At 39.7% G+C, this 1,153,433-nt stretch overlaps 3 protein-coding genes, 1 long non-coding RNA gene and 1 pseudogene across 13 annotated transcripts; 4 read left to right on the top strand and 1 right to left on the bottom strand.

The window, feature by feature from the left end:
• Positions 1-14,969: 14,969 nt before the first annotated feature.
• On the top strand, positions 14,970-16,292 carry LOC117076670 (annotated as a pseudogene). Its single transcript, XR_004434441.1, has one exon. The product of XR_004434441.1 is annotated as an L-lactate dehydrogenase A chain-like (transcript).
• Positions 16,293-27,141: 10,849 nt separating this feature from the next.
• Positions 27,142-135,041, top strand: MTR (5-methyltetrahydrofolate-homocysteine methyltransferase). 2 transcript variants are annotated; one of them, XM_033200453.1, is made up of 33 exons: positions 27,142-28,424; positions 36,527-36,738; positions 39,204-39,293; positions 41,168-41,237; positions 42,968-43,060; positions 46,742-46,848; positions 49,983-50,042; positions 50,826-50,920; positions 58,449-58,549; positions 60,011-60,072; positions 61,497-61,564; positions 63,873-63,952; positions 66,752-66,864; positions 70,329-70,469; positions 73,169-73,354; positions 85,218-85,397; positions 87,448-87,564; positions 87,876-88,016; positions 94,737-94,826; positions 96,017-96,169; positions 97,436-97,543; positions 98,654-98,754; positions 108,985-109,052; positions 109,965-110,085; positions 115,962-116,043; positions 120,515-120,613; positions 121,690-121,765; positions 125,218-125,373; positions 127,180-127,376; positions 130,070-130,270; positions 131,068-131,260; positions 132,722-132,834; positions 133,261-135,041. In XM_033200453.1, exons 1-33 carry the CDS (start codon positions 28,391-28,393, stop codon positions 133,345-133,347), a joined length of 3,795 nt encoding a protein of 1,264 aa, XP_033056344.1. In that variant the 5' UTR covers positions 27,142-28,390; the 3' UTR covers positions 133,348-135,041. The 2 variants fall into 2 exon arrangements, with proteins under 2 accessions (XP_033056344.1, XP_033056343.1); XM_033200452.1 differs by having other exon boundaries at positions 36,524-36,738.
• A 284-nt stretch (positions 135,042-135,325) lies between these two features.
• On the top strand, positions 135,326-159,403 carry LOC117076669. The gene is made up of 4 exons (XR_004434440.1): positions 135,326-135,781; positions 137,602-139,862; positions 142,981-143,141; positions 156,711-159,403. It is a non-coding gene; the product is annotated as an uncharacterized LOC117076669 (long non-coding RNA).
• Positions 159,404-263,845: 104,442 nt separating this feature from the next.
• Positions 263,846-1,069,534, top strand: RYR2 (ryanodine receptor 2). Of its 8 annotated transcripts, XM_033200160.1 has the most exons (108): positions 263,846-264,034; positions 500,791-500,910; positions 570,396-570,500; positions 596,458-596,478; positions 603,766-603,780; positions 609,037-609,111; positions 613,811-613,889; positions 616,736-616,848; positions 626,616-626,715; positions 627,419-627,515; positions 650,029-650,103; positions 656,344-656,500; positions 674,678-674,842; positions 681,229-681,350; positions 697,575-697,758; positions 700,090-700,225; positions 713,365-713,460; positions 735,702-735,820; positions 736,836-736,969; positions 740,394-740,635; positions 744,596-744,788; positions 747,076-747,292; positions 749,789-749,893; positions 754,449-754,552; positions 774,421-774,504; positions 791,369-791,528; positions 793,457-793,604; positions 809,649-809,857; positions 812,242-812,416; positions 829,233-829,441; positions 830,072-830,424; positions 831,048-831,162; positions 832,805-832,965; positions 834,811-834,970; positions 841,363-841,449; positions 843,853-844,079; positions 847,123-847,927; positions 850,325-850,525; positions 856,821-856,926; positions 858,758-858,901; positions 860,868-861,141; positions 864,443-864,557; positions 865,823-865,955; positions 867,127-867,230; positions 870,640-870,775; positions 871,304-871,490; positions 873,171-873,276; positions 875,632-875,752; positions 880,701-880,870; positions 882,174-882,394; positions 883,693-883,783; positions 886,277-886,417; positions 888,078-888,241; positions 890,296-890,374; positions 892,342-892,431; positions 893,181-893,318; positions 901,675-901,752; positions 903,055-903,130; positions 908,088-908,211; positions 908,746-908,861; positions 912,077-912,141; positions 914,512-914,633; positions 921,626-921,675; positions 933,153-933,213; positions 934,430-934,668; positions 936,250-936,331; positions 939,425-939,555; positions 943,549-943,869; positions 945,126-945,366; positions 945,748-945,835; positions 948,353-948,445; positions 955,713-955,883; positions 956,949-957,008; positions 960,971-961,105; positions 964,051-964,086; positions 964,865-964,977; positions 968,052-968,148; positions 969,820-969,923; positions 971,476-971,527; positions 978,847-978,900; positions 980,149-980,172; positions 992,798-992,897; positions 994,208-994,287; positions 996,264-996,340; positions 997,437-997,510; positions 1,006,078-1,006,110; positions 1,007,310-1,007,390; positions 1,008,515-1,008,603; positions 1,010,016-1,010,144; positions 1,015,441-1,015,545; positions 1,018,321-1,018,402; positions 1,018,579-1,018,623; positions 1,020,760-1,022,057; positions 1,023,043-1,023,110; positions 1,025,016-1,025,163; positions 1,028,588-1,028,674; positions 1,029,264-1,029,482; positions 1,030,954-1,031,084; positions 1,032,385-1,032,427; positions 1,033,875-1,034,008; positions 1,037,739-1,037,799; positions 1,041,801-1,041,947; positions 1,044,505-1,044,639; positions 1,054,668-1,054,824; positions 1,063,809-1,063,873; positions 1,066,015-1,066,115; positions 1,066,985-1,067,036; positions 1,068,084-1,069,534. In XM_033200160.1, the coding sequence occupies exons 1-108, from the start codon at positions 263,987-263,989 to the stop codon at positions 1,068,177-1,068,179; spliced, it is 15,006 nt and encodes a 5,001-aa protein (XP_033056051.1). In that variant the 5' UTR covers positions 263,846-263,986; the 3' UTR covers positions 1,068,180-1,069,534. The 8 variants fall into 8 exon arrangements, with proteins under 8 accessions (XP_033056051.1, XP_033056052.1, XP_033056053.1 ...); XM_033200161.1 differs by lacking the exon at positions 964,051-964,086; XM_033200162.1 differs by lacking the exons at positions 964,051-964,086; positions 980,149-980,172.
• Positions 1,069,535-1,121,219: 51,685 nt separating this feature from the next.
• ZP4 (zona pellucida glycoprotein 4) lies at positions 1,121,220-1,129,137 on the bottom strand. The gene is made up of 13 exons (XM_033197775.1): positions 1,128,963-1,129,137; positions 1,128,561-1,128,682; positions 1,128,373-1,128,475; positions 1,126,888-1,127,040; positions 1,125,909-1,126,096; positions 1,125,304-1,125,401; positions 1,124,301-1,124,431; positions 1,123,937-1,124,126; positions 1,123,715-1,123,865; positions 1,123,322-1,123,400; positions 1,123,062-1,123,064; positions 1,121,533-1,121,634; positions 1,121,220-1,121,347 (listed from the first exon to the last, which is right to left on the bottom strand). Exons 1-13 carry the CDS (start codon positions 1,129,135-1,129,137, stop codon positions 1,121,220-1,121,222), a joined length of 1,623 nt encoding a protein of 540 aa, XP_033053666.1.
• Positions 1,129,138-1,153,433: the final 24,296 nt, after the last annotated feature.

Below are 1,153,433 nucleotides of genomic sequence, written 5' to 3'. Positions count from 1 at the left end.
AATTAAATCTAATTTATAAAAGAAAAAAGAATCCCTATTTTTGTTATTTCAAAAAATAACCATTACTTTGGTTAACTACAAACAAACTTCCTCACTTAAAGGTTCCATGAGAATTAAAAACAGTCATTGGATTAGTATTTGCCTCCCTTAAAGAATTAGAGACTGGCTTATTGGGTAGAAGGTGAACATAAGATGGAGAATTAGCAATGAATCATTTAGAAGTGAATGATGGATGGCCCGGGCATGGTGACACATGCCTGTAATCCCAGTACTTTGGGAGGCCAAGGCGGGTGGATCACTTGAGGTCAGGAGTTCAAGACCAGCCTAGCCAACATGGCAAAAACCCATCTCTACTAAAAATACAAAAATTAACCGGGTTTGGTCACGTGCCCGTAATCCCAGCTACTTGGCAGCTGAGGCAGGAGAATCACTTGAACCCAAGAGGTGGAGATTGCAGTGAGCTGAGATGGAGCCATTGCACTACCAGCCTGGGCGACAAAGCATGACTCTCAAAAAAAAAAAAAAAAAAAAAAAAAAAAAATCAGTGATGAATAGATTAGGAAGGAATTTTTAACCAAGAGATCACTTCAGAATCCTCAGTAAATATTTACTAAAATGTATGCGTACTCAGACCTAATCCTAGAGTCTCAAGCTGTGAAGGTCTAGGTTAAGAATTGGACATCTGTAGTTTTTTAAAACTCCATGGAAGTTCTAATAACCCCCTACTGAGAACCCGTGGATTAGAGGCAAAGGAAAGGTCATTGGGAATCAAGAAGTCTAAAATGGCTGGGCGCAGTGGCTCACACCTGTAATCCCAGCACATTGGGAGGCCAAGGTGGGCGGATCACGAGGTCAAGAGATCGAGAACATCCTGGCCAACATGGTGAAACCCCATCTCTACTAAAAATACAAAAATTAGCCCTACATGGTGGCGGGCGCCTGTAGTCCCAGCTACTCAGGAGGCTGAGGCAGGAGAATCGCTTGAACCCGGGAGGCAGAGGTTTGCGGTGAGCCAAGATCGCGCCACTGCACTCCAGCCTGGGCGACAGAGTGAGACTCCATCTCAAAAAAACAAAAGAAAAAAAGAAAAAAAGTCTAAAACGGTTAGAGAAGACCTTACTGGCAAGGTGAATAGTTGAGCAATACAAATGGCCAGGCTAACCCTTGTGCCATCTGGTTGGTAATACAGAAACGCTTGACGTAACTGGGTTTTAAATTAGAGCATTTGACTTGGTGTTCTTTCCTGCTGTACACCAGATTCATCTGTGTTCATGGAAATAAGCTGGAAATGAGCTCTTTACAGCCTTCATATGAAAGGAAACAAACCTAAGTGATACGGAGTCAGAAACATGTATTTTCAGAAGTTGCAAAGATTCACCCACAGCTTCCCTGGATTATTTGACAAGAAGACAGAGTGTTCCCACTGTGTCCTTGAGCTCTTTCAGGTTCCCTGGAGCCTACACAATAATTATACTGCTCTGAGGCATTTTCATCTTTCAGATGGAGTCAGCAGAGAAGACAGCATTGTTTTTCCTTTTTAGATTCATTAATTAATAACTCAATCCTTCAGCAACTGACAGACCGTTATTCTTTCTTTTTAAGGTGCTAGGAGTTGCGATTTGTCAGTGACCCCTGGCCATGAATTCCCCCGTGGGATTTAAGTCTTTTGGGAGTTAGCTCCCCAGCAGTGCAGACTTCCTTGTTGTAAAATGGATGGAGTGCCTGGGAGTGCACCAAGGCATACTCGCAAATCCTTTTGCATGGCTGGGAACTTACAAGAAACCACAGTGGCAGATATAAAAAAACCAGTATGAGATATCTTATATAAGATATGTATCTTATAAAATATATCTTATATATCTTACATATGTCTTTTAAGATATATCTTTTATATCTTATATTTATATCTTGGATATATATCAGATATAGGAAAACCAATCGCCATGGTCTTGTTAAAAGAAAAACTTCAGACACATTTAACAGAGTTGACTTGAACAAAGAACAGTTTGTGACTTGGGCAGCCCCTGAATCAGAACAGGTACAGAGCAGCTCTGCCGCTGCATGAGAGGACTTGGGGACTGAGGGAGGAAAGTGAGGCGCAGAAACTGCTGGATTGGTTACAGCTTGGTGTTTGCCTTATGTAAACAGAGTTTGAACAGTTGGCTGCCTTTCATTTGTGATCGGTACAAAAGTAGGTTACAATCTGTTTACATATCCAGTGAGGTTACAGTTCACTGTGTATGGAGAAACCTTGAGGTTGAACTTAAAATATGTCAGGAGGCAGATTTAGGCTAACCTTTATTTAACAGTCTTTGCAAGACAAGCTACCAGAGGAGAAAGATTCTGTAAATAGTTGTAGAGGGAAGGAAAAGGAGACTATATGCATACTTAGTATGAACAACAAAACGGTATTATGGTTCTGAAATCAGATATATGTATTATACAGGATTAGGAGTGGCAGTGATACCAGGTTTTGCTTGCTTCATCTTTTCTGTCCCTCACTGTCACAAGCGTGAATTGCTCATGGGGGAGATTAGTAACAGAAAATCCCAGAGCATCAGCAAGAAAAATTAACCATCAAAATGGCTTTTAAAAAATGTATTTAAACATAGGCAGTTCTTTTCAGCTATTCGATTAGAAGATCACCATTGGACAACCAAACAGCACAGGCTAGTGTGCCTCTGAGACCACCATAGTGTTCAGGTTTTTATGGATAAAACCTGCAGTGGCCGGGTGCAGTGGCTCACACCTGTAATCCCAGCACTTTGGGAGGCCAAGTGGGGTGGATTGCTTGGGTTCAGGAGTTCGAGACCCGCCTGGGCAACATGGTGAAACTTCATCTGTACAAAAAATGCAAAAAGATTAGCTGGGCATGGTAGCGTATGCTTGTAGTCCCAGCTACTCGGGAGGCTGGGGTGGGAGGATTGCTTGAGCCCAGGGAGATCAAGGTGGCAGTGAGCCGTGACCATGCCACTGCACTCCAGCCTACTGGGTGACGGAGTGAAAACCTGTCTCAAAAAACAAAAACCTGCGGTAATTTTTTACATGATTTATTTTAGATTTGGCATGATACAAGAAAGTTCTCAAAACATATTTATCAAAGCACATAAAATATTCCAGTTACAATCTTGAATTTATTTCATCTTTTAAAGTACTATCTTCTAATTCATATTAGCCAAAAATAAAGCTTTTACTACATACCAGGCCAATTAATTTTTAGCAGTCTACACTCAAATACACTGGAAAAAGTTTTTATCAGTATGTCCAACAAAACTAATGGAATTATTTCTGAATTTGATACAAGATTTTTAATTATTCCTAGACACTAGCATTCAGTACACATACACGTGCATGTTTTCCAAAAGAATACCATTCTTTTTAGCATCCTCCTTCCTTCATGAATAACTTAAAATTGTAGCTACATATATTTCCTTTTTGTTTTTGTTTTCTGTTGTTGTTGTTGTTAAAGTGGTATCTCTCTGTTGGCCAGGTTGGAGTGCGGTGGTGCAATCTTGTCTCAATGCAACCTTCGTCTCCTGGGTTCCAGTGATTCTCATGCTTCAGCCTCCCAAGGAGATGGGATTACAGGCACGCACCACCCAATGTGGCTAATTTTTGTATTTTCAGTAGAGATGGGGTTTCATCTCTGTTTCAGCCTGTTGGCCAGGCTGGTCTTGAATTCCTGACCTGAAATGATCTGCCTGCCTCGGCCTCCCAAAGTGCTGGGATTAGCTACATATATTTCATGAATAAATGAGAAAGACTTACATAATGAAAAGTTTAATAATATTAGCACAACATCATTTTAATCTGGACTTGACTGCTTTTATAAAAGTTGTTGCATTATTTATTTTTCAGTGGTTTTAATACTATTCCTCAAAATGTGTTAGCTGCTTATTTCAACCATAAAATGAAGTCCGTTTTTTTTTTTGTTTTTTTGTTTTTTTTTACTGACAGAAAGTAAGGCTAATCTAGCTAATCGTTTAGACAGACTGGTAAGTAGGCTACATGGGGGACATTTTCCATTTTTTCAGTTATCTACATCTGCAACTCCAGTGTTTTGATGAAAATATAATTAAACCACATGATAATATAAAAGCATTTTATTTTATTTTTTTAAGTATCAGCAAAGATGTATTGAAATGAACAATTTCCCACAACTCTTCCTGATTATATTGGATTAAACAAGGAGTCCTTAAGAGAAAAACAGCAGGTGTAATTAGTGGTCACTTGGTAGGTCTGAGGAGATGGTACCACTACAGCTCTGAAGAAACAAAAGTTCCTTTTGGACTGCGGGGAGTAGCTGGCCCCTGCCGGCTCACCCCAACACTGCCATGTGGAAAGAGAAACCAACTTTTATGTTCTTTAAGCCACTCTACTCAGGGTGTCGGTCACAGTAGCTCAACTGTACCCTAAATAATACAGAATTAACCTCAACAGCTTCCTGACCTGGTTGTGTACTTAGCATAGCCTGTCTAGCTACATTGATGATATTTTAGATTTTATTAACATTTTCACATTTTTTCCCATCTCAATGGATATTTATGTGCATTTTCATCATGGAAGATAATGACATTTTGTACTAAATTCAACTCATTCATTCATTCATTTTACATACACTGCAGATTTTAAACACAATTTTAAGACACTCTTTGTTTTCTCTTCACATGCTTTATTTCTCTCTCTCCTAGACAGTTTTCCTTCAGTACCCATCTGACTCTTCCATCAAAGCAAAGTGAGCAGTTTTGCCGTTGAAGAGTGTCTATGTCTCTGGGGTCAAGATTCTTTCCGTTTCCCCACCTACACCCTTTTGTTCTCTTTAACATAGTTTATGAACTTTTTTTTGTTTAATGAAAGAGACAACATGTGGTATAGGTCTTAAAGACCAAGTATGCCAAATGTCTTATCCCCCACTTGTACCTTCCATTGCAATGCTTTCTTTTCTTTCTTTTTCCTTTTTCCTTTTTTTTTTTTTTTTGAGATAGAGTTTCACTCTGTCACCCAGGTTGGTGTGATCTCAGCTCACTGCAACTTCCGTTTCCCAGGTTCAGGCGATTCTTCTGCCTCAGCCTCCCGAGTAGCTGGATTACAGGCATGCACCACCACACCTGACTACTTTTTGTATTTTTAGTAGAGACGGGGTTTCACCATGTTGGCCAGGCTGGTCTTGAACTCCTGACCTCAGGCAACCCGCCCGCCTTGGCCTCCCAAAGTGCTGGGATTACAGGCATGAGCCACTGTGCCCGTCTTGCAATGCTCTCTTATGAGATTTACAGATAACATCAACGGGGAGGGTCCTGGCCAGCACTGCCTCGCATCTTGTCATTTTAGTTTTTGATTCCCAGGAACCCAGTGTGTCCGAGATGCTGGTTATACTGGCATGTCGTGACAAATGTACTTCAGCCTGGTAACTCTCACCTGCATGTTAGCCTAAGGAATTGCGATTGCAGAGCCCTGGTGAATCAAACTATCCTTATCCTCCATGGAAAATGCCGTTGGAGGCACCCTGCACTCTGGACCTTAGGCTGGAAAAGTAAAACTGGCAGCTTACAAAGACTGAGACCTGTTCTCATAGCTTGGTGGAGATACAAGAACACGTGTCAATTCCTTTCTACTAAAGGGAGCATTAGAGAGAATGCCATTTTAGAGTATGGAGTGTGTTAGGGGCTTAAGGGCTGTTCTAATGGGGATTTTCTCATGTTTTGTAAATTTTCCTCAGTTTAACAATAGTAATTTTTTTTTGTTTTCAATTACACACACACACAAAATGGCTTCACATTTCACAGCTTCATTGTTTTCTTGCCTGTTCCGTCATTCTCAGATAACACCCAGACTCTCTTCCCCCCAGGTCCCCTAGCTCAATCAGCCCTCCTCTTGCTGGATGTCAGTATCTGGGCAGCCTCAAGGCTTGCTGCCCCAGGTTCCTGAGTTACTTGGTTCTTCACAGTGTGGAAAAAGTTGCCTTTGATTTTCCCTTTGACCTCTCACTTTCTGCTTCTTTCTGTGGTCACAGATTCGTTTTCTCCTGCATTCCTCCTCCTCGGCTTTGTGTTCCATAAACTAGACTACTTGCCCTGTTTGTTGTTTTTGCCTGTTCTCCCATCTCCAGAATGTGCCTGAAGATCCTTTCCTCTTCAATAGATTTGCCAAGTAATATTCAATCCAATCAGACAGTGTGTCAGTGTTTCCCAAACTCCAGTCATTCTGGTACACTACCACAATGTTTTACCCAGTATTCTCAATATTTTTATTTTAAATTAACTTCTTATATCTGGTACACTACCACAATGTTTTACCCAGTATTCTCAATATTTTTATTTTAAATTAACTTCTTATATCAAAACAGAAAATCTGGCTAGGTGCAGTGACTCACACCTGTAATCCCAGCACATTGGGAGGCCGAGGCAGGTGGATCGCTTGAGGCCAGGAGTTCGAGAACAGCCTGGCCAAGATGGTGCCACTGCATTCCAGCCTACACAACAGAGTGAGACTCTGTCTCAAAAAAAGAAGAAAAGAAAATGTATCATTGTTGTAAGTTGGAAAGCAAAGTTACTTTTCCATAAATAGAAGGTAACTATAATAAAAATAAATACATAGGTATCTCCTACCTGTGTGGTATCCTTTCCCTGTTGTTTGCTGCAGTGCCTTCACTGCTGCATAATATTCTTGGTCTCAGACTGCATAGCTGTAGCCTGCCAAGGAACAGCCCCTGAGCCTGAGAAACTGACCACAAGGGTTAAGGCTACGGTCCCTTCCTTGCACTGCAGTGGGTGTCACAGTGGGAGCAGGAGGTGTACACAGCGGTACCAGGACACAGCTCTCTTCTATTAAGAGGTCTACTTTAGCATTCTCATGGAAGCTCGTATGCTGAGTGAGTCTCATGTCTGAATTCCAGTGGGGAGCTGTGTGGGCTGTAAGTAGCTGCCATGCAATTCAACCTTTATTGCCTTTTCCTAAATCTGACAGCCCCCAAATAGTTATCATAAAATTGTTCATTGCCCTGCTTCTTTTGGGTAGTTCTGCAAAGCTGTGGGATATGGTACACAGGCAGCCGGGGTTTGTGTGAGGCCAAGCAAATCCAACTCCAGGCCTTGCACACACACCCTGAGCACATGTCTGCCATAACTAATAATTAAATTATCTTCTACGTATCTAAAATCCTTCTGTGAACCGCATTTGGGGAAATACCTATTTAAAGGTGTTATCAAGTTTTCAGGAAATTATGGTCCAGAGATATTCTCATCCAAATTCCATCATTTGATAAACTGAGGCACAGGACAAGAGACACACATTATCACAGTTGCTCCTCACCGCAGTCCCCTTGTTCAATATTATTATCCTTATTCATTAGAAAACTGAGACAATCATGGGGAAGTGCTGGTCACCCAGCTAGTTGGCAACAAAGTCAGGACAAGAAAGCGCATCTCTGACGTCTAAGACTATTCTTTTTTTTTTTTTTTTTTTAATTTGTTTGAGACAAGTTCTTACTCTGTCACCCAGGCTTGGAGTGCAGTGGTGTGAACACGGCTCACTGCAGCCTCGATCTCCTGGGCTCAAGAGACTCTCTCACCTCAGAGTCTCAAAGTGCTAAGATTACATGTGTGAGCCACCATGCCCAGCTAAGACTGTTCTTATGCATTATCCCAAGATGAATTTTAAATGTAAGTGATTCTGAGTCTTATTTTGAAACTAAACACAGGCTACATCCACTCCCCTCCCAAGTGTAGACTGGGAGCCATCCTCCAACACATCCAAAATCCACATTTTTTTCCCATAGGGCCTGGTGTCTAAATCACCCAATTCTGTTTTATGCATGGAATGTTCCATACTTAATGGCATAGAAAAAAAATAGAAAAAATTACCACTTCATGAAAAAAAATTAAATGGAAATACTATGTAAATAACATTTTCAAAACCAAATGAATTTCTAGACTGTTGGAATATTCATTTAAGCAATAAACACATAAAAAGCAGACTTTGTTTATTTCAGATGTATGAAAGCCCTTTGGGTTCTCTGGATTTAAATTTAAACATTAAATTTACATTCTATTTATGTCCTGACACATGTACACATTCAAAACTATTATGAGAGTTATTATAAGAGTTAACAGTGAAACAGATTACTTAATCAGAGACGAACCAAGTCTTTCAGATAATGCAACCCACCAACCCACTAGTTTTTCCTTAAAAATCTAGTGTCCCACAAGATTACTAAATAGGAAGTTCTTTGTTTTTTGAGACAGAGTCTCACTCTGTCACCCAGGCTGGAGGACAGTGGCACAATCTCGGCTCACTGCAACCTCCACCTCCCCACAACCTCCACCTCCCCGGTTCAAGAGATTCTCCCACCTCAGCCTCCCAAGTAGATGGGATTACAGGCACGCACCACCACACGGGGCTAGTTTTTGTATTTTTAGTAGAGACAGGGTTTTGCCATGTTGGCCAGGCTGGTCTTGAACTTCTGACCTCAAGTGATCCACCCACCTCTGTCTCCCAAAGTGCTGAGATCAAAGGCGTGAGCCACCACACCTGGCCTGGAAGTTATTTTATCCCTGTGTTTGGTCTCAGAAACTGATACCCAAAATATGGAACCCTGGTAGGTATGCTGATTATTTTAAATGAAAGGCCCTTAGAGACCAGCAGATGGCTGAAAGAAGCTGTTCTCTGCAGTTCCCTTGTCTGCCTGATGTCTGGACCTGCCAAAGAAGAAAACAATGACGTCTAGCTCCTTCCCTGAGTTTTCATCAACTTATATGGCAGGAAGAAAGACTGAACTCTTGTCAACACACCTGGACAAACTTTTGCCACAAATCATAGCCTTCTATTTTGGTCCCATTTCCAAAAGAATAATTTACCAGCCATTGTCTGCTCTGAGGGTCCAACAGACTTTGTCCCAGGCCATTCTATGTTTTCCTGGCCCATTCATTTCCCCCTAAAAATCACTACCCCAAATCGCCACATTTCCCTTATCTCCCCTTCCCTCCCCTATGAAGAAGCATCTGGAGTACCCACTGGGTTACTGGGTAATAATTCTGTGATTCCCCTGTGCAATGCACATCAAAGTAAAATTTAAAGGTTTTTTCTCCTATTAATCTTTTTTTCAATTTTCAGCTAACATTCAGTGTGCAAAAGCGAAGGTTTCCTTTGTCCCCTACCCCTGATAGATGGCAAGTTCTTCAAGGACAGGGATCATGCATTATATATCCATGAATCCTCACTGCTTATCACGCTTATAGCAGCAGGTACTCAATAAATCGTTGAATTAATGATAACATCTAAACTTACTCTACTTATGTTTTCTTTGGCAAAGGACACATGGCCTCAGTGCTTCCACCTGCCTCGTGCCAATGCCCACCACTAGCCAAAGCTTGTTTGCCGTTTTTTGTTCCAGAGCTTAGGCCTCCAGTAACTTCCCAAAGACCATGGCTCCTGGGCATGAGTTGTCCCTACGTCAGCTCACTGGTGGAGCAGACATGATATATGCTTCTGAGCTTGCTGCCAACTTCCTCAAGGTAGATTGTGGCCAGAAAGGAGGAGGGCTGACTGGTGAATAAAGGAGGTACCTGATGAGAAGGGTTATAGGAAGGCTGGTTAGACAGGGAGCAGTGGGCAGATGAAATGACCAGGAGAGAGGCAGAGGAACACCAACAGCACCCACCTTCCGCCCCCACAGAGTGCTGAGGCTGTTTTAACACAGAATTCTTTCATGCATGGTGAGAACAATTATCCAAAGATCTCCTGACAACTCAGTGAGGAGGCTGCTGAAATATTCCAAATTTGAGATAAGTGCCTGGCCTACAGTGAACAGTGAAGAGACCTTGGTTTATTCTTCCAATCCTAATTGGAAATGTAGTGTCCCTAACTAGTCTCATCTTCTTTGACTAAAGTGAACTGGATTGACATAGACACCTTTTGAAAGTTGATATTAACTAATACTGGATCTCTCTCTTATCTGCTTAAATTCTCTCTCTCTCTCTCTTTTTTTTTTTTTTATTTAATGGAGATGAAGTCTCGTTCTGTCACCCAGGCTGGAGTGCAACGGTGCAATCTCGGCTCACTGCAACCTCTACTTCCCAGGTTCAGGAAATGCTCCTACCTCAGCCTCCTGAGTAGCTGAGACTACAGGCACACGCCGCCTCACCCGGCTAATTTTTTGTATTTTAGTAGAGACGGGGTTTCACCTTGTTGCCCAGGCTGGTCTCAAACTCCTGAGCTCAGGCAATCTGCCCGCTTCAGCCTCCTAAAGTGCTAGGATTACAGGCGTGAACCACTGCGCCTGGCTTAAATTCTCTTCTTATCACCCACACTTGACACACAAAAAGGCTATTTGTTAGCCTTTTCATTTCACAATTAGAATTTTTGTGCCTCATACCTATCTGAACTCTGATAAACCTGGCTGAAACCTCTATTTGTGAAATAACAGTATTATTCATTCAGCATGCCTTTTCCTGAATACCTTAGTCGCATAGAGAAACAGAATTAAACAAAAAGAAGACACCCTGAACTTTGATATTAAGCTTGAATTGAAAAATTTCTGAGTGCACCTTTCTCATTTTCACTAAGGCCTACTATCACTTGCTGAGGGTCAAGAATTAGGAGACGTGGACAGTGAAGGCTGTCCCAAATGGAATCCTGTTGAGGTCACTCTGTACCAATTGTTGAGAACACCACCTACTGGATTCTCAACCTCAATCTCCCTCTCAAGCATCCTGCATGTAGTTGCCAGCATGGCTGGTAAATGAGAACTCAAAGTCATCCTGTCTTGAAGGGTACTTTGGGACCTAGAAGGGCAGCCAGAGTGTGCTGAAGATTCTTTATATTACAGAAAAGTATAATTATTACATTACTCATTTCTTGAGTATGTAGATATACCCCAAAATAAATCACTTGGTGACACTCATCATGTAATGCTGTTATGTATTTTTCTGTCTGCTGATCTCAATTAACTCTCAATAGATTGTGCTACCCAATAGATAACAATGTATCTTTTATTAAAACATATGTTTAAGTTTGTTAAGTATTTATATTTTTACTATAAATACTTTAAAAAGTATTTGAGGTAGCTTTTTATACTTGGATGGCCAGCAGGATTAAGGACCTCAATATAAACATTCTTATGACATTGAGGATGACAGACTTGCTCCATGAGTAGTGGACCGCTCACCTTTGGACTCTTATATGAGAAAGAAAAAATCCTGATTTACCTAAACCCCAATATTTTGGGGTTTCTTTGCATAACAGCCTAGCCTATACCCAAACTAGTCTAGTCACACAGTAAGAAGCGGAGTTCTCATTTGAACCCACATGAGCCCATTTCCAAAAGGGGAGGTCTTTTGATGCTATGGTGTCCCTCACTAATAAATTAGACACACTGTTTCTATTCTATGATCCAATTTTAATTTGTTTGGTTTTTCCATTTTTACTATCTCTGTAATCTGAATGCATCTTATAATTGATGCTGTCTTAAATTGCTGTTAGCCAGGTGTCAGTCATAACATAGTTATGTGAAATCTTCTGTTGATAGCTTTCAGTAAGTTTTGTTTTGTTTTGTTTGAGATGAAGTCTCGCTCTGTTGCCAGGCTGGAGTGCAGTGGCACAATCTTGGCTCACTGCAACCTTAGACTCCCTGGTTCAAGCAATTCTCCTGCCTCAGCCTCCTGAGTAGCTGGGACTACAGGTGCGCGCCACCATGCACGGCTAATTTTTTTTGTATTTTTAGTAGACACGGGGTTTCACCATGCTGGCCAGGCTGGTCTTGAACTCCTGACCTCGTGATTCACCCACCTCGGCCTCCCAAAGTGCTGGAATTGTGCCCTGTTAGTAATTTTTTTTTTAAAGTACAAACCAAAGGGCCTTAAATTCAATGAAAGAAAATAATATAGGAACCACAGAAAAAGTAATCCTAGGCTACAAAAATACATGGAAGAGGAGAAGAAAGCCATTTGGAAGAATCATAAAGAGTTGAAAATAATTAAGATGAAAGGTTTTTTTAAAGCACTGACATAAAACAAAGGATAGATATGAAAGGAAACTAATGTTGCAATAGCAAAACTGAAATATGCATTTGGAAATGGTTTTCTAAAAGACAAAAATTGTTTTTGCAAAAATAGAAATAAGAAACAGCTAACCTAAATTTTTAAAAACCCAAAATAATTATTTAAGAGGAAGTAAGAGCATAGTTGGAAGAGAAGCAGTAATTGAAGATATTATTAAATAAGACTTGCTTGAACTGAATAAAAGATTTAAGTATGCAAGGCAAAAGGACACACAATGAACTAGAAAAAATGAATTAAAATAAACACCTAGATACATGCTGCCTTTTAAAAAATTGTAAAAGTGAAGAAGGAAAAAATCTACAATTAACCAGGCAGAAAAAGTGAGAAAGAGAAAAATAGATAATCTATGAAAGAATACAAATCATTCTAGGTTCATACTTCTCTTTTTTCATATTAAATGCCAAAAGGCAACACACATGTCAGGGGAGATGGTGGAATGGGAAAGTCCAGGCATCTATCTCTCCACCAAAGCAAGAAGTCAACTGGCAGAGGCTGTCTGAAGCAACTACAGTGGACGCTTTAACAACACAAATTTGAACTGTAGATCCACTTATAAAGGGATTTTCTTCCACTTTTGCCACTCCTGAGACAGTAAGACCAGCCCCTCCTCTTTCTCTTCTCCTCAACCTATTCAACGTGAACATGACAAGTATGAAGACCATTATGATGATCCACTTTCATTTAATGAATAGGAAATATATTTTATCTTCCTTATGATTTCCTTAATAACATTTTCTTTTCTCTAGCTTAGTTTATTGTAAGAATACATATGTATTATATGTGTTAATTGGATGCTTATGTTATCAGTAAGGCTTCTGGTCAACAATAGACTATCAGTAGTTAAGTTTTGGGGGAGTCAAAAGTTACATGTCGATTTTCAACTGCTTGGGAAGTCAGTGCCCCTGAAGAATAATTCCAATGTCAACATTTCCCTGAAGAAATCTAAACATTGGAATTATCAGTCCATGATGTTAAATCAATTGTCTTAAATATGTTCAATGAGCTAATGGAAACCATGGGCAAATGTCCATACATCAGAAAAGTGATGTATGGACAATGAAAATATCAATAAAATGAGAATATCAATAAAGAGATAGAAATTACTAAAAGGAACCAACCAGAAATTCTGGAGCTGAAAGTTATAATAACTGATATTAAAAGATTACTACAAGGACTCAACAGATTTGAGCAGGCAGAAGAAAGGGTCAGCAAACTGGAACTTAAGAAATTTGACATTACCCTGTTGGAGGAGCACAAAGTTACAAATAAACAAAAAAAGAACCACGTCCGAGAGACTGTTGGACACCATATCAGTTTGTTCTCACACTGCTATAAAGAATTGCCCAAGACTGGGTAATTTATAAAGAAAAGAGGTTTAATTGACTCATAGTTTTGCATGGCTCGGGAGGCCTCAGGAAACTTACAGTCATGGTGGAAGAGGAAGCAGTCACCTTCTTCATAAGATGGCAGGAGAGAGAAGAGTGAGTGAAGGAGGAACTTGCCAAACACTTACAAAACCATCAGATCTCATGAGAACTCACTCACTATCATGAGAACAGCATGGGGGAAACTGCCCCCATAATCTAATCACCTCCCACTAGGTTCCTCCCTCGACACCTAGGGATTACAATTCAAGATGAGTTTTGGGTGGGGACACAAAGCCTAACCACATCAGGCAGCATCAAGTGTGCCAACATATACATTATAGGAATTTTAAAGGAGAAGGGAAAAGAGGATAGAAAAAAATATTTTATGAAATAATGGCCAAAATTGGTCTCAATCTGATGAAAGACATGAATGTACACATCCAAGGAGCTCAACAAATTCTGAACAAGATAAACTTAAAGGGATTCACAGTGAGACACATTATAGTCAAATTGTTGAAACCTGAACACAAATAGCAAGAGAGAAACTAAGAGTCAAATACAAAGAATCTTCAATCAGATTAACAGATGATTTCTCATCAGGAACCATATGAGCCAGAGGCAGTTGGATGACAAAGTTAAAGTCATGAAAGAAAAAAACTGTCAACCAAGAATTCCACATGTGGCAAAATGATACTTCAAGAATACAAGTTTAGGCTGGGCAAGGGTGGCTCACACCTATAATCCCAGCACTTTGGGAGGCCAAGGTAGGTGGATCACCTGGTTCAAGATCAGTCTGGCCAACATGGTGAAATCCCGTCTCTACTGAAAATACAAAAATTAGCCAGACATGCTGGTGCATGCCTGTAATCCCAGCTACTTGGGAGGCTGAGGCAGGAGAATCACTTGAACCCAAGAGGAAGAGGTTGCAGCGAGCCGAGATTGCACCACTGCACTCCAGCCTGGGCAACAGAGTGAGACTGTATCTCAAATAAATATATAAATAAAAATTAAAAAGAATGAAAGTTTATCTGGAAATAAAATTGTTCCAGATAAACAAATATCAGTATATATGCCCTACAAGAAATACTAAATGGAGTCCTTCAGGCTGAAATGAAAGAACAGTACACAGTAACTTGAAGATATGAGAAAAAATCAAAGAACACTAGGACAGGTAACTTCAAAGATTATATATAAAGTATAAATGCCTGTATTTTTGTACTTTTGGTTTGGTTTGTAGCTTCTCTTTTTCCTAGGTGATTGAAAAGGCAAATGATATACAAATAATAATTATAAATGTTAGTAAGCACGCAACCTATAAAGATGTAATCTCTGAAAATAACAACATAAAAAAGAAGAGACAAAGATGTGCAGGAGCAGGGTGTATACTATTGAAACTAAGTTGATATTGTTCAAACTAAATGGTTATAAGTTTAAGATGTTAATTGTAACCACCAAGGTAACCACTACAAAAGCAACTAAAAATATACAGAAAAGAAAAGAATGGAATAAAAATGGTACACCACAAAAAGCAACCAAATACGGCTGCAGCCACTGCCTCCGATTCCGGATCTCATTGCCGCGTGTCCCGGACGACCGCCTGACTTGCATTCCCGATTCCTTTTGGTTCCAAGTCCAATATGGCAACTCTCAAGGATCAGCTGATTCATAATCTTCTAAAGGAAGAACAGACTCCCCAGAATAAGATTACAGTTGTTGGGGTTGGTGCTGTTGGCATGGCCTGTGCCATCAGTGTCTTAATGAAGGACTTGGCAGATGAACTTGCTCTTGTTGATGTCATCGAAGACAATTGAAGGGAGAGATGATGGATCTCCAACATGGCAGCCTTTTCCTTAGAACACCAAAGATTGTCTCTGGGAAAGACTATAGTGTAACTGCAAACTCCAAGCTGGTCATTATCACGGCTGGGGCACGTCAACAAGAGGGAGAAAGCCGTCTTAATTTGGTCCAGCGTAACGTGAACATCTTTAAATTCATCGTTCCTAATGTTGTAAAATATAGCCCGAACTGCAAGTTGCTTATTGTTTCAAATCCAGTGGATATCTTGACCTACGTGGCTTGGAAGATAAGTGGTTTTCCAAAAACCGTGTTATTGGAAGTGGTTGCAATCTGGATTCAGCTAGATTCCGTTACCTGATGGGGGAAAGGCTGGGAGTTCACCCATTAAGCTGTCATGGTGGGTCCTTGGGGAACATGGAGATTCCAGTGTGCCTGTATGGAGTGGAATGAATGTTGCTGGGTCTCCCTGAAGACTCTGCCCCAGATTTAGGGACTGATAAAGATAAGGAACAGTGGAAAGAGGTTCACAAGCAGGTGGTGAGAGTGCTTATGAGGTGATCAAACTCAAAGGCTACACATCGTGGGCCATTGGACTCTCTGTAGCAGATTTGGCAGAGAGTATAATGAAGAATCTTAGGCGAGTGCACCCAGTTTCCACCATGATTAAGGGTCTCTATGGAATAAAGGATAATGTCTTCCTTAGTGTTCCTTGCATTTTGGGACAGAATGGAATCTCAGACCTTGTGAAGGTGACTCTGACTCCTGAGGAGGAGGCCCGTTTGAAGAAGAGTGCAGATACACTTTGGGGAATCCAAAAAGAGCTGCAATTTTAAAGTCTTCTGATGTCATAGCATTTCACTGTCTAGGCTACAACAGGATTCTAGTTGGAGGTTGTGCATGTTGTCCTTTTTATCTGATCTGTAATTAAAGCAGTAATATTTTAAGATGGACTGGGAAAAGCATTAACTCCTGAAGTTAGAAATAGGAATGGTTTGTGAAATCCACAGCTATATCCTGATGCTAGATGGTATTAATCTTGTGTAGTCCTAAACTGGTTAGTGTGAAATAGTTCTGATGCACCACTGCCAATTCTGTACATGCTGCATTTGCCCCTTGGGCCAGGTGGATGTTACTGTGTGTTATATAATTTCCTGGCTCCTTCACTGAACATGCCTAGTCCAACATTTTTTCTCAGTCAGTCACATCCTGGGATCCAGTGTATAAATCCAGTATCGTATGTCTTGTGCGTAATTGTTCCAAAGGAGCTTATTTTGGAACTATATATATCAGTAGTGTACATTACCATATAACATAAAAGATCTACATATAAACAATACAACCAACTATCCAAGTATTATACCAACTAAAACTTTACCCCAATAAACCTTGAACAGTGAAAAAAAAAAAAAAAAAAAAAAGCAACCAAATACAAAAATAAATAGTAATGGAGGAATTGAAGAACAAAAAACATACAAGACACACAAAAAACAAATAGCTAAATGGCAGGAATATTTGTTCCTTCCTTATCAGTAATTGTATTAAATATAAATGGATTAAGCTCTCCTATTAAAAGACAGATTGGTAGATCGAGAAAGAAAACAGGATACAGTAAGAAAAGAATAAGAAAGTAAGTAAGGATAGGGTAAGAAAACAGATAGTATATCTGTGTATATACTATCTACAAGAGACTCACTTTAGATATAAGGACACAAAGAGTTTCAAAGTAAGAGGATGGAAAAAGGTGTTTCATGCAAATAGTAGCCAAAAAAGAGCTGGGATGACTCTATTATTGTCAGACAAAATGTACTTTATGTTTAAAAAGCTTGTAAGAGACAAAGAAGGACATTATATATTGATAGAAGTGTCAATACGGCAACAAGATATGACAATTATAAACGTAAAGATACTTAACAAAGGAGCCCTAAAATATATAAAGCAAAAATAAACAGAATTGAGGGAAAAATAGACAGTTCTACAATAATAGCTGGATACTTCAATACTCCACTTTCACTAATTTGATAGAACTAGAAGACAGAAGGTAAGTACAGAAATAGACTCACAGAAGGTAAGTCCATAAAAGGAAATGAAGTTCTGATATATCCTACAACACGCATGAACCTTGAAAACATTATGCTGTGCTAAGTGAAAGAAGCCAGACGCCAAAGGACAAATATTGTGGGATTCCACTTACATGAGGTACCTAGAACAGGCAAATTCATAAAGACAGAAAGTAGAATAGCAATTTACCAGGGGTTGGGGATAACGAGTTATTGCTTTGTTCTTACAGAGTTTCTGTCTGGGGTGGTGAAAAAGTTTGGGGACTAAATAGCGATGGTTGTAATTAACGTCACTGAATTGCATACTTAAAAATAGTAACCCCAGCTGTTCAAGATGCTGAGGCAAGAGGATCACTTGAGCCCAGGAGTTTGAGTCCAGTCTGGGAAACATTGGGAGTCTCTGTCTCGAAAAAATAATAATAAATTTAGACAATAGTTAAAAGGTAAGTTTTATGTTACACATGATTTACCACAATAAAAAAAAATGTAATGTAACAAAACCCAATGCACTGTACACTTTACATAGTATGTTAATTACATCTCCATAAAGCTGTTTTTAAAAAAGCTTTGAGGGGAACAAGTTGTGATCATGACACAGCAATCAGTTTTGAGAGGCAAAAGATTGTCATTCAAGAATGTAAAAGGGCCAGGCATGGTGGCTCACGCCTGTAATCTCAGCACTTTGAGAGGCTAAGGCAGGTAGGATTGATTGAAGTTGGGAGTTTGACACGGCCAGACTCTATCTCTACAAAAAATACATTAAAAATAAAAGAATTTCATAGACAGCCAACTGGTTGTTCATGTATAGGAGCAGTAGAAAGACCTTTTATATGTAGTAGAGCTTAAAGCATCTGTCACACATGTGCCCTTCTTCAAAAATTACTTGCAACTAAGGGATACTCTTCTCTTTCCTTCCCTTTTGCATTAGAGTTCAAACCCATCTCCTTCCATGAATCCTTCTCAATACTTCATATTTTGAATGAATTTCTTCCTTTTCTCTAGTCAGTTGCTTCTCATTTGTATTTCCATTATTTCATTTATTATGATCTGTTCTGTGTTACTCATTTATATCCACTCTTGGTCTATATATTGCAGCCTCTTTGGGGAAGGAATCCTATTTCGAACATCTTTGTTATCCCCAAAGCACCTGACATAGTGCTTATTCACTTTAGGCACTCAACAAACCCTTGTTTTATTGAATTTTCTGAAGCTCTGCTGTCATTATTATACATTTTGATAATCTGAAAAATGCCACATATTTCAATTTCTTTGAAATTAAGTTTTTTTCTGTTTGTTTGTTAGTTCTTTTTTGAGGCAGGGTCTCCTCTGTCAGCCAGGCTGGAGTGCAGTGGTATAATCAAGACTCACTGCACCCTCGACCTCCCAGACTGAAGTGATTCTCTCGCCTCAGTCTCCTGAGTAGCTAGGACCACAGGTGTGTGCCACCACACCTGGCTAATTATTTTTATTGCTTCTAAAAATGAGGTCTCCCTATGTTGTCCAGCCTCATCTTGAACTCCTGGGCTCAAATCCTCCCACCTTGGCCTCCCAAAGTGCTGGCATTACAGGTGTGAGCCACTGCTCCCAGCTGAGTTCTTAATTTAAAAAAAATCCAAGATTTAACACACTACAGAACTAACTTTGCAATGTAAATGAATGATGATTGACAAACAGAATAAATGAATAATGTGTGATTAAATATTTATTTGAAGCAATATGTACATTATTTAATTTCAATGGTTTCAGTCGCTTTTTCATTTTTGTGCGACATCCAAATGAATGGTTTTAATTTTCATAAGAACTTTCTGTTAGGGTCCTTAATACCAACTGGCCATCCAGGTGTAAAAGTTACCTTACATACTTTTAGAAGTTGTCTGGGAGCAGTGGCTCACACCCGTAATCCAACACTTTGGGAGGCCGAGATGGGCAGATCACCTGAGGTCAGGAGTTCGAGACCAGCCTAGCCAACATGGCAAAATCCTGTCTCTACTAAAAATGCAAAAAATTAACTGAGCGTGGTGGATGCCTGTAATCCCAGCTGCTTGCGAGGGTGAGGCAGGAGAATCGCTTGAACTTGGGAGGCAGAGGTTGCAGTGAGCCGAGATTGTGCCATTGCACTCCAGCCTGGGAGAGAAGAATGAAACTCCATCTCAAAAAAAAAAAAAAAAAAGGAAAAGAAAAGAAGTATATGATACATGTATGTATTCTTAATCCTACACCAAAGTATACTCTTGTTCCATTTTAAATGGAAAGAGCAATCCCAATATGGTCAACTGTCACCAGAGAAGGACTAGCTCACCACCTAGGAATTGTTGGGTGACTTTGAAGGGTAATATTGTTAAGCCACAGAAACCTGATGGAGCCAATCTCCATTATAGATACCAGCTGCACTTCATCTGAGGAACAAGATTAAAGATCCTATCAGCAGGGTGGACATTGCTGAGTTTCCTTCTCTGTACCTCTGTCCTAACCAGTACTCATTTCCACTCTGCTCATTTTCTGAAGTACCTGGCCTCTCTCCGTTCTTACGAGGCCACCAATCCCATAATGGGGGCCCCACCCTGCTGACCTCATCTAACCCAAATTACCTCCCAAAGTCTCCGCTTACAAATACCATCAGCATATGAATATGGCGGATTAAGTTTCCAACAGATGAACTTTGGGCGACATATTCAACCAGAGCATTACTTAAATAAGACTTTTTATTTATTTATTTTTCATTTATTTGAGACAGGGTCTCATTCTGTCACCCAGGTTGGAATGCAGTGATACAACCTTGGCTCACTGCAACCTCAGCATCTCAGGTTCAAGCGATCCTCCTACCTAAACCTCCCAAGTAGCTGGGACTTCAGGCATGTGCCATCACACCTGGCTAATTTTTGTATTTTTGGTGTAGACAGGGTTCCGTCATATTGGCCAGGCTGGTCTTGATCTCCTGGCCTCAAGTGATCCACCCGCTTTGGCCTCCCAAAGTGCTGGGATTATAGGTGTGAGTCACCACGTCTGGCCAAATAAGACTTTTTAAATCGAATAACAGACATAAAAGCACGCAAGGCAAAAGGCCACACATTGAACCACACAAAGGTACCTTACCTACTGATGGCAGTGGTGGGCTGTCCAGAGCTGCTGGTGCCATGGTTCCAGCTGCGGCAGGTAGGCACAAGTGGTGACAGCAAGAGCAGCTGTGGGGGCAGCAGTGGTGACCATGGGTTCCTGTGCCCCGTGTCCCCCATGCCCTGTGTCCCACAGGCAGCTGACTGTGCTGCCCACTCTTGTCTGACCAGGGCTGCATGCTCCACAGAGTCTGTGGGCGCCAGGAACAAGTGGGAGCCCTGCCCCTTCTGAATTGGTGAGGCAGGAGCTCCCCGAGTGCAGCGGCAGCCATCCCGCCGTGGCTGCAGACCCCACATCTCTGCACTGTCTAGGGCCTGCGAAGGTCCCCTGCTCCTGTGAAGGGCTGGAAGTGCCTGCTCCCTCTGCCTGGCGTCTCTCCACTGTGGATGCCCACTCCAATCTCAGAGCAGAGTCAGGGCCATGCCTGGGTGCTGTTGCAGCCTGGCCAGGTGAGCATCCACCTCGGGCAGTGCAGACACACCAGCCCCCTGCTGCCTTGTTCCCCTCCAGACTTTGGGCACCGACAAGCATGGGAGGGAGGCTGAGGGGGCACTGAGGACATCTGGGTGCTGGCCTGCAGGTGCCCCTTGGGATGAACACCCTGGACACCATGAACCACAGCAGAAGACAGACTCCTGGGTGGAAGGGGGCTGATGCCCAGGGAAGCCCCACCTTCAAACTGGGGAGGGCCTGAAGCCTAGGGGGCCAGGCTCCCAGTCCCACAGACTGGAGGGGGAACTTGTGGTGCTTTACCCTGGGCCCACACATGAACCAATTAGCACACACTTCCTCCCCTGTGAGGCCCATAAAAACCCCAGACTCAGCCAGACTCTAGCAGAGGACAGATGACAGGGAGATGACAGGACGACCAGCTGCAGAGGGGAGCTGCCCACCCCAGGTTCTCCTCTCTGCTGAGAGCTGAGGAGGTGACAGGGATCCCAGCTGCAGAAAGGAACTAGACGGTTGAACCCTCATTAGGGCACCCTGGCTACAGAGAGGAGTTGCTCAGTGAGGGTCTCCTCTGAGCTGTTCTATTGCTCAATAAAGCTCCTCTTTATCCTGCTCATCCTCCACTTGTCTACACACCTCATTCTTCCTGGATGCAGGACAAAAACTCAGGACTCCCCAAATAGCGAGGCTAAAAGAGCTGTAATACAAACAGGGCTGAAACACGTTCCTAGCTTGCCACATTGCAGGCGAAGAGAGGAGAGAAGAGCTGTGGCCCCTCCGGGAGCCCAGACCTGGGAACTCCCCAAGCCAGGGTTGTAACTCCCTCTTTGGGGCCCTGCAGTTCTGACATCTTCAAGCTTCTGGGTGCCACCACATTCCCTGGTGCCAGCTGAGGAAGCTGCTTGAGGTGCAGCTGGTTCATCCACAGCCTCACAGAGAGCTGGCACCCATGCCCACTCTGTGGCAGCAGCTGGTGTGTCTGACTGTGCAGAGTGGCTGGACCCCATGCTCGCTCACATACTCCTCGCCATTCCATGACTGACTCACTCTCCCTTGGAAGCATGGGATCCAGGCCAGTAGCATGAGCCGAGTATAGCCTTCCAGGACAAGTGGCCCCAGCAGGCCTGAGCAAAACTTGGACAAAGGTGCCACTGATCACAGAGGTTTCCGGCCAGAAAAGCAACAACTGCAAGGATCCCATAACTCTACCAGAGCTCAGGAAAGTTTTGTACTAATATTCTGGGGATGATGTTTGGTGATCTTCTTTTAAACAAGCCAAGTAGGACTATCTCCCATTGAAAATGTAGCCTACTTAAAATTCCAGGATTTGATGTAAAGATGAATTTGATTTAAATATAAGGATGCAGCAACATTTTATAAACTGATTTCATAATGTAAATTGAGACCAGTAAATCTGAATAACAATTAAAATTATAAGCGATTTGGTGCATCTATTTTTCTGGGGGAGAGAATGCTTTCATCAGCTTCCCAAAGAGTAGTATTAGTGATTAAGTGCATGAACACAGGGAACAGTTTTCCTGGGTTTGAGGTCCAGCTGCACCATCTATTAGAAGTGTGACCTTGGACAAGTCATTCAGCTTCTCTTTATCTTGGTTTTCTCATTGGTAAAAGAAGGATAATAACAGCACCTAGCTTATAGAGATCTTTCTTTATCACACCCATCTTGGTTGTTTTTAAATTTATTTTTAAATTTTTTTTTGAGATAGAGTCTCACTCTGTCGCCCAGACTGGAGTACAATGGCATGATCTCTGGTCACTGCAACCTCTGCCTCCTGGGTTCAAGCGATTCTGGTGCCTCAGCCTCCCAAAGAGCTGGGATTACAGGTGCCCACCACCATGCTCGGCTAATTTTTGTATTTTTAGTAGAGACAGGGTTTCACCATGTTGGCCAGGCTGGTCTCGAACTCCTGACCTCAGATGATCCACCAGCCTCTACCTCCCAAAGTGTTGACATTACAGGTGTAAGCCACTGCACCTGGCTCCCATCTTAGTTCATAATGATATATTTGGTTACTGTTTGTCTTACCTACTAAGTTGGAGGATGAGTCTGTTTAATCTCATCATTTTAGCCCCAGTGTCTGACATCACAGTGTCAATAAATATTTTGTTAAATACATATATACATAAGTCATAGCCCCCCAAATTTATAGAATTTCTACTATTGGATCTATAAATACAAGAATACCAAGAACACCTTTCTTTCTTTATTATTGTTATACTTTAAGTTCTAGGGTATATGCACAATGTGCAGGTTTGTTACATATGTATACATGTGCCATGTTGGTGTGCTGCACCCATTAACTTGTCATGACATTAGGTATATCTCCTAATGCTATCCCTCTCCCCTCCCCCCACCACGACAGGCCCCAGTGTGTGATGTTTCCCTTCCTGTGTCCAAGTGTTCCTTCCTGTGTCCAAGTGTTCTCATTGTTCAGTTCCCACCTGTGAGTGAGAACATGCAGTGTTTGGTTTTTTGTCCTTGTGATAGTTTGCTGAGAATGATGGTTTCCAGCTGCATCCATGTCCCTACAAAGGACATGAACTCATCCTTTTTTATGGCTGCATAGTATTCCATGGTGTATATGTGCCACACTTTCTTAATCCAGTCTGTCATGATGCACATTTGGGTTGATTCCAAGTCTTTGCTATTGTGAATAGTGCTACAATAAACATACGTGTGCATGTGTCTTTATAGCAGCATGATTTATAATCCTTTGGGTATATTCCCAGTAATGGGATGGCTGGGTCAAATGGTATTTCTAGTTCTAGATCCTTGAGGAATCACCACACTGTCTTCCACAATGGTTGAACTAGTTTACAGCCCCACCAATGGTGTAAAAGTGTTCCTATTTCTCCACATCCTCTCCAGTACCTTTTGTTTCCTAACTTTTTAATGATCGCCATTCTAACTGGTGTGAGATGATCTCTCATTGTGGTTTTTTTTTTTGCATTTCTCTGATGCCCAGTGATGATGAGCATTTTTTCATATGTCTGTTGGCTGCATAAATGTCTTCTTTTGAGAAGTGTCTGTTCATATCCTTCATCCACTTTTTGATATGGGTTGTTTGTTTTTTTTCTTGTAAGTTTGTTTGAGTTCTTTGTAGATTCCAGATATTAGCCCTTTGTCAGATGAGTAGATTGCAAAAATTTTCTCCCATTCTGTAGGTTGCCTGTTCACTCTGATGGTAGTTTCTTTCGCTGTGCAGAAGCTCTTTAGTTTAATTAGATCCCATTTGTCAATTTTGGCTTTTGTTGTCATTGCTTTTGGTGTTTTAGACATGAAGTCCTTGCCCATGCCTATGTCCTGAATGGTATTGCCTAGGTTTTCTTCTAGGGTTTTTATGGTTTTAGGTCTAACATTTAAGTCTTTAATCCATCTTGAATTAATCTTTGTATAAGGTGTAAGGAAGGGATCCAGTTTCAGTTTTCTACATATGGCTAGCCAGTTTTCCCAATACCATTTATTAAATAGGGAATCCTTTCCCCATTTCTTGTTTTTGTCAGGTTTGTCAAAGATCAGATAGTTGTAGATGTGTGGTATTATTTCTGAGGGCTCTGTTCTGTTCCATTGGTCTATATCTCTGTTTTGGTACCAGTGCCATCCTGTTTTGGTACTGTAGACTTGTAGTATAGTTTGACCTTTGAATTATGTTCCAAATACGATAGATATTCTCAGTTTCAACTTGTTTGTCTTAATTGAACCTCACTTTTCAGGCAAGGCCAGAAAACAGTACAATACTGGCTAGTTCCCTTAATTTTTTCAAATCACCTCTACTTTTAAATTTGCTGTCTAGAGGCAAACAAAAGCAAGCTACCAACATCGATTAGATTACTGAACATTTTAATCATTAAACATTAACCAATCTCTTTTTGTAGTTATGAGAAGATAATTTGTTCTCAATGAACTCTCTGCAATTTAAAAATTATTTCTGGTCAGGTGTGGTGACTCATGCCTGTAATCCCAGCACTTTAGGAGGGTAAAGTGGGAGGATCACTTGAAACCAGGAGTTTGAGACTAACCTGGGCAACACAGTGAGACCCTGTCTCTATCAAAAAAAAAAAAAAAAATTAGCCAGGTGTCGTGGTATGTGCCTATAGTTCCAGTTACTTGGGAGGCTGAGGTGGGAGAATCACTTGTGCCTGGGAGTTTGAGGCTGCAGTGAGTCATGGTTGAGCCACTGCACTCCAGCCTGGATGACAGAGTGAGACCCTGTCTCTAAAAAATAATAATAAAAACATTCGTTCTGATTTTCCTCCATGTTCATTATGTACATTTCCAGGATTCAAAGGTAACACTTTTAAAAGTGGTTGTAAGAGTACTGTTCTCTCCTATAGCTTTTCAAAGTAAAACATTTTAGCAGTTATCAAGTTTAGCTCTTAGGTTACCATTTTTTTTTTTTTTTTTGAGACGGAGTCTCGCTTTGTCGCCCAGGCTGGAGTGCAGTGGCTGGATCTCAGCTCACTGCAAGCTCCGCCTCCCGGGTTTACGCCATTCTCCTGCCTCAGCCTCCCGAGTAGCTGGGACTACAGGCGCCCGCCACCTCGCCCGGCTAGTTTTTTGTATTTTTTAGTAGAGATGGGGTTTCACCGTGTTAGCCAGGATGGTCTCAATCTCCTGACCTCGTGATCCGCCCGTCTCGGCCTCCCAAAGTGCTGGGATTACAGGCTTGAGCCACCGCGCCCGGCCTAGGTTACCATTTTAAGCTGATTAAATACCATATTCTTGCCTGTTAAACAAAAACATTTGGCTGTATTCTTAGGCAAAACCAAACCAAACCAACCCCCCCCCCACCCCCGCAAAATTCACAAACCAAACAAAATCCACAAACCAAACCAAAACAAAAAGAAAGCAAAACCAGTCACTCAGTGACACCGTATTTGGATTTTCTGGAAAAAATCTTTTAAAAGTCCTTGCAGTTAATCCTATAAGTGCTCCCCCTACCTTTATTTTTTGGATACTGATATTTTCAGTGTTTGGAAATAAAATTTTGCTTACTAAACCCCTAACTTATGGTGTTGGGCTCTGGCACAAGGCCCCCGAATCCCCACTCCAAGGCTCCCTAGTTACATGAGGCCTTGGTTGTTTCTTGTTTCTTTTTTCTTTTCTTCTTCTTCTTTTTTTTTTTTTTTGGAGACGGAGTCTTGCTCTGTTGCCCAGGCTGGAGTACAGTGGCATGATCTTGGCTCACTGCAACTTCTGCCTCCCGGGTTCAAGCGATTCTCCTGCCTCAGCCTCCCAACTAGCTGGGATTACAGGTGCCCACCACCACACCCAGCTAATTTTTTATTTTTAGTAGAGACACAGTTTCACCATCTTGGCCAGGCTGGTCTTGAACTCCTGACCTCATGATCCACCCGCCTCGGCCTCCCAAAGTGCTGTGATTACAGGTGTGAGCCACGGTGCCCAGCTTTCTTCTTGTAACTTCTTTAAGCCTCAATTTCTGCTCCTCTAAAATAGGGGCAATTATATTGTGAACCCAAAATATCTGAGAAGAGTCTCAGTCAATTTAGAACGTTTATTTTGCCTACATTAAGGACACACCCATGGCACAGCCCCAGGAGGTCCTATAGACATGTGCCCAAGGTGGTGGGGGCACAGCTTTGTTTTCTACATTTTAGGGAGACATGAGACATCAATCAGTATATGTAAGATGTACATTGGTTCAGTCCGGAAAGGTGGGACAACTTCAAGTGGGGAGGGACTTTCAGGTCCCAGGTAGGTAAGAGACAACTGTTGTATGCTTTTGAGTTTCTGACTAGCCTTTCACTGAATACACAATTTACAGGAATAGTCACTTATGCCTAGTCTGGCTTAGTGAAATTATAGGGCAGAGCAAGCAATGAGATGTGCATTTGTCTCACACCAGCAGAGGGATGCCTTTGAGTTCTGTCTGTCCTTTGTCCACAAGAGATTTTCTTGTGGGCAAATTATGAGGGAGGGAGGTATATATCTTTAAAAAAATCTTTGTTGCTATCTTATTTAGGAATAGAATGGAAGGCAGGCTTGCTCACTGCAGTTCCCAGCTTTAATCTTCCCTTTGGCTCAGTAATTTTGGGGTCCCAAGATTTTTTTTTTTTTTTTTTTTTTAGACAGAGTCTCATTCTGTTGCCCAGGCTGGAGGGCAGTGGCACGATCTCAGCTCACTGCAACCTCTGTTCCCAGGTTCAAGGGATTCTTCTGCCTCAGCTTCCTTCGTAGCTGATTTGTGCCTTTTTAAAAGCTTAGTAAACGTCATAATTTGGTTATAATTTTTATTTTTCTGGATGCATTTGCTTTTCCTCACATCTACCATGCTCAGCCGTACACAGCTGCCCTTTATTTTAGAATTCTCTAAAGTGCTGTGTTGCACACAGGGAGCTTCCCCTGACTGGCACAGCCTCACCTGGCACCACTCTTCCCTCAGGACCCAGATTCTTCTTTGAAACCTTTCCCTAGCCCCTTGGAATACTGCAGCTCTTTTAAAACGCATGTGGTTCTTTTTTCCCTGTTCAATTATTAATCGAACTAGGTTGAGTTCCTCCTCCAAGAAGGAGGTGGGGGTGCGATGTAGCTTGTATGATTTTGCATTCCAAGTGTGTACCCCAATGCCTGACACATAGTAGGTGCTCAATATATGTTTACTGTCAATAAGTGACAATATGGTAAATTCAGAGTTTTCATAGCGCGGTCACACGATCTCATTTAATGCCTATTACAACGCTAAAAAATTCTAATTACTACCATCCTATCATTCTTGTTTAGAGTGTGGAGACTGAGAGGTTAACGGTCTTGCCCAGCGCCAGTCAACAGTAAAACGGAACTAAAATTTCAGGCTGGACAGCACACAGCGTATCGCAGTCAGCACGAACTTGGCGCTGTGACTTTTCCTTAGAAGGGCCACTTCGGCTTACACTTCCGGATCCTGGGCACTGAGACGCTAAAAACCCCGGCGGGCAACTGGGGAGCGGGACTACATCTCCCAGAGAGCCCCGGGGCTAACCTGCAGGTGAGTGGTTGACATTGATAGCCAATGTGGCTGCGAGGAGCTCGTGCAGCCCAATCACAGGCCGGAAGGGGCGGGACCTCCCACGCCAAGGCCAGATTGAGCGCAGAACTAACGGCGCTCTGAACAGCCCTAAACGTCTACGGGAATTACAGCCGGATGCCACGTTGTCCTCCTCTTCGGGTTTTCTCTTGGGTCCTTTTCTGTGCCCTCCCGCGACTCCGCCTCTGGCCGCGCGTGTCTGGCTGCTAGGCCGACACCAAGGACTGGCCAGGTGCCCGGGAAGAAAGCACGTGCTCCAGCAGTTGCCGCGCCGCGCGTCTGCCCGTCAGCCCCGCGCCCAGCCCCGAGAGAGGCCCTAGGGCGCAGCGGGCTTTCGAGGTCCTCAGTTCCTCCGAGACGCGAGCCAACGGGAGGCGTCAAAAGACCCGGGCCTTCTGTGGCAGGTTCGCCTGGCGCTGGCTGGCGTGGCCCTTGGCCGTCGTCACCTGTGGAGAGCGCGTCTTCCCCGCCGCGCCCTCTGCGCGAGGAGGAGACTCGACAGCATGTCACCCGCGCTCCAAGACCTGTCGCAACCCGGTAATGCTGCGACCCCGTCCGCGTGGTTCGGTTGTGTTTCTTAACTCGTGCTGTGGCCTCCTAATCCGTGGGGCGATTGCCTTCTGCGGCGGGAGACGCCCGGCGGGGTTTCCCCGCGTGTGGGCGGCACCTTGAGAACTCCGCGATTTACTTCACTCTTTCTCCGACCTTCAGCTCTTCCTCCTCAGGCAAACCATCAAAACCTGCAAAAAGCTTCCTCCCCTTGCCCCCGGATCACGTTCTTAACGTCACAGTAACTAAACTTTCCAGTTCGAGGCAGCATAAACCAGCTGGGCCCTCTGAAGTTTCGCGTGGTGTGACGTAAATGTTGTTGCTCACCTATTGCCAAAGAAAGTTCAGGCACGGAGAGACAGACTAGGAAACTCAGAACTATTTAAAATTACTACATGGAACTTTCTATTTTCTGCGTCTACGCATACTGCTGCAAAACCGCAATATGCATAGACTCACTGTTAAAATAAATGAGCAGACCCCACCTCCAGATACCGAGATGGGGCGTAGTAATTTCAAGCGTTTCTGATATTGGTGGCCCTGGCATCAACAATGAGAAAAAGCTAGTTTAGCACAAGAACTGAGCGTAATGTTAGCTTTGTAATGAGCTCTGGATCTCTAAGGTCATGCCTGATTATAATTTGTGGGCAGATGCACTCATAAAAACGTACGAGGAGATGTAGAACCGAGAATTAGTGATAAGTACAGAACAGTAAATATCCTATGACATAGTGGGGGATGTTTAGCTTCAGGAAGAGGGGGAATACTAAATTCGTAACGCGCAAGGAAATTTATCAGAGGTTAACTGGTGCCTCTATTGATTCTTGGGTTCTGACAACGGGACTGATAGGATTGTCCTTGAAACTGGTGGAACTGTGGCTGAGAAACACATCACTGCTGTTATTAAATAAGATGTAAACCTTAAATAAGATTTAAGATCACTTCTGTTACATCTTATTTAATGAATGATCGTAGGGAGATCGTATGTTTATTTGGATCATATCTTTTACTCATAATTTCTGGCCTCCCCCTTCCCGTTTAATTTAAACAAGTAAAGTTATTTCCCTTTCATCTGAATTTAGTTGTCATTATCAGAAGCAAAATGCCACTGAAGACTTAAAATACTGTGAATAGTGAATGAATTTTTTTTTTTCTTTTTAAACAGAAAATGAAAATTGTTGAATGTTTGAATCTAGCCTAATCCCCTCACCCCAAGGCTGGCTTCTAGAGTTGAGCACTGAGTGGAGTTTAACCAAGTCTAGGGCCTCTGAAGTTCTGAATCAGGCCAGTGCGCCTAGAAAAGATCTTAGAGATAGTCCAGCATCTGTCTATGTGAGCAAGTTCTTTTGGGATTAGAATCAGATTTTAACTTCGTAATAACCCTTAGTAGTTTAACTGGTGTACAATCTTAATGAAATTTTAATGGAGAGCAGAGAATTCCTGATTCTCAAGGTTGGGCCTTAAAACGAAATGCGACTTCAGACCATGTTTGTGTGCCCTGGGGAAGGAGGATGGTGGGCTAGCAAATACATCTTGGGAGAAAGTTTTAACTACAGCTTCTAAAGGTTTCTTGGGTTCATCCTTGCTTAGTACTATGAGTGTTATTTGGAACTCAGTTGATGAATGATTAATGAAGGAATGAATAAATGATCCAGTTAATTGCTATCAGCCTAATTCTTCTCCAGGTTATTAAAATCAAAGGAGGAAATAATATATATTAAAAATGGAATACTGCACGAGCGAAGAGATGCCCACAGAGAGGCTGGGCGTGGGGGCTCGCATTTGTAATCCGAGCACTTTGGGAGGCCGAGGCAGGTGGGTCACCTAAGGTCAGGAATTCGAGACCAGCCTGGCCAACATGGTGAAACCTCATCTGTACTAAAAATACAAAAATTAGCCGAGTTTATGGTGAGCGCCTGTAACCCCAGCTACTCAGGTGGCTGAGGCAGGAGAATTGCTTGAACCCTGGAGGCGGAGGTTGCAGTGAGCCGAGACTCCAGCCTGGGTAACAGAGTGAGACTTAGTCTCCAAAACAAAAAAAACAAAACAAAACCCAAAAAACAAAGTGTAGCAAGTGTGTGCAAACTAGAAATTAGAGATCCAAAAATGAAAGAGAAAAGTATCTTGCAAGTGACTTGTAGGGCAGTAGTAAGACTGTTTTTAATAAAGCAAAGAAGGGACACTGGTGAGAAAGCATTGGAATCATTTGATAATAATGCAGAAAATGAAAATGTGCTTTTGCTGTATGTGTTCCCCATTTAGCACAGTGGAAAGAGGAGTCCTAAGTAAGTCAGACCTACTTGGGGTCATTTTACCTTCAGGGGAGATGAGTTCTTGACACTGCAATTTGTAACTTACATGCACATATTAGGAATTTATTTGTTTAGGCCTTCATCTTGTCATTCTTTAGGCTAGTTCTTAAAGGTGGTGCTAGCTGACTTACCCCGCCTCCAAATCTGACTAGGGCTTTAACCACTTATTCCCATGTTTATTCTTTGGAACACTTGCTGTGAATCAGAATATTGTTAGCTAGAAAATAAGATGTTAATGGCAGCGGACAAAACCCCACAAAGTATATTCCCTTAATCCACTCAAAACTGGAGAAAATACTGTGTGATCTCTTAGGCTTACAAGCCAAGAATGTTTCTTGGGACTGTCCTCTGCACTGCAGTTATTTACATATACTTATATACATTAAACATAAAAATATTTCTGAAATAGTGTTATAACTAGTCAGCTAAATGAAGGAACTGCAAAACTGTATTCCTATATTTACTGTGAAAGATAATCAGGAAGGACCTGCTTTATTTAGAACTTGACTAGTCAGTAAATATACAGAACGTTCTAGACCTAATGAACTGAATACAGATAAATACAATATTGTTGTTGTTTTTCATAGAAGAGTGACATTTCAATACATCCCCACTCTGCCAAGGGAAAGAATTGTCAAGGTGGCTTATTCTTTTGAGCAAGTTCTGATAGTAATTAGAAACCGGTGAATTAGAATGGTAATTAAAGCCAGTGAAAAATGACCTCCTACTGGAAAAGCTGGAGGAATACAGAAGGCTAATATAGTGGACACTTCATACCGACAGATCTTCTGAAGGAAGACTTCTTAGTTTCTTTTTTTTTTTTTTTTTTTTTTGAGGCGGAGTCTCGCTCTGTCGCCCAGGCTGGAGTGCAGTGGCCGGATCTCAGCTCACTGCAAGCTCCGCCTCCCGGGTTCACGCCATTCTCCTGCCTCAGCCTCCCGAGTAGCCGGGACTACAGGCGCCCGCCACCTCGCCCGGCTAGTTTTTGTATTTTTAGTAGAGACGGGGTTTCACCGTGTTCGCCAGGATGGTCTCGATCTCCTGACCTCGTGATCCGCCCGTCTCGGCCTCCCAAAGTGCTGGGATTACAGGCTTGAGCCACCGCGCCCGGCCAAGACTTCTTAGTTTCTCTATATGGGAAATCTTACATTATCCTCTAAAGGAAAAATAAGCAAGTAGATAATGAGGAAGCAGTGGTTTTTCTTTTTTTCTTTTTCTTGAGACAGTCTCACTCTGTTGCCCAAGCTGAGTGCAGTGGCATGATCACGGTTCACTGCAGCCTGGACTTCCCAGGCTCAAGCAGTTCTCTTGCCTCAGCCTTCCTAGTAGCTGGGACTACAGGTGCACACCACCATGCTTGGCTAATTTTTGTTTTTTTTGTAGAGACGAGGTCACTGTGTTGCCCAGGCTGTTTTTGAACTCCTGGACTCAGTGATCTACCTACTTTAGTCTCGCAAGGTGTTGGGATTACAGGCATGAACTGCCACACCCAGCCTGAGTAATGGATTTTTAAGGGCCTCGGTTGCATAGGAGTTTTTTACTCAGTCCGCAAACTTTCTGTTCATAAGTGTTTTATTGTATATTCCTTGTTGTCTGTATTTTCCATTCGCAATTCTCTTGTTTCCATAGACTGCCTTTTTCACATATATTCATATATTTATACATTTTGTTGTAAACTCTATAGGTATCTTAAAATTCACATTGTACATTACGTTCTGGAATGTACAAGGAACTAACACAAATCAATGAGAAAACAAATTAGCTTTAGACATTGAAGAATCTTCCCCCAACCTATCGTCTATGATTTTTGTCTATGGTGACTTTCATTTAACAGAAATCCTTGGTTTTTATGTAATCAAATTCATCGTTTTTTAAAAAAATTAAGAGGTTGGCCTTTTGCATCTTAAGAAGTTCCTCTTCATTTGAAGTCATAAAGTTCTTCCACATAAATTATACAGTAAGTTTGTCAGGTTTCTAAAAAACCAAAGCAGATGTTTTTAAAAACTTTTGATCTCTTGCCTATATGGTGGCTCAACAAACAAGATATCAGAATTTGCATGTGTGGGGCTGGGTTGTTTTATGGTAAATAGTGAACTGTCTTAAAGTCCAAAAACAAAGCTTATTATTTCTGGATTGAAAAGGTAATCCAGTAAGGGCCCCATGGAAAAGTACTAAGACTTTTTATGAAAATGAGAGGAGGGTTGGAGGCCCTCTGAGTGGTTAGATTTGCTAAACATGTGTGCACTCGCTCAGTGGAGAAGATGGGAAGAAGGGCATGTAAATAATAGGATATTGATTGATATTGATTAATCATTTTGCTGATGTCAAAGAATATACTTCACTGTCTGTGGAAAAGATTGCCTTTTTTTCCCTAGAAAGTTTGAATACCTTTTAAATATGAAATGTCACGTGTATGACCTATTTCCCCACTGCCACACCCCACAGTCATACCAGGCTTATGATTCAGTCACCCATGTAAGTTCACATGATGTCATTTCAGGGAGAATTGCAGCTACATACTTTTGAGAAGAAAGCGATTCATTTGGGCATGTAGGTTACAGTCTTTAGTTCTTTGTCTTCTCATTCCTCATGTGAAAGTATCTACATTTAACAGCTTTCACTGGGTATTTTCTTCTTTCACCCGACTGAAAGAAGACATTTCCAAACCTGCAAATATGCCATTCCTGCTCCAGCGTGAACAGCTGAGAGCTTCAGGCTTTACATGATTTTTCACAGCCCACTGAACTTTGTAATATATAGAACACAATCGTTAGAGCTTCAGTCCCAGCTCTGCAGTAATACCAACATAATAAGAGTAGCTAATATTTATCAGATGTTTACTATACATCAAACACCAATGTCTCATTTCATGACTTGTGTGACTTAAGAGGTCCAGTTCTTAACATATGGTCTCATTTTAGTATCACAATTCCAATGATGAGGGCAGGGCTGATGTTTCCTCATCTTGCTGAAGCATGGAAAGGACTTGTCTAAAATCCCATAGCTACTAACGGGAACTGGGGCTAAAACCCAGATTTCTTGGATTCCCCACCCTGCCACTATTAGCTTAAGCCTATCAAATTCTGAGTGCTTATTGGCTGATAGGGTAATCACCTCATGGAGTGCCTAAATTAACGCTGCATGTGAATTTACCGTGTCTACTATAGCTTGAAATGACGCCCACTGCCTGATGCCTACCAGTCTTTCTATTATACATGCTTCATTAAGCCCTACCTTTTCTCCACATTTCCCGAGAAGTGATTTTCTTTGGTTCTTGAAGTACTTTTGGTCAGATCATTGGAACTTAACTTCGTTCCTTTATCAGGAAGTGTTTTCTCTCACCTGCAAGTTCAGTAAACACAATTAGCCAGTGAGGTGGCTTTGGAAAGGAATAGTACATCCTGAAAGAAACATAGCACTTTGGAAAAGAAATGAGATATTGGATATTGCAAATTTTTCTTTCAGGTTACTAGAGCCACCTTCCTGAAGCCCACTTGGAGAAAGTCACTGAAAATAGTTCTGTGACTACCATTTAGCCCCAGTTCCTGTATTGTATACTTGAGACCCTGGACAGTAAGACAAGGCAGGGTTGTAAGTTTGCACCCAATACCAGCTTACAAGTATTCTTAAGTTACTGGTTTGGGTTTTAAATTATCTTTGGCTGTTGTTTCTCATCTACCCTCACTTTTTTGTCATTTCAATTAAAGAAATATTTGCCAAGTACTGACGTTGGTGTTGCTAGGCATGAGCTCCAAGGAGCTCAAATAGCTTAGAACCAGCTCCATTTGACTTCAGCTTTTCTTGCCTCTTAGGGAGCACAGAAGGAATGGGTTGGTGTCATTAAGATTTGTTTTGAGTAACATGTATTCACTCTGATATGCTATAGGGAGTTGTTGAAGGTAAACGTTTAAGCAGAGGAAGCAACTGGTTTAAAAAATTGTTCCATAGGAAGATTAATCTGGTAGTGGTGCGTAGCATGGATTGGAACACAGGGCGGCTGGGTATGGTGGTGATGCTCTTACCTTTGTAGAACACTTGATAGTTTACAAGGCACTTCCATAGATGTATGATCTCATTTGCATGGATGCAAACTAGAGCTCAGAGAGGATTGGTGATAGCTGGCCTGTGTAGTAAGTTCTTGAAGAAAGGGGTTGTCATAGGGCGAGGAAGGTGGGACCATTGTGCATGGCATTTTAGAGGCCAAATCTATAAGGCTTGGGATCTAAGTAGATGTTGGTTATCAGGGAGAATAAGGAGTCAGATAGTATTGAGATTTTATGATTAGTTTTCTGGGAAGAGTGTTGCCATTTCCAGAAATCAGGAGATGAGACAGAGAATATATGCAAGTTTGGTTTTGAATATTAGATTGAGGGGCAGGTGGGTAGTTGAGGTAGCGATATCCAGTGGATAGTTTACAAGCTGGGTCTAAGATTGGGGCCAGGTGTTTTTGGCATTTAGAAGGTCATTGGCGTCTTTAGAAAGTAATTTCAGGAGAAAGATAAGAAATCGGTGGTTGCTGAGGTGGAACTGTGGGAGTGGGAAGGGCTAGATGGGGGAGCAATGGGAGGTGTTGGTGATCATGCGCTCTTCCTTGGGTGCAGAAAGAAGGGAAATAGAGGGGCCAGACTGCAAGAGGATTTTGAGGTGGAGAGGGTCTGAATTTGAGGAGCCTCCAACAGAAGACTTCTTTGTATAGGATTAGGTGAAATCACTTGTGGAGTGAGGAGGAAAAGGATTTGGGGCTAAAAAAAAGCAGAAATTGGGACAGCAGATATTAGAAGTATTGAGGAAGGTCAAGAAAAGGTGAACCAAAGAAGAGGCTGAACATTACAAATTTTCAGTGAGTCTAGTCAGCATAGTTTTGTGGCTTTCCAGTAGGTCATAGAAACCAGAAAGCAGGATTAGAAGGAGTAAGCATTGGGCCCTTTTCTGGACTGGGAATTAGAAGTCAAGGAGCGTGGGGAGAGTTGAGAAGTTCAAGGGTGCTAGCCAGTTATTATTTCATAGTTGGGCAGAGGTGAGTAAAACTCTGTTTGCAGGCCATTATTAGTTCTGGCAATAGGTGAGGGAGAAGGTCAAAGCTAATATTTTAAAGAGTAGTTTGGAATTATTGATGGTTTTCAATTTTCTCTACTAAATCATTTTATTTAGGGAGAGGAAAGTCTTGTATCACTGGCCCATTATTGCCTGTTTTCCTCATCTGTAAAACAGGAGTAGTTATAGCCTACCTTCACCTTGGTTTTTTTTTTTTTTTTTTTTTGAGACGGAGTCTTGCTCTGTCACCCAGGCTGGAGTGCAGTGGCCGGATCTCAGCTCACTGCAGCTCCTCCCGGGTTTACGCCATTCTCCTGCCTCAGCCTCCCGAGTAGCTGGGACTACAGGCGCCTGCCACCTCGCCCGGCTAGTTTTTTGTATTTTTTAGTAGAGACAGGGTTTCACCGTGTTAGCCAGGATGGTCTCGATCTCCTGACCTCGTGATCCGCCCGTCTCGGCCTCCCAAAGTGCTGGGATTACAGGCTTGAGCCACCGCGCCTGGCCCTTCACCTTGGTTTTGTGCTTCACCAGGGATTTTGTGTTGTGTGCAATCTTGTATTAGGCTTTGTTACGACTTAACGGCCTTTTTGGGCAGCATTTTCCTATATAGAGTTATGAGTGCGTCTTTTATGAACTCCATTTACTCCTTATTGCAGATTATTATAAATTTCTCTAAAGCTCCTCCCTTACACATCTTTTTTACCTTTCATTTTTTAAAGTAAAACTTCGCTTTCTTTAAAGCAGGCCTGAAGAAAACCCCGCTGGATGAGATCGATGCCATTCTGCGGAAGAGGATTATGGTGCTGGATGGAGGAATGGGGACCATGATCCAGCGGCAGAAGCTAAACGAAGAACACTTCCGAGGTCAGGAATTTAAAGATCATGCCAGGCCGCTGAAAGGCAACAATGACATTTTAAGTATAACTCAGCCCGATGTCATTTACCAAATCCATAAGGTAAAGTATTCCCAGGTTCCCAAATGTATTCATTCTGTTATTCTGCAAGCTATTTCATGTATCAGGGCAGACTGCTATGCCGAGTGCTCTGGAGAATAAAGAAGAAAGAGGCAGTTTATTCAGAAAGCAAGTTTTGGACATCAAATAAAAGTTATGTACTGTGTTGGGCACTCAGGATAAGGGAATGAGATAGGTAGGTTTTCTGCCCTTGAGGCATGTAAACCCTAATGAAAAACTATGAGATTCTGGACAAATAAGGGTTTTCACACTAGTGAATGTGAGAAAACTATCTTATTCAAGTCACCGCAACAGCCCTGATGAAGAAATGCTTAAAGGTGGTGTCTTAGCTTCGGCTGCTATATTACCTATTACCATAGACTGGGTTATACAAGCACACATTTATTTCTCACAGTTCTAGAAGCTGGAAGTCCACAAAGTGCCAGCAGATCCTGCGTCTAGTGAGGGCCCTCTTGTTTATAGATAGCTATCTTTTTGTATCTTTACTTGACGGAGAGCAGAGAGAGGACAAAAAACTCTCATATTTCTTCTTATAAGGGCACTGCTGTGGTCTCATGTTTGTGTGCCTGTGAGATTCGTATGTGAAATCCTAATGCCCAGTGTGATGGTATTAGGAGGTGCCCTTATAAAGAGCCTCAAGGGCGCTTATTCACCCCTTCCACCATGTGAAGATACAGTGAGAAGATGCTCTCTATGAACTAGAAAGCTGGCGCTCACCCATTATAAAATTCTAAGATACAACTATCACTCATGTGTTTCATATTTTAGTCTAGTTTTCTATATTTGGATTTTTAAAAATTAAATTGGGATTACATTGCTTCGTACTGTCTTATAATTTGCGTTTATTACTTATATACCATATTAAATATTCTGAAACATGGTTTTAATAACTTCATAATCTATTCTTTGTATATATCATCATTTATTTAACTAATCTTCTTATTCCTAGGCATTAAGTTTATTTTCAGTTTTTCTTGTTCTTTTAAAAAAACTTAAATTAGTTCTTATAAAACAAATCTTGTAGATAATATATTCCCATTTGACCATACTCTAAATTGCTATTTTTTCCCTAGAGATAACCTCTGATGTTAGTTGCTGTGTGTCGTCCCAGATTCTTTTGTTATGCATTTTCATGTATGTATATGTGTGTATACGTGAGTGAATATATATGTAGAAAACTCATAGTACTCTGTGTGTGTGTTTTAATTTAATGGTGTCATGCTTTACATATCATTCTATTTTTTTTTATTTAACAATACTTTGCAGAATCTTTCCATGTCAGTATTTGTAGATATACAATTTTTTTTAGCTGTCACATGGCATGTAATAAAGTGGATATATTTTAGTTTATTTAGCTATTTCCCTATTGGTAGATATTTAGGATGTTTGTTATTGTTACTATAAATATGCATATCTTGGTTTTTTTCTCCCAGTGCTTCTGCAAGCGTTGTCCATCGACTTAAGAGGGGTTGGGTTTATTCAGTGTTGGAAAATCAAGGGGGTCAAGAGATTCCAGGGTGCTAGTCAGATTGAGGTTGAGATGATCCAAACAGTGGAGCCAGGAACACGAGTTTCGAAGAGAGAGCACAAAGGAGCATCAAGATCTTCAGGGTTTCAGTAAGGATGTGACGCTGGTTCAGAGGGACTAGGAGATGTAGACTGAAAAAATTGTGGTCAGATGTTGAGATCTCTGAGATGGTATACTTCTCCATAGGCATCAGGTTCTGCCAAAGCAGGAAGAAGATAAGGGAACAGAACTACTGTTCGTTGAGTGCCCATTATGTGCCAGACACTTGATGTTGTTTTTTTGAGACAGGGTCTCACTCTGTCACCCAGGCTGGAGTACCGTGGTGCCACTGTGGCTCACTCTAGCCCACTGTGGCTCAATTGAACCTCTGGGCCCAAGCAGTCCTCCTGCCTTAGCCTTCCAAGTAGCTGGGACTACGGGCATGTGCCACCATGCCTGGCTAATTTTTTGTATTGTTTTGGTTAGAGACAGGGTCTTTCTATGTTGCACAGACTGGTCTTGAACTGGCCTCAAGCAGTCCTCTCACCTTGGCCTCCCAAAGTGCTATGATTATATAAGCCACCATGCCTGGCTGATGTGTTACTTTATATTAGCAGATTGCTACCCTGTGAAGTAGGGTTATAATATTTTTGAATGAGGAGACTGAGACTCGGAGAGTTTAAGGGACTTGATTAAATTCTTATAACCTTAGCATGTTAACATTGTCTGAAGTCAAGTTCTGTGTTTATTTATTCATACCACATGCCTTTCTGTGAAATCCTTACACCTTTTTGCATCTCTACCTTCTAATGCAGTGCCTTACTCTTAGTAAGTGGTCAAAAGATAGCTGATGATAATGGTGGTAATGAAAGGGCATGTTTATTCTGGGGGGACAAAATACTTTAAAGCTCATAGTTGACATTATAATCTCTTGTTGCAGGAATACTTGCTGGCTGGGGCAGATATCATTGAAACAAATACTTTCAGCAGCACTAGTATTGCCCAAGCTGACTATGGCCTTGAACACTTGGTAAGAATTCCATTGTTCCATGTATCTAAGATACTTATAGGCGTTTGCTGCGTTGGTAGTTGCTAGTGAGTAAAGCACTAGAAGCTGCAGAGTCAAGCTAATGCCTAGTTATCTGTTGTTTATGATGAGACGGGGAAAATGATGTGAATCCTTCCTGCTTGTGAACACAGTGGCCCATTCATTTTCCAACTGGCTGCTTTTATGGGCAAGTAATAATCAAGTATAAATGATACTTATTATGCAGTAGCTGTTGATAAAGGCGTAATCATTGGCCGTATGCACACAGTATTATGACGCCTTTTTGAGTATTAGATGGCAGCCTTGGTTTCTTTTTTAAAAATTGTGATTAAATACACATAACATAAAATTTATCATATTTATTTTTAAGTATACACTTCAGTGGTATTAAGTACATTCACAGTGTTGTGCTATCATCACCACTGTCCATTTCCAGAACTTTCTCATTTTCTGAAACTGAAACTCTGTACCCATTAAATAGTACCTTCCCATTCTACTCCCAACTCCAGCCCCGGCATACTCTATTCTACTTTCTGTCTCTATGAATTTGAGTATTCTAGGTACCTTATGTTGAATCATATAGTATTTGGCCTTTTATGACTAGTTTATTTCACTTAATGTAATGTCCTCAAGGTTCATCCATGTTGTCGTGTGTGTCAGAATTTCCTTCCTCTTTAAGGTTGAATAATGTATCATTGTGTGTATATACCGCGTTTTGCTTATTCATCTGTTGATACTTTGGGTTGCTTCTACCTTTCGGCTATTGTGAATATGCAGTGTTGCTATGTACGTGTGTATACAAACATCTATTCAAGTCCCCACATTCAGTTTTTTGGTATATATACACAGAAGTCGAATTGTTAGATAATGTGGTAATTCTATGTTTAATTTTTTGAGGAACTACCATACTGCTTTCAGAGTGGCTGTACCTTTTTTTTTTTTGAGCCCGGGTCAGATAGTATAGTACATATTTTGGCTTTGTTAGCAAAGTCTTTTACAACTACTCAACTCCATCATGTAGTGTGGAAGCAGCTATAGACATTATATAAATAAATGGACTTACTTTATCCCAGTAAAACTATGTACAAAAACAGGCAGTGGACCCAATTTGCCCTATGAGCTGCAGTTTGCCAACACCTGTTTAGGATATTCTGGTTATTAAATTCCTGGATGTGGTTATTCAAGACACATAGGATCTTAGGAATTCAAAGGAACTTGAAAATCACAAGTCTAGGTTATCCCGACTTGCTCTGTGGAAGAGCTTCTGGAGGGCCGTGAACCTTCTTAAATCATAGGCAACACTGTGTGTGTTTGTGCATATTTGCTTTTTATTTCCTGATGAGAGGGTTCATAGCCCTTTATCAAATTGTCAGGTCGTTAATAATATGCAAAAAGTTCAGAATTACTGATTCCAACTATTGTACATGAGTCAGGCCTGGAAAAGTTGCAGTGGGAACTGCCTGGTCAGGCAGTGACAGACTAGTCCTTGCACCTGCATGTTTTGCCTCTTAAGCCTATTGCTGTTTCCATTGCTTTATTTTTTTCTTAATTCTCAGAATATTTAACTACATAGGTTATTCTCTGACATGCTAGATGTCTAAGGATTGCCCTTTTACCAGCTAGCTCATGGTTTGGGAGGAGAACCTAAACGCAGTTCTCAAGGATTCTTATCTTTCCTTGCTGCCTTTCAAGTCTGGAGCTGATATGCCTGCTTGGCTAAGATTTCACTCAGACCTCAGATTAATTCACTCTACATTTCCTTACTGAAGAACACTGGGTATTGGATGGTCATGAATCCATTATTTATTGTGTGGAGGAAAAGAAGGACAAGCTAATGTTTGTGGTTGATACATTAGGCCTACCGGATGAACAAGTGCTCTGCAGGAGTGGCCAGAAAAGCTGCCGAGGAGATAACTCTCCAGACAGGTAAGGAATCTTCTTCTCTTTTTTTTGCACACGTGGTTCCTTTGATATAGTCAGCTATAACTTGCTGTCCTTATTGCAGTTTTTCCTTATGTGGCCTTTGGCTTATGAGCAACACTGCAGACGCTGTATTTTACGTATTTGTAGATTACTTCTCTGCAGTTTCATGATCAAGCACTCAACATCTTTGAATTGATGCCAACCCTGTGGTCTTTGGGTTGCTCTTTCAGTCTGGTTTAGCCTGGCTTGGTAGTGAGGCCCCTGACTTCCTTGTGTATTTAGAGATGAAATAATTTATGTCTCTTTTGAAGCACATCATCAGGTCATTAAAAGTAACAGCTGGCTGTTTTGATGATCTTGGCTATTATTAGGATATTTGATCTCATTTTTTTAAAGCCACCCTCATCCCTGTGATTAGCTGATATAGGTAGAGATACTGCCTTTCAAGCATTTTCCCTTTATACTGTTGATGTCCCTGAAGGCTCTGTGAAGCACACAAAAAAGTGTGGCATTAGATTCAGTCTTGCTGGGACTTGAAAAGTGGCTCCTGAAATAACTAGCCTCCTGGCTGGATGCCATCAGAACACTTGGGCACCAGCTGGTAGGAGGCTTTGAGGGAGGGAAAGGAATATAAGAAATATATGGAGCCCCTTAAGATTTGGAAATGTGAAGTTATTGCCAACAGGAAAGCAAAATTACTGTGAAGTTATACACAGCATACTAATGAAGACCAAAGCAGTTTACAAGAACTCTGTTTCTAAGAGATAATGTTTAAATTCATGGAAATGCATAGACTATTACTCCAACAGAGTCACAGGTCAGAGGACACTGAACCAGCTAAAGCAGGGAGAGATAAGGACAGTTTTCTTATACCCACGTTATTGGTTAGCTTTGGGGATGCGAAAGAATATTTGGGCCTGTAACCTGTTCAAAAGCTGGTTTATCAATTAGCTGATAGTCTTCTCCAGTTAAATTACAAAGCATAGTAACCAGGTTATTGAGTGGCTAAAGTCATCAAAGGTAGTGAGCAGTACGACCCTGGCTTCTGTGTAATGAACACAACTTCCCACGCCATTTTTAGAAGCACCTGGACTCCAGGGCAGAGGAAAAGTTATTGAAGAAAGATTTACTCTGCTTCATACTTCAATTTCAGGCTTTATAATTGTTAATCCTGATTTAGTATTTCCTTCTAGTGAAGGGCCTGCAATATGGTACTAGAAAGCATTTCAAGTTAAATGCTACTGTGAGGTGATTTTGCAGAACTTACGTTAAGTTAAAAACCTTTAGGGCTTTGTAAAAATAGGAGGAGAGGGAATTTGTCCAAACACAGCTCTAGTGATAGAAAAGGATTACTTACTGAAATGTTTTAGTTAGTTGTGTGAGAATTCAGAGTTTTGGGGACTGGTTTTGTGATGATATGTGCATATCTCCTATATGGCATAATTTCCTTAGTGGGCTTTGGGGCAGCCCCATGATCAAATATATATAAGCAGAATCTATGAATCATCTAAGTTAGATAAAGACTATAAATAGTCTCTTGCTAGTTTAGGAGAGGTCAAGTTTTATTGTCAAATTGAAAACAAAGTTTGGGCTTTTAGAGCTTTTTGGATTTCAGAGTTGTGTACAAAAGATTATAGATCTGTGTTCTAGAAAAAAATCTTATTGGCTATTCATTCACAGCAAAAAATGTTCAGCCACTTAGAGATTTCACACTTGTTTTTCTTTTCCCAAAGGAATTAAGAAGTTTGTGGCAGGGGCTCTGGGTCCGACTAATAAGACACTCTCTGTGTCCCCGTCTGTGGAAAGACCAGATTATAGGAACATCAGTAAGTATTTACCGTATATGATCATTGATCTTGGGCAAGTACCTCTGTGCTTCAGTAAGCTATAAATCTGTAAAATGGAACCAATAACAGGATCTACCTTAGAGTTACTGTGATTTAATCCTTGTAAAAGGTGTACAACAGGGCCTGGAATATAGTAGACATCTAAATAGAAAGTTAGCTATGATGATGATTATTATTTGAACTTGCTTTCAAATGTATATGGTGTTGTGTTAATGCTGCTTTGTCAGCTGTGGAAATGAAACCAACTAAAATAAAGCTGTAAACTCAGAAGTTGAGCAAATTTGGATACTAGGTTTGTGGTCTATTATAGAATAGCCCACAATATCCTCGTTTATCAGAAGGCAGCCCGTACTATCTAGACATCTGTATTAGTCCATTTTCACACTGCTGATAAAGACATACAAGACTGGGCAATTTACAGAAGAAAGAGAGATTTAATGGACTTACAGTTCCATGTGGCTGGGGAAGCCTCATAATCATGGCAGAAGGCAAGGAGGAGCAAGTCACATCTTACATGGATTACAGCAGGCAAAGAGAAAGCTTGTGTGGGGAAACTCCCCCTTATAGAACCATCAAATCTTTGAGACTTATTCACTATCACAAGAACAGCATGGGAGAGACCTGCCCCCATGATTCAATTACCTCCCACCAGGTCCTCTCACAACACGTGGGAATTCAAAATGAGATTTGGGTGGGGACACAGCCAAACCATATCAACATGTTGGCATTATACATGTTATAAACTACCATATATAAACGTACTTATATTGAGATCTGACAAAACATCCAAATATCTAGGTCAATTTCTAAGCATCGAGACTGTAGAAAACAAAATGCATTAAAATATCAGAGCTGAATAGTCATGATACCATGTCTGGTAGTGCAGTCTGTGGAGATGACAAGATCAAGCAAGTATAGTTTGTAGGTTTTTGGTTTATGGAACTTTGTGTGTTGTGATACCACACTTTTTCACCAGGAGCTGCTCATACCAGGCTTATGTGTTGTTGATGCTCTCTTTGGTCTAGACATGCCAGTGGGGAGCTAACTTCTCCTTGCTCTTGGGCTGTACAAGGTGAAGTACAGTAAGTCTTCACTGAACGTCATTCAGATTCTTGAAAACTGCATCTTTAAGCAAAATGATGCATAGTAGGCCCTCAATTAATGGCATTTCCTTCAACAGAATTTCATTATAATGTTGATTAGAAAGAAAATACTGGTTTTGTTACATATTAGTCAAAGTTGCAATTTCTGAGAACCTGTCAATGATGTTACAGAGGACTTTATTGTATAGGCTTCTCTATTGGATATTTGAGCATTTTTTTCTTTTTTGGTTGGGAAATAAAATGGGGAGAGAGATGATCTCTCATGTGGAAATAGATAATCAAATACATTTCTTTTTTTTTTTTTTTTTTTTTTTTTTTGAGACAGCGTCTCACTTTGTTGCCTAGGATGGAGTGCAGGGGCATGATCTTAACTTACTGCAGCCTCCACCTCCTGAGTTCGAGCGATTATCCTGCCTCACTCTCCCCAGTAGCTAGGGCTACAGGCGTGTGCCATCATGCCTGGCTAATTTTTGTATTTTTAAAGTAGAGTTGGGGTTTTACCATGTTGGCCAGGCTGGTCTTGAACTCCTGACCTCAAGTGATCTGCTCGCCTCAGGCCCCCATAGTGCTGGCGTGAGCCACTGCACTGGGCCAGTCCAAGACATTTCTAACAAAAATTTTACCAGGAGTGATTGAACACTTTTTGTTTGAGACTGAAATTGCCCATCAGACAAGTTTCTTCTCTGACAGAGTTGGTGTAAGAGCAGAGACAAAATCTGCAGACTTGCAGCCCTTTGTCACAGAGTGACTTCAACTCAACCTGCGACCTGTCCACATCACTGTGGCATGTTTCTCACAGGCATCTCTTAACCGGTTGATTGAAATGAGCTATGGAAGGAATGATATATTTCAGAGATATTGAATAAGGGGTACATGTTCAAGAAATTCGTACACCTTCCTTCTCACTCCTCAGCTTGTACATGGGAAGTGGAAGTTATGTGGCAGATGTTTAGGAACAGCTGCCTTCAGCTTACTTGTTATACCTTCTGTCCCTGCCACCTTTCTTTATTTGGTTTCTAACAAAAGATCATGTTCTTATGGTACTGGTACCAACCAAAACAGAGATATAGACCAATGGAACAGAACAGAGCCCTCAGAAATAATACCACACATCTACAACTATCTGATCTTTGACAAACCTGACAAAAACAAGAAATGGGGAAAGGATTCCCTATTTAACAAATGGTGCTGGGAAAACTGGCTAGCCATATGTAGAAAGCTGAAACTGGGTCCCTTCCTTACACCTTATACAAAAATTAATTCAAGATGGATTAGAGACTTAAATGTTAGACCTAAAACCATAAAAACCCTAGAAGAAAACCTAGGCAATACCCTTCAGGACATAGACATGGGCAAGGACTTCATGTCTAAAACACCAAAAGCAATGACAACAAAAGCCAAAATTGACAAATGGGATCTAATTAAACTAAAGAGCTTCTGCACAACAAAAGAAACTACCATCAGAGTGAACAGGCAACCTACAGAATGGGAGAAAATTTTTGCAATCTACTCATCTGACAAAGGGCTAATATCCGGAATCTACAAAGAACTCAAATTTACAAGAAAGAAACAATCCCATCAACAAGTGGGCAAAGGAGATGAACAGACACTTCCCAAAAGAAGGCATTTATGCAGCCAACAGACACATGAAAAAATGCTTGTCATCACTGAACATCAAAGAAATGCAAATAAAAACCACAATGAGATACCATCTCACGCCAGTTAGAATAGTGATCATTAAAAAGTCAGGAAACAACAGGTGCTGGAGAGGATGTGGAGAAATGGGAATACTTTTACACTGTTGGTGGGACTGTAAACTAGTTCAACCATTGTGGAAGACAGTGTGGTGATTCCTCAGGGATCTAGAACTAGAAATACCATTTGACCCAGCCATCCCATTATATTTGGGATATATCCAAAGGATTATAAATCATGCTGCTATAAAGACACATGCACACGTATGTTTATTGTGGCACTATTCACAATAGCAAAGACTTGGAACCAACCCAAATGTCCAACAATGATAGACTGGATTAGGAAAATGTGGCACATACACACCATGGAATACTATGCAGCCACAATAGTTCATGTCCTTTGTAGGAACATGGATGGATGAAGCTGGAAACCATCATTCTCAGCAAACTATTGCAAGGACGAAAAACCAAAGTGCGTGTTCTCACTCATAGGTGGGAATTGAACAATGAGAACACTTGGACACAGGAAGGGGAACATCACACACTGGGGCCTGTTGTGGGGTGGGGGAGGGGGAAGGGATAGCATTAGGAGATATACCTAATGTAAATGACGAGTTAATGGGTGCAGCACACCAACGTGGCACATATATACATATGTAACAAATCTGCATGTTGTGCACATGTACCCTAGAACTTAAAGTATAATTTAAAAAAATAAAAATAATAATAAAAAAATCATGTTCTTAAACTATGCATTCTAAACCAGCAGTAGTTCACAGGTGCCAGACCTACACTTGAAATACCCTAGGGCTATTGAGAGGATATTGATGACTGATGTGCTGGGTGTGATTTATTTTTTGCAGCATTTGATGAGCTTGTTGAAGCATACCAAGAGCAGGCCAAAGGACTTCTGGATGGCGGAGTTGATATCTTACTCATTGAAACTATTTTTGATACTGCCAATGCCAAGGTGAGCTAAGGGAGAAAAAGCAGACAGGGCTGGGCTGAGGGCTGTGGGAGAGTCCCCTGATGTTCAGAGAAGATAGTATTAGCCATTATCAAAGTTAAATAAATTACCTGCATTTGCTCCATTTCATTCTTGAGTGTTTTTAACTGAGGCCAGTACAATAAGAAAAATGTAAACCTGCTTTTGAAGCTTTTAAAATAACTTTTTTCTAATTATGAAAATAGATATTTTCATATATAGCTAGTATAAATGTGTATATTCCTAGGTAATAACTACATGCTGCTGGTTCTAAATTTGAAAGATACATAAATACACAGAGTGAAAAGTGAATATCCTTTCCTTTCCTAGTCTTTAGTTATCCAGCTCCCTTTCCAGAGACAGCTACTATTACCAGTTTGGGGGTCTTGGCAGATGCTGTACAGATATAAGCATGCGTGTACGTGTGTGTTTGTGTTCCTTACATACATGCAAAGGCACATAAGTTTATGGAGAGAGAAGCAAATATCCTTATATGTATGTTTTTACACAGTGTATCTGTAGGATACATTTCTACAAGTAAAATTGCTGAATCAAAGGATATGTGCATTATTAATTTTTATCTTTAGTGTCAAGTTACCCTCGTTTGAGACTGGACTCAATTATATTCCCTTCAGCAAGAAGTGTACAATAGTGCTGGTTTCACAACACCCTCACTAGCGCAGTGTATTATTAAACTATTTGACCTTTTCCAGTTTGACAGGTGGTGCCTCACTGTAGTTTTAATTTGTATTTTTCTTACTACTAATGTAATTGAGCATCTTTCTTTAGTTTTGGAGCCATTTATATTTTATTTTCTATGACTTATGTCTTCTGTCCTTTTTTTCTATTGGACTTTGGCTTTTTAAAATTGAGTCCTTTACTGAGAAAATGAGGCCCTTCTCAATAATGAACAGCAGCTACTGTCCTCCAGTTTGTTTGACGTTTGACTTTCTTTATGGTGGTGATGGTGGTAGTGTTGTGTTGTTGTTTGTTTGTGTGTGCGTTTTAATGGCGTAGGAGAATTTTTCTTAAATGTTATGTGGTTGAATTTACAGATTTTATTTTTTTTGTTGTGGAGGGGGAGACTATAGTTACAGAGGCACTCCTCAGTCGAAGAGAAGAAAAAAATGGAAAAATGGCCTTTTCCTCCCTAGTACTTTACAGTTTCATTAAATGTTTAATTGTTGTGGGAATCAGACCACAGGTCCAGAGTTTTTGAACTTTTTTTTTTTTTTGAGACGGAGTCTCGCTCTGTCACCCAGGCTGGAGTGCAGTGGCCGGATCTCAGCTCACTGCAAGCTCCACCTCCCGGGTTTACGCCATTCTCCTGCCTCAGCCTCCCGAGTAGCTGGGACTACAGGCGCCCGCCACCTCGCCCGGCTAGTTTTTTGTCATTTTTAGTAGAGATGGGGTTTAACCATGTTAGCCAGGATGGTCTCGATCTCCTGACCTCATGATCCGCCCATCTTGGCCTCCCAAAGTGCTGGGATTACAGGCTTGAGCCACCGCGCCCGGCCTTGAACTTTTCAAAAAAATTATTTTCTAAAATACTTGCAAGCAGGAAGAACATAGAGAGCCACTACCAGCCTGAAGCTGGATGACCACCCTACCTTGTTCTTAACACGTGACTTTCATTGGGTTCTTTTTTATATATCTTTTTAGAAATTGTTTTGTGAATCTCCAGTAAACAAAGTATAATTTGAAAAGGAATTCAGATATACATTTTGAAAATGAGAGCAGTAACAAACAAGATAAGGAATATATCTGAAATGAGATTCATATATACATTTGCTAAGAGTCACAGTATTGTTTAGATTAGAAGTAAGAGGGATTAACGAGGGGATAAAGCATGAAGGATATGTTTTGTTGAGTTTCTAAGTTTTCACATGTGTGGCATACATTCTGATTATATGGAACTAATGTCCCTCATGATGCATCTGGTATTTATTTTGGAGTGAGAAATAGAATTGGGAGCTAACTTTTTTCCTTTAAAGTTTAGTTTTCCTACCACCATCTATTAAGCATCCTGTTATTTCACAGTGATAGGAATGATGTGGAACATTATCCTTATCATCCAAAATTCTGGAGTGCATTTGAATTTCTGTTTTCTAGTAATCTGTCTGCTAATATGACGCTATTGTACCATTTACCATAACATTAGAATATGTCTGAGTAACTGGTAGGCTTAGATTTTTTTTTTTTTTCATTGAGTCCCATCCCCTTTTCCAGATACCCCTTTTCATGGCTATTCTTACATGTTTGTTTTCCATAAGATCTTTAGGATCAATTTGTCTATTTCTAAAGAGGAAATTCTGATATTATTGATTTAGTAACTTTCCATGAAAAAAACCTACCATCACAGGAAAGGTACACATTAATTACAGGTTGCATTCTGATGTCAGAGAATTAATTGTGAAAACATACGTATCTTAGAATCAAGAAATAAAATGATAAAAAGAGAAGATCCATTGCCTGGAACTTAATATGTGGACTGAACAGCACAGAATAACATAGGGATTTGTACCATTACTACCTAATCTAAGCTGATGCTGTTTTTTGCAATGATGGATACTGTTGGTTTATATACCTACCATGCGTATGAAAGGATGTGAAAAGCAGGGACATTCTTATTTATTAATTTTTGAGTCAGAGTCTTATTCTGTCATTCAGGCTGAAGTGCAGTGGCATGATCACAGCTCAACTGCAACCTTGAACTCCTGAACTCAGGCAGTCGTCCTGTCTCAGCCTCCTGAGTGTTATTTATTTATTTTTAATTTTTACTGAGGAAAGGAAGAAAGAATACTCTTCAGCTCCTCCTCAGAGGAAATACTAGTTCCTCGGTGAACTTTCAGTGAGCTTTTGTTTTAATATGCACAGTATTACACTTGAGAAAGGGGTGAACTTTCAGTGAGCTTTTGTTTTGTTTTAATATGCACAGTATTGCCCTTGAGAAAGGGGTGCTGGAGTTGTGCCTTACAAGGAAGGCATTTCTTCCCAGAGAGCTTGATGTATATCTTATCTGAAGAGGTCTTAGAAAAGGGTGCGTTCTAATCAGGAAGTTAGACTAATCTTGGAAACAGTCTCAGAAATAAAGACGTTCTTTCTTTTTTCCCTGACAGGCAGCTGTGTTTGCACTCCAAAACCTTTTTGAGGAGAAATATGCTCCCCGGCCTATCTTTGTAAGTTTTAAAGTGTTTGCACAATACATTCTGTCTTCTATTAATAATTGTCCTTTTGAGCATGTTTTTCCCCACCTTGCATAGTAGAACTATTAATAGTATCTTTTAGAACTCACCTACGTTAACTTCCATTGTTCACTTCCCTCCCACCACTTCTAGACCAATAGCAGTCTTATATCTGGAGAGGCAAGGAAAATGAATCTAGAAGTAGCTGATGAAAGGCAAGCTGTTCAAAAGAAGCCCTCTGTATTGGTCCTTGAAGCCAAAGGCTTCAAGGCTCAGTCTCATTAAGGCCCAAGGAGGGGTGGACTTGCATGCTGATGGTCACATAGCCAACACCGAAGACACCAGACTGCCGCTTTATTAACTCAGTAGGCAGACCTCTCTGCTGAGTCCTAAAATTGCTTGGTGAGAAGCGAATTGAATCCAGACAAGGGTGTTAGATAAGTCCAATGTTTAACAGCAGGAAGTCAGGATAACTTAATGTTATCTCTGGGAAAACTGCCTCTAATAAGACTGGATGTGTGAATTCCAAAGTAGTTTCAGTCATTGCTTTTGCCTCAGTGACTTTCCCTTATCTCTGTTTCTGTGGCTTCCTGCCTCTTCCCCTAATCTCTTGGCATATGTCTGTTCTGACTTACAGAAAGTGCTCCCTTTGAATTTGAGTTCCACGTTTCTTTTCCTTGTAAAAGAGCAAAGGAAGTCAGCTTGTTCGTTTGACTTTGTCCTTATAGCTATATTCTTGAGTCTGTATTGTTGACTTTGTTGACTTTGTCAATTCAGATTTCAGGGACGATTGTTGATAAAAGTGGACGGACTCTTTCTGGACAGACAGGAGAGGCATTTGTCATCAGCTTGTCTCATGCAGAACCACTCTGGTGAGTGATCCATCTTTCTCACTTCTTTTCTTTGTGGGGGAACCTTTTTTCATGGCTGTGGAATATGACCTGGGAGGGGATTGCTTCCACATATTTTTACTGTACCACTTCTATATTGAGTTTCCTTTAAGTACTCTCCGACTTTTCCCAAAAGGATTCAGAAGATTGCTGCCTAAATGGGTCAATTTGAGGGACTGGAAAGGTTCTCATATGGTTACCTGTTTTTGTCTGTAGGTGTGCCCTTTATAGTTTGCAGTGCTTTGCAAATTTTAGGGCAGTGCCACTCCCTATTTATGAGGCAACCAGAAGCAGTCAGTCATGGAATAAGGTGGGAATTCTAAAGCTCAGGTTTTTATCTGTAAAGTGAATATGGCAGTTGGCATGGTGGTGTGTGCCTGTAGTCCCAGCTACTTGGGAGGTGGAAGCAGGAGAGGATCTCTTAAGGCCAGGTGTTGGAAGCTGTAGCTCCTGTGAATAACCACTGTATTTCAGCTTGGCCAACATAGCAGGACCCTGTCTCTAAATAATTAAATTAACATGACTTTTACAATCTATTTAAAAATATCTCCCTTTTTACATTTTATTTTTCATATCAAAATGTTTTAAATCATGTACTTTGAGTCTCATGGAAGAGTATCTGAGTATATATACCGTTTTTTGCCTGGAGTTTTTTTTTATTCCTGGGCTTTTTTCTTCTATTCCTCCTGCCTGGAAGCTATGCTGGTCTCCTGCCCCTTTTCCCCCCTTTCCATCCACCATACCTCTTCACTCTGCTGACTTCTTCCTAGCCTTTAAGACTCATCTCAAGAATCTTCCCTCTAGAGAACATTCCCTCTCTCACTAGCCCAGATTGATATTCTTTGTTTACTTTTATTTTAGCCTTTGCCATAAAAAGTAAGAGTAGTAGACATTTGTTGAGAGTTTGCCGTGTGCCAGGCTCTGTTCTAAGTGCTTTATGTGAGTTCTTTCTTTAATTCTGGCAGTAACACCTTGAGGGTTGGTACTGGTATTAATGTCCCCATTTTAACAAGAAGGGTACTGAGACTCAGAGGTTGTAACTCACCCAAGGTGAAGTAAATAGAGAATCTGGGGACAGGAGCATGCTTTTAACCACTGTGTTATATCACATTTTATCAATTATGTGATGTTCTTTTTTTTCACTCTTAAATGTTTGTAATTACAGAGTGCATCTTACAGTTGACTTAATGTCATATTGTGGTTTCTTAAAAGGTGCTATTAATTTAAAGTGCATTAATAGACATTTGATTGGGCCTGACAATTAAGAAAATCGTTGTCTTGAACTGGTTGTAGATGACCTTCTTCACAGCTTATGAGTTTTTCCTGAGCAGTCTCTTCATCTTTATTTCTCTAGTGTTTAGTGGAATTCTTGGCACATAGTAGGGATGTAATAAGTGTTTAACAGAAAAACTGAGGGTAGGAAGTGTAGGGGTCTCTGAAGACAAATTTTATCTAGTTTATTTAAATTTTTGTGCCTATCCGTGAGTGTTTGGAGCATTCCTCCCTTCACTGTCTTTCTCTTTTCCCGCCCCTTTGCTAAGTCTGAATTTGTTATGTGGTTAAGTAAATGACACTGTAATGGATATATGTTACTCATGATGTATTTGTCAAAACCCAGAGAATATACAAAACCAAGAATGAACGCTAATGTAAACTGTAGACTTTAGTTACTAATCATGTATTGCTATTGGTTCACATTCTGATAGGTGTACCACACCAATGCAAGATCTTAATAATAATGATGTAGTCTTTCCTAGCGATTAGGTAAAACCTCTGTGTTGTCCTTTGTGTCACTGGAGTCTTTAGTTTGCCGAGAGTTCTCGAGGGCCCCTTAGAGGACGTTCTTCCTGCCACTGCCTCACCTCCAGGAGCTCCAAGATGAGGTTTTATTGAGGTCTAAATAATTTGTTTTTATTTCTTATGGAAACATTCAGTTTATTCTGACTTTTGATCCACTTGATGTTTAATTAAAAATTTATAAAAATAATCCTTTCTATGACTTCAACTACAGTCCATTCACAGAGAGAATGTATTTGCTCTCTGTTTCGTTATGAATCTTACAGACTGTAAGGGCAGATAGAAGGCAGCAAATAATATGTGAAAAGGATACATATTCTTATATATATGTAGGAAACTTTTGCTTACTGACTTGCGATTATCACGAACTATAGAACAGTGGGATAGAGCCTTTATATTACTGGTAATTCATCAAATATTTATTGAAATACTACTATATGTCCCGGAATACAGGCCAGTGTGGAATAGTCCACACTAGGAGAAATGTATAAGTAAATTAAAATATAAAATACACAATGCTATAGAGAACTATGAATAAAAATCTGGCAATACATGGGGTAGTGGAGTTCTTGTGGGATTTAGAGACAGCTTGTAAAGAAGGTGACATTTGACCTAGGTTTTGAAAACAGGAGACAGAGTTTTCTTTTTTTCTTTTGAGATGGAGTCTCAAAATTCGCCTATGATCAACAGCTTCCATTGGTGTGGTACACCTATTACAATAGGAACCAATATCAATACATTATTATTAACTGAAGTCTGTAGTTTACCTTAGGGTTCATTCTTGGTTTTGTATATTCTGTGGGTTTTGACAAATACATCATGAGTAACATACATCCATTACAGTATCATACAGAGTAGTTTCATTGGCCCCAAAGTCCGTTGTGCTCCACTTATTTATTCTTTTTCCCGGCTTGCTGGCAAGGAATCTTTTCACTGTCTCTATAGTTTTGCTGTTTCCAGAATGGAATATAGTTGAGACCACATAGTAGGTAGCCTTTTCACACTGGCTTCTTTCACTGAGTGATCTTCATTTCAGGTTCATTCATGTCTTTGTAGGCTTGATAGCTTATTTCTTTTTAACACTAAATAATACTCCGTTGTGAAGACGTACTACGGGTTTTTTCCATTCACGTATTGAAGACCATCTTGGTTGCTTCCAAGTTGGAGCAACCATGAACAAATCTCCCGTGGCCTTTCCGCGCTACTCACAGAGGAGTCCATCCGGCGTTGTTCTGGATTCCCATTGTAGCTTAAAGGGAAACTTTCATAATGTCTGGAACCCTGGATGCCCTGCAAATGATAGAGGAGGATGTCCTTAAGTTCCTTGCAGCAGGAACCCATTTAGGTGGCACCAATCTTGACTTCCAAATGAAACAGTACCTCTATAAAAGGAAAAATGATGGGATCTACATCATAAATCTGAAGAGGACCTGGGAGAAGCTTCTGCTGGTAGCTTGTGCCGTTGTTGCCATTAAAAACCCTGCTGATGTTAGTGTCATATCCTCCAGGAATACTGACCTGAGGGCCATGCTGAAGTTTGCTGCTGCCACTGGAGCCACTCCAGTTCCTGGCCACTTCACTTCCGGAACCTTCACTAACCAGATCCAGGCAGCCTTCTGGGAACCACGGCTTCTTGTGGTTACTGACTTGAGGGCTGACCAGCAGCCTCTTGTGGAGGCATCTTTATGTTAACCTGCCTACCATTGCTCTGTGTAACGCAGATTCCCCTCTGCGCTATGTGGACATCGCCATTGCATGCAACAAGGGAGCTCACTCGGTGGGTTTGATGTGGCGGATGCTGGCCTGGAAAGTTCTGCACATGCATGGCACCATTTCCCGTGGACACTTGCGGGAGGTCATGCCTGATCCCTGCTTGTACAGAAATCCTGAAGAAATTGAAAACGAAGAGCAGGCTGCTACTGAAAAGGCTGTGACCAAGGAGAGTTTCAGGGTGAATGCACGCTCCAGCTCCCGAGTTCACTGCTACTCAGCCTGAGGTTGCAGATTGGTCTGACATGTGCAGGTGCCCTCTGCCTATTAAGCAGTTCCCAACTGGAGACTGGAGTGCTCAGCCTGCCACAGAAGACTGTTCTGCAGCTCCCACTGCTCAGGCCACTGAATGAGTAGCAGCAACCACTGAATGGTCTTAAGCTGTTCTTACCTGGGCTGTTAAGCAACATGGAAATAAGGCTGATGGAAAATAAACATCAGTTTCTTAAAAAAAAAAGCTCCCGTAAACATTCATGGCAGGTTTTTGTGTAGACTTAAGTGTTCAATTCATTTGGGTAAATAACAAGGAGAGGATTGCTGGATCTTATGGTAAGACTATGTATGTTGTGAGAAACTGCCAGACTATCCTCCAAAGCTGCTATTCCATCTTGCATTCCCACCGGCAGCGAAAGAGAGTTCCTGCTGTTCCGCATCCTTCCCAGCATTTATTTGGTGGCATCAGTTTTGGATTTTAGCCATTCTAATAGGTGTTAGTGGTATCTTGTTTTATTTGCAATTCCTTAAAAATATATGATAATTTTGAGCATTTGCATATGCTTACTTGCCATCTGTGTATCTTCTTTGGTGAGGGGTCTGTTCAGCTCTTTAGACCATTTTTTTAAATTGCATTTATTGTTGAATTTTAAGAATTCTTTGTATATTTTGGATACAAGTCTGTCATATTCTACTTTCTATTGCTATAACAGAATACCTGAGATGGTAATATATAAAGAAAAGAGGTTTATTTAGCTCACAATTCTGAAGGCTGGGAACTTCAAGATTGAGTGGCCACATCTGGCAAGGGCCTTGTGCTGCTTCATAGCATGGCAGAAAAGTGAAAGGGCACATTAGCATGTGTGAAAGAGAAGGGACAAGAGGCTGGCTTGCTTTATAACAACAACCTGTTCTTGAAAGAACTGATTTATTCCCTTGAGAACTAATTCAGTCTCCAGGGAACTAACCTAGTCTCTGGAGAAAGACAGTAATCCATCTTAATGATCTAATCATCTGTAAAGGCCCCACCTTCCAACACTGTTTCATTGGCAATTCAATTTCAGCATGAATTTTGGCATGGACAAACCACATCCAAACTATAGCAAATCCTTTATCGGATAATGTGTTTCACAAATATATTCTCCCAGCCTGTGGTTTGTCTTCTCATGCTCTTAATACTCTCTTTTGCTGAACAGTTTTAAATCTTAGTGAAGTTCTAGTTATCAGTTTTTTTTTTTCATGGACCCTGCCTTTGGTGTTTTACCTAAAAACTCATTGCCAAACCCATGATCATGTAACTTTTTTCTGTGTTATTTACAAAATTTTGATCGTTTTGCAATTTATATATAGGTCTGTGTTCCATTTCGAGTTAGTCTTTGTGAAAGATGTAATGTCTGTGTCTAAATTAACTTTTTCAAATGCAGATGCCCAATAGTTCCAGCACCATTTGTTGGAAAGAATATCCGTTCTCCATTGGATTGCCTTTGTTTCTGTCAAAGATTAGTTGAATATATTTGCGTGGTTCTATTTCTGGACTCTATTCTGTTCCATTAATCTGTTTGTCTCTCACCAATTCCACATTGTCTTGATTGCTTGAGCTTTTTAGTAAGTATTGGAGTTGGATAGGTCAGTCCTTCAACTTTTGTTTTTTCTTTCATTATTGTGTTGGCTATTCTGGGTCTTTTGTCTCACCATACAAACTTTAGAGTCAGTTTGTTGATATTCACAAAATAACTGCTAGGATTTTCATTGGGATTCTTTTGAATATAGATCAAGTGTGAGAATTGATATCTTAACAATATTGTCTTCCTCTTCCTCTTTATAAACTTGAAATATGTTTTCATTTATTTAGATCCACTTTAGTGTCTTTTTTTTTTTTTCGTATACATCCAAGTATTTCATTTGTTTTGATGCTAGTGTAAATTGTTTTATGGGTTTTTTTTTTTTTTTTAAGACAGGGTCTTGCTGTGTCATTCAGGCTGGAGTGCTGTGGCATGATCATGGCTCACTGCAGCCTTAACCTCCCAGGCTTAATTGATCCCTTTGCCTCAGCCTCCTAAGTAGTTGGGACTACAGGTGTGCGCCACCACGCCTGGTTAATTTTTTTATTTTTTGCAGAGCTGGGGTTTTGCTATGTTGCCCAGGCTGGTCTCAAACTCCTGGGCTCAGGTGATCCACCTGCCTTGGCCTCCCAAAATGCTGAGATTATAGGCATGAGCCACTGTACCTGGCGTGTGTTTTTAATTTCAAATTTTGATTGCTTATATCTGGTATATAAGTAAACAATTGAGTTTTGTATAGTTACCTTGTATTTTGAAACCTTGGTATAATTGCTTGTTAGTTCAAGGAGTTTTTAGTGATTCTTTGGGATTCTGTACATAAACAATCATGTCATATGTGAACAAAGACAGTTTTATTTCTTCCTTTCCAATCCGTATGTGTACCTTTTACTTTCTGTCTTTTCTTATTGCATAGGGACTTCAAATACAATATTGAGTAAGCGATGAGAGTGGGTCTCCTTGCCTTGTTCCTTATCTTAGCAGGAAAGCATCTAGTTTTACATGATTAAGCTTGATATTAGCTGGAAGTTTTTTCTGGATACTCTTTATCAAGTTGAAATTTCCCCCTATTCCTAGTTTGCTGAATTTTTTTAATGAATGAGTATTGGATGTTTGTTAAATAAAATTAATTTTGGAATCATTTCAGATTTACAGAAAAGTTGCAAAGATAGTGCAGAGAATTTCTGTATATTCTTCTAGTTTTCATGTTAACATAATGCATGACTATGGTACTTTTGTAAAAACTAAGAGTATATTACTATAGTTTGAGTATCCCTTATCCGAAATGCTTGGGACCAGAGTGTTTTTGCATTGTAGAGTTTTTCGAATTTTGGAATATTTGCACTATACTTACAGTTTAGTGTCCTTAATCTGTAATCTGATATGGTCCAATGAACGTTTCTTTTGTGGGTCATGTCAGTTCTCAAGAAGTTTCATATTTTGAAGTATTTTGGATTTCCACGTTTCAGATTAGGGATATTTAACCTATATTAACTAAACTCCATACTTTATTCAGATTTCAAGGGTTTTCCACTGATAATCTGTTTTCTATTCAAGGATCCAGTCTAGGATGCCACATTGCACTTAGGAATCACAGTAAAAGGAAAAAAGTAAAATGTGAAAACATTGGAGACCACGTAGTCTAGTAACTTTGCAGTTGGCTCATAAATTCTGGAAGACCTCAGGCCCGCCACCCACTGACAGCCTTTTAGGATAGCAGGGACTCTGCCTGTGGGATAGGGCCTAAGTCCTGGTCTCCTGGACTTTAAGGGTAGCTAATTTCCACCATTCCATGTTCCTTCTGTCTCCAAGATTTCCCACCTTTTAAATGTTGCTTTCAGGTCAGCTTTTTTTTTTTTTTTTTTTTTTAAAGCAGTGTTAGCTTGTTGACATTTCTGCCCTACAGTATACCATGTGAACTGATTTAAGGAGTCCCTCCGTAGGCAGGGTCTTTCAGCTGTAAGATTATCTGAAGATGGAGACATTGGCAAAAATATTTAGTGCTGCAGGGGACCTCAATGAGATGTCTTTGAAGGTAGTTGAATAAAAGTGCTTTGAATGAGGAGATTTATTACCCACTTGGTTTTAGATATATTGTCTCTATCTATAACTTATATGCATAAATATGAATGAGAGATGATGCTTTTAATATGTTTTTTCTGTTTTTCTAGCATTGGATTAAATTGTGCTTTGGGTGCAGCTGAAATGAGACCTTTTATTGAAATAATTGGAAAATGTACAACAGCCTATGTCCTCTGTTATCCCAATGCAGGTAAGTGTTTCAAGGGGGTCACACTTGGGGAGATAAAAGTAACGTAAGACATGGCGTAGATGAGGTAAGAGATCATGAATAAAAGATCTTGTTTTGCAGGTGTTGGTATAGTTGACACTTAATAAATGAAGAGTATCTGGGTGCAGTGTTTCCCTGTAGACCTGAGGGAAGTTTGGCTCACCCTGAAGCTTCAGAACAGTACAAAACTTCCGGAAATGAGCTTAGTCACATAACTGACCAGAGTTTTGCCTTTGGTGACGGCGCAAGCCTTGTGGACGTGACCAGAAAGATGGGTGTAAAGAAGAGAAGAGAGACCCCTTTTCTCTGGTCCATTCTATTAGTAGAAGAGCAAAAGAAGAATCCTGTTTAGTGTTACCTTTCCTTTCTCTGAAAGCTTGGACTTGCAGCTCGTTATATGGAAATTTTTTGAAGATATTTGTAGACAGTTCTCAAACTTCCCATTGAATATTGGTGATTTGTTCAGGGTTAACCAGATTTCCCTGTGAATGTATTTGATCACTGCTTAGCTACTTAGAGCGAAAAGTCGTTTTTCAGCCTTCTTTCTCCAAATATATCATTTTAATGCACAATAGATTTTATTTCCCACCAGGAGTAAGATAACTGGAAGCAGATAATAAATAAAACAAGAAACTGGATTGTTGTAAGCTGAAGTCTTACTTGGCAAAGTTTATTCGAAAGGAGACTGGTTGATTTTTGTTTGTTTTTAATGGCATGTTAGTTGCTCATTAATTAGTTCAAAGGTTATGTAGTATTCCTTCCACCCCTACCCCCAAGTGGCTATGTAACAAGAATGAATGAATTTCCCCTATGGGAAGGGGTGGGGCTGGGGGCATTCTGTTGTGCCTAACAGTGAATAGAATCTTTTCTTTCAGATGGAAAAGAAATAATGGAGTTCATTTTCCTCTGTGATATTTGTGTGTGTGTGTGTGTGTGTGTGTGTGTTTTAAAGTTTTTTGGGAAGTGTGGTATCTCTTTGTTTACTGTGTAAATATTATGTGTTTGTTTTTGCAAGTAATCACCATTTAATATAAATATAAAATTATATAGTTATTAACATAAAGTCTTTTTTTTTTTTTTTTTTGAGACGGAGTCTCGTTCTGATGCCCAGGCTGGAATGCAGTGGCCGGATCTCAGCTCACTGCAAGCTCCGCCTCCTGGGTTCACGCCATTCTCCTGCCTCAGCCTCCCCAGTAGCTGGGACTGCAGGCGCCCGCCACCTCGCCCAGCTAGTTTTTTGTATTTTTTAGTAGAGACGGGGTTTCACCGTGTTAGCCAGGGTGGTCTCGATCTCCTGACCTCGTGATCCGCCCATCTCGGCCTCCCAAAGTGCTGGGATTACAGGCTTGAGCCACCGCGCCCGGCCATAACATAAAGTCTTTAAAAATACAATGTATATTTGTTAAGGCAATTTGCAATAATGGTTTAATTATCTTTTCTCAGGTCTTCCCAACACCTTTGGTGACTATGATGAAACGCCTTCTATGATGGCCAAGCACCTAAAGGTCAGGGGTCCTCCTTTCACTGGCTTTTTAAGAGAGACAGAGAGATTGAATTTTAGATTTAGAGTATTTAGAAGGAGAATTTTCCCTGAAGAAATCCCAATGTACATATAACAAAGAAAAGTTTAGCTACCCCAAATTAAGGTACTAGAGGCACAGAGGAGGGCTGTCACCATCCTTATCCTCAACTGGCACTGGTGGCTGTTGGAAAATTCTCACTGGGGTACACTCCAAACAAATAATTGAGACTTGGCTCTCCTCTGAGATATTGCTTACCCTGCAGCCTTCCCAAGTTGTAGCTTTCTGCCGTCACACCCCTCAGACTGCTGGGTGGAGTAGATGTCCCCCTGGCCTCCCATTGTCACCCCCATCATTCTCCCTGTCTGTCATACACCGGCCATTGTTTAATCCAAGGTCATGAGACCATACTGTCCACCGCCGCTTCTTACTGCACTTAGCTACTAATCCCTGGGTCTCTTTCCCCTTGTTCCTTGAATTTTTAGCTTCTGTTTTCACTGACATTCTCTCTTAAGCTATTTCTGACTTACTTCTTATGATTTCGTTATCTTTGTAGACGATCTTTCCAATGCTCTTGACTTCTCAGCTCCTTGACTTTGTCTCTTAGTTATGGTGTTCTTTATTCAGTAGCCTGTGGTTAAACTCTAGACTCATGCTGTCCCATATCTAGCCACTACCATATGGTTTTTGGAGCCCTTGAATTGTTGCCAGTGTGACAGAGGAACTGAATTGTTATTTAAACATTTTAAAAATTAATGTAAATTTAAAAATCTATACTCTATTTGTGTTATTTGAAACTGTGTTATCCAACTCACATTCATTCAGCTCAGCATATGGGTAAAAAAAATCATTAGATAGGCAAATCTCCCACTGAACTTTATTTTTTGTGTTTATTTTTTTGAGACAGCTCTGTTGCTCAGGCTGAAGTTCAGTGGTGTGATCATAGCTTACTGTAGCTTCGAACTCCTGGGCTCAAGCGATCCTCCCACACCTAGACTCCTGAGTAGCTGGGACTGTAAACACATGCCACCATGCCCAGCTAATTTTTAAATTTTTTGTAAAGATGGGGTCTTGCTATGTTGCCCAGGCTGGTCTCAAATGCCTGGCCTCAAGTGATCCTCCTGCCTTGGCCTCCCATAGTGCTGAGATTATAGGTGTGAGCCACCATACCCAGCCTCTCACTGCATTTTAAATGGTATAAAGGATTTCACAGCATCTGAACTATTCTTTGCTTTTATCCTATGTCTAGGGCATGTGACATCTTTATATCTAGAGTTAAGTACATTTGACTCTCTTTTTATTATAGTCTTAGTTGTTCAGGAAGTATAGATGACTTTTATGTTGAATTGGTGGGAATGAGTTTAGAATTCAGATGAACTTGCTGAAACTTTGTCTTTTCCTAAATGCAGGATTTTGCTATGGATGGCTTGATCAATATAGTTGGAGGATGCTGTGGTTCAACACCAGATCATATCAGGTAATAATCACCTATAGACAATATATCTAAAACCAAGTGGATAATCAGATAATACTCTAAATATGTACCTTTTGTTGTGAGCTGAATTGTGTCCTTCCAAAATTTGTATGTTGAAGTTCTAACCCCTACTGTTTCAGAATGTGGGCTGTATTTGGAAATAAGACCTTTAAAGAGGTGACTAAGGTAAAATGAGGTCCTACAGGTGTACCTAATCCAATATGATTGATGTCCTTTGAAGAGCGGGACACAAATGCGCACACAGAGGCAAGACCACGTAAAGACACAGGGAAGAAATAACTAGCTACAAGCCATGAGACAGGCCTTAAAAGAAACTAACCTTGCCTGACGCCTTCAACTCAGACTTCTGTCCTCCAAATTATGAGAAAATACATTTCTGTTATTTAAGCTACCCAATCTTTGGCCCTTTGTTATGGCAGCCCTTCCTAACAAGCTCATACATCTTTATATTATGAAAAATTTTAGAGAAATAATAAAATGGACCTCTGTATGCCTGTCACATAGTTGCCATAATTTTCGATGTTTTTCCATTCTTCCTTCATCTGTCCCTCAGCTTTTCCCCCTGGATTATGTAAAATAAATCCCAGTTATTATGATATTCTATCCTTAAATACCTGAGTAATATTTGAATGCTCAAAGAGGACAGCTCATATTTATTGTGGGCAAATACAGGCCTCTGTTAGATTCCCTCATGGAAGGAAAAGACGATAAGACAGCAGGTATCTTGAGGTCAGGAGAAGTGTCTTCACTTTGCCTGGTTCACAGTGGTTACTTAATTCATGTTTTCAAGTGAGCGTATGAAGGAAGGGAGTGAAACGAGCATGACCATGTGTTTCATTCCTTAGAGTTTTATAGCTTATAGGAAGATTGGAATTCAGTGATTTGGAATGTCGTTTAGGACTGTTTATATTTGTTTTTTTCCCTGGAGTGACTGATGATCATATTTCCAGCCAGTCATCTCACTGTTCCAAGTCTGTTTTCATGTGTGTAATATGTTCACTCTACCGAGTTACCTTGTAGTTCACTGCTTTTGTTGACTCATGTGGTAGACTCTTAGTAAATAATATATATATATATATTTTTTTGTTTGTTTGTTTGTTTGTTTGAGACGGAGTCTTGGTCTGTCTTCCAGGCTGGAGTGCAGTGGTGCGATCTCGGCTCACTGCAAGCTCCGCCTCCCAGGTTCACGCCATTCTCCTGCCTCAGCCTCCTGAGTAGCTGGGACAACAGGTGCCCGCCACCATGCCTGGCTAATTTTTTGTATTTTTAGTAGAGACGGGGTTTCACCTTGTTAGCCGGGATGGTCTTGGTCCCCTGACCTCGTGATCTGCTTGCCTCAGCCTCCCAAAGTGCTGGAATTACAGGTGTGAGCCACCATGCCTGGCCTAGATAATAATTTTTAAAATATCTTGTAAATAATTTCTGAAAGCTGTCAGTAAATATCGCTTATCTTTGGATCAGCAACTATTTCTTTTTGTTTTTGTTTCCTCTTTAAAAAGAGGAGTTGTTTTAAATGTCTGTGTGTATGTTTGTGTATATCTATATTTCTATCTCTGTGTATATGTTTGCTTCTTTTACTTAGACATTCACACTCTAATTTGGGGACAGTAGAGTAGAGCAATTCTTACTGGTCCTGATGAATTTAGTGGAGTAGCCAGGTTTTTCTGGTTGATCAAAGACATGATTCATTAAAACTGATAAGGGTCAATGGAGAGTGAATTACTAAAACAAATCTTTAAGAGTAATTATTTTGGAGTTTTAGTGCTTTATGGCTGTGTACCCTCCCTACTGTGTGTGTGCTGTAGTGAAAGCAGATCCGCTGGACCTAATTCCCTCCTCATCCTAGCCGCTCTGCTTGTGCCTGCTCCTTCTTGTCAAAGGTGAAATCCTTTTTCTGCCCAAATTTTGAGTAGGAAGCAAGGACTGTGTGTGTGTAGATTTGACAGAGTGAAAGACATCTGTGGATGTGGGGAAGCTGGAAGGAAGTTTGCAGTTTGCATTTGTGCAAACTGTCATGTAGCTCCAGGTTCACGTCTCAGAAAGTAAAAACAACCCAGCCAGTGCATAGCCAACGGGCAGGCACACAAAAGGTGCAGTTTATAGATTAATTTTCTGCATTGCTGAGAAAACTAAAAGGCATAATTGTTGCTGCACACTTGGAATTAAGTATATAATTATATATATAGTTAGGTTAAATAGACTTAATTTCGTAGTTAAAAATTAGTTTTGAAATTAGTTTCATTAAATATATTTTATTCTGAATTAATGGAAATAGTGTTTTTCAACTCAGGGAAATTGCTGAAGCTGTGAAAAATTGTAAGCCTAGAGTTCCACCTGCCACTGTTTTTGAAGGACATATGTTACTGTCTGGTAAGTCATAAAGACCTGGTATTCGTGATTTCAGAAACCATTTGTAGAATGTGACTATTCTAAGTGGTAGTGATATTTGTGCTAGGCACCTTGCTTATTAGGTTGAAGAAGAATCTGTATATTCTTGGCACTTATATGAATTCTAGTGAAGAACCCTTTGTTTTTCCACGGCTGGGGCAGGATGACATCAACTTTAGGGTAAAAGTGAAGGAAGGCCCAGGTGATTTGCCCAGGTAGGGTCCTTGGTGGTGGCTCGATGGTCCTATCTTTATTGTCCACTGTTTTGAAAACATACTCTTGGCCAGAGCCCAACAATTGTAATTTTCAGGTTGATATTAGTTACTGAAAATTCCAAACTGCCAAGGTGTAATGTTTGGTAATGGCAGCAGCCTCGTCCTGGAAAATTGTTTGTTTCTAAAATATTCTTCTTGTAATCTTACATTTACCACATGTTTAGGACTTTACAAAGACTTGTGGTATTTATTCTTTCTTTGGTTCTCAACAATCCTTTGAGGTACGTAGCCTACCTTTTTCAGCATTAATTTTGTGTTCAAACAAGGAACGTTAGTAAACTAGGTCATCTGGCCAGCTGTTAGAAAAACAAGTTTAAATTTCATATTTTTGCTTTGGTATGTTCATGATATATTAAATGGTAACTTCAAGCAGAAAAAGTATGATTTTTTTAGAGAACCTGCAGATAACACATATGAGGAATTATGTTTCCTAATAGCTTAGAATTTAACATCTCTCTGAATTGAAATATTTTTGTTTCATATGTTGTCATATGAAAGGTAAAATAAATTACAAATGACAGCAAAAGTAGTGTCTACTTTTCCCACTCAGTACATAGCACAGGATTAATCCCAATCAGTGAGTGTGAAGTTGGGTTAGTAAACATACCAACTATGTTCAGACTAGCCTTTTTTTTTTTTTTTTTTTTAAATACTCCAGAAGGTAGAGGATGAGATTAGGAAAAGTAGGATTCATGGTTTTTGATACTCCCTCTCTGGAAATAGTGGCTTTTTTATCAGAGAGAGGTGTGGCAGGAAAATTTATTTATTTCATCCCTAGAACTTAATGTTAGTGCATTACTTCAGCCAAGCACTAAGAGTGGAAAACATTCAGCCTTTGCCAAAATTGAAACAAGAGAGCCATTTACATAAGATTTTAAAAAATAATTTACGTGTAAGAATAAAAGAATTTTTTCTTCAATTTGAATGTCATATGCTATTGCTAAATTGCTTTAAACAGTCATCTTCCATCAGATTTTAAAAGAGTGACATCAGATGTGCTATTTAAAATTGTTCTTTTATAAACCACAAACTTGAGAGAAGTGTGATCTTTGTATCAAGTACTTCACATTCATAATAGATCATTCGCACTATGTGTGAGATGCTTTTGGCGGGGGAGTCACATGGAAATGTCAGCATTGAAATGTTGGCTCCCTGCTTGCCTGTCCTGGGAACCTCAGGGTCAGACTAAGATCGGGCATACCCTGGGACTAGCATGGAAGGCTGGGGCCATGAGGATCATTGCCGGATGGAAGGGAAACCATAAGCCAATACTGGGCATGGAAAGTGATAATCTCAGTGCACCAAGCGGCCTGAAATGCTTTTATAATGACCCAGTTTATAGTCATTATTTTTCTCTGCCTCATAGCTGTTTCTTCCTCAGCTCATGCTTTGACAAAGGTCTCAAAAGCCATTTTCTCTTATTAGCGATGAAAGCAATGATTGTGGGTGCTAATTCTGTGCTTATCAATGTTATTCAGTTTCATTTTTACAATGACAGTATAAAGCAGACACTTTACTGTCTTTGTAAACTCAGAGGCATATGGGAAGTTGCCCCAAGGTTGTTCATTCAGATAAGTGATTTGAACCCAAGGCCGTCTGTCCCCAGAACCTGCCTATAAGCACCTAGTGAGACTGCCTCTCCTAATACTTTAAATGTAATGAATAGAACAAAAGCAGTTCAGAGCCTTTTGTATAGTGACACTTCACACTGTACGTCTGAGACTGCCTCTTCTAATACTTTAAACATAATGAATAGAACAAAAACAGTTCAGAGCCTTTTCTATAGTGATACTTCACGCTGTGTGCTTTTACTTCGGTGTAATATATCCACATGTCTTATCTGATATTTGCCCCTAAATTGGCCAGTGGCAGGGGAGATGTTATTATGTTGGTAGATAAGGAAACAGGCATCAGGAGTCCACCTGGCTTACCTAGAGCCAGCTCATTAGTGATAGACCTGCCACAGTGACTCCTGTCTCTCAGGTCTCAACCTGGGTCCCTGATTCAGCCTTGTTGATTATGGGTTCTAGGCCTCTGGATCAAAGAAATGAAGTAATGTTGTAAACACACCATTGGTGGGATTGAAAAAGCTTACTCCTTATAGCTTCAAGCTAATATCTGAGCAGACAGCTGTGGAACACCTCTCTTTCAATTCTAACTTTGTCCATGGTTTTTGCCCCAGCCCCTTGGTTAAATAGGGGTTGATGATTATTTTTTCTTTTTTCTCAGAGATGGTATGATTTGGTCCTTTAGGTTATTTGCAGCATAAAACTCTGAAATATTTCTTCTTTTGAGAGTCTGGTTGTAAATGTAGATGTAACAAATAGCCTTTGCTGCATTTGAATCTCCCTAGAGACGACTATGGCCCTGCTTCCACATTGGATCTCCTGTCTGCTCATATGGGCTGTGGTGCAGGAACTTCTCTTTCTTACTGAATACATTTGCGTCTGTCTTATGTCATCCATATGCATTTGCAGAAATTTTTCAAAATGCTTCTCCTTTCAAGGTCTGGAGCCCTTCAGGATTGGACAGTACACCAACTTTGTTAACATTGGAGAGCGCTGTAACGTTGCAGGATCGAGGAAGTTTGCTAAACTCATCATGGCAGGAAACTATGAAGTGAGCATCTTAATAAGACCCCTGAGGCATCTGCCCATGTCTTTGGCTAGACAGCATGTAAATGAAACAGCTCTCTGCCTTTGATAGTGTTATTAGCAGAGCCGCTAGAAAGTGTGAGAAGATGGTAATGTGTGTTTGCAGCAGGGTGGACGGGTGGGAGGACTAGGCTTTGAAAAATTGAAGCTGCTATTGTCAATATTTGTTAAAAAGTACTGCATTTGGTGTATGAAGTAGGATGAGATGGGAGGGATCCAGGTTCTAGCTATTTCTATTAATCATGAAATAAGTTAAAAAATTTGAGAAGCCTCTTTATTTTGTCTTCTCACAAATCCTTCTAGGGAAAGGGAAAGACAGGAAAATTCCTGTCAGTTCCTTATGACTGCATCAAACGCTCACTGTTGAGGGTATTATGAATCTTGTTAGCTGTAGACTAAAATAAACAAACGAAAGAAATAGACCCTTGCCTTGGAAAGTTTATGTGATAGTTTTAGCCATGGTGTTTTTAAGCTCGGTCACTCTGTGGATGAGCATAATTTAATCTATACAGAGCATACCCAAGACTCCTGGATAGATTTTCCTATGAAAATATGAATTTAAAACTGGAGGAATTTGGCCGGGGCTTTGATGATAGTTAACTTTGTCATCCAACTTTCCTCACTTTTTTGCAGCCTTTAGGAGATCTTCCAGAAACCAGTACCAGAGCTGATTTAGTTTTCATAACAAGGAAAGGACCATGTATCCCCCTTCATGGACCTGTTCGTTATTACCCGATGGCATCCCTGGAGGCGTGTCTTCCTTCCCAGTCCCTCAGCTGGCACATTAGCAGGGCCTGGTTGCCCAGTTTCACCACTTCCCCTGTCAGTTGTCTTCCCCTCATTCTTGCTGCTTTCCAGTGCTCCTGTATGCGTCCATCATGAGCCTTCCCAGTTTGGAAGTTCCACAGGGTGACTTGTTTTTGCATATGGAATAAAACTGAGATTCCTTAGTCTGTCATTCCATCCTCTTCACTTAGGTATTAAACTGCCCTCCCATCCTGATCTGTCATCTGAACATTCCAGGAAGCTGGCTTCTGACTCTGTGCCTTTGTTCTTGTTTGCTTCCTTCTGAAGTGCCAGTGACTCTTCCTAGCCATATGGTGTTCTTCAGTTGGCAGTGTTTCTATTATGTTTTGATTCTTATGCCTCTTCCATGGTGTCCCTTTGGTGGATTTGATAGATTTGACACTGAGAGCATTTTAGGAAGAAGCAAACAGATGAAAGTAATTATATCTGTCATTTAATAAGGTCTTTCTATGTGCCATCACTGTGCTAAGCACTTTATGTCATTTCTCATTTAATCATCACAGCCTGGTGGCGATAGATACTGTGGTTATCCCCATTTTACAAGTGTAGAAATGGAGGCTTGGGGAGATTAAATGACTTGCCTTTTGTTTTACAGCAAGTAAATGATAGAACCCAAGTCTACCAAGCATGTGCTCTTAACCACTCTGCTATCTCTGCCTAGTGGAAACAGTAGGAGGGGGCAGTAGAAACAGGAAGGGACAGGTGACTCTTCGTTAGAGTCTAGCTTTTATGTCTTAGTGATCCCTTTGTGGTTTAGTGAAAAGAACATTGACCTGAAAGAAGTTCCAGTCCTGTGTTCTTACTCAACTCAAATGTCTTTAAACAAACCGCTTCATCTCTCTGAGGTTGTTTGGGAAGGTTAGACCTTGAAGCTGTTATTCCGTGGTTGTTAAGAAATAGGTCAGATATTGGCATTTCCATTTTCCAGGTCTTTTGACCCTGTTGCTTACTGTCTTATCTCCTGTCTGTTTACTCCAATCCATTCCCCATTAGCCAGCTGAAGATGCTCCCTCTCAGTTAGCTTTCTCCATTTTGGTTTGTGGCGACCTTTCCCTTTCCTGGATGTTGAGATCATCTTGGCATTTGACCCACACATTGTATGGCAGTGCCCAGTAGTTTTTTATGTGACTGTGACATGTGCCCCCAACTAGATATAAACCCTTTAAGAACCAGGATTGTGATTTACACTTCTTTTTATTCTTTATTTTATTTAAATTGGTACTGATACTAGAAAACATTTTTTGATTTACTGAATTAATTAATTGATTTATTTATTTTGAGACAGAGTCTTGCTCTGTCACCCAGGCTGGAGTGCAATGGCATGATCTTGGCTCATTGCAACCTCCACCTCCAAGCTTCAAGCGATTCTCCTGCCCTAGCCTCCAGAGTTGCTGGGACTACAGGCACATGCCACCAGACCCAGCTAATTTTTGTATTTTTAGTAGAAATGGAGTTTTGCCTTGTTGGCCAGGCTGGTCTTGAACTCTTGACCTCAAGTGATCTGCCTGTCTCAGCCGCCCAGAGTGCTGGGATTACAGGCGTTGAGCCACCACGCCTGGTCCAGATTTACTGAATTGAATTGTGATCTTTTTCTCTCTGCGGCCTTGGCTCAGTGCATATGGTGTTTCCTTGTGGCATATGCCACAGAGTTTCGTGCCTATTCTATCACAATGAGTGCTAACAGTTTCTATTTTATTTGCTTGGGCTAAAAAAAATCAAGACAACATCAGCATCTACTATTGATTTTATCCTTGCTTATTTTATTACACTATGAAGTGTACAGTAAAGACTTAAATAAACAAAAAGTCTCTGTCACGTTAGTTAGAAGGCATTATGGAACATGTATATTTTGCCCAACGTTGTTCAGAGTGGGAAGTGTATAAGACTCTTTTTGGAACACTTATCCTACAAAATATTCCTTAGATGGTCATAAGTGGGAAATGCTGTATTCTGTTTTGGGAAGGTTGCAGTGTATAATAGTGCATGAAAGAATTTGATAACCTTCCAGTGTTATAAAACCTGCTGAAACTTATTTAACTGACATTTCTTTTCATGTAACTCCTATTAACAGCCTGTAGTGAATACTTTCAGCAGATACTGAAGAGTTATATAGTTTTTGGCAAATACTGAAGAGTTACATCGTTTTGGATGGTTTCTCTAAGGACTTTTTTTGGGGGAGTTGGGGCTTGAGCTGGGTCTTAAACAATGTGGAAGGGAAAGGGATTGCGTTCCAAGCAGAGGGGACAACATGATCTGCAGCACAGAGGTGGGAACAGATCTGGCTGGGTGAAGGCTCCAGCGGGGGTGGAATGGGAAGTTCAGCTGGGTAAGAAGATGGGGCTAGCGCAGAGGGCCTTGACTGCCATGCTGAGGAATTGAGAATCTATGGTAGGAAAACAGCTTTGGTGGATTCTAAGCAGTGAGATGATGTGATGGAAGAGATGTGTAAGAAAGGTTAATTTGTGATGAGTGATGGGAGGACAGCAGGCCCAGAGTCAGGGAGTCTGGCTAGGTAGTCTGTGTAATTTGAAAGGATTGCTGGGAAGAGTAAGAAATGACCTCGTTAGCCTTTTCTCAAAGTACTGTCTCCTAACGCTGCTTCCTCTCTCATTCTTCCTTCAGGAAGCCTTGGGTGTTGCCAGAGTGCAGGTGGAAATGGGAGCCCAGGTGCTGGATATCAACATGGATGATGGCATGCTAGATGGTCCAAGTGCAATGACCAGATTTTGCAACTTAATTGCTTCCGAGCCAGACATCGCAAAGGTTATACAAAGTTTATATTTATCAGGGGGATTTACTTGTCTCACTTTGTCACTCATTTAACTGTGCCAGTTGTCCCATTAATCTGTGAACTCAAGAACTGGTTTTCTGAGCACAGTCGTTTCTGATTGTCAGCTTTCTCAGATAATGATAACCTTTCCATAGAAAGCAGATCTTGGAGACAGCTGTGGCTTCAGCCGGGCTGTTTCCAAGGCTTCTGGGATTGTTCCTGAGAATCGAGTCTCCTCAGATGTCTGGACAGAACAACAACCCACTTTCCCTGTCTGTGAAGGAAAATCATTGGCTCTATTTCTGCCATAGGCAAGGGAACTCAGTGATTTCTTTCTTATAACAGAAAGGAGAGAACTTTCAGGCTTACCAGACTAAGACAAAAATACAAAACAAGATTAAATCAAGAGGTTATGTCAGCTTTTACATTTGTTCTGTAAAAGGTGAAAGTTGATTTTTGTGTCAGTCTTTCAAACATTTTTAAATGAGTTCTAAAATTTTTAAAAATCTTACCTCATTTTTCTGCCATTAAGCTTGTTATGAGGAGTGATTTTTTTTTTCCCCCTCCTGAGGCAGGGTTTTTGCTCTGTGGCCCAAGCTGGAGTGCAGTGGTGCAATCATAGCTCACTGCAACCTCAGACTCCTCCCACTTCAGTCTCCTGAGTAGCTAGGACCACAGGCACGCATCATTTAAAAAATATTTTTGGTAGAGAGGGTGGGTCTTGCTGTGCTACCCAGTCTGATTTTGAACTCATAGGCTCAAGCAGTCCTCCTGCCTTGGCCTCCCAAAGTGGTAGGATTACAGTTGTGAGCCACTGTGCCTGGCAGGAAGTGATTTTTGAAGTTCTTTTTTAAAGAAAGTTCCTAGTGCTTTAAGAGTTGCATTTTGCAGGTTGAGCTGTTGGTTTTTTATTAGGCTTCAGCAGATTTAAGTTAGAAGTCTGTGGTAAGTACTGAATTACATTTGCCCGTCTTTCATTTGTGTCTTAAAACTCTTTACTAAAAAGTCTCATCATTCCTCTGGGAATAAATATTTTGAGAATTTAAGGTACAAAGAAGCAAGACAACTTGTTCAAAGTTAGTTAGAATCAGAGGTGTGGCCAATTGTTTATCAGCTTAGTATTGGGAAGAGGGTAGACTCGCCTTGTAAGGCCCAATCAAGTCAATGGACTATTGACCCTACTTTCTTTTCTCATCTCTAAAATGGGATCATCAACCCCCCTTTGTGAATTGTAAAGATGCAAGTGCTTTATCAACTGTGAAGGACCCCATGTAACTCAATAAATTATTAGTGTTCTGATTGCCACAACAATTTCTTATCTTTCTTGGTTTTGTCCTACTACCACAATTTATTGGAGGCCAAATTTTGACCCATGGGGTAAAGCATAAAAACATTTTACCAGCACCTTTTCACCGGTAGGGTTGGGACACCAAACTATCAGCAAGCAAATACGAGCTGATACACTGGCCTGGTATTGTCGTTGCATTTGACCCTTTTCTTAGCAAACCTGTCATTACTAGCATGCTAAGAAAAAGCAAAATTGGTGGAGTGCCTGTTCTTTTTTGCTCTTGTTTGATGGCGTGGCTTGGGAAATTGCTGACTACTCATTTTTCAGTCCTCAGTTGAAATGTTTCCTGCCCCAGGAAGCTTTCCCTGGATTTTCCTGCCCCATTCTCCATGCTTCCTAGATTGGGTTTGGTGCATGCTTCCATGGCAGTCTGTGCTTCTCGTATGCTTTTAGCTCTTACCACACTTTATGTCATTACTTGTTTAATTATTTGTCTTTCTAAGCTCAGTGGAGCCAGACTTTCTTACTGGCTTTCTTACTGTTTTCCCTGTATGGGCCTAATATGGTAGTCATTTAATTATTTATTGAATGGCTTAATTGAATAATGTGGCCTATGCTGGGAGCTGTGGTGTGCACCTGTAGTTTCAGCTACTCGGGAGGCTGAGTGGGGAGGATGCCTGGAGCTCAGGAGTTCAAGACCAGCCAAGGCAACATAGTAAGACCTTGTCTCTAAAAATGAAAAATTATGCAGCCTAGATTAGTTGCCTCATTTCATTTCTTTTTATCAATCTAATTCTTCAAGCCCTTCCTTTCACCTTTCCTGGAACAGAAGTGTGAATTAAAAGGAACCTATTCTCAACTGTGCATTTCAGTCTTGTCCTTTATTTTAATTATATGCATTTGTTGATAATTAGATCTGTTTTTCCTTTCTAATATTAAAAGTCTTTCTTTTTTTTTTTTCAGTAGAGAACTTGATTTTCTAAAGGGAAGGTTGAATTTGAATAACTTGGCTAGAGGGCTGTTCCCAAAGGACACAAGGCTAAACATGAATCCCTGAGTCAGATCAGGGATGACTAAATCCTATTTGAGGTGTTTGCCTCGGGGCCTAGGCACTTGAAAGTGTACTGCACTGAAGCTGGTGAACCACTGATTTCATTCTGATGTTCAGCTATGATCTTTCAGCTGTAAATCCCTGGCCCATGCATGGAGTATCTTGTAATACTGAAATTACTCCAAGTATTTTGGGCTTAAAGAATAAGTGTATTAAAATTCTGTCTCTGACGTACTACTATTATTTGTTTATTGTTTTGCTAAAGAAGAAACAGGGAATACTTTAGAGCCTTTGAAAAGTAATTTGTAGTGACTTGCGGCCTCTCTGTGATTTTCTTGCCTTTCTGATCTCAGGTACCTTTGTGCATCGACTCCTCCAATTTTGCTGTGATTGAAGCTGGGTTAAAGTGCTGCCAAGGGAAGTGCATTGTCAATAGTGTTAGTCTGAAGGAAGGAGAGGATGACTTCTTGGAGAAGGCCAGGAAGATTAAAAAGTTTGGAGCTGCTATGGTGGTCATGGCTTTTGATGAAGAAGGACAGGTGAGTGATTTCTTTTGGCCTAATCCATTGTGTTACCCAGGTTAGAATGCAAGTCTGAAACAGCTACATATATACGTACACATATACATATATCTTTCTGTATACATTCATATACATATATGTACACGTATCTGTATACAGTCATAAATCATGCATTACTTAACAATGGAGATATGGTCTGAGAAATACATCATTAGGTGATTTTGTCATTGTGCCAACATCCTAGAGTGTATTTACACCAACCTAGGTGGGATAGCCTACTACACACGTAAGCTAGATGGTATAGTGTATTATTCCTATGTCATAAGCTAGTGTAGCATGTTACCGTACTGAATACTGTAGGCAACTGTAACAAAGTGATATGTATTTGTGTATCTAAACATATCGAAACATAGAAAATTTACAGTAAAAATATAGTATTATAAACTTAGGGAACCATTGTTGTTTATATGATCCATCATTGATTTAAGTGTCCTTATGTGGTCAGTGACGGTATATGAAAATCTGATATATAGTAAAGTCTTTGTATTCATGAAGAAAGGTTGAAGTATTCAGGAAATGCTATTGGGACGACTGGCTATGCATTTGGAAGAAAATAAAGTTAGATTCCCATTTCTAACCATATACTAAAATAAAGTTAGCTGTTTGCAACATGACTAATAGTAGTGGGTGAATATCCCTAATATGTAAAGAGTTTCTGTAAGTCAGAAAGCAAAACACCCCAGTCAACCCAATAGGAAAATGGACAAAGGAAATGAGTAACAATTTATATAAAAATAAATAACAAATAGCCAATAAACTTACGAGAAGATACTAACTTTTGTAAGCATTAAAGAAATAAAAAATAAATAAATAATGAGATTAGTTTCCTTTACCAAATAGAAGGAAAAATTAGAAGATTGATAAATGGCAGCCTTCATAAGACCTCTGCCATAGAATCAGGGTGGGGCACATGGGAAGCTTTAGATATAATTATAGTTCAACTGTGTGATACACTGATTATTGTTACGTTTTATACTTCACATAACTTTTCATGAATATTTTGGTACCTATTTAAAACCGCTAAAAAATCTATTTCTTATGATTAAGTCCTTCCTGGGAATCTAGTAATAAGGTTGAGTATATAAGGATATATGTTCACATTTATTGTAGCATTGTGGTAGCAATAAGCTAAGAACACTAAATATCAGTTACTAGGGGAATGCTTAAACCTTGGTCCTTACTACATAGAATACTGTGCGGCAGTTAAAAAGAATCAGGAGATGGAACCATGTCTTCAATATATTGAAAAATGAAAAAAATGAGTGACACGATCCCAATTTTACTTAATATAAAAGTACTTACATTTACATATGTGTGTCTGTATAAGCAGAGAAAAGAATTTGATGGTTGTCAACTGGGGTAGTAGGGATGGTCTGAGATGGAGATGGTCTCAAATGGGGACATACTGACAGTGAACAAGTAGTGGGATTATATGTACTTTTTCTTTCCTTTCTGTCTTTCTTTTGTATTTTTGAAATAAAATTGTTTTTAAATGTATTTTTTTGTATGAGAGATACTTTTTCTTTCATTGTGAAAAAAAATCATCCAGAAGAATGCAAAAGAGAATTTTGATCATTAACATATATTGAACCTTAATTCATACCAAGCAAGTACACAACACACATTAAATCAGTTCTTCCTCCAAGCATATAAACCGTGGGTGTGTATTCTTGTTATTTTTGAATGTCATGTGAGGAAACTAAAGCACAGAGATGTCCCAGGACTTGCAGTTGTCACACAGCTAACAGTTTGCAGTGCTGAGATTCAGGTCTAGGCGATCTGGTTTCATTCATCAGGGCCTGTGCTAAATGGTCGAGTGAAAAGGCTGTCAGGGACGAGTTGGCCTGTTTAGAAGAGGTGGTCTTGTAAGACCTGTCTGAGGAGGGAACATTTGAAAACCGGAATAAAATGAGAGAGCAAGCCACATGGCCATGTGGGGAAAGAGCAAAAGAGGTTTCAGCAAATGAAAAATTTTCTAAGATAAGATTATACCTGGTATTCTGTAACTCTTTTCCCCTACTCAACATAATGTTGGCATTTTCCCATCTTAGTGAATAGGGATTAAAAGTCCATGGTTTCTGGTTGCATTGCATTCTAGTATGTTTTACTTACTATCTATTATTGAATGAATTGTGTTTCTAATTTTTTAGTAGCATGAACAGTTCAGTGACCAATGAATATCCTAATTCATGTAGCTATTTCCCCTTGTAAATGATTTTTCTTAGTGTCAGTTCATTGAAGTGGGATTGCTATGTCAGAGAGTGTGCGCATTTACTATTTTGAGGCACATTGTTAAAATTGTCAGTCTGAAAAGTTGTTATCTTCCACTACAAGTTTAGTGTGGTGTGGGATCTTTTGATTATTGTATCTTCTGCAGATAGACAAATAATTCTGTAAACAAAAAGGAAAACAAAAGCCCTCAGCCTTCTAGATCCTGAGGCAACCACTTTGAACTTTTTAAGCTGATTCTTGTAGCATCTACCTCTTTATCTTCAAATTCCAGTTTTAGTTTTTATTTATTGACTTCTTACAATGATTAAAGATTTTTTTAGCTTTTCACTGTCCTCTGCCCTGACTCTGTACAGCTTTACTTTTATCCTTCTCAATATAGTTCATTTTAGCTATAATCGTTTTCAGTGCTTACATTATTAAACAGTGTAAAAGCTGAGCCATGCAATAGTATACTATGATTGCTTATCCTTTCTTACTCTTTATTTGTTTTCTATGAAGGTAATACTTACCTTTTTGTTTGTATTGTTTTCTGTGTATTTCGCCTTCAGATTGTACCCCAGTTGTGTAAACCTCCAATATCCAATGTAGCCAGAGACATTAAGAGGACTGTCATGCTACTTTTTTGAAGAATTCTCCCTCCAAGTCTTCTGACATGACCCGGAACAGCTACTCAGTAGGCCAGCTGCACAGCTGTGACCTTCCTCCTGGGGTTCCATTTGCCTTTCTCTTAGGTTTTTTAGAACCCATAATTTCCTCATTCTTGGTTAACCTTTTTTTTTGGTCATTTGGTAGAGTGCATTCTCTAGTAGCTTCTTGTGAAAGAAAACATAGCAGTAAATATTTTTGAAATCTTACGTGTCAGAAAATGGCCGTATTCTACTTTTACGCTTAATTGGCAGTTGTATGGGCATAGGAGTGCAATCTTGAAGTTGTTCTGTGTTTTTAAAGTACTGCTCCTTTGTCTTCTGGTTCCCACTGGTATTGGTAAGAAGTCCAGTGCTGTTCTAACTTTTGATTATTTTTGTGAAACTTGTTTTTCTGTTCTCTGGACGCTTTGGGAATCTTTTGTGTCCTCTGTGTTCTGAATTCTTGCGATGATGAGCCATCCATTATGCTGGCACTCAGTAGGCCTTTTCATTTGTGAAAGTCACAGCTGCAGTGGTAGGAAGTGTCCTTGGATTGTTTTTATTTTCTTTTTTGGTACATATATTATTGAGATATTGAATGTTTTGGACAGATTGCCTAATTTTCTTATATTTCTGTCCTATTTTGCAACTCTGGTGTTCTGCTCTGCATCGGGTGAGATTTTCATATCTACATTTATCCTCCAGACCCTCTATTTAGAGTTTTATTTCTTCTTTTTCCAGAAGCTTTTTTTTGTTATCTGAATGTTCCTTTTAACAATATATATAGTGGGCTGGGCGCGGTGGCTCACGCCTGTAATCTCAGCGCTTTGGGAGGCCGAGGCGGGCGAATCATGAGGTCGGGAGATCGAAACCATCCTGACTAACACGGTGAAACCCCGTCTCTACTAAAAATACAAAAAATTAGCTGGGCGTAGTGGTGGGCGCCTGTAGTCCCAGCTACTTGGGAGGCTGAGGCAGGAGAATGGCTTGAACCTGGGAGGCGGAGCTTGCAGTGAGCCGAGATGGCACCACTGCATTCCAGCCTGGGCGACAGAGCGAGACTCCGTCTCAAAAAAAAAAAAAAAAAAAAAAAATATATATATATATATATATATATATATAGCAACTTGTTACTTTTTAATGAGGCAAATATCTTCAAATATATCCTGAGCACTTAGTATGTGCCAGACCCTATTCTAATCTCTGAGGAGACAGCAGAGAATACAGCCTAGTCCCTGTTCTTATATGATTTATATTCTTAGGGACAAAGGGAATAACAAAATTTTTAAAAATGTATATATATATGAATGATTGGCCAGGTGCAGTGGCTCACACCTGTAATCCCAACACTTTGGGAGGCTGAGGCAGGTGGATTACCTGAATTTGGGAGTTCGAGACTAGCCTGGCCAACGTGGTGAAACCCCGTCTCTACTAAATACAAAAATTAGCCAGATGTGGTAATGCATGCCTGTAATCTTAGCTACTGGGGAGGCTGAGGCATGAGAATTGCTTGAACCCAGGAGACTGAGGTTACAGTGAGGTGAGATCGCACCACTGCACTCCAGCCTGGGTGACAGAGTGAGATTGTCTCCAAAAAAAAAAAAAAAGTAATAATAATAAACGTGTATGTGTGTATACACACATTGAATGGTATTGAATACGGTGAAGGGAAATGAAGAGGATTTGATCCCCCCTCAGCGTGGAGATGGGGGAATGTTATTTTATGTAGGATAGTTTGGGAAGGCCTCATGGATGATGTGACATTTTAGCAGAAGCCTAGGTGAGCCGTGTGAAAATGTGGGGGAAGAGTGTTCTTTGCAGAGGGAATCTTGAGGTAGATAGATGCTTGTCGTGTTTGAAAACCAACAGGGAAGCCAGAGTAGCTGGAGCAGAGGGGAGAGGAGGAGATTGGGAAGATACAAGGTTGGAAAGGTGGCAGGTCAAATCACATAGGGCCTTGGAGGCCTTTCTTCACACTTTGGGTTAACATTGTTACCAAACAGTGTGAGTGGGGACACCACGGAAAAGTTTTGAACAGAGGGGTAAATATGATCTGACTCATGTTTAAACCCTCTGGTTCTTTGTGGAGAATGGTCTGTTAGGGCCAAAGCAGAAATGTTAGAGTTTATTGCTGTCATTCAGATGAGATATGGTGATGGTTAGGGCCATGGTGAAAGCAAAAGAGGACGTTAAAAATCATCTGTTTCTACATATATTTTTAACATAGAGCCAATAGGATTTGCATTCACATTGAGTATAGGTTGTGAAAGAAAGAGGAGTCAGGGATAATTTTAGAGTTTGTTGGCTTGGGCGATTGAAAGGAAGGAGCTACTGAGGTAAGAAAGACTTTGAGAAGCAGGTTTGGGCTGGGGTAAGGAGAAGTTTGGGTTTGGACATAGTATGTGGTGGGTATGTTGAGTGTGCAGTTGTGTAAATGAGTGGATTTCGTGGGCAAAGTCTGGCTTGAATATAGGATTCCTTTATTTGGGAATTATTTATACATGCTATTTAAAGCAGTGAGACTGGCTGAGCTCACCAAAGGAATGACTGTAGAGAAGTCCTAGGACTAAGTGAGTCTTAGAGCCACAGTGCTTAGGGCACTGGGGAGAAGAGGAAACACCATCAGAAGGATATGAGAAGGAGCAGCCTACATGGTAGGAGGGGAGTCAGAAGAGAGAGTTCCCTTGGAAGCCAAGTGAAGAGCAAGCGTCAAAGAAAAGGGCATGATCAGCTGTTTGAAGAGTTGTGGATAGACCAAGTGGGATGAGACCAAGTGGGATGAGACCAAGTGGGATGAGACCAAGTGGGATGAGACCAAATGGGATGAGACCAAGTGGGATGAGACCAAGTGGGATGAGACCAAGGGTTTACCGTTGGATTAGAAATGGGGTCATTTGTGATCTTGCTGTACTGTTTCCAAGGAGATGAAAGCTTTATTGGAGTGGATTTAGAGAGAATAGGAGAAGAATAGAAGCAGCAGTATAGGCAACTTTTTACAGTTCTGCCATAAAGGGGAGCAAAGAAATAGGGTGGAAACCAGGGGGGAAATACGAAGTTAAGAAAGGATGTGTGTGTGTGTGTGTTGTGTGTGTGTGTGTGTGTGTGTAGATTCTGTGACAACATGTTTTTGTAAGCTGATGAGAATGATCTGGGAGAGAGAGGGAAGAATTGATGCAGGAGAGAAAGGAGGCATTTGCCAGAGCCATGACCTTGTGATTTGAGAGAGATGGCAATCACTGTGTGAGTGGAGGGGTGGCTTTAGATCAGTAGCTGGGCAGTTTGCTCAAAGTGCAAAAGAGAAGGCAGAGTAAAGAGTGCAGATCTGCAGGCATGCTGGTTGATGTGCTGGTGGGAGTCTATAATTGCTTCTGTTTTCTCGGTGAAGTTGGAAGCAAGGTCAATTCAGAGTGAGAATGGAATGTTGCGCCTTAGGGATCTGTGGTGCTTAACCAGGAGTGCAAAGCAGACTCACTCTGACAGGGAAGGGCAGTCACTGCTGGAGCTTTTGAAAAAACATACACACCCCTGGACTTCAGTCCTTGAGTTTTGACTCATTTGGTCTGGGATGAGGCCTGGCTTTAGACATTTTAAAGCCTTAGAGGTGATTCTCATGTATCTTTTGGTTGAAAACCACCAGCAGAAGTTATTTAATTTAGTCTTCAGAGTAACCACTGAGGTGGCTGCCATCCCATTTTACAGTGGACCAGTGTCATATCTAGGACATGGTGGAACTAAGTTTTTACCCTTGGTCTTCCTCATTTGAAGACTGGTGTATGTTTCCAAATCCTATGTTTACCCTTTGCTTTGTTTATTGGCACTGCTTAGTGCTTGGTCTTGTCTAAGGATAGGTTTTCCCAATTTAGACTTGACTGTGACCATAAATTAAAAGCAAATGTAGGAAAACAAAATAACCTGCTAGTTATGAAAGATATACAAATTAGAGCAGCCTTAAGGTAATGTTTTATCCCTACTAAATTAGTAAAGTTAAAAATGGTCAAGGTCTATGTAGATGCAGCAGTGATAAAACTGAAGCCTCGTTTGTTGCAGAGTGTAGTATAAACTGGTACAGTCCTTTTGAAAGAGAATATAATACCTGTCAAGAGACAAAAAATTGTTTATACCCCTTGAGCTCATAATCTTATTTCTGGGCAATTATTCCAACAAAATAATTCAGCAGAGTAAGGCTACTATATATGCCAAGATTTTACACCAACATTATTGAAAATATAACAGCCCAAATGCCCAACTGAAGAGAAATAGATAACTTAGGTAACATAATTTTACTGGACTGTTGTCCAGAGTATTTAAATATTATACAGATTATGGAGCCGCATGTATGCTCACTGTCAAATTGTCATAAATATTGAAAATTATAAGAAGGAAAGCAAAAATCCTGTATACTTTCAAAGTTAAGAAGCCAGCAATACAGGTATTTTTTATATGAAGGCATGTTTTCTGTTGATTGAGTTCTCATAATGCTATTGGATGTAGCAATCAGTTAAGAACCGAGATTTGCTTTGCTTGGATTGACACCACCGATTATAGGGGAAAAACAACAGCTCCCTCAAATGGGAAACTACTGTTGCGGCTAAGCAAGGCACACCAGCTTTGTTTCAATAGCTGGCTGCTGTGTTGGAGTCTTTGGTTAATGTCTGTGATCCATGTTGCAAACAAAACTGCAAAGTCAAGACCAGATATGACAGGAGGCTGGGCCTGAGCTTCTGAATTGAAAGGCAATGAGAAAGCATTTCTATATTTTTCATTGTTGCTGATAGTTTTGACCAGCTGTTATTCTTAGCTCTACATAACAAGATACAGGACACTTTTATTATTGAAATTTCTATGGGACAAGTATACTGACTCTAGATTTAGTTCTCTTTTTCTAAATGAAATGATTTTTAATTTTTTCATATAATCCATAGGTTCACAAAAATGACTTTTTTGTATGATAATTTTTGAGAATGTGAAGTTTCTTAGAAATATAATTATCACATAATAGAATAGTCTATATTAGTTTTTGTTTGCACATGTGTAAACTATATGAAAGAATAATCAATATATGCAACACATTTTCCTGTTTTTTTATTTTCTTGTTTTAAAATGATTTGAAAATAAATTTCTAATTATGAGAACCATTGGATCTTGATTAATATCTAAATAATCCTAACCTAGAAAATAACAAGGAATTGGTATCTTGCCAATGTTTAGATTTGTCTCTGAGGAACGTGGAATGTCTTTCCAATTACTCATTCAGTGGAGTTATGTAATTATCCCTAAATAGGAAGTCTCTAGATCATTCCTATGTGTTTTGTTTGTTGTTTTTATTGTAATTGACATATTTTTTCTTTGGTAAATTTTTTCCCTTTGGTCGTGATTTTTAGATTTTTTCCCTTGGACACTTCCTTTTCTTCAGTGTTTCCCTTCCTAGTCGTCACTCTCTCTCTTGAAAGTCACAAATATCCATTTCTATCACTTCTGGTTTTTTTTTTTTTTTTTTTGAGATCAAGTCTTACTCTGTCGTCCAGGCTGAAGTGCAATAGCACGACCTCAGCTCTGCAACTTCCGCTTCCTGGGTTCAAGCAATTCTCCTGGCTCAGCCTCCCAAGTAGCTAGGACTACAGGCATGTGCCACCGCAACTGACTAATTTTTGTATTTTTAGTAGAGATAGTTTTTCACCATGTTGGCCAAGCTGTTCTCGAACTCCTGACCTCAGGTGATCCACCTGCCTCAGCCTGCCAAAGTGCTGGGATTACAGATGTGAGCCACTGCACTGGGCCAGACCACTTCTTTTTTTAACTACAGTCCCAGAATGGGCCTCTGCTTCCTCCAGGATTCTCTTGCCCATCTTCAACTAGTTCAGTTGGATTTTAAAACTTTAACTCACCTCTGAAGTTAGCCCTGTTCCATCTCTGCTCCTTGTCAGACTACATTAAAGAATCTAGGTTCTTTAAAGAATCTACATTAAAGAATCTACACATTGTCCTTCTCTTCCTTATAGTATCTGCCTTGATGACTAAATCAAAAATTGTTTTATTGCATTACTCCCTGAATGTCTGGTATTTTAGCAAAATCTGAGCCATGAGCTTCTTAAGAACTAAAGCCTTGTACTCGCTGGTCACAGTCTAACTTCTCTATGGCTTAAGAGTTTGATAAAGCTATAAATGGCATTTATTCCTTCCTTCTTGCTGCTTAGAGTCTCACTGAGTTTTTCTTCTACTCCAGCTGAGAAGGTGCCACATCTCACCTGTCAGTGGTTCTCACCTGGCTTTACATTAGCATCACTAAGGGGCTTTTACAAAACACTTGCTGAGGCCTCATCTCCAGATTCTGATTTAACTGGTTCAGGGTGAGGTGTTACTATTATAAAAAACGAGCAAACAGAAATCCCTCCAGGTTATTGTAATGTGCAGCAGGGTTGAAAGCCCTTCCTGATGGAGTAAAGCTCCTGTTCTGTTGTTTTACTGAACTTCTATTCTGGATCTGTGAAATCCACAAGCACGATTGAGGCTTTATTGATGTGTCTGTCCCACAGCCCTGGTAAGGGGTAAGACAGAAGCCTGGTGAAACTAACATGATATGACCTGCTCCTGACAAAGGCCTGTACACCAACGCTGTGTTCACTCTGAGAGTCATTATTTAATCAAGTGACAGAGGTTGAGTGACACTCAACCACTGTTGCACAGGGTTGTGCAACCCTGTGGCACCGATACTGTGCTAGACACCATGAGAACAATTTGACAAGGGCTTCATACTTATGGAGGTTAGAGTTGATGACTCTGTTTTGGTTCTAGAAATGAATTCCCATCCTGTGAGGATGCTCCTGCTTGTCCCACAAGCAAGGCTGTCTTTGGTACACAGCTGGGCCCTACACCCTTCTCTCCTATGGGTAACATACTGTTAACTTCAGTCTGCCCTGCTTGGCCAGATAATATTCATGGCTTAGGAGAGAAATGACCAGGACCTTGACTTCTTTATCTACCAACCAGACTAGGTTACTCAGTAATACTAGTGGCACTGGTCGTCCCTGTGCCTTCTCTCGTAGTGAGCTTAGCTCGGCTGTGAACCTAGAGCCTAGAACTCTATTGGGCTGTCTGGTGAAGAGTGAGCTTTAAAAATTCAAGACTAAAGGCAGCCGCAAATGACCTGTTTCTGACCAGTTTTTTCTGACACACATCTCAGTCTCAACCTTCACCTTTTCACTCTAACTGAAGGCAGAGGAAGTAAGCATTGAGAAAATTCCATTAAGGAAGACGAAAGCTCACCATCTTCCCTAAAGCCTGGGTTCAGTGAGGCCACAAAGACTACTTCCTGTCTCCCTTTCCCTGGGCCGCTTTGTCTGCTGACTCCTAGAGACACTTCCCTCCCAAGTAGAGGTGAAATCTCACCCCAGCAGTTGCCCGGAACGATTAGAGAGACCAAAGAAAACAGTTGAAAAAGAATACCAAAGTAGTAAGTGATCAAAAGACTAGATCTAAGAGAGTTCTTTTCATAATTCCCCTACTCCTCGTTTCTGTTGTCTAGGGCCTCACTAGATGCGTTTGACCTATGTCAGTGTCCCCACCCCCTCATCTCCACAGAAGTCTGCAATGCAGATTGCAGTAGGGTTGGCCATTTTTCAAGAATGTTTTTCACATTCGTTGAGCATTGACCTTCAGAATTGTGACTTATTTTTTCTTATCACTGTAGTGATAGCAAGTAATCATTTTTAAAGAGTAGATTTGATTTTTCATACAACCAGAAATCATTCAGGATGTAATTTGGTGAATACCCTGTGTTGAGGTTGTAAATTTGATCTGAAGACAGTTTCCATGACAAAGTTCAGAAATGCTTTGAGTAAAAGCAGCATTCATACATAATGTTGAGCATGTACGTTGACAGGCACTGCTCTGGGCACTGGGGATACAAGACTGGCATTCCAGCTAGGAGAGAGGAGTTTACCAATTAGTAAGTAACAAAGCAGCCAAAAATACTAAAGTTGTTGCTAAAATAACACAATTTCTGGAAAGAAATACTCTGAAGAAGAATGGAGGAGGTGCGGAAGGGTGGAAGTGGCTGGTTTAGGGAGGGTGATTTAAGGTAGGCTCTGAAAAGGGGGCCCTTGGGCAGAAGCCTGAGTCCTATGAAGCACAAAGCCATGTCACAGTATGTTCTGGGTAGTGGCAGCAATAAATGACAGTTGCGGAGGCAGGAATAAGCTTGGCAGGTTTCAGAAACACCAAAGGAGCAGTGTAGGGGTGCGGAGCAGAGGAGAGGGCACATGGTAGGAGATGAGATTGGAGATGTAGGCCAAGATTCTGAGGCTGATGGGAAGCAGCTGGGGGATGAGTCTTGCTGGAGTCAGTGTTTTGCCTTTTAGGGACATTATTTTGAAGGTAAAGACTAATTTGTATTTATGACTTAAGACACATGTTAAGCCAGTGTTATAATGGGTGGGGGTGAGGAGTAAATGCATATCCTTGAATATACTTAGAGTGTTTTTGCAAAAAGATCTGAGAAAGCAGTGGCAGTGTGTCCTGGGTGATAGGTTGTGACACTACTGGCAGGTCGAGAGGAAGGGGCACTTACGTTAATCTCTTCTTTAGTAATATTTTATTTTTTATCATATGCATGTATTTTGTAGAAGCTTTTTCATAATATACCGTATGTGTGTATATGTATAAGATTTGATTTTTTGCAGAAAGTATAGCTGCTGTGTTTGTGAACACACAAAGCGATTTTTAAACCAACCTCTCCTCTGAGATAATTTGATAAGTGATCGGAAGCTGCTTGGCATTTAGATTTCTGTGAAATCCAAGCGTTGACACTTGAGTGTTTTCAGTGAGTGAAACGTGCTCTAATAGATCACACTTAATATTTTAATATTAATATTTTATTAGAATAAAATAACAGGTATTTAATATTAATAGTTTAATAGATACTTAATTTTTCTATTTCAAACTACATCTTTTGCTCTTTTCCCCAGGCAACAGAAACGGACACGAAAATCAGAGTGTGCACCCGGGCCTACCATCTTCTTGTGAAAAAACTGGGCTTTAATCCAAATGACATCATTTTTGACCCTAATATCCTAACTATTGGGACTGGAATGGAAGAACACAACTTGTATGCCATTAATTTTATCCATGCAACAAAAGTCATTAAAGTAAGTATAGACATTTACTCTTCCATGTCATGGCTCAAATTCGTCCCATGGGTCTAATGAATGGTTAGAGCTGACATATATTTATTGGCTGAAATGTTAACATTCTTGTTCTTAGTTAGTAAATTGTTTTTCTGAAATGTAGGAGACCTTATTTTTTTTTTCTTTAGTGGAGTTTTTAACTTGTGTAACCAACAGACTGGAGAATATAACAGAGCCTGATGAACTCACTTGAACCCAGGAGGGTGGAGGTTGTGGTGAGCTGGGCTCATACCACTGTACTCTAGCCTGGGCGACAGAGTGAGACCTTGTCTTGAAAAATACGAAACAAAACAAAACAAAAAACCACAGAACCTAATAAATAATTACTTATGAAGCATACAAGAGCCTTCATTTAGGTCCCAAAATAGAGCATAGCCCGAGCACCCCCATCTGTGTCTCCTTTTGCAGTTACACCTCATTCTCAATTTTATAAAGTAGCTGTCGTCCTGAGTTTTATGATGCTACTCTGTTGCTTTTCTTCATAAATTTACTGCTTATACTGCAGATTTGATTTGCATCATCCATGGATTTTGTATTTGCAAATTCATATACTCACTGAAATGTATTCGTGACCCCAGAATCAATACTCACGTCACTTCTGCAGCTATTTAGACATACCCATATGCAGAGTGGTGGAAAATTTGAGTGGCCCAACCCATATTGTTCCCAAAGAGGTCAAACATGGCAGTGACCTACTTTCTTATTTCAGCTCTCATCGTGTACACAGATGTTCTTTCTGCAGTCTAATGCCATATTTTTCACATTTTTATGCTTTTTGTTGGTGAGGTCACTTTTTAAATGGCCCCATACTAGTGCTGTCTAGTGTTCCTAAGTACAAGAAGGCTGTGATGTGCCTTATGGAGGAAATATGTGTGTTAGACAAGCTTTGTTCAGACATGCATTATAGTGCCATTGGCTGTGAATTCAGTGTTAATTAATCAACAGTAAATATTAGATAAAGTATCTTAACATGAGCACACGGAACAAGGTTATGTATTGATTAGCTGACAAAAAATGTGATCAGGGGCTCACAGGAACCTAACCCTGTATTTCTCCTAGGAGCAATGCTCTGGTATTCCCTAATTCAGTGTTTGCAGTGACCTCAAAGAACATAACTACCACAAAATAATAAGAATTGACTGAATATCTGAATGATATAGGTTGGTTTTGCCTGCTTTTGAGCCTAATAAAAAGAATCATAATATTTACATCCTTTTTTTTCTTGCTCAACTTCATTCTAAAGATTTATCTGTGTGTCTGTAGCTGTTTGTTCATTTTTATTAATGTATAATATTCTGTGGTATAACTATACCACAATTAACTGTTCTATTGTTGATGGACGTCTAGTTTGTTTCCAGCTTTTGGACATTATGAACAGTGCTGCTCTGAGTATTCTTATATATGTATCTTAGACATACATGCCTGAGCTTCTCTGTAGCATATACCCAGAAGTGGAGTGGTTGGCTCATAGTGGTAGATAATGACAAACTGTCTCCCTAGATTCTTGAGCCAACAATAGTAAGTGAGAGTTCCTGTCATTCCACGTGTCTGATGATGCTTGCTACTGTTACCAGTATGGTTGGAACTTCAATTTCCTTTTGTCCTTTTATAGTTGGTCAAGTTTATGGTGAACTAGGGAGTCTGTACATTTAGGCTATGGAAGCCTTCTAGTAATTTGTATGTTCAATGAATAAGGAATTCCTCTTTGTCTTTCTGTGTGTGTGTGTGGTGTGTGTGTGTGTGTGTGTATGTGTATGTGTGTACTCATGTGTTTTCCATAGGGAGAATGGAGTCTAGTAGGAAAAATTACTTATGAAGCAGCACCTTTGTGATACCATAATACAGCAAGCTTTGCTCTATGTCTAGTAACAGGAAGCTCTGAATTACTTTGAACTTCGGATGGTTTTTGTTTTTTGTTTTTTTTCTTTCGACTCCTATATAAAGCTTAAGAGATGTGATTGCTGTTTTTAGCAAAAAGGGGAGTCTTTTCATGTTTTAAAATTTTTGCCAGGAAACATTACCTGGAGCCAGAATAAGTGGAGGTCTTTCCAACTTGTCCTTCTCCTTCCGAGGAATGGAAGCCATTCGAGAAGCAATGCATGGGGTTTTCCTTTACCATGCAATCAAGGTATGATAGAAGAACTATTTGTCCTTTGGAAACCAGCTTTTACTTGGGATAGGGGTTTTCAAAGTGTGGCATCTAGGCTAAGTATGGCCTGCTCCCAGTTTCTGTAAATAAGACTTTATTGGGATAGAGCCACACCCATTCACTTGTATCTTGTCTGTGGCTGCTTTTATGCTGTAACTGCAGAGTTGAGTAGCTGTGACAGAGGCTATGGCCTAAAATAGTTTCTATCTGGTCCTTTACAGAGAAAAGTTTGCTGATCGCTGACTTAGGGTGTCACTGTAAATTCTCATTTTTATTTGTATTGCCCTTAGTCTGGCATGGACATGGGGATAGTGAATGCTGGAAACCTCCCTGTGTATGATGATATCCATAAGGAACTTCTGCAGCTCTGTGAAGATCTCATCTGGAATAAAGACCCTGAGGCCACGGAGAAGCTCTTACGTTATGCCCAGGTAGACAGACAAGTGTTCCAATGGATGGATTTTTCCTATCTTTGAATGTATTACCTACAGTTAGTAGACCTTCATTGTGGAATAGAAGCAAATATCGAATCATATATTTAGATCACTGAAGATTTCTACAGAGAGTTGCAGAGATGGTGGTGTAGCTAGGGCAAGGAAGGATAAACAGACCATGCCTAGACTGCCTCCATATTCTGGACTTAGGTTTCTTTAAATTTATTTTAAAATGTAAAATTTATTTTTCTGGTACCAAGTAACATATTAGTTCTAGAAAATTTACAAAATTCTGGTAAGCAAAGGAAGAAAATAAAAATCACTTGTAATCCTACCACCCAAAGTTAAACACTTGAGATTTTGTTATAATCTTTAAGTAATGGGAGTTTTTTTTTCTTTTTGCAAAATGAATATGCATGTATAGGTACATATACACACATTTTTTTTACAAAAATAGAACTATAGATGCTTTTATGGTAATATTTTTTTCTTAGCAGTGTACTGGGAACATATTTCCATTTTACTTGATATTTTTCTACCTCATTATTTGAAATAGCTGTTCTGGATTTTCTTGTGTGGCTGTGTTAGCATTACGTGGTCCCCATTGGTACATGTTTTGGTTTGTATACCTGTTTATGTTAGGATCTAGTCCATCTGTGGCAAAATTCTGCAGTTCAAGGCTTGAAGTCTGTGCACATTTGATCTGTAAAAAATGAGTATAATTATAGCTAATTCAAACACCAGCTTGTTTCTCACTTACATGTTGGGCGCAGTCCTAGGCACATGAAGCATCTATCATAGATGCTGCTTCCTAGAATTCAGTTTAAGGAAAGTTGAGATCTTTACCTCAAAGAACTTGCATTTTAATCTGTTTAAGAGAATGATGGCAAAGGAAGACATTTTTCCGACAAAGCATGTTGAGAAAGTGGTAGGATGCTTTTGTGTCTCTTGCCAACTTTGTTAATATTTTCCATGTTAGAATCTTAATTTAGCTCTGGTAGAACAGCCAACTTTTCCTCTTCCACAGAAGAGTAATAAAATGCTCTGGAAGAAGGATATGACACTGTGAGAGTAACCACATCCTTATTTTATCGGCCTTACTGGTAGTAAGACTTAGATTTCTGAAATTGCTTATGGAAGCCTTAGGCTCAACAAAGCTGAAAGGAGTTCAGACACTGTGCCAAAAGCTCACATGACCCTCCTCTCAGTTCCTTAAAAACATTTCTGGTTTTTCATGTGGACCCAGGACAGAATGTCTCATTTGGTTGTGGCAGATGCAATCAAGTTCTACTTCTCAGCACATTACTTAAGAAACGTTCCATAGATTTTAATTTTTTATCCTATTAACCGTTTTTGTTCACATAGACAGAGTGCTTAGTCCTGACTTATTCTTTGAACACTGAGACGTGGGCGTTAAACACTATTCAGTTTTGAGTCGTGGTCCCTCTTCTACCTAGTAGGGGGCCCTTCATTACTAACTGTCAGAGAGTTCTGTTGAAGGCCAAAGGGCCATCATAGCCTCTATTATCATGAAGTCATACTAGACAGTTCTTAATTAACCCATGAAATGATGTGTTTTTATCTTTTCCCTAATCTTTCCAGAGGAGGCAGCCCTCTCACTTAGGAAAGGGGCTCCTTATTTGTAAGACCATTCCCATTTCAGGTTTTTTTAGCATTGTATTTTGTGCTAGACATTCTTTTGGTCTGTAGTCTTTTAGCAATTGTTTACAAGCTTTCATTTCTGTATGTCATGCTGAGCTGCCAAGAGGTTTTGCCCCTGGAGGCACTGTCAAAGTGAGGGAAATCTTAATAGCAATTGCAAGAGCTTAACAATTCATCATAGAAGAATTTCCTCATTCTTAATGTAACCATGAGGGCTTCTCATAAGCCACTGACCTCTCTGTCAGGGAGGCTGTCTGCCTTCAAGGTGACTTCCGTTGCCATTAAGAGAATTAATAACCAAAACAGGTATCCTCTAATAACTCCTGGGAGTCGCCAGCTCTGTAGCAATTCTTTGGAATGCGCTGAGTGCACATGGAGCATGAAGAGCAGGAATATTATGAGGCAAATAAGAGTCAAGGGATTTTTTCTCTTTTATAAGAGAATGATCTCTTTCGGTTATTGCAAATGAGGAAGTCTGCACCCAGATTCCTGTCTGATATATTATTGAAACTGGTGGGAAGAGTACTGCCTCTGATCTTCCGAGGCTCTCTAATCTCACATTTGGGGAGGAATGGGATTTTTCTGAAAAATAATTTTCCTGATTGAGTTCAGACTGATCTGTGGTAAGTAAATTATTTTTGATAATAAAAATTTCCAGATACCATGTAATTTACGTGGAGGATCTTTATTAAATGGTACCCTAATGGAGGCCAGGCCTCCTGTGGAGTGGAAGGATTGTTGCTCTGGATAGGATGGATGTGGAATGACCCTGGAGCTTGAGAATATTCTTGATACTTTCTGGGAAAATTTTCTGTTCTTTGATTTGGCCGTGATCCCTCCCTTCATCATTTGAGCTCACATTCTTCTTTGGCTTTCTCTGCAGCAGTTTACTTCCTTTTATAACCTACACAACCATGAGGCCCCTGTGAGGCAGAAGCAGCTCTAGAGTGGGGAGAAGTAGTTTTTCTCATTAGCTTTGTACACGTACAGATACAAGGAGTAGCCAGATGGACATGACAATTGCTTGGTCGATTTGCTTTGTGGCTTTCTATCTACTAAGCTTCCACAGTGTGCCTGGGTCTGGTCTTCCTTAGTGTGTGAAAACTGTGTAGCACCTTGGATGTATATCATGAAGAACTCCCTATTGAATAACTGCATGAAAAGTAAGATGGGCCTCAGCATGCCATTGTGTATTTCTGAAATAACTGCTTTTAACTGTACTGTTTCATTTTAAGTATTGCTTTCCTGAATCAAATTCGTCAGGTTTGGAACACAGCTATCAGGTGGGATAGTTTTTAGACATCGCAACCTCCAACACTTCAGTGAATTCTTTACTGCTCTTTGTATCCTCTTTTGCCTCTGTCCATAATCACATATTTTTTGCCCCCTTCCCACCCCATAAGTCTGGCACATTGTGGTATTTTTCTGTGGACACACCAGATCCTTTTTTCGAGAGTGTTTGGAACACACTGCTCTGTTTTTACACAGCAAAACTCCATCCGCCAGGTAGGAATTGTCTGATTGTGGGGCTAATAGAACAAATGGTGTTTACAGGTATCAAGTGATGGAACTGTGAACTTTAGAGGGACTTTTTCTTTTTTGATTACTATCTCGTTCAGGGTTTTCAACATATGAGAGTCCTTGTGTTGTTGTTATTCCAGTTACCTCTTTGGCCCTAAATCTTGGAGTTCTCCGCAATTCCTTCTTCCTCTCTTTCTTCTTCTTCTTCTTTTTTTTTTTTTTAATTATACTTTAAGTTCTGGGATACATGTGCAGAACATGCAGGTTTGTTACATAGGTATACACATGCTATGGTGGTTTGCTGCACCCATCAACCCATCATCTACATTAGGTATTTCTCCTAATGCTATCCCTTCCCTAGCCTCCCAAGTCCCCTACAGGCTCTGGTGTGTGGTGTTCCCCTCCCTGTGTCCACGTGTTCTCATTGTTCAAGTCACACTTATGAGTGAGAACATGCGGTGTTTGGTTTTCTGTTCCTGTGTTAGTTTGTTGAGTATGATGGTTTCCAGCTTCATCCATGTCCCTGCAAAGGACATGAACTCACCCTTTTTTATGGCTACACAGTATTCCATGGTATATATGTGCCACATTTTCTTTATCCAGTCTGTCATTGATGGGCATTTGGGTTGGTTTCAAGTCTTTGCTATTGTGAACAGTGCCACAAAAAACATACATGTGCACGTGTCTTTATAGTAGAATGATTTATAATCCTTTGGGTATATACCCAGTAATGGGGATTACTGGGTCAAATGGTATTTCTGGTTCTAGATCCTTGAGGAATCACCACACTGTCTTCCACAATGGTTGAACTAATTTACACTCCCCCCAGCAGTGTAAAAGCATTCCTATTTCTCCACATCCTCTCCAGCATCTGTTGTTTCCTGACTTTTTAATGATCGCCATTCTAACTGGCATGAGATGGTATCTCATTGTGGTTTTGATTTGCATTTCTCCCTCCTCTCCTTCTTAGTTATTGTCTATTAATACCTTTATGTTTGTCCTTTCCTTTCCTCCTGTTACTACTACTGAGTCCAGGCCTTCATCAGGGACTATTCAAATATTCTCCCCATTTTGTGATTCCCTTAAAACATGTGACTTTGAGTGTTAATCTGCAGCTTTAGAACTTTGAATAATGTCTCCCCTTTCTTCCCATGCAATTGCCTGGAAGGTTAAATTTTAAACTCCACAGCATGGATTTTTGGCCTTCCGTGGCTTGGCCTCTACCACCCTGGACAAACATTACTCCAGCAAAATCAGTCTTTGTGTAACATTAGTTCATCCAGCTAATATTTACTGAAGTGTCGCTTTGAGCCATTCATTTGATTGAACTTAGAGGATCTAACTAGTAAGAGAGATGTACCCCTACTGTCTTAATGCCTACAGCTCAGTGACACATGCTAAAATGTATAGAGGCGATTGTCACCCAGTGCAGCAAGTGCTGTGAGAGGGGAAGTGCAGGATACTGGGAGAAGCCTGAGGGAGATTCTGACCTCAAACTAGAGGTGGTCGGTCAGGGAAAGCTTCCCAGGGGACGTGATAGGTCAGGTGAGACTTGAGAGAAATAAAGGAGGTAGCCAGGCCAAGGTTTGGGAGTAGAGTGCAGTGCTCGTGGTCCCTGCCAGGGGAGAGATACTTGCATCTAGCCAGAGTCTGGCATTGTCAAAGGTACTGCACAAATGTATGTCAGATGAACAAATGTGAAGGCCTGGAGGTGAAGAGATGATGGAGAGCATAAGGAACAGAAGTATTATGGATGGCTGAAGCTTGTTGGGAATGGCAGAAGAGGAAGCTATAGGAGAAAGCAAGGTCAGGTGTCTTAGTCCATTCTTATGCTGCTGATAAAGACATACCTGAGACTGGGTAATTTATGAAGAAACTGAGGTTTAATGGACTCACAGTTACACGTGGCTGGGGAGGCCTCACAGTCATAGTGGAAGGCGAAAGACACATCTTACATGACAGCAGATAAGAGAGAGAACTTGTGCAGGGAAACTCCCCTTTATAAAACCATTAGATCTTGTGAGACTTATTCACTATCACAAGAACAGCACGGGAAAGACCTGTCCCCAGGATTGAGTTACGTCCCACTGCTTCCCTCCCACGACACGTGGGAGTTGTGGGAGCTACAAGTCAAGATGAGATTTGGGTGGGGTCACAGCCACACCATCTCATCAGGGCATTGAATGGCGTGGTAAGGAATCAGTACCATGTCATGAAAGCAATAGGAAACTTACACAGAGATTTTTTTTCACAGGGAGCAGCTGGATCAGATTTGCATTTTAGAAGCATCTTTTTGGCTACAGTGTAGAAGATGAATCAGAGACCAGAATGATTTTGGACTGTGGAGACCACTTAGTTCTTGGGCTGTGAAAATGGAGGCAGGGTAGAGAGAAAAATATTGAGGTATAATCATTAGGATGAGGTGATTGATTGAACTTGAGTAGTGAATGGAAATTCAAGGGTGATGCTTAGGTTTCCAGTTTGGCAGCTGGTACCACCAGTTGAGGTGGAGAAAACAATAAAGGAATGCAATTTATCATGTGTGCCATGATCATTGCGCTTTTGTTCCTTTGCTGAATCTGCCCTCTCTCATCATTCAGCTTCTTTGAAACCTTTCTTTGCCACCATAGCTTACGATAACCATTCCTTCCTCAAAATTCATACGTACCTAGTCTATATTATGTACTCATTCAGCCCTTGACATATACTGTCTTTCTTTCTTTCTTTACATATTTTCTACCTCTCTTATGATATGGCTGTCTTAGTCATGAGTTTGCTGTAACGGAATACCAAAAACTGGGTAATTTATAAAGAAGTTTAATTAGCAGCTGGGAAGTCCAAGAGCATGGCCTTGGCCCCTGGTGAGGGCCTTCTTGCTGTGTCGTAACATGGCAGAGGGCATCTCATATGAAGAGGGCAAGAGCAAGAGAGCCAGAGAGATAGCAAACCTGCTTCCATGGTTGCAACATTAATCCATCCGTCATTAATTCGTTAATCCATTCATGGGGGCAGGGGGATTAGGTTTCCAACACAACTTTTGGAGGACACCTTCAAACCATAACAATGGCAGAGTCCTTGAGAGCATAGTCTGTGTCATACCTCCTAGTGTGCCCACCTTTGATGTCTGACTTAGCTTCATTATGGCCTCCCTGCATCTGTTTGTGGGTACTGGTGATCCTTGTTGAGAGCTTTGAAGGCTCATGGGGTTTGGAGTATAGCTTCTCTTACTGTCCTGGAAATATTTTGTCTTGAGTTGTTACTTTTAGAAAAGAGGGAAAGGAAAGAATGGAACTTTACTCTGTCTCTACGCTAACTGTTCAAACCCTAAAAGATTTCTCATTTTTCCCTCTCCTTCCCTCAAACATTCATTGAGATCTTATTTTATGCTGGACAATCTACTAGGGGCTGGAATAGTAAAAGAAGAATAAGATACAGATTTTTATTTTTTATTATTTATTTATTTATTTATTTTGCCATCAAACAGTTTTGTTAGTGACGAGTTGTATCCATTTCTTGGTTTCAATTTCAATTCAGACTCAAGGCACAGGAGGGAAGAAAGTCTTTCAGACTGATGAGTGGAGAAATGGCCCTGTCGAAGAACGCCTTGAGTATGCGCTTGTGAAGGTGAGTTACAGGAGCCTGAACTGGAGGGCCGGAGCCTCATCGTGGCTGACTGGTGCTGTTGCGGGCAGTGTGGTGCTGACAGTAGCTGGAGAAGGAGATGCTCTAGACCACTGATTCTCAACCTGGGGAGGTCCCCCTTGCTGTCCCCCAGTCCCCCCACCATAGCACATTTGACAGTGTTCAGAGACATTTTTGATTGTCATAACTGTGCGTGGAAGGTATTACTGGCATCCTATGGCCAGGGATGCTGCTAAACATCCTACAGTGCCCAGGACATCCCCAAACAACAAAGAATATTCCCTCCCAGGTGTCAGTAGTGCTGAGGCTGCGAATCCTGTCCTGGACCAAGTTGCTGTCAGTTGGTCAGCAAGTCAGTTTCATAGTTGGAATTTTAGGCTTTAGGCAAGATCGGTAATCTCTTGGCTTCAGTTTCCTCGTGTGAGTCTGGAGAAACTCAGAGTTCTTTTTTTTTTTTTTTTTTTTTCCTCTTTGGCTCTGGAGTTTAACCTAGTTAACTCTTGCACCTTTTGAGATTCACATATTTCAATTTGTGGAGCTAGTCGGCCAATCCAAGGATCATTGAACTGGGGACCTTGGAGGAGTGGGGCTTGTCATTGAAGGGTGGATAAGTCAGTGGAGGCTTCATGGATTTGAACTTCATTTAAGGGCCCCATCCAGTGTCGTTTCTGCCCAGCCCTACAGCATTACAGTGAGAAAACTTACTGATTTCCCAACAGGTATTTATTAATGTATAATCTGGTAAAACACTAAGATACAAAATGTATTTTATGATGCATTTGAACTTATTAGTCCTTCTCTATTAGCTTATTTTACTGAGGTACATTTTAAAGCATTTTTTTAATTGGCATATAAAATTGTATGTATTTACTGCATACAACATTCTGTTTTGGAAGTCTATGAGGTATTTACTTTGTATCAGTAAAGCCAGCTAAGCACTTTATCTCAATCCTCAAAATAAACATATGAGATACTATTATAATACTCTAATTGAGGAAACTGAGGCTTATTGAATTGCCTAAATTAGTGATAGGAAGCCCGATTGGACCCCCATGCACTCTTGATTCTGGAACCTATGCTCTTCAGCATTTTCATGATGGCTCTGTGGAGGTAATGCAGTTTTTTAGGTGATCTTTTTTTTCTTTCTTTTTTTTTTTTTTGTCTTTTTTTAGGGCATTGAAAAACATATTATTGAGGATACTGAGGAAGCCAGGTTAAACCAAGAAAGATATCCCCGACCTCTCAATATAATTGAAGGACCCCTGATGAATGGAATGAAAATTGTTGGTGATCTTTTTGGAGCTGGAAAAATGTTTCTACCTCAGGTTGGCAAAAGATGGGGAGCAATTTTCACAATTGAATCTTTTCTTTGTTATTTAATACATGCTGATTTGGGATGTATTTCTCAGGTTTTAATTTGGACAAGAGTTCAGTGGCATTGGCTAGTCGTTCCTTCTCTAAAATGTGTTTAGGAGTCATGTCTGGAAAAATCCATCTTTGGAGTGGTGTGGATGTTAGAAATCATCCAAAAATTCGTAGCATCGTAATCTATCATAATCCTTATGTTCTAATTTTTTTTTTGAGACGGAGTCTCCCTCTGTCGCCCAGGCTGGAGTGCAGTGGCACAATCTCAGCTCACTGCAACCTCCGCCCCTCCAGGTTTAAGCAGTTCTCTGCCTCGGCCTCCGGAGTAGCTGGGATTACAGGTGCATGCCACCATGCCCAGCTAATTTTTTTGTATTTTTTTGGTAGAGACAGGATTTCACCATCTTGGCCAGGCTGGTCTTGAACTCCTGACCTCATGATCCACCCACCTTAGCCTCCCACAGTGCTGGGATTACAGGCATGAGCCACCGCAGCCGGCCTTGTGTTCTAATTTTTGTATCACCTCTCACCCCCAATGCCTATCTCTCCCCTCCAAAAGTAAAATAAAACCCAAGATAAATGTAGAGTTACTAACATTAAGACTTGATATGACCAGGCACTATTCATCTGTAAGGATGCATATTTTGAGACAAATGTTTCTGTTTTAAATAACGGTACATTAGGTGGTTTGTTTAAAGTAAAACCAGAACTCTTATTCTGATTTACAGCAGCTACTAACCACATCAGTTAACACATACTTGTTGAGCATGTAGGTTAGTGACTGCAGCATTTGAGAAACTAAAAGGCCCTCATCTTGCCTAAATGTAAGGCTGGATTTTAAGTGAGTTGTAAAGCTGGGGATTGAGAAGAGTGGGCTGGGAATGGGCTCATGGTGGAGAAGCTTTGGTCCTGAAGGATACATAGAACTCTTGGATAAAAGATAGAGGGCCTCCTAGACAGAGGAAAAAGGAACAAGCAAAAGTTCAGAAGACAGAAATTGCAACATTTGATTTCTAGCCTTGTTTTCCTTCTGCTGTACCTTATTATTCACTAGCTTTCCCTCCAGGGAGCTTATCCTTTATTCTGCCTACTGTCAACAGACTCCAGTGTGGCTGTCCTGAAGTCAAAGCATGCATTCTTAATGTGTGCCCAAATTTCACAAGTGGCCATCAGCAGTTGTTCCTGTGGTTTGGGAAAGATGCCTGATCCTATGCTTTTTTCCTCAGGTTATAAAGTCAGCCCGGGTTATGAAGAAGGCTGTTGGCCACCTTATCCCTTTCATGGAAAAAGAAAGAGAAGAAACCAGAGTGCTTAACGGCACAATAGAAGAAGAGGCAAGTCGTTTTGTTCAGGCCTATGGGCCTTCAGTGAGTTGACCTGGAAGACCTGAAGTGGTGGTGGGGGCCTAAGCAATCAGGCTTGGCTGTGTTCGTTATTGAGGATAAAATAGAGAAATGATCCCACATCTGTCCCTTTTTTAACCAAATATCAGAGTACTCTGGGACTTTCTTTTGAATGTAGCTTTATCACATTTTTAATATAGATACAATTTTTCAATCAAAACCCATGTTTTCAAGACAAAGCCATTTCATTCCTGTATTCCTTCGTTAACCGATATTTACACAGTTCCTGTGATGTGCCGAGTACTGTGCCGCGCTCTGCTCACTACAAAGGTCTGTCCCTGCCCTTGAGGCAATTGAGTCATGCTTGTTTTTAGAAAACTCTTAACTGAATAGTCTCTCTCTGCTGGTGATGTCCTTGGCACCACTTCTGGATTCAATTTAATTCTTGTTGGCTGCACCACTAGAGTAAATCATTAAGCTTTTTGACCTTGTTAGGTCCTTGTGAAGCTCGGGCAGCTTTGGCCCCTAGGATTCTGAATTTTTAAATTGATCTGTGTTTGTGCGTAGCTCAGACAGACAGAGTTGATAAAAAACCTTGTTTTGCTTTTTTTCTTACTTGGGGGAGTGGTGGGGGATGCTGACTGTGCATAGAACAGCAGTGCTGAGGAGAGGTACTCATGTGCCCTCTGCCTGGGCTTTTGTGGTTTTTCAGATTCGGATGGGACACACACATACAGTTAACCTGTTCCCCTCTCCCCTGCCTCTCCCTTAATTGCTAACAGTAAACGTTTGTCAAATAGGTCCCCCCCCGCCCTCCCGACCCAGAGTTAAGGGTGTGGTCTTCAGCTGTGGGGCTGTTTTGTGTGTGAACATCAGCTGTTCTTTGAAAGGATGGGACCCCGATCTTGGTTGAAGCCCCTTGGGGTAGCCCGTTAGGTGGGCCTCCTTTGAACTGCTTGAGCTTTGGTTTCCAGGTCTGTTTTTGAGGTGTTCTTGGTTGTATTGAGTTGCTTTCTGCGCTGGCCCCTGCCTTGCTCTGGAGAACTAGGTGCTCTGCCCTGAGCAACCCTGCCTTGCTGAGCTGCTTGGCTTCCTTTCCAGGACCCTTACCAGGGCACCATCGTGCTGGCCACTGTTAAAGGCGATGTGCACGACATAGGCAAGAACATAGTTGGAGTAGTCCTTGGCTGCAATAATTTCCGGTAAGTTAGGACCTCACCTCTTTCAACCCCTTTACCATTTAAAAATGAAAGCTTTTAAACAGAATAATTCTTTAATGGATGGGAAGAGTAGGGCATGGCAGTGGATGTTAGAGGTTTTTATTTCTTTTTGTTTACTGTGTTTTTTACTTTTCTTCAGCGAACACAACATTTCAGATGACATAAGTTAATCATTAACCGAGTTCAATAAGGACATAAAGAATAGTAAAAGCTATTCAAGTGGGGTGGAAACCGCCCAGAGGATTCCAGGGGTTGGATGTTGGGACAGAGGCGCTAATGGCCGGAATATCAGGCTCCTTCCCGTGGCCAGTGGTGTTCATCATATCTTCTTTTTCGTTTCAGTAAACTCAGATTTTAGAACCAAGATCTTATGAGACCTTGGCTAAATGGAGTTTTACAGGAAGGCCTTCTCTGTACAAGTCTCAGTTGGCTTTGCTTAGAGCCAGGACCCTGTGTTCTTGGTGGTGATTAAGCTAGATTTTGGAATGTTATATACAAGTAAAACCCCTTTCTGATATATCTCATTATAATTAATATTCATAACAAAGTCATTTCCATGTGAGAGCTGATGACTTGTAGTAAGTATATGTTTCGCTTAGATTTGAACTATTCTTTGTAATGAAAAGCCTAATGGAAATAATGCTTTCTCATATCCATGTCCAGCCAACAGTCCTTTTGAGTCATGGACTTCTTTCCAATGTGCTATTTTCTCTAGATAGAGAAGAAAATTGACTGGAGCTGTCCCTGTACTCCTCAGTTCTCTTCTTCGCTGTCAAGTAACAATTACCTGCTAAGCTCTCTCCCTGCTGTCAACATTTGTGTCCATCTCTGCCTTCAAGGCTAATTAAATACAGCGAAGAACCTTTCAGTAAGGCTGGAGACAGAGGAGCAGTGTCAGGAAGGCATTTTTTCCACCTCTGACTGTCTTCACAAGCACTTCTGTTTACCTGCTCACTTACTGTCTAAAGACTTAGCATTCTCTCCTAGTCCTAGAAACCAGGAATACCATTTCTATCCATGTACTTATTATTTTTTAAAGAGATAAATTTATTGAAGAGAGATAGTTGTAATGAAATTTTACCTATATAATAAATATCTGGATAAGGTGTTCGCTTCCTAAAGTCTACAAAGCATTTCTGCTGTTGGCTTACCTTTGCAAACCTGAGGTTGTTGGTTCCTGTTTGCATTCATCACAATCAGTTAAAATTTCGCTTCAGTTAATAAATGTTTATAGACCATCTTCAACATACCAGGCATTATGCTAGAGACACCAAAATGATTTAGTTGACTTTTCTCCTTGAAAAGGTTTACTGTTTCTCAGCCTTAATAGCCAGATACATGTTCAGCCTTAATAATGGGACAGGAGCCACTGAAGAAAGTGTTTTGTAGGTAAACTTCCTAAAAGTGATTCTTGAGATATCATTGTCATGTGCTTTATCATTATGTATTTTGATCAATGGATACTTAGCTGAGAGTATTATACTAGCAATGTTGATTTCTCCAGTAAAGACATTTTAGAAGCCAGGGAACACTGTGGCATTTCTCCAGGGTGCTGCTGGAACTGAATGTCAGCAGTTGTGAAGATGCTTATTATTAAGCCTGAGGCTTTTACTGCAACAAACCCAGTTGCTGTATGTTGGGCATTGAGGGTTTGCTTATCTTTGCTAATAAGTCTAACTGGAGAAACACCTTCTGATGAAACGTTACTTTCATTTTACAAAAACAAGCGAATGTGCAAACTTCATGTCAAACACCCCTTTGGCCTGTGTGTGATAACACATAGACTCTTCCATTGGTGAGTTTAATTTTATGGTGTCAGCTAGTAGACAAGTGTCCCTGGAGATTGTCTTATGGAATAATGTGTGCTTTTACTGTCAGTACCAGGCCAGTATGCTTGAAGGAATTACCCAGCCTACTGAGTGAGTCTAGCAAACTATCCTGTATCTAATCCTTCTCTTTCCTGGCGTTTTATCCTTGTTGCAGTGAGCCTCACAAAATGATAACAGTGTTTTTTCTTTGTGAGGATAAAAGAAAGAGAGCTAAAAGTGACAGTTGTGTTTAGAGAGAAAATGTATTTTTTAAATGGGGAAGATATGATGCAATAGAATTGCAAATTTGAGGATTTGAATAGAACTAAGGATGTATTCACCAAGAATCTACTATTACCTACCTTTTTTTTTTTTTTACCACGTCCCAATTTATACAGTTCTTTTATATCACTGATTTTGTTTTCTTTGTCATCTTTTTGTTGTTGTTATTTTGGTTCCTTTCCTTTCTTTTCTTTCATCCTTCCTTTCTTTTCATGGTTTTGATCCTACTACCCTGCCTGTTATTGTATTTCTCCTTTTATAGATGAGAAAACTTAGGCTTAGAGAACTTGAGAGGTTTCATCATAGTCCCATGGCTAGCAAGTGTCAAGCAACATTCAGGGCTTTTGGTTCCAGAAGCTGAGACTTTGTAATATGTCACCTTACTTTACAATATTTTTTTTTGACTTGAGTTGTAAACAAGTATAATGTCTAATATTAACACAGGCATACCTTGTTTTATTGTGCCTCACTTTATTGAGCTTTGCAAATACAGCGTTTTGTAAAAATTTGAGTTTTGTGGCAATCCTGCATAGAATATGTGTCTTGATGGCATTTTTCCAATAGCATGTGCTCATTTCACGTCTCTGTGTCACATTTTCCTAATTCTCACAATATCCCAAACCTTATTATCATGTCTGTTATGAACTGTGATCAGTGATCAATGTTACTGTTTTAATTGTTTTGGGGTACCATGAACCACACCCATGGAAGATGGCAAACTTAATCCATCAATGTATATGTTTTGACTGCTCCACTAACCAGCCATTCCCCATCTCTCCCCCTTTCCTTGCGCCTCCATAGTCCCCGAGACACAACAGTATTGAAATTAGGCCAGTTAATAACTCTGTAATGGCCTTGAAGTCCTCTAAGTGTTTAAGTGAAAAGAAGAGTCACACACCTCGACTTTAAATCAAAAGTTAGTGAGGAAGGCATGTCAAAAACTGAAACAGGCTGAAAGCTAGGCCACTTGCACCAAATAGCACAGTTAATGCAAAAGAAAAGTTCTTAAAGGAAATTTAAAATGTCCCTCCAGTGAATACACAACTGATAGGAAAGCAAAACAGCCTCCTTGCTGGTATGAGGAAAGTTTGAGTGGTCTCATTGGAGATTAAACCAGCCACAATATTCCCTTAAGCCAGAGTCTCATCCAGAGCAGTTTGGCATTGTTGGAGCAATAACAGATTGAAGAGAGCTCCAACCGTCTTCAATTTTGTGGAGGCTGAGAGAGGTGAAGAAGCTTCAGAAGAAAAGTTTGAAGCTAGCAGAGGTTGGTTCATGAGGTTTAAGGAAAGAAGCCGTCTCCTAATATAATGGTACAAGGTGAAGTGCAAGTGCTGATGGAGAAACTGCAGTGAGTTTTCCAGATCTAGCTGACATCACTGAGAAAGGTGGCTACGCTAACCAGTAGGTTTTCAGTGTAGATGAAATAGCCTTCTGTTGGAAGTAGATGCCATCTAGGACTTTCATAGCTAGAGGGGAGAAGTGAATGCCTGGCTTCAGAACTTCAAAGGACAGGCTGACTCTCTTGTGGAGGGGCTAACACAGCTAGTGACTGTCAGTTGAAGCCAATGCTCATTTGCCATTCTGAAAATTCTAGGGCTTTAAGAATTATGTTAAATCTACTCTGTCTGTGCTCTATAAATGGAATAACAAAGCCTGCATGAGAGCACATCTGTTTTCAGCATGGGTTTACTGAATATTTTAAGCCTACCGTTAAGACTTACTGCTCAGTAAAAAAGATTCCTTTCAAAATATTACTCCTCATTGACAGTGCACCTGGTCACAAGAATTGTGATAGAGATATACAAGGAGATGAATATTGTTTTCATGCCTGCTAACACAACATCCATTCTGCAGCCTGTGGATCAAGGAGGAATTATGACTTTCAAGACTTACATTTTGTAAGGCTGTAGCTGCCATAGATAGTGATGGATCTGGGCAAAGTAAATCAAAAAACCTTCCATAAAGGATTCACCATTCTAGAACATTAAGAACATTTGTAATTCGTGGGAGAAGGTCAAAATATCAACATTAACAGGAGCTTGGAAGAAGTTGATTCCAATTCTCATAGATGACTTTGAGGGATTCAAGACTTCAGTGGAGGAAGTAACTGCAGATGTGGTAGAAATAGCAAGAGTAAACCAGAATTAAAAGTGGAGCCTGAAGATGGAAATGAATTGCTACAGTCTCATAATACAACTTCAACCGATGAGGAATTGCTTCCTATGGCTGAGCAAGGCTGAGCAAACAAAGCAGTTTCTTGAGATGGCTATGAACAGTGTTGAAATAACAACAGAGGATTTAGAATAAATAGCATATAAACTTAGATGATAAAGCAGTGGCAAGGTTTGAGATGATTGGCCTACAATTTTGAAAGTAGTTCTGTGAGTAAAATGCTGTCAAACAGCATCACATGCTACAGAGAACTCTTTTGTGAAAGTCAGATTCAGTTGGTGTGGCAAAAGACTTCACTGTTGTCTTATTTTGAGAAATTGCCACAGCCGCCCCAAACTTCTGCAACCACCACTCTAATCAGTCAGCAGCCACGAACATCAAGACCCTTTGCCAGCAAAAAGGTTACAACTCACTTAAGACCCAGATGATCATTGGCATTTTTTTTAGCAATAAGTATTTTTAAATTAAGGTATATATACGTTGTTCTTTTAGACATAATACTATTGCACACATAATAGAGTACATATAGTGTGAACATAAATTTTATATGCATTGAGAAACCAGAAAATTCATGTGACTCACTTTATTGAGATACTTTATTGTAATGGTTTCGAGTTGAACCTATAGCATCTCTGAGTTATGTCTGTATTCTAAATTCCCCTCAAGAAATAATGTAGAATATTTGGAAATATTTTTGATTAATTCCATTGAGGTTAATTTTACGTATACTCTATAATAATAACTAGGAAAAGGCAAACAGGGCATTTTCTATTACAGACAATACACACTAATTATGTAAGAAAAATATGCTATTTCAAGATACATTTTACAGTTATACATCTAATATTTTTAAACATGGGTCTGATAACCAGTGTTTATTAATATAACTGTCTAGTGTAAGTAAAAAAGCAGTATATGACTGAGCATGAAAATAATTCCAAACTGTATAATGTTGGAATGTTCAGCTGAGTGAGGAACATGACTGTACCTAAGTCAAGGATATAATAATCCAGTCTCTCCTGAGCACTGCACATGCTGATAATTATTTAGAGGCTTTGGATCTACTTTTTGAAGGGGAGAGCAACAATTTGTTTTGTTTATTTTTTTAAAAAGTAATAGAAATGGCAACAGACCCCATTGGCACTGCTTAAGTACAAGTTGGAAAACCATGGCTGGGGACTGTAGACTGGATGGAAACACATGCCATCTTGTGGTGGCATGTGTGAATTGCAGGAGCAGCAGATAGGCTGCCACCTTAGTTAACTGAGAAATAAAGGGTAAAATGACAGTAGGTATCAGGTACCTTAAAAGGATGCCGATGCAGTTTTCTTTTCCTTTTTAAATTTCTTCTGGAGACGAAAAGGACTTTTTGTCTCATATTATTACAGTATTTATTTTTGAAATTCTATGTATTCTTAAATAGTATGAGATGCCTTTGCTAAAACATTCAGAGCAACTTTTTTTTTTTCCTGTATTTGTAGCCAAATTAAGTGTTTGCTCTCATAGCTCTATTCTAAGCACTTAAAACAAGTCTTTTTGTAGAGACAAGGTCTTGCTAAAGTTGCCCAGGCTGGACTCAAACCCCTGGCCTCAAGTGGTCCTCCTGCCTTGGCCTCTTAAAGCACTGGGATTACAGGCATTAGCCTCCATACCCAACTTCTGTTCTAAGCACTTTAAAACAAATACTGTAAAATCAACATCTTCTGTAACATTCATTTTTATTCTGTTTAGCTTCCTATGTGGCGAAATACAAGAATGTGTATAGGGAGAGGCTTACAGACATAGGGTATGGCTCAAAATGACAAAGGAAAACTGAGGGAGAGTCAAGGAAGATGGGGTTATGTGTGGGGGTAAAACAGGAGGTTGTGGTAGAGGTGAGAGGGAATAGAGAGGGATGGTGGGAAGAATGGTAGCAGGCACAGAGGGCAGGGCTGGATCTGACCTGTGCCCTTTTCTCTGACTTCACGTACCCTGGGATTCCTAGCTGGCTCAGGACTCTGGGCCCTCATAGTGCTGGTCTCTGCCTACACTTCCCTGTTTCCTTCAGCTAATACCCACTTAAGCTTTCAAAATTCATTTCAGACTTCCCCCTAGGGTGCTTTTAGGTGTCACCCATTTTGGGCCTTCCATACATAAGACACTGTAAATGCTTTCATTGTAGTGCTTGCCACACCATATTCTAATTCAGAGCTTGCCAACAGTTTCTCAACTCAGATGTGCCAGGAAACCCATTCTCTTTCCTGCTCGAGAGTGGAGCTGGGCCTCCATCCCTAACCTAGAGCCGAATCATAGCCCAGGGCTATGAGCAACTTCCTTTGTGCATCTCGGTACCATAAGTGTCATTTTCTATGTGTGGAAAAAGTGGAAATTGCTCCTTAATCAGTAGTACCTTCGACCATTTCCCCAGCAAGACGACTTTGAAGGCAGGCTAATAAGCTGGAAATTGAACTTGTCTCCCAGGCCCCTTGGCTCAGTGTTCTCAGTTGTCGTCTTACCTCACTGATCGGTGGTTATGGTTCACTCCTGCTGATTTCTCCTTCTGGGAGTGGTCTTTAAACACAGAAATGTTCTGGGGCTCAACACTTGGACCTCTTCCCTGTCTTCACTATCTAGGTTTGTGTTTCTCAAACTGTAATGTGCCTTCTTGTCACCTGGGGATTTTGTTAAAAGTCAGATTCTGATTAGGGTAGGTCTGGACTGGAGGTTCTGCATTTCCGACAAGCTCTCAGGTAGGGCTGGTGCTGCTGGTACAGGAGCACACCTGGAGTAACAAGGCCGGGGGTGGGCTGAAGTCGTCGCATTCGTTTTGCGACTTCAGTATCATCTGATGTACTGACAAGTCCCAAATTGTATCTCCACTATGGATCTCTCCCCCAAACTTTAGACTTACATATCCAGTTGACTCCCTGACAGCTACATTTGGATATCTAAAGAAATCTTAAATTTAATATTTTGAAAGAAGAACTAATTGCCACCATTTTGTGAACACCTCCCCAACTCTCCCCTATCTCAAGAAATAGCAACTTCATTTTTCTTGCTGCTCAAACCGAAACTCTTGTGTCATCCTCTCGTCGGATGACCCACATGTAACCCATCAGTTCTCCTCTCACAGTATTTCCAGGATTTGACCGCTTCTCACTACCTATACTGCTTCTTGTCTGGATTTTTGCAGCAGCCTAATCAATCTCTCTGCTTCTCTACCCTGGGCTTGTTTCAGTCCAAAGCAATCTGTTAAATCCAAGTCAGATTTCTTACGCCACTGTTCAGACCTTCCAGTGAATTCTCTCCTCACTCAGTAAAACTCAGAGCCCTTGTAGTGGTCTGCAAGGCCCTTGTGTAGTGGGTATAATCTGGAAGCTGCCTGGACCCCATCCCTGGCCAGTTAAATCACACTCTCTGGAAAATGGAGTCCAAGCTTCAGGTTATTTGGTTTTGAAAAGCCTCACCTGGTGATTCTGATGCAAAGTCTACACAGGCTCTGGCCTTTTCCTCCTCCTCTGAACTCATCACCAACCACTCTCTCCTTCTCCATTTCTGTTCCAGCCACAACAATCTCCTTGCTCTTCCTTAAACATGGCAAGCATCTGTATAAGATGTTCTGAGAGAAACACTCTGAAACAAGAAAAAGTAGTGAGAGCAAGATGATTCTTGCCATCATACTGATGAGTTTTAGTTGAATTTTAAAACATAAAATGTTAAAAAAATCAGCTTTGGAATGTATGCCTTTTTGTCTTGATTTAAAAGCAATATGCTATTTTTCCTAGTTTTGTATGTGACAGTCTATGCTTAGTCATTGTTTAACAAAAGATCCAGGTACTAGACTTTCTTCAATATGTTAAAAAGAAAAAAAAAGTGTGTGGTACCATCTCCTCCTGCTGTAACCTGCAGTGGTTATACATCATTAACACCTCCAGCGTGCATTTGCTATCGGGTTAGTGCCAACAAAGCTGAATATACTTATCATTGATTTGAAGATGTCTTACTTTTTATTGAAGATTCCATATGCCATAGTTTTTTTTTTTTTTTTTTTTTAACTCTTTTTTAAAAAGTAATAGGAGTACAAGCTAAAAATCCAGTGGTATGAAAGGGCATATAGTAGGAAGCCAGTCCCCTTCCTGCCCCAGCGTTCAGCACCCATTGTTACCAGCCAATATGTCATGTCGTAGGTCTTAAGCCTTCTTTTTTGTTCTTGTTATTTAAACGTTTTTGCCTATTTAATTTTAAGAATTGTTGATGTAATGAAATGAGTAAAAATGCATGCCATGAGTTTTTCAGTATTTTTTAACAAATAGAGGAAGATTAAATTATCAAAATGACATTAAGGGTACTCTGTAAATCTAAAATAGAAGTAATTCCTAGAACATTTTCCGGGGCAGACATTCCTGTTTCCTCTGAGTTCCAGGAAGCTGTCTCCTTTGTGAATTGAAATTTGTCTGGCACTGTTCTGTTCTCTGAGAGTGTGCTCCAGGCTTCCTCTGCCCCAGGGCCTGTTCTCTCTCTCCTGTGTGCTCATCGAGAGTCAGCCTTTCCTTTGAGTCTTGCCCTCTTGCCCTCGGTGATCTGCACCCTGAATCATTCTCCCTCTTTTTCTTGCCTTAAGTAATCAGATTTCCCTTACAGCTGTTCATGTGCAGGACCTGACCTCTTTTTCATGATCGTCCCCATTGGCTTCCATGTTCAACAGATATTTATTGAGGAGCTTCCCTAGCCCTTTTTATTGGCCTAAATGGATAAGATAATGGATTTTGGAGTGAGATACTGATTCAGATCCCAACTCTGCCTCTAATTAGTTGTGTGACTAGACAGATTGCTTAATTTCTCTGGGCCCCTTCTCATTAAAATGAGACCCATAGTAATGCTTTCATTATAGAGTTACTATGAGGGTTAAATGAGATCGTTTATGCAGTCTGGGCACTGTGGCTCAAACCTGTAATCCTAGCACTTTGGGAAGCCGATGTGGGAGGATCGCTTGAGCCCAGGAGTTTGAGACCAGTCTGGGCAACATAGGGAAACCCTATCTACAAAAACTTTAAAAATTAACTGGGTTTAGTGGGGCATGCCTGTGGTCCCAGCTACTCTGGAGGCTGAGGCAGGAGGTTGAGGCTGCAGTGAGCTGTAATCACACTGCTGCATTCCAGCCTAGGTGACAGAGTGAGACCCTATCTCAAAAACAACAACAAAAGAGATTGCTTATGCAAAAAGCTTAGCATAGTGTCTGTCTTTCAACAGATGAATGGATGAGCCAAACGTGGAATCTCCATACAGAGGAATATTTTTCGGCCTTAAAAAAGACTGAACTTCTGACATGCCTCAAAACATGGTTGGACTTTGAAGGCATTGTGCTAAGTGAAGTTAGCCAAACAGAAAAGGATGAATACTGTATTATTCTACTTACGTGAAATTCCTAGATTAGGCAAATTCATAGAGAAAGAAAGTAGAGTAGAGGTTACCAGGGGATGGAGTAGAGAGGGTGCCAGAGAAGAAGGGGTAGGTATTGCTAAATGGTTATAATGTTTCTGCTTTGGGTGATAAAATAGATTTGGACATAAATAGTGGTGATGGTTGCCCAACATTGTAACTGAAATTCATGCTACTGGATTGTACATTGAAAAATGATTAAAATGGAGACGTATATATTATATATGTTTTACCACAATAAAAAAACATACCAGAAACCATTGAATTACACACTTGAAATGGGTGAATTGTATGGTCTGTGAATGATGAGTCAGTAAAATTGTTTAAAAGCAAGCTTAGCATAGTGCCTGGCATATATGTAGTAAATACTGAATAAATGGTAGTTGTGGTGGTAATCCTTCATATTTAGTGAGCATTTACAGTTGATTCTAGGCATTAGAGCAGTATTTAATGGTTGAAATAAAAATGTTTCAGTTTTGTGTCTAATGGGCTCTCATTAATTTTCTCATATCTCATTTCTGTGCCTCAGAGTTATTGATTTAGGAGTCATGACTCCATGTGATAAGATACTGAAAGCTGCCCTTGACCACAAAGCAGGTACTGTGCAACTGTACTTTGGGCATTTCTCTAAATGTTGTATCCCCGGGTGCCTGTCATTTCCCTAGTTGTCTGTCAGTGAATAGTGATGCCTGTGAGGGATCTGTGGGACATACAGACAATCAAGTGCCAGCTCCTGCACAAGGTTGCTTTTGTTGCCATTTCTAATGGGGTTGAGAGAGGAGAGTGAGTAACTGTGGAACCAAGTGCTGGAGATGGGGAATGGGGACAGACTTCTTATAAGAGGACAGTTGTGTTAGGTTTTTTTTTCTGTGTGTAGTCATTTTTATATTTCTTCTCACACTGTGATATATTCAAGTCTGGGAAATCATGAGCTAAATATACCTTCTATTGCATGGCTTCCCAAAACTGTGGCAAGTATTGCAACCTTAAGTTATAAATCTTATTTACTACCAAAAGCAAACAGTAAATTGAAATTCCCCAGTCGGAAAAGATGTCTTAGAATTAGAAACTGGTGACAGGCATGGTGGCTCACACCTGTAATCCCAGCATTTTGGAGGCTGAGGCCGGCGGATCACTTGAGGTCTAAGTTGGAGACCAGGCTGGCCAACATGGTGAAACCCCGTCTCTACTAAAAATACAAAAATTAGCCAAGGTTGGTGGTGGGCGCCTGTAATCCCAGCTACTCAGGAGGCTGAGGCAGCAGAATCACTTGAACCCAGGAGGCAAAGGTTGCAGTGAGCCGAGATCACACCACTACACTCCAACCTGGGCAACAGAATGAGACTCCATCTCAAAAAAAAAAAAAAAAAAAAAGGAATTGGGAATTCGTGTTACGTCTTTTGGTCTTCATTACAAAGTTTTTAAAGTGGATCTTCATCCTTTTCCTTTTTCTATCATCCTCCTCACTGTCCTTTTTGTTCTTTTTTTTTTTTTTTTTTTAAATAATAGATATAATTGGCCTGTCAGGACTCATCACTCCTTCCCTGGATGAAATGATTTTTGTTGCCAAGGAAATGGAGAGATTAGCTATAAAGATTCCATTGTTGATTGGAGGAGCCACCACTTCAAGGTAAGTTATATTAATGAGCTTTGTCCTCACTTCAAATTCTCTTAAATGCCAGTGTTTAAAACAGTAGTAAACCTGTGTTGTTTTGGATTTTCTCTTATGTTTAGTACATTGACTTTTTGTTATATAAACACAAAAATTTTCTGGTGTTCACTTGGGTGAGAGCCAGAATACTTTCAGAGCATGCTATAGAAAACTTTTTTGTGATTTCTCTTCTTTGCTTTTTCTTGGATTTCTTTGGCTTGCAATAATCTTTTTCTTAACGCTCTCACTTCCGATTCAGTTCCTGAGAATTATAATGAACTCTTCTTGTGAAATTAAACTGAGTGCAGAAGCTGTGTTTTTTGGCACAAAATCATTACTTGAACTTTTGCCCACACTGTCTTGAAGCAGGTGTCTGACTGAATAATTATAGGTTCCTTTGAAGGAACTCTAACCTTGTAGTAGTTTGGAGACAGAAAGCCCATCTAGCAAGAATGAACTAAGTGGTTACTTTGGGGAGTTGAAAGGGTAGCTTTTTGGGAACCTTTGGGTTAACAACATAAAGAGGTATAAAATGTAAAGATGAGAAAGTTCAAATTTGTTCACATAATTATTCAGTTTACCAGATTTTTCCTGGGATCATGATCATAGTGATATGTGGTAAGTGCTATGTTAACTGTGGGTACTAGACCTTTTATGCCACATACAGTTCACTTTCTCAGGGAGCATTATCATACTGGAGCATTGAACTCAATGGTCCCATAACATCTAGTTTCTAATTTTTCTGATGCAGAAATACAATAAAGGTCTGGTTATAGGTATGCCAGAGTTCCTTTTGCACTAGAAACAACTGTACATTCAACCAATTTGTATAGGGTTGTTCAGAGGAACAGAATCAATAGAATATGTTTATATATAGAGAGAGAAAGAGATTTATTTTAAAGAATTAACTCCTGTGATTGTGGAGGCCGGCAAGTCTGAAATCTGCAGGTTGGAGACACGGGTAAGTTGATTTTTTGAGTCTAAAGACAGTCTGGAGGTGGAATTTCTTCTTCCTTGCAGGGCTGGGGAGTGAACAAGGGACCTTAGTCTTGTCTCTTAAAGGCCTTCAGTTGACTGGATGAGGCCCACCTACATAAGTGGAGGATAATGTGCTTTACTGTAAGTCTACTGATAAATGTTAATCACATCTAAATAAAATACTTTCACAGTAACATTTAGGTTGTGGTTAACCAAAAACTGTATACCATGGCCTAGCCAAGTTTATACGTGAAATTAACCATCATACCGTTTACAATTTGAATGAGTCATCTTCATCAGTAGAAATAGTATGATGTGTCTTTTATCCATTAGCTGTTCTTCATACTTGAAGGATTCGATAGTTTTACTGTCATTGCTAATGTTAGAAAACAGGGTTTGTTTTTCCACAAAGGACTTACGTACCAGGAAATGTGGCAGACTTGGTCTCAAGGGATATGGCCACCCATTAATAATGGGTTTTTATGAGCATGGGCTTGGGTAATTGACGACAAGCTTAGTGAAGAGAATGGTAAGAGGACCTAAGGACTGTTGTCAGAATGAAAGACTTTAATCAACTGTAAACTAGAATAAATAAGTATTTAAAGGAATATAATTAAAATACGTTACGTGTTATGTAAATATGATGCTGGCTTCAAAAAAAAGAATCTTTTTATGTGGTGGGACACTACACTCAGAAATTTGCTTCTTGTGCAAATTGGAACTTTACCAAATAGTCCATTCTATTGTTTACCATGTAAAAGCTACCAGATTAAAGAAAAAAAACTTTGAGAAGCAACACGACTAGCCTCTCAAGATACATTATTGGCAAAATTAGCTTGTTAATGATTCTTAACAGTTATAACCTGATACATCAAATTAGAATTAATGAGATAGGAAATCACCAGCATCTCTTCAGTTACTGCGAAATATCTATTCTCATTGTCTGGGAAACTGTAAATGTATTTGGCCTGAAGGTAGAAAGCTGGGACTGCTGGCCGCCTAAGGTTTCTTTCGACTCTCCAGTGCTTTGTTTCTCTGTGAGCCCTGCCTCTTCTGGTTCTCTTCTCTTCCATACCTGTTGCAGTTTCTGGGAAATTACTTGGAAAATAAGAGCCAGTAGGTAGCACTGCTTCCCGGGAACCATTCCTTTCTACACTGTGGTGCTGGAACAGCCTTTGGAAAACAGAGTCCCGTGCAACCTCCAAGCCCTTCAGTGTAGAATTTCCCGGTTCTGACTCCATTCTTATTAGTGACAGCACAAGAGGTCTGCGATCTGAAGTCTTGCTTTATCAGGCTCTCTTATTTAAGTAAGTGCTTTTAGAGAAGTTTAGCAGTTATGCAGAAAAGTACACAAATCATATAGATGTACAACTTGACAAGTTTTTACAAAAGGGAACCCACCCATGTAACCACCTCCAGATCAAGAAATAGAACACTAATGGCACCCTAGGAACCTCACCAGGTTCCTTCACCCAGTCATCCTTTCCAACAAAAGTAACCACTGTTCTTCCTTCTGTCACCATAGGTTGGTTTTGCCTGCATTTCAACTTTATATAAGTGGAGTCATATTGTATGTGTTCTCCTGTGTCCGGCTTCTTTTGCCCCACATCATGTCTCTGAGTCTCTGAGGTCCCAGCCTTGTTACAATAGTCGTTTGTTTTGTTGTTGTTGTTTTTTTCAACGTAGTATTCCATTGTATAATGTGCTGTGACTTATTTACTCTTGCTACTGTTGGTGGACATTTGGGGTTTTCCACTTTGGGGCTGTCACAAACAGTGCTGCTATGAACACTTATGCTGATCAATTTTGGTGCACATGTATGTGTATTTCTGCCTAGAAGCAGAATTGCCAGATCATAGGATATGCCTATGATCGTCTTCATTAGCTATTGCCACATAGTTCTCCAAAGTAATTGTAGCCGTTTACACTCCCACCAGCAATTGTGAAAGTTTCAGTTATTCCACATCCTTTTCAGTGTTATCCCTCGTCATGGGTGTAGTAATACCTTGCTATGGTTTTTGTTTGCATTTCTCTGCTGAGTAATGATGTTGACCACCTTTTCATTTGTATATTGACCATTGGGATATGCTTTTTAAGTATTTTTAAAAATTGGGTATTCTGCTTTATTCTTACTGGTTTGTACACATTCTTTAATTTATAGTAGTTACAAGCCCTTTATCAGAAATACGTATGTTGCAAATAGATTTTTTTTTAATCTGGCTTGCCCTATACTGTCTTAGTGCTGTCTTTGGATAACAGAAGTTCTTAATTTTTACAAAGTCTGATTTATCAGTCTCTTCATGCCTTTTGCATCCAAATAAGTAAATCATCTCCTAGGAAAGCCACCTTTGCTAGAAAGCATTCAGGAGTTGAAATGTCTCAGAAACCCATCTAGGAGCCCTTATTATTTCCTACAAACCAGTGGAGGACTTAGCAGTAGCTCATTAGCTCAGGACTTCCACGTTTTCATGAAAACATCGCTGAGGGGAAATGACCCTATGGCTTTCCCAGACATCAGTGACTTGCAGTAGCATGAGTAGAACTGAAACTGTACCCCCAGGACACTCGAAATGAAGGTTAAGGCTGTCTAGTGCAGGAGTGTCCAGTCTTTTGGTTTCCCCGCGCCACATTGGAAGAATTGTTTCAGGCCACACATAAAATACACTAACACTAACGATAACTAATGAACTAAAAAAAAAAAAAAAAGAACTGCAAAAAATCTCATAATGTTTTAAGAAAGTTTACGAATTTGTGTTGGGCCTCATTCAAAGCTTTCCTGGGCTGCATGTTGGACAAGCTTAGTCTAGTGGATGAATCGATATTTGGAGATTGAAAGAGTTAAATAGATTTGGGATCTTTGGTCCCTGAGCATACACTAGGCATAAAACAGGAGGGTCTCAGAAGGCCATGGAGTTCATTCATCTGCCCCAGGGCCATGGTCTGGCCCCCCTGCCACTTCGTACCCCAGCCTTCCCGGTCCAAAAGATGGCTCTTGACTCACTGGCTTATGCATGAATGCCCGTCTTCCAGCTCAGTTCTCATAGCCTAAGGCTTTGTGGTCCTTTGCTTCCTGTTTACGAGTGGAGATACTGTTAGGAAGATGGAACAGATGAAGTGTTACTGGTTTTGTCTGTCTTATTATGAGTTTTTAGAGCTTTCCTTGAGAAGCCTGTTAAAAACACACTCATGCATGTATTACACCTACAACAGTCTCTTGGTTTTTAAAAATTACCTCAATAATCCACATTAACTAGACCTTGTCAGACAATTCAGAGGAATGTAAAGTACAATTGAGTCTCTGTCTTCCCACCTTCAGCCTCACCTCTAACCCCCATAACCAGTGTGGACACTTTGATGTGTATCTCCCTGTGTTTTTTCTAAATATATAGAAACTTAGATATAGGATTGGTTGGTTGTTTGGAAAAGCTTGAGGGTGTTGTTTTTTAAAAATACAATTGCATTAAACATAGTGTTCTGCTACTTTGTTTCTTTCTCATATAGTAGCATATTCTAGATACTATTCCAAACATACATTTTTGTTGAGGGGGAAGAATATGAAAGCACTTGAGGAAGAGTAGTGCTACTTCTGGGGAGGAGGAGGGGGAGAAAAGGCGGAAAGCACTGCCCATCTCGTGGGGACTGCTGATGGCCGCCCTTCTGAAGGTGGGATGTGGCCAGAATACACTTCTCCTCCCTCTCCAGGGGTTCTGGATTAACCACTGTAAGGGAGGTTGTACACGTTTTCAGTTTCCACTTTAATTGTTATGTTCTATCACGAAGTAGCAGATCTGTAGCCTATCCTGTTGCTGTAAACATCCAGTCATCACAGGGCAGTTTGTTTTGCACTTCTGTTAATTAGGCAATTTTAAGAATGAAAAGGCGTTTCTTCCTAATACCAACATTTTCAAGTTTGGTAATAGGGATTTGGGGCAGAAATAATCTTAAATATTAAAAGTAAAATATTGGCCAGGTGCAGTGGCTTATGCCTGTAATCCCAGCACTTTGGGAAGCTGAGGCAGGTGGATCACGAGGTCAGGCGATCGAGACCACCTTGGCTAACACAATTAAACCCCTTCTCTACAAAAAAAAATAGAAAAAAATTATCCAGGTGTGGTGGCGGGCACCTGTAGTCCCAGCTACTCGGGAGGCTGAGGCAGGAGAATGGTGTGAACCTGGGAGGCGGAGCTTGCAATGAGCCAAGATTGTGCCCCTGCACTCCAGCCTGGGCAACAGAATGAGACTCTGTCTCAAAAAAAATAAATAAATAAATGCAAAATAAAATAAAATACAGTATTTTTCTTGCTTTTGCCTCTCTGAATTATTCTGTGTAGAATTTCGGGTTTGGGGTTCCATTCTGCAAGTACAAGGTGGGATTGGGGCCGAGGAGTGTTGACGTCTCCCATGAACAGGGGAGCAGCTGCTAGACAGCCATGTCCTGTGTCCTCTGCCTGGTTCCTGGTTCCTTAGGGGCCCTGGCTGCTATCCCAGCTCATTTGGAGGAGGGAACTCAACCTGACCTTGATGACAGCAGTGTGATTTCCTGGGCCTGGTTACCTCCCTTAAGTCACATGGGCTGCTAATGAGCACCAGGTCATGCACGGGCTCAGTCCCTTGTTAACGGAGCTGAGGACAAGGTCTTTCTCATTTTTGCCACAGACTTCTGCAGAGCCTGGGCTAGGTTTCCCATCTTAGGGTAGGGAAAAAGTCATTCATGTTTTACAAGGGAAATTTGAAGTTCAGTATTTGTAGGTAAGCACCTTGAAATGTTTCTCTGGGAAGCACTGTAGAAATACATTATCTCTAATGGCTCTGAACAAGAGTTGTATAGGAACTGTCAGTGCTGATGGGTATATTTTCTTTCTGACCCTTCTTTTTAGAACCCACACAGCGGTTAAAATAGCTCCAAGATACAGTGCGCCTGTAATCCACGTCCTGGATGCGTCCAAGAGTGTCGTGGTGGTAAGTGAGGGACCTTACATTTTATTCCAGATGTGTTGGAAAGAGTGCATTACAAGTAAGGGTATAACTTAAGATCTATTCATTTTTATTCAGTTCTACTAAATAAAGGTCAAAGAGCAGCCTGAGGCTTATGGTGTGCCTCTGCAGTGACTGCCTTGCTGGAAGGAGGTCCGGGTGACCATGTCCTGTACTTTCAAAGACAGTTACAGAACTGAGCAGCAGACAGGTAGACGGCCTGGCACCAAGACACCTTTGACCTGGACACCAGCCAGACAAAGATTTCACCCACTCACAAACATGAATAGATACTTACTTGACTGTCTAAAAGGAATGCTGGATTTTTAAATGACATTTTTCCAGATAGAAAAACAAACTTGAAAGTGTCCTCGTTGACCCTACCCAAAGACAGAAAAACATCTTCTAGATATTTAAAACCCAGAACAGTGGTTTCTGCTTCTCAGTGAACATCATAAACAATTAGCCCACGTCCTGCTCTTCTTTTTCGGTGAAGCCTAATATTCTATCTTGTTACAGGTTTCATTGTTTTCACTGAATAATGGGCTATAACCGCTGGGGGGCACCCAAGAGACCTTGTGGTCCAGTGGTTTCCAAATCGATTTCAGCCACAGAATATTTGTCTGTTAAGTGATATCTTACCTGGAAATTCAATGTGGCAGAATTTCCAAGTACATCACATCCCGCTCCTAGTGTTCATCAAAAGAGCATAGTTTGAGAACCACAAATCTAGTCTAGCCTTCACATTTTACAGGTGAGGAAGGTTACTGAGGTGGCCTGGTGATCTGCGAGACTTCCAGTGATGCCACGCGACCTGGACCAGGGTGACCACATTTCCTGAGCTATCTTCCAAGGAAATTATTTCAGATCTGTGAATTTATTTACGTGAAAGTTACATAATAATCACTAACATTATTGAAAACGTGTAGTGTGCCAGGTACTGAGCTAAGTGCTTTACATGGATTTTATTTAATCCTCAGGCTAACCTCACGAGGTGGATATTTTTATTGTCCCCATTTTAGAGATCAGGAGACAGAAGAATAAAGAGATTAGGAACTCTACTGAGACCACACATCTGCCAAGTGGCAGGTGTGGGAATTGAATGCAGGTTATCTTTCTCTATGTTAAATTAAACTTGTTTCCCATTAATACTTAACAATTCGCCTTTATTAAAAAGGATAAAAGTAACTCAGTCTGGGATCATAAAATTGCAATTTTTTATTTGCCATTGATGTGGCATTAGGGGGTCGTAGATTTCTCTGGATGTCAGGGCATCTGGTTTTGCTCTCTCAGAGTGTATAATCTAGCAAAATGCAAGAAGGTTTTAAAACATTGGTTACATATACTTCAGGGAGTTCAGAGTAGGCGTTCCCTTCTTGTTTCATTGGGCTGTGCTGGGTTTCCTAAACGAGGACTCCATTGAGGTGAGTTTAATGTAAGACAAATATGCAGATAAGCTATATTTCTACAACTCCATTTTAAAACAATGTTTGTTTCTTATTCTTGGATTGTGCTCCATAGGAGCTTATGTCAGGTCCGTGGGCCTCTTTTTAACACTTGTCATCATTTTCAAACACTGATGCATAGCCTTGAATAGTTTCCATTCAGAGGCAAGACTTTTGGATCCATTTAGTTGCACAGTGCCAACTTTTCCTCTACAGGCAGGGGAAAGAATCAGCCCTTTGATTCCATGTTTGGAGGATAAGCTCCTTCACCATTTTTTTTTTTTTTTTTTTTTTTGTGAGATGGAGTGTTGCTCTGTTGCTCAGGCTGGAGTGCAGTGGCGCGATCTCGGCTCACTGCAACCTACGCCTCCCAGATTCAAGCAATTCTTCTGTCTCAGCCTCGCGAGTTGCTGGGATTACAGGTGTGCGCCACCACTCCTGGCTAATTTTTTTATATTTTTAGTAGAGACGGGGTTTCGCCATGTTGACCAGGCTGGTCTTGAACTCCTGACCTCAAGTGATCCACCTGCCTTGGCCTCCCAAAGTGCTGGGATTACAAGCATGAGCCACTGCGCCCGCCCTCCTTCACCATCTTGAAGAGCTAGAGCAGTGGGGGCCTTACTGAAAGCCAGGCAGGGAATGAGGAGTGGGTGTTTGTGCTCTTTACAGTTTGGTCCAGCCACGCAGCCAGCAGTGGTTAGCTCCTCCCATGTACAAAGAAACGACCACATTTTGAAATTACTCAAACGTAAGTCAGATGACAAATCATGTGGGTAACTGCTAGTGACACTTCAGGAGCCAGTGGTATAATTTGTTTCAGGTGGTTGTGGGCTCATTGGCTCAGGCTCTTTTGATCTAACTGAAGTGAACATGGAACAGGATCACATTTAAGCAGCTGTCTCATGTATTTGGAAGATTCCAAAAAGATGTAGCAAATACTTAATGGTTCGAGATTTAGACCTGAGGATTCCCTCTTGCTTTCTTTTTTCTTCTTTAATAAAAAACGAGGTGCAGTATTTTATTCTTTTTAAATTATAAAATATGTTTTCAATTTATTTGCTCTTATCGTGTGGCTGTTGCCATGAAATACAATTTTTAAAAATGAAGGAAAATATAAACTGCAATATGTCCCAGTGGTTGGCATGAAAACACATGATGGATTTGATTTTTTGGTGGAATGATCATGTAGGTTAGCCCACATATTGACCATGAACTTGTTTCCATCAAGTAAGTCAGACCGGGCCAGAAGGGGCCTGCCACTGTGGCTCTGGGAGCAGTGGGCTCCATGGGGCTGTGCAAGGTGCCAGCAAACTGCAGTGGTATGTTCTGTCTACCCCGTAGCACCAGCATTAGGGGGTCGTAGATTTCTCTGGATGTCAGGGGCATCTGGTTTTGCTCTCTCAGAGTGTATAATCTAGCAAAATGCAAGAAGGTTTTAAAACATTGGTTACATATACTTCAGGGAGTTCAGAGTAGGCGTTCCCTTCTTGTTTCATTGGGCTGTGCTGGGTTTCCTAAACGAGGACTCCATTGAGGTGAGTTTAATGTAAGGCTGGGAAATACTTTGTGGTGTGAACACTATTTGGGAACCTATTTTTGGCCTGCCACAATGGCCTTTTCTGATTGTATTCCTGAATGAGGTGATTTTGTTTTATACTAACTCATAGGTGATTGAATTGTTATTAGAGATACTTAGAAAACCCACGTAAAGTTATAGACTTTTAAAGCTGATAGGCACTTTAGCCATCATTCAGTCTAACTTCCTTAAGTTCAGATGAAGATTTCTTGCCTTTTTGTGTATTAGATAATCATGCTGGAGAATGCAGGGATGGGGTAGTGCTATGTTTATTTTTCAACTGATGTGATCAGTAGTTGCCATTTCTTCTTTCTATGTAATTTTATTTTGTGCTTTGATGGTAGCTATTCTTCTATCAACTTGATAATCATAGTAACAAATGATATTTAGCCGATCCTGGTTTTACAATTTAATGAGTAGACTCACATTTTCTCAGTTATTGGTTTCCTTTCCAATTTTAGCAGAAAGTCACAGTGGACTATGAAGATTAACCTCATTCCTTCAGCAAACATTTAGTGAGAATGCACTTCCAGGCGCTGGGCTAGGCACCAAGGGCATGAAGGTAGTGAATGTGTGATTGCAGCTCTCATAGGGCTTTCTTGTAAGGGAAGTGGATATATAAATTGATACTAAAAGGCTTTGGAAAGTGCAGTAGTAGATGAATAGAATATTTTTGAAACATTGGGTTGGGGGTTACTTAACCCAGAGGGTTCCCAAGACCACTTTCAGGTTAAAAGTTTCACTAGAAGGACACAAAGAACCCAGAAACACTGCTATGACCATGGTTTATTATTGTGAAAGGATATAGGTAAAATCAGGAAAGGCAAAAGGCACATAGGATGGAATGCAGGAGAGACCAGGCACAGACTTGCAGGAGTCGTCTCCCCATAGAGTAATCCGGATGGTGCTTGTTGCATCCACTAATGATGTGTGACAACATGTAAGGAGGCTTGCCAACCCAGAGGCTTACCTGAACCTTCATGTCCTGCGTTTTTGTTGGGGTTTAGTCACATAGGCCCAGAATGCCCATGTGTGTAGCCTTAATTGCTCAGTCTTCAATCCCTGCAGAGGTCAAACATAAGCATGAGCTACGGTTCCCCACCATAAATCAGACTGTTAGCATAAATGATCTGACGTGGCCCAGGGTGCCAGGCACGCAGTGACTCTCTTCTCAGACAGGCTATCCCAAGGGTTTAGAGTTTGTCTCCCAGAAACCAGTCAAGGGCCAGTCCTTTCTTTGGCTTGTGCAGGGTTTGAACATCCCAAGGCCACTGAGTTTACCCTTTCCTGCATACCAGGCAGGAGTTAGCACAGTTGGTGAAGGGAGAAGAAATGAAGTTAAGGAAGCCTTCCTGAAGGAGGTGTTATCAGAGTTAGCCATTACTGCACCAGTTTTATCATCTTTTGCTCATCTGTGGTTATCTTACATTTTCAGTGTTCTCAGCTGTTAGATGAAAATCTAAAGGATGAATACTTTGAGGAAATCATGGAAGAATATGAAGATATTAGACAGGACCATTATGAGTCTCTCAAGGTAAGTAGTAGAAACAGATCTTCGCTTGTGTTTAATGTGACTAGTTTTTATGATCCTAGTTTTTAATGTGACTTCTTAAAATGGTTTTGAGGAGAATAAAAGGCTTGGCATCATTTTAGAGAATTTCTGTCTTCTAGTTCAAATCAGAGGTCTTCAGTGTCTGAGTTCCCAAATAATTTTTGGTTATATTAAAATGAATTTTATTTATTCAGCCAAACATTTATTGGGTACCCAGTAGGTGTTAGGGGCTGCTGTGCTAGATACCAGAGCTTTGGTAATAAATAAAACATGAGTTCGTACTCAGCAGGGAAACAGGCACTGAAACAGTTTACTGAAATGACTCCCACAGATCCCCATTCTTGAGGAGCTAATGGAAGAAAATGGAGACATGAGGCAGGACTAGTATAAGCCTCTTTGCCTGACTGCCCAACACTGACTGTACAGAATGATGTTTCAAGAACTGTCCCTCTCTTGATAAGTTTCAGGGATCCATGGAGAACAGGCATAATTATGCTTTAGAAGTCACTGAAATATTTATTTCTGGTTATTTGCCTTATGGGCTTTGGTGGGAGCATTTTGGGAGTTGCTAGGCAAGTGAAATGAGATCAACAGAGTGAAGAAAACATGCTGTTTTGCTTCTGAGGTGCTGGCTGGGCCAAGATGCTGTGGTTGGCTTTTTTCTCTCCTTAGGTTTGCCCACAGTGGACAGTTTCTTTAATTCTACCTTCTGGTCCTCAGGGTGGGCCATGGAAGGCCAGTTAACAGCTGGCCTCAGGTGTTCTAAAAGTACAGGTAGGACACCTCCCTAGTACCTCAGGTTCAGGCCGCAGAGCCAGGCTCATATTTACATATCAATAGTTAATGGATGCTTATTGAATCTTTACTCTCTCTTAATTCTGGTGCCAATGTAAAACCAACTGGATAGAAAAGGAAGAGCTTTTTAGGGTAAGGATTCTCATGAACAAGAGCTTTTGCCTTTTTTGCAAAGCTTACATACTGGCCTTCTTGGACATGTTTTCATAGTAGCTGTAGAAAAGCTAACAGTCTCTAACTAATTTTTCTTTGTTTTTTAACAGGAGAGGAGATACTTACCCTTAAGTCAAGCCAGAAAAAGTGGTTTCCAAATGGATTGGCTGTCTGAACCTCACCCAGGTGTGTTTGGCTATGGACTAGAGAAAGTCTGGGTGTGGTAACTGACAATGTGCTGAGGAGATATATGCATTTACTTGGCTACAAAATCAAACCAGCCGCTAACAACTCTCAACTGTGTCTAGTGCTGATGAGTGACTGAAGAACGGAAAGAAAGAGAATAGGTGCCATTTATGGAGCAGGTGTTGTGTGCCAGACACCATCTTGAGATGGACTCATAGCAGCTCTCTGAGTCCTTCAGACAACTCCGTAATGGACATGGGAATTATCCACGTTTTAATTTGAAGAAACTGAGATTTGAGATTTGGGTAGAAACTTGAAAGGTTACTAGGAATCTGTCTCTGGTCTGTCTTCTTTTCTTTTTTCTTTTTCTTTTTTTTTTTTTTTTGAGACGGAGTCTCTCTCTGTCGCCCGGGCTGGAGTGCAGTGGCGCGATCTCGGCTCACTGCAAGTTCCGCCTCCCAGGTTTACGCCATTCTCCTGCCTCAGCCTCCCGAGTAGCTGGGACTACAGGCGCCCGCCACCTCGCCTGGCTAGTTTTTTTGTATTTTTTAGTAGAGACGGGGTTTCACCGTGTTCGCCAGGATGGTCTCGATCTCCTGACCTAGTGATCCGCCCATCTCGGCCTCCCAAAGTGCTGGGATTACAGGCTTGAGCCACTGCGCCCGACTCTGGTCTGTCTTCTAAAGCCATGCTCTTTCCTCTATGCTGTGCTTGAGTTGGTCTCTGTCTCTTTGAAGGAAGTTCTGTGGAAACCTGCCTGGTGGTACTGTCACCTGAGGCGGCCTGAGTCTTTCACAGGCCCAAGGGCAGATGTGAAGTGTCTAAAATGGGAAACGCCTTTGCATTCACACATCTTTAAAACACTGCAGCAGCCGGGCGCGGTGGCTCAAGCCTGTAATCCCAGCACTTTGGGAGGCCGAGACGGGCGGATCACGAGGTCAGGAGATCGAGACCATCCTGGCTGACATGGTGAAACCCCGTCTCTACTAAAAATACAAAAAACTAGCCGGGCGAGGTGGCGGGCGCCTGTAGTCCCAGCTACTCGGGAGGCTGAGGCAGGAGAATGGCGTGAACCCGGGAGGCGGAGCTTGCAGTGAGCTGAGATCGCGCCACTGCACTCCAGCCCGGGCGGCAGAGCGAGACTCCGTCTCAAAAAAATAAAATAAAATAAAATAAAACACTGCAGCAAAGCAGGATCCTCTATTTCTTGCTTTCTCTCTTGTCCTCTCTGGATGTTTCCCTCTCTTTTTCTTTCTTTTATTTGGTTTCTTCCTTTTTTCAATTTCTAGCCACCTTTCTTGCCTCATATAGGTGTTCACAAGGGAATAAAACATGTAAGATGTTTTGACAGGCGCAGAGAGGCGTGAGACACAAATGCAAAACCAAGACAGAGTGAGCAGGGGTTATATTAATTGAATCCATATTTCCAAGGTAATGCCTCAAATCAGCTTTCATTGCTCACGACATCTGTGTTCTACACATGCTTGGCAGAGTTGAGCGGATTAAATTGGAAATGTAGGTGTGCTTGGTTCTAATTCCATCCCTGCTGAGTTCAGCGTGGTTTGGTGGAAAGAATGCCATTGGGAGCCGGGAGGCCGGGGTTCTCATCCCAATGTGGCTCCTGACTCTGACTCACAGAATGACCTTGAGCAGCTTGCTTTCACGTTTGACAGTTTCTACCGTGTGAAAAAAGGAGTTACTTTTTGGAAATATTGTGAGGGTAAAGTACTCTGTGAAAACCTTTGAAAAACTATAAATTGATATATATAGTTCAGGCTCCGATTATTTGCTCTGTATCTTTCCCTGTGAAATTGGAATAATAACACAAGGGCAAGTCTGTTTGGATCAAGTCAAACATCCAAAACCTATTTTGCTGGAAATACGCTCCCAAGGCCATAGCACCTGGCAGCAGTTGGGATGCTTTTTTAGTGGCCGCTTTAACCTCTGGCATGGGGCTACTGCAGGGCCCGTCCTGCTGCCCGAGGGCCATGGGGCCTTGAGGCCTGGACCTCTGAAATATATCTGAGAACAGCCAGTCTTAGGGTAGTTGCAGGAAGTTGATAGGAGATAGAAGAGGGTCTTCTTTTAAGGCCCTGATGGTAAAACCGCAAACATTTCTTAAACTCTGGAAGACAAGCTTGGTCAAGAGAGAGTCCATCAGTGGCTCTGCAGCAGCACGTTCGCTCTGCCTTCCCACGTGAGAGGACGCTCGAATCAAGGGTCTATCTGTAGATTCCTTTTAGTTTCTCTACTAAGGGGACCATAAAGACTTTGTTGCCAACAAACCAACATAATAGGATATTTCCAAAGAAGGGATTGTCCTGTGTAGTAGAAGGATGATGAGGAACAAATGGGAAAAGGCTACTGTGAACAAGTATGAAAAGGTAGAGATTTCCAGGCAGAATTAAGAAGTCAAATGAGAGAAAAATAGAAGCTTCTGTGTTCTCCCAGAGCCCCTGAGATTGGTAGAGTAGGAAGTTCTCCGATCCATGGTTACAAATCGGAAAGTAGAGAGACAGGAAGGCTCAGATAATGGCAGTGGGGCCAACACCTTAGATTCCAGCCTGATCCTGCCATGTCAGACCGGAGTCCGAGGTGCAGACCACACTATGGGCTGGAGGGCAGGTGGCAGTGCTGCTCCACCTGCCCCAGAAAGCCCAGCAGCACCATCTGTCTCTGAAGTCTTCACCATTATTTAAATTATGGTATATTTTAGACTCACTAGGAGGTATGAAGAACAATATATTGACATCCATGTTTACCTACTAGCCAGCTTAGGACATAACCTACCATCTGATTTTTAAAAAATGAAACAATACAGAGTGAACAGAGGTTATATTAATTGAATCCATATTTCCAAGGTAATAAGTGAGCTTTTCCTTGCTCATACATCTGTGCTACACGCGTGCTCGGCAGAGTGGGGGATTATATATTGGAGAATATGTATTGGAAGTCCCACATGTGTCCCTTCCTCCCCTGCAGAAAGCACAGCAGTCCTGAATTTGGGACTTCATTTGCCTGTATTTTGACCGGGCATGTGTATCAGGCAATCTAGATAATTGTTTCCGGTTTTGAAACTTCACATAAGTGGCTTACTCTCCATGTCTTTCTGGAGTGTTCTTCACATTCACCTTGTCTTCATTTGTATAAGTGAGGATTAACCCGTCTTGTCTTTCCTTCTTGGGCGGGGGTTGGGGATGGAAGGATTGAGGGAACAGTTTCCAAGGGTGGTGTAGTCAGCTGCATGTGAAGAATAGTTTTATTTAAGACTCAATGCAGAATTACTCCTTCTCCACAATAATTTAAAGTTCCCCTCTTTGTAAAACAACTCCTACGGGTGACAGGAGGGAGGCAGAGCGTGGGAGTTGGCAGAGCAGTGAGGAGCTGGCAGGGAGGCCTCCATCAGGCAGGGTGCCAGCATCAGCATTGACAACCATACTTCTCTCCTGTAGTGAAGCCCACGTTTATTGGGACCCAGGTCTTTGAAGACTATGACCTGCAGAAGCTGGTGGACTACATTGACTGGAAGCCTTTCTTTGATGTCTGGCAGCTCCGGGGCAAGTACCCGAATCGAGGCTTTCCCAAGATATTTAACGACAAAACAGTAGGTTAGTGCAGTGTATCCTTCCTTTCTGCCTCTGATATTCAAGATGCAGGATTGTGACTTGGAAGACCGGAATCGGTGAGGAGCAGCGGATTTGGATTGTGCAGATTACAGTTGCTTTCATATTGCTCACCTGCCCAACTTTTTAATGTTTTCAGACTGCTAGATTGGTCCTTATTATATCAGCTAAATTTGGTATCTACTTTATTCTTTTAATACGTGTTTATTGACGTCAGTTACTTGTTGGGCACTAGGGATAAATGGAAGACAACAAAATCCCTGCCATCTAGCACCCGACTAGCTGGCACAGCCAATAGTCATGGGCCCTGCCTGGGCTCCTATGGACACAAGAGGAGACAGAGCTCAGACTGGGTAGTCAGGGCAGGCCTCCTGGACGAGGTGGTGTTTGAACTGTTTTTGAGGATTCAGTGGGAGTTGCCATGGCTGGAACTGTGGATGTGATATGGTGTTGAAGAAAAGGACATTCCAGGTAGAGGAGACAGTGTGAGAAGTCATAGGCACATGTGCCTGTTTGGGGAATTGCAAGGAGCCCATTGTGCTTGGAGCATTGGGGAGGGAATGGGAATTTGGGGTGTAAACCAGAGAAGTAGGTGAGGTGATAAATTACTACCCCCCACTTCTCACTTCTAGCCTCACCCCAAAATCCACCAACAGAGACACAGAATCCAAATGCAAAGCCATTCAAAGGATCAGGTAGTAGCCAGATCAGAGCAACAGGGAGGGGTAGGCTCACAGAAGCATGGGATTAGGGCTGAGAGGAGCCTAGAAACCAAATTATTGCCAAGTTTCCCATGGGGGGGTGGGCCTGGGTGTACGTGTTAGGATGCTGAGACTCAGGAGCTCTCAGGTAGCCAGGAACGTGATGGTGGGCAAGGGGCTTCTCAGTGTGCTGCCCCTGAATCATCACAGGTGAGCTGTCCAGGGGCCGTAGGGCCGGCTTCTCACCATGGGCAGGATGACCCAGTCTCACAGACACAGAAACTGAGAGGGTGTCCTGGGAGCCTCACTCGCACTGCAGGTCCGGGAGCAGGCCAGCCAGGTGGAGCACTGAAGGCATGTGTGAGGGTTTGGGCCATACTTCACCCCTTACCACTGACGTTCCCTGTTCATATACAGTTCCACTGACTTCACAGTGACCTCTAAGGGACATGGCCTGTGCCTTGTATGCACTGTGCCTTGTATTCCGTGGTGTCTGAGCCTGGATGCATACAGTAACAATTTACTGAGCCTGAGTGCATATGGTAAGGATGTAGCTGTCCTTTTTTAACTCTTCGTGGTACTGTTTAAGGCCCCAAATATAAGAATCCTTTCAGATGTTGTTATGTTCAAAATATCAATTGTTGTGAATTATATTGTGGTTGGGATTAAAATTAGCACCACAGAATATGAGGCACGGGTCATGTCTCCCAGAGGTCACTGAGAAGTCAGTGGAGTTGTACATGCATGAGGAACGTCAGTGAGTGAGGAATTGGCCTGCTTTTTCTCGTCCCCTCTGACAGAGTGCTTTGGGGAGCCACAGCTTTGGCTCTCTGCTTTTTGTCCAATGGAAAACTTAAGTGGCTTGAACTGGGAGAAGCAGACTGTGGGAGCTGCACTTAGCAGGAACCACAAAACCCTGACTGTTCCACTTTAAGCTGGGTCAATGGCAAACACCAGAAAGCATTTGAGGAAAATGGAGAAGCCTGAAGAGGGAAGGTGTCTGAGGAGGGGTAATGGCTTTTAAAAGAAGCATTGTTTGATGGTTATTTTCGGCATCTTTAAGTGAATTCTAATTATGTTTTTCTAATAGGTGAAGAGGCCAAAAAGGTCTACGATGATGCCCAAAATATGCTGAACACACTGATTAATCAAAAGAAACTCCAAGCCCGGGGTGTGGTTGGGTTCTGGCCAGCACAGAGTATCCAAGACGACATTCACCTGTACACAGAGAGTGCCGTGCCCCAGGCTGCAGAGCCCATAGCCACCTTCTATGGGTTAAGGCAACAGGTATGGGTGGTGTACTGACAGCCAGCACGCTGCTTTCACTTGTGAGTTTAAGCACTAAACAAAATAGCTTTGCATAAATGAGAGTCTGCTTTACCTGCTCCCAGATGACCAGTCACACGCCCAAGCCCAGGCCATCTGTAAGGATGGGGGAGCGAAGGCACCACCCTGGGTGTCAGAGGCAGGGCCACTCAGCAGGAGTGAGGCATTTCACGTCGTGTTCCATGGATAGACGAGGACCATTGCTGCTGTCTCAGGTGGTCACACGTCAGGATCTCAGTCTTCTTAGCTTCTGAAGAAAGAGAACACTCACTTGTTCTTTGACTGTGCTGACTTCTTTTCTTTTGAGTGGTGAGAACAGACTCGTCCAGCAACTTCTCTCTCATCCCCGCCACCTTTGAAAAGGCAGATATCATATGCATGTCCCTTTAGCTGCTGTAAAAAAGAGTGTCTTAATCAAGAATTGGAGCCAGAATTCACCAGTCATTAACAAATTTAATAATTTGCAGTAAATTATTCTTTCTGTTTTACTGCCATTTTCAGTCATTCAGAAATAACAGTGTTGGCTGGACACAGTGGCTCACACCTGTAATCCCAGCACTTTGAGAGGCTGAGGTGGGAGGATTGCTTGAGCCCAGAAGTGTGAGACCAGCCCGGGCAAGACGGCAAGACCCTGCCTCTACAAAACAAATTTAAAAATGAGCCGTGCATTGGGGAGTGCATGCCTGTATTCCTTCAGCCAGCTACTCAGGAGGATGAGGTGGGAGGATCACTTGAGCCCAGTGATCATGCCACTGTACTCCAACCTGGGCAACAGAGCAAGACCCTGTCTCTAAAAAACAAGCAAACAAAAAAGATAGTGGCGCATTTTAATCCCAACCACAATATAATTCATAATCATCGATATTTTGACCATAACAAGAGCTGAAAGGATTCTTAAATTTAGGGCCTTAAACAGTACCATGAAGAGTTAAACAAGGACAGCTACGTCCTTACCATACGCACTCAGGCTCAGTAAATCCTTACTGTATGCACCCAGGCTCAGACACCACAGAATACAAGGTATGGGGGTTCTAATGTTAAGTTCCAGCCCCTCCTTACGAGGGAATCTGTGGCTTTTCTTTTACAGACATAACTGTGTTCAGAAACCTCTGCTCCAGCCCAGTCTTTCATCTTTCAAGTCCTGTGTCCTCTGTGATCTCTTTTTACTTCCAGTACCATTCATGTCCAGGCAGTCTGTGACATATTAGGGCATTTAATAGAATGAATTCTCAGAGTTCACCTTTTTAATAGCCTTTGGAGAGGGGAACTGGGCCAGGCACATACATTACCTACCCAGGTAGTGATTTCTCAGGAGGGGCTTTCCTCCAGTGCACTCTGGAACATTCTGGCGGCAGTGCCTTGTTACTCTGGGAGTCTGCTCTTCTGAGTAGGCTCTGATTGCTGTCTCTTCTAAGGTACCATGGGGCTCTGTGATCTGTCTCTCCTGTGGTGCAGGGAAGTGTTGGGTCCCCCTCTGGCCTTTGTTAGCAAAGAATAATTGATGGGCCAAGTGTACATGGAAAACGGCTTCCCCATGCACAGCTTTCCCTAAGCTCTGTGACATTCCTGTGTGCCATTACCAAACACCTCCTCGCCTGCACTTAACAATTTCCTGCCCTGTATCAGTGAAGCTGCACTTGCTTCCACGGTGGGCAGCGAGCTGTGAAGTGTCTGGTTGGCCACTCATTAATTGCTCAGTCCTAAGCAGTATCATATATGCAGGAGCATGGGTTGTGGTACCAGCCCCCTGGCCCTCCCACTCTCTGGCCTTGGGCCAGTTGATCAAGCTTCCTGTGCCCCTGATTTCTGGTCTGTAAAATGGAGCTGATGGTATCACTTATGTCACAAGGTGGCTGAAGGGGTTAAATAGTAATTCATATAAAGTGCCAAGAACAGGCATAGAGTAACCACTGAATGAGTATTAGTTATAAGCTGTTTACCTTCTCAGCAAATATTTATTGGTTTTTTAAATATGTATAAGACCTTATTTGTTACCTTAGTTGCAGGGAAGAGTTGCTTATCAGCTGAGGGGTGAAAAATGGGGGAGGATAGGCCGCAGGGCTGTGGAGAGAATCCAGAAGCAAATCCTGCTGAATTCTTGGTTTGGTGCCCGGCCGGCCCTGGTGTCCTCAGCCGGCTCCTGAATGACCCCCGACTCCACCCCACATGTCAGCCAGCACGTGGCCTGCGCATTGCTGACCCCAGCAGTGTGTTGTTTGAACTGCTTCAGTTGATGCAGAGTAGAGGCGCTTCTATTTGTTGGATCTCTTTCAAACATGTTGCTGGACTTAATTGAAAACACTTGGGGACAAACTTAAAAAAAACAAACCGTGACGTCAGCACAGTGCCTGAAGGCATTCAGTAAATGTTTGGTCCGTGCGGGAATGAGCGAATGAGCTGCTGTCTTGACTGTTTATGTTACGTCATGTCATACATTTTTTAAAATCTCATTTCATTTGTTTATGTTACAAATATTTATTGAATACTATGTGTCAGACACCATTCCAAGTACTGGGGATATAACAGTGCACAATACAGGCTGCCGTCTGTGTGTTGTGAAGCTTGTTCTCATTTGAAGCTGCCTGATTGCTCCTCATGGTATGCTGGTGCCATGTTCCTGCTAATGGCGCCCCTGCACACTGCTTGGTTTTAAGGCCGAGAAGGACTCTGCCAGCACGGAGCCATACTACTGCCTTTCGGACTTCATTGCTCCTCTGCATTCTGGCATCCGTGACTACCTGGGCTTGTTTGCCGTTGCCTGCTTTGGGGTGGAAGAACTGAGCAAGGCCTATGAGGATGACGGTGACGACTACAGCAGCATCCTGGTCAAGGCACTGGGGGACCGGCTGGCAGAGGTAAGGCCGGGGCATCGTGCCAAGGGGCTGAGGACAGAGGCCAGGTGGGGTAGGGAGCCTGGGGTGGGTGCCTGAAAACTGATCAACCCTTAGAACCAGTGTCTTTTTTTTTTTTTTCTTGAGTTGGATGCTGCTGACTTGAACATTACACATATTTTAATATTATGTATCCCCCAGATTGCTTGTGTACATTATCTTTGGGGCAAAGAGAAACCTTGAATGGTGCCATAATTGGCTGTTGCTCTTAGAGCCTTTACTTCTGCCTTATCTCTGTTGTCTCTCTTTGCTTGTTGTGATGTGACATTTTCCTCAGTACCCCAAAAAATTAAAAACAAATTTTTATTTCAGAGCACCTCATTGTAATGCTGGTGTCGTCTATAGATTCTTCATCTTCCTATGCATGGAATGGGGGTGGCTTTGGCCCTGGGGAGAGCCTCTCCCTTCTCCTGCAGTGAACAATGGAGGGACTAGCAGCTGTATGGTCCTAGCTGCTCTTTCTGGCCAGTGGAGCTTTGGATTGACCTTTAGGGAAATTGTTAAGTTTTAAGGTAGAAAATCCTCGGGTCATTAAGGGTGGTCCTTCAGAGCTCAGGTTGAGGCCAAAATTGAACTGCAGAGCAGCTAATGAAAGTACAAACCAATAGAGAATCCAGCCTGTTCCCTCTTGCCAAATTTCCGCTGGCTGTGGTCCAGATGAGGGAGGCTGTCCTCATGGCTGTGACTCAGCGGGTGGAGGCTGCACTGGTGCCGTGAGCCCCCACCACTGCCTAAGCACGCCTGGTGCCCTGGGTCCCAAGGCCTTTGCAGAAGAGCTCCATGAAAGGGTTCGCCGAGAACTGTGGGCCTACTGTGGCAGTGAGCAGCTGGACGTCGCAGACCTGCGCAGGTTGCGGTACGAGGGCATCCGCCCGGCTCCTGGCTACCCCAGCCAGCCCGACCACACCGAGAAGCTCACCATGTGGAGACTCGCGGACATCGAGCAGTCTACGGGTATGAGCCAGAAGGCTGCGGGTTCCTGTCGTCCTTCTCCAGTAGATAGAGTCTTATCAACATAATGGCACTGAGGGTTAAACATGTTTTTAAAATGGAAGGGCTTCTCATCACATTGTCCCTTCTGCTGTTCTTTTTCACTTGTAGCTATTTATTCTGGCATTTTATTTCAGTATTACTGATTAGTATTCTTACATCATCAGTTTTGGAAATTTCAATTTAAGTTATTTCCTCTTGGCCTACAACAGATGGGAGTTTAGCTTACATATACCATCCCGTGTCTCTCCTGCACCAGTTTCCTGTCACAGGCATGGTCATGTCTTTAATCCTTCCCTTAGAGACCGACCTTTGTCCCTCAGTAACCTCACGTGCTTCACGCTCTTGTCCCATTGCTTATGGATAGTGTCCCTGGGCACTGGTCTTGCAGAGCGCCCAGCCTTCCCTTCAGCCCTCTCTTCTCTTTCCTTTTAGCCTGATACTAACATTTATACTCATCTGTAATCATAATTCTCTGTTATGTTTTGCCTGTGGATTGATTCTAATAGCTGAAAACGAGAAGCTGGCATGTGCCCTTCTGAGACAAAGGCCCAGACGCCGACACACAGCCTCAGCGTCCTGTGCCTAGAGCTGAATAGCTTGTGGTTCTGTGGCTGCACATGGTCACATTGATGTGCTGGTTCTGTCATTACTGCAGAGTTGATGTAGTTGAGATGGCCCCGGCTAAGCTTACAATTTTCAGCGGAATTAATAGAAAGCATGCCATCAAAGCTGATAAAGGCATCCAGATTTCAGTGAGAAACCATGAGCAGTGCTGCATCTGCTTCAGCAGGAACAACACTGACTCTAGGAGTCATGAGATCTGGGTTTGAGTCCTGTTTCTGCCATAAGCTAGCTGGGCAACCCTGGCAAAGCACTCATCCTTCATGTTGCTCTATTTCCCTGTCCATAAAACGAGTGGCTTCGAATAGATATCCTTGAGGGTCTGTTTGAGCTGTCAGATCCCAAGGAAAACTGTCTCTTCTTTCTCACAATGTTGTGGGCTCCTTGTTCACTGGCGCTGTCAGTCATCCCTAGTACCAGTGGCCGCGCAGAGCCCGTAGAGAGCTCTTCAGCTGGTGTTCTCATCTCCAAGGGTAGAGTTCCTGCCTGAGAAGGTCTAGGCTTAGGAGCAAATCAGGGTGCCTGTGACTGATCTGGGATGGCCGGAGGTAGGAGTATAGACTCGTTCCTAGGCCTGTCCCTCTGGGTTAGAGGAGATCTGCATGTCCCCAATGTGTTTCTTCACCTGGCAGGAATTTGCTAGACTTATCGCAGCTTTCATGCCGTGTCATGTGTCTACCTAGAAGGCATGAGTTCACTTTGGTTCACTTGTTCCACAAGAGTTCATTGAGTGCCTGCCAGCTGCAGGTCCTGTGCTAGACACTAAGTCAATAAGCATTTTCCCCGTGTTGCTCTCTCTAGGCATTAGGTTAACAGAATCATTAGCAATGGCACCTGCTTCAGCAGTCTCAGGCCTCTACTTCTCCAATTTGAAGTCCAGATATTTTGCTGTGGGGAAGATTTCCAAGGATCAGGTAAGCTAGCTGTTTGATTATATGTGGCTTCCCTAGTTCAAATGAAATTCTAGAACCTCTTTCATTTTAAATGTGAATGAGAATAAAGTGAGGGGAAAGGATGAAGAAATTTACTGCAGTTAATGTCTTAATCTGATTTCAGCAGAATACCTCTATTGTAGCCCTCACTTCTGCATGCAGACCACACACACACACACACACACACACACACACAGCTTCTAAGCATCAGATGTTTACTACATGTTGTTTTTCTGCCCAGAGAATAAGGCAACTTGGCAGATAAATGTCTATCTACATTTAACTCTGTAGATTGCTATTAAGACAAGAAATGGAAGGTACTTAATGTTTTTTGGCAAATCTTGTGGAAACTTCTATTCCAAAAGTCTTATCACGTTGGTTTAATAAAATGCTTCTCATCTTTTGCAGGTTGAGGATTATGCATTGAGGAAGAACATGTCTGTGGCTGAGGTTGAGAAATGGCTTGGACCCATCTTGGGATATGATACAGACTAACTTTTGTTTTTGTTTGTTTGTTTTTTTTTTTTTGGCCTTTTTTGTTCTTGATGATCCTCAAGGAAACACAACCTGGAGTGCCTTAAAAATAACAACAACAAAAATCCTGTGTACATCTGACTGACACTTCCCTGCTTCTGGTTTTCGAAGACTAGTGGAACCTTGTAGAGGAGCAGGGTCTTCCTACAGTGCCTGGAAAACAGGTGCTGTGTTTTCAGGACCTTGCGTGAAGAGCAGTGAGCAGGGCTCCTGTAGTTTCCCTGGTCCCTCTGAGATGGTGACAGACTGAAGACAGGTCTTCTGCATTTCAGAGCAAGTCAACTTGCTTTTTTCTATTTTTAGAGTGGAATCTAGGAGGCCACTTAGTCCTCTTTTTTTCCTCGTAGAAGAAAAGCCTGAAACTGAGTTGAATAGAGAAGTGTGACCCTGTGACAAAACGATACTGTGAGAAATGGGGCATTTTAATCTAAGTGGTTATAACAGTGGATTCTGACGGGGAAGGTGTAGCTCTGTTCTCTTCGGAAGACCTCATTTTCTAAAGGCTGGATTAAATGGTTGCAGAACTGCCTTTGGCAAAAGGCATGCTCTCACTGCTTGCTTGTCAGAAACACTGAAGCCGTTTGCCCCAGTGTGGTCAAGCAGCCATGCTCTCTGGGCATTTTCATCCTCCCATAATTTCATATTTCCGTGCCCCTGAGGAAACAAAAAGGAAATGAGGAGAGAAAGTTACTGTTAAGGATTGTTAACATCTTCTAATTGTTTTCCGGATTGAGCAGGTTCTCAGCTGGGCTCTGATATCCTGTGCATAGTTGGACAGGGGGCAGCATAACATCACTCATTTCTTACCATCTTATTCCCCTCCAATTCTCAATGTATTCAATAATGAAGAACGATGCCACCACTCAAGCAGCAAGCCTCAAACTCACCCATGTCATCTTTTTCTTGGATGATTGCAGTTATCTCAAAAATTTGCATGCAAAATATACACTCATCCTACTTGAAGATGGTGGTGGAAATATTCAGGAGAAGGTAGCGTTGGAGTCCTGATTTGAGATTTGAAGGATGAAGACAAAGAAGCAAGGGAGGAACAAATGAAAAATTGTCTTTGTTCATGAATAGGAATATTAAAGATTGTAAAAGTATCAGATCTCCCCAAATTGATCTATGGATTTACTACCATTTTCATTGGAAATTCCAGCAGAGATTTTATTGAATGAAACAAGCAGGTGTTTATATGGATTAGCAAAGGACTTAAAATTACCAAATGCTTCTAAATATGAAGGAAAGATTGAGGAGACACAGCCTATGTGATACCAAGTTTTGTTGTCAAGACAGTGTCATGTAGTGCAGAGGCAGGCATTATGAGCAGGGGAACAAACTAAGGGCCTAGAAACTTGGTAGGCATATGTTGACCTTTGCAAAATGACGTGGTGACATGGCAGGTCAGTGGGGATAGGAAGGATCACTCCCTAAGTAGTCTCAGAACAATGGCTATTCATGTGGGAAAAAAAGAAATTTTAATTTATCTCACCTTACCCAATGATAAGTTCCAAATATGTTAAGGGCTTTAATACAGAAAGCAAAAATTGTCAGTGTTTGGATGAAAAAAGCCTTAGGGCAGGAAAGAATCTCTTGAGACATAAAGTAGTAATCACAAATGACAAGGTGGTTAAGTGAATTCTGTTAAAACTAAAGACTTGTAATCCCAGCACTTTGGGAGGCCGAGACGGGCGGATCACGAGGTCAGGAGTTCGAGACCATCCTGGCGAACACGGTGAAACCCCGTCTCTACTAAAAAATACAAAAAGCTAGCCGGGCGAGGTGGCTGGCGCCTGTAGTCCCAGCTACTCGGGAGGCTGAGGCAGGAGAATGGCGTAAACCCGGGAGGCGGAGCTTGCAGTGAGCTGAGATCTGGCCACTGCACTCCAGTCCGGGTGACAGAGCGAGACTCCGTCTCAAAAAAAAAAAAAAAAAAAAAAAAGACTTACATTAAGCAAACACTTGAAGTGAGAAGATGAGCCACAACTTGAGAAGACATTTATAATACAAATAACTGACACGGGATTCATAATCACAAATATAGAGAATTCCTGTTTAAAAAAAAATAGAAAAATAGAGAAGACTACACAAGAGGAAATAAATAGGGCTTTTAAATAAATAGATGTTCTGTAGCATTGGTGGTCAGGGAAATACGAATTAGGACCACAATGAGATTCCATTTTATATCCATAAGATTTGCAAAAGTTGGGTCTGACAATACCAGGTGTTAGATCTGTAGGGACTTGTACAACATTGTGGATGTGTGAACAGCCACCACTGCTTTAAAAAACAATTTTCCCTCACAGACTTGAACACTTGCAGACCTTATGATCTTGCTTCCAACTCCCACCTGTACGTCCAGCAAATTCTTGTATGTGGCCCCTAGGAGGAATGGGTAAGAATGTTCATATAACGTATTTATAATAGTTCATAACTGGAGAAAGTGAAATGTATGTCTGTCTGCAGGAAAATAGGTGAATAATTAGATATATATATATTCATCCTACAGGATATTATTCAGTAGTGGAAATGAGTGAACTACAGCTATAGCTAACAATAAGAATGAATCTCAGAAAATATTGAGGAAAAGTAGGAAGTTCAAAGAGACCACATGTGGTGTACTATTTTTATTGAGCTCAAAAACAAGCAAAACCAAAGAATATGTAGTCTAAGCATACATATACAATAAAACTATGCTATTAAAAAAGAAGGTAACAATGATAAACCAAAATTGAGCATAGTAATTACCCATGGAAGGAGGAAGTGAAAGGTACAGGAGCACATAGGTAGATGTCAAGTTATGCGGCTGTTCTGGTTCCTCCTGGTAGACTTACGAGTGTTATTATATACTATTAATGTATTATGCTTTATGACTAATAGATAAGAGTTTTGTACATATTAAATATGTTCTTAATATTAAATATAAAAAATAAAGGCAAAGTGGAATGATAAGCTAAAATTTGGTATGGTGGTTTTGTAGTTAATGTTTCTGCATGTCAAATACAGTTTTTTTTTTTTTTTTTTTTTGAGACGGAGTCTCACTGTCACCCAGGCTGGAGTGCAGTGGCCGAATCTCAGCTCACGGCAAGCTCCGCCTCCCGGGTCCACGCCACTCTCCGGCCTCAGCCTCCCAAGTAGCTGGGACTACAGGTGCCAGCCACCACGCCCGGCTAGCTTTTTGTATTTTTTTTTTTAGTAGAGACGGGGTTTCACTGTGTTAGCCAGGTTGGTCTCAATCTCCTGAACTCGTGATCCGCCCGTCTCGGCCTCCCAAAGTGCTGGGATTACAGTCTTGAGCCACTGCGCCCAGCCGTCAAATACAGTTTTTAAGGAAAGGAAGAGCATCTTAGGGTAAACAGCAGCTGGAAAGGTGAGGGGTGGGAGAGTGCTGCATCCGTGTGGCTGCCAGCAGTGCCCAGGTATCAGGCTTTGGGGAATGAGTGGATGGCAGGACCATTTGTTAGGTGCCAGGGGATAGGAGAAAGGATGAGTTTTGGAAAGATTCAATGAGACTACACTGAATATGGGCAGTTGGATACTAGACTTTGGAATTTATAAAGAATATCTGGAGTGAGCATTGAGAGACATCATCGTGGAGATGAAGGTCAGGCTGCAGTGCGGTGGGATCACCTGTGGAGCATATGAGGAAAAAAGAATCTGGAGGAGGAGGAGGAGGAGGGGAGCCAGCAGGGGAGCAGCTGTGGGTTGGAGGAAGCCAGGAGGGAGAGTGCAATGCCAAGAAAGCAAGGAAGAGCATTTCAAAGCATGTCTGCAGAACCTAGTGCTGCGAAGAGCTCTGGGAATGGGATTGCTGAGGGCCCTTCTCACAGTGAGTCCTTCAAGAGCAACGTCCGGATCGTGGGGACTGTTGGCAGACTCAGCCGGCTTTGCTAAGTTGAAGACAATGGGAGGTGTGGAAGATTTTTTGGCTCAGTTAAATAAGATTGGAGGAAAAGGTAGGATTGAGAGTGTTTCAGACAGAAAAGGAATTATATGCTGAGGGTAAAGCACAAGTACAGAGGGTTGCAGATAGTGCAGAAAACTTTAAAAACAATTATTTTAACCCAACTTCCAGGGAGACTGAATTTCTTCTGCTAGTCGATAACACCATCAACCTGGGAGTTGCCCCTGACCCCTCCAGTCTTAGGTCCTGCAGCTGTAACAGAATACCGCAAACTGGGTGGCTTATAAAGAACAGACATTTATTTCTTACAGTTCAGGAGGCTGGAAGTCCAAGATCATGGTGCCATCATGGCCGGGTTCTGGTGAGGGCCCTCTTCTGGGATGCAGCGGCCAGCTTCTCATGTTCTCACAGTGGGTGGAGGGTAAGCTTGCTCTCTGGCCTTCTCTTATAAGGGCACCAATCCCATTCATGAGGGCTCCACCTTCATGACCTAATTACCTCCCACAGATGCCATCTCCAAATACCATCACCCTGGGGATTCCATTTCAACATGATTTGGGGGATACGTCAGACCATAACACTTCTCTTTTTTGCAACCTTCACATCTAGTTGGTTCTCAAGCCCTGGTGGTTTTACACACTAGATAGGTCTTAAGTTCATCTCTATGCCTGCCCTGGTTTAGGTTCTTATCATTTCTCCTCTGAATTCGTCTGCAACACAGGCTGCGGAGTTGGTTCCCACCTCCTAGGGCTGCAAGAGTGGGCTCTCTGATTCTTTACACCCCCGCCTCAATCCTCCTGCTTCCTGAAGGACCATCTCCCCGTCCCCTAGGGTATATCCCAGCCCCTTAGAGGCATGCAAAGCCTTCCGTGTCTGACCCTGCCTTATGCCTTGGGAGCCCTAGACCCCTGCTGTACCCTGAAGGAGGTATCTGCTCACATTGGCCCCTCTGTCTGAAATAAACCCACCCAGTTCTACCCAATTCAGGAAAGCTTCCCAGCCCCTCCCTCCCACCACCCCAAAGCTAAGTGAAGTGATCCCTCTTCTTGCCTCTGTAACACCACCATGCACATATTATACAGTCCTCGCTGAGACATAACCCAGTTCCCTGTTAGACTTAACGTTTCCTGAAGGCAGGTTTGGAACCTTATTCGTCTTTATATGGTGTCTAGAATAGTGCTTGCTTTATGATAGGTGCTCAGTAAATGTCTTGAATGAGTTGAGCAGATCCTCTAAGGACAGGAGTTGGATGGAGAGCAGACTGTAAAGCCTCATGAGGGCAGGGGCCCTGCCTCTTCCTGAGCTCAGAATACCCAGAGCCTAATTCACTGCCTGCCATGAAATTGTTCACTCCATCAAGCCTTGTTAAATGAGTTGGGGGCGGGTGCACTAGGATGGTTTTTTCTTTCAGAAAGAAACCGCACTATCAAAGCTCTAGCACCTTCTCTGTACCCACCTCAGGATTTCATATTAGATGGGGCCCAAGTGATATTTTCTTTACCATCCCATGAAGACAGCATATTGGCAGCCCTGCAAAAACAAAACAAACCCCTCAATTCGTGGCATACTTGCTATAAATTAACTACGTGTATTGTCAAATTGTAGAACTGAAAGTATATTCTGATTTGGTGTGTGCGTGTTTCTATTTAAGGAAATATACGCTAGTATATGCATTAAAACGTCAAGAAGAGCTGGGCAGAGTGTCACATGCCTGTAAACCCAGCTACTCAGGAGGCTGAGGTGGGAGCATCGATTGAGGCCAGGAGTTTGAGGCTGCAGTGAGCTATGATTGCATCGCTGCACTCCAGCCTATGCTGAGACCTCATCTCCTAAAAAGTCCAAGAGGATACACAGAAATTTTTAAGTGGTTACCTCCATGGAATGGGATTAGGGGATCAGAGGTGAGGGAACTCATGGTTTGGCTATTTCTCATTCTTTCTGCACTGTTTCAAATTTTTACAAGTGTGTGTTATTGTACTTTTAAAAAGATTAGCTTGGCAACAAGTCTAGCCTGAAATGGGTGCTATTTTGACTAGTCTGAGTGAAAAGTGAGGATTTAAATGAAGTAACCCCTAAACTCATCCCGTCCCATTTTTTTTTTAGCACTTGGAATATCTAATTCCATTTACACTGCATTCTTCAAATGTAATTTTCAAAGATGGCTTTTGCCTCATCCCTTGCTTTTAAGTATTATTATAGCCTTTTGGAGACTCACAAAACAAGCAGTCCCTAAACTCTCGCCTAGGAAAGTATCTTGGAATAAATGGTTTTTGAGAACCTTGAGATTGTGTATTCTATGAAATGGAAGAAACAAGAACTAGACAGAGTCATAAATGCTGTTGGTCACAGACAATCTCTGCCATCCGTAAGGTAAATATCATACATATGGCAACCTGCTGAGTGTGAACTTGGCAGCAGGTGAGGAAGGAACTTTGAACTCTCACAATCCTGTTTCTTCATTTCCCAGAGAGAAACTCGGCAAAGAGAAAAGAGACATTTCCTTCCAGATTATCTGAAAGAATTTCAATGCTTACCTTTAATCACGTGACATCTTATTAGTAGAAAAGAAGAGGTATTTATTTTGTTCATATTTTCAATAAAAATACATAAAATCGAGTTGGTATATGGTGTATATGTAATTAATTTTTAATTAATTTCATTAATTAAAAATATTTTAACCTGATGTGATAGATTGTTGATTTTTAAAATTTTTAAAAATTTTGTTGAGATGAGCTTATCAAGAAAGTTTGAAGGATTCCAGGGGAAAACATTTTAGTGTTAAAGTGCTTGGTTATTTTTAAGATAATGCAGCTCTTTTCAGAAAAGGTAGCAATTCGCTCCAAGAGATGTTTCAGTGGCTCATATAAAGCCTTCTAGTCACCATCAGATATTTCCTTACATTGCTATGAGCAAGTGCTAACATCCAGTTTAAAACCATTGGGAATGCTGAAGTACAGCAAATAGAGGTGATAGCTTGGTCCCCAGGAGAGCCAGAACTGCTTCCTGTCTGCAGGATCCCATTTCTCTCCAGTGGGCCTTCAAATTAAATCTTGACGCCGGGCGTGGTGGCTCATGCCTGTAATCCCAACACTTTGGGAGGCCGAGGCAGGTGGATTACCTGAAGTCAGGAGTTCAAGACCAGCCTGACCAACATGGAGAAATTCTGTCTCTACTAAAAATACAAAATTAGCCGGGCATGGTGGTGCATGCCCGTAGTCCCAGCTACTCGGAAGGCTGAGGCAGAAGGTTGCGGTGAGCCAACACCGTGACATTGCACTTCAGCCTGGGCAGCAAGGGCGAAACTCTGTCTCAAAATAAATAAGTAAATAAATCTTGAATAAAGTTAGGGATCAAATATCAATCAGTGGATATATTACCCCCCAACCAAAATAAATTGATGAGTGACAAGGAAGTGGACACATCCATGAATGTTTTTTAGTCCTGTTTGGCATAGAAATGAGTTTTTCTTTTGCAGTTAGAAACATTGTCAATCAGCTGAAAATAATTTAGAAACCTAGTTATGCTTTACACTTCAAATGTACATTATTACCCAACAGATCAGATAAAGATCAAGAGAAAGACCCTGTGAAACTTCTCCATTTGTTAAAATTGACCATCAACTGGGAAAAACAGAAAAAACAAACCTTTTCCTAAAAGTTAGAGACAGGGAGGCATGGTACCCATTCTTTTTGCTAAGGCACTCGAGGAGGAAGATCGTCGTATGCAGTAGATAACGTCTGAACCAAAAATCTAGCAAATCTGCCAGGCACATAGTAGGAACTTAAGTATTTGTTGAGCGGGCAAAGTCATGTTAGAGGACCGGACGCCAAGAAGCCAGCTAGTGCCCTCCAGAGATTTTCCAGGCAAGTTCAGAGATGTGCTGCCCCTGTCCAAGGAAACAGACAACTGCACAGAAGCAAATCTGGTCCATCCATCAGTGGTACTTTCAAAACCTACAATTCAGTGATGGCTGATATTCATAATGATGACTCATAAGTGTTGTAATATTCCTGCAGTACCTTCTGAATCATCGAAGACTCATTAAAATTCAGTATCACTTCAGTACTAAGTACATTCTACCATGTGAATTACTGTATTTGAAGGTTGACCACCCAAGTATGATAAATGTGACCCCTGTCCTTCAACTGGAATACAGATTAAGCAACATTTTTCCTTCCCACCACTATGCCAGATAGCAGAGCATCTGCCGCTGCTATAACCCTGTGGAGAAAGAGCCAAGCCTGACGTTGTTTTAAGCTAGAGAGAGGGGTGCTGAAGTGAAGACGATGGTTTATCAGGGTGAATGGAAAAGATGCTATGGGACAAGAGAGTGTGTCCTGACAAGGAGGTCAGCTCAAACCGTGGAAGCTGAAGGGGCCGGTGTGAGGCAGAGTTGAGTTATTTAATGCCATTGGCACTGAGGGGGAGGGAAAAGGCTAATTTTGGATGGTTTGTATCAGATTAGCAGGAGCATCTGACTTAAGAAAACAGTAATGATTGGGTTTTGTCAAGTGAGAAGTGAGGTTTGACTTTGGATACCACCTTTACAATTTTACTTGAAAAGTGAGGAGGGTGGAAGAGAACAGGGGAAAGTTGAGAACTCTGGAAGGTGGGAAGAGGGAATTTTCTAAATGTTTTGTAATGTAAGTAGCAAACATTTGTGGATATATATTTGGGGATGAGAGAGAGGAAAGGAAACAGTAATGAAGACATAACTGCCCCCAAAATGGGGAGAGATGGAAAGGACTTTACCCAACTATTTTCCTACCAACATTAAAGGGATGAAACATGCCTTCTGTAGGGAAAAGGATGTCCCATTCCATCCAGAGGGATGGGAGTCTTGCTGTGTCACCCAGGCTGGAGTGCAGTGGTGCAATCTTGGCTCACTGCAACCTTGGCCTCCTGGGTTCAAGCAACTCTCCTGCCTCAGCCTCCTGACTGAGATTACAGGTGCCCACCACCGTGCCCGGCTAATTTTTGTGCCCTTTTAGTAAAGACAGGGTTTCACCATGTTGGTCAGGTTGGTCTCAAACTCCTGACCAAGTGAGCCATCCGCCTCGGCCTCCAAAAGTGCTGGGATTACAGGCACGAGCCACTGTGACTGGCCAACTTCTATTATTTTGTAGAGTTGATTGGTATTTGGTTATCAAGGCTGTGCTAAGATTTGCAGCGATAGAGGAATAAACATTTACATCTGCCTTTTAAGCTTCTCTTCCAATGAGTTCAAATAGTGGTTTTGATATTAGAGGAAATGCTGGCTGGACAAATTGCCTCTACTTTTGCTTTAGCTAAGATCCCCAAGAGGTGAAAAATTTGCTGTAATACGGCATTTGTGCATTCATTCATATTATCTGTTCATTCATCAAATACGTATTGGGCTACATCCTGTGCCAGGGCTGGACATACAATGCTAAGAAAGTAAAATTCCCTGCCCTCATGGAGAGTAACATTCTTCGCAGTTTGTAGGGAACAGACTCCCTCCAGTACCTTGAGCAGTACCTTGCTCAAGACTTAAACTCATCCTCTGCTCTGGATTTAAAAGCAAAAGCGGCATCTCCTGGTCTCATGAAATATTTGGAGGAACACTGCCCATGTATATTCCATGCCTCTTTTCCAAGATTTTACTGCTGCTTCTAAGTGCAGCTAACAGTAGGTAAAAAACTGACCTTTCTTTCACTTTGCCCCCTTAGGACTTCTAGTTTTAGACTTCATCAGGCAAACCTGGTTTCATTTCTTCTTGCTTAGCCTGATAAACCAGTATGCTGTGTCCCACTGTTGGAAACACTGGTACAAAGTCCTGGTACAGAACTCTTTCTGAATATTAATCTCTGTATTGCTGTGCCAGAATCAGGTAAGAAGGTGTGTGTGTGTGTGCACGCGCGCGCACGTTTGTGTACTCACAAATGCGGGCACACCATTCTGTATGTTAGAAGGAAAGTCTGTGATTAGCTGTGAGCATAAACACAGCTCACCTGATTCCAGGTTGCTTCCTGAATACGGATCCCAGAGCAGCTGCCAAGCTTTCCCCCTCCTTATCTCATCAGGACCTTTGGGGAACAAAAGTGCCCAGACATCTCCCACCGCAGATTAACAAGCTGCACTTCAGAGGAGCGTTCCTTGATAAGCATCTGCCTTCCAAAGAGAAACCATTTATTTAACAAGCTGCTCTTTAGAAATTTATAAATGCACCTTGCGTTCTTGCCATTGCTCTAAATCAAGATTCCCTTCTTTGTCTTCCTCTATTTTTCTTTACTAAAAATTTGCTTTCTGAGCATTGGTATAATTTCCAAGGAGTCAGTGTTCATACTAACATACATTTTTTTAAAAAGCCCCAACTCGCTTTGAAATTACTTTTTTGTTCACTCCTAAAGGATATTTATGAGTAAAATCTATAGAAGAACCCGGTTTGTCATATTAAACTGCCAGGCTGTGCCCTCAAATGCCTAGAAAAGAGAAATGCATTTAACCACCAAATCTCCAACAGACTTCATCCTTATCGCTCTTTGGTTTTGTGTATGTTGACCTGCTCTTGGTCACTCTTGTGTTGTGTGTTTGAGGGTATAGATCATTTTGTCACTTAACTTACATTATAGGGTATATGTATTATCTCCCAAATTAAGTTGTAGGATATTTAAAAGAGCAAGAACTGTCTCTTCCGCTTTCTTTATATGTTTTAGAAGCACTAAAGAGTTTGAAGAGAGCAGAGGCGATGTGTTAACACTAATAGTCTGACCTGAAATGCACAGTTGTGTGAGGGGACTCTGAGGTCAGACCTGTCTTTGATCTTTTCAGAAGACATGCGTGTGATTAGCTGTAGAGCATCAGTAGGGTTCCGTGTTGTTTCATAAATGCCTCCCCTCTCATGCCTTCAAAAATTAGTCACTGGGAGACCTCGGCAGGTTGTATGCCCTCTCTATGAGGCAGCTTCCTTGTCTGTCAATGACCATAGGGCTACCACTCACCTCATAGGACAGTGCAGGAAACCAATGCCTTAATTCACAGAAAGCTCTCATTACAGGACTTGCTTTGAAGAGAAATATTCATTAACTGAAGAACAATAATGATGACCCTTGGGAAATGTTTAATTTTTTCAATTCTTCAAAGCCGTGCTTTACAGAAAAAGTGAATGCAATACCTCATCAAAATACCTCATTTGATAGACAATGTGTATAACTCTCATTATGAATGCCAGTAGCACAAGAAAAGTGTAGGAATGGAAAACCTGACTGTGGTGAGACTGGAAATTTTCCAGAGGGAGCTGTAAACATTGAAGCTATAGGCAACATTCCTGTTACAGAATGACACCTTACAAATGGATTACTCATTAGGATAATTATACCAGACATGTTGGATGGTCTAGTGGAACCCATCCCACACCTGGAAAAGCACCCTAAATACACTAAGTTATACTTGCATTAATGTCTTAGTCCATTTGTGTTGCTATAAAGGAATACCTGAGGCTGGGTAGTTTATAGAAAAAAGAGGTTTATTTGGCTCATGGTTCTGCAGGCTGTACAAGAAGCCAGCATCTGCTTCTGGTGAGGCCTCAGGAAGCTTCTAGTCATGGAGGAAGGCAAGGGGAGCTGGCTTGTCACATATTAAGAGAGGGAGCCACAGAGAGTGGGAGGGAGGTGCCAGGCTCTTTAATAACCAGATTTCCATGAAGTCACTCATTGCAGCAGGGAGGTACCAAGCCATTCATGAGGGATCCACCCCCATGACACAAACACCTCCCACCAAGCCCCACCTCCAACACTGGGAGTCACATTTCAACATGAGATTTGGAAGAGACAAATACCCAAATTATATCAATTAAGAAAGCCCATTTAAAAATGTTGCATTTTTTATAAAACTTTTTCATCACAAAAAGCTTATTAACTATTTACAGAGGATATTTTCTTCCACTGTTTTTCATTTTCCTTCCCTCTTTTCTCCTGTCCATTCATGAGTGAGTAGGCTGAATAATGGCTTCCAAAGATGTCGATGTCCTGGAGGACATCATGTTAAGTGAAATAAGCCAGGAATGAAAAGACAAATACCAATGATCTTGCTCAGATGTGGAATTGAAAAAAGTTGATCTCACAGAAGTAGAGAGTAGAATAGAAGTTACCAGAGAATGGGACAGTTAGGGAGATGTTGGTCAAAGGATAAAAAATTTCAGTTAGGAGGAAGATGGCTTTGAAGATGGAGGAAAGAGCCATGAGCCAAGGAATGCAGGCAGCTTCTAAAGGCAGAAAGCCAGGAAACAGAATTTTCCCCTAGATCCTCCAAAGAGAGAGAGTGTGGTCCTGCTGACACCTTAATTTCTGACTTATTTCTCCAGAACTGTAAGAGAATAAATATGTGTTGTTATAAGCCACCAAGTTTGTGGAAATTTGTTACACAGCAGCAATAGAAAATGAATACACCATAAAGCTATCAATTTTTATATCTATCAACCTACCTAGCCATGTATTTTTTTATATGACTGTTACAGTATATATGTATATATCCATGTATTTTCATGTATATATTTTATTGTGGCAAAACACACACATCCATCACCACCATCCATCTCTAGAACTCTTCATCTTGCAAAACTAAATGCTGTACCCACTAAACAAGAACCCTCCAATCCTCTCTCATGCCTGGCCTGGGGCAACCACCATTCTGCCTTCCATCTCTGTGAATCTCTGTGAATTTGACTACATACCTCATATAAGTGGAGTCGTATGGTATTTGTCCTTTTGTGACTGGCTTGTTTCACTTAGCATAATGTCCTCAAGGTCCATCCATATTGTAGCATGTGTCAGAATTCCCTTCCTTTTTTAAGGCTGAATAATATGGATTGGCTTGTCCCTGTAGACATTTTTTTTCTGCCAGTCATTCCAGAGGGGTTATCAGCCTGAGATGGCTTTTTATGTGAATCTTTCAGTGTAGGGATTTCCAGACCTCAAAGTTGGTACCAATTTGAATAGCACATACAGGAGAAAAGGCCCGTGGTTAGCATTCTCAGAGTAGTATTGATTTTATTATTATTTTATTTATTTATTTATTTATTTATTTATTATTAGTAGTAGTAGTATTGATTTTAAAGACAGGTAGACGGTTATCACATTTTCTTATCCATTCATCCATTGATGGACCTTGGGTAGCTTCCACCTTTTGGCTATTTTGAACAACACTGCTATGAACATGGGTGTACAAATGTCAGCTTGAGTCTCTGCTTTCATTTCTTGTGGGTTGGGTTTTTGAGAAATCATCATACTGTTTTCCACAGCAGCTGCATCATTTCACATTCCTGCCAGCAGTGTCAAGTATTCCTTTCAGTTTTGCCCGTATTTATTATTATTATTATTATTTGTTTGTTTGTTGTAGAGCCTCACTCTATAGCCCAGGTTGGAGTCCAGTGGCATGATCTCTGCTCACTGCAACCTCCGCCTCCCAGGTTCAAGTGATTCTCCTGCCTCAGCCTCCCAAGTAGCTGGGATTACAGGCACCCACCACCACACCAGGCTCATTTTTGTATTTTTAGTAGAGACAGGGTTTCACCATGTTGGTCAGGCTAGTCTCGAACTCCTGACCTCAGGTGATCTGCTCACCTCGGCCTCCCTAAGTGCTGGGATCACAGGCGTGAGCCTCTGCACATGGCCCATTATTATTATTTTTATATTAGCCATCCTAACAGGTGTGAAGTGCTATACCATTGTGGTTTCTGCATGTATATATTTTGTGAATATATGTTTTAATAAGACAATTACAAATTGGAATCTTTCAGTGGAGACCATAGGAATACAAAATTCAGAGAATTTTAATTTATAAAAAGGGAATGCTATCTTCTTCAAATGTTATAAGTTACTTTTTTCCTCATACAAAGTATTTTATGCATTTATGGGGTACATGTATTTGTTAAATGCATAGAATGTGTTGAGTCAGGATATTTGGAGTATCCATCACCTTGAGTTATTTATTTATTTATTTATTTATTTGAGACGGAGTCTTGCTTTGTCGTCCAGACGGGAGTACAGTGGTGTGGTCTTAGCTCACTGCAACCTCCACCTCCTGGGTTCAGGTGATTCTTCTGCCTCTGCACCCCCCAAGTAGCTAAGATTACAGGCATGCGCCACCAGGCCTGGCCAATTTTCGTATTTTTAGTAGAGACGGGGTTTCACCATGTTGGCCAGGCTGGTCTCAAACTTCTGACCTCAAGTGATCCACCCGCCTCAGCCTCCCAAAGTGCTGGGATTACAGGTGTGAGCCGCCCGCCTGGCCTCCCTTGAGTATTTATTATGTCTGTGTTGGTAACATTTCAAGTCCTCTCTTACAGATATGTTGAAATATTCAATACATTGTTGCTAGCTATAGCCACCCTCCTCTGCAGTTGAACATTGTGGCTTATTTGTTCTATCTAACTGTATATTTGTACCCACTAACCAACCTCTCTTTGTTCAAACCCCTCCACCTCACACACCCTTCCCAGCCTCTGGTTGTCTATCCTTCTATTCTCTGTCTCCATGAGATCAGTTCTTTAGGCTCCCCATGAGTGAGAACAACATATATGTGTATTTTTAATTCATTTTTTTCCATTCAGTTCTATATCAGTCTTCAAGTTTTTTTAAATGCCTATAGAACAATCTCTTTTAAACATGTGCTGTAATTTATGTAGCCATTTTTTTGTAGAACATTAGGGCATTTTCAATTTTTCAGCATTGTAGGTTGCAATAGTGTGAGTATAATGAACACTAACCTTTTATTCATATGGCTGAGAATTTCCTAACAATGAATTACTCAAAGCAGCATTACATTTAAAACCACTGGTATGCTTAAGCAGATTGCTTTCCTGAAGGGTGTTTCAGTTAGCAGACAGTGAGAGAGCTGAGTAGCACATCTCTTCAACATACTTGCTTAGGTGCAGAGTGTCTCCAGAATACAGATGAGGACACTTGTGAACTTGAAGCATGACAGTAACAGAACCCACGTGCTTATTTGAGTATTTGGGGGCAAGTAGGCTCGTTTTTTGGTGTTTTTTGTTTGTTTGTTTTTGTTTTTGTTTTTTTTTTTCGAGACAGAGTCTCACTGTGTCACCCAGGCTGGAGTGCAGTGGAACGATCTTGGCTCACTGCAACCTTCACCTCCCGGATTCAAGTCATTCTTCTGCCTCAGCCTCCTGAGTAGCTAGGACTACAGGTGTGCACGCCCATGCCTGGTTAATTAATTAATTTATTTTATTTTATTTTATTTTTTTGAGATAGAGTCTCGCTCTGTCACCCAGGCTGGAGTGCAGTGGCGTGATCTCGGCTCACTGCAAGCTCCTCCTCCCAGGTTCACACCATTCTCCTGCCTCAGCCTTCCAAGTAGCTGGGACTACAGGCGCCCGCCACTATGCCCGGCTAATTTTTTGTATTTTTAGTAGAGACGGGGTTTCACTGTGTTAGCCAGGATGGTCTCAATCTCCTGACCTCGTGATCTGCCTTCCTTGGTCTCCCAAAGCGAATTTTTGTATTTTTAATGGAGATGAGGTTTCACCATGTTGGTCAGACTGGTCTTGAACTCCTGACCTCAGGTGATCTGCCCACATCTGCCTCCCAAAGTGCTGGCATTACAGGCATGACCCACCATGCTTGACCTCAATTATCTTCAAAATCAACAATCGTATACTGAAAAATGTGGCCAGGCACAGTGACTCAAGCCTGTAAACCCAGAACTTTGGGAGGCCAAGGTGGGTGGATCACTTGAGGTCAGGAGTTCAAGACCAGCCTGGCCAACATGGTGAAACCCCATCTCTACAAAAAATACAAAATTAGCTGGGCGTGGTGGTGTGCACCTGTAATCCCTGTTACTCTGGAGGCTGAGGCAGGAGAATCACTTGAATCCAGGAGGAGGAGTACTGGGCCACTGCACTCCAGCCTGGGCAACAAGGTGAGACTCCGTCTCAAGACAAACAAACAAATAAATAAAGACAATTGAACCTGATTTTCCCTTAGATTCTCCAAAGAAAGAACTTCTATATGGAAAGAGGCAGATTACTGGAAGGAGTAAATAATTCACAGGCAACTCATAAGCCCTGAGCTCTAGTCTGTCTCTGCCAATTAAATGCTATGGAACTTTTGGGCAAATCATTTAAAATATCTGGGTTTCAGATGATTCAGTTCCAGATGAGTGGGTCCAACCCCGGAATCTTCTCATGTGTCTTAGTGATTGTGAGCTAATGATGTTTGATGGAGCCTTATCTGTTGAGATTTTGGAGGCTTGGGTTAAAGGTGTGTCCTTCAAAGCATTTTTTTCTGTCAGGCATACCAGAGGTGAGAGTCCCAGACCACAAAGATAGTATAAATGTGAACTGCAAATACAGGAGAAAAATGATTCATTATTAAAATTCTCAAGAGTCGTATTGGTTTTAGAGACAATGTAACCTAGAGGACAAGATGAGACCAGAAAGCTCTCTTGTTACACCTCTTTGCCAGTGGGTGGATTTTGTTCCTAATGTACCCTTTTACTGAAGCATAAGCCTTTGAGGGTGCTGATACTAGATAACTTACGCTCTGTCTTCCTACTATAGATTCAAGGCTTTATCTCCTGTCCTCACATGGCTGTTAAAACAGTAGCCCCTCAGTTCTCAAGTCCAGCGACATTTATCGGGGCAATCTGAACTACATTTCTGTTTCATTTCTGGCTTTGCCCCGATGGATTTCGCTTACTTTCTTGCATGTTCAGTCATATATTTGAAAGCATGTTTATTATATTTTGTCCATCATTTCCAGGCGTTTTTTTGGTAGGAGGGGTCTCAGTTAATTTACTATATTGCCATAAATGGAAGTCAGCCCTCTAAATTCTGTGATTCTGTGACTATTAACCACTTTTCTCCCATTTAGCTAATTTGGATATTTATCTTATTTCATCTTGATAAATTGGGTGTTCTGACTCCATGGTGTGTTGGAAATATCCTCAGTTCTCTTGGAGGCATATTAATAAGAAATTGCATAAGTAAACCAAAAAATCCTAAAAGCTAATGGCTGTAACTTTGATATTTATGTGTTGTGGCTGACCCTAGCATGGAGATACTCAATTGTCCTCCCTCTAATATTTCAGCCTATGCCAATGATACAGACCACTAAGGTCACTTGTGTTGTTTTACTAGGCAAGTATAACTACCATATTGTGAAAGATTAAACTTAAATGGCAATATTAAGTGTCAGCAAAAGTTAAATCAGTGGTGTACTAATGAGACTGCAGTTCTATCTAATACCTAACATAGGGAAGGTCTGACTGCCCTTTGGACTGGATACGGTCTTGGGTTTCTTAGACATTGGAGGCTGAGGTACCTTATTTACTGCCTCACAGTTCTAGAGGCTATAGAGCTGCTATTAAGGTGTCAGTAGGGTTGGTTTCTTCAAGCCCAGGAGACCTCTCTCCTGGACTGTGTCCCAACATGGTCTTCCCTCTTTGTGTGTCTGTGCCCTAATCTCTTTTCCTTATAAGGATACCATTCAGATTGGATTAGGATCCACTCGTATAACCTCATTTTACCTTAGTTATCTAAAGACCCTATTTCCAAATACAGTCACGTTCTGAGGTACTGGGTGGTAGGGCTTCAATATTTGAATTTGAGGGGACACAATTTACCTTTCAGGAATGTAAAGGATGGTCTGCTAATAGGCCTATGGATTATCAAGTCTTTTTTTTTTTTTTTTTTTTTTTTTTAAAGATAAGTGATTGTATTTCTTTCCAGAGCTATGACAGTAGTTCATACTGGCTTAACTTTATTTTTCTCTTCCATCAATTTTCTAATTTAATAAAAGTTAAAACCTTCTATTATGAACAATGTCAAACTCTCACAAAAATAGAGTAGAGAGTAGAATGGATTCAGTGTCCTCACTGCCTAGGATTGTGGGTTGGATTGTGTGTCCCCAATATTCATAATGTTGAAGTCCTAACCCCCAGCACCTCAGAATGTGACTGTATTTGGATACAAAGTCTTCAGATCATTAAGGTAAAATGAGGTCCATGAGTGGACCCTAATCCAACCTGAGTGGTATTCTTACAAGAAGAGAAGATTAGGACACAGACACACAGAGAGAAGATCACGTGGGGACACAAGAAGATGGCCATCTCCAAGCCAAGGAGAGGGGCCTCAGAAGAAACCGACGCTGCAAACACTTAACTATCAGTTACCTAGCCCCTGGAACTGTGAGACAGTACATTCTGCTTTTTAAACCACAGAAGACCCATGTTGCATGACTATTTTTTTTAAGTCCAGAGTAGGCAAATCTGTAGAGATAGCACATAGATAAGTGATTGCCTAGGGCTTATAAGTTGGAGGTAATTGGAAAGTGACTGCCAGTGGGTATCAGGTTTCATTTTGGGGTAATGAAAATGTTTGAAAATTGACTGTTGTAGTGGTTGCCCAACTCTATAAATATACTACAAAACATTGCACTGTACACATTAAATGTGTGCATTGTATTATGTGAATTAAATTCCAGTAAACCTCTTTTTAAAGACTCAACAAAATGACAGAATGACTGAAAAATTTCCAAGTTTGATGAAAATTATAAAGACTGACTGGCTCAATATATATAAGGAAAATAAATGGGAGGAGTAGTTAAAATTTTGTACCCAAATAAAATACCATGCCCAGATAATTTTTACAGGTAAGTTCTAAAAAGCTTTCAAGGAACACATTATTCTAATCTTAGACTTAGTTTTCTAGAGCATAATAAAAGATCAAATATCCTCCAGCTCATTCTATTAGTTTAATTTAATCTTGATGGCAAAATCAGGCAAGCCCAGCAGAAGAAAAGAAAAAGTCTAATTGCAACTTTAGCAAAGATGAAATTCTAAACAAGTGATGGAAAATACAATCCAGTCATAAATGTAATAAAAGATACTGTATCATAATCTAGATTTATTCCAGTAATGAAAGAATAGTTTAATACTAGTGTAATGGCTAGTACTGAGTGTCAACTTGATTGGATTGAAGGATACAAAGTATTGATCCTGGGTGTGTCTGTGAGGGTGTTGCCAAAGGAGATTGACATTTGAGTCAGTGGACTGGGAAAGGCAGACCCACCCTTGGGTGGGCATAATCTGATCAACCATGGCTAGAATATAAGCAGGCAGAAAAATGTGAAAAGAGAGACTGGCGTAGCCTCCCAGCCTACATCTTTCTCCCATGCTGGATGCTTCCTGCCCTCGAACACTAGACTCCAAGTTCTTCAGTTTTATAACTCAGACTGACTATCCTTGGTCCTCAGCCTGCAGGTGGCCTGTTGCGGGACCTTGTGATTATGTGAGTTAATAATCCTTGATAAACTCCCCTTTCATGTATACCTATTCCATTAGTTCTGTCCCTCTAGAGAACCCTAATACAATTAGGAAAACACACATCACACACACACACACGCAGAGGACTCTATAAAATTGAGATGAAAGGAGAAAAATGATATATTAATAGATACAGAAAAATTAAATAATGCTTTTTAATGATAAGAATATAGAAAACTAAGAATATTAAAGAATATCCTTGATCTGATAAAAGCTATCAAAAAGCCACATAAAACATCAATCTTTTATTTTTTTAGATTCAGGAGGTACATATACAAGTTTGTTACATGAGTGTATTGTATGATGCTGAAGTTGGGCTTCTATTGATCCTGCCACCCAAATAGTGAACATAGTACCTGAAAGGTAGTTTTCAACCCTTGCTCATTCCCTCCCTCCCCTCTTTTGGAGTCCCTAGTGTCTGTTGTTCCCATCTTGCCCAAAACATCCATCTTAATGAACAACCTCATAAACATTCTCATTAAAAGTCAAGTTACTTAAACATTGAATTGGTCCTATCCAGTGCAGTTAGACAAGAAAAATTTAAGTCATAACTTATGCTTCTGACTAGGACAAATTAGGTTACAGTGAACTGAAGCTTTCATACAAAGCAACTAGAAAGATTATTTTTTGAAGAAACTGAAAGCATCTCAAACTACCTGAGGCAAACAGACCCTATCAGCTATGACCCCTAGAGAAGAACACCACAGTGAGGAAAGCCAACCTTATGCCATCTTTTTTCCCTCCGAGTAGTTGCCAGTTGTTGGTCATGGGAGGTGGGAAGATGAGATTCTGGACAGAAGACCTAGGCAGAAAGCTGCTGCTAAGAAGAGAGATACCTTCTGAAATGTTGGCAGTCTTACAGGACTAGAAAGACAGAAATTGGAGTTTAGGGCTAATAAGTCTTTGGAATTTGGAGTGGAAGGGAACAAAAATCCTGGTCACAAGGGAGGCACCACACATTTGTGCCCAACAAACCGCTGTTTGCCTTTCTAGAGGTTTGCTGACTTTCTGAATTCTTGAACTGTTCTTGAAACAAAGCAGGAAACTCCCAATGGCTAAAGCAGAGTTTCCTTCCTTCTCACAGGGCTGGGGAGAATTCAAGACAGTTGGAATTCAAGACCCACTAAGGGAGAAGGGCTTTCAGACAGCACTCCAGAACCTCAGCTGGAAATCCTGGAGGCCATGCCCTATGTGTGCGGAAAATGAGAGGTAGATGGAAACTAAAAAAAAAAAAAAGTGAACCAGTCCCTGATTAGTTATGACTTTATCTGCCTACCAGAAGATAGGACTAGCCCTCTCTGGAAGATGATAACATTACCAGAACCTCATAGACAAACAAAGATTACCCAGGACACTCATGAAGAGGAGGAAAAAAAAGACAACATAAACAGATGTACAGGTCGCCTACTTATTGGAGTTAACGGATGTTCAAATCTGTATTATTATATTCAAGAGAATGAATGACGAAGAGCAGAATTCCACTGGAGAACTAGTTAACCAAGGCTAGATGGCTTCATTGAAAGACTCCCAAGCATGAATAAAGCCACTATAAATATTCTTGCACAAGTCTCTTTGTGAATACATTTTTATTCCTTTAGGTGAACGCCTAGTGGAGGAATTACTGGGTCATACATAGGGTAGGAGTATTATAACCTTATAAGAAACTGTCAAACGGTTTCCAAAATGGTTGCACCCATTTATATTCCCACAGACTTTATTCATAATAACCAATCCTGAGGAAAAACTATAATGTTCGTCAAAAAAAGGAAATCCTGGCTGTGCCTATAATCAGCCTTCTGGGAGGCCAAGGCAGGAGGATCACTTGAGCCGAGGAGTTCAAGACCAGCCTGTGCAACATAGTGAGATATTGTCTCTACATTTTTTTTTTTGTTTAATTAGCAGGGTGTGTTGACACACACCTGTGGTCCCAGCTGCATGGAAGGCTGAGGTGGAGGATTGCTTGAGCACAGGAGGTCAAGGCTGCAGTGGTTTATGACCACACCACTCCACTCCAGCCTGAGTGACAGAGCAAGACCCAGTATCGAAAGAAAAAAGAAGGAAATCCTGTCATTCATGACATCATGGATGAAACTTCAGGGCATTGTGCTAAGTGAAATAAGCCAGTCATAGAAAGAGAAATACTGCATGATCTCACTTAGATGTGTGATATGGTCTGGCTCTGTGTTCCCACCCAAATCTCATCTTGAGTTATAATTCCCATGTTTTAGGGGAGGGACCTCGTGGGAGGTGATTGAATCATGGGGCGGTTCCCCTGTGCTGTTCTCATGAAAGTGAGTGAGTTCTCACAAAATCTGATGGTTTTGTGAGGGGCTTTCCCCCCTTCGATCTGCACTTCTCTCAGTCTTCTCCTCCTTGCTGCCATGTGAAGAAAGACATGTTTGCTCCCCCTTCTGCCATGATTGTAAGTTTTCTGAGGCCCAGCCCTGGGGAACTGTGAGTCAATTAAACCTCTTTCCTATATAAATTACCCAGTCTCGGGTATTTCTTCATAGCTGCGTGAGAACAGACTAATACAATGTGGAATCTAAAAGAGTCAAGTACATAGAAGCAGAGAGTAGCATGGTGGTTGTCAGAGGTTGCAGGGAGGAGGAAATGGGGAGCTGTTCAACAGGTGGAGCTCCAGTTAAGCAGGATGACTGTGCTCTAGAGATCTGCTGTGTAATGTAATGACTATAGTTAACAATACTACATTGTACACTCAACAATTTGTTAAGAGGGTAGATCAAAAATTTGTTGAGGGTGGATCTCATGGTAAGTATTCTTACCACAAAAACAAAAACAAAAAACCAGTGTCCACTGACAGGAAAATGGGTAAACAATTCATGGAATACTCATACACTGGAATACTATTCAGCAGTAAAAGGAATGAACTAGTAATGATCTAGACCCAACAGTATGAACAAATGTCAAACTCACTGTCTTGGGCAAAAGAGCCCAAATGTAGAAGAACACATAATTTCATGATTTCATTTATATGAAGTACAAGAATAGGCTGAAGTAAAGTCAGATGCGGTGGCTTACACCTATAATCTCAGCACTTTGGGAGGCCAAGGTAGGGGAATTGCTTGAGGCCAGGAGTTCAAGACCAGCCAGAGCAACATAGTGAGACCCTGTCTCTACAAAAATTTAAAAAATAACCAGGCATGGTGGTGTGTGCCTGTAATTCTATCTACTCTGAAGGCTGAGGCAGGAGGATTACTTGAGCCCAGGAGTTCAAGGTTACAGTGAGCCATGATTGTGCCACTGCACTCCAACCTGGTGACAGAGCTAGACCCTGTCTCTAAGAAAAAAAAAAAGAATAGGCTGAAGTATTCTATAGTGATAGACTTCAGAACGGTTATCTGTGGGAGTTGGGGACTGACTGGAAGAGGACATAAGAGCAATTTTGGGGATAATAGAAATGTTCCATGTATCTTGGTTGCAATAATAATTCTATGAGATATATATTTATCAAACCTCAGTGAATTGTACACCTAAGATATCTGCATTGCACTGTATGCAAATTTAATCTCAAGAAGAAAAATAATTTCATCAATATCGAACTCTAGTTAATAGGCTCGCTTTTCTCAGTGGCTTGGCTTAGCAATTCGAAAACTATTATAGGTATTTCTCACTGTTGGAGAAAGTAGTTACAAACATGGAAAGGAGAAAAGACCATTGCCAAAGCCAGCATTCTCTGGTATTTTTTTTAATCTGAATTTCTTAAAAAATTCTAGAATTTGGAAACATTTTGGATAAATGGGAATTCATTGTAAAATAGATTAGAACCTTAATACTTACATCTTTGATATGTCAGTTCTCACTTAACATTAATTTCAAGACTATATCCTAGATGTCTAATAGATTTTGCTTTACTTTGGAGTTTCCAAGAATGTCTTTTAGAAATCCTTTCCTATAAAAAGAAACAGTGGTTTTTCAAAATATGTACATAGAACAAAAGGACTTCCCTGTCAAAATAGGCAGGGTCCTCGGTGAGACCTAAATATTCTGCTATTTCCACTTTAAGCCTCTTAGCTGCATTTCTGTTTCTATAGAGCAAGAGCAGATCCCAGAAAAGTAATTTTTCTTCTTTTGTTGAAACTTCTTTATCTGGCAGAAAATGGTAACTCATCAAACCTGCAGCAGAAGGCAACTTTTCAACTCTCAGTCAATCTGATCAACATTCAGCATCCGTCAAATGAAGGACTGGGAGTGATAACCTTAAAAAATCCTACTAGGCTACTGGTTATTGATTCTCTGTTCAGCCTGATGGATGAAGACACGAAGGCAACAAGTGAAGGCAAACCTGGCTGCCGGCCTCCTTCACACCAGGTTAGGTTAGGCAGGACTTGTGTCTGAAAAGCACCATTGTTGGTTTTACCAAAAATGCACTGCCATCATCACGATCAATGAGAATGTCATCCTAACTGGAGATCTGCTCCTCCTGGCCCTTCCTTGGGGTTTTCAGAAAAGCTCAGAAAACATTTTACAGTAAAACGTAATTACTTTTGGCCTGGCTGTTTGCGATCCACCATGATTGGAACTATTTTGGGGATGACATGTGTGATTTATGCTTAGAAAAAAACACTAGGTGTGATAGTAGTATAAAGGAGCTTGTAGGAAGGGCTTAATTTACTTTAGAGATTAAGTTCTTTGTGAGGGCCTTAGAAGCATTGATTCATATTAAAATAATAAATGTGCTAATTATAGTTGAATCGTTTCAACTCATTAAGCCAGTACCACAAGACCTCTCATTAGCCATGCAACATAAGTGGTTAAGAATGATTATAGGTGGTGTCCAAGGACTCCAATAGTTAATCAGCTGGTGCATGGCTGGGCTAGCCTTGAATAACATTACAAAGCAATAGATCTTTCTGGCAGCATCCTTCTCCCTAAATCCCGCCCCCAGGCCCACAAGTGTTCAATGCCCTTAGGTTTTCTGCCTCTTAACACCTCTGAGAGGTTTCCCTGGCCAGTGGCCTTAAGAAGGATCAAGTCAATGAGCTGTGCTTTATGATGGCACTTGCACCATCCTGTTATAATGTTTAGATTTCTCTCCCTACTAGACTGTAAATTCTAGTCAATAAATTTTTATTGAATTAAATAATGTGTAATTAAAGAATGCTATAAATAACTTATACTGTTTTATCTAATTCAAAGTCATTAAAATTTAATAAACTAGATTGGAAGTTCCTGGTAGACAGAGTATTATTTAAGTTGCAGCCCCGGGATATAAGACAATATGTGACACAAAATGGTCACTTAACAAATAGTAAAGAAACAGTGGTGACGGTCTCTCACCTGCAAAGGAGCAAGCTCTATGGGATAATTTTTTTTTTTTTAAGACATGGAGTCTTGCTGTGTTGCCTAGAGTGGACTTGAACTCAGGCTCAAGCGATCTTCCTACCTCAGCCTCCTGAGTAGCTGGGACTCCAGGTGCATGCCACTGCACCTTTATGAGAGAATTCTGACCTTAGAGGGAGTAGACTATTGGATGGGCATCTTTCCAGTTGCCCTGGGGTTGTGGCCTCTCACTGGGAGCTCCAAAAGGGGAAACACTCGTGTGAGTGACCCTCTTTAACTCAGACCTAGCAGAGCCATGGAAAACAGCTGGATGACAGTAGTGAGTCTTCTGTCACTGGAAGTGTCCAAAGAAAGTCAGGTTATGTCAAAGTTGCTGGATCAGGATCCCTTTTTGAGAGGATTACATGAGCTCTGTGGTTCTATGGATGGGGCACTTATTTACTCCATCATTCGCAGAGTGACAAAAGTGAACTGTCATTGTCATCTATCCATGGCTCAGCATTACCAAAGAAGCAATGAGAACATTTTCCAACGCAGAGCGTGAAATGCTTGTCGCAGCTAGCTGGAATGCTCAAGTACACAAATCAATTTCCATGTTAATTAGTCAGTATCTGTTCTACACCCTGAAAATGGAAAAAGCCACAAAACCAAAGTTACATAACTAAGTTCCAGCTGCAGCCTGTGTCACCTGAAAATCCTTTCAGTAACTTCGTTCTGAGGATATCTTTCCTGTCTGAGAAACTGAACAAACAGATTCAGGTAAACAATAAGAAAAGATTTTGAAACCTCTCTTCCTGCGAGAGGATGTAATTTGGCTGCATGTTGTATATTTACTTGAGTTGATTGAAAGAGGAAAAAGGAAACTCATCTGATGCCATGCAAATCAGCTTGTGAAACATCCAGAGGGTGTGATACTTTTATAAAACAGTCCAGCCGGTTCACACTGTTGACTTAGGAAAAAACATTCTTTCACCTTCATTCCTAAGTTCAAGGTTTGTTTTGAAAATGGAAGGAAACTCATGATTCACTCATGCTCCTGTCCAGCATTGACATGGAGGCAGTGGAAAAAAGAAAGAAAGGAAGAGGTGATGAAGGTACATTAAAAGATGTGATGCTGATCATGAGGGCGCAGAGGGGAAGAGAGTCAGCTTCCCTCTGTCTCAACCCTCTCTCAGTTGAGGGTTCATCCTCTGCCAGTAGGGACAACATCTTCCTCAAAGCCTTTTTAAGTAGGAGGTTTGAGCAAAGGATAACTTAGGCACACATCTGGAGGATTGTGGGGAGGGGTGTGTGTGTGCACTGAGAATAACCATGTCAACTCTAAGGATTTTCCAAGTTCTAAAATTTTTATTTCATCAGAGAGAGAAGATTTTCTTAAACGACTGTGAGGACATCATAGAGGGTGATACGGTTTGGCTGTGTCCCCACCCAAATCTCATCTTGATGTAATTCCCATGTGTTGTGGGAGGGACCCAGTGGGATATAATTGAATCACGGGGCAGCTTCCCCCATACTGTTCTTGTGGTAGTGAATAAGTCTCACGGGATCTGATGGTTTCATAAGTGGTTTCTGCTTTGGCTTGGCTCTCATTCTTTATCATCTTATCACCACGTTAAGATGTGCCTTTCACCTTCCGCCGTGATTGTGAGGCCTTCCCAGCCACGTGAAACTGTGAGTCCATTAAACTTCTTTTTTCTTTATAAATTACGAAGTCTCGAGAATGTCTTTATCAGCAGTATGAAAATGGACTAATACAGAAGCCGGGGGAGGTGACAGGTGTGCGCTCCTGTGCTGGACAGGGGGAGAAATATGTGCATGTGGATGAGAGTGAGTAAGCATGAAGGAAAACAAAATAATGAAGATAAATGCATGATGACGGAGGGGGAACTGGTGGAGACTGAGAAGAGAAAGGAGAGGATTGGATGTACTCTTGACCCTTGGACAACTCTGGGGTTAGGGGCACTGATCTCCTTGCAGTGGAAAGTCCATATATAACCTTTGAATCTCCCAAACTTAACTATTAATAGCCTACTGTTGACCAAAAGCCTTACTGGGAATATAAGCAGCTGATTAAAAACATATCTGGGGCTGAACATAGTGGCTCACGCCTGTAATCCCAACAATTTGGGAGGCCAAGGCAGGTGGATCACCTGAGGTCAGGAATTTGAGACCGGTCTGACCAATATGACGATACCCCGTCTCTCCTAAAACTACAAAAATTAGCCAGATGTGGTGGCATGCACCTGTAATCCCACCTACTTGGGAGGCTGAGGCAGGGGAATCACTTGAACCTGTGAGGCAGAGGTTGCAGTGAGCCGGGATTGTGCCACGGCACTCCAGCCTGGGCAACAACAGTGAGAAAACAAAACAACAAAAACATATTTGGTACATGTATTATATACTGTATCCTTACAATAAAGTAAGCTGGAGAAAAGAACATTTTATTTAAAAATCATCAGGAAGAGAAAATATATTTCCTATTAAGTGGAAGTGGATTACCATAAAGATCTTCATTCTCATCATCTTCACGTTGGGTATGCTGAGGAGGAGGAGGAGGAAGAGGAGGGGCTGGTCCTGCTGTCTCAGGGTTGCCAGATGCAGAAGAAAATCTGCATGTAAGTAATGTGTGTTGTTTAAGACTCAACTGTCTATAGAAAGAACTTTCGTGTTTGGAGTTGTCTCACTTGATTATGGAGGCTGAGAAGTCCCATGATCTGCCACCTGCAAGCTGGAGACCCAGGGGAGGGGGTGGCATGATTCAACCCAAGTCCAGAGGCCAGGGCAGGGGCACCAAGGGCAGGAGAAGATCTGTGCCCTGGTTCACATACTCAGGCGGGAAGGAAAAGGGGTGAATTCCTCTTTCCTCCACCTTTTTGTTCTATTCAGGCTCTCAAGGGATTGGATGGTGTCCACCCATGTTGGGGAGGGTCATCTCCTTTACTGAGCCCACTAAACCAAATGCTAATCTCATCTAGAAACACCCTCACAGACGTCCAGAAACAGTGTTTAATCTGGGCAGCCTGTAGTGCAGTCAAGTTGATACGTAAATTTAACCGTCACACCCTCCAACTTGATTCAGGTCTCTACTCAAATGTCATCTCAGACATTACCTACCAACCCCTAAAAGGGCAGCTCCTTCCTCTTCCTGCTCAGTCACAATCTAGCTCCCTAACATGCCTTCTTTATAACACATGTCGCTACCCGATACTATGTTATGTGTTGATTTATTGTCTGTTTACTACAGACGCAGGTCTGTGACACAAGGACTATTTTGTTAATAGCTGTCTTCAACACCTAATGTCCAGTCCATAATCAGAGTTCAATAAATGTTTGTTGAATGAATATATAATTGAATGACTGTCGTGTGTACATATTTGCTCCTCTTCCTCTCAGTTTTTGTGTCTGAACCTCCTTCCCTGCCTCACACAGTGCCTAGCACTTGGGAAGCGCAAAAGTGCCTAGAAAGAAAAGCAACTGGGCCGGGCGCGGTGGCTCAAGCCTGTAATCCCAGCACTTTGGGAGGCCGAGACGGGCGGATCACGAGGTCAGGAGATCGAGACCATCCTGGCTAACACAGTGAAACCCCGTCTCTACTAAAAATACAAAAACTAGCCGGGCGAGGTGGCGGGCGCCTGTAGTCCCAGCTACTCGGGAGGCTGAGGCAGGAGAATGGAGTAAACCCGGGAGGCGGAGCTTGCAGTGAGCTAAGATCCGGCCACTGCACTCCAGTCCGGGCGACAGAGCGAGACTCCGCCTCAAAAAAAAAAAAAAAAAAAAAGAAAGAAAAGCAACTGTCCTCTTACTTGCTCCTTTTATCTTCCAGCCACTGAGAGATTCACTTTTAACTCTCTAGTAGTTACTCCAGGACTACTTAAGTAATGATCGTGTCATGACCCAAGTTGGCTGCCTTTATTCATACAAAATGGGTATGAATGATGGGTATACAGTTTGTAAACAAAAAATAAAATTTGAAACCCCTCAACCATCTGAATAGACCCCTCCTCTTGGCCAAGGAGATTCCATAGTGAACCTGAAAGACTAGTTCGGGCTGTAATGGGAAGGGGAGATCGGACATGCCTCATAACCATTAACATCAACGCAGACCTTAAGACTGGTAGAATAAACTCTTTAAGTCTGAAAAGAAATATCTACGATCTGTTCTTTCTGAAGCCGGCTAATCTACGATCTGTTCTTTCTGAAGCCGGCTACCTGGAGGCTTCATCTGCATGATTAAACCTTGGTCTCCACAAGCCCTTGTCATAATCCAGACATTCCTTTCTATTGATCCCAACCTTTAGATAATAACCAACTGTCAATCAGAAAGGCTTTGAATCTGCCTATGACTTGGAAGTCCCTGCTTCCAGTTGTCCTGCCCTTCTGGATCAAACCCATATACACTTTACATGTATTGGTTGATGTCTTATGTCTCCCTAAACTATATAAAACCAAGTCATAGGCTGACCACCTTGGGCACATGTTGTCAGCAACTCGTGAGCCTATATCATGGGCAAGTCTTTAACCCTGGCAAAATAGACTCCTAAATCAATTAAGATGTTTCAGATACTTTTTGGTTTACAAGTTCTTGGAGTTCCTTCCAGGAAAACGTCATTATTAATAGCTGTGATTCCTAGGCTGCTTAAGATGGGAAGTCATCTGTAAGTCCTAGTATTTACTTCTGTTTCATGTCCAAAGAGCTGTTATGTTTGTTTGTTTACAATAAAAAACTCACCTCCTCAACCTGAAAAGCCTTAAGGCTAATGGCCTTTTTTTTTTCTTTTTTTGAGATAGAGTTGCTGTCTGTCTCCCAGGGTGGAGTGCAGTGGTGCGATCTTGGCTCACTGCAACTTCCGCCTCCCGGGCTCAAGCGATTCTCTTGATTCAGCCTCTTGAGTAGCTGGGATTACAGGTATGCGCCACCATGCTCAGCGAATATTTTGTATTTTTAGTAGAGATGGGGTTTCACCATGTTGGCCAGGCTGGTCTCGAACTCGACCTCAAGTGATCCACCCACCTCTGCCTCCCAAAGTGCTGGGATTACAGGCGTGAGCCACCGCGGCTGGCCAGGCTACTGGCCTTTCCTCCTGCTGTGGTAGAGATTTCCTTATCCCAAATGGAAGATGTACCACCCCTACAGAACAGAGGCAAGATGAAAAGGTCCACCTTCTCCCCACCGGCGCACCCTCAGCCGGCTCTCGGCTCACCCTCAGCTCACCCTCTGCTAGCCCTGCCCAGCTCTGCCCACTTCCCTGTTTCTATCTGACAGCCCTTCACTTTGCGTGAGCACCTAAAGCAGCTGAGAGACTAAGCAATGGTTTTGTTTATTGAGGGTGTGGTGTCAGGATCATCAAGCTGCTATTGACTTTAATTAGCACTCCTCCAGGCTGTGAAACTTCATTACCTGAAGCTAGTGACAGCACAAAGTCATGAGAATCTTTGGAACACATCCAGTCTAGTCTAGAAAACACCAGAGGAGACACCAGGACCACCCCTAAGGGTTTTCTGAAGTTGTTGATTGAGATAGTGACCCTGGTGGTGAATGGTCCCACTTCTACTTCCTCCACTAACCCACAGTCCTGTGATAATACAGCACTTTGCATATACATTGTAGAATTTAAACACATAATACAACTTGGTGGCCTGGAAACAATTAATTTGATATCTGAATTGGTTTAAAGTTTTGTCTGATCCAATCATTTGGTTGTGCCCAGTTCCTCTTGACTAAAAGTGCTTGGTCTGCCAGATGCGTGTTCTCCCCTCAGCCCCTTTCCCTTCCTAAGATGGTATGTGGAGCCGGGGTGAGGCTTACGTACATCTTGTGTGGTAGGGAAGAGCTGTGATGCTTAAAGGGGCTCTGGTCTTTGGTGGGGAGATCTCCAGTCTACCTGGGACCTTCTCGCCCTGCTAGCATTTGCAGTGTTATCCTACGGCTATGTAATTTATGAATCAGCCTCTGTACCTAGCTAGAGCCCCACCTGCTGGGACTATATCCCTTCTGAAGTCTAGCTGTGACTCCCACTAGTCTGAACTTGGGCATCCACTATAGCCCTACAGATCCACCTCTTCCCTGCTACTATGACCTCTGAGCAGCCACTTCTTTGCAGACTCCATCAGTCACTGGGGTCTTGCAAATACCCCACTGGAACTGAAGAAGGCCCAGCTGAGCTCACCTGACCATCCTGTGTGGCCCCGGTGACTCTGAGGTAGTAGCATCCCAGGTTGGCACAGGAAAGCCTATGAAGATGGGAGGGACATTGCCCCTTTCCCACAGTCCCTCAGAGTAGAAAAGAGGGCTTTTCTTTCATCTTCTTTTGGTCATTTGTTTAGTTTTCTGTGACTGAACAAGTACCACTAACTGGGTATCCTGCACAACAGAAATTTATTGTCTCGCTGTTCGGGAGGCTGGAAGTCTAAAATGAAGGTGTTGGCAGGATTGGTTCCTTCTCTATGGAAAGATCTGTTCCAGGCCTCTTTCCTTGGCTTGTAGATCTTCATATTCATGTGACATTCTCTTAGATGGCTTGCTGTGTCCAAATCTCCTCTTTTTGTAACAACACAAGTCATATGGATTAGGTACCATTCTAATGACCTCATTTTAACTTGATTACCTCTTTAAGGCCCTATCTCCAAAGAGGGTCACATTCTGAGGTATGGGGGGTTAGGACTTCAACCTATGAATCTTGGGTGGACAGAATTCAACTCATAACAGTTAAATTCCACTTCTCTCATACAACTCAGGTTGTAGAGTTATCCCCACCATATAGCTGTCATGAGCAAATGGGTTACCTTCTCTTCATTATGGAGATAACTCTGTAACCCAAATCATCCAGTCTTGATGGATGATGTGCCCAGAAGAGGAGACATATTTAGAAAATCCTTTATTAAAGCTGTAGCCTAGTTGCAAGACCATTGCCTTTGTACTTAATCCTACTATATAGGTCAAAACCTGAATATTAATTAAGTCTTTCTCTTCACATTTTTTTCTGTGACATTCTTAATCATCCCGCAGTCACCACCCCCTTCCCTCAACTTGTGCCTGCCCCCAGGCAAATGGTTGCTCACAACCCACTAGGAAAAAGTCATGCAATTAGAAAGGCAAAACACAAAGTATCGCTAGCCATTCAAATATTATCCCCATTACAACAAATTGATGGGTAAAGGCAATAACCTTTGGAGGGAAGAAACAATCTTGTTGCTCTTCTATTTGCCAAGCTGATTTTTGATCAATTGCTTATTGAAACCCAAGGATCATGTTTTACAGTAATGTTAGTCATCGAGAGAATGTGGTATCCAGATTGGAGATAGATAGATCTGAATTTAGGAAAAAAACTTATAATTCAGGAAGGAATAGATTCAGGACACTAAGGAAGTAAGACCAGCATAAGGCTGGAAATAAAAATAGAAGTCTAAGCCCCACATGGACTGCACAGACTCTCTCTTAGCCAAAGGTACCCCAGAGAAACCTTGGAAGTTGAATTCCAGCTCTGATGGAATGGGAGATTAGACAAGCCTTACTATATGCCCCTCCTCACTAGGTGCCATTAGGCTTTCTTCCCTAAGGGCTAAACAGAAACCAGCCCTTTCAAAAGACTCCATGAATGACTGCAACCAGCTGCCTGACTGCTGCCCCTCTCTTCTGCAGTTTTGACACAAGAACCGACCAGCTTTCCTTCCTGATAAGAGACCACCAACCACAGAGTGGTTCTGGCCAGCCTCTGGAGAATGCACAGCGAGGGTTTTTTTGTCCTCTGCTTCATATTTTGACATCAGAAGGCTGAAAACTCCACTGTTGGGTCACGTTAATGTTGTCATTTTTTGAACATGGGTCCCATGGAGAGGCATGAAGCTCAGTTGTGCATGTGTGTGTTTCTTCTTTCATAAATATTCATGACTGCTCTTATAGCTTACGGAATGTATGTATTTGGCCACGCCATTCAGCATCAATCCCTGTCTTATTCTTCTGATCCTTGAAGTGCCTGTTTTTGGCTTCTGGCCAGAGGCTACAATTCCCAGCCCATCAGAATGGCCGTAGGCTGCAACACTTTATGAGAAATAAAGCGCTCCTTTCCAAATTTATGAACCTCATCATTCTTAGTTGATGTGATAAAATGCTGAAAGCAAGTACAGACTAAAGGTGAGGTGGTTGGAAGTCTTTCTGCACCATTTCCTCCCCCACCTCCCCTTTGTTCCTCAATTTTTCTTTTTTCTCTCCCTGTCCCATCTCTCTTTGTAATTTTTCTTCTGCTGAACTTAACTTCAGGCCCTGGAACTATTAGTACTTAGATGAATTACATATGAGTTAAAAGGACTTTTAGGCATTGATGCGGAGATCTAACAACATTCCTATTGTTTTGTGTTTCTGGTTTTACTTTAAAAACAACATTGCACCATCGAAAGAAAACCGTTACTCATATTTCTACTATTCTAATACAAGTAATTTCGTTTTTCTATAATGCCTTCTTGGCAGGCCCATAGGCATAAATATTTCTGTGAAATTGTAAGCATGGTGCACATACCAATGATACCTTTGGACTCCTTTACCCAACATTATATCACAGTTGTTGTCCATGCAACTACCTTATTGATGCAATCGTTTTTAATATTTGCATAATGTCACAACATATTGGTTTCTCGTAATTTGTATTTATGTATTTATTTACTTTTTGAAACAGGGTCTCACTCTGTCACCCAGGCTAGAGTGCAGTGGGGTGATCACAGCCACCTCAGCCTTCTGAGTAGCTGGGACTACAGGCACTCACCACCATGCCAAGCTGATTTTTTTTTTTTTTTTTTTTTTTTTGTAGAGGCAGGGTTGCCCAGGCTGGTCTCAAACTCTTGGGATCAAGCAATCCTCCTGCCTCAGCCTCCCAAAGTGCTAGGATTATAGGATGAGCTACTGTGTGCTCAGCCTTCTTAATTTCTTAAACCTTTTTTTGAGTGTGTGTATGTGGCACAATTAGTATCTAGTTTTTAAGTTTTAACAACAATTGAACATCTTTGCTCTTTTTTCCTGTTGATTTAGTGTCGTAGGGCACATTCCTTGAAGTGGTATTCCAGGGTCAATGATTATAAACACTTCCATGGTTTTTGACATGTATACATAACATTTCATGGAAAAGTATTTCAAATGAAAATTTCTGAGTTTTTCAAATAAACAGCTATATACATAAAATTGTATCACGTTGCTGGTTTTAAAATTTGAGATTGCTGGGTGTGGTGGTTCATGCCTGTAATCCCAGCACTTTGGGAGGCCGAGGTGGGCAGATCAGGCGGCTCAAGACCAGCCCAACCAATATGGTGAAACCCCATTTCTACTAAAAATGCAAAATTAGCCAGGCATGGTGGTACATGCCTGTAATCCTAGCTACTTGGGAGGCTGAGGCAGGAGAATTGCTTGAACCTGGGAGACAGAGCTTGCAGTGAGCCGAGATCGCACCACCGCATTCCAGCCTGGGCAACAACAGCAAAACTTGGTCTCAAAAAAAAAAAAGAAAAAGAAAAAAGAAAAAAAAATTTGAGATTGACTATTCTGTATTATATTTGTACAATATAAATTTATACTTCTGAGTACAGACACAGCAAATGAATCAGTCTTCTCCTGAGTCGTGAATGTATTCTTGGCTTTGGAGAGCTACACTACTATGCCTGAGGGCAGGATTTCTGTTCTCTTTCTGTCCCCAGGACACTCTCAGCCTGCTGAGAACACGAACAAATGCATCTAGCTGGATTCTGCCGCATGAGGTGCAGCAGTGGAGAGGTAGTGTCTCTAGTGTACTGATGTCTTTTTCCAGAATATTTCTGTGGGCGGAAGGAGTAGGAAGTGTTGTCAAGGCCTGAGAAACAGGACCCAGATGCTTCTCAAAGCTCTCTAAGGAGACGGGAGTTTTCCTTGTGGGTTGCTGTCTATCCTCTTTCAGGTGAAGCCACAGTTTAACTATCTCGCTAATGGAGTTCTCAGGAGGAGCAGAGATTTGATTTTCTCACTGGAACCTGCTGCCAACTCTCAAATACTTTCAACATCTGGCAGGGCTGACAATGAATGTATCCAGAGACAAAGGGATTTGACAGAGGAGGAAGAGGAACATGGCTCGCCCCTTCCCTCCCTTTCTTCCTCCCCTTCTTCTTTCCTTCCTTTCTTCCTTTTTCACCTTTCCTTTTCCTTTTTAAAGCATTTTAAACCCCCAGAACATTTTCCTTCAGGCGAAGAGCCAAATGTATGCAGCACATTTCAGAACAAAATGTGCTTCCCTACAAGGAGCCATGGAAAGTTTGAGATTCTAGACTCTTCCCCACAGCTGTATGCTAGAAGCTCCCCTCTCTCTCCTAAGCCTTTTACCAGCTAAGATTAAATTAACATGGCAGCCAGTACAGAGGCCAATGAGTGATGAAAGGCAGGAGCTCAGACGCAGTACGGCATCTGTTTTCTAATGAACTGTGGAAGGAGAATAATAACGTTCTTCCTGAAGTGATAGGTGATTAAGCTGGGCTTGGATCTGTTAAAGAAGTGACTCTTTTACCTGAGAAGTAGCTCCAGGGATAGAGATAACTATGTCCCCTGTGTAGACTGGAAGCCATAATGAAATAGGATTAGCATAGTGAACACAAAAATCTCTCAATACTGGCTGTCATGATGCATGTCAGGCCTTGTATCATGCGCTCATTAATTCTCATCTTCACAGTTTGTCGAGGCATCTCACAATAATCCCTAGGCACAAGCTGCACTATCTTCCTGTCCACACTGAATCTATAGAAATGATAGAAAATATATTTTGAAAAATATGTATTTGCACCTCGAAACAAGAAGGAGAACTTATGGTGACTTGAAAACTTGAGAAATCTCCAGGAGAAAAGAAAAGGAAGCTCAGGTGCCAGGCCTGCACTTTAGAAAACTTGCATCTCTTACATACACATGTATACACACGCATTGATCAGAGGACACCGGGGGCCTGGGTCCTGTGATGCAATGCTCAGCTCTGGCACAATGAGACCTGTAGTCTAAACATCTGCCCTTGAAACGAATACTGCTCAGGCCCCAGGGGATTACTGTACAGCTTTGCCCACTGTCTTCTCTTCCATTCTCTTCCCCAGGCCAAGCAGTGATAATCAGGGTCCTTGTCTCTAAATAGGAACAGTGAATGTGGGAGCCTGGGATGGAGCGAATAGAGCCGCTCACATAGGAATAGCAACACCACAGTGAACATGGAGGCACCTGGGTGTCTTATCCAGTCCAGATTGTCCTTCCGCTACTACTGCTAACATTGGAGCAGGTTGGGGCAGTGGTGAACAAGCTCTACATCTCCTGAAGAACTGAGGGGCCTTGACCACAGGGATGAGAATGCAACTGTTAATCACCAGATGCTTGAGAAAAATAAGCCCCACAAAAGGAGATAACAAACCGAATTTACACCTGAGAGCACAAAGTTAATGGAATGATCAGAACAGGATTGTTGCAAAGCAAACTTAAAATTCACAAAAAAATAAAGGAGGGTGTTATATCCATAAAGTAAGAATAGGTGGTTATGAAACAAGAACATGTGGTTTTGAAAATAGACCATTTGGTTATCTTGGAAACAGAAAATACAACTTTGCAATAGCAACAGATCCTTCATTGGCAAAGCTGGAAGTCAGAACAGGCAGGAGGAATACTTTTCAAGTTCTGAGAAAAAAAATGTGAATGCAATTCTATATCTAGCCGAATGAACATTTAAGAGTGGGGATGAAGCAAAGACATTTCCAGTCATGTAAGATCTTTAGAAGATATTCTCATATATAGACTCTACCTGAAAAATAACCAAAGACTGTGTTCCAGTTAAAGGATACAAGAATCAAAGAGCAAGAAGTGTTATACAAGGTATAATAGTGAGGAAAAGTAAGCAAAATATATTCTTTGTTTAAAAAAGGCTTTTATTAAAAATGTGAACCTAAATTTGCAGAAAATGTCATGTAATATGTACATGTTACAGATATACATATATGTAAAGCTGGAGGAAGTGGACATTGGAAAGTCTGTATCTGAGGGAGATTAAAAGTGTGTTTGAGTTTCGGGCTTACATTAGGAGAAACTATATCAAGCTGAACCATATGAAGTTACCATTTTTGTAAATTAAAAAATGGCCTAATATCAGCAATTTCACATGTGCGTATAGATAAAAAATGATTCCACAAAGATGTCCATGAAAAGAAGATAAATCGAATGCCAAACTTTCACATCAACTGAGGGGAACAAAATGGGTGGTATGTCACAGATAAAGAAATGAAGATATTTAATCAGTTGCTTTGGATTGGAACCATGTTCTAGTCCTGACTCCCAGGACTCCAAGGTTACTTCAGTACAAAAGGAAAGGACAAAAACACCAAGCAACCACAAAACAAAGAGCTAATGAATAGAGCAGAGATCCTGCCATAACCCCTCCCTTCTTTGTTCTCAGTCCCTCACTCTTGCTGGGGGTTACTTCTTTGGCACCAGGCACCTCACCCTAGGGACCCACGCTGGATGCTGGAAGTTCCTCCCTGGCAAACAGAAATGTATGAAGAGTGCAAGTTGCGTTAAGTTATATCCCCCGGGGTGAGCTGATCATTCATTCTAACCTCTAGGGACCTCTGCATTCTCTCCCCTCTGCTCTCCAGTGGGCATGCACTACTCCATTTGGGCTGCTAAAACAAAAATTCCTAAGACTGGGTAAATTATAAGCAACAGAAATTTGTTGCTCATGGTTCTGGAGTCTGGGAAGTCCAAGATCAGAGCACCAACAGATTCTCTGCTTCATAGATGGTGACTTGTTCTTCATGTGGTGGGAAGGGCCAGGGAGCTCCCTCCAACCTTTTTTATAAGGGCAAGTAGTTCCATTCACATGAGCTCCACCCTTGTGATCAAGTTACCTTCCAAAGGTCCCATCTCTTAATACTCTTAATCACCTTGGGGGGTTAGCATTGCAACATATGAATTTAGTGGCGGGGGCCGGCGGGGGGCAGCACATACATTCAGGTCATAGGAAGGCAGAAGCATGAATTTGTGTTAGGGATAAAATGGAATCTTTGGGTAAGATCCCCACCCCCAATCAAAAGGGGAGAGCTTCTGGTGGGGGGAGTCAAGGGGCTGTCAACCCTCAGTCCTTGTACTTTTGGATGGCTCCATATCACAGCCAGTGCTCTAAACAGGTAGGGACAGGCTCTGGCTTGTGGGGAAGAGGCCCTTGAGCCTCCATACCCCACCCCAACCAAGTAGTATCCACAGACCCCATGCTGACTTTTGCTGGAAGTTCCTCCCTGGCAAACAGAAATGTATGAAGAGTGCAAGTTGCGTTAAGTTATATCCCCCGGGGTGAGCTGATCATTCATTCTAACCTCTAGGGACCTCTGCATTCTCTCCCCTCTGCTCTCCAGTTGCTGGAGGTCAGCATGGGGTCTGTGGATACTACCAAGGGGGCTTCTACCTAAAGTTGCTCTTGAGGCTAACCCCATGTGAGTTAGTTGGGATTCAACAGAATCAATTTGTGTGTGTGTGTGTGTGTGTGTATGTATGCGAGTGTGTGTGTGTGTGTGTATGTATGCGAGTGTGTGTGTGTGTTTTAATAAGTTGGGGAATCAGTTCAAGAATTGTGGAGGTCTGAAAGTCTGAAATTTGCAGGACAGGCTGGCAGGCTAGAGACCCAGGGGAGTTGATGTTGTGGCTCAAATCTGAAGGCTGCCTGGAGGTGGAATTCCTTCTTCCTCAGGGAACCTTAGTCTTTTTCTCTTAAGATCTTCAATTGATTGGATGAGGCCCACCCACATTATGGAGAATAATCTGATTTACTCAAAGTCTACTGATTTGAATATCAATCTCATATAAAAAATACGTTCACAACAACATCTACACTGGTGTTTGACCAAATACCTGGGTACTGTGGCCTAGCCAAGTTGACACATAAAATTAACCACCACTCCATGATTCTTTTCAGCGGATTTTTTTTTTTCAGTTTTTCAGGGGAGAGGGTAGCCATGGACTTTCCACATGCCTCATGACTGCAGAGCTGCAGCAAACAGGAGAATGAGAGTCAAGGGTTCTGAGTCTTGCTATCTGTCTCTTAGGAGAATACCAACTGTTTATGACTTTGTCTCCCTCCCGCCCTTCCCTCCTTGTCTGAAATAATATAGTAAATGTTCTTCAACGCCAGGAGTTCAAGACCAGCCTGGGCAAAATGTGAGATCCTGCCTCTACAAAAAATACAAAAATTAGCCAGGCATGGTGGTGTGCATCTGTAGTTCCAGCTACTGGAGAGGCTGATGTGGGAGGATCTCTTGAGCCCTGGAGTCTGAGGCTGCAATGAGCTATGATTGCGTTACTGCACTCCTGCCTGTCTCAAAAAAACAAAACAAAACAAAACAAAAAAACCAGCCAGGCGTGGTGGCTCACGCCTATAATCCCAGCACTTTGGGAGGCTGAGGCGGGTGGATCAAGACTATCCTGGCCAACGTGGTGAAGCCCTGTCTTTACTAAAAATAAAAAAAATTAGCTGGGCGTGGTGGTGCGCACCTGTAGTCCCAGCTACTCAGGAGGCTGAGGTGGGAGAATTGCTTGAACCTGAGAGGCAGAGGTTGCAGTGAGCCGAAATCATGCCACAGCACTCCACCCTGGCAACAGAGTGAAACTCTGTCTCAAAAAAGAAAAAGAAAAAAAAAAAAAATCTCAGTCCATGGTGTCTTTGTTACAGCCACTTGAGCTGTCCAAGAAATTTGGAGATGGGTGGACCTGGCTTTGCATGCCAGCCCTACCATTTGTTAACCACTTGACCTTAATCTCTTGAAGAAAGAGTTCTTGAAAATAATTTGTGAGCTTCTAGGAGACAGTGTGGGCAGTCCCTGGCACATAAAAGGCAACTCACAAGCAATGGTTTCCTCCACTCGTCTGTAGGAGTGTTTTCAGGGCCCAATAATGGGTACATGAAAATTACGTGGCTGTATCAAAGGAAAGGATGACAACAGATGGAACTATTAACTTGGGTGATGTAAATACTGATATTTTGGAATGAGTAAAATTGCTTTGGATACCTGAATTCTGATGTGCTATCCTAAATTTCATAGCAAACATGTAATGCTAGGATGTCTACATCGGACAGTAGAAAGCTTCTGAAGGAAGACTCCAGGGATTATGGATGAGCTCTTCCTGTAACTTGCAGTGTGGCCTTGGGTAAGTCTTTTTTCTCTTGTGGACACCTATTAAGGGGATTGGGCTGCTATCTTTAATTTCCTCCTAGGCGTAATAGTTCATGATTCTAGATACCAGTGTTTGTGTACTAAGGGTATTCAACTAAGCGTGCTATTTTATAATTGACATCAAGTGGTGTTAAGTGCTATAACATGATGTTAGTCAGCGACAGGCCTGTGTAGTTTACAGCTAGAACAGTAATCATTCCTGAGAGCAGATGCCTGGTGTTTAATGAATTTTGCCTCTTACTACTCTTTTTGTGTGTGTGAATTGGTGCCTCCCTTCTCCCCCTACCTACTTACATAATCAGATTCTAAATTGTGTTGACACAAGTTATGTAGTCTGGATTCTTCAGAAATTTCAGCTTATTTTGGAAGCTCTGAATTCTATAATTTTTTTGGATCTTGCAGAATAATCTTTTCCACTCCCCCAGAGAAACGCTTTCAGTGCTTTTGTTTTGAATTAAAATAATAAATTCAACATTATAAAGAAGAGGATGTTTTTCCCCATGGAGTCTACCCTGGATCTAATCTTATTTTGTAAAAGCATAACATTCATCAGAACTTGTTTGTGACATCCCCTCTTCTGAAACAGCACAGGACTCAGTCCTGCCACCCCTGTGAGTTGGGCAAGCACCATCTGTCAAGTCCAGGTTGGGCCGGGCTGTCTGAGAGAAGGATGAGGTATGAGGGTCCACTGAGTTCGCAGGGGCAACTCCTCCACTAGGCTCCTGCCACTCATGTGCTGTGCTTCAAAGACACGTTCCCCAGCCTACAGAAGGATGAGAATGGGCAGTTACATCTACAGGCAAATGAGGCATAGACTCACAGTTGGATCCCCTTTTTTCTCTTCCAAATTCCAATCTCTCTAAAAAATATTGAATTTGTATTCAGAACACCTAACTTCCCATTTGGACCCTGCTACCACTAACTGTGTGACCTTGAGTATGTCACTCAGCTTCTGTAGACTTAGTCTCCTCATACTCAAAAGAGAGCAATGGACTAAATTGGGAATGGCAAATACAAGACCTGCACATTATCAGCTGCCCTGCCCATGCAAGGGCCAGACATCACTAATCAATTGTAGCACTCCCAGAACTTGAGAAAGCCATTATTAATTGATTGAGGTCAACACATAAAATGGCAACTGACATCTCTGCATGAAATGACCTCTAAGGTCTCCTTCAGATTGAAATATCAGAAAGTGGAATAGGTTGCCAGGGACCAGAATCTCCTCTACCTAGAATTAGGAAAGTCCTACTTGAAGGCAGAGGAATAGGTAAAATGAACTTAAAATTTCTATGATCATTTAGCAACTGAACTCAACTAAGTCAACATTTATTAAACATCTTCTGTGATCAAAGCTCTCTGCTAGCGATGCTGGGATGGATAATGACCATCCTTTATCTCAAAGAACTAAAAATTGCATAGAGGAAGCAGGCAGAATGGCGTACATGTAAATAGCAATACATAAGCAACACATGGGAGCCAAGGTGCTAGAAATAATTTTTGGCCCAGTGAGGTGGCTCACGCCTATAATCCCAGCAGTTTGGGAGGCCTAGACAGGCGGATCACCTGAGGTCAGGAGTTCAAGACCAGCCTGACCAACATGATGAAACTCTGTCTCTACTAAAAATATAAAAAATTAGCCAGGCATGGTGGCAGGAACCTGTAATCCCAGCTACTTGGGAGGCTGAGTCAGGAGAATCGCTTGAACCCAGGAGGCGGAGGTTACAGTGAGCCAAGATTGTGCCATTGCACTCCAGCCTGGGCAACAAGAGCAAAACTCCTTCTCAAAAAACAATAATAATAATAATAATTTTTTACCCTGTCCTAAATGCTTTAAGAAAAAGAAATCATTTTGTCCTCTCAACAAGTACATGAGGAGGTATTTGTATTATGTATTATCCCCATTTTTCAGGATGAGAAAACTGAGACTCCATGAGGTTAAGAAATTTCCCCAAACTCACACAACTAGTTTAATAGCAAAATCAGGACAAAAACTCAAGGACTTAGGCGCCAAGAAAGGATTCTAAGGGGATTAAGGTCAATGTCACAGTAGGTAGACATCTGACTTGGAAAATGAGAATGATTTTAATAGGCCAGAAAAGAAGCAGGATCTTCCAGGCCAAGGAGACCTGGGAGAGTCTGGTGTGCTGCAGGTCTTGAAGAATGCTCTCAGAGCTGATTGCAAGCTCGTGTTCTGTTTATAAATATTCCCTAGCAGGTAGCAGCATGCCTGGCTGTAGCAGAGGCTCAGTTAATGTGGATTCTATATATGGTGTTTGGATGAACTTTAAGGTGCACGTAATGGGTGATGAGATTGGACAGTAAATTTGGAGAAAGATTTTGCAGGACTCGGAATGCGACGATCATGAGCAGAAACTTGGGATTCCCATTCTTGTGGAATTCTGAGAAGACCTGTGATGCAAGTGGCCTTATGCAAGGATGATGATTCTGGCATTAATGTGATTGATGGATCAGAGAGGTGACAGCCTGGATAAGGGCAGATGGGGCAGGAGGCTGGCAGAGTTGTCTGGGGCAGAGGAGACTAAAAGACCCTGAAAAAGGACAGTGTCTGTGAAACTGAGGGAGAGATGCAGGCAGGTGAGTGAGTGAGTGTGGGTGAGCAGACTCAAGATGATACCACAGTTTGTAGTCTGGGTGACAGGGAAGATGTGACATGCACACACATGCAGTGATGTATTCGTGATTACACACACACACCGCGTGCATGCTTCTGTGTCTTGGTCTGACACTATTCTGAAGCTCGTTTAGTGGCCAATTGCAAATATCCTTAAAGGCAGTGAGTTCTGATTCCACAATCTAGTGGCTCATCAGATTTACAAAATAGAAAGCAGAGCTGGCCAAATGGAATCCTCCAGAGTTTGAATCATTGCAGCAGATGCCATGCGAGGCCACGTTGATACACACAGGAGCAAAGGTGGGGGTTAACCTGAACCGGGTGCTTCTTTCTAGAGTGAGGGCCATTGCTTCTGACTTCAGAGGTGTTGATCTTAAGCAGCACGCTTCCAAAGGATCCAGGGAAATATTCAATCTGAGTACACAGTCAAAGCCAGGAAGCAACCACTGTATGCAGACATAAAAATAATGGGATGAACTGTCAGAACCATCAATGTCAGGGGCAGAGAAAAACCTGTTAACTCAGCTAGTTCAGGTCCAGTACCACAACTGAGTCTAAGAGCTTGTCACCGTGCAAAGCCACCTGGGAACGAGGTCTTCCCTGGGTCTGACTTCCTTCTGAAATACATCCTGTTGAGACTGTCAGATGGGTATGGAGTGGGGATCCAGTCCTGCTCCTTTGTTTACTGGCTGTGTCACTTGGCAAGTTGCTGACTGAAACTCTACAGATTTCTTCACCTGTAACACAGAAATATTCAGAAATATTCCTCCTGGGCTGTCATGAGGATTCAATGAGATTGTGCAATTAGCGCAGTGCCCGGCACGTAGTTAGTGCTCAATAAACGTCAGCTATAGTCCTCTTACTAGACTCATTCACAGTTTGCATGTGTCTATATAGATTACATGCTGTCAATCTCAGACAGCTTTCAGGTAGAATTTTTAGTCAGGTTTTGAGTTATTTATAACAGATTCTGGCAGGAATCTTAGAGGTCATTTAGTCTAACCCCCAGAGAGAATCCTGGACGTAATGCCCGTGTTTCCATTTGCATTTCCTCTTACCCAAAACAAAGCCTCTATGTTGGGAGTGGATATACGACGCACATGGAAACCAAACAATTAAGAGCAAGTGCCCATGAGGCGGCAGGTAGGCAGTTTTCAAATCAGCTGCTGCTGGTGAGGTGGGTGGCTGTGGTAAGCACAGGAGGCTCTGTGGGGTGCAGGCCTCTGAATCATGGGGATACTTTCCAGTAGAGAGAGAGAGAGAGAGAGAAGAGAGAAGAGAGGAGAGAGAGAGAGAGAAGAGAGAAGAGAGAGAAGAGAGAGAGAAGAGAGAGAGACTTTTCCCCAGTAGAGGAAGAAATTGCAGTACAAGCATTGAAGATGAGCCATACCTTCTTAAATTCTAGGATTGTGACCAAACTACACAGCAGCAAATAAGAACAGATATAGCTACAGCTACAGAGATGCTGTTGATGACAATTCCAGATTTAGCATAAAGCCTTTCACCTATTCTATTAAGCACTATTTGCTGGGCTTCCCCTGCTCCCAGCGGTTACAAAGCATCCGTTGTTAAAAGTTCAGGTCCTTCCCTGCGGGTAAGTCAGAGTGAATTCAACCTGGAGATGTTAGACCTTTACTCAGCACATCCCCAGGAACCTGAAGAAGTAGAGAGCAACAGCTTCCCTCTCTTCTCCATCTGCTAGAATTGGCCAGGGGCCTCAGTTCTTGGCTGCAATCCGTTTCCCTTCCATCTCCCAGGTGGGATGGAGTTCCAGCCCCTAACCCCAGCCTCGCTTGCTGGGTCCCTGAACTCCTTGGCTAATTTCTGCCAGCGCCTGCTCCACAGGGACTGAGCCCTGCTCCCTGTTTTCCTTGTAGCAGTTTTGGACAGAACTCTTTGGCTTCTGGCCTTAGCCTTCCGAGGACCCCTTGTTGTAGTTGCCACACCTCTGGTCAGATCTTGGTGTCCATGTGACTCCAAGCGTGACTTCATATTATCTAGAGCCCTGGGGTTCAGCAACTGCCAGCCCTGCTTGACGATGAGGCCCCTCTCAGGTTGGCATCCTCCATCTAACTGTGTCCACTTCATCTTTTATTCACACCGAGAAATCTCATCTAATCATACGATGGGAGCCTGAGGATTCCCTGCAATGTATACAGTAGCCCTGATACAGAAAAGGAATGAGGCCACTCTCAGAACTAATGACCTAATTTGTGGAGTCCAATGCAAAATGTAAATGTGGGGCCCCTGGTTCCAAAAGTACTGAGAATTTCAAGACAGAGCAGAGCATTCAGCCCAGCATGGGGCCTGTTTAAGGCTGCACACCCGCAAAGCCAGCCCTGGCCTCGTAGAACAAGAGAGGACACAGCATAGCCCAGAAAGCAATTCAGAACTGGGTGCATGTACCTAAATGAGGACCTGGGCCAGTCCTGCACAGTGAGAAGAGATTGTGTTTATTCCAAAACCACATTGTGGTCATCTGTTATTTATACTTGTATGTTGTATATTTGAATAAACTCAATAACTTTATTAAGCCGAATACTGCTGTTTTTATAGAATGGCACCTGTCCTTAGTAAATAGTTCCTGTGGTTGTCACTGTCAGGCCCCATATTGAAGAAGCCCCTTAGGCATTGGTACAGTGTGAAGAGCTTACATGGCATTGCAGTCAAGTTTCTGTTGCAAGCTGGGTGCAGTGGCGCATACCTGTACTCCCAGCACTTTGAGAGGCTGAGGCAGGTGGATCACTTGAGGCCAGGAGTTTGAGATAAGCCTGGGCAACACAGTAAAAACCCATCTTTGCAAAAATATACAAAAATTAGCTGGGGTGGTGGCACATGCCTGTAGTCCCAGCTACTTGGGAGGCTGAGGTGGGAGGATTGCTCCCAGTCCTCCAGGAACTTGAGACTGCAGGGAGCTGTGTTTGCAGCACTGTACTCCAGGCTGGGTGACAGAGCAAGACCCTGTCTCAAAAACAAAACAAACAAACGAAAACATGGCTGGACATGGTGGCTCATGCCTGTAATCCCAGAACTTTGGGAGACCAAGGTAAGCATATCACTTGAGGCCAGGAGTTTGAGACCAGCTTGGCCAACATGGCGAAACCACATCTCAAAAAAAAAAAAAAAAATTACCCAGGTGTGGTGGTGCATGCCATTAGTTCCAGCTACTCGGGAGGCTGAGGCAGGAGAACCACTTGAAAAGAAAAAAAAATCAAACCAAACAAACAAAAAAGTCTGCCTTTTTAGTGGTAACTTGTGAAATGGAAAAAAAAAAGAGAGAGAGAGAGAAGTTTCTGTTGTAGCTGGACTTTGGCGGCAGCCACTTTTTTGTTTTGTTGTTTTATTTTTTTATATTGGTTTTTGTTTTATTGTTTATTTTTGTTTATGTATACATATATTTTGTTTTATTCTTTTTTTTTTTTTTTTTTTTTGAGACCGAGTCTCACTCTGTCACCCAGGCTGGAGTGCAGTGGCCGGATCTCAGCTCACTGCAAGCTCCGCCTCCCGAGTTTACGCCATTCTCCTGCCTCAGCCTCCTGAGTAGCTGGGACTACAGGCGCCCGCCGCCTCGCCCGGCTAGTTTTTGTATTTTTTAGTAGAGACGGGGTTTCACCGTGTTCCCCAGGATGGTCTCGATCTCCTGACCTCGTGATCCGCCCGTCTCGGCCTCCCAAAGTGCTGGGATTACAGGCTTGAGCCACCGCGCCCAGCCTTTTGTTTTTTTTTTTGAGACAAGGTTTTGCCATGTTGCCCAGGCTGGCCACCTTCATTCTTGAATAACAGAAGAGGATTTTGGCCAGGTAGGCAGCAGTGAACACCTTGGGAATTCGGCCAGGTCACCGGTAATCTTCAGGCCGCAGTTGGGAGGATATTTGGAATAAATCCTAGTGTGTGCTTTGCATCAATCCACCTTGCTTTTGCAGGAAAGAAAAGGGGGTTGTATTGGTTCAATCAACAGATATTCTGCTCATCTGGGCAAAGGCTCCATAGCAGGAGTTGTAAGGGCCCTGAAGGAGACTAAGACACAGTCCTGGCCCCTACGGGGTCCTCATTGAGGCAGTAGGTTGCTGTGTAAAACCAGTGGATTATGGGGTGGTTTGGCCTTTTGTTCCTAAGAATGTCCAGGTCCCACAGGCTGGGGAGGGCTACACTGGGTTTGTGGCCAGGTTCTGGGGGAACCCTGAGCAATTCACACCTTTTCTGAGACTCTAGTTCCTCATCTATAAATGGAGAGGGTAGCTCCTTCAAACATTTTGTCAGGATGAAATGTTACGCTGAATCTGATGGCACATTGGAATGCATGTAAGCCTCTACCAGTATCAGGTCACAGTGATAATAAGGACCTTCCTCCTTCCCTTTCCCTGTGTCTTCCTTCCAACCCAATCCATCACCCTTCCATCAGATCACAGTGATGTAAGCACCTTCCTCCTTCCCTTTCTCTGTGTCTTCCTTCCAATCCATCACCCCTCTCATGTCCTCAACTCCCTTATAATTCTTTGGGAACCTTCTCCTGACCTTTTCCTGTTTGAGACTCACCTATTTCCCATTTCTACTCCAAACCTCAATCAGCTGGCAAAGACCAGAGGATGTGTAAATTAATTTACATAATTTACATTTAGAAGTGTATCCAGGCCGGGTTAGGTGGCTCACGCCAGTAAATCCCAGCACTTAGGGAGGCCGAGGTGGGCGGATCACTTGAGGTCAGGAGTTTGAGACCAGCCTGGCCAACACAGTGAAATCCCATCTGTACTAAAAATAAGAAAATTAGCTGGGCATGGTTGCGGGTGCTTGTGATGCCAGCTCCTCGGGAGGCTGAGGCAGGAGAATCACTTGAACCTGGGAGCGGAGGTTGCAGTGAGCCGAGATCATACCATTGCACTCCAGCCCAGGTGACAAGAGTGAAACTCCGTCTCAAAAAAAAAGAAAAAAAAAAAGTGTATCCATTTGCACTGGCTACCGTAAGAACATAGCAGAGTTGGGGACTTAACAACAGAAATTTATGTTCTGACAGATCTGGAGGCTTCAAGTCCAAGATCAAGTTGTCAGCAGGGTTGGTTTTCCTGCAGCCTCTCTCCTAGGCTTGCAGAGGCTGTCCCCTCCCTGTGTCCTCACGTGGTCTTCCCTCTGTGCGAGGAAGTGTCCTAATCTCCCCTTCTCATAAAAGCGCCAGTCAGATCGAATTGCAGCCTGCCCTAGAGCCTTGTTTTAACTTAATTACCTCTTCAAAGACCCTATCTACAAATACAGTCACATTTGGAGGTCCTGGGGATTAGGATTCCAGCATATGAATTTGGGGGCCCATAATTCAGGCCATAACAAGGAGGTAATGGTAAGTAATCCCCCTCTTCTAAAATTCTTTGCATTTGTAAAGAGGATGCTGAAGGAAAGAAAACTGTAAAGCAAAGGATGTCTGAAGAAGGATTTAGCATTTCAAGACCAGTTGGACGTGGGGGGTATTTTTGGCTGGGGACCCTCTTGGCACCCCTCACATACCAACATACAGACAGCCACCTGCTCTGCCCACGAACACGGCTGGCACTGGGTAGACAGACCACATTTTCATCTTCTTTCTGTATTCCAAAGAAATAAACCAGTCTCACCTTCCTGCCTCTAAGGAACACCAGGATTTTTTAACTAGTTCCTTATATGGCAGCTGTTTCAGCTTTGCCTGGAGAATTTAAGCCGTCAGCCTGGCCAACTGTTGAATACTACAGGGAGAGACATTATTTGGCTCCCAGGAAATAAGAACTCCAAAATACCTACCATAGCAGGGCATAGCCCTGAAACGGCTGCCACTTCCCTGAGCCACAAAGCCAGTCTCTGTTCCAGCTGTGGCGAGTTGTAGAGAGATAAATGACCGGCTGTGTTTTTGTGAGGAAGAGAAAGAGAAATGAGCTTTTTAGCTTTCTGCAAAAAGAACAGGGCTCCTGCCTTGGGTAATTCAGACTCGTTGCTAGAATATGGAATATGTTGTTGGCAGAAAACAGAGAGGTGAGCCCAGCAGGTATGAGCTGCTTTCAAGAGAGGGTGTCAGGAACTCCACCTGTCCCCTGTAGAGACTGGACTTCCTCAAATGATATCCATGACTCATTCTTTGCCTGGAAAAGACAGAAACCTTTCATTACCCCCTTACTTGTAGAAAATAGGTTTGTGTGTGTGTGTGTGTACAGATATTTTGACAACATAGCATTTGAATTCAGAGACTGCTGGAGCTTTTAGAACAAAAAAAGTTACAAATGCACAGTAATCTTACTTGCTAATTGGAGAGGAATGCCCTTTCATATAGATATACACATACATGCAGTTGATTTTGTGCATTGTGAAATAGGTGAAATGTTTTGCTCCATCCTCTTTCCTTGTTCACGGAAAATGAGGCTCACTGCACATCCAGGCCATCGTAATAAGATTGCTTTCTTCGTCTTCATAAAGCTCTCAAGCTATAAGCCAAAGGCTGTTGTTTGTTTGTTTTCATTTACAACTTGCCAGCAGCCTGCTAGGTGATGGCCCAGAATCCATAACTAGCTGCAGTCTTGCCAGACAAGACCTGGGGAAACTTCTCCATCTGCCTGCAGTGGCAATCAGACCTGTACTGATGAAATGGGCTAAGTTCAGGGAAGACTGGGATTCAGACAGTCAGAGAGATGAGGGAGGTAGATATTTCCCTAGGACATGCTTTTTAGTCATTTGCTGAAAAGACTTTCATTGCTGTGTAAAGCTGCCAGCTGTCTGGAACAAAGGAAACAGATAAAAGGGGCATTCTTGGGAATAAAGGGCATCACCACTTCAGGAAAGAGGTATAGGACACAAGAACAGATATAGAAAAGATTCTAAAGGGAAAAGAAGATTCTGCTGCCCAAAAGAAAGCAAGATAGCAAAGGTCTCCTGGAGTTTGGATTGAAATAGGAGGTGAATGGTGACAAGGAGACTGAAAAAGCAAGTTAAAGGGACATATGTCTGGATAGGCTGTGTCATAGTGTGACAACAAGTATGACACAAGTTAAAACAGCCCAAGTTCATTTCTTATGCATGTTAACGGGCCCTCACAGATTAGCTGGACGCTCCATCTCTTGGTCTCTTTTGATCATCCAGTAACTAGGCTGATGGAGGCTCTGTTGTGACACTGAGGCAGAAGGACAAGAACATACCTTAATTTATATTGAACACTGAATGTTAAAGCTTCCACCCAAAATGGACACATATGGCTGTTGCATTTTGTTGCCAAAGCAAGGCACTTGACCACCCTAACTTCCAGGGGATAACAAAGTGAAATCCCTACCATGCTTGGAAAGAGGACCAGAATTTTTGGTGAATAGCCCTAGTAGTCATTAGTGTTACAGCAAACATCACAGACTGAGGAAAGGATGGGAGGGAGGCCCTGAGTGGGCGTGGTAACCATGGTCACACACATTGAAGGAGCTGGGGCAGGCTTTGAATAGGAATATAAATCTGGTAGGGAAATTATGTCATCAAGGTCCTATTTCTAAAGTCTTGAGCTGTTGCATTCATACACATACACATGCAAGCCACTGATTCTCATCAGGTAAGTAATATATCTTTAAGTATTACTTTTGCCCCATTCTCTTTCTCCTGTCATTTGGGACACCAGTTACAACTATGTTAGAACATTTCACAATGTCCTATTTATCTCTTGGTTTTTGATATTTATCATCTTTTTGCTTGTTTGTTTCATCTTAGATATATTTTTTCTGACCCAGCTTTTAAGTTTACTAATTCTCTTTTCAGCTGTGTCTAATCTGATGTTAAACCTATCCAATATGTTAATTTCATTCATAATATTTATCCATATTAGAATTTCCATTTGTTTCACTTTTTATACTTTATAAGCATAATTTTCAGTTATTCATCAAAATTTTTAAGCTTGTCTTTTATATTCTTAAACATATTAATCATGGTTGTTTTAAAGTTTGTGTCTGTTTATTATCTGAACTCCTTATGGGTCTGCTTTTTCTATTGTCTCTTTGGTCATATCTTATCTTTATGACTGATTATGTCTTGATAGGTGTCAGATATTATATATTTAAATAGATAATTTGAGGCTTTGAGTGCTGTTATATTCTTCTAGAGAGGGTGCACTTTGGCATCCGGCCAGCATCTAGGCTAGAAACACTAGCAATTTCAGGTCACATTAATTCAGCCAAGGATAGATAGATTACTTGAAGCTGGGCTTAAGGCCTTGTGAGGGCTAATCTACTGGTTCGCACTTACTTTCAGGTACCTGATAGCTTAGGGTATTTATTGGGATCCCTCCTACTCAGCAGTCTCTGAAACCCGCAGTTCCTTGATTTGTGGAGAACTCTATTCAGCTTTTCAGTCTCTCAGCTTCCACTTTCAGAATTTGCATCTGCCTCTGGGGAAAGGTGGTCCCAAACTCCTGGATCATCTCTGGGCCTCCGTTCTCTCTCACACCTGTTTTCTGCACTGATTGGGTATCTCTCTGATGCCTCTAAATGGATGTAGTTATATTTCACTAGGCTTTCTAGTTGTTCTGAGTTTGAGAACCATTTCCAGAAGCAAAACTCTAAGAAGTGACATTTGGATGAGATCTGAATGATGAAGAAATAGAATTATCAAAATCTGGGGAAGAATGTCCAAAGCAGGGGAAACAACAAGAAAAATGTTTTGGAGTGAGTGAAAATTTGGTCGTGTTCAAGGAATAGAAAAGCCATGGTGTGTGGAAATTAGGGAGCAGGGCGAATGATTGACATGCGGTCAGCAAGGGAACAGGGGCCAGATCACATGGGCACTGGAGGCCATGAGAAGGGGTGAGGGTATTTTTTAAAGAATATTTTCTATTCACAAGAGCAAAAACATAGAATCAACCTAAATGTCCATCCATGGTAGACTGGATAAAGAAAATGTAGTACATATACACCATGGAATACTATGCAGCCATAACAAAAAATGAGATCGTGTCTTTTGCAGGAATATGGAAGGAGCTGGAGGCCAGTATCCTTAGCAAACTAACACAGGAATAGAAAATAAAATACTGCATGTTCTCACTTGTAGGTGGGAGCTAAATGATGAGAACGCATGGACACGTACAGGGGAACAACACACACTGGGGCCTATCAGAGGGCGGAGGGTGGGAGGAGGGAGGGGATCAGGAAAAGCAACTAACGAGTACTAGGCTTAATAGAACTTTCATTGCAGAGAAAGAACAGACAATAAGAAAAAATCAGGATTGTGATCAATCCTAGGAAGGAGGTGCACAGGAAGTGGAGAGACCAAGTTCCTGAGAGTGGTTGGGGAGGCGTCTCTGAGGAGGGGACATTCACGACGCCATGAGGGAAGGAAGCGCTGGAGCCAGCCATGCACAGTCTGGACGAGACAGCGTCAGGAATGACAGATAGAGGAACAGCCTAGCACATTCTAGAAACAATCCTAGTCTCAGAGAACCTGGAGCAAGGGCAGGGGTAGCAGAAGATGAGTCGGAGCTGATGGAGAGGCTGGACTGGGCAGGCCTCGGAGAACAGGGTGGGAAATTTCACTTCACTGTGAGCACAAAGGGAAGCCAAGAAGGGTTTTAAAGCAGTGAGGCCATAATTTGATTTGAATTTTTATTTTGTATTTATTTTTTATTTTTTAGAGACAGGGTTTCTAAGTGTAGTGGCACAGTCATAGCTCACTGCAGCCTCCACCTCCTGGGCTCGCACAGTCCTCCCACTTCAGCCTCTGGAGTAGCTGGGACTACAGGCGTAGTCACCATTGCATCCAGTTAATTTTATTTTTTCTTTCTTTCTTTTTTTTTTTTTGAGATGGAGTCTTGCTCTGTTGCCCAGGCTGGAGGGCAGTGGTATGATCTTGGCTCGCTGCAACCTCCATCTCCTGGTTCAAGCGATTCTCCTGCCTCCACCTCCCAAGTAGCTGGGACTACAGGCGTGCACAACCATGCCTGGATAATTCTTTGTATTTTTAGTAGAGACAGGGTTTTACCATGTTGGCCGGGCTGGTCTTGAACTCCTGACCTCGGCCCACTTCTGCCACCTCGGCCTCCCAAAGTGCTGGGATTAAAGGCATGAGCCACCACACCTGGCCACATCTGGCTAACTTTTAATTTTTTGTAGAGACAGGATTTCATCTCATTGCCCAGGCTGGTCACAAACTCCTGGCCTTAAGTAATGTGCCTTCCTTGACCTACCAAAGTGCTGGGATTACAGGTGTGGGCCACCATGCCCAGCCTTGATTTGTACTTTTAAAAGATCACTCTGGATAGTGTGTGAAAATTGGAGAGTCTGAGGGCAAGAATAGCAACAGGAAGCTGAGTATGGTGGCTCATGCCTATAGTCCCAGCTATTCAGGGCCTAAGGTGGAGGGATTGCTTGAGCCCAGGAGTTTGAGAATGCAGGAGGCTATGAGAGTGCACTGCACACCAGTCTGGGCGGCAGAGCAAGACCCTGTCTCAAACATAAGTAAAAGGGTAGTAACAGGAGCTTATTGCGTCAGTGAGAGGTAATAGATAATGGAGGCGTGGGCCCGGTGGTGGCCATGGGGTGGAAGGAGTGGGTGAGCTCTGAATACATTTTGGGCATGGAATTGGCAGGACATACAAATGGTGGGTGCTAGGGTGGGTAGGATGAGGGGAGGGAGGAATCAAAGATGTTACCTAGATTTTGACTTTAGTAACTCACTGGATGGAGAGAGGTATCATTTATTGAGGGGGGAAGACAAGGGAGGAATAGGTTTGCAAGATGGGAAAGCGAAGAGTTCTTTTTTGTGTATTCTATCCAAATGGAGAGGTAAAGAAAGCTGTTGGGTATATCTGTCTGGCCCTTAGAGGAATGATCTGAACTGAGGAGAAGAATTTGGGAACCATCCAAATGTAAATGGTATTTAAGGGAATAGGAGTAAACGAGACCACCAGGGACGAGCGTGTAGCTAGAAGTGTGGCAAGAAAAGAGACGCTGGCTCGGGACTGAGCCCTGCAGCATTTCAGAATTTCAAGGTCTTGGCTGGGCGCAGTGGTTCATGCCTGTAATCCCAGCCCTTTGGGAAGCTGAGGTGGGAGGATGGTTTGAGTTCAGGAGTTTGAGACCAGCCTGGGCAACAAAGGGAGACCCCATCTCTACTTTAAAAAAAAAACAAAAACAAAAAAACCCTGTATTTAGTGACATGTGCCTGTTGGACTAGCTATGAGAAGCTGCGGTAGGAGCATTGCTTCAGCCCAGGTGTTTGAGGATGCAGTGAGCCAAGCCATGATAATGCCACTGCATTCCAGCCTGGGGGACAGAGTGAGATCCTGTCTCAAAGAAAAAGAAAACAAAACAAAAGCAAAAAAAACCCAAAATACAGGTCTCACAGGGGAAGAGAAGCCCAAGGGGTGATGAAGCAAGTATATTAATTTCCTATTGCACTATAGCCAGTCACCACAAACATGGTGCTTAAAATAACACACAGTTACTCTCTTACAGTTCTGGAGGTCAGCAGTTCAAAATCAGCCTCACTGGTTGAAATCTAGGTGTGGGCACAGCTCCAAGAGAGAACCGCTGGCTTGCTTTTCTAGCTTCTGGAGATGCCTTCCCTGGCTCGTCGTCCTTTCCTCCTTCTCTACAGCCAGCAACATAGCATCTTGCTTCAGTTGTCACATCACGTTTTTCTTTGGAAGTCAAATCCCCCTCAGCCTCCCTCTTATAAGGACTCGTGGTTACATTAAGGACTCACCCACATAAACCAGGATAATCTCCCCAACACCAATATCCTCAACTTAATCACATCTGCAAAGTCTCTTTTGCCATGTGAGGTAACATATTCATAGGGTCATGGGATTAAGATGTGGACATTGCTAAAGTTTAGGTATTTGCCTTCTCTAAATCTCGTGTTCAAATTCAATCCCCAGTGTTGGATGTGGGGCCTGGTGGGAGGTGTCTGAGTCATGGGGTGGATCCCTCATGAACAGCGTGGTACCCTCCTCTTGGTAGTGAATGACTTCTTGCTCTAGTGGATACTGCGAAATCAGATTGTGAAAAAGAACCTGGTACGTCCTCTCTTCTTTCCTCTCTCACCGTGTGATGCCTGCTCCCTTTTGTCTTCCACCGTGATTGGAAGCTTCCTGAAGCCCTCATCAGAAACACATGCCGCAGCCATGCTTCTTGTACAGCCTGCAGAACTAAGAGCAAAATAAACCTCTTTTCTCTATGAAGTACCCAGCTTCAGGTATTCCTTTATAGCAACACAAAATGAACGAAGACAGATATCGTTGGCAGGATCACCTACTGCAGCAAGGGCTGCCAACAAAGTAGGGGGAAAAAACCCAGAATAGAACTTCACAGAAGCTGAAAGAACAGTGTTTCAAGGAGGAAAGGCAGGGTGCAGTGGCTCATGCCTGCAATCCCAGCACTTTGGGAGGCTAAGGTGGGAGGATCACTTGAGGCCAGAAGTTTAAGAACAGTTTGGGCAACATAGTGAGACCTGGTAGCTACAAAAAAAATTCTTTTTTTAATTAGTTGGGCATAGTGATGCACTCCTGTAGTCCCAGCTACTCAGGAGACTGAGATGGAGGATCTCTTAAGCCCAGGAGTTTGAGGTTACAGTGAGCTATGATTGCACCCACTGCTCTCTAGCCTGGGTGACAGAGCAGACTCTCTCTCTCTCTCTCTCTCTCTCTTTTCTCTCTCTCTCTCTCTTTTATGCTTCAGACAAATTTTTTTTTCATGTTTGTTTGTTAATAAAGTTAACTAGGACATAGAGCATAAAAGCAATTGTCTTCATCTGTTTTGTGTTGCTGTAACAGAATACCTGAGACTGGGTAATTTGTAAAGAGAAGAGGTTTATTTGGCTCATGTTTCTGCAGACTGGGAGATTCAAGGGCATGGCCTGGCTTCTGGTGAAACTTTGAGTTTGCATCATAACATGGTGGAGAAAGTCAAGGGGAAGCAGACACATGCAAAGAAGCACAACCTGAGGGGCATTCTGGCTTTATAACAACCCGCTCTTGCAGGAGCTAATCAATTTCTGCTAGAACCAATCCAGTCTCGCCAGAGCAAGAACTTGCTAGCATGAGAATGGCACCAAGTCATTCATGAGGGATCTGCTCTTATGACCCAAACACTCCTCACTAGGCTCCACCCACAACACCACCACATCAGGAGAGTGAATTTCAACATGAGTTTTGGTGGGGACAAATAAATAATATCCAAACCATAGCAGCAATATTACAGAGATATAAGTGATGACCCAAATATAATACATAAAAAAATGCCTTTGTGATCTCAACACACAGAGGTAGGTGGGACTAAGCCTGTGGGCTCTAGGATCCAGGCTCTGAATCTGTCATTTGGCAGAAGTAGCCTGGAGTTTAATTCATCAAATAACTGGAAGCTGCGATGTCTCTGGAGTGACCTGTCACCCATCAAGCTGTGTCTTGGAGGTAGCACAGGGACCTCAGACAATATAGAGTGAGCTGCTGGCTCAAGCGCCCTGTTACGTTGGGTCTGCAATACTGCCAAAAACAAGAGTTAGAGCCATACATATAAGCCTTGTCTTGAACCAGAGAGCCCGCTGCTTTGGGTGAATGCAATTGAGAATAAGCAGATGTGAGAACGGATGGAGAAACTCTTCTCTCTCTCTCTCTCTCTCTCTCTCTCTCTCTCTCTCTCTCTCTCTCTCTCCTCCCTCCCTCCCTCCCTCCACCCCCCCCACTGAAGGTGAGTCTGTATATTAAAATTCTAAAGAACAACAAGCAAATATAATGAAAAATAGTCAACAAACTGAACAAGTAGGAAAATTAATTCATAGAAGCACTTCAAATAATAGAGCAAAGTCCGAATTGAACTTAAATGAAGTATATTTGATTCCTCAGAGATAAAGGTGGTAATAACACCTGTAAAGCAAGCATAAGAAATCATGAGCCAAAAAACAAGAGTCAAAAAAGCATGGGAAGTTGGGCATGGTGGCAGACACCTGTGATCCCAGCTACTCAGGAGGGTGAGGTGGGGTGGTCACTTGAGCACAGGAGTTGGAGTCCACCCTGGGCAACATAGTAAGACCCCATTTATAAAGAAAAAAAAAAAAGGCATGGGAGCTCTAATTCCTCTGCCTGAGAGCACAGTGACCCCTGGCCACTTGACCCTGATTTCTTGCTTCCATTGGTCTCTGCCTCTCCATCAGCAGAAGTGAAGAGGGAAGCCCAGAGTCCTGTACACACCTGGTCAGACACCTACTCCCATCTCCTCCCGCCCTCTCCACAGTTCTTGTCTTCCCATTCCCTGCTCAGAGGCTCACTGTGCCTTTTATTCCCGGTGATCTTGATCCCCATGAAAAAGCCAAAGTCACACAGACTTCCTTTCTCCTCACCAGCAAGCCAAATCCTCACCCTCTGTTCTCCTCCTCTGGGGTATTCTTTTCCATAGCACTTACCATGAACTGATGTACTCTATGTTTTATTTAAATATTGTACTGAGTTACTCATTTTATGTCAGGAGAACATACGCTTGTGTATTTTATTATTGCTGAGACCCCAGAACACAGAACAGTGCTTGGCATTTTGTAGACACATAATAAATAGTGTTGAATGGATGAATCACATAGATTTAAGAAAATAATAATGAAGAACTCCTGCCCTAACTCCCGAATCCCAAATCCTGGATACCAAATCCCGAATCCCGAATCCTGAATCCCAAATCCCAAATCCTGGATCCCAAATCCCAAATCCCAATGATAAACTACAGACAGAACGAATAGGGTTATTGAAATAATAAAAGCATAGATTGGGCAAATCTATGGTGAAACTGCCTACAATGGAAGACAGAATTTGTGAATTAGATTATACTACCAAGAAAATGACCCGGAACACAGCTCATAGACAACAACATTGAGAAGACAGGTTGATAGGCTCTGCTATATGCTTAATAGGGGTTACAGAAGTAGACAACAGCAGAGAATCAATATTTAGAAGAATTTCGCTGAACCGTGAAAGATGGGAATCTTTAAACCCTCAAGTGGAAAATGCACACCAGGTGTCTAGCAAGATAAGTACAAATGAACCCATCTCTATACGTGGGGAAAGATTACAGTAGAACTGCAGAGTGTCAGGGATAGAGAGAAAATCTAAGAAGCTACAAGGGAGAAAAGACAGGTTATTGTAAAAAGAATGTCAGGCTGACCGTCAACTTCCATGAGCAGCAAAGGGTAGCAGAAATCAGTGCTGGGATAAAATAATTCACCAAAGTGTTAGGTCAACTAACTGTGATTGGGAAATCTATACACAATTAAACCCTCTTTCAAGAATGGGGAATGTAATGAAGACATTTTCAGACATACACAGGCTAAGAGTTTATCACTCATAGCACTTTTCTGGAAGAATTGCTAATGAATCTATTTTCACAAGAAGAAAAGTAAGCCTGGAGTTAGGAGTGGAGCATAACAATGACTGGTAAACCACCATATCAGTGAAATGCGTTGGTAAAACTAATGAACTACTGATCATTCCTATTAAGAATAGTTATTATTTTCTCTTAAGACAAGAGTGGAGTGAGGAAGTGGTGATCACTTGCCAACATAACTTTTTGAACAATTATCATGGCTGTTCCTGATGCTTCAGTGTTTCATAATCTTCCGTCCTTTCATTCACCAGTCAGCAGGTATTCAGGGAGCATTAGTTCTGCAGGTTCCATCCTAGACTCTGGGTACAGCACAGAAGACAATGGACACATCCTCCCTCCCTCCCTGTCTCTCTCCCTGCTTTCTTTCCCTCCCTCCCTCCCTCCCTCCCTCCCTCCCTCCCTCCCTCCCTTCCTTCCTTCTTCCTTCCTTCCTCCTTCCTTCCTTCCTTCCTTCCTTCCTTCCTGATATGGTTGCCAGTGTCCCCACCCAATCTCATCTTGAAATGTAGCTCCCATAATTCCCACGTATTGTGGGAAGGACCCAGTGGGAGATAATTGAATCATGGGAGTGGTTTCTCCCATACTGTTCTCATGGTAGTGAATAAATGTCATGAGATCTGATGGTTCTATAAGGAGAAAGCCCTTTCATTTGATTCTCATTCTCTCTCTTGTCTGCCACCATGAAAGATGTGTCTTTTGCCTTCTGCCATGATTGTGAGGCCTCCCCAGCCACATGGAACTATGAGTCCATCAAATCTCTCTTTCTGGCAGGGCACAGTGGCTCATGCCTGTAATCCCAGCACTTTGGGAGGCTGAGGTGGGTGGATCACCTGAGGTCAGGAGTTCAAGACCAGCCTGGCCAAAATGGTGAAACCCCATCTCTACTAAAAATACTAAAAATTAGCAAGATGTGGTGGCAGGTGCCTGTAATTCCAGCTACTTGGGAGGCTGAGGCAGGAGAATAGCTTGAATCTGGGAGATGGAGGTTGCAGTGAGCCAAGATCACATCACTGCACTCCAGACTGGGTGACGGAGCAAGACTCCATCTCAAAACAAACAAACAAAAAAACCCTCTTTTTCTTTATAAATTATCCAGTCTAGGTATGTCTTTATCAGCAGTGTGAAAATGGATTAATTTCCTCCTTCCTTCCTTCCTTCCTTCCTTCCTTCCTTCCTTCCTTCCTTCCTTCCTTCCTTCCTTCCTTCTTCCTTCCATCCTTCCTTCTTTCCTCCCACTCCCCCTTTCTTCCTTCCCAGGATTCTCATGCTCAGTGGGATTCTCTCTGCCCTCTGCCCCTCTGCCAGGTGGGTGAGAGGGTGGGAGGGCCCCACAGGTCAGGTGTCAGTCTAGCTGTCTCCCCTCCCTTACAAAACAGGGCTCATCTGGGAAATCTCAGTGAGGAGAGTTCACAGTGAAAACACAAAAAATTCCATTTTCTACTATCATTCTTGCATCTCTGAGTTCTTTGGTTCCTGGCTTTTTTCTATCACAAACATTTAGGGTTCTCATCTCCTTCATTCTAGTAGAAAAGGGAGGCAATAAAATCTGGGAGAAGGAAATTCTGTATTCTACAAACATAAAAACATGAGAAAGGATGGGGCTGGGCGTGGTGGCTCCACACCTCTAATCCCAGCACTTTGGGAGGCCAAAGTGGGCAAATCGCTTGAGCCCAGGAGTTCAAGACCAGCCCTGACATCATAGTGAGTCCTCGTCTCTACAGAAAATTTAAAAATTAGCTAGGCATGGTGGCACACCTTGTAGTCCCAGCTACGTGGGAGGCTGAGATGGGAGAAGAGCTTGAGCTTGGGAGGTCGGGGCTGCAGTGAGCCATGGTTGTACCATTCAAGATCTGGGGGCAGAATTCTTTTTTTTTGTTTTGTTTTGTTTTTTTGAGACGGAGTCTCGCTCTGTGGCCCAGGCTGGAGCGCAGTGGCCGGATCTCAGCTCACTGCAAGCTCCGCCTCCCGGGTTTATGCCATTCTCCTGCCTCAGCCTCTCGAGTAGCTGGGACTACAGGCGCCGCCACCTCGCCCGGCTAGTTTTTTGTATTTTTTAGTAGAGACGGGGTTTCACCGTGTTAGCCAGGATGGTCTCGATCTCCTGACCTCGTGATCCGCCCGTCTCGGCCTCCCAAAGTGCTGGGATTACAGGCTTGAGCCACCGCGCCCGGCCGGCAGAATTCTTTTTAGGGGAGGAAATATGATTCAGCAAAGCATGTAAGAAACCATTTGGCCTTTCGGAATGTTCGCCCTCAGAATACGGCTTGATAAGCCAAAAGGGAGATGAGAGACACGTCTCTGAGAGCTCATGGGGGTATTGAGGAAGGAGAGAGAAGGACGTCTAGAGAGAAAGAAGGGGCTCGGAAAAACGGCGGAATGCTGGAGGCCAAATCAGAAAGATCATCAATGCGGGGAGGAGCCGAGAGCGCTGCAGAGCAGGTGAGTCTAATACTCTCCCGCAGATGATCTGCCAAACTGCGTTACAGGGTGAACTTCTGTCCTAACTCTTGAATTCCTAACAAACTGTACTGTGCACAGTTGTCTTATGTAAATGGTGTTTGTTACACATCAAGAAAAAGGGCTGTCTTTGTTCTCTGCCTTCTTTATAGAGCCCTCCGTATGTGACCTTCCTGGTTAGGAAAGAGGAAAGTGGAGGAACTTTGATCTGGATCAGGCACCCCCTCCTCTCACCCCATATTAATTTTTCCCACATCAGTTTTAAGAGCTTTGCACTTATAGGAGGAAAAGTGTATCTGTTCAAATTGTCATTTTTTTCAATATCACTTGCTCAGGAAGAGTTAAAGCTCTGTCAGTGAGTAGAAAATTATTAAGTTTTCTGATCTCCTAGTAGAATTGGCTAAAGAACTCCAGAGAGTGAGAAGGGCTTGGACTTTAGTCATGATTTTTTTTTCCATCAGGAAAAAGCCAGTTAGATACGAGGAGGGAAAGGACAGCCGCTTGGTTCAGAGGAATTAAAATGAGAAATGGAGTTTCAGCTGAGTGGAATGAGGCTGCTGCAGAGGCTGGCCTCAGGGCGAGGCTGACTGGCGTTACATGGAGAATACCCGGGCAAAAGGGTCCGCAGCAGACTAGGGATGGGGGATGCTGAACTTAGTGGGGTCCCCAACACAAGGGACATCAAAGACAGACTACAAAAGGTGAGGGGGCTTGGTGTTCATGGGACAATAAATAACAAGAGAGGAGGAAACTACAAAGACGAATCTAGTTGTTAGTTCTGTGTGGAATGCATCAATGCTGAAAAGATCCCTGCGGAGGGATCTTAGGAGGAAAGAGGATGCGTGAAGACATCCTCTTCTCTTACGAGAATACTTGCAATGGAATTTAGGACTCACCAAGAGAATCTGCATTTATCCCTCATCTCAAGGTCCTCAGCCACATCTGCGAAGACTTTTTTTTCCAATAAGGTAGCATGCACAAGTTCCAGGGGGCTGACGTGCTTGTCTCTCGGGAAACCGTATTTTGGCCTCCCACAAGGACCTTCTGCTTTTAGTCTGCTTGTGCACTGCTGAGGGCAGCCTTTTCCCATGCAGGCGGGATGGTGATCAATGAGTAAATTAGGAAGGTTTTACTCAAGGGTTGCATCATGGTTCAAGCGGTGAAACTCCTAGTGCTCCCTCTAGACCGTATTGGATTAGCGGCGGAAGTGCTAGTGAGATTACATGCTTTGAGAATGTGAGAATGTGGAACCAAGGTGGGATAGAGCTGCCTTTTTTTTTTTTTTGAGATGGAGTCTCCCTCTTTCCTAGGCTGGAGTGCAAATCTCAGCTCACTGCAACCTCCACCTCCCAGGTTCAAGCGATTCTCCTGCCTCAGCCTCCCAAGTAGCTGGGATTACAGGCGTGCACCAAGACACTTGACTAATTTTTGTATTTTTAGTAGAGACCAGCCAGTTGGCCAGGCTGGTCTCGAACTCTTGACTTCAAGTGATCCACCTGCTTCGGCCTCCCAAAGTGCTGGGATTACGGTTGTGAGCCACTGTGCCTATGTTGAAAGCCTTACTGTGGGGGGGGGGTCCTCTGAGGATGGGGTACACTGCCTTAAGGTCCTGGGAAGGGCAAAGGAAGCATGCTGCAATGCTTCTAAAGTCCTTCTCTCTGGGGTTCGTGGCATCCATGGAGGCAGGGACAATGACAGGAGCGGTATGTAGTACAGGGCAGGATAGATTCCACAATCATCCTGTAAGAAATGTACTTAGCTTTAAGATGTAAGAAAATGTACTTAGCTTTATTATTAAAAATTAGATTTAGATTTAGCTCTAAATCTCACTTAGCATAATTTTGAGTAATTTAATCTCAATCATGTTCTAGGGGATGGGGGTGCTGGAGTGGAGATGAGGGGAGGAAAGGCTCCCATCTCATAAAATCATTTAAGAGTTCATGGCGTTTAAGACATACACATCTCAGAAAATTTAAAGGGGTAATGTGTTAATGCCCTGTGGCTGCTGTAACAAATTAATACCAGCTTGGTGGCTTAAGAGAGCAAACATGTATTCTCTGGCAGTTCTTGTGGCCAGAAGTCCTACACCAAGGTGTCAGCAGGACTCCACTCTCTCTGAAGCCTCGAGGGGAGAATCCTTCCTTGCATCTTCTAGCTTCTGATGGTTGTTGGCATTCCTTGACATTCCTTGGCTTGCAGGTTTCCAGTCTCTTTCTTCATATTCACCTTCTCTGTGTCTTCTTTTTTTTTGTTTGTCTTCTCTTCTTTTCTCCTGTGAGGATACTTGCAATGGAATTTAGGGCTCACCAAGAGAATCTGCATTTATCCCTCATCTCAAGGTCCTCAGCCACATCTGCAAAGACCTTTTTTTCCAATAAGGTAACATGCACAAGTTCCAGGGGGCTGATGTGCTTGTCTCTCGGGAAACCGTAGTTTGGCCTCCCACAAGGACCTTCTGCTTTTAGTCTGCTTGTGCACTGCTGAGGTGCAGCCTTTTCCCAAAGCATATGGTCCTTTTCAAAGCTAGGCTACAGAGGTCTCTTAAGGAGGATTCCAATCTCGGCAGTTAGTTTCCTATTACCCTAGATCTCTGTTATTTAAGAAAACTCCATTCCCTCTCCCCTCTTCATTCCCAAAGAATATCTTTCTGTGGGGCCTGGATGTCTTCATGCAAGCCGATGCTCCATTCTCCATCCACTTTAATCCTCCCAAAGGACTAGATTCCCAAACAGAGAGACTCTTGTCTGACTATGGAGGCACAACCTAGAGGGCTTGTGTGGGTTACTGGGGTCAGTCAAGAAGGATGTAAGCTAAAAGGATAATAGAAAAAGACTGGGCTGCAGAAAGACTAAGATACCGCAATAACATGTTGACTTATTGATCCTTGAAGGTGCTGGAACACAAGCCAGCATTGCCAATAATTACTCAGTGCTATGGTTTAAATGATGGTCACCTTCAAAACTCATGTTTGAAATTTAATCCCCAATGTGGCAATATTGAGAGGTGGGGCCATTAGCACGTGATTGGGTTCCGAGGAACCTGCCCTCATGAGTGGATTAATCCATTCATGGATTGATGGGTTAATGGATTAGTCAGTTATCATGGGAGGGGAACTGTGGTTTTATAAGAACAGGAAGAGAGGCCTGAGCTAGACCTAAGCTAGCACACTCAGCCGCCTAACTATATGACACCCTGTGCCACCTTGGGACCCTGTGGAGAGTCCGCAACAGCAAGAAGGCCCTTACCATTTGTGACCCCATTGACCTTGGACTTCCCAGCCTCCAAGAAATGTATTCCTTACAGTTATGGAGGCTGAGAAGTCCAAAGTCGAGTGGCTACATCTGGTGAGAGCCTTCTTGCTGGTGGGGACTCTCTGCAGCATCCCCAGGTGGGGTAGGGTGTCACATGGTGGGGGGACTGAGTGTGCTAGTGTGCTAGCTCAGGTCTCTCTTCCTCTTCTTACTAAAGCCACTAGTCTCACTCCCATGATAACCATCAATCCATTAACCCATTAATTCATGAAGAGCTCCATCCATCCAATGAGGGCAGAGCCCTCGTGACTCAATCACCTTTTAAAGACTTTCCCTCTCAATACTGCTGCACTGGGGAGGAAACCATAGCAATGTTATGTGAGTTTTATATTTTATTTTGTTTGGTTTTGGTTTTGGTCTTTCTCTGTTCCCCAGGCTGGAGTGCAGTAGTGTGATCATAGCCCACTGCAGCCTCAAACTCCTGGGCTCAGGTGATCCTCCTGCCTCTACCACCATGCCTGGCTAATTTTTAAAAAATATTTTATAGAGGTCAGGCACGGTGGCTCACGCCTGTAATCCCAGCACTTTGGGAGACTGAGGTGAGTGGATCACCTGAGGTCAGGAGATTGAGAGCAGCCTGGCCAGCATGGTGAAACCCTGTCTCTACTAAAAATATAAAAATTAGCCAGGTGTGGTGGCACACACCTGTAATCCCAGCTACTTGGGAGGCTAAGGCAAGAGAATTGCTTGAACCCAGGGGCAGGTTCAAGATTATGCCACTGCACTCCAACCTGGGCAACAGAGTGAGACTCTGTCTCAAAAAAAAAAAAAGAAAAGAAAGAACTTGCATTGACTATCAGTAGTGCTTTACCCTTGCTCAGAGGTGGAAAGGGGGTTATTTTTACTTTTCTTCTTTCTCTATTTTCCACATTTTCTAAAATAGACATATTTTGAACATTTCTAAAATAATTTTTTTTTTTTTTTTTTTTGATACGGAGTCTCACTATTGCCCAGGCTGAAGTGCAGTGGCGTGATCTCGTCTCGCTGCAACCTCCGCCTCCCGGGCTCAAGTGATTCTCCTGCCTTAGCCTCCTGAGTGGCTGGTAATACAGGCGCCCATCACTACGCCTGGTTAATTTTTGTATTTTTAGTGGAGACAGGGTTTCACCATGTTGGCCAGGCTTGTCTCAAACTCATGACCTCAGGTGAATCACCTGCCTCGGCTTCCTAAAGTGCTGGGATTACAGGCATGAGCCACCATGCCCGGCCTAAAATAAATTTATAATATCAAAGAAGACAATTAAGCTGCTGTCTTCCCTGGGGTGGTTCCCGTTCCCTCTCAGGTGCTGTAAAGGTGGAGTGATTTGAGTAAACCCACTTCCTGGGTTTAGGTGTTGGCTGCTCAAGTTCCACAGAATCAAGCGTGTCTCCGTGAGTTCCGACTGAATCTTCTCTCACACCTCACTTCCAATCCATTTGCAAATCCTGTTGTCTCTACATTCAAAAATATTCTTAATCCAATCTCTTCTTACCTTTCTACTGCTAGTAATTTAGACATGACTTAAAATGTTTTCTTTTTACAGAGATAGGGCCTTGCTATGTTGCCCAGGCTGGTCTTGAACTCCTGGCCTCAAGCAATCTTCCTACCTCAGATGTCTTTTTTTTTTTTTTAAATGAGGCCCTACGTATGAATGTATATTTGCCAAAGCCAGAAAGAACTTATCCTGCACTACAGTCTCCTAACTGGTCTGTCTGCTTCTCTCCTCGCCTTCTGATTTCATTACCCTTGGAAATCAGATTATTTCACTCTCATGCCCAAAGCTCTCCAATGGTCTTCACCAAGACCAGCCAGGCCCTGCATACTCTGGCCAGCTCCGGTGTCCACTTGAACTTGCTCTCCTCCTCATTCTCTCCTGCCCCCAGCACGCTGGCCTCTTTGTTGTTCCTCAGAAGCCCCAAGGATGCTTCTGTCTTTGCACTGCCTTTTTCTGCCTGGAAACATTTTCCTCCAGATACCCACGTGGCTCCGCCTCTTTTATCCTTTAGGGTTATATGTGCTCCTATGTCACCTTATAGGGGAAGTTGTCCCTTACCACCCCATACCAAACAGGACCTCCAATCTCTGGCTTTTTACTTTGCTCTTATTTTCTTCAGAACACTTCTCTCTTCTGTGCCTAGAACAGTGCTTGGCACATAGCACCCAATACAATCTCGCTGATTGACTGAATGAATAGTGTAATTAACATATATCCATTACTAACGTGGAAATTGATCCAGGTTATTAGTTTTCTTCAGAGAAACACCAGGATGTAACTGTCTCCTACCAGAGAAAACAGGGAAATGAGGTAGTTACTGAGTCATTCCGTCCCAGGCACAACTCTTACCTGAACGACCTAGAAAATCGAGATCAAACTATATTTGACCCAAATATAACAAGAACCGCTTCAATTTCCTCATTTTGTCAGTGGCAGCCACGCCCTAGTTTGCTGAGATAAATTAGATTTTAGCTGAATGCAGTCATGGATCGCTAGCCTACCTAATGATAAGTAAATGAAATATCTATTTTATCTCTTTTTAAAATGAGACCTTAGATTTACACTCATAGTTCTTTATGCACTTCACACACCTCTATGTGCACTACATTTTTAAACTCTGCATGCACTTTTATTTTAAGGCTTAAGTAATCTTGTTTATAGAGAATAAATGTTTTGTCTAAACATCAGAAGAGCTACTAGTTCTTTGTTTATTTCTCGAGTTTGTGCCCTGAGGTCTGCCTCTTTCCAATTTTGAGCACATTTTCCTCAATTGTATTTGAAAAGGCGGATTTTCCTTTCCTCCTGTCACTTTCTCAGTGAGTCACCTCCTGAGAAGTGGCTGCTTCTTTCCACCTCATTCTTTGTTCCCTTAGTCCAAGACAAAAATTCAAAATAACACATAAAAAACTAACTGGACCGGGCGTGGTGGGTCATGCCTTTAATCCCAGCACTTTGGGAGGCCAAGGTGGGCGGATCATGAGGTCAGGAGTTTGAGACCAGCCTGGCCAACATGGTGAAACCCCGTCTCTACTAAAAATATAAAAATTAGCTGGGCATGGTGGCGTGTGCCTGGAATCCCAGCTACTTAGGAGGATGAGGCAGGAAAATCACTTGAATCCGGGAGGCAGAGGTTGTAGTGAGCCAAGATCGTGCCGCTGTATCACTCCAGCCTGAGCCATAGAGCGAGACTCCGTCTCAAAAAAAAAAACAAAAACAAAAACAAAAAAAACCGAACTGGAGAGATATTCTGTGTTCATAGATTGGAAGACTCATTATTGTGAAGACGTCAGTTCTTCCCAGCTTCATCTATAGATTCCTTGCAATCCTAATCAAACTTCCACAAGTTTTTTTGTGGATAACACCAAACTGATCATAAAATTTATACGGAAGGCAGAACACCAATAATAACAAACACAATCCTAAAAAAGAAGACAAAGGTAGAGGGCTGATACTATCTGACTTCAAGGCTTATTACAAAACTACAGTAACTGGGGCAGTGTGCTACGGTGAAGAATAGACAAGTAGATCAATGGAACAGAAGAGAGAACTCAGAAACAGACCCACACAAATAGTCTACTGATCTTTAACAAAGGAGCAGAGGCAGTTCAATGCAGAAGGGACAGTGTTTTCAACAATTGGTGCTGGAACAACTGCACATCCATAGACAAAACAAAAGCAAAAACAAAACTAAACGCAGACCTTAACAACTTTTGCACAAATCAACTCAGAATATCATATGTAGACCTATATGCAAAATGTAAAACAAAAACAGTTTGAGAAGAAGAAAACATAAGAGAAAATCTAGTGACTCTGGATTTGGCAGTGACTTTTGAGATACACCAAAAATGTGATCCGTGAGATAAAAAGATTGGTAAGTTGGACCTAGTTAAAATTAAAAACTTCTTCTCTGAAAAAGATGCTATTAAGAGGATGGAAAGACAAGCTACAGACTGAGAGATTATATTTGCCAAACACATATCTGACAAATGATTGTTATCCAAAATGTACTAAATAACACTTAAAACTGAATTTTAAGAAAACAACTTAACTAAAAAAATCAGCAAAACATCTGAACAGGCACCTCATAAAAGAAGAGATAAAGATGGGTGGGTGCGGTGGCTCATGCCTGTAATCCCAGCACTTTGGGAGGCCGAGGTTGGGGAATCACGTGAGGTCAGGAGTTCAAGACCAGGCTGGCCAACATGGTGAAACCCTCTCTCTACTAAAACTACAAAAATTAGCCAGGTGTGGTGGTATGTACCTGTAGTCCCAACTACTTGGGAGGCTGAGGCAGGAGAATCACTTGAACAGAGGAGGCAAAGGTTGCAGTGAGCTGAGATCACACCACTGCACTCTAGCCTGGGCAACAGAACGAGACTCCATCAAAAAAAAGAAAGATAGATGGCAAATAAGCGTGTGAAAAGATGCTCAACATTATTTTTCATGAGAGAATTACAAATTCAAACAATAGGATGTTACTACACACCTATTAAAATAGCCAAAATTAAAAAAAACAAAAAACAAAAAACCTGACAATACCAGAAGCTGATCAGAATGTTGAAGCAACAGAAATTCATTAACTGTTGATGGGAATGCAAAATGATCCAGCCACTTTTGAAGGCAGTTGGGCAGTTTCTTTTTCTTTTTTTCTTTTTCAGATGTGGTCTTGCTCTATTGCCCAGGCTGGAGTGCAGTGGTGTAATCATGGCTCCCTGCAGCCTTGACCTCCTGGGCTCAAGCAATCCTCCCACTTGAGCCTCCTGAGTAACGAAGACCACAGGTGCATGCCACCATGCCTGGCTAATTTTTTTTTTTTTTTTTTTTTAGAGAAGGGGGTCTTGCTATGTTGCCCAAGTTGGTCTCAAACTCCTGGACTCAAGTGATCCTCCTGCCTCAGCCTTCCAAACTGTTGGGTTTACAGGTGTGAGCCACCACATACAGCCTATTTATTTTTTACTTTAAAAACCCGACATCCCATGTTAGATGTGGGCATGTCAGAGGGACATGGGAGTCAATAAGGAAAACTCCCAATAACCAAAGTGGAAACAATTTGAGTAACAACATAAGTAAAGTAGTATCGGAGTATAGAGTAAATTACAAAATAAATATGTTCAAGTCCACACTGACACAAAGAAATGATTGAATATATTAGCAAATGGAGGAGGAAAAACAAAGAGACAAATCTCCCATGCAGAAGAATTCCAAATAATTGAATAGACAGCCTCAGGGAAGGGGAATATAACTCCCCACTCTTTAAGTGTGGGCGGCACTAGGAACTTCCTTCCAAAGAGGACAGAATAGAAAAGAGTGAGTAACTTTACAGTGGAGAAAACAAAAAAACACAGCCACAGTCAGGTGATCAAGTTTAAGGCCAACAGTAATCAATCACATTGATAGAATATATCCTGTGTCATGGGGTGAATTGTATCCCCTCAAAAGATGAGTTCTGAGGGATTAGGGATCAAGACAAATCCTAATCCCTAATCCCTCAGAACATGACCTTTTTTAGACATAGGGTCTTTGCAGTTGTAATGAGTTAAATTGAGATGTGGTTGTACTGCAGTAAGGCAGGCACTAAATCCAATATGCTTGGTGCCATTATAAGAAGAGGAAAGAGTCGGCCTGGCACGGTGGCTCACACCTATAATCCCAGCACTTTGGGAGGCCAAGGTAGGCAGATCACTTGAAGTCAGGAGTTTGAGACCAGCCTCACCAACATGAAGTGAAACCCCGTTTCTACTGAAAATACAAATATTAGCCAGGCGTGATAGCATATACCAGTAATCTCAGCTACTCAGGAGGCTGAGGCAGGAGAATTGCTTGAACCTGGGAGATAGAGGTTGCAGTGAGCTGAGATTGTGCCACTGCACTCCAGCCTGGGCAACAGAGCAAGACTCAGCAAAAAAAAAAAAAAAGAGGAAAGTCATGCACAGAGAGGGAAGAAGGCCACGTGAGGGGTGGTTGCAGAGTGTGGAGTTACGGGATTAGAAGCCAAGGAACGCCTGGGGCTACCAGAAGCTGTAAAGGGCAAGGAAGGATCCTCCCGTAGAGGGTTCAGAGCATGGTCCTACTGACACCTTGATTTTGGATTCTGGACTCCAGAACTGTGAGAGAACAAATTTCTTGTTCCAAGCCATTCCAGTCTGTGGTACCTTGTTCCTGCAGGCCTAGGAAACAGATTCACCTGGATACCATGTGATGACAATGGGGCTTTGTCTCTGTGCTCTTCCCTTCAAAACCCTATCACTCCAGTCTCATCATGATAAAAACAGCAGGCACATTACAGTATAAGGCAACCTACAAAATACCTGACCAGTATTGCTCAAAACTGTCAAGGTTGGCCGGGCACAGTGACTCTCGCCTGTAATCCCAGCACTTTGGGAGGCCAAGGTAGGAGGAACACTTGAGCCCAGGAGTTTAAGACCAGCTTGGGCAACATAGTGAGACACGCTCTCTACAAATAATTAGAAAATTAGCAGAGTGTGGTGGTGCATGCCTGTGGTCCCAGCTGCTTAGGAGGCTGAGGTGGGAGGTTCAATTGAGCCTGGGAGGTTGAGGCTGCAGTGAGCTATAATTGCATATTGCACTCCAGCCTGGGCGACAGAGCAGGACCCCATCTCAATTAAAAAAAAAAACAAAACGGCAGAACACGGTGGCTCTGCCTGTATTCCCAACACTTTGGGAGGCCGAGGAGGGCGGATCATGAGGTCAGGAGTTCGAGACCGGCCTGGCCAATATGGTGGAACTTCATCTCTACTAAAAATATATAGAAATTAGCCGGGCATAGTGGTGCATGCCGGTAGTCCAGCTACTCAGAAGGCTGAGGCAGGCGAATCGTTTGAACCCAGGAGGCAGAGGTTGCGGTGAGTGAGATCACACCACTGCACTCCAATCTGGGCAACAGAATGAGACTCTGTTTCAAAAAAAGAAAAAAATAATAAAAAATAAAACATACACACACACAAAATAAAATCAAGGTCATCAAAAACAAGGAAAGTCTGAGAAACTGTCACAACTAAGATGAGCCTAAGGAGACATGACAGCTAAATGTAATGTGGACTCCTGGATGGGATATTGGAACAGAAAAAGGTATACAGTAAGGAGATCTGACTAAACTGTGGACTTTAGCTAATACTAATGCATCAATATAGATTCATTAATTCTAACAAATGTACCATACTAGTGTAAGATGTTAATAATAGGGGAAACTGGGGGTGGGGTATACAAGAATGCTCTGTACCATCTTCTCAGTTTTGCTGTAAACCCGAAAGTGTTCAGATTAAAATCAAAAGTCTTTAAAAAAAGAACGAAAAACTAAAAAGAAAATAAACGAACACAACGTAGCCTGCCACTTTAACTCACAGTCAGGCGTCTTCTTTGCTTTCATGAGAGCAGTCTGCTTTTTTACCCTCCCACTGTCGACACCCTCTCCTGTCCCTGCTTCCATGAAGACTGGCTTCTCTTTGGTAGACCCCACTTCTCTTCGGTAGCCCCCACTTCTCTTCCCATCAGCAATCTCGGTACAAAACCACCTGCTGTGGTCCGTTTCCCAAAGTCCCAGGTTTTGTCAGGAATGTCAAGGGTGGGCTTTGGGGCTCTTCGTCGCCTCTCATCTTCGTCTCAGGTTTTCCTCAATGTGTATTTAGAATACATTGTTTCTGAGGATAATTGTATGTCCTTGCGAGAGTTGAGAGGATATTTGCAACACAAATAACCAACAAAGATCACTCAAGAATAATAAAGAGTTTCTACATATCACTAGAAAAAAGACAACCCAATATTAAAAAATAAGCAAAAAGCAGAGAAATGCATTTCACAGAAGAGGAGCCACATATGGCCAATAAATATACAAAAAGATGTTAAACCACACGAGACTGCACAGCATCTGCACAATTTAAGACCATTGTATACCCATGTGATTATTAAATGAAGTCTGCCGATACCAAGTATTAGAGATCAAATGATCAGTGGGATCTCCTACATATTACCAATGAGAAACTAAAGTAGCATGATCACTTTGGAAAATAATTTGGTAGTGTTCTGTCTAACTGAATATTTGCCTATTTGATATTCCACTTCTAGGTAAATATGCAAGAGAATCTTTAGCACATTCACCAAGATAATATACAAGAATGTTCACAGAATTCTTGTTCTACACAGGAAAGAATGAAAAAAAAGTCCTTTGACAAGAGAATAGACAAATAAATTATGATATATCTACACAATGGGATATCATACCACAGTGAACATAAAGTAACCTCAGCCACATTCAACAACTTGGATGAATTTTAGCCATGCAATGTTAAGTAACAAGCAAAATTAAGCAATATATTGGTTAGGCATACGTATGTACAGGATAAACCAAAACCAAAACCAAAAAAGGATCAGAATGATAAAAACAAAATTCAAAGTATTAACTCCCTTTGAGAGGCAAGCAGGGATAGGCCAGGTGTGATGGCTCATACCTGTAATCCCAGCACTTTGGGAGGCCGAGGTGGGCAGATCATGAGGTCAGGAGTTCGAGACCAGCCTGGGCAACATGGTGAAACCCTGTCTCTACTAAAAATACAAAAATTAGCTGGCATGGTGGCATGTGCCTGTAATCCCAGCTACTTGGGAGGCTGACGCAGGAGAATAAATTGAACCCAGGAGGCAGAGGTTGTGGTGAGCTGAGATCGCACCATTGCACTCCAACCTGGGCGACAGAATGAGACTCTGTCTTAAAAAAAAAAAAAAAAAAGAGGCAAACAGGGACATGGGATAGTGGTGAGCACATAGGGAGATGTATATCCATGGTAAGTTTTAATTCTTGAGTGTTTTGTCATGCAGTAAAAATAAATAATGCAAATAAAAGAGGGGCTATGTAAGGACTGATCATGATTATGTGTTATGAACCAAGGACTATGCTTGGTACAATGCCTTGCATTTAAAGCCCAAAATTAGACAAAACAAAAAGCTCAGTTGATAACTGTCTTAGTCTGTTCCTGCTGCTATGACAAAATACCACAGACTGGGTAATTTATACAAATTTCACAATAGAAAGTTGTTTTTTCACAATTCTGGAGGCTGTGAAGTCCAAGATCAAGGTGCCAGCGGGTTCAGTGTCTGGGGAGGGCTTCTTCTCCACTTCCAAGATGGTGCCTCTTGCTGCATCTTCAGATGGCAAAAGGGGTGACAGGGACTATGGTGCTTTCTTCAACCTCTTTGACAAGGGCACTAATCACATTAGTCACGAGGATGACTTAATCACCTCCTAAAGGCCCCACCTCTTAATGCTATGATCACATTGGTGATTATGTTTCAACATAGGAATTTTGGGGGACACATTCAGGCCACAGCAATAACTTTTATGAGAAGAAAGACAAAATATTTGGCTGATCATGTGAATAAGAGTTGCATTTGCCCAGACAGAGAGCTGGGTGACACATTCCAGGTGGAGGCTTTTCCTTGGAGTTTTTCCCTTGGAAGTCCTGGACTCCCTTTTACCCAGCTCTGCAGTCCTGTGCCCGCTCCCTTCTCTGTCTCAGTTTCCTGATCCTAGTGAGGGTAGCTCTCCTGCCCATTGCCTGTCCTCAATGCCCACTGTTCATGTAATCACACACTCCTCATATTTTAACTTTATTTCCTTGTAGTCACTTGCCTTTAAATTCATTTACCATTTTTGTTTTGCGTCAGAAGTTTACTAACTGCTGCACTTAATTAGTTAATTAATTTTTGAGACAGAATTGCCCAGGATGGAGTGCAGTGACACAATCATGGCTCCCTGCAGCCTCAGTCTCCCGGGATCAAGTGATAATCCCACCAGCTTCCCAAGTAGCTGGGACTACAGGTATGTGCCACCACACTCAGCTAATTTTTAAATTTCTTGTTGAGATACAGTCTCACTATGTTGCCAGGTTGGTCTCAAACTCCTGGGCTCAAGTGATCCTCCCGCCTCAGCTTCCCAAAGTGCTGGGATTATAGGCATGAGCCACCACGCCCAGCCACTTGCTGCAATCTAAGAAGTGAACCACAATATAGCAAAGTCAACGGAGACAAGAGGGCAAGCAATTGAGCTTGCTGGGAAAAACTTGTTCAGTTTCATCCATTGGTAAGACTTGATCGTTTCCATCACCCATTGTTTCTCCCCTTTGTGCCTTTAGGTAGAAGAATATCTGATGTAAGCCACAAAGTTTTACTCACAAATCGCACATCAGAAGTCTGGAGATTGGCAGTCCCAGAGGTGGTTCATGTACTGTTTCCACGGTGTCAGGGCCCAGGATCGGCTGCTCTTGGCTTTCCTTTTTCTGGTGCCAGCTCTGTGCAGCTGCAGCACATAGCACCAAGTCCTCACAAGGCAACATCCAAGCTAGGAGGTGGGGAAAGCTCTCTCCTTCTATCACAGAGGAGTATCTTTCCCCAAGTGTTCTGGATCTCAGTTGAATCACATGCCTGCCTCAAAGGAGCAAAGAAGGAATGAGATTTCCATGATTCATTTAGCTCAACCATGATTCATTCCTGGGCACTGGACATAAAGCCAAATGCGACCTGAACACAACTGGCCTTCAGCTAGCAAGAGAGGTGTGGATTGGAATGGCTGTGAGGAAAGCAAACCATGGCCTCTGTCACCCAAATGCTCTCTGGACACTTCAGAATTGGCATTCAAATGATAACACCAGCGCTCTGTAACTCACAGCACTTCACAGTTTGCAAAGCGTTCATGCACAGCGTTACATTCGATTCTCGCCACCACCATGTGAGATGCAAGAACAGCTGTTCTTCTCCTTCTTTGGTAGAGAGGGAGACTGAGGACTGCAAGCAGTGAGTGATTCAGCCATAATTTTGCAGCTTCTCAGAGCTGGAAATGGAACAAGGGCTTCCGACACGGACGTCCAGTATCTTTTCTACAATTCCTTCCAATGAGCACGTGTGGGATAACCCTGGCAGCTCATAGATGTAGTTGCCCTGGAAGTTCTGTGTGAATTTCCTCCATGGGATGATGCCCTGCATGCTCCCAATAGATGCAGAGTGATGGGTGCTGTGTGGCTTAGCAGAGGCAGCTGCGGAGGAGTGAGCGGTGAAGCATTTTTACACAGACTCGTCTTGTGCAAACTAAGCAATGCCTGGACAGAGGATGATGTCCTGTGATGAAGCAGCAGATGGAGGCTGCAGATGTGTGAAGGCTGTGTTCAGCCCACGTGGAATCCAAGAGCTCCACAAGGCATCGCGGCTGTCCAACTTCCTGTCAGAATTGGCACCGAGACGAGCTCCAGCTCCTAGCTTACTCTTAATTTAAACCAAATAAGAGAGAGGAGATGACTTGAAGGAAGCATCTGGGTGCACGGACACCAGAGGAAAGCAGGAGATTGAAGGCAGCGGGAGTTCCCAGGATTTACAAACGAATCCTCTTGTCATTGCTTGCCATCTGTTCCGGTGCCTGGTCCCCACCCCTCACAGTCAGCTGGAAAGCTGTCTGATAATGCGCTCGGGTGGGCTTCGCTAGCAGCAGTCTATGTCGGAAAGTAGTTCCTTTCTGGAAAGTAGTTTGGAAATATATATCATGATGCATGAAAATGTAAGACCACTTAAACCGTGGACCCCATTCTTGAGACTTCATGTAAAATAAAGGAAATAGCTAAAATGAAGGAGGCCAGACATGGTGGCTCTCATCTGTAATCCCAGCGCTTTGGGAGGCCAAGGCTGGAGGATCACTTGAGGTCAGGAGTTTGAGACCAGCCTGGCAAACATGGAGAAACCACGTCTTTACTAAAAATACAAAAGTTAGCCTGGTGTGGTGGTGTGCGCCTGTAATCCCAGCTACTTGGGAGGCTGAAGCACGAGAATCACTTGAACCCAGGAGGTGGAGGCTGCAGTGAGCCGAGACTGCACCACTGTGCTCCAGCCTGGGCAGCAGAGAGAGACTCCATCTCAAAAAATAAATTAAAATAATAAAGAGAAATGAAGGAAAAACTCTGTGTGTATGGTGATGGCTATTATTTTGTTGTACATATGCAAGTGAAGAGGTGGAAGCAACCTAAACCTTCAACAGCAGCAACACTGTGGTCTACTTAATGGAACCTAAGCCATTGGTAAGAAGTAGAATTATGAGGAAGATGATGCATTCAACAAATATTTATTGACTACCTCTAATATGCCAAGCACTGTATTGAAGACTGAAACAGTGAACAAAGCAGCCCAAATTCCTGCTTTCTCCCAGTTTATGCTCTAGTGTGAATGGCAAAGGAGAGCTGATGCAACAAGAAAGAGGTGAGGATCCGAATTAAGTGAAAAACGCAGAGGAGAAAAATTACACCTATCACATGACTCTTTCCATGCAATGTGTTCAATTTCACAAACAAGGATTGAAAGGAAACCAGGACAAATAAAGACAGCTGATGGAATGTTGTGGCTCTGAACCATTTTCTTTCCTTTACTGTTTTTCCAATGTCTTTAGTGCAATATTTAAAAAGAATCAAAATGAGAAAAATCATCTGATATTTTTAGCATGCACTCTCCTGTTTCAAAAAGAGGTATATTTATCCAACTTTGTGGAAGCCAAAGAAAATATATAATAAAAACATGTTTGTTGAAAGAAGGGAAGCCTGGGTGTGGTGGCTCATGTCTATAATCTCAGCACTTTTGGAGGCTGAGGTGAGAGGAGTTCGCTTGAGTCCAGGAGTTCGAGACCAGCCTGGGCAACACAGTGAGATCCCATCTGTACAAAACATTAAAAAATTAGCCAGGCATGGTGGTGCATGCCTGTGGTCCTAGCTACTGAGGAGGCTGAGGTGAGGACAGCTTGAGTCCAGTAGGTGGAGGCTATAGTGAGCTGGGGTCAACTCACTGCACTCCAACCTGGATGACAGAAGGAGATCCTGACCACCACCCCCAGAAAAAAGGAAGAAGGGAGGAATGAAGGGAGAGAGAAGGGAAGGGAAGGAAATGGATAGATGTAGCTTTTGTGTTTATTTCGGGCTTTAATCTGAGCCCTTTTTTCCGCATACTTATCTCTGTAGGTTCTAAGCCCATCAGAATGAAATGAAAGGTTTAAATGTCATCCTGATTTGTTTTTGTAAATGATTCCCTGTTTATTGTCACCACCATAGTTCACTTGAGATCCCGTAAAGGTAAATTCTCTCAACAACTGCAAAAACACCATGTATCTGGGGACCACCTGCAGCCAAATTCTATTATAACCTCTAAATTCTAACTCTAACAATGTAAACTGCTTTTTCCTAAGTGCCTACTGTCTAAGTCCCAACCACCCATCTACCTAGATGCAGATGGCTCTGTGTAGACTTCACTGTTGCTATAGGATGACTGTGGTGTGTATTTCTTTTACAATATTTTCTTTTCTTGTTTTCTAGATCCAGTGGGCAGAGTCCGGGACACTTTTGGTAAAGAGGTGAGATTATGAAGCTCTTTTTTGCTGCTCCCTATATTTTCTGCCATCTGCTCCCATATTCCAGCTACTTAGAGTCCCCCTGCTGCTTCAGCCATGTCATTTGTCTTCAGGTCCCACCCTGGGCTCCTCCGTGGCATTGCCCTGCACTGAACAGCTGTTGTTTTAGGACAGGCTGCATTTATGTGAGTACAAGATAGTCTTTGCAGGTGGCTGGTACATGGATTTTAAGCTTGTTGAGTGCTTTGAGATATGAAGCTAAAAATACATGTGAGGTGTATGTGTGTGTGTATATGTGTGTGTGTGTATGTGTGTGTGTATATGTGTGTGTGTGTTACAGAGAGAGAGAGAGAGAGATTATTCTTTGTACAAAGAAAAAGTGACAAGAGGTTATATGCTGCTGATGTTACTGCATCATCATCATCAAATACTGTTTATGAAGCTTCCTCCATATCACTGATGTTAACGGCTTGCAGATTCTCATGGGTTTCTCTTTTCTTCTCTCCCTGTAGTCAGCCTCTAACATCATTCTACCCTTCCAGCTCTTACCTTAGCAGTTTTGTACTAGTTTCTGTACTAAGACTTGACTGCCCAATGTTATGAAGAAGAACAGGGGTGCTGTGGTCAAAGAGGGATGGCCCACTATGCGAAAGCACACACCCTCACACCTTCTCAAAGAATAGGACAGAGCATCCCTTGAGCCTCTCTAAGGAAGCCCTGAAATGATGTATCATCCTTTCCCATGGGGAGGATATTAAATACAAGTAGAGGGTTTCTGCTTCCAAGAATATGCTGGCGACTCCTTCCAATAAAGCCTTGTGTTGGAGCTAGACATGCAGCACCAGATCCTCTGTTGCAGGAGGATTTGTGGCCTCACCTGCTGGAAGTGTGTAGGCAGACAGGAAGGCCACATCCAGTGACTGATCATGGCAGGGATACAAAGGCTGGGCCAGTTTGGACCAACATGGGACAGACCACATGGACCATGTCAGTTTCAGAATTCCTCATAGGTCATCTGAGTTTATCACTAGCCCTACCTCAATCTCAACTTCTCCCTCTGCCTAATCCTGCTTGTCTCCTTCCTGACACAGCTGTTGACCCAAGGGCCCTCCGTAATAAATATTTATCCTGCCTACTATCCACCTCACTGTCTGCTTCCTGGAGAACCCAATCTGCAATGGTTGGTGCTAGAAGTGATTTGAGAAAGAGAAGACGACTGGGTATGGTGGCTCACACCTGTAATCACAGCACTTTGGGAGGTGAAGGTGGGAAGATCACTTGAAGCCAGGAGTTTAAGAACTGCCTGGCCAACGCCGTAAGACCCTGTACCTATTTTTTTTTTTTTAATTAGTTGGGCATGGTGGTGCACTCCTTAAGTCCCAGCTGCTCGGGAGGCTGAGGCAGAAGGATCTCTTGAACCCAGGAGTTTGAGGCTGCAGTGAGCCATGATTGCACCACTGCACTCCAGCCTGGCTGACAGAGTGAGACCCTGCTGAGAAAGAGAGAAGGAGGTGGGGGAAGAGGGAGGGAAGAATGAAAGGAATGAAAGAAAGAAAGAGAAAGAAAGAAAGGAGAGATAAGAGAGAGAGAAAGAAGGAAGGGAGGGAGGGAAGGAAGGAATAAAGAAAGAAAAAAAGAAATGAAAGAAGGAAAAAGGGAAAGGAAGGAAGGAAGGAGGGAGGGAGGGAAAGCAAGTGGCTAGATGAGGTTTGAGAGCTGAATCCCTCTCTGGCTGGCAATGAGGAACCCATGGCTGGTGGCCAGTGGAGCAAAGACTGGCCTGACACAAAGTGGTAACCCGTAACCCAGTTATTATGGCTTACTGTTCTACTAATGGTAGGTCAGAGGGAGGGAATGTTCTAGCTGGTGGAGGTATCTGGTATTTTAGGAATATATGGGGAATAGTAACTACAAGGACAACAGAATTGGGGAGCTATTGATGATCTAAGCGTGATTGATGATCTAGAAGAAAGTAATGAAAAGCTAAGTGCATTAAGAAGCTCTTATCTTTTCCGGGAGGAGGACAGAGAAAGCTCAGGACAAGGCACAGGACTTAATCTTCAGCGTGGCAGGACTCCAAAGAGCTCCACACAAAATCTTGTGCATGAATGTTCATTGCAGCATTCTTCACAATAGCCAAAAGGTGGAAACAACTCAAATGTCCATCAATGAACTGCTGGACATCAAAACATGTATCTACATCACATGTGAAATATTATTTGACCATAAAAGGACTGAGATACTGACACATGCTACAACATGAATGAACCTTGATAACACGATGCTAAGTGAAAGAAGCCAGTCTCAAGAGTCCAGATATTATATCATTCAATTTATATGAAAGTCCAGAGGCCGGGCATGGTAGCTCACGCCTGTAGTCCCAGCACTTTGGAAGGCCAAGGTGGGTGGATCATGAGATCAGGAGATTGAGACCATCCTGGCTAACACGGTGAAACCCTGTCTCTCCTAAAAAAAAAAAAAAAAAAAAAAAAAAAAATTAGCTGGCGTGGTGGCAGACACCTGTAGTCCCAACTACTTGGGAGGCTGAGGCAGAAGAATGGCGTGAACCCGGGAGTTGGAGGTCGCAGTGAGCCGAGATCGCGCCACTGCACTGCAGTCTGGGAGACAGGGCGAGACTCCGTCTCAAAAAAAAAAAAAAAAAAAAAAGAGTCCAGAATAGGGGAATCTATAGAGACAGTAGATTTGCGGTAGCTTACGGCTAGGAGTGGGCTGAGTCACAGGGATAGGTGAATGATAGCTACAAGCTATGGGTCTTCTTTTTAAGGTGATGAAAATATTCTAATTTTGACCACAGTGACGGTTGTATGACTGCGTGAATATACTAGAAACCACTGAACTGAATGCATTAAATGAGTGACTTGTATGGTATATGTAAAGTATAAGGCTATTTAAAAAATAAAAGTGGGAAAACCTAGGTGCAGACACATTACAATACTAAACAGGGGGGAAAAGAGGCCTTCTGCTGGTAATTGAGGCAAAACTCTCACCTCCATGGAGCAGCAGGACTCACTCCCTCAGCCATGTGGAGCTCTCTTAAGGTGATCTGTCTGTATTGTTGGATAAATGCTGTCATTCATTGACATCCCAGTTGACACACTGCAACAAAAATCATTGTGACAAGGGCAGACAAGGAATGTTCTACTAGATTCACCAAATCAATGACAAATGAGCAAGTCTTCTGCTTTCATAGCTGGAAGACCTTCATAACGCAAGCTAAGCACATTTCCATCAGGCCAGGCTAAGAGTCAGACTTTTCCAGGCATTGTATGTCTGTACTGCTTCTTTCTGTCACCTCTTAAAGGGCATCGGAGGTTATTTCACAGAGGCAAGTGATGTATTCCTGGGAGACGCAATGATAATGAAGGAGCCAGAGATTTCTGGTTATAGAATTGCCTCTGCCGTCAAAAGGCTGAAGATCTTTTGGAAATTAATTTAACCAAATGCAGATAATTTCAATTTTTCCCATCTAAAAATGCAGAGGGTGGACTATGTGGTATCCTAGCCCCTTTCAGCGATGATATTCTAGATGCTGTTTTATGGGATACCTGAGAGTTTTTTGGTCTGATTCTGGCTTTCAGGCTGAAATACTACAGAGTGCAATGACTGTGTAGTTGGATGTCACATTCCAAGACTGAGTTGAGCATTATCTGCCAAAAAGGGTCCTTCTGGCTTTGTTCTTATGGGAAGTCAAGAGCGGCAAGTGGTCCTATTATGGAGTTCTGGCACTCAGCTTTCCTAAACTTTCATCTCGGAGAGGACTCTGGATCCCATCCCTGCCCTCCGTTAGAAACTCTTCCATCAGAATTGCCAAAGACCTCATCATTTCCAATAGCCTTTTAGTAGTTATTACCTTCTCTAGGGTAACATTTAATACGATTATACCCCCTTTTGTCTGTGAAGCTCTCCCATTCTATGGCTTTATGTTGCTTTTTTCTTTCTATTACTCTGCTTCTTCTGGAACACACTTTGTTTGTCTCCCTTCTGTGTTGTCCTCTCTTTGGAGTGGACATCCTTCAGTGTCTTCCCTTGGCCTTCTTCTCTCCCTTCTCCACTGGCTTCTTCAGGGAGATGACTCACTCTCACAATTTCAGCTGTTATTTTTGTATCTTTCTCTCCCGGAACACATTTCCACCTCTGACCACTTTGTGGAATTCTAAGTTTCTAACGGCTTGTTGAACATCATCACGTGAATGTCCTGCCAATGCATTGAATTCAGCATACTCAGAATAGACCTGTCTTTGTCCCCAAAGTGGTTCTGTTTCCTAACTGGTGTTTCCCAGGCACCTGGCGTCAAAACTCCCAAGGCATCCACTGATCACCACGGATGCCTCCCTTCCCCTCAGACCTCATACCGGATCTGGCCTCCACGATGTCTTGGCCACCTCTTAACTTGTGGATCTTCTATGCACCCACTCGGCTGTAGGCTTGCAGCTCGCATCTTCCCTTTCTCATGCCACTGGGTATGAGAAAGTTTCCCCAGTGGTGCTCTAGCTTCCATCCCCTCAGTCTCTTCAGCAACCTTCTCCGTTGTTTCTGGCATTGGGTGCTTCTCTCCTCTCGCTTCAAACTTTGCCTTTCCATCAGTATTGTAACATCCTTCAGGTCTGTGGAGAACAAGTTGTCTGTACACTTATTTATTTATTTTTTAGAGAAAAGATTTTATTCTGTCATCTAGGCTGGAGTGCAATGGCATGATCATGGCTTACTGTAACCTTGATCTCCTGGGCTCAAGCAATCCTCTAGACTCAGCCTCTTGAGCTAGGACTATGGGTGTGTACCACCATGCCTGGCCAAGTTTTAAATATTTTTGTAGAGATGGGGTCTTGCTATATTGCCCAGGGTGGTCTTGAACTCCTGGCCTCCAGCAATCCTCCTACCTCAGCCTCCCAAAGTGCTGAGATTACAGGCATGAACCACTATGCCTGGCCTGTACTATTTCTCAACCGCTTCCTCCCATTAGCTTATTTTTAATTGAAATATTATTCATGTACCATAAACCCTACCTTTCAAAAATGTACGATTGAGTGGTTTTCAGTATATTCACAAGATCATGCAACCATCACTGCCATCTAGTCCCAGAATATTTTCATCACCCCAAAAAGAAATCCTGTACCCATTAGCAGTCTTTTCCCATTCTCCCCTATCCCAGCTCCTGGCAAACACTAATAGATTCTCTGTCTCCATGCATTTGCCTGTTCTGGATGCTTCATAAGAATGCAATCATACAATATGTGGTCCTTTGTGGTTGGCTTCTTCCACTTCACATAGTGTCAACAAGGTTCATCCATGTGGCAGCGTATATCAGAACTTCATTCTTTCATGTTTGAATACTCTGGTTTCTATTCAGATCTCTTTTGCCTTTTATGGCTGAATAATGTTTCATTGTGTAAATATACCACGTTTTGTTTATCTTTTCAGCTACTGATAGATGTTTGGGTTGTTTACACCTTTTGGCAATGATGAATAATGCTGCTATAAACACTTATGTCCAAGTCTTTGTTTACACGGCTATTTTCATTTCTCTTGGGTATATATCTAGGAGTACAATGGCTGGATTTACAGTTGACTTTTTGAGGAACTTCTAACTGTTTTTCAAAATGGCTGCACTATTTTACATTCTTATCATCAATGTATGGGCCCTTCAATTTGTCCATGTCCTTGTCAACACTTGCTGTTTTCTGTCTATTCTACTCTAGCCATCCTAGTTAATGTGAAGTGATATCTTATTGGGATTTGGATTTGCATTTTTCTACTGACTAATAATTCTGAGCATGTTTTCATGTGCTGTTTGATTATTTGTATATCTTCTTTGGAGAGATTCAACATTATTTGTCTATTTTTTCATTAAATATTTTTAGACAGAAAATTTATGTTTTAGTTTTTGCTAGTTTTATTTTCAAAATTTATTATGCTATATTGCAAATATCAAAGGGAAATTAAAATAATAAAACCAACACCCAAATTCTTAAGTAATAAAATGTTACTGGCTGGGCATAGTGGCTCACACCTGTAATCTCAGCACTTTGGGAGGCTGAGGTGGGCAAATAACTTGAGGTCAGAAGCTCAAGACCAGCCTGGCCAATATGGTGAAACCCTGTCTCTACTGATAATACAAAAATTAGCCAGGCATGGTAGTACCCACCTGTGTTCCTAGCTACACAAGAGCCGGAGGCAGGAGAATCACTTGAACCCAAGAGGCAGAGGTTGCAGTGAGCAGAGATTGTACTACTGCACTCCAGCCTGGGCAACAGAGCAAGACTCCGTCTCAAACAAACAAACCATAATAATAATAGAATAAAATAAAATATTACCAATGTCTTTAAAACCTTTGTGTACTTCCTGCTGATTGCATCCCTTGTCTATCCCTCCCCAGGGTATTTTACTTTTCTGTTTAACATTCCTATGATTTTTATCTTTAAATGTCTCATTCCTTAACAACATTGCTTTCAAGCTTATATAAATTATGTTCTATTGTACATTTTCTTCTGCAAGTTGATTTTTTATTTAACTTTGTGCTTATGAAATTCATCCATGGTAATATGTTTAGCTCTGGTTCATTGGTTTTCACTGTTTTGTTTCACTATAGGAATATATCACAATACACTTATCCATTTTTATGATTTGCCCCCTCCAAATCATTCTCCACACTGCTGCTAGAGAGATCTTTGTAAAATGCAGATTTGATCAGAACACTTCCCTGTTTAAAATGTGCTAGTGTCTTTTCTTTGCTATCAGGAAGGAAAAAAATCCAAAGTTGTTTGCATGGTATAAAAACTCCTTGTGATCTGCATATAAATTCCTTGTGATCTGGTCTTTGTTACCTCTTCAGACTCATTTTTTCATCTAGCTGCTCATAATACTTTCACTTTCTCTTTCAGCAGTTTAACTGATGTGTTTAGTGTGTGTTTTTGTATGTTTGTGTATGTGTGCATTTTATTTATCCTGCCTGGGTTCTCTCTGAGCTTCTTAAATCCATGGTTTGTTTTTTTTCATTAATTTTGGAACATTTTCATCCATTTTTTCTTCTCCTCCTTTTTTCTCCTCCTTTCTCTGTCCTCCTCCTCCTCCTCTTCTCTGATTGAAGTTCCATGAATGGGTTGGATGTGGTGGCTCATGCCTGTTGTCCCAGTGAGTACTTTGGAAGGTAGAGATGGGAGGATCCCTTGAGGCCCAGAGTTCAAGACCAGCCTGGGCAACATAGGGAGACCCTATCTTTACAAAAAATTAAAAAAATTAGCTGGCATGGTGGCATGCACCTGTAGTCCTAGCTACTTAGTAGGCTGAGGTGGGAGGATCACTTGAACCCAGGAATTAGGGTTACAGTGAGCAATAATTGTATCACTCCATTCCAGCTAGGACAACGAAGAGAGACTTTGTCTTGAAAAAAAAAAATATCCACAAATGTCAGACCATTTGATATTGTCCAACTGTCAATGGATTCCCTGTTGGTTTTTTCTACTCTTTTTTCTTTTTGTTTCATTTTGAATAATCTACTTTATCTATATTCAAGTTTACTATTTTTTTCTTAGCTGTGTCCAACTTTCTAATAAGCTTATCAAAGAAATTCTTGCTATCTGATATTGTATTTTCTATTGCTAGTATTTCCGTTTGACTTCTTAAGAGAGTTTCCATTTCTCTGCCTAAATTTCTTATCTGTTCATGCTTTGGCCCATCTTTTCTACTAGGTACTAACATAGTCATCACAGTTAAAGTCGCTGTTCAATAGTTACATCATCTGAGTCATCTCTGCATCTGATTCTATTGATTCCTTTGTCTCCTGACAGTAAGTTATGTTTTCCTTGATTTTTTGTGTATCTTGTAACCTTAAGTTATTGAATGATGGTTATCATTTACAGAACAGTAGTGAATTAGGTAGATAATATTTACACCTAGAAACAGAAACACACCTTCTTTCATGGCATTAATATGTGTGTGGGGTGGTTAGTCAATCTAGTTAGTAGTTGAGAAGTATTCGGATGTTGTTTGTTATCCTCAGTGCACCACAGGCTTCATACTCCCCCGTGGTGGCCTGCCAGAGGGACTTCTCATGTTTGTGCTCCAGTTTCAGCGTCAGTCATCTCTGCACACCAACCCGATAGGGGCTCCCTATCCACACCTTCCCCTTCTGTAGTGGGAGACTACTATTATTACTCAGTGCTGGACACATTGTGGGTGGTAGGCACGTTCTCACTTCTCTTGTTCCAGCTCAGTTTTAGGCAGGACCTGGGTGCCTCAGGTGTGAGCACTCTTTGGGATTCCTCCCTTTCCCCCCCATCACAAAGCTGAACTTTGTCTTATGTCTTTGATAGGTCTTGGGCAGAAAAGTATTTCCTACCTCTTTCCTGCAAGAGCAGACCCCTGCTATGTATTGGCACAGGATCCTGGGTCAATGACGTTTTCCTGCCCCTCCTTGTGGAACAGACAACTGATGCTTCTACTCTTCCTCCAGACACAGTAGATTTTTGGATAATTGGGGGGTGGGGCAGGATAGAGGATTTTTTACTCTTCCCTTAGAAGCAGACAGGATTTCTTCTTCCTCTTCTTCATCAGCCCTGGGGGAGAAAGGGTGTTGCTGCTCCCTCATGGCATGAGGTGATTGCTTCATAGGAGAGGAAGGTCTGAGGAAGCAAGTGGTGTTTCATGCCTGTCCTGAGAGGCAGCGTTCACTTCCTGCACACCCGTGTCAATGACAGGAGCTCTCTCTGGTCCCCTCCCCTAGCTGCCTCCAATCTTTCTTGCAGGTGCTGTGTGGAGATTCATGGAGAAGACCTTGGGATGAGTGCAAACTTTCTACATATCTGACTCCCAGTTCTAAATGGATAGGCTAGCCACCTATGGCTTTTAGGAATTTGTTCGATTTTTAGCTGATTTCTTTCTACAGACGTCTACCACCTCTTCTTTCTCCTCCTGTGCTCTTCCAATGGTAAAACAATTAATATGTTTTATTTGTCTTTGTGGGCACTTGTCACTCATTAAAATTTAGTTCCTTTGGTTGCTTTGAAAGCTCAGGCCTCTGTAGGGTTCAAGACAAGCTCTGATTTTGTAGCTGATCCAGTTTTCTCTCAGCATTAGGATGTGAGGAATATTCTTTTGGGGGCTTTGTACAACCTAAGAAGACACAGAACTCCCTGACTCATCTCTTTGTGCCTTTTCCTCTTTGTATCGTAAGCCCTATGTGAATCAAGGGTGCTGCCGAGGCCGTGCCACGCTGTTCCCTCCGTTAGAAATGTCCTGACCTATTACTTTTCTTTGCTTTTATTTATTATGCTGTTGTTTATCAAATTTATTCACAGACATAGTTTAAAGCAAGTGTGTTAAAAGGCTTTAAGACACTAAAGGCAGAGTCCCCTGCTTCTTCTCTCCCCTTTTAAAATCCCTTTTCCAATGGACTCCATGCTCAACTCCTTTAGCTGATTATTTTGGCATCTACCTTCATGTCTCTAAATAACATGCTTAGATGGCTACTTCTTGATTTTTCAGTTTTCTACAATATCAATTTATATTCCATTATGAAATATGAGGATTTGTCTTTTATCTTTTTCCCCCACCACAAACATCCACCTATTTGATTCTCCCATCCCAACTCCAAAAATACTTTTATCATAATATTGATAAGGTCAATATTCAGGGTTTACTTTAATATGACTTTTTTTTTTTTTTTGAGACAGGGCCTCACTCTGTTACCCAGGCTGGAATGCAGTGGCATGATCTCGGCTCACTGAAACTTCTACCTCCTGGGCTCACGTGGTTCTCCTGCCTCAGCCTCACAAGTAGCTGGGATTACAGGTGTGCGCCACCATGCCTAGCTAATTTTTAAAATATTTTTAGTAGAGACAGAGTTTCGCCATGTTGGCCAGGCTGGTCTTGAACTCCTGGCCTCAAGTGGTCCACCTGCCTTGGCCTCCAAAAGTGCTGGAATTACAGGCGTGAGCCACTGTACCTGACCTAATAGGACTTTTAAGTGATTTTTTGATTAAAATGTTAATCAAAGCTTAGTCATGAAATAAATTGTAATTACTCTAGCTTTCATAAAAAATATTTTGCTTTCTCTGGAGTAATCATTGTCTTGTTTACTTGTTGGCTTGGTTTCTATCACCAACCCAATCCTAATAATTAGTTGAACCCTAAACTCTGTGTTCATGTCTCAATTTTTTCTCGATACATTCAAATGCAACAGATAACCTATCAATTTCATCTTCTTTCTAACATGCTATAGTCTGGACTGGCTACCTTTTATGCCAGGAACTTAGCTGTTATCCTGGGTCTTGCTTCTCTATCAACCTGTTGAATTCTCTGTGTATTAATCTGTTTTTACACTGCTATAAAGAACTACCTGAGACTGGCTAGTTTACAAAAAAAAAACAGGTTTAATTAACTCCCAGGTCCACAGGCTTAATAGGAAGCAAGACTGGGAAGCCTCAGGAAACTTACGATCATGGCAGAAGGTGAAGGGGAAGTAACACCTTGTTCACATGGTGGCAGGAGAGAGAGAGCGAAAGGGGAAGTGCCACGCCCTCTTAAAAAACCAGATCTCGTGAGAATTCACTCACTATCACCATCAGCTCCTTCCCCCAACACTGGGAATTACAATTCAACATGAGACTTGGGTGGGGACACAGAGACAAACCATATCACCCTGTTTCCTGTGGCCATGTCTTTTTCTTTTCTTTTGTTTCTTTCAGTATTTTATGGCTTCCTCGGATAATTGACGTTCCCATGGTTTGTGAGAGGTAAATTTATAAGACTTTACACATCATAACATTGAAACATTTATTTTATCCTATGTGATTGATGGTTAATTTTAGGTGTCAATTTGACTGGATTAAGGGCAACTAGATAACTGATAAAGCATTATTTTGTAATGTGTTTGTAAGGATTTTCCCAGAGGATATTAGAATGTTAGTCAGTAGACTAAGGGGAGAAGATCCAACCTCAGTGTGGGTAGCACTATCCAGTCAGCTGGGGGCCTGAGTAGAACAAGGAGGCAGAGGAAAGGCAAATTCACCCTCTGTCTTCTGCAGCTGGAATGCCCTTCTTCTCCTGACCTTGCATATCAGAGTGTTAGGCCTTTGGACTCCAGGACTTGCACCAGGGGCCTCCCTAGTTCTCAGGTCTTTCAGACTTGGACTGAGCCATGCTGCTGGCTTCTCTGCTTCTCCAGCTTATTGATGCCCTTTCATGGGACTTCTCAGCCTCCATAACTGCGTGAGCAAATTCCTCTAATAGATGCTCTTTTATCGCTCTCTGTCTACATGTATATTCTATTGGTTCTATCTCTCTGGAGAACTCGAATATGCCCTGAAATCTGATTCATAATGTGACTGGATAAGGTGTTCTATGTTGGAAATAATATACCTTTTACATTTTAAAGATATTTTCACATTGCCATCTCTTTCTGGTGCCATTTTGATTTTTGCTCCATTGTTTGTCTCTGGTATTCTGAAATCTTATGACAATATCTTGGATACCTCCTGTGCCCTTACAAAAATAAATCCTTTTGGTTCTAGGAAATTATGTTTTCTTTTTTGTTTTTTTTTTGTTTGTTTGTTTGGTTTTTTTGTTTTTAACAATTTCTTCCCATTTCTTCTCTTTTTCCTGGAACTACTTTTGGGTGTTAGAGCTCCTAAATTGGTACTCTAGTTTTCTTATCGTTTCTTCTATGATCTATCTCTTTTTCTTTCTGCTTCACTTTCTGAGGGAATGCTTCAACTTTATCATTCCTTGCTTCTGCTAAATTTCTCATATTTTTAATTTTTAAGAGTAATTTTCTTTTCTCTGAATGTTCCTGTCTGAAAACATTCTGTTTTTGTTTTATGAAAGCAGTATCTTTTCTCTCTGATGATACTAAAGAGAAGTTTGTGCATTTTCTTCTTCTTGTGTAACCTCTGTTTCTTTCAAGTTTCCTTTCGCTGTTTGTTATTCTGGTTTCTAACACCTATTTTAGGGGCTTTTCTCAAATTCCTGGCTTTCTTGGTTGCTCGTTTCTAAGAGTGGCTTACTAAAAAGACTGTTGAAAGCTCTAAGTTTGTTGGTGGGGCTGGTGGAATTGTAGGAATCGCGGTAAGGAAAGTGGCTGGACTGTTACATTGGAAAAACATCAGTAGCATTAAGTCTTTCTTATAGGGATAGTCAGATGCCCCTGTGAAGGCTCTTCCAATATCCTACCTAGAGAGGGTAGGATGTGCCACCAGCATTCTGGGAGCTGAGTTTGGGAAAAGGGATGGGGATTTCAGCATCTATAAATAAGTGTTCACTTAACTCTTTTGCTCTCTGTATGGTGCCCTCACTCCCAGCTGGGCCTCCATCTCTAGTTCAGGGACCTTCTTCAGAGAATAAGCTTCCCATCTCCTGCCGGGAGGGGCAGGGTGCGTCCACCCATCTCTATGGAGGGAGTTGGGGAGAGGATCTCAGCATTTAACTCGTAAGCAGCTTAGCATCATTCATTTAGACCTACCTTTACACACACATACACACGCACACATGCATACACATACATGCATGCACATACATGCACACATACCCACATACATGCACACACACGTGCAAACACACACACCTGTATTCTAGAGGTAAACACCACCACCAGTTCTTGTGACTGTGGGGATTCTCTGGTGTTAATTGGATTGATTCTTGGCCTCCTTCAATACTGGTTGAACATTCAGCTTTCTCGGGTCTTTTAATTCATTATCACTCTCCCCAACTCACCCAAAACCTGCCATCGGGCCTTGAGAGATTAATATGTCATCAGTATGTCAAATAAAAAATTAGCTGGGTGTGGTGCCTCATGGCTCTATTCCCAGCTACTCAGGAGGCCGAGGTGAGAGGATCGCTTGAGCCCAGAAGGTCGAGACTGCAGTGAACCGTGATGGCACCCCTGCGCTCCAGCCTGGCAACAGAGGGAGACCCTGTCTCAAAAAAACAAAACAAAATATAACAAAGATAACCCCAACCAAACAGAACAACAACAACAAAGAATCAGAGAAGGCTCAGGGGAGGGACTACTGGAAGTGGCCCAAGTAAAGACAGGTGACTGGAGGCTTCTGCATAAGGATGGCAATTTAAGCCTACACGTTTACTATTGCTCCTACCTGAAATGATAGTGAAGGAATTGTTTTGAAGGCAAAAAAAAAAAAAAAAAAAAAAAAGAGAAAAACTCCCAGGAAAAAAAGATGGGAGGAGAGAGGTAGCTCACATTAGGCAGTTATGAAGAATATAGTAATAAAGATCAGGCCAGGCATGGTGGCCCATGCCTGTAATTCCAGCAGTTTTGGGAGGCTGAGGCAGGAGGATCAAATGAGCCCAGGAGCTCAAGACCAGCCTGGGCAACAAAGGGAAACCCAGTCTCTACTAAAAATAATGTTTTAAAAGTTAGCTGGGTGTGGTGGCAGCTATGGTCCCAGCTGCTCAGGAGGCTGAGGTGGGAGGATTGCTTGAGCCCAGGAGTTTGAGGCTGCAGTGAGACCAGATTGTGCCACTGCACTCCAGCCTAACAGCAAGATCCTGTCTAAAAAAAAAAAAAAAAAAGAAAAGAAAAGAAAAAGAAAAGAAATCAGGGTGCCATTGCATGGGAAGTGTGAGCTCCTCATGGGTGGCTAAGGTGAACAGGGCTGAGAGACTGGAAGGGATTAGTTTTCATGGCCTACTTCAGTGGAAGATGAGTCAAATGTCCAGGCCTAGAGTGTTTGGCTAGAGCCCAGGATAGTTGCCATTATGGAGTCTCTGGGCCATGGTTCTCTCTTGTAGCAGGGGCAAGCTGCAAGCTTACTCCAGCAGACACTTAGGTTTTGGCATCACCAACCTCTGCTGAAGCCCTCAGTTGATGGGGCCTTCTGTGGGGGGGAGATTCCCTGGAACAAGCACATGGAGCTTCCTCAAGGTGCTCTGACAAGGGCCATGGTTGGGGCCCAGACGAAAGTTGTATTGAGCAGATGGGCTCTCTACCCGATGCACACAGAAGCCAATACTATGGCATGGACTTTTGAGAAAAAAAAAAGGCTTTATTGCAAGACGGGCCAGCAAGGAGACAGGAGGGAGGCTGAAATGTGTCTCCTCCCCTGGGGGCCTGGGGCAAGTTTTAAGGGCGCACAGGCCTTGGAAAAGGACTTAGGAATAGTTGGCTTGGTAGGGTCTGACTGGAGGGTTTCACATTTTACCATTTATGGTAAGGTATGTTGAAGAAGACTTTATCCCTGATCTTTGGGGCCAAGGGACTCCTTGCATCTGAAATAGTTCCAGCATTCAGGTTCCGGTCATGTCCTAGTCTTCTGGTTCTGATGGAAGGAATGATTGGTCTGGGTGTTATTAGGGGTCAACACCTTTTCTATTGCTCGGGCTACATGACTTGCAGTTTCTGACTGTGTTATACCTACATGGTCACTCGACAGAGTAGGCCCAGTTTGGGCTGGTCCTATGGTTAGAAGAGAGGAAGTGCTTATGTGCACTTGAAGCGGCTGTTGGGTACGTGGTCACTGCACACCTACACAAAAGTACAGGTACCAGGCCGGGCGCAGTGGCTCATGCCTGTAATCCCAGCACTTTGGGAGGCCGAGGTGGGTGGATCACCTCATGTCAGGAGTTCAAGACCAGCCTAGCCAACATGGTGAAATCCCGTATCTACTAAAAATACAAAAGTTAGCCAGGTGTGGTGACACTCACCTGTAATCCCAGCTACTCAGGAGGCTAAGGCAGGAGAATCACTTGAACCCGAGAAGCAGAGGTTACAGTGAGCTGAGATCATGCCATTGCACTCCAGCCTGGGTGACAGAGAGAGACTCCATCTCAGAAAAAAAAAAAAGAATAAAAAAGAAAAAACAAGTACAGGTAACAGCTCACAGTATTACACAGATGTCATTCATGTTTAATGCAATTGTTGCTGTCTTTACACCTAGTCCTCATGTTTGGAAATTATATTAACATATAGCCTGGGCAATGTAGTGACACCTCGTTTCAACAAAAAATTAAAAAATCAGCTAGGCATGGTGGCATGTGCCTGTAGTCCCAGCTACGTGAGAGGCTGAGGTGGGAGGATCGCTTGAGTCCTGGAGTTCAAGGCTGCAATGAGCCATGATTGTGCCACTGCACTGCAGCCTGGGCAACAGAGCAAGACCTTGTCTCAAAAAAAAAAAATCATATTAACATAAAATTCAATGTAATGAACTCAAAGTTCATTATGATTGATGATAAAACCTTTGCCAGTAAGAGGTTTGGGGAAAGTAGAATGTTGTGAAAATTCCAGACGGTGAGAAGCATCTGCGACCTCTTGCTGTTCTTCTTCTCCCCAGCACTGTCTTTCTGGCGTGGCCAAATCAGTCACACACACTCCATGACACTGTGCCCATGCCCTTGAATGGAGATGTGGGTTGCTGCTGGCGCCAGGCCTCTGCCCATCCCGTGGATGACACGCCTGACCCACGTCCCCTCGCGTCCGCCTGCTGACAGGACTGTGCTCACCAGCTTTGATAAAGCCAAAGAGCGGAGAATAGCTCCTCATCACCTGCTGCAGAGGCAGCATCTACGCAGGGGGGCCTCAGTCATCTCCTTGGCTGTTGGCTTTTTACACATCAGTGTCCTCATTTCCCCCACAAACCCAAGGGCGCCTGACACACCATGTCACTCAGTGACTTCTCCTGTGAAGAGAAAGGGGAGCAGGGCCAGGCGCTGTGTTTTCTCTAACGTTGAGGTCGACTTTTCAACACCAGAATACATGGTGGAAGGAAGCAGTTTTTCCCATCCTCACAGCTCTGGAAAAGAGGAAGAAAACACTACCAGTTAAATAAAAAGCTTCAAAAGGCATCATAAATTCCCATAGCAGGATATTTAAAGAATGGTTTTAACGGTCAGACTAAATAAGGCGACCTGACTCCACGCCTGGAAAACTCACGCGGTTCAGGAGAGCCTTGTCATTATTACCTCATCTGAGAGCCACTTAACCCAGGCAGGCCCTGGACGTGGCTTGCTGGCTGATCGCACGCAGGAGAGATCGGTGCAGTGTGGCAGGTGGCAGACTGGCTGTGCCTCCTCGCAGGCCCTCCCTGGCCACCACTGTTCGGGATTCAGTTCTTGTTTCTGTTGTTACTCAGAGGGCATAGAGGAGACCCATATACCCAGCGGCCAAGGCAAAGCCAAGGCAGTGGGCGAGTGCAGGTGTGTTCTTTCTTTTTGTCCACTCCTACTTGGAGGCATTTCTCTAGGGAAAGGGAGTTAGAGTTTCTTTGCAGCTAGCAACCCCCTTGCCTTTCCTCTCCATGATTTTGTGAGGGCAGGAGGATTCCTGATTCTGGTTCATGTGGTCCAAGTCCATTCAGAGATACAGGTGTGAACCAAGCCCCTGCCACCAACCTACTGTGTTAGTGAATAAATCACGAAGACTCTTTGGACAATTTGGGGACATTTAGGGGCCTTTCAATTTCAAATATTCTGTAATTCTGACAGCTCTCTGGCTGTCTATGGGTAACGCACAATTTTGCCTTTTATTGGCAGGAGCTGAGGATTTTATTGATTTGGTTGGGTCTAAGAGGAAAGGAGGCCCAGGCACTCATCTTCTTCTAATTAATTTTTCATGTTCCACAGCAGCAATTCCTCCTACAGCCAGGAGAGGCTGAGCAGCGGCTTCGCGGTTGCTTTTTGTTAGCATCGGATGTCAGCAGAACTGGCCCACCTCCTGGTCCTGCAGCCCCAGTGGGTGTCTAGGGAGGGAACGCAGCTCTCCCTTCTCTCTTCTCAAAGGCAGGTGGTGGGGCAGAATTGGGGGAGGGGGACAGAGAGAGAGAGAGGGAGAGAGAAAGGAAGACAGAAAGAGGCAGAGAAGGAGAGAGAAAGGAAGACAGAAAGAGAAAGGGAGAGGACGGGAGAGTAAGAGAGGAGAGAGAGAGAATGACTTGAATAATTGAATGAGAATTGTCTTCCCCAAGGCCGGCACGGTGGCTCACGCCTGTAATCCCAGCACTTTAGGAAGCTGAGGCAGGCGGATCACTTGAGGTCAAGAGTTCTAGAGCAGCCTGGCCAACATGGTGAAACCCCATCTACAAAAATTAGCCGGGCATGGTGGTGGTGCACGCCTATAATCCCTGCTACTCAGGAGGCTGAGGAAGGAGAATCGCTTGAACCTGGGAGGCAGAGGTTGCAGTGAGCCAAGATCATGCCACTGCACTCCAGCCTGGGCGACAGGGTGAGACTCTGTCTCAAAAAAAAAAAAAAAAAAAAACCAGTAATAATAATAATAATTGTCTCCCCTGAGATGAAAAGGATGGTTTTCCAGCAGGGAAACCCTAGAGCCCAGGAGGCCTGATGGATTCCTCTGGGTCATAAACAGCACAGTTGCAATGTGAACTTCTGTTGGTTTTCTTTACTGAAGCAGAGCTGCTTCTGCCGTGAGTTAAGGCATCAACTGATTTTGATCCCTCCAAATAGTCACTGAAGATAGTGGCGTGTATCCCCAGGTGCTATCAGAGGACTGTTTTTCTCTTATCAGGGAAGTCCTGTGCGTCTTGTCCCGCAGGCCTGTGGAGATATGGTTGGCATGGGACATACCCGCTTCATGCTTGAAGTACAGTCGCACCGCTGTGGACTTGCTTTGTCTGATCCCCCGTCCCGCTGTGAGCACTCTGGAGGGAGAAAATCTGTTTTGTGTGTCTGGCTCCCAGGACCCCATCCAGAGCCAGGAACCTAGGAGGTGCCCATTAAACAGCTGTTCAATGGATGGGAAATAAAGGAACATAGATATGACCCTTGCTTTTATCTTCCCTGGGCATCCCAGGCTCTGGCATTTAGATCAAATGGTTACAGTCTATAGAAGCTGATTCTGTAGGACTGTGGTCTAGGAGCACAGGGCAGAGGCTCAGCCCAATGATCATCCTTCAGTGTGCCAAATGCCCTGTGCTTCACTGCCAGGCTTTTTGATGTGGCTGAGAAAGTTTATGTTCAATCTCAAAATGCTCTCCTTAGGGAACATCTAATATGGTTTCCTTGAGAAAATTAACTTCTCAGGTTTGCCATTGGTAAGTGTCCCACTCACCGCCTGTTAGGAACCCTGCTTTCCAAACCTATACTCCTCTTACTATGTCATCCTGACGCCCTGTTTAGTGCCTCTTATAAGAATAGAAATGGTAGCCGGCCCTGGTGGCTCACACCCGTAATCCCATTGCTTTAGGAGGCCAAGGCAGGAGGATTTCTTGAGGCCCGGAGTTCAAAACCATCCTGGGCAACTTAGCAAGACTTCATCCCTTAACAACAACAATTTATTTTATTTATTTATTTATTTATTTATTTATTTATTTATTTATAGATACGGTCTTGTTACATTGACTAGACTGATCTTGAATTCTTGACCTGTAGCAATCCTCCTATCTTGGCTTCCCAAGTGCTATGATTATAGGTGTGAGCCACTGCACCCAGCCAAACAAAATATTTTTAAATGAGCTGGGCATGGTGGCTCATACCTGTAGTCCCAGGTACTTGGAGGCTGAGATATGATGACTACTTGAGCTCAGGAGTTCCAGGATGTGGTAAGCTATGATCATGCCACTGTAATCCAGCATAGGTGACAAAGCCAGACCCTGTCTTTAAAAAAAAAGAAAAAAAGAAAAGAATAGTAAGGGTGGTGGGGGAAGAGGGATGAAGAGAGGTTGGTTATGGGTACAAACATATAGTTAGATGGAAGAAATAAGTTCAGATGTTTGATAGCACACTAGGGTGATGATACTTAGCATCAATGTTATGCATATTTCAAAGTGACTAAAAGAGAGGACCTGAAGCCAACACAAAAATGATAAACACTCAAGGTGAGGGATTTCCCAATTACCCTGACTTGATCATTACGCATTCTTTGCATGGAGCAAACACTCACATGTGCCTCATAAATATGTAAATCATTATAGATCAATAAAACAGGGAAAACTCGATAATAAAAAATAGAAATGGAATATATTAAAGAATAGAAATGGAAAAGCAAGTGTAGTAAGTGAGTGGGAGGATGATATGTTGAAGTGAGTTGCTTCAGAATGCAGGTGTGTACCTTTGCCATGTCCATTGGCTACCACAAACGACTTGAGGATGTCCTTTTTTGTTTCTGGATAGTACAAAGGGAATGTAGGTGTATATTCTAGTATCTTCCCATTTCTTTCTCTTATGCCCGAGGTTTCTTGGTGAGTTTTGTTAAGTTCATTTGCGACATCCATTTGGAAACAGAACATTTGGATGTACACTTGTTCTGTCTCTCTCTTCTCTCCATCCTTGCCCGGGCTGGGACTCTGTTCCCAGGGTTGATGGAAGACTGGCTCGTGAGCTGCATCCTTGGTGGCTTTTCCTTCATCTCATTGCCAGTGAGGACACTGAGGAGGAGAAGGAGGTGAGGAGGAGGAAGAAGAGGAACAGGAGAAAACCAACCACGATCCACTGTCACCAAATGAGCATGCCAGATTGCCATGCTGCATAGCTCCAGGAAGCACCACGGTTCACGTGGTCAACATGGATGGATCCCTGAGGCAGTATCCAGTGACTGCCTGCATGCCACGGGCAGCTCTGAAGTCAATAATCCTGCAAAAAGGGTCATTCCTTCCCAATAAAAGACAGTGGGCTATCTTCCACAGACGCCCACAAAATTTCCCTCCTTTCCCTTCTGTGGAGGACTGGTGAAAACACCATCGTGGACCTGACCTGCGTCTGGAGACCATCCCTCAGAGGCACCGCAGAGCTCCTTTCTGCCCAGGCATTTATGGTGTGTGAGAACTTGGAGAGGCGAGCTCACAAGGGATTTGGGGTTTTGACTTGGCCATGACTACTCAGGCTAGGATGAAAGCTGATACTTACTGAGTGCATTCTTTGATTAATCCTTCAATCCTCACAATCACCTCATGTCACCCCATGTCACCAGTAGGAAACTGAGGCAAAAGTCCACACAACTGGCGAGTCTGGTATGACTCTCTTTCTATCACAGCAGTTTGCTGGGCCACAGACCTGGAGCCAGATGTTCAGGTAAGTTAGTTCCAGTGGCTGCTTTCTTGTGGCACCTAGACCTCCATTCTCTCCCTCTGCCACTGACTTGTCACTGGTGCCTTCTTGGGACCCTCCCAAGGCCTTGCTGCTTTTCTCTCCTTCTGGGCTTTGACCAGGGCTTACCCACATGGCCACACAGTTTCAGAAACTTGGGGGAAAATGATAGGAGGTTGAATCCATTTCTCTTAGGAAGGGACTGAGGCTTCTTATGATCCATCTAGCAATCGCATCTTTCTCAGAATATACAACGTTATGTTCCATGAGAGACTCAACACACAGGTGCACAGGTGACACACAGGTGCCTTTTTGCCTATAGGAAAAGCGGAAGCATCAGAGGAACCACAGAGAGGGAAGTGAGGGGTGGGCAGTGAGGGTGGTATGATGTTTCTTCTCCTCTCAGCCAAGCTCTGTCGCTCCTTCCTCCAAGGGACAGACTGTGCTCCTGTGGGAAGCCTCTGACCTCACTCCAGTGAGAACAGCAAAGAGAGTGAAGGCGACCTAGCCGGCCTTCTGCCCACCACAGCTTCTTAGGTGGAGGATGAAATACACTTATTAGCCAAACCCGATGATGGGCCTTCGTTTCTGCTTTTTAATCCCTCGGTAGTTTACAAATGTTCCTTTCTCTTTTGCAGCTTTGAACTACACACTGTTCTTTAAGGAATGTCAAATTAAACTTGTATACAAAAGAATATTTCTCACCATCATACCATATAAGTTTTTATGTGTAATTTTATGCCTATGCTTTCCGACTAGATATTGGTATTATAATATTCCAAAGTGAAAAGCATAAAAGAGTTATTGCCATTGAGATGTAAATATGTATAAACACCCCTTTTAGAATCCAGTGATTTTTGTCAGGCTTTTGGGAGTGCTTGCTTGTCATTTTATAATTGCAATGAAACTGAAAAATAGACCTGAAATTATGCAAAAACTGCATCAAGGAGTGCCTGCATCTATGTTCTCCTAGTTCTTGAAGGCAAATTCTCTATGAATAGGACTTATAGAGATTCTAATTGATCTTACAATTGAGTTTTTGGTAATTGAACATACCTTTTAGTCTTCTTTAGTTCGAATCGTCATTTCACATCTTCTTCATTACGATTACTGGTGCTAGAAAATAAAATGCAATACACTATGATTCGTGTGTAGAATGCTGGTTAGTTCAGCTCCAAAGAGCAAGGAAGATGTTCTATGCACAGCTCTCTCCTGGGTCTGCTCATAATAGATATTCAGTAAATATTTGTTGAATGATTAAATAAATGAATGAGCAAATGGATACAAGGATGCTGCTGTGTAGCATTATGTAAGTTGCCTAATTATTGTATGTATGTTTTACTGTCTGTCTTCCCTCAATAGGATGATGGCCTCTCGAGGGCAGAGGTTTTCGTATGATTTGTTCACAGGTGCATCCCAGGCACATAGTAGGATGACTGGCACATAACGTACTTGGCAAATATTTCTTGAACGATTAATGAGTCTGAGGCTGTAGCCACATATTGCACTTCCTCATCTCAGCCGGATGGTTCTTAAATGTATATCTTCAGTCATAAAGGGAATTGGGAGAAATATTTTAGATGTGTTAAAGAATGAGAGCAGATTGCTCGCTGTTCCTGGTCTCTTTACACAAATGAGTCTGCCCACAAGAGCCCTCACTGGGAATGTGTGAAAGGCGACTGTCGATCTCAGTGTTTCTTTCTTAGGAATTCCTTCAGACCACTTTTAATTTGTCTGCTGTGCAGCTTCTCACCCTTTGTTCCTCACTTTTTGGTTCCTCACCATACTCACTTCTCATGAAAACAGGGACTCAAGCAGATGTGTACACCCATGTTCGTTGTGTGCTATTCACAGTAGCCAAAAGGTAGCAGCAACCCACAGTGGGTGAACGGATAAACAAAATGTGATACATGCATGCAATGGAGTGTTATCCAAACTCTCAACAGGAAGGAAATTCTGACACCTGCTATAACATGGATGGACCTTGAAGACATTATGCTGAGTGAGATAGGCCAGTCACAAAAGGGCAAATACAGGCCAGGCATGGTGGCTCACACCTGTAATCCTAGCACTTTGGGAGGCCAAGGCAGGTGGATCACTTGAGGTCAGGAGTTCGAGACCAGTCTGGCCAACATGGCGAAACTCTGTCTCTACTAAAAATACAAAAATTAGCTGGGCGTGGTGGCACATGCCTGTAGCCCCAGTTATTTGGGAGGCTGAGGCAGGAGAATCACTTGAACCAGGAAGGCGGAGGATGCAGTGAGCTGAGATTGCAACACTGTACTCCAGCCTGGGTGACAGAGCAAGATTCCATCTCAAAAAAAAAAAAAGGACAAATACGATTCCACTTATGTGAGGTTCCTTGAGGAGTCAGATTCATGGAGACGAAAAATTAGATGGTGGTTGTCGGGGGCTGGGGATTGGGGTGTTATTGCTGAATGGTTATAGAGTTTCAGTTCAGGAAGATGCAAAAGTCCTGAAGACAGTGTTAATGATAAAACAACACTGTCAATGTACGTAATGCCATGAAACTGTACTCTGGTTAAAATGATAAAATTTAGGTCATGTATAATTTTACCATGATAATTAATAATCTTTAAAAAGACCTACCCATAACCACCCATTTGGGCTCTATGGTTCCACTCATGCCTTTGGCTTTGGCTTGAGGTCCTATTTCTGGAGAAATCTTCAGGTATGAATCTTGGCCTGCCTCGAGGACTCAGCTGTGTTCCCTGACTCAGGTTCGAGTGGCACCTTCTCATGTTTCCTTTGTTCATCCTCTTGAACCTAAAAGCAGGAATCCGCTCTTAAATGTTGTCTGGGTTTAAGTCAGGGGCCAACACAAGAGGGTTCTTTATTATGGTTTTCAGTTCAGCCTTATGCAGGTCCCTTGGAGGAGAAGCTGAAAGGATGAATGGAAGCTGAAATGGCTGGGAACTATAGATTGTGATTATTGTACTACTAAGATGGTGTTGCAGCTAGGAAAGAAGTAAATAATTCAATACAATACATATATATACACACACATAAACTTTGGAGTCCGTGTATAAATGAATAGGTGATTTGAGCACTTGCTTACGGATTATCCTAGAGCATATATGTTATGAAGGCAGGGATTTTCCGTTTTGCTCATTATTCTATTCCCACTGTGCCTGTGATGAACTAGGTGGTCAATCAACATTAGTTAAGTGGATAAATGAGTACATTTTACATACACACACACGCGTGCGCACACACACACACACATACAGAGACAGAGAGAGAGAGTCATTGCTGCTTCTGGCTTAGTGCCAAAAAGAGTTACATGTAGAGAAACTCAAATCTATTAGAACAGTTAGTTTGTGATAGACTTTCTTTCCTGCCAAACCATAATTGAGTACTGTTGTAAATGACATCTCCTCCCGTGCTTTGGAAAGTTGTCTTCATTTCAGAACTGGTTTATTGTCCAAGTTAATTCTTCCCCCGCCTTTTTTTTTTTTTTTCACTCTTGTTGCCCAGGCTGGAGTGCAATAGCGCGATCTCGGTTCACTGCAACCTCTGCCTCCCAGGTTCAAGTAATTCTCCTGCCTCATCCTCAAGAGTAGCTGGGATTACAGGCACCCCCACTATACCTGGCTAGTTTTTGTATTTTTAGTAGAGACAAGGTTTCACTATGTTGGTCAGGCTGGTCTTGAACTCGTGACCTTAGGCGATCCACCCGCCTCGGCCTCCCAAAGTGCTGGGATTACAGGCGTGAGCCAGCTTGCCTGGCCAACTCTCCCTTTCTATACTGTTTTGCATGTTTTCATTTTATGAGCAGATTGGAAGATGAATTTTAAGGGTGTTTGGGGAGGAAACCTCTGAAAATTTCTTTGTACAGTTTTTAATGCTCTAAAGTCTCATGGCAATTAAACAATTATTATTTAAGCAGGATATAGAAAGTTATGCAGAGCATGGATCTATTTAAGACACATGTAATATAATAATTATCGGTGTCAGTAATACCAGTTAGTACATAGCACCCAATATTTGTTAATCATTATGTAATTGGCCGGGCACGGTGGCTCAAGCCTGTAATCCCAGCACTTTGGGAGGCCGAGATGGGCGGATCACGAGGTCAGGAGATCGAGACCATCCTGGCTAACACAGTGAAACCCCGTCTCTACTAAAAATACAAAAAACTAGCCGGGCGAGGTGGCGAGCGCCTGTAGTCCCAGCTACTCGAGAGGCTGAGGCAGGAGAATGGTGTAAGCCCGGGAGGCGGAGCTTGCAGTGAGCTGAGATCCGGCCACTGCACTCCAGCCTGGGTGACAGAGCCAGACTCCGTCTCAAAAACAAAAAAACAAAAAAACAAAAAAAATCATTATGTAATTAATTTTGTTAGTTTACTTTGGGTGATTCCTTTAAGGAATATACGTGATCACATATTATTAATTCTCATAACATTCTTGGGAGCTAAATATTGTAGTTCAGAGGTAATAACATCTCAGATATTAACTGATTTGCCATACAAGAAAGGGACTAAATATTCAGGAACAATGGAAGATTATATGGTACATATATTTCCTATTTCAAATTGCTCTGAAAAATTTATGCCTAGTCCATTCTATCAAGCAAATGTGCAGCACTTTTTTTTTCTATAATTCTAGCTTTTCTTTCAACACAAGACTGAGCTGGAGTATGTTGTCTCTCAGGCAGTGAGTCTCAGGGCACCTTTTTGGTGGGGACACCCATACTCAGTTTTCCACTCCACGGAGACCTGAGACTTCTGAATACCAAGAGAAAGAGAGAGATCGAAAGGAAGGGTTCAGTCCTTGAATTCCTATTTAAACTCCAGGATGCCAAATGGGTTAGAGACATTGCCAAAAGCTTAGGCAACTGAGCAAAAAATAAAGCTGAATTGGAAATGATACAGGGAGAGAAAAAGACTTGGGCCAGCAGGTGGGAGTTAGCAGGTTCACCCCATCTCTTTAGCTTCCCTAAGGCCTCTTGGAGGATATTTTTTCCTCTCCTTACTCTGCGTAGCGTCTCCATCACCTGCCTCTGTCCACGCTCTGTGGCAGCATTAGCAAAGGCAAAGCAGCCAGGGAGGGCCGCTGAGAACTGAGGTTCCAAAATAGGGAAAGCAAAAGGGGAGGGCTTGGTTCTTAAACGACTTCAGTTCTTCCTCCTCGTCTCTCTCTCTCTCTCCTCCCTTTACTGGCTCATTTCATTTTCCCATGCTGCCATTCTTTGTAAGTGCAACCACAAAGATGCTTTAACATAGCATTAAAAATCCAGTTACCGAAAATCAATTTGTCTATGCAAAATAAGGATGCAAGATAAACAGGATGCTCATTCTGTAACCGTCTGAGGACTCTCCACAGAAAAGGCAGAAATGCCATGGGGAGACATTGACGTCCTGCCTTCGTCATGTGATTATCCTTGTCCCGCTCATCAGCGGCGGAATGAGACAGAACAACTTGACCTCGCCCATCAGGGCTGGAGAGGCCATTGTTGGGATTAGAAACCTCCCAGGTAGAGAGCCAGTACTGCAGATAGAAAGTGCTTCACACACAGTAACTGTGTCCATGGCCCAGAGAACAGTTGTAGCACATAAAGAGCAGAGCGGTGGCTAAAGTGTTGGCATCTGGGGCTAATAGTTCTAAAAATGATAGAACGTAGAGGTAGAAAAACCACCATCTGTGTCTGAAATGAATGATGAAGAGCTAAAGTCACTATCGAAAGGACAGCAGCCTACTAACCAGCATACAAAGTAAAACATTTTCTAATCCTATGTTGGATATACATTTTAAATGATTTAAACACCAATTCTCACAGAATCTCACAACAATCCTCTAATGTAGGCAGGAAACTGTTACCACCCTCGTGTGACAAGGAGATCAGCTAACTGCCTTGCCCACCTGGCAGTCACATCTATCTCGGGTGCCACAGTCCCTCACTCACCCTGCTTGGAAACCTGCCCATTTCTGAATCATTTGAATTTTGTGTCACCCATGCCTGGGCAGTACCTCCCACTTCTTTCAAGTCAACAGTTTTCTCCTCTCCATTCCCAGCATGTCCTCAGCAGCCCGGGTCCCTGTGGTATCACTTTTGGTTACCTGTCCAGAGCCATCTAGCTAGGGTCTATCTCTTTTCATCAGGCTCCTCCAATCCCAACACTATGGAACACAAGTTTCATTCTTCCTGATGGCATTGTCATCCCCAGATGTCCCTGCAGTGCCCAGCAAACAGTAGGTGTTGAATAAACCTTTGGTCATGGAAACCTTCCACATTAAGGCTCGGATCCCCTGTCTGCCCCTTCAAGTTCTTCATCTACCCCCGTTTTCTCTGGTCTCACTGAGCCAAGACAGGCTGCCTTCCGCCTTCACACCTAAACTTGCTCTTCATCTGGAAGGCAGTGTGCTCTTGAAACTACTTTTGCAAATTTATGACAATAAGAGAAATATGACACAGTTGACTCCGTCTTTCTTCTAACCTTCAAGCTGCCCTTGGTCATCCTGGGTGTAGGCCAAGTTAACTTTGGTAGAAATTCAGTTTATAGTTTAACCTTAAAGCAAGGATGATCATAGTCCTTCCCCCAAACTCAACTGACTTTGCAACACAAATGAAAGGCTGCAGGGTTAGGAAAATGAGAGGGCCTGAATTCTGAGATGTAGGCATAGACGATAAGCAGCCGTTGTTTTGAAGTTCACAAAATTTACAACTTTCTCAATTATTCCTGGAGATAACATCACTATTGTAGAACCTAAAGTTAGTCTTTCGAGGTGGTTTTTGACTCCTGTATACCTGATAACTGGCTGACTCCACCTAGACCCGCCTGTTTTCCTGCATCCCTATGATTTCCTCCCCAGCCAATCAACATTCCCCATTCCATAGCCCCCTGCCCACCAAACTATGCTAGAAAAGTTATAACCTCCAAGCCTTTGGGGAGACTGATTTCAGTGATAACTCCGGCTGATCCAGTGTGAGCTGTCCTCGCGTCAATTAAACTCTTTATCGCAGTGCTGTGGTCTCAGTGGATCGATTTTGTCCATGAAGTGGCAGGAAGAATCTGTTGGGTGGTTACACTCTCCTCCTTCCTGTAAACCAAAAGTAAAGTTCTAAGGCCCCCAACTGACTGAACGGACCCTTCTCTAGGCCAAGGGGACCCAAAGAAACCTGAAAAACTAGGTCAGGCCATATGAGAAGTGGGAGTTGGACATGCCTCATTATACTTCCCTCCCTTTAGTGTTCAGGCACAACTGACCAAACTTAACATTAAAACAGAGATCTTAACACTGACAACACAGACTCTTTGTGGCAATAAGAGGCCAGATTCCAACCTGACTCTAGTATAACATCACATGACAGATAAAGAAGGAAATCAAAACATTTCACCCCAAAATATGTTTCTTTGTCATATTTTGAAATGACCCTGCAAAGCCATCTTCTGTGGGGGAAAATATTCAACTGTAAAGAATGTCTATTAACATAACCAAGTCTTTCCCTTTCCAGGCCCTCCCAATCCTGAGGAAATTAACTGAGAGTCTAGCACCTTTTGAAAGTCTGAATAGGAAACATTTGCCATCTGTTGTCTCTAAGAGTGGCCACCTACATGATTTCATCGACATAATAAGAACCTTGGTCTCCACAAACCATTTTCTTGACCCAGATGCTCCTTTCTATTAATCCCAGATCTTTAGATAATAACTGTTTCAACAAATTGCCAATTAGTAAATCTTGAAATCCACCTATGACCTAGAAGCCTCCACTTCAAGATGTCCTGCCTTTCTGGGATGAACCAATGTATACCTTACATGTATTGATTTATGTTTCTGTGTGTAACTTCTGTCCCCCTACACTGTGTCAAACCAAGCTTAACCCAATCATCTGGGGCATATGTTCTCAGGACCTCCTGAAACTGTGTCATGGATCATGGTCCTTACAGTTGGCTCAGAATAAACCTCTTCAAATATTTTACAGAGTTTGGCTTTTTTGGTCAACATTTCCTATTCATAGCTTACCTAACAGAGCAGGGCCAGCCTAATGTCTGCCCTCCCCAACAGCTCCAGGTCTACGGATTTTTCCCCCCTTTTTCTTATTCCTTGAAACTGTGTATCTATGCAGAACTTCATCACAAACAGTCTTACTGGGCTCCTCTGTACCACTGGTTTAATTTTGTAACACCATACGATTGCTAAACCACTTGAGGGTGAAGGAGTTTGGGGAACGTTACTCCAAAATGTAACTCCCTAGTATGAGTATTTTGAAGTAAAGGCCCTTAAAGACCCACAGACACTGGAAATGACTTTTCCCCTATGTACCTAAGGAGAGACCTACCAACAGGAAAAATGATTTTTCCTTCTTCTCCCTGTTACTTTATTACCTGTTCAGAAAAGAAGAGCAAGAATATAAACACACCTGAACACAACCACTTACTTACAAGATAATATCTGTCTCTTAGGCTCAGTCAATTTCCAAAGACAACCATTGACAAGTTTATCTCTGCTCCCCATCCACTCATATCCACTCATTCTCTTTAGTAACCATTGATTGCCCCTCAACAGAACGATCTACATTCCCAGTCCCTCCCCTCCTCTCTGAAATAAGGGCATATAACATCTGGGCCTCCCTGGGATAGGGATTCATCTCTCATTGAGATAGAGGTTCTCCCTCCTATGCTTGTTAATCAGTTTTCATGCCTTTTCTCCAATTAATCTACCTTTTGTCAGTTAAATTTTCAGTGAAACTTCAGAAGGCAAAGGGGAAGTTTTCCCTTAGCCCCTGCAAGGGAAAAATATGAGCCTTCTCTTCTCCCATACTCCTTACGTACTCAGAACTGTGCTGTAGCAAATGCTCAACACTGTATTTGTTAAATGACTTGTCCAGAGCTGGGGCCCAGGACCTAAGTCTCCAATTCTCATTCTCCATCATTCTAGAAGTTAGAATACTTATGTCCTAATTCTATAATAGCTTCTATGTTTAGCCAGACAACACGACAGTTCTATTAGTCAAGGCAAGTCAGCATGACACCTTCTCACTGGAAACTCAGTAAAACTAGTGTGGGATTAGTTGTTCTTGTAACCAACTTGACCACATTTGTAAAAAATGATTATATTAAAAAAAAAATCACATATTGATGAAGATTTGAGTTTGTTTGCTTTTAGAAGACTGACAAATGGAAACGTTTTTCTGTGGTTCTGACTATGATTTAAAAGCATTTAAATGTTAGTATTGTCTACTTTCTAGATAGGATCATCTGAAAGTTGAGGTAATCTGGGGTGGATTTATTTTGTAGTCAGGTTTTCATTTTAGTGTATCTGGAATATTTCTGAATGCTGGTAGAGTCACACAGTTCTATATTTAACTCTTTGGCATATAAATAGAATATAATCTTAAAAATAATTGTAACTGGGTGACTAATCTAACAGAGGGGTGAGACAACTTCTCATTCACCCAAGTTGATTTTGCTAAGTTATAGAGACAATGGCCAAGGAGAAAAGGATGAACTCTTCCTTCCCACACTGTTGTGGGTCACCCTACTTTTCTTTTGGCCAGTTTCCCACAACCAGGCCCTGGATCATTCTCCTGAAGGCCCAGCTGAGCTCCTGTTTCCCACCTAACCCACGCCTGAGGTAGGAGGCATTTTAATACTTGTTCCTCCTCTACCAAGATTCAGAGCAAAGACTGAGAGGAGGGCTCCGGAGTCACCCCCAGGTCCCAGGGGAAACCAGCAGGTTTCCACTCACCACTTTTTCTCCCCAAATCAGAAAATCTTAGGGAGTGGGCTTTGGCCATGGCCTCCTCTTCAAGTTCTGACCCTTACCCATAGTCTCTACCCTGTAATGAGGAGTCTGGTACCGTAGTAGGAACCGAGTAAGTGGTTGAGCCAGATACCTCATCAAATAGGTCCCAGAGGATGGCTGAGCGTTTAGGTAGTTCCTGTCCTTGGTGGCCATTATACTTCCTCTGGTTCTGAGACTCTGGTGTCCCTCGGGTGCTGCACTTTGCCAGGGGGACTGGGCCTCAGAAGTGAGCTTCCACAGCCTCTCGGTGCTCTCAATCACTATGCCTCATGTCCCTGTCCCAAGTTATGCCCAGGGTGAGATTGAATCTGTGAATGACAGCGACAGTGACATTTACCATTTACTGAGTTTCTGTGATAGGCTGGATATTACATTAGTGCCTGTCATTCATGTTCTCATTTAATTCTCACTGCAAACCCACAAGGTAGGAATCTCCTTTTCCATTTTACAAATGAGGGGGATAAAAGGGTCAATAAATATAAGTAACCTGCAAGGGAAGGATATCTAGCTGGCAAGTGAAAGCTGGAATTCGATCTAGGGCCAGGTGAAGCTAAGCTCATACTCTTCTCTAGTATTAGGACATGTTGACTTTCAACAAGATTTTGCATACTTTTCCCTTCCCAAACTACCTCCCTCTTTTCTCTCTCTCTCTCTCTTTTTTTTTTTAAAGACTCAGAAGGTGAAATACCTAGGTCGCATAAGCACAAGTTTATTTTATTTGTCTCATTTGCATTATGTCATTGGCTGCAGCAAAGTCTTTTAAAGCTTTTTTAAAAAAGTATTTCCACAGCCCCTGGATCAGTGCTGTGTACATAGTTGGCCCATAATAGACAGGGACTGACTAATTAAGGGTAGGACCATGTTTCGTAAGCATAGGGAGAGGAGAGCGCATATGACCTAGCTCAGACTTTGTCCCGGAATCTGGTGCACTGGCAAAATCAAGTACAGCACATTAGCCGCTGTGGACTTGGCAACGCGTGTACCTGTCGTCTACAAATAGTTCAATCAACAACTGCCCTTTCTATGCTGACGGGATGTCTAGCCCTATGTAAACATTTCTTTTTTAGCACTGGTTCTTAATTCCTGCAGCCCTTGGTTTATCACCAGTTTCTTGAGAAAATAATCTGTCCATGTTCTCCAGTCATGGGATGATGACTCAGGCTGGGGATTCAGGCTGTTTTCTGCGCAGTAGCTGGTCTTGTGGGCCTCCCCAGCACACCGCAGAGAGGTGCTCCCTCCACCTCCCAGTGACCCGTGCCAACCCTTCTGCTCCTTCCCCCCTGCTGCTCTTGCCTTTGTGGTTGCCAGAGTAACCATAAAAATATTACTCCACATGCTGTAGGAACAAAATGTCAGTGCACTTTACTATTGTTTTAATTTAAAAACTAACGTGTGAAAATAACTCCAGCCTGGGAGAAATGCTCTTTCTGCCAGATGATTCCTTTCGGAAGGAGATGTACAAAATCAGTGTGAAGAACTGAGGGGTAGGAATGATACCTAGGTTTAGGATAAGAGCCTAAACTCCTGTGTCCTATGTCAATGGTAAATGTCCCCTAAATGCTTGTCCAGTGAATGAATGAATGAATGTGACACAAACTTTGCTGAAAAATTTAGGAATATATAAATGGTATGCATAAATTTTAAAGTCAAACTCTTAATTCCTATTCTAAATTATAATAGAAATGCTATTATAAACTTCAGGATGGTGAGTGAAGCAGGTTGAATAGTGTGACCCCCAATTTCATGTTCTTCTGGAATCTCAGAATGTGACCTTACTTGGATATCAGAGTCTTTGCAGATGTAATGAGTTAAGGATCTCATAGTGAAATCAATCTGGACTTAGGATGGGCCCTAATCCAATGACTGATGTCCTTATAAGAAGTGGAGACTGCCAGGCATGGAGGCTCATGGCTGTACCAGCGCTTTGAGAGGCCAAGGTGGGAGGATTGAGACTAGGAGTTCAAGAACATCCTGGGCAACACCCCCAGGACACCCCCACCTCCGTATCTACAAAACATTTTTAAAAATTAGTTCAACATGGCACACACCTGTAATCCCAGCTGTTTGAGAGGCTAAGGCAGGAGGATTGTTTGAACTCAGGAGTTCAAGGCTGCAGTGAACTATGATTGCACCACTGCACTCCAGCCTGGGTGACAGAGTAAGACCCTGTCTCAATCATAACAAAAATATGTTTCCTAAAATATAGTGAATTTATTTGTTCAAGTTTTTTGCCTTAAAATATACGTTGTCTTATTATTATTACCCTAGAAGAATTCCTTATAGTCTGAATACAAATCTTTTATCAGGTATGGGTGTTGTAAATATTTTCTCCTAATCTTTGGCTTGCCTTTTTAATTTCTTAACATGAAAAGTTTTAAATTTTGATGAAGTCTGATTTATCAACGTTTTTTCTTTTACAGTGTGTAATTTTTGTCCTCTCTGAGATATCTTAGATACAAACCAGGTCACATGCATTTCTTCTGAAGTTTTCTTCTAGAAGTTTTATTGCTTTAGGTTTTACATTTAGGTTTATGATCCGTTTTGAGTGAATTTTTGCATCTGAATATGCAATGAGGTATGACAAAGTTCTTTCTGCACATATGTATCCAATTGTTACAGCACTGATTGTTGAAGAGATGATTCTCTCCCTCATCGAATTACCTGTCACCTTCATCAAAAGTCAGTTGAGCTGGGTGCAGTAGTGCACATCTGTAGTCCCAGTTCCTTGGAAGCTGCAGTGGGAGGACTGCTTGAGTCCAAGAGTTTGAGGCTAGCCTGGGCAACACTGTGAGACTTGGTCTCTTAAATTTTTTTTTTTTTTTTTTTTTGAGATGGAGTTTCATTCTTCTTGCCCAGGCTGGAGTGCAATGGTGTGGTCTTGGCTCACTGCAACCTCTGCCTTCCGGATTCAAGCAATTCTCCTGCTCAGCCTCCCAGGTAGCTGGGATTACAGGCGCCTGCCACCACGCCCAGCTATTTATTTATTTTTTTTGTATTTTTAGTAAAAATGGCCAGGCTGGTATCGAACTCCTGATCTCAGGTGATCCAACTGCCTCGGTTTCCCAAAGTGCTGGGATTACAGGCATGAGGCACCATGCTTAGTCAATTACAAATCAATTAATCACATATACGTGGGTCTGTGTCTGCACTTTCTATTCTGTTCTATTGGTTTATCTTTATTTACTACATTAATAGCACAACATCTTAATTACTGTAGTGGTAAAGTGAGCTTTGAAATAGGTAGTATAAGTCCTCTAAATATTTTTTTTCTTTCTTTCTTTCCCTTTTTTTTTTTTTTTTTGAGGCAGGGTCTCACTCTGTGGCCCAAACTGGAGTGCAGTGGCACGACCACGGCTCACTAGACCTCAACCTCCTGGGCTCTAGCAGTCTTCCCACCTCCTGAGTAGCTGGGACTGCTGGCATATGCCCAACTAATTTTTTGATTTTTTTTTATAAGGATGATGTCTCACTATGTTGCCCAGGCTTATTTTATTTTTTAAAAAAGTTGTTTTGGGCTGGGTGTGGTTCCTCACGCCTGTAATCCCAGCACTTTGGGAGACCAAGGTGGGAGGATCACCTGAGGTCAGGAGTTCGAGATCAGCCTGGCCAACATGGCAAAACCCCATCTCTATTAAAAATACAAAAATTAGCCAGGCATGGTGGCACACACCTGTAATCCCAGCTACTTGGGAGGCTGAGACAGGAAAATTGCTTTTAACTCAGGAGGCGGAGGTTGCAGTGAGCCGAGATCATGCCACTGCACTCCAGCCTGGGTAATAGAGCAAGACTCAGTTAAAAAAAAAAAAAAAAAAAAGTGTTTTGGCTATTTTAGGTGCTTTGTGTTTCTATAATTTCTATATACATTTTAGAATTGGTTTGTAAAATTCTAAAATGTTTGCTAAAATGAGGATTGCCTTGAATCTATACATCATACTGGGGAGAACTGACAACAATATGGACTCTTCTGATCTAGGAATACAGTATATCTTTCCATTTTGGAGGATCTTCTTTAACTTTCTCCAGAATGGTATGTGGCTTTCAATGTACAGGTCTTGCATTTTTAAATTGAATCTGTTTTTGAGTATTTTAATTTTTTGTAATATTAGAGATTTCATTTTTAAAATTTCATTTTCCAATTCTTTCCTGTGCCTGTATAGAAGTATCCTTGATTTTTATACATTAATCTGAAATATTGTGTCCTTGCTGAACTCACTTTTTACTTCTAGTAGCTTTTTTGTGGATCTCTGGATTTTTTTACATAGACAATCAATGCTATCTGTGAATAAAAACACTATCACTCCTTTCTTTCCAACGCGATGCCTTTTATTTCTTTTTCTTGTCTTTCTGTACTAGCCAGGACTTACAGAACAATATTGCAGATGAAGGAAACCAAAATATTTCACCCCAAAATATACTGCTTTAACATATTTCAAAATGGCTATTCAGCATGGCTGAAAAGCTGTCTTTTGTGGGGGAGATTTGCATCTGTAGAGAAAGTCCGCATTGAGGCAGCTAGGTTTTCTCTGAAGGCCTCCTTTGTCTGATCCAGCAAAGACTAAGAGACTGACACCTTTGAAGGTCTAAAAGAAACCTTTACCATCTATTCTCTCTGAGGGCTGCTACCTGTGTGATTTCATCTACATAACAAGATGACCTTTGCTAGCCAGACCTCCTCTTCTCTCCCTCCCAAACCTGTCTTGCCACCGTAATCTGATTTATCACCATAAAGTGTTTTTGGCCATGCTCTGAGCCGAAACATGCTTTGGCCATTCTTTCTGTAACCTCAAGATGGTATACAAGCTTTTGCACCCCACTGGGGGGTTGTAGTAATCACCCTGTGTTTCTCCCCCACGCGCCTTAATAAATTTGTATGCCATTTCTCCTAGTAAACTTACTTTTGTCGATTGATTTTTCAGCAAATCTTCCAAAGGGGAAAGGTAAGTTTTCCCTTCACCTCTAAACATACAAGTAGTGAAAACAGATATCCTTGCCCTGTTTCCTGACCTTAGCGGGAAGACAATCTTCATCAAAAAGGATGATGTTAACCCAAGGTTTCTCACAGGTGGCCTTTATCAGGTTGAGGAAACTTCCTTCAATTTTTAGCTTGTATGAGTTTTTATTAGGAATGGACTTTGGATTTTGTCAGATTTTTTTTTGAGACTATTGAGATGACTGCATGGTTTTCATTTCTCAGTGTGCTTATATGGCAAAATACATGGATGGATTTTAAAATATGAAGTCAACCTTGCATTCCTGGAATAAATCCTACTCGGTCATGATGTGTTTTTCTATTATTTGTTGCTGGTTGGATTGCTAATATTTTGTTAGAAATGTCATGATGAATGTGTGGCTATGAGGGTTGCTAGCCTCTAGTTTTCTTATCTTATAAAGTCTTTATCAGGTTTGGTATGAGAAAACAAGGAGGGAAGTGTTTCTTTTTCTGCTGTTTTCTGAAAGAGCTTTCCTACAGTTGGAATTAAATTTTCCTTAAGTGTTTGATAGAGTTTGCTAGTGAAATCACTGAATCCTGGAGATATTTTTTGGGGAAAAGACTGTTGACAATGAGTTGAGTTACTTCAATAGATATAGAGCTAGTTGCATTTTGCTATTTCATTTCTGTTGCTTTTGATAAATTGTGTTTTTTGAGAAGTTTAACAATTTAATCTAGTTTGCAAAATTTATTGACAAAAATATTCATAATATTACCTTTTCTTTCCTTCCTTCCTTCCTTCCTTCCTTCCTTCCTTCCTTCCTTCTTTCTTTTCCTTCCTTCCTCTCTCTTTCTTTCTAGGCAGAATCTCTGTCACCCAGGCTAGAGTACAATGGCACAATCTTGGCTCACTGCAACCTCTGCCTCCTGGGTTCAGGTGATTCTCCCGCCTCAGCTTACTGAGCAGCTGGGATTACAGGCACCCGCCACCATGCCCGGCTAATTTTTGTATTTTTAATAGAGACGGGGTTTCACCATGTTGCCCAGGCTGGTCTCAAACTCCTGACCTCAGGTGATCTGCCCCCCTCAGCCTCCCAAAGTGCTGGGATTACAGGCGTGAGCCACTGTGCCTGGCCTACCTTACCTTTTCAATGACTGTAGACTCAGTAGTGATTTCTCCTTTTTAAATACTTATATTGGTAATTTGTGTTGTCTCTCTCTCTCATTTGTCATTTTGGCTAGAGTTTTACCAATTTTATTAATCGTTTTGTTTTGTTTCATAGATTTCCTTTCTTTTTCTATTTCTGTTAATTTTTGTTCTTACCTTTATTACTTCCTTCTGTTTGTGGTGGGTTTAATTTCCACTTCTTTCTTTGATATCTTGAAGTGGAAGCTTAGATCATTGATTTGAAATCCTTCTTTTCTAATATGTTTAGTGCTACCCATTTCCTTCTCAGCACTATTTGTCCTCTCCCTGCACATTTTGACATGTGGCATTCTCATTTTCATTCAGTTCAAAATATATTCTAATTTTCCTGTTGTTTTCTTGTTTACTCTATGGGTTATCTAGAAATATGTTGTATAATTTTGAAGATTTTAGGAATTTTCTGGATATCTTTCTGTTATTTATTTCATTGTAGTCAGAGAACATATTTTGTTTGATTTTAGTACTCATAAATTTATTGATACATGTTTTATAGCCCAACATATGGCTCATATTGGTGAATATTCTGTATAGATTTGGAAAAAAATTGTGTTCTGCTGTTGCTGGGTAGTGTTCTACAAATGCCAAGTAGATCAAGTTGGTTGGTAGCGGTGTTTTATAGTCTAACTGATTTTCTGTCTACTTGCCCTGCCAACTCAATCAGAGAGAAGTATTGAAATCAAATAAAACTATGAATTTGTCTATTTTTCTTGTCAGTTCCAGTTTTACTTTGAAGCTTTGTTACTAGGTACATACAAATTCAAGATTATGTTCTTTTGATATTGATGCTTTTACCATTATGAAATAATCTTCTTTATTGAAACATACTTTATCTAATATTAGAATAGCCACTCTAACTTTCTTTTTATTAGAATTTTATGGCATATCATTTTTATCCTTTTACTTCTAAACTATTTGTATCTTTTTAATTAAAATGAATTTTTTTATAGGTAGCATATGTCTTAGTTTTTTTGTATCCAGTTGACAATCTTGCCCTTTAATTGAAATGTTTGGTCCATTTACATTTAATGTAATTAGTGATATGTTTGGGTTTAAATCTTTGCTATTTGTTTTATGTTTGTCTCATCTGTTCTTTGTTTCCATCTTCTTTTCTGCCTTCTTTTTGATATATTGAGTATTTCTATGATTGTATTTTTGGGGGCTTATTGGCTATGCCAAAAAAACTACTTTTTGTGGTTGTTCTAGGATTTACAATTTTCATTTATAACTTATAGTTCAAACTTTCAAATAATATTATGCCACTTCACATACAGTGTAAGAACCTTACAACAGTATACTTTAATTTCCTCTTTCCATCCATTGTCAAACATTTTATATAACTTTATATCATGTTATAAACTCCACAACACATTGTTATTGCTTTAGTCAACTGTCATTTACATTTAAACATGAATAAAACAAGAAAAAATGTTCCTTATTACAGTAAAAATCAGATAATGTTACTTACTTCCTTGCTTAAAACCTTCCAACAATTTCCTGCTGCAGTTTGAATTAAATCTAAACTTAAAATGTTTCACAGGTTTAAACTAGTTAGGGGCAGGGAAGATGTCATTATGCTTTCAGTATCTAGTTCCATGCTTCTTTCATGAAAAGTTCTCAAGAAATTGTTCTATTATTAACTAATTTTCACTTTTGTGTAATTTACATATCAGAGCAACTAATTAACCTAAATGAGTGCATAGTGGTAAAAACCATAAGATGACAATTTTACCATTGCTCACTCCAGCTCCTAGGTAGAAGGTATATTACATAAGAGGGGGACATGTTCATTATTGTCTAGCACAGCATCAGGTTTATAATAAACAGTAAGTATAGCTGAATGAAGGGATGAATGGATGATATGTGGTCTTTCCTAGGATACTTACTTACTGTTTTAATTTCTGCTACTTCCCTATTTCCCAACAAATTAGTGTAGCAGCTGGTGATATACCCAGGATCAATATCATAGAATTGTGCAAATTGAATCTTACACACCAGCTTATCTTCACCTTTGCTAAAGATTCTGTATTCTGTGGTGCTTGGCAGACAAAAAATGAGAGTGTTATAACATTTATTCATCTTAAAAGACCTCTTATTTCAAAGGAGTCCTTGAGAGGCATTCATAGCCTTTTTATACCTTTCAAGATTTTGTTTCAGTTTCAATGCCAACCTAACTTATCTTCCCAGATTAAAATGTTTTTAAAAGTACTTTTAGTCTGTTATCACAGATGATTATTTTAATTTCCTCATTCTGTGCTCTCTTCAGTTTCACTGTGTAGTTTTTGACAGTGATTGAGCTAAGTTGCATATAGTGTTCCAAGCATAGACACCCACAGTTTGTGTGTGGAGTTGGAGTCTATTTTTTATGTTTGTTTGTTCATTACTAAGGATGCCCGGCCTAATGTTACACCCTTTTGCCTTGGGGACGCACAAGGTGTTCTACTTCTTGCAGTGACCTGTGTCTCAGAGCCTAACATTTTCCTTGTGGATGTGAATACCTTCACCCACTTTGAAATTCATGGACCTTCTTTTCTAGCTCATTTTGCCTTGGGAAATCTTTACTGAGTTTTCAGGACCTGGAATTTCACTACTTGGAAAAATCTTAACGTCATGGGTCAAATTTGTGATAGTGTTTATTCTGGATTCCAAATCATGGATATGTTTAAATAAAGTAGGTCTGGTACCAAGCCCTTGGGGACCCGTGGTTTTTATTTTTTTCTCCCTCTATTTTCTATATCTAAATAGATTTGCTGTCCTAGAACCAGATAAAAGGCCCCTTGATAAAGAAGTTTTAAATAAATCACATGCACAGATTCAGTCCTGCCCATGTGTCTTTTGTCCCCTCAAAAAAATCTTAAAAAGATGAGTTAGTCATGATTTCCTAGGACAGAAATGATGGTGCCTCGTGTTCCTCGTCTGGACCCCTGATCTGTGTATTTTTGGGCAGCTGTTGCTATGGTGTGAATGTTTGTGTCCCCTCAAAATTTGTATGTTGAAATCCTAACCCCCCAGGCTGATGAGGAGGTGGGACCTTTGGGAAGTGATTAGGAAGCAAGATTAGAAAGGGATTTCGTCTGTGAATCAGAGGCAAGCTCTTACCAGACAGAATCTGCCAGTGCCATGATCTTGGACTTTCTAGCTCCTAGAATTGTAAGAAATAAATATGTGTTGTTTATAAGCTACCTAGTCTACGGCATTTTGTTATAGCAGCCCAAACACTCGAAGACATCTGTGATTCCACCTTTTATTGTTAGTGCCAGTTTATCTGGGATGGAAGTAGTATTTACTGCCTGCTCCTTGTGCGCACTTGCTCTCTCTCTCTTTCTCTTCCCCGCCCCCCGCGACCCTTTTCCTCCTTCCCTCTTTTTTCTTTCTCTTCTTTTTACAAACAAACAAAATACTCAGCCAGCTTGCAGTTCAGGAGCAGAATTCCTGGGCCTGGGATGGAGTCTGACAATAAACAGAAGGCACTTCTCAGTCTACAAAGAGATAAGGGGGTCAGAACAGTGCTCAGGTGACCTAGAACTTTAGCAACTGGGTGTTTACTCCAGATTCTTTGACAAGAGCTACAGAATGCTTCTTGCTGTGGGCTCAGATTGGTTTAGGGGCCCAGGAAGGGACCTAGCATGTGTATGGGTTCTTAAATAATAGGCTTTTGTTATTATTACTATTAGTTGTCTTTCAATGAATGGAAACAAGGAAGAATTGTTTTAACTGAAAGATATACTGAACAGATTAAGGTTGATGAACAAATAATTAAAATGTATTTTACGAGTATCCAAATTGAATGCATAGAAATTGAAAAAGAAGTGAAAAATGAAGCCAGAGCAGGAGGACTGAACATTCCCACACACACTTTATTAAGAACAAAACAGTGATGTCCATATATGGAAAAACAGAAAAATGTTAAATGGAAACTAATTGACTAAGTGAAAACACTTTCTAGGACATGGAATATACAAGGGAATGTTACAGGAGTGAAAGTGGGGGTTCAGCATGGTGGGTCACATGTGTAATCTCAGCATTTTGAGAGGCAGAGGTGAGAGGATTGCTTGAGCCCGGAAGTTCGAGACCAGCCTGGGCAACATAGTGAGACTACTGTCTCTGCAAAAGAGTTAAAAAGAAAAATTAGCTGAGAATGTTGGTGCGCACCTGTAGTTCCAGCTACTTGGGAGGCTGAGGAGGGAGGATCATTTGTGTCTGGGAGTTTGAGATTATAGTAAGCTGTGATTGTGTCACTGCACTCTAGCCTGGGTGAAAGAGTGAGACCCAATCTCTCAAAAAAATAAAAACAAAATCGAATGTGGGGTAGTTTACTAGGAGAAACATGAATGATGAAAATTAGTAGATACAATGAGAGAATTAAAGCAAACTCTATAGAGAAAAATTGGAAAAGACTAAATAGTTCAGTAATGAGATATATTAACAAACGTAAGTATTTTTTCTTATTGGATGGACATAGAAATCTGATTTGAAATGACACCACAGGATAGAGACTTGGAAAAAAACAACTATCTATTTATCCATCAATCTATCTATCTGTACAGGAGTATCACTGTGTGGTTTTATTTTGAAGGTACACATTGAACCTAAAGAAACAATGGAGAGGAAAGATCTGAGTCATATGTATTGACAAATTTGTTATTTACCTTTTGAAGTACTGAGCAGGCATTGGTTTCATCTTGAAGATTTCGTGCAGGAGAATTTTGGATATTAACCAAAATAATAAGTTATATATTTAGAAAAAGAATAATCTAGAAGTGTCTGGACTGATAAGCCTAACCTGTCTATCAGGAAAGAGACTGGAAGAAAGTAACTGTGTAACTATTTTATTAATATTTTCATAAGAATGGTAGCAAACAGCTTGGCCTTGTAAAGAACAAATCCTGTCAGACTGTAACTTCCTCTTCTGACAAAATGAGCAGTCAGCTGGACTGAAGGGGAGGTAATAGACGTTAGCTATCTTCACTTTGTCAAAGATTTTGATTTCTGCTTGGCAAGCAATACATGAGATAGTTTTGGGTAGTGATGACCAATTTAGATGGAAATAAGGCAAGGTAATGATGGGGAAAGTGATGAGTGAAGGCTGATACCTTAGAAATGGTGGTCAGGAGGCTGGTCGTGGTGGCTCATGCTTGTAATCCCAGCACTTTGGGAGGCTGAGGTGGGTGGATCACCTGAGGACAGGAGTTTGAGATCAGCCTGACCAACAGAGTGAAACCCGGTCTCTACTAAAAATAACAAAAAATTAGCCGGGCATGGTGGCGTTCACCTGTAATCCCAGCTACTTGGGAGGTCGAGTCAGGAGAATCGCTTGAACCCTAGAGGCGAAGGTTGCAGTAGGCCAAGATTGTGCCATTGCACTCTAGCCTGGGTGACAAGAGCGAAACTCTGTCTCAGAAAAAAGAAAAAAAAAAAAAAAGAAATGGTTGTCAGGGAGGCCTCTTGTACAGGATGTTTCAGCCAGCATCCAAATAGTGACAAGGCACCAGTCATGTGACCCTCGCAGGGAGAGTGCTCCACAGAGGAGGGCTTAGTGGGTGGCCTTGGCCAGTGCAGTTAAAGTGCATTGAATAAAGGGGCGGGTATGGGATAATAAGAGGGGTGGGAAAGAACAGAGAAGCAGGTCCCTGTACGTGTTTGATCAAGGGCATGAATTCTACTTAAGGACAAAGAGAAGAGGTATAGGGGGACTAGACTGAGCAGAGGCAGGAGAGAGAGGCTTTGGAAGCAGGGCAGAGGTTAGGCGGACCTCTGACTAGGGCACTGGCAATGGCGAAATTAGAAGCATCCAGATTTGAGATATATTTAGAAGTAGGACTTGCTGATGGATTAGACGTGGGGAGTGAGGGAAGACAGTTAATCCAAAGACGATTCCTGTCTTTGGCTTGATAACGAGGCACCATCCACTGAGATGGGGAAGACTTAAGAGCAAGAGGTTTGGGGAAGAGATTTGGGAGATGGGGGCTCTGTCTGGGAAACATCCTGTTTGAGCTGTCTGCTGTGCATTCACATGAAGAGGCTGAGTAGATAGTTGGATATAATTGTAGAGCTTAGGGGCAGAGGTGGACACTGGAGATAATCTATAAGTCACAGCCTAGAGGTGATATTTGGATGATCTTATTTGGATTCTCACAGTTTCTCTGGAGGCAGTTATAAAAAACAGTAGATGGGTGGGGCACGGTGGCTCACCCCTGGAATCCCAGCACTTTGGGAGGCCGAGGTGGGTGGATCACTTGAGGTCAGGAATTCAAGACCAGCCTGGTCAACATGGCGAAACCCAGTCTCTAGGGAAAATACAAAAATTAGCCGGGCATAGTGGCCTGTAATTCCACCTACTCAGGAGGCTGAGGCATGAGAATTGCTTGAACCCGGGTTTAAGTTGCAGTGAGCTGAGATGGCGTCACTGAACTCCAGCATGGGGGCAACGGAGCAAGGCTTCAATCTCAAAAAAAAAAAAAAAATTAAATTAAATTAAATTAAAAATAAAACCCAGTAGATGATGGAAGGTAGTATGCCAGTCATCCATGGGTGGCCAGGCGTGTCGGTAGAACTCAAAGTCCAGGAAGAAAAAGAGCAACAAGGAGGAGAGGTCAGATCAACAAAGGGGTTTCCAGGGCCCTCTGTGCCTTGAGCAAAGCCTTACCAGAGTTAACAAACAAAAGTATTGCAAGACACATACTTATACTAAGAAATTATTGGAGGCTTATCTGAAATTTAAATTTATTTGGGTGTCCTGTCTTTTACCTGGCAACCCTACCTCAACGTCAACAAAAGGTTGAAGCCTTCTTCTTTCCTCAGAGTTCCTGCAACTGCAGCCCTACATTTTAGCATGCTGTGCTATCACTGCTTTGAGCCTTTTTTCAGTTAGACTTTGTATGATTCCTGAAGGCAAATCTTGTGTGCGTTATGCACCTTTGTGCGATTGTTACATTGAAAGACCAGAGTTCAACAGGGATGCTGAAAGCAACTGTATTCTTTTCTCTCACTGTCCCTTTACAACCATTTAGAGGCTTGTTTTTTCGCCTGGAGGACATTCCTGTCACTTTTAGTCACGAGCACAGTCTTGGCTCTATGCTGGAATGTTCAGTCCAGTTTCACAACCGTGACTTTAAGCTTCAAATAGAAAGTGTGTCTCCTTCCAGAGATTGGGAGCATCTGGCTGAGGAACCCAAAACTGAAGGATGGACTATGAGGTCAACTTCCCTTTAATTTCCCTCCTTTGAGCTGCTCCTCCTCGCACCCCCACCAGGCCCCTTTCACCTTCCAGGGCTGGAGGTGGTCACTGAGAGTGAGGCCGAGAGCATAGCAGGAATGGTCTTAAGTTACCAGCATTGGGAAGATCTTTAAACCTGATTCTTTCTCTGAGTGATATTTTCAGGGGTTGCTCAGAGGGCCCACCCCTCTCCTCTTCAGCTCCCTACAAGTGCCAATGCCTCCCGCACCTCACCTCTCCCCAGCCCCGGCTTCTGCATCTTCAGCACACCTCCATTCAGTCTCTTTGTGCTGAGGTTATCCAGCCCCTGGCAGGAAGCTTTCTTGGGTAGGCTCCCTTAAGATAGTCCTAAGTTGCCTGCCATAACTGGTCTAAGGGAAATACTTCTATCTGCAGTCTGTGGCTGGCAGCTAGCTCCTGCTGTGGCTGTGTATGGTTCTGCCAAAAGAGACACTTACTATTTGTATTTCTCAGGCATGAGTCAGATAGAAATCTCCAGGGGACCCATATCAAGCTTTCTGTGTAGTCTCCTTTCAGCCTGTCTTCCTGGCTTGAGGTGAGTGGCGGATGCACCTCTTGTGCCCCCTGCGTCTCCTCCCTGAGATGGGGTGAGTGGGGTTAGGGATAGGACAACACTCCGACTTTCTCCCAAGAAATCATCTCTCTTATCCGCTTCCACCTCCACTGTAAGCCTCAAAATCAGTTTCCGGCACCCTCTCTGCAAATCCCACGTAGGTGTCCTAATATTCTCTTTAGGATGTGGGAGTCTTTGCTACCTGTTTTATTGTTTTTGACCTTCTGGTGCCTTAGCTGAGGCTGAGACGAGAGAGTGCCATCCTGTTACATTTGTATTTTTGGCACCTAGCTCAGCCCCTTGTCCATAATAGGTGCTCAAAAACTTTTTGTTTTTAAACAAACAAATCATTAATAAACTATGGTAGGAAAAGAAGGTCGATAACTGCCAATCCAGATAACCCATTGGTGTAGCCCAGGCAAAATATTTCCATAGACCCTGAGATTTCACAATCGAGGCAAAAGATGAGACTTCAGGGAATTTGGAATGTCTGCTAAATTCCTGATTCCTCTAAGTACAATATAAAACTTAAAAATAAATCAGTGATGAGCTTTTATGTAATGCCTTGGCCCATCTCAGATCACATGCAGATTCCTGGGATTTCTTTGCTTCTTGGGTTCATCTCTGAGATCTTTCCTTCGGCCTTGGTCCTTCTTACTCCCTTTAATCATGAGGGCCACTGGTCTTCCTGGCCTATCCCGCCTCAGATCTGGATAATGCCTTCTTACCATTCAGCTTACAAGTCACTTGCTCCAAGGAGCATTTCCCTTATGGCCTTCACCAGTCTGTCCCCTCACCACCCCATCTTATGTACCTGTCATAGCACTCACCTGTCTGCACTGTGCATGCTATAGGCTCCAGGAAGCAGGCACTGCCTTGTTCACTCTGCCTTGTTCACTCTGCACTCCAGGAAGCGAGCACAGAACCAGGCAGAAATAATGCTGAATGAATGAGTGGATTGGCTCAAGAGCATCAGTTGAAAACCCTCCAAGTGGGGCTTTAGGGTAGGTCTGCCCTGCACATCTGGCTTTAGTTCTCATTAGTGCACAGCATATATCAAGGAGAGGATGTTGGTTTGGGCATCCTCAACCTTCATGGCTGAACCAGGCACCCATTGGTGGCTCAGTACACCTGCCACCTGAAGTGTAAGCACAGAATTCTGCCAACTATCACAGCACAGAGGCTGAAAGATCATGTCAATTTGAGGTTTAGAGCTCCATTTCTCTAACTCACATTCCTTAGTCCTTCACCTTTAGAAATTTCACTGTGATCATGACAGCCAACGACAAATTGGAAAGATAATTGTATCATAGCACTGTTACTTGGTTTAAATTCAACTAAGAACTGTAGAAGTCGGTGTCAACATTCTCCTGGATTTTATAACCTTCTCAAAGCATCAGAGTCTTAGCTTTATCTGTAACCTCCTCTTTTCTCCTGCGCCACCCCTACCCCAGACAAATATAGTTATATGAAGTTGAAGCTAGAACATGGTAGGATCTTGTAGTAAAAAACCCCCCAAAACAAAAAATACCCCAAACCCTATGCCAATATGTTATATACAAAAGACATCCAATGTGTGTGTTAGGAAGTTTTTTAGAGATAGGTTCTTGCTCTGTTGTCCAGGCCAGAGTGCAGTGGCGTGATCATAGCTCACTACAGCCTCACGCTCTGACAGGAACATTTGATTAAACTGGAACATGAAAACAAAGGAGGCTATTTTAGTAAATTATGTAATTAAATTTTTTAGATGTCTGAGGAATACCTAAAGTATTTCTACTTGGAGATTATGAACATGAAACCTCATTTGATGACACAAAACGTATCTCTTTTCTTAAGGGATTCCCCACGGTTTGTGAGATTATCCTCAACCATAAAATCCTAACATATTATGTACATGTATCATATGAAAAGACAATTATAAGAAAGTTGAGGCCAAATCTACCAGTTGCCTATTCGATGTTCACCTTCCCTTTTTTTTTTCTTGCCAAGAGAACCCTAATTTTGTTGAGGGTGGCAATGCAGCCAGCTAAAACCTATATTTCCATTGCCTCTCTTATAAAGATAGGTGACTAAATTCTGGCCAATGAGATAGAAGTGAAAATTACTGGTGAAATTTCCGGGAAAGCTTTTCAACTGGTGGATTCACCCATAGGGCATGCTCCCTTTGCCCTATCATACACGCCTTGCTCCCATCTGAAATTTCAATTCAACGGCTGCTGCAGCAGCCATTTGCAGCAACGAGACTTGACTCCATGAACTAAGGATGATGGACTGAAAGACAGGAGGTTGGCACACCGATGACATCATGGAGCCATGGCACTAGTTTTGGACTGCCTAGTTTTAGACTTAAAGTTACATGAGATAAATGATCTCTGTTGTTTAAGCCCCTAGTTTTTATTTTTTATTTTTTATTTTTTTTTTAGGTTTCTATGACTTGTAACTAAAAAAAATTCTAAAAGATAGTGAAATATTTATGAGAAGGTAAGTGTGTTTATGTTCTAGATGAGAATTTATCAAAGAACCCTTTCAATATTGGTAATAATAATATTGGAAAAATTAGAAAAATCTGTATTTTTAAAGTTGTTGCACTGAACATATCAAATCTGATTGATTTTATTTCTGATAATATAAATAATTTGAGTTCTTAATTTAACAGGAGCCACAAACAACTACATAAATCCATGCACATACATGCGTGTACCATTTAGTGACTGTGTTCATATTCTAGGCATTACATTCTGCAAGTTATATTCATTATCTCATTTAATATCAACAGCAACCTTATGAGGTACTCCTATTATCCTCATCGTATACATAGAAAAACAGAGGTTTACACAGTTAGGTAACTTGCTAGTGAGTGGCAAAGAAGGCATGAGGACTAAGTCTGGCTTGAAAGCCCATCCTTATGGCCACTACCTTGTCCTGATTCCTGGGAGCAGGTGAATATGAGTCCATTTGTTTAAGCCATCTCTCAAGTCAATAACAAGGCTGGTAAAATGTAGGGTGTCTTAATATTGCAATAAATAAATAAATATAATCCACCAAGTTGGACCTCTTAGCGAACTTCAACAGGTAAGGAGAATTTCTACTTAGATGGTAGATTTCTAGTGTCCAGGAATTACAAATGTATAGAAAGCATGGAGATTCAGGTTAGATGTTAAAATGGGTGGCCTAGTTTAAACCAGACTGAGCACACTAAACTCTTTTCCTGAAAAAAAGCAATGAATGTTCCCATTCGGAATGGGCAGGATATGTATTGTGTTCGCTGCCTCCCTGACCTCATCATCCAGCACCCTCCCACTCCCTCCTTTGCTCTGCCCATAGTGCACCACTGCACTGCCTTCCTCGCAATCCTTCACACGTGCCATGTACACTCTCAGCTCCAAGCCTTCGTACGTACCAATCAATCCCTCTGTGTGGAGTGCTCTTCCCTTAGATACCTACAAGGCTCATTCCCTGGCTTGATTCAAGCTAGTGTTGCCATGTGACCTCATCAGGGATGTCTTCCCTGACCATTTTCTCTATAAAGCTGGCCCCTCTGTTACCTTTATCCTGCTTGCCCCTTCCTTCCTTCCTTCCTTCCTTCCTTCCTTCCTTCCTTCTTCCTTCCTTCCTTCTTTCCCTCTCTCTCTTTCTCTCTCTTTCTTTTCTTTTCTTTCTTGACAGGGTCTCACTATGTTGCCCAGGCTGGACTTGAACTCAAGCAATCCTACTGCCTCCACCTCTGCCTCCCAGTAGCTGGGACTACAGGCACAAGCTACTCCTCCTGGCTTCTGCTTTGTATTTTTTGGTAGCACTCAATGCACCTGACATACACATTTACTTGTTGGTTTCTAGCTCCTCCCCTAGAACAAAAGCCCCATGAAGATAGGGCTGGTGCTTTATTTGCTAGGACAAAGCCTAGGACACGCACAATAAATGTCGAATGAATGAATAAAGAGTTCAAAGAACCAGCTCATGTCCTGTTGTTCTGTGAATACCTGGAAGACATTAGAGATCGGTCTCATTCTGGGACAAACTCTGTGGACACAAGAGTTTGGAGGTTACTTTTGTGTTACTGAACACAGCAAAGTGGTTAACACCTTGCAGTTAAAGAATGAACTCCACGTAGAGGAAGTGATAAAAAGAAGAAAGGTGTTTCAAAATGGAATTTTCTTGAAAGGAAAGTGAAAGTAGAAAGCTGTGTACAAAATGGTAAACAAGCAGTTTGTGACCATTGACAGAAAGGATTCTTAATTATTACCCATAAAGAAAAGAAGAAGTATAATTAAAAAGTGGACACATTTTCTCTGCCTCTAGGCAGTGGTTATTGCATTTGAGGGACATTACCCTTAAAGGTACACCTGCAGTCCTGGGCAATACAGGATCAAGGGCTGTGGTTCACAGGAGGGAGATACAATCTCTGGCCAGAGTAATCAAAGCCCAGAAGGGGGCTTTGAACTAGTCCTTGAAGCATGGAGTGGATTTCAGCAGGATTTTGTGGCCCTGGGTGGCTAAAGAAATAGCAAAAGAAGAGGCACAGCTGAGTAGCTTTTTAATCTGCAGCACAGTAGTCTGGTTGGGATCCAAAACGGGAATACTAGGAAATAAATATTGAAAAGGTATGTTCAAGGCTATATCGTGGGAAGTCTCCAAAGCCAGGCTGAGGGGTTTGAACAAACCTGCAGGCATCGGGGGCCACCCGTCAACGGTTCTAGTTCTTGTTGGGTGAGGAAGTGACAAGAGGGAAACATTGTTATAGGGGGTGGTGCTGGTGGGAGTCAGCAAGATGATTTGCTCTGGAAAACCATAAGAAACAGGAAGATTAGGGATGACGTTAGTGAAATACTCTGGGATATAAAGACAAGAATCAGGAAAATGCCTTTTACTTATAAAAAGACACTGATATTCAGTGGGGAAGGTGAGAGAGGAATCAAAGATGGTGATCAGAGTTTGGATTCGAGCTGTAGTACAACAGAAACAGGCAAATCAGGAGGAAGATCTGCCTTCAGGGACACGTACCAGTCAGAATAACCTACCTGGGAAGGAAGCCACTAGGCAATTTGAGTTGGGAATGTGGCTGGGGAACCCACATTTCCTTAGGAACCCTACCTCCTAATCTGTAGGGGATACATTCCAAGACCCCAGGGGATGCTCAAAACCATGGATAGGACTGAACCCTATGTATACTGTTTTTCCCCTATACATACAAACCTAGGTTCAAGTTTAGTTTATAAGAGGCACAGTAAGAGATGAACAACGATAACTAGTAATAAAATAGAACAATAATCACAATATGCCAGCATCACTAGTCATGCACTTTGGCGTCATTATGAAGTAAAATAAGGTATACTTGAACACAGGCAGCATGATACTAGGATAGTTGATTTGGTCATTGAAACAGCTACTGTGGGGTGTGCAGAAGAGTGGATACGCTGGACAAAGGGATGATTCCTGTTTCATCATGCTACTCAGACGGGCACACAATTAAAAATGTAGGAATTTGTTTATTTCTGGAATTTTCCATTTTATATTTTGGAACTTGGAGTAACTGGAACTGCAGAAAGCAAAGCTGTGGATAAGAGGGGACTACAGTGACAAGCAAACTTTTCGTCAGGTGGGGTCACCCTTCTCTGGGATGTCTAGGGCTCCTCTGATGCCAAAAGGTAGCTCCTGTGTACTTTTTCTACCTGCATGTAGTTCAGTCCTGACCCTGAAAATTGGAATACTAATTGTAGTTTGGGGCTTCATAATTTGTAAAGGAACTAATACGATAGTGGTGAATAACCTTCGAGTCTTGAAAAACTGATTCCCCTAAGAATCCAAACTGTGGAGAAAGGCACAAATTGGATTTTATTTCTGAACACATAGTAATCCCTGTCTCTTTCCAGAACTTACTTGGTATTCCAAGAGCTAGCAGGAGCTGCTTTGGTCTGAAACCAGGGACAGATCTCCCCGGGCTGCCAGAGCCTTTTATAGTTCATGCTAGTCTAGACTCTTTTTTGTGCTTTCCGCTTTGGGATGGAGGTAGGGGAGGAGCATAAGTCCTCAGACCCCTGTGTCATCACTCAGCAGCTGCATAATCTTGGCCAAGCTACTTAACTTCTTTAAGCCTTCATTTCTTTTTTTCAAAAATGACATTGCTGCGAAGATGAAAGGAAAAAATAAAATGGAAGTGCTTGGAGCATAGTAAATGTTCAATAAATGAAGTTTCATCACTATCGTCATCATTCGTTATGTAATTTCTGGCCATCTGGCCATCTTGCATTAATGCAGACCCAGAGATTCAGGCCATGTGACCTGAGGACTGGCTTGTGGTGAATTCCCCAGGGATTTATTTCTAGGACAGGTGCTCATAAGAATTACAGTATTTTAGAACATACGCAATAAGGATGTAAATAAAATGGAAATTTTGTAAAATGTTGGTTTGTTGAGTTCTGAAGTGGGATAAGAAGATAGGTATGAAATGTTCCTTAGAGATTTTGAAACAGGAAATCTGAGTTAACAAGAAATGGGCTAAATCTCAGGATGTTAGAAGCTCTCTAATCCTAATTTTATAATGATCTGATGACAATTCCAGAGGCTTTCAAGTCAGTAATAAAGCCTTTAATGTATGTGATCTTAATTGAAAGAAGCTGAATTAAAATAACATTGAGTATTTTAGCTGAGTTTCTGTAGAAACCTTGAGGAAGAAGTTAATTTTTTAAGCTCACGTACATCATTGGGGAGTTTAGTCAATTGTAAGTCAAAATGAAAAAGCTAACATTTGTCCTAATTTTTTTCTTCTTTAGGGCTGTCTAGCATCCTGCCAAGTGAATAAGTGGGCTATGATGGCCCATTCTTAATTAGATGACTGCAGAAAAACTCTTAATTAAAAAAGCAAAAATACCATTTTTCCTTCTCTTGCAGAATATGAAATTAATCATAAAGAAGAATACTTCCCAAATGTGGACTAGGAAACATAGAAATGTCATCCTCTAAACTTTTTATTATTAATTTTGTGATTAATAAAGATTTAAAATGGAGTGTTATCCATTGAATATAAATATTGTATTATAATAAAGAAATATTAAGACAGTAAAAAGCAAAATAAACTATTATACATAACATGAATTGAGAAAATGAGAATTTATTTTTTTTGAGACAAGGTCTTGCTGTTACTCAGGCTGGAGGGTAGTGGCTTGATCATAGCTCACTGCAGCCTCAAACTCCTGGGCTCAAGCAATCCTCCTATCTCAGCCTCCCAAGTAGCTAGGACTATGGGTTTGTGCCACTATGCCTAGCTAATAATTTTTTTTTTTTTTTGTAGAGATGAGGTCTCCATTGCCCAAGCTTACTTTGAACTCCTGGCCTCAAGCAATCATCCCATTTTGGCCTCTCAAAACACTGGGATAACAAGTGTGAGCCATGATGTGCAGCCAATAAATATTTTAATACAAATTACAAAATATATAGATATCAAATATTACATTCTAATGAAAATGGTAAATAATTTTTTTCTATTTAATGAACTATAGTTTTGTGCCTAGAAAAAGGTCTACTTGTTAATTTCTGTTAGTCTGAGTCTACAATAAGAATTAAATACAGTAAACATAAACTTTAAGCTGTATCCAAATTATATGTATTTTTTCTTAAGTACACTTAAAATTGAGGTTAGTTAGTATCCTATGATCTCTGCACTGGAAAACAAATTTTCTTACTACAATTGTCCACCAGAAGAAGAAACTAGGGAATTATAACTAAATCATCCAAAAGGGTTAAATTTTTTTTAAAAAAGCTGTAAGTAAAAAGTTTTCATAGCTTTCACTGAAGTTGCTTTCTTGTAAAAATTACTTCGTTATACAATTATGAAATATAACAGAATATCAGAGTACTAAAAATAATATTCCACCAATATGCCCATCACCAATATTAAAACACTTGTTATATTTGCTTTGGTTTTCTTTTTGAAAATAAATGTTGTATATCATTCTCAAACATATTTTTACACTTTTAGAATAGACTGGAGATCTACAAACGTCATAGTTTTGTATTTTTGTGTTTTAAAGTCCACATAAACGGTATGTTTTATAAATAGCCTCTGCTCTATGTCTACTTGCTGGTGAAGACTGCGTAGGGTGAATAAGAATCGTCGAGTGTCTAGGCCATTTAGCATTATTCCACTTACATTGAGAGAACTAAAGAAATAATAACCATAACTCTTGCTAGAAAAGTTTACAACCTTGTTAAAATGCCAAAATGAAGACGTGGTAAGAGTTTTTATATTATTTTACCTACCATCTGGGTAGAATGGAGTAATTAAGAAACCCGTCTCTGCATAGTTCTGAATAAAGTACTTTAAAACGTCAATTTGATATATTCTAAATTTGGAAGATCAAATCGTTTAACATTAAATCATGAGCCAATTTCAGAATACAGTCATTGCTCATGGAAGACTTTTACCCGACTTTTTGGGAGCTCACTGGTTGTTCGTTTAGAGACTCATAAGAGTAAACATTCACATAAATAATAATGGTTTAGGAGTTGGTTAGTCGTCATGGCTACAAGGATAGGTCAAGTTTTTAGGTAAGGTGACTAGTATACTTCCATGAGATAGGGCAAAACATTACTAGTTCCACCACGGAGAGTATTTATACACATATTGTCATTCTACTGGAAATTTACAAAACCTAACCCAATGCTAAAAATAAAATGCAAATTGCGCCTTAGACCACTCGGCCATCCTGACACGTAAAATGCAAATTGCATAGAACTCACTGGTCGATTTTAATAATGAGATAGACGCCACAGAATGTGAGACGTAGGTAAACGGACGCAAAAATCCTTGTTTTACAATGTCTGCATCTCTGTAGTACTGACATTTGAAAACTTTACTTTGCACATAAGTATGATAAATGAAAGCGCTGTGGACTAGGAACGAGAGACAAATGCTTTCTTGTCCAAATCGTCTCAGACTCTGTATTTTCTTAGTCATAGCCGTTTAAGTAGTTAAGTAGGCATTTGGTAGACTACTGCACGGAGGATTGCCAGGGCAGGATATTGCTACCTGCGGTGGAATGCCTGAATTTCGTCTCTCAGCAAGGATAATGGGTAGCATAGTCTGACTTTCGAATCCAGTGGTTCAGACTTATAGATATTATCCCATACTTTACCGCAATTCTTTGTTGAATTAAGGCTTGCACTTCGAATATAGACCATAAACTCCTGGGTCTGTCTTGTACCACATTGTCTGGCATAGGCGCTCACTATGTATTTGTTGAATGTTAACGTTCTGTGCACCAAAACCGTGCACTTTGCATCGATTATCTGCGAAAAGCATGGTACACTAAAACTAGATATTGAAGAATTCCCATGTTGGTCATGAATAGAGGTAATCCACGTTTAAAATACCAGGTGTTGGGTAATCTCTACTAGGAGATTAGCCACCCCGTGCGCCCAGGTGAAAGATATCATTCCATGCGATCCGCAGTGCTGTGGAAGTTAGTGCTCTAGCCCAGTCCAGGAGGAAGGGGCATAGTGCCCACGGAGCTTTTAACCTCGGAAGGGGCAGGGGAATGAGCCCAGGGACCCCAGCGGGGCGCAAGAAGGAGGCTGTGCGCTCGCCGGATGCGCTCCGGCCCCGATACCCAGCGCAGCCAGTAAGTGGCGCTGGGCCTCGGGTTTGGCGGCCCGGAGGAGCGGGCTGCGGATTACCTGCAGCAGCGGGGAGCCGGCGAGCTCCTCCCCGCCCGCCCCCACACCCCACCCCCACCGCAGCACTAACCCCGGCTCAGCTGGCTCGGCGCACTCGCTCGGAGGAGCCCGGACCGAGCGGACCGCCGGCTGCAGGCAGCTAGCGCGGCTGGGCTGCGGGGCTGCTTCACCGCGTCCTCCGGGCCCGGGCCGCCCTCCTCCCGCACAGTGCGGCGCGGGGAGGCCCCGCGCCTTGACCACCCCCGCCCGAGCGTCTGCGCCTCCTCCTCCGCTCTGCAGGCGGGGACAGCCGGGCGCTCGGCACTCGGCAGCGCGGCCCCCTCCCGCCCCCGGCTCCCGACAGCAGAAGCAGCGGGCAGCACCAGGGGCCGCCGCCGCCGCCGGGCTCCGTGGGGCTCGGGAGCCGGCCCCGGCCAGGAGGCGCGGAACCATGGCCGATGGGGGCGAGGGCGAAGACGAGATCCAGTTCCTGCGAACTGTAAGCGCCGTGCGTCGCGTGTGCTCCCAGGGGAAGGGGGCGCCAGGGCATCCACTAGCGGGGTCCGGGCAGAGTGACAGCGGGCAGCGGGGACTCGCGGGCGGGGCGAGGGGTGCCCCCTGGGGATGCGGGAGGAGCGGGCATCACCAAAGTGTGTGCAGGTGTGCGTGTTGGGGCGAGGGAAGGCAAGGGCGCGTGTCTGTGCGCGCGTGTGGAAAGCTAGAGGATGGAGCGCGGCGAGCCGGCGGGAGGCGCCCGGGCTCGGACCCGGGGCAAAGGGGACAGGAGCCTCGGAGCTGTGGGAACCGGGGGAGGAGGGGACGGCCAGTCCGGCCTGCCCGGTGGCAGGGCTGGGACCTCCTGGGCGGCCGGGGGCAGGGTGCAGAGCAGGGTGGCCCTTGGGGGCGCGGGGAGCAGCGGGGACTCGGGTCGTTTCTGGGAGTACCGCCGCCGGGGGGGTTTCTTGGGCTTTGGGGCTGGACCCGCGCGTTGTCACGGAGCGAAGACGTCGGTTCGCTTACTCCGTGTAGCGTGCAGCGCAGCTGGCCGGGGGCGGGGGTGATGGTGCAGGACGCCGCCCGGAGGTTTCCCCCAAGTGAAGGTGCTGCGAAAGCGGAGGAGGAGTCGCCTCCGTGGTCCCCGCGGTTCCCGGGGCTGGTGCCATCCATGGTGGTGCTGTGACCGCTTGCAAAGCGCGGAAGGCATGGGGAGCGAGTGTGTGTGTGCGTGTGTGCGCGCGCGCGCGGGGGTGGTGGTGGTGGTGGTGGTGGGGGGGGGAACATCATGAACGTGTCGTTCTCTAAATGCTGGCTTATTGCATGCCAAGTGCAGCAAACTCTGTGTGTGTGTGTGTGTGTGTGTAAGTGTAAGGGCAGGGTAGCTGCCCCACACTGGGTGGCAGGCAGGGAAAGGTTGGCTTCACACTAATACCGTTCTTTCTTCTTAAGTACCTCTTGGCACTGCTCCTTCCTTTCTCTGATTTGTTCGAACACTGCAGATACTTCCCAGGCTGAGGCATTGCTCGCCTCCAAGCTGGGACTGGAGAGCCTCTCCAGAAAAGAAAATGCCCTAACTTCCTCCTAAGAATAACCTAGTTAGCATCCTTTCAGTCGTTCCTTTTCCACTTCTGTCCTCCTTCCTGAAGGATGTTCCCTTGCAGGATTCCCCAGACTTCCCCAACCTAGAACTGCAGCTTCTGATGGTACTTCTTTCCTCAGCAGTACAAAAAGCAAAACAAAACACACACACACACACACACACACACACACACACAAAATTCCCAGTTACAGTTACCTATAATCACAGAAAATCGTAGAGATGGTGGAATTTTGGAAAATTAACTTTCAGGTGTGAAAATAGTCTTGATGTATTTGGGTACTAAACATATGAAAACAGCGAATTTGCACAGGAACGTTGTAAACGACTGTCTTTTCTCTTTTGCTCTTCTTCCTCCTCTTTTTTTCTGGAGTCGGGGGAAGGCAGTCATTTGTGCATTAAACGGACTGGGAGAAAGCTTTGGGAAGGATAAAAATCCAGGATCCGCATCAGATGGCAACCTAATAGTAATCCAACCGAATAGCTGCATGTTATGCACCATTGCATATGCTTTTTGAAGTACTGTTGGCCCAAGACCGGGCTTGGAAGAGGCTCTGCACTAATACCTTGGTCACGGTGTATATTAAGCCTGCTGGTAATACAGTTGTCTTTTTCATAGAAAATAGTCTATAAGGTTTTTTTATTTTTTTATTTTTTTTATTTTAAGTAATTTAAACCCCATTAGATTTTTCTCAGAACTAAGGACTCTTTATTCAGGTGGACAAATATAGTTGCTGCATAATTTTTCAATCAATTTGTATCAAACTGTATAGGGTTAAAATTAGCTGCGAAATTTTGGTAGGCTTGAGGCACTCAAGGGCTTCCTGCAGGCTTAACTGTTAAGCCGAGCTCATGGAGGTGGTGTTATCAGAATGCTTAATGGGCACCGAGGGAATGTGCTGGCTGATGGGGTTCTGCACATATAAAGTAATGTTAACTCTGTGCCACTCAGCAGCTGCCTGTCAGCTAGAGCAACACCTTTGATAAGTGGGTCCTGGGTAGGGATCTGGCAGTCCCAGGCTGCGATTTTTCTTTTTAATAAAACATCCATAGGTGGTTGTGCTGATGATAAATGACCTTGAAGGAGGTGGCACAGTGGAGCAGGGGGGATTGTTTTTTTTTAGGTATTGCATTAACATCTAAAAGGAAAACATGCCTTTCCTCACAATTTTCCAATTTTCATATGGAAATTCTCAAGTCCTTTACCAGCTTCTCCATCTATACACTGCATCCTTCCCTTCCCCGCCCTCCCTTTTTTTTCTCTTAATCTGAGAATGTTGGTGGTTCAGAGATGTTGATGGGGTTAATAATGGGGAGACTGTAGTATGGCTCCTACATTAAAGTCATTTCTTTTTTTTTTCTGAGGGCATTTATTTCTCTGTCATGTGCAAGCTTGTCAATATGAGTTATTTCTTCTTCTTCCTTCTTCCTTTCTTCCTTTCTTCTTTCTTCTTTCTTCTTTCTTCTTCTTCTTCTTCTTCTTTTTTTTAAAGCAAATAGTCCAAGGAGTATTGGGAATCTGTACATCTTGGTAAAACAGTTGTAGATGGAAGACTTCTTGATAGTGATGGATGAAGCTGTTTTGCATAGCAAAAGAAAAACAGTCATTAAGACACCGTCATTGTGAATTTGACTGGACATTTCATATGTTCTAATTAGAACGTCTGAATTATCTTGAGCAGATCACTGTCTATTGGATTTGTATTCAGCACCCCAGCACATTGAGGCATCTTTTTGACTACTGTCCACAGAAAGCTTTTTTTCTTTTCTTTTCTTTTTTTAGAAGAGTCTGAGATCACTGTTAAGGGAAGTAGAGGTGAAATCTTTGATGGGCTGTGTCTGTGAGTTATGTACGCTGCTGTAAATTAATTCCTCATTTGCAAAGGGGTTTTGTCACTGGTTCACTTGTACCCGTCTCTCTGGCATTTCTGTTCCATTTGCTGCTGCTTGTTGGCTCACATTCCAAATAGTTATGTGGATGAATGATCATCTTTGATTCGGTGGCTCCCCCATCTGCTGGAAACCTGCCCACTTGGGTCTGTTTATCTTTGAGAGAGATTGAAAGTATGTTTGTGTAAACTCTGGATATGATGGTACACTTATTTTATGAGAGAAAAATCCTATCATAAAATGAGCTGTCAGCTCGTAATGGATTCGTTCCCTGTCATATCCAAACATATCCATGATTTGGAATGTGTGTTTTATTTTATTTTAACGATTTTATTAACTTACCAATGTAACAACAAACTGTCATTTGGTATTTAAAAACATGCATCTTTTTAGTTATGGTCCTCTTTTTTTCCCAAGCAATCATATAGAATGTTATAGAAGATATTCCTCTGACTTTAGGAAAACCATGGTATAAAATGACCTTGGTCAGGGTTTTTTGTTTTTTGTTTTTTGAGTACTTTGTCTTTCTTTCATTTGTGCAAGCACAGTTGAGTTACCCTTGGGGTGTACTGTGTCATGTAGTTTTGTATTTGCCCGTAGATTGAGACTTAAAGTTTAGTCCTGGCTGTAAAAATGATGTTGATAGGAATACTTACGGTCTTCCTCTTGTCTTCCTTTGCAGAATGAAGTATTTCATTAGATTTCTTCTCAGTTCATACTTGTTCCATAATGACAAGAATCATCTTTAAATATACTCATCGATGAATAATGATAATTATGCAGTATAGATGCCGGTGTACGACATTGCATAGGAGGTTTGATGGGAATATTTAGCCCTAGTTTGTAGAGGTCCAGGAAGGTTAATGGTATGAAGTCAGTACTCAGCAGTGCACAACGACGACTAAAATTCAAATCTTAGGCTAATAGTGTTCTTTCCAGGAGAGAAAGGCTTCTGTATCTGCTGTTCAAGTATGTTTTAGGTTTACAGCAAAAGGATACCAAGTCAGTTTTCTCAGCTGTAGGAATGTCACAGAGTACAAATGAAAAGATGGAGTGAGCAGTGGAAATCTGCACTTTTTGCTCCCTTCATAATGAAGCTACAAGGAGCTTTAGATAGATATGCACTATGGTATTTTCCCAAGGAACTGATGCAAAGCCCACACAGGCTTACATCATCAGACTTATTTTATTTTAACTTAGAAATTAGCATGTACACATTGGCAGGAAGGGCAAGATCTAAAACACTTAGGGCACTAATTTATTTGACATTCAATTGTATTTGTGCTTTGGCTTCAGATAAGTGTTTTTATCACAGCTGAATTATCCAAGAAAGGACTCCAGCAGCACCGGGTGACTGTGCTTCTTTAGATAGCTTTCGGGAGAGAGGGAGAGGTGATGAAGCACACATTTGTCCTGAAACTCTGACATTGTGGGAATTACATTAATTCAGAAAACATTTGTTGGACACCGTCTGTATGCATAGTGTGTTAAAGAAGTATTCAAAATAAGTAGAGAAGTGGTTTGCAGCTGTAAATGCAAAGAAAAGATACAGAGGATGGCGTGGAACAATCAGAAGGGAAAAATGCATAAATAAACTCCAAAACATTAGGGTAGGAAGAGGCCTTTAGAAAACGTTACCCTGTCCACCCCATGCCTCTCTGATGGTGCAGATAAGGAAACAAAAGCTCAGAGAGCCAAGTGACTTGGCCCAGTGTCACACTCCAAGTTAGTGGCATTTAGTAATGCGGAGTATATGAAGATCTATGAGGAATTTCCAGAAAGGAGGTTTACCAGCACATCATTCTTTATAGAGTAGTTTTAAACCCACTTTTCCATTTTATCCTTAACTTGACCTTCATAGAGTTCCCTCTCCAAATCTGTCCTCTTGTCCTTCCAGCTAGTGAAAAGGAGGTTTCATTTCTCTTTTCTAGTGTTACAGTCCCTCACATGGCCTAAATCTTGGTCCTGGAAGCCAAGATGGGAATCCATCCTTTCCATCCTTTTTTTTTTTCTTTTTTCTTTTTTTGCCTCCCTATCCACTTACTCCTTCTGGTTCATCTTGACACCTGTTAATTTCTCCCATCTTAAAATGTCTGTCTTTGACCCCGATACCTTATTTGGTTGCTCCCCTCCTTCAAAAGTGGTCTTCTCCCACTGCTTGTACCCCTCTCTATGTAATTATCTAGCTTCTCTTCCTTCTTAAATCCGCTTTCCTGGATGTTGCCAGTAACTCCCTCCTTGCCAAGTCTAAATGTCCCTCTGTCCCTATTCCCTTAGATTCCTTCTCAAACTCTACTACCCTGACTTTACTTTTTGAAGCTACTCTTTTGACTTTGGGGACATGGTACCTTCTGGGTAATTTTTTACATTTCTGATCATGCTTTTTCCAGGTGCATTTCATTCCTTTTACTCCAAGTGTGTGGTTATCCGAAAAGATTCTGTCCTATTTCCTGTTCTGTCTCTTCTGCCTTCATGAGCTTATCTATGTCACAAAATCTGGGATCTCTTGAATAACAGAGTTTGAAAAGACTTAACAATGACTTCATCCAGCTCTGAGAGCCAGAGAGATGAAAGGAATGTTCCCAAAGTGACTCTTTTTTGTAGGAGAAACCCACCAGAGGTTCGACAGCCCTGGGCCTTCATTTCAAACCTCTGTTTAGACTTTCCTCCTGCTTCTCGGACCCCGGACACACCAGCTTGAGATCATTGCCTGTTCAGTTCCCTAAGCGACGTTCCTTCCTAGTATCTCTGCTGATCAGTGGCACTGCCGTTTGTGGCTCTGGCTCCAGTGTGATCCTAACCTTCAGAAGACCTGAGTCAGAGGCCTGAATCTACCAGTACTTAGCTTTATGGACTTAGAACAACAGTGCCTGGCTCATGGGAGGGGCTCAATGTATTTGTCTAGTTCTCTTTCTTCTCTTCTGCATCTAATTTGTCATCATAGACTGTCATGTTTCTCTTTGCAATCCAACTCAGATTTCGACGTCTTTCATACTCCATTAGCTTCTTGTTCTGATCTCAGTACTCATTTCAACCTTCATCATCCTTCCTCCCGCAACAAATTGGCAACCCGCCTAGAATCCTCCTGCCATTTTAGTCCTCCTGAAACCCTTGTGTCCATCTCCAAGCCTCAGCTGACATCCTTGCACATCCTGTCTAATTTCTCTACTTGGCTCATGACCTCTTATGATCTGCCCCTAGATACGTTGCTTACGCTTTTCATCCTACATAGAGATTTCTTGGATCACTCCAACCAATTCCGATTTTACGTCTCTCTGACCATTTATCACTAATAATTAATAAAATGTATGGAACTGATGGGAAACTCAAGCAATGGTCAGAGAATGCTCTGACCCTAATGCTCTGTGGGAGAGTTGGGACCGTGTTGGGCATCGGTTTCCCATGATGCTTGGTGTACTGTTGGCTACAAGGACAGACTTGAGAGAAATCTTGTGGCAAGTGAAGATCGGGACAAGAGAAAGGATCCTCCTGCCCACCAGTTTAATGTGAACATCACTTGAATGTGTCCAAATGCAGAAAGAAGGAACCTGCTATGAAGGAAGTAGGCAAAGATAGCGGGGGCGCGAGAATGGAGGTAGGATCTCTTCTAGAAGCAGAAAAGTAGGAGGGTTGGTAGGTGAAATTCTGAGATGAGGACAGAGGAGGTGTGTAGGGTGAGAGAGGCCAGGTGATGATTGCTGCTTTGGGAGGCTGCAGTGGTTCCCAGGTCCAGTGGGAGGGGACCCTTGGAGAAGGCAATTAGAGAGAGGGAAGTTACAGTCACTGAAGCAAGTGAACAAAGGAGAGTAAGAGAATAAATTAAGGATTAATTGAGTCTGAGTGATTGGGGCTGCCCAAAAGAAAGACTGGTTTAGAATCAGAATCTATATTTCAAATGAGCAGCTGTCAGGGGGTGAGGTGACTTCCAGGGGCACTGTTAGAGTATCCAGTGGATCAGTTTCATCTCCTTACTTTCCTCTTTATTAACCATGGGAAGAACGTTGGGATGAGTACCCCGCCAACAAATGGTTGTGATTTGTTGAGAAAGGTAAAATGGGGAGGTTGATTCTCAGAGGGACTCTCTGGGGTCATTCCCATTGTCATGTTCATAGTCTTAGCGTCAAGCAGACTCGAACCATTCCGCAGGATGAGCATAAAACACCTCACCAGGGACTGGAAAGAAATGCTTTGAATGATCCTGAGGTCCCTGGAAATCCTCATCCTGATAGATCACAGGCCCTGAAAGCTGACAACAAGCTTTGTGCCAGGATTCTTGATGATGGGTGGTTTTCTTTCAGGGAAGAGGAGATGTTAACAATAAGAGAAGGTTGCAGACAGGCATTTAGAAGGAGCTAGGAGAAGAATTCTTTCATGCCAGTAGCACTCTTAGGGACTGGTAGAACTAAATGGGTTCGGATCCATTTAGTAACTAAACTTCTAGTGAGCTTGTTTGCAAATCCTCTCTATTGTCCCAGCCGTGAAGTACTTCTCTAGCTTCTGTAACTACCTCCTGCCTGGCTGGTGAAGACGTGGCCCATGTTTCTGGGGTTTCCCGAAATGTTACAGTCAGCCTCAAAGCCCAAGTGGAAGGTGGATTTCCTGGCTTCTGTTGCAAAAGTTCTATAGTGGTGTTGCTGCAATGAAATGGAAGTCCAAGGCTTTTCCTGTTAGTGACGGAATGTTCAGAGGACCTACACATAATTGCTTTCATGCTCATTACCCAAGCAGAGCTCCTCCTACAGAGTGGGGGACAGAGAGAGCAGAGCCACTGACACGTGAACCCGGGGAGACCTCCCCTGGATGGCTGGGTGTAGGTACTGACCACCCACCAACCGATGATTAGTATCTGCCAATTTACTGGAAGAAAACCTGAAATCTAGCTGTGGAGCCAAGATAGATGCAGAAGAAAACGAGTGGAACAGGATAAAGTGTATAGGAGCTCAGAGGCTGGCAGGACCCTCCTGAGTCTGGGAAGGGTTGAGGCGGGAACGAGAACACATTTGCTCCCTGGGACATGTGGCTCTCAGTGTGCAGAGGAAACCCTCATGTGGTCACTGAGTGAGAGGCACAGGCCCACACATCTCATCACCATGGAGGAAGGAACAATTCAAAGTAGCCAATTTATTTGTCTACTATGGCAAGCGCTTTTTTTCCTTTAACATTTTTGATATTTTGAAAGAGTTTTTGCACATTTGTTCTGCTTCTAATGAAATTTTCATTGTTTCTCTTTCCTCCTGAGTTTAGAATCTGATTCGTCATGTACATGGGAACCCATGAATTTCACTCATATTTAATGCATAACCAAAGATATAAACTGAAATGATACATTTTGAGAAGATCAAGAAAAGAAAAAAAAACTTACAGGAAAAATGATATCCTTAGTCTTGAGTCAGTTGGGATATTGTTAAAATGAAGCTGAACAGCACAATGAGTTGATAGCCGTTAGGAGTTGTATTTTCTTCTTTTCCACAGCAGGTTTCTGCTTTTCAAAATAAAAGGGATTATGATTTAAATTCTTTTAGATTTTGCTGGAGTTTATATTTATTTCATAATCAAAGAAACTTTACATGAGGAAAGTTTGGTCTCACACACACACACGTGCGCAAATGAATGAAAGATATTATACCGTATTTCTTTTCACCAATTTTGACTGTGGCGTAGAATTCAGTTAAATTAGTTCATGGGTAGCAGTGAATTGTCTGTTGGTCTCTGTTACTTATTCCAGTGCTTTGGGGTTTTTATTTTTATGGTTCCTTTCCCTTTGTCTTTCCCTTTCCCATCCCTCCCCTCCCCTCCCCCTTCCCTCCTTTTCCCTTTCCTCCCTTTCCCTTTCTTTCCCCCCTCCCATCCCCTTTCCCTCCCCTCCCCTCCCCTCCCCTCCTTTCTTCTCTCCTCTTCTCTTCTCTTCTTGGGGCTCATGAGTGAGTTACTTGTGAGAGATGCTATTTTGATAGTGGCAGGACCAGCAACAAACCTGTACCATCTCAGCATTCAGGAACAATGGTGTCCACATGTCTTTTTGAGGTTGAATGCGGCATTCTTAAGGCACATCTGAATAGTCCCACAGGCTGAGAGAAGTTCCTCTGATCTTAAATACAGTGTCAGCCTGAGGAGTAACCATTTCTGGTCAGGAGCTCAGAGCTCTTTAATGCCATGGCCTACGTACTGCTATTGGCACCTTTGTTTCTTGTAGGCACATTGATATGTAATTGTCTGGCAGGTCTGTTCTAAGCATTGCCTGTGTATTTTCTCATGAAATCCTTAGAAAATCCCTCAGAGGTAGCTGCAAGGAAGTGAATGAAGTGAGCCCAGTGTTCGCAGAGACAGGCAGCGGAGCTAGAGTTTCAGACCTGGGCCGACTGGCTCTGGAACTCTCACTTAATCTTACCGTAAGGGGCCCTTTCTGCTGGAGAGGGACATATTTTAAAACGAGAGGGAAACTTAGTGCCCTGCTTCTACCTTCAGGAAAGTACTTTATAATATCAAATGTGAATTTCTTACACTACCAGAGTCTTGCAGGCTGTCTGCCACATCACAGGCCCTGTGTTTAATGTTGGTGAAATTGCGTTGAACTGATTCCATGAGATAATATTTTACATAATAAATACAGAATAGGGTAATTGTATGCAGTTTAGTAGGGTACCTTAATGCAGTGTGCGCGAATGGGATATCTCTTTGTCTGTAGCATTCTACCGGATACCGAAGAGATACCATGAAGGTGGAAGCCGTAGCTCCTGTAGAGTTGAGATGCTCAAACAGTGGAACCTTATGTGCATCAGCCTGGGAACAGTAAGCTTATGGTCCTCTGGGGATTGTGTCCTGTGTAAAATTCAGAGGGTCCAAAAGGTGAAGAGATGATGGATGTGATCATGATATTGGGCTCCAAAACTCACGGAGTAAATGGTCAATGGTGAAGTAAATGGTGGTAAAAGCAGAAATTCTATTTCGTTATAAAATATGAAAATAACATGAAAGGCAGAATCCAGAATATAGAACAACATGTCAGGCAGAAATTAAACTTTCAATGAAATGCCACCTTGATCTCTAAAAGTGCTCCAAAATTTCTTTTGTAGCGTTTTGGGAAATTTTGATTCATTTTATTTTTGAAATAGTTGACATTTGGGGGAGTGGGCTAAGGGATGAAAATGTGTTTCAAAGTGCTTGTTTTTTTAAAGACAATATTTTCCAGAACTGTACTTCAGGGGCATGTCACAGTTGTGAGCCTGTAGGGAAGAACAAGGCTTTTTTTTTTTTTTTTTTTTTTCCCCTCCTTTTAGGGAAGAACAACATATTGAAGGATGACTAAGGCACTTGAAAAATGTTAACAGAAACACACACACACACTGCATACACAGGATCCAATCCCTGATGCCCTTTTCCTCTCTTCTTATTTTTAAATTTTTATTTATTGTTTTTAGATGGAGTCTCACTCTGTCACCAGGCTAGAGTGCAGTGGTGTAGTCTCGGCTCACTGCAACCTCCGCCTCCCGGGTTCAAGCGATTCTCCTGTTTAATCCTCCTGAGTAGCTGGGACTACAGGCGCCCACCACCACACCCGGCTAATTTTTGTATTTTTAGTAGAGATGGGGTTTCACCATGTTAGCCAGGATGGTCTTGATCTCTTGACCTTGTGATCCACCTGCTTCGGCCTCCCAAAGTGCTGGGATTACAGGTGTGAGCCACTGTGCCTGGCCCCTCTCTTCTTATTTTTTAGACTATCCCTTTAGTCCCCTTTGGTCTTGGACATGTCTGTCATGACATGTTTCCAAGGCCAATGCCCACAGTTGGGAGTCATGATCAACTTACACGTCCTGGCTTGTAGGTTCAACGAAATGTCAGGAGAACATTTCGTCTTGAGTCCCAGACAAATGAAAAGCTGAGATGAAATGTTTTTGATTGATGGCTGTCATAGAAGCATAAAGACTTCAGCTTCACTGCCATTCCCTTTGTGACAGGGAAGGGGCCATCATCTCCTGAAGACGGGGGTGTCGTTATTAAGTCTAAATGTCCTGCTCCTGTCATGAAGAATTGCATTACACAGTGAAGCCTGCGAAGTCAGCCCGACTTGAGTCAGTCCTACTCACACCAAAGAGGATGTGGAAACTCGGGAAGGACAAGAGAGAATTGTGATTTCACCTCTTCCGGCGCCAATGCTTGGTCTCTTCTTCTTCTTCATTCTGAAATGTTCTCGGACTGCCTGCTACACGCCATGCTTCTTGCTGGGTGCTGGGACTCATATCCAAGCTTGTCCTGCCTTTAAATAGCTTATTCTGTCTCTATGGGTGGGATGGGGAATAAGGAAAAAGCAAAGAGTCTACTACACAGTGGACATAAGAGTCAGAAAACCATCAGAGGAAAGGATGTTGAGGAGGGAGGGATCTGTGTCCCAGGAGAAAGGATGTTGAGGAGGGAGGGATCTGTGTCCCAGGAGTGCCATTATCTAAGGCTTGGTGGAGGAGGCAGCATTTTCAGTTACAGAATTCTCAGACTGAAAAGGAACTTCAGGGATCAGGGTCTAACCCCATGACTTTAAGTGAAGGAACATGAAAGGACAAGTATATTGGCCCCCATTATTCTGCTCAGACAGGATAGTTGCAATTCATTTGATTCCTGGAACAATCCATTTAGTCTATAAAGTGGTTAATTGAACTAATGCAGATCAGGAAACTGAGTTGCAGAGAGGTGAAATGACTTGTTCAAGGGCAATTGATGAGTAAGTGATGTTGCTGGAGAGCCCAGGGTTTTCAGATGCCAAAGCCCTTCTTTCTCTCTCCTTCCTTCCTCCCTCCCTCCCTCCCTCCCTCCCTTCTTCCCTTCTTCCCTCCTTTCCTCCCTTCCTTCTCTTTCCCTCCCTCCCTCCCTCCCCCTGCCTTCTCCCTCCCCCTGCCTTCTCCCTCCCCTACCTTCTCCCTCCCCCTGCCTTCTCCCCCCCCTGCCTTCTCCCTCCCCCTGCCTTCTCCCTCCCCCTTTCCCCCCTCCCCTCCCTCCGTCTGTCAGGAAACATGGTAAAAGGCTGCAAATTGGATTAGAAGGAATGATTTGTGGCTGTCCTATGCCATTTGTCCATGTAGGTGATCTGTGCTTTTCATTTGTCTGGGAGCTCTCTTACTACTCTGTTAAATTGTGGACAACGGATAGTAATGATTCCTGAACTGTTGATTCTTGATTATAGAAAATGCAAATCATATCTACTAGAATGCAGTTGTAGATACTGAGCAGGTTTATTCTTATCAAGCAATTTCATCTCAGCCTTCCTGATGGGCTCATATCGTTGTATGTCCTTTGGAGTCTCCTTTGAACCTGCTGTGATACCACACTGGTGCTTTAATGAAGAAATTAAAGAACATCTTGGATGTGTTCATTTTGTCTTTGTTTGAGTGGTAGTTTTACTTTAAAAAAATTACCTTCAACATCACTACTATGCCTCCGAAAATAAAAATGTGTGGGATCTTGCTGAATTTGGGTGGAGAGGGCAGGAAGACAGGACAGATGAAAGAGGAAGGTGAGTGGGGGCCACATGTTGTTTCTTCTGTCTCCCCATCTCCAGGGCCGCTTTCCCATCTTCTCTGCCCTGTTCTATGTTCAGGAGGCTCCTACCCTAGATGGTGCTGGGAACACTGTTTCTTCTCCTTGTTGGCTCAGATCGAGGGCTGCGGGTAGTTTCCCACTGTTGCTGGTCCCTAGAAGTCCCACCTCTGTCAGATCCTGTCACGCTCCCAGCCCGTACCTTGGTAAATGATCCCTCATTCACTTGTCTTCAGCTAAACCCTTGAGAGTGCCATCTCCTTCCTTGATGGGATCCTGAAGCAAACGCGTGAAGCACAGTGACACGTTTGGGAGAGAGATGATGTGCGAGTACTGCTGTGTCGTCCTGCGGGGGACTGGGGAGCCCTGAGACCAGGGTCAGGGATTTGTTCTTAATTCATAAGGTAAAAGGGGCCCTGGAAGTTATTCTTTTTTCTCCTTCAAGGGAGAAAAATGGGTCAGAGCTGTCCATTAGAAAGATTAATGGGGCAGCAATTTATAAGATAAATTGGGATATAGAGAGATCAGAGCGGGACTGGAGCTGAGAAGCCTATTAGGAGACAGTCACCACGAGCTGGTGCAAGGTAATTCGGGCCTAAATTTGGGTGGTAGCTGTGGGAATAGAAAGGAGCGGGGAGCTTTAGGACACAGTGGAGGAAGGGTTTATGGGGTTGGTAACTGATTAGATATAAGGAGAGGAATAAGACAAAGCTGTGCCTCAGATGGTGTTGGTCATTTGGAAATCAGGAGGAAGAGGAGGTTTCAGGGGAAGGCAGTGGGATTTATTTTGGATGTATTTATTTTGAGATATGTTATGGACTGAATTATATCCCCCTAAAAAGGCATGTTGACATTCCTAATCCCCAGGACCTTAGAATGTGACCTTACTGGGAAATAGGGTCTTTACAGAAGGTTTCAAGTGAAAGCGAGGCCATTAAGGTAGGCCCTGGTCCTATATGACTAGTGCCCTCCTAACAAGAAGGGATTAGGATGCAGGTCCACACAGAGGGAAGATGGTGTGAAGACACACAGGGAGCACACCTGTGGGGACTGGAGCACTAGGGCTGCGAGAGGCATGAAACAGATTCCCCCTCCTGCCCTCGGAAGGAACCAGCCCTGCCGACCCCTTCATCTCGGACTCCGGGCCTTCAGAACTGGGAGATAATACATGTCTGTTACTTAAGCCACCCAGTCTGTGATACATCGTTATGGCAGCAGTAGGAGTCAGATTCAAGGCACAAAGCTATAAGTGTGGATTTGGTGTTTTGGAGAGAGGAGCGACCCGATGAGGCAGACTGGAGGCCACTGGTGTGATCGAGAAATGGACCAGATGATCTGGGAGGAGCATGTAGAGGAGTCCGCAACAGAGGCTCAGAGGAAGGCGATGGAGGAAACTTTTTTTTTTTTCTTTGAGAGGGAATCTTGCTGTGTTGCCCAGGCTGGAGTGCAGTGGTGTGATCTCGGCTCACTGCAACCTTTGCCTCCCGGGTTCAAGCGATTCTCCTGCCTCAGCCTCCCGAGTAGCTGGGACTACAGGTGCGTGTCACCACGCCCGGTTAATTTTTTGTATTTTTGGTAGAGATGGAGTTTCACTGTGTTACCCAGGATAGTCTTGATCTCCTGACCTCGTGATCCACCCGCCTCAGCTTCCCCAAGTGCTGGGATTACAGGCGTGAGCCACTGCCTCTGGCCCTGAGGAGACTTTTGATGTGATCCTGATGGGACTCTCTGGGAGGAGGTTGAAAGTAGACTCCCGATTGCCAGAGACCCAGAAGCGACAGAGCAGCAGTAAACAGAGGCAGGCGATATAGACGATCTTTTCACCCCGTGTGCTGAAGAGGAAGAAAGAGGAGGTGGGAGCTTGAAAGGGAAGGAAGGGTAAAAGTTAGGGATGCTTTTCTTTTCTCATGAAAGAGACCATAATCTAAGGTTGTAGAGGAGGAGGGCTGATTGATGTTGCAAGTTCCTAAGTACAAGATGGGATAGAGATGCCCCCCAGCCCCACCAACACACCTCACCATTGTTGGGCACACGCTTAAGCTGATGCCTCTCTTTGCAGATACCTAATTACTTACTGCTGTCCTTAATTCGAGAACACATACTATTTTCATTTGACTTTGGTTTAGCTTTGCATCATTTCATTTTCTGCTAGGGACCTTTTGATAATTAAAATTAGAGCTCTATAAAGCTTTGTTGGTTTAAAACTGGGCGTGTTTTGTTTGCATGCTGCAGCGGTTTGGTGATGAAATAATCCAGCTAGGCTTGAAGCAAGCATGTCTCATTAAGACAAGTGGGAGAAGCTGATATTGCTGGCGTTTTTTTTCTCACAGCTGCTAACTCAAAACGACTGTAGGGCTTATATAGGTAATTATGCATAATATTAAGCAAATGGTCAGCCTTGGAATATATTGGAGGGATTTTCTGAAAGCTCAGGTCAGGGGAAAATGTTGAAATATCTTAGGAAACAGAATGATTCTGCTGGTAGTGACTGCCCTCAGCTCTCCTACTATGATAGGATCTGGCTAAAAAATCCAGTAATTTTTCAGAAAATTAGCAATTTATATTGTGAGAGATTTTTTCCTCCACATTTTTGTGTAATTGGCACTATGCGGTACATATAATTTGGCGCTTGCAAAGCACTGTCTTTCAAAAAAAATCTAAACAGTAAATCTATATAGTATTTACATGTGTAAATTCCACATTTGTTCCATACTTGACACTGTTGATTTAAAAGTAAAAGCTTTCAACAAATGTCTACACTTAACAATGGAGCAAGTATCTGCATCTCTTTAGTGCTCAGAATGAGCACCTATAACACTTTCTTAAAAGGACTCTTCCTTTGAGGCTGGATGTGGTGGCTCACGCCTGTAATCCCAGCACTTTGGGAGCTGAGGCGGGGCGGATTGCTTGAGCCCAGAAGTTCGAGACCAGCCTGGCCAACCTGGCAAAACCCCGCTTCTGCGAAAAATACAAAAATTACCCAGGTGTGGTGGTGTGTGCCTGTAGACCCAGCTACTGGGGGGGCTGAGGTAAAAGGATCACCTGAACCCAAGAGGTGCAGTGAGCTGTGATTGCGCCACTGCACTCCCACCTGGGTGAGAGAGTGAGCCCATGTCTCAAGAAAAAAAAAAAAAAAGAATCTTCCTTTGAGATGATGGTATTTGTAGGATCTGCTCAAAACTAGCCATGCTTACCATGCATCAAATACATGATTAACGTAAAAGTACGTCACCTTCTGGCCCTGTCAATGTGGATACAGTACATTTTACCTTACCTAAATGCTTATGTATATAGAGTGTATGTATTTATATAAATATATGTCGGATGTCAATCCAAGTGCTAAAATCTCTAACTTTTTAAGAACTTTCTTCAACCAGTGCTGGGCGAAGCATTCATCATCCTTCTCCTTGGTCTTGCCCAGCATGCTCAATGCTGCCAGCACTTTGCTGAACATGCAGAGGCTCCCACAGTTTGAAGGTCAAAGGTTCTACCTTGCCACATGCCAGAATAAATTTAAGAATGGGCCTAGCCTCCAACTCACCAAGCCACACATACCTAGTTTTCTCCCTTCTTAGAAAATGAAACTACTCTTGTGTAAATATTGTAAAATAGGATTTGAGAATTGAAGGAAGGTAGAGGTTGAACCAAATGATCTACAGGCCTCTTCCTTCCTCCCCGGAGACTTCACTATCTTACCTGGTTAAGGTGCTTAGAGATGCTGGTCTGGAGAAGGGGAGAGGAGGTGGTTGGTAGCAATCAGGCACCGATTAGAAGGTGGGAGATAGCTCCTCACAGTTTTTATTGTAGAGTGATAAAAACGGCCATATCTGCTGCTCATTGAACATTCTCTAGTTTTGGTCCTGCCTAGGACATTTTCTGCAGAAATTTTTTTTTTAGAATTTCACATGTCTAGCAGAACAAGAAACCTGGAATAAGTTACAAACAACAAAAACATTGCTCTGGACAGGCCTAAAACAAGGACCTGAACGTCAGTAGAGAATGGAACCAGCAATTCCATAAATGACACCAGTTTCATGCAGTCACACAGTAGGGAGGGAACAGAGATCATTTCTGCATTTCCTTCTAAGTGGGCAAACTGAAGCCCACAGTTTTGTTAAGAGGGGGCTATGTATCACTCAGATGACTTACTAGGATACAGAAATGGACTTTAAAGTCTCAGTGTTAATAATGATGATGCTGTTGTCATCTAATATGAATAATGGAGCAGACTAAAATCTGACCCAAACAGAATCTGGTAAATAAATCAAGGAGAAGGACTTGCAAATCTTTGCATAAGAGAGGAAATGAGTAATGGCACCCTCTTTTGCTTGTTGTTCATACAACCAGGAGTCGAGAACTCTGCATAACTTAGCAGTACAGCTTCCAAGAAGGGCCCTGTTATTGTGGATAAATGGAGTCTATTTTTAAGGTTAGATAAATCCCGCCTATTTATGTGGGCAGGGAAAAATTATTGCTGAAGTGTTTTTGATAAGACTCTTCTGTGCGATAAACTGAAATACTGAGAGTAAAACAGTTTTTCATAAGAGGGAAGGAAGAAAAACTACTGTAAGTTATAGGAGACTAAGGCCATGTATTTATTTGGGGATTGCATTAATAAGTTTTCAAGCATTCACTTTTATTTAGCTACATGATTGGCTTTGTGGTTGTTCCAGTTCATGAAGAATGCCATAAATATTGAATTGACCATGGTTGATGATTTTTACTGCATGATAATACTATGAATGTATTGGGTGGAACCATGATTCCAATATATGTATATTCTTTCATTCGGCAAAGATATGTATACTCACTACCTCCTGTGTGTCAGGTGTCTGTGGGGTGCCACAGACTTAAAGCCTTCTTCTTTTGTATTTTGAAATGGTTTCCACATAGTTATTAATAAGACTCCTAAATCAGAAGGTGCTGAGGCTAGAATCTGATGGCCAACCAGATAAGATTTCCTTCAAAGTCTGTGTCAAATCAGTTCTACATTTCTCTACATCCAGCCTACATATTTCTATTTTATTCAAGGGATATTAACAAGGAAGATTAAATGCTAGCTGAAAGCTCTCATATATTTATTCTGGCATGTGGCAAGGTAGAACCTTTGACCTTCAAACTGTGGGAGCCTCTGCATGTTCAGCAAAGTGCTGGCAGCATTGAGCATGCTGGGCAAGACCAAGGAGAAGGATGATGAATGCTTCGCCCAGCACTGGTTGAAGAAAGTTCTTAAAAAGTTAGAGAATTTAGCACTTGGATTGACATCCAACATATACTTATATAAATTTGTATTTCCATAGAAATATAAATTATATATAAAATTATATGATTACTGCCATTATCATGATTATGTTCTTAGCCTTTCCAAATTCCTGTTATATGCAAGGCATTCTACTTAACTCCACAGATATAATGGGATATATAGTCCTTGCCCGCAAGAAACTATTACCAACATAATTTATTTGCCTTTCATAGACAGTTTTTTTCCCGTTAAATCTTTCTTAAGTAACTTTAAAGGAAACTTAAAAATGGAAGTGTAATATATAACATACAGATAGTAAAGTACATAAATCTTAAGCGTACAGCTTGATGAATACTTGCAGTGTGAATGCAGTTGTGTAACTACCACTCACATCAACGCATGGAATGTTACCAGTGCCTGCAAGCCTCTCTAGCACCCCCTCCCAGTAGTTACCTGCCTTTCCAAAGGTTACCACTCTGTGGACTTCTAGAAAAACAAATTAATTCTGCTTGTTTTTGCACTTTGTGCAAATGGAATGACAGTGCAATTGTGTCTAGTTTCTTTTGCTTCATTTATATCTGAGATGCATCCGTGGTGTTGTAGCTCTTGATGGCTTAGTGCTGTATGCTACAATTCATTTATCCATTCTGTTGGTAGACAATGGGTTGTTCCTGGTTTCGCTAAAAAAAACAAAGCTGGTACTAATATTCTCAAATACGAAAGATTTAAATATTTAAGTGAACACCTGAAATAAGGGTATGTATACATTTCTGCTTGATATATACCCATGAGTAGAATTGCTGATTGGGTTACACATACGTTCAGCCTTCTAAACACTTTTCCAAAGTAGTTGACTCAGTTAACACTTCCACTAGCAGTACTTAGTAAATGTTAGTTTAAAAAAAAAAAAAAAAGGAATTATTATGGTGGATGTATAGAGGTGTTTCATTGTGATTTTAATTAGCATTTCACTGACAACTCATGATGGTGAACACCTGTTTTGTATCTTTAATGTCCATTTGGATATACTGTATTCTTTTGTGAAGTACCTATTCAGGCTTCAGCCTGTTTTAAAAATACAGTTGTTCGTTCTATCATTCTATCTATCTATCTATCTATCTATCCATCCATCCATCCATCCATCCATCCATCTATCTCTCTCTCTCACTCTGTTGCCCAGGCTGGAGTGCAGTGGTGCAGTCATAGCTTGCTGCAACCTTGAACTACCGGGCGCAAGGGCTCTTTCTGCCTCAGCCTCCCAAGTAGATAAGACTACAAGTGTACAACCATGCCAGATAATTTAACTTTTTGTAGAGATGGAGTCTTATCATGTTGCCTAGGCTGGTCTCGATCTCCTGGCTTCAAGTGATCCTTCCAAAGTGGTAGGATTACAAGTGTGAGCCATGGTGCCTGACCAGAATTGTCTTTTTTAAACATTAACTTTTGGAGAGTATTTTATATGTTGTGAATAGGAATCTTTTGTTAGATATGTCTGCTGCAAATATCTTTTCTAACACTGTTGCTTTTCAGCCTCTATTACTTATGTTGTTAGTGTTGAAGAGCAGTTTTTCACTTTAATGAAGTCCAGATTATCAGGTTTTTTTTTAAATTCATGATTTGTGTTTTTTTTGTATCTTCTTTGCCTATCCAAAGGATGTTCTCCCATATTATCTTCTAGAGCCTTTACTATTTTAAGGCTGATATTTAGGTCTGTGATCTTAGAATTGATATTTTGTTTATAGTTTGAGGTAGAGATCAGTCCCTAAACCTATGGATGTCCAGCTGATCCAGCACTAGTTATTTAAAAGGCCACCTTTTCATCACTGCATTGCGGTGGTACCTGGGTAGTAAATCAGATGACTGTAAGCATGGATATCTGTTACTTGACTCTCTATTCTATTTCATTGGTCTATTTGTCTTTTCTTCTTCCAACTTTGTAACTTTTAAATTAACTCCAGATGTTTTTTGTCTTGTTATATGTTGGTGTTCATCTTCGAACTTTGTTCTGATTCTTCAGAATTATCTTTGCCATTCTTGGCTCCTTTCATTTCAGTTTAAATTTTAGAATTAACTTATAAATCTCCACAAGACAAGCTGTTGGAATTTTTAATGAAATAGCATCAAATCTGTAGATCAGTTTGAGACAAATTAACATCTTTTCAATATTAAGACTCCCAATCTATGAACATAGTGTATCTTTCTTTTATATATTTGGATATTTTAAAATTTCTCTCAGTAGTTGCACTTAGTTTTCTATGAAAGACTTTGCACATTTTGGGGGTCAGATTTATTTCTAGGTATTTGATATTTATTGATGTCAATACAAATGATATCTTTTAAAAATTGTTTCTTAGATTGTAAAAATATAACTGACTTTACATTTGACCTTGTATCTAGTAACCTTGCCAAGTTCAGTTATTAATTCTTTTTTTTTTTTCTTTCATTTTTTTCTTTTTTGAGGCGGAGTCTTGCTCTGTCGCCCAGGCTGGAGTGCAGTGGCCGGATCTCAGCTCACTGCAAGCTCCGCCTCCCGGGTTCACGCCATTCTCCTGCCTCAGCCTCCCAAGTAACTGGGACTACAGGCGCCCGCCACTCGCCCGGCTAGTTTTTTTTTTTGTATTTTTAGTAGAGACGGGGTTTCACTGTGTTCGCCAGGAGGGTCTTGATCTCCTGACCTTGTGATCCGCCCGTCTCGGCCTCCCAAAGGGCTGGGATTACAGGCTTGAGCCACCGCGCCCGGCCCACTTATTAATTCTAATAGTTTATAGATTCTTTGGGATTTTCTGTGTACCCAGTCATGTCATCTGTACATACTGACCATTTTATTTTTTGCTTCTCAGTTTTCATTTCTTGTTATTGCCTCATTGTACTTCCCAGGATCTTAGTAAGTGCTGACTAGAAGACATGATAGCAGATCTTTGATCCTTTCCCTTAGTTTCAGGCAAAACTTAAGAGAATTTCATCAAGGATTTTATGATGTTTGCTGTGGTTTACTAAGCTGTTTTGTTTTGTTTTATTGTTTGGCAGCTGAATTCTGCCTTGTATTGGGAGTCTTACCCTGTGTATATGCAGCTTAAAAATATGAGTTTAGAATTATGATTTTACTGTCTTTTATTTCTGTTAGTGCAATGGACTATTTGTGCCTGCCCCCAAAATTTTTATGTTGAAATCTTAACCCCCAATGTGATAGTATTAGGAGATGGTAGATGATTGGGTCATGAGGGTAAAGCCTTCATGAGTGAAATTAATGCCCTTGTAAGAGAGATGAGAGAGCTCTCTTGCCTTACCTTGTGAGGACACAATGAGAAAATAGCAGGCAGTCTGCAACCCAGAAGGGGGCCTTCACCAGAACCCGGCTATACTGGCTCTTTAATCTCACACTTCCCAGCCTCCAGAATGGTGAGAAGTAAATTCCTGTTGTTTATAAGCCACCAGGTCTGTGGGACTTTGTTTTAGCAGTCTGAACTATGGTATTTATTAACAAGCTTCTATTAGCTTGTGAGTTATTCATTCTTTTATTATTTCTTCAGTGTTTACACTAGAGTTTATAACATCTTTAATTTATTAGTATCTACCTTAAAAGAATACTTTTATATTTTTCTGGAAATGCGAGTCTCTTTATATAATACTTTAAATGTATCCTCTCTTTTTGTGCTGTTCTGGCTATGTATTTTAATTCTACACACACACACACACACACACTCACACTCACACACTCTTCAACTCCTTAAGACATTATTATTGTTCTTTAACAGTCAGAATTCATGTAGATTTACTTGTATGTTACACTGTCTAGTGCCTTTCCGTCATCCTGCTTGCCATGCTCTGGGATCCCATTATCTGGGATCATTTTGCTACTGTCTGAAGAACTACCTTAGGATTTCTTTTATCATGGGTTTACTGACAAAATATTCTCTCAGTTCTTGTTTAAAAACATCTGTGTTTCTCCTTGTTTGCATATGGAATTGGCAGTTGTTGGAGATCCACCCCCGACCCCACCCCCAGCAATTCTGGCTTCCATTATTTCTCGTTGGAAGGTCAGCTGTAAGTCTCACTGTTTTCCTTTAAAGTTGGTATTTTCATTCTGTTTATCCTGCGTGAGGTTTGTGGAGTGTCTTGAATCTGTGGCTTGGTATTTTTTATTCATTTTGGAAAATTCTTGGCCAGTATTTCTTCAAACATTGCTTCTGCCTCATTCGGTCTCTCCCTTCTTTTTGGGATTCCAGTGACAGATATTTTCCTCCTTTTTCTCATGTCCCTTTTACATTGTTTTCTATATTTTCATTCCTTTTATTTTTCTCTTTGTACTTCAATCTGAGTATTTCCCACTGACCTTTCTACCAGTTCACAAATCTCTTTTTGCTTTGTCCAGTCAGCTGATAAGTCCATCTATTGAATTCTTAAATTTTGAGCTATTTTATTTTTTAGTAATTGGATTTATATTTGGTTCTTTTTCCAGATTCAAATTCTGTTGTAACATTCTTCCTTTTCATCTATTTTCAAAGATATTTATTATTGTAATAAATAAGCATAATACATGTATCACATTTATGTTTGTTTCTCTTGCCTTTTCTTCCTTTTGGTTTTCAGACAATTGGTATTATTTTCTGGCAAAAATGGTATTTTTAAATTTATTGGACATAATGTAAGAAAAGCTGTAGAGGTGCTAGATGATGTTATCTTCTTCCACAAAACATTAATTTTATTCTGGTAGGTAGGTAGCATATGGGCACATCATTGTAATCTAATTGAGGCTTATTTGTCTCCATATTGCCCTTCCTAGTAGGTATACCTCTGAGATCTCATGTGAATACCTGTGGTGTTTGTTTTTTTTGTTTTTGTTTTTTTCAAGATCCTGTCTTTTTGTTTTTTCTTTTTAACTAGATCTTGTCTTGATTGTGAAATTTCAATTCAGTATAACATTGCCCAAATTTCTTTCTTTCTTTTTTTTTTTTTTTTTGAGACAGAGTCTGGCTCTGTTGCCCAGCCTGGAGTGCAGTGGCTGGATCTCAGCTTACTGCAAGCTCCGCCTCCCGGGTTTACGCCATTCTCCTGCCTCAGCCTCCCGAGTGGCTGGGACTACAGGCGCCCGCCGCCTCGCCCGGCTAGTTTTTTGTATTTTTTAGTAGATACGGGGTTTCACCGTGTTAGCCAGGATGGTCTGGATCTCCTGACCTCGTGATCCGCCTGTCTTGGACTCCCAAAGTGCTGGGATTAATGGACTTGAGCCACCGCGCCTGGCCAAAATTTCTACATTCTACTTAGGAAAATTGCATGCAAGCCCATCACATCCTATGATTTGGTTGCTCTTCAGCAACTTCAAATTATCTTCTATTTAAACTAGTTTTTATAGTTACACTCAGTGACAGTTTAGTTCAGTACCAGCTTCTCCATCATAACCTGGAACTGAAGTCCACCATAAGAAACTAACTTTTGGTGGCACATAACATCGTAGTGTATGTTTTATTTTAACTCGTTCTTAACAAACTTTTCAGGTTGAAATAATGATAGAGTCACAGAAAGCTGATACTCTCCAGTCAGTTTTCTCACTGGTTATGTTTTACACAATATATACAATATTAAAAGCAGAAAGTTAGCATTGGTACAAAGTGTGTACATAGTTTTATGCTATTTTATCACCCATAGATTCATGTAATCACCAGTGCAATCAAGATACAGACCTGTTCCATCCTCACAGAGAGCTCTCCTGTGCTATCCTCCTCCCCCCCTTTTTTTTTGAGAGGGAGTCTCACACTGTCGCCCGGGCTGGAGTGCAATGGCGTGATCTTGGCTCACCGCAACTCCTGCCTCAGCCTCCTGAGTAGCTGGGATTAGAGGCACCCACCATCACACCTGGCTAATTTTGTGTGTGTGTGTGTGTGTTTTGTTTTTTCTTTTAGTAGAGATGAGGTTTCACTATGTTGGCCAGACCAGTCTCGAACTCCTAACATTGTGATCCACCCATGTCAGTCTCCCAAAATGCTGGAATTACAGGTGTGAGCCACCGTGCCCGAGCTGCTATTCTTTTATAGTCACACACTTCCTCCTCACTGCCACCATCCCTAGCCCATGGCAGCCACTGTTGTTTTGTTCTCCATCTCTGTAATTTTGTCATTTTGACAATGTAATTATATTAATCCATTATTGCACTGCTATAAAGAAATGCCTGACAGGATCAAGTTCACACATAACAATATTAACCTTAAATGTTAATGGACTAAATGCTCCAATTAGAAGACACAGACTGGCAAACTGGATAAAGAGTCAAGACCCATCAGTCTGCTGTATTCAGGAGACCCATCTCACATGCAGAGACATACATAGGCTCAAAATAAAGGGATGGAGGAAGATCTACCAAGCAAATGGAGAACAAAAAAAGCAGGGGTTGCAATCCTAGTCTCTGATAAAATAGACTTTAAACCATCAAAGATCAAAAGAGACAAAGAAGGCCATTACATAATGGTACAGGATCAATTCAACAGGAAGAGCTAACTATCCTAAATATATATGCACCCAATACAGGAGCACCCAATTCATAAAGCAAGTCCTTAGAGACTTACAAAGAGACTTAAACTCCCATACATAATAATGGGAGACTTCAACACTCCACTGTCAACATTAGACAGATCAACGAGACAGAAAGTTAACAGGATAGCCATCCAGGAATTGAACTCATCTCTGCACCAAGCGGACCTAATAGACATCTACAGAACTCTCCACCCCAAATCAAAGAAATATACATTCTTCTCAGCACCACATTGCACTTATTCCAAAATTGACCACATAATTGGAAGTAAAGCACTCCTTAGCAAATGTAAAAGAACAGAAATATACAAACTGTCTCTCAGACCACAGTGCAATCAAACTAGAACTCAGGACTAAGAAACTCAATCAAAACCGCTCAACTACATGGAAACTGAACAACCTGCTCCTGAATGACTACTGGGTACATAACACAATGAAGGCAGAAATAAAGATGTTCTTTGAAACCAATGAAACAAAGATACAACATACCAGAATCTCTGGGACACATTTAAAGCAGTGTGTAGAGGGAAATTTATAGCACTAAATGCCCACAAGAGAAAGCTGGAAAGATCTAAAATTGACACTCTAACATCACAATGAAAAGAACTGGAGAAGCAAGAGCAAACACATTCAAAAGCTAGCAGAAGGCAAGAAATAACTAAGATCAGAGCAGAACTGAAGGAGATAGAGACACAAAAAACCCTCCAAAAAATCAATGAATCCAGGAGTTGGTTTTTTGGAAAGATCAACAAAATTGACAGACCGCTAGCAAGACTAATAAGAAGAAAAGAGAGAAGAATCAAATAGACGCAATAAAAAATGATAAAGGGGATATCACCATGGACCCCACAGAAATACAAACTACCATCAGAGAATACTATAAACACCTCTACGCAAATCAACTAGAAAATCTAGAAGAAATGGATAATTTCCTGGACACTTACACTCTTCCAAGACTAAACCAGGAAGAAGTTGAATCCCTGAATAGACCAATAGCAGGCTCTGAAATTGAGGCAATAATTAATAGCCTACCAACCAAAAAAAGTCCAGGACCAGATGGATTCACAGCTGAATTCTACCAGAGGTACAAGGAGGAGCTGGTACCATTCCTTCTGAAACTATTCCAATCAATAGAAAAAGAGGGAATCCTCCCTAACTCATTTTTGAGGCCAACATCATCCTGATACCAAAGCCTGGCAGAGACACAACAAAAAAAAAATTTTAGACCAATATCCCTGATGAACATCGATGCAAAAATCCTCAATAAAATACTGGCAAACCGGATTCAGCAGCACATCAAAAAGCTTATCCACCATGATCAAGTGGGCTTCATCCCTGGGATGCAAGGCTGGTTCAACATTCGCAAATCAATAAACGTAATCCAGCATATAAACAGAACCAAAGACAAGAGCCACATGATTATCTCAATAGATGCAGAAAAGGCTTTTGATAAAATTCAACAGCCCTTCATGCTAAAAACGCTCAATAAATTCGGTATTGATGGAACGTACCTCAATAATAAGAAGCTATTTATGACAACCCACAGCTAATATCATACTGAATGGGCAAAAACTGGAAAAATTCCCTTGAAAACTGGCACAAGACAGGATGCCCTCTCTCAGCACTCCTATGCAACATAGTGTTGGAAGTTCTGGCTAGGGCAATCAGGCAAGAGAAAGAATCAAGGGTATCCAGTTAGGAAAAGAAGAAGTCAAATTGTCCCTGTTTGCAGATGACATGATTGTATATTTAGAAAACCCCATTGTCTCAGCCCAAAATCTCCTTAAGCTGATAAGCAACTTCAGCAAAGTCTCAGGATACAAATTAATGTGCAAAAATCACAAGCATTCTTATACACCAGTAACAGACAAACAGAGAGCCAAATCATGAATGAACTTCCATTCACAATTGCTTCAAAGAGAATAAAATACCTAGGAATCCAACTTACAAGGGATGCAAAGGACCTCTTCAAGGAGAACTACAAACAACTACTCAGTGAAATCAAAGAGGACACTAACAAATGGAAGAACATACCATGCTCATGGATAGGAAGAATCAATATCGTGAAAATGGCCATACTGCCCAAGGTTATTTATAGATTCAACGCCATCCCCATCAAGCTACCAATGACTTTCTTCACAGAATTGGAAAAAACTGCTTTAAAGTTCATATGGAACCAAAAAAGAGCCCGCATTGCCAAGACAATCCTACGTCATAAGAACAAAGCTGGAGGCATCACGCTACCTAACTTCAAACTATACTACAAGGCTACAGTAACCAAAACAGCATGGTACTGGTACCAAAACAGAGATATAGACCAATGGACACAGAACAGAGTCCTCAGAAGTAATACCACACATCTACAGCCATCTGATCTTTGACAAACCTGAGAAAAACAAGAAATGGGGAAAGGATTCCCTATTTAATAAATGGTGCTGGGAAAATTGGCTAGCCATAAGTAGAAAGCTGAAACTGGATCCTTTCCTTACTCCTTATATGAAAATTAATTCAAGATGGATTAGAGACCTAATACCATAAAATGTTAGACCTAATACCATAAAAACCCTAGAAGAAAATCTAGGTAGTACCATTCAGGACATAGGCATGGGCAAGAACTTCATGTCTAAAACACCAAAAGCAACGGCAGCAAAAGCCAAAATTGACAAATGGGATCTAAATAAACTAAAGAGCTTCTGCACAGCAAAAGAAACTACCATCAGAGTGAACAGGCAACCTACAGAATGGGAGAAAATTTTTGCAATCTACTCATCTGACAAAGGGCTAATATCCAGAATCTACAAAGAACTCAAACAAATTTACAAGAAAAAAGCAACAACCCATCAAAAAGTGGGCAAAGGATATGAACAGACATTTCTCAAAAGAAGACATTCACACAGCCAACAGACACATGAAAAAATGCTCATCATCACTGGCCATCCGAGAAATGCAAATCAAAACCACAATGAGATACCATCTCACACCAGTTAGAATGGCAATCATAAAAAAGTCAGGAAACAACAGGTGCTGGAGAGGATGTGGAGAAATAGGAACACTTTTACACTGTTGGTGGGATTGTAAACTAGTTCAACCATTATGGAAAACAGTATGGCGATTCCTCAAGGATCTAGAACTAGATGTACCATATGACCCAGCCATCCCACTACTGGGTATATACCCAAAGGATTATAAATCATGCTGCTATAAAGACACACACACACATATGTTTATTGCGGCACTATTCACAATAGCAAAGACTTGGAATCAACCCAAATGTCCCTCTGTGACAGACTGGATTAAGAAAATGTGGCACATATACACCATGGAATACTATGCAGCCATAAAAAAAGATGAGTTTGCATCCTTTGTAGGGACATGGATGCAGCTGGAAACCATCATTCTTAGCAAACTATCACAAGAACAGAAAACCAAACACCGCATGTTCTCACTCATAGGTGGGAACTGAACAATGAGATCACTTGGACTCGGGAAGGGGAACATCACACATCGGGGCCTATCATGGGGAGGGGGGAGGGGGGAGGGATTGCATTGGGAGTTATACCTGATATAAATGACGAATTGATTGGTGCTGACGAGTTGATGGGTGCAGCACACCAACATGGCACAAGTATACATATGTAACAAACCTGCTCGTTATGCACATGTACCCTAGAACTTAAAGTATAATAAAAAAAGAAAAAAAAAAAAAAGAAATGCCTGAGACTGGGTAATTTGTAAAGAAAAGAGATTTAATTGGCTCATGTTTCCACAGGCTATACAGGAAACATGACAGTTTCTGGGGAGGTCTCAGGAAACTTTCAACCATGGCGGAAGGTGAAAACCAAGAGGAAGGAAAGCAGGCACGTCTTACATGGCTGGAGCAGGAGGAAGTCCGGGGGAAGGTGCTGCACACTTTTAAGCAACCAGATTTCAGGAGCACTCGCTCACTATCACCAGAGTATCACCAAGGGGGAAATCCACATCCATGCTTCAGTCACCCTCACCCTCAACCAGACCCCACCTCCAATGATCTTCCAATTGGGGATTACAATTTGAGATGAGATTTGAGTGGGGGCACAGATCCAAACCATATCAGTAATATAAATTGAATGATACAATATGTGACCTTTGAGATTGGCATTTTTCATTCAGCAAAATGCCCTTTTCATGCTATGGACATGCCACATTTTGGCCGTTTACAGCATGTCTTGCAAAATGCTTTTTCTCATATCTCTTTTACATTTCTTTTGCAAGACATTTTGGTCATTTTCAGTTTTTGACTGTTACAATGAAAAGGGCTATGAATAATCTTATACAGGCATTTATGCAGAAATCAGTTTTGTTTCTTTGGGATAAATGCCGAGGAATATGTTTTGTTGGTTGTAAGGTATGTTTAGTTTTTTAAAGAATTGCAGTATTTTCCAGGGTGGCTGCAGAATTTTAGATTTCCATCAGCAGTGTTTGGGAGATCCAGTTTCTCCACACCCTCGTCAGCATTTGGTATCGTAACTGTTTTTAAATTTTAGCTGTTCTGCTAGGTGTGTAGTGATATCTAATCATGGTATTAATTTGCTTTTCCCTAATGGTCCTGAAGACCTAAATGGTCTTTTTTTTTTTTTGAGACGGAGTCTTGCTCTGTCGTCCAGGCTGGAGTGCAGTGGTGCAATCTTGGCTCACTGCAAGCTCCGCCTCCCAGGTTCATGCCATTCTCCTGCCTCAGCCTCCCGAGTAGCTGGGACTACAGGCACCCGCCACCATGCCCGGCTAATTTTTTGTATTTTTAATAGAGATGGGGTTTCACCATTATAGCCAGGATGGTCTCGATCTCCTGACCTCACGATCTGCCTGCCTCGGCCTCCGAAAGTGCTGAGATTACAAGTGTGAGCCACCGCGCCTGGCACCTGTGTCTTTCTTTTAAGTCAAATGTCTCTTCATGTTGTTTGCCTGTCTTCTAAATGGACTTTTAAAAAAATGTTGAATTTCAAAAATTCTTTATCAGTGTTTTCTCCTGGTTTGTAGCTTATCATTTTTTCCCACTCGACAGTCTTTCAAAAACCAGAAGTTTTTAATTTTGATGAAGTAAAATTTATTGGTATTTTTCTTTTCTGGATTGTGCTTTTGGCCCCGTGCCTAAGAACTCTTTGCGAAGCTCTTGGTCTTCAATATTTTCTCTTATGCTTTCTTCTAAATGTTTTATATTTTTATGGTTCTCATCAATGATCTGATTTTGAGTTAATTTTTGAATAAGGTATGAGACTTAGGTAGAGATTCTGTTTTTTTCCTGTCTCCAATTATTCCAGCAGCCTTTGCTGAAAAGATTACCAGTCCCCCATTGAATTGCTTTTGTACAAAATTATTTGATCATACTTGCATGGAGCTATTTCTGTATTCTGTGTTCTGCTTCATTCATCTATGTGTCTAGCCATCCACCAATACCATACAGTGTTGATTACTGTAGCTATGTATGTCAGGTAGCGTGTTCTCTCTCATTTAATTCCTCTTTTTCAAAATTGCTTTACCATTTCCTTTGTCTTTCTATATAAATTTTAAAATATTCTTGTCTATACCTACAAAATATTTCACTGGGATTTTGATAAGAATTGTAGCAAACTTGTGTATCAATTTGGGTTGAGTTGGCATCTTTATTATTTTGTCTTCAAATGTGTGAACACTGTAGCAGATGTTTTTGATTTGGCTTACTGTAGAGTTCTTCCTGACTGAACTCTTTTCTGTTAACATCCTGTGCTTTAATTATTGCATCCTATTTCCTTTAGCTGAGTTTTTAAACCTGCGGACATGTATGTCAATTTCACATCATTTCTCCTTGATCATGGCAGTGAATGTCCATTGCATTGTACTATACAGAGTTTGTGGTATAATTAATCACGCCCTACACTTAAGTCACTAGCAGATTCTACATTGCGTACCTTGATTTATCCAGAACTTTGAATTTTTTTTTTTTGCTAAGAACTGTACCTATTTTTAGACTCTTTCACTTTCTCATCATGTCAATCTCAGACAATAGATAGCACTAGTATTTGGCTTTCTGGGTCTCATTTTCCTCAAAGAAACAGAACATTTCATTGTTTTTTAAAAAACACTTCTTGAAAACAAGTATATACAGTATGGTAATTACAATAAAGTCGCACTGACATGCAGAGGCTAGGCCATTGGCAGGGTTATCAAAATACAGCCAGATTATCAGTAAACAACATATAAATGGGATACCTATAAATAGGCAAAATTTATGCCTCAGCAAAAATATGAGTTTAATAGGTGATGAACCTTTGGCATGGCTCCAGAACAGTTGACATTGGTATGTTGTCCATGTGCTGTCGAAGCCTTTATTCTAATAAGATTGGTAAATTGTCCCTTACCAACGTGGCCATTTGTGTAAATATATTCTTTACTTCAGTCTGTAGTTTCACATTTTCACTGGTGGATGAATATTCTCGATTCTTAGGGGTTTTTAAAAACACTTCCCGTGTGTTAATTTAGTCTCATCTACCCTGTATTCTTCTTCTTATTACATTTGCCCTGACTTTTCAAAAATGGGTTCATTATGAGAATTTCCTTAAGAAAGTCTTTACTGTGTTATGATTGAAACACATACGTAACTTAATTCTTCTTCGGCATCATTTATTTTTACTTAGAGCTTTACGTGGTTCTGCTGACTCCATTTTCTGGCTTTTGGTGTATAAAATGAACTTCTCTTTACTGTTTTTAGATCTCCCTGTATTGTAGCCTTTAACTGACGTTTTTCTTCCAACCTGCTCCTAGGTGAGCCAGTTGAGAAAAAAATACATATAATGGAAACATTGCACTGGGGCAAAAATCTCCTGTATCTCTTAATATTTGGCATAATTGCAGCAACTCTAGTAGAATTCCCTTTTTCAGAAAAGAAGTTATCAGTGTAAGAAAAGTTTAATGATGAGTGGAGGAAAATAGCTCATTAGGACATTATGATCTCTTGAACTGTGAATTGTTTAAAAATGATGTTAAATTCTGCTTTTCATCGGTTGTTCTGGAAGAGTGCTGGTGAATGAATTTTCCAGTCCAGGCCCTAGAAAAATCCATGCAGCTCATCCCATTTATATGTTGTTTACTGATAATCTGGCTATATTTTGTGATAAGAGAAAGTGGGAAAGATTAATGGGAACCACTCAGAGGTTTAACAATAGAACTTAAAAAGAGCAATTTTCAAAAGATAATTTTGAAATATGTACTTAATATAGGACCATAAATGGACTTCTTTAGAGATTTAATTTTAATGTTATTTGTGTCTAGTATAAGTAAATACTTTTCAAAACAGGGCACAGCAAGTTGGACATTTATAACTTATACAGTGAGTACAGAGAGGACTTTTGTACTGGACTTAATGATTAATGCCTGTTAGCCAGATGACTAAAAGTAGTTCATGAAAATCAGGAATGTTTATGTAACATTTAACTTAGGACAGAAATATTTCCCAAGGAAAATGCTTGATGATTTTTTATTAGTTAATGCTATTGCCTTTCATAATTTTTTAAAACCTTAGTGAAGTACTGAATTATTAGGAGTGAGGAATTTCCTTCAATATTCTGGAAAAGTCCATATTAAAAAAATGGTGTCAGGCAAGAGTTTAGGCTTCTTAAATTATGCTTTCTTTTCTTTTTCTTTTTCTTTTTTTTTTGAGACGGAGTCTGGCTCTGTTGCCCAGCTTGGAGTGCAGTGGCCGGATCTCAGCTCACTGCAAGGTCCGCCTTCTGGGTTTACGCCGTTCTCCTGCCTCAGCCTCCCGAGTAGCTGGGACTACAGGCACCCGCCACCTCGCCTGGCTAGTTTTTTGTATTTTTTTAGTAGAGACGGGGTTTCACTGTGTTAGCCAGGATGGTCTTGATCTCCTGACCTTGTGATCCGCCTGTCTCGGCCTCCCAAAGTACTGAGATTACAGGTGTGAGCCACTGTGCCCCGCCAAATTATGCTTTATTTTCAAAGCTACTCACTTCAGCTTATTTTTATTAGGCTATTTCTCAAGGAATAGATTTTACTTTATTGGTTTTCATGTGAATACTGTTTTTCCGTAACAATTGCATTTTATTAGAAAATTTTTTCTGAAAACTTAATGTTTGAAATGAAATGCACATAGATATGGCATGATATTAATAAACATTTTCCTTTATTCTCTTAAATTTTTGATTGCTTTCCATTGCTCATTATAAAAGTGGTCCAGTTAAGCTATTGGAGGATGGTTTGACATACCTGTTGGTGTTTTAATTTTTTTTTTTTTTTTTTTGAGACACAATCTTACTGTGTTGCCTGGATTGGAGTGCAGTGGCATGACCATGGCTCACTGCAGCCTTGACCTCCCAGGCTCAAGTGATCCTCCCACCTTGGCCTCTCAAAGTGCTGGGACTACAGGTGTGAGCCACTATGCCTGGACTGTGTTTAACTTTTTACCTATCTATTTTTTATGATTTTTTTCTTGCAGACTGACTTGAAGCAAATTGGCAGCAAGATCCCCCTGCCTCAGCCTCCTGAGCAGCTGGGACTACAGGTGCATGCCACTGGGCCCAGCTAATTTTTAAATAACTATGTCAAACCATCCTCCAACAGCTTAATTGGACCAGTTTTATAACATGATGAACAACAGAAAACAATTAAAAATTTAGGAGACTAAAGGTCTTGTACTCCTGGTTTCAAGTAGTTCTTCTGCCTCAACCTCCCAAAGTGCTGGTGTCACAAGATCCTTAGGGTGTTGCTTTATCAGCTGGAACCTCTGTGACCGGTGGTGCCTCTGCTTGGGTTTTGCTCGTGCCCACTGGGCTCATTTCGCCCACTTGGCCCGGCAGGCTGTGCTTGGTTTGCACTACCATCCCAGATCCCACGCCTGCCAAGGGCGAGTCAGGTGCAGAGAGGCAAGGGTTGTGTGAGCAAGTGAGTGTGGGGTCCAGCCACTGTGTGTAGCCAGGTATGCTGGCTGGGGTAGGGTGGGCTGCTCCAGGTGCTGGCACAGGTGCCAGCTCCATGTGAGGCTGTGGCCGGATCAGACGTACTGCAAGTGGCTTCTGCTATGGGCACCAGTATCTGGACAAGGAGAATGCAGTGGCACCCAAAAGCTTGGAGATGCCAGGAACTGCAGAGCCCCAAGGAGAGTGTTACAGCGTGTCGCAGCCCTGGCTCAGGGAGCCCCAAAGGCCACTGCTCTTCTCTTCTTAGTTGCCTGCAATGTGGTGAGTGGGGGGCATGTTTCCGGCCTGTTTGTGTTACAACTCTTTCAGTCCTGCCGGGTCCCGGTTCCCAAGTCCAGTGTCCAGGAAGAATGAGGTACACAGACAGCTGGAGGGTGAGTAAGTCGGAGGGGAGCTTCATTGAGCAACGGAACAGCTCTCATGAGACCTGAAGTGGGCAGCTCCCTTACGCAGGCAGGTCTTCCTGACGAGTGTGCGAGTCCGGCTGAGTCCAGGGTTTTTTTTTTTTTTTGAGACAGAGTCTTACTCTTGACCCCCCAGGCTGGAGTGTAATGGCATGATCTTGGATCACTGCAACCTCCACCTCCGAGGTTCAAGTGATTCTCCTGCCTCAGCCTCCTGAGTAGCTGGGATTACAGGCGCCTGTCACCATGCCCAGCTAATTTTTGTATTTTTAGTAGAGATGAGGTTTCACTATGTTGGCCAGGCTGGTCTCAAACTCCTGATCTCAGGTGATCTGCCTGCTTCAGCCTACCAAAGTGCTGGGATTATAGGCGTGAGCCACCGTGCCCGCTGAGTCCAGGTTTTTATGGGCTCAGAAGGGAGGAAGTGAGGGCTGATTGGTCCATGGTCGGCCATGGCAGGCCTGGAAAAAACACTATAAACTCTTACTCTGTGTTGGGGATTCCACTGGGAAGTGGCCTCCTGGCCCCCAGGCTTCAGGTCGTGCCTGGCTTGAAGATGGGGCTTCACCAGGGTCCTGCCTCTTCCGGCCTAGAAACCTGTCTGCCTCCTGTGGCCATCAACATTGTGTCAAAGATGCCCAGGCCGTTCCCTCCGAGGGGTGCCTGCAGAGCTGCTCTCAGCCCCACCGGGCTCCAGCTTGTCTCCCTGAGCTTGTAGGTGCCTACAGTTTCAGAGGGGGATGAGGTGGTGGAGGGGGATGCTGGTGTGTCATTACCACCTTGAGCGTGGGTACAGCTGGCCAGGTCGTGACAGTGCCCGGGCTCGGGCTTCTACTTTACTCTGAAATTGGAGCAGGCACTAGTGGTGGGGAATGGCCAGGGAGCGGGCACTTCTGACCCTGCTGGGGGAAGAGGGCTTCCTGGGACACCAAGAGCACATGGATGCCACTGAACCCGGCCTGTGCAGCTTTTGAGATCAGTTGGAGTTTAGCAAATTCCACTTTCCACTGATCAGGGTCAACTTCCAGGCATTGAGTGGATGGGCAGAGAAGATGAGAAACAGATGAAGAGAATACTCCCAGCAAAGGGGCAGAGACAAGGAGCTGGTCTGCAGAACAAGGGCTCATTAGAGAATTTTTCTTTAGTGCACCAACCAGCAAGGGGGAAGTGAATGCCAAAAGGAGCTGTGGGAGGTTTTCTAGAATGTCAGTTATAAAGCTACTTGTTGCACACATAAAATAGATTAGGAAACTCGTATTTAATCTTAAAAAAATCTTTTAGTGTATGCCAGAGCATTTTAATCTGAAAATATTTAAAAATACCCTCCTGTAATCCCAGCACTTTGGGAGGCCGAGGCGGGTGGATCACATGAGGTCAGGAGTTCGAGACCAGCCTGGCCAACATTGCGAAACCCGGTCTCTACTAAAAATACAAAAAATTACCCAGGCATGGTGGCAGGCACCTGTAATCCCAGCTACTTGGGAGGCTGAGGCAGGAGAATTGCTTGAACCTGTCAGGCAAAAGTTGCAGTGAGCAGAGATCATGCCACTGCACTCCAGCCTGGGCGACAGAGTGAGAGCCCATCTCAAAACAAAACAAAACAAAACAAAGAACAGCTCACCAGTTAGTATAACTAATGCTCCAGGAAGCTGCCACATATTTACCTCAGGACCTGTTTCTATCTTCACCCCACTGCACACTGAAATAGACACTTGAGGACCTAGTGCAGAGGACTATGAAGAGGATTGTTACAAGGAGTTAAAGGCTAAACCTGGTGGTCATTTTAAGGAATTTGGATTTTATCCTGGAGTCTTTCGTGGACTGGCTATTTGACAAACATCTACAGAATGCCTGGTTTGTGGTGGGTGTTGAGAATACAGATAGGGGCCCTGCTTTTCTCTCAGGTAGTGAGAGTGAGCAAGCCCGGAAGCGAACCTCATGAGACAAAGGGGGACCACGTAGGAGGTCACTGTCCTGCTCTGCATTTGAAATAAGGACTGTTTAGAGCCCCGATGTCCAGGATGGCAGCCACTGGCTACGTTTGGCCCCTTGGAGTGCTGCAGGGGCAAGACGCATACCAGATTTCAAAGACCTAACATGGCAAAAAGAATATAAAATATCTCATTAATAATGCTTCAGGCTGGGCACCGCAGCTCATGCCTGTAATCCCACACTTTGGGAGGCTGAGGTGGGCGGACACCTGAGGTCAGGAGTTTGAGACCAGGTTGGTCAACGTGGCAAAACCCGTCTCAACTAAAAATAAAAAAATCGGCTGGGTGTCATGGCATGCACCTGTAGTTGCAGCTAGTCAGGAGGCCGAAGCATGAGAATCACTTAAACTCGGGAGGGAAAGGTTGCAGTGAGCCGATCTCATACGACTGTACTCCAGCCTGGGCGACAGAACGAGACTCTGTCTCAAAAAAAAAAAAAAAGAAAAAAAAAAGCTTCAGTAGTGATTGATTACATGTTGAGATAATATTTTCGACGTATTAGATTATACAAAATATATGGTTAAAATTAATTTCACTTTTTGCTTTTCATTGTATTCTTTTTTTAAAAACATGGCAATGAGAAGATTTAAAATTTTTTGTGTGGGAGCCCTAAATGGTGGCTCATGTCTGTAATCCCAGCTATTCAGGGGGACTGAGGCAGAAGTATTGCCTAGGAGTTTGAGACCAGCCTGAGCAACATAGTGAGACCCCCATCTCTAAAAAAATGAAAATAAATTAGCTGGGTGTGGTGGAATGTGCCTGTAGTCCCAGCTGCTTGGGAGGCTGAGGCAGGAGGACCATTTGAGCCCAGGAGTTCAAGGCTGCAGGGAGCTATGATTATGCCACTGCACTCTAGCCTGGGTGACAGAGCAAGATCAAGGCTAGGTTTCAAAAAATAGATTAAATAAAATTGTATATGTGGATAGGTTATTGGGCAGCACTGCCGTAACCTACGTACTAGCTGTGAGAAGGGGAAGAAAAGGATGACTTCTTGGGAGGAAGATGCGACAATGGGAGGAGACTGATGGATAGAGGCTGCTTTACATCTCTGAGGCCTCAAGCAGTGTTCGCCTTGTCATCTGCATCCCTCCAAAGTCACCTGCTTTTGTCTTCTTTTTTTTTTTTTTTGAGACGGAGTCTCACTCTGTCGCCCGGGCTGGAGTGCAGTGGCCGGATCTCAGCTCACTGCAAGCTCCGCCTCCCGGGTTGACGCCATTCTCCTGCCTCAGCCTCCTGAGTAGCTGGGACTCCAGGCGCCCACCACCTCACCTGGCTAGTTTTTTGTATTTTTTTTTAGTAGAGACGGGGTTTTACCGTGTTAGCCAGGATGGTCTCAATCTCCTGACCTCATGATCCGCCCGTCTCAGCCTCCCAAAGTGCTGGGATTACAGGCTTGAGTCACCGCGCCCGGCCGCCTGCTTTTGTCTTTTTGCATAACTTGTTTCAAATGTTCTGCCACAACCTCCCCCAGCCCAGACACATTCCTGACGTTATTTTATGATTAGTCAGTCACCATGGGTGGACGCTTGTTCCAGTGCCACATCAGCAATGACTTGTGCAAACCCAAGATGGCCCATTGGCTTGGTCCTTCTTTGCCCAGTGTAAGAGTCTGTCTTGTGCCTGGACACTGAGGGTTGGGGAGGGCAGTCCGTCAGAGATGATTCAGGCGGTGTTACGTTGGTGTGACTGGAACTATTGTTATATTATTAACAGGCAGAGGGCCATCCCTGGCAAGAGTTGCTTTGCAGGTTAGGATGATGAGTCACTGATTTTGAAGCTGGTGTATGTCTAGGTAGAAATACTGAACATGCAGCTGGATTGTGCGGCCAGGTCTTAGAGAGGGGTCTGGGCTGATCCCACATGTTTGGGAGCCATGTTCATAGAGAGAAGGATGTGGGGGTCACCCCATGGTTAGGAGGGCAGAGACCCAAGCACTGAACCCATTCTCAGTTAGGTTTTATGCTTGGATATCGCTGCTGTGAATTGAAAATCTGAGCCTCTAAGCAACATTTTGGAAAGCCTGTTTCACAGTTCTGCTTATGCAGGATTTTCTACCTTTTTTTTGGCCCATGTATTTTTCTCTATGCTTAGAGGGGGAAAAAATGTGAGAAGAAAGTGTGTTGGAAAGAAAGTCAACAAAGATCTGAGCCACGAACTCGATGTATCTACATTTGCTTTGGTTCAGGACCCACAGGTTTGTGCCCCTCGGTCCCCTTGTGTGGGCACCCATGGCCCAGACTTCAGGGAGGGCTAGGTCCAAAAGGGACAGCCAAGATCCACAGGAGGTCCCTCTCTTTCTTTATATACATATACATATATAAATACACCCCCACATATATATACATGCACATATACATATTCACAATTTGGAAATTTCTCATGCATTTATGTTCCAGATATATGTCACATATATGGCACACACACACACACACACTCTCTCCCCCTCTCTGTCTCTGTCAGTATTCCATCCCAATGACCCATCCAGGTGGAAAGAAGGTTTTATTGGCTTTCATCAGGAACCTCACCCTTCCCAGAAGACTTCCCTCATTTATATGAATAGGAGGCAGCCATTCCAGCCTAAAGACGCAAAACCTTCACTCATGGAAAGTCTTCAGTTTCTCCTGCGGCATGGCCTTCCTGTCCTAGCTGCCATCCTGAAACTCTTCTTTCTTTTAATGGTGAACTCCACCAGGCACTACTTGGAGATGATTCCTGGAAGGCAGGAGACATCAGCACCTGTGTAAAGGGAAAGGCTAATTACTCCAAGATCACTGTGATTTCTTAATGGGGAGAAGAACTCAGCGGGCAAAGACTGCTTTAGAGATGAAGGTTTTGGTCCTAGCGACATGCTGTGTCAGTGAGGTCCCCAGGGAGAATCTTGGTTTGCTATGATCTGGTGCTGATAAGCATTAATTGATTAAACTAGTAGCCGACATTATTGATCATGTACTGTGGGAAAGGTCCTATTATAAGCAGCGTTTGTGTGTTAACTTACTGACTCTTCACAGGACCGTGTGAGGTATATGCTGTTATTAGACCCATTTTAACGCAGGCACAGGGAGGTTAAACCACACAGCTCATCATTTTGTGCCAGAACTTAAAGCCAGTGTCAGAGCCTCAGCACTAAGCACTACTCTATTCTGCCATTAAGACAAAGGCCTTTTGTAGGAAGCCAATGATGATGAGCAAAGATGCCAGATATTTTTAATGGTCTGGAAATGAAGTATTAAAATTGTTATTGTCAATACACCTTTGTATTAATTTGTTGGTGCTGCTTTCATGCACTGCCTGTTATCTTGATGGAATTAAAACCCCTGTGTCATATTCTTTCAAATAGGAATATATATATATATTCCTCTTTGGGGAACTGCCTCTTATAGCTGCCCCTCCTGCGGTCTTGTGTTTCCAAGTTCTCAGTACCATAAGGTTAACCCACCAAGCCTTGGCTAAGCAGATGTGTGTGGGCTGAGTGCTTGTTAGTTTCTGTGAGTTTCTTCTATATGTAACAAGTGTTAAATTGGACCCTGCTATTGTTAAGATTCTTTATTTGAGCAATTTAATAGGGAAAGTTAAGTGTGAATACACGTTTTCAGGCTCACCTGCAGTGTCAGGTGATAATTCTTTCATCTCCTTGCTATTCTTATAAAATACTACAGATATCACTAAAGTCTGATTAATGTTTAGTTTTCGTGGAACAAAGACTTGGACATTTCTAACAATTTGCCCGACGATTTACTTTCTGTAAGCCCTTGCACACTTTCGTCTTTATAAATGTTTATAGTGACTTGTTGCCCGTTCAGAATTATAGCCTGGCCCTGCTTCTGGCATGCAGTATGGGCCCACTGTTGCCATGAGTTCCCATTCAGAAGTTACAGAGAGCCATCAGCAGTTACCCTTTTCAACACTCATTTATTTGAAGACTAGGGAGTAGAAGGAGAAAGCCCCCTCAGTGCTCTCTGGCAGTTTGGTCCATGCTTTGAAGTTAGTGAGAAAATTCCTCGTGACCATGTAGAAGTTTCCCGATAAATTTATGTTCAAGTGGTGGCATTTGGGCAGGTAACAGCCAGATGAAAAGCCAGTGGAATCCCAGGATCCGGTATGTGCTTAGTGGTTCTCATGCCATGCCACTCTCAGGCCAACCAGGTAACCCTCTCTCAGCACTTCTAGCCTTTCACTCCGTGATCTCATGCAGAATTTAAAACAAAAATCAAAACATGGAAGGCCTAAGCTCCTTTCTTGATAAAGTGCAGAATGCCTCTTTATTCCACAGTCATCTCTCCTCTCTGCTTGTGTTGGTGTATGAGCTTGTTTCCAGATGGTTCAGTGGGGATGAGAATGTGAACTGATGAGGCGAGTATGTCTGTGTCTTTCTGGGGAGAGGAGATATTGGGCTATTTACAAACATCCGCAGGTCTTCCCTTTCACAGACAACAAAGCAAAGTGCCCTTTAACTGTGCTCCTCTATTTCCCTGCCCCAAAATACTAGACACAGCAGTGGTTTCTTTACTCACTGCTTCTTATATTACTGGCCTTACCACTCACTGAAATAGCTCTGAAAGATGACCAGTGAGCTCTCAAACGCTTTCTCTCAGTATTCATCGCCTTGAACTTCCCTGGAGGACATGGGACTTTTGTCCACTTAGGCATGAAAATCCAGAGTGTACGTTATGCTCATTGCACATCTCAATGCAGACCAGCCACATTTCAGGTGTTCCGTGGACACACGTGGCATGTGGCTACCATATTAGACAGTGTGACTCTGAAGAGTGATTATTTTATGACCCACCCCTGTTCTCCCTGGGCCTCTCTTGGTTCTCTCACTGTCCAAAGGTGAAAGCCTCCAGAGTTTGGTCCTCGGTCCTCCATCATCTGCCCCCACATTCCATCCTCCTCTTTGAAGATCTCATTCACAACCACAACACCAGCTCACCGTGGAAAGGACATTACCCCAGTGCCTCATCCCCATTTTCACCTGGATGCACATGGTATTTCAAATTCAGCTTATCCCAAAGCAAATCCATCTGTGTCAAGCTGGCTTCTCTGCTTTCATCCATGCATCTTGCATTTTCCTGGCTTCTAATGCTCCCGCTAATGTTATAAAGCAGTTAACAAGGCAATCAGGCTATGTAAGCAGAAATCTGTGAATACTAAGACCCGTCAGCTGAGGGTATTATGGAAATTGAATGGCACTTGTAAGAAAGCCCAACATGTATAATGATGTGCATAATTCTTACAGGCAGCAAGGTGGCTAGGCATGTCTAGTTATTCATGAACATTAAGGTTGTTATTGCTTTAATTCACAAGCAGAGCAAGCGTTTTGGGTAACAGATGGAAAGGCGGGGGAGGGGTAGTTTGTGGCCCTCAGTCCCCTCCCTGATGCCAGGAGGAATTGAAGCTTTGCTTTCATCATCCCTCCTCCCAGCTGCATTTCCTTGGTGCCCTCACTGTTCCCAGTGTCACTGGTTAGGGAATAGTCCTTTGCTTTTGGCCAGGCATTTCTTGAATGTGCTAGTCCCTTTTTAATTCTCTGAAAGGAGAATCAAATTAAAAACTGACTTGGGTCCCGATATAATGTGGAGTTAACTGTTAATTTCACCCGCTGCGCCCATGCAGGAAGCATGAAAGTGCCTTATTGAAGGGCCGGGGCCGGCCCTCCTCTGTGCCCTGGTCTCAGCCCAGAATAATCTTGCCGAGAGCTGTATTCCCGCAAATGCTGAATGGTGATAGGAAAGCACCAAATTCACATCGGCTTTTTATTTTCATTATTTCTTATTTTAAAAGTAGGTATTTCATTGAGTTATCTTTCCGCAAAAACTACTCAAGGGTGTGATTGCCATTTATGTTCATTTTTTAGCCTGAGTCGTGAAATTGGAAGTGCGACAGATACTTTAGTTTCTCTATAGGCTTACATAGTGGAGTGCATCCAATTAATATCAATTTAAAAATGATCTCTAGGGATATTAGGGTAGTGTTTACAGTGACTTATTTCTTTTCCTAATAGAACTAGTTTATAAAACTTTAGTCATTTCAGCTACTGGGATGGAACCATGACTTGGCAAAAAGAGACAAATCTTTGGAGTCAAAAATATCTGAGTTTCAGTTATTGGTTCTACTATTGGAAAAATTACTTTATCTTTCTGAGTCCCTTCCCAGTTGCATAAAATAAAATCTACCCCATCAGATAAAATTCTTAACTTGCTCTGCACGTGTTAATTTCATCTCTGCTGTTCCTGGAAGATGGAGGAGGAGAAGGGAAGCAACGAGAAAGGTCAGGAGGCTGAAGCCACAAGGGTATACAACAGCTGTGATTTTAGAAGAGTGTAATTGGGCACGTGTGTGTGTTTAATCTATTTGATTAGATTGCTTTCCTAATATCAAGAACCAAGAGCATTTGAGGTGAAATGCCCCATTACTTGATCTCAGTTGGAGGGGCCTGGAATCCTGGGAACTTGACGGGGAGAAGAGAGCTATTCAGACAGGGATAGGAAGATCAGTGAGGCACCTGCTTCTGACTTTCTCTTTCTTTTCTTTTTTTTTTGAGAGGAAGTCTCCCTCCATCACCCAGGCTGGAGTACAGTGGTATGATCACAGCTCACTGCAACCTCTGCCTCGCAGGCTCAAGTGATCCTCCCACCTCAGCCTCCCAGGTAGCTGGGACCACAGGTGTGTGCCACTGCACCTGGCTAAGTGTTTGTATTTTTGGTGGAGACAGGGTTTCAGCATGTTGCCCAGGCTGGTCTTGAACTCCTGAGCTCAAGTGATCTGCTTGCCTTGACCTCTCAAAGTGCCGGGAGTACAGGCATGAGCTACTGCGCCCAGCCTGCTTCTGACGTTTTAGCTTAAGGCATGCTCTGTTAATGCCTACATTAGTTTGCCTGGGCTGTCATAACAAGTTACCGCAGATTCATTGGCTTAAACAACAGACATTTATTTCCTCATAATTCTGGAAGCTGGAAACTCAAGATCAAGGTGTTGGCAGGGCTGTTTTCTTCTGAAGCCACTCCTCTTGACTTATAGATGGCTGTCTTTTCCCTGTGTCCTCACGTGGTCTTTCCTCCATTGTCTGTGTCCTAATCTCTTCTTCTTCTAAGCACACTAGTCATATTGCATGAGGGCTCACCCTCATCTCCTCATCTTAAGTCAGCTCTTGGAAGGACTTGTCTCCAAATAACAGTCCCATTAGGGCTTTCACATACAAATTTTGTAGGAGGAGGGACACAATTCAGTCCTTAACCCTTCTTGTCTTAGTGGACAAGATTTTTGAACTTTTCTGTGTTTTGGGTTTGTCCTTTCCTTCTTCCCAGTCTGTTACCTTTATCTTACTATGGTGTTATGATGTGGAGGAAATGAAGGGTGCTGACCTCAACAGGGAGCCAGCATGTTGCTTAACTAATCCAAGCCAGGGCTTGCACGGAGGATTTTTATTTCCCACAATATCGTGGGTACCCTGTGCAGGGTGGTGAGGGGTGCCGTGTGGGACCATGTCACTTTACTTTGCGATGCTGGGAGTGTTTGGGCTTTGGGAGGAAAGGTCACAGGAAGCATTATGGTTTGAGCATGTAGAGTTATCCAGCCTTCACTCTCCAGCTGCAGTAGAACGAGATTGGCAAACAGCAGTCAAACTTACGCTTTTAAGTAAGGTAGAGCTGATACTAATGGACAAGTTGGTGCTATCCCCGGAGAAACATGAACTGCCTGTATTTGCATATGTGTATGTCTACAGCTCTCAAATTATAGTGTTATGGCTTGTTGTGCCAGAGAGTTCTTCTCTTTTCAGGCTGCATAGAATATTTTCATGGCCACTGACCTTGAGAAAGCAATTCACAGCACGTGCAAGGGAAAGACAGGAGGACCCCTTTCACAGTAAAGCTGGGATTCCCTGAAGGAGGGACTGAATTCGGGAAAACTTCCAAATTGCTGAATTTCTCTTCTTCCCTCATTAGTTGCTGTTGCTTCCAGATGGCACCTGAACCGGCATCTGGGCCAAGAGAATAGCATCCTAGCCAGTCTTTGCTTACTGGGTTTGGTTTTCGTGTGTGTTTGTAGCAACTCTGTTACATTTTCTTCTGTTTCCAGGTTCAACTCCAGGTTTAAGACATACTGCTCATTCCACTTTCCCCTGCTCCTCCTCCTCCTCCTCCTCCTCCTCCTCCTCCTCCTCCTCCTCCTCCATTGTTGCTAACCTGGTTACCTACCATGATGAATCATCCGGTTTTATAGTCTACCATAATCAAGATAAAAAATGTAAATGTTTTTGTTTAAAGGGAGATGCAAAATGTGAGAAGTGTAATGAGTAATGATTCACTCTTCAAGTACCATTTGAGGAGGTAGATTTATTCCTAATGCCAGATGCACCAAGACATATTTCTTTGCTTTGCTTTGCAGCCCACAGAGATGTCAATAAGCAGAAAATGACATTCGTGTATCTTGTTAAAAACCAAGTGCATGGAAATTGAACTTAATGGTGGATCTCACCACATTCTTGAATTTGAGATGTTGACAGAATTGGTGCCCCTCTTGGTGTCTGGGTGGCCAGCCTGGGTTTCTCTTCCCACATTCCCCCTCCACAGTGGGGCTTGGATGTGTTTGTAAAATGAGCCTTAATCAGTATTTGAGAAAGTCTCCATTTAATTTTGTGTGATTTTCATCTCAGAAGTTCTCGTGTTATTTGGAATAGAGAAAACATTTTAGATCACTTTAGATAGATAGTATTCAACACAATTATTTCTCTGTGCATGCTGGGTTAAGTCATTGGTATTTGTGCCACCCATTTGGCATCTGCTGGCACCAGCTGGGAACTGTGTCCTATACCTTTGAATTTAGAAATGAACTGCTGACTGCACTTGCCATTTCTGCCTTTGGAAATTAATGTAATATTGGATATATGTAATGTTGGATACTATTGGAAATTAATGTAAATGGAAGGCATGATACTCACTGAGTGTACTTTTTCTTTCCAATCCCAAGTGGCCTGGGACTAGCCATCTGTAAAGCTGTGTAAAGCATGCACGCCTGGCATATTTGCATTTGTGGGTTGGCAACTCTCGGTATGTGTGCCAAATGCAGATGGTTAGTGAGGTCCTGGCCACCTCCACACTCCTGTGACCACCACTCATGAATCTCAGGAGAGATCAAGAGAGATAGGAAGCAAGGGCTTGGCTACCTGTCCTTTTCTTTCCTTTTTCTACTTTCCTTGCGAGACTAAACTGTATTTACAAGTTCCTTCAACAAATGTGTAAATGTGTATTAGATGCCTCCTGGAAGTTGTGTACTGGAATCAATGCTTTTCATAATTTATTACCTCGAACTCCTGTGCCCTATGAGACAAAATAAAATGAAAAACAAAAGCCACGGGCATTGGTGTTATACGTTTCTTTTCTAAGTTTTCTAATCTATGATTTATCATTCTTCTGTGTTTTTGAGTTCATTCCTTGGCTTAGTACTAAACCAGGGATTCAGAAATTGTCCTGCGTTGCTTTTATGTTGTAGAAAATATTCGAGGGGTAAGGTTAAGTTTTCTACCTAAAAAATACATTCTTTCCAGCCTTGTTTTTGTGGTAGGTAATCATGTCTCACAGTACTTAGACAGTTTAGGTTAAGTTGTCACATGAAGGATACAGGATATGGCTCATAATATCTTACCTTCAAAAGAGGCAAGCATCGTATTCGGAAAGATAGCATTTTATTTAATTTCAGTTGAGTGTTTTCGTTACTTACAAAGCCAAAATAGCCCTTCTTGCCTGAGTTTCCACTATAACAGGAGAAGCCGTTTCTTTCTATTCCCGAATAACAAACCAAACCCACATGAGTCCCATAGATCTGAACCTCTCATTCTTAGATTAAAAATAGCTCCAAATTCATGGAGAGGCACCCTCTAGTTTTTTGCCCTTTGCACCTGCTGAGTCTCACCTTTTAAAAACCTCAGACCTCTCAGGAAATTCCCTGCCAATTACATGCATTTCGTCTGCCTCCAACTTAACCCATTCTCATTGCGGGGTAACTGTATTACATAATGGAGTTCAGATTAATTTTTCTTACATGTAAATGAAGAAAGCTAATACCTAGGTAGGCCTGTTTGAGAATAAGCAGAGCCTATTCTTCCCATTCCTTTAATTGTTAGCTTTTTAAAATGCATTTCCAACTAAGATAGTAGTGTAGAAAAGAATAACCATTTCTTTACATATACTGTTTTATTCCTTTTGACTACACTTATTATAGGAAATTATTTTTTGTTCGGTCTAGTACTAGTTCAGATATGTCCCTAAGAAGTAGTGAGTCAGTAGGAAGTAACCATCTAGCCACATGATTTTAAAGAAATCAGCCACTGAGAGTGAAATTAAACTAAAATGTATCCTGTCAAGTTTATATATGACCTCACATTTATTGCCAGCCTCCCTCAAGGGATACAGTGAAATCCACACTACTTTTAGCCAATAGAATTGTATGTTATCTTGTTAAGAAATATGAAAAGGTAAATAGTCTAAAATGGTTTAGAAAAATAATTCATTTTCTTTTTAGCTAATCCCAGTGTATCCCACCTGGTGCTGAAATATGAAATGAAAGTGGAAAACTTCAGTTGGTGGGAGTATATAATGAATTTTTAAGTAATCTCTGGTATTTCAGAAGATTATTCTTAGACAGTCTGCAGAGATGAGTTTATAAGGCTGGTGTGGTCGGCTGAATAAGGGCCTGTATTAGTCCATTCTCATGCTGCTATGAAGAAATACCTGAGACAGTAATTTATAAGAAAAGAGATTTAATTGACTCACAGTTCCACATGGTTGGGGAAGTCTCAGGAAACTTACAATGATGGCAGAAGGCACCTCTTCACAGGGCGGCAGGAGAGAGAATGAGTGCTGAGTGAAGGCAGGAAGAATCTCTTTCAAAACTATCAGATCTCATGAGAACTCACTCACTCTTACCAGCACAGCATGGGGGAAACCGCCCCCATGATTCAGTTACCTCCCACTGGGTCCCTCCCATGATATGTGGGGATTATGGGAGCTACAATTCAGGATGAGATTTGGATGGTGACACAGCCAAACCATATCAGGGCCCTCCATGTCCATATTCTAATCCCCAGAACCTGGAAATATGTTACTTTAGATGGCAAAAGGGACTTTGCAGATGTCATTAAGTTAAGGATCTTGGGATTATCTGGTGTAATCATGAGAGTCCTTATATGAGGGAGGCAGGAGGATCAGAGTCAGAGGAGATGTGATGATGGAAGCAGAGATCAGAGAGAGACAGAGTTGAAGATGCCACACTGCTGGATGGCCAGGAGCAAACAGATTTTCCCCTAGAAAAACTAGAAGGAGTGCAGCCCTGCAGACCCATTTTATTTTAGATGTCTGACCTCTAGAACTATAAAATAAATGTGCATAGTTTTAAGACATTATGTTTGTGGTAATTTGTTACAGCAGCAACAGGAAACTAATAAAGGAAACTAATATAGGAATATAGGAAACTGGCATAGACTTTGGGTATCCTTGGTTATAAATGACTGAATGACTGACTGTCCACCCTGATCTTCAGGTGAAGTGTAGTTCAGTGATTTTTCAATGCAAAAACAATTTCAGTGGCAGAAAACTCACAGGACTTTTTTACTTGGCCAAGGGTTTCAAGAGGAAGGCTCTGTTTTGAGAAAGAAAGTTGGCATGAAAGTTAAAGGTTCGATAGCTACTATGTCACATGTACAGTTGACTTGAGAACATTATCCCATGTGCATTACAAAATATAGTAATTTTGTAATAAGTTAAACCAGTTAAATGAAAATTATGTACTCATGTTTAATGTCATACATTTATTTTTGGAACAACTTTCACATGGTATTTGTGTAGAGTAAGAGTTTGGTTTGGTGAAGGAGTGTTACTATTCTGGCGGAAGATAGCAAGAGAGATTGAATTAGATGGTTAACTTTGAAAACGTGGCTTGGGAAATGGACCGAATAGAGAAAAGCCTGGGATCAAACACCCATGCTAACTACTGAGGGGCTCTGTAAACACCTAGAAACACAATTGGCAGTTCTCATAGCATGAACTTCACCAGGTTGTTTCAGGATTCTGACTGAGGGATGGAAACTTTCTCTTGTAATGTGTCCAGTGAGCTTAGCATCCCTTAGGAGATGACTTACCCTAAGGAGGGCACCATTCCCAAATCCCTGTTGATCTGAACTTCAAATTATAGAAATACCAGGGACTTTTCTTTTCTTTTCTTTTCTTTTTTGAGATAGGGTCTTGCTCCATTGCCCAGGCTAGAGTACAGTGACACGATCTTGGCTCACTACAACCTCCGCCTCCTGGGTTCAAGCAATTCTTCTGCCTCAGCCTCCTGAGTCGCTGGGATTACAGGTGTGTGGTGCCACACCTGGCTAATTTTTGTATTTTTAGTAGAGACGGGGTTTAACCATGTTGTCCAGGCTGGTCTTGAACTCCGGGGCGCAAGCGATCCTCCTGCTTTGGCCTCCCTAAGTGCTGGGATTACAGGCGTGAGCCACTGTGCCTGACCAAGGGACTGTTCTTAGACCTGTTCTTTAAATCCTAAACCTGAACTCTGATTTCTCCTTCCTCTGAGTCCTATCCTTGCCCTTTAAATTCCAGACCTGTGCTGCCCAATGTGGCAGCCGCCAGCCAGAGCATTCCTAGACTGAAGGTGCCCTGGAAGCAGAAAGCACAGCTTTTGATACCAGGGTTCTTGGCTAAGTAGATGGGAATATGGAGAGAGGAGCAGAGAGTCAACAGGGGATGCGTTAAAAATAGAGATGTTTTGATAGCCATATGTTCATTTTTTTCTTTTATTTTGTCCTGTTTCTTCCTAGCTCTCTCTGGTCTTAATTTGACATATGGATACAGCTGGAATGACAATCACCTGATCAAAATATACTAGGGAACCTTTATAATACTGATTTCAGAGGAAACGCATGTTGAGAGAACAGATTTACCATAAGGATGCGTCGTATGATGGGCTGTAGTCTGCCCACCCTTGGGTTAACAATGGGTTGATATTACCTGGTGTGCCATGTAGAGTGGTGTTAAGGTCAAATAAAGGAATGTAAAAGCAAGTGGAAATATCCTTAGGCACACGACACTCCAAATGGCCTTTTTGATGCCTTATGAGCCTCTCAAATTAAAGAGTGTTTGTTTCCTTGAAGGAGACCCTCTGCTGTCTTCTCAGGCCTGGTGTTTGCTCTTGTGTGACTGTGCTATTTTGTCATGTGAAATGTCCCATTTGAAACCATGTTATTTAAAAATCTATGTAAACATTCTTTATATATGTGATATACAGATTACGCAGGTAATCTTTTTTCTTTTTCTTTCTTTCTTTTTTTTTTTTTTTTTTTTTTGAGACAGAGTCTCACTGTCTCTTTGTGCCCAGGCTGGAGTACAGTGGTGTGATCTCGGCTCACTGCAACCTCTGCCTCCTGGGTTCAAGTGATTCTCCTGCCTCAGCCTCCCGAGTAACTGGAATTACAGGCATGCGCCACCACGCTTGGTTAATTTTTGTATTTTCAGTTGAGATGGGAGTTTCACTATGTTGGCTAGGCTGGTCTTGAACTCTTGACCTCAAGTGATCCCTCCACTTCAGCCTCCCAAACTGCTAGGATTATAGGCATCATCCACCGTGTCTGGCCAAAGATAGTCTTATTATTATTTCAAAACCTAATTCAACTTGCTTCCTTCACAGCATTTCTTGGATAAATCCCACAGTAGCAGAATTGCCTTCTCCCTCCACATGTAGAACCTCAATTTGCTGAGGCCAGCACAGCAGTATGTGGGCATATATGGTGCTCTGTGACAGTGCTGGCCCGTAGAACTCCCGGTGAAGATGGGCGTGCCTTATGTCTGCACCATCCAGTACCACTAGCCACATGTGGTTATTAAATCCTTAAAGTGTGACTTGTGTCACCAAGGAACTGGATTTTACATTTTATCTAATTTTAATTAACCCAAATTTAAATACCCACAGGAGACTAGCAGGCACTTTATTGGACAGCAGTGATTCTGTAAGATCATCTGAGTAGAGGGAATAACAAGCGGAGAACCTGATGGGAGGCTCCCTGAAGAACATGTTGTAGTGACTTTGGCTGGGACACGACCTCAGGAGCCCACAGTGATGGTGGGCTGGGGGAGGAGCTAAGAAGAAAGTGAGACTTTCAGGAAAATTTCAGAATAGAAATAAAGGGCAGATGATTTATTCATGACATGGAGCTGCCCGGACAGTCAACTGGGAAAGAGATGTCAAATATGGGAGATCAAGGACAGCACAGGGGAACAGTGACGGGAGCAGGAGCCCCAGGGGGCTTCTGCAAAGGAGTCCAGTGTGACCCTGGTTGGGCTCAGGTGACTGGAAGAGAGCAGTTTCATCCCTGAGGACTTAGGCCTTTGTTTCCCCAGGACCATGGGCTCTGGATGAAGTGATTAGCCCTGGATGGAGGTGGAGGGAGAAATAAGAATTGGGCAGAGGGAGTTAGGAAGAACCGACGGACTCTTAGAAACTGGATCTTAATGATCAGCCAGAGTATTGGCAGGCATGAGATCCCAGTGGCCACAGAGATCAATCGATTCTTTTGCCTAGTGAAGTTAACAGTGATGCTTTTCCTGTAATTGAGATAATCTGTGTGCAGTCTGTGTTTCCTGGGGTGGTTCTCACGCTGCTATGAATTAGGCCACCTTGAACAGCTGACTGAGCATGGCAAATCAGAGTGGTGCAGCATAGACTGTGGGCAGAGAAGCTGGGGGGAAGCAGGAGTCCTGGGTATTTGGAGGATGGATGCCTGAACCGTAGGCAGTGGTGACGGGAAGAGAGAAGGCAGGCCGGGAGCCTCTGTTTGGAAGGGCCAGTGGGGCAGGCGAGCTGGCCTGACTCCCTTCTTCAAGTCCTCCATTTTGACCTCTGTGCCTTTGCACAGATACATCTGGCTTTACAGATGGAGGTGTTCCTGGAAAAGGAAGTCAAATGAAACAGGAAAATCTATGTTCAGCTTACATGCACTTAAGGGGAAGCTTGCTGTGTGCAGGAACCCTGTGGCTCCACAAATTTATTGGTTCTATGGGGGCTCAGTTGTACCATAGTTACACTCTAACTTCCTCTCTCTGTAGGATCTGTAAATGCTCTTACGCATTTTTAAAAGTGTGTATCACTCACCCACTAGGTAATGAAATCCTCATGAGCAAAAACCATAGTATCACTTCTGTTTTTTTCAGGACGTGCAGGGAGGATACTGTTTCTCCATGCAATCTTTGAATGCAAAGATGCTTAATAAATATTGATGGACAGAAGTGACTTAATTTTTATCAAACTCCTCATAGTTTTATGAATGCATCATTTGTTTTGTCTTCCTAAATATTATTAACAAATAACCTAAGCCTTCATGTATCAGTTGCTTCCTGGATGTCTTGCCCTCTGCTAAACATAGTGTGTGATTTGTGTCATGTAAACCTCCAGCAACTTTATAGATGGGACTGAACTTTTTAGATGGGACTTCTGAGGCTCAGAGAGGTTAAGTAATGTCTTCAGGTTATAGTTGCAAATTGAAATGTTGAAAATAAGACCATACATATAGTGAGCCTTTTCTCCCTTCAGGATTTTTTCCTAAAAGTGTTAGAGACAACAAAGCGCAGAGGGCACGTCAAAGGTATGTAAGACAAACTTTCTTTATTGAATCAACTTTGCCTTGGCTTCAACTGTGAAACTTGGATGATATAATCTAGAGTTGGGTACTGCACATTTCTGGACTCTGGGTCTTCCGCTGAACACTGCTGTACCACACGCTTCTATGGTAGAGGCTTTCACGGCAGGGCCGTGCAGCACTGTTGTGACACAGACAATCTGGAAGTTACAGAACAACCACCCTCCCACGTATTTACGAAAAGTGTAACATTTCACTGGGATTGTGTCTGAAAGCACTCTGTAGCTGAAAAGTGCTATACAAAGCCAAAGGGTTATCATAATTTTAGCTGACAGCAGGACTGCTGACATCTCTTTCTCACTCAAGGGAAATGCCCACGAGGCAAGCTACAGAGCATCCCCCTAGCCTGGTGACTGGAGGTCAAGGAGCTAACCTTTAGTGTTCCATCTGTGAGGAACACTCGGCATCTGTGAGGCTTTGGGAGATGCTGACAACCATCCATTTCCGCAGCGTGGTCCCAGCTGGGGAGATTATATGCAAAGGAGACCCCTCAGAAGGCAAGGTGGTGTGTAGTGGGCACGTGATAAGCTACTCACTGCATGGCTCAACATGGCTCAGGTAACGACTCAGGCAAGAGGATTCTGCAAAAAGGGAGATGGATGTCGTCGGGATAGGTGGGGAAGTGGACTTCTGGTTGACCTTGAAGTCTGGGCATTCCATGCAGGAGGGACAGTATATGGGCCCTGAAAAAACTAGGTTCCACTGGAGCCATTCGACTAGAACAGTTTTCATTTCTCATGCAGAAGTCTGAGTCTTCAAAGAAATGATGCTGAAAAGTTGGACTTAGAGACTATCACAGGAAAATGATGAAAGTCATAGCCTCTGGGATCCTGAAAACTGTTTGGCACTTCTATAGACTTTCACAGTCCTGGATTTCTGGGTAGGAGGAATAAAAACTGGATTTGACAGTGTCTTCCTTCAACAGAAGGGGCCTGATGTTAAGCAATGCCCTATTTCAAATACTTTCCACTGCAGAAAGAGTGCTGTCCAATTGCCAGTCTGGGAAATCTCTTCCTGGGCTTGTTTTGTTTTGGGATTAAATCACATGGAACTCTTTTCTTCAGCTCGTGTCATCATACTTGAGACACTGCTATTTCTTCCCTTTCGTTTCTAAATTGTGAACCTTTTCTTCTGCTTTTGTTTCAACCCAGAAATGTACACTTCTTGTTAATTGTTCTTATGAAAACGGTTTCTTTGCAGCAATAGGTGGCGAATAACAAGACTGGAAACTTCAAGTATACAGGACCACACTGCTTTCAATTCTAATTTTCCTAAGTGGCTTTGCTGAGGGAGGCAATATACATTGGTATATATTGGTATATATTTGGCGAGGGACTATACCTTGGTATGTTATTTTCTAACCTCAGTAATGGTATCTGGAATTATCGTTGACTTTTAGGCTAAGCCAGTCACTATTTTTAGTCTTCAGAAAAAAAAAAAATTGAAGATACTTAATTATAAAATAAAGGCTGCTCAGATTTTACCACTTGGACGAAAGATGAAAGTTCCAGAAGAGTACAAACTGAGCTGCCCTGGCATGTTTGGAACCTGTTTTCTACGACACAGTTGCTAGAGAGCAACATCTCATGCCCCCTGTAAATCTGTGAGGGTGTGTCCAGGAGAGCCTGCCTCCTACATTGTTTTGAATTAGAAATCCTGCACCTCAAAGGAACTGGAATTGATGGTCTGTCCTGCAGGTCTTCTTTTGGAGTAGAGTCTCAAGAGAAAGCTCTGCAGTCTTCAAAGTGATTTTAGTCTATTTTAGTCTTGCCTGTTTGTTCAAACCCTACTGAAATTGGGGTTGACTAATGGCCTCCTTAAAATTGGATTGATTTTAGCTTGAATATGTATTTTCTTTTCTTTTTCAACTTCTAGATGGCGTATATTCCAACGAATATGATTCAAGTATTCCAAATGCAGTACAGGATCCAAACTATGTCCCTTTGGTAGAGAAATAAATAGAGTGGAATTCTTTAGAGCTGCCAGACTGACCTTTTCCATCAGCCACTAAACTGTCTGAAAAATGACACAAATATTTAAGGCCTTGAGTTAAAAGGGGGAAGAAACTGAGCCATTTGAGTTAAAAGATCCAGGAGACTCTCTCCTGTTTGGTTGTTCATTCTTGCGTATTAATTTTTAATAAGGAAGTGAACCCCAGATGACAGAACTGATTTTCTTTTATTGGGTGACTGTTGAGATCTCTTCCATTGCTTAAATCAGGTTAAATAAGAGAGAATGCTGCTCTTTAAGTCTGGCCTCTGGGTCTCTGGCATATATACAGAGATTTAAACTTAATACCTATTCCTGTTTCTCAGGCATTCTCCTGACACCGTCTTCTAGTATAGGAGACCAAAACGGATAAGATGAAAGCAAAACATCTTGTGTAATGGAATCAAAGCAACTTTAATTTTTTTTTTTCTGGCAAGGAGGATATGGGCTTAAGTAAAAGACTCCATTTCATATATAATAATATATGAGATATAATAATCTTCCATGTACATCTACTACCAGTGATATTAGCTATTCCCAGTCAGTGTCACCCCCAGGGTTGGAGTGGGCTGGAGACCTGGGGAGGGAGAAATCAAGCCTCATATGCTGTGATGTCTTGACAAGTGAGTGCCCTCAATCCTGTTGGTATTTGTGCTGCAGGAGTTTTGTTGGTGCAGATTTGTATTTTAGGTAAATATATTAGGTCACAGTTTGAATTTCAAATTGCATTTCCTTTACCATCTTTCTTCGTTAAAATGTACACATTAAAATTTTATGCATGAAGACAAATATCACGATTGACTGACGATGTTTTCCTCCCTATTCATTTCCCATAGGAATGGTAAAAATTCAATTATTCATCTATGGAAATGGCATTTAAGACCTTGAAAATGAAGAAAATTTGGAAAGTCACTTGTGCCATAAAATTTCTGAACACAGAAACAGGGGCCAGTGGTTCAGTCTATATTGATTGATTGGTTGATTGATTCTAACTTCTTCTCCAGCTTTATTGAGGTATTATTGACAACTAAAAATTATATACACTCAAAATGTACATATGGTGTTTTGATTTCATTGTGAAATCTTTACTATAATCAAGCCAGTTAATATATTCATCACCTCACATAGTTGCCATTGTGTGTGTGTGTGTGTGTGTCTGTGTGTGTGGTAAGACACTTAAGATGTACTGTCTTAGCAAATTTCAAGGGTACAATCCAGTATTATTAACATACTGTCCATCATTCACAACAGGCAAGATAAAACCATCTAAGTGCCTAAGGCTGGATGAATGGGTAAAGAAAATGTGGTGTATATATATATACACACACAGTGGAATAATATTCAGCCTTAAAAAGAAGGAAATCCTGTCATTTGTGACAATGTGGGTAAACATGGTGGACATGATGCTAAATGAAATGAGTCAGACACAGAAAGACAAATACTGCATCTTCTCACTTATATGTGGAATCTAAAAAAGTCAAACTCATAGAAGCAGAGAATGGTATTTTCCAGGAACTTGGTAGAAGGGGAAATGAAGAGGTGTCAGTCACAAGGATACCAAGTTTCAGTTGTGCAGGATGAATACATTCTGGAGATGATTCAATCCTGACTGAAAGAGAAGTCCATGTGATTTAGAGCAGACCCTGCAAAACATTCAGCTGGGACTTGAGATGGTCTCTTCCTGTGGCACATCTCAGTTATCCTTGCCTCTGAATCACGTATCATGTGCACAAGTACAATGAGAAGGGCTCAGACGACCACTGCACTTCTCACCTGTAGGGACAATAAGCCACCTTACTCCCGATAAATGAATGGGCTTTTAAAAATCATCTTTCAGCAGTGAGAAGGTAGTGTGAACAGAAAAAAAAAAAAAAAACCCAGGAAATTCAATATCAGCATAAATATAACATTTAAGTTAATTCAGCCGAGCTGGTCAGCAGAGGTTGATGTTATTGATGTGTTCCAAGACCACAGATGGCAAGCCAGTCTCGATGGGTTTTTAAAAAAATATTTGAGACAGGGTCTTGTTCTGTGACTCAGGCTGGAGTGCGGTGGCGTGATCATGGCTCACTGCAGCCTCAACCTCCCGGGCTCAAGCAATCCTCTTACCTCAGCCTCCCAGGTAGCTGGGACCATGCCCCCATGCCTGGCTAATTTTTAAATTTTTCATAGAGATGAGGTCTTGCTACGTTGGCTAGGCTGGTCCTGAACTCCTGGGCTCAAGCGATCCTCCCACCTTGGCCTCCCAAAGTGCTGGGATTACAGATGTGAGGCACTGTACCCAGCCTCTCAATGGCCTCTTCGACAGCAATTTTGCCATTGGTTGCAAGATGAATCCAAGGGGAGGGCATAATGTACAAGGAAAAATGATAAATTAAAAATCCTACACTGTACTAGAAGATTGTTCCGTACCACATGCTGCATGGCAGACCAATAGAACCTTCTTTTACTGTGAAAAACTACATTTTGAAGCAAAAGTTTTGGTGTTTATTTGGGGCAGTGGAAAAGGAAGGAAGAGGTGAGTATTGAGTGCTGGGCACTATTCAAATACTTACTCATTTAATCTTTCCCCAGATATTATGAGGTAGGCACTATTTTTTTTCCCGCCAATTTACAAATGTGGAAACTGAGGTAGAGAGGAGTTTTGTAAATTTCCCCAGGTTAAGCTGCAGTTAGAAGCTGAACTGGAATACGAACCCAGCGGAGGGGCTCTGCAGCCACACCCTCCAGCTGCACAGTATTCTCGGTGCTGCCTCAGCTCCTGGGGTTAAAGTAAAGGCTCCCTTTCTACCTTTCTTCCAGGACTCTCCTGCCTGCCCTTGTTAACTTAGGTTAGAAATGGGTTAATTTCTATTTTTCTTAGGTCTCTACTGGGACAAGCTTGGAGCTTTTAAAGAAAGGCTTACTAAAGAATAAGTGGGGGGAAATGGTAGGAAATGAGAAAGAAATAAAATGAGAAAGCAAAGAAATAGATGAGGTGAAAGAGCATGCATTTCCTCCCGCCATGCACACATTATTTACAGAGTGAGTCCCTCCTGCACATGTCTGGGCATCCAAGGAGTTCCTGATCTGGGATTCTGGGATGGGTGGATTCAATCTCTCTCGGCCTCCCAAACTGCTGGGATCACAGCAGTTTGGGCTGGTCTCTAACTCCTGACTCCTCCCACCCGCCTCCCAAACTGCTGGGATCACAGGTGTGAGCCACCGTGCCTGGCCCTGATCTGGGATTTAAAGGGACAGTTGCTGAGCTAATAGAAGCCAGGGCAAGAAGGGATTTATGTGCTTGGGATTCTTGGGGGATTTTCCACAGTCAGCCCCCAATTCTGATGTTTTTGTACAGAACACTAGGGGTCCTTCTGAAGTTATTCTGGCCCCTGGAGTACTCATGTGGCATGTGGCCCCCTTCTGCCCTGGTCTCTTTCATCCCATCTGTCCCGGCCCCAGAGCCTGTCCTTGTTCCAGTCTGGTCCTCTCTGTCCTGCTCGGTTTGTCACCATGTGATGTTGGGATGGCTCGTCTTTGCTGCCTCACTTCCTAAGCTGACAGACGCGTCTGCTAGGGGCCACCAGCTCCCAAGCCGCGTGACGGTGCTTTCCTTCAAGGTCCAGAGGCTTCCCTTTCAGTCTGGCCCATCTCCCACCTCCTAATGGCTCTGCTCTCTCAGGGGCAGCTCTCCTTTTTAACTTACTGGCAGAGCCAGGATGACTTTCAGGTCCCTGGCTCAGTGAGTAAGCAAGTTCAGAGACTTGGCTTTGGCCATTGTGTTGTCTTAGGCTCATCCTTGGATGCCAACAGGAAAATTACCTGCCAGATTTCAGTCACTACTTTTTAGAAGTTAAAACAAAAAAAACCTCACAGGCAAAATGTTTCTTTTTTATGCAGCCACAATATGTAGTCTCTCCACTGTTAAGGGGAACAATCTCCTTAGAGCAGGGATAGATTTTTTTTTTTAAACATTCTACATCTGTATTTATTTCTATTTTTCATCCTATAAGTTAGTCAATTAAATCATATTTATTGAACAGTTACTAGGTTCTATAGATGACCAAAAGCAAACACACACACACTCTCTCTTGATCTTAAAAGAGCAAGAGCTCCTTTTTCCAACCTTTATTTGTACAAAAGCAAAAGTAAGCAACCTCATCGTTAGGAGAGGAGTTCTTGCCCCATAGCCCGGGGAAGTCTTAAAAAGAAATTATACAAAATGTACTTTTCATCTCTATTTCTGTTTTTCACTTTTTCAGTCTATCAGCCACTTACTATTTATTAAGTATTTCTTCCACCTAAGCAAGGCGCGGGAGGAAGACAAAGAGATCATTCCTACGTTTATGATTCCAATCTTGTTTAAAGTGTATTCATAAAACGTGAGTTAATAATGTGGCCTCAGATGACTGCCTCATGGGCCTCTTGATGGTGAGTATTATAGGAATGTAGAGGTCAAAGAAATTGCTGTGGACCATGGTGGTGTGTGAAAGCTTCGTGGTAGACTTTTGACTTCAAGGTCAAAGACATTGCTGTGGACTTTGGTGGTGTGTGAAGGCTTCATGATAGACTGGGGCTGAGATGAACCCCTAGGAATGACCAGGATTTAGATGGAAGCTTTAGGAACAGGACAGACAGGTGGGGAGAGTGCTCCAAGGAATCAAGGGATGGAGAGGGAGTAGATCAGTCTGCCTGGAGTTGAGGCTTTGTTTACAGGCGAGGTACTGGTGAGGGTGCTGGAGAGGCATCTAGGAAGGTTGAAAATATATTTCTGTCACCACCTGCCACCCTGCATGCGCGCGCACACACATACACAGCAGCCATCCTCTTGTTGGATACTTCCTCTCGCTCAATACAGATACATCCATGAGGCTTACACTTACTGCTCATTTAGTAAAGTAGTAAAGTCACAGTGGGAGCCTGAGCATCAGGAAATAAACACTCAGATGGTTTCCTTCTAGTTTTGATCAGCTGCCCTGAGAGAATGAGATTTTTTTTTTTTTTTTTTGAGACGGAGTCTCGCTCTGTTGCCCAGGCTGGAGTGCAGTGGCCGGATCTCAGCTCACTGCAAGCTCCGCCTCCCGAGTTTACCCCATTCTCCTGCCTCAGCCTCCTGAGTAGCTGGGATTTTAAAATAACTTGACAGGCTGGCATGGCAGCCAACACCTGTAATCCCAGCACTTCGGGAGGCTGAGGTGGGTGGATCACTTGAGTCATGAGTTCGAGACCAGCCTGGCCAACATGGTGAAATCCCATCTCTACTAAAAATACAAAAATTAGCTGGGCATGGTTTTGCACACTTGTAATCCCAACTACTTGGGAGACTGAGGCAGGAGAATCGCTTGAACCCGGGAGGTGGAGGTTGCAGTGAGCCAAGATGGCACCACTGCACTCCAGCCTGGCCAACAGAGCAAGACTCCATCTCAAATAATAATAATAATAATTTGATAGAGAAAATTTTTGTTTTATTATAAAATACACATATAAAACTTATCAAAACCATTTAAAATGATACAGTTGAGTCGTGTTAAGTATATGCACACTGTTGTGCAGCCCATCTCCAGAATGGTTTCATCTTATACAACAGAAACTCGGTATCCATTAAAAAACAACCAAGAACAGTTTTATTTGTGCACAAGGGTACTTTCTGGGATGGAAAAACTGGGAGCTCAACCTTGGGTATTACAGGACTGTGGAGCTGGGATTATGGATGCCTGGGGCCAGTAGGAATGCTGAGGCCATCCAAGATAAATGTGTCCAGTGGAAATTGTGCTTCGAGTTAGAAACTGCTTAGTGGACAGTATTTTTTAAAAATGTATTTTGGATATTCAGCTTCTGAACACTGTCCTACATTTGGGAACCTCACCGTTGTATGAGTCATGGCATCACCTACAACAGAAGCTGAAAAAGTCAGCACCTGCTTTCTCCACATCCTGCTGCCCAGGGCATGCAACTTGACCTTAGCCCAGCCAATCCTCCTGTAGCCTGGGACTTTGAACCTGAAGTAAGCAACGTGAAGAGCAGGGGACAGGTTAGCGCCAGCTCAGGTGTTGGTGCTGGATTATTGTAACTGCTTCTGTGTGTGTCTGGGCCGTGGGTCTTCTGATCACCACCTCCTTTGGTTCCTGCCCATTTTCCAGGCTACATTGTCCAGTCTCCCCATTTTTTTGACACGGAATTTCACTCCTGTTGCCCAGGCTGGAGTGCAATGGTGTGATCTCGGTGCACTGCAACCTCTGTCTCCAAGGTTCAAGTGATTCTCCTGCCTCAGCCTCCTGAGTAGCTGGGATTACAGGCATGTGCCACCACATCCAGCTAATTTTTTTATTTTTAGTAGAGACGGGGTTTCACCATGTTGGCCAGGCTGGTCTCCAACTCCTGACCCCAGGTGGTCCACCTGCCTCGGCCTCCCACAGTGTTGGGATTACAGGCGTGAGCCACCGCGCCCGGCCCCTGTCAATTCTTTGAACACCTGTTAGCATTCCAACGTAGTTGGTTTCTGTCATTTGCAACTGAGAACTCTGTCTGTTTCGTCTGGTTGTCCCTCTGTGGTCACCATGCCTTTATCAGTCTATATCATCCTGGGCTGAAGTTCCTCATATGATTCTTAGTTTCTTGTGGCCAAAACCCACCTTCACTGCAAATGCACCAGTTCCTCATCATTTCTCATCTGGACTAGCAAGGGGCTTTCCTCTCGCCCATCCATCTCCCACCTTTTTGTTTTGTAGGTAGAACCTGGAGAGAGCAGCAGTAATTCATCATCCATGGAATGTGCCTGTCTGTGACCTGGACCTGTGGGATTTGGGTGGCATTCCCTTTGCATTACATTTGGTACTTGGAAGCAAGCATCCCTGAGTAGTGACAAGGCTCCAGCTGTCCCTTTCATTAGGGCCCTGCCAAAGAAGTTTCCTTTGTTCAGCACCTCCTCCTGCCTGCCCATAGGACCCTCTTCCAAAAAACTCTGCCCTCACCCCCTGCTGTCCCCTCTCACCTGTTAAGACCAGACCAGCTCAGCACCTTTCCCTGTCTCCTCATCTAGCACTGCTGCTTCCGTGTGATGCTCCAGCGTGATGAGTTGACCAACACCATTGCTTAAATGTGCTCTGCCTTTTATAATTATGTGGCTTTGCAGGTGCTGTTTCCTTATCTGTTTTTCTTTGCCTGGCAAATTCTACTGGTATGTCAGTCACTTCTCCTTTCTGATAGCCTTTATGACTCTCCCAGATGTTACTGGGTCCTGGTTGCCCTCTAGGGCCTTGTGCAAACCTTTCTTGCAGGTTTTACCCAAGGCACTGTACTTACTTGTATATGTACTTCTCTCCCTGCTTAGACCTCCATCTCCCTACAGATAGGAAAGGGGTCTCCCCTTAATCTTTGTACTGAGTTTGTAAGCACAGTGCCTGTGTGTGGCGGGCCCTCTGTACATGTTGACTGTCATGCAGTGGAGATTCAAGCTGGCTGATCTGTGCCTGGTGCATAATGGCTGTGATGAGTTTGCCACGTTCCCTTCTCCCTTGAGGTCTTCTCAACGGTTTGATGCTAATGCTGGGAATTTCAGGCTTTCTGCCAGACTGTCAGGGAAAAATTTCAGTGCAGAAGCGCCTTCTAGAAACTCACAAATAAGGGGTGCTGCTCACATCTCGTGAGTCCTCCCGCTTCCTGACATGAGTGTCTGTGCTGGCAAACACGGCTGGTTGAACCCTGAGCTAGCCCAGCGGCTTTCTTCACCTTGTGTCTGGGGAAGGCTGACATTTTATTGAGCACCAACTGTATTCTACACACTATTCTAGGTGCTTGAAATATACTGTTGAACAAATACTCAGCCCTCATGGGGCTGAGAGTCTGGTGGGGAAGACCTGTTAAAAAACAAACATATTAAATGAATTGCATTGCATGTTAGAAGATCATAAGTACTCTGGGGGAAAATGAGAGTAGAACAGGATAAGGGGTGATGGGGGAATGAGTGGTGATTTTAAATGTAGTTATCAGGCAGGGCACAGTGGCTTATACCTGTAATCCCAGCACTTTGGGAGGCCGAGACGGACAGATCACTTGAGGTCAGGAGATTGAGATGAGTCTGGCCAACATGGTGAAACACTGTCTCTACTAAAAATACAAAAATTAGCCAGGTGTGGTGGCGGGCACCTGTAGTCCCAATTACTTGGGAGACTGAGACACAAGAATCGCTTGAACCCGGGAGGTGGGAGGTTGCAGTGAGCTGAGATTGAGCCACTGCACGCCAGCCTGGGCGACAAAGCGAGACTCTGTCTCAAAAACAAACAAACAAAAAATGTAGTTATCAGAGTGGGTCTTTTTTAGATAGTAGCAGTTGAGCATCTTGAAGATAGCAGGGGAGTTAGTTCATGGGCTTCCAGACAGAGGGAGCAGCCAGTGCCAGCACCGAGGTGGGAGTGTGCCTCGAGAGTTGAAGAAACAGAGTGTGCAGCAGGACTGGGGAGCAGTGGTGGGGAGGCCAGAGGGGCTGGGGCTGTGGGCGGGGCAGGTGGAGGAGGCCTTGAGGGCTGTTGAAAGGACTGGGCTCTTGCTATTAATGTTAGCCATCAGGGAGTCATTGCAGGGCTTTGAGCTGAGGGGTAGCTGGTTCTGATTTTCATTCTGAAAGGATCTGTCTGGCCACTATGTTGAGAATAGACGGTGCCCGATAAGCGGGGGTGGGCAGGGAGACCAGCTCCCCTGCACCAGCGCCGGCTGGGCTGCAGACAGGCTCTGATGTGGCTTGCAGCACAGTGGCAGCAGGGGGAAGTGGCACCGAGCAGCAGGACCCTGGATATTTTTTTGGACATAGAGCCAGGAGGATTTCCTCATGGTTCTGATGAGGGCTGAGAGAGAAAAGAGGAGCCTGGATCATCCCAAGGTTTCTGGCAGACGGATGACGTTTCACCAACTAAGATGGAGCAGGTCTGGAAGGAGTGAAGATCAAGAGTTTGGTTCTGGAAATGTGGGGGTTTTCGCCGTCTGTTAGAGAGCTGTGGAGCTGCTGGGAGGTGGTTAGTGTGGGCCTCTGGAGAGAGGGCTGAAACTGTCCTTGAAAAAATGGATTTCTCAGTGTGGTGTGTATACAGCATCCCTTTTTCAGACATGGCGCCTTGTCCATTTGGGCTGCTACAACAAAATGCCATGGACTGGGAGGCTTATAAACCACAGAAATTATTCCTCACAGTTCTGGATGCTGGGAAGTCCAAGATCAGAGTGCCAGCAATTTGGTGTCTGGTGAAGGCTTGCTTCCTGGTTCCTAGGCGGCTATCTTCTTGCTGTGTTGTCACTTGTAGAACGGACAAGGGAACTCTCTGAAGTCCCTTTGTAAAGGGCGAAAATCACCTCCCAAAGGCCACATCTCCTAATGCCATTACATTTGGCGTTAAGATTTTAACATATGATTTTGGGGGGACTGAGGGAAACATTTAGTCTATAACACATAGGGAGGTTAATTTGGATTAAGAAATCTAAGGCCATATGGGGGAAATAAAAGGTTGGGGGGGCTAAAGAAGGATGAATCAATAAAAGTCTTATAAGCATTATTATGTTTACTAAAATAAAATAGACCAGCACATTAAACAATGACATCAAAATATCAATGACAACATATACTTTATATATCTTAACTTAGAAGTTAGAGATGCTGCACTATGAGCCCTGCTTGTGAGTCCTTGCTTAATAGAAAACATTGTAGGTTCTCACTTCTCTGCAGCTTTAGTTTTACCGAGGTGCTTTTACATGTACCTTGCTTTACTACAGGTAACAGATGCGAAGCCCTTCCGATTCCTGGCTCAGAGTTGGTGACTTCCATCTCCTGCGGAAGATGCCTCTGAGTCCACTCAGGATCTGGTGTGGTCACAAAGGTGTGGGAAACATCTGGACAGTTGAGGTGGAAGATGCTTTGGGGCATTCCCTTCCAGATCCCAAGTGTCCTGCAGCCTCAGTTCTTTCCAGAAGCACGTCATGCATGTGGCATCCACCTCCCTTACCGAGGTTGGGCTCCTCCCTCCTTCCCCAGGGTTCCCCTGGACTTCACATGCCCTCATCTTCCTGTATTTTTTTTTGAGGCATTGTTGAAAAGCCTCTACTCCTTTGTGGGGCTGTTTTACCTCCCGGTAAAAAGGTTCCAGTCCTGAACTCATGGTTTCTCTAATGTCCCCTGTGGGAGTAATTAGAGCGAACCTTCGTGATGGTGCTGGAAACCTCTGTGGAAGCTGGTTCGTGTGTGCCTCAACTTTGCATAACAGGGAACATGATCCTAGAATATTCTTTAGGGCAGCATTTTCCAAATTTTCCAGGGAATAAGAATCTCCTGGGCTCCTTGCCTAAGCATCAAGCACTGATTTAGACTTAGCGACCCAGAGCCTCCAGGAGAGGGGCCTGGGGATCTGGGTTGTGAGGCTACACCTGTTGGAGGGATCTGTGGGGCCCAGTATATGATATTCCCCTTTCCTGCCCAGTTTCTGAATGAATTGAGACGAAAACAATGACTAGGACAAATGAGAGGTCAAAATGTCCTCACAGAGGCTTGGCTGGAGGATGTTGTGTAAAGTCGGCTAGCCCAGTGGGCCTGCTAATTGAATTCCTAGAATGAGGCTGATGTACTGCAGAGGCTACCCTGGGAGCAGGGCCTCTGGAGCAGCAACAGAACCTTGCAGTCTGCCGAAGCTCACGACCAAAACAGAGAAGAGGGCTGAGCTGCGCTGAGCAGGGCTCTGGGATTCTCTCAAACTTACTGGTCAAAGTTATTTCTCCTGAGGCACATAGGAAGAAGAAAGGGCTGAGAGAGGCCAGGAGTGTGTAGGGGGAGTGGAGGCTGCAGGGTGGAGGGGAGTCCCTCCTCGTGGCCATCAGGAATGGGAAAAAGCAGCTCCTTTACACACCACAGGTGATTTGCACAATCAGAAAAGTTTGGGAAGTGAGTCTTAGGAAGACTGCAATGTTGTCTCTTGTCTGTGCTTTCCACCAGTGTTCTAGTTTTGCACTTCAGGTATTTCTGAGCTTACTCAGCTTCTGTGTTTTGGGATACTGGCTCCTAAGAGCAGCTGGGTGTGTGATTAGACAAGGATCTGCTTCACTAGTTTATTTCCATTGTGAGCGTACTTCAGTATCACTCTTTACGTGAACATGAGCAAATGGGTTTAATTCTGAAGTCAGGGCTTGGGGTTCTTGCCTTTGTGTCTATGTATGTGTGTGTTCAACAGAATAACCAGCGTAAAACCTCACCTAACCTAACCTAACCAGAATAACCAGGGTAAAACCTAACCATCTGTGTATATATGCACAAATATACCTAAATGTGCATATATTTTATATATACATATATGTATATATAATATATGTATATAACTTTTATTTTGAAATAATTACAGGTTCATAGGTTGCAAAGAAAAATGTACGGGGAGGTCCCATGAACCCTTCCAGTTTATATTTTTTGAAATTGAGAAATATAATCTTAGAAGATGGTAAAACTGTTTTTTTTAAGTTGGCAAAGAATATGCAGTTAAATTCAGGCATGGAGAGAAATTGCTTTGAAAGGAAGATTTTTTGCATTGACTTGTGTGTGTATATTAGCTATCTGTTTTGGAAAATCTAAGAGCAATATCTGATTATCTGTGCTTTCCGTCCCTAAAACCACCAACATACAGAGGCTACTGAATCTCCCGCAGGGCGCCGGTGATGGGCCTGGGCAGGAGGAGGCCCCTGCAGCCTGTGGGTGGTGCATGGGCAGCATCTCTCTGCAGTGTCCTGCAGCAGGACTGCAATGTGATTGATTTCAGAAATTTAAAACATATTTGCTGGGATAGGTAGGAGAAACGGAAATTTAGACGATTGCCAACCTGACTACTGATATTTTCCAAGGAAGATTACCTCTGTGAGGGCCTTTTTGCTTTAAATGTCACCTTCATGGTGTTCAGCGATGTTCACTGAGCGTGTGACCTGGCTTTGTGCACCGAGAAAACTGCCCAAAATAACAGGTGCCACAGCTTGGTCACAAGACAGGCACAGGGCCAGTAAGGTGCTGTCAGTTGTACCCTCTATGCTAACCTGTGAAATTCGAATCCGCCAGCCCCGCTTTCTAACGGTGGAAATGTTGGGTTGTGCCATATCCTGGTATGAATTTTCCTTGTGGAATGATAGGCTCATAGAGTTAAGTTTTCTGTACTGCTGACTTTTACTCACTTAATTTTTGCTCAAGTTCTTAAACTTGAGTGTGCATCAGAATCCCCTGGAAAGCTTGTTAAAATGCAGATTGCTGGGCCCTGGCCCCAGAGTTTCTGATTAGGTGGGTCTGAGGTGGGGCCTGAAAATGGGCATTTCTAACAAGTTCCGAGGGGATGCTGATGCCTCTGGTTTGGGGTCTGCACTTTGAGAACTCCCGCTCTAGGCAAAGCTGGCAAATTTGTCTCAGATAGGGGCACACCTGCTATCTTCCAGGTAGGCGCTGTTCCTCTACTCCTGTGCGTCATCACAGTTTCATTTCTTCCTCCGGGACCCAATGCTCCGAAACCTCCTGTTGTGGACTGGAACATTCTCTTTGATTAATTCGAACTGAAATATTCTATTTGGCATCAGCTAACATTTGCATATTTCTGGGGGACCAGCCACTTTGCTGCAAAATGCTTGCATTTGTTATTTAATCTGTACAACAACCCTGCGAGGTCAATTTTGCAGTTCTCCTTTAATGAGACTCAAGAACTCAATGACATTTTCAAGGTCAAACACGATGCCAGGTCTCAAGCTTGGAGCCTCTGTTGCTGGGCTCTCTCTGGTGTCTTCCTTCTCTCTCGCTTCAACATCCTTCTCAAGAGCAATTGGTTCCTTTGTGAGGATGCTCTGAGGCTGGACTAAGTAAATGAATATCTGTTTGGTAAAATTGTTGACACTGCTCTATTGGGCTGCTCTAAGAAAGGGAAACATTTTTGGTTCAGAGGTTCACAGCGCTGTGCTTGTTGGGGCATTTGTACGATTGCCTCTTCCAACAGTTCCCTCAAAAGTAGAAGAGGGTGGAGAAGAGGAAATGATTATAATTCATTCCTTTCTCCTCCCTGCCAATTTCTCACAATACCTTTATTGGGAGGCCAAGACAGGTGGATCACTTGAGGTCAGGAGTTCAAGACCAGCCTGACCAACATGGCAAAACCCTGTCTCTACTAAAAATACAAAAATTAGCCAGGCGTGGTGGTGGGCACCTGTTGTCCCAGCTACTCGGGACACTGAGGCAGGAGAATCTCTTGAACCTGGGAGGCGGAGGTTGCAGTGAGCTGAGATCGTGCCACTGCACTCCAGCCTGGGTGACAGAACGAGACTCTGTCTTTAAAAAAAAAAAGGCGCATTTGAAGTTCTGAGTGTGAAGCGTGCTTCAGGATAGGAAATGGAAATGACAAAAGAAAATATCCAGTGGAAGTCTTTGCCATCCTTGGGATTATCTTTAGTTTTTCCTCATTTTTGCCTATCCTGTGAGGATAACAGAAAGCTCTGGGATTTGGAGGTCAGACAAACCTGCCTGGCTCCTGCCCGGATTCTGCTCCTCGAGTGTTCTAGTACAGGGAGGACCTCTGGCAAGTTGGAGAATTGCACCACTCTGAGCTAGAGAACTGGCAGGACAAAATGTAATTTACTCCACAGGAAGCCCTTCGAAAGCAGGCACCTTGTCTGTTTGGCATCCCAGGGGCAGCGGGTGCCCCACGCAACAGCTGTCATTGGTTGGGGGTGGGGGGTGGGTGAGTGCACCCTAGTGGGTTGTTGGAGGATTAAATGAGATAGCATGCAAATCGAGGGGAGTAGGTAAGGGCCCACTCCATCACTGGATGTTTTTGCTACCTCCCCCACTCTTTTTTTGTTTGTTTGAGATGGAGTTTCGCTTTTGTTGCCCAGGCTGGAGTGCGATGACGCAATCTTGACACACTGTGACCTCCGCTTTCCGGGTTCAAGTGATTCTCCTGCCTCAGCCTCCTGAGTAACTGGGATTACAAGTGTCTGCCACCACGCCTGGGTAACTTTTTGTATTTTAGTAGAGACGGGGTTTCACCATGTTGGCCAGGCTGGTCTCGAACTCCTGACCGCAGGTGATCCGCCCTCCTCAGCCTCCCAAAGTGCTGGAATTACAGGTATGAGCCACTGTGCCTGGCCCCCTCCTCTCTTTTTATCTCTCTGCTCTTTAGTTAACTGGCCTCATGATTCCCATTTTTATTTTGTTACCTTTTCTGTTAATGAAATTTTTGCCCAGGCTACACTTTAGGCAGGGAGGAGAACTTCCCCCTGCCTCTTCTTTCTAAGCTACAACCTTAAAAAAAAAAAAAAGGAAAAAAAAAAAAACTAGCTAATGGCTCTCCCGTTCCAGGCAAATTTCTAGGATTAAATGACTTAATGCTTTCTTGCTCTGATCCAGGCCCACCTTTCCAGCCCACATATAGTAATAATTATAGTTTTCTGTGTTTAGGGCTCCACTTTCGTTTGATTTGTCTCCCCATGAAGATGTAAGCCTCTTAGGAATGGGGATCATGATTCTTCCTGACTTTTAAAATAACAACTCTTTCTGGCTCCTATTTAGTTTATGCTCCATTGTGTAATTTGCTATCATTCTTGTATTTAGCCGGTTTATCCTTATTCCTGTATCTCAGTTGTTTGCTTTTTTATCCCTAAGTGCCCTGCCTTGCAGAAGCTTGGTGTCATATAAATATTTATTAAATAAGCTTCACGGAACCTCAACAGGGACTCTGTTCACATGTACCAGCAGTGTGCTCCTTCTCATTTCTGCTTCCAAGACATGATCTTCAGTAGGAATTGAGAACAAAACCCAGCTCTTTAGCCAAAAATGGTTTCTGAGGTTCGGTTTTCATAAATTCAGAAAGGGGGCTTTTTTTCCCCCTCCATCTGGCCATAGGATATTGTTGGCCTCTCTTTTATTTTATTTATTTATTTATTTGTTTGTTTTTATTTTTTGAGATGGAATCTCACTTTGCCACCCAGACTGGAGTACAGTGGCACAATCTCAGCTCACTGTAACCTCTGCCTCCTGGGTTCAAGCAATTCTCTTGCCTCAGCCCCCCAAGTAGCTGGGATTACGGGTGTGCGCCACCATGCTTGGCTCATTTTTTTGTATTTTAGTAGAGACAGGGTTTCAACATGTTGACCAGGCTGGTCTTGAACTCCTGACCTCAGGTGATCCACCTGCCTCCAAAGTATTGAGATTACAGGCCTGAGCCACCATGCCCGGCTGGCCTCTCTTTTAGAAGACTCTGTCCCATTGTCCTTTAAGGGCATGTCCCTTCCCTGGAGGTCAAAATCATGTCATACTAGTTTTTGCAATTCAGAGCTCCTTGCACAATTCTTGGCCCAGGGAGTGGGCACATCATCAATGTGTGTGGAACAGACTGCCATGAAATAGTGTAAAAAATTCACGTAGTACACTTGTGAGAAAAGAATTAAGAACCAGAATTTTACAAGCAAAGGGACAGAGAGAGCTACAAGGTGGAATTCAGCAGGCTCACACCTAATGGGTGTTAGAGAGATGAACTTCAATCACATTTATTTAAACATCTCTGAGTGCAGTATTTTTAAAGATCACACAAGAATAAAACTGTAGCACTGAACTTTTCTTTAAGTGTTGAAGTGAAGGAAATGAAGAACTCAGCACGGACCCTACTTAGACTCTGACAGAACCGGTGGTCTTGGCATGACATCAGTCCAGCATACACACAACTTGCCTTTTACTCTCTCAGCTCTTTCTGCCACTGGTACATGGTCACCTGGGCATTTCTTTAGAAAGGGGCAGAGACTTTCATTTCATGCAAATATAGATATCCCAGGGAAAAATAATAATCCAACTGGTGTAAGTTTATATCAAACCATATAGAAGTGATTTTTTTCTGGTTAGTCATTTTCATGGGGGTTAGATAATACAGAAAAGTCAAAGAACCAGGAACTTCCAAGGACACACTTGGCCTGGTCAGTATTTCTAGGATTGGCCCAGATGCTATCAAATCTTTTTTTCTTTCTACTTATTGAAAACCTTGTTAAATTTGATATGTGAAATATCTTCTCTAAAATTTTAGCCCTGCAAATAACATTTTGCATAACATTTTTATTGACAAGACATTCTATCCCATTAAAGCTTTTGAAAGTGATGAAATGGACAGGACATCTTCACCTTAGCAAGTGATACTGAATTAAAGAGGTTTGTATTACAGAATGGAAGAGTACAGTATAAACTATTTGAGTTCAGACACTTTAGAACTTGGACACTGTCAGAAGCTTGGAAATAACTTAGATTTTAAAGCTGCTACTCTTCCATTTACCTCACTCCAGGAAATCCTCTTAGAAATCATACTCTTGAGGGAAGAAGACCTAGGGGATAGAGCGTTATTCCACTGAGAAATTTAATTTAGGAAAATAATGAGGGAAGGGGCTGTAGCCTAGAGGCTAAAAACCCATACTCTGGAGCTCGGCGGCCTGGCTTCACATCCCAGCCCTACCACCTAGTGTAGTGACCTTGGGCAACTTACTCAACCTCTCTGATTCTGCTTCTTAATCTGTAAAATGGGATGTGTGGTAGTATCGGCCTTGTAGGGTTATTTGGAGCATTACCTGAGTCAATACCAGTGAAGGCACACCTTTAGCAGAGTGAGGTGACTGAGCATGCTCTTAACTGGGGCCTCCTTTGTTGTAAAGATTATCCAGGAAATTGGGAGGAGCAAGGTAGTCATCACCAAGTATAGGACTTGAGGGAGGTTTCCAGACCTTTGAGGTCCAAATTCCAAGGAGGAGGGGAAGAAAGGACGGCCAGGCAACAGTTAGGAGGGAAGTGAAGTGAAGACCCCAGACTATCTGTACCATTGCTGGCTGCTGGGAGGGGCAGTATCAGGTCTCTGGAGACCACGCCTCCAGAGGCCACACCCTTCCAGAGGCCACACCCTCCTGGAAACCACACCCCTCTTGCTCTGGGCCAGTTGGCAGCCCCTGCTCTTGGGGTGGACCACTCCTTCCCTGAGACCATCCATTGTACAGGAAACAGGGTCTTTGATAGGCTTGGAGGAAAGTCCCTCTTCCCTCTCCCGATCCATAAGGACTACAGAGAGCAGCCCTCACACAGCAAGGCTAATTCCTGGAAACCCTTAAGAACCCCAGATCAGCTTGATTCCAACACAAAGGAGTAATCAAGGTAGTTAAAAAGGAAACAATGGCAAGTGTTTTGTGAAGCCTTTGTTTTTTTAAAGAAACTGTGATGGAAAATTTCCCTTGTGAGGAAGAACATGTTCTCCTTCTTGGAAATGAAGTTGATTTTAGTGATAATTACTACCAAAGACAAAGATTCATTTTCACAAAGACAATGTGATGAAGTCCCAAACGCTGGAACTCAGCTTTGATTTCAAAATAGATGTGTGAAGGTATCTGTGCCTCTGGGTGAGAACAAACTTGTAGGCCTTAGTTCTTTCATAGGTGTGAAATGTTCTCTTCAAAAACTGTAACATTCACTTAATCAAGTTTGAAACTTTGCTCCAAAGTTTTAAAGAATCTTTTAAATAATTTATCTAGGAAGATTGAAAATGATAGTGATGTTAACAGATTGCCCTATTTGATCTTAGTGGATTGTTTAATTCCTTACTCCGAACAATACATTTCTCGTGTTTTCTTATCAAATGGCTGAAATATGAAAGAATGTGTGGACCCATAAGGAAAAAGGAGAAAACTATGAGAAGAATTTAGTAGGGTTGAAAGATGATTTCAGGTGATTATCAAGGCTGAAATTATGATATTAGAATCTGAATATCTTTTACTTAAGAATTGTAATTCTTTCTGAGTGGCTTTGCAAGCCTTCTTTGTGGATCCTTGTGAATCCCTGCCGGGAGGGGAGAGCAGGTGTCATCCTGTCCTTGTTTTGCAGAAGGAGAAGGGGAACCAGGCTGAGCGACTTGCCCAACCACTTATCTACCTTGCGTGGGCTGTTGCTATCCAAGGGGAGCTGAGAGAGCTGGGAGATTTGTTCGTGTTCTTTCTTCATTAGGGATTTACTCTGTGTCAGAAACTGTGGTCAGGCATTGGAGAGTCACAGCAGGCTAAGACACCTTGCCTGCCTTCCAGGATGTTCTCTTCTCATGCAGGAGGCAGACATAATAGGAGGTACTCTTATTAGGGTTCTCCAAAGAAACAGAAGCAATTGAAACAGAAGCAATTATATATATTTATTTACTCACACACACATGTATACATATATTTATACACATGTACACACACATATATACATATACACACATATATAATTTATTTACTATTTACTGTATTTATTTATTATGAGTAATGGCCTCACATGATTATGGAGGATCTGCCATCTGCAAGCTGGATACCCAGGAAGGCTGGTGATGGATATATAATAATTCAGGTGGAGTCTGAAGAGAAGCTGAGAACCAGGGGATCTGATGGTGTAAATCTCAGTTCAAGGGCTAGAGAAGATGAGGTGAGATGTCGTAGCTCAAGCAGCAGGGGAGAGAACAAGGGGACAGATTTCTTCCTCTGCATTTTGTTCTATTCAGGCCCTGAATGGATTGGCTGATGCCTATCCACTTTAGGTAGGGCAGTCGCCTTTGCTGAGTTTACCAGTTCACATGCTAATCTAACCTGGAAACACCCACACAGACACACCCGGAAATCGTGTTTAATCTGGGCATCCTGTGGTCCAGTCAAGTTGACATGTAAACTCAACCATCACACTGACAGTAGAGGTGTGAGCCAATGGTCTGAGCTCATGGACCAGGAAGCCATAACCTTGGTGTGTGTGAGTTGAGAAAGGCCTGTGTCATGGAAGGCTCTGTCTTTGAGGGCAAGTAGAAGCTTTTTTAATAAAAAAGATGATGGAGAAGGAAGACAGGATAGCAAATGCAAAAGCAGAGAGAGAAACTTAGGAGGACATTTTAGACAACTGTGAGAAGTACAGTAGAAGATGAGGTATTGTTTGGGCAGGATGGGGGACATGGTGGGAATGGTAGACAAGGTTCAGGTTACGAAAGACCTTCTCCATTACGCTGAGAGATTCTGACCCATTTCTCTACGTGGAGCTATTCAGTGGAGGTTTATAAACAGAGGAAAATGTCATGTTGTATTAGTAGGAGGATAAATATGGTAGTAATTTGGAGGATGGACAAGTTAGGTAAAGGGACTAATTTCTTTTCTCTTTGATTGTCTAAATTGGGTATTTCTGGATTCCTGAAATGAGGTTGAGCAGTGCTTCATGCCTTGGACTGAGATACTGGCCATCGTTAGGAGGAGTTAGGGTCCATGATTGATTGACTATTGTTTCTTTTCTTTTCTTTCTTTCTTTTTTTTTTCTTCTTGAGACAGTCTCCCTCTGTTGCCCAGGCTGGAGTGCAATGGCGTGATCTCGGCTTACTGCAAGCTCCGCCTCCCAGGTCCAAATGATTCTTCTGCCTCAGCCTCCCAGGTAGCTGGATTTCAGGCATGCACCATCACGCCTGGCTAATTTTTTGAAGTTTTGGTAGAGACAGGGTTTCGCCGTGTTGGCCAGGCTGGTCTCGAATTCCTGACCTCAGGTGATCCATTCTCCTCAGCCTCCCAAATTGTTAGGATTATAGGTGTGAGCCACTGAGCCCGGCTCATTGTTTCAATCAGTTTTCAAACTTTGTGGTTTTGCAACATGTACACAAATACCCGCAAAGATCTTTTCTCCCATTTCAAAAGAAATTGCAGGAATATATACACACATAGGTACATTTTACATTGAAACTGATTGAAATTTATTACTTCTTTGAGAATTTTTGTTTGGAGAATTGGAGTTTTTCAGGTGCATCTGAAACTTGAGCTACACTAAAAATGAAATTAAAAATGATAGTTCTTCCCACTCACCTTACAGAAAGTCCTTTTCTATATCCCATGTTACAACTGTGGTCATTATGGCAGCCACAGGCATTTGCTAGATAAAGTAAAGCAACTGCCGTTTTCATTATGCAGTAACCTGCCACAACTCCATACTAGATTCTCTGCTTGGTCCTGGGGAAACACAAGTAAAATTTTTCATGGTTACTACCTTCAAGGGTAGGCTCATTAACTATTCAGATATACTCTATAGTCCAATGCACAGAGACAGCGGGAGAATGGTGGTTGCCAGGAGCTGTTGGGAGGGAAAATAAAGAGTTATTATTATTTTGAGATGGATTTTCACTCTTATCACCCAGGCTGGAGTACAGTAGCATGATCTCGGCTCACTGCAACCTCCACCTCCCAGGTTCAAGTGATTCTTCTGCCTCAGCCTCCCGGGTAGCTGGGATTATAGGTGTGTGCCAGCACGCCCAGCTAATTTTTGTATTTTTAGTAGAGATAGGGTGTCGCCATGGCTGGTCTTGAACTCCTGACCGCAGGTGATCCACTTACCTCAGCCTCTCAAAGTGCTGGAATTACAGGCATGAGCCACCACGCCTGGCCAGGAGTTATAACAATAATGGCTGAAGAGTTTCAGTTTTGCCAGATGAGAAGACTTCTGGAGATGGATGGTGGTGATGACTGTACCACACTGTGAATGTGCTTAATGCCACTGAACTTTACACTTGAAATGGCAAAGATGGCAAATTTTATGCTATGTGGATTTTTACCACAATTGAAAAAAAAAAAAAAAACAAAACTTTGTGTGTGTGGAATTTAGTATTTTCAAAGTATGTTTGAATACAGTGATGGTTAGTATTGAGTGTCAACTTGATTGGATTAAAGGATGCAAAATATTGTTCCTGGGTGTGTCTGTGAGGATGTTGCCAAAGGAGATTAATATTTGAGTTCCTGGACAGGGAGAGACAGACCCACCCTCAATCTGGGTGGGCACCACCTCATCAGCTGCCAGCCTGGCTAGAATAAAGCAGGCAGAAGAACGTGGAAGACTAGACTGGCTGAGTCTTCCGTCCTTCATTTTCTCCCGTGGTGGGTGCTTCCTGCCTTTGAACATCACATTCCAAGTTCTTCAGCTTTTAGAGTCTTGGACTTATATCAGTGGTTTGCCAGGGAATCTCAGGCCTTTGGCCACAGACTGAAGGCTGCACTGTTGGCTTCCCTACTTTTGAGGTTTTGGGACTTGGACGGGCTTCCTTGCTCCTCAGTTTGCAGACGGCCTATTGTGGGACTTTACCTTGTGATCATGTGAGTCAATACTCCTTAATAAACTCCTTTTCATACATACATCTATCCTGTTAGCTCTGTCCCTCTGGAGAACCCTGACTAATACAGGTACGTGATCTGTAAGTACTTCAGAAGGTCTCGCTGTCTTCACATCATAGGTGAGGAAGCTGAGGATCAGAGATTTGGAGTACCTAGTCAAAAAGCATGTGGCCAGTCAGGAGAAAACTTTTTAAGATTATTTTTCTTTATTAACTTTTTTTCAAAAATAATGACAAAACCTTCTTGATATAAGTTTGGCATGTATCCTTATGCCTATATATGAGTGTATTTTATTTTAAAAATTTGTATCATTTTGAACATAGTTGTGTTTGATAACTTGCTTTTTTTAAACTTATGTTAGCATTTTCTAAATCATAGACTTTCCTCTGTACATGATTTTTGATGATTGTATAAGATACCATAATATAATTTATTTAATCAATTCTTTAAATGTTGGACATTTTGGAGGTCCCTAATGTTTGCTAATATGAAAGCCTTCCTTTTATATAAATGTTCAGAGTAAATCTCTACAGGCCAAATTGTTGGATCAATGGATTACATCTTTTTTTTTCTTTTTTTTTTGAGATGGAGTCTTGCTCTGTCGCCAGGCTGGAGTGCAGTGGCGCAGTTTCGGCTCACTGCAACCTCTGCCTCTCGGGTTCACGCCATTCTCCTGCCTCAGCCTCCCAAGTAGCTGGGACTACAGGCACGTGTCACCATGCCTGGCTAATTTTTGTATTTTTAGTAGAGACGGGGTTTCACCGTGTTGGCCAGGATGGTCTCGATCTCTTGACCTCGTGATCTGCCTGCCTCGGCTTCCCAAAGTGCTGGAATTACAGGCATGAGCCACCGTGCCTGGCCGGACTACATCTTTTATAAAGATTTTCCTATTCTCCTTATTAACAGTATTATTCAAGTAGTCATGGTTAAATATGTAAAGATGCCTGAACTACTTAGTCTTTTTTCTTTTTCTTTCCTTTTTTTTTTTTTAAGACCTAATTCACATGAAAAAGAAAAAACTCCTGGTGCAAAAAATGAATTTTAGAGTGAAACCGTTCTGACTGGGTAAAGAAGTCTATTTCTAATGTGGGGGGTATGGGCTGAATGGTGTCCTTCCAAAATTCATATGTTGAAGCCCTAACCCCCCAGTACCTTAGACAGTGCCTGTGATTGGAGATGGGGTCTTTAAAGAGGTAATGAAGTTAAAGTGAGGTCATTAGGTTGGGTCTTAATCCAATAGACTGGTGTCCTTAGAAGAGGAGGAAGAGACACCGGGAGGGTGTGTGCACAGAGACAAGGCTGTGTGAGGACACAGGGAGTAGACAGCCATCTGCATGCCAAGGAAGGGCTTCCAGAAGAAACCACCCCTGCCAGCGCCTCATCTCAGATGTCCAGCCTCCAGGACTGTGAGACAAGAAGTTCCTATTAAGTCAGTTGGTCTGTGGTACTTGTTTAAGGCCGTCAGAGCAAACTGCTACAGTAGTTGGGAAAACTGCGTGTGTGTGTGTGTGCGCGCACGCTCTCATCTTGGTGCACCTTCACCAGCATCTGAATGCTTGAGGTGGTCATGGCACACTGGGCCCCAGGTGTCCAGAGACAGATGTCCAGGTGCCGTGTCAGATGGGCCGTTCAGGTTCCACGGGTCCGTCTCTCCTACGCTGGCCAGTTTGTTTGGAGGATCACATCGGATGAATGGAAGGAAGTGGTCGCTGGCCTCATGGCCATGGCACTGTTCAACCTATAAAATATAAATGCAGAAGTCAGGACCACAGAAACAGGCTCTGCTAAAGTGGAGGGCCTGCCTTTCATTGCCTTTCGGTTCCAGGGAGACCTGGGCGAAAGCCTTTCACCTGGATGGGAAGGTCTGGGTATGGATACCACATCTCTGCCTTGACCTTCAATCGCTGCATCTCATCTCTGATCACTTTTCTTCATAGTTTTGGTCTTTGGTTACAGCATTCGTGCGATTAAGTGATAACTGAATTATTCCTAACTGCTGTAGATTGAAGGACGCAGCAATCACCTTCTTCTCGGAGAGCACAGGCAAGTGTTTCTGGGTCATGTAGTCAGGAGGTTATTTTAAAAAGCCAAGGTAGTACCGTGTGATGTTTATTTTATGATCTCTGGAGTCAGACCACTGGGTTTTAACTCCTGTCTCCTCAGTTTGCTTGATATCACTTAGCAAATTTGTCAGCTTTCCTGACCCTCAGTTTCATCATCTATAAAATGGTTTAATAGTCATTTTTTTATCATGGGGTATTGAGAAGATTAATGAGGTGATTCATTGTTTGTGTCACGTTGCCTGACACATAGTAAGTGCCTGATAAATGTGAGCACCTATTATTACGTTATTAACCATCCCATCAAACTGTACTTTAGGAATTATAGTGGCTAGGACATGGACTTCCAACAATTCCAGACCATTTAACTCCACTTAAATTTGTGTCAGAAATATGGTAAATTTAATGAAGCTGGCTCGTTGTTAAAATGCAAAGCTGTTCTGAGTCTGAAAAGAGATAATACATGGGAAGTATTTAATAGGGGCCTAGAATTTTCTAAGTGATCAATAAATGGTGATGATAAAATGTGCAGAGTCAGGATGGGTATGATCTTGGTTTTGGTCCAGCTCTTCCACTAAGTAGCTTTGTGACCTAAGGGAAGGCTCAAGTTCCTCAAGCCTCTCTCTCCTCATTGGTAAAGTATCAACAATAGTAGAACCTACTCTTAGGTTTGTGGTGAGGCTCAAATGTGCTTTGTGGGGCTGTGTACCACTTCGTGTTGTGATGCTGGTGGCTTTTCCCTGATATAGCTCTCTAGGATATGTAATGGTAAAGGAGGAGTAAGCGCTTTTCAAAATGGAGCGCTAAGCGGCTGTGGGAACAATCTGTGTGGTACATCTGTGGCCCCGCTGGCTGCCAGGTGTCTGGAGACCTGTGTGCCGTCTCTCCCCGTCATGCCATGTGCCTCCCTCCTGAGGCTGTGGGCTGCATCCAAGAGAATGACCTTCCTCGATAGAGGAGGGCAGCTCTCCAGGAAAAGAAATGGGAGGAACTTCCTTCTTCTGCTAGAACCTGCAACTACAAGTTTAAAATGCTATGTGTGTGTGCACGTGTGTGTGCGCATGCATGTGTGTGTACATCTTTAGTTAGTGAGACCCCTGTAGGTGGTGTCAGGTGGTGTTTAGAAGGCACGGTGCTGACTGGAAAGGGTGGCAACAGAAATGATAACTATCCAGGGAGGCGAGGCTTTTGCAGTTTGCAAAATGCAGACAAACCAGTATACGCCCTGTTTTTAAAGTTACATTTAGGTCAAGGAGAAAAATAAAAAAACCTCACTTAGGCTTCTGATGAAACGGGGAAAAGAAGAAAGCAAGTGTTTTTGACTACCAGCTTAGTGCCAAGCACTGTGGCTGGCACTTTCCAAGAAATTCTTCCATTCAGATAAAAAGAGAGAGCACTCAACTGCTTTTTCCTCCTGTTTTCTTGATCAAGGAGAAAGCTGTTTACAGTAAAAATGTATTTACAAGATAATTTTAAGATAATTTCCAAGAAAAGCTAGGAAACGGTAAACTCCAAATCAGTTGGTTTCCTGATCCAGATTAATCATTTCCTAGGATTTTTCCCAAATTATTAGTAGACATTGCTGGACCATTGTCATTAGCCATTGAGGAGCTGTAGAGAAAGAAGGAGAGGTAATAGAAGGCAGAGATCTGAATTCTACTAGCTGTAGATTGGTGTTTCTGATCTCAGTCCCAGGTGACATCCTAGACTGATAGTCAAGTAAATGACTATCTCACTATGTTCTGTGAGAAAGGGAGGTAGTAACCACCAGAGGCCACCATGGGTTCCCTGGGGCAGGCATGGCGGGTGACCTCGTGGGTTTGTAAATAGCATCACTATGCTAGAAGCATTAGTGGAATGTCATAGATATGGGATATACAAATTTAGGTGTGGTGTATTTGATAAAGTCTCTGTTGGTATCCTTACAGAAATTAAGGTGTGAAATGCAGGACAACGTGCAATGGATGATGGTTCATTGATGTGGAGACAAAATTAGCTCAGTGGCTGATTCCTAAAAATACTGGTTGGTGATTTGAGAGTAGAGATCACTCTTGAGGAACACCTGCCTTACCTGTTTTGGGCTCAATATTTTGTTTCAGTGTCTCGAATAAGGACCCTAGATAATAGGCTTACAAAATTTGTGGAAAATGTAGAGTTACTTAAATGTTAGTTGGCAGAACATTAGGGTTGCGGTTGGAGGCCGGGGATGCTGACGGGAATGATCCAGTTAAGAGGGAAGCAACCCAGAGGTGTGGACACATCGGTGCTGAGGCCCCTCAACATCAACCCAGAGATGTGACACATCCGTGCCTGAGGCCCCTCAACATCAACCCAGAGGTGTGGACACATCCGTGCTGAGGCCCCTCAACATCAACCCAGAGATGTGGACACATCCGTGCTGAGGCCCCTCAACATCAACCCAGAGATGTGGACACATCCGTGCTGAGGCCCCTCAACATCAACCCAGAGATGTGGACACATCCGTGCTGAGGCCCCTCACATCAACCCAGAGATGTGGACACATCCGTGCTGAGGCCCCTCAACATCAACCCAGAGATGTGGACACATCCGTGCTGAGGCCCCTCAACATCAACCCAGAGGTGTGGACACGTCAGTGCTGAGGCCCCTCAACATCATCCCAGAGGTGTGTGGACACATCCGTGCTGAGGCCCCTCAACATCAACCCAGAGATGTGGACACATCAGTGCTGAGGCCCCTCAACATCAACCCAGAGATGTGGACACATCAGTGCTGAGGCCCCTCAACGTCAACCCAGAGGTGTGGACACATCAGTGCTGAGGCCCCTCAACATCAACCCAGAGGTGTGGACACATCAGTGCTGAGGCCCCTCAGTGTCAACCGCTTGCTGATTTGAAGTGAAAAATGGGTTCCTCAGTAAGGACAGAATTACAATGTTTCCTTTGCAAAACATGAGTGTTAAAAGGGAACCTGCACAAAGATAAAGGCTTACATGGGATGAATAAAGACTTAGCAAACTCTGGCCGGCCGTGGTGGCTCACGCCTGTAATCCCAGCAGTTTGGGAGGCCGAGGTGGGGGGATCACTTGAGGCCAGGAGTTTGAGACCAGCCTGGCTAACATAGTGAAACCCCGTCTCTACTAAAAATACAACAGTCAGCCCGGCATGGTGTCCCATGTCTGTAATCTCAGCTACTTGGGAGGCTGAGGCACAAGAATCGCTTGAACCCAGGCGGTAGAGATTGCAGTGAGCTGATATCGTGCCACTGCACTCCAGGCTGGGCAGCAGAGCCAGACTGTCTCAAAACAAAAAACAAAAAACAAACAAACAAAAAATTAACAAACTCTATGATCCTAACTAAAAGATAGGTGAAACAGTTAACTAACTTTCTTTTAGTTAGGTACTCCAGGGTACTGCTTTTTGTGATGGCAGACACACTTAAGCTATTTGTAAATGTGCCACCACCTTTTCAAATAATTTTTATTGAAGGTTAACATGTTTTCTCTGAAAAAAAATTTCTTTAATGAGAAACCTTATGTATATAAGGGCTACAATAAAATTTTCATGGACTCTGAGATGAAAAGACGTTTATGTCTTCTTGAAGTTATACGGTTAGCAAATGTAAATGCTGTTGGGCTGGACTGAGTATTATGCAACTCTGCTAAACACTGTCTTGCAATTTGTGTGTGTATGTTTTGTACCGAACCATGTGCTCCTGTCCTTGCTAGGACAGTGGCTTTTACAATTTTTGAGATGATGCCCATATGAGAACCACATTTTTCACAGTGTTCCAGCGTGTGCACATGTCATATACTCCACACAGAACTGCAACAAAAAACTCAGGAAATAATACTTACCTGAAGATGCTTTCTCATTCGTTCTGCTTTATTTGCTTCTATCCTATTTTTATTTAAAAATACTGATGAGGGCTGAGTGCTGTGGCTCATACCTGTAATCCCAGCACTTTGGTAGGCCAAGGCTGGAGGATTACTTGAGCCTAGGAGTTTGAGACCAGCTCAGACAACATAGCAAGACCTAGTCTCTACAAAAAAAAAGTAGGAAAATTAGCTAGATGTGGTGATATGTGTCTGTAGTCCCAGCTACTAGGAGGCTGGGGTGCGAGCATCACTTGAGCCTAGGAGTTCAAGGTTACAGTGAGCTATGACTGTGCCACTACACTCAAATCTGGGTGACAGAGTGGGACCCTCCCTTAACAACAACAACAATAACAACAAAAAAGTGATGAAGACTTTCTCCTTTGATCTCATCAGTCACTAGTTTTAAAGAAGTGCTCTGGCAGAGACTTAATACATGTTTAATGCTATAGCTGTCTCTTTCTTCCAAGGAGAAACTGTTTTATGTTATCATCTCATATTACATCATTATAAATGATGTCAAGTGAAATACTTTTAGATAGAGATGAGTTTCTATTTTATAGCTGGGGAACAGAGTTACAGTGAGTGTCATAATCATGAAACAAGCTGGCATCTTGCCACTGGTTTATGGACCATTTTGCAATGATTTGCCCAAAACCTGTCAGCCATCACACGTCAAGGAATTAGGGAAAAGAATTGTTGCTTATAGACTCTTAGTGTAGGAAGGACATGTAGAGGTCATCTATTCTAACATCTCACTGAGGGCAGGGGTCACTTCTGTAGTAGTTTCACAGTTGACCATTCAGTATCTGCTTGATTACCTTCAGAAACAGAGAGCTCACTGTGTTAGCTTTTTATCATTGGTATACTACATTAGCATGTATTTTGTGTCTTAAAGCAACACAAATTCATTATCTTACAGTTTTGTAGGTCAGAAGTCTGAAATGAGTCTCAGTGGGCTAAAATCAAGGTGCTGACAGGACTGCATTTCTTTCTGAAGGTTCTAGGAGAGAATCCGATGTCATGCCTTTTTTAGTTCCTAGAGGTTGTTACCATTCCGGGGCCAGCTATGGAGCTCATGTCATTCCATCTTCAAAATGAACAATGGCTAGTAGAGTCTTTCTCACATCCTATCATGCTGACCCACAAGTCTTCTGCTTCATCTATCTGCAACCTTAATCCTCCCTTGACAGGTGAGGTAACATTCACGGGGTCTAGGAATTATGATGTAGGTCTTTTTTTTGATTGGGGGACATTGCTGTGCCTGACCATCCTCATCCCATCTCCCCACCTTTTCCCCCTGGCAAGCCAATTCTACTTTCTGATGGTTCTAATTTTGGGAATCACACATGTGTTGACTTATGACAATGACTGCTATTCATGCACAGAGTTTTTAAAAGAGAAATAAAGAAACCTGGAGATTTTCACCCTTGAGACCACCAGCCGTTTTGAAGGCTGAGACTGAGAGAAAACCGGTAGAAACTAATTCATAGGTTGTAATGTCTCCCTCTACTGGCTGCAAAGTTAACACATGCATTTTGCAGAGAAAAATGCTCGATGTTTGCCAGAAAAGGATAAACAGTGAGTTTTGCCGAGAAGAGACTGTAAGACACGAGGCTGGTGGATATCTTAGTTGCACTGTACTTACTTGGTCGCCGTGGAGAAGGTATTTTTAAGGTCGCCACGCCCAGGCCTCGGAGGTTCGGTGGGTTAGGAGTGTTTATAGAGAATCCTTTGGCAGTTCTGATTTTATTAGGTATTGAGATCTGCTGAGCCGTGTGAGTTTGGTGTGCTGCCTGTGACTCTCATCCACAGAGGGGAAGTAACTAAGCAAAGGGATGACTTAACAAAAGCTGTGTTGTTAAAAAAAAAAAAAAATGCAAACATACAGATCCTTACTGCTTCATTCTTTTAACACTGAAATTGCAACAGTTGAGTAAACTCTTTAAGGCACTTTACTATGATGAGGATGCCTTCATTTTGGAGAGATGAAAATTTAATTGAAGACCAAAACCAGAAAGTTTCAGGAATTACATAAAAATATTAACATTACTGTTTTCGTGCTAAGTTCCTCAAATGAGTTTTAAATATTAAACTGAATGAAAAATCAGTGTAGACAAGTTTTTCAAATTAAAGTTCTTTGTAAAAACAAAATAAACATATATCATAAAGTAAGTATTACTTTTTCCTTCAGTGCCTATTTTAGTTTTATTTAAGCATGGGCAGGAAGAGACCTTGTTACTTATAAATGAAAATATCCATTTTCAAAATGTCACTTTCTGTATCTGTAATGTACAAAACTGAGTAAATGTGGCAAAAACATGTGACAAAAAGAGATCTTTGTTACTTAATAAATGAAAATACCCATTTTGAAAGTGCTGCTATCTCTAATGTACAAAATTGAGGCCGGGCACAGTGGCTCATGCCTATAATCCCAGCACTTTGGGAGGCCGAAGTGGGCGGATCACCTTAGGTCAGGAGTTTGAGACCACCCTGGCCAACATGGCAAAACCCCGTCTCTACTGAAAATACAAAACTTCGCCGGGCGTGGTGGCAAGCGTGTGTAAAATCCCAGCTACGCAGGAGGCTGAGGCAGGAGAATCGCTTGAACTAGGGAGGCAGAGGTTGCAGTGAGCTGAGATCATGCCACTGCACTCCAGCCTGGGTTACAGAGTGAGACTTTGTCTCAAAAAAAAAAAAAAAAAAAAAAAAATTGAATAGTTGGCAGAAAACCCTGTGGTGGTCATGGAGGTGTGCCACTCAGCTGTCCTTCCAGGAAACTTGCTATGAGAGTAACTGGTGACAGTCTTTAGCTATGGAGGTCATGCCAAACCTACTGTCTCCTGGGGCTGTCCCCAGCTGATGACTGGGCGTGGTAAGGGGAGCTGGAGCTGAGCCCTCCATACCCCTCTTGGGACTCTTCTAATGGGCAACCTTTTATCTGCCTCCCTCCTACCCCATCAGTCTGGCCAAGGCTTGCTCAGAGCTCCACTGCAGTCTGAGGCTCCTTCTCCATAACCCTCCTTCCTTCCCTCTCTCTTCCACAGGTGTCAGACCTACATCTGGATCTGAAGGTTGTCTATGCCTACTCCTCCTTTTTCCCTTCATCCTTCCTAGGTATTTCTCCCAGAAAACCACTGGCAGGTCTAATTCTGTCTTGGCATCAACTTCTTGAAGGATCTGAACAGGTACATGTGTAAAGATTCATGGAAAGAATTTATTTATTTATTATTTATTTATTTATTTATTTATTTTTTTATTATACTTTAAGTTCTAGGGTACATGTGCATGACGTTTATATCATGTATAACTCCCCAATGCAATCCCTCCCTCCTCCCCCCTCCCCATGATAGGCCCCAGTGTGTGATGTTCCCCTTCCCGAGTCCAAGTGATCTCTTTGTTCAGTTCCCACCTATGAGTGAGAACATGCGGTGTTTGGTTTTCTCTTCTTGTGATAGTTTGCTAAGAATGATGGTTTCCAGCTGCATCCATGTCCCTACAAAGGACACAAACTCATCCTTTTTGATGGCTGCATAGTATTCCATGGTGTATATGTGCCACATTTTCTTAATCCAGTCTGTCACAGATGGACATTTGGGTTGATTCCAAGTCTTTGCTATTGTGAATAGTGCCGCAATAAACAAACGTGTGCATGTGTCTTTGTAGTAGAGTAATTTATAATCCTTTGGGTATATACCCAGTAGTGGGATGGCTGGGTCATATGGTACATCTAGTTCTAGATCCTTGAGGAATCGCCATACTGTTTTCCATAATGGTTGAACTAGTTTACAATCCCACCAACAGTGTAAAAGTGTTCCTATTTCTCCACATCCTCTCCAACACCTGTTGTTTCCTGACTTCTTAATGATTGCCATTCTAACTGGTGTGAGATGGTATCTCATTGTGGTTTTGATTTGCATTTCTCTGATGGCCAGTGATGATGAGCATTTTTTCATGTGTCTGTTGGCTGTATGGATGTCTTCTTTTGAGAAATGTCTGTTCATATCCTTTCCCCACTTTTTGATGGGGTTGTTTGCTTTTTTCTTGTATATTTGTTTGAGTTCTTGGTAGATTCTGGATATTAGCCCTTTGTCAGATGAGTAGGTTGCAAAAATTTTTTCCCATTCTGTAGGTTGCCTGTTCACTCTGATGGTAGTTTCTTTGGCTGTGCAAAAGCTCTTTAGTTTAATTAGATCCCATGTGTCAATTTTTGCTTTTGCTGCCATTGCTTTTGGTGTTTTAGACATGAAGTCCTTGCCCATGCCTATGTCCTGAATGGTACTACCTAGATTTTCTTCTAGGGTTTTTATGGTATTAGGTCTAACATTTAAGTCTCTAATCCATCTTGAATTAATTTTCGTATAAGGGGTAAGGAAAGGATCCAGTTTCAGCTTTCTACTTATGGCTAGCCAATTTTCCCAGCACCATTTATTAAATAGGGAATCCTTTCCCCATTTCTTGTTTCTCTCAGGTTTGTCAAAGATCAGATGGCTGTAGATGTGTGGTATTATTTCTGAGGACTCTGTTCTGTTCCATTGGTCTATATCTCTGTTGTGGTACCAGTACCATGCTGTTTTGGTTACTGTAGCCTTGTAGTATAGTTTGAAGTCAGGTAGCGTGACGCCTCCAGCTTTGTCCTTTTGACTTAGGATTGTCTTGGCAATGCGGGCTCTTTTTTGGTTCCATATGAACTTTAAAGCCGTTTTTTCCAATTCTGTGAAGAAAGTCATTGGTAGCTTGATGGGGATGGCATTGAATCTATAAATCACCTTGGGCAGTATGGCCATTTTCACGATATTGATTCTTCCTATCCATGAGCATGGTATGTTCTTCCATTTGTTTGTGTCCTCTTTGATTTCACTGAGCAGTGGTTTGTAGTTCTCCTTGAAGAGGTCCTTTACATCCCTTGTAAGCTGGATTCCTAGGTATTTGATTCTCTTTGAAGCAATTGTGAATGGAAGTTGATTCCTGATTTGGCTCTCTGCTTGTCTGTTACTGGTGTATAAGAATGCTTGTGATTTTTGCACATTAATTTTGTATCCTGAGACTTTGCTGAAGTTGCTTATCAGCTTAAGCAGATTTTGGGCTGAGACAATGGGGTTTTCTAAATATACAATCATGTCATCTGCAAACAGGGACAATTTGACTTCTTCTTTTCCTAACTGGATACCCTTGATTTCTTTCTCTTGCCTGATTGCCCTAGCCAGAACTTCCAACACTATGTTGAATAGGAGTGGTGAGAGAGGGCATCCCTGTCTTGTGCCAGTTTTCAAAGGGAATTTTTCCAGTTTTTGCCCATTCAGTATGATATTAGCTGTGGGTTTGTCATAAATAGCTCTTATTATTTTGAGGTACGTTCCATCAATACCAAATTTATTGAGCGTTTTTAGCATAAAGGGCTGTTGAATTTTGTCAAAAGCCTTTTCTGCATCTATTGAGATAATCATGTGGTTCTTGTCTTTGGTTCTGTTTATATGCTGGATTACGTTTATTGATTTGCGAATGTTGAACCAGCCTTGCATCCCAGGGATGAAGCCCACTTGATCATGGTGGATAAGCTTTTTGATGTGCTGCTGAATCCGGTTTGCCAGTATTTTATTGAGGATTTTTGCATCGATGTTCATCAGGGATATTGGTCTAAAATTCTCTCTTTTTGTTGTGTCTCTGCCAGGCTTTGGTATCAGGATGATGTTGGCCTCATAAAAAGAGTTAGGGAGGATTCCCTCTTTTTCTATTGATTGAAATAGTTTCAGAAGGAATGGTACCAGCTCCACCTTGTACCTCTGGTAGAATTCAGCTGTGAATCCATCTGGTCCTGGACTTTTTTTGGTGGGTAGGCTATTAATTGTTGCCTCAATTTCAGAGCCTGCTATTGGTCTATTCAGGGATTCAACTTCTTCCTGGTTTAGTCTTGGGAGAGTGTAAGTGTCCAGGAAATTATCCATTTCTTCTAGATTTTCTAGTTGATTTGCGTAGAGGTGTTTATAGTATTCTCTGATGGTAGTTTGTATTTCTGTGGGGTCGGTGGTGATATCCCCTTTATCATTTTTTATTGCGTCTATTTGATTCCTCTCTCTTTTCTTCTTTATTAGTCTAGCTAGCGGTCTGTCAATTTTGTTGATCTTTTCAAAAAACCAACTCCTGGATTCATTGATTTTTTGGAGGGTTTTTTGTGTCTCTATCTCCTTCAGTTCTGCTCTGATCTTAGTTATTTCTTGCCTTCTGCTAGCTTTTGAATGTGTTTGCTCTTGCCTCTCTAGTTCTTTTAATTGTGATGTTAGAGTGTCAATTTTAGATCTCTCCTGCTTTCTCTTGTGGGCATTTAGTGCTATAAATTTCCCTCTACACACTGCTTTAAATGTGTCCCAGAGATTCTGGTATGTTGTATCTTTGTTCTCATTGGTTTCAAAGAACATCTTTATTTCTGCTTTCATTTTGTTATGTACCCAGTAGTCATTCAGGAGCAGGTTTTTCAGTTTCCATGTAGTTGAGCGGTTTGGATTGAGTTTCTTAGTCCTGAGTTCTAGTTTGATTGCACTGTGGTCTGAGAGACAGTTTGTTATAACTTCTGTTCTTGTACATTTGCTGAGGAGTGCTTTACTTCCAATTATGTGGTCAATTTTGGAATAAGTGCGATGTGGTGCTGAGAAGAATGTATATTCTGTTGATTTGGGGTGGAGAGTTCTATAGATGTCTATTAGGTCCGCTTGGTGCAGAGATGAGTTCAATTCCTGGATATCCTTGTTAACTTTCTGTCTCGTTGATCTGTCTAATGTTGACAGTGGAGTGTTGAAGTCTCCCATTATTATTGTATGGGAGTCTAAGCATGGAAAGAATTTTTAAATCCCTTCAGAAAGTTGTTCAATTTCCCTCTGCCAGTGATAGCAAAGAAGGTGGTATAGCTAGAGTAGAGTGAGTAAGGGAGTGAGTGGTAAGAGTTAAATCAGAGAGAGGTGGCAGTGCAGATTGTGTAGGATCTCTTTGAGCAGTTTATGAATTTGAACCATGACTCTGAGTAAGTCAAGCCATCAGAAGTTTTGAGCAGAAGAGTGACATGATCTCAGTTATATTTTAGTAAGGCCGCCATAGCTGTCAGAATAGACTGAATGGCAGGGATTGGGAGGTCGGGCTGGGAAAGACCAAAATACAATCATAGAGAACTGTTGCAGCTGCAGAGAGCCGTTGCAGTGATCCAGGGGAGAAATGGTAGTAGCTGGCATCAGGATGCTGGCAGGGGAGGTGGAGAAAAGAGGTTGGATTCTGGATATATTTTGAGTATAGAGCTAACAGGAACAGATGTTGGATATGAGTAGAAATGATGTTAAAGAAGACTTCAAGGTTCTTAGCCTAAGCAATTTGAAGGATAGAGCTGCCATTTTCTGGCCTGGAGAAGACTGAAGGAAAAGTAGCTTTGAGTGGGAAGAGGAAAAGTTTAGATTTTGACTTGTTAAGTTTGAAATACATTTTAGACATTCAAGGGCAAATGGAGAACAGGTAGTTGAATATGTGATTACTTTCCCCCACTCCCATTGCAATCTTCCCAGGCCAAAGCACTGCCTTCTCTCATCTGGATTACTGCAGTGCAGTAGCATCCCAGCTGGCATTCTTGCTTCTGCCATTGTCCCTTTTCTATTTCCACACAACAGCTAGAGTTAGTTTGTTAAAAATATAAGTCAGAAAACTTCTGCTTCCTGTACTGATGGACTAGGCATTTTGGACCCATGTTCCTATTGAAGGCAACAAAGAAGCCCAGATAAAGTCTTTGAAAAAATCTACTTGAAGACAGATATTAGCTGCCTAGTGGTGGCTAATAATATGATGAAGAATTACTGTCCAAGATTTGGGAGAACATGGAAATCAAGAGAGGAGAAACTGACATTTGGATGCATTTTTCTGGAGATGTGCACTTAGTCTAGAGAATGTTGCTGAGAGTTCTAGAAGTAATTTGGACAGATTTAAGAGTCTGTGGGAGTGGAGATCTCTCTTCAGCATGCTGATTTCACACTCTCCAAGATATGGAATCCACCTAAGTGTCTATGATGGGTAAAGAAGTGTTATATATAGATATATATTATATATATATAAATGTATATATATATTTATATGTATAGTATAATTATATATCTGTAGTATAATTATATATAGTATAATAATATAATGAAATACTATTCAGCCATTAAAAAAATGAAATTCTGTCATTCTTGGCAACATGGATGAACCAGGAAGACATTATACTAAGAGAAATAAGCCAAACATCTAAAGAAAAATGCCACATCATCTCACTTATATGTTGAATCTAAAAAAGTTAAATTCATAGGAATGACTAGTACGATGGTGGTTTCCAGGAGCTTGGTTGGGGTTAGGGAGAATAGGAAATGGGGAGACAGTGGCCAAAGAGTATGAAGTTTCAATTAGACAGTATGAATAAGTTATGAATAAGTTCTGGAGCTCTATTGTACAGCATGGTGACTATAGTTAATGTATGCTTGAGAATTACTAAGAGAGTAGATCTTAAATATTCTTACCACAAAAAATAAGGATGTGACACCTCACATATGTGATATGTTAATTAGTTTGAGTTAATCATTTCACATTATACACATATGTCAAAACATCACATTGTACACAGCAAATATATAAAAATTTTATTTGTCAATTATACCTTTATAAAACTTGGGGAAGAATAAGAAAGAGAGTATGGGGGAAAATGTGAAATTCAAGGCTTGCTAAGGTTATCTTCTGTGTTTGGAATTGGTTCCCTAGAGAGCTACACAACTAGGAAAAGAGTGAACTGAAAATAGACCAATAGACCGGCTATTACAGGGCTTTAAGCCCCCTTAAAAATCATCTCACTAGGTTGGGCGCAGTGGTTCACGCCTGTAATCCCAGCACTTAGGGAGGCCAAGGTGGGCAGATCCCGAGGTCAGGCCTTCAAGACTAGTCTGACTAACATGGTGAAACCCCGTCTCTACTAAAAGTACAAAAATTAGCTGGGCGTGGTGGTGTACACCTGTAATCGCAGCTACTTGGGAGGCTGAGGCAGGAGAATCGCTTGAACCTAGGAGGCGGAGGTTGCAGTGAGCTAAGATGGTGCTATTGCACTCCAGCCTGGGTGACAGAGCAAGACTCCATCTCAAAAAAAAAAAAAAAAAAATCATCTCACTGACAGTAGACTAAGGTGATCCTGGATTGTGATCAGACATCTAACAGAAGCAAATGTTAATCTTCTCTAGAGAAAGATAACATCTCCATATGCCTCAAATTATTTATATGATCAGTTTTTTTAGATACAGAGTCTTATAGCAATCTAAAATGGCCCAGCTGTTCAGTGGCAGATGGGAAAGGAATTCTGAGAAAGTCTCATCTCTGAGACAGTCACACAGGGCTAAGACTGAGTCTAGGGTAAGAGACATGAGAAACTCTCCTGTCTCTGAGATTTACACCAAGTAAAAAGCAACCCTATTGTACTGCTGAGGAGGGGCAGAACTGGAGAAAGATAGCCCCTGGCACAGATGAGCAGGGCCTGCTGAAAGGGAAGGTGAAGCAGGAATACTGAGAAAAGATACCCCAGGCCTCACACTAAGCACAAGGTAATGACAGTTCTCCACGGGAGTAAGTTGAAGTCTGTGGAATGCTGAAGGCAACTTCCTGTAGTTACAAAACTCAAACCCAGTTTAACTATATACTAGATCAACTCAACTTCTCCCACTAATGGCCTGATAGAAGAAAAGGCATGTACCTTTCTGGTTGTAAATATTATTAGCTTTGATTCTCTTAAATGGAATGTTTAGTAATCAATAAAACATGAGATAAACAAAAGAGCAAGTGGTGGGGTGGGGAGGAAAGAAGGCCCATTGTCAATAAATAAAATAGTCAACAGAAACAGACCAAGAGATGGCTCAGATATTTGAACTATTGGACAGGGCCCTTAAATATAGCTATGATTAATATGTTGAAGGAATTCATGGAAAAGGTAAGTACTAGGCTTGAAGTGATGGGGAATTTCAGGAGAGATATGAAAACTGTAAAAGTGAATCAACTAGAAATGCTAGAATTGGAAAACAGTATCAAAGATGAAGAATTATTTTGACAGGATGGTAGCTAGCCTCCAAGATGGCCTGTAGTGATCCCTGCTTTCAAATCTTCATAGTTTTTTTTTTTCTTTTGAGATAGAGTCTTGCTCTGTCACCCAGGCCGGAGTGCAGTGGCACGATCATGGCTCATTGTAGCTTCGACTTCCAGGGTTCAAGTGATCCTCCCACCTCAGCCTCCAGAGTAGCTGGGACTGCTGGCATGTACTACATGTCTGGCTAATTTTTTGAAAAAATGTTTATATAGGTGGGGTCTCCCTGTGTTGGCTCATTATAAGCATGAGCCACCGTGTCTGGCTCAAGTATTCATAATCTTGCATACTTTCTTCACACACTGAATAGGGTTGGTCTGTGTAACCAAAAGAATATTGCAAAAATGTCTGTGTAATTTCTAAAGCAACATTGTAAAGGATATTGTGGCCTTTACCTTACTCTGCTTAGTCACACATTCTGAAGGAAACTATTCACTGTGTGATGAGGACACTCAAGTAATCTATAGTGGGGCTGGTGTGGACAGGAATTGAGCCTTCTGCCAACAACTAGCACTACATGAGTGAGTCATCTTGGAGGAAGACCCTCCAGCTCTAGCAAGTCCTTTAGATGGCTGCAGCCCTGGATGAGTCCATATTGGTAGTAATGTCATGGCAGATCACGAGCTAGAGCCAGCAGCTTAGGCGCTCTTGAATTCGTGATCCACAGAAACTGTGAGATAGTAAGTGTTGATGGCTTTAAGCCACAAACATTTTATTGTGGGCTAATTTGCTGTGATAGATAACTAATACCGATGGGCATTTCAGCAGACTGGACACTTCAGAGGCAGAATTGGTGAACTTGAAGAGAGGTCAATAAAAGGCATCCAAACCAAACACAAAGAATGGGAAAAAATGACAAAACTGAACAGCACCTCTGAGATCTGTGAGGAAAATGTGAAACCTGTGCAGTTGTACTCACAGAAGGAAAAGATAAAAAATTTTTTTTATGGGGAAAAAGTTTTCTAAAATTAATGAAAGGCAACAAATCACATATTCAAGAAGCTTAGAGAACCCTAAGCAGGGTAAGTACATTGAGAGTAAGGATTGGGAAAATGTCGAAGTGTTAAGGAGAGAAGAAATCTGAAATTGCATGGGATGATGTGAGAGTGAACAGGGAAATGTCACATGATTCTCACTGGTCCCACTTAATGCAGTGTTCAGGTAGAGTTGGGTTTTTACCAGGGGTGTTTCTTTGTCAGGCAAGTAAAGGGAAGGAAGAGAGGGTAGGCACTGAGGAAGTATGCAAGGGAGATCTGTGATGATGGCTGATTGACATGCTCTGGGTAATGAAAGAAGTGAGGACTTCGGAGGAGAGAGGGTGGATTGGGAGACAGTGGGCTGGTGGCAGGATTAGAAATTGTAGGGTTCAGGGGTCAGGCAGGTCTGCACACAGGACTTCTGAGAATGCAAGTGAGATGCTTGGAATTGGGGTTGTGGGGGCTGCACTTAGTAAGGTTCAGGGAAAGAGTCTGGGTATGAGAGATGGAGATCAGGTGGAGAGCGAGGTCACCGGGAAAGAACAAATCAAGAAAGTGACAGACTACTTTCTTGAATGTGATAATCTGTGTAATTTAGACCATTGGTTTAGAATGCATTTCCCAGGCCCCCTTTCTTACTTGATATGGATAAGAGGGAGTAAATGATATGTTTAGTCTCTGATGAAGACCTAGCTATTTTGCTCACCTCCAGGTTTAATAGGAGGGAGGGTTGAGTTCTTTGTTGGAAGTGGAGAGGTCTAGTAGTCCCACTCATGTAGAATGTCTTTATTGTAATTTATGCATAAGAAGAAAATGTATAGATATTGTATGGTCAAGGTTGGATTGTCACTCCAATTAGACATTCATTCCCCTAGTTGTTGGTCAGGAGTAGGAGAAGAGAACAACTTGTATAAGAAGTGGGAGTCAGCCGGGCATGGTGGCTCATGCCTGTAATCCCAGCACTTTGGGAGGTTGAGGCGGGCGGATCATGAGGTCAGGAGTTTGAGACCAGCCTGACCAACATGGTGAAACCCTGTCTCTACTAAAAATACAAAACTAGCCTGGTGTGGTGGCACACGCATGTAATCTCAGCTACTCAGAAGGCTGAGGGAGGAGAATCGCTTGAACCCGGGAGGTGGAGGTTGCAGTGAGCTGATCACGCCTTTGCACTCCAGCCTGGGCGACAGAGCAAGACTCTGTCTCAAAGTCTAAAAGAAAAGAAGTGGGAGTCATCCCTTAGTTATGAAAGGTATGAAAACTTGCACCCTTTTGGTTGTCCACGTTTCTCTTGGTGGGTTTTGGAGGTGTTTCCTTGGGTCTGAAGCACCCAGCTCACTAGGATGACTTCTGAATGACTCCCTGCTGATCTGGCTGAGCCAGCACTTGGGATGCTTGAAGGACATTGGGCAGCTTCTGAGACACTGTGGTTCAGGAAACCTGTGAAGTTCCTGGCACAGAATCCGTACTGGTAAGCCTCGCTGGTCCCCTGGCTTGGCACACATTCCTGAGGCAGTCCCTCCCTTAGAAAGAGCAATCACTGATTTCTGGGTGTTCAGTTAATTTTTTAACCGGTGTATTTGTCCGTTTTCATGCTGCTAATCAAGACATTCCTGAGACTGGGTAATTTATAAAGGAAAGAGGTTTGACTCAGTTCCACATGGCTGGGTAGACCCCACAATCATGGCGGAAGAGCAAGGGATGTCTTATATGCAGGAGGCAAGAGAGAGCTTGTGCAGGGAAGCTCCCTCTTATAAAATCATCAGGTCTTGTGAAACTTATTCACTATCACAAGAACAGCGTGGGAGAGACCTGCTCCCATGATTCACTTACCTCCCTCTGGGTCCCTCCCACATGTGGGAATTGTGGGAGCTACAGTTCGAGATGAGATTTGGGTGGGGACACAGCCACACCATATCAATCAGTTTGTCTGATGTTCTTTTTAATGATAATCTATGTAAAGATGATCAGGGTGAAATAGAATTTAATACTTCCCTTCAAAGCAAGTGGTCAAAGGAACTGTCAAAAGACTTGATTCTATCGTAATCAAGTGCCAGGGATTGTTGTAAGCAATCTATTAACTTCCTTAATTCCCAAAACACCCTGTGATGATTTTTATCATCCCTGTTTTACAGATGGGGAAATTGAGTCATAGAGCAAGTAAGCGGCAGGGCTGTGATTTAAACCCAGATAATGTGGCCACAAACTGTTAGCCTCAATCACTGTATGATCCTGTGCGTCATGGTGGGAGGAAAAATGGACATGGAACAGAACCATGCTGATAACTTGAAAGTGCAGCCAGAATCTAGAAAACATAAAACTTGGGTCAGTTTCATTTAACAAGCTGTTTGCAACGTATTTAGTATGCAAGTCCCTGGTGGTAGATGATTCATGCTTTCAATGCCTTATGTAAGGTTACTCAGATACATTTCATTTATTTTCAGGTATCTTCAGGAAATCTTAGTAACAGCAACCAAGGAAGGTGTAGCATCACCTTCCTTGTATTTTCCAGTTATCCAGTAATAGAATATCATGAGGCAAGTAAAAAAAAAGTCCCTATAATAGACTATCTTGGGGAACAGAAGTTTCTCATTGTTCTCCTGGGTTACAAATTCTAAAATCACACAGTCCAGCCTCCCCTCATTGGTTTTTTCTTTTCTTTTCTATTTTTTTTTTCTTTTTTCTTTTTTTGGGACAGAGTCTCGCTCTGTCATCCAGGCTGGAGTGCAGTGGCCGGATCTCAGCTCACTGCAAGCTCCGCCTCCCGGGTTCCCGCCATTCTCCTGCCTCAGCCTCCTGAGTAGCTGGGACTACAGGCGCCCGCCACCTCGCCCGGCTGGTTTTTTGTATTTTTAGTAGAGATGAGGTTTCACCGTGTTAGCCAGGATGGTCTCGAGCCCGGGTGGCGGAGCGAGTGACAGGCTCGAGTGCAGTGGTGTGATCTGGGCTCACTGCAACCTCTGCCTCCTGGGTTCAAGCAACTCTCCTGTATAGTTGCTCCAGGTGACAGAGCGAGACTTTGTCTCAAAAAAAAGATGCTGAACAAAATATTCTAGATCTCTGTAGCCAGTGACTCTACCATACTGTTCATGGGCTATACTATGGACTTTGCAAAAGTTTACTTTGCTTCGTGAATCATCCAGTAACATGATTTGAGTGTGTGTGTGTGTGTGTGTGTGTGGTCTTCATTGTGACCATGAATTTCAGTCCCCTTAAGGAACAATTCTTTCTTTGCTGGTGGAAGGAGCCTGGGTCAGTGACAGTGGGGCTTTCCCCGCCCCCCGCCATGGTCTCTATCACCGTGTCATCATCCCTTTGTGCTGGTGGGGCTGACCTCTAGTTCTCTAGCTGGAAATAGTTTACAAGAGAGCAGGCGTGGGGGCATAACAGTACAGATGTTAAGTCTTCTGTTATCTACTGTGAGACATCCTCTCCTCAGCTCATAATTTTTTGGTGAGGAGGAAGAACAGGTGTGACCCTGAGGGTTGTGCTTAGTTTAGACTTGACAAGTATGTCAAAGAGTTTATGATCTTGCAATAAACGTAATTTTCCAGAAATTGGTAGCAAATGATGTTTCTTGAAGGGGAGTCCCCTACAAGAATGGGTTATCTTTGAAACAGTGCTTCCGTTTATCTGGACAGATAAGATGTGTGATGTGGCATCCATTTGAATAAGTAGGAAGGATCAGAGGAAGATAATTCTACTCTTTATTTGTCATCTTTAGATTGATTTTAAGTAATTTATTTTGTAAGGCAAAGATCTGTCATTTAATACTGATAAGTTGCCTGGGAAAATATTTGTTTTTACCTTTCTTATTGTGAAATGTAAAATCCACACAACATCTAGAAACAGTTAAATAAGAAGTGAACACCCAGGATGGAGCGCAGTGGCACAATCTCGGCTCACTGCAGCTTCTGCCTCCTGGATTCAAGTGATTCTCCTGCCTCAGCCTCCCGAGTAGCTGGAATTGCAGGCATGCACCACCATGCTTGGCTAATTTTTGTATTTTTTGGTAGAAACGGGATTTTGCCATGTTGCCCAGGCTGGTCTTGAACTCCTGAGTTCAGGTCATCCGCCCACCTTGGCCTCCCAAAGTGCTGAGATTACAGGCATGAGCCACCATGCCCATCCTGGATATATTTTAAAATGTACCCTGAAGGTGTTTTATTATTGATTTTGTTGTTGTTCTTGTTCATTTAGTTCTGCTAGAAAGACCCATGGCCTGGGAGACAAGAGACTGTGATTATTTTTTATTCTCCAGCCCAATCTAGTTTTGTCATTTAAAGTCTCAGGGCTTATTTTCTTATATGTGGAAAAATAAGTGGGAAATTTTTTATTATATTGGTGATTTCATAATTATTTTCTTTTAAAAGTCAGATGAAGTTTATGAAACCACAATATAAAAACAAATTATGTACTTTCTAAGTTCAGATGTATACAGTTTACTCATTATAAAATCAACAAATGAGAGAACATTGACGTGCTGGCAGTGTTCAGCGTGTAAAAATTTGGAATCTAGAGTCCCCTAGTTTAAAAGTAATTCTACTTTAGAAGTATGTAACAGTTGAATATGCCAAAGCCAATAAGCACATGAGTTGTTCAGCTTTGTTAGTTATTAGGGAAATGCAAACTCAAACCACAATGAGATACCACTGCACCTCCACTAGAATGACTAATAAAGGCAGACAAGTGTTGTCAAGGCTACAGAGAAACTGAAACTCTCATACACTGGTGGGGACCTGGTATAGCTGCCGTGGAAAACAGACTCGATTTCCTTCAGAGGTTAAATATAGAGTCACCATATGACCCAGCAATTCCACTCCTAGGTATATACCCTAGAGAAATGAAAATACATGTCCACACAAAAACTTGCTCATGAATGTTCCTAGCAGCATTATTCAGCCAAAAAGTGAAAACAACTCAAATGTCCATCAGTTAATGAGTGAATGAGCAAAATGTGCTGTACCTATACAATGGAATATTATTTGGTCATAAAAGGGAATGAAATACTACCACATGGATGAGTATATACTACCACATGGATGAGTGTATACTACCACATGGATGAGTATATACTACCACATGGATGAGTATATACTACCACATGGATGAGTCTTGAAAACATTATACTGAATGAAAGAAACCAGTCACAAAGGACAACATCTGTGGGATTCCACTGATATGAAATGTCCAGAATAGGCAAATCTATAAAGGCAGAAATAGATGAGTGATTGTCAGGGGCTAAAGGCAGTGGGAGGATTGGGTGGCTAAGGAATGCAGAGTTCCTTTTTTGGGGGGGATAAAAATGTCCTTAAATTGATTGTGGCAATCAACTGTGTACTTTAAATGGGTGAATTGTATGGTTTATGAATTATGTCTCAAGCCATTATTTAAAAAGTTGAATGTCAAAAGTGAGATCATAGTCTTGCATGATATTAAGTAGGGAGTGAGTGGTAGAGAGGAAAGATCTTGTTCCTGAGAAGAAGATACCATGATAATATCTCTGTGAGAGGTACTTGGTATCTGTCTTGTGGGTTCCTTTTCTTCCACACTGTTTATGACTAGAGTCACCTCTTCTGGCCTACTGCCTAATGACTTTGTCTTCATTACCACTAACACTCGTATTTCCAAAATATTTCTATTTACATTCGCTTTTATACAACGCAAAACACTAACAGATTCAAATAATTTCACAGACTCTATGGTACTGAAACTAAGGTGGCTTTGACGAAATGGAGTCATTGTCTGGTAGGCAGTGCTGTGTGACGTGTTAGTTCACAACGTGTGTGCAGCGATGCAGGCGAGTTAAAACGCAGTGGTGAGTAGGCGATGTGTGCCTGAAAGTGAGGTTTGTTCAAGAGTTAAACATAGAAAAGTGGATGACTGTCTGACTCTAACACGTTTGAACATGTATGTTTCTGTAAGAAGAGTTTTGATAAGTTCGAAATCTAAAAAAAGACATCAGAATGAAGTGTTCATGGAACCCTGAAGCACCATTGCAGAACAGTTTGTAAACCACAAAGTTTAATTATACCTAACGTCTTTTTTGGCTTTCATATTCTATTATTTTATTTCATTTATAGCTATATTCGAATATCTATTTATCAGCTTTCATCCAAAAGACTTGATGGATTGATTTCTGATATGTGCCATCGTGGTAGGGTAATTATTGTGCTTGATTATTTAGACAGTAGAGCTTAAAATTAACTTTAGTGGTATTGCATAATGGAAACTTTTAATAAGGATATGCAAATTTATTATCAACTGAATCATCACAAATTAAGTTTGTGACTAGTTCACCGCTCTGTGAACTTGAATTTTCTCTTGCAAAACACACAACGCTGATGCCCCAGTTGGGGGTGTCTGAAATACCCCAGCACAAAATCCATTTACTCACAGAACTTATTTATGTTCTCCTTATAAAATTGGAGACAAGAAAGGCTTAATTAGGGATGACATGTTCAACTTTCTCATTTCCAAATGTGTAAATAGAGTGAAATCAGGCACTCCTACTTGGTGGAGTTTCTTGACTCCACCAAGATAATTTGAGATAATTTTAGGAATTTGGAATTAGACCGCATTTGTTCCTGGGGAAGTGGATTAATTATTATAAGATTACTCTGAACGCTTACAGGTGTGTTTGACTCACCTTGGACCATAGGATTTCTCTGGAGTATCTGCATGAAGCCTATCTACAATGCGATGACCTGGCCTCACCTTACCCAGCCTCTTAGTATCCTTCAGATAAGCAGAGCTAGGCTGAGCTCAGTGTCTTCTTTATTAGCAGCTGCAGATTAGGGAGTGCATCTGCTGTGTTATAGTCACTTTTGGAAGCATAATGCAATGGATTTATACATTCTCCTTTTTAAGGACATTTAGATTGTTTCATTTAAAAAAATTTCTCATAGAAAATAATTCTGCAATGCACAATCTTGTACATGTCTTCTTGTGCAAAGTGTGAGAACAGCTTCTGGATGTATTTAGGAATGGAGTTGCTCAGAAATAGAGCTTGCACATATTTTGTTTCTTTTTCTTGTCTGGCTGTAGCTGCTAGAATTTCTAGTGCCATGGTTTATAGAAACAATGTTGGTAGGTGTCCATGTCTCCTTCCTGACTTCAAGGGGGATTTCTAATGTTTCTTCATTAATTAATGTGTTTGCTGTAGGTTTTTGGGAGAATCTCCTTGTCATGGAAAGGAAATCTTATTCCTTGTTTGGTAAGAATTTTTATCATAAATGGTGGTTGAAGTTTTTCAAATTCCTTTTCAGACAACTTGTTTTGATCCAGTTCTCTGAGATCTTCCTAATGAGGCGTCCCCCAAATTGCCTATCCTCTCATGTTTATGGGGTAGTCTGGGACCTTTAGCGACTTAAATTTAGCCTTCATATCTTGGGTGCAGTTGTTACGAGAAGAACTGGGCACTATAATGCCTCCCCTGGTTCCCCAACTGGGAAGATGTCCAGAGACCAAGGAATGACTCAAACAAGTCCAGCTTGGTGAGTGGATGAGTTTGTTAAGACTTACATATGGGAACCTTCTGGGTGGCAGCAGGACAGCTCTAGAGATCGGCCCCGCCTCCCATTTCTAAGCTGCTTTTAAGCTAATTTTCTGGCTCTTTGCCTACTGTGTGTGTGCAATGGAACTCTTTTTGCTGTGTTCCCGGATCCTCTCCAGGATGTTTGGGTTCTCAGAAACACCTTCTTCTCGGCTGGGCACTATGGCCTTGGCTCACCACTTGGACCTCAGGGTTCAAGCAGTGGACATACGCCCTTAAGTAACCTGAAGGGGGACCTGTCACACTACAGAAGTCATGTAACTTTCAGTTAACCACTATGCCCACTATGCCAGGATTTTCACTTTCCCAGGGCACTTGTGGGATTTGCAAACAACAGATCCCTTACAGCCAGTCAATCAGATATATTCTTACCTAAGAGGCTCCTCCCTGGAGACGCCTTATGACCAGGTGGGGCTCCCATTGCCCTGACTGCCTCCTTTTTGTTTTGCTGAAGCCCTGGGTGGCTGTCCTCAGCTTCTTGGGCATGGAGGGCGACTCCAGAAGCCTGAGGGAAGGCATACACACTTGAGCACACCTGAGAGGGGCCCGAGCCCCGCTCTGTCCTATTTCTCATGTTCTTGTGCTGAAGAGTTTGCCAGGAGCTTGTATGATACTGAAGCACTAGAGTCTGTTATTCATGGACAAAAAGGGAAATGCTGTATTGTTGGTAATATCCCAATGCCCTGTCTAAAGGAAAGTCAAACAAGGCTGGAAGCTGGGGCTTTGAATGAAGAAAATGGCATCGTGCTCCATTTATTATCTTAAGTAAATTTGAAGAACACTTCTGGGCTTGGGTTCCTGGGAGGGAAGCAATATGGCAGGATAAAGAAGAATACCCAGTAATCCGAGGTGTACCACAGGGGCATGGAGGAACGGGGAGCCCTGCAGCCTGACTGCTGCAGTGCTGCCAGGATTCCTGCCACCCTGTGATGAGGAGGTCGTCATTGGTGGGGCAGTTGGGAAGAGCATGCTGCTCTCTTTGGGCAAGAGGTTTCCCATGTCATAGACTTTGATCTCGTCTGTGCTGTGAGCTCCAGGTCAGACACACAGAGGGGCCTCCAAGCCCTGGAGTGCAACACTTCACTGCCCGTTGACAGTTTGTTTTATTTTTGCCTGCCCTTGTTTCACTGGAAGCTAGGTATGGAGAGAGAAGGCCAGCGGTATCATTACCTCCCACTTTTCTCTAATACAGATGGAAACCAGCATTGCAGGTAATTTCAGGGGCCTCTCGGTAGCACCGGCTCCCCACTGGGAAAGACATGCATCGGCTGCCTGCCTGAAATATTGGCCAGCTCTGAATAGGCTTAGACTATCCTTCGTACTCCTTCTTCCTCGAAGAAAGAAGGTTCAGTAGTTCCTCAGTGTTCTTAAACTTAACATTCACAGTTTGTCTTCAGTGAGTATTAGGTCCCTAACCAGAAATTCGTAAATTTGCCAGGGTGCAAAAGTACCTGCATTTCCCTATCGTTTTGCTCTTCTGATTTGATGATGCAGAAATGTAAATCAATGTAAATCACCATGTAAAACATAGATTGAGTCATTCCTTTAAAGTTCTCCAAGAATTCCCATTGCATTTAGGCTGAAACCCAAACTTTCTTACATGAGCTGAAGGTAGCCACAGTGTCAGGGTCCCGCCTATGTCTCTGATCTCATTCCATCCTGCTTTGGCTCTCAGGGGCTTTCTGCAACTCTTACCCTTTCCTCAACTTCGGAGAGCTTTGTCTTTCCAACCTAGACCCTGTAACTCAACTTCGGAGGAGATTCCTCCAAACACTGTAGCTGCTTTGCCTCCAGCAGCCGGTGGCTGGAATTAATGTCCCTGGCTGTCCCCAGCCTCCCATAACTGTCCAGCATGGAAGCATGAAAGCTCAGTTCATGCTTTCCTGGAGCAGAAGCTACAGTGTGGAGTTCCATTTGAGTCTGCCATGGACCCCTTGCTTGGTTTCCACCCCATGCCTGTCTTGCTTCATCCGCACCCTCACTAGCCTCCTAGGAGCACTTCCTTCCTAATCCTCTTGCTTTGGACTCTTCCTGTTAGGGCCTGTGCCTTGGGAATCCAACCTAAAATACATCACCCTACTTAAACACCCCCTCTCCAACCACTGTTGGGGAAAAAATAACAAAAACAAAAATCTTCTCCCAACTCAGTAAAGCTCTCTATAAAGGTAGTAGAGAAAGAAAACAGTTTACTTATTGAATAAATATCCCAGCACTTTGGGAGGCTGAGGCGGGTAGATCACGAGGTCAGGAGTTCGAGACCAGCCTGGCCAAGATAGTAAAACCCCATTTCTACAAAATTACAAAAATTAGCTGTGTGTGGTGGTGGGTGCCTGTAGTCCCAGCTACTCGGGAGGCTGAGGCAGGAGAATCGCTTGAACCCGGGAGGTGGAAGTTGCGATGAGCTGAGACTACGCCACTGCACTCCAGCCTGAGTGACAAAGTGAGACTCTGTCTTAAAAAAAAAAAAAAAAAATTAGACTGGAATGTGCTGCACGTTATAGGCAATCTACCAAGAGAGTGCCAAGACAGAAATCTGACCCTTTTATAGAGCCAGGTAGACAGAACCCATTATATACATGTTCTCAAGACAGACTACTCCTTAAGAAAGAGGACTCAACAGCACTATTTGTTACATAGTTTATGCTAAATTCACCTGGTAATTAGGGTGACCCTTGGTGTTAACTCATTCCTATCTTTATGTCAGGAGGTAGTTTTGCAACTTGGAGCCTGGCGCCTGCTGAAGTTAGACTGCCGTCTTCCAATAGAGACTGTGAGATAGGGACACTATCTTCTTTGGATGTTTACATTCCAAAGAGATGTTTCTCAGGTCCTGGGAAAGACATTTCTGGGTCACAGAGCTGACAGAAGCTTCATTTAGCTTTGAAAATAATTTACATATATTTCAAAGAGATTAGAAAGAACTCACAACTTTTCTATAGTAAATATTCTAAGAAAAAGGATGGGCAACATCTCTTATTTTTGATCAGTGAGAATTAAACCTCTTATTTTTGATTTTTATGTGTCCTCACACTATAGGTCTAGCTGCCTTGGAGAATCTATCATATTCCTTGTGCTATTTTCTTCAGAGCTTTCTGAACATTTGATACATACACAATAATAGATGTACCATATACTTAAGTTATAAAGCCTAGTAATAAAGTAAATATGAGTGAAACATGCATCCAATTTGAGAACTGGATCTTGAGTATCCCCTATTCCACCCTCAGACGTCCCTTAACTTGAATTCTGTGTTTATAATTTCCTTGTTTGTACCACTATAGATGATTCCCTAGCCAATGGTTCTGAACAAAACCTGTAGTTTAGCTCTGGAATTGAACAATGAGAACACATGGACACAGGGAGGGGAACATCACACACTGGGGCCTGTCGGGGTGTTGGGAGGCTAGGGGAGGGATAGCATTAGAAGAAATACCTAATGTAGATGACGGGTTGATGGGTGCAGCAAACCACCGTGGCACGGGTATACCTATGTAATAAACCTGCACGTTTTGCACATGTACTCCAAAACTTATAATAAAAAAAAAAAAGGTGCACTGTGGGTAGACTCTTGGGACTAGCCTTTCGCAATTAGCATTGTTTCTAAGACTCCTATGTTGTTACATTTAGCTGTGCGCACTCACTTTTGTTACTATCTAACTATTCCTTTTTTTTTTTGAGACGGAGTCTCGTTCTGTCGCCCGGGCTGGAGTGCAGTGGCCGGATCTCAGCTCACTGCAAGCTCCGCCTCCCGGGTTCACGCCATTCTCCTGCCTCAGCCTCCCGAGTAGCTGGGACTACAGACCCCGCCACCTCGACCGGCTAGTTTTTTGTATTTTTTAGTAGAGACGGGGTTTCACCGTGTTAGCCAGGATGGTCTCGATCTCCTGACCTCGTGATCCGCCCGTCTCGGCCTCCCAAAACTGTTTAACTATTCCTTTATGTGAATATGTAAGCATTTATCCATTCTCCTGTCTGTGGACAACTGGGTTGTTTCCTGGTTTGTGATATGAGGAACGTGCTTCTTTGAACATTCCTATTGTATCTCCTGGTGCCATATGCAAGAGTTTCTCTGATGGGTACTCCTAGAAATGGAATTACTGGGCTCTCTGTTTTGTTTTCCGGTGTATGCCTCTGAAAACATCTTGTTCATTGGCTTGTGTCCTGCTCACTGCCTGTCCCCTTGCCTCTGTACCAGTGTCAGCAGGCCTTTGTCTCAGTCTTGGTACATGTTGGATCTAGACCTGCTATACCCGTAAACATGAATGACCCAATTCCAGATGACCAGTTTTTTGAAACAGACCCTCCAGAAATCAATAACTACCTATTCTTGTAATAGCAATGAAGAAAAAAAGCGAGGAATACTGGGAAACTGGGATGATTGTTAGCCTGAAAATAGAAGTTTTAAGGGAGGAATTAGATGCCTCAGCTATATTTTTAAACGTGGGGGTTTCTGACTGTCAAGGTCTATTATTAGTTAAAGTTAAAAGGGTTTTCTCTTCCAGCTGCCACTGTATTTGGGTAAACAAAAATCCTGTGTAAGACTCAGAATCTCAGTAAGCAGGGTAATGTCAGTATTAATAAAAATGTTAGCGTAAATTTTGCCCAGAGTTAGCATGTTGATAATAGATACTGACTGCAGAGGGACTATAGCATATATTTGGGTAACAAATTTGATACGTGGTGTTGTGTTTGGTATCATGAAAACATAAGTAATTGTTGACTTTCTCTTAAAAAGCCAGCTCTTTAGAAGGGGTGGGAAGGGTTTCTTAGATGATAGGGTTTGGAAATTTAGGGAGATGTTTAAGTGTAACTTAAAACCGTACTTCATTGATTCCAGTCATTTTAACCCCACATGTTAATTTAGTGTTTGGTATCTGTTGGCTCTAGGTCAGCTATCTAATGAACACGGCAGTGCTGGAAAGGGGCACTGCTGAATTTAGCGTATGGTTTGTGTCTTGGAGAAAGTTGTTCAGCTGACTTGGAGAGGAATGCGTGGGAATGCGGTTCCAAGAATCACTGACATGGCTCTCCTGGGAACCCACTTCAAATATGTAGATAACGTAACAGTCGGCATTCTTGGAGTAAACAATTCCCACTGCTTTGCAGGATGCGTTCCTTCTTATAGCACTTTGCTGTACTGCCAGCTGTTTTTCTTGACTAGTTCAATTGTGACAATGTAAACCTTTTAAAAATTCATTTTTTCCACCAGTTTCGGTCCACTAGTAAAAATTTCCTCCTAGCTCCACTGAGAGTTGGGCTTTTTTGAATTGTCGTGTTGCCAATTTTCTTTCACTTGGAGGATGTGTTAATCTATTTCCAGAATGCATTTTAAGTATTACCCTCATCTATTCTAGTAGTTTAGTTCCTGAATTTTAAACTACAGATTTATCATCCTGTTTAATCTTTTTAAAAAAGAGATTATAGTTTGGAGACACATCTTCTTTTGGAATTTCTTTCCAGTTAAACGTTAGAATAATTGCCTGCTTATAATTAGTTTAGTGTTGAACATAGTACTTGTTAAAATCTAAAATTGCCCTTAATTTTATGCCAGCTTGAAAGTTTGGGAGCTGCAAATGCTCTTTATTCTGAAGATGGGGGTGATTAATGCCTAAACAAAACGATGAGCAGACTTCGGGGTCAATCAGACAACAGATATCTCAATATCTACTGAGAATATAGATTTGAAATCTCAGGAAACTCTTTTTCCTTAAAAATATTAAGTGCCAGAAAAGATTAAGGCTGCTGTGCTGAATTGCATATTTACATGAGAGATTGAGAAATCTTTCTTTTTTATTGAAACATTAAATGATTTTTAGAGCATTTTGAGTTAATAATTAAGCAAATAAGTGAGAACTTTGTTAGTCTTGCTAATTTTGATGAATTTCCCTATTTCTATTACCATAAGAGGAAAAGGGTGTGCAGCTGTTCTGGTAATACCAACAGTATCCAGTGAAAACATATTATGAGGGTATGGGGTAGGGGTGGAAATACACACAAATTATCTGTTGCTTTGTGTACTCTTTTTTCAGTTTTTTCATCTAAACTTGAGCCCCTCACAATTCACCTTCCCTCCTATTCAATGACCATTTTGCACCTTCAATGTGAATTTGTCTGGGAGCAATCATGCAATGAAGATTTCACTGGTGATCACATTTTAAATTTCATTATGAGTAACTTTTCACTAAGAGGCGGCTGCCAACCTCATGGTGAATACATCATGTAAAATCAGCTCCTGGATTAGAAGAGCCATTTCTTAACATCTCTGCATTCTCCTCATGGTATACCTGGCACATTGTCCTTGTGCCTTGAATGTTTGTCGCACTGAATCCTTTGCAGTCCCGGAGCACTGTGGCTATCAGAGAGTCACACAGTTTAAACCGGATCTAGCAAAGTCCAAGTGAATATAGTTCCTGCAAAAGCTTCTTAGGTTGGGATAACAGTTAGTGATGGGATGTTGGCCAATTTCGATGGTGTTTTATTAAACAGACCTCCGCTAGTTACCTTGATTTGGCCTTGGCCTTTTCATGGCACCCTGTCTGGTTTTATTCAGGCCAGAGTTAATGATAGTTAGGAAGTCATGTGGTTGAATATCTGGAAATTTTGCATAATATGACAGTTTTCTCCTGAAACAGGTTCCACCACATATGTTATGGTAGAGATGGCATGGGACTGCAGATGGACTTCGGCTGAAGTGTCCAGGGTCTCATAAAAGTCAGTTAGTAGGATAAATAAGATAGTTCATAAAACAGCTTCTAACCTCTCTTTTTTAAGGAGATTGGTTTCCACTGAAATATGTGCACGTGCAGGAACAGAAAACCAAACATCGCATGTTCTCACTCATAAGTGGGAGTTGAACAATGAGAACACATGGACACAGTGAGGGGAACACATCACACACTGGGGCCTGTTGGGAGGGCTGGGGGAAGTGGGGGAGAGCATTAGGACCAATACCTAATGCATGTGGGGCTTACAACCTAGATGACGTGTTGATAGGTGCAGCAAACCACCATGGCACATGTATACCTATGTAACAAACCTGCACGTTCTGCACATGTATCCCAGAACTTCAAGTAAAAAAAATATATATATATATGTGCATATGGTGTGGTTATTGTAAACACAAGTTTATTGAAAAAGGCAGCATGGGAGAATAGAAAGATTTTGGGATTTGAAGCCAGCTGGGCTTACATTTCAATCCTGTTTCTGGCTGTGTGGGTCTTGGGTAAGTCAATCTGAGCTTCCATTTTTCTCTCATAAAAATAGTGATAATTATATCAACTTTGTAGGGTTATTGCCAAGTGTCTAGTACACAGTAGGCATTAAATACTAAGACCTTTGTGATTTTATTGTCATTGGAATTGCCCTACCCTTTCATATCTGGATGAGTTTGCCTTTGACCTCTATTTTTCAGATTTTGGGAAATCCAGTCCCCTACCCCAATTTTGTGAATTCTTCAGGTTCATACATTTTTGTGTTCACTTCTGTTCCCAAGCTCTAGCTTCCTCTGAATTAATTTTCCTCTTCGAGTGAGCAAATCAAGTAGGATAAATTGTTCAAAGCGTTTCTGGAGTGTTCAGAGAGTCAAATGTATTGGGAGATAATTATACTTTGAAAACTTAGGCAATAATTGATACCAACCATGATAGAGGCAATATTTTTAGATCTGGATAATTTGTTTGAAAGGTGTCACTTATTTTCTATGCCTATCTATATCCTTGAAATTTTGGGAAGTTAAAAGACAATTTTAGTTTGAGGCTAGCCTGAGCAACATGGTGAGACCCCATCTCTACAAAAAACAAACAAAATCCTCCCCCAAAAAACAACAAAAAACTCCTAAAACAAATCAAAAACCCCAAAAACAAACAAAACAAGACGAATTTAAGGGAGTTGGAATGGAGAGTTTGAGAAGTACATGGTATGGCTGGTTAGTTTACGTGGGTATGTGGATGAGATTTAGCAGTTAGGCCTCAAAACATGCTTGAAGCCAAGTGCCATAAACACAATAAAATAATGGCTCATTTAATAGGATTAACCATAGGTAGCATTCTGACTCTGAGGGGAAGAATACAAGACAGTAGTAGAATAATTGTCATATTCCATTAAGAGTGGAATGAAGGCTTTCTTATGCTGTGAAGTGTGATGAAGTTTCCCTCCCACACACCTGTTATACATTACGGCAATATATTTGATTAGTTTAACTTTTATTTTGACTTCTCCATTAATTTCATTGGAACATTAAGATATTTTATAGCTCATCGTTGGCTATCCTGTTTCCTTGTTTTCCCGGGAAATGAAGTCCAAGCTACCTCAATGCTGTCTTGAAATGCTACCCTTCTGGGAATTAGGTGAGGAAGATAGATGTGAATATTTTTGAATACATGTGCCATTGCCATGATTAGTTACACATGCTGGCCCATTTTCCACCCAAGATAACTCATTGGGGGGTTTTGTGTTATATGATGAGTTTGAAGGCTCAACTTAATACAGTAACTGCTATTGCTGTTGTATTACTGTTATAAAAGCAAGCAACATTTACTGAGAACTTACATATGCCAGGCACAGTGCCAAGTATTCTCTGTGCATTGTCGCTTACAACAACCTTATGAAGTTCTCTCATTATTTTCCTTTGTTCCTTTCCTTTCCTAGGGTTTGGAAACCTTAAATAACTTTTGCAAGGACATAGAAGTGTATATAGCAGAGTTGGGCCTCAAGCAAGACCTGTCTGACCTCAGAGGTCACACTCTTGATCACTGCTCTAGGGCTCTGATTCTGTAACAGCTGCTTCTCGAGATGCAGGAATTAAGAGGCATGGGAGGAAAGCTAGCATCTGGTTTCATGTTGGATTTGGCATGGCCCTCAATCTGTCAATATTATTGATGGGATGAGTTCAGAGGATGGAAGGTTCTTGGAAAACAAGTTTCTAGGTAGGGCTGGGATGGAATCTTTTCTGTTTTTGTATCCCCAGTGCTTAACATAATACCTGGCATGTGGAAAGCCCCGAAGACAGATATGGGAGGCGCTTTTCTTGGATTAGCAGTGGAAAAGAACTAAAAACAAAAAAAAACAAAACAAAAACAAAGAACACATAGCATAGTCTGTACAAACATCTCCTTTATTGTATGGAATAAAAGACTAGAGGCAGAAAATAGGCTAATGGGAATATTGAAATTATGGTGCATTTTCCAGGTTTTTAATAATAGATTTGGAGAATTTGACAATGCCGAGATGAAACTCTTGAATGTTTTAGCTGGAGGATTCTGGAAATCCTTCTGGAGTTCATGTCTGGAGGAATTAATAGAGAGCTCCTCCCGATTTTGGTTTCAAAAACTTTAATTTTGCTTTTGATTTTCAGGGGTCTACTATATTCCAAGTCTCTTCTCTGGAAGAAGAGAATGCTGATTTGTTAACATGAGGGCCAAGTGTTTAACTTAGTGATTTTAGTTTTACTCGGAGAACCTTTCTTCTTTTAGATCTCAGGGCTTGGATTTTGAAAGTGAGATTAAACAAATACATAGGAGTCACAGGAGAAAGTAGGTTGGGCTGATTAATTTTCATCTAGATTTTAAATGTATGATTAATTTTAGATCTAGGAATAATGGTGCTGTTAGGAAAATAGTTTTAGAGGTTATTTAATTTTGCATTAGGAGTATACTGTGCCTGAGCTTTAATTTTAAGTTTGGTATTAAGAAATTAGTATTCAGATGCAGTTCTACTTTTGCTAGAACTGTCCAGAAACAAAACTGTGCTTCTCCCGAAGGGCATTCTTACTTACTTGAAACAGAAACTGAGTATGTGCCTGTTCCAGTAATGGATATGTCAGGGTGGAATAATTACCCTAACAGAGGCAGCCACCCTAAGTTTTTGTGTTTTGACTAGAGAAAATGACTCTTAGCGATGCATAAGACACCCTTCAACATGTTCTTTGAATGGTTGCTAATGTTATTTAGCAATAATTCAAATTAGATGATGTTTCTTGCTGTAACTGAACTGTAAACAGGATAGTGATATGATTATAGAACTCAGAAAGACCTAAGTTTGGAGTTTGCTACTTGGAATCTGTCTGTATTTCCTTAAAACTTCAATTTTCACATCTGCTGGGCGAGGATGTAAGTACTTGAAAAGGTATACGGTATTTAGCCAATGCGTGACCATTGTTTTTGTTGTTGTGTGCAATGATGCAAATGTCATGATGACTGCTGAAGGAGCAGAGGAGGAACCTTACAATCAACGCCCTTTAGGAAATGGTGGTGGGCTAAGGACAGAGTCAAAGGTTTTTAAGCAATGGGGTGTGGCATAGACATTGATCTTGCAGCTATTTTCTTTTCTTTTTAAATTTTACTTTGCTTTAAGTTCTGGGATACATGTGCAGAATGTGCAGGTTTGTTATGTAGGTAAACATGTGCCATGGGTGATTTGCTACACCCATCAGCTCGTCACCTAGGTGTTAAGCCCCTCATGCATTAGCTATTTGCCCTGATGCTCTCTCTCCTGTAGCCCCCACCGACAGGCCCCAGTCTGTGATGTTCCCCTCCCTGTGTCCATGTGTTCTCATTGTTCAGCTCCCACTTATGAGTGAGAACATGTGGTGTTTGGTTTTCTGTTCCTGTGTTAGTTTGCTGAGGATAATGGCTTCCAGCTTCGTCCATGTCCCTGCAAAAGACATGATTTCATTCCTTTTTATGGCTGCATAGTATTCCATGGTGTATATGTACCACATTTTCTTTATCCAGTCTGTCATTGATGGGCAAAGGATTTATATTCCTTTGTGTATATACCCAGTAATGGGATTGCTGGGTCAAATGGTATTTCTGGTTCTAGATCCTTGAGGAATTGCCACATTGTCTTCCACAATGGTTGAACTAATTTACACTCCCACCAACAGTGTAAAAGTGCTCCTATTTCTTCACAGCCTTGCCAGCATCTGTTGTTTCCTGATTTTTTAATAATTGCCATTCTGACTCGCATGAGATAGTATCTCATTGTGGTTTTGATTTGCATTTCTCTATTGATCAGTGAGTGATGCTGAGCTTTTTTTTTTCACAAAACTATGAAAAAATGTTTGTTGGCATGAAACAAAAATTAACACAAGGTGGATGAAAGACTTAAATGTAAAACCCAAAACCATAAAAACCCTGGAAGAAAATCTAGGCAATACCATTCAGGACATAGGCATGGGCAAAGATATTATGATGAAATCACCAAAAGCAATTGCAACAAAAGCTAAAATTGACAAATGGGAACTAATTCAGCTAAAGAGCCTCTGGACAGCAAAAGAAACTATCATCAGAGCAAATAGGCAACCTGCAGAGTGGGGAAAAAGTTTTGCAATTACCCATCTGACAAAGGTGTAATCTCTAGAATTTACAAGGAACTTGAACAAATTTACAAGAAAAGAAAACCCCACCAAAAAGTGGGCAAAGGACATGAACAGACACCTGCAGCTATTTTCTAAGGGCTTTGATAACTGTGCTGGTTGTTGAATCAGATTTGTGTTTTAAAAAGGTAAGTGAGGGTGTGTGTATTTAGACATAGGGAAACCAATTGGGATGCTTTTGCATGGGTGAGAGATAGTGAAGGTCTGGACAAAGAGTAGATGTATGTGGTGGACAGTTTGGAGCAAGAATGAACAAAAGGTAAAGCGGTGAAGATTTTGAGATTTTGGGGGAGGGGAAGGAATGAATTCGGAAGAATTAGAGGTTTCTAGTATTGGCGATTGAGTAACTTATGGCTTTATTAATGGATATAGGACAGAAAAGGAGCAAATTGGTAGAGGATCAAACAGAAGACAGTGTCTTTCCTAGGAAGTCTTTAACTGAAACCTAAAGTGTTCTGTGTGTGTGCGTGTGTGTGTGTGTGTTTGTGTGTGTGTGTTTAAATAACGATGGACCTTTATTACCCATCATTATTCTGACAGTTCAACTTCGTGATAATATTTCTTTTTTTTTTTTTTTGAGACGGAGTCTCACTCTGTCGCCCAGGCTGGAGTGCAGTGGCCAGATCTCAGCTCACTGCAAGCTCCGCCTCCCGGGTTTACGCCATTCTCCTGCCTCAGCCTCCCGAGTAGCTGGGACTACAGGCGCCTGCCACCTCGCCCAGCTAGTTTTTTGTATTTTTTTTTTTTTTTTTAGTAGAGACGGGGTTTCACCGGGTTAGCCAGGATGGTCTCGATCTCCTGACCTCGTGATCCGCCCGTCTCGGCCTCCCAAAGTGCTGGGATTACAGGCTTGAGCCACTGCGCCCGGCCTCGCGATAATATTTCTATAAAATAACTGTGATGCACTGATGCAATACATTTGGAATAATGAATTTAATGTTGAGCTGACATGGTGACAGATAGTATGGGGGATGTGTATGTGTAGCATTTTTTTATTTTTTGCGGGGTAGTTCTTGAAGGTTATAAACTATAATTCAATAAGTCTTTTTTTTTTTTTATTTTCCCAGTAATTTTGCAGACAACCTGCAAAACCATTATTTTAGGCCTCAGGTAGAAAATGAACATCATAAATTTAGATGATGCTTCTCTGAATTGTTACATATTTTTCAGTTAAGTTACCCCCAGGCTGTGTTTGTATTGGAAATAAAGATGTGGCTTTCTGCTGTAAAAATACTATTTTGCCACGAGGCAAAGAGGGTTTTTTGTTGTTTGTTTGTTTTTGTTTGTTTGTTTGTTTTTTATTCTGAAAAGGTAGATTTTATCTACTCTTAAAATTTTCTGAGTTGGTACTTACGACTTTCAAAAATTTTCATTCTAAAGGACAGTAGATTTAAAGAGTGGATGACCTTGGGAAGCAGCTTTGTCATACATTGATAAGTGCAATTTGAAAAGAAGATGAGTGGGAATAAAAACTGCAACTTACAAGAGGGACTCGGCTGCACTGCAGTCACAAGATAACATTGCTAACTTCCAGAGAAACCCCTGGAGGGAAGCAGCTCAGGAGTTAGGGATGTGGATTATGAGTTATGCAGTTTTTATGCAAATAAGATTCTGGGCTTCTCTTCAATTTAGATTTACGTTTCCGAACACTCCTAGTGGGGCTGGTTTGGTACTCCATTGTTATTTTATGATGACACAAATAAGAGGCTTTATCCAGTGATAAGCGTGTGATTCATTGCTGTTCTGAAGAGCTGTGAGCCGAGTGCTTTGGTGCAGGCGGCCTGAGATCTGTTGAAACCTGCAGTGATTCAATGACGAAGATATCCCTTGCAAGGCTTGAAGGACTGTTGGCTGAGGAAAGTCGGTTGCAGCCTATTTTCAGTTTTTGATTGGTCAGTGAGACACTCCAAACCTGCTTACCTAGCTTTCTAAAAATAATGTAGATTTTCAGGCAGGTGCAGTGGTGTGCCTGTAATCCCAGCTACTCAAGAGGCTGAGGAGGGAGGATTGCTTGAGCATAGGGGTTCAAGACCAGCCTGGGCAACATAGCAAGACCCTAACTCAAAAAAAATGTAATTTTTAAACTAAGGAACTCAATAATGGCCTGTACAGATTTGGACCTCCTTCCTATCTCTGGAGGGACATTTTATAGACTTCATTATATATAACATACATTGTTTAAAGTGTATTATATGTATGTTTTTCCTCATATTTTCTTGTTAACTTTAAGGATGAAATAGGATTTTTAAAACAGTTGTTTAAGTTTCTCTGTAGCAGGCTACCATTCTTGTCAGCAATAAAGGTGAAGAATGCCCTATTGTCTAAAAGAAAATAAACACTTTCTCATTGTTCATACTTTCTACTCGTGTACTAAGCTTCAGATGCTACTGGGCACCAGTTGCATTCCAAGCCTCAAGGATCCTTAGGGATGTTGGGGTTTACTTTGGTGACTGTTGTCTCTTTGTTTCCTCAAATTAAACTCCCCGGCAAAAGAGGGGAAGTGGAATAAATTAATACATGAAACCAAGAACTCTTATTGGATAATGGTATATTTAAGAAAGGGAGGGAAATTAGGTCCCGTTTTGGAATTTTATTGAGGGCAAAGGGTAGGTGATTTGATTGGAAACGAAGGGAGAGGCTTCCAGTTTTGTATTGGAAGAAAGCTTATTAAACTTTCACAAAATAATGTTGGTGTTCATGTAAATGTTCTTACAGTTTGTTTCTAAATGATTTAGTAGCCTGTGTATGGCCAGCTATTTAATGATCCTTTGATCATTAAATACACAGTTACATATCTCATTGGAATGAATGGGAATGGTTAGGATTGTTGCTGATTCCTCCCCTTGAAAAGGGAAGTTGAATTCCGGATCTCTTAGAAGGCATAAAAGTTTACCATCACCATGGCACTGAGGAAGGTAACACAGGCATAAAATGATCTCATTGTTCAACCTCATCACCATTTAACCAGCCGTTTGCTTACATATGGTGGCACCCTTTCTGAGAGCCTGTATCTTTTATAGCCCTGATCATGTGCTGTCCCTCTTAATCCTGGGCCTTTACCGTGTTGTTCCCTCTGCTGAACCTCACACATGTGTTCCCTCTCTAACTCTTGTTGGACATTTAGGTTGCTTTCCGTTGGAGAGACCTGCCCTGGTTCTTCAATAGTGGCTTGGGCTCTGTGTTCTCTGGCAACATCCTATGCTTCCTCTGCCGTATTCCTGGCCATCATGTCAAATGTTTCTCAAAATGTGTTCCATGGGACCCCACTGGGGTGCTCTCCTCCACAAAATCTATTCTCAGAAAGTTCTAGAATGGGAGTAAGATGGTTGCACTACATTGTGAATGTACTAAATGCCACTGAATCATACATTTTAAAGGCTAAAGTTTTTGTTATGTACATTTTACCATGACACGAAAAAGAAAGTCTGAGAAACATTCATGTTACACTCACCTCCTGGAGGTTTTACAATGCATATTAATAAAGAATCTGAGATATCTTAAAGGAACCCATTTAATTTTGCTTGATTCAGTGTTCCCAAAGCTATTAATAGACTTTAAGAAAATGCACAATTACCTGTTAATGTCCAGCTAGTTAATATTCTTAGGGATACAAATTGTAATTGCCTGCTTAATCATGCTCTCCTATACTAATATGTAGAATGCTGCAGGGCATTGTGAAAGGAACACGGAGTCACAGAGATCAAGGGTTCAGTCCTCCCATGATCACATTTAGCTGTGTAACCTTCATTGAGCCAATTGAACTCTGACCTTTGATTTCATCCTCTATTAAATGGAAATACACCCCAGTTAAAATGGCTCTTATCAAAAAGGCAAAAAAATAGATGCTGGCAAGGATGCAGAGAAAGGAGAATGCCTGTGTGCTGTTGGTGGCAATGTGAAGTAGTACAGCCACTGTGGAGAACAGCATGGAGGTGCCTCAAAAAAACCAAAAATAGAACCACCATATGGGCCAGGCGCGGTGGCTCACGTCTGTAATCCCAGCACTTTGGGAGGCTGAGGTGGGTGGATCACCTGAGGTCAGGAGTTTGAGACCAGCGTGGCCAACGTGGTGAAACCCCATCTCTACTAAAAACACAAAAATTAGCCTGGTGTGGTGGTGTGTGCCTGTAGTCCCAGCTACTTGAGAGGCTGAGGCAGGAGAATCACTTGAACCCAGGAGACAGAGGCTGCAGTGAGCCGAGATCACACCACCGCACTTGAGCCTGGGTGACAGAGTGAGACTCCATCTCAAAAAAAAAAAAAAAAAAAATAAAGAAAAGAAAAAGAGAGAACTGCCATATGATCCAGCAATCCCACTGAGTAAATATCCAAAACAACAGCAATCAGTATGTCTAAGATATCTGCATTCTTATATTTATTGCAACATTATCCACCATAGCCAAGATATGGAATCAGTCTAAGTGTCCATCAATGGATAAATGGATAAAGAAAATGTGATATATATACACAGTGAAATATTCTTCAGCTGTAAAAAAGAATGAAATGTTTTCATTTGCAGAAACATGGGTGAAACTGGAGGTCATTATGTTAAGTGAAAGAAGCCAGGCAGAGAAAGACAAATATCACATATTCTCATGCATATGTGGGAACTGAAAAATTGATCTCATGGAGATAGTGAATAGAATGGTGGTTGCTAGAGAATGGAAGAGTAATGGGAAGGGACGGTGGGAGGAGTTGGTTAATGGGTGCAAAAATACAATTTCATAGAAGGAATAAATTCTGGTATTCGATAGACAATAGGGTGACTATAACTAACAATAATTTATTATATATTTCAAAATAGCCAGAAGAGAAGATTTGGAATGTGCCCAGTGCAAAGAAATGATAAATGTTTGAGGTAGTGTACATCCCAACTACCCTGATTTCATCATTATACATTGTATGCTCTTGTCAAGATAGCACATGTACCTCCACAAGTCTGTACAACTATTATGTATCCATAAAATAATACAATTTAAAAAACCCTCAAGACCAAAGTTTACAAATCACTTAAAAAAATAGAAATAAAAGTACCTTCCTGAAGCTGTTGCAAGGATTAAAAGAGTTAATATGTTTTAAGTACATGGCGTAGAAAGTACCAAATAAATGATAGTTTCTTTCTCTTCCCATAGAAAGTTAATTACCATAAAATAGTTATAATTGGGTGTTTAGGGTGAGATGACTTTCAGCTGCGGGGATCAAGGAAGGTTTGTGGTCTTATGAGCTAAAGGATTGGAAGAATTGAGACTTGTGGAAATAAAGGGAAAGGACACTGAAGAGAGAGAACAAGATAAGCGTCTGGAAGAAAGAGATTAGAGTTCAGATGCTCTTAAAAAATATCGTGTTCACTTTCATATTTTATCCTTTTCATATATGCCTTCTCTTAGGCTTTGAAGGAGGAAATTGGTGATGTTTTCCTCATTAGACATTTATCAAGATCAGACAATTTTCCCTTATTTTCCTTTTTCTCTCCTATTTTCTTCTCCTATTCCTAAAAATGACTGGATCCCACCCTTTCCACCTTCAGTTGTAGCATTTTGATACATTGCGTCTTTTTGTCTAAAATATTCTATTTCGATGAACAGTTAAACTAATAGGCTGTGAGCTCCTTTAGAGCAAGAATCACGTCCAGAGTTCGTCTCCTCAGTGCTGAGGGTTGTGCTCAACACAGAGTAGGTATGGAAGGAATGATTGCCGAATGAATGAATGAATGGAGAAAGAGTGGATCTAGTTCCACGGGCCTAAGACTGAGGCCCATGATCTCTAATGTGTTTATGCGAAATGCCGCATGGTAGCTGCTATTAGAAAGCAAGTCCTTTCCTCCAGTCCTGATGTGATGTGATCTGGCAGAGGGCAGCATGCCCATAAATCAACACACGATAAATCATCCACTGGTGTTAGAAAGCTATGAGTAAGGCCAGGTGCAGTGGCTCATGCCTATTACGTAATCCCAGCACTTTGGGAGGCTGAGGTGGGTGGATCATCTGAGGTTAGGAGCTCGAGACCATCCTGACCAACATGGAGAAACCTGTCTCTACTAAAAATACAAAATTTGCTGGGCGTGGTGGCGCATGCCTGTAATCCCAGCTACTCGGGAGGCTGAGGCAGAAGAATCTCTTGAACTCAGGAGGCAGAGGTTTCTGTGAGCCAAGATTGCGCCATTGCACTCCAGCCTGGGCAACAAGAGCAAAACTCCATCTCAAAAAAAAAAAAGAAAAAGTTATGAGTAAAAGCAAATATAGAAATGGGAACTAATTCATAGTTATTTCGGTCCAGGATTAAGTATAGTCTATGGGGCGTTTAAGGAAGAAGAGGTGATCAAATAGATGGGAGAGTTGTGTTACATTGTGTAGAAAAAGGCTCCATATCATTACATAGATGAGAAATACACATCTGTTTTATGGTATTTTTCATTCAGTTCCTCACATACTTACTTAAATGTGAACTCAGGCCGGGCACAGATTACGGGCTCATGCCTGTAAGCCTAGCATTTTGGGAGCCCGAGGCAGGAGGGTTGCTTGAGCTCAGGAATTCAAGACCAACCTGGACAACAAAGTGTGACCCTGCCTGTACTACTACTACTACTACTACTACTACTACTACTACTACTAGAAAATAAATATGTACTCAACAGTGTGTTGGGAATCAGAGGGCTACAAAGAGATTATGATGGAGCAATGCTTTGGGAAAGTTTCAACTTATAGGGAAATAAAACATACAAATCTGAACCATCTTTTAAGGTCTATATTAATCACCATCTCCACAAAATCAGCTCCATTTAGTGGAAACACTTCTTTGAAATTATTAATGTGCACTTGAAAACTTAATTTTGTGCCACCTTATAGTATGTATTAATTGCTTGCTTTTTGAGTATTAATCTTGTTTTTCCCTCCAATTTGAGTATCTGAGATTAGGGACCATGCTTTACTAATGAAATGATCAACAGGAAATAGGATATGCTCAAAGAATAATCCTGTGTGATTCCTGAAGTCTCTAACAATGAGTACTTGACAGACACATACTTTTATCAACAGCAGAATCTTTGGATTAACTCTCTTAATATTGAAGAAGAGTATCTTATACTGGTATAAAGCAGTTCAATTTACAAAACAAGTTTATATGTATTATTTATATTTTATTAGGATCTGCAGGATACACGTTAATGATCTAGTTAGGAAACAATGGCTTGTCAGTGTTTAGATGAAATGTTTTTCAATGGTGTCAATATGGTTCAACAATTTTATTATGGTCTTCAATTACATTTTCTTCCTTATTTCTTTAGTATTGCTTCTAAATTCTTAAAGCCTACTGATCAATAGTACCAAATGATGCTCTTTTCTGTTATCTAGATTTTGCCATCCTGAAAGACAATGACATTTCATTTTTATGTTTTTGTCAGGCTTTTAAGTCCTTGTTTTAGATTTAGAACTAATGTCTGGGTTTTTTTTTGGTGGTGGTGGTTGTTTAGTTTTGTAATGGAAGGGACGATGGGCAGTGTAGCCCTCGGTGTCTTTTTTTTTTTTTTGAGACGGAGTCTTGCTCTGCCGCCCGGGCTGGAGTGCAGTGGCCGGCTCTCAGCTCACTGCAAGCTCCGCCTCCCGGGTTCACGCCATTCTCCTGCCTCAGCCTCCCGAGTAGCTGGGACTACAGGCGCCCGCCTCGTCGCCCGGCTAGTTTTTTGTATTTTTTAGTAGAGACGGGGTTTCACCGTATTAGCCAGGATGGTCTCGATCTCCTGACCTCGTGATCCGCCCGTCTCGGCCTTCCAAAGTGCTGGGATTACAGGCTTGAGCCACCGCGCCCGGCCCTGACAGCCTTTCATTGATCTTTATAGTTCTTTTCTGGGAAGGTGAGATTTTACAGACTCAAGGTGATTGGTTTAAACTTGAAATTTTTTTCTTTCTAATAGATGGTTTAAAAAAAACCCAAAAGAACTAAGAAACAGTTGATTCTAAAAATTGATAAAAGAAAGAATTGTTCTTTGTAACTTCATTCTAAATCATTATAGTTTATATTTGATTACTAATAATTTATACATGTGCAAACATAAGCAGTTTCCACAAAGGCTTATTCACAGTCCTGGATTTTAGACCCATGATGAGACTGTGTTTAATTAAAGGCATGGCTCACTGCAGTTGTTTACAGGAATTTAAGAAATTATATATTTTAAACTTGCTTAAGATAAATCTAAATAATTCTTTGGATGGCATGTTAATTAGGAGATGCTGATATTTATAGATTAGGAATTATTTGTGGACTTTGCATGCAAATATTATGGGTAAAAAGAATCATTTAAGTATTTTGAAAATCACATTTGACCAGATGATGTTGTAATTATAATGCGTATTTGATTATGATCTTTTACTTCTTGTAACAAACAGGATGGATTTGAAGCACTCTTTTCTAATGATGATTCCAAAGATTTAAATAACTTTCTAGATTTTTGTACCTTCCACACTGTGTAAGACACCCCTGTCTTCCTTGTTAAGGAAATTTTGGGGGAAAAAAAAACATTGGGCACAGAGAGTTGATAATGAATTTAAATATTACTCATGGAAATACTTTATAGTTATATCAACTAGGAGGGTTTTTTTTTTTAGTTAACTCAGGAGTTTTAATTAAAAAATTGACTCTGAGAATGCTGTTTCAACTGCATTTGAATAAAGAATATATAATTTATTAGACATCTTTTTCATGTAAATATTCACATGAGTATTTCAAATTGTGAAATTATAAGTGGGTCCCTTTCCACACACACTAGAAGACAGCAGTTGTTCTGGAAGACAGTGTTTTTCATACGTTCACTCCTTTACTCATTTATGGATACATGCAAGTATTTTTATTAATTAGACTATTTTCGTAATGTAAATGAAGATACTATGTGCTGATGATACAGTGATGAAAAAAGATTTGATAACTAACCTAAAGAAGCTCACATCTGGGTAGAAATGAACAAAACAATAAAGCAAAATATCAAAGCTAGTAAAACAGCTTACCAGGTTTCAAATAAAAGTCTATTGGTTCCAAAACCCACCTGTTTTCTATAGCAAATATGGCAAATCTTTGTTCATTTGTGTAGTGAACATTTGTTGAACACCTGTTATGTGCTAGAATTTTGTTTGTTTGTTTTGCATTGCCTAATATGGCAGCCTCTAGCTATGTGTGGATATTTGCACTTAAATGAATTAAAACAAAATAATATTCTCCTGCTTCCTGTGGCAAATGTGACAACCAGGGCGTCACTGGAGCGAGTAGTGGAGCTTGGGATATTCTGTTAATCCTTTGCATCATAAAAGGTGCTGTGCTGGAATCAGTGTTCTGAAACCACAGGTAGCTTCCTCTGGGGAGGGGAGGTTCGCAACAGATTGGCCACCTTACTGTTTATGTGGATCATTTATGCTCAGGCATTTGTACCTTTATATAGTATGTGAATGTGGAATGATCATGCCATCACATAATTACATAATTCATCAACAAATCTTTATTGGCTGTCTGCTTGTCAGAAGCCTCTTTCTCGTGAATAACCTTAATCTCTATCCTCAAGGAGCTGAAAAATGGTTAAATAGGGCTGGGCATGGCCCTATTTAACATTTTCCACAACTTTTTATTTCATTTCCTATCAATGTTACTCAATGACAAAAAAAAAAAAAAATTGGTTTTGCAATCCAAATACTGTATTAGCAACATAAAGTTGGAAACTTTTAGCTAATGTTCATTCTGTTTAAACATGCTGTGGGTTGTTGGTGCCCAAGATACAGCACCCCAAAATATGACTATAGGAGATCAGAGTATACCTCAAAATACATGTTTTTGGCATATTGATTATTTTGAGCTGGTTATTTTGAGAAACTACAGGCACAGGGAGGGAAAACAGGATATTGTAGAGTGGAAGAGTACTTAGCCTGTTGAGTAGAGAAACAGTTTCCACAGGATAGTGTTTTATGGGCTGGAAAGATAAACTGCAAGGCTCATCGTCTAAACGCCTGCTGTACATAGAGTTAGAACGTTCTCCAGGAGTCTAATGGGGCTGTTACAAAAGGGTGGCTACTAAGCAATCTGAGACTCTCCAAGGGAAAGAGCTTCATCTCTACAACTGCTACTTCAGTAGGAGCTGGAGTCCATCAGGATCTCCATGTGCTTATCCAGGGCTATTTGATATTATAGTTATTACGTACTCTTTATGGACTAGAGACAGAGAGGTTGAACAGTAGCACACACTAGCCGTAGATACGTTCCTGTTTTAGCTTTTAATTTTGACTTGAAATATACAACCACTCCTGTCAAACCTCTCTACTGGTTGCCAATTTTGGGAATCCACAGCGATCTCTAAGATACCTGTAACCCCATCCCTACATGCAGTGTTGTCCAGGAGTTCTCCCTTTTACTGTCCACCTGAGGAATATGCCATACCACATTCCCATCAGTAGCATATCCTCACCAGTTACAGAAAAGAGGTTGTAGCTTGCAAAATGTACTGCCCGCCCCCCCTACCTACCCCTCCACAACCCCTGGTGTTGCCAGTATGCGGGAGGTATGCTTGAGTACCTTCCAGGCCTCTGAGTTTGCCCTTGGGATTACTGATGTAAACACTGATTGGTTTACCTGCAGATCTCATGGTTTTATTTTTGTTGGTTTGGATGTACACATCTGGGCCTACCTCTCATTAGGTTAAGCTGAGTAATTCCTTGAGGACTCTTCCTTTGACCTCTTTTGATAAAGTGTTATTTACTCGAGCATACCCGGTTCTCTTAAGTTCATGTTAGTTAATGAGTGGTGTGGTGGGAAAATTGGTCTTCCAAAAAATAGAGACAAAAGAGGGAGTGGAAATATATCCCATGTTTGTGTTAGCTCTTCAGCTTCTGGAGTGTGTTAGTCTTACCAGAAAGATTTGATCAGCAGTTGAGAGGTCTAGACTTCAGATGTCAAACCTGTTGAGCTTGCTTGTGCGCACACAGATAACACATGAAGGAGGTGAGCTAAGGGACTGCCAGGCATGTCTCCGGGTGCCTGACTGCCCACCCAGGCTGCTGATGGAGGCTCTGCCAGACTTCCAGATCAAAAACCTAATGTCATTAGTGGCTGGGAGTTAATGAGACTACTGCTTCGAATTCAGAAAGCTCATATGTAACTGAAGGCTGGGGTGCGGTGGCTCACGCCTGTAATCCTAGCACTTTGGGAGGCCGAGGCAGGTGGATCACCTGAGGTCAGGAGTTCAAGACCAGCCTGGCCAAATGGTGACACCTCGTCTCTACTAAAAATATAAAAAATAGCTGGGCATGGTGGCCTGTGCCTGTAGTTCCAGTCACTCAGGTGGCTGAGGCAGGAGAATGGCTTGAACCCAGGAGGCAGAGGTTGCAGTGAGCTGAGATTGCGCCACTGTACTCCAACCTGGGCCACAGGGTGAGACTCTGTTTTAAAAAAACAAAAACAAATTCAGAAAGCTCATATGAAACTGAGGGATAACATCAGAATGCTGATTCGTTAACTGAAGCTCAGAAATGCTACTGTCAGCTGGGCTGGGCTTTCATGGGTGCCCAGCTGTAGACGTGGTGAGCCATGTCATTTTTTGGTGCACAGTAGGTTTCGGCTCTTGGGGTACAGTGTAAACAAGACAGCTATTCAAGGTTGGGCTGAGAGGGAGGTGGGGTTTAAGCAGAGACAGGCAACAAATAAACAGAAGTGGTAAAGCTCCCAGTTAATGATGAGGGCCGGGCAGTAGGGGCTGGCAGTAGGCCACCGTGGCAGGGACTGGCTGATGGCTGGGTCAGGTGGGCTGGCCAGTGAGGCTTCTCACACGCTTTAGCCAGAGGGTTGGTGAGCTTCAAATGAACATAGGGTTTCTTTAGTTATTTTTATAAATGCAATCCAATTCAGGCCAAACATCAAAGTTGACTTTGCATATCCTTATTTTCAATTTTGTTTTTCCCCACATTTATTGGGGCTTTGTCTAGCTCCTGTCCATATTCTGTATACCTATTCTGATATATTTAAAATCATGAAATAATCCTACCCTGTGTAGGAATATATTTCAGAGGATTATTTGCTATGTAAATGATTTCAGATTTTGTACTATTTATTCTTTTTTTGTTGTTGTTTTTAAGAGACACATTCTCACTCTGTTACCCAGGCAGGAGTGCAGTGGCATATGCATAACTCAGGGCAGCCTTGAACTCCTCCTCCTGCCTCAGCCTCCTAAGTAGCTGGGACTATAGGCGCATGTACCACACCTGGCTAATTAATTTTTTTTTTTTTTTTGGTAGAGATGGGGTCTCACTATGTTGCCCAGACTTGCATTTATTCATTTTATTTATATTCCTGGAATAACATTACAGATAGGGCAGGAACAAGAGTGAGGTAAAGGGGTGGATGTCCTGGAGATGATTGAAAATCAGTAACGCTATAGAAATGAAACTTATTTTCAGGGGAAGAGTCTTCAGTGTTAATTAACAAGTTCATGGGCAGACTCCTGCTGAACTAATAGAGGCAAACATTCTTAAAATGGATCAAAACCACTTATTTTTTCACTTGCTTCCTTGAAAGCACTGTACACACAGATTTGTGAATTACAAATTTTTGAGACTGTCAAAAATTGGGCCCTGGCTTTCCTTAGGGTGGGGAAAATTATGATCTGCTTATCCTCAAATTACACAATATTGTTTAATATAGTTTAAATAATGTCCTTTTATTTATAATTAAGTGAGGCTGGGCATGGTGGCTCACACCTATTATCCCAGCACTTTGGGAGGCCAAAGTAGAAGGATTGGTTGAGACCAAGAGTTCGAGACCAGCCTGGGTGTCATAGTGATAAATTCATCTCTACAAAGAAACTAAAACATTAGCCAGGTATGGTGAGAAGTGCCTGTAATCCCAGCTACTTGGGAGGCTGAGGCGGGAGGATCACTTGAGCCCAGGAGTTTGAGACCAGCCTGGTGATATAGTGAGACCTCATCTCTCAGAAAGTAAAAAAAATTAGCCAAATCTGGTGGCTCATGTCTGTAGCCCGTTGGCAGACAAGGGTGTGAGGATTGCTTGAGGCCAGGAGTTCAAAGCTGCAGTGAGCTAAGGTGGTGCTACTGCACTCCAGCCTGAGTGACAGAGCAAAATCCTGTCTCCAAAAATTAAAAAAAAATCCAACAAACAAAAAACCCACAAAAACTTTAAAGTGAAAAACTGTTTGAAGACGATCTTAATGACCCACTCTCAGCATGGTGAGAGGCGTCTGTCAGGCCACCACTGGGTGTTTATATGTGTGTTTCTAGGGGCTGGTTCCATTAGGCTGAAATGAGCCTGGGAATGTAGCTTCTGAAGGGCCAATGCCAGTCATCTGACTTAGAACACCTAGATACCTTGCCACCTTCCATCTGCTTATCTGATATTATTTGTCAGCAATCTTTCAAAAATAATATTAGACAGCACCAGCACTAAAACAGATACTTTCTGCATGAGTGTGTTTGGAGCAGAAAATAAGCCAATTAAGCATTCTGTTTTCTGATGCATATGAAACATTTGTACACATGGATGGATCTTTTGAAATTTGCGATTTGCCATTCTTTACAATGAAATTTAAGCTGAAGTCTCTCAGGGCTGGAGCCTAGATGTTTAAATTATTTGCATTTTTTTTAGAGTGAAACTCTATAGTAGGTGAAATTAGCCATATAGTTTAACATGCACGAACATAACAAAGTTAATCATTGAAAAGCAGGCAAAATCTAGCATGTATGTTTTTCTTTGGACATGTCACATCATTGAGTCATGTAATGAGTATTTAAGAAAACAAAACAATTCTCTGGAATGCCTGAATTCCATGTTGGCAATTGGGTACAATAAAGCATTTGCAATTCTAGTGACAGATTGTACTGCAGTGCAGAAGGTCCTATGGAGCTTAGATCATTCGCTGCCTTATGCATTGGGTCAGAGATGAGAAAATAAAATCATCAGAGTCAATTCACTAGGTTCTAGGGTTTCAGGTTCAATCTCTGTACAGAAAGACTTAACAAGAAAATCAGTAGTCACCAGAGATTATCCTTGGCATTAGATTACACGAGATGAAGTTAAATGCTTTTGTTTGGGTTTGAATGAAAATATGCTGACAAATAATGAAGCAACAAATAAACTAACAAACAAAAGCAACCTCTTCACTGCAGATGGGCTGTTAACACTTAGCATTCTAAGCTCACCCATAAAAGCTGTAACCAAAGCTTTTTTATTTGATTTTGAAAGCTGTGCTTTGTTGAATATTTGATGAAACTGACTGCAGAGATCTGCAGTGATGTTCTTGGTGAATCCCTGTTGGCAGCTTTAGGAGTCTGTCCTTTTGGAGATTTCCAGGGGTTGATTCTCATTCTGAGGAAGAGGGGAGAAAAGCACAGTGATTACAATAAAACGAGTAGGCACCAGAATGATATGAAACACTCAGAATTTTCTGCCTTTTGATAAAAATTTCACATACCGGTTAGATAGAGTGATGGTTATCACATCAGATAGAGTAATGGTCCTGCTTTTCTTAGAGGGCCAAGAACTATTCAGCAGCTCGCCTCCAGTAAGGGCTGTTTTGCTGAGTAGTATCTCTGGGAATGATGCTGAGGCTATTGTTTTGTTTGCAATAACTTTTTGACTCGGTGAATATGATAGCATGATCATACTTGCCTATAGGACAGAGAGGTAAGAAAAGCAGCTGTCAAATAGAAGTTTTCTCTAAATTAGGGAATAAATGTAGTTCTTTAAAAAAATTTTTTTTGGAAGTTGATATTTCAAAATATGTAGTATGTGAAATTGATTAATGTGATGATATATGAAACTGAACTGATGTCTGATTGATGATTCAACTCCTCTTTTTTTATATATATTTATTTATTTAGAGATGAGGTCTTGCTGTGTCACTCAGGCTGGACTGCAGTAGCTGTTTACAGATGTGCTCATAGCAGCCTTGAACTCCCAGGCTCAAGCGATCCTCTTGTCCTGGCTTTCAGAGTAGCTGGGACAACAGGCGCATGCCACTATGCCAGGCCATAAGTATAGTTCTGTGAAGTCAGTTTAGAGAGAAAGTTCTTTAAAAATTTGCATGTTAGGAGCCTAGGAAATAAGCTGAATTTCTGTTTCTTAAAGCAAACCCCAAACAACAACAGTTCCTTCTTTTCCTGGATACTCACCAAGCCAAAGGGAACGGATTCATTGAGATCCTGATCTCAGGAGAGCAATAATCCTGGAGCTTGGGCTATCACAGTGTGTCTTGGAAAAGGCCTGTAATGGCACACAATTCATCTGTAATTGGTGTAGGTAGCCCTGGCCAGCTGTAGAGTGGAGGACAAATGTTAGCTTTGTCAGTGTCCTTCTTAGATTCCCGGGCATTAATTGTTAAATGTTGTTAGGAATGAAGCTTTAAGAAAAGCAAGTTTGAACTTCTTCATGCAGCGGGTGCTGGGATGGGGGAGAGATGGAAAGAGATGCTGGTTTAGAAACTTCATATTAGAATTTTTGATGCCATACTTTTCCTTTGGGTCATTTATTTGATGGCTATAAACTTTGATTGACGGTTTCTATCTTCTCATAATGCTGCTCATTAAAGGTGGAGTCTTTTATTTCTTAAGAGGACTGATTATCAGGTTGCTAGATTTCCAAGCCTTCTGTTGTTCTATACTCTCTCTTTTCCTGCCTTTCGCTGAGAGGAATATCCGTGTTTCCTGAGGATGGAGGTGAAAAGATGTCTATCCAATAATGCTTGAATTATAATTTTGGTGACAAAATTTTTTTGGGGGGTAAAGGAATTTAGAATTTTTGGATTTCACTTTTCTGTGTTCTTGCTAAATGTGTATGCCAGCATAAAGAACAGAGCTGATGGCTGTCAGTTCTATGCTGCTTTCAGATGTCAAATGCTCTATATTGGCTGTAGACTTAATTTGATGGTCAAGTGTAGTTTTGCCATTTGATATTTTAGGCACTGACTTAAATATACTAGGAATATTTAAGTCTGTCCAAGTCTTTCCTCCCCATGGGGTCCATGCCATTTGAAACAATATGGTTATTGGTACTCTGTGTTTGCTTTATTCTTCGTAGTCAACCAAAAAGAACAGAGCTGATTAAATGTTTCATTTGGGATATTTATTACATGACAATTGCTGTCATCTTTGGGTCTTCCATAATCAGAATAGGAAATTTAAATACCTTGGATATGTCATGGTTATTTCACTTTTTAAAAATAGGGATACAATGAGATTTTTGTAATTATATAAAATACTAAATTGTTATTAAATTTTAGTTTGAACATGTATTCATCATTTTCTAAATGTCATCTAATCAGACTCTAATTCACTTTCCCCCAAATATCAAGAGATCATTCTGAATTTGTCTTGGCTCATGATATGGATGGGTTACTCTGTGTGATTGCCTTTTTTCTTTTTCTTCTTCTTTTGTTTTTGAGATGGAGGCTTGCTCTGTCACCAGGCTGGAGTGCAGTGGCACAATCTCGGCTCACTGCAACCTCTGCCTCACAGGTTCAAGCAATTCTCCTGCCTCAGCCTCCCGAGTAGCTGAGATTACAGGCGCCCGCCACCACGCTTGGCTAATTTTTTGTATTTTTAGTAGAGACGGGGGTTTCCCATATTGGCCAGGCTGGTCTCGAACTCCTGACCTTGTGATCCACCCACCTCGACCTCCCAAAGTGCTGGGATGTGAGCCACTGTGCCCAGCTGTGATTGCCTTTTTACTGGGTAAAATACACTTTTAATTTCTTGCTGGGCTTTTAAAATAAATATGGCTGGAATTTTACTTTCACATTTCTAAATACATAACATACATGAAATGCTTTAAACAAAAAATGATAAAGTAAGCAGACTTGCTTGGCACTCTAGAAATAATTATAGTATTTGTAGCTAAATAGGTTTCTGTGTATGAATAATTCATGTATTGTAGGCATGATAACCTGTTTACTGAAAATTCTAAGCATGTGGACCTCCTATCTTTTGTGAATTCCTCATGTAAAAATTTCCTTTAAAATCAGCTGTTTTGTATTGATTTAGCTCAGTTTGGGCATCTTTTTTCATCCTTCATTCATTGAGTGCTTATTGTGGAAAGTCGTTATTATAGGTGGTGGGGATTCAATGGTGAACTAAGTAGGTAAATGTCTTTCTCCCTTGAAGTTTATTTTGGTGGATGGAGGGATTCTGGCAATAAAATAACCAAACAAGGTATTCGCAGGCAGCATTTTGTTGTAAAGGAAAAAAAAACACATGGTAATAGGAAGAGAGCAACATGGAATTTGGGAGTAAAATGGAGGAAGAGGTAGGTTAATCCAGTTCTCCTTTTCTATGGATGTGCCATTTGGGTTGAGTCATAATGATGAAAAGGAGCCAGCCCTGGAAACTTCTAGGGAGAGGGCATTCGAAACAGAGAAGCAGCAAGTGCCAAGCTTTTAGGCAGCAGGAAGCTCCACATGTTTGAAGGCTTCGGGAGGGAGTCTGCATATCCACTGTGGAGGGTGGAAGGGAGAGGAGGCAGGTTCAGAATGAGGACTTGAACGATGCTAACACTGAGAGCTGTGACCATCCTCCGTCTCTGCCAGGTGGTCTGGGTAACTGCAGTGCTAACAGAAGTCTGACTGACTAATTATAAAATACGACTAAACAGAAACAGCTTTGTAGCTTAAAAGAAGTATGTATTTCATTTCACTCTCATCACAAGCCTTTGTTTTGTTTTAAATCTTTGCAATAATTATTTGTTAAAGTGCCTCGTGAGGATACAAGAAGGAAATTTGGAAACAAAAGAGGTTATTATCCTACAGATGTAGAAAATCCTTCATGAAGGCATTGAGGAGGAAGATATGACCTAGAGTCAGCTATTGTGTCGTGGGGCTGGAGGAAGACATGGCTGGTGCAAAACACAGAACGTGTCTGAGCTTAGGTGGTTCTGGAAAACAGAATATGTGTAGGTGTAGGTTTCTGTTTAGGTGTCGGTGGAGAAGTAAGTGTAGCCATCTGCGTGACACCAGTGATGTTCAGTCTGGGCTCTGAGTAGTTCCAGTTCTTAGAGGTTCCAGGAGGGATATTGTTTATGGTAAAGGGGAGGATGAGGCCAGCTGGATGACTTTTCTTGAAAATAGATTCTCCCCATGAGGTCAGGAGATCGAGACCATCCTGACTAACACAGCGAAACCCCATCTGTACTAAAAATACAAAAAATTAGCCGAGTGTGGTGGCAGGTGCCTGTACTCCCAGCTACTTGGGAGGCTGAGGCTGCAGAATCACTTGAACCTGGGAGGCGGAGCTTGCAGTGAGCTGAGATGGCGCCACTGCACTCCAGCCTGGGTGACAGAGCGAGACTCCATCTCAAAACAAAAAAAAAAAAAAGAAAAAAGAAAAGAAAATAGATTCTCCCATAAAAAAAAGATATTTAAAATACTCTGCTTTAAAATGTCAGTAACCATATACCTTTTGACATGTAATAGTTGCTAAATGATTGATATAGATACTGATGTTTTTGGAGGTAGAGGATTTTCTCATTCGTAAACCCTGTTTGCCACACATCTAGAACTCACTAAACCTATCCTGTTGATGATCACCTCTAGGAGAAATACAGGCGCCAATATGAATAATGGAATCAGAATGCCTTTGATTTATTTAATCTCACTTCTGTATACTCATTTCTTACTGTGTGTTAGAAACCCTCACAGTCTGGTGTCTTAGGTAACCGTTCTGTTGAAATTTTGGCTGATCGCCACTTGTACTATCAAAATATTAATCACATCTTATCTAGAAACAAACAAAAATCTCTGAGACTCCTCTGGAAGCCATTATTCAAAACCTAATTTCCTCAGGCTTCTCTAATTATGCAGTGCAGTGGGTTAGAAAAAGGCTTCCATAGCTGCATCTGCGTCTGCCTCATTGCTTCATGTTTTTGCAGCACCCAATGAGTAATGGTATGGCTTTGCTTCCCAAACAGGTTAAAGATTATGAAGCTCTATGCTAACATAAGGAGTTTTTCAACGGGAGTATCTGCTTGTAACCACGGGTCTTTCTGTTTTGCCCCCAAGAGGTTAAAAGTGGTTTTCGTTCTCATCCATTTTGTGTTTCCTGGATGTTGGCTCAATTTGCCTTAACATCAGTGTCTGCTAAGCAGCAAGTCAGCTTAGCTTGGCTGTGCCCTTAAAAATATGCATATGTTTGAGAAGAGAGGAGGAAATTCATCAGAGCCCCTGGCTTGAATGATCTTAATTCTCACTAGTACTTAAATATAAGTAATTAAATCATGGTTTAATTCTTTCTATTAGGGAAATCTTATTCCTTTTTAACCAAGTTCTTAATGTATGGTCATAAAAGGTGAATTTAATCAGTAAGCAGTTTCATTAGACTTTGAATGTTGTTTGCTGTTGGGTAGGTGAGGCTCATTATGCTTCCCAGGCTTGGATCCAGACAGACAACTTTTTATCATTAACCTAGTTTTCATCAAAGGAACAATGTGCAAACTGGGTACCAACTGTGAGAAGCATCATTTAAGAGGCCAGAGGTGAGATCCTAGAAAATTGTGTCACCTTGCTTGTTTACTGGCCATTGTACAGAGAAAACAAAAAAGCTGATAATTTAAAAACGGCGATTTTTCATCTTGAATACCTGTTTGTTATTTTTTTAATGAGGAAAGGCAGTGCTCCAATGAGGACATTCTCACAGGCAGGTAACAGAATAGCATACTTTTATTAGGAGGGGTAAAAAGAGACACAGAAAGCAAGAAAATCTTTTTAGAAATGTAATTAAATACTAAGTTTTCTTTTTGCTGTAGGATGTTTCTGGCAAAACCAGAGTTTTATTGGTGGTCTTTCTTTATGTACTCACTCTGCATTAGCATGTTGGAGGCACAGGACCTGCTGGCATCATCTGGTTATGAATGCAACTGTGGGGCCCCAGGGAGGTTCCCGAAGTTCTGGTTGGTGGTTCGAGTCAGGACTCAGGTTTTCCTGTCTCTGGAACAGTCATTTGTCTTATACCAGGCCATAGGCACAGAATGATGAGTGGATTTCTATCCTAGGAGAGGTCCTTTGCTGTGTTCAAGTGCTTGGGATATTGAATGACAGAAGTTGTTTATAGAGGGATGACAGCAAGAAGGCTGCTAGTATGAGCTGCTGGCAATCATATAGCCCACTTAGTCCTTATAATAACTCTGTTGAGGTGATTCTTATTATTACTGATACTACTAAAGCATGTTGACTTAAATTTGCCAATGAGGAAAAAGAGGTTCAGAAAGATGAATTGGAAACCCAGGTGCCTTGATATAGATTAGATGCTGTAGATACAACAAACTACTCTTTTTTTTTTTTTTTTTTTTTAGCAGCTTATTGCATCCAGACAGGGTTTGAAATGGCTCTGAAAATAAAAAAGGAAGCAAGAACCCAGTAGTTGTGTGTGTTCCTGTTTCTACTATGGTTTGAAATTGAAGACAATTGGTTTGAGTCCTAGCACTGTTGCTTATTAGCTGCATGCCTTGGGCAAATTGCTTAATCTCTCCAAACCTTTATTTCCTTGTTTGTAAACTGAAGACAGTAATCAAATAGAATCCATCTCACTGGGTTGTGGAGAGAATTACAGGAGACACTTGAAAAGTGGTCCAAAGGGCACCTGCACAAGGTCAGCTGTTTGTAATTGTTAGCTAGTAATATTATCGAGATTACTTTGGGAATACACACTCTGACAATAAACCGAGGATGCTAGTTGGAAAGAGTGGCTGGGTCAGGTGAGTCTTTCACCTTGGAGTAACTGATCTCTTTCTCTGCATGTTAAGTTCTCGACACACTGCAAATACCTGTCTACACATGCACACAGTTTATATGCATGATTCTTAATTGCTTGGTAGGCATTATAAAAGGGGACAAGAGCATTAAAAGAGGGTTTAACTTTCATGACAAAAGACAGAGTGTTGGCGTCATTTAATTTCAAAGAGATTGTTTCAAGGATGCTTAGTTGTGTTGGAGTATTCAACATTATGAGAATTTTTTAAAAGCTTCATTTTTTGTCAATCTAGTTTAATATTTAAACAGAAGGTATTTAGTGAGGTTAGAGGGTGGTGCATTTGTAATAAATCAGTGTGGCAGAGTTTTGCTTAAATATCTTGAGTTTGAATCTGTCTTGATTAGTGGCAACATTAAAGAAATAGTAAATAACCAGTCTATTCTTACTAGGATCACCCTGGCTTATATCCCCTTATACGACCTGGTTTCCTGCTGTGTTAGAGCATCATCCTTAGTCCCTTCCTCCTAAAGTAGGCTTTGTTTGAAATGAACTTTGATTTCAAATGCACCTGCTCTCTATTGATGTTGGCCGTTTGCATTTATGAGTCTTTCTCCCTCACTGCTCACTTGCTACCCCAACCCCTGGCCTCACTTTCCATCTGGCCCTTCCCTACCTATGATAACACTCAATGGAGTGAGTAGCCATTGCCTGTTTGGTTTTTGTTTCCCCTTAGACCTAATCTGAAATTTGCCCATCTCGTGTTCTGATGTCCCAACTGCTTTTTCAAATAGGAGTTAGCAGAGTGCGATGACTCTGTTGTAATTTGTGCTGAATATTCAGGAGTAAATTCATAATAGGGCTCTTCTGGACTCTGCTGTTAGAAATACTCCAACAATGACACAGGATCAGGAATCAGTAGTATTTGCCAAGTATTTCCATTTCTAGCAAGGGAAAAATGATCTATTAAATATACTCCACGTTGACAAAAATGTCCCTGATTTATGTAAGTTGATCAATGAAGGTTAAAAAACCCCGTTAACTAAGGTTTTCTATTTGCAGTGTTTCCTGACAAATAGTTTTTCTCCAGATTTTAAGTGTGTTGTTATGAGTCAACCTTTATGTTTGTAAAGCCTTAGTCTTGTTAATAATGTATAACTTCCAAATGAATCATATAACTTATGCATAGCACTTGAATATGCAGATTTTATAATACAGTCTGAAGGCTCATATTTTTTGGTTTATTTTTAAAATTGAAATCAGAGATACTTCTAGCTCCAAAAGCCATTCAAAATTATATATAAGGTACGGCACAGGCATTAAGGATGATGCTGTAGATCCCAAAGAGTTCACATCAATGGTTCAGTTGTCTCTACTAAAACAATTACAACTCAGTCACTTTATTTTAAAATGTTAAGTCTCATTTGCATTACATTTTATAGATATATTATGTACCATGGAACCTCTACAAATCACAATCAATCTGGCTAGTGTCCCCTTAGGGCACCTTAATGATATGCTGTAGTTCTAGAATTCTTTTATGTGGATTTTTAGAAATAATTTCTCCTCTTTATTTTCCTTCTGAGGCATCTTAAAAATAGCAAAAAAATGGTTGCTTTGGAACCTACTGTTATAGACGCCAGTCTTCTGGAAGTGTTTCCAGATTTTTTTTTCTTTTCTGGCCTTTAGAACATTAAGTATTACTGTAGAGTTATGCCCATTATCCATAAATGATTGTTTTCAGTGTATGTCTGTCTCTATGTACCTACCTACTTATATACTCATGCTTGAATGTGTCTATGTGCACCAATAATATACCTGAAAAGTGACTGAGTTGTAATTGTTTTAGTAGAGACAACTGAACCATTGATGTGAACTCTTTGGGATCTACAGCATCATCCTTAATGCCTGTGCCGTACCTTATATATAATTTTGAATGGCTTTTGGAGCTAGAAGTATCTCTGATTTCAAGCAGAGTGCCCTGCTAACGAAGACAGTTCCAGCCAGGACAATATCTACTGGGTGCCGGGTTCACTCTGTTCTTGTTCCTGTATTCCTCATTTCCAGGCAGAAGGACCTATCACAGTCCTCTTTCCTGTCTCAACAGTTGCAATTGGTAAAGCCTATAGCAGGTTTACTTTTCTGTCCCGTAGCATCAGCTCTGAGAGTGTTAGACACATTGTAGATGTGATGTGTTGGAAATTTAAAGTTATGTTTTCTGGGCCAGGTGTGGTGGCTCATGCCTGTTATCCCAGCACTTTGGGAGGCAGAGGTGGGAGGATTGCTTGAGCTCAGGAGTTCAAGGCTAGCCTGGTCAACATAGTGAGAACTTATCTCTACAAAAAATCATTAGCCAGGCACAGTGGTGTGTACCTATAGTCCCAGCTGTTTGGGAGACCACGGCAGGAGGATCACTTGGGTACAGGAATTTGAGGCTACAGGGAGCTATGATCTGTTTACTGCACTTCAGCCTGGGTGCTAGAGCAAGACTCTGTCTCTTAATATGTATATACATGATGAAATATATAAAAATAAAAAAATACATAAATATATTTTTGCTAACTCTGGCAGATAGCAAATGTTATTTCACTCACATTCATGTTATAGAATTTTCCCAGATAATTTTGTCTAATTACAACTGATAACACTTCCTAGTTTACTTTAAAATATACTGTCATTTATAAACATGTATAGTTCTTGTGAAAATCACAACAATGGCCAAAAGATGATTTTACTGGGTTCTGGTACTTCGTTGCACTGAATATCCTTTGAAATAAATAAACTTTTGGTTTTGACTTGAAAGTCTTATTTTTTCTATAAAAAAAACTTTAATATCAGATTTTCTTATAGTAATACATGAACTTTCTTATTTCTATTGACTTTTCTGAATTTGTTATCAAACTGTCAGCACATTCTGTGCCTTGGCAACTACATGTTCTTGAAAAAAGTAAAACGTTTAACACTTCAGGTGTTAACTTTTTGCTTGGAATCACAGTGAAAATATTGATACTTTATTTGATACAGTTGGTAGCAAACCTTCCATTTGTATTTTATTGGTGTGTATCTGGTAAAGACGTTCTCTAAGTTTGTGTGAAAGTGTAGTACAAGTTTCAGGAACATACAGTACTTCAAGAAAACTGTGTATCTACAACAAGTTAATATTGGGAAGAGATTAGTGTTTTGAGATGTTTATAGGGGAGGAAATAATATCTTGATATTTACTGAGATTACCAGTGCTTTTGCAAATAGAATAACTAGATATTTTTGTAAACAAAAAGGTTGTCTTTAGTCTATGTTGTGTGACTGTTGAAAATACTACCTCCTTACCAACCTCATAAGACATGGAGCCTGGCTGTGGTCACTGCTATGAGTATTTTGCTGCTCTCTTGCTGGCAAAAATCTTTGCATGGGTCCTTCTTCTGGATTGGCTACTACGTGATCAAGTCAACTGTCTGCTTTGGAATGGCAATATAATTTTAGGACATGTCATGACATAGCAAATTTTATCTTAAACATTTTAAAAATTATTAAACTTTACATATTTAAAATAACATTACAGATATGTAAATTATGAAAGCTAGTAATAAGTTGAAAATGTGAGCGCACACTTCCCAATTTAAGAAGCATTACTAACTTACAGTGGTTCTCTGTAAGCGTTTTCCTGGTCACAATTCCTACTTCCCGATGGATAATTCCTATCCTGAATTCTTGGCTTATTCTCTTGCTTTCCTATTTTTTAAAAACTGCATACGAGTGTTCTACTTGCTTGTTTCTGAACTTTAAAATGATTTCCCATACCATGTATGTATTCTATTGCAACTTGCTATTTTCACTTAGTATTACATTTCTAAAATTGATCCACATTGACATTTATTGCTATAGATCATTTATATTGACAAGTATACAGCACTCTATTGTGTAAATATGCAGCAGTTTATGTGAACTACTGTTGATGGTCATTAGACTTGTTTCTTTTAAAAACCATGCCGCTATGAACAATCTTGTATATGTCCTTCTAATGTACATGTGCAAGAATTTTTTTAGGGTTTATACCTAGAAGAGAAATTACTGAGCTGTAGAGTGTGGACATGCTCGTTTTCATAAGATAATACCAAATTATTTTCCAGAGTTTTCAAAGAAACATATATAAATTGCTTATATGTGGAAAAAAATATTTTCCAGGCTAACAAATACCGATTATAAGACAATGCCAAATATTTTCCAGAGTTTTCCAATACATGCTCTCAGTGATAACATGTAAGAATGCTGGTTGTTCCACATGTTTGCCATCTTTGATATTGTCAGGCATTAATATTTTTGCTTATATGGTAGATGTAAACTAAAATCTTGGGGTTTTGATGAGCATTTCTCTGATTCCTAATGAGCTCAAATATCTTTTCATGTGGTTACTAGGTGTTTATCTTTCTTTTGGAAATGCTTCTCATTTGTCTGTTTGGTTGTCATTTTTGTTATTTTCTTTATTTTAGATGCCGTCAGTGACATGTGCCAAGGACATCTAACTTCCTCTAATTTTTGGCTTGGCTTTTCCATTCTCTTTCTGGAGTTCTTTGAAAAGGCATTCTTATAGTAGGAGAATTTGTCTGTCATTTTTCTTTGTAGTTAAGGCTTTTTTGTTTTTGTAGTTAAGGCTCTTTTGTAGTTATGACTCTGTGTGTGTATGTGTGTGTGTGTGTGTGTGTGTGTGTGTGTGTGTTTTAAAGAGATCCCTCTGTCTTCTGAGGTCATAGAGTTACAGTTTAAAAAATTTTCTCTTAGAAATGTCAAAGTTGGCTGGTTGCAGTGGCTCACACCTCTAATCCCAGTGCTTTGGGAGGCTGAGGCAGGAGGATCACTTAAGGCCAGGAGTTCAAGACTAGGCTGGGCAACATAGTGATACCCTGTCTCTACAAAAAATAAAAAAAAATCTAGGCATGGTGACTTGCAGCTGTAGCTCCAGCTCCTTGGACAGAGGTGGGAGGATCGCTTGAGCCCAGAGTCAAAGTCGCAGTGAGCTGTGATTACACCACTGCCCTGTAGCCTGGGTGACACAGCGAGACCCTGTTCCGAAAAAAAGAATAAAGTGCCAAAGTTTTGCTTTCAACCTTTAGGTTCCTAATTCACCAAGAATTCCTAAATTTCCATTTATGTACTATATGGTGTGAGATAGATACATAATATTATTTTTTCAAAATTATATATAAACTACTGTCCTAGCAGTGTTGATTGATTAGGCTGTCTTTGACCATTGCCATCTTTGTTGTATGTGTATTTCTGAGATCCCTATTTTGTTAAATTTGCTTATTTCTGTGCCAGTGTCATCTTGCTGAATTATAATAGCTTTTATAATAAGTGTGATAGCTTTTAGGGCAATCCTAGCTCTCTTCTTCTTTGAGAACGCCTTGACTGGCAAATTTTATCTCTGCTGTATGACTGGTGCCAGAGAAACAGAAATAGAATTAGAACTTCTATGTTGTTTCACTCATCTTCAGAAATATTTCAGATATGAAGAGATATACTCTTAGAGCTTGTTGGACAAAGATTCATTAAAACCATGATCTGCTGATAAGGCTAATTATATTGTGTTGAACTCAGTCTTTCTCATTATATTTCTTATAGGCAAGCTTGAAGATTTACCAAGAAATTCAGAAGTTGGTATTAGATTTTACTTGGGATCACCCCAGGAAATTATTTGTGTTTAGGAGACTAGGAGTACTTTCAGAAATCCTTGAGATTGTTTTCTAGAAATGGGGAGGGAGAAGGAAGCAGAGAAGAACTAGTATTTATTGGCGTCTATGAATACCAACTGTTCCACTGAACTCTTTATCTGCGTTATTTCATTTAATGTCCCAGCATCTCTGGTATAGGATTCTTCTTGTCTTATAGCCGATGTGTGATCTGGGCTACAGACTCTCTCTGTCTGTATCCAGAGTGCACATTCTTACCACCCATATACCAGCTGCCTCACCAACTGGGTTGCTGGTGGTGCTCTGGGGCTAGCCAGGAGGAATGCCTAGAAGACCTGATGGTAGCCTTTTAGAGAGGAGATCATTTTCAGCAGACGAGTCATCTGGAGAAGCCTGGGGGCATCTGCTGAGCTGAGTCTGAAGAACCTTGGCCATAGCCGGCAACGTCTATTGTCTTTGCGGAGCTCTGTGATGGGACTAACTTCTGCCTGATTGACCAAGAAAAAGCAAAAGAGGGTCAGCATGTCCTTTGTAAGCCAGAAGGGCAGAGCAAGGTTTCAGATTGGCACTGGCTTTCCGATCAAATTTCAGGTCTTGACACAGCAAGCGATACAGCTTTGACCCATGGGTATGTTGTTAATGGGAGACCCGACTTACTGAGCCACGTCCATGTCATCCTGTTGGTAAGGGCTGTTCAGGATCCTCAGTGATGAGAATTGGTTGTGAGTTAGAGCCTGGGACAATGGCCTGACGGGGAATGCTCTCTTGGGTCCCCAGGTCAGGAAGGCGAGGCTCCTGGGGCTGGCTGGAGGACAGACGGGGGTGAGCACAGCTCAGGTGAGGAACGACAGGGGAAGAGTCCATGCTGCCTACCCCTAGCCCACAGAGCTTGCCTGTTCTCCCTCTCCTTTCAGCTGTGGACACTGGGCTGCTGGGTGTGACTTGTATTTCACATTTTCCCAGTGATTTGGACCCTGGATTTATCTCTTGATTGCTCTCTGGTAACCTATTCTCCAGCCTCTTCATTTCCAGTACACAAGTTGGCTTGATATCCCTTGGATGCTTTCCCAGCTTTTGATCTTTCAGTGCAACTCTTCTTTTTCTGCTTAGTCTTTCTGGTTGGCTCAGATTGAAAAACAACCCAAATATATATATAGTGTGTGTATATATAAGTATATATATGTATATGTGTATATATACACACATATATACATACATATACATAGATATATGCTATTATGATATAATAAATATCAATATGTTAATAGTAATATGCTAACATTAAGTATATCAATAATTTCAATCATATAATTATATATCAATATTAATATATACTAATTAAATATATTTGATTATATAGTTATAACATTTAATATATAACTAATAATATACCAATTGATAAAAATTGCTAACCCTCACTGAGCAGATTTATCCAATATGCTAAGCACTTTTATTATTTATTTATTTATTTATTTAAGGCAGAGCATCACTCTGTCACCCAGGCTGGAGGGCAGTGGCATGACCTTGGCTCATTGCAAGCTCCGCCTCCCGGGTTCAAGCAATTCTCCTGCCTCAGCCTCCCAAGTAGCTGGGATTACAGGCACCTGCCACCAGGCCCTGCTAATTTTTGTATTTTTAGTAGAGATGGAGTTTCACCAGGTTGTCCAGGCTGATCTTGAACTCCTGACCTCAAGCGATCTGCCCACCTTGGCTTCCCAAAGTGCTGGGATTACAGGCGTGAGCCACCGCACCTGGTGATTAAGCACTTTTGTACATTAACATATCTCATCCTCACAGTAGCCCAGAAGACAGGTTCTGATGATTATTCCTATTTAAAGACACAGGAAAATTAAGTTCTTTACTCAAGGTCAATCTGTTGGTGAGTGGCAGAGTCAGGATTTGAACCCAGGCTGGGAGCTCCAGAGAGCCTCTTTAACATCCATGCATGAGCTGTACTGTCACTCAAGAGACAGACCAGCAGATGTAGAAAATGCTAGGGTGTGTCAGATGAGAGGTGTTTTAGATGCTGTGACAAAGCTGGGGACAGCTGAGACTGTCACACATATAGTTGGCTCTGGTATGCCTCAGCTAGAAATAAAGCAGTACATAGGACATGAAACCCGTCAACCTCCCCGTCCTGTGAAAATCACCACTGCACGGTGGCTGCTGAATGCCTTGATAGGTCTAATGACTGTGCTGCATAAATGCAAAGTAGGTTGTGTGTGCAAACGGTTAAGAAAGTGGATGATATAGTTGTGATATAAAAAGAAGGATTAATGATGACCAATTTTTTTTTTAATCGGCAATTCCTGTAACAGCTGATTAGTTACGTGGTGGTTAATCCAGACAGACTAGAGTCACAGTCTTGCCATAAAAAAGCAGTGACTCACCATTGGCAGAGTGAGTGCGTGTTAAATTGAATTGCAGTCTGGTTGGAGGCAGCTGTGGTGTGGCTCAGCAAATGTGGTCTTACGTTTCTTTTTAAACTATAAGACATTTGCTACATACAAAAGAATGTATGTTATGCATATGTGGATTATGTGAGATGAAACTCCCTGAGGCTTTTTTTTTTTTTTTTGAGATGGAGTCTCACTCTATTGCCCAGGCTGGAGTGCAGAGGTGCAACCTGGGTTCACTGCAACCTCTGCCTCCTGGGTTCAAGCGATTCTCCTGCCTCAGCCTCCCGAGTAACTGGGATTACAGGTGCCCACCACCATGCCCGGCTACTTTTTGTATTTTTAGTAGAGATGGGGTTTCACCATTTTGGCCACGATGGTCTCGATCTCCTGACCTCGTGATCTGCCCACCTTGGCCTCCCAAAGTGCTGGGATTACAGGTGTGAGCCACTGCGCCTGGCTCCCTGGGGCTTCTTTCTAATCATACCCCCTGCCTCACCTCACCTTCCTGGAAATTATCACCATCTTATTCTTACTTCTCACCCTCCTGCTTCCCTTTATTTTTGCCACAGGAAACATGAATACATGGTTTAACAATACATTTTTAGATTTGCTTGCTTTTGAACTTTATACAAATGGTATCACATACTATATGATTTGGTGACTTGATGCTTCTAAAATACATCCATGGACATCCTTGAATGTAGATGAACATTCATTGCAATGATGTACTAGTCCATGGTGTGGACATACACAATTTAAAAAATCTATTATAATAGTTTTTCCGGTTTTGGAGGTTGGATCCAGCTGGATATATTTGTGAGACACCCAGAGAAGGCCAGGAAGATGTGAAAAGTAGCCAGAGGCCAGACATTTAGGCATTACAGGCCAGCATAAGGAGTGTGGATTTTGATTCTAAATCCATTGAGTCTCCATCAAGGGATTCTAAGTAGGGACCTGATAGGATTGAACTTATGATTTGCTTCATTTTATCTTTCAGAGTATCCCATTTATCTGGCGAAACAGCCATGAAAACAGATAACTCTGGTTTAGTCTGATAAGTGCAAGCATTAGCTGGTTTGGTGATGAGTCTCTGCTCTTTGCCAACAAGATCCTGACTCAGGCACTTCTGCATTCACCACCACAAAACAAGTCGGCTGTTAGGGACTTGCAGATTGGAGTAAAGTTATAAGTTACCATGAATCCTTCTCTTTTTCAAAATATATCGTCCTAACTTCTTAACCCTTTACATGCAGAATGTACTTTGCATTGATTTGCTAGATTTATTAGTAGAATCCTAGGGCAAGCCATTCATGAAGCATTTGGTAGGGGAGGAAGAATCTGTAAGAAGTGACGAGGAAAGATTACTTGGAGCAAAAGGACTAGAACCAGGAAAGCGGAATTTAGAAGGAGGCTGGCTTTCAGTGTATAAAGAAGGCAGTGACTGGCAGGATTAAATAAAGCCGCTGGGTTTGCAAATTACAGATGGTCCTTTGGATTGATCAGTTAGAAGGCCATCAGTGACCTTTTGATAGTAGCTTAGGAAAGACATGGGCATGGAACCACTGAGCACCTAATGAAGGAAAGAGTATTGAAATGTTCATATGGCATATTCAGGTTAGGGGAAAGAGAATTCTCAGGTAGTAAAGATAAAGCATACACATAGAAATGATTTTGGGGGACTCTTTGGAGATAACCTCAGAACGAAAGTAAAATGTTGCAGTGGAGATTTAGCCTAATCAAGAGACAGAGAGATGACTAAGTGATCTGCCCACACATGAACACAATATTTTGTCTCATCCTTTGTTCAAGTTAGAGACTTACCTTTGCTAAAATGCCGGTGACAAGGGGACAGAGGCCGATGAAAAGGGAAGACATTTATGTCAATGAAGGTAGCTGATACTAGATTTTTCATAATCTCTTAGAGTTGAGCTGACAAAGAAATTGCTTCATATTGCATATTAATTTCCAGACAAGTCAATGGTGAGAACTCTGATACTCCAGCTACATAAGAGAAAGAGATGCCAAACACCGTAAGATCTTGCAGTTAAACTGATCAGAATTTATGACATAGTCCTTTCCACCTATTTTGTTGCTATAGGAAGCCTTCTGGGAGTACCTGTCCTAGCATTGATGTGTAACCCTTGGGCGGGGTACGCCCACAGTCAGGTTAGCTGCAGTGACCTGGCCTGCCACAGCAGCGGGGAGTTGGGGAAAAGCCTACATTCCAAGCGAGACTGAATGTGGCTGCAAAGAAGGATTTGGTTCCCAGGAGCAGAGGACAGGGGCAGGAATGAGGGGTGGCTGAAGAGTGCTTCATCTCGCTGCTGTCTTAGGGGGACCGTGGCTCCTGCCCTTTCTCCCAATTATGAGATGAGAAGATGCTGACTCGGGTTTCTCTGCTCTACATGGTGCAAGTTTTTAAGTTTCCTCAAATTATGGAATACAATTGACAAGAGAAGAACTACTTTTCGGGAGCCATAAATAACCTTTATTAAAGCTTAATGTTATCAAGAGTGTATTTTTCAGAGACTTACATAACTCATTTTCTGTTAAATAATAGGCACAGTTGCATGACTCTTAAGGCTTTGGCAGAATAAATAGTCTTTGACAGAAATAATACGTAGTCTATTTTTATTTAAAATTAGATAACGATGGACTTTAGCTATGACCGAAGTACCATTTGAGGTACAATGGTGGACTTATGAATGGTCTAGAAGGTCCACAACTTTGTGTTCATAACATTAATATTGATCAGATGATAATGCTTATATTTTTCTAGTATAAATTTATTAGTAGGTTTTAAATTTTTAAAATTTGAAGTATACAGAACTTACTGTGGTTTTGCTGAAAGTGATGTCAGTTTTGTCTTTAGTTGAGTTGAAGTATATCTTAGTCCTTCTGTGAAGAGGACTAAGGTCTCTTTTTGACAGGGTCTTGCTCTGTTGCCCCGGCTGAGTGCAGTGGCACAATCACATCTCACAGCAGCCTCAAACTCTCAGGCTCAAGCGATCCTCCTGCCTCAGCCTTCTGAGCAGCTGGGACTGCAGGCATGTACCACTACACCTGGCTAATCTTTTATTTTTTGTAGAGGTAGTATCCACTGTGTTTCCCAGACTGGTCTTGAACTCCTGGACTCAAGCAGTCCTCCCACCTCGGCCCCCCCAGATAATTGGTACTACAGGCGTGCACCACCACAGCTGGCTAATTTTTTATTTTTTGTAGAGATACAGTCTCACTATGTTGCCCAGGCTGGTCTTGAACTCCTGGACTCAAGCAATCCTCCTGCCTTGGCCTCCCAAATTGCTGGGATTACAGGCGTGAGCCACCACACCCAGCTACATAGAGGCCCTTTATACCAAAAATTCCTGAGCAGCACTATTACACAGGTGGTGTTAACATCATCATAACATGTTTAGATCTTGGCATATTTTTCAATATTGGCTTTAGTTACATTTTTGCTCCATATATCTAAAACAGAACGCATTATCTTTCCTGCACATGCTACTTTGCCTCTCACATTCTCTATTTCTAGCACCTTCACTCCTGGTCATTAGATTGGTAGCCCTTGGATTCAAAAGAAGCATCTCTGACTCTCTCTCAGTGCTCCTGTGTCAGTCAAATAACAAACCTTTGGGTACTTATGTGCAGTGGGGATACAAATACACAGAAGATAAGATTCCCTTCCTCATGACCTCCTGGTCTGGTTGGGACAGGAAGTGATGGTGTGTGGTTGCTTGTTCCAGTGCTGTGGAAATTCCCAAGGTTCTATCTGTCTGGGGCCATTAGACTTTTAGAGGTATAGATAACAAGTGAGTCCAAAGTGAGTGAAAGCCAATAAAGCATAAACATTTTGGCTCTTCCTTTCCTGTTTTTGTGCACCAAGGTTAGACTGCAACATAGCTGTTGGACAGTTCTGCCACACGGTCTTCACTTTGCCCTGAGTGTAGCAGCTTTTCCTTAGGTGCCTGGCTGGAGGATTTTATTGTCAGGATTGCACTGACACAAATCTATGCCTGGGTCTTAGGCCCCTGCTTTCTTCGGTGTCAGGGGTCTGAGGGTTGCCCCTGCAGGCTCTCATGGGTCTTCAAGCTGGGAGCTGATTTTTCCCTTGAAACCTAAAGCCCTCTTGTAGGTAAATGCTACATCCTGATCAGTGAATGATGGGATATTGGCTTGCAGGGCTTTATAGCTGTGAAATAGAAAAATGTTTTTCTCTCTCTCTTTCTCTTTTTCTGTGTTCCTTTCTCAGACATAATTACTCCCTGTGGCAAAGCTCCGTGTTAGCACAGACAGTGCATTTAGCACTATTTTAACACAGGCATGAGGGTTATGTTTGCCTCTTTTATCACATACCATTCTGTATGTAAAAACAAGTCTGTGGTCCTACGAGAGCCTTAGTACAATAATGAGAAATTCGTATTCCACTGTCAGTCTGATGCAGGGGCATCTTAACGTCTGTTTAACTTGACTGAATTGAACACCTGGAGCCGTGTATTGAAATGGCTTGAATTTTTTAACTTTGATGGTATCAGTGATCCCTAATTTTAGGCCAGATTCTTTGGTTTACATTTGCGTTTTTTCAACTTCGATTTCCAAGATTGAAAGATTTATTCTGGCTGAGGATTCTGGGAGCTCCTTCTAATGGATCAGCAAAAGCAGAACAAGACCCACTTGCATAACAGGCCCCATCACTGTGCCAAAAAGCACAGGCTGACCTTTCCCTCATGTCCCCAGAAATCCCATCATCTTGACTGACTGTTGAAAACAGAGAGAAAAGGCTTCAAAACATCATTATTCGCATCTCCTTGTGGCTGTGGCATAGCTGGAGCCTGCAGTAAGTTTTCAGCATCTGGATATATTTGTATCAAATGGCTGCAGAGCTGATAGGCTGCAGAGGCTGCAGCCCACATGGAACGGCCTCCAGAGATCCTTGCCCTGCTGGCCTCGAGCTCCTTCCACTGCGGCATTTTGAGGAGGAGACACATGCCTGAGAGCAGCTCTGGGACTTGCCCTGACAAGTGAAGGGAACCTGTGGAAGGGAGGTCAGCTTTCTGCCAGCTGCGAAAGTCAAAGATAGAGGTGGCTGTGTTGAGTTTACAAAGTGAATCAGTGGAACAGTTGGCAACCCTACCTCCCAAATTCAGATTAGACTTGTAGTAAAAGTATAGTGGCAAGAATGTCACATAGACTTTTCTTTTCTTTTTGAGGTGGAGTCTCACTCTGTCGCTCAGGCTGGAGTGCCGTGGCGGGATCTCGGCTCACTGCAACCCCCCGCTTCCTGGGTTCAAGCGATTCTCCTGCCTCAGCCTCCTGAGTAGCTGGGATTACAGGTCTCTAGTAGAGACGGGGTGTTACCATGTTGGCCAGGATGGTCTCGATCTCCTGACCTTGTGACCTTAAATCTCTTTGCTGTTTGTGACACTGTGCATACTTCTCAATGATCTTCCTTTTTCATACTTGTGATCTGCTCGCCTCGGCCTCCCAAAGTGCTGGAATTACAGGCGTGAGCCACCATGCCTGGCCGACTTTTTTTTTTTTTTGTTTGTTTCGAGACAAGTCTCACTCTGTCACTCAGGCTGAAGTGCAGTGGCATAGTCACAGCTCACTCTAGCCTCAGCCTCCCAGGCTCAAGTGATCTTCCCACCTCAGCCTCCTGAGTAGCTGGGACTACAGGCATGCACCATCACACCTGGCTAATTTTTTAATTCTTTGTAGATATGGTGCCTCACTGTGTTACCCAGGCTGGTATTGACCTCCTGGGCTCAGGTCATCCTCCCACCTCGGCCTCCCCAAAGTGTTGGTATTACAGGCATGAGCCACTGTGCCTGGCCCACATAGACTTGTAAATTATGAAACTGCTCTGGACAGAAAGCAGATGGCAGAATCACAATCTTCTGTGGCCAGAGAGACTTTGAGATTATTTTAAGAACCTAAAGTACATCTTTTAGAGCAGGGATTTCTTGGATTTGAATTTTTAGGTTACAGTTTGCTTTTTAGTTGTATTACCTGCAAAAAATGTTAAATCTCTTTGCTGTTTGTGACACTGTGCATACTTCTCAATGATCTTCCCTTTTCATACTTTAACTTACTCCTCTCCTTGCCCAGATCACTAAAGTGGCATGACTCAGCCAGCAGGATTTTCATCATCCCCAGGCCTTGAGCAGCTAGTTTGAAAAACTGAAATAGTTCTGGCCTCATCAACTGCTGTTTCCGGTGAAGGAAGGTAATTTTGCTCTGGCGGGTCAGCGAATGAGTATGTTACAGCTGCAAATACATTTCTCCGAAGGTGGTTTTCTAGCATTGTGTGCCTCAATTCGGTTCTTATTTAAAGTTCAGCATTGCTTTTCTTTTTGCCTATTCATTTTTGGTTAATTAGGAAAAGACAGCATCTGTTGTGGATTTTGTTGTCTGGTGTGGATGACTGTTTAATCAGAGAAGGCATTAGGTCTTGCAGTTAGCAGTTTGACCCTTCACAGCACAGGCTTGGGGCATGACCTCAGGATGTGACCTCACTAAACATCACTATTTTATAGAAAATGGGGATAATAATTCTGACCTAACAATTTGGATTTATTAAATGAGATAATACATGTAAACCTCTGAGCTCAGTGCCTGGCGGTTATTATTAGGTTATTTAACATGGATTTTTTTTTTTTTTTGAGATGGAGTTTCACTCTTCGTTGCCCAAGGGTGGAGTGCAGTGGCACGATCTCGGCTCATTGTAACCTCTGCCTCCTGGGTTCAAGTGATTCTCTTGTCTCAGCCTCCCGAGTAGCTGGGATTACAGGTGTCCACCACCATACGTGGCTAATTTTTGTATTTTTAGTAGAAACAGGGTTTCACCAACATGGATTCTTAGAAGACTTGATCCTAGGGAGTCTAGGGTTGCAGCAATATTTTGTAGATTCAGTGTGGACTGCCTTAATGTTTTAAAAAATTTTTATAGGAGTTTTGTTTTACGTCTTTCTTTTTGTTGTTTATTGTGATAAAAACATAAAACATTAAATTTACCATCTTAGCCATCCTCAGGCATATAATTTAAAAGTGTTAACCACATCCACATTGTTATACAATCCATCTCCAGGACTTTTGCATCTTGCAAAACTGAAATTCCATAATCATTTAATACTAATTTTCCCTTCCTCCCCGCTCCTCCTCCCAGCCCTTGACAACCACCTTTCTACTTTGTTTCTGTGATTTTGATTACTTTAGATGCTTGATGTGAGTGGAATAATACAGCATTTGCTCTCTTGTGACTGGCTTGTTTCCCTTAGCATGATATTCCTGAGCTTCATCTATGGGTGTGGCATGTCATCGAATTTCCTTCTTTTAAGGCTTCCTAATATCCCGTTGTGTATATATTTATCTATATACATCCCATTTTCTTTGTCTCTTTGTCTGCTAATGGACATGTGGGCTGCTTCCACCTCTTGGCTATTGTGAATCATGCTGCAGTGAACACAGGTGTGCAAATTATCTCTTTGAGATCCTGCATCTTGTATATGTCTTTGGATATAGATACTCATGTTGTGGATTAAATATGTCCCCACAAAATTCATATGTTGAATTCCAAGCCCTGAGGTAATGGTATTTGGAAGTAGGGCATTTGGGAGGAGATTAGGTCCTGAGGGTGGGGCACTCATGAACGGGATCTAGTGTTCTTATAAGAAAAGGCCAGAGAGTTCGCATGCTGTCTTTCTGCCATGTGAAGACACAACATAAAGGTGGCAGTCTGCCACCTGGAAGAGGGCCTTCAACAGAAATTGACCATTCTGGCACCCTGATCTTGGTCCATTCTGGCACAGTGAGGTCTCTAACTATGAAAAATAAACGTGTGTCGTGTGTAAGCCGCCCAGTCTATAACACCTTTTTATAGCAGCACAAACTAAGACAACCTAAAAGTGGGATTGCTAGATTGTATGGCAGTTCTGTTTTAATTTTTGAGAAAAGTCCGTACTGTTTTATTTTTATTTTTATTTATTTTTTTGAGACAGGGTCTTGCTCTGTCACCCAGGCTGGAGTGCAGTGGCGTGATCTTGGCTCACTGCAACCTCCGCCTCCTGGGTTCAAGTGATTTTCCTGCCTCAGCCTCCCAAGTAGCTGGGATTATAGGCACCCACCACCACGCCCAGCTAATTTTTTTTTTTTTTAATTTTAATTTTTAGTATAGACAAGGTTTCACCACGTTGGCCAGGCTGGTCTTGAACTCCTGACCTCTGATGATGTGCCTGCCTTGGCCTGCCAAAGTGCTGGGATAACAGGCCTGAGCCACCGTGCCCAGCCATACTGTTTTCTATAATGGCTGCACCATTTTACATGCCCACCAACAGTGCATAGTGTTCTGATTTCTCTGCAGCCTTGCCAACACTTGTTATTTTCTTTTCTGTTGATAGTGGCCATCCTAATGGGTGTCAGGTGATATTGTGATTTTGATTTGCATTTCTCTTATTGAGGTATTGAGCATCTTTTTGTATGTTTCTTGGCCATTTGTATATATTCTTTGGAGTATTGTCTATCAAGTCCTTTGCCCATTTCAAAATCAGGTGTTTTTTGGTTGTTGTTGAGTTGTAGAAGTTTCTTATTCTGGGTATTAATTCCTTATTAGATACAGTTGTCTCTCTGTAGCTGTGTGTTCCTTATCTTTGGATTCAATTAACTGCAAATTGAAACTATTTGGAAAAAAATAAAATAAAAGCAATACAGCAATAAAAAATACAAATAAAAAATACTGTCTATCAACTATATAACATTTACATGGTATTATATATTATAAGTAATCTAGAGATGATTTTAAGTATACAGGAGAATGTGCATAGGCTACATGTGAATACGACACCATTTGGTATCAGGGACTTAGGCATCCACTGATTCTGGTATCCATTGGTTCTGGAAGCAGTCCTCTGAAAATGCTGAGAGATGACTATATAAGATTTGCAGATATTTTCCCCCCATTCTGTAAGCTGCCTTTTTACTCTGTTGACTGTTTCCTTTGATTTGCAGAGGGTTTTTTTTATTTTTTAAATTTTTAAAATTTTTTTGAAGTGGAGTCTCGCTCTGTCACCCAGGCTGGAGTGCAGTGGCGCGATCTGGGCTCACTGCAAGCTCCGCCTCCCGGGTTCCCGCCATTCTCCTGCCTCAGCCTTCTGAGTAGCTGGGACTACAGGCGCCTGCCACCGCGCCCGGCTAATTTTTTGTATTTTTAGTAGAGACGGGGTTTCACCGTGGTCTCGATCTCCTGACCTTGTGATTCGCCCGCCTCGGCCTCCCAAAGTGCTGGGATTACGGGCGTGAGCCACCGCGCCCGGCCTTGCAGAGGGTTTTTAAGTCTGATGTAGTCCCAGTTGTTTATTTTTGCTTTTGCGGCCTATGCTTTTGGTGTCATATCTAAGAAATCATTGCCAAGCCCATTGTCTGGAAGCTTTCCCCCTGTTTTCTTCTAGGAGTTTTACAGTTTCATGTCTTAGTTTAGGTCTTTAATCCATTTTGAGTTAATTTTTGTATATGGTATAAGGTATGGGTCTAATTTCATTATTTTGTATGTGGATATCCAGATTTCCCAGCACCATTTTGTTGAAGAGACTGTCCTTTCCCCGTTTCGTAGTCTTGGTACCCTTGTCAAAAGTCATCGGCCATATATGCAAGGGTTAATTTGTAGGCTTTCTATTCTGTTCTATGGCCTATATAAGTTTCTGTGCCATACCACACTATCTGATTACTGTCACTTTGTAGTATGTTTTGAAATCAGGGAATGTGATACCTCGGTTTTGTTCTTTTTCAATAGTTTTTGGCTATTTGGGGTCCCTTGAGATTCCATTTGAATTTTATGGTTTTTTTTTCCTTTTTCTACAAAGAATATCATTGAAATTTTGATAGAAATTGCACTGAGTCTTGACTGTCTTAGATTTTATTGGGAAGAAGCTGTTTACCAGGCTTACCAAGAAATGGGAGCTGTTGGATAGAAAACATTTCTTTTGATGCAGAGGGGCTTGTGTTGCCAAGTGCGTGTTCTGATTGAGGCGCGATAAAAGAACAGCACAATTAAACCATGCAATGCAGTCTGTGAACAAATTGTCTCCAGCTCGAAATGATGAAAAGAATATTTTAACAACGTTTGACTTGATTTAATGATCTAAACAGTGATTATTTCTTATTCTTGCTAAGAAATATCGATTTTATGTGAAAAACCCTCAATTAACAATTTAAGATAGCTAATGACTAATGGAAATTTTTTCCAGAGGAAGAAGTCAGATAGGAGCTCTCTGCTGTTGTTGCTGTTGTTACTTGCCAAATAATATTTGCTACATTTTTGGGTCAGGTCCCTTAAGTGAGAATAAGTGGGTTTTGTATATCTAAGTCCCTAATTAACTACAGTGATGCCTTTATGAATTCCTTCCATGGTCTTATCACCTGCAGTGAAGTAGGCAGAACAGGAGTTTTTTGGAAAATATTCAGTATGAAGAGACTGAGCTTAGAGAAGTCAGGTAATTTGTTTGAGGCCTACTAGCTCACAGGGACGGAGCCAGGACTTCAACCCATGCGTCACAATACTGCGGCCTCTGCTCTCTCCAGAAAAAGACCATTTTATTATTTTTAAAAATTTTTATTTATTGTTTTGAGATGGAATCTCGCTCTGTCACCCAGGCTGGAGTGCAACGGTGTGATCTTGGTTCACTGCAACCTCTACCTCCTGGGTACAAGGGATTCTCCTGCCTCAGCCTTCTGAGTAGCTGGGATTACAGGCGCTTGCCACCATGCCTGGCTACATTTTTTTGTATTTTTAGTATAGATGGGATTTCACCACGTTGACCAGGCTGGTCCCAAACTCCTGACTTCAGGTGTTACACCCGCCTAGGCCTCCCAAAGGGCTGGGATTATAGGCGGGAGCCACGGCGCCTGGCCAACAAAACCATTTTAGATAGCATTTAATACATTTCTGTGTAATTCCAAATTCTGTGATCTCACTTACTAGAAACCACATATTCTAGCAGTAGACCAATTAATTAGCCTTAAGGCATTGCCTTTACACAGGAGTCAAAAGATTATGGGAGACATTAATCATCTTAAAATTCAAGAAAGGAAGGCAGAGGGCATTTATTTTCAGCTCAGGGGTTTAGAACAGAGATATGTAACTTAAGCATAGCTTACTAAGAGCCAGTTGTTTTGATTTTTATTTTACTTCATTTAAATGTGCTTCTTCAATTAATAGCAATAAATATTCATCAATATGTATGATCTGTGATATTCTAGATAATATATATAGTTAAATTATTTGATGTTGTTTAGAATCCAAACCTAGTGACACAGATAAAGCAGATGTGTTTTTCAGTATCCTTCCAAATCCCAAATCCGTGAGCAAGATAACACCTGTTTGGAGTTTCTCTAAAAATTACCTTTCTCTGCCTTTAAAAAATATCTTGAATGCGGCTGGGCGTGGTGGCTCATGCCTGTAATCCCAGCACTTTGGGAGGCCGAGGTGGGAGGATCATGAGGTCAGGAAATCGAGACCATCCTGGCTAACATGGTGAAACCCCAGCTCTACTAAAAATAGAAAAAAATATCCGGGTGTGGTGACAGGCACCTGTAGTCCCAGCTACTCGGGAGGCTGAGGCAGGAGAATGGTGTGAACCCAAGAGGTGGAGCTTGCAGTGAGCCAAGATGGCGCCACTGTACTCCAGCCTGGGCGACACAGCGAGACTCCGTCTAAAACAAACAAACAAAAATATCTTGAATGCTTTTGAGTGACTCCTTCTAACTTGTCACAATGGTGATTTTCAGTGATTAAAAAAAAAAAATCACCCGAACTCCCGAGGGAGTTCATTGCCCGCCACAAATCAGTACTCCTCCTCCCCTTAGCACGAAGCATTGAATACTGTTTTTTTTTTTGGTGGTGGTGGGTGGGGGGCGGGGAAGAAGCTGTTTTAAATTGCAGATGTATTTGGATTTCATTTTTATGTAACTCCCATTTCTTATTCTCCAAAAACTCTGGAAATGAGTTGCATATTTCTACTGATGTCAAAACTGACGAGTCCTTACAAAGAAGCACAAATATGATATAAAACACTATAAAACAAAAGTATTGAGAGCAAGACTTTGACCAGATTCCAGCAGAATGTATTTGTTACATCTCTGTCACTTTTTTTTTAATCACTGCACTTCTAATAGTTGAATAAAAAGTCTCTTACGAAGAAAGGATTGCCTTTCTCTTGCGTCAAATATTCTCATAACTTTCATTCTATCTTGAAGTTTTCCTTTTTTCTTCTAAACTTTGAAGAAACAGAATCCTTTTGATGTCTTTGAGTACTTGCCATTGATTGGAGCACTTGGAAAGGAATTTTGCTTGGAAATAAATGTCTTTTCCCTGCGTTCTAAATATTTCCTTTGCATAAATGTATTTCATTTCTTCTTTTCTTGACCTTGACATAGTTGCTGGCAGAGTACAGCAAGGAAGTCTGTGAATTTAGAGTTACTTGGCTTCTACTGATTTGCTTTTCTTATCCTGGATATTCAGGACTGGCTTGGAGGGACCTGGATTAGAAATCCAGAGAAGAAGAGAGATTTTTTGGCTGTTGCAGTTCTGTCAGGCACAAAGTCAAGATTATTAATGAACTTGTTATTCCTAAGCCCTTTGTTGGGATAGCCCACCGTGCTATACATTGAGTGAGAAACAGTGGCAAGGAGCTCACAGAGATTCCCGTGCAAGAGAGGCAGGCCTGGGAATATTGAGCAGTGGTGGCAAGTCCAGGAGAACAAGGGGCAGAATCCAGGGCAGGTGGCGGAGACAGGAAGGGATAGGTAGGGCCCAGAGCACTAGAAAGGCAGATGCTGGGGTGACAGAGTTAAGGAAATCAATACTGGCCACCAATATAGACACTGCCCACCAGTGTAGACTCTGACCCTGACCCAGAGGCAGACCCATACTTCTGTACTGAAGTAGGGGAGAGCGAGTGAGTAGGACTGTCAGAAGTGTTCTTGTGGGAGAGAAAGATGACAAAGCATCTTTGCTTCTCCTCGAGCCTGCCAAGAAAAGCCAGGAGTTTGAAGAGGTTTTAGCTGTAAGTTTCCAAACATCATGCTGTCTTCAAGTGAATCTTCCCTTGGCATCTAGAAAGGTGGCTGAAGATAGTGGGATGAACCCTGGGCTAGAATTCTGCTTTCTCTAGGAATTATCTGAACCTCAGTTCTTCATAGGTGAAGTGGGAATCTTAAGAATAAGAGGATGAGTGCCTGGCATCTATTAGGTTATCACTAAATGTTTCTTCACTGACCTGTATATAGGTATGTTAAGATTTTTCCAAACTCTTTTAGCTCTTTTAAGTTATTACTCAAGTTGCTAGGTTCATGCTCATAAACATATTTTCTTGTAATTTTCCTAATGTTTACTTTTCCTAGAAAAGTTGAACATGCTTGTTGTATGTATTTTGTAAAATATAAAATACAGAAAACATATAAAATGCAGAAAAATAAACTTCAGTTCTTAAAATTAATTTAAAGTGAAAATGTAATGACCCAATGTCTTGGCACTTAGCAATAACCAGTGCTAGAATTTGTTGCTTCTCCTTCAATCTTTTTTTTTTTTTTTTGAGATGGAGTTTCACTCTTGTTGCCCAGGCTGGAGTGCAGTGGTGCGATCTCAGCTTACTGCAACCTCTGCCTCCAGTATTCAAGTGGAGGCAGAATACTGCCTCGGCCTCCTAAGTAGCTGGGATTAAAGGCATGCATCACCATGCCTGGCTAATTTTGTATTTTTAGTAGAGATGGGGTTTCTCCATGTTGGTCAGGCTGGTCTCGAACTCCCGACCTCAGATGATCTGCCCACCTCAGCCTCCCAAAGTGCTGGGATTACAGGCGTGAGCCACCACCTCCGGCCTCCTTCAATCTTTTCTATACGTTCATTAGGAAGTGTTCTCTATTTGCCTTTTGCACATATGTATGTATTTCTTGAAGGAGTGTGAATTAGTGGTTAACAAGTATCGTATTTGGCACCAAATCGGCATAGGCTCTAGTCTAGTCATTATATACCCTTGGATTAGCTATTTGTCCCCTTTTGTCCTGTTTCCTCATCAGTAAAAGGAGGTAATACTGCCCACTTCATTGTGCAGAAATGAGGAATAAATGAGATAATATATATGTAAAGCACTTAAGAAAATACCCGGGAAGTAATGAGCACTCAACCGATGTTAACACTGCTTATTATTGTTGAATTGTGAATATTAATGACAAAAACAATTATTTGGGAAAGGTGCTTTATAATTTCAGTCTTAAAATATCCAGTGATCTTAGTATGTCTTGTCCAGCAAGTTGTAAAAGATTTGGGTACTGAAGAGTCCCTGAAAGAAATCCATGTGACCTTTTAAGGACACTATAACAGTGCTTTACTTTTTATAAGAAATCATTAATTATAAATGTCAAGTAAATGGCAGCTTAAGAAACAACTGAGTGTATTGTGGTCTGGGAAGTGTCCTTTTGGTAGGCTTTTCATGTTCTGGTAACAAATTATCTTCAGAAGCATTTTAACTACAATAAATATATTGAGACAAAGAAAATTTAAAAAAATTGTTGAGGCCGGGCGCGGTGGCTCAAGCCTGTAATCCCAGCACTTTGGGAGGCCGAGACGGGCGGATCACGAGGTCAGGAGATCGAGACCATCCTGGCTAACATGGTGAAACCCCGTCTCTACTAACATACACAAAAAACTAGCCGGGCGAGGTGGCGGGCGCCTGTAGTCCCAGCTACTCGGGAGGCTGAGGCAGGAGAATGGCGTGAACCCGGGAGGCGGAGCTTGCAGTGAGCTGAGATCCGGCCACTGCACTCCAGCCTGGGCAACAGAGCGAGACTCCGTCTCAAAAAAAAAAAAAAAAAAAAAAAAAATTGTTGAGTTGGATAACTAGGGTAGAACATGGAAACATACTTATCTGGCTCTGTAATAATAAAATTGCCTTCTATGTTTTATGGTATACCTTAAACACTTTGCTTTTCAAAGTGTTTTCTTTTGCGTTATCTTATTCACTTCTCCACAAAATTCTAATAGCTAGTTAGATATTAAAATGACAATCTCTAATTTAAAATTGTTCTTCTATGTCTTTGAAAATTTTCTAGGTTTTACTTTTCACAATTGCTTTTTGAATCCACCTGGAATTTATTTTGGGAGTTAACTTTATTTTATCCATATTGATGGTGATTTATTGTTCTTCATTTTTACCCTGATTATTTTATATGTCAGCTCTGACATATGTCAAATTGTCATATACTTATGGATCTCATTTCATCTTTGCAAGTCTGGGCCAGTATCACATTATTTTAATAACTATGCCTTTACAATAAGTCTTGATGAAAAATACTCTACCTTGCTTTCAGTTTTAAGATGTTCCTAACTATTCCTGGGTACTTTGCATTTTGATACAAACTTTAGAATCAGTATGTCAAAGTCTGTAAGATACACAGTTGGTATTTTAATTGGAATGGCACTGAATTTTTTTTATCAATTTGGGAGCAGTTCATAACTTTATAATATTGAGCCTTTCTATCCATAAACATGGTATAGCTCTACATTTATTTTGTTACTCTTTAAAGTAACTGATAAAGTTTTATAATTATATTCATAAATTCTTATGCATCTTTTGCTATTTATATTCTTAAGTGTATCTTTTTTTTCTTGCTGTCGTGAATGGACTCTTTAAAACATATATGTTCTGTTTGTTCCTGGAGTATATTAAGTAAGGTGATTTTTAAAAATATACTGGTCTTATATTTGGCTACCTTGCTGAATTGTCATTCAAATAATTTGCCGAAATATTCCATAACCAATCATATTGTCTGTGAATAATGTCTTTTGTAATTCTCATACCTTTTTTGTTATCTTGTTTCATTGTACTAGCTCATACCTTCAGCACAGGGTTCAATAGAAGTGGTAAAACGTAGGCATTAACTATGATGTTTGCTATAGGATTTCAATACACTTTATCAAGTTAAATTCCCATTTATCTCAGATTACTGAGTTTTCATAAATTAGTGTAAATTTTATTAAGTACTTTTCTACTTTCACTGAACTTAATTTTCTTTGTCTTAATCTTTTAATTGTATATGTCTTAATTATGTAATCATGTACTATTCAGATATTGAGGCAAAGACTTTTCCAGATGAAAAGGACCTAACAGTTTTTATCACAATGAGGAAAAGAAACCAATATGATTAATTAGACAAATTCCTGAAAGATGCACTTATGTGGGTGTGGTGATAGGAACATATCCTAGTTGATGAGGAGATCGGAAGTGATGTCATCCTGTAGGAATGAGGGTGGTTTATGTGGGTGTGGTGATAGGAACATATCCTAGTTGATGAGGAGATCGGAAGTGATGTCATCCTGTAGGAATGAGGGTGGTAGGGATTGCACAGGGAGCTTGAAGAAGTGGTGAATGTCTGAACTGCGGTGGAGGGAATAGGAAGCAAAATGAATAAAGGTAGTGAACAGCTACAGTGTACTTTAGATTACATTTTTAATAGCAGCTGTTGGTAGACCCTTAGCAGTCCTGCTCCATAGCTGGAGTTTGTGGGCAGAACATAGGAATTCAGATAATTGGGTTGATGTAAGGATGTGAGTTTGCAAGCTGGTTGTAGCATAGGGGAGGGAACTACTGAGGGAATTGGTTTGAAAAAGCGGCTGATTTGGTCAATCATAGGTTGGGGGGGATGTGCTACTTAAGGAAGGAAATGAAACAGGAACAGGTCTGATACACGTGGACATATTTTTGCTAATGAGGCAGTGGGAAAGATGGAAGAAGATTAGGTTCAGATGGGGGAAATCCGAGTAGAACATTTCAGAGGGAATGGCCCAGTCCGGGTTATGGCCATGCATTTTGGAGTTTTTGATAGAATGGTTTCCAGAAAGCACTGTAGATGAGTCAGTTCTGGTCAGACTGCCTGAAAATGAAATGAACCACTTGTTCTCAGCTGTATGAAATACAGTTTTATTACTGCAGGACTATTTAGTTTATGTGTTGAGTCTACTAAAGTGTTGAGCAATTATACAGATGTATTGCTATCTGAACTATGCCTCATTTTCATGAAATGTGGTATGTGGTGTTATAAAATCCTTGCATTTTATAGCGATTAGATTTTTAGTAATCTTTTTAAGTATGTTTGAATATAGTGTTTCCTTGATTTTTTTTTTTTTTGGTATGGAAGTATTTTCCTTTGAATTCCTTATTGTATGCTAGTTTGTACCTCTTTAGCGTTTAGAAGAAATGGTGAAGGAGAAAATCTTTGTTTCCTCAAATAACTTTTCACTCCAAGAAATGTTGAAATATGTGAAGAAGTAGATTTTCAGCCTGGGGAATTATTTATTCCTGGCAATTTGGCATGAACTTGACTGCTCTTAGGAGAGACTATAGTAGGTGTTAAATAAATAATCTTCCCATTGGATTCAGCAAAGGTCAGACTCTAATGAGGATCTAGACTTTATTTTGAAATCCACAATTTTTAGGGCCTTGGAAAACTTGCAAAGGATTCAGAAAATCACTGTGGAAGAAAAATGTTTTAGACATATATATTCTTTTTTAAAAATTTTCTGGAGAAGTAATAGTTCATGTTTGAATTAAGAAAGATTTTCAACAACTTGGGAAATTATAGGCTAACCACTTTGGCTAGGTTTTCTTCATTTGCACTAAGAATGTAACAAACATAATTAAATTCAGGTCAATGTCATGAAAATTTTTGTCTGGTTAATCCAGTTATGATCAGTTTGATAAATGCAGACTTCTTAGGTGGTTCCTTGCCAGGGTTCTGCAGAATGTGTGAAACAAAAGTGAGATATGGCTTTTGTCTTCAAGGAAATTTTGCTCTCAGGATAGAGGTGAGACATTCTGTATTAGTCAGGGTTCTCTGTAGGGACAGAGCTAACAGGATAGATGTATATATGAAGGGGAATTTATTAACGAGTGCTGACTCACACAGTCACAAGGTGAGGCCCCACAAGAGGCCGTCTACAAGCTGAGGAGCAAGGAAGCCAGTCCAAGTACCGAAGCCTCAAAAGTAGGGAAGCCGACATTGCAGCCTTCAGTCTGTGGCCGAAGGCCCAAGAGCCCCTGGCAGAGCGCTGGTGTAAATCCAAGAGTCCAAAAGCTGAAGAACTTGGAGTCTGATGTTCGAGGGCAGGAAGCATCCAGCATGGGAGAAAGATGGGGGCTGGGAGACTCAGCAAGTCTTGTCTTTCGATCTTTTTCTGCCTGCTTTTATTCTGGCTGTGCTGGCAGCTGATTAGATGGTGCTCACGCAGATTGAGGATGGGTCTGCCTCTCCCAGTCCACTGACTCAAATGTTAATCTCCTCTGACAACACCCTCACAGACACACCCAGGAACAATACTTTGCATCCTTCAATTCAATCAAGTTGACACTCAATACTAACCATCACACATTCATTGGTGAAAAATTAGCAATATAAAACAGCATATGGTGGCATAAATTCTCAGGATTCTTTCAACTGTGGATCTATGAAAACTGATTTTACATCTGAAAACATCTCATATACGTGGAAAAGCCTGAATATTAACATTTCCTACTAAAAATTAAATGATATGTCATCTACACTGATATTAAATAAATTCCAAATTGTGCCAATTTGAATTTGCATCAGAAATGTTTGTTAATTAGCTGAGTTTTGTTTATTGTAATAAATATTTCTGTAGTACTTGCTGTATACCTGTACTAAGTTCTTTATAAGTGATAACTCATGGAACCTGTCATAGGGACTCTATGAGATAGGTCTGTTACTATCATCACTCTTTTAAAGATAAGGAAACCAAAGAGGTTAAGTAATTTACCCAAAGTCACATACCTAATATGTGAACAAGCTAGGATTTGAATTCTGCCAGGCTACCTTAACCAGGCTATGCTGCCTCTTTATTGTTTATCATCTCTTTGCAATTTTATCCTTTAACTGCACCCCCATTCCATTCCATTCTTTTTTTTTTTTTTTTTTTTTTTTGAGGTAGGGTGTTACTCTATTGCCCGGGCTGGAGTGCAGTGAGCATGATCTTCATTCACTGCAGCCTCCACCTCCCAGGTTCAAGCGATTCTCCTGCCTCAGCCTCCTGAGTAGCTGGGATTACAGGCACTCACCACCATGCCTGGCTAATTTTTGTATTTTTAATAGAGACGGTGTTTCACCATATTTGCCAGACTGGTCTCGAACTCCTGGTCTCAAGTGATCTGCCCGCCTTGGCCTCCCAAAGTGTTGAGATTACAGGCGTGAGCCACTGTGCCTAGCCCCATTCCATTCTTTAATGAATGAAGTAAAAGTCGATACTAATCAGAAAATAAGTAGGAAAACTGCAGATTCTGGGAGGATTACTTTCGCCATTCTCAGGCATATTTTTAATAATGGTGAGCAAATTGATACTTTGGGCTGATACTCCTCTTTTTTCTCTCGCCAAATAAGATGGACAGAAATCATAGAAAACAGCATAGTACGTTTTCTATAACAGTCGTATAATTTTGAGTGCATATTTCTTTGAATTTGGTTTAAAGGAACCTCAAATTTTCCATCGATTGCTAAAGTTATGCTTTCTGTGACTGTCTACTTTGGTTTTGATTCTCTCAGTTGTTTGCTTAGGAGTCTTATCCAATATAGTGATGGAGCTGGGATATCAATCATTCAGGAAACTGCCTCCATCAGTGTGTCAGTCACATAAGAGTAATCAATGTAGGGTTCCCAAATCTCATGATTTCTATTCCTTCTGCTGTGCCTATGGCATGGGATGACAGTTTTGGAAAGATAGTAAGGGTAATGATAAGAAACATCAGCGTATTCTTTTCTTGAGTTCTGATTTTAAAATAAGCTTCATTTAGCCAAGAATTGACAATGACTAGACCAAGACATGTTTGACCTGTGTCTGTCATTGGCTTCCTCAGTAACTGAATGAAGAAATCAACCTCACTTGATGCCTGTTAACTTCTAAAGTCTGTTAGTGTCACACTGAGGTCCTGACACTGCCCTCAGTATTATTCAAGGTCTTGTTTTACTGGGAGAACTTGATCTCCACAGCTGTCTGATTTTTTATTTTTATTTTTACCTAACAGTTCCGGACAGGTATGTTGATTTGTAGTAACATCAGATGAGATGCACACATGTGAGTCCAGACTGAAATAGCTTTGTGAGCCTTGCTGTGAAATCTCATTTGTGTTTTTCCGGCCATTCCAGGAAAATTGCAGGCAGACGTGGGTAGGATGTTTTTCTTCTAAAAGCTCGATGTATTGGATATGAAATTAATTATTGGCCCATGGTTTCAGTGCTTAGAGTAATTTAGGGAAGCCCATTGCACAAACTGGCATTAGCATCCTCCCCACCTCCTTTTATCATCGTCATTATCATCATCACTGAGGTTGAAAAAAAAGGTACCACCTTCTGGGTGGAATTCTCATTGAATGAGGGGCTCCCTGGGCTGCTGAGGCCTCACTCCTCCTGTGGCTCTCTGATGAACTCTGGCATTGGACTCTGGTCAGGAAGGCCGATGACAGTCCCATTGTGGGCTCCCATTATCTGTTGGAGATGGACTGGAAGATGACGTATATTCAGGATTTGTTTGATAGGCACCATTTGATCCCATCTGAGTTATTTTATCATATCTACTGATATCCTGAATTACTTGCCATATGAATCAACGACGGGCTATCTCAATTTGGATGGATTTTCTCAGAGAAGAGAAAGGCAGCTCTAGATAAATATGTGTGCAAGATAAAATGTTCATAGAGAAATTGGAGAAATAGGGCGGGGGTAGACAGAAACCTTCATGTAGGATTCAAAAGATGCTGTTTATTATTATGAATTTTATAATACACAAAAAGTTTTATCCTAACATCATTAAAATATGATATTTACTTATACAATTTGCATTAACATTTTCCTCAAGGTAGACATGTGTGCCTGATATGCCTGTGAATATATTTTTGTGTCTGATGATAGTCTCCCATTTCTTTATCATTCATTGCTTACTGCAATCTCTTTTTGCACCTCTTTTTGAGTCTGAGCACTTGAACACGGGAATAGATTTGATGGTCACTTAGCAAAATCTCAATTTCCCTCAGTGCATTTCTTTTACAAATTATATCTGTACTTTCCTTTAAACAGCTTTTTTTTTTTTTTTCTTTCAGTCGAGGTCTTGCTCTGTTGCCTAGGCTGGAGTGCAGTGGCACTATCTCAGCTCACTGCAACCTCTGCCTCCTGGCTTCAATTGAGTCTCCTGCCTCAGCCTCTTGAGTAGCTGGGATTACAGGCGTGCATCACTGCACCCAGCTAAGTTTTGTAATTTTAGTAGAGACGTGGTTTTGCTATGTTGGCTAGGCTGGTCTTGAACTCCTGGCCTTAAGTGATCAACCCACATCGGCCTTCCAAAGTGCTGGGATTACAGGTGTGAGCGACCGCACCCGGCCTGTAACAACACCTTTTTAATGGAAATCTTGTTCTGAACAGTTTTCATTCTGGCGTTCTGAAGATGGCATCTGCATCTTCTGAGCATGCTTCTTCCTCAGCCGTTTCCTCTGGGCTCTGATCTCTTTGCTCTATGGTGGAAAGGGTAGAAAGGAGGGAAAGGAACAATTGGAACCAGGAGGGCAACATGGTGAATGCTCAACCCTTCCAAACAACATAGTCACCATAGGAACAACTTTCTAAAGTAACATCATACAATTTTCTTGAAAAGATAACCTGTTTGCCATTCTTGGAGGCAGGGGAGTCAGAGGCCCAGACATGCTGCGGCCCAGACAGCAGCTTCCAAGCAGATGGAGTCTGCACCCACCCAGTTTGGACAAAGAAGCCCCCACACACCCTGTGAAAAAGATTTCCAGAAGCTGTTGTGAAAAAACCACCACCACCACCACCACACACACACACACCTCACCCACCCACCCACCAACACTAAAGATCATTCTTGAGTCTGATTTGAAAACTAGGGTCACATGTCATCAGGTCGTTTTGCGTATTAAATGGGTGTTAATACAGGTAGGTTACTTAGAACAGTTCCTAGGGTATAGTAATTGTGTGAGTTTTAGAAATTATTGTTATTATTGCTGTTTAGTGTATATTATTCTTAAATGTTTATAAAATGACTATCTGATGTTGGCTAAGTGGAAGAAATCAGTATTTTCATACATTGTAGGTAAGAGTACATATTGGATCATTATTTTGGGAAGAAAGTTTTACAGTTATGTCTCAAAAGTCTTAAACTAAATGAAATCTTTAATAAATAAATAAAATTCTACTTTTGGGAATTTAACCAATAATCTAGACAATTACTTGCCCCAATGGATATTCATAGCAGTGTCACTTGCAATGGTAAAAGGTTAGCAAAAACTTCACCTCCAGGTAAAGAGGTGGTTTGAATTTATTCATTTAATTTCATTTACTCTCTAAGCTTCATTAAAACTGTAGTAAAAATTTTTTTTTATTGGGGGAAAACTTACACCAAGGAAAATATACATATATTCAATGGAAAATTTGATGAGTTTTGAGAAAAGTATACACACGTTACCAAGCTCCCAATCAAGAAAATCTCCATCCTCCTAAAAAGTTCCCTCTTGCCCTGTTCCGTGCAGTCTCCACCTCCATGGACTGCACTGCTCAGATTCCTCTGACCATAGATTAGTTTTCCTTGTTCTTGGACTTCACATAAATGAAATCATACAGTGTGGGCTCCTTTGTGTCTGGCTTCTTTCATTAGAGGTGCTGTTTCTGAGAACGCATTCATATCATTGTTTTGTTTTGTTCTGTTTTTGAGATGGAGTCTTGCTCTGTTGCCCAGGCTGGAGTACAGTGGCACAGTCTTGGCACACTGTAGTCTTCACCTCCTGGGTTCAAGTGATTCTCCTGCCTCTGCCTCCTGAGTATCTGGGACTACAGGTGCACGCCACCATGCCCAGCTAGTTTTGTATTTTTAGTAGAGACGGGGTTTCACCGTGTTGGCTGGGATGGTCTCAAACTCCTGACCTCAGGTGATCCACCTGCCTCAGCCTCCCAAAGTGCTGGGATTACAGGTGTAAGCCACTGCGCCCGGCCATATCATTGTTGTATCAGTAGTTGTTCCTCTACTTTTGATTCCCATATCCTCTGCCCTTTATTGCTGGGCAGTGTTCTCTTTTTGAATATACTAGAATTCATTTATTTTCCCATTACTGATACTGTTTTTGTTGTTTTTTCACTGTCATGAATAAAGCTGTTTTGAACATTCTTGTTGCCAGAAAAAAAAAGAAAAAAAAACTAGGGTCGAATCCTACAAAGGCATTCAGGTGACAGGGTCCCACCCTAACAGCCATGTCAGTAGGTCTCATCCATCACACCTGGGAAAATGCTCCATTCCCCATTCCTTAGCTCTGGTTCTGGTTTCAGTCTTCACTCTATATTGGTGGGGTTTTAAAGCTAGAGGGGCCTTTATCCACTTACTCTTATGTACAGATCTGAATATGGAGGTAAGGAGGGGCAAGTGACGTGTCCTAAGTCAGAGGAGATTCAACAAGAAAACCAGACAATCAACGACTGACCGACCCCTGGCGTATGCTGGGCATTGGCGAGCTCTGGGGATGTGGAGATGGAGAAAACAGAGTCCCTTTTTCAAGGAGCTCAATCCGGCAAGGGAGGCAGATTCTTTGCAGGCAGGACCAGGCTTCCCTGCAGCAGAAGGAAACTAAATCAGGGTAATGAGCCTCAGCAGGGACGGGCCTTCACACTGCCCTGAGAGGATCGTGTGTGGACACAGGGCTGTGGCATGGCCCCACTTTGAGCGGCTAGCTGTGCAGTAGGGCCAGGTGGGGCCTGGAGTGGCCTGAGCTAGGGGCTGGCATGAGCTCCCCCAGGGAACTGCATAAGTAATGTTAGCCTCTATTTGCACAGCAAAATCAAGGACATGGTTTTCTGGAACACAGGCTGTACCCCTCCCCCAAGCCTAGCAAATGGGCTACCCTGGTTGGTGGGCCCTTGTTTGTGACAGAGTTGGAACACTCCGCAGGGTTCCGAGTGCTGAGTTGTGGCCCACAGGTAACTGGCAAGTGGAGGCAGAGCTGTGGAGCCCTTGGGAGCCACGGAGGGCCTGCTGCCCGCCACGAAATGCTCTCTCAGCAGCTGCTGGCCCGGCTGTGGGCAGCCATACAAGCTATTTACAGCAGTCTGGGACAGGTGCCTGCAAACCTGTGGATGCCGTGGGGGATCTGAGCGTGCAGTGCCACAGTGGCCTTTGTGGCCAAGAGACGACGTGCGATCAGAAGGAGGGAAGAGCTGGCCCAGCAGAATTTGGTCCAGGGTGAGAGCCACAGAAACGTCAGAGGCAGGATGGGGCTGGCACCCAGGCTGGTGGTGGCCTCACATCACCTATGCCCGAGGCCAGTCCTGGATTGCCCCAAAACAAACAATTTCTTTACTCCAAAGAAATGCAAAGGAGGTAAAAAGTGAGAGCCCAAATCCAATCTGTGCTCAGGGGCCAAGGACACAGCTGGAGAGGGAGCTCCTGCAGCTGCAGCTGAGGCCCCTGCTCTTCCTGCACTGGGTAGAGAGCCGTGATGGGGCCTCAGCAGGAGTGCACGGAGGAGGACGCCTACTGCCTGGACCTGGACCAGTGGCTTGGCAAGATGCAGTACAACTGGAAGCCGTGAGTCAGACCTGCGACTGGTTCAAGAAGATTGCACAAGACCTGGCCTAGGAAATGGGGAAGGACCTACCAATTTGCAGCGGGAGATCCTCTTCCACGAGGAAATGGCTCAGGAAGGGTCGAAGGCTATCGGGTCCACCAAGAGAGTGCTCCAGGAGATCCAGGAAGAGTATGACTCCAAGAGGCAGAAGCTGGCTCACTGGGAGGCCAAGTTCCAGCCTTTCTGGACCAGCGCGTTGGCTCCTGGAGCACCAGCCGCAGTCTGCAGGACCTGGAAGTGCCAGGGGTACCATGAGCTGCCAGGACCCCCAGGAAGGAGGTGAGTCATCATGTGAGGGCTTGGGTCCAGAGCACCTGCCTGTTTGATTCAATTTTCCCCGCAGCCAGGTCCTGAACACCCAGAAACTTGGCCGAACGTGAGCCTGAGCTGCTCCCTCGAAAACACTTTTAGCTCTTGTTAGTTTAGGTACCATTTATTAATTGAAACTGAAATTGTTCTTAGTGAAAGCTGGATAGATAGTGTTAGGAGTGTAAGATACTGTTTTACCAATAAAGATTGTTGGATATAAAAAGAAAGTTTTTCACATTTATTTCACCGTAATAATTCAAGTACTTCTATTTGCATTTGTGTCAAATTACATCCCTATACATATAATACTGAGAGAGTTGTTTATATGTTCACAGATATACTTGGCATTGTATCATACTATTATGTTTATCTCATAATTTAAATGTTCAATAATATTGTGTCATGTAGATATGCTTTGATTTATGAACTTACTTCCCTATTGTGAACTGTTTAGTTTGTGTCCATTCTAGGGCTATTAAATACTGCAAATTGGTTTGTTTATTCAGAAAATCCTCATTCAGGCATTCGCCAGTCTACTATTGGACACTATCCCAGACCTTGCATTTTTATGGAAGAAGCCTAACATTGAAAAGACTACTGATAATGAGTTCCATGGGACTAGCTGTTACCGGAAAAGTTGTTTTTGTGGAATATTTTATGTTAGTTTACCTAACTTCCTATGAGAACTGTCCTTTCAAAATGTTCATAACGGGCTATAGAACAAAATCTATGTATTCACTTGCTGTGGTTTGAATGTGTTTCCTCTAAAATTCAGGTGATGCTTGGCTAGGTGCAGTGTTTCATGCCTGTAATCCCAGCACTTTGGGAGGCCAGATCTCTTGAGCCCTGGAGTTTGAGACCAGCCTGGACAACATAGTGAGAACATGTCTCTACCAAAAAAAAAAAAAAATTAAAATTCAGGGATTGCCAATGCGATAGTACCAAGAGGTAGGGCCTTTAAGAGGTAACTAGGTGATGAGAGCTCCTGCCTTGTGAATAGGAGGAAGGCCTTTAAAAAAGTCTTCATGGCTAGGCACGGTGGCTCACGCCTATAATCCCAGCACTTTGAGAGGTGGAGGTGGGTGGATCTCTTGAGGGCAGGAGTTTGAGACCAGCCTGGCCAACGTGGTGAAACCCTGTTTCTATTAAAAATACAAAAATTAGCTGGCCATGGTGGTGGGCACCTGTAATCCCAGCTACTTAGGAGGCTGAGGCAGGAGAATTGCTTGAACCCAGGAGGCGGAGGTTGCAGTGAGCTGAGATCATGCCATTCACACTACAGCCTAGGTGACAGAGCAAGAAGCTTCCTGCAGCCTTCATCCTCTTTTGCCCTTCTGCCTTGTGACCATGCAGTAAGAAACCCTCACCAGATGCCGGCTCCTTGATTTTGGACTTCCCAGCCTCCAGAGCTGTGAAAAAATAAATTTCTCTTCTATATAAATTACCCTGTCTCAGGTATTTTATTTTAGCAAAATGGACTGAGACACCACTACTAGAATACCTGTCCTCTAAAACAATTTTCATCCTTTTCAGCCTGGCACATAACTGCAAAACAATAGTATTAGGTTGGTGCAAACATAACTGTGGTTTTTGCAATTACTTTTAATTGTAAAAACTGCAATTATGTTTGTACCAACCTAAGAGCATATTAATCTTTTCTTGGTTTTCACCTTAGATGGGGTCTTTGAAACTAGCTGGAGAGTATTGGGTGCTGAAAAGAGTGTAAGGATTCAGATTTGTTCCAGGTGAGGCCCACATAGCTTTCACCCACTGTACCTCCCAGGATGGACTGATGTTGGTTGACCAGGGGAGTCATGGTAATAGCTCGTACACGAGGGCACATTTGCTCTGTTGCGGCCAGCACCAGCACACCATATGCATGCGTTTAGTAATGGTTTTCATCTGAATGAATTAAGATATATGTTGCATAGCTGATCATTTTGAAGTTATCGCTGGTAACCATTGAGCCGGAGACAAAAACAGGTGCTATCCTCTTGGAGTTTGCTGATTCTAGGATTTCTTGACAATAGGGATGATTTTGAGTGTTCAAGACATCACGCTACTGTGGGTTGCTGAGTGATTGCCTTCTGTGTGGGCGAATGTGTGTGTTTTCCTCTGCTGAAGCCTTCTATAGTCTACATTACATAAAATAAGATGTGCCATGTGATTTCCTTTGGAGAATGCTTGAGTAATACCGTTGTTGAACTAGAAGTGCTGAGCAGTAGATGCTTCTTGGGCTGTTATGTAACATTTGGTTGGATGGACCTGATTTTCGAAATGTCATCATCTTAAAAGTTTTATTTCTGGCCGGGCGCGGTGGCTCAAGCCTGTAATCCCAGCACTTTGGGAGGCCAAGGCGGGCGGATCACAAGGTCAGGAGATCGAGACCATCCTGGCTAACACGGTGAAACCCCGTCTCTACTAAAAAGTACAAAAAGCAAAACTAGCCGGGTGAGGTGGCGGGCGCCTGTAGTCCCAGCTACTCGGGAGGCTGAGGCAGGAGAATGGTGTGAACCTGGGAGGCGGAGCTTGCAGTGAGCTGAGATCCGGCCACTGCACTCCAGCGTGGGTGACAGAGCGAGACTCCGTCTCAAAAAAAAAAAAAAAAAAGTTTTATTTCTGCTTTATGGTGGCATAATTGTCAAAAATTATATATATTCGAGGTATACAATGTGATGTTTTGATACACACATACATTGTGAAATGACAGCCACAACCAAGCTAATGAACATATTTATGACCTCACAGAGTTACCTTTTTTCTGTGTGTGTGGTGGAAACACTTCAGAACTACTCTCTTAGCAAATTTCAAGTGTCCAATACAGTGTTATTAATTAAGGGACCCACCCTACTGTACATTAGGTCTCCAGAACTTACTTGTTGTATAACTTCAAGTTTATACCCTTTGACCAACATCTTTGTATTTCCCCTCCCTATGACCCCTGGTAACTACCCTACTACTCTCTCTCATCTGTACAACCAAATGTATATATCTATGTGTGTACTGTAACTGAACTATGATTCAGCCATGTGAAAATTTTTAAAAAATAGTTTAATATTAATATATATGTATATAACACATATATAAAAATATATGTATATTATGTGTTACAGCACACATAATATATGATTATATATGTGTAACAATACATATTTATATACAAATATACTATAATTGAACTGTGATTCAGCCATATGAAAATTTTTTTACAAAGAGTTTATGGATATAGAAGTGCTAATGATATATAAAGTTTAAAAAAGACATACATTATATGAACAAGATGATTCCAAATTCAGTTTTGAAAATAAAAGCAGAAAATATACATATATAAATATATCTGTATCTATCTATATCACATTTGCTCTATCCATTTATCCATTAACAGATAAATGATATAACCTGTCTTTACAAATTGCATATATATATAGGTATATATGTCTTATTTACATATATTAAAGCCTTATTCTGATACTATAGTTATGGTACAGTGTAAAATCTGCATATATGTGTGTGTGTGTGTCTGTGTGTGTGTGTGTATATATATATATTTTTTTCTTTGGGAAGTGTGAGCCCAAGTGATTTGAAAATGCCAGAGAGGGCTGGGCACAGCGGCTCCTGCCTGTAATCCCAGCACAATCACTTGAGTTCGGGAGTTGGAGACCAGGCTGGGCAACATAGCCAGACCCTGTCTTTACAAAAAATTTTTAAAAAATTAGCCAGGTGTGGTGATGCATGCCTGTAATTTCAGCTACTTGGGAGGCTGAGTTGGGAGGATCGCTTGAGCCTGGGTATTTGAGGCTGTAGTGACCTATGTTTGTGCCACTGCACTCCAGCCTGGGTGACAGAGCAAGATCTTGTCTTAGAAAAAGCCAGAGAGCCAAGTGTGACAGCCCTAAAACGTTCAGAATTTTAGAGAGGTTGTGCATCTCTTTCTGTGTTTTAAATCTTTGTGATATTTTTAATGAGAAATATAACATGTAGAGAATTTGGAAAACACAAAAATACAAACAGAAGAAAATAAAAGCTACTTGCAATTATGCCACACAGAGATAAATTGCTGTTGATATTTCACATATTTTATTCCATTCATTTTTCTATGTATCTGTATATATTGTTCTTCTTTTATTTTTAAAAATAAATTTGGAATCATCCTGTTCATGTAATAAATATTTTTAAACTTTGTATATCATTAGCATTTTTATATCAATAAACTGTAAAAAAAATTTTAACATGACTGAATTGTAATTCAGTTATAGTACATTTCTCTTCTGATAATTTTGGGACTATTTCATATTAGAGAGTCTTGTCTACTTGTCTTAGATACTATTTTACCCCATGCATCCATTTTTGAATAAAAAGAGCCTGTCTTTAACAAAGGTCTGTTTTTTCTTGAGTACTCCTGAAATCTCTCCTTGGATCTGGAGGTCAAATTAATATAGCAGTCCCTGGCCAGTTTCGGATGCTTCATTTCTTGTGTCTGTCATGCATGGCTCTGGGGTGGATGTTGGACTGAGTCAGGATTTTCTCTTGCTTCTCTTGTGGGGGATGCTCCTGTTTTTTCTGTCTCTGCCATTCCATTATATACTGGTCCTATAACCCAAGGCCCATGGACTCCCCGGTCTTTGTTTTTTCTCATAGTTTGTGTCACTGGGTGCCGTGTGTTGGTCTCGTGACAATCTCTGCAAAGAAGCTCTAATGCTGGCTGGATGCTGTGTATGGTGGGTGTGGGAACTTCTCCCACTGTCTTGGAAAGCAGGCCCTGGGGACCCCAGGCAGGCTTAGATCCCTTGGGAAGGCAGCACTAGGACCATCCAGGCCAAAGTTCAGGATGATTCCTCAGGGACTGATACCTACTTAATTGATATTTTAAATCTTCAGCTGGTTTACCTTTGAAGCTTTTATGTCTTGTCATGGATATTTCTGTTGGAAAATGTGGGATGGCAAATGCAGCTTAGCGAGTTAGCTGTCACTGCCTCAGAGACGTCTCACACAGATTTGTCAGGGACGATGTTTGGGCTGCTGGGATAGTGGCCTAATTCAGTACCACGTTCAGTCTCAGCCTGTGCCCTGGATGCCGCTTAGGTTATTGGATGGCATTACTGTATGGAGACATGGACGCAGATGCATTTTATCTTTGGTGAGAAAGGACACAGAAACTTTAAGCCTTATATGTTTGACAGCACCACAGAGTACAAAACTCACCATGGCCCGTTTCAAATATAGCCCCATTCCATGGCACTGACTCAGGAAGCTTGTCATAGACTGTGCCAGTACTTAGACTTGGCCATATGTGTACACGTTATCAAGGTACTCTGCAGTGATGGTAGAGAGGCTAAGATGCTATGCTCTTTACAAGATATCTTTGTTAGCATGGTAATTTTGCATTTGTACCCTGAACAATCTGATTTTTTTTCAGAGTTAATATTCTTTCAGGTGAGGAAATGAAGGTATAGATAGATAGACTTGCTGGAGTTTTTCCAGCCAGGATGTGGTGCAGCTGGCATGAGAACAGAGATTTCTCTCTATCTAGTTTAGGGCTTTTCCTACCATTGCACCAATTTTTAAACCAAACCACTGAATTATCTACTTTCCAGAAGGCAATTTCATTGCAATGGATTTATTCTTTGCTTTATCATTTATCCATTTGACAGGTCTCTGAACCATGATTGCCCCACTTTAAAGAAATACCAACAATGCCACACTTGATTTACCTGAATGCCAAAGTGCTTTCAATGTGTATTGAATAATTGTGTTGTGTGTTTAAGGATCGTTCTTAGTGAGCCACTCTCCTTAATTTCACTCCAGATAGCATGATTTATTACTCCTGAGGATGGTTGATAAGCAGGATACCTACTCAAGGGAGGTGGCACCTTTATGGTGGGACATACAATAAAAATGATTATTGAAACAAATGAAGTTAATTAGATGAGAGAAGTTAAAATATTTGGAGTCAGATGTGCACAGAACAGCAAAGATACTTGGACATTTATGGTAGTATTATCTTGAGTTCCTTGGCAGATGGCTAAGCATTAAAAAAAATTGCAGAATCCCTCTTGTTTTTGACTTTTTTTTTTTTTGCTGTGTATTTTGTTTGTTTTGTTGTTTACAAAGAAAGTTCTGTGGAAAAAGTTGAGAACATGCTAGAAATGATACAAAAAACATCAGGTTCCCCCTTAATCCTATCGTCTAGACATAATTACCGCCACACTTATTTTTTCAATACTATATTTATTAATCTTTTCTCATTTAAAACTACGTTTTGGACGTGTGTTCTGGACATTAGCAAATCCAGTTGCCCACCAACATTTTTAACAGCTTCATGGTGTTCTGTTATATTCATCCCTCTATTAATGAACGTTTAAGTTGTTCCCAGGATTTCACTATTGTAAATAATAATGCAGAGAATATCCTTATACATATGCCTTGGAAAACTTTTTGAATTCTTTTTTGAGAAAAATTCCTGCTGGGCATGGTGGCTCCGGCTACTTGGGAGGCTGCTGCAGGAGGATCAATTGAGCCTGGGGGTTAGAGGCTGCAGAATGTTATGATTGTACCAGTGTCCTCCAGCCTGACCACAGAGGAAGGCCCCTTTTGTTTTTTATTTTTTTTATTTTTTTATTTTTATTTTTATTTTTTATTATACTTTAAGTTCTAGGGTACATGTGCATGACGTTTATATCATGTATAACTCCCCAATGCAATCCCTCCCTCCTCCCCCCTCCCCATGATAGGCCCCAGTGTGTGATGTTCCCCTCCCGAGTCCAAGTGATCTCATTGTTCAGTTCCCACCTATGAGTGAGAACATGCGGTGTTTGGTTTCTCTTCTTGTGATAGTTTGCTAAGAATGATGGTTTCCAGCTGCATCCATGTCCCTACAAAGGATGCAAACTCATCCTTTTTATGGCTGCATAGTATTCCATGGTGTATATGTGCCACATTTTCTTAATCCAGTCTGTCACAGATGGACATTTGGGTTGATTCCAAGTCTTTGCTATTGTGAATAGTGCCGCAATAAACATACGTGTGCATGTGTCTTTGTAGTAGAGTAATTTATAATCCTTTGGGTATATACCCAGAAGTGGGATGGCTGGGTCATATGGTACATCTAGTTCTAGATCCTTGAGGAATCGCCATACTGTTTTCCATAATGGTTGAACTAGTTTACAATCCCACCAACAGTGTAAAAGTGTTCCTATTTCTCCACATCCTCTCCAACACCTGTTGTTTCCTGACTTCTTAATGATTGCCATTCTAACTGGTGTGAGATGGTATCTCATTGTAGTTTTGATTTGCATTTCTCTGATGGCGAGTGATGATGAGCATTTTTTCATGTGTCTGTTGGCTGTATGGATGTCTTCTTTTGAGAAATGTCTGTTCATATCCTTTGCCACTTTTGATGGGGTTGTTTGTTTTTTCTTGTATATTTGTTTGAGTTCTTTGTAGATTCTGGATATTAGCCCTTGTCAGATGAGTAGGTTGCAAAAATTTTTTCCCATTCTGTAGGTTGCCTGTTCACTCTGATGGTAGTTTCTTTAGCTGTGCAAAAGCTCTTTAGTTTAATTAGATCCCATGTGTCAATTTTGCTTTTGCTGCCGTTGCTTTTGGTGTTTTAGACATGAAGTCCTTGCCCATGCCTATGTCCTGAATGGTACTACCTAGATTTTCTTCTAGGGTTTTTATGGTATTAGGTCTAACATTTAAGTCTCTAATCCATCTTGAATTAATTTTCGTATAAGGGATAAGGAAAGGATCCAGTTTCAGCTTCTACTTATGGCTAGCCAATTTTCCAGCACCATTTATTAAATAGGGAATCCTTTCCCCATTTCTTGATTCTCTCAGGTTTGTCAAAGATCAGATGGCTGTAGATGTGTGGTATTATTTCTGAGGACTCTGTTCTGTTCCATTGGTCTATATCTCTGTTGTGGTACCAGTACCATGCTGTTTTGGTTACTGTAGCCTTGTAGTATAGTTTGAAGTCAGGTAGCGTGACGCCTCCAGCTTTGTCCTTTTGACTTAGGATTGTCTTGGCAATGCGGGCTTTTTTGGTTCCATATGAACTTTAAAGCCGTTTTTTCCAATTCTGTGAAGAAAGTCATTGGTAGCTTGATGGGGATGGCATTGAATCTATAAATCACCTTGGGCAGTATGGCCATTTTCACGATATTGATTCTTCCTATCCATGAGCATGGTATGTTCTTCCATTGTTTGTGTCCTCTTTGATTTCACTGAGCAGTGGTTTGTAGTTCTCCTTGAAGAGGTCCTTTACATCCCTTGTAAGCTGGATTCCTAGGTATTTTATTCTCTTTGAAGCAATTGTGAATGGAAGTTCATTCATGATTTGGCTCTCTGCTTGTCTGTTACTGGTGTATAAGAATGCTTGTGATTTTTGCACATTAATTTTGTATCCTGAGACTTTGCTGAAGTTGCTTATCAGCTTAAGGAGATTTTGGGCTGAGACGATGGGGTTTTCTAAATATACAATCATGTCATCTGCAAACAGGGACAATTGACTTCTTCTTTTCCTAACTGGATACCCTTGATTTCTTTCTCTTGCCTGATTGCCCTAGCCAGAACTTCCAACACTATGTTGAATAGGAGTGGTGAGAGAGGGCATCCCTGTCTTGTGCCAGTTTTCAAAGGGAATTTTTCCAGTTTTTGCCCATTCAGTATGATATTAGCTGTGGGTTTGTCATAAATAGCTCTTATTATTTTGAGGTACGTTCCATCAATACCAAATTTATTGAGCGTTTTTAGCATAAAGGGCTGTTGAATTTTGTCAAAAGCCTTTTCTGCATCTATTGAGATAATCATGTGGTTCTTGTCTTTGGTTCTGTTATATGCTGGATTACGTTTATTGATTTGCGAATGTTGAACCAGCCTTGCATCCCAGGGATGAAGCCCACTTGATCATGGTGGATAAGCTTTTTGATGTGCTGCTGAATCCGGTTTGCCAGTATTTTATTGAGGATTTTTGCATCGATGTTCATCAGGGATATTGGTCTAAAATTCTCTTTTTTGTTGTGTCTCTGCCAGGCTTTGGTATCAGGATGATGTTGGCCTCATAAAAAGAGTTAGGGAGGATTCCCTCTTTTTCTATTGATTGAAATAGTTTCAGAAGGAATGGTACCAGCTCCTCCTTGTACCTCTGGTAGAATTCAGCTGTGAATCCATCTGGTCCTGGACTTTTTTTGGTGGGTAGGCTATTAATTGTTGCCTCAATTTCAGAGCCTGCTATTGGTCTTTCAGGGATTCAACTTCTTCCTGGTTAGTCTTGGGAGAGTGTAAGTGTCCAGGAAATTATCCATTTCTTCTAGATTTTCTAGTTGATTTGCGTAGAGGCATTTATAGTATTCTCTGATGGTGTTTGTATTTCTGTGGGGTCGGTGGTGATATCCCCTTTATCATTTTTTATTGCGTCTATTTGATTCTTCTCTCTTTTCTTCTTTATTAGTCTAGCTAGCGGTCTGTCAATTTTGTTTATCTTTTCAAAAAACCAACTCCTGGATTCATTGATTTTTTGGAGGGTTTTTTGTGTCTCTATCTCCTTCAGTTCTGCTCTGATCTTAGTTATTTCTTGCCTTCTGCTAGCTTTTGAATGTGTTTGCTCTTGCCTCTCTAGTTCTTTTAATTGTGATGTTAGAGTGTCAATTTTAGATCTCTCCTGCTTTCTCTTGTGGGCATTTAGTGCTATAAATTTCCCTCTACACACTGCTTAAATGTGTCCCAGAGATTCTGGTATGTTGTATCTTTGTTCTCATGGTTTCAAAGAACATCTTTATTTCTGCTTTCATTTCGTTATGTACCCAGTAGTCATTCAGGAGCAGGTTGTTCAGTTTCCATGTAGTTGAGCGGTTTGGATTGAGTTTCTTAGTCCTGAGTTCTAGTTTGATTGCACTGTGGTCTGAGAGACAGTTTGTTATAATTTCAGTTCTTGTACATTTGCTGAGGAGTGCTTTACTTCCAATTATGTGTCAATTTTGGAATAAGTGCGATGTGGTGCTGAGAAGAATGTATATTCTGTTGATTTGGGGTGGAGAGTTCTATAGATGTCTATTAGGTCCGCTTGGTGCAGAGATGAGTTCAATTCCTGGATATCCTTGTTAACTTTCTGTCTCGTTGATCTGTCTAATGTTGACAGTGGAGTGTTGAAGTCTCCCATTATTATTGTATGGGAGTCTAAGTCTCTTTGTAGGTCTCTAAGGACTTGCTTTATGAATCTGGGTGCTCCTGTATTGGGTGCATATATATTTAGGAGAGTTAGCTCTTCCTGTTGAATTGATCCCTTTACCATTATGTAATGGCCTTCTTTGTCTCTTTTGATCTTTGATGGTTTAAAGTCTGTTTTATCAGAGACTAGGATTGCAACCCCTGCTTTTTTTTGTTCTCCATTTGCTTGGTAGATCTTCCTCCATCCCTTTATTTTGAGCCTATGTATGTCTCTGCATGTGAGATGGGTCTCCTGAATACAGCAGACTGATGGGTCTTGACTCTTTATCCAGTTTGCCAGTCTGTGTCTTTTAATTGGAGCATTTAGTCCATTGACATTAAGGTTAATATTGTTATGTGTGAACTTGATCCTGTCATTATGATAGTAACTGGTTATTTTGCTCGTTAGTTGATGCAGTTTCTTCCTAGCCTCGATGGTCTTTACATTTTAGCATGTTTTTGCAATGGCTGGTACCGGTTGTTCCTTTCCATGTTTAGGGCTTCCTTCAGGGTCTCTTGTAAGGCAGGCCTGGTGGTGACAAAATCTCTAAGCATTTGCTTATCTGTAAAGGATTTTATTTCTCCTTCACTGATGAAGCTTAGTTTGGCTGGATATGAAATTCTCGGTTGAAAATTCTTTTCTTTAAGAACGTTGAATATTGGCCCCCACTCTCTTCTGGCTTGTAGAGTTTCTGCCGAGAGGTCTGCTGTTATTCTGATGGGCTTCCCTTTGTGGGTAACCCGACCTTTCTCTCTGGCTGCCCTTAAGATTTTTTCCTTCATTTCAACTTTGGTGAATCTGGCAATTATGTGTCTTGGAGTTGCTCTTCTGGAGGAGTATCTTTGTGGCGTTCTCTGTATTTCCTGAATTTGAATGTTGGCCTGCCCTACTAGGTTGGGGAAGTTCTCCTGGATGATATCCTGAAGAGTGTTTTCCAACTTGGTTCCATTTTCCCCCTCACTTTCAGGCACCCCAATCAGACGTAGATTTGGTCTTTTTACATAATCCCATACTTCTTGCAGGCTTTGTTCATTTCTTTTTCTTCTTTTTTCTTTTGGTTTCTCTTCTCGCTTCATTTCATTCATTTGATCCTCAATCGCTGATACTCTTTCTTCCAGTTGATCGAGTCGGTTACCGAAGCTTGTGCATTTGTCACGTATTTCTCGTGTCATGGTTTTCATCTCTGTCATTTCGTTTATGATCTTCTCTGCATTAATTAGTCTAGCTGTCAATTCTTCCACTTTTTTTTCAAGATTTTTAGTTTCTTTGCGCTGGGTACGTAATTCCTCCTTTAGCTCTGAGAGGTTTGATGGACTGAAGCCTTCTTCTCTCATCTCGTCAAAGTCATTCTCTGACCAGCTTTGATCCGTTGCTGGCGATGGGCTGCGCTCCTTTGCAGGGGGAGATGCGCTCTTATTTTTTGAATTTCCAGCTTTTCTGCCCTGCTTCTTCCCCATCTTTGTGGTTTTATCTGTCTCTGGACTTTGATGATGGTGACGTACTGATGGGGTTTTGGTATAGGTGTCCTTCCTGTTTGATAGTTTTCCGTCTGACAGTCAGAAGGACTGTCTGTTGGTCTGTTAGAGATTGCTTGAGGTCCACTCCAGACCCTGTTTGCCTGGGTATCAGCAGCAGAGGTTGCCGAAGACAGAATATTGCTGAACAGCGAGTGTACCTGTCTGATTCTTCTTTGGAAGTTTCCTCTCAGGGGTGATGCCACCCTGTGAGGTGTGGGGTGTCAGACTGCCCCTAGTGGGGGATGTCTCCCAGCTAGGCTACTCAGGGGTCAGGGACCCACCTGAGCAGGCAGTCTGTCCGTTCTCAGATCTCAACCTCCTCATTAGGAGATCCACGGCTCTCCCCAAAGCTGTCAGATAGAGTCGTTCGGGTCTGCAGCGGCCCCGCTCTTTCCCCTAATGAACTGCAGCTGTGCGCTGTCCGCAGAGGTAGAGTCTACAGAGACAGGCAGGCTTCCTTGAGCTGCTGTGAGCTCCACCCAGTTCGAGCTTCCCAGCGGCTTTGTTTACCTACTTAAGCCTCAGCAATGGCGGGCGCCCCTCCCCCAGCCTCGCTGCTGCCTTGCGGATAGATCGCCGCAGACTGCTGTGTTAGCAGTGAGGGAGGCTCCGTGGGCGTGGGACCCTCCCGGCCAGGTGTGGGATATATTCTCCTGGTGTGCCTGTTTCCTTAAAGCGCAGTATTGGGATGGGAGTTACCCGATTTTCCAGGTGTTGTGTGTCTCAGTTCCCCTGGCTAGGAAAAGGGATTTCCTTCCCCCTTGTGCTTCCAGGTGAGGCGATGCCTCGCCCTGCTTCAGCTCACGCTGGTCAGGCTGCAGCAGCTGCCCCGCACCGATTGTCCGGCACTCCCTAGAGAGATGACCCCAGTACCTCAGTTGAAAATGCAGAAATCACCGGTCTTCTGTGTCGCTCGCGCTGGGAGTTGGAGACTGGAGCTGTTCCTATTCGGCCATCTTGCTCCGCCCCCCGGAAGGCCCCTTTTGTTACAAAACGAAAAGGAAACGTAGAAACAATATTGCTAATTAAAAGGCATGCACATTTTAAAATACTTAGAAACATTTTGCCAAAAAAATAATAATACTAATATATTTAATATGCATTCCCACACATGGAGAATAATGCTCATTTTCCTGCATGTTAACCATGATTGGTTATTATTATTATTATTATTATTATTATTATTATTTGAGACACAGTCTTGCTCTGTCACCCAGGCTGGAGTGCAGTAGCGCAATGTCAGCTCACGGCAAGCTCCCAGGTTCAAGCAATTCTGTCTCAGCCTCCCGAGTAGCTGGGATTACAGGTGCCCACCACCACGCCTGGCCAATTTTTGTATTTTTGGTAGAGGCGGGGTTTTACCATGTTGGCCAGGCTGGTCTCAAATTCCTGACCTCAGGTGATCCACCCACCTTGGCCTCTCAAAGTACTGGGATTACAGGCCTCAGCCACCACGCCCGGCTGATTGGTTGTTATTATTATTATTATTATTATTAACCATTTTTACTTGCCATTCCATTAGTTAAAAAAACAAAAAACAAACAAAAAAAAAAACCCAAAAAACCAAAACCTGTTTTTGCAGTTTGGCTTATTTTTTAGGTTTTAAAATATATTTTTTTGAGACAGACTCTCGCTCTGTCATCCAGTCTGGAGTGCAGTGGGGCAATCACAGTTCACTGTAGCATCAACCTCCTGGGCTCAAGTGATCCTCCTGCCTCAGCCTCCCAAGTAGCTGGGATTAATGGTGTGCACTATCACACTTGGCTAATTTTTGAATATTTTGTATAAATGTGATCTCCCTCTGTTGCTTAGGTTGGTCTCAAACTCCTGAGATCAAGTGATCCTCCTACTTTGGCCTCCCAAAATGTTGGGATTACAGGTGTGAGCCACTGCGTTTGGCCTGTTTTTATTTTGTATTTTAGTAGTGAGGTTGAACTTTCCCCATGGCGGAGTGTATTGCTTCTTTTGTGAGTTTCCTACTTAATATATTCTTTGCCTGCTTTTCTAATGGGAGTGCCTCTTCTTGTCAATATGTAACAGCTATTTATATGATAAAATTATTTACCCTGAGTGAATTAAGTACAGTTGCTTTTCTCAGTTTGTAATTTACTTTCCACAAGGTTTATAGTGTGGTGCTTTTACATTTTTATGTAGTCATATATGTTTATTTCATTTGATCTATATTTTATTAAATTATCTCATATTTTTCCCACTGTTAGGACTTAAATCTTTAACCTATCTGAAATTTATTCCGGCAAAGGATAGGGAGAGCTTTAATTTTTTCCCCAAATTGTTAGCTAATTGTCCCAATCCATTTATTATCTTTTTTTTTTTCTTCTTAGACAAGAGTCTTGCTCTGTTACCCAGGCTGGAGTTCAGTGGTATGATCTCAGCTCACTGCAAACTCTGCCAGACTCTGCAAACTCAGGTTCAAGCGATTCTCGTGTCTCAGTCTCCCAGGTAGCTGGGACCACTACATGTGCCATCACTCCTAGATAATTTTTGTATTTTTAGTGGAGATTGGGTTTCACCATGTTGGCCAGGTTGGTCTCGAACTCCTGAACTCAAATGATCCACCCACCTTGGCCTTCCAAAGTGCTGCGATTACAGACGTGAGCCACTGTGTCCGGCCCTAATCCATTTATTATTTTATTGAATGTAGCTGCATTTTTCATTAGTATATTCTCTTAGTCCATTTGTGTTGCTATAAAGGACTACCTGAGGCTGAGTAATTTCTAAAGAAAAGAGATATATTTGGCTTATGGTTCTGTAGGCTGTACAAGGGGCTTGACACCAGCATTTGTCTCTGGTCAGGGACTCAGGAAGATTCCGCTCATTGCAGAAAGGCATAGAGGAGCAGAGCAGGCATCACATGGAGAGAGAGGAAGGAAATGAGGAGGAGGTCCCAGGCTCTTTAACAATCAGCTGTCACAGGAATGAACAGAGTGAGAACTCACTCATTACTGCAACGTATTCATGAGAGCTCCGCCCCTGTGTTCCAAACACTTCCTACCTGGTTCCACTTCTGACATTGGGGATCACATTTCAACATGAGCTTTGGAGGTGACAAATATCCTAACTATATCATGTATGTTTCTTATGTATTTAATTACCATAACCTTATATTTCATTTTAATATGTAGTAAGGGTAGTTTCACTCAATCCATTTCTTTTTATAATATTTTCTTTGCCTTTTCATGAATGTATTCTTCCTGATGAACTTTAAGAGTAAAATACAACATTCATTGAATATATTTGCAAAATTGATGTGAGAAATATACTTGGAATTAGATTGTGTTTTCATAGCAAAGGCATCCTGGAGCACATATATATCTAGAAGTTTGAAATAGACTAGGAATTCTGCAAGGGAGTATGGGTATTGAGCAGGAGAAAGAAGATGACCCAAGGAATGTGTTCCTCATGTCACATGAAGTCAACCTGGAGCCGGTGAGGATCTTTTTGGTTTAAATTCATTCTGTTCTGTGGATAAGAACTAGCAACTTAATTTTGTCATCTGCTATATCTTCATTTGGCCCAAGAATTGAGCCAGGAATCCCAGGGTAAAGCAACTTTGAAATTTGTTTTTTTTTTCCAGAATCTTTTGAAAAACTTTCCAGGAGGAAAATATGTAGCATTGGCAAGATCTGAGTGAGATACAGTAGTCCCCTCCTTTATTCTCAAGGAATACATAAAACGTGAAAGGAGAGATTAACTCTGGGACTATGTGGCAATGCTCCAGGCATATAGGAAAAAAACAGTATCTACAGGGTTCAGTACTAGCTACAGTTTCAGGAATCCAGTGGACTAAGATGCTGTAAATGAGGATTCTTATTTTTTATTTACCTGTACTTGAACTCCTGGAATCATATGAAGTATTTTAAAAACCATATTTGACTTCATATTTCCTTTTATTATTTCATATTTTTTCTCTATATTTTTGCTTCTAAGCAGGTAATTTGGCACTATAGTAAGCGTTGTAAACTTATTAGAATACATGTGTTGTTTTCATATACAAATAAAGAGAGAAAGCAGACTGGGTTTTGAAGACCAGCAGAAAAAGGTTTCCTAGTCTTATAACCTTGGGAATTATACAGGATGATATATGTAAAATTTTGCTCCGTTTTTGGGATACGGTAAGTGCTTTCCATGATAGCTAAAATGCTTCTCTGTAAATTCATGATAAATGGTTTGGGGGATCAATACTGTTTACAAAATTCCCTGCCAACATTTCACATTTTAATGGATTCATATTTTAGTACACCTAGAGACTGAAGTTTACAGATTGTGGAAAGTCCTCCAAATATTTTTTTACTACATTCTAGCAATTACGTTACTAAGTTTTTGTTAGGTTACACATTTTAAGCAATTAATATGGAACTCTCACAATGTCATTTCACGCCAGTAGTATTTGCACTTCAGTTTGTTCTAGTTATTAAGTCAATATTTGGAACTTTAGTTAAACATAAATTAACAATATTTAACTAAGGGAATAATACATTATAGCATCCTCTATGTAACTCCTGTAACAACATATGGAATGAAAAATATTAATCCAATAAAGTCATATATTAGGACCTTCAACTTAACTTTAATTCTAATTTTTCAAGAATTTTCAGGTTCATAGATGAAAGTTTAGGTTCCATATGACATCTGCATCTCTGAATTCAGTGTTTTCAACCTATGTGCGTGTTTCAATAGTTATATTGAATTCACTATTCACCCTTGAATATTTAGTTTGAAAACAAAATTGCCTATGATTTTTTAAAAATTCACTAAGCTCTCAGGAATTTTATAAAGAATCTTAGAAAAGTGAAGATTCTAAGCCTTAAGTTGAATGTTCAATTGATTTTATCTTTTAAAATCTATAATATGGGCTGGAAGCCATGGCTCACACCTGTAATCCCAGCATTTTGGGAGGCTGAGGCGAGTGGATCACCTGAGGTCAGGAATTTGAGACCAGCGTGACCATCACGGTGAAACTCTCTCTCTACTAAAAAAACAAAAATTTAGGCCTGGTGGTGGGCGCCTGTAATCCCAGCTACTCAGAAGGCTGAGGCAAACAAATGGCTCGAACCCAGGAGGCGGAGGTTGCAGTGAGCGAGATTGTGCTGTTGCACTCTGGCCTGGGTGACAGAGTGAGACTTCGTCTCAGAAAAAAAAAACAAGAAAACAAAACAAAACAGAAAGAAGAAAAAAAAACCTATAATGTGTTCAGTATACTATATAGGTATTGCAAGTTGAAGCATTTAATTTAGGGTCTGGGTAGCACATGCTGAATGAATGGTGGCCCAGTGCTTTGTGCATAGTGGGTATTCAACAAACGTTTACCGTAGTGAAGGACTCTTCCCCAGATCAGCTCCTTCAGGGCACCTGAAGTGTCTGTGACTAGACATTATAGTATTTAGCCTCTAATAAGAACAAGGGTTGTTACAAATTGGAAGGGCTCTTACAAATTTGGTAAATTGGGATTAGACTATTTGAATCCTTGCCCAAGGCAGGGTGGCTTTTCTGGGGGAGGCTTCTCTGACGGGGACCTTGACTGGCAGGACACTGAGTATCATGGGTAGGGAAGTAGCCTCTGACATGGAGTATTTGTTATATGATAACATCATTTCATTATTATAATATAACCTTTCCTGGCTCGATGACTCAGGCTATCGGTAGTCTACATGCCTGACTTGTTGGTCTACTCACCTTCTTGATGTTAGGAATTAAAACCCTTTTTTTTTTGTAATTTTTAAAGACTTGTGGATGTACCTAAAGTGACCATAGACATATTTGGGAAATGTTAGTTTTGGATATCAGCTAGTTGTTACCGAGGTGCTTTAGGTAGTGGCTAAAAGCATCAGTTTGCCTGGCTTTGACTCTTAACTGTACATCACATACCAGCTGTGTGACCCCAGACTTCTTTTGTGTGCCTCAATGTGCTTCTCTGTCAAATGGGAATCATAATAGCACCAAGTTCATAGGACTGCAGAGTACTCAAGCAGTGTCTGGTACATGGTAAGAACTTGGTACATGTCAGCAGCGGTGGTGAGAATACGTGTGTGAATTCCAAGGTACTGAGTAGGCACCATGTGAAGTGGTTGTGTCCCGTCAGTAGATAGTAGTGATGGCTGCTGACTCGCTTTACTCTGTGCCCACCAGAAGAGACCTCAAGTTCTGTCGGATGCACCCTGAGTATGCCCCAAGAAAGAGCAGAGATTTGTACTTAGGATTTGTGATTTGCATACGCAAGCTTTACTGTATTTGTTTTGCTCAAAGGGCTTATTGCTGTGGTATTCAGAATGTGAAATAATAGTTAATGGAGACAAGGGGATTAATAGCAGCATTTAAAATCATTTAGTGACTAATAACTTTGTGGCTTATAAAATCTGTACCTTGATATGCAGGGGTGGCTGTTCTATTAACATTTCTAAGCTGTTTAAAAGTCAGTTGGAAGCTTTTCGGTTGCACATTCATTTTTCATCTTTGCCCTTCCATTCAGGAAACATCAATAGAATTTAATAATTTTCTGTCATTTCTGGAAAAATAAACAAGATTATAGATTATTAAGGGTTATTTTTCATTTTGATGGTGGATAAACGTTAGGAATGAATGAAAATTGTGAATTATTGATTATGATCACAGGATTAATATGAAACCACTTACGTATTTTGATGTGTATAGCTTCTTTTCTAGTGCTGTCATAGATGGATTGAGGAATACTATGAACTGTGATTATTGTGTATTAATCATTGAACACCTACTGTGCACCACACTGATTATAGGACTTGTATGCATTATGTCTGGCCTGACTTTAGCTTCTCAAAGTAGGTATTTTATGGTTGAGGAAATGCAGGCTAGGAGAGGTTAGACAGCTGACCCAAAGCTGATACAGGTTTTCAGCTTTCTTTCTTTCTAGCATACTTTGCCATCAAGGCTTTTAATGTAATTTTTTGCTCCTCAAAAAAATCACTTTCAACTTTAGTGAAATCTAGCCTTCTATAGGAGAAGGTTCACCATAGGGAATTTGGCATTTGAGTCTTGAAGTCAAATGCTGGGGTATGGGGGACTGCATTATTTGTACTCAGGATCCAGAGGGGAGTTATCACAAAGCCAATGCTTTCTCTTCACCCTGACCTCTGGTTTAGGGTTTGGCTCCTCCCATACAATCAAGGTCCAATTGAATCGGTAATCAAAAGAACAAGCTGGGGAGTCAGAGAGACCTTAGCCTGGATATTGGGCAGTACATCAGTTGGGATGCTTTTGGCTGTAAGTAAGAGATGTTTATTTCCATTTCCAAATGCCTCATCCCAAAAGCAATTTATCAACATAAGTCCAAACATAGAGCCAGTCAAGAGGTAGTAGCTGCCCCATGTGATCTATCTTTCTACTCTTCTTATACTTGACTTTTTTTTTTTTTTTTTTTTGAGCTGGAGTCTCACTCTGTCACCTAGGCTGGAGTGCAGTGGCACAATCTCGGCTCACACCTCTGCTTCCTGGGTTCAAGCAATTCTCCTGCCTCAGCCTCCCTAGTAGCTGGGATTACAGGCCTGTGCCACCATACCCGGCTAATTTTTTTTGTATTTTTAATAGAGATGGGGTTTCACCGTGTTGGCCAGGCTGGTCTCGAACTCCTGACCTCAAGTGATCCACCTGCCTCAGCCTCCCAAAGTGCTGTGATTACAGGCATGAGCCACTGCACCTGGCCTATACTTTATGTTATTCCATCCATTCATTCATAATAGAACGGCTGCAGGACTTTCAGGTATCCCATTCAGGTGTCTCAATGTCTGGAGGGAGAAGAAAGACCATTTCTTCTTGTGGCTCTTTTTTTTGAGACAGAGTCTCGCTCTGTTGCCCAGGCTGGAGTGCGGTGGCCAGATCTTGGCTCACTGCAAACTCTACCTCCTGGGTTTACACCATTCTCCTGCCTCAGACTCCTGAGTAGCTGGGACTACAGGCGCCCGCCACGTCGCCCGGCTAGTTTTTTTGTATGTTTTTAGTAGAGACAGGGTTTCACCATGTTAGCCAGGATGGTCTCGATCTCCTGACCTCGTGATCCGTCCGTCTCGGCCTCCCAAAGTGCTGGGATTACAGGCTTGAGCCACCACGCCCAGCCTTGTGGCTCTTTCTTAGAGGAGAGGAACATTTTTCCAGAACACTCTTGCCCCAGAAGACTTCTACTTATGTCTTATTAACCAGAGTTTGGTCAAATGCCTGTTCCTGAAATAATTACTAATAAAGTAAAAATAACCTCTACAAATCAGAGTGTGACAGCTTTCCTTGGGGCATGTGGCTATGTTGGGGAGGAATGAGTACTGCACAAACCTGAGATCCTGTTAGAAAGAAAGAAGGAGGGAAAGGATATTAATCTCGAAGACTTACTTTCCTCCTGGATAAGTGGAGATGATTCCTAAGATGGTTGTCTAATGAGATAGCTACTGAAAACCAGCATCAGAACAAGGGATTACCATCAATTTGAAGGAGTATGAAACCAGGTGCCACAGCCTGGCCTCTGCTGAGGCTTAGTTACTTAAAGCTGTGCAATTTAAAGCAATTTTGGAATCTCCTCTTTTCATTTACTTGACAACTGTCTTTTGAGAACCTATCATGTGGCAGGCGCTGTGCCAGAAATGACATTCAGGACATACCTGTTGTGTGCATGCAAGTACTATTAGCTGTGATTACTTGGTGCATAGTATATTTGGTTATGTATTGATTACTGAATAGCTACTCTGATGGCCAATTTTAGGTGCCAACTTGACTGGATTGAAGGATGCCTAGACGGCTGGTGAAGCATTGTTTCTGGGTGTGTACGTAAGGGTGTTTCCAGAAGAGATTGACGTGAGAGTCAGAGGACTCTCAGTGTGCGTGGAGGGCACTGTCTGTCTGGCTGGAAGCCCAGCTGGGACAAATAGGCAGATGAAAGGGATTCACTCTCTCTGCTTTCTGTCTCCCTTCTGAACAGGTCACTTTTCCTCCTCCTGCCTTTGGACATCCCAGTCCAGTTTATTTGGCTTTTGGACTCTGGGACTTTTACCAGTGGCCTCCTGGGGGCTCTCAGGCCTGACCAGTGATGCACTGTTGGCTGCCTTGCTTCTGAGGCTGCCAGATTTACACTGAGCTGTGCTACTGGCTTTGAGCCATGTTAGCGGCTTCTCTGGTTCTCTAGCTTGCAGTCAGCCTATTGCAGGACTTCTCTGCTTCTGTGGTTCTGTGAGCCAATTCCTCCCAGTCATCCCCTTCCATATATACAATATGGACTCTGCCTCTCTGGAGACACCTGACTGATAAACCGTCTACGTTTCACTCTGTATTATCCATCTTGCATGCACCATCTCTGATCCTCACAAAACCTTTTCAGAGTAGATATTTTACAATTGAGGAAATGCATGTAACAATGTCAAATACATATTATCATCAGGAAGTAGTGGTTGGGGGAAAACCCCTCAGAATTAGAAAATATTCTTGCTGTTTCGAAGGAGTCCAGTATGTCAAAGTCTACCTGCCTCTTTCATTAATAAATATTGGGAGACTGAGGTGGGCAGATCACTTGAGGTCAGGAATTTGAAACCAGCCTGGCCAACATGGTGAAACCACATCTCTACTAAAAATAATAATAAAAAAAATTTGTTGGGCATGGTGGCGGGTGCCTGTAATCCCAGCTACTCAGGAGGCTGAGGCAGGAGACTGGCTTGAACCCTGGAGGTGGAGGTTGCAGTGAGTCGAGATCATGCCACTGCACTCCAGCCTGGGCTACAGAGCGAGATTTTTTCTAAAACAAACAAACAAACAACAACAACAAAAAATTGGGGATAGAACAACAACAACAACAAATTGGGGATAGGTCTGCTTGTGTTATAAGTTTGTCGCCAAAGTATCTCATATGTTTATATTTGTGAAAATCCCTTTTGTTTCTGGAATATGTTAATTTATTGATATTTTAGTCAGTAAAAGACTTGTATGGAAAACATTGATTAGATGAAACACTGAAACAGCTACACCTTGCTTTCACTTGTTTAAGACATCAAGCTGTATAAAGGTCAGCTGGATGCTTTAATGTATGAAATGTGTAAGCACAGGAGTAATTTTCTGAAGAAAGTCCTCTATATTAGAAATAATGATTTATTTAACTGTGTTTTGGTCACAAGCATGACATTTCTAACACAGTAAACTTTATAGATATTAAGATCACTGGGAAAGATTTATTTTAAAAAGAGACTGATATGAAAACACAGGGAAATTTCGGGACATCTCAAACATTTTGCTAATAACACCTGTATTTGACTCAGTCACATGTACTGCAAATTTTTCAAGATGAAAAATTGTTTTACCATTTCCTTTGTTAGCTAAATTCAGAAGTCGAGTTAGTAGCTAGGTTCACACCTACCTCTTTATTTAAAGCACTTCTACTCTATTTAGTAAGAAGAGACATGGTTTTATCTCTTTATCAAGGGCTCACTGAAGTAGTCTTTTCTGGGTGGTGGTCAACATAGTTTTCTTTTCCATGCCAGAGGGTCCAGCTGGCCCTGGGGAAGGCTGTGTTGGCATTTTTCATTTTTGTAAATGAAATCATAGTCTTTCAACTGAATGGCTAGTGACTGTGTTCTATTATTTTTTTTTTCAAGACAGAAATATGTGAAATTTAAGGAACAGCTTTCTCTACAGCTGATGATGTGGGAAGTTTGTGAATAACCATTGGCAGGTCCTATGAAGAGGAGGAGCTAGTGGTCCATGGGGACCTGCGCACATGTTTTTATCCTGGGAATATTTCTGTGTGATACCTTCTCTTTCAGAATGTATCAGAGTGGAAGCCTGGGGCCAGTGGACTTGGTGGTGCATATTAAATGGGGTAGAGAGACATGTTCTAAATGTTATGGCTCTTCAAACATACTCTAAACCTCTCCTATTTGACCAGCCAGAATCTTCTGTTATTAGTGTTGCTAACCCCTCTTTCCCTATATTTTTGATAGTACACTGGAAAGAAATGTCTGTTTTTCTTGAGGTTTTCAGTCTTTATGTAAGGTTTTGATTATACCTGCAACATACACAAAAGCTAGGATTTTAGATTGGGGGAAATTTCCTACTGGTAGTCCAGTAGTGGCAGCATTGCCTAACCCCAAATGTATGTTTCTTCTTCATATTACTGTTTTAAATATTCTGTATTGGCTGGATGCAGTGGCTTATGCCTGTAATTCCAGCACTTTGGGAGGCTGAGGCAGGAAGATCACCTGAGGTCAGAAGTTCAAGACCAGCCTGACCAACATGGAGAAACCCTGTCTCTACTAAAAACACAAAATTATCCAGGCATGGTGGCACATGTGTGTAATCCCAGCTACTCAGGAGGCTGAGGCAGGAGAATCGCTTGAACCCAGGAGGCAGAGGTTGTGGTGAGCCAAAATCACGCCATTGCACTCCAGCCTGGACAACAAGAGTGAAACCTCATCTCAAAACAAAACAAAACAAAACAACAATAAAACAACCTCTATATTGCTCTGTGATAGTTGAGCAGGCACTTGTTTTACTGTGTAATACTGTCTTAGCCCATTTTCTGATGTTGTGACAGAATACCAAATGGAAAGAACAGACATTTATTTCTCATTGTTCTCAAGGCTGGGATGTCCAGGATCAAGGTACTGGCATCTGGTAAGGGTCTTCTTGCTGTGTCCTCACATGGCTAAAGGTGGGCAAGGGACATGAAGCCTGTTTTACAAGAGTCTTAATTTCATTCATGAGGGAAGAACACTTATGGCCTAATTTCCTCTTAAAGGCCTCACCTTTTAATACCATCACATTGGTAAAATACATGAATTTTGGAGAAGATGTATTTAAACCATAGCATTTAATTAAGGTATAAAATCAATTTTGGTTGCTTATGACAAAGATCTCTGACAACCTGACTTTATTTCTGTAGTTGGTATTTTAGCTGTAGGCAGATTTGGTCAATTAAAATGCAATCTTGCGGGTCACATGACAAAATTTTCTTTCTTCTTCTTTTTTCATTTCTTTTTTAAAGATATGTAATAGAGGGAGAGAACTAACTAGTCCTGGGCCATAAAACCTCTGGGCAAAGGATGTGTGACTTTTCTTCTGTCAACCAGAAATTATATCGCCACACCACAGATTTGTCTGACCAGTCTATCGGGCAGTTTACACATCAGAAATTTGAAGAGCAGGTCTGAATAATTATTCATGAATAATGAAAAACAAAATACATGAAAAACAAAACTAGAAACACAAAGCACTTCTAAAATATGTGTGCCAAAGGAGTGCGCTTATAGAATTTTCTCCTTTTGGTGTGTAAGGCAAAACTTTTTCAGGTGACAGTCAGTGCCCACAATGGACAAATGTGAGTCATTTTCCTACAATTTTTAAATTATCGTTAGTTCATTATTCTTAGGGTTCTACTGTAGATGTGAATTTAGAGAATGGAATCTAACTCATCATGGATGATTTCCTTTTTGCAAAGCATCTTGTGGGACAAAATAATAGTATTAATAACAAGAGAAATGGTAATATGGTTGACCCCTTGAGCAACATGGGTTTGAACTCCTTGGGTCCACTTATACATGGAATTTTTTTCAATGAATATATTGGAAACTTTTTGGGGGATTTATGACAATTTGAAAAAAAAAAAACTCACAGATGAACTGCATAGTCTAGAAGTATCAAAAAATAAGGATGGTATATCATGAGTGCATAAAATATATGTAGATCCTAGTCTGTTTATGTGTTAATCAACCATTTATGTTATACCAACTGTTTAGTTGGCAAGGTTTCCAGGCAATGGTAGATTATTTTTAGTTAAGGTTTTGAAAAGTCAAAAGTTATATGGCAGATTTTTGACCATGCAGGAGCTCTATCCCCAACCCCCATGTTGTTCAAAGGTCAACTCTATTAGTAATGGTAATAGCTATTAGTAATAGCCAACAATTATTTAGCTTATAATGTCCGGGTACTGTTCTAGAGTCTTTAATTATGACTTACAGGCTGGGCACAGTGGCTCATACCTATAATCTCAGTACTGTGGGAGGCCGAGGCAGGAGGATCATTTGAGACCAATAGGTCAAGACCAGCCTGGGCAACATAGTGAGATTCCATCTTTATAAAAACATTAAAAAAAAAAGTTAGGTGTGGTGATGCACACCTATAGTCCTAGCTACTAGAGGGGCTGAGGTGGGAAGATCACTTGAGCCCAGGAGTTGGAGGCTGCAATGAGCCATGGTGGTGCCGTTGAACTCCAGTCTGGGTGACAGAGCAAGACTTTGTCATTTACAAAAAAATGATGAGTTACTATTTCCATCCCCACTTTACAGATGAGGAAACCGAGGCCCAGGAATGTTAAGAAATTTGCCCCCAGTTTATAGTTGGCAGACAGGGATTTGAACATTACATTCTTATTTCAGATTTTTTTGCTTTTACCCACTATGCTGTGTTTCCCAAGGTTCTGATCATTTCAGAAGGTTTGTTTTCTGTTGTGTAACTATGAGAGCTCAATTTTGGTTGCATTGTTTCAAGTGGCATCAGTGTTTTGGAGTCTAAGTAGGCCAGGTAAATAACATCCATTTTCTTGCCTAGGTTCTGAAGAACTTGGGAAATAAAAGAGGAAGGTAGACGAAAGATTAAAATATCAAATGTATTACCGACAGAGTGCTTGTTCTTGGGAACTGCCCCCAAGAGGAAGAAACAGCAGAGCTGAGCTGAGAATGCCCACCTGTATTAGTCCGTTTTCATGCTGCTCATAAACAGATGCCCAAGACTGGGTAATTTATAAAGAAAAGGAGGTTTAATGGACTCAAGTTCCAGATGGCAGAAGGCGAAAAGCACGTCTTACATGGCAGCAGACAAGAGAGAATGAGGGCCAAGTGAAAGAGATTTCCCCTTATAAAACCATCAGATTTCGTGAGACTTATTCATTACCATGAGAACAGTGTGGGGGAAACCACCCCCATGATTCAGTTATCTCCAACTGGGTACCCCCCACAACACATGAGAATTGTGGGAGCTACAATTCAAGATGAGATTTGGGTGGAGACACAGCCAAACCATATCACCACCTATTTCCAGATTTACCAATCAGCTAAGTTAAGCCATTTTCTGGGGGTAGAGGGAGGGAATGGGACCGAAAGAGCCATGGAGTGGGTGGTTAGAGGGAATTCTTCTTACTGGACACCAGAAGAGGGTTAAAAGGGATCCTCTGTAGATCGGGCATGGTGGCTTACACCTATAATCCCAGCACTTTGGGAGGCCGAGGCAGGCAGATCACAAGATCAGGAGTTCGAGACCAGCCCGGCCAATGTGGTGAAACCCCATCTCTACTAGAAATACAAAAATTAGCTGGGCATGGTGGCGTACGCCTGCAATTCCAGCTACTCAGGAGGCTGAGGCAGAAGAATCGCTTGAACCCAGGAGGCGGAGGTTGCAGCGAGCAGAGGTTGCACCATTGTACTCCAGCCTGGGCAACAGAGTGAGACTCTGTCTCAAAAAAAGAAAAAAAGATCCCTTGTAGCATTAGCATTATGTGGTAAGTCTGGAATCTAGTGAAAAGTTCACATTTCTGTTAGAACAGGGAATGGAAGGGTTAATGATGTTCCAGAACAGTTTTGTAGCTCAGTGGGAAAATTGCATGTTATTAGAAATATAGTTGGAATCCTCTCTTGAGTTCATGTGAAATTGCTGTGTATTTCACCTCTCACTGATTGCTGGAATTTAAAAATGCACTCCTCTGGACCAAGGCACTTGTGTTTCCTTTCCATGTCTTTGAAGTGCTTTTCTCCCCCTTAAGTTGTCAATGTGCATGGCTTACTTGTTTTTGTTACTGACAGTGTGGTCAGTTATTGTGTTCTAGAAGGCATTGTTGTCTCTGAGAATGTTACGTGATATGAGTAGCAAGCAAGTCTATTTATTCAGAAAAACACCTCAGATCTCCAACTAATTTAGAGAGCTCAGAAAGCAGTACTTGGAGAGACATTTCCAAGAGATAGCTTAGTACATCATCAGAGTTCTTGTTCCTGATTCTAAGGGCCATTTAAGAGTGTGTCACACTGGACTGCTAGTTGGCCACATAGCGAGGAAGTGATTGGTGGTGAAATCTGTAGTACTTAAAAGCGATGACAGTGTAGGAGGCCAGATTTCAATTTCTAGAAGTGTCATTTTAGAATGGAGTAGGGAAGGCATATATGTCACATAGTGGATTTTTTGTTTATTTGTTTGTTTTGAGACAGTCTCACTCTGTCACCCAGGTTGGAGTATAGTGGTGCGATCTCAGCTCACTGCAACCTTCACCTCCCGGGTTCAAGCGATTCTCCAGCCTCAGCCTCCCAAGCAGCTGGGGTTACAGTCGTGAGCCACTATGCCTGGCTAATTTTCTACTTTTAGTAGAGATGGGGTTTCACCGTGTTGGCCAGGCTGGGCTCAAACCCTTGGGCTAAAGCCATCTGCTCGCTTTGGCCTCCCAAAGTGCTGGGATTATAGACGTGAGCCCCTGTGCCCAGCCTGTCACATAGTGTATAGTAACTGTTATGCGTAGAGATTGAAAAATGTTGGTCAAAGGGCACATAGCTTCAGTTAGACAGGAGAAATGAGTTCCGGAGACCTGTTATACAGCATGGAGACTCTCGTTAATAATTATCGTATACTTAAAAATTGCTAACAGAGTAGGTTTCATATGTCCCCACCATTAAAAAAAAGGTTAATTATGAGAGGTTATGGCTATGCTAATTAGCTTGACTTAATTTCACAATGTATACATATATGGGAGTATCATGTTGTACAGTTTTTATTTGTGAATTACGTCTTTGTTGTGAAAGCAGCCATAGTCTTTGCTATAGGAATGGGTGTGGCTGTGTTTTGATAAAAATTTATTTACAAAAATAGGTGGGGGGCTGGACCCAGTTTGCTGATGTGTCAAATAAAGTTAAGTTTTATTGAAAATTGTTTCATCCTAACATCTAGGAGAAAAACATGACATGGATTCTTGGCCAGGGCCAGTGTCTGCGTGGAGTTTGTATGTTGACCCCATGTCTGCATGGGTTTCTCTGGGTACTCCAGTTTCCTCCCATTGCCCAGTGCTGTGCACATGGCATTCACTGGCATGTCCACCTGTTCCCAGTGTGAGTGTGGATGTGGGTGTGAGCGTGCCCTGTGATGAGACAGCGACCTGCCCAAGGCAGGTTCTTGCCCTACGCCCTGAGCTGCTGGGATGGAATCCAGCACTTACCATCCTGCATTGGAATAAGTGGATAATTATCTTACTTTTTAAATTAATCTATCTTAAATATACGCGTAGCTCACATTTATATCGATGTTGAGTAGTAGACGTGTTTTGGTCTTTATTTAGAAGCTTGGTGGTGTTTTTGGACCAGAAATGTGCTGTAAGAACTTAACTCTTGTTTTTGCCTTTTTTTTTTTTTTTTTAATGATTTCCATAGGTTTTGGGGGAACAGGTGGTATTTGGTTATATGAGTAAGATCTTTAGTGCTGACTTGTGAGATTTTGGTGCACCCATCACCTGAGCAACATACATTGAACCCAGTTTGTAGTCTTTTATCCCTCACCCTCTTCCTCCCCTTTCCTCACAAATCCCCAAAGTCCACTGTGTCATTTTTTTTTTTTTTTTTGAGACACAGTCTCGCTCAGTCGCCCAGGCTGGAGTGCAGTGGTGTGATCTCGGCTCACTGCAAGCTCCGCCTCCTGGGTTCATGCCATTCTCCTGCCTCAGCCTCCCAAGTAGCTGGGACTACAGGTGCCTGCCACCACACCCGGCTAATTTTTTGTATTTTTAGTAGAGACGAGGTTTCACCATGTTAGCCAGGATGGTCTCCATCTCCTGACCTCATGATCCGCCTGCCTCAGCCTCCCAACATGCTGGGCTTACAGGCGTGAGCCACCGCGCCCGGCCCATTGTGCTGTTCTTATCCCTTTGCATCCTCATAGCTTAGCTCCCACTTATAGGGGAGAACATCTGATGTCTGCTTTTTCATATCTGAGTTACTTCACTTAGAATAATAGTCTCCAGTTCCATCCAGGTTACTGTGAATGCCATTAATTCATTCCTTTTAATGGCTGAGAAGTATTCCATCATATGTATATCTCATGGTTTCTTTATCCATTTTTTGATTGATGGGCATTTGGGCTGGTTCTACATTTTTGCAATTTTGAATTGTGCTGCTATTAACATGCATGTGCAAGTATCTTTTGCGTATAATGACTTCTTTTCCTCTGGGAACTTAACTCTTGTTTCTATCAATCAGCCTGTGGTAAAACTGGTTTCCTTATAGGTCCTTTTCCGTAAGGTCATGGATTCCAAGAACCTATGGACAACATTGAAGATTTGCTGTACATGTGATAAACAACATAGCATGCTGATTAAGAACATGAACTATGAGGTTAGACCACCTGAGTTTGAATCTCTGCAGCTTCCTTCTGTATGACCTTGAGCAAGCGATTTAACCTATCTGTGCCTTGCTTTCTCATCTGTAACATGAAATAATAATAATAATAAAAACCTTCCTCATAAGGGGAAACAAAAGAGTAAGAACCTGCACTGTTCAAAATTTAAATTGTTATCAGATGCCCATTGCCAAATTCTCTTCCTTTTCATAGTTTTTGAATGCTAGTTGGTGTGGAGCTTGACCTAGAAGCTTTGGGGAACGTGAAAAAAATAGGAAGAAAAATAGTGACAGCTGACATTTATTATGCACCTACTGTGTGCACCAAGAACTGTGGGAAGTATCCTCTATTATTGCTTCATTTTACTCCAGGAGGTAGTGACCATTCCGCAGATGTGGAAGCTGAGGCCTGTGTTGGAGCTCCTTTCCTGTGGTCTCACACTAAATGGGATAGACTGCAGACCTAGCTCTGTGGACCAGCTGCAGCATCTTCTCCAGGAAAGGAGAGAGGGTGGGCAGTGCTTTGCTTACCTGATTTCAATCTGGTTGAGGAGATAAACCTGGAAAAATACTTAAATGCCTATATTAACACATGAAAAAAAGAAAGTATTCTACAGGAGAAATGTAGTACTTTATGGCCTTTTATGCATGGTGGGGATGGTTGGTTTGCTGTTAGTATTATAGTTTTTCACCTTTTGGGTTTCATTGTGTTTGCACCAGTGAGACTTGTCCTTTAATATTACTTGAATGAAGGACGTTGGTTGAAGGTTTGTGCCCAAGAGCTGGTTGCGTGCTGCCACAGCACAGCTTCTGGTGACCCGGAAGTGATCCTATGATCGGGAAAGTTGGAAGGCTGTAAACATCCCAGAGTTCCTGTTGGTATATTGAATTCATTGCCTGGTGACCTGGAAGTGATCCTATAATGGGGAAAGCTGTAAGGCTGTAAACATCCCAGAGCTCCTGTCGGGACATTGAATTCATTGCCATCCTCGTGCTCCACACACTAGGCCTAAAGTGGCTGCTGGGGTGGGGAAGGTGGCATTGGTACCGGTTAGCATACTTCTCAGGATTCCCGTGCTGACAGGTGTTTATTTTTCTTGATCAAAACACAACAATAGAAACCAGAGGGCTTTAAACTGAAATGTATCGTGCTCTTACTGTAAGCTCAAGGATGCTGTATCTCCATGGGTTCTAAACATAAGATCTCCCATCATCCCTGCATCCACTCAAGACTCCAGCACCTGATGACCTTGTTGGGGTTGGAGAGATTTCCCTCTCAGCATCATCTCTGTGTGCTCATATATAACATTAGGCTAAGAAGATAACCCTCCTTTTTTTTTTTAATAGAGTTTTGCAATTTGCCTCCATAATGCAATATAGATTATTTCTTTATTGTCCTCATATGTGTTTTCGATTTTAAAGGTGGATAAAATGTGGAAATAGTACATTACCCTAAGAAAAATAACTAAAACTAATCATAAAAGCAACTGTCTTGTATTTATACTGGAAGAAGGACAGAATTAAAAACAACCAACTAACAAAAGAAAACCTAAATTGTTGCTCAGATAGGCAAAGAGAGGGGAAATGTAAGTGTAGTGACAGATTCAATTTCTTTAAAAATAAATGTTACCAATATTATCCCTAATGCTATTTTATTTGCTTAGAAGAGAATGCTGCATTAAACCTCACCTTTATATGTCACTATTATAGGTCTAGCTTTGTTATCAAATCACTTCCTGGAAAATAGACAAATCAAAGCAACACCCAGCAATCACTTGAAATGAATAATCAGGTCTCAAAATTATACTACATTTTTTTTTTTTTCAAATCAAGATAATTGTAAGAAATTGACATTGAAAGTAGAGACAGCTTTTGTAGTATTCTGTTTTTTAAGAAACTAGGCTATCTTTTTACCAAATGTAGACTTAGCTCTTCCCCTGATAGTTGTCTTAATAGAAGTCAGTTGTATACTGGGAATGTTTTTATTTTTAAAATGATAGTCCTGGCTGGGTACAGTGGCTCACGCCTGGAACTCCAGCATTTTGGGAGGCCTTGGCGGGCATATCACTTGAGGCCAGGAGTTCAAGACCAGCCTGGCCAACATGGCAAAAACCCATTTCTACTATAAAAACAAAAACTAGACAGGTATGGTGGCACATGCCTGTAATCCCATCTACTAGGGAAGCTAAGACAGGAGAATTGTTTGAATCCAGTAGGTGGAGTTTGCAGTGAGCTGAGATCACGCCACTGCACTCCAGCCTGGGTGACAGATGAGATTTTGTCTCAAAAAAAAAAAAAAAAAAAGATAGTCCTCAAATTATGACTACTTGTAATTTCGGGTATGCTCTCTTTTCCCTGTGCACAAGTTAAATCTTTGATAATCTTAAGAGCATGATTTTAGCATGGAGTGAGGATTAGGAGATTTGTTTTGTTTCTAAGTGGTTGTATATCAAGGAATATCAAATATCTATTTATATCTGTCATTTTCATGTGTCTGTTTTCCCCCACTTATTTTTTAAGCCAGTTAAATGCCTTGCTGAATGAGAGTGGGGGGAAGAGGGTGAAATGAATGCTTTTTAGAACTTCCTCAACAAATTTAGTTCTTTTTAGTCTTTCTTTTTTTTAAATAGAGATAGTGTCTTTGTTTTCTTTTCTTTTCTTTTTTTCCCTAAATATAGAGTCTCGCTATGTTACCCAGACTGGTCTTGAATTCCTGGGCTCAAGTGATCCTCCTGCCTCCACCTCCCAAATAGCTGGAACTATATAGGTGCACACTACTGCACCCATCTTTTAGCTCTTGTTTGCTAGATGTATACGGGGCTATGATGGAGAACCCAGCATTAGCAGTAGGGGGTAGACATGGCTTATTAAAATAAATGTCAAGCCTTGCTTGGATTTTGTTTTACCCACGTCAGCACCTTTTGAGGCTAAAACTTTTTGTAAATCTCTCTGTAAAACAGAACAGGATTATGAACACAGAGCATGCTTTATCATGTTCTCTGATGAGGAGAATTGTATGTGGATTTAGAGTCATCCCCAGCTAGGCAGTCTGGACTCAATGGCCAGTAGGGGGCTTATGTTTATAACACTGTGGTCATGGCCTAGGCAAGAGCAAGCCTTTTCCACTTCCCTACTCCCACCCAATCTTGTTCCACATTGCTTCTTCAAAGGAGGCAGCATGGATATCTCTTCTTTGCCATGAGTGAGGGTGGTGATAGACAAACCACCACTTAGCATCTCTGGGACTTCTGTGGACAACTGCTTTGATGGGTAGGTGGCAAATAAGATGAGGTCTTCCCACTACTGACCCAGTATTGTTTAGTGTTTTTCTAGTGAATTAATTTTAGATAGCAGCTTCCTTATTCTATGTGAGAAAATGTGAACAGAGGAGTGATATTGTAAAATGCATACTTGGTCTTCAGTCTCTTTTTCTGGTATATAACTCCTAAAATCCTTAGAATCTCCAAAGTGATGTCTTTTGTCTTTTGTGTGCTAATGAACTGATCGATGACTGACAGAACCTAGGTCGCTTCAGAATTAGTTCTGGTCACCTGAAACACCCAGGCAGGAAAAGAGGGTTGAGATTTTTCAGCCCGACCCCCAACACCCTGGGGAGAGGGAGAGGGTCTGAAGGTTAAGTTGATCACTCATTTCCAATGGTTTAATCAAGCATGCCAACATAAGGAAGCCTCCATAAAAACCCAAAAGGACAGGGTTCAGACAGTTTCTGGATGGCTGAACGTGGGGGAGTGGAGGTTCCTAAAGGGTGGCATACCTGAGTAACAGATGGAACCTCGTTGTACCTTCCCTCATATCTCACCCTATGCATCTATCTGTATCCTTTGCAATATCTTTTAAAATAAACCAGTAAATGTAAGTAGGTGTTTCTCTGAGTTCCATGAGCCACTCTAGCAAGTTAATCAAACCCAAGGAGAGAGTTATGCTCTAGATCATCGCAACTTGAAGTTTGTCTGTCAGAAGTTCGCAAGGCCCTATGTCTGGACTGGTTACTGGTGAGAAGTGGGGGGCAGTCTTGTGAGACTGACCCCTTAACCGGGGAATCTGAGGCCATCTCCAGGTAAATAGCATTGGAATTGAATTGGAGGACAACCAGCCAGTGTCTACTGCAGAACTGATTGCTTGCCTGGTGTGTGGGGAGAAATCCTGATATATTTGGTCACAGAAGTCTTCTGTGTTAATGATTTCTCTGGTTTCAGAGCAGAGGAAAAATCAAGTTTGAGTTTTTTCCCATTCAAGAGGACAGAAAATTTTTGAATGCTGGAATGACAGGAAATTATGCTTGAATGTGTTTCAACATGGAAGGCATTTTTGTTGACTGCAGCACCCACGGGATGTTAGCAGTAAGCTATGCATAAATGATATTTTTATCAACTTTGCACAGAACGATAGGATATAGAAGGAGAAAACCAGGAAGCCTACAGAAACAGAGTGTGAAGACTGAAGAAACACCACCTTCACTTAGGCAGGGCACCTTTGTTAAGAGAAAATACCCTGAGATAATGCCTGTGTTCCAACCAATACTGTAAATTAGTGTTTGGTAAGTATCTGTGTTTCCATTCATTTTAATGCCTACAAAGGTGTTTATACTGTGAGAACACATTGCTAAATTGGAATTTAGGCTGTTTTTAGAAGATCATAGTTTGCTTTTTCCTTCTTGCAGTTTCTCCTTGCGCAAACCCAACTGCATCAGTTGAACAAAACTTTGTGTTATTTTGGGGAGAGGAGACATTTACGATGTAGATGATCATTTTAGGTGGATAGCTTTTTTCTTTTCTTCTTGATCTTATCCAGTAATTTTATATTAGTTCTTGATGGACCATTTTTAGGTGACTTTTTATAGTTTGTTTTTCTTGGGTGAATTCTGATGAATGTATACTCCATTTTTGTGCATGTTACATGACTAGAACTTAGCATATGCATGGGTCAGTCGAGTAATGGCTATTCGTTTTGCTATTCCCAGCTTGGTAGTCTTACTGTTATTGTTATTTTGAGATGGAGTCTTGCTCTGTCACCTAGGCTGGGGTGTAGTGGTGTGATCTCAGCTCACTGCAGTTTCCTCCTCCTGGGTTCAAGCGATTCTCCTCCCTCAGCCTCCTGAGTAGCTGGGATTACAGCCACGTGCTACCACACCCAGCTGGGATCACAGGGGCACACCACCATGCCTGGCTAATTTTTGTATTTTTTTGTGTGTGTGTATGGAGATGGGATTTTGCTGTGTTGCCCAGGCTAGTCTTGAACTTGTTGCTCGAGCGACCCATTCAGCTTGGCCTCTCAAAGTGCTGGGATTATAGGTGTGAGCCACTGCACCCAGCCGACAATGTCTTGAAATTAGTCAAGGGTCAAATTTTTGAGGACCTGTAAGATATTGGGTCTACTGGTCAGAGCAAGAGACATATACATGAAATACTGTTTAACCAGCCTCAGGGAACTCACAGAGAATGCATGGAGCATGTGTTTTCCTTGATTATTAGATTATTATGTCCTGAAGTAACTTGACCGAAGAATAAATCCTTTATTCTTCAGCAAGAATCAAGTCTCTCCCATGCCATTGCACCTTTTCTTCTATAGACACAAATTCTTGGATAACAAGGTCATGGAATCATGAGAAGTGGATGGATCCTTGGAAAGGAACCCTCGAATCTTCCTCTATACTTCCTCCCACTACTCCTTTATCAACCATTTGGCTGTGTCTAGACTGAATTCATAATATTTCCCAGAATGTGCTTTTGGCTACTAGCAAATTATGGCATTTCACACCTTTATGAAATCTTTTACGTACAAAGCCTATGAAATATGCAACAGTTTACATCTAAAGTATCTGTTCGGTGGGAGTTGTCGTGTCATTGAATCTGAATCTTAGGTGTTAAAATATGTTTTTATGGGCCGGGCGCGGTGGCTCAAGCCTGTAATCCCAGCACTTTGGGAGGCCGAGACGGGCGGATCACGAGGTCAGGAGATCGAGACCATCCTGGCTAACACGGTGAAACCCCGTCTCTACTAAAAATTACAAAAAAAAAAAAAACTAGCCGGGCGAGGTGGCGGGCGCCTGTAGTCCCAGCTACTCGGGAAGCTGAGGCAGGAGAATGGCGTAAACCCGGGAGGCGGAGCTTGCAGTGAGCTGAGATCCGGCCACTGTACTCCAGCCTGGGCGACAGAGCAAGACTCCGTCTCAAAAAAAAATAAAATAAAATAAAATAAAATATGTTTTTATATACTCCATGTTGGAATGATACAAAGTTTGTTAACTGAGGGAATGAGTTAAAATATGTAAATTGAAATGTTGCAAATATGCTCATAATTGTAAAATTTATTTTTGTTATGATTATTAAGGTGGCAGATTGAAGGATAATATTCCGGACATTAGAAAATATTTGTAGATAGTTTATAAATTTTGTTTAGATACGTAGAAATTGAGGTATAATACTTTTTAAATTGTTCTTTCAGCAACATTTTGGGGGTACTATTTTCCAAGGATTTCAGTAAATGTAGGGGATTCAAAGTTGTTGTATGTGACTTCTGTCATCAAGAAGCTCACAATTTTGTGATTTTTTTTTTTAATGCCCAGGAATCTAGTTAATTTTTAAAGTAGCTAATGGATGGTGTGGAAAATGTGCCCTCTATTCTTAATGATAGAAGTCCTTAAAAGCACTGATGTAGTAACCTACACTGGGGTTCAGAGTCTACTTGGTGTCCCTTTGAAGGGTTGTGATGCAGAAACCCAGTCCTCTTCTCCACACTTCTGACTTGAAGTTGAAGGAGTAAGTTTTGCTGTTTGATGTCTTCTCTCCACTCCAGTTCTTCTGTATTGACTTTTCCTCTGTGGATAGTATTTGCAAAAGACGAGAAAACATTCTAAAGCACTGTGATTTAACAAGAGGAACTTGGCTGGTTTTAGCTGAAGGTCCTTGTCAGGCCCTTGAGGTCGGATCTAGCCTTTCCCAAGTTGCCTTCTCCTGTTCGCTACTGCACAGCTGTTACTGAGCTGGCATCTAGCCTCTTGAGAGCAGCCCTGAAAGTGAAATCTGGAGCTAGTGTTCAGCTGATGAAGTCACACAGGGATTTATAGAACTTCTGATCCTGGCATTACCAATCAGATTCTTTGTGTTGGTTAGTTTTATGGTTTCTCTAAACCATGAGAATGTTTCTCAAAGTGGTTCCCAGATATTAGCCTCAGTTAATCTGAATTTGTGGCACAGTTCCTTCTGTCATCAGTGGCAAGCACAATTGGGGTTGGTGGAGTGAACTGCTTTTCGTCTGGTTTTCCAAACAGTTGGAAAAGTTCGCATTTGACGATTGCAATTGCAATAGTGATTGACACCCCCAGCAGATGTGAGGAAAACAAAATTAAACTGACTTATATAATCTAAGTAACAAGGGGTCAAAGGCAGTGATCGATGTCTTCTCTTCATCTTTTATGGAGATACTGTCCCTTCATCCTTGAAGGCTAGGAACTTGGTCATTAAAATAGTTTTTAGAGCAAAGCAAAGGGTGCAGATGTGCCATCATTTAAATGGACAGATGTTAACTTTTACTGTGTTGTGCATATGTATGTTTGAGGTAAACATTCAAAACAAGCCTTCATGTTCAGTGCATATGCACATTGTATCACAGTCACAACATTGTTCTAAATTATGTGATAAGGATTTTTCTCAACCCTCTGGTCATCCTATCATATTCTGAAGGGATATGGTGCCTCTATGAGCACATACTTCTTTTCCGCAGCATGCGATCATCCATGTATTTTTCAAAACAAAAATGACAATAGCAAAATACCAAAAAACCTCACTTACAAATTGGGAAGTGTTATTACTAATGACAAATCAATGGCTTTCATTACCCCAGATCTAAGTAGGAAAGGAAAGGGTGTACCTGCCCTGTTTCAGACACTTGCTAGTTCCTGCATTGGCTCACTTCTCCTTTGCTCATAGTACTCATTGTAAGAAAGTAGATCAGTCAATAGTACTGAGCTTTTCTTGGTTTGAACTCTTTTTATTTGCAGTTTTATCATTAATTTTTTTCTTAGGAAGTACCAGGAAAAGATAAGAAATTTATGAAAAAAGCAGATGGGGATAAAATCTATGTTCAAAGAGTTAGAATAGAGGCTAAGAAATGATACCAATCTAGAGTTTCAGGATGAATATTGACATAGTAAAAATCCCAGACATTTACAAATTTGTCCTGATATTTTATTTTGTAGATGAGGAAACTTAGGTTTAGGAAAATTAAATGCTTTATACAAGGTTACACAGATAGTTATTTGGTCGAGAAAGAAAGTCTAAAGCTCTTTTCAATATTAAAAACAACAAGAAACACAGAAGCGAGCAGGCAGCAAACTCTTTATCCTTTGAGCAGTCAGCAGGAGAAAAAGAACTTAGATTGAGAGTAAGCAATTTAAGACAGAATTTTCCATAGTGGAAACTCTTAATAATGGGATGGGGTGTATTGAGATATCATGTTGAGGAGTTATCTACAATATAAGATGTTTTTGGTATGGTCCTTTCCTGAAAGGTGGGAGAGAAATTGGTGGAGGCTCTATCCAACCATTGATAGAGTATCCTTTGATTAGTAGTGATACGGTTTGGCTCTGTGTCCCCACCCAAATTTTATTTAAAATTGTAATCCCCACATGTCAAGGGAGGGACTGGTAGGTGGATTCCCCCATGCTGTTATCATGATATGAGTGAGTTCCCACAAGATTGGATAGTTTTATAAGGGTCCCTTCCCTCTTTGTGCTCTCCCTCTCTCCTGCTGCTATGTAACACATGCCTGCTTCCATGATTGTAAATTTCCATGATTGTAAATTTCCTGAGGCCTCCCCAGCCATGCTGAACTGTGAGTCAATTAAACCTCTTACCTTTCTAAATTACCCACTCTCAGATAGTTCTTTATAGTGGTGTGAGAAAAGACTAATACAAGTAGTATCCTTTGATTAGTAGTATCCTTTGATTAGTAGTATCCTTTGATTAATAGTATCTGCTATTTACTACAGTGTTCTTTGAGGATCCTGTAGTTCAGAGAAGGAAATTATTGATGAATATAAATGAATAATAAAATTTTAAGCCTCCAACTGGCTGAATGGACCTCCCTCTAGGCCAGAGGACCCAAAGAAACCTGAAACACTAGTTCACACCATGAAAGAAGTGGAATTGGACATGTCCCATTACACTCTCCTCCCTCTGAAATTCAGGCACGATTGGCCAGCATACACATTAAAATGGAAATCTGAAGACTGACAAAACACACTCTTTGTAGCAATAAGATACCAAATTTGGACCTGACTCTGGTATAGCATCACATGACAGATAGTAGGCCCTGAAAGAAATTGAAGCATCTTACCCCAAAATATATTTGTTTGACATATTTTGAAATGGCCCTACAAAGCTACCTCTTGTGGGGAAAGTCTACATTTTGTAGAGAATCCCTTACCCACTCCTAGTCTTTTCTGAATTAACGAAGGTTTGGTATCTTTTTAGGACTAATAAGAGACATTTACCATTTGTTCTTTCTGAAACTTGCTACCTGGAGGCTTCATCTGCATAATAAAGACCTTGGTCCTTTCCCCTCCCCTCTCCTCCCCTCCCCTTTCCTTCTCCTTTCCCTTTCCCCTTTCATTTCCCCTTTCCTTTCCTTTCCAACGGGTTTTATTTTGTCACCCATGCTGGAGTGATACATCATGGCTCATTGCAGCCTCGACCTCCAGGCTCAGATGATCCTCCCACCTCAGCCTCCTGAGTAGCAGGACCACAGGTATGGTCCACACCAGTAGCTACCACACCTGGCTAATTTTTTTTATTTTTAATAGTAGAGACGGGGATTTCACCATGTTGCTCAGGCTGATCTCGAACTCCTGGGCTCAAGCAATTCTTCCTTTGTCAGCCTCCCAAAGTGCTGGGATTACAGGTGTGAGCCACTGCGCCCAGCCCTTAACTCTTTCAATCAGAAAAATCTTTGAGTCCACCTATGACCTGGAAGTCCCCCTCCCCCAACAGTCTCGAGTTGTCCAGCCTTTCCACATCAAACCAATGTATACATTACATGTACTGATTGAGGTCCTTCTGTAACTTCTGTCCCTCTAAAATGTATAAAATCAAGCTGTAACTTGATTACCTTGGGCACGTGTTCTCAGGACCTCCTGGGGCTGTGCCATGGGCCTTGGTTACTCATATTTGGCTCAGAGTAAACCTCTTTAACTATTTTACAGAGCTTGACTCTGTCAACATAATAAAGCACTGATAATCTTAACATCTCACTTTGTCCTCTGGTCTTGGCCTCTTCTCCACCATGAAGAGCCGTGATGAGGACTGTAGCACCATCAGGCAGACTGGTCATACTGGGGTTCTCTTCTGATCTGTGGCTAACCAGCACATCCAGGTCAATAATAGACCTGCAGGTCACCTTAGATCTGTAATAGATTGGCCATGGACCTTTGCAGTTAGTGGCTTGACTTTGTTTTGAATTGCATAGTGAAATATTCTCTAACATATTTGCTAGCATTTGTAAGTGGATCATTTGTGGAAAAATGACAATAAAAGATATGAACCCAGTTAGTATGAGTTAGGGACGTCCAGTTAGGTGAATGATTGTTCTACGCCAGTCATCAGCATCATACACTAGTCATGCTGATGAAGTGAGACTCTGTTCTCCCTTCTCTTTCATGAAGACATTTAATGTGCTCAGGACTGGAAACAGGAGATTTTCTCATAACATTACATATATTTTAAACAATTAAGGCAAAAAGTTATGATGCAAAAGCTAGGGTGAACTTTTCCCATCTCTATATATGCATATATATATATATATTTATATATGTATATATTTGCTATTATTATTCCTTATGAAAAATGCTTCTGAACTTACGCAGGTAGAGTGCCCAGCCTTTTGAAGCATCGTTGTTTGGGGTAATACCTGAGGCTTGTTGCCTCACACCAAGACAATCAAAGACAGGGACACACAGTGAGTGAGGTTAAGAGCAGAGGTTTAACAGGAAAAAGAAAGTGAAAAGCGCTCTCTCCTGCAGAGAGAGAGGGGCTTCCAAGTGGGTCTTCTGGTTCCATGGTGAAATGCATGGGGTTTTATAGACTAGCTTGAGGAGGCAGTGTCTGATTTTCACAGAGCCCAAAAGATTGGTTGGACCAGGTGTGCCATTTGCACAGGACTTGAAGAAGCTGGCCACCTCACCCTAATCTTTTATTATGTAGATGGGTTTTCTACCTGGCCTGCGCCATGCTCCCTGCTTCTTTTTTTTTTTTTTTTTTTTTTTTTTTTTTTTGAGGCGGAGTCTCGCTCTGTCGCCCAGGCTGGAGTGCAGTGGCCGGATCTCAGCTCACTGCAAGCTCCGCCTCCCGGGTTTACGCCATTCTCCTGCCTCAGCCTCCCGAGTAGCTGGGACTACAGGCGCCCGCCACCTCGCCCGGCTAGTTTTTGTATTTTTTTTTTTTTAGTAGAGACGGGGTTTCACTGTATTAGCCAGGAGGGTCTCGATCTCCTGACCTCGTGATCCGCCCGTCTCGGCCTCCCAAAGTGCTGGGATTACGCTCCCTGCTTCTTTACTGCACATGTGGCAACAAAGAAAAGGGAACAGGGAGCCTCTATGTTGAATATACCTGGCTCTCTGTAGAGGTTATCTAGAGAGGAATTCATAGGCCATCCAGTATAACACGCTCATTTTATCATTGTGAAAATAAGTTTGGTTTATACTGATTTGTTTTTCTAAAGACCAGCCGAGCGGGCACAAAAGAACCAGTGGGTAGGCAAGGCTAGGAGCAAAACTGCAAATTTATTTTGGTCACCTAGCTTCAGGGAAGTAGGTGGGTAGGGAGAGGTGTGTCGGCCTCCGGCAAAGGAGACCGACAGAGTCCCCCCGGTGGGGCTCTCGGGCGGGGTTCCTGATGCAGTCCCGACATCCCGACGGGAGTGGGGCTGGGAAGTCTGTGCGTGGTGTCCCTCCGGAGCAGCTTTTCTAGGAGTGGGAGGGCAATAGGCGGGGCACGGGCTGTCGGGGGCTTTCCGCAGGTGCAACCAGGTAAATCTTGGTCTCTTCGGATTGACGTCACCTGGCGCATGCCCGGTTGGTCTGCACCTTCCCGGGTCGCCGGCTGCATTTTCGCGTGCGGGAAAAGTTGGTGAAGAAGAACCCGGAAGTGCACCATCTTGCCTCCGTTCGTCCAAACATATACTATGGTACTCAAGGCCACCAAGCCAGTGAGTAACAGGACCATGAACAGTATATGCATTTCAAGTGTGTCACCCTTATTTTTCTGCTTAAGCATAAAATAGTTTCAGTAAATTTCTTTATTAATAAAAGGTGTTTGGGGGTTATATAAACCAAGGGTCACAATTAGAATTATATTTGGATTCACTGTTTTGAAGGATTATGGGATATTCAGTGCTCCAGAATTGTGTCCTTACAGAATTATATAGTGTTGAAAAGCTGGACGAGAGATGAACTCCAAATATCCCTAATAATTATAACTCTTCGGGCAAAAGGGGGCTACTAACTGCCTTAGATGATGGTAACCTCACATCCGCAGTTTTATGCAAACCTCACATCTATATTTGCAGCTTGATTTTTCAAGCTGCTTTGTGTTAGAAAAGAAATAATTTCGGGGCTGCTTTTTATTAAAAGGGAAATCTTACCGAGGACTCTCTTACCTCACTGCCTAAATAATTTCTTTTGAGCTCCTGTATCACTTTGATGATCATACAGCATCATGCTTGAACAAGGTTCTTAAATCTTTTTAGCAGTTTCTGGACTAGGTAGTATATAAAGCAAGAGAACACCCCCCTTTTCATCAACTGTTTACCACATTGCAAGGACTCTGAGGGATAATTAAGATTTAAATATTCCCAGCAGGGAGGGAAGAAGTTTGGATAAAAGAATATCTTTCCCTGTCTCTCTTTCTCTCAGGATTTTATCATCAGAAAAGATCACTTTGCTCGATCATTAACACTGCCATTAGTACTTAAGCACAAGACACACATGCGTTTACCATATATAGTCTGTTGTTTTCCTGGTATTTTAATTCCCTAGAGCAAAAAAGTATTTTTTTTTTGTATTTGAATTTGAATTCCAGGTATTTTTGGAATTTTTGGCATTCTGCAGATGTGAGGTTACCATTGTCTAAGACAGTTAGTAGCCCCCTTTTGCCCGAAGAGTTATAATTATTAGGGATATTTGGAGTTCATCTCTCGTCCAGCTTTTCAACACTATATAATTCTGTAAGGACACAATTCTGGAGCACTGAATATCCCATAATCCCTCAAAACAGTGAATCCAAATATAATTCTAATTGTGACTCTTGGTTTATATAGCCCCCAAACACCTTTTATTAATAAAGAAATTTACTGAAACTATTTTATGCTTAAGTAGAAAAATAAGGGTGACACACTTGAAATGTATATACTGTTCATGGTCCTGTTACTCACTGGCTTGGTGGCCTTGAGTACCATAATATAAAACAAACTTATTTTCCCAATGATAAAATGAGTGTGTTCTACTGGATGGCCTATAAATTCCTCTTTGTCTTTGAAATTACGACTAAATGTTTTTATTTTATATTTAAATATAATAAGTCAAGTGTTATATTGCCCCACTCTATAAAGGACAAAAAAAAAAACCCCAAAAAACAAAAGACAGTGGGTCACAGATACCATCTAGAGGATGCTCACATTGTTTGCCAAATTGGGATAAGGATCTTTGAGTTTCCTTCCTACTCCAAGATTTCACTTAAATTATGTCATTTTTTTCAGTTGGTTGGTTGCTTAGGATAGAAAAACATTTCATTTTATACAGAAGTGAACATATGAAAACAGTAATGGTACTTTTAACATTATCATCATCTTAAGATGATATGGCATTTTATATTTTTCAAAGAACATTCACAGGTAATATTTTAGATCAAATGGAAATAAGGTCAAATGAATAACATGGTACATGTATATGCCAAACTGTAATTGTTAGATTCAAGGATGGTAGCATTTTTGGCAGAAGACAAATCTCTTTAATTAGAAATGCATGCTGCTAAGCACAGCCAGTAGTGAGGAGAGAAGAGGGAAGTCACACAGGACAAAGTTTGAATGCAGTGCTCTTCTGTCCAGAGCAGTTAGTCATGCTGTACCAGGCTATGCGGTCAGCATATCTATGGTGTCATCCATGTATGAAGCATCCTTAGGTTAAACATGTTGAAACGTGATAAAATGTGTCTTAGAATTTATGAAATGTAATATATCTCTAGAGCTAATTTTGGAAGCCAATGGGCAACAGTTTGACACCTGAATTACTCTTGGTCCGGTTAAATGCTTCATATTAAATATTGTTGGTCACTATATTTAAATATCTCTAAATGGAGAATGTGATATAGTGATATGTGGAAGTATATCTGTCACAGGGTGAATCTCAAAATTGGGGTTCAGCCCAGGAGGCCAACTGGGTTCTTGGCTTCAGGCAGGAAAGAATTCAAGAGAGAATAACAGAGTAAAGAGAAAGTAAGTTTATTAAGAAAGTAAAGGAATAAAATGGTGGCTACTCCATAGGCAGAGCAACTCCAAGGGCTACTGGTTGGCTAGTTTTATGGTTATTTCTTGATGATATGTTAACCAAGGGGTGGATTATTCATGAGTTTTCCAGGAAAGGAGCGAGGACTTTCCAGAACTCAGGGTTCCTTCCCTTTTTAGACTATATAGGATAACTTCCAGACATTGTCATGACATTTGCAAACTGTCATGGTGCTGGTGAGAGTGCCTTTAGCATGCTGATGCACTATAACTACGTATAATGAGCAGTGAGGATGAACAGAGGTTGCTTTTGTCACCATCTTGATTTTGGCTGGTTTCAGCTGGTTTTGGCTGTCTTCTCTACCACATCCTATTTTATTAGCAGGGTCTTGTGACCTGTGTCTTGGGAAACTAATCCTACCTCAATAAATAGTTGAAAAGGTGGATAGTAGATAGAAGGGCATAATTTTCTTCTTGACTATTTTAAGGATTTGAAGTCTTCAGAGAAACAGGAAAAGAGGAAAAGTCCTATTAGTACTAGATATACTGTGGTGAATGAAAAAAGATTATTTTTTCCAGCACTTACTCATGAGGACAGAATCACAGCACATTGGTGATTCGGTTTTGTCTGTCTTTTCTGTGTGGACTGCTACATTTTTCTATCTTTTAAGTCTAGGTTTTAATTTCAATATGCCTAAACATATTTTTAATCACTTTTTTTTCTGGGCCAGGTTTTCAACAATAAAATCACATGTGAAAAATCCTCAGAGAATTTTAAGAAGTAAGAGAGACTTTAGAAATCATCTAGTATACCTTCTTCACATTACTAAATAGTAAACAGATTCAGGGAAAGAAATGCTGTATTTAGGGGGATATACCTAAGTTATTCGCAAAGCCCTAGAACCTCCTAGCTCCGAGACCAGGACAATTTTAGGATAACTAAGTGCGAGGACAATAGAAAGCAGAAAGGTGATTTAAAAAAATTCTTCTGGGCCGGGCGCGGTGGCTCAAGCCTGTAATCCCAGCACTTTGGGAGGCCGAGACGGGCGGATCACGAGGTCAAGAGATCGAGACCATCCTGGCGAACATGGTGAAACCCCGTCTCTACTAAAAAATGCAAAAAACTAGCCGGGCGAGGTGGTGGGCGCCTGTAGTCCCAGCTACTCGGGAGGCTGAGGCGGGAGAATGGCGGGAACCCGGGAGGTGGAGCTTTCAGTGAGCTGAGATCCGGCCACTGCACTCCAGCCTGGGCGACAGAGCGAGAATCCGTCTCAAAAAAAAAAAAAAAAATTCTTCTGAATTTTAAGTCTTGTGATGAAGTAGATACTTTTGAGCCATAGGATATTATGTGACGTAGGATAAATTAGAGAAGATTTTTACCAACTCAGAAAGGTTTAATACTCAAGACATGAATCCTTAGCATAGACATTTTCACATGTTACTATGCACTAAGGGCTTGAGAAAATATATAACATGAATATTCATGAAAGTCACTTCACAGGTCCCTCTGAAATTTCCTATAGAAAATTACCTTCTTTCATTGAAAAGGTTTTATGCTTAAGGCTCTGTGAATTGGAATTCTAAAGTTGTCAATGCTGTGTTGATTTACTTGAGTTACTGATGATAGGAGCCTTTTGGTGTATTGGAGCTCTTCTGGATGTACATGGAGAAACTCAACGGAAACTGATGTAAGCCGAAGTAAAGAACTAATGTGTTATTGACTTGCATAAGTGAAAAGTCTGGGGTAGGGCTCAATTCAAGTATGACTTTTTCCAGGGTTGCAAACTCTGCCGTTATAACCAGCCCCGCTATTTCTTGGCAGTGTTTCCTTCAGTGTTGGCTTTGTATGCAGGCAGGTTTTCCCGAGGTGTTTCCAAAATAACTCTCCAACTGCCATTTTCCCCTGCTGTCACACCACCACAACCATCAACACGGGAGACTTCTGTGACCAAAGTGGAGGCGGGGGAGGGGTTCCCCACACACCAAGCATGAGCCCTAGCTGGGTGTCCTCTTCCAATTCAGTTCCACACTATCTACCTGGAGATAGTGTTAGATCCCACAGGTTGGGGACTCAGTCCCCACAAGCCCTCAGTAACCCTAGACACCAGTCTCAAGTCCTGGCTTCTGGAATTTCTAACCAACTGGCTTTGAGTTGGGGTTCCTATGACCCCCTGTTTGGATTTAATTTGCTGGTGTGGCACACGGAACTCAGGAAAACACTTATTTACATTTACAGGTTTATTATAAAGACTCCTGCAAAGGGTACAGATGAAGAGCTGTGTAGGGTGAGGTATGGGGGAAGCGGTGCAGAGCTTCCATGCCCTCCCTGGGCACCACCACCCAGGAACTTCCACATGTTCAGCTATCCAGGAGCTCCCCAACCCAGGACTCTTGGGTTTTTATGGAAGCTTCTTGATGTTAGCATTCCTTTCCCCAGGGTATGGCGTGGGACCCTATCTGGGAAGAGTCTTAAAGACCACTATCAGAAACGCTAGGCAAGATTAGAGTCCTGCCTTGGGGCAGATGAAAGGAAGGCAGGAGAAAATCAGAGAGATTCTGTTTCCTGGGGCCTGCTCCTGGGACTGAACACACCCAACATTGTAACAAAAGACTATGGGAGTTATAAGCCAGGAACCAATACATGTTATGGACAAAAAACTATATATATATACACACACACACATACACACACATATATATATATATATGTATCATAACATTATACCACAATGTGGCAAGAAGGTCACCAGCCGCTCTAGTCACACATTATGCTAACTGTGAGACAGGCAGAGAGAGCTCCTCCTTCCTCAGTTTCATTAGTGGTATTTATTCTCCTCGCACCATCCTCGGTCATGTCCCTAGGAAGATGGGAGGTATTGGTCACTGGTACAGAGGTGTGAGAGGTGTGTAATCACCTTTATCCAAATCACTTGAACTGACAGTCTGGAGAGTGGATGGCTCCTTCTGAAGAGAAAATTCAAGGTGTCTCACCAACAGGGGCAGTGTCCACTGAGCCGTCCAAACAACAGATAGCTTCTTCCTTTTGCTTAGATGTTACCGATTATGAATGTTCATGCACAAGGTAGTATTTAGAAATGGAGAAAAAAATCATCTTTCCACATTCAGTGCGTCTTTGCTTCCAGTTTGATTTTAATGTGGGAGTTCAGAAGAAATTACCTAGGCAGATAGTGAGGGTAGGGGAGTCCTCGGTAAGATTTTACTTTTAATGTAAAGCAGCCCCAAAATGGCGGCTCCATCTGCCCTTCTCTCTATCAGTCACATGTAGAGTAAGGAGCAGGGAAGATGGTGTCCCTAGAGTGAAAAGTCTATTTGCATAATAAGATTAGGGTGGGGTGGCCCGCCTTCTCTGCAAGCTATGTAAATGTCACGCCTGATCCAACCAATGGGTGGGCCCTATGTAAATCAGACACCACCTCCTCAAGCCGAACTATAAAATGCAGCGCATACGGAGCCCGCGGGCCTTTTCCTCTTGGAGTCCCTCCTCTATCACTAGCGTGGAAGCTGTTTTCCTTTCTCTTGCCTGTTAAACCTCCACTCCTAAACTCTTCCTGTATGTCTGTGTCCTAAATTTTCTTGGCGCGAGACTGTGAGCCCCAGGTATTTACCCCAGACAACGTACCCACTTCAATTTCACTAGTCCAGTGGAGGCTCCCATTGTCAAAGCCCTTTATAGCAACACTCTTAAAGTATCTTTGTTTTGATAAAGTCCAAGGGATTCATTGTCTTATTTTAAAACTAATGTTTAATCACTCACTGTTTTTATGTTTATGTTATCATCACTTGTTAAAGATAATTTGGTTTGAGGCCAGGAGTTCCAGACCAGCCTGGGCAATACAGGGAGACCCCGTCTCTAAAAAAGAAAAAAAAAAAACAGTACTAAAACTAGCTGGGTGTGGTGGTACATGTCTGTAGTCTCGGCTGCTTAGGAGGCTGAGGCAGGAGAATCCCTTGGGCCCAGGAGTTCGAGACTGCAGTGAACTATAATTATGCCACTGGACTCCAGCCTGTGTGACAGAGGGAAACTCTGTCTTTGGGGTGGTGCGGGGTGGCGGGGGGGGGATGCTTGTGTTTGTACTATGATCAGCCTCTTTGGAAGCCCTTATAGTTCTGTTTGAATACCTCTCTTTGGAGCTTGGGCATGGCATGGCCTACCACATTGAGCAATGGCATGAGACCATTTCTATGTAGGCTTCTAAAGGGAAACGTGCACCTGTGGAAATAAATTCAGCTGTAAGTTTGTGTTTGTCAGGGCCCAGGAACAGTAAGAATGTAGGGTGAGAACATGTAGGGAAATGCTGATTTCCATTAAAGCGTATAAATAGAGGGAGTTTAGAGCTGTCAAAAGCAATTTCTTCCCACATTTAGACTGTTAATATAAATTAAGAAGTTGTCAACCGCGTATCAAGGTGGAAGGAAAGAATAAAGATAATGTTGAGAAAAGGCCATGTTGATTAGAGAGGATTTATAGGCTAATTTTGATAGAGGAAATGTCTTCTATCAACAATTGCTGAACATTTCCCTTAATTCTAGAAGCAACTTTATGCCTGCTTGTTTTGATCTGTTTTATTTTTATTTTTTTGAGACAGTCTCGCTCTGTTGCCCAGGCTGGAGTGCACTGGCACTATCTTGGCTCACTGTAACTTCCGCCTCCCAGTTTCCAGCGATTCTGCTGCCTCAGCCTCCCAAGTAGCTGGGATTACAGGTGCCCGCCACCATGCCCGGCTAATGTTTGTATTTTTAGTAGAGACAGGGTTTCCCCATGTTGACCAGGCTAGTCTCGAACTCTTGACCTCAGGTGATCTGCCAGCCTTGGCTTCCCAAAGTGCTGAGATTACAGGCGTGAGCCACCATGCCTGCAGTATTTTCTTTTTTTTCTTGGTTATTTTGTCCTGTCTGCCAACAGCATTATTGAATTACCTGGGGTTTGCCACTCTTTCCTTTATCTTTTCGTTTGCTTTTTGTGGGACCTTGCTTTGTTACTTTGAACTCCTGGCCTCAAGCGATCCTCCTGCTTCAGTCTCCTGAGTAGCTAGGACTATAGGCATGCACCACTGTGCCTGCCTTTGTGCTATTCTTTTTTAGAGAGCTATATTCTTCACTTTGTTGGATGCCAGTTTTGTTTATGAAACATTTGAATTCTCAACATTGGTACCTTTACTCATTTTAAAAGTGATTGAATCTTCCTCTCCCTTCATACATTTTTGGCCTGATTTTTTTTTTTTTTTTTTTTTTTGTGGCATTTGCTTTCTTATTATATTTGATTGGAATTTTGCTCAGAAATAAGATCCCACATCATGATTTTTACCTTTCAAATGTGATTTATTTTTGGATGATTTGATTCCATCTGTAGGATTACATGACTTAATGACTACTAGCATATAAATTCACTCATGAATAGAGAGCCTAGAGCATTTGGTTGTCAATTTTAGTGGAAGACGCATACAAATTTTTATCTCAGTTATAACCTTATTTCTTGTGGTCCTATATATTATTTTACAAGTGGCTCTTGGGATTAACTGAAAGATAACTTTTTGAATTTTTTTTTTGTGTAGTAGTGGCACTAGTAAAAATACTACTGTCATCTGCTTCTCATTTTAATTTGAAGGAAAACATCTTTTAATGATTCCTGCCTTATAAACCCTATAATGATTTTCTTACCTAATTTTTGTACGAGATTGCTTGAGAAGGAGGGAGAAGGAAAAGCTCTCAACACTGTGAAATAGCTTACTGGAAGAGTCAACATTTAAGCCTGTGCAAAAATAATTGTTTCTTTAAAAATCTGCTTTTTTTTTTTTTTTTTTTTTTTTTTTTTTGCTACAGCTACACTTTTCTTGTCATTTCCTTTTGCTTTCCAGTTTTAAATTACACAGACTTTCGTAGAGTGCCCACTCTCCCTTTCTCACCCATTCATTGTGGAAGGATTCCTGTCAGGGCCAATCTTTAATAAGAGAGGCAGTTACGGTGACTATAGGGTGAAGAAGGGAACAGTAAAAAATGAGCCCACTCAGATGTCATGGACCTGAAAGGTGCTGGTGGGTTGGAAGCTTCATTATGCTCAGCTGTTACAAGAGATTTCCTGTTTTTAGATTGATTAAGTAAAGGGGCTCAGATGACAGGTTAATAGGCTGCCACTCGCTGGTCATTGTGGCTCATCCAGGAGTGGGCACACCATGGGAAGAACACACAAAAGAAAAACGTTTTGCAGAACAAAGACCGCTCCAGGAGTATTGAGGTACCAGGAGAAAGGTGGAGGAGAACCTTGTAGCAATGAAGGAAAAAAAAAAATTCGTTTTGAGAGGGAGATCTGCTGCTGGCTCTGCTGGAAGAAAGTAGAGTCTTTCTCTCTAAGGTAGAGTTGTGACACTACCTTAATACTGAGAGATTTTTTAAAAATCGAGTTTGGATTTTTGAAAGATATACAAAGGATATCTTAGGTGGGTCTTAAAACTGAAAAGTTACACTGTAATGGACAATAGGGAGAGGGTGAGCAAAGATCCAGAGTTTCTGTCCATGTTGGTGTCTCAGCTACAAAATAGGATGCTCAAGGGTTTTTGCAGAATCTGAGTAGAAGTGATATAAAAATGATACATCAGCCGGGCGTGGTGGCTCATGCCTATAATCCCAGCACTTTGGGAGGCCGAGGTGGGCAGATCACGAGGTCAGGAGTTTGAGCCCAGCCTGGGCAACATGGTAAAACCCCATTTCTACTAAAAATAGAAAAATGAACCGGGCATGGTGGTGCACGCCTGTAATCCCAGCTACTCAGGAGGCTGAGGTAGGAGAAGCGCTTGAACCAGGGAGGCAGAGGTTGCAGTGAGCCGATATTGCGCCATTGCACTCCAACTTGGGCAACATAGTGAAACTCTGTCCCCCGCAACTCCCCCTCCAAAAAAAAAAAAAAAGATGATACATCATTTGAAAAAAATCCATTGGTTTCAAAGGAGAAGTACTGCTTTGGGTTGTGCGTTAGTTGCTGTTTGACTAAGTCATGTTTTGCCAAGTACCTTCAACATGAACTCTGGGGATATTTTCTTGGTTTTTATTTCCCCTCATCAGTCATCACCCAGAGATACCCAGGCTGGAAATTCCTTCTTTCTTTATTCATATGAAATTTAGTTTTTGCTTGTAAGGTAGACTGCACACTGTTTCCTTCTTAGAAGAGGATGTTTTAACATAACTGGGTATAAGCTGTATCGAGGCACATAAAACAATGAAGGAAGGAACCCGATTTTTAGGATGAAGAGACTTTGGGAAATAGAGTTGTGGCACTACCTTAATATGGAGAGATTTTTTAAAAATCTAGTTTGGGTTTTTGAAAGACATAAAAAGATGACTAGAGATTGAATGAATGTACCCTTTTTTTTTGTTTTCTGGAGACGAAGTTTTACTCTTGTTGCCCAGGCTGGAGTGCTATGGCATGATCTCTGCTCACTGCAATCTCTGCCTCCCGGGTTCAAGCATTCTCCAACCTCAGCTTCCTGAGTAGCTGGGATTACAGGCATGCACCACCACACCCGAAAAATGTTTTTTGTAGTTTTAGTAGAGATGGGGTTTCTCCATGTCAGTGAAACTGGTCTTGAACTCCCAAACCTCAGGTGATCCACCTGCCTTGGCCTCCCAAGGTGCTGGGATTATAGGTGTGAGCCATCGTGCCAGGCTGAATGAATGTACTCTTAGGCATTTTTTTTTAATCTTTAGATTGAGCATCTTTGGATATCAGATACCAGTTGATTTTAAATAACTAGTTTCCATCTATATGAAATTTTGATGAGAACATTTGGAAGGTTAGTAATTTCTTTGTCCAACCCAAATGTAGTTTGTATATTATTCATAGTAAATGCCATTTTACATTTTCCTTCAAGATTTGTCTTGCTTAACAGTGCTGTCTGCCTTCCATGAGTCATACTGACCTAGTACAAGGTCCTCATGGGTGATCATGTCTCACCAATATTGGTTTCTGATGCCGCTGAAACTGCATATGACCTTGTTCACGATCTCTGGTGCTACTCCAAGTAGCTTGGATGTGGATATTAGTATTAGTAACTGTTTTACGGTACTTCATAGTTTACAGAGGGCTTTCATATATTTTACTTAATTTGATCTTTATGGTAATTATTTGTATAGTTAAGGAGCAAGTATAGATTTTTTTATTTTTTAATAAATGAAATAATTGAATCTCATTGAAGTGAATTATTCCAAAGTTGACCAGCTAGAAAGTGAGATATCTGATATTTTTAACTCAAGTGTTTTGACTCCTAATTCAGAGTTCTTTCCACTCTAGCAAGGGCCTCAAAATATCAAGCCCTAAGAAATTCTGTTAGTTGCTTCCTTTATTTTTGTGCTTTGGCTAGAGTTTTATTGGTTTTATTTTTAAATTTGCTTCTTTTTACTCACTCATTCAATCATCAGACACTCATTGAACATCTGTTATAGTCCAGGGATGATGATACACACAGGTGCAGCAAGAATAAGACATGAGACTCATCCTTGCAGAGTACAGTCTAAGAAAGAGAGAGCCAAAAGCAAGCAATGTGATGAGGGTTGTGAAGCGTGGTCCTGGTGAGGAAATTCCTCAGTCTACTCTTTGATTTACAGAGTAGTTTACACTTTGATCCTATAGAAACGCATTTTTTAGGCGACTAGAATGGTCTTTCCTAATATGCCTCAGATAGTAATGGGATGGACTAATCTGAGTGAAGGTAAACTGAATGGCAGATTGGGAATAGCTCTACAGGACTTTGTTACATTTAACAGCTAGAGAGACAGGCACAGCAGAAAGACCATCATGCCACTTCCAGCATGGCTCTTGCCTTCCGTGCGCTGTCTGGCATCCTGATCTTTTTTGTCTCAGACCTGTGTTACACACAGACACTATCATGATCAGTTATCTGCTGGTTGCCTCTAAGTGGTCTCTAAGTGCTTTGAGTGCCCTTGTTGCCAACAGTTTTAGAATACTTAACTCAGCATGACCAACTTGTTCACATGCCAGTAGTGCATTTTATCTTCTCAGCCATTCTTCTTCCATTTTCTATGGTAATACCATGCATTTCCTTGGTATTTTGAGCTTAAAGATAGTCTCTCTGTTAAAGGGATATCATCCAATGTTTAAGTCTTGTCCTCGTGTCTAGTCTCAAGTGCGTCCTGGCAGTCCTCCATTTACTTAGGCAGTTCCCAGTCTTGTATTCCTCAAAGCCCCTCTTCCCTTCCCATTCTCAGTTGATTTCACTGAGAGAACAGAAGCAGTTGGAAGAGAACTTACACATCCTCGCACTCCTAAATCAGCCAAACTGCCAGCAACTTTACCTTTGCCCCCATCTGAGGCCACCACCTCTACCTGTTCTTTGATCCCAGGTGGAGATACACCTATCCCATCTCTTGTCCAAATCACTAACTTCTTATTTGATCTTTTCAGGATTATTTCCATCAGCATGTAAATATGTGATCATATCTCCTTACTGTCCCTCGAGTGTATCAAAGGCACTGTTGTTGGAACTTTCTCCTAGCTAGCCTATGATTTTCTCTGATTATGTTAGCAGAGGGGTCTTCCCTGTATAGCCCATTTAAAATACTGACTCTCGTTATTTCTCTCTCCTACCCTACTTTATTTTCTTTATACCAATTCCCCAACAGATGTGTGTGTGTATGCATATAGATACATTGTCTGTCCCCATTTTATTTCCACAAAGACAGGAGTTTTGTCTGTTTTGATCTTTTCTTTCCATAGTGCCCAAAATAGTGCCTGAAATATCACAGACACCCGCAGATACTTCGTTTTTTGACTTCATATCGTGTCCAGCTATTATACCATTCCTTTGGTCACCTTTGTAAATCAAGTCAAGAGTTGTCTGTACCTGATGCTCTACTTCTACTCTTCTCATTCAATCTTCAGTCCCCTCCATTCTGGATCTCTTCCCCACAGCTCCACTAAAATGGCCCTTGATCAGACCACCAATGAACACCACGTTGCCAAATGTAATGGCAATTCTAAACTGCCTTCTCACTCAACTTCCAGGTAACATTCTACCTGGTTGACTGTTTTTTCTCTTTGTAATCTGTTTAGATCAGTTGCCCCCTGATTTTCTTTCTACCTTAGAGGTCATTCTTTATAATTAGCCTTTATTGAATTCCTCCCCTCTTTCCAACCTCATAATGTTGGCTTGCACCAGGGTTCACTTGTAGATTGTCCTGTCTTTCGTTACCTATTCATTCCCTTAGTGATCTCAGCTGGTATCATGTCTTTATATATGTTCTTCACAGGGATGAGTCCTAAATATTTATCTTCAGCCATGACATTTTTCTTGAATTCCAGATTTGCATATCCAACTGCCAACTTGATATCTCACTTGGAAGAACATCATTACAAACCTAACTCATCTGAAGTTGGCTTCACATTCTCCTCCCCTATCACTAACTGTCTTTCCCCCAGTATTCCCCATTTCAGTTCATGGTACCACCATTTACCCAGTTGTTCCCACCTAAACCCTTCTAATTATTCTTTCTCCGATCGTTATCCCACATCAGCAATCCTGTCAATTCTATTTAAAAAAAAAAAAAAAATCTAGATTCTGACCTTTTCCGAGTGCTTCCACAGGTCACACCGTAATAGAAGCCATGATCATCTTTTACTTGGCCATAGTAACAACCTCTCATGCCCCTAGCATGGCAGCCTGAGTGGTTCTTTCAGAGTGGGAATGAGTCATGTCATTCCTCTGCTTGCAACTCTGTGGTTCCCAAGGTATTTGGACCAAACTCCAAAGCCCTTCTCAGTCCTCCGTGACCCTCTGGGTCTACCCTGCCATGTCTCTGCACTCATTTCCTCCTACTCAACTCAGCCCACCAGCCCATTTGTTCTTCCTGGAGCTGACTGAGACATTTCCTACCGCAGAGCTTTTGTGTTGGCTGCTCTTTCCTGCCTGGAATATTCTACAGGCTCACTCCCAGCTTTCTACCGTTCTTGGCTCAGTGTCCCCTCTTCAGAGAGGTCATTTGCAACCGCCTTGTAAGATATCCCCCTTGATCCTTTGGCCCTGTCGTTAGAATTGCTGGCTTTTATCACGAGCTGACATTACATTTTGTAACTATTCATTTACTTATTACCAATCTCCTCCCAAGTGTAAGCTCCATGGGTGTAAGAAATTGTTCTGTCTCGTTCACAGTCTTATGTGCTGAATGAATGAATTTAATTTTTACAAAAATAGAAATGAGGAAGTAACAAGTATTCATAGTCTTTTATATTCTGGTAATTATTTCCTGGGTACTTTGTTAAAATTATATTTTGATTAATACCTCGTGACAGTCCTCTAAGGTGGAGGTTTCAGAGAGGAAATCCCAGTGATTAGTAAAAGGAAAGCTGGAGAGCTGGGATTCAAACCCTGGGTGTATCTGTTGCAAAAGCAAATCTCTTTCCAGTTAATCCATATTCTTTCTTTATTATAAATTATAAAATAATGGTTGGGCGCAGTGGCTCACGCCTGTAATCCTAGCACTTTTGGGAGGCCGAGGTGGGCGGATCCCTTGAGGTCAGGAGTTTGAGACCAGCCTGGCTAACATGGTGAAACCCCATCTCTACTAAAAATACAACAATTAGCCGGGCATGGTGGCACGTGCCTGTAATCCCAGATACTCAGGAGGCTGAGGCAGGAGAATATCGCTTGTACCAGGAGAGGGAGATTGCAGGGAGCTGAGATCGTACCACTGCACTGCAGCCTGGGCGACAGAGCGAGACTCCGTCTCAAAAAAATAAAAAAATAAAAAAAGTGAAATAGTAAGTATACAGTGGATATTACAAATTATTATTACATGACTTATTTCTGTCTAATAGATGAGATCACTGAGGATGAAGTGACAGGTGAGTTACCTGGGGTCATGCCACTATGTCACTCATGATGGAAAAAGGACTTCAGAACCTGGTTCTGATTCAGCTTCAGTGGGCTCCTTTGTACAACTGCAAGATTTCTGCAATGCAGATACTTTGTGCGTCTCACTTTGAGCAACTTTTATGTTTTCCATCCATTATATTTTACCCCTCGTAAACTTGCAGAGGCTCACATTTGTAAGTTAAACACCAAGCTTTTCAAAAGCTAGTCCTGAAACTTGTATCATGATTTTGCTTCATGTCCAAGCTAACCTTTGATTTGTCTTGATAGTACCTGTGTAAACTGAATGAAAACAGCATTTGAACTGAAATTTGCTGTTTTGCTTGTACTTATTTTCTCCTGAGCCAATGTACAACCTAACTCTTACCAGGAATAGTTTATTGCTCAGGTATAGTTTGCTGGTTCATCTATTCATTTTCAGGCTAGAGAAAAGCCTTCAGCTGAAATATTTACCAATTGCAAGAAAAGTGAGGTAATTTACGGAAAGTCTATAAAAATATGGGAGTCATGGTGCCCAGTACACCGGATGATAGTCTACATGTTAATTAAAGAATTATGTTTATAATTAGCCTGAAAGAAGATAATTTAATTGGTTGGCCAATTACAGAAATAAATTGGAGACTGAAATTGCAAACTTATATTTCACTGTGTTTTTCAAAAGCACATCTATGAATTGATAGATAAACATTATGTTCATACATACAGAGCTATGAAACCCTTCTATAAACATGAAATTGGGGAGATACATGTCAAAACATATCCCAGAAATAAGATTAAAATTACTTCTGTGAATAATGCTATACCATGCTCCATGTTTGTGCTGAAAACTCATTGGTGTTTATTCTCCTATGATGGTATACTAAATATCTGTCCAGCTTACTGTTATTTTTTTAATTTAGTCTTGAGAATTTTCCCTGTGTTTGTGCAATACAAGAAAAAATACACTTGCTGAAGGTCATCGTGTTGTGCAATACAAGAAAGGACTATGTCTTCAAAATCACCTTATCTTGAAATAATAGATTGTGGATAGAGAGATTTAGATCTTGAAAATTGCTTCTAAAATTACTTTTCCATCTTTTCTTGTGCAATAGTTGGAGCTTATGCAATAAACTAGTCTTTTCAGCATCTCTCTTTAAAATGTGGTATTTTCAGTGTCCTTACTTAACATGGGATAATTGTACACAGTGGTTTTCTTTTCAGAATTTTAACATGGTTTGTATGATCTGAGTCTGGTATGGGTCTTGGAGAATGTCTACCACTTGTTTATTGTGGTCTCATTCTTTAGAGAGGAGGAGGATGGTTTTCAACATTCTAAAATATGCAAGCAACGGACACCAATATGTTATGTGTACTCTATACATATATTTATACTTACACATGGCTCTCATCTGCTCTGCTTAGATACTAAATATTTCAGAGTAGTATGAATAAATACATTTAATGTTTCATAGACACATAATATCTCACAGTTTGTAGAACAGACAGTGCTCTCTGGTGTAATTACCAGGCTGATCCTAAGGGGCCAGACTGTCTGGAACTTGCTTTCATCACTGAATACTTTGTGCTTATGGATAAACCAGGTGACAAGGAGATGCCTTGGAGTGCTAAATTCTGCATATCTCGATGTTTGATTTTAATTCTTTATGTGCTAATGGGAACACTCATTTTCTTTAATAGCCATTTCTTTGGGCCTATTCTACTTTAGGTATGAGAGGCTCAGGAAAACTTTTTTTTTTTTAGTCGGAGTCTCGCTCTGTCACCCGGGCTGGAGTGCAGTGGCTGGATCTCAACTCACTGCAAGCTCCGCCTCCCGGGTTTACGCCGTTCTCCTGCCTCAGCCTCCCGAGTAGCTGGGACTACAGGTGCCCGCCACCTTGCCCGGCTAATTTTTTGTAGTTTTTAGTAGAGACGGGGTTTCACCGTGTTAGCCAGGATGGTCTTGATCTGCTGACCTTGTGATCCGCCCGTCTCGGCCTCCCAAAGTGCTGGGATTAGGAAAACTTTCTTATCCTCACCACACATATTATGATGAAGTTTACCCAGAGTCTTCATAAGTGAGCAGTCTTCAATGCCAACTGGGAAATTCAGATCATTCAGAACTGGGAACGTAGGCATACATTTGATTCATGCTATTTTTTAAGTGGAAAAGAGAAACAGGTACATTTTTGTTGATGTTACTGTTTGGTGAATGTATCTGTCGATGTTAATCTCATCTCACATGGAACAGACACTGAATTTGAATGTCTGAAATATGTCCACTCTTTTTAGATCTGATGTTTGTACTCATATGCCAACTTTCTTATGATAATTGTCAAATTAAATGCTTAATTCTGATAGCTACTTCCGCTAGTGGATTCCACATAGATGACATCTATTTTCCAAGCCATGTTAGGCTCTTCAATTCTTTTTATGTTTTTTTAAAAGTTAAAACATTTCAGGACCTTACTTAATTTAGAGGATTTATAACATAGGAGCAAAAAAATTTCCTTTGCCTCCTGGTTTCTGGGAATCTTTCTTTCTTTGCTTAGTATTTATCAAGAAGTATAGTTTGCCATCACTACATATTAGATGACATTCATGAGGGCAGTTTCAATTTTTTTCACACATTTTGAAATCCAATTTCACTAGACAATAGATGCAATCTATCATGATACTGAAATGAATTTTTCATGTGATTATATGGGCACATTGATCCTGACTACATCAGTTCTTTTGTGATTGGCACTCGATTGATTACAGGATTGTATCTGCATCCACAAATTATTTGTGTGATGTTCTAGTTATGCTGCTTGCTATACCTGTGTGTGTGTGTGTGTGTGTGTGTGTGAGTTTAGCTTTTCTTTAGTAATTTCACAGTTCTACTATTCTGTGGCCTGCCAAGGGGGACACAGGAGTGTGGCAGGGGGAGAAGTCAGCCAGGTGGTTTGGAGTTTATTCCTTGACAGTCTTTAGAATTGCCTGTTGATGTGGTTTGGCTGTGTCCCCACCCAAATCTCATCTTGAATTGTAGCTCCCATAATTCCCACATGTTGTGGGAGGGACTCAGTGGGAGATAATTGAATCATGGGGGCGATTTCCCCCATACTATTTTGGTGGTAGTGAATAACTCTCATGAAATATGATGATTTTATAAGGGGAAACCCATTTCGCTTGTCTCACATTTTCTCTTGTCTGCCGCCATGTAAGATGTGCCTTTTGCCTTCTGCCATGATTGTGAGGCCTCCCTAGCCACATGGAACTGTAAGTCCATTGAACCTCTTTTTCTTTATAAATTACTCAGTCTCTGGTGTGTCTTTATCAGCAGCGTGAGAATAGACTAATACAGTAAGTTGGTACCAGGAGTGTGAGAACAGACTAATATACCTGTGTATGGTGATTATAGAAAGGTAACCAAATTTTCATCAGTAGATTACCATTTCAAAGCTCCCTACAAAGTCACCACCTTCTTGCCTGCATCTGGGGCTGGCTGTGCCCTTGACTCCTTCACCTTCCTTGGTTCTCTGCTGCTGCTCTTAATTATTCCGTTTCCTGGATTTTAGGGTAACATGGAAACTTGTGAAAGCAGTAATTGAAGAGGAAGACACTTTGCTGACTTCTAAGCCAACGACTTTGTTTTATCAAGTACTTTAATGAATTCCAAAGGATGTGGCAGATGTTAATGCATTCATTCTTCCTACAATAGCCCAAAAAAGTAGGCTTAACTCTAGTATTTTTCCATCTCTAAAATGCAAAGTGAGCAAGGTCGCTTTCTCGTCTTCTGTGTTGATCTCCCTCTTCCACTCTTTTTTCTCCTTTACCAAAAATTTGAGATTTACTTTAGACTGCCCTTCCTTAGTCTAAATTTTAATTACCGACTAAATTTTAATTACCTGTTCATAATATATCCAACCTTCTCTTTCTCACCTCACCATTGCATCTCACTCCTCCATTCAAACCAATTTGCTTGGCATTTTCTGTAAATTTGTTTTTCATGTAGTTTTGTTGTCATTGACACTATTCAGCGTGCATATGATAAGTCTAGAGTCTGTTCACTTTAGCTGTAGCCCACCATCTAAAGATATTTAGGAAATCACAGGACAGTACTTTGTCTTTTAGTGCAGTGATTTGATATCACTGTAGGAGACAAGATAGCCTTGAGGCTAGGAACATAGATTTTGGAGTTGTGTGGGCCCAGATTGAAGCCTCATTCGACCACCTGCGCATCCATGAGCAAATGGTTTACTCTTACAATGGTTCTTTTTGCTCATCTGTAGAGTAAAACCATAATAATAGTAATAATACTTAACTCATAGAGCTCTTCATTTCTTAGCCATTGACCATCGCTTCTGTGCCAGATGCTGTGCTATATGACAGGTATAAATTGATAAATAAAACTAACATGAACCTCCCTTTGCGATTTCATTGAAATAATGCATAGTACCTGGGAGTAGATGCTTAATGATACACCTAGGAAGGAGGTAGTTCTAGAATGTAATCAATGGTAGCTCCTTTCCCTTTTAAAGGTATAGAAAGTATCTTTCATTCTTTTTTTTTCAAATAGAGGATTGAATATCTACTATGTGCTGGGTAGCAGGGATGCAGTATCAACAAGGTCGGCAGTCCTTCATGCAGTGTGCATACTTCTGTTCCAGAAGACAGTGAACAAGGAAACAGTTGAGTAAACTAAGCAGTTATAGAGTGTGATGCATGTTATGAAGGAACTGGAGAGATAATGATGGGAAGGAAGGTAGGATGGGAAGGAAAGGAGAGGGCTAATAAGGTAAGACCTTAAAAATGGGACACAGCAGGGTTTGCAAAGATCTGGAGGAAGAACAAGGACCAAAGGCCTTGAGGTAGAAAAGGGCTTTGTGGCTGGGCACGGTGGCTCACACCTGTAATCCCAGCACTTTGGGAGGCCAAGGCGGGTGGATCACCTGAGGTCAGGAGTTGGAGACCAGCCTGGCCAAAATGTTGAAACCCCGTCTGTACTAAAAATATTAAAAAATTAGCCAGGTGTGGTGGCGGGTGCCTGTAATCCCAGCTACTTGGGAGGCTGAGGCAGGAGAATCCTTTGAACCCAGGAGGTGGAAGTTGCAGGGAACATAGATCGTGCCATTGCACGCCAGCCTGGGTGGCAAAAGTAAGACTCCATCTAAAAAAAAAAAGAAAGGAAAGAAAAGGGCCTTGCACATCTGAGGAACAAAATAGAGGTATGTGTGGCTGGATTGTAGTGAGTAGAGTGCAGAATGACATGAGAAGGTGTTGTAGACTTGTAGACGGAGGAGGAAATAGATCATGCAATATGTCTGGTGGATCGTGAGAAGCTGACTTCCACTATGGCCGGGGTGATGTCAGGGCAGGTAACCGGACTACAGGCAGTCAGGACGAGGAAGTCATCAGGATGCTGCCCAGGTATCTGGCATTCATTACTGTTTGCTTGGCAGTGCCACTTATCAAGATAAGGAACTATGGGGGATGGCAAAATTTGGGGTAATAGATCTATTAAAATGTGGTCATTATTGGTGGCTATTCATAAAACAAAGGCATATCTATATCTTCTTTTATGTACCTCTTGGTTTCTGTGACATTTAAGAAAAGCATTCAAGACTTTCTCTGAAGATGTCTCAAGTTTTTATTTTTGCTACATGTTAGTTGGCAGGAAGCTAAAAGTCCAGGTCACTAAAGATTGCTTATGACCTGTGAGGACAGCACAGAGTGAGACTGAATTGGTTGGTTGACAACAGTCAGACTGTTACAGAATGCTAAGGGGTTAATTAACTTAGAGTTTATTGGTGCAGTATACTTGCTCAGCACTGATGGATTTCCTGATTTAGTGTATTAAAGATGAAAAAGTAAAGTTCCTTTCTGATAGGAGTGTTTATTTCTACTGAACTGGGACTAGAAAAGCATTGATGAAATGTTTATATATTCAGAGCAACATTCTGCCTTCTGCCTTCTGCTTGGCCAGCTGCCATCTCCGACTGTTGGAAATAAAGTGAGAGGTCTGACGTCATCTTGATGGTGTCTGGTATTTGGGTGTTTCTGTCTAGCTTCCTTTGGCTGACATTACCAAGGCACATTGTTAATACTGGCCTCACAGGCCATAATCTCTTACGTGTCATTTTGTATTTAAACTTTTGCATAAGAGTCATCAGCACAGAACAACAGATTACTTCTGTAGCAATATTAGTTTTGAGATAAAAAAAAAAAAAGATACTACTGGACCAGGCATGGTAGCTCACACCTGTAATCCCAGCACTTCGGGAGGCCAAGGCGGGCAGATCACCTGAGGTCAGGAGTTCAACACCAGCCTGGCTAACATGGTGAAACTCCATCTCTACTAAAAATACAAAAATTGGCCAGGCGTGGTGGTGTGTGCCTGTAATCCCAGCTACTCAGGAGTCTGAGGCAGGAGAATTGCTTGAACCTAGGAGGCAGAGGTTGCAGTGAGTCGAGATCACGCCACTGCACTCTAGCCTGGGCAATAGAGTAAGACTCTGTCTCATTAAAAAAAAAAAAAACAACACAAAACAAAAAACAAACCGAGAGAGAGAGAGAGATACTACTGTCACCTTGTATAAAACCACATACACAGCATAGTTAAGCCTACTAATGAAATATCCTGTCGTTTCCTGTGTTTAATAGTAGGCTAGAGAGAGGCCTATACAGTAAACATGTAAAAGGTACAGTTAATTTCTCTGCTTGAATTTGCACATGGGAGGAATTCTCTTTTCTTCTTTTGCCCTTTTCACAGAACCATAAAATGTGAGGGCTGTAGGGACCTTGGAGGACATCCAGTTCATCCACTGGTGGGGAACTGAAGACTAGATAGTTACACTGTAGTTCAAGTGCGATCATATCACTGCAATTAAAACTATGAGAACACTAGATTATTCTGTAGTGCCACCACATTATGTATATGACTCACCGTCAAGTAACAGATGCCCCTTATATTGATGTGATCAATCACAGCACTTCTCTTAGAGTCTGTGGGTGATTGGTCACTGCATATTGGTTTTTAGTTCATGCACAGAAGACAAAGTGTGTAGTGGTGTTACCTTCTTGTCCCCCAGTGATTCAAGATTTACAAAAAATGAATACGTGGAAATTGGCTAACACAGATGAAAGTACATCAAAGAAACAAAAAGTGATAACATTGGGAACCGAAATTCCAATTGAACATAAAAGAGTTCTAAAAGGATGACCTGGCTATGGAATCATGACAGTCCTGACCTTTGACCCCCTGTAAATACACACCCAGAGGAACTTAGCGGAAGTGAGCTTATTGGCGTGTACAAGGAAAATGACTGTGACCAATAGGATGTAAGTGTTCCAGAGTAAATGACGCCAGTTGAAAAACTTCACATTAAAGAACTCTCAGAGATATATCAGCACGTTGAAAGCACAAAGGAGAATATTCCTGAAGCTGATTCAAATGTAGTAGCATGACGATTTGTCCAGGGGTAGCAGTGATGCTCACTCCACTGGGATGGTTATATTGTGGGATGAGTGAAGGCAGGTCACAAGTGTTTTACAAAGAAATAAAACACTTTGGTGGTGTGTGTGGCTCACACCTGTAATCTCAGCACTTTGGGAGGCCGAGGTGGGCGGATCACTTAAGCCCAGGAGTTCTAGACCAGCTGGAGCAACATGGCGAGACCCTGTCTCTACAAAAAATAAAATAAAATAAAATAAGAAATAAAACACTTTAATTCTCAATGTTTCCAATCTTCTAAATTATAGTGTACTAAATACATTTAGTTTTACTATTTAGAAAGTTTTTTCTATACATTTATAAACCATAGGGTGTTTGTAATGTTTGGACAAAAATTCTTAAAGGTCACGGAACAATGATAAACAATGTGAATTTTCCCAGAGCTTGTCTGAAGACAGTCATTTTTATGGTCCTGTACTAGAATGCAAATTGAGGACTGCCTGTATTTTAAATGAGTAACTATAGACTCAGTGAAAGTCCAAAAATATTGGGTTCTTTTATTTGGAATTAGCTTATTCTATTAACTACTTATTTGCTTTAAGGAAAAAAAAATAGCATAGATAACATTTTATTTGTCTGTATGACATAAATGTCAAAAGTAATGATGGGATAAATGAGATCAACTTGTAAGCACTTATCACCATGCCTGCAACATAATTGCCACTCGATAAATGCAACACATATCTAGAATTTGATCATTTCTCTCTACTTCCACCGCTACCATTCTGGTTTGAGTCACCACCTCCCTCCCTGAATGGTTGCAGTGACCCATCTTGGGTAACTGCTTCTTCCTTGCCTTTCTACACTCTGCATTTAGTACACGACCCAGTGGCTCCCCATTTACCCCAGTAAAATCCAAAGGTCTTACACTGACATCAAGGCTTTCCATGGTCTGGGCCCATTATTTCTGATCTCATCTCCCACCCACTTCCCCTAGCTTACTCTGCTCTAGGTGCAAATTTCCCGATGATGCTGAGACCGTGCTTTCCTGCCTAGGGGGCTTTCACCAGCTTTCCCTCTCCCCGGATTGCTCCTCCTCCACATCGTCATTGGGTCAATTTCTCATTCCTTCTTAAAGTCTTTGCTCAAAAGTCACCCCCTCAATGAGGCCCTGGCAATTCTGTTGATAACCTCAACTTCCCCCAGCCCAGTAGCAGTTCTGATTGCCTTATAGTGTTCTTTTTGTCTTTCCATAGAACTTTTCACCTTCTAAGATTTTCAGATTTTTAGTTTACTTTTTAAAATTCATCCTCTTCTCTTGCTAGAATGCAAACCTAATGAGTTCAGGGATCTTTTGTTTGTTAGGCAATTTAGCTCTTATAATATTTCCTACCATGTATTGCATCTGAGTGAATAGCTTTTACATGATGAATGACTATTTGAAAAAAACTGTTGATGTTTGAGAATTGTTCTCCATTCTGTACTGTTCCAGCAGACTTGGCAACAGTGATTGTAGAAATCATGTCTTATTTACTCATCACAAAATTGTCAGAATCCAGTATTCCAGTTCTGGCCTTTCTTCCATAAATATTAGATCTCTGTTCTAAAGAGTTTTTTTTGTTTGTTTGAGATGGAGTTTCGCTTTTGTTGCCTAGGCCAGAGTGCAATGGCATTCTCTTGGCTCACTGCAACCTCCACCTCTTGGGTTCAAATGATTCTCCTGCCTTAGTCTCCTGAGTAGCTGGGATTACAGGCACACATCATCATGCCCAGCTAATTTTTTGTATTTTTAGTAGAGATGGAGTTTCACCATGTTGGTCAGCCTAGGCTCAAACTCCTGATCTCAGGTGATCCACCTGCCTCGGCCTCCCAAAGTGCTGGGATTACAGGCGTGAGCCTCTGCGCTTGGCCAAGAGTTTTAAAGTCACAGGAAATACAGAAAGGAATTCAACTTAACATATATTGACTGAACGTTTTCTATGTACAGTTGTCTAAAATGGATAATTATTAACTTAGGTTTTCACTAAATCATTTATTTTCCTCAAGCCACTGGTTTCCGTGGAGTTTAAGCCGATGTGCTGGAGAGATAACCACAGGATAAGATACATATAGTGAGCTTTCTGAGTTGATGCTAATTATGGAAAAATTCTCAGGACATAACTTAGAGGACCAGTTACACAAGTCTAAACCTGGAAAAAAATCTCAGAAGACAAGAAGAGTAAGAGCTTAGGGAAAATACTTGGCATGATGTGAGAGATTTTTTTTTTTTTTTTTTAAATGACCAGAGCTATTAAGACTATTCATTGAGTTTTCAAGAGTATAATATATGATTGATTTGTTTGGAATATGTACACAAAGAGCATTGTTGTACTTAAAATAGGGGAAAAAGAAGGGACTGCGTTGCTTTTTTCCAGTGATGCATTGGGTTTTATATTGATGCTGTGGATGCTTATGATACATTAAAATTTGTCACAGCAATGATAGACAGGATCGGTAATTTTCCTCCAATATTGCCCTATTTCCTGGCTGCATGAAACCATGAAATCACTTAATGGGATCATACAATACCAGCTTTGATTGGAAATTAAATAAGATCTTACCTTGGCAGTTCTAAAAAGAGACTGTGTCTGTCAGCATGGCATCACATATTTATGAATAATCTTAAGGTGGATTGTGATAAGCAATCACTTATTGAGTTCATTACATTTGCAGGCACAGTGCTAGACAATAGAGATATACTGGTGAACAAAACAGATCTTGTTCCTGCTCTCACACAGATCCTGATACTATTGGAACCCATAGAAATGGACAGAATTAGGTCTAAGTAACTGCAAAGAAGTGATTTCTGTCTGCAAGTAACATCATTATCATGGTTTATGAATTCTGTTCCTTGTTATTAAATATCAGTTAGGAAATTGATGTGCAAGTGGCATGGGGAGATACTAAATAAAATGCGTAGGCTCACCCTTGAATGCTTCAAGATGTTTGTACGGCCGGGCGCGGTGGCTCAAGCCTGTAATCCCAGCACTTTGGGAGGCCGAGACGGGCGGATCACGAGGTCAGGAGATCGAGACCATCCTGGCTAACACGGTGAAACCCCGTCTCTATTAAAAATACAAAAAACTAGCCGGGCGAGGTGGCGGGCGCCTGTAGTCCCAGCTACTCGGGAGGCTGAGGCAGGAGAATGGCGTGAACCCGGGAGGCGGAGCTTGCAGTGAGCTGAGATCCGGCCACTGCACTCCAGCCCGGGCGAAAGAGCAAGACTCCGTCTCAAAAAAAAAAAAAAAAAAAAAAAGATGTTTGTACGGAAGGAATGGAGTATCTTTTGTTTGATTCTTATTTGTTGTAATGGAAAGGCAGAAACCCCTCTAAATGCTACCCCCCTTGTTGGGATCGAATTGGATTAGAGGTCATCTATCCACTCATTTAACAGATATTTTTTGATTGAGTGCTTCCTGTGAGCCAGCATTCTTACAGGCTTTGGTGATCACCATTAGTAAAAGTGACAATGTCCTTTCCCTTACAGAACTTGCATTCTAGTGGGGGAGGCTCAGAAAAAGTTTAAAAAAGCAAATAGCATATAATATAGTGTCAGGTAGTGATAATAAAGGGGAAAAATTAGGACAAGGGACTCAGCGTGATAGGAGCTGCTATTTTAGATAGGGCGACTGTGGAAGTGGTTTTCCGTGTGTGTGACCTCACAGGTTTGTGAGCAGCAGTCAAGCTAGCTTTGCTCAGAATTACTAAATGTACAGACACACACACACACACACACACATACACACATACACACACACACACACGAGCATGCACATAGGCTTTCCCATAATTCACCCCTCAACATGTCCCCCTCTTCCACTGTTGCCACCCCTGCTATCCCTAAGCTTTGGGCTTTCTCTGTCTCCTGCTTTCTACATCTGCTGATTCTTTGAAGGTTTTCTATTTTCTTTCTCCTGTTCTGGGATCAACCGGTGTACTGTCTGGCCAAGTTTGAGGTCGCTAGGCATCCCTGAATGCCTTATCTACTTTCTTTGCTAAGTAAGGCTTGTATATGTCTGCATTGTAGCCACAGTTTCTCATTTAGCCAATCCTCAGTAAGATGATTTGGGGAAGTCAACATTTCTTCGCTATTGAGAAAGATCTCATGTTGAACTTTGTTTTTGAACTGCAATGTCCAAAGTGGGCAATTCAGTGAAAGGGTAGTGCTGATTTAGTGCTATTAACTTATTACAAATTTTGGGCATTGTTTGTTCTTATTCATTCATTCAACTACTATTGATTGACGCCCTTTTATATACCTGACATTATGCTAGATACTGGGGCTATAATTCTAGGTAATAACAGACTCGGTTTTATTATTATTATTATTATTATTTGAGATGGAGTCTCGCTGTTGTCACCCAGGCTGGAGTACAGTGGCACAATCTTGGCTCACTGCAACCTCCGCCTCCTGGGTTCAAGCAATTCTCCTGCCTCAGCCTCCTGAGTAGCTGGGTTTACAGGCACCCACCACTATGCCCGGTTAATTTTTGTATTTTTTTTCTTAAGTAAAGATGGGGTTTCACCATGTTGGCCAGGCTGGTCTTGAACTCCTGACCTCAGCTGATCCACCTGCCTCGGCCTCCCAGAGTGCTGGGATGTGAGCCATTGCACCCGGCCCAAACTCAGTTTAATAATCAGACATTAATAATTACACAAATGAACGCCTAATGACAATTGAAGAAACTAAAGGAAACATACAATGTATGGGAGCGCAAAACAAAAGAATTAGTAGTCTGGCGGGTCTAATCTCAACACAGCCTTGAAAGGATGCCTGGGTTGAAGTTTGAAAGATGGATAAGTGTTAACTAGAGAAGAGAGATAGGGGTTTAATAGTGCATGCAAAAGTCCTGTAGGAGCAAAGGGATGAAGGAAGGTTGGTTGGAGATATCAGGCTGATGCCAGACTATACAGTGTATAGCCTTGTAGGCTGAAGGATTTTTTTTTTTTTTTATTGTTTGTTTGTTTTTTGAGATGAAGTCTTGCTCAGTTGCCCAAGCTGGAGCACAGTAGCACAATCTTGGCTCACTGCAACCTCTGCTTCCTGGGTTCAAGAGATTCTCCTGCCTCAGCCTCCCAAGTAGCTGAGACTACAGGTGCACACCACCACACCCAGCTAATTTTTGTATTTTTAGTAGAGAGGGGGTTTCACCATGTTGGCCAGGCTGGTCTCGATCTCCTGACCTCAAGTGATCCACCCGCTGGGCCTCCCAGAGTGCTGGGATTACAGGTGCGAGCTACTGCGCCCGACCGGCTCAAGGATTTTTTGGCTTTTATCTTTAGAGCAATTGGAAACCATTGAAGGGTTTTAAGCCAGCACCCCATACAGTACAGATTGATGGTGTGGCCTCAAGCTAAAGCTCCTTGGAAGGGAGTTTGCAGTGTGGAGAACCATTCAGTGGATTTTAAAGATGTCAAAATGAGAGATGATTGTAGCTTGGACTAAGGTGGTGAGAAATGGATGGATTGGAAAAGTATTGATAGAGTAGAACCCACAGGACTTGGTAACTCCAAGGTGGATGTCACCCTTATGTAAGTGCTTCCATTTATCTAATTGCTCATGAGGTTTCTTGTAAGTGGTTGGTTATTTATTATTTCATCCAGAATTTGTATAAAGAAAGATCAATACATTTGTTTCTTCAAGTTTGTTTAGTAAAGGATGAATATTCAAGGGTACTTTTAGTCTTTATGGGCCAAGGTAAAAAAAATGATGGTCATCATGTGCATTTAAGCACTGAAACACTATTGGTACACGCAGCCAAAATGCAAAAGCAGGACATATGAATTACAAGTCTGCACCTCAGGGGCTGCACAGCAAATACTAATTCAGAAGATGCCTTATGACCCAGGAAAACATACTTTAATTAATATCTGTATTGTTCTGTCAGGTAGGTTAACCCTCTGGATCACATCAGTATTTGGCAGTGTTGATCTTTATTGTTGGAATAGAAACTAGATTGTGTGTGTGTGTGTGTGTACATGTATGTGTGAGCACGTGTGCATGTACACAATATCCTCATGTATACTTAATATATATGTTACCTACTAGATGTATTACATATGGATAGTAATAAATAGAAAACATTAAGCTATTTATCAAAACCTCTCAAATGCCTGCTCTGCATGCTGTCAGACCACAGTGATTCTGGAGAGGAAGTATGCTTTGAGATGAATGATGGGTTAATTAAAGGCAACTGGCAGGTGGCTTGTGAATTGGTGTTTGGTTCATTAAGTGTTCGGTATATTTTACTTTCTGTCCAAAGGGAACCCTTTGCTTACTGGAAAGTAAAATAAAAGCAGCTTCTGGGTAAACTGTCAAAAGCTTTGATGAGTATGTCGGATTAGATTCTATCATTCAAAGTTGAACCATGATTGAAAGCTGTAGCTATAGCCTCTCTCCTTGGTGGTATAGCAGAACTCTCCTGAACTTAATATTGCTTCATTACCAGGCACTCTATCATACAGTGTTAAGGCACTGGATTGAAGTGAAACTTTGTATAAGTGAGCTGGTCTCATACGTTGGATAGTATAGCTTAATATAGTATTTAAATCCATTCCTTTCCCTTAGATCATTGGCATGTCTTACATACTAATGGGCCTCTCCACATGAGATTTAATTTCTGATTTGTCCAAAGTACCTGGGCTTATTTTAATATTTGACTGTTAAAGATTGTCTTCAAACTCCTATAGGTTTCCTATATCATATATCAAAAAGATACTCATATCTGGCTGGGCGCAGTGGCTCATGCCTGTAATCCTGGCACTTTGGGAGGCCGAGGTGGGTGGATTGCCTGAGCTCAGGAGTTTGAGAACAGCCTGGGCAACATAGTGAGACCCTGTCTCTACTAAAAATACAAAAAATGAGCGGGGCGTGGTAGTGCTCGCCTATAGTCCTAGTTACTTGGGAAGCTGAGGCAGGAGAATCACTTGAAGCCAGGAGGCAGAGGTGGCAGTGAGCTGGGATCGTGCAACTGCACTCCAGCCTGGGTAACAGAGTGAGACTCTGCCTCAAGAAAAGAAAAGAAAAAAAAACTTCATATCTTTCTTAGGATCTATATATTTTCTGGGTCCCTTTCTGAGCCCTAGATCCTCAGAGTGTGGTTCGTACTTGAGAGCTTGTTAGAAATGCACAATCAGTCCCACTCAAGACTTTCCCAATCAGAATCTGCATCTTAGCAGGATCCATGGGCGATAGGATGCACCTTACAGATTGAGAAGCACTTTTATACATAACATACATGGTAAAAATCAATTGAGTCTCTAGAAGCTGTGTGGGATTACAGACTGAATTATCTGAATCTAATTCAGGTGAATTAGGTTTAGTGATCAATTTCTGGAAATATGTCTGATAAGCCATCTGTGAGTAACAAGTTACTTTATGCCCCATTTTCCTCATCTAGATAAGTGTGGGTCATCTTTATACCACGGGGGTATCGTGGGGATTAAATAAGTTAATGCCAGGATGGGCATTCACTGTACCTTTTGTGAAGATGGTGTGCCTTCTCTTCTTCCGGGGCTTACTGAGTGAGCTCTGTTACTCCCACTTGTCCCATATGCCTGTGATTTTGTTTTTACCTAGTCTTGCTGTCTTCTCTTATTCTCATTCCCAAACTGTCTTTAGTTCATAATTAATTATGTATTAAATTGTATTTAAATAGCCTCCAGCATCCAAAGGAGTAAGAGTGTAGTTACTTACCCAAGAGTGTAGTTTGCATGTTAGAGTTAGTTCCATAGGGTAGGTAAGACAAAATAGTAAAAGCCTCTGGGGATTTCATAAGGCACTGAGCACACCAGCACCATTTTTGGTTCTTTTGTTTTAATTACACTACGTATTTGGAACACAATATAGCTTCAATCTTGCAGATTATATAAGCTCCAAAGTACTTCACGATTGTTTTTATTATAACCACAGTGCACATGAATTTATATTCAGATGTACCCTATCCTATGAGAAAAATGCTATTTTTTTAGCAAATGATGTTTTAAAGAAAACAAATGAATGTTCACTGGAAATCTGTGAGCACCTGGAGCATCAGTTAGGAGGTGGTTGTTAAAAATATTGGGTTTTGCCTGTGGCTGGTGCTATAAGCTATGCTATTAAATATTGCTGCTACCATATAGGAAATAAAGGCAAATACAAAGCATTACAAGGACTTAAAATACAAATTAGAGTGGTGCCTTTCCAATTTATATGGCATATTCTTTTTTTTTTTTTTTTTTTTTTTTTGAGATGGAATTTCGCCCTTGTTGCCCAGGCTAGAGTGAATGGCAGGATCTCAGCTCACTGCAACCTCTGCCTCCCAGGTTCAAGCAATTCTCCTGCCTAAGCCTCCTGAGTAGCTGGGATTACAGGCATGTACCACCACACCCGGCTAATTTTTGTATTTTTAGTAGAGATGGGGTTTCTCCATGTTGGTCAGGCTGGTCTCGAGCTCCCAATCTTAGGTGATCCTCCCGTCTTGGCCTCCCAAAGTGCTGGGATTACAGGTGTGAGCCACCACGCCCAGCCATATAGCATATTCTTTAGGTTAGCTAAAAAAAAACTTGCTGTCTGCTTTTGAGGCTTTATTCTCATCACCTATGCCCTGCCATACTACTTTGGTGAAGGGCTTCTAGAATATACTTGTGTATCTGTTTTCTGTCTAATGAGAAGAGTTGATGATTATATTGCTTTTTTACTACTCTGTTATGTTTTCCTTTGTTTCTTTGAGGTTGAGATGTCAAAACACGTAAATGGTCAGACTTTTTAGGCCCTTGCCACATAGAACCTGTATTTTCCATTTACTTACTGTGCATTTCGTGCCTTTTGTATGGTAGTCATTATGTAAGGTGCTTTATCGGATTTACTTCATCATTTTAGAAATTCAGTACTTCGCCTCACATCATATAACCTGGTACATGGTGAGCTGGGATGGGAATCCAGATCTTGCTTGTTCTACAGTTCGTGATTCCTGCAGCACTCGCACTGCCTGTATTGAGTCCTCCTAATTTTCATCTTTCCCCATGTGCAGTTTCTTCAGTAACCTTGCTTAACTAATTGATTGGAAACCTGTTTTGGCTTTCAGAGGACTGAAATAAGAAATTGTCTCTCCATGCATTTTTAAGCAACCCAGGATCCTTTCAGATGTGATCAAGCAACTAATGCGTGGTTGAACTAAGATGACTTTTGCCATCACTTTGAACTGAGAAAGTTCCGTTATTGACCTGTTTTCCTGTGTGAGTTTTGAAATGACACGTGTGCCTGCTATTAGAATCTGTTCCATTCTTGATACTTGGTGTCCTAGAAATGTGTCAGACAATTTCTTGTTAATTTTATGACTAAAATAGCGATCATAATATGAAAATCCTGTATTTTACTTTTATTTGTTCAGGTTGCCTCTGGGGATCAGTCAGTACAATCAGAAAACTGCTGATTGCCTTGAGTGGCTGTAGCTCCCCCCTCTTCTCCCCCACCCAATTGCCTTTTTGCAAATAAAAAGTACATTAGGGACTGATTCTGTAGGGGTTTCTTTTGGTGGTTTTTTTTGACAGTAGTTTTTACATTGCGCACAGATTTTTTAAATGCACTAAAATAATGTTCTTCAAGATCCAATTTGGACTGTGCAGTCATGTCAGATCTCACTTATTTCTCCCCCTCTTTCTCCCCCTTTGCAGGATGATGAAGTGGTTCTGCAGTGCACCGCAACCATCCACAAAGAACAACAGAAACTATGCTTGGCAGCAGAAGGATTTGGCAACAGACTTTGTTTCTTGGAGTCCACTTCCAATTCCAAGGTGGGATGAAGTCTTTCAAGGCTATTCAAATATGCAAGTTTTACTAGTGGCATTGAAGTTATTTATGAGCTCTCTACTATTTTCTGTGGAACACATACTATATAAATGAAAGGGATATAAAAATGTTTTCAACTCCATTTTGCTGATTTTTAATGGAGTCTCTTCTGGGTACAAAGAACTAGGGATAAGATTGTTAGCAAGAACACAGAAAGTCCTTGCCCCATGATGTTTATATTCTAGTAGAAAAGCAAACAAGTAAATAAATGATATAATTTGAAAACTGATAAAGGCTAGGATGATTTAATGGATTATTAAGTTTGAAGAGGAACCAATAGTCTTAGGCTCATTATAGTTTTTATAAGATAGACTTTCAATTTTCTGTATTAACAAAAAGTCAAAACTCTAGATCCCAGTTCATGTTTACAATAGGTAAACCTGGGTATAGATATAGTTCACACAGATATATCTGGATTTGACTTTCATTGGTAGAAAATGGGATATGGCTTTTTTTCCTCAAAGCGGTATCTCTTGCATTGATCCTAGAGGGGAAAGAACAGAAAGACTGTCAGCAGTAAGTAGTCAGACCCTGTAAATTATATATGTACTCTTGGAAATGAGCCCAGAAATATCTTAAGCTATGGAATTTTAAAATCAAAGGCAGAACTAACTTTTTGAGACAACCACTCCTAGGATATTTATTTTTTTAGGCTGATCTTTGCCTAAAAGAGAATGGTTCATAATATCAGCATAGATTTTCTTGCAGAAATATAAACACTTAAATCTGTTGATATGTTTTGATTTGTTATTCCTGATTCCTAACTGTGGATATTTACTGTACATTCTGTATATGAATGAATTTTCATCTGTGTCTCTATATTTCAGAAATTAGAAGTTGAGGTTTTACTTTTAGGAACGATTCACTTTGAGACAGACCCACCTTGTAATTATTAAAAATTCAGGGAGAAATGAGGAATTATCAAGAAGGCATAGTTTTTCATCTCTTTGAATCTCCACATAAAACCAGACAGAGCTATGAAGAGGGCAAAACTCACACCCACAGACAATACAGTATCCAAGACAAACTAAGTGGCAAGTTATTCCTACATTTGGTGTCAGTAAATGTACAGGAGGAAGTGCAAGAGAGGCGACATGATGTCTATTGTCTCTGAAAGTCAGTGACAAATCCTTGCTGGAAACTGTGGTGGGCCAATGTGAAAACAGCAACCACTCCAAGCATGGTGGCTCACGCCTGTGGTCCCAGCACTTTGGGATCCAAGGCAGACGGATCACTTGAGGTCAGGAGTTCAAGACCAGTCTGGTCAACATAGCAAAACCCTGTCTCTATTAAAAATACAAAAATTAGCTGGGTGTGGTAATGCACACCTGTAATCCCAGCTACTTGGGAGGCTGAGGCAGGAGAATCGCTTGAACCCAGGAAGCGAAGATTGCAGTCAGTCAAGATCACACCACTGCACTCCAGCCTGGGTGATAGAGCAGGATTCTGTGGAAAAGAAAAGACAAAGAAAAAGAACTAAGAGGGAGCAAAGGAACCATGGCATAGTGAGGTGAGATGTTTCTGGAGTAACCTTGGCCCTATGGACTTTTATAACTAACCATGTAAAGCTCCCTTACATGTCAAAGCCCTCCTCTGAGGAAAAATTGCAGGGGTGATAGAGGCAAAGGATAGAGAAAGATCAAACCAAAAACAAACAACAACAACAACAACAAAAAAATAGAGGAGGGAAGCAGAACCCATAGATTTCATAAGATTCCATGCTTCAAGTAGTGGGGAGAACCACAGAACAAGCAGTTCTAGAGTTGTCAAGCTAAAAAAAGCTATACTCTCCCTCTCCCTAAGAGTACAAGAAAAAGCATTTCAATTTTTATCTGGACATTTGATGTGCTTGTGTTGCCTGTAGACATTATAATTTTATAATATATATAATTATGTATAAGTTATATATATTAGTGGAGTAATCTAATTTATATAACTATAATTATACTTAATATATAATTTATATGGGTATATATTATATATAAAAAAGAGAATAAGAAGCAGAATAATATCTAAAGGCAATAAAGGTCAACTAGTTAATGTACTAGTTGTAAATAAATAAATAGTTATAAAGCTTATAACTATTAAAAATGGACTAAAATTAAAAAAAATAAGATACACTGTGAAGGAGCAACATACATGCTTAACTCAGAAATAAGATGAGTAGAGAACAGAGATTTGGAAAAGATTCATGTTTATTAAGAAATACATATTTTATATTGTATATGTTTATAATATAAATATATATTAATGTAGATATATGATATGTAGATATTACATACAATTATATATTTCTATTTAAAAATAAAAATGCATACTTAATGTACATATTATATATGATATGTACATCCTATGTATATGTGTGTCTGTATATATCATATATATATTTATATATAATACAGCTATGTGCCACATACCACTTATATGACAGCGGTCCCATAAGATTATAATGGAGCTGAAAAATTCCTATTGCCTAGTGATGTCTTGATAATTTCAATCTTGTGTAGGCCTACAATAATGTGAGTTTGAGTCTTAGTTTTCAACAAAAGAGTTTAAAAAGTAAAAAAAAAAAAAAAAAAAAATTAAAAAAAGAGAAAAGAGGCTTCTAGAACAAAGATATAAAGAAAATATTTTTGTACAGCTGTGTTTGTATTTTAAGCTAAGTGTTATTACAAAAATCAAAAAGTTAACAAAAGTAAAGTTTGTAAAGTAAAAAGTTACGATAAGCTAAGGTTAATTTATCACTGAACAAAGAAAATTTTAAAAATAAATTTAGTGCAGCCTAAGTGTACAGCGTTTATAAAGTTTGCAGTAAGGTAATGTCCTAGGCCTTCACATTTAGCCGTCACTCACTCACTGACTAACCAGAGTAGCTTCCAGTCCTGCAAGCTCCATTCATTGTTGGTGTCCTATGTAGGTGTACCGTTTTTTATCTTTTATATCACATTTTTTACTGTACTTTTTCTATTTTGAGATATGTTTATATAAACAGATACCACTGTGTTACGGTTGCCTCCAGTATTCAGTATAGTCATGTGCTGTACAGGTGTGTAACCTAAGAGCAATAGGCTAGACCATATAGACCTAGGTGTATAGGAGGCTGCACCATTTAGGTTTGTATTACATACAGGCCGTGATGAACACATAGTGATAAGATCACCTGATGACACATTTCTAGAATGTGTCCCCATCATGAAGTGATGCATGTCTGTATATATATATCATCCATGGGTGATACACACAGACATACACATGCATGCACACACACACATACATACACCATACACATAAAATGTTTTAAATAAAAGGAAAAATTTCATTTTAAATAAAAATGAAATTATATATTTATAGTATTTTTAAATTAAAATATGCATTTTAGCAATCTAAGACAATTGAGGCCAAAGTGTGTTGATTATATTAACAATTGTAAGTGAATTTGACTTACCTATTAAAATAAGAACTTAAAATTATAACCATGACTACAAAGCCAAATCTAACAGTATGTATATAAAAACAAAGGCATTCAGAAAGGGAAAAATAAAAGGATAGTTAAGGATATACCAAGAAGTGTAAATAAAAAGAAAGCAGGTGTCTTTATCTCATTATTTGACATGGCATAATTTAGACTAAAAAACTTTGAGACAAAGAAGGATTTTTTTTTTTTTTTTATAATGCTAAAGGGTACATTTCTCAATGAAGACAAAGTAGTTTCATGACCCTAATAACAGATACAACTTTTACAAAGTAGAAACCTCGGAAGTTGCCAAGAGAAACATAAAAACATACCAATAATAAAAGACGTAACACACTTCAACTTGAAAAAAAATAAGTATAATGCTTAGCATGATCAGTAAGGTTGACCTTATAGAGATATGTCAAAATCTGAACCTCAGAAATAGAATATACCTTTCTTTAAAGTTCACACACCATATTAAAAAATATTGACAATATTTTAGGCCACAAAGAAAACTTCCAGTAAGTTCCAAAGAGTAGGAGTAATACAACTATAACTATAAAGAAACTAGAAGTTAATTTTTTAAAAAGCAAAAACAAAATCAGCCCCCTAAAAAATAAAACGACACAAAAGACCTTTCTATCTGAAAAGTAAAATGTACGCTATTAATTAAATCTTGGGTCAAAGGCAAAATAAAATTGAAGAGTTTCTTGAACATCATGATAATGAACATGTGATGTTTTAGAATGCATGGGATATAGCTAAAGAAGTTATCAGAATAAAATCTATAGCATTAAATGCATATATTAGTGTTTTATTTTGTTTTTTTTTTTTGAGAGGGATTCTCGCTCTGTCGCCTAGGCTGGAGCGTGGTGGCATGAACTCAGCTAACTGAAACCTCCACCTCCCGCGTTCAAGCAATTCTCCTTTCTCAGTCTCCCAAGTTGCTGAGATTACAGGCGCCCACCACCATGCCTGGCTACTTTTTGTATTTTTAGTAGAGACGGGGTTTTGCCATGTTGACCGGGCTGGTCTAGAACTCCTGACCTCAGGTGGTCTGCCTGCCTCGGCCTCCCAAAGTGCTGGGATTGCAAGTGTGAGCCACCACACCTGGCCTAAATGCATATATTATTAAAAATGAAAATTTAAAACAAATGAATTAAACAGCCAGATAAAAACTGGGAGAACAACAACAAAGTAAGCAAAATAAAGCAACAAAATGGTATTAATAAAGATAAGAAAGAAACTGATGAGTTAATTTTGAAAATTGGTCCTTTGAAAAAAATCATCAACAAAGACAAACCATGAATTAATCTAACCAAGGAAAAAGGGAGTACAAATATTCGATTATTAGAGGTTCCGTATGAGTTGGAAGGGGATAATGACCAAAAAAGGAAATTAAGTCATGAGGGACCATTTGTCTAACTACATACAAGCGAACTTTAAAATCTTCGTGAAATGAATAATTTCAAGAAAATAAAGATTTGCTACATTAAGTTCAAACAGACCAATTATCATAAAATAAATAGTGTGGTAAAAGTATTCCCTGACAAGACATGCACCAAGATCTGATACTCCCTACTTAACTGTGCTCCTTAAATTATTCCAAAGCATAATAAAAGAAGGAAAAGTTTCAAATTTATTTTGTCAAGTAAATGTAGTTTAGATTTCAAAATTAAGAAAACATTTTTTGCAAAGGTAATTTATAGATCAATTTCAGTTTTTATTGATACAGACATTTTCTGAGATAAAATATTTTAAATTAATGTCGCATTAAAATCTTTATCATGACCAGTGAAGGTTATTCCAGGAATCCAAGAATAGCTCAATACTATAAATTAATTAATAGAATTCTTCATATTAGGAAAGATAAGGAGAAAAATCCTTTGAACTTGCTCATAGATAGGGAAAGGGCACTGAACAAAATTTAAGTTCTATTTATGTTTAAAAATAATAAAATACCTCCTTAACATTATTTTATAAGTGCATGTGCACACACACACTTCAGTTCAAAATCAGCACTTTCTTTAAGGTAGTGCACTGGCAGTTAAAGTCAGATGTAGGTTAAAGAAGGATGCCCCGTATGCCCTCTGCAATACATGCCTGTGTTGGAGGTATGAGCCAATGTGATTAGACACTGACGATCAGAAATGAAGAGGTAAAACTATTTCTAGATGTAGATGATTTGATTATATACTTAAAATTCCCAAAAATCAGTGGAAAAGCTACTACAGGAGTGGATTGATGAGAGAAATCTGTAATGTAGCAGGTTATAAAATCAATGGCCACATAACCTGGCAACATAGCGAGACCCCATCTCTCTACAAAACTAAAAAATTAGGCGAGGTTCGGTCTCTAAAGACCAGATCCTGTCTTTACAAAAATTTAAAAATGAACTGGGTCTGGTGGCATATGCCTGTGGTCCCAGCTACTCAGGAGGCTGAGGCAGGAGGATTGTTTGAGCCTGACAGTTCGAGGCTGCAGTGTGCCAAGATCGTAGCACTGCATTGCAACCTAGGTGACAGAGTGAGACCCTGTCGCAAAATAAGTAATTAAATAAATAAACAGAAATAATAGTCTTAGGCCAACTGTTCACCAGTATAAAGTGAATTATATAAATTCAGTATAGAAAACTTAAAAAATCATTAAACTTTAACACTATGTTTGTTTGCTATTTTTGATAATATTACTAATGTATTTTTTTATCATGTATACATGTGCTAATAAATTCGTTTCCTAAATGTGTGTTACATCAGTAAATTTTTCAGGAGTGTAGATTTGAAGTGCTGTTTCTGTTTTTCTTTGTGGATTTTTTTTTTCTTTGAGTCAGGATCTGGCTCTTTTGCCCAGCCCAGGCTAGAGTGAAGCAGCTTGATCTTAGCCCACTGCAGTGTCTGCCTCCTGGGCTCAAACAGTCTTCCCACCTCAGCCTTCCAGGTATCTAGGACTACAGGCACACACTACCATGCCCAGCTAATTTTTTTTGTAGAGATAGGGTTTCACTATGTTGCCCAGGCTGGTCTTAAAGTCCTGGGCTCAAGTGATCTTTCTGCCTTGGCTTCCCAAAGTGCTGAGATTACAGCTGTGAGCCACCGTACCTGGCTGGGAATTTTTTTAAAGCTCAAATTGGATAAGAAGGTTATAGGAATATATTCACCTATCATATAGAAAAGAATATGTGCTCAGTCTCAGGAAATAGAAAATATATTACCTTATTTATATTGTTTTAATTAATGCTTTTTAAAAATCCAATTAACTCTGGGAGAGAGTAGGATAGAATAAAACTATTTCTGAGTAGGAGATAAGTGAATATAATTGTATTCCTGAGAGCTGGCATTAAATTTTTGCAACCCAGTTTTCCTCTTGGGCAGACCTTTTTAAAAGGAAACACCCACAGTCTGTATGAATTTGATTTTCCTGTGGATACGTATAGACTTAAGCACTGAACATGGTCTGAGCAGGCTCGCCTTGCTGCTTACCAGCAATTATAGTGGAAAATCATACTCCTGGACACAGAAGTTCTGTGGTGATAGCCACTGTCAGGACTTATTAGGGAATTGCATTTCGTTTCTCCTTTTCATTTATAATCACTTTTTAATCAGTAAAATATTTGATTAAGTGGAATAACTGCCAGTTAAGCTAATGTTCCTTTGATAGTATTTGGGTCATTCTAGGGTTTTAAGTTGAATTAGATCAAGAAACAATTCATAATTGGTGTTCAGTGGTTCCAGTCAGGCATATTTAATATATGAGCAGATTTTAAATAAATGTTATATGTTCTTTTCATGGAGCAGAATAGCTTTAATCCACTGAAATTGATCAGACTAGTTTGAGTTTCCTCTTCAAGGACTGAGGATGTTGAAATGATGATCATGAGAAGAATGGGCTAAATAAAACTGCCTTTGCACTTTTCTGAAGGATTGCTATAGTATTTGGCTTGACAGTTTCACTGGGGACTAATTTATTTGGCTTTTCATGTTCATGACAGGGTGCAGTTTATAATAATAAGCAATGGTTAACACGAATCATTTTATAAGGCTCTCTATACTGCTGAGTCTCACCTTGTTCAGATGATCTAAAACTCATGACAATAAGTACTTAAAAAATAATTGCATATCTAATTTTTTTTTTTTTTTTTTTTTGAGACGGAGTCTCGCTCTGTCGCCCAGGCTGGAGTGCAGTGGCCGGATCTCAGCTCACTGCAAGCTCCGCCTCCCGGGTTCACGCCATTCTCCTGCCTCAGCCTCCCGAGTAGCTGGGACTACAGGCGCCGGCCACCTCGCCCGGCTAGTTTTTTGTATTTTTTAGTAGAGACGGGGTTTCACCATGTTAGCCAGGATGGTCTCGATCTCCTGACCTTGTGATCCACCCGTCTCAGCCTCCCAAAGTGCTAGGATTACAGGCTTGAGCCACCGTGCCCGGCCATACATATCTAATTTTATACTAAATTAAATTCCAATGATTGCACCACTGTACTCCAGCCTCGGCAACAGAGTGCCGAGACCACTGTCTCAATCAATAAATCATTAAATCAGTTAATTAAATCCCAAATTCTACTGGATTATTAAGCAGTGATAGTTTTTAAGTGTTTGAGAATGATTATTATAGAAATTTAAAATTGAGCAAAAAATTTTGCAAAACCGGGAAAGATTTTAGCATCATTACATATGGTTGAATCTCAGGCAACACCAGGGGTTCATAGGAGCAGTTTTATACAGATGAGGACCATCGTTTTATGCAGATGTGACAATTGAATCAGTAGTCATGCAGTGCTGCCCCTACAAAACGGACATTCATTAAAAAATAGTAAAAGCCATTCTTACATAATTATCTCACTGCTCCAAGCATAGTTTTCTGGTATTCATCATCATGGACTCTGGATAGAGGCAGGAAGATGATCTTTAAGATTTGTTTCATCCAATATTTCAATTATTCTGTATTTCTGAGACTGATGCACATTCACAGTCTGTATAAAACAGTATTGTTGATTTTTGTCAGGTTTCCAAAAAGGAAGCTGGGCCTTGTAGATACAATATCTAGAGCTTTTTCTGTTTCTTCCAATTTCTATGGCATCACTTTAATTAAAAGTATTTTTTCTCATAATGGAACATGATAGAGCAATACTTTATATTCGGTGACTTCTCATTATTCACCAGCATAAATAATGCATTAAGATATTAATGATGCATAGTAGTTGTGATATTCCAGATGAACTGATCTTCTTATTCAAGTGAGAATTTTTGAATAATAAAAATGTCGGTATAAGATAAATGCTAGATGATGTAAGAAAGATTCACTTCATAAATAAATTTTATGAAACATCTTAAACAGCAGATACTTGTTTCTTGACGATTTCCCTAAAAATTAATTGGAATAATAAAACGTAAGGAAATAAATATTAACATTATTGCTGTTTCTTCTCTCTATTCATTTTGATTTTCACAGCATTTTGTTTGTACAAACAAGAGGCAAAAGAAAGACCACTGTCATTTGGAAAGAACATAAATTATCAATAACTATATTTATTTTTCAGTATTCTTATGTTTCAGTTATATAATTAATATTTATTTCCCAATATTTTTAGAGAAAAACAAAGTAGATGGTAAGTGTGGCAGAAAGGAAATATCCTAATATTTTGTGACTATCTTGTCTATGTAGAATAAGTTATTAGATACTTGAACAGAGTTCCGATAGAACAGAAGAGTTGAAATAAAATATTTAATAGTTTTTTGGCAGATTGTTGAATTGGACCTGAATGGAACTGCTTGTTAAATTATGATTCATAAGTTATGTGGAAATAATTCTTCTTAGTGTTTTTTTTTTTTTTCCTAGATGGAGTCTCACTCTGTCTCCCAGGCTGGAGTGTAGTGGCATGATCTTGGCTCACTGCAACCTCTGCCTCCTGGGTTCAAGTGATTCTCCTGCCTCAGCCTCCCGTGTAGCTGGGATTACAGGCGTGCACCACCACACCTGGCTGATTTTTGAATTTTTAGTAGAGATGGGGTTTCACCATGTTGTCCAGGCTGGTCTTGAACTCCTGACCTTAGGTGATCCGCCTGCCTCAGCCTCCAAAGTGCTGGGATTTCAGACATGAGTCACCACGCCTGGCCTCTTTTTGGTATTTTTAACATGCATTTATGCTGCTATCCAGTTAAGGAAGAGTGATGATACAAAGGGGCAAAGATGACATAATTGAAATTCCCAAAACAGAAGGAGTTTCATGGAATACTTGAATTACATATCTAATTTTATGCTAAATTAAATTCCAAGGAGTAATACAACATCAGTATCTTGCCTTATGATGCCTTATGCCTCATGATATGAACTAACGACTCATTCTGGAAATTTTAAAAAGATTTTAAAGAATTCTCATTGTAGTCACAGATGAGCTCCTAATTTCTCATTATGTTTCTCATAAGATGTAGAAAATGAAGCAACATGAAAACTTAGGAAAACACTGAAGTCTAAGAGAGCTCCACTAATTATAAGGCAGATGAAACTAGTTGGAAAAAACCTACCTGGAGTTCACCTCTCGTACACGGTTTCATCTCAAACACTGCAAAAACATTGGCAGATATTTTAATCCACCTAACCTGTCAGCCTCAGCCAAAGGGGCCTTTGCTAACAAGCAAAATGCATAGCCAACTTTCGTTCCTTCCTTCTGCTCTCCTCCATCCCGTCAGTTCAGACTCCACTCAGATGGTGCAGGCATTGGTAGGCAGTAAGCTGATGATGGCCCATTCTGTTCTGGAAGCCTTAGTTCTCACAAATACAGTGCTGAGGGCTTATTACAAACAGGAACAGCACTGATGGAAGTACAGAATAGGGACTGTGTTTTGATGGTGGTATATCCATTGTAATGACAGAGAACGGAACTAAGGATAGGGGAAGGAGAAGCTGTTAATGTAGATGGTCAGAGCTGAATTAAGTGAATGCTTGTGAAAAACTGAAAACTACACTTGGAGTTTTGTATACTTACTTTCTGAATCTAAGAGTATGATTTAGCCATCCCTGGAGTGAACACACTGCAGCAAATGAAGCTCTAACCCAGAAGTTGGCGCAATTTTTTTTTTTTTCTATAAAGAGCCAGATGGGAAATATTTTAGTTTTGTGGGTCAGATTTCTATTCAGCTTGGACATTGCAGTGTGAAAGTGGCCGTAGACCATATGTAAACAGATGAACATGGCTGTGTTCCCAAAAACCTGTACTTATGGGCACTGAAAATTGAATTTCATATTTTCATGTGCCATAAAATATTTTTTTCTTGCAATTTTTTTTCAACTGTTAAAAAATATACAAGCCATTCTTAAATCTTGGGCCGTGATTTGGTCCATGGCCATGGTGTGCCTAGCCCAGCTCTAACATATGGAAAGTATTATATTGCTAAAGGGTAAAGCTAGACAAATGAAACGGGAGCAACTGTGAAAGATACAATAGAGGCAAAGTTTTCTGCCAGTATGTTAGATGCACTTGCCCTCCTAAAGCTGGGAAAGAGAATACTTATGTCTGGAGCTATTGGTGAAGTTTTATGAAAGTATAGGGATGGCATTTGAGTGGGTCTCCTTGACAGATGGTACTTAAGTTAATGAATGTTTTTGATGTTTGAAAGGATGAGAGAATAAATGGGTAAAATACAAATATAGCTCAATAGAGTGTGATATAGAAGGAAGCATTTCATAAGGAGAATGAGAACAAAAGCATAGAGAAGAAGCATTTGTTGGTGACTGGAACTCTCAGATGTTCTGCTGAGGGGTAAGGTCAGGTTTCAAATGCCATGTTACCAGCACAACTTTATTTTAAAGATGAAGGGAGCTTCTGAAAGCTTTCTAACAGTGGATTGCATTATTTCACGTGTTGCCACTTGCCAATTTGCACATTTAGACATGCATAAACATCCCTGGAGGTATAAACATCCAGTTGGATTTTAATGAAAGATGACATGCCTTTGGATATACTGTGTTCTCTCTCTTCCTGGAAGACCCTTGTGCTTTCTTCACCTGAAGGAAGTCTTTTCTTTTTTTTTTTTTTTTTTTTTTTTTTTTGAGATGGAGTCTCGCTCTGTCGCCCAGGCTGGAGTGCAGTGGCCGGATCTCAGCTCACTGCAAGCTCCGCCTCCTGGGTTTACGCCATTCTCCTGCCTCAGCCTCCCGAGTAGCTGGGACTACAGGCGCCCGCCACCACGCCCAGCTAGTTTTTTGTATTTTTTAGTAGAGACGGGGTTTCACCGTGTTAGCCAGGATGGTCTCGATCTCCTGACCTCGTGATCCGCCCGTCTCGGCCTCCCAAAGTGCTGGGATTACAGGCTTGAGCCACCGCGCCCGGCCAAAGGAAGTCTTTTCATCCTTTAGATATCTGTCAAAGGTTTTTTCCTTTATAAAGTCTTCCTGCATTTATAATGCATTCCCCTCCTTTATGACAAAGTAATTCTGTTTTCTTTCTTGCATCCTTGCTTGCCTGTCTATGTGCTTGCTTTCTATTTCTTTCTCTTTCTCTCTTTCTCACTCACTTGATCGCTCTTTGTCTTTTTCTTCCTCCCTCCCACGCTCCTCTCTTTCAAGGAAAATAAATTCCCCCTTTGACTGTGCAACTTGCTGCTAACTCATGTGTCCCTTTACATTTACTTTGGCCTTTCTCAAATTATGAAAGCACCTGCAGGCAGAGACAGCCTCTCAGTTCTCTTGTATCTCAGGTACGTAATACAGTTTTGAAGGAAGTAGAGCCTCAGTAAATGTGCATTGATTTTTGACTGGTTTTTCTTATTTAGACTCATAATATTGATGTATCTATTTTGACAGTTCATCAGTTCATTTGACTTTTTATATCCTACTGTACTCTTCAAAGAATACACAGCCATTGTCTTCCTGTTTCAAGGAATTTAATGTTTTCAAGGTTGCTGAAGTAAATATTCATATTTGTTACTATAATAATGCTTAATCCTATATAGATTGATAATGGTCTTGGTATAGTACATTTGTAGTAATATTTAACTTACTACTTTGTATCAATTTCTTTTTTTCCACAAGTTATTGGGGTACAGGTGGTATTTGGTTACATGATTAAGTTCTTGAGTGGTCATTTGTGAGATTTTGGTGCACCCATCACCCGAGCAGTATACACTGCACCGTATTTGTTGTCTTTTATCCCTTGCCCTCCTTCCACTCTTCCTCCCAAGTCCCCAAAGTCATATCATTCTTATGCCTTTGCATCCTCATAGCTTAGCTCCCACATATCAGTGAGACTATATGATGTTTGGTTTTCCATTTCTGAGTGACTTCACTTAGAATAATAGTTTCCAATCTCATCCAGGTCACTGCAAATACTGTTGATTCATTCCTTTATATGGCTGCATAGTATTCCACCACATATATATTTCCATGTATATATATAATATATATTTCCACTATATATAATATATATTTCCATGTATATAATATATATTTCCATGTATATATATGTGTGTATATATATTTCCATATATACACACACACCCAGTTTCTTTATCTGCTTGTTGATGATGGGCATTTTATTATTATTATTATTTTTGCAGCCATTGTAAAAGGGGTTGCATTCTTGATTTGATTCTCTGCTTGGTTGCTGTCGGTGTACAGAAGAGCTGCTGATCTGTATACATTAAGCTTGTATCGAGAAACTTTGCTGAATTCTTTTTATCACTTCTAGGAGCTTTCTGGAGGAGTCCTTAGGGTTTTCAAGGTAAACGATCATGTCATCTGCGAACAGCGACAGTTTGACTTCCTCTTTACTGATTTGGATCCCTTTATTTCTTTCTCTTGTCCGACTGCTCCGGCTAGGACTTCCAGTACTATGTTGAAGAGGAGTGGTGAGAGTGGGCATCCCTGTCTTGTTCCAGTTCTCGGAGGGAATGCTTTTGACTTTTCCCCAGTCAGTATTATGTTGGCTGTGGGTTTGTCATAAATGACTTTTATTACATTGAGGTATGTCCCTTGTATGCTGATTTTGCTGAGTTTTAATCATAAAGTGATGGTAGATTTTGTTCAATGCTTTTTCTGCATCTATTGAGATGATCATGTGATTTTTGCTTTTAATTCTGTTTCTGTGGTATATCACATTTATTGACTTACTTATATGAAACCATCCCTGCACTCCTGGTATGAAACCCACTTTATCATGGTGGATTATCTTTTTGATATGTTGTTGGATTCGGTTAGCTAGTATTTTGTTAGGGATTTTAGCATCTATGTTCATCAAGGATATTGGTCTGTAGTTTTCTTTTTTGGTTATGTCCTTTCCTGGTTTTAGTATTAGGGTGATGCTGGTTTCACAGAATGCATTAGGGAGGATTCCTTCTTTCTCTGTCTTGTAGATAGTGTCAAAAGGATTGGTACCAATTCCTCTTTGAATGTCTGGTCGAATTCTGCAGTGAATCTGTCTGGTCCTGGACTTTTTTGTTGTTGGTGGTGGTAATCTTTTAATTACCGTTTCAATCTCACTGCTTGTTAGTGGTCTGTTCGGGGTATCTAATTCTTCCTGATTTAAACTAGGAGGGTTGTATTTTTCCAGGAATTCATCTGTCTCTTCTAGGTATTCTAGTTTATGTGTGTAAAGATGTTCATAGTAGCCTTGAATGATCTTTTGTATTTTGGTGGTGTCAGTTGTAATATCTCCCGTTTTGTTTCTTAATGAGGTTATTCGGATTTTCTGTCTTCATTGATCTTGCTAATGGTCTATCAATTTTATTTATCTTTTCAAAGAACCAGCTTTTTGTTTTATCTTTTGTATTTTTTTGTTTCAATTTCTTTTAGTTCTGCTCTTATCTTGGTTATTCCTTTCTTCTGCTGGGTTTGGGTTTGGTTTGTTTTTGTTTCTCTATTTCCTTGAGGTATGTCCTTAGAGTGTCAGTTTGTACTTTTTCAGTATTTTTGATGTAGGCATTTAGGGCTATGAACTTCCCTCTTAACACCACCTTTGCTGTATCTCAGAGGTTTTGTTGGATTGTGTCATTATTGTTGTTTGGTTCAAATAATTTTTTGATTTCCATCTTGGTTTCGTTTTTGACCCAGTGCTCCTTCGGGAGCAGGTTATTTAATTTCCATGTATTTGCATGGTTTTGAACGTTCCTTTTGGAGTTGATTTCCATTTTTATGTCACTGTGATCTGAGGGATTGCTTGATATAATTTCAGTTTTCTTAAATTTATTGAGCCTTGTTTTATGCCCTATCATATGGTCTATCTTGGAGAAAGTTCCATGCACTTTTAATAGAATGTGTTTTCTGCAGTTGTTGGATGAAATGTTCTGTGTATATCTGTAAAGTCCATTTATCCCAAGGTGTAGTTTAAATCCATTCTTTGTTGACTTTCTGTCTTGATGACCTGTCTGGTGCTGTCAGTGGAATATTGAAGTCCCCCACTATTATTGTGTTGCTATCTGTCTCATTTCTTAGGTCTATTAGTAATTGTTTTATAAATTTGGGAGCTCCAGTGTTAGGTGCATATTTGTTTAGGATTGTGATATTTTCCTGTTGCACAAGGCCTTTTACTATTATTTACCATTTACTCTTGGTCTCTTTTCACTGTTGTTGCTTTAAAATTTGTCTTGTCTGATAAAAGAATAGCTACCCATACTTGCTTTTGGTGTACTTTTGCATGAAATGCCTTTTTCCACCCCTTTACTTTAAGTTTCTGTGAGTCCTTATGTGTCAGGTGAATTTCCTGGAGGGAGCAGATGGCTGGTGAGTTCTTATCCATTCTGTAGTTCTGTATCTTTTAAGTGGAGCATTTAGGCCATTTATATTCAATGTTAGTATTGAGATGTGAGGTACCATTGCATTCATCCTGCCCTTTGTTGCCTGTGTACTTTGTTTTTTTGTGTGTTTTTGCTTTAACTTGTTTTTTTTTTTTTTTGAGACAGAGTCTCGCTCTGTCGCCCAGGCTGGAGTGCAGTGGTGCAATCTCCGCTCACTGCAAGCTCCACCCCCTGGGTTCACACCATTCTCCTGCCTCAGCCTCCCGAGTAGCTGGGACTACAGGCGCCCACCACCACGACCAGCTAATTTTTTGTATTTTTAGTAGAGACGGGGTTTCACCATGTTAGCCAGATGGTCTTGATCTCCTGACCTCGTGATCCGCCTGCCTTGGCCTCCCAAAGTGCTGGGATTATAGGTGTGAGCCACCGCTCCCAGCCGTATTTTTGTTTTATAGGTCCTGTGTGATTTATGCTTTAAAGAGGTTCTGTTTTGATGTGTTTCCAGGATTTGTTTCAAGATTCTGAGCTCCTTTTAGCAGTTCTTGTAGTGGTGGCTCGGTGATGGCAAATTCTGTGAGCATTTGTTTGTCTGAATAAGACTGTATCTTTCCTTCATATATGATGCTTAGTTTTGCTGGATACAAAATTCTTGGCTGTTTGAGGAGGCTGAAGACAGGGCCCCAATCAGTTCTAGCTTGTAGGGTTTCTTCTGAGAAATCTGCTGTTAATCTAATAGGTTTTCCTTTATAGGCTACCTGGTGCTTCTGTCTCACAGCTCTTAAGATTATTTCCTTTGTCTTAACTTTGGATAACCTGAAGACAATATGCTTAGGTGAAGATCTTTTTGTGATGAATTTCCCAGGTGAACTTTGTGCTTCTTGTGTTTGGATGTCTAGGTCTCTAGCAAGGCCGGGGAAGTTTTCCTCAATTATTCCCACAAATATGTTTTCCAAGCTTTTAGAATTTTCTTCTTCCTCAGGAACACCGATTTTTCTTAGGGTTGGTCATTTAACATAATCCCAGACTTCTTGGAAGCTTTGTTCATATTTTCTTATTCTTTTTTCTTTGTCTTTATTGGATTGGGTTAATTCGAAGACCTTGTATTCAAGGTCTGAATTTCTTTCTTCTACTTGTTCAAATCTATTGCTGAGACTTTCCAGAGCATTTTGCATTTCTAAAAGTGCATCCAAAGTTTTCTGAATTTTTGATTGTTTTTTCTTTATCTAATTCCTTGAGTATTTCTCCCTTCACTTCTTGTATTATTTTTTGTATTTCCCTGCATTGGGCTTTGCCTTTCTCTGGTCCCTCCTTGATTAGCTTAATAACTAACCTTCTGAATTCTTTGTCAGGTAAATCAGGGATTTCTTCTTGGTTTGGATCTTTTGCTGGTGAACTAGTGTGATTTTTGGGGGCTGTTGAAGAGTCTTGTTTTGTCATATTCCCACGGTTGGTTTTCTGGTTCCTTCTCATTTGGATAGGCTCTGTCAGAGGGAAGATCTAGGGCTGAAGGCTGTTGTTCAGATTCTTTTGTTCCCTGTGATGCTCCCTTGATGTAGTACTCTCCCCCTTTCTTATGGATGTGGCTTCCTGTGAACTGAATTGTGGTGATTGTTGTCTGTCTTCTGGGTCTAGCCCACTCGGTGAGTCTACCCAGATCCAGGCTGGTACTGAGGGTTATCTGCACAGAGTCCTGTGATGTGAACCTTCTGTGAGTCTCTCCAGCTGTGCATACCAGTGCATGTTCTGGTGCAGATGGTGGAGGGTGCAGTGGACTCCATGAGGGTTCTTAGCTTTGGTGGCTCAATGCTCTACTTTTATGCTGGTTGGCCTCCTGCCAGGAAATGGCACTTTCCAGAGAGCATCAGCTGTGGTATTATTGGGAGGACTGGCAATGGGCAGGGCCCTAGAGCTCCCAAGATTATATGTCTTTTGTCTTCTGCTCCCAGGGTGGATAGGGAAGGACCATCATGTGGGGCAGGGCTAGGCATGTTTGAGCTCAGACTCTCCTTGGGTGGGTCCTGCTGTAGCTGCTCTTGGGGGTGAGGGTGAGATTCCCAGGTCACTGGAGTTGTGTACCTAGGAGGATTATGGCTGCCTCTGCTGAGTCATGCAGGTTGTCAGGGAAGTGGGGGAAAGTCAGCAGTCACAGGCCTCACAGGACTCCCATGCAAACTGAAGGGCCAGTCGCACTCCCCACGTGCTCCCTTAACAACAGCCCTTAGTCTGTTTCCAGGCAGAGGGTGTGATGGGTTTGAACACTTACCCCAGGGTACCTGCCTTCCAGCTGTAAATAAAAGGGATTGGTTCTTCCCCTGCCTGTGGAGTCTGGACACTAGATTTGCATCCTCCCAGGAGTTCTGGCCAGGAGGCCTCTCACCCCATTCAAGTTGTTACAAAGTTCAGCTAGAGATTTCCTTTTGCCTGTGGAGTTTTACCCCGTGCTCCTCTCCCATTGGATCCCTGTGGTGCCAGGCAGGAATGGCATGCTTGGGGACCCAGAGAGCTCCCAGGGCCTTTCTGCTGCTTCCTTTATCCCCTGTATGTTGCTCAGCTCTCCAAATTGACTCAGCTCCAGGTGAAGTCGGAAACTTTTATCGCAAACAGACCTTCAGCTTCTCCAGTCGGGGTGTATGTTTGGGAGAGGAGGGTTGCCCTTTCCTACTTCCACAGTTGGGGCACTCACAGTTTTAAGGGGGTGTCCCGAGTCCTGGAGGAGCAGTCCGCTTCCTTCAGAGGGTCTGTGGATCTTCTCGGGATTGCTGGTTTGTTCTTGCAGCCGATCTGGGTCTAAAATTCAAAATGCAAGCCCCTGCATGCTGCTCTGTCCCGAGCTGCAATCTAGTCCTGCCTCCCATCCGCTGTGATGATCCTCTACTACTTTGTATTAGTCCTTTCTCATGCTGCTAATAAAGACCTGAGACTGGGTAATTTATAAAGGAAAGAGGTTTAATTGACTCACAGTTCCGCAGGGCTAGGGAGGCCTCAGGAAACTTACCATCATAGCAGAAAGGGACGCAAACACGTCCTTCTTCACATGATGGCAGCAAGGAGAAGTGCTGTGCAAAGAGAGAAAAGGACCTTAAAAAATCATCACATCTCGTGAGAACTCACTCAGGATCACAAGAAAAGCAGCATGGGGTAACCATCCCCATGATTCAATTACCTCTCACTGGGTCCCTCCCACGGCATGTGGGAATTATGGGAACTACAATTTAAGATGAGATTTGTGGGAAACAGCCAAACCATATCATACTTTATATAAAGGATACATGTTTGTTAGCATGGTTATACATAATTTAAAAATTCAGATACTGTACAGAAAAATTAAAATATATAAATAATTATTGATAAATTTGGTACAGAAGGAAATGCTAAGTTTTTTTTGTCACCATAACTTTCTAATACTTTGGCATAAAACATTTTAGTTGCACATGCTTTTTACAGTAAGTAACACAGAACTTAAAAATATATTTCAATGCAAATGGTGGTCACTTTGGAAAACAATTTGGCAGTTCCCTATAAAATTAAACATTAGTTTACGGTACAACATAGTGGTCTACTCGTGATTATTTACCCGAGAGTTATTTATCCCCGTTTCTACCCAGAGTCTTGTACTCGCATATTTGTTTTACTCACAATAGCCTAAAACTGGAAATGACCAAAAGTTCCATCAAATGATAAAGCGATACTATGTGGTAACAAAAAGAATGAACTATTAATCTGTGCAACAACATGGATGCAACTCAAAATCTTTAAGGAAAGTGACAGACGCAGGGCACTAAAGACTATATACCAAATGATTTCATTTATATGAAATGGTAGAAAGGCAAAGCTAGAGTGACTAAAAGCAGATGAGTGTTTGGCAAGGGCTGGGGGAAGTAGGTGGGAATTTACTGCAGAGACATGCAAATGTTTTTATTCCATAAAATAGATGGAAATGTCCTATTTTGTGATTGTGGTGATGATTAGATGATTGTAGAAAAGTGTTAAAGCTCATCAACTTGTATACTTATAAGTGGTAAAAATTTCATTGCATGTAAATTATACCCCAATAAAGCTGATTTTTTTTAGTCTCCAAAAGCACAAACTGCAAAGCAAAATAAAGATATATTTGACTAAATTAAAATTAAAGACTTCTGAATATCAACAAATACCATAATATGTAAAGCAAACAAATAAAACAGAGCATCATAAAAACAGCACTACCACCACCAACAAAAATACAAACCTCAGATTGGAAGAAGATATTTTCAACATGTAAATGTAAGTGCATAAAATTTTACTATCGAAAGTTATAAAGATTTCCTACCAATCAGTAAGAAAGAATATCCAAGTAGGAAAATGTTCAGTATGTTTGAAGAAATGTTTCACAGAAAAGAGATCTCAGATGGCTTCCAAATATTTTAAAAGATGTTCAGGATTATTAGTTATAAGGAATGCACAAATTAAAGCTGCATTCAAATTCTCATGCATGAAATTGGCAAAAGCTTTAGAGTTTGATAATGGAAAATGGTGACAAAGATGTGAACCAATGAAAATTCTCATATATTTATGTTAGAAGTGTAAATTGATACTGCCTCTTTAAAAAGCAATGCGATCATACCTACTAATGTTTAAGATGGTCATAATTGGGACCCAATAAATTCAATCCAAGAAATTGAACTGAATTTCAAGTTGGCTTAGGCCAGCTCTTGCACTTGGGCTCATGAAAACATGCACATATCCATGTCAATGTTATTTTTGTAATGCCAAAAACAAGCAAAAGATCACTATACATCTATTAGAAGAGTGAAAATCCAGAACTCAAGACAACAACCAATGCTGGTGGGGACGTGGAGCAACAGGAACTCTCATTCATTCTTGATGGGAATGCAAATGGAATAGCCACTTTGAGGGCAGTTTGGCAGTTATTTTCATAGCTAAACATACTTTTACTGTACAGTCCAGCAATCACAGTCCTTGGTATTTACCCCAATGAGTAAAAGTTTGTGTCCCCACAAAAACCTGCACATAGATGTTTATAGCACCTTTGTTTATAAAAATCGCCAAAATGTGAAAGCAGCCAAGATGTCCATCAGTAGGTGAACAAATAAATAAATTGGTGCATCCAGACAATGGGATGTTATTCAGTGATAAAAAGAAATCAGCTGTCAATCCATGAAAAGACACGAAGGGACCTTAAATGCATGTTACTGAGTGAAAGAAGCCAATCTGAAAAAGGATACATAATATGACATTCTGCAAAAGACAAATCTATAGAGACAGTAAAGAGATCAGAAGTTGCCAGGGATAAGGGGCAGGGAGGGATGAATAGGTGAGCACAGGGTATACTTAGTGCAGTGAAACTATTTTGTAAGATACTACAGTGGTGGTTACATGTCATTATAAATTTCTCAAAACCCATCAGATATCCAACACAAAGAGTTAACCCCAGTGTAAACTATAGACTTTGGGTGATAGTGATACCTGAATGTAGGTTTGACATCAATTGTAACAGAGGCATCACTTTGATGAAGGATGTTGATAGTGGGCGATGCTGTGCATGTGTAGGGGGCAGAGGTATATGGGAACTCGCTGTGCCTTCCTACTTTTGTTGTGATCATAAAATTGCTGTAAAAAAAATAAATTCTACTTGAGGCACAGAACAGCCTACCAACCAACAAGAGATCCCTAAATATTCAGCAGTAGAGAAATTGATAAAGTGTAGTGGATTCAAACAATGAATCCACTATATACAGTTATACTGTATACGCAGTGAAACTATAAACACACATATCAACAAGAATCAATTACAGCAATGTAAAATTGTACAAAAATGAAATTGCAATTGGATATAGGCAAATTGCAAATGAACAGTATAATCCCATTTATATCATGTTGCAAATTAAAATTTGCAAAATGGGTACAAAATATTAGAATATATAAATGTGTATACAAGAAAATCCTAAGAAAGTACACATTAATGATAAACACTGAATTCAGTAGCAGCTCCTACTTCAGAACAGGCAGAATGAAATCAGGCCTGGGTACTTACTTAGCTTTGACTGTGTATGTGTAGAATATCAGTATTTATTTCAGAATGTTTATATATTTTGTATTGATGAAGTACTCTGTTAGAAAATAGCCATGGAAAATGATGCTTGATTTGCAGCCAGAATATTTTAAACATAAGCAGCAAACGCTCAAGAAATTAATCTGGGAAGTTTTTGATGCTGTGAATAATAATTTTTTGTCTTGTAAGATTTACATTTTCAAGGTTACATGTTAAAATTCTGCAGAAGAAATTGCTTTCCTAGATGTTATTGTAACCCAAGGTTTGTTTTGGGGGAAGATAGTTAAGCTGGTGAATAGGAATGTTGGAGAAGAGAAGAGCTGAGAATATTTGCACGAGATAACTGTACTGCAACTGTGAATATGACTGGGCTGCAGTTTGCATTTATTGTCTGACTACTACTTACTAAAGTCTTTTAGTTATAAGTCTCCATTTGCATAAAGCTTATGCTCAAAGTCACGGTTCCAGAGTCCTGATGAAAAAAAAAAAGACAGTCTTTTTTTTTCTCTTCTCCTCTCAGACACTACTCAACATAATAATTCTGATACCAGATACGTGGGGGCTTATCTCCACACACCAGGCAATTCTCCAGCAATACTAACTGAGTGTTCTGTAATTTAACTCAACTTTGACATCATCATCTACCTGGAGATAACATCAGATTCCACAAGTTGATGCCTTGGCCGCACAAGACTGCCCTCTACTTCAATTTAATTTTTCTTTTTTGGTTGAGGGATGGAGTCTCACTCTGTTGCCCAGGCTGGAGTGCAGTGACAGTCTCAGCTCACTTCAACCTCTGCCTCCCAAGTTCAAGCAATTCTCATGTCTCAGCCTCCCATGTAACTGGGACTACAGGCGTGTGCCCCCACGCCTGACTAATTTTTGTCTTTTTAGTAGAGATGGGATTTTGCCATGTTGACCAGGCTGGTCTCAAACTCCTGGACTCAAGTGAGTTGCCTGCCTTGGCCTCCCAAAGTTCTGAGATTACAGGCGTGAGCCACTGTACCCAGCCTGCCCCTGACTTCAGATTCTAGCTGCAAGCGGTAGATTGTCATCTTTACTTCTGTCTGACTGATTTAAATCAGGGATTCCCATGATCCCCTTCCTCATGATAGAGCAGCTCACATAACTCAGGAAAACAGCTTACTAATGTTTACCTATTTATTATAAAGGATAGTACAAAGCATACAGATGAGCACTCAGATGGAAGAGATGCCTGCGGCAGGATATGTGGGAAGAGGCACAGAGCTCCTGTGTCCTGTCCAGCGCATTACCCTCCAGATACCTAGTTTTAGTTCAGCAACCTAGTTTTAATTCTGACTCTTCTCTTTTTAAGGAGGCTCCATTTTGTAGGCATAGTTGATTCCATCATTGGCCATAGGTGATCAAGTCAACCTTCAGCCCCTCTATCCTCCATGGAGGTCAAGGGTGGAGTATGTTGCAGGAAGGCTTAAAGTTCTGACCCCCTCTCCGATTACATTGTTGGTTCCCCTGGTAAGCAGCCCACATCCTGAGGCTGAGAGCCTACCAAGAGTCACTTCATTTGAACAAAAAATGATATTTTCACCTAGGAAATTGTAAGGGATTTTAGGACCTCTGTGTCAGGAACTAGTGTCAAAGACCAAATATTAGAACAGATATTTTCCATATTCTCCTTGAACTTCTGTCTATAAGGATATTAGGAGCTGTCTCAGGAACTGGGGAAGTGAGCAAATATATGTTTCTTATTATATCACAGTATCACAAGAGTTAATTCAGTCTCCCATGTTCATGGAGACATGGACTGTGCTTGGCATTCCTTTTTAACTTTCCTAGACATAGCCACTCAATATTTTTAAAATGCATTGTTCCAGGTAGCTACTACAATCAGTAGTACCTGAAATAAAATTGATTTGCTATCCTGATCTATTCAGGATAGGCTAAGTTATGCTTTGATAAGAAAAAAAAAAAAAAACCCAAATCTCAATGGCTTTCAATACAGTGGCTTTAATTCATGTACGTGCCATACATCTAATGCTAGTTACAGGGCTCTGTTCCAGGTGATCATTCAGGAACTCCAGTTGACTAATGCTTCCTATCTAGAATAGCTTCAGTTACCATGCCAGGGGAAGAAAGGAGTATAAGAACTAACTTTGTGTGTGTGTGTGTGTGCACCTAGATCCCAAGGAAACATACTCTACTTTTGCTCACAGCTAATTGGTCAAAGCTAATAGTCAGATTTAATTACAAGAAAGCTGGGAAATTTGAGGGATCACATGTCTATTCAGTTAGTAGTATGTGTTTCTCTTTCAGTAAGTAGTAGCAGGATCTGTTGGGCTGAAACTATAGATTAAACTTACTACTATTTAGAGCGGCTTGATTAAAAAGAAATGTACTGGGTAAAGGGCAGGATACCATAGAACAGTGTCGTATGTGTCTATAATAGAATATAGGAAATTTAGAATAATGAAGGTTTTTGAAAATCCCTTGGCTCAATCATTTAATTTGACAAATGAACAAAGAGAATCCTAGTGACTTACACAAAGTCAAACATACATTTAGTGGCAGTGTTGGGCCTACATTGAAAAGGAAAGCAAATCGTCATTACATATAGACAATATGATAATCTACAATGTACTTGTCTAAGGGAATCTGTAGATTAGTTATTAGAAGTAATAATACCATTCAGCAAAGTTGCTGGGTGCAAGACTAATATACAATAGCAGTATTGCAATCTGTATTCCAGCAATAACTAATTAGAAAATTTAGTAGAGAAAAAGTTGTTCACAATAACACAGATTTTATAAGACATGTGGAACCAAATGTGACAAAGGATGTATGAGATCGCTGAAGAAAATACCAATGTAGGGGGCGGAGCAAGATGGCCGAATAGGAGCAGCTCCAGTCTCCAACTCCCAGCGCGAGCGACACAGAAGACCGGTGATTTCTGCGTTTTCAACTGAGGTACTGGGGTCATCTCGCTAGGGAGTGCCGGACAATCGGTGCTGGTCAGCTGCTGCAGCCTGACCAGCGTGAGCTGAAGCAGGGCGAGGCATCGCCTCACCTGGAAGCGCAAGGGGGAAAGGAATCCCTTTTTCCTAGCCAGGGGAACTGAGACACACAACACCTGGAAAATCGGGTAACTCCCACCCCAATACTGCGCTTTAAGGAAACAGGCACACCAGGAGAATATATCCCACACCTGGCCGGGAGGGTCCCACGCCCACGGAGCCTCCCTCACTGCTAACACAGCCCTCTGCGGCGATCTATCCGCAAGGCAGCAGCGAGGCTGGGGGAGGGGCGCCCGCCATTGCTGAGGCTTAAGTAGGTAAACAGAGCCGCTGGGAAGCTCGAACTGGGTGGAGCTCACAGCAGCTCAAGGAAGCCTGCCTGTCTCTGTAGACTCTACCTCTGCGGACAGCGCACAGCTGCAGCCCATTAGGGGAAAGAGCGGGGGGGCGGTGCAGACGCGAACGACTCTGTCTGACAGCTTTGGGGAGAGCCGTGGATCTCCTAACGCAGAGGTTGAGATCCGAGAACGGACAGACTGCCTGCTCAGGTGGGTCCCTGACCCCTGAGTAGCCTAGCTGGGAGACATCCCCCACTAGGGGCAGTCTGACACCCCACACCTCACAGGGTGGCGTCACCCCTGAGAGGAAACTTCCAAAGAAAGAATCAGACAGGTACACTCGCTGTTCAGCAATATTCTATCTTCGGCAACCTCTGCTGCTGATACCCAGGCAAACAGGGTCTGGAGTGGACCTCAAGCAATCTCCAACAGACCAACAGACAGTCCTTCTGACTGTCAGACGGAAAACTATCAAACAGGAAGGACACCTATACCAAAACCCCATCAGTACGTCACCATCATCAAAGTCCAGAGACAGATAAAACCACAAAGATGGGGAAGAAGCAGGGCAGAAAAGCTGGAAATTCAAAAAATAAGAGCGCATCTCCCCCTGCAAAGGAGCGCAGCCCATCGCCAGCAACGGATCAAAGCTGGTCAGAGAATGACTTTGACGAGATGAGAGAAGAAGGCTTCAGTCCATCAAAACCTCAGAGCTAAAGGAGGAATTACGTACCCAGCGCAAAGAAACTAAAAATCTTGAAAAAAAGTGGAAGAATTGACAGCTAGATAATTAATGCAGAGAAGATCATAAACGAAATGACAGAGATGAAAACCATGACACGAGAAATACGTGACAAATGCACAAGCTTCAGTAACCGACTCGATCAACTGGAAGAAAGAGTATCAGCGATTGAGGATCAAATGAATGAAATGAAGCGAGAAGAGAAAACCAAAAGAAAAAAGAAGAAAAAGAAATGAACAAAGCCTGCAAGAAGTATGGGATTATGTAAAAAGACCAAATCTACGTCTGATTGGGGTGCCTGAAAGTGAGGGGGAAAATGGAACCAAGTTGGAAAACACTCTTCAGGATATCATCCAGGAGAACTTCCCCAACCTAGTAGGGCAGGCCAACATTCAAATTCAGGAAATACAGAGAACGCCACAAAGATACTCCTCCAGAAGAGCAACTCCAAGACACATAATTGCCAGATTCACCAAAGTTGAAATGAAGGAAAAAATCTTAAGGGCAGCCAGAGAGAAAGGTCGGGTTACCCACAAAGGGAAGCCCATCAGAATAACAGCAGACCTCTCGGCAGAAACTCTACAAGCCAGAAGAGAGTGGGGGCCAATATTCAACGTTCTTAAAGAAAAGAATTTTCAACCCAGAATTTCATATCCAGCCAAACTAAGCTTCATCAGTGAAGGAGAAATAAAATCCTTTACAGATAAGCAAATGCTTAGAGATTTTGTCACCACCAGGCCTGCCTTACAAGAGACCCTGAAGGAAGCCCTAAACATGGAAAGGAACAACCGGTACCAGCCATTGCAAAAACATGCCAAAATGTAAAGACCATCGAGGCTAGGAAGAAACTGCATCAACTAACGAGCAAAATAACCAGTTAATATCATAATGACAGGATCAAGTTCACACATAACAATATTAACCTTAAATGTCAATGGACTAAATGCTCCAATTAAAAGACACAGACTGGCAAACTGGATAAAGAGTCAAGACCCATCAGTCTGCTGTATTCAGGAGACCCATCTCACATGCAGAGACATACATAGGCTCAAAATAAAGGGATGGAGGAAGATCTACCAAGCAAATGGAGAACAAAAAAAAGCAGGGGTTGCAATCCTAGTCTCTGATAAAACAGACTTTAAACCATCAAAGATCAAAAGAGACAAAGAAGGCCATTACATAATGGTAAAGGGATCAATTCAACAGGAAGAGCTAACTCTCCTAAATATATATGCACCCAATACAGGAGCACCCAGATTCATAAAGCAAGTCCTTAGAGACCTACAAAGAGACTTAGACTCCCATACAATAATAATGGGAGACTTCAACACTCCACTGTCAACATTAGACAGATCAACGAGACAGAAAGTTAACAAGGATATCCAGGAATTGAACTCATCTCTGCACCAAGCGGACCTAATAGACATCTATAGAACTCTCCACCCCAAATCAACAGAATATACATTCTTCTCAGCACCACATCGCACTTATTCCAAAATTGACCACATAATTGGAAGTAAAGCACTCCTCAGCAAATGTACAAGAACAGAAATTATAACAAACTGTCTCTCAGACCACAGTGCAATCAAACTAGAACTCAGGACTAAGAAACTCAATCCAAACCGCTCAACTACATGGAAACTGAACAACCTGCTCCTGAATGACTACTGGGTACATAACGAAATGAAAGCAGAAATAAAGATGTTCTTTGAAACCAATGAGAACAAAGATACAACATACCAGAATCTCTGGGACACATTTAAAGCAGTGTGTAGAGGGAAATTTATAGCACTAAATGCCCACAAGAGAAAGCAGGAGAGATCTAAAATTGACACTCTAACATCACAATTAAAAGAACTAGAGAGGCAAGAGCAAACACATTCAAAAGCTAGCAGAAGGCAAGAAATAACTAAGATCAGAGCAGAACTGAAGGAGATAGAGACACAAAAAACCCTCCAAAAAATCAATGAATCCAGGAGTTGGTTTTTTGAAAAGATCAACAAAATTGACAGACCGCTAGCTAGACTAATAAAGAAGAAAAGAGAGAGGAATCAAATAGACGCAATAAAAAATGATAAAGGGGATATCACCACCGACCCCACAGAAATACAAACTACCATCAGAGAATACTATAAACACCTCTACGCAAATCAACTAGAAAATCTAGAAGAAATGGATAATTTCCTGGACACTTACACTCTCCCAAGACTAAACCAGGAAGAAGTTGAATCCCTGAATAGACCAATAGCAGGCTCTGAAATTGAGGCAACAATTAATAGCCTACCACCAAAAAAAGTCCAGGACCAGATGGATTCACAGCTGAATTCTACCAGAGGTACAAGGAGGAGCTGGTACCATTCCTTCTGAAACTATTTCAATCAATAGAAAAAGAGGGAATCCTCCCTAACTCTTTTTATGAGGCCAACATCATCCTGATACCAAAGCCTGGCAGAGACACAACAAAAAGAGAGAATTTTAGACCAATATCCCTGATGAACATCGATGCAAAAATCCTCAATAAAATACTGGCAAACCGGATTCAGCAGCACATCAAAAAGCTTATCCACCATGATCAAGTGGGCTTCATCCCTGGGATGCAAGGCTGGTTCAACATTGCAAATCAATAAACGTAATCCAGCATATAAACAGAACCAAAGACAAGAACCACATGATTATCTCAATAGATGCAGAAAAGGCTTTTGACAAAATTCAACAGCCCTTTATGCTAAAAACGCTCAATAAATTCGGTATTGATGGAACGTACCTCAAAATAATAAGAGCTATTTATGACAAACCCACAGCTAATATCATACTGAATGGGCAAAAACTGGAAAAATTCCCTTTGAAAACTGGCACAAGACAGGGATGCCCTCTCTCACCACTCCTATTCAACATAGTGTTGGAAGTTCTGGCTAGGGCAATCAGGCAAGAGAAAGAAATCAAGGGTATCCAGTTAGGAAAAGAAGAAGTCAAATTGTCCCTGTTTGCAGATGACATGATTGTATATTTAGAAAACCCCATTGTCTCAGCCCAAAATCTCCTTAAGCTGATAAGCAACTTCAGCAAAGTCTCAGGATACAAAATTAATGTGCAAAAATCACAAGCATTCTTATACACCAGTAACAGACAAGCAGAGAGCCAAATCAGGAATCAACTTCCATTCACAATTGCTTCAAAGAGAATCAAATACCTAGGAATCCAGCTTACAAGGGATGTAAAGGACCTCTTCAAGGAGAACTACAAACCACTGCTCAGTGAAATCAAAGAGGACACAAACAAATGGAAGAACATACCATGCTCATGGATAGGAAGAATCAATATCGTGAAAATGGCCATACTGCCCAAGGTGATTTATAGATTCAATGCCATCCCCATCAAGCTACCAATGACTTTCTTCACAGAATTGGAAAAAACGGCTTTAAAGTTCATATGGAACCAAAAAAGAGCCCGCATTGCCAAGACAATCCTAAGTCAAAAGGACAAAGCTGGAGGCGTCACGCTACCTGACTTCAAACTATACTACAAGGCTACAGTAACCAAAACAGCATGGTACTGGTACCACAACAGAGATATAGACCAATGGAACAGAACAGAGTCCTCAGAAATAATACCACACATCTACAGCCATCTGATCTTTGACAAACCTGAGAGAAACAAGAAATGGGGAAGGATTCCCTATTTAATAAATGGTGCTGGGAAAATTGGCTAGCCATAAGTAGAAAGCTGAAACTGGATCCTTTCCTTACCCCTTATACGAAAATAATTCAAGATGGATTAGAGACTAAATGTTAGACCTAATACCATAAAAACCCTAGAAGAAAATCTAGGTAGTACCATTCAGGACATAGGCATGGGCAAGGACTTCATGTCTAAAACACCAAAAGCAACGGCAGCAAAAGCAAAAATTGACACATGGGATCTAATTAAACTAAAGAGCTTTTGCACAGCAAAGAAACTACCATCAGAGTGAACAGGCAACCTACAGAATGGGAAAAATTTTTGCAACCTACTCATCTGACAAAGGGCTAATATCCAGAATCTACCAAGAACTCAAACAAATATACAAGAAAAAAGCAAACAACCCCATCAAAAAGTGGGGAAAGGATATGAACAGACATTTCTCAAAAGAAGACCCATACAGCCAACAGACACATGAAAAAATGCTCATCATCACTGGCCATCAGAGAAATGCAAATCAAAACCACAATGAGATACCATCTCACACCAGTTAGAATGGCAATCATTAAGAAGTCAGGAAACAACAGGTGTTGGAGAGGATGTGGAGAAATAGGAACACTTTTACACTGTTGGTGGGATTGTAAACTAGTTCAACCATTATGGAAAACAGTATGGCGATTCCTCAAGGATCTAGAACTAGATGTACCATATGACCCAGCCATCCCACTACTGGGTATATACCCAAGGATTATAAATTACTCTACTACAAAGACACATGCACACGTTTGTTTATTGCGGCACTATTCACAATAGCAAAGACTTGGAATCAACCCAAATGTCCATCTGTGACAGACTGGATTAAGAAAATGTGGCACATATACACCATGGAATACTATGCAGCCATCAAAAAGGATGAGTTTGCGTCCTTTGTAGGGACATGGATGCAGCTGGAAACCATCATTCTTAGCAAACTATCACAAGAAGAGAAAACCAAACACCGCATGTTCTCACTCATAGGTGGGAACTGAACAATGAGATCACTTGGACTCGGGAAGGGGAACATCACACACTGGGGCCTATCATGGGGAGGGGGGAGGAGGGAGGGATTGCATTGGGGAGTTATACATGATATAAACGTCATGCACATGTACCCTAGAACTTAAAGTATAATAAAAAAAAAAAAAAAAGTGAAAAACACCAAAAAAAAAAAAAAAAAAAAAAAAAAAAAGAAATACCAATGTTACTGGCCGACATGAGGGAAGACTGGAATACAAAAGAGCACGCAATCGTTCCTCTGTATCCCTGAATTCCTTGTATCCCTGAGTTCCGATTCATGAATTCAACCAATCTCGGATGGAAAATATTTGGAAAAAACAAACAACCAAAAAACAGTACAACAATAAAAATTAACACTACAACAATTTCAATAACACATGTAGAAACAATACAGTATAACAACTATATAGTGTTTGTGTTGTATTAGGCAATATAAATAATCTAGACATGATTGAAAGTTTACAGGAGGATGTGCATAGGTTATATGCAAATATTAATGCTGTGCCATCTTATGTAAGGGACTTGAACATCTTCGGATTTCGGTGTCCGAGTTGCATCCTAGATGCAATCCCCTGTTCATACTGAGAAAAGCCTGTAGTCTTTGGGCAAAAACACATATAATGGAAATTGTAACAATACTGGTTATTCACAAACATATGCAAAGACATTGGAAATTTGTATAGAATGATAACCCCATCACTGAATATGTATTGTCAGTGTTAGGCTAATATGTTGAAAAGGGAAACAATACTTTAGGATGTGTTATTCTGAAAAGAATGTTTAAGAACGGTATAGTCTTTTATATATAGTTTATATTTGTTAACATTACATCTATTAAAAAGAACCAAAGAATATTAAAATGATAAAAAGAATGGAAAACAGATTCTATACGTTGATCACATAAAAAAAGCAAATTACAGTTTTGAGTTTGCTTTGTTTGACGAAAAGAATCACTCTAATAGCATCGAGAGCATGAAAATGTTTTTTGTTGCGCACTGTGGCACTTACAAGGTTTGTGTCTATGGGTTATTATTAGCCTAATGCCTCAGTTTCTCATTCAGTTGGAGAATATGTGAGGTAATAATACTTATGTTTTGGTATCATTATAATGATTATATGAGATAAAGGATTGAACAGCTCCCTTTGTAAGTGCACAGTAAATGTCACCAGTTGTTTTTAATTTTTTATAGTTGTTTAATAGTTGTTTACTATTATTTCTGTTATTGCTAATTAGAATGCCAACCAGTTGTTTTCCTTTACTACAGAAAATTAGATATGAATAGATTCTAATAATGAGGTTGGATAGATTTACCGAAGAGTTTCTTTCTCAGAAATCATAGACGACACAAACAAATGGAAACACATCCCATGCTCATGGATGAATAGAATCAACATTGTGAAAATGTTGAAGATGACCATACTGCCTAAAGCAATCTGTAAATTCAATGTAATTCCCATCAAAATTCCACCATCATTCTTCACAGAACTAGAAAAAACAAACCTAAAATTAATATGGAACTTAAAAAGAGTCTGCATAGCCAAAGCAAGACTAAGCAAAAAGAATAAATCTGGAGACATCACATTACCCAACTTCAAACTATACTACAAGGCCATAGTCACCAAATCAGCATAGCACTGGTATAAAAATAGGCACATGGACCAATGGACCAGAATAGAGAACCCAGAAATAAAGCCAAATACTTAGAGCCAACTGATCTTTGACAAAGCAAACAAAAACATGAAGTCGGGAAAGGGCAACCTGTTCAACAAATGGTGCTGGGTTAATTGACAAGCCACATGTAGAAGAATGAAACTGGATCCTCATCTCTCACCCTATACAAAAGTCAAGTCAAGATGGATCAGGGACTTAAACTGAAGACCTGAAACCATACAGATTCTAGAAGATAACATTGGAAAAACCCTTCTAGATTTTGGCTTAGGCAAAGACATCATGAGTAAGAACCCAAAAGCAAATGCAACAGAAACAAATAGATGGGACTTCATTAAACTGAAAAGCTTCTGCACAGCAAAAGAAGTAATTGGCAGAGTTAACAGGTAACCCACAGAGTGGGAGAAAAACTTCATAATCTTTGCATCTGACAAAGGACTAATATCCAGAATCAACAAAGAACTCAAATCAGCAAGAAAAAACCAAATCATCCCGTTGAAAAGTGGGCTAAGGACATGAATGGACAGTTCTCAAAAGAAGATCTACAAATGTCTAATAAGCATGTGGAAAAATGCTCGGTGTCACTTATTATGAGGGAAAGGCAAATCAAAACCACAATGTGATACCATTTTACTCCTGCAAGAATGGCCATAGTCAAAAAGTCAAAAAATGCTAGATGTTGGTGTGGATGTGGTGAAAAGAGAACACTTTTACACTGCTGGTGGGAATGTAAACTAGTATAACTACTATGGAAAACAGTGTGGAGATTCCTTAAAGAACTAAAAGTAGATCTACCACCTGATCCAGCACTAGGTTTGTATGCAGGGGAAAAGAAGTCATTATATGAAAAAGACACTTGCACATGCATGTTTACAGCAGCACAATTTGCAATTGCAAAAATATGGAACCAGCCCAAATATCCATCAATCATCGAGTGGATAAATATATTGTGGTATATATATATATACCATGGAATACTATGCAGTCATAAAAAGGAATGAAATAATGGCTTTCACAGGAACTGGATAGAATTGGAGACTATTACTCTAAGTGAAGTAACTCAGGAATGGAAAACCAAACATTATATGTTCTCACTCATAAGTGAGAGCTAAGCTACAAGGCCACAAAGTCATAAGAATGATACATTGGACTTTGGGGACTCATGGGAAAGGGTGGGAGGTGCATGAGGGATAAAAGACTACACATTGGGAACAGTCTACACTGCTCAGGTGAAGGGTGCACTAAAACCCCAGAAGTAAAAAAATTTAAAAAAGATATTCTTTCTCTTAAACGTAATTAAGAGTCAGAATAACCTATAAATGACATTGGCAGATTTTTTATTTTCAGAGTTAAGAGAGTTTCTCTTGGACAGCTTGGAAATTTACTGGTTTTCCACTGGAAAGAAGGACTTTATTTCTCTAGGCCTATATCTCTCTCTTGTAAAAATGTTAAATATGTTCATGAACTTTTGGACAATTTGTTAATTCATTCAACATATATTTATTGAACACTTAGAAAGTTTCAGGCTCTAGGCACCATAGAATATGTGACATGATCCCTAGTGTCTTTCAACCTATATTAAGCAGTAAGTTTTAGGCTCTTTGGAAAATATGATAAATGAATATGATTCCTAGCATTCTTGATCTTTTATTGCATGATACGGAGGCAGGAAATAAGCAGTTATCTATATATCATAAGTTCTTTCTAGGGTTCGGTGCAAGATGCTAATGGAGCCCACAGGAAGGTCACCTTGCTCAATCTTGGGCTTTCCGGGAAAGTGATGCCTAAGTCAAGCCCTGAAAAATGAATGAGGTTATTTGTGAGAAGAACCTAGGAATGACTAGACCTTAACTATACAAACAGCGTACATATTATAGCAACACATAAGATAGGTCAGCCCCTCAGGAGGGAATGAAGCGTATATGGGTTTGAGTTATCTTTGAGAAAACACAAATACAGTAATAGGCTCACTTCTCATTAATACAGAACTTACCTATTTTGTGAGATGTACTTTCAAGGTTTCAAGTTTTAAGTTTATTTCTAAGGATAATTGAATACATTTGGAAGAATTTCTGAAGGAGATCAAATTTTGAGACATGACTTTTAGAATATTGACTTGTTATATCCATTGAATGTATCACCTTTCATTGTTATTTACTCAGGAGTTGACTGCTTGCATTGAATGTTTGCCATTTTTACTTTTGGTGAATAAAAGGTAGTGAGTTGATGAGCAATAAGATAAAAAGTTTAAAATCAGTCAGTTAATAATTTTGCTGCTATAGCATGATTATGACTCTCCTGATGTGTATAAACATAAGAAAGAATGAGCATTGCATTCTAAAAAATTGAATTCCAGTTCATGTTTAAATTTTTTGGTTAATTTTTAGTTTAGAGATACTCATTTTTTAAAAAAATCTTTTATTTTAGGATAGGGGTACATGGACAGTTTTATTACGTAGGTAAACTTGTATTATGGGGGTTTGTTGTACAGATAATTTTGTCACACAGGTACTAAGCCTAGTACTCAATAGTTATTTTTTTCTGACCTTTTCCCTCCTTCCACCCTCCACCCTGTCTGTTGTTCCACCCTCCACCCTGTCTGTAGCCCCCTGTCTGTTGTTCCCCTCTTCATGTTCATGTGGAAAGCAGTGTGATGATTCCTCAAAGTGCTAAATTTGGAACTACCATTCGACCCAGCAATCCCATTACTGGGTGTATACACAGAGGAACATAAATTGTTCTACTCTAAAGACACATGTACATGAATGTTCACTGCAGCACTATTCACAATAGCAAAGACATGGAATCAACCGATATGCCCATCAGTCACAGACTGGATAAAGAGAATGTGGTACATACACCATGGGATACTATGCAGGCATAAAAAAGAAAGAGATCATGCCTTTTGTGGGAGCATAGATGGAGCTGGGGGCCATTATCCTTGGCAAACTAATGCAGGAACATAAAACCAAATACCACATGTTCTCACTTGTAATTGGGAGCTAAATGTAGAGATACTCTTGAATTGTTTTTCATTAGTTCTAGTGAAAATAGTATCAAAAATTTCCAGACCTATCAGGGTAAGTAAGAGAGGTTTTTAGGGATATTTCTAACTTTTTTACTTACTTATTTAAATAACATTTCATGAGTAAAAAGTGAGTTGACTTAAAATATAAAAATGATTTACTTAGTTGGATCAAATTGACGGACAATGAATATTTAAAGTATGTAATGGGCTGCTGATCAGAAAAACTGAGTTTATTAAGGAAGACATCTAAGGCAGTATATGTTGATAATTGGCTTTGAATTGAGAGGCCTGTCAGTTGGCAACATAGTATTTGTATCGAGTTCAAGAAATGTGGTAGAACATAACAGAACCTTTTAAAATATGAAGCTTCCTTTTAACATCAAAAACATTCAGGACTCTAACATCATTGTAGTTGTTTATTTGGTGTCTATTGAGAAAATGGAAAATGACTAAAAATACTAGTATGAGTTCAGAAACACTACTACATATTTAAGTAAAATATTTTATTTGATTAATCAGATACATTTGAAAATTGTACTGGCAATTGCAAATATGTGTGTGTATACACACATACACACGCATATGCATTTTCAAAATATATAAATTATTCAGTATATAGACAGTGCTTCTGGAGTGTATATGGTTTCGTTGATTGTTTTTTATAACCCCCAACAGGTGTTGGGGATTGCAAGAAGGGTTGCTTAACTAGAGCTCAAAGTCTTTGTGATGGGAGTTATTGAAATAATATTAATAGGTACAGTTTTTTTAGGGGAGGAGAATAAGGGAGTGATATAAATAAAATGATGTTTGAGAAATTGTACTTATAGGCCAGGTATGGTGGCTTACACCTATAATCCCAGCAGTTTGGGAGACTGAGGTGGAAGGATTGCTTGAGGCTAGGAGTTCGATACCAGCCTGGGTAACATGGGAAAACTCTGTCTCTCCAAAACATAGAGAAAAATTAGCCGGGCCTGGCGGTGTGTGCAGTCCTAGTGATTCAGGAGGCTTATATGAGAGGATCACTTAAGCCTAGGAATTTGAGAATTTGAACCTGTAATAGTTATGGTGGTTCCACTGCACTTTAGCCTGGGTGAAAGAGAAAGACCCTGTCTCTAAAAAATAATAACAAAACAAAAGGATCAATTGTACTTCACTGTTTGGAAAAAAAAGTGAGTGAGGAAAGTCAGAAGGAGGAAGGATTACTTTTTGCAGTAATTTTGATCATAATGCAATGAAAAATCTGATCTAGACTGGTACAGAAGGGAAGGGGTCCAGGAAATTTGGAGACAAAGCTATAGTAGTCCTTGGTGATCCATTGCACATTGCTGGTAAAATACAAATTAAATTCCTTAAATCTGGAGTAACATAAAATATGTTACTTGAGACAACTTAAAAAGACATTGAAATGTTGGCTATCTGCATTTCTATTAATCACTGAAAATACAACAATCAGAATGTATAATTAACACTGTGTAGGATGTATAGGTAATATAAAGTTCTGGAGTATTTTAAACATTGTTTAAACACTATTTAAAATAGGATCTTTTAATATTTTTACTGCTAGAATTTCTATGAATATTGTCTAAAATGAATAGATTTAATTGGAATCTTTTAATATATGTGATAACTTTCTATAAAAAGGAAAAAACCATTGCCATAAAATTCATACAGTTTTAGTTTATGTTTAAAATGTATTTGTTATGTTCACACAGTAAACACTCTATTTAGAGTGTTGACTATGTGCTAAGCAATGTCCAAAGTCATGGGGACAGAGCAGTGATCTAGACAGAATTCATCATCTCATGGATATTTCATTCTACTGGATGAAGACAGGAAATAAACAATTTAGCTAACAATTAGTGATGCATGTCATGGAGATAATTAAAATAAGTAAGGTGGTAGTAAATGACAGATGGGTCTGTTGGATTGAATTGGTTTGTTGTAGAAGGCCTCTTAGCTGGATAGCCAGAAGGAACCAGCCATTGGATGTTTAGAGAGAGAAGCATTGAACCTATGTAGAAGAGATAGTGCAAAGACTCTAAGGTGAGAATGAATGTGGACTTTTCAAAGACAGAAAGAGGCCAGTGTGGTTGAAGTCCAGCAGGTGAAGCGGGTAAGTAGTATGAGATATGATGTGGAAGAAATAGTTGGGGACTGATTTTTCAGGGGCTTTGAAAGCTAGAACAAAAAGTTTGGATTTTATTTTAAATTCAATGGAAAGCTGTTGGATGTGGTGTGTTACAGGAATTGAATGATGTTTCTAAATAATTTTACTCTATGAAGAGAGGATTGGAGAAGACGAGAATAGAGTAACTCAGTAGGGATGGTAGTAAAGAAATACTTTGATTCAGAAGTTTTGTCAGATTGGATTTGAGAGGTAAGAGAGAAAGAGGAATTAAAGAGTTTTGGAGTTGAGGACATTGTTGAGGTGAGGAAGGCAGAAGGTATAGAGAAAGGCAGACTTATTAAGAGTCCTGGTTTGATTGTGTTAGGTTGGTAGTATCTGAGTGAAGATGTCAAGTAAGCAGCTTGATGTTAGCTTGGAGTCTAAGGAGAGGTCAGGGCTGGTGACGTAGATGTGAGAGTCATTGGGTTATATTATGGTATTTAAAACCACAGGGTGGTGTGAGAATCACCTGCAGGAATCTTGTAAAAGACAAAGGGGCTCAGGTCAAGCACTTCTGGCGCTTACAGGCAGATCAGAGGAGAATGACCCAGCAAAGGAGACACTTTTTTGAGTCTTCTAAAAAGATAAAAATCTTTCTTGGAATCCTTATTGTCTAAATAAACTGAAACAGTGAACTACTCATTAGTACATATTTGTTTAATATGGGCACTAACGTGTAAATTCTATATACAGTTGTATTTTAGTGGTAATTCTATTTTGTTGCTGCAAAAGTTGAAATGCATATGATGAACACAAAAATAAAATCACAGTTTTGGAAATGACATAACAAATGAATGTATCTGAAAAAATCAGGGATGTAAAAGGAACAAAACAGTTGCCAAAAAAGCAAATGATAAAAGTACACATATAATTATAGTCCTATTTCTTATGGGGAAGCAGAAGGAAAAAATACAACGAATAGAAAACTCTATCACAGAAATAGAAATACATGCGAGGGCAAGATTGATTTATGAAGAAAAGGAGGGAAAGAATAAGACCAAGCCATGAACCGATCCATGAATTTATATATTTACAAGGAAAGGTGATCTTTATGTTCTACTATAGCAAACAGATAAGGTGTACACTCTTCAGTGTGTTTAACACGAGTAATGACTTCTATGAAAGTTAAAATCATTCCATTTTTGTAATACCCGACCCACAGTAAAGAAAAGGAAAGGTGGGTATTAGACTTAAAGACTTCAGTACACCTTTAGAACTCAGGAACAATCGCTATTTCAAACAGTTTAAAAACATTTTTTGTGAATCTACATCAACTGGGAGTATAATGTGATGGTCTGATTCACAGTAAATTTGAACAGTACTTAGGCATTGAAGTCTCCTCAGTTTCTAAAAAGTACTCTGGAACTTATATTGAGAGTTTCACTGTAAAAGAGTATTCCTAATGTATTGGGAGCACTCACATAAAAGTTCAGTGATTGACTTCTTTGAAAAGGCCAAGCTTTGTGTTGACGTAATTTTTTTTTTGAGATACAGGGTCTTGCTCTTTTCCCCAGGCAGGAATGCAGTAGTGCAACTATAGCTCACTGCAGCCTCAACTTCCCAAGCACAGGTAATTCTCCCACCTGAGTCTCCCAAGTAGCTGGGACTGCAAGCATATGCTACCATGTCTGGCTAATTTTCTGAGTTTTTTTTTTTTTGTAGAGATGGGGTTTTGCCATGTTGCCCAGGCTGGTCTTGAACACCTGAGCTCAAGCAATCAGGCCACCTCACCTCCCAAAGTGCTGGGATTACAGGTGTGAGCTACAGTACCCAGCCATAATGTTTATTACGTATTACAGTGATGCTACTTAGGAATGGGAATTATTTGTCCCTTCAGAAACGAGTTACGCCATTCTCTTAACCAACCATGTTATTCTTTGTCATAGTCACTCATTCATCACTCAACCATGGGTGCACGAATATTCTCATTCATCAGCTCTCCCATCACCTGGATGCAGGCATTGTGCTTGGTGCTGGCATAGGAAGATTAAGATGCAGTTTCTGAACTCAGGAGGGCGAAGTTTCATGCATGGACTCTAGCAATCCGAGGATGGCCTGCAAGACTCCATTCTTTGATGTTATATCCAAAATTATTTATCAGCATATAGATTTTTAAAACCAGATTATCAATGAGATGTGTGTCCAGGGAGATGAAAAGACAAAGAATCATTGGTGTAGGCTTGACAGATGGAATGTGTGGCTGGAATACACAGTTGTTATTGTTTTCAAATTATTCTAAATTCTTTAATCCTCTTTACTTAGGGGATCAAAATCCTTAACCCTGGCTTTCTTACCTTCATTCGGTTTTCTGTGAGCTTCCATCAGCACCAAGAGACCAGTACTACTGTAGCAACATAACAGAGTTATGTTAATTTTTTATATAAAAGAATTTTAAATTTTTTCAATATAACAGAAAAAGATATATTTTTTAAAGATTTATTAGCTGGATGCAGTGACTCATGTCTATAATCCCAGTACTTTGGGGGGCTGAAGCTAGAAGGTCATTTGAGGCTGGAAGTTTGAGACCAACCTAGGCAAGATGGCAAGACCCCGTTTCTACAAAAAATTGGAAAATTAGCTGAGTGTGGTGGTGCACACCTGTAGTTCCAGATACTTGGGAGGCTGAGGTGGGAAGATCCCTTGAGCACAGTAATTTGAAGTGGCAGTGAGCTACTGTGCTCCAACCTGGGCAACAAAGTGAGACTCCCCTCTCTAAAAAATAAAAGTTTATTATTATTTTGCTTCTGTATCATATGCACGCCTCTATTAAATTATTCAACACATATCTAATTGTGCTCAGTGTTATTTTTCCTGATCAAATTATGAACAGTGCAATTCCTAGAGTTTTTTTTTTTTTCAATTTCATTTCATAGGTCTACATAGGCTTTGGCCTAAATGAGAAACAGAGTTAATCTTCGCTTAAATCCTTAAAATGCTATTGCGTTTTCTTTTCCCTCCTGTTTATTCTCATGGTAGAATTAAGAGTTATCATTGACCAGAGTGTTTTCACTCTACTGTGGCTCCCAGACAGTGACTTTCTGCTAGAGAGAAAAAGCTAGAGATGAAACTGACCCTATTCGGATACAGAAGAATAAAATTATAAGGTTGAGTTATTCAGTGGGTTAATAAGAGAAGGAATTATACAAAATGAAATTATGAGGTGGGGTCTTTGAACATGAAATGGCTATCAAAGCTCTAGAATAGAGACAGTTCTCAATACTATAAAGGTATTTTTGATGTGCTGGACTTCTCGGTCAGAAGCGGTTTCCTGAGACCCCAAGATGCTTTTCCTACATCCATTAGTTCAAAGTTACAAAATAGTGGGGACTGGATCTAAGTATATATTCTGGAGTGGTGGGTTACACTGCTGGCTAATAAAAAGTTGTACACTTTGACATGTTCTGCTAAGTTTTTATTGTGGGTTGTAAATGTTTAGTATCCTCCTAGGGGTTTTTAGGAGAATATGTTTTCACAGCACATGTGGTGCTGTTATACTCTGAACCAAACTAATGGGCTTTAATTATGCCAAGGTCTGTGGATCCCAGAGATGCAGACAAATTCGTAATGTATTTTAAATTGCTATGATGGAAAGTAGAAGTCAAAGGTTTAATCTGGATTAGTGTTTAGAAAATAATTTCCTTTGCTAAGATGCCACCTGTCATTCTCATTTCTCAAGCAGAAGAATGTGGTTAAGTCATTCATTCATGAATCTCATGTGACATTCCTATCCTTACCATGGAGCAGACGAAATGCTGAAGTTGACTTTAGGAAACCCAGATTTGAGGCCTGAGTTTTCACTCACTTTTTGTTTGAATTTGTATAAGTCACCTGATATAAAAGACTTCATTTTCCATGGGTGTAACATAGGGAAGTGCTTTAACATGGGAAGACTGACTTAGTAATATTGGGAGAATCAAATAAGATGATACATGGACCACCAGGAAACATCTGAAAGAGCTCTTCCTTACTGTTTTTTTGGTTGAGAGATGCTTAAGTCGTAACTAGCAGGCCTGCTAGAATTTCTCTGCTTTGTTGGGAATCTAGTCTATTCTGTTAATATTTTTCCCTTTTGATCAACATTGCAGTCTTCTAAGCTACTGCATTCCCTTATTCTATTAACATGGCTATCTTGGCGGTATGCCGTAGTTACTTTTGCAACCCAGTTGACATGTAGGTATATGTAATTTTGGTATTTGCCTGCACTCAAAAGCTTTTCTGTTATTTTACTGATTCATACATTTATTTTCTGTCAAACAAGCAAACACTGAGTTAAAAATGGCTAACTTTTACATATTTCGCTTCCCTTTACCACCAACTTAATAGCTTAACATAAGTTTTTAATGTGATAGGAAACATACCAGTGTGACTTACAATTATGGTAAAAAATTCAAATAGGTATATACCCTTTTAACTTAAGAACTCTAGGAATTTAGATGAAAGGTACAATCATTATAATAAGAGATTCTGAGACAGTCATTACAAGCCTTGATGTATTGACAATGTCCATTCTTATAACCAGTTCCTAGAATAGGTTAGTTGTATTGGTAAACTAGTGTCCTTGAGTTATACAGGATATTCCTCTCACTAAAGAGTGAGCTAAGCATATCCTTCAGAAGTTACCTTCATTTTAGGTTGGCTCTCACAGGCTTAGGAAATAACAGGAACATTGTTAGGCTAAGAGAATTGGATCTAAATTTATCAAACAGACATGGAAGCCAGAATTCCTTCAGCTAAAATCCCAGCTCTATCATTTACGTATTTGTTTATTTTCCATTTTTTTCTATTATAAACAATACTACAGTGAATATTAATATACAAAATAAATATCTCCAGACACTGTTCAACATTGCCTTAGAATACATTCCTAAAAATGGAATTCTAGGTAAAGTCATGTACTTTTTAGGGCTTTTGATATTTACTGCCATATTGCCCTTCAGAATAGTTTACAATCTTATGAGCTGTGTTTCTGTGCATCCATTTGCCCATTCTTACATCTGCACTGGGCATCAAAATAAGAAAAATCTTGCTAATCTGAAAGGCATAAGATCTCTGTTTTGAAAGAACTGTACTTCTTTGATTAGTGGTGAGGCTGACCATTCCCTGTTCATATCCTTTGCCCATTCTTCAATTAGAGTGTTTGTCTTTTTTGGCATATAGCTGCCATTTATACACATGGTCACACACCACATGATATTGCGTGTATATAACAATTTCCAGTCTTCCTGATAACATATTGCTTTGGTTATTAAAGTTCTAAAGGGTATATGTGTTAATAATTTATATCTATTCATTTAAAGATAGCTCTGTGGTTATCTTTTTTTTCTTTTTCTTTTTTTTTTTGAGACAGAGTCTCGCTCTATCGCCCAGACTGGAGCGCAGTGGCACAATCTCAGCTCACTGCAACCTCCGCCTCCCAGGTTCCAGCGATTCTCCTGCCTCAGTCTCCCAAGTAGCTGGGATTACAGGTGTGTGCCACCACTCCTGGCTAATTTTTGTATTTTTAGTAGAGATGGGGTTTCACCATGTTGGCCAGGCTGGTCTCGAACTCCTGACCTTAGGTGATCTGCCTGCCTTGGCCTCCCAAAGTGCTGGGATTACAGGCATGAGCCACTGTGCCCAGCTGGTTATCCTTTAAATTTTAATATTTTAAAATAGTTATGTTTATATTACCTGAAAACTTTGTGAACTCATGATATTAAATATACATATGTACCTTTTCCTCACTTTTTCCTGCCGATCATATAAATTGTGACAGTCTTTGCAATCACACTGAGTAGAGAGGTTTTCTCTAGTTTTTTAACATCTGCCTCAGTGATAACTCAAATATATTTGGATGATGCTTTACTTTATATAATTATCTTATTGATTGAGGATACAGATTCATGAGGCCAATTCCAAGAAATACCTTTTATCCAACTGGATAGTCCTAGTTATCAGATAATTCAGTAATTCCAACCACCACAGCCACGTTTTCCCTTTTTGTGTAAAAGAGATGTGTGTCTCAGGGAAATCTTGACTTTGTAGAGAATGAGTGGTATGGAGAGATACAGATCACCCTACTGTAATTCCATCTCAGCAGTTAATGGACCCAGCTTTGCAATAGGCTGATTTCTGAGTGTGATATGATTCTTTTATAAGCAGTAGGTACACGTTGACTACATGGATGAGTCAGACTTTAAAAGAATGTCATCTCCCCTGCTTTGACAGTGTTCATTTCTTACCTTGGAAGGCAATCTAGTGCTGAGGAAAGCCTGCTGGCTAGAGATCAGGAGCCCTAGACTGGCCTCTAAGCTCATCCCATTTTTGGCAAGTCTCTTCAGCTTCTTTTGTTTTCTGAGTTCTGAAGTGACAATAATTCTATTTCCTCATCCATTATAACTGAACATCATATAAAATACGCACAGTACACTGAAAATACAGAAAGAGCTACACAAATGTAAATTGCTCTTAAAGTGGAAAATCTCTGTCGGATTATTCTGAATCTCTGTACGTAAACTCAGTGCCCAGAAGATGCATACATGAGCTGTCACTTGGGCCGTCTGTTTCAAAGGCTACTTACTGATGCTGTTATGCATCCTCAAGCTATTACGCCATCTTCCATTTCTTGGTGTGGGGAACATGGGATCAAGTTTTCAAAAGAAAGGCAGTGAAGGTTTTCTCTTGGCATTTATTTATATATGTATTAATCTTACATATAGATAGAAAGGAGGATCATTTCATCCATTCAAAAGCCATGAACTTTATATGAATGTCATTTCAACAATAAAGCAAAAAGTACAGACTGTCAAAGGAAAACTCAGTTTTATTATTTGGTTTGTTACTTTACCAAAACATAAAATTTAAGACCTGAAAATATCCAGAATACATAGAGTATTATGGTCAATCAATATGAAAGTGACTACCAAATAGAAAAAAATGAGAGGTGCATTTCACAGAAGAGGAAATGCAGATGATCCTTTATAATATGAAAACATCATCAGCCTCATTATTAATTGTAGAAATAAAAAGCACAGCGAAGTATCATTTCACAGATTGGAATGTGGAGCAGTAGGAACTTTCAGTTACTCCTGATGGTATGAGCGCTTTGGCAAACTGTAATTATTTAGTAAGCTCAAAAATATGCGTATATTGTAATTTAGGATTGTCTCTTAGGTATATATTCTAGCAAGAATTTTGCTCACATGCACAAGGAAACATACATAAGAATATTTGTTGCAGTATTGATGAGAGAAAGAATTGGAAATAGCAGATTGGGGAAGAAATTGAGCTGTAGTCATGCACTGGATGACTCTGAGCAATAAAAAAGAATGGGCTACAGGAGTCCACATCCACATGGATTAATCTCAAAAATGTAACATTGTATCACCAAAAAAATTACAGAATATACATTTTATAGTACATATTTTATGTTTCTAGTTATATAAAACACAGCAAATTTTTCGTTTTTGAGATAGGGTCTCACTCTGTCACCCAGGCTGGAGTGCAGTGGCATAATCACTGCTTACTGCAGCCTGGACCTCCCAGATTCAAGCGATCCTCCCACCTCAACCTCCCAAATATCTGGAACTACAGGTGTGCACCACCACAGTGGGCTAATTTTTGTATTTTTTGTAGAGATGGGGTTTCACCATGTTGCCTGGGCTGGTCTTGAACTCCTGGGCTCAAGTGATCCACCAGCCTCGGCCTCCCAGAGTGTTGGCATTACAGGCATGAGCCACTGTGTCCAGCCAACAAATTTAAATAACATTGTGTAGATCCGCATAAATTTGTGGTAAAATTATAAAGAAAAACAGGGGAATGTTGTGGAGAGACACAGAAATTACTCATAATATTGTATTCTTCAACCTGGTTGATGGATTCATGGGTGTGAATTTTATTTAAAATATGCATTTCTTTACATGCATACTTTGGAATATATGATACCTTTCAATAAAACTATGAGGGCCTACAAGATGTTGGTTTGGACTCAGTCTGCAAACTCTGACCATAGCCTACAGAAATGTTAGCAATACATGAAAAATTATGCCTTAATGATTTTACTAATGCTGCGTAAATAAGCAGAAGAGCTTGTATACAGATAAGGAAATGATTGACTCATAAACTGAGAAGAGAAAGAAAATCTTTACTAGGACTAGATTATTAAATAATCATATAGGTAGCTGATAGCATTAAATGCCATTTAATAATTTTCCTGCTATCTGTTTACCGTCCTAAAAATTAACCCAATGAAGTCTTGTATTCAGTCACAAAATGTAAATTTTACTGTGTCTGGCCTAAAGGTAATCTATGTGCCTGTTAAACATCAAATTACATGAGTTCATGTATTTTTATACTTGGATTGGTCAATGACTTAGCAATCAATGACAGATAGTAATCTGGCACTATTTTAAAATAGTTGTGTATGCAGAGCCTATGGACTATTCTATCATTTAATCTATTTATGATAGCAAGTTTCACTTACGCACATCCAAAAATTTTGAGGATATGTAAATTATTTCTTTGGATATTAATGAGAATGGAAAAAACCAGTCAACATTGTTCTTTAGGCTGCACTTTATATTATAGACATTTAAATAATTATTTGACCTTTTCTTTTGTGTGGTAAACACCTTTCTCCTAATACTTTGACTTTTTTCGTGTGGGTTTTAGTTTTCATGATTTAAATTGTCTTTGTGGCATTAAGAAACCACAGAAGTAGATTTGTTAAGGATGTAGCTAAAAAGAGCTAGAAGGAACTTTAGAAATAATTTTAGGTCTCCTGCTGGTTTTATCTTGAAGAATTTGGGGCATGAAAGGTTAGGTAACCTAACAAGAATTAGTCCTTTGAATGTTAGAATCAAGCCTTATTTGGGCCTTCTGAGTTTCAGTTCATCATTTCTACTGTATCCCTTCTTCCTTAATATGATGATTCATTATAATACAAACATTAAATTTAATGAGTAGACAGTTGATTTTAACTCTTATGGATACACATTTATTCTATAATACTTTCAGTAACTTGTTCCTAAGAAAATTGTAATACCTCGATGAGTCATAGTTAGCTTATTTTCTCGATTATATGTCCTCTATCATAAGATCCCATTTTGTGGGCTGTATTTCAGCTAGTATTTTCTTTTCTATCTAAAAGCTCTAGGATAATAATGTCATTACCACTTTTTACATGCACATGGTGTATCAGAGACTCTGCTAAGGCATTACACATACATTTTTTTCACTTACTCTTTACATCATGAGGAAGAATCTAAACCTCAGAGAGTTTAGGTGATTTACTCCAGATCACATAGCTGCTGAGTAGCAGAACCAGGATTCCAATCCAATTCTAACTACAGCATGACAAAGTGTGCTTAGCATGAACTAAGCACTTCGCTCAGTAGTGAATTCACAGATGTTCTTAAACTGAAAAGGAACAAGGAAGGCTAGTCTAGATTTTCATAGTATAATGATGAGATAGTCACATTGTTGTACATTATTTTACAATAATTCTGTAATTGCTTTCATAATATGTTCAGTATGATTTTAGCTTATACATATATTCATTAGTTTATCTGCTTTTTGAAATTTGTCATTTATTTATCAAGCTAACTTGAGTTTGACTTTTGTTTTTCATATTTGTTAGCATTCTGTGAAACTTCAGGGCTCCTGAAATATTCAGTGCTTTGACCCTTAGAGTCTGTTCCATTCCTTATGATATTTATGTAGATCCTGAAAATTCTTGCTCCCACGCCTAAACCCAGTTTATTGTGACTTTAAATATCTGTAAGTTAATTTGGGCTACTAATAGATGCCTTTCAAAGTATGAACCTTCAGTTTGCTGTACTTAATATTATTTTAAAGTACACAATAACAACATTGTGCAATAAAGTTTGCCTAATATTGTCAGAGGCATTCCAGTCAGAGCAACTCCATTTTGAGTGAAGGCTAGGAAAATGAGGCCGGGACTTGCCACGACTCCATCTTGAGTGAGGGCTAGGAAAATGAGGCTGGGACTTGCCACGAGTCCATCTTGAGTGAGGGTTAGGAAAATGAGGCTGGGACTTGCCACGACTCCATCTTGAGTGAGGGCTAGGAAAATGAGGCTGGGACTTGCTGCGCTGCATTCTCAGAAAGTCAGGCATTCCTACTCTCTAGATGTTTATTATGGTTAAGGGAACAAATTAATAGTGTTTACTAAACAGACTCAGACTTGGTAGTGTCCTGATATCTGGAGGACAATGGCATTCCTAATTTTGCTTTAAAGATAATATGGATTATTGCAAACTATAGTAATTAAGAAAATTAATCCTTTATCACAAACCCTTGGAGCAGAACACATCTCCCCATATATACAAGCATTGTACCTAGGGTATGTCCTACTCTGTCTGTGGAGTAGCTGCCCTTTCACCACTGTACGTTCTCAGTAAACTTGCTTTTGCTTTGCACTGCGGACTCACCTTGAATTATTTCTTGCACAAGATCCAAGAATCCTCCCTTGGGGTCTGGATTGGGGCCCCTTTTCTGTAACAATATCATTATTCTATTGTGCTATTTAGGAGAATGGATGACTACTGTAGATATTATACTAGTGATATCTACTACTTTTGTAGATACAAAGCAATTCAGTGGGGTGTGGGAAGATAATGTGAAAGGAAAATAAAAACTTGGGCCCCTATTTCACTCTTCCAAAAGGAAAAAGTTAAACTACAAGCTGAGTCATGCAAGAAGCTGCCTTTCCTTTTGTTCCTAAGCAGATAGCTACAGATAAAAGTTTACATATTTCCACGGGTAGCTACATTATGCTCACCTGTCTTATGTAAAGTGCTGATTTACCCGTAAACACGTAATTGAATATTATCCTACTTGATCCTTTTCTTTTGCAACTTATGGATTACCATACCCTCCTCTTTCCCCTCCAGCCCACTTTACCCCTTTAAATATTGAAGCCCTCAAATTCAACTTTGGAGAAAGGCACACACCACAGACTGTTTCTGTGATTCTGTGTCATTTTCTTCTGGGTGTGTCTTTAACCTTGGCAAAATAAACTTCTAAATTGATTGAGACCTGTCTCAGATACTTTTTGGTTTACAATAATGTAATATCTCTTTATATATTATTTGTATCCAAAATAGGTAAGAAAGAAAATTTCATCAATATTTACTATGCAGTTTAACTCTTTGGTCTGAATGACAACTCGGTTGGTCTGAATGACAATTGGTTACACATCATAATTTGTTGTCTAAGTTACACAAAATATTTTGTTAGTAGGAGTTTCACAGTTAGGGTTTCCTTGATTTGAGCATATTGTGGCAAAATATCAATTTAGTAGGCATCTATCCAATATAAACTTCCCGATGAATTGGAGTTGCTAGATGGCAAGTGTTTAAAACAATAACAGGCAGAGTAGCCACTAGTTGAGTGTCAGCATTATCATTATTGATTATATTATTAAATATTCTGGTTCTATCTGAATTCACTCAAAAATAGTTGACTTTAAGAGTTTCTGCAGATACACAGGTTGAAAATTATACTGGTTGTGTAACCATAAATGGGGAAAAAATAAACATAAAAGCTGATATTTCCCTGTTTTCTAACAGAAATACTTTGCCAGCTACACTATGAGATCGAAAACATTCAAGTCTATCAGAAAGGTATATATGAATTTACATTATTGTTAATTACAAATCTTATGGGGTCTATTGTGCCTTCAAATATAAACTGATGAGAGTGTGAAGTCATTACAATGAGACATTTAAAACCTAAACATTTAGAACATGAAGTTTGAGTATGATATGACATGCAATGTCCCTGAAAAAAATCCTTTTTTTGTTTTTGTTTTTTTGAGACCGGATCTCACTTTGTGACCCAGGCTGGAGTGTGGTGGCAAGATCTTGGCTCAGGGCAACCTCTGCCTCCTGGACTCCAATGATCCTTCCACTTCAGCCTCCTGAGCTGGGACTATAGGTGTGTGCCACTCCACTCAGCTAAACTTTTATTTTTTTTTTTTTTAAGTAGATATGGGGTTTCACCATGTTGTCCAGTCTAGTCTCAAACTCCTGGGCTCAAGTAACCCACCTGCCTCTGCTTCCCAAAGTATTGGGATTACAGGCATCAACCACCATTGTCGGGACTGAAAAAATCTTTAAAACTGTCTTTTGTGTCTTCCTTAATAGTGGAAGATAAAAAGTCATAGTCATTTGGGAAAACACTTATTCTTATCATAGAAGTGGCTGAAATAATACTGTGAAACCATATTATCACATGCTGTATTGCAGTTCTATGTCAGTAAATATTCTTAAAAAACATGTGGACAACATTGCTGAATATGTGAAAGAAGTATTAGGAAAATTACTCAGTACTGGGAGATTAACTATAGAATTGCATTGATTCTGTTTCAAGAATGAAAATCTTGAAGAGCTTCTTTTTTATGGGGCTCCAAAGGAAACATTATAGAGATGATAGATTGTTAGGAGTGAGCAAGTTCTTTGGTAAAAGCGAGGATTTGGGGGAGGTGGTCATGAAGGGTGTTCATAAAGAGAAACAGGTAAATATAACCACTAATAGAGTTGGCTGCGTGACTGGAAATAAAGTAATCCCCGGGTCAGTTCACAAAGCTAGCTCCTTCCATGTAATTCATTATTTCATAGGCAAGCTGTTACAGCAGAGATGTTAGAACCAGAATATAAAATCTGAATAGTATTTTATAATGAGATGTGCATGACTTTACTATGGACTGTCTTCTTGTAATCTTGTGGCCAAGTACTTAAAATGATGAATTTTACAAAAAGTTAAGTGTTCCATACTTGCAGTAATAATCTGTAGCTTTTTATAGCATACTCCCTTGGAGATATTTCCAGGGTGAAGGTGACATTTTTAACAAAGAAAAACTACCTGCTTTCTGGTAACCTTACCTTGGAGAGAATATTTTGAAATGGCTGTTTCGATATGTTTTCTCATTATACAAATCTGCCACTGCAAATGATGTAAACACATCATGTATAAAATCTGTGACATAGGGAGCCTATAAACTTGAAAGCAGAATTTCCTAATCAAATAAAGAGCTTAGGTGAGATTTGAATTATTTATTAGAAATACAAAAGTGAAAGGTTGTGTGGTTAGTTTGTAAGAACCTAGTGACAATATGGAAAATTGGAATTTACTACCTGAATTGCAGCAATATCTTATAATTGGTGGATTAAAATGAAAAATAAGAATTATTTTTCATTTTTATCTATACATTTTTGTAATCTTTCTTTTTTGGACTTGAAGACCATTAAAACACTAAGATAGACTGAACTTGAAACCAGCCCTTTATATTATTGAATCACAAAATTTTAATACAAGATATTTAATATAAGATATGAAGCATATTCAGTTGCATAGCATTCATAACTCAAGCAAAAATATCTGTTCTATTAAAATATGAAACAAAATTTATAAACAAAATTATCTTATTTTTAATTTTTAAACAAGATATATAAGTATTGAAGTACAGATATGGTTAAAGTAATTTATTAATATGCTCCTTTTTGCAAATGTGTGTTCAAGTATTTGCTTATGGAGTATGTTGTAGGCTGAATTGTTCTCAAAGATATCCAGTTTCTAATTCAGGAAACCTATGAATGTTGCATTATAATGACGAAAGGGACTTGGTGATTAAGTTAAGGATTTTGGAGAGATTTTCCTGGATTATCTGGGCGAGCTCTAAATGTAATCACAAGTGTCCTTATAAGGGGGAAGCAGAGTGAGATTTGACTGCAGAAGAGGAGAAGGGGATATAATGGCTGAAGTAGAAGTTGGAGTGATACACTTTAAAGATGGATGAAGGGGCCACAAGCCAAGGAATGTAGGAGGCCATTAGAAACTGAAAACAGGAAGGAAACAGATTCTCCCTGGAGAGCTTCCAGAAAGAATCAACCTTGCTCATATTTTTACTTTAGCCTAATTACACTGATTTCAGACTTCTAATGTCTAGAACTGTTAGAGAAAATATTTATGTTGTTTTTAAGCCACTATTCATGGTAACTTGTTACAGCAATGTTAGGAAAATAATACTAGGTATGTAGGAAAAGAAATTTGGAGACCTTTAACTCTACTCTGGTTTCTAACTTGATGAAAATGCTTTTTCCAGAGGTTACTAAAATTAACCTTAGATGTTTTATAGCATCCTGTTTCTTATTTATTGACTTATTTGTTTACTCATTCACTCACTCTCTGGCTGTCTGTCATTTTGCTGATTTCCATGAGTTTCTGGACCAGATCCTAGTATTCAACTTCCAATAACATTTTCAGTTTTTTTTTTTTTTGAAAGATTACATGAATAACTTAATGGCAGAATCAAATTTAGAAACGGGACTATTCAGCAAAAAAAGTTTTGTGTTTCAACATGAATTTCAAAGGCAGAAATATTTTCACACATCTCAATTAGGCAGGCTTGAAAATAAAACTTAAGGAGCTGTCTTTTAAAATATGTTTATAGCTAAAGGTTTAAAATAACATGGATTAACAAGTGATACTAGACTTCTAGGTACTCAGGTTGCTAATCTGAATTTGCGTATGCTATGACAAATAAACGGTTCATTTTACTGAGTATGTATCAATTCAACATGAGCTGTTTAAGGTGGTTAGTGTTGCAGGTGTATCGTAAACTGAAGAAGGTTAAGCAGTTAAATGCTTAAAGATGAGAATGTTCTTTTGAAGAGAGATGAAGGCTTTCCTGAAGTCCATGATATATTATATTGCTTGCTCCTCCCTTGTCTTTGTGTCCTGGTGCTCTATCATAAAGATATTTAATTTGGTTGCTTCGGGAAATGAGATTGGTTTAACAAAAATGCACTTCAGCAGGCACCAGGCATTTACTAGATTCATTCTTTAACCACTATGGCCATAAACATAAAGTGTGGCCCAGTGAAATTAACGTAAACTGGGATTAGGTCGGAGAAAAGAGAAGGATGGTTATTTTAATGATGGATTTTACTATTAATATTAAATCTCTTTATGAGAATCAAAACTAACAGAAACCATTAGTTTCTATTATGGTATTTGCCAAAAAAATTTTTAGAAGTATGTAATGTTTTCACCCAAGAATTTGACTCCTGTAAGGATCCAATGGATCTTTCAGGTTCGTAACCTACTTGTGAATGAATAAGGTGAGTGCATATGTATTTTCTTCCTCCTCTTTGTCCTTTGTCCAATTTCTAACCATCCCTCAACTCCAAGCTTCTACCTATGTGTGAACGAATTGGGTGTATATTTCCTACAAGGCTGCACTCTGAAATAATGCAGATAAATTCTGTGCAGATAGTTTTAACAGTTTAATGTTTGAGTCAGAAGATACTATGATTTTTTTTCAAAACCAGCATCAACCAAAAATTTTAGACCGTCATCAAGTTTTTACATTATTTTAACAAGGTACTCTTGAAAAGTCATATCTACATTACTTACATATATAAGTTAATATTTTTAAATGATTCAATTTAAAAGCATTTCTTAGGGCTTATTTACAAATATTTTTTGATGGCCCATTTGCAATGAGATGGTAAGTGTTGTCATATCACAAAAAGTAGGTTTTTCTGTCATTTTGTGTCATTTTCTGACATTTTTCTGTCACTTTGAACAGGAAACACATGCAACAATGAAGAATATTTAACAAAATGCATAGTGAGTAGGCCCTGTGGAGGATAACAAAGCCCCAGTAGCTTATAAAGTCGTGTGGAAAATATGTTGTGCATAAATATGTGTAATACAAGGCAGTTTGAGTCATCAAGAAATGTTTCATGGATGAGACAGTATCTGAGCTTGGAGCTGAGGGATGGTAGAAATTGGATAAAGGACAAATGGGAGAAATGCAGATGTGTTTGTGACAAGCAGAGTTATCTAATGTAGCTTAATAGTAACCATTATGTCCAAACTTTATATCAAAAATTTAAGATACCAGATAGGGAGTTTGGACTTAAAATTTTAAACAGTGGGATTTTTTTCCTAGTAAATCTCTGACAGGTCTCCAGTGATATTGAGGGATGTCTAATTTGGTGGTAATAAGTAGAAGGGACTGGAGACGAAGAGATGGGGGCAAGGGGTAGGGTTAAAGAGATGACGTCTAGGAAATTAGAGAAGACAATCAGGTGTGAAGATTAGGGATGTTACCAAGTAAAATAAAAACAAGTAATTTTAGAAATTACATTGAGAAACTGAATTTAAAATTCCCTTTTATGTCAGAGTTTAAAGAGTTTTTGCTTGATTTCTAGTAACAGATGTGGGTATTACAGCTTCTTCTTTAGGACATTGATGCTTTAATTAAAAATATATGTGAGTATATTAATGACACCTGACAGCATTTCTTGCCTTTCAGATACTTTTATACTTCCATTTGCAATAATTTCTTAAATTGTCATTCTACATCTGTTATTGTTGTGATACGGAAAACTCAATCCTTTATAGCACTTTTGAAGTAGACTCTTCCCCTTCTACTAAAATTGTTTCCTTAAATATCTCTGGTGATATCTTAGTTTCAGATCCAAAGGCTCTAACTTCCGCACCTTATTTGACCTACATACTGTGGTGTGTTCTCAACAGATGTATTATCTTCCTGCTCAAATTTGCTTCTCCTCCTGTGTTCCTTACGTCAGCTCATGGCAGCACCATCTGTGCAGTATTTCAGGTTTAAAACTGTGGATCAATCTCCAGTTCCTCCTTTACCCTCAGTGCCCAGTTCATTTTCAAATCCCTTTTTCCCTTCCCGTGAATACTCTGCATCACATTTCATTTTTTCCCTGGTTTAGGTTCATCTTAGCTCTATTTTATTTTTTAAAGCTGTTCGTTTTACTTGCTTCTTTCCTGGGACTATTATTATAAGAGACAGAGGTCTGATCATCTTGTTCCTATTTTTTATGGACCTGGTATATAGTCTGTGTGGACTTCCTGGATGGCCAACAACCACGAACCAATTCACTGTGCCAGAGAGAAGCTGCAGCCCCAACTTAGAGTGAGGGGGGTTCGGTGTGGGCCACAGAAGGACTGGTAGGCATTTTGTAAATTTAGATCATGTCCTTGACTATTGGAAAGAATCTTGCCTCCCCACCCCACAAAAGGCTCATGATTGTGCTTCGTAGTAAATGGAAGTGGACCGAGGAGTATTTATTTATTTCCTGAGCTGAAATCAGTGTTGTCCGTCTCATTTAAAATGCAGAACTTCCAATTCAAAGAAACACTACATATAGTGTTTGCAAAAAACAAAGAATGTTTTGCATTGTTTGACTAGCTAGTCAAAGCAAAACCAAATTACTCTACCTCAGAAGTGTCTTAATGGTAAGATCTATTCAAAGGCACATCAACATGGTCAAAATTAGTTATATAATTCTTCTGAGTTTTAGCCAAAGACTTTAACCGTCCTGATGGGGAAATGATAAAAAAGTTTACACATAGTTGCAGATATTTAACGTCTTGATTATTTAAAGCAGACATAATGTATTTTCTTACTGAGGCTATTATGAGTGTTCTTGTTTTTCTAATTCCATGTTTCAGATGTTTTTATTAGTATATAGAATAGTTGATTTTTATGTATTGATCTATATCTTGCATCCCTGCTACACTCATTTATTAGGGCCAGTAGTTTTTTGTGGGTTTCTTGGTATTTCCAATGTATGCAGTCATGACGTTTGCAAATACAGTTTAAATTCTTTTCCAACCTGGATGCCTTTCTTTTTTTTCTCTCTCTCTCTCCTTCTCTTCCTTCCTTTCTTTTTTGACCTAATTTCACTTTCAATAATAACAGTTCTTGTCTAAAAATTTGTTTTGTGTGACTGGATGTAGCTATTTCACCTCTCACGATTAATGTTTTCATGATATGTATTTTTTGGGTTCTTTAACATTAAACCTATTTGTGGTTTTTAATCTATGATGTGTCTATTATAGAGAGCATACAGTTAGATCATATTTTTTATCCTGACAACCTCTACATTTTGATAGAGTGTTTAGAACATACATAGTTTGTGTGATATTGATACACTTGGATTTGCATTTGCCATATTGTTTTTTCATATGCCTTCTCTATTTTTTGTACCTCTATTCCTCCATTATTTTTTTCTTTTGTGCAAAATAGTGTGCCATTTTGAAACCTCTGTTGATTTTTTTACTATGTATTTTTTGAGTTACGCTCTTAATTCTTCTGTACTTGGGGATTGCAATATGCGTAATTTTAATTTATCTTAACATCATAACTTCACAGTCTACTTCAGAATAATACTAATTTAATTCCAGTAAGAGATAGAAAACCTGCTCCAACATAGCTTCCTTCCCTTTCCCTTCCTTCGTACTCCTTGTGACATATACACGCATACGTCATACATATATGTTCCAAACCCAATAAGATACTATTATAACTATTTAACTATTTCTTTATACATTGTTATGTCTTTTAAAGATGTTAAGAAATTAAATGTATAGAGTCTTTTATGTTAATCCACACATTTTCAATTTCTGACATTTTTGATTTATTTCTTTGGAATTAAGGAAGCTCCCTCAGAACTTCCTTTTGTACTTAACTGTGCTAGGAACAAATTCTCAGTCTTTGTTTATCTGAAAATGTCTATTTTGCCTTCATCTTTTGAAAGATGGGATATAAGATTCTTGATTGAAAGATTGTTTTTCTTTCGGTTCTTTGTCATCTCCCTGCCTTCTATCTTCTTTTTTGTCAGATGAAAAGTCAGCCATTAATCATGTATCCATTTGATGGGATGTGTGTTATTTTTCTCCTACTGCGTTAAATGCTTCTATTTTTGTCTTTGACTGTCATGCAAACAATTTGACTGCAGTGTGTCTGGGTGCGGATCTCTTTGTATTTATCCTACTTGAGGTTGTTGTGCTACTTAGATACGTAAACTAATATTTTTCATCAAATTTGGAAGTTTGGGGCCATTCATTATTTCTTTTCTTTTATTATACTTTAAGTTCTAGGGTACATGTGCATAACGTGCAGGTTTGTTACATATGTATACTTGTGCCATGTTGGTGTGCTGCACCCATCCACTCGTCAGCACCCATCCATTCATCATTTATATCATGTATAACTCCCAATGCAATCCCCCCTCCCCCCTCCCCATGATAGGCCCCCGTGTGTGATGTTCCCCTTCCCCAGTCCAAGTGATCTCATTGTTCAGTTCCCACCTATGAGTGAGAACATGCGGTGTTTGGTTTTCTCTTCTTGTGATAGTTTGCTAAGAATGATGGTTTCCAGCTGCATCCATGTCCCTACAAAGGACGCAAACTCATCCTTTTTGATGGCTGCATAGTATTCCATGGTGTATATATGCCACATTTTCTTAATCCAGTCTGTCACAGATGGACATTTGGGTTGATTCCAAGTCTTTGCTATTGTGAATAGTGCCGCAATAAACATGCGTGTACATGTGTCTTATTTCTTTAAATGCATTTTTCTGACCACTTCTTTCTCTCCTATTCTTCTGAGACTCCCATTACACGTATATTGATGTACTTGTCATCTTCCCACTGGTTTCTGAGGCTCTGTGCATTTTTTTGTCAATGATTTTTTTTCTTTGTACTTCAGATTGAATAATTTCTGATAATCTATCACTGATTCTTCTTCAATCTGCAATTGAACCTCTTTCGTATATCTACTATTGTATTCAAATACAGAATTTCCATTTGGTTTATTTCTGTAATTTTTACATCCTTTTTGATAATTTCTGTTTGTTGATTCATTGTTTCCATACTTTAATTTTTTAAGCATGCTTTCCTTTAGTTCTTTAAACATATTATAATAGGTGCCCTGAAGCCTTCGCCTGCTAAATGCCATCGTCAAGACACTCAGAGAGTTTCTCAAGACTATGTTTTCCCTACAGGATGGGTTACACTTTTCTGGGTTTTTATTGTTTGTGTCATAATTTTTTGTTAAAACTGGACATTTTAGATAACATAACAACCCTGAATTCTTTTATGTCTCTACTGAAGGTGGTTGTTGCTGGGTTTTGTTTGTGTTTTCTTTGTTTAGTAAATTGAGCTGAGTCTGTGACATGTCTGTGTGGCCAATAATGTCATTGCTTAATGTTTTAAAAAATTACTCTTGTTTTTATTTTAAGACTACCTTTCTAGGGACTTCCCTGTTCCTTCAGAGCTTAGAGTTTAGGCAAACATGGTACAGAGATTGTGCTCAGACACTTTGAGGAGTAAGTTTTTAGTCCTCTACCAGCCGACCTGTGCGTGGATAGGGAAATGTATAAGAAGTTCAGGTCATTTTCAAGTCTACCAAGATTTACTTCCTACTGGTTCCTAGGTGTCTTTCTTGTGCATGTGCAGCTTCAGTCAAAAATATACTGAGTTAGAGTTGGTAGAGAATCACCAGGTGTGTGCTAGCAGATCTGTTGGACCTCCCTGGGGTGTATCACTTTCATAGATGGTGCAGTGTGAATGGCATCTGCTCCAAATCAAGTGAGTTCCCTTGGACAAGGTGGCACAGTTACTGGTCTTAACAGCTAGCCCATGCCATGACATGGTAGAACGTCCACATTAGCCGAGCCGTGGGGAGATGGGAGTAGCCCCAGGAAAGAACACCACAGATTTACTGTTCTTACCCAAATTGTGGCAGTTTTTAAGCATAAAAGTTTCTTACATTTTTATATACCTTTGGTTAATTTCCACAGCTCTGAAAGTGTTATTTTTGTCAATTTTATCCAGCTGGCTTTTTTAAGGAGAAGATTTGCCAACCTTCTCACTTGGTCATGGGGGGAGGTGCATATAATTTATTTTAAAAATGCAGCTTATAAATATTTTTATCTATCCTGAATTGATCCTTCAACATAAAAAAGTGTTATGGCTGTATCTTATCAGGTACTCAGCTTCTAGAGTTATCTTTCAAAAATATTATTTGATTTCTTTGTATTACCTATAAACTCCTTCAGAGCCAAATTATGTGTTAAGTGAGATGGATTTTTGGTTACTGTATTTTTTGTGTTCCATTAGCTTCAGCTGTAGGTTTATTGTCTATAAGGATTAGTAGGACTCTGAAGTATCTCCAGATCACCTGCTGTTAAGTCAGAGTCACATCTAACAAATACAGCTCTAGTTTCAATTCCATATAGCCTTCCTGGGCCTCATGTCCTAAGGTATATACCCTGACCTAGTTGTTTTAATTATACCATATATAACTCTATCATCAAGATTCTTCAAGCAGAAAATATTGTATCTCCTATGGAAGTGTTGACTTACCTGCAGTCAGCAAAGGAAAGCCCTCTGTATCCAAATATATCTACAACACATCCATCTAGAAAGGATCACGGTATTATTGCCCTTCCAGCACTTTTGTTCCTGCTAGTACATTCCCAGAGGAGCTCATATGAGGCTACCAGCTTCTAAAATGGCCCTTAGGCCAAAGTCATGGAGTATGGGGTATTCATGACTCCATTCTTGTGTGTGTGTGTGTGTGTGTGTGTGTGTGTGTGTGTGCGCGCGCGCGCTTGTTTCGAGCAGGCTCACTGTCGCATTTAGTTTTTTTTTTTTTTAATCAACCACAAATTTTACCACAAATGAACGGGGCAATAAAAAGAAGATAACTGGGAGGCAGGCTGATATGACCTTGAGGAAGACAGTATGATTTGAGTTTTAGGCTAAGCAGATAGGTCTTTTAATAGTTTCTGGCTTAGGGCATGTCACTCAGTTTTCTGATTCACTGGTTACTCATTTCTAAAGTGGTGATAATAATACTTATTTCGTGATGAGAACTAGGACCTAGCACAAAGAGGACCCTTAAAAAGGGATACAGCTATTATTACTTGTATAATTGTCTCTACTTTTTTTTATATTCTTGAAACTGCATAGAAATTTCATGCTAGTGTAATTCCTGGCAAGAATTCCAGGGTGTGGAATGTCTCAGTCTGAACCTGCTTGGAGTTTCTAGATTTTATTATACTTCATTATTTTTTAAATGATAAATTTCTTAACTTGGAGCCCAATTTCCCAGAACATGATTCCGATATACTTATATGACTAGCATTTATGTGTTTTAAACAGATAAATGTGTTTTAAACACAGCTTAGGAAAGTGAGGCAAGGATGTTGGTAGAGGATCACCAGGTTTGATGTCATTGAGTGATAACAGACCAGTACACAGAAACAGTGGGTGTTGCAGCAGAGAAGGAGGGAGGGAACCTCAAATCCTCTTCCCAGAGGGATATTGGGCTAGGATTTTTAAGGAAATTTTGGTAGGTAGAGGGCCGAGGAGCTGAGGGCTGCTCATTAGTTAGGGCATTGGGGATGAAGTCATAAACTGTATTCTTACATTGAGTAAGTTCTTTAGAGGGGGTCTTCAGACTGGCTGGTGTCAGTGGAATACAGGATCTGGAAAATATCTCAACATGGGAAGCATGAGGTTTCTTAATATTAAGGATGTTATCTACAGAAATAAGGACCTTATGACAGGGGCTACATGATATTTAAGCAGTAAGTACCTATAAGGAAGTGGGCTATAGGGCAGGCTGGTTAATGCTTAGCTATTCTTCTACTCAAAGTGTATGCTTTTATTGAAAACCTAGCAATTTAATTTTATTAATTTTCTAAGGACAGTTTCAATGTTACTGAGTTAATTTCAGCTTGATTTGTTCAAACTGATACTGAGTAATTAATTTAGAGCTCTTGCCATTTCAAATTAACTTAGATGAAATTAATCCAGCTCATTTTCACAGAATGAGACACCTGCAAACAGTGAGATGGTTGGTATTTGTATGCTTATGCCTGAATGAACCTGCACTATATGACATAATTAATTGAATTCGAAGACATCATCTTATCACCTACACAACTTTAATTGTGGAAGCCATACTTTCTGTCTTCACTTTTCTCTTCTCCTTTTGACGTTTTGTGAAACTCTAGGTAAGTCAGAATCTGTTGGTCACCCTCAACTATATGTTTGTGTGAATTATTTTTCCTTCTTCAAGGAGGGTATGAGACAAGGGACTATGACTGTTGTGGCAAAGGTCATATTGCAGACAATTAAGTTGACCTGGTTACTGTAAAAGATATTTTTTGTCCCAGATACTATTTCAGGCAAGAAACCTATGAATGGATTCTACAAAATATCCCTGTCACAGAACTCCCTGGAGACAACACTGTCGCTCATCAGAAATTTTCACTGAAGGCTCTATCAAGTGTGTTCAATCTGTGGTCCATTGAGATCCTGCAGGCAAAGCTGAGATATTACTGCAAATAACAAGTATTTGTGACTAGCAAATACTTAGGCCATACATTATTTTTGTCTTAGTTATTGCTGATCCTTGTTATCATGAATATGCTAACATGTAGGATGAGATACATCCTACATATCTAATAAACACACACATACACGTGTGTGTGTAGTGTTAATTTTTTTAAAAAACCTCTTTTGAGTAAAGAGTGAAAATTTGCTCCAAGTAATTTGTGACTAGAGGAATTGCAACAGTGGTTCAAATATTTCCATTTATTTATTTGTTCTGTGGTGTGATGTTCGTCCATTCATTCATACATTTATTCGAACATCTCTAAACTCTCTGAATTTAGTAGTAAGACTCCATAACTGTTCAAATAGTAGATTTCTCAACCTAGAGCTCTACTTTTCAAAACATAATTCTGATATGCTTGTTCGGGATACTTGTTTTCCAGAGAGTTGGTATGTGGAGCTTTTATTGAGACTGTGATTTTTTTTTTTATCGTGAATGAAAAGATAGAAACCAGTCTGCCTGAAATAAGTTTGAATTAGCAATGTTGGAAGGCAGGAGCCTACATCAGATGAACCATTAGGTTGCACATATGACTTTCAAGATACTTAGACATAGTGTCTTGAGGCTCCAATCATAGCAGTAGAAGTCGCTTTTCTGCTTTGTCTTTGAGTGTTTTGCTTGCAAAGTTCCATGTAATTGTATACTCATCAACAATGGCTCCCTCTCAAGATACGTGTGAACTGATTTGACCTGAGCCAACGTTAGAAGTAGAGAGGTATCTTTGTTCTCATGGGTTTCAAAGAACATCTTTATTTCTGCCTTCATTTCGTTAGGTACTCAGTAGTTGTTCAGGAGCAGGTTGTTCAGTTTCCATGTGGTTGAGCGGTTTTGATTGAGTTTCTTAGTCCTGAGTTCTAGTTTGATTGCACTGTGGTCTGAGAGACAATTTGTTATAATTTCTGTTCTTGTACATTTGCTGAGGAGTGCTTTACTTCCAATTATGTGGCCAATTTTGGAATAAGTGTGATGTGGTGCTGAGAAGAATGTATGTTCTGTTGATTTGGGGTGGAGAGTTCTGTAGATGTCTATTAGGTCTGCTTGCTGCAGAGATGAGTTCAATTCCTGGATATCCTTGTTAACTTTCTGTCTCGTTGATCTGTCTAATGTTGACAGTGGGGTGTTGAAGTCTCCCATTATTATTGTATGGGAGTCTAAGTCTCTTTGTAGGTCTCTAAGGACTTGCTTTATGAATCTGGGTGCTCCTGTATTGGGTGCATATATATTTAGGATAGTTAGCTCTTCCTGTTGAATTGATCCCTTTACCATTATGTAATGTCCTTCTTTGTCTCTTTTGATCTTTGATGGTTTAAAGTCTGTTTTATCAGAGACTAGGATTGCAGCCCCTGCTTTTTTTTGTTCGCACATATACACCATGGAATACTATGCAGCCATAAAAAAGGATGACTTTGTGTCCTTTGTAGGGACATGGATGCAGCTGGAAACCATCATTCTCAGCAAACTATCGCAAGAACAGAAAACCAAACACCGCATGTTCTCACTCATAGGTGGGAATTGAACAATGAGATCACTTGGACTCAGGAAGGGGAACATCACACACCAGGGCCTATCATGGGGAGGGGGGAGGGGGGAGGGATTGCATTGGGAGTTGTACCTGATGTAAATGACGAGTTGATGGGTGCCGATGAGTTGATGGGTGCAGCACACCAACATGGCACAAGTATACATATGTAATAAACCTGCACGTTATGCACATGTACCCTAGAACTTAAAGCATAATAATAATAAAAATAAAAAAGAAGTAGAGAGGTATTATGGCTTGGTTCATCAAATGAGTGTACCTTCTAGTTTTGCACTGACCCATCTGAGTCATTTGAATTTTAAAATAATTGTAAAAATCAGATGAATTGGCCTATCTACTTAATAGTAAAGGATGTTGTATTATGAAAGATGCATGTCAAGGAGCAACATGAGCACTGAGCAAGCCATATGGGACGCCACCAATTCACTAGGGATTTTCATAATTAACTGCTAAGTTGGCACAGCTGTGGCTCTTTGTAGCCGCAATGTGCTGCTAATTACCACTCATTTAAACCTGCTATTATATCCTCTCCCACCTGGACCTTCCTGTTGTCAAGAATTCCAAGGGAATGACTTGAGTGTTTCTGAAGAGTCAAAGGATTTAAGACCGGGGGAAACCCAGGGACATTAGCTTCATTTGTTAGGATCGCATTCAGCCTTGTCTTTCAGAAAGCTGACCTGAAAGAATGAGTTGACACAGGAAAAATCTTTCCTTCTCAGAGGCAATAATGTTAACCTCTGGTGCAAAGTGGGATGAAGGGAAAAAGAACATGACAAGAAAAACTACCCAGAACTATGAACAGCCCAAAGTGTAAAGCTCTGGAAATAATATTTCCAAACTGGGAATATGGTGTAATGTTATGATTGGGGTTTTGAAGCAAAGTCAAGAGGAAAAAGTGAACTAAGATATTTTTTGGATCTTGCCTGGTACTTCCTTTCTGCAGTATTTCCTACAAGTCAATGGGATACAACACCATGGTGTTTTTTCCCCCCCCCACTGGAGAATATATAAACATTTTAAAGGATATTATTCCCCATCTGGTACGTAACATTTTGTCTGGTTCATGTCTCTAGTTGGTAAATTAAAACAACCACCACCACTTTATCTTTTGGAGGAGGTAGAGTTTGATATCTCCATCATTTGGGGAGAAGTCGACCCTCAACAGTTACAGTGCCTTCCTGAAGGCCACGCAGCAGATGGGCGCCTAAGCAAAAACAAACCTGCCTCAACTTCAGACCATCTGCTCTGTGTTAAAGTGGACTGTTTTCACATCTCTTGGTGGAAGAACAGCTTTTCTCTTAATTTATATCTCTCTGATTCTGAGCTCTCAATCTGATTTAGGGTTTTCTTAATTTAGGCAGATAAAATTATAACTTATTGGCATTGTCCATGTTATCATGCATTGATTTTCTTCTTTCTTTGATCTCTTTGAAGTAGGATAAGTATTTTTCCACTTCATAGGTAGGGAAGCTCAGCCTGACTCCCCTGAGGTATCTTGGCTAGTTACCCATCAGATCTGAATTCCACGTTCCTGGTGCAGGGATTTACCCTTTTCTGTGCTGTCAAACTGTCAACATTTACTACATCATTAATTTGCAAGATACATTTTGAGATACCTGTGTCATGCCAAAGGTCACTTGGAGCCAATTGAAAGGCAGTGTGAAAAGCGTAATTAACTTGCTTTTGTGCTAGAAACCTAGGGTTAACAAAACAGCCAAACCAAAAGCAGATTTGTCATTAGGACTCTAATGGCCTATATCCCTATAGTGTATGTGCATGCATTTAATTTTCCAGAAATAGATGAAATCATAATTTGATTTTTGTTAGTTCATCAAACATCAAACATTTTCTTTGTGTAAGTCATTGTATTAGGGCTGCAAGTGGTGGTGGTGGTGGTGGTCATGAGGTGGAGTGGGATCCAAGCTGAATAACAGTGTTGCATGGCAGAACACATGGATTAATCTTCAACAGGAATATGGTGTATCTAGATTCTGTAGCAGTCATGCTGATGAAGTAGATACATCTTTACTGGCAGACAGTGATCTCCAGGATATATCAGTAAATTTAAAAATGGTAATTTATATAGAGTGAACCCATTAATGGAAAAAGCTAATCTATAATCTAAAAGCTAATTTCTGTATGCTATGGATGCTTCTACTGCTATGAATACATTGCATATGTATACATGTAAATGCATAGAAAAAGGACTGGAAATAGGCCGCGCACAGTGGCTCATGCCTGTAATCCCAGCACTTTCGGAGGCCGAGGCAGGTGGATCACGAGGTCAGGAGAGCGAGACCATCCTGGCTAATACAATGAAACCCCGTTTCTACTAAATATACAGCCAGGTGTGGTGGCGGGCACCTGCAGTTCCAGCTACTCGGGAGGTTGAGGCAGGAGAATGGTGTGAACCCGGGAGGCGGAGCTTCAGTGAGCCGAGATCAGGCCACTGCACTCCAGCCTGGGCAACGGAGCTTCAGTGAGCCGAGATCAGGCCACTGCACTCCAGCCTGGGCAACAGAGCATGACTCTGTTTCAGAACAAAAACAAAACAAAAAACAAATAAATAAAAAGAAAAAGGACTGGAAATATGCACACTATAAAGCTAAAGGAAGGGAAAGTGAGTATCATCAAATTTGGAAAGACAATTCTCAGTTTTTCAGTGTTGTTTGACTTCCCTACAAGGAAATATTTTTATGTGTGATTTTATGTGTGATTTAAAAATATGAAATAGTGTGCATAGGTGGGGACCTTCATGCTGAGGGAGAAAAAAATATAAGCAAAGGCATCAGGATGTGAAATGGAATAGTTTATTAGTATGGAGTTTTTACACAGTAATCATAAGAAGGATGGTGGCTTAATGTGGCTTATATAGTCCTAAATTATTGGTTGTTATTCAGTTAAGGTAATGACATGTTTCAATAGGTTTTTAAGTGAGTTAGGCAGATACATCTCTGGAAGCCAAATAGTTGATGGATACTTCGGTTGGAAACCTAATTGATGTTTACATAGCTTCTCCAGAGCCAGCAAAGCCAGATACTGCTTTGTGGTTATTCTTGAGATTTTTTTCCTCCCTCTAAGACTATACAGTGTTTGCCAGGCAGGGGAGGATGGTGACCAGTTTGTATTAAAAAAGAAAAGAAAAGAAAAGAAAAGGCACACAGCCCTGCTGCTGTTACCTTTCCCAAAGTATACATATTCTGATAAAATTGGTGTTGTCTCCATATAAAAAGTATTACGAACCTCCTGCCAGCTTGCTTTGGGCACTGTTCTGGGTAGAATAGACAGACACAGACGTTTAGACAGACTGAATCTCTTTCTCTGATTTAATTTTGCATTACAGGTAGACGTCATATGTAATGTGTAAGAGCCATGCTCAACTGCAGTTTTTGATGTTGTGTTCTGATGTGATCTGGCTGTTTCGAAGCACTTACAATGCAGAACATACTGTATGAAAGTTCTCATGATTTGGGAGCACACTCATAGTAAGGGCAAGGAAATTTCTTTCACGTTGGAGTTCTAAAAATTAACTTTCTCAGTAATAAGACTTGAGCAAAAACAAATTAAGACTAAGGAAAAGATGATAATTTGCCAATGCTTGCAAATGGGAGCCACTACTCCACATGTTTGTAAAATGTTTTTTACCTTATCTTGTATTCCTGGCCTTAGGAGTCATTTTGGTTTGGGGCCATTTTTTAAAGCTGATATTTGATGAATGTATGAAACTATTTTCCAGTGATTCTGCTTTATTTTTGGGAAGTGGGAACAAAGACCCAGCATGCTACCATGGGTATAACTGAACAAATTTCAATGCTATTTGAAGAAATAGACATAGAAATGAAGAAATACTTTTAATTGTTGACTTTAAAAGGTACCAAATTATGCTGATGATTCTGTTACCTAAAATAACTAGACTATTTTTCTTTAGAGCAAAACAGACAACACTATAAATCTCTGATGTGTATTGTTTTCAGTTTTCCTGAAAGGTAAAACTTATTTTTTTATTTTTACTTTTTACTGTCTCAGCTTTTCTATTACATTTGTGTGTGTAGGGGGAGCTGGGTACAAAGAGAAAGAGAAAGCATGGTGAAGATGACTCAGAACAAAATGGGTGGCGTTTGTAAGAGACAGAGAATGGTCTTCGAAGATTGTTGGCGTGTTTATTTATGCTAACTCCCACGATCTGAAAAAATAGCTGTAGCAGGCTCATTACTCTGTGGAAAAATAAAATTCATTTGACAGAATTAATTCATTTGAAACCCATGTGGTTTTCAAGATTCTTTAAAATAACGTGCGATATTACAGCAATCCTTACTTTAACATTTTGATCTAAGTGAAGCATGAAACAATTTAAATGCACCCAGAATATAAACTTTTAAGTGTTACCAGAAAGTGTCTTTTCTTGACAATACTGGAACATTTTGGATGTTATGAACAGGTGCATAATTATAGATTTGTGTTTTCAAACACTATTTGTACAAAGTAGAATCCATGCAAGAACTGATTTTAAGAAATGAGTGGTGCTTCGTAATTTCCAGAAATGGAGAGGAATTACAGTATGCAAAACTAATGATGATATCTCACTTTACTTTTTTTATATTCTTGACACTGTGATAAGCTCTCTACATACATTATTTCATTTGTTCATAACAACCCTGTGAGAAGGGTATAATTATTATCCAGTATTTTTTGGGGAAGGAAACCGAAGATTATAAAAGTTAACAGTTAATAGGTAATGAAGCCAGTATTTTTGCTTAGGTGGTCTGTGTATAGAATCCATGCTCTTAACTATTAGGATAAGCTGATTCTAAAGCAATTAATGAATATTGGTCTGAAATCAGTCTAATGGCATGCTGGAAACAGCTCTTACACACTGCCTAGAGTTGATTGTTAGATATTTTGGATTTTTGTAAGCCAATTTGTAAACTTTGATACTTTGAAATCAGCAATGATTGGAGTATTTCACCACAGAAATGGTCAAATACAACAACTCAAGGCACTTTTTTTCAAGTCAGTTCACCAGCACACCATTTAATAACATAGTGCCCTTTCAGCAGTGCCAGAGTATAAACCCTCATATTTTAAATGGATATAAATGAAATAAATGCTTACATTAACAGTTTTGTTTTACATTAGCATTTGTCTTGATCTCAACAGCAGAGACTATAATTAGTATGGTTAGAACTTTAAAAATTAAATTTAAGAGCATGTATTCCTAAATTCCATAGTAGAAGAGAGTCCTTTTCCTAGCCTTTGAACTTTTATATGTGGATTTTAGAAAGAAAGCCCTTGTCTGACCAACTGCAGAGTGTAAAAGCAGTTAGCTGTGCCAGATTTGAGAGGACTCTTTGTTGGCTGAGATTGTCTGAGCAGGAATGGAAAGTGATTGGGTTGGGTAAACAGGAGCCCATGATAGGAGGATGGCAGAAGCCAGAAAAGGAAATTTTATTTAAAAAAAAAAAAAAAAAAAAAAAAACAGAACAAAGCATGGGAACCAGTGGGGTTTGTGGGGTCTGAGTAGGCTTTGTGGCCTTATTGTGGGCATCATTTATCCATAAAATAATTTTAACTTTAATTTTAGAACTCTAGTACTTAATTTTTCCTTGGAACCATAAAGCAGCATTTTATGCTGTGATGAAAAATCATTCCAATGGTAGTGGTTCAATTTAATAAAAATTTCAAACAGCATCAATTGTAATTTTGATGCATTGCATCAGCTTGTCAAATTGATCCTCCCAACGTTCTTTTTATGAAGAAGGCATAACTTGCTTACATGTTATGTTTAATGTATTTGTAATGTTCTTCTGATATAAAGATCCTCCATTGAACATTTGCTTGTACCTGGTTGGACTGCGTACTGGATCTTGCTTATCTAAGCAGAAGCATACATGCTTAATAACTTAAATGGTTCTCTCTAACCCACCAATCAGTTCTTTTTCATTATTTATTATTATTTATTGGAAAACATTTCCATAAATTGAACCAAAAGAAAGAAATGCACTCACAATTTAACCACCCCATCTGAATTTTCTTCCCTTTTTTAATTTAATTTTTATTTTTTGAGAACAGGGTCTTGCTCTGTCACTCAAGTTTGCGTACAGTGGTGTGACCATGGCTTACGGCAGCCTCAAACTCCTGGGCCCAAACATTCCTCTTGCCTCAGCCGTCTGAATAGTTGGGACTACAGCCATGTGCCTTTTTTTTTTTTTTCTATTTAAAAAAAATTAAGTCCTGGCACGGTGGCTCATGCCTGTAATCCCAGCACCTTGGGAGGCCGAGGCGGGTGGATCACAAGGTCAAGAGATGGGGATCATCCTGGCTAACATGGTGAAACCCCATCTCTACTAAAAATACAAAAATTAGCTGGGCACGGTGGTGGGTGCCTGTAGTCCCAGCTACTTGGGAGACTGAGGCAGAAGAATTGCTTGACTCCAGGAGGTGGAGGTTGCAGTGAGCTGAGATCGTGCTTATTGCACTCCAGCCTGGGCAATAGAGTGAGACTCTGTCTCAAAAAAAAAATTTTTTTTTTAAATTTATATAGATTAATATATGGGAAATACAAGTATAGCTCTCCTACATGCATATATTGTGTAGTGGTAAGTCTGGGCTTTTAGTGCACCCATCACCTGAATTGTGAACAGCCAGTCAATTCTTATCCTTGTTCCTTCACCTCCTGAGTTGAGATTTTGAGAATTTGTGCTGTATTGATTGAGATAGAAGTTTAAGAGAAAGAGAAAAGAAAACGAATGGAGGATGAAAAAGTAAAGCAATATACATACACACAGAACAGGACCAAGTTAGAGGCAAAATATAGCATCCAAGTTGAATAAAACAAAGTAATCACTGTGGATATCCACAAAGTCTTTGTGGATAAGGAGAAACCTGTGTCTGTGAATATTTTATACTAATTCAGTTTTGTATTTGCTTATCTTTAATATTAATTTGAGAAAAGTGTTATTTTTCTATTCTTTAATTTTTTTTATCAGCAGACTGAATGGTAAGTTAGAAATGAATGCATAAGAATCAGAGAAATCTGGATTTTAATCCTTAGTGTGAAAATTTTATAACTCTGTGACTTTGGAAAAGGAACCTAACTTCTCTGTTTATCCTGTTCACACAAGACGTAGTAATAATCCTTACTATAGACAACCACAGGAGTTATAGATAAAGCTCCCGGGGCAATGCATATCAGAGTAAGCTGTGTCTCTACATTTTCAGAGCTGTTATTGTTACTCAGCAAATGGCAGCTGTTGCTATCTGTGGTTTTTTTGTTGTTGTTATCTTTTGAGACAGAGTCTCTCTCCGTCGCCAGGTCTGGAGGTCAGTGGTGTGATCTCGGCTCACTGCAACCTCTGCCTCCCGGGTTCAAACTGTTCTCCAGCCTCAGCCTCCTGAGTAGCTGGGATTACAGGCTTGTGCCACCGCATCCAGCTAATTTTTGTATTTTTAGTAGACATGGGGTTTCACCATGTTGGTCAGGCTGGTCTCGAACTCCTGACCTCAGGGGATCCACGCACCTCGGCCTCCCAGAGTGCTGGGATTACAGGCGTGAGCCACCGTGCCTGGCCGCTATCTGTGGTTTTTAAAATGTATTAAACGTGAGGAGTAATGACAGTGTTTCTTGATGACTGGGGAACTTGCAGTAGAAAGTTGACAAATACTCTTTCTATGAAAGAAACTGGAGCCTCCTAAGGTAAGCTGGGTCTGGATGCTTGATGAAGATGACACTGCTGACGGCTCTTCCTCTTTCTGTGCAGAACGTACCCCCAGACCTCTCCATCTGCACCTTTGTGCTGGAGCAGTCTCTCTCTGTCCGGGCCCTGCAGGAGATGCTGGCTAACACCGTGGAGAAATCAGAAGGGGCAAGTACCCAATTTATGTAGACTTGTAGTATTTTAATCAGCTCAGCTACTATATGAACAATTTCTTTCACAGGTGTCAGAGATTTTCTTTTTGCTGAAATAAGTCGATGCCTTTCAGTTGGAATTTCCTTAGGATTGACTTTCTGCTTTATCCAGCATATTTGTGGTGTCTTGAAAACTAAAAAAAAAAAAAAAATCCAAGCTTGATGTGATCTATGTCACTAGGCCTCGTGCTTATGTCTGTGGTTTAAAACCAACCTTTCTTTGAGCATTTCTATGTTTTCTTGCATTTTCAGAGCTGTTATTGTTATTATTTTAACTCATCGCTTTATGCATGGCTATTTGTCATTAACCTTTATTTCATTTTCACATGTCTCTCACTATGTGACTATGTTCTGAGCTTTTTCACGGAAAGTAAAATTTCATGGCACTGTTATATATTTTAAGTAATCAAATTTTGGTGATATGGCTTTAGTCTATTGTAATTTTAAAAACAGCTAATCCTTTTCCTCCAAAAATTGATTTTTTTTTTCTTTTTTGAGATGGAGTCTTGCTCTGTTGCCCAGGCTGGAGTGCAGTGGTGCAATCTCGGCTCACTGCAAGCTCTGTCTCCCGGGTTCATGCCATTCTCCTGCCTCAGCCTCCCGAGTAACTGGGACTACAGGCGTCCGCCACCACGCTTGGCTAATTTTTTGTATTTTTAGTAGAGACAGGGTTTCACCGTGTTAGCCGGGATGGTCTTGATCTCCTGACCTCGTGATCCACCTACCTCGGCCTCCCAAAGTGCTGGGATTACAGGTGTGAGCCACCGTGCCCGGCCCTGAAATTGTTATGTGGTTTCCTAGTGCAAGTATTTTTCTTTCAAAGCCTAGTTGATTATTTTATTTTCAGTGAGACTTGCTGTGATGGATATCTGGGCTGTTACCCAGTCTTGACCAATTTATTAAAGTTTAGAATTAAGCAAGAGGATTAATGGTCAAATTTTTGTTTCCAGGTTTTTTTAATTTTTATTTTTTGGTATTGTAATTACTGCAGTGCATGGTTTAATAAAGTATAGTATTTCCAGAGATAAAACTGAAAATTTTATTTTGCCATTATTGATCTATATGTTGCTGTTGTTAATCATTACTCTGGTCTGGATGAGTAAAAAGATTAAAAAATGGTAATACATAAATGATTATCCATATAAATGAGTCATCAGTTATAACATTATTTGCATCAGCCTTGTAGTTTTTAAAATTTTAGTGTCATGCAGCTTAGGACTTTACTTGATTTGTGCATTAGTTCTAAATTAAATTTTAGCAGTATACTATTATGTAGGGAAGAGAAACTTTAGTGATTTTTATTTGGTATTAGACTAAAAGCTTATTTTACAAAAGCTTGGTATTTTAGTTTTTCAGGTTCATTTTTTGCTTATAGCAAAGTCTGAAATTATTAAAAAATATAAAGTTTCTTTTAAAAATTTTTATTCTTTCATGCAAACCTTTTCAGGTACACTTAAATTATGAAAGAAAACAATTCTCCATTTAGTTTCATTTCTACCTGAAATAACCCCTCCTGATTTTTAAACATCCCTGAGTCAGATCAACTTTGATATGCAAATCAGCCTTTATAAAGAAAGATCGTTTTTATTTGGCATTAGCATTTAGAAAAATGCATCTTGCCATTTCATCTGTCTTTATAGATAACAACTTAGAACTAACTTGCCATAAATTTAATTTTTATATTGCTAAGTTGTGTTTTTCAAATTTAACAACTTTTTTTTTTTTGAGACGGAGTCTCGCTCTGTCGCCCAGGCTGGAGTACAGTGGCCGGATCTCAGCTCACTGCAAGCTCCGCCTCCTGGGTTCACGCCATTCTCCTGCCTCAGCCTCCGAGTAGCTGGGACCACAGGCGCCCGCCACCTCGCCCGGCTAGTTTTTTTGTATTTTTTAGTAGAGACGGGGTTTCACCGTGTTAGCCAGGATGGTCTCGATCTCCTGACCTCGTGATCCGCCCGTCTCGGCCTCCCAAAGTGCTGGGATTACAGGCTTGAGCCACCGCGCCCGGCCCAAATTTAACAACTTTGAGAAGATCTTTTGTCTTCTTCAAATCATGAGGTTGGGCTAGTCAAACTCTAAAGTTTCTTGGAATAGAGGAAGTAATTTGAAATACTGTTTTAGGATTTGTGGGTTTTTTTGAGATGGAGTCTTGCTGTATTGCCCAGGTTGGTCTTGAGCTCCTGAGCTCAAGCAATCCTCCTGCCTCAGTCTCTGGAATATCTAGGATTACAGGTGTATCCCACTGTACGCAGCTTCTAGGATTTATGTTTTCAAGACATTTATTAGTTAGAATTTTTACATGAATTAGGGGTCAGGCGCCGTGGCTCACGCCTGTAATCCCAGCACTTTGGGAGGTGGAGGCGGGCGGATCACGGGGTCAGGAGATCGAGACCCTCCTGGCTAACATGGTGAAACCCAGTCTCTACTAAAAATACAAAAAATTAGCCAGGAGCGGTGGCAGGCGCCTGTAGTCCCAGGTACTCGGGAAGCTGAGGCAGGAGAATCACTTGAACCGGGAGGCGGAGCTTGCAGTGAGCCGAGATAGCGCCACTGCACTCCAGCCTGGGCGACAGAGTGAGACTCCATCTCATTAAAAAAAAAAAAAAAAAAAACATGAATTAGGAAGTATAATTTGAGAGAAAACTGCTACAAGGAAAAAACACTTTGCATGAAGCTGAAACCTATTTCTGATTACTAGTAACTTTTAGAAGGAAATCAGTGTCAAATAGCTCCACAGGTTACTGTATATTAGGGAAAGATGAAAGTTTCTGTCATACTGCTGAGTGTTTTTGATTATACCCAGAAATGATATTCATTCCTAGCTTGCCACAGGTGATGCCAGTTAACTAGCACAGCCCCAGCCACAGCGTTGGAGGAAGGGTTCTGGAAGTCTCTATTGTATTTATGGATTTGGAGGTAGCCTGAGCAATGCGGGGGGGTATCCTGGAGGACCTCTGGGGTGGTCAGGGTTAGGGAGCACTGTGGGGACTTGGGACAGCAACTGTTTACCAAGAAGGATAGATATTCTCCACTTAACCATTTTATTCATACGAGTGCGCACCAGCTAAATATCATGTCTGATGATATGTGACCCATGGATGATATGTGGCCAGTGGATGCTGCTGGCACTTGTAGGAACCAAGTCTTCTGTACTCCAGGTATCATCTTTTCTAGTGCCTGATAATGTCTCCTTTATGCTCATTATGGAACTCTAATGGGGAATCCTGTTAGCAATCAAATTACTATCTCCAGGTTAATAAATCATATGTAGTTTGCTTAAACGAAGAGCCACTTTTTCTAGGATGAAGTGTGCCAGGAAGGTAATGCGAATTTTCATGAAATCATTTCTTTCCTTTCAGATGAACAGTGAATCAAAAAGAGCCTTGTGTTCCCTGATCCCCAGCTCTTTCAGAGTCAACTTTCTTTACAAAGCCTTGTTCTTTTTTATTTAATAATTCTTTAATTTCTTATGTAATTCAGTAAATAATACTTATACTATTTCATGTCCAAAATGTTATCATATGCACATAGCAATACAAACACACTTGACGATGATAAGGAAAAATTTTCCATTTAGTACCATGGCTTTGTTTTTTGTGGTTAAGGACCATTTTGCTAGTATTCTTGGATCATGAATAAATACGTGGTTTTCATAAAATGGTTAAGGAAACTTAGCAGAAAACTCCCAATGTCATTTGTGACAAAGTAAATCATGAACATTGTGATAACAGAAGAAGAGGTGTGTAAGATGAAATGGGAGAAAATATTACCTAATCTATGAAGTTTTGATTCCCTAAAAAGTTGCTTATTTTGACTATTAGTAAAATAATTCATATTTTTGTGGCACCAAAATCATTCTGAAGGATTTCATCTAAGTGGATTTTCTTAAAATGTCTGTTTAATTAAAAAAATACATATATATATATATTAAAACAGAGACCTAGATCCAATATCTATATAATTACATTGACTATCAGTTAGCTTTTATTCTTATTAAAATCATGTCAATGGTAAATAGGCCAAGACCTGTTTATGTCAGTAGCTGCCCACAGAACCTTTCGGATCTTGAGGATGGAGACAGTACACAGGCAATGAGAAGGAGGAGGTGTCTGTTGAGCAGCACCTCTCTTCCACCCCGTTTTCTCTGGGCATCTGCCTATGCACATTCTTGCTTCTGCTGTTCTTTCTATTTCCCCCACTGGTTTTACTGTGGTTCTGGATAATGTCGCTTGCAAGTCTACCTCTGTATTGCTCTTCTTGCTCTCCAGATCTATTTTGCATATGGATGATATAGCATAGGGTTAAAAACGGGCTTTGTTGTCTTAGAGAACTGCTTGAGGATACCAGTTCTGCCATAGTTAGCTCTGTGGCTTTGGGAAGGATAACTTTATCATCAAGGCTTAGTAATGATTAAATGATGGTGCATGTTGTTATTGTTTTACTTATTCTTTTTTGTATACTTTTAAACTCCCTGGGTTGGACTGTTGCTAATTCCTGACTGCCTTTTCTCTGGCCTTGATGGCTTTCTTCCTTCTTTGGGACATAGCCAGTCCAAAATTCCCACTTCCTCCCCTCGACCCCAGTATCCTAACCAATTCTGGCACATGTAGTTTGCCAATTTAATGATGCCATGACAGTGTTAGAATAGAGAGTTGATGATAGCATTTGCTTATTTCCATGTGTTTTGTAGTTAATAAAGTTTCATAATTTAGGTGATACTGTGGTTTTGGCTGTTCCTTTTATCTTAATTCACAAAATTATGATAGACACTTTTCTCTCATACCATTTTATTTGTAATGCCTAATTTAATTTAAGGATTTCATCTCATATGAGTACAGATACCAAGTTAGAGGTGGCATAGTAGAGTAGAAAGGGCTTTGGTTTTGGAGTCCAGGAAATTTACTGAAAATTCTTCTTCAAGTAATATTTATAATAATTACCATCTGTTGAAAAGGCATTGCTTTGGTTTAATGCCATGAGTCCAATATATGGCTTGCATATTCTGTTTAGGACAGCATATTTTAAAGTACACATTGAGTATCCTTTCTGCCTTTCGGTTTAATTGTTTCTGGGGGAATTGTAGGACCCTGTCCTTTTCAACTCTAGCTTATGGCCGCTTGACTGGGTCCCTTTATTATTAGAATATTGTAGATTGAACTAGAGAAAAAATTAAAATTAACCATTCTTTTCTCCTTACATCCTGCTCTTTGATGGAGAAATAGATTAACATTTATGATTTAAGTGATTATGATTTGGATCATTCATTCATTTGCTATATATTCCTCATGAGCATGGGCACTGGTACTGGTAGTTTGCCACTATGTCAGTTGTGAATGATACTTTGAATATCTATAAAATTCACAATGTAATGTTATAAATATTGTGATGAGCAAATAATATTGAATTGAATATTAAATAAATCCAATTCTAATCATTTAGTGTTAACTTTTTCAACATTTATAAGATAAATTATATCTTATAAAGGCTCTGTATAGAAATTTAAGTGTGTTTTTGGTCATCAATGGGTTTACAACTGCAGGGATAGAAAAACAATTATAGTATAATTTCATGTATGTTCTAGAAGTGTATATAATGATCATGTTAGCATGAAGAAAGAATTGTGTATGTGTAGCTTGTTATTCTTTAAATTTTCATGGCACTTTTTAGAATCATTTCCAAAGCAATTAGAAGTAATATTAAAATTATTAATAGAAAAATCATTTCAAAATTTTTTCCAAGGAACAATTTGAGCTCAGTAGGCAATTCCTTAAAATTTTAATAGAAAATAGGCCAGGCATGGTGGCTCACGCCTGTAATCCCAGCACTTTGGGAGGCCGAGGCAGGCGGATCACGAGGTCAGGAGATCGAGACCATCCTGGTTAACACGGTGAAACCCTGTCTCTACTAAAAAATACAAAAAATTAGCCGGACCAGGTGGCGGGCGCCTGTAGTCCCAGCTACTCGGGAGGCTGAGGCAGGAGAATGACGTGAACCTGGGAGGTGGAGCTTGCAGTGAGCCAAGATGGTGCCACTGCACTCCAGCCTGGGTGACAGAGCAAGACTCTGTCTCAAAAAAAAAAAAAAAATTTAATAGAAAATAATACTTGTCAGGAAGACAATCCAAAACATGTCCAGAGATATTCTGAAAATGATTTTTATGTTTCAGTTTAGTAAAATGGCTTGTTTTATAAGAAACTGTAATGATGTTTCCTCTTTCCAAATTATGTACTGTCTTCAAAGTACAAAATATTACAATGACTTAATTATTAACAGAGGTATAGATCAGACTCAGACATGTCCAGCTTTTATGAAAAATGGAGCTGTAGAATGTGGAGTAGTAAAACACTTGTGTTGGCCAGGAGCAGTGGCTGGCACCTGTAATCCCAGCACTTTGGGAGGCCAAGGTGGATGGATCACCTGAGGTCAGGAGTTTGACACCAGCCTGGCCAATGTGGAGAACCTATGAATTTCATAGAATCTCTATGAAAAATACAAAAATTAGCCGGGTGTGGTGGCACACACCTGTAATCCCAGCTACTCGGGAGGCTGAAACAGGAGAATTGCTTGAACCCGGGAGATGGAGTTTGCAGAGAGCGGGTGCTCCAGCCTGGGCAACAAAGTGAGACTGCATCTCAAAATAAATAAATAAATAAATAAGCAAATAAATAAATAAATAAATAAAACACAACACTTGTGTCATTCTTTTTATAAAACCCCTGTCTCTTTAAGACATGTACTCTAAGAACATTAAAAAATGCATGCGGCCGGGCGCGGTGGCTCAAGCCTGTAATCCCAGCACTTTGGGAGGCCGAGACGAGCGGATCACGAGGTCAGGAGATCGAGACCATCCTGGCTAACACGGTGAAACCCCGTCTCTACTAAAAATACAAAAAACTAGCCGGGCGAGGTGGCGGGCGCCTGTAGTCCCAGCTACTCGGGAGGCTGAGGCAGGAGAATGGCGTGAAACCCGGGAGGCGGAGCTTGCAGTGAGCTGAGATCCGGCCACTGCACTCCAGCCCGGGCGACAGAGCGAGACTCCGTCTCAAAAAAAAAAAAAAAAAAAAAAAAAAATGCATGGGACTGGGCACGGTGGCTCACACCTGTCAGCCCAGCGCTTTGGGAGGCTGAGGCATGTGGATCACTTGAGGTCAGGAGTTCAAGACCAGCCTGGCCAACATGATGAAACCCCATCTCTACTAAAACCACAAAAAATTAACCAGGCGTGGTGACATGTGCCTATAATCCCAGCTGCTTGGGAGGCTGAGGCACAAGAATCGCTTGAACATGGGAGGTGGAGTTTGCAGTGAGCCCAGATCGTGCCACTGCACTCCAGCCTGGGCAACAGAGCGAGTCTCCATCTCAAAAAAAAAAAAAAAAAATGCATTGGGAAGCAACTGACTAAATTTACTGCTATATAAATTAAAAAATATACATTTTTGAAACACTGAGGCCCCATAAATTACTTTTTAAAAGTACATTTATCAAACATTGAAGCTCCAATTTCAGACAGGTAATTGCACCTAAGATCATTTTATATAAATTCAAGAGCAAAAGAGGAAGAAGATCTGTGTATTATCTCCGGTGGTTAAAGTTCATAGATTATAGTGCAAACTCCCTGAGTTCATTTCCTGGTAACATAAGTTACTTAACCTTTCTGTGCCTCAATTTTCTCATTTATAATGTGGGAAAAATACTAGCATCTCCCTTTGTTGTGAGAATTAAATAATACAAGTAAAATGTGTAGAACAATCCCAGCATGCAAGAAGCACTGTGGGTATGCTGTCATCATTGTGATGGTCTCTGCATTGAGTATGCCTGAGTAAGCTCCTACCAGATCTGATCCTTCTGAAAAAAACAACTATAATCTCTGGACAAAATACAAAAACAAAACAATGAGCACCCACAATAGTAAAACCTTCAATTACCTGGAGTCCCTAGCTGTAGTTGCTCTATAGCTGCTGTTACAAGATACTGCCAAGTTGATGACTTAAAACAACATACATTAATTATCTTCTAGTGTTAGAGGTCACAAGTCTAAAAATCAATCTCCATGGGCTAAAATCAGGGTGTTGGCAGCACTACATTGATTCCAGGGACTCTAGGGAAGAATCTGTTTCCTTGCCTTTTCTAGCCTACATTCTTGCCTTTGACCCATCCTCCACTCTTAAAGCCAGCAGTGACCTACCATGTCACATCTTCACAAGTCCCAGGGATTAGGATGTGGATAGACGTGCTGAGCTTGAGTAAGATGTTATTGAAAGATCAAATGAAAGTGAGAGCAATCCAGCTGAAAAATGACTGAAAAGTATACTTTTTGATTTGACAGGAGCCTGATTTTCTTGCAAACCAGTCAATAGGAATTTCAATCTATCTTATGTACAACATGCCAATTCATAGATTCACATACATTATGCATTTAACGGGCTTCATTCTCTGAAGGTTTTCTGAGTTTTCAGTAGTTAATCATATGATTTAGAATTTAAGTATATTTTCATATTGCATGCATAGTAGATACTAATTACTTTTAACAATAACATTAATGAAAAATAACTTAAAAAAATGAGGATATCTATAAATGCAATTTGTTGAGTTCCTGTTGTATTCCAGACAGGCATCTTCCTGAAACACAAATACAAAATAGTGAGTGTGGTATTATTTTTCTTTGTGAATAGGAGCCCGTTCAGTCTTTGGCTATAGTCTCTTCTGTGGGAGATAACAGTATTTAAAATGTGGTCACAATTCCAACAGTAGATTTTAATGTTTCTTTTATATCCTCATTCTTCTGGTCTTTTGGTATCTGCTCAGAGGCACTACATTGTAAAGCCTTCTTTGTTCAAGCTCTAGGGCAGATAGAGCAAGGATCAAAATGAAAAGAGTTAATGTTGTGTCCACTCTAGTTGAGTTTTATGTTGATGATTTCTTTCTATTAAGGCACATTCGGGTAATGTGGAGGAAAAAGGAAGAGTTGATGAATTTTGTGGTTCATATGATATAAATTATGTTCTGTATATTATTAAAAGTAGATTTCTCAAATGGCTGGGCTAATGACTCACTGGAAAAAAATGAGGTTTAACACTTGACATTGTTCGTCCATTTTCAAATATGCTCTGTATAAGTCTCCAGTAAAATACAGAATTAAACTCCATTAAAATATGGAACTAGGATGTAAAACTGTGACCATACTTTAAATAGTGTAGATGTGGAGATATCTGTCACTGAAGAGACTATAGCCAAAGGCTGAACAGGCTCCTATTAACAAAGAAACGTAATACCACACTCATTATGTTTTATTTGTGTTTCAGGAAGATGCCTGCCTGGAATATAAGAACTCAACAAATTGCATTTATATATATCCTCAATTGTTTATTTAGTTATTTTTAATTAATGCTATTGTTAAAAGTAATTAGTGTCTACTAAGCATACAATATGCAAATATACTTAAATTTAAATTCTAAATCATTAAAATGTTTTATTTTTATAACAGTAATATATGAGTATGAAATAAAAATACCCTCTTCATAATCCTTATTCTCCCCTAAGATAACCACAGCTAAAAGATTGGTATATAGCCATATATAACGTTATGCATAAAAATATTATATAAATGGAATCATATACTGTCTTGTCATCTTTTACCATTTAATTATATATGGTTTTTTAAAAATAAGGACACAAAATGTCCAGAGGAAGAGAAGATTCAGATTTAGTTGATCCAAGCTCTGGCTCAGATTTCCGTAGTTCTCTTTGGTCTGTTCTGTGTTTGCTTGGTTCACAGACTAGCTTCCCACATGACTGCAAGATACTTTGTAGGAATTTCAGGGATGATATCCAAAGTCAACATCATCTATAGGCACAAAGACTTTCTTTATTTCTAAAAGCAAGACCCGGGCAGAATTTCCCTCATGCCCATTGTCACACACCCATAGCTAATTTATTTACTCACAAGAGAAAATGGGGCCAGCACAACTGGCTCTGACCATGGGGATGGCAATAGGGAAGGATACTTCTAAGAACTAGGTTCTTTTATTTGGAGAAGGAAAAGAATTGTATGTGAAAATGAAGGTCAGATAATTTCTAACATTGTCTGCTACATCATATAGCAGATACATAGTTAGCATCTGTATGCTTTCACTGGAAATGTTTATATTTGGGACTCCGCATGTTCTTGAGCCAAACCAGGACCAACAAGGGAAATCTTTGCCTAGGAAAACAAATCCAACTGTGCTCAGGTGTCTCCATGGCCAAGAAATAGAAAGCACATGTCCATTCTCCACCTGTCTCATTCATACGGTATTCATTCCACAAACAGAGATTGAGTTACTTTTGTGCATTCTGGAGCTAGGGGGACAGGGATGAATAACAATGCCTGCTCGCTCTTGAGACTCTTAGCAATCTAATAATAAAGAGAGTAGATAAATAGAATGTGGTATGAACCTACTTTCATAGTAAAGAGTTCAATCAGAGAACAGAGGAGAGATCTAATTACCTACCCAACACTCTCCCGTTGTACGTCCTCATAGCTGTGAAATGCTGAATGGATTAGTGTGTGTTTATATTGTAGACAATATGATGCTACTAGCTATTTAGAATCTGAAACTTCCATTCTCAAATATCTAGTCTAAGTTGACATTATTTTAAGGGACTGTGTTCTGTTTACTTTCCTATTCAGGAACATCTCTGGTAAAGCATAAATAATACTTCCATAATTAGATTATAATGCCAATAAATTCACAAATTTACTCATTAATGTGATATTTAGCCAGCATCTTGTCCAAAGCCTCTGTATATAAATATGTACCTACCCTTCGTCTGCAAAATTGATGCAGTGATGTAAAGGTGAATGTGATTATAATCTCCTGCAGGGCTCATAGCTAAAAATATTCACTGAGTAACAATTATCCATCTATCACTTAGGTGAATGTGGAAACTTGTCTGTGGTTGAAAGATGCGTCTTTCAGTTTTACTGTCTTTCTGTGTCTAGAAAGACAACCTTCTACTCAGAAGCCAAGGATATTCCATATTTCTAAGTATTTGAATGACGTGGTTTCCAGACTCTGTCATCAAACTCAATAAGGAGGTCAATTTAAGCAGCATGTAATTTAATCACAGTGGCGTAGTTAGGCACTGTTTTAGATTATGAATCTTGAATGTATAGATTATTTTATTTGATTAGTCTCATTCAATTTGAACATCTTCCTCAGCTATTTGTGTGTGTTTAAAATAGAAAAAAATTTCATTTGTAAACATATGATAGCAAATAAATGACATGGTGTCTTTCTGATTCAATTGTAATAAACCATTCTGCAATTTATGAGTGACTTAAAGATATGTGGAACCTATTGAGTCAGCCATTCTCAATGTTTTTTCTTTTTTTGAGATAGAGTCTCATTCTATCACCCAGGCTGGAGTGCAATGGTGCAATATCCTTCCCAAAAAACAAACACAAAAGCAAAAACAACAACTAACACTTCTTCCTGCATTTTTTTTTTTTTTTTGTGTGTGTGTATGTGTTTTCTTCAAAACACTCAACACCTTCTGAAGACTATGTAATCCTGGTCTGTTTATTGCCTTCCTATCCCCATTAGAGTGTAAATCTCAGGAGGGCAGGCCCCTGGGTCTGTGGTATTCACTTGCTATACAACTAACATCCAAGACAATGCATGTTATGTACTAGATATTCAGGAAATATTTGCTGACTGGAGGGTCTGTGGTATTCACTTTTATACCACTAATATCCAAGACAATGCATGTTATATACTAGATAGGAAATATTTGCTGACTAGAGGGACTATGAGATAGAGTTTACAGACCAAAAATTGAGGGGCTGAAAAGTACTGTAGTTAACAGTTTTGGACATATGGTAGAGCCTTCTTGTCTGTTAAGTACAGCTGTTTTTGAATTTGCCTCTCTATGTTGGGAGAAGAGGCATATTTTTGAAAGGGAAAGTCAGAAAATAACCTTTTGGATTCGGTAATCCTCCATCCTTATTTGCCTGACACAGTCCAGGTTAATACCTGTGGTCACAGCTTAACCACTATTAGTTCCCCCTTTGGTTGTCCAGAGTGTCCCTGTCTGGTTGAGAAATTACATGGTCATCCCTAGTCATGGTGTCTTTGTGAATCAGATACAACTTATAGAATCTATTTACAGAAGGCAATACAAATAATATGCACGCATACAAAATCTTGTATTTCGTCTCTGATTTGAAGACTTAAGAGAAGTCTTCCTTTTATTGAGTTAAATAACTTCTTTTTTTTTTTTCCCACTTAATTCTAGTTCTGTTACCCATGCTGGAGTGCAGTAGTATGATCATAGCTCTCTGCAGCCTCCAGTGCTGGGTCTCAAGGGATCCTCCTGCCTCCTTAGTAGCCAGGACCACAGGCACAAGCCACCATGCCTGGCTAATTAAATTTTTTTCTTTTGGTAAAGATGGGTTCTTGGTATATTGCCCAGGCTGGCCTTGAACTCCTGACCTTAAGTGATCCTCCCAGCTTAACCTCCCAAAATGTTGGGATTACAGGTGTGAGCCACCTCACCCAGCTCACACAACCTCTTTAGTGATTGATACAGTCACACATTCTGAGAAGATACACTTTTTTTGCAAGTAATCCCAGAAGTGTGAGAGAAGGGCAAAGACCAGCAGGATCTACACAACTTGAGGATCACACAGACCAGATGGAACACTCTGATAGTGAGCATGAGGTCAGTACTGGTAGTACAACCTGATTACTTTCATGTGGCTTCTGAGATCAGGCCACATGTGACCCCTGACTTCATGGTGAAGCATTAACTCTTAAGACCACGTGGAACTGTAGAAGAGTCCTTTGCTGGCACCAGAAATCTTAGAACGGTCCTTAGACCACTGAAAAAAGTACAAAGAGCAGCGCAGGGAAGAGCACACAGAATGGGCCTCATATTGCTGCACACTGATTTCCATAGCCCTGGAAAATGTGAGCCATATGTGAGACGAGAAGAACATATTGAAAGCCTTGCAGTATCTGACAAAAGAGAAAAGTGGCCAGGTGCTGTGGCCCACGCCTGTAATCTAAGCACTTTGGGAGTCTGAGGTGGGAGGATCACTTGAGCCTAGGAGTTTGAGACCAGCTTGGGCAACATGGTGAAACTGTCTCTACAAAAAATAAAAAAAATAATTAGCTGGACATGGTGGCTAATAGCCATAGCCAGCATACCTATAGACCCAGCTACTTCAGAGGCTGAGGTGGTGGGATTGCTTAAGCCTGGAAGATCAAGGCTGCAGTGAGCTGTGCTTGTGCCACCGCACTCTAACCTGGATGACGGAGCAAGATGCCGTCTCAAAAAAAAAAAGAACAACAACAACAAAACCAAACCCAAATCTCAAACAACAATGAATCAGATTGGACAGTGCAAAGATAGAGTTAAATGAAAGTTAAATAACACCAGAAACCACAGAAGAAACAGCAGCTAAACCAGCAAAATTAAATACTTCGTAAGCTGGTGGTAATTGCATTTGTTCACTCTCTTGATATGTGACAAGTAACCACGTTCTAGATTCTGTGTAGAGAAAATAGTGAGAGCGAACTGAGTTACTACAGATGCCTCTTCCAGAACAGGACATACATGGAACGTGTGCCTTGTAAGTATAAACACTCAATAAATAATTTTTTTTTCAGATGAAGAAATAGAAACAATGTACCAAAGTCAACGATTAAAAACTGTGATTATCTTTACACAGTCATGGACTGGAAGTTTTGTTTCTAATAGTTCCCAGAATAGAAGTATTTGTGTGAATGACAATTATATTACATGTAAGGAAATTAATTATATCATTTATTGATTCTTGAGGTACAGGCTCTAAAGCTCCAGCATGGATTTGATGTGGGTGGTATTGATTTGATTTGTATGTGGTTTCCCCATAAGGTTTTTTTTTTTCTTTCTTTTTTTGGAGACAGAATTTAGATCTTGTTGCTTGGGCTGGAGTACAATGGCATGGTCTTGGCTCACTGCAACCTCTGCCTCCTGGGTTAAAGCGATTCTCCTGCCTCAGCCTCCCAAGTAGCTGGGAGGCACCCACCACCACGCCTGGCTAATTTTTGTGTATTTTTAGTACAGATGGGATTTCTCCATGTTGGCCAGGCTGGTCTTGAACTCCTAACCTCAAGTGATCCGCCTGCCTTGGCCTCCCACAGTGCTGGGATTACAGGCGTGAGCCACTACGCCCGGCCCCCATAAGGAGTTTTTAGTTCCTCTGGAAATTATTCAAGCATTGGTTAGGAACAAATATGTGCAGCTGGTTGAATCCAGCTAATGACTGGATTATTCTCATGGCATTTTGTCAGGGGCTGCCTTGATAATGTCTTCTTAGATCTAGGTGTTTAACTTGCCTGTAAGTATTGCGCACTGTCCCTCCAGCAGACCGTTCCTAATTTAATTGCTATCATATGACCTCAGTTCTTACAAAGGAATCTAAAACTGTCATCTTACTTTATTTCTAGCTCTAATTAGTTCTTTATACTATTAGTTATCTATCCAAACTGAACTCAGTCCCTAAATATGCTACACTTTCTTCAGGTATATATTCTCCACATTGTTACCACACTAATTCCTCAACCTAGAATTCTGAGCCTTTCAAAAGTTTACCCCAGCCTTCTCTGCAAATGTCCAAGGAGGTGTCTTCCTTAAACCCTTTCATGAATCTCCCAGCCAGAAGTAGTATTTCTACTTATAGAGTTCCTTTTCACTGGATGTCCACATTTTCTTATTTTTGTCTCTCATTTTATATAGTGATTATTTGATATGTATTTTATACATTTTATTTACATTAGAATATGGTTTTGTTCAATGTCCATTCTTTAACCAACACCACATTGTCTTGATTCCTGTAGTTTTATAGTAAGTCTTTTTTTTGTTTTTGAGACGGAGTCTCGCTCTGTCACTAGGCTGGAGTGCAGTAGCGCCATCTTGGCTCACTGCAACTAACCTCTGCCTCCTGGATTCAAGCAGTTCTCCTGCCTCAGCCTTCTGAGTAGCTGGGACTACAGGCCCCCACCACCATACCCAGCTAATTTTTGTATTTTTAGTAGAGACAGGGTTTCACCTTGTTGGCCAGGATGGTCTTGATCTCCTGACCTTGTGATCCGCCCACCTCGGACTCGCAAAGTGCTGGGATTACAGGTGTGAGCCACCGTGCCCGGCCTATAGTAAGTCTTGAAGTTATGTGATGTCTGTCTCTGACTTTGTTCTTCTCCAATATTGTGATTATTGTGGGTGTTTTGTCTTCCCATATAAATTTTAAAATCAGTTTGTAAAAATCTACAAAATAAATTGCTGAGATTTTGATTGGGATGTACTGAATTGTTAGAAAGTTTAAAAAAATTTCTGTATTCCTGTATTTACCCACCAGATTTTCATAGTGGATAGACCTAACATTTATTTCAGACTTTATTATTATATGAAATTTATTATTCATAATAGATCTAAGCCTGGGAGGTCAAGGCTGAAGTGCTACTATACTCCAGCCTGGGCGAAAGAGAGAGACTCTGCCAAAAAGAAAAAAAGAAAAAAAGAAATGTACGTATCCTGAGGATTTGAACAAATTCAGAAAACATTGAAACAGTGTTACATGAGCTGGAATTTATTTAAGAGTAGTAATCAAGTTGATTTTTTTTCTATTAATTTTAGCTAAGCAAAAGTTCCATCATTATTCGTGACCGATGATTTCTTTCCTTATATTTATTCTGACTTTTTAATCATACATTTAAATTAATAGACATTCCCAGAGGTGTTACTCTAAGCTGAATATTTTCTGACAAAGTCTATTATTGTGTCTAATAACACTCTTTATCACTATATTTTAGAAATGTCTAGTATTAAGATTAGTCCCCCTCTTTCTTTTCCCCTCCCCCCCAAATTGTTCTTACTCTTTTTGACTATCTCCCAAATGAAATTACTTGTGGAATTTAATTTCAATTAGTAATTCTGATAAGTAGCCTCCATGGAAGAGACTTACTATATGCTTTACTTAGCACCCGTCCATCTACTCGAGTTTGTTAACATTAAGGTTTATGCAACAGCCACTTTTATAATATTCTGTGCTTAGAGAAAGGAGATTTTGATAATTTTGAGTTAGTGCATATCCAGGCTGGGTGCGGTGGCTCATACCTGTAATCCCGGTACTTTGCAAGCGTCAGGCGGGCAGATCACTTGAGCCCAGGAGTTCGAGACCAGCCTGGGAACATGACGAGACTCTGTCTCTACAAAAAAATAAAAGAATTAGCCAGGTGTGGTGCAATGTGCCTGTAGTCCCAGCTGCCTGGAAGGCTGAGAGGTGGGAAGATTGCTTGAGCCTGGGATGTCAAGGCTGAAGTGAGTGCTACTACTGCTACTATACTCCAGCCTGGTGAAGAGAGAGACTCTGCCTCAAAAAAAAAAAAAAAAAAAAAAAAAAAAAAAAAAAAATCCTGAGAATTTGAACAAATTCAGAAAACATTGCAATAGTAGTACGTGAACTTTTCCTATTCTAAAGTAAGAATAATTTAGAAAGTAGTAGATCTTAGTTCTTTATTACCTAGTTTAAATTTTAAAAGAAAGCATTTATACTTATGCATAAAATTTCTAAACCCTTTCCTTGTATTGAGTTGTGTGTGTGTTAGTGTATGAGATTGCTGAGTTTGTTGTACTAAGTCGGCTTCATTGTTTGACAGATCTAAAAAAACGGGGAGAGTTCTGCCTGACTAATACTGCGAAACTAGTAAAGTCAGGAAATTGGGCTGACATTTAATTAAGTCAATTACTGGCCTCACTTTTGTGCTTCATTTGCTCATTTAAACTTATGGTAAATTTCTTTCTCAGACTAATGGCAGAAAAGACTTTGTGGTCTCATGCTGTTAAAGTGCATATCATCTACAATATTACAGTATGAAGCGATGCTTTTCCTTTTATTTATAATTCTCCCACATTAATGTCGTGTCTGTCTGTTCTAATTTAGTGCTTTGTATTTTTCATTTTAAAAGTACCTGGTCTGCTCCTGTGAACATTGAGGTAGATACCTCGGTTTGAGGTCCTGTGAATCTGTGATTCTGTTATTTGTAAACATGTATGAAAATGGAAAAGAGGTTGGGCGTGGTGGCTCACACCTATAATCCTAGCACTTTGGGAGGCAGGAGGATTGCTTAAAGCTGAGAGTTTGAGAGCAGCCTGGGCAACAAAGAGAGACCCCTGTCTCTACAAAAACAAAAAACAAAAAAACAATAAAAACCAAAACAAAAAAACTAGCTGGATGTGGTGGTGTGCACCTGTAGTCCCAGCTACTCAGGAGGCTGAGGTGGGAGGATTACTAGAGCCTAGGAGTTCCATGCTGCCCTGAGCTGATTGTACCACCCTAGGTAACAAAGCGAGACCTCGTCTCAAAAACAAACACAAACAAACAATCAAAAAGCCAGAGAGACAGAGAAAAATAAAGAAAAATACATACCTATAATAATAGGTCCTCAATATATATTAGTTTCTTTCCCTTTCTTCTTTTAAGATGAATTCACTGCTTATTGAAATATAGCTGACTGATCTAAATGCTGATGTTTTAATGAGAAGTATATAATGTGGATTTCATTTAATTCTGTCCTAAATCACAGTTTGGCCACATACTTAACAAATCTCTAGGCACCAAGGATTTTGGGTTTTGTTGGGAAGAAAACATCTAGGCCAGAAACGATGTACTTTTACTTTGTTTTGGATCTTTCATTGTTTGGATCAGACCTTGTTTTAAAAATTTAGAGAAAAAATTTAATAGTTCCGTTTCTGCCAGTAGACTAATATTCCAGCTGTGGGAAAAACGAGAGACAAGCAAAACACCCAAACCGCCTCCAAACCAGAAGTTTTAAAAGGATTAAATTTAAAAGATTTAATCAGAATATATTCAATTTAAAAGGAAATAAGATTGAGGCATTGGAAACTTCTGAGGTAGCTAGGACTTGAAGAGACCTAAATCCCAGCAGTAAGAGAAGTGCACTGGGGTGGGTCTAACATTTTTTTATACCACTTTTCCCTTTGGGGCATTTGCTGAGTATTCATTTGGGCAGAGATTAAGGCAGAGGAGCCTGCAAAGTTTATGTAACCTCAGGCCTGACAATGTAGGCAGAATTCGAGGGTACAAGATCTTGAAGGAAAAGAGATAGAAATAAGGCTTACACTCTGAAGAGGCTTTCCCCTTGAGTTATTTCTGTGTTGGTTGTGGTGTTTTTATTATTATTATTATTGTTATGAGACAGGGTTTCCTTGTCCAGGCTGGATTCGAACTCCTGGGCTCAAGCAATCCTCCTCTCAAGTAGCTTGGGTAACTGTCATGTACCACTATTCCAGATCATTTTTCTGTTATTAACCTTTGGGAAACAAGCTAAGAAGCTTAGCAGAAAGCAGATCAAAAGGTCAGCAGTATAGTAAGATGTGACTATCGATTCTGTGAAACAATTCTAATAATGTCTTGTGAGGTCTAATCTTGTGCTGGGGGGCCAAAAATTTGTTTCAGTGGTTGCTAAGGAGTAGGGGTTTTGATAATCATTCCAGGCTCTCAGTTGGAATCCTTGGAAGTTATAATTACTAGAAGAGAGGGTGAACTTAAAGGTAGGCTGAATCTTACTAAGTCTGAAACCCAACCTTCAATCTACTCAGCCCAAATGGAATTGGTGTTATCTGCCCATGATCTAGGTGCCAGCCATAGGTACATCTTTTCTGGAGGAAGAAACAGAATTAGCTTGTATACAGATTTTACCACACAGTATCTGATGTGCAGTTAAAAATGTTATTAGGAAATAAGGAGTCAGGATCAAGAGAAAATCTGACAGTAGAAATAGACCCATAAGTGATCCAGATATTGGAATTATCAGTCACAGACCTTAAAACAATTGTGAAATCTACAACGAAAAAAATCAAATGGAAAATCAAATACTAAAAACCACAATAAGTGAAGTAAGAACTCAGAAGATTAGTTTAACAGCAGCTGGGACATAGTTGAAGAAAGGATTCATGAACTGAAAAATAGATTAGTTGAAACTATCCACACTGACCTATGCAGAGAAAAGAATATTAAGAATAAAGGGAAAAAATCATAAAAGATGCATTAACTCTAGTAATAAAATCTAACATACAAGTAACTGGATTCCCAAACTGTGATGGATTTGGAGCTATAATAGTGAGATTCAAGATTACTGTCAATCCTAAGAAAGATTAATACTTATAAAACCACACTGTGGTGTAAAAGCGTTGAAAACTAGAAAAATAAAAAAATCTTAAAAGTAGCTAGAGGAGGGAACAAAATTAAAAAGCCATAATAAGACTGATATATGAGAACATATTAGAAAAATCTGAATCAGAAGACAAAGGCATCTTTAGTGTTGTGAGGAAAAATAATCACTAACTCTGTATTCTAGCCAGATAAAGATGTCCTTCAAAAGTGAGAGTGAAGTAAAGACATTTCCAGACAAATAAAAATGGAGATAATTTAGATATAAGAGTTGGGGTTCTTCAGGCAGAAAGGAAATGATACCAGAGTGAAAACAGGAAATACAGAAGGGAAAGAAGACTAAGGAAATACGTGGCCAAATATAAATTAATGCTAACTATACAAAATAATCATATTAATGCCTTGTGAGGTTTAAAATATATGTGCAATTAAAATGCACAATGATAATAACACAAAAGGTGGGAGAGGATAAAATTGTCAAACATGTTCAAAGATCCTTTTTCTGGAACAAGGTGAAGTTACTAATTTATATTTATAATGAAAGAGTTAATCACAATGGAAGATTATTAAATGTCGTGGATGAACATGCAACCTCTAGGGTACTAACCGAAAGAATAAGAAAGAATAACCAACAACTTTCCAGAAGGAAAAATGCAGTATCAAAATATTTGATTAGTGTAAAGGCAGGAAGAAAGGAGGGAAAAGAAATAAGAACATATGGGCTGAATCTGTTCTTAAATTAGATTATGGTGACGGTTCACAACTGTGTAACTATACCACAAAGCATTGAAATTGTGTACTTTAAATAAATGAACTTTATGGTATGTAAATTATATTTCCATAAAGCTACGTAAAGAGAACACAAGACCAATATAATACAGATAATATGATAAATATAACTATATAATAAATATAAACTCATATTTTAAGAATAAAACTAAATGTAAATTGACTAAATACTTCAATCAAAATTCGTGGATTGTCAGATTTTATTAACTGCAATTGTATGTTTCTCACCAGAGATGCACTTTAAGACTATCTTACAGAAAAAGTAAAAGCTATAGGATAGTAAAGTTGTATATATGCTAAAGTTGAATCTAAAGAAAGCTGGTATAACTATATTAATATCTGAGAAAGGGCTGGGTGTGGTGGCTCATGCCTGTAATCCCAGCACTTTGGGAGGTGAGTGGATCCCTTGAGGTCAGGAGTTCAAGACTAGCCTGGCCAACATGGGGAAACTCCGTCTCTACTAAAAATACAAAAAATTAACCAGACGTGGTGGCATGTGCCTGCAATCCCAGCTACTCAGGAGGCTGAGGTAGGAGAATAGCTTCAACCCAGGAGGCAGAGGTTGCAGTGAGCCAAGATCGCACCACTGTACTCCAGCCTGGGTGACAAACATAAGAATCCATCTCAAAAAAAAAAAAAAAAAAAAAAAAATCTGATATCTGAGAAAGAATTTAGGGCAGAAAGTATTGCGAGAAATCAAGGTGGACATTTCCCTATGATAAAAAAGTCAGGTTATTAGAAAAATAATTCTGAATTTACATGAATCTAATGATATAGCTTTCAAACTTAAACAAAAATTGACAAAATTATCAGGAGAAATCAATCAACATTCAATGTATAAGACCACGCTTCTCACGGTATAACAATAATCAGGCAAATAAATCAATGAGGATGCAGAAATCTGAACAGCATGATTAATTAACATACATATTGACGGTTATAGAACACTGCACCATATGCTGAGAAAGTACACATTTGGTTCAAGTGCAGATGGAGCATTTACCAAAATTGATTATGGAGGAAGTATAAGCAAATTTCAAAGGTTTGAAATAAGAGTGTATTCTATTCCTTTCTTATCATATAATTAAGAAATAAGTAACGAAAAGAATTGCAAATCCATAAGTCTAGGAATCAACAAGTTAATCACAATGGCAAATTATGAGATATTTTTAATTGGATAAAGTGGAAAACATGAGACGTAGCTAAAACTGTGGATACAGTTAAAACTGAGTAGAGGGATTTTTTTGGCCCTAAATACATAAGAAGAACTGAATAATCAATTATCTAAATATCTCAAGAAGACCACAAAGAGAAAATATTAAACCTGAAAAATGTAGAAAGAAGAAATAATAAAGAGCAGAATTTATGAAATAGAAAAAATAATAAGGAGCAGAATTTATGAAGTAGAAAGAAACATAAATCATCCAAGCCAATAGCTGGTTTTTTGAAACGACTAATAAAATTGATGAGCCTTTGGAAAGAATGAATACAAAAAAGAGAGAATATAAAATTAACACTATTAGGAATGAAAATAGGAAATCACTGGAGAACCTCCAAACAATGAAAAGATAATGAGAATACTGTGAATAGCTTTATTCCAAAGAAATTAAAACTTTCTAGAAACAATATAGTGTTAGCAAAATACAGTTTACCAACCCTAACACTAGAAGTGGGAAATTACATTTATTAAATAAAATGAATTGATGATTAAAGCCTTCTCACAAAGAAGTCAAGGCCCAGATGGCCTCACTGGTGAATTCCACCAAACATATAAGGAAAGAATAATACTAATCTTAAACTCTTTCATAATACTTCCCAGCCGATTTCATGAGGCCAACATAACCCTGATCCTAAACTGTGACAAAGACCTTGCAAAAAAAAAATAATAATAAAGGTATAGACTAATATTCATCAGGGACCATAGGTGTAGAAATCCTCCATAAAATGTTAGCAAATCCGTCCCATTGACAGATCAACTCAATAGCCTATGACAATCAAGTTGGGATTCAAAACCAGTTACTGTCATTTACCTTATTAAGAGAAAAAAAGAAAAATATATTTATTTTAACAGATACTATAAAAACATTTAAAAATATTAAATGCCTATTCATTGCAATATTAGTAAGTTGGCATGTAAGAAAAGTTACTTAAGAAATGATCAAATCCAAAAGTGGTGAACTCTTGAATTCTTTGAAGGCAATGTTGAATAAAGTTGGGAAAACTGAGCTTAGCAAAGTCACAGCTCATTATAAATAATTCAGTTATATTTTTATATTCTAGTAAAAAGCAATTACAAAATAAAAATAAGTGATTTCACTCATATTAGTATAATAAAACAACACACACCTAGGAATAACTCTAATGAAAGATGTGCAAACTTTTACACATAAAATTGAAAAACGTTTTGAGAAAGATAAAGATGACCTTAAAAAAGGGATAAATATACCATGTTCATATATTGGGAGGCTCAGTAATACAAAGATGACAGTTCTCTTCCAATTGATTGGGTAGATCAATGTAATCGCAATCAGAATCCCAGCAGTTTTTCTTCTTGTGTGCATGAAAGTTGAAAAAGTCAGTTCTCAATGAAGAAGAGCAAGAGTATCAAATACAACTTTGAAGAAAAGAACAAGGTTAGAGTCTTTGACTCCTGGATATCAAGACTTATTTTAATGTTGCAATAAGACTGTTGAGTATTAGGACAGAGACAGAAAAATAGACCAGGGTAGAGTTCATCAGTAGATCCACACATTTGTCTCTGGACACATTAGTAAGTGACGACACAGTGCTAATGGGGAAAAGATGTATTTTTTAAATAAATGGTCATTTGGATAGATACATGAGGGTGGGTGAGGAGACGACTCTTAACTCCCTACCATCTTACATAAAAAGTCAGTATCAGTTGTGTTGCAACTTTCAGGGGAAAGGCAAAATAATGAACTTTCTAGAAAATTTAGTGGCTTTAGTAGCTTTGTGTCATTTTATTGTGTTCTTGAAGATTTGCGTGTAATACCTTTACATGTCATTTGTTTTCTAGTATGTAAAATGCAGATGATAAGATTACATGTGAAATGCAGGTGGCTCAAAGCCTGCCACATGGTAACTGCTTTAACTCAACAGAATTATCCATCTTAAACAGTAAAATAAAATTAATCAATTCGAAAGAAGCAACCCAACTTTTTTTTAAAAAAAGTTTATGGAATAGCTCATGTTTATGTGCCCTAAATTTGTAATTAAAATATGAATGCACATGATGGGTGGATCACTTGAGGTCAGGAGTTCGAGATCAGCCTGGCCAAAACATGGTGAAACCCCATCTCTACTAAAAATACACAAACTAGCCAGGTGTGGTGGTGGGCACCTGTAATCCCAGCTACCCAGGAAACCGAGACAGGAGAATCACTTGAACCCAGGAGGCGGAGGTTGCAGTGAGCCAAGATCCCACCACTGCATTCCAGCCTGGGTGACAGAGTGCGACTCTGTCTCAAGAAAAAAAAAAAAAAAAAAAAGAATGCAACAATACAGATGTTGTTTGGATTATATGTGTTTCATATAGTCATATAATTTAAAAATAATTATTTGTATTAGATTGTATTAGATGCTTATGTCCTTTCTGCTAAATCAAGTTGGTGTTTAAATAACTATTGTTTCTTTTAAGGGGAATTTTGTTTTTATTTTGAAATTTTGAAATAAAATTGCTCTTTTTATTAATGTTAATATGATAAGACATTTAATGTAATTTCCTGCAGATATTAAAATAGTCATTTTCTTTAATAAAATCCATATATATTTTTAATATTCCACATACTTGGATAAGTTATTGGAAAAAATGTTCCTCTGTCTTATATGTTTTATGGATTTGTAACTGCTTAAATTCTAAAATTGGTTAAGTTTACTGTGAATTTTATATTTCCTTTTCTTGATTAGCTCCATTTGAATCATTCTTTTCACCATTTGCAGGAATTTAAATGATTCTTGTTAACAAGAACAAGAGACGTGTCATGAAATTGTTCTGCATTGCTTATGCATAATTGCAGTTTTATTGTATGTTAGTCAGTCTTTTAACCCTGTGGACCATTTGTCTTGTCTTGTGTGTCTAGCTGATAATTCACTCCCAGCAATGCTGTTGCTAAGCTTTTCTTTGGGTATTTGGATATTCTGTTTGTTGCATTATTGCTCCTAATTCTTGCTCCTTGAAGAACTGTGTCTTTTGTAATATAGAACATTAAAGAACCCCTGTTACTATCATTAGTAACTATGACTCTTGATTATAAATTCTTTCTTCTGGAAAAATCCCATAGCTTTATCTTTGCACTGACGGGAGTGTGTGTGTGTGTGTGGGGGGGTGTATGTATGTGTGAATGACTGACATGCAGAAGTGAACCTAATGATGGCAAAATACAATGTCTTTGATAATCATTGATAGCACTAAAAATATGGCATATTCTATTTTCCTGATAAATGTGAAAAGGAAGTCATTTAAGTTTTTTAGATTTTTTGGGGGGAGAGAATAAATATAAAAATTTGCCCTTTTAGAGGTAGAAAAGTGCACAAAACAATTGCACTATGCTGGACATGCCTCTTTTGCTTCCCTTTGCCCCAGGATCTAAAGAAATGGATTCATCACTCCAGTAAGTTAATGTTTGAGAGGAAATCTTCAACTTTCTATAACAACAAAATATCTTGAAAAATGTATAGTGAAAATCAGACCTTTCTGTTCAGTCAAGTGTTTTTCTTAAATAACAACAGTGTGTTTGTAAAATGCAAAGGAGGAAGTAGGTTTAGAACAGATTTTTCTGAAGACTAAGTAAATTACAAAATAAGCCAAAATGCTCTGTTAAAAGTAAACTATTGAATTTCATTAGGACTTCATAAAATTCTACCTGTATATTTAGGTTGATCTTTTAAATATCACTTTATAACATTTTTAAAAGAATCACTCTGTATGATGCTTTTTATGCACATTGCTTCCCAAAAGCTTGTTTACCAAGGCATTGGAGATTCCTAGCTAATAGCCCAAGATTTCTGCCTAAGTAGCGTTAGCTTCTTACCTAATTAATGAGTTTTCTAAGAAAAAAAAATTACAAAGAAACTTTCATACGTGAAGGGTGTGAAGCACACCACAGTTCCCACAGGACATTCTATAGATGGGAGGTGAGTTAAGGAAACTTACCTTTGAGACTGAGTATGTCCCTCAATGTTGAAATTTTTTATTCTGATTTATTTGCAAGGAATCCTAGGGTGTTGTAGAAGACAGTCTTGGTTGACAAATGACTTTTTTGTTTGCTCTATTTACAATGTGGGTATGATTATAGTCACTTAAATTTTAAAGAGCCACATAATGATTAAGAGACTAAGACTCATTTATGAATACAATTTTAAAAAATAATTTGATTCCCATATAACTTCAGAACTATTTGTTAAGGCATGCCTTTATATTGTGAAATTGTATGAAATGCTAGAAAGATTAGAGTAAGATAAATTTTACTTTAAGTGTCACGAGAGAAATTGTAGTTAGACACTATATCTCTAAATTGGTCTTTTTAATTAAATCAGTTTTTATAATTAGAGGAGAGTAGTAGTTCTTAAATCAGAAGGCCTGTTACATTTGAGAATTAGAAATGTTCATGTTTGCTCTTAAATATATTGGATTTTCATTATTTCATGTACCTGGTGCATTTCCAGTCTAATGTCTTTTAGAGTTCTGACTGCTAAATTAATTTAGTTCTTTTTGTTTGGTGAGATTAAATGTTGTTAATTAAAAACTTGAATACAATTTTTTATGCTTTAGAATTGGAAATAGATTGTGGTGCAAGGACCAAATTGATATCAATTCATTTAAATGATAGTAATTGAAACATTGCTAGGTATTTGTTTGTTTGTTATTTATTTTGGCTTTTTCTTTCCACAGCAAGTTGATGTGGAAAAATGGGTATGTGTTTCCATGTATTTGCAAAGAAATTGTGATCTAAAAGTGCATGCTTGCTATTGCCTCTAATCTTTTATTTTGCTTCCTAGTGGTGGCTTGTACTATTAGTGTTCAAACTAACTGCTTTGTTGTAATGAACACGTGTTTTACAGGTCTCTAAAGAGAACCTTATGTTTCTGGTTTTGCTTCATCTGAAATGAGGCATATTAAAGTACTTTCCATCCCTAGAACCATATAGTTTTTATATAATTTGTTTTGTAATTATTATGTGCTCTGGCCAACAGAAAGGTGTTTATTATTTATACTGTGTATCTTTTGCAAACAAACTTGACTGTTTAATCTCAAAATTCCACTGCTTAGTCCTTATATTTTTGTATGTACTGTAGAAGAAGACAATTATATATATAGTCATAGAACCTTTTTTTTTTTTGGTATAGATGGAGTCTCACTATGTTGCCCAGGCTGGTCTTGAACTCCTGGACTCAAGTGATCCTTCTGCCTCAGCCTCCCAAAGTGCTGGGATTACACACAGGAGCCACTGTGCCAGGCCCTGTAGAATCTTAAGCAGTGAAGGTGAATGACCATGTAGAAAAAGGCAGTTACAGGATTCTGGAGGCTAATTCTTAGAGCCCAGGTTGTCACAAGTTGTGCAAAAAGTTATGTTGCTTCTTTTGGTCTCGTGTTTCCTTATCTGTTAGTAAAAAATAAAGGAGAGAGGAAATACACCAAGGTACTTTCCAATATTTAACACACCAGGATTCTGAATGGAAATCCAAGTCTCCTCAAGACTAATATTCCTGCTCCACTTTTTCCCAAGAGTACAAAACAGTGAGGCTTTTCAGTGTTGAAATGTTTTGTTTTCATTTGCTCTGCGACTTGTATGAAGAATCCTTTAAGATTGACTTAACTGATGGCTTTATTTTATCTTCATTGTTTTTCTGGTCCTACGATCCAACATTTTGAGAACTTTGCCATCTTTCCAGTGCCCTTTCAGTAGTGTTTTCCAACAATTTCATGTTCATTTGTCTTAAAAAAAATTTTTTTTAGCCCTTTAAAGACAAGGAAACTTGTTTTTTAATTTACCACTTCCAATGACCTTTGAAAACTATGACTTCTATGTTATATTGCTGAGAATAATTTAAAGTCTTCATCTCTCTCTTTATAACTGAACTACTACTACTTTTGACCAACTATTTGTTTTTTAAATTTCCTACCCTCCTCTTTGGCTATAGTTAAAACGCTAATCCAAGCTTCACATTTTTCTTGTCTTGGTAAGGGAAGCCTGCTTCCTTCTCAGAACACACATGACACCTCTGTGTCCTGCACTTCCCTAATATCAGCATCCTACAACATAGCTCTCTGTCTTTTCCCATCCTTGCATCCCTTCACTTCCATTATGCTATTTCTGTGCCATATCTGGATTGGTATTGACCAACCACTCAAGCTGCTTTTACTTATTTTGTAAATAGCATTTGCCGGTAAATAAAATCACCTTTTCACCGTTGTCTAAAAGTTTTCCCCTCTGTTCCTCTGCGGATTTGGTTACTTTCGATCTGCCTATGTTATTTTTTTCTTTCTTATTCCTATAATAATTTATTTATTTTATTTGTATTAAGTTTATTTGTAAATCATTGCAGCAGAGATTGCCTTCCAGTTCTGAGGAACTATCTGAGAGATTTTCTGAGCTGAAAACCTTCAGGCTTAGTTTGCCAGTGGCTGGCTTAATAATCTTATGTAGCCTCTTCATTGGCCATAATCTCTTTGTCTATAGGACTAGAATGTGCTTTACTCCTTTTTTTCTTAAATATGACTATTATGTCAATGCTAAACATATTGATGCCAAAATATATGTTCATTTAGAAGTCATATAATGAAGAGATTCTGCTGGGTTTTAGAACACTGATGAGCATTTTGTGTAAATGTTGCAGCAAATTTCAGACTGGAGCTCTTTTTTTCTTTGAAGACCTATGCAGTTCATATCTTTTGCTTTGGCCATTAGAAGTTTGAAATTCTGCTGTTGCAGATATACCTGGAAGGCCAACAGAAAATAATTTAACCCTCTACCCACTTAACCAAGGACTACTCCTCTGCCCCTTGGCTTAAATTAGAACCGGTCCCATGACCTTTCTCATATTCCAAGAGTAAAATACCCCACAGACATTTCAAGTCATACAGTTCTCATTTCAGTAATTAAAATGCCCAAACCTGTATAATAGGTGAACTCGAAGCTAATTCAAGTTAACTTGTCTTAGGGTAGAGCTGGAGGGAGGGATATCTGGGAAGCTGTTTCTTGCTTGTCCCGCCGGGTTCCTCACGCCCTACTTGGTACCCAGAGAGTCTGCCACTCTCAGGTGCTGTGGGAAGGAGATAGAAGAGAAAGCTTGGCAGGAAAGGTCTGCTTTGATCATAGTGTCATGCACTGGGCTTGCCAGGTTTCTAATGCTGACTTTCTCTGTGGGTACTTGGCACTGGTCTTTTGGGGAGCTTCCATCCCCAGAAATCTCTGACCTGAGGTGCTCTTGCTGCAGACAAATGCGTCTCCACTAGCTGGCCAGTGGCAATTCCTTCCTCTTCCTGGTAGTTCTTGGTGGCCTCTGAGACAATCCCAAGCTGGATCTATCTAGTATGGCCCCCATTTGCTTGTTGGCAGTGTGGTCACTTCCCAATTGCAGCCCTATAGGGCTATACCCAGCCTTTTGCCTCACAGTCTCCAGGCAGAGTCAGACACCAGTCTACGGTGTCCCAGATCCCAGGGACATCTGGTATCTCTGAAGCCACCCTTGCTAGGCTTGAAGTGAGGGCAAGCTTGGGAGGCAGGCAGGATTCCAGGTCTACCTGCACTTCTCTCCAAGAAACCGTCCCTTTGCTCTCTGGCCTCTAATAACACACTGGAGGTGGGCAGTCAGCTAAAGGCAGCCAGTGGATTTGCAGCCACCCTCTTTGGCATCTCTGCTTAGATGGCATAACAATATGTTTTGGAACATGATAGTACAGGTGGTCCTCCACTTGGGGCGAGATTATATCCTGAAAAGCCCTTCAGAAGTTGAAAATATCATAAGTGAAAAATGCATGTAATACACCTAACCTACAGAACATTATAGCTTAACTTAGCCTCCCATAAACATGCTCAGAACACTTACATTAGCTTACAGTGGGACGACATCATCTAACACAAAGCCTATTTTACTGAAATGATGAATATCTCATATAATTTATTGAATACTATACTGAAAGTCAAAGACACAGTGGTTTAGGGGTACTCAAAGTACAGTTTCTGCTGAATGCAAATCACTTTCATGCTGTCGTACAGTTGAAAAATCATAAATAGAACCATGTTAAGTCAGGGACCTTCTTGTAAATCCCCTTCGGAGACTGGTCACTGTTTTGTTTTGGGACAGATGTGCTGTTTTAACTTCTGTTATACTTGCTTGTCTAGGGTGCCTTTATTACTGCCAGATTAAGACCTTTGTTGGGAGCCTTACAAAACTAAGGCTAAGCTAAGCTATCATGTTCTGTAGGTTAGGTGTATTACACGCCTTTTGGAATATATATGGAAATTAAAATGGCTTCTGTATAAATCTTCTGATAATATTATTCTGGATAGTTTCATCAAAGGTCCATCAATCACCTTCTCTTTCTTTCTCTTTTTCTCCCTCCCTCTCACCATCCCCTTTTCTCTAATTCCCTTCCTGCCTTCATCTTCTTCCTTCTCTCCCTCCTCACTGTCTCCTTGAGCAGCTGTGCATCTGTTTAATCATAAGCCCACTGAGTTATCAAATGGTGCTCTTTACCCTTTAAAAGAGAATAAAACTTCGGAGTACTGGATAAGAAAGTAACTGATGGTCATTTCCATCTATTCCACTCCTAGCCCTTTTCGAACTCATAGCAATGGTTTCCAGTGTGGAGGCCTAGGATTCAGGTCATGAGTGGGGTGAAGACAGCAAAAGGATGGAACAGACTGTGAGATTGTTGTCTATGAAGCATTGTCTATAGACTGAGTGCTGTCTTACACATGTAGTTTCTCTTAAAAATATGATGATGCTGTTGTAATTGTTAAAATCTATAATCATTGCAAATGTTTCTAACCAGAGAGTTGTTTAAAAATGCATTTCAACACACGACGGCTATTGTGACAGAACCTGCAAAGTGCTTTCATGCTGTCAAGGTCCATTCATGTTTGAAATTGTTTTTAAAAATATATGGAGTCTTCTGTATTCTGATATGGGCAATTTTTTGTGTGTAGGTGATGATCTGAATAGAGGGAAAGCTCTATATGTCTTCAGGACATTATTATCCGTTTGCCCTCTGTAGAAATCAATGTGTTGCTTTTGATTTAGAGAAATTCTCTATCGAGACAAGCTGGGAAATGAAGAAAGCCATAGATACCTCTTCTATTTCATGTTTTAGGCATTTATACAGCTCTTTGCTTTATAAACGTGTCACGGAGATGAAGTGTGAGAACTTATAGTAGCTTATCAGAATCATTTATTTTTCTTTACCCTTCTGAAGAAGAACTACATAATTATATGTACATATATATGTCAAATTTATTATACTGGAAAGAAAAGACATTCCATTTAACTACTGTCTATACGGAGCTGTTGATAGGCTGAAAAAAAACTGTTGCTACAAATCTGCCAAAGAACAGAATGAATTATTTTTAAACATATCTGCATCTCACATAACTAGATTCCAGTGATGGTCATTAATATGAGTGATACAAGGGCATTTCAGTGGAATGTGTTATTATGTGTATAACTGCTCATTCATGGGCTGATAGACAAGCTCCTTTCTGATGATTTCTGTACCTATAATCAACATGTCTGTCTTTTCAGAGCTTCTTGGACATTTTTAGCAGGGGAATCCTAGAAAGTGAAACATTTCCATAGGATTTATATAGGTATATTTTAAGACAGGGTCTTGCTCTATCACCCAGGCTGGAGTGTGACTCAAGTGATACTCCCACCTCAGCCTTCTGAGTAGCTGGGACTACAGGCATGTGCCACCATGCCTGGCTAACTTTTTGATTTTTTGTAGAGACAGTGTCTCACTATGGTGCCCAAGCTGGTCTTGAACTCCTGGGATCAAGCAGATACTCCTGCCCTGGCCTCTCCAAGTGCTGGGATTACAGGCATGAGCCACTGCACCCAGCCAGATATTTTCATCATAAGAGCAATAGTTGAAGTTTTCCAATCTCAAATGCTATTAGATAGTATATGTTGATATATGTTTGAAACTCAGAATTGTTATTGTTAATTTTTTTCTCCTAAAAATTGTTGGGGTATCATTAATTAATTATTGCTACCTAGAAATCCTAGTCTTTGATGGTGAAATAACTTTGTTTTCTCAACATAATGAAGTTTACCTGATATTTCCTCACAAAGGAGAGGTTGCCAGTTGGAGAATTATGGACAATCCTAGCATCTTGATATATGGAGAGGACAAGATGGCAAAAAGGCTTAAATTTGATACGTATTTTGTGTGCAGAGTAGGGCATTTTGCCTCCTTAATGGAAATTTCATGCTAGAATGACTTCTGAGGCTATTCTGAAATTGTTGCATTTGATAATCCTTTTTAATGGCAAGCCCCCAAATGTTTGGTGCTGTGTCACTAAATCATTATATAATTTTTGAGGAGACATTTCAGTAACAGTTTCTTTTTAAAGTTCTAAGGTAGGTTTTTAGAAGTGTGAGTTTTTAAAAATCAGTTTTTAGTTCATGAAACTGAAATACCAGTTTTAAAAAATCCAAGTTGAACTGAAAGGCATCCTTGTGATAGAGGAGCTTTTCTACATCACCTGAATTATTGTTTCCTTCTTTGCACCAAGAACAGATTAAATATGCATTCTCTTGATATCCAGTACTTGTTAGCAATTTTCAGAGTAAAGTACTGCCATTTGATTTGTTTTTTCTACTCATAATCATTTGCATTTGCTTGGAAAGTGCCTTAGCTTATGCTTATGGACAAAAGATGATTCTGCTTCTTTTTGTCATCCATTTGACACCCAGGGCCATCTATGTGTTAAAATGTAGCAATAGCAGTTTCTCTCCCTGGCTTCCATGTTAATGTAGCATGTACCCTCAGGTTTTGCTTGTATTTGGAGCTCCATCTGACCTGTCAATTCTGGATTAATCTAAACCTAGGACACTGAGTTACTGACACCTGCAGTTTTAGCCTAAAGAACTAAAATTTCCACCTTTGTGTTTCTGTGCAAATTAATCATCCAAAAAAATCTAAGACACAAAGCTGGTTGGAATCCATGACTATCATTGCCCATATAGTCATCCCTTACTTACAAGAAACACATAAAGATAAATATTGAAGAAAGCAGCCTCTTTGGGTATGGAGAATGTAGTTTTGTGCTTACAGTAAGTTAGCAAATAAGTTACAAAAAATTGTAATATTTACAAATATCTATACTGGAAAACTTTTCCTTGCTATTTTTCTTACAACTATGATATCTTTACTCTGTAGGACTTAGACATCAACCTGACAACTAAATTCAGCCCTACGTTTGGAAATATATCATTGTTTTCTTTTTCCTACTCTTTCATCTGTGTAGCTATCCTAGGAATAAGAAGTCAAAGAAACTTTAGAGGTCTAAAGAAAAATGAAGTTATTTGTAGATTTGCATGCACACACATAATACACATTACGTTTTGTAGAAGAAAAAAAGAGCTATTATATAATTTATGAAAGGAGACTGTGTCATTTTAAGAGAAATAGAAATGCTTTTGTGATTTTTCTTTGAAATTCACCTTTCATAATATTCAGTGTCTAAGAAATTGCTTTCTGTTACTTTGCATGAAATGAGAGCCGCTCATTGCAGCGTATTAGTTTACGATCTCCCTTACCTGTTTTAATCTACTGTTTTTATTCAAATGAGTTGGGTTGCTGTTTGCTTTTATCACTGCAATTTTATGAAAAAGATGAAAGTTGGTTTTTAAAAAGCATTTTCAGATGATCAATTTTAAAGATGATATCGTTTTTGGTGCTTAAATAGGTTGTAAATGGAATCACTCATTAAAGTAGAGCAGCATGCTTTCACAGAAAAAGGAAGAAACTAATGTAAAAACTTTTTAAAAGAATTTTGCTCGCTACAGCTTTTCTCTAGCATGTAGTTGATACTAAGTTTTGTTGCGATAACACGGTGAATGTGTTTTTTTATGTTTATTGTTTAAATAGCTCCATTTAGGATAATGGAGCCTTTATAAGTAAGAGATATTTTTAAGGAAATCTTTGAGATCATGTCTATTTAATGTTTCCTCTCTTTTCCTTATGCCCCTACAGAAATTCATGATGAAGGTAAGCCATCGTAATGTATCTGCTATGTATATATAGCAGATATATTACTATATATGGATTATATATGTATATATCTGCATATTAGTATAGCTGTATTATATATGTAACAGATATATATATTATTATATATTAGAATACTTTGTATGTTTTATGTATGGTTACACACATTTGTTTTACTTTTGAATCCATGTAACTTTTCTTCACATACTTTCAAACGTTTAAATATTAAACTTTGGAGCTTTTAGATTTAGATAAATCACATGTTTAGATTTAACAGCTCAACAAACAAAAATGTCAAACCAAAATTTGACATTTTTGGGTCATATTGTAACATGTTTAATTAGCTAACATTAAGAATTTCTCTCATTAAAACAATTTTGATAACTCTCCATTTAGAATGTTCACTCTAGGGATTATGTTGACTTTGCATTTATGCACTTTTGTATGAATTCAATGGGAAATTCTTCCACTGGGAAATCAAGGGAGGCACCAAGAAACTACTTCTACTTACTCCAGGAGAAGTGAAAATAATTCAGCCAACCCCTTTTCATTTCTCAACTGAATTGGAAAAGTGAAAATATTGTAAAAGTAGACAAAAAGAAAAGAGTAAAGCATGTGGACGTGTCATCGAAGGAATATGTAAGGGACAGACAGGAAGAAGAGTAGGCTATGGTTATTTTAGGATATATAATAGAAAATTTTTGTTTCATTTTCATATGCTCACTACATTTCTCCTATAACATTTATGGGGTTTAATTTTTTTAATCTTAAAAGCCAAGAAACAATGGGTAGGTAGAAAAATTGGTATTCAGTTAAGAAAGCCTTCAAATAATTGATAGTTTTGAAAGAAATAGACTGTAAGAAATATTAAATCAAAATCCCAGAAAAGGTTGCTTTGAAGCAAGGGATGCATGTTCTTGTCAGTCTGTTGAATTTTGTGGTTAAATCCATCATGTTTAATAAAACTGAACCAGGTGCATTGCGGGATACCCTAAACTGGACCTGTTCACTACCAGTAAGAATTTGGCATTTTGGATGGGATGACAGAACGGAGCATTTCTTCGAAGACATCTATCAACCAGGACATGGAACATCTTCCAGAATTTCCAATAACTCTAGCTCTTATTTTTCAGTAGAAAATATTATGATCACATTTTGAAGAGAGGACATTAATCCCTAAATTAGACATATCATGAAACAAGAGTTTGGATTGGAAAAATATTAAAAACAGCAAAATAGGAATATTTCCTCACTTTGCAAATACTAATAACTAACTTATGATTATGGGTTTGAGAAACTTTAGTTTTTCATGCTAAATCTGCATTTGCTGTATTCATTTTATCATCTCATTCTTAATTTGACTGTACCATACTGTATAGACTTCCCCTTGGGAAGGGTGAATTAAATGGTTGCCTGGAACAGACATCTTAAGGTCTTTTGTGAGAACAAATGCGTATAAAAAGCAGTGCAAATAGAAAGATGATGTAGAATTAGTTAAAAGCAGGTGGTTTGCCTAAAATCATTTAATTAGGCCCCCAGTTCTTTTAACTTCGAGGCCAGAAGGCCAATCGTTATTTTCACACTTGCAATTGATGATCTGGAAAGGTTAGAATTGGATTAAGGGGAGGGCATATGTATGTAATTACAGTAATTTAAGTCACTTAAACAGAAAAACATGCTGAATTTTATCTCGCGTTCACCTTTCAATCATGCTTTGCTTTGGGTTTCGTACGGAAAAGGCATTAACTTCTTAGAACCAGATGGATGCTTTCTTGTGGTGGGAGCCTATTTCTGCTGGTTGGTGCTAAACAGTGGTGCATTAGGAGTGTCCTAAGCCTGATTTGTTCCCTGTGGAGACTTTCCATGAAGACACCATCCCAAGTAAGCCAGTCCGTGTCAAACGGATGTCTTGACAATGTCCAACTGGCCTTTTCAGGCACCTTTATTTTAACTGAGGCCAGGATTCTCATTGATTGTTATAATCCTTCAGTGACCCCATTGTGTGATTCACTATTTTATTTTTTAAGAGACAGGGTCTTGCTCTGTCACCCAGGCTGGAGTACAGTGGATAGCTCACTGCAACCTGGAACTCCTGGGCGCCAGTGGTCTTCCTTCCTCAGCCTCCTAGGTAGTTGGGATTACAAGTATGAGGCACTTTGCCTCATGCTTTTTTTAAATACAGTCGGCTGTATTTAAAAAACACGGAGCCCAAAAACCAAAAAAGCAAACCAGAAAGAACAAAATATAGAACCAGTAATTTTAATGTGTATGTAAACCTCTTTAGTCACACACATACACACACACACACACTATATATATATATACATGTAAATAATATATATATAAATGAAACCTGTAAACCTCTTCAGTCACACACACACACACTATATATATATAAATATATATATAAATACATATATAATATATATAAATACATACATATATATAAATATATATATATATATAAATGAAGTGTGTAGGCAAAGCTTTATGGTAAAGGAGCACTTTCTGGTTAACTTCAAGGCCTTGTCCTTCACTTTTAAAAAAATTTTGTTTTGACTAGCGTGGCTGTCAAGTGTTATTAAAGTTCTTGTGGATTTTACAGCTTTGGAACTTCAATCTGGTATGAAAATGTGAGCTTCTCTCAAAGTAATTGAAACCAGACAAAGTTAATAAAATTGTTCTTGGCCACAATAAATCAAATGCATTATAGAAAAATTAAGAGCTGTCTAAAGAAAGCCTCATTCTCTGAGGGAGTATAGTTTTTCAAAGTAGATTTTTCCCTTTTCTTCTCAGTTATGTGAAAAAAGTGTTTTTTTGTTGTTTTTTTTTTGTTTGTTTGTTTGTGTTTTTGAGACAGAATCTTGCTCTGTCACCCAGGCTGGAGTGCAGTGTTGCGACCTCAGCTCACTGCAACCTCTGCCTCCCAGGTTCAAGCCATTCTCCTGTCTCAGCCTCCTGAGAGTAGCTGGGATTGCAGGTGCCCGCCACCACGCCCAGCTAATTTTTGTACTTTTGTATTTTAGTTTCACCATGTTGACCAGGCTGGTCTTGAACTCCTGACCTCATGTGATCCACCTGTCTTGGCCTCCGAAAGTGCTGGGATTACAGGCGTGAGCCACTGCGTCTGGACCCCGAGAAAAAGTGTTTTTTTTTCCAGCAGTTTTTCTTATTTTAATAGCTTTTAATATCTGTTTTTAGAATAGTTCTGAGTTTTTCCAAGCAAAACATAAAGTTATTTTAAGAAATTATATGGAACAACAAGAATGTGATATATGTTTAGTAAAAAGGTTATAATAATATTGGATATTGAAGCATCTTTCTCTACTTCTTAAGGCACAGGTCAGTATCATCACTCTTATTCTGAAAATTTTTAAAGACCTCCTTTTCCTGCAAAAAGAAGTACAGATTTCTCATCATAATATTCTATACTTTCCATGGTCTTTCCCTGATCTGATTTTATGATTCCTGTGAAGTTTTCCTGTGCAACCCAACACTGAAATTCCATGATTGCTTCCTCCTTCTTACACACCTTATGATTATATACCATGACCCCTGTATACATACTCCTTACTCAGCCAGTAGTAGGCCTCCCCATATCCAGCTTTTCATTTGACACCTCTGCTGAGGACTTACCATGGCCTGACCTCACACTCAAAGCTGGAGGTGAAATGATAATCAGGACAGTGTCATTGTCCTTGAGGAGTTTTCAGTCTGATCAAGGGAAGGAGGGTTCTTGGGTAGAGTGTAAGGTCAATGTACAGGTGTATACCTAGGGCTGCAGGAGGATGGGGAGAGTGACTAGCTTTAAGGAAACTGGATGAGGCTTCATAGAGGAGGTAGTCTTTAATCTGAGTTTTAAAAAGTAGAGGGGGAAAAAATCTGAGTATAAATGGGCTGTGCAGTTCAAACCTATGTCGTTCAAGAGTCACATGTACATAAAATATGTAAAAGTTTCATTCCATTCTTATAAAAACTTTATTAAATTATCAAATCAATACATATTTATTCTATACAGTTTGGAAGTTACAGAAGAAAAATCCTTCAGTTACACTAAGAGGAAAAAACTATTGGAGGCTTTCTTATTAAAAAGGCTTTATAAGACAGAGAAGACTAGAGGGAGAGGGAAAGTTGTATTTCGAGATAGGGCAGCATGAAAGCAGTATGGCATACTCAGGGAAGGGAAAGTGAGTATGTTTGGACACAGGGTGATTGAAGATGAGACTAGAGATGAGTGAGACAAAGTCTCTCTGTACTTCTCAAAGTGGTCTCTGGACCAACAGCATCAGCATCACCTGGAAAATTATTGAAATGGAACATCTCTGTATCTACCCCAGACCTACTGAATCAAAATCCCAGTGGTAAGGGCCAGGAATCTGTGTTTTTACAAGCTCTCCAATTTAAGAAGCACTCTTCTGTTTCATGGAAAGGGATTGATTGGACTCTTTCCTGTAAGCAGTTGGGAGGAATGAGAAGTTTCTAAGACTGGAGGCGTTATCATCATTTTTGTGTTTTAGGGAGACTCATTCATTGAATCAACGTTTATTTATTTATTTATTGAGATGGAGTCTTGCTCTGTTGCCCAGGCTGGAGTGCAGTGGTGAAATCTCAGCTCACTGCAACCTCCGCCTCCCGGGTTCAAGCAATTATCCTGCCTCAGCCTCCCGAGTAGCTGAGATTACAGGCATGCGCCACCATGCCTGGCTAATTTTTGTATTTTTAATAGAGACACGGTTTTGCCATGTTGGCCGGCTTGGTCTCGAACTCCTGACCTCAGGTGATCCACCTGCCTCGGCCTCCCAAAGTGCTGGGATTACAGGCGTGAGCCACTGCGCCTGACCTGAATCAACATTTATTTAGTGCTTCTTGTATGTCTGGTGTGCAGGTAGGCACCTGGAATACAATGGTGACGAAGGTACCATGGTTCCCACCCAATGGAAACCGTAATATAATGTGAAACAGATTATAATTAAGTACATTATGAATAAATAACTATAAATTATGATAATTATTTACTGATACCACATTTATTATTCAAGAACTAGATAAAATGCTAACCCCATAATAGAGGTTACATGAACTTTATTCCAATGTACACATTATTTCAACAGCACTTTGCTTGTCTGCAAGAGTTCTTAATGCATTCTTTCCTACTAACGTTCCTTTAAGAACAAGAGAGTATTTTATCGACTTGCGGGTTAAGTTACCCTTTTGTGTTTTTCTCTCTTGTTCTCCTTTTTTCTCTTCTCTCTAAAGACTGCTCAAGGTGGTGGTCATCGAACACTCCTCTATGGACATGCCATATTGCTGCGCCATTCCTACAGTGGCATGGTGAGTACGCGTTTTATTTCATCTCCCTGTGGTCATGCTGATCCATTGGGGGTACACGGTCAGAAAATGCTGGTAGCATCATTTCTGCAATGGTATCAATGAGCTTGGATGTATGTGTTCTTTAATATCTTTGTACCCTTGTTAGTTTCTCATGTAAAAGATGAAAGTCAGCTCAGATGACTTTTAAGGTCTTTCAGTTCTATCATTATATGATTACCATGTTTAGTATCTTACTTTTGATAGAGTAGTTTTAGGAGGAAAGAGGTGTAAGAGTCAAACAAGAGATATTTCTTTTCAGATTTTGTTTTAAAGAGTTCATTTATTAGAGAAATGAAGTATCTTTATTGAAAGGTCAGATTTAAGAAAATCTAACTGTGAGCTCCAGTGTGAATTGTACTCACCAACTTCTTTTTCTTCTTCACCAGGTTTCTCTTTTTCCACATCTGCTCCTCCTTTCACCCAGTTATTCATGAGGCTTCTCTTGGGCACAGTTTTCTCATTCTCTGCCTCATGTATATATGCACAAATATATGTGTGTATATGTAGATATGTAAATGTTTTTAAAATATATTTTATAAATACTTTAATGTATTCTTAGATATTACATATACAGCTGACCCTTGAACAACACAGGAGTTAGGGTGCCAATCTCCTGCACAGTAGAAAATCACATATAACTTTTAACTCCCTCAAAAGATAACTATTAATATCCTACTGTTGACCAGAAGCCTTACTGATACCAGCCAACACATATTTTGTACATGTATTATATGCTGTATTGTAATAAAGTAAGCTAGAGAAAAGAAACAAGTATATCAAAAGAAAAATAGATTTTCTATACATTAACTGGATATGGATCATCATAAAGACTTTCATTCTCATTGTCTTCGTGTCAAATAGGCTAAGGAGGAGGAAGAGGAGGAATTGGTTTTGCTGTCTCAGGAATGGTAGAGCGGGGAAGAACATCTTAGTAAGTGGGCCTGGGCATGTCAAACCTGTGTTGTTCAAGGGTCAACTGTACATAAAATATGTAAAAAAATATGCAAAAATTTCATTCCATTCTTTTTTTTTGAGATGGAGTCTCGCTCTGTCACCCAGGCTGGAGTGCAGTGGCGTGATCTCACGTCACTGCAAGCTCCGCCTCCGGGGTTCACGCCATTCTCCTGCCTCAGCCTCCCGAGTAGCTGGGACTACAGGTGCCCACCACAACGCCCAGCTAATTTTTTTTGTATTTTTTTTAGTAGAGACAGGGTTTCACCGTGTTAGCCAGGGTGGTCTCAATCTCCTGACCTCGTGATCTGCCCATGTCGGCCTCCCAGAGTGCTGGAATTACAGGCGTGAGCCACCACGCCTGACCTCATTCCATTCTTATAAGAGCTTTATTAAATTATAAAAGCAATACATAGTCTATATGATTTGAAAGTTGCAGAAGAAAAATTCTGATGACACTAATAGGAAAAAACTGTTGGAGGCTTTTAAAAAAAGTTTTAATCTCTTCTGTCCTTAAGGGTTTTTTTTTTTTTTAACATAATTGAGATCTTACTACATTACCAAATTTATATCCTTTTGTTTTTTGAGATAGGGTCTTGCTGTCACGCAGGCTGAGGTGCAGTGGTGTGATCATGGCTAACTGTAGCCTTGAACTCCTGGGTTCAAAGGATTTTCTTGCTTGAGTCTCCTGAGTAGCTAGGACTACAGGCGCCTGCTGCCACACCTGGCTAATTTTTAAATTTCTTGTAGAGATGGGAGTCTCACCATCTTGCCTAAACTGGTCTTGAACTCCCAGGCTGAAACGATCCTCTCGCCTTGGCCTCCCAAAGTCCTGGGATTACAGGCATGAGCCACTGTGCCCGGCGTGACTTTTTTTTCCCTTTTCTTGTAACATAAGCATTTTCCATGTTGTTTAAATTGTCAATATAATTTTAGTGGCTACATGATAGTTCAATATCTAGAATATTATACAATATCTATAATAATATACTTGATCATTCCTTTTAAAAAGTAGGTAATTCCCATATTATGTAAATTGTTCTAAAGCAGAAGACTAAGTATCAATACCAATATTCAACAAGCACACACAAATTTTTGATCTCAATCATGGATATTTATGTGATAACTTTAAGTGTCTATTTAATGAAATTCAAAAGTATAGGATGAGAAGTATGGGAAATACATGGACGTGATTTTAATGATGATTTAATAATATAATTTCTTTTAATGTGTTATATCACATAAATAGGTCAGATAAGAAAACTTGTGATCATGTTAGCAAGTGCTGGAAAAGGTTGTTGACAAAACTCGATGCTCATTCTTAATAAAACTAAACATTGATTATTTCCTCAGAGATGAAGATTATTAGTGTCAGATCAATAGTGAACATTGTAATTGTGAAATGCTGAAGCCATTTTTAAAATCAAATTAACTAAAATAAAAATAAGAATGTGTTTTATCTACCATTGCTGACTAACATTGTTCTGGAAATTTTGGCTGACATGTCAAGATATAAAATAACATAAAACAGTTTCAGAAAGTGGTTGGATGTAAGAAAAATATGTAAAAACAATTTGTATAGAGCAATCACATATTAAAATTTTATAGAAAGAATTCCACATTCTACAGCAATCAAAACACATGAACTGCATGAAATAATAAATGTGAGGGTTTCTTTTAAGATGACTACTCTCTGTACATAATAGTTGGGTTAAGAGCCTGAACTTGGTTGTTAGATTTGGATTCAGTTTGCTACATGCTGGCCAGCCTGGGATATTTTGCATAATTAAGCCTATAATTACATCTGAAATTTTTATACATTCATTAAATAAATATTATTTGGCACCTACTATGTGCTAGGTACTGTTTTAGGTCCTGGATATAGTAGTGAATAAGACCAAGTTCTTGCTCTCTTTAATGAACACTTAGTGGGATAATCATTGTATCTACCTCAGAGTTACTGAAAACACTAAGGAGAAAGCATATGTTAATCGTTACAGTGCCTAATACTGTACTGTTTTTGCAAAAACTACAAAAGACTTTAATAGGAATCACTTTATTTTTGTCTAAGAAGTCTGATTATTGCAAAGTTGTTAACTTTTTAAAAAATAAAGGCAGATGTTAAGCACAGTTTATATTTAAAGTCTATAAACGTAGGGGATTATCATGGGTTGCCTGTCTTGAGGTCAGACTGACACTTCTGCTGTGGCTAAAAACAAGTTTAGAGACCCTTGAAGCCTCTTGACTATAACCTTGGGAGCCATTGCTTTTTAGTTAAGAGTCAGAATCAGAGTCTGCATTTCACATCCCCATGACCCTGAATTCCACCTAACATACCAGCATATCCGCCACTGATGGGTCCATCTGCCTTCTCACACTCACAGACACACACTTGGCTGGATAGGCCCTATACCATCATAAGAAATTTCTAGCCTTTGCATTAATTTTCCAGTGATTCGAAAGGGGGCTTGCTGGCAGTGCACTTGCTTGGTGATGGTAGTGTACTTTGAGATCCTACCACATTCATCTTTGTGTTTCTGTTCTTACAACACATTCATCTTTGTGTCTCTGTTCTTACATCACATTCATCTTTGTGTCTGTATTCTTACAACACGTTGTGGCATGGAGGTTGGGGAGCAGTAGGCTTGAAAAATGATCCTAAACTTGATGTCCAAGAATATACAGTTAGGAACACCTGAGGGTGGGAAGAATAAGGAGATGACGGTGTTCAAGAGTGATTACTCCTGTGGAAAATGCACAGGTATGGAGACACACAATAAACTTCATTTTAGTGCAGTGACATGCTGTGCACCAAAATAAATTCTAGGTGGATTTCAAAGAGTTAAACATTTTTAAGTGAAAACAAAGCTAGAAGATAAAAGAGAATAGTCTTCAAATTTGTTTGGGAGAAAGATTTCTAACTGTCAGATTACATTGTACTTTTGCAGATGATCATGAATATCACATGAAGTGAGAGATGTACAAATACATCCCCAGTTGCTTGTCTTCCTGTACTGACAGAGAACATTCCCTTAGTCTTTTGTAAGGGAAAAAAGACTACAATTCCTTTAGGATATTGCCCCTAATGCATGCTGTTCTGCCTCACAGACATTTAAAAATCTCGGCTTTGTGCAGAAGCATCGAGATTTTCAGGAAAACACTAAGAACAGCAGGGATAGATGGATGCCAAATTACAGGTCAAAATAAGACTCTGCTGGTACAACCGTAAACCTTAATGATAGCCAGTCGCTGTGGCTCATGCCTATAATCCCAGCACTTTGGGAGGTGGAGGTGGGAGATTGCTTGAGTTTAGGAGTTTGAGATCACCTTGGCAACATAGGGGGATCTCATCTCTATGAAAAAAAAAAAAATTAACTGGATGTGGTGGTGCACACCTGTGGTCCCAGCTACTTGGGAACCTGAGGTAGGAGGATCACTTGAGTCTAGGAGTTCGAGACCAGCCTGGGCAACATGGTGAAACCCCATCTCTACGAAAAAAGAAAATAATTAGCTGGGCATGGTGGCATGTCCCTGTAGTCCCAGCTACTCAGGAGGCTGAGGTGGGATGATTGCTTGAGCCCAGGAGGTTGAGGCCGCAGTGAGCTGTGATCACACCACTACACTCCCAGCCTGTGTAACAGAGCAACCTTGTCTCAAAAACAACAGAAACAAAGCCTCTACTTACAACTACTGATTTTGTATTTTGCAGTATCTGTGCTGCCTGTCCACCTCCCGGTCTTCAACTGATAAGCTGGCTTTTGATGTCGGCTTGCAAGAGGACACCACAGGTGAGCACCTTGTGCTGCGGGAAGTTGGGTTCAGAGAGAGCCCTGATGGAATTGGATTGGAAGAGGCTGGAAAATACAATACATGGGATGAATGTTCTTATGAATGGGGTCAGGAAAAAATGATCTAATGAAAGTTTTGCCTAGAAGGGGGAAGTGTGTATCATTCCTCTTGGTTATTCCCACATCATTAGTTGGATGTTCAAACTAGGCTTCAAACCTTATTCTCCTTGTAGGTTTGGATAGAAAATTAATATTTACTACATGATTTACTGGATGTTAACCATATTAATGTGCACTAATTAGTTTGTGAAGTAATTCTACATATCTCTGTCATCTTAAAAATGTTTTTAAGTCTGAAAATATACTTGATGCCAACATTCAAATAAAAAGGTCAAAAACGAAAGTCTCCTTCATTTCTCTGCCTGCAGGGCATTCTTCTACATACCTGTCCAAACAGACGTGCATTTTCAGATTTGTGAAACAAAAGTGTATATATTAACATTTTTCTTTTTGGCGAATCAAAATAGGAGAACACAAATTTGATGTTCTCCTCAATACTCTGAGGATTTTGCATTGACTTTATATACCCCTATAAAATTGGACTGTTTTGTCTTTTACAATGAGCATGCATCCCTGTGTAATTAAAATAAAGACCAAGTAGAAAAAAGAATGGAAGGAAATAGTTCAACTTTTATTAAGTTGTTCCTCTGAAGAGTGAGATCAAACTATCCTCTCACTCCACTCCCCCTCTTTAAAGTATTTCCCCATATTCACTAAATTTTTTTTTACAAACAATGAGAAGGTAAAAATAAAGCTATGTTTATGAGCCTCATACACGTTTTAATAGACCAACACATCGTCTTGTACAAGAAATTCCAAGAACCCCCAGCACCAGAAAGACACATAAATATATTATTCTGATTTTGTTTTGTACAGACTCTATCATTCCCCTGTATTTTTGCTAGTTTTTGAGTTATTCTAATTAGTGTATTTCAGCACACAGTTAAATGAGAAAGTTGTCAGTTCCCTCTTCATAAGAAGTAAAAGATACAGTCTAGAACTTGTTTTCATACATTGAGAAGATTATGTAACAGTCAAAACAAAACAAGTCAGTGTTTCTCCCTGCGTCCTGATTTCCTTACGCTACTCTCTTTTTATCCCATAGCTTCCTACTTCTTCTGAATTCCTCAATTATTTATGGTATTTATCATTTGTTGTCTGCCTGCCTTCATCAGAATTAAACTCACAAGGCAGATAATTTTTTCTTCCTTGTTTATTGATGTATCCCAGCCACTAAAGCAATGATTAGCCGATAGTGGGTACTCTATAAATGTTTGAGTGAATGAAAAACTACCTGCAACTGTAAAAATGTGAATTGGATGAATGAAGATAAAGAATTATGCCAGGTGACATTCAGGTTAGTTTATGGTTTGTATAAGAAAAGCAAGTTAGACTATGGTTTATGTAAGAAAAAACACAGATTATATATTGACTGTGGGAATACTTACAAAATATTATTTGGTAATTCATTTATTCATTCATGCAAAATGAATTTGTAGTGAGTGCTTATAATAGGCTAGCAGGAGCTGGAGAAACCTCAGCGAACAAACATAACAACTCCAACTAATAGGAACTTACATTCTGGCCTTGAGGAATTAGTCAAGAAAAAAAAAGATTTATGGAAAAACCATAAAGTTGAGTGAAGGCAAAGAATGATAAATCATGACAGATTTCGTGAAAACACTACTCTCATTTTGGGATAGAAGTCGCATTTAGGGTTTCAGAGGTATTATGAACAGAATGAGAATGGCATGCTGACGCTTATAGGTTAGGTATTGGAAAGAAAGAGTGAAGAAGAGACATGTGGCTCATGAGATGTATGCTTGACTTGTCCTAGAAGAAATTGTTTGGTTGATGTAAACCAAGATCTTTTATAATTCATTCTTCTACAGAAGGATTCTCTTATATGTTACCTTTAGATTAATAGAAAGCACCACGGCCGGGCGCGGTGGCTCACGCCTGTAATCCCAGCACTTTGGGAGGCCGAGGCGGGAGGATCACAAGGTCTGGAGTTCAAGACCAGCCTAACCAACATGGTGAAACCCCCGCCTCTACTAAAAATACAAAAATTAGCCAGGCGTGGTGGGGGGTGCCTGTAATCCCAGCTACTCAGGAGGCTGAGGCAGGAGAATCGCTTGAACCTGGGACATGGAGGTTGCCGTGAGCTGATGTGCCACTGCACTCCAGCCTGGGCGACAAAGCAAGACACCATCTCAAAAAAAACAGAAAAAAAGTGAAAACACCACATTTTAAAATAATAAAGTAAAAAAGGGACAGGATAGTACAATCTTTAGATGACGATACTTTGCCTCCTTTTTTTTGAGTCAGCATCGAAAAATAACTACTGAGAAAATTTTCAAAAAATTGCTACAACACAATCATCACATCACAAAACCCCAAGTCCTTATGAAAATTGTCAAAAAACGAGATGATTTTATAGAAAGCAATTGAACGATATAATGACATGTGCATGTGTAAAGAATGAAATCAGATCAGTGTGAGTGGTGAATTTGGTCTTACATGAGTATAGATAAATATCCATTTAAAGCAATTCTTCGTGGAAGAAAAAGGCATCAGCCTTCCGTAAGTGTCACACCCAGTTTCTATGAAAAGAATCTTATTTTATCCTAAGCTAAGGCTTAATTCTTTCTCGTTTCCTGGTGTAAGAGATTAATTTGCATTAATTCCAGATTTCTGGAAGTTGTGTGTTTGGAATCATTGGCAAAGAAAATAGATTTTAACTAAAAGGAACTTTTTTTGTGTTTCACGTATCCTTATCTCTGCAGGGGAGGCTTGTTGGTGGACCATACACCCTGCCTCTAAGCAGCGATCAGAAGGAGAAAAAGTACGAGTTGGAGATGACCTCATCTTAGTTAGCGTGTCCTCTGAAAGGTACTTGGTAAGTGTGGAAAGTAGGATCATGTATCTGGTGATATGCTAAATGACAAGTCAATAAAATGATCTCTTTGAGGTTTATATTGTAAATTGTCTACGACAATTGCTTATAACCATTCCTCTGTCTCTGTTAGATTACTTATAAATAGCTTCCTAAATAGAAGAAGGATGTGATGTGAGTGGAAATAGTGAGTGGAATATCGGGTTTGTTCAAGCAGGCTTCCCTCGTGACCTTGATATGCATGTTCATGATATTGATAGTACCTTTTAATAAATTACTTTATTAATAGAATGTAAATGCAGTCCAATCAGGAATTAAAAATTCCATGATCTTTATTTTGCACCTGATGAAAAGGCTATATTAATGAGGTTGTGATGACCTCTTTTGATATTTATGAAAGCAAATTATTATGTGAGGAACACTTGCCTTGTTAAGAAAGGAGAAATAGACAAAATAAGACACAGTTTGAAGTCTATCATTGACACTGCATTATTTCAAAGAGTAGGGGCTGGAAATGGGAGAATGAAGAAAGAAGTTTGTGTTTAATCATTAAATGTTGTATTAGTCTGTTTTCATGCTGATGATAAAGACTACCCAAGACTGGGCAATTTACAAAAGAAAAGGTTTATTGGACTTACAGTCATGGCGGAAGGTGAAAGACACGTCTCATGTGGCAGCAGACAAGAGACGAGAGCTTAGGTAGGGGAACTCCTCTTTTTAAAACCATTAGATCTCATGAGACTTATTCACTATCATGAGAACATGGGAAAGACTTGCCCTCCATTATTTAATTACCTCCCACTGGTAAGATTTGGGTGGGGACACAACCAAACCATATCACATGCATTTTGAACTTTTGTGGTGAGGTCAATATGTATTTAATTTAACTTATTTAGTAAGTTGCAGTTTTGCCAGAGAATAGTCCAATACAGAAGTTTACAGTAAATTGAAATGAAGTAAGTTAAAATAAAGATGTGAAGGATGCTAGAGCAAAATATTCATTTTAAGGTTGAAAAGTGACTACATAAATATAAAATGGGGCGTTGTAAACTTTATATGAATATTCACATGAAAAATCCCAGACATGGCAGTGTGTGATGATTGAAACAAAAATCTGAAATAGGGCATGTGGCAATTTAGCAGATACTGGGTTATGGAAAGTGTTTTACCATGACCATAGATCAAAATGTAGTTCATGTGTTACTGGTTTAGGATTAAGTAAGTAGTTGATACTCCCTTGTTCTATAAACATGAACTAGGGTAAGTTTGGGGGCGTTGTAAGTCAGTTTTGGTTTACCAATACACTTGATTCCAGATTTGAAACATTTCTAGGAAGATTGGTTTTGTTTTGTTTCACTTGCCTTGTAGAAGAGGTAATGATGAAGACAAGAAAATGGTATAACAATGTCTCGTGTAAATGACAGAAACTATTAAATTAAATGGAGTGTCTGATGTTGCATAGCTATTAGGGAGGCCTGGAGCATTTCTCTACTTTTGTCCCTTAACCAATGTAGATAGAAATAGTCACCATGTGAATTTCTAAGACAATACAGGTGTGCAGATTGTAAAATAAGCACTTATTAAGCCCTTGCTATATGCATGTACTATGTATGTTAAGGTGATGTATTTTGATCAGATACGCATTTTGAATTGCAGTTATACCTAGAAACCAATAGCAGTAGAAATAATTCATGCATACTTTTTAATATATAAATTATACACATATTCTATTTTGATTTCAACATAACTATGAATTTTTTCTTATTGTTGTTGTTGTTGTACAATTTGTACTTCCGCTATGTATCAGAGTTTACTTGACAGGATGACATCATTATGAACTGAAAAGCTAAAAATTCAGACCTCACAGGGCCAGGACTATTCTATCATCTATCTATCTCTTCTACAACTAACCACCTGAGAAAGTCATCTAATTATCTGAACTCTGGCTTTCTCATCTGTAAAAAATGAGGTTGATGCTAATAATAATACATAGTGCCAAGGTTATTGTGAGGAAGCAATGAAATAATGGATTTAAATATGGGCAGAATTAAAAAGCACTATACAAGTGAAAGTAATAATAACGATGATACATGAGATTTACCTCCTGTGGAAGGAAATACACCTCATGATTAATTAAAATTTATGAGTGATTTCCAAGCTACATTTTATTTTATTTTTATTTTATTTTATTTTATTTTATTTATTTTTTGAGACAGGGTCTTGCCCTGTGGCCCAGGCTGGAGTACTGTGGCGATCATAGCTCACTGAAGCCTCAACCTCCTATTCTTCCCAGTCAGCCTCCCAAGTGGCTGGAACTATAGGCATGAGCCACACCTTGCCCAGCCTGTGCTACATAGCCAATTATTTATGTTCTCTTTCCTGGTAACCTTTTATATGGATTTACAAGAGAGCAGCCAACCAGGTTGTTAAAATTTTGCTTTCATTTGGTAATGAAGTCGTTGCTTTTATTGCTCATCTCTATGGACCCAGCATATGGCAGAAACAACAGGAGAGGCCAAGGACACATTACTCATGCTTTCTATCCTCAAATAATTAGTGGAGAAAACAAATCAAGCACATACAGAGCTGTATGAGGATATTGTAAGACAGTAAATACGCATTACAGTGTAGCTTGGAGATGCTGAGGGACATTCCTATGGGTATAGAGATGGTGAATTACTATCTTACATTCCCACTGTGGTGGATTAGTAGCGAGTATATGAAGTACTATGGTGTGGATTCAAAGATTTATTTGGAGGACTCAGTGAAGAGGATCTAGAGAAACTGAAAGATCAAGAAGTGAGTTACTGAAAGGACTTTGGGATAGGCAGAGGGAGTTGAAATAATCTGTAGAATAAACCCTGAATAACTAAAGATGGACTGTGTGTGTGTGTGTGTGTGTGTATGTATACATATATATGTGTGTATATATAGGTATACACACATATATATATTTGTTTATAAATACAAAGTCTGATGAGTATGAACCTGGGCTAATCATGTAACCTTTGGAAACCCTCAGTTCCTTCATCTGGAGTCTGGGAAATAATAAAGAACTTAACTCATAGGGGTGTTACGGGATTAAAGGCTGGAATCCAACAAGGCTCGTAGTTTTGTGAATGGCACATAAAAATTGTTTAGTAAGTTACTGTCACTATTTACTTGGGAGATTTGTGCCTTTTAAGAATAGTTAAAGAAGCCGGGCATGGTAGCTCATGCCTGTAATCCTAGCACTTTGGGAGGCCAAGGCGGGCGGGTTACTTTAGGCCAGGAGTTCAAGACCAGCATAGCCTAAACAGCAAGACCCTGTCTCTACTAAAAAAAAAAAAAAAAAAAATTAGGCCAGGTGCTATGGCTCATGCCTGTAATCTCAGCACTTTGGGAGGCTGAGGCGGGTGGATCACCTGAGTTCAGGAGTTCAGGACCAGCCTGGCCAACATAGTGAAGGCCCGTCTCTACTAAAAATACAAAAATTAGCCAGGCGTAGTGGCAGGTGCCAGTAATCCCAGCTACTCAGGAGGCTGAGGCAGGATAATTGCTTGAACCTAGGAGGCAGAGGTTGCAGTGAGCTGAGATTGTAGCATTGCCCTCCAGCCTAGGCGACAAGAGTGAAACTCCGTCTCAAAAAAAAAAAAAAAAATTAGTTGGGCTTAATGGTGCACACCTGTAATCCCAGCTACTCAGGAGGCTGAGGCAGGAGAATTGCTTGAATTGGTGAGGTGGAGGTTGCAATGGGCCGACACCGTGCCTCATGCCACTGCACTCCAACCTAGGTGACAGATTGAGACTCCGTCTCAAAAAAAAAAAAAAAAGAATGCTTAAAGAAACAACAGATGTTTAACTAGAAGAAGAGATAGTTGGGAAAGAAACAGTGAAAGGAATATTATAGGTGATATTAAACAAAGATCTATCAGGTGAAAGCAAGGTTCATCTTCTGAGGAGGTGCTGATGTTGTTAAAAATAAGTAAGTTTAAAAATGTCTGATAACAAATTAGTTAACACTACCTTCTAAAAATAAACATTTCCAGTCATTGATTTTACAGCTCCTTAGTCATCGGTGTCTATTGACTGATGAGGGATTTTTCTTTCACTAACAGTGATGGTTAAGCTAAGATTAAACTAATAGTGCACGGGGTACACTCATAAAACTTACAACTCTAACAATGCTAAATTGATGAGAGCTGGTTTAGAGGGTTGGTTTTCACCCTGTCCTCTGAGAAGATGCCTTGTGGACAGAAGAGGATGCTGTGGACGGCACCTGGGATTGATCCACCGTTGTCTGCTGTATACATTGAATATTGAGGCACAATTTCTGAGGTATAAAGGGTCTCAGCCTCTAAAAATGATTGTGAACGCCTCACCCAGATAATATCTTTTCTCATTTTTGCTGTTTTATATTCTTTTTTTTTTTTTTTTTTTGAGACGGAGTCTGGCTCTGCCACCCAGGCTGGAGTGCAGTGGCCGGATCTCAGCTCACTGCAAGCCCCGCCTCCTGGGCTTACGCCATTCTCCTGCCTCAGCCTCCCAAGTAGCTGGGACTACAGGCGCCCGCCTCGTCACCCGGCTAGTTTTTTGTAGTTTTTAGTAGAGACGGGGTTTCACCGTATTAGCCAGGATGGTCTCGATCTCCTGACCTCGTGATCCGCCCGTCTCGGCCTCCCAAAGTGCTGGGATTACAGGCTTGAGCCACCGCGCCCAGCCAACTTTGCTGTTTTATATTCTAATGTGAAATGATATATTAATCTTCTTTTCAAAAATATCCAAAAGGAAAGAAATTTTTTTGCTCATTGAAAATCTTACTTTCTTTTAAAGAAGGCCTTAGCAAAGCACCTTAAGAGAAATATACAATTTAAAACAGAGAAAACATGGCCAAGTAGATATTACTGACTGAATTTATTTCAAACTAAACAAAATAAAGCTTACAATACAATTTTTTCCTGTGTGTTAGGTGTAAAAATCACTCCAGTATGTACAAATGTTTTCAGTCTGAGGATTGGATTGTTTGCTCTGGAAATGTAGATTTCCAACTGATTTTCTACTGATCAGGTTATTTAATGAAACAGGCCAAGTTTTTCAGATCTATGAAAACATTGCCAAACAAACAACTGATTGAAAATATATTAGGAAAAACAGAATACTTAATCTAAAGGGTGATGGAAAATGCTTAAGAGAAAGCTATTCTGCAGTTCAAAAAATCTACTTCTTTCTTACCCACCTCTAAATGTCTAATACAAAATATAGGTAATTATTGATTGCATAATAAATTGCTGAATTGTCTCAAGTTGTGTGAAAATAATGATAAAAGAGTGATCATAAATATTTTCAAATGATTTATTATATGAACCAATTCATTTTTGATTAATTTGCCTTGAGCCTTTCTTTCCTCTGTGGCTCAGGTAATGGAACCATAAAATATTACATTTGGAAAGAACAACTGTTTCTCTGCCCCTCATTTATTTATTTATTTTTTTCAGAAGAAAAAACTGATGCCTGAGGAGTAATATGACTTGTTTACTTGTGTTTCCTGTCCCTAAATGACAATTTATTCAGAATGTTGCATCACCAGGGCCGAAGTACCTGAAAGTTTAATAAAAGATGAATAAATGAGGGAATAATTGCATCAGATAAGGGTTCAATTCAGAGATTCTTGGTACGAAGTTTTTGTACCATGGACTTCCATTGCAGGCTGATAAAACTTATTGATTTCATCATAAAAATGGTAAAATGCATAAAATAAATGGATCAGAAAGGAAACTAAAGGTATCGAAGTATAGTGTGTGTACTCCAGCTGAAGAACTCCTGAAAGGCGATTTTTCATGTCCCTTCCATTTCTGAGATGTTGTGCTTCTTTCATGTAATGTCTTGTTACTCTTGGATCAGCAGTCTTGATTGACAAGCCTTCCGACTACTCTGCATTCCAATCTACATTTTTTTTCTTTTCTTTTTTTTGAGACGGAGTCTTGCTCTGTCATCCAGTCTGGAGTGCAGTGGTGCGATCTTGGCTCACCGCAGCACAACCTCTGCCTCCCGGGTTCACACCATTCTCCTGCCCCAGCCTCCTGAGTAGCTGGGACTATAGACGCCCGCCACCATACCCGATAATTTTTTGTATTTTTAGTAGAGACGGGGCTTCACTGTGTTAGCCAGGATGGTCTCGAACTCCTGACCTCGTGATCCACCCGCCTCGGCCTCCCAGAGTGCTGGGATTACAGGTGTGAGCCACTGTGCCCAGCCCTCCAATCTACATTTTTAAATATGGTGTCCTCTGAAGATTCATGTGCCTATTAGAGCTTGAAAATCACTAATCCTAGGATCAAAGTGAGACCTGGGTGCCCAGAGATTGGTGGCCAAAGCCCCTATACTGCTGTTGGTGGATTGATGCTACCATATTTTCCTGTAAATCCTACAGTGGTTCCATATTTCAGCCTAAGGCCAACTTGGCTTTCATCCTATGCCAATGTCTGTTTTTGCTTTAAGGATAATTCATCCCAGTTTCAGTAATTGAAACTGTTGTTACTTTCTGAATATTGCATACCACAAGCCTGACGTGATGTAGTTTTTACCCAGGCTTCCCTTTGCTGTTTAAGCAGCAAAATTGGAAGCATTCAAAATAGAATATTTTCTTTCGAAGAGTAGACCTTATTTAGAGAACTTTCTGTGACTGTAATATAATCTTAAGGACATATTTGGGACTTTTTCCCACAGACTGAAATTTTCATGTTTATGGTTCTGTCATATTTATTATTTATCTTCAGGCATAGATATGATTTGGAAATTGCTTTTTTAACTCCCTCACCTTATTTTGTCACTGCTGTAAACTCCTTATTGCCTAAAATAGAAGGTCGTTGGCCTGGTGCCAGCCTTTGTCTGTGGGCCTATCAGTCATTCCACCTCTTAGCATGTGCTGTCAGCTCCAAAGACGAAGTTCTCGGCTGTAATGTATGTCCCCGTATCTCTACCTTTGTGCTCACACTCTTGTCTTCAACACATTCCCCTTATCACACATTTCCCTTCTCAGAACTTCTGAGACGACCAGGGGCCTCAACCCACTTCTGATAGCAGGGTTTCTGGTATGTTAAAAATTCCCAAATGGTTTACAAAAATGTTTGGTATGTTTTACATATTTGCACATAGCACATTCACATTATTAATCCACATACTCAAATCCAATGTATGTAGACACTTGTTTGGGGACAGCATCTCCAAAGATATAAATGTGAGACACAGGCCAAGTGATCCTACTGGCTCCCTCAAAGCCCCCAACCCATGAGAAACTCTGCTCTCATTTTGTTGTCTGGAGTGTTCTCTTGTTACAATTCCTGTAGTGTGTTGATTACAATTTACACAGCATTTTTAAAGGCTTTTCCCCACCTTCCAGATCCACTTATTTATTTATTTATTTATATGATGGAGTCTCGCTCTGTCACCTAGGCTGGAGTGCACTGGCATGATCTTGGCTCACTCCTAGTTCTGCCTCCCGGGTTCACGCCATTCTCCTGCCTCAGCCTCCCGAGTAGCTGGGACTACAGGTGTCCACCACCATGCCTGGCTAATTTTCTGTATTTTTAGTAGAGACGGGTTTCGCCATGTTAGCCAGGATGGTCTCCATCTCCTGACCTCGTGATCTGCCTGCCTTGGCCTTCTAAAGTGCTGGAATTACAGGCAGGAGCCACCATGCCCAGCCCTATTTATTTTTTAATTTAATTGGTACGTAATTTATTTTACTGGTACAAAATATCACATGTAGCCCATTAATATGTATATATTTACATATACATATACATACACAAAATACATGCACACAATGCTGTACCTCAGTATATAAAAAGTGTAGCATGCAATGTTTGAGGTGATAGATATCTCAATTACTCTAATTTGATCACTGCACACTGTGTGCATGTATCAAAATATCACATGTGATATGTTTGTATACTGAGGTACAGCATTTCGTGTATGAATTTTTTCTATGAGATTACAAGCACCCTTGGGGTGGAGAATGTATACTATTAATATACATAGTACATTCACTGAACCCATGATGAATTAACAAATGATGGTAATCTACGTATCATAATATTACATGAGCTTTCACTTGGTCACAAATACAAGCACGGGTATTTTGAATTATTTTCAGAGTTTGGTTAAAATCGGTGTCATTCACATGGATATGTATGTGTGTGCGCATGTGCATGTGCTTTTTTTTTACACTAAGTTATTGAAATAGTATTTATGGAATAGCTTAAAATATGTATTTTTAAGTTTATGATACTTTGATTTTATGATTTTGGTTGTCTTCTCCACATACATGTTTATTGGATAACATTGCCAGATGCTAGGAATACAGCTGTGAACCTGTGTCATGTAACTTCTAAAAGGCAAAAAGAAAATAATCCCAAGAATTTCATTGTGTGATAATCGCTTTGAAGGGAAATATATTCTGCTTGTTTGTTAAAGCAGGTGGGATATGATTTATTTGTAAACAAACGGTTTTAACATATTGGAGAAGAAATTGAGTCAATAAAGGAATGTAGCTGGGATTACGTGTCAGAATGACAGATTGAAGTGAAGAAGAAATTGTACAAAAGCAGGCAGCTAGCTGAGGTTGAGGAGAGGCATAAGAGCAAATTATTGCTAAATCTTATGTATCAGCTGGTAAACTTTCAGTCTTACTAATTGGAAAAACGACTGATAAACCCTATATACATATCACAATGTTAAAATTTCTTTGGTTTTATTTTTAAGAGAAAGAGAGTGAATGACCTCTTCTCGATGGTGACTTAAGAATAGTGTCTTTATGTTAAAGAGACCCTTAGGATGTTTAAAAGGCCTCTGGAGTACACCTAAGGTGACTACTTTAGGCTGTGACTGATCTTCATCTAACTAAGATGGTCAAGATTTCTGGTCTGATTAAAGTCTGTGAAAACTTAGGCTATCATCAGTATTGGCAAAGTGTTACAGAAACATTGCAGGGAGACTGGCGATGTTTACTGAGAAGACTCCACGAAAACAGGTGGTTGCTGTATATATGTTTGAAATTCTAGAGGCAGCCAAGTAATGATTAGTAAAATAAGCAAGGCGTACGGCTGTACTCATAGTTTTGTTTTTCTTAGTTAACATTCGATAATTCAGTCTTATGGCTCTAAAAGATATTAAGTGTGTTTTATTTTAATGTTTCTATTTCTAAGAAGGAAAATCTGAAATTTGGTAATATCTGAATTTTGGAAGAAATGTAGCTTGGTTTTAGATAGCTGTTAGGAAATATCGCCATCTAATGGCTTTTGTATCAAATTGCAGATAACAGTTCCTGAAGGACTCCGTAAAAGACCCTGTAAGATGCCTAAGGACTTCATAAAATGAAGACTCCATAAACTTGGTCCAATAGATTTCACTTACTTCATCATCAAAAAGCTGTCAGAATGTGATATGTGGGAAACCCAATTATAATTTTAAGTGCTCATTTTGTTCATCAATCACCCTTAAAACAAAAATAGTATCTTGTTACAAATAAACTTATTTAGTGTATTCATGTATGCATATTTTGATTATTGACTTAAGTCAGTAACTGTTAGAATGAAGTCTAAAAATCCCTAAATTCAGAGAGGAACCTCTTTTCTTCTGACTAGTTTTTTGATTCTTGAATGACAGGTTGAAACAGATGTTCTCTATGAACATAACCAAATCAGCAATGTTAAGTTTGCATTGCTAGAAGCACTTACATGTTACAGCTTACCAGAGCCTGAAGTGATGCCTTCTTTTGCCTCTTGATACAGCACTTGTCTTACGGCAATGGCAGCTTACATGTGGATGCCGCTTTCCAGCAGACTCTCTGGAGCGTGGCCCCAATCAGCTCAGGAAGTGAGGCAGCCCAAGGTAAAAACTCCACTTCAATTAGAGGGCCTGTCCTTGATGCAAAGTTGACAGTCATCTTTGGAATTGTGATAATGAGCTGATTGTTAATTAGAGCTTTTTGTCTGTGTCTAAACATTCTGTAATGTGGATACCTGACATTTGAGGATCTTGTTTAAATTGCTGTTTTACAAGTGAAGCTTGGGTGAAGATTAATCTTCCATTATTTTTATGCTACTGTCAGCTTTAGTTTATTCGTGTGTGCTTGATGTGATAGCGTCCTATGGGTTGTTTTCTTCAATTTTTTGACCTCAGGGTGTTGCCTAGTTGGACGAATGTCAAGATTTCTTGTTTTCTGAGGTCATGCCTTATAGCTAGAACAGGAATTTTACAAAGAATCAGGTTTCCTAGGGAAATATCTGTATATGTTCTGACTATTACAACTTATATAGGTTCACATCTGATTGAAATGTGTTTGTGTGTTTAACAGAGGATTTTATGTGTTTGAGGTCCTACTTTTTGTGGGAATATCCCTAACTGTGGGACTCGGGCACCTGGGACTCAGAGGGAACAGCAGGCACTGTCTATCTCTGTGACCTTGACCAGGTCCTTAAGACTCACTAGACTTCAGTTTCTTTATGAAAGTAGAAGATTGGACCAGATGATCTGTCCATTTAACAACATCTGACCCTGACAGTCCAAACTGAATAATTTTTAATTTTTACAGGGTATCTCATTGGTGGTGATGTCCTCAGGTTGCTGCATGGACACATGGACGAGTGTCTCACTGTCCCTTCAGGAGAACATGGTGAAGAGCAGCGGAGGTTGGTACCCGAGCTCACTGCGTTGAGACTTGCACTCTTTTGCCTTGATGTAATGTTTTTAAAAACTAGGGATATATTTGTTCAGGCCAGTGGCATCATATGGGATGGGTTACTGACATTCACTGGTTCACTGAAGTGATCCATTTGTTGCCCCCCCTTAGCTTTTTCTCATGTTATATTTCTGTTACCTACCAATAGAAGAACTGAAGATTTCTGTGTAATTAAAACATATTAAGAAACGCTGAACAAAATAAACCAAGCAGAAAGAGTGACCACATTGCATTAAACTACTTAGAACTTCACTAAATGCTCATTAGTTTTGATTAATTTTCTTTTTAGAATATGTAATCTCAAACTCAGTTTTGAAGTCGGAGTTCTCAAATTGCGTACAATTTTAGGACCCTTTGCTATGACCTCTCATTTAGTGATACAGATGATAGAATTGATCACTTTCTCTCATATTTAATGTGATAGAATACCTCTCTCATGTTAATTTATTTGGCACTGGGACAAGATTAAAATAGTATGAATCTACTGAGAAAAGTGCACAAATATTACAAAACCATAAAAATATTTAGGATCGTTTGATTGCTACTGCTCTACCTCACAAATTAATGAATGTAGTAAGATGAATATGTAAATAAGAGATTACAGTGAGAGAAGGCATTGTGTGGATGGTTTGTTACATATCTTTAAATCTTTTAGTGGATATTTGTCATATTTTCATGGATGCTTAGGTAACTATTAGTTAATGATTATTTTTATAATTTAATAAAATAATAGGGACCATTTAGAAAATTAATAGCCATTTAACCAGCTGCATAATCTCAGGAAAAGTACCTCTGAAACCTGGGTACTGAGTCTTAACCTCTGTTCCCAGGTAGACCTAGATGATGGTCGAGAGTGGCATACATCCCCTGGAAACATTCTGTAAGCTAAAAATGCCGCTTTCAGTAGGTTTAGGAAGAAGATGGCTATGGTGTCAGTAGGGTTTGTACAAAAGATAATGGAGATTGCAAGACACTTGGATTAAGGAATTAGTTTCAAACACAAGTATAAACTTAAGAACTAGAGAGATGGCAAGTATATTCTGGGAACAGCAATTATTCCAGAGTGATGAGGGGGAAAATGGAAGAAAAGGTGGAAAGTAGACAAGAGAAGTATCCTCAGTGCCATTCCCGTGGGCAGGTTTTTATTCTGAGGTTGTTAGGAAGGGATGTGGGGATTGGAGTGGAATAGTCAGTTCTCTTTTAAAATAGTAACTCTGTTAGACAAGGAGAGCTTAGATTAGAGGTGGGGAGAATCTAAGTCAGGGAAATGAAATGCAGTAATTCATGTGACAAAATCTAAGAACGTAGCCCAGAGAATGCCATCAGAATGGAGAAGTTTACTTGCATCATAGACATTTAGATAAAAGCGATGGGTTTAGGGGAGAACTAGATACAGACTGAGAGAAGGTATCAAATCCAGCGCCATCTTGTTTCTGCCTCAGGGGAAGACAGCTGGGGCTAACGGATTGCAGGAGATGGTGCATGTTTGCTATAAAAGATGGAGTTAAACTTTGGTTACACGTGAGTATAGTCTATGAGACGTCAAGTAGGAAATTGGGATTTCTGAGTCTTTAACTGAAAGCTTGGGATGGATGCAAATTATAAGTGTAAGGTGGATATTTAAAGGAATGGGGTCTATCATATGTTCATCAGATGGAGAGGGAGGAGCTGGGAGCTGGGATTAGATGTGTTTATCAATTTGGGCATTGCCTTATGAAGGCTGTAAAGCCCTGGAATAGCCTAACCAGGTGGGAGGCTGAGGATGGATTCCTACAGAATGCTGATGTTTAGGATGTGGACAGAGAAACAAGAGTCAGCAAGAGAGTCAGAGTGATAGTTTAGTGGGGAATCAAGGAAATTAGTCATTGAAGCCAAAGGATTGAGCTGTGGATATGTTTAATGCTATGATGCATTCATTTGGAGTTAGGGCTTATAAGAGACCATGCCAGAGTCTTTGGATCCTCAGTCCCTGATTTGTTAAATGGAAGACTTAGACTAAGTGATTCTTAGAGCACTTTTAGCTGTATCTACAGACACTGTAGAGCTTTGTGGTTAAGGTAATGGACTCTAGAACCAGACAGATCTGGGATTGCGCCTCTGCTCTGCCACTTACCAGTTGTGTGACTTATGTAGGTGACATAATCTCTTTAAACATTGGTTTTCCCTCTGTAAAATGCAGCATAAATATTATCTCCTACTTTGTGGGGCTATTGAAAAGACGAAATAAGAAAATACACGTAAAATACTTGATGCATATTGAGAAATCAACACATTTATTGTTGTTGCTGTTATTATCCCTATTATTTAGACTGAAGAGGCAGCATTTAGCCAGATACGATTAAAAAGTTTGAGGGACTCTGGGCATGTGGATGACAGAATGGTTCAGCATAGACTTTGTAGGAAGAGAGGCCAGACTAGATCCAAGAAGATCCTTTTGATGGCTAGTTATGGTTGCAGAGAAATCTAGGGGACAGTTCAAAGATATTTTAATCATGTTCTGGACCCACTCTCCTTTTGCATATTTGTTGAAGCCTGCCCCTCCTTTCCAAATACTCTTCTTGATTTCATGTTGATATTTTCAGTGTCAATTTAATCTCAGTATGTAATTAGACCAGCCTATCAGGACTCTTGTAGGTAGTGATGGTGGTAAGAACACGTTTGTTTGTGTCCCTTTTTATAACATATTTACATGGGTGAAATTAGATGAAAATGGATGTCAGATTATGACTTGAGGGAGAAAATGAGTCAGCAATAGGTGGCACAAAGCCGAAGGGATGTAGCTTAAGAATAAACTGCTTGTGTTAGTTATACTGGGATTGAGCAATTATTTGAATTGAATGATAAAAATAATTCCTTGAATTTCAGTTATATAGCACTTCGTTATTTCTAAATCTTGTTAATACCATTGCTTAGAAAATTTTCAACCTCCCTCTGTTATTTCCCTAGCTCATTGTAAGGAACTTGGGGGAGGCAAATGATAGCTCAGCCTGGAAGCAGCCTTTCTTTATTTGATATCAGTCTTTACTGGGGGAGATGTGCATAATGATGATCTAAAAATATATTTTTTTCATTCATTAAAGAAGTAAAAATAATTTGATTTTTGCATAGTGACTTGAAAGCTAGAGAAGGTCCTGGGAAATACGAAAAAAATTTTTTTTTACCTTTTAATTCTTTCCTGTAATTATGATCTGGCTATACTCATTAGTTGTATGCTGTTGTTAATGTTAAATAACTAAAGTTCAATTTACTTTTTTAGGAGACATAGTGGAAACTATTAAGGAGATAGCCAGAAGAGATGTTGACTTCTGAGTGATTTAGGAGTAGTCTGGTCATAAATGCTGTGTTTCTACACGGATTTGTCCACCTGTTCCTGCTTTGTTCTATTGACAGTTATTTAATATACATAACGTAATTGTAGCTATTGAAAATCCAGCTCAATTTGGGGTTTTATGATTCTGTATATCAGTAGAGTTACCTTTACCTTCCTCTTCACATTTAGATGTGTATGTGTATGTGGTTACCTATTCATTCTCCTAAAGAATGTTAATAAAGCTCTTAGAATGAAGAGCATATAGAGCTATTCGATTAGGAAGAACTAAATTGGAGATGAGGCCTATCTGAGTTAAACTAAATATTTATCTTTTTCTCATGTTTCCTGCCCATTTTCCTTTTATGGATTGAATTCTGATGTGTTCATGAAATACAGCATCACTGTTGTTTTAAGTTACTTGAGATTTTTTTCAGGAAGACAAATTGCTCTAAAATCACTAGTAGTCAACTTGTCTAAACAACAAAAAATAGTGAAAATATAACCTATAGTAGTTGTGAGCAGTCAGGTAAAAGGGAGAGATCCCATCAGTATTAACTATAGTGTCATAACTTTTTAGTTCTTATTAAACTCTTCAATTAGTGAGATAGAATGAGTTAAAGAGAAGCAAGTCTGGTAGTTGGGAAGGGATGTGTCAGCATCCCTTCTCAATCATGTTTTAATTATTGCTTTAAAAATAGACTTTTGGGCCTGACGCATTGGCTCACGTCTTTAATCCCAGCACTTTGGGAGACCGAGGCAGGCGGATCACGAGGTCAGGAGATTAAGACCATCCTGGCTAACATGATGAAACCCTGTCTCTGCTAAAAATACCAAAAAAAAAAAAAAAAAAAAAAGAAATTAGCCAGGCATGGGCGCCTGTAGTCCCAGCTACTCGGGAGGTTGAGACAGGAAAATGGCATGAACCTGGGATCTTGCAGTGCACGGAGATAGTGCCACTGCACTCCAGCCTGGGCGACAGAGCAAGACTCTGTCTGAAAAAAAAGAAAAGAAAAGAAAAAAAAAAAAAAAAAACCTTTTGCACAGCAGGGTAACTGCAGCCAACAATAAATTTATTATGCATTTAAAAATAACTAAAAGAGTCTAGTTGGATTGTTTGTGACACAGAGGATCAATGCTTGAAGTGATGGATGCCCCATTTACCCTGAAGTGATTATTATGCATAGTATGCCTGAATCAAGGCATCTCATGTACCCCATTGATATATATACCTACTACATGCCCACAGAAATTAAAAATAAAAACTTAAAGAAATAGGCTTTCATTCCGGAGGCTTGAAATTTGATTACTAAATTTTATTTCAAGCCTGACATATTTTATGTGGAGAGTATTTTCTGTTCTAGATTTTGTTTCTAGATAGCATCTCATTATATCCATCCAAAATTTTATGTGAATATAATGAAATATCCACAAAGGCATTTCCTTTATGTGCACACAGACTTATTTATGGATTCGATATGCACTATGTGAATAAACTCTGCACACTTTTACATGAATACATTTTAAAATGGATGCATTGGGGAAGATTATTTGGGGCCTTTAGTTTGGAAATCTATTAAGGAAACATTGTTTGAAAAGCATTATTTATGTTAAAAACAGGTTTGCAATGTTGAAACTAGTTTTATCGATTCAATAAGAACTTGTAGAATGACTATTATTTTCTGGGTGCTGGGGCTTATAGTAGTATACAAACATTTACAAAGTTTATTTTCTCAAGAAGTTTACATTCTAGTAGGCATATATGACAGTAAATATGTTTATTTATAAATGCGTACACTTACCCATGTATACAGAGATAAAATGCATTAGGTGATGATAAGAGCTAAGGAGAAAAATAATGCATGGAAGGGGATGGAGAGTGTTCATGTGTGTGGTATGTTTGGTGGGGTGGTAAGAGGGAGAGGTAGGGAGAGAAGGAGAGAAAGGTTGTTCTTCTTCCACCTTCTCTGGCATAACTCTTGGCATATGCTTGCTGTGTCTTGTTACTTTCAAATGCAGGCCAATTAAGTCATAGTTTCTGACAGTATCTGGAAATAAATGCTACATTTGCTTTCCAAAATGTGACTCAGCAGGAAAAAGCTATGCCATGTGTATGCATGACAATATTTTTACCTCCATGCCTCTTTTAATATTATGATGATTTAATGAGCTTTAGTTGTAAATAATTGATAAGGCATGAGATGGATTGGATATAATGAATTAAATGTCTCTCCGTCTGGCTTAGAAAGAGATGCATAGTTTATATCTGTGTACAAAACTGGATGGATGACTAATGTCTTGTGAGGATATTTGTATGCTTTTGGCCACCACCTAGGAGGAAGCTTTTGAAGCTATTCTGTTGTTCTCCAAAATGGTCAAGGATAAAGTTTAACCTATGAGGGCTTTTCTTCTTCTTTTTTTTTTTTTTTTGAGGCGGAGTCTCGCTCTGTCGCCAGGACTGGAGTGCAGTGGCCGGATCTCAGCTCACTGCAAGCTCCGCCTCCCGGGTTTACGCCATTCTCCTGCCTCAGCCTCCCGAGTAGCTGGGACTACAGGCGCCCGCCGCCTCGCCCGGCTAGTTTTTGTATTTTTAATAGAGACCTTTTCTTCTTTTTCTCTGTCTTCAGGTCCTGCATATATCTTTTCAGCCTGGAACTGAAAGTTAGATGAGTCAGCTAAACAGTCTTGCTGGAAGAGTCAGTACATAAAGGAGAGCTACTTTCTGCTTTTTGCCTCTTCTCCTTTGGGAGAGATTCACTTTTTACCCCAAACTTAAACTGATTGCTGATTGCAGAGAGCGCCGTAGCTACTGTAGTTTTTCATGCTCTGGAAGCCTGACTTGGTCTAGAGCCGCATTCTCAAGGCATGGGCTGGGTAGAATGACTGCTTCAAAAACGTGGGCTTTTAACACAGAAGATTAAAAATATTCATAGGAATTTGAGCTGCTGGATCTTAGCAAAAATGAAAAACAATGAGACATTTGATGCATTTAGAGTATATGAATAGAAAAACAGACAATAGATTAAAATCAACATTATACAAAAAGAAATCTCTCAATGATTTTCTCAATTAAAATTTAAGAACATGACTTGTCTACACTGAGTTTATTAACTTAATCTATATGTAAGCAATATCTTTCAGAAGGAAAAAAAGACAGAGAAGCATCTTCTTTTTTAAATTTCCGGATGGCTTTATGGTTGTATTGTGTCTGCAAAGGATGCAAAGTAAAGGTAACAACATGTATTTTGTTGTTTTTCTGCTCTAGTCCTACCTACGTGATTCTTTCAATGGTGATTCAAAGTGTAAGTTATTGTTGTTTCGAATTTATGCTGATTCATTTACATTTTATACAGAGGTATCATCTCAAAACATACCTATTTTCCCTTGTGCAGCAACTTGAATAGAACTATTGTGGCAAACTCAGCCCCTGAATAAATAAGTAATGCTTCTTGAGATGCTGGTTAGGCAAGTACTTCTTGATTTGTTTCTTCCTAGGAAGAGACTCCTGACAGCTGCTTTAGCACCTGCCTGCAGCTCAGCTGCTCAGCCACATGCTCCCAAAGGTACCAGCAGCAGAAATTCTCCCATGAAAATATGTCAACTGAAACACGTATAATTTCACTCTGAAATAACCTTTTAAGACTGGATTTGCTTTTCAGTCACCTCAACTGAATTCCGTTAATATTTATTGAGGGACTTATATAGCCCAGACATTTTTGGTATGTGCTGGGTATGAAAACATGTCTGAGGCCCAGCCACTATCTTTCTGGAACTCACCATCTGTATTAGTCTGTTCTCACACTGCTATAAAGAAATACCTGAAACTGGGCAATTTATAAAGACAAGAGTTTTAATTGGCTCACACTTCTATAGGCTCTATAGGAAGCATATCTGGGGAGACCTCAGCAAACTTATGATCATGGCAGAAGGTGAATGGAAAGGAGGCATGTCTTACACGGCTGGAGTAGGAGGAAGAGAGCCAAGGGGAAGTGCTACACAGTTTTAACAACCAGATCTCGCGAGAACTCATGATCACAAGGAAAGCAGGGGAAAGTCTGCCCCCATGATCCAGTCACTTCCTATCAGTCCCCTCCTCCAACATTGGGGATTATAATTCACAGTGAGATTTGGGCGGGGACACAAATCCAAACCTTATCACCATCTTTTAAGATCTCAACGACACTGTATTCAGGATGAAGTGAATGTTAATCTGGGAGAAGCCATTTATAATTTTTGTAAAACTTAAATGGTAGAAAACGTATTTTACTATTCAACCATGTGAGAAAGATCAGCCAAGTCTTTGTTGACCTTTGATTTTGAAGGATATTTTTGTCGGCCTATGAAAAGTTAACAAAAAAGCTTTTCTTTTCACTAATGAGTTTGAACCTGCTATTCAGTATCAACTGTAAGTGGGAATTGCAGGTGAGTAATTGTGGGTGACTGTAACTATTTTTCAGACGATTCCTACATGCATTTTAAATATGAGGGTCTAGTCATAAATGAACACAACCAAACTTAACTTGATTGAGGACACATCCGCTAGTAGGACTGTCTTTAACTTCCCCACACTTTCACTTCCCCCATCCCATAGGGCCATTGATCACCCTGTTGGTCTGCATATTCATCTCTTCCATTCAGTTTTCAGCCAGGGCTGTGCCATTCATTTCTTGCATACCTTTTGCGTAGTGAGGTATATATGGGAATCTGCATACAAATGCTATTGATTTGTATTTGTGAAAGAAAGAAATGGAGAAAAAATAACTCATGGACTTTAATGTAAGTTTGGTTAAGGATGGCTGTGTAGAGAATCACCCTTGGTTGAGAAGTCCCCCGTTTATATTATCTTGACAATTCCCGAAGGATTGTTATCTGCCAGCAATTAGGGGAGGGGAAAGAAAGCCATTTTAGTAAATCAGCATAATAACCTGAGTGAGTAGAAAACTATTTTGAGGACTATGAATGACTCCAGTATGCTTGGCTAAGTCATCTATATTGAAAATACTTTGATTTCAAGTGAGTAACTCTACACATGGGAAGAGTCTCTGGACCAATAGAATAGGAATCTGAATCTTGATGACAGTGATTTAAAACAAAAGCATTTTTGGGGTTGTAGATATCTTTGAGAATCTAATATATGCTACAGATTCTTCCATAGAAAATTTATATACCTGCCAACATGCACAATTTTTGTGATGTTAAATTACGTTTTCTCCCATTATTTTCTCTATTCTTTCTTCCCATTTAAGCAGCCAGCAGTCCCTGTGTTTCTTTGCCTAAGGGGAGGTTTGAGACTTGGCAGAAAGCTCAAGTTTTCTATAAGGCATCTCTCTTCCTGACTTTCAGTCCCCAGAGATTAAATCTAAGGCCATTGTTATGCTTAATGTCTTAGAAAGGGAAGAGGGATTGCGTCAGACAGAAAAAGGAGACGTTTTCCCCAGACTTAAAAGACATTCACATGGATCAACTGGACTTTCATACATACACAAAAGAGAACCTGGGCCTAAACTTCACATTTTATATCACATCTAATTCCAAATAGATCACAGACTTAAATATGAAACACAGACTTTTAGGAAAACAAACATTAAAGTTTTAGGGGGAAAAAATGCAGATAGAAAAAAATCTTTGAGATCACAGAGTTCTTAAACTTGACACCAAAAGCATGTCTATAGAAGAAAAAATGAGGCTGGACATAGTGGCTCACACCTTTAATCCCATCATTTTGAGAGGATGAGACAGGTGGATCACTTGAGGTCAGGAGTTTGAGACCAGCCTGGACAACATGGCAAAACCCTGTCTCTACTAAAAAATACACAAATTACCCAGCTGACCATAAATTGGAGAGATGAGGAGCATAGAAAAGGATGCAACCGCCAGTGAGGTAGGAGGAAAACCTGGAAAGAGTGGAGTCAAAGCACAAGATTGTCAAGGGCAGTGGAGTGATCAGCTAATGTCAAATGCAGTTCTCCCCTCAAATATATCCACAAGTGGAATGCCCTTGGAACAAAATGTTTTCATTCTTTTCTTTCTTATAGGCTCAGCTATGAACTTTGTGCATTACTGTCAAGTCTAATCCACAGACTCATTCTCCTGAACTTCTCTCCTAAATGTGCAAGTTCTTACTGCATATGTCTGCATGAATTTCACTTGAGACAGCAATTCAAATATATCAACCTTCATTTAATTCCGTCAGAGATGTTTTCCTTCTTACAGTCCGTAACTTGGTTATGTATACCAGTCTACTGTGCTCAAAACTTTGCCTTGACTTTTCTGTTTTTCAAATAAGAGAAAGAAGGACTTTAAGTTCTATTGATTTTATTGCTATTTTTTCTCTCTTAGACTTGTTTCTCTTGCTGATATCAATTTTAAGGGTGCACCTTCCTGTTTACTGTGATTTGAGGGTTCTGTCGTGCTGTTGCTTTCAGATTAATATCCAAAGTCCTTATCTTTAACTCCCTATCCTTTTTATTCTTGTGGATTTGTGACCTCCATTCAGAAAAGTAGGTGAGAAAACTTTCTTAATTTTATCTCTTCATCCCACTGTCAACCACTGAGGTATTCTTGTACTTTGTTTTTTTTTTTTATTTTTTTATTTTTTTTTATTTTATTATTATTATTATTTTTTTGAGACGGAGTCTCGCTCTGTCGCCCGGCTGGACTGCAGTGGCCGGATCTCAGCTCACTGCAAGCTCCGCCTCCCGGGTTTACGCCATTCTCCTGCCTCAGCCTGCCGAGTAGCTGGGACTACAGGCGCCCGCCACCTCGCCCGGCTAGTTTTTTGTATTTTTTAGTAGAGACGGGGTTTCACCGTGTTAGCCAGGATAGTCTCGAACTGCTGACCTCGTGATCTGCCCGTCTCGGCCTCCCAAAGTGCTGGGATTACAGGCTTGAGCCACCGCACCCGGCCCTATTCTTGTACTTTGAACATGGCAGCATTCTACTTCAAGATTCTGCAACCCTAGAACTTAAAGTATAATAAATAAATAAATAAATAAATAAAAAAGATTCTGCAACCTTTCTACTCTCACTGCCATGCTCCTCATATCGTCATTCTTTTCTTTGCATGCTGAATTCTTACTCAGCTCCAAGGGTGAACCCAAATATCTCCCTCATGAAAACTTTCCAGAGCTCTTATTGACAATTTATGTCCTTTCACCCCCTTGCCTCCCCTTTCCTTCCCTCCCTTCCCTCCTCTTCCCTTTGCTTCCTCTCCTCCCCTCTCTTCCCCACCTCCCCCCTCCCTTCGCCTCCCTTCCCCCATCTCTTTATATGTAGTTTCCCCATAATACCACATGGGCTAGTTTTTGTTGTTCATGTCTTTCTTACCATGTTAAACTGCACATTCGTGGATACAGGAACTTTGGTTTTTTATATTTATTTTTCGTAAAATATGTACCTGTGTTTCTAGAATATGAATGGTAAGCAATTAGTGTTTGTTTTTGGCTAAATACAATTATATTTCTATATACTGTTGTTTATATGAAAGAACAGAAAGATAATAGTTCTTCATATTATTTACTTTTGCAACATTTACATATACACATTTGTAGCTTTCCATCCTTCTCTTTTAAAGAGAATAATCAAAGTTTATTTGAGATAGCCTGGTGTTATTTTGTTTATTTTGGAGAAAAAAATGCCCCCAAAACTACCTCCTTTTCTCCCTGCTAATATATTCCTAATATATTTTCATTACTATATTAATATTTGTTGAGCTGGACTACTTAATGATTTTTAAAAAATTAATAGACTTTATTATATACTTTTAGGTTTACAGGAAAATTGAGCAGAAAGCACAGAGAATTCTCCCTCACCAGTTTTCCTGTTATTAACATCTTGTATTAGTGTGGTACTCTTGTTATAAATGATAAAGCAATATTGACACATTATTCTTAATTCTCTAAATTATGCTTACTCAGTGGTGTACATTCTATAGGCTTTGACTAATAACATATATCCACAAGTATCACACACAATCATTTCACTGCTCTAAAAATTCCCTATTCCCCATTTATTCCTTCTTCCCTCCCCTGAACTCCTGAAAAAATAATTTTTTTACTGTCTTCATAGTTTTGCTTTTCTCAGAATGTTAGATAGTTGGAATCATATAGTTATAGCCCTTTCAAACTGGCTTCTTTCACTTAGCAATATGCATACATGGATTCCTCTGTATCTTTTCATGACTTGATAGCTGATTTCTTTACATCACTGAAAAACATTCCAGTGGATGTGTTACACTTTATTCATATTTTGGAAGACATCTTGGTTGCTTCCAAGTTGTGGTAATTAAAAGCTACCATTAATATTTACAAGTTTTGTATAGACCTAATTTATTTGGGTAAATATCAAGGAGCACAACTGGTGAATCCTATGGTAAGAGTATGTTTAGCTTTTTAAGAAACTGCAAAACTGTCTTCCAGAGTCGCTATATCATTTTGTAGTCTCACCAGCAATGAATGGGAATCCTCACCAGCATTTAATGTTGTAGCATTCCAGGTTTTGGGCATGGTAACTGATGAATAGTGATACTCAGGTTGCAAATGATGACATGTGACGTTGAGCATCTTTTTAAATGCTTATTTGTCATCTGTATATCTTTGATGAGATGTCTTAGATCTTTTGGTGAATTTTAAATTGTTGAATTTTAAGAGTTCTTTGCATATTTCGGATCCAGTCCTTTCCCAGATATGTGTTTGCAAATATTGTCTTTCAGTCTCTGGCTTGTCGTTTTATTCTCTTAATAGTGTTTTCTTGCAGATCAGAGGTTTTTAATTTTAATGAAGCCCAAGTTACCAAGTTTTTATTTCATGGAATGTACTTTTGACCTCTAAAACGTCATTGTCAAATGCAAGAACATCTAGATTTTTTCTTATGGTATTTTCTAGCAGTTTTATAGTTCTCTGTGTTACATTTAGGCCTATGGTTCATTTTGAGCTAAATTTAGTGGAAGGTGTCAGGTGTGTTCTAGATTAGTTTTTCTACACATGTGTATAAAGTTGTTCTAGCACTGTTTGTTGAAAGGACTATATTTTCTCCATTGTATTAGGTCTGTGATCCATTTTGAGTTAATTTATGAAGGGTATGGTCTGTGTCTAGATTATCTATCTATCTATCTATCTATCTATCTATGAGGATATCCAATCTTTTCAGTACTATTTGGGGAGAATTTCCATTGAATTACTGATTCTTTGTTAGAGATCAATGTACTGTATTTTGTGGGTCTATTTCTAGGCTCTCTATTCTGTTCCATTGACCTATTTGTCTATTCTTTCACCAACACCACACTGTGTTGATTACTGTAGCTTTATAGTAAGTCTTGAAATCAGATAGTGTCAGTCTCCCAACTTCGTTCTTCTTCAGTATTGTGTTGGCTCTTCTGTGTCTTTCACTTCTCATATAAACTTTAGAATCAGTTTGTTAATATCTACAAAATAACTTGCTGGGATTTTGATTTTGATTGCTTTGAAACTATAGATCAAATTGGGAAGAACTGACATCTTGAAAATATTGAGTCTTCCTTTCCATGAACATGGACTATTTCTCAATTTATTTAGATTTTGTTTGACTTTTTAAATCAGAGTTTTGTAGTTGTCCTTATTTAGATTTTGTACATATTTTGTTAGATTTGTATTTCAGCATTTAATTTTTTGGTATTAGAATAAATAGTATTTTTTACTTTAAATACCTATTGTTCATTGCTGGTGTAGAAGAAATTGATTTTTGTATATTAGTGTCCTGCAACTTTCCTATAATTGTCTATTAGTTTCAGGAGATTTTTGTTGTTATTCTTGATTCTTTGAGATTGGGATAAATAATCATGTCATCTATGAAGAAAAACAGTTTTATTTCTTCCTTCTCAGTCTGCATATATTTAATATCCTTTTCTTATCTTGTTGCATTATCTAGAACTTCTAATACAGTCTTGAGTAGTAGTGGTGAAGAGAACATTCTTAATTTGGTCCTGATGCAGAAGCAACAAGTTTCTCATGATTGAGTATGGTGTTGGCTGTAGATATTCTTTGTAGATGTTCTTTATCAACTTGAGGAAGTTCCCTTCTATTCCTCATTGCCTGAGAATTTGTATTATTAATAGACACTGGATTTTTTCCAAATACTTTTTCTTCATCTATTGATATGATCAATGACTTTTTTCTTTAGCACATTGATATGATGGATTATGCTATGGTTCAGTGATATCTTTATTACCTTATGTGTACAAAAGGAGAAAATATTTATTTTTTGCTATCATACACGTATTCAAACAGTACATCCCTTTTGAAATAAAAAATAGTGATTTCTGGAAATACCTGTTATGACATTTATAGTATATTTTGTTTAGATTATGAAATAACTACTGGTTTTTGAAGGGAGAATTGAATTCTGTGGTATGTCACAGAAATTCTGTGGAATATTCTGTGATATATTCATTGAAAGTGGAGTTTGGATAAATGAAGTAGTATTTTATTACTGCCCTGCTTTGCAGTAACTAAAATACATTGATATGGCTTCTTCTTTGTCCCTATTATATTCTACAGTAACATGTAATTATAATATGAATTGGCAAGGAAATCTTCAGAGCCTAGTAAACTGTTCTTTTCTATTTTTAACATTTGTAATGGATTCATGATCAAAATTTGATGTGACTGATTGAATTGTCTTTTATTATTATTATTTACCTCTTCTGGTGTTCAGTATTTGTTATACACTTTTTCTTGACAAAAAATGAAACCAGAATGTTATGTATTCAGAAAATAGGACTCTGAATAGTTCTGTATCATTTCCCCATTGCTCAAAAGTCATGGTAAATGTAAAAAAGAGAAAAATAAAGTTCACTTAGAGCCCCTCTCAAAGTGTCTGTGATGCTGTAGTAATAATAGACTATGTAAGCTATTCAGCATTACTGCACTAACCTTGTCAGGGCTTTCTTATGTTGAAGAAACAAAAGTAGATTGAAAAATGCCCCAATTGTTCTTTCATGTGGGTTTTTTGGATAAGCCAAGTGCTCTGAAGCACTGTAAATTTGTCTATATTTCTCGTAAGGGGAAAAAAGATCTGTCACAATGTAGATATGAATTCTAGATTTAGAAATGTTATTCAAGATAGATAAGGTAAGACATTTCTCCCAATTTATGAAAGACCCTAGACCCTGGATTTTATCCAGCTAGCTTTCTCTGAGATTAAAATGACCAATAATATGGGTAGAATATTCTAGATCTAGGGTCAACCAATCAAGGTGGTAGGTCAAATCCAGCCCACTGCCTTTTGTTGTAAATAAAGTTTTATTGTTACGCAGCCATCCTATTTTTAAAAACATGTTGTCTATGTTTGCTTTTATACGATAATAACAATTAAATAATGGGACAGAGACCATATGGCTCACAAAACCTAAAATATTTACTAACTGGCCCTTTACAGAAAAAGTAGGCCCGCTCGTGTTTTAGACCACCCTTTCGTGGTGGCAATGAAAGTCATAGTAGTGGGTGTCAAGTCCAACAGTTCTAGAGACAGTGGATCCCTATGCTGGAGCTACAGGAAGGATGACAAAACAGGTGACTTCAGAAGAGGATTTAAATAAGAGAGAAGGTAGGAAAAGAAGTATTCTTTTTAATCTATATAATATATGCATTCTTTTCGGAGCTTGAGTTTTTTGTAGTGTCATTTTACAAGTGTTTGCAATGCATACACAATAGAATGTTATACAACCTTAAAAAAGAAGGCAGTCCTGTCATTTGCAACAACATGGATGAACCTGGAAGACATTATGCTAAGTGAAATAAGCCAGGCACAGAAAGACAAATACTGCACGATTTTACTTATGTGTGGAATTCAAATTCACAGAAGGAGAGAGTAGAATGGTGGTAGCTAGAGGTTGGAAAGATGTTGGTCAAAAGGTACAAAATTTCAGTTAGACAAGAGGAGTAAATGTAAGAGATTTAGTATATTACATGATGACTGTAGTTAATAACCATGTATTCTATACATGGAAATTGTTAAGGGAGTAGATTTTAAGTGTTCTTGCCACAGAAAAATAATAAGTATGAGAGGTGTATTTAGGTATGTATGAGTATTTAGGTATTCCACAATGTATGCATATTTCAAAACATCATGTTATACATTATAAATATATACAATTTTTGTTTGTTAATTAAAAAAACAAAGTATATTGCTGGAGATGCCCAAGAAAGGCGTATTGACTAGTATGTGAATTTTAAGACTGCAAATATATTCAGAATCATTTTGATATAGAGAACTGCTAAAAGCAAACTGAGGTTCATCATGGCTCATGCTTATAATCCCAGCACTTTGGGAGGTTGAGCTGGGCAGATCACTTGAGTCCAGGGGTTCAAGACTAGCCTGGGCAACATGGTGAAACCCTGTCTTTACATAAAATGATACAAAAAATCAGGCAGATGTGATGGCATGTGCTTGTGGTCCCAGCTACTCTGGAGGCTGAGATGGGAGAATTGCTTGAGCCCGGGAGGCAAAAGTTGCAGTGAATAAGATTGCACCATTGTGTTCCAGCCTGGGCGACAGATTGAGATTCTGTCTAAAAAATAAAAGAAAGAAAGAAAGAAAGTATGCAGATATGCCTGAAAAGTAATGCTGATGTGTAAATGCATCAGTTTGCTATCCTGGAGGGAAGGTCCTTAGTTTTCATAGATCTCAGTGACCATGTGACTCCATAAAGGTCAAAAATCACTGCTGAAGAACATGCTGGGCATAATGGGACAGGTAGACAGGGGAGGTGAGCGGAGTAAGGACATGCCGTTTTGTGAAAATGCTCGTGCAGACTTATGGAGAGAATCTCATAGTAAGGAACTGAAGATCCTATGGCAGCCATGTGATTGAACCATCTTGAAAACAGGGCCTCCAGCTCTAGTTCAAACCTCCAGTGACTGCAGCCCCAGCTAACATCTTGACTGCAACCTCACAAGAGACTCCAAGGCAGACACCAAGCAACGAGCACCTAGTTAAGATGCACTGTATTCCTGACCCATAGAAACAGTATAAAATTATGTGTTTATTATATTATTTTTTTAAAAAAGGAATGCTGAGATCCTGCCATTGAATTGCAGGGGGAGGTTAGCACTGAAGTGACTGATTTATGATGAAGCTATTAATAGGTAGGCTTCATTTCCTAGTTATGTTGTCCCGAGCAATTTTATAATTTAGGGACTTTGAATATCAACAAGTATATAATATGATTGATTTAGCAACAGTCCATTCAATTCAGACAAAATATTATTGAGTCTTAACTCCCTATATGGAAGGATTGAATATAAATTATGACCATAATCATGGTCGTGATCATCACCATCACTATCTGCACCCTCAGAGCTGACATTTGTTATGCAAAGACTCTTCTAAGTGGTCTACGTGTGTTATATCACTCATTCATTCTTCACAGTAATCCAGTGAAAATTATTCCCATTTTACATATGAAGAAAATGAGGCAGAGAGGAGGTCAACAGCTTGCACAAGTTCACATGAAGAAGTGACATCTTCAGAAAGTTAGTAGCAAGCAAATGTGAAAGTGAGTCATCAACTTTTAGTTGCCCTGCAGAACAAGCGAGAGAGTAACTGTGATGTCATTGGTTCCCAGAGCCCTGTGGCAGCACTCACAATGAAAGGAAGCGGTTTCCTTGCAGGTTGGAGGTGTCCCTTGCAGTGTGCAATCTTTCATTAATAATGCCTTTTATGATTCTGTACTAAAGTTCACTAATTAGAATTGTGTGCCTTATAAAATTTTATTGTAAATATATGCCCAGCTGTCAAGCTATGAAGAACTTGTAAGGATTTGTGCTTTTATTCATATGCTAATGCTAGTCCTTTCTGGGCCTCAGATTCTGAAGACGAACTATCCTAGCTGTCAAAGTGCCTGCTTTTTACCGAGAAACAAGTGGTTTGACAACTGAGATAAGACTCAATTGTGTTTTATAGCCCAAAATATGAAAATAACTAATTTTATATCAGTGGACAATATTATAATAGTTATAAACAGCGGAATTGGTGGTATCATGGGAAGAATTTGTACTTAGAATAACCTTAAAGGGCCTCTTCAGGCAGTTTTATGCGATCAGCCTGAAATATGAGTTCCTTAATGAAATGTATTATATTGTGGAATAATGTGTTATGTAGGCATAACTTACAGCCTGAAGTCTGAAATCTTTCAAAATACTGTTGAACAAGCCCATACTGCTGGTTATTATACATGCATATTTTTAACATTCCTATTCAGTGAAATTACAGTGACTTTGACTTTGTCTGGTTTATGAGATTAAAATTTTTAAACAAAATTTCTGTTCAAAATAATAACAATGCCCAGTTCTTTTAGCACATACTTATTTTCCCAGTAGCTGTAACACTGTTTTAGTACATTGTAAAAATAGTCTCCAGTTAACAAAGAGCTGCATGAGCTCTTTTGTATTTTCATATCCATCGACCTTCCTGAATTCTGGCATCCTTCCTGCCATTTGCATTAAAATCCCTTGTGATGATTAGCTCAAAAGGTGCTGTTGCTATCAGTCTGTGTAATTTCTTAGAGAATCTTTCTCCCTTTTCAGTCTTCCAGCTGAAAGGGCATTTGCTCTGAGTATAATTGTTTATTTGTATGAGTTTAAAGTTGGTAATGCCATTTGGTAAACTTGTTGTCTTTAGGACAATTGCCCTTCTAGACTCTTGACTTGATACTTGAAATGCATTGTGGGGAAAAGGGACAATCCCTTCATAGAGCAGGTGTATCCCTCTAGGTGGGCTGATTTCTCAATGAGTTTGAATGTCCTTAATGTCCTTTATGATGGGACGGAAATGCCTATGTATTTAAGATCTTGATATTGTAGTGCCAATTTTCAGTCTGAAACAGCCCTTGATTAGACAACCATTGACATTCTGCACTTGCTGTCTTTTAAAATTTTAATAAAAATACCATTAGATTTTTATAAAAGATCATTGTTAAATTCAAAAGATAAAGTTATCAAAGTAAAATATTTGCATGATAATTCCTCACTTTATTGTAGAAATCCATATAATTTTACAAAGATATATTATTCATGCTATTTGTATCTTAGAGACCTTTTAAAATTTTTTTGAGCTTAATTTCTCTATACCTTATGTAATTAATACTAATAGTTTGATGTTCATTATTTGACAACTTTCTCCATGCTCAGATATATGTTTGCATATATACATATATGATAGATTTTTAGTAATAACTTGCACAGAAAATGTACATAGTTTACACTCCTGCATTGTTTTTTTTTCTTTTATTATTATTATTATTATACTTTAAGTTCTAGGGTACATGTGCATAACGTGCAGGTTTGTTACATATGTATACTTGTGCCATGTTGGTGTGCTGCACCCATCAACTCGTCAGCACCCATCAACTCGTCATTTACATCAGGTATAGCTCCCAATGCAATCCCTCCCCCCTCCCTCCTCCCCATGATAGGCCCCAGTGTGTGATGTTCCCCTTCCCGAGTCCAAGTGATCTCATTGTTCAGTTCCCACCTATGAGTGAGAACATGCGGTGTTTGCTTTTCTGTTCTTGCGATAGTTTGCTGAGAATGATGGTTTCCAGCTGCATCCATGTCCCTACAAAGGACACAAACTCATCCTTTTTTATGGCTGCATAGTATTCCATGGTGTATATGTGCCACATTTTCTTAATCCAGTCTGTCACTGATGGACATTTGGGTTGATTCCAAGTCTTTGCTATTGTGAATAGTGCTGCTGTAGTTCAACCATTATGGAAAACAGTATGGCGATTCCTCAAGGATCTAGAACTAGAAGTACCATATGACCGAGCCGTCCCATTACTGGGTATATACCCAAAGGATTATGAATCATGCTGCTATAAAGACACATGCACACGTATGTTCATTGCGGCACTATTCACAATAGCACTCCTGCATCTTATTTAACAGTACATCATTGAGTTTCTTCCTCTATTTTCTGTTGGTTTATTTTGTTCTCTATTTCATGTCTTCAGGCAATTCTTTATGTTTTTTATTTAATAATTAAAGGATTGCAGATTAAAAATGTTCAAAGTTTACCTGTGAATCATAGATTTGTTAAGAAGTACTTTTCTGTTCATTATATTATAGATAGAGTATAATTTTGATTCCCTCTTTGACCCATGAATTATTTAGAAGTTTCTTCGTTTTCCAAGTTGTCAATTTCTTGTCTTTTCAGTATTTGTTTCTAATTTTTTTTGTTCATGATCAGAAAATATGATGAGTAAAAGTCTTTTAAAAATCTGATAACATTTTCTTTGTGGTCAAGTAAAAGACCCTTATTAAAGGTCAAATATATTTAAAAAGCTGTGTCTGTGTGTGAGTGCATCTATTTATATATGTGTGTATACACACACAGATGTGCACAATGTCTGTATTTTGTCATTCAGTCTTATTTAATTAGTCTGAGTGTGCATTGGACTTTTTAAAGCTTTCCAGGTGATTCTAACATACAACCAAGGTTAAGTACCATTGCCAAAATGAAATAATGGATCTAGTCAAGTGGATCTCAAAATATGGACCATCAATATCACCTGGGAATTTGTTGGAAATGCGGATTATTGGGCCTCACCCTAAGACGTGGCCACTCAGAAACTCTGGGGATGCGGCCAGCAACCTCTTTTTAAAAAATTATTTTAATTGACACATAATTGTACATATTTATGGGGTACAATATGATATTTCAATACATACATACAGTATAGAATGGTCAAATCAGCCATTGGCATGTATATCAACTCAAACATTTGTAATTTCTTTTTGTTGGGAACATTCGAAATCCTCTCTTCTAGCTATTTGAAAATATGTGATAAATTGTTAACCACAGTCATGCTATAGTGCTATCAAATACTAGAACTTATATCTCCAATCTACTTGTAATTTTTAAATGACATTCTGTCATTCATAGCAACATGGTTGCACCTAGAGGACGTATGTTAAGTGAGATAAGCAATCTGGGTCTTAAGAAGCCCTCGAAGGGAGAGGATTCTACCTCACTGAAGACTGAGAGCCACTTACCTATGTTAGTGGTTCTACACTGAGGGTGGTTTTGTCCCCAAAGGGACATCTGGCAATGTTGGAGACCTCTTTTGGGTCACAGCTGGTGGGAGGCTACTGGTGGCATTTAGTTGGTAGAGTGCAGGGCTGTAAAGATCCTGCAATGCACAGGACAGCCCAACAGAGAATCATGCAGCCCCAAGCATCAATAGTGCTGCTGTGGAGTAACTTACTTAGACCGTGCTTTCTGAGGCTTGGCTTCCCATTGCAACCAGCGAGAGAGTTTTTAAAGTCCTGACTCCAGATCTGTTTAATGTCATTGGTGAGGGTGCACATAAGGATTTCTAAAAACTATCCATGTGAGTACTGTATGCAGCAAAAGTTGAAAATCACTGTTGTGGACACTGGTTATTGATGGCAAAAACTGCAATAACCTTTGTACCAACCTACTACCTAAAACTCTTAGGTCCTAATGGATGGATTAGGGTGATCCCGAACTAACTGATCACATTTTATCTAAAGAAATAGACAATTATGTACCCCTGTTGTGTTATAATGGGAAGTACAAACACCAATTTGTGAAATGTTCTTGCCAAAATTCAAACTTGGACAAGCTTATAGATTTCTAGATCTCACTACCAATTTAGAGGGATGTGTTAAAAAAAAAACAAAAAAAACAAAAACAAACAAACAAACAAAAAACACCATAGGAAGGCTGTTGGTCAAATCTAGAATGTAGAAAGTCCTTCAGGACATATGGTGCAGACTGATTATCATCTAATAAATGGCAAGAAGGGAAGACAAGAGAGCAATGGGGACTATTCTAGAATAAAAGAAACTGAAGACCCCTAACTGATAAGTGTGTCTTTTTTGTAACTTGATTTGAAAAAGCAACAAGGGAAAATTAAAAACATCTGTGAGGCAATTTGGGAAGTTCAAACACAGACTAGATATTTCATCATATCAAATAATTATTTTTAGAGATGCCTGTGGAGGGGTAAGTAGAGGTTATAGGTAAAACGTGGTTGTCTCTATGGTGATGTCCCATCATTGCTGATGTCGTGTGCTAGGTGTATGGGGATTTATTTTAATATTATCTTGATCTTTGTGTATGTTTGAAATGTTCCACAATAAAGACAGAATGAGGAGGAATATCTAAACAGGTAGGAGGAAAGGCAGGTGAGAAAAAGAAAGTCATGGATTTGGTAACATAAAGGTCACTGGATGAGTTTAACAAAATCTATTTCAGTGGAGAAATGGGTCTGGAAGCAAGATTGGAGCCCACTGGAAACTGACAGGAGTAGACGTGGTATTACTGCCATGTGTGAGGCAGGATAGACTTTCATGTGTTTACATAAGACAGACCCTATAGAGAGGAAGATAGTTAACACTCAGGGAAGAAAGAGGGAATGTGCATCGGCTTTGGTTTCCAAAACAATCTCAAGGCGTTGGTGCAGTCATTAATTTGGATAATTATAGCAATTACTTAGCATTATGTATGACATATTAACACATTATTATTGTGACGGTTTTAGAATTTGGGTGCATGTGATATGCATCCAAAGAAGTTCCATTTTTGAAACTTTTTGGATATTTATATTTTGATATAAATTGCAGATTACAATATTGTTAAAGTATTAAGAATTAGTGTTCTTACATTTCTTTAAAATGCTTTAAATCATCTAAAACAGAATTTGGAAGTGCAAATATTTATATACATATGTCCAAATAATGATACATTAAACTATACCTAAACTTTTCACAGAGTACTTTCATGGACCTAAGTTAGATAAGTAAGGTGAAATCTGTTCACTAGGAGGGAGGGATGGGGAGAAACAGAGAGAGAGAGAGAGAGGAGAGAGAGAGAGAGAGAGAGAGAGAGAGAATATGAATGAGATTAGAGGGAGAAAATGGCAAGAGTATGTTTAAGTCATTGTTTATTCAGGGAAAACTTAGGTTGATCACTGTTACTGTTATTTTAGTTATTTTTATTTCCAGCTATACTGTCTCCTGCCAAAAAAGTATAACTTTAACTGTTTATTCACAGGCTATTTGCTTTTCTCTTCTAATTAGCTTCAAAAAATTAGAATCCAAAGAATGAAACATGTTTAACTCACATTTGGGCTTTTGTTTGTTTGTTGAAACAGAACTGTTCATTATGAAGGTGGCGCTGTGTCTGTTCATGCACGTTCCCTTTGGAGACTAGAGACACTAAGAGTTGCGTAAGTAGAACTTCTAAACACAGCCTAATGCACCAAGTGTACCAAATAGCTCAGTGTTGTGCTTCTATGTCAGCCGGTCATGCTGAAAACTACAGCAAGCAAGTGAACAAAGGAAACACCGAGAAAAAGTGGTGGAGAATTTCTCTTTTGTCTATCTCCGTTCACCTACCTTTATCTTTTCTTAGCCTCAGTTCACTAGCTGTCAAACCTGAGAAATAAGCAGTAATTTTGTACAGTCTGCTTTCGTCTTTAGCCTCATTCGATTTTTTAACATCATCTCATCCCAGACCATGCATCTCTTGGCAGAAATGGCTACTAGGACAGAGTGATGTAAGATTTGGAGACAAGACAAGTTCTTTGCAAGCCTGTCGCACATCTCAGATCTGACAGACTGTGGATTTAACCTTCTAAAAGTACATTTAAAACAGGAAACTTGAACATGAGCAGTAGGACAGAATCATTACTGGAAGTCACTATATTTACTTAAAAATCACTTGATAGCTAAGTACAAATCTGCATTGCAATAAAAGTCACTGTGTATTCATTATAGTAATGAGAGTTTTTATATATTAATATTTATGAAACATATAAATGTATAAAGTATATTTTTCTGATGACTTGTCTGAATATTTCCTTTTAGTTCCTGTAAATGAGTACAATATGATGATGAAGGTGTCATTTTGAACTATTTTAAGTAGAATTAAAATGTTCGTTATTTTTTTTTTAATAATTGGAAGCTTTAGTCCTTTGCCTAAAAGCAGTAAATTTTCACTGTATTTGTTTCCTAGTATATTGGGTTTTAAATACTTTATTGATTTAGGATGGTAATTGATTTGTATTGGGCTTTAAAGACATTATTGATTTAGGATAAGAGACTCTATGGCTGGGAATGAGGGCTATCTTACTCTAGTATAACTGTCTCTCTTTTTTTTTTTTTTTTTGAGATGGAGTCTTGCTCTGTCGCCAGGCTGGAGTGCAGTGGTGCAATCTTGGCTCACTGCACGCTCTGCCTCCCAAGTTCACACCATTCCCCTGCCTCAGCCTCCCGAGTAGCTGGGATTACAGGTGCCCGCCACCATGCCCGGCTATAATTTTTTGCATTTTTGGTAGAGACGGGGTTTCACCGTGTTAGCCAGGATGGTCTCAATCTCCTGACCTCATGATCCGCCTGCCTCAGCCTCCCAAAGTACTGGGATTACAGGTGTGAGCCACCACTCTCAGCCTGTTCTAACTATCTTTATAGACATTTTATTTTGAGATTATTGCCTGTCTAATGGTGATGAGAATAGTTTAGTAGCCTTCAGTTGTTTTTGCTTATGTGACCCATACAATAATTTTGAAAAATTATTTTCAAAATGTATTTTCTGTACATTCTTGAACATTGTGAGGTTGACATAGAAATCCTTTATCAGTTTAGATGCATAGAATATAACTTCCAGTGGGCAGGGCACGGTGACTTCACGCCTGTAATCCCAGCACTTTGGGAGGCCAAGGCCGGTGGATCACTATGTCAGGAGATCGAGACCATCCTGGCTAACGCGGTGAAACCCTGTCTCTACTAAAACTACAAAACATTAGCTGGGCATGGTGGCAGGTGCCTGTAGTCCCAGCTACTCGGGAGGCTGAGGCAGGAGAATGGCGTGGACCCGGGAGGCGGAGCTTGCAGTGAGCCGAGATTGCACCACTGCACTCCAGCCTGGGCGACTAAGCGAGACTCCGTCTCAAAAAAAAAAAAAAAAAAAGAATATAACTTCCAGTGTATTGTAAATACTGATACTTTAAAATAAAATGGTTACATCACCCTTTTCAAAGTATCCAGTTGACTGTAAGTAATGCTGTGGTTTAATACCTTTGTTTATTGAAAATGTTCCTCTTTAACAATAAAAATAAATATTATTCAGTTTTTCCTTTTTACTACATCCTACTCCTGTGCAACAAAAATATTCATATAAATTAATTTCTTATATTTCTTATGTTAGTAAGTCTATAACTTTAAAAAGTTATTCTATATTGTCATTAATAACTAATTGATAATATTAAATTTCTTTTATATAGAGGCACAATTGATCAAATCTGCCTAAATATTAAAACTTTTGGTAAATACTCAAAAGAAAATTTTTATTAGAAATGCATATCATAATGAGAAAAGAAGAGACAGACTTCTAAGGCAAACAAAGGAAAACTCATAGCTTTTATATGTTTTGTAATTATTCAGATTATTTAAGGAAAGGGATTTTAAGTATTACTCATATTTTTTACTTTGTGTATTATAAAAATGAAAGATCACAGAATCATTTATACTAATTAATTGTATAAATAATTACTAATTATATATATAATTAAATTGTCACTATAAGTGCAGTTTAGAGAGGTTGTGTCACCCTTATAAAACAGATAGAAGGTGTGTTTTCAAAATTTAGAGACATGCCTATACTTCATGATTGAGAGCTTAAAGAAATATTTGTCTTTTTTGTAGAGAGAGACCCTAAATCTATCTTATTTTTGGTTAAAAAATAGCACAAGAGCTTCTGAAAACCTGACAGGACTTTGTTTTTATTGTTATCAATATTATTGATGAGCTGTGACTACATAAATCTAGATTATTCTGCAAACTTCTGCATTAAGTAGGCTTGATCCTGTCTCTCTACTGTTGCTTATGTTTGTATTTTAAAATAGAAGTTTGGAGTTTATTTTCACTTTGATTATGGATGATCAATATAAAGAAAGGACATGATCTTATGGTCAGTCACAGGGGAAAGGGGATGCTAATTGCTTCTCGGAGTCCAGATGTCACTGAGGGGAACACCACAGAGAAGGCAGAGCACACAGTTTTTCAACCATTTAGCAGCTTAAAGAGAGATGTTTTGCTCTTCTCTGTGACCCTTGATTAAATTTCACCTTCCTGTCTAGCACTAGGAAAGTAGGAGATTCATATGTATAGAATATAATTATTTTAAGAAGTTTTTCACATTACACTGACTCTTTAACCTACTTTGGCTTTATTGTAGATATGTAAATGGAGCTACATTCAGTTTAGGGGCTTTTATTTTTTTAAATTAAATCCCTTTCATTCTAGGAAGTTTACGTGTCTTATATGCAATGGCCACATAATTACTACTTTTGCTTTATATTTAGGAATTTATAGTGAAGATCCTGACTTTGTTTATGATACAATTATATTGCCTAATGTCAATGTTTATATTCAATATTTGGGATACTCGGTCTTCTCTTTTCTCCAATGAGATCCTAAACTATATATTTGTTGTAGTTGATGTGGTCCATTCATTATATATTTTATACTGCATACACAAATAAAATTATTGTCAGAAGTTTTTCAGTATCATAGCCTTTTTAATAAATGGTTTTGATGTAGGGAGTTAAATTGAATAGAAAATGCTCTCCTATATTGTACTCCAAGGCAAAATTATAGGGATATTGTAAGTGAGATATATATTGGTTCCTGTAATAGGAATAATCATTGAAATAAAAACTATGAATTACATATAGTTCAAGTTCTATTTTTTATGTTACAAATAAACAAAATTAAAGGGTGACATATCATAAAGAAGTACTCACTATTCCCCAATTTGCTTTGAGGTAATTTTGAGTAAATATCAATAATACGTAGGGCACAGTTTTTGATGTTACCATAGGAAATTGCTTTATAAAACTCCATTACTATTGCCAATTTTAGTTTTTCCTACATACGATTTTCTTGTTTCTTGATACTTTTGGGTTTGCCCTCTCATTTGGGAGGAGGTGGAGGTCTGGGCATGTGAGACCAGGCTAGTTTGAGTGGCTGGATGGGAAAGCAAATGTGCTATTGTGCTTAGACTTTGCAGTGGTTTTGCCAAAAACTGGCCACATTCGTTCCGTTTCTACCAGAATCCTCTTAGAGACTTGAAAGGAGCACTGGTACATATGAGTTCTATTGAATAGAACTGAGCTCAGAACATCTTCCAGATGCACTAGTAAATACTATATAGCTGATCAAAATTTTGAGCTATTTTGAAAATGAAGGTGTGTTCTCTGATGATTAAGATGAAATATTATTTGGAAGTTATTCATTATTTCCAAAATTAATATTTTCCAAATATTTCATTGTTTTTCAAATAATGGAAACAAATATTAAAAATAATTTTGGCTGGGCACAGGGTGGCTCATGCCTGTAATCCCATCACTTTGGGAGGCTGAAGGGGGCTGATCATGAGGTCAGGAGAACAAGACCATCCTGGCTAACATGGTGAAACCCCATCTCTACTGAAAATACAAAAATATAGGGCATGGTGGCATGCGCCTATCGTCCTGGCTACTCAGGAGGCCGAGACTACAGAATCGCTTAAACCCGGCAGGCGGAGGCAGAGGTTACAGTGAGCCAAGATCGCACCACTGTACTTCAGCTTGGGTGACAGAGCGAGAATCCGTCTTAATAATAATAATAATCATAATAGTGGTTTTCATAGTATTTGCAACCAATACACTTAATTTTATAAGAGGAGGATTTTTAGAAGCTTGTTTATTTCCAAAATAGAAATACTTTAATATGCTATTATTGGTAACAAACTTTAACTTCATTTTAAGACAATACTGTGTTATCTGGTTTTATTAGTACATGGTTATTAACTTAGTTGGGGGACTTTCCAAATTATTGTCCTTATAAACAAATTCATGTGAAAATGAACTTGTTATAACATTCTACTGCTAATTTTCTATGCTAATATCTCAAGTCAGAAATCTGGGTTAGGAAAACAACATTAAATTGATTTATAATTTACTAAAAGATTGCTAGCTTTGAAACAAGTATTCTCAATTTGTAGAACACAAACATTTTTAATGAGTCTATATAAACCCAAGTTTATTAAGTAATAAGATTATATTGAAACTCTCCATATATTTACTTTTTTTTTGACTCATTGTATTTTGACAAAATCATCCACTGTAAGCTGTCTTTTAAAAAGTTATCCTTACATTTCATTTTCTGCTTGTTGTTGACATATGAAGCTTTACAACATGCATTATTTTTAGAGTATACACTTTTTCTTCATAAAATATCTGGCTGTATACAGTTTGTGCTTTTTGACCTTGAACTGGAAATTGTCTTATGTGTAATTTGCCATTTCCTTTTTATGTTTATTTGCTTGTTGAATCTTTTCTACTCACTTGTTTTTAGTTTTCTTGCATGCTTTGATCTTAAGCTTGTCTCTTGTCAATGATATATATGGGCTGTCCTCATTTTGCATGGTACGGTGTTAAGGGAAAGTCATGTACAATAGAACTGTGCCATCACTCTGCACCTTAGCATGGTTAAAGCTCCTAAATGCACAACCTTCAGTTAACAAGGTAATGTGCAAAGCAAGAACAGCTTGTGTTTTGATTTTTCTATTTTATCCTACCTGAAAGTCATTTTATTTAATTTTAATAGACAAATGATAATTGTACATACTTATGGGGTAGAAAGTGATGTTTTAATACAGGTAATGTATACTGATCAGATCAGAGTAATTAGCATATCCATCATCTCAAACATTTATCATTTCTGTGCATTAAGAACATTCAGTATCCTTTAAAGCAAATTTTTAATGATCATCACTTATCTTTTTACTGAAACATTCTATATTTTCTGTTTATTACATTTTTTTCTGACTTTTTTAGAATGTTCATTTTCTTGGTTTATCTTTTTTGTTCATTGGACTCTAATAATGTAATTATTCCACAATATTGAAATGTAAAGTGTAAGAGTACATTTATTTTGTCAAGTAAATATAGTCTAACTATATTTAATCACACTTAGACATTGACCACAATACTATTTTTCAAGTCTGTGCAAATACAACAGTTTTTAGCTAGTAAATGCTGAAATATTATTTGAAGTTATACTTCCTGCATTATCTGCACTAGAGCTTGACTAACTATATTAGAGGTTGACTTGGAGCACAAGTTCTTAGTTGTCTCTGCATAGAATAGGGTGCTGTGTGGATAGTATGGTATTTAAAGTCAGAACACCTTGAGTTAAATTTAACTTCTTCTTACTATAAGGTTTATGACTTTGTATATTACTTAATCATTCTGAAGAGCCTTTTTGTTATTTGTGAAATGAAATTAATATCACTAACATCCTAAGTTTTTTGAGAACATTAAGTAAGACAATATATATGACTGTTCACTGTCTGACATGTTTCAATAGCTGCTCCTTCTGTGATTGTGGGTGCTGTTGGATCAAATCCTAACTGTTTTCATTAGGTGGAGTGGAAGCCACATAAGATGGGGCCAGCCATTCCGACTACGCCATGTCACAACAGGAAAATACTTGAGTCTCATGGAAGACAAAAACCTTCTACTCATGGACAAAGAGAAAGCTGATGTAAAATCAACAGCATTTACCTTCCGGTCTTCCAAGGTGAGACAGAAAACACTTTGGGTTTCCTATACATGTTACCCTGTCATGTTTCCTTTGATGTTAGAAATGAGAAAAGAAATGAGAAAAGAAATGATGTAAGTATGTCATATGTGTATTTCTAAATTCCCAGTTTCTCTTCCATCCATTCCTCTCCAGTAAAACCAATTTTCTTAACCATTAAAACCTGCCTATAGAAACAACCTAAATGTACACTAACGGGTAATGATTACGTAAAGGCTAATGATTGCATAAATCATACTGTATACATACATGTTGGAATAGTATGAAGCTGTCAAAAATACAAAAATACCTATTATACATCATCAAAGGAAAAATGTTTCATGTGGTTTATGGTTCTTAAAACACATCCATCCAGCTCCTAACTGTTTTCTTAAGCATTGACAGCATACAGTGACCACAGATATTATGATGTTTTTGGGTTACAGTATGAGGATAAAGCACACTGGAATCTGTGTCTCAAAGATACATTTATACATCCATTCTTATATGCAGACCTTTATCCTTATCCCTACTGAATCATTTTTATGATAATTGCTATATTAGTCCATTTTCACACTGCTATAAAGAAATACCTGAGACTGGGTGATCTATAATGAAAAGGAGTTTAATTGACTTACACTTCTGTGTGGCTGGGAAGGCCTCAGGAAACTTACAATCATGACAGAAGGGGAAGCAGGCAAATCTTACATGGTGGCAGGCGAGAGAGCAAGAGAGTGAGTGTGAAGGGGGAAGCATCAAACACTTAAAAAAAACATAAGATCTCGTGAGAACTTAGGAGAACAGCATGGGGGAAACTCCCCCCATGACCCAATCACCTCTTTCCCTCAACATGTGAGGATTACAAATTGAGATGAGATTTGGGTGGGGACACAGAGTCAAACCATATCAATTGCATATTTCTGTTCATAATGTAATGAAGGTTGTGAAACTTGGGAAAGATGATTGGAACAATATTAAGCTACTAACTAGCTTTCATCTTAGAAAGGCAAAACTTTGTTCCTTTAAATAGATAAAGATCTGACTTTGTATTTCTGCGATTAGTACATACTCCTTGGTATAGGCATCTTCACAGTGTTATTCAGGGCTCATTAAAAAAAAACATATTATTTTGTTCTTTCACTACTAGGAAATTCTTAGGATTCAATCACCCTTCCCCATATTTTGTATGCTGGCTCAATTCAAGTTGGATTTTTGATAGCAGTGTTATTAGATCAGGAAAAGATGTTAAGTAACATGTATAATACATTCAAAACAAGGTCATGATTTGGCTTAGTAGAACTATAATACATGCACTACAATGCTTTTTCAATATTGGATTAGGTTTAAATTTTTACTTTGCCTCTCTCTAGAGATCTATATGTTAGGTAAAATCTTCTAAATATTTTACAAGCCTTAATAAATGATTATTTCCTGTTTAGGTAAAACATTTACCCTAAAAGCCCAATTTTCTGTGTGCTTAATAAATTCCATTTTATTAATCTTATTATGGTGTCCTGTCACAGCATAGGATTGGCAGCATAAACACAAATATTTATTGAACTTTGAAGGTGTCCCACAGAGCTTATATTTGCAGTTGTCACCAGCGGCCACTGACTACTTTATTTCTACATGAGGTCTATGGCCTGGATTGCTCCAGTGAGTACAGAAAATAGAGAACATTAATTTTCCTAATTATGAAAATAAACTATTTCACTATACTCTTAATAATGTATTTCATATAAATAATATCTAACATATAAGAAAACATATTTATCATTTAGAGTGATAATTGTAAAAAACAAAATTAAAAGTAGTTATTTACAGCTACTTAAAAGTTTTTTAGTGCTTTAATCATATTTCATTTCTTCTGATTTTGAAAGCAGTACATGTTTGTCTTAGAAAGTTTAGAAAATAGAAAAAAAAGTAGGAGTAAGAACTACCTAATTATGCAGAATATCAACATTTAGATGAATTTCCTTCCTAATCGTTTTCTTTTACTATATAAATGCACACAACCTTGCAACGTGGGGATTAGGGATCACCAATACCCCTCCCCCATGCAATTGAAATCTACATTTTGACTCTCCAAAAACTTAACTACCAATAGCCTATTGTTGACTGGAAACCTTACTGATAACATCGTTGATTAACACATATTTTTAGTGTTGTATATATTACAAACTGTATTCTTACAATAAAGAAAAGAAATAAAATATTATTAAGAAAACTATAAGGAAGGTTGGGCGCGGTGGCTCACGCCTGTAATCCCAGCACTTTGGGAGGCTGAGGCAGGTGAATCTGACCAACATGGTGAAACGTCGTCTCTACTAAAAATGCAAAAATCAGCCAGGCGTGGTGGCATGTGCCTGTAGTCCCAGCTACTCGGGAGGCTGAAGCAGAAAAATCGCTTGAACTTGTGAGGCAGAGGATGCAATTAGCTGAGATCATGCCACTGCACTCCACTCTGGGTGATAGAATGAGACTCTGTCTCAAAAAAAAAAAAAAAGCCATAAGGAAGATAAAATATATTTTCTATGCCTTAGGTGGAAGTGGACCTTCAACAAAATTGGTCTTTGTTTTCATGGTGAGTAGGCTGAGGAGGAGGAGGAAGAAGAAGAGGGGCTGGTCTTGTTGTCTCAGAGATATCAGAGATGAAGGAAAATGCATGTATAAGTGGACCTGCACAGTCCAAATTCATGTCCTTCAAGAATCAACTGTACATTACAAAATATGACTGTAGTTTTGTGTTCTGCTTTCATGAGGATGTATAGTAGGTATTTTTATATTTTATATTTTTGACAGCTGTATACTATCCCAGTATGTATGTATACACCATGATTTATGCAATCATTACTCTTTATGTAATCATTACACTTTATGGTACATTTAGGTTGTTTCTATAGTTACATAATATATACATATATTCATGCATATATATTATTATAAATAAAACTCAAACCAAAATAAGTTGTGGGGAGATCAGAAGTAATTCTGAAAAGACAGTATCCTGAATGAACATTCCCAATGCCTTTCTCTTTCAACTCCTGTTCTGCAACACACCAAATGGTAGAAGATGCCTCTGAATCTATGAGTTAACTGGAGAGCTCCAGGAAAGACAGTCAGGGTAGGTCTTTATTCTCCATTGTGAGAATAGAGAGGCACAGCTGGTAAAACCTCATTATCCTTACAAAGCATCTGTACCTATATATTTGCTCTGTGGGCTCTTAGAGGGTTGCTACAGTGGGGTGCTCAGTGGACCTCATGGTAGGCCAGAATTGCTCCTTGTCTCTGTAACTGGAAAGCACAGTTAATCCCATTATGGGGACATGGGCTTCTTTCTTAAATCTAGCTAGCAGAGAGGGGTGGGAATTTGCTAGTTTATCTACTGATAGCACCTCTGTCCAGAAAGAAAAAAATTCAGCCCACTAAAGAAGAACCAATTATTTGATGGTAGAAACCCTTTTCAAGTAAAGAAAGTGGTACCTAGGCCGGGCGCGGTGGCTCAAGCCTGTAATCCCAGCACTTTGGGAGGCCGAGGCGGGCGGATCACGAGGTCAGGAGATCGAGACCATCCTGGCTAACACGGTGAAACCCCGTCTCTACTAAAAAATACAGAAACCTAGCCGGGCGAGGTGGCGGGCGCCTGTAATCGCAGCTACTCGGGAGGCTGAGGCAGGAGAATGGCGTAAACCCGGGAGGCGGAGCTTGCAGTGAGCCGATATCCGGCCACTGCACTCCAGCCTGGGCGACAGAGTGAGACTCCGTCTCAAAAAAAAAAAAAAAAGAAGGTGGTACCTATTAAAATGACGTTCAGCTTTTTGACAATAAATTAGAAAAACTAGGAGAAATTGGTACCCTCCTAGCAAAATATAACTTACCCAAATAAAATCTCGAAGAGGTAGAAAAACATGAACTGGTACATCACAATGGAAGACATTGGAATGATTTGCCAAACTTGAGTGTTTTTAAAAGCTGGGAGCCTGTGGTGGGAAGATCTCTTGAGCCCAGGAGTTCGTGGCTGCAGTGAGCTATGATCATGCCCACTGCATTCCAGCCTGGGCAACACAGTGAGACCAAGACTCTATAGAAAAACTAAAAGTAAAAAATAAAATAAACAGGCAGAATACATCTAACAAAAATTGGAGGAAAAAAAGGAAGAGTGAAATGTACAGTAGGTGCTCCAATTGCCTTCTATGAAACAGAAGTCAAAGATCTTCTTAAGACTGAAAACTCAAGTAATGGAAGCATAAATATTTAACAGCCAAAAAGGAAACACTCAAATATAATAACATTTACTAAAACAAGATGATGGAAGAGAGAAAAGTTAGTAAGAGAAAGAGGAACATGCTACCTTTTTCATCATGCATAATCCAGCCTAATAAAAAGAAGTAAAGGGTTACTAAAGAGTCAGATGCATAAACACTGTCACAGACATACAGACAATGAGGAAAATTAGACCACAGAGTGAATGGCTCTAAAAAAAGTACGAAAACAGAAAACCTAAAATGCTACACAGTGAAAACCTAAAATATGGCCCACTCTATTTGCTTATCAATATATATACATGGACTGTATCACAATTTAAAATTAAATAATTTCATATTGGGGGATGCAGTATAAATTATACTGACATTACAAGGCAAATCTAAAACAACTTTATTTGGAAAGGTTGGAAATAAAAAGATGGCTGGTGGAATACCAAGAAAATACAAACAGGCCGGGTGCGGTGGCTCATCCCTGTAATCCCAACACTTTGGGAGACCAAGGCAGGTGGATCACTGGAGGTCAGGAGTTTAAGATCAGCCTGGCCAACATGGTGAACCCCGTCTCTACTAAAAATACAAAAGTTAGCTAGGCGTGCTGGCATGCACCTGTAATCCCAGCTGCTTGGGAGGCTGAAGCAGGAGAATTGCCTGACCCTGGGAGGTGGAGGTTGCAGTGAGCCTAAATTGCGCCACTGCACTCCAGCCTGGGCAACAGAGGGAGACTCTGCCATAAAAAAAAAAAAAAGTCATCTGATCTTAATATCAGACGAGGTAGAATTCAGGCAAAGTAAAGCATTGCAGGAGACAAAAAAGGATATTTCATGGTACTGAAGAGTGCAAGTCACTGAAGTTGTAACAGTTGTTAAATTTACATAACAAGGTAGTATTCATAAAACAAGATAGTATTCATAAAACAATAAAAAGTGGGCAAAGGATATGAACACTCTCAACAGAAGATATTTATGTGGCCAAGAAACATGAAAAAAAGCTCGACATCACTGATCGTTAGAGAAATGCAAATCAAAACCACAATGAGATACCATCTCATATCAGTCAGAATGGTGATTATTAAAAAGTCAAGAAACGACAGATGCTGGTGAGCCTGTGGAGCAACAGGAAGGCTTTTACATTGTTGATGGGAATATAAATTAATTCAACCATTGTGGATGACAGTGTGACGATTCCTCAAGGATCTAGAACCAGAAATACAATTCGACCTAGCAATCCCATTACTGGGTATATACCCAAAGGAATATAAATCAGTCTATTGTAAAGATATACGTGCACATGTTTATTGCAGCACTATTCACAATAGCAAAGACATGGAATAAACCCAAATGCCCATCAATGATAGGCTGGATAAAGAAAATGTAGTACATATACACCATGGAATACTATGCAGCCACAAAAAGAAATGAGATCATGTCCTTTGCAGGGACACGGATGAAGCTGGAAGCCATCATCCTCAGCGAACTAACACAACAACAGAAAACCAAACACTGCATGTTCTCACTCATAAGTGGGAGTTGAACAGTGAGAACACATGGACACAGGGAGGGGAACATCACGCACCAGGGCCTGTTGGTAGCGGGGTGCGAGGGGAGGGAGAGCATCAGGACATCTTTCTCATTTGATTCTTTCTCTAGTAATCCTAATTCTCCTGGAGGTAAAAGAATACCCATGGCAAAGCAGGTTATTCATGTGGAAATGGAAATGCAAAAAGGGAAAAAAGTATAATAACATACTTCAAAGATATTCTTATATAGCCTTTCATCCGTTGAACTATGTGTTTTTAAGCTGGGGTTGGGGGTGGGAGAGTACAGTCTTACAGAAATAAAGTGAAACTTGTAGGTAAAAATATATGTGCAAGTTAATTTCATCATTCTTTGTCGTGACAAAAAATGGAAAAGTCACAAATTTGCAATAAAAATTATTCTATATCTATAATATTAAGTGGTATTAGCTGTCAAAATATATTGATCTGGAAAGATATCCTTATAAATATCATTGAGTAAAACAATATTTTATTGGATGTATTTTTCATGGCTATCTTTCCAGATCAATATATCAATATATTGTTATATATATCTCCAGATCAATATATATTGTTATGTATATAACATACATAACATTCATATATAACACCTATAACATCTATATGACATATGACATATGTATTATATGTTTTATATGTTATATCCATAACATGTTATATGCATAACAATATATGTTGAAAATGTTATATACATAATGTATATTGATCTGGAGATATGTATAACAATATATTGATCTGGAAAAATATCCCTGAAAATACTGTTCAGTAAAATATTGTTTTACTCAACAGTTTGAGTTGTAAATTGTAATATAGGTATTGCAAATCTTATGATAGATTTTAATGTAATCTATTGTTGTAATATTATAGGTATTGCAAATCTTATTTTTGTAATTAAAAAATAAATCTTCATAGTTGTGTTTGTATATGATTTGATGGCAGTTGTGGAAGGAGATACACTAATCATTTAACTTAGAGTATTTTAGAAAGATCAAAATGAAAGCTGTATGAGAATATGAAGGCAGAGAGATTTTTTCTTAAACTTAAAAAATATATCTCTGGATTATTTTGGCTATTACTATAGTCATGTTTATTTTACAACAAAATCAGTGAAAGAAAAAACAACCATTGCACTGACATTCTGGGACATAAGTTCTGTGCATATTTTTTATTTATTTAGGATGGATTCCTAGAAATGGAAATTGTGACTTAAAAGCTGTGAATATTTTTGAATGTTCTTGAGACAGATTGTCTAAAGCAATAGCTTTTGAATCCTTTTTCTCTGAATATCTCTCCTAATATTCTCTCCATGTTAGAATAGGGCTCGTATTTGAGGACTTTTGACTCTCCAGATCCTTCTGTGATTTCTGCTCAGGGATTCTGTTTCTGGAATTTGGCAATTGTGTAACGTCACCGGTTGCACGGAGGTAGAGAGGCCAAAGATCCCAACTTTTCTTTAAGTGAACAATGTGGTTTCTCTGAAGCTACTTTCCTGCCTGGTGTTCAGGGAGCCACTCGAGTGTACAGGTTAATAACTTGCTGCCATACTTCCAGCCACTTCATTCATGCCGGTAATTTCATATGATCACGTGGTTGGAGGCAGTGAAAGTGAAGGCGAGATTTCAGGAGAAATTTTTTTTAATCACGGTATATTTTTAATTTTAATATAACTAGAAGATTAGATAATAAAGTTTTTCCCATGAAGTAGAGATAATAACTTCCAATTATTTCTTTTAAAATGACTTTTTCTATTATATATTTAATGCATAGTCATTACAGAAAAATTTAAAGGCAGTACAACAATAGAGAAAGGAGAAAAGTAAATTCATGCACAATCCATCACTCAGAAACAACCTCTTGTGTGTGTATTTGAGTTGTAAGCAAATATTACATATTTTGATGATGAGTAGTGTTAATTATATGCTATCTTGGGCCTAATTTTTATTTAATAACATATACTACTATATTCTTTAATAGAACTTGGCAATAATTCAACATCTTATTATATAGATTTATCGTAATTCATGCAGTTACTTTATTATATTTGAATATTTAGCTTATTTTCCATTTTTCACTTTTAAGCTGAATATTTTTATCTCTGAATATTTCTATATATTGCTGACTACTTCTTTTTTGGAAGTTGTACTATTTGGTCTAAGAATATGAACATTTTGGCCGGGTGCGGTGGCTCACACCTGTCATCCCAGCACTTTGGGAGGCCGAGGCGGGCGGATCACGAGGTCAAGAAATCGCGAGCATCCTGACTAACACGGTGAAACCCCGTTTCTACTAAAAATACAAGAAAATTAGTCGGGCGTGGTGGCGGCGCCTGTAGTCCCAGCTACTCGGGAGGCTGAGGCAGGAGAATGGCGTAAACCCGGGAGGCGGAGCTTGCATGAGCCCGAGATCGCGCCACTGCACTCCAGCCTGGGGGACAGAGTGCGACTCCGTCTCAAAAAAAAAAAAAAAAAAAAAAAAAGAGATTCAAAGCTTTGGTACTGGAGGCTCTCAGAGGGCAGAACAGGATCTGTTTTGTTCACCGTGGATAGTGCAGTACCTGACACTTAGTGGGGATTGCTAAACGTCCCTAGTGGGTGAATGCACGTGGCCAAAGTAGCTTCAGAACTTCGCACCAGTATTTATGCTAAGCAGCAGGGTATGAAACTTTACATTTCTGTGCGACCTCATCAGCAGATGATTTTAAAATCTGATAATTTTGATAGATGAAAAATCAGTTGTATTCTATTTTATATTCTATGAGTAAGTTAACCTCTTTTACTGTAAAACTCCTATCATTTTAAAAGCAAATTATAATGATACAGTATTCCAGTGAGTGAAACAAATTCCACAATAAGCAAATTTTAGCAATTGGCCTTTTTTTTTTTTTAATTCTCGGAATGTATGTGGCTTTTAAAAGCAGATGAATTTGAACTTTCCTACCCTTCATTCCGTATCTCCCAGAGCAATGACTTTAGACTTTTTTAAAAAATATGCCTTGTACAGTTTAATCTTGAATGTGCTTGAGATTATTTAAGGCATTTAATATATCTTAAATATATATATGCATCTCATAATATTTGAAATGAGCTCAGAATCATAACTTGTGTAGCGACAGAAACAGAATCATAACAACAATGTATTTCCAATTGGGAACTTCTGAATGTACCAGCAAAGCTACTGTAAGACTGGGCATAAATATATTCAGTTGGGAATGGAAAGAAAATTCTTATTATCTGGTGAGTCGAAGTGGTATGGGGGATTTGATTCTCCTGGCTCAGTCTTCTCTGGGAAGGGAAGGGATGGAGATTTTTTATACCCACTTCCAAATTCTTTGAAATTCTGCTCGTGTCCTAACTTGAACTTTCTGTAATCATGGTTAGTGTCTTTCCAATTAGGACTGTCTCTGGATATTACGAATTAGGAATTTAAAAAATGACTTTTGTTTACAACAATGCCTGACTTCCAAGACTGTAGTCCGGAGCTGGTGACTCAAATTCTTATTTCATTGGTTAAAAGTAGAGCAGTGACGTCTTTTTCTTATATCTGTTTTTCTGTCATCACTGTCATTATCAGCATCATTTTCTCAAAGCAAATTAATGCTTTTGGATAACTTCCTTTAGAATGCACAGTACACTTTTTACTATATATTTTACTACTGTGTTTTAAATTTTTAAATTCTTAAATCCCTTATTTTCAGAAGTTTGTAAATACCAATAACTCTATTAGGGGAGAGCTATAACTTAAATAAATTTAATTATTAAAACCATCTGCTAATTAAAATGTTTAGAAATGTTTAGGTGACTGTGTGTGTGTGTGTGTGTGGTATCTTAGAGAAAAGAATAAATTAATGTGTGATTCTTGTGTAATATTTTACCCAATTTTGACTGGTAGAAAATTGTTTTTAAAATAGAAGATACTTCTGATACTAGAAAAGTAGTTAAAATCCAGCTGCAAAAAGGGCTGTGGAACTAACATAATTTGATAGTTTAGTTTCATTTAAAATAAGTTACAAAACACAAATGGGTCTCTCAGGAAAAAATACATGGCACAGAAATACGTATCTAAAACTACACTCACATATACAGACATGAAAAATTAGAGTCATTAATAGTGCTGATTATATTTATAATAGAATCTTGTTTTAATTGGAAGCCCAATGAAATAAAAATCCATTCATGCTGAAAAGTATTTTCTGCAATTATATAATAAAGCAGCATTGAACTTAGAACTACTGAAACACAATAAAAAAGAGACCTTGATTAAAGATGAAAATATATATATTTTTAATATTGTTTTACATTGGTAACATTTCGGAGAAAATAGAGTAACCCAACAGATTCACTTAATCCCTTTGCTAGTTACCACATTTGGTCATGGTCTCTGTTCTTTAAAATACATATTGGATTCACTGAAAGGTATATTTGATACATTTCCCCCCTCAGTGTCACTGGTAGGTTGAAAATTCTTGCCCTCTTTTTACATACTTCTGCCATATTTCCCATGAAGAGGAGTCCTCACATTGTAAAAGGGAAACACGTATTAAAAAATGATGTAACATGTATCTTATACCTTACATCTTAGACATACATCTCCTACCATATTTCCCATGAAGCGAACTACTTACATTGTGAAAAGCAAACACTTTTAAAAAAATGATGTAACATATCTTAGACCTGAGGTATACTTTGAGTATGCAATAATAATGAGTGACTGCTAGTTGACATAATTACTGTCTTGCAAATCAAGTTTTCATTACTGATGGAAAATCAGACATTTCTAGGTCAGGTGCAAATCTCAGTTTTCATTTGGGTTTAGGAGTTTTGGTTTTGAAATTCTGAAATGAAAATCACTTCTTCGGAACCCTTGCATTTACACGAGCAGTCCCTTAACCCTAGCTGTGTAAGACCGTATTGAAAGTGTAAGCACATTTGGAAGATTTTATAAATCATTAAGATCATTTTAACTTAAGATTTTAAAGGCGAGACTGGCTTTAAAATGCCATGTTGCTAGTTGACATAAGGGGCATTTCCTCAACTGTCATTGGGGTGCCTTTGACACTAATGTGAACATTCACCAGTCAATCTCAGATACAGGGTTTGATGGGAGAATCAACGATTGCTGACAACACTGTATATTAAGGAAAAAACTGAATAAAATAGGAAATTGTTTACAATGTATCCTACTTTGTTTTCTTTCTTTCTTTTTTTTTTTTTTTTGAGACGGAGTCTTGCTCTGTCACCCAGGCTGGAGTGCAGTGGCCGGATCTCAGCTCACTGCAAGCTCCGCCTCCCGGGTTCCCGCCATTCTCCTGCCTCAGCCTCCCGAGTAGCTGGGACTACAGGCGCCCGCCACCTCGCCCGGCTAGATTTTTGTATTTTTTAGTAGAGACGGGGTTTCACCGTGTTAGCCAGGATGGTCTTGATCTCCTGACCTCGTGATCCGCCCGTCTCGGCCTCCCAAAGTGCTGGGATTACAGGCTTGAGCCACCGCGCCCGGCCTGTTTTCTTTTAAGGAAAATATTTTACATAATGAAGAATGCTATTTGATGAATGTAGATTTTCTTAGAAACATTCTTCACTTTCTCTATTCCTAGAAGTTTTAACCATTGTTTTCAAGTGTGTTGAGATGTTCGTTTTAATCATAAGGCAGGTCTTGCCAATCGTATGTGTATCCAATCCCCAACCCACAGGATAACATTTTTTTAGCTTAAAATGCCACTGAAACATTTCTCTGTAGGCGATTTCCTCTGTTTTTTTCCTCCCTATGTACCATGGATAGAAGTCTTTTGCTATGGAAATGATGGAATAGCAGTTTCAAATAAGACTGTCAATAAGATTACAAAAATTATGGAACAAATGTCAAAAATACAATACAACTTTTTTTTTTTTTTTTTTTTTGAGACAGAGTCTCTCATTCAAGCAATTCCCCCACCTCAGCCTCCCAGGTAGCTGGGACGACAGGCGTGCACCATCACACCCAGCAAATTTTTGTAGTTTTAGTAGAGACGGAGTTTTGCCATGTTGCCCAGGCTGGTCTTGAACTCCTGAGCTCAAGCGATCTGCCTGCTTTGGCCTCCCAAAATGTTGGGATTACCCAGGCATGTGCCACAATGCCAGACTAAAACATTTTTAAGATGTTTTTACTATATTATTTTTATTTGGATTTTTTAATTTTTCATTCAGAATATGTTTCAGACGTTTTAAAATGTACACTGTCACACACTGAAAATAAAGGTAGAGGTGACTAACTTATGTGTCAAACAATGTGCTAAGCATCTTTCATGCTTTACCTTATTTAATCCTAACACAACTCTATGGAGTTAAGATGCTGTTTTTTTATCTTTATTATGCAGTTGAGGAAACTGAGGCTTAGGTAAGATATGTGGCAGGACCAAAATCACCTACATAGTAAGAGTAAAACCCTCTTTAGTATGAAAATTAAAGATTTTATAAAGAACTTGTAATGTTTTTTTCTTATCAAAACAGTTATACAAAGTTATCAATGGAAATGAATTTTGCATTTACTTGGGATTAAATTCAAAAGAAATTTTTTCAGTAGTCTTTTCTCAAGGGTCATTGATAACCCGATAAAATAGTGCCAATCATGGTTTTACAGAAGATAGAGAAATTCAGTTATAGTTGTATGCTGGTCCTTTTTAATGACTGTAAGCATGAGAATGAACCCATTGAAGCCTTCTGTGATTAATATATCATAATTTGATAGTTTAATTTTATTTAATATAAGTTACAAAACAAGTGGTTATCTCAGGAAAAAATAGATGACATAGAAATACATACTAAAGCTCCATTCTCGTATACAGACACATTGTGATGAATTCGAGTAATCAATCAGGGTTCAGCCAGAGATGCAGAACCAGTGGAGATGTGTATATATTAAGGCATTTATTATATAGGTTTGCTGACTGAGATTGTGAGGGCTGGGTAAGTAAGCCTGCCACCTGCAGGGGCAAGTGTTCTGGCAAGGATGATTATGATCAGGCTGGAATCCTTAGGCATGGGCTGATGCTGTTGTCCACAGGTGGCCAGGAAGAGAGGACCAAGAACAGGGTAAAACCCCATGGAAACTAGCTGTTTGTAGTTTATGTGCTCAGGGAAAGCCTGAACCCTTTGAAAGAGCTCATCTGGTAACATCCATCTTGGAAAATCTCTCATTTGATTTACTCAAAGTCAATTGATAAGGAACCTTAATTACATCTACAAGATCCCTTGACCTTCGCCATCTAAGATAACCTCATTGCAGGAGTGATATCCTGTTCTATTCATTGGTCCCAGCACACTCCAGGGGAGGGTATCGTATGGGGTGTTAGAGGGCTGTTATGTAGGCGCTGTGACCTTAAGCTCTGTGACTGCTGCTGTGGAATCCCCCCAAAGACCCCTTCAGCATGAGAAACTTTAAAAATCCTTTCTTTCCACAAACTCACTCACCAGAGTAGCTTCTCCTGAGAAGCTGAGGGATCATGTGTGATTTTTTTTTTTTTTTTTTTTTTTTTTGGCATTTCTGTCCTGGAAGGGCTAAGCCTGGCCTGTCAGTACCACTCATTTCTCTTACCTTGTAACATTTTTAGACTCTCTTTTCACAGTGACCAGCTATTCTGTGCTGCAGTGTGGCACCACAAAGGAGCACATACAAAAATTCTTTGGACTTTTTAATTCTTTTCTAACTTTAACCATTATTTGTCTTAAAGAGACCTGGCTATTAAAATACCAATAAAAACCACATCACCTAAGGATAAAGGCCGTTTTTCTTTAGTTACCTGACAGAGTAATTTGGATAGACATAAGGATGATTTTTAACTATGCTAGAAGAATGCCTCTGAACTGCATGCTCTGTATTATAAGAAATAATTCTATAGGACTAGTTTTAGTCTTTCACTGAGTTTAGTTTTGTATATCTAGTATGCATATATCACTTAGTATATCTATATATATAAGGCCACAGTTCTTCAGAAATAGTTTTGGCTTCATTATGAGTCAGTTTGGTATATCCAGTGCCAGATATCACTTAATACTTTTCAGACCAATCTTTTTACATCTGGATCTATTTTAATATTCATTTGAAAATTAGATGTTCCAAGCACTTACGAATGGGATTATTTGAATGCTCATAATGGGAGTAATTTGTCAGCACAGTTTTTATGGGAAATCTGAAGGGATTTCCAGAAATTCATCAAGGATCTGACATTTGCAGGCACTGTTCTGGTCCTGAGACTATGTGGGGTCAGGGTGGAGGGATCAGACATATGATTCCTGCTGTCAACAAGGTGAGTGATAGTCAAGGGGAAAGAAGACAATTAAGGAACAGTTTTAACAAAGTGCCAACATTTCCCTGATAGTGGAAGTACAACCTGCTATGAGGGTACATGAATGAAAAGAGAAAACATACATACAAACCTCTTAGATTGAAAAAGCAGTGTTTGCAATAATTCTAGGCTGTGCTGAAAAGAGTTATTTTATCTTTGAGTATTTTTATAGCTCTTAAAGTCTCAAGATTATTCTTGCAGGATAGAAGACTGTAAAAGTTAAAAATGTACAGGTTTTAATGAATAAGATAATGCTTATAAGATAATGCTAAGATTAGGAAGATCTTGACATTTTCTTGATTAAGTGTAGGAGGTATAGGAATTAAATTTTATATAGTATTTTGAGGGAAGTTTCCATTTAATAGCAAAATACTTAAACTAGAGTGTTTTAATGGCAATCTGATCTACAGATTGGAAAATTTCTGTTGATTAACTTTTAATTTCATTAACTCTTTTTTATACAATTCCAATCTGATGCTAAGCTGACCCAGTTATTTTTGTATTTAAATTATTCTTTTCATTTTCCGATTTCATTTATTTTTTGTGATGTATAATTTAGCTCTATTTATTCATTATATGTTTTCTTTTATAGTTTTGAACATATTTTATATTTATAATAGTTGCTATAAAGTCCTTGTCTGCTAGTTGTAGGATCTGCGCCATCTTTGCATTGATTTGTATTACCTATACTCTTGTTGTTTTTGTTTTTACAAAAACTAGAGCTCACATTTTCTAGTTTCTTTATATCTGCTTATTTTTGACAGCATATTGGATATTGGAAATGATATGTAGTAGAGGCTCTGAACTTCAAGTTTTTTTCTGAAGAGTGATTTTGGTTTTGCAGGCAGTTAACCTCATTGGATTGAAACTTCAGTTTTATCTCTTTTACATGAGGAGTTGCTTATATTTTTACTCAAATCTTTCAGCTTCCATCTGTTGCCATTATACGGGGCTTTCCTAGAGCATACATAGTCAGCAGAATTTGGAAAAATTTTTTACAAAGGTTTTGTAGGTAACTTTGTGTCCAGGATTTAGCACATCTAATTATTCTGTTGCTTGTGAGCCCTGAAGCATATCCTCTGATACCTCAAGCCAATAAAGCAGCAGATTTCTGCTGCCAGAGTAGCAGACACATTGAACACTGCATGCCCCAAAGCAAAAGGCAGCCACTTACCAATCACATAAGGTGCTGTTTGCCTTTTGAGAGAGATCTGCTTTTCAATTTCTTCCTGCTTTTGGCCCACGTGCCTTTAAGTCGATTCTTAAAAGTATTTTTTCCAAATTGTATAATCGTTTCTATAGGAGCATTCACTCCAGTGAATTTCTTCATCATTTTCCAAAATAGAACAACTCAAAAGAAAAATAAAATTTAAAAGGTGATGCCAAAATTAAGGCCATTAATAGAGATAGGGTACAGCTAATACAGAGTTTTAGTAAGATTATTACTTGCCTAATCTGAGCACTTTATTTCCAGTAACACAGGCTAATATTCTGTTGGATGCTTTTACTAGATGTCACATTTGTGGTACATGCTATACTTCAGCTTATGGTCATTCAAAGGATCTAGATTATTTTCATCTGAATTTCTCCTAAGCCTGAGCTACAGAAAATGACAGGAGATAAAGAAGGAAAGAACATGGATGGCCTTTGGTCTTTCATTCAGCAAGTGATCTCACTTATTTTTTTCTGATGTAACTTCAGCATTTTTTACCTCACTCAAGGGTTAGAGTAATTTTTAAAACAGTTATCTGCTGGGAGCGGTGGCTCATACATGTAATCCCAGCACTTTGGGAGGCCGAGGTGGTTGGATCACCTGAGGTCAGGAGTTTAAGCCTAGCCTCACCAACATGGTGAAATCCTGTCCCTACTAAAAATACAAAAATTAGCCGGGTGTGGTGGTGGTTGCCTGTTGTCCCAGCTACTCAGGAGGCTGAGGCAGGAAAATTTCTTGAAACCAGGAGGCAGAGATTACAGTGAGCCGAGACTGCACCACTGCATTCCAGCCTGGGTGACACAGCAAGACTCCATCTAAAAAAAAAAAAACCAAAAAAACATAATCATCATGAAATTTCACAATTAAATCTTCTAATCCAGAGACGGATGTGAAATACATCAATAAAATACAAAGAAAGCATAATTTCACAATTAATAATTGTGTGACTTCTTAATATACAATCCATATACCTACAAATAATCTAGCCACAAACCAATTTGCTTGAAGAAAAGACCAAAAAAAAAAAAAAAAAAAAAAGTTAGAGGCTCACTGTTCTGTTCTGAAGAGATAATTACAGTGTTTTATTATTTTCCCAGAATTTAATTTTTCTATTGACAGGGTTGGTATAAGCAGATTAGTAGTTTATCTAGGTTGATAGAATGAAATTGGAAAGGTTTTATTGTCTGTTTTATTACAGATGCTTTGAATAGTGTTTCAAGTTATTTGCATAATGATTGAATCAACTTAATTGATAATTATATATTAGGTGACCTTGATCTTTTGTGTTAAAAATTTCAACTCATTTTAATTTGAATTTTCAATTGTTTATGGAGTGTTCATAATTATTTTCAGGTCATTAATTATTAATACATTATACAAATGACATGAAAAGTCTGTTAAACATTGGGGTTGTTTTAAAATTGTTCGTTTTTGTGTAGCAGACATACATTTTACTCTGACTGAATCTTCAAAACATTCGTGTAACTATAATTATAAATAAAAGTCATATGACCAAAGACATAGAAGACACGTAAAAGAAATTAACAAGGAAGGTTAGACCAAGGAAGAAAAAAGAATAAGAGACTAAAGAAAGGAGGTACCGGCTGGGCGTGGTGGCTCACGCCTGTAATCCCAGCACTTTGGGAGGCCGAGGCGGGCGGATCACAAGGTCAGGAGATCGAGACCATCCTGGCTAACCTGGTGAAACCCCGTCTCTACTAAAAATACAAAAATTAGCCGGGCGAGATGGCGGCGCCTGTAGTCCCAGCTACTGGGAGGCTGAGGCAGGAGAATGGCGTGAACGCGGGAGGCGGAGCTTGCAGTGAGCCGAGATCGCACCACTGCACTCCAGCCTGGGCGACAGAGTGAGACTCCGTCTCAAAAAAAAGAGAAAAAAAAAGGAAGTACCTTTGGCTTTTTCATTGTTGCTTTAGGGACTGTACGGGACTTGAAGGCATAGTGAGTTCCTGAAGATCACAGCTATGCACGGGAGGAAAAATGGAAAGAGAGCATGTTGGAGGAGGAAGTGCTGACATAAACAGAGATGTGAAAGAAACATTTGGTTGGTGTCAGAGGATGGATTGCTACTTCCTAGGAGAGGAAGCTTGGCACAGTAGCCCTTTAAGGACGAATACCTCTGTAGTCCAAGTTGGCAATTGCAGTAGTAGAAACTGAATTTTAGCTTTGATTAGTTCAAAATAAATAATCATTTTTATTAACAGGTTCATTAGCAATCATTGCCACCATTATTATTGTCAAAATTGTCAAAAAAATTTCAAGTGTTTGTCCCAAGGACACTATTCTGAAATCTGCATGTATTATCTTATTTTTCTTTTGATCCCATGGAGAGGTACCTTATTAGCTTTATTTATGGATGCAAAAACTGAGGCTTAAAAGGTTTAATTAGCTTGCTAACATCTTAGAGGTAGTGAGTTGCAGAGGCTGAACTCAAAACTAAATCTCTCTGTCCCCCAAACCTTTGCTCTTTATCACCGATAAAGAAAAAAAAAAAAAAGCCACAAAAACCCAGGAAGGTTATTTAGCTTAAATTACTAATTTTAAGATCTCTGGTTTGGAGTTGGCCATTATGCAAAATAATAAAACTTAAAAATTTTACATTATGGCCAAAATACTGTTCTACCAATGTGAATAATTCAAGCATATGTTAAAGGTTGAACTGTTAGAATAAAATATTTGGCCATTATTTCAGGGGACTTCAGAGAGCTGAATTTTTTAAAGAACATATTTACAATAAGACGAAATTCTTTTGCTATACACTAGTATTTTTGAAATGTTTACTGACCTTTTTTCCCCCCTCTCTCCTTAGGAAAAATTGGATGTAGGAGTGAGAAAAGAAGTCGACGGCATGGGAACATCTGAAATAAAATACGGTGACTCAGTATGCTATATACAACATGTGGACACGGGACTATGGCTTACTTACCAGTCTGTGGATGTGAAATCCGTGAGAATGGGATCTATACAACGTAAGGTAAGATGATAGAAAAAAACGTAATTTATAGAAGTCATTTTTTATAAATAAAGTACCCAAGCACAAGTCGAAAAGAAGTGGCTAATCTTTTCAGTCACCTGCAAAAGTTCATAATTTTGCAAGCGAAAGGGCAGATGCCACTGTAATAGACTCTTCAGCTTTGTAAGGTGAACATAGCTGGATGTTACATCACTCATATATAGGATTATGGGATGCGTTTATTTAAATATGAAGTGAAGAAATATACAGTGCTGTCTTCTGGATTTTAGTTTAGTACAGTTCACTTTGTCCTCCATGCTTTGACAAAGTCCGTTACTGACATCCCCTTGCTTACTAGAAGAGGCCCGCCTTTTGGAAGTGATAATGATGCTCTTCCTGGCCTGCGCTGTTCTCCTACTCTCTTCCTGATTTCCAGACGTTGCCTTCAATTTCCCCAGCATGTCACTTAACAACACATTCCTTGCAGTCTATCAGACTACCATGGCTTTTACACACCTGTGCCTCTGCAGACTGTTTCTTCTGTTTAGAATACCTTCAAACCTTTTTTGGCTCCGTGACTCTTATCCATCATCTAGGGATGCAATTTATTTGTCATTTTAGAAGTTCTTCCTTACCGTATCAGCTTATTAGCTACTCCCTCCTTTGAGTTCTCATATTGTTCATCTGTAACTCATTACATTTTATAAACACACTCCTTGTGCTATTTTTAGTAGGCTACATATCTTTCTCTTTTTTTTTTTTTTGAGACAGAGTCTCGGTCTGTCGCCCAGGCTGGAGTGCAGTGGCCGGATCTCAGCTCACTGCAAGCTCCGCCTCCCAGGTTTTCGCCATTCTCCTACCTCAGCCTCCGGAGTAGCTGGGACTACAGGCGCCCGCCACCTCGCCCAGCTAGTTTTTTTTTGTATTTTTTAGTAGAGATGGGGTTTCACCGTGTTAGCCAGGATGGTCTCGATCTCCTGACCTCGTGATCCGCCCGTCTCGGCCTCCCAAAGTGCTGGGATTACAGGCTTGAGCCACCGCGACCGGCATATCTCTCTTTTTCTCACCACTGTCCCCCACCTCCCTGCAAATTTGCAACTCCCCTGAGGGAGTACATCATACTAGATTGTTTATGTTTTTACATGTGACATGCAGCACAGTGCACAGAACCAAATAACAACTCACATTGTTTCTGGAAACGTGAGACCTTGGAAAGGAAGGCTTTAATGATACAGACCTTTTTATTTTCAAGAGATTTATTAATCAAAATCTATACCCACATTCCAGTAACTAAATAGATCACTGTTCTTGTGATCTATTTAGAGTGACCAGTGCTGATTTTAGTGAAGGTGAAATCCGATGCTGCAGGGATAGAGTTTGACTTGAGTGCATCCCGGTACAACCTTCCTTGGAGCTTGGGATAGAGATCCTCAGACAATTCTGCAAGACCTATATCAGCATTATAATAAGATGATCCCTTGTTTTTTACGTCTTTGATCTAGGCTCATACATTTAAATGTACTTGTATGTATTCAATATTTGTGAAGCATTCCCTATTTCTTGCAACTGAAGGTGGCCGGTTTTAAAACTTTTTATTATAGATAATTTAAATTTATGCAAAATAACTAATAGTGTAATGAACCCGAGTCCTCACCATTCAACATTTTCAATGCTCTCTTCCTGTTGTTTCAGTTATACCTCCAATCCTATGATTATTACTGTTACTTATTTTCAACTTTTAGAGATAATATTTATACACATCGAAACGTAAACATTTAGCTGTAGAGAGTTTCTTTTTTTTTTTTTTCCTTAACACAAGAGTTTCACTCTGTCGCCTGGAGTGCAGTGGTGCGATCTCTGCTCACTGCAACCTCTGCCTCCTGGGTTCAAGCAATTCCCCTGTCTCAGCCTCCCGAGTAGCTGGAATTACAGACACCCACCGCTGGGGCCAGCTAACTTTTTTTTTTAGTGGAGATGGGGTTTCACCATATTGGCCAGGCTGGTTTCAAACTCCTGACCTCAGGTGATCCGCCCGCCTCAGCCTCCCAAAGTGCTGGGATTACAGGAGTGAGCCACTGAGCTCAGCAGCTGTAGAGTTTAACCCACAAGCTTATCTCCATGTGGAACATATCTAATTCCAAGAAGTTTCCCAGCATTCCTTTCTAGTTTGTTCCTGCTCCCTTTTCCCCAGAGACAACCACTCCTGCGATTTTTTTTTTTTTTTTTTTTTTTTTGACAGCCTCACTCTGTGGCCAGGCTGGAGTGCAGTGGCACCATCTCGGCTCACTGCAGCCTCTGCCTCCCGGGTTCAAGCGATTCTCCTGCCTCAGACTCCCAAGTAGCTGGGACTACAGGCGCCCACCACCACGCCTGGCTAATTTTTTGTATTTTTAGTAGAGAAGGGGTTTCACTGTGTTAGCCAGGATGGTCTTGATCTCCTGACCTCGTGATCCATCTGCCTCAGCCTCCCAAAGTGCTGGGATTACAGGCGTGAGCCACCGCGCCTGGCTGCTCTTGTGATCTTTCTCTTTCATGGAAATGATCTTATGATCATTTTTCTGTTTTAGCAGATGTTGGAGTTTTTATAAATCAAATTCTATAGCATGCCCTCTTTTGTATATGCCTCCCTTTGCTCAGCAAAAGGTCTGTAACATTTATCCATATTGTTCCATGTTTGAGTCCAAATTGCTTAAGCTACTTTTTGAGGTCCTCAGAAACCAACAAGCCAGAAATTAAACACAATCTAAGGAGGGGGCGGGAGTCAGAAAGGAAAGGAAGAGTTAAAGAGATGTAATTGCGACTTATTCTGTCTTCATTACTAAACTCTGAGACTGGAACTAAGTCTTTGATTTATGTATTTTCACTGTCTAGCAGAGTGCTGGAACCAGAGTAGGTGCTCAGTAAATGTTTCTTGAATGAAAACATGTATTTTCAAAGATGTGGAGTTATAATTGAGTTGGTGAGATTGCCCATGCACCTGCTAACTTGGTCTTCAACTGCATTAGCGTTACAGAATTATGAGCCAGCGTGAGCTGGGTTAGCATTCTCAAGGTGAACAGCTAATGTTGTTGAAATGGTGACAGAAGAGGTTGATTTGGCTTTAAAGCAAATTTTTCTTTTGATAATGATGTTTGGTCATGGTTCTTCTGCTAGATTTAGCAGATGTTATCTTTTTTCTTTTAATATTTTACTTATAAAAATTTCAAATATGAAAAAAGTTAAAAGACTAAACCAATGAACATCCATATACTCTTGAATTAGAGTCAACAATTATTATAGTTAGCCAGATTTGCTTTCGTTTCCTGCTTTCTTTTCTCTCTCTGTGTGTGTATGCATTCACACATCCACAGTACTGTTACATACCATTATGGTAGTTCTATTACATCATTGACTATCCTGTTTGTATTCATATTTATTCTTTTGTCCCAATAATATATTTTCTAGTTGATTAAAATCAGGATGCAATCAAAATTCATGCACTTATTTATTTTTAATGCCTTTCAGTCTCTTTTATCTAGAACAGATTCTCAGCTTATTTTTTTCCCGTGCCATCGAGTTTTTAAAAAATCCATGCCAATTATAGAATACCTCATGTTCTAGATATGTCTGACTTTTTTTCCCCATTGCCTGTGCTCTTGGTAATTCCCATGAACTCGAAGCTAGGTATAAGGCTGTGCTGTCCAAATCAGTAACTGCTAGACACATATGGCAATTTCGTATTTGTATATAACTACAACTAGATGAACACCATTTTTAGTTTTGTTTAATTTTAATTAAATGTTTAAAACATACATTTAAATTATTGGAAAACTTTTATGTATGTTTGGAACAAGTTGGGTATGTGAATCTACTTTTCCAACCATGTCTTTGGTTCCTGTTTTCGTGCCGTTTTAGTCTGCTGGTTTCTTTCTCAGGAACACGGCTGTCTTTCCTCTCAGTGTTCTCCCTGACCTTTTCTCTACACTTCGCTGCTCAAATGTGTCTTCCAAAGTCCTCATTTTTTCTTTGGTGCTGTTTTGTTCATAAGCCCTTTCTGTGCCTTTAAAATTTTAGTTTCCTTGCTTTTTTTTTTTTCTTGTCCTTATCTCACCCAGCTCACCTTTTTATCTCAGCTTGCTGTTCTTTCGTCTGGTCTGCTGGTTTATTATCCCAGCATATTTTCCCATTGTGAATTTCCACTGCTATTTTATCGAAGTTGTAACTTGCATCCTGAGGACAGTTGAAATTGTTTTTGTGTTTAAGTAGCCTCCTGCTATTTCAATTTTACTTAGCTTTTTAAAAATAGCAGTGATTACTGAATTTTATTAATAAAGAAGATAAAAATCATATGTTGTGTCTTTTAACTTGTTGATAAAATAAGTTACCAGACCTACAATTATTAAAGAGTTCTTAAATTCACCGAGTAAACCCTCTTTGACCATAGTGTATGATTCTTTTGAAATTCTACTAGATTTAATTAGTTAATATTTTATTCAGAATTATTACATGTATATTTATGGGGGAAGTTAATTTCTCTTTATGGACACTGAATTTGGAATTTCATACAGTTTTTGTGTTTACTAATTTTTATGTGTCACTAAACACCATTCTACTCTGGTCTTTTTTTCAACCATTTAAAAGTGTATACACCATTCTTAGCTTATGGGCTATACGGAAACAGGTGATATGCTGTAGTTTCCCAATCTTTGGCCTAGACTAGTCTGCCATGAAAGGTAGCTGTTTTTTGAAGCTTTATCACAGCTCACCTGTGAAACCATCTGGTCCTAGATCTTTTAAATATTGGATCTTAAATTATCTTTTTCCTTTTGATTAGTCTTATTTTGTAAGAATCTATTCTGTTGCCCTGGAACACCCGGTTTTGTTTATTGGTTCTATTTGGTTGATTTTTGGTTTTGCTATGGAGTTGCACACAGTATTGTATTATAATTTCCCATTCTCTGTGTTCTTGCTTTCTGTTTTATCTTTAGCCTGGTTTGTGAGAGTTTCGTTTTATTTATCATCGCAAAGAATCAAACTTTGAGTTTATTCATCTTTTCTAGTACTTTATTTGACTTCTAGTTTATTAATTTCACTTAATCTTCATTAGTTCTACTTTTCAACTTTCTTTGCTGTTCTTTTTTTAGGATATGAAAATGAGTAACAATTCTTTCATTTTAGTCATTTTTTTCTGTATTAATGAGGGCACTTAAGGCTATGATATTGCCTTTGAATATAGATATATCTGTGTCTCACTGATTTTTTATATAAGGAGTTTCCTCTTAACATTGCTTTCTAGATAATTTATAGTTGTAGTTCCTAAATTTTGCTCAGTACACCTGGGTAGGTGTATTAAATTATCTTGCTATAAATGTTGCATGAAGATAAGCACAGATGGGAACAAATGGTTCTACTTATATATAGTACACAACTGATCTGTGCTGTCAAAAGTCTGCAAGGTGGTGAACCTTGTGAAGGATAGGGATAGGAAGGGAGTACTGAGGAGGATTTTCAGATGCCATAACGTTTTCTTTCTTGAACTGGGTGTTGGTCATGTAGGAATGTTCACTTGTGAAAGTCATGGAACTGTTTTCTTAAGAGTTTTGCATTTCTCTTTTCTAACATTATAGTTTCATAGAAAGTTCAAAAGCAAACAAAAACAGCTATCAAAAGAAAAGAAATATATGTATACATCTTTATCATTTAGATGATTTATAAGCATTGTTCAGTGCTTATTATTGACCAGTCTGTGTTCAGAGCTACTGTATGACTGGTGTGCCAATGCAAGGTTACCTTTGCTGCTTTGTACCAAGTTTGCTTAGGCTGAGGATCAGTCATTCAATGTCGATATGTGAAAAGGCTCTGCTATTTATTTTACTTGACTCAGTGCATTTTTTGAGTAGTTCTTTAAAATGATAACTGAGGCCGGGCGCGGTGGCTCAAGCCTGTAATCCCAGCACTTTGGGAGGCCGAGACGGGCGGATCACGAGGTCAGGAGATCGAGACCATCCTGGCTAACATGGTGAAACCCCGTCTCTACTAAAAAAAAAATACAGAAAAAAAAAAATAAAAAAAAAAAAAATAAAATGATAACTGAGCTGCGCATGGTGATGGGGGCTTGTAATTCTAGCTATTCAGGAGGTAGAGGGAGAAGGATCACTGAAGCCCAGGAGTTCAAGACCAGCCTGGGCAACATAGCAAGACCCCATCTCCAAAAAATAAAACAATAACTAAATGAATAAATGGAATGGCTAGTTTGTATAGGGAGCTGTGCATATTATTTTATCTGAACATAACAGCTTCATAGTCCTCTGTACTTGCCTTTTGATTCTATCTATTGTTAGGGCTCAGCTGTTTGAGTACACATCTCCCTAACTCTAGTTTGGAAAAGAGATGTTGGGAGTAATGGCCTTATTTTTGCTTTCTTACAGGCTATTATGCACCATGAAGGCCACATGGATGATGGCATAAGTTTGTCGAGATCCCAGCATGAAGAATCACGCACAGCACGAGTTATCCGGAGCACAGTCTTCCTTTTCAATAGATTTATAAGGTACTTTTTCTTTTGTAGGTGTAGTTGTTTGACACTTGATTTTCATTTCTTTACTGGATATGCAAATAGGCAATTTAAAAGTATGCTATGATGGTAAGAAATCTCATACTGTTTGGTAAGTCAGCAGAAACATTAGGAAGTGTTAATTAGATGATTTAATGTCTTTCTTTTAAATAAACTTTTAAAAAGAATGTGGTTTTGGAAATTAGATGTGTAATTTGTAATTGATAGGTATAGATTAGGATTATTTAATGACTACTCTTCCTTGTACTGGACCTATTTAGTTCCTTTTTCTTTTCTTTTTCTTTTCTTTTTCTTTTTTTTTTTTTTTTTTTTTTTTTTTTGAGGCAGAATCTCGCACTGTCACCCAGGCTGGAGTGCAGTGGCACGATCTCGGCTCACTGCAACCTCTGCCTCCTGGGTTCAAGCGATTCTCCTGCCTCAGCCTCCCGAGTAACTAGGATTCCAGGCGCTCACTGCCACACCTGGTGTGTTTTTTGTATTTTTAGTAGAGATGGGGTTTCACTATGTTGGCCAGGATGGACTCGATCTCTTGACCTCATGGTCTACTCATCTCAGCCTCCCAAAGTGCTGGGATTACAAGCGTGAGCCACCGTGCCCGGCCTAGTTCCTTTTTCAATGAGGACAGTGAAGCCTAGATATATGCTGAGTTTTGATATGTATTTTTTAAAAGTAATTCTCATAAGAACTGCTTTTCCACCTAATAATTGCAATAATTGCATATCTGCAGACTAAATTAAACTTGTGACCAACATGTTTTCTGGTAACATTATACCAACATATGCTCTGACTTGTAAGGGATTTCATTTTTCTCTTTAAACTTTGCTAATTTGATAGGGGAAACTTCTTGTTGACGATCTTTCTTCATTTCTTTTTTCTTTTGTGTTTATTCCTATTATTTGTTAATATTTCTGTTAAGTTGTTCTGAACTTCTGTTATGTTTAGAGATACTCATTTCCTGTTATGGTAAATTGCAAACCTTTTCACCAGTTTATTGATTTGGAAAAGAATTTGAAAGGATTTTTGTAGTAGTTGAGTCGGTAAATTATTTTTTTGACTTTACAGCATAAAACAAATCTCCCCTACTCAAGATTGTATTATTTTCTACTTCTTTTATAAACCATCCCTTTTATAAACCACACACACTGTGTATATATGTGTGCGTGCTGTATGTAACCAAAAAATGTGCACAGCATTTGGCCACACATCCTGAATGTTTAGTCCATTTCTCTGCCTCATCTCAACTCTAAGCCTCGTCAGATGGAGTAAAGCTTAAATCGAATGGGGTACGCACCACATTTTTGTATTTTTTATTACTTGTATTACTTTTCAGTATTATATATTCTTGTAGTTTAATATAGTATTTATTTCTTATAATAAAAATTTATTACATTTTAATGCAGTATAAAATTAGTCAAGAAGTTCTATTTGGAAATTATAACTTATTTTGGAAACAAACTTAGCCTTTTCGTATCTTGTTCTTCCCACTAGTTTTTCTTTACTAGAGCTCATCAATCCTATGATAGGGATTGAGCAAATTAATCATAAATCTTTGAAATTGTCAATTTTATATTTAGTCAGCACTGACTTCTTCAAATTTGAGGGACTTTTTTTTTTTTTTTTTATTCAATTTGACTGCTGTAGAGTATTCAGTGGCACCACAGAGATTCCATTTAAGTTAATTTAATACTAGACTGAAAACTGGTTATTTGTGTTGAAAACTATTTTGTGGGAAAGCTACTATCTCAGTGTTACAGACATTATATAGTGATAGTATACCATAAGTGACTTTTTTTTATGCTGGCTGAAATACCAAAATTCATTAAATGTGATTTACTTTAGCCCATCTGCTCTTTGGAAGAGGAATTTTAAATTTTAACAATTACTTTTCTGATTAGATAGAGTACCAAGTATGAGAAATTTGGATTCTGTGATAAAAAAAAATGTTGAATTATATACTTGCTGCTTTTTTAAATCTTGAAAATGATTTTCTGTCTGGGCTATTTGAGTGAAATTCATTTGTTATAACTATCATGATAAAATAGGATGGTTACATTAACCCCTATTAACTATGAAAAGATTTTCTGATTCCCAGTCTGATTTTTTCTATTTTCTTTCTTCTTGCCTTGCTCTCTTTTTTCTAACTTTGTAAGATGAATGCTGATACCATTGAGACCTTTGTTGACAAAAGCATTTAGTGTTACACTTTTCTGTTTTTACTGGCACCTCACATGTTTTGATTTTCCTTTCTTTTTTTCTTTCTTTTCTGTCTTTTCTGTCTTCCTCTCTCTCCTCCACTCCCCTTTCCTTCCTCCCTTCCTCCCTGCCTTCATTCCTTCCTCCCATCCCCTCCCCTTCCTTTCCTTCTTTTGCCCCTTCCTTCCTTCCTTCCTCTTCCTCTTCCTCTTCCTCTTTCTCTTTTCCTTCCTTCCTTCTTCCTTCCTTCCTCTTCCTCTTCCTCTTCCTCTTTCTCTTTTCCTTCCTTCCTTCCTTCCTTCCTTCCTTCTCTCCTTTCTCTTCTTTCTTTTCTCTTTCTCTTTTTCTTTTTCTTCTTTCCCCTCCCCTCTCACCATTCTTCTCTTTATTCTCATTCTGTCGCCCAAGCTGGAGTGCAGTGGCCCTATCTCTGCTCACTGCAACCTGCCTCCCAGGTTTAAGCAATTCTACTGCCTCAGCTTCCCAAGTAGCTAGGATTATAGGCATGCACCACCACTCCTGGCTATTTTTTTTATTTTTAGTAGAGACATGGTTTCACCATGTTGCCCAGGCTGGTCTCTAACACCTGACCTCAAGTGATCCACCCACCTCGGCCTCACAAAGTGCTGGGATTGCAGGCGTGAGCCATCACACCCAGCAAGGATATGTTTTCTTTCAGTTTCCCCTTTGATGACTTCTTTGAACAATAGATTTTTTCAGCTTCCAAATAATCAGAAATTTCCTGAATATTTTTCTGTTACTAATTTATAATTAATGCCATTATGGTCAGAGAATATATTTTGTGAGATTGATTGCTTTTAAGTTTATTAAGACTTGTTTTATGGCTTAGAATAAACTTTATTTTGGTAAATGTTTCATGTGAACTTGAAAAGAATGTGCATTCTCCTCTTGTTGGGTAGAGCGTTCAAAAGTGTCAATTTAGTATTACTTATATCTTCAATTTCCTTATGTTTTTCAGTCTCTTTTTTCTGTTAATTACTGAGAGAAAGGTATTGCAAAGTGACTGTAATTGTGGATATTTCTGTTTCTCCTTGCTGTTTGTCACCTTTTCTTTGTGCATTTTGAAGCTCTGTTATGAACTGCATACATGTTTAGGATTTTGTTCTTTTGATGAACTGACCCCTTTATCATTATGAAATTACCTTCCTTAACTCTGGTAATATTCTTTGCTATGACATGTACTTTGTATAATATGAACATAGCCACTCTAGTTTCCCCCCACTTTAGTATTAGCATCCTATAACTTTTAACCTGTTTGTATCTTTATATTTAAAGTGCATTTCTTTTAAGCAATAGGCAGTTGGGTCTTGCTTTTTCATCCCATTTGATAATCCCTGTTTTTAAATTGTATTGTTTAATTCATTTACATTAATATGATTATTGATGTAGTAGGCTTAAGTCTGTCTTCTTCCTATTTGTTTTATATTCGTCCCACCTAGTAGTAGGATAAAAAAGAGATACACACACATACCACCATCACCACCACCACCACCACCACCATCACCACCACCACCACCACCACCACCACCATCACCACCATCACCACCACCACATCACCACCACACCATCACCACACCACCATCACACCACCATCACCACCACCACCACCATCACCACCACCACCACCATCACCACCACCACCACACCACCACCACCACACACCACCACCACCATCACCACCACCACCATCACACCACCATCACCACACCATCACCACCACTATCACCACCACCACCATCACACCACCACCACCACCACCACCATCACCACCACCATCACCACCACCACACCACCACCATCACCACCACCACCATCACCACACCATCACCACCACATCACCACCACCACATCACCACCACCACCATCACCACCACCATCACCACCACCATCACTACCACTATCACCACTACCATCACCACCACCATTACTACCCTTACACGGCAGAATGAGAGCATATGGGTTACAAAAAATAAGCCACACAAGAAAAACACTTTGTCATTGTCCCATTTCCCCCTTCTTTTGGATTAGTTGAGTATTTTCTATTATTTCATCTTACCTCCTTTTTATTGGTTTATTAGCTGTAATACTTTATTTGTATTTTAGTGGTTACTTATGGTTTATAGTATATATCTTTAATTTGTCACAGTCTACCTTTAAGTGATATTTTGTCACTCTATGAATAGTGTAAGAACATTATAATATTATACTTCCTTCCCAGTTTTCGCCGTTTGTCATACATTTTACATTTATAGATGTTATTAATTCCACACTCTATTTTTATTTAAACAGTCAATTAGTTTTTAAAGAGTTTTAAATAACAAAAACATCTATATTTGCACATATAGTTATCATTTCTAGTGCTCTTTTTGTGTGTGTGGATCTGTATTTCCTTCAGGTATTGTTTTCTTCTGCCTGAAGGATTTTTTTTTTTTTTTTTTTTTTTTTTTTTGGTGACAGAGTCTCTGTCACCCAGGCTGGAGTGCAGTGGCACAATCTCGGCTCACTGCAACCTCCACCTCCCTGGTTCAAGCGATTTTCCTGCCTCAGCCTCCCAAGTAACTGGGACTACAGGCGCCCGCCACCACGTCTGGCTAATTTTTTGTATTTTTAGTAGAGCCAGGGTTTCACCGTGTTAGCCAGGATGGTTTCCATCTCCTGACCTCGTGATCCGCCTGCCTCAGCCTCCCAAAGTGCTAGGATTACAGGCATGAGCCACTGTGCCCAGCCAAAGGACTTAGCATTTCTTATCGTGCAAGTCTGCTAGAGATAGACACTTTCGGTTTTGTGCAACTGAAAATGTGTTCTTTGCCTTCATTTTAAGTGATATTTTTGCTGTGTACAGCATTCTAGATTGACAATTTTTTTTCTTGTGGTTGACTAATTTTACTCCCTATTGATGATTGTATTTTATAGTTCTTTATATGCCTGCTTATTTTTGTTTAGTTACCAGACATTGTGAATTTGTTAGATGCTGGCTGTTTTTATATTCCTGTAAATATTCTTGAGCTTTTTCCTGGGATGCTGTTAAGTTACCTAGAAAGAGTTTGATTTGTTTGGATCTTGCCTTTAGAGTTTTCTGGGAGGGAAGAGCAGTGTTTAGTCTAGGGCAATTTATTCCCCACTATTGAGACAAGACCCTCTGAATACTCTATCCAGTGCCCCATGAATAGCAAAGTTTTCCAGTCTGGCTGCTGGGGACAGGCGCTCTTTTAGGTTCGGTGTGAGGGCCAGTTGTTGTTCCCTCTCATCCTTTCAGCTGATTCTGTTCCCTGCCTTGAGTGGTTTTCTCATGATGTTCTCATCAGTGTTCTGCTGCATATTGGAGGGAGACCTTCTGTAGGTCCCCAGGGTTCTCTCTTGTGAGCCCTCTCCTCTCTGTCCAGTGGATTCTAGCAACCTTGGTCTCCCCGGACGCCCAGCAGTGTCTCTTCAACTCATGGAGACTGTCAGGCCACACCTGGGTTCCCTTCCTGCTCCATGGCCTGGAAATTCTCCTAGGCAGTAAACTGAGGCAATTGTAGGACTCACCTGATTTGTTTCTCATTCCTCAGGAATTCCTGTGCTTTATTCATTGCTATCCAGTGTCTTGAAAGTTTTCATGTTTTTTTGGTCCCCACCCCCACGCCCCATTATACTTTGTCTGTTTTTTGGGTTACTTCAGAGGGAAGGTAAATCCTGTCCTGTCACTTTATCTTGGCCAAATGTCACTCACATCTAGGTGACATGTGCAGTGCTTATTTCCAGATGAGATTCCTTGTTCCCCTTGGGAAATGTAGTCTAGAACCTCTTTGCTGATTCTGCATTGATTTTTTTCTCTTTTAGCTATCCTCCTCATTACAATCCCATCACAAATTTGCCATATTTTTCTGAGTTATCTAACATCTGCTTTTAACAATGTCTCTCCCTTGTGATCACCTGAGAAGTGCCATGGATAAACCCAATGAACCTTTGTTTCTCTTATGCTTAACTGACCTTAATCATGTATTAGCTTTTTCAACAATTAAATTTTAATTAAGCTTTGGTTTATTCTCCTTGTTTTTTTTTTTTTTTTTTTTTTTGAGACAGAGTCTCGCTCTGTCGCCCAGGCTGGAGTGCAGTGGCCGGATCTCAGCTCACTGCAAGCTCCGCCTCCCGGGTTTACGCTATTCTCCTGCCTCAGCCTCCCGAGTAGCTGCGACTACAGGTGCCCACCACCTCGCCCGGCTAATTTTTTTTATTTTTTTAGTAGAGACGGGGTTTCACCGGGTTAGCCAGAATGGTCTCGATCTCCTGACCTCGTGATCCGCCCGTCTCGGCCTCCCAAAGTGCTGGGATTACAGGCTTGAGCCACCGCACCCGGCCTCCTTGTTTTTTTTCTATATTTACCCTTTAGTTATATTATTTAACTTCAGTAATCATGTTTATATTGCATATATTTATATTGCATATATATGTTTATATTGCATATATATATCCAGTAATCTTGTTTATATTGCATATATATATTTACTTTTTTACTTTACAAGTTTTACTTAAATGCACATGAGTATTACCTATTATAAGTCCCAAATTTAGGCTGGGCACAGTGGTGACTCACACCTATAATCCTAGCACTTTGGGAGGCCAAGGTGGGTGGATCACTTGAGGCCAGGAGTTTATCAACAGAGAGTAAACTATATTGTACTCTACATTCTATACAACAGAATGCTACTCAACCAGTAAAATGATAAGACTTACAAAGTAGCAAATTGGGCTGAGTGTGGTGGCTCACACCTGTAATCGCAGCACTTTGGGAGGCTGAGGCCGGCATGTCACTTGAGGTCAGGAATTTGAAAGCAGCCTGGCCAACAGGGACAAAACCCCATCTCTACCAAAAATACGAAAATTAGCTGGATGTGGTGGGCATGCACCTGTAATCCCAGCTATTCTGGAGACTGAGGCTTGAGAATCGCTTAAACCCCGAATCCAGGAGGCAGAGGTTGCAGTGAGCCAAGATCGTGCCACTGCACTCCAGCCTGGGTGACAGGGTGAAACTCTGTCTAAAAAAAAAAACAATTAGAAGTCCTGAATTTATGTGATTTTTTAATATGTTCAGAAGTTTTGAAAAGTTTTACATGATTACTGAGCATTTTAAAGAGCATATGCTTTTAAATAAAAATTTATTTGTTTTATCACATTCGTGAAAGTACCAAATCTTTAAAATCTCAGTATTTTTACAATATTTTCACCCAAGTATTTTTCAGAGTTATTTTTTACTATTAGTTTTATTAATGCCAATTTACTTAATTTGTATTAAGAGGCTAATTTTAAAATTTTTACCTTTTAGAAAGAAAGTCAATATTATTTAATCATTTGTGTTTTTCTCATGTGGTTTATATTCTGAGACCCTTCTATTCTGTCTTTTGTGGTGGTGGTAATACTGAGTGTGTGTGTGTGTATGGTGTGTGTGTGTGTGTGTTTGTGTTGTCTGCAGGGGAGGGGTCTCTATTATTTTGGCCTTGGGTGGGGAATATATATATATATGTATATAGAATATACATATGTATATAGAATATATGTATATGGAATATATATGTATATAGAATATATATGTGTATAAATATATATAAAATATATGAAGTGTGTGTATATTTCTAATAGTAATACTATGAGCATTTAAGTAATACATAATGTGTGTGTATACATGGAAGTGTATAAACATATATTATATGTAATTATACATTATAATGGATATATTATATAGTATATTATAATGTATAGTATATTATATATTATATATACTATTCTACATGATAGTATATATAATTAATAGTATATATTAGTATATGTATTATATACTATACTACCTAATAGTATAATTAACAATAGTATATACTATATGATATATAGTATATATTATACATTATATAATGTAGTATATGCTATACACTATAGAGTATATTACACATTAATAATATGCTATATCAGCATATGCTATTAGTATATACTAATAGTATATACTATATATAATGTATAACAAATATATACAATAAATATATATAACATATCATATATTTTATATATACTATATATGTTTTCATTTTTCTTCTGGATATATCATAAACATATTCTTGAAGTAAATGAGAGAGGGGAGGAGCCTGTATTTGTTAGGTAATAATCTAGTTTAATCTTTAAATTATGAAATGTAGCCATAGGGTTAATAGCTTTCATTTTTACTCTGGCAGAGTGTGATTCTACTACTTTTGGATTTCTGGATGATTTTTTTTTTCCCTGATTATATTTTTTGTTCTTGATAAATTCAGATGATATTCATCTCTTTATTAGATGAGAGCCCTAAAATATAACATAATTAATAATTTTAGAAGTTTGGACAACGTTTCTTCTGACAAGAGACTTCTCTTACAAAGTAATTGAATAGTTACGTTCCTCATGGTAGATATGTTTATTTCAATATAAGAACCTAAAGACCGACATTTACTGTTGTTGTCACTTAAATTTGAAAATGTGGAGACTGAATCATTTTTGAATTGTATTCACTTATTAAGAGTTGAGTTTGAATTCGTTATACATTTATTTATGTTTAATTGGAGTTAATGGGGTAAAATGTTTAGAAAAATACTTCATTACATGTGAAATTTTCTTGTTAAAGGGGAAAAATAATTTTCTACTGAAGAGTCACTCTTGCTTTTTGGGTACGGAAAAACTTATAGAGGTGATAAAACTTGGGGGTGGATGAATTCTACCCCCAAGATCAGTTGATATAACTGATATAGAACTTCAGGCAAAAACTTTAAAATAGTTGTACAATTTTACTATTTCTACTGTTTGATAAGGCCGAAATCAAATATTCCAAAATCATTAGCAATCTTTGTGGAAGTGATGACACATTTTAAATAATGTTTTAAAACTATAAAGTTCAGGGGGCGGAGCAAGATGGCCGAATAGGAACAGCTCCAGTCTCCAACTCCCAGCGCGAGCGACACAGAAGACCCGTGATTTCTGCATTTTCAACTGAGGTACTGGGGTCATCTCTCTAGGGAGTGCCGGACAATCGGTGCTGGTCAGCTGCTGCAGCCTGACCAGCGTGAGCTGAAGCAGGGCGAGGCATTGCCTCCCCTGGAAGCGCAAGGGGGAAGGGAATCCCTTTTCCTAGCCAGGGGAACTGAGACACACAACACCTGGAAAATCGGGTAACTCCCACCCCAATACTGCGCTTTAAGGAAACAGGCACACCAGGAGAATATATCCCACACCTGGCCGGGAGGGTCCCACGCCCACGGAGCCTCCCTCACTGCTAACACAGCCGTCTGTGGCGATCTATCCGCAAGGCAGCAGCGAGGCTGGGGGAGGGGCGCCCGCCATTGCTGAGGCTTAAGTAGGTAAACAAAGCCGCTGGGAAGCTCGAACTGGGTGGAGCTCACAGCAGCTCAAGGAAGCCTGCCTGTCTCTGTAGACTCTACCTCTGCGGACAGCGCACAGCTGCAGTCCATTAGGGGAAAGAGCGGGGGGCCGGTGCAGACACGAACGACTCTGTCTGACAGCTTTGGGGAGAGCCGTGGATCTCCTAATGAGGAGGTTGAGATCTGAGAACGGACAGACTGCCTGCTCAGGTGGGTCCCTGACCCCTGAGTAGCCTAGCTGGGAGACATCCCCCACTAGGGGCAGTCTGACACCCCACACTCACAGGGTGGCGTCACCCCTGAGAGGAAACTTCCAAAGAAAGAATCAGACAGGTACACTCGCTGTTCAGCAATATTCTATCTTCGGAAACCTCTGCTGCTGATACCCAGGCAAACAGGGTCTGGAGTGGACCTCAAGCAATCTCCAACAGACCAACAGACAGTCCTTCTGACTGTCAGACGGAAAACTATCAAACAGGAAGGACACCTATACCAAAACCCCATCAGTACGTCACCATCATCAAAGTCCAGAGACAGATAAAACCACAAAGATGGGGAAGAAGCAGGGCAGAAAAGCTGGAAATTCAAAAAATAAGAGCGCATCTCCCCCTGCAAAGGAGCGCAGCCCAACGCCAGCAACGGATCAAAGCTGGTCAGAGAATGACTTTGACGAGATGAGAGAAGAAGGCTTCAGTCCATCAAACCTCTCAGAGCTAAAGGAGGAATTACGTACCCAGCGCAAAGAAACTAAAAATCTTGAAAAAAAAGTGGAAGAATTGACAGCTAGACTAATTAATGCAGAGAAGATCATAAACGAAATGACAGAGATGAAAACCATGACACGAGAAATACGTGACAAATGCACAAGCTTCAGTAACCGACTCGATCAACTGGAAGAAAGAGTATCAGCGACTGAGGATCAAATGAATGAAATGAAGCGAGAAGAGAAACCAAAAGAAAAAGAAGAAAAAGAAATGAACAAAGCCTGCAAGAAGTATGGGATTATGTAAAAAGACCAAATCTACGTCTGATTGGGGTGCCTGAAAGTGAGGGGGAAAATGGAACCAAGTTGGAAAACACTCTTCAGGATATCATCCAGGAGAACTTCCCCAACCTAGTAGGGCAGGCCAACATTCAAATTCAGGAAATACAGAGAACGCCACAAAGATACTCCTCCAGAAGATCAACTCCAAGACACATAATTGCCAGATTCACCAAAGTTGAAATGAAGGAAAAAATCTTAAGGGCAGCCAGAGAGAAAGGTCGGGTTACCCACAAAGGGAAGCCCATCAGAATAACAGCAGACCTCTCGGCAGAAACTCTACAAGCCAGAAGAGAGTGGGGGCCAATATTCAACGTTCTTAAAGAAAAGAATTTTCAACCGAGAATTTCATATCCAGCCAAACTAAGCTTCATCAGTGAAGGAGAAATAAAATCCTTTACAGATAAGCAAATGCTTAGAGATTTTGTCACCACCAGGCCTGCCTTACAAGAGACCCTGAAGGAAGCCCTAAACATGGAAAGGAACAACCGGTACCAGCCATTGCAAAAACATGCCAAAATGTAAAGACCATCGAGGCTAGGAAGAAACTGCATCAACTAACGAGCAAAATAACCAGTTAATATCATAATGACAGGATCAAGTTCACACATAACAATATTAACCTTAAATGTCAATGGACTAAATGCTCCAATTAAAAGACACAGACTGGCAAACTGGATCAAGAGTCAAGACCCATCAGTCTGCTGTATTCAGGAGACCCATCTCACATGCAGAGACATACATAGGCTCAAAATAAAGGGATGGAGGAAGATCTACCAAGCAAATGGAGAACAAAAAAAAGCAGGGGTTGCAATCCTAGTCTCTGATAAAACAGACTTTAAACCATCAAAGATCAAAAGAGACAAAGAAGGCCATTACATCATGGTAAAGGGATCAATTCAACAGGAAGAGCTAACTCTCCTAAATATATATGCACCCAATACAGGAGCACCCAGATTCATAAAGCAAGTCCTTAGAGACCTACAAAGAGACTTAGACTCCCATACAATAATAATGGGAGACTTCAACACTCCACTGTCAACATTAGACAGATCAACGAGACAGAAAGTTAACAAGGATATCCAGGAATTGAACTCATCTCTGCACCAAGCGGACCTAATAGACATCTATAGAACTCTCCACCCCAAATCAACAGAATATACATTCTTCTCAGCACCACATCGCACTTATTCCAAAATTGACCACATAATTGGAAGTAAAGCACTCCTCAGCAAATGTACAGGAACAGAAATTATAACAAACTGTCTCTCAGACCACAGTGCAATCAAACTAGAACTCAGGACTAAGAAACTCAATCAAAACCGCTCAACTACATGGAAACTGAACAACCTGCTCCTGAATGACTACTGGGTACATAACGAAATGAAAGCAGAAATAAAGATGTTCTTTGAAACCAATGAGAACAAAGATACAACATACCAGAATCTCTGGGACACATTTAAAGCAGTGTGTAGAGGGAAATTTATAGCACTAAATGCCCACAAGAGAAAGCAGGAGAGATCTAAAATGGACACTCTAACATCACAATTAAAAGAACTAGAGAGGCAAGAGCAAACACATTCAAAAGCTAGCAGAAGGCAAGAAATAACTAAGATCAGAGCAGAACTGAAGGAGATAGAGACACAAAAAACCCTCCAAAAAATCAATGAATCCAGGAGTTGGTTTTTTGAAAAGATAAACAAAATTGACAGACTGCTAGCTAGACTAATAAAGAAGAAAAGAGAGAGGAATCTAATAGACGCAATAAAAAATGATAAAGGGGATATCACCACCGACCCCACAGAAATACAAACAACCATCAGAGAATACTATAAATGCCTCTACGCAAATCAACTAGAAAATCTAGAAGAAATGGATAATTTCCTGGACACTTACACTCTCCCAAGTCTAAACCAGGAAGAAGTTGAATCCCTGAATAGACCAATAGCAGGCTCTGAAATTGAGGCAACGATTAATAGCCTACCCACCAAAAAAAGTCCAGGACCAGATGGATTCACAGCTGAATTCTACCAGAGGTACAAGGAGGAGCTGGTACCATTCCTTCTGAAACTATTTCAATCAATAGAAAAAGAGGGAATCCTCCCTAACTCTTTTTATGAGGCCAACATCATCCTGATACCAAAGCCTGGCAGAGACACAACAAAAAAGAGAATTTTAGACCAATATCCCTGATGAACATCGATGCAAAAATCCTCAATAAAATACTGGCAAACCGGATTCAGCAGCACATCAAAAAGCTTATCCACCATGATCAAGTGGGCTTCATCCCTGGGATGCAAGGCTGGTTCAACATTCGCAAATCAATAAACGTAATCCAGCATATAAACAGAACCAAAGACAAGAACCACATAATTATCTCAATAGATCCAGAAAAGGCTTTTGACAAAATTCAACAGCCCTTTATGCTAAAAACGCTCAATAAATTTGGTATTGATGGAACGTACCTCAAAATAATAAGAGCTATTTATGACAAACCCACAGCTAATATCATACTGAATGGGCAAAAACTGGAAAAATTACCTTTGAAAACTGGCACAAGACAGGGATGCCCTCTCTCACCACTCCTCTTCAACATAGTGTTGGAAGTTCTGGCTAGGGCAATCAGGCAAGAGAAAGAAATCAAGGGTATCCAGTTAGGAAAAGAAGAAGTCAAATTGTCCCTGTTTGCAGATGACATGATTGTATATTTAGAAAACCCCATTGTCTCAGCCCAAAATCTGCTTAAGCTGATAAGCAACTTCAGCAAAGTCTCAGGATACAAAATTAATGTGCAAAAATCACAAGCATTCTTATACACCAGTAACAGACAAGCAGAGAGCCAAATCAGGAATCAACTTCCATTCACAATTGCTTCAAAGAGAATCAAATACCTAGGAATCCAGCTTACAAGGGATGTAAAGGACCTCTTCAAGGAGAACTAGAAACCACTGCTCAGTGAAATCAAAGAGGACACAAACAAATGGAAGAACATACCATGCTCATGGATAGGAAGAATCAATATCGTGAAAATGGCCATACTGCCCAAGGTGATTTATAGATTCAATGCCATCCCCATCAAGCTACCAATGAGTTTCTTCACAGAATTGGAAAAAACGGCTTTAAAGTTCATATGGAACCAAAAAAGAGCCCGCATTGCCAAGACAATCCTAAGTCAAAAGGACAAAGCTGGAGGCGTCACGCTACCTGACTTCAAACTATACTACAAGGCTACAGTAACCAAAACAGCATGGTACTGGTACCACAACAGAGATATAGACCAATGGAACAGAACAGAGTCCTCAGAAATAATACCACACATCTACAGCCATCTGATCTTTGACAAACCTGACAGAAACAAGAAATGGGGAAAAGATTCCCTATTTAATAAATGGTGCTGGGAAAATTGGCTAGCCATAAGTAGAAAGCTGAAACTGGATCCTTTCCTTACCCCTTATACGAAAATTAATTCAAGATGGATTAGAGACTTAAATGTTAGACCTAATACCATAAAAACCCTAGAAGAAAATCTAGGTAGTACCATTCAGGACATAGGCATGGGCAAGGACTTCATGTCTAAAACACCAAAAGCAACAGCAGCAAAAGCAAAAATTGACACATGGGATCTAATTAAACTAAAGAGCTTTTGCACAGCAAAAGAAACTACCATCAGAGTGAACAGGCAACCTACAGAATGGGAGAAAATTTTTGCAACCTACTCATCTGACAAAGGGCTAATATCCAGAATCTACAAAGAACTCAAACAAATATACAAGAAAAAAAGAAACAACCCCATCAAAAAGTGGGGAAAGGATATGAACAGACATTTCTCAAAAGAAGACATCCATACAGCCAACAGACACATGAAAAAATGCTCATCATCACTCGCCATCAGAGAAATGCAAATCAAAACCACAATGAGATACCATCTCACACCAGTTAGAATGGCAATCATTAAGAAGTCAGGAAACAACAGGTGTTGGAGAGGATGTGGAGAAATAGGAACACTTTTACACTGTTGGTGGGATTGTAAACTAGTTCAACCATTATGGAAAACAGTATGGCGATTCCTCAAGGATCTAGAACTAGATGTACCATATGACCCAGCCGTCCCACTTCTGGGTATATACCCAAAGGATTATAAATTACTCTACTACAAAGACACATGCACACGTATGTTATTGCGGCACTATTCACAATAGCAAAGACTTGGAATCAACCCAAATGTCCATCTGTGACAGACTGGATTAAGAAAATGTGGCACATATACACCATGGAATACTATGCAGCCATCAAAAAGGATGAGTTTGCGTCCTTTGTAGGGACATGGATGCAGCTGGAAACCATCATTCTTAGCAAACTATCACAAGAAGAGAAAACCAAACACCGCATGTTCTCACTCATAGGTGGGAACTGAACAATGAGATCACTTGGACTCGGGAAGGGGAACATCACACACTGGGGCCTATCATGGGGAGGGGGGAGGAGGGAGGGATTGCATTGGGGAGTTATACATGATATAAACGTCATGCACATGTACCCTAGAACTTAAAGTATAAAAAAAAAAAAAAAAACTATAAAGTTCAAAGCTAATTCTCATTAATGAATATTTTATTGTTTTATAATGTAAGTTCCAACATAGTCAGAAAATTAGAAACATTTACTTGGGATAAAATGTTACCATACAGTTTTGCTGATACAGAGAGCAGGAATGGAAGTGTAATATTTCTATGCATTAACAACTTGTCATGGCTATAGAATATTATGGTATCAACTACAGTAGAGGTACTGTCCCATTCTTTTATTGTATGCATTGTGCTTTTTAAAACCGTTTTATTTCAAAATACTTTTGATTTGTAGATATCATGTTTTAAAGTTCTTTTCAGATACATTCAAAGCTATGAGTTTAAAAACTGAGAATCTCAGTAAGCTCAACAAATTAACACATTTACATGCCAGTAATGTACCTTTCTTCCCAGGTTAGAAAATACTTCATGATGTTTTTGTTAATATAATTTTTAAATGCATTTCTTTCAGATAATCGAAAAGCATTTTAATATATATTTACTGATTAATAAGCAAATTTTCTAAATTAACATCATTAGAATATATTTTTGAACTCACAGAAATTAAACAGAATGGCAAGCTTGGCAAGCTTGGCTCCATGAAAACTTAGGCATTCCTTTTCGAAAACAAACCACAAGGAAATGTCAGAATTATGAATCTGGGAAGATGCAGCCTGAATGCTTAAAGTGTGTAGCTTTCCAGTGAAAATCAACTGGTTTCTGAACATTTCAAGTATTGGTTTTGTAGGCACTGTTCCTGTGGCCTATAAGGTTATTCTCTAGATGACTGGCCGTGGATACTGGTTTTTATAACGTAACATTACACAGTTTCTGACTTGAATTAGCATTCCTTATCGCTGCTTGAGGAGCAGGAGGACCTTTCTGACATGTGCCTTTTACAGTGGCATAGGGCGAGAGATTAATCTCTGAAATCATCCATAAATGGAAAAATGATACAGTTGTGAATCACCGACGATAGAGAAATGTTTATGGTTTATTTTAGGGGCCTTGATGCTCTCAGCAAGAAAGCGAAGGCTTCCACCGTCGATTTGCCTATAGAATCCGTAAGTCTAAGTCTGCAGGATCTCATTGGCTACTTTCACCCCCCCGATGAGCATTTAGAACATGAAGACAAACAGAACAGACTACGAGCCCTGAAGAATCGGCAAAATCTCTTCCAGGAAGAGGTGCGTTTCTATCCACACTCATTTCTCTTCTGTTGTTCTCTTGTAAAAACAGCTTCTTGGTTGGGAAAATTCTCCATCTATTTGACCATCTTTGCATTTTGCAATATAGAGGAGAAAGTATACTACTGAACAGGAGAAACAGGCCTTAGAGAAATCTAGACATGGTTTTTATTTATTTATACTATCCATGAATATTAATTTAAAAACATGAATCTTTTCATTCCCCTGGCAAGAGACATTTACTCTCTGCTCAGCGTTCACCCTGGTCTTTTGCAAGTTCTCTTCATGTGGGTTATATCAATTAAGAATCTTAAAGTGTCTATAAGAATACAGGCTTTAGAAAGCATCAGGGTTTTCAAAGTATTCAGCAGATTCTTCGGTGCTCCTTGGAAATGGCCCGGGATGTATAGGAAGCGTTGTGTTGGGGATGGAAGCTGTCAAGAGAGGGCTACCGGAGTAGGCTGAGCTCCAGGGGCCCTACTTGGACAGAGCAACCCTACCCTTCCCCTTTGCCTTGATTACATTTCCATGTATGATTGTCTTACACCAAAAGTTTCACTGCTAAAAAGAACTCAAGTGTCATATTTTGTAAACAATAAAAGAAGGACCAAATGATGTATCTAATGTTCTAAGATAGTCAGAAGCTTCAGTGGAGACTACCAGGGTTGATGGGATAAATCAGGCTAGTTCAGCTGGATTCCCATTCTTTTCAATGTATCTTGTATGGAGAATAATGATTTTTTTCTGAATAAATACTTAGCTTTGTAAAAGTAACAAATCAGATTGTTCATTGAGTACACATGGACACAGAGGGGAACAATAAATACCAGGACCTACTTGAGGGAGGAGAGTGGGAGGAGGGCAAGGGTCGAGAAACTACGTATCAGGTACTGTGCTCATTACCTGGGTGATGAAATCGTTTATAGCATCAAACCTGTGACACACAATGTACCCACGTAACAAACCTGCACATGTAACCCCCAAAGCCTAAAATAAAAGTTGTGACAGAGAGAAATAAAACTAAAAAACAAAATCAAAAAGTGTTATTACTAGGTTCTCATAATCCCTGTCTACTTTTAAAGCTGTTTTCTAATATCTCATCAGAAACTCTTGAAACTAACATAACTTTTTGAGGACATTCCCACTGGGTATGCAAAAGAAATGACCTATCTGGAGAATGGAACGAAAGCAAAAAAGTATCAACATAAACCAATAATAACATGGACAAGTTTATTGGGAGCTTTCACATATGCCAAATTGTTAGACTCTTTTACAATGCTGCATTTATTTAATATCTGGAAGAAGAAAAATTAAATATTGTGTTGTAAAAATTAAAATATTAATTTAGTTTTTTTCCCAACTTCTCATATAAGACAATCTGGATGGCGACTTGGAAATGTACTTAGGTCCATGGTATCTTTTAAATTCTGTGTGAAATAAGTTAGTTGGATTAGATAGTGGTTTATAGCTCTTTATGTGGTTTGCCACACTTTTTACAACCTTGATCTACCAATAATAATAAAAATAAAGCATAATTTCAATCTCAGGCTGTATCTTACAAAGTTCATGATAATGCAAAAATGCATTATAGCATTTTTGATTTGCTTTAAAAATACCTTTTCAGGCCGGGCGCGGTGGCTCAAGCCTGTAATCCCAGCACTTTGGGAGGCCGAGACGGGTGGATCGCGAGGTCAGGAGATCGAGACCATCCTGGCTAACACGGCGAAACCCCGTCTCTACTAAAATATACAAAAAACTAGCCGGGCGAGTTGGCGGGCGCCTGTAGTCCCAGCTACTTGGGAGGCTGAGGCAGGAGAATGGCGTAAACCCAGGAGGCGGAGCTTGCAGTGAGCTGAGATCCGGCCACTGCACTCCAGCCTGGGCGACAGAGCGAGACTCCGTCTCAAAAAAAAAAAAAAAAAAAAAAAAAAAAAAAATACCTTTTCATGAGCTTTACCTGATTTACTATATCTTTAATTTAATAATAATAATAAATTTAATAATTTAATAATAATAATGCCTATCTAAGAATAAGGATCTGCTCTTACGGTCACTTAACAATAGAATGCCGTAAGTATGAAGTACATATTTGTAGGTTGTTCTTCCACTGTTTGATGATGACATTCAGAATTTAAAATCCACTTGAATTATCTGAAGAACATTCATTTCACATGCAAATGTGTGTCTTCCTGTCCTTTGAATGATCACAATTTTCTTTATGATTAGTAGGTGAACCTTCAGCCAAACTTCTATTTTTAAATCAGCTTAGCATTTTTAGTCTGTAAGCAGAATGACAGTTTTAGATGTCTTTTTTTTTTTTTAACCTTCCAGGGAATGATCAACCTCGTGCTCGAGTGCATAGACCGATTGCACGTCTACAGCAGTGCAGCACACTTTGCTGATGTTGCTGGGCGAGAAGCAGGGGAATCTTGGAAATCCATTCTGAATTCTCTGTATGAGTTGCTGGGTAAGAAGCATGATTGGGTTCACGACAATGGAGTTATGTCTATGTCTATTTAAAATGTCCATAAATGGGCTACGTGTGGTGGCTCATGCCTGTAATTCCAACAATTTGGGAGGCTGAGGTGGGAGGATCATTTGAGGCCAGGAGTTTCAGACAAGCCTGGACAACATAGCAAGACCCCATCTCTACAAAAAATAAAATTAAAATAAAAAACAAAAAATAATCACATAATAGCTACAACAATTTTATAACATGCCTCCTAATTGAGACTTAAATTTTAATTTAGTGGGCTAAATCAAATGGTGCTTAGTATTAAAATCCATCTCTGAGTGAGAAAGGTAGCTAGAGAAGTAGATTTGCCTTTGGTTAAAGGAGGTGAAAGTCATTCAGGGTGCAGTCTTTGCAGATAAGGGGCCTTTATATGGATATGTATTAAAAATTTCCTTTTTGGTTTTGGAGTTAGTTCCACAAGGGTCCCTCTGAATTCCTTCCATTCCCATCTTATCAGTGATCTGCTCCAGTCTTCTCTCTATTCTTTATAAGATCTCCATTTGGCAACTTCTAAGTACGCCTGACATTGATTAAATGACAGTTGCTGTGGTTTGCTCTGCATTCCTGTGGGCTCTCTGCAAACACAAGTCCTCATCATTTTTGACCTCCTGTAGCTTCTACTTGTCTCTTGTCAAAAACTAAAGGGTCTGAGATTTTTACCCTATTTGCAAGCTAGTAAGTTAGCCTGCAGTTAGGGTAAAGAGGGACAGTTTAGTAGTCAAAGAAATGGCTGTAGCTGTTGAGACTGGCTGTAGTGCCAACTCTCTGAGCCCCAGTTCTCAAAGGACAATGTGAAGGGGCAGATGATACCTACACATGCAACTGGTTGAGTTACAGAAAAGGAATCCTGAGTTCAGGGAGCATGAGTTAGTTACACTAGACAGAAAGCCTTCCTGGCCTTTGCTGTGGGTGGAGACGTCTCCCTCTCACATGGCCTCTTGCTGCAAACATCCTGGAAAAGATTTCCTGAAACAAAGTTTTCCAATGACTTGTTTGCAAGACGTGCAAAAACAGAGACCATGGAGAATGGTCTCTTTCTCCACCCTAACCCTCACCTCCAAAATCTCAGATTCATCCTGTATGTCGCAACTGTTACGTCACTTCCCTATTTAGACAGTGTTCACGTTTCTATAACATTCTAGAAGATAAAGTTCACCTGTTTGCCCCTGGTATATGAGGCCCCAGTTAACCCTTCCAGCCTTCTATTTTCCCAGTCCCCTTATCCCTACCCCCTTACTTGAGCCACATCACAGTTTCTGGAACTTTCCATACATATTACACCTCTGGGACATTCTGTCACCTTTTCCAAAATTGTTGTATATCCTTCAAGACCTAGTTCACGTGTCACTGTCTTTTAAAGTTACTCTTGATGACTGGGCATGGTGGCTTACACCTGTAATCCCATCACTTTGGGAGGCTGAGGCAGGCAGATTACCTGAGGTCAGGAGTTCGAGACCAGCCTGACCAACATGGTGAAACCCTGCCTCTACTAAACAAACAAACAAACAAACAAACAAAAAATTAGCTGGGAGTAGTGGCGGGAGCCTGTAATCCCAGCTACTCAGGAGACTGAGGAAGGAGAACCATTTGAATCCGGGAAGTGGAGGTTGCAGTGAGCCGAGATTGCGCCACTGCACTCCAGCCTGGGTGACAGAATGAGACTCCATCCCAAACAAAAACAAAAATAAAGTTACTCTTGATGTTTCTCCCACCTCTTAAGTATAATTAAACCTTCCTTCTCTGGTTTCTTGCTACTAAGTTTTACCTGTATTTTATAGCAGTTGTCACATTTCTTATTTAGTTATAAGTGTGATCGATTTCTAAGGCAAGAATAGCACCTTCCTGGTTTTTGTATCTCTCTTATTTAACTGAATGTCTGGCACATAGAAGATACTCAATAAATGTGTATTCATTAAATGACTTAAGTTCTGATAAAATAGAAAATATACCTAAGTATAGAAAGGAGATAATGCAAAAAAAAGTTTTAAAAAGAAAAAAAGATAATGCATTTTTAATGGAAAGAATGAAGGATAGTCAAAATATTTGAAAGTTCTTTGCAATCTAATTAAATGTCATTAAAATTTATAGAGTCACAATACAACCTAGCAAATAAAACTCTTGTGCCTATTAGAATTGTTAATATGTTTTCATTAGGTGGGCTATTTGATATGCCATTAAAATTAAACACTTGCAGTTTGGTACTTTCAGACTAAAACGTAACATGTGGCTGCCATTTCTGAGAACAGGACCAGGGATATTGAATCTTTGTAGGAATTTGGATTCATTATTTTACCCATAGTAATCATCGAGATAAAGATTTTGTGAGGCCAAAATTCTAATGATTGCATTTCTTTGCAAATGCAGAAGTTATAGCACTAAATTTCATAATATAGCAGAGACTAAAGTGTAGTGGTGTTTTTAACACCACAGACTACCTTCTTCACTTGGTATAAGATTAATTTCTTGGATAAACTCGACGCTTAAGTTAAAGAGTTGTATCACCTAGCCTGGGCAGCATAGGAAAACCCTCTAAATAATAATAAAAACTAGCTGGATGCAGTGGCTCACGTGTGTAGTCCCAGCTATGTGGGGGGCTGAACTGGTAGGATTGCTTGAGGCCAGAAGTTTGAGGCCAGCCTGGGCAACCATCTCTAAATTTAAAAAAGAAGAATTTTATGTATGTATGTTTGAGGGTAGAAAGTGTTATGTGCAGAAAGAACGTTGTTTTTGTAGGTAAATCTAGAAAATATGCATCTTACTTTTCATATCAACTCTTTTTATAGTCTCTGTTAATTGGTTCCTTCAACAGGTATTGTATCCATGAGTAACAAAAATGAATAGAAAGAATTCTATTTTTTGATATAACCATAGAAAAAGTCCATTGCCAAAAAGTTAGCACTTCAGCTTTATCCTTCTGAGCTACTTATTTCTCAAGCCAATCCTCCCTTTACCTCCACAGAGTTATTTGGGGATTAAATTTGATTATTTTAGAACCTACAAAAGTAACATTAATAGACTTTACAAAATGTTGGGGACTTGGTGGGTATGAACACAATTCCTGCTCCTAATTAGTTTTGAGGTTGGCTTTTACTGGAACGTGGCTAGAGATGTGATTCTAAAATCGCTTACCTATTTAAATAGAAAGAGAAAGGACCTCTTATAGGTGGAGTGATGTTTCTGTCGGGATGTGTTCAGTTGGAAATAACAGAATACCCAAACGCAAGCTGGCTTCAACAACAGAGGGGATTTTGGGGCTTGCGTAGCTCACAGTCTACCAGTGGGTTTGACACAGTGGCTCCATCTGGTCTCCAGAATAAGCTTCTTTATGTCTCCACTCTGCCTTCCATGGGGTCATCTTCTTTCAGTGCTGGCTTTTCTTGATGGCCTCAACTGTCTGCTCTCAGCTCCTAGTACTGCGTACTTTCTTTCGGACATGAGAAAAGTGAAAGAGGGCTTGTTGCAGAAGTTATACCTCGAGAAAGAGTGCGCTATTTCCTAAAATCCCCAAATACAGTGCACCTTGCATGTCATTAGCCCAAAATGTGTCTGGCCATTCCTGAACCAGTCATTCTGGCAAGAGTAGAGAAATTTTACCAACACTGGTCTTGACTGATCAGGGACCCACTCTTGAAACTGGGTCAAGTCCTTGGACTGTCCATCTGTTGTACAGGGAATGAATGTTATAGAGGATGCTGCCCAGGAAGCTGAAGTTTTCACCCCAGTTGTTGACTTGTTTACTTATTCAAAGGGTTTTATGAACTGAATTCTAATCGGAATGCTTTTATTCACTACCTAGCACTATGCTTGAATAGAGTAGGCAGTCAATAAATATTTGCTTGAATTATTTAATAAATACATTACAGAGATTTCCATTGACTTCTGTAGCAGGGTGGATTTGGCTATCAATTTAGTGTATTAAAAACCAGTGGATCTCTTACTCCTCTTTCATTAGGTTCCTTTCTTGAAAAATAAGCACCTGACCTTTCATTCAGGCATATAGCAAGTGGCACCTATTGTTACTATAAATATTACCTGTAAAATGGCAATAATCATTCCCCTCATAAGGTTGTTGAGTGGCTTAAATATTATAATGTATAGAAAATGCTCAGTATCACATATTATTGTTCTTCTTATCATTATTCCCATTTCTTTTGGATACTTATTATCATCCTTTCCCTTGTTAACATAGTAAAGCTTTTGTCTCCAACCTCTTGCTCCATTCTTCTTGTTATTGTTTTGCTTTACAAAGATGTCCTAGAAAAGAAACTTTACTTAGATTTGTTGGATATAGCAAAGAATGTTATGGATTAGCCAATAGAGCACATAGAATCATGATTATTGTAGGTGTATACTGGTTCTTGTTTTCCTCATCGGAAAATGGCAGGAACAAAGTTTGCTTTATCACTATCCTCAGACTGCAGATTTTATATTCTATTATTCTACCCGTTTTTGAACACAGCATCACATATCTGCATCTTTACCGTCTGGTATACAGCTAAATACTTCAGATATCAATGATATTCACATATGGTAAAATTTGTGGTTAATCTCTTTACCTCCACTCCTTCTCCTTTCTAGTCTTTACTCAGACCTCAGGGAGCTCTCACACACTTCTCATGAACTTTCAGAGACTCTGTGACTTGGTTTGCACCCTTCTTTTAAGAAGAAGTGTCTGGTCTGTCTCTTCCTTTCACCAGCAACCAGATGTTGCTGGTCTGTCTCTAACCTCTCTGTATTGCATTCTTTGAGTTCTTGGTCTGGTCTGTCCCTTCCTTTCACCTTTGATGTCGCTGATTCTGTCTAGTTAGGGGGCTACAACTTGGGAGAGAGATCTTGATATTTTATTTTTCATTATTCTGAATCTATTAACATGCATTACTTTTATAACTGAAAAAAGTAATTAACATATATCTCATGTCAGATAATTGACAGTAAAAGTAAAAACTGAATGTACTAATTACAGTTGAGTAAAAAGAAAAAACAAAACATTTATATATTAGTGCAAATGAAGAGACTCTCTTCCCATAATCTACGTGGTAATTTTAGTGGGAAGTGGGGTGTTTCCAATGGATAGAGTTATGAGAGGTTTTTTAATGTTTTTGAGTTCTTATGATTTTCTTTTTGTGTTATAGTAAGCATTGATTTCATGACCAGAAAAAGGTAACAAATGCAACTTGATGTTGAATTTTGACATGCAAAAGACTTCAGAACCATCTGCTGCCAATATTTTTCATTGAATTCATTGTAATCATAAGATAGCCATATATACCTAAATATATACTTCAGTTTGTCTGGAAAAGTCTCAGATCTGCAGCAATAATTGGAGTCCTATAAGACATGTGTATCTACCTTTCCTTCTTTATTTGGCTATCAAAACCTTTGGTTCAAATATTAACTCCAAATTTGTTAAGTCTCCTTCCCATTATTCCAAATAGGTAGACCATAGATTCTCTACTGGAGTTATACATGACATAAGCCACTGTCTTTGTATTTTTTCTTCAGTGTGTCTATTTTTCATGGAGAGAAAACCAAGAAGGTGGGAATGAAAATCTATAACAATTTTGCATTTTTCATGTGTTTTAGGTGGAGAATGACAAAGGTAGATTTATGAGCCTGCTGTTTGGAATACCTCAGGATCTTAGAAACAGCGATACTCATAGTTGGAAAGGCATCGCTGTGGCATGCTTTCATACATCTTTTCTGACATCCACATGATTAATCTGTGGGATGCTTACAAGACAGAATGATTTTCTAAAGATGTCTGAGAAATGGCTCTTTGGCAAACTTTCCTGTGAATACTCATTTTCTGAAGATTCAAAGTATGAAACCAACAAGGATAGATTGCTGCTTTTTGAGTGTGGCCAAAATGAATGTTTGAAGACTTGGAAAGGATACAGCCATTAGCCATTATTTTTGCACATCCAGACCATTTTCCCAGTGTCTCAGGGAGGCAGATCTCCCTAAATGCCATAAAACATTGAGAAAAGGCAGTCAAGAGGTGAAAAATAAGGAAATGGGCTTTAGACATGCACACATCAGGTGTTGTTCTAATGTTTGTGCATCTAGATAGTTCCGATCTTGTTCTTCAGGAAGTCTCAGAAACGTATCTTATAAACAAGACACATCCTTTAAAATGTTCAGCTTGATAAGTCTCATTGTCTCTCACCCTTGCAAGTCCCTGGGTAGGAGTCCTCAAACTCCAGTTTACAAGATCCCCAAATGCAGGGACAGCGCTCCAAGCTCTCCAAGAAGTTTCAATGCATTACCTTCTTAGATTCTTCAGTACATTCTGAAGTGTTCTGTTTTGTTTGTTTGTTTAATGGGTTTTGGTTTTTTTCAGGCTTAGCAGCATCTACTTGTTAATCTCAGTATTTTGAAAAATGTTTCTAGATTTTAGTCCAATTAGCCCCTCATTTTTCTGTGCTGTGTAGGGCCTGTTACTTAGTGTTTCTAAACTTTGAATATAAACTTCAAGAGGGATGTTGTTTCATTTGCTCTGTATCTCCAGCACCTAGAACAATGCTTGACACCAAGCAGGGAATGAGTATTTGTTGTGTCAGTTTTTAAAGTGAAGGTAATTTCTTGGAATTTCTTTAAATCTAAATTTTTCTGTAAGTCTCAGATTTTTTTTAGTCTTTTGTGAAATTTTGAGTTCAAGAATTTAAAGACATTGAAGCATGAAGCCTCCGGGGATAGGACGATTCTAATAAAACAGAAGAATATTGCATGATTCCACTTATAAGAAGTATCTAGAATGATTAAATTCATAGAATTAAAGAATGGGGACAGGCAAAGTGACTCATTTCTGTAATCTCATAATTTGGGAGGCCAAGGCAGTGGGATCACTTGAGGCCAGGAGTTGGAGACCATTCTGGGCAACGTAGCGAGATCCCGTCTCTACAGAAAGTTTAAAAATTAGCTGGATGCAGTGGCCTGTGTGCCAGTAATCCCAGCTACTGAGGAGGCTGAGGCGGGAGGATCACTTGAGCCCAGGAGGTTGAGGCTGCAGTGAGCTATGATTTTGCCACCTCACTCCAGCTTGGATGACAGAGTGAGAATCTGTCTCAAAAAGCAAAACAAAAGAAAAATCAAAAGATCGGAATGGTGATTGCCCAGGGACTGAGGAGTGTGGAATGGGTAGTTGCCAATCAATGGATATAGAATTTCAGTTAAGCAAAATTAATTAAGTTCTAGAAATATACTGTATGACATTGTACCAAGAGTCGACGATACTGTATTGTGCACTTTGAAATTTGTTAAAATGATAGATCTCATGTTAAATATTCTTACTACAGGAAACTAAATTGTTAAAAAGTAAAGAAATGCAGAATAGTGTCTTCGTTTTTAAAAACCATTTTTTATTAATTGTGAATATTGCATGACTTTCATATTCTAACTGGATAAAAGTGTAGGGATTTAATTAGTTATTTAACATTAATAAAACTGGTTTGGTGAATTAGCCTTTCCTTCTTCAGAGCTTAATTCAAAGCTCTTTTGTATTACTTAAGTTGGACTGCAGTTATTTAACCACTGATATTCTTATTTTATAGGAGACTGGACACTATCCATTCAGTTATGTTCAGAAATACCATACCTACTAAGTTGCAGGCACCATATCAAATGTAATAAAACAGAGTGTCACATATAAAATAGCTTAAAATATCATAGAAGATGACCTGTAAGTCATTGGAGTGTGTTTATTCACATTTTGAGCCCACATTCACAGGGCCAGCTCTAGTGCCTTATATTCACATTGACATTTCTTAAATATATGAGAACAAAGACCTATATGGAAGGTAAAAGATCTTAAGTTAGTCTTTAATTAGGCAGTGATCAAAGAGTATTGTAAAGTTTTAGGGAAGAACATTTGTCTTTTGTTTTTGTCCTTGACACACCATGTGAAGTTGCCGTTGCACTTGGGAGACGACAGTGGTGCTCGGAGACCATCTCTTAATGAGAACCACTACGGATACTGATGCCATGGTTTTCCGTTTGATTTTTGGAAAGACATTCACTTTATTGTACTATTTGGTATTAAAATTAATACACTTTAGATAAGGAAGAAGTAAGAAAAATTAGGAAGGTGGAAACTAGTCTTCAACTTCACCACTCATTTTAATGTATAACCTTTAAAAATGTTGCCTTAAATATTTATCACGTTATACACGCACAGAACATTTTGCACACCTGCATGCATGCTTGCAGAATAACATTGTATGTGCGTATCTGTGCACATCTTTGCAGCAAGACATCACCTATTCCTTCCTCCCCTTGAAGATTTGCTCATCTTGCTCCAAATTCCAGGTTCACGGACTAAGATAGACAAAAGGCTTTCCTTTGATGTTGGTATGTTTTAGGGGTTTATTTGGTTACAATTTTTCAGACTTCTATGCTTTTTTATTGTTGTCTATTTTTTCTCCAAGAGTGAAATTGTAGCCACAGAACATCACCTCTTCACATCCTGACTTCCATTCTTATTGAGCATTTGTGATTTTTTTGACAGAATTTATTGCAGGTTCAAAGGGTCACTGTGAAAGATCATATTACAGCACATGGCCCTTTTTTTTCCTGTCTTGGGTCCATTCTTCTTCCACTTTATTTTGGAATAAGAAAATGTACCTTTTTGACCTGGGGAAGCAGTCGCACTAACCTCAATCTTCCTCAAGGTCTCTGTTTCTATGTCAGTCTCTTATCAAGATATTTGTCCCCAAAATATCAGTTCTCATTCTCTAAGAAATATTCTGAAAAACAGTTTTCTCCATGCTGTACATGTACTTATATTCAGTGGATACATTTACTTTACAAAAATGGAATCATGCTATCAATGTTCTTTTATGGCAGATGTTTTCAATTAATTCTATATTGTGGGCCTCTATCTTTGGCAGTAACTATAAACCTTCATCAGGCTTTAGCAGATGTACACTTCTGTGCTGAAGGAATGTCACCATTTATTTATTTAGGCACACTTAGGCTATTCCAGTATTTTGCTATTATAAAGAATGTTGTGATGAGCTTCCTTGTATTTCTCTGCGTACTTTTCCATTACTTAGAAAGTCACGTAACTTATTTCTTCTTAACTGACTGGATGAATTATAATAATTCACAGACTCCATTTTTCTGTAAAATATATTGGTACCCATGACATGCGCCTACATGCACACACACGCACACACACACACACACGCACATGCATGCAGGCACGGTGTTCAGGAGACACTATTTTACTGAGTTAATTTTTTTCATTATAAATGTATACATTTTTCATAGTATATTGAGATTGTTTTATCTTTGACTCATGAACAGATTTCCTGATATATTTTTGTGTCTTTGGAGGAATGAATCTCCACTTGAATGAAATGTTGCTAATGTATTGCTAAATTTGAATTATAAATACTAAATTTATATTGCTAAATTTGATTTAATTTCATTAATATATAAATTTATATAATATTTTTGGATTTATAAGTAAGAGTTCTTGTTTTGTAATGTGTGCTTTGATATTAATGTCACTGATACTGTCTTCGTGAAATCATCAGAGAAGTTTCCTTAGTTTTTTGGCTTTGGAATATGGTCATGTGTCACTTACTCATTGGACTAGTTCTAAGGAAAACATCTTGCAAACATCATGGAACTTACACAAACCTCCGTGTTACAGCCTACTGCAGAGCTACGCTATATGGGATAGCCTAATGCGTGGCTACGCTGTACGGGATAGCCTACTGCGCGGCTACGCTAAACGGGATGGCCTACTGCGCGGCTACACTCTATGGGATAGCCTACTGCTCCTGCGCTACGTAACCTATGGCTGTACATATGTACAGCAATGTGTACAGCATATTACCATACTGAATGAGCAGTTGTAGCACAGTGGTATTTGTATCTAAGCATAGAAAGGTACAGTAAAAATACAGTCTTATGGGGTTAAGGCACGATCATTTTATCTGTTTCATTGTTGACCAAATCATTGTTATGCAGCATATGAAGTAGTATAGAAATTACTTATTTATTGAATATGTGTGAAAAAGCTTTTGGTCTTTGATATGCTTTTCAATATTACTCATGATTTATTATTCTGTTTAGGTGTTCTCCCTTCTATGGGGTCAGTTTTAGTGAAAAAAAAAAACCTATCTGTATATCTATGTATCTATATATGGTTGTGCTTATAATTCTTTTTTTTTTTGAGATAGGGTCTCACTCCGTCACCCAGGGTGGAGTGCAGTTGTGATATCATGGCTCATGGCAGCCTTGACCTTCCAGGCTCACGCAATCTTCCCTCCTCAGCCTCCCAAGTAGCTAGGACCACAGGCATGTACCAGCATGCCTGGAAAATTTTTAAAAAATTTTTGTGCAGACTGGGTCATGCTATGTGGCCCAGGCTGGTCATAAACTCCTGGGCTCAAGTGATCCTCCCACCTTGGCTCTCAAAGTGCTGGGATTACAGGCATGAGCCACCACGTCTGGTGTAATGCCCTTTTCTTAATTTTGTCCTTTTTTCCTTCTCTTTTTGATTAAAGTAGTAGTTGGTAGTCAGCTTATATTTAAAAAATAGCCCTTGAATGTATTCTCGATCAATCTTACTATTATATAAATTATTTCTATTTCTAATGCATTAATTTCTACTTTTATTGCTATTTATATATTTTTTCTATTTTACTGCTATTTATTTGATGTTCTTTTTCTCTATTTCAAAAGACTTATTTGCCATTTTTCACCCAACTGCTTAGCAATTAAAGTGTTTAATTTTGCCTTGAGTACACTTTTGGCCATTTGCCATTGGTTGTGTTAGGTATTTATTAGATATTTTACCATTTATTAGATATTTACCATTGGTTGTTGGTTGTGTTTGATATTTATTAGATATTTTATATTATGGTATTGATTCCATCACTGACCCAAGAGTTATTAAAGAGAGAGTTTAAATTTTTATATGCTTTGGTTTTATTTTCATTCCTGCTTTTCTTACTAAATTCTGACATAGTTCTGTCAGAGAACATGGTTTATACCACGTCTGTTTGCAGTAAATTTAATGAAATTTTCTTTGTGGCTCACTCTATAATTTTCTTAAACGCCCCATGGCTTATTAAAAGAGTTAATTCTTACACTATTAGTTTCTTTCAAGAATCACTTATGTTATATATATATCATTTTAGATAGATAATATGATAATGATACATGTTTTATATATACCTATATAATTTTAGATAATACAATAGATAGCTTATATATAATTTTATATAGCTATATATAATTACATATGTTATATATAAAATCAGTTTTACAAAATCAGAAATAAAATGAAAAGCATGAGTGAAGTTTTAAACAAAAGGGACTCTTAAAATTCAAAAACTTTATCATGTCCTTTTTCCTAATTGTTATTGTTCTAAATTGGGAACAGATATTCTTACGGAATAAAATTAGAAGTTCTGCTTAACACATAGTACTTCTCGTTCCTCTGCTGTCTTCCACCCCTATCTTTTGTTCGCTGTACTCTGCAGTCTGTGAGTATATCTCACTGGCTGGCTCTTAGGGGAGGCTGCCGGACCCAGAGCCAGAGGAGAGCCTGAGTAATTAGTATATTAGCTCTGAATCTCTGTACAAATGTCACGGAGGCTCTATACACAAAAAAGCTCTTCTCATGCAGTTGGCGTCTTTTCTGTGTGTTTCTTTTCTTACTCTCAGGTCAGATAATAACTTTATTTCTTTATTTTTGGAAAGAGGGAACGTGAAGGACATCTTTAAGTTTAATTGTACACTGTAACTGTAGAGTCTTTTCCCTCCTACTCTTAACAAGAAGGTTAACAGGCAGTAGCCTCAAACTTCACTTCTTCAAACAGCTTGCATCAGCTACCAGATTTTCTCTCTTTTTTTTTTTTTTTTTTTGAGACAGAGTCTCGCACTGTCACCCAGGCTGGAGTGCAATGGCGCGATCTTGGCTCACTGCAACATCCACCTCCCGGGTTCAAGCTATTCTTCTGCCTCAGCCTCCCGAGTAGCTGGGACTACAGGTGCCCACCACCATGCCTGGCTAATTTTTTGCATTTTTAGTAGAGATGGGGTTTCACTATGTTGGTCAGGCTGGTCTCAAGTTCCTGACCTCATGATCCGCCTGCCTCAGCCTCCCAAAGTGCTCGGATTACAGGTGTGAGCCACCGCGCCTGGCCTACCAGAGTTTCAATAGCAATTATTCTTATAGAGACATGTTTCTCTCTTTAAATATCATATTGTCTAAAAGTCTTGCCATCCCTTCATAAGCAATTGTACTGTTTCTGAATAAACATAGGTGTATAAGAGTAGAAAATATTTACCAGGCTTGCTTTGAATTTAATGATTTTGAAAAATTAAAAGTTTAAAATTGAATGTATAAACTAGGCTGAAAGAGATCAGAAACATCACATAGGAATTTTATTTAAAATGGGTTCTTCAATCAAAGAAGTATAGAAAACAGTAGTCTGAGCCAAGCTAGAATCAGTTTCTTTACTGCAGAATTTCAGGTCTTTAATATGCATTGTGAATCTCTAAATCCAAGGAAATGATATAAGAAAATAAAAAGGTTTCAAAGTTAGTGGCTATTGGTCTTCTCATCCATTATTTAACGTAACATTTAATTATATCTCTCTGTATACCTGTTAGAATTATAACTACTAGTTATATCTCCTAGTATTTTGTGGTTCATTTTCAGAAAAACTGATTTGCTCTTTTTATTATATAGGTAAGCAAATTGGGCTTGAGAGAGACAGAATAATTTAATCTCATGGCTAATTAAAAGCAATGGGTATTAGAACCCAAGTGAGGGAACTCCTAGGAGACTGGTTTTTCCATTACCCTTCATTATTACCTCCCCATGTGAAATTTACTTTCCAAAATCACATTCCTTCTAATGACCAGTGGTTTTCTTCAGTCTCAATTAATAATTATTAATTTGTCTTTAATGTCTCAGTGTTGTATATGTATGTGTATATATGTTTGTATAAGTTTTAGATGTAACATGAAGATATTTTGTTCTTGATCCAATATTTTAGGGCCGCTATTAGCTTATCTAAATTTTCGAGCTAGAAAATGACATAAAGATGAATCTATTTCTTCTTTTGCAGCGGCTCTAATTAGAGGAAATCGTAAAAACTGTGCTCAGTTTTCCGGCTCCCTTGACTGGTTGATCAGCAGATTGGAAAGACTGGAAGCTTCTTCGGGTATGTTTTCTAGTTTTCTCCTTGTTGTGATAGATCACTCCTATTTTTCTTTTCTTCATGTCCTTTAAGACAAAAAAAAAAAAAAAAAAAAAAAAACTTTGAGTGGGATGTGGTGGTGTGTACCGAGTCCCAGATACTCAGGAGGCTGAGGTAGGAGGATCACTTGAGGCCAGGAGTTTGAGGCTGTAGTGCACTATGGTTGCTGCACTCCAACATGGACAACATACTGAGACCCCATCTCTAAAAAACAAAAACAAAAACAAAAACCTCTGATGTTTGGTGTAATATTAAGTGTTTTCCTTTTAAATTATGTTAAGTATTTTTACTTATTGAGAAATCATTAGTATTTTCATTAGTCATTTCTGAGTAGTCATCTAACAATATCATGTCCATTTATATTTTAAAAAGCCTATTTATAAAGCCCAGAAAAACACTGAAGAGCCAGAATTTGCATTCTTTTTCAAATTGATTACTGCTAGTCTATTCTATAAATAAAAAGGTCAGTTTGGAGTTCTCATTGTTTTCCTTGTATTCGAAAGATTATTTGGATAGATTGGGGAGAAAATTTGTTTTCCAAATCCTAGAGCATAATATTTTATTTAAAGGAAATTTAGTAAATACTCACAAATGGTCTATGTAATAGTAAAATATAGGCAGTAAACTCGGTACACACGTCTCTAACAAGATGTTAGTTTTGTTTCGGTATTGTGGACTTATCAATGACTGTGATGATTTATCAGTGATTTTGGACTTATCAGTATTAAATCAGTGATTTGATTTGTTAGTTTTGTTTCGGTATTGTGGACTTATCAATGACTGTGATGATTTATCAGTGATTTTGGACTTATCAGTATTAAATCAGTGATTTGAACTTGTTAGAGCTCTCTAGTTCAAACATAATTGTTTGAACTCTCTAGTGCCATAGATGGCCTCAGTGACACCCAGATGAATCTACTGCTTTTCCATCTGTTTGCACAGTATTTCATTATTTACCCTTCTCTATCTCTAATGCCCTCTTATGCTACTTATTTTTCCTCTCAGTTTCCTTCGTTAGTAATGAACTTCTTGAAGATAGGGGCATGGTTTCATTCATCTTTGTTCTCTCTGGATCTACCATACCATCTGGCACCTATAGGTGTTTAGTATTGTCTGTTGAATGAATGGATGGATGAATGTTAAAATTCACTCAAAAAATACCACTGTCCATACAAAATAGTTCTGCGACTTTTGCATGATAAAGACCCACTCAGGGACAGGTTTGTTGGAATTGAATGAATAGAGACAGAGAAACAGCTATGATTAGAGAGAGTAATTTTAAGTCACAGAGAAAAATTTGTAGAGTTTAGATAGTGGAGGACAAAAATTTGAGTCACAATGAGTACTTGGGCACTGCTAGATCATTAGGTAGCAGAAGTAAGATAGAAATGGAGATTGTTATAATAAAAACAAAAATAATTATGAGATGAGGGTGTTAAGAGTATCATAACATGAATGTAGTGACTGGGCATTAATTGCAGAATATATTAAGGAAAAACCTGTAACTACTAGCAGAAAGAGTAACCAAGTAAGTGGTACTGAAGCAAAGTCATTGTCTGGGGTAAATACCTGAGATTCGTTGTCTTGCACCAAGAAAATTAAGGACATGGACATATACACACAAAGAGTGAGTTTAGGAGCAGAGGTTTAATAGGCAAAAGAAAGAGAAAGGAGAACAGCTCTTTCAGAGAGAGAGAGGGATAGGTAGGGAGACAGAGAGAGAGAGAGAGAGAGAGAGGGGGGAGGGGGGAGGGGGGGGGGGGGGAGAGGGGGGAGAGAGAGAGAGAGAGAGAGCGAGAGAGCGCGCGCGAGCCTGAATGAGAAATCTGGCCTTCACCAGAGTGCACCAGATTTTATAGGCAGGCTTGAGGAGGTGGTATCTGATTTGCATAGGGCCTGGTGTGACATTTGCATAGCATGCCAGGAAGGCTGGCCACCTCACCCTAATCTTAGGCAAATGCGCTTTCCACTTGGCAGGTGCCATGTTGCCTGCTCCTTATTGTACACGTGGCTGGCAAGGAGACGGGATCATGGAGCCGCCATTTTGAACATGCTTGGTCGCAGGTGGCCTTTCCCTATTGGCACAACTGCTGGCATTCACCCGTGGATGCTTCCAACTTGCTTGTCTATGTCTGCAGCTCGATTTTGCAGGCTGCTCTTTGTTAGAAAAGAAAATGATTTGGGGACTGCTTTTCACTAAAAGCTAAACCTTACCAAGGACTCCTGTACCCTTACTGTCTGCCTGAATAATTTCTCCTTAACTCCTGTATCAGAAACAAGATGGTGGCATAGATTGCAAAAATGGATAAATGTTTAGGGCAAAGTGTCCAGAATCACTGGAAAGCTACAGAAGACATTTAAAAAATGCTCATCTCTTTTGCTGGACCCAGTGGTATCTGTAAAGGGATAGGTGCAGGGCAGCCTGAGAGCAGAGTGTTAACACTGGCTGAGTCAAGTGCAGCAAAATGTTTAACTCGAAACCAGAGAGAGAGAGAAGGCATGAAAAGAGCCAAGCATCCTTTAAAGTCAACCAAGTAGAGTCCAGTGTTTTTAGAGTCTTCAGTTTGGTCATTTATAGGCACAGTTTCATCAGATACAAATTATTATTTGCTGTTGTCTTTTTCCAGTCAATCTGTTGATTGCAGGCATTCCTACTGAAAAGGGAGGCCCTGTGCTCAGAGATAACATAATGAAAGTCAAGGGAAAGAAGGACCCTTAGAGAATATTTAATCTAATATTCTTACGTTAGAGGAAAAGAAATTGAGGCAAAGAACATTTAAATGACTGACTCTAAATCCTAGAATTAATTATTGTTACTGCGAAGGTTAAAACTCAGCTCCCTAGCATCAGACTTGAAATATGTCCATGATACTTCGTAGCTCCTGTTTTTAAAGTATCTAAAATATATTTTGCTAAAGAGTTTTTCTACTGTAGTTAACATTTATGCTTCTAATAAACTGTTTTTTCCCCAGAGGAAGTGGTGTTGCTTAGTTTTTAGAGGCAGTAACAATGATGAGATGCATGTGTATATGTGTATAACTTACTTCAGTTGTGCTTTGCTGTTTGCTAAGTGCATACGTATGCATCAGTTTTTTTCTCTCTGTAATAACTCTGACGTTGCTGAACACATATTCTCCTTATCTTGTTAGTGCCCTAGCTGCAGATTCAAACTGAAGAATTCTTGAGTAGAAAAGGGATCAAAAGTAGGGTTAATTGTCTTCCTGGGATCTAGACCCCTCTAGTCTTTACTGCTTTGGCAGGTCTCCAGTGCCTTGGTTGTTCTGGTTGACATCTGGCCTGAAGCACCTAGTTTACCGTTGCTAGATGCAGAAAAATGCCTAGGATTGCCTTAAAAAACAATATTGGAAACGAAGTGATGAATCGTAGGTGAATAGTTAAATTATATTACAACAATATTTTCAGCTATATTATAGGTATTGCCAATAATTGTTTAGATGTATATCCTGAAATATATTTAAAATATATTTTTAAGTGAAAATTCATTTTTAGAGTGTGTGATAGGATATATTTTTGTAAAAAAAAATGAAGATAAAGGAAAGTAGAAAGGAAGAAATGAAAAAAGGAAAGAAGGGGCAAAAACCCTGTATAATATGTATATATGTCTCCACATGCATAGGCTGTAGAAATATGTACACCGCTGGTTACTTTGGTGACCAAGGAGTTCAAATTAGAGGAAAGAAAAAGGGTAAAACACTAGGTTCTCTAGGACAGGGAATTGCTTGTCAAAACCTGTGATAAATAGCAAATTGGAAGTCATTAGACCCAAAGGATAGAGAAGACAGGGTCTAATGAACAGTAACACCAGTTATTTTTTCCACCTTCCTTTTACTTTTTTATTTTTTAATTATTGCTTTTTCCATTCTTTACATTCTGCCACTAATTTAGTGGCAGGGACAATAATGTTATCTACCCAATAGGGCTGTTAGGAGGATTAAATGATTAATATTTGTAAAGTACATAAAAAAGTATTTGGTGGCCGGGTGCAGTGGCTCACGCTTGTAATCCTAGCACTTTGGGAGACTGAGATGGGCAAATCACCTGAGGTCAGGAGTTTGAAACCAGCCTGGCCAACATGGTGAAACCCTGTCTCTACTACAAATACAAAAATTAGCCAGGCATGGTGGCAGTTACCTGTAATCCCAGCTACTGGGGAGGCTGAGGCACGAGAATCACTCAAGCTTGGGAGGCGGAGGTTACAGTTAGCTGAGATTGCACGACTGCACTCCAGCCTGGGCAACAGAGCGAGACTCCATCTCTATGTATCTATGTATCTATCTATCTGGCATATATGTACTTATTAAATTAGATCTGTCCATCCAACAATTTCAGTTAGATTCTTACAAAGTTTCCTGGCTGTAGATATTACACATTGTAAGAGGCCTTTTGGCAACATGGTGTTCAGCTGCAAGTAAGGGAAAGTTCTACTACCCTGACCCAAAGTAGGAAGGAGCCAGGCAGTCAACAGCACATGAGTTCCCTGCCATCGACCACCCAGTCTCCTGCCATTTCTCCTTTCCTCAGTCCCTCCTTCCTGTGCGTTGTTTTCTCTGATGCTGGCAGATGGCTGCAGCCTACGGGTTGCTGCATCTTTACTCCAGGCGAGAGGATTGAGGTAGGACTGAACCGATGGAGATACTGATAATGCAAGCATTACCTCTACAGTTACATGGCCAATAGACAGACCTCTCTCTGATATTATTACAAACAGTAATATCTTTTCAACATTTCATGAATTTACTTCCAAATATGATTTTACACTGTCGTGAATCATAGCTCCTGTCATTTCTGTTGCCAATAGTGAGGGAAAAAAGCTCATGAATATGGAAACGGGAAAGACGTGTGAGTAGAAAAACAAACAGCAAAGCTAGAGTAGAGGCTCTGGGAGTTGACAGGTGCAGGAAGCTGAGCTGCAGTCAGCCTTGACGGTCAGCTTTGTGCAGGTGTGTATGAGGGCCACAGAAATACACACACACACACACACATATATAGATGCATATATATATACACACACACACATACACACCTACATACATACCCCTACCTGTTGGGCAAGGGGTTTGAAACAGTTTCCGTCGTCCTGACAAGGTAACTGGTTTTACCTAAAACCTTTCCCACTCAATGTTCTATATATGCCTGGGACCGCAGTAATTAAGAAGTCAGAGTGAATACCTTTACATACAATCAGAAAAATATTTAAGGCTTGGGAAGAAGATTGTGTAGATTGCCTAACTCTGTGTTTTTGAACCACATTCTCCCCTCTCTTCTTTAGTTTTAGAAGCTGAAAAGCAAAATTCTCAACATCTTAACCTCACTTAAAACTGCAGGTGCCCATGTGCCCCTTTCTGGCCTGTAATGTCACCTCAACTCCCTGGGAGAGCTTTGCTTCCCAAAGAAACCTTTCTAGGAGAAAGACTCAGGCCCTACCTCAGTCTCTTGCTTGGAACAAAGATGCAGTAGCTGGTAGGCTGCAGCCATCTGTCAGCTTAAGAGAAAACACCTCCCAGGAAGGAGGAACTGAGGAAAGGAGAAATGGCAGGTGCCTGAGTGGTCGATGGCCTAGAACTTGTGCTGCTGACTGCCCGGCTCTTTCCTAGTTTGAGCCACAGTAGTAGGACTTTCCCTTACCTGCAGCTGAACACCATGTTGGTAAAAGGCCTCTTACAATGTGCAATATTTACAGCCAGGCAGCTTTGTAAGAATCTAACTGAAATTACCGGATGGACAGATCACATTTAATAAACCTGTGTATGCCAGATACTATTTTATGTGCTTTACAAATACTAATAATTTAATTCTAACAACCCTATAGGATAGGTCACATTATTGTCCCTGTCTAATAGATGAAGGGATAAAGGCTCAGAGAAATTCAGTAACTGAGCTAAGACAGAACCAGCTCCTGAAGCCAGGTAGTTTGGCATCAGTATCCTTGATCTTAATCACCCCACTGTGTTCTCTAAAGATTCTTACTGAGTATGAGATTATGAATGGAAATTAAAATATGTATAGTTATGTTGATGGAGTGTTCTCTTGTTTGGGGTCTCTGTGTTTGTGGGTTTTTTTATTTTTTAAGAAGCTAAAATTTCTAAGCAGGCTTTCATGGGCTTCCTCTTGATCTTATTTTCTTTGAGCCTCCTGTGCATTCTTACATTCCCCAGTTATATTTACATGTATAAATACCATGATGAGAAATGATCTGAGGCCCCAAAGTTAGGAAATAAGAAAAAGTGTGGGTGGTGGTAGTCATAAGTCATCTACAGTGGAAGTGGAAGCAAAAATTATACAGAGGCATGTTAGCAACACCAAGGGAGTTTTTAAAATTTTATTTTAAGTTGACAAACTATCACTGTATATATTTGTGGGATATGGCAGGATGTTATGATGTATGTATATAATATGGGATGATTAAATCAAGCTAATTAAATATCCATACCTCAGATACTTGTTAGTATTTGTGGTGAAAACACCAGTGACACCGGTCACTATACTAAGAGTATCTGATCAGTTTCTAAGCATGACCACACTCTAAATTCCTTTGGGGAGTGAAGGATCAATTACATCTTTTCCTTGACTTCATGTGTGTCTAGTGATTATGTCGCTGGACCAAAGTTAATTGAAAAGACAAAAGATTGATACGAGTAAGTCCAGTTGATTGAGTTGATGTATTTCAGAATGTTGGGTTTTTCTTCAGGATGTTCTCAGTCCTTGAAATACTATTTGGGGGCAAGAGATAACTGACTAAAAAGAGCTAGTCAGGAGGCTACAGAGTTTTTCTGAGTTTTACTTTTTGTGCAGTCTGTTCCCTGCACAGTGTTGCAGTGATGTAAGTTGTCTGTCTTTGGCATTCCTGCCGTTTCTTCCCCTCTCTTAGTAAGTGCCAGTGAGTCAAGTCCTGTCTGGGTTTCAGCCAAGGAAGGAGTCTTTGAGGCTGGTCGCAGTGGCTTATGCCTATAATCCCAGCATTTTGGGAGGCTGAGGTGGGCGGATCACCTGAGGTCAGGAGTTTGAAACCAGCCTGATCAACATAGTGAAACCCCATCTCTACTAAAATACAAAAAATTAGCCGGCGTGGTGGCAGGTGCCTGTAATTCCAGTTACTCAGGAGGCTAAGGCAGGAGAATCACTTGAACCTGGGAGGTGGGGGTTGCAGTGAGCCAAGATTGTGCCACTGCACTCCAGCCTGGGTGATAGAGTGAGACTCTGTCTCAAAAAAAAAAAAGTCTTTGAGTGGGCTCCAGATACCAAAGCTTCATGCTCAGGTACAGTACAACTTGTGGGTCCTGTAAATAGGATGGTTTAAAGCTTCCAAAGTCCTTACAACTCTTTCTTGCAGAGTATAAGCTCATCATTTTTCAAAGATAAAAAATTTGTAAGCTGTGGGGTAATTTGTGCCATAATCTTATGTAGCAGGAAGTTTTCCTCCTTGATAATTTACTTAAGTGTGAGCAATTGAATTAGAAAGAGCAAGAGCTCCCACGATACTTATTGCTTGAGATCTGTTATTAGTGATACAGAAATCATGGCTAACTGATTTGAGTAGTACCACCAATTCGGGTAAGACTATTGGCTTTCTCCATGGTTAGTTTGGAGGTGGGATACCAGCAACCTGTGCTCATTCACTACTTTTTTCTGATTTTATTTCTCCCTTTGTATAGTCCTTTAGGGTGGCATTCCACAAAAATATTGGTTAGCCAGAGGAATAAAAGAGGAAGTCTTGTCTCAGAAAACCCACCAAATCCACTAAGGGCTTACTTGAGAAAAACTGCTTATTAGAAAACAAAATCACAACCAGTGATTTGCACATTCCACCTGGCCTGTTTCTAGTCTCTTTTGGAAACTGAGCTTAAGTGTCATTGTCAGGGGAAGAACTGAAGTTTTAGCTTTTAGGTACTGTTACTGACAGATGGCTATTTATTACCATTGTGTGGTCTGATTGCATCTTGCTTATGCCATTCTAGTTACTAAATATTTTTAGCATCACCCTTGGTCAAATCATTGCACGGTGTCACTTGCTTTCCGTCAAGTTTAAGTGCCTGTGACCTACTTAAGGCACGCAGTGATGGCTTAAGGCCTCTGTCTGGGTCTGAGTTCATAGATGCTTCTCTGCATTTTGAGTAACTTAGTCAAGTCTTCTCAAGCCCACTTGCCCCTTGATGGCCCTTTTAGTACCTAAGCTTTTAAAGTGAGAGCATATGAACACAGTAGTCAAAAGAGGGAAGTCATTCACCACCCACCCAAACCTTCCATCTGCAGTATCAAGGCAGGGTGCACAATTGTCCAGGCAGTCCCCTCAAGGGCAGTGTGATATAGTGAAAGTGGTCTTGATGGATATTAGCTGAGCTGCTTTGGCACTCACAAAGTGTGCCTGCTCTGGAGAGAGGTGACCAGGGTGAGGTCTCAGAGGATAGTCAGCCCATTAGGATACAATGTCCTAATTGTGGGCGATGGAGCGAAAGTTTCCTACTATTTCATTATCAAAAACAGGGTTCATCCCTACCAAGGCTGGCTCATCAGAAATGGCAGCTCATTTTAAAATCATTCTATTTCTACCTTCTTTGCTGCTGTGTTTAGGAAAAGCAGAGCTCATAGGTTACAGGTATGGATTTTGGAGTTGGACTGGCTTAATTCCAGTCCCAGCTCCACCCTTTACATAAATAGCTGCATGACCTTGACCAAGTCACTTAGCTCCTCTGTGCTTCCCGTTTTTTAAGCTGGCAATGGGAGTGGTAAAAATATCTGCCTCAGCGTGCTCTTAGTGACACTACAAATGTGCTTACTAAATTAAATGTATAAAAATACCACAGTACACACCTAGCACCTTTTATTTTTTGGATTTAGCAGTTGTTAGTAGCTACAGGATTAATTTGATTTTATTAAAAGCAAGGTTTTCCCATGTTAACACTGCTAGGATATGATATGGAGAATTTCAGATGGAAACACATAATAATAGCAAAGGCTGATACAAATTTTACTATGTTTTGGATGCTGTTCTAGTCTCTTTAAATATATTAACTTACTTTATCTGCACAATAACTTTATGAAGTGAATAATATTAGTATTCCCATTTCACAGCTAGGAAACTGAGACATGGTGAAATTGCTTTTCCAAGGCCAGACAGCATGTAAGCCACCAAGGCAGGCCTTGAGGGCACCCCCTACCCTCGCTTACTGTCTGGCAGCAAATTTCATACTCTTTCCCTTCATAATAGATGATGTCTCAACTGGGGGCGAGCGGGATGGATAATGATGGTAGGAGTGTGCACTGTATGTTATTCTAATGTGATAAAGAAATAGAATAACTCTCTCATGTAAATAGGCAAGTTCAGTTGTCACAGATTTGTAGAATTTCAGAGTGAAAGTGAAAGTGATTTCTGGAGGCTTCCTAACCCACCTAGCCTCCGTTGTGGCCTTACTATCCCTCTCTTGAGTTACATTGGATAATGCAGGCTTAGTGGTGAATGATTCAAAATACTACTCTTCATTGAATCACAAAGTGTTTTGGTCTTCTGGTAGTACTTTCTCATATTCTCCGATCTGAAGTGATTTGCTCCGTTTTCCAAAAATACATCCACTTTTAAATGCAGTAAGTTGTTGTATTTCACCGTACACGTACTGACATATCTCACAACTGTATACCATTCTACACGCAGTGCCCTATCTGAAATTGTGCTTTTTGTCAATGTATTGTGCAACCTTTCTCCTGTCCCTGACTTTACACTTGCTAACGACAACAACTAGGCTATTCTAGGCACCTGTATTTGTTTTCTTTGCGATCATTGGGAATGATGCCCTCGGTGTGTCTTTGTGCTTCAGGAGAACTTTTAAAATTGATGGAACAATGAAGCTGATGCTGTGCCCAGTTTACATTTCTGCCCAAAACGATAGCTCTCAATAAATGTTTGCTGCTTTGAGGTACACATCTTTTGGAAGAACTCATTAATCTGTATTCGTCTTGCTCCAGGGGACCCATCTTAAAAAATGCTCAGGTGTATATGTCTTGTAAACCTTTGAGTAAGGTTCTAGAGCAAACAATTACATCTGCCAGCATTTCTGTGGGTCCTGAGGCCCATGGTCTTAGATTTTTGAACATTATTATGACTGCATAGTTTTCAATTGTGCAACCAAGGAGCTATCAAGTGAATTTAGGGCACTGTGCTGAGAGTGTCATATGCATTCCTCCACTGGATTTCCACAATTACTCTATAAGGTAGGCTTTATTCTAATTTCCATTTACAAATTAAGAATCTGAGGCTACACAGCTCAGATGTCACTTTTTCAAGGGAAAAGGAAACTAATGGACCTAGGATTGAACTTCTGTGGTCTGTAAGCTCTATGAGAGCAGGGATGAGGCCAGTTGTGCTCCCCATTTTGCTCAAATCCCGGACCTAACACAGCAAATGGTCCATTTGATGTACTTAGTGATGCATGAATTAATAAATGAAAGAGACCCTCAGAAAACCAGAACCATGAGTGTCAACAGCAAGGTAGGCATATCTGGCTGGGCATGGTGGTTCATGCCTATAATCCCAGCACTGTGAGAGGCTGAGGCAGGTGGATCAGTTGGGATCAGGAGTTTGAGACCAGCCTGGTCCACACGGTGAAACCTTGTCTCTACTAAAAATACAAAAATCAGCTGGGTGTGGGGTGTGGTGGCATGCACCTGTTGTTACAGTTACTTGGGAGGCTGAGGAAGGAGGATCGCTTAAGCCTGGGAGGCAGAGGCTGTAATGAGCCAAGATCGTCTCAAAAGAAAAAAAAAGAAAAAAAGAATGTCTTAACGTAGTAATGGTTTCCTACCTGGCATTCCACATTCTCTTAAGTTTTGAGATGTGGCAATTTATACAAATAAATGTTTGTATAGGATAAAAATTCTAATACTGTTACTTGTTGTATAATGAACTGCTTTTAGTTGACATTCTCTTTCCTTTGAACTGGACTTTATCTTCTATAGTTTGTCTATTTTTTATAAATCATGGCTCCTTAAACTGAAGGCAGCAAACCATCAGAGGCCTAATTAAGGCTGCATAGTACATTATAATTACAGGGCTCATTTTATGGGTTTTATTTCAGCTAATTTACTCCAGGAAACTCTTGACTCATATTCATCTTTTCTGCTAATAAAATACTCTTGGTCCATCATTTTTGTTTATCTGTTTTGCAAATGCATCCATGATATTCCCTCATTGTGTATATGAATAATGATGTGATCCACCTTTTATCTTCGCTAACTTCCATTTTTATTAATTTTTCTCTCCTTTTTCTAATTTTGCCAAGCTGTGTTATATTTTAATTTTAACCTCTGTTGCTTTTTTCTCCTTTTTGGAGCTTTATGAGTGCTCAGATTTAATGGGCTTATTTTCTTCTTTAGCCACAAAACCAGCATAAAAATAGGAAGCATATGTAATTATGTATTTTTGTAGTTTGGCTTGAGCCCACATCTCTTGGAATTATTTTTAAGTACATATATATATATATTCATATCAATTTATTTTTCTCCCTCTATTTGTGTGACTAATGGAAACTCTATTTAGAGTAACATATTTATTTCATGAGTTAGCCCCCTATTAACAGGAAGCAAAATGTGCACTGCTTCTTTTTTCTTTTCTTTCTGATTATTTGTAAAGAAGAAACAGTTAAAAACTAATTTATCAGTTTATCTTGTACTGAAACTCAAATGATTTCTTGACTTCACGTTTATACCCAGTTTGAACAAACAAAAACATTTTCTCTGGCTCAGTGGTGATTCAGTTTGTGATACGCAAAATTCACTGCAAACATTTTAAAAGACATATTGTAATGATGCTATATGTTGACTCATTATTCACCTCTTGCTATTTGTTTTGGGTAGACCCAATTCTCCTTGGTAGGAAGAGCAAACTAAACTTCCAGTTAGCTCAAGCTATAAATCTCTATAGTTCCTACTTTCTCATTTTCCCTCATGGTTGTGCTTACTCTTGAAAATAAGACAACTTAGATGCAATGCGTAAGTTATCACTCATTGGCAGTCTAATTTAAACTAGTGGAAAAAAACAACAGATCTGTGCCTTTACAGAACCCCCTCAGATGCACAGGCCCAGATACAAATTACTGCTTTTACACATAACTGAGATTCTTTCCCTTACAGCCTGACCATTGCTGTGTAGCAAAAAACAAAAAAACAAAAAAACAAAAAACAAAAAACAAAACAAACAAAACCTCCCAATTCCTTGGCTCTTTTGCCAGCCTGGAGCTAGCTAGACCATGTCTTCTGCTACTGAAAATTGCTGCTTACTTCATTTGCACGTTTTTCTTTTTGCATGATGTTAGTACCATAAGAGGACACTCCTGTTAACCAGGGCTGCTTTATGCCTTGTTTCCGCATTTATTAACCCTGAGTCTTAGTTGAACTTTCACTATTTTTTTTTGATTTTGTGAGTACATAGTAGGTGTATATATTTATGGGACACATGAGATGTTTTGATACAGGGATGCAATGTGAAATAAGCACATCATGGGGAATGGGGTATGCATCCCCTTTCAAGCATTTCTTCTTTGAGTTACAAGCAATCCAATTACACTTTTTAATTTAAAGAGTTAATTATACATTTAAAATGTACAATTAAGTTATTATTGGCATTAGTCGCACTGTTGTGCTATCAAGTAGTAGATCTTACTCATTCTTTCTATTTTTTGGTACCCATCAACCATCCCCACATTCCCCTAGAGCCCCCCACTACCCTTCCCAGCCTCTGGTAACTACCCTTCTACTTCCTGTGTCCATGAACTCAAATGTTTTGATTTTTAGATCCCACAAATAAGTGAGAACATGTGATGATTGTCTTTCTGTACCTGGTTTATTTCACTTAACATAATCATCTCCAGTTCATCCATGTAGCTGCAAATGACTTGATCACATTCTTTTTTATGGCTGAATAGTACTCCATTGTGTATATGTACTGATTTTCTTTATTCATTCATCTGCAGATGGACATTTAGGTTGCTTCCAAGTCATTGCAATTAAGAACAGTACTGCAACTAACATGGAGTGCAGATATCTCTTCGATATATTTCTTTGTTTTGGGTATATACTCAGCAGTGGGATTGCTGGATCACATAGTAGCTCAATTTTTAGTTTTTTGAGGAACCTCCAAAATGTTCTTCGTAGTGGTTTTCCTAATTTACGTTCCCACCAGCAGTGCGGGAGGGTTCCCTTTTCTCCATATTCTTGCCAGCATTTGTTATTGCCTGTCTTTTGGATATAAGCCATTTTAACTGGAGTGCAATGATATCTCATTATAGTTTTGATTTGCATTTCTCTGATGATCCTTCACTGCATTTTTGACTCAACTCTCCTGTAATCTCAAGAATGCAAAACTTTCTGTGGTTCTGCCCACTTGCCATCCTTGTTTCTCTGTGTCTCGCTGTCTCTGTCGCCGAGGTCTAACAGGCTGGTTTAATTTCTCCTGATTTACTAATATACCTGATTTTATTTTAATAACTAACTTTGATTCCATGTCTTCATGCTGATTCATAGGTATCTCCCCTGAATTCTCCTTTGATCAGTGTTATCCATTCAGCATTTCTCTACCTCTTACCACTATCATCCCTGCTCAACAAAGGAGCATCTCGGTAATTCTTCCCTGTTGATCTTTGTTTCATTTGCCTTATTTTATTTCAACCATAAAATAATAGTAAGTACTTACATAGCATTGCTTTGATCCAAGCTCTGTTCTAAATGTCTTACATGTATTGCTATTCATAACAATGTCCCCTCTCCCAGGCACCATTATTACGTCCATTTCATAGATGTGGACACTGGAGCATAGAGATGTTAAATAATTTGCTAAAAACCTGCGAGGACACAAAACTAGGCACGTCAGCTTATGTCCATGCTTATCACCAGTGTATAATACAATAGAATAGTAATGATACCTCTTACTGTGATATTTCCCCATTAAGCTTTGTAAATACCAAGACTACCAATCAATTACTCTTCTGAAAAGTTGACGGTCTGTCACATCCCTAAGTTATTTGCATTCAGGAATGCAAATGTCGTTCATGTTCTGTGTGTTTCCCTGTTCTTTCTAGTCATTTACCAGTTTACTTCCCCATCTTTTTACTTGTTATGTCATTTTGTTTAATTACTCAGAGCTAAAAGACAAATTTTCCTACTTTCAGTGAAACATCAGTGAAATCTGGGGATATTAATAAAAAGGTTCTGACCGAAAAAGCTCTAACGAGTTTCAACTCCCAGATAGGAGGGAAAAAATCCCCAAACAATAGCCTGTGGTTTGAATCATTTGTAATTAATTGGGTCTCTGATTGTGCCTTCTTTCACTGATCTGCTGTGGGCACCACCAAACTGTTTGACTGGCACTGAATCTCCAGGGTTTTCTTTACATGGGGCAGTTCAATTCCTACTAATTAGCACTCAGCCGGAGTCTTCCTGTTTGCTTACCTCTAGCTTAGACGAAAGGGTTTCCAGGTCATGAATTTCAGGTGAGGCCATGTGCTCCTTCTGGAGTAATCTTTTGTCCAGTATTATTACTCCTACTTGAAATAGAGGTGGAAGAGAGACTTTCCTTCTCCCAGAGCAGAATCACACTCCTGTATCCTTCATGAATAGAGAACGAGGTTCCATCTAAATCCACATACATCTTGGTGTTCTGGGATGATTTTGACTTTGTTTTATTTTGGCAGAACAGTTGTAACCATAGGTGAGGAAACAGTACCCAGCAGGGGGCAGTGAGGAGGGCGTGGTGGTTTCCACATCGGTGATTTTCCTGGGCTTTCCGCAGTGATCATGGGAGCACCAGTGTCATGGTTTGCTTTGTCCCCACGTTGGTCTTCTGTGCCTGTGTGGCTACCAGTCTAATTCCATTCACTTCTCCCAAATGTAAGCTTATGCCTACTTGCTATGAGGCAAAATCCCCAGGCTAGATTCTTCTTGATAGGTAAAGTCAACCTACATAGAGCACTCTTGCCCTGTGGCTTGTTTCTAGTTTTTCTATACAGATTCTCAACAAATTTTGTTCAACCTCAGACAGCCTGAGTTGTGACCTGTGAATATACAATAGCAAAGTCAACTTTAATCTCTGATGAAGTTCCTACAGATTTGTAAGTCAAGTGACAAAAGTCTAAGTCTATCAGTAAAAAGCAAACAGGATCACTTTTTTGGTTACAAAAAACATGATAAGGAATATTGTCTACCCATCCTAGCACTTGGCAGCCACTCCCAATACCATTAAGTTATTCCTAGACATTTAGTTACATCCTTGGAGATTTTCCTTTCTCAAGAGAACGTAAATAATTCACAGTTACAACTATAAAAGTTTTAAGGCAAATGGCTAAATAATTGCACGTATTAAACATGCAGCGCCTGCAGCCTCAATTTTGTGTTCTATACACAAACAGCATGGAAATTTGCCTAATTCACCAAGTAAAATTTTTCCTCAAATTAAAACACAGATAAGGAAATCCTAGCACTAAGAAATATAAATTCTCTATGTCATGTCTTCTGTCTTTTCTACCTTTAAAATCCTAACGGTTTTAAGTAAAATTCTCCAAATATAAAGTATGTCAGTTGTCCTATTTACACTTAACAATAACGAATCTTGTTATGAGTAACAAATGGCAGATTTCTTTTGTTTAAATAGAATGTGAGAACCAACAGTCCATTTATATTCATTCACTTATTTTTGCAAACATGAGATGGCCTTCCCTGGGTCAGAGTGAGCTGGGTGACAAGGAGGCAAAATTAAATCAATATCTGCTCTCAAGGGCTCTTTCTGTAATGGGGGATTGAAATAAGAATTTTAAAAATGTGAATGTGCTTGTTACTACAAAAGGAGGAATAATTAATTCATCCTGGGGCATTGGTAAAGGCTCACCAAATGAGGTAACTTTCAACCTTTGCAAGCTGATTGAGATTTTGCAGTCTCAGAAGGTGGGAGTGTATTTAGATCTGAGAATAACATCAGCAAAGGATTGAAGGTGCGCAAGTTCCTGTAAGTTTCAAGAGGGTCTTGCCTGCCTGCTTCACCGCTGATCCCATTCCTTGGAACAGTGACTGATATAGATGCTTAATAAACATATATGATTCATTTGTAGGTATACATATTAATCATTTGTGGGAGGAAGTGGCAGGAATTGAGACTGCAAAGGAAGGTTGCACTATCTGGTGTAGGGACTGATATTCTATGCTAAGGGGAGTGGACTTTGACCTTGGAAGGTCTGGTAAGCCATTAAAGATTTTAAGCAAGGGAGTGACATTGATTAAATATGTGCTTCAGCATAACCGCCTACAGTTAGGAGGATGGGTTGGGGAGGGAGGAGAAACTGGAGGAGAGGATATAGTGAGAGGCTATTCAGTGAAAGGAGAGGATGAGTTTAGGAGATAAATTTGGACACAGGATTAATGAGTTTTAACAATTACATTTAGGAAAATGAGAAAGTGAAAGAGAATTCAAAAATGACTTCAGGTTTGTAGCTTGAATATACAGATGGACGATGGATGAGAGAAGCAATTTTACATGTATATGTACAAAGAAAGGTGTTATGTTCAGCTTTTGGAAAAGTTAGTTGGGGGTATTTAGAGACATTCTCATTGAAATGTCCAGAAGACAATTAGGAGATGATATTTGAAATTAACCTGGAATAGTCAACTTAAGTTCTTGTTACTCCTCACTACTAAGGTAAATCATGCATATTAAATGGCCAGTACCCTGAGACCAACCCTAGTTTATTGCTGTATAACACTTAGTTCTGATATAAACCCTCAGTACTGTCTCCATGTGGTAACTGGCAGGTTTTGTTTATGCTTATTCCAAATTTATGGAATGAAAATAAGTTTATATAACTTGGATGAAGTATAAGACTTAAAAAATTCTTTCCATAGATTAAAGGTTAATTATAGTTATATACTATAGAGAGGAAAGGCAGCTAATGTTACTGGCCTTTTGTTGTAAGGCCTCATTAAGTTGCATGAATTGAATAAGTATTGAGATTTAATGGCAGAAATAAAATGTAAATAGACATTACTTCCTATTGTTTTATGATTCTTTTAAAATATGTTTCCTACTATAAAAGTTATGCATGCTCATTTCACAGAATTTATGAAATATTGGGAGAGAAGTATACAAATCCAGCAATAACCAAGACTAACCATTTTAGGTAATAACTTCTGGTCTTCTTTGAAATATGTATTTTATACAAATGAATATATTTTACATAGTTGCAATTATCATGTATATGTTATTTTGGATCTACATTTAAAAAGTCACATTGATTATTATATATTTCTATGATATTAATAGGTTCTCTCAAATCATTTCTATAAACTTATTAAAACATAAAATTCAATTGCTTTGCCTTATTAGTTGTAATTGGTTGAATTTTTTAAGGTAATTTGTAGCATAGTTATAATTCTTTCATTCCATAATATTGTTATGATCTGCCAAGCTTTTAAATTTGAGAATCTAACCATAAGCTTCATGACTATAGCTATTTCTTGGTCTTATTGAATGTATTTGGTATTTAGTGGTCAAATGATTATAACTATTGATATTGTAACCTTTAAGCACTGTTTCTCTGCATCATTTTTCACCCGTGTTCAAAGCATATATCAGCATAATTTAAATATCCACATAATATTGTATAACTATTCCTTTGTTTATTTAAAAATGGGTTCTTTGGTGTTTCCCATTTGTTTTCCTTTAAGAATTTCTTATTAAGCTTATTTGCTGTTTATTTCAATAAAATTAAAAATCAAATTTATTTCAGGCTGGGGACTGTGTCTTGCGACTATAATCTCAGCACTTTGGGAGGCCAGTGGGAGGATTGCTTGAGCCCAGGAGTTCAAGACCAGTCTGGGCAACATAATGAGACCACCCTCCTCTCTACAGAAAAAAAAAAGCTCAGCATGGTGGCAGGCACCTATAGTCCCAGCTACTCAGGTGGCTACAGGAGGCTTGGGGGGAGGATTGCTTAAGCCCAGGGGCTTGAGGATGCAGTGAGCTATGATCCTGCCAGCGCACTCCAGTGTGGGCAACTGAGCAAGATCCTGTCTCAAAAAAATTATTCCAATAAACCAGGGTTATTCTTAAGGTATTGACCATCTAATAGGCCTGCATATTCCAGTTTATTCCAATAAAATTGAAAATAAAATGTGCTTTCTTTGACATTTTATTGTCATAATTAATAGAATTAGAAGCAGTCAATTTTTTTCAAGTGTTTACTTGTTGGATCTGACCTGGTAGAACTGAAAAATAAAGGAATTGTTTTAATGTTAAACACCAAATTCTGAAAGCTTTCTGTTAGACTAGGCTAAATAGGAGAAAAATCGGGAATTTGTTTTCATATAGCTATTTTTGCACTTTGTGACATACGCTATTTACTTCCAAAATCTAGTCATATCTTTTCTAATATATTTAGTTTATTCACTCTGTGGACCTTCATGAGTGTTTATTTAGCAAGAAAATTTATTGGTCTTGGTCGTAACTTCTTGGTCTTTTTTCTTAATGGTTAAATTCTATTCCACGACTGGCAATCTTTTTCTGAAAAAGGCTAGTGTCTTAGTCAAGTAGGACTGTTGTAACAAAATATCATAAACTGGATGATTTATAAATTACAGAAATTTATTTCTCACAGTTCTAGATTCTGGGAAGTCCAAGATCAAGGCTCCTTCAGGTAAACTGTCCTGTGGGTCTCCTTTCTCATAGAAAGTTCGTCCTCACATGGTGGAAGGGACAGCAAGCTCCCCTGGGGCCTCCTTTATAAAGGCACTAATCCCATTCTTAAGGGCTCTACCTTCATGACCTAATCACCTCCCTAAGGGGAACATCTCCTAATACCATTGTCAGGCCTTTGAGCCCAAGCTAAGCCATCATATCCCCTGTGACCTGCACGTGTATATCCAGATGGCACATCCTAAAGCAACTGAAGATCCACAGAAGAAGTGAAAATAGCCTTAAATGATGACATCCCACCATTGTGATTTGTTCCTGTCCCACCCTAACTGATGCATATATTCTCCCCCACCCTTAAGAAGGTACTTTGTAATATTCTCTCTTGCCCTTAAGAATGTACTTTGTACGCCTATCCCAAACCTATAAGAACTAATGATAATCCCACCACCCTTTGCTGACTCTCTTTTCGGACTCAGCCCGCCTGCACCCAGGTGAAACAGCCTTGTTGCTCATACAAAGCCTGCTGGTGGTCTTTTCACAGGGACGCGTGTGACAACCATCACCTTGGGGGTTAGGATTTCAACATATCAGTTTTGAGGAGACGAAAACATTCAGACCATAGCAACCAGATAGTTAATATTATAGGTGCGTGGACCATGAGGTCTGTTAACTCAACCCTGCCTTTGTAGTGTGAAAGCAGCTATAGACAGTATGTAAATGTGGGTGCATGGAATACACAATAAAATTTTATTTATAAAAACAGGCAGTGTGCATCTGATAAGGGTCTAATATCCAGAATCTTTAAGAAACTTAAATCACCCAATAAGCAAAAGCCAAATAACACCATTAAAAAATTGTCTTGAACAGACTTGAACAGACACTTCTCAAAAGAAGACAGACAAGCAGCCAACAAACATATGAAGTTTTCTACCCACATCTCCAATCACCAGAGAGAAATGCAAATCAAAACTACAATGAGATACCATCTCATACCACTCACTCTTGGCTATTGTTAAAAAGTCAGGCCGGGCACGGTGGCTCACACCTGTGATCCAGCACTTTGGGAGGCTGAGGTGGGCAGATCACCTGAGGTCAGGAGTTCGAGACAAGCCTGGCCAACATGGTGAAACCCCGTCTCTACTAAAAATACAAAAATTACCTGGGCATGGTGGTAGGTGCTCATAATCCCAGCTATCCAGGAGGCTGAGGCGGGAGAGTTGCTCGAACCCTGGAGGTGGAGATTGTAGTGAACTGAGATCGCACCATTACATTCCAGCCTGGGTAACAAAAGCAAAACTCCATCTCAAAAAGAAAAAAAAAAAAGAGTGCCCCTGCCCCCCCAAAAAAGATGCTGGTTAGGCTGCAGAGAAAAGGCTTACATTGTTGGTGGGAATGTAAATTAGTTCAGCCACTGTGGAAGGCAGTTTGGAGATATCTCAAAAAACTTAACAGAGAACTACCGTTTGACCCAGCAAGCCTGTTACTGGGTATATACCTGAAAGAAAATTAATTGTTTTACCAAAAAGACACATGCACTTAAATGTTCATGGCATCACTATTCTCAATAGCAAAGACATGGAATCAATCTAGGTACCCATCAACAGTGAACTGCATAAAGAAAATGTGGTACATATGCATCATGAAATACTATGGATTGGATAAAGAAAATGTGGTACATATACCCCATAGAATACCATGCAGCTATAATAAGAGTGACATCATGTCCTTTATAGCAACATGGATGCAACTGGAGGTCGTTATCCTAAGCGAATTAATGCAGGAACAGAAAACCAAATACAGCGTGTCATCACTTATAGTGGGAGCTAAACAAGGGGTACTCGTGGACATAAAGATAGCAACAATAGACTAGGCACTACTAAGCAGAGGTGGGTGAGGGGATGGGAACAAGGGTTGAAAAATTACCTATTGGTTGGGGTATACTCACTACCCCGTTGATGGTTGATGGGATCAGTTGTACCTCAGACCTCAGCATCATGTGATATATCCATGTAACAAACCTGCACATGTATCCCTTGAATCAAAAATAAAAGTTGAAATTATTTTTTATAAAAAGGCAGCCATGTGCTCTATAGCAATCAATAATGGAGAGAAAACAAGCAAACACACCAGGATAGCATGACCACTCTGTTAAAAATGCTTTTCCATTTCCATGATTTTATTTTAGCACAGAATGAATGAGTTTATTTTATTCCTGTGTTTTTAGTAATAGCAAAAAAAAAAAAAGGTATTCGGTTTTAGTATACTTATATAAAGATCTGCTTTAACTCATCAGCCTCTTGTATTATTATTTTCTATTGTCTTTGATTTTTAACTGTTATGCATTGTTGGAACACAGCAGCTGATTTTGAACAGCTCCACAATTTAACTCAGAATCCTTTTGGCTGAATATATATTTGTATTTTAACAAACTAAGTTATTAGTGAAGAAATTAGCACTAACTCTCCTTGTTTTGTAATGGGTTGGGGCTTGGATCAAATATAGATTGTGACAGCCATAGAGAATTGCTTCTGTATTCTATAATACCTTTGTAAATGTAAAACTTTGTATTTCTTTTCTAAGAATATTAACTCCATTTGAGATGTATGACCCTTTCTACAGGGTTCCTCTGGGGCTGTTCCCAAAACTGTGTAACTCTTAGATGTGATGTTTTCTGTATGTTGGGTCTAATTGCTGTGAATGGGATCCATTCTCATTGTTGACAAGGCAAGCTTATTCTGAAAACATGAACACAGAGGTACACATTTAGCTTTACAAGTTCATGCTAAAATTTCTTATAATGAAATTTATTTTCTCTTCTTTCCTTTTTAAACTTTAAGAAAAGGCATATACTATTTTATCTTTTGTGGTGGCTAGTACCTAAAAATATCACGATTTTTAATCCAGTTTTATACATTGTGTTATTTCTATTTGTTTTTGTCTTATTTTACATATTTCTCTTATTTAACAAACTAAGAAATCTTTTCTACTATAAACCTCAAGGAGAATGTCATGATCTTCATGGATTAGAATGCAATGTTGCAGGATTACACTTTCAGTGCCAAGAAGCTTCATAAACTGGCCCTAACCCGCCTGTCCCCTCCCCACTCACTCCGTACATTAGGCACACCAGATATGCCCCACATTCAAGACTTTACTCATACACGTACTGCCTTTCCTTTCCTGGAAAGCCTGAAAAGGGTCATGAACGTATTCTTTAAGGCTCCATCTGCATGTTGCTTTCTTTGCTACCTCTTCCAGGTAGCATTACTTGCTGCTTCTGCTAAACACCACGTCTCAGTTGTTTGCCTTTTCCTCCCTCAACTGTGATGTCATCATCTTTGGATATTAGTCCCCTCTCCCAAACACCACCTGTCACCTATCACAGTGCCTTGTGACAGTCACATTGAGCACAGATAATTACATGTTGTACTGAATCCACATATGTAGAAAAAGGAAGGCACACTGGTCATTGTATACCAATTAATCACTTTTATTTTTTCCTCTTTCTTTGTTTTATCTTTAGGCATTCTGGAAGTTTTACACTGTGTTTTAGTAGAAAGTCCAGAAGCTCTAAATATTATTAAAGAAGGACATATTAAATCCATTATCTCACTTTTAGACAAGCATGGAAGAAATCACAAGGTAAATGAACTATTTCGTTTCCCTGAATGAATTCTCAAATCCTTTTAGATATGTTTTTTAAATACAGTAACTTTTAAAAAGTGTGTCAAATTTTTCATGAATGTTTTTCTTCTCTTTATTATTTTTTGAGCAGTCGTGCTCTGTCGCCCAGGCTGGAGTGCAGTGATGTGATCTGAGCTCACTGCTGGGCTGGAGTGCAGTGGTGTGATCTGAGCTCACTGCAACCTCCGCCTCCAGGGCTCAAGCAATTGTCCTGTCTCGGCCTCTGGAGTAGCTGGGACTACAGGTACATGCCACCATGCCCGGCTAATTTTCGTATTTTAAGTAGAGACAGGGTTTTACCGTATTGGTCAGACTGGTCTTGAACTCCTGACCTCAGGCAATCCACCTGCCTTTCCTCCCAAAGTGTGGGATTACAGGCATGAGCCACTGTGCCCGGCCTTCATCTCTTAATCATGATCAAGTAATATTGTTTAGTGTTTATTCATAGCATCAGTGGGAACATGAACAGTTCTCAATTTATATATGAAGAAAAGTTGGAAAGTTAGTGGGAAACTACTGTAATGTTTAAATAACTGAGTCAAATGTAACTGGAGGAATGTGTTTGCTTTGTAAAAAGTGCTGCTGATGCTTGATTCTGAAGGGAGAATTAGAAACAGCTGAAAGTGACGGCACACAGTGACTCATGTCTGCCATCCCAGTGACTGGGGAAGCCAAGATGGGAGAATCGCTTGAGGCCAGGAGTTTGAGACCAGCCTGGGTAATATAGCAATACCCTGTCTTTACAAAAAAGGAAAATTAGCCAGACATGGTGGCAGGAACCTATAGAGGCTGAGGCAGGGGGATTCCTTGTGCCCGGGAGTTCGAGTCTGCAGTGAGCTGTGATCGTGTCACTGCACTTCAGCCTGGGTGACAGAGTGAGATGCTGTCAAAAAGGAAGGAAGGGAGGGAGGAGAGAAAGGATGGAAAGGCAGGGAGGGAGGGAGGATCAACTGAAAGTAATTTCTCTTTTCAGGTCCTGGACGTGTTGTGCTCACTCTGTGTTTGCCATGGGGTTGCAGTCCGTTCTAACCAGCATCTCATCTGTGACAATCTCTTACCAGGAAGAGATTTGTTATTGCAGACACGTCTTGTGAACCACGTCAGCAGGTAAATTCAGACAGTGTCACCTGACAGGCAACATAATAAAAGAATTAATGTTCTTGTCCTGTAGCTGATACTATATGGTCTGTTTTTTAAATTAGACCATATAGTAGTATTTTCTGTATTTTTGCAGTGAATAATATGTCTTTTTCTCTAACAATCAGATGGGATAATAATAAATGAACCTAGCAAAATATGGCTTTGCCGCAAACACATGGATAAGAGCTTTTATTCACATTCCTATGTAGATAGATAATCATTGACATACTCAGGACCATCCTGACAACTGTATAGGTATATGGTTGTATATAATTATGCTTTACATCTTCTTAGAATGTAACTAAAACACTATCCTTCAATATCATTTTTTTAAATTATTTTTTTGAGACAGAGTCTCGCTGTCCCCCAGGCTGGAGTACAGTGGCGCGATCTCGGCTCACTGCAAGCTCCACCTCCCAGGTTCACGCCATTCTCCTCCCTCAGCTTCCCGAGTAGCTGGGACCACAGGCGCCCGCCACCAAGCCCAGCTAATTTTTTTATATTTTTAGTAGAGACGGGGTTTCACCAGGTTAGCCAGGATGGTCTCGAACTCCTGACCTCGTGATCTGCCTGCCTCAGCCTCCCAAAATGTGGGGATTACAGGCATGAGTCACCACGCCCAGCCCCTTCAATATCATTTTGAGGTACCTGCTGTGTACAATCAAAAATAGAATGTCCAAAATGTAATATATTATGCAAATAACCAATAAAACTACATCTTCAGTTAGATCTGCCTTCCAAGGCACCTCCCGTTCATCGCGTACCGTGTGCCAACTGTGGTGCTGAGGGCTTTATGTGTATTCTATACTGTTTGTGTCTGTGCTTTCCTAGGAACCACTGGGATTCACATTTTATAGACGAAAAACCTGGAACTGGAAGTGGAACTCAGATCTAAATCCAGAGACTGAGCTTATAACCACCATACCACACTGCCTTTCTTATCCCTTGTATTAGTCAGGCTTCTCTAGAGGTACCGGATGAACAGGATAGCTGTCTATATGAAAGGGAGTTTATTAAGGAGCATTGACTCACACGATCACAAGGTGAAGTCCCACAATAGGCCATCTGCAAACTGAGGAGCAAGGAAGCCAGTCTGAGTCCCAAACCTCAAAAGTAGGCAGGCCAGAAGTGCAGCCTTTAGCCTGTGGCTGAAGGCCTGAGAGCCCCTGGCAAACCACTGCTAAGTCCAGGAGTCCAAAAGCAGAAGAACTTAGGAGTCTGATGTTCAAGGGCAGGAAACATCCAGCACAGGAAGAAGAGGAAGGATGGAAAACTCAGCCAGTCTAGTCTCTCCACGTTCTTCTGCCTGCTTTTATTCTAGCTGTGCTGGCAGCTGATTAGATGGTGCCCACTCAGATTGAGGGTGGGTCTGCCTCTCCCAGTCCACTGACTCAAATGTTACTCTCCTTTGACAACACCCTCACAGACACACCCAGGAACAATACTTTGCATCCTTCAATCCAATCAAGTTGACACTCAGTATTAACCATCACATCCCCCAGATGAACACATAAATAAATAAGAAGAAATAACTGCTTACAATCACAAAATGCTGTGTGTGATAGTAGTAACATTGACACGCTGTATCTAGCAGCTAGCCCAGAGATACTGATAACGTCATCCTGTTTTAAACATAAATGTGGGGTTTGTTGTGTATTTCTATGATGTGTTTTGTTTTTTGAGATAGAGTCTTGCTCTGTCACCCAGGCTGGAGTGCAGTGGCATGACCTTGGCTCACTGCAACTTCTGCCTCCTGGGTTCAAGCCTTTCTCCTGCCTCAGCCTCCCAGTAGCTGGGATTACAGGTGCACACCACCACACCCAGCTGATTTTTGTATTTTTAGTAGAGATGGGGTTTCACCATGTTGGCCAGTGTGGTCTCGAACACCTGACCTCGTGATCCACCTGCCTTAGCCTCCCAAAGTGCTGGGATTACAGGTGTGAGCCACCGCACCCAGCCAATGTGTGTGTTATTTAAAAAATATATATAATATATAATATGTATATACTTATTGCATATTCACTCTATGGCAGAGACTTCTTTACATTTATTCTATTATTCCATCCTCACAACATGCTTAAACTTATAGATGTTTACCAGCCCATTTTCCAGGAGGATAAATGGAGGATGAGCAAGGTTTCATAACTAGTGCCAGGTCACACAGCTAGCAAACGGATGCTCAAATTTTCTCTCTGACTCAGAAACTCATGGTTTTCCAACTATACTTCCAACCACACTGTGCTAGAAAAATGGAAATTGTTGGGAAATGGTCGTTTTCCTTCGCTCCTTTTGAGGAGCTCCTTTTAAAAATAAGTCGATTATATATCAAATTGTGTTATCTCTGCTGAGCTGGGAAGCAAAGTCCAAACACCTTCTATGTTTTTGTTTGTTTGTTTTACAGTATTGACTTAAGATTTCCTTCATGATTCTTTATATAACAGACCTGCCATTCTTGAGTAGTATGTTCTGAGACCTTCATTCATTTCTACCTACTGCTACCATAGGGTATATGTCCTCTCCTAAAATGGAATTAAATACAAGTTATGAAAAATTTTTCTGTTCACAGTGAGGCTTAATGAACAACAAAGCTGATTAGTTACCTTGGTTCCTTCACAAACAACATGACCTACCTCAGCCCCGTACCCCATGTGACACAAAGCTTAGTTTAGGAAAATTTCCCCATGTCCGGAATTCCTAATAACTCCATTAATTCTAAAAGTTTGCTCTGAGTGTCTCAGTTTGTGACTTAAATACGATTAATGATATACAATGTGCTGAAGAGGAATTAAGACAAAATAACATTAGTCCCTTGGGTGACACTGCCAAGAAATCTCAGAAGCGAAACTGCTGATGGAATGTTCACAGTGAAGCTGGCTTTCACTGTATACTACTTCAGTGGTAGTTTTAATAATTTTGTTAGTAATTGAGGAAATATATATTTAGTATGTGGCATCTTAGAGAAGCATGACTAATGTTTAAAATAGTGAGATGTGGCTGGGCACGGTGGCTCATGCCTGTTATTCCAGCACTTGGGAGGTTGAGGCAGGAGGACCACTTTAGCTCGGGAGTTTGATACCATCCTGGGCACCATAGCAAAACCTTATCTCTACTAAAAAAAAAAAAAAAAAAAAAAATTAGTTGGGCTTGGTGGCACTCTCCTTTAGTGCCAGTTATTCAGGAAGCTGAGGTGGGAGGATTACTTGAGCCTGGGAGATGGTGACTGCAATAAACTATGATTGCATCGCTGCACTTCAGCCTAGGCAACAGAGCAAGACCCCGTCTCAATAAAATAAAATGAAATGAAATACAAAAGTAAAATTATGAGATGTAAATGCAAACAACGGAAGGTTTGTTTGGACTTTTCTTACATGTGATTCCTGTCTCTTTAAAGCATGAGACCCAATATTTTTCTGGGCGTCAGTGAAGGTTCTGCTCAGTATAAGAAATGGTACTATGAATTGATGGTGGACCACACAGAGCCCTTTGTGACAGCTGAAGCAACTCACCTGCGAGTGGGCTGGGCTTCCACTGAAGGGTATTCTCCCTACCCTGGAGGGGGCGAAGAGTGGGGTGGAAATGGTGTTGGAGATGATCTCTTCTCCTATGGATTTGATGGCCTTCATCTCTGGTCAGGTACGTGCTGTCCATTTTCTTTCACCATGTTCCAGAAGGAGATCTTTTGCTGGGCATTTCTGAAAGCTATTGGTGCTGCTTCCATTGGGTAATTCTATAGGGTATTAATCATTCAGAAATTTAGCATTGCGAGGATGAGTAAGAGTGTTGGGGAAAAAGCAGTATTTCACTAGGGGAAAAAGAAAACACTTACAATTATAGTACATTTCCAAGGGACTGCCTAGCTTATGAACAATGCTGTGTATTTAAAGATTTAAATAAAAATGTATTGCTTAGGAACAATACTGTGTATTTAAAGAGTGCATTCCAAAGCATGAATGACCTGCAAGAAACTTGTGAGTTTTCTGCTTTAATTGGTATGTTTAAAATTTTAGCTGCCAATAGAAAAGAACAAAAAACAACCCTTGGAAAATAATGGGAAGAAATAGACCAAGTTCAGCCTTCTGTTAGATAATGTAATGGTGGGAAATCAATAATTTGTAAAGTGTGATATGAGGACTCAGATTCTAATCAAATGACACTCTGTTTCAGAAGTATAAAATGGTTTAAAAATAAAGGAATAAGTCATTTCACCAGCTACCAACTCTTAGTTTTGATGGTTGAGTATGTATTAAAAATGAGTACTATATATTTAAAAATAATATTCTTTTCTCTAATTCATGAAGAAGTAGAGTTTGGTGAGCTCCATTTAAAAGCTTAGCTCTTGATTATGTAGATTTTTTAGATGTTAAAATTCATCTGAATTCTGCAGACATATGCTTATACTGGTAAAGCAGCATTTGGAATATAGTCTTGGTATAATCTTGCCATAGTTTATAAATTATTTAGCATATGGAAGATACAGAAAGTTACCTTAAGTTATAAAGCTGAACTTTGTCTCTTGTGGAGTACAAATGATAGGCATTTATGCATGCTTTATGGGCCTAAAAGCTTATGAAAAGTAAGAAATAAATTGAACTACACCTAAGACTTTATGGTAATGAGTTTATATCTGAAAGCATTCCATATAGTTGTATCTAACACTGATACTTACTGAATTCTTTCTTCATTGAGTGCCAATAGCTCAGTTGTCTAGAAGAGATGAAGCTGTATTTTGTTTTTGTGTGTGTATGTGCTTATTTATTTATTTACTTATTTACTTATTTATTTCGAGACAGAGTCTTGCTCTGTTGCCCAGGCTGGAGTGCAGTGGTGCAGTCTTGGCTCATTGCAGCCTCCGCCTCCTGGGTTCAAGTGATTCTCATGTCTCAGCCTCCTGAGTAGCTGGGACTACAGACTTGCACCACCACGCCCAGTTAATTTTTATATATATATTTTTAGCAGAGTTGGGGGTTTCACCATGTTGGCCAGGCTTATCTTGAACTCCTGGTCTCAAGTGATCTGCCTGCCTCCGCTTCCCAAAGTGCTGGGATTACAAGTGTGAGCCACTGTGCCCAGCCTCAATTTTTAATTTTTGTGAGTACATAAAAGGTGTATATATTCATGGTGTTGAAGCTGTGTTTTGCATATTTCATCTAACCTCTGAGGAATGTGGTTGGAGTCCTCACAGTACTGTGGACTGCTTTATACAAAGGCAACCTGTGCCAGCCGGACCATAGTCACAGTGCCTTGTTCCCATAGGAAAATTTTTCTGTTGACCAACCAGAGATAAAGAGCCCTCATTTCAGAAGACCTATTAAACACAAAATAGGGCTAATGTCCTTGTTATAAAATGTTTTAACTATAATCCTTTAGATACTATTACCTTCTCTCTCTCTAGCTCCTAGTATTGCTCTGCAGAAAATAAGTACTCAAATGAATAAATGAAACATGTTAACTTGTTTTCCCATTACACAGAGATTAGATTAAAAAAACATTAATCGACAGTGCCAAGTTGCTTTCATTTAGTCTCTCCATATAATAACGTATTTTACTATTTTTGTTTTGTATTCAATTTGAAGCTTTTTCTTTCGATATATTAAAAGTACCTGGTTCTTATGGAATTGAATTGTATGCATTATGCCTTTTATTACAAAGTATCTGTTAAATAGAACAATAAGAACAACAACAAGAAAATTTAGTGAATCTGTGGACATGTACCAGAGAGGATGGTAGGCACTGGAGTTTCAGGAGAAAAGCATCTTAAAATTTTATTCATTTTCTTAAATGGCAAGAAAAGATATATCATATCATGCCTGTAGTTGAAAAGTATTTTCTCTTAAGCCACTGGGGGTCTATTAAATGCTTTGCTGATTTTAGATTCGTAATCAATGAAGACAAATCTAAATTAATTGGAATGTGAGTTATGAAACTCGAATTCATAGTAACAGATAACCTTCTTGGAGGTCATTCTCCTGTTTTCTTCTTAATAGTTGATGTACAATTTAAAGTATCAAATATCAGTGATTTCTAGGTTGGAGCACATTCTCTGCCACTTAACATTTTGTAATTGGAGAGTGGCAGTATTCCTTGGAACAAGGATTGGGCTTATAAGCAAAAGTTTTTAGTTATGTCTTTATTTCTTCTCTTCAATTTAAACTTTGCGGTGTTGCTACATTTCCTCTCTGTCAATGCAGAACTGTATTTTGGGAATCCAGGTCCCAGGTGTCTGAAAGGACCAAAAGTGTAAAAAATCTTGGTGCTTTGAGAGAATTTAAATATAGAATTAGTGTGGAGGAATGTACAGGAAAGATGGGTACAGGTTTCTAATACAGGATCTATCAAGCTATCATATCCCTCAAAGTGAACAATATATTTGATTATCATAGATATCTTGTAAACAACATTGCTATTAGCTACAGATCTTGGTACAAACAAGAAACTAGACCTTTTTCTGCATTGCTTTTATATGATTTTTTAAAAATCTGCCTTTATTATATTCAGGGAATTCTAGAAGAGACACTTGATAGTGAATTTATCGCCTGTGGATTTGAATATTGGTAAAATAAAAAATGTTCACATTTTAAAAAGTAGGTATTCTCTACTACTGGCATTTCAAATATGTCCTTGGTAGAGATATTGGCATGCTAGAAATAAAAAGAATTATTAAAAAATACAAAGCACGTATCACAAAGTCTGATTTTGTCTTTGCTCAAATTGAAGGTTTTGTTTATGTTTGTGAGCATATATGTTTGGATGGGCCTTGCCTTCTGTTCTTCCAGCATGCAGTGAGAAGCAGATGCTCTTGGGACTGATTAGCAAAGGAGTTCTTAGAATCAGGAATGGGCTTAGGTTGGTCTTGCCAGGGCAAGAAACAACATTTATAAAATATCATTTTCATGCCTCCAGTTATATCCTGCTTTACTTAAGAAGCCAACCAAGATCTTGTGTGAAATAAATGTAAAACAAAAACCAATTGACCTATAGTTATCTCACAATAAACAACGTGCTGCAGGAATGAATGATCGTATTTTCTGCTTTCATTATCTGTATGTATTTTTATTCTAAATTGATAGAACGAAGGGAGTTTAGCATTTGACAAAGGGACTGACATGAAGTGTCTGCTGTGCCTGAGACTCTGTTACTTGTAAAACATTAATCATCAAAATAACTAAACAAGGTGATGGTATTTGGTGTTCTGTTTATAAGACATCACAATTAAGAGAGGTTAAGTAATTTGGTTATGGTCTCACAAGTAGTAGGTGGTAAGGTAGCTATTTGAAGTCCCTGGAGATGTTCCTTGGACATCATTATATAATCTGCTCTTAGATAATTTCTGGATCGATTGCCATCCATCTACATGCAGAAATTTCTGTGTATCAGAAGGTCTATTTTACAACATAGGTAGCAGCCTGACTCCTGAAATAGTCTTTTTTTTGACAAAGGGTTTAACATGTAACATGCGTTTATATTCAAGATTTATTCCTTCTGGTGTTGTGCATTGGTTTGTCACTACCTATTCAAATCTTTTGACTTTGGCTCTGAAGCTGATTCTCGAGATAAAAACTACATGACCTTCCTTAATGTTTCTTCCCCCAATAGGTTGTATTGCTCGTACTGTAAGCTCACCAAACCAACATCTGTTAAGAACTGATGATGTCATCAGTTGCTGTTTAGATCTAAGTGCCCCAAGCATCTCGTTCCGAATTAATGGACAACCTGTTCAAGGAATGTTTGAGAATTTCAACATCGATGGCCTCTTCTTTCCAGTCGTTAGTTTCTCTGCGGGAATAAAGTTAGTATGTCTATGTTTTTTGGTCTCTTTCCTTTCTCATTTCTCATACCTCCACAGAAGACTCTGCACTGCCATTGCCCTGCTTCTCTAACCATTGTTTCTCTCTCCTGGGCACCTGTCCTCAGCGCATTTTTGCCTGTGCCTTGAAGGAGGAGGTAAGGCTCACCTAAGAGGGGCATTGTGCAAGGCTGAGTGCTTTGTTTACGGATCCCACTGTGTTTAGATGTGGGCAGTCTCCCTCAAACCAGTGTCCTGAACTATTTCAAGGTTTTTTTCTTTTTTTAGTTTATTTAGGTGAAATGAACAAGGCTGTTTAGAAAAATACTGCTTATTTTCTTATATTTTCATTCATTTTCCTTTTTTAAGCCATGGTTCCTCACCCCATTGCACATCTCCTTATTTCAATAGAAATTAAATATCCTTTTTGTTGATGAGGCGCAGGTGGCCTTCTTTAGTGTTCCTCTCCACCTTTATTCTGTTTATTCCTTTGTTCTCTGCTTATGGTCAATGGTGCCAAGATGGTTTCCTCACACTCTTTCCTTTTTTGCTATTACTGGAGGGAAACAAAGTGAGAATCCATTGTAGTTCTACAAATAAAACTTTAATAAATGATGGTCTGTTATAATAAGTAACTACTCTGTCACTTATTTTTATATACACACACACATCTGTAAACTTAGAAGGACACCCTTTGTTTTAGTCATAATTCTCCCAGGAATAATTCCTAGTTACAAAAGCAGCATATTGAAGAAGGAATAGAGTAATCATGAATATTAGCTATCCATGTACCAGTTCCTTTTTCTGATGTATTTATACAAATTATGTTTCTATAAGCTTCTGGAATGTTTTAGCATTTTTATTTTTCCTCACTTTTCTTTGCTTTTATTTTTTTGGACTGGACCTGATACACAAATTAGAAAAAGAATTATGGCCAGGTGCGGTAGCTTGCACCTGTAATCCCAGCACTTTGGGAGGCCGAGATGGAAGGATTGCTTGAGGTCAGGAGTTTGTGACCATTCTAGTCAACACAGTGAGACCCTATCTCTGCAAAAGTTTTGTTTTGTTTTGTTTCTTTAATTAGCACCTAGTGTTATGTGCCTGTAGTCTTAGCTACTTGGGAGGCTGAGTTGGGAGGATCCCTTGAACCCAGGAGTTGGAGGCTGTAGTAACCTATGACTGTATCACTGCACCCCTGCCTGAACAACAGAGTGAGACCTTGACTCAAAAAAAAAGTACAAGGAAAATGGAACATTTAAATTTATTTTTGTAAATCTGAGAGCCCCAGGAAACAGATATCATTTCAAAAAGTGTTGTTCAATGGAACTCAGATTAAAATAGTTTTGCTTAAATGAGCAGAATGTCTAGAAGATTTTAGTAAGTTCTTTTTATTGTTGAAATTGATAAACAATTAGCAATAAGGTTACCTGCTTTCTTCAAGTTGAAGAGACCTCAGAATCTCCTTTAAAGCAGCAGTCACCAACTTTTTTGGCCCCAGGCACCGCTTTTGCAGAAGACAGTTTTTCCACGGGCCAGGGCTGGGGTTGAAGGTGGGGATGGTTTCAGGATGAAACCGTTCCAGCTCAGATCATCAGGCATTAGTTCAATTCTCATAAGGAGCATGCAACCTAGATCCCTCACAGGCGCAGTTCACAATAGGGTTAATGCTCCTATGAAAATCTAAGGCCGCTGCTGATCTGACAGGAGGCAGAGCTCAGGGGTAATGCTCTCTTGCCCACACAGCTCACCTCCTTCTGTGCAGCCTGGTTCCTAACAGGCCACAGACTGGTACCTGTCGCGGCCTGGGTGTTGGGGACCCCTGCTTTAGAGAATTTTATTAGGAAATTGAAAAGTGACTGTTTTTCCCCTCATTCCTTGTTAAGTCCTGTAATTTTAAGCATATAGATATTTTGATCAGGTCTTTCCTTTATCTGTTGATTATGTGGATACTTTGGGACATTAGGTGACTAGTTATTATGAGCATGCACTTCATTCCCGTAAGATTGTGGCGCATGTGCTTTTAGTTACTTCTCCAGCAGGTGATGTCTTCACTGGCCCATTAATTAGCTGAAGGTTTTCTCTTCTAATGAATATGATGTCCTCAGGTTTTACCTTTTACAATTGGAGGCCCTTGAATTCTAAGGTGATCACATTTTGATGGTACTTAGGGGAAAATGTGGCTTCTGATGAAATTACTTTTGTACTAATAATCTCTCCCTAAGATTTTGTTAATTAGAAAACTTTAATGTACATCAGAGATAAAATGGACTCTCACATGCATCCTTTTTAGAGTACGCTTTCTGCTTGGGGGGCGACATGGAGAATTCAAATTTCTTCCTCCACCTGGGTACGCTCCTTGTTATGAAGCTGTTCTGCCAAAAGAAAAGTTGAAAGTGGAACACAGCCGAGAGTACAAGCAAGAAAGAACTTACACACGCGACCTGCTGGGCCCCACGGTTTCCCTGACACAAGCTGCCTTCACACCGATCCCTGTGGATACCAGCCAGGTACCAAGATCCTCTCGAATGGCAATCGCTGGTGATACAGTCATTCTGATACGCAGTGGCTTTACACTTGGTCCACAACCCATGGGAATGGATTTCACAGTAATACAGTTGTACAGTTGACACGTAGGACTGAAAGAAGACTCATAAAATAACACATTTACCATGTCCACTCACTCATTTTCTATTCTATGTTTTATTTTATTATTATTTTTTATGTTGTTGTTTTTGTGATGGAGTCTCGCTCTGTTGTCCAGACTGGAGTGCAGTGGTGCAATCTTGGCTCACTGCAACCTCTGCCCCCTGGGTTCAAGTGATTCTCCTGTCTCAGCCTCCCAGGTAGCTGGGATTATAGGTGCCTGCCACCACACCTGGCTAATTTTTGTATTTTTAGTAGAGATGGGGTTTCATCATGTTGGCCAGGCTGGTCTTGAACTCCTGACCTCAGGTGATCCACCAGCTTCGGCCTCCCAAAGTGCTGGGATTATAGGCATTAGCCACTGTGCCCGGCCTCTATTCTATGTTTTAAGTAGTTTTCCCAACCCAATAAACTGATTCCCTAACGTATGAACAGATTACAACCTGAAGTGTTAAAAACACTGTTCAAGGTTTTCTTTAAAGTTTTATTAAAATAATTAATATTACTTAGCTTATAAAGTGCATATCACACTTTTAAAAATAGGCAATAATAGCAACAGGTGGAACTTAGTGGCAAAAATCATACAAGAAATTTTAAGGTATAATAGTGTTAAGATGATTTAATACGTGGGGTAACATACTACACTTGAAGTAATATCATATAGATGTGACACATACTGATTTTAGAGTGTAGTTCTTAAGCCTCCAGCCTTTTTGGCACTAGGTACCAGTTTCCTGGAAGACTATTTGCCACCAGCCCGTGGGCCGGGGTTGAAGGTGGGGATGGCTTTGGCATGAAACTGTTCTCTCTCGCATCATCAGGCGTTAGTTAGATTCTCATAAGGAGTGCACAGTTCACAATGGGTTTCATACTCCTGTGAGAATCCAAGAAGAATATAGAGAAAGATGAGGATCCTGTATAGGAAACATGGAGTTTTTAATTTCTTCTAATTTCCTTCTTGGATACACTTCTTTGGAAGATATTTAACTGACTTTTATCTTGGGTATAGATGAAGACCATGAGCTCTAGAGTCCGAATGCCTGGCATCAAGGGCCTACTCCCCGCTTAGGGGAGCTGCTCACCTTGTTTATTGGGATGCTAAGAGTATGTTTGTCATAGTTAATAGATACCATATTACCTGGCAAATAGGTACCCAACAGATGTTAGCTGTTGTTCCTCTTTTTCTGTTTCATCGATGTCATGGTGTTCTGAGGTTGGCAATGAATTAAATATGGATTTATATTGATGGTGAAGTAGCTTCAGTGAGGTTGGTTAGATATTCGAAGTTTGTTTATTAGTGTTTAAAGATCAAAGACGTTGTTTCTAAAGTCTGAAGTTGAATTGATCGCCTGCCTCAGAAACTTCAGTTGCTTAGCAGTCGGATGTTTAGCTCCTTGAATCGTATTTCTTGTTCCCCCTTTTTATATCATGTTGTTAAAATAAACATGCAAACATTGTTCCCGGCCAAAATTCAGTTTGCATTGCCCATTTGCTGAAAGGTGGGAGGATATCTGTAGTGCAACCTAAGTTCATAGAAAAAAAGGTTTGGGAGGCTAGAAATGGACAACTAGATGATGTCATGGTAGAACCTTAAAGATTACCTGAGACCCAGGTAACCTCTATCAGGGAAAGGAAACAATTATCACCTGCTTCTCATGGAAATGCCACCTCATCATTGGGCATTGTGGTCATTTGCCCACTCTGTGTGTTGTGAGACTAGCTGTGGGGTCACACACAAGTGCTTAATCAAGACATAAACAACCAGTACCTTACTTTGTGTTTTTTATGAACATTCAGTTTCTTCCTTTTATTGGGAACATGTAAAGATTTTGTTTCTTTTCTGTGAGGCTTGTATTTAGAAACCACTAACAGTAACACAGTAGAGTGTAGGGGAAGACATCAATCACTACAGTCAGACGTTTACATGCTCAAAGAGCCGACGAATTATCATGTGGGCACTGAATTGCCTTTACCCTGGCTTATGACTGCTGGCCCAATTGGTGTAAGAGCTTTGAGGCAATTTCTCATTTTAAGTCACACATTCCTCAGCAGTAGCCCCATATCCATTAAACATCTTTCGGTTGTCCCCACCAACACTCCTTTGTGTGTGTGTGTGTGTGTGTGTGTGTGTGTGTGTGTGTGTGGCTCATAAATTGATTTGGAAACCTAAGTTGTCAAAAAAAAGTCCCAAAATTTATTTAAAGAATGTCATGAAATGGATGGCTTAAAACTCTGTTCTATGATTAATGGTTTATGAGGCAGTTTTATTTAGTTCAGTTTGCAGTGAAGACCGTTGGTACCGCATCTTATTGTATTTGTTTCTGATGTGTCTTTTTTTTTTTTCTTTTTGTAAATTTTAGATTGTGTTGCCTCCTCATCTAGAAAGAATAAGAGAAAAACTGGCAGAGAATATCCATGAACTCTGGGTTATGAATAAAATTGAGCTTGGCTGGCAGTATGGACCGGTACGTAATTTTGAAATTTATCTTCGGATTCTGTTAATACATCTTTCTGAACACATAACTTTTTCTCCCTTTTCCTGCTTTGGGGTGACATCAATCAATTAGATTGATGTTTTTCCCCCAACACATTAGTTTTTGTGCAGTTTTGCATTACTACATTATTGTAGTTAATGGGGCTGACAGGCATTATTGGCAGGTTCACTGAAGGATGGTCTAGCTGCCTAGACAATGGAAAGTTATCTGTCTCTGGACTGAAAGTTATATTTTCAAATCAAGGTTAACACATACAGATAATAGGCATTGATTTTTAAGCCACTTAAAAAATCTCCTTGAAATTGAAAGTGAAAACTGAAAATGAAAAGAAGGCAATTTACTTTTCCCTCGCTGATGTTTCTTTTCTTTCAGTACCAATTGTGTGTAAAAGCAGGAGACCTCCGGGCAAACATTCCTAGTTGATTTCACAGGTGGAATGAAGGCTGAGAAATCGTGACTGCACATGCTTCTAAATGATACTCTGCTAAAGATCTTAGTTTACAACTTAATAAAATTTAGATTTAAAGCAAACAACTTCCTGTATAATCCTAGTGCATATCATATACTTGTTTGTGTCAAAACCATGGTAATACTTTCATTTGTATGATATTATTCTAAGTGTCCCAAAGGCTGTAACACTTTCTTATACCTGAGTGAATAGGGAAATTAATGTATTTACTCATCATAGTTTATTACATTGAGCTCTAAATAAAGAATACTTAATGTTAGTAGTAGTATCATGTGATACTCCACACTACTCAGTAATATTTATGTATTTATTCAGTGTCTTGCATCTCACATACAGATTATTAGGTCAAATTGTCATCACAGTGAACTGGGTTGTATTATTATTTCAGTTGTACTGGTGATGACCTAACGGAGAGTTCTTGCAGTTGCTAAATGCATGCCTTGGCAGGCATCACGTAACTAGTGAGTAGCAGCTCCAAGACTTGAATCGAGGTTTTCTAAGGCAGAATTTAGAAAGTGACTGCAGGTCACTGTACAGCTTGCTGAAGCATGACCAGAAAATGGGATGTCTTGATTAACTAAATGATAGTTAGACATTTGTTACACCAGCAAACACTTGGATACCTAGTTTTGTGCTATATTCATCAATTTTTTTTTTTTTTTTTTTTTTTTTTTGAGATAGAGTTTCACTCTTGTTACCCAGGCTGGAGTGCAATGGTATGATCTTGGCTCACTGCAGCCTCCACCTCCTGAGTTCAAGCGATTCTCCTGCCTCAGCGTCCCAAGTAGCTGGTTTTACAGGCATGCACTGCCACACCCAGCTAATTTTGTATTTTTAGTAGAGACAGGGTTTCACCATGTGGCCAGGCTGGTCTCGAACTCCTGACCTCAGGTGATCTGCCCACCTCAGCCTCCCAAAGTGCTGGGATTACAGGCTGGATGACAGGCACAACCAGCCTCATCAATTCTTAAAATTGAAGGATATGTATAAATGCTAAATAAAAGACTGAACCATCTATTAGTCGGTAGGAAGAGAGATGCTACAAATGTGTAAGTAATCAATTGCCAGAGGAATTACAGGCAACATTCCCCAGAATTTTCAAAAATAAGAAAAGATGTTTAGAGGCCAGGTAGATTTTTTTAAAAGTTCCCATAAAAAAAAAAAAAAAAGAAAAGAAATGTAAAACAAGCAGCAAAACCCCATATTGTAATAGCAAATATTTCAGTGGGTTTCTAAGATGATCTCTGTTGCGAACTCAGTAAATTCACCTAAATGATGATGTTTTCAGTGAAGTCTTAGGAGTGTTTCTTCTTTAAGAACTGACTAAAATATAAAGTCTCATTATTATTGATTCTTGCAGTTAAATTTAGTTCGGCTCGATACCATACATCGTATTCCTGCCATGTTGAAGACACTCTTTGGGTTTTCAAGTACTAAACTAAAGGATAACACAGTACTGCGGAGCCTTCTTGTCCACAGTTGACTCAAGCTATCCTTTGCTGGGTCTGGGGCCAGCTGAGGCAACACTGGGCTTGCTGTACCTCTGGGGGAGACACTGAGCCCTCGGTCTGCCGCTGTTGTGTTAGCAGCCGCACCTTTCCTGGTGCAGGAAGTGTTCTCTCATCTAATGTATGATTTGCAGCCTGCTTATTTTCCAAGACCTTCCCTGAAACTCATTTTTGTGTAGTAGTTAAAATCCTTGACCTTGTGATGTCTGTTATTCTAGACTAAGATATGTGCCTGTTACTATGCTAATTTCATAAATTCATTAACATTTTAAATGAGGTTTTGAAGTATTCAAGTATGATTTTCTTTGGAGCAATTTATACTTAGCTACCCAGCATGCTGGATCCTTTTTCCGAAGAAGTTATCATTTCTTTGGGATGTATTTCCCAGGAGCATGGTGCAAAGGCTCTATTTTATGGACTAACAAGGCAGATCCATCTATCATTTATTTGTCCCTTTAACATTCATTGTATGTCTGTTTGCCTGGTGTGTTTAGTACTGGGGACTCAGTTTTGAAAAGACCTTGACTTTTAAGGTACTGTGTTTGCCTTCTAGGCGCTTCCTGTTTAGTTGAATGATAGGTAGGCAAACAGTTACGGAGTAAAGAAGTAATATTTAGCTCTTCCCAGGGAAATCAGGGAAGGCTTCCAGGAGGAGGTAAATGTTTGATCCAAGGCTGAGGGATGTGTACAAGATAGCTGGCAATCAGAAAGCGTGACCATGTAGTAGGCAGAGGACCTGGCATGTGTAAAAGCGAGGAGGCAGAAGAGACAGGACATTTGCCATGACCTTTCGGTGGTGCAGTGTTGCAAGAGGACACCTCTGCTGTGGTGCGGAGAAGAGGTGGGAAGCCATGCCATGTACGCAGGAAGTGTGTCACAAAAGGCTTTGGGAAGAAGATGATTTTATTCTGTAGGTGGCTAAACAGCATGGAAAAATGCTTAGCAGGAAGGTGACAGAATTCTGTCTGCTTTCAAAAGAAGCTCTGCTGTGAATGTGGAAAAGCAGAGAGCCTGGAGGCAGGAAGAGGGGCAGGGAGAGGGCACAGGTACCCCAGGTGAGAGGCGACTGAGAGCCCTGCAGCAGGGATAGAGAGACGTGGTTACGGGAGGTGTTTCAGTGTTCATGTATGGGATGTCACAGGAGAAGGAAGGGAATCTGCACAGATTTCTGATTTCATTTAGACGCTTGAGAAGATGATGGTGTTGGTTATTCTCTGGTATAGAGAGTGGAGACAAAGTGGAGATGACCTAAATGGGGGGATTATCTCTGGGTTCAGCCACATTCATTTTATAAATGTTCATTTTGTGTTTCATTTGTAGGATTAGAGATTTAGAGTTTAGAGTTACATTACATAACTCAATTTCATTTTCAGAGTTCTGTAATTAAATAAGTATACCTAATATATGATTCTATATAAGTCTTGTTCATTTGTAATGATGACCAGAAGGAAAGGAATAAATACATCATTTCTAACTTGGTGACTGCTGAAGACTTGAAAAAAGCTCACTCATGTTTGTGTACTTCTTATGTGGCATTTATAGGACCTGGTAATGATGCTCATGAAGTAATTTGTTCCCTGACAGCATATGGCCACCATCTAGGTGCTGCCATAGCATTAATGCTGATGCAATTTAGGTCTTTGAGAAGATAACAAACCTAATTACTAATGCAAGAAGAGAGAACATCTTTCTCATTAATTCATTCCTAAAACCTTGCATTTAATGTAATGTGATTGCTAATATACAGTTCAAGGATTAATATAAAAACCACCTGCATATGATGCTAATGGATTTTGTGAAGGTAGTAGGGTGATTTGTGAGATCAAGAGTAACGTGCAGGGGGTAAAATGAACAGTCAGAGCCACCTCAAAGTGTTTATGTCAGTCAGTCCTGTCGTTAATTGATGTCTGTAATCAGTTTGGTTCTATACATGAAAATTACTACAAATTAAAACTAAGTCATTACCACACCCTTCTTACACAGGATTTATTTCTATTTATAAAACATGTGTCGAGTACCCAGGACATACCAGGAATGTTTAAGGTGTTTGGGACACATCAAAGAACAAAAGAAACCAAAATCTTTGCATTTTTGATCTTCTAATTCAGGGAGACAGACAATAGCCCAATAACTCAATAAATCCAAGCTGGTGGAAGGTGTATGGACAAAAAAAAAAGAGTAGGGTGGGCAGGCAGACTGTCCTCATTAGGCAAGTGGGCGGGGTAAACCTCGCTGAGAAAGTAAGATATAAGCAAATGCTACAAGGAGCTGAGTGAGTGAGCCTGTGGGAATCTGGGGTAGGAGTCTGCATGGCGGGGGCTCATGGAAGCTCTGCCAAACAGAAGGGAAGGAATGAAGATAATGCCAGCTTCTACCAATGACCTCAGATATTCACTGCGCCTGAGAGGTTGTCGGGGCAGCTTTGAGGGGTTGATGATCTGGGTGTTCCTTCTTGCCTTCCACCTCCACTTTCCACTACACAGTTGAATTCCATTGCTAGTGCCTGGCGTTGGAGACTATTATATGTCAATTTCCTGTCCTGTTTCAGGTTAGAGATGACAACAAGAGACAACACCCATGCCTGGTGGAGTTCTCCAAGCTGCCTGAACAGGAGCGCAATTACAACTTACAAATGTCGCTTGAGACCCTGAAGTGAGTTTCTTAACTTTTTCTATTTTCCAATCTGTGTTTCCAAAAAACACAAAAACCAAAACACAAAAACAGGTATTGATGTTATCTATTAATTCAGCTGTGAAGTGATTTGTAATTGCAGCTAGAACTTTTGATAATGCATAAGTGGATTGGATCAGTATTTGTTTAGAATAAGACTTTGACCCTGTTCATTTATGTCCTTTCGTTCTACATCAGTATTTTGCAAAGGGTGTCCTACAGATGTTTATGGGAATTATGGATGATGAGGATTTTGTGATCTGTTGCGGGAAGTCAGGGACCCTGAACGGAGGGACTGGCTGAAGTTGTGGCAGAAGAACATAAATTGTGAAGATTTCATGGACATTTATTAGTTCCCCAAATTAATACTTTTATAGTTTCTTACGCCTGTCTTTACTGTAATCTCTGAACATAAATGGTGAAGATTTCATGGACGCTTATCACTTCTCCAATCAATACCCTTGTGATTTCCTATGCCTGTCTTTACTTTAAACTCTTAATCCCGTCGTCTTCTTCATAAGCTGGGGAGGACAAATGTCACCTCAGAACCCTGTGATGATTGTGTCAGCTGCACAGATTGTGTGTAGAGCATGTGTGTTTGAATAGTATGAAATCTGGGCATCTTGAAAAAAGAACAGGATAACAGCAATGTTCAAGGAACACCAGAGATAAGACTTCTGGCCGCCGGTGAGCCAGAGGGAACAGAGCCATATTTCTCCTCTTTCAAAATCAATATTTCTCCTCTTTCAAAAGCAAATAGGAGAAATATCGCTGAATTCTTTTTCTCAGCAAGGAACATCCCTGAGAAAGGGAATGCGCCCTGAGGGTAGGTTTATAGATGGCCCCCTCAAGGCATGCCGTCTTTTGTGGCCAAAGCAGAAGGGATGAAATAAGCCCCAGGCTCCTGTAGCTCTTCCAGGCTTATTAGGATGAGGAAAATTCCCGACTAATAAATTGTGGTCAGACAGGTTGTCTACTCTCAAACCCTGTCTCCTGATAAGATGTTATCAATGACAATGCGTGCCTGAAACTTCATTAGCAATTTTAATTTCTCCTCATCCGGTGGTCCTGTGATCTCGCCCTGCCTCCATTTGCTTTGTGATATTTTATTACCCTGTGAAGCACGTGATCTCTGAGACCCACACCCTATTCGTGCACTCCCTCCCCTTTTGAAAATTGCTAATAAAAACTTGCTGGTTTTACAACTCGGAGAACATCATGGATCCTGCCGACATGTGATGTCTGCCCTGGACACCCAGCTTTAAATTTCTCTTGTGCTCTTTCCCTTTATTTCTCGAACCAGCCAAGACACTTAGGACATAGAACAGAACTCATGTAACTATCGGGAGCGGGTTCTCCCGATAGTGATCTAATACAATACAGGTCCACAGAATGTGGGCTGTGGACCGGGACTGGGCCAGTCACAAATTGTTGCTGGTTTGTGACTAAATAAGATATTAAGAGTAAATATTTATAAACTTCTATACCAATTTAGGCAAGCAATTTTACATATATTGAATCTAATAATTTAAGAAATGTGAGGCCATAGCCTATATGTCTTCATTTTGAAAATTCAATTTTCTCTAACAGTTTTATTGCATGACATCAGGAAATGAAACCACAATAGACCAAATATTAAAAAATAAATTAGTTCTTCACCATAGGTAATTTGGGAAGCACTGATTTAATATATTTAAAAGATGCTAAATTCAAAGAGTTAAATAATTTAAAAATTTTTGCTGATGGACTTTTCAGAACTTTGGGGTGAAGTCTGTTTATGGTATTTACTAAACATATTTGACCATAGCAGCCTCTTTTCAGAGCATACCTATGAGGACTATTTATCTGAGCAATATATCTTTGGTTTTGTTTTAGTTTTTTAAGGAGCCAAAGTCAGCCGGGCACAGTGGCTCATGCCTGTAATCCCAGCCCTTTGGGAGGCCAAGGCCAGTAGATGACTTAAGCCCAGGAGTTTGAGACCATCCTGGGCTACACAGTGAGACCACCTGTCAACAAAAAATGTAAAACTTTTCTGGGCATAATGGCACACACCTGTAGTCTCAGCTCCTTGGAGGCTGAGGATGGATTGAGCCTGGGAGATTGAGGCTCCAGTGAGCTGTGATCACACCACTGCACTCCAGCCTGGATGACAGAGCAGGACCCTGTCTCAAAAATAATAGTAATAAAAATAAATTTAAAAGGAGCCAGAGTCTTACTATGTTGCCCAGGCTGGTGAGCAATGGCAATTCACAGGCTTGACCATGGCACACTGCAGCCTCCAACTCCTGAGTTCAAGTGATTCTCTGGCCTCAGTCTGGGTATCTAGGGCTAAAGGAGCTTGCCGCTGCATCCAGCCTGAGCACATATTTTGAGAAAAGCTGCTGTAGAGTATTTTGTATCACCCTGTAAAGGCAAATTTGCTTTTTAGTGATTGTTGCCAATTTACTTCTTGATTTTGCCACTTAACTTTGCAGATGGAATAATGGGACTGCAGTGGAATAAAGGAAGAAATATAATTCCAAATTTTGATATAGAAAAGTAAAGAGAATATTTTTGCAAAGCCGGTAACTTTACTCTTGTCCTCTTTCCATCCTTGATGCCCTGTAGAACTGGATTTGTTCAAATAGATGACTTATCCTAGTATGTTTTTATATTATGTACAAAACTATACTTTAGTCCTTTTTGCTTGTTTCAGTTTTGTTAAGAGTCATAAGGAGTTATTTACACTGGAATTATTTTACCAGGGACCCAGAACACAAAACTTAAACTTCATTTCAAATTCTAGAATTTGGGCTCAGGTATGTAGTCATGAGCTCTGCCTAACAGTGTTTGGCTTAATGATGGACTACATATAGGATGGTGGCCGTGAGATTACAATGGAGCTGAAAAATTCCTATCACGACATCATGGCAGTCCTAACATCCTAGTGCAATGCATTACTTTTTCTATATTTAGATACTCAAATACTTACCATTGTGTTACAATTGTCTACAGTATTTGGTAAAGTCACATGTACAAGTTTGTAGTCTAGCTGCAATAGGCTGTATCGTATAGCTTAGGTGTGTAGAAGGCTCTATGATCTAGGTTTGTACAAGTATACTCTATAATGTTCACGTAATGATGAAATTGCCTAAAGACCCATTTCTCAGAGTGTATCCCCATTGTTAAGTGAGGTATAACTCTATATCCTCAAGGATGCAGATTGTCTTGTAAATAAACACATTAGGCGTAGATTGAGCTTAGGTTCTACTAGAAACTTAAAAGAAGAAGCGATATATACACATCAAGTAAGCTGAGAACCTAAAGGTTAAAAATGACAAGGTTTGCTTGTAATAAAGAATGCATAATGAGCCCTGTGTCCTGAGTACTTGGATTCAGCATCTCTGATCTTCCTTTGCGCTCTTGACATGAGGCTTGTATATTTAGCTTAGTAATTCATGGCAGCTTATTATTTCTTCATCTTTTACAACAGAAAGTTTTATTGAAAGGTCATGGTCTAACATAATTTAAATTTGCAGTGCGTTCCCTATCATTTTAGCAATTGACACCTGAACCAGCTATTGCAGAGAGTAAATTCTGGACTGTAGAAATCTCTGTATTTGCATTTAGCATGTTGTGCCTTTGGCTATTACATGTAATCCAGTGTCATATGTACCAGCTGCTGGTGGCTGGTTTGGTTAATCTTCAGACTGCACGTACTGTGGTTTTATTCTCTCTGATGAATGTAAATCACCCTCTTCACAAGCAAATGCTTAACATTTCTTTGTTGATTTTCTTATAGCTAGTTTATATGGTTTTATGATGGACTGATTTTTATTTATTTATTTACAAATCGAATTAGGGGAAAACACCTGTACTTCTCTAAGATTCATACCATGCCCAATTCCAGGGGTTTAGAGAAAGTACAGTACGTTCTTCCTATATTTCCTTTATTCACTTATTTAATTGGCAGTCCCCAGAGCAGAGTAGGTAAGAACACAGACTCTGGAGTTGGGTCGTCTGGACTTAAGGCCTTGTTCCACCAAAGAAATGTTGCTGGAGTCACTCAACTCCTCTGAACCCGAGGTTTTGTTCTCCTTAGTAAAATGAGGATCATAATGTATTTTCTTCATGGATTTATTATAGGGACTAATAGGATATTGATAAAGCCTTTAACAACATATGTCTGACAGAGGAAGCATAGTGTAGGTTTTTTGTTTGTTTGTTTAATAAATATATCGTAGGAGGGTGAAATCTTTAGAAGTTCCAAATAACAAATAAGCAAGAAATTATTCCAGAATATCCCTTATTTCGGGGTGAGGAGTGATTTAATGAAATATGAATGTTGGGTGCTGTTTCTGTGATTTTTTAATGTAAATTGTTGACAATGACAACTTACTTTAGACTTCCATCAGCATCATCTGTGTATCGTACAGTACTGCAAAATTGGGACACTCTCAGAACAGCACAGCTTGGCAATCATGCCTGCCAGATGCCCCTCAGATGTGATCAGTGTTACCAAAGGTTCAATTTCTGGTTTAGTTTTTATTATTTTCCAAATTCCAGATCTTAATTTCTGAATAAACAGTTCACATTTTAGAAATAATTGATATAAGGATTTTAAATCAACATATAATACACATTCATAGAATTTATTTCTTTGGAAGTTAGCAAAAATATGGTGACACTACAATGATATTTTTTCCCCTAGCCAAGTATTTTTCCTGAAAATTATTTTTAGATGATGTAGTGTGCTTGTGCACGTATGTGGCGGAGGGTGGGAGGAATAGTAGGGACCCAGGACACAGGGATGGAGAGGAAAGCAATATGGAAGGGAGACAAATAACTGAGAAGGGGAGAGGTGGAATTTTTGTCCAAGACAGCAAGTTAGTTTCTCATACCTCTTTTCCTCTTCCTCCTCCCCCTCCCTCCCCCACTTCCTCACCCACCCCTTCCTCTCCCACCCTTCCTCTCCCCTCCCCTCCCTTTTTGTCCTTCCTCCCTTCCTTCCTTCCTCCTTCCTTCCTTCCTTCCTTCCTTCCTCCTTCCTTCCTTCCTTCCCTCCTCCTCCTTCTCCTCCTCCTCCTCCTCCTCCTCCTCCTCCTTCCTCCTCCTCCTTCCTCCTCCTCCTTCTTCTTCCTCCTCCTCCTTCTTCCTCCTCCTCCTTCTGCCTCTCCCTCTCCCTCTCCTCCTTCTCCCTCTTCTCCTCCTCCCTCTTCTTCTCCTCCCTCTTCTTCTCCTCCCTTTTCTCTTTCTCCCTCTTCTCCTTCTCCCTATTCTCCTTTCCCTTCTTCCTCTTCTTCTCCTCCTTCCTCTTCTCCTTCCCCTACTTCCTCTTCTCCTCCTCCCTTTTGTCATCTTTCTCCTCCTTCTCCTCCCTCCTCTTCTCCTCTGTCTTCTTCTTTTCCTTCTCCTCTTCCCTCTTCTCTTCCTTCCTCTTCCCTCTTCTCCTTCTCCTTCTTCCTCTTCTCCTTCTCGCTCTTCTCCTTCTCACTTTTCTTCTTCTCCTCCCTCTTCTCCTTTTTCCTCCTCTTCTTCTCCTTATCTTTCTCCTTCTCCTTTTTCTGTCTCTTCCTCCTCCTCCTCCTCCTCTTTCTTCTTTTTGGTTTCTTGCTGGCAACAATCTTCCCTACTTACTTACTTATTTATTTGAAGGAGTCTCGCTCCATTGCCTAGGCTGGAGTGCAGTTGTGTGATCTCAGCTCACCACAACCTCTGTGTCCCAGGTTCAAGCAATTCTCCTGCCTCAGCCTCCCAAGTAGCTGGGATTACAGGCGCCTGCCACCACCTCTGGTTATTTTTTCTTTCGTATTTTTTTAGTACAGATGGGGTTTTGCCATGTTGGCCAGGCTGGTCTCAAACCCCTGACCTCAGGTGATACACCCACCGCCTCAGCCTCCCAGAGTGCTGGGATTACAGGTGTGAACCACTGCACCCAGCCAATCTTCCCAAGTTCTAAATGTGAATCTTTATGTTCAGTCCTGGGCCATTTCTTCTCAGTGTGCAAACTCTCTGAAGGTGTTCTCACCACTCCATGACTTAATTACCACACAGGTGCTGATACCTCCCCAAATCTCCATCTCTACCCCAGACATCTGCTCTGAGTGACAGAATTGTATGTCCTATCATTCCATTGACATTTTCCCCCGGATGCCTCAGAAGCGCCCTAGACCGACATAGCCTTATGTCCCCTGTATTTGCATTTAGGAGTCCATTGAGACTTTCAACATGCGCAGCTATTTATCCTGCTACACAGGCAAGGAACCTGGGAATCACCTTTGACTCTTCCCTTTGTTTCATTCCTACTTCTAACCCAAAATCAGGTCCTCCCAAGTCTGCATCACTCTTCCCCCATCCTCCCTTTCCACAGCAGTCACTCTGGTCCAAGCCACCATCATCTGTCACCCAGACTACCACAGCGATCTCCTACCTGGTCCTCCCACTCGCCTTCTTTATTCTAAACACAGCAACCTGAGTTCATACACACACATGCATTCATTCATATGTTGCTTAAAACTGCTCAATGGCTTCCCCTGGAACTTGAATGGAGTCTGATATCTTCACAAGTGTGTGTGGGGCCCAGACAATCTGACACCTCCTGTTTGTCATCATGCCTTGCACCAATCTTTGACTTTGCCTTGTTCCTTATGTTCCAGCCCTCATGGTCTCTTCCTGGTAATGAGTTAAACTTTTTCCTGCTTCACCTATTCTGTTCTCTTTGCCTGGAAAATTCTTCATTTCACCCTTAAAGGAGCTCCTCCCTACTCATCCCTCAGGTCTTCATTTAAATATCACTTCCCTGATAAGAATTTCCTCACCACTTCCTTCACTTCCTTTATAACACCTGATACTGTTTTTATAACTCTCACCACAATTTGTAATATTGCTTTCTGAGGTTAATACTTGTCTTTCCTTCTAGACCAGCGGTGTCCAATTTTTTGGCTTCCCTGGGCCACATTGGAAGAAGAATTGTGTTGGGCCACACAAAAAATACACTAACACTAATGATAGCTGATGAACTAAAACAAAAATCACAAAAACATTTCATAATGTTTTAGGAAAGTTTATGAATTTCTGTTGGGCCACATTCAAAGCCATCCTGGGCTGTGGACTGGAAAAGCTTGTTCTAAAGTGTAAGCTCCATGAAGTCAGGAACTATAATTAAAAACAAACAAACAAACTTTATTTTTTAGAGCAGGTTTAGGATCTCAGCAAAGTTAAAGGGAAGATACAGAGACTTTTCATATGCCCCCTGTTTCCACAGGCAGTGCCCTCAACAGAATTTATAACAATTGATGAACCTACATTGACACATTATATTATCACCCGAAGTCGATAGCATGATTTTTTTTTTTAAATTCACAATCATGTGCTCGTCCTAAAAAGGTGTCCAGCACATAACATTCTCAGATGCCAACTTGCTTAGATATTGCAAATGTACCTCAAACTTTGTGACTTTTTTATACCTTCAAATCTCAGGCTTCTTTCAGTTTCCTTCCCTTGTTGTGTTAAGTGTCCCCCAGAACACAACTCAGATATCTGGGAGTCATCCTGGACACATCCCTTCCCTTCACCCATGGCTTTCTATTGGTCTTTTAATCCATCGACTTCTTTATTTTCTTCTATTACTAATGTTACTATCACCACATCATCAACTCCAACATGATTGCCACCCTATACTAACCTTGTCTAAGCTACCATTATTTCTCATGTGGAATTATAATATCCTCCCAACAGATCCAATTGAAATACACCTGAGATGCTCTCTTTTCTATCCTTTTTTTGTTTTTGTTTTTTTGCCTTTTTAAAAATTGTACAAATTTACAGGCTACATGTGCAATTTTGTTACATGCATAAAGTAACAAAAGTCAGGACTTTGAGGGTATCCATCACCCAGTTAATGTATATTGCACCCATTAAGTAATTTCTCATCATCTACTCCCTTCCAATCCCCTCACTCTTCCAAGTCTCCATTCACTGTCATTCCACTCTCTATGTCCATGTGTACAGATTTTTTTTAACACCCACTTATGAATGAGAACGTGGGTATTTGCCTTTCTGGGTCTAGCTTATTTCAGTTAAAATAATGACCCCAGTTCTAATTTGTTGCTACAAAATACATGATTTCATTCTTCTTTACTGCTGAATAATAGTCCATTACGTATTTATGCCACATTTTCTTTATCCATTCATCCATTGACGTACACTTAGGTTCCTTCCGTTTCTTTACTGATGTGAATTTTTTGAACAGTGCGGCAATAAACATACAAGTGCAGGTGTCTTTTTGATATATCGATTTCTTCTCCTTTGGGTAGATATCCAATAGTAGGATAGCTGGATCAAATGGTAGTTTTATTTTTAGTTCCTTGATAAGTTTCTATACTATTTTTTCATAGAGGCTGTACTAATTTACATTCCCACCAACAGTGCAGAAGAGTTCCCTTTTCTCTGCATCCTCACCAATGTCTGTTTTTTGTTTGTTTGTTGTTTGCATTTTTAATAATAGCCATTCTGACTGGTGTAGGACGATATCTCATCTTGGTTTTAGTTTGCGTTTCTCTGATGATTAGTGATGTTCAACATTTTCTCATATACCTGTTAGCCATTTATATGTCTTCGTTTGAAAAATGTCTATTCATGTCCTTTGCCCACTTTTTAATGAGACTCTTTGATGCTTTTCTTGTTGTTGAATTGTTTGTTTCTTGCATACTATGGATGAATGAGTAGTTTGATGTCAGATTAATTGTTTGAAAATATTTTCTTGCATTCTGCAGGTTGTCTCTTCACTCTGTTGATTCTTTCTCTCACTGTGCAGAAGCTTATTAGTTTAAATAGGTCTTGTTTGTCTGTTTTTGTTTTTGTTGCATGGGTTTTTGAGGTCTTAGTCATAAATTATTTGTCTAGACCAATGTTCAGAAGAGTTTTCCCTAGATTTTCTTCTAGTATTTTTATAATTTTGAGTCTTTTGTTTAAGTCTTAACCCATCTTGAGTTGATTTTTGTACGTGGTGAGAGGTAGGGGACCAGTTTTACTCTTCTGCATGTGGCCATCCAGTTTTCCCAGCAACATTTATTGAAGAGTGTATCCTTTCTCCAATGTATGCTCTTGTTGGCTTTGTGAATGCCAACAAATATGGCTGTAAATATGTAGCTTTATTTCTGGGTCCTCTATTCTGTTCCATTGATCTATTTGTCTGTTTTTATACCAGTACCATGCTGTGTTGGTTACTATAGCCTTATAATATAATTTTAAGTCAGGTAGTATGATGCCTCCATTTTTTTCCCCCTCAGGATTTCTTTGGCTATTTGGGCTCTTTTTTGTTCCATTTGAATTTTAGGATTTTTTTCCCTAATTCTGTGAAAAATGACATTGGTATTTTGATATGAGTTACATTGAATTTATGGATTGCTTTGAGCAATATTGTCATTTTAACACTGATTCTTCAGATTCTTGATCATGGGCTGTTTTTCTGTTTGTTTGCATCATCTATAATTTCTTTTGTCATTGTTTTGTAGCTTCTCTTGTACAGATCTTTCACCTCCTTGGTTAAATATATTTTAATTAGGTATTTTAGGTATCTCAATTAGGTATTTTAATTTTTATGTGGATATTGTAAATAGGATTGCCTCCTAGATTTGTTTCTTAGTTAGATTTTTTTGTTTGTTTGTTTGTTTGTTTTTCCTTTTTGTGGAGAATGGGGTCTCGCTATATTACCCAGGCAGGTCTCGAACTCCTGGGCTCAAGCTATCCTCCCGCCTCTGCCTCTCTGAGAGCTGGGATTACAGGCATGAGCCACCGCGCCCGGCTCTTAGTTAGATTATCACTGGTCTATAGATATGCTACCAATTTTTGTACATTGATTTTACATACTGCAACTTTACTGAATTCATGTATCAAATAAGAGTTTTTTGTGGCGTCCTTAGGTTTTTCTTGACATAAGATCAAATTGTCAGCAAACAAGGATAATTAGACTTCAGTTTTTCCAGTTTAGATGCCATTTATTTCTTTCCACTGCCTAATTGCTCTGGCTGGGTCTTCCAGTACTGTAATGAATAGTAGTGGTGAAAGAAAATATCCTTGTTTTGTTCCAGTTCTTAGAGGAAAAGTTTTTAACTTTCCCCATTCAGCATAATGTTAGCTGTGGGATTGTTGTATATGGCCTTTATTATTTTGAGGTATGTTTCTTCTAGCCATTGTTTATTGAGAGTTCTTATTATGAAACGATGCTGAATTTTATCAAATGCTTTTTCTGCGTCTATTGAGATGCTCATATGGTATTTGTTATTGGTTCTGTTTATGCAACATATCACATTTATTGATTTGCAGATGCTGAACCATACTTGTGTCCCTGATGTAAAACCCACTTAATTTCTAAAAACACACAGCCTCCCTCCCAAGACTGAACCAGGAAGAAATTGAAAACCTGAACAGAGCAATAACGAGTAGCAAGATTGAATCAGTGGCCAGGTGCAGTGGCTCATGCCTGTAATCCCGGCAGTTTGGGAGGCTGAGGTGGGTGGATCACTTGAGGTCAGGAGTTCCAGACCAGCCTGGCCAACATGGTGAAACCCCCACTTTATTAAAAATACGAAAATTAGCCAGGTGTGGTGGTGCACGCCAGTAATCCCAGCTACTTGGGAGGCTGAGGCAGGAGAATTGCTTTAACCTGAGAGACAGGTTGTGATGAGCTGGGATTGTACCGCTGCACTCTAGCCTAGGCAACAATGTGAGACTCTGTCTCCAAAAAAGAAGAAAAAAAAAGATTGAATCAGTAATAAAAAGTGTCTCAGCAATTAAAAGCCCAGGATCAGATGGATTTACAGATGAATTGTACCTAACATACATAGAACTAACACTAATCCTCCTGAAACTGTTTCAACAAAATCAAGGAGGAGGAAATTCTCCCTAACTGCTCTATGAAGCCAGTATCATCCTGGTACCAAAACCAGACAAGCATACAACAAAAAAAGAAAACTATAGACCAATATCCCTGAATAACATAGACACAGCAATCCTCAACAAAAATACTAGCAAACAGAATGCAATAGCACCTCTATCTATTCTGTACTTTGTAGCCATTGTGTTCTTTTCAGACATTTAGGTGACCATGTCAGTCTTTCTATTTAAAACCCCTTCACAGGGCCGGGCACGGTGGGTCAGGTGAGCCTGTAATCTCAGCACTTTGGGAGGCTGAGGCAGGTGGATTGTCTGAGGTCAGGAGTTCAAGACCAGCCTGGCTAACATGGTGAAGCCCTGTCTCTACTAAAATTACAAAAATTAGCCATGCATTGTGGCAGGTGCCTGTAATCCCAGCTGCTTGGGAGGTTGAGGCAGGAGAATTGCTTGAACCCAGGAGACAGAGGTTGCAGTGAGCCGAGATCATGGCACTGCACTCCAGCCTGGGTGACAGAGCGAGACTCCATCTAAAAAAATAAAAATAAAAATAAAAATAAAAAAACTAAAAAAAAAAAATCCCTTAATGGCTTTTAAGTTAAATATGGTGCTTTAATTTGCCAAAGTATCTCAAAATGTGTGGCCTCTCCTCTCACCAGCCTCATTGTTAGTGAGGCTGCCCTTTTTCTTCTGCTGGCAGTTGCACTGACCTTTTTGTTGCTTGCCTATCCGCGCATTCCCTTCCACCACAAGATCTTCCACATGTGCTCTTCTTGGAATGCTCCTTTCTATGCCTGGCTCTCATCCTTTGGATCAGGGCTGTCCAATCTTCTGAATTCCCTGGGCCATAGCAGAAGAAGAATTGTCTTGGGCCACACATAAAATACACTATAATATTAACAATAGCTGATGAGCTAAATTTTAAAAATCACACAAAAAATCTCATAATATTTTAAGAAAGTTTATGAATTTGTGTTGGGCCACATTCCAAGAGCTGTCCTAGGCCACCTGTAGCCCGCAGGCCGTGGTTTGGACTAGCTTGCCAGATCTAAGGTCAGGTTTACTTCTTTCGAACATGTCTGAGTTCCTTGACTCAACAATTTTACTTCTGTAGGTACTCATCCTTTCTGTACTCCCAGTATGGAAGCCTTCCCTGTTTGTGGGAATTACATGATTGCCTCTGTACTCCACCAGACCATACGTTTCATGAGAGCAGGCGTCTCACTTGGTTTTCATTACCATCTTTCAAATTTTATATAGAGCTCAGTAAATATTCATCAAATGAATGGATTAATAAATAAATGATACAGCTCAATCAGTAGCTGGGTTTTTACATACCAAATGCTTATCTACAGGGTGCCTCACATTTGCTTTCTAATAGTCTGTTTACTTTTCTGCAGCTATGTAGTTTAAGTACTAAAATGCTACATTACCGATCCCTGCTGCTTAATCTAGTAGTAAATATTTGCTGAATGCATGTAAGGCCAAGAACCCACTCCCAACTAATCCTTTCTTGCTTCCCTTATTTTGTGCTTTTCTAGCCTTTCTATCAGCTTTGCCGTTCCAACTTGTAGTGTGCTCTTTCTCTCACCACCCTTCATCAGACTTAAAAAAAAAAAGTTAAACAATGTTAAATCATCAAATAAAGTGGTTAAATAAAGACGATACAGAAACCAAACACTTTTCATTCAAACAAAGAACTTTATATGGCTGTGGTGTTAATAAATATATTTTAAATATAATCCATTGCTCCGATTTTAAGACCTCCTCAGATTAGGCATTGAGTACTTAGATATAATATCCAAAACATGATCTATTGAAGAAAACAGTCCATCCATTGGAGTTAATTAAAAGTAAAACTTTCTGTACTTCAAAAGAAGTCATTAAGAAAATGAAGAGACAGGCCACCAGCTGGGAGAGAATGTCTGTGAATCAAGCACAATTGTATTAATAGGATTTGTAGTAAATTATACTAATCCTAACAAAGGACTTGTATCCAGAATATATATAGACATCTTATAACTCAATAATAAGAATATACAAAACCTGATTTAAAAATTGGCAAAACAGCTAGGTGTGGTGACTCACACCTATAATCCCAGCACTTTGGGAGGCCGAGTTGGGGGGATCACTTGAGGTCTGCAGTTTGAAACCAGCCTGGCCAACATGGTGAAACTCCATCTCTACTAAAAATACAAAAAAAGTAGCCTCGCGTGGTGGCAGGCGCCTGTAATCCCAGCTACTCGGGAGGCTGAGGCGGGAGAATTGCTTGAACCTGGGAGGAAGAGGTTGCCGTGAGCCGAGATCAACACTGCACTCCTGCCTGGGTGGCAGAGCAAGACTCCGTCTCAAAAAAAAAAAAAGGCAAATATTGGCAAAATACTTTACCAAAGAAGATACACAGATGGCTAATAAAGTGCAATCAAGGATGTTACCCATTATGAGTCAGAAAAATACAAATTAAAACCATAATAAGATACTACCTCACACACAATAAAATGCCTATAATTTTTAGACAGACATACCAAGTGTTGGTGAAGCTATAGGAAAGCCAAAACCCACATGTATTACTGCTGGCAATGTAAAATGGTGCCACCACTTTGGAAAATAGTTTGGAAGTTTCTTAAAAAGTTAAATGTAAACTTACCATAGCCTAGCAATTCTACTCCTAGCAACATCTAGCCTAGCAATGTCTACCCAAGAGAAATAAAAGCTTATGTCCCTGCAAAGATTTACACATAAATGTTCACAAAAGCATTCTTCATAAGAGCCAAAAACTGGAAACTGCAAATGTTCATCAACTAAGGAACAGATAAAATGTGATCCAGTATTGCAATGGCATATTATTCAGCAATAAAAGGAAACAAGCTACTGCCACATACTCCAACATGGATCAACCTGAAAAACTTTATGCCAAGTGGAAGGAGCCAAACACAGAAGGCTCCATATTGTATAATTCTATTCCTATGAAATGCCCAAAACAGGCAAATTGATAGAGACATAAAGTAGCTTAGGGGCTGTCTGGAGGTGAGAGTGAGAAATGATTGCAGCAGGCATGGGGGATCTCATGGTCTGGTGGAAATGGTGCAAAGCTAGATTGTACTGCTGGTCATGCAGCTCTATACATCTAATAAAAATGAAAATAATCAGCCTCTAAAAAGTGCATTTTCTGCCTGATGACTTCTAACTTTGCTATTCTGCAGAATAACCTTCAGCAGCTCCTAGTCCATTCACATAAGTGTGATGCCCTCGGCACACACACACACATATATACACACACGGATATATACAGAGAGAAATTCCTTAAAGAATTGGCAGGCTGCTGGCAAAATTCCCTTTTGCTCAGGGAAGGTCAGTGTCTTTTTTTCTGTTGAGACCAGTCCCTTCTGGAAGGTAGTCTGATTTACTTAAAGTACAGCATATTTAGAAAAAATTTTTTTTGTATTTAATTTAATTCTAGAATCAGAGAGTACATGTGCATGTTTGTTATATAGGTATATTACTGTGTACACAGTTACATTGGCATTTGCCTATGTATATTGTTACATAGGTGTAATGGTGGGGATTTGGCTTCTAATCAACCCATTACCCAAATAGTGAACATTGTGCTTGACAGGTAATTTTTCAATACTCTCTCCCCTCCTGCTCTCTTTGCTTTGAAGTCCTTACTATCTATTATTTCCATCTTTATATCTCTGTGTATCCACTTTGCTTGGCCCCCACTTATAAATGAGAGTAATTTTCTGTTTATAAGATTTAATTTTCTGTTAAATCATGAGGATAATGGCCTCCAACTTTATCCATGTTGCTGCAAGAAGGACATGATTTCATTCATTGTCATGACTGCATAGTCTTCCATGGTGTATATGTACCATATTTTCTTTTTGTAGTCAACAGTTGACAGATACTTAAGCTGAGTCCATGACTTTGCTATTGTAAATAGTGCTGCGATGAACATGTGAGTGCAGTTGTTTTGTTGTTGTTGTTTTTTGGGTTTTTTTTTTTTTTTTTTTTGAGACAGAGTCTTGCTCTGTCGCCCAGGTTGGAGTGCAGTGGCGTGATCTCGGCTCACTGCAAACTCACCTCCCAGGTTCAAGCAATTCTCCTGCCACAGCCTCCTGAGTAGCTGGGATTACAGGTGCCCACCACCATGCCCAGCTAATTTTTGTAGTTTTACTAGAAACGGGGTTTCACCATGTTGGTCAAGCTGGTCTCAATGCCTGACCTGATAATGATGTCTTGGACGGGCTTGGTGGCTCACACCTGTAATCCCAGTACTGTGGGAGGCCAAGGCGTGTGAATCACCTGAGGTCAGGAGTTTGAGACCAGCCTGGCCAACATGGTGAAACCCAATCTCTACTAAAAATACAAAAATTAGCTGGGCATGGTGGTGGGCACCTGCAGTCCCAGCTACTTGAGAGGCTGGGGCAGGAGAATCGCTTGAACCTGGGAGGTGGAGGTTGTAGTGAGCTGAGATCACACCATTGCACTCCAGCCTGGGTGACGAGCAAAACTCCTCTCAAAATATATAAATAAATAAAATCAAAAACATAATGATTTCTTTTCCTTTGGGTAGGTACCCAGTAGTGGGATCTCTGGGCTGAATGGTAGCTCTATTTTTAGTTTTTGGAGAAATATTCATGCTGTTTCCCATAGGAGTTGAACTAATTTATGTTCCTACTAACAGTGTATAAGCCGCAGCCTCACCCACATCTTTTATTTTTTGACTTTTTAATAATAACCATTCTGACTGGTGTGCGATGGTATCTCACTGTGGTTTTAGTTTGCATTTTTCTGATGCTTAGTAATTCAGAGCATTTTTTAACATGTTTGTTGGCTGCTTGTATTTCTTCTTTTGAGAAATGTCTGTTTATGTCCTGTGTCTTGCTTTTTTTTTTTTTTTGTTTTTTTGTTTTTTTTTTTTGTTTTTTGAGACAAGAGTCTCACTCTGTAGCCCAGGCTGGAGTGCAGTGGTGTGATCATAGCTCATTGCAGCCTTGATTTCCCAGACTCAGGCAAAATTTCTGCCTCAGCCTTTAGAGTAGCTGGGGCCACAGATGTGTGCTACCGTGCCTGGTTAAAATTTGAATTATGTGTCAAGATGGAGTCTCTCTATGTTACCCAGACTGACCTTGAACTCCTGGGCTCAAGCAGTCCTCCTGCCTTGGCCTCCCAGAGTACTGGAATTATAGACCTGAACTACCATGCCTGATCCTTTGGCCAGTTTTTAATACAGTTGTTTGTTTTTTCTTGTTGAGTTGTTTAAGTTCTGTGTGGATTCTGGATGTTAGTCCTTTGTTGGGAGCATAATTTGCAGATATTTTTTCCTATTCTGTAGGTTGTCTATTTACTCTGTATATTATTTTGCCATGCAGATGCTTTTTAGTTTAGTTAAGTCCCATTTGTCTATTTTTGTTTTTGATGCATTTGCTTTTGGTATCTTCATCATAAAAGGCCAATGTCCAGAAGAATTTTTTCTGGGTTTTCTTCTAGGTCTTACATTTATATCTTTAATCCATCTTGAGTTAATTTTTGTACATGGTGAGAGAGGTGCAATTTCATTCTTCCACATATGGCTAGCCATTTTTTTCAGCACCATTTATTGAAGAGGTTGTCCTTTCTCCAGTGTTTATTTTTGTTAACTGTGTCAAAGATCAGTTGGTTGTAGGTGTGTGGCTTTATTTTTGGGTTCTGTGTTCCTTCCCATTGATCTATGTGTCTAATTTTGTACCATTACCACGCTGTGATAGTTACTATATCCCTATATATTAGTCAGGCAATGTGATGCCTCTGGATTTGTTCTTTTTGCTTAGGATTGCTTTGGCTATTCAGGCTCTTTTTTGGCTCCATATGAACTTAAAGTGTACCAGCTTAAATGTTAATCTCATCCAAAAAAGCCTTCACAGAAACATCTGGAATAATGTTTGACTATTTTGGCATGATGCCCCAGCCAAGTTGATACATAAAATTAGCCATCACACATAATGAGAAATATTTATGAAGCATCTAATGTACCTCAAACTTACCCCAGTATTTCTTTTTACCCTTAACCTGTAGTACATGGTCAGATCTTAGTACTCCAGTCAACTCTTCTCTGCACCCACCCCCCTACACAGGCCCACGATCTCCTGCTTCTGTAGGTTGTCTGTCTTGTTCACCTACCCGAAATATTTGCCTCCTCATCTCTTTATCCTTTATTTCCACATATCATCATCTTGGAATTTTTTAATAATCTTTCTTGGAATATCTTAAAGATACTTAAAATGTAACTTTTTAAAACTTGGAATCCTACTTGGTTTTATTATAATTCTTCACTCCTCATCTTTTCTCCTATCAGACTGTAAATAGTGTCAAGACAAACATGTAGAGTAGTACTCCTGAAAATACCAAATGGAAAACTTAGGAAATAAGCAATGTCTAAGTTTTAGATTGCGTGCCATTTTGAGCAGTGTGATGAAGTCTCACGCCCTGCTACCTTGTCCTGCCCAGGATGCAAATCGTCCCTTTGTCCCCTGGCCCATGCTGTGTAGGCTGCCTACCTGTTAGTCACTTAGCAACAGTCTTGGTTATCAGATTGATTGTCATGACACTGTAGCGCTTTTGTTCAAGTAACCCTTGTTTTACTTAATAATGACCCCAAAGCACAAAGTTAAAGAAGCTGGCAATTTGAATATGTCAAAGAGAAGCCATAAAGTGCTTCTTTTAGGTGAAAAGATGAATATTCTCAATAATATTTATAATTAATAATTAATAAGGGAAGAAAAATACTGTATACTGAAGTTGCTAAGATCTACAAAAACAACAATTCTTCTGTCTGTGAAATTGTGAGCAGTATATTGTTATAATCGTTCTATTTTCTATTAGCTACTGTTTTTAATCCCTTACTATGTCTAATTTATATGGTAAATTTTAGTATGTATCATAGCATGTATGGATAGGAAAAAGTGTAGGGTTTGGTACTATCTGTGGTTTCAGGCATCCACTGGGGGTCCTGGAACATGTCAGCCATGGAGAAGGGAGGACTACTGTAGTACAGGGTACCTTAGATATGGTGGTAACTTAGTAAATATTTATGGACTTATATATTTATGCACATATGGTCTATATAATAGTTCACTGTCCATGTGAGTTGAATTCATACTTTTCTAGGTAGTTTGCATTGGGGAGGAGATTATGAGGCTGAATTAATTAGTTATGAGAAGATTATAGTATTGATGACATAAAACACTGTCTCTCTCTCAGAAACCCTTCAGGATGATATTAACTAATTACATTTTCTATGGCTCAGGCCTACTTTTGATGTCAGTATACCATGTTACTTTGTCTCTCAGTCTGGACTCACATTAACTACATTCCTGGCATGTCACACTGAGGTATTAATTTGCAGTGATAACAACTGTCTTATAACCCAAAATATTCAGTTTTTACAGATCAGCTTTGGAAGACACATTGTAATCAGAAGATTTCTTGGTGGGCGTGTGCTCAAAGCTTTAATTGCCTGAGTTTATGATACATCCTAATATTATGATCAGTCTCAAGTTCCCTCAGAGCTGGGTTGGACATCCCTCTTTGATACTTTTTTTTTTGAGACGGAGTCTCGCTCTGTCGCCCAGACTGGAGTGCAGTGGCGCAATCTTGGCTCACTGCAAGCTCCGCCTCCCGGGTTTACGCCATTCTCCTGCCTCAGCCTCCCGAGTAGCTGGGACTACAGGTGCTGCCACCACGCCCGGCTAGTTTTTTGCGTTTTTTTAGTAGAGACAGGGTTGCACTAGGTTAGCCAGGATGGTCTCGATCTCCTGACCTTGTGATCGCCCGTCTCAGCCTCCCAAAGTGCTGGGATTACAGGCTTGAGCCACCGCTCCCGGCCTCTTTGATACTTTTATAGCCTTATGATTATCTCATTGCACTGAAGATACTATCATAATTGCCTTTTGTCTGTAGCACAGGGCCTGGCACTTGATAGCACTCAGTAGGTATTGACTGAATGAATAAATATAGGAATGGAGGGTGCTGGTAAAAATTTTCCTGTCCTCTGGATAGTGTTTGAATAAGTGTAATCTATATTTGTTCCTGTGAGTTTGTTTTTTATTCTGTTGCTGATCTATCCCATTTCAATGTGCGTATTCTTTATTTAGCTTATTTTATACCTTCAATCAGCTCTTGGTCTACCCACAGTTTTGCAGTTTAACACTAGAAAGATAATTTCATGGGGTTACTTTTTTCATATATAACAAAATTTAACTGATACTTGTGTGTATATAGATGGATAGATATCCATATGTATAAGCTTATATCTGTCTAAATGGTTAAGCATATACATATGGATACCTGTCTATATGGAAATACATATATATAATGTACATATATGTATATATGCATAACCATCAACCTATCCACACATTATTATAATATTATAGAGATAAGTATTATGGGTTGTAGATAATTCCCACATTCTTACTGGAACTGGCCAGACCTTAGAAATTCTGTAATCCCAAAATATTATGCCATTATTTCTTACTCTATTGAGGCAGGAGAAACCACTCAGTGCCATGGGTGCTAAAGACAAATTGCCTCAAAATGTCTCTTGTATATACCCATTTCTATAAAAGGTAAAACAATAACATCACACACACACACACACAAACCACATATATCTGCTTTAGTATGTACATAGACTCCCCAGCAGGATATCGAAGAATTGGTAACAATTGATGCCTTTAGAGGAAGGAAACAGAACTAGAAGAGGCTGGAGGAAGACTTACTTTTCAGTGTGTTCCTTTTTGTGCCATTTCAGTTTGCAGTGTCTTATCCCTTACTCAGAAATGAATAATTAGCAAATCAATAAATGTTCCTTTTGCCTTAAAAACAAGACTTCTGTTTCGCTTTCAAGGTTGTATCTCATTGCTACTGCTGTCGTGTTGGGTTATTCTGGACATAGAGAAGAAATGATCATACTTATCTCTGGTTTTGTTTTCCAGGACTTTGTTGGCATTAGGGTGTCATGTGGGTATATCAGATGAACATGCTGAAGACAAGGTGAAAAAAATGAAGCTACCCAAGAAGTAAGTTGAATGACTAGGCAATATTAAATAATCTATGTAGAGATTTAGTGCAACCAAATAACTCTTGATGGACACACAAATGTCTTGATTTTATTGAGGCTTTAAAGTTCAGATTCAAGGCTGGGTCCCGTGGTTCACACCTTAATCCCAGCACTTTGGGAGGCCGAGGCACACGAATCACCTGAGGTCAGGAGTTCAAGACTAGCCTGGCCAACATGGTGAAACGCTGTCTCCATTAAAAATACAAAAATTAGCTGGGTGTGGTAGCACTTGCCTATAATCCCAGCTACTCAGGAGGCTGAGGCAGGAGAATCGCTTGAACTTGGGAGGCAGAGGCTGCAGTGAGTTGAGATCATGCCACTGCACTCCAGCCTGGGCAGCAAAGTGAGACTTCATCTCAGAAAAAAAAAAAAAAAATTCAGATTCAAAAATTTAAACTAACTGAATTACCCTAGGGGTTACATTAAGTATCTGGAGAAATAATAGTTTCTATCACATTGCTGAGTGATGAAACAAAGCTCAGATTGTATTTGGGAGTGTGTTATAAAAACTGTGTTATTTTCCCAGTGTGTGTGTGTATGTTAACAGAGTTATCTATATTTCTAAATGATTGCATATAGCTTTCTACTTTCCACTCAGAAATCTTTATAATTTTATTTACTTTTACAATACAAATATATTCGAGGATTAATTATGAAGTCAGCATTATTATCCACATTTTAAGATGAGAAAATTGAGGTTGATAGATGCTATAGTACTGGTTTGGCCTGCTCTTCTATGACCTGTATCTATGATCCTGCTTAAGACCTCACCTTTCTCATCTGCCATTGGGCATTAGTAATACCTACTTAACAGGGATTAGGTATTAAAGAAATATTCAATAAATGATAGCTATTTCATATTACTTTCTTATTTATTTACACTTAAGTATTCAAGCTACTTTTCTGATGTGCAGGACTTGTAAATAGCAAGCCTGTAGATGTATTAAATAATAGCATCAAGATATAATCAAAGTAGCCACCTGTAATCTCTGTCAGTCACCTCAGGTCTCATGTTACCCCAGAAAAACATACAATCCAAGTAGAAATTGTGTTTTTGCTGGGCAAATGCAGATTTAAGCAAGTCTTCTAGTTCAACAGTCTATGAACATTTTTACTCAGGTGCTCCATAAATGAGTTTATAAAAACTGTATTGTTACCTGGCGCATTTTTAGGTTCTAAAATTTTTCTTTGAAAATTTAAATAGTTCCAAAAGATGTGATTTTATGGTACATTTTGCATATTTACATTTCAAAATGACACTTTTTCATCAACTTTCAGTGTATCTTATGAGCGCAGACCACAGTGTTCAGATATCTGCCATCATCTGTTTAAAAATGACATAAAAATGTTGATAATGGAGAATTTTACATGATTTCATTTTCCTTTTTGAACAATATTTTCAAATTATTTCTCTTACTGTATAGTATGCTAATCAATATTTTATCCTTGACAGTCTTTGAGTACTCTATCCTACATTATAACTAAGATATGTATCTATATTGAATTTTTAATTGTTTTAATTTTCTGTGATCATAGTCATTAAGTTAAAATTTTCCTCCTGAGTTACCATTATTTTAGTACACAGGTGCTCAAAACAACATAAATTATTTTTAGTACACAGGTACTCAAAACAACATAAATTATTTTTAATAAATATTCATAAAAAATAGGATTTTATTGGAAATAGCTCATGGTAAGATGGATTTAGCTGTTCTTTATCCAATTATATTATGTATTCACGTACAAATAATATTTATTGATAAAGTCAAGTTGGCAGAGTGGTTGCATTCTTCGTTCATATAAATAATTTTTGTTATTAAAAAGATCATTGGGTTAAGTGAACCAAAAACCATAATTGTTTATTATGAAAAATCATATGTAATGATTTTTTCAGGGTGACAGCTGGATTATGCCCTTGTTCAGTTTCTTGAAAGCCAAAAATTGGAATCTACCTAACTTGAAAAAGAGTTTATTATCCTGATTTTCATTATCCTCATCCTTTCCAAACCACTCTCAGGTTTTTTGGAAAGTATCCAAAAGAGGCATTATTAAGGCTGAAACAGAACAAAACCAAAAACCAAAAACAACAACCTGATAATTATACCTGTTACTCTTTTACTTAGAAGGATAAGAAAGTAGAAATGTTAATTTCACATTATCTTTGACAGCATATTACATTTAATCAATTGTTTGTATCAAATGCTATGTGCGAGTGTGTGTGCATGTGTGTGTATGCATTTGGGGTACAATTCAACTTATTTCATGTATAGAATCTAACTGTTATAAAATCTGATTGATAAAAGCAGTTTTCACTGTCAAAACAATCAGCTAAAACAGAGTTATCTTTTGTCAGAAACATCTGGTTGTCTTTTTCTGTTGAAACAAATGGGTTCATGCATGTCCCCATGACAATCGTCTCAATTCTAATTTCTAACTTTAAGATAAGTAGATGATAGATTGACAGCTAGATGATAGAAAGATAGATAGATGGATGGGGCACAGGGTTTAAAAATAAGTTTGTCTCATTGAGGAAGTAATGTCCTCTGCCTTGAGTATTTATTAATGCATATTCCTTGTGTTACTTTCACAATGCAACACAGCAATTATTTGAGAGTCGGCGAAGGTATGGACAAGCTGAGACCCTTAAACGAAAGCTACACTTGGACATGCTGACAGTCTGTGTACTATTTCTCAATTTGCCATGAGATAGCATTTTATTCTTTCTCTATTGACAAAAACCTTCCTAATAACAGGTATACATGAATATGCAGATCAGTGCAAGCCTAAAATGTTGGGGTTTTTTAACAACCATTTTGCAAGCAATTTGGCATCATTGTGTAAAATTAAAAACATTTGCACATCTTGCTACCCAGCAGTTCCACTCCTAGAGATATACCCTAGAGACAGTTTGCATCAACAAACAGGAAAACTATCATTCATAGCAACATTATTTGGAATAGCAAAAGAATAAGGGGGGAGTTATAGGAGGTGGAAGGAATATTCTTCAATAAGAAAATGAGTCAAGTTGGCTATGATCTAATAATAAAATCAAGGAATTGTAAATGACAACATAGATGGACCTAAAAAACAATAAGGGTGTAAAAAACATATTCTACTAGGTGATGCAATGTAACACCATCTTTGAGGCTCAAAAGCAAGTAGAACTAAAAAATAAAAACTAAATACCTATTTTGGAGATACATACTTTGATAAGGACTGACTTTTTAAAATCAATGAAATTCTAATTCTAGGTAGTAATTATCTTTGGTGTATAATCTAGGCAGGGATGTAAGATGGGGAGGAGCACACAGATGTAATGTTGTTAGTAATGTTCTAACTGTTAACTTGGTGATGGATTAATGAAGTTCATTTTATTATAATGCTTTGAAGCGTATACTTTCGTAGTTATTTTATAATGATTTTTTAAAATTAAAATGTGATGACAGGTATAAATTCAGATATACCCTTACTCATAACAAATGTAAATGGATTAAATTCTCCATGTGCATAACAGAAATTGTCAGATTGGATTCAAAAAGATAACTTACAGTATACAGCTATAGGAGGTATGTCAGGAACTTTAGCACATAGAAAAGTTGAAAATAATAAGAATGATACACTAGGCAATACTGCTCGAAATGAAACTGATGTACTTTCCTTTTATCAGTTTCTGCATAAAACAAAATTGCCCTTAAAGCAACAGTAATATTAAGAAAAGAAGGTCACTATATGGAGGATTGAGAAAACAAGCATCATGCTATAACTACTCATGTGTACACCAAGTAAAACAGCTTCAAAAATCAATGAAGAAAAATACTAGTAGATTTTCAAAAGGAAATAGACAAATATACAATCATAGTGATAGACCTAACACAACTCTCAGAAACTTATGTATGTAACATAAATATTAACAAAGATTAATAAAAATATAAACACACACCAATTAAAAGCTTGACATATATAGAGTGCTGCATGCATGAAACATTTATAAAATTTAATATCCTTTAGGACATTAGACACTGATATCATAAAGATCACATCCACTGGATCACAAAGAATAACAGCATAAAAAACAAACCATGACACATTTAGACATTTAAAAATATACTTCTAAATAGGTTATCGATCAAGCATATCATCTGGAAAATTATTTACTTATTTACCACTCTGCCTTTGTTTATTTCTAATTCAAAAAGATAACACATATTTCTTGATCTTGCTAAATGAACCTATCCTTTTTTCATGCCTTTATACTCTTATAAATGGATGATTCAAAACCAAATTTTTAAAAAACTTCTTAATGTTTTTGATTTTGTTTATTTCTTAGGTTGATGGATACAAATTTCATATATTTATGGTATACCACATGATATTTTGAAATATGTATATGCTGTGGAATGGCTAAATCAAGCCAATTAATGTATTCATTACCTCACATAATTCCTTTTCTTTTTTTTTGGTGAGAACACTTAAAATCTACTCTCTTAGCAATGTTCAATATGTAATACATCATTATTAACTATATTAACCATGCTGTACAATAGATCTCTTGAATTTATCCATCATAGAAATTTTAAAACACAATAATGGAAAAGGAAAATATTTCATATTAAAACATATGAATTGCATATATTAAGTATTGCTCAGAGAAAGTAAAAGAAAATAAATTATAATAAGAGCAATACTAATGAATTTGGTGAGGGTGGGATGAAATATAAACACCAATGATTCCAAGAGCCTGTTTTAAAAACCTAATCAGGGGAAAAAGACTCTGAAAAGATTGACAAAGGAAAAGGAAAAACAAAATTGTTAGCAAACTTAGGAATATTTTGAAAAATGTAATAAATGTACATTAAAACTTTCTGAAGGTAAAAGTATGGACAGTTGTGTAGAATAATATCAAAACTGATCCAATAAGAAAGAAAATGTGAATAGAGCTGTAACTATTAAAGGAATTGAATCAAACACACACACACATACACACACACACACACACACACACACACCAAACAACTTTTCTATTGACTTCTACCAAATACAGTCTCAAAGAGGAAGAAACACTTCACAGTTTATTTTCTGATGATATGATTTTCATATCAAAGCCCAGATCAAGACAGTATGAAAAAAGGAAATTATAATCCATTGCTATTGTGAGCATAGATGCAAAAATGCTAAGTAATACACTGGCAAACAACTCAGTAGTTTATTAACAAAGTATAATATGACCAAGCTGAGTTTATTCTAGTAGTGAAAAGATAGGTTAACATTAGAAAATGTATCTATTAAATTCATGCCTAATAAAGAAGAAAATTCATATGATTATCCCAATATATTTAGAAATAAATAATTCATAAGATTTTTTTATTGACAAGCACATAAACTCTTAGAAGGCAATACTCTGAGAGAATCTTTTAACCTAACAAAGGCCAGCAGAAACCAATAATCTATAAGTTAAACCCCAAATTTTTCCTTTAAGGTTTAGGAATGAGACAATATAAGTCACTACTACCTGATGTATTCAATAAGGCCAATGCAATGAGACAAGAAAAAAATCATGAGGTCTGGAAAGGAGAAACACCAAATTGCCATCAATAGCAGGTAACATTATTGCATAGAAAACTCACGAGAATTTACAGAATTATTTCTAACAATAATAGTACCCTTGACCATTCCTTAACTTTGCTGTATTTCTTTTTAATTGTGTTTCTACATTTGATGTTATTTGTTTTTCATGTCCTCTAATCTGAAATATGCACTTACTAAAGGAAAAAAATCTGTGCATCAGAAGCATCTGTTAAGACTTGCAGAACAATATCAAGAACTCCTCAAAATTAATAAAAAGATGCCCAAATAGAAAAATGAGCAAAGGATTTGAACATAATTCATTAAAAAAAACCCTGCAGATCCAATAAGCGTATGAAAGACACTCAACTTCAGTAATAATCAAGGAAATATAAATTAAAATCACAATGAAAAGCTATTTCACCCCCACCAGGTGAGAAAAAAATGGAAGACTATGTAAATTAGTACAACTACTATGAATTTAGCCTAATCTTATAAACCTTATAAAGTTGAAGGTGACACATTTCTTTTCCAGACATAAACTTTAGAGATACTTTTGTCTCATGCAAAACAAACCTGAAAAGAATATTCATTACAGCATACAGCAAATAAAATCCTGTCTGAATATTGATTTTGATAATCGGTCAAGTTCAATATATCAGATTGTAATAGCACTGAATTGGAAACAATGTAAATTTCCATCAAATTCCCATCAATCCCTTATACAGTTGGTTTTTTGTTTGTTTGTTTTGTTTTGTTTTTAGATGGAGTCTTGCTCTGTCACCCAGGCTGGAGTGCAGTGGCACGATCTCAGCTCGTTGCAACCTCCACTTCCCGGGTTCAAGCAGTTCTCCTGCCTCAGCCTCCCTAGTACCGCTGCCTGCCACCACGCCCAGCTAATTTTTGTATTTTTTAGTAGAGACAGGATTTCACCATGTTGGTCAAGGTGGTCTTGAACTCCTGACCTCAGGTGATCCACCTGCCTCAGCCTCCCAAATTGCTGGGATTACAGGTTTGAGCCACTGCGCCGGGCCTAAATACAGTTTTTATAGATTCATGTAATGGCATACTATAGAGCAGTTAAAATGAATTAACTATAGCTAGATAGATTCATGGACAAATCTCAAAAATACTACTTAGAGCCAAAAACAAAAAATCATGTTCCCAAAAAGGTGATACAGTATAATACCGTTTAAAGTTGAAGAACATAAAATATAATTCTACAGATAATTCATACAGCCAGATATATGGAAGAACAGTATAAAAATCATGTCTAGGAATAGTCAGCTTCAAATTCAGAGTAATAATTCTCTCTGGGGATAAGGAGGGGATTGGAATTGAGGTGGTGTAATAGAAGGAGAGCTTCAGGTGTATTCACTATTTTTTGATACTTTTGCATAGGCCTGAAAATGTTCATAGTAATAACAAAGAGTTGATTGATAACTGAAACCAGGTTTTAATGAACTTAAAAAAAATGTTAGTGGGAAAGAGGAGATAGTAGGAATATAACTAGTCTTTAAGAAGTTCAGGCCAGGTGTGGTGTCACGCCTGTAATCCCAGCACTTTGGGAGGCCGAGGCGGGCAGATCACCTGAGGTCAGGAGTTCGAGACCAGTCTGGCCAACGTGGTGAAACCCCATCTCTACTAGAAATACAAAACAAAAAATTAGCCGGGCATGGTCGTGGGCACCTGTAATCCCAGCTACTCGGGAGGCTAAGGCAGGAGAATCACTTGAACCCAGGAGGTGGAACTTGCAGTGAGCAGAGATCATGCCACTGCACTCCAGCCTGGGCGACAGAGTGAAACTTCGTCAAAAAAAAGAAAAAGAAAAAAAAAAGGTGAAGATGGTATTGATGGTATTCATTTCAAAAGGAAATAGTGTTTAAAGAAGTTTTTTTGGCCTGGCCTGGTGGCTCACAGCTGTAATCCCTGCACTTGGGAGGCCGACGCAGGCGGATCACTCGAGGTCAGGAGTTCCAGACCAGCCTGGCCAACATGGTGAAACCCTGTCTCTACTAAAAATACAAAAATTAGCTGGGCATGGTGGCACAACCTGTAATCCTAGCTACTTGGGAGGCTGAGCCAGGAAAATTGCTTGAACCTGAGAGGTAGAGGTTGCTGTCAGCCAAGATCACACCACTGCACTCCAGCTCGGGTGACAGAGTGAGACTCTGTCACAATTAAAAAAAAAAAATGATAAAGCATAGGAGACACATGAGCATGTTTATGTAAATAGTGGGAAGAAACCGGCGGGGGGGGGGGGGATGAATTTTTAAAGGAGAGAGGTGATGATTAAGAGCAAGGTTTCTTATTTCCACCCTTGTCCTGGTGTCTTGAATTCTACATTCCAAGGGACTTAATACCGCCTGGATTAGGGAGAACCTATAGGTATAACCAGGTAGAACCTATAGGTATAACCCATAGGTATAACCAGGTGGGTGATTTTAAAGGTCTATTCTTCTGAACATTCCATATGGATGCACAGACCATATAACCTAGATACAACCTAGATATGCTGATGAAAGTCGTAGATTAGAAATTGTTTTAGCTTTTCTTAAAATACATTATTTAAGCAAAATATAATGTTCACAAGAAGATTAATTTTTGTTTAAAATCTTGATAAGAACCAGTATTGTTTTCTATCAGGTTTACCTCTGTCATTTCTAAGTTTGACTCTCACTTCCACTTGCTGAAAGCATATATTTCCTGAGTGCCAGGGTTTCATATGCTACACATATGCATTTTAAGTTGCTTTTGTGTAACTGTTAGAAATATGGTCGATTCCTACACGCAACCCTTGGGCTATGGTCTATGAAAGAGCAGTATCATAGCATAATAACCTTTTCATAGTCCAGAAGATTTCTACTGCTGTCTCCTTTGCATATATTTTAGAGACATTTTGATAATTGGTCAAGTTCAATATATCAGTTGGAATTAAATGCTATATTCCCTATTAAAAATAACCAATTTTTGTACTGTGTAGCCAATGGAGCTGGAAGTCATTATCCTCAGTAAACTAACGCAGTAACAGAAAACCAAACACTGCATGTTCTCACTTATAAGTGGGAGCTGAACAATGAGAACATATGGACACAGGGAGGGGAACATCACACACTGGGGCCTGTAGGGAGTGGGGCACAGGGAGGGAGAGCATTAGGAAAAAGAGCTAATGCATGCTGGGCTTAATAGTTGATGGGTTGACAGGTACAGCAAACCACTAGGGCACTTATTTACCTATGTAACCTGTACATCCTGCACACGTACCTGGAACTTCATAAAAATAATTTTTTTTAAATAGCCAATTTTTATGTACATCTTGCACATGTACCTCAGAACTTAAAAATAAAAACATTTAAAAAGGGTCGATTTCTGATATATAATAGACATCATTTAACTGAAAATTCTTAAGAAATTTTGAAGAATGGATGATTCATTGTAGTTTTTTCTTTCCTTGTGTGCCTCTTTTCTCCTTCCTCTCAACCAAGCAGTGAAGACCACAACACATTATCATCTATTCTTAATTTCACACATCTTCCCTCATTTATTGTAGCTAAACTCTTGACACTCTGCATAGTTTGATGAGCCAGAGTGAAATTATTATAGCTATAAAGAAATAAGCAACTGAAAAACAATCCACTCACTCCAAGAGCTTGTGGTCCTCACTATCTCATAGGCCTGAGTGTTTGAGATTGTTCAAAAAGCTGGAGATTTAAATGAAAATAAAATCCTGTCTGAATATGAATGGCATTTATTTAAACTTCCATTTAGCACTTATCTGTCATGAAATCAACACAAGACACAGTAAGTCAAAGGCTGCTTGAGTGTTTAAAAGCATATTAGGGCTGTGCGCGGTGGCTCATGCCTGTAATCCCAGCACTTTGGGAGGCCGAGGCGGTCAGATCACCTGAGGTCAGGGCTTCGAGACCAGCCTGGCCAACATGGTGAAACTCCATTTCTACTAAAAATACAAAATTTAACCAGATGTGGTGGCAGGTACCTGTAATCCCAGCTACTTGGGAGGCTGAGGTGGGAGAATCACTTGAGCCTGGCAGGCAGAGGTTGCAGTGAGCTGAGATCGCATCATTGCACTCCAGCCTGGGCAACAAAGGTGAAACTCTGTCTCAAAATATATATATATATATTTTAAAAAGCATATTAGGATCATCTGAGAGGTTTCTAAAACTACTGCTAGGTTTTCTGCTCTTCCCAACATGCCATTACCCCCAGTGATGTGAAGCTACTACATGTGACAGGAAACTGTATGATAGCTCTCAGGCACAGTAGGGTAGATAAAAGGCTGAGAATGATATGCTTGATGCACACACACACACACACACACACACTTAAAATGACTTTCTGAAATGAACCCATTAGATACTGAATGTGTACCCATATGTATACTGTTTATATAGACACAAGCACGTGCCCAAAATTCAGTTTTGTAAATATTTACCTAAGTGAAAAATGGTTTAGAAACACAGTTGGATTTTTCTGTAAAGATGAGGCACTGTAATTATGAAGAAAAGAAAAACCCTTAGATACTCTTTATGTGTGTAGTGGGTACATTTCACAGACCAGAAATTTAAAAATGTACCAGTGTGCCGTGTTCTTCATTTTCTCTGATTGGGCTTAATTTAGAATTTAAATCCAATGAGCCTTGTAGCCAGAATGCAGCCTGACAGTGTTAAATTAATTCTAGTTTGTTTAGGGCAAACGTAATTATATCAATATTTTCTCTGTCTAGTCTCACCTTTAGGTCTTGATTCCAATGTCATCTTCTCAAGTGGCCTCCCTCAACTTCTTTAAAATTGTACTCTATTTAAAAACGTACTTCTTCCTATCCCCCTTTCCTACTTTATTTTTCTTCATAGTATTTACATCTTCTAACATACTATGATATTTTACTTCCTTTGATTTACTACTTGATTCTTCATTGAAACATATTTCTATAAAGATATACATTTTTGTCTACACTTATTTATTTATTTATCTTGAGACAGAGTTTCGCTCTTGTTGCCCAGGCTGGAGTGCAATGGCACCATCTCTGCTCACCCCAACCTCCGCCTCCCGGGTTCAAGTGATTCTCCTGCCTCAGCCTCCTGAGTAGCTGGGACTACAGGCATGCACCACCACACCTGGCTCATTTTGTATTTTTAGTAGAGATGGGATTTCTCCGTGTTGGTCAGGCTGGTCTCAAACTCCCGACCTCAGGTGATCCACCCGCCTCGGCCTCCCATTTAATATTAGTTCCTAGAATAGCACCTGAAAGCATTTTACTGTTGAATGAATATTTGACGGTGAAATTGAACACGAGATTTATGCCCCTCTTATTACCAGGCTGCTTATGTTCTGGGCACTCAGCTGATAGGGAGGTGTCATTCAATCCTTGGCCATTCTCATCTGAGTTTGCTGCCTTCGACTGAATTGTCTTCATTCGTCTCTGCTGGTGTTTTACGGGATGTGTGTGTTCTACACTTTTTTGGTATTGGGTTCACATTGGGTGCCCTCCTCCTCTCTGTGAGTCACTGTTCCTTCTTGTGCCTCATCCAGGCCTCTCTAGGAGTGCTAGAAACCTAAGAATGCTCTCTCTGGCTGCTTGGAGATTGCAGCCTATTGGTGGAGGGAGAAGGAAGGGTTGTCACAGCCCCATCAGCCTAGAATTAGTTTGTCACCATATCTGTACTATTCATGGGTTTGGATCTGTGAAATTATGAGACCCTGCCATTCGGCTGAGTACAATCTGGGAAGCAAAATAGAAGTTCACTTTGGCTCTGCGATCTGTCTGGTCCTCACTTGGGCAGAAGGGTGGGGAGAACTTGCCTCCCCTGACTCTCCTCTCCTCTAGGCTCTGGAATTTTCAGCCTATCTTACACTGGAGGCCCTGGGTTCTTTATCTGTTCTTTTCTGTCCTAAAGCATAAGGGCTTTGTTCCTTTGGTATTCAAAAGCAGAGATTTTAATATCCCAAGGCCCTGCTATAAAGATCTTTGTCTGCATTGAATGTTCAAAGACGTTTTAAAATCCAAAAGCCAAGTATAGCTTTTTTTTCCCTCTCTCTCTCTCTTGAAATGCCTCCTTCTTGAGAGCAGTGGATACTTCATGGTCTTGTTTCAAAAGGGCTGAGGAGTGGAGGAAGCCCTTCAAGTAAAAAGGAGTTTGGGGTTGGTGGAGTAGGGCACATCTTCATATTACACGTTTTTATTTAAAAACAAACAAAAAAAGTAAAAAAGTAGAAGAAATATAACCCTTGTTTTCTCCCTTCTGATTTCTACATAGAAATTAATCTTTCTGTATTTGTTTTCTGGAGAATGATTCTGAATATTCTCCATACGTTTTCTGTGAAAATGTCAGCCTAGCATTCATTTCTAGTAGGTGTGCTTTCAGCAAAACTTGCTCTTAATGTCTCTGGTGTGCAGTCATCTGAGATTTCCCATTTGTTCCAAGGTACTTGGAGGACTGATTTGGCTTTGAAATTTACAGCTAACGCTCCCTGAACTTGGCTGTAGCCTTTATATGTTTACCGTACATCTTTCACAATATAATGATTTCCACGCTTCATTTAACTTGATTCATTTTAAACAAGTAAGCTTGGGAGGTGGGGGTGGCTTAAAAAAAAAAGATTGGTGTTTACTGTTTTTGGTATTCTGCCTTGTTTTTGTTAAATCACTTTAATTGGCCCTTTAATTATATTACACTGAGCCCTCGTTTCAAAGGCTCATCTGGAATACCTGCTTAGGAAAAATGTGGGTCAGATGGGAATGAAGCACAAAACTGAGCTGCAACTTAACATGACAATTCCTCAGTGCAGCCAAACACTGTCAATTTTTTGTTTATATCTTTGGTGATTTGATGCAAATAGAATCGACAGTTGGCCGGGATCTCTGTTGTTTTGTTTTGTTTTCAGAGGTATTTTAAAAAAAATTTTGCTATCAGGAAAGTGAAACCTAAACTGTTAGGTATTTTATTACTCTCAATGTCATTGTTTTATTCTTTTTTATTTTATTAAAGTATGTAGTTGCCAAAATAAAAGAGGTAATGACTATAAAAGTATTTTGATACTTTGTAAAGTGAGCATATTAAATCATTTGTTTAACTTCATATATATTCCTCATAAGCTAATTTTATAGGATGATTGATGGCACAGAAAACGTGCATGGTAAAGAAAGGAGGTAAAAGCTATGTATACCTATTAAACAAATAAATTGGAGGAGAAAAAAATCTGTTGGCTGATTATGGCAGAAGTTTCTCATGATGTTTGAGAAAGTAAAAGGTAATACAGAGACATCTTAATATGAGCAATGTTTTTTGTATTAATATAATAATAATTTGACTTTTTCCCATTTTAATGGCTATAAAATTTTACTTTCTAAGAGTCGTTTTAGTATTTTTTTATTTACTTTAACTTTTTAGAAATCAATCTGAAATTTTACTTGAAACTATTCAGCTTCTGATTCATGTGAATTACATTTGATTCAAAAGCTTTGTTTATTTTTAACCACAAAAAGGTAATAATTCAGATTAGCAGTTGGTTGTCCTTTGTGTACCTAATTAAATTGTATTAATAAGGTGAAATGAACATTGTTTGTCAAAGTACACTTATTTACTTTTAAATATATCTCATTTTGATAGAACGATTTGATTCTTAGTTTCTTTGTCAGAATGTACTACACACAGAAAAATGGTTTTGTAAATTATTGCTGTTACCATTAATTCATATTGGTGAAACATTCATGATATCAATAGTTTTATCCATTATAGTTGACTCAAGTCCATGAGTTTCATAGATATTCATATTTATTTTTACTGTACAAATGATTTGTTGTTCAAAAGAGGTGGAAATAAAAAGGTTAGGGTGAAGTGAGAGTTTGTAACTGTAATTTGGATGGGGTTATTAGCCATTAAAAAAACAATTCTAAGCTTCAAATCCTTTTTTGTACAAGGGTATAGAGAAAAGAAAGTAAAATAAGTTATAGTTTACCTCTGAAAATGAATGTGAACAAATTGTCGGACTACTTCAACAGATGCAAATGCATCTCCGTAAGTTTTCATTGAGATCACAGATTAAAGCAATTCTAGAAGAAATCTGCATGGGAAGAAAAAAAATAGAAAATAAAGAGGAATGATTATGTCAGTATTATCCAGCCTCACACATTAGTAGAACTTGTCTATGAGTTTTTATGGGGGAGGACCTCCTTCTCACCTTCCACCTTTCAAAAGTAGTTCCTCGTTCCATGAGATATTTCTAGAAAGTCTACCATTAAAAGTTGGTTTCCAGAAAGTATCACTCCTCTTTGGAAATGCGTGTATCCCTCATGAGGGTAGCAATGGTTCCAGTCAATGATTCACAGGTGGATATCGAAACTTCAACATCTGTATGGCCTCTGTGACTGCTGGATGGGATCAAAGCTGTTAGAAAGTGAAAGAAGATTGTGTGCTGGCTTGTGCTGGGTGACCATGGGCCAGTTGTGGGTAGTGAGAAGTAGTTGTGGGGAGGTAAGGAAGTACAGAAAACTAGGCTCTTCATCATGTACCCTGAGGCTGCCTCCAGTAAACTGTTGAACTTGAAAACTAGACTTTGCTAGCTTGATTACCTGTTGGTGCATTTGAAATGTATTGGGAGCTTTTTCTTGAAAAATAAAAAAAAAAATACTTTCCAGGTCAGGAGTGGTGGCTCATGCCTGTAATCCCAGCAGTTTGGGAGGCTGAGGCAGGAAGATTGCTTGAGGCCAGGGTTTGAAGACCAGCCTGGGCAACAAAGAGAGACCTTGCCTCAAAAAATAACAAAAATAAAAATCAAAAACATAAATATATAATATGCAAAATATATATATTAATGTTTTGGGTTTTTAAATTTTAATTACATATAAATGTATCTATATATATTCTAAAATAAAAGAAAATACTTTCCAAATAAGAACTTGTATCTTCAGCTGTGATTACAGTTTATAGATTCGCCCATTTAAATGTCAGAAATCTGTCAAATACCATGATTTATATGAGTTGTTAAAAAAAAATTCCCACATGGCTTCTTTATTAAAAAACAAAAACTACGGTTAATTGCCCATACAACAGTTTTTATTTAGAATGGAACAAAATTTAATGTCCATAAATTTAACTTATGAATGTAAATTGAAAGACATAGACCAGTAATTTGTCCTCATTGTTATAATCTACTGAAAACAAAACATTTGTAAAGCTTTTGTCTACAGAAAAATTACTTTTTTTTGTCTATAGACAAATTACTTTTTTTTTTTTTTGAGACAGAGTCTTGCCTTGTCACCCAGGCAAGAGTGCAGTGGCACAATCTCAGCTCACTGCAACCTCCACTTTCCATGTTCAAGCGATTCTTGTGCCTCAGCCTCCCAAGTAGCTGAGATTACAGGTGTGCACCACCACGCCCAGCTAATTTTTTTGTGTTTTTTAGTAGAGATGAGATTTTGCCATATTGGCCAAGCTGGTCTTGAACTCCTGGCCCTAAGCGATCCACCTGTCTTGGCCTCCCAAACTGCTGGGATTACAGGAGTGAGCTACCGCACCTGCCTACAGATAAATTACTTATAATATATGGGATGTATTATAGTAAAATAGAAGTAATTAAGCTAAAGCCAACTGTATTCAACCTTAAAAAAAGTTATTTATTTCTGTAATATATCGATTCATTAAACAAATTTTTACTGAATGCCTACCATGTGTTGGTCACTATTCTAGGTGCTGGGGGGTCACTGTGAATAAAATGGACGAACTCCCTGCTTTCAAGGAGCTTGCCTTGTAACGATGCCAGTCATGGCCCAGAGTAGTAGTTTATTTTTAAGATAATTTGTAGTTTATTTTCAAAAGCATTTATTTATTTATTTATTGTGAGATGGAGTCTTGCTCTGTCACCCAGACTGGAGAGCAGTGGCGTGATCTCTGCTCACTGCAGTCTCTGCCTCTTGGGTTTAAGTGATTCTCCTGCCTCAGCCTCTCAAATAGCTGGGATTACAGGCACCTGCCACCAAGCCTGGCTAACCTTTGTATTTTTAGTAGAGACTGGGTTTCACCGTGTTGGCCAGGCTGGTCTCGAACTCCTGGCCTCATATGATCTACCCACATTGGCCTCCCAAAGTGCTGGGATTACAGTCGTGAGCCAGCGTGCCCAGCCTTTTCTCACATTTATTTTTAAGAGCCTTTTCTCACGTTTTAATAATTCATTTTGTAACTTAGCATAATTACCTAGTGAATGTTCTTGAGTTGAAAATGCATTTACGTTTATGTTAATTTGGTAAATAAAATTAATTATTTCAACAACTATATATGAAAAGGCTGTTATCTGCTGGGAACTGTTTTAAGGATAATGGCAGTTAGAAAAATGAATCAGAAACAGATCCTGACCTCAAGGTATAGTCAATAATGGGGAATACAACGACAGAAGAACGGAAGAAAAGCAGTTATAAAATAGGCTTTGTGCCAATCTCAGTAGCTAAATAGAATGAAACACTGTGTTTCTGTGTGGAGCAGGGCAGTACTATGGCCCTTATATGTGTGGGTTGAAAAGTTAATATTTTCAACTTTGTATTTCTTCCAACAATTAAAACTTGTACCTGTTTTATTATAATAGCACCTTCTCTCTCCAGCCTAGAACATAGAAGCAGTCCCTGCTAAGAGATCCTTGAACTCTAGGGAAATAAAATGCAATCAGATTTTAGATGGTTATGTAGCTGAGATTTTCTTTACTTTCTAGTCTCTATCTTATTTAAAGGCTTCCTAAAGAATGTAGCTAGGAATGGCAATAAGGAAATAAATTACAAATGCATTTAAATTTCCCTGTAGAATAAGAAATAGATCGTATCTGAAGGATACTCTGATTTATGAAAAAAAATCACATTAATCTAACATTTAACAGTTGAAGAAAAATGAGGACTTCACAGGAAATCTCTAAAATATTTCAATAAATAACCAATATTTTGATTTAGACTATACAAAAGCTTCAGCTATTAGGAACACAAACAATGGCAGGTCCTTTTCATCTTTGAGAGACAGGTAAGTTGTCTCATTTCTGTCTTATTGGCGTAAAAACGAAAACGCAAAGAGTATGTGGCTTTTCCTTCTGATCAGTTATTAGCTAAAGTGAAAGGAACCTAGGCTTGCTGTCTGGTACTTCACCAGTGGTTACCACTGTGGTTTATGGAACAACAGCAATGAGGCAGGGCCAGAAAATGATGTTTACAGGGATATTTATGAAAAGGCCAATTATATACAAATGTCTTTGTCTCTGATTTGTAGTTACCAGCTGACGAGTGGATACAAGCCCGCCCCTATGGACCTAAGCTTTATCAAACTCACCCCGTCTCAAGAAGCAATGGTGGACAAGTTAGCAGAAAATGCGCACAATGTGTGGGCGCGGGATCGAATCCGGCAGGGCTGGACTTACGGCATCCAGCAGGTACGTGGGAATGAGTTCCACGGCATTTGGTCTGAGACTTACTTAAGTGGGAATTAGCATAATTTGTAACAGGAAGGATTAAATAGTGACTATTTAAAAACTTGTATCATATAGATCACACACAGTGCACATTTGGACTGAAACACCTGTTTAGTGCTAGACTGAAGAACTTACAGGAGGTTAGCTCTGGCTGTAATCGTGAACACGTGTGAGGCACACGATGAATAATATAATACTACATTGGTGATTTATAATATGGTTTTTTGGTATTTCTCTCTCTGAGACTGTGTTTTAGGAGAAACTTCTGAAATGTAAGAACATTGGGATAAAATGATAATAAAATGGGTGCACCATTCCTTATTCATAACCCCTGGGGCCACATACATTTCAGAATTCAGTCTTTGTATTTGGTTTTCAGAATGGTGATTTGAGGATATATTACATGTATATACATAACAACCTTGGCAGGGCAGCTGACTTCAAATTGCAATTCATTCTGCACAAGGGAGGCACGGTCATACCAAGAGGGGTAAAGACTATAAACAGCCTCGCATCAGTTCCGGTTTCACCACTGAGTTACTGTTGCAGATCATTTTGCTCCAGGCATCAGGTATTTGGGCATTAAGGTATTCAGGATTAGGTATTCAGTACTAATTTGCCTGAAAGAGGAAAGGAAGAAAAGACAAGACAAAACAGTATTTCTGCCTGGGCGTGGTAGTTCACACTTGTAATCCCAGCACTTTGGGAGGCTAAGGTGGGAGGACTGCTTGAGCCTGGGAGTTTGAGACTAGCCTGGGCAACATAGTGAGAGACTGTCTGTAAGAAAAATTAAAAAATTAGCTGGGCATGGCGCACATGCCTGTAGTCCCGGTTACTCAGGGGGCTAAAGTGGGAGGATTGCTTGAGCCCAGGAGGTTGAGGCTGCAGTGAGACTCTTTTTCCAAATAATAACAACACAACAACACAACAACACAACAACACCACCACAATATTTATTCTCTGGTTTACCAGAACAACCCCTGTCTGATTCCATAGCTTTTTTTTTTTAACCCTTGCGAGGTGTGGTGGGAATATCCACAGCCTCCCAATGCCTGTTTACATTAAAGTGTTGAGAATTGATTATACTTCTTGAAATGTGGAAACTTGAGCAAATACTGCAACTGGTCTCAGGGAGTGAATGGAAAGAAGTAACTTCCAAAGTGGCATTGCCCTACACACTTGTAGGAGTTGATGCATCTCCCCCATCGCATGGAATTGAGTTCTGTACTCTAATATTAAGCATCCTTTTGCCAAGATAGTAAGATAGCTTGCGCTCTCTCTCTCTGTGTGTCAACAGATTTTAACCACAGTTTAACATTGGAGCCTCTTTTACAATAGACAAGTTATGAGTTTTATAGTCATTTTAGTGCCCCTGGCATTGCTGGGTTTCACTGGTTGATGGATTCAACCCAATGCATATTTTTCAATTGGGGGGATCCATAACACACTGGAATTTTTCTGAAGAAGGGAAAGCAGCCTTAAGTGCTTCACTGACTGAAAACCATGGAGCGGGGGACCAGTACTAATTTGGCTCTTCTTGGAATAAAACCCTGTCCATGAACTGTACTTGGAAATTGGGTGTTCTCTACTATTGTCCTTTGCCATGTGAACGTGGCAGATGGAAGTGGTTAGAGACCACTGAAGCTGTTTTTTGTTATTGTTGTTTTTCCTCCTCATGGAGAGGGCCTGCTTTCCATACATGTGCTTATTCATTTGATTGAATCTTTTATATTGATAGTGTTTTGGTAACTTTGCAGCCTGGGAAAAGGCAGGGATTGTGGAAGGGTCAGGTTTTCTCATGGAATTTTAAGTTTGATGTATTTGGTAGCTATTTATTTTTGAAAGCCCTTGGTATTGCTTACACATCTGCACCCTATTTTTCCCTGCAGGACGTAAAGAACAGAAGAAATCCTCGCCTTGTTCCCTACACTCTTCTGGATGACCGAACCAAGAAATCCAACAAGGACAGCCTCCGCGAGGCTGTGCGCACGCTGCTGGGGTATGGTTACAACTTGGAAGCACCAGATCAAGATCATGGTATTTTGGTTTTACTTTCCTCCTCTTCGGTTGCAAGATCATGTAGTAGTTCTTTAAAGCCAAATAAATGAATAAAAGGGGGAGTATTAAACAAGGTCCTCTAGTCTAGGTGTGGAATTTCATTCAAGTGGATTTTCTTCCCTGAAAAACATCTGAGGGATTAGACCCATCTCTCAGTGGGGTGGCTCAGGATGCTGATGATTCTGTGGGCGGAGAAAATGGGCCTGTCTTCCTCAAGTGTCTGAGATCAATAGGTACTTCCCTGATTATGATACTGGACTCCTCCCCTAGCCTACCAGCCCTCCTCCAGAATAGCTGATTTTTGCTGATTTGGGGAATAAGCCTGTAGTGGAGTCTAGTGTTTTACAAAATTCTACCTTCATCATTTACACACACATGTACAGGCAACATTGAATTAATTAATGTGATCTTTTGCTTTAAGGGAAACACATTACAGTAGGTACTCAATAACTATGTGTTGAACACAATGGATTTTTAAAGGTTCTGCAAAGAATACATTTTCCTTAAATAATACCTTTGAAGAATGTAGTTTAGGCCGGGCGCGGTGACTCATGCCCCTAATCCCAGAACTTTGGGAGGCCGAGGCAGGCAGATCACGAGATCAGGAGATCGAAATCATCCTGGCTAACACAGTGAAACCATCTCTACTAAAAAAATGCAAAAAAGAAAAAAAAAAAAGAAAAAAAAATTAGCGGGCATGGTGGTGGGCGCCTATAGTCCCAGCTACTGGGGAGGCTGAGGCAGGAGAATGGCATGAACCCGGGAGGCGGAGCTTGCAGTGAGCCTATATCGCGCCACCGCACTCCAGCCTGGGCGACAGAGCGAGACTCCGTCTCAAAAAAAAAAAAAAAAAGAAAAAAGAAAAACAAAACAATGTAGTTTAGATAGAATGATCCACTCTTTAATCCTTTGCTCCTGCAGTTTGAGTTAATTTAATACCCATTTTCAAAAAATTAACAAAAAGGAAATGAGGGTTGTGTACTTCATCATAGTGCCTATAATTTTTGATGGAAAGTTTTAAAAATGTATTCCAAATGTATTCTAGTGGCTCATATTTTCAGTGCATTACCTGTACATAAAAGTGGATCTTAAATAATAATGGCAGTTAATATTTATATATTAGCTATATAAGTGTTTCTAAGACTTTTACAATTGTTATTTAATCCTCACAGTAACTCTTATGAGGGTGATACTTGTATTATGCTCATTTTACAGATAAGGAACCTCAGATTCAGGGACTTCTGTGTCTTCCCATTTAAAATGGCAGATGTAGGATCCTAATCATAGGCATCCTGACATATTTTAGTCCTTTGAATTGAGCAAATACATGCTTAACATCTTGACAGATCTTATCAGTTACTGGACTCTTACATTGGCTGCGAATTATATGACATATCCACTTGTTAACAATAATAATAATATCCATAATGCTAACATCATATCTATCTTGAGGTTAGCTTTAAAACAACAGAGATATGGTACACTCATTATGAATCAGATGCTGTTAGGTGTGCAAAATACCAAGAAGATTCCTGTGTCAAAGAGTATATAGTCCATGTAACCACTGGGAAGAAAGTAAACAATAAAAGGCGTGTAAGGCAAAAATTGGCAATCAGAAAGATTTCTATAGTTCTCTGATATAGAATACACCCTGAAAGTTATTGGTTCTAAATAATTTTGTTTTTAAATTGAAATAGAACTTATATACAATAAAATGTACACATCTAAAGTGTTCAGTTTGGTAAATTTTGTCAGTTGTAGAAACAAAAGGAACCACTACCAAAAACACCTCCAATATTTTCTTCATTCCAGAAAGTTTCATTGTGTTCCCAACAAAGTAACCACTTTGTAAGTTCTATCATTACAGATTAATTTATAGCAAATAGAAATGTAACCTATAAAAGTAGATGTTATAATTATAATCACTCTAGCATGTATTTTTTATATCTAGTTTCTTTTGTTCCACATAATGCTTTTATGATCTTGCATGTTTCATGTATATCACAAAATCTGTTGCTCAGTGGCATTCCTTAATAGTAATAATTTACCATTTGTTTATCCATTCTCCTATAGATGATTTGAGTTGTTTCCAATTGTAGGTGATTATGAATAAGGCTGCTATGAATATTCATATACAAATCTTGGTATATAATTAATCTTTCATTTCTCTTAGGCTAAATACCTAAGAGTATAATTGCTGAGGCATTTTTTTCTAATTTGTGTTGGCCTTTTTACTGAATTGCATTTTTAAAAGTGTATTTTGGATAGAAGAACCATGCCAGGTATGGAAAGATTTTCTTCCATTTGTAGGTTGCTTTTTCATTTTCTTAATGAGGTCTTTCAAAGAGCAGGCATTCTTAATTTGAAGTCCATTTATGATTTCTTTTCCTTTACAGTTGGGGTTTTTATGTCCTAGGACATCTTTGCCTATGCATAAACAAAAATATTTTCTCTTATGTTTCCTCCCAGAGTTGTATTGTGTTAGCTTTTACTTGCAGGTCTGTGATCTAAAGTGAGTTAGCTTTTGTGTATGAGGTAAGGTTAAGATCAAGGTTCATTTTTTGTACAGAAGAATATCCAGCTGTCCCAGCACCATTTGTTGGAACAATTATTCTTAGCAAATTAAATTACCTTGGCATCTTAGTCAAAAGCTATTGAACAGATAAGTCAGTCTATTTCTGGACTGTATATTCTGTTCCATTGATCTGTATGTCTGTCCTTAAGCTAATATTCCATTGTCTTCATTTTTATCACATAATAAATCTTAAAATCAGGTAAGGAAAGTCTTCCAACTTCTTTCATCTTTTATAAAGGATTTTTTAGTCTTCTTTTGCATTTCTATATACATTTAGATTCAACTTGTTAATTTAATTTGGATGGGATTACAGTTGAATTCATAGGTTGGTTTCGGAAGAATTGATATTTTAGCCATATTTAGTCAACTGATTCATGAACATGGTACATTTGTCCATTTATTTTCATCCTCTTTAGTTTCTCTTAGCATTGCTTTGCAGTTTTCAGAGTAGAGGTCTTATACATTGTTAGATTTATCTGATGTTTTTGATAATATTACATGAAATTTGTTTAAAGTTTATGTCATTTCCCAAATGTACATGAATATGAGATATATAATTGATATTTGCATATTGACCTTATATCCTGTGATTTGGATAAATTTATATGTCAGTTCTATTTTTTGTGCGTGTGTGTGAATTCAGTGGGATTTTCTATATACGTAATCATGAGGTCTGCAAAAACTAAACCTCACTTTTTCTTTTACGATTGTTATAGCTTTTTTGCTTCTTGATTTATTGAACAGGTAAAGAATTCAGAACACTGTTGAATAGAAATGGTAAGAGAGTTGATTCTGCCTTATGGGGGAAAGTTGTGATGTTTCACCATTAAGTATGATGTTAAGCGTAGCTTTTTATAGATATCCTTTATCACATTGAAGAGATTCCCTTCTATTCTTCATTTGTGGGTGATTTTATCATAAATAGGGTCTTGAATTTTGTCAAGTGCTTTTTTCCCCATTTATTGAACAGATTATGTATTTTTCTCCTTTATTCTGTGGATATCATGACTATCAAGTGATTTTCAAATGTTAAACCAGTTTTCTATTTCTAGGATAACTCTCCTCAGTCATGGTGCATTGTCCTTTTTTACACAGAGCTGTATTCTATTTGTTAACATTTTGCTTAGGACTTTTGTAGCTAAGTTTATGGACAATACACTGCTGTATAATTTTTTTCTTATAATATCTTTGTTAGATTTTGATATCGATGTAAAGATAGCTTCCTAAGTAGGAAAGTTTCTCTCCTGTTTTCTGAAAGAATTTGTGTTAATTCTATATTATTTCTTTTTCAAATATTTGATAGAATTTATCATCGAAAGCATGAGCCTAGAGTTTTATCCTATAGGAAAGTATTTTATTATGAATTCAATGTATTTAATACCTTGAGAGCTATTTAGATTTTCTATTTATTCCTGTGTCAGTTTTGATAAATTATGTTTTTCAGTAAATTAGTTCATTTAATTTAGGTTGCCATATATAGGCATAAAATTGCACTAATGTGCTCTTATTATTCTTTTAGTGTCTGTAGGATCTTTAATGATATCCCCCTTTTCATTCCTGATGTTGATAGTTGACGTTTTCTCTCTTTTCATCGTGAGCACTCTTCTAAGGGATGAATTTATTTTATCAATCTTTTCAAAGGTTAATTGATCTAAATGTATTTTTGTTTTGGTTAAAATTTCAGACACGTATTTGTTTCTCCATATGACCAATCATGGATTATTATGAGTGATCTGCAGTGGTTATGTGTGACTACATCTTACGTTACCTTAGGAGCGCACAGCATTGTTGAGTAGGACTATGGCATCCTATGGAGAATGTCAATGTTCATTCACAGTGTCAAGAGATCCTGGTTTCACAGCTTTGAAATGACCTATGAAATGTACTTTCTAATGAACAAATGTATATATCAGGCATACAAATATTCACTAACATTGCCTTGTGATGATATAGATTTTCCAATAGTGTTTTTGCATACTTTCAGATATTTGACTCAACCACTCTCTTTAGGCAAAAGAAGGGTGTAATAATCAAAGAGTTCTTGAGCTTCCCTCTAACTTTATAAATCTTTAACATTGTGCATCCATGGAGGATGTAGGTAGCAGTGATGACAGTCAATATATTTTTAGATTGGAAAGATACTTATAATGATAATGATAAAATTTGGGGGAAAAAACTCACCCATGGTTTTATAGTCTGACACATGAACCATTTGATTTCCCCAGGTTTTCGTTACTTTACACATGAATATTTATATTTTTGGCATCAATAGTCTTAATAGGGACACAATTACCCGTTTTCCTTCCGCTGCCCCACTCTGCTTAATATCAAGCATTTTGAAAGTTATTTACTCTACATTTAGAAGGAACTCTCACATTGCTTTCCTGATACTCATTGAAAATTACAAAGAGAGAATGCCTAAGTCTGGTTGACTTAATTCTAAACTTATAGATAATAACTTAAGATAATAATAAATATCTAAATTTATAGATAATAACTAAAAATAAGGGAAAACACTACAGCTCAGGGAAATTATAACCTTGAGTCTTCAAGGAAAGAGTTAATTATGGTCAGTGTCCAAGAAAAGGAGTACATTTTCCCCTGTACATAGAAATATGCATTACAATGCCAAACAGAAAAAAATCAATGATTGTTATATTTTAAAGATATTGTCACTTAAAGGCATAAACTGTATTCAGTGACACATGACACATTTGCTTTTAGAGATAACTTTACTCCTGAATGATGCCAGATAAGTAAAATGTTGAGACGTTATTCTGATGACATATAGTGTTTTATACTATTTGTAGCTACTACAGATTAATAATTTCATCTTCCTAACATCATTGTGGACAACATAAGCTACCTTATGGGTACCTCCTTTCTTCTGAATTGTGTGAATTTTAAGAAGAAAGAAAAGGAGCTTATATTTATAAAATGTATGCTGCACTTCATTTTACTTCCATATTTGCAATTCTTCTCATTTCCATTTTAAAAATTTTATTATTATTATTATTTGAGACACAGTCTCACTCTGTCTCCCAGGCTAGAGTGCAGTGGCGCAATCTCAGCTCACTGCAACCTCCGCCTCCCCGGTTCAGGTGATTTTCCCTGCCTTAGCCTCCCGAGTAGCTGGGACTACATGCGCTTGCAACCATGTCCGGCTAATTTTTTTTTTTTTTTTTTTTTTTAGTAGAGGCGGGGTTTCACAATATTGGCCAGGCTGGTCTTGAACTCCTACGTTGTGATCCTCCCTCCTTGGCCTCCCAAAGTGCTGGGATTATAGGCGTGAGCCACCGCGCCTGGCCACTCTATTTTAATACATAGATATGGAACATCTGCTGTGCCTACTTCTGGGAATTCAAAGGTGAATAAGAGTTTTTGTCTTATGTAGCTCTCAGTGTAGACAGGGAAAGTAGACTAAATTGCCACCACTACCATACAATGTAAGTGTTAAGCCCAAGAGTCATCATACAGGGGGTTTAACTCAGCTTGGTGATATGAGGGAAATCTTTAAAGAGGAGGTATATTAGTTATCTATTTCTATACAGCAAACTACTCCTTTCCCTCCCACCAAAACAAAACAAAACAAACAAACAAACAAACAAAAAACACCTCTCAGTGGCTAAAAAATAATAAACATTTGAAACATCTGTTATCTCAAAATTTTTGTGGTTTATGAATGTGAGTGACAGGTGCTTCTGCTTCTGGATCATAGTGTCTCTGAGGTTGCTATTAAGTTGGCCAGGGCTTAAGTCATCTGAAGACTTCCCTGGAGCTGGAACACTGAATACTAAGACAGCTCACTTGCATAACTGTTGACTAAAGAACTCGCTTCCTCTCTGGCTGTTGGCAGAAGACACAGCCAGATGGGTACAGCCTTGCCACACAGAGCTCTTCATAGAGATGCTCGAGTGCCTTCACATGGAAGCTGACTCCCCCTAGAATGAAAAATCGAAGAGTGAGTACATGGAGGATGCTGCAATGCTTGTTACAATTGCTTCTATTATATTCTGTTTGTTAGAAGTGAACCACTAAATGAAGCCCACACTTTTTGAATGGAGGTGTACTAACGTATTTGTGGACATATTTTAAAACCACCAAAGTAGGTACAGCTAAGTCAATTGGGTTCATGCATTTCAGGCAGAGAGGATAGTATATGTAAGGCTTAGAGACACAAGGAGGATTGCAAATGGGAATTTCAGAGAGCTTTGCATGACCAGATGTAGAGTGGAGTTAGAAAAGTGGCAGTAGATCAAATAGAGGAGGCAGGAGTTGAAACAGATTTTTTTTTTAAATTAAAGAATGATTCTAATGGCTCTTTAGGAAAAAGGCTGAATGTAAACAAAACTGGAGATGAGGACAGCAGTTTGGTGACTAAAAAAGAAGTGTGGATGAAGAGTGTTGGAGGCCTTATCTTTGGCAATACTGTGAACAGAAAAATATATTTGGCATTTAGAAGTAGAATCAGCAGAAGGACGAAGGAGGTATCTGAGATAGTTTCTGGATTGATAGATGTTAACTACATACACATTGGTTGGGAACACAGGAATTGGAGCAGATGGACATGGGGTAGTGGGAAGATTCTGAGTTTTATTGTAAACATCTTAAGTTTGAGGTGCATGTGAGACAATTCAACAAATATACCAGTATTCAATTACATATATAAACATAAACGTGAGACTGTTACTAGAGAGAAACAGAAAGCTAAAGATTTCATTTTTTAAATGAAAGAAATTTGGACATTTTTACACCAAGGGAGAGAGAGAAGTTGAAAATAGAGTAAGAGGAGCTTGATGAGCTGTGGTCTCTGAGAAGGTCGAAGGGAATGAAATTCAGAACACAGGTCAAGGGATTGGCCTCATATAAAAGGAAGAACAACACTTGTTCCCCTAAGGTTAGTAGGAAAGAAGTAAAGATTGAAGACGATGCAAAAACCTGTGTACAGGGAAAATCAGAATGAGGCTGAGGGCAGTCTACTGTACAATTATTGTCTTCAGGTTGAAATAGAAAATGAACTTATTTTCCTAAGGAGTAAAAGTCAGGGAAAGCTGGACTGGATTAGAAGCCTTGAAGAGAGCAATAAAGATGTGTTGGATATAGAATTCTCAGCTGACAATTATTTTTTCTTTTAGTACTCAGGTATGTCACCCCACTGCCTTCTGGTCTTTATGTTTTCTGATGAGACATTGACATCAATATTTTGGATGGTCCCTTCTATGTGATGAGCTGCTTCTCACTGTTTTCAGGATTCTCTCTCTGTTTTTGGATTTGAACGGTTTGATTATGATGTGTCTAGTTTTAATTTCTTTGAATTTATCCTCAAAGTTTATTGTACTTCTTAGATGTATAAATGAATGTTTTCCATTAAATTTGGGAAGCTTCTGGCCATTATTTATTCATTCTTTCTTCTCTTTTCTGTCTCTCCTTACAGTCTGTGACTTTCATTATGTGTATGATGGTACGGTTGAGTGTATCCCTCAGGCCTCTGAAACTCTCCTTACCTTTCTTCATTTCTTTTTCTGTTTTTCATACTTGACTAACGGATTTGACTAATCTTTAAGCTCGTTGACTCTTGTCAGTGCAACTCTGTTGTTGAGCCCTCTGGTATATATTTAATGTCAGGTACTGTGGTTTTCAACTCCAGAAATTTTGGTTCTTTTTTATAATTTGCCTCTTTATTGATATTGATGCTATTTGGTAAAGCATCATTTTTCACTTTTTTTTTTTTTGAGATGGAGTTTTGCTCTTGTTGCCCAGGCTGGAGTGCAATGGCGTGATCTCATCTCACTGCAACCTCTACCTCCCGGATTCAAGTGAATCTCCTGCCTCAGCCTCCCACGTAGCTGGGATAATAAGAACACTGGCAAAAAATTATGCAATTCAAATTTTTCATAGCTCTGGAAATTAAAGACTGACCAAAATCCAGGGAGTGTTTATTTGATAAAAATGTCCAAATGTTGGTAAGAACAGCAACTAGTGATGTTTTAATTTGCTCCTGCCCCATCACACCCTGTCTCTAATTCCTTGGCATATTGAAAACCAACAGCCCCTCAGTCAAAGTGAAAATCAGCCACCCACAAGCCCCTGGAGTGGGCAGAACAGAAATGGACCACCACCATGCCTGGCTAATTTTGTATTTTTAGTAGGTACGGTGTTTCACCATGTTGGTCAGGCTGGTCTTGAACTCCTGACCTCAGGTGATCCACCTGCCTCGGCCTCCCACAGTGCTGGGATTACAGGCGTGAGACACTGTGCCCGGCCTCATACTTTTATTTAGCTCATTACACATGGTTTTCTTTAGTTCTTTGAACAGATTTAAGATACCTAACTTAGTCTTTGTCTAATAAGCCCAACATCTCGGCCTCCTGAAGAATAATTTCTGTTGACTGCTTTTTCCCCCTTTATGTATGGGACATACTTTCTTGTCTTTTTGCATGTCTCACAATTTTTGTGAAAAAGTGAACGTTTTAAATAATGTAATATGGCAACTCTGTATTCACCCCTATTTCAGATTTTGCTGTTGTGTTTATTGTCATGGTTGTTTGTTTCCTAAGTAATTTTTCTAAACTAGTTTAGTAGAGACTATGTTGCCTGTCGTGGGTGGCCACTGAAGTCTCAGTTTCATTAGCTTCGTGGTCAGCTAATGGTAGGACAGAGACTTCTTTAAATGCCTGGGATCGATAGGTCTCCCAGTCTTTACCGAAGGAAAGGCAATGTGATGTGAGCATGTTGGCACATGCCTTCGACACTCAACCAGGCAATGTACAATTTCACATTAGCCTTCTCTTACTGCATGTGCAGAGCCTCAAGGTCTTTCAGAGGTGTAAGCTTTTTCAGGTTTTTCCTGAATACATGCACAGCCCTGGGCATGAGCATGGCCTTCTAGAGTCCCAGGAATATGTTGGAGCTTCTCACATCCCACTATGAATTTTAATTCCCCAGCTTTTCCTTTCAAACTTTTTGGTCAGTTGTTGTTTGCCTCAACTGTTATTGCTGCCTCACAGAGCTGCAAGGCTAACAAATTGCCTCAGATGATTTTCAACAAATGTCCTTGGAGAAATGACTATTTGCACTGGGCAAGCTTTAAGTCAAGTGGATTAAAGACAAGTCTTACCAATGGAATTTTCCAGAAAAGGGAACATAATGACAGTTATCTGGGAACTGGGCTTTGGATGAACTCCTGCTCTGTTCTGCCCACTACAAGGGCTTGTGGGTGGCTGATTTTCACTATGATTGAGGGGCTGTTGGTTTTCAATATGCCTTGGAATTAGACAGAGGGTGTGATGGGGCAGGAGCAAATTAAAACATCACTGGTTTGCTGTTCTTACCAACGTTTGGACATTTTTGTCAAATAAACTCTCCCTGGCTTTTGCTAGCCTTTAATTTCCGGAGCTATGAAAAATTTCATTTGCATAATTTTTTGCCAGTGTTCTCATTAATTTTGTGGAGAAGAGGATTTTTTGGACGTTCTTTCTCTACCATTTCTGCTGATGCTACTCAGCAATAAAGATTAAAGATTGCTGTTTTGTGGGATGGAACAGAGAGCAAGCTGCAAACAGATAAACACATTGTGGAGAAGCACTGATGGTCCCATTGAGGTTAGAGACTGTGAGTTGGTGGTGCCAATCTGTTCTGTGCGTGTGTTTTCTGGCAAACTCAGCAGAGCAGGTACAGATGTTCACAGTGAAGGTAGCGAAATTGGACAGTAGTTGGGGTTAACAGAGCAAGTAGGGGAAAAGCTAATAAGGGCAAGAAAGTATGGAAAGTTATATAGGTAAGGAAGGGAAGAATGAAGGAATCTAATGAGTTTGAAGAGTGAATGTATAAGAAAATGAGAAAACAAGGAGGAAAAAATAGTGATCACTCAATCTCTGTTTTAAGAATTTAGAGACAGAGCCACTGACAGTTGTTTGACAAGGTTTGATTTTACTAAAGTTATGTGAACAGTGAGCAATAAGAATAGAGTGGCATATTCTACAGTAGAAGCTGAGATTATGTTTATTGTTCACTATATGCCAGAATATAACAGCATGCTTCATAGTAAGGATGAAGGTGATCTGTATGGAAAAGACATAACAAGAAAGATTAATTTTCCAATGGGAGGAATCAGTAAAGGGAGACACATCTTCAGAGTTAGATGTTGAAAGGATCAGGAATCAGTAAAGGGAGAAAATGTCTTCAGAGTTAGATGTTGAAAGGATCAAAATTTCAACAAGTAGAGATTAGTGTCAGAAAGGCTATTGGTACTAGAAAGTACATCTGATGTGATTAAGTATAGAAAGAGTTGAGGAAGGGTGGATGGTCCACTTAGGATAAAATATAGGGTACAGATGGGAGAGAGAACAGACATAGATGAAGGTAGAAGGATTAGGACAAAATATGAAATATCTTGTAAACTCAGCTAAGAAATGTGGATAAATTTGTATAAAGAGTACCAGCCCCAGGAAGTTTTAAAGCAAGAGCTTGATGTGTGATAACAGTTTACAATAGCAATATAACTATGGCAACAGTGGGAAGGGACAGATTGGAGGGGGCAGTGCTTGGAGATAGACCAGTTGGGAGGCTTTAGAAAAATTGTTTTTTTTGAACAAGGATGGTGGGAATAAAAAATAAAAGATAGATGTTGAGAGATTTTATAGCATAAAGCAAAATCAGTCTGGTTATCACTAAGATGAGATTAAAAACATTAATTTATAATAGTCTATCCTGCTGTTGCTGACATTTAAAAAAAGTCAAGGGCATAAAAAGTTTAATAAAATTGAATCAAGCCTTATGTAATTAATCAGAATTACAATTTATTTTCTCTTAGGAGAATGCTTACGTATTGCAGATAAAATGTGAACTCTGTATTTGAGTTGTAGTATCTTTGGAGTATTGTTGTCAATAATATTTTAAAGCATGTGAAAATGGAATTTATTCTTATTTACTACAAGGTTTAATCAAGATTTGAATTGCTTTATCCAAAATAATACCAGAAGGTTGAAAGGATGGCTGATTAATACCAATAATTTTAAAAAGTATTATCATTCATCCTAAAAGATTCTAGATATGTATAAAATTTAAGCTTTTCCTTGTATCTTCTTGTAACGTGTGATTTTAGTGTATAGTTAGATCTTGACTGCCCTCTAGTGGCATATATTTTTTTAGCTCTCTTGTTTGGAGAGCAGAGTGTATTGGTTACTTTAGGCCTTTTTAGGCCCTAGTTAGGTCATTGGTGGTGTGTCATGCCTGAGAGGTACTGGGACTTTTCTCAGTCCTTGGCCTTAATCTTGAGGTGTTTGTTAATAATATAATTCCTGAATTGTTTCTACTTTGAATACCAACAGACTTGATAATGTATGACAGGATTATGTCTCCCAAGTATTCATTTTTAAATGTCCATTATTATTATATTCATTATAACAGTATAAAAATCACTTATATAACACACTTACATGAGTTGTAATTGCCTACCAAACGTATAAATCTGTCATGTTTAAAATGGAGCGAAGCATAAGGGTGTTTGGGGGAGAGTTCTGTGTTTGACAGGATGCTACCCTGTCTGGGTATTTGTCTGGACTCCTGTATCCAGAGCCCAGAAGAGTCTTTGTTTTTAGATACAGTTTGGCGGGTACCTATGGAGCGCTTACTTTGTGGTTCAGGTGCTTGATGCTACAAGGTGTGCAAAATAAATTTGTTACAGATTGCCTGGATCTTTTTTAAAAAGACTCCTACAAACCCAGATTTCACTTTGTGTTAGTGTTTTAGCAAGGGGTATAATGTTGAACTGTTGCTTCTTTAAAAAGTGGTTGCAGGCTACCCTAAACTAACTTAAGAAATATATACCATGGGACTGGGCACGGTGGCTCACGCCTGTAATCCCAGCACTTTGGGAGACTGAGGCTGGTGGATCAACTGAGGTCAGGAGTTCGAGACCAGCCTGACTAACATGGTGAAACCCCGTCTCTGCTGAAAATACAAAAAAACTAACCGGGCATGGATGTAACCACAGCTACTCAGGAAGCTGAGGCAGGGGAATTGCTTGAACCCAGGAGGCAGAAGTTGCAATAAGCTGAGATGGTGCCATTGCACTCCAGCCTGGGCAACAAGAGCAAAACTCTTTCAAAAAAACAAAAAACAAAAAACCAAAAACAAATGAATAGGAAAATCCACAGAGATTAAAAAAGAAAAAGGAGAGTACTTTTGTTGTGTGTGAAGTCCCTTGTATGATAGTGTCTGTGAACCACATGTATGTTTCAAGTTTGGGTTGACTATCATCAAGGGGCATAAGAATAGTACAGCAATGGGGCTAGGAAGAAGACTATTAGGACTCAGAAATTCTGCATTGTTCTTACTGCGGTATATTCTCCATATAGTACCCCCTGTTTTCATTCCCTATAGTAACAAAGGGGATTAGTAGTATGTTTTAATTCCAAGAGAATTTTGTAAGGGGCTTTTGGGGAAATTATCTATTATATTTTTGTACCAAATTTGCCTTCTTAAATATTTGATTTGAGCTAATATTAAAATTAGTTTGCATTACTTGAGCACACTAGACGTATTTGTAAAGTCCTGATATAGAAACCAAGCAGAGAAAAGAGAATCTGGGAGTTTTCAGTGGTTTAGTTTTCCAAAAAAAACTAAATTCTATATTTAGAAAATTAGGAGTTAAATCTATTAATGCATACTAGAATGTAATATAGTATTTTATTCATAAATATCAGCATAATTAAAAATAAGGATAACTACCTGGTAATTTTTTCTTCCCTGAAAAATAATCTCCAAATGTTTGGGTAATTTATAGCTCATATTTAATATCTCTTAGATTCATTTAGGGAAGGGTACAACAGGCATGTTTTAAGGAAACAATTTGGCAGTAATCTGTTTTTGAGGAAATAATTAACTCTGAATAAAAATTTGACTTTCCTGTTTATTTAGTGTTGCAGCACTGAGAAGTAGTTTCTTTTTTCCTTTCTTTTTTTCTTTTTTTTTTTGACACAGAGTCTTGCTCTGTTCCCCAGGCTAGAGTGTAGTTGCACAATATTGGCTCACTGCAACCTCTGCCTCCCGGGCTCAAGTGATTCTCCTGCTCAGCCTCCCAAGTAGCTGGCGTTACAGGCACATGCCACCACGCCCTGCTAATTTTTGTATTTTTTGTAGAGATGCGGTTTCACCGTGTTGGCCAGGCTGGTCTCGAACTCCTGACCTCAAGTGATTTGCCTGCCTCAGCCTCCCACAGTGTTGGGATAACAGGTGTGAGCCACCTCGCCCAGTGGCTTTTTTTAGTTTTTTTAATAGCACAAACTACCTTTAAATATCATAAAATTGATAGAATTTTTTTTCTCTTAAGACACAGTTTACGATCCTGTTTTTCAAAACATATTTAGTTACCAAGTAATAAGCATGAGAACTTACCCTTAACCACAGAGATGTTTCTCTCTCGTATTCAGAGACTTAAGCTACTTTCTGAAGGGTTAGCCAGCAGATTCAGTTAGTTCTACATTCAACAATCACCACCACCATTATCAAAAAGCAGTTATTGATCATTTCATTAATTAAGCCCATGTGATAGGGAGCCATCTCATACTACAGCCGTGTTGTCTTCACTAAAAATCTAATTTTAAATTGTTACATATGACCTAGCTGTATGTTTATTGGCAATCTTTAGTGTTTATATAGATTAATTTTTTTTTTTTGAGACGGAGTCATGCACTGTTGCCCAGGCTGTGGCGCGATCTCGGCTCACTGCAAACTCTGCCTCCCGGGTTCACGCCATTCTCCTGCCTCAGCCTCCGGAGTAGCTGGGACTACAGGCACCTGTACCATGCCCGGCTAATTTTTTGTACTTTTAGTAGAGAGGAGGTTACACCGTGTTAGCCAGGATGGTCTCGATCTCCTGACCTTGTGATCCACCCGCCTCGGCTTCCCAAAGTGCTGGGATTACAGGCATGAGCCACCATGCCCGGCCTATATAGATTATTTTTATAGTTCTAATTTGATCATGCCAAGTCAATGATTGAACTGTTATTAAATTTTTATTATGCATAAGGTCTTTCCCAAATCTTAAGGAGAGACAAATAGGAACTTGTTTCTGTCTTTCTTTCTTTGTTTTGTTTTTTGTTTTTTTTTCGAGACAGGATCTCACTCTGTCCCTCAGGCTGGAGTGCAGTAGCATGACCATAGCTCACTGCATCGTCGACCTTCCAGGTTCAGGTGATCCTTCCATATCAGCCTCTTGAGGAGCTTGGACTTACAGGCGTGCACTACCATGTCTGGCCAAATTTTTAAACTCTTTTTAGGGCCAGGGTCCCACCATGTTGCCCAGGCGGGTCTCAAAATCCTGGGCTCAAGCGATCCTCCCACCTTGGCCTTCCAAAGTGTGGGACTACAGCTGTGAGCCACCATACTTGGCTGAGAACTAGCATTTAACCAGTATCTAGTAACTCTGTGCCAGCTATTGGAGGCAAAGTAGGAAGAAGAGGGGTTGTAACATGAAGCAGCTCCCGAATTCCACCATTTTTAGCTGTGTGATGTTGGTCAAGTCTGAACTTTTCTCCTCTGCATCTAACTCAGATCTTAGCTGAGGTGACCACCTTCTTGGAGATATCAGTTCAATGAACACTCATTCTGCTCTCCTGTGATTTCAGAGGGACCAACCTGCTCATCGTCATTCTGGCTCTGGGTTCCTCAGTCTGAGGTTTCCCTTCTGTCTCTCAGTCTCACCTGCATCTCCTTTCCTACGGATACTTTGCCCCCTTTTGCATCACACTGGTCCTAATGTTGGATGCTGACCTTTTTATTTTTTCCCCCAGATCTTTTAAATACGGCATTGGTGTGTATAGCAGATCACAGTGAAGACGTATGCGAGAATGGAAAAATTTTGCATCACATTTGAGTTCCTTAGCCATCACCATCCCGTAGGGAAATTTTTACTATTGGTGCTATTGTTACTTTTCTCCACTGTTTACAACCTTCCCTTATTTCTGTTTCTCTTCTCTTCCTTGCTTCATCTTCCCTCTTCTCTCTCACCCATAAATGTCTGCTCATTTCTTATGCAGAGCAGTTCAGATCTTTTTTCTTATTGTCTTCTTTCCGTTTCTTCCTCCACAACCAAAGCACCAAGGCACTTTTGGGTTTTGTTCTACAGAAAGGTCGTTCCCTCCTGAAATGAGGCTGACGGAGGGAACGCCACCAACCCTGGTAGCATTACTGAGGCTCATTCCCCAGTCTCTCCAGCGCAAGCCCTGGTGCTTTCCACGTCACCCAGTTGGTCTGACAGTGGCTGATCCTAGATAAGAAAGCACTTGGTAAAATGGGAAAGAAGATAAGAAGGTGTCATTGTCATCATCCCAGAAGGTTGAATTACTAAAGTCATGATGTATCTTTCCTTCTTTTATTTATGTTATCTTTCCTTCTCTTTCACTTCCCCATGCAATGACCACCAGAAATCTCTGTCCATTTCCCAGCAGCCAGAGCCGAAGTGTGCAGCGGCACTGGGGAAAGGTTCCGAATCTTCCGTGCTGAGAAGACTTACGCAGTGAAGGCGGGACGGTGGTATTTTGAATTTGAGACGGTCACTGCTGGAGACATGAGAGTTGGTTGGAGTCGGCCTGGTTGTCAACCGGATCAGGAGCTTGGCTCGGATGAACGTGCCTTTGCCTTTGATGGCTTCAAGGTGAGTGGACTTTGCCCTGTGTCGGTCATCTGTGCATGCTGGAGGCTCGTCTCCTCTGCTGTTCCTCTTGGGAGCATCATAATACCAGTATTTTCCACAGCACAAACATGGAAAAAATATTTCATAGAAAAGCTTTTGTCCTCGTCATCTCAAAACCCTTCCCCACAACACATGAATACGGTGAAATTCACCAAGTAAGACATTGCTTTTCCATGGTTATCAAAAGATAAATCAACTTTGTGTATCAAATTGTTAAAGATCCATATATAGAGGAAAAATGCATGTACATTGATACAGCGATTCCATGTCAGGAGTTTAAGCTATAATTAATGGTACGTTTGTATAAACATTTAATAGCTACAGTGCTTAAAGCAGTGTTGTTTATAATCACAAGTGGTTTTCATTTTCAACATTATTAGTAATTTCTATTAAGTTGGATGGAAGCTGGTCAGGTGTTTATTTTGTTATTTATATATTTATAAATGTTTAAAGATTGTTTTACATATGTGAAATATTTTAATAAGTAATATGGGCCAGGTGCCTATAATCCCAGCACTTTGGGAGACTGAGGGGGAGGGATCACTTGAGGCTAGGAGTGCAAGACCAGCCTGGGCAACAAAGTAAGATCCTGTCTCTACAAAAAAAATTTTAAATTAGCCAAGCATGGTTTTTTTTTTTTTTTTTTTTTTGAGACAGAGTTTCACCCAATACTTAGGAGGCTGAGGTGAGAGGACTGCTTGAGCTGGGGAGGTCGAGGCTGCAGTGAGCCATGATCATACCACTGCACTCCAGCCTGGGCAAGAGAGTGAGACCTTGTCTCAAAACAAACAAAAAAATAACAATAACAATGTGTATATGATTATAGCCACAATATGATAATAATAGTCACTTTTGATTGGTAAAATCATAGATGTTTTTAAGTCTTGTTTTTATTTTTATTTTTTAAGTGAATTTATATTCCTTTTCACATGAGGGGAAAAAATTTTTTAACTAAGAAAATTCTTACTTTTTAACTAAGAAAAATAAAATTGGAATAAATAAGCAATCATGAAGAGATTTGACATTTAGCTATTTCTTGGTGTGAAATGTCCTGTGAGGAAAGCCTTTCTAGGCTTGAAATTAGGGCAGTTGACCCACTTAGTTCTGAAACATCACATTTCCTGAATCCAGTTTTTTTTTTTTTTAATTTCAAATAGAGAATTTTAACACTTTTTGGGGGGAGTCAAAATTAGCAAACTTTAAACTTAAAAAAATAAAATAACAGATAAAAGGTAGCTTTAGGTTTATATCTCCTGAAGAGCAGATGTAACGAACCAGAGTGGGAAGTATTCTGAGGAAAGTTAAAATAACCTTTACTCCCAATCAAATTATAGGCAAGAAAGGATACTCCCGATTTGGGAACAGGCATGGGGTGGGTGGGGTTGGAAGCAGAACACTACAGCTAGGTAAGTGGGTTGGGCATTTTAAGCCTTTTGATACCTGACGTAAACTTTTTTAAAAAGACAATGTTATATTGAGAAGAATTATGTCATTGTTCTGCATTGGTGACTCTGTCCAGTAACATACCAATTCACAATGAAGGTGAGGCTTAAGAAAAAGTCAAAAGATTTATCTGACAAAATAATTCACATAACTCAGGTGTACCTATAAATCAATGGAATATACTTATAGATCCAAAAGTCACATTTATCAAAACTGTGTTTCAAATGTACTTACAATATGAGATTTCACTTTATGTATATAGAAAAAAAGGTTGGCATCGATATTCAATTTTTGGCCTGTTACTTCAGCAGATATCCTAAGGATATTTTTAGGTTTGATTTGAAGCTTTTTTACTCTTAGTATGTCACTGAAATGCTTCTAGATTTCCATTTTGTTGAAGTATCTGTGCCATCGGTTCTAAGGAATGAAATTTTATTTTGAAATAGATGAAAATTACACTATCATTTTCAATGACAGATGCCCAGCTTGATTCCCTAGCTCATAATTATTTGTATTTGTGGGAGTAGAGAAAAACAAACCATATTCTGGGAAACATTCATTGTCGCAGAAAAATAATATATTCTAAAGGCATACAAGTTTTCTTTCAGCAGAAAGTATGTGAGATTAGATTTTTAAAATAATGGGCTCTCAAAATCATGAAATAGCTTTTGGATTTTTTTTTCAAGATTCAATAATATACCGTGTTAATATTAGGTAGGAATTTAGAATTCCCAGACAGTTCCATTTTGCTTAGGACATTGCAGTAGACAGATATGCCAGCTGCACTTTCCTCTGCTGTTGTGTTAATAGAAGGCGCTGCTGTTAAGTAGTGACAGAGTGGTGGGTGGGTGCTATTTTCCTGTCTTAGTCTGTGACAAGGGACTTTTCTTTCCTCTGTATAGGCCCAGCGGTGGCATCAGGGCAACGAACACTATGGGCGCTCTTGGCAAGCAGGCGATGTCGTGGGCTGTATGGTTGACATGAACGAACACACTATGATGTTCACACTGAATGGTGAAATCCTTCTTGATGATTCAGGTTCAGAACTGGCTTTCAAGGACTTTGATGTTGGTGATGGTAAGTCTACTATGTTTTGTGTTGTTTTTAAGTTTGCAGCACAATGAAGCTTTCATTCTGAGGCTTCCTAACCAGTTGTTTCTGTTTGAAGGTGAGTGAGCAGATGAGCTGCAGCTGTAAATCGTGAGGGTGCCATGTGACTGACTTGATCAGATGCCCTTGAAATTACATTATTAGAAATGCTATCTATATGACTTAGCTAGGATTTCTAGAAGGCTGAAATGGCTTTTATGAGTATGAATAAGAAAATAAATAGCAGATAAAAGAATAGATTTCCATCATTGTTAAATTTTCTTTTTTTTTTTTTTTGTTTTTTTTTTTTTTTTTTTTTTTTGAGACGGAGTCTCGCTCTGTCGCCCAAGGTGGAGTGCAGTGGCCGGATCTCAGCTCACTGCAAGCTCCGCCTCCCGGGTTCACGCCATTCTCCTGCCTCAGCCTCCCGAGTAGCTAGGACCACAGGCGCCGCCACCTCGCCCGGCTAGTTTTTTGTATTTTTAGTGGAGACAGGGTTTCACCGTGTTAGCCAGGATGGTCTCGATCTCCTGACCTTGTGATCCGCCCGCCTCGGCCTCCCAAAGTGCTGGGATTACAGGCTTGAGCCACCACGCCCGGCCTCATTGTTAAATTTTCATTTAGAACTTCCCTATTTCATCAGCTGCCTAGAGCCTCTTTCTGTTTATTCATTTCATAAAAATGAAATGAGGACCCATAATGGATCAGGTACTTTGCTGGATGCTGAGGCGACAAAGATGAATGAAACACTGTCCTGTCTTTATGTAGATTACAGATTACCTGCCAGGGGAGGTTGACACTTGTACAGTTTCTGTTTAGCGGCCAAGTTCTAAGACAGAGAAATGCAGAAAGCTCTGTGGAAGCACTATGCACGGAGTACGTGCTGCTGCTGTGGGGCCCCGAGATGGCCTTTGAGCAGAATTGTAAAGACGGAGGGTGGCCCAGGCACGGTGGCTTCAAGCCTGTAATCCCAGCACTTTGGGAGGCCGAGGCGGGCAGATCACAAGGTCAGGAGTTCGAGACCAGCCTGACCAATGTGATGAAACCCCATCTCTACTAAAAAATACAAAAAATTAGCCAGGTGTGGTGGTGCATGCCTGTAGTCCCAGCTATTTGAGAGGCTGAGGCAGGAGAATTGCTTGAACCTGGGAGGCGGAGGTTGCAGTGAGCCGAGATCACACCACTGCACCCCAGCCCAGGTAAAAGGACGACATTTACTCCTCTGTGATGCAATGTGCTCCCAATTAGGTGACCTTGGCCACACAGGGCTGTTTTGTATTTAAATTAGTTTGATTTGTTTTTTTTTTTTGAGATGGAGTTTTGCTCTTGTTGCTTGGGCTGGAGTGCAGTGGTGTGATCTCGGCTCACTGCAACCTCTGCCTCCCGTATTCAAGTGATTCTCCTGCCTCAGCCTCCCAAGTAGCTGGGATTACAGGCGTTCGCCACAGTATCCAGCTAATTTTTGTATTTTTAGTAGAGACAGGGTTTCACCCCTGTTAACTAGGCTGGTCTCGAACTGCTGACCTCAGGTGATCCACCCACCTCAGTCCCCCAAAGTGCTGGGATTACAGGCATGAGCCACCGTGCCCGGCCTAAATTTTAAAAAGTTAAGAGCTGAATTTCTTAGTAATGCTGGCCACCATTTGGAGGGCTCAATTCCCACAGGTAGCTAGGGATGCCCCTACTGGACAATGCAGAGAGCGAATATTTCTCTCACCACAGAAAGTTCTATTGGATAGTGTTACTCTGGAGCATATAAACAAGACAATAGCTGATAAAAATTATATAATTATCTTATTTCAGCCAGGCATGGTGATTCACACCCGTAACCCAAGCACTTTGGGAGGCTAAGGCGGGAGGATAGCTGAACCTAAGTTTGCTACCAGCCTGGGCAACATAGCAAGACTCTGTTTCTACAAAAATTAAAAAAATTAACCAGGTATGGTGGCGTGTTCCTGCAGCTCCAGCTACTCAGGTGGCTGAAGTGGGAGGATCACTTGAGCCCAGGGAGGTCAAGGCTTCAGTGAGCTGTGATTGTGCTACTGTACTCCAGCCTGGGTGACAGAGTGAGACCTTGTCTCAAAATAATAATAATAACCTTATTTCAAAGATAAGCCAACACTTCTTTTCAAAACTGCTTTTGAATATATCCTGTGATATATTTGCATATAAAAATGTAAATATATTTGCAAATATATAGTCTTTTTTTTTTTTTTTTTTTTTTTTTGTTGAGACGGAGTCTCGCTCTGTCACCCAGGCTGGAGTGCAGTGGCCGGATCTCAGCTCACTGCAAGCTCCGCCTCCCGGGTTTACACCATTCTCTCGCCTCAGCCTCCCAAGTAGCTGGGACTACAGGCGCCCGCCATCTCGCCCGGCTAATTTTTGTATTTTTTTTAGTAGAGACGGGGTTTCACCGTGTAGCCAGGATGGTCTCGATCTCCTGACCTCGTGATCCGCCCGTCTCAGCCTCCAAAGTGCTGGGATTACAGGCTTGAGCCACCGCGCCCGGCCGCAAATATATAGTCTTGGATTTTAAGATATATATGTACCTCAACCAGTATTTCTTTTTCTTTTTTTCCTCTTTTTTTTTTTTTTTTTTTTTGAGACAGAGTTTCACTCTTGTTGCCCAGGCTGGAGTGCAATGGCACAATCTCAGCCTACTGCAACCTCCGCCTCCCAGATTCAAGCTATTCTCCTCCCTCAGCCTCCCAAGTAGCTGGGATTACAGCCTTGTACCACCACACCCGGCTAATTATTGTATTTTTAGTAGAGACGGGGTTGTACCATGTTGGCCAGGCTGGTCTCGAACTCCTGACCTCAGGTGATCCACCCGCCTCAGCCTCCCAAAGTGCTGGGAACAGCATGACAGTATCTCTGAAAATGGAATATTCACGTGCCCATGACCCAGAAATTCTACTCCAATTTTTTAGCTACACTAATGTGTCTCAACAGTAGGAGATATGTACAAGAATGGTTGTAGGAGCACTATTCAGAATTGCCAAAGCCAGGATACAACTGAAAGCACACGGAATGGATGAATAGACTGGAAACTACAGTAACAAATGACAACATGGATATCTAAGGGAAAGAAGTCCCGAAAGATAACTATGGTAGGCCATATAATGTCCTCCAAAGATGTTGATTGATGACCTACTCTTGGAAATCTATGACTATGTTACCTTACATAGCCAAAGAGATTTTGTTGATGTGATTAAAATAGTGATCTTGAAATGAGGAAATTAACCTGGATTATCTGGGGAACCAATGTCATCACAAGGATCTTTATAAGAAGGAAGTAGGAGTGTGTGTGTGTGTGTGTGTGTGGTGTGTGTGTGTTTGAGAGAGAGAGAGAGAGAGAGAGAGAGAGATCGGTGGATCAATTGATCTGGGAGTCAGGGAAAGCCAGAGACCTCTAGAAGTGACAGAAAAGTCAGGAAGTGGGTTCACTGCGGAGCCTCCAGAAGGAACTCAGCCCTGTTGAGCAATAGGTTGGAAGATACTTATAGTGTTTTTAAAAGAACCAACTAAGTAAATAAAAACAGATGATGATGAGAGTATGTCATGAATAAAAGGTTATCAGTAATCCACGGTCCACTTCTGTGCATTTTGAATTTTTTTTTTTTTTTTTTGGAGATGGAGTCTTACTCTGTCACCCAGGCTGGAGTGCAGTGGTGCGATCTCAGCTCACTGCAACCTCCACCTCCCGGGTTCAAGCGATTCTCCTGCCTCCCCCTCCCAAGTAACTTGGATTACAGGCACATGCCACCATGCCTGGCTAATTTTTGTATTTTTAGTAGAGATGGAGTTTCACCATGTTAGCCAGACTTGTGGCTGGTTTTGAGCTCCTGACATAAGGTGATCTGCCTGCTGTGGCCTCCCAAAGCACTGGGATTACAGGCGTGAGCCACCACACCTGTTCTGAAATTCCTAAAGAAGAAACAGGAGCATGTCTGTGGAGCTTTTGGGACCGATCTAGTAAGAAGAGGAGAATTTGATGATAAAGGCATGAGTATGAGAGGAGATAATTACTCAAGTTCCTGATAAGGTGAAAGGGGGTGTGATCTCAAGCACAAGTGGATGAAATGAGACAATTTTTTCATTTTAGCACAGAAAAAAAAAGGCTCAGGTACAGGTCATAGTAGTATCCTCTCTTTTATGAGCTGGGTGCCTTGTGTGTGTAGGGGAACGCCCCAAGCAAAATGAACGGTTTTGGATGAATGGCTTCTCTGTATTTCTTTCTCTTCCCCAATTCCCTAGTGTTTGATTGTCTCATATCCTACATAGTCGTTTGGTGCCTCCCATTACCGCCTTCTCTGGAAGCCTATTTCCAAAGGGAAGCCTCCCTTCCATCTTCTAACATAAGCCTACACAAGAGAATTTCTTTCAAAAGATTTCTGAACCAGAATTGATCCAATGCCCATGTTGGATGTATTGTTTTGGAGACTTATTTTGCAATGCCTCTTTTGGAGGTAATTTTGGAGACTTGTTAAAGTCGCTTATCCATTCTGCAGTTTTGATAAGGTGGTGAGAGTGGGGGCATGTACTCTCCCTCAGTGTCTCTTCCTGCCCACATCTTTGGGGTAATCTGTGACCTCTGGAAATGGAGGAGTCCTGCAGTGAATGACTTAAGATACTCCTGGCCACATGGAGAAATGGGTTGTTCCTTGATGACCTCTTGGGTTGGGTTTATCTCTCCCTATTCTTTTGTACCATTAGAATAGTAACATCTCAAGGGCTGAGAATCAGATGTCAGCCTAGAGGAAAAAAAAAAAAAACCTAAGAAGGCCAACCAGTGGCTTTTATTCTAAGTATCTGGAGAAACAGAAGCAAATCTTCTGGTTCATTTATGATCTAGCCCAGCTCACCAATTAAAAAAATCAGAACTTGAGTCCCAAATCCTAGCTCATAATAAATTGTACTTTTTCTTTGCCTTGTGGTCTCTTCCTTGCCGTGTGAGGATAACTTGCTTTTTTTTTTTGAGAGGGAGTTTCACTCTTGTTGTCCAGGCTGGAGTGCAGTGGCATAATCTTGGCTCATGGCAACCTCTGCCTCCTGGGTTCAAGCAGTTCTCCTGCCTCAGCCTCCCAAGTAGCTGGGATTACAGGCATGAGCCACCACACCCAGCTAATTTTGTATTTTTAGTAAAGACAGGGTTTCACCATTTTGGTCAGGCTGGTCTCGACCTCTGGTGAGCCACCTACCTTGGTCTCCCAAAGTGCTGAGATTATAGGCGTGAGCCACTGCACAGGGGGAAAATTTACTTCTTAAAGCACACTGATAGGGCAAATTTCCATGGGTCAAAAAACTATTATTAATTTAAATAGGAAAAAGTGCATTATTGAGCTCCTGTATTAAACCTAATTTGTATTAAAATTATACTAAATCAGTTGGGCGCAGTGACCTATGAGACAGAATGAAACCCTGTCTTAAAAAAAAAATACTAAATCTCCCTAAAATGAAATCAGTAATTAATTAACATGTCATACTCTCACCTAAATGTATTCCCTTCTTCACTTGTTCTTCAGTTTGGTGGTTAACCGGATTCCCTTACAGAATATATCATACCCAATATGTACATAATTCAAACCTCAGTGTAAGAAAAGCAAAACAAAACCAGCAACAATAAAGTTTGGAAAAAAAACAATAAAACCAAAGGAACATCAGTGAAAAAATGCAGATGATATCCGATTTACCCAGCATAGTGGCAGCACGGGGAAAACCATACACAAGAGTCTTCCCTGATGGGAAACGTATGGTCGTCTGCTGAAAGAACTTAGGTGCTATGGGCTAATTCTTACTACTGTGAGGATGACTGCATGTCTCACTCTGCTTCTTCTTCGCTCCTCCAGAGCCATGTGAAATCCCAAGAACTCTTTTATTTTTTTTGAGATGGAGTTTTGCTCTCGTTGCCCAGGCTTGAGTGCAATGGCGTGATCACGGCTCACTGGAACCTCCACCCAGGTTCAAGGGATTCTCCTGCTTCAGCCTCCCGAGTAGCTGGGATTACAGGCACACACCACGACGCCTGGCTAATTTTTTGTATTTTTGGTCGAGATGGGGTTTTACCATGTTGGCCAGGCTGGTCTCGAACTCCTGACCTCAGATGATCTGCCTGCCTTGGCCTCTGAAAGTGTTGGGATTACAGGCATGAGCCACTGCGCCAGGCCCCAACACTGCTTTATTTTTATTTATTTATTTATTTTTTTTAAAAAATGAAGAAATGCCTTAAGGGGTAATGAAATGAATTTCCACATAAAGTAGAATTCAACTTCTTCTAATGAGGGGTTGTTTTTGGGTTCCTTGGAGCTCCACACACATGGCTTTGGAGGGCATGTGTCTGCTAGCAGATACAGCATTCTGAATACAAACCGTGTCTCCATTCCACCTGTTATGGACTGAGTTGCGTAGCTGTAACCCTCAATGTGGCTGTATTTAGAGATGGGGTCTTTAAAGAGGTAATTCGGGTTAAATGAGGTAATAGTGTGGGGCCTTAATCCAGTGTGACTGGTGTCCTCGCAAGAAGAGGAAGAGACGCCAGGGTTGACTGTGCTCAGAGAAAAGGCCATGTGAGGGTACAGACAGAAGGCTGCCATCTACACGCCATGGAGAGGGACCTCAGGAGAAACCAAGCCTGCTGACACATTGATCTTGGCCTTCCAGCCTCCAGACTGTGAGATCACACATTTCTGTGGTTTAAGTCACTCAGTCTGATCATTTCTTATGGCAGTCTGAACTGACCAATACACCACCCCTTCTACTCTTGCATCCTCTACTAAGCTAGTACTAGTCTCAATTTATTCTTTTTGGGAAGAGCCTCATATTATCAGTAGTTTGAAGAGCTAATGATATCCTTAATTAAAAATAAGTGAGTCACCTAAAATCTTGACATATAGTTTATGGTAAAAGAATGGTTGTTTATGCCTGGAGATTACCTGCATTCTACAATGTCTGCTGTGGATACATATCTTGTGTTGTCCATTTCAAGCTTCTCAGCTCTTCTGCAAGCAAAAATCATCTCAGAGGCCTGTGATGGTTATAATCAAATCCAGAAACAATGCTTTTGAGTCTGTATTTACCACCCGAAAGGACAGTGAATAAAATTGAATTCCTGGTCCTCTCAGAACTCGTGGAATTCCTTTCCATGGAAGAAAACCAGAATACTTTTGTAATGAAAACAGCTGTATAGCTGTAGACAGAAAAGAAAATGAAAAACAGAGGCAGGGGTAACTTTCCATTATTGATTTTATCATGCTGCTGTTTTAGAAAAAAAGGAAGGAAGCCAGGATATAGAACTGCCAGTTTATTCCTACAGTATGCTTTGTACCCTCAGTTGAAATATTGCAGCAGTTCGATTATTTGATGGAAATCTGTGGCTGATCCAGAAGACTGGCTTTCAACGTGGAGTGAATTCAGGTTAGTAGGTCTGCACCATCCCCAAACCCACCTGCCTGGCTCCACCACAACAGCTGAAGTTCCTGTCACCAGCTTCCTCTGTGCAACCTGCTATCATGATACAGACCTGGGAGAGTAACTTATTATTGGGAATCTCCTTAATTAGAAATTAATGCTTGTCAGAGGAAGGAAGAAATCAGGACTGTGAAGCCAACTTCTGTAGTAGAGGAATCCAAGTACAACCCAATTCTGAAATGATTCTTGTGTGGCCTTGGGCAAATAGCCTGTTTTCATTTCCTTAAAATAAAAGCACAAATTAGAGATGATCTCTTCTTGTCTAGTTCAGTTCTAACATTCCAGACATTGAAGGCAAGTGATTTTGTGTTTGTTTTTGTTTTACATGCCATCTCAGAATTCTTTACTTTACTTTTATTTTATTTTATTTTTTGAGACAGAGTCTTGCTCTTGTTGCCCAGGCTGGAGTGCAGTGGCACGATCTCAGCTCACTGCAACCTCCACCTCCTGGGTTCAAATGATTCTCCTGCTTCAGCTTCCCAAGTAGCTGGGATTACAGGTGCCCACCACTATGCCCAGCTAATTTTTTTTGTATTTTTAGTAGAGACGTAGAGACGGAGTTTCACCACGCTGGCCAGGCTGGTCTCGAACTCCTAACCTCAGATGATCTGCCCACCTTGGCCTCCCAAAATGTTGGGATTGCAGGAGTGAGCCTCTGTGCCTGGCTAGCATTCTTAAAAAAAAAATCAACTTTTATTTTAGATTCAGAAGATACATGTTCAGGTTTGTTGCCTTGGTATGTAGCTTTATGATGAGGTTTGTGGTACAATTGATCCTTTCTCCCAAATACTGAATATAGCACCCAATAGTTTTGCAGCCCTTATCCACCCATCACAGTAGTCCCCAGTTTCTATTTTTACCATCTTTATGTCAATGAGTACCTACCCAGTGTTTAGCTCTCACTTGTAAGTGAGAATACACAGTGTCTGGCTTTCTGTTCCTAGGTGCTGCGATATCGCCTCTGGCTGCATCCGTGTAGCTACAGAGAAGATGATTTCATTTTTTATAGCTGCATAGTATTTCATGATGTATATGTACCACATTTTCTTTATCCAGTTCACTGTTGATGAGCACCGAGGTTGATTCCATGTTTTTGCTATTCTGAATTGTGCTGGGATGAAACATATATGAGTGCGTGTTTCTGTTTTTGGTAGAATGATCTATTTTCTTTTGGAGATATATATATATATATATATCTCCAGTAATGGGATTGCTGAGTTCAATGGTAGTTCTGTTTTAAGTTCTTTGAGAAATCTCCAAACTGCTTTCCACAGTGGTTCAACTTATTTACATTCCCACTAACAGTGTATAAGCATTCTCTTTTCTCCATGACCTCATTGGCATCTGTTCCTTTTTGACTTTTTAATAATAGCTATTCTGACTGTGTGAGATGGTAGCTCTTTGTGGTTTTGATTTGCATTTCTCTGATGGTTAGTGATGGGAACAGTTTCTCATGTTTGTTAGCTGCTTATCTGTCTTCTTTTGAAAAGTATCTGTTCATGTTGTTTTTTACTTGTTGGGTTATTTAAGTTCCTTATAGATTCTAGATATTAGACCTTTGTCAGACACATAGTTTGCAAATACTTTCTCCCATTTTGTAGATCGTCCTTCTCAGCATTCTTGATTCAAATTCTAGCATCCATTTAACTACCTATAGAAACGTAAACAAATGATTTAACATCTTAGTTGTTTCCTCATCTGAAAAAATGGGATTAATATTAAATAATATAGGCAAAAGTGCTTATGTATTATGTGGCACATAGTAGGCCACAAGCAGCTAGCTGTTACCTTTTCTTCTGATCAAAAATGTGAATTTACATCTTAGTATAATATTGGTCATTTTTATCTGCTTTTTGGCCATTTGGTTTGGGTTTTATATTTAATACATGGATTCCGAACTGTGTTTCAGAAATGTTAAAATTTGAAATAATTTATTCTTAGGAAAAGCTGGTACCCTTGTGATCTGTTTTATCTTCCTTTTATTGTAGCCCCAGACAGAGATTTCAAGCCTGTATTTTGCTTCTACATCTTTGGGACTGCCAGCTCCTTGGCTGGATTTGCATGCTCATCACCCTCCCCTCTGCTTTGGAGCAGGGAGGCTCATCAGCACAGAAAGTTAAAATTTGCTGAAGCCATCTGTCTTTTGTTGGAGGAAGCAGCTTAGCCATAAGTTGTAGCTACTGTTTTAACAGATTTGCAAATAGTTAGGGTGGGTCTGGCTCAGGCCCAAGTAACTGATTGGGCTCATGTGCACTAATTTAAGATCCACTGCCAGAATGAAAATTTCCCTTGTATATCATCAAGCTCTGTTATTTGCAGGGTGTCAATTAAGGTAACTGGAGAGAAGATCAAGAACATAAAGGACAGGAAGGTGGGATCCATATTTTACATGTGCTGGGGGAGAGGCATGATTTTTTGGAAATCTGTTTTGTTGTGTTGAAATACTTGTGTGTGTTCTGCCTACTTCATGCTAACAAAGAATTGAACCCCAGTTATGTTTTGCTATGGAGTGATGATTAAGAGTGATGTCATTTATCAACCTGTTTTGTTCAATTTATGCCAAACATTTAGTCTTAATAGCATTTATCATTTTCTGACACTGTATGATGTATACAGTGGTATACAATGGTAACTAGTTTTTTATTTACCTGTTGTCTGTCTTTTGTACTCAAAGTTGTGCTCCAGAAAGTCAGATGCTATTTTTGATTTTGTTCACTATATTCCCAGTGTGTAGAACAGTTCCTGGCACATAGTAGGTGTTCATTAAATATTTGCTGAATGGAGACACCTGATACTCTCTGAAGACAATGTAGAACAGTAACTTAGAAAAGGGGTTGGCAAACTAAGGCCTGAAGGCCAAATCCAGCTCACTACCTGTTTTTTTGTTTGTTTGTTTGTTTGTTCATTTTTTGTTTTGAGACAGGGTCTCTCTCTGTCACCTAGTCTGGAGTAGTGTGGAGTGATCATAGCTCATTGCAGTCTTCAACTCCTAGGCTCAGGTGATACTCCCATCTGAGCTTCCCAAGTAGTTGAGACCACAGGCACATGCCATCGTGTGCAGCTAATTTTTAATTTTTTTAAATAGCTCTTTGAAGAACAAAGTTAACTCCTAAGCAATGTGCCCAGAGTCAACCTAATTTGTTAATTTTTTTTTGTAGAATCAGGGTCTCGCCTTGTTACCCAGGCTGGTCTCAAATTCCTAGGCTCAAGTGAACCTTCTGCCTCAGCCTCTCAGATACAGATACAGGCATGAACCACTGCCTTGGCCCTGCTTTTTTAAGTAAAGTTTTGTTGGAACACCACCACACTTGTTTGTTTCCAAACTGTCTATGGCTGCTTTTGCACTATAGCTCAGAGTTGAGTAGTTGCAACAGAGACCACATGATCCATGAAACCTAAAATGTCTTCTCTCTAGTCATTTATAGAGTTTGCTGAGCCCTAGGTTAAAGCGTGGGCCTTGGGATCCACCAGACTTGGATTTATTTTCTGGTCACTTAGCAGCTGTGAGGGCAACTCATTTAAGCTCAGATTTTGGTTTCCTCGTGTGGAAAATGGTAATAACAATTCCTATCTCATTGAATGGTTGTAAGGGTTCGCCCAGATGAAACATTGGGAAACATTAACTACTAGTATGAAGCCGTGTGTACTGCGAATTTCATTTATTGGCGGCTTCTTCATTATGCAGGATACTTGGCCATATACTGAACAGAGGGAGGTGATGGAGGCCTGGCCCTTTCTCTGTGTGGCAGCTGAACAGTACCTGTAGTTTTTCTCCACTCTGTCTTCTTTGATCCCATTGCCACGTGGTTGTTTCTGCTGTATATAGGCCATATTTTAAAAGTAAATGTAGTTTCTAGAAATATTGGTTGTTTTGTTATAATAGCTTATTAAAACCATAATCTCAGAAGTAAGAATATGATTTGATTTTTACTGTTAAGTTCTGCTTTACTTAAAATGAGAAAAAAAATATGCTAGTTTCTACTTGTGGATGTACTTGCATAAATACATTCCTTTAAAGGAGAGCAACACAATAAAGCAATACATAGAAATACCATCTACTGGTATAATTGCTATAAACTAATGAAAAAATGGCATGTATTTAATTATTTATTTTAAAAGTAATAGCTTGCTTTTGAATATTTGGAAAATACACAGGAATATAATGAAAGTGATTAAAAATTACAAACATTCCCACTACACAGAGAAAAAAATTGACATTAATGCATCTCTCCCACTTAAAGAACTGAGATGATATTGTAAAAATAATTTTCCATCACCCCCCTTTAAACTTAATATTATAAATTTTGTCCAAAGGCATAAAAACATTTTAAACATACTTTTTTGTTTTTTTTAAATCAACTTTTTATTTTGAGAACTATCTGCCCTGCAGAAAAGTGCAAAAAAAAAAAAAAAAAAACTTCAGTAACATCTGTATATTCTTTACCTGGGATCGTCAATGATTTTTATTTTGTCATATTATTTTATCTCTCTCTACGGTTTATTTTCTTGAGCCCTAAAGATGATTTTTAATGGTTGCACATATTTAATCTATGTATTTATCATACTAATCATTCTCTTCTCAGGAATAGATTAATTTCTCTTTTTACCTTTTTTTTTCCATTTAAAATTTAGTTCACTGAGCATCCATGCTAAGCATTATACACGTAAGATCTAATTTTAAAACTATAACCCTAAGGGACAGGTGTTACAGAAGATAGGAGTAAAGCTTAGAGAATTTAAGTAACTTGCCAAAGGTCAAATAGCTAACAAGTGGTGGGGCTAAGACGTGAATCCTGGTTTATTGGACTTAGAACTCTGTGTTTTTAGTCACTTCATGGTCATATCCGTCTGCCATCTTCTTAGATGTTAACTCTCCTACAAAACCTTCCTGACTCCCATCTCTCCATGCTTCCTTTGCTCCTAGAACCCTGTCTGCTTAGATGGATGGTACACTATTTCAGTATAATAACTTTTTTCTTTTTTTTTTTGAGATGGAGTCTTGCTCTGTCACCCAGGCTGGTGTGTGGTGACACAATATAGGCTCACTGCAATCTCCACCTCCCAGGTTCAAGCAATTCTCCTGCCTCACCCTCCCAAGTAACTGGGACTACAGACACCCACCACTCCGCCTGGCTAATTTTTATATTTTTAATGGAGAAGGGTTTCACCATGTTGGCCAGGCTGGTGTTGAACTTCTGACCTCAAGTGATCCACCTGCCTCAGCCTCCCAAAGTGCTGAGATTACAGGTGTCACCTCGCCCAGCCAGTATAACTTCTTTTCTTTCTATGTCATTAGACCATGAGCACGTTTTACCCTGTATCTGTGTTAGTCATCTTATACTCCTACTTTCTGACACATGGTAGTTGCTTAGTAAGTAATTATCGAATAAGTAAATAAATGATTGAAAGCTTCTTAATACATATTACCAACTTGCTCTACATAAATCTTGTACTAGTTTAAGTTGATTAGGAGGATTTCTGTTAGTGAATTTACTACCTACCAACATTTAGTGTTAGGACTCAAACAATACGTTGTTTGGGCCATTTTACGTCCACATCACTCTTACAAATTTCTTTATGGGAAAAATGTGGGTTTGTCCCATTTTATTAAACAAAATTTTTTAAATGAAAGCTATTATTTGTTTTCATAATAAAAAAATATATATATATAGAAGAAAATTTGTTACATTGGGAGCCATAGAGAACAAAAGTACCCAAAATTCCACTATTCTGAAGCTTTTAAATAAAAACCCTACTGGTGTTTTCCTGTCTAAAAATAAACCATATGTTATCTTTCTTTCTTTACATAATAATTACTGGAGTATTTTCCTATGCATTAATGGGCCTTTCAAAACCAAAATTTCAATGGCTGAATAATGTTCATCTCATGAAAAAAAGTATATTTATTATCAAAACAGTATTCTAGAGTTGTAAACATAGCTATGGGGAACAGTTTAGGACATAAATATTTGTGCGTAGGACTAGACTGAGGATTTTAAATGAAAGTATTTCAGATATGCAGAAAAGTTTAGGTATTAGTAAAACAAATATCCGAAGGTCAACTATACAGATATTTATGGCTCTCCAATGACTTTCCATGTAGGCTAGGAACTCCTTCTGCAAATAAAGTGATCAGAAAGAAATAGATGTTTACCGTTTAAGGAGATGTTTCTATCTTGGTATCTCCTAGTTTATGTTAAATGGGTGCTAGATTTACTAACTTCTGCTAATGCAGTTCAAGCTGTCTGAGAACTATTGTATTTACACCGTGCTTTTTCTTTGATTTCTTTGGGGACACTCATTTAAAACAACTTTCCTTGAATGTAGCTTTAAGAGCTGTCACAGCTGCAGATACAGCTGCAATTTTTTTTAGTTTTAACTAGAAACTCATCATTTACCCTTCCTCGAACACAGCTGGATATGTTCTTTTTTCCTGGTTGGTGGCACTGTTATACAGCTATTCATTTGACTATATGTTGATGCATACAAACTGGTGAAATCATTATGAATTATTGGATGTAATTTTTATCATCTTATGCTATTTTGGGGGTTATATATTGCTTGCACTGCCATTAATTTCAATAAGAGAAAAGTGTGTAAATCATGACAGAGCTAACTACAATTCTTGTCAAAATTGTTGGCTTATTCTTAGGATCCATTGCTTTTATGCTCTACAAATTAGAGGATCTAATTTGTCTGCATTCCAGCACTGATGTTTTTAGTGTGCTGCCTACTTGAACATTCATGTAAAACATTATAGAAAGAAGTGAAGGCCAGGCACAATGGCCCACACCTGTAATCCCAGCACTTTGGAAGGCCAAAGCAGGCAAATCACCTGAGGTCAGGAGTTCGAGACCACCCTGGCCAACATGGTGAAACCCCGTCTCTACTAAAAATACAAAAATTGGCCGGACACAGTGGCACGCACCTGTAGTCTCAGCTACTCGAGACGCTGTGGCTGGAGAATCACTTGAACTTGGGAGACAGAGGTTGCAGTGAGCCAAGATCACGGCACTGTACTCCATCCTGGGTGACAGAGTGAGACTCTGTCTCAAAATAAAATAAAATAAAATAAAATAAAAAAGTAAACACCCACCCCTGATAAATATCATCTCGTCCTTTGTGGGAAAAAAAAAAAAATCTCATCTCCTTTCTAACTCATTGTGTTGCCAATCAATTCCAAAGAGCTCAAAAAAACAATTAACAAAGTTAGTATAGTTTCCCTTTTTGTTCAATAGAGGAAAGATTTGCTAACTCTGACACACACGAGAAGAGCTTATGAGATAATACCACACATCTACAACCATCTGGTCTTTGATAAACCTGACAAAAACAAGAAACGGGGAAAGGATTCCCTATTTAATAAATGGTGTTGGGAAAACTGGCTAGCCATAAGTAGAAAGCTGAAACTGAATCCCTTCCTTACACCTTATACAAAAATTAATTCAAGATGGATTAGAGACTTAAATGTTAGACCTAAAAACATAAAAACCTGAGAAGAAAACCTAGGCAATACCATTCAGGACATAGGCATGGGCAAGGACTTCATGTCTAAAACACCAAAAGCAATGGCAACAAAGTCAAAATTGACAAATGGGATCTAATTAAACTAAAGAGCTTCTGCACAGCAAAAGAAACTACCATCAGAGTGAACAGGCAACCTACAGAATGGGAGAAATTTTTTGCAATCTACTCATCTGACAAAGGGCTAATACCAGAACCTACAAAGAACTCAAACAAATTTACAAGAAAAAAACCCATCAAAAAATGGGCAAAAGATATGAATAGACACTTCTCAAAAGAAGACATTCATACAGCCAACAGACACATGAAAAAATTCTCATCATCACTCGCCATCAGAGAAATGCAAATCAAAACCACAATGAGGTACCATCTCACACCAGTTAGAATGGCTGATCATTAAAAAGTCAGGAAACAACAGGTGCTGGAGAGGATGTGGAGAAATAGGAACACTTTTACACTGTTGGTGGGACCGTAAACTAGTTCAATCATTGTGGAAGACAGTGTGGTGATTCCTCAAGGATCTAGAACTAGAAATACCGTTTGACCCAGCCATCCCATTACTGAGTATATACCCAAAGGATTATAAATCATGCTGCTATAAAGACACAGGCACACGTATATTTATTACAGCACTATTCACAATAGCAAAGACTTGGAACCAACCCAGATGTCCATCAGTGACAGATTGAATTAAGAAAATGTGACACATATGCACCATGGAATACTATGCAGCCATAGAAAAGGATGAGTTCGTGTCCTTTGTAGGGACATGGATGCAGCTGGAAACCATCATTCTCAGCAAACTATTGCAAGAACAGAAAACCAAACACTGCGTGTTCTCACGCATAGGTTGGAATTGAAAAATGACAACACTTGGACACAGGAAGGGGAACATCACACACTGGGGCCAGTTGTGGCGTGGGGGAGAGGGGAAGGATAGCATTAGGAGATATACCTAATGTAAATGACGAGTTAATGGGTGCAGCACACCAACATGGCACATATATACATATGTAACCTGCGTGTTGTGCACATGTACCCTAGAACATAAAGCATAATAAAAAAAAATATTTTATTGGTTTTTGTTCTATTGCTCATTGCTATTACATCTAAATATAAGATTATATATATAATTTATGCATTATAAATATATCTCATGCAAAATACATGCTTCATACATTAAACATGTATTTTTCCCCCATGCTTAGATCCAGTTTATTCCAGAAAAAAAAAGCCAAAATTTTCTTCAAAGATCAAAAGCAACTATCAGTAGATGGAAAACTTTAAAATTCTTTCCTCCAATTATTTTTTTTCTTGAGCTATGTATGAGGAAATCTATAGCTCAGACTGTGTCTGGTGTTAGTACATATCAGGCTCTTTGGCCAGAACGAAGAGCAAGGCCAATGAACCGCATCCCTGGTACTTAGTTTCTTCTCACTTTCCCTATATGAGAGAGTGCATGCACTGCTCAGCAAGGAGACTGCAGGGCAGGGATCTCTAGCATCCCCGGAGGCCCAGGGGCTGCATAGCAGTTACTTTGTCTTACAGAGTTAAGTCTGAGATGAGAGAAGGGATTTATCTAGGGCCCACAGCTAGTAAATTATAATGTCAAGATCAAATCCTGGTTTTCTCACCCTTACAGGTAATATTTAATGTCGTTGTTCCCTTTATTACACTGCTTTTTTCACCCTTTGTGAGAGCTTTGTGACAGCTCTCACAAAGTTCAGTCCTGGAACAGTATGTGTGATAATTCCATACTAACAGGATCATATAGTAATGGTACTAAAACTTTCTATTTTTTTTTTCTTCCCAGGATTCATACCTGTGTGTAGCCTTGGAGTGGCTCAAGTGGGCAGGATGAACTTTGGAAAGGATGTCAGCACCTTGAAATACTTCACCATCTGTGGCTTACAAGAGGGCTATGAACCATTTGCCGTTAATACAAATAGGGATATTACCATGTGGCTGAGCAAGAGGCTTCCTCAGTTTCTCCAAGTTCCATCAAACCATGAACATATAGAGGTTTGCTTTTTCTTTCAAAATCAGGCCATTTCTAAAAAGCAGGAAAAGAATATCTTTGTACATAGGAACTTCTGCTTAGACAATTATTTTACTTACTTAAAATGATGACCTTGATGTGTTAATACAGAAGTGGAATCTAAACAAAGATGGCACTTTGTACCAGCTGTCAGTGGATGGGAAACTTACATTTTTGCTTTCAATTCTTTTTTTTCCCTTGAGCTATGCGTGAAGAAGTCTGTAGCTCAGACTGTGTGTGGGGTTTGTACGCATCAAGCTCTTTAGTTAGAAAAAAGATCAAGGCAAAGGGAGCCACATCCATTCTAGTAAGTTACGTTACAAGTAGCTTATTAGAATGAGGAAAAATACTTCCCTTTTTATGTGTGGGCAATGTCGGGCTGAATCTGAATATACAGAATTATAAGATAAATTTCCGAAACCATCTTTAGAGACAGAAGCAGAACTCTATGACTATATCCATAGCACAGTAATCTGTTTAATTATCTCTTGCAAAATGATGCCATGCGTGGACTGATTTGGGATTCTGCAAACGTGATGTGCCTTAGGCATCTTTAGAATCAGGAAATCGACAACGGTGATTGGAATGTGAACTATTGCTTCTTCATTTGCTAGGTGACCAGAATAGACGGCACCATAGACAGTTCCCCATGTTTAAAGGTCACTCAGAAGTCTTTTGGTTCTCAGAACAGCCACACTGATATCATGTTCTATCGCCTGAGCATGCCGATCGAGTGCGCGGAGGTCTTCTCCAAGACTGTGGCTGGAGGGCTCCCTGGGGCTGGCCTTTTTGGGCCCAAGAATGATTTGGAAGATTATGATGCTGATTCTGACTTTGAAGTTCTGATGAAGACAGCTCATGGCCATCTAGTGCCCGATCGTGTTGACAAAGACAAAGAAGCTACCAAACCAGAGTTTAATAACCACAAAGATTATGCCCAGGAAAAGCCCTCTCGTCTGAAACAAAGGTTACTATTTTATACACTGTGATTTTAAGTTTGTAGTTAAGTGAGGAGGGTTACAGTCCAGAGTAAAGGGTCTCCTAGTGTAAGGTTTTTCCTCCCCTCCTCTTCCTCCCCCTCCCCCTCCTCTTTGTGCGAAGGATTCTATAAGGAAAAATTAAGCAACCTGTTAGTCATCTAATTTGTTAGCATAGATGCTATCTATCTCAATAGTTATTTTTTAAGATGTCTATGTTTACATTCTTGCCTGAAACTTGCAGAGTATTTTCTCCAAATAGTATTTTTTTATGATAAAGGCAGCAAGTTATTTTAACATCTTTTCTTATACTAAATCAGATTTTCTCAGTCTCAGCACTATCGACAGTTTAGGCCAGACAATTCTTTGTTGAGGAAACAACTTGGACATTGAAGGATGCTGAGCAGCATCCTGACCTCCACCCACTAGATGCCAGTAGCACTCCATCCCCCACACTGTGAGAACCAAAAACATATATCTCCAGATATTCCCAGATGTCCCCCAGGGAGCAAAGTCGCCCAGGTTTAAGGCAACTCAATTGATTATATGCTCATATTTGAAGTAGACAGAACATTTTAATGTTGCTTATTGTTAGTCCTCTAAAATATTTCAGATTTTTGCTTAGAAGAACAAAGCCAGATTATAGCACAAGCCATTCTGCAAGACTCACTGAAGATGTCCTTGCTGATGATCGGGATGACTATGATTTCTTGATGCAAACGTCCACGGTATGAGGTTGCAGCTTTTGTCATTTATTTCTATTTTGTCACTCATTGTCACTCATTATGCTTTACATCTCAAATAACACATACTGATTCATCATACTTAGTAATATTATTTTTAAAATGTCTGTTTCTGTTTTTGGATATATTTTGGGGACCAAAAGTTTGAAAAAAGTTTATGTATTATGATAGATATTATGCAGTAAAAGAACTATTTTAGGAAAAATATTTTTAATGGCATGCGTAATCTTAATTTTGCTATTCTATTTCTTGACAAAATTTTAAGTTGCCCTTGAATTTTTCAACTACTTTCTTCATCTTACTGAATTGTCTAAAGGAAGATCAATTGTCATAATTTGTGAGAGGTCAAGCTTTGCTCTCTTCCATTTTAAATTCTCAAGGCTACTTCTCCTAAAATGCTACATTGAAAAAATATTTAGTTGTGTTCATTGTAGAGTGCTCCCATATTTTAGTTTGATGTTCACATGTTCTGAACTATTTCAAAATGAGTTTAGGCTGGGCACAGTGGCTCAAGCCTGTAATCCCAGTACTTTGGGAGGCTGAGGCGGATGGATCACCTGAGGTCAGGCGTTTGAGACCAGCCTGGCTAGCATGGTGAAACCCTGTCTCTATTAAAAATATAAAAATTAGGGGAGTGTGGTGGTGGGTGCCTGTAATCCCAGCTACTAGGGAGGCTGAGGCAGGAGAATTGCTTGAACCCAGAAGATGGAGGTTGCAGTGAGCTGACACAGTGTCACTGCACTGCAGCCTGGGCGACAGAGTGAGACTCCATCTCAAAAAAAAAAAAAAAAAAAGTGACTTTAAAATGTCAAAATGTTTTATGTCAGAGAAAGGAAAGGCCAAGAATGTGCAAAAAGGTGGGTGACAAGTATAAAAACCCTAACATTGGCCAGGTGCACTGACTCATGCCTATAATCCCAGCACTTTGGGAGGCCAAGGCAAGTGGATCACCTGAGGTGAGGAGTTTGAGAACAGCCTGGCTAACATGGTGAAACCCTGACTTTACTTAAAATATAAAGATTAACTGGGTGTGGTTGTGCACACCTGTAGTCCCGGCTACTTGGGAGACTGAGGCAAGGGAATCTCTTGAACCCAGGAGGCAGAGGCTTCAGTAAGCTGAGATCACACCACTACACGCCAGCCTGGGTGACAAAGTGAGAGCCTATCTCAAAAAAAAAAAAAAAAAAAAGCATAGATTTGTATACATGTATAAGCTTGAAGAATTTGAAGCTTCCCTATGCTTAATGGAGTCATGATTTTATTACATACATATACTGTATATATGTGCACGTATATATGTGTGTATATTACACACATGTAGCGCACACACACACACACACATGCTCACCAGCATAAAAAGACTTAAATCATTTAGCATGTTTGCTCAGATCGCGTCTTTTCTCTTTCCTGTTATTTCTGATTTAATTCAGGATCTTTGATAAAAGACATCTCTTAGTTTGTAGTGTTAGTCCTTTGTGCCTACAATATTTTCATTCACCCAAACAGTTTTAAACCAAGAAGTGAATTCTTAAGTCATTCACAGAGTTAGACACAGTTAGGATTGCAAATCCAAGTTTTGTTTTGTTTTGTTTTACTTTGCCGATATTTGGTTTTGCTATCTTCACAGTACTATTACTCAGTGAGAATCTTTCCTGGACAAGAACCTGCTAATGTCTGGGTGGGCTGGATTACATCAGATTTCCATCAGTATGACACAGGCTTTGACTTGGACAGAGTTCGCACAGTAACAGTTACTCTAGGAGATGAAAAAGGAAAAGTGCATGAAAGGTTGGTGTTCCTCAATTTTTTACAAGAATGACATGTGAAAAACATATTGGTGAACCTAGCTGTTCCTTTTCTTTGTATTTTATGACCAAGATATTTCTATTTGTAGGAACAATATAATCAAGGCATTAATGTCAATGTCGTTTTTGTTACTCATACAAACAAGTAAGGAATCTAAATGTATTAAACGTGCAAGCATTGTACAGTAAGACCAGTGCAGTCTTTTGGGGTAATGATCATATATTCCTTCAGGTAACATGACTGACAGCTTGGGTTACCAATACTTAGCCTTTGTTTTAGAGATGAGAGATGGGTGAATGTGAGGCTTTTAACCAATGACTTGATCTATATTTTGGAAACTGGCTACGTGGTGGGGAGAAAACTGTGAAGACAATGTGGGCTGGTAGTTTAGACCAGGTGGACGCATTTGAACTCAGACTGAGGAGAAGTGGGTTCTTTCCTCAGCTTTGCCATTGACTCGCTGTGTGGCTTTGGGTAAGTCAGTTACACTTTCTGTGCCATCTTTTTTCATTTGTAAAACAAACCAAACTCAAACCAAACCTTCAAAAAAGTGAAGAAGGCTATCTTCCTTGCAGAATAAGACAAGAGAAGATCTGACCATTGGCTTCTACTATTTGTGCCCATGCATCCTCTCTGATCTGCTGTGACAGGTCTCAGAAAGAGTCCTTTATAACATTGCTTTTCTTCTATACTTGCACCATCATTTTTTGGGAAACTCATTTTCCTGCCCTCGGGTTGTAACATATGAAGCATAATGGACTTAGCATTTGCAATGGGGGCCCAGCAAAAATCTCTAATGAAGAGCTCTTTACATAAGTATGGGACAAAAAAACCACGTGTCTCCAGGAATATTCTTTGGGGGCCACACTTAATTTGCAGGGATGGCAGCCATGTAACTAAATAACTCAATATAGGGATGGGATAACTGAAAGATGATTTTGTTGGAGAAAATGGAAGATAGGGAAGGGTCATTGGATTTTACATACATTGTGTGAAGAAATGCAGCCTACATTTGATTACTCAAAAACGGATTTATCCCAGCCTTTTTGTTCTTTTCCTTCTGCTTGCCTGCCTTTAGCCTTTTTCGCTAGTTTTGTTAATATGTTTACTGTATAGTGGCAGAGAAAGAGAATGCTGATAAGGCTCAAATACTTAACTTTGTTACCATCTCTAGTAAAAGTTGTAGAGAAGGTGAAAATCAGGTGGCATTTGTGGTTAACATCACTGGGTTTTTTTTGTTTGTTTGTTTGTTTGCATATTCTAGTTAAGTCTGTCTCTCAGATCACTGGGAATTGTCCAGAAAGGGGCAAAATTTTAGCCAAATTTTAAATATATCAAATCGCTGAAGGCTTATGTGGAATTTGCCTGAGGACTTTGACAGTGTTTGGAAACAAATGCTTCTCATTTCAGAACAAGTTGTGAAAAAAAAAAATTTAAAAAAAAAACTAAAAAAAAAAAAAATCCATGAGATGAAAATTACAAATTTGGATGATTTTTAAATAGTTAAACTTTTTTGAACCCAGAAAAAAGGTCTAGTTTGGTTTGAGTTTTTGGAGAGAAGGTGCAGGTCAGTTCTTACTTGGTTCCAAATTGTTGACCTGTCTTCATTAGGTGTGAAATGTAGAGACGTATAAGACCTGATTCAGAACGTCCACTGCAGTCAATGGAGTTTTGCTCAGAATCACAGAATCGGGCCCATTGTGCACCTCTCCCATTACAGCATGAGCTTGTTGCTTGCGCAGCATAATTTAGTTAGTTTGCAAGATATACCTGCTTTCTCTTTTATCTGTGGTTGTACAAAGATAAAAATGTTCTTTTGAAATTCAGCATCAAACGCAGCAACTGCTATATGGTATGTGCGGGTGAGAGCATGAGCCCCGGGCAAGGACGCAACAATAATGGACTGGAGATCGGCTGTGTGGTGGATGCTGCCAGCGGGCTGCTCACGTTCATTGCCAATGGCAAGGAACTGAGCACATACTATCAGGTACGTGGTCAGTGATGGTATCAGGCTTCTAGGGAGGAAGACTTTTTTCCCCATTAAAGGAAAACACAGTTTGTAAGATCAAAAAGTAAAATAGACACATGTACATGTGCCCCTGGTTTGAAAGCCAGCCAAGCAGACCTGCCCCCAGCAAGCCCTCCCCGTAGCTGTCCCAGCCACTGCACTCCTGTGACCTCAGAACCACCTTGGTGGCCTTATCCCAACAAAGCTGCACAATCACCACCACAAATGCCTGTAGCTAGGCCACTGAGGCACTTGCCGATGCTGCTGACATAAATTACATCTGAAGAATCTGCACAGATACTACATTAGTGCATCCACCCAGATCCAAAACCAGTGTATTCTACCCAACCGATACCCTAGAACCCATCTACAGGAAAAACTATTTTCCTACAAAAGCTACTTCGTAAAATTGGAAGAGGCTACTATTTTACCAGATGAGCAGATATCAAAGGAACATGAAAAACATGTGAATGGAAGAAAACATGACTCCTTCAAAGGAACACAATAATTCTCTAGTAGCAGATCCCCGTCCCCAAAATAAATTTACAAAATGCCTGAAAAGAAATTCAAAATAATGATTGTAAGGGAACTCAGTGAGATACAATACAATGCAGATACTTCAACAAGATCAGGAAACCAATTCATGATCTGAATGAGAAATTTAACAAAGAAACATATATAGTAGAAAAGAACTAAACAGAAATCTTGTAACTCAAGAATTCAATAAATGAAATAAAATACACAACTGAGGGTTTCAACAACGGACTAGATCAAGCATAAGAAAGATTTTGTGAACTTGAAGACAGGTCGTTTGAAATAAACCATCCAGAGGGAGAAAAAGAAATAAGAAAGAAGGAAGAAAGCCTACAGAACTTATGGGATGCCACTGAGCAACGGAGAAAGGCACAGAAAACGTCTAACAAAATAATGACTAATAACTTTCCACATCTTTGGGAAGGTATGAACATCCAGATCCAGAAAGCTCAAAGGATCCGAAGAGACACAACCCAGAAAGGTCCTTTCCAAGGCACATTATAAGCAAACTGTCAAATGGCAAAGAAAAAGAGAGAATTCTAAGAGCAGTGAGAGAATATAGCACCAAGTCGTATATACTTGGATTTCCATTTGACTATCAGCAAGTTTCTCAGCAGAAACCTTGAAGGCTAGGGAAATGAGATGGTATATTCAATGCACTGAAAGAACAACTGCCAGCCAAGAATACTATGTCTAGCAAAGCTATCCTTCAGAAATGAAGAAAAAATAGAGTACTCCACAGATAAGCAAAAGCAGAATGAATTCACCATCTCTGGACATGCTTTAGAAGAAGTACCTAAGGCAGTGCTATGGCAGGAAGCAAAAGGATGATAATTACTACCATGAAAACATGTAAAAGTATACAACCCATTCGTAGAAGTAAATTTTAAATCACACTCAGAATGCTGCAGTACTGAAATGGTGCTATGCCAAATCTTTCAAAACTCTGGTACCCTAGTATGAAGGTTAAAAGTCAAAATTGTCCAAAGTAACTGCAGCTACAAGTGGTTGTTAAGGAACACACAATATAGAGAGATGTAAATTAAGTCAACAGAAATATAAGTTGTGAGGGGAGGGTAAAAGTCCAGAGTATTTTTTTTTTTTTGAGACAGAGTCTTGCTCTGTCACTAGGCTGGAGTGCAATGCGCGATCTCAGCTCATTGCAACCTCTGCCTCCGGGGTTCAAGCAATTCTCATGCCTCAGCCTCCCAAATAGCTGGGATTACAGGCATGCACCACCACACCCAGGTAATTTTTGTATTTTTAGTAGAGGTGGGGTTTCATGATGTTGGCCAGCATGGTCTCGATCTCCCGACCTCATGATCCACCCACGTTGGCCTCCCAAAGTGCTGGGATTACAAGCATAAGCCACTGCACCCAGCCAGTCCAGAGTGTTTTTATGTGACCAAAGTTACCAGCTTAAGATAGTCTATTATAATTACAATATTGTTTATCTTAGTTTCATAGTAACCACAAAGAAAAAATTGCAGCAGTCACACTAATGAGAAATGGAAAGATATCAAAGCATAGCACCACAAAAAGCTACCAAACCACAAAGGTAAGCAAGAGAGAAAGAAAGAAATGAAGGATCTAGAAAACATGAACAAAATGTCAGGAATAATTCCTTACCTATCAATAATAACCTTGAATGTAAATGGATTAAATTGCCTAATTAGAATATATAGAGTGACTGCGTGGATAAAAAGCAAGACTCAGCTATATGCTGCCCACGAGAGATTCACTTCACCTGTAAGGACAGACATAGCCTTAAAGTGAAGGGATGGAAAAAGATATTCAATGCAAATGGAAACTGAGAGTGAAAAGACGTAGTCACACTTATATTAGATAAAATAGACTTAATTAAAAAAGAGTAAAAAAGAGACAAAGAAGGTCATTATTTAATAAAAACAAAGGATCAATTAAGAGGATATAACAATTGTGTATTTATGTGCATTCAACACTGGAGCATCAAAATATATGAAGTATGTTTTATCTAAAGGGAGAGAGAGGCTTCAACACAACAATAGTAGGGGAGTTCAACACCCCAATTTCAGCAATAGCAGATGATCCAGACAGAAATTCAGCAAGGAAGCAGCAGATTTAAACTGCACTCTAGACCAAAGGGACATACTAGACATTTACAGAACATTCTAGGCAACAGCTGTATAGCTGAAGAATACACAGTATTCTCAACTGCTCGTGGGACTTTCTCCAGGATAGATCATATGTTAGGCCACAAAACAAATCTTTAAAAATTTAAGATGATATTGTATATGTTTTCTGGTCACACTAGTGTAAAACTAGAAATAAATAATGAGAGGAACTGAGGAAACCTTACAAATACTTTACAAAATAGATATTAAACAACATGCCCCTGAATAACCAGTGGGCAAATGAAGAAATTAAAAAAGAAATTTAAAATTTTCTTGAGACAAACAAAAATGGGAACACAACATACCAAAAGTTATGGGATACACCAGAAGCAGTTCTAAGAGGGAAGTTTACAGTATTAAATGCCTACATTTAAAAAGTAAAAAATAAACCACCTAATATTGCACCTCCAAAAACCACAAATACAAGAACAAACTAAACCTCAAATTAATAGAAATAAATAAATAATAAAAATTGGAACAATAATGAAACAGACTAAACAATACAAAAGATCAATGATACGAAGAGTTGGTTTTTGGAAAAGACAAAATCAATAAACCTTTAGACGAAGAAAGAAAGAGATGACTCAAATAAATAAAATCAGCATTGAAAAGAAGACATTACAACCTATACCACAGAAATATGAAGGATAATGAGAAAACATTATGAAAAATCATATGCCAACAAATTGGATAACCCAGAAGAAATGGATACATTCCTAGATGTATACAACCTACCAAGACTGATTTACGAAGAAATAGAAAATCTGAGCAGATTAATAGTGAGTGAAGAAATTGTATCAGTAATGAAAAGTATCCATTAAAGAAAAGCCTAGGACTAAATGGGGGAAAAGTTGAAAGCTTTTTTTCTAGAGTCTGGAACAAGACAAAGATGCCCACTTTCACCACTTCTGTTCAACATATTACTAGAAGTCCTAGCTGGAGAAATCAGCAAGAAAAAGAAATAAAAGGCATCCATATTGGAAAAAAAGTCATCAAATTGTCTCAGTGTGTAGATGACATGATCTTATATATAAAAATACCTTTAAAAGTTTACTAAAAAACTGTTAAAACTAATACATTCAGTAAATTTGCAGGATACAAAATCAGTATACAAAAATCGGTATTTCTTTACACTAGTAGTGAATGCTCTGAGAAAAAAAATCAAGATACAATCTCATTTACAATAGCTTTAAAAATCAGTTATCGGCTGGGTGCAGTGACTCACGCCTGTAATCCTAGCACTTTGGGAGGCTGAGGCGGGTGGATCATCTGAGGTCAGGAGTTCTAGACCAGCCTGGCCAAAATGACAAAACCCCATCTCTACTAAAAATACAAAAAAATTAACTGGGCATGGTGGCAGGCACCTGTAATCCCAGCTACTGGGGAGGCTGAGGCGGGAGAATCACTTGAACCTGGGCGTCAGAGGCTGCAGTGGGCTGAGCTCCAGCCTGGGTGACAGAGCGAGACACCATCTCAAAAAAAAAAAAAAAAAAAAAAATCAGTTATCTAGGAACACATTTAACAAAGGAGGTGTAAGAACTCTACACTGAAATCTGTAAAACATTTGTGAAATACATTTAAGAGGACAGAAATAAATGGAAAGATATCTCATGCTGTTGGATTGGATGGATTGGAAGAATTAATATTATTAAAATGTCCATAGCACAAAAAGTAATCTACAGATTCAGTAAAGTCACTATCAGAATACCAATGACATTATTATTCTATTATAGAAATAGAAAAAATAATTCTAAATTTCTTATGAAATCACAGAAGACCCCAAGTAGCCAAAGCAATCTTGAGCAAAAGGAATAAAGCTGGAAACATCACACTACCTGAGTTTAAAATATACAAAGCCATAGTAACCAAAACACTACGTGACTTGAAACTATGCTACAAAACTATAGTAACCAAAACAGACATATAGACCAATAAAACAGAACCAAGAGCCCAGAAACAAACCCATCTATCCAACTAATTTTCAACAAAGGTGCCAAGAATATACATGAGGGAAAAGACAGTTTCTTCAATAAATGGTACTGGGAAATTTGAATATCCACATGCAGAATGAAACTGGACCCCTGTTTTTCACCATATACAAAAATCAACTCAAAGTGGATTAAAGACTTAATGTAAGACCTGAAACTATGAAACTACTGGAAGAAAACGTGGAGGAAACACTTCATGATATTGGACTGGGTAAGAATTTTTTGGACAAGACCTCAAAAGCACAGGCAACAAAAGCAAAAATAGACAAGTGGGATTATATCAAACTAAAAATCCTCTGCACAGCCAAGGAAACAATGGAGTGAAAAAACAACCTGCAGAATGGTACAAAATATTTGCAAAGTATACATCTGATAAGGGATCTATATCCAGAATATATAAGGAACACAAACAATAGTAAAAACAAACAATCTGATTTAAAAGGGGGCAAAAGACCTTTGTAAACATTTCTCAAAAGAAGACATTTCAAATGGCCAACAGGCATATGAAAACATGTTCAACATCACTAATCATCAGCAAAGTGCAAATCAAAACCACAATATTTCCTTATTCCAGTTAAAATGGCTATTATCAAAAAGAGAAAAGATAATAAGCGTTGGCAAGGATGTTGAGGAAGAGGGAAACCCATATACTGTTGGTGGGAATGTAAATGAATATAGCCATTATGAAAAACAGTATGGAGGTTCCTCAAAAAATTAAAAATAGAACTACCATATGATCCAGAATTCCCCATACTGGGTATATATCCCAAGGAAATGAAATCGGTATGTGGAAGGGATATCTGTACTCCTATAATTATCACAGCACTATTCACAATAGCCAAGATAGGGAATCAGCCTAAGTCCCCATCAATGGATGAGTAAGTGAAGAAAATGTGCTATATATACACAATGGAATGCTATTTGATCATAAAAAATAATGAGAACCTGTCATTCACTCCAATATGGGTGAACCTGGAGGATATTGTGTTAAGTGAAATAAGCCAGACATAGAAAAATACTGCATTGCCCACTCATATGTAGAATCAAAAAAAGTTAATCTCATGGAAGTAGCGAATAGAATAGTGGTTATCAGATACTGGGAAGGGTAGGGGAAAGTGGGGGAGAGGGAGTGGATATCCAACGGATATAGAGTTAACATTAGAAAGGAAGAATAAGTGCTGGTGTCCTATTGGACAGTAGGGTGACTATAGTCAACCCTCAGGTATTGTATATCTCAAAATAGCTAGAAGAGAGGATTTTGTATGTTCTCATCACAAAGAAATGAAAAGTGTTCAAGGTGATAGACATGCTAATTACCCTGATTTGATCATTACACAATGTATGCACGTATCAAAACATCATATTGCACTCCATTAAATATGTACAGTGTGTCAATTAAAAAACAGTAAATTAGAAATTAAAAGAAAATGGAAAACACTGAATTAATTATGTATGTTTACTTCCATTAAGTAATGGCAGTGCCATAAACCCTTCAGAGTAAACACAGTGTGTTCCCTCAGCAGTGTTCACATAGTAATGAAATACTGTAATTTTTGAAGGAGCACATCAATCAATATGCAAGAAAGGAAAATCTCTGGGTTCCTTCTGTAAAGTATTCCTTTGTTGTTATAAAGAAATTATTTTTCCCTTGTCTTCTTTCGTTACTAACATTACTAAACTCATTTGTGTATTTCAGGTGGAGCCGAGTACAAAATTATTTCCTGCGGTTTTTGCACAAGCTACAAGTCCCAATGTTTTCCAGTTTGAGTTGGGAAGAATAAAGGTAATAAAACTCGTTCCTAGTGTTATATTTGTTTTATTTTCTATTAGGACATAGTATTTATTCTGAAATGAATTCAGTATATTAGTACTGATATGAATCAAATAAATCATTCTCTCAAGAAAAGATAGCCATGCTTGAATCTGAGGTCACAAGGGTAACATAATATTTAAAAAGTGTTTCTCTTTAGTTATCATATGTATATTATTCAATAAAAGGCCTATTCAATAAAAGGTCTATAGAAAACGAAAAATTGCCAGATTATACACATTGCAGTAATCATTGAACTCATAGGTGAGCTAATGAATGGACTTAAAGACCTGAAACCATGCCACCTAAAATGGTGGTTTGTATGGAATACTCCAGTAATATAAATGAAAGAACAACTCAGTTGCATGGGTTGGATCAGATAAAGCTCAAAGAAGAGGTACCATTTAGTTTGATTACTAACTGTAAAATAGGGGCTCTTGGGGTACATTTATTAGGAGAGGTCATTCTAGGCGGAGAAGAAGCACTCCAACCTGGACAACAGAGGGAGACCTTGTCTCAATTATTATATTAAAAAATGATGACAGGAGCCATGTGACAGTGAATTCAAGATTGGAAATGAGAGAAAGGAGGCAGCAAGTTCAGATGACCTTTATTTTTTTTAACAAAATTGGACAAAGAGTGGTAGTTTCTCAGAAGCCTGACTGATATATTCAATCATCTATTGACCTCTACTGACATTTCCATTGGATGAGTAATAGCTATCACAAATTGTCCAGTCTAGTCCAGACTGAACTAGACTGCTCGCCCTTCCTTCCTTCCTTCCTTCCTTCCTTCCTTCCTTCCTTCCTTCCTTCCTCCTTCCTTTCCTTTCCTTTCCTTTCCTATCCTTTCCTTTTTTCTTTTCTTTTCCTTTTTTCTTTTCTTTTCCTTTTCTTTCTTCCCTTTCTCCCCCTCCCTCCCACCCTCCCTTCCTTCTCCCTCCCTCCCTTTCCCCCTTACCCGCTTCCTCTTCCCTTTTCTTTCTTTCTGACAGAGTCTCACTTGTCACCCTCGCTGAAGTGCAGCGACAATGTCAGCTCACTGCAACCTCCGCCTCTCAGGTTCAAGCAATTCTCCCACCTCAGCCTCCTGAGTAGCTGGGACTACAGGAACATGCCACCATTTTTATATTTTTTACAGGTGAATTTTTGTATTTTTAGCAGAGGCCGGGTTTTACCATGTGGGCCAGGTTGGTCTTGGACTCCTGACCTCAAATGATCTACCTCCCTAGGCCTCCCAAAGTGCTGGGATTACAGGCATGAGCCACCGTGCCAAGCCCAGTCTTTCTTTAAATGTCACTTTCTCAATGACACCCATTCTGACAGCCCCGTTTAAAATTGCTGCCCTGCATTCTGGTTCCTCTATTCTGGCTTTCTGTTCCCCAAACTCTCAGCCCTATGACATCTCCTCTAAAATACCATTTAATTCATTTAATTTACTTATTGATTTTATTTCATACTTTTAGTGAGAGAAATGGAAACGATTTGAGGGCAGGGGTTTGGTTAGTTTTATTCATTAATGTATCATCAGTATTTAAACCAGTACTTGACATTTCCCCCCGCTATTGTTAGAGGGCAATAGGAAAGCAGTATGAGAATGAAACAGTCTAGAGCGTGCAATTGTGGGGGCTCTAGAGGAGAAGGAGAGATAGAAGGTAATGCAGAAATATGAGATAAAATTCCATAAGAGGCAGGCATCGGTATGGTTAAGATCATAGATAAATGAAGAAGCTTTTGGCAAAGAAGAGAACTCTCTTTCTTTGACACCCAACGGACGGAATTAAGGATGGCTGACGATGACATTGGAGGTGGAGGAGAAATAAATATGTTTGTTAATGCCTATCATATTCTGTTTTCTTGGTTGGTAGTCAGGTTTATCTGTTGAGCTTTATCTGGAATACTTCTGGCTACAGGAAGTGTTTGAAGGACGAGTTGGGTGACAGACAACAGATTTTGAGAGAGAGAGAGCCAGGGGGATGTGAACTATCTGTCATTCAGGGGGTTTGGCCCTGAAAGTCCCTAAAGACTTGCTGGCTTTCCCTGAGGTCCCAGCCTGGTAAAGAAATACAAAGGATATATGAGTATGCTTGGTTGTGCTTGGCCTTCTCTCTGTGCCATTCAGTGTATGGGAAAGCCACATCCCGAAACCTGTTTGACTGCCCTGAAGGTATAGATATTTTCTCTCACAATATATGTCCTGGTTTGTCCTTTCAGAAACTTTTCAACCCAATTTCTATGATTTCTTGTGTTGACTTTGCTTGACTCATAGGGTTATCTTACTTTCCCTGCCTCTGTCCTGTGCAGAATTCTAGTCATTACTCTGTGAACCCCAAGGGATGCTCTAAATTCATTCTTTTTCTGCCTCCTCATCCCCTAGAATGTGATGCCTCTCTCGGCGGGATTATTCAAGAGTGAGCACAAGAACCCCGTGCCGCAGTGCCCCCCGCGCCTCCACGTGCAGTTCCTGTCACACGTCCTGTGGAGCAGAATGCCCAACCAGTTTTTGAAGGTAGATGTGTCTCGAATAAGTGAACGCCAAGGCTGGTTGGTGCAGTGTTTGGATCCTCTGCAGTTCATGTCTCTTCATATCCCTGAGGAAAACAGGTCAGCCCCATGAATCCGTGACATTCTGATTGGGACACTTGGGATTAGCCTGCTGCCCGGGGCTTCTGGTAGTGGTGCGGGGCGGGAGTGGTTCTAAAGAAACAAAATGAAATTTACGAAGGTCTCAAGTCTTTTGGCAATGGAGTCATTATTCTGCATATTCCAAGTTTACATTTATTTCTCAACCACATTGTTACTGAAAAAAATTATTCTGCAGTTGAAGGTACCACATGACGGTTTCTTCATTCATTCTTGTGTTGCTTATAATGACAACAGCAAATAAAAATTAGACAAGTGCAACTGCAATCCAACTTATGACTTGGTAGAGTACTGTAGTAGAGAATTGTGAGCTATTAGAGATGGAATCATAGGAATCCCTTATGATTCCTATGTTCAACCCTTCATTTTATAGATGTAAAAAACTGATCCCAAGAGATATTAATGAAAGAAAATTGGGGAAATACTGTGAGTGCCTTGGAAACAAGTTTATATGCATTCTAGTATATGCAGTAATAATAGTAACATAAAGTATAATAAATACTCAAAGATAGCTTTGTTTATGATTTTCTGTTTTTCCATGTGATAGCCAATTAGATTGCAGAAATTTCATTTAAGCAGTACTTCTTATCAATAAGGAGCTCAGTTTCTAAGTTTTGGGCCAAGATTTCCCTCCCAAAATGCCATTGAAATGTTCAGTCACAAACTGAGTAAAAACACGTCATGAAAGTAATGCACAAACATATTTGTATGTTTTAAGTCTTTAATCTGAAAATAATTATTGAAGCCAGGTCCATTTTTATATCTTTAGATGTTCTTCGCATTTTTGATTTTAATATCTTCAAAATTTAACCTATGCTTTGGAAAACAGTTTGTCAGTTCCTCAAAAAATAAAATTATAGCATTACCATGTGATCTAGCATTTCTACTCCTCATATATATCCAAGAGAAATTAAAATATGTCCACACAAAAACTTGTACATGAATATTCATAGAAGCATTATGAATAATAGTAAAAGGAACCCCAAATGTATACCAACTTATGAATCAATAAACAAACTGTGATATATCCATATAATATTATTTGGCATTAAAAATGATGGAAGTACTGATACATGCTACAAAATGCAAGAACTTCGAAGACATTATATTAAGTGAAAGAAACCAGTCATGAAAGTATATTAAGTGAAAGAATCCTACTCGTGTGGGATTTTATTTAATTGAAAAGTCCATAATAGGCAGATCTTTAGAAACGGAAAGTAGATTAGTGGTTACTTAGGGCTAGGAGCAGAACAGGACTGCTAATGGGTACTAAATTCCTTTGGGGGGATAAAAATGTTCTAAACTCAATTTGTAGTTATCATTACGCAACTCCATGAATATACAAAAACTATTAAATTATGTATTTTAAGTAGGTAAATTGCATAGCATGTAAATTACAGCTTATCAAAGATGTTTTAAAACAAAAGAAAAACAAAGAAAAATTAATCTGGCTAGTTAATTCTTTTTATGTATTAAATATGTATTTACATATTTTTACATGAAGTAATTAGATATCTTTCATAATGTACTCTTGAGATGGTTCAGTTTGATTTTAATTTTATTCTTTTTTTGTGAGAAGAGTTTTATCATAATTTTTCATCTGATGATGTTTTTTAAGAAAATACCGAACAACCAAAACAAACATAACATTTGGGAAAGAATTCTTGTTTGTGAAGGAAAACGTTGTGTCTCTACTTAGCATGGAGCTTTAACATTATAATTTAACATTTTGGCATGGTATCATCGAAAACCAACATAACACCTTGTCTCAGTAGTTTATCATTTATATTAATTGCCTATGATAGATGTATATGTATGTGAATGGATAATTTAAACTCCCACTAAAGTTCATAAAGGACTTAAGGGAGTTTTCCAAATCATATGCAACATGAGTGTATAAAAACGTGTCACTGGCATCAGGCCATAGAAAAAATGTGGATAGGAAAATAAAACTGAGGCTAAGAGCGACACACAGTCATTTATACCACACCAGTTGGTAGAGTCGGGGCCCACATTAATTTCATTCTTTCTAGCAGCCGCAGAAAAATATGGTGAGTTTCAAACTCCAAATTCCAAAAAAGGAAGTCTTAACTAGCGTGGTTGAGAAGAATCTGATGCCCCAATAACACGACAAATCGTGAATATTTTAAAGGTTGCTATGGCGGTAGATATATGTCAGTGTGTACTTTGTTTCTCCTTAACACATGTCACAGTTGATCATTTAATTTGCTCCATTTTGGTCAGCGGGGGTGGTTTACTCCCTCAATTGGATATAAGCTCCCGGTGACAGAAATCATGTCTATATTATTCACCATTGTATCATCAGTGCACAGTGCTAATGCATAGTAGGCACTCAGTGATATTTGATGAACAATTGAATGACAATGACATATGAAAGAAATTTCTCTGCTAGAGACTTTTTTGTTGTTTGTTTATTTATTTATTGTTTTGAGGTGGAGTCTCGCCCTGTTGCCCAGGCTGGAGTGCAGTGGCGCAATCTTGGCTCACTGCAGCAGATCCTTGATACAATGGAAGAGGAAGGAGGTGCTAGAAAAGTGTCAAATTCCATGTTAAAGAAAATCTGTAAAACATCTAGAAATGATTAAAAGTACCATGCAGCCGTTAAACATGTCATAGAAAATTAAAAGAAGACATAGGTTGGGTGTCCCAAATCCCAAAATCTGAAATTCGAAATGCTCCAAAATCTGAAACATTTTGAGCACCAACATAATGCTCAAAGGAAATGGAGTATTTCACATTTCAGGCTTTCAGATTCAGGATGCTCAACCGGTAAGTATAACGCAAACATTCCAAAGTCTGAATCAAATCCCAAATCCAAACACTTCCGGTCCCAAGCATTTCACATTAGAGATGTTCAACCTGCACTGTCTATTCCCATAACTTTTTGCCTTTACATTTACAATGTATACTGATTTCTCCTCTGATTCAGATTTTCAAAAATCATTCATTTCTAATCTTACTATCACTGTCCTCCCTTCTACAGATCTGTTGACATCTTAGAGTTGACAGAGCAGGAGGAGTTGCTGAAATTTCACTATCACACTCTGCGGCTCTACTCAGCTGTCTGTGCTCTTGGGAACCACCGGGTGGCCCACGCCCTGTGCAGCCACGTGGATGAACCTCAGCTCCTCTACGCCATTGAGAACAAGTACATGCCTGGTTTGCTGCGTGCTGGCTACTATGACCTGCTGATCGACATCCACCTGAGCTCCTATGCCACTGCCAGGCTCATGATGAACAACGAGTACATTGTCCCCATGACGGAGGAGACGAAGAGCATCACCCTGTTCCCTGATGAGAACAAAAAGCATGGCCTTCCAGGGATCGGCCTCAGCACCTCTCTCAGGCCACGGATGCAGTTTTCCTCCCCCAGTTTTGTAAGCATTAGTAATGAATGTTACCAGTACAGTCCAGAGTTCCCACTGGACATCCTCAAGGCCAAGACCATACAGATGCTGACGGAAGCTGTTAAAGAGGGCAGTCTTCATGCCCGGGACCCAGTTGGAGGGACTACTGAATTCCTCTTTGTGCCTCTCATCAAGCTTTTCTATACCCTGCTAATCATGGGCATCTTTCACAACGAGGACTTGAAGCACATCTTGCAGTTGATCGAGCCCAGTGTGTTTAAAGAAGCTGCCACTCCAGAGGAGGAGAGTGATACGCTGGAGAAAGAGCTTAGTGTGGATGATGCAAAGCTGCAAGGAGCTGGTGAGGAAGAAGCCAAGGGGGGCAAGCGGCCCAAGGAAGGCCTGCTCCAAATGAAACTGCCAGAGCCAGTTAAATTGCAGGTAATCAGAACAAGAGATCTGGGTGAATTTCAGAATGACTAAGCATTAAGGTATTGGAACATGCCTTTGTTTCTTTCTGTGTATGTGTGTTTATTTCTTTGCATTCCTGTGTAATGGTAGTTCTTCATAAAATTAACTTCCTGTTCTTCTCCGCCTTATTCATTAGCCATCTCCTCTTGTTTCATACATGTTTTACATTCATTACATTGGAATACCTGAAATACAAGCCATCAAATACCCCTTTCTACCCCTGTTTCCACTTTTACCAACCTTAGAATGCTCATTTACCAGTAGATGCACCCGTTGTCACAGAGCAAGGTTTTACTTTCCCCTCGTATGCTTTTGTTTTGGTGTTTTGAGACAGGGTCTCGGTCACCCAGGCTGGAGTGCAGTGGTGGTGGTGCAGTCACAGCTAACAGCAGCCTAGATCTCCTGGGCTCGAGCCATCCTCTCGCCTCAGCTTCTGCAGCAGCTGGGACTGTAGGCATGCCACCATGCCCAATTAATTTTCTTTTATTTTTAGTCAAAATGAGTTCTCGTTATGTTGCCCAGGCTGGTGTCAAGTGATCCTCCCTCCTCATCCTCCCAAAGTGCTAGGATTACAAGTGTAAGCCGCTGCATCCAGCCACCTTAGTATGTGTTTAAGGAATCAGACACATTGGCTGTCTTGGTGCTCATCAAGATGTCTAAAGGGTCCTTTATTAATGTCTCCTCTGTTTATTAAAGTCAATTTGATGTTTGCATCACTGACCTGCTTTTTTGCTCCTCGTTCCTTTAGTCAGCATTGACTGAAGCCTTACTCTGGGTATGCACTTAGGGGAAACACAAGTGAACCCTGCCTTTCAGAAGCTCACAGCCTCTAAGGAAATATACACTCATGTATGCATTAAAAAATCTTATTGCTAATTGCATTAAATACTTCAAATGCAAAGAATGGATTACTAAAAGAAAGAACATTTAGACTGGATTAGTGTTAGAAAGATAAGGGGGAAGACCCCTCAGAGATTGTGACTTTTAAGCTGAGTTCAGATTTAAGAGTTGTGCCCAGCAGTTACAAGGAAAAGGAACGGGGCAGGGTGTTCTAGGTGCTTTCCATGCAAAACAAATAGCCCAGCAAAGGTCCTGAGGCAGGAAAAGGCCAGTGTGGCTACTGGAGGGAGGAAAGAGAGTGTAATCTAGTATCTGGTTAGTCAGAAGGCTTTCACGCTGGTCCAAACTCTAGGAGACCATGCTCAGAGGAGGGTGGAGCAAAGGAGATGGAGAAAAGGGGATGGACACTGTGACTACTTCAGAGACAGCATTGAGAGAAATGGTTATATTGCAGATGGCGACACAGAGGGTTTTAAGGTCCTCTTTGACACTGTCATGTATTTATATCACAATAAGTATTGAGCGTATAGTTTTTTAAAAATTTGCCAGAGCATTCTCTTTTAGAAATGTTTCTACCAACATACTCACTGAGTTATAAATCCTTTTGGTTTTCAGTAGGAGAAAGACCCAGCTAACCACTGAATGAATGAGCATTCACCACTTAATTGTCTTAAGTTTAGATTTCTGGAATTGGTACAGCAGCTCAATGATGTCATCCGTAACCCAGATCTTAACATCTTTCTGCTCTGTGATCCTCAGCCTGTGGTTTTCTTCCTAAAATGCTCACCTTATTCTTTCTGCAGTAATCATGTCATCACCCAGTTACACTCATTTTGAAAGAAGAGAATTCTAGTCTCTTATCACTGATGGAATATCTTTCCCAGAAGACCCTTAGCAAAGTTTCCCTTATATATTTCATTGGCCATTGCACCTGTGGCTGAAAGGGAGGTTGGGAGAGTAAGTGTATTAGTCCGTTCTCACACTGTTAATAAAGATATACCTGAGACTGAGTAATTTATAAAGGGAAAAGGTTTAGTTGAATCCCAGTTCCACATTGCTGGGGAGGCCTCACAGTCATGGCAAAAGGCAAATGAGGAGCAAAGTCACATCTTACATGGCAGCAGGCAAGAGAGCATGTGCAGGGGAACTCCCATTTATAAAACCATCAGATCTTATTCACTACCACAAGAACAGCATGGGGGAAGACACCCTCATGATTCAGTTATATCCACCCAGCCCCGCCCTTGACATGTGGGGTTATTACAACTCAAGATGAGATTTTGATGGAGAAATAACCAGACCATATCAATTAGCGTCCACTAAAGGGACATTTATTTGCCATTTTTGCTTAGATAAATTATGTTTCATCTCCTGGGACCAAGCGCATTGCTGCCTGTACAAAATCAGGATTCTGTTTCTAAGAGAGAAGAGTAAGCAACTAAGAATGTTTACCATAGATCATGATTTGATACACATTATTAAAGGATTTATAAATTAAATTTGATGTCTTTTTGATGGTCTTCTTAGATGTGCCTACTGCTTCAATACCTCTGTGACTGCCAGGTCCGGCACCGGATAGAAGCCATTGTAGCCTTTTCAGATGATTTTGTAGCTAAGCTCCAAGACAATCAACGTTTCCGATACAACGAAGTTATGCAAGCCTTAAACATGTCAGCTGCACTCACAGCCAGGAAAACAAAGGAATTTAGATCACCACCTCAAGAACAGGTACAGAAATTAAATGAAAAGTCTTTGTATTTATTTTGGCTTTTAGTCATTTAGGATCTGTGTCTTGCAAAATTGTATCATAAGTCACACGTCTTGTTTTCCTTGTTCTGTTTAAACTTATCAAGTTGATTTAGTCAGTATTCTTAGTTTCATCAAAAAAATTTCTTTGGTTAGTTTAAACAAAAGAGGGACTTATTAGAAGATATCAGGTATATCATGGACTCTTTGAAAAGGCCAAGATATGCCAGAGTCTGAAGTTCTTCAAATAGGAGCAAATTTCAACCACAAATGGGTCTTCATCATCTTCCACTCATAGGAATTTTTGATTCCTAGGACTCAATGCTGGAGGCTTTCCATAGAAGAAAGACATGTCTCTTCCACCTTGGTTGCCGGAAGACTGATGACCTGTCTGTGGTTCTTCCTCTCATTGCTTACCCCCAAAGTCAGGCCTCCTGAGGGTACAACAGAACCAAGGGCACCTGCCTGAATCAGAGAATGGGCTAGTTTGAGGAAGTGAATTTTCTGGAATCTGCCTCAGGGTGGGCCTCAGAGTGTGAGAAGTTACCAAGGTGTAGGGATGGTGGTTAAACAATGTAATTCACAGATGTCTTTTTTGATTTCTTACCCTTACCATTTTCTTCTCTATCCAGGGTAGCTCAGAATGAAAGTGTTTATAGGGACTAATTATGGAATATTTTTTTCTCACCAGAATGTAATTTCTTTGAGGAAGGGCTGTGGAATTTTCTTAATTGTTATAAACAGCATTTATGGAGCAGAGAACAGGTCCCGCCTCTTCCAGATTAACTCTGTTAAACTATTGTTGGGAAACTTCTGCTTCTGGAAAGATGGAGTACATGTGCTTTTCCCGATTCTTCCTTTTAAGTACAACTAAAACCTTGGACATTACAAAGAAGACAGCATAAGAAGACTCTGAAAGATAGATGAAGGGAGGTTGACTACAGAACTCAGGACCCAAGGAACAACATGGTGGTGAGTTCCTTGGGTTTTCTTTTTGCCTCATCTATCCCAGACTTGAAGCTAAAGAAGCCGGCAACCAGGAAACACCAACGGGCATAGACAAGAAAAGCTGCAACAAAAGCCTCCTCTCTCTAGACAAAAGATCAGGAAAGGGGCAGCTTAGCAAGACAGAAATGTGTTAGATAATAACTGCACTACTGCAGCCAAAAACCACAGAGAAAACTGTTCCCCACCCACACTGGGCACAGGCCGAGTGGGGAACCTTGACTTCCACTCTCACCAGGCTGTAACAAGGTGTCCCAGTGGACGACAGAGCTGGGACTTTATCACCGCTGAGTAGTAACAAGGCCCATTTCTTCCAAAGTATCAGTAGAGGTTACGGAAGGAGAAGTAACAAGACACTCTTACCCTTTCTAGCAAGGGTCACATCAGTACAGGTCTAGTGAGGAAGCAGAACTTTTTACCCCTGCCCACCAGTAACAGGCTCCCTTCCCTCCTCCAGATGTCCAAGGAGGCTGAGTGGGAAAATGGACTTCCCCTCCCACCTGGCAGCAATAAGGTACCCTAAGCCCTTCTCCTGCTGGATGGGGTCAGAGGAAGTCAGGTAAAACAGAGTTATAAATAAGACCCAGAGGTCCTAGCATAATCCTCAAAATGTTGAGATTTCAATCAAAAATCATGTGTGTGAAGAACCAAGAAAAACTTGAGTGAAAAAACCAATCAATAAACCCCAACACTGAGATAACAAAGATGTTAAAATTATCTGATGAAGTTTTGAAAGCAATCACCCTGTAATTCCTTCAAAAATGGAAAAAAAGTAGAAAGCCTCAGCAGCAGAGAAACAAAATACATAACGAAGAACCAAATAGAAATTTTAAATCTGAAAAATGTAATCACTGAAATTTTAAAAGTCAATGAATGGGCTTAAAAGCAGAATGGAGAAGAAGAAACAATCAGTGAACTGAAGAGAGGGTGATATCAACTATTCCATTTGAAGAAAAGATGAATATAACAAAAGATCTAACATTTGCGATGTTGGAGTCTCAGAGGATAGGAGAAAGAGGGTGAACTGAAAAAAGCTGAAGAAAATAATGGCTGAAAACTTTTCAAGTTCAGTAAGAGATATGAAGTGAGAGATTCAAGAAGATGAGTAAATTCCATATAGGATAAACATAAATCTATACCGAGACACATCATAGTCAAATTTCTGAAAAAATTAAAGACAGAGTCTTTAAAGAAATGGCACTACCTACAGAGGGAAAAACAATTTGAGTGACAGCAGATTTCTCATTGAAAGTATGGAGGGCAAAAGGAAGTGGCACAACAATTTTCAAATGCTGAAAGAAGAGACTATCACCTCAGAGTTCTGTGTACCTAGAAAATACTCTTAAGGAGCGAAGGGGAAATAAAGATGTTCTCAAATGGCAGGAAGTTTTAAGAATTTGACTACAGCAGACCTACACTAAAAGAATGCTAAAGGAATTTTTTAAATATAAGGAAAATGAAAAATGAAGGAAATTTGGAAAATTCAGAAAGGAAGAAAGAACACTGGGAAATGTTATAATATGGTAAATACAGTGCATTTTCTTCTCCTCTGGAGTTTTCTAATTTATGTTTGATGGTTGAAGCAAAAATCGTAAAATTAATGTGTTTCTAAATACATGTATAAGGAATATTTAAAAATTATAAACAGAGGAGAATAAAGGAACATAAAGGGAGATAAGGCTTCTATCCTTCACTCAAACTGAAGTCTACTGGTGTCGACATTGTACCGTGTGGTACACCGTCAATACCAGTAGACTGTATGTTAGGTATGTATATAAAGTAGTACACAGAGCAAGCACTAGAAAAGCTGTACAAAGGGATACCCTGAGAAGTACTACAGATAAATCAAAATGGGATCCTAAATATTGTTCAGGTAATGCATAGCTAGTCAGTAAAAATCAATCAGAGAGAACAAACAAAACCACAGGTGAAATGACAGACTGAAGTCATAGCATATCAATAATTACACAAATATAAATAATCTAAATATACCAATTAAAAGAAATTGGCAGAGTGAATTTAAAAAACTCAATCCAACTATATACTTGCTATGAGAAACTCACTTCAAATGTAACAATGTATACAGATTAAAAGGGAAAAGTTAAAGGAATATGTATTATTAAAATATTAATCAAAATAAAGCAGGAGTAGCTATGTCACATAAAGTAGACTTTAGAGCACAGAAAATTACCAACAGACAAGGATAATACACAATGGTCAATCCACCAAGAAGATAAATATATACGAATTAAATAATAGAGCAAAATATGTGAAGGCAAAACTGATAGAACTGTAAGAAGAAATAGACAAATCCAAAGTTATCATTGCAGACTTCAAGACTCCTCTCTCAGTTGATAGAACAGCTAAACAGAAAAATCAGCTATGATACGGGAAAACTCCACACTATTATCAAATAATAGATCTATCAAGATTTGTAGACTACTCCACCCAACAACAAAGTACACACTCTTTTCAAGTGTCCGTAAAACATTTGCTAAGATGGAACATATCCTGGGCCATAAAATAACCTCAAGAAATTTTTAAATGTTGAAATCATACACATTTTTTTAATCACATTGTAATCAAATTAGAAATCAGTGACAGAAAGGTAACTGGAAAATCTCCAAAGTCTTAGAGATACTAAACGACCCACTTCTAAATAATCTGTGGTTTGAGGAGGAAGTCTGGGGAGAAATTTAAAGATTCATTAAGCTAAAAGAAATTGGGCACATCACATTTGAAAATTTGTGCCACAGCTAAAGCAAGGCCAAGAGGGAAATTTATAGCACTCAGTGCTTACATTTAAAAAGTGGAAACCACTCAGATCAATAATCTAACCTGCCACTTCAAGAATTTTGAAAACAATGAGTAAAATAAACCTAAAGCAAGCAGACAGAAGTCACTAATGTAGATAACAACAGAAAGTAATGAAGCTGAAAACAGGACAATAGAAAAAATGGATCCAAAAGCTGGTTATTTAAAAAAAACAATAAAATTGACAAACCTGTAAAAAAACTGACAAAGAATAAAAGAGAAGATACAAATTAGCCATACCAGGAATGAAACCACTTACCACGGCACACCCTGCTGACATCAAGTGATCATATGGGATTTTTTTCTTCTCACCTTTGAAATAACGATAAGTAAATGAGGTGATGAATATGTTAATTATCTTGATTTAATCTTTCTACAATGTATACATGTATTGAAACATCACATGGTACCCCCAAAATACATACAATTAATATTTGCCAATTAAATACATATTTTTAAAGGATCATATGGGAATACACGCGTACACAGTATATGATTCCATTTATGTAACATTCTGGCAATGACAAAACCAAAGAGATGGAAAACAAATTTGTGGTTGCCATGACTTAAGGATGAGGGGCAAACAGAGGGATGTGGGTGTGGTCATGAAAGGGTAACAGGAGGGATCTTTGAGATAAAGGAATTATCCTCTCTTTTGACTGCACTAAAGTTGCTATCCTGGTTATGATATTGTACTACAGTTTTGCAGAGTGTTACCACTGGGGAAACTGCATAAAGGGTACTTGAAGTCTCTCTGTATTATTTCTTACAATAACCTATAAATCTATACTTATATCAAAATAAACGTTTAGGGGAAAAAATCACATAAATGCCAAAAAGAAAATCTAAAATAGTTTCTTAAAGAAAAATTATGGGAAAGCATCTTTTTTCTCTGAATTTATAAATTTAATATTATTGTTCAAACATAAATGGAAGAAAGTTTCCCACAGTTTAACTGAACCATTAATGTTAGCAGCAGCGTAGTTATCCCTTATAAAGATTAACCTTACCTAATATGAAAATTCAAAACCCAGAATACTCCAAAATCCAAAACATTTGGAGCACTGACATGATACCACAAGTGGAAAAGTCTACATGTAAATACTTAGTAGAAAATTTATTTCATGCAGAAAGTTATTTAAAATATTTTATAAAATTTCCTTCAGGCTATGTGCGTAAGGTGTGTATGAAACACAGGTGAATTTCATTTTTAGACTTGGGTTCTATCCTCAAAATATCACATTTGTATGCAAATGGAGCTGGTCCTCTCTATCTGTGGATTCTGCATCTGTGGATTCAACCAACTGTATATTGAAAATATTCAAAAAAAATTCCACAAAGTTCCAAAGCACAAAACTTGAATTTGCTGTACACCCAGTACTATATGTAATCCACTTAAATGAAGTGATGTGTCAGCACTGTATTAGGTATTATAAGTAATTTAGAGATGATTTAAGATATGTGAGAGGGTATACATAAGTTATATGCAGTTTCTGTGCCATTTCATATAAGAGACTTGATCATCTGTGGCTTTTTGTCTCTATGGCGGGTCCTGGAACCAATTCTCTGTGGATTCTAAAGGATGATTGTATTCCAAACTCTGAAAAGAAAAAAAAAAATCCTATATCTAAAACACTTCTGGGCCCAAGCATTTCAGATAAGGCATACTCAAACCAATGTTACTTTTCAATTATGTTTTTCCTTCTTTGTGTCTGTGTTCTTCTCAAAAAGAGTTCTTTTAAATATTCAATAAATGTTCTATAAAGTAGAGATGTTAGCTAGAAAATAATGGAAATTTAGGATAAGCATAATACAACACTTTTTTAAAATAGCCTTTAGATCTCTTAGTTAAGAATTCTTAAAGTATACAAGAGTCTAACATATTGTGGAATTGAGAAAGAGGAAGAAAGATTATATAATTATTTTGCAGCTTGTTATGCTATGAATGATTTGATTTATTCTGCAGTACTGGTTGGATTGTGTGATGGACACCTGTGGAAGAATAATTTATGAACAATCAGAGATTTTGAGCATTTTTGCTTTTATGGTCGTTGCTATGCCATTCTTTTTGTTTGTTTGTTTGTTTGTTTTTGTTTTTTGTTTTGGAGACAAAGTCTCACTCTGTCGCCCAGGCTGGAGTCTAGTGGCATGATTTTGGCTCACTGCGACCTCCGCTTCCCAGGTTCAAGCAATTCTCCTGCCTCAGCCTCCTAAGTAGCTGGGACTACACGGGTGCACCACCACACCCAACTAATTTTTGTATTTTTAGTAGAGATGGTTTTTCACCATATTGGCCAGGCTGGTCTCGAACTCCTGACCTCGTGTTCTGCCCGCCTCAGCCTCCCAAAGTGCTGAGATTACCGGCGTGAGCCACTCCGCCCAGTCCTGCTGTGCCATTCTTGAATTCACCTTTCTTTTCTTTCTCCTTCTTCCTCTTTCTTGTTTTTCAAACTTTCAGATCAATATGCTTCTCAATTTTAAGGATGACAAAAGTGAATGTCCATGTCCAGAAGAAATTCGTGACCAACTATTGGATTTCCATGAAGATTTGATGACGCATTGTGGTAAGGTCTTTTTAGTTAAAAGCTCTTATTAATTGTGTGTTTTTAATCCATATATCCTGAGACAAAATTAAGCGTACATGCAAATATGTTCATGAATACACACAGTACCTGTTAGAAGGTTATATAAAAACATTTGTTATTATGGCAAAATGGCAAAATAACTGTCCCTGTGAGGGGAGTCCTGAGGGATAGAGAAATCAGAGAGGCAGTTAAACTGAACAGAACATGACCAAAACTCTTTCTCTCTTTTTCCTCTTTCCATTAGTGGCAGGAAATGGGAAGGGGGACATGTGGCCAGTTGCCTGTGGCAGGGACGTTAAGGTTGGTTTAGTCAATGGGTACAAAGTTTCAGTTATACAAGATGAATGAATTCTGGAGATCCACGGCACAACAGGGTGATTCTAGTTCACAGTACTGTATTGTGCACTTAAAATTCTGTTAAGAGGGTAGATGTCATGTTAAGTATTCTTAAAACAACAAACAAACAAACTCCCCGCCCCAAAAGAAAAACAAAGAAGCACTAAGAAACTTAGAGGTGATGGATTTATGTCTGTTCCTGGTGGTGACGGTTTCACAGATGGATGCGTATGTCCAAGCTCATGCATATGTCCGAGCTCATGCGTATGTCCAAGCCCATGCATATGTCCAAGCTCATGTTGCATAGATAAAACATGTACAGTTTTGTTTATAGTAACCTCAATGAAACTGCTTTTTTTTTTTTCTTTTCTTTTTTAAGAAATAAATTTGATCACAAACAGTTGTATTTAAAGCAGTTGAGGGAGTACTTTCTGGAAAATTTAGACTATATCTTTTGAAATTAGTGAATGCCTATGGAAACCCTACACTGAGTTGTGTGTCAGTAATCCAGATCTGTTAAGGGAAATCTCCCCTCCTTTTATTCTAAAAACTTTAAACATGGAATCGATTAGGTATTCTGGATGTGTGTGTGTGTTTTTATTCCTTTATGCAGTGGTGTAGATGAGGTCTGATGATTCAATGAAAGAAAATGAACCAGCTGTTTTGAAAGTTATAGATACAAATAATACCACTGGTTTAACCTTTGGTTATCTTATTTTAATGAAGATAATAAAAACACCACTTTGCATATTAATTTGGTTTATGAATGAAGTACCACTAAATGACTCCCAGAAAATTATACTACGTGTGTGTATATATCTGTGTGTGTGTGTGTATATATATATTTCTACAAGTATCCCTTATAGAAATGTGTGTGTGTGTGTGTGTGTGTATATATATGTTTTTTTTTTCTACAAGTATCCCTGTATTTCTAGTATACCTAGAAATACAGGAATACTTTAAAACTTTAGAATTATTGCTTCAGATATAAAGCATTCCCTGGTTTAGGGTACCTAATTATGCCTGTTCTCTCTGTTTCTCAACTAACCAAAATACTGCTAAAATTTTTGGAGGCAAGAGAGGAGAATTAAAGTCCCGGGGGAGTGGTTTAGGCAGGACTGGACTGTAAGTCTAGGCAGACAGTATCTGGAGTCCGAGATGACCAGCGGTCAGCCAAAATAGCAGGACTGAGCTTTGCCCCTAAGAGAGTCTTTTTGGTCTCTGCTCAGTGTTATATTTTGTTCTGAGTGGTAGCCCTGAGCCTACAGGAATAGAACAAAAAGAGAGAGGAAGAAAAGAGGCTGACAAGTCAATGTTATTTATGAGGGCTGGTAAGCAAGATTGCTTAATTTAATGTCAGATGTTTTGGACGTTGCTCTAAGTTGTGCATGAAAGAAATTGCAAGGCCTCAGAATTATTTGCCCAAGTGTATTATTTAAATATTTTTTTCTGACTCTCTGTATTTTTATACTAGGAATTGAGCTGGATGAAGATGGGTCTCTTGATGGAAACAGTGATTTAACAATTAGAGGGCGTCTGCTATCCCTAGTAGAAAAGGTGACATACCTGAAGAAGAAGCAAGCAGAAAAACCAGTTGAGAGTGACTCCAAAAAGTCCTGTAAGCAGTCTAAGAGGGCACTGGCAAAATGACCCAACGGCTAACACTTAACTCATCCTGTAAACGAATGTTATACTAGATGAGCCAGTGAGATAATTGAGTTTGCACCTTCCAAGAATCAGACTTAAGTAGATGCCTGTAGCTCCCAGAAATAGACAGCAGCATCAGTCTATGTGTCTAGCAACAGACTGAGAGGTAGCAGCATGATAAGGATGGATAGTCTCCATAGAGAACTAGAAATTTAGGTATTTTATCAGAGATTATGAAGAGAAAGTTAAAAGGAAGTATGGTAATTTAGCCTTCATATCTAAATATGAGGTTGATTTTCAGATATTATTGCATCAAATTAAACATTTTTGTTAAAATTTAAACAGATATTGTCTTTATATCTTGGTTCTGAAATATTTCCTAAACTGTTATACACTTCTGGTTGATCCATATCCTATTTAAGAATAATGGCTGCTACTCCTTACAACCAACAAGCACCCTTAGGCTCTGAGTTCCTTGGGCACAGCACTCTGAGTAGGTCTGAGGGATCTAGCCAGCCTACTTTTTACTTCTCTTCTAAGACTGCATTGATTTTAAGATGCAGCAATGATTTCTTAATAGCTTTCCCTGAAATAAAAAAAAAAATAAACGTATGAAAACTTTTACAGCACTTTTTTTTTCTTACTAACTTACAACAGAAAACCTTTATTCATACAGTTACTTCTAAATTTATTTTTCAATGTCACAGTCACAAATTTGAGTCAAGTTTTCTTTAAAATCAGAGTTCCATACAGTCTCGCTCCATCACCCAGGCTGGAGTGCAGTGGCACCTTCTCGGCTTACTGCAACCTCTGCCTGCCTGTCTCAGTCTCCTAAGTAGCTGGGATTATAGGCATGCACCAAGACACCTAGTTTTTATATTTTTAGTAGAGACTGAGTTTTACCATGTTCGCCAGGCTGGTGTTGAACTCCTGGTCTCAAGCAGTCCACCCACCTCGGCTTCCCAAAGTGCTGGGATTACAGGCATGAGCCACTGTGCATGGCCAGAGTTCAACGTTTCTTATGAATCACTTTCTATTATTATCAAGTTTATAATCTTGAGTGACTAAAATGACAGTGTGGTTTTGAGATATAGGGAATTATATTGGCATTTTATTTGCATTTTGTATTTGGTTAAAAATGGTAGTTTTTGTTTTTGCTTAAATAATTTCTAGATGAAAGTAAAACAGCCTATTTTGAAAACCAGTCAGCATATTAATGCTAGGATTAAGTGCCTCATCGTGCACGAATTGGTCACCCCACTTAATTTTGGTAATTTTGCTGTTTATTTGAAAAGATTTGGACATTTCTATTGCTTTTAAATTTACTATGTTTCATGTTACATTGCAAAGTAATTTTCTATGTAGTAACTTTTCACTTTAATATAAATTCACAATCAAATCCTTTTGAAGGCATTTTAAATGACAAATATGGATACAACTTTAGGTGAAAACATAATTATATGTAGTCACTAGTGCAGATGACTCAACTGAGGAGACAATTGGATAAACAGATGCTTTCTGAATGTCCATGACTGAACTTTATAGGGATAAATGATGTCAGGCCTTCTGGGAAGAAAATAATAGAACAAAACAAATAAAAGTCGTAGGACACCTTATATTAATTACCATACCTTCAATTACATATGAATTGCCAATAGTAATTTTGAAAAAGTGATGTAACTATAGCTTATTTAATTGTAAGAATGATTTTTAAAGAAAGATTTGTATATTGTTTTATCCTCACATGATTGTAACTGATCTGTATTGAAATATGTATCATCCAATGAAGGTTATTTTCTTCAAAGAATATCTAGAGCCTTTTCAAGTCTGGTACAAATAGAAATGCCAATTTGGGGGTACAGGATATGGGCTTAAAATGTCCAACTGATTTGTCTCTCTTATTTTTCTTTTAAAAAATATCCATAACGACTTTGCAGCCACTCTGCAGCAGCTGATCTCTGAGACCATGGTCCGATGGGCTCAGGAGTCTGTCATTGAAGACCCCGAGCTGGTGAGGGCCATGTTTGTGTTGCTCCATCGGCAGTATGATGGCATTGGGGGTCTTGTTCGGGCGCTGCCAAAGACCTACACGATAAATGGTGTGTCCGTGGAGGACACCATCAACCTGCTGGCGTCCCTTGGTCAGATTCGGTCCCTGCTGAGCGTGAGAATGGGCAAAGAAGAAGAGAAGCTTATGATTCGTGGATTAGGGTAAATTATTTAACGACTACAACCCTTTGTCTTATAAATGTTTTCTTTCTAATTTTTATCCCTATAGTAATACAGTAGCTACATTGATAAAAATGTATTGTCTGGATTATATGATCATTATACTAAATTGTTTTTCTAGAGAGAGAAACAAAAGCTAAGTTAGAAAATTGCTCAGTGATGAAACAAGACTAATTTCACAGTGTGGCACACAGCCAATATCTTTCAGTGTTTTTTTTTTTTACGTCTCATAGTAATGTACAATAATATATAAAAACATAGGACAATAAAAACACATTGATCCATAGGTCTATGTGGCATTTAACATATTGAAAAAAGAAATAAAAAAATCACATTGAAATCCAAAGTGGATACTGGGAAATATGAGCAGGAAATGATAAGGAAGCTTGTCTTTATCTACTGGGCCTTGGAAAAAGAAGGGGTAGGAGCAACAACTTTTCTGAGAATTCAGCATCATGAGCTTGCATTTCATGTGGATTTGGGGGTTAAGGTTAATGTCCTGTATTCAAGAGTGAGGATAAAACAAAGACATTTCAGAATATTTACTTACAGACCCTCATTGGAAGACTTTCTAAAATTTTTATGCTACATGTTAATATATATATTAGGGAGAAGAAAACAGAATTTAGAGAAAAAGAATGGGATGCAATAAGTTGTATTGAGTATACTACTGATTTATACATGTATAAATCTAAGCAATCATTAATAATAAGCTTGTATAGTTTGGGGATTTGAAAGTAAGATGGAAAAATTACCTATTGAGTCGTGTTCACTACTCAGGTAATGGTACAGCTGAAGCCCAGGCTTTTGTTTTTGTATTGCACTAAAAACCCAGACTGCTCCATGACACAATATATGCATTTAAGAAATCTGCATTTCCACCTCCTAAATATCTAAAATATTTTTTAAAATAATGAAAAATAAGATGGAATCAAAAATCATAACAAAGATAAAAATTATGTAAAGCTCTATGATATTCATTAGGAACAATACCTAAACATAAAAATGTAGAACTCTGGAAGACAGGATGTTAAACAGTGATGAGAAGACAAATATTTAGCAGAAAAAAAAAGCTAATGTAGTTACATAGATATCAGGCTAAAAAGGAGATAATAAAGGTAACTGCTACATGAATAAAACAGACCAAAAGAAACAATAAAATTGATCAAAGAAACTTAGAGTTAATTCTTTGAAAAAAATGAATAAAATAGAATACAAGGTTTTTTTTTTTTTTTTTTGACAGAACTCAGATATAATCCTGAGGGAAGAAAACAAGTGTATAATGATACAGATTGTTTCATATCATTTCTATACATTTAACTCAGAAAACAATATTGCATATTGCTCATGGACCTATTAAGTATTTAAAATTATAAAAATGGATTGAAAGGTTCTATTAAAAATTCATGGTAATTGTTGCACACTAAAAATAAATGTACTAATGGGACAGAAAGGGAAAGCAAAAAAGCCAATTGAGAAAAGCAAATATTATAGTCTTTATAAGTGTATGAGCATAGCTAGGTCTTATTTGAGTACTAATATTTAAATCTAACCCGAGGAAGCCTCTCATAAGAAGTTATCTTAATTAACCAAATGAAAAAGAAAACCTTCCAGGAAATGGAGATCACATTCTTTCTTAACACACAACAGTAATATGTGTTGTGCCATTAAAAAGTAAATCATTCAGTAGTGATAAAACTCAAAAAGCTTCTTTTCATGGTATTCAAAATATTTAACACAAGAGAGATTCTTAGTATATGACAGCCTGACTGCTATTTAATTTACCTAAAACTAAAAGCAAATAAGATTTTAAAATCAAGTTACTTCATTCAAAGATTTGAATGAATGAGACAATAAAAAGGAAAAAGCTGCCTTTGTTTACCTTAGTTTGTTCTGGCATGAAATAAGTCAGACCCATATTAGACTCGGGCACCAAGTAGCTTTTCTGACCTATGCCATCTAAAAGCCCTCTTCATTAAAAATAATATATACGATCGGGCGCGGTGGCTCACGCCTGTAATCCCAGCACTTTGGGAGGCCAAGATGGGCGGATCACAAGGTCAGGAGATCGAGACCATCCTGGCTAACACGATGAAACCCCGTCTCTGCTAAAAATACAAAAAACTTAGCCAGACATAGTGGTGGGTGCCTGTAGTCCCAGCTACTTGGGAGGCTGAGGCAGGAGAATGGCGTGAACCTGGGAGGTGGAGCTTGCAGTGAGCCGAGATGGCGCCACTGCACTCCAGACTGGGTGACTGAGCGAGACTCCATCTCGAAAATATATATATACGCACACACATACACACACACATATATATATACACACATATATACACACAAAAATCATACTATCCCACTTTCTTGATATAGCCAGAGTAACTAAAGTTTTGCATATGACTAAATGAATAAGTGAGTAATTCAACTAAAGGGAACTAATTTGAAGAGAAGTTTCAGTTTTCTTGTAGGCTGTATGTTATATTCTTGTTGTAGATCTGACAAGAAAATGTTTTATAGAAAAGACGCTTGGCATTGATTTGATCTATGTTAAAATAGAAATCAACAGAGCTCTTTATTTGCAGTGAATGATACTTTATCCTGAACATTATGACCCTTAGGAATACCTTGACACACATATTACAAGAATATGTAATGCAGTAACGATAATATGAGACATTTTAGGTATCACCTAATACTGTTTCTTGAAACTGGATGTCCATTTTAATGAGTTAGATTACTTGTACCTGGACTTCGTGTATACTCAGTTTCTCTTGGAGAATTTAAATCCTTTTAAGTATTTGTCAGAATGATAATATGAACTTAAAAAGAAATAACACTATTGTAATTATATATACAAATACTGAATGTAGTACTAACAATAGCATATATATGAAAAGCAGAGATACTTATATATGAAGAATTTTTATGTAAACATGGTATAACACTATTCATATTTTTATATAAAAGAAGGTTGGACACATGCATGGTTGGATATCCATAAAATTAGGAATGATGTGTCCAAAATATATTTCATTTTGACTGTTTACATATTTACTATGTTTATTACGATTCAAAAGAATAGACACTTGTCAACCAGTTTTGGTAAATTATCAGTATTTTTTAGGATAACTCAATTACATTCATTAACTTTTGTGGCTTATTAAATACTGTGATTGCTTTTACTTTTCAACTTGCATAAATTATTTCTAAAAGATTTATGAGAAAATTGGTTAACTATTTAAATGTTGCTCTGAGCTTTACCCCATACGTCCATTGTCATTTCTAGGGATATTATGAATAACAAGGTGTTTTACCAGCACCCTAATCTCATGAGGGCACTGGGGATGCATGAGACTGTGATGGAGGTCATGGTGAACGTCCTTGGAGGTGGAGAGTCCAAGGTAAAGTCTTTGATTCCTGAGATGCTATTTAGTGCTATTTAGTATCATCTCCTGGAGTGTATAGATAGCAGATTCTTTTTTTTTTTTTTTTTTTGAGACAGAGCCCAGTCTGGAGTGCAGTGGCCCAATCTAGGCTCGCTGCAGCTCACTGCAAGCTCTACCTCCCAGGTTCATGCCATTCTCCTGCCTCAGCCTCCTGAGTAGCTGGGATTACAGGCGCCCACCACCATGCTCAGCTAATTTTTTGTATTTTTAGTGGAGACAGGGTTTCACTGTGTTAGCCAGGATGGTCTCGATCTCCTGACCTCATGATCTGCCCGCCTTGGCCTCCCATGGTGCTGGGATTACAGGCGTGAGCCACCACACCTGGCCCAGATTGCAGATTCTTAACGAGAATTTCTTAAATCCTCTTAGGGTGACTGTTTTTAAAGAACACTGTTTGAAAAAAAAAAAAAAAACACCTTAGAGAGTTGAACATACTATTAGTTTTTTTTTTTTTAACTTGATTTTGATAAAAAATTTCCTGTCTTATGCTGTGTAATTTTGGGCCTTCTAAATTATTCTTCTTTAGGGGATATTTAGAAACTGAAGTGTCTCATTTAGGGGATATTTAGAAACTTAGAAACATAAAAATTACTCTATGTATTAATTTATTTTAAAATTTTGAATTGTAAGTCAGTTCCCATCATGTTACCAGTCCATGGCACAAGCATATTCTTCAGACTCAGCCATCCTCTATGATACCGACATTGGTTGGTTTCACTTAATTTCCAATCCAGATTGAGATTTGATGATAATACTCTTGGATGTATTTGTTGTAGAATTCTAAAGTGAACTTTTTTTTTTCTTTTTTCTTTTTTCTTTTTTTTTTTTTTGAGATGGAGTCTTGCTCTGTCGCCTAGGCTGGAGTGCAGTGGTGCGATCTCGGCTCACTGCAACCTCCACCCGTGGAAGCACAGCTGATAGTGGTAGTGAGGCATCACAAAGGAATCTGCCTTTCACCTTTGAGAATAGGGTAATAAATCAATTTCTGATCTAACCCATTGATGTTAATGAAGTTTCTGAATTAGTGCCAGGCTTGATTTTCATTGACTCAGGGATGATGCGAGTCATAGTCTGCTGCACATTTGAAGATCTTCAGTATCTGAAGTTTGGCCCACACATGGACACACGGGGACTGACGATGTGATTGAGACCTCAACATCTGAACTCAATTTTATAAGTTTCCTTTGCTTTCAGCAGCTAATGACATGCTTTTTCTGTAGGAAATCACCTTTCCCAAGATGGTGGCCAACTGTTGCCGTTTTCTCTGTTACTTCTGTCGTATAAGTAGGCAGAATCAAAAAGCTATGTTTGATCATCTCAGTTATTTACTGGAAAACAGCAGTGTTGGTCTTGGTAAGTAAATGACTTTTATTTCATCTTTAAGGTCAAAAAATAATATACATATTACATTTAAAAAGCAAAAACGTTTGGTTAAAAATTGGGCAATGGACCTGAATAGACATTTCACCAAAGAGGTCATACAGTTTGCCAATAGGTATATGAAAAAATGCTCACTATCACTCATCATCAGCAAAGTGCAAACTGAAACCACAGTGAGCTGTCACCTCACACCTGTTAGCATGTCTGTTATTGAAAAGACAGAACATAATAAGTGTTGGCGAGGGTGTGGAGAAAACGGAACCCTTATACCTGTTGGTGGGAATGTAAATTACTACAGCCATTTTAGAAAACATTAAGGAGATTCCTCAAAAAGTTAAAAATAGAACTACCATATGATCAAACAGTTTTACTTCTGGGTATATATATCCAAAAGCTGTGAACAATCAGTATGTCAAAGAGATATGTGTACTTCCATGGTCATTGCAGCGTTATTCACAGTAGCTGAGATATGGAATCAACCTATGTGTTTATCAGTGGATGAATGGATAGGAAAAATGTGGTATTTATTCACAATAGAATGCCATTTGGCCTTAAAAACAAGAGGGAAATCCTGTCATTTTCCACAACATGGATGAATCTGGAGGATATTACATTACATGAAATAAGCTACGTGTAGAAATACAAATACTGCGTGATCTTACTTTCATGTGGGCTCTAAAATCAAAGTCGAACTCGTAGAAACGTTGAGGTTTCCAGGTTTGGGGAAGAGTGGTTGGGGAGATGTTCAAGGATACAACATTTCAGTTAGATAGAAGGAATAAGTTCGAAAACTATTATACAGCATGGTGACTGTAGTTAATGTATAATATTCTTGAAAATTGCTGCCAGAGTAGATTTTGAGTGTTTTCACCGCAAAAAACAAGAATATGTGAGGTAATACATATGTTAACTAGCTCAACTGAATCATTCCATAAAGTGTACATATATTTCAAAACATGTACACAATATATACAATTTTTATTTGTCAATTAAAAATACTTAAAAATTAAACTTTAAGTCATTATAGATTAATACACTGTGGATGGTGTTTAGAAATTAAATTTTAAGAGGTAGGATATTTTTATATGGAGTTTATAGATACAGCACAATCCAGGTTATATTTCATCTTCATTTGAATTAACAGCCTCCCCAGCTATGAGAGGTTCAACACCACTGGATGTGGCTGCAGCTTCGGTGATGGATAATAATGAACTAGCATTAGCTCTGCGTGAGCCGGATCTAGAAAAGGTCAGCAGTGTTCCTGCCCTGTGTGTTTGTCTGAATTATGCTTTTCCATAGTTCTTTCTCAATATTTTAAATATAACTAAGGTTGGTGCAGAAGTCATTGTGGTTTTGCAGTGTGACAGTATGGCCAAAACCACAATTAATTTTGCACCAATACAATATGTTCTAGTGATATTAGAATTAAAGTATGTTATAATTTACATTGCACACTATATAATGTTGTATATTACATTGTATATAATTCTACTATACATTATATTGTAGTTAGACGTCATGAAGAACAATACATTTGAAAAAATGAGTTTTCTCTGATCACAAACGTTTTTCTATGGAACGAGAAGCAACGTTCTGTATCTGTATTCTTATGTGTTTTTTCTTTTCATGATATCTGCTTCCACTTTTGACTTAATCATACACTTCAGTTTTTAAAAAGGCTATTTTGACATCTCATATGTACATTTTATATCACATATACTTTATTCCAGCACAAAGCATCAGCGATATAGTAAAGCCATGCACTCTAAGGATATTAAGCCACATGTGTGTATACCAGCATTTAGAGAAACTTTCCCTGTATTATAGTTACAATAGCATTCCAAGTAGTCACCTGATTTTTTTTCCTTGCTCCCCTGGAATCTGTTCTTTCCTTATCAGCCAAAGTGACCCTCTTAAAAAGATCATGCCGATCCTCCTTCCAGTACTCCCCAAAGGCTTTCTATCTCACTCCCAGTAAAAACCAAAGATGATGCAATAGCTCCTACATCATCTGATCCTACATACCAGCCTGATTTCATCTCCTACAGCTCTCCTGCACTCTCTCTTCTTTGCTTCAGGCACACTTGTCCCCTTGCTGTAGCTGGAACACACCAGCTGAGCACAGCCTCAGGGTCTTTGCCACCTGCTAGTCCAACCATCTGCAACATCCTTACCCAAGATACCATCATGGCTCTTTGTAGGCATTCTTTCAGTCAATGCTCTAAAGTCAACCTCTTGATCAGCTCTTCCATATCCATGCTATGTAAAATTGAAACCTTTTCTCCACTTCCTTAAACTCTTCCTGTTTCCTTTACTGCTTTATTTTCAACCATTGGAGATGTAAATATTTGTGTATTATATACACAAATATATACTTTTGTTTTATTTATATTTATATACAAATGTATACTTTTATTTACATTTATATAAACTTATTTTTTAAATTATTAATATATTTAATCAAATTCTATGTAGTTATACATTTTTAAAAATTCATCCCCTACTATAATATCAAGCCAGGGAGGTGAGAGTGGTTTTTTCTCTGCTGTTAACTGCTTTGTCCCCACTTTAGAGAACAGCGTCAGCACTGGGTAGACACTTAGTGCATGGCTGTTGAAGACATGAAAGAGTGAAATTCTTCCCCAAATCCTCCTGACATACCAGTCCAGGATCATGAAGTCTTGCATCTCTGAGGCACCTCAGGACATGTTTCCCCCATATCGTACTTAAAATCTTTTAATCTACATACTCATTAAAATGGCTAATGCTAATGAGGTTGATAATACCAAATGCTGAGAAGGACAAGGAGCAGCTAGAACTCTCTTCTACTTCTGTCATGATGAGTAATGGTACAGCCAGTGTGGAAAGCAGTTTGGCAGTTCCTTAACAAATTAAACATAAACCTACCATAAACTATACGCCTAGGCTTTCCACTGCTAAGAATTTACCCAGTAGAAAGGAAAATATATGTCCACACAAAGACTTGGGCGTGAGTGTTTATAACAGTTTTATTCATCATAGCCAAAAACTGCAAATACTTGAATACCGATCATCAATGTATTAGCTGATAAATAACACTGTGATATACCCATATAAGGTGAAATGTCATCCCACAATAAAAAAGAATGAAGAACTGGCATGTGCTACAATGTGAATGAATCCTAAAATCATATGCTGAGTGAAGGAAGCCAGGCACAGAAAGATACATGCTGCATTGTTACGTGTACACGTGTTCTGGAAAATGCAAGATAAATTGTAATGAGAGAAAACAGATTGTCTGGGACTAGGTGTGTGGGGAGAAAGGGACTGCAGAGGGCCCAGGGAGCTCTGAGGAGTGACGGCAGTGTTCTGCATCTTGATTATGGTGTGTTTTCACAGATGACAACATCTTTCAAAGCTCGTTGAATTTCTACTTCAAATAGATGATTTTATTCTACATTGGTTCTCCTGCTCCGCTATAGTTGATATAAAACATCTTTAGCTCTATTACTTATTTATTTTTGAAACTGATTTAACATGAGCTGGATATAACTCAATTTGCTTGATAAGTTGCTTCTCAAACAGTCTTACTTCCATTGATAATGACTTCTCTAGGGATTTCTTTTATGAATTTCTTATGAAATATTGTAGAGGACCAACATTCCTATAAAACAAAAATATTTTAAGAGGAAAGGCCAGGCAAAAATATTTTATGTGTTCATTGCATCAATACTGAAAAATGGGTTGTCTTATCAAAAATGTCCTGGACACTGTCTCGGCTAAAAAAGTAAAAGTAACTTGCTCAAAATGAGGTGTTTGGTAAATGCTGCACATCTGATTTGAACCAAGGCTATTTGACTATAATCTTAGGTTTTGCTCTCTTTATGTATTTTCTCACACCTGCTTCCCCATTAAATTGATATATCATTTTGGAAACAATTTATCTCTTTAAAATACCTTTGCATCTCAAATAGATCTTTTCATATCGTGGGTGGATTCAGTTTTTACATTGCACCAGAGGTCATTAGACACGTTTGCAATTTATGACTTTGATAGGTAAGGATCTCAAAGTAAATACTATAAAATTCAGAAATATTTTTCTTTCATAGTTTTACACATAATCCTGCAGCTCTTACCCCACCCAGACAGACTTGGTTGCCCTGTCTGAGACAGTAATTGCGGGTGGATATATACAGCAGGCACTGCAGGTAATTGCGGGTGGATGTATACAGCAGGCACTGTGGGTAATTGTGGGCGGATGAAAACAGCAGGCACCGTGGGGTGAGGCTGCTGCTTTATTGTCTCCAATGTGTTTAAGGAGATGGTGCAAGTAAAACAGCAACTGGAGCCTATCCATGAGTCGTGAGCCCCGGGCAGATGCATTTGTGGCATTCATTAAAATGAATGTCTGCTTAGAGAAAGCTTAAAAAAACCAAAGCTTATGGTAGGATCATAAATATGTTTATTATGATGCCACTTTATGACGATATTTAAATATTTTTGAAGTCTAAGGTTTTACTAAAGGGAGTTCAAGTGGATTATCATGATAGCAAAAAGAACTTGCAAAAATGCATTTGTTTAAAAGCATCCTTTGAGGATGTCATTTATTGTATCCAATGTAAGCATCTAATGACTTTTCCTCCAAGGGATAACTCTTGGTTAATCATGTTGTCTGCAGGTAGTTCGTTACTTGGCTGGTTGTGGACTGCAAAGTTGCCAGATGCTGGTGTCTAAGGGTTATCCAGACATTGGGTGGAATCCAGTTGAAGGAGAGAGATATCTTGACTTTCTCAGATTTGCTGTCTTCTGCAATGGTAGGACTCGTTTTCTTGAGGTCTTTTGAGTTATTATTAAAACTGCATAGAGACATGTATATATAATAAGGATTTATCTCAGCACTTTCACGAAGGATTAGTAAAGAAATCACATATTTTATAATCGATAGGGTTTTATCACAGTAACCACTTATAATACAATATTTGTGTATATGCTTCTTTCCTTATTTAAATTAAAATTTTAAGCACATAAGTTCTCATAAATTTTTTATTTTGAATTCCAATAATAGTTTGGATTATGACATCATTCTATAATAATAACAAGGTAGTGAGAATCAATAGTTTATGCCTCCGTAAGACTTTACTCTGAAAATTTGTAATGCAAGAAAAGAAATTTACTGTGTCTTGTATACCCAAAGCTAGTAATTTGGGTTACATTTTGGCTTTATCAGTATATTGTTGGATTTTAGTTATTCTTATGCATAGGAAATGATTAGTATAACATTTTCTTGTTCAGAACTTCCATATAATCATATTTATTTACTTATCTTCCCCATTCTACTTTAGGGGAGAGTGTGGAGGAGAATGCAAATGTCGTGGTGAGATTGCTCATTCGGAGGCCTGAGTGTTTTGGTCCTGCTTTGAGAGGAGAAGGTGGGAATGGGCTTCTTGCAGCAATGGAAGAAGCCATCAAAATCGCCGAGGATCCTTCTCGAGATGGTCCCTCACCAAATAGCGGATCCAGTAAAACACTGTAGGTCTAATATACACACCCTCACGAGTGATCCATACTACTTGATGTGAAATTTTACAAAATATATTCTGCATCCTATGAATTGTAATATAACTTGTGGTGCTGAAGATTTCTCCCTTGGAAAACATAATGTCTTAGATTCGGAAGAATGAATGGAATTTGATGCCGGAATAGGTCAAATGAACAAAGAGAGCTGAAGAAGATGGTGTCGATTTAGCTGAGGGAAATCTAGGTTGTAGGAGATGCGTCTTATGAATTTTCCCAGGGGAGCTAGGGCAAGGTGGGTTTGTTCTAAATGATACGAGGTGAACCTTTGGGGTTGTACTAGAGTTTAGTGGGAAGGTAGTTAGAAGGAGATTTTATGATTAGAAAGAGACCTTTCTCAAATAAAAGGGGCACTTGGCTAAACGGGTATAGTGGTAAAATCGAGAAAAGGTGTCATTCTGAGGAACGTAATGCTTGGTTGAGGTATAGGAGACAGATACGGGAAGCAGTCACTATCTTACATTTATCTGTAGCTATACATTGTTGATACTAGATTCCGGTAATTGACATAAGTAAATCCAAGTGTGATGCTTATTTGTGTAGGTGAAAGTCCTCCAGCGGGGGGTCATGCATCTATACTGCTAGTGCCTCTGGTAAAGATATAACATAGGGCTTTATTGAGGCACATTTCTAAACAAAGAAACGATAGAGTGAATGCAATTCTGCAAACCCTTTGTCTTTTACATGTAAACTGGACATAGATGTTCCATGTACACCATAGCCAGATTTGCAGACTGGGAGCATTCCCAGAGCAAGAATGAGCACTCCCCACCACACACACACATACCATGCTACATGCTTATCAGTTGGCCATGAAGGAACTAGGGAGCTCTTAGGTTCTCTTGGTAGTAGAAAATGTATCCAGACACCTCTGACCCAGGACCACACTAGCAAGGGTACACCTGAGGGCCTCACGGACAGCCTTGCATGCCCAGGAATGAGGCTGTCATTTGAGGCCTCACTGTCACTCTGCAGACTGCTATATTCAGTGGGGACAGCTGTCTGCTGAGTTACCAAGGAGGAAGGATGTGAGCCTCCAGGGCCATCCAGATTTGGCTCTCATCAGCAAGAGAACATGTAATTAGATTTTCCCTACAGAGATGGGGAGGGAGATATGTTGGATTCTTTGGCAGGGGTTGCAGGAGGTTGAGTAGCTGGTACAGAGGTAGGTGAGCAAGTGCAATAACATTTATAAAGTACTTTGGGCAAAGCACTGTACTGGATGCCTTACAAGTGACCTTATATGACATCTTTGTCACCCTTTCTCTACATGTGTGCCATTTATAGAAACAGTCTAAGCTCACACATCCTTCTATCAGTTATTTTCTTTGTTAATACACTACCACTAGAAAGGAAAAGAACCTATCAAATGAGCAATTCCTCCTTTTCCCTTCAAAGAAATCTTAATACTAAAATTTCCACAGATGTGTTCTTGGTGTTAGAATCTCAAGTTTGATCTTTAACCAGTTGTTATTCTCCCTTAAAAACGTCAAGCTCTCCATTTGTACCATATATGAAATGTATCAGAAGAATAATGGGTTACCTAGTAGTCCCTTTCCTCGGAAAGATATGTAATAAACATGAAATGTCAGTTATCCCATTTGCTTTCTCTTTCTTTTGAAACATTCATGGAAGTGATACAGAGGAGGAGGAAGATGACACTATCCACATGGGGAACGCAATCATGACCTTCTATGCAGCTTTGATTGACCTCTTGGGACGCTGTGCACCAGAGATGCATGTGAGTTCCTGGGGATTCAGGAGCAGCAATCCTGATTTCTCTATATTAAGACATCTATAGCTGGGAAAGAGCATAATGGCATCCAAAACCAATAATCTTCATGCTCCATTAAAAATAATAGCTGCAGTCTAATTGCCGAACAAGTGTTTGTTTAGTTGGAAATGTCTTGTTGGTTGTAAAAATTAGTAATGGGATTTCAGTGCAAGTCATTAATAGAGTACTTAAGTTACTCATATATCTCTGAAACTCATACAGCCTCCCATATTTTAAGAAGAAAAGAACATATTTTCTCTATGCAATTTCCTCTTCTGTTATAGTGCATGCAGAAAGCAACTGCTCCTACCAAAAGTCATTTTCTTTTGTGTATTTAGCTCTATGTGTTTGCCATTGTTTTAGGGGAAAGTGAGGGGGAAAGTGTAGGGGGTGGATATTAAGAGCTATTTAGACCATATAAATTAGTGTTTTCTTTCTTTCTCTCTTTCTTTCTTGCTTTCCTTTTATATATAGATAGATAGATAGATAGATAGATAGATAGATAGATAGATATAGATATAGATATATATTGAGACAAGGTCTTGCTCTGTCTCCCAGGCTGGAGTGCAGTGGCATGGTCTCAGCTCACTGCAATCTCTGCCTCCCAGGTTCAAGTGATTTTCCTGCCTCAGCCTCCTGAGTATCTAGGACAATAGGCACCCGCCACCATACTCAACTGATTTTTGTATTTTTATCAGAGACGGGGTTTTACCATCTTGGCCAGGCTGGCCTAGAACTCCTAACCTCAAGTGATCCAACCGCCTCGGCCTCCCAAAGTGCTGGGCTTACAGGTGTGAGCCAATGTACCCAGCCTAGATTAGTATTTTCTGAAACTTTTTGACCCAAATGAAATTAAAGTTTCATGGAATAATACTTTTACTCTGTAATACATTCTGATATTTTGTTCTTTATTTTATTGTAGTTGATTCTGTATTATTCTACTAGATTCATAAAAAAAAAAAAAAAAATCCTGGCCCAGGGCCCAAAACATTCATTTCCAGATCTCCTAATGGGAAATAAACCCAGAGTTTGAGAGTTTGAAACACATTGATTGGTGCTGGGGTGGTTAAGAACTGTAAGGATATTTCTAAAGTGGGATGAGCAAGAAGCCAGGGCTTTCTTACAAAGCACCTTTCTCTTTACCTTTATTATCTATATTTCTTCTGGTTTTGGTTGGGTTTTTTTGTGTGGTTTAGGTTTTTCATACCCAGAGGTTAAAACTTCCTTGATGTACTCTTTTCTTGTGAACAGAGAGGAATCACAGGATAGAGAAATGTTAGAATGTTAGAAAACTGGAGTCTGATTTTTATAAAAATTTAAACTTTGCCCTAGTAAGATTTTTTCATCTTAGTAAATGGAAACAGAGACTATTAAAAATTTCTATGCTGGAGGTGATTACTGACAACAACAACAACAACAACAAAAACTTCCTCACAATATTTGTTCTTTTTCCCATCTCAGAAAAACACGTCAGCGAAACAAAGAGAAAGTATACTAATAAATAGAAGTTTTCATTCTCTTATATTAATGGGGGAAAAACTAAGTGAAGTAATAAGGGACTAACCTTGACATTTCTGAAATTTATGCATCTTCACAAAACTATTATTTGAGGCCTTCTATGTGCCAGAAATTGTGCTTGCGTTTCACATCCTGTAATGAGGTAAACAGATGCCCATCCCGGCTCTGCAAGCCGAGTCTGTCCTGAAGACTTGCTGAGATTCTTGACTGTATCGTCATCCACAGTCATCCTGGGTACTTCATGTCAGTCTAAAAGAACTGTTAGGATTTATGTTCATCATTTCCTCCACATTATAAATCCAGCCTTGGGAGAAATCAGGGTCGAAGACTGATGGATATGCAATTCATTTCTTAGCACAAAGCAAGAAAGAAGCGAATTCCATCATAAATATTAGTATATGTTCAGAGTGTAATGATAATTTTGTTTGTATTATTGCTCGTGTTATTGATAGGTATTTACATGTAATTTTGGAAAGTAAACTTTTGTAAACACGTCAGATTCTCAATATATCTTAACAGTCCCCAAAAGGATTAAAACTGTTGTTCTAATGGATGAACCAACTGGCCTAGACCATAGTATAAATAATTTGGTGTATGCTGAAGTCAATGAAAACTGTGTGAGCAAGTAAATATCCACAGGTAAGCCAGAGACTATTTCTGAGAGAGGCATAACTTTCTACATATACTGATCAGAAAATTATTTTGGACTTGGATTCCCATACTTCAGATTTCCTGGACAGAATTGTAACATTGATATCACAATGTTGTTCTAATGTTTTCTTTTTTGTTTTTCCTCCTGTGTAGTTGATTCATGCTGGTAAGGGAGAAGCCATCAGAATTAGGTCTATTTTGAGATCCCTAATCCCCTTGGGAGATTTGGTGGGCGTTATCAGCATCGCTTTTCAGATGCCAACAATAGCCAAAGGTAAGGCCAACTTCGGTAGGACGTCCTAATTCAGTAGGATGTTGGATGACATCATGTTCTAAATGATGTTTTCCGTACTCAACATCCCAACCTCTCCGCTTCCTAAATTATGTCTATACTACTTAAATTTCTTTTTTTAAAAAAGCTATAAAGTATATATTTTATAATTTTTTTCCTTTTTTTTTTTTTTTTTTTTTCGAGATGGAGTCTCGCTCTGTAGCCCAGGCTGGAGTGCAGTGGTGCAATCTCCACTCACTGCAAGCTCCGCCTCCTGGGTTCAAGCAATTCTCCTGCCTCAGCCTCTTCAGTAGCTGGGACTACAGGCGCCCGCCACCACGCCTGGCTAATTTTTTGTATTTTTAGTAGAGATGGGGTTTCACCATGTTAGCCAAGACGGTCTCGATCTCCTGACGTTGTGACCCGCCCGCCTCGGCCTCCCAAAGTGCTGAGATTACAGGCGGGAGCCACCACACCCGGCCTTTTCTCCATTATTTTTAAAGCTGTGTTTGCTTTGAGATTTTAATTCTCTTTTATATGACATTTCAGACAGCTTCCAGAAAAGCGGAAATATGCACCACCACCCTCCACTGTCTCATGTCATGCCGTCTATCATTGGTCGCATGCTCTTCTTTCTTGACCTCAGTTCCTTAGTTCATGCGTTTTTGTAGTTTTCATTGTCACTTTCTTGTAATGCTTTTCTATTAAAAACAATGATGATAGCTTTTGACTTAGAGATTTTAAAATCCCCTCTGTTAAAAAGAGTGTTTTGTTTGTTTGTTTGTTTTTGTTTTTGTTTTTTATTTTTTAGACAGAGTCTCACTCTGTCCCCCAGGCTGGAGTGCAGTGACGTGATCTCCGCTCACTGCAATCTCCGCCTTCCGGGTTCAAGTGATTCTCCTGTCTCAGCCTCCCAAGTGGCGGGGACTAGAGGTGCTCACCACCACGCTGGGCTAATTTTTTGTGTTTTTAGTAGAGACTGGATTTCACCATGTTAGCTAGGATGGTCTCAATCTCCTGACCTCGCAATCCACCCACGTTGGCCTCCCAAAGTGCTGGGTTTACAGTCGTGAGCCACCACTCCTGGCCAAAAAGAAGTGTTCTTTTCATGAGTAAGGATAAAATTTTTTTTAAGATTAAAGAAATTATTGAAGACAACTAAAATAAATGTTAAATCCCAAATATACTATGTTTTCACTTTCTCAAATGGAAGGTTTTTTTTTTTCTGTTTTCAATACTTTATTGGATATTTATACATAAATCACTTACATGAAAGACTTCTAATTGTAGAACAAAACATAATTAGGGGCTGGGCGTGGTGGTTCAAGCCTGTAATCCTAGCAGTTTGGGAGGCCAAGGTAGGTGGATCACCTGAGGTCAGGAGTTCGAGACCAGCCTGGACAACATGGCAAAACCCTGTCTCTACTAAAAATACAAAAGTTAGCCAGGCATGGTGGTGGGTGCCTGTAATCCCAGCTACTTGGGAGGCTGAGGCGGGAGAATCGCTTGAACCTGGGATGGTGGGGAGGTTGCAGTGGGCTGAGATTGCACCACTTCATTCCAGCCTGGGCTGTAGAGCGAAACTCTGTCTCAAACAAACAAACAAAAAACATAATCAGGTAGGAAGTGCATGCTGTATATAATCATTTTCTTTCATTAATTATGTTCCCAGAGAAGGCAGGCTATAGTAGCTCAAGTCTAGAACGAAAGGGGTCACCATATATCTGAAGGTAGCTCATCCTGTTTGCCAGGCGTGATTATGAGTAAGTAAAGTCTTGTGTATGCTAACCTTAAACCCAAATCTACAAGGTGACAAAACTACCGTAATAATCAAACGCTCATTATAGCTTTAGGCAAAGCTAGAAATTAAAACTTTTCCCCACCTTTGGCTTCCCTACTTGAGCCAGTTTCTTTTCCTTGTGCATCTGTAGCTCATCTTCATCTGCTTTCTCTGTACCTCTCTTCTAACTCATGTTCATTTGCTTAAGGAAAATATATTTTCCTTATTCTATATTTTGAGCTGCAAAATAGACACTATCAGGACAAAGATAATAATAGTACCAGTGACATACAGATTAGGAAATAGTGAAGCATTGAATTTTGTAGTAATATGAGTAATAACAAAGAACCAAGAACATAGACTGTAAGAGAGCCCAGGTGTCCTTTTCAGAATGGGCCCCAAAGTTTCCAGGTACCTCCTCATTTCTTCCAGTCATCTGCCTTTAGCAGCCTTCAAGAGTTTTCACGTTGCTTTCTTTCCTTTACTAGTTAGTTGTGCTCTAATATGTTATTTTTCTTCACATATTTGCAGTATGTTGTCTCCATCGGGAGTCACAGTGGTTTGTGTGTGTGTGTTTGTGAATTTTGTATCACGGTCACAATGAAAGTTAACTTTTAACACAATCCATTGGTATTTGTTAAATCTCTTCTTTTTGTAGCTGGGTGTGGTGGTGCACACCTGTAGTCCCAGCTACTCAGGAGGCTAAGGCAGGAGAATTGCTTGAACCTGGGAGGCAGAGAGTGCAGTGAGTGGCGGTCGTGCCACTGTGCTCCAGCCTGGGCAGCAGAGCGAGACTCCATCTCAAATTTTTTTTTTTTTTTTTTTTTTTCTGCTTTCCTTTTGTGGAGAACATAGACAGAAACCTGTCGGTTTTTATGTCACCATAGTTGTGCGTTTAACTTTATGTGGCTATGCATTCACTGCAAAGCTTAAAACACCTATATTTCTTTCTCCTTTTCAATGACAACTCAATTGGTCTATAAGCATCACCAAGTAGCAGTAATAATGGTTATTATCCATTCTATATTTAGTATGTGAAATATGTCTCTAAAGAATGATATTTTCTCTTCTCAGGATTAGCTAAGGTCTTCCTCAGACATTTTTATCATATTTATTTCCAAGCTAGAGTATGCCTCAGAATAATAATCAAAGAAGGAGGGGTTCAGAAAACTTGAGAACAAGCAAGTAATCCTGCAGCTCTTGGCCCGGGCTGATTTGGCCGCCCTGTCTGAGGCAGTAATTGCAGGTGGATGAATACAGTAGGCATTGCTGGTAATTGTGGATGGATGTATACAGCAGGCACCGTGGGGCGAAACTGCTGCTTTATTGTCTCCAGTGTGTTTGAGGAGATGGTGCAAATAAAACAGCAACTTGAGCCAATCCGTGAGTCTTGAGCCAGATGCATTTGTGGCATTCATTAAAATGAATGTCTGCTTGGATAAGAGTTTAAAAAGGAAAGCATATAGAGCAGGATCAGTGGGTTGCTCCCCTTTTCCCTAGGCACAGCTACACTTTAAGATAATAGAATACTGTACATTTAAATTCCTTTTTAATGTGATTTTTAGGAGAATTGCAATTGAATTTTATATAGATTTTTAATTAAAAATCAGAGCATACTGATTTAACACTAAGGTTAAGTCAGCTTTTTTTTTTATTTTTTATTTTTTGAGACGGAGTCTCGCTCTGTTGCCCAGGCTGGAGTGCAGTGGCCGGATCTCAGCTCACTGCAAGCTCCGCCTCCTGGGTTTACGCCATTCTCCTGCCTCAGCCTCCTGAGTAGCTGGGACTACAGGTGCCCGCCACCACGCCCGGCTAGTTTTTTGTATTTTTTGGTAGAGATGGGGTTTCACCGTGTTAGCCAGGATGGTCTCGATCTCCTGACCTCGTGATCCGCCCGTCTCGGCCTCCCAAAGTGCTGGGATTACTGGATTTTAAATCCGGTTTTAGTTGGTTTAAATACAACTCCATTAATTACTAGGTGTATGACCTTGGACTAGTTACTTAACTTCTCTAAAGGCTGGTTTTTGTGATCCGTTGAATGAGAATCATAATAGCAGCCTCACAGATGGGTTGTGGGAATTGCATAAGATCATGTCAGGAACGTTCCTAGTGCTGTGCCTGACAACAGCACAACACATCAGAACTATTATTTTTAAATGTAAGGAAAGAATGTATTAGTTGTATTAGGTGTTGTTATAATACTACCAGGCATTATCCTTTCGTCTAGTTTCCTTTAGAACATTATTTGTTTATTTTCATGATTCACATATAAAATTTGTTCCTTGACTATAAGTGAAAACAGAAAAGTTATCATTTTATTCTTTCAGTTTATTCAGGATGATTGTGGTCATGTGTCATCTTGTTTCATGAGTTCTTGTTTCTTTGATGTTGTATCCATATGAAAAGTTCTGTGATATTATTTGTAGAATCGTGGTGTGTGATCAGCACCAGTTTGGCATAATTATATGGTCAAACAGGAAGTAAATCAATTCTTCAGTATTTGAAATTGGCACATAATCCCATTATTTCTCTTATCAGTGGTCCCCAGTTAGGGAACTTATGGAGTTACTGTAAAGAATTCACTAATCTATATAGGCATAAAGCTTCGAGTATTGATAGAGAAAACAATATGACCCTTAAATGCGTGTTAAATGCTATTATGATTAATGAAACATATTTCATATGAAAGCCATACTGGTTTTATAGTGTTATTTCATCATTTTGTTGTTGTTCTAAGGCATAAAAAGAGAAATATACCAAGATTATCACATAAGGGTAGATGAGCTTTATTCATGTTTAAAACAGGCTTGCTTAGAAAAGAGTGAAAATCCCCACTTTACATTTTAACTTTTCATGGATTTCACTTGGAGTTTTAGAAAGTAGATTTTGGATGCCTGTTTGTTTCTCCTAAGTATCTAACAATGCCACATCTTGTATCCTGTATGCAGTTAACACGTGGATGCCTATATAACACTTAAATGACCTTGGCTTTAAATTCCACTGCCTTATTTCCTTAGCAAACTCCCGTAATAGCTTGAGGGTAGTTGAAGAACAGAAAACCATTTCATTGAAAAGTTTATTTAAAATGTAAGAAGTCTAGAAAGCAGCCATTTGTAATCTATCCCATATATGTCACAGCCATTGACACCAAAATTCACTTCTCTTTTTTAGATGGGAATGTGGTGGAACCTGACATGTCTGCGGGGTTTTGCCCAGATCACAAGGCAGCCATGGTTTTATTCCTTGACAGGGTCTATGGAATTGAGGTTCAAGACTTCCTCCTCCATCTTCTTGAGGTTGGCTTTCTGCCAGATCTCCGGGCGGCTGCTTCTTTAGATACGGTGAGATTGGAGCAATGGACTTCCTCCTCTCTTGACTCTTCATTCTGTGCCTTATGATATTCTTATATATATATATATATATTAATTATATATAGATTAATATATATATATTAATTATATATATATATAGATTAATTTATTGACAATGAATGTTTATTGATTACCTGTTATATTTTCAGGTAAGCCATGGGTAAACAGAAAATAAAACTAGGCTATGTTCTCAAGGAACTCACTGAATAAACTGACAACCTCAGAAAACTTCCCACTGACCAAAAGGAATATGATAAGAATTCTGATAAGGTGCTATGGGATTCAATAAGAGGTTCACATAACTCTAATTTGGGAGGTCACAGTGACTCCTGTTAACCTCTGTTCAGTATCAACCTCCAAATTGGCCTAAACACTTATGCTTCTCAATAAAAGCAATTAAAGAATTACGATGATTTAATGGATATTGTTGAGTCATTATCATCTTGGTGTCTTCGTTTGTTGAGGTACAAATGGATTGAAATCTGTTCTGTATATTGGGTGACCCACACAGAGAATCTGCCATTATCAGCTTAAATGTTCTTCTCTTTGAAACACTGTGGAATAAGCTGAAGTTCTAAATGTTGTTATAGTAGTTATAGTACTCTACACATTTAACACCTACTTTCATGTACTCATTAATTTTATCAGTTCAATGTGCTTTTTTGATTTCAAAGTACATCAGGACTTGAGCTGACGGTAGCCCCTTCACAAAATATACGAGAGCAGAATCACAAAACTGAAATGAAAACTTTTTTTCTTTGTTTTGCATATTCAGATGAAATTCTGGACCTGAATAGTATGGATGATAACATAGTAATACAGTTATCCTTTGATTATTGGTGCTGATAGACATGAGAAGAATAAATATGAATCATAAAGAGAATTCAGAAAGAATTTATGCATATGAGATCTACTGTGAGAATAAGCTCCTCTCTTTGCCTAGCAAAGGAAAACACATCTGTGATATTATCGTCTTCTTATGTTGATCCTACCATTGATATTTAATGATAGAATCTGAGCCTGTTAAGCTTTTTGAGGAGATAGGTGTCATTTCATTCATTTTTATCTGTTTATGAACAATTGATAGTTGATTGTTTTTAGTGGTAAAAATCATATGAACCCCACATTTAAAGATATAACTGAAGAATACATTTACATGTCTCATAGCGCTATCATCTTCTAGATAGTGAAATTATATGTTCCCATGTTAATCCCTTTGAAAGTTATCTACTGCCAAACACAAATGGCCTTCTACTCTCTGATTCTTTTTCAGGCGGCTTTGAGTGCTACAGACATGGCCTTGGCCCTCAATCGGTACCTTTGCACAGCCGTCTTGCCGTTGTTAACAAGATGTGCTCCTCTCTTTGCTGGCACAGAGCACCATGCTTCTCTCATTGACTCATTACTTCATACTGTGTATAGACTTTCTAAGGGCTGTTCACTTACCAAAGCTCAGCGGGATTCTATAGAAGTTTGTTTACTCTCTATTTGTGGGTGAGTGGATGACAAATTCTACGCCAGCTTCTTCTTTAAAAAACAGAATTTACAGTGTGGCTTTTGACAAATTATTTGGAATTTTGGAAACATTTTCCATACCACAGATTTAATTCATTTTAGGTAGTCCCATATACTGAGGTATGAGTCTTCTCTGAGCGCCCTTGCTCCCAGTCGAGTTCTGGAGTGTTCCTCCAAGCCTCCCTAGGGTGTCCAACTGTTGGATATAGCTTTTGACCAGTTATAGAATACTATTCTGGATGTTGGGAGTGGGGAGAAATTGTGTTGGGAGTCCTTGGCCACTTTAGGTGAGGTGAATAGATCTCCCCTTTTGACTGTGTTTGATGATTTAACTCCTCTTCTAGAAGAGAAAAGAAAAAAGGGACTTCTTAAATATAAAATGTGATACAGCATAATATTAAAACCATATTTATGTGGGGCAATGATGAAGGCTGAATATTTCCTCCAACCTGGAAAACCATTTCCTATCAGTAGAAGTGCTAGAATGTGTTACTATGAAAACCAGAAACGTGTCTCGCCCTGATGAAGTTTTGCCTGTGAAAGTGAGAATTTCTCAAGCCCCTAGAAAGGTCATGGCTCCTTTGTAACTGCTCCAGGAGCTCTTGCCTGGCAGTCCCTGGGGGAAGGGCACGTTTTCACCCATGGTAGAGCGTCTGGGTTGAGAGCCAGATGGCACTGAAGGAGGTGGAAAATCAGAAGTGTAGCTCTTTAACTTCCCTAATCTAAGATTCTGTAAAATTGAACCAAAACGCCTCACTCACAGAGATTTTCTAAGTGTTAAATGAGGTGAAACACTTGCCGTTGCCTGACGCAGTCGATGTTCACTATGCATTCATTTTCGCTCCCTTTCTTCTCTGGCAAATTTGCTGTCTCAGCCATTTTTTCCTCCTTTCTGTTCCGATATTCCCTCTTCTTTTTGCTTCTTACCATCCATTGGAATGAGGGAAGGGACATTTACTAAAACGAATGGAGGAAAGTCTTAGGAAACAGTGGGGTCTGCATTTGTGAGTGGTTTGGAAAGGAAGGAGCAGAACAGAAACATCTTCTGTGGCAAAGAAGGGGTGGTCTTCAGATCTGGGGGATAGAGATGAGTTGGGAAATCTAACCTGATATAAAATTAACTAAGTAGCTGATCTTTGGACAAAGAATGTCTAATGAATACCATCTGAAGAGAGGTATAGATTCAGGTCCTTGGCTTACATAACGTATTCTAATGAATGATCTACTTAGTTTAGACACATTGCTCAGCATTATTAACATTAACTTTGTTCTAACAGACAACTGAGACCTTCTATGATGCAGCACTTACTCAGAAGATTAGTATTTGATGTTCCATTATTAAATGAACATGCAAAGATGCCTCTTAAAGTAAGTACAGGAAATGTGTGTAGATATTTGATGACTGGTTTCTCTGACTTTATTTTCTATGACAACACATACATTTCTTAGATACATCATGCTTGATGCTGGAAAATGTCTCCCAATTATTGAAATGGGCATTTAGAAGTGATAGGAATGTATACAGCAACTTTTAATCAACAAGTTCTATAAGATTATAGAAATCTTAACAATGATTTCAATGGAAACAATGGAAATAGAAATCAATGGGAAAAAGATGAAGGACCACAGGGAAAATATAAGCCAAGATATTCTTAAGTTGGAAAACATGGTAATAGGCCTGGCCTAAAATATTATTAGAAACCTCGAGGGATAAAGACCAGGCTTTAAAGACAACATTTTCTAAGTTAATAATCACATGACAGGCTCCAAATGTCACTTCATAGGGTTCAAAGATAACCTCTCTGTATATGCAATTATAGTTTGTCACACAGTATAGAAAAATCACTGGTATTTTTTCTAAATTTATTGTTCTGTTCAGGATCAAGTCTCATTCTATCTTACTGAGTTGGGAATGTTTTCTTGTCCTTTAATATCATAATCTAGACTCACAATATAGAATATGGTGTTTGCATCAGAGTTATATAGTAATGTGATGGATTTTTTAATAGATGACCACTCTGTACTGCCATCCAGTAGCATTATTTTTTCCCCAATGGCTACCCAGTACTAGTGCTGAAGAAGTATGAGATATGAAGAGTCTATATGGAGTTGTTACAGTAAGCATCCTGGATATTTAGCAAAAGTAATCTTTCTCTGTGAAAACTGACTTTGGTTTAATAAATCTAGATACATTAGTGAATTAGGTAAAATAAATTATATCCTTGCTAAAAATTCTGCTTTTATGTTTTTTGTCATCTAAAATGGTCCTTGTCTTGCAAAATTTTTTGATACAAATATGCTGGAAAATTCATGGAAAAAGATACAGTCTCATGCTGTTACCCGTATGCAATAAAACTCTTTTACATTAGAGATATGTCAGTGTTAAGCCAAGCATATTAGATCTCAATATTTCATCATTTGTGACTCCTAAATTATGTGGATATGTGGATGTGTTCATTTTTTTGTAACTGAAAGGAAAAGTAAATGAGTTTTAATATTTTAACAATAAGACATTCAGCCCACATCAATAACAGTAATTCTTACAATATATTTTCTTCCTTAGATATAGGAAAGAGTCGAAATATGTATAGTCATATAGATCAGTTTATTAATCTGACAAATATAGATCAAAAATAAATTATCCAAAGAACTACCAAATAATTGAAAGATTCTCTGCTTGTCCTTGACATTCCAGTTAGTTCTAAACAAGCAACATGCATAGGTGAAAATGCAAGGAGCAGTGTAGACAATCAGTAAAGTAATAAATTGCATCCGTAACCCCCAAAGAAATGTAGACAAAGAAGTGATCCAAGTAGAGCAGTTTTGGAAATTGACTTGGAGAATTAAGTATTGAGGCAAGCCACAGGGAGGCAGAGACGGAGCAAAAAGAATCACAGATGTATAGTTCCTTTATTGTGCTTCTGGGCCATCCTGACATCAGTCCCTTCGTTTTACATGTGGATTGCAAGATATTAATAACAATTCATAAAATTATAAGTAAATGATTAATGTAGAACTCAGGGATACGTAGAATCCAAACAACCTCATAAAGAATGCTGTACAAGATATAGTTATTTGTAAAATTGGGCGTTTGGTCCTCATATTGTAATCAGTGTTAAATTTGAAAGAGACATAGTGTATCAGTCGGGGTTCTCTAAAGGGGCAGAACTAATGGAATAGATGTATATATGAAGGGGAGTTTATTAAGGAGTGCTGGCTCACACAGTCACCAGGTGAAGTCCCACAATAGACCATCTGCAAGTCGAGGGGCCAGGAAGCCAGTCCAGGTTCCAAAACCTTAAACATAGGGAAGCCAACAGTGCAGCCTTCAGTCTGTGGCCAAAGACCCAAGAGCCCCTGGTAAATCACTGGCGTAGGTCCAAAAGTCTAAAAGCTGAAGAACTTGGTGTCTGATGTTCCAGGGCAGGAAGCACCCAGCACAGGAGAAAGATGAAGGCCAGAAGACTCAGCAAGTCCAGTCCTTCCACATTCTTCTGCCTGCTTTGATCCTAGCCCTGTTGGCAGCTGATTAGATGGTGCCCACCTAAATTGAGGGTGGGTCTGTCTCTCCCTATCCACCCACTAACTCAAATGTTAATCTCCTTTGTCAACACCCTCACAGACACACCCAGGATCAATACTCTGCATCCTTCAATCCAGTCAAGTTGACCCTCAATATTAACTATCACACATAGTATACACGGTGGTAGTATTCTCCAAGAGAGTTTACATGGGATTGAGCAATTTCACTTCAGTTGACCTTATAATGTAGCATTACAGTGTCATATGAGGAGAAATGAAAAAAAAAAAACCCAAAAGGTTTTGATAGCTCATTGCTTTTATAATTGTTTTCCCACATAGCTGCTGACAAATCATTATGAAAGATGCTGGAAATATTACTGCCTGCCTGGAGGGTGGGGAAACTTTGGTGCTGCCTCAGAAGAAGAACTTCATTTATCAAGAAAGTTGTTCTGGGGCATTTTTGATGCCCTGTCTCAAAAGGTAATTTAATATTTTGTGGGTTTGTTTGTATCAGTAAAATGGCACAAAGCCACACATTCTTAGTAAGATAGTATTCCTAGTTGAATACTGTCTTTGCTAACCAAGACACATACGGCTTTATTTTTTCTCTTTTCTCAATTTCATAATAAATGTTGAAAATGCAATTTATATTTATTTTTCTTAATCATTATGGTAGCATTTTCCTTGTGATCGTAACACTGTTTCTGAATGTAAAATGGCTAAGCAGTTCAGGAAATTACACGCAGGGTTGATAAGTTTCTGGTGCATTTGGACTCAGACTCTCCCTAGTCCCATCTCCAATCTTATAAAGGCCAAAGAAATTATATCCAATACAAAAATATAAAACATGAAATCTTATGTAATTGTAATATCCCGGTTCCCTGCTAAAGTCTCCAGCTTTGCTGCTATGGAGCTTTAGATACCTTCACTCAATGTTGCATTGCATATATGGCATTCCCTTATAGTTGCAAAATTTATAATGAATAGTTCATATATTTTCAGATAGCTGGCAGGTGTTGATCTTAGAGAAAAGGCAGAACAAAAGTTTTGTATGTTCACGCTTAAATTAATCAAAATTAGTTTGAATTCCCAGATTGACATTATTAGATGATTGGAGTAGTATAACCACAAGTTTGCTACATAATAGAGGAATATTTGTCTGCAATTACATTTGGTAGCAACACTTTAATACTTTTTCTTACTGAATTTCCTTTGGTAAACTGAGTCCTTTTAAAATAATGTGTAAGTATTTTTTAGAATCATTTACATTTATTTAACATTGAACATTTAAAGTGAAATAATTTAAATTATTACTTTTATTTTTTAGAAATATCTATAAATATAAATTTAACTTAATACTCAAATACCTCTTCTTATAAATTTTTATCATGCATACTTTCTTTTATTTATTTATTTATTTATTTATTTTTATTATACTTTAAGTTCTAGGGTACATGTGCATAACGTTTATATCATGTATAACTCCCCAATGCAATCCCTCCCTCCTCCCCCCTCCCCGTGATAGGCCCCAGTGTGTGATGTTCCCCTTCCCGAGTCCAAGTGATCTCATTGTTCAGTTCCCACCTATGAGTGAGAACATGCGGTGTTTGGTTTTCTCTTCTTGTGATAGTTTGCTATAGAATTTCTTTTCCAGCTCAGAATTTTATTTTTCAAACCTTTATAATGCAACATGGATTGGTTAAAATTTCTCACTCTCTAGAATGTTATGCTTTCTGTATTTTTCATGTATACTCATTATAATATACAGGAATTATCTATAACTAACTATAAGGAATGTAGTCCCTATTGACTGAAATTATGTTTATCTTGTAACGATATTTTACACATTGACGATATTAAAGTTTACTTCATTTCCAATGTGTTGGAGAGTCAAAGATTTTATTCTCCTTAAACTGAAACTGCTGCAGCTTCTTTTATGTTTGTAAATCTAGCTGCAGCTTCTTTTATGTTTGATGGGGTTTTAGGTTCTGTGTTTCATTTTCTAGAAAAAGAATTATCAGAGAGTTCAGTTAGCCCAGGGTAATTCACATTTTCTTCTGCAACCTTCTGTAGCCCTGATGATCATGCTGAGAACTTTTGCTATATAGTAATTTCTTTTTTGGTCCTCCATTTTTCCCAGAAATATGAGCAAGAGCTTTTCAAACTGGCACTGCCTTGCCTGAGTGCAGTTGCGGGAGCTTTGCCTCCAGACTACATGGAGTCAAATTATGTCAGTATGATGGAAAAACAGTCATCAATGGATTCTGAAGGGAACTTTAACCCACAACCTGTTGATACCTCAAAGTATGGACTCTTTCTATTGCAGCAGATTTTTATTGTAAATGATGTGTGAAGTCTGAAATTGAATAAGGTACTAAAGTGAACTTTCTCTAATACATGTCCCCTTTGAATTGGTATCCTTTTAATAGGGGTCCTTTTACTTTATAAAATGATAATAATAATAGTAATAATAATAATAATAATGATTATACTCATATCAGAAATAGATAAGATATACCTTCGAGGATATTCTTAACACAATCAAGACTCTGTATATGTAATATCTACAATAGAATTAAGAAAGTCTGTCAGTTATATTTTTAGTTGAAACATTACCCTAAATGTTTATTAGTAACTACGAATCAACCTCTATATAACATCTTTTACTTAGGATATTCCCAGCATGCACTGCAAAGCTGTTTCTGTGAGTGGCAAGGGAATCCCTTCACCCATCACTACATCTCAGCAAGGTCCAGGGTTAACAGCTGATGTTCAGCTTGATAAAACACAGCACGAGATGGAAGGGAATATCGAATGAGAATTTTTATGGAAAATTCAGCATGCAGTTAGAATGCAGTTTGACAACCAAAACTAAAGATGAAACAACATTCTTTAACATTATGAAACTTGTTACATGTACTTAGTTGCAAAAATTGTTCTACAGATAGGATGTTTGGGAACTTCAGGTGTTTGAAGTCTGAGCATTTTGTTGTTGTTGTTACTGTTTTTAAGTAGGACCATGGTTCTCCATGTGCAAGGAAAGCTGCCTCTTCATGCCACATTATCTTACTGATTCCATGGTGCTCAGCAAGATCAGTTTTAGCAAGGTAGACACTTGGTAGTTCTTATCCACGGCTTCTGAATTTGCTTGGGAGTTCAACTTTGAGGCTTCTGAGTGGCCCCCAGCTGATTTAGCTTCCATAACCAGATCAGAATTTCAACCTGAGTGGTATGCCGTTAGTTTGATAATGCCTTAAATTTGCATGTTTGGTCTTTGATGACAGTCCTGTGAGAAAAGACCCTTTCCCCCATCCCCCAGTATTTGGCTTATGTGATTGATCTTTTGTATCTCCTCCGAAGTAAGTAAACCAATATATCACATGTTCACATTCCTACATGGGTAAGTTTGTGGTTTGCTAACATATGATCTAATCTGAGATTTTTAAATATCAGAACAATGTCATGGTTTTGGTGTTGGTTCATTAAATCCAATTAATTAATAAGTGTGGGCATGGATATTAATTTACCTAGGCTTGCCCCTTTGGGGACTTCTTAACAGATACAGGTTTACGTGGTGATATCAATGATTTCTAGATGAGTACAATTTTTTGTATATTGCTTCTTAGGTATGTGTATGTCTTATAGTTCAATTACCGTTAACTGCTGGAAAACAACAAACCATCTTATACTAGATTTTATGTAGAATTGTGTTCTCAAAGTTAATACTTTAATAAGATATATTCATTAATGAATAGAATTATATATATATATTTGATTTTCCATTCATAGATACGTTTTAAGCCTTAGATTTACCATCAGACTTGGTCATCATTTGCATGTCCTCAACATCAAGGAACTAAATATTCATTTAAACACAAAAGGAGTCAAGAGTAAATATTAACAAAAAGCAGGAGTTAATTATTTTCCCTATAGTTAATACTAGTAACGTTTACAGCGTTATTTGTGGACCATGAATATTTAAAAATTTTAACACATCACTACTAAATTTAGTGCTTGTTTTTTCTTTGTTGTGTAATCTATTGTCCTAATCTTTGAATGTATTTTAATTATTTCAATTTATATATTTAATAATAATTGTTATTATAGTTTTATGATATTTAATTTGTTATGTTAGCACATAAACTATGAATCAATATAAGATGAGCAGATAGAACATTATCTGCTTGACTTTTCTTATATTGTTCTGAAAATAGAAAAATGTAATTCTTTGTTAAAAGTAGTGTTTAACAGTTAAAACTGAATGAGATATAAGCATTCAAAAGCTGTGAGTAAATGATTAATATGATTCCTGTGAATTCTGTGAAAATCAAGCTCCTTTGTCTTTACTTCTCTCATAGTATTACAATTCCTGAGAAGTTGGAATACTTCATTAACAAATATGCAGAACACTCCCATGACAAATGGTCAATGGACAAGGTAAAAAGAGAATTACATTCTTCTTCAGTAGTCATTATTAATGACTGGTCACTGTTCAAATACTTCTGGCCATGACAGCTTTCTCTTTTAAAATGAGAACTTGATCTAAATTAGGAAAAAATACTTCATTACAATTAGCTTATATAATAATATAATATTTAGCTAGCTCTATCATTAACACAAATATGATACACTTATGAAGAAGCACTATTTTAAGCTTTCAAAAGATCTATTAATTACATCATAAATGTAGTTTCTATAACGTATGTTGTTTATCGGAGTAAAAAGCAATAATCACCAAGGGCTTCAGGAGGAAATGGTGACCCCCGTTGAGAATTCACCTTTTAAGGAAACTTTGGTTTTATATGTAGGTTTTTTGGGTTTATTTTTTGAGTCCTGCTCTGTCGCCCAGGCTGGAGTGCAGTGGTGTGATCATACTTCACTGCATCCTGGAACTACTGGGATGCGATCCTCCTGCCTCAACCTCCTGAATAGTTGGGACTACAGGTGCACACCACCATACCTGGCTAATTGTTAATATTTTTTATAGAGATGAGATCTTGCTATGTTGCCCAGGCTGGTCTCCAACTGTTGGCCTCAAGCAGTTGTTCAGCCAGCCTCAGCCTTCCAAACTGCTGAGATTACAGGCATGAGCCACCATGCCTGGCCAGGTTTTAGGTATAGTTCTATATCAGATAAAATCTTGAAAATTCTTAATCAGGATTTAACAATTATTTACCTTTTCTATTCTTCTGTTGTATTTCTTACTACCAACTAGATCTGCAGTTTACTAAAAATAGATTACATTGGCCAGGTGACTTTTTTGTGTGTTTTCAAGAAAAACAACACAAATGAGAATACTAAAGTAGCTGCATCTATGAGATAATTTCTACATATTATGAGATTTTCTAACGGAAATCTTATGCCTGAATATTCACATTTAAGTTGAGCTCAGTCTAAACTTGACAGAGGATAAAGTAGGTTCATCAGAGGAATTGAGTTGAGATGGTTCAAGAACCTAAAATATTCGTATATTGATTTGGTAAAATGAAAATCAGACACCAAAGGCTGCTTCCAGAGGATGTGTATGCTTCATAACAAATCAAGATCATCATGCTAGAGATGTCATATTGAGTTTCAGACATTGCCCTGGCCAGTCAGTCTTTCAGTCCCTCTAAGAAACCCTTTTTTGCAGGTTTTGATAAGTATCTGGTTCTTCATTCAGTAACCGATTTACTACGTAAGTCAGTAAGGATCTATCTTACATAAAAACTCCACTAAGTACTGAGTGGGTGGAGTTGGTGATGGAGAGGAATATTACAGGAAGGTATTCCAGTCTAATTACTCAGACTCTGTAGGCAGACAAGAAATGATATAGGGAAATGGTGATATGTACAAATGGGCAAAATAATATGGAATGAATGTGTTGAGAGAAAATTTGATGAAAGAATGGATAAAACAGGTGGCATTATTCAGAGAAGACTCTGAGATGCATACTCTAGTTTTCCTATTTAAAATGCATGTTTTTTATTTACACTTCACAGGTGGGGTCCCAAGATGGGTCAGAATAGATATCCTTGGGACCATGCATCCCTCTAGCCTCCTCCTGTGGGAATGCTTATTGGCACAATGACAAGACCTTGGTCTGTTTAAGGAAGATTGGGCGCTTCTAGTCTCTGGATAAAAAGACTTGTTCCAGATGATTACTGAAAATACATCATGCAATATATCCATGCAACAAAGCTGTACATTTACTCCCTGAATCTGAAATTTAAAATAAAAGAAAATAACATTGATTAGGATGGGTATCTTTATAGTGACTTATGCTGGATAAAATTTCAATCTTAACCCTTACTTTAGTTCATTTTAGGTTTATTTTATCAAACATGCACTTAAACACCTGTATATCTACACCCTCTAAAATTAACACATGTAAAACAATTTTTAATGTTTGCCCTTTTTTTTAGTTGGCAAATGGATGGATTTATGGAGAAATATATTCAGACTCTTCTAAGGTTCAACCATTAATGAAGCCATATAAGCTATTGTCTGAAAAGGTGAGGATTTTTTGTTTGTTTTAGTTTGTAAAGTTTTTATTCTTTTGGAAAATATTTTTCTTTGTTACATGTTTTTATATTAAAATGACTTCTTTATTTTAAAGTTGGTATTTTTTCTTCCAAAGGCCCCATTTTAAAAAACCTTCTTCTATTTTGTCTTTTCCTCTCCATTCTTATTTTCTGTCAGCATTTCTGTGTTTATTCTCTTCTCTCCTTAACATTTTTCTTTTCCTTTTTGATTTTTATTTCTCTTCCATATTTTAAAGTACTTTAAAAAATCTTCTTATCATACTTAAGAGTTTCTTGATGAGTGATGACAAAGTAATAATGTGCTTATAATATATAGGTTTTCATATATTTGACTTCTTTGGGGAAAAAAATGCGTACCTTGACAAATGAAGTGAAAAGGATTTCACTTCATTGTGAGTCACTTGTATATTACATAAGCTGTCCTTTTGTTCTGTGTCTCTCCTTTGTAGTTTCTGTATTAGGTCCTAGGAACCAGGTCCGCTAAAGGAAATTGATGCTATATAGTGAACAAAGTGAGGATCCCTCTTAGTAACATTAGTAAAACTAGATCTCTGCTCACACTCTGCTTTTAGAATTTTACTTTCCTTTTTTATTTTTAAATAAGCTATGCGCATCAAATTTTTAAAAAGTGAAGGCAGTCTATTCAAAAGCAAAGCGTTACTTAACGTTTTTATTTACATTCATAATATATCTGTTGTTTTTTGTTTTTTCTTCTCTAGGAAAAAGAAATTTATCGCTGGCCAATCAAAGAATCTTTAAAAACGATGCTGGCTTGGGGCTGGAGAATTGAAAGAACTCGGGAGGGAGACAGCATGGCCCTTTACAACCGGACTCGCCGCATTTCTCAGACAAGCCAGGTAAGAATTCATCACGGTGATGAATCAACTGTTTATGTTATGGACTAAATAATTTTGTTAAGTTTAATTATTGGGTTTTTCTTAAAAAATAATTTGAAAATTCTGAAGAGTCACAAAATTTAGAAGGGAGAGAAAAAAGCTATATTACCTTTTCTTTAGTTTCAAGGGAGGTTAAATGATGATTAAGTTACTGGACTTTACGTACAAGCCTTCCGTTTTCTGGCTAGTATAGAAGAAGTAACCAGCTGTAGGACATGGGTGAAGCTTTAAACCATCATTCTCAGCAAACTAACACAGGAGCAGAAAACCAAACACCACAAGTTCTCACTCATAAGTGGGAGTTGAACAATGAGAACACATGGACACAGGGAGGGGAACATCACACACCAGGACCTGTCGTGGGGTGGGGAGCTAGGGGAGGGAGAGCATTAAGAGAAATACCTAATGTAGGTGACGGGTTGATGGGTGCAGCAAACCACCATGGCACGTGTATACCTATGTAACAAACCTGCACATTCTGCACAAGTACCCCAGAACTTAAAGTATAATAAAACATTTAAAAAAGAAGAAGAAGAAGTACTCAGTTGTAAGGTCCTGAAGTTTTCCTAATGGAAACAGCACATCATGTTCATTTGCTACAGTTGGTTTGTCTATAAAGCTTTCTTCTCATTTCCAGTGGGATCTGAGGGTTGGTTCTTAGGAAAGAGTAGGATGTTCAGACAGTCATGATCCAGATCTAGAACGCACAGGGGTGCTCCTGTCTGCAGAGGGCAGGTATACAGCCACACAGGCAGAGCAAGAATTCACAGAAGATGTTGCTACTGGACCATGTCACGGGAGTTCAACCAACAAGCAAGACTCTACCCATAGGTCTTTGGTGCTCAAGGTGGCAAGAATAAGGCACAGCCTTGATGTGGAAAAGCTGGGGTTCAGGGTGGACACCAAATGCCACCCATTAACATTTAGTCACAAGGTCATGGGTCAAACGGTATTTCTAGTTCTAGATCCTTGAGGAATCGCCACACTGTTTTCCACAATGGTTGAACTAGTTTACAATCCCACCAACAGTGTAAAAGTGTTCCTATTTCTCCACATCCTCTCCAGCACCTGTTGTTTCCTGATTTTTTAATGATTGCCATTCTAACTGGTGTGAGATGGTATCTCATTGTGGTTTTGATTTGCATTTCTCTGATGGTGAGTGATGATGAGCATTTTTTCATGTATCTGTTGGCTGTATGAATGTCTTCTTTTGAGAAGTGTCTGTTCAAATCCTTTGCCCACTTTTTGATGGGGTTGTTTGCTTTTTTCTTGTATATTTGTTTGAGTTCTTTATAGGTTCTGGATATTAACCCTTTGTCAGATGAATAGATTGCAAAAATCTTCTCCCATTCCGTAGGTTGCCTGTTCACTGTGATGGTAGTTTCTTTTGCTGTGCGGAAGCTCTTTAGTTTAATTAGATCCCATTTGTCAATTTTGGCTTTTGTTGCCGTTGCTTTTGGTGTTTTAGACATGAAGTCCTTGCCTATGCCTATGTCCTGAGGGTATTACCTAGGTTTTCTTCTAGGTTTTTATGGTTTTAGGTCTAACATTTAAGTCTCTAATCTATCTTGAATTAATTTTCGTATAAGGAGTAAGGAAAGGATCCAGTTTCAGCTTTCTACTTATGGCTAGCCAATTTTCCCAGCACCATTTATTAAATAGGGAATCTTTTCCCCATTTCTTGTTTTTCTCAGGTTTGTCAAAGATCAGATGGCTGTAGATGTGTGGTATTATTTCTGAGGGCTCTGTTCTGTTCCATTGGTCTATATCTCTGTTGTGGTACCAGTACCATGCTGTTTTGGTTACTGTAGCCTTGTAGTATAGTTTGAAGTCAGGTAGCGTGATGCCTCCAGCTTTGTTCTTTTGGCTTAGGATTGTCTTGGCAATGCAGGGTCTTTTTTGGTTCCATGTGAACTTTAAAGCAGTTTTTTCCAATTCTGTGAAGGAAGTCATTGGTAGCTTAATGGGGATGGCATTGAATCTATAAAAAACCTTGGGCAGTATGGCCATTTTCACAATATTGATTCTTCCTATCCATGGGCATGGTATGTTCTTCCATTTGTTTGTGTCCTCTTTTATTTTCAGTATTGATGGAACGCATCTCAAAATAATAAGAGCTACTTATGACAGACTCACAGCCAATATCATACTGAATGGGCAAAAACTGGAAACATTCCCTTTGAAAACTGGCACAAGACAGGGATGCCCTCTCTCACCACTCCTATTCAACATAGTGTTGGAAGTTCTGGTCAGGGCAATCAGGCAAGAGAAAGAAATAAAGGATATTCAGTTAGGAAAAGAAGTCAAATTGTCCCTGTTTGGAGATGACATGATTGTATATTTAGAAAACCCCATTGTCTCAGCCCCAAATCTCCTTAAGCTGATAAGCAACTTCAGCAAAGTCTCAGGATACAAAATGAGTGTGCAAAAATCACATTCTTATACAGCAGTAACAGACAAACAGAGAGCCAAATCATGAATGAACTCCCATTCACAATAGCTTCAAAGAGAATAAAATACCTAGGAATCCAACTTACAAGGGATGAAATATACTTTTAAATAAATTGAGTTCTGATTTGGGCATATTTTACATTAAATTGTCTTTGGGATGTATCATATATGGATGGAAACTATAAAAGTGTGTTTTATCTATTTTTTGTTTCTTTACACTTTTCTAAGTAAAATAGCTTTTATTTTAATCTGTTTCAACAAATGCTGAGCACAAAATACGTACTAGGTAATGAGAATACAAAGATAGCAAGACAATTGTAATCCTAAAAGTCATAAAATAGCATTAGATAAGGTCAAGTTAAATCTACTACAACATGGTACAGAAAGGGTGAGACTAGTGGTATGTACAAGGCACCACACAATGTAGAGAAAGGGATGATTTTTAAAAATTATTCTGTAAGGCAGATAAGAAATAAGAAATTACTGCAAATGCAGATGACTTTAAGCTTCATGAAAAATAAGGGAGATTCTTCCACTGCTCTTAATAGCAAAAATTATGTACTCTAATTTAAAATCATATATATTTTATATCACCCTCTTTCCCTTTCTCCTTTTTGTTCTAGTGGTAAGCCCTTAATAGATCCTATTAACCCGTGGAACCATCTCTCGTGTCTTAGTGATTTTTACAGTGACATGTGATTTTTGAAAATTATTCTTAAATCTCGAATGTGATTTCAAAATATTAGGTGATGCTTGTGCCAGAGGCACAGTTTGTAAGGTAAGAGGAAGGGCTATGGAATTTCACCACTTGGGCTTAAATCCTAGTAGTGCTGCTTTCTAGAAATGTACCTTTGGGTACTTGATCTCTGTTTGCCTCGTTGAATGTGAAACTCTTATTCTTCCTATCGTTATGTCAGTATTTCTGTTGAGAGCATTTATTGAGAGCATTTCATTAGTGTTATGAAAAAGTATATTTGTGTTTGTAGCACTTTGGCCTGTAGGTGGGAAAGAAAGAATAATTCTGTCAGCCTCAGAAATGGGGAGCCATATACACTGAAGGCCACAAATCTATGTATAACTCTTGCCATTATTTTCGCCCAAAGGTTCTTTAAGCATAAACCAATATTATTTCAAATGTTAACATAGATTGTCATTTCTCCGTTACTTGCCTTATAGCTTTTTGTTTTCCAGCTATCATCTTGTTAAACTTCTTTGTCTTTTTTCTGTTACTGATTTCTTATGTGATTATTAAGCAATTTTCTATCATGTATAAACTCTTCTGACTAAAGGAACACTTCATAGCATCATTTTATATAAGGAATGTAAATGGATGAGTGAAGATCATGTGTAGATGTGATTCTGACCCTGAATGCCTCAGCTTTTTTTTTCTTACTGGTGCTCAGCACTCCCTCAGGGATGTACAGGTGGTTAATGACAGTGTCTGGCACAGCCAGCCTGGGTTGACATTCTGGTCTCACCCCTGAGTACCTAGCTAGTTATGTGAGCTTGGGTAAACTGGTTAACCTCTGTATGCTGCAGTTTTCTCATCTTTAAAATGAAGCTGGTATGAGTCTCTGCTTTGAAAGAATGTTGTGAGTGTTCTTGTTATGATGCTTATTGATCACTTAAAAGAATAACTGGCATATATTTCAATATGGGTGAACCATAATTTTTGTCCTTATTATCTTTATGTGGATCAATAACCTGATGAATGTCCTTTGTTTGCCATGAATACCAGAGGAAGACACGAATCCTGATTTCAGGAAAATTACCGCCCACTTAGGGCTTTAGAAGTTGCACATGTAAGGCAAACATAAGGGTATGAATAACACCAGTATCAACTCGACGGAATATACAATAGGGTATATAAGAGCTGATAAAAGTTACAAGAAGTTGAATGGAGAGGGGTTAACTGGGTAGGTTTTTACCCCTTCCTTAGTAGGGATACTAAAGTCAACAGCAAAGAACATTTCTGACAATCTCAGGCATATCCCACAGGTTTTCAACAATTACTTATTTACTCCCAAATTCCAATGCCTTACCTCATACCCATTTTTCAGTACTACAAATGTAGGATAAAAACTATTTAAAACAAATGAAAAAATAAGCTTACACCCTGGAAGGGGAAGGGAGATTAGAATGAAATTTTTGGAACGTGTTACTTATCTAGAACTAAAATACAGGATAGGATAGAGGGATGATGCATTCATTCCTTCAGCAGATATTTATTGAGCACCCATTATGTATGCTGCATTGTCCTAAGCTTTTCAGATACATCAGTGACAAAATGGACAAAAATCTCTGCTGTCCAGGAGCTTACATTCTAATGGGGGAAATAAACAACGGATAGAAAGGCCAGGCATGGTGGCTCATGCCTGCAATCCCAGCACTATGGGAGGCTAAGGCAGGGGGATTGCTTGAGCCCAGGAGTTTGAAAGCAGCCTGGGTAATATGGCGAAACAACATCTCTACAAAAAATAGAAAAACTAGTCAGGTGTGGTTGCATGGCGCACACCTGTAATCCCAACTACTCAGGAGGCTGAGGTGGGAGGATTGAATAAAGCCAGGAGGTTGAGGCTGCAGTGAATTGTGTTTGTGTCACTTGACTTCAGCCTAGGTAACAGTGTAAGAGAGACCCTGTCTTCAGAAAAACAAGTTCTAGCTATGCTATGATAGAGTATGATAAATATCGTGAGAAAAGAAAACAGCATGGAAAGGCAAATTGGGAGTGCAAGAGGGAGATTTGGAAGGTGTTTGGAGGTGAGTTGCAATTTTAATATGGAGCTTTCAGGTAGATTTCATCAGAAGGTAAATTGAATAAAAACCTGAAAGAGTTGAGGGAGTTACACAGATTTGGAGGAAGAATGTCCCAAACATTGCACATGTGCTAAGGTGGGAGTGTTTGGGAGATAAGGAAGTGAGCGAGGCTGGAATCCAGTGAGTAACATGAGGGTACAGTGGTCTCAGGGGCCAGGTCCTATAGGACACTGGGGACCATCTTAAGGACTTGGATAAGTGCTTTGGTGTTAGAATCACTTTCAAAATTTGATGCTGCTGTTTGCTATCTACATAATATAGTTTATGACTTTTAAAATTATTTAATTTCTCTTGAGCCTCTTTTCTCTCATTTTAAAATGGTAAAAAGTAATTCCTACTGTTCAGAGTTGTTCTGAAGATAAAATGAGATAATCTGTGTGTCCCAATGACCACACACCTGGTAGTTGCTACTGCTGTTGTTAATGCTAATAAGATTAGTATGAATGTTAAATCCCCTGGCTCCAAGATGGTGCATAGTCCAGGGAACCTGAAATTGTACAAGACCTGGCCAGTCTTCTGATTTCTGTGTATCTGAAGAAGGAAAACAGGCAATTAAAAGCATAAAAAGAATCTGCCCCTAAATAAGCAAATATTTACCTACATTATTAAAACTGGCCTCAAGAACTTAAAGTGAAAAACTTGTAAATTTCAGTTATATAAGGAAAGTGGTTTAAGGGGAGATTAAATAGTGGGAAATCTATTTATGAACAAATAGACTTATAGAGTTATTGCTATCAATAAAATTTGCAGAAAGTCTAATATAATTTGTCATCAGTTTTAAGACATACACTTGCCCTATTTTAATATCTGTGAGATTGGGAATCATTTTATAATCTTAACATTAATGAGAGATGGTATGTGTCAGATGCTGGGGATATTAATAAAGCCCAGCCCGTGCCCACATATTTTTGCTGTACAGTGGAGAAGACATTGCTTAGGGAAGAACAAAATAAATAGTTTGGAAATGTAATTCTGACAACAAAATGGAGAATGAGTTAGAGAAGGATGAGACTGAAGGCAGAAAGATAGACTCCTTAGGGGGATGTTGTAGACATCCCAGAAAAACAACAAAAACCAAAAAATGTTGTGTCTGAATTAGAGCAGAGACAGTGGAAACAGAACGCCATGGTATGTCCCAGGGATATTTTTGAGGTACACAGAATTTTGTGGCTGATACATGATAATAGATGAAGGGGAGTATATTAGTCTGTGTTTACGCTGCTGATAAGGACACACCTGAAACTGGGCAATTTACAAAGGAGGAGGTTTAATTGACTCACAGTTCCATGTGGTTGGAGAGACCACACAATCATGGTGGGAGGTGAAAGGCACATCTCACATGGCAGCAGACAAGAGAAGAATGAGGAGCCAAGTGAAAGGGGGTCTCCCCTTATAAAACCACCAGATCTTGTGAGACTTATTCCCTACCACGAGAACAGTATGGGGGAGAGCACCCCCATGATTCAGTTATCTCCCACTGGGTACCCCCCACAACAGGATGGAATTATGGGGGCTACAATTCAAGATGAGATTTGGGTGGGGACACTGACATGATGATGAAGGGGAATAATCTGAGGTGATTCCCTGGATTCTAGCTTGTGTCCCCAAGTTGATAGCCATGTTAGGTGAAGTAAAGACCATAGGAGTGCTGGGGACAGCAAGCAGAGAATAATGACTTTGATTTTGTATGTTGTGGTAGGCAAAATTATGACTCCCAAATATGTTCACCCACTCCTCACTACAATTGTATGGGAACTATGGTGTTGATGGTAGCCATGTTACTGGTAGTGGTAATGATAGTATACTAGCAGTGAAAATAGCCATTTACTAAAATCCCTGATCCATTCTTTTGTGTCAGGCACTTTGCTACGGGTTTTAAATCCGTTAATCCATTACCTCATTTCCTACCAGCCTTTGAGGCAGGTGGTGTATTTAACATATTAAAAGAAAATCTTCAGACAAATTAAATATAACAGAGTTTAACTGAGCAAAGAACCAGTGGCAGTCCCTGGAACCAGGACAGGTTCAGTGAGAGTCCGGGAGGGACTGCCATGTGGCCGGATAACATTTATAGACAAAAAGGGAAGTGATGCTCAGAAAACAGAAGCGAGGTACAGAAAAAGCTGGATTTATTCCAGTTTGGTGTTTGCCTCGTTTAAACAAGGTTTGAACAGTGTCCTCATGATGAAAGCACAGAAGCCAGGGTGCCGTCAAATCTGACCCGTAAGTGAAGTATCACTCATGAGCCTGTTATTAATTATAGCATATGTTACACTCACTTTTATTTTACAAACATGATAATGAGCTATATTTTCATTTTGTTTTTAGTTTGTTTTTTGTTTATGCATTTTTAATAAGAGAATATACACGATGATGAAATATATCACGGTATAGTTTTAGATTTATAAGCAGGAACCACAGCTCATTTCTGTGGTACACTTTCACATAATATGCCATTGGTTGGAAGGAGGTAAGTGCCCAGAATGGTAGTGAAACTTCCTTAAAATTGATGAAGAGATATATTTCATTTTTTAAAAGCTTTAATTCAGAAATTAAAGAAGTCTCTTCCTCGAGGATTTCCAAGTGCATTATTGAATACCATATGATATACTATTATAATTTAAAAGTTGGTTATACTTGATTCTAACATTTGACTCATGAAGACATTCGTAAATATTGACATCTTTGATGAGCTCTCACTTGCTTGAGGAAGAGTAAATTTCATTGCCGCCATTTTGGATGTGTAAGAAACTCAAAAATGTAATGGTCCCCTGCATAAGATAATGTTTCAGAATTTTGGATTCATGGCACCATATGTTAAATTCTGATAGTTAATTTTCAGGATTGTCAATCATAAACCGTTTTCAGACACCCAAATATAATTTTAATGTGCGAGATGTGTTTACCACATCCTTTCGTAAAGAAACTTGCCAGTTTTGTCTGAGGAAACACTACGTTTGGAAGTTTGTGTTATATTTTTAAAGTATAATTTAAGTCTCTCTTCACAAGGTTTTTAATGAGGCACTATTTTTTCACACAAATGATCTAGGTTTCTGTAGACGCTGCCCATGGTTACAGTCCCCGGGCCATTGACATGAGCAATGTTACCCTATCTAGAGACCTGCATGTAAGTACTGTTAACTTTTAAACATAGTCTCGAAATGTAATTTTTAAGAAGCATCACATAATACTTTCCTGCATCTATTTCGCAGTGTGGTTTATTTGAATGTGGTGATCCTATAATGGATCCACGGAATTTATAGATGATATACTCTAATGTTTTAGTACTATCAAAATTGATAGCTGGGTGTGGTGGCACACACCTATAGTCCCAGCTACTTGGGAGTCTGAGGCAGGAGAATCGCTTGGACCTGGGAGGCAGAGGTTGCACTGAGCCGAGATCACACCACTGCACTCCAGCCTGAGTGACAGAGTGAGACTCCCTCTCAAAGAGAGAAAAAAAAAAAGAAAATTTGAAACAACTTTTTCTAGGGTGTTTCAGCCATATAATATATTTTCCTTAAAGATAATAGCCATTTAAAAATTTCTATGTTAAATAGTTGTGTGTGAGAAGAAAGTAAATAGTTAATAATGCTCTGCGCAAGGGCCACTTTAAGTTTTTCCTGAGAAATTGATTGCATTTGCAATCCTTATTGCTCCATTCCTAGTCTCCTCTGTTCTTTTTTGTCACCAAGGAACCTACTTTGAAATAGCAGATTTGAAAGTAAGATAAAATGTATTACCTTGAGACATAAACTTAATAGGTCAATTTGGTATTCAAATAACATATTAGCATTGTTGGTAACTGTATTGTTCCAAGAGAAATAAGGATGAAAATATAAAATTTACATATTGTTAAATTGTTTTGTTTGCCATTTGTTATTGCTCCCGTATGAATGTCTTAAAATGACACGGTAAACTTGAAAATCAAATGTAAAAAGAATCTTACTTAATCAAAACCCAAAAGGTCACAGAAAGATTAACTTGGCTAATCTAAGATCTCTCACCTAGTTTGGACAGAGATTGATTTAGAAATCAAATCTTTAACTGTCCATCTGACATTCTCCACATTCATGTTTAAGAAGGTTTAGGTCATTTTTAAGGCTTTGGAAATTAAAACAAGAACTTGTAAATAAAATTTTTTTTTTCCTGAAGTCCGTAGCTATTTTGGTTTCGTGATTGAATCAATGTCTTCAAACATGATGAATAACAGTGACCATTCTCATCTGCTATTTTGTTACTGTGTCATATTGCAAATCCTTACAATTCACTGGGATTCAGATTCTAAAGAAGAGGGTGTGATTATCTTTTAAGGGTATCATAGCACTAATACTGTATTAGTTATTCCTTTAAGGCATCTAATATTACATATTAAAAAGCAATGTTATCCTTTTTTACTTATTGAAGTAATACATATTTTCGTTTTAAGGCTATGGCAGAAATGATGGCTGAGAACTACCACAATATATGGGCAAAGAAAAAGAAAATGGAGTTGGAGTCCAAAGGTAACATTTTCTAAAAACGTGCATTAAAAAACAATCATAGTTCAATCACATGAATATATAGATGAAGTCGTCTTTTTAACACAAGAGCTTATTATAACTTTTTAAAATTAGAATGGTTTAAATGTGCCTGTAACAGATTGAAGGTGGAAATGCTGTAATTTCCTAGCAGCTAGTATATATTTTCTTGTGTCTCAGAATTTTGGCAGCTTTCTTTTACCCGTTTTAGCTTATCGATTTCTATACTTCTCATCCTGATATCTGATTTGTTCTATGAATGACTTAGACTTCCCTCCCTGACTCTCTTCCCCAACTTAAATATCTCGTATTTCACCCCTTTTTATTTCCTGTCTCAGCCTCTTTCGTCTAGTCTAGCTATGTTACTGTCTTTTAGATGCTTTTGCTTGCACTTTTCCCGTTTTTTTTTTTAATTCAAATGCTAAATGACCTAATGTTCTCTTAGGTATTTCTCAAGTCTTTTAAAATTTATTTGCATAAATATTTTCTTCAATTTAATGTATGCTACACTGATGATATCTTTCAACATTATTTGTTTGCCATTAGTCTATACACATATTGTTTATAATGTGGGGTGTGTGTGTGTATGTGTGCATATGCGCTGTTGTTAATGACTTCCTATATGGTTTTCTTTCCCCAATAGGAATATATTATTTTCAAGCTCAGGGCCACAACATTTATTTCTTTTGTAATCCTTATTGTATAGTTACAGGTGTCAATAAATCTTCTACTTTTTGTTTATTTGACTAGGTAAAAATGTAGAAGGGGAGAAGATTTTGAAAGTGGGGATATTTCATGGTGAAAAGTAAAACTGTGATATGGAAGGATGGTACCTGGCACCAAGCACTAGGAAACAGAGTAACACAAATTAGGGTTGGTCACAGAGAGGAAAAGAGAAGATTTCACATTTTTAAATTGCCTATTTCAAAATGCTGTTCAAGGATAATATGCCTGTATTCTAAAACCACTCCATAAATGTTTGTTAAATGAATGATTAATTCATTGTTTGGCTCATGGGTGCATGGATGAATGGATGGATGGCAAATGAGTCATAGAGTTTTGTTTTGTGAAATTCTTGACAGGGCATTGCCCACATAACTGATAAACAAAATCACTGCTTGTTACATGAGCGGATTACATGAAAAAGTATCTGTTCCTTTTTTTAAACTATGTTTCAGTCACTGTAGTAGAGTTAAAATTAAAAATAATAAGCAGCTATTTTATTACAAGTTGATTATCCCTTATCCAAAATGTTTGGAACCCAAACTGTTTGAAAGTTGAGATTTTTTCAGATTTTTAAAATATTTGCAGTAAATATATGGGTTCAGCATCCCAAATCCGAAATCCAAAATTTTTAATGCTCCAATAAGTGTTTCCTTTGAGCATCATGTAGACACTCAAAGAGTTTCTGATTTTGGAACATTTGGATTTCAGATTTTCAGATTAGATATACACAACCTATATGCTTTTCTAAATAAGCATGATAGAAAATCATCATTATTTAAATTTCTGAGCCAGATTGATGTTTTCTTTAAGTCATACCACTAGTAAATGGCACACCCATACTTCTGCATACAACTTGTATTGGCTCAAATTTATATTCTGTAGTTGGGCAACTAACCTAGTTGCAGCACACTAAGTGGTGAGGTAGGGGAAATTAGTTCTCGCTGTCTTTAATTCTCTTACTGCACATATGGATTTCATTTTAGAAGAGGAACTTGTTTAGAACCAAAACGGCAGACCAGCGGGAAAGGTGTTGAAATATGCAATCCCGGATCCTGGCTTTTAGGTTATTGAGATTAGCAAACCAGAGAAGTGAGTCTTGGGAATAGGAGATAGGTTACAGACTGTGGCCAGTTTCAGAGCAGAAACTACATGTGTCTTTTTTTCAAAGTTGTTTTCTCACTCGGGGACATTAATAGTGAGGAGGATCTTTATAGCCAACAGTTGTAGGCAGTTGCATCCTGCCAGTTCTACTCCCACTGCCGGTAAGAGGTAGGGGGGAGGAATCTGTCACCACCCGATGTCTTGGTGTCTGTGTGTGTGTGTGTGTGTGTGTGAGAGAGAGAGAGAGAGAGAGAGAAATAGAAATGAGAAGTCAAAAACACTAAAAGAATCAGGGCCAAAGCTGCCCAGTTTTGCTTTCACCCTTTCTCTTCTCTTTTATCATCCCTGCATCTGTGCAGAGAAGATGAATCTGCTTTAGGAAAATCAGGAGAAAAATGCCTCTTTGCTTGCCTTAGTCATCTGATCTTCAGTGCTCTTTTGGAATCTCGAAAAGTCTGAGGGAAAATCAGATGCCATAAGGAGTTAATAGAAATAAAGGAGTGTAAGTCCAAAAAGTATGATTAGTGATCCCAAATTAGTAAAAATGTTATTTTCCCACTGGCACTTCAAGTATTTTGTACCATGGTCATCTGTTGTTAAGCCACAGACAGCTCACTGGTGTCAAGCATTTTTTCACCCTGTAGGGTTCATGAGTCCGTGCTAGTATGTGTGGTAATATCCTCAGAATTACTGCTCATTAATTTGCCTCTCCAAGGAGCTGGTTTCCTTCAGCATGAGATGTCTACACCCATATCATAAATGGGAAAGATGAGGGTGGAAGTGCAAGGTAAATGTCCATGGTCACACTGCTAGTTAGAGGCACAGTGAGGACGTGGATTTCAGTCACCTGGCAGGCTTTCAAATCCCTTCACCTTCTAGTTCAGTGGAGGTCGAATAGGGTGAGAAGAGTTACCGAGTTAGTGGGTACTTTGCGTTCTTAGGATTTTAAAATTATAGACCTCTTTCTGTGTCTCTCTCTTTCTCTCCCCACCTCCCCCACAATAACTTATTGGTATGTGGACCCCCAAATCACTGATTACAAATTAAGTTGCCAAATTAATAGCATTCTCTAGGACTAAATGCAGTAATGGAGTTTGAACTAGGTGATGGTTGATTAAACTAGGGTGATGGAATTCGATGCTTGATTTTAAAAAGATTTTTGCTTTTATTTTTAACCGATACATAATTGTCTATATGACTTACAGTGTGATATTTGCATACATATATGCAACGTGTAATGTTCAAATCAGGGTAATTAGCATATCCATCACCTCAAACATTTATATTTCTTCATGTTGGGAGCATTCAAAATCTGCTCTTGTAGCTATTTGAGAATATAGAACAAATTGTTGTTAATTATAGTATCCTTATTAAGTGTCCTGTTAAATTACATCTTTGATTAGGACAAAAGTCAAATTTGGTTTCTACTAAACTTAGTAACAAATTCTATACCCTCTTGCTATTCACGAGTGTTTGTTGTCGTTGTCTTCTGACAGCTGCATTGTGCTTGATATTGTTAATATACTGTGGAGTACCTGAATTCCTTAGTGTGGTTAGTATTTGTTAGCTCTGTAGTTTTTGACCAACGCCTTGCATGTATGATAGCACAGTGTCACCTAATGGTATTAAAGTTCAGTGGGCGATTGCATGTCTGCAGATGGCACTCTCAGTCAAAGCCAGCACTGGGGAAGCAGACATTTCTTCCTTTGCTTGCTTGTTTATTGTGTAGGGCAAATTCAACATTTGTCATTGTTGCAGTAGCTCCTGGCTAAACTATATTGGAAACTGATTTCATAGACTATATGTTGTTATAATTCAAACAATATTTATTCTCAATTATTCTTCCTGGAATTCCCTTAGCAGTTGTATTTCAGGGTAGCTCAGCCTCCCACACAATATCTATTATCATACATGTTTTACGGATGTTAAATGTGAGGCATACCATGCTATTCAGTTTGCTGCTGTTTTAATAGCATTCTTTGTACCAGATCTTTACATCTGAAATTAACAGTGCATTTTAAAATATTTTTCTAATTTTTGCAAAATTTTAACCAAAATTTTTACATAATTTATAATTTTTAGAAAGGTTTTTCTCCATATTAGTTTTTTTAATTTACATATTTTCTAGAATTTTTTAATCTGAAAGAAAGACTACTTTAGTAAGTATTATCAGGATGAGTATATTAGAAATCTAGACTCTTGCTAAAAGGTACTTGCCCCCAGGTCTTAATGTCAAGTATTAGACACTTAAGAGTGATCCACTTTTAATGTAGCACATCTATATGTGGTTTTGTATATTTATAAATAATGTGACTATGAAGTACTCTCTGATCTGAGAGATATAATAAAAATTCCATATTTAAGACTTTTTTTTTTTTTTTTTTTTTTGAGGCGGAGTCTCGCTCTGTCGCCCGGACTGGAGTGCAGTGGCCGGATCTCAGCTCACTGCAAGCTCCGCCTCCCGGGTTTCCGCCATTCTCCTGCCTCAGCCTCCCGAGTAGCTGGGACTACAGGCGCCCGCCACCTCGCCCGGCTAGTTTTTGTATTTTTAGTAGAGACGGGGTTTCACCGTGTTAGCCAGGATGGTCTCGATCTCCTGACCTCGTGATCCGCCCGTCTCGGCCTCCCAGAGTGCTGGGATTACAGGCTTGAGCCACCGCGCCCGGCCCATATTTAAGACTTTTACTCTTCTCTCTGTGGGGCAGCAAATGAAGCCTAACCCCTGAAACATGCTTTATAACTTTTCTAAATCCTGCTAAGTACGATTTAGCATTTATTTCCACTCTCCACATTCAGAATTGCTTTGAACACAGAAAAGAATACAGCTGCTTCTCTCTCGTTGGCGAATGCAGATATTATTGTCACTCAGTATTACAAATGCATGCATGTTCATGTTTTAACTACCTCTTAGAAGGCATATGCACAGCCTTTCTTTGAGTAGTTTTTCTGAATTAATTGAAACATTAAAGGCAATAGAGGCAGAAGAGTCTTATATGCTCTGTGTATTATTAAAGGATGTGAAAAGTTTTCTAGTGTGGTCCAATTATATATCTGTGTCTCATCTCAGATTATTTTCAAATTACTATGCTGTGTTCTTGTCCTGACATACTCTTAGGAGGAGGTAACCACCCTCTGCTGGTGCCCTATGATACACTGACAGCCAAAGAGAAAGCCAAGGATAGAGAAAAAGCACAGGACATCCTCAAGTTCTTGCAGATCAATGGATATGCTGTATCTAGGTAAAAGTACACATATCCTAATTACACACTCTTTTCATGAGGGTGAATATTTAAATATCTCCATCATATTTAAAGCTGAAAATGAATTCAATGATCTGTTTACACCTTTGAGATACTGTTTAATATGTTCAAAATACACACATCAGAAACATTTACACCCCTAGCTGTGTACCACCTAACTGAGTTCCTTTTGCTACATATATTAAATCACTATCCATCATTTAGGCAAAATCCCCAGGCAAAAAATCACACTCTGTTTTTGTAAATGCAACATTTTGTTGCATAATAAGAGAGTTACTCACTGAAGCTTTATATCATATGTAAAATATTCTTTATAGGTTAAATCTTACTTTTTCCTTGAGCTACAATAACATTAGATAAACTTGAAAATTTATATGTATATATAAACTTATATATAAACATGTATGGATATGTACACACACACACACACACACACACACACACACACACACAATTTTACCTTCTAAGAGGCTTGTACAAATTGCTTTCCCTATTTCATTTTTGCTGTTCCAGAGGATTTAAGGACCTGGAACTGGACACGCCTTCTATTGAGAAACGATTTGCCTACAGTTTCCTCCAACAACTCATTCGCTATGTGGATGAAGCCCATCAGTATATCCTGGAGTTTGGTAGGTGCCATAGTCCCATTGCTAATAGCCCAATGTTTGTTGTTCTTAATGTTTACAACATCAGGATATAGAACAACACTGGCTGCTGAGCTATTTGTGATGGTGTCAACCCATCTATTCATCCTACTACTAAATAGAGTTCAACAGTCAATGGATGAACAAGTTCTTGGGGAGTGGGTAAAGTCTGTGAACTTTAAAAAATCTAACATATAAGTTATTCTCCTTATAATGTTTATTGGCATTCATTTTTTTCAATTTGAAAGATACATTGGAAGGACATCAGAATTTTAAGGTAGAGTTAAATCTTACCTATGAAATTAATTGCTCTACTCATAAGAAAAACTTCCAAAACTGTGGATTTTCAAAATTTCTAAACACTATAGAGGCCTTGAGTTTAGCCTTTGTAGGGAAATACATGAATACTAGAGTAACTGCAGTGCAGAATACTTTATTATGCTCTTAGGGTATGGGGAAAGACCCCTTTCCCATCTGGCCCAGTGCTGCCTCAGAATTTTTAAAACCTCATTCTTTAAGCCTTAGATTCAGCACAGATGATCAAAGCAGCCTCCGGTCACTTCTGTTGTTTTGTGACCCTCCTCGTTGAATTAAAATTCAACTTGTTAACTGCTTAATGTCAGAGCACCTTCCCACCACTGCGTAGTAACACGATGTAAGGAATTCCGGGTTGTTCCCTTTTGAAAACAGTGTGCTCTTCTGGTGGTTATTCATTTATTTTCATTTTTGTTCTCAAGGTTTTCTCTTTATTTTTAACACTCACTCGTTTTGTTGTTCAACACCTTTCCTCTAGGGCCATTCATCTTGGATCCCTCAGCTGCTATTTGTCTTAGGATGTAAATCTAGTTTCTGCCATAGCACCAGACTTAAGTTTGTAGAAATTAGATCTCTGGTATTTTCTTCTTTCTGGCCTCTTGTATCCTAAATGTGATTAAAGATTTTCCAGTTGAGCATCGTTCTCATAAACAATTGACTTCTCTTTCAACCTGCCTCTACAGTTCAAATACTCTATTGTTGCTCTCTTCGAGCCCATCTTTTTCATAAAAGTTTACACTACAAGCTAATTTTTAATCTGTAATCTCTCTGTGATTCATACAACTAACAATTTTTAAAAATATGATTCCTGACTTATCCTAATACATAGCCAAATTGATCTGAATTAATGAAATGTAACTGGAGAACAAAAATGAGGTAGGGGTGAATTATTGAAGCTTTTACACAGAAAGCTAAGTATTGCAATTTCTGATCCACATTTGAAAGGATCCGATATGGGTAGCAACTCCAATATCCAGTCTTGTTTTTGGAGATACAAGGGACAGGAGAGAAAGAAAGAGTCATCATTTGGAGAAAGGAACAAGAAAGTTGTTTGTTTTTTACCTTCACGTTGGAGAACACAAACATCAATTTGAAGGGAAGAAATGTGTTTAGGTATTATTCACACTTTATTCAAATGTCTGAATAAACTATCTACTACAGTTCATGGAAGGGGGTGGTGAGAATCTTGCTCCAGGGTACATTCACCCACTTGACACATTTCATTCTATCCACAGGGTAGAGGGTCTTATAAACAGAGCACGGGAGAGAAAGTAGGCTGCAATGACAGAGCCCAACCAAATAACCTTTTTCACAATTCCTGATGTTATAGGTACTGTTTTCGGATGGCTTTGCCAGGGCAAATTAGGTTCAGGAACTCTGTTAGAGGAGCAGATAGAGCTGTGATTGTCAGTACCGTGTTTATTTTAATTTCCATCTTTCATTGTTATCACAAGTGAAACTGCTATAATTGCCTTCTCCCTTTATCCTTCACTTTAGTGATTTTGCAGCACATCTCTAATGTAGCCATTGCTAGACCTAAGTTAATTGTGGTTGTAAAAATATGCCTTTTTCTAATTTTTATATTATACCATAGATTGTATTCTCTCCACATCTTTTTCACATTTTGCACATAAGCATTTGTTTAAATGTAGTAAAAGACATTTCCTATTTAATTCATTGAAATATGAGCAGATTTGGCTGTGTACAAAATTTTGTCTTGAGATAACTTTATATGAGAAAGTCTCTTATCTGAATCCAGCCATTTTGCATAATGTGCTTAAGAGGAGATTCAAATGCCAAAGTGGCATGCAAATGAAATTTGCAAGTGTTAAAAAACCATAATTTTCTTTTGCTTGTTCATGGGGAGAGCATTCTGATATTGCGAAATAATAGCCTAAGTTTCCTAAAAATTGTCTTGTTATTTTTGTCTAAAATTTGACAAACTATTATCTCAAGTTATTATTATTATTATTATTTTGCAAAATAACTTTTTCAAGCAAAAGTCAGCTTGGCTCTTAAATACCTGGAAGCTCTGCTTACAAATTTTACTAAAACCTGATATCCAATTCTGAATTTTTTAGCTCTCCAATATGTTCTGCATGCCATCGTGGTTATTATAGTTTATTATTTCCTCATCTATTAATATATGCATGAACCTTTTCCATATGTATGAAGGAGGTAAGAAAGGCCACCTTCTAAGCTAAATGAATTAGGTTAATCAATTCTTGACCTTGGATCATTTTTTAAACCATGGGGAAAACTTGGGTGTTTTTGCTTCGCTCATGAAAATTATCTTTTGACATAGGTCAAAATTTCTTTATTCTTTAGCGGAATGCTAATTTGCCAACCTAATATTAAAATTGCTGTCCTCCTCCTCATCGCAGATCCTGACTTCCTGCAGTTTTTTAGTTTGTATCTTAAATTGAGAAGCTTTAACTTTCAGTCACACCAAGAGGCAACCTTTATTATTAGAGGCCAGGGTTAGTATCTAACCAATTATGTTTATTCAATTTACACCCACTGTCCTCTCCCCAGTGAGCTTCTTTTCTTAAAGGCTACTGAAAATGTGGGATTTTTACTTTATTCTATTCCATTTTCCCCTCCCTATGTCAATAAGATCTCAAAGCTACACAAATGTGTTTGTGTTTCTAACCACAACTATGGGCTGTCCTCAATAGCGTTTTAAATTTAGATTTGGGTATTTTAAAAAATCCTTTTATTTTTAATGACACTGCCAAAGCTTGCCTTTGTATTTTTGGTTGGCTTTTTCCATTCAGTGTAGTGGGATAATACATTTAGCAATGCTTTCTAACCTTTGCATTATGGATGAATATCTTGCAATGTTTCCAGTGCAGCATTTACCTAAAAACTCTTCAAATCTACAGATGGTGGCAGCAGAGGCAAAGGAGAACATTTCCCTTATGAACAAGAAATCAAGTTCTTTGCAAAAGTACAGTATACAATCTATCTTGTTTTTGCTTCAATATGTTTGTTTACATACTCTACTCATTAGATCATTACCCTTTTCAGAACATACTTGTCTACAAATATGTATTTTACTGCACGTAAATATTCTGTGGCATGAAAATAACTGCATGAATCATCTTCCCAGCATACTTGGTCAGACTTTAACTCTGCATTCCCTACCATATTCCTTCTTCAAATGACTTCATTCTATCTGAGGTTTAATTCAGTTTGCATTTTTTTTGTTTTATCATATGATATAGAATAAAAATATCTATTTCTTAACATTTGGATATTGTTACAATTTAAAATTTCTAGTTGAGAATTGCTTTTATAAATAGGAAAGTCTTAGTTAATTCATAAATGGGTACATTATAAGAACATTTAGTATAGAATCTTTATTGTGGGACCTTAGTCCTACTCATTTTACAGAAGATCAGGGAGGATAGATTGTTTATATACAAAGGACATCCCACTGTTATTATTTATTTCATTTCATAAGGATTTATCAGGAATTTGCTGTATTACTGGAAAAATCATCACTTTTTTCAGTCAAAAAGGGATGGACATGAAAAGTTGTAAAGCCTCCAAATGATTTAGTTCATTTACTCAGTATTTACTGTGTGTCTAGTCTGGGTCAGGCATTAGGGTATGGCCCAGGGATTGCCATGAATATACAATGCCCCTGGGTAAGCTTTCCTGTTTGGGACACCTTGCAGTGAGCCTGAAGACCTAATTCCTGCTGTCTGTTTCCTCTTAAAGTACTTGCATTCAGTGATTACAGATAATTTACTATAAATACAACTTTTGTGGACTCTAAAATAGCATGCTTTTTGATTGGTGAATATTGACTTGTAGTATGTTTTCAAAATTGTGTTCTTTACTGTAAAACACATTTCTATTGTCTTTTCTTCCCATTCAATATAGCACTCAGAGTCTGTTCCAATCATTTGAAGATCCGAAGTTTGTCCTGGGGTGCACACAGTTAGTGATTCATCAATTGATAGATCCATATGTGTATCTCCGGTCTCTGTGAGATTGTAATCTTACTTGATAGCCAATTATCAGAATGCTGTATTCACGGCCTCTAATTATCCCTTTAAAATACATTCTTGTGTTGCCCATCTACTCAGCACCCCTAGTGATTCTGTTTACAGATGCTTAATGTGGCTTAATTTCTACTAAGTCTATAATTCATTCATTTACCATATTGAGTGCCTACTATGTGCCAGTCACTAAATTCAGACAATGTCCCGACTGTCAAGGAAGAACAATAAAAACTAGTGATGTCCCCGTTATATATATATAACTGTGCTCTACCGCATGGTAGGAAAAAGAAGTGTATTTAGATAGACTTTGAGTTTGCATACTGGTAGTGCCAATCTTGTTCTTGCCATGGGCCCGTCACAGTCCTTAGCACTAGGGATTCAGTGGCAAACAGAAAAGACCAGTTAATAGTTCTAGACCCAACCCCAGGAAAGGGCTAGAATGGGAAACAAACCCAGAAATGTTTCTTGTTTTTGCATAACTCATAGGCTCCTGGAAAGAGAGACTTTAATCCAAAGTCCCACGCATACAATGTAAAATTGCAAATGATGTTGTCAGAGCTCAGAATGTGGGACTTTATCTAGTTGAGATCAGCAAAGACTTACCTGGCAAAGCACCACTGAGTTGAGATCTACAGGAGGACCAGGGTGAGTAGGATGTGGAGTGCAGAAGAGCATGCCGGACAGAGGGATTGGTGTGTACAAGGCCAGGTGATGCGAGTGGACAGAGTGAGGAGGAGGAATTGGCCCAAGGCCAGCAGGACGAAACGTGCATAGAAATGGAAAGTGCACTTTGAGAAAGGCCAGGTTAAAAGAACATTGTGTAGGCAAGTAAGTAACAATGTGACCTTCAGGAAGTCACACATTTCTATCTCTCCATTTAATACCCATAATGCAGAGATGGTGGCATCTACCCTACAGGGCAGTTGCTATCATCAGCTGCAATGTTCACACATAGTAGAGACTCAACATATGGTAGTTATGGATTATTTCGGGGTCTGTTGGGCACTGAACTATATTATATGAAAACATTGAGAATATTTCATTTTGAGAAAATATTAAGAATAATTCCAAACTGTTGCAAGTTTGCTCTGTTCCCCATAATCACATCCTGCCACACTCTGCTTTCCCCGCTATGGACTCGAGACGGTAGAGTGAGATTTAAGAGAGGCATACTATGACGTGCCTGGCATGGACATAAGGAGACCTGATGCATGTGAACAGAACTCTGACTGCTCCAACGCCTCAGCTCTCATTCATCCCCTGAAAGATTCCACTACGTAGATCTGTCTTCTTTTCCTTTCTTTCAGGTCGTTCTTCCTTTAATTGATCAGTATTTCAAAAACCATCGTTTATACTTCTTATCTGCAGCAAGCAGACCTCTCTGCTCTGGAGGACATGCTTCCAACAAAGAGAAAGAAATGGTGACTAGGTAAACAGCTATAAAAATAAACACTGTTGTATGACTTAGGTGTATATGCATTTGCAAAGAGAACCTGAGGACCTTGACGTGGGACTGTATGGAGAGTATCTGCCCATATCCCTGGTCCATGTCTTCATGGGAGCAAACACTAGATGAAAACAGTTTTTACAAGTTAAGATATGTGTTCTAGATGTTGAGTTTCTTTATATTTTGATGCTAAGTGTAATGCTGGATAGAAGGATAAAATATCACTCATTTCAGAATCTACACGTAGAAGCTGGACATGCATCACCATATTAGTATTTGTGATAAATGGTGCTTTTGATGTTAGTTTCTTTAAGATTTCCACCAATCTGATATTTTTGCCAGCCTTTATTGTTCAGAAAAAAATCCCAAATATACATATTTAATTTAAAAATAATGACCAATGTTGGAAGAAAAATGAAGTAAAGATATCTACAAAATTTCTGAAGGTTTCCCCTCTTAGCAATGCTTTCTCATTTCTGTTTAAACCAAAGGGTTCTTTATGGACTCAGTTGTGATTCTGCTGGGGATATCAGGTCCTTTCACTCAAACTTCTGCTAGAATTTAACGTACACGAGAGTCAATTACGGAGCAAGTTTACTTCTCTAATATTACATTGCCCAAAAGTTCATACCAAGTTTTTAGATTGTCTCGGAACAAAATTTCTATAAAAGTGAATACACAGTATAAAGCAGAACGCTGGAGAAAATACAGGCTTTCCTCGGACTTGACGTTAATGCTATGCTGAAAGGCAGTACGGTCTCCACCTATTAGACAGAATGAGATGAGATTGCATACAGCCTTCGTGAGAGGGTGGAGAAGTGGAAAGATTCCTGCACTGCCTAACACTGGGGAAGGCAGCTGGAGTGGAATTTTCAGTTCATCTCTTTCACTTATTGTTCTTTTACCGAGTAGTAAGTGGCCAGTCATGTGATATGGGATTGCAACAGTATAAAACATGTCCTCAAACTTCTTCAAATGAATTTTCCTATAAAATTGATTATGGTTAAAATAACAGCAGGAATCCATCCCAGCGGCATGCTTTGTTTCCACAAATTGCTGCCACATAGAGAGAGGCAATGCAGTTACTTTCCACGATGTGAATTTCCCCCCCTTCCGACTTGAACATGGCCTTCCTTCCCACCTTCACTGGGAGGGAGAGCAGCTCCTCCCTCATCATTTCACGAGCACACACATCCACTACTCTGAGCCAGGATCCCCCTGTGGATTCTGAGTGCACGCAAGTAGCTAGAATATCCCAAGGCACCAAGTTACCCTTAAACATCATGAAATTGACGACACGTTGAAGTCTCCTACTCCTCCCTGGGTCTGTTAGCCTTTTTTAATAGAACTTTGTTCTCCAGGGGTGTTGTTAATCTAGATATCACTCAATTATATAAAGATAAAATAAAATCAGAGAAAATAGAGACAAATTCAAATAAATCAATGCAAATTCTGCTATTTTCCTCCTCTCCTGTCTTGTGTTTTATTATCTCCGTTCAGTTTCAGCCTTACCCTTAGAACTATTCACTGAGCCCATACTATGCATATATGGAAGCATCCAGTTGTGTGTTTGGATATATATGATTTGTATTTGCTAATTATACCTCTATAAAGCTGGAACAATTTCATGGAACTATATACCAAAAAAGAAAATTGGCCCATTTTCCTTGGGCAATTCTGTATCCCTCATAGAATAAATCAGAGATACATCGCTATTTTGTGCTAGCCTCAGTTGATGTCCCTTTGGGGCTCTAGACTGACCCTAGACTACCCCTCTCTCTAATGGGACTGCACCAGAATGTTTTTAATTACAGTCATGTACCACATAACAACATTTCAATTAATTTTGGACCGCATATATGATAGTGGTCCCATAAGATTATAATACTATGTTTCTACTAATTTTTTTAGATATGCTTAGATACACAAATACCATTTTGTTACAGTTGCCTACAGTATTCAGTACAGTCACATGCTGCACAGGTATGTAACCTCGGAGCAATAGGCTATACCGTTTAGGTTTGTGTAAGTACATTCCATGATGTACTTATGTTATGGGAATAACAATGAAATCGCCTAATGATGTATTTCTCAGACTGAATCCCCATCATTAAACGATGCATGACTGTATTTCATCTTCAGTTTTACTTCTACTAATAGAAAAAGGGTTGGTAAATTTTGCTTGTCCCGTTGGTATTTCCCAAAAAAAGGAGCATATGCCATTTAAAATTCCAACACATAGAAAATGAGGTGCATAATAAAAGTAACTTATGTTATTACAGTACTTTAGTGCCAAACATAGCTAGAATTTAACCTCAGAGAAAAAGAAAAACATAGAGGAAAATATGAATAGGGAAATGATAAATGATGGCTCGTGTCTGTACAAAATGCTGTGCAGTCATTAACATGATGGAAATGAGTAATACTTTCGGAAAATGATCATGATAAAGTATAAAATGTATGCTCAAATAGTATTAACCCAACTTTTAAAGAGGACTTAATTTGTTTGTATAGAAAAATATTGGTAGGGTATAAACTTAATAGGTAGAAAACTGGCCCTGCCATTATCAATAAATAAGCATATCTTCATTCACATGATAAACACTATGATAATGGTTTTAAGTGTTTAACAAATGTGAGTAGCAATAGTTCTGTGGGTTTGAGTTAACTTTTCTACAATTAAAACCGATGTTTCATGAGATGTTTAGATACTTCCTGGCACAAGAAATTATTATATACTGAGCATTTGCTGTATCTAAGGTCAGTACTGTCATGTCTGGAGTATACTTTGCAGTAGCTAAACACATGAATATGAGTATAGCCCTAGTAAGAGAAAGTCAGGCAGTGCGATGGGATTCAAAGTAAAGTAAGACCACCTTGGATGGATATAGAGGGGTGAGAGATTTATGGAAATCAAGCCAGTCAAAGTTGATCTTGGACAATTTGTAGGTCAGAGATTAAGGAAGGAAAATATCTGCTAAATGTAGATAACTACATAAATAAAATGTAGAAGCTGGTAATTTAGGAGAAAGGTAGGTTATATAGACGGTAATGGATATTAACTGTCAGAATCAGGAATCTTCTTTTTAAAATTATATCACAATTTTTTTCACCTAATTTATTAACACTAAGAAGCTATTAAAGCTTTTTAAGTGAGAGAATGATCAGAGCTTCCCTCTGGGAAATACAATCTGGCAGCAAAAGTATAATTGATGAGAGTGGGAGAGTTGGGAGGCCATGGCAGGCACTTGGAGGCCGAGACAGCAACCCAGGCTATAGTGTTGGAAGTGCCGCCTCAAATAGGTGGTGCTGCCCGCCTATCCATTTAGCAGATGTGTCTTTTTCTTCTTCTTTTTTGAGATAGAATCTCACTCTGTCTCCCAGGCTGGAGTCCAGTGGCACGATCTTGGCTCACTGCAACCTCCTCCTCCCAGGTTCAAGCAATTCTCCTGCCTCAGCCTCCTGAGTAGCTGGGATTACAAGCACCTGCAATCATGCACAGCTAATTTTTGTTGTTGTTGTTGTATTTCTAGTAAAGATACGGTTTCACCATGTTGGCCAGGCTGGTCGTGAACTCCTGGCCTCAGGTGATCTGCCCACCTTGGCCTCCCAGAGTGCTGGGATTACAAGCATGAGCCACTGCGCCTGGCCTCATTCAACAGATATCTCTGAATGCCAGCTATGTACGGCATGCTGTCTGAGGCCTGAAGATATACACACACAATAAGAACGTTCCTAACTTTAATAAATTTAGAAGGACAGCTGAGTAGACACATACATATAGAGCTAACTCTACAAGAAGCTGTGATGAGTGTCAGTGGAGACATCAACAGAGTGTTGGGAATGTAGAAGGGATGTAAACAGGAGCTGGGGTGAGAAACCGGGAAGAGAGAAAGTCAACATGACTTGGCGATGAGTAATATGGCAAGTAGAAAGAGGTCCAACTTGGTGCTGAAATTTCAACTCTGGGTAGTTGGAATATTGTTAGTATCATGAACAGAAACAACATATTTCAGAAAAAGAATAGTTTCTAAGAAAAGGTTACATTTGGTCAGGTATTTATCAGAGTAGAAGGTACCCACAGGTCATTCAACTGGAGAAATCCAGCAGATTGGAAATATTAGCATGTGGGGTTAATTGAGAGATTAGAGCAAGAAATGACATATTTGGGGATTATCTGAACATTTATATAATGCTTGAAGCTCTGAAAGTAGATAAAACTGAAGGAGAGTAGAGAAGGAGGCAAAAGGTTTTGAATACCAATGTTTGGAGAATTATTACATTTCAGGGTTTTCAGAAATAGGTCTTTGAGGAACATCAAGAATGATTCATTAGAAAGCAAAAAAAAAAAAATACTGTAAATAAAATCCAAGGAGGGTAAGAGTTTCAAGATTTAAGTAATAAACAAGGCCAAGTACTGTTGAGAGAACTCCAGAAAAGAAAAGGTTATTATCTTGGCTGATTAGGGGCATTGGTGCGCTGCGAAGGACTGTTTCAGTACAAGACAATGAGTAAATGCTGAAGAAGTAGATGCCTTATAAATTCTGGAGAATGTTGGTAATGAGGGGAAGCAGAGAAGGGACAACAGTATTATAGAAAATATTTTTTAGAGAACGTATAGGCCAAAGCTTATAATAATTAATCCTTATAGTTTCTATGAATACCGTGCCCTAAAAGTGGATTGCACAGGAAGGGAAAGAGTTATGATGTGCCGTCTTTGAGGACCTTGCCTTCTATGTCTGTATTTCTCTCTGGTGGCACATGTGGTGAGGAATCAGCAGAGATTGTCAAGTCATTTTTCTCTGACAGATTTTCAGGCGTTACATAGAATTTGATAAATGAAACAAAGAGCAGTCTGCCATTATAGCAAAACATCCCAGGTTTGGATTAATTGGGTAAAACCTAATCCTAGCATTATAAATTCTGGATCATCAAGAATATCTCAGAATGTTTCACTCTGGATACTCGAGAGGAATAGGTAAAATACATGACTTAAAATAGATCTGAATACAGGGATCCAAAGAATATTCTAAACTGAATTATTCTTTTTAGAAAAAGGCAGACCCTGGCTGAGTTAGCACGCACAGCTGTCAGCCATAAAGCTCAGTAGAAACGGTCTCTTATGTACCGTTCTAAACTGAATTACTCGCTTTAGAAAAAGACCCTTGCTGAGTTAGCTTGCACAGCTGTCAGTCATGAAGCTCAGTAGATAAGGGCACGTGGACAAAGTTTCTCCTGTTTTATTGTCTTAAAATTATAGCACAAAGATAAATAATGCAGGTCAAGGGCCTCAGGTCTAATCTTATGTCTAGTAGCCACTTGAATAGATCATTGTTTTAAAAATGTTTTGTTCTGAGAAGAAATTCCCTAAAACCTCGGATTCACTCAGACATTTGTAGGTGAACATTTTCTTGGAAAAGCTGCAAAATAGCCTACATAATTTTCAGCAATACATGAATCCACATTGTTACAGAAGTGAGAGGTGATGGCCAAAACTTACTGTAAAAGAGGTCAGCCTCACAAATGTTACCTTCTCTGCTTCCCTCTCTTCCCATCCCGCCACTGATCAGCCACTTTCATGGTATTCCATGGCTGGTCTCTATCCCTAGTCCTGGGGAGCTGTACATTTGATCACAGCTGTTAATGCCGAGTTTTGCAAGAGAACATGGTCAGTGAGGACTTAGCTGTTCTCATCATTGGGAAAAAATCAAGCTGAGTGTGGGTGGTACTCTACAAATGAATCTTCAAGGTTAGATATTTTTGGGTAGGTGCTGGCTGGGTAGAGCCTGTGCAATCTGAGAGCTGAGAAGAGTGTGAGTAGATGTGAAAATAATGTCACTTGTATTGGTAGAGATTTGCAAATGGCCCCTGAGAGCATCTGGGTATGGACCTCTTGCAACCTAGGTTGGGAGCCGTACAGGAGGACTGGATGTCAGAACACTGACATCCTTATTTTACTGAGTTTATTTAGTTGAATGAGTTTATTCTAAGAATAAACTGAGCTGAGTTTTGAGGGATGAGTAGATAGGAGTATAGCATGGAAATGAGTGAAGGGTATTTCTCAAAATAAGGACCTGTGAGGATCCCACCCAGCTGAGGATCGGTGAAAAGAAAGGACAAATAGCAGGGATCTCCCAGGTTCAAGGGTCTGATCTGAGAGTGGATACCAGTGTTGTCAGGCTGAATGCTGAATGTGGGCAGCCATTATTTGGAATGGCTCATTGCTAATTGCCATGAAGGACTCAAAGACACAGGAACCTTCTCTGGAGCAGATAAGAAATATACTGAACTCGTTGGTGTCCAGAGACTTTAAGTTATCATATCTGTAATGCTTTCCTCTGAGTGATTATCAGTTGCTCAAATTCTGTTCCTACTTTACTGTATTCAAATTCACTGGATGCTTATGTTATGTAAGGAGTGTGATCAAGGTTGGAGAAGAAGGAGATTTCAAACAATGAAACATATTAGAACTTAAAGTAACATTGTATGCCCAAAGCACCATACTTCTGTTGTAAAATAATGTAAAAAAAAAAAAAAAAAAATATATATATATATATACACACATATTTTTTAAATCCAGAGTTTCAGTGGTACATCTGGGCAGATAAAACCAAATTTTTTCCTTGTGGTTTTTCAGTAGTTATATCCTTATGGGGTTCATATAGATTGCTTTTATATTAATTAGCTTTGCTTTCAATTTTTTTTGGTTTCTTATAATATGTGCTTTTTTAACCATGTTTGTTAAAGATATGCACTCAAAGACTCTTTCTTTAATACCTTTACTCCACATTCTGCTCAGAGAATTGATTCTTTCTGCGTGACATCATGTTGCTTTTTTCCGGCTCATATATCAGCTGTTTTTTTTTTTTTTCTTTCTTCTTTTTCCTTTTTTTTTTTTTTTTTTAATTTCCCCCTGTCTTTTCTACCTTCCCTTCCCCCTTCCCTTTTCTCTTTTGTTTTTCTTTTGTCTTCAGCCTATTCTGCAAACTTGGAGTTCTTGTCAGGCATAGGATTTCACTATTTGGTAAGGAGACCCTTGAAAAAATACAAGCATGGCCATCACTTGGTTTTCTTTGCCGTTTTTGCACTGTGTTGTGTGCTGCTATGTTGCATGGATGCATGTTTGCATGGCTGCATGCATGGTCGTTGCAGGCCAAGATAAGGTCCTCGAGGTTGTTCATGAATAGCATCATGTATGGTGAAATTGAGGACTCTATCTTTTTTACACTAGTCCAAAGCATAACTGAAAATAAAAAGGCTATTATTAAAGAGCAAATGAATGGAAATGGCAGGCTGTGCCATATTTTATCTCAGGGGTAAAAACAAAACAAAGCCAGGCCCTTGGATTTGTGTTTGGTTACCTCTGATAGATTAACTAATGAGCTGTTATAAATCAGAATTTTAAACTGCACTTATGTTTTTAATGCTCTTGACTACAGATTTGCATGTCTTCTGCATTCCAAACATTGGAACGTCATAGTCAAGACTCTGAAGCCAAGGAGCTTCGGAGCTTCAGTTGGCAAGAGGGGCTTTTCTAGCACCACTCACTCCAGAGTCAGTTTCTGTTTGTTTCTGAGAGTTCACCTAGCTGGAGTCCATGTTCCAGAGCGCCTGCTTCCGGACAGCCATGCAGGGTGGGCACTCACTTTCCGCAGATTTTCCCTGCCGTGGGGCTTTAGAATCTCTAGTGGCTGGTGGAATTTGTGTTTCACACTTTCCTGCATCTGATTTTATAAACTGCCAAAGAAAATGTGAGCCCTTTGCTCTCTAGGTTTTGAGACAGTGTTGGGGTAATTTTAGTAATGAAACATTGAATGTATTGCTAGAGGTATTATAAGTTTAATTCTATTTACAGGAAAAGCTAAGGATTAAAAAAATTAAGTCATTTCTACAAAATCACAGTTAAACTGAGGAATGGGTGTGTATATGTGTATGTGTGTGTGTATATATATACATATATACACATATGCACAAATAAGTTCTTCACATTACATTTTTTGAGAAATAATAGTTTCTGGATATAGTAGGTTATTGCTATATTTGGTTTCTAGTATTATATCCAATATCTGATGCTCTTAAATATAGTAATGAAAATTTATATTTCATTAAAATTGCCTGAGTTTTTAACATTAATATTTCAGTTATTTAAAAATCAATGGGGCAGTTATCTTTAGAATAATTTCTAGTTCACTGACTTTTGTTTCACTTCTCTTCAACAGAGAAAAATTTACATGGGCTTATTGAGGCAGGATTTTCATATACTCTTTAACCTTCTCAGAATAACAATGGATTCAAATATTCTCCATTTGTCTGCAGCAAGTACTAGCTAATTATACATATCAGCTGCCCTTTTGCGGTCTTATTAATGAGCCTAATAATATTTTCTTTGGTGCTATTTCTAATTTCCTGCTTATTGTATAGTCTTCTTTTCCTGTTATACCTCACTATAATTTCCTTTAAAAATTTTTTTGAGATATTCCATACATGAAGTACAAAATCCTAAGAACATCTTGGCGAGGTGTGGTGGCTTATGCTTGTATCCCAGCACTTTGGGATGTTGTGGTGAGAGAAGCACTTGAGGACAGGAGTTCAAGACCAGCTGGGGCAACATAGTGAGACCTTCCCTCTACAAAAAGGAGAAAAAAAATTAGCCAGGTGCAGTGGCACACGCCTATAGTCTTGGCTACACAGGACATTGAGATGGAAGGATCACTGAGTCCAGGAATTTGAGGCAGCAGTGAGTTATGATCATGCCGTTGTACTCTATTCTAGGAAACAGAGCAAAACCCTGTCTCTAATACAAACAAATAAAAACAACTTGATGAAAATGTATATGCATATACAACCATTTCATCATGGCTCAGGCCAAGACATAGAAAGTTTCCAACATGCCCAGGAGCCTCCCTTGTGCCATTTTTCAAATTATAACCATCTCCAAAGGAACTATATGTAGACTCCGTTCTACGGATTCATTTTAGCTGTTCTTGAAATTCCACTTTTGTTAAATATATCATTTACTTTTAATCATTGAAGATAAATGTGTAATACAGTTTGTCATTCTTGTTAGGGGTGAAAACTAGACCTTAACATTAATTCCTTCCCATGTGGTCCTAGTATTTCTATTAGACATTGTGGTTTCATCCCTTAGCCTTTTAATACTATTATTTTTATTTTTAAGGGGAAATTATTGGATATTATTTTTACATCTCAAAGTGTATTTTTACACATTTTTGTTTTATTAAAGTGTATGTTATTATTTCAAATTTACTTCGATATTTGCCTATAAAAATATAAATTTCAAGAAGCCTTTATTAATCAAACATACTCTAGTACAGACTTGCCAAACTATTAGAATCTTTAGGTCTTTTTTTGTGTTTTTTGAGATGAAGTTTCGCTCTTGTTGCCCACCGAGCTGGAGTGCAGTGGTGCGATCTCAGCTCACTGCAGCCTCTGCCTCTGGGTTCAATCGATTCTCCTGCCTCAACCTCCCGAGTAGCTGGGATTACAGGCGCACACTGCCACGCGCGACTAATTTTTTGTATTTTTTCGTAGAAACGGGGTTTCACCATGTTGCCTAGGCTGGTCTCAAACTCCTGACCTCAGGTGATCTGCCCACCTCGGCTTCCCAAAGTGCTGGGATTACAGGTGTGAGCCACCACGCCCAGTCAAATCTTTAAGACTTAAGCATTGAAGCTTCACATATTATGGCTATTGGTATAGTATTTAAACTTCACATATTATGGGTTGTAAATGCTAATATGACATCCTAGAGAGAATAGCAGGCTTGCAATCAGAAAACTTTGCTGTAAGTCCTATTTTTCTAACTTAACAAGCTGAATGATTTGCACAAGGGACTTAAATTCTCTGAACCTGCATTTTTTCCATTGTTAAAGTGGGCTAAAATACCTAATAAACTTAGAGATCGATTTTGTGTGAAATAATTCATGTTAAAGTCCCATGTAAAGTGTAACCTTATAGTTTTCACAGATAAGGTGTTTCTAGTATTATTATAATTATTAGATTTTGTTAATTTATCTAAAGCTTATTATACTTTATTGACATAAATTACATACTAAACTAGGAGACTGGGCCATTTAAAATACACACACAGGGCCAGGTGCAGTGGCTCACGCCTGGAATCCCAGCACTTTGGGAAGCCAAAGTGGACAGATCGCTTGAGCTCAGGAGTTCAAGACCAGCCTGGGTAACATGGTGAGACCCCATCTCAACTAAGAATACAAAAAATTAGCCATGCGTGGTGGCACACACCTTTGGTCCCAGCTACTCAGGAGGTTGGGGTGGGAGGATCACTTGAGCCTGGGGGGCAGAGGTTGCTGTGAGCCAACATTGCATACCACACACACAAAAATACACACGGTAAAGCCTTTAAAATCCACCCATTTCCAGAATGAATCAGAAGTGTTATAACCCAACTGTTTACTTTTTGATTTATCGGCTATGCCAATGTGGATTTTTCCAAACAGAGAGATCCAGTAGCATATATGCAGTACTTGTTTGTATATGGTCATATTAATCTATTTTTTTCACTCTACCTTTATCATTTTCTTGCATTCTGGCAGGAAATACATTGATTATCAATGGGATTACAAGCGTGAGCCACCACGTCGGCCGAATCTTTAAGTCTTAAGCATTTAAGCTTCACATATTCCCAGTACTATCTTGTATTTCCTGTACTATCTTGATTTAAAGAGTTTTTCATGACCTAAACCTAAGAGTAAATTAAGACAGAATTGAAAGTTGAGGTTAACAAGAAAATACTTGAGTTTTGTGATGATCAGTGAAGGTAAGGAATGTAGAAAGATACATGTTGACCTTAAATATGTCAGAAACTGGAGACAAGACAGGAGCATTAAAATAAATGAAGAGACAAAATACTTGTTCTGGTGGTAGTAATTGGCTGAGCAGAGTTTGATGGGTAATGAATTATTTATTCTAGGTTGGCTGCCATATTGTAATTATATCTCCAAACCTCACCTGTGGTTGAAATATTTTTCTGATGTTTGAAATGAGGATTCTCAAAACTTGGGCTTTTATATTTTTTGTTTATCTGTTATCTACTTTAAAATATTTCTTCTGCATTGAGGGACACTATCCAGGAATTAAGATAATAGTGTTTTTATGCCTCATCTATTATTTTTGAGGCATTTGAACCATTTTATTTTATGTTTAAAAAGTTATGGTTTTTAAAAAGGAAGACAAGCCATATGACCCACAGAATTCTGATGAATCAATTAGAATAATTTATGGAATGAAAAAGAAAGAAAATAGCATCTTGTTTAAATATAGACTTCGCTGTTTGAATTCTGAAATGCTTGGTAGTGATTGTAAGTTGCTGCACATAACGAATTTTGGAAATCCAGGTAGGACATAAATAGGACATAGGCAGGTTGACAAGTGATATCCTTATCATTGGCCATTTTCAAGGACCCAATGTTGACTAAAGAAATAGTGCTTTTATTCCCAGAGTTTCCCCTGACTTTTGCTACCTAGAAATTCTGATTACTATTTTCAAGGCAGTTAGAGGATACATCAGCCCTTCTATTACAGTCTGTTAGAATCTTTCAATCATTTTTAGAGGAAGTAGCATCTGATAACTAAGAGTCCAACAGTAATAGTGAGGGCGGCACAGGCAGTGCTTATCAGCACTCCTTAACGGCTTTCTTTTTACCTGTGAAAATAAATCGAATGCCTTAATGATACTCATTTTATGCATTCATTCAATAAACATGTATTGTATGTCTGCCATGTGAAAGGCATTCACTCAAGATGTGAGGATAGGAAAATGAAGATTTATTTCTTTCCACTCCGGAACCCAGACCATATGCAAACATCTTTCACTTGTACTATTGCAGGAGCACACTGACCATTCTCTCTGAGTCCCCTCCTGCCTCTCTCAACCGTGTTCCATGATGATCTCATCGAATCTTCTCAAAACGTGCTTCTCTGATCATACCCCTGCATATTCAGCGGCTTCCCATGCCTTTAGGATAGAAAGCACATTTCTTAACCTAGCCACGTTAGTGTTTCACCCTCCATTCCCCCTGGGCCACTCCATCCTCCTGTCCCAGCCTAGTTTCTCCTGCTCCCTATGCTTCTTCAGCTTCCTTGGCCTTCTCTCTGCCTCTTGAATGTGTTAGATTCCTTTCTGCCCAGGGTTTTTGCACATGCTGTAATTATCGCCTGACTAAAGGACCCTCACACATAACACTCATATCCTCAGTCCTTCACACTCTAACCAACTATCCGTCCTTCAAACTTCAATCCAAATATTACTCTCTCAGGAAAGGCTTCCCTGACCTCCCTGGTAATACTCCCTTCTCCTGCTGTTATAACAGCCTCTGGTGCTGTGTACTTTTCCTCCATATCACTGATGGTGTGCTTACCGGATTAACGTCTCACTCGCAAAAGCTCTCAGCTCTGTGAGGTCTTACTGTTGCATTCTCAGTGCCTGGCAGGGAGTCTGGCACACAGTGGATATTTTATGAAGACATGATGAATGAATGAATGAATGAATAAGCCAACCAAATCCAGCCTTCAAGAAACCTACAGTCTAATAGAGAAGATAGATAAGTATGCAGACACTTATTATGAGATAAGTGCTAAGAACTTGGAAATTTTCTTACATTCACAGATGACACAGCTTTCTTTGTTTATTTTGCCTAAGAGATTATTAAGAAAAATGTGGTACCTAATTATCCCATAATTGGTGAGAATCATGTTTTGTTTTTGTTTTTATCTCTTATTCCTTAAGAGGTCCATTGGAAGTACTTAGGCCACTTGCAGTGAAAAGAAAATAACACATAATTAATGACCCTTAAAATAATAAGATCGGCCGGGCTCAGTGGCTCAAGCCTGTAATCCCAGCACTTTGGGAGGCCGAGACGGGCGGATCATGAGGTCAGGAGATCAAGACCATCCTGGCTAACATGGTGAAACCCTGTCTCTACTAAAAAATACAAAAAACTAGCCGGGCGAGGTGGCGGGTGCCTGTAGTCCCAGCTACTCGGGAGGCTGAGGCAGGAGAATGGCGTAAACCCGGGAGGCGGAGCTTGCAGTGAGCTGAGATCTGGCCACTGCACTCCAGCCCGGGCGACAGAGCGAGACTCCATCTCAAAAAAAAAAAAATAATAATAATAATAATAAGATCATGAAACTCAACCAACAATGATCCTTTCAGGTCCAGGAACTATTTGAAAAGGCTGGCACAAAATATTTGTCACTTATAGGCCAGTTTATTTCCAGTTTTCTGGTGCCTTTTTAACATCCTCGTGAGACATTGAATGACCTGGACACTCCTCAGAGTTGGTGGAGAATTTCTGAATTAATGACATAGGTACATCTGGGAATACCTGATGTTATTACAAAAGCCAGCATTTTGTAATACAATGAGCATAGTATTACAACACTTCTGGGTTGACCTAGAACCCAATATATAACATCATTAGTGCAACTCCTATATTAGCTACAGGAGTATTAATCAAGATAAATATTATTATGTGTTTAACATGAAGCAGTAGCTGTTGTTAAAATATTCAGTTTTTTTCTAGTTGAGTATGCCTACTTATACCAGTGCCTAAATCTTAATGTTATGTTTGGGAGAGTTTTAAAAGTAGATACTAAGTAAAGTAATACAATGGATTCTATCAACTCGTATTTCTCCCTAATCAATAAATTAGTGGATTAAGTTCATGTTGATACTTCTAATATCTCTCCCAAAACACACTGATGTATTTATATGATGATTGCTGTCTTATCTCAGAAGTTATTATATTAGAAAATTAATATGTTTGTATTATCTCTAACAAGGCTCAGATTGTACTTGTGTTTGGTAGGACACATATAATAAAAGAAAAATTACTTAAAGTACTCAGAATTGCTGGGGATAGAAGCCTATTTGAGGATTCAGTGTGCCATTAAGTTGAGAATGTAATAGTCCAGTCATGCACAATCTGTCACTATTTTCTTATCCTTGTTATTTGTAGCTGGAGGATCGTTGAGATGTTTCTCTAATTTAAAAATTCTGTAGGACTATGACAATATGCATGGCAAGAACAACTATTCCCTAGATTTAACTTATTATATATACCGTAAACAATCCTACTTTTTAGAGAAGTAAGTTCAGAAATATTGGAATTAGATGCCTATAATGAAAGTAATAAAGTATACATAGTATTAGAGCAACATAGTGTTAGAGCGATACAGATAATTCTTTCAGTTGAACATAGCACTAGAGGACAATTTCCTGGCTTTGAAAAATGAGTAGACTATGTAGTTATTCAAAATCTATCCTCAGTTTGACTGAAACTCCTCACCAAATTAGGGAACCAATAATTTTACTCTGTTCAATATCACAGACTTTAGAAATAACAAAGTCATTGACACTCTTCAATTTCTCTCTATTCCCTCAAAATTGTGAGAGAAATTTATAAGTTCTGGCATAGTGGTAGTTCACATTATTAATAAAGTTCTGCCAAGATTGATCATTTCTTCAGAGAAAAGAATGCAATATTAGAAAAGTAGAGAAAAATTAAAAGTAGAATGACTGCTATCACTGTTTCCAGAAGAGAGAGAAGTCAACATTCTCTGAATTCTCAGTTTATCAGATTATAAGACAGAACTGCTATATATGTCAAATTTAACACTGAGAATTCCTGAGTTATAGAAACTTTATTTTTTAAAAACTGTGGGATTAATATGCAAAAATTATTTATATTATGTAATTTGTTTTTATTATTTAGAGAGTCGTATATGAGAGTTGTTATAATGTTTTTTACAACCCAATGTTGTCTCCATTGTTATGAGACTCAGGTGTAAGTTGTTATTTTAATTATGTACTTTTTGTGTTTACGTACACCTTGATGCACTGATATAAATACACAGTCTTAAGGACAAACAGGCAATCTATCAGTGTTTCCCTAAGTGCTTAGAGGTGATGAGAGGTGTGTATCTGAGGATAAGGGGAATAGCTGGGTCCTTGGAATACTGTGAGTTGAAAAGTATCAGTCTTTTGGTTTTTACACCATCCAGAGCAATGAAGCAATTATGTAAACTTAAGTACGTAAAAGTCCTGTTGCCACCTTCAAGTTTTATCATCTTAGAAAACTCTACTGGCCCTTCCTGTTCTTCCCAATACTGTGATTGACATTTCTGATTATGGTGATCTGGATAGCTTTAAGAAGGACAATATTTAAGTCGTTATTTTATTGAAAAGCCTTACCACATGCTTTACGTCTTCAAGACTAATTATTTTAGGCTTCTGCTTACACATATTAATGGGATTGACACTTTTGCCTGGTCTACAAATTAAAATATTGAAGACTCTACTTTTTCTGCATTCTTAGAGTCCCTTTCCCATTTTTCCCATAGAGGTATTTCTGTTTAAAGTTGTACTGCGTCTAAAAGGGGCCTACCAAAATGTAAAAATGTGTGGAGTTCATAGTTTATTCCTTTAGCAATCACAGAAATTTCATATTCCCAACACACAGTTTCAGTCAACCCACAGAATTTGTCTGGCTACTGGTACTGTTTCCTATTCTTACATCCCAAAGCCAGTCCACAAATATCTTAAGGCTCTGCTGTATGTCACACACTATTCTAGGTGCAGAGAGCAAAGCAAACAAAAATCCCAGCCTCTCAAGCTTATATTAATAGAAGTTTAAAATAGCCCCGGCCACCCCTCATGGGAAAGGGCACAGGAAAACTCAGTACCAAGTACAAACACTGCCAATCTATAATGAGAGACAGCAGATTGGAAGGGACAGACAACTGAGTGTTTTAGGAAAAGTGAAGGACCTGCCTCTCTGATTTGGGGCTGATTAATAGTGGCATAGGACCCATACACATTGCACTGGATCTCTTCTTCCTCATGGGCCTTCTCTTTCCCATTGTCTGTACTACATCTTTCCTATCTTCTCTGCCTCCAAACACTGGAGGCCCTGGGCCTTTTTTCTTCTATACTTATATTCATGCTGGCTAGTTTCATTTAGACCCATGACGTTTAGAATTAAATGTATGTTTACAATGCCCAAGTGGTTAGCTCTGGCTTAGATCTCTTACCTGCACTGAAGACTTTTTTTTTTTTTTTTAAATTGCCTATTCTACATGTTTACCTGAATTACTAATAGGCCCATCACACTTAATATGCGCAAAGCAAGGGTCAGGACCGCCCCCACCCCACCCATCCCTTTCCTCCCACAGTCTGCTTCTTCCTGTGTATACCATTCAATGGTGCCACCTTTCACCCAGTTACTGAGGCAGAAAACCTTAGAGTTATCCTTGACTGCTTTCCCGCTCACCTCACATTCAATCCATAAGTAAATCCTTCAAATATATATTCTCAAGTTTTCTCTCTACTGATATCCTATTCTGAATTCGCCATCATCAGTGAACTGATTCCGTTCCTGCAGTCGGTCCCTAATTGTCTTCCACTCTTGCTCTTCCAGAATTTCCCACATAGGGAATTCTTTGAAAATATAAATCATATCATATCCCATCCTGCTCAGAACCTAAGAATGTCTTCCTACTGCACTGAAAATCCAAGGGCTCGCTCTAACGAAGCTCTAGAACCTGACATCTCCCCACCTCTCCACCTCATACTCTGCTTCTTTCCTCTCGCTCTGACCACCTTAGCCACTTGACCCTTCTTGCTTGGAACACCAGGTTCATTTTTTGCCTCAGGGCCTTTGCATGTGCTCTTCCCTGTACCTGGGTCTCCTTCTCAGACACATGGATGGTTTGTTTCTTCATGTCATTCCAACCTCTGCTCAAATGCTGCCTCCAGGAAGGACTCATGACCTCTCTCCCTGTTATTCTACCCAGTTTCTGATATTTTATATATATATGGAACAAATATATATATATATGGAACAAATATATATAAATGGAACAAATATATATATAACAAATATATATATTTGGAATATATATTTGTAACAAATGTGTACTATATACTTTATATTTTATATTTATATATATTATATATGTTATATATAATTTATTTATATACTTATATATTATATATTTATATAATCTATTTTTATATATAACAAATATTTTATACATATCTTTAACTGTGGCCTGCTATTGTGTTATATGCTGATATTTTGCTAAATATTTTGTTGGTTTTTTTTCTTTTGCTTATTGATTCATTATCTATATCCCCCTTTAAAATGCTAGTACCACGAGGACTATTTTGTTTATTACTGGAAATTTAACAGTGCCTGGTTTTAATCTTTATTTGTGAAATGAATTAATCATCAAACGAATACATCTAAGGGTTCCAGGAGAAGCCCCAGAGCTTGCATCTACCAATGGACAGGGAAATAACAAATCCACCTTTCTGCTCATTTTGTCTTCATTATTACCAGGAATTCTGAGACCTGAAGCACAAGACGAGGGAATATTTTTATAAAAACTCAGAATCTTAGTAATAAATAGCTTACTTTTTCTTTTCTTATTTGTATCATATCACTAAACTGGTTTGCCCATGTTCTAATACAATTATTAATTTCAGTGTGTACTTAGGTCATTCATTTTAGGTTACTTTTTTGTATAAATAATATAACATATACCAGTATTACAAAAACTTACATTCAAATAATATTTGTCAATCTCAACACCCAGGAAATGATTGTGTGTGTGTGTGTGTGTGTGTGTGTGTGTGTGTGTGTAAAATGAGGAACTGATCATGTCAAACTGTATTGTAAGTGGTCAAATTATTTTGTTACCTTGAATTCATCATTTTATTTGCTTTCTATATCACCATTACAAAGAAAAGTATATGTAATGCTTTTATCACTCACGTTTCTGTACTTCCTGGTAAAATATGCCAATCAAAATGAGTGAATTTTATATTACTTTCAAGAGGAGTTACTACCATCTCAAAATCTCATAGGAGTATTATTTAACTTCTTTAGCCTCTGATTTTTTTTTTTTTTTACATGATGGTTTGGTGCTTTTTGGTTTTTGCCAAAGACCAATAACATTCAAGGAAATTAATTTACCTTCATGCAATTGAATTCAGGCAAATTAATTCATCTTAATGCAGTGGAATAAAATAAGAAAGCAGAAATACTTGGTGCAATTAAAATGGAATTAAAATTTTTAAACTTAAGGATATGAGCTGACTTTAAAAGTTTGTAACCAATAAGACTGAAAAATCCAATGAGATGGGAGGGAGAGGGGCTTATTGAAAACCTCGGTTAAAACTCTTTTAGCCTGGTGCAATGCTTTTGAATGCTTCTTGGGCATGTCAGCTATTTGATGAGACATGCTTTATTGCTTTTCTACTTACATTTGCATAACCACTTTTAAGCAGAAAAACTGCATGATTTCAAACTTGATTATTACAAAATCTTTTAAATTAAGTTATTGCTGTTGAGTTGTGTCATTGACTAATCTTTCTAGCACAAATATTGGTAGAAAAGAAGAACATTGAAAAATTCTCAGGGCAATTTATACGGCATTTTGTTTCCTCTTCAGGCAACGATGCAACCTCAATTGTCAACTGTCTTCATATTTTGGGTCAGACTTTGGATGCAAGGTAAATGGATACATTTTAACTTAAATAAATTACTATAATAATGATACATGTATATATTTAAGAATGTTAAGAAGGACCCAGAGTCTTGATTTTATGCTTTGGATTTGTAATGAAGTCTTTCGCGTAGGTGAAAAGAAAAACTTTTCGAAATTAATACAATGGCGGCTTATTTTTATGATCATATATAGATTATTATTTAATCTCAAGTAATTTCTGTAGTGGCTAGAACCATAAAGGAGGGTTGAATTGGTAATGTATCATGCAGGAAAAGTGGTAATCTGACAATTCTGGAGATCTTATTAGCTTCCAGGCATGATATTTGTGGTTAACATTCATAATAACATTTGGCTTTTTAGGAAACAGAGTTTTATTCTCATTTTACAGATGAATAAAGTGATGTTTAAGATTGCATACTAAGTGTGTAGGTAGACGAATTCCCATCTGTGTGCTTTCTACTCTGCCCTGTCTACTTGACCAGAAATCTAGCATGTTGACCAAATACAAAATCAGTTCATTTAGCGTGATTGATTCAGCCTTTAAGACATACATACATTTAGTTTATATCTAGGATAAATCTAAATAAAAGTTTATAAATGTCTCCTAAAGAGAATATTCCACAGTACTCTTTGATTATCCAGTCTTGTGTTTAAGATTTCCTTTAAGATCTTTTCTATAATAAATGCAAAAAGGAGACACCATTACAGACCCTCACTTCCTACTAGAAATAGCGGCATTAGGGTATGAAGTTCAGCCTTCAGCGGCTTCTTTAGAAAAGACTTGATTGCTACCCCATAAAACACAAACATTCTGTATCATTTGTTGAGTTGGTTTAGCTGGCATGAAATGTTTTTCTTTTCCTACCCATCGCCTCAGGAAACATTCCGTTTTGTTGGATTTGGGATTAACTATACTCACTCAGAAACTGTGTTTTGTTAAATTGGAGGCCATTAATGACAAGCATACAGCATTAAGCACAGACTTTTGCAGCAAGGTTTTCATAAATTGACTATAAAGTTATTTGGAAAGGATCATTTACAGAGCAGTGTTGCTGTCACTTCAAGTATATTGAAAATAACTTGTTTTAGAGTTGATTTTAAAAGTTAGTTACCAGGTGGGTAGAGTAATGGAGAAATAAACATCACAAGAGAACCACATTTCATTTGTATTTCATTTGTTCCTGTTGGAAGATACGAGTCCTCCCTTATTTACTTTCTAGGACAGTGATGAAGACTGGCCTGGAGAGTGTTAAAAGTGCACTCAGAGCTTTTCTGGACAATGCCGCAGAGGATCTGGAGAAGACCATGGAAAACCTCAAGCAGGGCCAGTTCACTCACACCCGAAACCAGCCCAAAGGGGTTACTCAGATTATCAATTACACCACAGTGGCCCTGCTTCCAATGCTGTCATCATTATTTGAACATATTGGCCAGCATCAGTTCGGAGAAGACCTAATACGTATGTAAATTTATATCTTGGAGTTTTTTTTAAAAAGATCAAAATACCCTCTAGTACAATCAAAAACAGTAATAGCCACATCTGGATTACTAAAACACTGTTTCCCTGTTAAAATGCCTTTTTTATTGCAAAACGTTATAGGTTGATGTTTGAGCGATAGACAGCATTCTTACAGAAATAGATGTCTGAATTACATGCACCCACAGAGAAGACCAGTAAGGTACTGGTTATAGAAAATAACTTCCACATGGTTGAAGTAAAGTTTCCAAATGATCACTATTTCCACATTTTGCCTCTTTTCACGTAAATGTTTTAATGCAGTTGGACCATATAACATGCAACATTAAAGGTTTTCAAATTATTTCTGAGTCAGTGCAGATTGTTTCTCCAAGCTTGGTGACATAGTAATGTGAAGACTGTGTCTAAGTAATTGACAAAGTCTGTGTTTAAATAATTGCTCTTTTAGAACGTCTCAGTATCCTCTCTTTAGAGGTTTCTGACAGTTTTTAGGGAAGCTTTAATCTTCTGCTTGGGGCTGGCATTCGGTAGTTAATAAAAATATACACAGAATGCCCAAGATTATGTGGAAAAAATAGCACATGAGCTGCTTCAGCTCCCCACTGTCCTGCTCAGGACATGAGCCTTTGTTGAGCAGAATCACCAACTTAGACTCATGCACTGTACATTCCTCAGTTGATGGGCACATCTGTGCAAAAACTGCTGTTACTTAGTGGATGCCACAACTACCAGTGGCAGAATGTTTATTTTAAATTTTGTTTTAAGAAAACATGCTTAGTCTGGGCGCAGTGGCTCATGCCTGTATTCCCAGCACTTTGGGAGGCTGAGGTGGGTGGATCACCTGAGGTCAGGAGTTTGAGACCAGCCTGGCCAATATGGCAAAACCCTGTCTCTACTAAAAACACAAAACTTAGCTGGGCATGATGGTACGCACCTGTAATCCCAGCCACTCGGGAGGCTGAGACAAGAGAATCGCTTGAACCCAGGAGGTGGAGGTTGCAGTGAGCCAATATTGCCACTGCACTCCAGCCTGGGTGACAGAGCAAGACTCTCTCAAAAAAAAAAAGAAAAAAGAAAAAAGAAAAAAAAGCATGCTTAGATGTGCCTTTTGTTCAGTTATTTTTATTTGTATAAATGTATGGGTTACAAGTACGGTTGTCTGGACTTTTAGGGTATCCATCACCCAAATAATGAACGTTGTGCCCATTAAGTAATTTCTCATCATCCACCTGCTCCTGCCCCCTCACCCTTCTGAGTCTTGTCTATTATTCTCCTCTCTATGTCCATGTGTACACATGGTTTAGTACCCACTTATAAGTGAGGAATGTGATATTTGACTTTAAGTACCTGGCTTGTTTCACTTAAGAGAACAACCCCCAGTTAAGAGAACAACCCCCAGTTCCATCCATGTTGCTGCAAAAGACATGATTTCATTGTTTTTTATGGATGAATATCCATATGGATGAATATAGCCTAAACTTAACAGTATATAGCTTAAACTTTCTCAGGACAATGTATAAACAAGTGGGTTTTTCTTTCAAGTGAGATTCTCTTTTTCCTTAGTGGAAGATGTCCAGGTGTCTTGTTATAGAATTCTGACTAGCTTGTATGCTTTGGGAACCAGCAAGAGTATTTATGTGGAGAGGTAAGAATTTTTAAAGTTTAATTTTGTATTAATTACTGCTTCAAGTTTTATAACTATTTATTTCAAGAATCTTCATTTCATAACCTGTTTCCTAGTTATAAACTAAACCGGATTGACCTTTGAAATTCTTTGGAAGTAATTAGACAATCTTTAAACAAAATAAGAATTGATATAATAGAGGACAATGGAGTTATAAAAAGAAGTAAAACACTAATGGTAAAGACTATACTTAATATGAAGTTTCAACTTAGAGTGTTTGAGTCTTATGAAAGCACCTGCTAGTACAGTTTCTCATTATATATCAGAAGTTCAAAGTAAATATGAATATGAGCAGTTATTAAACTTAGCTTTATTTTCTCATGTTCTCAAGTTTCAGGACAGAGTGGTTTGCAGTGTTAAATGATGTGAATAGGTAACATAAGAAAAGGTATCCCCAGTAAATTTAAAATAAAGAGATCACTGGTAACTTGAGTAAGAAATTTCTGTGAACCAGAAAAGAAAAACAGGGAAGTTTTTTTAAAAGACCAGAATAAATAAAAACATTTTCTGATAGAAGATTTAATTATGAATAGGTATGAGGTCTCCCCAAATTAATCTGTAATTATAAAACAATTTAAAACAGAAATTTGCTTTTTATCCAACCTCACAAAATCATTCAAAAGTTTATTTCAAAGAATAAACCCATGAGACTAGCCAATAGAATTTGCAGGCGAATAAAAGAGTAATGAACAGGTACTCATTTGGCCTACCAAATATTAAAACCTGTAAAGCTACAATAATTAAAATAGGATGACAGTTGTACATGAAAATAGAAAATTAGATCAATGGAGAAACGTAATTGAGTTCACTCTGAACATTTTACTTTCATTTTAAGTAAACTCAATTTTCATATTATTTTATGGTTATGAATGATATTAAGGAAGTATAATTTATTGATATGTGACTTTATTTTTGACATGTTGGCTGTTTTCTGTTTTTCACTAATATATATATAAAGCTAGATCTATGTTCATAGATTCCACTGTATTTTTATACTTATTTCCCTTAGCTATATTCTCAGAATTTGGAATTGCAGGTGAAAGGGTATGCCTATATTACAGGATTACGGTACTCATTTCACTATGTTTTCAGAAAATGGATTCCATTTACATTCTCAAGTTTTAGAAGTGAATGCTAATTTCCTCACTTGTTCCTTACTCAGATTATCTTTTTTTTTTTTCGTGCTTGTGTATGTGATAATTAAAATATAAGATTCCTATTTATATTTTCAAATGCACTTTCCTGATTACTATCTACTTGCTATTTTTTTCATGTTTACCTTGCCATTTGTGTTTCTTTACTTTATGAATTGGCTTCTCTCATCTTGCATCTATTTTTCTATTACTGTATTGTCATGCTGATTTGTAATAATGCTTTTGTTTATTGAAATGATTAACCTCTTGCCTATTGTTTCTCCTGTTTTTGTGAGTTTTAGCATTTTTTTACCTTTATAGTGTTTATATATTAAAACTGTATGCAGATAGCACTTTATGACATGATAATGTTGAATTTTTATATAATCAAATTTTATGTAATTTTGACATAATCAAATCTATCAATTAGTTCATGTATGTTTCTTCCCCTTAGTTTTATGATTCTGGTAAGTTTAGACTACACATTTAGCGGTTAGAATTTCAAACATTTATTCTCCTAGACTTTACATGCTTCCAGTTCCTTATATTTAACTTTTTAATCCTATTGTTTGTATCCTAAATATTTATTAAATGTCAGATACTGGGATACAGAAGTAAACAAGATACTTCTCTGCTCTCATAGGTTTTATATCTGGTGGAGGAAACCAAACCAAAACAGACAAGCAAACTGATAAATATTACAGTGGCAAGGGATAGTTTATCCTATGAATAATCAGACAATTTAGAGAACAAGGTAGTCGAGAATGTATCTTTTAGAAGGCGACTTTCGAAGCTTATAACTTTTCTCTATGTAACAGAAAATAGGTAGAAGCTATATCAGGAAGGTCTGTGTCTAGTAGCTTCTATTTTCTCAGTGAAGAATGACTTGAGTCCTAAGCCAGACGATGGCTGAGAAAAGACATGTGGAAAGCTCGAGGAAAGTAGAGAATGTCTGGAATGATTATCTCTGAGATAAGAAGGGAATTTGCTAGAAATATATCTGAATTTTATTTCTCTTGGGTATTATGTAGGATTCAACTTAAAATTTTTAAAAATCATCAACCATATGTAAAGTAATCATTTATTAAATATTTATTTTATTCCCTGATGTAAAATAAGCCATCACATAGAGTAATATATTTACTAGATTACATTTAGAATTTCCATTCTGTTCTATTATTTGATTTTTTATGAATAAATCGGTATCATATAGCCTGAATTGTTAGTATTTTAAAAAATATTTTAATATCTGCTTTTTCAAACCCTCTAATTCCTTCTTACTGCTGTTGCTTTTGTTTTTGTCATTGTTGTTTTTGTGTATGTATTTATCTGGACAAAATTCGAGGTCATTTTTTTAGGTTCTGAACAACGTTTTGGTTTTTGGTGGCTTGGTTTTTAAATCTTTTTTGTGCAATTAATTTTGCAATTATAAAGTGATTGGGAAAAACAAAAAAAATAAAATTTCAAAGGTAAGGAAAAGACATTTTGATAAAAATAGATATTTAGAAAAAGTTACAGTGGAACTTTTTCTAAAGTATCTAAAAATATAGATATTTTAACATAAGTCATCCAAAAGAAACATTGATATTTCTGGAATACCAACACAGATTATCAGAATCAGTCTGAGAATCACTAATTGAAACAGAATTTTAAAGTGAATTAATGAAATAAAAGGACTAGTCCAATCAGATATGAGGAAAAAAGTTGACAGATAATTTTTTGCTAATAGATAGTTTAGCTTTTTTTCAAATGGTGAGGATATTGCTATTGAAAGCACGTGATGTTTAGCAATGCAGAAACTGGATTCCGACGTTAATTCATAGGAATATTATTCCTTTTAGGTTAAACTTGCTAATTGTAATATGACTTTTTTAGTTACTCACTTGGAAGACATTAAAACATAAGCATTTTCTACTTATAGGCAACGTTCTGCATTAGGAGAATGTCTTGCTGCCTTTGCTGGTGCCTTTCCTGTAGCATTTTTGGAAACTCATCTGGACAAACATAATATTTACTCCATCTACAATACCAAGTCTTCACGAGAAAGAGCAGGTAACACAGAAACATGTGCAGTGCTTTGAAATATGGAGCTAAAACTTGATATTTATCATATTGTCCAATAGTGATTTTTAATGAGCTGTTTCAGTTTACTATCTCCAATCTTGTTTGTTCTTAAATGTTATTGTTTGGTATTCTTTGTTTTTGGATACTATATTCAATTTCCCTAGTATTTCTGAAAGAAAATTAATTGGATTTCTTCTCAGTTAATGAGCCATAGACAAATTAAAACTCTTAAAAATAAGACAAAATAATAATCAAATATGGAAAAAATAAGTTGGTCTGATTTATGATTCAGTTATCTTTTATAGTTTGTCAGCAAGGTGTATGCTATTTTTATTACTTAGATTTTATGAATTTATACCTTTAATTATTTCTTTTTCACCAGATATGTCTACCTTATTAGGACAATTTTATTCCATGTGATTTTTTTAATAGTTGAAGCTTTTTTCATGAAAACACTTTAAAACATAAATCTGAGAGACAATCAATGACTTTAAATCTGCACCTGGCCCAAGTTTATGTGTCCCTAAGATTTATGTTTCCCTATATAGATAAAGAGAATCTACAGATCCTCACGATTCATGTTGCGTTTAGGAAAATCTGATTATTCACTGGGCAGATAGATAGGCCCATTTTTTCCACTGTCCCAGTTAAGAAAGCTTTTGAACCCTTGCTGATGGTTTCAATGCTTGGACTTTGAGAAGTTATTTGAATTATTAACTAGGATTTGAATTGACTTGGATATACAAATAATAAAGTATAAACTAGTTATTCTTCTAATCAGTACTTTCAAGCAATCAAAGCACAGTTCTCATAGCCTGAACACTACAAAAGTGATCTCTTGTAGAACATTTTTCCTGTTTAATGTCTTCTAAGTCTGATAAAGTTTATTATATTTTAGTTGTTTTCCAATAGCCCTAAAGAGCTCTCACAGTTTGGGCAAGGATTGTTTGCAGTTCACAAATTCATACCTGTTTATTAGTTTATTTCTCTGTATAACTCATGTTTTAATGGGAGCTGCTGGTTATACTGATTTTACAGTGAATTTCATGAAGTAAAGAATCTTTTAATAATTCATGTAATCATTATTTGACTATTTTATAATTCTGACTTTATATAAACATGAAGTTAAAGAAAAATATGTTGAATGTGCTTCATAATATTTTTCCACATAATTTCCACAATGTATTTGTAAGTAGTTAGTGAAAAATGGTTGTTTGAGCTCTTAATCTTCTGTGTAAACATATAAAGTTTGCCTTATTGAGGCTTTTGATCAGTTCATATTTTTACTATGAACCAATAATGAAGCAGATTTGTTATTTCATTACAGATAAGGAAATACACAAAGCAGATATTTTACCTGCTTACGTTTCTATAATATCATTTGCATAACAAAGTAAAGAAATTAAATGTAATGATTTCATCTTTTAGTCATTCAACAAATACTTGTTTGTGATGTACCCTGTGGTAGATGAGGGAGATACCATACAAAGATGAAGAAGACGATTTTTTTCCTCAGGGACTTTTTAGTGGCAGTCAAGGGAGAAAGATCGATAACATATGTGATAGAATTAAGAATAAAGAGCATTGGGGCCAGGACACAATGGCTGACACCTATAATCCCAACACTTTGGGAGGCTGAGGTGGGTGGATCACGAGGTCAGGAGTTCGAGACCAGCCTGGCCAACATAGTGAAACCCTGTCTCAACTAAAAATAAAAAATTATCCAGGCATGGTGCCAGGCCCCTATAATCCCAGCTACTTGGGAGGCTGAGGTAAGAGAATCGCTTTAACCCAGGAGGCAGAGGTTGCAGTGAACTGAGATCGTGCCATTGCACTCAAGTCTGGGCAACAGAGCAATGCACTGTCTCAAAATAATAATAATAATAAAAATAAAGAGCACTGGGGACAACAAAAAAGGCAGTTTTAGCCAAGAACACCTGGAAAGACTTCACAAAGCTGATACAAGATGAGTCTTGAAATTAGGAAGACTGAAACTCTGCTACATGAGGAGAAACTTCAAGCATTCTAACATGGTTGGAGATAGTGTTCAGGAGAGTAAAGGGTGAAAGATGAGACAATAATAGAAAGCCAGAAAGAGAGGAGGAAGGCTTTTTATGTCGGGTAAGGAGTGGGGACTATACCAGTGGCAAATAGAATCCTTTTACTGGCTTTAAAAAGGTAAGATGAGCCGGGCGCAGTAGCTCACACCAGTAATCCCAGCACTTATGGAGGCGGAGGCAGGCACCTGAGGTCAGGAGTTTGAAACCAGCCTGGCCAACATGGTGAAACCCCATCTGAACTGAAAATTTAAAAAAGTAGTCGGATGTGGTGGTGGGCACCTGTAATCCCAGCTACTCGGGAAGCTGAGCCAGGAGAATCTCTTGAACCCAGGAGGTGGAGGTTGCGATGAGCCAAGATTGTACCACTGTACTCCAGCCTGGGCGACAGAGCAGGGCTCTGTCAAAAAAAAAAAAGGTAAAATGAGTAGATGTGCATTTCAGAAATGTATCCTGACAACAGTAAGGAACATGAATAGCTATAAATCAGCAATTAGAATAGGTGGTAATTCAAGAGCAAGGTGACTGAGCAGGCCCCTTGGACAGCATGTATGTGTGTTGATTGTGAGAGCTCCTAGAGATAGAGTCATCTCGTGTGGCAGATGAGGGAGCATCACAGCCTAGACGTTCTCCCAGGTTTCTTGCCTGGGTGACTGACTGGATACTGTCCCCACCAAGTAGTGCATGTTCAAGATAGGCTGGAGAGAAAAGGAGAAGTTTAAATTTAGACCCATTGTGTTTTAGTTGCGCTTGAGACATCCAGGATGAGTCAGAACAGTTTCTAAGAAACATGGCTTTAGAGATATTAGCTTATAGCAGAAAGAATGGCCAAAATTGTCTAGATGAACATGCAAACCAAAAACAAGAAGAGGATCAAAGATAGATTCCTAAAGATAATCAGCATTTAAAAGTTTAGCAAGGGCCAGGCACGGTGGCTCACGCCTGTAATCCCAGCACTTTGGGAGGCCGAGGCAGGTGGATCACAAGGTCAAGAGTTCAAGACCAGCCTGACCAACATGGTGAAACCCCGTCTCTACTAAAAATACAAAAATTAACTGGGCACGGTGGTGCGTGCCTGTAATCCCAGCTACTCAGGAGGCTGAGGCAGGAGAATTGCTTGAACCCGGGAGGCTGAGGCAGGAGAATCGCTTGAACTGGGGAGGCAGAGGTTGCAGTGAGCCAAGATCGTGCCACCTCACTGCAGCCTGGCGACAGAGCGAGACTCCGTCTCAACAACAACAACAAAGTTCAGCAAGGAGAAGAGAGTCAGTAAGGACACTGACAACGTTCAGAGGGAGCCAGAAAGACTGGGTGCATTGATGTTAAGAAAGAAGGGAGTTTTAGGAAAAGGGAATTTGGTCAGGGATATGCAATGCCACTGAACGGTTGGAAAGATGAGTTGTAAAGTGTGATTTTGCTGCGCAGTGAAAAGCAGCTTTGTTCCTGCGGACGGAGAGTGCCTGGAAAGCTAAGTAATCCAGGAAAGATTTGAGTGTCTGCTGGGTAGGAGGTATTAGAGGGCTGAAAATACAGGCCTGAGCAAGGCATCGGGTATTCGGTGGAGCCATGAGTGGGGGACTTCAAAACTTCCTCAGAGACGGGGAAAGGAGGCCAGTGTGGAGCCAGTCATAAATGGCTTGTAGGTCGTGAGAGCAGCAAAGTTAGAGGAGGAAATATTTGATACTCTTGTTTGCTGTGAAGTGGGAGGAATGGCTGTTTTCTGGGAGTGATGGTACAGTAGGGACTTGGGGGAAACAGAAGCTTTGAAATAGCTACCTTGAAAAACAGGAGAAGGAGCCAGTTGAAAGCATGCCAGGCCTTGCTAAGTGTTGAAGTCCAAAATGCGATAGTTGCCTGTGGAAATCTGCCATATCATCTCAGTACTTTCTTTGAATATACCCCATTTTTATGTGTACCTCTCCAGCGCTCAGTTTGCCAACTAACGTGGAAGACGTTTGTCCAAATATACCGTCTTTGGAGAAACTCATGGAAGAAATCGTGGAATTAGCTGAGTCCGGCATTCGCTACACTCAAATGCCACATGTCATGGAAGTCATACTGCCCATGCTTTGCAGCTACATGTCTCGCTGGTGGGAGCATGGACCTGAGAACAATCCAGAACGGGCCGAGATGTGCTGCACAGCCCTGAACTCAGAGCACATGAACACACTTCTAGGGAACATATTGAAAATCATATATAATAACTTGGGGATTGATGAGGGAGCCTGGATGAAGAGGCTAGCAGGTAAGAATCAGAAGAAGACATTGCACCCCTTAAATCTGTTTTATTTCCAAAAGAATTTTAAATATATAAACTAGAATTTTCCCATCACAATTTTTATTAATATTTTCTTTACTCAAAAATAGGATTATTTGTCATGCTGTTTTTTAATGTAGATAAAAACAGGTATTGGGTTTATTTTAAATAGTTACTACTTTTAAGTAAGTATTTTTCTGACTTGTCAGTCTCTGTAAGATTAATCAATAAACACAGCAGGAAAAACTAATGATTCTATAGCCAGAGACAAAAATAAAACGTTCAACTTTTAGCAATCCACTTTTAGCCATCTGTGGTTAAACCAAAAAATGAGTAAACCAAAAAAATGTAGTCTAATATCTACAATTATTGCATTATTTATATTGAAAAGCTTAAAACACTCTAAGTATCCAATAACTAGAATATGGCTAAATAAGTTGTGTACATCTACATGCCAGAATGTTATGTCATCTTTAAATGTTAAAGTTCCAACAATGTTTTATGCCCTGGAAATCCACATGTTATGAAGGGCAAAATGAAGAGGTTTTAAAACAATGAATTCAGAATGTTATATGTGTAATATATATGTATATTAATGTATCTACTGATGAAAACTCCAAAGAAATGCAGCAATGACTTATTAATTTGGATAGATGTTTATGGTTGACTTTAACTTTTCTCTTGTGTTCTTTTCCCCAATGCATATATGTTACCTTCAGGGGAAAAATAATTTTAAAAAATGGCCTAATCAAGTTTAGAACTATTACTAATAACTATGGTTATTATTAAATAAGAGAGCAGTGTTCCATGTAATCTAACTCTTCCATTGGGCCAAGGATGGAGATAGTTAAAATGAGATAACTGCATATAGTCTCAGGTAGTAATTATGTAGCAGAGCTTGTTCCTATTCTAAGGGCTAGGGGAAATTTTTTCATTTGGGGATTTTATTTATTGTGTGAAAATGATTTCCAAAATGACTGAAAATCTTCTTTTCCATTCTAAATTAGCTATCAATCTATTCTAAAAACAAGATCATTGAATTCAACTCAGTAATCATTTTTTTGTAATAGCAACTGTGCAATTAGAGCTTGGACTAGAAAAATGGCTGAGGCATGAGCTGTACCCTTAAGGAAGTCATGTGCTGGAGAAGGAGGCTTTAATCATGTTGCAATTAGAATTATAATCTATCATCATTTTAATGAATGGTTATACAGAGCAGAATACTAATGTCTGTCTTTAAACAGTGTTTTCCCAGCCTATAATAAATAAAGTGAAACCTCAGCTCTTGAAAACTCATTTCTTGCCGTTAATGGAGAAACTCAAGAAAAAGGCAGCCATGGTAGTGTCTGAAGAAGACCACCTGAAAGCCGAGGCCAGGGGGGACATGTCAGAGGCTGAACTCCTCATCCTAGATGAGTTCACCACGCTGGCCAGAGATCTCTATGCCTTCTACCCTCTCTTGATTAGATTTGTGGACTATAACAGGTATGATCAAAAGTAATTTAGTAATTTCCCCAATTCAGTGATAACCTTTCTTGACTCACGTGTCCTTCTTGAATCGCTTCATTCACTATTTGGCCATGAGCTTGTTGGTAATTATAATATAATTAATTGTTTATAGGTAAGTTGATTTTCAGCTTAAAATTAAACGCCTTAAAATCAAAGTTGGTCATTTCATTCTGATTTTGCATGTAAAAGTAAACAGTTTGACAGTTATGATGTTTAAATTTTTTTTTAATGTTACAGCTCTATGCTGAAACCACCATGAGCTCTGTGGTCAGTACATTTAACTTTAGGAGGGTGATTTTTTTTTAAATTAACTTTAAGGAGTAGCTGTGAAACCGCTTTATTTATTATGTGATCCAGGGCAAAGTGGCTAAAGGAGCCTAACCCAGAAGCAGAGGAGCTCTTCCGCATGGTGGCAGAAGTGTTTATCTACTGGTCGAAATCCCATGTGAGTGTGAAAATATTGACAGATCACGCCTACTGTTTGGTAGGCACCTGCCTACTTGCCTCCTAGGTTTCCTGTAACAGTTGAGGAGAGAGAATAGGTTCCCCTGAGGAGTCTGAGGGCATGTAAACCCTCTTTTGAGTTTTGCAATTTATCTTCTTAAAAAAATCACAGGAATTTTTAATTGCACTCCATAAACATATGTTAAATTTGCCTCTAAATTTTAGACTAATATTGACGTTACATAAAGATGTACTATTTTTACTATCTAGCTTTCCCTGTCTCTTGGCATTTTGTTCTCTTAATATGCAGTACTCAGTTTGAGATGTGCTTCAATAGACTAGTGATTTCCAACAATAACACACACTCATATTACTTGTAAAGGTACCGCTTCCATAAATTTGTTTTATCTTCACACACTTTACATCTATAGGAATTTAGTTTGGCTCACATTTTAGAATCTGTTGGCTTTTAAAATAAAGCTTTTTCTACTGACAATCCTGTTTATAGAATTTCTAAAGTACACATTTGGTGAATTTTCACTATTTTGTATAGTGCAAGTGGAACTATACATTTTTAAATCGAAAAGATTTTAATCATAAGAATTGTATAGTATTCTATCATAAGAATTGTGTAGTGTTCTATCATTTATTTTCAGTAACTAGCAGAATATAGGTAATTCAGCACTGATGATTATCCTGAATTATTTTAAAAGTTTAGAATTTTTATATCAATTATAATTCTATGTCACTCTGTAAATGGGAGACAGAAAATAAAAATAAAAATTTCAACCTCAGTTTTATCATCTGAGATATCTTACCAGTTCATCAGACTGTAAAATATTATGTGTTCAAATCAAATTACTTTGGACACATAATATTTTTAAATTATTCACATTTAATATTTGGGATAATAAATATTATTTATTGCCTACATCTGAGGAGTCTGTCAAACTTAATAGGAAACTTTGTATCTTTATATCTTCACAAAGATACAAATTTATTTATCCTATGTAACTCATGTTTGAGGGATGCAATAGATCAGCCAAGGTATTCTGAAGGAAAATTCAAAATCCACTCTAAAAAGATAGATTAGATATGTAGATAGATAGACAGACAGACAGATAGATGATAGATAGATAGATAGATAGATAGATAGATAGATAGATAGATAGAGCATGCCCAGTGACAGGTGGGAACATTGCTTGACTTCAGGAGTTTGAGGCTACAGTGCCATATCATTGCAAGCTGCATCCCAGGCTGGGTGACGGAGCCAGACCCTGTCCCTAAATACATACATGAATGAATGAATAAATAAATACATTTCAGAAGAAATCAGTCCATTTTGAGCTGCCAAAGAACAACGATGAAGTTTTGCTTTTTGCCTCTTGTTTTTCCTGTTGAGTTACTTCACCTAGAATGCCTAATGGGAAAATAGCGGGAGCCCAGGAAAAAATTATTAAAAACTGTATGTTTTTACGGTTCGCGGTGGCTCACGCCTGTAATCCCAGCACTTTGGGAGGCTGAGGCAGGCGGATCACGAGGTCAGGAAATCGAGACCATCCTGGCTAACACGGTGAAACCCCGTCTCTACTAAAAATACAAAAACTAGCCGGGCGAGGTGGCGGCACCTGTAGTCCCAGCTACTTGGGAGGCTGAGGCAGGAGAATGGCGGGAACCCAGGAGGCGGAGCTTGCAGTGAGCTGAGATCCGGCCACTGCACTCCAGCCTGGGCGACAGAGCGAGACTCTGTCTCACAAAAACGAAAACAAAAACAAAAAAACTGTGTATTTTTATTTGAAGAACTGAAAATCTTCAGCTTCCTCAGTCATTAAAATGCCGAAGAAGTGTCTTTAGATTTAGGTCCAAGAGGAAAGTTTGGAACAAGGGTATTTATCATAATCAGTAAGTTTTCAGATGAACGTCTAATCATACTTTCAAGAATAAGGAAAAATATCTGAATATGTACTTTTGAATCTCATGGGCATATATTAATATAAACATAAATTGGCTAATGTGTTATGTTTTTCCCCAAATATTTAAAGATAAATTGATCTTGCCAGTCTTTTTATGTTCCCAAATTAAAAGGGAATAAATAATGATATGGTATTTTAAAAACAGGTAAACAATCTGACAGAATAGAAAGTTACATCATAGTTCTATGCGTCCTTGGAAAGTCTATGTTAATTAATCTCAGGAATCAGTATATGCCTTTCACCAGCTAATCAGGGGTTTGAATATTCATGCTACTCCTTGGTAAACGTATTATCTTGCTATTACATTTTCTGAACCTTAGTTTTCCCATCTTTGCAATGTGCATATTCATATCTAGTTCACAGAACTGTTGCTCCTAGCCAGGTACCCTCATTAGATACTCAAGAAATACTTGTATCCTTTTTTGATGTTTCTTATATATCAAATTAATACTTATCTCTGTAAAAGCTTGTAGGTTCTGTGTAACCTCTAATTACAAAGACTTCTTTAAGTGGTCTTAACTGAAATTTCCTTTGCAACTTCTCAGAATTTCAAAAGAGAAGAGCAGAACTTCGTTGTACAGAATGAAATCAACAATATGTCTTTCCTTATTACTGATACCAAGTCCAAGATGTCCAAGGTATGACTATAAACTGTTTCACTCTTCTAGAAAATATCCGAATGTGACTTTCATGAATTGACCTTTTTTTTTTTTTAGATTTTCGAAGATTTGTAACTGGAATCTGATAGATTGGTAATGTTATGAATTGGTTAAAACACGCAAGCTGTTTTAAGGTTACCGGAATTTGTCTGAATCAGGCGTGGTTAAGACATGCAGATGGGAAATGACTGTTATGGAGGAAGGCATTTCTATTGACAGATCCCTGGAAACAGGAGGCATGCCATGCCAAGCAGGGCCCCTGGGGAGGGGTCAGGGTTGGTCAGGAGGCAGAGAAAGCAAGGAGAAGACGTGGGTGAGAGCTTGCCTCATGGTCTGCACTGGAAGGAATGGACAAGGCATGGCAAATGGGTTTCTGATTGGCTAATTTGAATAATTTTCAGGGGCTCCACATCAAAGAGGCTGTTCTTGGTTGCCTGGTACCTAGTCCCAGAGTGATAAGGGCAGGTGGATAGTAGCCGAAAGTATAAGAGCCCCATGGGGGAGGTGGGGGTCAGTGTGGACTCTGGATTAGTTGATTTGTATACAAAAAGCAAGCTTCCCAGACCAAGGAACCCATTTCTTTCTCTAGGAATTGCCTAACCATGGGAGGAGCTGCTGTCTCCCCAGGATTAGCAATTCTCCAAGATGTCAGAGCAACAGAATAAAGACATGCTTCACACACGCACACACACACACACACACACACACACACCACACCCCACTCACAAAATTATCAGTCAGCATAATGCGTGTTTAACACGTCAACACTATGTACCCATCAAGTGTGAATATGTGTGTGCTAATGTGTACCAAATAAACAGACCTCAAAATAAATTCACTGCATTATTTAAAAGCCACATGGACGAATTCCAGGTTCTCACACATGAAGTAGGAAGTATCTTTCCAGATTTTTGTTTTCTCTATCGTATTGGGGAGGGGAGGAGCTTCCATTTACAGCATTTTTAAAGGGCTTTGTATATTTAATTCCTGCTAAATAAGAAATAAATATATTACATGTGGTAACATTTGGCAGCCAAATGGCCAAAGATCCAAAAATGAGTGGTACTCAGGCAGAGGAAATTAGCCTCTACTTACTCAATACATTCTGGCAACAGAGTAGCTTGGGGACACCCACTCCATTGACCTCCAGAAGTCACCCGATCCTCAAGCCTGCTCTGTGATCTGCCACCAGGGAAGTAGAATGGCATTGCTTGATAGGCCTAGTTTTGTTTAGAGTTTTGAATGCCATGTGTTTGACCCGATGGCACATGAACTAGAAGCTAATGCCAGGAGAAGTCTGTGTATTCCTGTACAGACATCCTTTTCCTTCTTTGCCGTCAGTCGAGTCCAGTGATTCTCAAAGATGCTCTCAAAGCACTGCACATTGTAGAACGTAGAGTGAGACATCCATAAACATTGGCTAATAGTAACACAGTTTAGTCTTATTTGCAAGAAGAAAAAAGGGAAGTAATGGATAAGAGCCTCTTAATTTTAACATTTCTGACCCACAAATTTTCTCAAACTAAAAAATTGAGTTTTTTTTTTTTTTTAACATATGACTTATAGTACTCTGAGACAAAACATATAGAAAATGATAGTAATTCTTAGGGCTTTGGGAGGTTGAGGTGGGAGGACTGCTTGAGGCCAAGAGTTCGAGACCAGCCTGGGCAATGTAGTAAGACCCTATCTGTACAAAATATGTTAAAAAATTAGCCAGGTGTGGTGGCATACACCTGTAGTTCTAGCCACTTAAGGAGGCTGAGGTGTGATGATTGCTTGAGCCCAGGAGTTCAAGGCTGCAATGAGCTATGATCACATCATTGTATTCCAACTGGGGCCACAGAGTGAGACCATCTTTATAAAAAAGAAAGAAAGAAAGAAAATAATAGTAATAAAGTTGAAATTTTTAGAAATTACTGATTATACTTAGCTTCTTTATTTTTAAAAGTTTAAAAAAATTACTTGTAATTTTATATCATGTAGGTATAATACACTTTTTTTTTGCTTGAAATAATGTTTCTAGTTCAAACAATAGAGTCAACACATTCATGTTTTATATTGTTTTGCTCAAGAAATCATGATGTCCACGTGTTTCAGTATGTGGATAGATCTGAGAGTAATTATGTCTGCCATAGAAGCACAGGAACTGCAGTTTTTCAGCATTATTGGGGGGCTCTGCTGAACCTGGATGGCATGAAGGACCCAAGCCTAGTGTCGAGAGTGGTTAACAGGAGGATTGCCATAGGTGTTACCTGTGAGGCGGAGTGGATGCAGAATTGTTTCCCCCGTAATACTGAGAAGGGAGGGATGCCCAGTGCTTCAGGGATTCTTGTAACAAGATCTCAAACCATCTGCCTGAGGCGTCAAAGCAGCAGAGAGAGCCGCCCTGCAGAGTTCTCAAGGAAAAAGGAACTCCTTTCGAACAGATTTAGACCAAATGCAAGTAGAAACAGGAACCAGAGGACAAGTGATTCCTATCAGTCTTCAGCCAGTCACTCAAGCAAGGGGTAATCACTGTTTGTATGCAGTGCCGGTTCCAAAACTATTTTCTAAATAGAAAATAGATTGAAGCCAGCAGGCCAGTCTAGAATATGGTGATCTGGGAGAGAGGACCTCATTTTGACGTAGAGCAAAATGTACATAGCTCACAAGGCAGAGAGAGGCCAGTGCCTAGAAAATTGGCCATAAGGAAAGAAAGTGACCACCTATGTATGGCATGGAAACCCTCAGGGATATGTGTAATGATGGTGATCACTGTGAAAAGTGGACCTTAGTTTACTTTTACTCAGTATGTCAGTTTGCATATGACAGAGCTATATGTATTATGATGCAAAAGTAAACCCAGTGTTTGCTATTACTTTCAATGGCAAACACTGTGATTACTTTTGCACCCACAGAATAGCATATGACTGCTTTCCCTACAGCGAAGCCTTTCTCTTTCTGCTTTCCCATGTGCCCTCTTAGCCCTTGATTTCTCCTAGCAGAGCACGTGGCCCCTTGTTCTGCAGCCCATCTGTGACTTAAATATCTCTTCCTCAAGGGCAGGAAACATATGTCATTCACTTGGTAACTCTAAAGCTCAATGCAGTGCTTGGTGCCTAGTAGCTACCTAATTAATATGGACGAAATAAATTTTGATTTTAAAGAATTTATAAATGTGGTCATTGGGCTTTTAAAAAATGTATCTTATTTTACTTTGCGTTTACTGACTCACTGTTGCAGTGGTACGAAATCCACAGTGGCACCACATTATATGGCTAGCATTGCTGAAATTTGTAATAACATGTTTGAAATTTTCCTAACTTGTCTTATGAAACTTGGGGTTTGTGTAACTTATTTTAGAAAACATAGACCAGGCCAGGCACGGTGGCTCACGCCTGTAATCCCAGCACTTTGGGAGGCCGAGGCAGTCAGATCACCTGAGGTCAGGAGTTTGAGACCAGCGTGGCCAATGTGGTGAAACCCCATGTCTACTAGAAATATGAAAAATTAGCCTGGTGTAGTGGCGGGCACCTGTAATCCCAGCCACTCAGGAGGTCGAGAACAGGAGAATCGCTTGAACCCAGGAGGTGGAGGTTGCAGTAAGCCGATATTGTGCCATTGCACTCTAGCCTGGGCAACAAGAGGGAAACTCTGTCTCAAAACAAACAAACAAACAAAAAACAATAGATAGATAGATAGATAGATAGATAGATAGATAGATAGATAGATAGATAGCATTTATTACAGGTTCTCTGTGTTTATTTGTAGGTGTGAGAAAAGGTGGGTTTTGTCTGTTGCATTACACAATTGTACTCTATTTTTTTCTTAAGATTTCATTTCCTGTTGAAATGTAATCACAGGCCTTGGACATTTAAAGCTAGGCTCATTTTTATAATTACTATATCTAAAATACAAAAAGGTAGCTTTTTGTGGGTTTTTTTTTTTTTTTTTTTGGTAGGCTATTTCATTGTAGGAATATTAGAACATTTTTTGTAAGTTCTCACAGAAAGGTCCTGTGAAACCAGCACTTTGGGAGGCCGAGACGGGCGGATCACGAGGTCAGGAGATCAAGACCATCCTGCCTAACACGGTGAAACCCCGTCTCTACTAAAAAAAAAAAAAAAAAAAAAAAGAAACCGATTAAAACTGTGCTTCCCGTTCATAATGTGGTAAAGGAAAGAGCTTGGCTTTCAGAGGCAGATCAGCCTGGAGTGCTGACTCTGCCACTTCATAATCCCTTCACTCATCTGAAACCTCACTGTTGGTAGCAGCAAAATGCTTGTCATGTTGCTTACCTTGATGGAGGCTTGTAAACATCAGAATACTGTGTGTATTGTGCCTCGCAGATTGTAGGCATGCAACAAATTTTAACAGATATGAATTGTAGTAACAAATTGATAAAGTTAAAATGCAACTGGTTATCTAACAATCATATAGTTAATAAGTACTTAGTAAACATATTAGAGAAAGAAATTGATAGGATAGTCAAAGATGTCAGAGGTAAGCGAGGATTTGAATAGGTATTGAAAAATTAGTCTTTTCTAGATGGGTCATGAGGAGAGAGGGTGGTAGAGTCTGCTACTATCCCATTTTATGCAGCCATAGCACTGCTTTTGCTCAAGTCTAATAGTATCTTTGAAGAAGAGTCTGTTTGATGTCTTTCTTATTTTCCTGGTCCAGTATTAAATTTAAGACTATTTTATGTGAAATCGTTACAGTCATATTTGTATGTTTGTGGGTGTGTGAGAGAGATTGGAGGCAGAAGCAGAGGTTGACTGACTGATTGATTGCTTGATTGATTTAAGAAAGGGCTCAGGTGGCCGGGCATGGTGGCTCACACCTGTTATCCTAGCATTTTGGGAGGCCGAGGTAGGTGGATCATGAGGTCAGGAGTTCAAGACCAGCCTGACCAAGATAGTGAAACCCCATCTCTGCTAAAAATACAAAAATATTTAGCCAGGCATGGTGGTGGGCACCTGTAATCCCAGCTACTCGGGAGGCCGAGGCAGAGAATTGCTTGAACCCAGGAGGTGGCACTGCAGTGAGCCAAGATCGCACCACTGCACTCCAGCCTAGTAACAGAGTGAGACTCCGTCTCAAAAAAAAAAGAAAAGAAAAAAGAAAAAGAAAAAGCACTCAGGTGATTGATTTAAGAAAGGACTCAGGTTATCCCACTTCCCTTCTTAAATATGCCCACATATGGGCCATGTTATTACATCTTCATAACTGATCCAAATGCTCAGATTGAAAATGAAAAAGTGTGCAAGTTCATTCGCTTTGGCGGCTCTGTTTAAATTATCGAGCAGCTCCTATGAGCAAGGCACAGTGCTTGGCTCTGAATACAGAGAAAGGACAAAACAGGTTTGGCAGCTGCCCCAAAGGAGCTACATAGTTTGGCAAGGAAATAGGCACTAAACAAATGAACAAAAAATACCCAATATATGTGTACAGGAGTATATTTTATTGCTTATAGATTTAATTTCCTCATATTAACAGTGATATCACCCATAAATGTTCAAATATTTACTACTCTTTCCAGTTCTAGATTTCTTCTGGGGTGGAAAGCAAAATTATTGTTTGTGTATAAGTAGGAATTCATTTACCTAGTATTACTCAAAATTGAGTAATTTGTAGATGCGTTTAGTGTTGATTATTTTTATTATAAGCTCACAAATATTTATAAATATTAAACCAGATATAAGCTCCTTCTGCCTCTACGACCATAAAACCAAAAGAACTTTCCAGGTTAAAATCAATGAAAACTCTTAACACCAACAAATTTAGACTAGGAAAACTCCAAACCAATACAATTTAGGCTACATTGGGGATGTTGCTTTGCTGAAACTAAACTACCAGTATTGGACAGAAGTATGTTTGTATAATTTGTATCAATTTGCTTAATTTTTCGGGTAGTGGTTCTTCATTTGGGTAATTATTTTTATCATTTTAGTTATGTTGTCGTTTGAACAAAGAGCCCATTTTAAATGACTGATCCATTTTTTAATGAATTAACAACTTAACAGTACAAATTATTCATCATGTTTTTCCTAATGAACTTACTCAGAATAATCTCTTACAAGTTGGTACATATAAAAATGGGATTCATACAATAAGCACATCTTTTTGGAACAGAAGTGTGATTCTTACTGCTGTGGTTCAGAAAATTATAGGTTTAACGTAACATATCAATATATAGTATAATTATTACATAATAAATGTTATAACGTAATACATAAGCTACCATTGCTGTATGGTGACTCGTTTCACTACTCATGCTATCCTAAAAATATCTTTCAACCTCATGCTATGATATATTTTACCTTCTGTTGAGTAAAACAGATCACTTGTATATTAAATTCTATTTTGTTTTTTTTTATCAGTAGCCCAAGACTATTACAATGTATTTATATTTGTAAATATTAAAACATTTTTCATTATCATTTCATTATCATGGAACTATGTTGCAAGTTTGAATTCCTGCTACCAAATATTCGACATGCACAAATAAGTGGATGTGGCACAATTATTTTCATTTTGACATTAGAACATGCCCTCTTGATAGAATACTCATTACCCAGTGAAAATTAGACTCTGTCATTTAAGGTGACCCTGTGTTGCTAGCATAAGCCTCAAAAACATCCTGAGAGAGCCCTTGAGTAACATGGCAGTATTCAATTGTAAACTGGTTATCCAGATAGTCCTGAGTATTTATGAAATTCCGATGAGTATATTACTTCTATTTCTATTAGACAGGAACTGAGGCTCTAAGAAGACAAGTTTGCAGACTGTATAAAAGGAAATTTTGTAATTGTTCTAGATATATTAGATCACACACACACACACACACACACACGATATACATGTATACATATTTCAAAGCAAGCATTTGTCAAAGGAAAAATAAGCCCTTTATTCTTATATTTCTTTTTTAAGCATTGAAAATTAGAAAGCACACAATATCTAAAATTACTATAGAATTTTTATATATTTATCTGCTTCCCTAAAATTACAATTTTCATTTTTCTTCTAAAAATTACATGGGAATGCATACCAGTGAATTATAATAGGAATCTGAGGGTAGGACTTAAAATTAGCAAAAGGTGCTAAGATGGGAAGAGAAAAATTATTCTCAAGATAGGAAGATTTTCAAAACTAGGGAGCAGCAGAAAATAAGGAAGACGAAGTGACAAGTTAGAGAAGAGTCGTAGTGGTTCTACATGTGAGAGAAGCAGGTTCAGATCCCAGCACTTCTCTTGTTCCATAGGCAGCTGTTTCTGATCAGGAAAGGAAGAAAATGAAGCGCAAAGGAGATCGGTATTCCATGCAGACCTCTCTGATTGTAGCAGCTCTGAAGCGCTTACTGCCCATTGGGTTGAACATCTGTGCCCCAGGGGACCAGGAGCTCATTGCTCTGGCCAAAAATCGATTTAGCCTGGTAAGTCTCCTTTTCACCCCAGCAGTAATGATCGTCTGACCTCCGGACTCCCAGTGTTTGATTCCTTTGTCTCACTGCCCTGTGTCAATATGTCATTTGCATGACATGTTTTATTAAGCAGGTTTTCTAGACAGGTCCCAAGACTCAAACATAAAGACTGCTTTTTTTTTTTTTGAGGCTGTTTTTATTTCTAAGTTATGTTCATCACCTCCGGGGCACATTCAAGAACCAAACAGAAAAGACACAAACCAATCTCCGCTAGTGAAAAAAAATGGATTTCATATAAACTTCTATAGAAAGTTTGTGATGAGAAGTATATTCAGATTTATGAAGGGTGATTTTTCAGTGTTAGAGGCATAATATATTGTGCCAACTGTGGGTAGATAAGGTGTTGACTTTTAAATCAGCTGCTGTTTTCCTCTGCAAGATTTAAGTTCTCAAGATTTTACGATGTCCTCTAATAGCTATGCAAATGAGGATGCAGTATTTTGCACACTGGAATTTCTATTTTATATTTATGTAAATTGGAGGACGTATTCTCCATTCCACATTGAATCACTGGAGCTCGTCACTGTACATGCAGGATTTGATATTCTAAAATGAGTGAATTGAGGGAAGCTGTGGGAGTGGGCGGCATCACGCAGCTCTGTTAGCAGTTCTCTAGAGTTTGATTCTCAGTTGCATTTCCCTCGCTATTACTAGGTCATGGAGGATGTTATTAAGGGCTAAACTGACTTTGTGGAGATTTGGAAGAATACTCGAGATACACTTCTATTTCAGTCCAAGAAAGCATGCTATGCCCCCTTCTTGTTATGAATTGGAAACTTGATTCCATTGAATTTTAACGTCCTTACTGTGGAGGTAAAGCAGGTCATTACCTTGCTTCTGGCTACAGCAGTCTAAAGAAATTAGTTGAATGAGAATGCCCCAAATTTGTGGCATGTAATTTTATAAAGATGTTTCTTAGACATATACTATTTCAAAAAAGGTTTGAATTGTTTCTATTGACTTGTGACAGTTGATGCAATATAAGACTCCTTTTAGGTAACATATATTTCTTGACAGAAAGATACTGAGGATGAAGTACGAGATATAATCCGCAGCAATATTCATTTACAAGGCAAGGTAAGCCAAGTTTTATGCTTAAGCCACATTTACTATCTATACATTAGTTAATCTCTCTTTAAAATAGTACGACAAATAATGTTACTTTAAACATTAAGGTAATGGACGTATTTTAATTAGTCATTATCCTACTTGCAAAGCCTTTTGTATTAAAAATTCTAAAGATACTAAATGATATATTTTTAAAGAAAATTATCAGAGATGGTCAAATTTTGGAAAAAAATATATATCACCAATTGAAATACAGATTGGATGTATTCTTTTGATAGATGGGTTTTAGGGTCTTTTGGACATAGAGACAGGTGTCTATAAGAAAATGTTGGCTAGGCGCAGAGTCTCACACTTGTAATCCCAACACTTTGGGAGGCCGAGGCAGGTGGATCACTTGAGCCCGAGTGTTTAAAATCAGCCTGGACAACATGGCGAAACCCCATCTCTACAAAAAATACAAAAATTAGCTGGGTGGTTACACACACCTGTAGTCCCAGCTACTTGAGAGGCTGAGGTGGGAGGAGAGCTTGAGCCTGGGAGGCGAAGGTTGCAGTGAGCCAAGATCATGCCACTGCACTCCAGCCTAGGCAACAAAGGGAAACCCTGTCTCAAAAAACAAAAAATTTACATGGAGTGATCAGTAATTAAATATATATATATATAAAGAGTCAGTAGTCTATAGGTGAATCAGGCCATTCTTGCATTGCTATATAGAAATATGGGACTGGGTAATTTATGAAGAGAAGAGGTTTAATTGAGTCACGTTCTGCAGGCTGTACAGAAAGTGTAACATGGGCATCTGCGTTTGGGGAGGCTCCAGGAAGCTTACAATCTTGGCAGATGGTGAAAGAGAGGCAGGCATCTCACCTGGCAGGAGCAGGAACAAGAGCAGTGAGGAGGGAGGTGACACACACTTAACCAGATCTCACGGTCTCAAGGACAGCACCAAGGGGATGCTGCTAAACCACTCATGAAAAATTTGCCCCATAATCCACTCAGCGCCCACCAGGCCCCATCTCCAATACTGAGGATTGCATTTCAACATAAGATTTGGGCAGGGACACAGATCCAAACTATATCAAAAGGCTATATCGAGATTTGCAGCAATAGGCATAAATGAGTTTATCTAAGGAGAAGAGTGTACATTTAGAATAAAAACATGGATGGAAATCTATATAACACCTACTTTTTAATGGTGGGTGAAAGAATTGTTACAAGTAGTTTTGGCAATCCAGTGACCGTTTACTATTATTTGGAAATTTTTGTATGCCAGTGAATAAATTATTCATTTGTTTATAAAACCTGTGATGCAGTTTTAAAAGTCAAGCTGGTATTTTGACTCAGCCTGTTGTCTTCTATTCTGGTGTCCCTTCTCAGGGTTTTTTTAAATTATGAAAATATGCGAATGTCAAAAAGTAGCAACAACAATATAATATATGCCTTTCTGGGTATTAAAATATCTCTTTTCAAAGAGCCAAATCATATTCTTTTTAAATTAGCATTTTAAAGAATAATATAAAGGTGAGACATGCCTTTACCATATTCACAATGCACAAGTATTTATTTAGAGCAAATTTCATGTGAAATTTGATGTGTACTCAGTTGTTTACTAACAATTCTTTTAGAGTGAGATTAGTTACTATTAGAGTATGATCTCTTTTCAGATAGCCAGAATAATTTGAACAGTGTTTAAAAAGCTTATAAAGCCTCTATTGGAACTTCAGAAGAAGAGTTTACACTACAAACATTTTTCCCCTTTAGGGAGAGACATTAAATGTTTTTATGTACATGGGTATTTGAGAAGATCAGGTACCCCATGAAAGGGTGCTGGGGATCCCCAGGTGACCCTGTACCACACTTGGAGCACCATTATCTAGTTCAACAATTACTGAGTTCCTCTTAAGTACCTCTTAAGAGGAGTCTGGGCCAATCTCAAGAAATGGTCAAATAAGGGTGTTTATGATTATAAGCAGAAAAAGGTTTGTCCATTATATTCTAAAGGTCACTTGTAAGAATACTTTGGACAGTTTAGATGACATGTTAGGGAGAGGGGAAGAAGGAAGAGAGCAAAAAAGGAAACATTGATAGTCAATATTTCACCTCCAAATGAATGAGACCTGAAAATAAAGAGGTAATGAATAAATATTCATCTTGTCGTTTTATTCTACACTCTCTTACACCAGGAGTTAGGCAGGCATATTGAGATACACAGATTTTCAAAAAATGAATTTTTTTGTTCCTAACTTCTTGAATACATTGTCTTGAAATTATAGGGCTATTCATCCTGAGGCCAGAGGAGTAATTTTATGTTAGAATAAAGAATCTACTTTATTAATTATGTTTATATGTTAAATAGAACTAAGAGTACAGATTAAAACCTATAAGTATCAAACATAGTCCTCAGACTTAAAAAGTATACGGATGAAAACATTTTATTTTATCAAAGGATAAGTAGTCTTTACAAGTTATTTATATACAAAGCTCTATCTGTCTGTGTTTGCCTGTAGATGAAAGTTATTTTTGACATTTTGAACTATGCACTCTGAGTCTGGGAGTTGTGAAGTTTTAGATGTTTTCTATTTCTGCTTCAAAACATTCAGTCTCCCATTTCTAATGGAGATTCTAAAGTGGAAGAAAAGACAAGGGGATTGCTTTGTCCATTTTTTGTTTGTTTTTTGTTTTTTGAGATGGAGTCTCACTTTGTCACCCAGGCTGGAGGGCAGTGGCACAATCTTGGTTCACTGCAACCTCTGCCTTCTTGGGTTCAAGTGATTCTCCTGCCTCAGCCTCCCGAGTAGCTATGATTACAGGCGTGCAACACCATGCCCAGCTAACTTTTGTATTTTTAATCGAGAAGAGGTTTCACCATGTTGGCCAGGCTGGTCTCAAACTCCTGACCTCAAGTAATCCACCTGCCTTGGCCTCCCAAAGTGCTGGGATTACAGGTGTGAGCCACCGTGCCTGGCTGCTTTGTCAATTTTTAATAACATACTTATTGTATATTATTTCCTGGAACTGATATGTGCTATCCGTGTTAAGTTGCTTGCCTTTGTCAATTTCTATGACTTATAATAATGTTTCTAAAAAACATGAAGATTTCATATACATTTTTCACCAAGGAAATTTGATGGTATTGAAAAGTGAAATGTGTAGACTCCTTTATGATGAGTATGATTTTAACAACCTCTATTGATTTATATAATTTAATATCTTCGTCTCAGCGAAATTAAGCTCTGTTGTAGAGTCCAAATATTTATAGGTAAATGCTATCCTATATCCTTGCCGATAAAAGTAAACATAGAAATCTTTCTACAATTAGACTGTGAATGGGGAGGAGAAAGAGCGAGGGTAGCCTTACCCATTTTGTTCTCCAATTTCCCGCTCATCCTTAAGCCCCAGTTACAACGTCTTGTGTTAAGGGAAATCTCCCCAACCACCAAAGAGTAGGATAAATCTAATGGTACTTTATATTTCATTTTAGTAGCCCTTATCACAATTATAAATATTTGTTTAATGTCTATCTTCTCTAATAGATAATAAATTTCATGATGACCAGGACTTTATCTTTCTCTCTTAGTAGTTTTGATTTTTAATAATTGTACATAGTTACGGTGTCCAACAGGATGTTTCAATATACATAAACATAGTGACATGATTGGTGTAGTCAGACAAATTAGCATATCTATCTCCCCGCAGAGTTACCTTTTGTGTGTATGTGCTAAGAGCTCCTGGAATCTACTCTCAGCAGATTTCCAGTATGAATTGCAATGTTATTAACTGTAATCACCATGCTGTACATTAGATCTCCAGACCTGTTCATCCTACATAACTGCTGCTGCGTGTCATGTTTTAACTAGTAAACACGGTAAAGCCCAATAAATAATGGTGGGTGGACTCTTCCCATCTTGAGATTGTAACCTTGTCTTTTAGATTCCCATCTTCCCATTGTAACCTTTTCCTTTTTCCTGCAGTTGGAGGATCCTGCTATTAGATGGCAAATGGCTCTTTACAAAGACTTACCAAACAGGACTGACGATACCTCAGATCCAGAGAAGACGGTAGAAAGAGTATTGGATATAGCAAATGTGCTTTTTCATCTTGAACAGGTCAGGCTTTGTGTCAGTTCAGTCGTATTTGCCTTAGCCACATACAAATATTTTAAAAAGAGAATGTGTGTTGATTTGTTAACTATGACCCAAGAAACATATATGTTCAGCATATTCGTTCTAAAGAATAAGAGTCAGGTGTGCTTAGTATTTCATGAAGATAATTTCTAAGCTTATGATTCTTGTAGCAATATATAGATTATATATTTCGGGAGATCCTGGCCTTTGTTTTATTGTCTTTTTTCAAATATTTCTAAAAGTATTAGGATTATATATTTAAATTATTCTAACCAAAAAATTCAGGAGTTACATCTGATTTCAAATACTTTATGCGTACTTCATTTTTTATTATTGCTCATAAAAACATGTTTGAGATATTATCTTTTACTGGTTTAATATTTGAAATATTTTCTTTTTTGTCACTTGTTTAACCTTGCCTTTTATTAGGTGTATTTTTGAGCTAATTTTCTCTGAAATCAGGAACAAATTACACTTAGAGAAGAACAATGCATTGATAGATATTAAAATCATGTAAGAAAAGTGTTTTTATAAATTTTTTCAGTTGTGTCCTACTTTACAAAGCTGAGTTTGATATTCTTATTCATTACTTTTGCACAAGAATGTGTAAAACAAGAATACTTGAAACTGTCAATCAGAGGGTCATATTTTTATAGAAGGGATCGCCTGGCTCAGGTAAAATATCTGCAACACAGCGATATATTATCTATTTCTCATCAAGTCTATTCAGCAAAATAATCACACAGTGAAGAAGCTCATTGTAATCTGACCATCTGATCTGTCACAGGGCGCTTATGACAGATCATACTGTTGATGACTTGGTTATTTTATACCAAATATAAAATAATAATAAGAGGTTGTATGCCATCTCAGGAACTTTGCCACCTAAATATGTGTGTGTGTGTGTGTGTGTGTGAGAGAGAGAGAGAGAGAGAGATTTTGTATTGCCTTTAGCCATATTTGGATGTATTATCATAGCAATAATAAACATTTTGCTTGTATTCCTATTTTATATTATCTGAACCCTCACCCCTGCCCTGGACAGTTTAATAATGGAAAGATGTCATAAAATGTAGTATCCTTTAATTTCCTTCTTGCTTACTCAGATACCCTGCCCCAAACGTTAATAATTTCTCTATTGCCATGCAATTTATCACTACACTTGATGAGATTAAAGTCACTAGGATACCCTTAGACCTTATGGCTATTAACATATATTTACAGTATCTGATGCCTTGGGGCTAATACTTTCCCCAGAATAACTTACATAATATTTTCATGAAATATTAAATACAAATTATCATCAATCAGCAGATGACAAGACTTGTAATGAAATTTTAAGTGATTTATATAAAGTCATGGAGTTATATCTTCAGAATTATATATATATATTTAAGATTATTAAAGGTTAATTAAATGGCTACGAGAGGACCGCATTACTCTACCATCAGTTTTTAATTCTTCCTAGTGTTTATACATATATGTAGATTTGCTTGAATAAATTCTAGATACGTTAAATGAAGCTTATTGAAATCTGATTCTATTTTATTATATTCGCATATATTCATAAATATATCCAATCATGATGAATGATGGCATTTCTCAAATGAGATTCACTTTTCTAAGTATCCATTTATGCCTTGGATGTTTATGGAGTGCCCTGTCCTAGGGCACCCTTATCCCCAGCAGATCTGGAGGACTGAGTGCTGTAAGAGAGGAAACAGACACTTAAGCAGATAAATATGCGATGATACAGAGGTGTTAGGATATAAAATGTGCTGAAGAAAGCACAGAAGCAACTCAAACTTAATGTAGATATGAACTAGGTAATCCCTGTATAAATCTTACGGTAGGAATTATCTAGAAAAAGATGGGAGGATCAGAGTTTATCAAACTGTTAAGAATATGGCAAGATTGGTTTATCATGAGAGGAGGGTTTTGAGTAAAAAGAAATTGTCGATTATCAAAAATAAAAAGCAGTGGGAGATATCCGTGTGTTTAATTTATGCCTTTAATATCCCCGTGCTAATGATAACATGTAACTGAGTCACAGAGGAGTGTGTAAAGAATAATTTAACTTGCAAAACTCAGTGTAAAAACAGTAGGTGGACAGGAAACACTTGCTGATTTAATTTATCTCAAGTATCAGCGGCCTGTTTTAGATGTGTATTTTGTGTTGTATATCTGGTCATCTTTCTTATGAGAGTAGGTTTTCTCCACTGAATTTTCTAATAATCAAATTCTAGCCAAGCTAACACATCAGCACATCAAGACATTCAGACAGAGTTACAAGATACATCTTGGTGTTCGCCTTTGGATCACATATCTTACAGATAACTATTATAATTGATTTAGAGGAAAGCACACCGTTTCAGGTATTTCCTGAAATACTTGAATAGGCAGGTAATAAAATGCCTGCCAAATGATAAGCTTCCTGGTGGCAGGAACCCTTTCTGTTGTGATGTTTACTGTATCGTAAATGCCTTAGGAACTTAATGTATGTTTGGTGACTGTCACCCATAATGCTGTAATTCCTGTAAAAAGTCATCATCTACAGACTGGGATCTCAAAATGGAAATTTAAATTGAAATACGTTGGGTCTCATTGAAAACTATTGCCCTTGATTGCTTTTACTTTGATGTTAAGGCATAACATTGGTTTATTTCACTTGACACAAGCATCAAGAAGATAATTGAAGTGGATAATTGTCAAAACGTATTTATTGATCCTAGAGGGGGAAGAGCATCACGGAAATAAGTGCTTTTCCATTCAACATGTTGCTTTGTTAAAATTTCTAAACCACTGCAGCCCAAACATTTTAAATGTTTACTTCAGACATTATTGCGATCATTTTTGACTCTTTACTGCAAAGAATAATAAATGTAGTTTTACTTTTTTAGCTAACATAACATTTTTATTTCTTTCAGAAGTCTAAACGTGTGGGTCGGAGACATTACTGTCTGGGAAGTACTGTGCTCAATGGCCTAGAGATTACTAATTAATTTAGGTTTATATGTTGGGATTTTTTCTTTCTAATACAATTAATCTCTTTCTTCTCTTGGAGTTCCAAACACTATTAGTTATATAAATAACTTGCTTGCATCATTTATTGCAACTTTTGAATTTATATTTGTCCCTATCTAACAAAATATTTACATATTTTAACATTTTTACCAAATTTACTCACTCCTAATACTGTGTTCACAAAGCATTGTCTTCTTCTCTTTATCCTGTTATATTAAAGACTAGTAGAATTTTTATTAACTGTCTCTACTTGTGTTTATTACTTTAGCTCTTAATAAAATTACAGTTACAATGGATACATAACTAAAAATGAGGTAATATTTTCTGTAGGCAGAAAATATGTATTAGAATCATAAAGAACCAAAGAAAATTTTGAGAAGGAGATAAAATGATTTTACCTGGAATGATTTTCTATTTCTTTGATTTTAGAGATGACATAGCTTGAAAGTACACAGTATTGGGAAAATGTGATATTCTTACTAAGGGAATTATATAGCATTTGCAATTATCTAAACTTTATCTCTGGGTAACTTTTAGGATATGGACTTCTCCATGATAATCTTAAGGTACTTTTGGAATTGGAATTCCAAATATAGGTTACTTAAGAGGGGCAACTGTTTAATACTATATTTTTGAAGATAGTTTGGGGTATAAATAGTTATTTATTTTTGAAGGTAGTTTGGGGTGTAAATATGTATTTGTATCATTCTACCTCAGGTGGAACATCCTCAGAGATCTAAAAAGGCTGTATGGCATAAACTACTCTCTAAGCAGAGGAAAAGGGCTGTTGTAGCCTGCTTCCGGATGGCCCCTTTATATAATCTGCCAAGGTCAGAATTATTTTATTTTTTATCATAGATCAATGTTCTTTTTTCCTAATAAGTGACAGGTGTTTAGAATCTGCCTTCATAGGGGAACAATAGTCCAAGAGAAGGATGGAAAAGCTTTATTGATTCTTCTACATAAAACTTGACTCATTTTGTTGGATATTTTCAGAGAACTGTGGTCTATAATGTAATTACTAAATGACTCTTACTGAGGAATATCTGCTCACATATGTGAGGCAAGAGAGAGTCATTAGGAGATCATTCTTTGGCCTGCATTTGAATCAGACCATGATTTCAATCATTCTTTGGCATCAGACTTGTCTTGGTTTGAACCCTGACCTCCCAACTTCTCTGCCGCATGACGTTGGTCAAGTTATTTGGCTTTCTTTACAATTTTCTCATCTGTATCATAATGGGATCAGCCTCATAGAGTTGTTCAGATTATTTAATGGGTTGACGTATACAGAGTGCTTAGAAGTCAGGTAATAAGTTCATGTCATGATAAATGTTAGTCATTATTATTATTTTTGTAATTATTAGCATTTGGGGAAAAGAAGTGACTTCTTGGGAATAACGTAAAAAGATTTGACAGGCCCGTCAGCCTTCTCTTAGACATAGAGCAGACATACTTAATAGAGAAGTAGCCTGGTACATTCAAGTCTGACTGAGGTGGTCCAGGGTACCATTTCAGCCACCTTATAGTTCTCCTGAGAAACTATGCTCTTTCCCACTCTGAACTTTATACAAATTGCATCATTTCTATGTCTCATAAACAGGACTCAGGTCAGCTACATCTCTTTTGTGGAACATCTCTGACCAAGCCATGCCTTTCTACTCCTTGCACATCATACCACTTTCCTACAGTATTAAGGCTAGCTGTCTCTTTGATTCAGACTTTGAGATTCTGTACTAGTTTTGTTCCATTTTCTTAGCACCTAGAACAGTGACCTGTACATTGACATTCAGTAAGAGTTTGAGTGAATGTATAAGGCAAAGAAAAAAAAAGAAACAGAAGCAAAGCAAACAGATGAAACATCATCCTTTTCCTTTTTGCTAAGACAGTTGTATTTCTTGCTATCATGTCACACTCACTGGGTCTAAAATGTATTAGCATCCTCCTCAAATGTGCTACTTCTCAATTCTCTGACTCAATTATGCTGTCACCTTTTGATCAATAGAATATTAACCTTGATATCTAGAATCAGAAATACCATTTGACTCAGCAATCCTATTACTGGGTATATACCCAAAGGATTATAAATCATTCTACTATAAAGACACATGCACATGTATGTTAATTGCAGCACTGTTCACAATAGTAAAGACTTGAAACCAACCCAAATGCCCATCAATGATAGAGTGGATAAAGAAAATGTGGCACATATACACCATGGAATACTATGCAGCCATAAAAAAAGAATGAGTTCTTGTCCCTTGCAGGGACATGGATAAAGCTGGAAACCATCATTCTCAGCAAACTAACACAGGAATAGAAAATAAAATACCACATGTTCTCACTCATAAGTGGGAGTTGAACAGTGAGAACACGTGGACACAGGGAGGGGAACATCACACACTGGGGTCTGTCAGGGGGTGGGGGGCAATGGGAGGGAGAGTATTAACACAAATACCTAATGCATGTGGGGCTTAAAACCTAGAAGATGGGTTTGATGGGTGCAGCCAAACCACCATGGCACATGTATACCTGTGTAACAAACCTGCATGTTCTGCACATGTATCCCAGAACTTAATGAAAGAAAAAAAAAGAATATTAACTTTGAATTCACATTATCATTTCTTTTTAGTTACTCCTATACTGTCGTTGCCCAGATTTCATCAGTTTCCATTTGAAGTACTTCACATTCCCATCCTTCCCTCCATCACCACCTCTTCAAGTCACTTGTTCCTTGACTCATATCAAGTTGATGGCAGTGGTTTCTGAGTTAGTTTCTGTGATGTCATAGAGTTCTTCGGTCTTCTCCAAAATGTCATTTTTAAAACGGTATCCTTTATTCCAATGGTTCCCCAACCTGGCGCTTTTAAGAAATACATGTAAACTCGTTTAAAAAGTATTCAGGCCTCAGCTTATTAAATTAGAATTTCAATGAGAGCCCAGCATGTGCTACTTAAAAGCTACACAGGTGACTCTAATAAACCAAAAAGGCTGAGTCCGTGCTTTGGCATGCCTCTCTCACGTACAAGAATGTATGATGATTTCTAGCAGTTCTGGCTACATTGGCAGTTGCCCTCTCTGGTTTTCAAAGCCCTTCACAAACCTATCTAACCGTTAGGTTTCATGAGCCCTTAACCCAGTTTGCTGTCATAAAGCTCAGCTTTCTTTGCTCCTGCAATGGCACCGTCTCTCGTTCTCTCACATCTGTTGTTGTTTTATGACGCTCCCTTCATGACATTCTTTTATTCTTTCTTACATTGACATCTTATCCAGATCTCTTACTACATCATGAATTTCACTGATTCTTCTCGTCTTCACTGGTCTTTTTTCATAGGCGGCCATTTATGATCAGTAGTGCAGGGTTTAATCTTTGAATATATACTCCCATAAAGTTCACTCAATAGCTTTTGTTTTGGAATCCTCAGGGCCATCCATTTGTTTTTAATGTTTGCTTAAACAGAGACTAACTTCTCTATTGACACTGATTACATAGCTTAATGAGAGACATGTTATATAATAATAGTCATCATTTAATGAACATCTAACCAATGTGATTTACATCCTTTATCTCATTTTAAGGCTTACAAAACTGAAATGTGGTTGGAGTTATCCTACTTTTATAAAGGAATAAACTGAAATTTGGGAAAGTTGAATCACTTGACCAATGTTATAGAGCTTGGAAATGACTGAGCCAGGATTTAAATGCGAGTCACTGTGTGCTCTGAGACACCTTGCTCTGTTTGCTGCAAGAAGTATTATCTTCCAGGAGGAAAATCAAGAACAGGGAATTTATTTTTATTTTACAATTTTAGTGCACAGATAATCTAGTAGTAAAGCACTACTCGATACAATTTCAACTTATTTTCTAAACTCCCCTTTTTCTGAAATTGTGCTTACCTTTTAGGCATCGGGCTGTCAATCTCTTTCTTCAGGGATATGAAAAGTCTTGGATTGAAACGGAAGAACATTACTTTGAAGACAAACTGATAGAAGATTTAGCAGTATGTTTTTAAAGGGGTTCTGAGACGAAAGAGGGTCTGGGCTTGGTGCAGCAATGTTGGTGTGAGCAGTCACTATATAACATTGAAGGAAAAAAATATCATGACAGTATATGGGCATTAGGAAACTTTTAAATCTTAATTGTTACTGCATTCAATGCTTATGGGAAAATGTGCTCTTGTCATTTCCAAGAGATCTCATCAACATCAAGGGGTTGAGAATTTAAAATGAATAATATAAGTGTATTATTAATTAAACCTGATTCACTCATTCTTTTAAATTCCTTCCCAAAGCACCTATAAACACCTGAGAACCAGGATAAACTATAAAAGACTGAAGGAAGTTATCCACCAAAATTAAGTAGAAGGTGAACAAAAAGTTGCTGGTTTTTAAAAATCAACAGGGCAGAGAATGATAGACTGAACACAGGAGAAGGGGAAGGCATGGTAAATGTGGAACATGAGAAATAGAATTTTCACCTGACTGTGCTGATAAAGAGCTTGTATACTGAGAGTTCAGCACAGAACAGCAGTCAGTATCATCTGTTCTAAGTCATGGACCCATTTAAATATCTGACAAAAGCCATCTTCTCAAGAAAATTTACAAGTCATCTCAAAACTTGGCAGACTAGTCAGAGGCTTCATGATTCTCAAGATTAAAGATATCTTGTCTAAAAGCTATTTTTTAACTTACAGATTATTAGGGAATAGAATGGATAAACTAATCTAAATTCTTAAAAGCCTAATCTTGATTGTCCCTATATTTTAAAATGAGTTTTATCTGTCTTTAGAGTAAAAAATATGTAGACTATTGGATATCTTGTGGAAATCTGCCCCATATCCACATTAAGGCTTAATTACAGGAAAGAACACCATTCATGTAGAGAGAAAATCAGTTTCTATGGGTAAGTCAGTGGAGACATAAAACTCAACAAAAAGTTGGATGTAATTGAATTCTACTGCCAATAAAAATGCTTAATAATTTTCCTCACTATTAAAGTTCTATCCGACAGTAAATTTTTTATTTTTTTTTTAGTTTCAAAAGTAACTTTTGAAACTAAGAAAAAAAGTATAAGTGGTTCAAGCATTAACTCATTTAGTATTATTTACCTATCATGCTGTGTGTAAGCAAAGAAAATGTTTCGCTTTATAAGCAATTTGCACTGCTATGGGAACTAAATTTTCACACTTGGGGTGGCTCTTAGGATTTTATTGCAAATATTTGTAAATCGAGCCCTCCCTAAAGCTGAAATCCATGTAGCAAATACACTTTGAGTTATGAAAATGCTTACAAGAATGGAATTTAGTATTTTTAAATGCTATAAGTTATCCTTGCTCATATTATTTTTTGGTCAAATTATTAAATATCTCTGTTTCGAGCTGTATAATTTTGCAATGGTAATGTAACAGATATCTAGCATATTATATTACATTTATATATGTTTAGTATGTATATTACATATTTACATTTACCTGCAACACATATAGCGTGTATAATGCATATAAAATACACACATATGCTCACACACAAACACACACACACACACCCACAACAGGGAAGGAGGAGTGTTTGCATTCCTTTTATTCTTCATTCCTGGCCTTTACATTGCTTTTGGATTTGAGTGAACATTTTTTTTTTTAATGTGACATTTTATAAATTTGACTTTTTTGCAGAAACCTGGGGCTGAACCTCCAGAAGAAGATGAAGGCACTAAGAGAGTTGATCCTCTGCATCAGCTGATCCTTCTGTTTAGTCGGACAGCTTTAACAGAGAAATGGTATGGTTGGAAGGGTTCCTATGAGACATAGGAGGAACAAATAAAGAAACCCGTATCTGAGTATTCTGTGCCATGTGTTCATGTTTGAAGTTCATCTTGATGTTGTTAGGAGAGAGAATTGTTCAAAGATATCAGCCTGGCCTGTACCCAGGGATGGACACTCATTCAATTGTAGGCTTTAGCAACTACGTACTAGCTCTAGTTTTTCTTAACAACTTTGTAATTAATGATGTAGTTGATTCTGATTCTTCTTATGAAGTGGTTTTTCTCCTTATCACAAACAGCCTTTATAAATAAAACAAAAGAACCAAAGCAGATTCCAGTGCCGCAAGTATATGGAGACCAATGGTGACCCCAAAATTTTCTGGGTAGATAGTGTCTCCATTGCGCAGTGGGTCTTACAAAACCTCTAGAGGCTAAGTGAGCCATCACCTCAACTTGGAGGTATCTCTGAGATCTATTTCAAGGGCATTGCCCATTTTTCTTGTCTTCTGCAGCCTTAGTCATAGGAATTCACCAAAGCCACAAAGGGCAAACCTCTATGAAGTTATATAAGAAATGCACTGGTTAGCCTGATCGTCAAAATGTGCTCAGCATCTGTCATTATGGAGGGCGACGCATACATTGGCTGTGCAGATGTGACATAGCAGAGGCTAGAGGACCTTTATCTGCTGCCCTGCAATGGGAAAGAAAGCCAGTGTTGCCCCAGGCCTTTCCCATTCTCCATAGAATTTGGGATGTAATTTAATTATAAACTCATATCCACATGAATCTCCTCAGAAGAGTTCATTTGACCTTTTTGCATGCCATAATAATGTACATTTCTCCCTCTTAGCTAATGTGATCCATCCTTTCTCTCACTATTTCTCTCTCTCTTATTATTTCCTAACTAACAAAATCATCTCATTCCTAAGCATAGAGCAACTCTCTGTCTGGCATTGTCAGGTAATGAGGTATTTCTCATAAGTGAATTTTTCTCATGGCTGAAGTTTAAAACTGCTGAAATAACTTTGCAAATTTTAGATGTATTTTTGGTGGAAACTTTTCTTCACATAGTCATGGTTTCCATGCTTCTCAAAAGAGAAGATAATAAACATATTTTAACCTTTCTTAATTTTTAGGAATCATTGTTATGACCATCTTGTTTTTTAATTGTCACATCGTAGTTTGGGGAATCTTTCCATCGAATGTCAAATTTCACTTCTGTCAAAAGCCCCCACCTCATTTAAGTTTGCTTGTTTCAAGTTTTGTAGTCCGAAGAAAATTAAAATTATGACATTTGTTTGTAAACCAAAAGACAGTTTGTTTTGTGAAAATTGAAGGCCGTTCTGTAAGGTAAGATGGGACAGCTATTTAGGATCCCCGGGATCTTTGCTTTCTGATTTCAGGATATTTCTGAATATCCTAATATTGTCTAAGTTTTGTTTTCATTTAATTTTAATACGGTATACTTGTTAGAAAAAGAACAAAGGTTATTTTATACAGTGACGATACGTTTGCATGTGCCTAGCCTTCTGCCTAAGCACTGATGTTTTCTTCTTGTTTTCCCCAGCAAACTGGAGGAAGATTTTTTATATATGGCCTATGCAGATATTATGGCAAAGGTAAATATGTATCCTTCCTGATTTTCATGTTTAATTTTAATAAAGGGAAATAGCTTTCATCTGAAAAGGATAAGAATCTGTGTATTTGATTAATTTTAACTTTGTGTTTGTAGCATGAATCTCTGTTCTAAATTCCTTGGTAGGTCATCATTGTTTCCTACTTAAACATTTTATTTATGAGGGGCCATAACTTTTTCTAAACATTCATTCATTCAACAAATATTTGCTGGACATCAGTATGTTGGAGATAACATGTGAAGAAGAAAGAAGGGCACACACTACACCTTCGTGGAGTTTTTTGTCTGATGGGGAAGATAACATTTAAGCAAACGGTTGTAGAAAAACCCTGATGAATTTAATGGTAGACAAATGTATCCATCCATTTTTACACTGCTAGAGATGATCTAAGTATTCAGAAGGATGTGTGTAGGTTGCATGCAAATACTATGCCGTTTGTCAGAGACTTGAGCATCCTTGGATTTTGATATCCCAAGTAAAGTTACCCATGAAGGGCCAACTGTATATTTACAGAAACATAAAACTGTATGTTTAAAGTAATGTAAAAATATATACCATGAAAGAAAAGTTTCACGAAATTTTACTCTTCCTGTGAGCAATGTAGTCTGAAATTTTCTATTCTATTTAAGCAGAGAGTTGTTTTTATTTTATCATGAATCACTAAATTGTTTTTACGTCTGATTGATGAGCTGAAACACCTACTTCAATAACCACTGGGTTATTTATTTAATTTATTTATTTATTTATTTATTTTTTTTTTTTTTGAGACGGAGTCTCGCTCTGTCGCCCAGGCTGGAGTGCAGTGGCCAGATCTCAGCTCACTGCAAGCTCCGCCTCCCGGGTTCCCGCCATTCTCCTGCCTCAGCCTCCCGAGCAGCTGGGACCACAGGCGCCCGCCACCTCGCCCGGCTAATATAACCACTGGGTTAAAAGATAAAAGGATAGGACCGGGCACAGTGGCTCACGCCTGTAATCCCAACACTTTGGGAGGCTGAGGCGGTTGGATCATTTGAGATCAGGAGTTTGAGAGCAGCCTGGCCAACACGGTGAAACCCCGTCTCTACTAAAAATACAAAAATTAGCCTGGCATGGTGGTGCATGCCTGTAATCCCAGCTCCTCAGGAGGCTGAGGCAGGAGAATTGCTTGAACCTGGGAGGCGGAAGGTTGCAGTGAGCCGAGACTGCACCACTGCACACCAGCCTGGGCGATGGAGTGCGAGTCCATCTCAAAAAAAAAAAAAAAAAAAAAAAAAAAGATAAAGGGATAAAAGATACAAAGGAAGAAGGGAAGGCTGCCAGGATAATGGGAGGTTGGAAATGTTCCTTTTAAGGTCATTTGCTCTCTCTGAAGACAAAAGTACAGTCATCCGCTGACACCAAAGTGTTTGGCAGATGGAGGAAGGCTGGAGGAGAGAGAGAAGCACTGAAAGACATACCGTGGCAACTGGCATGGCACATGGGCTAGAAATTAAAATGGGACTCGCAGACTGTGTAGGAAGCCTGGTTTATTTTAGGCTGTTGTCTATGAATTTGTAGCAGTCATGCTCCCCCTGGCTGTGTGAGGACAACTAGCAATTCTCAGAACCAAAAGCAAATTCTGAGAAGCCAGGAAGTTAGATTCATCAAGGGTGAAGATTTCTGTCAGAGTCTTGTTGAGAACAGCAGATCAAAGCAGGTTTGTATACTGCTAGGAGGTGGCTTGTTAGGAAATGAAGAAAGCGGGAGGTGAGAAAGAGGTGTAGAGCAGCCCCAGGCCTGGGTGTTCTCTGCAGCTGAAGAATCGAAGTGGGCTGAACAGGTAGAAGCTCCTGGTTTGAGAACAGGTTGTTTCTGATTGTTAGAGTTCTTCCTTGTGAGTGAAATTGAATTTGCCTCCATGTTGATTTTGTTGGATCCTGAAGCTAAATCTAGTTTCTTTTGACAGATGGTCAAATATTTGAGGAGGCCTATCTTGTTGACTCTTTACCTCAAGATTTTCCCCTTCATAATTAACTAATCATATTCCTTTTATTGTTTAATGTAACTCAGAGATATCCAGCTTGCGCCACTCAGTTTGTTACACTCTGCACATTCTCCATTATATTCATATGGGCCACCCAGAAGTTAATCAAAGACGGTATTCCAGTTATGACCTCACCTGTGTAGTGTGTATGGGCACTGTACCCTCACTTACTCTGCCTTAGGATCTTACACATTGGCCATCAATGGCAAGAATGCATTAAATTTTTAGCCAGATCACATCAGCTACCCTGTATTGGATTGTTGATTTTTAATTTTTTAATTAAGTATATGTCATCATTTCTCTAATTCAAGTCAGACTGTTTCCCCAGGCTGAAATCTTTTTAACATTTGGTTCTGTTACCCACTGTTACCTCTTTCCATTTATATTAACCACAAACTTAATAAGTAGGAGTGATTTCTCTGTTTAAGGTTTTGGTAAGCAGCTCATAGTTTTATACCCTTTCCCAGACTGGTTAACCTACCTTATTTTTAATTCATCTAAACATACTTTTATAAAACTCATATTTCCCATCTCCTTTCATGAGATACTTAAAGAAATCAAGATGTTACTGTGACTGCTTAAAGTTGAATTCTAACTTTGGTAAAACTGCCAAAGATGGATGAGTTTTCCTCAATTATTTGCTTGATAACCATTTTAGACTATTATTGATTATTAATATCAAACTTCCTAGCAGGTAGTTTTTGGAAGTTGTCTTTCCTCATTTTAAAAATTAGCATCCCAGTTTTCTGGAACTTTCTGTTGGTCTTCATGGTTTCTCAGTTTACCAACAGTCATTCTGCATCCATGGATGTTACTTTTGCTTTGAGTCTTGAAACTTGAGACTTGAACTCACTTTAAGAGACTCTTGTATGTATCTTCCTCCACCACTGCAGTTCCCTTGGAAGATGTCATATATATCTTACTTAGGTTTTTGTTTTTCAAGTTTCATTGTTTTTTAAGCTTAGGAACACTGAGTTGGGTTAATCATAACTCTGGATTCATGATACACACTCATTGTTCGTCCACTAGTGTCTACTTTTTAAAAAGTTACTTAGTCATTTCTAATAATGTAGTAACTACCCGTATACCCACCCATGACAAGAAACAACCTAGAGAATTTACCTGTTATTCTATGGGCTTCTCATTAACCCATACCCTGTCTCCCCACACAAAGAAACCATCATTCTAAACTTTGTGCTCAAGATGCTCTTACTTTTCTTTTCATATAGTTTTCATTTATATATAGATAACTTTTCATATATTTATGTATATAATTTAAATTGTTACTGACTTTTAAAAGGGTAGTATGCTGTGTATAATCTTTTGGACTCTACTTCTTGGATTAATAGTGTTTTCTAAGATTCCTCCATACTTTTGTGTGCTGTTGGAGTTCATTTGTTTTTGTTGTTGTGTTATATCCCTTTGGGCAGATATACCAGAGCTTATCCATTTACCTTTTTTGTTGATAGACTTTTGTATTACCTCTATGTTTTTGCTAATGCGAACAGGGATTGAATGCCTATTCTTATCCATTTCACCTATTTTGCAAGAGCTACAGGGTGTACACATTTTCAAGTAAAGGAACAAATGTCATACTGTTTTCCAAAGTTATTGCATCAGTGGACATTCTTAGCAATAGTTAAGAGAGATTCTGATGATCCATACCCCCTCCAATATTTGATATATGACTTACTGACTTTTGTCAACCAAAAGGACATGAAATGGTATTTTGCTGGAGTCATGATTTTCATTTCTCTTGGCTAGATACTTTTCTGTATTACAAAAACCACTGCTTTCTGAAACAAAAGAGCTGACGAGTGGTTCTGCACGTCCTCTCTATTGTGATGAGTACAGCATCTGCTCTAAATCATGTACTTACTGCTCCTTGTTGACCATACTTTGGCGATAATTTGAAAAATCATTTTACATCTTTGTATTTTTCAAGCCACACTTCATTCTAAACTCTATTCCCCTACTCCTATCATATATACCTCCTCTTTAAAAAGTCCTGTGGAGAACTTCAGTACGTCCCATCCGTTTGCTGTTGCCACCCCCTTTTGTCTGCATCATGCCTACCCTGCTTAATTCCTTAGAGTGTCTCTTTACCAGCTGTCATCCCTCTTGGGCTATTTTACGCTGCTTCACACTGCTGGTGGTTTTACCAATTTGAATACGGTAACAGTGCGGAGGAAGATATCTGCAATGATATCATACATTAAACACTCAGCAATGTTGCTACTGTTTTGAGTTTCCCTTTCCTCCTAGTTCTACGCCTCCTCTGACTACCTTTTTTTTTTTTTTGAGACGGAGTCTCGCTCTGTCGCCCGGGCTGGAGTGCAGTGGCCGGATCTCAGCTCACTGCAAGCTCCGCCTCCCGGGTTCACGCCATTCTCCTGCCTCAGCCTCCCGAGTAGCTGGGACTACAGGCGCCCGCCACCTCGCCCGGCTAGTTTTTTGTGTTTTTTAGTAGAGACGGGGTTTCACCGTGTTAGCCAGGATGGTCTCGATCTCCTGACCTCGTGATCCGCCCGTCTCAGCCTCCCAAAGTGCTGGGATTACAGGCTTGAGCCACTGCGCCCGGCCCTGACTAACTTTTTAAAAATATTTAAGATACACGTTGTTATTCCCAGGGTTCTATTCTTTCTTGGTTAAAAGTATAAAATGCTGCGGTCACATCCTTACGAGTTTCTCTCTTCTGTCTCACCCATGAGCTCTCTATTAGTCAGATTTAAATCCACACTGAAAGTTTCTGGGTTTTGATTCCTTAGTCTTCTATGGAGTTATCAAATCAGAAAGTCAGAGGAATGCATGAAATATACTTCTCTGGCAGAATGAAATTTTCAGCAGATACCAACAAGCTGAAGAGGCCTCATGAATCCGTTATGCATTCGTGTTGCCAGTTTTGAATTCTGTTGTGGATACCTGAATGGTTTGAAGTATCCTCCGTTTTATTTTTTTCTTCTAAATTGTTTATTCTGCGCCTGCCCCTTTATGTATTTAGGTTATTCGCCTTTTCCTTCCTGGCAAAGGAATGACTCTTCCTTGTCTAGAACTTAGCATTCTGATCCAGAAAGCCAAATCCTGCTACAGGGCTGTCTAATATAACTTCCCATTTGCTTAGCATTGCCATCTATGTCACATGGATGCCATTTGCTATTGAAGAACATATCTTTTGTTCCAGTAAACCCTTCTGTTTCTCTACAGTATATTCAAAAGCTGCTAGAAATCTGATAACCATTTGTTTGTGACCTTAGCATATTCTCAAGCTAATTAGAAGTATAAAGTAGTTCTTATAGGTTTGATGAATTTGTAATATATAGTCTATACACCAAGTAAATTCAGGTTTAATAGTTTTTAAAAATCACAGATTTTTAACTTCATTAGGATCAAATCTCATTAAATTTTCCTTGGAAGATTTTTTAAAAAACAGTTAAAAATATTTTATTTCAAAATACTTTTTTATAAAACTTTTTTTTTCAGCTACTGCTTTAAATGGATCATTCGTTTATACAAAAGCAAACATGGCTTATGAGTTTTATAACTTAAAAACATATCATTATAATCCCAAATAATAATTTTTCTGAATGTATTCTTTATCTCAAACCTTGTGTTTCTCCTATGTTTCTGAAGGTCATAAAACTTTTATAGAAGCTTATGTCTTTGAGAAAGCGTAAAATTTCATATCCTTGAGACATTTTATATTAGTATTCTAATTTGCATAGAGAGTAAGCATGCTTGTTATCTGATAAAATTCCTATACTTCTTACTCCTATTTACTAATGTACATTACTAATCATTGGAAATAATGGGAGACATTAGAATAGGTAGGTCTTAAGGAGCAGCTAAGCAAAATTGCTCTGTTTTCCACATTAGATGTATGTATTGATGGAAGACCGCAGATTTGCCTTCCAAATCTGTTTTGCTAAAGTTCTCATGAGTTCTTATTTTTTTAAATCCTGGCTAACTAATAACATGTAATAACATATAACGAATAACTAATAACAGAGTAACAGAAACTCAAAGTAGAACATTTCCTGCTTTCTGAGTAAATCATTGACATCTTTGCTTTTGTGATGAAACATGCAGTTTGACATCTAACCAGACAGTGAAACTGTCCTAGGCCTGCGTCCCCACCTTTATTTCCTCCTTTGCAAACTATGCTCATGTGCCTATCATTATAAACAGAAAGGGTGGTGCTCAGTATGTATTTGTTGAATGAATGAAAGAATATGACAAACCTTTTAGAATTTATCATGGAGTGGTTGGAAGGGTCACATTGTTTACCTTCCCTTCCATCCCCAGTTCATCTCCATGCCCAGAGTACTGTGTCTAATTGAATTAAAAGTATTTTTATGATTTGTAGCTTATATTTCATTATCTGCCTTCATACACCCCGTGGAAACACTGAATGCTTACCAAGCGGAAGAAATACTTATAAGGGTTGGAACAATCTAACTTAATGAGCTGTAGGCTTCTTCCTACTATGGCTATTGGTTAATGACCAATTTATTTTGGTCACTATTATATTGCAGACCATAACAATACAGAAGCTGAGATTTATTAAAAGCATATTATTTTTCAGACTCTTTTTTCTTTATTTTATTTTTTTGAGATCGAGTCTCATTCTGTTACCCAGGCTGGAATGCAATGGCACGATCTTGGCTCACTGCAGCTTCCACCTCCCAGGTTCACGCCTTTCTCCTGCCTCAGCCTTCCGAGTAGCTGTCATTACAGGCACCCGCCACCACGCCCAGCTAATTTTTGTATTTTTAGTAGAGACAGGGTTTCACCATGTTGTTCAGGATGGTCTCGAACTCCTGACCTCAGGTGATCCGCCCACCTCAGCCTCCCAAAGTGCTGGAATTACAGGGGTGAGCCACCTTTCCCGGCCTAATTTTAAGTAATGGTTATTATATCTGCCTGTATTCATGCATTGCAATGGCAGCATAAAAAAAAAAGAGAGAGAGAGAGAAAAACAATCCTTTTAAGGTTTGCAGTTTGGTTAGAATGAGGCCAATGTATGAATAAGTAGCAGATGTAGTATGATATGGACCTCGTAGTTATCTCTGTTACCTATAAAATATGTAATCTAATATTTTAGTTTTGTAAAAGCACTGTATATAATTTTCTTTCATGTCATGAATTCATTGATTATGTCATCTAAGTATTCTATCTTACACACATTTAAACAAGGTTGACGATAATACAAATAATTTGCTCTTCTATGTCAAATGTTCTTTTGCACTATCTAAAATCTCAACATATTCCTGCCCCCCCCCCTTTTTTTTTACATGTACAGAGTTGTCATGATGAGGAAGATGATGACGGTGAAGAGGAAGTGAAGAGTTTTGAAGTAAGATGGATCTTTCTGGATTTGCCTTTTTTCTATCTTGAAACATTGTTTCATAGCTTATAACTGACATTTATGTTTCTTGCTTCATGGCTTATTGCAGCTTATTGTGTCAAGGAACTGCATGTCAGAGCTGGATGGACAAACCTGAGTCCTAACATTTGCTGAAGTTAAGACCAAGGATCATAGAATAGTTAAATAATATAATGAAGCCCATATGTTCAGAATGAGTGTTCCTGAGAACCCTCAGAGATGAGACGGCTTCAAATTGTTCTCATCTCAGTGATGTCGTGGTCTGGAATTTCCAACAGACGTGAGGAAAATGTTTATTGAAGAACAACATGACATCAAGTTTTTCATCAAACCCTTGGTTTGATATTGTTTCCTGAATAGAAGTCTTAAAGATTTGGCCTTAAAGACTTCTGCCCAATTAGATCACTCATTCCATGTACATATGCAGATAGTGGCACACAACGCAGTTTGCTTGCATGAGGTAGGAGTCCACATATCCCTAGGACTGTATTACGATTATTTTCTCAAATGCTCTCAGCTTTTAAATGTCCTATATAATTTGAAATGCTGCTTAATGTTACTTAGCCCAAAGGAAAGTTCTTGGTATTTTCCCCATTTGCTTATACTATATTTTCATTTTTTATGAGACAAAGCTAGTTGTTGCTAACTACCACTCTTCACTCTTTTTGTTTATTGGTTCTTTTTTTTTTTTTTTTTTTTTTAGAATTTTCATAAAGAAATTAAGTGCAGGGAAATAGAAATTAGATTCTTTTTCTTCTCCTTTTAATTTACATGTCTGGACTTTGAGCTAGAAGTCTGGAAATATATCAGTAGCCAGCAATGAGTCTTTAATTAAAGTGGACCCACAAAAACATATTAGCTAAGGAATAAGCTCAGAGCAGTGACCTTCCAGGATCCATTTGTTATGAGCATGTCTGCAGCATTGAAGTCAATGTGTCAAAAACATAAAAACAATCTAATTTGAGGAACCCATGACTATTGCTGGCTGAGAAAAATGCCATAAGATTAATTTCGGTATGATTTCTATAATCTTTTCTAATGTATGTGTTTTCTATTCTCAAAGTCATCTTTATTGATAAGAAAGTGAGGTCAGTTAGAATGAGCTGTGAGTAGCAAATAATACTGTTTTTCTGAAGTGCACACCATTTATGGTCTATCCGTTGTCTTCAGAGCAATTGTTTATTGCTATTTTGCTTCTTGTCCTCATCCTTCCTTAAGGTCACAGGATCCCAACGCAGCAAGGTAAAACTATATATATGTGTGTATTTGTCTGGGTCTGAGTTTCGGTTTCTTGTGACATTTACCTTTGTTAGACCCAACATCTTGGATTCTTTTGTAAAAAGGAGGTCTTGAAAATCTTTCTACAAGTTTGTAGCTCCAATCCAATTGGTCTCTTCAGGATCCCTTCCTTTGACACAGGCTTATTCTTCTTGCAATTTATATGACTCATAATTTGAAATTTTATCCTCCAGCTAACTTTGAGCTGTATACTGTGCTGAGATAAAGGAATCCAGCCCTTTAGATGACAAACTTTTTAAACCAGGGACTTCTCATTTTTGGTGCAGTGTTCTGACCTTATCCCTCTTGATGTTTTTTCAACCCTAGTTTTATTACTTGAAAACAGACATGATGAATGGTATTGCTGGTGAGATTGGAAAGAAGCCTGCTTTTTCATTGTGCTAGTAATCACTTCAATTAGTAACTGGAGATTATATTCCATGATTTCAATACTGATTTCATCATTGCATTAAAGGGAAGAACGAGATGACTATTTCTCTCTTAACATTTTGAATACTGGGAACATTTGCTAAAAGAAAACATTTTGTTATAGAATTACAAAATTGCTTATGTTAATATGAGCCTTGTTAAGCTTGCGTTGTATTTTCATAAGGCTATTTAGTAGGAAAATAAATCATAAACGTTCTGGGAAGATGATAACCATAAAGACTTTTGTTTGTTTAAAAAAAAAAAAAAAGAAAAGAAAAGAAAAGAAAAAAAAGCCTTTTTAGGTGGCTGGGCGCAGTGGCTCACACTTGTAATCCCAGCACTTTGGGAGGCTGAGGCTGGTGGATCACTTGAGATCAGAAGTTCAAGCCTGGCCAACGTGGTGAAACCCTATCTCTACTAAAAATACAAAAATTAGCCGGGCGTGGTAGTGCAAGCCTGTAATCCCAGCCACTCGGGAGGCTGAGGCAGGAGAATCACTTGAACCTGGGAGGAGGAGGTTGCAGTGAGCCAAGATTACTCCATTGCGCTCCAGCCCGGGCGACAAGAGCGAAACTCTGTCTCAACAACAAAAAAGCTTTTTAGTTTGTAAGTGTAAACTATTCTACTTTGCCTTCTTTAAAAAAAAAAAAAAAGTGAAATATTTGCTGCCAAAATGAATTTTAGACTGTCCTGAAGAAACTATGTTAAAGTTTCTTTTTTTTTTTTTGAGACAGAGTCTCACTTCGTCACTAGGCTGGAGTGCAGTGGCATGATCTCAGCTCACTGCAATCTCCGCCTCCCGGGTTCAACCCATTCCCCTGCTCCAGCCTCCCGAGTAGCTGGGACTACAGGACACGCCACCATGCCCAACTAATTTTTGTATTTTAGCAGAGATGGGGTTTCATCATGTCGGCCAGGGTGGTATTTATCTCCTGACCTCGTGATCCACCTGTCTCGGCCTCCCAAAGTCCTGGGATTACAGGCGTGAGCCACCACACCCGGCCACTTTTTAATTTTTTTAACTCACTATTATAGTTGGAGAAATCTATTGTTCTTGTATCATCATCCTTATAAATTTCAAAATGTAAATCATGTATATACTATCAGATGCAGCTCTGATCTAATGAATATAATGGTTAATGGCATATAATGAGCCTAACACCCAATAATATATTATGGGCTTAAATAATAGATAAGAATGGATATAATAATAATTTGGTAGATTTTGATTTTTTTATCATTAATTGTTTCATATAAAACTTCTGCAAATTGTTGAGGGATGAAAACATGAAGGGATCACCTAACATCAAGTAAAGAACTGATTTCCTAAGTAGCATAAAAGTTAATGCCTCAAGAATGCGTTGATAGTTGGATGATGGGGCTGGATGATGGAGAAGGTGTTGCTAGCCAACAAAACCATTTTGCCTTGAAAGAGGAATGCAGTTTCAGAGAGATCAGTTTGATAAATAGGGTCAAATTTAGTGACATTAGAAAGGTTCCTTATTCAGAAAAGAAGTCTGAAAGACAACTAGTGGTGGCATCTTAATATTTAGACACTAGGATTCAGGCCAGACTAAGGACAAGAAATCAAATGAGATATGGAGTGTGACTAGAGAGAAAGGGTTACCTTTGAACTTAGAACAGTGGACAGGTATTCCCATGATGGTGAAACCTGGCAATTAATTCCAAAACAGAGGATATAGACCAGCAGGTATGACTGTCTCAGCAAGAGGCAGGCTTTTGAAGTGCTGGGAATTGCCACACATTTATAGGTGTAATGCAGGACACGAGATTTGGGGATTTGCACTTCCTAATGAGATTTTTTTTTTAGTGACCTCCATCCGATTTGGGACTATAATTTACACCTAATTTATGTAACATGCTACTCTTAACAAAATACTGTGTAAGTGGTATGAAATAATACAAAGTTGAGAAACAGAGATATATCTAATTAATTCCCTATAAAGATACTCTTCTCTGAGATCGACTATGTGATACCAACAAAACCACTGAAAAATATATTGTTTATAAATATAGTAATCTACCATACTTTTTACATTGAGATGTCTATTTGACATAATTGAGACATGGTCTAATAGTGGAGTTATTCACATAAGTTACAAATATGAAAGGCTATTTGTCAGTTTCAATAATTCTTATAACGAATTATATCAAATAAGTTTGGAAATAACACAAAGTGTGTGGCAATTGAATTCTATCCCTATAGCTGGTTAATTATTAATATTTGCTATAGTTTCTATTTAAATTCTTTCCCTGTAAAGTATTCCATAAAGTCACTGAGAAGAGAAACAAAGTAGGTAAAAAGAAAAGTGGTATTATAGGGAAATTTTCCATGAAGAATGCAGTAAAGCTCAAAAAACATGGAAAACAAGGAAAGAGGAATGACTTGCCAGCTCGTTTCTTCTTCCATCACATATATGTACTATTGATATGATCCTGTTAAATTAAAACTTGCCTGATTTAACCTGATTACAAAATTCCCTCTTTCATCTGTAATACATGTAAATATGCTTTTCCTATAAATACTTATTAAATAACTTTATTGCATATTTAGTTAATTATTTTTTAGGTTTGGAGCAACTTCTGTATCAAAAGCATTAAAAAGGAGAGTTAAATCTTATAAAGAGTCTGACATTAATTGAAAGGGAAGAAATGTTTTACCAGTTACCTGAAAACATAATTATTGGAGTTGAATGCTAGAATTAACTTTTTAATTTTTGCTAAGGCAAATAACAATAAACAATAATGTTTCAAGTCAAATAACATCATTTTTCTGAGCATTATGGGTTTGTCTCACCTAGATCAACAAAGAGCTTTGATACTGCAGTAGACATTTATTAACTGATTTTATAAAAAACTCAGAAACATTCTTTAGATGGATACTTCTTTTATTGCTCTTCTCTAAAATCTGAGCATATAGCATTAAATAATAATTTAGTGAAAGCATTTCTTTAGAATATTAAGGAACTATAATATAGATTTCTTGTTTACTGCCAAATCTAAATTAATGACATTGAAGCTTAGATAAGCGAGAGGAATGGAGTGTTAACTCGTCTTCCAGGCCATCTTTCTCGAATATTAGGCAAACTGCATCTTCCTTTTGGCGAATGCCCAATTTCTAATTCACAGATGAATTATCTGATGAGTCTGAGGTCCTATTTTTCTGTACTATTGATTAAAGAGAATTTCTTATGTGTTAAATTCTAAATATGCCTATGGCAGAGTTGGTAATTCTGTAATAAATACTTAGGAAACCAGCATATTCTCTCAGATGGACCTGAGACACAAACAAAATATTGTCATACCTGATAACATACTCAAACCAATACCCAGCTCGTATCCCACGGTATGTGCCATTAAGTATGGAAGAACCAATTTAGGTCCAAAATGTTTTAAGGATTGATATTACGTAGCACTACCCCAACGATAAAAAATGTTTGTCTGGCCCATCCGTGAATCTAATTTTTAATAGAATACAATGTTTTGGTAATGCCACAAGAATGAATTGGCTGTAAGATATACTGCCCCCCATGGCTACATAATTTGAACTTTGAATGGGTTTATTTGGTGCTTTTCGTAGTAACACAGCATTTTAAATTAAAAAGTCTTCCTGAATCTTAGCAAAGAGAATTTTTAAATGCATAAAAATGGAAGATATAGCTATGGATATAAAATATTGAAACAATTATTCCATATATCAAGAAAATTTATAATTCTTTAGTTCCTACTGCAGGAGGTATATGGTATCCAAAATATGGACTAAAGCATTAAGAGTTGCTGTTCATACTATTGAATCATAGAGGGGAAGAGGGAAGGAATTTTGATGGCCAGTGTCCTCCAGTACTCACTCTGATTGCTGCAGTCTGCCAACTACATTTTTATACAATAAAATTACGTATCTCAAGTAATCATCTCGTGTCTTAGCTCCGATTTCCTAGAAAACACGGGCAAAAGCTTATGTGCTAACACTTTACTGGGGGAAGGGGTGTTACAATCCCAGGGAATTAAGAGTTAGGGAAATAGAGAAACGATACAGGGAATGAGGCAGGGCAAATAGAAGACTGAGTGTTCCTGAGCTGGTCATAGCCGTTGAGCAGTTCAGCTTCTTGCTCAGTTGTGTGGGATGCCTCCTGAGAGACCATACGCGTTACAGAACAGAACAGTGCCTCCTGGGGAAGGAGGATGGGCACTTCATATGCAGGTTCCTTACATCTCCTGTCACTTACTGGTCACAGAGGGTTAATTTCATCATACTTTCTGCTGATATTAACCAATTCTTCCAGGGAACCCATGGGGAAGCCAGAACCGCCTTGAGTACAGCCTGTTGAGTGTCCAGGCACCACAGTCTCTCCTTATCCATTAACATGGGGTCTCCTTGGTGAGTGGTAATGATGGTAGCAGCTGGCTTTCATAAGCGCACAGTGTGGTGGCAGTCATTTCTAGGGCCATTCTGGCTCAGAAGCAAGGCAAGTAGCCAAGGCTTAGAGAGAAGGGCATAGGTTGGGGTGGGGATCCTGGCCTTGATACAAAGAAGACTCCCAGAAAGCACAGCTCCCTATATTGTATACAGTAATTCATGCATATGAGTATGTGGACCAAAATAGCAGTCTGTGTAGGAGACATACAGCTGGCCCTCTGTATTTGTGGTTTCCACATCCTAGGATTCAACCAACTACAGATTTAAATATTCAAAAAAAAAGATTTGCTTCTTTACCTGACAAGTACAGACTTTTTTCCCTTGTCACTGTTCCCAAAACAATACAGCATAACAACTATTTACATAGCATTTACATTTTGTATTAGGCATTATAAGGGATCTAGAGATTATTTAAAGTAGACAGGAGGACGTACGTAGGTTATGTGCAAACACTATATCATTTTATATAAGGGACAGACGTTAATATCTGTAGGATGTCCTGGAACACGTATCGACATATATACTTGTGCACTTTTCATATGCACAGTAATTTAACTTCATGTGTTGTCATTTAAAAAATAATCTCAGTTGAAGCTTATACATGAGCAGATTATGTACGGTAAATGGAAGGCAGCAGACTCATTAAGAGCAGACACTCAGATGGACTTCCTGTGTTTGAATCCCAGCTGGAACATCTAGCTGTGTGAGCAGAAGCCTCAATTTTTCTATCTATAAAGTGGGTCTAATTATAGTATCTACTTCACAGGGTTGTGATGAGGACTAAATTAGACAATATATATAAGACACTCAGAACATTGACTATCACATAACCATCCCTAAATATTTGCTGTTATTATTATAATTAATCAACTTCACTTTCTCTGCTAAAAAAAAGTCAGGGAAGCCCATAGATAAACTTCTACAGTGTGGTGAACATAAACCACACAACACAGGAGACCCGGATTATCAGCCAGGTGCCGTGTGACCTCAGCCTCTCTGTTTCTCAGCTTTCTGTTCTTTGAACAAAGAGCTTTGAACTAGATGTTCTCAGGTGTCACGTCCACCTTTAACAGTTGTGTGGTTTGCTATCAGGTATAAATTCTCTTCATTTTTAAGGGCAATTGCGCAGTTCCTCTAATTGCATAAGTATTGATGAAAGCATGCAAGTTTTTATCACTTTTTATCATTTGTGGAAGATTAAAAAAGAAACTCCATGTGTTTTAGAACAGGAATGTGACAACAGAAATGTTTTATAGAAAATAATGTCAGCCAGGCATGGTGGATCATGCCTGTAATCCCAGCACTTTGGGAGGCCGAGGTGGGTGGATCACCTGAGGTCAGGTGTTCAACACCAGCCCGGGCAACATGGTAAAATCCCATCTCTACTAAAAATACAAAAATTAGCTGGGCATGGTGGTGGGGGCCTGTAATCCCAGCTACTCGGGAGGCCGAGGCACGAGAATAGCTTGAATCCAAGAGGCAGAGGTTGCAGTGAGCCAAGATTGCACCATTGCACTCCAGGCTGGGCAGCAGAGTGAGACTCCATCTCAAAAAAAAAAAAGAAAATAATGTCTTCTGTACATACATACGTATCCCACCTTTTCCTAGTTTAGTATTTAAAGAATCACAGAATTACACATAACACAGTAAGCTGAAGGGGAAAAAAAAAAAAAAAATTGAGAGACAAACAGTAGGGCCTTCCAGGAATAGGTTCATCTAGAAACCCATGCCATGGAATCTTGTCAGTTTAATGTGGATTGTCAGAATATCTGACTCCAAGCTTTCTAGGAGCCAATGGGAAATTACATACACTTAACATAAATTACATGAAATGACATAAATGTAAATTACATAAGTATAGGAGCCAACATGAAATTACATAAATGTAATAAAATTTAACATAATGAACTTTATGTGATTTATATAATATTCATAAATTCCATAAAGTTCATTGTAAATATCAATATCATTAAATATAATACATAATATATAAAACATATTAGGAATATTAAATATAATAATATTTAAAATGTAGTCTTCCTGATTGGAAAAAACACATTTCTAAAGTTAAAATTCAATAGCACTTTTTCCCCTGAGGATGACAAAAAATGTCCTCAACAATTCAGTTAACATCATTTTTTGACAATTTGTGCAATAGAGTCCAGTTGTGCAGATGCTACCTGGAATAGCGTAAAATGAGTACCAAGTATCTGGAAGAATTGAAGAAATACACATGTGCCACCTTTCCAGATAGTCTCCAGAAAAATTCTCTTCCCAGCTAGACAGATAATTCTTGGCAGGGGATTTGGGACTGTGTCAAATACTTAGAGCACAGCTGTTTCTCAAGAGTTGATCTGGGGTAGGGTTAATACCCATTCATGAAGACCTAGAATTACAGACACTAGAGCTTCTACAGTTGTGAGTTTTCAAAGTTCAAGTAATGAGCTGCTGTGATCCAATCTATGATCAAAGTTATTCTGACTTCCCATTTTCCCACTAATTAGTCCACCACTCTGGCACCCTCATGACCTAACCAAAGCTTTGTATCCTTAGTGGCCCCAAGTTTTCTTCTTGTTCTTATTCTCTCTTTCATCAGGCTATCCTAGGAGTGAAAGAACTGCCTAGTACTTGCTTTCTGTATTCAAGGCAGTATCCAGTGCTTTTTAAGGCTTAAACAAATAAGTAGGTAAATGACCGCTGTTTTAAATCAATATTGCATTTAGGAATAAACTACATTCCCTCTAATGATAAGTCAGCTTAACTTTGCTAATTTGATAACTTCTGATTTTAGAGTTTCTCATCTTTTCTTTCCTTTTTATACCTTGTTAATTAAGCTTTCAGTGGTAAAGTGTAAATTGTGACAACTGGACCCTGAAATAGAAAATTATTTCAACTTAGTCGAGTTTTATTGCTTTTGCATCGTTTTAAATTACTTCTAAATATGCTGAATCCCTGAGAAACAATATTCCACCCAAAATGCAAGTGTATATAATATTGGAAGAATTAAACTGTAAAGTCGTATTACACAGGATATCTAACGTCAAAGCCTCTAGTGCATTAACTGACTTCCTTGACCCTGGTTTAGTGTTTCTTTTGTCTCTGTAGATTAGTCAAACTTTGATACCATTTTTACAGAGTGTTAAAGAGACAGCATTAGAAACTGCTTATCCTGTCAAGAAGTAGAATTCTGGAAGATTATCATACTGTTTGAAAGATCAGTAATAAAGAGTGGATAATGATGAAAGATCTGAACAAAAAATTAAATGAGCTAAAGCCCACAATTTGATTATTATTTGTATGTGTATAATTCTGAAGACCTCTTTAAGCAGGAACTAAAAAACAAATTTTTAGAGCTACTAATTTTGTAGCACTTCAAACAAAAAAGATAACATTTGTAATATTTTAGATTAATTGTGATCACGGACTATAGGATATCACATCATTTAGTTCTGTCATTTATTCATGCAAATTTTCTTGAACACCTTTTATTTTCAGAGAACTGTACTGAATGTATAGTATGTGTGTACTGGTGTGGTTAAAACAAAGAAAGCCTCCTGTCTTCATGGATCTTCTAGGAAATTTCATGTACATACATACATACATACATACATACATTTATTTATTTATTTATTTATTTATTTATTTATTTATTGGCAAGGTCTTGCTCTGTTGCTCAGGCTGGAGTGCACTGGCGCAATTCTGGCCTCCAGTGATTCTTTCACCTGGGCCTACAGGTGCACACCGCAAAGCCTGGCTATTTTTAGTTTTTTATAGAGACAGGGTCTTGCTATTTGCCCAGGCTGGTCTAGAGCTCCTGGGCTCAAGCAATCCTCCCACTTCAACCTCCCAAAATGCTGGGGTTACAGGCATGAGCCACCGTGCCTGGCTTATTTATTTAATTTTAAAAAAAAGTTAGGAACCACTCATTTTAAACAAAATTATAATCTTGGTATTTTCCCATCACTGTGAGTCAACACTACAGAAATGTAGCTAATGTACATTTTTCAGGAACTGGAATACAACAGAAAAAAATTAATTGAAGTGGAGAAGGTGTCTCTTATCCATGCTTTTGACTTTCCTTAGTCTGAGTTGACCTGTTTGTGCTGCAAACCAAATTATTAGTACAATTTCACTCCCTTTCTTCATTGTCCCCATTGTTACCAATTAAATCTTCTATTTTTCAGTCTTTTTATTTCTTATAATATTGATATTCAACATCACCTTGTAGGTCATAACTATAAGATGCTAATTAAAAATATTTCAAGTTGACTTATGACATTACTAAATTATGGGAAATTTAAGGAGTTTTGTTCCTGGATATTTCTATTCTCTTATAACTTGCTACCACCTATAGTTTCTCATGAAAATATTACGAAAATATTTTCTACAGTTGTTGAAGTCATGGAAATACAAACAAACAAACACAAAGTAGATGGGCTTATTTTGTATGACGAACAGATGATAGATTTGGTAGACTCAGCCTGTGATCTGCTCAAGTTCTGCCCCAGAGGTCAATGGAGCTGAGGCAGGTCCTTCAGAAACAATGTAAATTCCTTTCCTGTAACCAGGCTACCCTGGTTTAAAATATCTTTTCATCTCCATTACGAGGATAAACTGATTAGGTCAGTGGCAAAAACTACAGTTACCTTGGCACCAACCTAATAGTTTCTCTATCGAGGAGCAAGGGACAATTGTAATTCTCCCTATTTCAATCATTTTTTCTCACTTAAGACAAGTTGTTGAAGAACTAAATATAGTTGTTTTTCTTAGAGACTTTCTACTTGTTTCCCCCGGTGTTAAAAGCTTGACACACTCTTAGACAAAATGAAATAATATTAGCAATGTAATTACAAACTTCAGTTATAACCAAAAGCAAATCATGATGTAAGATACTTCTGTTCATTACCAGTGATTTGATCATGGGTCTGATACATGACCATATTTGACCTTGAAAAAACCTCGTAACAAGCTTATTAGGATGTGCACTGATAATTCTTGGTTGCTCTTGGCAAACAGAACGTTTTGCCTAAGGGAAAATTTAAATTCTGGAGCTGCTCTTTTTTTCCTCACTTTACTGTGTAACCTTGAAATAACCTTGAAATAACACAAAGACTAAACTGCAGGTGGTGGTTATTTAAGAGCCTTAGGCAGTTTAAGCAAAATCTGGTGTGTCGGAGAACTCTATTTTTGAAAAGGTGCTTTCAAGATGTTATTTTCCTGAGTAAGATGCTTATGAAAGATCTGTCTACAATTTGTTTAGAAAAGCTAATCTGCAGTTTAAAAAAATCTTTTTACATAATTCATCTTAGTATCTGAAAATTTTCTGGTTTAACTTTCAGGGTTTTATTTTTTTTTTTAATTTATAATAAACTTTACCAATGACAGATTAAATTACATGCCCAGAAGCTGTTCTCAAAGGGCAAAGTACTAGAAAGAAATAATGTTAAAGAATCCTGAAGGGAGAGCTTCCAATTTCAGTTCAACAAAGAATAAATTCAGCAGAGAGGTTGACTTGATCTCTGTTTATGAAATACAGTATTTTTCTGCGTCTAGATTAGTATATCTTTTTGGCTCAATGCTTTTTTTTTTTTCAAATGACTTTCATCATCTTCCTGATAACATTGATTATTAAAATTTAGATGCGATATAAGAAACTGAGTGACCTGTCCAGGGAGTTTATTTTATACAAGGTAGTCTAAGATCCTGTCTATTTCTTGGACCTTGTAGGGTCCATACCTCATGTGTTGATTTCAGTTGCTGAGGAGGTTACTGGGACCTTATAGGCTACAGTGCAAGTTGTTCTGACAGGTCTTTAACTGATCTTCCCGCTTTTGGAGCACAAATGGCAAACTGTTGTTTTGTTATGTTTTTTCTCAAGAGTGTGTGGCATGTTGCCATCTTCCATCTTCTGTGAGTTTCCTGATGACTGTCTTTGTGTGTTCTGTTAGGTCAATAGAAGAACTTCTTCCTGACTCCCTTGCCTCTTTAGTTGATGAAAATGATAGGACAGTTTCGTGAGCGAATAATTTCTTATCATTTTCTTACTGAAAAACTCTCCCACAAAAGGAGTTGGTTAAGCATTAAGCGAACGTTCCACATAGAGCTCTGGCAATGGGAGGAACATAAAAGATTGTTGGGTCTAAAAGGAAGAATCAAACGTTGCTCATCAGTTTTAAACAACACCTGAAGAGCAGACGAAAGGGTCCTCTTTCAGTTTTTCTGAAACCGTGTTGTAATGACAAAATGGTTTTGTGTGTCTGTGTGGTTCTGTTTCTGTTTTGTTTTTGACTTCACAGGAAGAGGTTTAAACATGAAGGCAAACCTTATAGATGTTAGCATGGCTACATATAAAGCAAAGCTGCCTCTTTTTTTTTTTTTTTTCTTTTCTCTGCTTCCATTTAGGCCTATCACATAATTTAAGAAAACATAAAATTTAACCACAGGAGCGCTAACTATAGTGTGACAAAAAAACCCTGATCAATTTTGTTTTCGCAGCACGATATTATCAAAGATTTAAGAAACAAATTTGCCAGCCTCGGCGAGAACTCTCTGGTAACAGCATAAATGTCTGTGTTGGTTGCTTTTGATTTAAAGGTTTCTTTTTTTCATTTGTTTGAGCCCATTTCTTTTCCCCCTCCTTTTAGTTCACTTTATTTTTCATATTCTGTAACTAGCAAGCCTTCATTTTTTAAACCTCTTCCATCTTCCAGTGTCTATTTTCTGTATTTTGGATGGAAAGTTTATGGCAGCAAAGCTGTCATTCTGGCTACCTCTGCTGCAGCTCTTCCTGCTGTTAGGTCATATATGTTTTGGCCGTTGTGTTTATGGACATGATACTAATTGACTGTTTCATGTCCCATTGACTAAGCTTCTCTACCACGCCATTTGATGGACTCACTGTCATAGGGCTCTATGCAACTTTCATTCTGCAACTTATACTGCTTAGTTCCTTCTCAATTCTCCAGTGAACTGGATTGCTCAAGTGAATGGTCATACCAGTCTTGAACTTGCTGTGCCTTTATATTTTATTTTTATTTTCTTCTTTATGTTTTCAGTGGTAGCTTAAGTGGAAAAGAATAAACTCCAGCCATTGCTCCAGCAGCACCATGCAGTATCGTTTGTTACCACCAGAGAATACAAAATATAAAGGCACATTGCATCTCTTATTCTTTGGGGGTGACTGGGGAGATCTGTATCATAAATCCACTACTTTGTTGAAGCCTCCCTTTTTATTCATATCAGCTTTCAATTTTGCTTAAACTTCAAGACATCTCAGTTAATGTTTTTCTGTGATTCAGTGATACCTTGCAACTCGAGCCATTTGCTGAGCAGTATCAAGTTATGGCCATGGCATGGGAGATTATTAAAAACGTGACAAACTTATGCACAAATGTATAAATCAGAAAGTGCAAGCTTCATTGACGAAGTACAGTACTTCAAAACTGTGATACAGGCTTTGGATGAATCAAATAATTAAAATTGAGAAAAACAAATCCATGCTGATAAACCAGTACCAAAAGCATATCAAGAAAACTATAAAGGGGGGGGGAAAACAAGAGTTGAATATGTTAATAATATCTGTTTAAAAACATCGTTGGTGTTGAAATGGTCCATAATGTTGTCATAGAGCCCATACATGAAGAGATGACTAAAAATATGGTCTGTAGAAATCTGCTGTGCTTACTGATACCCTCAACATAAATGGTTGGGATTTGTGTTCAGGAAAAAGAAATGGAAAAGCAAAAGCTTTTATACCAGCAAGCCCGACTCCACGACCGTGGTGCGGCTGAGATGGTGCTGCAGACCATCAGTGCCAGCAAAGGTAAGGTTCCTTGGGTTCCCCTCTCAAATGTCTGTTCTTCAGATTTCCTTGTTACTCTCAAGGTGCTCCCTCATTTCAATTCCACTGACTAATTTAGTTCCCAGGGTTTCTGGTTCATGACTGTATCAGTGCCTGTTCACAAATACGAGCTCTCATTGTTTACGGAGACCAATGTTAATTTGTTTCTCCGAGTCTTACTATACAGCTTCATTTTCATTCTGTTCTTTAAGTTTTGGAAACTATGTTATAACTAAACCTTAGCAGACTGATCCTATAAAATGGCGGTGGCCAAGCTTTTTCTTTAAGCCAGAGAGTCAGTGTTTTCAGCTTCGAGGACTATGCAACCTGTCACAGCTCTTCAACTGTGCCGTTTTAGCACGAAAGCCGCCAGACACAATAAGTAAACAAACAGGGTGGCTGTGTTCCAAAACAACTTCATTTACACACAGTTTGTTTACACACACAGGTGGCAAGCTGTAATTTTGTTATGTAATTTATGGTATTTTGCCATAGTTTGCTGACCCTTGATACAAATATGGAGACTTTTAAAGTGAGACTTTTTTAACAATGAAGATGCTGTCGTATATCTCAGTAGCCAGTTGTTTCAAGATGATTTTTTTGTACATTCATAATAGCTTCTTTGTGAAAATATTTTAAATATAATTTGTAATGGAAAGGAAAAGTAAGGGTGGTATATTCTGTTATTAGGTACCCTTGTCCTTAAATAGAAGATTATTTCTATTTCTAAGATAAATAGAGGTGAACAATGAAAAATAAAATACGATATACTGAAGAAAATTTTGTGTTATTATCCGAATAACTTAAAATTGACAATAGTCTGCTTAATAAACCAGACTACAAACATATTAAAATAAAAGTGATACAATAAAAATGATGAAAGTTCTTCATATATAAAATTGTTGAGGGAAGAGGGAGATAAATTTTCTTTAAAGAAAGTTTTAAGTAGCTCATACTTATTTTAATGCTTATTAAACACATGAGTAATCTTGGATCTGAATAATTTCAGGTCTCAATATTTCAAGATCAGTTGTCTTCCTATTCTGTTACTTCTATATCTTCTTAAGGTTTCAGTTCTTAGATATTATAGAGAATTTTTTAAAATGTTGATGCCAAATATGCATTATTATTATTTTATTATTTTTTGGAACATAAGTCAGTCTCCCTCCGCCATTATAAAGATTGCTTGCGGGGGAGCATAAAATAATTTTTAAAGTGCAGCATTGGAGGTAGAATAGGTTAATATAGAAGGCGAAATGATACAAGAAACACTACTTTTTTATATTTCTTAGGTGAAACTGGACCAATGGTAGCAGCTACTTTGAAACTTGGAATTGCTATTTTAAATGGTGGGAACTCCACAGTACAGCAGGTAATAGCTTCCAGTCATTCACATAATGTACTTTTCAGACAAATGGACCATATAGTAAAGAACTATTTGTTGTAAAATATTTTATTTTCTATGTACAATATGGTTCAATTTTAGTTTACCACAGTACTGAAGAGAAAGCAAGAGGGAAAAAGTAATTATGTGATAGTGTTACAAATCCAAACCTCAAATGATGTCAAAATACCTGAAAACATCAAATGTGGCCTTTTATCATGTCAAGTGAATTCCGGTCCTGAGGTATGAACCACTCTCGCACCATGCATTTACCCAACGGTGGCTATCTGGTTCTGGAACCTGGCGAGGGTAACCAGCTCATTCTGTTCCCAGAATAAGTGATTATATAGCTTTTTAAAAAGGAAAAATAAAACAGTCTCTCCAAAACATTTATAAAAAATAATGTCTCTTGCTTATGTTTTACTTAAGAAGACCCTCATTACTTAGTATATATATTCAGAAGTCCTTAGATCCAGAGACAGTAGTGAGAAATCCTGTAATGTGTACTTCTTGTCTATGCAGAACTTGTCTGTTTTCTTTGTAACTTCGAATATGTATTCCACCATCTCCTTTACTGTAAGCCACGTTCCTTTGTTTGAAAAGACGAATGATTGTTTCATTTTTTATTTGACCAAAAGTTATCACACACCCCATAAATGGCTGTATGATTTTGTGTCTGTGTGTATATGTGTGTCTGTACATCTGTGTATCATACATACACTATGTGTATATTTGCTATTTGTGCATGTGTGTGTGTGTATATATATGCATATGTGCATATATTTTGTGCATATGTATCCTTTGCATATTTAGTTTATATTGCCTTCGCTATCTGAAAAACATTACTACTAAACTTTTGTCTGCTTAGCCAAGCCCTTTTTAGAACAGCGTTGATAATAGGAATTGTTCTGCTCTTCAAGATTTGGAGAAAAGCAATATTCTTATTTCCTTAAACCTTTGAGCATGCTTTCTATCATCTTGTATGTGCTTTACATCTGAAATCTCTAATACATTTTAACCATGTCAGAAATAGCTATTTCATTGTGCTATGTAACAGTAAGCTAACAAGACAAAGCATTGCTTTAGCATTTTTTTACATTTACGTTTAACCAAAATTTTGACCATAGATCCTGGATGTCATTCTGAGAACAAAAGAGAAAATTTTAATAGCCAAATGATTCCTATTGTTTTTTTCAGTTTAAAGACTATGGAAATGGAAACTGAATTTCAGTCTATAGCATTAGCATATGGCAGTCACAACTCTCAGATTGTAATGCTGTTTTGGGTTTTTTGTTTTGTTTTGTTTTGTTTTGTTTTTTGAGATGTCACCCAGGCTGGAGTGCAGTGGCGCCATCTCTGCTCACTGCAGCTTCCGCTTCCTGAGTTCCAGCAATTCTCCTGCCTCAGCCCCCCGAGTAGCTGGGACTACAGGCACATGCCACCACACCTAGCTGATTTTTGTATTTTTTAGTAGAGACGGGGTTTCACTATGTTGGCCAGGCTGGTCTCAAACTCTTGACCTCATGATTTGCCCACTTTGACCTCCCAAAGTGCTGGGATTACAGGGGTGAGCCACCGCGCCCAGCCTGTAATGAAATCACCTTGGTGTGGAAATCTGTGAATACCATCTATGGTAATTTTCTTCCCAGTTAACTTGCGAGAGAGTATCTGAATCGCCAAATTACTTTAAAAGTGACCAGAAGAGAATTAAGAGTAATATTACCCCTGACATTTTTGGTGCTTGTGGTCATGTGTAGGGCAACTAACCCTCTTATTCCAAGTTTGTGTAATTATCTTGCTTTGAGGCGTGTGTTCCTACTTCATGATAAAGATGACATTAGTCATGTGTGTACACAGTGAATATTTTCTGTCTTTAGAATGGAAAGCCTGTTTTGGTTGTTTATTTATTTAACAAACAATGAGATTTTTGTTCAGTGGCCATGTGGTTTCTATAATTCCCATAGAAAATGCTTGACTACCTCAAGGAGAAAAAGGATGTGGGCTTCTTTCAGAGCCTGGCCGGCCTGATGCAGTCATGTAGGTAAGGACTCGCTTCCTTCTTGGGGTTCTACTCAGTGGTTGTATTTTTTCGAAGCATTTGTTTCTTACTCTGACGATAATTACACATAGAAGAATAGTTAATGATTAGCAACACTTTAAAGTAGGATAATCAGCAGTGTCTTCTTTTCTGTCTTTTTTTAGGGGGCTGGTAATATCATAATTAATAACTTACAGAATGGTAATAATGCCTTAAAATAGCTTTCCTATGGTACTATAATTCCAGAACTTTGGGAGGAAGAGGTAGAGGATCCCTTGAGGCCAGCAATTCAAGACCAGCCTGGGTAACAGGGCAAGACTCCATCTCTACAAAAAGATTAAAAAAAAAAAAAACCTAGCCAGGCATGGTGGCACACACCTGTACCATAGTCCTAGCTACTCAGGAGGCTGAGGTGGGAAGATTTCTTGAGCCCAGAAGTTTGAGGCTGCAGTGAGCTATGACAGCACCACTACTCCAGCCTGAGAGACAGAGTGAGACCCTGTCTCTAATTAAAAAAAAAAAAAAAAAGACCTCCCCGTATTTAAATAGGGATCTTGGAGAATTAGTGTATATTCTGCATACTTGAAAATGAGATGTGTATGCTTTTTTAAAAAAGGAAATTCTATTTAGTTTTATTTAGGAGCTTGTAGGCCATTTCTCATTTTATGACTAAATGATCATTAACTCATTTGTGGTAATCATTTTCCATTTTTTTTTCAAGATTTAAAGTCATTCAGACAGCATTTGACTAAGGAATCTGACACACATTTAATGTAACAAGCTATTCCAACTGCAACAACATAATTATTAGAATTTTATTTCTGCACGTCTGCTAGCTTTGTAATGTACTCCCCATGTTGAAACCTATGAATGCTTTATGTTTGACTTTCACATGGATCATTTCGGTGTAGGCCCAGGGGAGACACTAGTCTGCCACTAAGAGAATATGGCTGGTAAGCAATGAATGGAGACATGTTTTCAGTGTACGTTAACATTTGGTTCATATTCCAAGATATGTGGTGTTGAGATGTTTGCTCTCCTGAACAAAGAAAATGTTCTATTAGTTCTCTAAATGTTTCCTTTTTCCTTGTTATTATAGTGTCCTTGACCTAAATGCATTTGAGCGACAAAACAAAGCTGAAGGTCTTGGGATGGTGACAGAGGAAGGATCAGGTATTAATGACTTACATTAAAAGGATCACCTGTCTCCCTTCCCTCCCTGAAATGAGTCAGTTATCAATTACCTTTCAAGTAGAGAGATACGAAGTTATTTTAAAATCGATGAAATGCTTACATGATTTATTTCAAAGTTCGTAGTTGGACACCCATCACACCCCAACACCAACCTTCCACGCCGGTCATTAACTCCTTGTGTGCCAGCCCCGTTGCCAGCGGCCTTTCCCCTTGTTGGATTTTCAATAAGGAATAATGGTTGAATGAAGGATCAAGATCCTTTATTAGAGAATTTTCTGGGAAATCATAAACCACATAGATGAACCTTTCAAGAACGTTTGACTTTCTTTGGCCACTTTAGGAAAGTTGGGCTCTCAGATTCTTCTATTTCCTTAGGATAGTCATCCTTTGAGCTCCTTCAGTCTACTCTCATTCCTGTTCTCTCCTCTTCCCTTCCAGCACAGTGATCCTCATATCCATACATGTTTGCAAGTCTAGATTGATAAAAGAAATTAAAGAGCAGTTATTGTGCTTAAATAATTCTGTGCACAAAAGCAGTGATTCACGTGATCTTAGAATTTTTCTCTCTGTAAATAGATGCTGGTATAAACTAGAAAGTTTAGCATGCAATGCATTTAAAGCAGAAATAACTTTTGCTGCCCTTTCATTTTAGGAGTATTTATTAAGAAAAAAATCTTCAGTAGCTTTTGGTTTGATTTGTTTTTATTCTTTTGTGTTTGATTTTTAAACTAGTTTTACTCAGGGCCCGTGTGTTTATCTGTTTTTGTTTGTTTTGTGTGGTTTGGATATGTCTTCTTGTCGATTATTAGTTTTGGAATATTGGGTCTTTTATTGGACTAATCTTATTTCAAAAAATAATTTTTTCTCCCATCTGTCATTTGTAGTCTATGTTTATTTCTCTGAAATATTTTAGGATTAACTAATTTATCTATGTATTTTTTTGTTCTCACAAATAGGAAAGAGAATATTTCTTACCGTATTTTAAAGTTTATTATTAATACCCATCCTGACATTGCTACTGCTATGTGGCTCCTGTGTTTATTTTATTTTCTGCTTGACATTTGGATGTACAAGTCCGGTCACCAATTATAAGTCATATGGTTACTTAACTGAGTTAGCTACCTTCAAGAAAAATCACTGACACCATTCTATAACTTCTTAGGTTTTCTGGCCTAAGGTTCTGGCCTGAGGTTCAAAAGGAATGACCTTCAAGAAAAGTCACCAGAGCCACTCTAAACTTACTTAGGTTTTGTGGGCCCGTCTGGAGAACTTGGAGCCACTGCAGATCCCAGGGCCCATCACCTGCCTACCTCCAGCATCTCTCCAAAGTCCTAAGCAATTTTCAGCTACAAAATCTCTAAAAATGAATGAAGTCTCTGTCTAAAGCCTGACTTCCCTGTCTTGGAATTAGAAATCAATTTCATTTTCCCCTGTAGTTATTACCTAATGTTCCAGGGGCTCTGACCACAAATCCATCAGTCATTCTTAGTCACTGTTCATATCAGCTCCCAAAAGGAATAGCAGCCACTTAGGTTTATTTTCCTTAGCCTCCTTTCCTTTGTCAGGCAGATATGGATTGGAATAACATTTTCGAGTCCCAAATCAGAAAGAACTTTGTGAGAGTGACCATTCTGATGCGAGAATTCTTTATAGCTCTCAAAATGAGATTGGTTTAACTTGTGCATTCTTTTTCAACACATAAGAAAATAATTACTCAAGCCGATTAACACATTTTGTATTATTTCCTTACAAACAGAAAAACAAAAGCAAAATCTCAACTTTTTTTTCTTTTTCCCCATTTCCTTTTCTTTCGACTACTGTAAATGTACTACCCTCCCTTCCTCAGTCATCACTCATGAGCGTGGTAATTATTAAAAATGAACTGTCTTTTGTTTATTTGCTCTTTTGTTTGTTGTTAGCTTTGTGTACAGACTTGATAGTGACAATTTTTGTGCATTCTTTTGTGTTGTAGACTGTTTTCATAAGTAGATTATTTAATTTCCATCATGATGCATCCTGTTATTTTTTAAATGCACACATCTAGCTTTCCTCCTTTTCTTTTTTGTTTCTATGAGGATGTGCAGTTATTACGATGTTGTTTCTATGAGGATGTGCAGTTATTACGATGTCAGAGATGAAGGGGCAACAAGCATTTCAATTACGTTTCTGGATTGGTTTTGTTGTCTTACAGTTAAAAACCTTTCCGGTGGGCCCAGCATCTGCAACTGTTGTGTCAATGAATGATCCTAGAATGTGTGCCCTAGTCTCCCTGTGGCGTTTCTGTCTTGAACATACTGTGGCTTTATGGCTGCACGGATTGGTGCACAGGAAATCGGTGACATAGTCAAGGGGGATGTGACAAGCTGAGTCTCCTCCTCACTAGTGTGCTCTGCCAGTTGCCTTCCAAAGATTGGGAGGTCTACTGAGTTTTTCTCTATTCCTTTGAAAATCTGACAGATTGCAAATCATGTAACATCAAAACTAATTTTTATTTTTGTGACTGAATTCAAAGAGCAGTAGAAACAATAGCAACTATTTGCTCCTTAAACTAATATACTAACAAAGATGCCATTAGTAATTCAAAGTAGTTTCTGAAAGACATTTTATGCAATGGAAATAAGGGATCCGATTTTAGATAGTACCTAGGATGCCAACAAGGCTTCCAAGATTAAATTATGCTTTCTGAATACATGCTGTTGCCTTCATCAAGAGACCTATTAGGAGCATAGGTAAGGGCCACTCATTAGCTCTATTAATATTATAGTATTTTCCAGATTGTTTTAAGAATTCCTATACAGACTTTTTTGGCATGTTTAAATGTATCTGTTTTGAGACCACTCTTTTGTTTAAGATGCTATAAAAGTAAAAAAAAAAAAAAAAAAAAGCCTATACACACCCTTCATAGGAGAAGAAAAATCAATCATCCCTCTTGGAAGGGATAGAAAAGGCTGAAAAAGCAACAGCTGTTAGTGATGTCACTTACTTCAACACTTGAGGCTCAGAGAGCATGAGCTTAGCACTGAGGAAATAATCTACTGTATCTGAATCTCCTACATCTTTGCCCACTGTTTTTATTAAGCTAAGTCTATTCCTAATGATGATAATACGACCATAAATTATCTAGCCATGGAAAATGTATAAGCTTAAATGTATGATACCCGCAACTCTCCGATGAGGTAGCTATTACCTTGATTTTATAGATAAGGAAACAGAGGAACAGAAAGGTTTCTTGACTTGTCCAGGGTCACACAGCTAAGCAGCAAGGCTGAAACTGAAATGCAGGTATTCTGCCTCCCACTGTTTCATTTACAGATCCCATGAGCCAAGTCACTTCCCTCCCATCTTTTCATATTCTTTGGGGGCTTACTTCATGTCTACCACTGCTTTTTTTTTTTTTTGCCCCTTGACTTATTCTTTGTTTAATTATTTTTGAGATGGAGGTTTGCTCTGTTGCCCAGGCTGCAGTGCAGTGGTGCAGTCTCAGCTCATTGCAACCTCCACCTTCCGGGTTCAAGCGATTCTCCTGCCTCAGTCTCCCAAGTAGCTGGGATTACAGGCATGCCACCACAATCAGCTAATTTTTGTATTTTTAGTAGAGGTGGGGTTTCACCATCTTGGCCAAGCTGGTCTTGAACTCCTGGCCTCAGGTGATCCACTCACCTCAGCCTCCGAAACTGCTGGGATTACAGGTGTGAGCCACCACGCCTGGCTGCCCCTTGACTTATTGTTCTTTGTCCCTTTCCGGGACACAAATCTCTTGCCACATTTTGCATTTATTGTTAAGTTTCAAAATTGCTTTTGAACTTTTTATGGTTACAAATGTTCCTGACCTGGTATTGAGATACCACGAGGAACTATGTTTTCTTTGAGGTTTGTATATAAAGATTTCAGATGAATTATTTATACTGTGTTTTTCTACTGCCATTACTGTCATGCAAGTTTGACTTGTGTCCCCTTTTTAGACTAAGTTTCTCTCATTTCTAGAAAAGCCGGAGCCTCCCAGTTTTTTTTTTTGAAAAGGTTCTTCAGGAAATGTGTTAATTTGTAATATGCTCAGTGTTGTCTGTGCTGTATATTTTATATTTATATGTGTTTTCTTTTAATGATTTAATCAAGTTCAAAAACAAAACCTGTATGAATATTTAAAATGTCATTCCATTCTTGGATTTTTTAATTTGTTTTTTTTATCAGAACCATTAACCCCATTACCAAATCATTATGACATTGAAAGTGCAATTTTCCTGCTTTCAAAATTCTTCTTGGAATATAACAGAGGATATTGAATTTTGTTTTTGATCATCATGAGGTAGTCCTGGACTTCATAAAAGCAAGACGAAGTTTTGAAGTTGATCTGATTTCTTAAAAATAGTTCGATTTTTTAAAATCCTCACTACAACATTAACTACCAATTAACCTTCCCCACCTTTCTATCTGTATCTGATAATTTGTTTCACTGAGGTTCTTACTGATATATTTATAATCATGTAATCAAATTTATGTGAAGTTGAAGCAACACAAATTAATTAAGCAAAAGGATTGAATTGATCTTTAAGTATTGGTTACCCTAACTTTTTGTTACTGTTTTGATTGCTTAGTAATTTATGGGCTACCTTTTCCTCAAGAGTTTCCAAATACTTTCACAAGTGTAGTTTAGTATTCTGTGTACCTTATTCTGCCATTCTTGTGGGTAAATTTTCTCTTCAAGGAAAACTTGTGATGTTGGTTCATGGCACCAAATGTTTTCTTAACATCCTTGCACAGTTTTTAAACTTTGAAGCACTCATTTAAATTAGAGTGACTATTATGTGCTAGATGGTGTCTTAAGCATTGGAAATGATTTAGGAGCTCAGTACTGTGCAGACAGACTTGTAAACAAGTAACTTCAGAACAATGCTTTATGCATATAAAGGAATTTAGGTGGAAGTACTTAGCTGCTGGGATGTGGTGGGAGAAACATCACAGAAGTGACATGTAGTCTGAGTTAAGAATCAAGCTGGTGGATAAGGAAGGCAAAGACATTCCAATGTGAGGGAACCGGATATGCAAAGTTCAAGGTACCAAACATGGCAGAGAATGGTGACTAAGCTGTTGTGAAGGAATGATCAGATTAGAGGATGGAAAGATAGTACGTGGGAGGCCACAAAGGACCTTCTCTGCCCTGCCAAGGAATCTGCACTTTTTCTGAGGCCATAGAGAGCCCTTAAATACCACTTAAGTGACACTGTGTGTGTTGTTAAATGACCCACCTAGAATTGAGTTCCTGACGTTTATTGTTCAACTAATGCTTCTGATAGACTCCACTAACAAACAGTACAGTGTAGCTTTCCCATTTCTCAGTCCTGCTACTAAATAGAAATTGACTCTTCCAAAGATAGTGACCAGCATTATTTCCTTCATGGCAGTGGGAGAGCTCTGAGTTATGCCTAATGATAGATTAGATGGAATTCTTCAGAGTAGACTTTTCATACAGTTAAAGAAATCCATCTGTTTACCAGGGAAGTATGATAATTGGATTCATGCTTTTGAAAAATTACTGACAGGTAACATTGTGTAAGATAGGTATCAGAGTCTCCAGGCAGGGAAATCAGTAAGGATGTTGATGAATGGAATGGATGAAAAACAGTAAGAATTTCAGTAAGAGTCTTGACAGCCAAGAAACTTAGGCTTTGGCTATAAGAGAAACAACATGCATATCACATTTGAAAGCAAAGGGATTTTTTTTCCTCTCCAGCTAGTTTAATTTGTTTAACAGAATATACTTTAATTCTGTTATCCTTGGGACAAACCTAATTTATTTCACATAGTGGTCATTTTTGTTGTCTTGGCATCAGAAAGAGGAATGCATTGTATACACTGCTGTCAGATTGTTAACTAAATCTTAATAAATGCACTCAGTGGAATTTATAGAACTGCTGGTCATACAACCTACAGAAATTCTGTAACTTGGAAATTTAGATCATTTGACCTAAGGCTTCACATTTATTTATTTTGTGCTTTGTAGACTTCAAAGCACTTTTAATTGTTTGAGCCAATTCAATTCTCCCAACAGTCCTATGAAACGAGGAGTTGAGGAGTTTGTTAATCTCCATATCGACATGATGCAACGAAGGCTCAGAAGAGTGAACTGACTAAAGTCACATATCTAGAAATGGTTTTCCTTTGATTCTGAAATTGATGAAAACAAGTACGAGTTCACGATTTAAATAACATATAGTATGTGTGATGATAATTAGTCAAAGATTTTATTCATTACTCATGCTAACTTTACAACATTTAGAAACTATAGCACACTGATTCAGAAAGGCCATATAATACCGAAATTATCTGTTTATTTCCTGTATCTTCCATTAGACTGTGAACTTCTTCAGGTTCAAGATTATGTTCACCTCACAAGGTGCCTGCCGTAGAAGAGACACTTAGTGAAAGTTTATTGAAGTTTACTGGAATCATACTCTTTACCAGCCGATGGCTATCTGACATTGGTTATTTAATTTCTTGGTTGTTCACTGAACAACAAAATGGCATTACATTTAGCTAATTTACAGGATTCTAATAAACCCAAATTGAAATGAGATAACATATCTAGCACATCATAGTCACTAACTTAATATTAACGGTAGACTTATTTTTTAAATTTACTTTTTAATAGAATTGTAATATAATTGAAGCAGTCATACTTAAGCCACTTAAGCGGCAATATTAAAACTTCCCATATGGAATAAAATACCTGACTTTTCACTATTTTAAAATATTTTTAGCATTCTTCAGTTTTGGCAAGATGCAGAATCGATCTTTAAGTCCTCTCCAGATCAACAATCAGCATAATTTCCTCTATGGCAGTGGGGTGCTTTTGAGTCAACTTTATAGAGTATAGGGGATCCTTTAATGTGGCCAGTCCTATGCCTCATGACTCACCTTTTACCTGTGCGTTATTGTAGATAGTGACATGACAGGACCTGATAATGAGAGTGTTAGTCTTTTGGAATCTATTTATCTTAATTCGCCAATGATAGGTAGAACAGTGGCCTTTAACAATGTATTAACTTTATTAGATCTTTAAAATAGGACTTACTGTTTCACTCTTAGCTTGATTAAACACAATCTACCTAGATTATTTCCAGGAAAAAATTGTAATTTTGAGAACATTTTAATCCATGAAGATGGTGTTCAGGAGATATAAACAGTTAATAAATTCAAATCGCTATATTCAGCAGCTTGGCATCATGGTATTTCCATATTTTTTAGTGTTATTGCCACTGCACCTAATATATTAACCTTTCCACAATTTACAAAACATTACCACAGATGGTGAAGAGCCAGGGACATAGACAGGGTACATGTTATCTTTGTTTTATACAAGAGAAAACGAAGGTGCAAAGAATGAACTCCGCAGCAGCAGCAATATTGGAATACCTCTCCCTTTATTACAGTATTGAAAATCTTAAGCCTCTTATAAAAATGAAACCAAAGGAATGTCCTTCACAGTATGTACCTTGAGCCCTCAGGCAGCAATTACAAATCGTAATTGACCAACGTAAGAGCACTTTCAACTACATGTTACTTCATTCCGTTATTTGTTATTGATCTTAGTTTCCATCTTACAGTGGAATTTCTTTTGCACACATCACAAAATAGACTGCTGAACCTGTACCTTCTGCAGACATAAAGCCATCATCCATCTCTGTTATTCTACCACTTATTTGCAGCATGGGCAATGGCAGCATTTTAATCAGATAGGAATGTCTTCATTAAGCAACAGCACCCCGGCTTATACCTGGTCTCACCTGCTGGTAAACGAAGGCCTGACTCGTCCCCTCCTTTACCCCTCCCCTCTTCCCATTGTTCTGTGATGTGCGGTGTGTCCTTATATAAGTGAAGTTACTTGTACGTGTTTCGGTATACAGTCAAGAAAATACTGTGTGTGTCAACAATAAATAAAACCTTTTGTTATAAATCATTATTGTGCAGAGCATTTTTAGGTACACAGATAGATTATATTTATTTCAGTGTTTTTCTGAATACTTTCTGGTAAGGGTTACTTCTTTCACACTGAATATATGAACACTTAAAGTGTGTACGTGGTCTATTGAATTGTTTTTTGAAAAATAAAATATTGCAGATGGGCTCACAGGGCAAGAATCAATAAGCCTATGTAACAAACTCATAATATTTTGATTTAAATATCACTTTAAAGACTCTTCTGATTAAAGTGACTCATAAAAATGGTACTAAGTATCACCAATGAAGAGTTTAGTTCCTTTATTTGCCAAAAACATTCTCCCTTTTGTTTCCTATCCTGTCGTGAATTTAAACACTGAGGAATGGACTTATCAGCCAACTATGGGAGATTCAACACAACAATGTGCCTGTAACACTGAAACTTGCCACAACGTCTGATTTGCATACTTGGTGATTGTAGCATAGTCACCAAATTTCATATCTTGTGGGCTAACAGGGAAATGAGTACAGTGATTTTATGTACTTTTTTTAATGTTTATATTAGTTTTCAAAATGGTTTTGCTTCCTAACCCTACCATTATATGAAGCCTCTCACTTTGAAAGTCACAGACTGCGGACTGGTAAGTCCATCAGCTCTCTGTCACTGCGATCATTCATGACTTCACTTAAAGTAAACATACAATCATTGCATCGTTTTCTTTCTCAGCCCGAAGTATTTCCATTCTGTAAAAAGTTCTCATTTTTTTTTAAATGCTTTAGTCCATTCATTCACTGGCTATCTTATCATTTTTGCTTTTAAACAAATTTAGAGTTTGGAGCAGGTGCTCATCATGTGGAGCTTTTTTTTTTTTTTTTTTTTTTCCCCTTCCCCACGGACACTTTCTGTATTGAAAATCAGCTTCATTTGTGTGGTGCTGTTCTGAGTTTCTTTCTTTCCTTGTGTTTTTGCTTTCAAAGTAACTTGTGATCAAGATACATTTAAATTGAAATATAAGTAGACTGAGCCCTTTTCTGAGGCTTTTCTCCTTGCCCCCAAATACTTGTTAGTGTTGGATGATGCAGAGAAACGTCTGTAACTAGGGGATGCCTTTCTTTTCACCTTTTGTTAGTTTTAGCTCTCACAACACGAGCCATCAAAGTCTTTCTTTTGGTTTCATATTTAGAATTAAGGTTGTTTGCCATTTCCTCATCCTATGGAAGTAATGCTCAAACCAGTCACATCTCTATTTTAGATTTCAGAAATCTTTCCTTTTTTTTTTTAATTCAGTAGACAGCCTGATAACAAAGTTAATTAAAACAAGTTAATCAACAATTTTCTAGCGATTTATAGCTTTCACAAAAATCCATGAATTATTCTTTAGTGAAAGAAACTCTTGGCCCTGCTTTTTTGGATACACAGAATACTTTCCATTGAAGCATTTGGCCATAATCCAGGTACAAAGCAAATTTAACATGCGTGAGAGATGCAGAAAAAGGCCCCTTCTATGCACACCTTGCAAAATACAAGAATATAAAGAAAGAAAGAAGCAAAGTTTAAGCCTTTAGGTCGTTTGTAAAATGTTGCCAATCCCATGCTGCTACTTTTAACAGAGAAGTCTGAGTTTTAAAATTCAAACATTCTTTTCTTACAAAGAAAAAGAGCGTCTATCTGCCAAGCGCATGATCTTATGAGCTTCAGATAGAAAAGTGGCTATGACCTGTGACTGTTTTTGGTTTAGAACAATGCTAGATCAACATGCAAGTGGTATGGAGGTGGGACAGAAAGGGAGGGGCAGGCTGGGGTGGTTGGTAATGTTTGATCCCTCTGGACTTCCCGCAGGAGAAAAGGTTCTACAGGACGATGAGTTCACCTGTGACCTCTTCCGATTCCTGCAGCTACTCTGTGAGGGACACAACTCAGGTTTGTGAGTCCCCAAAACTTCTGATGCTACTAAGGCATAAATAATGTTTTCAAGCCAGTAATAACAGGAACCTGTTAGTTCCAATTATGCATCATTCTAGAGACAACAAATTGTTCTAGAACATGTTTCTGCATTGGGCACTGGGACATTTTATACATTGCTTCCCTGCTTTCACAGTCCTCGGATAGCTATTTCACTTGAGTCTTATCAATTATTTTGATGTTAGGGAAGACACATGAGGCTAGGCGCGGTTCCTCACCTGTAATCCCAACACTTTGGGAGGCCAAGGTGGGAGGATTGCTTGAACTTAGGAGTCCAGTATCAGCCTAGGAAACATAGCGAGACCCCCATCTCTACAAAAAATTTAAAAAATTATCCAGACATAGTGGTGCGTGCTCATAGTCCCATCTACGTGGGAGGCTGGGGCAGGAGGATTGCTTGAGGCCAGGAGTTTGAGGCTGCAGTGAGCTGTGATTGCCCCACTGCACTGCAGCTTAGGCAACACAGCAAGATCCTGTCTCTCGATTAAAAAAAAAAAAAGATGATTTATGAAGATTATAAATAGTTGTAGAGTAATATAGAGCATTATTTCTTTTGCACCACCTCTCTTGACTTTGAGTGTACACATACTTCATTGTACTACTTAACATAATGTATCTCCATTAGTTGTTTACACATCCAACTCTCTACCAGGCTTGTGCACCCCTGAAGGCAGGAACTCTATCTTAATTTTATCTTGGCTGACCCCAGCACTTTGCACAGTACTGAGGAATAAGTGATGAATGAATAAATAATTTCCTTCTTATATCCTCAAGGATAGCAACCTTTTTCAGTCATTCATTTGCCCAGAGCTCTAGAACTAGGAATAAGGAAACTGATGTTAGCAACATCTGAGACAAAAATTGAATATGGATCATCTGTGGATCACCCAGATACTCTTTTGGGGTGATCACTTTTTATGGAAAATATAAATTATTTTCATATTAAAACTATTAGATAAAAGCACTGCACTAACCCACAATGATTTTGCTGCAGAAAACATTTGCCTTTGGAGTTCTTAGAATAACTCAATTTGAACTTCTGAGCAAGCATTAATAATATATATTTTTTTTATCTTGCATAGATTTTCAGAATTATCTGAGAACTCAGACTGGCAATAATACAACTGTCAACATAATTATCTCCACTGTAGACTACCTACTGAGAGTTCAGGTATGTTGCTTTCTATATTAGTAACAAATTAAAAGGGTTGATATGTTGAAACAATACAGCAGAGTTTTAATGTATTTTGATTTATAACTAGAAAGGAGTTTTTGAGATAGTTTATCTCTGATCACAATCTCTCAGCAATTCTTAGAGCAAAACTGCCACTGTTATCCCCGCTCCTGATCTTGCCTCCTACTTTTGCTCATATTTTATTTCTGTAAGTAGAGATTCTTCCCCTCTGTATCTTTAGCTTGATGGTATTTTAAGTCATTTTCATTTTATAAAGCACTTTTCTACTCTGCTCCTTCTTCTACAGTTGTTAGACAAATTGGGGAAGAATGTTTGGAACATTCATAGGAACAGGAAAGAAAGGCTTTGTAACTGCTACCATACACTGAAATTTCATAGTCTAAGGTCACTTCTTTTCAGGTGTCCTAATATTTGCATTAATTTTCATACTACATTGCTTAAAAATCTCTGATATTTTGATCATATTTGAGAACGTTACTCAAACTGAATTGAAGATGTAGGCCTCTTAAATAACGAGAGCCCTGTACAACTTTTTTCCCCCTCATTTTATTTATAAGCCAAACCAAGCAGAGTATTTTAAAAACTATCAATGCAGACTTTCAGCTTTTTCCTTAATCTTTGAGTGTGTAATATCACAACCTTTTTTTGGCTAACTGAAAGCTTAATGTGGTGGGGGAAAGTCCATTTTGAAGTCAGTACACCAAGAAGTGTTGCTGAAAACCCATTTGCAATTTTAAAAATTGTCTGAAAACCCAAACGTAGTTCACAGGCTGAACTAAATTGCATTATTTACTTATCCAACCAACATTTCTTTAAAATGTATGTTATTGTTAAATACATCTGGTTTATAGAGATTGATCTTATTTAGATAATTGTTTATAACTATTAGTATTTACAAGCAATCCAACCAGTTTTCTCAGGGACAGGTGCAAAAGCCATGGATATCAGTGAGTTCTCAGTGATGAAATGTTATTGGCTTTGTTGGAGAAAAAGGAGGTCAGATGTCGGTACCCCAAAAAAGATTATTCCATGATTCATCTATTTTCTGTGCTCACATAGTAAACATCTAACTTTGCTCATGGATAAATATGCGCCAGTCTTAATGAATTCTTATGTTTATGAAGTTCAGGGTTATCAGACAGTAATTTTTAAAGCTAAGTTTTTTCCTTCTGGTCTTCTCTTCAGTTGTTAGTTATATCTAAGAAGGAGGTTCCCATCTTGTATGTTTAGGAAAATCATTGAAGAATGATATTTAATTCACAGATATTTTTGTTTGCTACCATATCTATTATTTAAAATACTTCTCAAGCATAGAGTCCAAGACTGATTAGTCAATGGTAACTTTAGAATGTGACTGAATAATAAACAATATCATCTCTATTTCCCAGGAATCAATTAGTGACTTTTATTGGTATTACTCTGGGAAAGATGTTATTGATGAACAAGGACAACGGAATTTCTCCAAAGCTATTCAAGTGGCAAAACAAGTCTTTAACACTCTTACAGAGTATATTCAGGTAAACATTTAAACATGGCTGCTATCTGTAGCACTGAATTCCGTAGAAAAATGCAGTATGTCTAGAGTAGTTTCCATATCTCTTATGAACCCCTTTCTGAGTTTCTTTGCAAATTGCTACAATTAAAATATTAGGTTGAGATGTGAATTTATATGGAATGAAATTGCTTCACCATTTGGCAGGTTGAGATATGGTTAACTCCTTAGAGGCATGGACTGTGATGTTAGCTCTATTGCACCTCCAGGGCCTGGTATATATATTAAGCACTTAGTAAATATTAAGGAAGGAAGGGAGAGCAGGCACAACATTAAGCCATTCTTTCTAGTATTCCACTAAAAGTGGGAAGAAGTTTCATAGAAACTTAGAGAAGAGTGTTTGAAAAAATCGCATATGTATATTATAGATAAAATACCATATGGAATATTCTTTTCTGTTTTACATCGATTTGTTTTATGTTCTCCTTGAACTAAGCTTCTAGCCTTAACTTCAGATTTTTTTTAATATTTGATAAAATTCTGGGTTTTTCTTCAATCAGCAAAACTTTGCTGATGACCAGTCATCTTTCCTTTCTGTCTTGTCTCAGTGGCCCATAGTACCCTGAATCATTCACTATGTTTGACGTGTCCCATGCTAAGCATAAAACAGGAGGGAGAAACTTATAATTGGCTTTGTGAGACTAAAATAAGCTTGTGGGGAGAAGAAAGGTTAAGTTAAAAATAAATTGTATCCCAGGAGCCTCACAGTTACAGCTGTTTCAGTAAATCAATGACTCATGGCCAAGTACAGCCATCCAAGAGTAAGTGCTGTAGAGGTAGGAAGACGTCCTCTAGACTCACTGTCCTCTGCATTCGGTCCCTTGGAAGCATGCACTTTTTGTATTATGTTTTGCCTTGTTGGGGAAGAGGAACCTTATTTCAGCACTTCCAGATGGAAAAGTCGCACTTGATAATTCTAATAACATTTCCTTTAAAATCAAATAAAAGTGAAAGCTTCAGTCAGTTTTGGTCTACTCATAGTCCCATTTCCTTACCTCTCCTGGCTTTCATTATTGCTTTAGTATTCGCATACATGCCTAGAGTGATACCAGTACAACAACATTCATGTGTCACATCCTGAATAAATAACAGGATTGACTGATGGCATTAGCAAGCCACTGGATTTTGCAGAAATGGGAATCAGGATGATTTCTATAATATATTCCAAATGAAACATAACCGCCATTTCAGCTAAGAGTGGGCATTTCTTGGTTCCTAAAATAATTGAGATTCCTGAATTTATCGAAAGCTAGAAGCATCCATTGAGCTCTTACTATGTGTAAAACTCTTTATTAGGTGTTGTCATAGAACACGGATTTCTACGTGAATGTTCAAAGGATATTGGATAAAGTCACATGGCTTATCATGCTTGGTTCAATAAGAACCGAAAAAAAAAAAAAAAAAAAAAAAACAGAAGTAACAAGTGACTTCTCTTGTTACTTCTTTTTTATATGACATATTTTAAAATAACAATAATATCTGAAATATGTATTTTGGAATAATGTTAGGTATTCAGAAAAGTTGCGAAGATAGTACAGAGGGTTTCTGTATATGATTCACCCAGCTTTCCCTAATGCTGACATTTTATATACTCATGGCACTTTTGTCAAAACTAAGAAATTAACATTGACACATCCTGTTAACTAAATTACAGGCTTTCTTTTGATTTTACCAGTTTTTCCATTCATGTTCTTTGTTTTTTAAAATTCTGGGATACAATCCAAGTTACCACATTACATTTAGTGAAATATGGTTTAGAGAAGCTTGCCTTAGTGGCATATCTGCTGATAAATATTGATACTATGAAGATAAGCTTATCGTTAGTCTCGTGCTTCTTCTGGACTGCCTTTTAGATTACAGCATTGCATATTGCTTTATTATTCAAACTTCTAACTACAGAAAGTTATATAAGGGGGAGATCCAACACCATTGAAATCAATGGAATTACCTATAAGATTGTAATCCCAGTTTAATAAAAGGGGAAGAACTGTTTGAGTAAGAGGACGTTGTATTGTCGAGGTTCCTAGAGTAAGACCATGAGGTAGTTGTTGAGAAAAGGGAAAGCTTGATCTGTCCTTGGCACAGGTCCTTCTGGTAGTTAGCAAAGGATTTCCATGTTGCAGGCACATACATCGCGAGAAAAAGAATGCAAGGCACCAGGCTAGGGAGTTTACAGCTCCCAGAAGCTGATGACCTAAGGTAGAGCAAGCCCTAGAAAGGACATTCTGTGTGTTTCAGGTTTTAGAAGAAGAAATGGGTACTTTGGCTCTGGGCTTGCGACTCCGTCACGTGAGGGTTGGCCAGACAGCTTTTGGTCACCTAGGGGTTGCACGAGAGCATAACCCTTTGTAATACTTCAACTTCTGATTTAAACCTTACCTATCACAGGAAGAAAATTATTTCTGACTTGAAGAAAAAACAAGTTTATATTCCTAAAAATGGCTTTCTAGTGTTCACCTAATAGCCTCTTGCACTTTTCATCCTCCCTCATTTATATGCCATTGGAATACCAAACTGACACTGAACATCAACCACAGGAAAACCCTAAAGATCGATTGCTTTCAAACCAGAGCTGTAATAGCCATTTTGGACTAATTACAACCAGGGATGAAGGAAACTATAAAACTACTGTATCTGGTGCATTAAATGAGCTGGATTTAATGACCTCCAGATTAAAATAACCTGATTCCTTCTCACCACTGTCCCTTCAGACTTGCTCTGTCGACCATTTCTTTACCACTAGAAGGAATCTTGTGCACTGACCACTTTCAGATAAATAAAATCATGTCAGTCACTTTGTCACAAAAATAGTCTCATTTCAGTAAAGCTTCCCCTCATTCTTGGGCCTCATTTTCAGCTGGAAAACCTGGAGTGAGGGTGTAGGCAAGAACTCCCATCTGGATATTGTTCATTCTGGAGGGAGTCCAATCTGCGCTTTTTTCACTCTCTCCCCTCAAGGTTCTTCTCTCTCTTTCCCTTTCCCCTCCTGGTTAACCCCAGGCTTCCTCTGGGTTGGAGCTGTGGGAGAGAGGAGGTACAAGGAAGGAAAGGTCTCCTCTGGGCACATGTAATCCCAGAGTGCACCATGGAGCTGGCCCTCTGGTGTGATGTGTTATATTTTGTCATCTAACGTACACGCCTGGCCCTCTTAGTCCTCCAGTGCCTGGAAATGACTCTTTTCCCACCCAGTTTAAAGTTATTCCATCAGACCTCATGCATCTGGTGGCTCCCATCCACCTTGGAATTCTGTTACCATTTCAGACTGATTTCAGATGGGGCAGAATGGCCCCTTCCTGAGTAGTCCATGTAAGAAACACAGACCTTTTTTTGTCACATGCTGTCTGTCACGCTTTCTAATACCAGACTTTATGCTTCCCAACTTCAGAAGACAGAAACTGAGCTCACATGATGGCTGTCCTGAAGCCTCTTCTCTCACTTGCTGTAAGGGGATGCAGAAGTAATGAAATGGAGAGGCTCAGCACATGGAGAACCCCCTCCAAAGTCTCCCCCTTTTCAACTTCAACCCCTTTATATCCTTAGAGTGGAAAGATCTATTTTTAGTCACCCCTTTTGCAGATAGTCTACTGCTTTTGTAATATGTGGGTACATGTCATTCTCATAATCATATGAGAACACATAGTCAATATCTCAGCTGTAGGGCCTCAAGAGATACTGAGACAGGAAAAAGTTCTATTTCAACATCTCGGATATGGCCATCTCTTCCAATCACTTGTGTCTAGCATAAGATCTGAAATGTTTTTATGTGGTCTGCAATTTAAAGTTATTATGAGTTATTTGCCTAAAGGAATGAAGGAATTTGAAGTTAAGAACAGTGTTGTATGTACTTTTTTCCCTTTCTAAGTAAAATCCCTGTTATTTATTTTCATAGTTGATGTAGATGGGTTTACAAAACTGAATGATGGTAGAAGTTTTTCATTGGAAAGTGAAGATAGAAATCGGCTCCAAGAAAACAGTCTGCCTGCTACCGCAGATCCACTCTAGTATTGATACTTCAGACGTGTCCGCTAAGAGAACAAAGTTCGGCTTGTTAAAAGATAAACTTAGGGCCGGGCGCGGTGGCTCAAGCCTGTAATCCCAGCACTTTGGGAGGCCGAGACGGGCGGATCACAAGGTCAGGAGATCGAGACCACCCTGGCTAATACGGTGAAACCCCGTCTCTACTAAAGAATACAAAAAACTAGCCGGGCGACGAGGCGGGCGCCTGTAGTCCCAGCTACTTGGGAGGCTGAGGCAGGAGAATGGCGTGAACCCGGGAGGCGGAGCTTGCAGTGAGCTGAGATCCGGCCACTGCACTCCAGCCTGGGCGACAGAGCCAGACTCCGTCTCACAAAAAAAAAAAAAAAAGATAAACTTAGGCACAATAACATCTTACAAAGTTTATCTGAGCATTCAACTATTGATGAATTGAGCAACACCAGAACACTAATGGTTCAGCCCTTCACCAAGGGTGGGGGCACTTTTATAAGGCGCTCCTGGAAGCAAGACAAGCCAAGAGATTTGATTGGTAAAAGTGGAAAGTTCCTAGTTAGAAGTTAGTTGGCAGTTTCTGACTGGTGAACTCTAGTGAGAAGTTAGTTGGCAGTTTCTGATTGGTTAAGCTTAAATGTACACTGAGTTGGGATTTGATTTTCTTAGGGAGGAACCCAAGACACTGGAGCCATCTCAGCCTAATGATCTCTCAATTAGTTATTTTAACCACTTCTAATTGTCTTGGATTCTGGATTCATGAAATTAATAAACAAGTATTACTCTTTTAAAACACCTCAATGGTTGTACCATTTGTAAAACAGTTGTCCAATTTAGAAAACGTTGAAGAGGATTTTTTTCTCCATGTGAATGCTTTATCCAGGTTACTATTTAGGAGTAAAAGGGTAATCAGCTCTCATCTAAAGCATATTCTCAGATTCTTTTCAATACCAAATGGTGACGACTGATTGATTAGACTGAATAGCCAAAGCACCCAGACCTTATTCAGACAAAAATAAATGATTCACAAAATATAAAAATCCTTGAGAAATTTTTTGGAATTTATTAAACATTTCAGAGAGGAATGTATTTATCTATTAAGGGTTATTATCATCACTGTATCTCTTTCTTTCGCTTTGAGTTCCTATCTTTTTAGACAATGTGCTAGCAGTGAGATACGTCAGCACTAAGGCAACTTTTCCCCTGTTATTGTGAAGTTTGTTTTGGTAAAGAAATTCTGAGGAATAATTGCTATTTGTCTGTTTATGCTCCAGGGTCCTTGCACTGGGAATCAACAGAGTTTGGCACACAGCAGGCTGTGGGATGCTGTGGTCGGCTTTCTTCATGTATTTGCCCATATGCAGATGAAGCTGTCGCAGGTAAACTAACTACCTTCCTCTCTCCTAAATGACAAACTGGAGACTGTAGTCATCAGCAAATTAAATGTGCTTTTTGATGTTAGAACATTATCTTTTTAAAATCACTTTCTCACTTGTCTTTTTAAGATCATTTTATCATGGCTCTTTTGTTCTACATTAGCATTTTTTTAAATAAAAAACATTATGACACCTGAAAATAGATAGGATTCATTATTCAAATTTGAGACGAAGGATATTAGGAAATTGAATGTAATGGAGAAATGAAACAGTCGAGTCCCCAAACATTGTACATGTCCCAAGCTTCATCTTCCTGGCCACGGCTCACTGGAATTTTTCTTCCCCTTACAGATAATTGAAATAGGTTTTATAATCTGTTACAAGGGAGACAATTTTGTTATAGGGTCTTAAACAAGCAGATGTTCTCAGTAGGGTGATGTTTACCCATAACCAGTGTATTTAATTTTGTGACAAAGAGAAAAAGTCGCTATTATACGGATAAGCACATGAAGAATAAACAGATTTTCCACCATGTTTTAATGTTAACTTGAGAGAACCTATTGAAAAATATCAGCTTGTTTTCTCACTGCTGTATTTGTTTCGTTTGAAACAAAGAGATACACAAATAGAAAAGTTCTTGTGAATGTGTCTCTTCAATGCAGTGAATTTTGATGGTATAACCTGAGACCTTCAGAGTGTGGGCATTTGCCAGGTGGTCAGGTAGAAGAAAGAATGTCAGATTAAAAGACAGAATGCTGCCATTCTAATTCCTGAGCTGTCATGACTTGTTCCACCCATGTGGCCAGGCCTCTTCCCCTGAGGCCTTGTTTCTCTGCAGTCAAGTGAAGAACCTGCCCCTCGGGCCTGCCTAGGACAGTAGCAGGGTGTATTGTCAAAGACCAACAGGGCTGGATGCTAGTAAACGTGGTAAGGATACATCTTAATGTCAAAGATAAACAAAGCTGGATACTAGTTAAGCAAATAAGGACGGATTTTAATCAGTAGTGCTGTTGCAACAAGGAAAAAGAGTTCAGCATAAACTGAACCCGATTTGATTTGTGCAGAGGGGACTGGGAATATTAATGGGAAAATGAAGATTAGAGAAGGGGCGAACAGGGGCTCAGTAGAGTCACGGGAGTGAAAAGTTACAACAGGTTCATTGGTGTAAATGTGATTAGACCAGCTATATCTGCTGACTGGCAATTGTCAAAGTTAGGATTCTGTCCTTCTCCAGAGTCCTTATCCTTAGATGTTGTCTAGAACAGTCGATGTTTTATGAACCTCGCGTTTTCCCAGGCAGGTACTTTAGGGGAGTGCTGGGCTTATCCTAGAGATGCAGTCTTGAACAGTTAGAAACTATATTAGTGTTTGTTCAAGTCTTTATAGACCAAAGTTGAGGCCAAGTTGAGAAGAGGGCTCAGAGGTACCTGGCTAGAGTTTGGTGAAGGAGAGAATGTCAGTATGGAGTTATTGGTGACTTGAGCCCAACAGAGAAATTCCAGTCTTTCATTTAATCACTAGGGATATTTTGGTAAGTAAAGGAGACCGACATGAACCAAATGTAGACCCTCACAAGAGAGTTCTCATCCTGGTATTTTTCCATCAGGGTATTGACCTCTGGTGCTACCTAGCACCTGTTCATGGTTTATAGTTTCTGTAATAGCTATTTAGAAAGAAAATGTCTCATCCTCCCAACACGGTGGGAATTTAGCTTCATACGTACCAAAATCTGAATAAAATGCCTTGTACAATTTTTTTAAAGAATAGTTTAAAAAATAGATGAGATGTAAAGTTATGCAGATGTGAGTATGATCTGTATTTCCAGGGACTGTAGCTAAGCATACTGATGTTTAGACAAAATATGTCTTTGAAAAAGAATGTTTCTTTATGGTAAAAAATCAAAAGCAGAAACAAAATTTTAACCAGAGTAATATTGGAAAGCTTAATCAAATTGGTAAATAAGATAATGTTGTACTAATAGGTAATACCTGTGTAGGTTGTTGGTTAATTTGTTTATCTAACAAATAAATTTATAAGTTTATCTTCTGTGGTGCTTATATGCCTATATTTTTCTATGTGAAGTTGATTTTTACATAATAGCACCTATAAGAAGTTAGAAAGTTAGAAGAAAAAAATGCGGGCTTTTCCAATAAAAGATAGATAGATGTCAAATGTGCAGAAGCTCTTGAGTCTTGCTTGGCATTGGAAAATATAGCACTGTTATGGTTCTTTCATATTATTGCTAGATATGTTCATTGTCCGTACAAATACTTTCTTTTTTCTGAGATGCAGTCTTGCTCTGTCACCTGGGCTGGAGTGCAGTGGCGTGATCTCTGCTCACTGCAACCTCCGCCTCCCAGGCTCAAGCAATTCTCATGCCTCAGCCTCCTGAGTAGCTGAGATTACAAGTGTGCACTACCATGCTTAGCTAACTTTCTGTATTTTTAGTAGAGACGGGGTTTTGCCATGTTGTCCAGGTTGATCACAAACTCCTAAGTTCAGGTGATCGGTGCACCTCGGCCTCCCAAAGTGCTGGGATTACAGGCGTGAGCCACTGTTCCTAGCCTACAAATACTTTAAAGAACATTAGCTGAAATCAGTAATACTTTTTAATTGTGAAGTATAACTGTTTTTAATATTTGACCCTCCTTTAGTTCCATAATGCTTCACGTGCTTACTATTTATTGCCAGAGCGGTATCTTTCTGTGGGAGTAAATTATGATGTTCTTGCTGCACAGTTTTCTTGTATTATCTCAAATGCAATGTTAATATTTTCAGGATTCCAGTCAAATTGAGCTTTTGAAAGAATTAATGGATCTACAGAAGGATATGGTGGTCATGTTGCTGTCCATGCTAGAAGGTAGTTTTGATTTATATACTTTTAAATTCCCTTTATTATTTAAAGGATCAGCATGGGCTTGCTTATGGAATCAGAGTATAGCATAGAATAAAATAACACTAAGATGATATGATAGATGTCTTGGAATTATTGCTGGCTTGTTATTCTTTTTCTCATAGTAGTTTTTTTTTTTAAAGGGAGATCCTGCATATCTCAGTTTACATATCTACAGAATGAAAATGGTACTTTATAACAACCCTTTTCATTTCATAGTGATATCCTAAAAAGGAAGCTCTCCAGATAGTCCATAAAGAATATTTTATTTGTTAGTGTGTTTGTCCATAAGCGGTGGGGGTTTCGGACATCTGAAATCCACATGGGATAACCTCCAGCGGTGTAAGCTACTTCCATAATCAGTGGGGATTTCGGACATTGGGATAATGTCCAACTGGGTAAGCTGCTGCTTTGAAAAGACCAGAGAATCACTCCTTTGGGTTCTTAAAGCCGTGGCACTGCGGGGAAAGCCTCTGTCCCCCAAGGATGCTGGCAGTCATAGTCTTGTTTTCCCCACCACAGCCTCAGTTTTAATTTTCTCTCTTTTTTTTTTTTTTTTTTTCTGTAGCAGGCAGGAAACGTAGTGGTTAAGAGCTTGGGCTCCAAATCCACTGCCAGAGTTTAAATCCTGACTTCCTTACCTCTGGGCGGTATGACCCTTGGACAAGTTGCATCTCCCTTTTTTCAGCTTCCTCTTCTGCAAAATAGAAATGATAGATTGATGTGAGAATTCAGTGGGATCCTATAAATACAACCAAAACAACTGAAAGATGTTTGGTATTACAATGCCTATCACTTTTTCTTAACTTCTTCCTATTTTCTCCCCGAGTCTGCCACGCGTGGCATAACTCCACTGTAGTTAACTGAGGCAGTTGTCATGCCTCATGCTAGGACTTTGAAGTGGCAGCATTTGCTTAAAGCCCTTAGTTGGCAGCAACAGTAGCCACTTTATACCCTTTAAGCACAGGATCCACTTTTCCATGCATGGCCCCGATTCAAATTTTGGGTCAAATACTAACAACAGCAATAATAACCGCAGCAGCAGCAACCATGGCAGTGACTTAAAACCAACTTCATAATGTGCCAGGTACTGGAGTAAGTACTTATTTAATCCTAGTAACAGATTTATGAGTTCGATGGTATTATTATCTCAAGTTTGCAAATGAGGAAACTGAGGTAGACAGAGGTTAAGAAACCTGCCCACATTGCTGAGCACATCAAACCTGGATTCAAACCCAACAATGGAGCTCCAGATGGCACACTCTTAACACCATGGTGCTCACTGCTTCCCAGATCGGCTCTGTGGACCTCTGACCAGTGACCTTTCTTCTCCTGCCTGTCTTTGTGTTATATAGCACATTCTGTTCAATGAGTAAAAGCACTCTGTAATCCTGTAGTTCAGGAATCTGCCATTTTCTAACTATACAACACAAATCATGAAGAAATGTAGAAAGGTGCTTTCCATTATGAATCAGAAAAAGTGTACAGTTTGCTCTCAGCATCTGGTCTGAAGACCTGGCACTAACCTTTAATAATTAAGTCTCAATGGGCCCATTTTAATTTAGTCTTGTTGAACTTCAATTTCCTCATCGGTAAAATTAGGGTTAACAAAAAGTACCTGCCTTACGTATGAACGTTAAATCAGATCTTGTCTATGATAGTGACTTTTCAACTCTAAAGGGCTGAGCAAATGTTTATTTTTATTATTAATATGAAACTTGATTTTAGTTTCTGGCTCTTTGGCTCATTTTATCTAAAACATGTTGCTTCTTTGATTAATTTGAGGGGAAAAAATGTCAACTTTTGTTGAAATATTTTATGTGTGTCAGTCTAATTACTTTGTAAATAGCATTATGCATGTTTGTGTAATCACTGTGTAATCACTTTTCAAACTATAGTTTATAAGTAATTATCCCTTTTTTTTTTTTTTTTGAGACGGAGTCTAGCTCTGTCGCCCAGGCTGGAGTGCAGTGGCGCGATCTCAGCTCACTGCAAGCTCCGCCTCCCGGGTTTACGCCATTCTCCTGCCTCAGCCTCCCGAGTAGCTGGGACTACAGGCGCCCGCCTCGTCGCCCGGCTAGTTTTTTGTATTTTTTAGTAGAGACGGGGTTTCACCGTGTAGACCAGGATGGTCTCGATCTCCTGACCTCGTGATCCACCTGTCTCGGCCTCCCAAAGTGTGTAATTATCTTTTTATAGAGTGAGGGATAAACCAGGACATATCCTTGATTCAGATGTTATTAAAGATCTATATTGTTATTTTCTCTATAATCATTGATTTTGTTACAGTTTCTTGTAAACAAATGCAATTGATTTACCACCAGGTAATGTTGTTAACGGAACGATTGGCAAACAGATGGTGGATATGCTTGTGGAATCTTCCAACAATGTGGAGATGATTCTCAAATTTTTTGACATGTTCTTAAAACTGAAAGATTTGACGTCATCTGATACTTTTAAAGAATATGACCCTGATGGCAAGGGAGTCATTTCCAAGAGGGACTTCCACAAAGCAATGGAGAGTCATAAGCACTACACGCAGTCAGAAACGGAGTTTCTTTTGTCTTGTGCGGAGACAGATGAGAATGAAACCCTTGACTATGAGGAGTTCGTCAAACGCTTCCACGAACCTGCAAAGGACATCGGCTTCAATGTCGCCGTCCTTCTGACAAACCTCTCTGAGCACATGCCCAACGATACCCGACTTCAGACTTTCCTAGAATTAGCAGAGAGTGTCCTGAATTATTTCCAGCCCTTTCTGGGCCGCATCGAAATCATGGGAAGCGCCAAACGCATCGAGAGGGTCTATTTTGAAATCAGTGAGTCTAGCCGAACCCAGTGGGAGAAGCCCCAGGTCAAGGAGTCCAAACGACAGTTCATATTTGATGTGGTCAATGAAGGAGGAGAAAAAGAGAAGATGGAACTCTTTGTGAACTTCTGCGAGGACACCATCTTCGAAATGCAGCTGGCGGCTCAGATCTCAGAGTCGGATTTGAACGAGAGGTCCGCGAATAAGGAAGAAAGTGAGAAGGAGAGGCCGGAAGAGCAGGGCCCGAGAATGGCTTTCTTCTCCATTCTGACGGTCAAGTCGGCCCTGTTTGCGCTCAGGTACAATATCTTGACCCTTATGCGAATGCTCAGTCTGAAGAGCCTGAAGAAGCAGATGAAAAAAGTCAAAAAGATGACCGTGAAGGACATGGTCACGGCCTTCTTTTCATCCTACTGGAGTATTTTTATGACCCTCTTGCACTTCGTGGCCAGCGTTTTCAGAGGCTTTTTCCGCATCATTTGCAGCCTGCTGCTTGGGGGAAGCCTCGTCGAAGGTGCTAAAAAGATCAAAGTTGCAGAACTCTTAGCCAACATGCCAGACCCCACTCAGGATGAGGTTAGAGGAGATGGGGAGGAGGGAGAGAGGAAACCCCTGGAAGCCGCCCTGCCCTCTGAGGATCTGACCGACTTAAAGGAGCTGACAGAAGAAAGTGACCTTCTTTCAGACATCTTTGGCCTGGATCTGAAGAGAGAAGGAGGACAGTACAAACTAATCCCTCATAATCCAAATGCTGGACTCAGTGACCTCATGAGCAACCCAGTCCCCATGCCTGAGGTGCAAGAAAAATTTCAGGTAATTTATCTCTAAGTCACAGCAGCATTCTCTCTGGACTTCAGGGGGGTATAATAGATGATCATTAGACCAGGTTCCATGCTACTGCCAGAACGGTGTTACCTACGTGACTTGAATTTCCCAAGAGAAATGCTTTTTGGTAGACGAAGTTAGTGTTGGGTCCTTATGAATTATTACATTATCTTAAATTATTAAGGTGTAAGCTTCAGTACCCACCCTAACTGGAGCCTACATCTTTCTCCACTTTTATATACTTTTATGTGCACATTTGAAAAGTTGGGAAAAGAAAGAAAACTTTTCGATGCCTGTAGTGGCATTATCCTCACAGAGCATTAACATTTTCTCCTCTGTTCTGTGATTCTCTTTGGCCTGTTTTCATTGTATGTTCTTTGTAGTCATTAGTCCTTAGAGCCATCATTCCATCCATAAATATGGCATATTTACCAAGTGTCTGACACCACTGGGTATCATAAGGAATTCAAAGGTAAGGTGGGGTCACTGCCTTCAAATTACCTTGAAAAGTTTATTCCAGAGATAAAATTAACACACATGAAGAAACGAGAAAATGATTAACTGTTAAATAGTATAGGCAGGGCAGTAGGGGTTGCTTATCTTGAGAGAATGGCAATGCCAGTATGGTTTAAAGTAGTTAGATAGGAATGAAGAGGTAAGACTTCAATTGGCCTTGAAGGATGAATAAGATTTTAGTAGGTGCTTAAGATGAAGAAGGGTATTTCTGAAATGAGAAAAGAGAGTAAAAAGGAGTCCCAGAAAGTGTATCCCTCCTGCTGGTGCAGTAGGTCAGTGTGCAGAAGTGGGATATGTTTGGCCACGTAAAATGAAAAACACGTGGCACTTTTATCGTGGTGTAAGCAAGAGGGTATCTTCTATAGGTTATGGTTTGACACATGGTCACATGGCTCCCTAAATTCATTCAAAGGTGATGGGTAATCCTGGTTTTCTTTTCCCCATTGACTCATTCAAGGAACAGAAGGCAAAAGAAGAAGAAAAGGAAGAAAAAGAAGAAACCAAATCTGAACCTGAAAAAGCCGAGTATGTATAGTTTGCATATACTTTTCCTTCATTTCATTTCAGTTTGTCATTACATCTCTTTTTCTTGTACTCTGTCTTTGGGAGCTTCAAGGGAGAATCCCATAGTGCCAAGGAGCCACAGAACTAATTCTGCCATCTCCGTGGAGAGGTTCTGATGGCGAGGACCTCAGGCCCTGGGCAGTGATCACTGTAGACGCCCCCAGGGCTGCCATTCTCGTCTTTTCCTTTCATTCCATGTGGACCTCCGTTTGTGTAATTCCCTGTCAGCAGGAAAGACCCCAGTGATTCCATGGAATGCTGTTCGTAAGAGGACTCAGGGCCACAATTCTGTCTTTAAAAATCACTCATGTATTTCTGTCCTTTTCAAGGAGGGAGGAAACAGACATTCCAAAAGCACCTTCATAGAATCCTGTGGAGTGATGCTCCTTAAACCATAGACCCAGGGCCACATGCATAAAGATCCCCAGGAGAGTTGGTTAACACAAACATCCCTGGGCCCCAAGGCGTAGATCCTGCCTCAGCAGGTCTGGTGTGGTGCCTGGGAACCTTCATTTTCACCAATGCTCCTGGTGTCAATGCAGCAATAAAAAAGAGCTAGATGTGAGGTGATGAAAATGCCTAACTCCCTCATGACATCAGGTTTCTGTGAATAATCGAAGCCTGCATCTTTCTCCACGTGTATAGAATTTTATACACACATTTGAAAAGTTGGAAGAAAGGAAGCTTTTAGGTGCTTGTAGTGCCACTATTCTCCCATAGCGTTGAAATTTTCTCCTCTGTTCTGTTATTTTCTTTGGTCTGTTTTCATCGTATGTTCTTTGTAGTCAGCACTATGCATTGTCATAGACCTTACACTATTGGGTCTGTTGTAAAAATGGCCACATAAAAAGTAGACATACAACCAATAACAGCAAGACAGGCATTTCAATGGCAATTCTTTAATATCCATCTCATATGAGTTAAGTATAGCTTATATATTAATATTTCTAGTTTATGTATTAATACATATGACTTCACTTCAATTTAATGAAGGACTGCTATTTTGTACCCAAAGGATATCAAATGTCAATTCTTCTAATTCCATTATTGTCTGGAATTAATATAACATTACTATACTGCACTTAATATATTTTATTTAATAAAATTAATTATAATTAATATATGTCAAAGTATGAGTATAATGATACACTTTATACATGTGAACAATTAAGTGTGTAGGCTTCTGATTTTAAATCTTAATGGCAAATGTTAAAAATTGTGCCTTAAAATTATAGGCTGGGTGCAGTGGCTCACACCTGTAATCCCAGCCCTTCGGGAGGCCGAGGCGGGTGGATCACGAGGTCAGGAGTTCATGGTGACCAGCCTGGCCAACATGGTGAAACCCAGTCTTCTACTAAAAATATAAAAGTTAGCCGGGCATGGTGGCACATCCCTATAATCCCAGCTACTTGGAAGGCTGAGGCAGGAGAATGACTTGAATCCAGGAGGTAGAGGTTGCAGTGAGCTGAGATGGTGCCCCTGCATTCCAGCCAGGGTGACAGAGCAAGACTCCTTCTCAAAAAAAATTTGAAATTATAATTTAAAAATAGGGTATGTTGGACAGTCACAGCAAAGTCAGTCTTCATTTTTTTTTTAATGTTTTATTGCAGAATTGGAAGAAATCTGCTACATATAAAGTCAAGCCTATAAAATGTCCTCTATATTTCAGCTTCCTAGAATCTGTGATCAACAGGAACTCTTACCCCGATTCTAAAATTCAGAATATTATCGTTCACTGGAAAAGAAATTAGTTTTCGGAAGTGATACAATGGTCTAAAATATTTGTTCACTTGGGTAATTTTCCACAACACCCGTTTAGTTCTTTAGTTTCTGTGGAGCTTAGGTTTTGTTCATCTGTTTTCATAGGGGAGAAGATGGAGAAAAAGAAGAGAAAGCCAAGGAAGACAAGGGCAAACAAAAGTTGAGGCAGCTTCACACACACAGATACGGAGAACCAGAAGTGCCCGAGTCAGCGTTCTGGAAGAAAATCATAGCATACCAACAGAAACTTCTAGTAAGATGTTTTAGAATGAATATTGTTACTGATTTAGTACAATACCATGATAATTTAGGGTCAGTAAATATTTGCTGACCTCTCCCTAAGTGACAGTTAGGGAACCAGGTTAGCCCAGCACATGTTTGATTTGCCCATTGTAGTGTGTTTATCTTTTATAGTGAATGTATCTGGCCCACCCCTCCCTACTGTCAAACCCATGACCTCTACTCATGTTCACACTCCCTGAAACCCTTTCATTTGGTTCCTGCCAGGACAGTACTCTCAGTGTCTGCCCACAAAGACACTACGACAAGTGAATAAAAATATTCTGAGGACCTGCAACAGATTTTAAAGCAAGATGTGCCTTCTGGGGCACAAGTAATTCAAATTAATGTTCCAGAACTCAATTAGTCAGTATTTCTATAACATCACCCTTTTACTTAAAAATCCAGGTATAAAAATATTAGCTAATTGAGCCACTTTCCATTGATAATAAGAGAGTCTATTCAAAAGTATTCTTTAGGCTGGGCGCGGTGGCTCAAGCCTGTAATCCCAGCACTTTGGGAGGCCGAGACGGGCGGATCACGAGGTCAGGAGATCGAGACTATCCTGGCTAATACGGTGAAACCCCGTCTCTACTAAAAAATACAAAAAACTAGCCGGGCGACGAGGCGGGCGCCTGTAGTCCCAGCTACTCCGGAGGCTGAGACAGGAGAATGGCGTGAACCCGGGAGGCGGAGCTTGCAGTGAGCTGAGAGCCGGCCACTGCACTCCAGCCTGGGCGGCAGAGCAAGACTCCGTCTCAAAAAAATAAAGTATTCTTTAGAAAGAGGGATTACAGTTCTTTATGTAGTGTCCTGTACATTTTGCAGAGGTGTTCCCCTAATTAGTAAAGCACACATTCATATTTGGAAAACAAAGAAAAAAGGTATAGCTCTGTCTATTCATATTGATCTTGAAATTCTTAAAAATATTGTTTGAAAGGCCTTTTATAAACATGCGTGTGTAATGTCATATATATACACATACATGGGTGTCTCCTATCCTTTTCCTACATGCTTATCTCCTATCCTTTTCCTCCTTTATAATAATTATACATGTGTCTATATATGTATAATTTTTATAATTATATGTGTATATATGTATAATTTTTATAAATTTTTATAATCTTTATAAAAGAGGAAAAGGATAGGAGATAAGCATGTAGAATCCACCTATAAGAGGTACTGACCAGTGATGTTAGACCTAGAAATTAAGAACAACAACCCTCATAATAAAGCCATTTGAACAGCAGAATCATATTTAGTATTTTATAGCCCTTGAGAAATCAAAATTTGACAACCCAGAAACTCAAAGGACTGTAGAATTTCTCTTATAAGGAAAGTGAACTGTCCTCAGTAATTATATATTCTAAATGCTTATCTTTAAATATGTTTATGTATTATGTATTTTAGGCAAATATATTTTAATTTAGTTGTAACTACATTTTCCTAAACCATCTTGTATTTTCCCTATATTATGTAATACAGAGTACATGGAACATAAATATTTCCTAGATAACTCTGAATAATTATTAATTTGGTATGCCATATTGGCTTCCATGGCTTCAGGTATAGTTCTATTACAAATGGTTTAAAGGTTGAATGGGCTCCGCATTACCCCAGTGGGTTCCTGAAGAATGTGTTTAACTACAGTTGTGTAAACCAAGTAGTTGAGATTTTGTTTCCATCTTTCACTGTGCCAGGGTTCACATGTTGTGTTGTCTCTGCACAGCTCCTCCCTTTTCCTGCATCTTTTTGCTATCTTTCTCGGCTCACCGATTTGCATGCACGTGACCAATCATGGCCACATCCGTCTACCAAAGGCCCCCTTTCCCCTAAGTGAGATAGCTCAGGCTAGCTAACTCAGCCGCTGTGACCCAGATCCTCCTTCCAAGGAGAACCAGTGAAACTGACCCAGTCTGGGTGTGGTGGACAGCCTTGTTCCAGTAAGCTCTGGCAGTAAAGATGGGGTCCTGTGTGGGGAAATGACACGAACAGAGATGGGGTGTGTACACAGAGGGGGATAGCATTCTGAGGTGTTACATTTGGATGTAGCTTTACTATGGTAAATCCCCTGACATATCCACTTATATTATATTGACATCTCCCACTTAATATTAAAACAAGTACTTCATGTCCACCATAACCTATTACTTTAAACCCACTTCTCGAGGCTTTATTTTTTCCCAGCCCAACAAATTGTACCAGTGGTTCACTTAGTTGCTCAGGCTGCCAAATTCAGAGGTTATCATCTTTGAAGCCTCTTTCTCGCCTTAAATACAACCCAACGATAATTCTTCTCAGTTGTTCCAAATACATCGAGTCTGCCCAGTTCTTGCCATCTCCACAGGCACCATTAAGTCCAGCCCACCACCATGAACCTCACCTCTGCCTGACGTCTGGTAATAACTTACTTTCTGACGACTGGTCCTCTTGCTTTCATTCTTGTTCTACTACTATCAGTTTTCCACATAGTAGCTGGAGTGGTCCTTCCAAATCATGATCCAACTGCATCAAGCCCTCCTCAAATCCTCTAATAGCTTCCCATCCCACCTAGACTAAAATAATAATTATACTAGAATATTACATTTATTATAATGATATAATAATTATAATATTAATAACAAACGTTCCCTATATTAATATTTCATCCGCAAAGCGCCCTTAAGAGTTAAGGTCTATTATTATCCCACTTCGCATACAGATGAGCAGAGTGATGCTACAGAAAAGATTAAGTCATTTGTCCATATCCCACACTACGAAATGGAGGCAGGCAGGCTTCGTATCCAGGCAGTGAGGCCTCAGAGGTTGTAAACTGAACCACCACACTGTCAAAGACAAGACGACCTTTTATCAGAAGCCTACAAAACCCTGCCCCCTGCTCACCTGTTTGATCATATCCCCCTGCCACCCCCACACACCAGTCTCCCTTCTTCTCACTGTGTTTCCTTCTATTTCTCAAACACACCGACATCACTCCTAACTCAGGGCCTCTGCCCTTGTTGCTCCTGTCTTTGACACACTCTTTCAGCAAATGTTTGCATAACCTGCTCCCCTCCTGTATTCAGGCCTCTCTGTTCAAAGCCCACCTCCTGAGATAAATCTTCCCAGACCAGCACCATCTAAAATAGCACCCCTATTACCTAAGCTCCTAACCTCATGTAGTTTTCTTCTTAGTATTTAACGTTCTCTGAAATTATGGGTATGCTTTTTTATTCTTTATCTCCTCCATTGTGGCAGAAATGTTCTCCCTCACTGTTAGGTCTGCAGCGCCAAGAATGGTGCTTGAAACAGTAGGCTTGCAATCAGTTGTTTGGGGTAAATGAATGAATGCTTTATTTAAATTGCAGATTTCAGGTCTTTTGATTCAGTGACCTTCTCCTAATGTTTTTCACCCTCAGAACTATTTTGCTCGCAACTTTTACAACATGAGAATGTTAGCCTTATTTGTCGCATTTGCTATCAATTTCATCTTGCTCTTCTATAAGGTACGTACATCTTTCTGTTTTAATAACTGGTATAAAACTACAAATAGAAATGAATGTAAAGAGTTCACGATGAACATATCTACTATTGCTAGTGAACACGTCTAAACCTATTATGAAATACTGATGCCTAGGCACTGATATCACTGTTATCTAGGAAGGCAAGATTTGTTCCTGAGAAGTAAGAAATGCCTCAACTGAAGGGCATTTGATTTAGCAGAGGGCTTACCCACAGTATTCCCAGCCTAATTTAGCTGAATATCTTACTTGTGATTATGTCTGGGTGTGGCATACCTGTATTATATTACATTCTTTTATAATTAAGAAGAGAGCTTAGCCATCTAATTTTTTTTCTTGCATGCACTGGAATCCTCAGAACTTTTGGTTGAATAAGAATGAATTTTAAAAGTGTGTTCACTACTTGCCTTTGGTTTTTGAAAAGCTATCATTTTTAGCTTTGCTATTAGTCCTTTCATTATGCAGTAACTTCACATTCAACTATTTGCTAAAAAGGCTATATTTCTTTTGTCTTTTGCTTGCAATGATATCCTAGATGCAGCAAATTGACTCTACTTTAAATGCTTTGAATCAGGTCTCCACTTCTTCTGTGGTTGAAGGAAAGGAGCTCCCCACTAGAAGTTCAAGTGAAAATGCCAAAGTGACCAGCCTGGACAGCAGCTCCCATAGAATCATCGCAGTTCACTATGTACTGGAGGAGAGCAGCGGCTACATGGAGCCTACCTTGCGTATCTTAGCTATTCTCCACACAGTCATTTCTTTCTTCTGCATCATTGGATACTACTGCTTGAAAGTAAGATAGTAAGGCACCAAGGTACCTCTGTGTGTGTGTGTGTGTGTGTGTGTGTGTGTGTGTTGCAGGCTGTACTTCTGGGGAAGCAGATTCTGAACTGGAAATGTTGTGTACAAAGTTTCTGACAGAATGCTCCATGAATCAACGTGCTTGGGGCAAATGGAGGAAGCAGGATGGGAGAGGGGAAAGCTGGGCTACTGTAGACACAGCAGGTGCACTCTCCAAAGCTGGGACGCCCCTTCAGGGCTGTCCTGGCCTGAGGCCTTGGAGCCTGGCCATTTTATGTCTACATTGACTAGTCTGCCCTGGGAAGGGGCTATGGCCAATCAGCTGTCTTAAAGTAGCTTTCTTTCATGGACTGATAATTATTCACATAGAGAATTTCGCCTATAACTTGGCCCTGCAGAAGTCAGCTCACCCACCCACTATGTCTCATGGTAATGCAGTGATACTCCAGTATATTAAGACTCACAGAATTACATTGTATCGATCCTAGGAGTCATTTTATTGTTTTGTTATTAGGGAAGTATCCATTGCTATTCTTGGCGGAAATGCTTCATGATTTGTCACACTTCACCCAGAAAATAATGCAGCTTTATCCCTAGAGGCCTGCCAAGGGAACAATAGAACCCAAGATAATCTCTCTGAGTGCTCAAGGCTGCCCATTACCTGTGCAAACCTCTTTATCTTTTCCTAGCAAGGCGCTTTTTCACTGTGATGCCTTTATTTCACTTTCACCATCCTCTGCCTCTGGTTGTAAATCTTGCAGAAGACATTTGAAAAAACCAGGGCTCAGCAAAAGACTAGAATGTAAAGTGTTCTTCAGGAACTCCTTTCCTCCCGTTTATTCTGTTTTATGGGAGTGCATATTCTTGGCTATTTCCAGAGTATCTGTGTCTGTCTGCTATCTGTGCCTTGTGTAAAGTCTGTCCCTATAAAAAGAGGATCATTATGTTCTGGAGATATTTTGACAAACTGACAAAGATTTTTGCTGATGTTGAAATTAAAATGTATCTCCAATTAGTATGTGGTGATCCTGAGCATGAAATTATTCAAGAGGTTTCTCAAATGAAACTGCACTTTAGTAGCATGCATTTGGGAACACTGCTGCGATTGCTAAATTTTATTTCATTCATTTATGTTGAGAGATATATGTAAAAAGAAAATGATTTTGCATAATCATCTTTTCATCTTTGAAGTTTAAAAATGATTTCATTGGTGTAATTATCTATAAGCCCCTCTGTGTTTAAAAACATGCATATGTGTAATATCTATTCTATCTACTGTTTTTCCAAAACCTTCTAGATGCTTCTTCCTGCTTGAATATAGCCGATTCATTTTCATTCAATTTTTACCTTCCTGGAAGTACGCAGGAAATATTTCTTTCCAAAAGCTGTTTTATAAAGATAGTGACCACAAGAGATGCCAGTAAATCTAAACTAATTTTAACATATTTATTTTTCCTGTGTAGGTCCCATTGGTTATTTTTAAGCGAGAAAAGGAAGTAGCACGGAAATTGGAATTTGATGGGCTTTATATTACAGAACAGCCTTCAGAAGATGATATTAAAGGCCAGTGGGATAGACTCGTAATCAACACACAGTGAGTAAAGAATTATATGAGACATTTCTGCACTCACAAATTTCCAGACATGAAAATACTTGGAGTTCCTGCAGATTTGTCAAAAGTTTAGCAGAAGGTGAATAATAGTTCTATATTCAGTCAAGAAAAATCTAAAGACTCAGCGCCGTCAGCCTCCTTAATGGATGTCCTCAATTTTTGCCCTCTGAGTTCTGAATTCCTTAATCAAAAATGGCTTAGAGTTCATTTCCACAGCACTGATGGAACTTCACATCCATTACTCAGCGTTCAGGGATGTGTGTAACAGGAAGTGCATGACCTGCAGGCAGGGTTATCTCATCCAAAAGCAGAGGAAGCAAAAATTATTCATTAAGGAAAAAGTTGTAACATTAAAGGAAAACATATTGAATTTTACACCTTGAATATACCTGAGTTATCAACTTTCAGTACCATCAAGCGGCCTAGCATGAAACTAACTAAATGTTAGGACATGGTGTAAAATGTAAGACAGAAAAACAAAAGCTTTTTCTGTCCAATGATCATTTAGCCCCGTGAGATCAAGATCCAAACTACCAGCTGCTGTTCTGAATATAAATCCATCACAAAAGTGTAATTTTTCACTGTAAAAAGAATTAGTACTGCAATAGTTGTAATAGTTTATATTTACTATTCAAGAGTGAAATCTTTTTTAAATTGTGATTAGTTTTGCTTATTAAAAAGTTATTTGCTAATGGGTTCTGAGTTGTCAAATGGAGATGATTTATTTATACATGATACACGTTTATTCTAAATGCTAAATGCTTTGTTTAGCAATGCTATCATTAATACTAAGTCTAAATAAGTCATTCCCTTTAGGTAAACTCTTTCTTTATGTATTAAGGTGCTAGAGTTGTGCGTTGGTGCTAAGCTCGAAGTTTCTTTGAGGATAACTGGTAGGAAGATTTTTTTTCTTCATAGGAATAACAATGACAGGTTTCTAGATACTTTAATTTTTAAAGGCAATTGATAAACAGGTCTATGTATTGATATGATAAAAACAAATAAATAGCAATACTACCTAATAAATATTCTCATATTCTTCTCCATTAAAGTATCAGCTTATACGCTTTTGTATATATTTACATGTTAATATTTAAAATAATATTCAAATACCTATGATGCAGGAACTTATGTGATGTTAACCAAATTCATTGTAAGTTTACATGGATGGCAGGATATATGTTTACATATTATTTTAAGTATGCCATATATCCCAAATGATATATTATTTGTCATTAAAAATAATACTATTTATTTACTTCTATGCTTTTCTATGTTTTAGGTCATTTCCCAACAACTACTGGGACAAATTTGTTAAAAGAAAGGTAATACTACTTGGAATCCTCTATATTTTTCTTAAAGCACAGTTCGGATTTTAATTTGATGTGATTCAGCTGTAGAATAAGATATCGAGGTATAATTTATCTGCCTATTAGTGTCTCAATTTTTTTTTTTTTTTTTTTGAGGCGGAGTCTCAGTCTGTCACCCAGGCTGGAGTGCAGTGGCATGACCTTGGCTCACTGCAACCGTGTAACCTCCGCCTCCCGGGTTCAAGCGATTCTCCTGCCTCAGTCTCCCGAGTGGCTGGGATTACAGGCGCCCGCCACCACGCCTGGCTAATTTTTGTATTTTTAGTCGAGACGAGGTTTCACCATGTTGGCCAGGCTCCGACTCCTGACCTCAGGTGATCCACCCGCCTTGATCTACCAAAGTGCTGGGATTACAGGCATGAGTCACCACATCCGGCCAAATACGAATTTCCAGAATAGCACATAATGGCCGGGCGTGGTGGCAGGCTGAGGATGGTGACAAGGTTGCAGGTCCTGGTGTTACTGAAGAATTGCTGGGGTCAGGATACTCAGGGGAGTGGGGTGGAAAGATGGGCATTGTGGTCAGAGAGTTGAAGGGTTGAAATCGAGAGCATGGAAGAATGCCACCCCTGTCATGTGCCCCCTGTTAGCATGCAGAGGTCTATGCAGAGGATCATTGGCTGGGGAGTCAGGCATGGCCTGGTTGCTTCCTGGACCCCATCTCTTGCTGAGTTTAGCAACCTTAGGCACATTACACGAAGTTTTCTAAGGTACAGTTTCTTTATCTGCAGAATGTCAATAACATGAAACCTACATATTGTGACAGTCACATGGAATGAAGCATAATTTCTGACACAAAGTATTAATTTAGTAAAGGTCACTCTCATTCCATTTCCCTCCATTTCTTATGCTTTTTTCAGCTCATCTTCTTCCTTGGAATGTCTCCCTCTCTTGAATGAGAGAGAAATCTTATTCCTCAGATAGGTATTATGTAAAATGCTGTGAATTTGTTTAGACCTTAAGCATGTGATCACAGAAGATGAGCCATAAACTAGATTTTCGGTGATTGTTAGGGCAAATATACAGTAAGTATAAAAATGATTATCCCAGCACTTTGGGAGGCCGAGACGGGCGGATCACGAGGTCAGGAGATCAAGACCATCCTGGCTAACACGGTGAAACCCCGTCTCTACTAAAAATACAAAAAACGAGCCGGCGAGGTGGCGGGCGCCTGTAGTCCCAGCTACTCGGGAGGCTGAGGCAGGAGAATGGCGTAAACCCGGGAGGCGGAGCTTGCAGTGAGCTGAGATCCGGCCACTGCACTCCAGCCCGGGCGACAGAGCGAGACTCCGTCTCAAAAAAAAAAAAAAAAAAAAAAAAAAAATGATTAGATGTTTTATACACACATATAGATGTTATTTAATGGTTGAAGCCGACAAAATGCTTTTTCTCATACCCCAAGGTAATGGATAAGTACGGAGAGTTCTACGGCCGAGACAGAATTAGTGAATTACTTGGCATGGACAAGGCAGCTCTGGACTTCAGTGATGCCAGAGAAAAGAAGAAGCCAAAGAAAGACAGCTCCTTATCAGCTGTGTAAGTGTTACTTCGGCTCTATCCTACAGACTTAGATTGAAAAGGGAAAACATGAATACATTTCTAAACTTGTGCACTGATTTCCTTTCCTTTAATGTCAGAAGAATAGATAAGATGAGGAAAACAGAATGTATATAAAGTCTACTTTTACACTTCTTGGTATTTGGAACTCTGGATTCTTTTCTATTAATTTTGGAGGTACCTTTTAATATTAACAAGAGAAAAGAAAGACTATTCCTGTTTTTGACTTAATTTGCCTTCTCTGTCTTTAAATGATCCTTAAATCTAAGTAAAACACACACAAAAACTCAATATATGGCTGATTTCTGGTAATTCCTGTTTGAAAAAATGTTAGTTCCCTTTTCCAAAACATAAGAAAATTATGTAGCCCTTTTATTTACAATGTTCAGAGGAACTCATATTACTTTATTATAATTATTGTATTTTTTTGAATAGCAAAAGGCTTAGTATGTCAGAAATAATATCCCGTCATACTATTACTTGTAAAGTTTACTTCAAACTTCAACACTATATACTGCTTTCGTGGAATAATGTTTTTAAACCAGTTGAGTTGAATGTATCTGAGTTTAAATGTCTCACACACACACACACATAGTGTGAGTGTAGAGATATATACATACATCCATCTAGCAAATTTGATCAACTGAATCTCTGGAATAAAAGTAAAACATGCTTTTAAAAACGTAATTGCTTGTTGTAGTCACCGAATGATTTTGGAAGAAACAATACTTTCTCTTAACATGATTAGGGATGTGATGGTTACTTTGAAAACATGTTTATGGTTCTGTGAAGCAGTATTATTTTCTTAGATAATCTGTTACCTAGCATTAAAAAGATAGTTTGGTTGGCCTATCTCATTGGTCATATTGTTTTTATCTATCTGAAAACTTATTAGCGCTACTTGGGTCTTTAAAGTTAAGATGAACTTGTTTTTGAACTTCTTGTTGAAAAGAACTTAGATCAGCAAATGTGAATTAAGGTCCAAAATATTACTTGAGTACTCTAGGAAAACAAATGTGTATTTAAAGGTTGTGCCACTGCATGTACAATCGAACACAGATGAGCAATCCTTAGGACCTGTGTCCCTTATGTTAGAAAAGTATAAAAAATATTTATCATATGAAACAAGAACTAGGGTGTGAGTGAGGCTGAGCATCCCACAGACATTTTCAGATCCTTAATAAGCAATACCGAATTGAGTAGTTTTACTGAGTTATGCATTTTCTGTGGTCACATTTGTGACTCTAGAAAAAAAGTCTGAAAAAACAGAAGGGAAGTTTAGGCTGCTTTTCTGCTGTGAAGAAAGTTTTAAATTGGCATAGTTTTCTACCATTATACATAGTAAATGTTTGTAAGTTTGACCCCTAGCAATGTACGAAGAAGTTCATATAGCATTTAACACCTTTACATATGGAGAATAAAATTAGAAGCATCAAGTTCTGGTAACTAATGTACAACTACGAAAAAGATTTACATATAATGTCGCTTTACTAAAGCATTTAGGAAGGTCAGGTTTTAAAAGATTATCCGATTTATATATGAACCCTATCTTAATGTGAACATTCAAATACAAGGATGATTTATATATTTATTTATCAAACACATAAGGCTTGGTATGTGCACCTTTAAATAAGTGGCCAGCTCCATTTCTGGGGGTGGAAGAGCTGCAAGCAGTCAGAAAGTCTGCATTTGTGTCCTCATTGGGGAGGAAAGGAGATCATGTCTCAAAACATCTAGCAAAACTAAGCTTCCTGGTTATAGTTTACCCTTGACTGGAGCTTTAGCATCCTCCCGCCCCCGCGACCAGGAAGACCGTGTCCTGATTGGCTTAGCTCAGCCATGGCCCTGCCCCAGGGGTGGGGTCATCCTCACCCAAACAGCGTGGCTACCACTTAAGGGTGAGAAATGAGTGGGGTGTGCTGCTGTGTGAAATTGATGGTACACTGTCACACTAAAGTATGCTAGAGATGGAAAATAACTCTTAAGAATAATTTTTAAAATAAAATAAGAAACCACCATAGGAAATTCATACATCCTGATATAAACCGTTATTTTGTTTTAGATTGCTTTAATGTAAAATAATTATGCTCTCATGCAAATTACTCCATTTTTTTCTCCCAACTCTTCCTTTTTTAATTTAAGAAAAAACATTCTTATATTGAAACCTGTTATAAATATTTGTGGAACTTTTTTTTAAAGGCTCCTGTGATAAAATTAATTCTAGTTCATAGATAACTTTATTTCTTTAAGGATAAAATTTTTTTTTAAATCCTGTACTAAGTTAAATGAGCCTTAACCCTTAGTGAAAAAAGTCTCCGAAAAAGTCACCTTTGATTTGCACCTACTTATCTTAGCATTTATAATTTAAGATTAGCCTAATTAAAAGAAATGATTAAAGAAGGCAATAAAGACTAAAACATTAAGTCTAGAGAAACCCTTTAGAAAATAATATTGCCATTATGTTATAATGCATTATTTCATATCAATTACTTAGAGCTGGAATATTGGAAAGGTTGGCAAAGTTATAATTTCTAGCCAATAAATCAGTGGCAAGTTCTGAAAAATGAAAATTAACACGTATATTTTAATATACGTGTTTGTAATCTACAAAGATCACAGATATTTACTTTAGGATTTATTCATTCAACATATATGTATTTAGACATTCAGTGTGTGAGCTATTATGCATGGAACTGGGGAGTTCACAGACTAGTGAGAGAGGCATATATCCACATACATGCATATACCAGTACCCACAACTGTAAGACAATGTAGGAAATAATAATAAAAGGAATTGGCTACAAAATGCTATGAGAACTGAGGGGAAGGACTAAATTCCTGCGCGATGGAAAAGGAAACAGAGAAGGTGAATTTTCTGGAAATGAAGTAAAAACAATTTAAAAGCCCTTTCATTTATAAAATAAGATAGTTGTAAAATAAATGTGTATATTTATGCTAGCTTTTATTATTTGAATCAAAAGTTACTCTGTTGGCATACCATTGCAAGTGCATATAAAAGTTAGTGAGGAAATGTTTGATGTGTACATATGTTGGCCAATTTAGTACAGTTTCAAGGAATAAATGTTATATGTAGCTGGGCACAATGGTGCATGCCTGTAATCTCAGCACTTCGGGAGGCCAAAGCGGACAGATCACCTGAGATCAGGAGTTCAAGACCAGCCTGGCCAACATGATGAAACCCCAACTCTACAAAAAAAAAAAAAAAAAAAAATTAGCCAGGAGTGGTAGCGCATGCCTGTAATCCCAGCTACTCGGGAGGCTGAGGCACGAGAATCGCTTGAACCCAGGAGGCAGAGATTGCAGTGAGCCCAGTTTGCACCATTGCATTCTAGTTTGGGTGACTGAGTGCAACTCTGTCTCAAAAAAAAAAAAAAGAAAGAAAAAGAAAAAATGTTAATAGTGAATGTAGGAAAGGAAAAGGTGAAAAAGAAAGGACTATTTTTAAATAACATAAGACTAAGGTGATGGTGTTTTGGTTTCCAAGATCCTCTAAAAACACATCATGAAACTCTAGGATACAGTGTCAGAGTTGGCTCTCAGCTCCTCCCTTGGCATCTGGGATAGAACTAGTTTCCTTAGAAGGTTTCCAAGTCTTGTGCCATTGAATGTGAAGGCCGTCATTCAGCTCTTGCCAGCCTATGAATCTTTGATTAATGTGCATAACTACACTTTCTTTTTGTCATTGCAGACTGAACTCTATTGATGTGAAGTATCAGATGTGGAAACTAGGAGTCGTTTTCACTGACAACGTAAGCCTACTTCATTATCACAAAAGAAAATGCACTCTGATTCGATAAGTCTGTGGGAGTTCTGTAGATGGAAGGATGGTTATTTAGAAAATGTTTCAAATACCAATTCATTGCAGACAGACCAGATCTGGAGAGAGAGCCACAGAATGATATGATTAACGAGCCCATCTCTCATTCCATTTCTTTCAATAGCCGAAACATTAAAATGAAAATATATTTACACAAAAGAAAAACTGAGATGCAGACTTGTGAGTATGTTCATTAAGGTTTTAATTGGGCAATGGCATACTTCAGTTTTATAGATGTTAAAAAGAAACTCCTAAATAATTTTCAAAGAACATTAATTGTGCTAAATTTAGGTTTTCTCCAAATTAAGTACATTAAATTATGGAGTTTTTTTTTAAATTCTCCTTTTACCAAATATTCTTTGGAGACTAAATATAGGGCCCTAATATATATCCAAATAAAATAGAAAAAAAAATTACCTATTACTAAAAACCGCCAGGTGTCTCAAGATTTCACTCTTTAATTTTAGCACTGACTTTTGTAGTTAACATTAGTTCCATTCTCCTATTTAGAAGCCTTTGATAGCCCCCAAATTCTCCTGCCTCTATCCTTACCCCTTCCCTCATCCAGCCATGGGCCCAGAACTCTGGGTGTCTTAGGAGCATTCTCTAAGAGTTCAAAATCATGTCTTCCAAGTATCTTTTAGAACTATAAGCTATTAATACACTATCTTACAAATAATTTCTCATCCAAATGGAAGCAACTCCTCTAAATAACAAGAGGGCATCCTCAACTTTGGCTCTAATGGGCATTTTCCATTCAAGTGGCCAGTCCATCTTAAGTTCTGCCTGCTAAGCTCAATCTTCCATGCCACAATATTTGCAGAGCCCACTTTTGCCCAGATGCAGCTTCTGCCCAGATGCAGCTTATCCATAATATTCATCTTGCTATGTATTTTTTTGTCCTCTAGATAACTTAAGCACGGATAGATCCAGGATGGAGTCTTCCCTCAGACAGTTTTCTGCTACCTTAGTAGGCTTCTGTCCACCTGCAGTTTCATGGCTTCTGTTTGGCCCATCACCTCTCAACATGTATTCATCCTTCACTATTACTGTGTCTCTCTGAAGCATGGACAGGGTTACCAAATGAAATTCAGAATTCCTAGTTACATTTAAATTTTAGATAAGCAGAAAATAATATTTAGCATAGGTATGTCCCAAATTACTTCATGGGACATACCTAAACTAAAAATCATTTATTCTTTCTCTCTCATTCAGATTTAACTGTGCAGCAAGCACATATGTAGACCACACATGCACCTTTGGCCCAGCTTGTCATTTAGTTCCTTACTCATCGTATGCCCATAAATTTTCCTTTTCCTCAGTCTTTGCGTTTCTTAATGGCTCATTAGATTAGCTCCATCTGAACGTCCCATGGCACATTTTCATCTTCCTTCTCCTCTGCTCCTCCCCTCCAGATCCAGTCTTCAGTCTACAATTTTCTCTGTTAATATTTTTCTTCTTCTTACTACCTAAGCTTAAGTTATTCATATGGACTCCTCTTCTTTCTCCCTCCAAAGCATGCATTTGATTATTTGCTGAATCTTGGTCCTGTTTGTGTCCTCTGTAATTCTCCCTTCTTATCCTTACTTTTGCTGCTTTTGTGGGCTCTGGTAACGTCATCCTGGGGCTTGTCCAGTAGTCTTCTAATTTAATGGCTGTGCCACTTACAGTGTTTTTAGACAATAGCTTAACTGGAGCAAGCTCACTTCCTCATATATAAATTGGGGCTAAACATGCCTATTCATCAGAGATCTTGCTAAAATAAAAAAGAGACCATGTGTGCAATTATATTGAACATTGACCAGCACTTAGTAGGTGCTCCAGAAATTTTCCTAAAATGCCATTTTTCATAAACCATTATCCTTCTCATGATACTGCAGTGGCACTCAAGCTCCTGTGGGGTACACAGATGTCCTTTAACTTGCCCTCAAGCCTCTCCAACTCTGTCACACTTTTCCAGCTTGATCTTGCAAAACAAGAACCCACCACTCAAACCCAATTTTCCTTCCCAAGCAAACTCTGCTTATCTCAGTGTGCTTTTTAAAAATGCTATTTTCTTTTCTGCCACTTGACCTCTAGCTTTAGTTCCACATGGTCCTTGAAGTCCCTTTCCTAGTTCAGCCCCCTCTTTTGGTTCTCTGTGAAAGATTAAAATATCTTACAGTCAAAATGAAGGTGTCCGCCCCTTCCCCAAATGGATAGCTTCTGACTCCACCAGCAAAACATCCCTTTTGCAACAAAGACTGTAGTCCCATAAGTAAGAACAGCCACCATGTTTTTATTCAGCATTAGTCCCGGCCCTCCCCAAGAAGTATATTCATTTTCCAGCCTATGTGAATAATCAACATTCATTATAACCCAGGAGACTTCTACAACAGAACCAATTGTATTATTAGGTGTACTGTAGCTTTCAGTGACGTCACATGGTATTTGGGTTTCTCCTCGACTTACTGTGGCTCATGTAAAGTGAGATGCTTGGTTAATAAAACACTTCATGTAATTTCATAACTAGTAGGTCTCAGCAAACACTGATTTAGTGAGTGAATAAATGAAAAGCAAAGAAGGGAAGAAAAGGAGGGAGAGAAAGTGACTGGTTCTTTGATTGGCTGTAGAGCAAGGGTTCTTCTCTACTGGGGAACAGTTTTGTCTCCTAATGATGTTTGGCAATGTCTGGAGATATTTTTGGTTGTCATGACTCGGGGGAGAGGTGGGGTCGGTGCTGTTGGCATCTAGTTGATGCTGCTTGCCAGGCTACCATGCACAGAACAGCACCCATAATAAAGGATTATCTGATCCAAAATAACAATAGCGCCGGGTTGAGAAAGCCTGCTGCTGAATAGGAAGTCAATAAATGTTTCTCTGTTGGAGGATAAATAAGAACAGTGACAATTCTTAAAACATTTTAAAACTGTTTTAAAGGAAAATGACACTGACCTTTTCAGAACAAATTAAGTAAAAATAAAATACACAAAGAACAAGCTGATACAGCTAACTAGAATTATAAAAATGTATCATAGGCGAGGCGCGGTGGCTCATGCCTGTAATCCCAGGACTTTGGGAGGGCAAGGTGGGCGGATCTTGAGGTTAGGAGATCCAGACCATCCTGGCTAACACAGTGAAACCCCATCTCTACTAAAAATACAAAAAAATTAGCCGGGCATGGTGGCAGGCACCTGTAGTCCCAGCTACTCGGGAGGCTAAGGCAGGAGAATGGTGTGAACCCAGGAGACAGAGCTTGCAGTGAGCTGAGATCGGGCTACTGCACTCCAGCCTGGTTGGACAGAGTGAGACTCTGTCTCAAAAAAAAAAAAAAAAAAAAAAGTATAATGTACGAAGATGAATAGAGTAATTATAAGAGTGAAATTGGAGTTGCTTTTTAATTTTATTTTTTAATTGACAAATAATTATACATATTCATGAGGTATCTAGTGATATTTTGATAAATATAATGTAATCAGATCAGGGCAATTAGTATACACATTTTCTTTAACATTTATCACTTCTTTGTGTTGGGAACATTTAATATCCTCCTTCTAGCTGTTTGAAACTATATATTATTGTGACCTGCCATCATCCTACAGTGGTATAGAACCCTAGAAATTATTTTTTTATTTAGCTATAACTTTGTATCTTTTAACAAATCTCTCCCTATTCCTACACCTCCTTTTTCTCCCCGATCTCTAGTGTTCTCTCTCCTACTTTTTACTTCCATGAGATTAACTTTTTAAGATTCCACATGTGAGTGAGAACATGTAGAGTTTAACTTTCTGTTCCCAGCTTGTTTTGCTTAACCCATAATAATAGTCATGCATTCTGTGTTCTGACATGATTCCCTCCCGTTTTGTCTTTGTTCCCAGCTTGTTTTGCTTAACCCATAATAATAGTCATGCATTCTGTGTTCTGACATGATTCCCTCCCGTTTTGTCTTGATAGTCCTTCCTCTACCTAGCCTGGTACATGACCATGTCTGTTCTTGGACACTATAACAACTTTTTTTTTGCTGCTCACCTTCTCGACATTGCTATGGGATTCAAGACATTAAGAACCATCTTGTCCTCAGTAACTCACAATGGCAAACAGGTAAGCAGTTTATCTTTTTCTCCCCGTTGCAGAAAATAAAAAAGCAACCAATAAAGCAGAGAAAAATAAAACCACCCCTCAAATGGCAATGTACATTTTTAAAGATTTTTTGGAAGGAAGGGTCTGTACCTCTTCTAAACTGCAGGGAGTAGCAGTTTGAGGGTCTTCTAGGCCTATACTCAAGCCTTGGCTTGACTTTGGATAAATTAATTGAAAATAATAAAGTACATACCTTACCAGATTTTTGTGAAAATTAAATAAAAACAAATGTATATGCTTTAACACAGCCCCTGGCACGTATTAAGCACTCAGGAACTTAGTTATTACTTTGTTTCTAGTATAGTGTTTGCTCCACTTGCTATTATGCGGAACCAAAATAGTTTACAGAATCCTGATGCACTCATTGTGTTAGCTGTAAAATATGAGATGCTGTATTTTAATGTAATATTTTTAAACTGTTTATCTTATACTCTTTACTTTTAAATTGAGCAAAAGGATAATGTTTCATATTTGACAAGGTCATGCTGACTCAGAAGAAAACTGGTCTAGGTCCAGAAAATGCACTTATGTTCTAATGGAACCTGCTTATAATGTTAAAACTTTCCATTATCATGAAGCATATGGCAGAAGTATGCATGTTCTAATGGAACCCATTTGTAATGTTAAAACTTTCCATTATCTTGAAGCATATTGCAGAAGTATGCATTTATTAATTCATTTGCTATTTTTCAAGTGTCCACTGGGTGGTAACATATGCTGTGTTAGTTATTTGGATTAACAGAATCCTTCTTTTCCAGAGTCTTGTAGCCCAGCACATTTTAAAATAATTGCCTCTCTAAAAGCTTTGAACTGGGTCCACAGTTAAGTCTCCATTATCATTAGTTTCCTAAATTTCAGCACATTATTCTTACATATGTCACTTTAGGTTCTCCTTATGGCTATGATGTGCACAGCAAGTCATGGGTCTAGTGACAAAAAGTCTATTTATCTGCCAGTCAGTTCATAAGTTGTGTTTGAGCTCCCAGTATGTGTAGTAAAAAACTGGAGATGCCAAATCTATGTGTGTTTCTACATAAAAGATCTGGCACTACTTTCAGTTTCTGAACTTTGTGGGGTTTCTTTCTTTTTGAGGTATCAAATTTTTTGTTTGTTTGTTTTTAAGACAGAGTCTTGCTCTGTCACCCAGGCTGGAGTGCAGTGGTGCGATCTTGGCTCACTGCAACCTCCGCCTCCGCCGCCCGCATAACTGGGATTATAGGCGCGTGCCACCATGCCCGGCTAATTTTTCTATTTTTAGTAGAGATGGGGTTTCACCATGTTGGCCAGGCTGGTCTCGAACCTCAGGTGATCTGCCCGCCTCGCCGTCCCAAAGTGCAGGGATTACAAGCATGAGCCACCCCACCTGGCCTCAAATGTTCATTTGCAGAAATATGTAGAGTTTAATAGTCCTAACAGGTAAAACATGCAGAAATTCACGTGGCCTTGTACTTCATTTATAGAAATGAATGAAACCCTCTGTTAAGCTAACATGTTTTCTCCAGATAATTGTAAAGTGATTTTGTAAAGACTTAATCAGCATAGGCAGTCGCAGTCAAGACCATAAAGTTGTGCTGTAATCAGAGAAAGTACACGTAAAGATAAGGCATGTTAGCGTGGTAGAATTTCTGTGATGAAACCAGAAATATATTTTCACCAACTTGGTGAAAAGTCACATTTTTAGCATATACATATTCTATCAAAAATACTCTACAATTCTATCATATACTTATAACTATCCAAAAATTAAAGTAGAGCTGAAAGACCTTTCAAACAGAGATATTTAATTATAGATTGAGAAAAAATAGCCTTCAAAATAGTGTTAGTCATTAGCTGTGGTGTTTTTCACTTTGGTCATTGTTTACAAAGCAAGATTTCTCAGTTTTAAAAAATATTTATATTATACATTATTACTAATTGTGTGTCCCCAGATTTCAGGGGCAATACCAATTTCTATTTAGCATATGATTGAAAATTAAAAAATAATTTACAGTCATAAAAACAAAATGCGTTTTATTAGGAATGTAAATTATGGAAAATAGCCCTCATAAAACGAAGAAAGGGCACAGTGGCTCATGCCTGTGATCCCAGCACTTTGGGAGGCTGAGGCGGGCAGATCGCCTGAGGTCGAGAGTTCGAGACCAGCCTGACAAACATGGAGAAACCCCATCTCTACTAAAAATACAAAATTAGCCAGGCATGGTGGTGCACGCGTGTAATCCCAGCTACTTGGGAGGCAGAGCTTGCAGTGAGCCAAGATCGTGCCACTGCACTCCAGCCTGGTGACAGAGTGAGACTCCATCTCTAAATAAATAAATAAAATAAAATATAGTCTGACAACTTGATAAAGAGAATATGAAAGTAAATGTCTGCACGAGGGGGTAAGAAAGGTGAGAAATAAGTTATAGATCCCATTAGCTTCTAGTAAACATGGCTGTGCTCTCACTAGAGCGCTCCCCACCCACATAGATGCCACATGTGTACATTTCTAATACCTGTTCCTTGTCACATTGCTTTCCAGCTCGTATTAACCGTTGGCTTGTTAGCTGTTGTTGTATACCTGTACACTGTGGTGGCATTCAATTTTTTCCGAAAATTCTACAATAAAAGTGAAGATGGTGATACACCAGATATGAAATGTGATGATATGCTAACAGTAAGTTCATAACCTTTGATCTCATATGAACAAAAATGTCTCCTGCTTCTGCAATCTAAGTAATTGTGTATTTATTCTCTAACAGTGCAAAATAGAAAATAGTCTAAACAATAAAAAGTTGCATGGCTCTTTAAAGAGTCAGCAGTTTTCAATTCTAGCAGAACATAAAGGAGCATTTCTGTCAATTTTCCATATGTGCTGCACAGCCTAATAATTAGAATTGCTGAGTAATGTACTTAGAACTCAGAGGAGTAATGTCATCGCTTAAGCCTGTTGTTCACATATCCCAGGACAGCAGGTAAAATTATTTCCCAGAGAACATTTGGAAGCCTTAGTTTTTTGTCACCTTAATGACTTTAACTGAAATTACTACATTTCAAAAGTGTATCTCTTCATAGAACTACTGGTTTTTGCTTTTATATTGAGTATCTTGGCTTAAATGTCTTTTTTGGTTTTGGTTTTCAAAAATCAACAGCTGTTAAAGCTTTCATATTGCTTTATATCACCGTTCTACAACCTGTCTCTCTAATATTGGCAAATGAGAAGTTATCATACATGAGATCTTAGATCAGGAAGGGGGACATGAGACAAAATATATATCACTAGCTGGAAAGAGATGTATCCTTCAGTAAGCGCCTCACGAAAATACCTACATCATTTGTGTTGGGGATGTAGGTTTAGAGGCTGATATAATGATACATAAATTACTCTAGAAAAAATAGCCCAAAAGAGTGATGAGAGAGAATGGCCATTATTACAAAGACTAACAATTAAGATAATTTTATACTAAAGAATGACAAATCAGTGGGACAGAGTGGTTCAGAAACAGATGCAAATACTCATGGAAATTAAAAGATGATTAAGATAGCTTTTGAAGTAAGGAAATGAAAAATAATTTAATAAATGTCACTACATGGACAAGCTGTTTGGGGGAAAATGATAAAAATGGATACCAATGTTGCTTTATAAATAAAAATAAATTCTCAATTGAGCATATTTCAATGCAATAAGAAGGAATAATCACAAGACAGAATTTGATGCCTTAAATAATAGTAATACTCATTTTTATATGGAGAAGGGTCTAAGTGTGACATAAAACTCAGGGTCTATGAAAGCATAAACATTATTTGAAAAAAGAGCAGCTATAAATACAGTCATAAAGGCAAACGGTAAAATGAGAAAAATATTTTTAACACCGTAACAAAGGACCAGTTTCCTTAATCTACCAAGTCCTTATCACATCAATAAGAAGAAATAAGCCAATAGAAAAACAAGTAAATCACATGACCAGACAATTCACAGTAAAATTTTAGATTTGAAAAGATGCTCAGCCTCTGTCAAAGTAAAAGAAATGCAAATTAAAACAATGAAAAAAACACTTTTTACCTGTCAGGTTTGCAAAATATTCACATTTGTTAAAACCCATAGTTGGTGAACTGATGGGAAAAAATCAGCATTTTCATGACTCTGGTTGGGAATTTGAATTAACAACAATTTTAGAGAAGTTTTGTGATACCTATCAAATTTTTAAGTATATATATCTTTTGACCTATTAATTCCACTGCTAGTAATTTACCTAAAGGTTTACTCACAAATAAGCCTCTGTATGTTCAAGGACATCAGCTGCCCTCACAAGCTAGGAATAATCTAAATGATCATTAGTAGTGTCCTGATTAAGTCAATTATGATAAATCTGTAACAAATATGCATCTGTTTGAAAATGAGAGAAATTCATATATACAGATATGGAGAGACACACAAATTACATTGTAATTAAATTATGTTTAATTTAAAAAAACAAGATTTTGATCAGTATGATAGGATCCTAATTGTGTGAGATGATATATACACAATAATTCATATTTTTGATATGCTAGAATATGCATAACATTTTTCTGGAGGGATTTATTCATAGGACACTGTGAACAAGGATTCCTACCGGGGTAGGACCATAGATCACAGGAGAAAGAAACTTGTTTGCTTTTCATTTTATCGACTGTCTGAATGATTGATACTATTTCTTTTTACCGTAGGTATTTTTTTATTTTTAAAAGTCGAAGACAATTTTTTCCCCACCATGTTATAAAAGATAATCTGCCTTCAGTTATTCCCAAAATTAGTTTAACTACATGCAGGGACTGTTTCCTGACAGGAAGGAGAGAACAGAACATACAGGTGGCTGACCTGAAGGAATGAAAGGACAGAGGCTGAGGGAAGCTCTGGTGAAACCTGATGTTACGTTTTCATCCACCGCCTGTTCTTGAGCCATTTATTTATCGCCCGAATCTCTTATTTGTCTAAAGAAGTTTTTCTGTATTTAAAATTTTATCATAAATGATCATTAATATGGAATTGCCCATCCTTCCTCTCCTTTAAACAAATATTATTTTATTTACTAATTTAGAGATCTTCAAACAATTCTTTAGCTTTTCAATATTAGGCATTTTGTTCTCTTCCCAACTTTCTTTTTAATAAAAAAAAATTTGAGAATAAATAACAACTCTCAAATGAATTGCAGGTTATTTAAAAATTGGGGATACATAATAGCTTGCTGACATAAAAATATTCCCTTGTCTTAGGTCAAGATTAAATTTTTGAAGGCTTAGAACTTCAAAAAGGGATGCTTTTGATGGAAAATGCAGGGGGGGAAAGCTTTCAACTCATCAGTCCGTACATAGTTGGCAGCAGAGCAAATCGTATTGTTCATGCAAAAATCATCTATAATTTTCAGTATTTCCTGTCATTATTGCCATTCTGAGGTGCTACGCATATGACTTTGTGATTTCCATGTGCTAGTGACCTACTTGGAGGACACGGAGTGTCAGAGCTGAAAGGACTCTGATGTTCATGGTTGTTCATCCATACACTTAATTCCTCAACTGGAAGAAAATGCCATCCCAGTTACAAATCCAGTCTTGTAGATTTTTTTTTTTATTTATCAAGTGCTTATATAGCACTTGGCTATAAATGATGTTGTGTCAGGTATTATCTCAAGAGCTTTACAAATATTAACTCAGTAGTCTCCTAATAACTTTTTGCTGTAGGTTGGCACTGCTATCATTCCCATTTTACAGATGAGGAAACTGAGCTACCAAGAATTTGAGTAACTTGTCATAAGTCACACAGTTAGGAAGAGGTGACACTCTTCAACCGGTACTCTAAGTTACACTACCTCACAGATAGTAACTTCATTAATGCTTCTGTTACTAATTTGAGTGATGTTTTTATACCAGGCACTTGTTAAGGATAAGGTCTGAGTAAGTACAGTCCCTGCCCTCATGGAACTTGCATGGTAAGCACCTTTATAGCAATTCTGCTAAGCTCATTCTTTTTCCTAGAATCTTCCAAGAAAAGAATGCCCCCAGAAATTCCAGAAGTTTTGGAAAACCTTGTGGATCAGTATTCCTGTTACATACAGAACATTTAATATACTGTACAAAAATAGTGGATTCAACATCACTGTTCAAATATTGCAACTGAGAAGTTGCTTTAGATGGCTACTAGACAGGGAAATAAAAATAACTTTTTAATGTCACATCATACTAGAGTGGAAGATATTGATATGGACACAATTTATGTGCCTTAATACTTGAGATCCATTTTAGTCATCATAAGTTGGCATGACTGAGATGCAATACTTACTTACCTTTGATACTCTTCTTCTCTGATTAATTGCTGGATGAATAATTCATGCACCTTGCCTGGAGCCTCTTCCCTGACTGCCTTTCTATCACCCCCTGATTTGACCCACCTGTCTGCTTCTTAAAACCATCTCCTATCCTTCCTGTTGCTGCTTTTCTCACACCGCAAAGCAGAGAAAAATTTATAATTTAAAAAAAAAAAACTTAACAGCAACTGTAAGAAAACTGGGTTCACTGCAATAAGACTGACCCGTTACTAGTGAGGACTCTCATCAGAGTCACTAACATGCAACACTTTGCCCCTCCTCCCACACCTATTCATTCATTCCAGGCCTAGGACTGAAGATGTGTCAAGGATCCTTCATCTTCTCTCCCATGTGCTGCCTTTAATATCAGCCATGCTCACAGCCTCTCTACCCTGTGACCCTGAAGGCAGGAGGGGAGTGGGAGGCCAGGAAAGGCTACATGGCACAATGCAGAAGGCTACATGGCACAATGCAGCAGCAGGTACATTGCCTGCAGTGACTTCCAAGAAATTCAGTACTATTCTAGGACAAACAAACACCTGACAAAATTTATAAATCTCAAAATCTACCAGCCTCAGGGCAGAAAGTTTACTTAGGTCATGTATTCCTAAACAGTATGATGCTCAGAGAATTGCTAAAAATTAATAGAAAAATAGGAATGATTTCAGATTGTGACATTCAGTGACCTGTGTCAGGTAGTGAGAACAATATGTGACTTTAGATCTCCCTTTTATACCACAGGGAGGCCCCAGCAACATCCTGGTCTCTCCTTTTATTATGCAGTCATCATAGTTGACCCCATTCAAGTTGTAATCGTAGGATCCTTAGACGACTACGTTTTGAACCTCACTCTCAGTATGCATTTCCATTACTTTTGTTAATTTTGCTTAGGAAGACAACTGCCTTCGCCTGGTTGACTTTGCCCAATTTCATGGGGCATGAATACAGAAGACAGAGAAACTTGGTTCCAGTGAGGAAATATGACCTGTTGATGTTTTGAACTATGGACTTAACTAGAGCCTAGATTTTCTTCAGTTTGAGGGATTTCTGTCCTCATGAGTAAGACTATTTATGACCAGCTCTGTTGTAGGTTTTTATATTTCTACATATAACAATAAACTTCCTATCTTGTCTTTGACTGGGGTGAGTATATGTCTTAGATGTTTCCTCCCTGCAAGAGAAAACTCAGTTCCAAGACACAAGTCACTTTTTCATCCCTAGCTCATTCACAATGACGTGCTGCTGCCGACCAGTCAAACCAGACAGGAGTCTGTGGAGCATTACACAAGCTCATATCCCAGTGATTGTCCCTCTTAAAAACTCCCACATGGGAACGGAGGCCACATTACCTAGATTGACCTTCCAATTGTAGTGTCCAAACACTTGCTTTTGATTTGCTTCTTACTAGTACTTGTGCAGGGGCTTCTTTAAAAAGCCAACAACATTTAAAATATAACTGATGACTTACAGTAGTGCGCTTTCAAAGTAGAGGCTTATTAAAACCAGCCTGCCAGCAAGAAAGCAGCACAGAATAGGAAACAGAAAGATTTAGTTTTTTTAATTTAGTTCTCCAAAGATCATCCTTTCTTTATGACAGTCTCTTGGACATTTCCTTTCACAGGGCGATGTCTATATTCTCTCTTGAGATAAATTTTCCTCACTCATGTCACATTGTATTCACTTCATCCTGAGTTTCTTTGTTGTTTTCTGCGGATCTGAGAGAACATCTTAGGTTTTGCAAGTAGGCAACTCGTCCTTCTGTTTTTCATAATTTACAGTAGGTGGCGCCATAGCTGCAGTGTTAGAGACAAGTCACACGGGGATTTTTTTTTTTTTTTTTTTTTTTTCCAGATTAGGATATTTTGAGCTTGAGAATCTAATTAAACCAGCAGTATCCTGATAGAACTTGAACCTCTACAAGAACATAGGAGGGAAAAGTGAAAAATGATGTAAAGTCCAAGGTAAAAAGATGATTGTCACTAGATAGCCAGGGAGACTGACTTGACATAAAGGAGAATGTTCATCTCAGACGGAGACGGACCCCCGAACCAGAGGCTGCAGGGAAGGTGTCAAGACTATGCACTTGGGGAAAAATAGCTTTGCAGGCGATTAAGATGAAAAGTATACTCCTAGGGAAATAAACTTACTTGGGTAATTGTTCTAAATTACCTCACTTAATTGTCATCACTTATTTTACCCTACCTTCCCAACAAATAATCTGTCTCTCTAGTTCTCTCTCTCTCCAAATTCTCTCCTCATTTTTCCCATTTTTTTTCCCAAGATGAAGATCTCATAAGGATTTTCACCAGCAGCTGACCCTTAGTGTTCCCTAAAACCAATAGAAACTATGATCAACCTCAGAATGAATCCGTTTAGGAGATGGATGAGGGAGGGAAGCTGCAGACTATAACGTCTTAGGAATCAACACTTCTTCTTCTCAATTTTTGTAGGACCAGGCACCTTCCTAACTCCTTACTCAGATTGTCTGAAAGAAGCTCATCTTTTTGTCTCACAGAATTACTTCTTTCCACTTCCAGCCCTCATTATCAGGTTTAGGCTGATTCTATGAAAAGAAAGGTGGATAAAAGGATTTTCAGTTGCAGCGGGATAATTTGGTAGCTGACAGTCTGACAGCCATGTATTAGAAGTTATTCACCACATACCTCCTATTCCAACACCACAGCCAACTACATACAATTGTCTAGGGCTGACCAGGTAGTAAAGGATGAGGCTGGGAAAATCAGTATCAACATCCCACAGGTGAACTGTACATTTTATTCTTTTTAAATGTGGTAATTATCAAATGCACAAGGCTGTCTTTTCAGCATGACTGGTAAGTCCACTGTTGATCTCTGCTGGCATCCCTTCATCACAGTGCATAAAGCTGATGTAAAATGAAGGAGAGCAGTGAGGAAGGGTATTTCCACGAAAGGTTGGTTAGATGACTGACAAGAGATCTGCAAAGAAGGAAACATTTTCCTTGGTAATTTAGCCTCATTCCATGGTCCTATCTTCAACATTACATGTCTAGAAATTACAAGTGAATCATCCTTTTGGGGACAGACTCACATTAACCAGTATTACATAAGTCTGATGTATGAGTCAGAATACCAACATGCTACTCATTAAGAGTTCATGTAACAAGTTGTCTCTTCCCTAGACAAACACCTATATGGGAAGCCAAATTATAACCCAAGACCCAACGACTCCCAAGTACAAGACCAAGAGTCTTGGTCAGCAGGAATCACCAAGAGGAACTGATGGATGATCAGTTCATCCATCAGTTGCTGGGTGATCTCAGCCACTAGTGCTGTCACACACAGTTCCTCAAACAAGCAGGGATGGAGAGCTAGGACATTCCAAGACCCGGACTGGGAACTGCACAATCCACTGTTGGCTCATTGTGGGGATTGGAATGGGGACCCAAGGGACCAGAACTTGACATGGAGGAGTACCAGTCCAGAGCCAGGTATACTCTCCAAACTGAGTCCTCAGAGAAATCCCCGGAGGGGAGATGCAAGCACAAAGCTACTTGTGAAGTCAAGGAAACATGAGCAATGGGAAAGATGGTCTAACTAAAGGGGAAAGAAGCTGCATTAACTACTCTTTATTGATTTCCTGTAGTCACAATTAAATACAAATGAAGACACAGATTTGGAGAAAAGCAATCCAGGCTGGGCGTGGTGATTCACGCCTGTAATCCGACCACTTTGGGAGGCCGAGGCAGGTGGATCACCTGAGGTCAGGAGTTCAAGACCAGCCTGGCTGACATGGCGAAACCCCATCCCTACTAAAAATACAAAAATTAGCTGGGCATAGTGGCAGGCACCTGTAATCCCAGCTACTCGGGAGGCTGAGGCAGGAGAATCACTTGAACCCAGGAGGCGGAGGTTGCAGTGAGTGGAGAATCCCCCATTGTACTCTAGCCTGGGAGACAGAGCAAGACTCCATCAAAAAAAAAAAAAAAAAAAAAAAAAAAAAAAAAGAAAGGCAATCCAATTCTTACTTAATAAAAATAAGAAATGTGTGGTAAAACAAATGCAAACAGTATGTCTCAGGATATGGTGAAAATAGTTTCCCCTTCTCACAGATTCACTATTAGCAGTTTCAAGCACCAAGCTTTGAGAAACTACAGCAGTGGCTTCAGGATTGTTTTTTTTTTAAGTGATGGATGGTCTGTAAGATTTTACTTCCGGAGATTGATTCATTAGGTAGTACCAGGAACCCAGAATGTTGCCACATCCAGGAGGCTCTGAGATGAGGTTAAGTTTAGACCCCATCAGGCTAATCTGGCTCTAAGGATCTCCTGGGCCTTTCTGCAAAAGAGACCCCTAACCTGGGCTCCAGACCAGATCTTTGTTGGGCACGGGCTGAGCTGGCCTTGTAATGCTGTTTATTATATGCCAGGCTGAGTCTACGACCATACCACCCTGAACGTGCCCAATCTCATCCTTGTATGCCAGGCTGATAAAACATTTCCAAATTTTTACACATTTAATTCTGTTCCCTAAATTCCAGCCATCTAACCCAGGAGACTTTTTCTCCTCTGCATCTGACAGATCCATCAGCTGTTGAACTCAGAGTTGAACTGTGAGCATTTTGGTATCACCTTGTTGGCTGCTCTTTGCCTACACATTGTGCTTTTTCAAGTGTCCTGAGAATGTGAGATCTGTGGGTTGAGGCAGTGAAGGCTCTGTGAAAACAGCAGGTCTTGTTCCTCATTCATCCCACAGATGATCTGAGGACTGACCATGTGCTCATGATAAGGCACTGGCAACAGAGTAATAACCAAAATATTTCTCCTTGGAATGCAGTCAGTCCTAGGGGAATGAAATAGACAACAAAAAAACAAGCAAGCTGGATATCCAGGTGTGGAATTCAAGAAAAAGGTCCAGGCTGGAAATAGAAATGAGTGTAATTGGCAGAGAGATGAAACTGAAAGCCATGAAACCGGGAAGGTTCCCCCAAGGGAGTGTCCTAGAAGTAAAAAGTCAAAGAACCCAGTCCTGGAGCAATTGTTCATGAAGCCACAGGGAGATGAGGAAGATTTGGCAAAGGAGACTGGGAAGCAATGGCCAGAAATGAAGAGAAGCAGAAGAGTGTGGTGTTTCTGTGTTTAGGCTTTTGTCCCCTTTGTTCTGGTCAGCAGCAACTAACTAGGTTTTGAATTGATGGGTGACACATCCATTAAGTCAGGGTATCTGGGACAGTCTAAGAAAATCTCAGAGGAAGGATTATTAATTTAGGCCCAAAGGATGAGTAGGAATGGGGTAAGAATGGAAAAGGCTATTGCAAGAGAAGGAGAATGTATGAGCAAAGATCTGGAATCAGAAATAGTTCATTTGGAGGAGGTATGAGGAGAGTGGAGAGAGCGGAGAGGGAGATTTTTAGGAAAGGTGAGTGTGGCTAAATTCAAGGGCCTGATAAAGGAGTTTGGACTTAGCTTAAATGAGGATAAAATATTGGATGCTCCAAGCCAGTGACTCTCAATCCAGCATGACTTCATTCCTCACTACCCCCCACTGCCCCCCCCCCAGGACATTTGGTATCTGGAGATATCTGTTATTGTCACTATGAGGTAGGGTGCTATTGGTATCTAAGGGGTAGAGATCAAGGGATCTTTTTAAAATAGTGTACAGTGCACAGGGTAGCCCCTGCCCAAAGAATTATCCAGCCAAAAATGTCACTGGTGCGGAGGCTGAGAACACTGCCCTAAAATGCACTTTAACGAACCCCTCGTATTTTAGCAGTAGGCACAGGCAGCTGTATTTGTTGGGGGCTTTGATGTTTTAGGGTTTCAACAATAAGATGCTATTTCTTCCTCAGGTCTCCTCTCTTTTTTATTGTAGATATGAAAGTAGAAAAGAATTTCAGCATCGTATTTCATATATACTAGGTGAGGGGAGGGCGTTAGTATGTTTTCTTCTAGCTTAATTTCTAAGATTCTATCTTACTACCTCACCTTTCCAATGTCCGTTATGTCCAAAATAACTGAACAATGCAATATAGTCGTATGTCCCTTAATGTGTTCATAATATGATTACCTCATTAGAACAGACAGTTCAGAGCCAAGATACTAGATACAAGACACAAGATACTAGAAAATTTTCCATTTTCGCCAAAGTGAGAGAGAAAGTGCTAGGCAGAGTATGCAGTATACACTTTTGTTTAAAAGACAGCAACATGCAAAAGCCAAGTGTTTGCTTCACAGCTACAAATATGGAAACAAAAAGAGGCAATATAGAATGCAATAATTCTCACTTCCAGAGTGAGGATTAGGAACTACAGAGAGAACTGGGGTTTGTCGAGAATAAAAATGGGTAATGTCCCTCCAAGAAGTGATACCATGTCTTTTTTCCAGTGCTATATGTTCCACATGTATGTTGGAGTTCGTGCTGGAGGAGGGATCGGGGATGAAATCGAAGACCCAGCAGGAGATGAATATGAGATCTATCGAATCATCTTTGACATCACTTTCTTCTTCTTTGTTATTGTCATTCTCTTGGCCATAATACAAGGTAAGTGTCATCCTCGCTGAAGCTGATAACATCTAGAATTTGAGCCACATATTGCTGAAGTTAATATTCAAGGTAGGGTAATAACATCAAGTGTTTCCTGGCAAAGCCAAATCAAACTTTTCCTTTCAGTATTTCTTCATCATGCAGTCTACAGGGGGAAAGGTAAAGCAGCATGGAACCCTGGTATGAATGGAAGATACAGTGTTATTTTGTCTTCTTTCAAATAACATAATGGAAAGGGCACTTTCCTTGGTTTGATTCTCACCTCTGGGATTCAGACTCATGAACCCCAGCTTTACAATCTTGGGTGGATGAGCCATTTAACCTTTAAACTTCTAAGCCAGCTGGGTGCAGTGGCTCATGCCTATAATGCAAGGACTTTGGGAGGCTGAGGCAGGTGGATCACTTGAGGTCAGGAGCTCGAGCCCAGCCTGACCAACATGGTGAAACCCCATCTCTACTAAAAATACAAAACTAGCCAGGCATGGTGGCATACGCCTGTAATTCCAGCTACCTGAGAGGCTGAGGCAGGAGAACTGCTTGAACCCAGGAGGTGGAAGTTGCGGTGAGCTGAGATCACATCATTGCACTCCAGCCTGAGCAAGAAAAATGAAACTCCATTTCATAAACCACACACACACAAACCCATCACCACCACCACCAACTTCTGAGCCCTATGGTTGTTGAGAATTTTTTAAATGACATACAGGCCAGGCACGGTGGCTCATGCCTGTAATCCCAACACTTTGAGAGGCTGAGGCAGGTGGATCACTTGAGGTCAAGAGTTCAAGACCAGCCTGGCCAACATGGTGAAACCTTGTCTCTACTAAAAATACAAAAACTAGCCTAGTGTGGTGGTATGAACCTATAATCCCAGCTACTTGGGAGGCTGAGGCAGAAGAATCACTTGAACCTAGGAGGAGGAGGTTGCAGTGAGCAGAGGTCGCACCATTGCATTCCAGCCTGGGTGACGAGCAAAACTCCATCTCCAAAAAAAAAAAAAAAAGGAGGGTAGCTGGCAAGATGGCCAAATAGGAACAGCTCCAGACTGCAGTTCCCAGCAAGATCAATGCAGAAGGCGGGTGATTTCTGCATTTCTAACCGAGGTACCCAGTTCATCTCACTGGGACTGGTTGGACAATGGGTGCAGCACACAGAGGGTGAGCAGAAGCAGGGTGGGGTGTCACCTCACCTGGGAAGCACAAGGGGTTGGGGAATTTCCCTCCCTTAGCCAAGGGAAACCGTGAGAGACTGTACCAGGAGGAATGGTGCACTCCAGCCCAGATACTGTGCTTTTCCCACAGTCTTTGCAACCACCACACCAGGAAATACCCTCTACTGCCTATGCCACCAGGGCCCTGGGTTTCAAGCACAAAACTGGGTGGTTGTTTGGGCAGGCACCAAGCTAGCCGCAGAAGTTTTTTTCATATCCCAGTGGCACCTGGGACACCAGTGAGACAGAACCATTCACTCCTCCAGAAAGAGATCTGAAGCCAGGGAGCCAAGTGGTCTGGCTCGGCAGTTCCCACCCCCACGGACCCCAGCAAGCAAAGATCCACTGGCTTGAAATTCTCGCTGCTAGCACAGTGGTATGAGGTTGACCTCGGTTGCTCCAGCTTGGTCAGGGGAGGGCCATCTGCCATTGCTGAGGCATGAGTAAGCAGTTTTATCCTCGCAATGTAAACACAGCCACTGGGAAGTTCGAATTGGGTGGAGCCCACTGCAGCTCAGCAAGGCCGCTGCGGCCAGACTGCCTCTCTGGATTCCTCCTCTCTTGGCAGGGCGTCTCTGAAAAAAGAGACAGCAACCCCAGTCAGGTACTTACAGATAAAACCCCCATCTCCCTGGGACAGAGCACCTGGGGGAGGTGGCTGTGGGTGCAGCTTCAACAGACTTAAATGTCCCTGCCTGACAGCTGTGAAGACCGCAGCAGATCTCCCAGCATAGTGTTCAAGCTCTAATAAGGGACAGACTGCCTCCTGAAGTGGGTCCCTGACACCCATGTATCCTGACTAGGGCCAGCAGACACCTCATACAGGAGAGCTCTGGCTGACATTTGGTGGGTGCGCCTCTGGGAAGAAGCTTCCAGAGGAAGGAACATGCAGCAATCTTTGCTGTTCTGCAGCCTCTGTTGCTGACACCCAGGCAAACAGGGTCTGTAGTGGACCTCCAGCAAACTCCAGCAGACCTGCAGCAGAGGGGCCTATTAGAAGGAAAACCAACAAACAGAAAGGAATAGTATCAACATCAACAAAAAGGACATTCACTCAGAGACTCCATCCAAAGGTCACCAACATCAAAGACTAAAGGTAGATAAATCCATGGAGATGGGGAGAAACCAGCACAAAAAGGCTGAAAATTCCAAAAACTGGAACACCTCTTCTCTCCAAATATCACAACTTCTCGCCAGCAAGAGAACAAAACTGGATGGAGAATGAGTTTGACAAAATGACAGAAGTAAGCTTCAGAAGGTGGGTAATAACAAACTCCTCCGAGCTAAAGGAGCATTTTCTAACCCAATGCAAGGAAGCTAAGAACTTTGAAAAAAGGTTAGCGAAATTGCTAACTAGAATAACCAGTTTAGAGGAGAACATAAATGACCTGATGGAGCTGAAAAACACAGCATGAGAACTTTGTGAAGCATACACAAGTATCGATAGCTGAATCCATCAAGCAGAAGAAAGGATATCAGAGATGGAAGGTGAACTCAATGAAATAAAGTGAGAAGACAAGATTAGAGAAAAAAAGAGTGAAAAGAAATGAACAAATCCTCCAGGAAATATGGGACTATGGGAAAAGACCAAATATACGTTTGACTGGTGTACCTGAAAGTGATGGGAGAATGGAACCAAGTTGGAATACACTCTTCAGGATATTATCCAGGAGAACTTCCCCAACCTAGCAAGGCAGACCAACATTCAAATTCAGGAAATCCAGAGAACACCACAAAGATACTCCTTGAGAAGAGCAACCCCAAGACACATAATGGTCAGATTCACCAAGGTTGCAATGAAGGAAAAAATGTTAAGGGCAGCCAGAGAGAAAGGTCGGGTTACCCACAAAGGGAAGCCCATCAGACTAACAGCAGATCTCGCTGTAAAAACCCTGCAAGCCAGAAGAGAGTGGGGGCAAATATTCAACATTCTTAAAGGAAAGAATATTCAACTCAGAATTTCACATCCAGCCAAACTAAGCTTCACAAGCGAAGGAGAAATAAAATCCTTTAAAGACAAGCAAATGCTGAGAGATTTTGTCACCAGCAGGCCTGCCTTACAAGAGCTCCTGAAGGAAGCACTAAAAATGGAAAGGAACAACCGGTACCAGCCACTGCAAAAACATACCAAATTGTAAAGACCATTGACACTATGAAGAAACTGCATGAACTAACAGGAAAAATAACCAGCTAGCATCATAATGACAGGATCAAATTCACACATAACAATATTAACCTTAAATATAAACAGGCTAAATGCCCAAATTAAAAGACACAGACTGGCAAATTGGATAAAGAGTCAAGACCTATCAATGTGCTGTATTCAGGAGACCCATCTCATGTGCAAAGACACACATGGGCTCAAAATAAAGGGAAGGAGGAATATTTACCAAGCAAATGGAAAGAAAAAAATAGCAAGGATTGTAATTCTAGTCTCTGATAAAACAGATTTTAAACCAACAAAGGTCAAAAGAGACAAAGAAGGGCATTACATAATGGTAAAGGGATTAATGCAACAAGAAGAGCTAACTATCCTGAATATATATGCACCCAATACAGGAGCACCCAGATTCATAAAACAAGTTCTTAGAGACCTACAAAGAGACTTAGACTCCCCACAATAATAGTGAGAGACTTTAACACCCCACTGTCAATATTAGATCAATGAGAGAAAATTAACAAGGATATCCAGGACTTGAACTCACCTCTGGACCAAGCAGACCTAACAGACATCTACAGAACTCTCCACCCCAAATCAATAGAATATGCATTCTTCTCAGTACCAATTCACACTCATTCTAAAATTGACCACATAATTGGAAGCAAAACGCTCCTCAGCAAATACAAAAGAATGGAAATCCTCACAAAGAGTCTCTCAGACCACAGTGCAATCAAATTAGAACTCAGGATTAAGAAACTCACTTAAAACCGCACAACTACATGGAAACTGAAAAACCTGCTCCTGAATGAGTACTGGGTAAGTAACAAAATTAAGGCAGAAATACAGATGTTCTTTGATACCTGCTGCTGAATGACTACTGGGTAAGTAACAAAATTAAGGCAAAAGTACAGATGTTCTTTGATACTGATGAGAACAAAGACACAATGTGCCAGAATCTCTGGGACACATATAAAGCAGTGTGTGGAGGGAAATTTATAGTACTAAATGCCCACAAGAGAAAGCAGGAAAGATCAAAATTGACACCCTAACATCACAATTAAAAGAACTAGAGAAGCAAGAGCAAACAAATTCAAAAGCTAGCAGAAAACAAGTAATAACTAAGACAGTGAGTCGAGATCATGCCACTGCACTCCACCTGGGTGACAGAGCAAGACTCCATCTCAAAAAAAAAAACAAACAAACAAACAAAAAAAACACAGAAATAACTAAGATCACTGCAGAACTGAAGGAGATAGAGAAAGGAAAAACCCTTCAAAAAAAATCAGTGGATTCAGGAGCTGGTTTTTTGAAAAGATCAACAAAATAGATAGACCACTAGCCAGACTAATAAGAAAAGAGAGAAAAATCAAACAGATGCAATACAAAATTATAAAGGGGATATCATCACCGATCCCATACATATACAAACTACCGTCAGAGAATACTATAAACACCTCTACGCAAATAAACTAGAAAATCTGGAAGAAATGGATAAATTCCTGGACACATACACCCTCCCAAGACTAAACCAGGAAGAAGCTGAATCCCTGAATAGATCAATAACAAGTTCTGAAATTGAGGCAGTAATTAATAGCCTACCAACCAAAAAAGTCCAGGACCTGACGGATTCACAACTGAATTCTACTAGAGGTACAAAGAGGAGCTGGTACCATTCCTTCAGAAATTATTCCCAACAATAGAAAAAGAGGGAATTCTCCCTAACTCATTTTATGAGACCAGAATCATCCTGATACCAAAACCTGGCAGAAACACAACAAAAAAAGAAAATTTCAGGGCAATATCCCTGATGAACATCAATGCAAAAACCTCAATAAATAACTGGCAAACCAAATCCAGCAGCACATCAAAAAGCTTATCCACCACGATCAAGTCAGCTTCATCCCTGGGATGCAAGGCTGGTTCAACATATGCAAGTCAATAAACGTAATCCATCACATAAACAGAACCAATGACAAAAACCACATGATTATCTCAATAGATGCAGAAAAGGCCTTCAACAAACTTCAACAGCCCTTCATGCTGAAAACTCTCGATAAACTAGGTATTGATGGAAGGTATCTCAAAATAATAAGAGCTATTTATGACAAACCCACAGCCAATATCATGCTGAATGGCCAAAAACTGGAAGCATTCCCTTTGAAAACTGGCACAAGACAAGAATGCCCTCTCTCACCACTCCTATTCAACATAGTGTTGGAAGTTCTGGCCAGGGCAATCAGGTAAAACAAAGAAATAAAGGATATTCAATTAGTAAGAGAGAAAGTCAAATTGTCTGTTTGCAGATGACATGATTGTATATTTGGAAAATCCCATCATCTCAGCCCAAAATCTCCTTACACTGATAAGCAACTTCAGTAAAGTCATAGGATACAAAATCAATGTGCAAAAATCACAAGCATTCCTATACACCAGTAATAGACAAACAGCCAAATCATGAGTGAACTCCCATTCACAATTGCTACAAAGAGAATAGAACACCTAGGAATACAACTTTCAAGGGATGTGAAGGACCTCTTCAAAGAGAACTACAAACTACCACTCAAGGAAATAAGAGAGGAAACAAACAAATGGAAAAACATTCCATACTCATGGATAGGAAGAATCAATATCGTGAAAATGTCCATACTGCCCAAAGTAATTTATAAATTCAATGCTATCCCCATCAGGCTACCATTGACTTTCTTCACAGAATTGGAAAAAAAACTACTTTAAATTTCATATGGAACCAAAAAAGAGCCCACATAGTTCTGCTTAGATAATCCTAAGCAGAAAAAACAAAGCTGGAGGCGTCACAATACCTGACTTCAAACTATACTACAAAGCTACAGTAACAAAAACAGCATGGTACTGGTACCAAAACATATATAGAACAATGGAACAAAACAGAGGCCTCAGAAATAACACTAAACATCTACAACTATCTGATCTTTGACAAACCCGACAAAAAGAAGCAGTGAGGAAACAATTCCCCATTTAATAAATGGTGTTGGGAAAACTGGCTAGCCATATGCAGAAAGCTGAAACTGGATTCCTTCCTTACAACTTATACAAAAATTAACTCAAGATGGATTAAAGACTTAAATATAAGACCTAAAACCATAAAATCCCTAGAAAAAACCTAGGTAATACCATTCAGGACATAGGCATGGGCAAAGACTTCATGACTAAAACACCAAAAGCAATGGCAACAAAAGCCAAAATTGACAAATGGGATCTAATTAAACTAAAGAGCTTCTGCACAGCAAAAGAAACTATCATCAGAGTGAACAGGCAACCTACAGAATGGGAGAAAATTTTTTGCTGTCTCTCCATCTGATATACAGCTAATATCCAGAATCTACAAAGAACTTAAACAACTTTACAAAAATAAAACAAACAGCCCCATCAAAAAGTGGGTGAAGGATATGAACAGACACTTCTCAAAAGACGACATTTATGCAGCCAACAAACATGAATAAAAGCTCATCACTTGTCATTGAAGAAATGCAAATCAAAACCACAATGAGATACCATTTTATGCCAGTTAGAATGGCGATCATTAAAAAGTCAGGAAACAACAGATGCTGGAGATGATGTGCATAAATAGGAACACTTTTACATTGTTTGTGGGACTATAAATTAGTTCAACCATTGTAGAAGACACTGTGGCGATTCCTCAAGGATCTAGAACTAGAAATACCATTTGACCCAGCAATTGCATCACTGGGTATATACCCAAAGAATTATAAATCATTCTACTATAAAAACACATGCACATGCATGTTTATTGTGACACTGTTCACAATAGCAGACTTGGAACCAACCCAAATGCCCATCAATGATAGACTAGATTTTAAAAAGTGCCACATATACACCATGGAATACTATGCAGCCATAAAAAAGGATGAGTTCATGTCCTTTGCAGGGATGTGGATGAAGCTGGAAACCATCATTCTCAGCAAACTAACACAAGAACAGAAAACAAACACCACATGTTCTCATAAGTGGGAGTTGAACAATGAGAACACATGGACACAGTGGGGCATCACACACCAGGACCTGTTGGGGGGTCAGAATAGCATTAGGAGAAATACCTAATGTAGATGACGAGTTGATGGGTGGAGCAAAAACCACTATAGCACATGTATACCTGTGTAACAAATCTGCACATTCTGCACATGTACCCCAGAACTTAAAGTATAATAAAAAAGGACATACATTCAAGTACCCAGTGTAATACCTGATGCATAGTCAGTGCTTTATAAATAACTATAAAGCTATTAATAGTATCATTGTTGAGTATCTACTATCTGCTGAGCACATGTATTAACTAATTTTACCATTTCACCAACCTTATGAGAATGGTGCTTTTCTGTGTGAAGTAACTGAGCCACAATCAGTCTAAGGAATTTGGCCGAAGTGCACAGCTAAACAGGGCTGGAATCCATCTATACCCAGGCAATCTGAATCCAGACCCCTTGCAACCACAGTGTTGTATTGACCCACTAGTTCTTCCTTTTACTTCTGGGCAACTTGGAGTGTGGTGCTTTTCTCTCTCAGAAATGTCATGTTATCTTTTCTGCTTAACACATTTATCCTGGCTTGAATTAAATGTCTGTAAATGTGACAATCTAAAGTCCACAGACATCAAATGACACTATTTTTTAGTAAAGTACCATGGACAAGTTTAAGGGACTCAATTCATTCATTGTGCTCTTAGTGAGTGTAAAAATAACGTGTTTTCTAAGAGGACAAAGTTATAAGATAACTTGGAAGAAAATATGAAGCCAGCAGGTCTCAGGAGGGAAAAGGAGCTTAAAACAACACAGTGTTTCTGATTGCCACAGTCAATGAAATTATGGAAGCTTACTTATAAGGGACTTGTGAAAAAAAGTGATTTGAGGCCTGGCACCATGGCTCATGCCTGTAATCCCAACACTTTGGGAAGCTGAGGCCAGAGGATCACTTGAGCCCAGGAGTTGGAGACCAGCCTGGTCAACATGATGAAACCCTGTCTCTACAAACAGAAATTAGCAGGGTGTGGTGGTATGCACCTGTAATGCCAGCTACTTGGGAAGCTGAGGCAGGAGGATCACTGAGCCCATGAAGTTAAGGCTGCAGTGAGCTGTGATTGCATCACTGCACTCCAGCCTGGGTGACAGAGCAAGACTGTCTCGAAAAAAAAAAAAAAAGTGACTTGAGGCAAATTTCTTCGTTTAAGTGATCATGTTTTATTTCTACATTAGTACTTGAAAATCTTATTAGTGGAGTTTTCTGTACTTACTCATAAACCTCAGCTGCTCTTTTTCAGCATGAAGTATGTAATAACATCTGTATATGCCAAGTGAACAAAAGGTTTTTGCTGCTGTCACTTCATTTTAAAACACTCTTTCAGTGAGCGTATGTCCCAGTAACTGCATGTACTTCTGCCCCCAAGGAGAGAACACCGCCTCCCTTCTCCTAGGAGTATCGGATATGTAGTCACATTTACCATGTTCTGAGCATTTTGCAAAGTAGTTGTACATCTCCCCTTTCCCTGAGGGGATTAGCCAAGGAACTGAATTATTCATTGCTTGATAAAGATTAAATTGTGTTTTTATTTAACACCAGGTCTAATTATCGATGCTTTTGGAGAACTAAGAGACCAACAGGAACAAGTGAAAGAAGACATGGAGGTAAGCTTCTCCATTCATGACTCAGCCTTTTTATTGTCCTGGGCCCTGGTTTTCCTTACTGCCTTTATCAAGAGAATCATGAATGTGGGAAGGAGGAGGGGAAAGGGCACAACTCATGGTTTCACTAGCCTGTTTTCCATTCAAGCAATACATATAGTTGAACAGCATGGTCGGCTGAAACCGTGGTGGACCCCACGTGCATGCAAACCGCAATAGGACACCATCCTTTCCCTCCAGAAGTGAGGAGATTATTCATTCAAAACCAAAGATTCAATGACAAGTAAACAGATGATTACAGAGCAGTGTGGTGAGTCCTTTATAGGAGTAAAACCCTGAGTGCTAGGGTCTCCAGGGCTGGTATCTGATTCATTCCTGGATGGTCAGGGAATTTCCTAGAAGAAGGGATGTCTGAGCTGAGGTCTGAAGACTATGGAAGTCTGTGGGTTTGATAAGGAGAGAGGAGGACAGTTTGGGCAACCTCCCACCCCCTTCTCCCACACCATGGACATCTCCAGGGGTACCATTCACAATGGGATCTTTGAGCCCATCGCCACCTGAAATTATAGACCAAGACTGATTTTAGGGAATTTGACGTGCAGGTTTTTTTCTTAGCAGCCTCAGTGCTACCAGATGCAGATTAAATTCTGAGGACGAGGCCAGAGAGGAAGACCAGTGAATGAAGAACCTAATCACTCATTTGAGAAATTTACAGTTTAGTATATGGGCTGTGGGAAACAAGAAACGGGCTTTAGGCAGGGCAGCCAGATGATCAGATTAGCATTTTAAAAAGATCACTGTGGTTTAAAATGTGAGGCATGAACTAGAAACTGGCAAGAACAGGGACAGGGAAGTGGACTGTCAACATTTTCCAGGTGGGAGACTCTGAAGCTTTTGCTAACGAGGTGTCACTTGGGAGTTGGGCAAGTACTGCCTGAATCCATCTAGTTCCTGCATCCTCAGTGAGGGACTTGGTGATTGACCAAATGCAGAGGATGTAGAGAATGCAGCAAGCAAGGGGTTATCTAGGTTTCAGGCATTAGCCACCAGAGGGATGGTGGCATAGTTAGCTGACACAGGTAACCCAGAGGAAGAACAGGTTCATCAGTAAAGCTGATGAGTGTGATTTGAGCCAGTTCAATGGAAGAGACATCATTGCAGTGGTATGAAGACCTGATCAGTTATTCTCCCCAATTGTTCAGTGTGGCCTATCAGCTGTCAGCAGATAGGGATCAATAAGGCAGGAAGAATTTTATACACTGTGATAATCATCTTGATTGTAGTTCCTAAAATACAGGACCTCATAAACATGCTTCAGATGGCATAAAACAGCTTACAACTGGTAGGGAAAGATGAACACCAGAGTCACATGGGACAGTTATTGAATACATTTGAAATGATACATATACAATTCCAATAATAAAATAGGGGGTCTGCTTCTCCTTGGGTTTTGTGGACCAGGCCTGTCTGCAAGGGGCAGACCTAAGCAGGTGCCTCTCTAACAGGCTGCTTAGGAGAGGCATGGTCCAGAGAAAGTGGAACCAAGAAGACCAGGAACCTGGTCCCCAGAGTTGAAAGTTGTTCTCCATACACATCCACTGGCTAATTCTGTACCTAGCACAGCACCTGGCAGACCCTCACTGAATTGTAGATGGGATGCTCCATAGCTTGATATTTGATTTGGCCTTTTCTAAAGGAAAGTGATCTGCACCTTTTCCCCCTTGGTCATCAGACTTTGGGTGGGTGGGTACTAAGTTTGCAGTTTCAGTTGAGGACACAGTTAATCCTGCTTAGATAACTTTAGTCAATGTCATGAACAAGAGTTGATCACTAAGCCTGGACATTTTCACCTAGGCTAGAGAAAGGAAGAGACTTTGCTTTGCGGCCATCATCATCCTCCTCCTCTTGTTCCCTGTCTGCATCTGCTACTTATTGCTGCTGGTACCTGTGTCATTTAAGCCAACACCAAGATATAGTTACAGAGACAGTTCTATTTATATTTGTGGGCTTGGCATGGCCTCCATGTGATGATCTTTGACGTGTATGGAGTGAACCAAATAATAGCTGCCCCTACATGGCGAGTTGTGTTTTCCTTTTGTTTTGCTTTCTGAACTCTGACGTTAATGTTTCCCTTTGTTTTCTAGACCAAATGCTTCATCTGTGGGATAGGCAATGATTACTTCGACACAGTGCCACATGGCTTTGAAACCCACACTTTACAGGAGCACAACTTGGCTAATTACTTGTGAGTGTGCCCGTTTCAGAATCTTCCACCCTCCAGTAGCCGCCACCAGTCCCCACCCATCTCAGAATAGAGAGGTTTTTGTTTCTTGTTTAAAAAACAATTGCTGCAGATGCTTTAAGAGAAAGACCAACAGCTAATGGCTCTCTTTTCCTCTGGAGTAAGATTGACTTAAGTTGCAGCTCTTCATGTAAATGATAGTTTCTAGAACTTGAAATGAAGAGGTGGACAGGGAGGAGCAGAGCCTCTCTGCGAGTCTTGGTCATGTTTCTCATTTTAGATAAGATTTCCCAGGCTGCTTCCTAGGGAGAGGTGAGTCTCCGTTTTTCTTCTTACAGATCTTAAGAGGACTTTCAGATCTCGACAGGCACTGTTGGATACCAACTTAAAAGCTGCATTTCAAAAAATATTAATACATAGAAATCTTTCCATTACTTGAGATTAGCCAAAACTATAGTTTGGTAAAATGCTATTCTTACTCATTTTTGGACCCAATTGTAGTAACAAACAGAAGAGATGCCGAGTAGCATTATAGGGAAAAAATTGGTCTAACTATACTCAATGGAACTTGATCAGTAAATTAGAACTTCTCCTTAAGCTAGTCTTCAGTTCTAATTCATCCGTGTTGATTTGATTCCGACCAATGTGTATATTCCTAACTTGAAGCCTCTAGGGTCAAATAGCAACAGATCAGAAAAGTCAGGTCAACAGATTCCTCTTTCTGGTACGCTGTAATTTTTCCAAAAATGTGCATGTGGTATTTTCTCTGTGTGGGCCATAATTGAATGCAGCATACAATTTATCTAAACATGCCCTGTTTATCCTAATATTTCCATACAGTTCATTTCTGATCAGTCTCTCTGCATCTGTAGGTTTTTTCTGATGTATCTTATAAACAAAGATGAAACAGAACACACAGGACAGGTAGGTAAATTATTACGTATCATCTTCTGAAAGAAATTATAGAGAAGCTCTAAATATCAGAACAAAATGAGTGCATTAAACAGTGAGGGATGGAATTACTTTCAGATATTAGTTGTGGTATCTTGATATAAAGTTCCTGCTACGTTGAATGAGTATGGAAAAGATTGCCTTTGTTACAGTAGAATTCTATACTAATTTTATGTAAAACAGTAAGCTTTTACTAACTGCAAATGCTGGATTTGAGTTTTGAATTCCATTATTTTAAAAAATTGAGTTCTTAATTATTGCATAATGTCCTTGATTGTTTAATCAGATAGATGATTTCCAATCAACTTCAAAGTATTATGTACAATGCATATTAAATGTCTAAGGCATTTAAGCTATTTGAAGTTCCTCTTCCAATGTGCAGTTAGTTTGAATTTGAAGGATACAATATTTTAAGAGAGCCCTCAAAAGCATAAATGTATATTTATACACACACACATATACATATATATTTTTGAGACAAGGTCTTGCTGTTTTGCCAAAAGGCTGGAGTGCAGTGCCGTGATCAGGGCTCACTACAGCCTTGACTTCCTGGGCTCAATAAATCCTCCTGTTTCAGCCCCACAAGTACCTGAAACTACAGGCATGCACCACCATGCCTGGCTTTTTTTTTTTTTTTTTTTAATTTTAGTGCAGACAAGATCTCGTTATGTTGCTCAGGCTGGTCTCGAATGCATGAGCTCAAGCGATCCTTCCACCTCAGCCTCCCAAAATGCTGGGATCATAGGCGTGAGCCAGTGTGCCCAGCTAACATATTTTTAATCATTATTATGGTGAGGATGAAGACTGTTACTAGAAGTTAATAAGGTCTGGTATAGTTAGTTAGGAACCATCTACATGAATGTGGACTTCTCTATTCCGTGTGATATAGGTAACAAAATTGAGTTTCTACCTTATGTTTTGTTAGCACACACTTAAGGGAAAATGTTAATACATTTCCTTGACTTTTACAGTAGCACACACTTAAGGGAAAGTGTTAATACATTTCCTTGACTTTTACAGGAATCTTATGTCTGGAAGATGTATCAAGAAAGGTGTTGGGAATTTTTCCCAGCAGGGGATTGTTTCCGGAAACAGTATGAAGACCAGCTAAATTGAACTCAGACCCCAATCACCTCTCAAAACTAAAACCCCACCCCTTTCTCTCCCTCTCTCAATTTCTCTGCTCTCTTGGAAACATTTTGCTGATTGTGTGAATTGCCAGCGTTGTGTGTTTTCTGGGAGCATCGAAACTCTGTTTCGGAAGACCTGTTTCCCCACCCCCCGCCACCTTCTGTATTTACGTTGAGACTAAACACGGAAGAATAATCTAAATTCATACTCAGACAAAAAAAGGAATTCTGGAAAGAAAACCATTCTGGACACTGTCGTAACACACATAGACAGATTTTCTTCTGAGGCTCCTGGCGTCTCCTCGAGCTACGGGACCTTCACAGAGACGCGTGGCAGCCACACTCACCTGGCCTCTTCATTTCACCATCCTGGAAGGAAGCTGTCTAATGGTCACAGAGCACTGTAGCACTCCACAGACTGCCATGGACACCAGTTGCAAAGGGAAATAGTGCCTTACTCTATGTGGGTTGAGCTATGCAGAAGATACGTGCATGAAAAAACATCTTTATTTTCTTTATGTCGACCTTTCTTTTCTTAGATTGATTTTATGAGGTTTTTTTTTTTTTTTTTTCTCCTTTAGTCTTTTCTTTGGTGGGGGAGGGTAAGAAAAGCAGTTTGCACCTTAAAAAGAGAGAAAAAAAAAAAAGCGGGTGGTGTCTCAGGATGAAAGGAGGCTCTTCTCATTCAGCTAAATTCACATTTGCCCTCCCCCCCCACCCCCGCCATATGCTCCTGCTATTATTTTGGTAATGCTCTGATGCAACATTGCAACTTTATGAAATCTTTGTATGAAAACAAAAAGACTGCAAAAAATACACTTTCAAAAGAAACCATTCATTGCATGTTTATTATGCAAGTTTAAATGAACAAAGAAAACCTTCGGAAACAAGTTGATCAATGTGAGAGAAATTTCATGATAATTATATTCATAGTAATAAAGTGTTGTGGGCTTAATTGTATATCTGGAGCCAGTGTCATCCACCAACAATGTGATACGTTATGAACTTGACAGTAGTTTTGGGCTTTTCTCTTTCTTTCAGCCACCTGTGATCAGTTTCGTTGATTAAGGACTTCTTGTCAGGTCATTTTTTAATATTAAAGCTGAAGCAATATCCATTCAGGGATTTCATCAGTTGCATCACAAAACACGGATGATGATATACATCACTCCATTTTTTTCCATTTTGAGTCCTTTTAAATGTAATGCTAACCTTTACAATTAAAAAGTCAGATTCAGAATGGAAACAATGTCATTTTGCAAACATTGGAGCTCTTTTATTACAAGTCTGCTTGTTAATTTTAGAATTGTAAAACTGCTCTGATTAAACTATTTAACTAACTTTCTCATCCTCTTCTTTCTCCATTTAACTTACAACTGGGACTCATAAAATCTTGAGCTTCTAACTTGAGGTGGATATAGGACAATCTCAAACACTGCACTGAGACTAAAGCTGTCAGATTTCCTGGCACCTCTAAGACTGCTGTTGTATATATCATTGTGGGACTTCAGAGTCCCCAGGCACCTGGCCTACCCCTGTCATTTCCCTGTTATATGGATCAGGCAGACCTCTTGAAAACCTCCAATGACAGAAACCAAAAAAATCGCTTATCTCCCAGATTATTTAATTCTTATAGAACTCTCATTTTAGAAAGCTCTTCCTTGCTCAGGGCAAATTCATTTCCTATAATAGGAGTTCATTTTCTGTCTTAATATGAAAGAGAATCAGCACCCTCGTATGTGGTGTATTAAACATTCAAAAACCAATTGAACATTTGCTGTGTGCAAAGTACCGCTGTGGGTACCGGTGACTTCTCTGTCATCTTACACCTTACCAGCTCAACATCACAGTGCTAGTCTCTAGATTTTGCCTTTGTCTTCTGGTATCACTTTTATGTGAGGAAAGGAATAAACTTGGCTGTACCATAGGAATTTTCAAGCCTGTTCAGGGAGGTGATCTGATGCTCTGAAGACTCTGAATAAAATAAATGAGGTCAGCTCCACAAAACATCAAAGAGTGCACTGCCGTTTGCCATGAAACACTGCAGAGCAAGCATCTAGTGGAGAGGAATGAATATTTTTCCAGGACATAAAGTCCACTGATAGATTCAGGTGTTCTAGTTATAATGCCCAAATCAGAGGTGACACAAAGCAACAGTACAGGTGGGAGGTGACTGAATAAACGCATAGCTGCCTCTAGATTTTGCAGGCTCTTAAATAGGCTCTCCTGACGGTGCCCAGCTCTAAAGTTCTGGGAGGTGGCAGAAGGACTCTGAGAGAAAGAGGTGCTGGGATTTGGGACACATGAGTGTTGGAAAAAGAGGAAAGGAATAGAGCTGGTTACTGGAGAAAGTCACACTTCCCAGCCTCCTCACTGGCCCATTAGAGGAAGACTCCTCTTCCCTTCTCAGGGCCTCCAAAGAGAAGAGGAAATTTTTCTTTATCAGCATGAATTCCCCCAGGAAATGCCTCAGTGAATCTCAAACACAATGTAGCTCTCCACTTCTCTAATTCAACTCAGGACTGCGTGACCCAAAGTCAAGAAATGGAATCCTTTTAGAAATACTAGACCAATATTCAAACATTCACCCCCCCAAAAATTCTAATGAACGCCCACATATCCCTATTTCCAGCTACAACGCTTAGAGACATCATTCTGTCCTTATTTCATCTGTTCCTCTCCTTTTTTTCCCTTAGAAACAGCTTTTGCATCTACGCCATAAAATAAGTTTATATTCACAATTTAAGTTGAAGTTTTCCAAATGGCCCGGTCATCAATGTCCACTGGTGCTCCTCGGATGGTCATTTTTCGTGTACAGGAGACAGTTTGTTCTCAGTCCCACAAGAACTCATTTAAAAGTCATATTGTAATGAAAATACTTTGTAAAAACTATATCTTGGAAAATTGTACATGTTTTCACTGTCTTGCTTCACCAGGGAAATGTTCATATTTTTCTGAAGCTCCTGTTTTCTGGGTGAATATACCAATTTGATACCTGTTGTTGTTAAGGTGTTTGGGTGGCTGTACGTGGCGAGTGCCTTATTTACTCCGGGCACAGTGAAAGAGAACTTTTTGAAAATACACTTACCCAAACACGGAATGCAGGTAAACTTGACATGGAACAGGCTTGAACAGTTAGACATTCCCCAGATTATTTCATACATCTCCATTGTGTTGTGAAGAGAATGACCTCACTGTCACCTTCCTGATAACATTTCTGCCCAGCACTCAAAAATGTCTATGACAGCCACTGGTTCAATAGCATCCTAATCTTGATAGGAGTGCATGGATGGAGTCAGGGCTTTTTAATAGCCATAAATATTAATAGCACACATCTCTCACAGAACAAAGTTCAGTATCCTTTCATCTAAAATGGTATAATTTAATTGCATGGCTCATGTGAATCCAAAGCAGGTAATTAAAAATAAATACTTAAAGTTTCATGTTCGCAAAACCACGGCGTTTCACCTACCAACCCTGCATGCCCATATGTTCCAATTCCTTTCATAAATTTTATATTTATTTTCTTCCTGGAAATCTATGAACTTGATGTATGTGCATACTATCTTCATTAAGCACGGCTAAAATAGGCCTTTTAATTTTTATTCACAAAAAAAGAATATTTTTATAGATCTGGTTAACAACATATATAGTATAACAGATAATGATCCTAACATGAGCAATACTATATTGATGTGTAAGCAGAAACTATTATTTTTTTTAAAAGACCAAACCTAAAAGTTGTTCCACATAATTTGAATTACCTGCGGTTGAGCCTCATACTAAAAAATCTATAAAAATTAGATATACATCATATTTTACATGTAAATTCAGAAATGTAGATCTAGGCAGATGTAATGTCAAGAATAAGAATGATAGATGACCTTGAAATGATGAGACTCTTAATTGCCAGAAGGAGAAGTTGGAAATATCCACTTAAACTTTTAACATTATGGCCAAGCTATAGGGCCTCCCACCTACACAAAATGAAGATGAATGAAACAGAACCCTTGTCAATATCAGTAAAAATTCATGACCCAATTATTGTCAGTTTATTCTTTTATTTTACATGCAAGTAGAAGAAAATCAATTAAACAAGTTTTTTTTTTTTTTTTTTTTTTTTTTTTTTTTTTTTTTTTAAGCCAGTGAGGAACTGGTAGAAACTCTTACGGTTTTGTTTAAAGAGTATAAATTATGAAATGAATTCCTGCATATTAAAATGTCATGAAGAGTAAGTTCCAGAATGAGTTGAGGCTAAATGCTACACACACAAAAATAGTTTAGCCTGTAATTGCAACATTTTGGGAGGCTGAGGCAGGTGGATGACTTAAGGTCAGGAGTTTGATCACCAGCCTGACCAACATGGCAAAACTCCCGTCTCTACTAAAAATAAAAAAATTAACGGGGCATGGTGGCACATGCCTGTAATCCCAGCTACTCAGGAGGCTAAAGCAGGAGAATCACTTGAACCCAGGAGGCGGAGGTTGCAGTGAGCTGAGATTGTACCACTGCACTCCAGCCTGGGTGACAGAGCAAGACTCTGTCTCAAAGAAGAAAGAAGAGTTTGTATTCTATACTTGGCATAACAAACAAGAAATGAATTGTTCCCTGTTTATCATATGTAGTGTCTACAAGGTATCCTCTTAGCTTGGGTTTTCATGACTCTAACCTGAGGCAAAGACTGACATAATTATGCTTCACTGGGGCCCCTACAACTGCAAGTATGAGGAAAGCAGTGCAGTGAAAGACATGCAGCAATGCTAACGAATGCATGAGCACCCTAGCTGCTGCTCTACCACGAGCCAGGAAGAGCAACAGAGCTGTTCAGCAGGGGCCTCCAGTCGGAACGCTGGAGCTTCACCAGGCATTCTGTGAAGAGAAATAGTGTCTTGGAGTCGTCCAAGGGAGGGAGAAAGAATAGGAATGAATCTGCTACTTGTCTTCCATCTCTTATTTCTTACTGGTCAAAGGTCACCACAAGGCACAGCAAGTCTCCCTCCAACTGCTGGATGGAATCATCCGACCTCTAGGAATTCACTCTGGATACTGGATCCATACCCTGTAGTAGGCAGTTATAGCCAAGGCTGGTAGTAGCAGAAGGGCCAGAAACCCTGGGTGCAGCTGGTCAGCCTGGCTATATAAGGGGATCCAAAGGGCCCAACATGCCAAGGACAAAAGACTGGGCAGCCCCAGGCAGAAGAACCATGAAGAATGTCTGGTGCAGGAAGTGAAGGTGGAACCAGTGGCTGGAAGCCCAGGAAGCAGGTGGCACCAGTGAAATCTGAAGAGGCACAAGAGGTTTGAGTCTGAGGCAAGTATCCCTCACGTGATTTTTCTTTGACTTTTTATATGTTTTAAATGTTTAACAATAAAAAATGAGTGACAGGGAAAAAGTAGCTGCTAAGTTTGGATAATATGGAATAATGCTAACATATCACAGAACAAAAAATACTATCATCTACTTCTATTTCCTCCAACAAAGAGAATGGTACAATTATTTGTATAAAAAAAAAACATAGACGGTCTGCTCAAATTTAAAAAATACAAGTTCCCAAAGACATTTCAGAAAAAAAAAAAAGTTTTGATTTTGTTCCAAGAATTGATACAACCACTTGTTAGAAGCAATAAAAAGATAACTTTTACCCATTTTACCATGGTCTTCTAATACTTCTGCCCAAGAGTAGGCTAGGCCACTTTGGATGGTTTAGTGTTCCCATGAGAAGTGTTTAAGTACAAGCTGCACCGTAACTTTTCAGTATTACAGAGAGCATGCTCAGTTTAGATGCATAAACGTCATCTGGAGGCAGCCAGAGGGAACAGCTCCTACCCAGGGATCCAGATGACAGGTGTGCTCTTAACAGATCTTCAGAGGGAGGGCACCCAGAGTGGACGGAGGAAAGACACAGAGCTGGGCTGAAGGGGAGGAAGCTGGGAACACTGCATGGGGCTACTGTACACTGGAACTCATTCCTGGTCCCCAACGGCTCCAGGGAAATGGGTCAGTTGAACTGGCAAGGAGCAATCCATTCTCGCCACAGGCCTACAGAACCCCAGCAGGAGGAGACCCCTTGACCACCATGAACACTCAAGTTAGCAGGGAGAGCTGCTTAGAGAAATGGTAAGGGCAGCAAGCCAGCTGAGGTGCAGCCCAGAGGGTTTGCTGCAGGAGCGTTTGTAGCAGAGCACAACCAGGGACGGCCATCCCCCAAGGCATGGCTTGCTCCCATAGGAGACTTTAGCCCTAGGGAAGCTGTCTGATCTGAACTCCGCAGGACAGTCTTGCACATCACAGAGGGCCAGATCGACCTGAGCAGTCTTGCACATCACAGAGGGCCAGATCGACCTGAGCGTCCCTTGGTCTGCTGGCCTCTCCTGGGGCCCCAGCCTGGCCATGCCTGCTTGCAGGGCAGTCTTAGGTGCCCTGGGGGCTAGCATCATAACTTCTGTACTGGCAGACTTGCCTGAGGAGTGGAGAGCTCCAGCAGGGTGGATCCTAGAGGAGGGTCCCCATAGGGACCCTCTCCCCACACTGAGGCTTCCCCTAGGCCCAAGGCAACTTCTCACATCTCCTTGCTGGCACGTGTCTTTGTGGGCAGGTTTTGCCTTCCTTGCCCTGCCAAGCACACAGGAGTGCAGTCTGCCCTCCCACCTTCATCATCTGTCATTGCAGATAAAGCTCTGGTGGGCATAGAGCCAGCCAGTCCCATCATTACCTTACCATTGTGCTAACATGGTGCAGAGAATAGCAGATCCTCGCAGATCCCTGAGTGACCACTCCTGTTTGCAGGGCACAGAGGGGCCGCCCAGACTTGGGTCCACCAGTGCCCTCCCCCTGAGCTAAGACCACCTCTACTGCCACTGCACACATAGTTGCCCGCAGAGGCCCCTCCAACTGGGTTGCCTCCACCACTCTGGTGAGTGCCTGCAGGGAGGCAGGCACCCCAGAACCTGCTAGCACCCTGGCACCCATGAGTATTGCAACTGCTGCTACAAGGATAGATTCTGCTGTCACCATACTATGAAACATTTTGACTGACAACACCCTTCAGAGTATAGTGATCAGTGGTCTAGGAGCACCTTGGCCCCCCAAGCACAGAGGATTTCTAACTCCAAGGAGCCAGAGAACAATCTCGGGCCCCAATACAAGTCCCCCAGAGATAAGGTACAGCAGTTTAGTAGTTGGGAGCTGAGTGCTGGCACCCTAAATATCTTCCAGAAATGAAGCCAGTTGGCCAAATCCACCTTATTATACCACAATCAAATCCTCAAATTCATGAGAGAGGATAAAAGAAAAAAAAACCATCCATAGGTCAGCAACCTCAAAGACTGAAGGTAGATAAGCCCACAAAATGAGAATGAATCAGTACAAGAATCCTGACAATTCAAAAAGCCAGAGTGGCTTCTTTCTTCCAGACAACCACATCACTTTTCCAGCAAAAGCTCTGAAGTAGGCTGAGATGGCTGAAATGACAGAACTAGAATTCAGAATATGGAGTGAAAGGAAGATTACTGAGCTTCAAGAGTATGCTGAAACCCAACCCAAGGAAGCTAAAGATCATAAAACAGTGCAGAAGTTGACAGACACAATAGTCAGTACAGAAAAGAATGTTACTGACCTGATAGAGCTGAAAAAACACACTACAAGGATTTCATAACAATTGTGAGTATTAATAGCAGCACAGCCCAAATGGAGGAAAGAATCTGAGCTTGAAAACTGGCTTTCTGAAATAAGACAGTCACACAAGAACAGAGAAAAAATAAAAAGGAATGAACAAAATCTCCAAGAAATATGGGATTATGTAAAGAGACTAAATCTATGACTCATTGGTGTCCTTGGAAGAGATGAGGGGAATAGAACCAACTTGGAAAACGTATTTCAGTATATGATGCAAGAGAACTTCCCCAACCTAGGTAGAGAGGCCAACATTCAAAATCAGGAAATGCAGAAAACCCCAGTAAGATATGTTACAAGGAGATCATCCCCAAGACACAAAATCATCAGATTCTCCAAGGTAGAAGTGAAAAAAATGTTGAAGTGAAAAAAATGTTAAAGGCAGCTAGAGAGAAATGTTAGGTCACCAACAAAAAGAAGCCCATTGCACTAATAGGGGATCGCTCAGCAGAAACCCTATAAGCCAGAAGAGACTGGGGGCAATATTCAACATTCTTAAAGGAAAGAAATTCCAACCCAGAAATTCGTATCTAACTAAACTAAGGTTCATAAGTGAAGGAGAAATAAGATCTTTTTCAGACAAGGAAATGCTGAGGAAATTTGTTATCACCAGACCTGACTTATAAGAACCCCTGAAGGAAGCACTAAATATGGAAAAGAAAGACCATTACCAGCCACCACAAAAACACACTGAAGTACACAGACAAGTAGCACTATAAAGTAATCACTTAAACAAGTCTGCAAAATAACCAGCTAACATTGTGAAGACATGATCAAATCCACACTTACCAATACCTTGAATGTAAATGGGCTGAATGCCCCAGTTAAAAGACACATAGTCACAAGCTGAATAAAGAACCAAGACCCATTGGCATGCTGTCTTCAAGAGACTCATCCCATATGCAATGACACACATAGGCTTAAAAAAAAGGGGATGGAGAAAAATCTACCAAGCAAATGAAAAGCAAAAAGCAGGGGTTTCAATTCTAGTTTCAGGCAAAATGATGGACTTTAAAGCAACAAATATAAAAAATACAAAAAACAAAAAACAGGCCATCACATATGGTAAAGGGTTCCATTCAACAAGAAGATCTAACTATCCTAAATACATATGTACCCAACACAGAAGCGCCTGGATTCATAAAGCAAGTTCTTTGAGACCTACAAAGAGACTTAAGACTCCCACACAATAGTTGTGGGAGGCTTTAACACCCCATTGACAATATTAGATAATAAAAACAGAAAATTAACAAAGACATTCAGGACCTGAACTCAGCAGTGGATCAAACTGACCCGATAGACATCTGCAGAATTCTCCAAGCCAAAACAACAGAATAGACATTCTTCTCATCACCACATGGCACATACTGTAAAAATCAATCTCACAACCAGAAGTAAAACACTCCTCAGCAAATGCAAAATAATTAAAATAACAATCTCTCAGACCACAGCATAATCGAATTAGAAATCAAGACTAAGAAATTCACTCAAAACCATACAATCACAGGGAAATTGAATAACCTGCTCTTGAATGACTTTTGGGTAAACAATGAAATTAAGGCAGAAATCAAGAAGTTTTTTGAAACCAATGAGACAAAGATAAAACATCCCAGAATCTCTGGGGCACAGTTAAGGCAGTGTTAAGAGGAAAATTTATAGAAATAAATGTCCACATCAAAAAGTTAGAAAGATCAAGTTAACAACCTAACATCACAACTAGAAGAACTAGAGAGCCAAGATCAAACAAATCCCAAAGATAGCAGAAGACAAGAAGTAACCAAAATCAGAGCTGAATTGAAGGACATAGGCATGTGTGTGTGCACGCGCGCGCACACACACACACACATTGAGATCAACAAATCCAGGAGCTGGTTTTCTGAAAAAATAAAATTGACCACTAGCTAGACTAATAAAGAAGAAAAGAGAGAAGATTCAAATAAACACAATCAACAACAACAAGGGGTATATTACCACTGACCCTACAGAAATACAAACCATCAGAGAATATTAACACCTTTGTGCAAAAGAACTAGAACATCTAGATGAAACGGATAAATTTCTGGACACAAACACCCTTCCAAGGCTCAACCAGAAAGAAATGGAATCCCTGAACAGACCAATAGTAAGCTGTGAAATTGAGCCAGTAATGAATAGCCTGCCCACCAAAGCCCAGGACCAGACAGATTCATAGCTGAATACTTCCAGATGTACAAAGAAGACCTGGTACAATTCTTGCTGAAACTATTCCAAAGAATTGAGGAGAAGCAACTTATCTCTAACTCATTCTATGAGACCAGCATCATTGTGATACCAAAACCTGGCCAAGACACAACACAGAAAACTTCAGCCAATATATTTAATGAACATGGATGCAAAAATTCTCAACAAAATACTGGAAAACTGAATCCAGCAGCACATCAAAAAGCTTATCTACCACAATCAAGTAGGCTTTATCCCTGGGATGCAAGGTTGCTTCAACATACACAAATAAATGCAATTCGTCACATAAACTGAACTAAAGACAAAAATCACTTATTACTTCAATAGGTACATAAAAGACTTCCAATGAAATCAACACCCCTTCATGTTAAAAACTCTCAATAAACTAGGTACTGTAGGAGCATACCTCAAAATAGTAAGAGCCATCTATAACAAACTCACAGCCAAAATCATACTGAATGGGCAAAATCTGGAAGCATTCCCCTTGAAAACAAGCACAAGACAAGGATGCCCTCTCTCACCACTCCTATTAAACAGTAGTGGAAGTCCTGGCCAGGGCAATCATGCAAGAGAAAGAAACGAAGGGCATCCACATAGAAGAGAGGAAGTCAAATATCCTCGTTTGCAAATGACATGATTCTATATCTAGAAAACCCCATAATCTCAGCCCACAGGCTCCTTAATCTGATAAACAACTTTAGCAAAGTCTCAGGGTACAAAATCAATGTGTAAAAATTACTAACATGTCTATGCACCAATAACAGTCAAGTGGAGAGCCAAATCAGGAATTCTATCCCATTCACAATTACCATACACATATCCAAATATAAAGTACTTCAGAATACAGCTAACCAGGGGTGGGGCAAAAAATCTCTAAAAGGACACCTACGGGGGCAAAAGATCTCTACAAGGAGAGCTACAAAACACTGCTTAGGCCAGGTGCAGTGGCTCATGCCTGTAATCCCAGCACTTTGGGTTGCCAGGATGGGTGGATCACCCGAAGGCAGGAGTTCAAGACCAGCCTGGCCTACATGGTGAAACCCCATCTCTACTAAAAATACAAAATTGGCCAGTCATGGTGACGGGCATCTGTAGTCCCAGCCACTCAAGAGGCTGAGCCAGGAGAATGGCTTCAACCTGGTAGGCAGAGGCTGCAGTGAACCGAGATCATGCCACTGTACTCCAGCCTAGGTGACTGAGAAAGACTCCATCTCAAACAAACAAACAAACAAACAACAACAACAAAAAACACTGCTTAAAGACATCAGAGATGACACAAACAATAGTAAAACATCCCATGTTCATGGATAGGAAGAATCAATATTGCTAAAATGATCATACTGCCCAAAGCAGCATCATAGATTCAGTGCTAGTCCTATTAAACTACCAATGACATTCTTCACAGAACTAGAAAAAAATATTTTAAAATTCATATGGAATAAAATAAAAGAGCTCAAATAGCGAAGGGTAATCCTAAGCAAAAAGAGAAAAAGAGGCTGGGCACGGTGGCTCACACCTGTAATCCCAGCACTTTGGGAGGCCCATCTCTACTAAAAATACAGGCGTGGTGGCAGGTGCCTATAATTCCAGCTACTAGGGAGGTGGAGGCAGGAGAATTGCTTGAACCCAAGAGGTGGAGGTTGCAGGGGGCTGTGATCGTGCCATTGCATTCCAGCCTGAATGACAGAGTGAGACTCTGTCTCAAAAAAGAAAAAAAACAAAAAAGCTGGTGGCATCATGCTACCCAACTTCTAACCATACAAATAGGGCTATAGTAACCAACAGCATGGTACTGATACAAAAATAGACACACCAATGGAACAGAGTACAGAACCCAGAAATAAGGCCATACACTTATAGCTATCTGATCTTTGACAAACCTGACAAAAACAAGCAACAGGGGAAAGATTCCCTATTCAATAAATGGTGCTGGGATAACTGGCTAGCCATATGCAGAAGATTGAAACTAGACCCCTTCCTTAAACCACATACAAAAATTAACTCAGGGTAGATTAAAGATTTAAATGTAAAACCTAAAACTAGAGAAACCCTGGAAAACAACTTAGGCAATGCTATTCTGGACATAGGAATGAACAAAGATTTCATGACAAAGACACTGAAAGCAATGGCAGCAAAAGTAAACATTGACAAATGGGATCTAATTAAACTAAAGAGCTTCTGCACAGCAAAGGAAATTATCAGTAGAGTGAACAGACAACCTACAGAATGGGAGAAAAATTTTGCAAGCTATGCATCTGTAAAAGGTCTAGTATCCAGTATCTATAGAGCTTACATTGACAAGAGAAAAACAACCCCATTAAAAAGTGTGCAAGGTACACGAAGACACTTTTCAAAAGACATACATGTAGCCAACAAGAATATGAGAAAAGCTCAACATCACTGATGACAGAAATGCAAATCAAAACCACAATGAGATACCATCTCACGCCATTATTGAAAAGTCAAAAAAAAAATAATAGATGCTGGCAGTGGTTCAGAGACAAAGGAATGCTTATGCACCGTTGGTGGGAGTATAAATTAGTTCAACCATTGTGGAAGGCAGTAGGGCGATTCCTCAAGGAGAAAAAGCAGAACTACCATTTGACCCAGCAATGCCATTACTGGGTAGATACCCAGAGGAATATCAATTATACACCCAGTGGAATAGAAACCATTCTACAATAAAGACACATACATGCGAATGCTCACTGCAGCACCACTCACAATAGAAAAGACATAGAATCAACCTAAATGCCCATCAATGGTAGACTGGATAAAGAAAATGTGGTACATATATACCACAGACTACTATGCATCATAAGAATGAGATCATGTCTTTTGCAGGAACATGAATAGAGCTGGAGGCTACTATCCTTAGCAAATTAATGCAGGAACAGAAAACCAAACACTGCATGTTCTCACCTGTAAGTGGGAGCTAAATGATGAGAACTCGTGAACACAAAGAAGGAAACAGCAGACCCTGGGGTTTACTTGAGGGTGGAAGGTGGGAGGAGGGAGAGGGGCAGAAAAGATAACTATTGGGTACTGGCTTTAATACCTGGGTAACAAAATAATCTGTACAACAAACCCCTATGACATGAGTTTAACTATATAACAAACCTTCACGTGTACCTCATGAGCCTAAAATAACAATTTTTAAAAAACATTTTCATGATAGCTTAAGCTAGTTTGAACTGAGTTATTACTTGCAATAAAGGTGTGTTTGAACAGATACATTAGGACCATGCCTTTAAGTAATTAAAATTTCATAATGTGTTTTAATATATAATACGTCAAATTCTCCATCCATCATCCTCTCACCAAAAAAACTTCCTGACTTTTCTAATGCTCTTCTTTTCAGATAACACTTTAAATCATTTTGTGACCTTCCAAAAGATTTCCATTGTGGTGTCGGTACTAGTTTTGTACTGATATCTTTATAGTTTGTTGATTTAGAAACATGTTGAATGCCCAGTTTATTCATGTTATTTTCTGTAACTACCATTAACATGTGGTTTCACAGTTTCTTTATTGTTTCACAGCTCTAGAGGCTAAGAGTCTGAAATCAAGGTGTTGGTAGTATTGATTCTTCCTGAGGCTGTGAGGGGGCATTTGTTCCATGCCTCTTTCCTCTCTTTTGGTGACTCACTGGCAGTTTTTGGCATTACTTGGCTTGTAGATCCCAGCCCTCATCTCCATGTGGTATTGTCATTCTCCCTCTGTATGTGCTTGTGTCCATGTCTCCCCTTTATTGTAAGGCCACCAGTCATATTGGATTAGAGCCCACCATAATAACCTCATTTTAACTTGATTACTTCTGTGAAGACCCCATCTCCAAAAAAAGCCACATTCTGAGGTACGTACTGGGGGCTAGGGCACCAACGTATCTTCTGTTAGAAGGACACAGTTCAACCCATATCAGACCTGAAGATTCTGGATTTCTTCATATAGGTCACTGCTTCCTCAAACCGATGTTCAAAGATAAATTCTTTGATATCACCGAATTCTCTAGAAGAATGTCAATTTTTACTATCTGGATTTGAAATTAATATAAATAGATTATTCATGCCCATTAGTTTCTCTTACATGAAACAACTACAACAGCAATAATACCCTAAGTTAAAGAGGTGTCACTGGGAGTCTGGGGATGCCAAGGTGGTTAGAGTTCTATGGGGGAAAGAATCAGGGAGGAGAAATGGAGAGAGACCCCTATGATGGGCCAAGGGTCCCCCTCCAGTCTTCAGCTGAGTACTGGCCCCTGAAGCACATAGGGAAACTACCTGAGGCCAGGAAAGGAAGCACCTACAAGAGCTTTCTCAGGCTAAACGCAGGTGAAAAAAAAAAAAAAAAAAGAGCAGATGTTAGAGAGTCAATATGTAAAAAGAACTGGAGCCATTGTTGGCTTTGGAGATGGAGGAAGGGAGTCAGAAAACAGAGAATCGGGTGGCCTCTAGAAGCTGAGAATGACCCTGGTCAATAACCAGCAAGGAAGCAGAAACCTCTGAAGTTGCATGGAACTAAAATTCTGCCAATGTCCTGAATGAGTTGGAAGTGCGTTTATCCCCAGAGCCTCAAAAAGGAGCACAGTCCTGCCATTTCTTGAGTCCAATCTTGTAAAACAAAAATCACAGAACCAGCTGTCACTCTGGGTCCAGAATTCTGACCTACCAATCTAGGAGACAATAAATGTTTTTGTTTAATAAATGATTGTTGTTTTTTCTTTGTTTTGTTTTGTTTGAGACAGAGTCTCGCTCTGCCGCCCAGGCTGGAGTGCAGTGGTGTGATCGTGGCTCACTGCAACCTCTGCCTCCCAGGTTCAAGTAACTCTCCTGCCTCGGCCTCCCGAGTAGCTGGGATTACAGGTACCCACCACCACGCCTGGCTAATTTTTGTATTTTTAGTAGAGATGGGGATTCACCATCTTGGCCAGGCTGGTCTCGAACTCCTGACCTCATGATTCACCCACCTCAGCCTCCCAGAGTGCTAGGATTAGATTGTTGTTTTAAGATGCCAAATTTGTGGGGATTTGTTATGATAGCAACAGAGAAACTAACATTAGTAGAGGCACAATAATATAGCAATATAGGATCTGAGGTGAAAAATACACGAGAGAGAATTAACAGAAGTTTAGACTGCATAAGACAAGGCTAGTGAACTTGAAGAAACAGCAATAAAACTACCCCAAATACAGAAAAAAAAGACTGAAAATGGGAACTTTATTTAAAACATAAATGGAGCATCCATACACCCAAGCAGGATCTCAATAGATTGTTGTGAAGAAAAACGCAAAGTGCTTTTTCCTATTCTATGCAAAACAACAGATCAACACAGAAGACTTCTGTGACCAAATGTGTGGGGTTGCTCTCGACCAACAAGCAAGCAATCAATTCTGCAGCAGATAGCCGCTGGGTGTCCTCCAGTTCGAGTCTGACATTATCTATGTGGAAATAGTGTGAGATCCCACAGGTTGAGAGCTCAGTCCCCAAAACTGTACCCTTCTACAGATACCAGCTCCAAGTCTGGGTCTACAGAACTTCTGATCAACTGGCTTCAAGTTGGGGTTCCCAGAACTCCCTCTTCATGTTTTTTTTTTTTCTTTTTTTCTTGAGATCAAGTCTCGCTCTGTCGCCAGGCTGGAGTGCAGTGGTGTGATGTCTGCTCACTGCAACCTCTGCCTCCCAGGTTCAAGCGATTTTCCGGCCTCAGCTGCTCAAGAAGCTGGGACTACAGGTGCATGCCACCATGTCCAGTTAATTTTTGTATTTTTAGTAGAGAGGAGGGTTTCACCATGTTGGCCAGGAAGGTCTTGATCTCCTGTTCTTGTGATCTGCCCGCCTCGGCCTCCCAAAGTGCTGGGATTACAGGCATGAGTCACCGCGCCCGGCCCCTCTTCAGTTTTGATGAATTTGCTGAGTGGCTCGTGGAACTCAAGGAAACACTTAAATGTACTGGTTTATGATAAAGGATATTACAAAGGCTAGAGATGAAGAGATGCATAGGGCGAGGTATGGGGGGAGGGTTGTGGAGCTTCCATGGCCTCCTTGGCACTCCACCCTCCAAGAAGCTCCAAATATTCAGCTTTCTTGAAGCTCCTGCAAACTCTGTCATTTTGGGCTTTTATGGAGGCTTCATTACATAGGCACAACTGATTAAATCATTGGCCGCTAGCGATCAACTTAACTTTTAGCTTTCTTCCCCCCTCCTGTTGGCCAGTGAGGCTAAAAGTCCCAACCTTCTACTCATGCCTTGGTCTTTCCAGTGACCAGTCCCACTTGGAGCTACCTAGGGGCTGCCAGCCAACAGTCAATCATTAGCATACAAAAAGTCATCACTTCGATGATTCTAAGGGTTTTATGAGTTGTATATCGGGAAACAGGAAATGGGGTTGAAGACCAAATGTACATTTTACAATATCACACATGTCAAAAAAGGTTAACAAAATCCAATACTCTTTGATAATAAAAACCCAACAAATAAGAAAGAGAAGAACTTCTTCAATCTGATAATAGCATCTACAAATATCCCCCAACTAACATCACACTTAAATAGTGAAAGACTGAATGCTTTCCCCTAACTCTAAGAACAAAACAAGAATGTCTGCTCTAGCTACTTCTATTCAACTTCATACTAGATCTCCTAGCCAAGAAAATTAGGCAAGGAAAAAAAAAATAAAAGGCATCTGGATGGAGAAGAAAGAAGCAAAACAATGTTCATTCATAGCAGACAAAGCTCAAGAATATAAAATGCACAGTTCTATCTATATTTATCTCTATATATTAAAAATCATGGATTCACACTGACCCCTCTGACTCCAATCTGACACCACAGAGTCCATTCCACTTTCTCCATTTTCAAATCTGTAACTCCCTTCTCCAATAGTTACAAACCTGGATCCCTTTAATCCTCAGTAGATTTACTTTTTGAGCCAATAGTCCTTCTGTTTAACTAATCTCCGATAGCCACACCATCCTCTATTTGAATAGATTCCTCACTTCAGTCTCGGACCCCTCACCTGCGCTGGGTTGCTCTCACCTAAGCAGCTGCCTTACAGCCAGTTACAACTGCCACTACCCCCTTCTGGGGCAGACACCCTGCTGCTCACTCAGCAGCCCTCACTGGGTTGCCCACACCTTCACTCTCGCTCCCCCAGTGGGGGATGCCCTCCTTACTCCTCTGGGGTTCCTACACCCCACATTGGGCCACTACCATTGCCTCCTCCTCCTCACCTAGACACCCCACCTAATGGTTTTTAGGTTGAATTATTGAAGAGGAGAGGGAGAGAGGACGAGAGAGAGAGAAAGGGGAAAGGAACTTTTTTTTAATCTCAACTTCTTCTTACTTTCTTGCCAATGCATCAAGGGTTTTTAATAAGTTGATAGTTCGGGGTGGTAGTGCCTACTGAAGGTGATCCTTTAGATGCCATGTGATCCAGAAATTCCACCATTAGGTAGATATACCCAAGTATATATAGGTACAACAAATGATGCAAGTAATAATTTTCATAGGTGTGTTATCCATAATAGCTAAACACCACAGGAAAACATTCTACAACTGAGCAGACAAGTCAATTCTTTTCATGTGCTATATTCATACAATAGAATGCTATACACCCATAAAAGCCAAACGACCGCACATAAAACAACATGGATGAGTCTCACAGTGGAGCGAAAGAAGTCAGACGTAAGAAAAGAAATATTGTGTGATTCCCAACAGGCAAAAATGACCTTTAAAGTCAGCTTGGTGGAAGGAGGGGTTTGTAACTAGAAGCAGCACAGAGAAGCACAGGCTGGCTTTTGAAATACCAGTAGGGTTACATCTGTTGATTTGAGTGGTTGCTATACAGGTGTGTTCATTTGTGATAACCTGACTATGCCATTATGTGCACATGTTTCTGTATGTATATTAGACTTTAATAAAAATGATTTAAGCCAAAGTTGCTTTTTATATTTTTAGTATTTTCATTTTCCCTGGGAAGGATGATCAGGGCTGTTAGCTACCATTCCACGAGGAACAAATTCCCTCTCTAAGGTACTTTGTATAGATTTTTAAATATTACTTTAATGAAAGTTTTTGTTTTGCCTTTTTTTTTTTTTTTTTTGAGATGGAGTCTCGCTCCATTGCCCAGGCTGGAGTGTAGTAGCACGATCTCGGCTCACTGCAACCTCCACCTCCCGGGTTCAAACGATTCTCCTGCTTCAGCCTCCCGAGTAGCTGGGATTACGGGTGTGCGCTGCCACACGCAGTTAATTTTTGTATTTTTAGTATAGACATGGTTTCACCACGCTTGCCAGGCTGGTCACGAATTCCTGACCTCAGGTGATCCACCCACCTTGGCCTCTCAAAGTGCTGGGATTACAGGCCTGAGTCACTGCACCCAGCCAGAAAGTTTTTTTGAGCAAACCTTTTTTATAAGAAGGTGAACTCCTGAAGGTCAATGTTACTGCTTTATTCTGCTTGCATCCAGCAATTTTTATAATAATTTTCAATAAGTTATACATGCTCAATATATATTAAAGGAACAAATGACTTGCCAATTGAGTTTGTGATGCGAGTAGAATTTCAAGTTCTATCTTACAAATGTGTTTTCTGGAAGACTGGTGTTTTGGCTGTCTTGCAAGGCACCACCCATTGGATTGGCCTTGGTTCAATGTGCATGAGGCTGTGGATTAACTCCTAAGTATCTTGGGGCTTTCCTTATGAAGACACAACCATATAAACTGCGTCAGGGTTCTCTTGGAATTCTGCATTCTACTGAATTTGTTTCAGTGTTGGTAGTGGAGCTTTTCAACCTAATTAACACCATGTGAAAAGGCATTATCCACCAGGGAAAAGCACTTCGACAGAGCTAAAGATAGACAGCACGCATCAGCACAGCGGGTTCAGGCTAGAGGTCTCTGTAGGGATCACTACAGTGGACAGAAGAGGGCGCCAGTGGAGCACACGTGACGCTGCTTTGATATCACCTCCAGTTTCTATCGGCATTCTCTGTTCCTAATTATTATACAACCATGTTGCACCACATTGAGACAAGTTGACTGCTTACTTGAAGGAGATGCCTGAATGAATATGGACAGGACATCTCCTTGCCACAACTCTGATTTTATTGTTTCTCAGCTCATATTTTAAAACGTTTCTGAAGTGGCTTCATTCACTCATCTCCTGTAAGCACAATTTTCTCCCCTACCCTTTTGCCCTAAAAATAAAAATAAAAATCAGCACTGTGATGACTGCCCGAATGTTGAATACCCTGGAGTCTGTTCATAAATTTGAGGGTTTCCAACTACTTAATTAAAGTATATTTCCTCTAATTTTTTAAGCCTATCTTGAAGTTAGATACTAATTTTTGGTTGGGAAAAGAGGGAAGGGCTAAATTGCAAGTTTTGTCTACTCTCTCCATAGGTGTTTGGATTATTCTGGTAGATATTCCATTTGATTATCCATCAAAGCACTGAAGAAAGGAAGTGGCTTGTCTTGGTGGCAGCTGAAGATTGTTAATGTTATGATACTCACATTTCAAACTACATCTAAGTCGTATTAGTAACAAGCAATAGAGCAGAGACCTCAAAGATTTGGCATTAGGCATTTCAGGTGTGACTCTAGGTATCACTACTTCATTTATTCATTTAGCAGAGAGTTACTAAATACCTTTCTATTGGACACCAGGCTGGGTACTTTGGACACAGGGGTCAACAGAATATGGCACATTTCCTAACCCATTTAAGTCTCAGTTTCCACCTCTGTAGAATGATGATATTGACTTACCTCATTGCATTGTCATGAGAATTAAATAATAAAGCCACCAATATTAGTATGTATGTGAACAATGCTTGGTAAATATCAGTCTTTCCATACTTTTTAGTAGTCTGTATCCATGTTTCAAACATGGTAAATCAAACACATTGATTCTCGTTGGTACTTTTAGTTGTTTTAGTAGTAAAAAATTTTGAAAATCCAATTGTGGTTACGGTTTGAGATTACATCCTAGCTATCTTCACAATGGGCTTGTAATAAATTGTGTGTGTTCGGGATGACACTTTCCTTTGGCACATAAAGTTTATGGTCTTTTCTACTCATTTATCATTTTACTTGCTTACTGGAAACAAATAACCTCTAAAAGCTTCTCTTTTGTTCCTTAACTGGAATTTCTCTTCCATATTATTTGCATGTCTTCCACCTAATGAACCCAAATCAATTATGAAGCAATTATTTTTAAAATCTCCCTTATGAGAATGTAAAGAAGGAAATGGATCACAGTTTAAAGATGTTAGCTGCGGCTCATGCCTGTAATCCCAGCACTTTGGGAGGCTGAGGCGGGTAGATCACTTGAGGTCAGGCGTTCAAGACTAACCTGGCCAACATGGTGAAACCCCATCTCCACTAAAAATATAAAAAATTAGCTGGACATGGTGGCAGGCACCTGTAATCCCAGTTACTCAAGAGGCTGAGGCAGGAGAATTGCTTGAACCTCGGAGACAGGGGTTGCAATGAGCCGAGATCATGCCACTGCACTCCAGCCTGGGCAACAGAGCAAGACTCTATCTCAAAAAACAATAATAATAAATAAAGATGTTGGTAGGCTGCTTTTCTCTTTAGATGCATCCCAAAGCACTTTCCCTCCCTGCATCTTTTCTTGTTTCTGTTAGGCTCATCCTAAACTTTTTGCCACGTCTTTAACTCCAGAACTGCCAATGTTAAACTCAGGGAATAAAATCATGTCTTTCTTTTCTTATCCATAATCATTTTTATTGAGTTGCAGCCAAATATATCCACAGCTTGCAGTTAAATCCCTCATTCATACGAATGTCCCTTCAGCATAACCTTCTTGTCAATATATTGCTTCCAGCCTCTAAGGTAAACTTTCTCAATTGCCATTGTTTCTTAACGTTTTGACCTTGGTTATCCTCCATCAACACTTTACCTTCTGTCTTTGCTTCTGTACTATTTAAAGAGCATTAGTCTCACAAAGGTTCCTTTCTAATTTCTGTCCTACCTCCAACCTTGTGTCTTCAATGCATGCCACCTGCCTCACTGAAACATCCGCTCGGTGAATAACCCCTCTGCCTCTTTGTTACACCCCCCACCACCACCACACAGCATCATCTGGAATGTCAACTTCAACCAAGTTGTCATTGTCTTATATTAGCAACAGCATAGAGAGATACTATAAAGCTTATTCTCCTCCAGAAATTGCAATACATTTGAACTTTTTTTATGGCCTTAGACTGAATCATTTGAAGCTAATATCCCACGACATCATCCTAATATGTCGCACTCTTCCTAAAAATATCCTCAGAGGTAGAGAAATCACAGGCTGATGGAACTACAACCATGTGCCTATAGTTTATGAGATGACTAGCTCCCATTTCTTCCAGGCTAGAGGATTGTTTTGCCTCAGGTCAATACACAGTGCTCTTTCCTTAGCTCAGATGGTGAAGGTCATGTTTTCTCTACATCAGAATGTGAACCTTCTCCTGTCTGTTAGCATCAGTGTGATTTTTAACCAGAGTCAAGTAATTGATTTCTGAAGACACCCTGGCCTTTACATACTTGCCTGTCTTACTTAGTGTAATTTTCTCTTGCTTTTCAAGTACATGATTAGCCACAATGTGATAAGTACATAAATCAACTGCCTGCCCTGTAGGACTTTTCACATTTAAATTTAGACTCTAAATTACTTTTGTTACACTGAAAAGATTTGAAAATGCTCGGTTGAATCACAGTCAAGCCACTTCAGAAGCTTGCAATAATTCCTACATTGCCAAAGGAAATTATTTTCCCAAATACATTCTGGTTTTTTTGTTTGTTTGCAATAGAGTTTTGCCTTGTCGTCCCGGCTGCAGTGCAGTGACACGATCTCAGCCCACTGCAACCTCCTCCTCCCAGATTCAAGTGATTCTCTTGCCTCAGCCTCCTGAGTAGCCGGGAGCCATCACGCCCAGCTAATTTTTAGTAGAGACAAGGTTTCACCATGTTGACCAGGCTGGTCTCAAATTCCTGAACTCAAGTGATCCGCCTGCCTTGGCCTCCCAAAGTGCTAAGATTACAGGCATGAGCCGCATGCCTGGCCAACATTCTGTTTTGTAGAAAGCGTTCCTTCACTACCTCCGTCACCCAGGATTTGAAATCATCCAGCTTCCTACTGTTAAGGGCATTCAGAGTCAATGGCTGAAGTTTCAGTCACTTCCTCCCATGGAACGGTGGCAAAATGAGTATTGTGGTTTAAGCCAACTTCCCTAATGCTTTCTGAGAGGGACGTCTCCCCACTGTTAGCCTTAATGAGGCACACATTCCTCCGCAACTGATGACTCCTCTTAATGGTTCAAATGTGTGCCCCAGACTTTAGAAAGCAGGTTCAAATGATTTTGGAAAATTTTACAATGTTCTTTGAAATCATTGATAACCCCTAGAGCAGCATTAAACAGTGTGGGGAATCCCTTGTTATCTTTCCAAACTTCAGCTGGAAATGAGTAATCAGATAGAGGACCTAAGGAAGGGCTGCGCCACTTGCGAAATAATAGAAAATAAAGAGGGCTGATAGTATATATGTCGATCGTATTTCCAGTGCCCTCTTCTCATCGCTATGCAGTCATCCATAACTTAATACGTTCTGGGAAATGAGTCCTTAGGCGATTTCACCGCCGTGCCAACAAACGCAGATGCTGTAGCTTACAGCACACCCAGCTTAGATGTAGAGCCACTTAGCCATGAGGCTACAAACCCGTGCCGCATGTTACTGTACCAAATGCTGTAGGCAACTGTAACACAATGGTAAGTATTTGTGTATCTAAACATAGAAAAGGTATAGTAAAAAAAAAAAATACATACAATACAGAAGATAGAAAAGGGTACACATGTCTAGGGCACTTACCATGAATGGAGCTTACAGGACTGGAGGTCGCTCTGGGTGAGTCAGTGAGTGCGCAGCGAGTGAATCTGAAGGCCTGGAATCTTCCTATACACTACTGTAGACTTTATAAACACTGTGAACTCAAGTTCCCTGAAAAAACACATGGAGAAAAGAAACTATTCCAGCGAAGCGTTTACAGCCTTAAGTGTAAAACGAAGGGGTGTTCCAGAGGAAAAAAAAACAAGGCCCTGGTTTTATAACAAAATTTCCCACCCGGGCTTCCAATCAAGTCCACGTACGCAATGAAGAGGAAACTTGCTTAGTTTTGATTGGTCAATACAGCTGAATCCTAATTGGGTGATACGACTCAGTTCTGATTGGCCAAGGTAGGTGAGCCGTGATTGGTTGGTTTAGGTGAACTCTGACAGTCCCAATAACAAAAAGGTGCAGGTTTTCAGGGAACTCAGTACCTGCATGATCCCTAGTTAACAAATGGCCACTTGGCTCTATTTTAAACGTAGGCTCATTTAGCCACTTGGGATGCATTTGAAAGATTGGCTCTTTCAGATTCACATTTGTTGCCAACTGTATACTTAGGCTACACTAAGCTTGCAAACAGTATTTTTCTTAAATAAATTAACCTTAGCTCACTGAAACTGTTTTACCTTATAAACTTGAATTGCTAAGGTTTTGACTCTTTAGTAATAACACTTAGCTTAAAACACACGTTGTATAGCCATATAAAACAATATTTTTTGTCCTTATTCTGTAAGCTTTTTTTCTATTGCTGCTGACATCAAAATAAAACTGTAGAGATAAATCTCTAAATTTAAATTTTTATTTTGGAAGAAATAATTGCAATTCAGGAGCTGGGCACGGTGGCTGATGCCTGTAATCTCAGTGCTTTGGGAGGCTCAAGTGGGAGGATCGCTTGAGGCTAGGAGCTGAAGACCAGCCTGGGCAACATAGCAAGAACTCTCTCTACAAACATAAAAATAAAAAATAAGCCAGGCATGGTGGCATGGCCTGTAATCCTACTACTCAGGAGGTTGAGGCAGGAGGATAGTTTGAGCCTAGGAATTTGAGGCTGCAGTGAGCCATGAGCTATCTTGCTGCTGCACTCCAACCTGAGCAATGGAGTGAGACCCCGTCTCTTAAAAAAAAAAAAAAAAGAAATGCAGTTAAAGACATGTCCTCGTCTGGGTAACCTTCAGTATGACCGAAGAACAAAGAGAAGGTTGGGGGTTTTATAAAGAAAAAAAAAAGGGATGTTTTGTGTGGTCCTGAGAGAAAGTTCACTGGTATTAGAAAGGTTTTGGCAAGCTCCGAAGGATTGGCAATCGCAGTCGGCAAAATTAGTCCTACAGCTGCAGCAAGTTATCTCAGCACCTATAGAGAAAGCTGGTTTTGGGTTACAACAGGCAGTTTCCCTGCAGAGAATAACATCATTTCTAGAGCAACGTTATGTAACCTGAGTGGTTTTTCCTCCTGGTCCCTCAACTCTGATATAGTTGAGTATAACAAGAATGACCCTGTTCATAGGATCAACTTTCACACTATTTTTTACAGTTTTTATATGTTAGTTTACTTTTAAACTTTTTTATTAAAAACTAAGATACACACACATTAGCCTAGGCCTAAAGAGGGTCAGGATCATCAAGATGTCACTAAGCAACAGGAAGTCTCCAGCTCTATGAAAATCTTTTTTTTTTTTTTTTTTTTTTGAGATGGAGTCTCGCTCTGTTGCCCCGGCTGGAGTGCAGTGGCCGGATCTCAGCTCACTGCAAGCTCCGCCTCCTGGGTTTACGCCATTCTCCTGCCTCAGCCTCCCGAGTAGCTGGGACTACAGGCACCAGCCACCTTGCCCGGCTAGCTTTTTTTGTATTTTTTAGTAGAGATGGGGTTTCACCGTGTTAGCCAGGATGGTCTCGAACTCCTGACCTCGTGATCCGCCCGTCTCGGCCTCCCAAAGTGCTGGGATTACAGGCTTGAGCCACCGCGCCCGGCCTCTATGAAAATCTTGTGGGACCACCATGATACATGTTTTGTTGACTGAAGCAGTTGTTATGTAGCACATGACTGTACTTCTATGCAAGCCTCTACCAGCTTGCCTGGCCTGTGCCATGTATCTCTTGTTTTATGCCCTGGGCTTCTCTGATGCTGCAGTGTGAGATGCCAGAAGTGACCCCCCTGGAGCACAGACACCTGCAATCTGAGGAGTCATATCCTACGCAGCCATGCTTGATGGATGGGGAACCAGAGCCAATGAGTAAATTCTGCCCTTGTCTTCCCCTGGAAGGACAGTTCAGAGCATGCAGAAAGACTTCTCAGAAAATGGCATGGGAGATGTTGGTCAAAGGGCACACACTTTCAGTTAATAAGATGAATGACTTCTGGTTATCTAAAATACAGCATAACTGTAAAAAAAACAAAAAACAAACAAAAACAAACAAACAAAACAACAACAACAAAACCTCAAACACATTAAATTTAACAGAGTTTAATTGAGCAAACGACAATTCAAGAATTGGGCAGCCCTCAGAACCAGAACAGGTTCAGAGGATTCAGCTCCTCAATGTGGGCACGCAGCATTTCTGGACAGAAAATGGAAGTGAGATCCAGAGACAGCTCGACTGGTTCCAGGCCAGCATTTACCTTTTTTCCAGATGGTCTGATCGGTTAGCTGCCTGTGATTGACTGACTAACCTCAGCTGCTGTGATTGGCCGAGCCTCAGCTACTTGTTACAAGAGTATACTCCCAAGTCAGGCTTTCGGTGAGTTTAGGTTCTGATATGGTTTGGCTCTATGTTTCCACCCAATTCTCATGTCAAATTTTAATCCTTCATGTTGGGGGAGGGAGCTGGTGGGAGGTGATTGGATCATGGGGGCAGTTTTCCCCTTGCTGTTCTCAAGATAGTGAGTTCTCTTGAGATCTAGTTATTTGAAAGCGTGTAGCCCTTCCCCTTTTGCTCTCTCTTCCTCCCACTCCAACATGTGAGGATGTGCTCGCTTCCCCTTCCCCTTCTGCCATGATTGTGAATTTCCCAAGGTCTCCCAGCCATGTTCCCTGTACAACCTGCAGTACTGTGAATCAATTAAACCTCTTTTCTTCATGAATTACCCAGTCACGGGTAGTTCTTTATGACAATGTGAGAAGAGACTCATGCAGGCACTAAGTTAGGTTGCAGTCTGTTATGTATAGACTCAAAATGTGAAGGTAGCCTAAGGCCAAATTTAGTTTAAGATGTCTATAATTCAAAACATTGTACTGTATGCTTCAAATTTACTAAAAGAGTAGATCTTATGGTAGCTAGTTATGTGAGGTAAGAGATATGCTTATTAGCTTGATTGTGGTAATCATTTCACGATGTGTATCCATATCAAATCATCACTTTGTACACCTTACATATATACGCTTTTTTGAGTCAGCTATAGCTCAGTAAAGTTGGGTTGCGGGGAGAAATTAAAGAAAGTGCCATGGGATGGAGCCCCTGCCCACTGGAGCCCTGGCTGCCCTGGCAACATGCTCTTGCAGTGCCTTTCTCTCCTGCTGTTTCCCTCTCCCTGGTCCCTCACTCCACTCCCTGTATAACATGCAAATATTTGCGTTACACATTGACACGTTGAGGTGCAAACTACCTGCTCACAAGTCTTTGTTCCAGTCTCTGACCTCAGGGGAATCTAGGCTAAGACACTAATTGTTTAACCAGTTCAGCAACTGCTTGATTAAACCAACTGCATAGCTTGAACCTCTCTTACTAGGAACTAATTTTCTCCTTTGGAAGGAAAATGGAAGGCGGCCACAACAGGTATCCAGGCACAGAAGAATTCCCAGGGCCACCCAGCTACACAGATATGTCAGCAAAACAAAAGATTCACAAACTAATCATCATCTAATGAAAGAAACTAAATCAGTAATTATGATAAAATCTCTTGGGGTAGGGAGAAAGGAGGAGGAAAGTGGCTTTAACAAATGCATATTTAATGACTTAGCAAGATAAGATAATTAGGCATAGTCTGCAGAACTGTGGGTGGGGGTGGTTGTGGTGTAAAGACTGCCACAAAACTGTGAGATCAAAGCTCATTTATAAAGTAATTAAATCCCGAGCACAGTTGTTGCCCAAAGGAATTTCATTTTCAAAAAATTTTCATCTTTGACTCAACTTTTGAAAAACTGGTTATGCCTAAGCCTTAGGGCACATTAGGAAATCCAGCTGGATTTGGGAGTCGACACTCAACAGGAAGAGCTGAATTTTCATCCTAGGGCCTTCTTGCCCCAGCAAATAACGTGGGCAGTGAAGCTGTGACAGGCTCTCTCTGTCTTCCACTGCTTCAGATGCCTTCCTCATTTAACACACAGTGACCTTTAGAAGGAAGCATCTCCACACATGTACACAGAGACGGAACACCACACACCAGGGCCTGTTGCCGGGCTGGGGGTGAGGGGAGGGAACTGAGAAGACAGGTCAACACGTGCAGCAAACCACCATGGCACACGTATACCTAAGTAACATACCTGCACATTCTGCACATGTATCCTGTTTTGTTTTGTTTTTCTTTTTTAGAATAAACAATAATTATTTTTTAAAAAGTAGGCATCTCCATTTTACCATATCAAAAATGTGAGGCGGTTAGATTAGTTGAACTTAGACATATTTCCATGTTCCACTTGGAGTCTTGGGTGCAGACACTGACAAGGGCTCAACTGTCATGATTCCTTGCTGCAAGGGGAGAAGGTAAAGGAAGTGCTCAGGTGTTCTAGATGCCTTACAAAAATGGCACAGGTTGTATACAAATCTGATAAAAGCTCTTGAACGCGTTTCCAATTTGCCTCGGAAATACTGCTCCGGCAGTGAGTTTCACTCCATTTTCCTCTAACCAGGAAACAGGTTAAGCCCACAGATAGAGGTATGATTATTATATCGAGTTTTCCTACAAACAGAAAATAAATGTACTGGTTGTTAGGCAGGGATCTAGACCCGACATGGCGGCGCCACTCGGGGTAGCAGGCCCTTTGTTCGAGACTTCCCTTCACCCTTGTACACACCCGCAGACTTACATGCGTCAGAGTTCCGGCTGGGCAACCACACTCCGCCATGACCTGCAGCTCACCTGCATTCCACAAGTTCGTAAGCAGCAGTTTTGGTTAACAGTTTCCAAAGACCCCTTCCTCGTGACCCTTACTCAACTCCTGCCCTAGTAGTTTCAAGACCCCCCAGGCCCTGTTTGCACAACCAGCTATAAGAAGCCCCTACACTCCTCCCTCAGCGCGACTTCCTTGGCCCATGCCTTTGGACCGAGGAACCTCGCCTGCAAGCCCTAATAAAAGGCTATTCTCACTGCCATTTGCCTTGTGTCTTCGTTCCCGGTTCGGCTCCAGCCTCGGTTTACCTTTACACTGGTCAGGGTTGTTTAAGCATCCTCCTCTCATTGCTAATTACAGACTTCACGGGAAATCAGAGTTGCCATTCTAGTTTACTCACCAGAGCCTTTGGAGTTTGTTTCCTGTGAGTTTGTGTCAATTCTATAGAAATGAATCAAGACAGAGGAATGGGAAGTGCAGCTTCTGGATCTGGAAAGCTTGTGGATCTGAAAGTGGCAAATGCCCCAGTTCTTTCTCTCTTCCAGGCCACGTTAGCTCTGGTCATGCCCTCCTCACAGAAGCAGCTTAACCCAAAGTCTACAGGTTTCATTAAAATTGCTGAGTAATCACATGAGAAAAATCCCTACAATAATAGGTGTTGATATTCTGGCACAGTTATTATGATTTTAAATTATAAATCACATCTGGTCAGATATCAACAAATATCCACAAGGAAACTATTGGTTCAAAATGTATGTATGTATTTATTTATTTTTTATTTTTTTAAGACAGAGTCATGCTCTGTCGCCCAGGCTGGAGTGCAGTGGCACGATCTCAGCTTGCTGCAACCTCCACCTCCCAGGTTCAAGCAATTCTCCTGCCTCCACCTCCTGAGTAGCTGGGATTACAGGTGTGCACCACCAAACCCGGCTAATTTTTTGTATTTCAGTAGAGATGAGATTTCACCATGTTGCCAAGGCTGGTCATGAACTCCTGAGCTCAGGCAATCTGGCTGCCTCGGCCTCCTAAAGTGCTGGGATTACAGGTATGAGGCACCGCACCAGGCCCAAAATTTACTTATTAAGGGGCATCTACATGCTGGTTGCTATGGGTACAAAGGTTAATAGCAATGAAAAGAATATTTATATAGTGTATACTGTGTGCCAGGTACTATCCTAAATATATATGTATATTTAGAATATATACATTTATGCTAGATGGGGCATGTGTATATATATGCTTCTTTAATTCTCACAATAAAAATTATCTTCACTTTACAGACAAGGAAACTGAGGCCAAAGAAGGTTAAGTAACTCACTAAAGAGTAAGACATTCTGAAAGAATTTGCTCTGGGGGGGAACAGACACAAAGAAACCACACAACCATGTGATAGTGCGACTACAGAACGTGGAAGAGGTGCTCTTACAAGGAAGGAAGGGAGCGAGGTGTGAGGAACACCTTCCAGAGGAGCTGAGAAGGCTTCTTTAGGCAGATGACATCTGAGTGCCTCTTGAAAAATGAAAAGCAGCTTTCAAAATAGGACAGGCAGGGCATACAGGGCATAACAAAAAGAATCATCCAATCTATAGCTTTATTCCTAATTGCGTCATATTGAAACAACCAAGATGTTCTTCAGTAGGTGAACGGATAAACAAACTGTGGTACCTCCAGGGAATGGAACCTTATTCAGCAATTCAATTTGATGCACTTCTATCAGGTTCTCTTTAAATAGTGTCATGATAGCCCCTAGCAGGTTCAGGCTCGGGTGATTTTTTTAGTTCTTCTGAGGGGAAATTGTCTTCTCTATGTACAGGGGTTCCTGGGAAAGACATGAGTCTGGAGAGCCAGGCTGGTAAAAAAGCAGCAGCCAAGGCAGGCCTGAGGATGAAGAAGCAGGTCATAGAGCCCTTATTCAGCAATTCAAAGAAATGAGTAATCAGACCACGAAAAGACATGAAGGAATCTTAAATGCATATTCCTAAGTGAAAGAAGCCAATCTGAAAAGGCTATAGACTGTATGATTCTAACATATGCTATTCTAGAAAAGGCAAAATTATAGATAGAGACTGTGAAAAAGATCGGTGGTTGTCAGGGATTAGGGGTGTGTGGGAGGAGGAGATGAATAAGCAGAGGACAAGTGATTTTCAGGGCAGAACAACTTTTCTGTATGATATTGTAATGGATATATGACAATATTCATTTGTCAAAACCCATAGAAATTACAACACCAAGAGTAAACCTCAATGTAAACCATAAACTTTAGTTAATAAAAATATGTCAATAATGGCCCAATTGTAGTACATATACCATAGCAATGCTAGATGTTAATGCTATGGGAAACTGGAGAGCAGGGAGAGGAGTGTATGGAAACTCTGTACTTTCTGCTCATCCTTTTTGTAAAACTAAAACTGCCCTAAAAATTAAACTCTATTGAAAGAGAAAGAGAGGGAAAAATAGCTTTCAAAATAGTATAGACGGAGCAATATAGAAAGAGGGCATCAAGTCCTCAGAGTGCTTTCCAAAACCTGAATTAATCTTGGAGTAAGCAGGACATATTAAGCCATGAGTAATTTATAACTTAGTATAAATTATTTCATTTTCCTTGCTGTCATTAGCTGGCTTCAGGATGTGGAGAAATGAAGATTCCTTTGGCTGCAAGTGAAACCTAGCTCATACTCCTTCGAGTAAAAGGAAATGTACTGGCTGACATAACCTGGAAGTCCTCGGGGCCACTTCCAGCATCGGTGAATCCAAGAGTACAAATGAAGTCACTGTAAGGCATCTCTCCACTCACTACTTCCTCCTTCTCTCCCTCTCTCCCCCTCCCCTCTTTCTCTGTCATGCCTCAGTTTGATGCCTTCTATCAGGTTCTCTTTAAATAGTGTACTGATAGCCCCTAGCAGGTTCAGGCTCATGTGATTTTTTTAGTTCTTCTGAGGGGAAACTGTCTTCTCTATGTACAGGGGTTCCTGGGAAAGACATGAGGCTGGAGAGCCAGGCTGGTAAATAGGCAGCAGCCAAGGCAGGCCCGAGGATGAAGAAGCAGATCATAGAGCAAAGTCACTCTGTAGGAACCAGCTAGTGAGGAATATCACCATAACCCCTACCACCCCCAGGACTCAGTGAATGGTACCCTGGTTATGCTTTGGCCAAAAACTAAGAGGAAATACCGTTGAAGCAATGGGGCCCTGACCTATTTGTTGCTTTCCTTATTCTGCTGTGACTGAATACTGTGCCTCCAGTGCCTACACCATCCTATTTCAAGACTGCTTTTTGAGAGTCACCTTAATGGAGGAGACGATGAAACCCCTGTTTGAACAGGTACCAAATCCCACAGCTTTAACTCTATTTGTTTCTTCTGTGAAAGGGACACATGAATTTAAAAAATGTATATTCTAACTTTTCCCATTGTGTCTCTGTAGATCTTGCTGATCCAGAATCAGTGACCCAGGCCACAGCCCAGGAAATAGCTTCTTCCTGTTTGAGAAAGTGAAAGCTGATAGAATGTCCCTGTGGCTGCCTTAGGATCCTCAATAAGCATCTAGTACATGAGAAAAATTAATCTGCTTTGCCTATGTTATGCTTCTCCAAGGACTCTAAGAATCTAAGTTGTGACATCAAGATAGAAAACAAGATAGTAAAATAATTCTCTGTTCACATCATCTTCTACATTTAATACCTCCCCCAGATAGCTCTATTGTCTAGAGGTCAGTGATGTCCAACAGAACTTTCTCCAATGATGGGAATGTCCTTAATGTAGTAGCTACTAGACACACATATAGTTACTGAGCAGGAAATGTGGCCAGTGTAAACTGGAACTGATTTTTAAATTTTATTCCAATTAATATGAATTTGAATTCTACACATGACTAGTGACTGTCTTATTTGACAGCACATGTCTACACAGTCTGATGTTAACCCTTACTAACAGAATCTGCCCCACCACAATTAAGTGGCCATGTTTTATATTATATGACCTTACCCTCCCACCTGACTGGACCAGAGGCAGTTACCTGCCCCCCAGGACAGCCAATCACAGACTGCTAATGATCTATACTACGAAGTCGGACTCCATAGGTGAGCTACACCAATCATATTTCTTTCCCTGGATTTTGGAACTGGGAAATTGAGAGGGGATTGGCTATGGGAGCTGAGCTTACTTCATCACACAGACTCAGGGTCCAGGTGGTAACTACGGGCCACCTGCAAACTGGGGTTCTGAGAAAATAAGAGTCCTGGTATGTGTTAAAAGGGAGAGCTGGCTGCTAGAGATGGGGTAGAATGGGTCAGATATGCTCACAAGAGCAGAAGCTGTGAGGGGCCCTCATGGCCCATGAGAGAGGGGCAGGAAGCAGCCTCGGGTTTCCTCTCTTTGGGGCTTGGCTGTATTTCAGCTTGTGTTTCTGGCACCTCACAAGATTCTTATTTATTTCCTGGAAATGTGCTCCCTTAGCATAAGTCAGAATGAGTGGAACTCTCTTTCCTGTCATCTAGACCACTTTTAATGAAATTATGATACTGTAACATAAATTATAAAGAAACGCATGTTATGCACCCTAGAATCAGTATGTTTTTGAGCTGGAAGGAAATTAGGAATCATGGAGTTTAATGTCATCATTTTAGAGGAGATGGAAGCTATGTTGAAATGTTGCTATCTAAAGTCACACAGCCGGTTTCTGAGAAATATTCAAGTATTCTTTCTGAAAGTTTGTTAGAAAAACCAAAATGAAACAACCACAAAAATAATCTGTCATTGTAGTTTTTGAGAGAAAAAGAAAATACGGTAGTGGATGGATACCTCAGTTTTAAGTTGAATCTAACTTTTTAACAGGGCTTACTAACTTAATGGGGTTTCGTTAATAGTTAAAACTCACATTTTGTAGGTGTTTGCCCCTAAATGAATAATTCAGGGTCTCTGTTTTCTGTGAAATATCCTCCCACTCAAATATTTCTGGGGGGCCATGGCGTGTCCCCTGCAGGGTATCGAGAACTTCCCCAGATGCTCTGCCTCCAAGCGCCACGTGGGGGCGCTGCCTCACCACTGCCTGACCTGCGCACATGTCCGGGAGAGCGCTGACCTCCGGACCAAGGCCACGGAGTCCTGGCCGGTTGCCAAGGCGGTGCTGGCCTCCGCGCGTGGTTCCCAATTAACCAAAGCCACGTGGACTTGTCATCAGAGCGTTCAAGTGACAAGGCCGGGTCCTGCCCCTGTGGAGTGCCTGGTGAAAGCAGCTCCTTGGTTTCTGCTTCCAGCCATAAGGTTCAAATAGGAACCATGAACCCAAGGGCTGGATCAAAAATAAATGTGTCACACAGACTCTGTGTCTGTGAGTTCCTCTGAGTCTCTGATAACCCGGGGCTACTTCCCACATCCCGACCTCTTCTTGTTCTCCAATACTGCTTAAGCACGACGGTACAGCTTGTGTGCCAACCAGGGCTACTTCCGGTGGAAAGCTTCCCTTCCTTCCCTCCCTTCCTTTCCTCCCTGCGCCCTCCCTTCCTGCCTCCCTCCCTCCCTCCCTGCCTCCAACAGGAGATTGGGCACCAGTCCCTGGCCTCATGTTTCCACCTCTGATGTACTTCTTTTGGGGCCACACTCCTGGTCCTCTTCCCAGCTCCTGCTGTCTGGGGAAAAGGAGAGGCTTACCAGATGGGTGAGTTTGAGAGAGGGACAGAGGCCGGGGGCCAGCTCCTTCCCCTCTGCAGAGCTCACCTCTGCCAGAGGCCTCTGTTGGTGCCTCCAACACTCTTCGGCTGCGCTGCACAGGCCTTTGTAAGGGGGGCCTGCAATCTTCCATCTCTATCCAGGATTGTGTGAGCACATTTAATTCTGGGACGAAATACCAATACTACTATTTTTGAGCCTCCTCAAGTTAAAACTCACCTCCTATGTACCTGACGCTATATTAAGTGTTAAGGATACAGAGAACACCAAGAAAAGCTGTAAGAATCTCCACAGAGCTGGTGTCTGGGGAATAGGGACAGGAGGTGTTAGTGCCACTAACCAAGACTGGAGACGTTTACAGAAGAGGGTCAGGCCACGTCAACCTGGGTCTAACAGTTCTTAGCATTTTTGTTTGTTTAATTGATACTCTTTTTTTGAGATGGAGTCTCGCTCTATCACCCAGACTGGAGTGCAATGGCACGAGCTCAGTTCCCTGCAACCTCCACCTCCTGGGTTCAAGTGATTCTCCTGCCTCAGCCTCCCGAGTAGCTGGGATTACAGGCACCTGCCACCACGCCCGGCTAATTTTTGTATTTTTTAGTAGAGATGAGGTTTCGCCATTTTGGCCAGGTTGGTCTCGAACTCCTGACCTCAAGTGATCCACCCACTTCAGCCTCCCAAAGTGCTGGGATTACAGGCATGAGCCACCATGCCTGGCCAATTAATGGACACATTTTTGAGTGAGGTTGTGATTTTATAATCGTGGGTTTTTTTCTCAGTTGAGATTGTAATAGAATAAATTTAATGATATAATTGTTTTAATGGTAGAATTTAATGCCTTGTTTTTTCCATACAGCATTGTGGCTTCCACGTGTAAAAATATATACGGATAAAAGAATCTTTAAAGTAGCAAAAAAACTTTACCCTATTAGTTGTATATTTCCTTCCAGTCTTTTTTCCGCTGTGTGCAGGTTTTAGGTTCCTTTGATGACATGTTTGATTTAAATTCAACTGTAATTATTTTGTCATTTTCTATTCAGAGTTTGTCACTTAAGACTATCTTATGAGACTATTTTAATATTAGCCTTCATAAAGATAAGCAAAAATGGCTGTAATATATTTGACTAACCAAATATACTCTAGTTTATTTAATGATTTCTCTATGTTTGGACAGTTATTTCAGTTCCCTTAACCTTTTGCTGTTATAAAATGCCTAAAGGATAGAGCATTTGAAGTCAGAAATAAATGGCTCTAACTCTAGCCTTGATGCTAGCAACTTTGGACCTTTGCATAAGCTCCTTTGTCTCCTTGAGTCTGTTTTGTCTGTGAAATGGGAATATGTAATTCTTACCTCATAGGTTATTTTAAGCAATAAATAAATGTTGTACACGAAGCACCAAGGACAATGCTTAACATCTAGTGCATGTTTAATAAAAGTATTTCCTACCTCTCTTTCCTATGACATGAATACACAAATAAATAATGTGATTTCTGACAGGCATTAGCTAGCAGACAATTGCAGATCACTAGGGGAATATATTAAATAAGTACTTTGATGTATTAAAGCACCAGCATTTTACAAAACCAATGATGAAATGTATATCTTTGGCCCAAAAGAGTCTACAATTTAGAGTTAACAATTTTCCAACTGTGCCCAAAACCAGTAGAAAGTCTAATAATAAACAAACCTGCATTCAAATGGATAACCTTCATGAGTCAGGCCCAATATGAGCTCTTAAATGAGTTTTCCTTTAGCATACATCTTTTCCCTTCATATTGCTATTAAGATGTATCTGTTCGTTCGTTCATTCATTCATTCATCTGGGCCTGGACCTGTCTAATAAGTCAGGAGGCAACTTGAGGCCACTCCTGAGTTTTGAAGATGGCATTAGCCCTAAGGAGGCTGCTTACCTTCCTCTTTGCTGGGGGGCTGGCAGTGACAAAGGGAGGGCTGCTTACAGTGTGTATGAATGCTGAAACAATTTATGTGTAATTTTCATTAACGGCTGCCTGCTCTCCACTGGGAACCGGACCTCTGATGATGAACTTTCTCCTTGTGCCATCTACTCTTTCATCAAGCAAAGCTTCCTGAAGCACCTGCTGTAACAGGAGCTCTGCTAAGAGACACAGAAGAGACTGCGACTACCATTTCTATCAGGTAGCTGGTAGTCCAGTGGGGAGGAAGACCTGGGGTAAATTGCTGCATAAGTACTATGATGAAGGCTTAGCAAGCATTCATTCATTCAGTGATAAATGTCTATTGATTATGAAACACCGGTCAGACCTGCCCTGGAAACTAAGGATGCAGAGATGAGAAAACATTCTGGTCCTGTCCTTGTCCATCTGTCCATCCTGTCTAGGAGCTGCTTGGCACTGCCAGCATTCTTCTCTCTCTCTCCTTTTCTAAGTGGAAATGAATTAAACCAGTGGTGTAGTTGGCCAGCAGTTTAAAGTAGGACAGTGAATAAAACAAGCAATTTTTCCCCTAGGAACTGAGTTGGGGCTAAAGGATTTCACTCTTATCTCTTTGTACCAGATCCTGCCTTGAGGAAACCTGAGACGGCTTGCTTTTCAAATCCTGTGTGTTCTTTCCTAGCTGGAAGTTTGTTCTTCCTTTGTTTTAAAGTGGGGCAAAATTTATGTAAATGGGTCTCAGGCATGCAAAGAAGATTTAATTGGTGATTTAGGAGTGTAATCGTTTTCCTCCATTGAAAACTTGGAACTGGACTGTTCTTGTCCGAACCTAAACTGTTTCTTCCCAGGAGTCCTGACTGAAAGGGGCTCATCCGTCTTTGGCTGGGAGTGCAGGGCTTGTGTCTTCCTTCTCCCATTATGCTAACTTCCCCTCAAGGAACTGTGTGGGCTCCTTCACCTAAGGATGGAGAAAGCCTGATATTAGTTCCCAGTCCTCCTTGAGGAAGAAAGAGGAAGAAATAATAGAAGTGTGGGACTTCAAAGGGAAAGCCCTAATTCTAAATGATCCCACTCATTAGCCATAGGACCCTATACCTGATCCGTCCAGGAAGAGGGATGGACGGGGCAGGCGATGGGGGTGGGGTGGTCAGGGAATTCTCGTGAAACCAGGGAGGGAAACAAACTTACATGTAGAAATTGGGAGTCTGAAACCTCTTTGACTTCTGTGATCTGAGACACCAAAATAGATGTCCCTTTGTTAACGAACACAGATCCTAAGGTTTAGGAAACAAAAGTTACCTGCAGGTTAAGGTCTCAGGGCTGGGCTTGCATGGCAACTTCCTAAATTCCTATGGCTACAAGAAAAAACTCACTATGCTAAACTCCCTAACAGTAGGAGCTATCAAGAAAATTGTCAGATACTTCCTAACTCTGATTTACAACCCATACTCGTACAACTCTGACTGAACAGAGGACCATCTTGCAAACATTCTTTCCTGATAAGCAACTGCAGACCTGAAGCCAGTTCCTGCCAGATCTAGAGACAGCACAGAAACTCGTCTTTGTGTTCTATAGTTCACCTTTTGACGCAGAGCCAAATTCTACCTCATTTTAATCTAAAACCCTGCCCTAAACTGAGGTGTGTGTTACATGTGTTTACTCAGTGTGCATACAGAAGACTCCCCTCATAAATATGTATAGCTTTCCCCCAAATCTGCTATGTATAATTCTACTGTGTAATATGGACCCTGTGAGGTATAAAAGCCAACCTGCTCTTTCCTCTTCAAAGAGAAAGCATCTTCAGTGCATGCCAGAGACTCTCTTCCGGTTTTGCAAACTGATATCACAAACACAGTTCTCCTTTCTACTGTTCAGCCACCCTAGTGGTCTTTTGGATGATGATCTTTTTACTTTTCCTGTTTGGGGCTTCCTTTTGGTTTCCTTTGCCTTTAGTTTTGAAGTATAGTTTCTTTTGAAAACTTCACCTAACTTTCTCATATATTGCTGTATTACATTTTGAGAATTGGGCAATATACATGTCATTTGACCCAGCAATTTCACTTGGAGGAATTTATCTCAAGGAATAACAAGTACAGCACGTAAAAGTGTCTGTGTCAGGGTGTTCATCCCCACATTGTTTATAATACTAGAAACACTGGCCATGATATAAATGTTTACCAAATGAAGACAGCACAATAAAGTCTGGTATAGCCATACAATGGAATGCCATGTAGCTGTCTGCAAGGATATCTATATTTGTTTAAAATATTTCACCATATATGGTGTGTTAAGTTATACCTAAGTATAGCCATTGGCTCCCTCTGAAATTTAAACCCAGTGGAGTGGTCAGCTAACACTGTCATGAGGAAGCTCTCACCCAGTGTGACCACTGTCAGGATCCTCTTTCCTACCTCTTCATCAAACGCGGAGGCTTTGCTAATGGTTGGAGTGATTCTTAGGAATGGTCTTTCTTGGCAAAATCAGTCATATTGAAGATTGGGTCTAATGAACTATTTGAAATACTATATTTGCCTGAAAAAGAACATAAGAATTGAGCAAGGCCTGTGGCCTACAATGACACTTGAGATTCCATCCCAAAATCCAGGGGCCAGTTTAGACTCAGGTTCATCTTTAGACAGCACTCCAGTTGGGTCTGGATTCACTTTCCTGGTGCCCAGGCTGACTGAATTCCATGCTAGTCTGCATTGGCTATGTGAAACTTTTCTGCATGATGGCGAAAGACCTAGAGTTGGGCTTTCCCCCAGCTCATGAAATAGATAACATGACTATTTTTGTGATCCTTTCTCTTTGTGTGCGTGTGTATGCGTGTGTGTGTGAATTTCACCTTGTTTTCATTTGTGAGGGGAATAGCTAACTCTCATTATCTCAAACTTTTCTGTAGCTACCAATCTCTACCAAAGAGAACTTAAGGCATGTACATGGCCAGATTGGCTAATGTCAGTTGGCCACACCATTTAATGATGATGCAGATTTACATACGTTAATGTTGAGATGTCTAGGATATATTGGTGCATTTGTTATCTGCTGCTGTGCAACAAATTACCCCCAAGCTTAGTTGCTTAAAACAATAATTGTTTATCATCTATCACAATTTCTGCAGATTGGGAGTTCAGATAGGACACTGTAGAAACAGCTTATCTCTATCCCGAAGTATCTGGGATTTGGATTCATTAGAGGTACATTCTCTCACATGCCTAAGTACATTCTGTTACATAGCTAGGTGGTAATCCTGGCTGGCTGCTACAAGACTTGCTGGGACCATTGACCAAATAATCCTGCATGGTTTTACAGCATGTGGCTGGGACCCAGGGGCAGGTGTAAAAAGAGAGAACAAGTGAGTGCCAGACAGAAGCCATATGCTTTTTCTGACCTAGCCTCAGCATTAACCCCCCACTATTTCCAGCATGCTTGTTGGTTAGAAGCCAGTCACTAAGCCTATCCCATACTCAGGCCAGGGGAATAAGGCCCCTCACCTTTGAAGAGGGGAGCATCAATTTGCAGACTTAATTTAAAATTACCACAGCTGACAATGAAGAGAAATCAGGATATGCGGGACATAGAGTATAATCTTTTGTTAAAATATATATATATATATATATAGGCCGGGTGCTGTGGCTCATGCCTGTAATCCCAGAACTTTGGGAGGCCAAGGTGGGTGGATCATCTGAGGTCAGGAGTTCGAGACTAACCTGGCCAACATGGTGAAACCCCATCGCTAATAAAAATACAAAAAAATTAGCCGGGCGTGGTGGCCCATGCCTGTAATCCCAGTTATTCGGGAGGCTGAGACTGGAGAATTTACTTGAACCCGGAAGGCGGAGGTTGCAGTGAACTGAGACTGCACCACTGCACTCTAGCCTGGGCAACAAGAACCAAACTCCATCTCAAAACAAAATAAATAAATATATATATACACACACACACACATATACACGCACATATATACATATATACACACATATATGCATACACACATATATACATATATACACATATATACACCACATATATACCACATATCATATATACACATGTATGTATATGTATCACATATATACACCACATAGATATACAGATATGTGTATATACTCACCATATATACATATATGTATATAATACACTACATATATACTTATATGTATATATACACCACATATATACATATACACGTATATATACCATGACAATATATATACGTGTATATATACCACTGAGCCACTGTGCCCAGCTGAGAGATATATATGTATATATACATATATACACACACACATATATACATATACATATATAAAATGTTAGGAAGGGTGCATACCAAAGGGTAGTGTTTATTGTCTTTTTACTTTCCCATGTTTTCTAAAATACTTAATGCAGATATATTACTTTTATAGTTACAAAAGACAGATTTCTATTTTCTTTTAAAAATTATAAATGATACATGAATATGCTTGCTATAAAAATTCAAATATAGAGATCTGTAAAGCAAAAAGAGAAGCCCCTCATCATTCTGCAGATTTAGAATCCCACCCTTTAAAAATACTAAATGCACCCATACAAATACTCCTCTCTCAACTCTCTGATCTATTAACATGTCTATCCCATCCAGAACCATTTTCATGGTGTTGACAGATCACAGCTTTAATAAAATGTTTCACATCTGCTGGACACATCAGTTTAGAGTATCCTTCTCTCTTTTCTTGCCACCCCAAATCACTCACCAAGCTAACTCTCAAATTCCCAAGCCCCCATCCTGCAAGCTGGGTCCCCATATGCAGCCTAGTCAATAACCTTGCTTGTGTCTATCTTTGTATTAGAGTTACCTCTGTAAATTTTCATTCTCTAAATTATAAGTTCTGATCCTAAGTGCCTCTCTCACACAGTGACTGACATCTGGAGAATGTTTAAGAAAAGGAATTTTTGAACAATGAATTTTACTTTTGTTTCCATGAGGGGGCATGTCCCTCATTCTTGCCAGATGGGTGGAAAACTTTATCAGTCTTAGTCAACCTCCCATGATAAACCTAAAGGATATCTTTGGGTAAATAAGAGTAAATATGAGTCTGCTTTTCTTTAATTATTTTATCTTCTATAGGATGCAGCACACCAAAAATAGTCAACAGGTTTTGCTATTTTTGCCTTTATGTCTATATATTTAATAGTTACAGTTATCTTTTTAGGGGTACTTGGATTAAACAGCAAGGAAATTTATTTTCATGTATAACTAGAAGACCAGAGATAAGTTGACTTGTTGGATCAAAGATGTCAACAAAACCAAGTATTTTTCTATATCCTCACTCCGCCATCTTTAGTTATGCTTTTAAATGTAGGCACATGGCACACTCCATGCAGCAGTTCTAGACGTCACAACTGCACACAAAAATACTTGGGGCCAGAAAAGAGAGTACTTTTTTTTTTTCTGATGGAATTTTGCTCTTATTGCTGAGGCTGGAGTGCAATGGCAAGATCTCAGCTCACTGCAACCTCTGCCTCCTGGGTTCAAGCGATTTTCCTGCCTCAGCCTCTGAGTAGCTGGGATTACAAGTGCCCGCAACCACGCCCATCTAATTTTTTTTTTGGATTTTTAGTAGAGATGGGGTTTCACCATGTTAGCCAGGCTGGTTTGGAACTCCTGACGTCAAGTGATCTGCCCACCTTGGTCCCCCAAAGTGCTAGGATTACAGGCGTGAGCCACCACCCCCAGCTGAGAGAATACTCAGTAGCTCTTAGGAGTGACAAGATTTTTCCAAATTCCCTCTGCAGGAATTCTCCATCCTCAGAGCCAGGGTACTCACACACTCACTCCAGAACCAGCTAGTAATAACAGGGATGGGATTACTCTCAGACTAAAGAGGCCTTCTCCCAGAAGTGGGATGGCGTCAGCTTTACCTGTGAACACAGATGTATGTATGGAGATGTATGGGTGGAGCTTTACCTGTGAACACAGATGTATGGGGTCTTAGTAGAAGCTGAACTGTAATAAGGTAAAAGTCAAAATAATATGTCACATTAATGACTTACCCCACAGGTTGCTGGACTATCCCAGTTTACACATTTACCTGATTAAATGATGCTTCTTCTAGAAAGGAGGGGTGGGATCAGTCCTGTATAGCTCATTAATCTTGCTCATTTTATGGGTTACAATTTTCAGTTCTGCACTGCAAATAAGTATGTACTTAATAAGCATCCTTTGGTGATAAGGATGATAGTAACACTGGTGATGATGACAATATGGAGAACTCTGTTTGGTTGCATTTTATGTGCCAAGTACTGTGCTAAGCTCATTAAATGTATCATATCATACTTAAACCTCACAATTCTTGTCTATGTATTGATGTAATTTGATTGTTCCAATATCCAAAAGCATACTCTGAAGCTTTACGGAAAGAGTAAATTTTGAAAAGGGGTTGCAGGAAGAGAGAAGATCCAGGGAGGGAAGGGAGTGGTTATGAATTTCCCAGCTAGTGACCTGAATGCAGCGTTCCATTTAACAACTGTCTTGGCATGTGTCTGGGTGGTGATGCTGGCTGGCTGCTAGGGAACTTGCTGGGGCCATTGGCTGGATAATCCACGTGGCCTTACCGCATGTGGCTGGGACCCAGTAGAAGGTGTTCTAACCTAAAGTGGGTAGCTGAAGACTCAAGGGCCAAGAAAGACAAGGAACGGTTAGATGAAGGTAGTTATAGGGCAGCAGAGGGAGGGTCTTGATGGTCTTGCTTGGGACTGATATGTGACAGAAGAGCTATTTTTGAGACAAATTGCTCAAATCCAAATTCCCAAAGTCTTAGTAGAAGCTGAACTGTAATAAGGTAAAAGTCAAAATAATATGTCACATTAGTGACTTACCCCACAGGTTGCTGGACTATCCCAGTTTACACAGAGGAGGCGGCAGAGACAGTTACCCAAGCACACTGGGCCACAGAGTGGCTGAAAGGAGAAACCTCTTCTGCTGAGCTTCCAGGGGTGCTGAGATGCCAGTGCCACCAGCTTACTCCTATGCACCTATCCTGTGCAAGGACCTATAAAAGATACGAAGCCAGGGGAGTTAAATGGAACACTGCATTTGATATTTCCAACTTAAAGTGGAGAAAATCAAGAGAGATACTAGAATGGAAAAGAATGGAGGCAGGTGCTACCATGGAAAGGGCATGGAATCAGAAAAACTCAAATCCAAACTGGGATTCCTGAGTGGACCCACTAGTGCCCTCAGCTTCCTGGGCTCCACAGAACGTAGAAAGTCATACAGCAAAAAGATCACTGAAATCTGGAGAGGAGATACATGTGATGTCCTGGAAAACTGGGGATTTAAATTGCTTCTCTGTCGTTTCTCAGATGTGTAGAACTGGAGGTGTTGCCAAGGTCAGCCTGCACAGGACTGGGATAGTCCATCGATAAGTCATTTACTCATTTATTTATGGAATATTTATTGAATGTTTCTTATAGAAACCATGTTCCTCTATCTAGCATCAATGCTAAAAAAAAAAAAAAAACCCTCAAATCCCATTTTTTAAAAGTGGGAATAGTACTGTTATCCACTTTATGGGTTATTTATGAGCATCAAATAAAATAATCCATGGAAATTGCCTACAGAGCGTCTGGCATGGTGCACATATTATGAAACAGTAATTATTTTATGCTTTCTCAACATTTTAGGGGTTAAAATGCAGAAATTAATCTTTTCCTTTTAACGCCATCTGTTTTAGAGAATAACCTTTCACTTAAACTCACCACATAGACTCATGATTAATTCTGTACCTCATTGTTTTTAATTTTACCCAGTACATTAACATGAAATAAATATTTATCACAATCATAATATTTAAATAACACTGGCTTTGTGCTCTGTGTACTTTTCCATTAATATTTTTGGGGATATTTTTTCATCAGACCTCCACTGGGGAAGTTCTCTCATTGTACTACCATATTTCAATTATTAAAGTTTTCAAAATTTTTTCTTTTGTGGCCAAAGATGACAACTCCTGAGGTACCAGAGATTAAATTTTGTTCAAAAGGGCTAAAATGTCATACTGGGGAACCTGACAATGTAAAGGCAATGGGGTGAAATAAGGAAAGGAGTTAATCACAGGAAACACAGAACATCAAGTTGACTGGCCCCGAGTCAAGGGCACTGAGTCATCCCCGAGGTGTCTCAGGGCTTTGGTGTCATCTTACAAAAGTCGCTCAAAGAGGTTGTGTTAAGACTGTCTGCATGGTAATTGCAAAAAGGGTTGACTCATGGAATCTGTGACTTTGACAGAGAGCTGCTTCCCTGGCTCTTATTATGAATGGACTTATTCATAGGCACCGTCCTGTCACCTGTCTGTAGCTTCCTGGGCAACAGCAAAGGCCAGGAACAGCACGCTTGCAGGTAGCAACCTTTTGAAGGAGACAGGGAAGACAGCACACAGAGCATTAGCAAGACCCTGGAGCCTGATCTAATGGCCAAATGCAGAACATGATGCAAGGGCCTCAAAGCACCCTTTACCACGGGTTCAGCCCTCCCAATCCCCTAGTGTTTCCTATAGTGCTTGGCAAAAAGGCCGACATACACTATTTCTCTGTGTTCAAAACAAAGTCATTTAATGAAAGTGTTTTTTTCCTATATATTCTTTACTAGGCCCTGCGAGAGGATACAAAGGAAAATATACTGCTTAGGACTCCTGCAGGGCATCCTCTTCATCCTTACCTACCATGTCCTTATTCTTTGTAGACTACAGGTTCCCGAACAAGAGACAGATACTATGTGTGTGTGTGTGTGTAAAACCAACAGTGATATCTCTGTGCAGGGGAACATGAATGGAGCTACTTTTGTGTAAACCAAAGGATAAACACACATGAAGCTTGTTTCTGGACATACAAGAAACTGAGCAGCAGTTACCGTGGGGGAGAGGAACTGGGAGTAGGGAATGGGATTTCATGTTTTTCTATGGTTTTCTTCCTAATTTGATCATTGGCTGTTTTTCTGTAGGTAAAATTACGGGCCCTTTTATTGGCTTTATTCCTTTTTAATATTGAAAGATAGTATATAAATACTAATCTGCAATGAGACAAAAGACAGATGAAGTATTGGCAAGGATGTAGAAAAATTGGAACCCTCATATATTACTGGTGAGAATAGAAAATGGCAGAGCCCCTTTGGAAAAGAGTTATGAAGTTCCTCAAAATGTTAAACATAGACTTGCCTTATGGCCCAGATCTATTTTTAGGTATATACCCAGGAGAAATGAAAACATGTTTACACAAAAACTTATACATAAATGTTCATAGCAGCAGGATTCCCAACAACCTGTAGGTGGGAACAACCCAACTGTCCATCTTGTAAATGGATAAACAAAATGGAAAAGTAGATATTCAACCACAAAAAGGAATTGCTGAGTTTTGCTGCAACATGGATATAGCTTGAAAACATGCTAAGTAAAAGAGGCTAATCACAAAAAGCTGCATGTCAATTTCATTTATATGAAATGTCCAGAACAGGCAGATTTGTAGAGATGAATTAGTGGTTGCCATGGGCTGGAGAAAGGAGGGACTAGTGAGTGATTTATAGTGGGTACAGGGTTTCTTTTGCTGTGGTGATGGTTGCAGAACTCTGTGAATATACTAAAGACCATTGAATTGTATACTTTCAATGGGTAAAGTGTACGGAATGTGAGTTATATCTCAAAGTCATTTCAAAAATTATGAGAAACAAAGGCTAACTATAGCTGCAACTGGATTTGTGATTTTTTTTTTTTAGAGACAGGGTCTCACTGTCACCTAGGCTAGAGGGCAGTGGCATGATCTCTGCTCACTACAGTCTCTGCCCCCCATTCCCCCAGACTCAAGCCGTCCTCCGACCTGAGCCTCCTGAGTAGCTGGGACTGGATTTGTGATGTTTCTTCATGGCACTTTTATTTTTATTGTGATCAAGTGTATTTCTTCCAGGGGATGAGTGAGTTGTGGGTGTATTAACAGGAAACCCCACATCTGAGTGTTTCCTGATCATCAAAAGATGAAGATAATTAAGTTCCAGCAAAAGTACAATCCTTTGTTATTACAAAGCTTTTCATTTCTATGAGCCAAGGGTCTCATCCTGGAGACACAGGAGTTAGGATGCAAAGAAGGGGTTACTCACAGAGACAGGTAGCCTGCTGGCCCTAAGTGGCCTCCCTGGTTAGAAATTGCTACATTGGGGAACAAATACTTTCTGCTTAAAATCTGGCCATTTTCTGGCAACTTTCTAGGCTCCTTTAAATCGGGTTAAATTATGTCATGGTTTGGTATGATTCACTCAACAAATGTTCTGAGCTCCTGCTCTGTGCCAGGCCCTTTGCCCTGAACAAGGACAGCAGCATTTTTGGGAGGAAAGTCTGACTTCATAAGGTCTGAGTAGCACAGCCTTCCGTGAAGGTGACTGTCAACAAAACCAGCTTTCTCAACAATCCCACCTCACCTGTCTCAGGATCACATCAGGGGCATTTGCCTCCCCTATGTGAGGGAGGGGCGGCCAGTGGAAACATCTTTTCTGCTTTAACATTTTTAAAAGCATATTTTAATTGACAAGTAGTTGTACTGATCATGTCCATTTTTTGTTTTCGACAGAGTCTCGCTCTGGCACCCAGGCTGCAGTACAGTAGCATGATCTTGGCTCACTGCAACCTCTGCCCCTCAAGTTCAAGTGGTTCTCCTGCCTCAACCTCTCAAGTAGCTGGGATTACAGGCACGCACCACCATGACCAGCTAAAAGTTTTGTATTTTAGTAGAAATGGAGTTTCATCATGTTGGCCAGGCTGGTCTCGAACTCCTGATCTCAAGTGATCCACCCGCCTCAGCCTCCCAAAGTGCTGGGATTACAGGCGTGAGCCACCGCACCCTGCCAATGTTTTGAGATGTATACATTGTGAATAGCAAAGTCGAGCTAACTAACACATACGTCACCTCTTTTTTTTTTTTTTTTGTGGTGAGAACACAATCTACTCTTAGCAATTTTCACATTGTTATTAACTACAGTTACCATGTTGTAAAGTTCTTGAACTTATTCTTCGTGGCTGAAATTTTGTATCCTTTCACAAACATTTCCCAACTTCTTCCCCTTGTTTTCTTTGAAAATCTTTTAGGTGTTTTTGACACATATAAGATAAATTTAATGTTCTGAGAGGACTGCTTATAGACTGATGAGGGGATATAATAGTTTGAATGCTTGTCCCTTCCAAAACTCCTGTTGAAATTTAATTGTCAGGCTGGGCCGGGCACTGTGGCTCACACCTGTAATCCTAGAATTTTGGGAGGCTGAGGCAGATGGATCATCTGAGGTCAGGAGTTCCAGACCAGCCTGGCCAACATGGTGAAATCCCATCTGTGCTAAATATACAAAAATTAGCTGGGCGTGGAGGCTCACGCTTGCAATCTCAGCTACTTGGGAGGCTGAGGTGGGAGAATTGCTTGAACCTGAGAGGCAAAGGTTGCAGTGAACTGAGATCTTGCCACTACACTCCAGCCTGCGCAATAGAGCAAGACTGTGTCAAAAAAAAAAAAAAAAAGAAAAGAAGAAAAGGATGAAAAAAGAGCCATTGTAACAGTACTAAGAGGTAGGACCATTAAGAGGTCATTAGGCCAGAAGAGCTTCACCCTCATGGGTGGGGTTGGTACCATTACAAAAGGGCAAGTTTGGCTGTTTCTTACTGTCTCCACAGCAAGGCGGCCCTCACCAGATGCTGACACCTTGATTTAGGATTTCCCAGCTTCCATAACTGGGACCCTATAAATTCCTTCCATTATAAACGACCTAGTCTGAGGTATTCTAGTGGCACAAAACAAAGACCAGATAAATTAACTCATGAGTCACATAACAATTGGTAAACATGTAATAACTATAATCCAGCCCCTTATTCCAATATTTAGATTCAAAGACAAAATTTGGTAGGTACAACTTTTTTCTCCCTTGAGACAGAGTCTTGCTCTGTTGCCAGGCTGGAGTGCAGTGGCACGATCTTGGCTCACTGCAACTTCCGCCTCCTGGGTTCAAGCGATTCCCCTGCTTCAGCCTCCTGAGTAGCTGGGACTACAAGTGCCCGCCACCACGCCTGGTTAATTTTTGTGTGTTTTAGTAGAGACAATGATTCACCATGTTGGCCAGGATGGTCTTGAGCTCCTGACCTCGTGATCCACCCTGCTTCAGCCTCCCAAAATGCTGGGATTACATTCTTAATCCTCTTCAGTTCTATTCCATGGGTCTTGATTTCTAGCTGTCCCTTGGAAACTCTACTCCCATGATTTCTTGCTCAGTTTTCATGCTATGAGGGGACAATATGCTTTTGTGTCTTATACCACAGCACATTTCTGCCCTCTAAGAGCTAAATGTCAGCCATGTGGCTAAATGTAAACCACCACACCCGGCCAGATACAACTTATTTCATCCAGTATCACTGAGAGCCTATTATTCTACCACCTTTAAAACAAAAACAGACTAGTCTCATGGAAGTATCCTTCCCAACCACTATGCTCAAAATGAGAAATTTCACTTGATTTGGCCATTTCTTGTCACCCGATTGGGTACTTGGAGGTATAGGGGAAGGTGGTTTCCCTCTGGCAATGTCTACCAGTGTCTTTCACATTAGCAAGGGTTAAAAAGCAGTACTTCTTGGAAAAAGTAGAAAGAGGCAATTAAGTGGCACAGCTCTCCAATCTCTGCTCCCTCTGGCCTGCAGATGTTGCAGTAAGGCTTAATCAAATCTTTAATAAACAGTAGCTGACATTTAGGCCCTTAGAAGGCAGAAATGTGCTGTGGTATAAGACACAAAAGCATATTGTCCATTCACCGCATGAAAACTGAGCAAGAAATCATGGGAGTAGAGTTTCCAAGGGACAGCTGGAAATCAAGACCCATGGAAAATAACTGAAGGGGATTAAGAATGTTCTAAGAACCAAAAATTATAGCGCCAGATAGCTAGGAACAATTGATCGTTTTCTATTTCAGAGGTTAGAAACTTGAATTCAGAGACTGCATCTCTGCCAGCAGCATCCGGCTCTTCTGGTCTGAATATTCTGGGTTAAAATGGGAGTGGCAGGGAACATGACATTGTTTCAATAGGGTTCTTTCCAAACAGCTGCTATAACATCAGCTTCAACTTCTGGTTTCCTGCCATGATTCTTGTTACCAGACCGTGTAAACAAGTTCCATGTTGGTTGTTGGACTAGAGTACTGACTTCCTTTCCTAATACAAAAGGGAACTTTGTCCAAAATAAGGATCCAATAAAATGTTTCAGTACATGGGGGCTAAAGTCAAGATGCTGTTTTCAGTCACCTGCCAGCTTCCTTAGGTTCTCTCAGGTTCGACTTCCAAGGTAAGCCAAGATAAATATTTCCCTGGAAAGTGACGAAAAGAATCTTAATGCTTCAAGAATTCAATTCCTAAGTTGTTGGTGACCAGCAGACATTCAACTTCTCTCAATCTTGTTTATGTACTATAGAATTTAATTAACACTATTATATATAATATATAGTGTTAACACTATTATATATAACTCATTTTGAGATGTGTATACATTGTAGGATGGCTGAATCATACTAACGAATTACCTCACTTATTTCATGAGAACCCAATTTGTAGTCACGATATACAAAAGATCCCTTGAACTTATTCCTGAGTTTGTAGCCTTTGAGAAACATCTTTCCATCTCACCCTCTGCACACAAGTAACTACCATTCTACTCTCTGCTTCTATAAATTCAAGATTATGTGTTTAAGTGAGATAATATACTTTTTCTATGACTGGTTTATTTTAACCTTTTCCTCTAAGTTCATGTCACAAATGACAAGATTTCCTTTAAGACTGAATGTAGTTCATCGTATACATATACCACTTTCTTCATCTATCCATTGGTGGAAACTTTGATTTAGTATCTCAGCTATTGTCAATAGTGCTGTAATGACTATGGGAGTGTAGATATCTCATCAACCTACCAATTTCACTTCTTTTGGATACATACACACTAGTGGGATTGCTGGCTCATGGGGGTAGTTCTATTTTTTTTTGAGGAATCTCCATAACATTTTCTGTGATGGCTATACAAATTTACATTCCCACCTACAGGGTTCAAGGGTTCCCTTTTCTCTACATCCTCACCAACACTTTCCTTTTTGATAATAGCCATTCTGATGGGCAGGAGCTGATCTCATTGGTTTTAATTTGCATTTCCCTAATAAGGGAGAATGCTTAGCATCACTAATCTGTTGGTCATTTGTATATCCCTTGAGATGCCTATTCATGTCCTTTACTCATTTTTATTTGGGTTCCTTATTGAGTTACATTTTAGACATTAACCCCTTATCAGATGTATGGCTTGCAGATGTTTCTCATTCTACAGCCTGTCTCTTCATTGACTTGGTAAAGCTTTGTGAGACAGACATGAACAGGAACACCCTGGCTAACACAGGGGAGGGAAACTGACCTGATAGGATCTGCCGTTATGGACTCAAGTGTCAGACTAGATAAGAGGAGACAGACGTATGGCCCCCTTTCAGAGTTTCACAGACAAGCATGACAAGGAGCTGACACTAGACTAATGGAAGAATTTGTTTCCAAAAATAGGTGCCTACCCTCAAGGAATTCAGGGTAGCTAGAACTGTTACACAGTTAGTATGCAGGCAAGACACGCCAGGGGAAGCTGAGGCTGACAACTGTGCAGTGGAAAGCTACCCCACCGTATTAGAATAGGAAGCTATGTTGCCATGTTGCTTATGTGTGGAACACTTATCTACAAGATCAGTTAACAAGAGCCACACAAGGAATAAAGTTATTTTTTCTCGAGGAAAAAAAGATACAGGGATGAATTACATTATTCTGGATTAATCAGAACAATTCTTTAGTTGGAAGGGAAAGAACTAGAGGTTTAACTAGAAATGAGTTAACTAAAGTTAAACCCATTTGGAGGACAGTGAATAAGTTTGGGGTAGTAGTCTCATAAGTTACTTGATAGAGGCTATTTAAAATTAGATGCCTCCAAAATTGAGGTATAATGGGGCCTCTGAGGGGAATAATCAAGTTTCTGGTTTGGCTACGAGACTATATTAAACTATACGCTAATGGTTCAAACTGACTTCTCAAGTAACTCAACTTCAAGGTAGATTTTGGCCAGAGACTATTCAGAAATGTTTTAAGTCTTTCCTTGCAACACTTTCTCTGATCAGACTAACTTCTAAGATTGTTAGAAAATCAGTAACACTGTATCTGCAGAAATATGCTCTGTGGAATTATGTATTCTGAAAAAGGTTTCACAGTAAAATAAGGGAAATAGATTTTGCTCCCTTTGAAGGCATACCATGTTAATATGAACAGTCCCAGAAACCCTGCTAGAGAATCTGGCAAGTCCTCGCTAGAGGCTTAAGTACCAGGGTTTTCTTTAACTGCAGTATCCATTGGTTAGTACAGGTGTTACTACCTTTTTTTTTTGAGACAGTCTTGCTCTGTTGCCCAGGCTGGAGGGCAGTGGCCCGATCTCAGCTCACTGCAAGCTCTGCCTCCCGGGTTTATGCTGTTTTCCTGCCTCAGCCTCCAGAGTAACAGGGACTACAGGCACCTGCCACCTGGCCCGGCTAGTTTGTATTTAGTAGACAGGGTTTCACTGTGTTAGCAAGGATGGTCTTGATCTCCTGATCTCGTGATCCGCCCATCTCGGACTCCCCAAGTGCTGGGATTACAGGATTGAGCCACCGCATCTGGCCCACTACCCTCCTCTTAGAGGGGCAAGTGACCTATATGCCAGGTTCTGTGTTAAAGCTTTTTCCTCTTTTGGAAACTCAGATTCCTGGCTTGTCAGGTCAGTTGCATTTAGAGAACTCTATACACTGCCTTTGTTTTAGAGGGATAGGCTAAAAACTTATGCCTGTATCTATTTCCTCATAGAAAAAGATGAGACTTAGCAATTCCCTTCTCCCATTTACCAAACTTTGTTTCCTTGAATCATCTGACATTTGTCAGAGTTGCTGAGGAAGCCTTACTGTTCATTGCCAATGCCTACTATGCTGCTTATATAGCCAATATACATTTTAATTGAGTAGACTTGAGTCATACAGCAACTAGCTAGAATAGCTCTCTGCCAGCAGCAGCTGTTGAGCACTTGAAGTTTGGTTAGAATTTTAGCTTAAAACAGGTACTATTCAGCTATTGGAAAATAGTTGGCTATAAGTTTTCCCAACAATCTAATATCTAGAAGTACATAGTATTTCCAATTAATGTTTAACATTTAAAATTTGTTGTGAGTATATTCAGAGATTGAATAGGAAAGCAAAACCTTGAATATGTTATACTCAATATTAAGTTTCATCTGATTACCAAGTTATATTTATACTTGAATTGTTTAACCTAGTCACCAAACACTACCCCACTGCAGTCAGAGACTACTCTTCTCTAAATGTCTGACTTCAGCACAGGTCAACAGACAGACCTTTGCATGTAACATAGCCATTATCTCCCCAAGTCATTATCATTCCATAAGCCTAAGACAACCCTTTGTCAAGCTGTACCAGTGCCCACCACTGGCAACTAGTCTTTCTGAGGAACTGCGTTTTCAGTACCATAGGGAGTTAAGGGTACAAAGTTAGTGCTAAAACTTGAACTGGAGTCTATCTTTTGTTGCTCAAGTGGCCCTGGGCAAGTTATTTGACTTGTATCTATCCCCGATTCTAGACATGGGGGATGAATGAATACTATGATATTTTCATGAGGCTCAAGTATGTTAACATCAAGCTTCTAGGATAGTTTGTTGCATGAAAACCATGTATCCCTGTAAGGTCAGGGTTGACATCCAGATTAGCAATTTGAAGTAGGGTTGGCTTGACTACAAAGCAGCTGTTCAGGAGTATAACACCTTTAGCTTGCTGAAAGGTCAATTTAGAAGTTATTCCCTGAAAAATAAGTAGGCGAAGTTGATAGAACCAGGATTAGTTTCAGAACTTCAGTGAGAATAGGGAGTACCGCAGAGTATGGCTGACCAGCAGCATCAGTTACAAGAAAGTTCCTTAAACAGGACATTTGCCTTGAGAAGTCAGTGATGATACCCCTACTACATCCCCCCCCCTTTTTTTTTTAAGTCTTAGTTCTTAAGACTAGGAAACTACTTGTCAGTTTGGCTCAAAACTAAGTCTCTGATGATCAAGGCACCTCCAGTTGGCCAAACGATAATCAGATACCTTTAGTCACTGTTCTAGACATTGGTTTAAGTCTGGTGCTCAGACCAGGGAAGATCAGCATCATCTAGGAAGTGGTTAGAAATGTGAGTTTAAAGCCTTTGTCCAGACTTACTGGATCAAACTCTGAGAATGGGACCAATCATCTGTTTCTACCAGCCCTCCCGTGATCCAGAGGCACACTCAAGTTTGAGAACAAGCTATCTAGATTCATAATTAGTTTTACCCTAGTTTCATTGATCTTATGGAAGAATTTTATTCTGTGTTCTGACCTAAGACCTCTGCTAAGTCTGAAATTTTTGTATCAGCTTTTATTCTATTCTCAGTTGAGTTATACTGCCAAGCTTAAGAGATAAAATGACATGAAGAGATGAACTAGTCTGAAAGTAACCTTTTACCTTTCAAATGAGAAGCTCAGCACAGGCTGGGAGTACAGTCTGGTTTTATTGACATGTTTGGTCTGGACAATTCAGCTGTTTCTTGATAGCCAAGTAGGATACTAACAAGCCTCCAAGGATTAAGGTCCCAGAAAGGCCTGCCACCCACAGAACTTTTGAGTCTACAGGAGCACCTAGAGGATGAAAAGGTAGATTAATGTATGCTAAAACCAAATGATTCGGTGTCCTAACAAAGACTAGCAGTCTGCTATAGGAAGGTCAATTTCTTTTGACTAGAACGCAAGGGGTAGAAAGGAAGATGTTGGTTTGACTGGTAGTTTGGTTCACTAGTTAGATCTCCTCCCTCTTGGATACTTACGGAGCTTTTCTGGAGTGTTCTTAGTGGCTTGGAGTAGAATCATGGGGCCTTTGCTAGAAACACTAGCAGTAGTGTTCTGAAAAATGGTCTCTGAATTTCTTCCTGTTAGAGAAATGAGACCTAGTAATTCATTAGTTTTTGCACGCATAGGGCAGGGATAGAAAATGTTTTGGTACAAGGCTAAGTCTCTATAAAGCTTGGTTCTATGCCTTAAAAAAAAAATCTCATTAAGTATATTAATACATACTTGAACAATTGAGATTTTGTATCTGATGCCATTACCTTAGTTTTACCAGGACTTTGCTATAAAGATGTTAGAAACTATCCCTGAACTGCCATGCTTTTCTAAACAGAGTCCTTTGACAGTAACATGTTTATAATTCAGAGATCTTTCCCTGTGATTCAAAGGTAACTAGTAGAATAGAACTTGGAGGCTGAAGTGCAGAGAAATTTAATGAGTTTAGATCTGGCTTTCAAATGAAATAAAACAATTTGATTCACTTGAAATATACAGTTTTACGTTTTCTGTATTCCATGTTGTATTAAGAAAGATGGCAAGTAGAAGAATGGGAAACAAAGACATGCAGGTGGACTGTGAGGAAAAATATTTCTGGAGTTTGAGAGCAGCCCAAGCAACATAGCAAGATCCATCTCTATTTAAAAAAAAAAAGGGCTGGGTGTGGTGTCTCGCGCCTGTGATCCCAACACTGGGAGGCCGAGATGGGTGGATCACCTGAAGTCAGGAGTTCAAGACCAGTGTGGCCAACATGGTGAAACCCTGTCTCTACTAAAAATACAAAATTAGCTGGACTTTGTAGCACATGCCTATAATCCCAGCTACTCAGGAGGCTGAGGCAGGAAAATCATTTGAACCCGGGAGGCGGAGGTTGCAAGCAAGCCAAGATCTCACCATTGTACTCAAGCCTGGGCAAAAAAGAAAAACTCCCTCTCAAAAAAAGATAAGCTGGGTATAGTGGAATATGCCTATAAGTCCTAGTTACTTGGGAGGCCGAACTAGGCGGATCACTTGAGCTCAGAAGGTTGAGGCTACCATGAACTATACTCACGACATTGCACTCCAGCCTGCATGACAGCAAGAACTGGTCTCAAAAAAACAGTGTAGAACTGTTTTAATTCTACTTCTTTTGCCAGTTGTAGGACCTTAATCTAAGGTGGTTCACTCTTTAGAAGTAGGGATAATATGCATTTTTGGAGATGTTAAAATATTTAATGTTGTACTTTGCATAAGAAGCACCATTTAGTTACTGTGAGTTTTGCTAGAAGGGACTTAAAGCTTCAGAGGTCATGAATGCCAACTCAGAGGCTAGACAAGGACAGGTAGAATCAGGTAGACATACGGACACATTGACTTAGAAGCATTGACCCCAACCAACTAGAGACCACATTCTAGGTCCACTCATTCTACTTATAGATCTTTAGGCTGCATTGCCAGACCTGTCAAGCAGGTATAGACATGTTTACTATCCAGGTGTATTCTTGTTAAAATGAGACATAAGATGGCCATAAACTGCCTTGGTTTGTGGATGAATTCAAATTCATATGGAAAAAGCTAAGGTTGAGGGTTACCCGAACATTTATAGCTTATCTTAGTCATGGGATTCTGGGAAGCTAGTCACCTTTGTTCTGTGGCACTGCAAGTAATTAGAGAAGCCTTAGTAAGATGAATCTTCAGTTTGAGTTGTTTAGCCAGAGACTAGGAAAGGTTAGACATGGGACTCAAGATTCATTCAAGTCTGTCCTCTAACATACAATCAGCTTAGATACTCACGACTGAGATCAGGACAGATTACCACACAGGATGGTGTCTCAGCAGGCTGGCAGACTGACACACTGCAGTGCAGATGCACCTGGGAGCCAACAGAATTCAGATCATTTGTAGTACCACCATGCTATGTGTCTCTAAACCTGCTTTGTCTCCCCAGGAAGAGGTTCAGGAAGTTATCGGAAAATTGATATGGTCCAAGTTGATATCACAATAGCACTAAGGAACTGGAGTCCAATTGACAGATGCCACTCATGTGATTGGTAACAAGGGTTGCTCTGAGTACCAATAGCCAGCATTAAAGGGCTTCCTTGGCTGCACAGTAACAGGACATGGAAACAGTTGTAAGTTGGGGAGGTTCAGAGCCCTGGTGAGGGTCATGGAAGGGAAACATCCTACCGGTCCCCTGAGGGCCTGTTTCTCCGCTGTAGGGTCCACAAAGCTGAAGGTGAAGATGCTGAAGCGCTGGTAGTGAGAGGGAAATGGAAGATCCAAGGCTTCCTGGACAGGGATCAGCTGGGTCTGATAGTTGTCTCCAATGTAGGGGCAGCTAGACCAAGAGACCCAGCAGTCAGGATGGGCTTGAGAGTCTCAGCACAGGTGCATGAAAGAACCACTTACCCCTTTACCAGGATGGGCCACTGTGGCTGACTCAGGGGGTCTGTGCTGGGTGTTGCCCAACACTCATGTAGGAGCAGCCCCAGGGAGGGGTCTGTTCTGTGAAGGATGGAGACCTCCACGTAGATGGGATCCCGAAGCAACTTCACCACGGGATAGTCACCAACACCATAGTAGGAGCCATAGTTTTTATCTGCAAGAGGCAGAAAAGGATTTAAAGTAGTAACCTCTCAGTGACCCGAGGGACTGTCACCCCCTTAAATAGCCCCAAGCCGCTTAAGTGTCTTGTTACTAAGTTAAGGTCTTCATGCCCCCAGAAAACTGGATTTAGACTATATGTCAGATACTCCAGCCAAGGGGGTCATACCTTTGGCAATCTGAAGTTCCAGAGTGAGGGGTCCAGGCTGGGTCTCAGGAAAGGGTGGTGGGAGAGTAAAAACCTGGACCTTGATTGGGAGAGAGTTGCTACTTACTGAGTAGCTGCAGCTGACATGGAGCCTGCAAAGAAGCAAGATTTATAACTAGTTAGTTGTGGGAGAGGCAGGTGTCAGTTATATACATCCTTTCTTTTTAACTCAAGGAAAACATTAAGTGCTAGACAAGTTTATAAGTATGATGGATGTGGTTCCCGCCCTGCTGGGAGCTGTATTTTAGTTGGGGAGACCAATATGCAAGGAGGACCAATGTTTGAATTGGAGATAAGCACACAGAAATAAAGATGCATCATGGGAAACATACCTACTGTAGAGATCAGGGAAGACCTTAGAGGTACCTTGATATGAAGGTGAAAGAAAATAAACTTGAGGTAGATGGAGAGCCTCGCCCAATATAGAACAAAGCCTGGAGGCAAGGAAGTGCTTGAGGACCTTTGAGAGTTCCATAGAAGAACCAGGCTGCAATCGGGGAACAGTGAGGGACTGAGAATGTTCAAAGTGAACAGGCTGGAGATGAAGTAGGAGCTGTTTTATGCAGAGTCCTGATGTTCATCTTAAAGCTTTGTTTTTTCCATGGCTTTAAGGTGTGTGATACGATAGACCTAAGGTTTTAGAGGAATTCTTTTGTCCAGGAATTCATGGACAATGGAGAAGGCCAAGATGTAAAATGTAGAATGGAGAAGGCCAAAATGAGAAAAAAATCGTTAAGTGAAATAGCAGAACTCCAGGTGAGCTTGAGACTTAGGTCGGGTTGGAGACAGCAATACAGATGGACTTAAGTAATGGGCAGTGAGACTGGTGAACCAAGGTAGCAGACAGGTTCTCCTAGTACTGAGGAGTGCTCATTTGTGGATTCAGGGCTTACTCGAGTATGCCCACTTTATGGAAGTGGGGAAGTCATTCTGGTCAAGCAGGGTCAGGTTACGCAAGCCTTACCTGAAGATGCTGTCACGAGTGACAGAGCCGTGGCTCCCATTTTTCACATCCCTAGTTGCCACCAGTTCATTTTCATATACTGCTCGGTCTCCAGTGATCTACAGGAACATATGGAGAAATCTTGATCATTTCTGTTAGCATTATGCTGCTTGACTCGGATCTGGTCTAAGTCCTCAGCAATGCTACCCTGTTGTATGTTACATTTCCTATTCCTTCAGCAGAGGTGAGAACACATAGCAGTGACATCCTGGCAAGTTATCACTTTGCTTTATTTCAGGACAAAGGAATTGGAAGGGGAATTTGAGTACCTAGAAGAGGCAGCTGAAGCACTATCAATTCCAGTCAGCATCCCTGCTGGTTTCTTCTCTATAGCTTGGTAAATAACAGTCCCTTAGCTAGATCACAGCTGTGATGCTGTTAGCTGAACACCCAGAAGAGATTAGCTTTTTCAGTGATGAGGCGTTCTCCTGCCCTAGATACTCTCCCAAACTCTAAGCAGTAGTCACAAGTATCCTTCATGGCCAGCGTATTTCACCTCTCCCCTACTAGTCACTATGACATTCCCACCCGAATTCCAGAGCCAGGAACAAAGCCCAACTGCTCACCCGTCTTGTGGTGCCACAGGAAGTAAATGGAAACTGGAACAGAACAAAAGCTTGTGTTGCCACCACAGGGTTACACGCACTGTCATTTCTAAGGGCCAAGTGCACAGAATCCAAGAGCAGTGGCGGTGAGGCCACATTCCGAGACACAGCGATGGAGAAATGGCCCTCTCGGGTACAACGCAAGGTCACTGAAACAGAGCAGCTGTGCTGAAGGCAGGTCATCTCTCCCATTAAGGGGAGAACCAGATGAAAGTCCAACCACTTACTTTTAATCCCACTGAGAAGTTCCCAGCTGATGACCTCAGTGCAAGATCAGCCACCCAGTTTAACCCAGGCTCTAAATGAGCTCCTAGGGTTGAGTCTTGCCTCCCCAACTTATTGTGCGACATCAGGCAAGGTATTACACCTCCTTCAGTTTCATTTAAGAGGGGGATAGTAGCTCCTACCTCATTTTGCTTGTCAGTTAAGATTATTAGAATAGAGTGTGCAATGTATTAGGTTGGTGCAGAAGTAATCCCGGCTTTTGCCATTGTGGCTAAAGGCTGTGATTATTTCTGCATGAACCTATAATACTCTATGAGGTTGAATTTATGTTAGAAAACCTCAGAGCAGGATTTGAAACATGCAGAAAGCAACATCCTTGAAGTGAGGCTCCCTAAACAATCCCAAAGTATCAGCCAAAGTCGCTATTCCTTGGAGAAAAGTTAAGTTTCTGTCAATTAGCAGTATCTGGCACTAGCAATTATCTGGCACATAGACTTCAAGTCTAAGTGTTATTGGCTTTATATCCGGATTCTGGGAGAACGGACAGTGGAAGCTGTAGAAAGGTCTGTTACTTTGGGATCCAGTGTTCTTGGATGTGTGGCTACATGGCAGCCTGCTATCACTTACGTTTGCTTTCTGAGCAAAGCCCTCTCTGGATTTCACTCTAATTGGCACACTTCCTCAGCTGGTTTCAGAGGTGTGCTCAGTTACTCACCGGTGTTTCCATAGTAGCAGGAATTCACCTCCTCAGAGCTGTAACAGCAGCCTAGCCCCTTGCAGTCTCCTCGAGAGATGGGTGAAGGTGCACATGGCAGCCTGTCCTGCGCTGGGATGGAGTCACACCAGTCAGTATCTGGAGCATCTCGGGCTAGGTTTTGAAAAAGAGTAAGTCAGGTTAGGTAATGGAAAAGTTAGTCTTGAATACCATTTTGATACAAGTCATTGACTTTGGATTCCTGTAGATATGTAGATGATTGAAATAGGTGTATCTGTTCCACATTGTAGATATAGTCGAGTGGTTACATGTTGTAGATTAAGTCTTGGGAGGTTGTCAACATCAAGTCACCTTGTAAGAGTGCCCTGACATTAGTTTTTTAAAATTAAAGAATGCCAACAAGATTGGTGGAAGCAGTAGGGGCTTCTTACTCCTTCAAGTAACAATCCTTCCTTCTGTTCTGTAGAGGCGTTTCTCAAGCCTTAGTTTGGATATGAGTTATCTGAAGATTGTTTTTGAGTTTGGGTCTAGGATCAGAACTGGGGTGGGGCCTGTGAGTCCTCATTTTATTAGTGCTGCCAATCCTGGCTATGTATTGGGAAGGAAGGCAGGTGAGAAGAGGGAATTGAAAGTTTGAGTCTGTTCTGACTTTGAGGATGGGCTCTCAGTCAGGCAAGACTTTCTGAAGTTGAGTAGGCATCATACTTCCTACTGTTTCCTTAGGGAAATGATCAGATACCCCTCCAGCCGGTGGGATGGGAGACCTGGGTCCTAGTCTCAGTGCACATCTAGCTCCGTGGAGGTGTTGTTCCAAGTCCCCTTGCTAGCTTCAGTTTTCTTTCCTATCATTCTCCCCATGGGTGAAAAACTCCTGGTTCTGGGAGTTCTTTGAATCCCAGCTCAATCACTCGCCAGTGATAGGCCCTTGGGCAAACTTCCTGGCAAGAGATAGGTTTTTTTTTTTGAAACGGAGTTTCACTCTTGTTGCCCAGGCTGTAGTGCAATGGCACGATCTCAGCTCACCGCAACCTCTGCCTCCCAGGTTCAAGCAATTCTCCTGCCTCAGCCTCCCGAGTAGCTGGGATTGCAGGCATGCACCACCACACCTGGCTGATTTTGTATTTTTAGCAGAGACAGGATTTCTCCATGTTGGTCAGGCTGGACTTGAACTCCCGACCTCAGGTGATCCACCTGCCTTGGCCTCAAGAGTGCTGTGATTACAGGCATGAGCCACTGCACCTAGCCAGCAGTAGTGTTTGCAGCACTAGGTTAGGATTAGGGAAGGTAACACCTGCAGTGCTTACACCCACAGTGCCTTGGCATTGAGGAATCTCAATTGGTAGTTATTCTAAGGATTGCCCATGGAGGTGAGAGTTGGGACATGATCCTTCCTTCATTAATGTCAGGTGTCACTGCACAGAGCAGGTCAGAGAGGACCAAGAGCACTTTCATCCCTCCCAGATCCTGAGAGCTTCCAGCCTTTACCTAGAAGATCCATAGGACACTTGAGCAGCTTCCTCTCTCTAACCATCTTGTGTTCAGCTGCACCCACTCCTTCAACTCCGACTGGCATGATGTAGTGGGAGTCCTGGAGAGACAGACCCTTGGGAGTCAGCCTGGATGGTAGCATGAGGGGCTTCACTCAGTGTCCCTGGCCACTGGGTCATACTCACCCACTCAGTGACATAGCAGCTGCTATAGGTTGCCTCCAACACCACGGAGCTGCCCGAACCCTTTCTTATCCAGGTGCCACAGTCAGAGTCATTCTGCAGCTTGTGCAGCAGCCCTTGGTTGTCTGGAGGGGTGGGGAAGAGGTGAAAAGACAGCAGTCAGTCTCCAGTACCAGAAAGGACAGTCAGCCTTGCTATTAAACGCCAAGGAGCAACTGTCAATTAGAGGAACAAGAGGAAAATCAGATTCAGATCAGACGTAGTTATAACTTAGACTATTTCTTTTACAGAAAGATGCGACAGGCTCAGAGGGGGAAAGTATCAAGACAGGAAGGTAGGGGAGACGTCTTAGGTAGTAGAGGAGACATCATTGCTTGGCTAAGCAAGGCAAGTCATCAAACTTACCCCAAGTTACTAGTACAGGAGGAGAAGTTGCCTCCTGACTGAGGTTTACAGCAAACTGGAAGCTCCACAGCCCACAATGGAGCACACTGGAATAACCTGGTGCCTCGGGCTTATGCTGACCACTCAAAACAAGAGATAATGAAACGCACAGCAAGACACACTGCAGCAGCCACATAATGCCACCAGGAGTTCCTACCGGCCGCAGGCTCTACCACCTCCTCTCCCAAGAGCCAGGGGTCTGCCTGCCCAGATTCCTTTATGTACAGAAGGCAGGCTTGGTTTCAGCTGCACATCTTTGTGACACTCAGGTGGGATGCTTTTAGAAAGGGTAATTCTTCTAGCCTCATTTGCTTTGGGGCACAGTCTGCAGCTGCCTCACATTAAATACCACAATCCAGGCAGACTTCAGAGCCCTAGAAAAAGTAACTTTTAGCTAACAGAAAAGAAAGAAAGAAAACTTCGTCAGGGTTGCTCAGTGTAGCATTTGTTCCGCTAGTTTGTTGAGCTTATTGACTTCAGAAGACCTCCCTCTAGAATTTTGCATATTTGGGTGTGAAACTGCTGTCTTTGAGCTATGGGGTCTGGGTACGCTATGAACTCTCTGAATCTTGGTTTTCTCATCTGTAAAATGGGAATGCTATCTCCTGGCAGTGGTGGTTTTAGGATTAAGCGAGAGATTCTATGGCAAGTGCCTGGCACAGGGCTTGGCCAAGCAATGAGTGCTCAATCAACATTGTTGGGTGAGAGGTGTGGCCCTTGAGAAGCCTTGTCACCTTCTCCACCCATTCTAGAAAAGTTTCTGTACAATTAGAGCCTGTCTTGAAATTCTAGAAAAATCTAAACTTGTTTCCTGAGAAAGGTTGATTTTGAACCCTTTCTTGGTTCTTAGAGGGAATCCTACCACAGCAATTTTTCAACAAATTCCAAAGCGTTTCATTGCCATAACTCCTACAGTGCTTCCTCACAGAATCTGGGGGAAATGTGGATTAGGTCATGAATTCCTCAAACTGGTTCTGCCTCTTACAGCTATTTGAAAATCCTATCATTCGGCTATGTTTCAGGCATATTTCATAAAGATGTCAGGGTTTCTTGCTTGCTTTCTACATTTTTGTTTTCCACATAAGCTACAATTTATATACTTTGGTCACTCTTTAGGCTAGAGTGTCAGACCAGATTGTAGAGGAATTCTAAGAGATTTGGGGATGAATGGATACATTCCCCACTGGAGAGGCGAGAGTGGAAATTTGTCGTCTGTAGTCTTCCACCAATATTCCCAAATTGTTCCCCTGATTGCATTTAGACTGATATTTCTCAGTTGACTAAAAATTGTAGTCAAAGCACTGAGAATGTATAACTAGATATCTCTAGTTCTCTTCAACTGATCACACAGGACACATAAGCATGTGTCTTCCTGGGAAAGTTGGTGGCCCTTTTAACCACATGATGAAAAATGACATTGCGGGAATGTGGGACCCTGCCCTCAAAGACAGATGTGGCTTCCCTGACACCCTCTACCTGGATTAGGTGCTCACCACTGGGTTGTTACATGCATTTACTCACAGGATTTGCCATGTTGGATTGTAATGACCTCTTTCTTATTCAGTTTGCCTACTAGAAGCACGTAAGGCCAGGGACTGTTTCATTTGTCACTGCATCCTGAGTGCCTTGGATGTAGGTTCTCTGAGTAAAGACTGAATCAATGAATATGCTTTCGTTAGTGGCCATGTCCTAGGGCTAACCCCCTTGAAAATGTAGTTTCCAAATCTCACTGGTACAAATTCATTTCCTTTATGATGAGCTCAAACTCATAACCCTTAAGTATTTTTCCTTCAAGTAAATATCATGTGATTGCACATATAAGAAAGAATCTGAGGATCTGACTCATGAGAGATGTCTCAGGAGTTAAAAGGCCAGTCTCCCGACTAGACTTACTAATATTGCTTTATGCCGAGACCAGCTCAGTCGGGGAGACCCTAACCCAGCGGTGCTAGAGGAATTAAGGACACACACACAGAAATATAGAGGTGTAGAGTGGGAAATCAGGGGTCTCACAGCCTTCAGAGCTGACAGCCTCGAACAGAGATTTACCCACATATTTAATTGACAGCAAGCCAGTGATAAGCATTGTTTCTATAGATTATAGATTAACTAAAAGTATTCCTTATGGGAAACAAAGGGATGGGCCGAAATAAAGGGATGGACTCTGGCTTCTTATCTGCAGAGATCGCTCATGTATTGTTTGTGGTTTAAGAATGCCTTTAAGCGGTCCCCCCCTCCCCGCCCCCGCCAGGGGGGCCCAGGTGTTCCTTGCCCTCATTCAGGTAAACTCACAACCTTCCAGCATGGGCGTCATGGCCATCAGGAACATGTCACAGTGCTGCAGAATTTTGTTTATGGCCAGTTTTGGGGCCAGTTTATGGCCAGATTTTGGGGGGGCCTGTTCCCAACAGCTTTACAAAGTAGTGAAACGTCAGGGAGAGTTACTTCTTTTGCTCATACTTGGAGGCAATACTGTGTCATGTGAGTTTTGACAAAGAGTGGACTTGGGTACAAATTCTGACTGTTACTCTGCAACCTCTGTCAATGCATTAACCTCTTTCTCTCAGTTACAGTTTTTATATCTGTAAAATAGGGATAATAACACGGACAGTATTATTACAACAGATGATTAGATGAAATAATGTACATACAGTGCTTGTTGCATAATTGCTACATTGTTACTAACATCAACAGGACCAGCCTGGGAGATGAAGTTGAGAAGGGTGGCAAATGGAAAGCAAATGCCAAGCAGTGCACTCATTTGATCTGCAGGGAGTCTGAGGAACAGCCTATACTCGTGAGCCTGCATTCCCAAATGAGGTCCTGTGTTTACATAATGAAGTTGAAAAATCACAGATGTCTGGAACTATGTGGAGCTATCTCGAAGTCCACCTAGGATCACACCCATCTCTCTGATGCTGCAGAGGGTCAAAGATGGATCCCAAGATAATGCCGGCAGCGCTGGGGTTAGGTAATTTTATGCTCATTCCTCTGCTGAATCTTCCAAGAACATCATCACTTCATTTCAGGATGAGAAAATGCACTGATAATGTGTGATCCACCTCGAGGAGCCCCAGGCTTAACAGAAAAACATCCTACCCAGTATTATCACAACATGAATGCTCTGTCCTTTGAATTTGAAGGGGCAAATGCTGTTCTTTGTCTTATGTTAGAATCACCCAGTCATTTAAAAGTTGTTTTAGTACGGGGCCGGGCGTGGTGGCTCAAGCCTGTAATCCCAGCACTTTGGCAGGCCGAGACGGGCGGATCACGAGGTCAGGAGATCGAGACCATCCTGGCTAACACGGTGAAACCCCGTCTCTACTAAAAATACAAAAAAAAAAAAAAACTAGCCGGGCGAGGTGGCAGCGCCTGTAGTCCCGGCTACTCGGGAGGCTGAGGCAGGAGAATGGCGTGAACCCGGGAGGCGGAGCTTGCAGTGAGCTGAGATCTGGCCACTGCACTCCAGCCTGGGTGACAGAGCGAGACTCTGTCTCAAAAAAAAAAAAAAAAAGTTGTTTTAGTACCATTACAAACAGAATATGAGACATCCTAACCTGTACAGACTTATCAAAAGCCCTATAGTCATGGTAGTATTCATGCGACCCACATTTTATAGGCGGGCTTAAGGATTCCCCTGCTGTTCCTTACTAAAGTACTCGAGAGTCCTGTGGCTGAAGCTAAGCTGCCCATTCCTCATTCATTCACTGATCTGGCCACTCAGGTCACGAGGGCACCCTGTGTAATTTAGGAAAGGCAAACAGTGATTTCCAAAAACCTTCTTCAATCTGGTCATATTTACATTTGAGTGTTTCATTTTAAACTGCAGAATAGGGACATAACCCCACGAGGTTTGGATAGCATGGAGCTCTTGTACAATGCTTTCTGGCCATTGAGTACAGACTCCTGTCTGGCATTAACAGTGATTGCCCCACTGTGACTGGAGCAGGGTCCTCCTAACTGGAGGGTGAAGCACCAAACAAGGCCCCAGGAAGCCCACTTCAAGTGTAGAGAAGCAATAATCAAAATTATCCCTCAAATATGGAGGGATGATTAGACCATTGTTGTGTTAATCAGTAATTAGGGAGCAAGGACAGCGCATCCAGCTGCTCTCTGCATGTGGCGGAAATTAGGACGCTTCTCTTCTGAAGGAAGATGTCAAACTTAATTTACTGTAAGTACTTACACGATTTTCCTTTTCAACAAGCAAGAATGAAGTGTAATTCAGAGTCAGTTGAGATGACTTCCATTACTGGGTCTCTTATTTCAATGCCTCTTTTGTGTCCAAGTTACAAGACCTGTTTCTAAAGTGTCTCCTTTAGTGCTGACTGCACAGCACCTGCTCTGTTCTGATGTCTCTCCCCTCCTGTTTCACACCTTCCTTTGCCATGATGAGTGGAAAATCATCATTCCCTTTCATAGGCAGGAGACCCTACTGAATGGGTAGTTGGATTTTGAGAGAGATGTCAGTATGGTTAACCCTTGAACAATGTGGGGGCTAGGGGTGCCAACACCCCATGCAGCTAAAAATCTACTTAGAGTTTTTTGGTCCCCCTCAAATGTAACTAATGTAATTGCCTGATGGGTTTGTCCTACTTGCTGCACAGGCAAGATCAATTCACTGAGACTATGGCATTGCAATGAGGAAAGAGTATAATTGATGTGAGACCAGCCACACAGGAGACTCAAATCAGTCTCCCTGAAGGCTTGGAGGTTAGGGGCTCTTCAAGCATACTTTGGTGGGCAGGGGACTAAGGAACAGGTGCTGTTGATTCATTGGGATGCACTCTTAGGGGTATGGAAAATGGTCCTTGTGCACTGTGTTCGCTTCTGGATCATGGGGCCGCAGGACCAGTTGGATCATGAGTCACAAGTCTGCCTTTGGGTGGGGGGTCAGTCAGTTGCCAGAATGCAAAAGCCTGAAAAATACCCCAACATATCAATCTTAGGTTCTACAGTAGTCATGTTATCTATGAGAGTAACTGGGGGAAGTTATACATCTCATAATGTACAGAACAATATGCCTGGTTATCTATAAGTACACCTAGATCTTGGCAGAATTCCAGCCCCTCTCATCCTAACCTTGTAGACTTTCATTAGTCTTACAAAGGTGGTTTAGTTTTGGGAAGGGCTATTATGAACCCTGCTTTAAGGTTAAATCATAAACTAAATTTCTCCCAAAGTTAGCTTGGACTACTCCCAGGAATGACCAACGACAGTTTGGAGATTAGACGCAAGATAGAGTCAATTATGTCAGATTTCTCTTCATAATTTTGCAAAGGTAGTTTCACTAATAGCCTATTGTTGACCAGAAGCCTTACCAATAACATAAACAGTTGATGGACACATATTATGTATATGTATTATATTATATACTGTACTCATAATAAAGCTAGAGAAAAGAAAACGTTATTAAGAAATCATAAGGAAGAGGATATATGTTTCCTATTCATTAAGTGGAAGTGGATCACCAGAAAGGTTTTAATCTTTGTCATCTTCACATTTAGTATGAAGAAGAGGGGTTGGTCTTGCTGTCTCAGGGGTGGCAGAGGTGTATATACCTGTGTATAAGTGGACCCGTGCGGTTGAAACCCGTATTGTTCAAGGGTCAACCATATGTTGCTATTCCTGTTTCTGAAAGTGAAAGAAGAGATTAAGAAAGAGGTAGGAGACTAAGTTGCTAAAGAAAGAAAAAGAGCTAAAATTTAAAACTTCTGCACTAAAAGTCCTGACTTCACCACAATGCAATATATCAATGTAGCACAATTGCATTTGTACCCCATGAATATATGCAAATAAAAATAAAATAATAAAATAAAATTAAGGACTTTGGGGTGGGGAATTACAGATAAGGTTAATGTAAAATTTCTGGCCCAGACGGACTCTCTGTTGAAGTTCCTGCCCTTCCCCCACCTTTAATTATACCATCTACTTAAGTTTGGATCATGTTGTCTCCTCTCTAGACCATGCGGTTGACATGTTGTCTTTACAGGTGACAGTAAGTTTTGAGCACCATAGACCAGTAGGGTCTCCTCCAACATACCATATCTATCAAAGCATATAATTGTCATGGGTTCTAATTCTAACTTTTAAAATACTAACAGAAGGGGAAAGACCCTGACTCTAATGATTTCAAGCAGCGTTCTTAGAATTTCTGTAGACATGGCATTTAAAGTGGCTCCTGCCCACTTATTAATTATTTGTGCAAGCCTGTGGGAAATTACTCCTCCTCTCAAGATCAAGACAAAGTGGGCAGAAGGAACGAAGTTTATGGCCAGATTGACTGACAGCTGGGCAGGCCCGAGATTGACAGGTGCCACTGCACCATTGATTGGCTTTTCATTTGAGTGTGGGTGGTAACAGCTAATTTTATACTGTCACCCAAAGAACAAGGGAACCCCTGGGAAACATATCCTCTTTATCATTACCCAAAAAAATTACAAAACAAATCTTTCCATGCAATTGTGGTAGAGAATGAGGGCTATTACTCTGATTACAAAGGCTACTTCATAGGACAGCAGGCAACGTGTGGATATACTATTTAAAATGACAAATGCCAAGATGTGTGTGGTATGTGTGGGTGTGTGCCTGTGTGTATGTAAAGAATTGGAAATTGGCCAGGCGCGGTGGCTCAAGCCTGTAATCCCAGCACTTTGGGAGGCCGAGACGGGCAGATCACGAGGTCAGGAGATCGAGACCATCCTGGCTAACACGGTGAAACCCCGTCTCTACTAAAAATACAAAAACTAGGCGAGGTGGCGGGCGCCTGTAGTCCCAACTACTCGGGAGGCTGAGGCAGGAGAATGGCGTAAACCCGGGAGGCGGAGCTTGCAGTGAGCTGAGATCCGGCCACTGCACTCCAGTCCGGGCGACAGAGCGAGACTCCGCCTCAAAAAAAAAAAAAAAAAAAAAAATGAATTGGAAATTGCCTTCTGCAACAGTTTACTAGGGCTGCCCTAACAAAGTACTGCTGACTGGGTGACTCAGAACAACAGAAGTTTGTTGTCTCAAAGTGCTAGAGGCCAGAAGTTTGAGACTAAGCTGTCAGTGGGGCCATGAAACCTATAGGGAAGAACTTCCTTGTATCTTTATCTTCTGGTGGTTACCAGAAACCCTTGATATTCCTTGACTTGTAGATACATCCCTCTGATCCTGGTCTGTACACATCAGTGTACTCCCCGTGCCTTCACAGTCTTCCCTTTGTATCTGTTTGTGTTCAGATTTCCTCTTTTATGTGGACACCAGCAGTACTGGATTAAGGCCTACCCGAATGACCTCATTTTAACTGGATTACTGCCATAAAGACTGTTTCCAAATAAGGCTACATTCTGAGGGACGAGGGGGTTAGGACTTCAAAATATTTTTGTTGGGGGAGATATAATTCTACCTTTAATACCTTGTAAGCTGTTTTGAAATTGCACCAGCCAAGTTCATCTTTGTTTGGGCTAGACATTTTTTTTTTAATGGTGAAATGAAAACGGTGTGTCTTTCCCTGTTAAAATTCCTTTTGCAAATTCCCAGTCTTGCCTTGACTAAACTAAAGGGATTTTGTAATTCTTTTTCGTTTAGAGGGAAGGGATCAGTTATGCACCCAGTGGCTGAATTGGTTGGTACTAGCGGCTGTTTCAGTTTAGAGAGTGGGCACACCTGGTGAGGTGGGCTAGTTCAAAAGTAGAAAATTTAGGAGGAAAGGTGCAGGTCACGTGATAGCTATTCTTACTTTGGTCATTGCTTTATGCCTGATAACTATTCTAGCGCAATTGCTCTCAGCTAACTGGAGTTGACTGGGTAATTAATTCACGAAGGTTTTGAGTCTGATGATATCTTTTATCATCATACCTTGGTATCTGTAAGGGATTGGTTCCAGGACCCCTGAGGATCCCAAAATCTGAGCACACCCAAATGTGTCAGACAGCCCTGCAGAACCTGCATATAGGTAAAGTTAACCCTCATCCGTGGGTTTCATATCCCATGAATACTGTATTTTCCATCCACATTTGCTTGCAGGTGTGGAACCCATGGATACAGACGACCAACTGGATCTGTTGAAAAACATCTGTGTAGAAATGGACCCACAAGGTTCAACCCATGTTGTTCAAGGATTAGCTGTACACTGTGCTCCTTCTATGTGACCCTAACTTGATCGTAACCAGGCTATTGCTTTGCTTTTCTACCCATGTGCCTTTATGTACACGGTTTCCTCTTCCTGGAATGCCCACAGCTTCATCTGTATTTGCCCAATTCCTAACTTTCCCTTGAAGCAGAGGTTCTGGAAATTTTGTTCTTAGATCAGCAGGAGCAGAACGGCCTGGGGACTTGTTAGAAATGCAAATTGTGGGTCTCACTCCACGTTTACTGAATCAGAAACTCCAGCCTTGGGCCCAGCATTGAGTTTAAGTACCCTTCCAGGTGATTTTGATCACACTTAAGCTTAAGGACCACGGCCTGGGGCTAGAGCTTTCCAGGTTCTCTTCATGAAGCACACGGCCTAATCCCCCAGCTGGAGGTCGTTCCATCTTCATTTGGTTTTCTTGTGCTGTCTTATCAGTACTCCTTTTAGGGAGTGATGACTCAGTATTCTACTATCCCCTCCTGGATTACACGAAGTTTGAAGGTCAGTCATACCCACCTTTGTCTTCTCCACATTGCTTACCTCTTATGCTCAGGCAGTACTGGTTAGATGAGTGAACTCTTGATTATTTAAATGGCCTGCACCTGTGCTTTACAGGGGATCTGGTTTTGCAAGGTCTAATTCATTTTCTGCCACCCATCTGTGTTTTTGAGCTTACCTCAGCATATGAGTGAGACTTCCTGTAAGATCCAGTCTCCTTGGCATGACCACCCTAGTCCTCTCTGGTTATCCAGCATGGCTTTTCTCCCAGCGGCTGGTCAAGCAGAAGCCTCTGCAGTTTCTTAAACCCACCCTGATCCCTTCCTCCCCTGTGCTGTGGTATGTGCATTTTTCTGAAATACTCTCTTATCCTTTATGTGTGTGCACCTGCTTACTCTATATTATTTTTATATATATATTATATTAACTTATATTAATATATTTATATTACTCTATTTTTTATTTTTACGCTATTTCTTTTTTAAAATTTATTGAAATGGAATCTCACTCTATTGCTCAGGCTGGAGTGCAGTGGTGCAATCTCAGCTAACTGCAACCTCCGCCTCCTGTGTTCAAGTAATTCTTGTGGCCCAGACTCCCGAGTAGCTGGGATTACAGGCACACACCACTACTCCTGGCTGATTTCTTTTTAGTACAGATATGTTTCACCATATTGACCAGGCTGGTCTTGAACTCCTGGCCTCAAGTGATCTGCCCATCTTGGCCTCCCAAAGTGCTGAGATTACAGGCAAGAGCCACTTTTTTATTTTTTATTTTTATTTGTTTATTTATTTTTTAGATGGAGTCTCTCTCTGTTGCCAGGCTAGAGTGCAGTGGCCCAAAGTCAGCTCACTGCAACCTCTGCCTCCCAGGTTCAAGCGATTCTCCTGCCTCAGCCTTCCGAGTAGCTGGGACTACAGGCACGTGCCACTGTGCCCCACTAATTTTCTGTATTTTTAGTAGAGACGGGGTTTCACCATGTTGGACAGAATCGTCTTGATGTCTTGACCTCGTGATCTGCCCACCTCGGCCTCCCAAAGTGTTGGGATTACAGGCATGAGCCACCACACCTGGCCCTTTATTTTTTTAAACAACCTAACTGGGCCGGGCGTGATGGCTCACACCTGTAATCCCAGCACTTTGGGAGGCCGAGGTGGGCAGATAATGAGGTCAGGAGTTCAAGACCAGTCTGGCCAATATGGTGAAACACCGTCTCTACTAAAAATACAAAAATTAGCGGGTGCGGTGAAGTGCGCCTGTAGTCCCAGCTACTTGGAAGGCTAAGGCGGAAGAATTGCTTGAACCTGGGAGGTGGTAGTTGCAGTGAGCTGAGATTGTGCCACTGCTTTCCAGTCTGGGTGACACAGCAACACTCCATCTCAAAAAACAAACAAAACAACAAAAAAGCCTAACTAAAGCATCATCTCCTCTGGAAATTCTCTCCCCCACCTCTTTTTTCTCTTTTTTTCTTTTTTTGTTGAGACAGGGTCTCACTCTGTTGTCCAGACTGGAGTACAGTAGTGCAATCAAGGCTCACTGCAGGCTTGAACTGGGTTCAAGCAATCTTTATGCCTCGGCCTCCCAAAGTTCTGGGATTATAGGTGTGAACCACTGTGGTCAGCCCCTTCTCTCCCCTCGATGATTTTGGTGCCTTCCCCTCTCCTTGTCTTTTTCAGAGTATCTTAATTGTTCCTTCCTCTAAGTCCCTTGTGACCACAGGTTTGGTGGGTGTAGTCTGTCCTTTCTAACTCAATGCCTCCAACATAGCAAGGCCTCAATCAATATTTATGGAATGGGTGGATGATAATCTGAGAATTCAGCTTAAACATCACAAAAATGCCCTAGGAAGAAGCAACACGCCCCTCCTCAGCCCCTCTGCTCCCTGCCTTGTCTTTCACCCCAAGGCTAGCAGTCCTCCCGGCATTCAGTTAAACAGACTCTTTTTAACCTTCGATACGCCCTTCGCTAGAAGTGAGACTAGTTAAATGATTTTGCCAAAGCATATTTGTGCACATACAAAGACATATAATGAAGACAAGTAGCTGCTGTGTTCACCTCCCTGTAAGCAAATATCAATAGAATAATGAAATTTTTGTATTAGGATATTTTTATCCAGTCTGAAGACAAATGACTCAAGTCATACAGGGTAGTCAATACTTTGGAAATAAACCATATTAATTCCACTATAAATAACTAATGTTCACCTAGCCCCAACTCCGGGTCAAATATTTTCCAAGATGCTAGGGACATCTTGGAAAATATTCGCTCTGTCTTACCCTAATTTTCTTGTTCTCCCTCCCTCTCTCTTTCGCTTTTTCTCTCTGTCTCAATTATCTCTTTCATCAGATGCTCTCTGTCACATACTATGCTAGGCTTGTGGATATAACAGTAAATAGGAGAGACTTAGTCTTATGGTATTTAAAGATAAGAGTCTCTGAACAATAATTAATCACACATCTATTCCCTATGCCTAGCCTAATATCTGACAGTGATACTTGTTAATGAATCAATGAATGAATCAAACAAATCATGAATAAACTAATTAAAAATGTTCCTATGCATTTTGCTTAACAGCCAGCAGCTCATGTTTTATCTGTGCGTGTGATTTGGGGGCTGTCATTTCTGGCTGGGTGCTAGATATTCCAGATAATTCCTCCCATATTCTCCTTCTCCATTCATTTATCACTCTCCTCTTTTTTCTTTCTCTCTTAGTCTCACAGATAAATGATAGATTAGAATCAGAGCAAGAGAATCTATTCAAGGTTGCTTTTTTCTTTTTTTTAAACTTCAAAGCTCTGGTTTTGCAGAGCCATCTGAATTCCTTGTGATGTTGACAAAATATAAAGTAGGGTGCCTCCAAGTTCAGCAGAAGCCTGCCAACCACTATCTTGTAGGCTGATACCTGCCACTGGGGGAGCGGCAAGTTCAAAAGATCTCTCACTGGGAGTCTGCCCTGGAAGCTGACTGTGGCCCTCATCTGATAGCCTCACGGGAGAGTTCCTAACTCCCTTTCCTGCAGTGAGGCTATTACTCACAAGTCCCCAGAATTGATGAAAATAGCTGCAAGGACAAATTTAGATAACAGTGGGGGAAAAATGGTTTGTGGATCAGAGATGCAAATTGGCAATGGCGTTGGGTAATAAATGAGTCCAATCTGTGTAAGAGGCTGGGGTCATGCCTGTTATTGTCCCACACAGCCACACTGGCGAGAGCAGGACTTTGGCAGGCATTTATCACAGAGTATATTACAAATGTCATTAGTGAAATATTAATATTACAAAACATTTTAGAAAGGCTGAAGCAATCATCTCATTTTAATAACATAGGACAGTTCTCATAGATTTCCTTTATTTTCTCCTCAAGCAGAAAATGAGGAACATGCCGGGATGATCAGATCTCACTCTTTGTTTGCAAATTGCAAACTGAAACTGTTGATCACTGCATTTCTTTCTTCTTAAATCGGGTCTGCTTGACATGTGACGTGCCATGCATTTCTCTTTATTTAAGGAGACAGAAGACCCTGCTCTTTGGAGGTAAGAGAACTGCCCCTTGTTGGTTGAAAATTGTAAGCTCTGAAGATGGATTTTTTAGGCTCCCAATAAATACTGAGCTGCATTTGTATAATCTTCTGCTGTGCTTCGAAGAGAAAAAAAAGAGACCTCTGATGCTCTTAGCATAATAGCAAAGGCTTTAGGAGTTGAGGGATACTTCCAAAGACACCTGACTTTAACCCCTGGAATTCTGGCCACTTCCACAAAGAGTAGCCAGAGAAATAATCTCACTGGCCTCTGTCAAACTTCTTCCTGGATTAAGCATCTATTATATGCTGTAATTTTGCTGGGAGTTGAAAGGAGTATTAATAGTAAAACCAAAAAAGACAAATCTGAATTTATAAACAATACATAAAATCATTGACTTACAGAATATTAGAGTTGCAAACCATTTTAGGCAGGTCCTAATTTTTTATATAAGAAAATGGAGAGCAACTGGCTTTGCTCAGACTAATTGGGCATATTTGAGAGAGAATTGGGACAAGAAACTAGGACTTTAGACTATATAAAGAAGGAGTTCAAGACTTAGATGAGTGTCAAGGCAAATACAGTGAGGCAATTCAGAAAAAGTGCAACCACAAAAAGATCTCAAACACCAATATGAGACATTATATAATCAAGTGACAAAATATGTGATACAGATGGAAGGACTAGGACTGGAGAGCAGGGGGAGGCCAGTGACATTAGAGTTGAAACTGTCCAACGGTGGCATTTGAGTTTCAGCTGATGATGCTTGAGTGTGATAAAATAGATGGTATTGAAAGAGGCTAGTCTTGATTTGATGAATTAATGACTAATAAATATTAAAGGGCAAAGGGCAGAAATGATCAATAAACATGCAGAAGAAGGAACCGACAGGATGTTGGTGGGAGACAGTCAAGGGTCATACCCAGTGGAGAAGGGGATTTGTGTTGAGAGCTGAGTCTGATGGACGATGTAGCCTTAGCTCATCTCCTGTGCCAGGCACAAGGAGTGAGAATAAAAGCATGAATAATTTAGATCTCTTGTCAGACCTGGACGCAGATCCCAGCTCTCCTAAATCCTAGCCTAAGGACTTTTCCATAGAAGCAAATAGCTTCTTGCAGCTGCTTCCTCTGGCAGTATGTGCATATAGATTTTCTTCTGTGTAGTTAAAAAATTTAGATTCGTGCTTGCCAAGGTAGATAAGTCTGGGTTTTGTCTCAGCATGAGAAGCCATCAATAAGTTATAAAAATAAATAAGTAAACAAATTAAAACAACAGGTGATGGTGGTGTTCTGTGTAGCTCAAGGGGGTCAATGATGGGGAGAGAATTACAAGTAAATACAATTGAAATAAAAACTGAGACGAACTAGGAAGGGTAGCCGGTTCTTTTGACCTCATCGTTTATGTACATGTTAATACCTTTCTTTGAAGCTGTATAAATTCACTTTGGTCAGAAATTCCCAAGTTTTTCCCCCGAAGTGATCAGGCCCATTGCTCATGCTTCCTCCCATCCCATCTGGAGCTTTCTTCTCTGATACTAAATGATGTGGCAAATTGACATTTCTGCAATAGCATAGAAAAAAAACAGACTTTATGATGTATGCACTGCATTTTCATGCTCCGGGGCATAGATAATTTAGCAGTGGCTTGAAATGAAGGAGAAAACATTGGAAGTCCTGTGGGAATTGGATAATACCATTGGGTTGAATGTTATTTGTATGACTTTGGAAATAATTAATTTCCCAAATCTACTTTGTTTTCCAAGTTGATTAGTCTACTTGTTGCAGGTGATTCCTTGATGGTTAGTGAAACTCTCAGGATGTGGGGTTGGTAAGTATTTACTAATGAAACCAGGCATTAAATGGCGTTTTATTCCAATGTCCCAAATAGAGGAGGGGCCATTCCAGTAGCCTGCCTTTCTGGGAAAGAGAGACCTTTGCCCAGGATTGAGGAGACCTGGGTCCTATTTCCAACTTTGATGAAGACAGTGAACTCCTCCATGAGCAGTTTACTCATCCTTAGATTTCCCACTCCAGGACTGGTACATAAGAATTGTCAACTAATGTGTTGCTGAATGGATGCCAAGCTAGTTGTGTAATTCTGTACATTTGCCTCTGGGTCTCAGTTTTGTCAGCTGTATAATAAAAGCATCATTGGTGCTCATATTTAAAGTCCTCTTACTGCACTAAAATCCTATGACACAAGCCTTACACGATTTGGGCTTAACTTGTTTAATTATCGTTTTGCCTCAATCTGATCAAAATGTTAGCTAGTAGCCTGAGATAAATTGAAAAATCTTCCTGTTTTTTTCTCATGATAAAAAGTCTGTTTAAGGCAACTTCTATTAAAAAAAAAAAAAAACTATATATGGGTAGTTACGAATTATTTAGGCATGAGACCATGTCAATAGCAATGAAATAAAATATTATTAAACTATTATAAAAAAACAAATAGCTGGGGACGGTGGCTCACGCCTATAATCCCAGCACTTTGGGAGGCTGAGGCAGGCGGATCACAAGGTCAGAAGTTAGAGACCAGCCTGGCCAATATGGTGAAACCCTGTCTCTACTAAAAAATACAAAAAAATTAGCTGGACATGGTGGCGGGCGCCTGTAGTCCCAGCTATTCGGGAGGCTGAGGCAGGAGAATGGAGTGAACCCGGGAGGTGGAGCTTGCAGTGAGTCCAGATCGCGCCACTGCACTCCAGCCTGGGCGACAGAGTGAGACTCCGTCTCAATAATAATAATAATAATAATAAAAATTTAAAAATACAAATATAAATACAAAAATTAACCGGGCGTGGTGGTGTGTGCCCTGTAGTCCCAGCTACTCAGGAGGCTGAGGCAGAAGAATCGATTGAACCCGGGAGGCGGATGTTGCAGTGAGTGAGCCGAGACTACGCCACTGCATTCCAGCCTGGGTGACTGAGCGAGACTCCATCTAAAAAAAAAAAAAAAAAAAGTTACATTTATGGGTCAGGATGCGTTACCCTGGTTCATTCAGCATTATTTTTAATTTTAAAAATTAGCCCAAATGGGTGGCTCTACCATTATGAATTACCTAGTAAGATAAAGTTAATGAGAAGAAAGCTTTGCCTGACATAAGAGCTTAAGAAATCCATATCAAGTCCATTGCTGAATGACGAGATGTGAGTGCAAGGTGATTTATTTTACATTTTAATGTAAATGCAGTGTAATATCCTTCTAGGGATTACGTTTGTCCTTTTGCCTCCACTGAAAGAAGAGCCAAAAATATGTCTTAGAATTTTGGAAGAGAATTGCCCATCTTCAAGGAATGGTATTGGTCTCCCTGGAATCGCTGATGAGGTTCCTGGGGAAGAATAAGAACTCCTAGCATCATTGATGTAGCTTCTTTTAGATGGGTGAGGCTGAACAATAACTCTACTTATTGTATAGAGAAGAGGAGTATAATCAGGTCTTTCATGTTTTGTGCATTTAAAAGGGAAGGCTGCTGGACCTCTAAAGTATGGATTTCTGGTTGGGGAGGAGATTGGATTGTTCTGGACCAGGGAAGTGGGTGGATACAGCACAAGCAGCCATGAGTAGACATGTGAAGGCCAGCTGGTCCCTGGGTGGCAGCTGTGTGTTGCAATGGAAAGATCTGAGCCCTTATCTATGGACACTTAGCGGCACATTAGATTATTTTAACATTGAAGGACTGGGTGGACCCTTCTACAGACAGGCCTGGGCAAGTTTCTGGTTAGGTGGAAGCTCAGATCCTGCTGGTGGGGTGGGTACAGGTAAGCCTTCAACAGGAATAGAGACTTCAGGAGACAGTAAGCAGATTCTAGCTCTGGCATTGCTTGGGTGAGGATATGTCTGCCCTCCCAACCCTCCTCTACTTTTGGACTTCTAAAAAGTACCTGGACAATTCAGGAGGTAAGAGGCATCTAAGAAGCACATTATAGACTTCCCGCTAATGATGCAGATTAGGTCTTGAACCATTCATTGATAAATAATAAAAAATATTTAAACTAATAAAGAATAAAAAAGTTGTACTGGCAGCTCGAGTCACGGGAAAACTTTATAGTATTTTTACAAGTAATATGTACTCATTTAGAAAATGTAGAGAATGCAGAGAAGTAGGAAAAGTAAGAGCATTCAAATTCACAAACTCAACGACAATCACTGTTAATACTTTGGTGTGACTATCCCCTTAAGGAAATAGTGCTTTAATAAGTGGACTGCAAATATTCATGGGCCAACTGCGTATCTTTTGACTGGGGAATACTTTGTGCAGAGTGGTAGACTGGACCCACCCCTCAGGCAGTGCAGCCTTTCAGATTCCACAGGCATCTAGGTTTGGTTTTTATTGTGAACTAAAAGCTCCAGGAAGAATTTTTGTCTTGTTCACTGCTGACTCCCAGCAGCTAGAACAGTAAATGAAACATAGTTGCACTCAAAATATATTTACTAAGCGAATGAATGGATGAACATGTGCATGTCAGCTGGGGTTACCAAATTTAGCAAATAAATACCTAGCATTCTCATTTAAATATACATTTCTTTTTTTTTTTTTTTTTTTTTTTGAGACGGAGTCTCGCTCTATCGCCCAGGCTGGAGTGCAGTGGCCGAGTCTCAGCTCACTGCAAACTCTGCCTCCCGGGTTTACACCATTCTCCTGCCTCAGCCTCCCAAGTAGCTGGGACTACAGGCGCCCGCCACCTCGCCCGGCTAGTTTTTTGTTTTTTTTTTTTTAGTAGAGACGGGGTTTCACCATGTTAGCCAGGCTGGTCTCGATCACCTGACCTCGTGATCCGCCCGTCTCAGCCTCCCAAAGTGCTGGAATTACAGGCTTGAGCCACTGCGCCTGGCCTAAATATACATTTTTAATAAACTTTTTTAGTGTAAATATAATATTGCATGGATATATTTGTACTAAAAATTATTTGTTATTTATCTGAGATTCAAATTTAAGTAGATATCCTATCATTTATCTTGTACCTCCTTTTAGGAGGTTCTGTTTCTTCTAGATTTTCTCATTCTGTTGTATTTTCTTGGTCCTTGTTATTGGGATATTGAAGCTGTGCTTCCCAGGAGAAGGGAGGTAGATGACTGAAGTGTAACTTTCAGAAGGCAGAATAAAGCTTAACACAGCCTACTTTATCCAAATGGCCCATAACCTGCAGTCCTACCAGCCTCTCAAAGAGCGAAACTTTGCAGCTGGCAGAGATGTGTATGGCACAGCTGTGCTGCCAGTCACTGAAGAAACCATGTCTTGGGGAACCTAAGGAGAAAAACTCAGTGGCAATTGCTTGTCAATGAAAACAGGTGAAGTGGTTACTTATTTAACATTAGGCTATGAAGTGAGTCTATCCTCGATAAGGAAAGGATAAAAGCTTATGTATGAGAAATTTCATATTCAGTTGAAATGAATACATAGCCTGCACCTTCTTTCTTGGGTAGTTGTGATGTCAGCTCTCCCTGAGGTTCTTTCTTGGACCCACTTCTCTTCTCATTCTAGGTTAGCTCCTCCACTCCCATGGTTTTAACCGATGAGTTACAAATCTAATGTCTGTAATGCAGATACTCATCCAATAGGTCAATGTAGATCACCTACTATGTGTGAACAAGATGCTTTGGGATAAAATACTCTTGTTTCTAGTCCTGATTTTTGCAACAGTCTTTTTAGTGGAGACAAAATCAAATATTCAGGAAATAGATATGAAAGTATTGTGATAACTGCAATGAAGGAAAAACAGTAAAATGAGCCTGGCAGAGAATAACTTAAAAACAAGGATGGTGTTGCCAGGGTGGAGAGAAAGGAGAGGGTAGTACTACAAGACAGGCAGGCATAGGCCAGTCACAGAGGCTTGTAGACCATGTAAAATAATTTGCTCTTCATCATGAGAGCGGTGGAACTCCATTACAATGTGTTAAGGTAGAGAATAAAATAAACAAGATATACATTTTGAAATAAACAATAAATAAGATTGACATTTTCAAGATTGACATTTTGTAAAGCTTGCTGTGACTATGGTGTGAAGAATGGATTGAAGGTCAGTACTGGATATAGGTGAGGTCAGTTAGAAAGCATTAAGAGTAGTCCGTTAAGAGACGAAGGTCATTTGTTCTAGGCTGTTGGTGGTAGAGACAGAGAATGAATGATGTGGGAGTTAGGTAAGAAGTAAATGGCAGGACTTGATGATGGGTTAAATGGGCTGGTGAAGATGAAGGGGTATCAGGATTGGCTTATAGGTTTCTGATATGCACAGCCTGCAGGTGTGCCATTTACTGAGCTATGGATGACTAAAGGCAGGCCAGGTTTGCAGAGTGAGAGCCTAAGTTTGGGGACATCCTGAATTTGATGTCCCCTCAGAGCTTCATGCTGTATAGGCAGTTGGATTTATTGGTACAGGAACTTAAAAGGTCTGGGCTACATATTTCTATTGGAACTCATTGACAGCTGGCTGGTGTTTGAAGCCATAAGCTTGCTTAAAGCAAGAGTATAGAGTGAAAATAAAGGGAAGGGGTATGTTTAATTTCTGAGAAGCTACCTACTTAAAAGATTATACAGAGAAGGATGCCAGGGAAATTGGGAAGTAGACAGATAAAAGCAATGTTGTATGGTGCCGTCAATACCAAGAGTTGAAGGGGGGTAGACAGAGTCACTTCAAAGGTTAAGTCAAGTAGAATGGAGATTAGCAGGGGCAGGACCTGGTGGTGAGGAAAATGGGCAGATGTTGGTCAAAGGGTACAAAGTTTCAGTTACGTAGAATGAAAGATTTCTGGAGATCGAATATATAGCATGGAGGCTATAGTTAATAATACTGTATTGTGTACTTGAGATTTGCTAAGACAGTAGATCTTAAGTGTTTTCACCTCACGTAGTTATAAAACTATGTTATAAAACTATGTGAGGTGATGGATATGTTCATTAGTGTGACTAGAGTAATCAGCTCACTATATATATGTATATGAAGACATTCTGTTTGTATATCTCAAAATTAGGTTAAGGAAGATCAAGAACCAAAAATTTCAATTAGATTTATTGTCACTGGGGTCACTGACAACCTCTGCAGGGTTGTTTTGGTAGAGAAAGAGATGTAAGTCAGCTTGAAGAGGACTGAGTTTTGGGAGGTGAGAAAATGAACATGGCAAGTCAAGAAAACACTGTTATTTTGAAAGTTTTCACTCCAGGAGGGTAGCTAGAACAGTAACTGGTTATAGAGTGAAGTCAATAAATAGAGAGAGAAGAAAAATACAGGAAAAGAAGAGTGATTGATAGTGTAAGAATTCTGCATAAGTGTGCGAAAATGGGTCTCAACATAAGTTGAGGAACTGACCCAGGATAAGAAAAGGGACATTTTCTCCACAGTAACAGCAAGAAACAGACATGTTTCAGCTCCAAAGGTATGTAGGTTTGGTGTTGGAAGATTGAAGTCTCCTAATGATTTACCTGTTTGTGTGATGTACCAGGTGAGGTCATTCATCTACTGAGAGTAAAGGAAATTGGGCAGTACTGGTTCCTAAGTGAATTCTGCTAGTGTTTACATAAGCACCCAGCTAAAGTGTGAGTTGAACACACAGTGAACAGTGTGGGATGGTTGGATGATTAGAATAGTGGCAATGTAACATGCTTCCTTTCAAAAACTTCCTGACATGGTCACCATTAGTGTTTTATTGCTCCCAACATTTTTTTGGCCTGTAATTATATATTTTCATGAGCAATACACCTGTCTAATACAAACAAGCTAGAATTCCCTTCAAGTGTAATTAATTTTATGATGACAAAGCTGAAAAATTACATTTGAAAGGTTTTTCCATTATATGTTATAATAGTCTAAAAATGCCTGCAAATATTTCAGTTTTATGCTTAAAGATGATTAGCAGTTACTGTCAACACCAGAAACTCTTTTCTGAAACCACTGAACTGGAATTAACTTTACAATGGCATATGTGAAGTTAAGAATATGAGCAATTGATGTTAATGAACAAAATATAAGTCATTTTGAGTTTTTTCTTAAAACCATGTCTTTCTTTTAAAAGAGTAAGTACAAGTAATTAAATGTAAATACTAGTGTTTGAAGGAAAAGTTGAGATGTTTGATGAATAAGAATAATGTATCTCAGAAAGTTTAATTTTTCTTGAACTCTGAATTAAATGAAGCAGGAATTATATCAGAATGGTTTTTTTCCTTCCCATTTAACAATTTGCCATTCATGTAGAGCATTTATGTATTTTAAACTTTATAGCTATTATTTCTTACATGTCTTAATGCAAATACCCTGAAGTTAAATTGGGGGTTGAACAATCTTTTGTTAATCTTGTCCAAACTCATGCCAACAAAGAATTACTTTTTGACCAATAAAATAAAATTTTATAAAGATTTTTAGTTTGCTAATTCTGAGTCAACATTTTCTCTGACCTTTTAACACGTTTTTAAAAAGGGGCTTTTAAGAGCCCACATTGCCAAGACAATCCTAACCCAAAAGAACAAAGCTGGAGGCATGATGCTACCTGACTTCAAACTATACTATAAGGCTACAGTAACCAAAACAGCATGGTGCTGGTACCAAAACAGAGATATAGACCAAAGGAGCAGAACAAAGCCCTCAGAAATAATAGCATACATCTACAACCATCTGATCTTTGACAAACCTGACAAAAACAAGAAATGGGGGAAGGATTCCCTATTTAATAAATGGTGCTGGGAAAACTGGCTAGCCATATGTAGAAAGCTGAAACTGGATCCCTTCCTTATACCTTATACAAAAATTAATTCAAGACGGTTTAGAGACTTAAATGTTAGAACTAAAACCATAAAAACCCTAGAAGAAAACCTAGGCAATACCATTCAGGACATAGGCATGGGCAAGGACTTCATGTCTAAAACACCAAAAGCAATGGCAACGAAAGCCAAAAGTGACGAATGGGATCTAATTAAACTGAAGAGCTTCTGCACAGCAAAAGAAACTACCATCAGTGTGAACAGGCAACCTACAGAATGGGAGAAAATTTTTGCAATCTACTCATATGACAAAGGGCTAATATCCATAATCTACAAAGAACTCAAACAAACTTACAAGAAAAAAACAACCCCATCAAAAAGTGGACAAAGGATATGAACAGACACTTCTCAAAAGAAGACATTTATGCAGCCAACAGACACATGAAAAAATGCTCATCATCACTGGCCATCACAGAAATGCAAAGCAAAACCACAGTGAGATATCATCTCACACCAGTTAGAATGGTGATCATTAAAAAGTCAGGAAACAACAGGTGCTGGAGAGGATATGGAGAAATAGGAACACTTTTACACTGTTGGTGGGAGTATAAATTAGTTCAACCATTGTGGAAGACAGTGTGGCGATTCCTCAAGGATATAGAACTAGAAATACCATCTGACCCAGCCATCCCATTACTGGGTATATACCCAAAGGATTACAAATCATGTTGCTATAAAGACACATGCACACGTATGTGTATTATGGCACTCTTCACAATAGCAAAGACTTGGAACCAACCAAGTGTTCATCAATGTTAGACTAGATTAAGAAAATGTCTCACATATACACCATGGAATACCGTGCAGCCATAAAAAAGAATGAGTTCATGTCCTTTGTAGCAACATGGATGAAGCTGGAAACCATCATTCTCAGCAAACTATCGCAAGGACAAAAAACCAAACACTGCGTGTTCTCACTCACAGGTGGGAATTGAACAGTGAGAACACTTGGACACAGGAAAGGGAACATCACACACCGGGGCCTGTTATGGGGTGGGGAGAAGGGGGAGGGATAGCATTAGGAAATACACCTAATGTAAATGATGAGTTAATGGGTGCAGCACACCAACATGGCACATGTATACATATGTAACAAACTTGCACGTTGTATACATGTACCCTAGAACTTAAAGTACAATAAAAAAGATGGGGCTTTTATTAGAAGCTGTCAGCAATATGTATAGATGAACTTGTATTAATCATGCCACTGAAACTCTTTTTACTGGGGAGGAATAAGTATGTGTCTTTACAATTTGGACTACATCAAATAGGACAATGGCATTAGAAGGATGCTAAAAATAAATTGCACTGTGTTAGATTTTCAAACATGCAGTACCAAGTCAGAATATGAGTTTAGCTGCAAATGGTCATTAAGATTTATTGAGTATATTGAGTACTGAGGATATACTAAATCTAAATTTCAGTCACTACGCTAGGGGTTAAGAAGACAAAAGATGAACATATATTTTGCCTTTAAGAAACTAGAATAACCAGTAGATGAAGAACAGACAAGATTTACATGCATACAAGTTACTGAGAGGAATCCAAACTATTTATTCCACTTGTTCTACCTCTAGCTGAATTCTGTGCAGAGTAGCCAAAAGAGGTTCTTGGTATACTTGTCAACGCCATGTGAACCAGCAGTGTTTGGGATAATGGATTGGATAGAGGGTCAGTTCTGGGCACAAGGTCAGTCAGTATCTTATAGGTAGGGCTTTAGGGAGACTGTCAGTCTGTGAGAAATCCTGCTGTGAGGACTGTTCCCCAAAGAGATGCCCTCCATGTCTGGTGACCAGTGCATCATGCCTTGTCATGTCTGGAATTTGAATGCAAACCCTTCACAAAGGCACACTCAGACAGAAACGGGAAAGGGCAGAAGCCATTCATGAATCAGGAGAAGCAACAAAGATGCAGCAGCCATGAGACAGAGAGGATGAGGAGGACACAGAACAAGCCATGGGTGAGGCAGAGCTACAGAGCGGGAGGAAGCCAAAGCCTACACAGAGGCTGAGGCCCTTCGATGGATCATTTCTAAGGACACTTTTAGAATAAAAAGTAATTTGTGGACCCTTCATTGATATTGCAGGCTTTCCAGAGGCCTGACTGACCTTAGAGCTGAATTTCTGAATTCAATTAATTTATTGAATATCTGTTACAGTCAGTCTTTCCACCTTGATTTTGTACCTCCGTGGTCATCCATAACATGTAACAGGCTCACTCACACGTTCTCTGTGTCTTTCTTTCTTTCTTTCTTTCTTTTTTTTTTTGAGACGGAGTCTCGCTCTGTCCCCCTGGCTGGAGTGCAGTGGCGCGATCTCGGCTCACTGCAAGCTCCGCCTCCCGGGTTCCCGCCATTCTCCGGCCTCAGCCTCCCGAGTAGCTGGGACTACAGGCACCCGCAACCGCGCCCGGCTAATTTTTTGTATTTTTAGTAGAGACAGGGTTTCACCGTGGTCTCGATCTCCTGACCTTGTGATCCGCCCGCCTCGGCCTCCCAAAGTGCTGGGATTACAGGCGTGAGCCACCGCGCCCGGCCACGTTCTCTGTATCTTTCTAAAGCATTCTGTCTAAAACATAAATGGATCAGGCCAACACTCAGGTTTTTCCTTCTTTGGCTCTGACTGAAAGTATGTTATTGTAATGACTTCTGGCACAAACTACCCTAAACCAGGCCAAACTTCATTGGTTAAAGGCACAGTCCTCCACAGAACTGCCCTCACTTTAGACACCAGCTACGTGCTCGGCAGTCTTGAAGCCTCCTGCACTTCTGACCAACTGGATACAAATTTGGAGGTTCTACTTCCCCTTCAGGTTTAATAATTCAGTAGAATAACTTATGGAATTCAGGAAAGTGCTGTATTTTACCACCGGTACACTATACTATAAAGTATACTTTTATTATAACAAAAAAGGATACCAATCAGAGCTAGTCAAAAGAACAGGCATAAAACAAGGGCCCTAAATGTGAAACTTCTATGTCCTTTTCCCGTGGAGTCAGAATGCATCATTTTCCTAGCACATGATTGTAAATAATAAGCATAGAATACTATTAGCCAGGGAAGTTCAACTGAACTTTAGTATCCAGAGTTTTTATTGGAATTTCATAATATAGGAAGGATTGATTGAATCCTTGGCCATGGGATTGAAATCCATCTTCATCCCTCCTCCTCTTCCCAGATGTTGGATAGATAACACATGGCTCAAAGCCATAGTTGGTCTTTCAGGTATGGGCACCTCTACCCTGAGTCACCCCATTAGCATAAACTAACTAGAGACACAGTATCAATCATCTTGATATGAACTACCAGGGCTTATCATAAATAACAAAGATACCCCCTTCACTCAGGAAATTCCAAATATTTAGAGATGTACTCCCAGGAACTGGGGACAAAGACAAATCAGGTTATTTATTATATAAGAGTTATCACATTTTGTTTTTTAAAGATATATTTTATTCTCTTTCATATTTTGTATCTCCTGCCTCTGATCTTCAATTTAAGTAATTATTTCAGATCAATCTTCCCACTCACTAATTCCCAATTCCTTCTTTGGCTG

The sequence above is a fragment of the Trachypithecus francoisi genome, unplaced genomic scaffold (genome assembly GCF_009764315.1).
Source record: "Trachypithecus francoisi isolate TF-2019V2 unplaced genomic scaffold, Tfra_2.0 Lachesis_group5, whole genome shotgun sequence".
Taxonomy (NCBI): domain Eukaryota; kingdom Metazoa; phylum Chordata; class Mammalia; order Primates; family Cercopithecidae; genus Trachypithecus; species Trachypithecus francoisi.
The sequence above is the reverse complement of the archived record's forward strand: the minus strand, read 5'-3'. Positions and strand labels throughout refer to the sequence as shown.

Excerpts from the sequence above, each read along its gene's own strand:
- RYR2 (XM_033200160.1), top strand. The coding sequence starts at position 263,987 with ATGGCCGATGGGGGCGAGGGCGAAGACGAGATCCAGTTCCTGCGAACT. Across the intron at positions 650,104-656,343 it reads CTAGAGACACTAAGAGTTGC|GTGGAGTGGAAGCCACATAA; the intron begins GTAAGTAGAACT and ends TGTTTTCATTAG. Across the intron at positions 996,341-997,436 it reads GGCCTGATGCAGTCATGTAG|TGTCCTTGACCTAAATGCAT; the intron begins GTAAGGACTCGC and ends TTGTTATTATAG.
- ZP4 (XM_033197775.1), bottom strand. The coding sequence starts at position 1,129,137 with ATGTGGCTGCTGCAGTGTGTCTTGCTGTGCGTTTCATTATCTCTTGTT. Across the intron at positions 1,128,476-1,128,560 it reads GCTGCTATGTCACTGAGTGG|GACTCCCACTACATCATGCC; the intron begins GTGAGTATGACC and ends CTGTCTCTCCAG. Across the intron at positions 1,125,402-1,125,908 it reads CCTGTGGCACCACAAGACGG|ATCACTGGAGACCGAGCAGT; the intron begins GTGAGCAGTTGG and ends ATGTTCCTGTAG.
- MTR (XM_033200452.1), top strand. The coding sequence starts at position 28,391 with ATGTCACCCGCGCTCCAAGACCTGTCGCAACCCG. Across the intron at positions 98,755-108,984 it reads CTTGGCTGCAATAATTTCCG|AGTTATTGATTTAGGAGTCA; the intron begins GTAAGTTAGGAC and ends TCTGTGCCTCAG. Across the intron at positions 110,086-115,961 it reads GGAGGAGCCACCACTTCAAG|AACCCACACAGCGGTTAAAA; the intron begins GTAAGTTATATT and ends CCTTCTTTTTAG.